Source organism: Schistocerca cancellata, chromosome 1 (assembly GCF_023864275.1).
Source record: "Schistocerca cancellata isolate TAMUIC-IGC-003103 chromosome 1, iqSchCanc2.1, whole genome shotgun sequence".
Lineage (NCBI taxonomy): Eukaryota > Metazoa > Arthropoda > Insecta > Orthoptera > Acrididae > Schistocerca > Schistocerca cancellata.
This window is the reverse complement of record NC_064626.1, coordinates 1,251,493,886-1,252,647,318: the sequence shown is the minus strand read 5'-3', so window position 1 is coordinate 1,252,647,318 and position 1,153,433 is coordinate 1,251,493,886. Positions and strand designations below refer to the sequence as shown.

Genomic DNA, 1,153,433 nt, shown 5'->3' with positions numbered 1-1,153,433 from the left:
CTTTCGTTAATTCGAACCTTGATAAGCCTAATTAGTTAATTGATCGCTTGGGAAAATCTCTGTAATTCGAGAAAAAATCCTATGTGATAAAAAAAAACGTTAATGGTGTAAAACAGCAACCAGCCACAATATGTGGCTTTGGTCAGAGGGCCAATGTAAAAGTTTTTGTAGCGATGAAATGGTTTAAATGGTTCAAATGGCTCTTAGCATTATGGTACTTAATTTCTGAGGTCATCAGTCCCCTAGAACTCAGAACTACTTAAACCTATCTAACCTAAGGACATCACACACACCCATGTCCGAGGCAGGATTCGAACCTGCGACCGTAGCGGTCGCGCGGTTCCAGACTGTAGCGCCTAGAACCGCTCGGCCACCCCGGCCGGCTGTAGCGATGACCATGGTTGATTTGACCATCCGTTGAAATCTGTGCTGCCCTGGCTTATGTTCAAATTTTGTCTGTTCTGGGGAATAAGAATATATACACCAAGACACAAAGGAATCAGTGACATTATATGCTAGTGGGCACTGAAAATGTATGCCAAAGTGAGATTCGAACCCAGTTCCCCTGCTTTCTAGGCACATGTGCTGATCGCTGCGCCACCCACAGACAGTGATCGTTATAACTGTTCGGAACACTCTACCACGATTACCGTCAGACCCAAGTTCTCAACCTATCCCAACACTACAGATGTAGTTTCCCTTGACCAATACCCTCATTACTCGCGGCATTTCGCAGATTCCTGTAAGAGTTCGAAGGTGGTATGCATCTGCACTGATGTGATCAATTGTTTGGCCTTTTCTTAAGTGTATATGTGGTATCTTTTCTTTACAACATGTCCGTGGAAGGTGGGGACGACCAGTTGACTGATGAAACAACAGACACCTCTAATAAAAGGAATTAATATGATGACGAAGCAGAAGAACGTGAAAAAGGAAGATAAGCAGGAGAAAAAGTAGACACGATTGCATCCGCGACTTCAAAAGAGACAGTCGTGTTTGGAAAAGTTGGTCGTTAAAACTTTAACAACGTAAGTATTTTCGACATTGGTGATAAAATACTGTAAAATGCAGTTCCTCAAGTGTGCTGGAGGTAATTGGAGCAGAAAAAGATCACTGATTTCTTTGCAATGCAAAATTGAAGTTCTCCTGTGTATTTTCGTATATTTGTATATGCGTTTCGTCTTAACTGTTAAAACGAATAAAATTAATAAAAATGCTAAACAGATCGTCTTTGTTCAAAAAATTGTTCAAATGGCTCTGAGCACTATGGGACTCAACATCTTAGGTCATAAGTCCCCTAGAACTTAGAACTACTTAAACCTAACTAACCTAACATCACACACACCCATGCCCGAGGCAGGATTCGAACCTGCGACCGTAGCAGTCCCGCGGTTCCGGACTGCAGCGCCAGAACCGCTAGACCACCGAGGCCGGCGATCGTCTTTGTCTTCATGTGTTAGTTCTTTCTGCGTGCCTTTTTAAAGAAATGCTTATTTTTTTGTAAATAATGTCTTTAACTGGACTTTCTGTTGAGTCCACCTTAAATAGTCAAATCTTAGTTAAATAGACATCTGAGTTATTCGAACATTATTCAGGTTCTTTCAACTTTCAGCTATCGACAGTTGGTTGTCCATCGCTAGTAGAGCGCAAATGTAGATTTAAGTAATGTTACTTATAATCCGACTTAACTGCAAAATATTTATTCAGATTACCGGTTTCGGTTCCTCTAGAACCATCTTCAGATCTGAAATGACAATGATACTAATTTACTATTTCACAAATGCAAGCCTATTTCGTCCTATCTGATCAACACCAAATGTACCACAACGTACCTGCAACTTCGGTTACAGAAGTAACCCGTCCACACTCAGCACATGAAACTGGTTGGCAGAATACACGTCAGTTATATTAATTATAAAACTCTTACCGACAGGTGGCGTCTGGTGCATTTGTTACGTTACGTACATACTATATTAAGTAGATTTTTCTAATTTGCTTTTATCTCTAAAAATACTTATTTAACATCTGTAGTTGTCAAGGTTAAAATCTGTACTTGTCAAAATTAAAATACATAATAAAATTATCGTTTTTGTATCGTCGAAAACAGAGGGCGATTTATGTACCGATGGCGCTGGTGTAGACTTGTTTTCCTCCCTGGTCTGATTCCGTGTTTCCCGCTATTTCGGTGTTGTGCCGCGAGCCGTTCAGTCGTCTTATGTCCATCGCAGTGGGTAAGGGGGCCGTGCAGGAGGGCCCCGTCAATGACGTTAGGCGCTGCACGCATCTTCCAGCTTTTTCACCATGCGCCATCTCTCATCCTCCGGCTTGGACTTCTATTTTTAGAGATAAAAGCAAATTAGAAAAATGTACTTAATACAGTATGTGCATGTGTAATGTTACAAATGTACCAGACGCCACCTGTCGGTAAGACTTTTATAATTAATATAAATGACCTGCATTCCGCAGCCGGTCGGGGTGGCCGAGCGGTTCTAGGCGCTACAGTCTGGAACCGCACGACCGCTAATTTAAGTCCCATAGTGCTCAGAGCCATTAGAACCATTATTTTTTTTTTCTTTTTTGGCAACCAATTTAATGTGACGCAGCATGTGAAGGTTGCTGAGTGTGGACTGGTTACTCCTGTAACCGAAATTGCAGGTTGCAGGTACGTTCTGGTACATTTGATATTGAACAGATAGGACGAAATAGGCTTGCATTTACGAAGTAGTTAATTAGTATATCGTCATTTCAGATGTGAAGATGGTTGTAGAGGGACCGAAACCGGTCATGTGAATAAACCATTTTGCAATCAAGACGGATTATAAGGGACATTGCATAAAAAGTGATTGCGGTATTCCTGCAGACATTATGTCTGTTTTTGCAAAGTACCGGGTGATCAAAAAGTCAGTATAAAGTTGAAAACTTAATAAATCACGGAATAGTGTAAACAGAGAGGTAAAAATTGACCCACATGCTTGGAATGACATGCGGTTTTGTTAGAACCAAAAAAAAATTGCTAGACGCCTGAAAGATCTCCTGCGCGCGTCGTTTCGTGATGATCGTGTGCTCAGCCGCCACTTTCGTCATGCTTGGCCTCCCAGGTCCCCAGACCTCAGTCCGTGCGATTATTGGCTTTGGGGTTACCTGAAGTCGCAAGTGTATAGTGATCGACCGACATCTGTAGGGATGCTGAAAGACAACATCCGACGCCAATGCCTTACCATAACTCCGGACATGCTTTACAGTGCTGTTCACAACATTATTCCTCGACTACAGCTATTGTTGAGGAATGATGGTGGAAATATTGAGAATTTCCTGTTAAGAACATCATCTTTGCTGTGCCTTACTTTATTATGTTAATTATTGCTATTCTCATCAGATAAGCGCCATCTGACGGACATTTTGTGAACTTTTGTATTTTTTTGGCTCTAATAAAACCCCATGGCATTCCAAGCATGTGTGTCAATTTGAACCTCTCTATCAACTTTATTCCGTGACTTATTCAGTTTTCAAATTTATACTGACATTTTGATCACCCTTTACATCTACATCTACATCTACACGATTACTCTGCAATTCACATTTAAGTGCTTGGCAGAGGGTTCATCGAACCACAATCATACTACCTCTCTACCATTCCACTCCCGAACAGCGCGCGGGAAAAACGAACATCTAAACCTTTCTTTTCGAGCTATGATTTCTCTTATTTTATTTTGATGATCATTCCTACCTATGTAGGTTGAGCTCATCAAAATATTTTCGCATTCGAAAGAGAAAGTTGGTGACTGAAATTTCGTAAATAGATCTCGCCGCGACGAAAAACGTCTTTGCTTTAATGACTTCCATCCCAGCTCGCGTATCATATCTGCCACACTCTCTCCCCTATTACGTGATAATACAAAACGAGCTGCCCTTTTTTGCACCCTTTCGATGTCCTCCGTCAATCCCACCTGGTAAGGATTCCACACCGCGCAGCAATATTCTAACAGAGGACGAACGAGTGTAGTGTAAGCTGTCTCTTTAGTGGACTTGTCGCATCTTGTAAGTGTCGTACCAATGAAACGCAACCTTTGGCTCGCCTTCCCCACAATATTATCTATGTGGTCTTTCCAACTGAAGTTGTTCGTAGTTTTAACACCCAGGTACTTAGTTGAACTGACAGCCTTGAGAATTGTACTATTTATCGAGTAATCGAATTCCAACGGATTTCTTTTGGAACTCATGTGGATCACCTCACACTTTTCGTTATTTAGCGTCAACTGCCACCTGCCACACCATACATCAATCTTTTCTAAATCTCTTTGCAACTGATACTGGTCTTCGGATGACCTTTGTAATGGTCGCCTGGTCGTAGATATTGCTAATTGCTATAATCGCACTATTTCACTCCCATTTACGGAGCTTGTTAGCACTTGATGTTAGGTTGGCGCCATTAAAATGCATTGTGTTGTGGTAATCGCTGCTACTTGCTGGATCGCTGCGGTCTCTCGATGCTGATGCTGGCTCTAAATCTGGTTGTCTAGGGTTAAAAACATGAGGTCCCGTGTTTTTTATGTGCTTTTGATGATAAAGAACGAGCGAAACCAACAAATATGTAAACTTCAAATATTTATTACTCTGGTGGCCATCTTAATTCCACTGTCCACCAAAGACCATGACTCAACACAAAGTAGTACTTCCGTTACATGTTCTTTGCATTGTTTATCCACCTCAAACAATAACTCACAAACACACATTACCAAAGTGACATTCCGACTGCCCCCCGACCGTTCTTGCTGCTTGTATTTATAACATTGTCAAAGAACTACTAAAAAGAGATATAGTTTACAAGTCACATGTACATCTGTTATCATAATTTGTGCAGAAAAGTTATTAATTTGCATCGAGTGACATAATTTAACATGTTATTAAAATGACAGACAGATTTGTTGACTTGACAGAATAATTCTTTGTTACAAAAAGGCCGTTTTTTAGAAGTTTGTCAATTGACTTCTCTAATTTGCATAAATAAGTAAATAACATGAATTATTAAGAATTACATTGGTTTTCGTCTAAAATAGGATTGATTACGTGAATACTGAGTGAAAACGCTCCTAGTGAACAAATAGGTTTCACTGGGTGATTTTTATTTAAGGAGATCCAAAATACCTAAGTTGGCCACTATTTTCCGTACTTCATATTAATTATTTAAGATGAACTTAGTGTTTTTACATGATGACATTTGCTGTATCAGTGATCAAGTGATATAAACTTTTGTGTGGGTCAGTTACTCAGTATAATTTAATGGGTTGACTGTTTATGCAGACATGTTATGCAATCATTGTTAACATACACAATAACTTTTCTATAATCATAAATACTCGTTAAACTGGTTGAATTTGGAGGGTATCGCATACTTCGGTACAGTAAAGCCTTTAATATGTTCCGTTACACCTTACAGACGGTAAATTACAGCAACATCTGCGAACGACCTAAGAGAACTGTAGATGTAAGCATTTCTGCCACTCAGGCGACACGCTAGTGATGACAATGTGCGCGAGGCCTCTTGCGAGATTAAGTTTCCAGTGATCTCCACTGAACTTGAGGCCGCGAACCTAGGTGAGGGAAGCCCCCGCATTGCCCCGTGTTTGGCCGCAGCCTCTTCCGCGGCGCTCTGTCGCCGCGATGCACCCCCGTGCGTGCCCATTGATCTCGCGCGCCGGCAGGTCCCGGCGCAATCAATCACGCCGGAGGACTTAGCGGCGGCAATTCAGTCGGCTTTATGCCGGCTGCGCCACATTGTCGCCGCCGTCGCGCTCCGGCGAGACCCGGGCCTGCGGTGTATTTAAACACGCGGCGGTGACGTGGCGTGAATACGGCGCCCCCTTGAATGGGCCGCCTACACAAAAGCGCGGCGTGGGCGTCGGGGCGGCCGCGCGGCGTCGCCGGGGCCCGGCGTCGGCGGCGGCGGCGTCGGCGGCGTCGCCGTGACGTGGCGTAGCGCGGCGTGCGCGGGCCGGGTCGCCATTGTCCCCGCGCTGAATGCGCCGCCGGCGAAAAATCACTATTGTTTCCAGTAATTCCACTCTACAGGGAAATCAGCCGGCGCGGGCCACTGCGCCGCGCACAAAGGTTACCTCGGAAGCCCGCGGGACCTGCCGCTCTGTCCCGTATCCCTCCCTACCTCTCCTCCACACTCTCTTCCTGTCTCTATGCCACCACATCTCTATGTCGTCTCTGCTCCCGCCTCCCCGCACCTGACACTCTCTCTCACCCTCTCTCTCTCTCTCTCTCTCTCTCTCTCTCTGTCAGCCTGTTTTAAAAGGAAAGACAACGTTGTAAAGTGGTTTGCTTCCTTAGTTATCCGTCTGAAACAAACTTACATTGTATTTATGGTTGCGTACCTCAACTTAAGTCCGCCCCGGTAGCTGAGTGGTCAGCGTGACAGACTGTCAATCCTAAGGGCCCGGGTTCGACTCCCGGCTGGGTCGGAAATTTTCTCCGCTCAGGGACTGGGTGTTGTGTTGTCCTAATCATCATCATTTCATCCCCATCGACGCGCAGGTCGCCGAAGTGGCGTCAAATTGAATGACCTGCACCAGGCGAACGGTCTACCCGACGGGAGGCCCTAGCTACACGACATTTCCATTTACCTCAACTTGTGAAACCGGAACCGTTAAAGGATCAGGAAATGTATTCGCAGTAGCGAATAAGACCAACCCTCGGGTGTAAATTGCGATGACAATAGTTGAAGTCTGTACCGGACAGAGAGTCGAACCCAGATTTCCTGCTTTAGGGGAGCGGTCGCCTCAACAGCCTAGATCGTACTCCTTAAAGGAAAACCTACGTTCAGTTCAAGTTCCTAGGCGTACGGATAGATAGTAAGCTGTTGTGGAAAGCCCATGTTCAGGATCTTGTTCAGAAACTAAATGCCGCTTTATTTACCATTAGAACAGTATTTGAAATAAGTGACATTTCAACACGAGAAGTAGTCTACTTCGCATATTTTCATACGCTTATGTCATATGGTATTATTTTTTGGGGTAGTTCTTCTGATTCAAAAAGGGTATTTTTGGCTCAAAAACGGGCGGTTCGAGCTATGTGTGGTGTAAGTTCTAGAACCTCTTGTCGACCCCTATTCAATAGTCTGGGAATTCTGACATTGCCCTCACAGTATATATTTTCTTTAATGTCGTTTGCTGTTAGCAATATTAGCTTATTCCCTAGAGTTAGCAGCTTTCACCCAGTTAATACTAGGCAGAAATCAAATCTGCATGTGGAATGCAATTCCTTGACTCTTGTGCAGAAAGGAGTGCAGTATTCTGCTGCATCCATTTTCAATAAGCTACCACAAGAACTCAAAAATCTTAGCACTAGCCCAAACTCTTTTAAGTCTAAACTGAAGAGTTTACTCATGGCTCACTCCTTCTATTCTGTCGAGGAGCTCCTGGAAGAGCTAAAAAATAAAGCAAATTCCAGTGTTACATTCTTGATTTTCTTTATTTAAACTAATGACGTGTCGCCTGAATATGTTTCTTATATTTCATTTTATCTGTTTCTACAATCGTGTTAGAATTTCATGTATTGACTTGTTCCATGACCATGGAGACTTCTCCTTAATGTGGTCCCACGGAACAATAAATAAATAAACAAAAAATAAAATAAAAATAGCATTTGTAGACTTAAAGAAAGCTTTTGACAATGTTGACTGGAATACTCTCCTTCAAATTCTGAAGGTGGCAGGGGTAAAATGCAGGGAGCGAAAGGCTATTTACAATCTGTACAGAAACCAGATAGCAGTTATAAGAGTCGAGGCACATGAAAGGGAGGCAGTGGTTGGGAAGGGAGCGAGACGGGGTTGTAGCCTCTTCCTGATGTTATTCAATCCGTATATTGAGCAAGCAGTAATGGAAACAAAAGAAAAATTTGGAGTAGGTATTAAAATCCATAGAGAAGGAACAACAACTTTGAGGTTCGCCGATGACATTGTAATTCTGTCAGAGACAGCAAAGGACTTGGAACAGCAGTTGAACGGAATGGATAGTGTCTTGAAAGGAAGTTATAAGATGAACATCAACTACAGCAAAACAAGTATTATGGAATGTAGTCGAATTAAGTCGGGTGATGCTGAGGGAATTACATTAGGAAATGAGACACTTAAAGTAGTAAAGGGGTTTTGCTATCTGGGGAGCAAAATAACTGATTATTGTCAAAGTAGAGAGGATATAAAATGTAGGCTGCCAATGGCAAGGAAGGCGTTTCTGAAAAAGAGAAATTTTTTAACATCGATTATAGATTTAAGTGTCAGGAAGTCGTTTCTGAAAGTATTTGTATGGAGTGTAGCCATGTATGGAAGTGAAACGTGGACGATAAATAGTTTCGACAAGAAGAGAATAGAAGCTTTCGAAATGTGGTGCTACAGAAGAATGCTGAAGATTAGATGGGTAGATCACGTAACTAATGAGGAGGTATTGAATAGAATTGGGGAGAAGAGGAGCTTGTGGCACAACTTGACCAGAAGAAGGGATCGGTTGGTAGGACATGTTCTGAGACATCGAGGGATCACCAATTTAGTACTGGACGGCAGCGTGGAGGGTAAAAAACGTAGATAGAGACCGAGAGATGAATACACTAAGCGGATTCAGAAGGATGTAGGCTGCAGTAGGTACTGGGAGATGAAGAAGCTTGCACAGGATAGAGTAGCATGGAGAGCTGCATCAAACCAGTCTCAGGACTGAAGACCACAACAACAACAACAATGGGAGACGGAAAGCAAGTTGGCTTCAAAAATTCGATTTTTAGATTTTAGCATATTTGAAATGCATAGTGTTTCCTGTGTGAAACAGTTCTTGTTTTATATAAATTCGACAGTATTTTCGTGAGATATGATGGTTTTTCTGACGCTATGTGCAATCTGGGGACGGTGACAGCAAGGTATGTCCAGAACAACCCTATTGTCCTAATGTCACAATTTCTAAATTACGGTGTATTGGGCATGTCCACAAGAGAATGGGGTTCAGGTTGAGAAGATAATTCAAAGAAAAGTCATAAATAGTATTGGAAGAGGGTAAGAAGACATATGGTAAAGATCGCCTGGCAAATGCTGAAACAGATTACAGAATTATCGTGCCATGGCCATAAGAAGAAATGTAGGGAATTTAAAAAACATGAAAACACCTGTATGGGCTATCTTTTTCCATAAGCTTTCCGCAGATGAAAATGCAGTGCACGGTCTTTGCCCGAATGATCCTGACACTTGGCGCAAGTACAGGAGAAGTGCCAGATATGACCACAAAACATTCTTTACCTGCATCAGTAATGAATGAAATTAAACCCATATTTAGAAACCTTTGCAAAGATACCTTGTCGAAGAAAAGTCTTCATGGGAAAACCCAAAAATTAAATGAATGTGTGAATTCTGTCATTTGGAACCGGTTACCGAAAACTGTATTTGTTCAGCTTACAACCCTCAAATTTGGTATTTATGATGTTATATTATGCTTCAGTGATGGTGTTATTAGAAAACTGGATATTTTGGAATTATTGGAAATAAAATCTAGAGGAAATACTGCAAAATCCTTGGTGAAAATAGATAAAGAGAGAATCCGCAAAGCAGATATTGCTAATTTAAAATGCACAAAAGATGCCAGACAGAAAGGAAGAGGGACCGGGAGAAGCAAAGAAGACCAGTATGATTCAGATGATGCTCAGTATGATGCAGCAAAATATTAGTGGTAAGTAATTCTCATCTGTAACTATACTAGAATTGCAATATTAAACTTTAAATGGAGTTTTCTCAAAACTACATTTTTTTTACTTTCAGGTACCATTATTTGATAAACTAATGGGGTTAGAAACATGAAATTTGGTCAATTTGCACTGCAGATGGTAATAAGTTATTACAAGTAAATTGAGAACCGCCATGAGTCAGAAATTGTTTTATAATAATTAATGTACAAAAAAAGTTAAATTTTACTAGTGAAAGAATAAAAATCTTTTTCTTCGAACCCATAAGAGGTATTATTTTCATTTTACTTGTACATTGACGCATATATGTTAAATATATGCAGTAAAAGTTTCATTGTTTTATCACCTATAGTTCTTTTGAAAAGTGTACCTATTCAAATGGTAAAATAGCATTGGCAGAATAGGGATAAAAATTGCCTTTTGTCACCCCCTTAATAACACAGGCGTTGCTGTTTCGTATTTATTCGTCAATACCAGGCCCTCGACTCTCAATAAACACGTCCATCCCGGACGGGAACATACGTAACGTACGAGTGCAGATTGTGACAGAAGGACAACGACATATGGGAGTTTTGGTGTCGCTGTGATTCGTGCATGGACAGCCGAAGTGGTTGAGGTCACTGCTCGCGAAAATCACGAAATTCGGGTTCGAATCCCGGTTCGGAACCAATTTTCATTGTCATAATATACACCCGAATACGACTGCGAATACACTTGCTGTGGTTCTTGACCGCTGCAGTGTCATTTCCTTCGGACATGCACTTCTTAATAACACAGGCACTGCTATTTCTTACTTACAGGATCACTTTGTTGTCCATCTGTCTGTTGAGACCCCTTTCCGTCAGGAACCGGCAGAGGTATCATTTTGAAATTTATGTCAGTTATTAAGGTCTATGCTCTTTTAGTGCTGTGAAAACTTTATTATTTTAAGTGTTTGCAACCAAAAGATAAGCCACTTATGTCTCCATCTTCACCTACATCTACATCTTCACGACTACTCTGCAGTTCTCAATTAAGTGCCTGGCAGAGAGTTAACTGAACACCTCCAAGCTATTTCTCTACCGTTCCACTCTTGCAGAGCTCGCTGGAAAAACGAACACGTAAATCTTTCCGTGTAGGTTGATATTTCTCTTATCTTATAAGGTGATTATTCCTCCATATCTAAGTGGGCGACAACAAAATATTTTCGCAGTCTGAGAAGTGGTAACGGAAATTTCATAAGAAGTTCTTGCCGCCACGAAGAATGCCTTTTTTTAATGACCTCAGGCCAATTCTTCTATCATATCCGTGGCATTCTCTCCCCTATTTCACAGTAGTAGAAAACGAGCTGCCCCTCTCTGAACTTTTTCGATGTCCTCCATCGATCGTATCTGATGCGAATCCCACACCGCACAGCAATATTCAAGAATAGGGCGGAAAAGCGTAGTGTAAGCAGTCTCTTTAGCAGTTCTGTTGCATTCTCTAACTGTTCCGCCCATAAATGGCAATCTTTGATTTGCTTTACCAACGCACAACGTTATCTGTGGGATCGTTCAAACTGAACTTATGCCTAACTGTAATCTCTAAGTATTACAGCTTTTAGATTTGTATGATTTATCATGTGCCGAAATGCAGCGGATTTCTTTTAGTACCGATGTGGATGACTTTTTTTTCCGTCTGTCTGTCTGTCAGTCCGACTGTTAAGACGCCTTTTTCTCAAGAAAGAGTAGAGGTAACAAGTTGTAATTTATGTCGTTTGATTCCCGTATCATACATCCAAACTCTGTCCTCACTATGGTATTGTCAGTTACAGAGTCACAGGACACTGTCGATATAACAGAATATGATTTTCAAGCTCCCGCAATATCTGTTGTCAAGAGTAAGACACTTCAGCCCCCTCCCCACTCTTAACTCAGGTTTCACGTCGCCCGACGTCTAGGTCACGTGTGAACCAGTCACACAGTCGCCCCCCCCCCCCCAAATTCTATAAGTCCCTCCAGATCCTTGAGCGTCATGCACTCCGCCTCGCCTTCTGTATACGCCTCCCGTCCCCGACGCGGATCCTCTATGATTTCATTCCTTTCCCCCATCTGCTCTTATTCCTCGAACATATCAGCATCCTCTACACCTCCCGCCGTCTTGAACCCCCTCACCCCCTGCTTGCTCCTCTCCTCTCTGATCCCCACCCCCTGCCACGTCTTCACCGCTGTGTCCCCCCTACCCTCCATCTCTACACCCTACATCTCCTTTCCCAAGGTGGCTTCCATCAACTCCCCCTCCCGGATGATGCCCTCTCTCCCTCCATTTATCCCTCCTATCAACTCTGATCCTCACTCCCCCTCCTTTCCTCTGTCCTTTTCTCGGGCTCCCTCTACCCCCCTTCCATCCTCTTTCTTCCCCACCTCCTCTCTCTTTGCCCCCTTCTCTCCCCCGAGTCCTTTTACATTTCCCTCCTCTGCCTCCTCTCATTCCCTCTCGTGTCTGCCCTTCTCCCCCTTTATTAGTCCTCTCCCTCCTTGGTTCCCCCCCTTTTCGTTTTTTCCTCTCCTCCCTCCTTGTTTTTCCCCCTCCTCCAGGTCCCCCCCCCCCCATCTGCCTTTGGATCGGGAGTGCCATATTTGTGCCGCCATTTTCGTGCAGTGTTTTACGGTGTGTTTTTCCAGTGAGTGTTCCGTGTTGTGTCTTTTGGGAAGTGTAGCGAACAGCCATCATACTGTCGCTGGGTGTGATTTTTTTATCTCTTGCGAACAGAAACCAGACTGTCGCCATGTTTTTTAATTGTGTGTCTACTATGTTACTTGTCTGATTCCTGTGTATTTTCTCAACATTGCCAACCCCTTTTGCTTTCTGTTTTAACTTTCCGCATTTTTACGCCATTTTACACTTTAAATCACCATTTTATCGCCTGTTTTTCCTTGTTTCTTTCTTCTTCCTTTTTTTAAAAAAAAAAGTCTGTAGGCTGTAGAGCAGCGTAGTAAGCTGCTGCCAGCCCGCCCCCTTCGGGGGGAATTGAAAATCAATAAAGGAAAAAAAATCCACACAGTCGGCCCGCAGGGCAGCCCGCACAAGCCCCAAGTCCTCCCCGCGCTGCTTTCAAACACATAATAGGGCACAGCGCCCGTGCAGCATAGCCTAGTGTTTCGCATGTGGCAAACGAGGCCGCGTAGTGGAGTGATTCTAATTAAGTGTATGCTGCGTCTGCTGCGCAACGTTCCGCCGATCCTATTGTTTCGTCAGCTTGCCAGGACACAAACTTTGAACTTTTCACTCGGCAATACAGTAAGTTGTATGTTCAGTTGCGCGAGTTTGTAAGTAGGCTGTTTAGATTTTTATATTGGTAATGCCACGTAGCGCTCTGTATGAAAATCAATGGCTGTGCTGTGTGTAGTCTGTGGCTAGTTTGCATTTTTGTCTGCCATTGTAGTGTTGGGCAGCGGCAGCTGGACGTGAACAGCGCGTAGCGTTGCGCAGTTGGAGGTGAGCCGCCAGCAGTAGTGGATGTGGGGAGAGAGATGACGGAGTTTTGAAATTTGTAATACTGGATATTATGAAATGCTATGTATATTATGATTTTTCAACACTATTAAGGTAAATACATTGTTTGTTCTCTATCAACATCTTTCATTTGCTAACTATGCCTATCAGTAGTTAGTGCCTTCAGTAGTTTGAATCTTTTATTTAGCTGGCAGTAGTGGTGCTTGCTGTATTGCAGTAGTTCGAGTAACGAAGATTTTTGTGAGGTAAGTGATTTGTGAAAGGAATAGGTTAATGTTAGTCAGGGCCATTCTTTTGTAGGGATTATTGAAGGTCAGATTGCGTTGCGCTAAAAATATTGTGTGTCAGTTTAAGCATAGTCTTGTATAATTTTTCTAAGGGAACGTTTCAAGTTCAACAAGTGTATTAATTTCCAGTTCGATGTGGGTGCTACCGTTACACTGCTCAACCGCGCTATGTACGAATGGTTAGGTAGCCCACAGCTTCATTAACTACATAACCCATTGTCAACATACAATGGAGAACCTATTCCAGTGCTTGGAGTGTGCAATTTACCAACCTCGCTCCGTGGTGCTACTGGAACAGCGTTATTCCATGTGTTGTGCTCTCGCGAGTATACTAACATTATTGGCAGGATAGCTTTGGCCTTTTCGGATTGTCCGTTTATGGTAAGGTGTTACAAATTAATTCAGCCGGATTTCTGACCAATATTGATGCTTTATACGTCAAGTACAGTTCTCTGTTCCATGGTAGTTCAGGGAAGGCCCAAGGTTCCAGGCCCATGTGACACTGCAGAGTTGCAACGGTTGCAAAACAGTGACGTCATAAAACCAGTGGAAAACCAGCTGGTGGTCCTTACTAAACCGTTGGACGAGTTGAAATTCTGCAGACTGTAAATCAACCGTCAACTCGCATTTTCCTTTGCTCCACCATGAGGATTTGATGGACAAATTAGGCCGGGGTCATTTCTTTTCAAAAATTTATCTCCAGAAGGCCTACCTGCAACTGCTGTAGAGTCAAATGAGATTTTTGTAATCAACACACACAAGGCATTATTCCAGTTGCAGCCGTTACCATTCGGTAACGCTTCCGCCCCAGATACTTTCCAAATGTACTTTGAGCAACTGACGTCACAAGTACCTTCTCTGTGATGATGATGATGATGTTTGGTTTGTGGGGCGCTCAACTGCGTGGTTATCAGCGCCCGTACAATTACCCAATCTTTGCTCAGTCCAATTTCGCCACTTTTCTGGATGATGATGAAAGGATGAAGACAACACAAACACCCAGTCATCTCGAGGCAGGTGAAAATCCCTGACCCCGCCGGGAATCGAACCCGGGACCTCGTGCTCGGGAAGCGAGAACGCTACCGCGAGACCACGAGCAGCACCTTCTCGTTCTAAATATTTAGATGATACACTTTTCTCTGTCGTACACCAGCAGAATACTTACAAAATTTAGAGGCACTTTTTCAAGTTCTGTCCAAAGTAGGATTGACACCCAACCGCTTTACAGTGGCTGAAAGACGCACTACTAAGTGATCAGAGTTTGATTCACTTCAACCCTAGCAAACCTGTCATTCTTGCAGTAGATGCCTCATCTAATGCTATTGGTGTTGTGGTGTCACACTAATTGGGCTCCAGTGACAGGTCAACTGCTATTGTATCAAAGACTTTGACTAAGGCCCAGTGCAACTACAGCCAACTTGAAAAGTAGGCGTTGGCTATCATTTATCAGTCACAAACTTCCATCAATATCTGTACGGCCGCTGCTTTTCTCTAGTTATGAATCACAGACCGCTGACAGATCCGTTCAGGTCCTCACAATTTGTCCCAACACGTCCAGTGCAAATGTTACAGCGGCGGGCCGCAGTATGAGTTGGCATATCGGCCCAAAACATTCCAACACCAACTTCCTGTCGAGGCTCCCTGTTAGCTCCGATGCTGAGTTTAATTCCTCTGGGGACTCCTGTGATCCCATTGTTTCAAAAGAAATCCCACTATTGAAAAATTTTCCGGTCATTTCAGCCGTGTGGCACAGGAGACGGCATTGGGCCCGATGCTGCAGATGGTGCTCGGGTGTGTTCGTCGTGGGTAGCCGCGGAATCTGAAGGAGATCAGCCACCCGACGCTTCATTGCTGCTTTGCTCAGTGTGGATGGGCGTCCCGCTGATGCACACAGAAAGTGGTCACGAAAGAGTGGTGCTCCCTCAGACCCTTCAGCGAGAAGTTGTTCAGTTATTGTACCAAAGTCAAGGTTGGGAGGTGGTGGTGGTGTGTTGGGGCTTATGGGCGCTCAACATCGAGGTCATCAGCGCCCTGACACACATTAAAAGGAACGAATGTGGACAGACCTAAGAAAACTAAAGCACACACTCAAAGAAAGCAGGAAAAGAAGGAAAATGGTACACAAGAAAGTAAAACCTAAGGAAAGGGGAAAAATAGCAACAAGAATGTCACAGGAAATTGTTATTGGCTGGCCACTTACATAAAATATGGGCGAGCTTGTCACACAGTGAGCAAATTAAAATCCTCTCCCTAAAATCTTTGTAAAAACATTTGACAGGGCACAGAACTTTAAAACTTTAACGACATTCGTCCGAGTGTTGCCTAAAAGAGATGGCAGGTCCGCTGGCAAGTCAGCCGCGACCCGCTGGTCAGAAAATAAAACGCAATCCAATAAAACGTGGCGCACAGTGACCTGGACGCCGCAAGCACCTCACATTGGAGGGTCCTCTCGCCGGAGCAGGAAGCCATGCGTCATAGGGCTGTTGGTTCAAATGGTTCAAATGGCTCTGAGCACTATGAGACTTAACTTCTGAGGTCATCAGTCCCGTAGAACTTAGAACTACTTATACCTAACTAAGAACATCACACACATCCATGCCCGAGGCAGGATTCGAACCTGCGACCGTAGCGGTTCCGGACTGAAGCGCCTAGAACCACTCGGCCACTGCGGCTGGCACCAAGCAGTTGGCAAGGCGCCTTTGTACATGGTTGGGAATGGATGTACAAATAGAGGCCATGCATGACTTTACAGGGTACAATGAGTGCAGAGTACCAATCCACTCCCCTAGAGCGGTACTTTGAGTGGCTATGTCCTGACGGACTTTGACAACGCCTGCACATAGGTTTTGCTTGTCTACAATTATATTCGAACACAGCCTGGCTAGTGGTTGTGGATGCGTACAGCAAGTTTCCCTTCGTTCGTCGTTCCAATGAAGTCCACCACCTCAGTCAGCATAGTGTCAACTGTTATGTCGATCTTCTGCACTGAAGGCTTACCTGAGTTGATAGTGTCAAATAATGGGACGCAGTTCACGTCTTGGATGTTTGAACAATTTTGTAGAGACAACAGTATTCGCCATTTCCTTACAGTTCCTTTCATCCGAAGTCGAATGGTGAAGCCGAACGCTTTTTAAGGGCAGTCAAATCAAAGGTGGACAAGTTGTATCGCTCCCTGCCCAAAGATGGAATGTCGCCAGCTAGCGGAGCTCCTCCATGGTCGATGCCATCTGAATCTGCTTTATTTGCTGCGTCCGCTGCTGAGATCTTATGTCGTTCCTTCTGATTCGCAGTTTCTGCCACATCAGCCAGTGCTCTTTTGTAGGTTTCGAAGGCGTCGCAGATGGGAGCAAGGTGTTGTGTCTGACGTGTTGCCCCACTACACTTACATCATCATTGGTCCGATGGGGTTCCACAGATGGCATCAGAACCAGATTCGGCCAGTCCCCCGGGAGGTTCTGCCGCCCCCTCTCTGTTCACAAATCCAGGACGCAGCCAGCGCACGCAGTACCCGCCGTCAAAGTCGCAGCACGGTACTCTACGCAGCGGGAGACGTCCATGGACGTCCACCTGGAGCTGCGCCAGCGTCTCAGTGTTGCTGGCAGCCCGTGACGCCCAGCCGGATGCCCCGGCGAGACCAGACGTGAAGCTCTGCTTAAAGGGAAGTGTGGCCACCCTACTTCCCCTGCGTTCGCCGCTGTCCGCAGTTCAGGATTACCTGACACCGCGTCACGTGAGATTAACAGCCATTGTGGGTCCAAGCTTTACGTGTGAAGCATAGGAAGTGATGTGTATCTTCGAAGTTTTAATAATGCCTCAGTGCTGTGCTTATGGCTGTTCGTTTCCAGTCGAAAAGGGAGGAAAACTGTACAGAATTCCTTCCGAAGGGAGAGATGCAACAAGACGGAGAATATCCAATCCACTCGAACAGCAAAAAAAAAAAAAAGTCTGAAGAGCTAATAGGAAGGTTTAATGGTTAATTAATTACAAAATAGAAATTTTAAAGATGAAATTGCCACTGTTAGCACATAAAACGAAAAATAGTGAGTGGTACCGTACAAAGTTATCATGAGTAGTAAAAAAAATTTCACCTGACTGACTGTACAGTGCCGGCCGGTGTAACCGAGAGGTTCTAGGCTCTTCAGTCTGGAACCGCGCGACGGCTACGGTCGCAGGTTCGAATCCTGCCTCGGGCATGGATGTGTGTGATGTCCTTAGGTTAGTTAGGTTTCAGTAGTTCTATGTTCTAGGGGACTGATGACCTCAGATGTTAAGTCCCATAGTGCTCAGAGCCATTTGAACCATTTTTTTTAATGTACAGTATGGTTTAAACTTATAATTAGGATATTCACAATAATAAATTATACTTTGTTCTGCACAATATAATGTACAAAAAGAAAAAAAATGCATTATGCTTGTACCGAACCTACGACCTTTCTTTTTTTTTTTTTTGCATTTTGTTCGTTCTATTTGGTCGTATCGGACGTGACGTGGCATCCGTTTAAGTTCCTTGCTGATCCCTTCACTCAGTTCTTTATTACTAAGAGCAGCCAGCCCTCTGATCGAACACGCTGAGCTATCGCGCCGGCAGTTTAGTAACCATTAACGTTACCAGGAGACTGTTATTACTGTTGCAACCTGGCCGCTAATCTACGTTATATTAACACGAGTACAGTTGTTACTGTTTCCTACAGCCTACTTTTTATCGCAGGCCTAGTTTTATTCGAACACATTTTAAAAATATTGTATTCTCTTGTAATTTCGTAATCATTCTCCTAATGTCGTTGAACAATTTCCACCCAAAATTATATGGGATATATCTCACAAAGCTGGCCGGGGTGGCCGAGCGGTTCTAGGCGCTACAGTCTGGAACCGCGCGACCGCTACGGTCGCAGGTTCGAATCCTGCCTCGGGAGTGGATGTGTGTGATGTCCTTAGGTTAGTTAGGTTTAAGTAGTTCTAGGGGACTGGTGACCTTAGAAGTTGAGTCCCATAGTGCTCAGAGCCATTTGAGCCTTATCTGACAAATATATAAAACACGCGTAATCATATAGGCACGTTTAACAATTCTATTTACTAAGTAACCACGCATATACATTTGAATCCATTGCTTTATTTCATAGCCGCACGGTCTAAGGCACTGCAGTCATGGACTGTGCGGCTAGTCCCGGCGGAGGTTCGAATCCTCCCTCGGGCATGGGTGTATGTGTTTGTCCTTAGGATGATTTAGGTTAAGTAGTGTGTAAGCTTAGGGACTGATGACCTTAGCAGTTAAGTCCCATAAGATTTCACACACATTTTTATTTTTTTTTTATTTCATATAACAAAAGAGACATTGGGCGAATTCTCGTATTACCGAGCAGCAGGAAGAAGTAGTAAGTCGATATAGAGCTTCAAATTAGCAATCGATTTCTCCTTGCACTTGCGAACTAATATTGGTTCCCTTTTGTCCTGCTGACTATTGGATAAGAACAATTTAGCGCTTATTACGAAAACAGGTTTTCAAACTTGATACCGCAACAAGGACTGCGAGATCTGCTTTTCGATTCATTTAGCTTAAATTTGTTGAGATTTTTTGTTGCTAAATATCTGACATGTTCCCTGTGGTGTCACCGCCAGACACCACACTTGCTAGGTGGTAGCTTTAAATCGGCCGCGGTCCATTAGTACATGTCGGACCCGCGTGTCGCCACTGTCAGTGATCGCAGACCGAGCGCCACCACACGGCAGGTCTAGAGAGACGTTCTAGCACTCGCCCCAGTTGTACGACGACTTTGCTAGCGACTACACTGACGAAGTCTTTCTCTCATTTGCCGAGAGATAGTTAGAATAGCCTTCAGCTAAGTCCATGGCTACGACCTAGCAAGGCGCCATTAACCATTTCTAGAGAGAGTCTCACTTGTATCATCAGAATGCTGTATACAAATGAGGGATTAAAGTTAAGTATTCCAGCAGCTACGTACTTTTCTTTATAGCATTCATTACGTATCCTGTTTCAGACCTAAAGCAAGCCTGCGTTTGTAAACGCGTGCTTTTCGGTTACCCGTCACTGTGGACTGGCTGTCTTGTCAGTCCACTACATTCCCTTTGAAGCCACTGATCAGTTTTAGCAGTGCATTAGTCGGTTGTGTTCACTTCTTTAATATACACGGCTAAATATGCTGCAGAAGTCGATGTATCACCATCGGCGCAGTGGGACCAAAATGGTGGCCACTGGCTAGTTGGCCGTACTTTCGCTATACAGAGCTGTGGCAGCTCGCCTGTCGCATCGTCTGCCCCCATGCCTATGGCCGCCAACGCTCACTCTGTGTTTTGTATTCCAACCACCTTTCCCAGCCGTGTGCTGTGTGGATACTGGGCTGCGGGCTGGTGCTTGGCGCCAACTAAAGTTTTCATTTCGCGCTCGACAATGGACTGAAGAAAAATTAAAATCTGCTCATAGGATCTGTCGATCTACAAAAAGCGTTCTGCGGGGTGATATGGTGTAAGATGGTCGGAATTCTGAGAAAAATAGGAGTAAGATACAGGGAAAGACAGGTGATACACAATACGTACAGGCAACAAAGGGAACAATTAGAGCCGAAGAACGAGAACGAAGAGCTCTGATCGAAAAGGGTGTACATAGGGATGCAGACTTTCGCTCCTACTATTTAATCTGTACATCGTAGAAGCAGTGACGGAAATGAAAGAAAGGTTCAAGTGTGGAATTAAAATTCAGGGAGTAAGGATGACAATGGCAAGATTAGCTGATGACGTTGCTTATCCGTAGAGAAAAATCACATGATATTCCATTGAATGGAATGAACGGTCTACAGAGTACGGAATACGATTTGAGAGCAAACCATAAAAGAGACAAATATAATGAGGAGTAGCATAAATGAGAATAGCGAGAAACTTAACATGAAAACTGGTAGTCACGAAGCAGCCGAAGTTAAGGAACCCCGCCACGTTGAAGCAAAAAACTCACTAGGGACGAAGCAAGGCGAACATAAAAAGCAGGGTACTACAGTACAAGAGGGTATTTCTGGCCAAAAGAAGTCTATTGGTACCAAATGTAGGCCTTAATTTGAGGAAAAAATTTCTGAGACTATACGTTTGGAGGACAACACTATGGTAGAGAATCATGGGCAAATGAAAAACCGTATCCGGCGGCGCGTTGCGCTGCTGCTGCTGCTGCGAATAAAGTTGTCTCAGCTTGTGGTGAATCTCTTCTCGCACGCACGCCTCCTTGAATTTACTGAAATACAGTTCTCAGAAGAAAAAGCTATAGAAGAAACAGCTGTACGCCTCGTAACAGCAAGTTGCACTAACAATTGTTTTGGCGGTGAAAGATTAATAGATTATGCTTATCCATTACGGATATTTTAGAACCGTGACTGTATATTGAATGTAAATAAGTTATACACAACTGCAACCAGTCACTTTTTTTCAATAATAAAGCTTTAATACATGAACCGGTTTTCGAACCCTTTCAGGTTCATCTTCAGATGATTTCGGGAGGATCCAGGAAGTTGCATCATTACTGGTAGTAGCATAATGCTGGGTGCTGGTTATACTGGTCATACTGTCGCAAACCAGCACCGAGCATTATGCTACTACCAGTAATGATGTAACTTCCCGGATCCTCCCGAAATCGTCTGAAGATGAACCTGAAAGGGTTCGACAACCGGTTCATGTAATTAAGCATTATTATTGAAAAAAAGTGACTGGTTGCAGTTGTGTATAACTTATTTACATGAAAGATTAATAGTTAAATGAAGTATTTTTGTTCACAAAATTTCATGCTATCACGGTAAGCTTGCACACACAAGCAACTACAAAGCCTTACGCTAAGCTGTACAAAGTTTGGAAAGTTCAGTAGGACACATCACTCGTAAACGCAGCCAGTTTCTGGTATTTTATTAGTTAACCTTCACCGGAAGTTTACGGACGGATTGTTTCTCTTACAACAGCTCTCTCAAATGTTGCTATAATCAGTCTCACGTAGCAAAATGTTCCCGTAAGCGAGTAAGCAACGCGCCATGCAGAACGCTGAATTTAGTTGTTGAAAATATCATAAAAGGTTTTGAATTTCACACCGTGGATTAAAGCGAATTCTCTTCCACACTTTGCGGCACTTCTCAAACATTCTGGTACCGAAATATCACAATAATTTTCATCGGATCACCTATCAGTAGGTCTGATTACTAGGAAGATCCGAGCCCGACTCTTTTCATCTGTCTACAAAAAAGAAGTCCCTGGTTCCCAAAACACGCGTGAATATGCTAATTTCTGACTGGCAGAGACACATCACAGCCAATCAGAAAGCAGCATCAAGCCTGCTCAATCTCGCGCATATATACAGAACCAATCAAAATTTGTCACTGAAGCAGAACAGTAAATTAATGTAAATAAATTTTGAAAATCCACAGATATAAAATTAACTCCTTCTTAACAAAGCTACTTTACCGACCTCATAATCTCATTTTCCCAGTACCATAAACTGACGAAATAGTTTTTAACAAACGTCGTTCTCGAACATTTCTCACGAGATCCGTTACTTCAATGTATAGTATAAAAATTTAACATAAAACATTATTTCACGTCCACACCTACATGCACTCACTTAACTAAGCACAATTACAGTAGTAATTAATAATCAATTAGAAAAGTAAGCAAACAGAATTTTGACTGCAGCTCTGACAGTCTTTTCAGCTAGTGATCTCTACCAGACCGCACAGAAACTATGTACACTCGGACATCTGACGCCCCCTGTCATGAGCGTGACATACTGCACGCCTGTTCACTATTGTTATGTGCGATGTCAATAGGTACGGCGCTGCGCCACACGAAACACAAGAGAATCGAAGCGTTTGAGACATGGTTGTCTAATAAATAATGATGAGGTGCTCCGTAAAAACGGCGACGAAAGGAACTCATGGAAAACACTGACAAGAACAAGGGACAGGAGGATAGGAGGTGAGTTACGTCATCATGTACTGTAGACTGTAGAAAGTAAAAACTGTATTGGAAGACAGCCATTGGAGTACGGAAGTACTTGAGGATGTAGGGTGCAAGTGCTACTCTGATTTTGTGAAGTGAAGAAACTTGTTAACGACTCATGTCAACTATTACTGCACCAATTATCTATCGCATACACCCCAAGATTTAAATTTTACAAGTGTTGTCATAGCTATAAAAAAATTCGTAAGCAGAGAGTATGTATCTGGGATTAAGAATTTGTAGGAGGCTACCGATATTACTTTTTACGTTTTAGTCTGTTTTAAAAATGTGTTAGGCCTACATTAAAAAGATTTTTGCTTAAATAATTTTATATCTTCTACTTTCGTCAATTAATGGCTGGCTCTGAGCACTATGGAACTTAACATCTGTGATCATCAGTCCCCTAGAACTTAGAACTACTTAAACCTAACTAACCTAAGGACATCAGACACATCCATGCCCCAGGCAGGATTCGAACCTGCGACCGTAGCGGTCACGCGGTTCCAGACTGAAGCGCCTAGAACCGCACGGCCACACCGGCCGGCCTCGTCAATTAATTTCTATCACATGTGTGTCTGTCATGGATTTCTACTAGCCCATGTTCATAGTTCATTTTCATCCAGAAAGGAAGTTCCCTGGAGGCTGTTCGATAGAGAGCGGAGAAGGTGAAAATCTGAGAGCCCACCAGCAAGTGAATAAGGTGCGTGCGGTATGAATTCCCAACCCAGCTCCTGCACAGTATTTTTTTTGTCGGTCAAGTACACTCCTGGAAATTGAAATAAGAACACCGTGAATTCATTGTCCCAGGAAGGGGAAACTTTATTGACACATTCCTGGGGTCAGATACATCACATGATCACACTGACAGAACCACAGGCACATAGACACAGGCAACAGAGCATGCACAATGTCGGCACTAGTACAGTGTATATCCACCATTCGCAGCAATGCAGGCTGCTATTCTCCCATGGAGACGATCGTAGAGATGCTAGATGTAGTCCTGTGGAACGGCTTGCCATGCCATTTCCACCTGGCGCCTCAGTTGGACCAGCGTTCGTGCTGGACGTGCAGACCGCGTGAGACGACGCTTCATCCAGTCCCAAACATGCTCAATGGGGGACAGATCCGGAGATCTTGCTGGCCAGGGTAGTTGACTTACACCTTCTAGAGCACGTTGGGTGGCACGGGATACATGCGGACGTGCATTGTCCTGTTGGAACAGCAAGTTCCCTTGCCGGTCTAGGAATGGTAGAACGATGGGTTCGATGACGGTTTGGATGTACCGTGCACTATTCAGTGTCCCCTCGACGATCACCAGTGGTGTACGGCCAGTGTAGGAGATCGCTCCCCACACCATGATGTCGGGTGTTGGCCCTGTGTGCCTCGGTCGTATGCAGTCCTGATTGTGGCGCTCACCTGCACGGCGCCAAACACGCATACGACCATCGTTGGCACCAAGGCAGAAGCGACTCTCATCGCTGAAGACGACACGTCTCCATTCGTCCCTCCATTCACGCCTGTCGCGACACCACTGGAGGCGGGCTGCACGATGTTGGGGCATGAATGGAAGACGGCCTAACGGTGTGCGGGACCGTAGCCCAGCTTCATGGAGACGGTTGCGAATGGTCCTCGCCGATACCCCAGGAGCAACAGTGTCCCTAATTTGCTTGGAAGTGGCGGTGCGGTCCCCTACGGCACTGCGTAGGATCCTAGGGTCTTGGCGTGCATCCGTGCGTCGCTGCGGTCCGGTCCCAGGTCGACGGGCACGTGCACCTTCCGCCGACCACTGGCGACAACATCGATGTACTGTGGAGACCTCACGCCCCACGTGTTGAGCAATTCGGCGGTACGTCCACCCGGCCTCCCGCATGCCCACTATACGCCCTCGCTCAAAGTCCGTCAACTGCACATACGGTTCACGTCCACGCTGTCGCGGCATGCTACCAGTGTTAAAGACTGCGATGGAGCTCCGTATGCCACGGCAAACTGGCTGACACTGACGGCGGCAGTGCACAAATGCTGCGCAGCTAGCGCCATTCGACGGCCAACACCGCGGTTCCTGGTGTGTCCGCTGTGCCGTGCGTGTGATCATTGCTTGTACAGCCCTCTCGCAGTGTCCGGAGCAAGTATGGTGGGTCTGACACACCGGTGTCAATGTGTTCTTTTTTCCATTTCCAGGAGTGTAGAATGCGAGCGGCTGTTATCGTGGGATATCATCAATTCACGCAGCCTTTCTAGTCGTTGTTCTTGGACTACGTCTGCAAGACGTCTCAATTGCTGACAAATCTCAGCAGTGATGGCCACACCACGGGGAAGCAATTCATGACACCACACCGTCTCTGTTCCATTAAATGCATGACATTACCCTTAGTGATTGCACGTAGGTCTTTTATGCAGAGTTGCTGCTTTGTTTGGCCTCAAACATTCCTTTCTTTCCCTTATGTTAGCATACAGACACAATTTCCCGTCACTAATAACAATACAGGATAGGGAAGTTCGCTGTTGTTTACGAGCCAATTGATAAGAAGCAAGCAGAGATGCACATGTGGCCACCCACTGATTTTTGCGATTTTCACTTAGACCGTACTGCACCCACACATATGGCCACCCACAGAGTGTTGTGATTTTCACTTAGAGCATGCAGCACCCATGCACCCGAACCTTCGCCATTACACGCAACTGTTGCAGGATGGTAGACGGATCACAGTTCATCACATTTGCCAGTTCTAGAGTACACCAACGTTCATAGTTGTGGAGTAGTGCGTTTAAAAGATCTGCATCAAACCCCGGAGGTCTTCCTGAACGCAGGGACTCACTAATGAGAAAACTATCATCCTCAGAACGAGAAACCCATTTTCTTCCTGTGCTCTTGTAGCGAAACAAGCGCTGTATCGTGTGTGAGATACAGAGGCGAGCGAGTGTGTATAAAGGCACATTTGCATGCCGTGCGTGAGTTTCCCCGGAAACGCGAAATCTTAATTAAATAATTAATCTCTGACAAATAAATAAAGCCTATGGCACAGAACTGCAGCGCTATACCGCTGATAAAACAAAATACAATTATGACACTCTTATGTTTCATTAAGAGGGAGGAGGTCTTGTAGAATAGCTGAGGCTGGAAGCACGTATATTTTATTAACTGGCACACCGCCATTTTTGATGTTATATAAGAACACTGCGAGTTGCAATCTTACTAGGCACTCGATTCTGTAAAGAATTTATATTTATGAAAGTAAGTTGAATTATTTAACTGTAGGCTTATTCGTTGAATATATCTGATTTAACTAACTGTGTAAACCTTTTTATGTTTAGTAGACAGTCACCTCTGTACGACGTATTGACATGGCTGGCAAATTATTCTAATATTCAGATTTAGATTTTGAGTCCGCACCTACCGCAGCAGTCTTTGGAAATTATTTAAATACGAAGTCTGATTATTTGAGTCTTATTTCACGGTCAACTACGAATAACATTGCACTTACGAAAAAGCCATTGTCAAGCGTCTTATACCAAATAATTAAACGTCCACGTTCCAGATAAGCAAATATTAATTACAACCAATCACTATAATACATAATTAATATTTTATTTTATTTTATTTATTTATTTTATATGTGCCGGGACTTACCCCAGTTCACTGCTAGTAGCGCCACGTTATCTTAAACCGACTGTCCGTAGCACACAAAGCATTGCTCCATAATCTAAGAATGAAATTAAAAAACTGAAGTAACCTTTCCAGACTTTATCAATATATGCTTCAGTATATTAATGTTAAAATTGTTAAATGTCAGAATGATCGGATAAATACTTTTCGCCAAATACATTGTTTTAAGAAAAAAAAAGTGGCGCAAAATAATAAAGATAGAAAGCTGAACGCTGTGCAGTACGTGCAAATGTATGTCACTATCACTGTTACGAGTCTCAACTTGATCGGAGAAATATTTGCGTCACAATCGGCGTTTTTACGAAATATTTAAGGCGCTAAATATTAGACTCAGAGAGACGAAAACTCGTATGAAGCTTCAGTTTGCTATAGAAACATTAACTTTGTGACTCCATTAAGCTACCTCTAATAATTTTCAAGTAATTCAGGGGAAGGAGGTTTCTTTCTGCTGGGTGCCGGGGCACGTGGGAATTAGGGGAAACGAACTGGCGGATGTGGCTGCCAAAGATGCATGTTCCCTCCCTCACGTTGTCGAATGTGCCGTCCCCCTCCATGCTGTTACCTCCCTTTTGCGTTTTCGTGTTATGCGTCAATGGGAAGAGGAGTGGCTGGCAGTCGGTGAAAATAAGCTGCGTCTGGTCAAGGCCACCACGCGGCCATGGCGTACGTCCTACCAGTCATGCAGGTGGGATGAGGTTCTCCTCACTCGCCTCCGCATCGGGCACAGTCCCTTAACGCACGGTTTTTTACTCCGGCGGGAGGAGCCCCCAATCTGCAGTGCTTGTGGCGTCCAGATTACGGTCCGCCACATTTTACTAGACTGTCCTTTATTCTCTGACCAGAGGGCGGTGGTTTCCTTGCCACCGGATTTGCCCTCTATTTTGCAAGACGACGCAACGACTGTGGTTAAGGCCTTACGGTTTTGTGTCCTGTCCAATTTGTTGCCTCGGATTTTAGGGAGAGGATTTTAATGTGCTGCTGGGTGACTGGCTCACCCAGGCTTTAGGTAAGAGGTCCGCCAGTCACGATTACCTACTAGTTTCACTTCGATTTCTGTTCTCTTTTCCTTGTGTTTCCTTTCCTCTTTTAGTGCGTTTCTTCTCCTCTTGTTTTGCCTCTGTATGTGAGGATTTGGAACTGCGTCAGGCCTGTGTCTTTTAGCCGTTCTCATTGTTCGCTGTCCGTCTTCGTCCCTTCACTGCATGTGTTCCTGTTTCTATGTGTTTGGGCGCTGATGACCACGCTGTTTAGCGCCCGAAAACCTCAAACCACACACACACACACACGCCACTAAAAATTAAAATTGGAACAAAAACTTTCCTCATTTGTAATAGATTAAGTATCATTTATTTTAATGATAGGAAGTTTTAATTACAGCACTCGATTACGTTAAGGAAATAATACATCTGTACCAAATTTAAAGACTTTAGTGTAAATAACAATCAATACAAGGTCTCTTAAAGAAGTAATTCAGAGGTCATGTTCTGCTCTCGATTCGGTTCAAAAATTTCAGCCGGCAAAGTTTAAATACAGTCGAGCTGACACTTTTTCTCTAATTAAAACCAACTTGACTCCATTCATATAAAACTTACGAAGATTGTAAATTGATACACAACGGAGTTATTCAATTAAACGTGTCCGAGAAAGCGGCCATTTAGATGCTACTACCTGGGCATCGAGCGGTTGATGGCAGATGTTCCGTTCAGCCTTTCGCTTCGCCCATACATAGATGCGGCCAGAGAGGCAGTGGAGACACTTGGTACCGAGCTATCGGTGTGTCTCCGTCACTCAAACGCCGGCAGGCATTGTGTCTTTGATGACGTTACAGCCACGCTGCTATTAATTGCATGTTTTTGGTACAAGTGGGAAGTGAAATCGTAAGGACTGTACACCGTCCTGGATCGTTAAGATAACTGGAATGACACACTTCGCACCGAGCTGTCAATCTGTCCACGTCAGTCAAATGTCGGCATCCGCTGTGTCTCGGATGACGTCATAACCAGACTGCTATTAAATGTTTGTTTTCGGTAAAAGTAGGAAGTGATCTCGCAGGGACTGTACACCATCCTGGATCGGTTAAATTTCGTGGAAGTAACTGTTTTGTGCCGCCCGTAATGTTGACAAAACCAGTCGCAAGTGGTGAGATTATTTTCCATGTTTGTGGCGAGCAATTAACTTTGATTATTAGAAGTCAGGGTGGAAAACCATTTTAAATAGAACTTACTGCAGAGAACTGCAGCGGAGTGTGCGCTGATATGAAACTTCTTGGCAGATTAAAACTATGTGCGGACCGAGACTCGAACTCGGGACCTTTTCCTTTCGCTGGCGGGCAAGAATTCTACCAGTTGAGCTACCCAAGCACAACTCACGACCCCTCCTCACAGCTTTAATTCCGCCAGTACCTCGTCTTGCCCGCGAAAGGCAAACGTCCCGAGTTCCAGTCGCGGTCCGGCACACTGCTCATAGTACTGTTTATGATAGGGACATTATTATTATTATTATTATTACTATCATTGTTTCTTTCTATTCTCAGATGTTATGTCTGGTCAAAAATGGACAGTGACGCGGACCTTGATCAAGCGTCACTTCCTTTTAACTGTACGGTATATGTTATATTGCATTTAGGAACTTTCGGGTCATTGAACATGTATCAATAATTACAGATTTTTGTAGTTGTATATATATGTTTGGATGTAGCTGTATTGCATTGATGTACTGGTGGATATTGTGAGGTATGACTCCTGTAGTTGATAGTATAATTGGTATAATGTCAACTTTAGCCTGATGCCACATGTCCTTGACTTCCTCAGGCAGTTGGATGTATTTTTCAATTTTTTCTCCTGTTTTCTTCTGTATATTTGTTGTGTTGGGTATGGATATTTCAATTAGTTGTATTAATTTCTTCTTTTTATTGGTGAGTATGATGTCAGGTTTGTTATGTGGTGTTGTTTTATCTGTTATAATCGTTCTGTTCCAATATAATTTGTATTCATCATTCTCCAGTACATTTTGTGGTGTGTACTTGTATCTGGGAACGTGTTGTTTTATTAGTTTATGTTTTATGGCAAGTTGTTGATGTATTATTTTTGCTACATTGTCATGTCTTCTGGGGTATTCTGTATTTGCTAGTATTGTACATCCGCTTGTGATGTGATCTACTGTTTCTATTTGTTGTTTGCAAAGTCTGCATTTATCTGTTGTGGTATTGGGATCTTTAATAAAATGCTTGCTGTAATATCTGGTATTTATTGCTTGATCCTGTATTTCAATCATGAATCCTTCCGTCTCACTGTATATATTGCCTTTTCTTAGCCATGTGTTGGATGCGTCTCGATCTATGTGTGGCTGTGTTAGATGATACGGGTGCTTGCCATGTAGTGTTTTCTTTTTCCAATTTACTTTCTTTGTATCTGTTGATGTTATGTGATCTAAAGGGTTGTAGAAGTGGTTACGAAATTGCAGTGGTGTAGCCAATGTATTTATATGAGTGATTGCTTTGTGAATTTTGCTAGTTTCTGCTCGTTCTAGAAAGAATTTTCTTAAATTGTCTACCTATCCATAATGTAGGTTTTTTATATCTATAAATCCCCTTCCACCTTCCTTTCTGCTTAATGTGAATCTTTCTGTTGCTGAATGTATGTGATGTATTCTATATTTGTGGCATTGTGATCGTGTAAGTGTATTGAGTGCTTCTAGGTCCGTGTCACTCCATTTCACTACTCCAAATGAGTAGGTCAATACTGGTATAGCATAAGTATTTATAGCTTTTGTCTTGTTTCTTGCTGTCATTTCTGTTTTCAGTATTTTTGTTAGTCTTTGTCTATATTTTTCTTTTAGTTCTTCTTTAATATTTGTATTATCTATTCCTATTTTTTGTCTGTATCCTAGATATTTATAGGCATCTGTTTTTTCCATCGCTTCTATGCAGTCGCTGTGGTCATCCAATATGTAATCTTCTTGTTTAGTGTGTTTTCCCTTGACTATGCTATTTTTCTTACATTTGTCTGTTCCAAAAGCCATATTTATATCATTGCTGAATACTTCTGTTATCTTTAGTAATTGGTTGAGTAGTTGATTTGTTGCTGCCAGTAGTTTTAGATCATCCATGTATAGCAAATGTGTGATTTTGTGTGGGTATGTTCCAGTAATATTGTATCCATAATTTGTATTATTTAGCATGTTGGATAGTGGGTACAGAGCAAGACAGAACCAGAAAGGACTTAATGAGTCTCCTTGGTATATTTCACGCTTAATCTGTATTGGCTGTGATGTGACGCTATCCGAATTTGTTTGGATATTAAGTGTGGTTTTCCAGTTTTTCATTACTATGTTTAGAAACTGTATCAATTTAGGATCTACTCTGTATATTTCCAATATCTGTAGTAACCATGAGTGGGGTACACTATCAAAGGCTTTTTGGTAATCAATGTATGCGTAGTGTAGTGACCTTTGTTTAGTTTTAGCTTGATATGTCACCTCTGCATCTATTATCAGTTGCTCTTTACATCCTCGTGCTCCTTTGCAGCAGCCTTTTTGTTCTTCATTTATAATTTTGTTCTGTGCTGTATGTGTCATTAATTTCTGGGTAATGACTGAAGTTAATATTTTATAGATTGTTGGTAGGCATGTTATGGGGCGATATTTAGCTGGGTTTGCTGTGTCTGCTTGATCTTTAGGTTTCAGATAGGTTATTCCATGTGCAAGTGTATCAGGGAATGTGTGTGGGTCTGCAATGTAACTGTTAAATAATTTAGTTAGATGTGAATGTGTTGAGGTGAACTTCTTTAGCCAGTAATTTGCTATTTTATCATTTCCAGGGGCTTTCCAATTGTGTGTAGAATTAATTGCTCGGGTGACTTCATGTTGCAAAATTATCACTTCAGGCATTTGTGGTATCATCTTGCATGTGTCTGTTTCTGCTTGTATCCACCGTGCATGCCTGTTATGTTGTACCGGGTTTGACCATATGTTACTCCAGAAGTGTTCCATGTCTGTTATATTTGGTGGATTGTCTATTTTGATGTGTGTGTTATCTATTGTTTGGTAAAATCTCTTTTGGTTTGTGTTGAATGTTTGGTTTTGTTTCCTTCTATTTTCACTTTTTTTGTATCTTCTAAGTCGTTTGGCCAATGCTTGTAATTTCTGCTTTTTTTCATCTAATTGCTCTACTGCTTCTTGTTGTGAGATTTTACCTAACCTTTTTCGTTTTTTGTCTGATATTTCATTTCTTATAAATTGTGTTAGCTGTCCGATGTCTTTTCTCAGTTTTTCTATTCTGATCTGTAGCCTGTGTTGCCATGCTGGTTTTGTGGGTTTCTTCTGTGTGTTGGTTTGTTCTGATCTCTGCCTAGTGTGTATATTTAGTGCTCCTATATAAACCAGTAGTTGTAACTCTTCCATAGTTGTATTTTCATTTATTTTGTTGTGCATGATTGTGTTGATAATTTTTATTGTTGTTTCGACTTGTGGGTTATTTGGCGGTCTATGCAAGAATGGTCTAATGTCTGTGTTTGTGTCTTTGTATTCTATATATGTCAGCTGAAATTTCTCTTCTATATCTAACACGTGTGTCTCTTCGTGTTCTATTTGTGCTTGTTCTGGTGGCTGTCTTAAGATTTCGTTTTCCTCTGATTGTTTAATTGATGCGTGTTGGTCTTTGTTTGTTTGCTCTGGGATGTTTGAGTCCATTACTGTATTTTCTTCTTCTTCTGATTGCACATTATTTTGTTCCAGTATTTGTTGTACTTGTTGTTTGATGTTTTCTAATTGTGACTGGGGTATCCTGTTATTTTTTATTATTGCACGGATCTGATCAGCTAGTCGTTGTTCTGTTAAAAATTTTAATTCCGGGTATCTGGTAATAAATGTTGTGTACACTTGTGATCTGTATCCAGTTGTGTTGGTTCCTAGGTTTGTTGCTTGGTAATAACAGAACATGAGGTGTCGATTAACTTCATCTGACCATCTCATCCTCTGTCTTTGTTTTCCTTCTAGGGTGGTTGCAGGAAGCATATCCTGCAAAACACCTCTATTTGGATTTAAATCATTTTCCAGTTGGCTAGCAGTGTCGATACCATTGTGGGCGGGCATAGGGTTCAAGCGTCGTCCCCGACCATGACGGCGCTTGTCCGAGGCTTCTTTAGTTCTGTCCTGAACCAAGTAATCACACTAAAAGGGGGGTTAGCCCTATTAGTGGTTTGTTCTTTTCGTCGCCTTTTACGACTGGCAGGACATACCGGAGGCCTATTCTTTTCCCGGGCCTCCACGGAGTTTATTATTACTATTATTATTATTATTATTATTATTATTATTATCAGGAATATTACTATGACTTTTCGTGTGAACTTTAACTGAAAAATATTAATCAGTTAGAACTCTTCTATTTACAATCGTAGTTCCTGATCTCACCCAGTAAATAAAGGTAAGAATATTTCTTTCGGTGAGTACAAGAAGAATGTGGACCTGAAGACTACAAATTATGGTCCGTATGTTCTTCTTTGCTTTCTGGCTGACCGCAAAATCCTTTTCAGGCTCTCGTAAAAGACAGCAACATAAATTCCAAATAATTATCTACCCGCCACCCCGCATTCTTTCCAATGGCATTATCTCCATACACGCCGCAAATGTTTCTAGCTGCCTCCGCTGCTGTCACTCTTCTACTGAACTCAAACAGAAGAATATATCGGAAATACTCCGATTTATCCACTTGGGACTCCATTTTCTAGCGTCCGCATCTCCACTCATTACCTCCAAATGAGAAAATGACAATATACACTGAAGCTCCAAAGAAAATGGTTTAGGCATGCGTATTCAAATATCGATATGTAAACAGGTAGAATATGGCGGTGCAGTCGACAACGCCTTTATATGACATCAAGTGTATGGCGCAGTTGTTAGATCGGTTACTGCTGCTACAATGGCAGGTTATCAAGATTTAACTGAGTTTGAATGTGGTGTTACAGTCGGCGCACGACCGATGGGACACAGTATCTCCGAGGTAGCGATGAAGTGGGGATTTTCCCGTACCTTCATTTCACAAGTATACCGTGAATATCAGTAATCCGGTAAAACATCAATCTACGACATCGCTACGGTCGGAAAAAGATCCTGAAAGAACGGAACCAACTACGACTGATGAGAATCGTTCAGCGTGACAGAAGTGGTGACCTCCCGCAGATTGCTGCAGGTTTCAATGCTGGGCCATCAACGAGTGTCAGCGTACGAACCATTCAACGAATCATCATCGATATGGGCTTTCGGAGCCGAAGGCCCACTCCTGTACCCTTTACGACTGCCCGACATAAAGCTTTACGCCTCACCTGGACACGCAACACCAATATTGGCCTGTTGATGACTGGAAACATGTCTCCTATCGTTTCAAATTGTATCGAGCGGATGAACGTGTACGGGCATGGAGACAGCTTCATGAATCCATAGTCCCTTTATGTCAGCAGGGTCTGTTCAAGTTGGTGGAGGTTCTGTAATGATATTGGGTGGTGGTGGTGGTGGTGGTGTGTTGGGGCTTATGGGCGCTCAACATCGAGGTCATCAGCGCCCTGGCACACATTAAAAGGAACGAATGTGGACATACCTAATAAAACTGAAGCACACACTCAAAGAAAGCAGGAAAAGAAGGAAAATGCTACATAAGAAAGTAAAACCTAAGGAAAGGGGAAACATAGCAACAAAAAGTCACAGGAAATTGTTATTGGCTGGCCACTTACATAAAATATGGGCGAGCTTGTCACACAGTGAGCAAATTAAAATCCTCTCCCCAAAATCTCTGTAAAAACATTTGACAGGGCACAGAACTTTAAAACTTTAACCACATTCGTCCGAGTGTTGCCTAAAAGAGATGGCAGGTCCGCTGGCAAGTCAGCCGCGACCCGCTGGTCAGAAAATAAAACGCAATCCAATAAAACGTGGCGCACAGTGACCTGGACGCCAAAAGCACCACACATTGGAGGGTCCTCTCGCCGGAGAAGGAAGCCATGCGTCATAGGGCTGTGGCCTATTCGAAGCCGAGTGAGGAGAACCTCGTCCCGTCGATGGGGCTGAAAGGAAGTACACCACACACGCGTTGTGGGCTTGACTATACGGAGCTTATTGTCAGTCACTTCCAGCCACTCATCCTCCCATCGACGCATGACCCGTGAGCTCAATAGCGAGGTGAGTGCGTGCAAGGGGATAGCACACTGAGATACTTGTGGATCGAGACACGCCTCCTTGGCTGCGAGATCTGCCCTTTCATTCCCAGCAATGCCGACATGCCCCGGAACCCAGGAAAAAGCTGATGACCTCTGAAGTTAAGTCCCATAGTGCTCAGAGCCATTTGAACCATTTTTTTTGTACGTAAAAATCATTGATGAGGTTTGCTGCTTGGGCGACAACGTAACTGTCAACCACAAATGTAAAGCGGATATAAAATAATGATTGGTGACAGCTAAAAAATGCTCTTCTGGCAAGATAATTATGTTAAGACTGAATATAACTTTAGGGACTGCGACTATTATATGAAAGTATCCATACACCTGGAGGTCACATAAGCAGTAGTATTGAATCTAACTGGTGAGGAACGGGCATAACAGCACAACTTAACTAACAGAAGGGGGATACGTTGATATAATATCCTGATGAATCAAAGAGTGGATTGTTTGCTAATAGATGGGATTGTGTGTCCATGGGGAGGAAAGGTGGAGGACAGTGTTGCAGAGGGAGGCCAAGGTTCAAATACAGTTAGCGGTTTCAACTGGATCTAGGTCATAGGGATGAAGAGGTTCATAGCACGAGCTATAGCGCATAGCTGCATCAAACCCTTGTTCAGATTAAAGCATAAACAACAGCAGTAAGTAATACATGTACCACATTTGATTATATACATACAAAACTCTGGAATTCCTAGAACCAGGTAAGACTTTAACTCCAATTTACTTTTGACGCGTTAAAGTTATTTGTGATCAGTCTTGCTTTTCAACCATGCTATTAATGCGAATTAATTCTACAAGCTGAAGAATTAATCATGTGGCATGCTCCTATAGCTTAACGCACTGAGCGATAAGTTGCGATGCAGGAAGGTTACGAAGACGTGAATAGAATCAGCATGGTGGATTAGCGACAACTGGTGTGGCACACAGGCCAACGTGAATGTGATAGTTAGGTGGGTTTTCCACAACCAGTATAGGCAAATGTAGGCTGTTTCTGCAGCTGTGTCTCAGAAAATACGATAGATAGTTAAATTAGGATAACATACAGAGCAAAGATTACCCGAGTGGCAGAGAGATGACGCGCACCACTTCGCCCCATTAGGTTAACTATGCGGTCCGGTCGTGAAGTGACAACAGAAACAAATTTTCCAAACCGTGAAAATAACAGACCTCTTACTTCGGGATTAACGCCTCACAAAAAATTGTTCAAATGGCTCTGAGCACTATGCGACTTAACTTCTGAGGTCATCAGTCGCCTAGAACTTAGAACTAATCAAACCTAACTAACCTAAGGACATCACACACATCCATGCCCGAGGCAGGATTCGAGCCTGCGACCGTAGCAGTCCCGCGGTTCCGGACTGAGCGCCTAGAACCGCGAGACCACCGCGGCCGGCTAACGCCTCACACATTTGTTTTTTTGAAGATACAGAATTTACTAAAATGAGTGCTCTTTCAATTTTGCACTCCCCCACTATTATTTGTACGAAGTGCGTTCAATAAGTAATGCAACACATTTTTTTCCTCGGTCAATTTAGGTTGCAAAAATGTGGAATTTTTTACGCAACATCATGGAATATTTACGCTTCAGCCTCTATAGTTTCACGAAGTTACGAGGTGTGGCGGGGCTATACATAGCCTTCAAAATGGTATCTGCGACGAAGGTGCGTTCCAAGCAGAGAGTTGTTAAGTTTCTTTTGGTTGGAAAACCAGAGCACTGCAGACATTCACAGTCGCTGGCAGAATGTCTACGGAGGCCTCGCAGTGAACAACAGCGACGCGAGTCATTGGATGAGACTCTGTCATGACAACGAGGCCGCGCAAACCTGTCTGAACTCCGCGTGTCAGCCGGCACACAGCTATGAGTTCAAAAATGTCTCTGAGCACTATGGGACTTAACTTCTGAGGTCATCAGTCCCCTAGAACTTAGAACTACTTAAAACTAACTAACCTAAGGACATCACACACACCCATGCCCGAGGCAGGATTCGAACCTGCGACCGTAGCGGTCACGCGGTTCCAGACTGTAGCGCCTAGAACCGCTCGGCCGCTCAGGCCGGCCAGCTATGAGTCCTACAATGTTGGAACGTGCGGACACTCTCATTCTAGGGGGTCGACTGATCACAACCAGACACCTAGCTGCACAGCTTCTCTTTTGGTAGTGCTGTCATACTTGTCCCCCAGGTGGGCTACTCAAAGGTTAATGCCCATTGGGTTCCCCGCCGCTGTAACGTCCTTTCAGATCTTCGGTCTTGGCTAACACTCAGCGGTAGAGCAATCAGATTGTTTTTTTCCTATGTATCGGTATCGACGTTACAGACAGAACATCGATGAACTGAACTCGCGACTTGTGCGAGATATTTACTTCACCAAATGTCGTAATTAAATCGTTTATAATCGATGATTTATCAGTTGCTGTTTACATATTAATGATAAGTTCAAATTAGTTCCAGCGACACAAAATTCCCTATAGACTGGTTGTAATCTCAAATGTATAATCAGTCGTAACAGTGTTATTAATTACTAACGTCAAGGATTTTCTATATAAGCACCGAGTGCGTCAGTCAAATAATATCGCAGCACGTTATCTCTATAAATAATATTGTAAAACTTGAATGATAAATGCGTGAATTGACACGATATGCTGGTTTATTACACAATATTAGTCACTTCCTAACAGAGCCCTGAAGAAGATGCTTTCCCAGGTGTTGGGGTGAATTATAAATTATACGCTTCGTAACCATCGCCAAGTTCCATAGTCCATTAGTTATTACTGTGGTGTCACCGCCAGACACCACACTTGCTAGGTGGTAGCTTTTAAATCGGCCGCGGTCCGCTAGTATACGACGGACCCGCGTGTCGCCACTGCAGACCGAGCGCCACCACACGGCAGGTCTAGAGACAGCTCCTAGCACTCAGCCCCAGTTGTACAGTCGACGTTGCTAGCCATGGTTCACTGCGAATTACGCTCTCATTTGCCGAGACGATAGTTAGCATAGCCTTCAGCTACATTTGCTACGACCTAGCAAGGCGCCGTATTCAATTGCTATGATACTTCTGTATCATCACGAGCAATGTTCTACAAATGTGGATTAAAGTGAAGTATTCCAGAAGCTACGTACTTTTCTTATAGCATTCATTACGTATCCTGTTTCAGACCTCACGCCAGCCTGCGTGAGCTTATAGCGTGCATTTCGGCCTCCTCTAAAAACAGTGTTGGCAATTCTGCCGACACTTCAATTACGAATGAAATTGTCTATCTGTGTTCACTTCCTAAATAGTGTTAATTTCAGGTTATCTAATTAAAAGTCACTTCTGTCTAATATATGCAAGTCCTCTATCTGAATTCTAAATAACGTAATATTTGAAGTCAAAGTATCGTTTCACTGCGTCGTAGTAGATCGCAATAATCAATTCTCAAAAACAATCTAATTGCGCCTACATATACGAGCATTCAAAAGTATGACCTGCTTCGGCTAACTCTCGTAACGTAGTGACAATGGACAGAATTATCCTTAGCCATTACTCAAGAATCTCAAAGAGTATTCACACGGAGTATTCTTTGGTGACGTTGGTTCTACTTTGCGAATATTAATTATAATGATTTTGCGATTTACTATGATTTTGAATTTTGTGTTTCATTTTACTGGAATCCTATCATTCGTTCGTATGTTAATAAATTACTAAGCATTAGATTCCTGATTCAATTACTGGTTAATATCGAAATAATAGTGTTAGCTGGAAATTTGTTTGCTTCTTCATTTTTCATGGAATTTGGAACTTGTTTTGGGGAAATCTTTGGGAATTTTGGAGCTGATTTTTGATTTTCATTCCTCGTCCGAGGAAGTGGCATTACACTGATTAAGAGTTGAATAGGATTGGGGAGAAGAGAAGTTTGTGGCACAACTTGACCAGAAGAGGGGTCGGTTGGTAGGACATGTTCTGAGGCATCAAGGGATCACCAATTTAGTACTGGAGGGCAGCGTGGAGGGTAAAAATCGTAGAGGGAGACCAAGAGATGAATACACTAAGCAGATTCATAAGGATGTAGGTTGCAGTAGGTACTGGGAGATGAAGAAGCTTGCACAGGATAGAGTAGCATGGAGAGCTGCATCAAACCAGTCTCAGGACTGAAGACCACAACAACAACAACAACAAGAGAACACCATAAAGAGCAATGAAGAACCGTCCCTGAGAAATTGCTTGCGCCCTACAAGGCTGATCGTGACCTTTTTTTTACTTTTTTTTGTCGAATATCGTCGCAGGCGGTGAAACATGGGTTCATCACTTCGAACTGGAAACAAAGAGACAGTTCATGCGGTAGCAACACACCACCTCTCCATTGAAGAAAAAGTTCGAAGCCGCATCCTTAGCCGATAAAGTCATGGCGGCGGTCTTCTGAGATTATGAAGTGGTTATTCTGTTTGAGTTGCACCCTCATGTCGCAACGATCAACACGGAAGTGCATTACCCTCAGGAAACTGAAGAAACGACTTTAGCGAACTTTTCGCCACAATAATGCAAACTAACTACTCCTTCTCCCTAACACCACAAGACTGCCTCCTGAGAGGTGCTGACAGTACGTTACTGGACTGTTCTTCCTCATCTCCCTGCAGTCCGTATCTCGCACATTCCGACTTGCATCTCTTTGGCCCAATGAAGGAGTTTCCGCAGGATGCAGTACGTGGATAGTGGGGAGATTATTGGTCCAGCATGACATTGGCTTCGACGTCGAGTGCTACCATGAGAGCATAAAGGCCATCCCAATAAGGTGACGTAAGCCCGTCCCATTGCACGGAGATTATGTTGAAAAATAGGGATTTGTAGCCAAAAGAATGGGGAATAATATAATGTACTGGAACCTATAATAAAACCAACCATCTTACAGAAGAAAGTTTGTTGCATTACTTACGCAACGGGCCTCGTATGTCAGGCTGTTTTTAACAGACCGCAATTCAGTTTAATCCAATATACCTCTTCAGACGAATGGAAAAACTGGTAGAAGCCGACCACAGGGAAGATCAGTTTGGATTTCGAAGAAATGTTGGAACACGTGAGGCAGTACTGACCCTACGACTTATCTTATAAAATAGTTTAAGGAAAGGCAAACCTACGTATCTAGCATTGTTAGACTTAGAGAAAGCGTTTGACAATGTTGACTAGAATGCTCTCTTTCAAATTCTGAAGGTGGCAAGGGTAAAATACAGGGAGCGAAAGGCTATTTACAATCTGTACAGAAGCCAGATGGCAGTTATAAGAGTCGAGGGGCGTGAAAGAAAAGCAGTGATTGGGAAGGGAGTGAGACAGGGTTGTAGCCTATCCCCGATGGTATTCAATCTGTATATTGAGCAAGAAGTAAAAGAAGCAAAAAAAAAATCGGAGTAGGAATTAAAATCCATGGAGGAGAAATAAATACTGTGAGGTTCGCCAACGACATTGTAATTCTGTCAGAGACAACAAAGGACCTGGAAGAGCAGCTGAACGGAATGGACAGTGTCTTGAAACTAGGATATAAGATGAACATCAACAAAAGCAAACCGAGGATAATGGAATGTAGTCGAATTAAATCGGGTGATGCTGAGGGAATTAGATTAGGAAATGAGACACTTAAAATAGTAAAGGACTTTTGCTATTTGGGTAGCAAAATAACTGATGATGATCGAAGTAGAGAGGATATAAAATGTAGACTGGCAATCTCAAGGAAAGCGTTTCTGAAGAAGAGAAATTTGTTAACATCGAGTATAGATTTAAGTGTCAGGAAGTCGTTTCTGAAAGTATTTGTTTGGAGCGTAGCCATGTATGGAAGTGAAACATGGACGATAACTAGTTTGGACAGGAAGAGAATAGAAGCTTTCGAAATGTGGTGCTACAGAAGAATGCTGAAGATTAGATGGGTAGATCACATAACTAATGAGGAGGTACTGAATAGAATTGGGAAAGAGTTTGTGGCGTAACGTAACTAGAACAAGGGATCGGTTTGGTAGGACATGTTCTGAGGCATCAAGGGATCACCAATTGAGCACTGGAGGGCAGCGTGGAGGGTAAAAATAATAGAGGGAGACCAAGAGATGAATACACTAAACAGATTCAGAAGGATGTAGGTTGCAGTAGGTACTGGGAGATGAAGAAGCTTGCACAGGATAGAGTAGCATGGAGAGCTGCATCAAACCAGTCTCTGGACTGAAGACCACAACAACAACAACAACCGCTTCTAAAAAAATACATTTAAGTACATTATTTTTTCAGGCGAATTAGAATATTAGGAACACGTGGTCTACCAAATTATGCTATCGATATCATCAACTAAAATAATGCCAGTGGGCTAAAAAATGGTTCAAATGGCTCTGAGCACTGTGGGACTTAACTTCTGAGGTCATCAGTCCCCTAGAACTTAGAACTACTTAAACCTGACTAACCTGAGGACATCACACACATTCATGCCCGAGGCAGGATTCGAACCGTAACGGTCGCGCGGTTCCAGTCTGTAGCGCCTAGAACCGTTCGCCCACTCCAGCCGGCCCAGTGGGTTACTGACGCTACATTGAAGCTAGCCACCCGCGGACGTGTTTCGCTGGACAATGGAGCGGTTACCTCGTTCTGTCGAGTGTCTGAAAATTGACAACACATATCGAAACGGCAGTGACTAAAAAGTGAGCAGTATCGCCTTTTTTCGAGTATCGTGATTAACGACGCAACATCATCGTGAAATACAGCGACAGCTAGCGGGGGCAACGCTCCGTCGGCCGCCAGTGAGTTACAGCATCTGTGCGGAGCGGTGCGGGCAATATTCGCAGCGCTGCGTTTATCGTTTGCCTGTAATAAATGTGGGCAGATGGCCGCTCTGCGTCTCTGCAACTCACGCGGTCGCCCGCCGGACGCAGCGGCCAATACTCTCTCTCCCCCCCCCTCCCCCCTACCTCAACCTCTCCCCCACTCGTTCCTCCCTCTGTTCCTATCCGCTCCCCCCCCCCTCTTCTCTCTCCACGATATCTCTTTCTCTTCCTTCCTCATCCTCTGAAACACAATGCGACAGCGAACCAGTCACACCCTCTCCTCCTCTCCTTTCTCCTCTTTCTCTATTCATCTGTCCTTCTCGATCACTTTTTTTCTTTCTTTTTTCCATTGTGCTCCTTGCCACAGTCACCTTCGTCCGTGTATCTACTCCATAAATAAAATTTGCCGTCTGAGAACGTTTCTCATAGCTTTTTCAAGATATTTACTCGTCTCTGTTTCTATTGTGTAAACCACTGTGAGGTGCTGGTAGAAACTGCTGGCATGTAAGTCTGCAGGCTTTCGCAGCCGTGACCACTGAAAGTAAAATCTGTTTTGATGTTAGGCCGCATCGTATTTCTTCCAGCCGGTCGACATTTCGACCCCTCTACTGGCATCTTCTTAAGGTTCTTGTAGTGTCCACGGTTGACTGAACAGTAGAACGGGTCTTAAACCAGTTCATTTCAGTCTACCGTGGACACCACAAGATCCTGAAAAAGATCGCAACTAAGTTGTAGAAACGTCGGTCGATATAAGAAATTTCTCAAGGTCTAACAACACAAAATATTTTACGTTCAGTAAGTGCTCTGTCACATAATATATTTGAGCTCACATATTGTACATCATCTAAAAAGGCTAAAATTCAGCGACTTTTGTGTTGCAGGGAATGTACAGCAAAATTAGTGTGTAAAGAAATGATACTGATGGTTTCTAGGCGTTCTGAAATGCATCGTGCTTTATAACATTTGGATTTTCAAGAAGATTCACACCTTTCAGTAATATTATGTCTGCTACGAGGGTGAAGATGGAAACTTTGTATAAATCTTGCTCATAGTTCTACAAGGTTTTTATTGTCAAAGAACCATCCGATTTTATAAGGGCGTACCTTTTACAAGCATGCACTTACAACCATAGAGTGCTTTTTGAAGTTACGTGTAAGTTTTCATTTACCGTCCACAAATTTTCAATGTGCCTTCCATCAGAGGAGTGACAGACCTGCTAAAGCTTCCAGGACCCAATGTGGTGGTGCTCTCCTCTGTTACAAAATGAAGTTTTCGGAATATTCTCACTATTGTGCAAACAACCAGATCTAGTGTCCAGTTACATGAGTCCCGTGTCCAGGCCGGCCGGAGTGGCCGAGCGGTTAAAGGCGCTACAGTCTGGAACCGCACGACCGCTACGGTCGCAGGTTCGAATCCTGCCTCGGGCATGGATGTGTGTGATGTCCTTAGGTTAGTTAGGTTTAAGTAGTTCTAAGTTCTAGGGGACTGTTGACCACAGATGTTAAGTCCCATAGTGTTCAGAGCCATTTGAGCCATTAGCGCTGTATACATCACTCCAGTTCATGTCTTTGAGGAGTGTCCTAAAATAATGAATTTTTTGATTACTGACTTGAGTCCACATTCAGTAACTTTTATATTCGTTTTAATATTAACATTGAACAAAATGAACAGCATGTCGTGGTCTGGGAGGCCATTGCAATTGGTTCTGTAATATAGTTTTGTTCATTAGACGCCTCTATCAACATATTATCAATGACAGTTTTTGAGCAGTTAGACACCCTAGTTGGGCAATTCCTGATGAATGTAGCAGCTCCATCTTTCTATGTCTGCTCAAAAGTGAAATTCTAGCCTAAAGCCTGTTATGCTTTATAATACAGATAGGAAAAAATACCACATTTTGTCACTGATTATATATATATATATATATATATATATATATATATATATATATAGAGAGAGAGAGAGAGAGAGAGAGAGAGAGAGAGAGAGAGAGACAGAGGGGTCCATTGATAGTGACCGGGTCAAATACCTCAGGCAGTAAGCATCAAACGAAAAAACTACAGAGAACGAAACTCTTCTAGCTTGAAGGGGGAAACCAGATGGCGCTATCGTTGGCCCGCTAGATGGCGCTGCCATGGGTCAAACGGATATCAACTGCGGTTTTTTTTTAGTAGGAACCCCCATTTTTATTACATATTCGTGTAGTACGTAAAGAAATATGAATGTTTAAGTTGGATCACTTTTTTCGCTTTGTGATAGATGGCGCTGTAATAGTCACAAACGTATAAGTACGTGTTATCAGGTAACATTCCGCCAGTACGGACGGTATTTGCTTCGTGATACATTACCCATGTTAAAATGGACCGTTTACCAATTGCGGAAAAGGTGGATATCGTGTTTATGTAAGGCTATTGTGATCATAATGCCCAACGCGCGTGTGCTATGTATGGTGCTCGGTATCCTGGACAACATCATCCAAGTGTCTGGACCGTTCGCCGGATAGTTATGTTATTTAAGGAAACAGGAAGTGTTCAGCCACATGTGAAACGTCAACCACGACCTGCAACATATGATGGACCCCAAGTAGGTGTTTTAGCTGCCGTCGCGGCTAATCTGCACATCAGTAGCAGACAAATTGCGCGAGAATCGGGAATCTCAAAAACGTCGGTGTTGAGAATGCTACATCAACATCGATTGCACCCGTACAATATTTCTATGCACCAGGAATTGCATGGCGACGACTTTCAACGTCGTGTACAGTTCTGCCACTGAGCACACGAGAAATTACAGGACGATGACAGATTTTTTGCACGTATTCTATTTAGCGACGAAGCGTCATTCACCAACAGCGGGAACGTAAACCGGCATAATATGCACTATTGGGCAACGGAAAATCCACGATGGCTGCGACAAGTGGAACTTTAGCGACCTTGGCAGGTTAATGTATGGTGTGGCATTATGGGAGGGAGGAAAATTGGCCCCCTTTTTATAGATGGCAATCTGAATGGTACAATGTATGCTGATTTCCTGCGTAATGTTCTACCGATGTTACTACAAGATATTTGACTGCATGGAAGAATGGCGATATACTTCCAACATGTTGGATGTCCGGCATTTAGCTCGCGTGCGGTTGAAGCGGTATTGAATAGTATATTTCGTGACAGGTGGATTGGTCGTCGAAGCATGTGCGAACAGTACGGAAAGCGAACTACTCGCTGTTTAGAGGAATGTCGTTACACGTACTGCCAAATGCACTGAGGTTGACGGACATCATTTTGAGCATTTATTGCATTAATGTGGTATTTACAGGTAATCACGCTAAAACAGCATTCGTTGTGAGAAATGATAACTTCACAAAGGTACATGTATCACATTGGAACATACGAAATAAAATGTTCAAAAGTACCTACGTTCTGTATTTTAGTTTAAAAAACCTACCTGTTACCAACTGTTCGTCTAAAATCGTGAGCCATATGTTTGTGACTATTACAGCGCCATGTATCACAAAGCGAAAAAAATGGTCCAAGTAAAACATTCATATTTCTTAACGTACTACACGAATATGTAATAAAAATAGGGGTTCCTATTTTAAAAAACGTAATTGATATCCGTTATCAATGGCAGCGCCATCTGGCGGGCCAAACATAGCGCCATCTGGTTTCCTCCTTCTAGCTAGACGAGTTTCGTTGTTTGTAGTTTTTTCGTTTGACGCTTATTTCGTGAGATATTTGGCCCGGTCACGATCAATGGACCACCATATATATATATATATATATATATATATATATATATATATATATATATATATATATAAAGAGAGAGAGAGAGAGATAGTTCATCTTTCAAAAAAGAAAATTCATATTATCTTTTCAACTAAAAAATCCAGCGTTGATTCAATTTTTATATTAATCTGCACGAAAATATCGACAAATTTGTATTTCTAATTTGTTTTATCTCCACTGCAAACTAAGTTGTTGTGACTATGAGGAAGGACAAGTTACTCTCCCTCCTATTTTTCGCATACAGAAAATTATTGAATATTTCATTACAACCTGACGCACCTTGAGCGAGAATCTAGAAAGTTAACGGCCTGAGTAGACACTGATGGAGCCTGGTAGGACGCTAAAAGCATGAGGAATTTTTATGGTTCTTAGCTCGTAGAAACAGCTTGTTGGGAGTTGAAAACAATGGGCGGCAAGTCCATCCGTTAGTAAATCTTGCTGGACACGTCCACAGCCGTAGAGGGCAGACAGGGCAGCCCCTCATTGAGACAGGACTCCAGCAGAACAGTCTACATCTACGAGGTGCATTCAAGTTCTAAGGCCTCCGATTTTCTTTCTCCGGACTGGAAAGAGATAGAAACACGTGCATTGTTTTAAAATGAGGCAGCGTTCATTGTCAATACGTCCCAGAGATGGCCGCACCGTGCGACAGATGGAATTTTACCGCCAGCGGCGAGAATGAGAACTGTTTTAAATACTTAAAATGGCGACGTTTTCCTTACTTGAACAGCGTGCAATCATTCGTTTTCTGAATTTGCGTGGTGTGAAACCAATTGAAATTCATCGACAGTTGAAGGAGACATGTGGTGATGGAGTTATGGATGTGTCGAAAGTGCGTTCGTGGATGCGACAGTTTAATGAAGGCAGAACACCGTGTGACAACAAACAGAAACAACCTCGGGCTCGCACAAGCTGGTCTGACGACATGATCGAGAAAGTGGAGAGAATTGTTTTGGGGGATCGCCGAATGACTGTTGAACAGATGACCTCCAGAGTTGGCATTTCTGTGGGTACTGTGCACACAATCCTGCATGACGACCTGAAAATGTGAAAAGTGTCATCCAGGTGGGTGCCACGAATGCTGACGGACGACCACATGGCTGCCCGTGTGGCATGTTGCCGAGCAATGTTGATGCGCAACGACAGCATGAATGGGACATTCTTTTCGTCGGTTGTGACAATGGATGAGACATGGAGGCCATTTTTCAATCCAGAAACAAAGCGCCAGTCAGCTCAATGGAAGCACACAGATTCACCGCCACCAAAAACATTTCAGGTATCTGCCAGTGCTGAAAAAATGGTGTCCATGTTCTGGGACAGCGAGGACTTAATCCTTACCCATTGCGTTCCAAAGGGCACTACGGTAACAGGTGCGTCCTACGAAAATGTTTTGAAGAACAAATTCCTTCCTGCACTGCAACAAAAACGTCCGGGAAGGGCTGCGCGTGTGCTGTTTCACCAAGACAACGCACCAGCACATCGAGCTAACGTTACGCAACAGTTTCTTCGTGATAACAACTTTGAAGTGATTCCTCAAGCTCCCTACTCACCTGACCTGGTTCCTAGTGACTTTTGGCTTTTTCCAACAATGAAAGACACTCTCCGTGGCCGCACATTCACCAGCCGTGCTGCTATTGCCTCAGCGATTTTCCAGTGGTCAAAACAGACTCCTAAAGAAGCCTTCGCCGCTGCCATGGAATCATGGCGTCAGCGTTGTGAAAAATGTATACGTCTGCAGGGCGATTACGTCGAGAAGTAACGCCAGTTTCATCGATTTCGGGTGAGTAGTTAATTAGAAAAAAAAATCGGAGGTCTTAGAACTTGAATGCACCTCGTACATTTACTCTGCAATTCACACTTAAGTGCCTGGCACAGAGTTCATCGAACCATTTTCATACTACTTCTCTACAATTCCACTCTCGAATGGCGCGTGGGAAAAAGGAACACGTAAATCTTTCTGTTCGAGCTCTGATTTCTCCTATTTTATTATGATGATCATTTCGCCCTATGTAGGTGGGTGTCAACAAAATATTTTCGTATTCGGAAGAGAAAGCTGGTGATTGAAGATTCGTAAATAGATCTCGCCGCAAAGAAAACCGCCTTTGTTTCAGTGACTGCCACCCCAACTCGCGTATCATATCAGTGACAGTCTCACCCCTATTGCAAGATAACACGAAACGAATTGCCCTTCTTTGCACTTTTTCGATGTCCTCCGTCAATCCTACGTGGTAAGGATCCCACACCGCGCAGCAATATTCCACAGTCTGGAACCGAACGACCGCTACGGTCGCAGGTTCGAATCATGCCTCGGGCATGGATGTGTGTGATGTCCTTAGGTTAGTTCGGTTTAAGTACTTCTAAGTTCTAGGGGACTTATGATCACAGCAGTTGAGTCCCATAGTGCTCAGAGCCATTTGAACCACTTTGAAACAATATTCCAGCAGAGGACGGACAAGTGTAATGTAGGCTGTCTCTTTAGTGGGTTTGTCGCATCTTCTAAGCGATCTGCCAACAATCGCAGTCTTTGTTTCGCCTTCCCCACAATACTATCTATGTGGTCTTTCCAATTTAAGTTGCTCGTAATCGTAATTCCTAGGTATTTATTCGAATTGACAGCCCTTAGATTTGTGCGATTTATCGTATACCCAAAATTTATCGGATTGCTTTCAGCACCCATGTGGATGATCTTGCACTTTTCTTTGTTTAGTGCCAATTGCCACTTTTCGCATCATACAGAAATTCTCTCTAGATATTTTGTAATTGGAATTGATCTTCTGATGATTTTACTAGACGGTAAATTATAGCGTCATCTGCAAACAATCTAAGGGGGCTGCTCAGATTACCTATCACCTAGATCGTTTATATAAATCAGGAACAGCAGAGGGCCTATGACACTACCTTGCGGAACGCCAGATATCACTTCTGTTCTATTCGATGATTTACTGTCTGTCACTACGAACTATGACCTCTCTGAGAGGAAATCACGAATCCAGTCACACAACTGGGACGGTACTCCACATGCACGAAATTTCATTAATAGTCGCTTGTGATGAACGGTATCAAAAGCCTTCTGGAAGTCTAGGAATATGGAATCGATCTGAGATCCCTTGTCGACAGCAGTCCTCACTTCATGGGAATAATGTTGCACAAGAACGATATTTTCTGAATCCGTGTGATGCATAATGTTCGAGTACAGTATATGCTCCAAAATCCTACTGAAAATTGAGGTCAGTGATATGCGTCTGTAATTCAGTGGGTTACCCCTATTTCGTTTCTTGAATATTGGTGTGATCTGTGCTACTTTCCAGTCTTTAGGAACAGACCGTTCGTCAAGTGAGAGGTTGTATATAACTGCTAAGAAAGGCGCTATTGTGTCTGCATACTCTGAAAGGAACCTGATTGGTATACCATCCTGACCGGAAGACTTGCCTTTCTTAAGTTATTTGGATTGTTTCGCGACACCTAATATATCTACTTTTATGTCACTCATGCTAACAGCTGTTCTGGTTTCGAAATCTGGAATATTTACTTCGTCTTCTTTTGTGAACGAATTACGGAAAACTGTATTTAGTAACTCCGCTTTAGTGGCACCATCATTGGCAACACATTCATCGCTATCGCGCAGTGACGGTATTGACTGTTTTTTTGCCACTGGTGTACTTTACATACGACCAGAATCTCTTTGGGTTCTCTACCATATTTTGAGACAATATTTCATTGTGGAAACCATTAAAAGTGTCTCGCACTGACGTTGTAACGCCGGAAATGCATATCCTCCTATTTCCATCTATTGTACTATAAATTTGTTTTCCTTATTTTTGTTACCTGAATATATGGCATTTCTGTGTCTTTACATATTGTAATTGTTTTACTATTTGTATATATATATTTATGAATTTATGTCGATGTATAATTAGCTGTTTTGTAAATATTATTTGTATTTTTACGTTGGGTCTTGCCTATGGAAAACTATGCTATCGAACGAATACATCGATAGGTCGTGTGGAGTACCAAAGTGTTTAGGATCTTTGGTAGTGTTAACTCTGTCGCGTGGAGTGCGGGCAGAGAGAGTCTGGCTGGCGTGGTGAAGTGGAGTAGGTGTGTTGTGTGAAGCTCCCGCGAGTTGCCGCGCTTTCGGGGTTTGGCAGCATGTAATTGCGCTCGACTTGCGATGATAGTTTCTGACATGGTGTCGCGGACGAGAAGCATTATCTGGTGCAAATCAAGAGCCCGTTTCGTCTGGTGACTGTGTCGAGAAGAAGGCGCGCCAACATCCAGCTTCTGCAACAGCGACGGCCGACAATGAGTGACTGCCGCCACCTCCTCGATCGATGGCTTCAAACCTTCAATCAACCAACAAGGAAGACTGGAAGCACGTAAAGTTTTAGAACTGTATGGCAGACCTCAGCTTTTCAAACTTTTAAAATTGTTGCATCACAAAATTACAGCAACTTAGAATGAACCTTTGTTACTCATTGTCCCAATTGCATTACCAAGCATGGTCCCTTCCTTTTCCGAAATGAACCTGAGTGTCGTTGAAATTCAGACGCCAGCATTAAAGTACAATCATTCCATTTCACTAGCTGGCTACAATACTTAGATTACACAAGACAAATTAAGAGTGCGAGTTTTGTTACCATATTTTAGCTTACCCGTGACTGCAGCTCAGCTTGGTACGTACTAAATTTTACTATTCTTAATTGTTCAGAATCATTTAATTCAAGTTCTAAGTTAAATCTCTTATTTCTAAATTGCGTAGATTCAAGTAGTTTTTGAAATGATTGTTGAGGTAGTCCAAGACTAACCGTATTTTACTGAATTTCCATGTGCTTCAGAAAGAAAGCTGACTATTAACTTCAGTCACTAACTTAACTTTCGATTTTTCGGTTTTATTAATTCTATTGCTAAATTGAGTCAGAGTGTAGCGAAATTTATTACTTCTCACAAACTTTCAGTTTTCACACTACACTTGTCAACCTTCAGTTGCCACGCTTCTAGTGCTAATTGTATGTGTAATAACCTTTCTTTTTCAGTTACTACAGTAATTGTCCTTACGACTGGCGACCGCAATTTCCCTCAAATCTCAAATATCTAATTACCGCTAGTTAACTGTTAACGTAACGTCCGCACATTTACTTGCTTTATTAACTTTACCCCTTTTCATAATTAATTTCCACCAGTTTCATTTGCATTTTTCCTTTCATTTAGATGTAACCCTTTCCTCCCTCTTTACCGACAAATTAACTTCAGTGACGATTGCTTTTCCCAAATTTCCATTAGGTACACGCAGTTTAATTTTTCACTGTCATTAAGGCCGATAAGTGAGGGGGAGGTTACAACGTCCGCACTAAATTTCGAGCTTCTGTGAAACTTAGCCAGTCTTCGGGATTTTGTGCTCCTCTGAATTTGACAATATTGCCCTATCTGCTGCGGGGCCAGCGGAAGCCTGGGCTGGGGGCGATGGACTGGAGGAACGCGTCTAAACAGTGGAATGTTTCGGAATCGGAAGCGAATATCAAATCTGTACCCCTTGATGATGAATACGGGGGAACATACACTCCTGGAAATGGAAAAAAGAACACATTGACACCGGTGTGTCAGACCCACCATACTTGCTCCGGACACTGCGAGAGGGCTGTACAAGCAATGATCACACGCACGGCACAGCGGACACACCAGGAACCGCGGTGTTGGCCGTCGAATGGCGCTAGCTGCGCAGCATTTGTGCACCGCCGCCGTCAGTGTCAGCCAGTTTGCCGTGGCATACGGAGCTCCATCGCAGTCTTTAACACTGGTAGCATGCCGCGACAGCGTGGACGTGAACCGTATGTGCAGTTGCTCCTGGGGTATCGCCGAGGACCATTCGCAACCGTCTCCATGAAGCTGGGCTACGGTCCCGCACACCGTTAGGCCGTCTTCCGCTCACGCCCCAACATCGTGCAGCCCGCCTCCAGTGGTGTCGCGACAGGCGTGAATGGAGGGACGAATGGAGACGTGTCGTCTTCAGCGATGAGAGTCGCTTCTGCCTTGGTGCCAATGATGGTCGTATGCGTGTTTGGCGCCGTGCAGGTGAGCGCCACAATCAGGACTGCATACGACCGAGGCACACAGGGCCAACACCCGGCATCATGGTGTGGGGAGCGATCTCCTACACTAGCCGTACACCACTGGTGATCGTCGAGGGGACACTGAATAGTGCACGGTACATCCAAACCGTCATCGAACCCATCGTTCTACCATTCCTAGACCGGCAAGGGAACTTGCTGTTCCAACAGGACAATACACGTCCGCATGTATCCCGTGCCACCCAACGTGCTCTAAAAGGTGTAAGTCAACTACCCTGACCAGCAAGATCTCCGGATCTGTCCCCCATTGAGCATGTTTGGGACTGGATGAAGCGTCGTCTCACGCGGTCTGCACGTCCAGCACGAACGCTGGTCCAACTGAGGCGCCAGGTGGAAATGGCATGGCAAGCCGTTCCACAGGACTACATCCAGCATCTCTACGATCGTCTCCATGGGAGAATAGCAGCCTGCATTGCTGCGAAAGGTGGATATACACTGTACTAGTGCCGACATTGTGCATGCTCTGTTGCCTGTGTCTATGTGCCTGTGGTTCTGTCAGTGTGATCATGTGATGTATCTGACCCCAGGAATGTGTCAATAAAGTTTCCACTTCCTGGGACAATGAATTCACGGTGTTCTTATTTCAGTTTCCAGGAGTGTATATAGAGGAACCAGCTACGGAAGTAAAACCGGTAGTTTCCGGGAATTTAACTGATTTATTGAATATATTGATTAATGAAATCAAGAGTCAATCGGCAGAAATTAAAGCTCTGTCTGCCAAGCAAGAAGCTCAGTCTGCCAAGCAAGAAGCTCAGTCTGAAAAAATTGAACGAAAGCTAGACAATCAGAACAAAGCTATTAATGTTGTTAACAACAATGTTGGAGTTGTTAACACAAAAGTTGATAAAATCAAAGAAGATATTGTTGTAATTAATACCGAAATCGGTAATCTTAAACAGGAAATGATAGGCGTTCAGGCGAAAATTGCGAGCATAAATACTCGTTTTGATTCCGAAATTAGCAGAATCTAGAAAAGTGTAGGAGAAGCAGTTGCTCCGATCATCGAGAATAAGGTGACGGAACAAATTGAATTAGTAAAAAAAGAGGACCAACAAAAGGTCGAAACTTTAAAGGCTTTAGTGTCCGAAGTAGATACTAAAGTAAGGGAGCAGGCTAATACCTGCGAAGAGAAAAAGAGGGAAGTGGAAACGCTTGCGACAACCACTTGCCAAGTAATTACGAGAGTGTCGGCATTAGAAAAGAAACTTGACGAAAAACAGAGCTATGTGCCAATCTGTGCACATAGTTCGGAATTGTTGACGAAAGAGGAGCGGTTCGACCCCTTGAAAAAAGGCGGTATACACGCGACGGATTTCATTAAAAATTGTGAAAAAGTTTTACCCAGATCATGGACCAATGAGAGAAAAATTAATGCGGTTATTGGCGTGTTGGCTGGTGATGCCAAGCGTTGGGGCTTAAACCTCAATATTACGAACCTGACTTTTGACGAGTTTAAAAATTTGTTTCTGGCTGAATACTGGTCAGAGCAAAAACAGCAAAGTGTCTGGCGCGAATTTGTCGTATCGAGGCCTTTCGAGGCGAATTCGCGCGGCTCGATGAAGGAGTTTTGTGAGGGCTGAATCCGCAAGTTGGAATATTGGCGTGATCGCCGCACGGAATTCGAAATAGTCTGGGAACTCTACAAGAAGCTTCCAGATGATACAAAACGCTACGTAGGAAGCAATTACAGGACAATCAATGATTTCCTGGAAAGAGTGGAGGACGAGGACAATTGGCGCAATAATCGCGACAGTGGTAGAGGCCGTGGTAACAACAACGGGAACCACAACAACGATAACCATGGGAATAATGCATACCGCAACCATGGCAGCAATAACAATAGTGGTTCGGGCCGTAATAACAATCGGTACAATGCAAATAATAACAGGAATGACGGAAACCAGTAGCATACTAGCGTGATACGGGCTTCGCAGAATAGAAATAACGCCAGAGGGTGTGATCAGCCGCCTCAGCAGCATGCGGGGTGCGTATCTGCTGGGACGAGACAGGGAAACCATTAGCCGCGCCGGTGAGGGGCCGACCGGGCGTGGAGAAATTTTGGCGGCCCAATAACAGCAGAAAACCGAGGTGTCGTCGTTATCAAAATTTCGTATGGAATAATCAACGGCGGGAGAGTGTGCCAGTGTTAGGAGAAAGGAGTGCGCCCACGAGTAGTAGTTCAGCTGTAGACACGGCAGTAGAAAATACATTCACTGTCAGCGACAACAGTTTAAGTAGTGACCCGGAAATCGATTATAAAGTGGCAGCTGTAACACCCACAGCGGAACTGGAGATTGAGTTTAAGAATGTTTCGCAATTGTTGAGAGAAGATCAGATGTCGGATAACACGTCCGTCATCGAGCGAGGGGATGCAGAGAGGGATGAGGTCTGGTTAAGGCAGTTCGGTCGCTTATATGACGTACTAAGAGATTATAGGGGCCTGTACGGGAGAAGTGTTTATGGGGAGCGCGGGCAGGATTTGCCGCGTCTCGTCCCGCAGGAAGATAGTGTTTGTGAAGTGATAGAAAGTTCTGGCCCTAACCGGCAGACTTTACCAGAAATAGTTGATGTTAATGGGGAGCACGAGCGAGATTCCTCGTGTTTCGTCCCGCAGGAGTTGGATGTTGAAGTAGTAACGGAAACTTCTGGCCCTAACCGGCAGGCTTTACCGAAAGTTATAGCGATAGAAGTGGCCGACCCATCCGACGCAAAACTCCAGTTTAAACATTGCGAAAGTATTAAGGGGAAAGATTACGAGAATTTTAGTGATAGCCGGACACGATTGGTAGAAAAGCACGTAGATTACAGCGAGTATGAGGTAGAGCTAACGTTATACGGTCAGACGGTAGCAGTGTGGGTTGCGCAGAGCCAGAGGAAGTAATTGCAGAAACTACTGGGCACATTCCTCCAGGTAGATTGGCGGATGAGATCAATCTGGCCAAAGAGGAATCAACGAAGGTGACAATTAGTGAATTGATAGCAAAGCAACACCCACCAGTTGACGAGTTACAGGAAAAGGTTTCGGTATTGGAGGCGAAGCTACAGACTACGCCTCAGGACAAACGTGTTGAAATTAAAACTGTATGTGAACAGAGGCTGAAAAAGCCGCCAGATAAGCAGGATTTAGGATCAAAGCCGGATGGTTTTTTCTGGAATGACGTGGATATAGATGAGGATTTAATGTGGGAAAAGAAAGAAACAGTCGAGGACAAGTGTAGACAGATAGTAGTGTCTGTTAATATGCACGACCTACAACTAAACGTGTTGATTGACACCGGTGCAGAATTGAGTGCTGTATCTGGGAAAATATTTGAGTTACTGAAAGACAGACCCGACATCGTAGTTATGCCAGTAACAGGAGTGAAAATTATCGGTGCTACTGGGAAGGCCAGTAAACCAGTCACAAAACAGATTTTTGTCAACTTCTAGATATGTGGGGCACGATTTGAAAAAGAGTTTGTCGTCGTGGCAGACTTAACTACGGAAGTAATTATCGGGATAGATTGGCTATTAAAGTATCGTGCAGTGATTAATTGCGAAAGCAAAACTTTGACATGTACGTCACAAGATAAAACAATAGTAGTTAGCTTTGACGAGGCAGGAGACGGTGTGCATAGGCAATACCAGCCTATACACATTGTTAACTGGCCGGATGGTATTGATGTAGGTATGAATTTGAACTACTGTAATGTGACAAATCTCGGCATTGATAATAGTATGGAAAGTGAATTGGAAAGTATTGTAGACGGTGTGTCAAACGTAACACACGAACGAAGACGAGGCCTATATGAAGTGATAATGAGGAATAAGAGTGTGTTTTCAGACAAACCAGGACTTGTGGAAGGATATAAATGCAAGTTGCATGTAATTCCGCACGAACCATTCTTCGTGAGACCGTATGCTATACCGCTGTCCAAAAAGGAAGCAGTGCAACGGGAGATAGATAAGATGATCGAATGGGGAGTGATAGAAAGAAGTACGAGTCCATACAATAACGGTTTGGTCATTGTAGCAAAACGGGATGGTAGTGTGCGTATTGTGATTGACGCACGCACGTTGAATAGGGTCGTTCAACGCTAAACAGACAGACCAGAGAGTATGGAGGAGATTTTGCAACGTTTTCATGACGTTAAGTTCATGACTAGCCTCGATCTGACGGCTAGTTACTGGCAAATACAACTCGAAGAAGAATCTAGGCTATACACCGCCTTCTTGTTTGCGGGCAGGTGTTATCAGTATAGAGTACTGCCGTTTGGACTTAATATATCTGTGTCCGTATTCATCAGGGCCCTAGATAAAGTGCTAGGACCGGCTTTGCGTTCAAGATTAACTGTATATGTTGACGACCTATTGTTGGCCAATGCCACTTGGCATGACCATTGTGACCTGATAGATGAAGTTTTTAGAGCATTGCGCCGTGGCGTAATGACTCTAAAGCTAAAGAAATGCGAATTTGTGAAGCAGGAACTGAAATTTTTAGGGCATGTAATTACCACTGCTGGTATTACGAAGGACCCAGAGAAACTAGAGGCAATAAGGAATTGTCCTCCACCCAAGTCTAGGAAACAGTTAAAAAGTTTTCTAGGGCTAACAGGATTTTACCGTAAATTTGTAAAAGGACAAGTGTTTAATGATGAAAATTTGAATAACGTCTTACGCAAAAATGTTCCGTTTGTGTGGACTGACGGGTGTCAGGCCGCTTTCGAGAGATTAAAAGACGAGTTGTTAAGATCTAACATACTATTTCATCCTGATTTATCGCTACCCTTCCATCTGGGAACGGATTCGTCGAATTACGGGATGGGAGTAGAACTGTTCCAAGACGTTGGTAAAGGAGAGGATAAGGAACACCGGACGATAGCGTTCGCGAGTCGAACTTTATCAAAAAGTGAGCGAAACTACACGATTTCTGAGAAAGAGTGTCTCGCTATCGTGTGGGGATTCAAAAAGTTCAAGGGTTACCTATGGGACCGTAAGGTGATTATTCATACGGACCATAAGGCGCTCACTTATCTGAAGGATTGTAAACTACTTCACGAAAGACTGACTAGGTGGTCGCTGTATTTACAGCAATTTATCTATGACATCTGTTACGTAAAAGGGACCGACAATTGCGTAGCGAATGCGCTGTCGCGGTTGCCCAAGTCTAATCAAGATATATTGAAAGATGAGTCAGATGGAGTGGTCAAATTATACTATTTTAAAGAAGTTGAGGGACGCAAATTAATAGTGACCATCTGTAAGAATCTACGTCGTCATCAGAACGAGGATGGTTGTTTAAATATGGTGAAAACCCGATATGACGGAAGGAGTCCAGAAGGAGAGAAATTAAGGAAGTATTACAAGATATACGATCATATCTTGTACATACGTAAGGGTAAAGATAGTAATATTTGGCGGGTATGCTGGCCCACCAAATACGTCACGGAAATAATAGACTACTACCATTTGGCGTATGGTCACTGTGGACCAAAGAAATGTACGGAAAAGCTGAGTGAAGTAGCGCATTTTAACAACATGTTAAAACGCGTTACTGACAGGGTGAAAACTTGCGATTTATGTCAGAAGGTGAAGGTTACCAACTGTACGAGTCGTGGTCCTATGCAAAGTATAAGGCCTAACGACACCTTTGAATTACTGTGCGTGTCATCAGGAAACTTTGCCTACATTTTAGTAGTGCTAGAAGCTTTTTCCAAGTTCATCAAGCTATACCCGATTAGGAAAGCTACAGCCAAAGCGGTCTATAGCAAGCTTGTGAACGATTATTTTGTTCATATTGGTAAGCCCAAGGCGATTCTATCAGACAATGGGGCACAATTTACTTCTAAGTTGTGGAAGGAAGGCATGGAAAGTAATGGGGTCGAGGTGATCCATACTTCAGCTTATTGTCCGGCTGGGAATCCCGCTGAGAGGTATATGCGCGAGCTGGGCCGACTTTGCCGTACCTATTGCCATCACAACCATAGGGCATGGGGCAAATATCTAGCAGTATTTGAGAGAATTATGAACACCTTGAGACATGAATGGACGGGATTTTCTCCAGAGGAAATACTGTTGGATGACAGAAGTAAAAGTTTAGTGGAAGGGATAATCAAATTCCCTCCACGGATTGACATTAGTGTTGTTGTGAAAAAAGATCGTTTGCGAGAAGTAATGAAGCTAAAAGCTGATACTCGCATACGTTGTCATGACGCTAAAGCGCGTTTTGCTAAGTTTGCAATTGCAGACTTAGTACTTGTAAAAGCTCACGAGAAATCGAGCGAGATAGACCATGATATCTCTAAATTTAAGTTTGTTTATAATGGACCATATAAAGTCATTGGTATACCTCACACAAATGCTTATTGCTTAGAGTATCCAAGCTCTGGAAAACTATTAGGTATACGGAACATTGTAGACTTGAAATTGTACCAACCCAGGATCGATTAATACCACACAATGGGTAATTTGTACAGTATGTAAATATAGAGTGTAAGATTTAAACGATGTGCTAGATTGCCATGTTTTTGCCTGACCAAGAGGACATTAAAGAAGTTGTAATTAATAAGTAATTAAAGTTGATTAAATGATTTAAGAGTTACTGAATATTAATCAATTTAAAAATCGAAGCTGCTAGTTTAAGTTTTCAGCTGAGCCACAGCAGATTAAGGAATGTAAATATGCTTTTGTAACTAGCTGTCAGATTTAATGAATGTGTGTTTTACTAGTCATTGCCGATGTACTTAGACGCTGTTTTAAGTTTCAGGCTAGTACATGCGTGTGATGATGGACAGTGTTGAGTTATCCACTGTGATAGTATTAAGGGACTCCTTGAGATTACTCGGGAGTGAGTTTTTCCCAAAGAATTCAGTGAAACGGACGTTCTGGAAACGCCGTTACACAGGCGAGTGAGATCAAGCGTGCCGCACAGACGGGCGCAACAATACTGGCGAGGAGGAGCTGCTGCCGGCTCTTGTGCCGCTGTCGGCATTCTTTGTACTTGCGAGTACGGAAGGCGGTGTTGTTTTTCTTTCCGGACAACTAATGTGAAAGAATTCTGCTCTCAATATTTATGTTTTTGTCGATCTGCTGAATATTGTTTTCTTGTTTAGCGATAAGTGGACTGTCATGACAAGAATATTAATTGTGAAAAGGTTATATAAAATGTGTATTCTATGTAATTAATTATTAACTTGCGTATTTTGATATATCTGTTTTTTATGACCATGTACTCTGATTAATTTTGTGAATAGTATTCCATTTCTTGATATTGCTAGGAATTTTGATTTTTAGAATAGCTAAACCATTTTCTATGTTTTCTATGAATTTTAATATGTTGTCAACCTGTTTTATTTTGTGCAAGATGACAAAGTGGAATAAGATTAGGAGTGTCTCCACTCAATTATTATTGTCTAAAAATTGGTTTATGGTTAATTAGAAGAATGCTAAATTTTGTTGATGTTTTGAACATATGTGTTTCCGCTGTTTCTTTTTTGGGACATTTTCTGAGTCTGTTTAGGTTACACGAACATCCTCAGACAATGTGGAGCACATGTAACGCCGGAAATGCATATCCTCCTATTTCCATCTATTGTATTATAAATTTGTTTTCCTTATTTTTGTTACCTGAATATATGACATTTCTGTGTCTTTACATATTGTAATTGTTTTACTGTTTGTATATATATATATATATATATATATATATATATATATATATATATATATATTTATTTATGCATTTATGTCGATGTATAATTGGTTGTTTTGTAAATATTATTTGTATTTTTACATTGGGTCTTGCCTATGGAAAACTATGCTATCGAACGAATACATCGATAGGTCGTGTGGAGAACCAAAGTGTTTAGGATCTTTGGTAGTGTTAACTCTGTCGCATGGAGTGCGGGCAGAGAGAGTCTGGCTGGGGTGGTGCAGTGGAGTAGGTGTGTTGTGTGAAGCTCCCGCGAGTTGCCGCGCTTTCGGGGTTTGGCAGCATGTAATTGCGCTCGAATTGCGATGATAGTTTCTGACATGGTGTCGCGGACGGGAAGCATTAGCTGGCGCACATCAAGAGCCCGTTTCGTCTGGTGACTGTGTCGAGAAGAAGGCGTGCCAACATCCAGCTTCTGCAACAGCGACGGCCGACAATGAGTGACTGTCGCCACCTCCTCGACCGACGACTTCAAACCTTCAATCAACCAACAAGGAAGACTGGAAGCACGTAAAGTTTTAGAACTGTATGGCAGACCTCAGCTTTTCAAACTTTTAAAATTGTTGCATCACAAAATTACAGCAACTTAGCATGAACCTTTGTTGCTCATTGTCCCAATTGCATTACCAAGCAGGGTCCCTTCCTTTTCCGAAATGAACCCGAGTGTTGTTGAAATTCAGACGACAGCATTAAAGTACAATCATTCCATTTCACTACTTTAATTTCAAAGCTCAGTTAAAGTATTCATAGCTGGCTACAATACTTAGATTACACAAGACAAATTAAGAGTGCGAGTTTTGTTACCATATTTTAGCTTACCCGTGACTGCAGCTCAGCTTGGTACGTACTAAATTTTACTATTCTTAATTGTTCAGAATCATTTAATTCAAGTTCAAAGTCAAATCTCTTATTTCTAAATTGCGTAGATTCAAGTAGCTTTTGAAATGATTGTTGAGGTAGTCCAAGACTAACCGTATTTTACTGAATTTCTATGTGCTTCAGAAAGAAAGCTGACTATTAACTTCAGTCACTAACTTAACTTTCGATTTTCTGGTTTTATTAATTCTATTGCTAAATTGAGTCAGAGTGTAGCGAAATTTATTACTTCTGACAAACTTTCAGTTTTCACACTACACGTGTCAACCTTCAGTTGCCAGGCTTCTAGTGCTAATTGTATGTGTAATAACCTTTCTTTTTCAGTTACTACAGTAATTGTCCTTAGGACTGGCGACCGTAATTTCCCTCAAATCTCAAATATCTAATTACCGCTAGTTGATTGTTAACGTAACGTCCGCACATTTACTTGCTTTATTAACCTTACCCCTTTTCAAAATTAATTTCCACCAGTTTCATTTGCATTTTTCCTTTCATTTAGATGTAACCCTTTCCTCCCTCTTTACCGACAAATTAACTTCAGTGACGATTGCTTTTCCTAAATTTCCATTAGGTACACGCAGTTTAATTTTTCACTGTCATTAAGGCCGATAAGTGAGGGGGAGGTTACAACGTCCGCACTAAATTTCGAGCTTCTGTGAAACTTAGCCAGTCTTCGGGATTTTGTGCTCCTCTGAATTTGACAATATTGCCCTATCTGCTGCGGGGCCAGCGGAAGCCTGGGCTGGGGGCGATGGACTGGAGGAACGCGTCTAAACAGTGGAGTCGTAAACTGGGCATTGTTGCAGAGCCATGCATAGTAAAAATTCAAAAGTTTTTGTGTTCACCGATACTGCAAATAGGCCTGTGAACCACTTCCATCAGCTGCCTAAAGTTGTATAAGGAAAATCCAGTGTCTGCGAAATGTTTGGAGATAGAATCTTTATTACACCTCATAGCTAAGACCAACAAGCCCCAAGGCACAGGCAATTTAGACAAAGATCTTAGAGATTCTATCTGTTTGCTTGTTGCCATGGGAAGAGTCTCAACTTTGGGACTTTGGAGAAAATCATCTTCCCCCCTGCGAAAACTTAAGAAAGCAAGTAACTGGCGGTTTCTTGTTTTTCCAGAGACACAGGTTTCTTAACTCTTGCCCTGTTTCGACATGAGTTTGTTCTGTCATGTAAGAGGGGAGATTTAGCGCCTCTACTGCCCTGTGATTGCCTCAAGATGGTGTGAAGGCGGTGTCGTTCGTGCACTTTGCAGGAAAACGGAATTTTTTTTTTTTTCTGGAGAGGTGCGAAACACTCAGGTGCTGGATTTTGTTGTGGTAAGCACTTCTAGTGGGGGCTCTAGCATGTGTGGTTGGTACTTGGGACCTTTCCTGAGACTTACTTCACTTACGAGTAGTTTAGACTGGGGAGCCTGTAGTGTTCTTACTGTACCGACATTGTGACTTCAGTCGTCTCGGACTTCTTTTATGTTTTACACGATACCTTTATTTCGTGAATGATCCCCGGTTTCTTTGTAGAGGGCACACTTATTCGTCTTTGGTTTACCAGTCTTGACGTTTGGTATCCTTGGGCACTCTGTCGTATAAGTGGGTCAAAGTGGTCCTTGGTACGACCAGTGAACGGGTGTGTCACACTGAAATCTACCATGATTTCAGGGCTCTGGTAGTGAGTAAATTGCGATCCGTCTGCCCGATCGCTAGACCGTGACATTTTTGCATTTCTTTCATGGTTGCGATCGATTCAGATATGCCGCCTCCACATCTCACCTCCGCCGTACACATCTCGCCAGCCGCAATTTACATCGCCGCGTGAAGCAAACAGGGTAAGGTACTGCCGCTCCGGCATTCTCAGGGCATACAGATCTCAATCGCCACTTGCTCTCATCTGCTCCTATATAGAGAAACTTCAATAGATACGATCAGTCAAAGTCTGCTCAGCGTCACATCAATTCAGATTGCGTTATCCACATTTTTAGGGCCAGAGATAAATTGTCTTTGCCAACCCAGGATCCTTGTCCAGTGTAGTCTTAAATTGTTTACAGTATTCAATCAATAACTTGTTATCGTAATTTATATCTGTTTTTTTAGAAAACAATTAATATTGTTTGAACACTAAAATTATGCCAACACAATCAATCATTTAAACAGTCCTCACCAGCGTTACCCTTCAACTGTACCAAAATAATGCACGCCTGTCGAGGCAGTAAGTTTGCCATGGGGCAAACATCAGGGAGACTTGTGATTCCGTAGAATCTGCCGTCACCGGACATTGTCCCAATGAAGGGCAAAACATGTCGTTTAAAGAGACGCCAATTATCGCTCCGGCTTCTCGTTACTGGGATTGTGTGCTCAAGGAATCCATCGAAACACGATTATCTGATGTCGTTATTAACAGAGATAAAGGTTTTCCATTAAGCAAGATGTGAAACCCTATTTTATCTGATATAAAACAACAACGGTCTGGTTTACGACCCGCTACATCTTAATTTGCGATTTATTACTTTCCACAATTTCTACCACCGGCGGCGCTGCAATTCTTCGCTTCGCAAACGGCAGCTCTTCAGCTTCTCGATCAGACGCAGTGGCCTGGAGCTGGAGTATAAAGGAGCCGCCGTTTCCGACGTTCATTCAGTTCCGGTGTGATTGTGTACTCACCGATCGCACCTGAAGATGGCGGCCAGGTCTCGGAAATATCGAGTAGTGAAGACCATCATATCCGGCAGCATACCCGTGAAGAGCATAAACATCAGGGAGACTTGTTTGCTACTTGGGAAACTGTCGAACTAGTCAGGTGTCTACCTGCGCAGGAAAACCTCTTTGATTTTTTAATCTCTTGTTCGGGCCGTCACCGTGCACTCAACTACTGTGAAAGCACGTAACGTCTCAACGGACATCGCTAAGTCGTTGCGCTGAAACTTCCCTGTTAAAACTCAAGCGTCAGGCCTTCTCACGTTCCACCTTCATTCCCAATATATTCTCTTACGTTACCAGTTCTCACAACCAGAGACGCCACAGCATCTTCTAAAAGAGCGCATTTCTAGTACCAATAGTTTCTTGCGTATGCCTCTAGTTCAACGAGCAAGTCTGTGCGCATAAGAACAAACACTTGTATCAACCGTCTTGCTGATAGCGTGTCTGGTTAATACACGTACATTTCTATCCTGCAGAATTGAATTCAACAGATATATTGCTCGTTTACTGTTCGCTTTTGCTGTGCTCGTAATTTCTGCTTATGGTAACTTATGACACACTGACTTCCAAATATTTAATACCATATGCAGCTATTAACTCTCCCATTCGATTTCCAGATACTACCCGAAAATTGTTTTCTTAACACTGGTTATCCCCAATTTTAAAACTCTTCGTTAAATTCTAGGCATATAACTTGCGGATCTTCCATATCTTCAAGCACGGTATCTCCAACAGAAAGGGTTTTTCTTTTGGTCATCAGTCTACTGACTAGTTTGATGCGGCCCGCCACGAATTCCTTTCCTGAGCTAACCTCTTCATCTCAGAGTAGCACTTGCAACCTACGTCCTCAATTATTTGCTTGACGTATTCCAATCTCTGTCTTCCTCTACAGTTTTTGCCCTCTACAGCTCCCTCTAGTACCATGGAAGTCATTCCCTCATGCCTTAGCAGATGTCCTATCATCATGTCCCTTCTCCTTATCAGTGTTTTCCACATATTCCTTTCCTCTCCGATTCTGCGTAGAACCTCCTCATTCCTTACCTTATCAGTCCACCTAATTTTCAACATTCGTCTATAGCACCACATCTCAAATGCTTCGATTCTCTTCTGTTCCGGTTTTCCCACAGTCCATGTTTCACTACCATACAATGCTGTACTCCAGACGTACATCCTCAGAAATTTCTTCCTCAAAATAAGGCCGGTATTTGATATTAGTAGACTTCTCTTGGCCAGAAATGCCTTTTTTGCCATAGCGAGTCTGCTTTTGGTGTCCTCCTTGCTCCGTCCGTCATTGGTTATTTTACTGCCTAGGTAGCAGAATTCCTTAACTTCATTGACTTCGTGACCATCAATCCTGATGTTAAGTTTCTCGCTGTTCTCATTTCTACTACTTCCCATTACCTTCGTCTTTCTCCAATTTACTCTCAAACCATACTGTGTACTCATTAGACTGTTCATTCCGTTCAGCAGATCATTTAATTCTTCTTCACTTTCACTCAGGATAGCAATGTCATCAGCGAATCTTATCATTGATATCCTTTCACCATGTATTTTAATTCCACTCCTGAACCTTTATTTTATTTCCATCATTGCTTCCTCGAAGTACAGATTGAAGAGTAGGGGCGAAAGGCTACAGTCTTGTCTTACACCCTTCTTAATACGAGCACTTCGTTCTTGATCGTCCACTCTTATTATTCCCTCTTGGTTGTTGTACATATTGTATATGACCCGTCTCTCCCTATAGCTTACCCCTACTTTTTTCAGAATCTCGAACAGCTTGCACCATTTTATATTGTCGAACGCTTTTTCCAGGTCGACAAATCCCATGAAAGTGTCTTGATTTTTCTTTAGCGTTGCTTCCATTATTACCCGTAACGTCAGAATTGCCTCTCTCGTCCCTTTACTTTTCCTAAAGCCAAACTGATCGTCACCTAGCGCATTCTCAATTTTCTTTTCCATTCTTCTGTATATTATTCTTGTAAGCAGCTTCGATGCATGAGCTGTTAAGCTGATTGTGCGATAATTCTCGCACTTGTCAACTCTTGCCATCTTCGGAATTGTGTGGATGATGCTTTTCCGAAAGTCAGATGGTATATCGCCAGACTCATATATTCTACACACCAACGTGAATAGTCGTTTTGTTGCCACTTCCCCCAATGATTTTAGAAATTCTGATGGAATGTTATCTATCCCTTCTGCCTTATTTGACCGTAAGTCCTCCAATGCTCTTTTAAATTCCGATTCTAATACTGGATCCCCTATCTCTTCTAAATCGACTCCTGTTTCTTCTTCTATCACATCAGACAAATCTTCACCCTCATAGAGGCTTTCAATGTATTCTTTCCACCTATCTGCTCTCTCCTCTACATTTAACAGTGGAATTCCCGTTGCATTCTTAATGTTACCACCGTTGCTTTTAATGTCACCAAAGGTTGTTTTGACTTTCCTGTATGCTGAGTCTGTCCTTCCGACAATCATATCTTTTTCGATGTCTTCACATTTTGCCTGCAGCCATTCCGTCTTAGCTTCCCTGCACTTCCTTTTTATTTCATTCCTCAGCGACTTGTATTTCTGTATTCCTGATTTTCCCGGAACATGTTTGTACTTCCTCCTTTCATCAATCATCTGAAGTATTTCTTCTGTTACTCATGGTTTCTTCGCAGCTACCTTCTTTGTACCTATGTTTTCCTTCCCAACTTCTGTGATGTCCCTTTTTAGAGATGTCCATTCCTCTTCAACTGTACTGCCTACTGCGCTATTCCTTATTGCTGTATCTATAGCGTTATAGAACTTCAAACGTATCTCGTCATTCCTTAGTACTTCCGTATCCCACTTCTTTGTGTATTGATTCTTCCTGACTAATGTCTTGAACTTCAGCCTACTCTTCATCGCTACTATATTGTGATCTGAGTCTATATCTGCTGCTGGGTACGCCTTACAATCCAGTATCTGATTTCGGAATCTCTGTCTGACCATGATGTAATCAAACTGAAATCTTCCCGTATCTCCCGGCCTTTTCCAAGTATACCTCCTCCTCTTGTGATTCTTGAACAGGGTATTCGCTATTACTAGCTGAAACTTGTTACAGAACTCAATTAGTCTTTCTCCTCTTTCATTCCTTGTCCCAAGCCCATATTCTCCTGTAACCTTTTCTTCTACTCCTTCCCCTACAACTGCATTCCAGTCGCCCATGACTATTAGATTTTCGTCCCCCTTTACATACTGCATTACCCTTTCAATATCCTCATACACTTTCTCTATCTGTTCATCTTTAGCTTGCGACGTCGGCATGTATACCTGAACTATCGTTGTCGGTGTTGGTCTGCTGTCGATTCTGATTAGAACAACCCGGTCACTGAACTGTTCACAGTAACACACCCTCTGCCCTACCTTCCTATTCATAACGAATCCTACACCTGTTACACCATTTTCTGCTGCTGCTGATATTACCCGATACTCATCTGACCAGAAATCCTTGTCTTCCTTCCACTTCACTTCACTGACCCCTACTATATCTAGATTGAACCTTTGCATTTCCCTTTTCAGATTTTCTAGTTTCCCTACCACGTTCAAGCTTCTGACATTCCACGCCCCGACTCGTAGAACGTTATCCTTTCGTTGATTATTCAATCTTTTTCTCGTGGTAACCTCCCCCTTGGCAGTCCCCTCCCGGAGATCCGAATGGGGGACTATTCCGGAATCTTTTGCCAATGGAGAGATCATCATGACACTTCTTCAAATACAGGCCACACGTCCTGTGGATACACGTTACGTGTCTTTAATGCAGTGGTTTCCATTGCCTTCTGCATCCTCATGTCGTTGATCATTGCTGATTCTTCCGCCTTTAGGGGCAATTTCCCGCCCCTAGGACAAGAGAGTGCCCTGAACCTCTATTCGCTTCTCCGCCCTCTTTGACAAGGCCGCTGGCAGAATGAGGCTGACTTCTTATGCAGGAAGTCTTCGGCCGCCTATGCTGATTATTCATCAAAATTTGGGCAGTGGCGGGCATCGAACCCGGTACCGAAGACGTTTTGATTATGAATCAAAGACGCTACCCCTAGACCACGGGTTACGATGAAGGGTAGGGGGCAGGAAAAAGGGAGGTCTTGCTCTCCCTTCCCCACATCCCTTCCCGCTGCCTGGAATCTGAAGTACAGACTTTTTATACTACACTGAATTCACAGGCATTTCTATAGTGTATTGTTTATTATTTGTGTAATTTCCATAATAATTTTAATAAAACATATTTTCCTAGTAACACTCACGAAATAATGCTCATCATTCAGGTGTGCAAGCAATTTATAAAGGATTAGTCGGATAACAATCAACTCGCTCGGATATGTTTCCTACGTCTACTGCAAAATGGAATTCTTGAGGGTCTGACACGTCTTCACTTACCATTTCCGTCATATGAAATGTTACAATTTCGGCGTTATGCCAACATCTTCAGCCTGATGATCAGCAAAGAGAAAACCGTAAAACAGTGCGAGCGTAGCCTCATCTCAAGATCTTGATCAAAGTACATTATGAGGGAGGAAGATTAGTGCCATTGTATATCTATTGTCGCAAATAACTGTATGTGCGATTGTTCTGATATAGATACTGATCTGTTAAAATACTTAAGTGTCCTGAATATGCCCATTTATGGCGTATTACGAATTGAAAGTTCCATGGGTTGATCATATGGTCGTTAATGTCTAAAAGTAATAAACGTCCCCAGTTTGTCAGTCGCCGACTCACGCTCAAAGCCCTCGTACATAGCGGTCCCTCTGGCTGTTCATTTATGTGTAACATTTAGACAGCTTGTATTCCATCTGCTTATCACCATACGTAAACTCATTTTAGTTGTCATCAGACAAAAGTATGAAGTATATTAGTATTTTGATAATAATGAATCATCCTCCTCTGACATTATCTTATCTGCTTATCACCATACGTAAACTCATTTTAGTTGTCATCAGACAAAAGTATGAAGTATATTAGTATTTTGATAATAATGAATCATCCTCCTCTAACATTATCTTTTCTTTGTAGAGATAAACGATAGCGTGCATACTATCGATTCTTGCATAGGTTAATATTATCTCAGCTGTAAAATTAAAAGCCGGCCAGTGTGGCCGTGCGGTTCTAGGCGCTTCAGTCTGGAACCGCGCTGCCGCTACGGTCGCAGGTTCGAATCCTGCCTCGGGCATGGATGTGTGTGATGTCCTTAGGTTAGTTAGGTTTAAGTGGTTCTAAGTTCTAGGGGACTGATGACCTTAGTAGTTAAGTCCCATAGTGCTCAGAGCCATTTGAACCATGTTTTTGTTAAAGTAAAAGAATTCATATGATTTTAAATACGATGTATTATATTTCAGACAAAATTTATAAAAAGAAATTAACGTTTTACAATCGATATGTACTAAAAGTTAAAATTGCTCTTCTTTCAAGAATAATCGAAATTACAAAATTTCTGACATACTTAAAATTCATATTATTAATTGCACAATCTAACACCAACTTTTAAATTTATTTCTAGATTAATTTACAAAATAATGATATATTTTAGTGAAGATTCTTCTTTGGTAAAAAAAGTTTGTAAACTGTTTTGGTTTGTAAATTCTTTGGAATAATTTGAGTACCGCAGAATGTAAGTAGTAGTGGGCATGCCTCTGATGAAAGTAGATGTCTTCCTCAACTTGTCAACAACAATGTAATTTTTGGTGTGATAAAAGCGAAAATTGAAAAGTCAGTGTGATTTAGAAGAATGGGATAAAAATAAAAGAAAATCATGCCAATAGCCAAATCTTCATCTGCTATTTCGTCTGCAGGAACCCGTTAAATCAAAATTTTCAGCCGCAGGAATGTGTTCCTAGACACAGCAAGATTTTGAGCCAGAAACAGCAACAACAACGAGATAATCAAGATAAGTAAAAAAGTTCTTTTGTAATCCTATTCCTCTTGAAGTTTTCAAAATTTGTGCAAAGAATGAGAACTTTAATGGCGATGTGTGGGGAGTAATATTACAGATTCAGTGAAATAGAAATAAAAGATAGGGGAACACAAGCTTAAGAAACAGAAATGTGGAAGGGCTAAGTTGTAACATGCGACCGAACCCTCACAATCTTTTACTATTAGTTCAATTCGCCCTTTTTAACTAGCGACAAAATGCGTAAAAATCACATCAAATTCTTATCTTATCATTTCTACAATGACTTGATTGTTGACCAAGAGATCTTAGATTTTGTCTATGTCTCAGTTCATATCGCTTCGTTAAACAGGTTGGTTTAGGGCCTCTGTTTTTCGTGACGACAGGCCACATTCTGCACCCCCAGTCACCGCGACCTGTTTCTTGACTCTCCTACCATTAGTCCGAAATATGGCGGCATGTAACCTTGGCCGCATCAACACTTTGTCCCAAAAGCGTTGAGCAGAACTCCGCTGCAAGCAAGAATTTCGTTTTCACTCAGCGACGAACCAACATTGTTATTATCTAGCAAATAATGGTACCAACTTTGCTGCCTTTCGTTTGACCTCGTGTGCCTATTCCAAAGCGACTGGTGTATATAGGGATTCGATCCTCAACTACACCCTCTGTGACAAACAAAGCACTGTCTTTATGTGAACGCTACCTAACTTTAATGTCTTTTTGATATCATGATTATAGCCGCCAGTCCACAGTCGAAGATTCCAGCTCAGGAAAGAGTAGTTTATGACTCACATTGTATTTTACTCATGTAATAAATACTATTACAATGTATTCTCATGTTTTCTTTATGGTCGTTAAGCTCCGATGGAGCTAATTTATTTTGTTTCAATTTTTAATTGAATTCTGGATTGTTGCTGGATTTTAATTCCAGTTAATGTTAATTACTTTTTCATATGTAAGGTAGCATTCTGAGTATTTCGTATGCTGTGAAGCAGCCATCTTTAACTTTACATATCACTTCATGGAAATTAATTTTCATTAAAAAATTTTAACTATCTGTAAACTTTGAAGTTAATACAGCAAAATATTTACTCCAAAAAGAACTGATTAACAAAGTGACCAATGCACTCATTTAAAACTTCCGTCTATCTGTGAGATGATCAAAATTACTTCAGCAGTCTTAAGGTAGTTCGTTTCCAGTCTTTCACATTACGAAGCACTAAGATTTAGAAAAAAAAAAAAACGCATCAAATGTTTCTGGAATTGCCTTGGAATTTGGAGAGTGAAATGGTTTAGATTGAAATATACACTGAGTTTAAGAACTGGTTACGTATAATTCATCACACATCACGAGCCACAATATTGAACTAAGTTCTCGCGCAGTTCTAGACTTCAGGAAAATTAGCTGGAGGGTCTTACCTTGTCGTGTTGTGAGATTCGTTATTGCGTGTGTCGTTTCGATGAGCGGTGGACAAACAAAGGTTGCATTGCTTCTTTATGTCTCTGACACATTAATTACTCTTCGACCATGATGTGCCATTTGCACGGAAGAGTCAGAGAACCTGGTACAGCTGCCTAATATCGTGTAGGGCCCCCGTGAGCACGCAGAAGTGCCGCAACACGACATGGTACGGAATCAGCTAATGTCTGAAGTTGTGCTGGATGCAGTTGACACCATGAATCCTGCAGTGCTGCCCGTAAATCAGTAAGAGTACGAGGGGGTACAGCTACGTTGCAAGCCATCCCAGATATGCTCAATAACGGTCGTGTCTGGGGGTTTGGTGGCCAGAGAAAGGGTCTAAACTAAGAAGAGTGTCCCTGGAACCACTCTGTAGTAATTTTGGAAGTCTGGGATGTCGCATTGTTCTGCTGGAGTGGCCAAAGTCCGTCGGAATGCACATTGACATGAATGGATTCAAGTTTTTGTATGTCCATCCTTTTGACAGGAGGTTTTTGGGCCGACCGCCGTTTACTGTTGTGAGAAAATGAAGAGCCTACAGCCGTTCTTATGATTTTATTTATTTTGTTGCAATCAGTTACGGCGGTTCAATGCGCCATCGTCAGGCTGTAGTTGATGCGGAAGGGGTTGACACGATCCCTATATATATATATACATACATAAACTCCTGGAAATGGAAAAAAGAACACATTGACACCGGTGTGTCAGACCCACCATACTTGCTCCGGACACTGCGAGAGGGCTGTACAAGCAATGATCACACGCACGGCACAGCGGACACACCAGGAACCGCGGTGTTGGCCGTCGAATGGCGTTAGCTGCGCGGCATTTGTGCACCGCTGCCGTCAGTGTCAGCCAGTTTGCCGTGGCACACGGAGCTCCATCGCAGTCTTTAACACTGGTAGCATGCCGCGACAGCGTGGACGTGAACCGTATGTGCAGTTGACGGACTTTGAGCGAGGGCGTATAGTGGGCATGCGGGAGGCCGGGTGGACGTACCGCCGAATTGCTCAACACGTGGGGCGTGAGGTCTCCACAGTACATCGATGTTGTCGCCAGTGGTCGGCGGAAGGTGCACGTGCCCGTCGACCTGGGACCGGACCGCAGCGACGCACGGATTCACACCAAGACCGTAGGATCCTACGCAGTGCCGTAGGGGACCGCACCGCCGCTTCCCAGCAAATTAGGGACACTGTTGCTCCTGGGGTATCGGCGAGGACCATTCGCAACCGTCTCCATGAAGCTGGGCTACGGTCCCGCACACCGTTACGCCGTCTTCCGCTCACGCCCCAACATCGTGCAGCCCGCCTCCAGTGGTGTCGCGACAGGCGTGAATGGAGGGACGAATGGAGACGTGTCGTCTTCAGCGATGAGAGTCGCTTCTGCCTTGGTGCCAACGATGGTCGTATGCGTGTTTGGCGCCGTGCAGGTGAGCGCCACAATCAGGACTGCATACAACCGAGGCACACAGGGCCAACACCCGGCATCATGGTGTGGGGAGCGATCTCCTACACTGGCCGTACACCACTGGTGATCGTCGAGGGGACACTGAATAGTGCACGGTACATCCAAACCGTCATCGAACCCATCGTTCTACCATTCCTAGACCGGCAAGGGAACTTGCTGTTCCAACAGGACAATGCACGTCCGCATGTATCCCGTGCCACCCAACGTGCTCTAGAAGGTGTAAGTCAACTACCCTGGCCAGCAAGATCTCCGGATCTGTCCCCCATTGAGCATGTTTGGGACTGGATGAAGCGTCGTCTCACGCGGTCTGCACGTCCAGCACGAACGCTGGTCCAACTGAGGCGCCAGGTGGAAATGGCATGGCAAGCCGTTCCACAGGACTACATCCAGCATCTCTACGATCGTCTCCATGGGAGAATAGCAGCCTGCATTGCTGCGAAAGGTGGATATACACTGTACTAGTGCCGACATTGTGCATGCTCTGTTGCCTGTGTCTATGTGCCTGTGGTTCTGTCAGTGTGATCATGTGATGTATCTGACCCCAGGAATGTGTCAATAAAGTTATATATATATATATATATATATATATATATATATATATATATATATATATATATATATATATATATATATATATATTTATATTTATATAAATAATCAGTGTCCAGCATAACTGGTTACGCACACTATCTGGAAACTTTAGTGTCAACACACTAACCATCAACTGCAAATGGATGCAGGTGATCAGAAAGGGTGCTTACGTACGTGTCACCTGTCAGAGTCGTATCTAGACGTACCAGGGTTCCAATATCACTCCAATCGTATACGCCCCACGCCAGAGCCCTCACCAGCGTGAACAGTACCCTGCTGAAATGCAGGGTCCATGTATTCATGAGGTTGTCTCCATACCCGTACACGTCCATTTGCTCGATACAATTTGAAACGCGACTCGTCCGACCAGGCAACATGTTTCCAGTCATCAACAGTACAATATCGGTGTTGATGGGCCCACGCGAGGCGTAAAGCTTTGTGTCGTGCAGTCATCAAGGGTACACGAGTGGGGCTTCGGCTCCGAAAGCCCATATCTATGATGTTCCGTTGAATGGTTCGCACGCTGACACTTGTTGATGGCCCAGCTATAAAATCTACAGCAATTTGCTGAAGGCTTGTACTTCTGACACATTAAACGGTTCTCTTCAGTCGTCGTTGGTCCTTTTATTGCAGGAATTTTTTGCGGCCGCAGCGATGTCGGAGATTTGATGTTTTACCAGTTTCCTGATATTCACGGTAGACTCGTGAAATGGTTGTACGGGAAAATCCCCACTTTATTGCTACCTCGGAGATGCTGTGTCCCATCACTCGTGCGCCGACTATAACACCACGTTCAGACTCATTTAAGTCTTGATAATCTGCCATTGTAGAAGCAGTAACCGATCTAACAACTGCGCCAGACACTTGTTGCCTTATATAGTCGTTGCCGACCGCAGCGCCGTATTCTGCCTGTTTACATATTGAAACGTCCCCTTATGAAAATTTTTTACAAGACTGTGCTTAAACTGACACACAATATTTTTTTTAGCGCAACGCAATCTGACTTTCAAAAATCCCTACAAAAGAATGGCCCTACTAACATTAATCTATACCTTCCACAAATCACTTACCTCACCAAAAATCTCCGTTACTCGAACTACTGCAATACAGCGAGCGCCACTACTGCCAGCTAAATAACAGATTCAAACTACGGAAGGCACTAACTACTAGTAGGCATAGTTAGCAAATGAAAGATTTTAATAGAGAACAAACAATGTATTTACCTTAATAGTCATAATACATATAGCAGTTCATGACATCCAGTCTTACAAACTTCAAAACTCCGCCATTTCTCTTCCCACATCCACCACTGCTGGCAGCTCACCTCCAACTGCGCAACGCTATGCGCTGTTCACATCCAGTTGCCGCTGCCCAACACTACAATGGCAGACAACAATGCAAACTAGCCACAGACTGCACACAGCACAGCCAGTGATTTTCATACAGAGCGCTACGTAACGTTGCCAATAAGAAAACATTAACAGCCTACTTACATAGCCCCCATGCTCCCCACAAAAAATTTTACAAATTGTTTTGGGCATTGGCCAATATAGATTTGAAAATTTTTTTCATAATTACGGTAAGAAAGATATAAAATGCACACACTTATTAATACAATGTTGATCAAAAGCTAAAATTTTCTCACAGTCCATTAAGACAGTCCAGATTGTTCATTACAGTAAAATTGCAGTGTTTTTCTCAAAGTCTGAGCAGTAAAAGACAATGCACACGGAAGTAGTTTTCCATGCAGTCTTGAAGAAGTAGTGTTGTCCTTCCAACGGAAAGACAGTGCTGACTCTTGACATGCTGACAGGTAATGGGCCACAACAGAGCAAACCCACAGTAGAGTCATTCGACGTTTTGAAGAAGATTGGTAGGTAGGTCATCACAGAGCAGACCCACTGTAGTCCCAGTAGAGATTATAGTTTGGTGGGCCACCAGAGGTGCAGACCAACTGTAGTCCTGGTAGAGATTGTGGTATTGGTGGGCCACCAGAGGCGCAGACCCACTGCAGTCCTTGTAGAAATAATGGTATTGGTGGGCCATCAAAGGTGTAGACCCACTGTAGTCCTTGTAGAGATGGCCAGCAGCCATCTGCTGCGACTGTGCAGGTGCACAATCACCATCGAAGAGTCTTGCAGAGAAGATAGCAAGTCCATAAACCACCACCTGTACACTCACGAAGTTTTTGGAATTGTCCTTAGAAGTCTTGCAGACAATATAGCAAGTCCATAAACCACCACTTGTACACTCACGAAGTTTTTGGAATTGTCCTTAGAACCAGCAATGCTGTTATCCAGTCCCTTGCTTAATTTTTAACACACGTGCAAACACTAACAGTCCCTACTTCTCACATATTGTCTATATACTATGACCAACAGAAATGTGTGCAGTGAAATGGAACTTACAAGTTAATAATATGATGAACTGGTGTCAATTACAATTTTATAACATAAGAATACAATTACAAAGGTACAAAATACATCATTAAAGAACATAACAATACAGATAACATTTGTAATACAGGCTTTACAAAAGAACATAAACAGCCTACTTACAATATCTTTGTATTTGAATACGTATGCCTTACCAGTTTCTTCGGCGCTGCAGTGTAAATCCATTGTTACTTCGGTAGCCGTAACTCCAATACTTCGTGGAAATTCTTGCACCTGCACTTAACAAATGTCGGAGACGACTTACATGCATACACATTGACGGTTCATCACTTTATAGGTGTTAAAACGCAGTTTTTACGACAAAATAAAATTCTATCTCACCAGCCATAGACAACGCTGCTGCTTACTTAAAGTCTCATTGCCTTCCTTTTCTCCTCGCTATTGCGCACGACGACATTGTGCGTCCCAGTTGCGCAGCTAATCATGGCTGGTGAATCTTGTTGTTATGACTTTTACCATCAAGTAATTATTTCATAAACTCTTGGACTTGTGCAATAAAATGCATTAAAAAAATAATTATTACATCCCTTTCTCCACGTTAACTAATACATATTTAGAATTTGCGTATAGATACTCGTATGATCGAAATTTATCGATCGATCACAACATTTCGGAAACATTTACGGAAAAAATTTACTATTATTACATTTTGTTCTTAAAACATTTACGGAAAAAATTTACTATTATTACATTTTGTTCTTAAGTACAGTTGTTCCGTTACAAAATACAACATTATCATGATCATTTTCAGGGATTAGGTTGTGACTCCTTCTCCATCTTCCTGTGTCTGCTTTATTAGAGCCATTTCGTATTGGGTCTCCCAAGATTTCAGTCTCATGTGATATACACTGAAGTCCAAAGAAACTGGTATAGGCAAGCGTATTCAAATACAGAGATGTGTAAACAGGCACAATATGGCGCTGTGATCGGAAACGCCTGTATAAGACAACAACTGACTGGTGCAGCTGTTAGATCAGTTACTGCTGCTACAATGGCAGGTTATCGAGATTTAACTGACTTTGAACGTGATGTTATAGTCGGCGCACGAGCGATGGGACACAGCATCTCCGAGGTAGTGATGAAGTGGATATTTTCCCGTACGACCATTTCACTAGTGTGCCGTGAATATCAGGAATTCGGTAAAACATCGAATCTCCGACTTCGCTGCGGCCGGAAAAAGATCCTGCAAGAACCAGCGACGACTGAAGAGATCCGTTCAACGTCACAGAAGAGCAACCCTTCCGAAAATTGCTGCCTATTTCAATGCTGCGCCATCAACAAGTGTCAATATGGGAACCATTCAACGAAACATCATGGACATGCGCTTTCGGAGCCGAAGCCCCACTCGTGTACCCTTGATGACTGCACGACACAAAGCTTTACGCCTCGCGTCGGCCCGTCAACACCGACATTGTACTGTTGACGACTGGAAACAAGTTGCCTGGTCGGACGAGCCTCCTTTTGAGTTGTATCGCGCACATGGATGTGTACGGGTAAGGAGAAAAGCTCAGGAATACATGGACCCTGCATGTCAGCAGGGTGGAGGGTTTTTAATGGCGTGGGGCGTGTGCAGTTGGAGAGATATTGAAACCCTGATACGTCTATATACGACTCTGACAGTTGAATTCCGACGCACTTGGGCAATTCCAGTAGGAAAATCCGACATCCCACACGTCCAGAGTTGCTACAGAATGGCTCCAGGTACGCTTGTCTGAGTTTAAAGTCCTCCACTGGCCGCACTTTCCAGACATGAACATTATTGAGCATATCTGGGATTCCTTGCAACGTGTTGTTCAGAAGACATCTCCACCCCCTCGTACTCTTACGGATTTATGGACAGCCCTGCAGGATTCATGGTGTCAATTTCCTCCAGTGCTACTTCAGACATTAGTCGAGTACATGCCACGATAAAAGGCGGGTGTACCAGCTTCTTTGCCTCTTCAGTGTATATGCTATGTTTGTAGTAATTATACACTCCTGGAAATTGAAATAAGAACACCGTGAATTCATTGTCCCAGGAAGGGGAAACTTTATTGACACATTCCTGGGGTCAGATACATCACATGATCACACTGACAGAACCACAGGCACATAGACACAGGCAACAGAGCATGCACAATGTCGGCACTAGTACAGTGTATATCCACCTTTCGCAGCAATGCAGGCTGCTATTCTCTCATGGAGACGATCGGAGAGATGCTGGATGTAGTCCTGTGGAACGGCTTGCCATGCCATTTCCACCTGGCGCCTCAGTTGGACCAGCGTTCGTGCTGGACGTGCAGACCGCGTGAGACGACGCTTCATCCAGTCCCAAACATGCTCAATGGGGGACAGATCCGGAGATCTTGCTGGCCAGGGTAGTTGACTTACACCTTCTAGAGCAAGTTGGGTGGCACGGGATACATGCGGTCGTGCATTGTCCTGTTGGAACAGCAAGTTCCCTTGCCGGTCTAGGAATGGTAGAACGATGGGTTCGATGACGGTTTGGATGTAACGTGCACTATTCAGTGTCCCCTCGACGATCACCAGTGGTGTACGGCCAGTGTAGGAGATCGCTCCCCACACCATGATGCCGGGTGTTGGCCCTGTGTGCCTCGGTCGTATGCAGTCCTGATTGTGGCGCTCACCTGCACGGCGCCAAACACGCATACGACCATCATTGGCACCAAGGCAGAAGCGACTCTCTTCGCTGAAGACGACACGTCTCCATTCGTCCCTCCATTCACGCCTGTCGCGACACCACTGGAGGCGGGCTGCACGATGTTGGAGCGTGAGCGGAAGACGGCCTAACGGTGTGCGGGACCGTAGCCCAGCTTCATGGAGACGGTTGCGAATGGTCCTCGCCGATACCCCAGGAGCAACAGTGTCCCTAATTTGCTGGGAAGTGGCGGTGCGGTCCCCTACGGCACTGCGTAGGATCCTACGGTCTTGGCGTGCATCCGTGCGTCGCTGCGGTCCGGTCCCAGGTCGACGGGCACGTGCACCTTCCGCCGACCACTGGCGACAACATCGATGTACTGTGGAGACCTCACGCCCCACGTGTTGAGCAATTCGGCGGTACGTCCACCCGGCCTCCCGCATGCCCACTATACGCCCTCGCTCAAAGTCCGCCAACTGCACATACGGTTCACGTCCACGCTGTCGCGGCATGCTACCAGTGTTAAAGACTGCGATGGAGCTCCGTATGCCACGGCAAACTGGCTGACACTGACGGCGGTGGTGCACAAATGCTGCGCAGCTAGCGCCATTCGACGGCCAACACCGCGGTTCCTGGTGTGTCCGCTGTGCCGTGCGTGTGATCATTGCTTGTACAGCCCTCACACAGTGTCCGGAGCAAGTATGGTGGGTCTGACACACCGGTGTCAATGTGTTCTTTTTTCCATTTCCAGGAGTGTAAAAGTTGTGACATTTTTTCTTCCACATAGTCCTTCCGTGTATCTCTACATTCGTCTATCATTTCGTATATTGGTTCTAACTATAACTTTTTGTCTACTATCTATATTTATTATTTCTTTTGATTTTATATATCCTACCATAGCTCTTAGTAATCTCTTTGCAGACGCTTCAACCTCACTTCTCTGTCATGTGGTAACGGTCCAAGTCTCAGTACCGTAGTGAAGTGCGGGTACTGCTTTAGTTTTCAAAAACTGGATTTTAGTATTTCTCCTAACCTCTCTTAAAGGTTCTGTTTACAGCGTCACAAATATATTGAAATTTTCCAAGTTCTTAACAAATGTAGATCTTACAGACAACTTATTTGATTTCCATGATAGCTAAAACTTTTTGCTTCTTTTATTACCTTCTTGTAGATGACAAATTTTTGATCTTATATTTTCTACGCCTCTAAATGCATTACGTTTCTCTTACCAGTAAAAAGTTTTGCATTATTTTCTTGGCACTGTAAGCTTTGTAATAAGGTTTCTTGCTTATTTTCACCATCATGAGAAATTAAATGGTTGCCAGTGAATCAACAAGCGACAATAAGACCTAAACAGCATCTCGTTTGAGAAGGATACCTTTGTACAGCTGAGCTGACGAAAGAGGTACCCTGTCCTCTCTGGCGTGAAGTGAGGTGGAAAACACTCGCTTTGTGTTGAAGATGGACTCTTCACAGCCTAGGGGAATACTTCCCAACAACATTATCGTTATTGGAAAATATGAAGGGCATTAACGTCATCTGTGATACCCAAGTATATTTTTATTTACATGAGAGTCAACGCCCTGACCAATTAATTCATCATCGCCCAGCCCAAACCGCCAAGAATAGAAATTTGAAATCTGGACACGATGTTTGCGTTATACTGTAGGTGACGTTTACGAGATTTTTTGAAATTTGAACCCTAAGGGGATGAAATAGTGGATGAAAGATATTTTTGAAAATATGACGCTATTAATACAATTTTGGAACTAGACCTACAAAAATTAGCAAGTGGTTTCTCGGTCAGAATTACAGAAATTGGTGTTTCAGCATTTTTAAAAATTTGACCCTATAGGGTTAGTAGTAGGTGAATCTCTTTTTGATAATAAACCATTATTAAGCAGCTATTAAAATATTTTTAAACCTGCTTCTATGAAAATTGTTATTTGACTTCTCGGTTACAAATTAAAACAATATGTGTTTTTTTGTTTTTGGAGATTCAGCTCCTAAGGGACTGGAGGAGGGAGAACAGGGATGAAAGCTTTATGGAAATATTTCATTATAAAAGAACTTTTCAAGCTAAATGTATGAAAATAGCTATTTGGCTTCTTTACTAGAAATAAACAATTATGCATTTCACCGCTTTTGGAAATTCGATCCCGAATGGGGTGAAACAGGAAGAGGAATGTTTTATGAAAATATTTCATTGCGAAACCATTTTTAAAGTTAAGCATTTGAAAATGCTAAGGGGGCGAAATAGCGCCAGACCGGTTCATTGACTCATCATCGCTCAACCCAGACTCCTAAGGATAGGAGTCTGAAATATGGACACGGTGTTGATGTTACACTGTAAGCAACCTTTAAGTAGGCATTCTTCGGAGTCATCAGGGGGAACTTTTTTAAAATGTCACTATTAAGACAACTTTGAAGGTAGAACTTCGAAAACTGATATTTGATTTCTCAATCAAAAACAAAAAAAAATCATGTTGCTGTATTTCTGAAAATTCAGCCACTAAGGGAGTAAAATAGTGAGTGGAAAGTGTTTTGATAATAAATCATTGTTAAATAACTATTAAAGCCTTTTAAAGCTGTATCTCTGAAAACTGGTATTTGACTTCTGGTCAGAAACTAAAACAGAAAAAAAGTTTGTTTCAGTACTTTTGGGAACTCAACTCCCTAAGGAAGTGTAATAGAGGATGAAAAGTTTTATAAAATTATTTTATTACGATGGTATTTTCAAAGATAAATCTATGGAAATCTGCATTTGGCTACTCTGTTGGAAGGAAAATACTTGTTTAATGGTTTTGGAAATCAACCCATAATGGCGTGAAATAGGAGTCTGAAAATTTTTAAGAAAATATTTCGTTACATTAAAAAAATTTTAATGTTAAATCTATGAAAACTGGTATTTCGTTTCCCAGCTAGATATAAACAAATATGTATTTGGGGATGAAAGTTTCTAGGGATGTATCAGTGTAAGAATTTAAAAAGCGTGATTGTACAGCAGTTACCACAATCACTTTTTTTAATCAGAAGTACATTTGGACCATGCTTCTATGGCCATAATTAGCGTGAAAAGTTTATAAATCGTTGCAATTTGTGAACATAAAAATTCGATTAAGGGAAAAGAAAAAAATCTCTGCACACCATACTGTCACACGAGCGAAGCAGCGGGCACTAAGCTAGAAATTGTACCTGTGGGAAGTCGTATGCTGTCCCATGATAAGACAATTGCGGAACAAGTCGGGCATATTATCAGAAGAGGGTACATTATCTGGATTCTGCTGCAGTACGGATAACAGCTGCATCGCAACGTACATTTGAAATGGCGCCCTTTCCGATGTCGCAATTGAAATGGCGCAGCAAATGGAAACGTACTCCAAAGCTGAGGCACACTATACAGCATGATTCTTGAGGGCATAACGTCTAAATTGTAAACTGAACGTGATATTATACACGTATGAGCACATCTACATCTACGTGGATACTCTGCAAATCGCACTTAAGTGCCTGGCAGAGGATTCATCGAACCTCCTTCACAATAATCCTAAATTATTCCACTCTCGAACACCACGCGGAAAAAACGAACACCTATAGCTTTCCTTGCGAGCGCTGATTTCCCTTATTTATTACGATGATCGTTTCTCCCTATGTAGGTCGGCGTCAACAAAATATTTTCGGATTTGGAGGAGAAAGTTGGTAATTGAAATTTCTTGAGAAGATTTCGCCGCATCGAAAAACGCCTTTGTTTTAATGATGTACACCTCAAATTCTGTATCATGTCCGTGGCATTATCTCCCCTATTTCTCGATAATACAAAACGTGCTGCTCTTCTTTGAACTTCCTCCATGTACTCCGTTAATTCTATATGGTAAGGATCCTTCACTGAGCAGCCGTACCTCTAAACAGTAGCGTAGCCAGTCTCTTTAGTAGAGCTGTTGTGTCTTCTAAGTGTTTTACCAATAAAACACAGTCTTTGGTTCGACTGCCTTCCCGACAACATTTTCTATGTTCTCTTTCCACTTTTAGTTGTTCGTAATTGTAACTCCTGGGTATTTACTTGAATTTACTGCTTTTGGATTTGTCTGATTTATCGTGTAACCGAAGTTTAATGGATCCCTTTTAGCACTCATGTGGATGAACTCACATTTTTCGTTATTTAGGGTCAATTGCCAATTTTCGTACCATATAGATAGCTTTTATAAATCATTTTGCAGTTTGTTTTGATTTGTGATGACTTTATTAGACAATAAACGGCAGCATCATCTGCAAACAACCTGAGACGGCTCCTCAGACTGTTTCCTCAAACGTTTACAGGTAAGGAACAGCAGAGGGCCTGTGACACTACATTAAATCACTTCTATTTTACTAGATGACTTTCCGTCAGCTACTACGAACTGTGATCTCTCTGATACGAAATCACGAATCCAGTCACATAACTGAGACGATATTCCAGTCACATAACCAACAGGTTATTCCATCTGCACCCAATTTAACTACAAGTCGCTTTTGAGGTATAGTGTCTAAAGCGTTCTAGAAATCTAGAAATAGGGAATCAATTTGAAATTCATTGTCGATAGCATTTAACACTTCATGTGAGTAAAGAGCTACTTGTGATTCAGAACAACGATTTTTTTTCTAAATCCGTGTTGACTGTAACTCAGTAGACCGTTCTCTCATTATGAATGTTCTAACACAATCTAGGTTCCAAAATGCTGCTGCATATTGACGTTAATGATATAGGCCTGTAATTAAGTGTGTTACTTCTATTGCCTTCTTTGAATACTGGTGTGACCTGTGCTACTTTCCAGTCTTTGGGTACGGATCTTTCGTCGAGCGAGGGGTTGTATATGATTGTTAAGTATGGAGCTATTGCGTCAGCATACTCTGAAAGGAACGTAATTGGTATAGAGTCTTGAGCAGAAAACTTGCTTTTAATAAGTTATTTATGTTACCTGACTACTCCGAGGATATCTACTTCTAAGTTACACATGTTGTCAGCTGTTCTTGATTCGAATTGTGGAATATTTACTTCCTCTTCTTCAATAAAGGAATTCCGGAAGGCTGTGTTTAGTAACTCTGCTTTAGTAGCACTATTATCGATAGTATTTCCGCTGCTATCGCGCAGAAAAGGCACTGGTTGTATCTTGCCGGTAACATACTTTACATACGACAAGAATCTCTTTGGATTTGCCGCCAGTTTTCGAGATAAAGTTTCGTTGTGAAAACTATTATAAGGATCTCGCACAGCAGTCTGCGATAATTTCGGCGGTGTACGGACCAAATGCAACGTCGCGTCGAGCCGTAGCGAAATGTCGCAAACAGTTTGACCGAGACACACGTGTGGCTGACGCTGATGGGGAAATCCATATCTTGCATCATGCGATTTCTATCTTTTCGGCAAGCTCAAAGAATATACGGGGGAAAGAGATTTTCTAACGATGGAAACGTTCACACAATGGTTCTCCAATAGCTTCGTGACCAACGTCTGGACTGAACAACTGCTAAATTATTCCGACAATTGTTTACAGAGACATGGTAACTGTCTTGACGTAATTATTTGAATAAAAATAATAATTTAATACAGCTTGTTTTTAAATTGGATTAAAAAGTATACATTAATTTCTCATAGCCCTATACAGATTTCTATCCCCATACAGTCATAAACATTTGTAAATTTTGAATAGCTATGGAAATAATAAAAAACGTGTGACAGATAATAGTTAAGAGGTAAACTACTCATACAACAATTCTGAATGGCATGCGACCCACGTTTTTCGTTATAAATCTTACAAGCACTAGGCCTGCAACTTTGCTTCCGCCGCTTTTTCTCGAAGTTCGGGGATTTACTGTGAAAAACTTACAAAAGAATTATGATTCATAGTATAGTAGTGATGAAGAGTAGGCTGAAGTTCAAGACATTAGTCAGGAAGAATCAATACGCAAAGAAGTGGGATATGGAAGTACTAAGGAATGACGAGATACGTTTGAACTTCTCTAACGCTATAGATACAGCAATAAGGAATAGCGCAGTAGGCAGTACAGTTGAAGAGGAATGGACATCTCTAAAAAGGGCCATCACAGAAGTTGGGAAGGAAAACATAGGTACAAAGAAGGTAGCTGCGAAGAAACCATGGGTAACAAAAGAAATACTTCAATTGATTGATGAAAGTACAAACATGTTCCGGGAAAATCAGGAATATAGAAATACAAGTCGCTGAGGAATGAAATAAATAGGAAGTGCAGGGAAGCTAAGACGAAATGGCTGCAGGAAAAATGTGAAGACATCGAAAAAGATATGATTGTCGGAAGGACAGACTCAGCATACAGGAAAGTCAAAACAACCTTTGGTGACATTAAAGGCAACGGTGGTAACATTAAGAGTGCAACGGGAATTCCACTGTTAAATGCAGAGGAGAGAGCAGATAGGTGGAAAGAATACATTGAAAACCTCTATGAGGGTGAAGATTTGTCTGATGTGATAGAAGAAGAAACACGAGTCGATTTAGAAGAGATAGGGGATCCAGTATTAGAATCGGAATTTAAAAGAGCTTTGGAGGACTTACGGTCAAATAAGGCAGAAGGGATAGATAACATTGCATCAGAATTTCTAAAATCATTGGGGGAAGTGGCAACAAAACGATTATTCACGTTGGTGTGTAGATATATGAGTCTGGCGATATACCATCTGACTTTCGGAAAAGCATCATCCACACAATTCCGAAGACGGCAAGGGCTGACAAGTGCGAGAATTATCGCACAATCAGCTTAACAGCTCATGCATCGAAGCTGCTTACAAGAATAATATACAGAAGACTGGAAAAGAAAATTGAGAATGCGCTAGGTGACGATCAGTTTGGCTTTAGGAAAAGTAAAGGGACGAGAGACGCAATTCTGACGTTACGGCTAATAATGGAAGCAAGGCTAAAGAAAAATCAAGACACGTTCATGGGATTTGTCGACCTGGAAAAAGCGTTCGACAATATAAAATGGTGCAAGCTGTTCGAGATTCTGAAAAAAGTAGGGGTAAGCTATAGGGAGAGACGGGTCATATACAATATGTACAACAACCAAGAGGGAATAATAAGAGTGGACGATCAAGAACGAAGTGCTCGTATTAAGAAGGGTGTAAGACAAGGCTGTAGCCTTTCGCCCCTACTCTTCAATCTGTACATAGTGGAAGCAATGATGGAAATAAAAGAAAGGTTCAGGAGTGGAATTAAAATACATGGTGAAAGGATATCAATGATACGATTCGCTGATGACATTGCTATCCTGAGTGAAAGTGAAGAAGAATTAAATGATCTGCTGAACGGAATGAACAGTCTAATGAGTACGCAGTGTTGTTTGAGAGTAAATCGGAGAAAGACGAAGGTAATGAGAAGTAGTAGAAATGAGAACAGCGAGATACTTAACATCAGGATTGATGGTCACGAAGTCAATGAAGTTAAGGAATTCTGCTACCTAGGCAGTAAAATAACCAATGACGGACGGAGCAAGGAGGACATCAAAAGCAGACTCGCTATGGCAAAAAAGGCATTTCTGGCCAATAGAAGTCTACTAATATCAAATACCGGCTTTAATTTGAGGAAGAAATTTCTGAGGATGTACGTCTGGAGTACAGCATTGTATGTTAGTGAAACATGGACTGTGGGAAAACCGGAACAGAAGAGAATCGAAGCATTTGAGATGTGGTGCTATAGACGAATGTTGAAAATTAGGTGGACTGATAAGGTAAGGAATGAGGAGGTTCTACGCAGAATCGGAGAGGAAAGGAATATGTGGAAAACACTGATAAGGAGAAGGGACAGGATGATAGGACATCTGCTAAGAAATGAGGGAATGACTTCCATGGTACTAGAGGGAGCTGTAGAGGGCAAAAACTGTAGAGGAAGACAGAGATTGGAATACGTCAAGCAAATAGTTGAGGACGTAGGTTGTAAGTGCTACTCTGAGATGAAGAGGTTAGCACAGGAAAGGAATTCGTGGCGGGCCGCATCAAACCAGTCAGTAGACTGATGACAAAAAAAAGTATTGCTCATCGCTGGCCAATACATCTTCCCATCTTTCGGATAGCATACGAATCCCGTGGGCGTCTTTTATGGGGATCCATAAATCGATTCAATTTTGCACTTGTACATATGATCGGAAGTGGTGGTCAGCCAGACTGTATGCCACTGATCGAGAAAGTGGTAGTCAGAGAGAGCAACGTATGGAGAATACGGCGGGAGAGATAGGACTCCTCATTTCAACGTTTCTATGTATATTTTGACGGGTTTTACGACATGGGTTCGAGCACGGACCTGCTGCAAAATTACCTTTACTTGTCTGTTGCTATATTGTGCCCGTTTGTGTTTCAGTGCTGGGCTCGAAGGCATCAGTTGTTTTCGATAATGATGTCTTGCGACTGTCAGTAGCTACGAAAACGTCTTCCACCGCCATGCCGGTCTTCGACATCAAAATGAGCGTTCTTAGGGCGTGGAAAACATTTTCTGCACGTTCTTCCACTAATAGTTCCAACACCATTGGTCTTACCCGGCATTTTAATAGCCACAGCCGCAGATTTCTTCATGTTAAAGCAGAAAATTAGAACTTCCCGCAAATGGCGAGAAATTGGTACGTAAGTTGACGTACTTAATCGAGAATAACCTTATGATGCAATCACAAATGGACTAATATATTTATGGCATTATGTTTACAGATTCCTAAGCTTATTGTATTATACCTACGACCAACCACCTGAACCCCACTTGCCGCTACTGTCGTCTATTGCAAAACGGCGGAAGCAAAGTTGTAGACCTAATATTTTCATGCCTATTAAAAATTCATGACCACACATTTTCAGAACTATGTGTTCGGTATTTGGAATCTGTATGGCGCTAGGAGAAATTAATTTCTACCTTTTAGTTCGGTTTAAAAACGTTTTATGTGAAAAATTTGTTTTTATATAAATAATTGTTTCCTGCTTTTTGGTCTTGCACGTGTGATATTTCTCGGTCGATTTTAAATATTTTCATGACATTATAAGAGGGCCATGTGTTGAGTTTCAGCTTTCAGTGTTTCTGCACCTGATAATATCCAAAACAGAATAGTGTCATACCTACATACTAATAATTCATCAATCAGTTTAATTACTATATTCCCAAAACATAAAATAAAGAAGCAAGCAGATTTAATTTTACGAGATTTTTTAATTAGATTTTTATTTCAATACTAGCTTCATACACGCAGCTTCGCACTGGAATGTATGTGTTACAAATACAGCATATATCTCCTCCGCCCCACTCCCCCCTCTCACTCTCTCTCTCTCTCTCTCTCTCTGCACATCTCGCCTCTTCCCTCTCTCCGTCTGTTTCCTCCTCCTCTTTTATCCATCTCCTCCTACCCCACTCACTGTCCATCTCCTCCTATCCCACTCACTGTCCATCTCCTTCTCTCCCCTCTCCTTGGCTATCTGTCCCCCTCTTCATGCCTAATCTTCTCATCCCACCTGCCTCTGCCCTCCTCTCACTGCTGTCTGTCCATCTCTTCTTCTCCCCTGTCTCTGTGCATCTCACCTCCTGCTTCTCCCTCTTTCTGCTCAGTCATGCCCTTCCTCAAGTGTCCCCACTAAAACACATTCCTATACTAGCTGCACTATACACTAGTCGTTCCGGGCAGCCTAGATGTCAAGCATTACCAACATTTTCCAACCCCACCCGCACCAACCTGACCGACAAGAGAGCGAGTTAACATTGCATTGTCATCTAGTCCTGACCTATGTTTAAAACCGCAATCTCTAGTTTATCGGGAAGTTACTTTGCTTCAACTCAGATGTATCGGTTGTTTATTTTTTTAGTGGTTTACATGGCTATTTTAGATTGTTTTCGGACACATTATTCGTTTTGAGCTTGGTATGGACGGTTCACATGCTCAAGAGCCATATAATTTAAGAGAATTGACTCAGGGTTGACTTGATCATGTGTTCCATCAGGATTTGGTACCACTATTTAATTCTGTAATTTCTTAAGCCCACTTTTAGTGGTCTCTTAAATTTTCTGCAAACTTCTTAGAAGACTGTTAAATTTCGAGTAAGAAATTTCATTCACTATTTGAAATTATTTATTATAGTATTATTAAATTATTTATTATAGTATTGGCTGTGACTTGAGCTTGCGCTTATTGGAATTTATTTGTGCTACGGGGAATTTTGGGGTCGTTGCTGTTTACCAATCCTTATCAAGTCCACTAATTCTGAACCCTGTCCGCTTACATAGCCGTCTGCTTATGAAATTCTGTGCACAGGTCACGAGCAGCGAAAGGCCACGCTGTCCGTCTTCTACAGTGTTATTTCTTCCAAACGCAGCCGTAGCCTGTAATGCTGCTGTTTACAGTTAAGTTGAAATTTTACAGCAATTCTGAGTCATTCTATTTGTTAATTAAAAGAGGCTCCCTTTTTGTAGCCTTATTGCTTCTTTTAAGTTATTTAAACATTTTACTGGTGGTTGAGATCTCAACGGTCATTCTTATTAAATGTAAATTTTTATTATTTCAATATAATTGTGGAACCACGTATACCTTGCTACCAAGTCTATTTTATGAGGCTTTAAATCTTGTGTTCTCCTTCTTTGTTCACTTTGCATTTTAGTAAAAGAATTTTTTGTGAGGGGCTATTATGTGGCCGGTTCAGTTTCATTAAACTTTTTATTGGTGTCTTCTGTTCATCAAGTTCTGATAATTTTTATGGCTGTTTAAATTTGGCTTGAAGTTTGTGTTCTTAGTCTTTTATCTTATGGTCTGACAAACAGTGAATGACAGTTATAACTTACATTCACTACCATTGCTGACTATTGTTCAGTATTCACATTAATTGTTGCTTAATTAAATTCTTAACTGTGTTTAATGTAATTCACTCTGTGTAAAATAAATTTGTATGTTGTACCAGTGAATGAACTGTGCCAAATCTTCATTATTGTACCCCTTCTTTGTTTTCCTTCCTGACCAAATTAAGCGGCCGTATTTTCCCATTTCACACGTACCAGTATTTTGATAGTAAGTCTATAGTACGATATTCATGCGTAGTGTGATATCAGAATACGAGAACTACTTATATTGAACCAGCTATTTACCAGCTGTACACAAGATAAGTGTCTTTAAGATGCCTCAGTTGCGTGTTTATTAGAAATGACGTTGTTAGCAGGTGAGACTTCTAAATAATGTTATGTTATCTCACAGCCACGCAGTCTTTAGTACAGAAAAATGCGCTGCTGGCTATATGCTTTGCTGTGCTATGCAAAACCCTGCCAGTATTACCTAATTTCAGTTTAGTGTTTCTTTTTTTCGTTCTTCAGTCCTCAGCGCCGTCGCTTCTGTTACATCCGCTTCTCTCGGAACGTTGGCGCTATTTCACATGAGCGCTTTGCCGTACATAACGTTTATAGTCACCTCCTTCAGAACACTGAAATGCACTAGACTCTAAATCCACATTAGCACCCCGCAGTCCAGCACGCCGGAGGTCCATACACAGTAATCGACTGTCCATATAACGCTTTTTTTTCTCATACTGACAGAATGAAAACGAAACGCGAACAAGAGGATTGCATCGACTCACACAGACGTAAACACGCACGTACATGCAATACACGTACGCGTCCGGCAAAAAAACTGACAAGGACGATTATTACGCGCGACGCATAGCGCATAACATCAAACGCAAGGAAAATTCCCGTCGGGCGTTATTTTGCTTCCACAGCAGTGAGAGCAGCTGCGCATTGCCAGACGGTAATTCTGATTGGTGTATGCGGACTATTAGTTCCATGCAGAGCTCTCTGAGCTTCAACTCGGTGGCATCCTCACTCTTTTGTTCTGACACCAGAAAATCAAGTTCTTGTGAAATATCACCCATTCCATCTGGCCGACTGTAAGAGCAGCCGTATAAAGATTGTCTTTGAAATTTCCCCAACCAAAAGTGTTCCATTCAGGTATAATAAAGTATCTTTCTCAAATATTCTATCGCGAACCGCTTTTTATGAGGACATTAAACATATACGACTGACCCGTGTGGCGGCGATTGCTAAAATAATTTTAGCAATTTCCAATTATTGGAAATTTCTGGTAGGGTCTTATGGGACCAAACTGCAGAGGTCATCGGTCCCTAAGCTTACGCACTACTTTACCCAACTTACACTAAGGCCGACACACACACACACACACACACACACACACATATGACCGAAGGAGGACTCGAACCTCCGATGGGGGAGGGGGGTTTGACTAGACGATTGCTAAATCGTATAGCGTGTTTGAATGCTGGACGTGGATGAAATTTTTCATGACTAAAATTTACCAGCCTGAAGAAAAAAGTTTACGAGACGTAGTTCAGTTTCTGACCTCCATGTGAAATGCAAAATTTTTGTACAAAACTAAAAATTAACGCGACTGCCAGTTTTGGCCTTGGAACGCATTTTTCAAGTGACAGACGTATCCTTAGAAAGGTGTTCGAGAAAATCAATTTTGTATATGAACATTCTTCAAACCAGTGAAAGGTACAGATCGAGAAACGAGGCTTGTAACACGCCCGGGGGTACAAATGGGTGGTGGTACTTTTACACTGGTTGTCGTTCCTTGACCGTGCGCCCTGTCCACACCACGTACCTGATAATCCCGCGGCGGTCGTATTATTCTGCTCCACACTGCTGCTGGCTTGTCTGAAATTATCCATCGAAATATGCAAGCGGGTTTAGGGGAGCCACTCAACGTTAAAACAAAACACTGCCCGACGTCTGGTATGAACAACTATATTCTGAGACGATTAAAGAAATCGCAGGTTGCACTGTTGACATTCTAATTCAGAAGTGTTATCCCAATTAATGCACGATTAACAGTCCACAATATCATTCGGACGAGTGTACGCGTACCGACCACGGCGCGGATGATTGTTGATGATGCGAAAGCCGAATAATCGAACGAACGAAAGTTCTTACGTTCGCAACGCATACACAGATTTCTTTTGCTATCAGTCCTCCTTGATACTAGGAATGATATAACACTGTCCGTAAAATTAATTTTTCAGTTCTCAGTTCTTTCTGTACGAGCGTGCGCGTAACCGTCGTGGCGCGGCTGATTGTTGATAATGCGGAAACGCGATGATCGAGCGCACGTTCTCACGCTCGCTGGAAGACACTGGCGCTTGACTGCACTCTTTTGTGGTAACTAATTTTTGTTGATTCACATTAGTTCATTCTGAGAGACCGAACACGGCGCGGAAGATTGATATTGTACGGTACGACACGTAACGAGAGGATACACAAATACGTTATCAGGGGCACTGCTCATTTTTAATTACATCTTGACGCACTTTCCTCTAAATTACTTCCGTATTTTATCACTTTACTGTAACAACACTTGTAGCAACACTTCAACTTCGATACCAACAATGCTTCTCACATGCAGAGCTACCCACTACACAACATAACAGTTCCGTGTCCCGCGCTCGACTCTGCAGACGCGGCTGCCCGCAAAGATACTCTACAACTAAGCCAGCGATATGACAGTACGCTTACAGGCTGTACACCTAGAAGCCGCCAAATACACTAGCTGATAAAGTGATATGAAACAGAAGTAGCACGTTTAAAGCGTAACCATTACCCATAGTTACATAATTTAAGCCATCAGCACCAGGAGACCCCGCACAGCCACAAGGCTCCTAGAGCACTAGATTCTGTTGCCCGTTTTCTGCAGCAAATCACACTCTTAGACCTATCTGTGGCAAGTCGTCATTGATTTTAAAGACCATCGAAGTTTATACTTTTTTTGCGTCATAAGTCTTCTGATTGGTCTGCTTCGGCCCGCCACGAATTCCTCTTCTACGTCCTCAATTATTTGCTGGATATATTCCAATCTCTGTCTTCCTCTACATTTTCTGCCCCCTACAGTTCCCTCTAGTACCATAGAAGTCATTCCCTGATGTCTTAACAGATGTCCTATCATCCTGACCCTTCTCCTTATCAGTGTTTTCCACATATTCCTTTCCTCTCCAAATCTGCGCAGAACCTCCCTATTCCTTCAGCCATCCTGATTTAGGTTTTCCGTGATTTCACTAAATCGCTCCAGGCAAATGCCGGGATGGTTCCTTTGAAAGGGCACGTCCGACTTCCTTCCCTAATCTGATGAGACCGATGACCTCGCTGTCTGGTCTCCTCCCACACAGCAACCCCAACCCCTCCTCATTCCTTACATTGTCAGTTCACCTAATTTTCAGCATTCCTCTTTGTCACCATATCTCAGATATTTCTATTCTCTTCTGTTCCGGTTTTCCCACAGTCTGTGTTTCACTACCATGCAATGTTGCACTCAAAAATGTTCAAATGTGTGTGAAATATTATGGGACTTAACTGCAAAGGTCATCAGTCCCTAAGCTTACACACTACTTAACCAAAATTATCCTAAGGACAAACACACACACCTATGCCCGAGGGAGGACTCGAACCTCCGCCGGGACCAGCCGCACAGACCATGACTGCAGCGCCCAGACCGCCCGGCTAATCCCGCGCGGCGCAATGCTGTACTCCAGACGTACATTCTCAGAAATTTCTTCCTCCAGTTCAGGACTATGTTTGATACTATTAGACTTCTCTTGACCAGGAATGCCCTTTTCGCCATTGCTAGTCTCCTGTTGATGTCCTCCTTTGCTCCGTCCATCATTGGTTCTTTTGCTGCCTAGGTAGCTGAATTCCTTAGCTTCATCTACTTCGTGACCATCAATCCTGATGTCAAGTTTCTCACTGTTCTCATTTCTGCTACTTCTCATTATTCTCGTCTTTCTTCGATTTACGGTTCTAGGCGCTACAGTCTGGAGCCAAGCGACCGCTACGGTCGCAGGTTCGAATCCTGCCTCGGGCATGGATGTGTGTGATGTCCTTAGGTTAGTTAGGTTTAATTAGTTCTAAGTTCTAGGCGACTGTTGACCTCAGAAGCTAAGTCGCATAGCGCTCAGAGCCATTTTTTCTTCGATTTACTCTGAGTCAAAATACTGTATTCATTCGATTGTTCATCCCGTCCGGCAGATCGTGTAATTCTTCGTCACTTTCACTCAGGATACCAATGTGTGTGTGTGGTTTGAGGTTTTCGGGCGCTAAACATCGTGGTCATCAGCGCCCAAACGCATAGAAACAGGAACACATGCAGTGAAGGGACGAAGACGGACACCGAACAAGGAGAACGGCTAAAAGACACAGGCCTGATGAAGTTCCAAATCCTCACATACAGAGGCAAAACAAGAGGAGAAGAAACGCACTGAAAGAGGAAAGGAAACACAAGGAAAAGAGAACAGAAATCGAAGTGAAACAAGTAGGCAATCGTGACTGGCGGACCTCTTACCTAAAACCTGGGTGAGCCAGTCACCCAGCAGCACATTAAAATCCTCTCCCTAAAATCCGAGGCAACAAATTGGACAGGACACAAAACCGTAAGACCTTAACCACAGTCGTTGCGTCGTCTTGCAAAATAGAGGGCAAATCCGGTGGCAAGGAAACCACCGCCGTCTGGTCAGAGAATAAAGGACAATCAAGTAGAATGTGGCGGACAGTAATCTGGACGCCACAAGCACTGCAGATTGGGGGGTCCTCCCGCCGGAGTAAAAAACCGTGCGTTAAGGGACTGTGTCCGATTCGGAGGCGAGTGAGGAGAACCTCAACCCGCCTGCATGACTGGTAGGACGTATGCCATGGCCGTGTGGTGGCCTTGACCAGACGCAGCTTATTTTCACCGACTGCCAGTCACTCCTCTTCCCATTGATGCATAACACGAAAACGCAAAAGGGAGGTAACAGCATGGAGGGGGACGGCACATTCAACAACGTGAGGGAGGGAACATGCATCTTTGGCAGCCACATCCGCCAGTTCGTTTCCCCTAATACCCACGTGCCCCGGCACCCAGCAGAAAGAAACCTCCTTCCCCTGCCGTTGCAGGTGGAGTAGGGCATCGTGGATGTTCTGGATACCAATGTCATCAGCAAATCTTATCAATGATATCCTTTCGCCACGAATTTTAATTCCACTCCTGCACCTTTCTTTTATTTCGATCATTGCTTCTTCCATGTACAGACTGAACAGTAGGAGGAACATCCCTGTCTTACACCCTACTTAACCCGAGCACTTCGTTCTCTGTCGTCCACTCTTATTATTCCACCTCGGCTCTTGTTCATAGTGCATATTACCCGTCTCTCCCTGTAGCTTACCCCTATTTTCTCAGAATTTCGAACATCTTGCACCACTTTGCATTGTCTAATGTTTTTTACAGATCGACAAATCCTATGAACGTGTCTTGATTTTACTTTAGACTTGCTCCCGTCATCAACGGCAACGTCAGAATTGCTTGTCTCGTGCCTTTACCTTTTCTGTAGCCAAATTGATCGTCATATAGCATATCCTCAATTTTCTTTTCCATTCTTTTGTATATCATTCTTGTCAGCAACGGATGCATGAGCTGATAAGCTGATTGTGCGGTCATTCTCGCACTTGCCAGCTCTTGCAGTCTTCAGAAATATGTTGATAATATTTTTCCGAAAGTCAGACGATATGTCGCCAGACTCATACATTCTACGCACCAACATGAATGGTCGTTTTGTCGCCATTTCCCCAATGATTTTAGAAATTTTGAGCCAATGTTATCTATCCCTTCTGAATATTTGATCTTAAGAAGTCGAAAGCTCTTTTAAATTCAAATTCTAATACTGGATCCACTATCCTAAATCGACTCCTGTTTCTTTTTCCACCAGATCAGACAAATCTTCTCTCCTCATAGAGGCTTTCAATGTATTCCTTCCATCTACCCGCTCTCTCCTTTGCATTTGCATTTAACAGGGGAATTCCCGTTGCACTCTTAATGTTGTCACCCTTGCTTTTAATGTCACCGAAGTCTGTTTTGACTTTCCTGTATGCTGAGATTTCTTCACATTTTTCGTGCAGCCATTTCGACTTAGCTTCTCTGCACTTCCTGTTTATCTCATTCCTCGGCGACTTGTATTTCTGATTTCCAGGGTTTTTCGGAACATTTTTGTACTTCCTCCTTTCATCGATCAAATGATGTATTTCTTCTGTTACCCATGGTTTCTTCACAGTTATCTTCTTTGTATCTATATTTTTCTTTTCACCTTCTGTGATGGCCCTATTTAAAGATGCACATTCCTCTTCAACAGTACTGCCTACCGAGCTATTTCTTATTGCTATATCTATAGCCTTAGAGAACTTCAAGCGTGTCTCGTCATTCCTTAGTACTTCTGTATCTCACTACCTCGCGTACTGATTCTTCCTGACTAAGGTCTTAAACTTCAGCCTACTCTTCTTCACTACTATAGTGTGATCTCAGTTTATATCTGCTCCTGGGTGTGCCTTAAGTATATGATTTCGGAATGTCTGTCTGACCATGATGTAATGTAGCTGAAATCTTCCCGTATCACCTGGCCTTTTCCAAGTATACATCCTCCTCTTGTGATTCTTGAACTGAGTAATCACTATTGCTAACTGAAACTTGTTACAAACTCAGTCTCTCTCCTTTCTCAATTCCTTGTCCCAAGCCCATATTCTCCTGTAACCTTTTCTTCTACTCCTTCCCCTACAACTGCATTCCAGTCTTCCATGACTATTAGATTTTCGTCTCCCTTTATGTACTGTATTATCCTTTCAATATCTTCAATATCCTTATACACTTTCTCTGTCTCTTTATCTTCAACTTGAGACGTCGGCATATATACCTGAACTATCGTTGTCGCTATTGGTTTGCTGTCGATTCTGATAAGAACAAGCCTATCACAGAACTGTTCACAGTAACACAATCTCTGCCCTACCTTCCTATTCATAACGAAACCTACTCCTGTTACATCATTTTCTGCTGCTGTTGATATTACCCTATATTCATCTGCCCAGAAATCCTTGCTTCTTTCCATTCCACTTCACTGACTCCTATTATACCTTTGCATTTCCCTTTTCGGATTTTTTAGTTTCCCTAAGACGTTCAAGCTTCTGATATTCCACTCCCCGATTCGTAGAACGTTATTCTTTCGTTGGTTATCCAATCTTTCTCTTATGGTCACCTCGCCATTGGCAGCCCCCTCGCGGATATCCGAAAGGGGCTCTATTCGGGAATATTTTGCCATTGGAGAGATCATCGTGACACTTTTCAATTACAGACCACGTGTCCTGTGGATACACGTTACGTGTCTTTAATGCAGCGGTTTCCATTGCCTTCTGCATCCTCATGCCGTTGATCACTGCTGATTCTTCCGCCTTTATGGACAATTACCCACCCCTAGGTCAAGAGAATGCCCTGAAATGGTTCAAATGGCTCTGAGCGCTATGGGACTCAACATCTTAGATCATCAGTCCCCTAGAACTTAGAACTACCTAAACCTAATTAACCTACGGACATCACACACATCCATGCCCGAGGCAGGATTCGAACCTGCGACCGTAGCAGTCCCGCGGTTCCGGACTGCAGACAGTGCCCTGAACCTCTGCCCGCTCGTTCCCCCTCTTTGACAACGCAGTTTGCAGAACGAAAGTGACTTGTTATGCCGGAAGTCTGCTGCCACCAATGCTGATTAATAATCAACATTTAAGCAGTGGGGAGATTGGAATCCTGGTGGCACACATTTTGTTTCCTACTCAAAGACGCTACTCCTAGACCAGGGGGTTTACCCACAGAAGCCGTTCCATTCATTTCAGGCCCACATATTTGGTCTGTTGTAGATCTCATCCAGCTCATAGTCATGCTAGAGGCTCCATTCCTCAGAAATCTCTTCTCGTACCAGAGCACAGATTTTCCATAGGACCTTCCACACGAGAAAATAATTTAAGTCATTTTTGTGGACCCTCCAAGTTTCACAATCTTACGCCCCAACGGATGGAATCAGTGTTTTCTACATTTAAAATCTGAATTCCTGTGAGATACTGTACGATTTAAAAAGCTGACAGACTAAAGTACGCTCGATTCGCGGGTAATATCCATGGTTTAATTTCTGTCTGACACGTTGCATCCTCTGTAAAGATTATCCTCAGATAATTAAAAGTCTGAATCTTTTTGTAGGATCGGATTCCGACCATCAGTGGCTAGAGTGTGTCTCTTCAATGGGCAGAGGCATCGCTAGATTCTCGGTCTTCGTTTCATTCGCACGGACACCGATCGTACTTGTTGCCGCTTCCATGCCGTCGCGCAACGCCATTAGTTTTCTTCCTTCGATCTGGACAAAAGGACCACGTTCAAAAGACACTGAGCACTATGGGACTTGACATTTATGGTCACCAGTACCCTAGAACTTAGAACTACTTAAACCTAACTAACCTAAGGCCATCACACAAGACCCAGTCATCACGAGGCAGAGAAAATGCCTGACCCCGCCGGGAATCGAACCCGGGAACCCGGGCGTGGGAAGCGAGAACGCTACCGCACGACCACGAGCTGCGGACAAAAGGACCACGTCATTGACAAATACGGGACACGTGGTTTTCTCACTTTTTATCTCGATCCGTCTGAAATTCTTATGGAAAGCTTCCCTCAATATCTTTTCTTATCGCTTGGTTGAACAATATCGGTCACACACCATCTGTTTGTCTCGCCCTTCTTCATGTTTGTTATAGCTCTCTGTGAATTGTTTCCCGAGCTTCGGAGGAGGAGGAGGAGATTAGTGTTTAACGTCCCGTCGACAACGAGGTCATTAGAGACGGAGCGCAAGCTCGGGTGAGGGAAGAATGGGGAAGGAAATCGGCCGTGCCCTTTCAAAGGAACCATCCCGGCATTTGCCTGAAGCGATTTAGGGAAATCACGGAAAACCTAAATCAGGATGGCCGGAGACGGGATTGAACCGTCGTCCTCCCGAATGCGAGTCCAGTGTGCTAACCACTGCGCCACCTCGCTCGGTCCCGAGCTTCGCTTTGCGTTCTGTATCAGTGAGGCAGACTAACTAGGCTGACAATTTCTTTAGTATTCCAGATTCGGTCAGACAACTGATAAGGCTCTCCCGGTGAATGCAGTCGTATGATTTCTTGGGATTTATAATGAACATATGAAGGTCTTCGCTATATTCCCACATCTTCTCGGTGAGCTGTCGCGTTACATAAAAGATGTCCACCGCCGAACGGCGCTTTCTCAGCCTATCCTGATATTCACCAATCACTTCTTCTACAGAACACTGGATTCTACCCAGAGTCAGCAAAGTAAAGATGGCAGCCGAGTGAGATCACAGGTACTTTCTTCGTCCGCTAAAAGAACTTATTTAAGAGGAAACAGTGTCAAATATAAATTTTCTTTGTTTTGTATACTTGCTACAGTGTCCGTTCTTGTCACACAACTGAATATTAGCGTCTCAGCAGCACTTGTTCTTGAAAAAACTTGTTCTTTAGCTGAAGTCCCGATAATCGCGACATAACCCGAAATTTTGCATGACAAACAAAAAATTCTATTTCAGGTTTTCTTGATAGTTAAAAATTCGTTTAGAAAAGACTGCTACTAGTTACATTAGTGTCAATTGTCGCAATAAAAATGGCATTAAACGTTTCTAAATCGTATTTAACTAACACATTTCGTATTGTTTACTAATTAGATAGACGCAATCTAGGCCTAAATTTTCCGAGTTATAAACGTTTAAAAACCTGACCAAACACGCCTGATAACGTAAATTCTCTAAAACCAAATTAATTACAAATTCATTCTTCTGTCATTCTATCGATAAATCAGTACAAAAAAAAACCACCGCACATAAGACCTTTGTGTCGTATTTTGTTTAGACACAGCCAATCTCGCGTCCTTGACAAATTTAAAACATTCTTTTAACTTAATTATTCTTTCGAAACACCGTGAATGAGAAATGTGGGATCTGTTATAGGGTAGTGAGTAGAGGGATTTGATGCCAATCTTGTAGGAAATATTTTCACTGGGGGGGGGATGCAGTGAGGAGTATGTTGGGAGAACAGAAGAGGCTCTCTCCTGGAACTGCAGAGTATGCAATAGGAACATTTTGATTGGGGAACAGGAAAGGAAAATCTGTGCCCTTCAGGCACAGTTGGAGGAAGCAAGGAAGGAGATCATAAGGATCAAGTGAGATAGAGGGGGAGGAGGGTGGTTGGGAACTGGCAGCTGGTAGGAGGATAGAAAGAAAGAGAACGCGATCTGACAGTCTTATCATCAACACCAAAAACAGGTATCTACCACTGCAAGAGTTGAGTGGAGAAGAGCCTCAGGTAGAACGAAGAGCAGGAAATGTGCAGCACACTTCAACCGAGGCCAAGAAGCATAGGAATGTACAAAGTGTTAGGAAGAAGAAAGTGCTGCTACTAGGTGGTAGCCATGGGTGAGGTGTAGGTCCTCAGTTACAGGAAAGTTTAGGGGCAGCGTACCAGGCCACCAGTATCTTCAAGCCAAATGCAGGGCTAAGTCATGTGATAGAAGACCTAGGGTCTTAATGTAAGGATTTTACAAAAGAGGACCATGTAGTGATAGTGGGTGGGCGGGAAACTGTTTGGACAGGGATGGGGCATATAATATAGGTGGTGAACTGGACAAGATAGCTTCCCTGACTCATGGCACCAACGTACACTTTGTTGAGCTGTTCCGGCGTCATGATCGACCACACCTTGATGGAGCTGTGAGGCGAATCAATGTGGTGTTAGGGATGGCTCTGAGGACAGCTAACTTTGCTCATATTTCTCTGGTGTCCGTCGGGACTATCAACAGAAGGGTTTTCACTAGGCATTAGCAACTCTGGTTTTACTCACACATAATCCCATACTTAATTTGTGTCCTGAGTAGCAGCTTCCATAAGATAGTGTATGCTTGTCGACATCAAGAGTAACAGTATCCTCCCATCCGCTTTATGTCTTTAGATATCCTTGATTAACTGATTCACGCACCTACTTTATATGTTGTTGTTGTTGTTGTTGTGGTCTTCAGACCCGAGACCGGTTTGATGCAGCTCTCCATGCTACTCTATCCTGTGCAAGCTTCTTCATCTCCCAGTACCTACTGCAACCTACATCCTTCTGAATCTGCTTAGTGTGTTCATCTCTTGGTCTCCTTCTACGAGATTTTTACCCTCAACGCTGCCCTCCAATTCTAAATTGGTGATTCCTTGATGCTTCAGAACATGTCCTACCAACCGATTCCTTCTTCTAGTCAAGTAGTGCCACAAACTTCTCTTCTCCCCAATCCTATTCAATACTTCCTCATTAGTTATGTGATCTACACATCTAATATTCAGCATTCTTCTGTAGCACCACATTTTGAAAGCTTCTGTTCTCTTCTTGTCCAAACTATTTATCGTTCATGTTTCACTTCCATACATGGCTACAAACCATACATATACTTTCACAAACGACTTCTTGACACTTAAATCTATACTCGATGTTAACAAATTTCTCTTCTGCAGAAACGCTTTCCTTGCCATTGCCAGTCTACATTTTACATCCTCTCTGCTTCGACCATCATCAGTTATTTTGCTCCCCAAATAGCAAAACTCCTTTACTACTTTAAGTGTCTCATTTCCTAATCTAATTCCCTCAGTATCACCCGACTTAATTATCCTCATTTTGCTTTTGTTGATGTTCATCTTCTATCCTCCTTTCAAGACACTATCCATTCCGTTCAGCTGCTCTTCCAAGTCCTTTGCTGTCTCTGACAGAATTACAATGTCATCGGCAAACCTCAAAGTTTTTATTTCTTCTCCATGGATTTTAATACGTACTCCGAATTTTTCTTTTGTTTCCTTCACTGCTTGCTCAGTATACAGACTGAATAACATCGGGGAAAGGCTACAACCCTCTCTCAATCCCTCCCCAACCACTGCTTCCCTTTCATGTCCCTCGACTCTTATAACTGCCACCTAGTTTCTGTACATATTGTAAATAGGCTTTCGCTCCCTGTATTTTACCCCTGCCACCTTCAGAATTTGAAAGAGAGTATTCCAGTCAACATTGTCAAAAGCTTTCTCTAAGTCTACAAATGCTAGAAACGTAGGTTTGTCTTCCCTTAATCTAGCTTCCAAGATAAGTAGTAGGGTCAGTATTGCCTCACGTGTTCCAATATTTCTACGGAATCCAAACTGATCTTCCCCGAGGTCGGCTTCTACTAGTTTTTCCATTCGTCTGTAAAGAATTCGCGTTAGTGTTTTGCAGCTGTGGCTTATTAAATTGATTGTTCGGTAATTTTCACATCTGTCAACACCTGCTTTGTTTGGGATTGGAATTATTATATACTTCTTGAAGTCTGAGGGTATTTCACCTGTCTCATACATCTTGCACACCAGATGGTAGAGTTTTGTCAGGACTGACTCTCCCAAGGTTGTCAGTAGTTCTAATGAAATGTTGTCTACTCGCGGGGCCTTGTTTCGACTCAGGTCTTTCAGTGCTCTGTCAAACTCTTCGCGCAGTATCATATCTCCCATTTCATCTTCATCTACATCCTCTTCCATTTCCATAATATTGTCCTCAAGTACATCGCCCTTGTATAGACCCTCTATATACTCCTTCCGCGTTTCTGTTTTCCCTTCTTTTCTTAGAACTGGGTTTCCATCTGCGCTCTTGATATTCATACAAGTGGTTCTCTTTTCTCCAAAGGTCTCTTTAATTTTCCTGTAGGCAGTATCTATCTTACCCCTAGTGAGATAAGCCTCTACATCCTTACATTTGTCCTCCAACCATCCCTGCTTAGCCATTTTGCACTTCCTGTCGATCTCATTTTTGAGACGTTTGTATTCCTTTTTGCCTGCTTCATTTACTGCATTTTTATATTTTCTACTTTATTTAAGCAACGAATATTCCTAACCGTATACGACCTTGTTCCCGAACTTTTCGCCTATTATGAATTTCCGAAGCTTTTTTATAGTCTGTTTACCTTTATCACGCTTTCTGTGATGGGATGGTAGCCCATCGCCAACCCGCAATCTGGGGGTAATCTTCCCCTAGACAAACTGCTTCCCCTACAACTGTCGAAACTCATCTGACCTTTCCTCAGAAAATTGAATATCAATACCTCATCAAAACTATCAATATCAGCACCTCGCTATCTTCAATATCATTGGTGTTCTAGAAGGTGAAGAAGTTACAGATAAATACCCGCCGAAGAGGCACCCGTGGGAGGCTGCGCGCGCTTCTGTATCGTAAGAGTGAGACAGTCGGTAGCAGTGGAGGAGGTGGGAGGTCGAGCCGAGGCCCAGATACGCGAAAAAAAGCTTAACTCCAAAATATACTGAGTTTAAAAGTGAAAAGCAGAAATATAACAGTAGCATTCATGATTAAATATTCAAAGGAGATAGTTTGTGAAGTAAAAATTAGATAGCGGAAAGTAATGGTGACTCAACTGAAACTTGCGCTGCAACCGTTGCGGAAATGGAAAGTGCTGTTGATGTGCAGTTATCACAGAATTGACTGGTAATCAGAGGCCCTTATTGTTAGCCAATCAAAAGATTTTAATAATACTTAGAAAGTATTTCTTGTGCTAACATACACTTTTTTAAATGAAGCAATGGCTGTTGGCAATAACAAACTAAAAGTAGGTAAAGTGGAATGTCATCGGTGTTTTTGTAGGATTATAGTGTGAATTATTTAGAGATATTGTATTCTGAGAAGTTTTCACACCGATACTTGTTTGTGTCGTTCAGCCTGCTACTATGGTGTTACATTTGCTTACTGTGTCCTTTGCACAGGATAGAGTAGCGTGGAGAGCTGCATCAAACCACTCTCTGGACTGAAGACCACAACAACACAAACGTGTTCTTCTGTGTTTCTTAAGTGCATTGCAACTTTCTAGTCAGTTAGTGTGTGACAGTCCAAGCGGTAGTCTTGCGTGGACGATGAGATTTACCAGTGCAGAAAAAGCCGACATGCTAATGGTGCATGGAAAGTGTAGGAAGAACTCAGTTCGTTCTCGTACAGTGTAAGCGGAAAGATATCCCAACAGATGTCAACCATCTCGGCAATGATTTATCAGCCTCTCCAACCAGTTATGCGTTAGTTGTATTATACGAGGTGCATTCAAGTTCTAAGGCCTCCGATTTTTTTTCTGATTAACTACTCACCCGAAATCGATGAAACTGACGTTACTTCTCGACGTAATCACCCTGCAGACGTACACATTTTTCACAACGCTGACGCCATGATTCCATGGCAGCGGCGAAGGCTTCTTTAGGAGTCTGTTTTGACCACTGGAAAATCGCTGAGGCAATAGCAGCACGGCTGGTGAATGTGCGGCCACGGAGAGTGTCTTTCATTGTTGGAAAAAGCGCCAAAAGTCACTAGGAGCCAGGTCAGGTGAGTAGGGAGCATGAGGAATCACTTCAAAGTTGCTATCACGAAGAAACTGTTGCGTAACGTTAGCTCGATGTGCGGGTGCGTTGTCTTGGTGAAACAGCACACGCGCAGCCCTTCCCAGACGTTTTTGTTGCAGTGCAGGAAGGAATTTGTTCTTCAAAACATTTTCGTAGGATGCACCTGTTACCGTAGTGCTCTTTGGAACGCAATGGGTAAGGATTACGCCCTCGCTGTCCCACAACATGGACACCATCATTTTTTCAGCACTGGCGGTCATCCTGAAATTTTTTTGGTGGCGGTGAATCTGTGTGCTTCCATTGAGCTGACTGGCGCTTTGTTTCTGGATTGAAAAATGGCATCCACGCCTCATCCATTGTCACAACCGACGAAAAGAAAGTCCCATTCACGCTGTCGTTGCGCGTCAACATTGCTTGGCAACATGCCACACAGGCAGCCATGTGGTCGTCCGTCAGCATTCGTGGCACCCACCTGGATGACACTTTTCGCATTTTCAGGTCGTCATGCAGGATTGTGTGCACAGAACCTACAGAAATGCCAACTCTGGAGGCGATCTGTTCAACAGTTATTCGGCGAACCCCCAAAACAATTCTCTCCACTTTCTCGATCATGTCGTCAGATCGGCTTGTGCGAGCCCGAGGTTGTTTCGGTTTGTTGTCACACAATGTTCTGCCTTCATTAAACTGTCGCACCCACGAATGCACTTTCGACACATCCATAACTCCATCACCACATGTCTCCTTCAACTGTCGATGAATTTCAATTCGTTTCACACCACGCAAATTCAGAAAACGAATGATTGCAAGCTGTTCAAGTAAGGAAAACGTCGCAATTTTAAGTATTTAAAACAGTTCTCATTCTCGCCGCTGGCGGTAAAATTCCATCTGCCGTACGGTGCTGCCATCTCTGGGACGTATTGACAATGAACGCGGCCTCATTTTAAAACTATGCGCATGTTTCTATCTCTTTCCAGTACGGGGGAAAAAAAATCGGAGGTCTTAGAACTTGAATGCACCTCGTAGCACCTAGACAGCGTAACAAAAGGAAACAAGTGACGACAGAAGAGGCGAAAATTAATGTTCTTGCTGCTGTTGCAGTTGTTCCGCACGTTAGCTGCTGCACAATCGCATGAGGAAGTGGCATAAGTCAGGCAAGTGTCCCACGCATTTCCCATCGACTAGTTCCATCCCTGTTACATCTCTCTCCATCACGATGTGCATGGAAACGTTTTGAGAATCGTGTTAACTTCTGTGCATGAGCATTAAGACAAGTTCCAGGTGTATCTTGTTCAGTGATGGAGCCACATTTACCATTCATGGCCAGGTAATTCACCGCAACATGCATTATTGGTCTGTTGACAATACCCGTTGGCTTCGTCAGGTGGAACGTCAGCGTCCATGGGATGTAAACGTGTGATGTGGTGTACAGTGAACCATCAGCTCAAAGACCCGTTTTTCGCAGACGGGACCTCAACGAGCATAAGTATCGGAGCCTCCTAACAGACCATTTTCCACGAGTACTAGAAAACGTTTCTCTGCAGACTAGGTGGAACCTGTGGTACCGCTGGCCGGTGAGGCCGTGCGGTTCTAGGCGCTGCAGTCTGGAGCCAAGAGACCGCTACGGCCGCTGGTTCGAATCCTGCCTCGGGCATGGTTGTGTGTGATGTCCTTAGGTTAGTTAGGTTTAATTAGTTCTCAGAAGTTAAGTCGCATAGTGCTCAGAGCCAACCCAACCCTGTGGTACCAACGTGGTGGCTGTACAGACCATAGTGCCCGAAGTACTGCAGCACGTCTCCACGAATTGTTTTCAAATCGTTCGACTGGACTCCCCTTCCCCGGCTTTGACGCCTGTAGGCTTTTTTCTGTGGGAAAAGGTAAAAGATGCTGTCTATAAGGACATATCAACTACAGTTGGTGATACGCAACGACGTATTACTGCAGCCTGCTCGCACATTTATGCCGAAATGCTACCACATGTCCAGCAGTCGTTCCATTCCATAGCGACTCACCGGTGTGTTGCTAACTCTGTAACGTGTAGTTGTTGACGCATGCCAATATATTTTGGTATGTTGACGTCTCACAAGGACTGTGAGTCTTTTCATTCTTTGTCTCTCCCGCGGTTTTTGGCGATGGTACACACATCAAAAAAAGTTTTGCACCACCTCGGTTCCGAGAGTTCCGGAACATGTACAGAAACTGGAAAAGAGATCAACATAAACATTTTCGCCCTTTTTATTGCTCATGAAAGCCACATATTGCATGCTATACCACCATGCAGCGACACCTTCAGAGGTGATTGTCCAGATTGCTGTACACGCCGGTACCTCTTGCACTGATGCATGCCTGTATTCTTCATGGCATACTATCCACAAGTTGATCAAGGCACTGTTCGTCCAGATTGTCGCACTCTTCAACGGCGATTCGGCGTAGATCCCTCAGATGGTTGGTTGGTCACGTCGTCCATAAACAGCCCTTCTCAATCTACCTCAGGTATGTTCGATAGGATTCAGGTCTGAAGAAAATGCTGGACACTCTAGTCGAGCGATGTCGTTATCCTGAAAGAAGTTGTTCGCACGATGTGGGCGCGAATTGTCATCCATGAAGACCAATGCCTCCCCAATATGCTGCTGATACGCTTGCACTATCGGTCGGAGGATGGAATGCACGTAGAGTACAGTCGTTACGGCGACTTCCATGACCACCAGCAGCGTACATCGGCCTCACAAAACGCCACCCCAAAACAGCAGGGAACCTCCACCTTGCTGCACTCGCTAGACAGTGTGTCTAAGGCGTTCAGCCTGACCGGGTTGCCTCCAAACAAATCTCCGACGATTGTCTGGTCGAAGGCATATGCGACAATCATCGGTGAAGAGAACGTGATGCCAATCCTGAGCGATCCATTCGGCGTGTTGTTGGGACCATCTTTACCGCACTGTATGGTGTCGTGCTTGCAAAGATGGACGTCGCCATGGACGTCGGGAGTGAAGTTGCGCATCATGCAGCCTACTGCGCACAGTATGAGTCGTAACACGACGTCCTGTGGCTGCACGAAAAGCATTATTCAACATGGTGGAGTTGCTGTCAGGGTTCCTCCTAGCCATAGTCCGTAGGTAGCGGTCATCCACTGCAGTAGTAACCCATAGGCAGCCTGAGCGAGGGCATGTCAGAGACAGTACCTGTCTCTCTGTATCTCCTCCATGTCCGACCAATATCGCTTTGGTCCACTCCGAGACTCCTGGACTCTTCTCTTGTTGCGAGCCCTTCCTGGCACAAAATAACAATGCGGACGCGAGCGAACCACGGTACTGTCCGTCTAGGCATGGATGAACTACAGACAACACGAGCCGTGTACCTCCTTGGTGGAATGACTGGAACTGATCGGCTGTCGGACCCCCTCCGTCTAACAGGCGCTGCTCGTGCATGGTTGTTTAAATCTTTGCGTTGGTTCAGTGAAATCTCTGAACTGTCAAAGAGATTGTGTCTGTGATACAGAATCCACAGTCAACTTCTATCTTAAGGAGTTCTGGGAACCGGAGGGATGCAAAACTTTTTTTGATGTGTATATAAGTGGTTTTAACGTTTTAACTTGCATATACTCCACTGAAGACGACCTCACAATGACCGAAACCTGGATTGCAGTAAACATTATTTGCGACTTTTTTACAGCGGTTTTAAACTGGAACTTTAATTATAATTACCCTGTGTACTATAATGGGTCTTGTCTCTTGATACTCGCGTCAAAGAGGACTTTTCATGAAACTCTGAACGCTACTCATAACACTACAGTGAGCGCATACAGAATAAACTTCCACGTAGCGCAGCACAGTGGGAAGATGGGCAGGCAAGCACGGTTCCTTTAGCCTGCTTGGGTTGGGCAAGGCTTGGCTTGGACGGGAGCAAAGCGGACTGCCCTTCTACTGACAATGTGCGGCAGCGTGGCTGCCCGGCTAGCAAGCAAGCGTGGGCTGGCCTTCAGCTCTTATGGTAGACTCAAGCGGAGTTGATGCAACGAGAGTTGTCGACGGTCATGTTCATCGTCTTCCGCATCAATTCGGACGTCTTCGAATACGTAGAAAACTAGAGTTTTTCTCGTGTATGATATGGGAACAACACTGAAAATATTATCCGCATCAGCCACTTTCCCGCGAATGCATATTTAAAGAATGTCCACGAAGAAAACGGATTTTGTTTTATTTTTCAGGTTACTAGTATGAGTTAAAGAACTTCTTTAAGGCTGTCACTGTTGAATCCTAATGTAGCAATAAATTTATATTTGTTATGTCTTTGCCGTCGATGTCAAAGACCATGGATAAGTTAGGTTTAGCGACTTCGCCCAAGCGGCGCTAACTACGCCACGTGATCGCCTTTTACACAAGCTGGCCTCCTGGGGAACTACGAAAAGGACGACATAACTGGCCACAGCGCAGGATGAAGTCGGTTTCTCTTGGGGCAGCTCGTAGCCTAGCGACAGCCACCTCAAGCAGATCATCGGCATCTACTCTACATCACACCATCGTTTTCCCACAACCACTGGACTCTGGGTGTGAAACCTTTTCGCTCTATTGGACTCTACCGAATCCGTCGTCTCGGCAAAAGTATCCCGTTGTGAGTGATGCATCTACTCTACATCACACCATCGTCTTCCCACAACCACTGGACTCTGGGTATGAAAACTTTTCACTCTATTGGACTCTACCGAATCCGTCGTCTCGGCTAAAGTATCCCGTTGTGAGTGATGCACACACAGGAGCCCAGGTAGCCAAGAATAACAGAACTTTATCACTGCAGAGAAATGCACAATAACGTAACAGAAAACAGCTTCCAAGTAAAAGCAACGTAAAAATTGTCGGGGTCTAATGAAAGAAAGGCAATACGAGACCGTTCTTGTAGGTGCAAGTTGCGCAGTCAGTCGTCACTGCCGTAGTCACGGTCGGTGTACACTGCACTTACGCTGACCAAGGTTCCAGTAACATAAGCTGCGCTTGGAGGAATACTCTCGTCGCACTCCCGAAGTAAAGCGACGATGTCCAGGCTGGAACTCGCACTGGCCAGCGAGCCGTGGGCGGTGTCCTATAAAGGCCGCCCTGCGAAGGAATACCCGGAACTCGTCTGTTGACAGTGGCCTGTGGAGGACATTGACAGTTAATTTGGCGCCCTCAATACTGCAGCAGTTCTCGCAGTCAATGATGGACTGCGCTGCCTTACAAACGCCTGAAAGGGCGGCAACCCGCAGCACTCCAAAGTATGATGTGTGGCTGGATCATGGGGCACCAGCCGAAAGCTACATCAGTCCACCGCCAAGAGATCAGACCTCGCCTGTAGTGCTTGATACTCTGAAAAAAAAAATTCCTGCTGTCGATTGTGTCGTGTGAAAGAACCCTGAACGTTCTCGAGTTATTGCCAAGTTTGACACACTGCTGTGATACATCCTGAACTTCTGGAAATATCAAAAATAGTTCCTTCTACTGCTTTTATTATTGTGGAGTCTAAGTATTTACCTAGATAAATGGATATGGCGATTTAAGTTGTTTTAATGTTGATGATCACTAAATATTGTAATCCTGAGAGTGTTTGCTTATTTGCTGTAGGTTGTAGAAAGCTTTTCAAAGAACGTTTGCAGTCTCAGCAGAACCATAGATTCAGCTTTTCGTAATCTCTAATATTGCTAACTCTACCTGTTTGAAAATATTGTCTGAATATTTGGCGAGTTGCAGTCACGAAATTTTACATTAACAAAAATAAAAAGCTAAATAAATAGTAACACTAATAGATCTGACAGTTATAGAAAGAGTGTTTCTAATGATTAAAATTTATTTAGAAAGAGGTATTGGATTAAGGTTCTTTTTTATGCATGCGCTCCGTGTCCTCATTGACACTAATAAATATAATACACTCTAACATAAATCTACATAAATAATTTTTAATAAGTCTCAATAATATCATAAGGCCCTCTTGCTCATCCTAACTTTCCCAATGCAGTGCCGAATCCCACTCCATATGAGGCAGTATAATTTTTTTTCAAATTTTTCTTCCAGTCAAAGCCTACTTCTATATTCTGGTGGTTCAAGTTTAAAGGTGATATTTTCGTACCTCTGATGTGGTATTTTGCACTTTCCAACTGTCAGTTACGAGGTGCAAGCCTCAGAGGATTCCAACTTATTCCAAGTTCTGAATTTGCAGTTCATTCATTAAGGTAAAGTGGGCTGCTGATTAAGAGATTCTTTTCGACCCTCTATGAAGCAGTGGCACTAGAAGTAGGGCGTGGTCAAACAATTGCTGGACGTCAGAGGGCAGGTAGTTAAACCGTACGCTCTCTGCAGAGGACTCTCACCTATACAAACCGATTAAACAGTGTCTGTCGACTGTTATCCTACAGTTAATGCATGAGTGGCTTCATTATATTGTGATTATAGATTTTTTTTTTTGTGAATTTACAGGTGCACTGCGCATGGATACAGTTCGAAAAGTTACGGAAATGAGACCGAGCTATGACTGGCATCATGTGTTTAGCTTCCGGGGCACAAGGAAGTCGAGCTGAATTTCACTCATTGAATGTGTTGGTGAAGTTACCTGTCGAAATAACGGCTGTGTTTGTTTTACCCGACCACATTCCCGTGAACTGTTCGGACGGATCTTTTTTTTTTCTTCTTCTTCTCCAATCAGACTCTCTTCGAAGCTAGTTTAAGCCCCACTGTTCAGATGCTCTACCTACTACAATGATATCTGCGAGAGGTCTCGTTTGATTATCTCGTCCGATGTGTATTAGCAAGAAGTCTTCTCTTCCGACTACACCATTTTGTAAGGCATCTACATTAATAAAGGCAAGTAGCTTACGAGCACGTCACGTCTAGTTCAACCGTTTCTGACCGGAAGCCCAATCCACCCTGGGACCTGCCTGTAATCCGAATGAAACGCGTTATAGGGATCACTGATTTATTGTTAGTAATCATACAAGATTACTCGCGTAACAGTCTCTCTTATACGCATTCCATTGTACGCAATAATAGTCTGTGTACTCGATTAAGCCAGTCTTTATTAATGCGCATTTAAGATAACAGTACAATCACTTTCGAATAAAACAGTGTCTCTGAAGCTAACAACTGTCGGTACAGCTTTTTGCCAGCGTGCACATTTCAAGTGTGTAATCAAAAATACTTGACTCCGATCTGCTTGCTTGTACCGGACTCTCATTCCACTCGAAACGTAGATTGCATTCCCTACCTAGTATTTAGAAACGGTACACAATGCTACGAAAACGAATCTGGATTGTATAACTTTCTGGTAAAAATCTCTTCATCCCAAAGTGTTCCAGAAGTAAGAGGTAGATCAGAAAGTGAGTTACTGTAAAATTTTCAGCGATAGTATTAGTCTCATCATGTGTGTGTGTGTGTGTGTGTGTGTGTGTGTGTGTGTGTGTGTGTGTGTGTGTGTGGTTTGAGGTTTTCGGGCGCTAAACAGCGTGGTCATCAGCGCCCAAACGCATAGAAACAGGAACATATGCAGTGAAGGGACGAAGACGGACAGCGAACAAGGAGAACGGCTAAAAGACACAGACCTGACGCAGTTACAAATCCTCACATACAGAGGCAAAACAAGAGGAGAAGAAACGCACTAAAAAGGAAAGGAGACACAAGGAAAAGAGAACAGAAATCGAAGTGAAACAAGTAGGTAATCGTGACTGGCGGACCTCTTACCTAAAGCCTGGGTGAGCCAGTCACCCAGCAGCACATTAAAATCCTCTCCCTAAAATCCGAGGCAACAAACTGGACAGGACACAAAACCGTAAGACCTTAACCACAGTCGTTGCGTCGTCTTGCAAAATAGAGGGCAAATCCGGTGGCAAGGAAACCACCGCCCTCTGGTCAGAGAATAAAGGACAGTCAAGTAAAATGTGGCGGACCGTAATCTGGACGCCACAAGCACTGCAGATTGGGGGGTCCTCCCGCCGGAGTAAAAAACCGTGCGTTAAGGGACTGTGCCCGATGCGGAGGCGAGTGAGGAGAACCTCATCCCGCCTGCATGACTGGTAGGACGTACGCCATGGCCACGTGGTGGCCTTGACCAGATGTAGCTTATTTTCATCGACTGCCAGCCACTCCTCTTCCCATTGACGCATAACACGATAACGCAAAAGGGAGGTAACAGCGTGGAGGGGGACGGCACATTCAACAGCGTGAGGGAGGGAACATGCATCTTTGGCAGCCACATCCGCCAGTTCGTTTTCCCTAATACCCACGTGCCCCGGCACCCAGCAGAAAGAAACCTCCTTCCCCTGCCGTTGCAGGTGGAGTAGGGCATCATGGATGTTCTGGACGACCGTATCCGCTGGGTACAAGTGTTGCATGGTCTGAAGGGCACTCAGGGAGTCAGAACAGATGAGAAACTTAAGACTGGGAACACATCTCATCTTCTCCAATGCCCGCAAGATCGCAAACAATTCGGCATCAAAGATGGTAAACGCTGCAGGAAGCCGTAACTTGACGACTCGATCAGGGAAAACAACAGCACAACCAACAGAGTCCCCCTGTTTAGAGCCATCCGTAAATACTGGTACATGGTCGGAATGCTGGTTTAAAATATCGTAAAATAAGGAGGTAAAAACAAACGCAGGAGTGCAGCTCCTCCGGTACTCTGACAAGTCTAAAAGGACGCTGGGCCTCTGGAGCAACCAGGAAGGCAGGCGGGTAAAACCCTGGAGTTGGGGTGCCACACGCTCCACACCAAGGGACTCAAGCAAATGCTGGGCACGAATCCCAAATGGTCTCGTTGCCCTGGGAAGACTGGAAAAGAGACGTTCCATAGGCGGTCGGGCAACAGTAGGGTATGCAGGGGAGGTAGGACACACCCGTCGCACCATGAGGAGTTTCCGTCGGATGGCGAGCGGCGGTTCCCCTGCCTCAGCACACAGGCTGGGGATGGGACTGGTACGGAAGGCACCAGTAGCCAGCCTGATACCCTCATGGTGTACTGCGTCAAGAATCTTCAGATACGAAGGCCTCGCTGACCCAAACACGGTGCATCCATAGTCAAGACGCGACCGGACGAAAGCCCTATAAAACTGCAGCAGACGCGCCCGATCTGCTCCCCAGGACCTATGGCTCAGACACTTCAAAATATTCAGTGTCTTCAGGGCCCGCACCTTGAGGTCTTTAAGGTGCGGCAACCACGACAACTTGGAATCAAAAGTGAGGCCCAGGAACCTCACAGTGTCTCTAAAAGGAAGAATGGTGTCCCTCAGTCGCAATTCAGGGGAGGTAAAAGGACGTCGAGAACGATTAAAATGAACACACACACACATTTGTCTGGAGAAAAGGTAAAACCCGTCTTCGCAGTACATACCTCTAATCGCTTTATCATAAGCTGCAGTTGCCAACTAGCAGTGACAAGACCGGAGGAAGAACAGAAAACAGCAAAATCGTCCACAAACAGGGAGTCTCATCATAATCGACAGCATGTCAACACCAACAATAGCTCAGATTTATATACGTCGACGTCGCTAGCAGAATTTGAAAGAGAAAGTATATGAGATTAAGTGTGATTCTAACACAAAACTTTTTTTATATAATTCTTGTGGGACTACCCTCTAGTTTAGTCCATTCCATATTCAGAAAAAATTGAGCTGTGTGAAATTTGGGCTCGATAGAAGTAGGGAGGGAGTGCCCTTGGCCATCAACATCGGAATCTCCACCGAAAAAGATAACCAACTTGATAAAACATTACCTCAGCACAGTAAATTCACTCACTGCCCCAGTCTCCTTATCTAAGTGGCTTTACATTTCTGAGATTGCTCGGGTAATGTAATGGGTTCAGCCAGTGACCCCAAGAGGGATGAGACAGCAGAGGGCGGACAGTGCGAGATGAGCTCCACTTTACAACCCAAGCCGGACAGCTACTTTTGTCTTCCACAAATAGTAGCCGTAGCAAGTACAATGTCCTCTTCTTCTGTTCCTTTACAGGAGAAAATCTATTTCCTCGGGTATTATTCCATTAAAGCAACTTGACACAAACTACTCTCTGTCTACTAAACTTTAATGATTGTACATTTACAAATTCCGATGTCTAAATTAACTGTACATCCAAGAGCCACATTAACTGTGTAGGAAGGGATCCTCTGTTGGAAAAAAGGTTTTGATTTACGGGACAGTAACAGAGAAAGTACGTACCAACATTAGAATTTTATCAGCAATATACCCAACAACAAAGACGTCCGCCGCTCATGGTCTCGCGGTAGCGTTCTCGCTTCCCGAGCACGGGGTCCCGGGTTCGATTCCCGGCGGGGTCAGGGATTTTCACCTGCCTCGAGATGACTGGGTGTTTGTGTTGTCCTCATCATTTCATCATCATCCAGGACAGTGGCGAAATTGGACTGAGCAAAGATTGGGTAATTGTACGGGCGCTGATAACCACGCAGTTGAGCGCCCCACAAACCAAACATCATCATCATCAACTACAAAGACATGCTTTGAAATCACTGGAGCTTCATAAGGAGAGAACAAGAGACATTTTCCCTGTAACTTCCGGAGACAGCACTAGTACTTTGAATATCATTGGTTCTGAAGAAGACATCCGGTTCTTGATTAATCAATTAGAAGTTCTTTTGAAAACGAAAAAGAGCTTTTGAAATATCAGATGCACCCATTAAAAGACAGGATGGCTGTACATTGAATTTAAAACCCTTAAATTGTGTATGCTGTATTTATTTATAAATTTTACACATAAATGTATTAGAAAATGAAAGAAAAGAAAAATCAACTACTCATACAACGATGGTAATTTTACTCCAAAGACGGCCGTTTAATTTCGTATAGATAAGAATAGGAAAAAGTTGTCTCTGATTCTCCCGCTGAAGATGGTTTTCAGTCCTATGTCAAACATTCATATGTAAATTTTTAATGAAAACTTTTTGGGAAATCTGTATATACCTTTCAGGCATCAGATACATGGAGTCATTCTCAGGAGTGGTTTTAGGGACACATTATCTGTGAAAACACATGGCTGACTACACTAATCTTAAAAAAAATGAGTCACTAACTCTAGAGTTATTCTTAATAGATTCTAAACTGTAATTCAGCACAGACAGATCAAAGAACACTACAGTCAAGCCGATGTATCTCGAATATTCGAATTTGTTCAAGTGAACAGCAGGCGGGAAAGAATTACATTGAATTTTTGGAATTCGCTGCTCTCTTGTTGAGTCACCATCCCGTGGAGTACCTGACATGCAAAGTGAATGGTGAAAGCTATATACTACTTGAAACTGTTTATGTTCGTGACAAATTTCAATTGTCACGTCAAGAGGAGATTGTAATTTGCCATATTTATATTTTCCTAATTACAGCGCACTTCAAAGCGTGATTCTGTGCCTCCTATGAAGCCAAAGCACGGTATTTGAATTTCAGAAATGTTTTAAAACTTTACAAGTACCATTTTGGCAATGGTTATCTCTCTTTTTTGGCTTTACAAAAACGGAAAAAAACATTTATGGTACCTATGCTACCCTACTCATTCAGTTATAGTTGGTGGTGACTTCAATCTACCCTCGATCATTATCATCATTTAAGACTGATTATGCCTTTCAGCGTTCAGTCTGGAGCATAGCCCCCCTTATACAGTTCCTCCATGATCCCCTATTCAGTGCTAACATTGGTGCCTCTTCTGATGTTAGACCTATTACTTCAAAATCATTCTTAACCGAATCCAGGTACCTTCTCCTCGGTCTGCCCCGACTCCTCCTACCCTCTACTGCTGAATCCATGAGTCTCTTGGGTAACCTTGCTTCTCCCATGCGTGTAACATGACCCCACCATCTAAGCCTGTTCGCCCTGACTGCTACATCTATAGAGTTCATTCCCAGTTTTACTTTGATTTCCTCATTGTGGACACACTCCTGCCATTGTTCCCATCTACTAGTACCTGCAATCATCCTAGCTACTTTCATATCCGTAACCTCAACCTTGTTGATAAGGTAACCTGAATCCACCCAGCTTTCGCTCCCATACAACAAAGTTGGTCGAAAGATTGAACGGTACACAGATAACTTAGTCTTGGTACTGACTTCCTTCTTGCAGAAGAGAGTAGATCGTAGCTGAGCGCTCACTGCATTACCTATGCTACACCTCGCTTCCAGTTCTTTCACTATGTTGCCATCCTGTGAGAATATGCATCCTAAATACTTGAAACCGTCCACCTGTTCTAACTTTGTTCCTCCTATTTGGCACTCAATCCGTTTATATTTCTTTCCCACTGACATTACTTTCGTTTTGGAGATGCTAATCTTCATACCATAGTCCTTACATTTCTGATCTAGCTCTGAAATATTACTTTGCAAACTTTCAATGGAATCTGCCATCACAACTAAGTCATCCGCATGTGCAAGACTGCTTATTTTGTGTTCACATATCTTAATCTCACCCAGCCAGTCTATTGTTTTCAACATATGATCCATAAATAATATGAACAACAGTGGAGACAGGTTGCAGCCTTGTCTTACCCCTGAAACTACTCTGAACCATGTACTCAATTCACTGTCAACTCTAACTGCTGCCTGACTATCCATGTAAAGACCTTTAATTGCTTGCAAAAGTTTGCCTCCTATTCCATAATCTTGTAGAACAGACAATAACTTCCTCCTAGGAACCCGGCCATATGCATTTTCTAGATCTATAAAGCATAGATACAATTCCCTGTTCCACTCATAACACTTCTCCATTATTTGCCGTAAGCTAAAGATCTGGTCCTGACAACCTCTAAGAGGCCTAAACCCACACTGATTTTCATCCAATTGATCCTCAACTAATACTCGCACTTTCCTTTCAACAATACGTGAGAAGATTTTACCCACAACTCTGATTAAAGAGATACCTCTGTAGTTGTTACAATCTTTTCTGTTTCCATGTTTAAAGATTGGTGTGATTACTGCTTTTGTCCAGTCTGATGAAACCTGTCCCGACTCCCAGGCCATTTCAATTATCCTTTGTAGCCATTTAAGACCTGACTTTCCACTGTATTTGATGAGTTCCGACTTAATTTCGTCCACCCCAGCCGCTTTATTGCACTGCAATCTATTGACCATTTTTTCCACTTCCTCGAATGTGATCCTATTTCCATCATCATTCCTATCCCATTCTACCTCGAAATCTGGAACATTACTGATCGCATTTTCACCTACATTGAGCAACTCTTCAAAATATTCCCTCCATCTGCCCAAGGCATCCACAGGATTCACCAGCAGTTTTCCTGACCTGTCCAAAATACTTGTCATTTCCTTCTTACCTCCCTAACGAAGACTGCTAATTACACTCCAGAATGGTTTTCCAGCAGCTTGACCCATAGTCTCCAACCTGTTTCCAAAGTCTTCCCACGATTTGTTCTTCGATGCTGCAATTATCTGTTTGGCTTTGTTTCTTTCTTCAACATAACTTTCTCTGTCTACCTGGGTTCTGGTATGTACCCATTTTTGATACGCCTTCTTTTTCCTTTTACAGGCTGCCTTGACTGTATCATTCCACCAAGCTGTTTGCTTCATCCTACTTTTACACCCTACTGTTCCAAGACATTCTTTAGCCACTTCTAGTACTGTGTCCCTGTATCTTGTCCATTCCTTTTCCAATGACTGTAATTGACTACATTCAACTAACTGGTACCTTTCTGAGATCGCTGTTATGTACTTGTGGCTGATTTCCTTTTCCTGAAGTTTCTCCGCTCTTATCCTCCTACATATGGACCTGACCTCCTGCACTTTCAGCCTCACAATCCCAATTTCACTGCAGATTAAATAATGATCAGTGTCATCAAAGAATCCCCTGAATACACGTGTGTCCCTCACAGCCTTCCTGAATTCCTGATCTGTTATTATATAGTCAATGACAGATCTGGTTCCCCTGCCTTCCCAAGTATACCGGTGAATGATCTTATGTTTAAAAAAGGAGTTTGTGATTACTAAGCCCATACTGGCACAGAAATCCAAGAGTTGTTTCCCGTTCCTGTTGGCCTCCATATCCTCTCCAAATTTACCCATAACCTTTTCATACCTTTCTGTTCGATTTCCAATCCTGGCGTTAAAATCACCCATGAGCAGAACACTGTCTTGTCCTTTACTCTAACAACTACATCACTGAGTGCCTCATAAAAACTATCCATCTTATCTTGATCTGTCCCTTCACAATGCGAATATACTGACACAATCCTAATTTTCTTGCTAGACACTGTCAAATCTATCCACATCAGTCGTTCGTTTACATACCTTATTGCAACTACGCTGGGTTCTATTTCTTTCCTGATGTAAAGCCCTACACCCAATTGTGCTATTCCTGCTTTGACTCCTGACAGGTAGACCTTGTATTCTCCCAATTCCTCTTTTTTCTCACCCCTTACCCGAATGTCACTAACAGCTAAAACGTCCAGCCCCATCTTACTTGCAGCCTCTGCCAGCTCTACCTTCTTCCCAGAGTAGCCCCCATTGATATTAATAGCTCCCCATCTCATTACCATTTGTTTGCCAAGTCGTATCTACCCTCGATATGCTGGAAAAATTATACGTTTAATGCCGGCGGGAGACATAAAACGTCATCCGACATAGTACTGAATGCTTTCTCAGAAAATAATTTTGAACAATTAGTTCAAGAGACCCCTCGAAGCGTAAATGGTTGCGAAAGCGTACTTGATCTATTAGCAACAAATAATCCTGGACAAATAAGGAGTATCATGACGAGTACAAGGCAGTTGCTGCTAGGCTGAATACCGTAACACCCACAACCGTCAAAAAGAAACGCAAAGTACATCTATTTGAAAAATCTGATGAAAATGCTCTTAACGCCTTTTTATGAGACGGTCTCCACTCCTTCCGATCTGATTACGTAAGCGTAGAAAAGATGTGGAATGATTTCAGAGAGATAGTATCGACGGTAATTGAGAGATATTTACCACATACATTGATAAGTGATGGCACTGATCCCCCATGGTACCCAAAACGGGTCACACTGCTGTTGCAGAAGCAACGAAAAAAGCATGCCAAATTTAAAAGAATGCAAAATTCCCAAGGTTGGCCAATTTTTGCCCAAGTTCGAAATATAGCGCGTAGTTCAATGCGAGATTCTTTTAATAATTTCCAAAACGAAGCTCTGTCTCGGAATCTGGTAGAAAACCCAAAGAGATTCTGGTCATACATAAAGCACACCAGTGGCAAGGTGCTATCAATACCTTCACTGCGCGATAAAACGGTAAAGTCAGTCATGACAGTGCCATTAAAGCAGAGTTATTAAATATGGTTTTCCGAAACTCCATCACCAAAGAAAACGAAGTAAATGATTTGAATTCCAATCAAGAACGACTGCCAAGATGAGAAATATATAAATACATGACCTCGGTGTAGCAAAGCAGCTTAAATCACTTAATAAAGGAAAAGCCTCCACACCAGATTGTATACCAGTCATGTTGCTTTCTGAGTATGCTGATACAAAACTTCCGTATTTAGCAATTATATACAACCGCTCGCTCACAGAAAGATCCGTACCTAAAGACTGGAAAAATTTCTCAAGTCACACCAATACCCAAAAATGGAAACAGGAGTAATCCGCTGAATTACAGGCCTATATCACTAACGTCGATTTGCAGTAGGGTTTTGGAACATATACTGTATTCGAACATTATGAAGTATCTCGAAGAAAACGATTTATTGACACATAGCACGGTTTCAGAAAACATCGTTCTTGTGAAACCCAACTAGCTCTTTATACTCATGAAGTAATAAGTGCTATCGACAGGGGATGTCAAATTGATTCCATATTTTTAAACTGTATCGCTGAGGCACACAAGCCTCTCCACCAACGGCAAGGTCCATGGTTCATACAGATAGCTGTACCGTAGGTGCAACCACAACGGAGGGGTATCTGTTGAGAGGCCAGACAAACGTGTGGTTCCTGAAGAGGGGCAGCAGCCTTTTCAGTAGTTGCAAGAGCAACAGTCTGGATGATTGATTGATCTGGCCTTGTAACAATAACCAAAACGGCCTTGCTGTGCTGGTACTGCGAACGGCTGAAAGCAAGGGGAAACTACGGCCGTAATTTTTCCCGAGGGCATGCAGCTTTACTGTATGATTAAATGATGATGGCGTCCTCTTGGGTAAAATATTCCGGAGGTAAAATAGTCCCCCATTCGGATCTCCGGGCGGGGACTACTCAAGAGGACGTCGTTATCAGCAGAAAGAAAACTGGCGTTCTCCGGATCGGAGCGTGGAATGTCAGATCCCTTAATCGGGCAGGTAGGTTAGAAAATTTAAAAAGGGAAATGGATAGGTTAAAGTTAGATATAGTGGGAATTAGTGAAGTTCGGTGGCAGGAGGAACAAGACTTCTGGTCAGGTGCCTACAGGGTTATAAACACAAAATCAAATAGGGGTAATGCAGGAGTAGGTTTAATAATGAATAGGAAAATAGGAATGCGGGTAAGATACTACAAACAGCATAATGAACGCATTATTGTGGCCAAGATAGATACGAAGCCCACACCTACTACAGTAGTACACGTTTACATGCCAACTAGCTCCGCAGATGAAGAAATTGAAGAAATGTATGATGAAATAAAAGAAATTATTCAGATAGTGAAGGGTGATTAAAATTTAATAGTCATGGGTGACTGGAATTCGGTAGTAGGAAAAGGGAGAGAAGGAAACGTAGTAGGTGAATATGGATTGGGGCTAAGAAATGAAAGAGGAAGCCGCCTGGTAGAATTTTGCACAGAGCACAACTTAATCATAGCTAACACTTGGTTTAAGAATCATGAAAGAAGGTTGTGTACATGGAAGAACCCTGGAGATACTAAAAGGTATCAGATAGATTATATAATGGTAAGATAGAGATTTAGGAACCAGGTTTTAAATTGTAAGACATTTCCAGGGGCAGATGTGGACTCTGACCACAATCTATTGGTTATGACCTGTAGATTAAAACTGAAGAAACTGCAAAAAGGTGGGAACTTAAGGAGATGGGACCTGGATAAACTGAAAGAACCAGAGGTTGTACAGAGTTTCAGGGAGAGCATAAGGGAACAATCGACAGGAATGGGGGAAAGAAATACAGTAGAAGAAGAATGGGTAGCTTTGAGGGATGAAGTAGTGAAGGCAGCAGAAGATCAAGTAGGTAAAAAGATCAGGGCTAGAAGAAATCCTTGGGTAACAGAAGAAATATTGAATTTAATTGATGAAAGGAGAAAATATAAAAATGCAGTAAATGAAGCAGGCAAAAAGGAATACAAACGTCTCAAAAATGAGAGCGACAGGAAGTGCAAAATGGCTAATCAGGGAGGGCTAGAGGACAAATGTAAGGATGTAGAGGCTTATCTCACTAGGGGTAAGATAGATACTGCCTACAGGAAAATTAAAGAGATCTTTGGAGATAAGAGAACCACTTGTATGAACATCAAGAGCTCAGATGGAAACCCAGTTTTAAGCAAAGAAGGGAAAGCAGAAAGGTGGAAGGAGTATATAGAGGGTCTATACAAGGGCGATGTACTTGAGGACAATATTATGGAAATGGAAGAGGATGTAGATGAAGATGAAATGGGAGATACGATACTGCGTGAAGAGTTTGACAGAGCACTGAAAGACCTGAGTCGAAACAAAGCCCCCGGAGTAGACAACATTCCATTGGAACTACTGACGGCCTTGGGAGAGCCAGTCCTGACAAAACTCTACCATCTGGTGAGCAAGATGTATGAAACAGGCGAAATACCCTCAGACTTCAAGAAGAATATAATAATTCCAATCCCAAAGAAAGCAGCTGTTGACAGGTGTGAAAATTACCGAACAATCAGTTTAATAAGCCACAGCTGCAAAATACTAACACAAATTCTTTACAGACGAATGGAAAAACTAGTAGAAGCCGACCTCGGGGAAGATCAGTTTGGATTCCGTAGAAATACTGGAACACGTGAGGCAATACTGACCTTACGACTTATCTTAGAAGAAAGATTAAGGAAAGGCAAACCTACGTTTCTAGCATTTGTAGACTTAGAGAAAGCTTTTGACAATGTTGACTGGAACACTCTCTTTCAAATTCTAAAGGCGGCAGGGGTAAAATACAGAGAGCGAAAGGCTATTTATAATTTGTACAGAAACCAGATGGCAGTTATAAGAGTCGAGGGACATGAAAGGGAAGCAGTTGTTAGGAAGGGAGTAAGACAGGGTTGTAGCCTCTCCCCGATGTTATTCAATCTGTATATTGAGACCAAGCAGTAAAGGAAACAAAAGAAAAATTCGGAGTAGGTATTAAAATCCATGGAAAAGAAATAAAAACTTTGAGGTTCGCCGATGACATTGTAATTCTGTCAGAGACAGCAAAGGACTTGGAAGAGCAGTTGAATGGAATGGATAGCGTCTTGAAAGGAGGATATAAGATGAACATCAACAAAAGCAAAACGAGGATAATGGAATGTAGTCGAATTAAGTCGGGTGATGCTGAGGGAATTAGATTAGGAAATGAGACACTTAAAGTAGTAAAGGAGTTTTGCTATTTGGGGAGCAAAATAACTGATGATGGTCGAAGTAGAGAGGATATAAAATGTAGACTGGCAATGGCAAGGAAAGCGTTTCTGAAGAAGAGAAATTTGTTAACATCGAGTATAGATTTAAGTGTCAGGAAGTCATTTCTGAAAGTATTTGTATGGAGTGTAGCCATGTATGGAAGTGAAACATGGACGATAAATAGTTTGGACAGGAAGAGAATAGAAGCTTTCGAAATGTGGTGCTACAGAAGAATGCTGAAGATTAGATGGGTAGATCACATAACTAATGAGGAAGTATTGAATAGGATTGGGGAGAAGAGACGTTCGTGGCACAACTTGACCAGAAGAAGGGATCGGTTGGTAGGACATGTTCTGAGGCATCAAGGGATCACCAATTCAGTATTGGATGGCAGCGTGGAGGGTAAAAATCGTAGAGGGAGACCAAGAGATGAATACACTAAGCAGATTCAGGAGGATGTAGGTTGCAGTAGGTACTGGGAGATGAAGAAGTTTGCACATGATAGAGTAGCATGGAGAGCTGCATCAAACCAGTCTCAGGACTGAAGACCACAACAACAACAACATTTTTAAATTTACAGAATGCTTTCGACACCGCTCCTCACAAGCTTCTTCTAACCAAACTGCGAGCCTATAGAATATCGCGTCAGTTGTGCAACTGGATTCCTGATTTCCTGTCCGAAATGCCACAGTTCACAGTAATAGACGGAATGTCATCGAGTAAAACAGAAGCATCCGGCGTTCCTCAAGAAAGTGTTATAGGCCCTCTATTGTTCCTGATCCATACTAATGATATAGGAGACAATCTGAGTAGACGTCTTACATTGTTTGCAGATGTCATCAGATGACCATAACGAATTGCAAAATGATTTAGATAAGAAGGTGGAACAGGTCTACTACACAGACTGCTTACACCACCCTTGTCCACCCTATTCTCGAGTGCGGTGTGGGATCCGCATCAGGTGGGAGTGACAGATGACATCGAAAAAGTTCAAAGAAGGTTAGCTCGTTTTGTATTATCGCGAAATAGTGCCACAGACATAACATGTGAACTGGAGTGGGAATCATTGAAACAAATGTTGCGGCGGGATCTTCTCATGAAATTTTAATCACCAGTTTCCTCCCCCGACTGTGAAAACATTTTGATAGCAACCACCTACTTGGGGAGAAACAACCATTGCGATAAAGTAAGAGAAATTAGGACTCGCACAGGATACTGTAAGTGCTCGTTTTCTCGCGAGTTGTTCGAGAGTGGAGCGGTAGAGAGACAGCCTGAAGTTGATTCATTGAACCCTCTGCCAGGCACTTAACTGTGAACAGCAGAGTAATCACGTGTATGTAGATGTATCTCCCGTCGTGTTGCCTTGACGATCTTCGACCCCAAGTTGTCTTCTATGTAAAAAAGGAAAACTGTCAACGGAACGGATCTAAAACAATCTCTAGTCCAAAATATTAAAAGGATTCAAGTAGGAATTGACCAAATCGCAGAAATTATCAGTTATGGGATTTCTCAACTTGTTTTTTAATACAATAAGCTTTTTTTTTACAAGAGTTGATGTATATTTTGCCTAAGACAGATCCTATGCATGTGAATGAAAATATAGCTTTCATCAACGGTTTACACGTCGTCATTAAAACGAAAGGTTGCTGTGTCACGAGGATGTACTTGAAACTCTGGCTCACGTAGATAATATTCATAATAAATGTTCCGACATAATTTCTGAGAGATCAGAACTGCATGAAATAATTATTTTTAATATACAGCCAAAGTTTATTTCCAGATTTCTTTTAAACTTCCAGCAGACCACAATACACGGCTCCGAGCTCAATCACAGAACCACCATTATTAACCAGTTTACGCCGACTGAGTCCACATAGCCGCCAGTTCTTACTTCATTCCTTAATACTCAGTTCTTGCCAACATTCTCAGTGGGAGTTACACTGATGAATTTAAATAAAAGCAAATATTCAAAAATTAACACTTATGCAACATAAATTATTTAAGTTTTCTTGTAAATAAAGTCTACACAATGATATTCAGATTAAAATTTTATATAAAACATTATACAAATTGTATATGTCGTAATCTACAATAATTATTTTGTGACATTACAACCGGTGGGTCTCATACGTAAATTGGTCAGTGATCGGGGGTTTGGTTGAACGATATACAGCTGGCAAGTTGCTGTGTAGTGGCCGGGACAGGCAGGCAAGTATCTAGCGAGCCAGTAAGCTGAATATGCCTGGATTTCTTCGTGCGGGGCAAGGGACAAAACTGAGCTGTCGTGTGGTTATTGACGCTATGTAGCGTGGCGAAATTATGATTGTGCCAAAACTAAGGCTCATATATTCTGAACGAACACTAAACTCACTTCCATAAAAGCTACTGAAACACTGTAGGCACAATAAAGAGACGAGTTCAACAAAATTACTAAACAATTTACGCAATAAATAGTATGGAATAGCTAGTGATGTTTATGTGCAAGATTGTTTATAACAGAAGCAACAAATAAAACAGAGATTTTACATACGCACACGATTTTTCATTGAACAGGTACTGAAAATATCAGCTATAAAATGAACGTATTTGACACACAAACAAACAGATCAACAATTTGTGGTAAATAAAACTTGTATTGTTACTACTGAGAGCCAAAACAAACAGTCTCAGAATTACGTGAAAAGGGCAGCCTCTGTATCAACTATTTTTAGTATTATTTTCAATAATTTTATGCGTGTTTAATAACAAATTAGCGAATTAACATCAGTAAGGAAATTAATTGAACAGCACAGTGCAGAATCGACAAGAAAGAACAAAACTGCACATTTGACTATCGACTGCCATTCCAGATATGCAACTAACAAAATGTAATATAAAGTTGGGCATATGGCTATAATGAAATCATATTCATGTGCAATTGTTGAAACATTTATAATATTTATATTTGGAATATTCAACATCTGTAAAAAAAAATTATATCTAAGACAATAGTATTTACCTACGTAGCTGCTGATGACTCTTCCAGGCTGCATTGCCACGGTCAAAGAAACTTTTCGGTTCCTGACGTTTAGTCCAGAGCTGCGCTGAACATGTTCGGAGGTGCTGCTGGCGACGCTTACATAACGCAAAATATATAATTACATTCGTTTATTCATACACATAGACTTTTCAGTTACACAGTTTCTTTTTTTAAAAAAAAAGAGCAGCACATGTTTTACAGTTACGCTTCATAGTTTTCCTCAGAATTTAATCCTAAATGATGCTGACTCGTTTTGGTCTTTCGTTCTCCTCCTGTAGAATAGTGCCTCTTCAGTATCTCTGTTCATGGGTCTTCTGGGTACAGAGGTTTTGGGACATTAGATTACAATAGCAGTGCTTACAAGTATTATTCCACAACAATCACTGTCCTCATAGTACTTCCAAGTACTTTTAAAGCATTCTCTGCAACATTTGCATTGCCTACAATAACAAGTTAATGTAACTACTACAATTAATGTTATGCTCAGAATGTAGTAATGGAGTAATCTATCAAATACCTTGTGTGTTTAAACTCTTCTTGCTATATCTCGGCCAATCTAACTTTTACCTGCTATTTTTAAATTACTGAGCTATGTTACCAGATGATCTAATGGTGAGTGTAAGTTTAAAACAGAAATATTTCTTTTTTCATCATCTACTATGCAGCACTCGAATTCTAAACTTATTTCTGGTATCACTTTTTTTTTTGTAGCTGTACTATGGTTTACTCTGTCTGTATGAACACCCTTGTTCCATAACCCCTGCATTTATTATTGAAGCTTACTTTACCGATGCCTTACATTATTAATTCCTCAGGTGTTTCCTTCCCACATAGAAGAGTTAAACTGTCTTCCTTTGGGATTACTTATTAGTACTCGTTACCTTTCAATTGTGTCCAAACATTCTGATCTGAAGATACTATATTTTTTACACTGTCATTAGGAATTTCACTTACAGGCTGAAGCAATTTTTCTTCACCTTCTCCCTGATCAAATGTAAATAAACGTACTCACTGAAGTAATTTTGCTTCATATTCTTCCTGATAAAATGTAGAGAGTAGATCAAACTTTTGTCTGGACACCCATCTGTTCTTACTTAATACCTTACAACGTGGTTGTTCAGCTGACAGCGTTGCATGTTGCCTCGCTGCTTCGTCAATTAGAGAAAAGGCTTTTTTGGGTTGGATAAATATGTACTTTCCTCTTTAACGAGGAATCTGTTTTGCTAATGGAAGCATTCTATATAGATTAAAAGCATTATCTATAAGAAGAACATTTATTACATACCATAATATACTTCCAGCAGCAAAAACACCTAAATCAGTTATTCTTAAGAATTTGAACCTTGGCCCATTAAAAAACCAGATTCCATATCTTAATACTACATGTGTCTGGATCTTGACGTGCTATTCGTACAGCTAAACTAAATGTACTGAGGTCATCCTGAAATGTCAACATATATTTTTACCTGTACTTCACGCAGTTAAAGGACTGACTATGTCCATTGACCACTTTTTAAAAACCGCCTCGGCTGTGTATATAATTTCTAAAGGCGCTGGAGTTTTCCCTGAGCGAACTCATTGTTTTGACAAGACAGACACTTCCATATATAGTCCTTAATATCATTCTCCACTCCGTGTCACTGCTTGTATGAATTTATTCTCTTAAAAGTCCTATGGATTCCATGGTGTTGTCCCAATGGATTATTATGTCTCTCTATTAACATATTCTTCTTTCACGAAGACTAATTTCCTCTTCACTACCTGTTTCCCTTCCTACTTCACAGGTTAATTGTAATTGTCGCACACTCACAGGATTATTCCCCATACTTTCTTCCGCTCCAGAGCTCTCCTCTGAGTCTATGTTAGTACTTCCGTCCACTTGCTGCTGTTCTCTGGGGCTTATTCTGCTCAGAGCATCTGCATTACTATTTAACGTTCCTGGTATGTGAATAACCTCATAGTCACACTTTCTGAGTTTTAGTCTCTACTACAGCGGTTGAGCTCGGATCCATCGCACTAAAAATCCATGTTAACAGTTTGTGATCTGTCACCACAGTGAGCCTTCATCCACATATGTACGGTCGGAACTGTTTCATTGCATAAACCATAGCCAACAATTATTTTTCGATGGCTGTAGTTTAATTCAACCTCATTTAATGATCTTGATGTGTATGTAATGGACTAGTTTTCAATAGTTTTGTTTCCTTGCAACAAAACTGTCCCCAAAGCTACATTGCTCGTGTCAGTCACTATGAATGACTTCTCAGAGTCTGGATACTGAAGTAGTGATGGATTAACCAATTTCTCCTTCATTTCCTCGAACGCACTGTTTTGTCGTTCTCCCCATTCACGTGCTACACCTTTCTTTAATAGCTCATGGAGTGTCTTTGCAATTTTTGCTAAATTTAGCAATGAATCTCCGGTAGCATCCGATTAAGCCTAGAAACCCTTTGAATTGCTTCGTTGGTCTTGGCTGAGGACACAAATTTACCTTCTCCACCGTCACCAAGACTGGTGAAATTTCTCTGTCGATAACACAAATGCATAAGAAGATCACGTCTTTTCTTAGGAACTCAGTTGCTGCTTCGAATTATGCTCTTTCAGCCATCAAAGACTTCACGCCGCTTCTCATTACGCTCCTGAAGGTTTCTCTCTTACCCCACTATATGATGTAGATAAACGAAACATTTTACTACTTGCAGACCTGCCAATGCTATGTTCATCAGCCGCTGGAAACATCCTGGGGCTCGTTCCAGTCTCACTGGCAACCTCTTATAATGCTGGTCGAACTGAACGCAGTTTTTTCTCTATGTTTCCCATTCGTCAATATTTTATGGTATGTGCTCGCTAGGTCAAGCTCTAGAAGTACTTTGCCTGCCGTATTTTGTCCAGGATGTCCGAGATGTTCGGTACCGAAAATACATGGCCTACAGCAATGTCATTTAACGGCCTGTAGTCCGCTACAGCTCTCCATTTCTATTTGGCACTGGTGTCTATATTCTTCTGAATAGACAATAAGGGTGTGTTCTAGGTGCTCTTGCACTCGATGGTTATGTCATCTTTCAGAATTTGTTCAATTTGACTTTTTGAAAGTCTGGAATTCGGTATGGTCTGGCGTTCACTACCTTCCCTCCAAGTTCGGTGCTATCGGAATTCGACGCTTTACTGCGAGTGTGTGTGACAATTCGTCACCTGGTAAGTGGAATATATCTGTATACTCAGTGCAAATCTCCGCTGATGCATTTAAGTGATCAACTCTCACTTTTTTTCCATAATGCACAATCACGACTTTCTGTCTTCGCTATGGCTTCCTAGCTGCATTTTACTCCTGGTACTTCCATTACTAACCAGACTTTCCTCAGCTGAGCATTGCCCTCTGACAGATTCATTGCATTTACGAGGTGCATTCAAGTTCTAAGGCCTCCGATTTTTTTTCTCCGGACTGCAAAGAGATAGAGACATGCGCATTGTTTTAAAATGAGGCCACGTTCATTGTCAATACGTCCCAGAGATGGCAGCACCGTACGGCAGATGGAATTTTACCGCCAGCGGCGAGAATGAGAACTGTTTTAAATACTTAAAATGGCGACGTTTTCCTTATTTGAACAGCGTGCAATCATTCGTTTTCTGAATTTGCGTGGTGTGAAACCAATTGAAATTCATCGACAGTTGAAGGAGACATGTGGTGATGGAGTTATGGATGTGTCGAAAGTACGTTCGTGGGTGCGACAGTTTAATGAAGGCAGAAGATTGTGCGACAACAAACCGAAACAACCTCGGGCTCGCACAAGCCGGTCTGATGACATGATCGAGAAAGTGGACAGAATTGTTTTGGGGGATCGCCGAATGACTGTTGAACAGATCGCCTCAAGAGTTGGCATTTCTGTGGATTCTGAGCACACAATCCTGCATGACGACTTGAAAATGCGAAAAGTGTCATCCGGGTGGGTGCCACGAATGCTGACGGACGACCACATGGCTGCCCGTGTGGCATGTTGCCAAGCAATGTTGACGCGCAACGACAGCATGAGTGGGACTTTCTTTTCGTCGGTTGTGACAATGGATGAGACGTGGATGCCATTTTTCAATCCAGAAACAAAGCGCCAGTCAGCTCAATGGAAGCACACAGATTCACCGCCACCAAAAAAATTTCGGGTAACCGCCAGTGCTGAAAAAATGATGGTGTCCATTTTCTGGGACAGCGAGGGCGTAATCCTTACCCATTGCGTTCCAGAGGGCACTACGATAACATGTGCATCCTACGAAAATGTTTTGAAGAACAAATTCCTTCCTGCACCGCAACAAAAACGTCCGGGAAAGGCTGCGCGTGTGGTGTTTCACCAAGACAACGCTTCCGCACATCGAGCTAACGTTACGCAACAGTTTCTTCGTGATAACAACTTTGAAGTGATTCCTCATGCTCCCTACTCACCTGACCTGGCTCCTAGTGACTTTTGGCTTTTTCCAACAATGAAAGACACTCTCCGTGGCCGCACATTCACCATCCGTGCTGCTATTGCCTCAGCGATTTTCCAGTGGTCAAAACAGACTCCTAAAGAAGCCTTCGCCGCTGCCATGGAATCATGGCGTCAGCGTTGTGAAAAATGTGTACGTCTGCAGAGCGATTACGTCGAGAAGTAACGCCAGTTTCATCGATTTCGGGTGAGTAGTTAATTAGAAAAAAAATCGGAGGCCGTAGAACTTGAATGCACCTCGTATTATGCACCTGTCATTTCAGAACTCTCACTTACGATTCGGGTTCGTACACGCTATGTGTAATTTCCTGCTTCACGACAACCATCACGACAACCATTACCCTTGATCAGTCTCGTGGTATTTTCCATCCTCTCTTAGTAACGTTACCCATTGACCCACGGTCCAGTCTCGATGATCCCGTGCTCGCAGCAGTCATAATTGCTATGTCGCTGGATCAGTATGGGAACACATAGTGGTGATCTGTTGCGGAGCCCCACATTCAACAGTGTGCTCTGAACGATCTCCGAAAAACTTATGCTTGCACCAGCATTCTATCTGACATTAGGGCTGGCACAGTTCACCGCCTATCCTGTTTTACAGAGTAGGCAAGTTTCCGTCCTCCATGTTGAACGATGAACCGTGGACGACTCAACATACCGTTCTTCAGTCACTTACCCTAGACGCTTCACCATTTCCGAGATCATCGTTCCCAAGCAAAATCGCTGATATCAGTGGACTCCCTTATTCACGAACTGTACTGTTGCGACAATGATGGTTCAAATGGTTCTGAGCACTATGGGACTTACCATCTGAGGTCATCAGTCACCTAGACTTAGAACTACTTAAACCTAACTAACCTAAGGACATCACACACATCCATGCCCGAGGCAGGATTCGAACCTGCGACCGTAGCAGCAGCACAGTTCCGGACTGAAGCGCCTAGAACCGCTCGGCCACAACGACCGACTTGCGACAATGATTCTCTGTTCTTCCCCGCTCACTTTCCTTGCTGCATAGCGCGATTTCTTCACCATGAGGCGGCGTTCAGTATCGCGGTGAGCAGGGTTCATAATTTTTATCTCGCTCCGTATGAAATCAATAAGAAATGCAGGAAAGTAAAACAGAAGTGGCTACAGGAAAATATTGAGAAAGCGAATAGGAAATGGTTGTCGAAAGAACGAATTCAGTACAGAGAAAATTAAAAATAATCGTAACTGACTTTAGAAGCACAGGCCTCAACATGAGAGTGCAAAAGGAATTTCCCTTTTAAGCCCAGAAGAGAAAGCATGTCGATGGAAAGAATACATTAATGGTCCCTACGAAAGCGAGGACGTGATGGAAGATTAAATGGATGTCGATTTGGAAAATATAGTAAATCTAGTATTAGAGGTGGAATTCGACGAAGATTTCGAAGACTTGCAATCATATAACACAGAAGGGCAGAAGGGATAGATAACATTTCCAGAGTTTCTAAAATCACCAGGAAAATCTATAAGACTGGGGACAAGCTGACAGGCTTTCGGAAGATTATCATTCATACCATCATGCAGATAGTAAAAGAATATCAGCGACACAAACCTTAAGATGGTAAAAGATGCCAGAACTATCGACCAGTCTTCTTAATAGCAGATGCATGCAAGTTGCTGACACAGATAATATACAGAAGAATGGAAGAGAAATTTGGATATATTCGTTGACCGTCAGTTTGGCTTTAGGAAAGGTAAAGACATTAAAGAGTGATTCCGACATTGTGCTTGATAATGAGGGCAAGCCCCAAGAAAAATAAAGGCATTTTCTCGGGATTTTTTTTTTACTTGTAATAACGCAGAATGCTACAAGATGTTCGAAATTCTCATTAAAATAGATATTAAATCTGTACCTTAAGAATCGCTGTGAAGTGCATGACGAGGGTACTTACCGTTCAGGCTCATGCAATGGTGTGATAAGAATGAATGCTTTATTATCTCTGTGCGCGCTGCAATTAGCCTAGTCTTAAACTCATAGTCTCTATGGAGGTAATAGGTAGTATATTCCACGAATGTTTAGTATGCTACTAATGGACCGACGTCTGCCATGTGTTTCACCCACGATTGCGTTAATGTTTTTTATTTATTTATTTAATCTGGTCTGTTGATGGCTATAAGTCCTCTCTTACATACAGTACCTTTTTTACATCTCACGTAGAGTATTTTTTTGACATCATAGGTATCTAAGAAATAACAATTTTAATGTGACAAGTATTGCGTTGGTGGATAAGTTCTTAGCGTTTTTGTTGTGAATTTTGGTATTTCTATTGCTATGGTTTCATCTGTCGATTGCCTTTTTTCTAATTTTTAGTTCAGTGTTGCTACTTGAGTTTGCATGTTGTCATTTTGTCATCTGTAAATGGGAAATGGACCTGTGAACGCTAGAAAATGGACTGCTAAGTGGAGAAATCGGAATATTTCCGACATATTCTTCGGTGCTACAGAAGAGTGCTGAAGTTTAGATGGGTCGATCACGTAACTAATGAGGAAGTACTGAATAGAACATAGGGGAGACAAGGAATTTGTGGTACAACTTGACCAAAAGAAGGGATCCGTTGATAGGACACCTTCTGAGACATCAAGGGATCCACAGTTTAGTATTGGAGGGATGTGTGGGAGGTAAAAATCGTACTGGGTGAGCAAGAGGTACACACAGTAAGCAGATTGCAATAGTTATTCGCAGATGAAAAGGCTCTCACAGGATAGACTAGCATGAAGAGCTGAGAAATGAAAAATGAGGAACATCTGGTTGGAAAGAAGAATATACAAGAGTAACGAGTGCGTACACGGACAGTTTAAGTTACCGTAGTTTTAGTAGATATGTCATTAATTGTGTTCTGAAGCTAGATATGATACTCAGTTTTCCAATATACAGAGGGACGTTATTCCAGAGTTAGGATCGTGCTACTGAGAAGGACTTCGAGAAAGTGGCTGAACGATAGAGTTGAACAGAAAGCATTTTGCTCTGATGGGAACGGGTGTTTCTGTTACGTTGTTCAATCAAGAACGTTAAGGTCGAGGAGAGATACTGGGGACAGTGTACTTTAACAAGACAATAGAGAAGGTGTTATACCCGAGCATAGGTAGCCCCTGAGGGCCGGCAACCCATATGACACGACAGTCGACGAGGTTGTCTATGCCCAAGGCGTACCAAAAGCACTTTGCTCTGACTAGACTAGATTAGATTTACTTTCATTCCAATTGAGGAGGTCCTCCAGGATGTAGAACATGTCAGAAAAACAAAAATACATGAAAAATATTTACAACTCAAACAAATAAGCTAATGTACCATTCCACAGGTCCCAAGTGGAATGATCGTCATTTTCTAATGAACACTATATGAAAGAATCATTTTACAAATACTAATGCACCGAACTTAAAATAAAAAAAAGTTTTTTTTATTTATTTATAAGGTAATAAAGGTGTAATACAACTACTATAATACTTATTTACAATGAACACATTACTGCACTGAAATGGTGCAGAAGTTAGATTGTATTTACATCACACACACACACACACACACACACACACACGCACACGCACACACACACACTTATTTACAATGAACACATTACTACACTGAAATTGTGCAGAAGTTATATTGTACTTGTATATACACACAAATCACTTGGTTTTACTGAGAAATTCATCAATGGAGTAGAAGGAGTTGGCCACCAATAAATCCTTTAGGCTTCTCTTAAACTGAATTTCATTGGTTGTTAAGCTTTTTATGGCTGCTGGCAAGTTATTGAAAATGTGTGTTCCTGAATAATACACACGTTTTTGTACAAGACTAAGTGACTTCAAAACCTTGTGAAGATTATTCTTATTTCTAGTATTGATTCCATGAATTGAGCTGTTGGTTTGAAAAAGTGATATATTTTTAATGACAAATTTCATTAAAGAATAAATATACTGGGAATCAGTGGTTAGTATCCCTAGTTCCCTAAACAGGCTTCTGCAGGATGTTCTTGAGTTCACACCACATGTAACTCTTACTGCACGTTGTTGTGCCCGGGAAACTTTAGCTTGGCTTGATGAATTGCCCCAAAAAATAATCCCATATGACATTATGGAATGAAAGTATAGTATGCCAGCTTTTTTCATTTTTATATCCCCTATGTCTGACACAATTCGCATTGCAAATAGAGATTTGCTGCACAATGGTACACACCGGCTATTTACAAGATAATGGAAACAGACAATCCGAGCACTACTTCTTGCAGGGTCAGCTAGAGCCACGGGCTCCAGGAAGTATCACTACGCCAAAGCCTGATTGGCTGGAGACGCCTATTTAAGGGCTAGAACCAGCCCCAGACTTCAGTTCAAGCCGGATGCCGACCTCGTGTACTGCGACCGTTGGAGATTACGTCTTCGTCTCGGACTTGGACTGTTACTATTGAGTGCGTCTGTTTCCACGAAATCGTTATTGTTACCTTTCGTTTGTTGTTCAGTCATCAACCTTGTGAACTTACGTCAATAAAAGTAGTTTTGTGAAAAATTTCGAATTGTCAGTCACAACAGTAGGTACAGAGAGTATGGAAATATCTGCGCTTGTCTACACGCAGCTGTGCTTGTGATGATGGAATATTACCAAAAGTTCGAACCTCACAGATATAAAGGGCACAGGCATTCATAAGAAGTTCCAGGCGCCGCGAGCTTTCCTGAGAAACGCCTTGCAGGTAACATCGTTGTTGTAATAATCTCCAACTGAAAAACGGCACCGTTAACCCTAGGACGCCCAAGCCTTTTTTTCTAACTTGGATGCCTAAGGGTGGGGGGATGGGGGGGGGGGGGGTTCGGTGAGCCCACAGGTATTAAATAAGTTTACTGACGAAAAATTAAAAGTTTCGAAATGTTTTATGTATTTTAACTAAGTCATCAGTTTATAAATGTTGTTAATTGTCATAAATATTGGATTGAGTGAATAAAAAATTGACATATTACAATACAAAATACAGATGTGTTAATATACACTCCTGGAAATTGAAATAAGAACACCGTGAATTCATTGTCCCAGGAAGGGGAAACTTTATTGACACACTCCTGGGGTCAGATACATCACATGATCACACTGACAGAACTACAGGCACATAGACACAGGCAACAGAGCATGCACAATGTCGACACTAGTACAGTGTATATCCACCTTTCGCAGCAATGCAGGCTGTTATTCTCCCATGGAGACGATCGTAGAGATGCTGGATGTAGTCCTGTGGAACGGCTTGCCATGCCATTTCCACCTGGCGCCTCAGTTGGACCAGCGTTCGTGCTGGACGTGCAGACCGCGTGAGACGACGCTTCATCCAGTCCCAAACATGCTCAATGGGGGACAGATCCGGAGATCTTGCTGGCCAGGGTAGTTGACTTACACCTTCTAGAGCACGTTGGGTGGCACGGGATACATGCGGACGTGCATTGTCCTGTTGGAACAGCAAGTTCCCTTGCCGGTCTAGGAATGGTAGAACGATGGGTTCGATGACGGTTTGGATGTACCGTGCACTATTCAGTGTCCCCTCGACGATCACCAGTGGTGTACGGCCAGTGTAGGAGATCGCTCCCCACACCATGATGCCGGGTGTTGGCCCTGTGTGCCTCGGTCGTATGCAGTCCTCATTGTGGCGCTCACCTGCACGGCGCCAAACACGCATACGACCATCATTGGCACCAAGGCAGAAGCGACTCTCATCGCTGAAGACGACACGTCTCCATTCGTCCCTTCACTCACGCCTGTCGCGACACCACTGGAGGCGGGCTGCACGATGTTGGGGCGTGAGCGGAAGACGGCCTAACGGTGTGCGGGACCGTAGCCCAGCTTCATGGAGACGGTTGCGAATGGTCCTCGCCGATACCCCAGGAGCAACAGTGTCCCTAATTTGCTGGGAAGTGGCGGTGCGGTCCCCTACGGCACTGCGTAGGATCCTACGGTCTTGGCGTGCATCCGTGCGTCGCTGCGGTCCGGTCCCAGGTCGACGGGCACGTTCACCTTCCGCCGACCACTGGCGACAACATCGATGTACTGTGGAGACCTCACGCCCCACGTGTTGAGCAATTCGGCGGTACGTCCACCCGGCCTCCCGCATGCCCACTATACGCCCTCGCTCAAAGTCCGTCAACTGCACATACGGTTCACGTCCACGCTGTCGCGGCATGCTACCAGTGTTAAAGACTGCGATGGAGCTCCGTATGCCACGGCAAACTGGCTGACACTGACGGCGGCGGTGCACAAATGCTGCGCAGCTAGCGCCATTCGACGGCCAACACCGCGGTTCCTGGTGTGTCCGCTGTGCCGTGCGTGTGATCATTGCTTGTACAGCCCTCTCGCAGTGTCCGGAGCAAGTATGGTGGGTCTGACACACCGGTGTCAATGTGTTCTTTTTTCCATTTCCAGGAGTGTACAATAGACTACTCTGAGTCCTCAACTTCAAGGCAAGAGACACACTACACAATTTTTTCTGTATGTGTGTTACACACATGTTTATGACACTGTCCACAATACTGTTTTGGTTTACTTAGATTGTTGTGCTTCTGCTTCTTTGTTTCAGCTTTTCTTACACAAATATGGCACCGACCTTTCCGTGCAGGAGGCTGACGTGCTTCTGTTGTCACTTCTTTGATTTTCTTTTGTAGAATAGTCCCCACTGATTGAACAATTTGGTTAGATAACCCTCTTGCATTGGCACTTCTTTCTTCTACCTGCAATTTCACTAGTTCTATCCCAGCTTGCAGAAGACAAAGTTTCTGTTTGTTGTGTTTCTTTTCATTCCATCTTGGATGTTGCTGGATTAATATGTTGGTTGCATTAATAGCACAAATGTCGATGAGAGAGTAAAATACAGATAAAGGCCATCTCTTTGTTCCCCTCTTGCAGGTGTAGATACGCGTCATTTGATCAATCGTATCAATTCCACCTTTAGTGGAATTATAATATTTATTCAAAAAATGGTTCAAATGGCTCTGAGCACTATGGGACTCAACTGCTGTTGTCATAAGTCCCCTAGAACTTAGAACTACTTAAACCTAACTAACCTAAGGACAGCACACAACACCCAGCCATCACGAGGCAGAGAAAATCCCTCACCCCGCCGGGAATCGAACCCGGGAACCCGGGCGTGGGAAGCGAGAACGCTACCACACGACCACGAGATGCGGGCTATAATATTTATTCTTGTCTCCTCCAACAGTGCCTTTATCTTGGTTCATTGTTGACAACACCAGTAAGTTTTTACTTGGTTTCGTTTTTGCTGTGTAGGACACCAAAGTTGCTGGAGGCCTACGTGTTGGAAACTGCACTAACTCACTGCAAGTTTGCAAGATAAATAACAGCTGACTGACAGCAACAATCACTTCCTCTGAAAGTAAACCGATTGTTGTGAATATCAAGAATACCAACCAACAAGAAACTAACTTGCATTGTTGTAGAGATAAGAAATACGAAATCCTACTAAGGGAAATTTTCTATAGCATGGAAGCCTAAGGGGGTGTTTGTTGGACCCATAATAAGTTTATTTATTTTTTCTTTCAAAGCAGGAATTTTCTATAAAATATATTGACACTAACGTTTCATAAAATAGCCAACAAACAATACCTCAAAGGGAATATGTAGTATGAAAGTTACTTGGGCAAAAGCAGGGGACATAAAAAAAATTGTGGGTTCAACGAACCCCCCCTTAGGCGTCCTAGGGTTAACAGCTGAACAACGAGAGTGCCCGCTTCAGCAACTACTTATCCCAACTACGTATTCGCTGTATACGAACCTAATACGGCTTTCCTCGATGCTGGATGGTGGCTCACGATAAATAATCAATGCTCATGACAGGAACGTCACAACGTATTTCTCTTAATGGCAACTGTGCTGAAGGAGAATATCTAATACTGATTGATTTGACGAAGTTAATACAGCACCAGCGTAGTGGGGCTTTATTAAGCGGCCCCCGCACTGCGCTGGAATGCCTTCCGTCATTACGGCTGCGGGCTGCTGCCGTATTCAGGTCGCGGCCGCTCGCGCTGTACTCGTATTCCGGCCCGGCGTGGCCCAACACGGCATCCAAAACAGAATCGTATTAGGCAGAACAAAGTTTGCGCCGCTCGTAATGTATTCACGTCACGGGCTGAGAACCGCCTAACTCCACGGCGCGGAAAGCTCCATCGCATCGGCTTTCTCACGTCTCGCCTCCAAGAAAAACCGACGCCGCCTCACGCCCCTCTTAGCCTGCCGCTTACTTTTTCGTATTAGAAATGAGGTTGCAAGAACGTTGGCAAATCTTTCCAGCGGACGACAAACTACGAACGGTGCTTAATAATTGAGCTACCTTATATTTTGTATTATCTTTGGGGATACAGCATACACAGTTACGTTTGGACAAAGGTAGAAGCACACAACAGTATACTGTTCGTAACGTCACGGAAGTTCATGTACGTCCGTTTTCCACGATATGCTGCAAAAATTGAACTATTACAGATGAGTTATAAATGTAGCTTAAGGTAGATGTTCCTGAAATACCACGGACTTACGCATATTTTGCGTATTAGTGTATATTTTAAATTGTGTGTTTCACCTTCGGATTCCTAACTACGTAAACAATAATATTTGACCTCAAAAATACTCCATGAAATAAACAAAGGCTAGAATAGGATGATTTGATAATGTTCAAATGGTTCAAATGGCTCTGAGCACTATGGGACTTAACATCGGTAGTCATCAGTCCCCTAGAACTTAGAACTACTTAAACCTAACTAACCTAAGGACTTCACACACATGCATGCCCGAGGCAGGATTCGAACCTGCGACCGTAGCGGTAGCGCCGTTCCAGACTGGAGCGCCTAGAACCACTCGGTCACACCTGCCGGCCGTTTGATAATGTATCTCCCAAACTTATTCATAAGACTATAAAAATGTAGGACGTTTGCTACATATAAGGCTTATATTTTAAAACGAGAAAGAGCCACAACGGTAACTGTGAATGACTGATCACAATTTTTATTTTGTTTTAGCTCCTCAAAACTGTCAGTACAATTTCTCGACTTAGAATCTCTTTGAACCTTCTCAAATATAATGTAAAAAACACTTATTTACTAAACAAAAATTATTTTTTTTTACAGTCTAAAAACAAGAATTTTTTATGCAGCGGTATTATTTGTGCTTAACTTCTCAGTTGTGTTCCTTCTTATGTCACCTTACTGTATATATTTTTTTCTTTTCGAAGTGTCGCAGCCTACGATCCAGAAAATCTAAATTTAACAACAACGTTTTCAGGGATCAACTAGTCGAATATTCTGTGACATATTATAGTTTATAATTTTTTTTTCAACATTCCACATTAATTTCGTTACTTTTGTAGTCCATAGAAATTAACGAAACATTCGAATAGTATGCCAACGCACTCCAAAAACTGCACATTCGTTGTCAACAGTCATTCCTTGAGAACTGTTTACACCGAAGACGCTATTTCAGTTTAAAATACAAGTTTCTGACGTTTACTGTAGCCTGACACATTTATTAATCATGCCGATATGTGTTTCGGAAGATTATGTCTCCGTCAGAGAGAGTATTTATGTCTGTTCATATGATGTGGAAGACTCGTATGCACGACTTTTGTGGATAATTTGTGGTTCTGCCTTTCTGTGGTCACAGGTTGCTTTTTCAGTGGTATTTGCGTCACACTCTCAGCAAGATGAAGTATTCCCATGCAACCACTGCGAAAATAAACTTCTTGAATAAACAACAAGTATATGGTGTAATCAAGAGGACGTCGTTATCAGGAGAAAGAAAACTGGCGTTCTACGGATCGGACCGTGGAATGTCAGATCCCTTAATCGGGCAGGTAGGTTAGAAAATTTAAAAAGGGAAAGGGGTAGGTTAAAGTTAGATATAGTGGGAATTAGTGAAGTTCGGTGGCAGGAGGAACAAAACTTTTGATCAGGTGATTACAGGGTTATAAATACAGAATCAGATAGGGGTAATGCAGGAGTAGGTTTAATAATGAATAAAAAAATAGGAGTGCGGGTTAGCTACTACAAACAGCATAGTGAACGCATTATTGTGGCCAAGATAGACACAAAGCCCATGCCTACTACAGTAGTACAAGTTTATATGCCAACTACCTCTGCAGATGATGAAGAAATTGATGAAATGTGTGACGAGATAAAAGAAATTATTCAGGTAGTGAAGGGAGACGAAAATTTAGTAGTCATGGGTGACTGGAATTCGTCAGTAGGAAAAGGGAGAGAAGGAAACATAGTAGGTGAATATGGATTGGGGGGAAGGAATGAAAGAGGAAGCCGCCTTGTAGAATTTTGTACAGAGCATAACTTAATCATAGCCAACACTTGGTTCAAGAATCATAAAAGAAGGTTGTATACCTGGAAGAATCCTGGAGATACTAAAAGGTATCAGATAGATTATATAACGGTAAGACAGAGATTTAGGAATCAGGTTTTAAATTGTAAGACATTTCCTGGGGCAGATGTGGATTCTGACCACAATCTATTGGTTATGAACTGCAGATTGAAACTGAAGAAACTGCAAAAAGGTGAGAATTTAAGGAGATGGGACCTGGATAAACTGAAAGAACCAGAGGTTGCAGAGAGTTTCAGGAAGAGCATAAGGGAACAATTGACAGGAATGGGGCAAAGAAATACAGTAGAAGAAGAATGGGTAGCTCTGAGGGATGAAGTAGTGAAGGCAGCAAGGGATCAAGTAGGTAAAAAGACGAGGGCTAATAGAAATCCTTGGGTAACAGAAGAAATATTGAATTTAATTGATGAAAGGAGAAAATATAAAAATGCAGTAAATGAAGCAGGCAAAAAGGAATACAAACGTCTCAAAAATGATATCGACAGGAAATGCAAAATGGCTAAGCAGGGATGGCTAGAGGACAAATGTAAGGATGTAGAGGCTTGTCTCACTAGGGGTAAGATAGATACTGCCTACAGGAAAATTAAAGAGACCTTTGGAGAGAAGAGAACCACTTGTATGAATATCAAGAGCTCAGATGGCAACCCAGTTATAAGCAAAGAAGGGAAGGCAGAAAGGTGGAAGGAGTATATAGAGGGTTTATACAAGGGCGATGTACTTGAGGACAATATTATGGAAATGGAAGAGGATGTAGATGAAGACGAAATGGGAGATATGATACTGCTTGAATAGTTTGACAGAGCACTGAAAGACCTGAGTCGAAACAAGGCCCCGGGAGTAGACAACATTCCATTAGAACTACTGATGGCCTCGGGAGAGCTAGTCATGACAAAACTCTACCATCTGGTGAGCACGATGTATGAGACAGGCGAAATACCCTCAGACTTCAAGAAGAATATAATAATTCCAATCCCAAAGAAAGCAGGTGTTGACAGATGTGAAAATTACCGAACTATCAGTTTAATAAGTCACAGCTGCAAAATACTAACGCGAATTCTTTACAGACGAATGGAAAAACTGGTAGAAGCCGACCTCACGGAAGATCAGTTTGGATTCCGTAGAAATGTTGGAACACGTGAGGCAATTCTGACCTTACGACTTATCTTAGAACAAAGATTAAGGAAAGGCAAACCTACGTTTCTAGCATTTGTAGACTTAGAGAAAGCTTTTGACAATGTTAACTGGAATACTCTCTTTCAAATTCTGAAGGTGGCAGGGGTAAAATATAGGGAGCGAAAGGCTATTTACAGTTTGTACAGAAACTAGATGGCAGTTATTAGAGTCGAGGGGCATGAAAGGGAAGCAGTGGTTGGGAAAGGAGTAAGACAGGGTTGTAGCCTCTCCCCGATGTTATTCAATCTGTATATTGAGCAAGCAGTACAGGAAACAAAAGAAAAATTCGGAGTAGGTATTAAAATTCATGGAGAAGAAGTAAAAACTTTGAGGTTCGCCGATGACATTGTAATTCTGTCAGAGACAGCAAAGGACTTGGAAGAGCAGTTGAACGGAATGGACAGTGTCTTGAAAGGAGGATATAAGATGAACATCAATAAAAGCAAAACGAGGATAATGGAATTTATGTCAAATTAAGTCGGGTGATGCTGAGGGAATTAGATTAGGAAATAAGACACTTAAAGTAGTAAAGGAGTTTTGCTATTTAGGGAGTAAAATAACCGATGATGGTCGAAGTAGAGAGGATATAAAATGTAGACTGGCAATGGCAAGGAAAGCGTTTCTCAAGAAGAGGAATTTGTTAACATCGAGTATAGATTTAAGTGTCAGGGAGTCGTTTCTGAAAGTATTTGTATGGAGTGTAGCCATGTATGGAAGTGAAACATGGACGATAACTAGTTTGGACAAGAAGAGAATAGAAGCTTTCGAAATGTGGTGCTACAGAAGAATGCTGAAGATTAGATGGGTAGATCACATAACTAATGAGGAAGTATTGAATAGGATTGGGGAGAAGAGAAGTTTGTGGCACAACTTGACCAGAAGAAGGGATCGGTTGGTAGGACATGTTTTGAGGCATCAAGGGATCACAAATTTAGCATTGGAGGGCAGTGTGGAGGGTAAAAATCGTAGAGGGAGACCAAGAGATGAATACACTAAGCAGATTCAGAAGGATGTAGGTTGCAGTAGATACTGGGAGATGAAGAAGCTTGCACAGGATAGAGTAGCATGGAGAGCTGCATCAAACCAGTCTCAGGACTGAAGACCACAACAACAACAACAACATGGTGTAAATAACATAAAAATGGAAATAATTCAAAAGCCAAGATCGCTTAAATACTGTTTACTGAATAACCGGCTTCAACACACTAAAGGTGCCATCATTGGATCTGAACGTAGATTAACTTTTATAAACCATTTGGATATAACGGTAGATGACGCAGACCAGCTGATATAAAATCATTGTCACAAGAGTTAAGAAACAGGATGTAGGAGTTACGGTATTTAATCTCGCTGCATCGACCGTCTGGCCACTAATTCATGTTTTCTGCTTACCGAACGAGGTGGGTTTCAACGTCCGGCCATCCAGACTTAAGCCGTCGGCACACGGACCGTGCTGTCTAACGTCAGCGTTGAGCGTGCTGAGTTCAACGTGCTGCTGAACGCTCAGGAACGATGCGACTTGTGCATACGGTACGTGGGCCCCAACGTGTATACGCGATCGCAACGCACTCCAGCGGTAGTTGTGGGATGTTTTTAGTTCGTAAATCACACGGTTTCCTCAACAGGTGTGCGTAAAATTCCGACGTTAGCTCTATTAAATCGCATATTTCCTCCATTGTTCATATCCTAGTCGCGTTGTTCTATATGTAATACACACAAATAAAAACTTCAATATCCACGTACATGTTTTAAGACGAAAAGAAAAGTACCATATCCAATCAATAAGGACACAGGCTTATAAAAGTTCCATTACAAACAGTGTGACACAAATTTGCAATAGTTCTCCACTTAAGATAAACTCTATTTCATCTTTCGTACTTGTTAGTAAAACTAACTCTTGTGACCCAGTAGCAGAATCTTTATAACATGAAAATTGCGAAACTCAAAAGAAAAAGGAACAAAATATCTTTATACAAATAGCGCAAGCTGTCCTGTAGATTAAGCCAATCGAACAAACTCACTCCTCAAAAAAAGTGAACTTATATTTACATAACATCAAATATTGTAGTATAAACTTACATTAAACTAATAGTAAAGCATAAGAACCTAAAATATACGCGAATGCGAGGAAAAAATTTTTGGTCTTCGCAAGACGCAAACCAACATCAGATCATTATGTCTGATCGTGATACATTAACGCTACTCATTACACTAAAGTGACACCAACTCGTTTGCGGTCAATTCTAAGATGATGTTGTCACTTGCTAAATGCATTAATAGTAGCTATGCTACTCACTGAAATTTAATTACAACATATTGTACCAAGAACAATTAGTCTTTGGTGGATCCCCATTGTGTCGTTACCTTCAAATGACATACTCTCATAATAGGCAAGTTACAACAATTCTTTTGCCACGACATGATGTCTCTCATTATTTTATTGCAACAAATCACGCAGTTAACAACGGGTTTTCGAGTGATTCTCAATTTGCTGGTGCTCAGAAACGACATATACACGTACAGGCTTCAACTGAATGCCAATATGGCGCCTCACAGCTCAGTGCTGAAGGGAGATGGCGTGCATGTGACGTAGGTGGCGTTGTGCCATCTCATTGGTCAACAACGCTCAGACGCACGCTCAGAATATCTGACATGCCAGATATTGCTCTGCACGTTCGGAAAGACTCCCGAACGTGCTATTCCACGCTATGGCGTCAGAAACGCGGCACGCCCAACGCTCAACGTTCGGATGCACGGTCCGTTTGCCGACGTACTTAGGTTCTCCGCGATTTCCTTAAATCGCTCCAGGCAAATGCCAGGATGGTTCCTTTGAAAAGGCACGGCGGGTTTCCTTCCTCATCCGTCATATAATCCGAGCTTGTGCTCCATCTCTAATGACCATGTCGACGGGATGTTAAGCCCAATCTTCCTTCCCTTTTTTTTTACATTTTCTACTCGCTCAGGATCGTTCGTCACTAAGAGGTCTATAATGTTATCGCTACACTTACTCTTCGAAAGAACTCCTAAGCTAATTGTTCAAAATAATTTTCAGGGTAAATGTTTAATACAGTCCTGCACGATTCTTAGCGCTCACCACGTACTTTAAGCATGTATTTCGTAAACATATCCATGGTAAATAGATATATACATTTAATAGTATAAATGTACGATTCGGGTACCGTATTTCACGAACTTCGAGACGTTACGGACTATATGACACACCTTAATTTTTAAGCCATTTTTTTTATTTAAAAAGTTACATTTTTACCTTTTTTGTTATTAGATTGCAAAGCGAGACTTAAAAAAGGCTTAGTTTATAAAACTGAACTGGCCTTTCAAATCCCTGAAAATCGCCAAATGAACTACCTTTCTCTTCTTCCTCTTCGTCGTCATCTTTCTCCTCTTCATATACAAGTTGGTCTTCACTGCCATTGAGAGCTTTATTTATGCCGCACTTCTGGAAAGATTGAACAACAACGCCTTCTCTCGCTCTTGACCACGACGCTGTTTTATCCACTGACACACTTGTTTGATTGTAGGTCGTTTTAAAGCTCCATTCGGCGGGAATTCATGTTGGGTTTTATCCAGTATCCATTTGTTCGCTTCCTCTCTCATAAACACTTTAAATGGTTCATTTATCGAGACATTAGCAGGTTGCAATTGTGAAGTAAGTCCTCCCAGAATAACAGCAAGCTCTATATTTCCCTGTCTTAATTTTTCTTTCGCGTTATTTTTCAGATAACTACTAAACTGATATAGCTCAAGAAGAGAACTCTTCTTCAGTAAAACACGTTTCCTTTTCTTCCACACTCTGTTAATCCAAAATTTCACACCAGTCTCATACATCCCAGCCTTGCCATGTGCGTGAACAACAATACGTGCGGTATTTCAGAAGGTTTCACCACTGTTTTGTACTTTAAAATGATCTTTGGATTAAGTTTGATACCGTCAGCTCAACATGAGAGGACAACAGTGTAATGCATTTTTTCATGTCCACTTGTTTTTGTAGTTACAGTTTTAGCACCTTTCATGACAACAGTTCTGTTAGTCGGCACATCAAATTTCAGAGGCATAAAACGTCATCCGAAATTCTACTGAATGCTTTCTCAGAAAATTATTTTGAACAATTAGTTCATGAGCCCACGCGAAGCGTAAACGGTAGCGGAAGCATACTTGACGTTTTAGCAACAAATAATCCTGGACAACTAGTGAATATTGTGACGGATACAGGAATTAGTAACCACAAGGCAGTTGCTGCTAGACTGAATACCGTAACACCTACAACCAACAAAAAGAAACGCAAAGTATATCTATTTAAAAAAGCTGATAAAAATGCTCTTAAGACCTTTTTAAGAAACAGTCGTCACTCCTTCCGATCTGATTCTGTAAGTGTAGAAAAGTTGTGGAATATTTTCAAACAGATAGTATCGACAGCAGTTGAGAGATATATACCACATAAATTAATAAGTAATGGTACTGATCCCCCATGGTACACAAAATGGTTCATCGTTGTTGCAGAAGCAACGAAAAAAGCATGACAAATTTAAAAGAACGCAAGATCCCCAAGATTGGCAAAGTTTTACAGAAGTTTGAAATATGGCGCGTACTTCAATGCGAGATGCTTTTAATCATTTCCATAACGAAATTCTGTCTCGAAATCTGGCAGAAAGCCCAAAGAGATTCTGGCCACATATAAAGCACACCAGTCGCAAGACGCAATTAATACCTTCATTGCGCGATAACAACGGTGAAGTCACTGATAACAGTGCCACTAAAGCAGAGTTATTAAAGACGGTTTTCCGAAACTCCTTCACCAAAGAAAACGAAGTAAATATTCCTGGATTCCAGTCAAGGACAACAGCCAAGATGAGAAAAATAGGAGTAGATATCCTCGGTGTTCGAAGCAGCTTAAATCACTTGATAAAGCCAAGGCCTCCGGCCCTGATTATATGCCAGTCAGGTTTCTCTCAGAGTATGCTGATACAATAGTTTCATATTTAGCAATTATATGCAACCGCTCGCTCACAGAAAGATCCGTACCTAAAGACTGGAAAATTGCTCAACTCACACCAGCACCTAAAAATGGAAGCAGGAGTATTCCGCTGAATTGCAGACCCATGTCACTAACGGCGATTTGCTGTAAGGTTTTAGAACATATACTGTATTCGAACATTATGAAGTACCTCGAAGAAAATGATTTATTGACACATAGTCAGCACGGTTTCAGAAAATATCGTTCTTGTGAAACCCAACTAGCTCTCTATACTCGTGAAGTAATGAGTGCTATCGAAATCAAATTGATTCCATATTTTCAGATTTTCAGAAGGCTTTCAACACCGTTCCTCACAAGCGCCTTCTAATGAAACTGTGTGCCTATGGAATACCATCTCTGTTGTGCAACTGTATTCTTGATTACTTGTCAGAAAGGTCACAGTTCATAGTAATAGAAAGTCATCCATCGAGTAAAATATAAGTAATATCCGGCGTACCCCAAGGAAGTGTTATAGGCCCTCTCTTGTTCCTGGTCTGTATTAACGACATAGGAGATATTCTGAGAAGCTGTCATCGATTGCTTTCAGATCATGCTGTCATTTACCGTCTTGTAAAGTCATCAGATGACCAAAACGCATTGCAAAACAATTTAAATATCTTTATGTGCAAAAAGTCGAATTTGACCTTGAGTTATTCACATGAGTACTAAAAGAAATACGCTAAATTTCGATTACACGATAAGGCACACAAATCTTAAGGCTGTAAATTCAACTAAATACTTAGGGATTAAAATTACAAATAACCTAAGTTGGAACGATGACACAGATAATGTTGTGGGTAGAGCAAACCAAAGACGGCGATTCATTGGCAGAACACTTAGAAGGTGCAATAGGTCTACTAAAGAGACTGCTTACACCACGCTTGTCCTCCCTATTCTGGACTATTGCTGTGCGGTGTGGGATCCGCTTCAGGCGGGACTGACGGATGATATCGAGAAAGTACAAAGAACTGCAGCTTGTTCAGTATTATCGCGAAATAGGGGAGATAATGCCACAGATGTGATACGTGAATTGGAGTGGCAATCGTTAAAACAAAGGCTTCTTCTCGTGAAATTTCCATTTGAGATAACATTCTGTTGGCACCCGCTTGCACATGGAGAAATGATCATCTCGATAAAATGAGAGAAATCAGTTCTCGAACCGAAACATTCAAGCGCTCGTTTTTCTAGCGCGCCGTTCGGGAGTGGAACGGTAGAGAGAGCTTGAAGGTGGTTCATTGAACCCTCTGCCAGGCACTTAGTTGTGAATAGCAGAGTAATCGCTGCATGGGGGCTTATTTAAATTAATAAGAATGCAAATATTTTTTGTAGCTGTAAGTCCGATTACGCAAGTCTCGTAAACGGCTGGTCCTGACTAGTATTATTACGCAATCTGACTGCATGAAACAACAACAAAGAATGAAATTAAAATTTCAGTTAATACAATTAATTAATTAAGTCCCCAGCAACTATAAAATCTACGAAGCCAACATAGCACAAGTGTAGCTGTTCTGTGTGTGGAAGTATGACTCAACGCACATCTGGCACGGTTCTTCTTCAACAAAACAAGAATTTAAATACCATTTATACTGACGTGATAAAAGAAAATTAGAAATACTATAATTGTGCAAGAAAACCAAAATTACACTCTAATACAAGAACACACGCCAGATGCTTTGTTGACTGAACCTGTAATGACACATTTTTCAGGACACTCAAATAATAAAACAACATAATACTTATTACCTTCATATATATTAACGAAAAGCACTCAGATCATTACAATATCTCCATTGGAATAACATCTGCTATCTCTCCCATCAAACCACTGCATAAAACATGGAACAACACTCTCCACTACCGCATCTCACTCTGACTTCAGCTACAAGCAGTGTCCACCACAACTTCTCGGCAAGAACTGCTTGCTGCTACGTCTCAATAATCACTGCCAGTGGAGGCGGCGGAACAATACTCTCTGGCGCGATCTTTGGCGCTGTGGCTCAGTGTAGCCACCTTTCATATGCCCTTCCTCCACGGGCTAGAATTTGATGGTATTTTTGCCAGCATTGGTGGTGAAAATACCACCAAATTCGTTAAAAAAAATACAGACAAAAATAAAAGATAATATTAATACGTAAATATCATATAACTAGATAAAATTTTGGCTTTGCACTGACCTTACAATAGCCTAATATATAAAATACACTAAGCAATACAAATTCTTTCATACATGTGACTTTACATAATAGTTTACACAAATATCATGTGGTTAAACAATTCAATCGATAGCGTCAGCAATGACGAATATGAGCAGGTAAGAGTCTTATAACTTTTCACAAACAGTAATACACAAAAAATCAGTTTATACAAATATTCACATAAAATGTTTTCATAACAAGTGGTTGACAGTTCCAGCAGTAGCACCCAGCAATGTCGAGTAGGTGCAGACACCATCAGGTGACATCATTTCAGTAGAAGCAGTCCATCAGTGGCACCCAGCAATGTTGAGCAGGTGCAGACAGCAAAGGGTGACATCATCTCAGTAGAATCAGTTCCATCAGTTGCACCCAGCATTGTGGAACAGGTGCAGACTCCAACAGGTGACATCATTTTAGTAGAAGCAGTCCATCAGTGGTACCCAGCAATGTTGAGTACGTGCAGACTCCAACAGGTGACATCATTTCAGTAGAAGCAGTCCATCAGTGGCACCCAGCATTGTGGAACAGGTGCAGACTCCAACAGGTGACATCATTTCAGTAGAAACAGTCCATCAGTGGCACCCAGCATTGTGGAACAGGTGCAGACTCCAACAGGTGACATCATTTCAGTAGAAGCAGTCCATCAGTGGCACCCAGCAATGTTGAGTAGGTGCAGACAGCAAGAAGTAACATCATTTCAGTAGAAGCAGTTCCACCTGTGGTACCCAGCAATGTTGAAGAGGTACAGACAGCAAGAAGTAACATCATTTCAGTAGAAGCAGTTCCATTTGTGGTACCCAGCAATGTTGAAGAGGTACACACAGCAACAAGTCACATTTCTCAGTAGAAGCAGTTCATCAATGGCACCCAGCAATGTTGAGTAGGTGCAGACACCGACAAATGACATCATTTCCGTAGAGTAGGTGCAGAGAGCAACAAGTGACATCATTTCAATAAAGGCAGTTCCATCAGTTGCACCCAGCAATGATGAGCAGGTGCAGAGAGCAGTCCATCATATTCACTATCACTGATCACAGTTCATCAGCAGAAATTAAACATTTCTAAGTGTCCCACATCATGTTGAAAAGTGCAGGTAACAGTTCATAATATTCACCATCACTACTCAGACAGTTCAAGCATGAACAATAGTTTGAATACACATACAAATGCTTTTACACTAAACATACAAATCATAACAAACACACAAATGATGTCAGATAATTGTCATATTAACTATTACAAATACACAAACATCAGTAAACCTATAATATTTCTGAGTGTCAGTGCAAGCCACTACAAACAAATAAAATAATATTTAGGAGATGGGTGGGTAGGATTAGGAAAGGAAAACACACAAAACACACAAAACACACTCACTCATCTTTCATCCACATTAAGTACTACTGTGTAATTGAATAGTGTTAACTGTGTACAAGCACTTCTGTCAAAATTTCATGTTCATCATGTGTATCAAGTAATAGTGGCAGCAATGTATAACAGTCAATAATAGTTAAGTCAACGTCATAGTCATCATGTCAAGACCAATGTTTGCCAAGCCAGATCAAAATGTACGGTTGCTGAACAACTGTCAGTGTGCCAAGATATGCAACTTCCTCTCTCCAAAAAAAAAAGTACATACTGCTTAGTGATTTAACAAAGTGTGTGTAGACAATCTTCCTTCCATTTTAGTGTTCTAGTCGGCTATCTTCATCCTCCTTGTTCCATATAGACCAACAACAACAACAAAATATGCACCTCACTTATTTTACCTCTTATACACCATAACTCCAATCAACTTCATATAATCTCAATACCTCCATAATACCTCTTCAATACGTCGATACATATAAACCTTATTGCCAGTATCATTTCACTTCCATAACAACTCTTTCCTCTAGTCAGTCTCCTCGAATAAGTACAGATAAAATCCTAATGCAAACCTCCTCATCCCATACAATCCAAAGACACACTGTCAACACACAACCTCTGTGTAATCCATCTGACCAAAATCTTCTACTCATTATGAATTATAAACAAGGAATGCATACATGACCTCTAACAGACTTAGTTCGAATAACTCAGTAATTAAGTACGATTACAGAGTGTGAATGATCCTAATATTTCACAGTGTGTACACCACTTCAAGAATTATGGCAAACAGAAGCAAACATGTGGAGTATTTCTTGTGTCAAGTGTCACTTCCTATTTCAATTGCTCACGAAAAATGCAGTGTAATAACTGTGTTGGTATGTCATGTCGTTAGCTTCCTTCCTATTGGCATACATTTATACAGCTTTCATAAAACCTCCAGCTCATGTGACTTCTATGAAGTTTCTTGTACTAATGTCGTTCGTCGAATTATAGCAGTTCATTTTCTTATCTTAAAAATATAAGGCACTGAGCGTAAGCAAGGCAAGCAATAGCGAGTAAATATACCAGTAGTGAACAGAATGTCAACAAGTGGATGCAGCACAATTTCTATAACGAGGCTTCGCCAAGCGAACAATCTGTAACCCATACCACATCGTAACCCACACTCCATGTCCGTACACTGTACATCAGCATTGATATATACCAAATTAAAGTATAGTTATGACAACAAGCAGAAATGTGTAAATGTGCAATCCATACGCATAGCAGTAAACATATATCTTACGTACTAAACAGGTCATTAACATCGTATCTTAATAAGTAAACATGAAGGCGCAAGCAGATAAATCACAAAGTATAACTTACATACCTAACCACATCAGCACAATTAATCAGGTGACAATTATAATTTAAATAAATAAGCACAGCAGGCACATAATAAAAAAAACATGACATCAGTGAAAAAGCAGTGCAGTCAAGCGATGCATAATATACACAAGTTACAACCCAGTTCATTAATAATCATTGTCAAAATCAGTTAACGTACGCAAGCACGTCGCTTCACAAGTAATTTCATAGAACATGAAATTTAGCACAAAGTATGAATCACGTAATCGCGAGCAGCAAATTACGTCTAAAGTACGTACCTAAGTGGAAATATGTTACCTGAAAAATAAACTCAATTAATAATTACCTTTTTAGTTTATTACTTTCTTCTTCGAAATGACATTTTTCCTGAAATTTTCTCGATAGCAAGTCGTCTTAACATCGGACACGCACAGAATTTACCTGAAGTTCTTAAATATTTTATAGAACCGTATCCTGAAAAATACTAAATGTTAATAACAGAATTCATCAAGTCACTATAGCTTTATACTGATTTTAGTCGGAGAAATTAGACTGTGTATTTATTTACGGCTGTCAGTGCATTCGCACTGAGCGCTCGATCAGCTGTAGGCGCGTGACGTAGGAAGTGATTGTTTGCGGTCAACGACTGCCTTGTGCGGCGCGCAGACTTCACTGTTGCTTTGAGTATGTGCCGCCGCGCCGCCAAAACACAGCGCGGTATCCTTGTACTCTCCGCATGTTTACATGTAGCTGTTAGTTTCTCACAAGTATGTCATTCTACAAAAATTTTTCAAAAGTATATCATTCCACAAAAATTTTAACGTTAGATAGGTATATGATGTATTCCCTTAGAGCGTCGTGATTTAAGAGTTTCTACTTCGACAGTGTTATCATGAATAATTTTGCGAATTCTATATGGGCCGTTATAAAGCAGAAAAAATTTGCGACACAAGCCTTTTCCTTTGTGAGACAAACGATAAGACTTAATTAACACTTTCTGACCAACTGACAAGATTTTTAAACGACCAGGACGCTTAGCTGATTTCTCTCTTCTAGCAGCCGCAGATGCAATATTTCGTAGAGCCAGGTTGACAATTTCAGAATGCCGCAGTTTCCGTGTAGGCGGAAAACGAACGATTTCAGAAATGCGATTTGTCGGTGCTTTGTTTTTTAATATCAGTAAAGGCGGTAAAGAAGTTGAATCATTAGGGAGTTCATTCAGAATGTTTTGAAAAATATGAAGATACTGTTCCCACGTTCTGTGATTCTGATGACAACAAAGACGACACAATTTATTGATTTCCTTCATCCATCTCTCTGAAGCGTTAGATTGGGGGTGAAAAAGTGAAATGAAAATTGGTTTAATTTTACGACGCTGTAGAGTACGAAGCCAAATTTTAGAACGAAACTGTGATCCATTATCTGATATAACCTTATCAACATGACCCACTTCTTTAAGAAAATGTTTGATGAAAGCGTTAGATACTGAACGAGTTGTTGCTTTGCGTAACGGTGTAAAACACACATATTTTGATGTCAACTCCACTGCTACGAAAATGTACGCAAAACCATTAGTAGATCGAACCACTGGACCGAACAAATCGACTGCAGCCATGTCCTTTAATTTCGCTGGAATGGTAGGAAACAACGGTGCTCTGTGAGAAACTGTCGGCGGCTTAGCCTTTTGACATAATTTGCATTTGGCAAGAACAAATCGAATACGTTTTTCCATATTATTGAAGTAGCAATTTTCTCGTAATTTATGAAAGCATTTTCTGGGACCAAAGTGTGCATAACTGAAATGCGTATACCAAATCAGCTTATTAACCCACTCATCAGGAATACAAACTAACCAAACAGAGTTTTCGACCGAATTTCGTTTAAAAAGAATGTCGTTGCGAACTAAATAATGCTGTCTAATCGCTACGCTTTCCTTTCTCCTCCACTTCTCCTTAATGTCCTTCCAGATTGGATCCTTATTTTGCTCCTTAGCGATGTCCTGGAGCGAAGACGAAATAAAGTTCTCAAACGCAACACCTTGAATATACATCAAACAATAATTGTTTTCCTTGCAGTCCTCTTCAGCACTTTGTTTCAAACCCATAGGTGCACGTGATAAAGCATCAGCAACAATATTTGAAGAACCCTGTATGTAAACAATACTAAAATTAAATTCCTGTAGGTACAACGCCCATCGTGACAATCTGCCATGAGTTAATTTTGTCGACATAAGAAATTCCTGAGCTCGATGATCGGTGTAAACCTTAGTATGTCTGCCAAACAAGAATGTCCGAAATTTTGTAAAAGCCCAAACAACAGCCAAAGCTTCAAGTTCCGTAATCGAATAATTCTTTTCTGATTTAGAGAGAACACGACTTCCAAATGCAATAGTCTTTTGTACTACAACGCCGTTTTCTTCTATCTCTTGAAATAAATGTGCACCTAGGCCTTTGTATGATGAGTCCGTCGCCAAACAAAAATCTTTAGATAAATCCGGGTGTGAAAGAAGTGGAGCAGCAACTAAAGCATCACGGAGTTGTCTTCAAAATATTCTGCCGGCGTGCGGAACTCAGACTGTTTAAAATTACGCTGCATAATCAGACTATGTTTGACTCTATCTTGCGTGTTTTCGGACCAATATGCCGATAGAAATGCATGATAGAAATCATTTAGATTATTACAATCTCTAATGAGTGCGCGCATCCGCGTCGCCGGTTCGTTTTCTAAATATCCACACATAAATTCCAGTTTGTGACTTAGTGGCCAATTTGGTGGAAGTGCGTGCATAAATTGATCTAACCATGCACATGGATGTATGTCATTCTTAGAATTGCGGAAGATCTTAAATTTCCGAACAGTCAAAAAGTGTTTATAGTCAAAGTTTTCGCCCCGTGGCGACAAAGACCTACCGCGTCTGTCCCAGTCCCAATGTCGATTATTGTCAAGTTCGCGCGCCTGGCGCTCTCTTGTTGCATCCCGTAAATGAAACAAATTATTTTCTTCAAACCCCTCTGGTATCTATGATTCTAAATTTCTTGTGCCGTCTTTTCCTACGATTTCGCCTTCAATATGTTTGACTTGCTTTTTTAATGCCTCAAATTCCCTTTTCACGCGTTCATTAAATTTTCCCTGATTTTCAACATGTTTATTTATGTTCTGGTATTCTTCGGTTTCTGCAAATGGCAATGGTGCTGTATCATCTGAATCTCTGTCCCCACTTAAACTAAGATTTGTCAATTTGTCTGAAATCTCCTCAACTCTTTCCGATAAATCACCAATTTGTTCTTTCTGTTTATTTACGTCTTCCGTAAGTGTCGCGACTCGCGTTTCAGTATTAACGCATTTAGTAGTTAACTGTTCATACTGTTGTGTTAGATTATTTATTCTGTCATTTGGTACGGATTTCTCGATTCTCTCAAATATTTCCTCCTTATCGTGTGCACGTTGTAAATTTAACTCTGAAAATTTTTGTACTATCACACGATCTCTTTCTTCCTGTTCTCTATCCTGTTCCCTCTGTCTAATCTCTACTGCAATAAATCTATTATTGTGAGAATTCAAAATCGGTTGTACTTCTTCTCTAATTTCTTTCCTTAATTCATCTTTCATGTTTTTGAAACATGTCCCTATTCGTGAGTCTAACCGTGTTTCCATTGTTCCCATCTCAGTTTTAATTGTTCCTATTTGTGATCCCAGTGAGTCTAGCCGTGTTTCCATTGTTCCCATATCAGTTTCTAATCGTGTTGCCAAAGTTCCCATCTCAGTTTTAATTGTTCCTATATCAGTTTTAATTTCAGATCGAAAATTTAATATTACACTCATCAACTGCTCCATATTAACTTGTCCGAAATTCTTTTCGCCCCTAACATTTCCCGTAAAACTAACTTCTTTCGTCATAGCTGTAAAGCTGTCTGTGTTCAATACTATTTCAGAATCTTCTATCGTTAATCTCGTATTCTGTGAATTTTCTGATTGAGAAAAATTTTGAAATGGTTCCGGACTATTTTCCCGACTTATTACATTGTTTTCCACTTCATTATTCATCACACTGTTTTCCTCTGTTGGCGAGTTCGCCATGTTAACAATTTCGTCATTCTCACTATTCATCATTTTTGCCTTTTTCATAGATCGCGTAATCATTTACAAATCATAAAAAAATCGTCACTGTACGAAAATTACACACAATGACTCTTTATCTCCAACAATACCATTTACATGAAATGTTTCCCTCAAACACGATTAATCGAACAATTGAAATAATTGCACTAAATTGTCAAACGCGTATACAAGACAACAAATCAAATTCTGAGAAAAAAATACCATTAGAAGAATGACAATTACCAAATCTACACATACAACATAGACTACAAATACTAAACTACAGATTACTACAACAATACAACTGTCTACTATTTTTACAATCAGAAGATTCCAAGGGACGATCCGAAGCAGCGGTCGCCACGTGCATGGGGGCTTATTTAAAATAATGATATAAGAATGCAATGCAAATACTTTTTAATTTTCCGTCGCTGTATGTCCGATTACGCTGTTTCGTAAACGGCTGGCCCTGACTAGTATTATTACGCAATCTGACTGCATGAAACAACAACAAAGAATGAAATTAAAATTTCAGTTAATACAATTAATTAATTAAGTCCCCAGCAACTATAAAATCTACGAAGCCAACATAGCACAAGTGTAGCTGTTCTGTGTGTGGAAGTATGACTCAACGCACATCTGGCACGGTTCTTCTTCAACAAAACAAGAATTTAAATACCATTTATACTGACGTGATAAAAGAAAATTAGAAATACTATAATTGTGCAAGAAAACCAAAATTACACTCTAATACAAGAACACACGCCAGATGCTTTGTTGACTGAACCTGTAATGACACATTTTTCGGGACACTCAAATAATAAAACAACATAATACTTATTACCTTCATATATATTGACGAAAAGCACTCAGATCATTACAATATCTCCATTGGAATAACATCTGCTATCTCTCCCATCAAACCACTGCATAAAACATGGAACAACACTCTCCACTACCGCATCTCACTCTGACTTCAGCTACAAGCAGTGTCCACCACAACTTCTCGGCAAGAACTGCTTGCCGCTACGTCTTAATAATCACTGCCAGTGGAGGCGGCTGAACAATACTCTCTGGCGCGATCTTTGGCGCTGTGGCTCAGTGTAGCCACCTTTCATCGCGTAGATATAGATGCAGTCTACTTCGTTGTCCATGGACCAGCTCACCTGCGATTGTGTTCAGACCTTCTTTAATGTCTCTGTAGAGACCGAGCAGCACGATCTGTAGTGTCTCAGGTCCACGCTGTGGCTCGTGACGCCAAAGAGATGCTTTGAGGTGCGGTGTAAGCATTCCGTCAGACCGACTGTAATATTTCTGGCTTGGTCAGCCATCATATTAGGCTCCACGAAGCTGTTCCCAGAGCAGTGGAGATGCAAGAATCATATAGATGACGAAATGTGGTGTGAGGTACCTGTGACAGATGTGAGAAAGACCGCCTGCATAATGCTACTGCTCTGTGATTGGCTGCTGTGTTCGGAGCCAGGGCGCCGAAAGTATAGTTATTATTATTAGTTAAACTACTCATTGGAATGACTTCATTTTTTAATATAAATATCTCTCAACAGCTGACTATCAATCAGTCATTTTAGAATTATTAAAAACAATTTAAATCAAAAACAAAAGACTGACGAAATTGCAGACGAAGAACTTGGGAAGCGTTCGGGTCACGCCTTTTCTGGTATGGCGCGCGAAGTGTTTCGGGCTGATCGTCACTCTGGATTAGGCAGTCGAGAAGAACATACATGTTGTCTGCCGTAGGATGTGCTTCCAATTTTTATTTAAGTTCCTGTTCGTCGCTCTGGATTAGGCAGTCGAGATGTACAGTCATGTTGTGTGTGGCAGGATGTGTTTGCCTGTATTCAGTATTAAAAGATTCACTCCGGTTGTCACGAGGCACAGACACGTGCCACAAATAGCGTAAAGATACATTTTCGCAAACATTGTGTTTGATCATGTACTTTGCTGTATCAGAAGGTGTTGTATTAAGATCATGCAGTCTTCTCGTGTGGCTATATTAAAATACGCGAGTGGCATCGCAAAGAAGTGATACATTATTTCAGGACAGAGCCTCGCTAAACGTCAGTTTCAGGCTCAAGATACAGAACCTACGACTTGCGTGCTGTTTTCTGCGCTGGGGACATCAACTTGAAGACAGGAGGTTAGTGAATTATAACAGAACCTTCGTATTCCGCACAGTGCAGTGGAAACAACTAGGCGCCTCACGTGTACCGCATGCACAGAACAAATGCGCTCAGTGACACGTCATCTGCAGTAATGCAGAGAAGGTAAAGGAGGATGATCGTTATTAACACCAACAATCAATTCATTCTTCCTTTCTTGCCATACGTTCGCTGCCGAGAGGCAAGCAATTGTCTGGATGCATTTCGTATCTGACAGGGCGGCTAGTATCTTGAGTAGACAAGATTCGAATAGCCTGCCCTGGTTGGTAATGGTGCGTAATGGTAGATCAGAACACACAATCCAATCCTAGAGAAAGGCAGAAGGACATGGGGAATACCTCCGGCCCGCGAGTCAACTGGACTATAATAGACAGTATGTACATCCCTCTGATGGCGGCAACGGTCAAATGATGTTAATTCTGACGTGTTCTAATCATAGATTAGCTAGAACGAACATGCCGAGGTGTGCACCCGCGTGATGAGTAATCTTTTTACTCTGGTGCCCAAAGTGCCTTTGAATGTTAGGCCACACAAAATTTCTTTCCTCCAATTGCGCTTTAGCACGAACACCAGTGTGAGACAGGTCGTGTAGTGACGCAACTCCTTGCTATTGAAAACTTTGATTCACAAAGGGTCGTCGCTACGATGCAGAGACGTCACAATACAAAACCACGTTTGTTGGAGGCATCTGGACGCGACGTAGCTGAAGGCTAGAGGGCTGGGTCAAGAATCTCGCAATTCGCTGTCGGACTGTTGTGCTACAGCTAGCGCTTGTAATCGACTGCCTTTGGGATCATCTCAGCGCTAGAGAGAGCATCTTCTGGGATATTAAGCTCTCCCTCCACGTGACCAATGTTGGTTGTAAACTGTCCTACGAAGTCCAGATGACGAAGCTGGCGTGGTGACGCCTTGTCCGGGCGTTGAAATGCATATGTCAGCCATTTGTGATGCGTGACGAGAACGCAGTTTCTGCCTTCCAGCATGAGTCTGAATTTTTTTATAGAAGCGTATGCCGAGTACAGTTAACAGTCGTAAGTAGACCAGTTCTGCTGTGAAGTAGACAGCCGAAGGTTGCCACTGATCGTTCACCTGTTGTTCCAGCGCGGCTCCTATTGCTGTCGCTGACGCACCAACCCTCAAGGCGAATAGCGCTTGCGGAACGGGGTGTGCCATCAGAGCGGCCTCGGCGATAGCAGACTTTACAATGTCGAAAGCTGTCTCGGCTTCACTATTCCACAGCAGTCTGTCACCTTGTCAGTGCGAACCGCGTGGAAGATCGTTCGGCGGGGCGGCTAACACAAGACATGGTTCCGCATACAATGACGATGGAAATTGATGACGCCTAGAAAACGCCGCATTTCACGAATAGTCACCGGTCGTGGATAATTAACTATTGCGTCTACCCTGTCTTCTGGCGGCCAATTCCCTGCGTGAACTTCTGAAGCTCCAAAGACACATTCAGAGGGTTGACAAGAAGCCTATGTGAACAAAGGCACGTGAGTACGTGTCGTAGATGTTCTAGATGCTTGGATTCGGAGCTGCACGTAATTAATACATCGTCAATGTGCACATAACAGAAGTACAGGCCTCTCGTCACTTCACCCATGAAACGATGGAATGTTTGTATGGTAATACACAAACCGAATAGCATTCTTGTAAACTCAAAGAGGCTGAATGGGAAAAGGGGGGAGGGGGAGGGGTGACAGCGGTTTTAGCTATATCTTCTGGGGCCAGTGGTACCTGATAAATGCGCGCACCAAGACCAAGGTGAAAAAGATTCTCTTACTGTAGATGTTAAACGTGAAGTCCTCAACATGCAATACCGGGATTGTCCTTGCATTTAGCTGAGATAAGCAGAGTACGGACGCCACCCATTGTGCTTTTTAGGTACGACATGTAGTTGCGACACCCAGCTGCTACTTGACGGTCTTCAGATTGTAAGGTAACGGGGGATAATATAGCCATACAGCAGTTTTGCTTGCAATGGAAATATCAGCTATGGAAAATGGCATGTAGAAAGCACAAAGACAAGTCAATCCATTTATAGACTCATCTTTCCCTGATAACAGTTTCAGATGGTTTAAATTACTTGGTTGCATTATTGCATATAATTACTGTACATGACTTTCCATTCAAGTAAATAATGTAGGGTGCGCTTGTAATGAGCCCTTGGATTTGTTGGATACCTAATCATTGAAATAGAAGTCATGTGAGAACGAGCTCTTCCAAGTAGTTCGTAATTTAAATTTAAAGCACAGCAGCAGAAATAATATGTTGGGCTGGTGTACTTCAATCAAAACGTTTCATAGTAGAATTAAGTTATAAAGATGTTTAGAACAACTGCAAAGTAACTCATTATTTTATTATGAAGACACCATTCAGTTTCGATCTTTGTAGTGCCAGACAAGTATTTGTATGTCTCATATTTCGTGCAAAGGCGTCATTAAACGAAGGGAGAGGGTGAAACTGTGCCAAAACATGGAGTTATTCCTAATTATGTAAATCTGATAGCGTGTCATAAATTCTTCGTGCTTAACAATAAAATTATTTATTAAATGCAGAGTGAAAATAGTGTAATGCAAAATGGACATGAAAATACTTGTTTTGTGTTTTGATAATCGTTCGTAATTCCATTGCTTAGTGTTTTGTTTTTTTAATTGCAGTGAATTATAAAATTACGTGGTGATAAATGTGTGTAAAATTATATAATGTATTTACGTTTAAGTATTTAAATCTTTTAAAAATTTTAAAAGAATTGTGGCCATGTTTAGGAATTATCTTGATTAACGTATTGTCGCGTGACCCGACTGAGGACTGGGGATATGAGCGGGAAAAGGAGGTCTTTGGTCGTTGGCCGTTATGGTGGTGCGCTGGGAGCGGCTAAGTGCCGCGAATGTAAGCATGGACGCCAGTGCGAATAAACTGTGAAGGAACAACGTGAAAGCGTGTAGGCGCGAGACAATAAACCATGTGTTCGAATTGCACGGATTATTATTTATCCAGATCGGATTTATTTATGAACTTCAGTATGCATGGCCACAAAGTTAGAATTATTTTTTTTTAATAAATAAGTTTCAATCTCAACTTGTATAGTGTACCTCATTTTGCTCAAGGTTGTGGTATAGACAATTGTGTATTCAATTCACTGCTTTTCAAAGGCTAGCCAATAAATGACTCAGTGTTAGGGGCGCAAATGCAACCGTTCACTACCAACTCCCTTTGCAGATGAGCCACGTGTAAAACAGGTAGTGAACGAGCCCGAGTACAGTTGCAAGATGCCCTGCGCAAGCATGGAAGAGAATTCTTCCTCAGCTACTCTCAGCTTCTCAAGTGTCAAGCAGCATGGACGTGCATGAATCAGTGGTAAGGGAGTTGTGAGGATGTAGTGAACTGTCGATTGGAGTACGGGTGCTGGGGTCGGTAGCTCTCAGGCGATCTCTTGGAACTGTTTAAGAAGTTCAACATAGGGTGAGACGCGTGTGATCATCCGAACAGCTGAGCTGTACCATTTACGTACACTACATCGACTGGCCAGACTTGTGGTGGTATTGAGTAGTCAGCGATGTTCGAGGCCGGGTAGCACATCATAAAACGGCTCCTATTATGGGATGTTTAACATTCGCTACGATAAATTGCCATTCGGACTTTCGATGTAGCCTATATGTAGCGCACACGTCACACGACCGTATGTCTACATATTCTATCCCTAAGCAGCGAAGACGTGACATCACAGTTACGGCGAGGTAGATGAGAGGATGGGTAGAGATACACACGTCAACTCAAGTATCCAACAAGAACTGGAGTTTGGTGTAGTGATCTGTGACGAGCAATCGACGGCTGCTGTTCGGAAAGTCAGACACCGTCATCACTACCCTCCTGTCACGTTCCCCATCCTGCATTGCGGTATGAATTTCTGTACTTGAAGTCCGGTACCAGCAGATCTTAGATGCGGGCGATCGGCTGCGTTTTCCCGGCGAGGCTACGCCGTTAAGAATGACGACTGGTGTGCCGCGTTCGCGGTGCACCGACTTGCGCCGTAAGCTCCGTAATCTGCGTCTGTAATGACGCCGTAATCGAATCCGACGGTGAGCTGACGGTTGCTACCATTGCAGCCGGCTACACTTCCGCGACTCGGTCCGCAGTCTGTGCGTACACGTATCCGGCGCATACGAGGTGCATTCAAGTTCTAAGGCCTCCGATTTTTTTTCTAATTAACTACTCACCCGAAATCGATGAGACTGGCGTTACTTCTCGACGTAATCGCCCTGCAGACGTACACATTTTTCACAACGCTGACGCCATGATTCCATGGCAGCGGCGAAGGCTTCTTTAGGAGTCTGTTTTGACCACTGGAAAATCGCTGAGGCAATAGCAGCACGGCTGGTGAATGTGCGACCACGGAGAGTGTCTTTCATTGTTGGAAAAAGCCAAAAGTCACTAGGAGCCAGGTCAGGTGAGTAGGGAGTATGGGGAACCACTTCAAAGTTGTTATCACGAAGAAACTGTTGTGTAACGTTAGCTCTATGTGCGGGTGCGTTGTCTCGGTGAAACAGCACATGCGCAGCCCTTCCCGGACGTTTTTGTTGCAGTGCAGGAAGGAATTTGTTCTTCAAAACATTTTCGTAGGATGCACCTGTTACCGTAGTGCCCTATGGAACGCAATGGGTAAGGATTACGCCCTCGCTGTCCCAGAACATGGACACCATCATTTTTTCAGCACTGGCGGTTACTCGAAATTTTTTTGGAGGCGGTGAATTTGTTTGCTTCCATTGAGCTGACTGGCGCTTTGTTTCTGGATTGAAAAATGGCATCCACGTCTCATCCATTGTCACAACCGACGAAAAGAAAGTCCCATTCATGCTGTCGTTGCGCATCAACATTGCTTGGCAACATGCCACACGGGCAGCCATGTGGTCGTCCGTCAGCATTCGTGGCACCCACTTGGATGACACTTTTCGCATTTTCAGGTCGTCATGCAGGATTGTGTGCACAGAAGCCACAGAAATGCCAACTCTGGAGGCGATCTGTTCAACAGTCATTCGGCGATCCCCCAAAACAATTCTCCCCACTTTCTCGATCATGTCGTCAAACCGGCTTGTGCGAGCCCGAGGTTGTTTCGGTTTGTTGTCACACGATGTTCTGCCTTCATTAAACTTTCCCACCCATGAACCCACTTTCAACACATCCATAACTCCATCACCACATGTCTCCTTCAACTGTCGATGTATTTCAATTGGTTTCACACCACGCAAATTCAGAAAACGAATGATTGCACGCTGTTCAAGTAAGGAAAACGTCGCCATTTTAAGTATTTAAAACAGTTCTCATTCTCGCCGCTGGCGGTAAAATTCCATCTGCCGTACGGTGCTGCCATCTCTGGGACGTATTGACAATGAACGCGGCCTCATTTTAAAACAATGCGCATGTCTCTATCTCTTTCCAGTCCGGAGAAAAAAAATGGAGACCTTAGAACTTGAATGCACCTCGTACTGTGTGAGGATGTCCTGTGCGTCTGGAGGGAGACTCAACAGCCAGAAATTTCTCGCATTTCATTAATGGAATTGCTCGATAGCGTTCGTAAACGGAGCAGCAGCTACGAGGGAGTGCTGTCTCATAACTCCTCTGCTCGCAGCAACTTTTCAAGATGATTTACTTCAGATTGCTATAGCCGAGTGGTTAGAGCATTCTTCAGTCGCTCGGCGACAAGGCCAAAATATCCTGTACCTCGACAGTCATGTCTTCATAGAGTGCGGCTACGACGTAACTGTATTTGGTTTCGTATGCTGTGATACGGGCGAGGACGAATTGACCTTCGAGATTCGCGAACCATAAGACGGGGCTCTGCTGCAAAAAGGTGGTGATTTGACAGCGATTCGATTGACTGAATCGCCGGCCGGAGTGGCCGAGCGGTTCTCGGTGCTACAGTCTGGAACCGCGCGTCCGCTACGGTCGCAGGTTCGAATCCTGCCTCGGGCATGGATGTGTGTGATGTCTTTAGGTTAGTTAGGTTTAAGTAGTTCTAAGTTCTAGGGGACTTGATGACCACAGCAGTTGAGTCCCATAGTGCTCAGAGACATTTTTTTTTATTTTTTTTTATTGACTGAATCGTTCGAGGACACGTCGATCAATGGTGCCGGGTCCGATAGTGCTATAGTGCTCTACGCAGGCAGCGCGCGGCGCGATTGACACGGTAAATCAGCTCTTGACGTTCGAAGGACGTCAGCTGTGTAGTATGCGGTTGGTTTGCTCTTGATGTTCGGTACGACGCGGAACGATTAAAACGTTGCGACAAGTATGAAATTAACATTCAAGCAACATTTATTGTCTGGCGTGCTCACACAAAACAATCAGAGAATACTCCATAAACCTCAAAATTCAACAACGGCATAAATATATAAAACAAAGAATAAACACGAAGTCAAAGATATTACCTCTAAATGTAATCACTGTACAACTTGCGGACTTCTACGCCTGAGTGCACTCGCTGCACAAACATTACGCAACTACTACAAACTATATAACTTTGCGGACCAGAAGCAACTTCAAGGAACTGCTACTCACATTCGTAATATCTATGGAATGCGTTCACTGTCCTCCATAAAAACACAACCCTTTATTCTATTGTTTTGCGGATGAAAAGTGTTCACGGCTGCAACGGAAACACAATGGCTGAACAAATGTTTTAACGTAGTTTGTGGTCCCACCAGAGACTATGCTCTGCTCCTCTTGCTAGGTATGCTGTTTGTATCTCTGTAGATTCTGACGTAACAATGATTTCTGGAACAGTCTAAATTTGGCGCATTGTTTTAATCATGGAGGAATAATATATTTCAAATTGTTTCGTGTATTTTAATCTGCTTTCTACACTCAGTAGTCACTCGAAGTTTTCTATACCGATTCTAAATTTTAAATTACTTCCAAGTCTGATAATGCAATGTTGATAGTGAATAGTGCAGTATAATAATTTTATCGATTGTGAAAGAAACTGTAGATACTTATTTTACTAAGGTTTGAAGCTCCTGTAGATCATGTGAAGCGATAAATAAGAAAAAACTTTTGTTTCCTTTCAGCACACTTTCTTAAATACGAATGTATGTGCTATCGCACCCAAGCATGTATAAATATTTCAAAAGAGATTGACGTCAACCTCACTAACCCTAATGGCGCTAGGTAAGTCGGTTCTGTGTAAATACGAAGTACACATTGGCCGTGGTAGGCAGCGGCTTAGCTTTTTAATTTGTGTTTTCAATTTAGTGATATCTATAATAGAGTTTTGCCTGTTAGTGTTTTGTTCCAATTGCTTGGAAATGTTTTCGGCATTTCTACGTAATGTACAGAGGACTGTCTATGGCAAATATTGTGCAGAAATTTAATTATGTCATGAGTTAGCAATTTGATTAATTAATAGCAATACTACTTTTAACGTCAAACTTATTATGATGTTCATCTGCTAGTTGTAAATAGGAAATGTACTATTTGGTGCAATGGTTACGGTATCAAACTGTCAAATTCGAAACTGCCCTACAGTTTGCGCATGAATGAACTTTTGTTTTCGCGGATATATTTAGAACGTTGAATGTTGTGACTTGGCAAGACAGCTAAGTCACTATGCGAGGATGCCGAAAGGCACGCGTTAAGCTCACGCAGACTGGCGTGAGGTCTGGAACATTACAATGTAATTAATATAGCAAATAAAGTACGTAGTTGAAGTAATACTTAACTTTATTCCATAATTGGAGAACATCGCTCTTGTTGATACATTATATAATCTCAATATAAACTGGTAATGGCGCCTTGCTAGGTCGTAGCAAATGACGTAGCTGAAGGCTATGCTAACTATCGTCTCGGCAAATGAGAGCGTATTGGTCAGTGTAGCTTCGCTAGCAAAGTCGGCTGTACAACTGGGGCGAGTGCTAGGACGTCTCTCTAGACCTGCCGTGTGGCGGCGCTCGGTCTGCAATCACTGACAGTGGCGACACGCGGGTCCGACGTATACTACCGGACCGCGGCCGATTTAAAGGCTACCACCTAGCAAGTGTGGTGTCTGGCGGTGACACCACATTGAACATCATTCTCGTTTACAGCGTGATAAAACTGACATTGTGGGTATAGTTCACTTTCAATTCATTTTATTTGTCGTTTTCATTTTTGCTAATATGCCAGAACTAGAACAGTCGTAGGTCTTGTTAATTAACGTGCATCAAGTTCTTAAAGGCACGGCATTAATGAAGAGGATGGTTCGTTTATCTCTCACCTTAAAAGATTTTTCCCTCTGCGAATTTTGTTGATATTTTATTACACTGATTCGTACCATAAACGATCCTATTTCTTCACTTGTTGGATGCCTGGAGTATTTGTGACAACCAAGATTTTAAGAAGCAGAGATTCCTAATTGGCTACGTACCTGATTGGGTACGACCAATGATAATGACGTACCAACAGCAGTACTCATCTGAAGAGCTGCAAACTTAAGCCGTGCTGTTTTTTCGTACTAAAACGTCACGATTTAGATATATATTTCATGCGCTGAATTCTTCTCTAAACAGTATATTCTCCATTTCTGGTACGCCGTTTTTTCGTAGCAGCAAACACGAGGCGTTTTGATGAATATTTCATGCCCTGGCGTATAGTGCAAACAGCATATTTTCCGTCTTGTGGTACGTTTGGTGTGTTAAAATGTCATGAAGTAGCAGTGCAGGGAGCAGAATTGGCAGCATTTTTAATTTAGAAATAGGTACTGCGAACCCGAAGCTATTTCAGTTACGATCAGGAGGTTGCTGGCGACGTTAGCCTAAGATCGTTTATTTACGATGTTCAGTTGGCCACTGAAGGATGAATTTCTATTACCATAGGGTTCTAAGCTTATACTGTTCATTCAGATGAAAAGGAGTGTTTATTCGCAGGATCTCTGATATCCGGTGCGGCAATATGTTAAACGTATTATACGTCTATCCTAACAACTATTACTGTTATGATACTTAATACTGGTTCTCATGTACTACCCTACGAACGTGGAATCACCCGGGTTACCCTTATTTTAAGTCGTTTTAATTTGTGACCAGTTTTTCCACCCTGCAGACGACGAAAACACAAACGAAACCAGATTTCTCGCACAGAAAACCATACGGAATTAATTTTAAGCGAAAATGCTATGTCAGTTTTAGAATGACCTTAATAGACACGTATAAATGAGAACATGATGTCAACAGTGACGCGTTATTCGTAAAAAGTCATTATTATTTTCACTCTCCCCAATTTAAACATCAACTCAGACTGATCTTCACTATCTGGCAAGTGATTGGTTGGTTGGTTGATTCGGGGGGGGGGGGGCAAACAGCGAGGTCATCGGCCCCCTCGGATAAGGGAAGGACATGAAAGGAAGTCAGCCGTGCGCTTTCAAAGGAACCATCCCGGCATTTTCCTGAAGCGATTTAGAGAAATCACATTAAACCTAAATCAAGTTGGCCGGCTGCGGGTTTGAATTGTCATTTGGCAATTGAGCTTATGCCAGTGTTGAAGAGTGAGATTTCCTTGTACCTGCATTTTTGTCAGCATTTCCTTGACCAAAATAAAGCAGTTCCAGTTGAAGCCCCATGCGCAAGCGACGGCTCGTTAGACATATCGCCAGAGACATTATCTGCCATCGCTAGTTCGCTTCGACCAACCATCAAGAGCGATGTACCAAGTAATTACAACCAGTATTTCGAACGTCACCGTATCACAGAGTTGTGCTGTGGGAAATAGGGATGGAACATTGAAAGATGGTCATCGATATTCGAGGTAATTGATTGTCACAGTACTTAATATCGATATTAACGAACCGTCGAACAACGGAAATCGGTATTTTGGTATATTAGTGCAAAAAAATTATTTTTAAAATTCAGATTAATCAAGATTTGATGTGTTATTTAAAACTGAGGAGTGGGTTTTATCAATTAGCAAGAAAATTAATGAAAACCAAATTTAATTATAAATTATTTACATGTAAATATGGAAATATTAGGAAAAAAGAAAAAAAAAAGAAAGAAGTTACTCAAAATTCAGACAATAAATCCCAACGCTACGGCGAAATAAACTAGGCTGGCAGCAGCGGCAGTCGGTCTCTGTGTGACGACTATTACTTGAAGAAAACCGAAATTGAAATTTATGGAACTTGTTTTGAAATGCTATTCTTGAGAGCTCTTCACCATGTTACAGAATATATTCTTTCCTTCGTCGGGATCAAGTGTACTGTCTAAGGGCCAAAGGTTTTGTCATCACTAGCGGAAATAAAACAAATTATTTCTGTTTACTTCTTTCCAGCTTGTATTTCATGGATACATTTTAAAGTCCCCATTTCCTTTGTTTGTTAATCTTGTAGTTTAACTACAAGTATGTGCATAATGGCTTTCCTATTTCGATGTCGTAAGTTTTATGAGCGAGAGAGAGAGAGAGAGAGCGATTATATAAGCTAACTAAGAACTTAACCATCGGTGTAAAATAGGTCTGCCATAGACATTTCAATTAAAATGTTTACTTAATATTAGCTCGCTCTGTTTGGTGTCAAAAGCTATAATAAGGCATCTGATAGTTTCACAAACTCATAATAACCAGTTGCCGCCCAGTAAATCATGAATTCTCATGAATTTCTACTTCTACGGCACAAAATACTGCTCACTGACGTATCTTGCCTACATCAACATTTTTTTTATAGATTGTATTCTTGCTTAGTATTAGCATAACATAGCCTTTAACATCCCTTTTTACAGTGGTTCATGCTTTCTGAAACACTGCTTTACTTTGTGTAGATATAGCAAAACGAAACAAAGCTGCACAATCACACGTAATACAATATTGAAACTTCTGGCAGAATGTAAATAATTTGGAGTAGAGGCAACAACTCATCGAATTAACATAAATCACTATACAGGGTGTCCCATTTATCTTGACCATCCTAAATAACTGTTTGTCCAGCTGCAAAATACAAAATGTTTCAAGCAAATGTTCTTTAGCCGTCAGAGGGACATCAATCACCATGATTGCCTTCGTTTTAGCTTTGGTTTTTTTTACAAACATATGAACAGCGATATGACTTTTTTTAGATGGTACCCTGTATTTTTTATTCGGTAATTTATTTACTCTCCTAAAGATCTATTCAAGAATGTATCACAGTCTACCATTCACTGAAATACAAGGTTATTAATTACATAACACAACATTGACTTGGCGCTCCCAGCACTTAGTGCAGGTACTCGGAGTAATGGAACACGTCCACGTGCTGACGTTGGCAGAGGGCAAATGAAACATAAGTAGAATGCACACCCGTCATTCTGTCAACCATCGTCAGCTGAAGAGTTGTGTGAGTAATTGTACACCAACGAAGAGAAGGTAGAAATGCTGCTCATCCATGGTGAATGTAAGTTAGCAGAACAGTAATTGCAATAATGTTTTCTTATGTACGGGTACATTTAGTACAGCAGTTTAGTCCTATTAAATACTGTTGTGTAGAGTAGGCATACAGTAAAGGCTGTCCTTCCTACAAACTGCATTGACATAACGTTTCTTTTACGGTTGTTGTTGTTGTTGTTGTTGTTGTTGTTGTTGAGGGTAGGCGAAGTGCTACGCAGGCAGCGGAACTGTACAGAGGGCGATATCCTGACAAGATCTCATCCCCACAGATGTTTTCACATCTTGTTGCGGGGTTTCAAGAAACGGGAAGTTTGAACCCACGATAACGCAATCGTCGTACATCAACGTCTACATGGATACTCTGCAAATCATATTTAAGTGCCTGGCAGAGGGTTCATCGAACCCCTTCACAATTATGTATTATTCCAATCTCGTATAGCGCGCGGAAAGAATGAACACCTGTGTATTTCCCTACGAGCTCTGATTTCCCTTATTTCATCTTGGTGATCTTTCCTCCCTTTGTATGTCGGTGTCAACAAAATATTTTCGCATTCGAAGGAGAAAGTTGGTGATTGTAATTTCGTGAGAAGATTCCGTCGCAACGAAAACGCCTTTCTTTTAATGATTTCCAGTCCAAATCCTGTATCATTTCTGTGAAACTCTCTCCCATATTTTGCGATAGTACAAAACGTGCTACCTTTCTTTGAACTTTTTCGATGTACTCCGTCAGTCCTATCTGGTAAGGATCTCACACCGCGCAGCAGTATTCTAAAACGAGGACGGACAAGCGTAGTGTAGGCAGTCTCCTCAGTAGTTCTGTTACATAAAATGCCCATAAAACGCAGTATTTGGTTAGCCTTCCCCTCAACATTTTCTATGTGTTCCTTCCAATTTAAGTTGTTCGTAATTGTAATACCTAGGTATTTAGTTGAATTTACGGCTTTTAGGAGTTCCTTTTAGCACTCATATGGATGACCTCACACTTTTCGTTATTTAGGGTCAACTCCTACTTTTCGCACCATTCCGATATTTCTTCTAAATCGTTTTAAAGTTTGTTTTGATCTTCTGATAACTTTATTAGTCGATAAACGACAGCTTCATCTGCAAACAACCGAAGACAGCTGCTCATATTGTCTCCCAAATCGTTTATATAGATAAGGAACAGCAAAGGGCCTATAACACTACCTTGGGGAACGCCAGAAATCACTTCTGTTTTACTCGATGACTTTCCGTCAGTTAATACGAACTGTGACCTCTCTGACAGAAAATCACAAATCCAGTCATATAACTGAGACGATATTCCACAAGCACGCTATTTCACTACCAGCCGCTTGTGTGGTACAGTGTCAAAAGCCTTCCGGAAATCCAGAAATACGGAATCGATCTGAAATCCCTTGTCAATAGCACTCAACACTTCATGTGAATAAAGAGCTAGTTGTGTTTCACAGGAACGATGTTTTCTAAACCCATGTTCACTGTGTGTCAATAAACGGTTTTCTTCGAGGTAATTCATAATGTTCGAACACAATATATTTTCTAAAATCCTGCTGCATATTGACTTAACGCATTTGGGCCTGTAATTTAGTGGATTACTCCTACTACCTTTCTTGAGTATTGGTGTGACCTGTGCAACTTTCCAGTCTTTGGGTTTGGATCTTTCGGCGAGCGAACGGTTGTATATGATTGTTAAGTATGGAGCTAATGCATCAGCATGCTCCGAAAGGAACCTAACTGGTGCACAGTCTGGACCAGAAGACTTGCTTTCATTAAGTGATTTAAGTTGCTTCACTACTCCGAGGATATTTACTTCTACGCTACTCATGTTGGCAGCTGGTCTCGATTCGAATTCTGGAATATTTACTTCGTCTTCTTATGTGAAGGCATTTCGAAAGGCTGTGTTTAGTAACTCTGCTTTGGGAGCTGTGTTTCGATAGTAGCTCCATTGCTATCGCGCAGAGAAGGCGTTGATTGTTTCTTGCCGCTAACATACTTCACATACGACCAGAATCGCTTTGGATTTTCTGCCAGGTTTCGAGACAAAGTTTCGTTGTGGAAACTGTTATAGGTATCTCGCATTGATGCCCGCGTTAAATTTCGAGCTTCTGTAAAAGATCGCCGATCTTGGGGATTTTGCGTCTCTTTAAATTTGGCATGTTTGTTTCGTTGTTTCTGCAATAGTGTTCTAACCCGTTTTGTGTACCAAGGAGGATGAGCTCCGTCGTTTGCTAATTTATTTGGTATAAATCTCTCAGTTGCTGCCGATACTATTTCTTTGTATTTAAGCCACATCTGGTATGCACTTATATTATTAATTTGGAATGAGTAGGGATTGTCCCTCAGGAAGGCGTCAAGTGAATTTTTATCTGCTTTTTTTTAATAGGTATATTTTTCGCTTATGTTTCGAGGATTTGGGGATTACAATATTCAATCTCCCTACGACAGTCCAGTGTGCACTAATTCCTGGATATCAGCAACTGTATCATCTGAATTGGGAGATCGGTAAAAGGATCCAATTATCATTTTATTCCGGTTGCCAACAATGACCTCTGCCCATACTAACTCACAGGAAGTATCTACTTCAATTTCGCGACAAGTTAAACTACATCTAACAGCAACAAACACGCCACCGCCAACCGTGTTTAGCCTATCTTTTGGGAACACTGTTAGGTTCTTCGCAAAAAATTCGGCTGAGCTTATATCCGGCTTCAGCCAGCTTTCAGTGCCTATAACGATTTGAGCATCAGTGCTTTGTTTTAGCGCTTGGAGCTCTGCTACTTTCCCAACACAGCTACGACAATATACAACGGTTATACCGATGGTTCCTGTACCTACGTTCTTCCTGTGTTCATCCTGCACCCTTTGTGACTGCAGCCCTTCTTGTGTTTTCCCGAGACCCTCTAACCTAAAAAACCGCCCAGTCCACGCCACACAGCCCCTGCTACCTGTGTAGCTGTCTCCTGTGTATAGTGGATACCTGACCTATTTAGCGGAACCCGAAACCCAACCACCCATTGGCGCAAGTCGGAGAAACTGCAGCCAACACGGTCGCAGAACCGTCTGAGCCTCTGATTCAGACCCTCCACTCGGCTCTGCACCACAGGTCCGCAACCGGTCCCGTCGACTAGGCTGCAAATGGTCAGCAATGCTTTCATCTTGCAAGCAAGACTGGCAGCCTTTACCACTTCTGTTAGCCGCTCGAAACCAGAAAGAATCTCTCCTGATCCAAAGTGACACACATCATTGGCACCGGGTGAGCAACCACCTGTGCTCTTCATGGCATCTGGGAGGACCCTTCTCACATCTGGAATGACTCCACACGGTATGCACACGGAATGCCCGTTGGTTTTCTTACCCTTCTTGTCATCCAAGTCCCTAAGGGGCCCCATAACACGCCTAACGTTGGAGCTCCCAACTACCAATAATCCCACCCTTTTCGATTGCCCGGATCTTGCAGGCTGAGTGGTTTCCTCTCAAACAGGACAGGCGACAGCATCTGACTCAGCGAAAGTGTCAGCCACAGACACGTAGAAACTCAAGAAACTGAACTACACTCCTGGAAATTGAAATAAGAACACCGTGAATTCATTGTCCCAGGAAGGGGAAACTTTATTGACACATTCCTGGGGTCAGATACATCACATGATCACACTGACAGAACCACAGGCACATAGACACAGGCAACAGAGCATGCACAATGTCGGCACTAGTACAGTGTATATCCACCTTTCGCAGCAATGCAGGCTGCTATTCTCCCATTGAGACGATCGTAGAGATGCTGGATGTAGTCCTGTGGAACGGCTTGCCATGCCATTTCCACCTGGCGCCTCAGTTGGACCAGCGTTCGTGCTGGACGTGCAGACCGCGTGAGACGACGCTTCATCCAGTCCCAAACATGCTCAATGGGGGACAGATCCGGAGATCTTGCTGGCCAGGGTAGTTGACTTACACCTTCTAGAGCACGTTGGGTGGCACGGGATACATGCGGACGTGCATTGTCCTGTTGGAACAGCAAGTTCCCTTGCCGGTCTAGGAATGGTAGAACGATGGGTTCGATGACAGTTTGGATGTACCGTGCACTATTCAGTGTCCCCTCGACGATCACCAGTGGTGTACGGCCAGTGTAGGAGATCGCTCCCCACACCATGATGCCGGGTGTTGGCCCTGTGTGCCTCGGTCGTATGCAGTCCTGATTGTGGCGCTCACCTGCACGGCGCCAAACACGCATACGACCATCATTGGCAGCAAGGCAGAAGCGACTCTCATCGCTGAAGACGACACGTCTCCATTCGTCCCTCCATTCACGCCTGTCGCGACACCACTGGAGGCGGGCTGCACGATGTTGGGGCGTGAGCGGAAGACGGCCTAACGGTGCGCGGGACCGTAGCCCAGCTTCATGGAGACGGTTGCGAATGGTCCTCGCCGATACCCCAGGAGCAACAGTGTCCCTAATTTGCTGGGAAGTGGCGGTGCGGTCCCCTACGGCACTGCGTAGGATCCTACGGTCTTGGCGTGCATCCGTGCGTCGCTGCGGTCCGGTCCCAGGTCGACGGGCACGTGCACCTTCCGCCGACCACTGGCGACAACATCGATGTACTGTGGAAACCTCACGCCCCACGTGTTGAGCAATTCGGCGGTACGTCCACCCGGCCTCCCGCATGCCCACTATACGCCCTCGCTCAAAGTACGTCAACTGCACATACGGTTCACGTCCACGCTGTCGCGGCATGCTACCAGTGTTAAAGACTGCGATGGAGCTCCGTATGCCACGGCAAACTGGCTGACACTGACGGCGGCGGTGCACAAATGCTGCGCAGCTAGCGCCATTCGACGGCCAACACCGCGGTTCCTGGTGTGTCCGCTGTGCCGTGCGTGTGATCATTGCTTGTACAGTCCTCTCGCAGTGTCCGGAGCAAGTATGGTGGGTCTGACACACCGGTGTCAATGTGTTCTTTTTTCCATTTCCAGGAGTGTATTAAAGCACACAGATGATAAAATAAAATTCGCTCCTGGTTAGGAACTCCTAAATGTCACAAAAGCGGCTACTTCCCTGGTGTTGCGTCTGTCTCGGTCGGCTACTGCAGCCTGAATGTTGTAGCACTCGCACAGACGAAGCTGCCGAAGATACTGTTCTCGCTTCTGTTGCTATGAATCCACATGTGAGCACACAACAGCTTGAACACGAGATTGGCATTCCCAAAACCAGTGTACATCGTATTTTTACACATCACCGGTTCCATCCTTACCATGTACACCTATTGCCTGGGAATGATTTCCAGAATCGCGTACAGTTCTGTCAGTGGGTACAGCAGCAAATCCTCGCCTACCCGAACTTCTTCTCCGATGTTCTATTTACCGATGAATGTTCCTTCTCAAACAAAGGACAAGTAAATACAAGGAACATGCATTATTGGTCCAGCGACAACCCACGATGGCTTAGACAGGTGGAACATCATCGTCAATGGAGATTTAACGTCTGGTGTGGGATGCTTGGTACTACAATTATTGGCCCTCATTTCATCAATGTAGTCTAAATGGCACAACGTATGCCAACTTCCTCAGACGAATTCTTCCTCCTCTTCTGGATGAAGTGCCGCTAAGAACCAGAATGCTTGTGTGGTATTAGCACGATGGATGTCCAGCACATAATTCATTGCGTGCACGTCGCGTTCTGAACTGAAGGTATCCACCTGCCAGATGACTGGTCGAGGAGGAACAGTTACTTGGCCTGCTAGGTCTCCTGATTTAAATCCTGTGGACTTTTTTCTTTGGGGATGCATTGAAGACGTTGTCTATTGCGATATTCCAACAACTCCAGAGGACGTACAGGAACAAATCGTGCTTACTTGTTATTCTCTTCAGCAGGCAACACTGGAAGCAGTAAATAATTCTTTCATTCAACGAGTGCACCAGTGTATCGGTGTCCAGAGTCACCACTTTGAGCACCTTTGAATGTTCTACTCCTGGGAAATGGTGCAGGAGAGTCAAAGTCAATTTTGTGTTATGTTTTTACTTGATTTTCATTTGTTTTCTGACAACTCCAGCAAGTGGACGAGTTTGTGATCCCTAGTTCAAAGTCTCGTAACGTTGTGTTTCAGTGAATGGTACACAGTGATACATTTTTGAACAGGTCTTTAGGAGAGGAAATGAATTACTGAATAAAAAAAAACAAGGTGCCATTTAAAAAAGTCATGTCGCTATTCATATCTATGTAAAAAAAAACAAAGCTACAACGATGGCAATCATGCTGATTGATGTCCCCCTGACAGCTAAAGAACATTTGCTTGAAACATTTTGTAATTTTCAACTGGACAAACAGTTATTTAGGGTGGTCAAGATAAATGGAACACCCTGTATAGCCTACCTATTACCGAAGCACGATCTTGCTGTTGTGAAGTAGTATTGATTGAGCTCAAAGGACTGATTGTCAGGATCAGATGGATTCTAAAATGACCGTAAGTTAAGTGGTTAGTATGATGTCTGAAAAAAATTTCGATGCATTACTCCACGTTTCAGGCAAAAACATACCGTAGAAACTTTGACCATTGCAAACAAAACAGTTGTCTTGTTCTTTATCTTACATCCACAATGAGAAAACATAATCATGTGCTTCGTTAAACGGAAACATGTCTTTGCGACGATAAAACACGCTATTTGTAAATTCTTTTGGTCATAGCAACGTGCACTTATGGGCTAATAGCGTGTTATGTAGCTTACCATTCACCATTGTAACTTTTTCGAAGACTGCTCCAAATTTATTTTAATAATTAACCACAATTTATTGAATAGACTTCATCCTCAAGGCCTGATTTCTTATGCTGTCGTCACAGACTTGACAACATGTCAAAAATGTGTGTATGTCAATATGTTGTTATATTATGTACGAATGAACACTGGTTAAGTGAAGACCAACTGCAGTTATATGTACCCCCAGGCTTTGATTTAGTAACAGGTTATTGTAGACCAACACACAACTATGGGGGAGCCTCTATACATGTTAGTAGTGGTATAGACTTAGATTACAGCGCCCTTAGTGCTAATGATTACTGTATAGAAAATGTAATGGAAATAGCACCAATGTTACTGCCCATGTTAAAACTTATAATTGTGTCTGTATACCGCACACCTGATAATGATGTTGAAGTATTTGCACAGGCCTTACAGAAACTGATACTACTCTTATGAACCGGATGTTTGTCAGTGGCTGTTTCCCTTCATCCTTAAAAATGGCAGTCATTACTCCACTGCACAAGAAATGTGACAAGTCTTGTCCTAATAATTACCGTCCAATCTCCCTTGTACCCATCATATCAAAAGTAGTGGAATACTGCATACAGCTCCAAATCAGTCAACATCTGTCTGTGAATAACATTCTTAGTGACTCTAAGTATGGCTTCAGGTCCGGCCTGTCAACAGCAAAACAGTTGAAGATTGTTGTTTCATATGTATTGTCATCATTTGAATCAGGATTATCAGTTAATGCCACTCTTGTGGACCTCAGAAAGGCATTTGACTCTTGTCATTCACAGGATACTACTAGAAAAACTGCACTGCTATGGTATTAGAGGCTCAGAACTATCTCTGATCAGATACTATCTGAGCGACAGAAAACAAATTGTGCATTTTAACAATATGAGGTCAAATGTCTGGGATATCATGCAGGGTGTACCACAAGGCTCTGTGTTTGGACCTTTACTTTTTATAATGTATGTAAATGACTTGCTCAGCACCATGTTATGTAAATCCACGCTCTATGCAGATGATACAACTTTTGTTACAGCAGGGAAAGATTTAGGAAAATTAAATGAGGAAAGTGAGGCTCATCTCAGAGCAGCCATCAAGTGGTTCCAACTCAATGACTTGCATATAAATCATGATAAAACTGTAAATATTCTCTTTAGCTTGTGTGTTAAGAGTGATAAGATTGATTTGTCTCAGCTAAACTACTTGGGATCCATCTTGACTCAAAATTAACATGGAAGAGTCATACCAATTATATTTGTACTAAGTTAGCACGTGTGACATATTTGTTAGGTAAACTAAGGTCATGTGTTAGTGGTAAGTTATTACTCAATGCATACTACGCCTTTTTCCACACCCGGTTAACATATGCCACTTTGTTGTGGGGAAACTCATCCGGAGCAAAACAAGTTTTCATTTGGCAAAAGAAGGCAGTCAGATGCATCCATGGAGTCAGAAATAACGAGTCTTGTAGACCATATTTCAAAAATATAAAAATACTAACAGTTGCAGCCCTCTTTATACTAAGTTGTCTGATACACACAAAAGAAAACCAACACAGTCACAAACTATGACAAGCTATCTATCACCATGACACACGTATGAAACAGCAAATTGACATCCCAATAGCTAGACTAAAGAAAACTCAAGATAGTTACAGGTACATGGGAGTAAAACTATTTAACATGTTGCCAATAGAGGCACATAATGTTTCACTGAATGAGTTTAAAAGTGTCACAAAGAAATGACTTAGAGAAAAAGCTTTTTATACAATACAAGAGTTTATAATGTGCACTAAAGATGATCTTAAGTACCGGTACTAATATAGTTTCACTTAGATTAAACTTATACATGTAAATATAATGCAAATACCTTGTACAGCTTCAAGGACAAATTTTTGTGTCTTATTAGACAATAATGATCTACAATATCTTACACCATTTCTGTTAGTTATGTAAACTGTGTATGTACACAAATTACGACATCAATTGCATTTTAATGCCTAAAGATGGATAATAAAATAAATAAATAAAAAATAAATAAATAAATAAAAATAGATGTTCTGTGATGTATACATATTCACATGCATGCATGCATGCATATACAGGGTGAGCCACCTAACGTTACCGCTGGATATATTTCGTAAACCACATCAAATACTGACGAACCGATTCCACAGACCGAACATGAGGAGAGGGCTAGTGTAGTTGTTTAATACAAACCATACAAAAATGCACGGAAGTATGTTTTTTAACAGAAATCTACGTTTTTTTTTAAATGGAACCACGTTAGTTTTGTTAGCACATCTGAACATATAAGAAAATTCGTAATCAGTGCCGTTTGTTGCATTGTAAAATGTTAATTACATCCAGAGATATTGTAACCTAAAGTTGACGCTTGAAACCTTCGACGTTCAGTTGCGTGTTGTAACAAACACGGGCCATGGTCGGCGAGCAGCATCTGCAGGGACATGTTTACGATGACGACCATGTTTACGAGTGTGGCTGTAGTGCACTGTTGTGGTTTGGTCTAGCTGTCACAGTGTCCGCATGTAGTGCTTGCTGCTGTTGTTATTCTGCATTCATCTCCGCACGCAGACCAACTGTAGTACACCGTGTTACCAGACATCTGTGATAGTGTAGTGTTGTAGGAATTGTGACCATGGTGTATTCGAACTCTGAAAATGTGGAGATGATACTCATCTATGGCGAGTGTCAACGAAATGCAGCTGAAGCCTGCAGGGTGTATGCAGAACGGTACCCGGACAGAGCGCATCCAATGTGCCGCACATTGCAAAACATCTACCGCCAACTGTATGCAACAGGTATGGGTTTAGCACGCAAATGGGTCCGTAAAAGGCCCGTCACAGGAGAAGTGGGTGCAGCTGGTGTGTTAGCTGCTGTTGCCATGAACCCACACATGAGTACACGGGACATTGCGAGAGCCGGTGGACTGAGTCAAAGTATTGTCTTGCGCATACTGCATCGTCACCGCTTTCACCCGTTTCATGTGTCGCTACATCAGCAATTACATGGTGATGACTTCACTCATCGAGTGCAATTCTGTCAATGGGCATTAACAGAGAATGCGTTGCAGTTCTACCTGTTTACCGATGAAGCGGGTTTCACAAACCACGGGGCAGTGAATCTACGGAACATGCATTACTAGTCCGTGGACAATCCTCGATGGCTCAGACAGGTAGAGCGACAGCGACCGTGGACTGTAAATGTATGGTGCGGAATCATTGGCGACCACCTCATTGGTCCTCATTTCATTGCAGGGGCCCAAACAGCTGCAACATACATCGTGTTTCTACAGAATGATCCGCCAACGTTGCTCGTAAATGTCCCACTGGAAACGTATCTACGTATGTGGTATTAGCATGATGGTGCACCTGCACATTCCGCAATTAACACTAGGCTGACCCTTGACAGGATGTTCGACGGGCGTTTCATAGGACGTGGAGGACGCATAAATTGGCCAGCCCGTTCTCCTGATCTTACACCTCTGGACTTCTTTCTGTGGGGTACGTTAAAGGAGAATGTGTACCATGATGTGCCTACAACCCCAGAGGATATGAAACAACGTATTGTGGCAGCCTGCAGCTACATTACACCAGATGTACTGCGGCGCGTACGACATTCATTACACCAGATTCCAACTGTGTGTAGGAAATGATGGCCATGACATTGAACGTCTATTGGCCTGACATGTCGGGACACACTCTATTCCACTCCGTAATTGAAAACGGAAACCACGCATGTACGTGTACCTCACCCCTCATGGTAATGCACATGTGCGTCAGTGAAAAAGACCAATAAAAAGGTGTTAGCATGTGGACGTAATGTGCTGTTCCAGTCTCTTCTGTACCTAAGGTCCATCACCGTTCCCTTTGGATCCCTACGTAATTCGGTGCTCTCCGATACACACAATCGAACAGTGGAGGAGTGGTACTCAAGCGTCAACTTTAGGTTACAATATCTCCGGATGTAATTAACATTTTACAATGCAACAAACGGCACTGATTACGTATTTGTTTATATGTTGAGATGTGCTAACAAAACTAACGGGGTTCCATTTAAAAAAACGTAGGTTTGTGTTAAAAAACATACTTCCGTGCATTTTTTTATGGTTTGTATTAACCAATTACACCAGCCCCTCTTCTCACGTTCAGTCTGTGGAATCGATTCGTCAGTATTTGTTGATGTTTATGAAATATATCCAGCGGTAATGTTAGGTGACTCACCCTGTATACTTATGTATACACATCTACAGGTCGAGCCCAAAAATCTTTAACTGTCAAAAGTTCATGCAACCGAAATGATGCAACTTATGTGCTTCAAACCTTATTCTGTCCATAGGATATCTCTGGAAGCTTGTTTTGCATGTAACGGGGACATGACATGTGCTCCTCTGGACACAGAGCGAATATCAAGATGATATTTATACGCTTTCAAACCTTGTGCCACATGTCATATGTGAACCACTGCTGTAGCTGTGAAAAGGATTGTGGCACGGATGGAACAAACTCTGACTTCATTCAGCCCCATAAAAAATTGCAAAGGTGATCATCTGCACCATACATCATCATCAGCACCTTCACAGCCAAGCCATTATTTATATAAATGAATTTTTCACTATCGAGACATGTCATACCAAAAGAACTGAGTTAACATATGCTACAATTGAATCGTGAATGATAAATAGTTTAGACAAGAAGAGAATAGAAGCTTTCAAAATGTGGTGCTACAGAAGAATGCTGAAGATTAGATGGGTGGATCACATAACTAATGAGGAGGTATTGAATAGAACTGGGGAGAAGAGGAGCTTGTGGCACAACTTGACTAGAAGAAGGGATCGGTTGGTAGGACATGTTCTGAGACATTGAGGGGTCACCAATTTGGTATTGGAGGGCAGCATGGAGGGTAAAAATCGTAGAGGGAGACCAAGAGATGAATACACTAAACAGATTCAGAAGGATGTAGGATGCAGTAGGTACTGGGAGATGAAGAAGCTTGCACAGGATAGAGTAGCATGGAGAGCTGCATCAAACCAGAGACTGATTTGCAAGCGGTCCTCCGCCGAAAAGTTTTTGCGCTTTTGGACGCTGAATGGCGAGATTGGATCACGCCCAATAAACTCCGTGCCATTAAGGAGACGACGACTGTGTGGCGGTCATCCATGCGAGCCAACCGCAGGGACTCAGTCGTCCTTTGTCGGCTCCGCATTGGCCACTCCCGGCTGACACACAGTTATTTACTGCGCCGGGAGGACCCTCCTGTATGTCGCTGCGGGGCGGCTTTGACAGTGGCCCACATTTTGTTGGCCTGCCCCCTTTTAACTGTGGTCAGGCAGACATTTGCGCTGCCTGATACGCTCCCTGCCCTTTTATCTGATGACCCTGTTATGGCTGACTTCGTTTTACGTTTTATTAGGGCAGGGGGTTTTTATTCTTTAATCTGAGTGTTTCTGTTTTATTTTATTGTTTCGTGTTGATTCTGGCCTTTGGCCTACGGTTTTAAACTAAGTTTTTAATGTGTTTTCGGTGGTTGGCTTTTCCTTTTTTTGTTCCTATGGTCGGCCAACCACCGTCACACTCCGTGTGATTTTATTTCGTTTTGTCTGGTCCTTGTCTATGTTTCTTTTGTTTTGTGTCGTCTGTCTCCTATTCTGTTGAACATTTTTTTATTCTCTGTGGGTATTTTTAAACTTTTGGAAAAAGGGACTGCTGACCTCTGCAGTTTGGTCCCTTTAATCCTTAAACCAACCAACCAATCTCAAGACTGAAGACCAAAACAACAACAACAGCAACAATTGGCTACATGAGATGTTTAGTGGCATTGTGGGAAATCACTTCTAAAAGTGTGTGAGGATCCTGTAATGAATAAAATCTCTGCCCCTCCCTCCCTTTGTGAAATGTGATTTATTAGTCTCATAAAATACACTAACAAATTGTGCCATATGGTACAGGAGACACGTCAAAAATTACAAACTAGAAACTAATATTAATTTTTAAAACTAATTTTAGTCAATGTAGCAGTATCTATATTTTCTTATTTTCCAGCATAGTTAAATATCTTGATAATGGACAATTTTTTTTCACAATATAATGCTAATTTGTGGTTGGATTCTGCTCAGATTATCATTTCATCCTCCATGAACTCTTCTAATGAGTAATAACATTTGTGTATGAGAATTTCATGGAACTTCTTTTTTTAGTATCTCTAGTTCCATGTTTAGAATGTTTTTGCCTTTAAGTTTGTTGTAGACTGTCATGCCCGTACATTGTGGGGTTTGAGCATATAATTTCAATCTATGGGCAGGAAGCATAAAACTATCTTTATTCCTTGTACTGTATGGATGATCAACTTGGTTTTTAATGAACAATTCCAGTTTGTTGTGAAAAACTATCATTAGCTCATATATGTATAGGGAGGGGACAGTCAAAATTTTTAGTTTCTCTAATAATGGACGACTTTATTCTCTTTGCTGAGCAGTGCACATATTTCTGATAATTTTTTTCTGGAGCATCAGTACACAAGATATATTATTGGAGTTCCCCCAGAAAATAATGCCATATATCACTGATTCAAAGTAACTTAGATATGCTACTCTGTGAGTGGACATGTTAGTAGCACTTGATAGTATATGCATGTCATATGCAAAGCTACCCAGTTTGCTGCACAGGTACTCAGTAAGTGTGTTCCAGTGTAAATTCTTATCGAGGTGTAGACCTAAAAATTTGGCAAATGCGCTTCTATTAATTCTTCACTTTTATGATTTATACTAATTTCCTGGTCTTTTGACTGTTTGGTTCTGAATTGAATTAGTTTGTTTTTGGTATGTTAAGCTTCACATCATTTAATTGGAAATATGACTCTAGCCTGTATAATGTAACAGTGACTCTATCAGGAATCGTTTCTGTTTCTTTGCTTTCTATCAAGACAGATGTCTCATCAGCAAACAGAATGGATGGTGAATTTATGTTTAATGGTAAGTCATTGACGTACAATAGAAAGAGAATTGGACTGAGGATCGAACCTTGTGGGACACCCTGTGTTATTGTTTTCCACTCTGAATGGTAGTTTACACCATTTGAAGAGATGATTGTTCTTTGTTTTCTATTACATAAGTAAGAAGTAAGTCTTTGAAGTACTGCACCCTTAATCCAATATTTTTCTAGTTTGTGTATTAGCAAGAAATGATTTACGGAATCGAAAGCCTTTGTCAGATTGCAGAAAATTCCAGCTACTTTACTGTTTTTGTCTAGAACTGTGCTAATTTTTTCTATGAAATTATTTATGGCATCTGTTGTATTTTTCCGTTGCTGGAAGCCAAACTGATTGCACAAAATAATCCCCTACGATACAATAAAGTTTTGGATTTGCATAGCAGCTACTTTATCGAAAATTTTTGACAGCACTGGAAGGAGGGAGATAGGACGATAGTCCCCCATATCTTCTCTTGACCCTTTCTTAAAAAGTGGTTTCATTTCCATGTATTTTAATGATTCTGGAAAACAACCTTCTTCAAATGATTTGTTGATTAATTCAGCTAGTGGAGGACTTACTATTTTGTACACTGATTTAATTACTTTCACAGATATTCCATCCCAACCCACCAAATTTTTATTTTTTAGTGATAATATAATGTCTCCTATTTTTTTCATTGTAATACTTCTAAATTTCATGGGAGATGTATTTTTTTCGATCAAGCCCATATGGACATATATTTTTATTGTAATTTGTAACTTTGACATTTGATTTTGTCACATTGATACAGAATTCATTGAAGTGTTCCAATATTTGAGCAGGATTTACAATGGTGTTGTTTTCCTGCTTTATTTTACAAATTTCATGGCTGCCGACTTTAACACCCACTACTGATTTAACAACAGAGCACACTGCTTTTGATTTATTCTTATGATTTGAAATTATTTCACTGTTAAACATTTGTTTTGCTGCCTTTACAACATTTTTGAAAACATTTTTATATTGCTTCACATATTCAATAAAAGCTAGATGTTTGTTATATTTCAGCTCTTTGTGCAGTTGCCGTTTCCTAGCATTTGTATAAGAAGTGGTTCATTATTTGATTTCCCAGGATTCTGTAAATTGAAATTACAATAATACCTAGACGTACAAGTTCTGCACAGCAACTTTGAAAGCTACATTCCTCATTCAAATGATCAAACTCATTCCTTATTTTAAATGTTATGTTGGAATGAACAAGTATACATGAGCCTCCATGTGATTTATTTTGTCGGTGAAGTTTTGGATTTTATTTAGAAATTTTAGAGTGTCTTTCATCAGCCAATGTTCGTTCAGACATATAATTTTTACAAATTTGCATTCAGACAGGAATATTTACAATTCATCTATTTTACATGTGCTATTCAAGGAGTTAGAGTTTAGACCATTTATATTGTAATGCATAATATACATTGTTCGAGATTTATTTAGTACTGTGGGTAAATTTTCGTTTGGTAAGCATTTTTTTTCCACATGTAATGTTGCATCCCCCTCTCTGCTTATTCGTTTCCCTATTTAGTACTTTTTAAGATGTGGCATACATCAATAAACATTTTACTAAGCAATTTGGAGCCTAGCCTGTTTAGATGAAGGTTATCCATCCCCAGGCATTTGTTCAACAAGAACTTGTTTGGGTCTATAAATATTGCTCCAAGATCATTACAATGCTCCCTGATATTACTGTTTATCCTGTTTACAAAAAGCTACAGAATGATAACCACCTCAAATTGTCATAAAATAAGAGCAAAAGCATGTGGCAACTCATTAATATGAATACTAATAGAGGAAAACAGTTACAAAGTGATATTAGCCTGAAAATAAATGGAAAATTAGTCTCCTGTGGGAAAGAAACAGCAGAGGAATTCAATAACTACTTTACAGAAACAGTAGAAAACCTGGCTAACCATCTTAAAAATAGCTGTCCCTTACAACTAGAACCAAACTTATGCTCTGAGACTCTATTTCTAAGGCCTACATCTGAAATTGAAATAGAAAAGACACTGCATAGCAAAATTAAAAAAAAATCATCTGCTGGACAAGATCAGATCCCATGCTTCCTCCTTCATAATTGCAGTAACTCTATCAGTAAACCCCTCGCTCACATAATAAACTTCTCATTCCTGAATGGTACATTTCCTGGCATGCTCAAAATTGCAGAAATTATACCTGTCCACAAAAAAGGAAGCGAAGAGGATCCCAGTAATTATCGACCCATTGCACTGCTTTCAACTTTTAGTAAAGTATTTGAATATATAATGGCCACCAGAATCATGTCCTTTCTAGACAAAGAAAATATCCTGTCACCTGCTCAGTTCAGCTTCCAAAGTAAGAAAGCTACAACAGATGCAATACAAGAATTTCTAGATCATGCACTGGAGCTTGTGGACAAAAAACTCCCAGCCATAGGTATATTCCTAGATCTAACAAAGGCATTCAACATGGTTAACCATAGTATACTTCTGCAAAAGATGCATTCCTATGGAATAAGAGGAAATGCCTATGACTGGTTTAAAAGCTATCTGGAAGATCGACAGCAGTATGTCGAATTAAATGAAACTAAGCTCTCAGGTACAGCTAGCACAGCACATTCCTCCATACATACCATAAAGCAAGGCGTTCCCCAAGGCTCCGTCCTGGGCCCTTTGCTGTTCTTACTTTACATAAATGACCTTCCTCACAGCCTACCAAACACAAAAACCCTTTTATTTGCTGACGACACCTCTATACTCATATTTGCGCCCGAACAAATTCTCCAATCCAATATAGATAGAACCACAGATCAAATAAGTCGATGGCTCCAAAGTAATAGGCTGCTGATTAATGCAAAAAGGCAATTGGAATAACCTTTCACACTGCCCAAAACAGAAATCCATTACAACCAACTATATCACTGGAAAAAAATAATGTTAAACTTGAAAATGAAATAAAATTTTTGGGGGTCACTATTACTGATACGCTCACATGGAAAAGGCACATTGACGTTACCAGCACAAAACTTAGTAAAGTATGCTTCATGAATAGATCAATAAGGAACGTCACTAACACAAGTACCCTAACCACAATGAACCATGCACTCTTTCACTCCGTACTTAACTACGGAATCATCTTCTGGGGCCAAAATTCTGAATCAATTAAGATATTCAAACTGCAAAAGAAGGTAGTCAGAACAATTATGTTCAAAAAACAAAGAGACACTAGTAAACCATTATTTAAGAAACTAAATATTTTGCCCCTCCCATGCCAATACATACTAGAATTATTATTCTTTACCAAAAAAAGTATCAACAAAATTAGCAAAAATATGGACTACCATGATTATGACACAAGATCAAAAACCTCTCTAAGAATACTTCCCCACTCAACAAAACTGTACAGTGATGGTGTCAAGTGCATGGGAATAAAATTATATAATCATCTTCCAACTTTTATACAAGAAATCCAAGAAATAAATAAATTCAAACAGACAGTGAAATCTCTTTTATTAAAAGAATGCTTTTATACCATCCAGGAATATTTGGAATCAAAATTGTCTTAGTGCATGATAAAGTATCAAAGCTGAATGTTGTTAAGTCAGTTTTGTCACATCATGTAACAATTCTCTGTAAAGCTGTAACTTTAAGTAACATAATTTTGTAGGTAATGTAAAATAATCTTTCCTCTGTATTCATGTTTATTATTTTAGACTCCTGTAAACTGTATATTTGTATTGACTTATCCCATATCAGTTGTACAAGCCATTGTACTGATTTGATCCACGGGACAAATAATAAATAAATAAATAAATATTTATAACTTACTAACCTGCTGTATATTATACCACTGATAACAATTTTTGAAGTCCTGTATAAGCTTCTTGTCACTTGAATTAAGTTTCGTGTTTCACTGATGAGGTCTTCTTCACCGAGGTGCGAAGAGAATTCATTCCTACGTGAATGAAGACATAGATTTAATGTGCCAGAGGTCATACAGCATGACAGTGTCATCAAGGTCTTCAAGAGGTACGCTGGGAATCGGCATTGCCATATAGAACATTGGCACATTGGGTAAAAGCCTTCAATGAAGGTCAGCAAACTGTGCCAGACATGCATCGGGCAGGTCATCTTTGCATTCAGAAGAAGAAGTGCATGCTGTTGCTGCGTTAGTGGACAGTGATCGATGCCATATGATTCTTTAGCTCGCCCATTAAACCGGATTACAACATACGATTGTGCTTCGCATCCTGAAGGAACGCCTGGGCATGCAAAAAATTGCATCACAATGGATTCCGCAAGACTTGACAGAAATGCAGAAATGAATGTGTTACAATGCTGCTCAGACGCCCTTGGAGTGCTGTCAGCATGAAGGAGAGGCTTCCTTATGCCTTACCATGACACTGGATGAGGCATGGGCCACATCATTTGAGCCAAAACTGAAATGCCAATCCAACGAATCGCGTCATTGTGGGTCACCGCAAAAGTCGAAAGTGCGTCAGAGCCCCAGTATGATGAAAGTTGTCGTGATTCTCTTGTACGACTGTGATGGTGTTATTCTAATGCATTATGTTCCCCCATGGCAGACCGTCAATGCACAGTATTACTGTTTGTTTTTGGAGCATCAGCTGCAACCAGCTCTGCGACAGAAGCAGCGACACTTTCTGCATAACCCACCCATCGTTTTGCATGACAATGCACGGGCGCATACAGTAAAATCTGTGGCTGCTCTGTTTGGTTGATGGGACTGGGAAGTACTGTACCATCCACCATACTCCCTGGACTTAAGTCCTTGTGACTTTAATTTGATTCCGAAGATGAAGGAACCGCTTTGTGGCATTCGCTTCAGAACTCTTCCAGAGATTCGACAGGCAGTAGACCGCTCCATTCGCACCATCAACAGAACAGGCTCTGCTAACGGTATACTCCGCCTTCCACATTGCTGGCAACGGGTTCTACACAACGCTGGTGACTACTTTGAAGCACAGTAACAGGTGCAAACATGTAACTCTTTTGTATTGGTTGTGGATAAATAGTTGCCACTATTTCAGTTCCAACCCTTGTACTTTGGATTTTCTTCATGACTGCTGTAATCATTACATTCGTGGTTACTCACACAATTATGTCTAGCATGTTGTGACTGTGCATCATCATACTCACCTGGGACTGGACCAACTCCCCAGTGTTGGGCAGTGAGGCCTCACCTGCAAGCAGTAAGCTTGTATCTGCACTGTCTAATCACTCTCAGCCGCGCGGAATAACCGCACAGTTTGAGGCGTTATGTCATGGAATGCGCAATCCCTTCCATCAGAGGTTCAAGGCCTTCCTCAGGCATGGGTGTGTGTGTTGTTCTTAGCATAAGTTAGTTTAAGTAGTGTGTAAGTCTAAGGACCGAATTTGGTCCCTTAGGAATGCACACACATTTCAACACTTTTTTTTCACTCTCACTATTGTTGTTGTTGCTGCCTTTGGTTTTCCCATTAAACTCCATTTACCACTCTTGAAATACAATTAAACACAATACAGCATAACGAATAACACTTCAGGGGTGTGCTGGACATGTAGTGAATGACATCACTCTTCATAAACTTCAATATTATTAAGAGCATCAATTTTATGTGATATGTGCATGTTTGATTCACTAACAAATTTAGCAAGGTAGTTCATTCTTAGTTTGAGATTATAGGTGCTAATATAATCACCTAAGCTTCATTTTGAGCAGCTTTGCTTCAAGTATTAATATTGATATCTCCCATTGCTAACGTGTGTGAATTATCTGATTTCTTTATCCAGTGTAGCTTCTGATTCCCCAAGAAAACCATATACCAGGCTGCAAGGAAATCTGTTGGCCTACACTCTTATTACTATGCAATTTTTTCCTTAACTTTTACCTGTACAACAGCTGCCTCAAAAGCGTTTCAGCACAGTTAACAAAAGGCCATGGTGTTCTATCCATACGGTACTTTTTACATACATATAAACTTCACAACCCAAATGCAATCTGTACCATATTCATAGCCTGCTATATTTCAAACTTGTTGTTGTACCATAGAAAATAAAATATTGCTGCCAATTTGGCACCTGTTCATACTTCTGTAGCTTGTGCTTTACTTGCCACATATTGAAGTACAATCTTAGATTACAATCACGAATCACATTTTCCAATTTCGTGTGTTACATTTTCCTTTAGCTCTGGAAACAAAAAATACTGGTGTGACAAGTGTTCTAAATATGTGCATTTTGTTTTTCTTCCACTGAACTTTTGTATAATTGGGAGGTTACTGTGAATATGTTTGAAATCTCTGAAATACAGACAGCTGAACCCAATGACCTTTTCTCATATCTCTCTGAGATTGCCAAAATTTCTACCTGGCTTATGTGAGGCAGCTGATGCTGTTTTACCTAAGGATTGGTCTATGTTGTCTGCGAAAGTTCTGAAACAACTTCTGATACGTCCAATGCCTCTAAAGCTCTAGCAGTTGCAATCCAACATCAATTTCTTCAGCTGATGTCTTTTCAGGCTGTGTAACCAATCCGACATTGCTTGAATTGCTCCTAATATCTCTTCAGACATTTCTTTCTTAGATAGTTGTTTCTGTGCAGACATGCTTTGTAAATTGATCTCTTAAATCACTACTTGCTTCAGTAAACTTCAAGCTGCAAACTTCTTTAAATTTCTTTGATGTCACAAGTATTTCTTGGTTTTCACAGAACTGTTCCATCAATTTATATCTGTCTGGAGTAGTAACCATAAATTTATTTACATATGAGTTCTAGCATTAAAAGGTTTTTTGCTTTTCACATTTAACCAAATATAACATTGCTGATGATAATTTACGGCAAGGTTTGCCGACAAGATAAAGAATGGAACCTTTAACACTAGATTGTGTACTCACGGCAGTTCTCCGTGGCCTTTTTTTTTTTTTTTTTTTTGTACGACTTGGAAAGAGAGAAAAATTAATGAATGATCACCGATGCGTCGGTTCTCAATTGTGTTCAGGAGACGTACAGATTGATTGCGCGAAAATAGTTTCTCAAATGAACTCTTAACCCGGATTGCTTTCACGCAATCAGACTCTTCAATGAAATTACCTAAGGGACCTATTTGAATAATAAAAAAAATTGGAAATGAATGCAAAACAGTGAAATTTTGTAAAAAAAGTTGTCAAATCGGAAATTGAACACATTAATGGTCTCCCAAATACAATCGGGACACCGCGATAAAGAGCGAATCTATAACAAAGTTCATTTAAACATATACATTAATTTAAAGAAAAGAATATGCATAGATTTTCTGTACAGTGAAGCATCAATATATTCTCAAAGAACAAAGGCGTTAAACTATAAACATTAACAAATTTACAATGAATACAAAACTTACATTTTTATGTTTTTCTCATACATGGAGCAGTCCAACAATCGCTGCTTTTGTATGTGTGATATTTTGTAAAAATTAAGTGTCCTGGCGTGCGCGTAAGTATTTTTTATCGTCACAAGGTTTACAAAAGCGGTTTTTTTTTGTTTTTTTTTTTTTTCCTTGGTGATAACGTGGTTTTTCACACTAAATGAAATATAACTTGCAGCGGTGCTACACAACACGTCTTAACAAGTCGGCGACCAAGCATAAAAGGTAATGAAGTACATGTTAACATATCGGAAACCAGAAGTACAACTAACTATAAAGACTCTAGAATTTTCCTAACAAATGATAAATTGTTCTTTCTTCTGTTTCGCAGCTTCTTGCTATCAAGCGCTGCGGCAATGATTTTAAATAACTCCGCCCAGCGAGTCATAGTGTTTAAAAGTACCTTTTAAACACTGGCCGCGCGTCTTGGTATAGGCGCACGTTATAAACATATTTCGTTTCTTTACTCTCGTGTTGTCATGCTTAGTATCATTACAAACTACAGCTCGATGGCTGTCCTTTTCTCATATGCAAAATGTCTGAAATCCAATAATATCACAGAATTCTTTTCCAGTTTTTCCTGGAGAGCTCTTGTGGCACTGTGGCCTTCTTCCTTGTAGACAGTGGTTGCTCCACCAATAATCATACAATTCCATTATCATAACATTCATTTAGTTATTCATTGCCCATATTTTATAGAAGTATTATGAAGGAGAAAATTAATTCTGGTTGTTGATTCAAGGAATGAAAAGTAGCAGTAAGAAACAAATTCTGTACATTTATTTACAATTAACTATAATGAAATGGCTTGAGGAAATGGAAAATATTTCCCAAGGTTATGTATACACTGTCGAACTTTTATATGATTTTACATGGACTCCTCATATTTTCTCTTTTACCAAAAATTTAATAAACATTTTGTCCTTAACTAGCTCATACTGAGTAATAAAGGCTGATCTGTAAATATTCAACTTGAAGAAAGACAGCTTCTCAGCCAAGATCGCATTTGTCAAAACTTTATATACAGTGACTTATTTTGGTAAACAGACTTAATATCATGTGATTTCAGTACAGGTTAATACATATGGCCAATTTGAGCTATAAATATACTCCTTATCTTAATTAGCTGGACAGGTGATGTAAGATGTATTGGCATGTCAAAGTTAAGAGCAGTACAGGTACATAAAATATATTCAAAGCTAAAACCAGTATTTACAAAATGTTTCACTGAGGGCATCCATCCCATAAGTCATCACTCTGTGAACTGAATTAGAGAACAGATGCACTCAGAAAAAACATTTTGTAAATACCATTTTTAACTAACTGACAGACTGATCGCCATATAAATCTAAGGGCAGTTTCCAGTCCCTTAGATGTAGGAGATATAAATATAAAAAACTTACATACTTTGCTTACTTGCCATTATGTCATACGGGATCATATGCTGGGGTAACTCATCAAACAGAGCAAGAGTTTTTAGCATGCAAAAGCATGTTATAAGAATCATTTGTGATGTAATTTCAAGGACATCATGTAAAAACCTGTTCAAGGAACTTTGTATACTAACCATTGGTTCCCAGTATATTTATTCCTTAATGAAATTTGTTGCAAGTAATATATCTCAATTTCCAATCAATAGTTCAATACATAGTATCAATACTAGGAATAAGAACAATCTACATAAAGACCTAAAATTACTTACCTTGGTCCAAAAAGGGGTCCAGTATTCAGGAACACACATTTTCAATAAATTGCCAGCAACCATTAACAACTTGGTTTCAGATAAAGCACAGTTTATTCAGAGTTTGAAAGACTTTTTTTGGTAGGCAACTCCTTCTACTCCTTAGATGAATGTTTTAGCAGGAACTGTTAGAACAGCTTAAGTAAAAACATCTGTCAGATTTCAGTTTTGACAGCACTTGGTCACAACAATCAAGATTAGGTATTTTGTGTATGATAAATTTATTAAAAGTGCATAACTATGTTTCATCCTGACAGTGTATTAATTCCATAAATATTAACAGTTCCAGTTTACTGTAATGACAGTCTCCTGAGAAGTGGTCATGGTGGTGGGTACTATATTCAAATGTTTTATGTTTTTTATGTTTCACTTTCTGACATGTTCCATACCCATGAGACTTGTCTCATTCTTGGGTCTGTGGAATGAAAATTGAATCTAATCTAGAGTTCATGAAAGCAAGATTATACTAATTACAGTATGTGCATAGGCATTTAAGCAATCAGTTTTCCCTCTCACCATACATGATTAGAGTGGTTAGATCCCTGACATGTGATACCATTGGTACCATTGCAAGTGGCCTCTGCTAAGCACTCCACAGGAATTTGCAGAGTATGTGTCTAGGTGTAGACCAGTGTCACATCCCCTTGCTCCTTGAGACAATGTGGGGAGGCCTGGAATTTAATCCAGGGCATTGGTGCAAAGTCTGGTAATTGGAACCTGTACACCACCACCTCACCTACCCTTGCTAGCCAAATACCGATGATAAAAATTTTTGCCACCACCAGGATTTGTTCTGGCTATGTCAGAATCAAGTGCCACCATGTAAGTGTGCAATGGTGACATGGAGGTGGACAAGATACCTGGATATATATGGGTTTTAGTTTGTGGGTTAGTGTAGTTATATTTTGCAGAATAAAACTTGAATTTATGATAGAGTGATTTAAGAGATGATATTTATAACTCTTGGGTTGTGTAAAGAGTTACAAGGCCAATTTACCAGTCCCATCTATGTACAAACTCCTCATCATTCAAAAGAAATCTGTGTTACAGGATTATGGATATAAAAAAGATATTTGTTCTCATTAAAGGTAATAATGACACATTATTTTTACATTTTTTATGAATTCATTAAAAAACTCATCATTTTCTTCTTGTCAGTGCTGTCGCTGCAAAATTCATCATATGGTTACATTTGAGCAGCATTAAAATGTGTTCTTATTGATTTTACCTCTTATTTATTATTGTGCAATATACCAGAAATAACAAACATTAGTATAAAAAAGTATAATATTGGGACTATGCCCAACACTTTTACATTCACCTTTTTTACAAAAATTTGTACATTTGAAAATATGACAAGAACTGTACAATATGAATTATTGTTAATCTTCTTACATAGAAGCGACAGAACAGTCATAAAATTTTGGCACTAATCAATCTTGATGCTCTGTATAACTGAGCTTCATGATTGTTTTTGAAGTTCATAGTGCAATATTTTTAAAATATATTAATCACATGTATTTTGATCAAAAAATATCTTAGGAAAATATCATTCAATTAAATGGCAGCATGGCTACTTCTTCCACATCCACACAGACTGTTGGTGATACATGTTTTATATTTATCAGCCTTTGAAGGCATTCATAATGCTGCTGATCTTGAGTCCAGGAGACTGAAGTACACATTTAAGTGGGACAGTGTCACAGTGAAAATGTCATTTACCGTAGGCCAGTGAAGAGCAGGGTATATCAGACATGAATAGTATACTGCAATCTCTCCTCTTCCTTCTGTTGATGAAATCTGTAACAAAAGGAAATATGTTTATTGAAACCATAATGAATGTTGTCACCATTCACCAGTTCTTTCAGTAAAATGAATCTTCATGGCCAAACAAGATTGGATCCCGTTTCTCTTCAATTGCCAAAAGGAGAAAAACATGTAAGTGATTTTCAAGACTATATTATGGAAAGGGAAGAGGAAATAGAAAAATATGAGATGAGGGATGTGAAACAGTAAGAAAAAGAGTACAGAAAGACATAAGTTGAAACAAGTACCTGAAGTAGAAAACACACCTTTTTAATTATCGAGGTTGTTGGAGGATGAACCATCACAAAACAGTTCTGTATAGTATGGAGGATTTAGGAGACAGACAACACAACACTGTGATTTCAAAAAGAATGCAATAGGCCTAGCACAAAGGCAGGGAGGTTCTGAAAGATGTGAATATTACCAAATCATCAACTTAATAAATGGTGGTTCCAGAATTACAACAATAATTATTTATAAATGGCTTATAGAAATTGACCTGGTGAAAGATAAGCTCAGATCCCAGAAAAATGAAGACATACCACCATTTATATTTATTTGAAATTATGAAGGTAGCAGGGGCAAAGTATAGGAAGCAAATGGTTAGAGAACAGGAAAAGAAGAGAATTAAGATATCTGAGATGTGATGCTGTAGAAGGGTGTTGAAAATGAGGTAGATTTATAAGATAATAAATTAAGAGGTTCTTGGCAGAATCAGCAAGTAAAGGAAAATATGGAGAACACTGACAAAAAGATATGGCAGGATGATAGGATATAGAATAACTAACAAGGTACTAGAGGGAGCTGTAGAGGGTAAAAACTGTTGGGGAAAATGTGCTGGCGTAAGCTGTCACCAACACACTGGTCGCCAAAGATGTAGCAAGAAGATCAATAGTAGGTGCTGGACCAAGCACACCTATCAGGAGAGAGGCCAAAGACAGACTCACAACCAATGCACCACCAATGCCCTCTCGACCGCAAGTATTTAGATCACTGCCGTTGAACAGAGGGCTCAGTTTCAGTCACTAGCTCAATCACTATCCTAGTTGGCATCTGTCAGTTCACATCACTGGCTTCAAGAGTGTATAGCGTCAGGAGTATTGTTTATTGTGGGACATGTATTTCACCAGCAGTGAGGCTAACATGGACTATTATTTGAAGAGCTTTTATCTAAACACATGGACTCTCTTAAACATAAGTACCTTTCTGTTAATGTAAATAAAGAACCCTGTTAATACATGTGTGTAGTTGTGTTGTAGAAAGAGGATACTGGCCATCAAAGAACAGCCTCTCCTTTGATTCCTATGGTCCAAGAATCTACAGTGTCAAGGAGGACACAAAAGTAGTGACAAGGACACTACAGTGGCAAAGAGGAAAATTCAGTGCCAATCGAAGTTAATAAACTTGGCCAAAGATTTTGCTTGCAGGGGTGCTCATGTTCAAGTGTTTGCTGATTTGTTGTGTTCTTGCATATATTCCAGGAGGGGAGCCGCCTAACTAAACAAATTTCTCTTTTCAGATGCTTTGCTTGCTTTTTTGCTATAACTTATTTGTGTAGACAATGGTTACCCCACCTCCTCCAACCACCCTTGCCTTAGCCGCAAATGACCAATGTGATGGACCTAACACAAGTTATTGTGTTTCAAAACCAACAAATTGCTACCCTGCTGACGACAGTACAACAGCTACTGGCTGCACAAGCTGTGTTGGCCGCACAACCAACCAACCAACCAGCACAGCAAATGCTGCCGACCAGCATACCAATGTTCCAGCAATTTAACAACACAGAAGAGGAATGGCTTGAATAACTGAATCAGTTCCAAGCACACTGTCAAGTTCGCCATTTTCGAGGTACTGTATAGCTGCAATGCTTTCTTTTGATTGCAGGGTCCCCAGTGTTCAGGTTAATACGAAAACTGTTCCCAACCACCTCTCTGGACAAAATCAGCTCTGACCAAGTAATCACTGCATTAGCTCAGTACTATGACCAGCAAGTCCAAGTAACTGAAGACAGATAGTTCTTTCACTTGCCGAAAAAGCCGGAACAGATGTACCGCCAGTGGTACACAGAACTAACGAGCATGACTAGGAAGTGTAAATTTAAGTGTATTTGTGGCAATTTCTACAGTGATTTAATTATTAGACCCAGATGGTAGAATATGGGAACAGATCCTAAAGTACTGTGATCCATCACTTCCTCAAGTATTGCAAATCTTAGAACAAGATCCATCACTTCCTCAAGTATTGCAAATCTTAGAGCAATATGATTCGGGTGTCATGGTGGCTGATAAGTTTGATCGGGCTCCAATTTGTTGGGTTGAGTCACCTCTTGCTCAAGACCACCCCAAGCAGCCACAACAAAGAGCGCGTACACAGCCACACGGAGAGCCACCTAGACATATAAACATACTTGTGAATTTAGTGAAGTATTGCCCTAGATGTTTTGCTTGCCATGAGAAACAGGATTGCCAATCATGTAACACAACAGGTTACACATGTGGAAAAAAAGGCCATGTCCAACTAGTCTGTTTGCAACAGCATAAAACCGCCAATTTTTCCCATACCCCACAAAAAAAAATGCTCATGTACATTCAGTGAACGCTGTGTTTCCAAAACCTACAACACATTCTGATGAAAGTAAGATTATGGTTGTGCCTCCTTCTCACCCTAGTGCTGGGCAACAACATTCTAACAAACTATGTGTCTCATTACAAATTTCTGGCCATCATGTGAACTTTCAGTTAGAAACAGGTGCCACTTCCTACACGCTCTGCTCAAAAATTGCGACATTGGGCTTTGTTGCTTTCACAGTATCAGTATGAAATTTTATACAGACCTACAGCAAAGCATGGCAATGCAAACACCCAATCTCACCTTCTAATTGGCCCAGGCTCTGATTTTGATGCATCTGCCACATCAGTGCACAGGACTCTGAATTGCTGGAATCTTTTCTCTTGCACTACAGAAAAATTGCACAAGCCACGGAAGCAGACCCAGATCTCAAGGCTTTGTTGCATTACATTCACATGTCTTGGCCTTGTTCATTGAACAGTATCCTGAACTCAGTTGTGTACTGATATTTTGCAAGTCGACATAACCTTTCAGTTCAACAAGGTGTGATTCTAGTTCAAAATGACAGTGGACAATCATGTGTGCTTATTCCCAAAGTGTTGCAAAAGGATGTGTTGCGATTGCTCCATCAATTGTTCGCACTACACAGTTAGCACAATGGCACTGTACTTTGTAAGGCATGGATGCTTACATTGAACAATTGATGTCACAGTGTCACACATTCACAGAAAACCAATCTGCTCCACCGCAGACATTCTCAGCTTGGCCTAAGACTCAATCGCCATGGCAATGAGTGCACATTGACTTTGCAGGACCATATTGCAACAATCGTTGGCTCATAGTGGTAGACTCTTTTAGCAAGTTCCCATTTGCAGTGCATATGGCTTCTACCACATCACGTAGCACAATTCCAACGTTGTCATCCATATTTTGCATAGGTTGTCAGAAGTGCTTGTGTCAGACATTTCACTTCACGTGTTTGTGAACTGTTTGTGAATGAAATGGCATTTGTCATCCAACAGATGCTCTGTTTCACCCCCAGTCCAATGGGGAAGCAGAACACTTAGTAATGCACTTTCAGACAACAAATGGCCAAGGTTCACACTTCCCACACAAGGGAACAGCTGGTGCAACTCTTTCTCACCTCCTATCGCTCCAGATGGACCATCACCAGCAGAACTTCGACATGGTCACTGCCATCGAATGCTGCTACACTTGCTACACCGGCCACAGCATCCAGAGCCACCAGTGGTCCACAAGTATCGCTTTGTGCCCACACAATCTTTTTCTTTTCTGTGTTTATGGCACCCATGGGCGCTGAGAAAGAGGCATGATCCAGGAATGCATTGGCTCTTGTATGTACTCAACTGCAGGTCCCAATGGTTTTGCAGCACCACCGTCAGAACCAAATTCATGCATACCATTTGCCTCATGATTCTCCTGCTTTTCTTCCCCTAAGGTTCAAGGTCTCCCAGGACCGTGCGGCCTTCGCAACTGCCCACTGCTGTCACCAGGACACCCCAGGAGAAGCAGATGGATGATGTGCCCTCACCTTCACATGCCGACTCAATGGACCTGGACCCGCCATTGCCGTCATTGCCCCACAACATGCCCTCAGTCCTGGACATGTGCCCTGGCAGCAGTTTTCCAGAGGATGTTCCTCTTGGCTTACAAGCCAGATTGCAGGGTACGGTTGGGAGTACACCATTCTGCACAATCCTGGCTCCTGGCTCATCACTACATCCAGCATTCTACCCCCCACTCCACTGTCATTCACATCTTTACTACATGAAAACAGTGTGGCATTTCGTGGGGAAGGAATATGCCGGTGTAAGCTGTCACCGCCACACCTGTCAGCAAAGATGGAGCAAGAAGATCAATAGGAGGTGCTGGATCAAGTGCACCTGTCAGAAGAGAGGCCAGAGACAGACTTACAAGCAACATGCCTCCAATGCCTTCTCAACCGCAAGTATTTAGATTGCTGCCACTGACCGGAGGGCTCAGTCACTAGCTCACTCTCAATCACTAGCTCAGTCACTGTCGTAGTTGGCGTCTGTCAGTTCACATCACCTGCTACGAGAGTGCATAGTGACCAGAGTAGTGTTTATAGTGAGACTTTGTATTCACCAGCAGTAAGGCTAACATGGAGCTTATACCACAACACATGGACCCTCTTGAAGACAAGTAGCTTCCTGTTAATATAAATACAGAACCCTGTTAATACATGTGTGCTTTAGTGTTATAGAAAGAGAATAATGGCCACCAAACAACATCCTCTCCCTTGATTCCTATAGTACAAGACTCTACAGTATTGATGAGGACACAACAGTCGCAATGAGGACACTACAGAAGACAGAGATTGGAATGTTGTTTGTTGTGGTCTTCAATCTGAAGATTAGTTTGATGCAGCTCTCCACATTACTGTATCCTAGGCAATCCTTTTTATCTCTGAGTAACTACAGTGTACTACATATCCTCCCTTCCCCCCCCCCCCCCCTTGCACATACACACTTCCTTCTAGTACTAAATTGGTGGTCCCTTGATGTCTTAGACTGTGTGCTATCAGTTGATTCCTTCTTTTAGTCAGGTTATGCCATAAATTTCTTTTCTCCCAGTTCTATTCAGTACTTCCACATTGGTTAGATGATCTACCCATGTAATCTTCAGCTTTCTTCTGTAGCAACACATTTCAAAAGCTTCTATTCTCTTCTTGTGCAAACCATTTGTTGACCATGTTTCACTTCAATACATGGCTACCTTCCATACAAATACCCCCAGAAAAGACTTCCTAACCCTTGAATCTATATTTGATGTTAGCAAATTTCTCTTCTTCATAAATGCTTTTCTGGCCATTGCCAGCCTATATTTTATATCCTCTCTACTTTAGCCACCATCAGTTATTTTGTTGCACAATAGCAAAACATGTCTACTACTTTTAAGTGTCTCATTTCCTAATCTCATTCTCTCAGCATCACGTAATTTAATTCAGCTACAGTGTCTTGAAAATGTTATAAGAAAAACATTAACAAACTTGAAGCAAGGGTAACATAGTGTATTGCAATTAAATCAAGTGAGGCTGAGGGAATTAGTTTAGGAAATGGGACATTTAAGAGAATTAGAGGAGAATTGCTATTTGGACAGCAAAAGAACTGACCATGGCTGAAGTAGAGAAGATATGAAACACAGACTGGCAAGAACAAGAGTATTCCTGAAAAAGAGAAATTTGATAACTTTCTGATGTAGGTTTTAAGTGTTAAGAAGTCTTCTCTGAAAGTATTTGCCAGAAGTGTAACATTATATGGAAGTGAAATATGAATGATAGACAGTTCAGACAAGAAGAGAACAGCTTTTGAAATCAAATGCTGCACGAAAATTCTGAAGTTTATATGTGATTAGTTAATTAAAGAAGACTAATTTCATCAGTGTGGGGAAGAAACCATGGCACAACTTGACTAAAAAGGGGATAGCTTGATAGGACACACACTGAGATCAAGGAGTAGTTGCTTTGGTAACGGGGGAGAGTAGATGAGGTGAGGGGTAATAACCTGTACAGGGAGACACAGGCTTGGCATCAGTAAGCAGTTCAAGTGGATATAGGTTGCAGTAGTTATGGAGAGATGAAGTCACATGCATTGGATGGAATATTATGGACAGAATTATCAAATCCATCTTTACACTTAAATCTATCACCACCACCACAAACAACAGCAGCAACAACCACCTCTTTACCCACATAGTACTCTGATAGTCTCATTAGAGAAACACGATGGTTTTCCTTTTTTATTATTCCTATTAGCAAACCTATGTGGTCATGAAATCAGTTCCCATTAGGTCGGCCGGATGCATCCCGCTTGCAACTCAACCCGCCCTTTGCCCTCTCCACCTGCCCGCTCCATGCAGGCCATCCCTTTGCATGCTCCACTGCACTGTCCCCCTTCCACACCCCTTCCCGCATCCCTCCATGTACGCCACCCCATTGTGTGCACCACCCCTGCAGTGCGGAATGCCAGCTACCACACTGCAGCTCCACCTCACCCCATCCCAAGCCACGAAATGCACAATGTGACTCGCGCCTCCTGCCGCTAACAAACCTCCACCCAGCACACGGGTCCCTGACCTCACCAAAATTTTGGCATACTTGAGCTCTGAGATGGTAGCACTTAAAACCAGCATCACCTTCCTACACCTCGTGCACCTGCTGCCAGGTGCTGACTGCCCTCACACATGCGAGGCCAGTCCAGGTGAAAACAGTCACCCCCTGACAACCAAAATCACTGCGAACTAGGCACAGCTTGCTGGTACCACCAGAGGTTTGGTGAGAATGCGACCAATTGCAGACCACCTTGCTCGTGGTCCCCAAACCCCAGCAGCCACCAGCAGTAGGCATTCTCGGTTGATGTGCCACTTCACAGCACATATTCTTATGGGATTTGATTGACACTAATCCCCCTGCCCACTATGTCATCAACACTGGCTACGACTTATCCATATTCTCCACAAACTACTCCAAATTCCGGCCTCCCCTCTCCCCTCCTCATCATGCCACCAACAACACAGCCATTCCTACCTAAGGGGTGCATACCCAGTCACTCGACCTAAGCTTCCAGCACAAGCTCCTGTGGACCTTCATGGTCACGGACATTACTGACCCCTTTCTGGGCACTGACTTTCTCTGTATTACAGCCGACATAGTGAAGTGCCATTTAGTTGACGGCACCTCCAGCAGGACCGTCCTCTGCAGCTCCCACCCTGCCACGTGCTTTGCTGTGAAACGCTGGTGCTTTCAAGTTCATATGCTCAGCTCCTTACAGAATTCCCCCTCCTCAACAAGCCATCCAGCATAGTGCCCCCCTGGAATCTTCAGCATGACACTGTTCATTGCATCACCACTACCTCTGCCCCCCCCCCCCCCAAGTTTTCTGCCATGCCCACTCCATACCCCCTTGCAAGTGCATAATCACACAAAAGGAATTTGAAAAGCTCATCATTGCTGGCATACTTCGCCCTTCCAGAAGACCCTGGGTTTCAGCTCTTCACCTCGCCCCAAGGACGATTCCTAGTGCATTTGCGGCGAAGGAGCTACTACCTTCAGTAAGATAAATTGAGCTAAACATACACACAAATCCTCGTCGCCCTAGAGAACATTGAGAAAATGTTCAGCCTGTTCGAGAGTGCATTCATGACATTTGGCCTCTGCAGTGCCACTCAAACATGGCAGCAATTTTTGGACAACACCCTCTGGGGTGCACTAGGGTGTTTTTCCAACCAAGATTATGTGATCATTTACTCCAGAGACCCTGCTGACCATCACCAACACCTATGCAAAATTTTTTCCCGCCTGCAGAAAGCTGGAGTGATCCTCAATTCGGTAAAATGCGTTTTTGGGGTGAGCAAGGTCGAATTCCTCAGACTCTTAGTCTGTGCCGCTTGGCTCCTGCTGACTCCCGAGTCAGTTCAGGCAGTGGCAGACTTTCCACGCAATACTACTTTCATAGTGCTCTATGGAATCGAGCCAACGCGATCCTGCCAGCCCAACCCTGTCCTACAACGTCTGGAAACTGCTTGCCTTCTTTTCATCCAAGTTCTCCAATATACAATGCCACTGGGGTGCATATGACCATGAGCTGCTTGCAATCCACGAAGCTGTCCACTATTTTTTTTCACTCTTCAGTTGAGGGATGTGTCTTTACGATTTTCAGACCACCGCCCACTTGCCTGTGGGTTTTTCAGGAAAGACATGGACCAGATGTCACCTTGACAGTATAGGCTACAGAAGCATACCACATAATTCACCACCAACATTTGGCAAGTTGCTGGCATCAAGAACATTTTTGCAGATTGCCTTAGGTGCTCCTACACCATCACCCAAACCTTAGACTACAATGCTCTGGCCGATGCTCAAGAGGGCAACCCGAACCTGTTCCAAGCCCTTTGGAATGTGGACTCTGGCCTCATCTTCCAGGTAAGATCCATACCCACCTCCAACCACAAGATCTGGTGTGACGTCCTCCTGGATCCTTCACAATCTGATGGCTCCAATGATTCCCTCTGCCCCTTCCTCCCTCCCGCCTTCTGAAAACTGGTATTTGAATGGGTCCATGGCCTCACACGCCCAGGCATGTGCCACCCTCATGAAACAATGCTTCGTGTGGCTGGATATCCAATGTGACTGCAGAAACTGCCTGATCCTGTCTTCCCTGCTAGCGCATCAAGGTCAGACAGAATGTTCACTCCCCTGTGGCCACTTTTAACCCCATACAACACTGATTCATGCACATTCACATCAACATTGTCAGCCCAGTACCCTCCTCCAACCGGTATCAATATCTGGTGACAATTATTAACAGATTTACTCGCTGGCTGGAGGCCATGCTTATCCCAGACATTTCAGCCAAAACTGGCTGCAGCCTTTGTTTAGACCTGGGTTTCCCACTTCAGTTGCCCACATGGCATCACTACAGATTGTGGGTGCCAATTCACCTCGGCCATCCTCTGATCTCTGGCAGCCATCTGTGGCTCCAGTTTCCGTCATACCACCAGCCAGCACCCTGCAGCTAATGGCATGCTGGAACAGTTCCAACAAACACTTAAAGCCACCTCCACTTGATATTCTTCTGAATGGTCTGCTGCCCTGCCCCTGGTACTTCTAGGCCTGCAGATTGCACACAAAACCGACCTGGGATCTTCAGCTGCCAAGCTGGTATACGGACAGTCACTCACCATTCCTGGCGATTTTTTGGAATCAAATCCACTGCCTTCTGACAGCACCATCCCAGATTTCGTGCAGCAAATCCAGGGCTCTGCATGGCCCAACTGTGACCAACACCTCCACAATGGTCCAGTGTGCACCTTACCTTCATCTACCATGACCTCACAGCATGCACACATCATGCTTTGAGTGGATGCATACCAACTGCTGCTCTGTCCCCAGTATTCAAGCCTGCACCCAGTGTTGTGACATGGAGACAAGACATTCTCCATGTTTCTGAATGGGGTCATGACAATCATCTCTATAGACAGTCTCAAGCCAGCCTACATCCTACAGCCCCCTCCAGCCAATGAACACAGAACCGTCAAGGTAGAATTGCCCCCACCTGCCACCAGATCCAGCTGCAGAACCATCAACAGTGCACTCGATATGATGCAGGCCAACATCATCCCCTCTAGTGTGTCTGATGTGCCACTGGCCGACGCCACCCCTTACACTGCGTCCTACATACCACCAGCCAATGCTGCCTCTGATGCACCGTCGGCCAACTACATGAGTGACACATCTCCCAGTGCCTGGGACCCTGATGTCACCACCATACAACTCTTTTAGCAGCCTCCAGCTGACATAGACCGTGCCTCAACTCCACAGGTGCCCGCCATGCTCAACAGAATATTGTCACCATTGCCACTAGCACCTGCACCACTGGAGCAGCGCCGCTACTTCATACGCTCCCAATGCCATGCACAGGAGCTACCCATTCCCTTCCTTTCACCAGAAACCACAGCAGCAACAACCTATGCATGCTCAACACCAAGCATCGTCAGTCAGCTTCAAACACCCTTCCGTGCAGTTGACACTGGTGTTTTCCTCTTGAAGGGGGGAACTGAGTGGCAACTCTTTCCCTCACCTCCATTTGTAGCAGCAGACGACAAGCTGTGTAGACCAGTAACCAGCCTCATAACACCCTCACTGGGTACTTCTTCCAAAGGGAGAAGTTAGATGGCCACACTCTCCGAATTCTAGGCATGCTGATCTATTGCTCAACAGTCTCTTGTTCTGCACTGATGAGCCAACATCCCTGGCCATGCTCTTGGCAGCTCACCTGCACAACCCCATGCTGCATTTTTTCCCATGTTGCCTTCCCTAGCTATGTCTTATCAGGCAATTCTACTGAATACAGGAGTACAAAGCCTGATGCTGGACATCCAGTTCATCCTGCCCGTATCAGCAATTGGTACACTGCTTGCAGTATAGCACAAATAGAGTGCACGGTGGGACTACCAGGCTGATTTATTACTATTCTATCTCCGGCTGTTTTGGCGCTCCTTTGCTGCCAAGCGCACCATTAAAGTGGTTTTCCCACGCTGCCTGGCAACATGGAACAAAGGTTGCAAGCCATCTATGGACTGCCTGGTGCAGACCCTCCTCAATTAAGAACTATTTACTCATTTCGAATGTTACAGTACTGATTAGCTTCTGGGTTAATATGTTAGAACCAGCCTGCGCAGCTCTTCCAGCACGCCCCACCATGAATTGCCGTTTTCTTAACTAGCACACCGCTTAGGCATGTGTGGCCTTTAGGTGTATAGAAGGGCATATAACTCTTTCCTTTGACATGAAAGCAGAGCAAGACTTGGTTGGTGGCAATTGTGATACTGCGTTTGTGCAAGTTAACAGTGTGATATACAATATGGAAACTGCTCTGCAGTATGAAGCACATGAATTCATGGAACACCATATTAGGTGCAATTTTCATCTACTTTGCAAACCATGTTATGATGTTTGGTAGAGGGTACTTTGCATACCACTGTTTTCTACTGCCCCCACCCCCTCCCCCTGCTGCTCCACTTTAAATAACTCCATACCCTTACTCCCAGATATTTAATGGATGTAATTCTTTTCAGTGGCTATTCTGAAATTGTACAATCATCCAGTAATGGTTCTCCTGCATACTTGTGTGTAATGTGGTACATACCTTTATGTGGAGGCTCAACTGCCAATCCCTGTGCCAAACATCAATCCTCTGCAGGCATTCCTGCATTCCACTACAATTTTCTAGCATTGTGACTCTCTGCATACAAAACATCAACTGTGAAAAACCCCATTGAATTTATGGTGTTGTCCACTAGCTCATTTATGTATATAAATTGTAAAAAGTAATGGTCCTACAACATTTCCTTGCAATATACTTTTACACCAGCAGATTTCTCGTCAATACAGTCACACAGCTAGACTTTTCTGTGTGCTTTCATTTTGTTCTTTATGCGGCAGTGCAGAACTTTATTGCATGTTTTCTGGAAGTCAAGGAATACGGCATCAATATTGGCACTGGTATCTACTACCTTCTGCAACTGTATTTGTGTCTACATTCTGAAAGCCACCTTACGATGTGTGGTGGAGTGTACTTAGTGTACCCATGTCACTTCCCCATTTTCCTTTTCCATTTGCATATGGCTCACAGGAAAAACGAGTGCTGGTAAGCCTCCAAGTAGGCTCAATTCCCTATAATTTTATCTTGACAGTCTTTTTGCCAGATAAGGTAAGAGGAAGCAATATATTGGTTGAATCTTCTAGGAACATCCGCTCTCGGAACCTTAACAGCAGATGATACCATGATCAGAAATGGCTCTCTTGCAGCATCTGGCATTGGCATTAACTGAGTATCTCTGTGATAGTTTTGCAGTTACTAAATGTACCTTAACAAAACATGCTGCTCTTTGTTGGCTCTCATGGATGAACAGAGCAAGCCGAGCTTCGCATAGTCATTTTTTGCAGAATTTGTGTTGATTCCTACAGGTGAGAGTTTTTGTCTCCAGAAATGTCAAACTATGGTACCATAAAACCTTTTTCAAAATTCTACAGAGTATTGACAGCAAGAAGATAGACCTATAGATTTGTGAGTTTGTGCGCCGACCCATCTTGAAAAGAGGAATGTCCTGCACTCTTCCTCAAATCACCAGAAACACTTTACTCTTCCATAATCAATTGTAGGCTGATGCTAGAAGAGGAGCAAGGTCTTTTACATACTCTGTGTAGAAATATCCCATCAGGTACAGTGACTAGATGCCAGGACATTTTATTGGGATTTAAAGATAATACCTGGCAGTGCCATTATGAACCAGTTACTGTTATGCTGATAAAATTTTTAGCTTTTCCATATCTAAAACTAAAAGAACACAAACAAAAGTTACAGAATAATCGTTCAAAGCACCTAAAATTCTGTCATCCAACCAGAGAATGGGTAGGGGACCTACAGTTTAATGTGAAATCCAAATTATGTTGTTTCTGACAATTCATCAAATCATTGAAGGCTAGGTTAAAAAAGGCTGAAAAAGTATATGGTCCAACCAAGATTTGATCTCATGACATCTCAGCTTCCAGGCATACACTTTATGCTAGGCCACCAGAACTGACAAGAATGTAAATAGTTCATCTATAGTTTTTGATGAGTGAGTTTGTATCAAAATATGTGACATATATGGTCACATGTTTTAACTGCATTGACTAAAAGCTCTACATTTTTTACATTTCCAAGGGACCATAGACCTTAGTGCCTAACATCTACACCTTCCTGAGAAAAAAGGTCTTTACACATGGGCAGAAAGATGCACAAGTGGCAAAAACAAATAAATAAATAAAATTGTGATAAATGCAACTCTAAAAATCAACTAAATAGATTACCTCTGAAGTTCAAAGAACCAAGAAATATGAAACAAACTCACTTAGACAATTGGTTTCAGAAGAGTCACTTTGCCATTAATCAATGTCAACTGGTTTCGGCTGAAATTTTGTATTGTCTGAAAGCTCCTAATGCAAATATATCTGTTTTTCCAATATATTAGATAGTCACTTCATACTTTTTTAAAGCAAGGTCAAATTTTATGAATATGATAACATATTGTGAAGATTGCAGATCAAACATATTTGAATTACAGTAAGCTACCATTGTTTGCTATAATTGTGAATGCTATGTAAACTTGTAGTTAAACAGAATTTACCTGGCAAGAAACTTGGCAAGTTGGTTGGAGTCACGGTCACATTCAGCTTCACTCAGTTCTTGGCTGTTTGAAAATCCAGATGGTGGCTGCAAGTGATAGCTGAGGACATTGGCATCAACTTCTGGGGAGCTTGATTCATAGCTATTGTGAAACAAAAAAAAAAAAAAAATCAGTTCCTTGATGTCATTTTTCAGAGAATTGATTCATAATACAATTATGTCATTTAGGTTTGTTAATTCATTTGTTACTCTTCCATCAATAGATGTTCTCCACAAAAGCACTTATGATTGCTGATACATTACCACCAGATCCGTTTCCTTTTCTGTTATTCTATTCTATTCTATTCTATTCCTCTCTCTCTCTCTCTCTCTCTCTCTCTCTCTCTCTATACGTCTGTCTCTGACTTTCCAATAAGTCAATTCTTCAGAATTGTAGACAGATCTTTTTATGGAGTAAGAGGACAGATTGAAAGTAATAAATGAATTGATCTTCATTCAGCCATAAAGATTGTAAAGCTGTCTTTGGATTGAATGTTGGTTTGTGAACGCTGTGGTATTTTACTAGGTATGGTCCTGTTGGAGGTTGTATGCCCTTGCCTTCCCTTATATTTGAATTGGCTCCACCCATTATAGGGGTACTTACAGTGTATTGTGGACTCTGAAACATGGTGTAACATGGCATTTTCCACTTTTTACAAAGGAGTTGTAAGTGAGAGAAAAAGTACCTGTGACCAACAGAAGACAGAACTTCGGATTTGTCCCCGATTCTTACCTAGGGATGGGAAATAGGAGCCCATGACTTGACACTCAAGAAGTATTAAACCATTTATTGTAAAACATACCTCATGAGACTCTTGACTCTGTACACATGCCTCTGATGTCATGATTCTGCAGCACTCAGAGTCTGAAGACAACAACAGGCTCAGACTCCTGCAGAATGAGTCAGTAGGCTTAGTCATAAATGGAGAATTTGCCTTCTCCTCACAGTGAAAAGCCGAAATGTAATCTGGCAGGCATGCAGTGCCAGGGGATGCACAAGGAAAATTCAGTCATTTCATCTGAGCTGTATCATTCATATGGCACGCATAGAAGAGAACTGTACTAAACTCAGTATTTGTAATCCACATTGATGGTAGTGAATAATAAATCTTGGGCTTGAGAACATTTCATGGGTGTCCCAAAAAATAAAACGCAAAATCATGTCTATTCTCGATATAGTAGTTTCGAGAGCCAAAATACAGCGAATATGATTCTCCATTTGAAAAACCCTAAGATATTTCAAGGTCATCAGGCATCAACTAGTAGCAGTTCTTTGCAAGTTTCTAGTGCAGGTATGATTAATAATTTTTCTGTGTTACTCACTTTCTGCAGGTGAAAGTTTTTTTTATATGTATTTTGATTGTACTAAGATAAATATAGGTTGATTCTCTTTGTAGTATCCTCATGTAGTTACTTCCTTACTTACCTCTGCTCTATCTTCATGTACATGAAATGTTAAACGCATTTGTTTACCTGCATATTTTGACTTTAGAATTTGTTTAGGAGACAAACCGTGTTAACAAGAACTTGCACCACAGAGTATAGTTGCTTTACTATTAATTTTACATATGAAAATGAAACCTTCTATCAAACAAAACAATGCTGTAAGCAGCTGTTAGTTTTAGAAGTGCAATAAATATTCCAAACTGAGAGTTTGCTCTTTACTTTGAATAGTTTCTGCAATGACTGAATGTACATGGACTCTTAAAACAAGTGTTCTAACAGTAGAGCAAATTGACATTTATTGCTGGGTAAGAACTGGTTACTGCAACAGTATGAACATACAGAGAAGGTTGAAAATTCAAAATTAAAAAAATTATGCACATCATATGTTGTGCCATTCTAAGTGTCATTGGGAACAGATGCCTTCTTTCTCCAAGAGAAGTACTGCCTGGAAATATTTATCAATTGATTCTATCAGTTTTGATGTTTCCACTGTCAATATTTTGCCATAGACTTCTGGAAGTGATTGCATTATATCACTTTTATTCACAATATGGCTGCTTTTAGTGCAGGATTCTAAGATATTGCACAAATTATGAACATAAGTAAATGGACTGGAATGTTACCTGTTCTTGAGTATTGTGCAGAAAATGCATCATAGAATTTCTGGCAGTATTCTCAGTACCACTGTGCTGTTGCAAGATAAAACTGTTTGAATGCAAATCTTTACTCATGAAACCACCATATAGTGTGTCATAGAAGGTACTCCATTTTCTGGTGTCTCCAATGCAAATCTAGTTTTTCTTTCTTCTTTGCATTTGTGAATTTTTGGTTTCAGTATATCAGCACATCACCTTACCTTCAAACTTTATGGTTGGAATTACTGTACATGCCTCAACTGCATCTCTGGACATGGTACATGTGAAGTCCAAAATATAAATCAAATCAGTCAACTAAATATCCTCTCTGATACAGAAAAAATAGTATTGTTTTCATTAAGGGCTGAATAATCTCGTACAAAGTTTAGAGCAAAGATATGTCACAGACTAATTCAGTGGAAGAGCAAATATGACTTTATTCATTGAAAAACAATAAAATGGATTTTTGAATACCATCAAAAATTTGTTTGGTTCTGTATCATTTTCTCATATAAATAGCAAGAGTGTGGCCTTCTTACTGTTTATTTTGTTCATGTAACAACCACATTTGAAGTTATGACAGCTGCAGCCAGGTTATACGAAGCTTAAGTAAAGAGCTTAAGACTCACCCTGGCAGCGGCACTCCTAGGAAATAGTTCTTTCACTAACGGTATGTTTCATATACCTGATAGAGAGAGGACAGTACAGTCCATTTTTCTTCATATCCTGAATCATGAGATTGTTGAGGATTTGGCTAGTTTTCTCAAAACTATCTAGCATGACAAATTCACGTACCTATACTTATCCACTGAGCTATCAAGCTACACTATATGGAATAAAATATCGAAAGTAGTTATTAATTAGCTCCCTACTTTTGTAAATCAAATAGATAATAGACAAATGGCATAATTTACAAAAAAAATTATGCCGGCTAATACCTATTTGTATTATATGTAGACCAATACATGAAAGTGTGTGTTTGTGAGTTAATCCTGGAAAACTGAGTGCTTGTAATTGCTACAGTACTGAAAATGAGCATTTGGCATCATTGGCCAGAAAGACCCTTACTGGGCAGGTCCGGCTGCCTTGGTGCAGGTCTTATTACATTCAGCGCCACATTGGGTGACCTGCGTGCCGGATGGGGATGAAATGATGATGAAGACAACACAACACCCAGTCCCTGAGCGGAGAAAATCCCCGACCCAGCAGGGAATTGAACCCAGGCCCCTTAGGACGTAGTCCGTCACGCTGACCATTCAGCTATCAGAGTGGACACTACAGTACTGAGTTTTCCACTGTAATATTTTCGTGACTAAGCTTGATAATTTACTGTGTTGTTTTCTGGACAGAACTGAAGACTTAATAATTTTTTACTGAAGTCTGACAAAGAATTATCTAGGAGTGCTACCAGCCATTAAAGCACTTGGTATATTGTTCAAGATTTGCCAATTCAAGTAGTTCATGATACTCTCAAATTCTCTGAAAGATGTAGTCATGTTACAAGCTAGAATTAATCATTCGTATGCATATTCATTAACATATAGGCAGGCAACCCAATGTAGAGTTAAATCGCAGTAAGTAACTTCGTGGCACACTCAGTTGAGAAATAAGCAGAAAACAAAATAAAACTGTTTAATGAAAGGCTAACAATATATTTAAAGGAAATTTTAAGAAAATATTGATAGGGCTGAGGTATTTAAATGGGTGTTGTGCTCATACTATACTCCTTATATTTCTAGTTATATTTCTACTTGTTTTAGGAAGGTTAAAAAAAATACTGTTTTGTTACTAGGAAACCACTTTGGAAACTATATGACATGTGTACACTACAGTGTGTCATTTATGAGAAATGTTGGTTGGTATCTAATATTTTTGTGAGGAACCATCTTTACCCACCAAATAGGAGAGGATTTAAGCCACAGACAGGGACATACAAAAGATTTGTAGCACCTCTGGAGTAGAGTGCCCTATCTTTTGACTCTGTCATCTTTGGACTACCTTTGTCCTATGCTCTCTCGGCGTCCAACTTTTGTACTGCCATGCTTGTTCTCACTTGCTTCAATGTCTAATAAATGCATTTACAATATCTAAAGTGTGTTATTACCGACCTGTGATATGTGATAACCACAGTGGTGACCCCGACATCGTCGTTGTATCTTCGTAAGTTGAGTTATCTTGTGCTTAACTTCATCATTAACAGACTTTGTGTGCCAGCCCCCATTGTCTTCGGAACAATGGATCTACCAGTGTCTTTTGGTGCTAGTGCTACGCATTCTATTAACTGTGCTTGTGACCACGAGTGCTCAAGTGTACCTAGTGTGCGGACACTTAACCTTAACTGGCTCAACATGGCCACCACCAAGTGCAACTACACAGCGAAGGCCACTACATGGACAGTGCACGCCGCCTAGTGACATTGTGGAAAATAACCTAGTTAAGAACATTGTGGTTTACCCCTCAGCTATGCAGTCTCCTTCCATTTGGTTTTATGTGCCTACAAAGTTTCAGAACTGTGATGTGAACATTCCAATGCACGGGGTTGCACATTCTCATATACCTAGTGTCACAACACTCTCCCCCACATGTCGTCTTGGCAATGCTGGTCGCCTTGACCGCACTGGTTTCTGCAACTGTCACTCCATGGTTACACCACGATCTCCTTCCGCCTGCTTTCACAATGGTGCCGGTGCTGGTTATGAGGTCAACCCCCCCCCCCCCCCCCCTGCCCTCCTGTGGCTGCACTGCAGCCGCCTTCCACCCATTGTTGCAACGTCACCGGCCATTACACCTGCGCCGTGTTTGTTGTCGGGCCTGCAGCTGGGACACACTGTGCTGACCTTTCCACCTGCTCACTCCACACCGTGTGCTACATGCGGCACAAGTTCAGCACAACTCCACTCTCCGCCTCCTTGGCTACACTTTCCACATGTCCATCTCTGCTTGAGCGTATTACTACACGGCTCTTCGATTTGTCAGAGGTGTGCACACAAATCGATGTACTCCGCACCAAGAATGATGCGTTATTCACCCGCATTGCCTCTGTTGCTGCTGAATTGTTACAGAACCACAGCAAGGTGAACCAACACATTCATCTACTGTATCTTCTCACCGCATTGCTCCTGTGTCGAGCATTCCACCATCTCCAAGACACACATGTTCGTGCTACTCAGAATTCCTGGCATCGCATGGCTTCTGTGCCATCTCTTCCTTCATCGACTACATCTGACACCCTAGCCACTCCGCCCCGACCCTGCAAAATCAGTGAACCGCCATTGCATCTGGACCCCCTCTTGCAGAACCCCCCCCCCCCCTCCCTGGTCTCACTTTGCAGGTATCAGCTATCAGTAATGACACTTGTTACAGAATTCGCACCACAGACCTGTATGTTATAAGGCTAGGTGCCTTAACACTCCCAAACTTCTGCGCCCAAAAGAAATCATTCAGGATTTGTCGGCTTCAGGTTTGCTCTGCCCCTCCGATAGCAACTAGTATTCACCTATCCAACTTGTTCCTAAAAAGAACAGCTCCTTACACATGTGCAGGAACTAGAGGTCCCTTAATGGTCACACAATTATCAATAATGATCCCATTCCTCATATCCAGGATTTCATGCAATTACTACATGGTTCTAAGTTCTTCTCTGTTTTAGATTGTTTGAAGGCATATCATCAAATCCCTATGCATCTGTCAGATATTCCAAAGACGGCCATTATCACACCATTCGGCCTATTTGAATACTGTTACGTGCCTTATGAGTTGTAAAATGCTGTGCAGTCATGGCGCCGGTTCATTGATTCCATTTTGCTACCTCTGCCATTTACTTACGCTTGCTTAGATGACATACTCATCTTTTCCTCCTCTGTTGAGGAGCATCAAGTCCACCTTGATGCAGTCCATTTGGCCCTTGCTGCCAATGGTGTGGTGATCAACGGTGATAAATCTCAACTCTGTTCCACATCAGTTAAGTTTCTAGGCCATCCTGTCTATGGTGATGGCCTCTGACCCATGGATTCTCATATCAAAACCATAGTTGATCTCCCTCTTCCTAAAGATTATGCTCAACTCCATCGTTTTCTGGATATGGCAAACTTTTATTGCCAATATCCCTCAGGCTGCCTCTGTCCAATTGTCCCTCACCGATGTCCTCTCTGCAAAAACACCATGGGGAAATGGAAGTTGGACTGGACCAAACCTCTGGTCGACGCATTTGGTTATCTTAAAACTGCCCTCACCAAAGCCGTCACACTCGCCCACCGTGATCCTGAGGCTCATGTTTTGATCATGACTGATGCTAGTGACTCAGCTGTGGGTGTCTCCAAACAGCACAACCGCCGACACCACCCAACCACTCCACTTCTTTTCCAAGAAACTGACTAAGAGCCAGTGTAAGTAATCAGCTTTCAACTGTGAGCTTCTTGCGATGTACGAGGTGATTAAACACTTCCATAGTGGCCTCGAGGGGCAACCTTTCATGATCTACTCAGATCACAAGCCTCTCATGGGTGCTATTTGTAAACTGGCTAAGGACCTTCCACCGAGACGTTTCCGCCATATGGACTATATCTGTCAGCACTCTTCCAATGCATGCTATATTTGCGGCATGGTGAATGTTGTGGCAAACTACCTATCTTGCATCTGTGTGCTAATTGCACCATTAAACTTGGATGAGCTCGGCTGCCTTCAGACCAAAGACATCGATATACAGCGACTAGATTTGGACTACGAGCCATCGCTCGCTGTCCAGCCTCATGTCCTGCACGAGTTGACGACCCCAGTCCCTTACAACATCTCTAAGGGTACTCCTCACCCCTTGGTACCCTCTGCTCTTCAGTGCAGGGGTTTTTAATGCTTTGCCCAACTTGGCCCATCCTGAAATGCAGGCCACAACGAGGCTGGTTAATGGATGCTTCATCTGCCCAGCACGAAGCACGACTGCTGCACGTGGACTCAAATGTGCATCCCATGCCATCATAGCAAGGTCGGCAGGCACACTGAACCTCTATTAGGCTCCTTTGCTGAAAACATATTTACACAAGTGTTTATATTGTGAGCACATTTTTAATATTGTGTGTGGCCAGCGTTTTTATGAGAAAAGGACCCACCCAGGCATGTTCACAAATGTGCCTTTCTATGTGCTGCAGGTAAACATAAAGGTAATTAGTTTACATCTGAAATAGAGGAAATTGTGTTGTTGGAGGTGAACTGCAAACACAAGTGGACTGCTCATGTCCGGCTGAATTAGTTAACTCAAATGGATAGTTAATGCAGAAGGTGAGACAACAGTACACTATTCCATTTCAATGTTATAGATGGCACCTCTTGAACTTCGTCAGAATAACTGGTGCCCACTATGATTTGTGGTCTGAGAACTCCTACAGAATAGTGGATGAGCAGGCAGAAAACAAAATTTTGAGTTTAGATAATACAAGGCGGTGGCAAGCATAACAACATTGAGAGAGAAAAAAGAAAAATCTCATCAATTTTGAAATACTCAGAATCTCTGTTACTAAATGGCTGAATCTGTTCATGGTTCATGGCGCAAAGCCCTAGCTGAATGTTGCCTATCTAATTTCTTACAGGGGCAACAAAATTTTTGTTTTCAATATTTTGTATAATTACTGACCACATTTAAAAATTTAGAATGCTGTCACAATCTGCTCATTAAGAGGCATAATCTTATGTCAAAGGTTTAACACAGTATGACAAGTGTTATAATTAGAAACTGTGTATATATCTTGAGGCAGTATAACTCACTCTGTAGAAATACTGGGCTATATTCATTCAGTATTTAAGATGAAAGCACTTAGTGACTTGCAACAGACTTTACACAAAATTTCAAAACTTTCTCTTGCTGACACCCACCCAGAATGATTAAAGGAAAAAAAAAGAGTATTGCTTATTACATTTTTGCTGTTCTTGTGGTAAAACTGCCACATCAGGCATGACATTTTAATTTATTACTTCATCACTACTACTCTTTTTGGAACACATTTTGCAGACAGTACCCACAGATACCACTGAATGTACTTGGAAACTTATACCAGTATGCAACACACAGTTCAAGAGATATGACGTCATAAACATTGAGAGGTGTGAAAAACAAGTTTTTGCTTACAGAAGACCATAAATTACCCAGACTATATTCATCCAATGTTTGACAATGAGAGCACTTAGCATCTCACAACAAACTTTTAAGAAAAATTTGAAACCTTTTCTAAACTTTTGCTCACTTACGTGCTTAATGTCAAATATATAAGCCATTTATAAAGTAATCAGAAGTTTGAAACTGTTCTATACATGGATATTCAATTTTTTTTCGGAATCAGGTTTTACTAGGTGTTGACTAAATAAAGTAAAAAGTAAAGCTGTCACCAACCAAAAAGTTAGGTTATACACAGCAGTACTCTACTATGCATAGCCTCATTTGAAGTGTTGTGACCATCAAACTGGCTTTCCCAGCCAGTTATAGGGGTACCTATGGATTAATGTGGATCATGAATCATGGTGTTGCCTAAACAGGAGAACCAATTTCATTAACGAATTCTTTAATGGAGAGGACACTATGAGCTGCATATGGGATGCTGGCCATGGACTAAATGAGGATTTCATGGGCTACTAAGCAGATGAAACTAATAGTACCATTGTCAATTCGAAACTTTAGATCCACAAACCATGAAAATGGCTGTGAGTCATTTTCTTTGAATTAGGCAAAGAATTTAGTTCACAAATTGAAATACATGGCAGCTGGCCTTGATGGCATCATTCACTATCATTTGAGAAGGTAATCCATCACTGGTTTGAATATCATACTAAATACTATTTCTAGCTTGAAACAGCTAGCATCCATATCTTAAGCTAAGTCACATTATCATGAGAAGGAAAGTTGCTACTCACCATATACCAGAGATGCTGAGGCCCAGATACGCGCAACAAAAAGATTTTCACACTTAAAACTTTTGGCCAAGGGCCTTTGTCAACAATAGGTACACACACACACACACACACACACACACCCACACACACCCACACACACCCACACACCCACACACACACACACACACACACACACACACACACACACACACACACACACACACACACTCATGCAAATGCAGTCTCAGGCAACTGAAACCACACTGAGAGCAGTAGCACCAGTGCATGATGGGAGTGGCGACTGGGTGGGGGAAAGGAGGAGGCTGGGGTGGATAGGGGGAGGGATAGTATGCTGGGGATGGCGGACAGTCAAGTGCTGCAGGTTGGGCAGCAGTCAGGGGAGAGGTAGGGAGGGGAAGTAGCTGAAAAGGAGAGAAATAGAAATAAATAAAAGAAATAAATAAATGAAATTAAAAAAAAAGACTGGGTGTGGTGGTGGAATGACGACTGTGTAGTGCTGGAATGGGAGCAGGGAAGGGGCTGGTTGGGTGAGGACAGTGACTAACGAAGGTTGAGGCCAGGAAGGTTATGGGAACATAGGATGTATTGCAAGGAAAGTTCCCACCTGCGTAATTTGGAAAAGCTGGTGTTGGTGGGAAGGATCCATATGGCACAGGCTGTGAAGCAGTCATTGAAATGAAGGATATTGTGTTTGGCAGCGTGTTCAGCAACAGGGTGGGCCACTTGTTTCTTGGCCACAGTTTGTCAGTGGCCATTCATGTGGACAGACAGCTTGTTGGTTGTCATGCCTACACAGAATGCAGCACAGGGGTTGCAGCTTAGCTTGTAGACCACATGACTGGTTTTACAGGTAGCCCTGCCTTTCATAGGATGGGGGGACACTGCAGGAGCCTCCACGAAGATTGCGTTCACCACTCGAACAACAAGCAATCGGGCGTCCCCTGGAAATGACCTAGTCGGCCAATCCTGCAAACACCAGAGCACCAAAACCAAAGATGACAAAACAACTCTCCGAAGAGACTCAAAAAAGGCCTTTATCAAGACCATCACTAGTCACAACTTCCTGCAATATTGAAGGCTTATCTGTAAATAAAGAAATTTTATTATCTGACATGTGCAAACGAAACAACTGTGATGTTTTAGTGTTGCAAGAAACACACAGAGCACTAGCCATAGACCAAAAATACAGAGCATGAAATTAGTTCTTGAGAGACCACACGAAAGGTACGGAAGTGCTATATTTGTGAAACCGAACTTAGACGTATGCTCCTGTGCTCTGACCTGTGAAGAAAATATAGAAATTTTAACTATTGGGCTACATTCATGTACTGTAACATCCGTGTACAAACCACCCAGTGTGAGGTTCAAATTTACGGAGCCTGGAAATTTCCATTCAAAAAACATTAAAGTTGTACTAGGAGATTTTAACTGTCATGGTCTCACATGGGGTTATAAAGAGACAAATGACGATGGCGAAATGCTGGAGACCTGGGCAGACCAGGCTAAAGTGAAATTGATACATGACCCAAAGTTGCCTGCATCATTTAACAGTGGAAGATGGAAATGAGGATATAATCCAGATAACATCTTTGTCTCCGAAAAGATATCCCTGCAAACTGTAAAGCAAATTGAGGACCCAATTCCAAGATCGCAACACAGAGCAATGACTTGCTGCATTACTGCAGTAATCAAATCAGATGTAATGCCCTTCAAGAGACGCTTCAATTTCAAAAAAGCTCATTGGGAACTTTTCACAGAGGACCTTGATAAGGAGATCCTGGAAATTAATCCAGAGATACAATCATATGAAACTTTTATAGACCTTGTCAAGAAAATCTCTCAACGGCGCATATCTAGAGGGTGCCGCACCCAGTATATCACTGGACTCAATGGTAGCAGCAGGGAAGCTCTGAAAAAGTATGAAGAACTGTACAATAAGGACCCCTTCTCAGAGGAAATGATCCAGCCAGGTGAGGTACTGATGTCTGGTATCTCCGAAGCGAGAAAGGAAAAGTGGTGCAACCTCCTACAAGAGACGGACATGAAGCACAGCAGTAAGAAGGCATGGAAACTGGTCAAAAGTCTCAACAACGACCCAACAAAACCACAACCAAATTACAGTGAAGTTACACCTGATCAGATAGCTCACCAATTACTCATGAAAGGAAAAACTAAAAGGAAGATCAGGAATGGCAAAATTAAAAGAAAAATTGAACAAGGAGATTAGCTTCCTAGCTCGCCTGTTCTTCATTCAGGAGCTACAAGATGCCATCAACGATTTGAAAAACAATAAGGCCGCTGGCCTCGACGATCTGAGATCTGAGCAAATCAAACATTTTGGACCGGGAGTACAAGCATGGATCCTAGAGCTAATGAATAACTGTATTACAACAATGCAAATTCCTAAACTGTGGAGGAAAGCTCGGGTTATTGCGTTACTAAAACCAGGGAAAGACCCAGCTGAAGCTAAAAATTTCCGGCCTGTCTCACTGCTTTGTCATTTATTTAAAGTGCTGGAGCGAATGATCCTCAAACGCATAGCTGATTATGTGGACAAAGCCCTCATTAAAAACAAACTGGATTTCGACCAGGAAAATCATGCTGTGGCCAAATCCTTAATCTCACACAGTACATCGAAGATGGCTATCAGAGAGGAGAAGTAACTGGGGTCGCATTCCTGGATCTCAGTGCTACATATGACACAGTTAACCATAAGTTGCTTACACAGAAAGTGTATAAAGTCACTATGGACTACACCCTTTCTATGTTCGTGTAATGTATGCTACAGAACAGACGCTACTATGTAACCTTACAATCTAAAATCAGCCGATGGAGGACACAGAAAAATGGACTTGCACAGGGTAGTTTCTTGGCTCCAATATTATTCAACATCTATATCAATGATCTTCCCATCAGCCACTAGACACGAATGTTCATATATGCTGATGATGCAGCAGTGGTCACACAGGATAAAACCTTTGAACAAGTGGAGGAGAATCTCACAGGAGCCTTAACAGAACTTGCTACCTATTACGACGGCAATAATCTCAAACCAAACCCTAGTAAATCTCAAGTATCCGCCTTCCATCTTAGGAAAAAACAAGCCAAATGGAAATTCCGAGTCATGTGGCAAGGGGAAGAGCTGAAACATACAAACAGCCCAAAATACCTGGGAGTAACATTGACAGAGCACTTACTTTTAAGCAGCACTGTCACAACACTAAAAAAAGGTCTGTGCCAGGACCAACATACTGCGGAAGCTAACAGGTTCATTGTGGGGAGCTCAACCACATGTTTTGCGCACCACAGGTCTGGTGCTGAGTACCTCATCAGCGAAATATGCGGCGCCAGTTTGGAGGAACTCTGCTCACACTAAGCAAATTGACGTCGCCGTAAACGAAACTGTACGTATTGCCACAGGATGCCTCAAACCAACTCCCACAGACATCATTTACCCCATCATAGGCATAGCACCACCCACTATCCGCAGACAAGTAGCCGCCGAGATCAAAAGATCAAAACAAAAGAATGATCCTCGACACCCGATGCATATGCACCGTAAACAACGTGTCCGGCTGAAATCCCACAGGAGTTTCATTGAAACTACTGAAGAGCTCGCCACCAAGCCCGTCACAAGGCGGCTATCTCTTTGGGAAGAAATGGTGCCACACTCCACAATGGAACTACTTGAGGAGGGATCTGCAGGATTTCAACTACCTTTTACAACTTGGAGGTCATTAAACCGCACTGGGGTAACTGGGTGCAAATCAAACCTATTTAAATGGGGTTACAGTGATAGCGATAGGTGTGAATGCGAAGCAATACAGGACTTGGACCACCTACTGATCTGCCCAGATATGTCTATAACATGCACTAAAGATGATATTTTGAAAGTCAATGACAAAGCAATCTACGTTGCTAACTACTGGGAAGGGAAGATATAATTGGTGCATCCGGACACGGAAGAAGAAGACTGGATGGGTGATGTTGGTGACTGGACTGGAGTAGGTGGTGGTCATCCAGCCCCTTCCCTGCTCCCATTCCAGCACTACACAGCCATCATTCCACCACCACATCCAGTCTTCTTTTTTTATTTTATTTATTTATTTCTGTTTCTCTCCTGTTCTACTACTCCCCCCCCCCCTTCCCCATTTCTCCCCTGCACGCCACCGCCCAACCTGCCACAGTTCAGTGTCTGCCATCCCCACCATACTATCCCTCTCCCCCCCCCCCCCCCTTTTCCCTGACCCAACTCCTCCTTTCCCCCATCCAGTCGGCTACTCTCATCATGCACTGGTGCTGCTGCTCGCTGTGTGGTTTCTGTTGCCTGAGACTACAGTCATGTGTGTGAGATGTGTTTTTGTGATTGTGTGGGTGCGTATGCGTAGCTATGGTTGACAAAAGGTCATTGGCCAAAAGCTTTAAGTGTGAAAATCTTTTTGTTGTGCCTATCTGTGATTCAGCATCTCCACTATATGGTGAGTAGCAACTTTCCTTCTCATAATATTGTTACATTCCATCCTGGATTTTCCATTGTTTGCTTGGAAAAGTCAACTAGGGATGCCCACTCACATACCAAATGTCTCATCGTCCAATTAGTGATGCACATGAATTGATGAGATTCCTGCTATTCTTAGCTACTCTCACTGCCAAGGAAGTGAAATTAGAAAAATTAAATTTATATGTGTTATACAAGCAATAATGAGGCAAATCAGTTAATTTGTTTAGTTTGTATGTAATTCATGGAATTGTCACATTTTTAAGTACTCTGCTAGAGACATGAGAGAGAACAATCAATTTATAGAGTACTGTTTGTGATTGTGTGATATGTTATACACAAGTGTGGCAATGATGAATACTATAATTTTGGCTTATTCCACATAAAACTTTGAAAAAGAGGGATCACATGAACCACACATCTGAGACAGATAGCTAAATGGAAATCTATCGTATGAAAATGGTATATCAAGAAGTTGAGTTTTTTGACATCATCATTTATGTGTGTATAAGGTGCTTTATGTTGCAAGTTGGTGTAATGTTGTTTTCTTCTGTATGTATACCATTTATTTCTTTGAAATTTTACACAGAATTTCTTTTCTTTCTGGGTACTTGAAGGAATCTGAGATATACTCATACACAAAATTCTGTCATTGCAGCATGTGTTAAGATTTTCTACCAAGTTTAATGAAACACTGATGTACCTTGAATATGGCATAGAAAGAAAGTCTATATCAGCACAGTTAGTAGCACCAAGCATCAGATAAAATCAAGATGTGACCAGCTTGTAGAGACAAACCTTGACTACCTGGCATGCACCTGTGTTGGTCTTTCAACACTGCTCAGTGGATGCTGATGAGGTGTTCGCCTCCTTCTTGGAAGGGGTGAAATCTCATTAGATTCTGGACTTGAGTCAGCATGGTACATCTCTGAAAGAGAATTATTCCTTGTGTGAATCATGTAGCTGTATGCACTTTAGATGAGTTGCTTGAGGATATATGGCTGTTGTTCACAATCCACAGCTTAAATGTATTTTGGTCAAATGCAACTGTAGTCAAATAGAATTACAATAAAATAAATCTTAAGTTAATTTTTACTTATGAAGCAGAAACTGTGACAGAAAACAGACAGATTGTCACAAATCAGCTAATGTGTGACACCAGTGAGTCTTTCATCTAGAATTACAGATAGAAGAAGTAATAGATAATCCATTAACACAATCAGGCATTATTTAAGAATGGTATCAGTACCATGGACAAACGAAGATATCAGTCACAGCATACCATTTCACTGTGACTCACAAAAGCACGTAACATTTAACAGAATGTCACCTACAGCAATAATTACAGACCATTATAAAAACTTAAACAAGATTGAATCCTATGGAAAGGATAGACTGCTACGCACAGACCATGTAGCTACAAAAATTTATTATTATTACTATTATTATACCACATAGAGGAGGCATTGAATCACAGGCTTGTGATGGGGAGGCCTTAGACTTCTAGCAACATACAGACCCCAGCTACATACAGACCTTAACTTACCACATCAGTTAATGTAGAGGAATGTATCAGTGATCACAAGGCTGTGACAGCAACTGTAACTACGGGTGTGATGAGGAATGTAAAGAATGGTAGGAAAATAAGAGTGACAGGATACAAATTAAAGAGTATCTAAATAGTCAAAATCATATATTCAGGGTTAAGGATATAGTTGTGGAGCAAAAAAAGAAAAATACTTCAAAAGCATCATTTAGTATGCCTTAAACCAATGTGTTCTGAGTAAGGTCTTAAGTAATGGGGAAGACCAACTGTGGTTTAATAGCTGTGCTAGAAAACTGCTGTGTAAACAAAGAGAGCTTCATCACAGATTTAAAAGAAGTGAAAACCTAGCTGACAAACAGAAACTCAATGAAATAAAAATGAGCCTAGGGAGAGCAGTGAGAGAGGCATACAGTGATTCTGAAAGTAAAATTTTGTTGACCAATCTTAGTAAAGACCCTAAGAGGTCTTGCTCTTGCATAAAATCAGTAAGCAGTTCGAAATCCTCCATTCATTCACTCAGTGACCATACTGGCACTGCAGAGAGAAGGTTGAAATACTGAATTTGGTCTTCTGAACTGAACACAGTCCCTCCTTTCAATGATCATATGAACATCAAAATGGCAGAAGTTGAAGAAACCAGTTGTGGAATAGAAAAGCCACTGCAGTCACTTAGTAATGGAAAGGAATCATGCAGGACCAGATAAGATACCTATAAGATCCTACAAAGATAATGTAAAAGAATTTGCTCCCCTTCTAGCAGCAGTTTATCATAGATTACTGGAACAGCGAAAGGTACCTGGTGACTGGAAAAAGGCACTGGTCATTCCTATTTTCAAGAAGGGTCATAGAACAAATGCACTTAATTATAGGCCTATGTTGTTGATATCAGTCTGTTGTAGAATTATGGAACATATTTAATGCTCAAGAATTATGATATTTTGAAGAAAAAAAACTCCTCTGTAAAAACCAGCATGGATTCTGCAAACAGAGATTTTACAAAACTCAGATTGCTCTGTTCTTCCATGTAATCTATAGCACTCTAGACAACGGCACTCAGGTTGGTCCCACATTCCTTGACTTCATGAAGGTATTTGACATTATCCCACACTGTCATTTAGTGAAAAAATTTAGCTTACTGTGTACTGGACCAGATTTATGATTGGATTCAAGACTTGCTAGCAGATAGAACTCAACATGTTACACTTAATGGAACAAAATCAACAGACGTAAATGTAATTTCTGGAGTACCACAAGGACCATTACTGGTATGCAGTGTATACAGGGTGTTACAAAAAGGTACGGCCAAACTTTCAGGAAACATTCCTCACACACAAATAAAGGAAAGATGTTATGTGGACATGTGTCCGGAAACGCTTGATTTCCACGTTAGAGCTCATTTTAGTTTCATCCACCTACGCTCAATGGAGCACGTAATCATGATTTCATACGGGATACTCTACCTGTGCTGCTAGAACATGTGCCTTTATAAGTATGGCACAACATGTGGTTCACGCACGATGCAGATCGTGCACATTTCAGTCGAAGTGTTCGTACGCTTCTCAACAATGGATTCGGTGACCGACGGATTGGTAGAGGTGGACCATTTCCATGGCCTCCATGCTCTTCTGACCTCAACCCTCTTGACTTTCATTTAGGGGGGCATTTGAAAGCTCTTGTCTACGCAACCTCGGTACCAAATGTAGAGACTCTTCGTGTTCGTATTGTGGACGGTTGTGATACAATACGCCATTCTCCAGGGCTGCATCAGCGCATCAGGGATCTCATGCGACAGAGGGTGGATGCATGTATCCCCGCTAACGGAGGACATTTTGAACATTTCCTGTAACAAAGTGTTTGAAGTCACGCTGGTACGTTCTGTTGCTGTGTGTTTCCATTCCATGATTAATGTGATTTGAAGAGATGTAATAAAATGAGCTCCAACATGGAAAGTAAGTGTTTCCGGACACATGTCCACATAACATATTTTGTTTCTTTGTGTGTGAGGAACGTTTCCTGAAAGTTTGGCCGTACATTTTTGTAACACCCTGTATAAATCAACTAATAGAAATCACTGGAAGCTATTTCAGTCTGTTTGCAAGTGATGCAGCTGTCTGTAAGAAAGTAGCAATGCCAGAAGACAGTATTAATTTGCAGGCTGACATGTGGAGGATTGATGAATAGTGCAGGCTCTGGCAGCTGCCCCTGAAGGTAAATAAATGTAACACATTGTGAATACATTGGAAAGGAAATCCACTGCTGCAGAACTACACTATTGATGACAAATTGCTGGAAACAGTATCTGCTGTAAAATATCTGGATATAACCGTGTGATGTGACCTAATGTGGAATGACCACATGAAGCAAATACTAGGAAAGGTAGATGCCAGACTGAGATTCATGGGATGGTTCTTATGGAAATGTAATGCATCCAAGAAGAAAATGTCTTATAAGACACTTGATTGGTCGATTGCACATCATTCTGGGACCCTTACCAGGTAGAAATGACAGAAGAGATAGAGAAGATCCAACAAAGAGTGGTGTGTTTCATCAAAGCTGTGGTGTCACCACCAGACACCACACTTGCTAGGTGGTAGCCTTTAAATCGGCCATGGTCCGTTAGTATGCATCGGACCCGCGTGTCGCCACTATCAGTGATTGCAGACCGAGCGCTGCCACACGGCAGGTCTAGAGAGACTTCCTAGCACTCGCCCCAGTTGTACAGCCGACTTTGCTAGCAATGGTTCACTGACAAATTACGCTCTCATTTGCCGAGACAATAGTTAGCATAGCCTTCAGCTACGTCATTTGCTACGACCTAGCAAGGTGCCATTACCAGTTACTATTGATGCTGTAAAACATGTACGGTCAAGAGCGATGTTCACGAATTATGGATTAAAGTTAAGTATTCCAGCAGCTATGTATGTTCTTTGCTACTATAAATTCCTTGTCCTGTTCCTGACCTCACGCCAGCCTGCGTGAGCTTAAACGCGTGCCTTTCGGCTTCCTCATAGTGGGTTGGCTGTCTTGCCAATCCACAACAAAAGCATTGTTTATTCAGATGAGATCTTTATAGAGACACTCATTAAACTCCAGTGGCAGACATTAAGAGAGCAACATGCCATTCATAGGTGGAACAGTTAGTGACACCAGCAGTGCCCTCCGTCACACATAATTAGGTGGCCTGCAGATGATGATGTAAGTGTAGATAGTGCAGGAGGGTAACAGGATAGAGGTGAACGAAGACAGTAGTGTGACTTTTGGGGACTTGCAGGGACGTGGTAGGGACAAGATAAGGCTGCAAGAAGTAGCATCAGGAGGCTGTGCTGTGGAGGGGGGGAATAAGAACCTTGTCCAGAAAAAGATTTACAGTGCATTGCTCATCAGTTACCTACCATTTTTCACATACCAACAGCCCAGCCACAGAGGAACACTTCTCTCGTGGCTCAGTACCACCCAGGACTAGAGCAACTGAAATACAGTGTTTTATTTATCTATCAACCTGCCCAGAAATGAGAAATATCCTTCCCGCTATCCTCCCCACCTCTCCCACAATGGTATTCTGCCACCCAACCAACCTTTGCAATATCCTTGTCTCTTCTTATTGCACCCTTGTTCCCAACCACTTGCCTCCTGGCTCATGTCCATAATAGACCCAGATGAAAGACCTTTCTGATATATTCTCCCACTAATATCTTCTCCAGTCTGCTCATTGCATATCCTGCCCCATCAAAGGCAGGGCCCCTGTGAAAGCTGCCATGTAATCCACAAACTTAGCTGCAGTTAACTATATCATATTCTATGTGGCCATGAACATTAACAAGCAGTCTGTCCACAGGAATGACCACTGTCAAACTATGGCCAAGAGGCAGCTGGACCACACAGTTGTTGAATGTTCTGCACAACATGGTATGCTTCAGTCTAATGACTTAATGACTGCTTCTGAGCCTGTGCCATCTGGATTCTTCCCACCAACACTAGCTTTTCTTAAGTATGCAAGTTGGAACTCTCCTTACAACATATTCTTCATTCCCTTAATTCCCCTGGCATCAACCTTCACTACTCCCTATCCTCCACAGCCTATCCCCTTTCCACTACAGAACACACACGCCATCTATCTTGCCAGTGCGCCTACAGATCCTTTCCACTTCCCATTTCACCTCCCCCACCACCACCACCACCACCACCACCACCACCACCACCACCACCACCCAAGCACAGTCTCCTAGTGCTGCACCTAGCAGCCCTACCCTGTCCCCACCATGCCTGCCTCTGTATACTACAACAGGCAGCACTAGCACCTGACATCACCCCTACCCTGCTATCCCTTCCCTTCCCATGTGTAGATTGCAGCTCATGTCAGATGCACAGATTGATGGTCTCATCAGACACAGTCACAGTTGGGCTTTAGTGCCCATAGACAGTGGCCATGTAAGTGTGAGTTGTGTGAATGTGTGAGAGTTATACTTGTGATGAAAACCTCTGTCAAAAACCTTAAATAGTTCTCATATTCTTTTTCAGTGTGCCTGTCTGCCACTCAACACCTCCCCTATGTGGCAAGTAGTAATCTATCCTTTCCATATTGTTGTTATTCCATCCTGGACTTTCCATTGCAAGATTGAGTTCTCTCATACAGCTATCAACAGATAATTTACAAAAACACAGTCACTCAAATAAGGCAACAAAGTCATGGACATCAACAACATATAAAAGTATTCCAGCATATCCTACCTCCTTCAAACTAGCCAGCTATTTCCAGAATTCCAATATTAATAGGGCCTTCTATGCTGATTAATTAATAACAAATATGACAACAGTTAATACACAACGTGTGGGTACATGCAGATTGAAAAAGAAAACAGTGGGACTTATGAACTTATCTGCATAAACTGACCTGTACAAAAGTAGTTCCAACAAAACATTTATATGACTATATTGTAATATTTAGGTATATAAATCATTCAGTTGCTTCAAATGTAATGTTTATATTGTGGTGTGTCCTTAGTTTAGGTGCTGTAGTTTGGGACTCTGTTGTGTTTTGTCATTTACGGACATACAGATACATCCACAGTCATATAGGAATGCATCTATTGTTAACAATCATCTATTTGTAATTTAATACATATTGTGTTACTGCTGCTGCTGCTGTTGTTGTTGTTTTTGTGGTCTGCAGTCTGAAGACTGCTTCAATACAGCTTTCCATGCTAGTTTATTGTGGGCCAGCCTCTTCATATCTGTCTAACTACTGCAACCTACATCTATTTGAATCTTTTTGCTGCAGTCAAGCCATGGCAACAGGCAACACTAGCATCTTCCCTCGCCCGTACCCTGCTATCCCTCCCCCCCCCCTCCCCCCCCTCCCCATGTGTGAATTGCTGCTCATCTCAGATGCACAGATTGCTGCTCACATCAGACATAGTCACAGTTGGGCTTTGGTGCCCGGAGACAGTGGCCACGTGTGTGTGAGTTTTGTGAATACATGAGAGCTCTACTTCTTGTGAAAGAATTTGTCCAAAAGCTTAAATATTTTTTGTATTCTTTTTCATTGTGCCTGTCTGCGACTCAACAACGCCTCTATGTGGTGAGTAGTAGTCTATCCTTTCCACATTATACATGTTACATATTATACAATTTTTGCAACCTCTCCCCCTTCTGCACACACACACACACACCCTTCCATCACCAAATTCACAATTCCTTGGTACCTGAGAATGTGTCCTATCAACCTATCCCTTCTTTCAGTCACATTGTGCCATAAATTGCTTTTCCCTCCAATTTGACTTAGTTCTTCATCATTAGTTTCTGAATCTTGAGCATTATTCTGCAGTCCCACATTTTGAAAGCTCCTGTTCTTTTCTTATACGAACTGTTCAGACAATGGAATAATATCAATATTATGAGAAGAATAGATTGCTACTCACCATATAGTGGAGATGTTATTCGTAGATAGGCACAACAAAAAGACTATTAAACATGTAAGCTTTCTGCCATGTTGGCCTTCATCTGAATTAGACAGCGCGCGCGCGCCCACACACACACACACACACACACACACACACACACACAGGCGCAACTCGCACACACATGACCACTGTCTCTGTCCACCAAGGCCAGTCATCTCAGTGGTCATTGACTGTGGTCGTGTGTGTGTGTGTGTGTGTGTGTGTGTGTGTGTGTGTGTGAGATCTGATTTAGATGAAGGCCATTTTGGCCAAAAGCTTACTAGTGTGACAGTCTTTTTGTTGTGCCTATCTGTGACTCAACATCTCCATTACATGAACTGTTCATCATGCACATTTCACTTCCGTATAAGGCTGAACTACAGACAAATACCTTTGTAAAATACTTCCTAATATTTAAGTTTATCCCTTTTATAGCCCTTCTATATATTCCTTTCATCTTTCAACTGTCCCTTCTTTGCCTAATTTAGGATTGGCATCTGAGTTGTTCTCTTTTATCCAAAGGTCCCTTTAATTTTCCTATAGGTGGCATCTAGTTTTTCCATTGTCACACTTACATCTACTGCCTTGCTTTTCTAGTCTAGCCATCCTGCTTTTCCATCTTCCTCTTTCTGTCAGTCTCATCTTTTAGATACCTGACCAGGTGAGCCAAAAAGAAAGAACAGATTTCAGTTGTTTATTACAAACGATAAAAAATAGAAACAAAGTGTGCATGTCACTAGACAGAAGGAAGTTCAAAGTTTTGGCACATCTGCATTGTTGTTTTGGTGTAGTAGATGGCGATTACATCACAAGAGAAATCACTTTGCGTATTGGAATTCACACGAACTCAATCTATTTTTCAGGTGCAATGTGCATTACGCAATCAATTCAGCAAGAATCATCTCTGCACAAGCAGATTTTTGACTGGCATACAAAAGTCTCGGGAACTAGTTGCATATGTGAAGGAAAGAGCAGTAGTCAGCCACATATGTCTGATGAAAATGTCAAGCATATCCGGGATGCATTCACATGCAGCCCTCAGAAGTCTACAAGATGGGCAGGTAAGGAACTTCAGCTTCCTCAAACAACAGTGTTGGATGCTCTGAAACAATGCTTCCATATGAAGCCTTACAACTTGCAGTTACTGCAGCAATTGTGTCCCGGTCACAATAACAGAAGGTATGAATTTTTTATTTCAGTTCTCCAGATATGGCAGAGATCACTTTTGCCAAATGGTTCATCTTTTTGGATGAATCTACATTTCATTTACCAGGTAAAGTAAGCCACCATATTGTAAGAATCTGGGATCACAAAATCCTGGCATCGTCGGCATATATGAAAGAGACCCACTGAAACTGAATGTGTTTTGTGCCACTTCTGTTCACAAAGTTTATGGACCTTTCTTTTTTGTAGAGAAAACTGTGACAGGAATGTCATACCTGGACATACTGCAAAATTACTTGTTTCCTCAGCTTCACAAAGATTACAATAATTTCATTTTTGTGCATGACAGCACCCCACCTCACTTTCACCTTGAAGTGTGGCATTGTCTTAACACAACGTTGAACTGGAAGAAGTGGACAACAAGATCTTGTTCATTGCTTCTGGCCTCCCAGGTCACTGGATTTCACACCTTGTGATTTTTTTTTCTGTGGGGGTACAAAAAAGACAGAGTCTTTGTCTCACTTATGGCAGCTACTCTTCAAGAGCTGAGAAATCGAATTGTTGAAGCTGTTGACCCAATAAACAGGGACCTCTTGATTCATGTGTGGAATGAAATGGATTACCGTTTCAACATTTCTCAAATGCATGGTGCTCATCTTGAGTGTACGATATAGTGTCTACGTGAACATAAACCTTCCTCTGTGGTCTTCAGTCCTGAGACTGGTTTGATGCAGCTCTCCCCCTACTCTATCCTGTGCAAGCTTCTTCGTCTCCCAGTACTTACTGCAACCTACATCCTTCTGAATCTGCTTAGTGTATTCATCTCTTGGTCTCCCTCTACGATTTTTACCCTCCACACTGCCATTAAACAATCAAAATCTGTTTCTATCTCTCTCTCTCTCTCTCTCTCTCTCTCTCTCTCTCTCTCTCTTTTTAAAAGAATCACCCTGTATTGACTTCGCTTGCTGCATTTGTAAATTTCTTTCTTTCATTAGTTATATTCAATATTTCATATGTTATCATGGATTTCAACTGGGCCTTGTCTTTTTACCTATTTAATCTTCTGCTACCTCCACTATTTCATTTTTCAAAGCCACCCATTCATCTTCTGCTATATTCCTTTCCCCTGTTGTAGTCAGTCATTGCCTAATACTACCTCTGAAATCCCAACATCTTCACTAACATATCCAAAGGAGACAGTTTAGCCTCGTAATTGGAAAGGGTTTCTTCCCACAAAATAGTCCCTTTTCTTTTTATGTGTGAGAAGTGTCATATGTGTATCTGATGAGTGTAAGTGACTAATGAAGAGGACTATAGTATGATCTCGTCTTTGTTTCACATGGTAATGAGAGAGGAAATAGGGTGAAACTCAGTGTCGACACCTAGACCAAACCTCTCAAATAGCTCCAAGGAGCCACCGAGCATAATGTCCCCATTCAACAGATTCACGATCGACAGTGTCACATGAGAAACTGCAGACAAGTTTGGAATTTAATCCAGGATATTGGCACAAAGTCTGATGCCTAGGAAATTATGGTACCACCTCTCCTCTGCTTGCTATCTCTCCTCTGCTTACTAGCCAAATGCTGATGGTGAAAATATTTTTCACAATCTGATTTAAACAGAGTACCATCTTGTCAAGCACCACCATAGAGGGATCCATCAGCAGCCTTAGCTACAGAGACAGGTAATGTTTGATATACATATAATGAATTAATAATACTAACCTAAGCTTCTTGCAGCAGTTTTCTTTATGGGTGTCCTGTAACTACTAAGTACAGATGGGCTACCACTTGAGTCAGTCTCTGAGTTGTGACATACTTCAAATTTTCTTTCATGTTCATTTGCATTATTATGTCTGTGAAGGCTGGACACTGTTACTGATGGCTGTCTGCAGTCTCCTGAAACAAGAACACAGGATATATAGATTACTTGCAGTGTGAAAGGTTTAGTTACAGTGAGATGCTCAGATGACCATGGTAGTATTGGACTTGGCCTTCCAAGGCCATTGTTCGAAACATGCAGTGACAATGCAGTAAACAAGTGCAGTGGTGACTAAGGAAAATTCATCACAGTGTGAATGCCTTCAGGAAAGTGTGTATATATTATCAAGTGGTTCAGCATATCCTCTAGAAATATCACAATAAAAACTCGAAATAAGCCAACTGAAGTTCGCTCACTCCCAGGTGCAATAATATTGCGGTCAAGTAATATTTTCCCTTTGGCTCTTTATCATTTTACTGTGTGGAACACGTTGTTTGCAAGCAGATTTGATACTTTCTCTTGTCACTGTTCCTAATATGTTAACTTGCTTAGTCCATGTGCTTACTTCACTCCACAGACATGTTAAAATAGGGGGATGCACTCTCACATGCTATTCAGTTCCATGTAATATTTTACATCTTGCATCAGTACCATAACAATTGGGAACATTATTTAACCACTATAATTTTAATTGATCCTCTCATACAATGAAAAAGAGAGTTCTATTTTTGAAAGTATTGGTTTCCCTGTAGACATTTGGAGAGTTTATATACGAGTCTGAATACCCAGAAATTGAATGTGGAAAGAAAACATTGCCCGTTGGGTGTCTCAAAAGCTCACTAGCAAGAAACATCAGTTTTCCATGAGACAAGCAAAAGTTTCATATTTTGTATGAGATTCATCAGTTGAAGCCAATATTTTTGTGATACTTCCATTGGTGAGCTGCACAAGGCAAAGAGAAAATTGATACAATATTTCTAGGCTACATCGCAAGTACTTCAGCTAGTACATTATGTTATTAAATTTGTTGTTGTTGTTGTTGTTCTGCATAATTACTGTCAGCTTCATCCACTAAAACCTGTCCACAGTACCCAAACCATAGTCCCCTCTGCAATTCTTATACCCCACGATTCATCTACATATATACTCTTTAAACCACATTATGGTGTGTGGCAGAGGGTACTTCAAGAACTACTGTCGCTTCCCCACTTTGCTGTTCCAATCGTAAATGTTCTACAGGAAGAACATTTGTTGGTAGATCTCTGTTTGAGCTCGTATCTTTCTAATTTTATTTTCACTATCTTTTACAAAATACATATTCACACACACACACATAACAACAACAACTGTCTATGGCTGCTAAGGCCAGATTGTGAGCAACTGTGCACGATGGGAGAAGCAGGAAAAAAAAAAAAAAAGGTAGGGAAGCTAGGTGTTGTCAAGATGTTGGCCTCAGAGTGGGGTGGAGCCAATAAAGGAGAGAAGTAAGAAGACTGTGGGTGAACTTGTGGAATAGAAGGCTGTGGAGTGGCAACAGGGAAGGGAGAGGTGGGTAAAGGACAATGACTATGACTAATGAAGGCTGAGGCCAGGAGGGTACGGGAACGTAGGATAAATTGCAGGGGGAGTTCCCATTTCTACAATTCAGAAATGCTGGTATTGGTAAGAAGGGCCCAGATGGCACAGGCTGTGAAGTGTTCATTAGAATGAAGAACATTGTGATGGTCAGCTTGCTCAGCAACTGGGTGGTTCATCTACTTCTTGGCCACATCTACATTTACGTGATTACTGTGCTATTCACAATAAAGTGCCTGGCGGAGGGTTCAATGAACCACCTTCGAGCTGTCTCTCTACCGTTCCACTCTCGAACGGCACACGGGAAAACCGAGCACTTAAATTTTTCTGTGTGAGCCCTGATTTCTCTTATTTTATCGTGATGATCATTTCTCCCTGTGTAGCTGGGTGCCAACAAAATGTTTTCGCAATCGGAGGAGAAAACTGGTGATTGAAATTTCCTGAGAAGATCCCATTGCAACGAAAAATGCCTTTGTTTTAATGATTGCCACTCCAATTCATGTATCATGTCTGTGATATTATCTCCCCTATTTCACGATAATACAAAACAATCTGTCCTTCTTTGTACTTTTTTGATGTCATCTGTCAGTCCCACCTGATGCGGATCCCACGCCACGCAGGAATATTCCAGAGTAGGGTGGACAAGCATGATGTAAGCAGTCTCTTTAGTAGACCTGTTGCTCCTTATAAGTGTTCTACCAATGAATCACAGTCTTTGGTTTGCTCTACCCACAATTTTATCCATGTAATCGTTCCAATTTAGGTTATTTGTAATTGTAATCCCTAAGTATTTAGCTGAATTTACAGCCTTCCGATTTGTGTGACTTATCGTGTAATCGAAATTTAGCTGATTTCTTTTAGTACTCATGTGAATAACTTCACACTTTTCTTTATTCAGTGCCAATTGCCACTTTTTGCACCATATGGATATCTTATCTAAATCATTTTGCAAGTCGTTTTGATCATCTGATGACTTTACAAGACGGTAAATGACAGCATCATCTGCAAACAATCTAAAGCAGCTACTCAGATTGTCTCCTATGTCATTAATATAGATCAAGAACAATAGAGGGCCTATAACACTTCCTTGGGGAACACCGGATATTACTTCTGTTTTACTTAGTGACTTCCCTCTATTACTACAAAGTGTGACCTTTCTCACAGGAAATCATGAATCCAGTCGCACAGCTGAGGCGATACTCCATAGGCACGCTATTGGGTTAAAAGACGCTTGTGAGGAATGGTGTTGAAAGCTTTCTGGAAATCTAAAAATAAAAATATGGAATCAATTTGACATCCCGTGTCGATAGCACTCATTACTTCATGAGTATAAAGGGCTGGTTGTGTTTCACAAGCACGTTATTTTCTGAAACCGTGCTGACTAAGTGTCAATAAATTATTTTCTTTGAGGTACTTCGTAATGTTCGAATACCGTATATGTTCCAAAAACCTACTGCAAATCGATGTAGTGATACAGGCCTGTAATTAAATGGATTACTCCTACTTCTGTTTTTGGGTGTTGGTGTGACTTGAGCATTTTTCCAGTCTTTAGGTACGGATCTATAATTGCTAAATATGGAGCTATTTTATCAGCATTCTCTGAGAGGAACCTGACTGGTGTACAATCTGGACCAGAAACGTTGACTTTATTAAGTGATTTAAGCTGCTTTGTTACACCAAGGATATATACTTCTATGTTTCTCATCTTGGCAGTTGTTCTCGATTGGAATTCAGGAATATTTACTTCATCTTCTTTGGTGGAAGGAGTTTTGGAAAACGGTGTTTAATAACTCTGCTTTAGTGGCACTGTCATCAGTGACTTCACCGTTGTTATTGCGCGGTGAAGGTATGATTGTGTCTTGCCACTGGTGTGCTTTATGTATGACCAGAATCTCTTTGGGTTTTCTGCCAGATTTCAAGACAGAATTTCATTGTGGAAATTATGAAAAGCATCTCACATTGCAGTACACACTATATTTCGAACTTCTGTAAAACTTTGCCAATCTTGGGGATTTTGCATTCTTTTAAATTTGGCATACAATGATCTGACCCATTTTGTAGACCATGGGGTATCAGTACCATAACTTATTAATTTATGTGGTATATATCTCTCAGTTGCTGTTGATAATATCTCTTTGAAAACATTCCACAAATTTGCAACACTTACATGATCAGATCGGAAGAAGTGAAGACTCTCTCTTAAAAAAGCGTTATGCATTTTTATCAGCTTTTTTAAATATATATACTTTGCGTTTCTTTTTGATGGTTGTAGGTGTTACGGTATTCAGCTTAGCAGTAACTTTCTTGTGGTCGCTAATCACTGTATTTGTCACAATACTCACTATTTGTTCAGGATTATTTGTTGCTAACAGGTCAAGTATTCTTTTGCAACCATTTATGCTTTGAGTGGGCTCATGAATTAATTGTTCAAAGTAGTTTTCTGAGAAAGCATTCAGTACAATTTCGGATGATGTTTTATGCCTGCCACTGGCTTTAAACGTATAATTTTTCCAGCATATAGAGGGTAGATTGAAGTCACCACCAACTATAATTGTATGAGCGGGGTACTTATTTGAAACGAGACTCAAGTTTTCTTTAAAGTGTTCAGCAACTATATCTTCTGAGTCGGGGGGTCGGTAAAATGATCCAATTAATAGTTTAGTCCAATTTTCAGGTATAACCTCTACCCATACTATTTCACACAAACTATCTACTTCAATTTCACTACAAGGCAAACTGCCTCTGACAGCAATAAATACTCCACCACCAACTGTATTTAATCTATACTTCCTGAACACTGTTAGATCGTTTGAAAAAATTTCGGCTGAAATTATTTCTGGCTTTAGCCAGCTCTCTGTACCTACAACTATTTGAACTTCAGTGCTTTCTATTAGGGCTTGGAGCTCTGGTTGTTTCCCAACACTGCTACGACAGTTTGCAAGTACAGTACCAATCATTTCTAGAACTACCTTACTGTGTTTTACCTGCCCACTTTTAGACGGACGCCCCTTCTGTGGTTCCCTGAGACCCTCTAACCTAAAAATGCCCAGTCCCTTCCACAAAGCTCCCACTAACAATGTAGCCACCTCCTGTGTGTAGTGGACTCCTGTCCTATTAAGCGGAACCCGGAAACACACCACCCGATGGCGCAAGTCAAGGAATCTGCAGCCTACATGGTCACAGAACCAACTGAGCCTCTGATTCAGACCTTCCACTCGGATCTGCACCAAAGGACCACAGTCGGTTCTGTTGACGATGCTGCAGATGGTGAGCTCTGTCTTAATCTAGGAAACAAGACTGGCAGTCTTTACCACTTCCGCTAGCCGCCCGAAACCAGACAGAATCTACTCCAATCCAAAGTGACACATGTCATTGGTACCAACATGAGTCACCACCTGCAGTTGGCTGCACCCTGTACTCTTCATGGCATCCAAAAGCACCCATTCCACATCTGGAATGACTCCCTCTAGAATGCACATGGAGTGCACACTGGTTTCCTTCCCCTCCTTGGCAGCCATGTTCCTAAGGGGCCCCGATACTCGCATACCCACGTTCGATGGCCATTCCTGTGCTCAGACAGCTTGTTGATCATCATGCCCACATAGAATGAAGCACAACAGTTGTAGTTTAGCTTGTATATCACATGACTGGTTTCACAGCTAGTTCTGCTTTTGATGTGATAGGTGATGCTTGTGACTGTACTGTAGCAGGTGATGGTGAAAGGATGTATGGGACAGGTCTTGCATCTAGGTCTATTAGAGCGATATTAGCCATGAGGCAAGTTGTTGGGAGCAGGGATTGTATAGAGATGGACAAGCATATTCTCTGGGCAGTGGAATACTACTGTGAGAGGGGTGAGCAGGATGGTGGGTAGGACATTTCTCATTTCAGGGCATGATCAGAGGTAGTTGAAATCCTGGCACAGAATGTGATTCAGATAAGGACAGAGGTACTGCTTTAGCCATCTTTGAGGTGGAGCTCAACATTGAGAAAGGTGGCGTGTTGGGTTGAGAAGGACCAGGTGAAGTGAATGGGGCAGAAGGTGTTGAGGTTCTGGGGGGATGTGGATAGGGTGTTCGCACTCTCAATCCAGATCATGAAGATGTCATCAGTGAATCTGAACTAGGTGAGGGGCTTGGGATTTTGGGTGTTTAGGAAGAAGTCCTCAAGATAGCCTATGAATAGGTTGGCATAGGATGGTGCTAAGTAGGTGCCAACTGTTATACACCAGATTTGTTTGTAGATGATGCCATCACAGGAGAAGGAAGGTGTAGTTGGTCATGGTGACCAGGAAGGATGTTGTAGGTTTGGAATCTGTCAGGCTTCGGGAAAGGTATTGTTCAATGGTGACTATGCCATTGGCAGTAGGGATGTTGTGTAAAGGGAGGTGGCATAGATAGTGACAATCAGGGCACTGTGTGGTAAAGGAATAGAAACTGTGAAGAGTCTGTGGAGGAAATGGTTGGCACCTTTTATGTAAGAGGTTAGGTTGCAGGTAATAGGCAGAAAGTGTTGGCCCACAGAAGAGTGCAGATTCTCTCAGTGGGGGCATAGTAGGCAGCCACAATGGGGTGGTTGAGTTTATGGGCTTTAGGAAGGGTGGGTTTGTTGGCCATGAGGGAAAGTGTGGGAGGTTTGGAGGCTGTTGTAGAGGGGTGGATAGTGGCATTCTAAGGCAGGAGTAGGAAGTGACCAGGTTGCAGAGTTTTTTGAGGTGGTGTAATGCATGCTGCTCCAGTTTCTGGAGGGTAAGAATTTCAGTATGTAAGATGAGATCCAGGAATTTCGGATTGCACAGCAGGAGAATTTTGCAGATGGAGAGGAGGTACCGCAAAGAAGTTTGGGCCTGATTGGCTTGGTTTTGCAGGACTATGTTGGTGAGGGTTAAGGAATGGTGGAATCTCAACAGATTGAAGTCATTGTGGAAGGAAGGATTGCAGCCAGTGATGTGTAATTTGATGGTAATGCAATCTGAGAGGAATTCCATAAACCAAGCAGTAATGGAGGAACAGGACACTTTTCTGTATTGGTGCAGATGGAAGGTGCAAGAATCCATGAAGGAAGATAAACAGTCATAAAAATACACAAATAACATAGATATACATGTGAATAAATTCACAATACAACAAAACTAAGTGGGAAAAATTACAAAAAGGACAGAAAATGGATGGATTTTCATGTCGATTTCAGTGCATTTTTGCCTTTTCCTACCGGCCTATTGCCCAGCACAGAACCTCGCCACAGAGTCTATCTCTATCCTCACCACTACCACTCCCCACACTCCTACATTCTACATGCTTTGTAAAGTCCATAAACCGAATCACCCAGGATGACCCATTGTGGCCACTTGCTGTGCCCCCACTGGGAGAATCTCTGCTCTTGTGGACCAACACCCTCAGCCTATTACCCACAAACCTACCCTCCTATATAAAAGATACCAACCATTTCCCCCACCAACTCCCCACAGTTCCTGTTCCTTTACCATACAGTACCCTGCTCGTCACTATTGACATAACATCCCTTTACACTAACATCCCTAAGGCCCATGACCAAGCCACCATTGAACACTACCTTTCCCAGTGCCTGATGGAAACCAAACATACAGCCTCCTTCCTGATCATCATGAACAACTACATCCTCACCCACAATTACTTCTCCTTTGAATGCATCACTTGCAAATAAACCTGGGGTATGGCGGTGGGCACCTGCATGGCACAATCCTATGTCAACCTATTCACAGACCATCTTTAGGAATCCCTCCTAAACACCCAAAATTACAAACCCCTCACCTTGTTCAGATTCATTGATGACATCTTTGTGATGTGGCTTGAGAGTTAGAACACCCTATCCACATTCCTATATAACCTCAACACCTTCTTCCCTATTCACTTCATGTGGTCCTCCTCAGCTCAACAATCCACATTCCTTGATGGTGACTATCACCTCAATGCTGGCTGCATCAACATCTTCATTCTTTATCAGACATACCAAATTGGCTGCATCAGCATCTTCATTCTTTATCAGACCTACCAACAACTGGCAATACCTCCACTCTGACAGCTGCCATTACATACAGTCTAGCAATCCTTGGCTGTCACATCTGTAGTAATGAGCAGTCCAACTCAAAATGTAGCAAGTGTCTAGGTCTTCACAGACCATAATTACCCTCCCAGACCTTTCCAGAAACAGATCTCTCATGCCTTATCTCTCCAGACACCCACCACTTATCAAAATCCCATCGTCTGACCACAGAGGAGAATACTTCTCGTGGCTCAGTACTACCCAAGACTGGAGCAATTGAATCACATTCTGTGTCAGGATTTCGACTTCCTCTGATTGTGCCCTGAAATGAGGAATGTCCTAACCACTATCCTATATCACTTCTCTCGCAGTAGTATTACACTGCCCATCGAACCTACACATTATCCTTGTCCATCCCTACACAACCCCTGCCCCCAGCACCTCGCCTCATGGCTGATATTCCTCTAATATACATAGATGGAAGACCTATCCCATACATCTTCACACCATCACCTACTCAAGTCCAGTCATGAGCACCACCTATCCCATCAAAGGCAGGGCTACCTTTGAAGCAAGTCAAATGATCTACAAGCTAAGCTGCAACGACTGTGCTTTATTCTATGTGAGCATGACAACCAACGAGTTGTCTGACCACCAGAATGGCCACCAACAAACTTTGACCAAGAAACAGGTGGAGCACCTGGTTGCTAAGCAAGCTGCCCATCACAATGTTCTTCATTCTAATGACTGCTTCATAGCCTGTGCCATCTGGGCCCTTCTCACGAATACCACCTTTCCTTAATTTTGCAGGTGTGAATTCTCCCTGCAATTTATCCTATGTTCCTGTCACCCGCCTGGCCTCAACCTTCATTAGTCATAGTCATTGTCCTTCACCTAACTTATCCCTTCCCTGTTGCCACTCCACAGCCTTTTATTCCACACATACTGGCACAGTCTTCTTACCTCTCTCCTTTACCAGCCCCACCCCACCCTCCGGCCAATGTCCTGACAGTAACTAGCTGCCCCACCGTCTCTCCACCTAATCTCTGTAAGCTCTCACAAACATTATTTTACCATACCCCACTCATACGCTGCTCTCCCTCCCCCTCATCACCCTGCCTAATTCTTATCCCCACCACCCAGATTGCTTCTCCTATAGTGTACAGTTGCTGGCAGTCTGGTCTTGGCAACCAGAGACAGTGGTCATGTGAGTGTGAGCTGAGTTTGTGTGAATCTCTGTGTGTGCGTTGTCTATTCCAGAAGAAAGCCTTATGGCTGAAAGCCTACATTACTAGTAGTCTTTTTGTTGTGCCTGTCTATGATTCAACATCTCTTCTGTATGGTGAGTAGTGATCTATCCTTTTCATATTATTGTCATTATGCCATTCTGGATTTTCCGTTGTTTGACATAGGAAGAAAAAATATATTGGTTGCCGCTGCCCCTAGGAATGTAAGCTCTCAGAATTTGAACAGTGAACCACACTGTGATGCACTATGCCTCTCTTGTAATATCTGCCACTGGAGTTGGATGACATCTTCATAATGATTTCATGCTTACTAAATGAACATGTGACAAAACTTGATGCTTTTCTTTCGATCTTCTGTATTTCTTCTATCAATCCTGTCTGGTACCAATCTCACACCAACAATCAATTCAAGTATTCGTTGAATGAAGATTTTGTAAGCATCCTGTTTTGTGGGTGGACTATGGTACACTTCCTGAGGATTCTTCCAATGAATCTGTCTGCCATCATCCCAGATATTTCATTGATGTTATTGCTTCCAGTGATTGTTCTCTAATTGTATAATCATACAAGGACCAGTCAAATAAAACTTGGGACAGATGAAATAAAAGTAAGTGAACTGTTGATTTATGATTTCAAAGATAATCACCGTAACTGTTTGTATATTTATCCTGCTGTGAGTCAAGACAGTCACTCAGTAAGAGGCTTCATGGAAAAATGTTTGTCTTTGCCTACAAAGCCATGATTTTACCCAGGAGTGCACCTCTTTGTTCAAAGCAAATGATAGTCACAGATGTATGTAAATTGCATGGGGAGAGATTGGGACTGCATGAAGGAAGTATAAGGCCTTCCCTACTAAACTTCTGCAGAGTGGTAAAAACAACCTTACCATCATGTGGACCTAGACACATTTTTCCATGAAGGCATTGACTGAACCGTGTCACAGAGGGATAAATATATTAACTGTTATAATGTTTACTTTTGAAATAATGAACAGTTTACTTACTTCTTTTCTGGACGTCTCATTTTCTTTTGACTGCCATAGAAAAAATAATAGGCCTATTTAGTGCAATATGTTAATTTGTTGATACTGAGGGTCAACTTTCAATCCCAGTACCAAGTGCCGATCCTTCACACATCTTCCTGTGAAGGAAGAACCTTTTGGAAGAATACAAAATATATAAACATTCCTACCTAAATTTAAAAGCTCTGTTGAATGATGTGTCTGCATTGAAAAACAGACACTATTTTGATTGTGCCGCATCTCTTATAAATGTGAAAATTAGCCTATTCCTACTGATATTGAACTATGTGTGATGTTTTTCATATGTTTTATACATAAGACTTCCTATATATCTTAATTATACAGGGTGGTGCAAGTAAAAGTGGCCTGGATGAGTGGATGTGATTAGATGCAGCATTACTGGATGAGGGAAAGACCTACAGTTACTTCCAACAGGATGGAACAAATGGAACTTTTACTTTTTGAGTGAATTTATTGTTTTCCTAATTTCAGTAGGAGAGGTGGGTTGGATTGCAGTTTTATCAAATTGCATAGGCATTGCCTCTTCCATATATAGCAGTGCATTTTCTAATAAATAGCTAAACCCTATTTTCTCTGAAACACTTACAAATCGTTGTTAATAATATTTTCTACTTCTGATTTTTTGTTAACAAACTTTTCATTGAGTTTTCTATGTGCAGTCTTCCTGTGCTCTCAGTTTTTCTTTTAACAGTATTCCAACTTGGTTTCATTTTTTTATCAGAGGTACTTGTACTAATATGTAACACACATACTTCTGGACCTTTTTAATAACTTTTCTTCATACAGTGCAGTAATTTTTATTATGTTTGACAGTTTCTGGATCATTACTCCATCTAGCTATAAGATACATTTCCCTTTTCTATTTACAAGATATTTTTCTGCCTTTAGTTGACCATGGCTCTTTAGCTGGTTTCATACAATTATGTTTCACTATTTTCTTAGGAAAACTGTTTACAAATATACAGAGTTAGTCTGAATGATTTTCAAAACTTTGTTCAAGTACAAATCCAAAATGAACAAGCTTAATACCAATGAAAAGAGGAAGTTTCAAAGTTTTTTTCATAATGTTTGATACCAATTTAATAAATGTAATAATTTGTAAGTAATTAGTTTTTAATGTTTATTTAATAATTACAAATGTGATAAATGTTCAACGTGGCTTCTTTGCTAAAAATTACATGCTGTAGAAATGCATCATCCTCCATCTCTGCTAGCACATAACCACAAAATGCAAGATGCTTCTATCTGTCATTGGGGTTGAGAACTTGCACATTTTTTAATCAGTAGAGCTAGTACAGCAAATGTTGTCTCAGAACTTCCCATACAGTTGGTTGGGGTATTCCAAGTTCTCGACCGGCTCTATTGGTAGACTTACTAGGACTGTGCACAAAACTTCCTTCAATCCGTCGGACATCATCCTCTGATACACGCAATTGGCCTGTGCTTTTTCCTTTGTGCACACTCCCAGTCTGTTTAAATTGCTTAAACCAATGGCTAATGCTTTTGTGAGTTGGTGGTTGAATACCAAATTTGGTATGAAATGCCCACTGCACTTCAATTTGTGACACTTTTCGTAAACTCAAGAATGTAGAAAACCCTGTGCTCCATAGTCACAATCTCACTCACAACTGACAGTGAAATGGAATGACGGCCCTATTGCCATGCGAACTCTACTGGCTGCTTCTGAAACCATCACTGCCTGCCAAAAATTTGGCATAAAGCTTGTTCATTTTGGATTTATACTTGAATACATACGACTTTTTGAAAATGCGTCCATAATTTAGAATAACCCTGTACTTACAAAGGTATCATGAAGTAGATTAAATTTTAAATTGGAATTAGATTCACTGTAAACCTCATCCCAGTCTAATTGTTACAAGCTTTCCCTAAAATTTGCAATTGCTAATCGTTAATTGAACGCACTATTTTGGAAGACTGTTTTGCATTACTGTATGGAGTTAAGTCATATACTGTGACTAGCTGTGCATCATTGTCAGACAGACCATTATTAACAGGAAAGTACATTTCTGTAATACACTTCTTATGCTTTATGTAAATTTATGGCCAAGATCGAATGTTTTATGATATTGCCATTATTAACAGGAAAGTACATTTCTGTAATACACTTCTTATGTTTTATGTAAATTTATGGTCAAGATCGAATGTTTTATGATATCGCTAATTTTGTAGGTTTCTGAAGATGACAAATTAATTTCTTGAAACAGGTAAAGTGAAATAAAAAGATCTGTCCAACTGATGACTCAATTTTATTCTGAAATAAATATTCCTTGTTGCCTCAGGACACATCTTCTCAGTTATCCCTCCTTTTATTAAAGCTGTGCCACATATTTCTTCTCTCTTTGATTTTATTCAGTACCTACCTCTTCACCAGTTACTCAATCCACCCATTCAATCTTCATTCTCATTACATTTTTACATTCAATCTTCAGCATTCTTCTGTAGCAGCACAATTCAGAGGCTTCTATTCTTGTTGCACCACTGATCACCTTTGTATTAGGGCAAGAGTCTAAAACTCCATAATACAGCTGATTCCATGAGTGTTGTGCACCAAGAATTAAATATTGCAGAAGATACACAATGGACAGTATTTGGCATTATAGCATTATTTGTACTTCTCCTGCACAATCAGAGTCACTATGCAAACCAGCAACCTCCCAGCTTCGGTCCTGGTGATGAGGTGTTTTATGTAGTCATCTGAGCTATCATCTGGTTGAAACAGGAAGATTATAACTACTGTTGTTTCAGGTTTGTGGCCATGGAGCAGAAAGACCAGTGTGAAGCTTGTAGTGCACTGCTACAGTGTGTTGTATGCCAATGTTGTGACATGCATATTTACCCCAATCTCTCTGACATCAGAACACATCAAGAGCATATCTGACAACATCTTATTAAAGCATTCTGTGATGCTATTCTTCTGTGGATGGTAGGCAGCAATCATCCTGGGAATTATGTTGCTACATGAAATTATCACTGATACTAGCCCAATGGAAAACTTCTCTGTGATCAGATATCATCACATGGTAGGCTCCATGCTTCAGAATGATGTCTCCTACAAGAGACCTTGCAGTTTCAGGACCTTTGGCAGTTGACACAGATTTGGTGACAGCATAGTGGGTGATACTAAATACCGCAGAGGTAAATGCATTGGCGTTTCCTTGCCATGGACCACATAGTGTCTAATGTATCAGTAGAAACTGGGCCATTGGTATCTGCATCAGATTTGGTGTAGCATCTTTATAAATCCCAAGTGAACAGATTCTGGAGAATCATGAAAATACTTCAGGATCATTGGCTATGGATGAGCTTTGATGACAAGCAACCAATAACACCAGTCGAATCATAGTTCCTCTTAATGATGTTCAGTCTATTAATTGGAATCCACTTTTGGCTGGTTGCTCAATCTTCAAGACTTACATGTTTTCAGCAATGCTGGAACTTTCTTGTGTTTAGCAGGAATGTCATTTAATACACTGATGATTGGGATTTCGTCCATGCTCATGTGTTCTGCCAAAGGCTTTCTTGAAAGGCAGTCAGCATCCTGGTGTTTGCATCCACTTTTGTGTACCATGTGATATTATACTCCTGAAGCTTCAAAGCCGCTCTCATGAGACAACCTGATGGATGCTTCAGGCTAATCAGCCAGGACAGAGAATGGTGATCCATCAGAACAGTGAAAGGTTTGCCAAATAAATACAAATGGAATTTTCTAATGGCCCAAACAACTGCAAGGCCCTCTTTCTCAGTTCTAGAGTACTTTGTTTTAGACTTGGAGAGCACATTGGAAGCATACACTACCACAACTCCTTGAATTTGTAGAAGAACTGTCCCTATCCCAAAACTGCTAATGGCAGTATGAAGTTCTGTCTCAGCATTCTTGTCATACAATCTTAGAGCTGGAGATGTTAGCATTCCTTCCTTAAGGCCAAGAAAAAATCTTTCTTCTGCGTTGTTCCAGAAAAATATGGCATCTCCTTGCAGTAGTTCTTGCAAGAGATGTACCTTTGTCAAGAGGTCCTTTATGAATTGCTGGTAATATGATCACATTCTGAGAAAATTTCTTGCATCAGAAATGTTCTGAGGAGTTGGAAAATCTGTGACTGCTCTTATATCCTCTGAATCAGGACAGATTCCATCAACGTGCCCAAAGACTTTTATCTCTTGGGCGACAAAGAGCCCCTTTTATGGATTCAGGTTGATACGTGCTGTCTGAACAAAACTGAATACAATTGTCAGTCGGCTTAAATATTCTTCAAATATTTTTGAAAAAAAGAAAATGTCACTGAGGTAGCAAAGACATGTCATCCATTAAAGGTGTTGAAGCAGGTTGTCTATCTTCTGTTCAAAGGTGACTGGAGCATTACACAGTTCAACTGGTATAACTTTGAACACACAGAGCCTCCTTTGAACACAGGAGTTATGAAGGTGGTCTTTTCCCAGTCAGCCTTGCCCAGTAGGGCATCTCAATGTCCATAGTTCAGAAATGCTGCACTCCTTTCAAGCAGTTTAGGTTGTTATGAATGTGTATCAATTGATAGACATCTTTCTTTGTGACTTTTTTCAGTTGTCAGGAGTCGACGCAGAAATGCCACATGCTGTCCTCTTTCACAAGGACTACCAGAGATATCTGAAGACTCACTGAAGATTCAGGTATGTCATCTTGCAGCATCTTCACCACTTCTTCCTAAATTATCCGTCATTCAGGTGATGACGCATTATATGATTGGCACACTATATGAGTGTCAGCTAAATGGTGGGTGATCTCCAATGTTGATACAGTGTTTCATCGTGCACCACTTGATCTGTTTTTTCCCCACTCTGGAAACTGATGCAGAATGGATAATAATCCCTGACATTGTTCCTTGGTCAGGATTGATCCTATTAACAGTTAATAGTGTCTTAAGATGTTGGATAACAATCTGGTCAAAAATGACCCAGATGAATCTTTGTTATGTGTGCTTGTTGGAATAGCTTTGTCAATCTGGAACTGTGATCTTCCACAGCCTATGATTGCTTGTGATGCTTGCCAGAAGTCCCATCTGAGAATAAAATCATAACTACAGTATTTTAAAACAGCAAATTCTAAGGGCTGTGTTCTATCAGCAATAGTTATTTTTGCAATAGATGTTCCTGTTGGCTAGATGTATTTCCAATTCATGATCTTCAACATGATTATATTCATATCACAAACCATAGTATTCTGATCTGAGTCGAAACAAGGACCTGAGTCGAAACAAGGCCCAGGGAGTAGACAACATTCCATTAGAACTACTGACAGCCTTGGGAGAGCCAGTCCTGACAAAACTGTACCATCTGGTGAGCAAGATATACGAGACAGGCGAAATACCCTCAGACTTCAAGAAGAATATAATAATTCCAATCCCAAAGAAAGCAGGTGTTTACAGATGTGAAAATTACTGAACAATCAGTTTAATAAGTCACAGCTGCAAAATACTAACGCGAATTATTTACAGACGAATGGAAAAACTGGTAGAAGCTGACCTCAGGGAAGATCAGTTTGGATTCCGTAGAAATGTTGGAACACGTGAGGCAATACTGACCTTACGACTTATCTTAGAAGGAAGATTCAGCAAATGCAAACCTACGTTTCCAGCATTTGTAGACTTAGAGAAAGCTTTTGACAATGTTGACTGGAATACTCTCTTTCAAATTCTAAAGGTGGAAGGGGTAAAATACAGGGAGCGAAAGGCTATTTACATTTTGTACAGAAACCAGATGGCAGTTATAAGAGTCGAGGGGCATGAAAGGGAAGCAGTGGTTGGGAAGTGAGTGAGACAGGTTTGTAGCCTCTCCCCAATGTTATTCAATCTGTATATTGAGTAAGCAGTAAAGGAAACAAAAGAAAAAATTTGGAGTAGGTATTAAAATCCAGGGAGAAGAAATAAAAACTTTGAGGTTTTCCAATGACATAGTAATTCTGTCAGAGACAGCAAAGGACTTGGAAGAGCAGTTGAATGGAATGGACAGTGTCTTGAAAGGAGAATATAAGATGAACATCAGCAAAAGCAAAACGATGATAATGGAATGTAGTCGAATTAAGTCGGGTGATGCTGAGGGAATTAGATTAGGAAATGAGAGTGGTTCATGGTGTGAGTTCCTGTAGTCATGTCCTAGTTCATGAACCACGGGCAACGTATGAGTGGCCAAGTAAGTGGTCCCGACAGTCGGGATACCAGTTACTTTGGAATAAGGATGGGCATCTCGGACATATTCTGAGTCGTGGTCACCTTTGTGCTCATACGGCAAAGACTACCAAATCCACCGGTTAGTCCCACAGCCGTTAGGGGTAAAACCCAATGGGACTCAGGGCAAGTAAGGCTAGCAACCTGCTTCCCTGGTACTTTAAATATGATGCTGGCAACAATCAGAGCAAAATGCCTCGGACCCTTGGAGGTGACGGAGTCCCACCTCTAACTGACAAACCAGGGACTCCTAAGATACGACTTGGCAAACAAATGGTAATGAGATGGGGAGTTATTAATATCAATGGGGGCTACTCTGGGAAGAAGGTAGAGCTGGCAGAGGCTGCAAGTAAAATTGGGCTGGACGTTTTAGCTGTTAGTGACATTCGGGTAAGGGGTGAGAAAGAAGAGGAAGTAGGAGAATACAAGGTCTACCTGCCAGGAGTCAAAAGCAGGAATAGCACAATGGGGTGTAGGGCTTTACATCAGGAAAGAAATGGAACCCAGCGTAGTTGCAATAAGGTATGTAAACGAACGACTGATGTGGATAGATTTGACAGTGTCTAGCAAGAAAATTAGGATTGTGTCAGTATATTCACATTGTGAAGGGACACATCAAGATGGATAGTTTTTATGAGGCACTCAGTGATGTAGTTGTTAGAGTAAGGGACAAGGACAGTGTTCTGCTAATGGGTGATTTTAACGCCAGGATTGGAAATCGAACAGAAGGGTATGAAAAGGTTATGGGTAAATATGGAGAGGATATGGAGGCCAACAGGAACGGGAAACAACTCTTGGATTTCTGTGGCAGTATGGGCTTAGTAATCACAAACTCCTTTTTTAAACATAAGAACATTCACCGGTATACTTGGGAAGGCAGGGGAACCAGATCTGTCATTGACTATATAATAACAGATCAGGAATTCAGGAAGGCTATGAGGGACACATGTGTATTCAGGGGATTCTTTGATGACACTGATCATTATTTAATCTGCAGTGAAATTGGGATTGTGAGGCCGAAAGTGCAGGAGGTCAGGTATATGTAGGAGGATAAGAGTGGAGAAACTTCAGGATAAGGAAATCAGGCACAAGTACATAACAGCGATCTCAGAAAGGTACCAGTTAGTTGAATGTAGTCAATTACAGTCATTGGAAAAGAAATGGACAAGGTACAGGGACACAGTACTCGAAGTGGCTAAAGAATGTCTTGGAACAGTAGTGTGTAAAAGTAGGATAAAGCAAACAGCTTGGTGGAATGATACAGTCAAGGCAGCCTGCAAAAGGAAAAAGAAGGCGTATCAAAAATGGCTACATACCAGAACCCAGGTAGACAGAGAAAGTTATGTTGAAGAAAGAAACAAAGCCAAACAGATGATTGCAGCATCCAAGAAGAAATCGTGGGAAGACTTTGGAAACAGGTTGGAGACTATGGGTCAAGCTGCTGGAAAACCATTCTGGAGTGTAATTAGCAGTCTTCGAAAGGGAGGTAAGAAGGAAATGACAAGTATTTTGGACAGGTCAGGAAAACTGCTGGTGAATCCTGTGGATGCCTTGGGCAGATGGAGGGAGTATTTTGAAGAGTTGCTCAATGTAGGTGAAAATGCGATCAGTAATGTTTCAGATTTCGAGGTAGAATGGGATAGGAATGATGATGGAAATAGGATCACATTTGAGGAAGTGGAAAAAATGGTCAATAGATTGCAGTGCAATAAAGCGGCTGGGGTGGATGAAATTAAGTCGGAACTCCTCAAATACAGTGGAATGTCAGGTCTTAAATGGCTACACAGGATAATTGAAATGGCCTGGGAGTTGGGACAGGTTCCATCAGACTGGACAAAAGCAGTAATCACACCAATCTTTAAACATGGAAACAGAAAAGATTGTAACAACTACAGAGGTATCTCTTTAATCAGCGTTGTGGGTAAAATCTTCTCAGGTATTGTTGAAAGGAAAGTGCGAGTATTAGTTGAGGACCAATTGGATGAAAATCAGTGTGGGTTTAGGCCTCTTAGAGGTTGTCAGGACCAGATCTTTAGCTTACGGCAAATAATGGAGAAGTGTTATGAGTGGAACGGGGAATTGTATCTATGCTTTATAGATCTAGAAAAGGCATATGACCGGGTTCCTAGGAGGAAGTTATTGTCTGTTCTACAAGATTATGGAATAGGAGGCAAACTTTTGCAAGCAATTAAAGGTCTTTACATGGATAGTCAGGCAGCAGTTAGAGTTGACGGTAAAATGAGTTCATGGTTCAGAGTAGTTTCAGGGGTAAGACAAGGCTGCAACCTGTCTCCACTGTTGTTCATATTATTTATGGATCATATGTTGAAAACAATAGACTGGCTGGGTGAGATTAAGATATGTGAACACAAAATAAGCAGTCTTGCGTATGCAGATGACTTAGTTATGATGGCAGATTTGATTGATAGTTTGCAAAGTAATATTTCAGAGCTAGATCAGAAATGTAAGGACTATGGTATGAAGATTAGCATCTCCAAAACGAAAGTAATGTCAGTGGGAAAGAAATATAAACGGATTGAGTGCCAAATAGGAGGAACAAAGTTAGAACAGGTGGACGGTTTCAAGTACTTAGGATGCATATTCTCACAGGATGGCAACATAGTGAAAGAACTGGAAGCGAGGTGTAGCAAAGCTAATGCAGTGAGCGCTCAGCTACGATCTACTCTCTTCTGCAAGAAGGAAGTCAGTACCAAAACTAAGTTATCTGTGCACCGTTCAATCTTTCGACCAACTTTGTTGTATGGGAGCGAAAGCTGGGTGGATTCAGTTACCTTATCAACAAGGTTGAGGTTACGGATATGAAAGTAGCTAGGATGATTGCAGGTACTAGTAGATGGGAACAATGGCAGAAGGGTGTCCACAATGAGGAAATCAAAGAAAAACTGGGAATGAACTCTATAGATGTAGCAGTCAGGGCGAACAGGCTTAGATGGTGGGGTCATGTTACACGCATGGGAGAAGCAAGGTTACCCAAGAGACTCATGGATTCAGCAGTAGAGGGTAGGAGGAGTCGGGGCAGACCGAGGAGAAGGTACCTGGATTCGGTTAAGAATGATTTTGAAGTAATAGGTTTAACATCAGAAGAGGCACCAATGTTAGCACTGAATAGGGGATCATGGAGGAACTGTATAAGGGGGGCTATGCTCCAGACTGAACGCTGAAAGACATAATCAGTCTTAAATGATGATGATGATGATGATGATGATGATGATGATGATGATGATGATGATGAATGAGACACTTAAAGTAGTAAAGGAGTTTTGCTATTTGGGGAGCAAAATAATTGATGATGGTTGAAGTAGAGAGGATATAAAATGTAGACTGGCAGTGGCAAGGAAAGCATTTCTGAAGAAGAGAAATTTGTTAACATCGAGTATAGATTTAAGTATCAGGAAGTCGTTTCTGAAAATATTTGTATGGAGTGTATGGACAATAAATAGTTTAGACAAGAAGAGAATAGAAGCTTTCGAAATGTGGTGCTACAGAAGAATGTTGAAGATTAGGTGGGTAGATCACATAACTAATGAGGAGGTATTGAATAGGACTGGGGAGAAGAGAAGTTTGTGGCACAACTTGACTAGAAGAAGGGATCGGTTAGTAGGACATGTCCTGAGGCATCAAGGGATCACAAATTTAGCATTGGAGGGCAGTGTGGAGGGTAAAAATCGTAGAGGGAGACCAAGAGATGAATACACTAAGCAGATTCAGAAGGACGTAGGCTGCAGTAGGTACTGGGAGATTGGTTGGTTGGTTGGTTGTTTGGGGAAGGAGACCAGACAGCGTGGTCATCGGTCTCATCGGATTAGGGAAGGATGGGGAAGGAAGTCGGCCGTGCCCTTTCAGAGGAACCATCCCGGCATTTGCCTGGAATGATTTAGGGAAATCACGGAAAACCTAAATAAGGATGCGTGAAATCTTCTCGGGTGATCAGCCGAGTAAAGGCGTCGTCTTCTCGCAACGTTTCGAAGGGTTTCGTACCCATCATCTTCAAGCGAAGTGGACTTCGCTTGAAGATGATGGGTACGAAACCCTTCGAAACGTTGCGAGAAGACGACGCCTTTACTCGGCTGATCACCCGAGAAGATTTCACGAATGGAATATGCCGAGAAAGTCTCAAATCACATCTAAATAAGGATGGCTGGACGCGGGATTGAACCGTCGTCCTCTCGAATGCGAGTCCAGTGTCTAACCACTGCGCCACCTCGCTCGGTGGTACTGGGAAATGAAGGAGCTTGCACAGGATAGATTAGCATGGAGAACTGCCTCAAACCAGTCTCAGGACTGAAGACCACAACAACAACAACAACAGTATTCTTTAGATAGCAATGGTAGCATTTGACATTACAGGAAAAGAAGTCCCTGTATTGATTGCATTGACTGGTGCCCAGACAGGTTCACCATCAGTTACTATGATGAGATGTCCTGTTATCTTGGTGGAGTAGTTACTTGTAGCTGGGTTAGTCATATGCTGTATTGTCATTTGATGGTGGTTGCATAGGTCTCTTAGTTGGCTGAGTCCGTTCTTCATGGTCTGTTCAACTTGTGATGGAGACAGGTGGCAAAGACTGATGCACTTCATCTTCGACATTCTCTATTACCTCCTGAAACATGGGGTCAATGCCCTTGGCCACTATCTGTTGTGTACTTGGTCTTTCATTCCTGGCTGCCATACACTGCTGTATCTCTTGTCTTACTTTCTGGCATTTGAGAGAAGTGAGGTCTTGGTCTTCCACAACTCCCAGAGGATCACATTTGAGAGTTGATCATATCTCTTTCATCCAACTTTTATTTATTTATTTATTTGTTTCCTTGGTGCAGTGGCACCACTTGATGAATTGTTCTGTTGTTGTAACATCCTTTTGTCAAAAGAGCATGGTACATGTCTTGTGTGAATCCTTTCATTGAATGTGGGTTTTTCTTGCCTTCTGTCATATGCTGATTCACAATGCTGCAAAGGGCCAAAACATTTTGCATCTATGGTGTTGTTTCACCATAGTGTTGGGCCCTGTTCTTTAATCATTCTTCTGTGAAATTGACTTGCTTTTGATTGTCACCAGATGTTTCCTTCAGTTTAGATGGAATTTGTTCAATCTATTAAGTTTCTCTTCACTGTTTTTGAACTTCTATAGGCGGGTGCCATCGAAGTAAAAGCACATGCTTGTCAAACACGTCATGTCATCCCAACTGTTATATCTGGTAACTCAGTCAAAGCCTTTCAGCCTTTTGTTGAGTGCCAACCACCCTCTGGAAAACACTGATGGGTTTATGATGTACAGCTGACTTACTACTGACTTAGAATGGAACAGAATGTGATTTGTGCAGCTCATGCTGCCCATCCAGTCATCCAGATTTAGGTTTTCTGTGATTTCCCTAAATCACTCCTTTCAAATGCCATGACTGTTCCTTTGAAAAAGGCGTGAACGATTTCTTTCCCCATCCTTTCATAATCTGAACTTGTGCTCCTTCTCTAATGACCATGCTATCAATGGGATGTTAAACTCTGATCTTCCTTCTTCCTTCCTTCCTCTTATATGTGAAATCTCATGACTTAGTGAAGTCCCAATTAGCTGTAAACTTGAAATGCATTCATTTGACAGTTTTGACTAATTCCCTTTCCTGCTGCAGAACTTTTACTCACTTTATCAGCAGCTACAATCGAACACAGAAGACAGAGTACCCTACAGGAAGACAAGATATAGGTTATGCATAGTGATACCCGAAAAATTACAAAGCAAGATATAGAGGCAAACTCATGGTTCAGTTTTAGCTGGATAATGTGCCTGCAGAGCCACAGAACACAGAGTTTCACAAAATGACTGGTGGATGAGTGCAAACAGGATGGCAGTCATTACACAAAAAATATTGTCACATGTGATCAAAGGACAGAACTCAGTCATCAAAACACTTCCTTGCAGAGTTTACCCAAGGCAAATAAACCATTTCATATGATTGTCATGGATATACTTGGGCCATTTTCTCAAACTCCAGCAGGAAATCATTATGTACTACTGATAATTTACTTCTGTAAAGTCAGCCGGGAGCAGTCACATTTAAACCCCTCAAGTTCAACCTCACTCTTGACGCTAGCAACTTCAAAGTCCATTGGTTGCTAACCAACAGTAATAAAGAAGTATTTGTATCTACTGACATCTTCTGATGCACCTGCATCCTTCTTTGGCAGAGAACTGCCACCCACACCCAGCCATTCCTGAAACTATTTTAGACTACCTTTTTAGGAAGGCAATTTGAATGTACATACCTCGATGCTTCCTGTTGCTTCGATGAGGTCGTTCATGTTGAGCACTGCTATTGTTTTCTGAATGTCCAAATGTTTTGAACTCAATTGTATAATCTAAAGCTGTTGGATTCACTGATCTTGGACAATCAGATGAAACAGCAAATGTAGCATACGGACTCATCTCATATATATCTGAAATATTTTCAAAATCATTGTATTTTCCATGTGAAATGAGAAAGAATAAATATCTTTGTCTAACATCTCCATTTTTTTCAGCTAGATACTTGTTTTTTATAATTATGAACCTAATATATAAATATGTTCACAAAAAAGAGCCTACATTATAAGAAAAAGGTTACAGTTGAGAAATTATCTCATTGCTCTTCTTCACATTCTCTCCTACATTTTTGTGAGCTGGTTTGCTTTTGTGTGTGAGCAAGGAATGTCTGTGCTGTACATTACTTACTTATTAAAAATAGAAAGTCAAGAAATATTATTGCTAGAAAGTATGACGTTTGTCTTACCAGATGATGTATCCATTTGTTTTGAAGTATGATGTTCATCTGATTTACTTGGTGAAGATGAATATATCTGTTGGAAATTTCGTTTATTGTCCATTTCAGCAGCTGCCTTGCAAATGCTGGCACTTTCAAGAGCATCCTGACATGCTCTGCCACCAAGACTATCCTTGCACTGTCTGCAAGAAGAATACTTCTACACAAAGCCAGAAAAATTAGCAAATAAACATATTAGGGCTTCACTAACTTACTTTCTGCGTATTGCAACATATATCAGAAGTCCAGCACTTAATAATAAAACTGCAGAACAGACTGTGGATACCACAACATAGATGTCTTCATAGAAGTGGGGAGTATCTGTCAAGCTTTGACTTTCCTGCATTGGAGCAACAGTTGCTGGAAAAAGAGAATAGCTCATTGTACTCTTACTTAAAAATATATGCATACTGGTTGATTCTACATTCATTGAAATTTCAGCACCAAACTTTCTTAACTAGTAAGAAATATTGTGCCACCTTTGCTGATGACTTTTTTTGTTATTTTTCATGCAGGGTGTGTGATGAAGCAAGCCGGGATGTTTTTACTTTCTCTCTTGTTTTGCCACTGCCTCCTTAAATTCGTTTTTTTCACTTTCAACTCATTATCATTGAGATATGTGAGTATAATCTGCATTTCCATAAAAGAGACAGGTTGACCCTCAGTTTTAAAGAATATAACACCAGATCTAATTTTGTGCTTAGCTTTATGTATGTAATTGATTTTCTAATTTATTTTGACTATTCCTAGTTACTACCTTTTGTTACAGGGTGAAATCAGTAATTGTTTCATAACTTAAATTATATTGTTGACTTATATAAATTCTGTACTAATAACAAACATTTGGAATTCGAAACACAGCCTCTTATAAAGAAATATAAATTCTGTACTAATTACAAACATTTGGAATTCGAAACACAGCCATTCTTAAAGTATTTCTTTGGCTCTATTAGAAAACATGTTAGGAAAGCCAGCCCTTAATTAATTGCAAAGTAATTACCAGTTTTGTCAAAAGTATTGTTTGCATAACCATATCTGTTGATTTCATGATTTAAACAAATAATTCAGCCTAACTCTTGTAGTAGAAGAAACTGTTAAAGAGACAGAATTTTTCTAGGTTTTCCGTTTATGGGTTTAGTGTTGTAGGATTGCTGGATCCAATGATGCACACTATACCACATGTAATAAGCACTATTTTATTACTCGGAAGCACACATATACAGTTATATACATTCTTGATTTTCAGTGCATTACATTAGTAACTGAAGTCTTCGAGCCCAGCGAGGGGGGGAGGACGGTCCTGCCTGACCGGGCAAATCCTTGTACAGAAGTCACAACAAGCCACCGCACCACTTGCCGGCATCCTTCCCGTTCACACTGATGCACGTTGAAGCTCTTTAGCTGACGTGTACGTATCGCTGTGCTACTTTATAATGTTTACGATTATTGAATCGCCCGCCGCGTGTGAGATACGGTCAGTGATACGTTTTTTGACCGCGAGAAGCCTATCAGCTGCAGAAATTCATCGTCAGTTAACAGAAGTTTATGGCTTGAATGCAATGAGTGGCGGTAAACTGCATCAATGGGTTAGAGAGTTTAAAAATGGCCATCAAAACGTCCATGACGAAGAATGCTCAGGCCGGCCCTCTGTGATCACTGATGATTTGGTGGCTGCAGTCGAAACAAAGATTTGTGAGGACAGAAGATTCACAATTTCCACTCTTTCTTTGGAATTTCCACAAGTTTAAAGATCGGTTTTGTACAAAATTGTGTCTGAAAACCTAAACTTTAAGAAACTGTGTTCATGGTGGGTACCCAGACTCCTAACAGAGGACCACAAAGGGAAGAGATTTGCCACTTCATTGGACTTTTTGATTCGTTAGGAGGAAGAAGGGGATGACATGTTGAGTCAAATTGTCGCTGGAGATGAAACATGGGTATCCCAAAGCACTCCCGAAAGCGAGCGACAATCAATGTAATGGCGACACACAACCTCACCCATCAAGGTCAAAGCCAAACAGACGCTGTCAAAACACAAGATTATGGCAACTGTGTTCTGGGACCGGCGCAGTGTTTTGCTAGTGGACTTTATGCCACGAGGAACGACAATCAACTCAGATGCCTACTGTGCAAATCTAAAGAAGCTCCGCAGAGCAATTCAAAACAAAAGGTGCGGCATGCTGACAAAACGAGTTTTGCTCCTGCACGATAACGCTAGGCCTCACACCTCTTAAAAGACTCGGGATTTGATTGATTCTTTTGGCTGGGAAGTTTTGGACCATGCACCATACAACCCCGATCTTGCTCCTAGTGATTTTCACCTCTTCCGGTACCTGAAACACCATCTTGGCAGGCAGCGCTTCAATGACGACGATGAAGGGAAAGCGGCCGTGAACTCTTGGCTGTCGGAGCAGGCGGCTGAATTCTTTGAAGAGGGAATTAAAAACTTAGTTGTACGGTATGACAAGTGCTTAAATAAACAAGGCAACTATGTAGAAAAATAGGTATAAGTGTGTAGAATCAGAAAATAAAAGTTTTTTTACAAAAGTATTTGTATATTAAAAAAAATAAATAAAAACGACCCTTACTTAAAAAACAACCCTTGTACATACATTATCTGGCTGCATAACGAAAAACACTTTAGAGCTGCAAATAAAATCTGTGTTGACATTCACTACCACTTCTGCGTATGGGTTGACAGAATCTCCACACGAGTCGTCGTCGGCGACATCACACTTTCCGAGGCTGGCCCCTGATACATCACTAAATCCTAACAGGGGAGAGGCAGGCAGCTGCCTGTAGGAGGGGGAGTCATCACACGCATCAGTCTGTAGGGGAATGTCACACGCACCTGTAGCACTGTCACACGACTGGGAGTGGGTAACGTCACACGTGTGGGAATGGGTGTCACTCACCCACGGACTGGCGGTAGAGGCAGGTGTAGCAGGGGTGGGGGCTGACTGGGTGTGGTATCGGGCAGTTCTCCCAGAGACCACGCTGGTTTGAGGTGGCAGACATACGAGATGCATTCAAGTTCTAAGGCCTCCGATTTTTTTTCTAATTAACTACTCACCCGAAATCGATGAAACTGGCGTTACTTCTCGACGTAATCGCCCTGCAGACGTACACATTTTTCACAACGCTGACGCCATGATTACATGGCAGCGGTGAAGGCTTCTTTAGGAGTCTGTTTTGACCACTGGAAAATCGCTGAGGCAATAGCAGCACGGCTGGTGAATGTGCGGCCACGGAGAGTGTCTTTCATTGTTGGAAAAAGCCAAAAGTCACTAGGAGCCAGGTCAGGTGGGTAGGGAGCATGAGGAATCACTTCAAAGTTGTTATCACAAAGAAATTGTTGCATAACGTTAGCTCGATGTGCGGGTGCATTGTCTTGATGAAACAGCACACGCGCAGCCCTTCCCGGATGTTTTCGTTGCAGTGCAGGAAGGAATTTGTTCTTCAAAACATTTTCGTAAGATGCACCTGTTACTGTAGTGCCCTTTGGAATGCAATGCGTAAGGATTACGCCCTCGCTGTCCCAGAATATGGACACCATCATTTTTTCAGCACTGGCGGTTACCCGAAATTTTTTTGGTGGCGGCGAATCTGTGTGCTTCCATTGAGCTGACTGGCGCTTTGTTTCTGGATTGAAAAATGGCATCCACGTCTCATCCGTTGTCACAACCGATGAAAAGAAAGTCCCATTCATGCTGTCATTGCGCGTCAACATTGCTTGGCAACATGCCACACGGGCAGCCATGTGGTCATCCATCAGCATTCGTGGCACCCACCTGGATGACACTTTTCGCATTTTCAGGTCGTCATGCAGGATTGTGTGCACAGAACCCACAGAAATGCCAACTCTGGAGGCGATCTGTTCAACAGACATTCAGCGATCCCGCAAACCAATTCTCTCCACTTTCTCGATCATGTCGTCAGACCGGCTTGTGCGAGCTCGAGGTTGTTTCGGTTTGTTGTCACACGATGTTCTGCCTTCATTAAACTGTTGCACCCACGAATGCACTTTCGACACATCCATAACTCCATCACCACATGTCTCCTTCAACTGTCGATGAATTTCAATTGGTTTCGCACCACACAAATTCAGAAAACGAATGATTGTATGCTGTTCAAGTAAGGAAAATGTCGCCATTTTAAGTATTTAAAACAATCCTCATTCTCGCCGCTGGCGGTAAAATGCCATCTGCCGTACGGTGCTGCAATCTCTGGGGCGTATTGACAATGAACGCGGCCTCATTTTAAAACAATGCGCATGTTTCAATCTCTTTCCAGTCCGGAGAAAAAAAATCGGAGGCCTTAGAACTTGAATGCACCTCGTATATCATTTGAGGTGTGCTGTTAATGAGCACTTTCAACGTGTTGGTACGCTGCGATATGACTCTGTGTGGGCCCAAGTGTGGATGTCTGAGTGTTGGTCAGACAGTGTCATGATGTGAGTGCACAACGCCAAGTCCTTATGCGGAAATACACAAGGGAGTGAGTGCGGTCAAAGAGGAGGCACGCAAATGTTGGTGATTAGCTCCTTAACATGCCCAACGAATGTCGAGTCACAGATTTGATCAGGAGGAAGTGAAGGCTCGACTAGCTCTGCTGGGAGTGTGAGGGGTTCTCCATACAGTACTTCTGCCAGGGACGTGCCAAGGTCCTCTTTGTACGCAGCCTGAACGCCTAACGTTACCTATGGTAAGGCGTTGGCGGGCAGCCGAAGCACGAGATCCGCATTAATAAAAGGGCTCAGGCCACTGCATCAACTGTGATAGTAGTGAGAGAAATTACTTCTACCCAGCAGGTAAACCTGTCAATGGTGGACAGTATGTAATGGAAGGGGCCGAGGGGGGTAAGGGTCTGACAATATTGGTGTGTATGTACTGGAATCTTCTTTTTGCCACATCGAATGTACCCTTGGGGGGCTGTGCATGACATCCTACTTTTGCACACTGACAAGCCACACATGCTCGTGCCCAACTGTGACATTGTTTTATCATCCAGGGCCAAACGAAACATTTAGATACCAGACGTGCGGTGGAGAGGTTCAGGAATCACCGGGCATATGTGTCCTGTTGAAATGTCACACCAGATGGGTGATGAAAACCCAGGAAGTGTCTGTAACTCTAGTTTGAGTCCTGTTTCAACATCAGAGCACCACAATGTGGTGAGTTCATTATCCTCTGTTTGCAATTTAGGGAGTTCACTGAGGTCCAGTTGTGAAGATAAAACTGAACTGACATACAAGATAGGGAATTGGTGACGACATTGTCTGCCCCTCTGAGATAACGTATGTTGTACATAAACTGACATATGAGGTCCATATGTCAAAAACATCTTGGGGATGAGTCCTTGCCTGTGTTACGGAAAGAATACACCACTGGCTCATGGTCAATAAACACCACGAGATGGCGACCTTCGATATCATCTTGGAAATATTTGGTGGTGGCGTAAATAGCAAACAGTTCCCGGTCAAAGGTCGACCATTTACGTTGGAAAGCGGACAGTTTGTGTGAGAAAAATATGAGCGGCTATACAACAGAACCCATGGATTGCTGAAGTACCGGCCCCACTGCTGTATCACTAGCGCCTGTAGTAAGCAAGATGGGAGCATCAGGAATGGGATGAGTGAGCGTAATGGCCATCTGTAAGGCTTTTAGGTTATCAATGCATATCTGGAGTCCACGTGACCACCTGAGACCCTGAAGTGTTTTTTTCCTGCAAGAGCATCCGTAAGTGGGGCTTGTATGTTGGCAGCATGGGGGATGTGTTTGTGGTAGTATTTTACCATTCCAGGGGAAGCAGTGGAGGCCCTGAAAATCTTTGGGCAAAGGCACCGTACTAATGGCCTCAACCCATTCGGTTAGGGGGCGGATTTCGTCGGCAGATACCCCATGGCCCAGAAAAGTGACACTATTGTGGCGGAGTTGTGACTCAGCATTGTTCACTGCAACACCATTTGCTTTTAATAGTTGGAACACTGTATTTAAATGGAGTTCATGTTCCTCGAGGGAGGAAGAAAAAATTAACAAGTCATCCAGGTACGCATATGCAAAGTCCAGTTTTCCAACCAACGAGTCGATGAACTGTCCACGTCTGTGCAGCATTTTTAAGGCCGAACAGTGTGAACAAATACTCCAAAAAATCGAATGGGGTGATGATAGCGGTTTTTTCAACGTCCTCCAGTCCCACTGGAGTTAGTGGTAAGCCTTGTGACAGTCAATTACATGGAAATTTGTGCACCGTGCAGTTGTGAAGCAAAGTCTTGAATATTTGGGATGGAATAATTATCTATAATTGTTCTGGTGTTAAGCACCTGATAGTGACTGCAGAGGCGGAAAGTGTCAACTTTCTTGGGTGCCAAATGAATGGGTGATGACCAACTACTAGAAGAAGGGCAAATAGTCTTACTATCTAAAAGGTCCTGAGTTATAGTTGGCATGTTTAAGTTTTTCTGGATTGAAATGCCTAGCCTTTGCACGTACCAGTAGACCTTCTGTGGTATTGATTCTATGGACAGTACCGTTGTTGATCGCGAACACCAATGGGGATGATGGACCTGCATACGATGCACTATGACTAACCTGTAATGCACACACACTTGTGTGTCCCTGGCCGGCAGGTCAGCGGCAGTAGCAGTAATCCACTGGTAGTCCTTGTCGTGGAGCTCAGTGGGGTACTTGGTAGTGTTGCAGGCACAGCTTCTGTCCGGCAGCAGAAACGTCATGCGGCGTCTGTGGTGGGTGCGGGAAGCAGTGTGGAGGTTGGGGGCATGGCCACGTGTGACAGCTGGGTGACTTGCTTACGAGCATCCATGAGTTTGGCTTGCACAGCGGCTATGCATAAGCAGAGGGCTTCATTGCTGTCCCGAAGTTCGTCGCTGTGTGATCTAAGTGACAGCACTGCCACAGCGGTTTCAGCTAGCTCACACAATAGAGTGGCGCTCTCAGATGAGAGGGAAGACAATGAGAGGGAAGAGATATCTGAACTGGTGGTATGGTCTATCAAGTTAAAGGTTAGTGTACCTTGTTGTAGGTTGGATGACAGTGCATGGGCTAAGAGAAAGAAAATCTACCCCCAACCCACAGGTTCATCCACCTCCACAATAACAAAAGTCCACTGTAAAGGGGTGTTAATATCCTGCATTTTAAGGATTCAATTAGTTATTCCATTAAATGGGATCAGGGAATTGTTGGCGGCTCGAAGCGGGGGCAAGGCCGATGCTCGAATTTAACCCTTTAACTGCTCTGGACATGTTAACGCCTGTGTGCTCTGAACGTGTATATGCACACCACCGGTCCTTCTACCTGGTACTCTGAACGTTCAAAGAACGTGTTGGCAACGCGCATGGAGAACGACATTTCTTAGCTGTGTCGCCATAGCGGGAATGGAAATAACATCAAGTGGGACGGCGCGTGGCATCATCCATTGCGCTGACTGAGGTCGAAGCAGCAGTGGAGGGGTCTTGTTAGTAGATTCCTCCGATGGTGGCGTTGCAGTAGTGCTGGTAGGAGAGGAGTTATGGTGGCAGCTGCCAGGCAGCATTGGCGTTGGGTCTGTGCCCCTGTGCCCATACGCGGAGTGAGTCGTACAAACTCTACCACACGATGGAAACTGCCACGCAGGTGTGCCAACCCCTGAGCTCTGAGGCCGGAGGGGGGGGGGGGGGGGGGGGGTTGCAGAGGGGGGGGGGGGGCAGAATGTTGTAAACCTGGTCTGCGATCTTCAGTTTAGTGTCAGGTGGGGCTGAAGTTACATACAGAAGGACAGAAGGTGTACTTGAACTTCCGGAGGATGTTTGAGCAACCAGATGTTCCAAAGTGTAATGTCCAGCATGTAATGTGTGTCTATCATGGTGTGAAGATGACGCCAGAGCTGCGACGGGGATCTGGAACCCAGTGATTCATGACTGATGAGGCAGATAGCTTCCTCAGTCAGTGTGGATAGTTTCTCTAGTTGCTCGAGGATGGTACGTCGGGCGAATGCATATTTGTCTGTAGTGGGGGACAAAGCCACAATGTTGCTGATCAGGTCCACTTCATCATGGATGTGACAGCAAAGGAACTTCGAGTTGTCATCAGCGGCGCTGTGTAGCTGCAGGATGTGGTCGACCAAGGCAAACCATGTGCGTGGGTGGTACTTGCGAAGGGGTGGTAGCTTAGGCAAATGGATGGGGAAGTCTTGATGTAACTGTTTGTCAGAAACAGTCACTCCCCGTCTATAGCTCTGCAGCGTAATTGGCTCAGGTGCAGTAGCAGTGCACCAGCTTCCGACCCTGTCAGTGGCATGCGGAACGGTAGGTGCGGCTGGCTCGACCTTTGTCAAGAAATCAACGAGTCGGGTGTTCAATGGAGTAATGCCAACAGGCGTAGAATGGACTGGCATGGTAGAGTCAACCATAGTTGAACAATGTGCAGGGAATGATGGAGTGCAGTTTCCTGGGCCCTTCCCCTGCAGGTGCATTAAAATTGTTAAAATCACCTAATATTTGTGGAAAACACATGGCAGATGCAGCAGGAATGGCATGTGCCATTGGAAACACTCGTAAAGTGGACACTGATAGTGGGGGGGGGGGGGGGGGCTGGTGCAATATCCAGAGTTCTGGGATAAACATGAAATTTCCTTTTTGAGTGTCCGGCTTGATTTGTACCGCCACTGATTCATGTGGAAAGTTCACACTGGCACTTGGGAAACCGTAATCATAGTCGCTGGGGTTTGAGCACATTGTGTCGGCCATTTTTGAGCATGTGGGACATGTGGAAAGTTCCTATTCAGTGTAAAACGATCACATTCAAAGTTGTGTGTGTGAAAAACGTTCTGTTGGTACAAACACTGCCACACAACTGCTGAGTCATGTACGATAAAAAACAGTTATTGTTTGAACCTGATGCCGCCACACATGGCTGCGGGGATGTAGAAGCACTGTCCTGTTGAGTACAGCTAATTGATGTGTTGAAGCAATGCGTCGAACTATTGCAAATACAAGGTGGGTAATTGGAAAACCATGCCGAAGCGTCCATTGGAAAACCTAGTTGGCACACGTGCGGTGTAGTTGGCGGCAAGCGATCCATTGTATATTGCTTGACGGTATGAGAGTTTGTTGTTGCACTCATGAACAAAATTCAGGGTCACCAGTATCGATTTAGTGTTGTAGGTTTGCCGGAGCCAATGATGCACACTATACCACACGTAATAAGCACTATTTTATTACTGAGAAGCACACATATGCAGTTATTTACATTCTTGATTCTCAGTGTGTGTGTGTGTACTGTTTCAGGTGCAGCCACAGACTGGTCACAAAGAGCTTGCCAAAACAAAGATATTACATGTGACTTGGTAGATAGTCGCCACAAGCTAATTGCATGAAGTACATTTCGCTTGTAATTTCTGTAACTTAAACATCGAACAATGTATAGTTTCAGCGCCTATTATTGTGATGACATATAAGGGCCCAATTTTTGGTCCTGAGACAGTCAGACCACGGCCAAGTTTCAGACAAGGACCCATTAGTGGTTAGATCAACAACAATGCATCCACTTAACTGTGAAAAAAGTGTAATAGGATGTATGCTAAAACAGTGACAGTGTCTGTTCAATATGTACCGTATTATGCAGCAAGAACTGTGCAGTCAGGTTTTTACTGCTCGTAGATGTTTGATAGTAAACTACAGTAGCAGTATGTTGATGTTTGCTTGCAACTTGCTTTGTCTTGACACCAAGGACAATCAACAAAGAAATAAAGCAGATGAACATCACAGGGGATTAGTGTTTGGCTATAGAACACAGTATCCTAGCCCCCAATGAAAAACCTCCAAGATCAGTCTTAAAATACAGAAATTTTACCTCCAGATATGGTTGTTGTGGCCATACTGTAATGTACTCTTGTTGATCCAGCACTGTTATGAGCTGTAATCCGTAGTTCATACCATGTACCAGGCTGAAGATCACCAATCAAAAAGTTCATTGATGGTACATTGTTGTCCACCAAAATCCATTCGTTTCTGGTTCCCAAAGTCCGATATTCAACAACAAAATATAACATGGGACATCCTCCATCTGGCCAGTAAGGTAAGTGCAAGAGCACAGAAGTTGCATTTGTTGTTAAAAGTGTTTTTAATTCAGGAACTTGTGGTTCTGGAAAAAATAAATTCAAATAAGTGAGCCATGTTTACTGTTACTTCATTGAGTATGAGGTATTCCATACATCCAGTATGGTTTTAAGGCAGTGTCAAGTATAATTATGAAGTTGTTGAATTGTGATCAGTTTATAGCTTATAAAATACCATATGACATTAATTATACATATATTCTTCAAAGAAGTGTGAATATTACATAATATCTACTTGAGTTAGTCTAATCACATCTAAACATATTTCTGTTTCACACTCATATTTTTTTTTTTTTTTTTTTTTTTTTTTTACTTATATATCTACATTCCACAACCCACCTAAATGTGTGTATCTCAAGGTATGTGCTGTAGCAGAATAATCCCCCACCTCCTTTTCAAATTCTACTAACATATCATGTGTAGGAAGAAAGATTATTTATATCCCTCTTTATATGCATAACATATCATGTGTAGGAAGAAAGATTATTTATACCCCTCTTTATATGTATTAATTATTTTAATTTGTGGTCATTAGGCAAGATGTAAGTTGGAGGATGTACTATCTTCTTAACTACTATTGGAATGTGCATTTTCAGAGTAAAGCTCTCCAAAATACCTCTTTTGTGGTATTTCCCATTGGGGCATTTCTGTCATCCTCTCAAACGTTCTAAATTTTTTTTGACAAAGTACACACTTCCTCTTTAAATCTTCTCTTGCTTTTTTATTAATCCAAACTGGCAAGCGTCCCCAAATGACGAACAGTACTTGAGAATGACCACATGAGGGCTTTGTAAGTGGCCTCCTTCTTTGCTGTAATTGAAAATCCTCAAGATTTTACCAATAAATTTTTCTGTCACTTGTCTTACCCATCCATGGCTTGTTAATTATGTTATGTCTGCAACACCTTCAATCTCTCTACATAGATACCCTAAATACTTGGCACTTGTGATTGATTCCTGTGACTTATTCCAGTAACAGCAACAAAACCATCAGCAGAAACAACAGCAAAACCAACAGATACTACAACAACAGATCTACCATCAACGGAAATAGTGCCAATAAAAGAAACAACGGCAGCAACTGGATGAAGAATCCTGTCTGCACCACCACCACAATTACTACCACCACCACCTCCGGCCGCAGAAGCAGCAGCAGCAACAACAACAGCAGCAACAGAACCAACAACAACAGTAACAGTAGCAACAGAACCAACAACAACAGTAACAGTAACAACAGAACCAACAATAACAGAAGCAGCAGCACCTAAACCAACAACAACAGTAGCAGCAGCAACAAAATGATCAACAACAGTTGCAGCAACACAACACTGCTTAAGGAGGAGTCAAAGACAAGGTACATCTACATCATTAAATTAGGATTTTTTATGGCTTCAAACAAAGAAAACGAAAAGATTGTGACAAACCAGCAAGAAAATTTGCAGATAAGTCACAACTACTATGGAAAAAGTAGCACATTACCAGGTAACGACAAAAGAAAAAATACTTGCAAACCAGTCAGGATAATGTGTCAGAATAATCAGTGCCTCAAAAATAAAGTGCTAGATCTAGAAGTAGCTTTAAACAATCTTGCTGATGTCTCTTGTATTTGTTTATCTGAACACTGGTGCAAGGCTAGTGAATTAAGTCTCATAACTATAAGCAACTTTAATTTAGCATCACATTATTGTCAAAGTGTTTTTAAAAATGGTGGGGTATGCATTTACTCTAGAGTAGGACTGCAGTTCAAAGTGAAAACAGAATTGGACCATCTAAATCAGAAAAACATTTTGAATTATGTGCCATAGAGTTAAAAACTGAGGAGAAGAGTGAAAAACTAGTTGTCATAACAATATATAGATCACCACAGGATGACAAAAACATTCTTCAAAAAAATAGAAGCGGCATTAAACACTTTTTATAGTAATGAAGTGAAATTGTTGTTACGTGGGGATTTTAATATTAACCTGTTAATTGAAAGTGATGAAAAAAGACAGCTTTTGAGTACACTAAGCATCTTTCACATGAAGCCACTCTTTACAGATGCCACCAGAATAACAGAACTGTCATCTTCTCTTTTAGATAATATTTTCACAAATATGGATAATGGTATCACTGAGGCACTAAACGTAAACTTAGGTCTTTCGGAAATCACAATACACTATTAGCATACATAAATTCCTCTGTTCCCAAGGCAGTAAAATATAAGTGGGAATACAGAAGGCATTTCTATACAGAAAAAGTGAATACTTTCATCCAGTTGTTAGCTAATGAAACCTGGGAAGATGTCTTCACAAAAACAACAACCGAGGAATCTTTCAATGCTTTTTCCAGTACATTCATGTCCCTATTTGAGATGTATTTTCCAAAAAAGCTCACGAAGATCAATGTTATGCCTAAGAACACAAGCCATGGATAACACCTGCTATTAGAGTATCTAGTCAAACACTAAAACACATCAGTCAACTCAAAAAAGACAACAAAGATGAACACTTCACAGATTTTGTTAAGACATAAAAGAAAATTTACAGGAAGGTGACAAAAATGCCAAGACAATGTACAATGACAGTGTAATTGCTGGGTCAGCAAACAAATCGAAAGCTATATGGAATGTAGTAAAAAGCAAAAATGTTAGAAATCTAGATGACTTTGTTTTAAAAGATGATCAAGGTGCACTAGTCAGAAAGTGGCACAAAAGTGGTTTCAGTCATATCTCCATAATAGGAAACAGGTAGTAGAAATTGCAACAACAAACAGTAAAAACCAAAGTATCGTTTACAGATTGGACATTCAGACTGTGCCAATTGGGGCACCACAGGGCAGTGTTCTAGGACCTCTCCTATTTCTTCTTTACATAAATGATATCAAGATTCCAGTAAACGGTACTCATGTAACCCTGTTAACGGATGATACAAACATTGTAGTAACTGACATAAACCGGGTATTGCCAACATCTGCAAGCAGTGTTATAGAATATTTGCAAAATTGGTTTGAAATGAACAAATTAACCATAAATATCTCTAAAATTAATTATATCCATTACAGGAAAACACACCCTGATCTGGATCTCAGAATACAAAATAAAGAAATTGTGAGAGTTGCTACCACAAAATTCTTAGTGTACATATAAATGAAAATTTAGACTGGAAATCCCACATCTTGTATCTCTCTCATAAGTTAGGCTCTGCTTGCTTTGAATTACATGTTATTAGCTTTGTATGTAGTAGGGAATGTAGCAGAACTGTTTACTTTGCTTATATACATTCTGCTATTACCTATGGCCTCACCGTCTGGGGTCATAGTAAGAAAAATCTGAAAACCATCTTCACTCTACAAAAATGAGCTGTTAGAATAATTACCAACAGTTCAAGGCTAACTCCTTCAAAACAGTTATTTCAACAGCTAAATATTCTACCCCTACCGTGCCTCTATACACAAAAAAATGTAATTAATGTAAAAAGAAATATTGACAATTTCCAATCCAACTCGGATCTACAAACTTACAACACAAGAAAGTGCAATGACATTCATATTAAAAGAGTTAACAAGGCTTTGGCATAGAAACAAACAAACATACAAGGAAGTAGATTGTATAACAAACTACCGGTAAAGATAAAAGAAATAAAAAAGTTGTCTTCGTTTAAAGAAGCAGTATTCAAATTTTTAATGACCAACTGCTATTATAGTATAAACAAATACCTGGAAGAGCTTCATACAAAAAAATTAGATTTATGTACTCTGTGCCAATAGTAATTTTTATCTTACTGTTGCTACGATCTAAATAAATAATATGTACAAAAGTGTTAGAATTATTATGTGTTATATCTAAATATCAACTGTGTATTCCATGTAAAAGTCTTTCTCATACATTGATGTAATAAATTAAAGTTGTACATGCTATTCCAATGCAGTCTGATGTTGTGTAGTCTACTATGCACATTTGTATTGTGTAGAGTATTGTTCACCCTTTCTATGCTATGTATTTTTTGACGAAATCCATGCAATGTACATTGTCTCTGGATGAATAAACAACAACAACAACTACTACTACTACTACTACTACTACTACTACTACTGACTGATCACCAGTCATGTAGTCAAATAGTATTGGGTCTTTATGTCCATTTATGCACATTACATGTGTTTGTGTTAAGGGCCAGCTGTCATTCTTTTCTCCAAGTCTTCCTTCATATCACTGCATTGTTTGTAAACAGACTCAAAGAGCTAAAAACTTTGTCTGTCAGTACTGAACAGAATTGATTTTTTTAGGTAACTGTATATTAAAATCACTTCTCACCATCTCTCCCTGTTACATCTATACTCCAAAATCCACCTTATGGTGTGTGGCAGAGAGAACTTTGTGTAATACTTTTCACTTTGTGTAATACTTTTGCTTCCTCCAGTTCCAGTTGCAAATGGTGTAGGGGAAGAATGACTGTTGTTAAGCCTCCATTTGAACCTAACTCCCTCTAATTGTGCCTTCATGGCCTTTTTGCAAGATAATGTAGGATAAGATTTGTTGCCTGAATCTTCTAAACACGTATTTCTCAAAAAATTTAACAGTAAACCACCCTGTGATACATAGCCCCTCCTCTTGTGTCTGTCACTGGAGTTAGATGATTGTCTGTGTGACACATTTGTGCTTACCAAATGAGCCTGTGACAAAAGTCCCTATTCTTCTTTGTATCTTCTCTATTTCCTCTTTCAGTCCTACTGGGTAAGCATTCCAGACTAAGGAGAAATAATGAAATACTGCAAAATAACGATTCCTTCATGACTGGACTCAGTCTCACAGCTGCCTTTCCAACAACTGGTTTCTTGTTGCCTCACGATATCAAGGCAGATTTTGTAACAATCCAAGGTTGATAGTCTATTGTCTAAATTGAATCTAGCAATGACAGTTTCTCTAACAATGCTACTGATACCATTTTTATTTGCATTTGCATGATTTTCAGTTTTTGCAAGGGAGTTTGGTGTATTAATGTACTTTTCAGTTGTTACTGTTTCGTCAGCCTTTTTGGTTCTGTTAGAGACTTTTGTATGCTCAGAATGAAAATTTATGACAACTCTGAAAAGCTAGTCATCCTGGTATTTTTGTAGTTAATTTGAAGAAATGTAGATAAAAAACATAAATAAGTTAGTGAACACAAATTATATATTGCAATAACACAAGGCACATCACAAGCTATACTTAACTCTTTGTAAGGTTGCCATAATGTATCTTCAGAATATTATTATCTTGGGTGTTGAGATGGTGCCAGGTGAGGTAAACTATCTGTTCTGAGTCAAGTCACAGAGCAGTCTGAGTTCGAAGCAGTTCGTTGTATAAGTATCTTGTCGGCAACATGTACTTATGAAAGTGTAAAACACAATGTTAGAAGAATTGAAATGGAATCCAAAGTCAATGTAGAATTAGCAATAGCTATTTTTTAACAGAATAAACAACCAAGAAGATGTGTCTTTTATTCTTGAAATCAAAACTTGTACCATTATTAACACAATGCTAGCAGAAAAAATTTTCCCTAGACAGTTCTGCTGAAGACAAATAATATTAATTATTTGTCAGATGTACTTTTCTCCAATTAATTTAATCAAAGTGCAAAAATAGCAAATTTTGCTCTAGGAATGTCTTCATTAATAAATCATTTCAATAATAGTATTATGGGAGTTGGGTACATTTCAACCTCCCTTTTGTGTTTCTTAATCTTGAACAAGCTGTTGACCAAATGCTAAGAAAGTTTATATGGCAGGTTCTTGGTACACACTGCATCCAAAAGTACTACATCTAAACTCTCCAGGACATGTATGAGAAAATCAAGACAAAAACTGTAAGCTCTGTAGGTGTCAGTGAGGTGTCGCACCAAGAATCTGCTTTGAGTCTAATGTTGCTCATTCTGATTATGAACTATGCCAAAGAACATCTACAGAAACCGACTCCATGGACACTTATACTCTGACAATGTAGGTCTAATAGCAGAATCTCTACCAGAAATTGAGAACAACTTTAATGTCTGGTGCATGGCACTAAAAATTAGAAGAATTAAGGGTAAGTAGGACCAAAATTGATTATATGTAATGGAAATTCTCAAAACCACAGCTTCCATGGATAAAGACATTGAAAACCATATAAAACTGGGCAGTGGAAATGGCGGTCACTCAGAGGAGTCAACTGTGATGTGAAAATGCCTATCAAAGTCAAAGGAAATTTTTACAAATGAGCGATACGACCAGCTGTAATGCTTTGCTCATAGTGCTGGGCCATGCAATATCAGTCAAACAGAAACTCCAGGTTACAGAGACAAGATTCTTTGCTGGTCTGGAGGAGTGATACCAAAAGATGATAAGAAGTGACTTCATCCAAAGCTCATTTAAGCAAACAGCAGAAAAGATTCAAGAGAGTTGCCTATGCAGGTACAGGTACATCATGAACCATCAACCAAACCATAGGACACAACAGTGCTTAATGTAATAGAACTGACAAGAGGCCTTGGATGTGCAGTACATACATTGGTTAGGACCATGAAAAATCATCAAAAACTGATGGGAGTGTGCCCTGAAATAAAACAACATTCAGAAAGGTGGAACAAGACTGGAGGGGCAACCCCAAGAGAAGTGTAAAATAAGGAACGAAAGCAGAAGAAAAAGGGAATTTTGTAATCATTTCACTTTAATTTGTTCCCTATGCAAGATTCCAGATATTTAAAGGATGTGACTGTTTCAAGTAATAGGTAAGACATTCATAGGTCCTTCTGCATATTTATGTACAATATTTTATATTCATGTATGTGAGGGTCAGCTCAAATCTCTACATTTTGCTACATTTTGTGTGTGTGTGTGTACTAAGAATTATCCATGAATAATCTTGTAGAGCATCTGGCGTTATCTTTTAAATGGTTAATGTATACTGTGAACAAAAATGTTTCTTTGGGGTCTACCCAAAATATATTTACATCAGAAGACTTCTCGCCACTAAGAAGGAAGCTCTCCATTAAGAAGACAAGATACATTCTATTTCCTATGAACAAGAATGATGTAATACATTCCATTAAATAGTAACTGACATAAAGCAGTCTGCTGGCAAGGGCATGATGTATTGCTTTCTGTTAATCTTCAGTCCAAGTCATATTCCTGTTCTGATATTCCACAAGCTTGTATTTTGTTTGTTAAATGATGCTGCAGGACTATATCTACTATCTGCAACCTTCTGGCTCTCTAAACACAAAACTGGTTGCATTTCACTCAATAACTGCTTGTGTAATCAGTGTTGATTCCTACAAAGGAGTTCTTCTTGTCTCTAAAAATGTCACGATCTGGAGCATGAAATAAGTCCCTTAGTTTTACAGCAAATTTATGTCAGTTAAACTTGCCTGTGTTTCTTCACATCTGTTATGATTTTTTATAACTTGGCAGGTAAGACCTAGCTTTTAAATTCACTGAACATTTCTTACATAGATATCTTTTTTCTTTTAATTCGAAATTCCCTAAGTTTTGAATTAACTTTTTAAACGTGTTTTCAAACATGTTTGCTTCTTTGCACAGTGCAGAGAAAGAGAATGGTAACTGGGCAGGTCAGTATGACAGAGCAAGAAATGATACTGATGTTTCACTAGAGTCAGGACAGTACAAAATCTAAGATAGACATGTTGCAGGAAAGAACATCCATTGTGGAGGAGTTGGTGGGTGATATAGGAAAGACATTACAAAACAACATACGGTTCTGAAAATCAGTAGTGCTACACAGGATAGTTTTGGAACATTATGAAAAGACAAAATTCACTGGTTTGGAATTTAAGAAGGGAGGTCTAGTGCACCATACAGACTTCATGAAGAAGTTTACAAAGTAAATGCCTAAGCACTAGACCAAGTATAAGAATATATAAGGAAGATGCAGTACTGAAAGAGGAGTGCCAGTTGTGAGTGTACGAGATCTGCAATCAGTACATAGCATTTGAAGATTTTATTGCCAGGTTTGTCTAAAAATATCCAATCATATACTCTCCAATGCTTCATGAAAAGCTCTGATTGTGGCGGAGTGCTTGAGTAACATAAAAGAATACTGTAGCACATTAATGACAAACTAATTATGAACTAACTATGATAAAAATAAGTTCTTTGTAGCTTAAGAAACTTTGGCAAAATGTACCAAAACAGACTGTATGAACTGCTGAAAAGCAGTAAAGAACTTTAGGGAGAAGGGAGAGTGGGCCAAACTAACTTCAAGAACAGAATAGAGATTAAGCTAATCCCAGAAGTACATAGGAGCCTAAGGTAAATATGATGAGTAATGTTTATAGGAAAACCTAATAAATGGTAGAGGTGGCTAGTTGGTGGCTTAACCCTCAATATAGAGTAAAAAAAATTAAGAAACTAAGTATAATGAAGTGGGGAATATGTTGCTGCTGCAGTGAAGGCCCTTGTCAAAGTGGGATATTATCATGGACTGCACAAGCAAAACCCAGAGATGAAAAGGAACCAGAACTATGAGCAGGCTAGAAAACTAGACTGCAGAGAGAGAGAGATGCTGATAAAAAAATGATCATCAATATTCTACATGGAAGACAAGGAACAATTATTGAGGAACAGTGAAAAAGAGAATTCATAGCCACCGTAGGTGATATGTACTTAGAAACATGCCTCATGTCTGTGTAGTAGCACTTGACTCAGAGGTAATCTAGTCAGAATCCTGCAAGGGGGAAGAAATTTTTGCCACCAATATCTGGCCAGTGAGGGCATGTGACATTGCTGATCAGGATCCATCTGCTGGGTGGGGATGTTAAGCTCAGCAGACCCCGTGGTACTTTTTGAAGAGAAGTACACTATGGGTGAGCAACTGGTTTCATCCTGTCCTTTCCCTCCATATCATACAACACAAACATACGACCATACTACACACACACACACACACACACACACACACACACACACACACACACACAACAGGTATGCTTAACATTTAACATGCATCTTTCACACTTCATTAATGAAAAGAGCCATTTAACATGCATCTTTCACACTTCATTAATGAAAAGAGCCATTGCACCCAGAGGAAGAAATACCTTTCAAATAGATGGCTGAACCTATCCCAAAGCATCTTCTAGTCAACCATGCCATGTGACTTCTATTCCACTGCTGCTCCACCAGTATATTAGATACGTGCATTGAGGAACTGAAGGACATGGTAGAAGTTCAGAACATGGAAAAATGACAGGAACTGGATAACAGTAAGGAGAAGGAAGAAGAAATAGAGGAACAGGTCTGGGTGACTAGACCTTTGGAGAGTGGCAGAAGACAAAAGGAGATTAAGAAAATTTGGCAGGAGAGGGAAAGGACTCCAAAAGAAATTAAGAGAATTTTATAGGAGATTATTGGCAGGTCTTGAATTTGGGTCTTGCACAGGTGTATGACCCAGGTCATAAGAGAATGGGTTCAAGTCGGTGTTGGAATACCAATTTAAAAAGATGGAATGAATAGTTCTGAGGATATTCCTCACTTCTTGGCATGATGTCAATTAGTCAGAGCTCTGGAAAAGAACAAGGATTAATTGTTCCCATCCTGCATGTTACTGTGTGCAGAGAGTTGGCTGGTCCACTATTATGTTAGGTGTATTGGGTGTACATAGAAGAAAGATTGTGAGTTTAATGCACCACTGACAATAAGGTCATTAGTGAATACAGATGAAAGAATTTCTGGACCATATAATGTTGGTCCACAAAATTTTCAGCAAAACAGTGTCCTCCGATAGGGAGTGCTTATCAGTACAAATGAGGTGCACATGAGTGGCCAGAACATTCAGGAGAAGTCCTTTGGTTTGGAGGTGGCAGCTGTCAGTCTACTCCATACCCCATCAGAGGTGCCACATGTTGGAGCTAGCACATCAACCATCAACTTCAGTACTACCACTGCAAAGAGTTATGTATACATATGGCTATAGGAGAAATGTAACAATGTAGCGGCTTATCTCACTAGGGGTAAGATAGATACAGCCTACAGGAAAATTAAAGAGACCTTTGGAGAAAAGAGAGCCACTTGTATGAATATCAAGAGCTCAGGTGGAAACCCAGTTCTAAGCAAAGAAGGGAAAGCAGGACAATATTATGGAAATGGAAGAGGATGTAGATGAAGATGAAATGGGAGATACGATACTGCGTGAAGAGTTTGACAGAGCGCTGAAAGACCTGAGACAAAACAAGGCCCCGGAGTAGACAACATTCCATTGGAACTACTGACGGCCTTGGGAGAGCCAGTCCTGACAGAACTCTACCATCTGGTGAGCAAGATGTATGAGACAGGTGAAATACCCTCAGACTTCAATAAGAATATAATAATTCCAATCCCAAAGAAAGCAGGTGTTGACAGATGTGCAAACTATCGAACTATCAGTTTAATAAGTCACAGCTGCAAAATACTAACGTGAATTCTTTACAGACGAATGGAAAAACTGGTAGAAGCCGACCTCGGCGAAGATCAGTTTGGATTCCACAGAAATTTCTGAACATGTGAGGCAATACTGACCCTACGACTTATCTTAGAAAATAGATTAAGGAAAGGCAAACCTACATTTCTAGCATTTGTAGACTTAGAGAAAGCTTTTGACTATGTTGACTGGAATACTCTCTTTCAAATTCTAAAGGTGGCAGGGGTAAAATACAGGGAGCAAAAGGCTATTTACAATTTGTACAGAAACCAGATGGCAGTTATAAGAGTCGAGGGGCATGAAAGGGAAGCAGTGGTTGGGAAGGGAGTGAGACAGGGTTGTAGCCTGTCCCCGATGTTATTCAATCTGTATATTGAGCAAGAAGTAAAGGAAACAAAAGAAAAATTCGGAGTAGGTACTAAAGTTCATGGAGAAGAAATAATAATGCTGAGGTTCACCGATGGCATTGTAATTCTGTCAGAGACAGCAAAGGACTTGGAAGAGCAGTTGAACAGTATGGACAGAAAGGAGGCTATAAGATGAACATCAACAAAAGCAAAACGAGGATAATGGAATGTAGTCGAATTAAGTCGTGTGATGCTGAGGGAATTAGATTAGGAAATGAGACACTTAAAGTAGTAAAGGAATTTTGCTATTTGGGGAGCAAAATAACCAATGATGGTCGAAGTAGAGAGGATATAAAATGTAGACTGGCAATGGCAAGGAAAGCGTTTCTGAAGAAGAGAAATTTGTTAACTTCGAGTATAGATTTAAGTGTCAGGAAGTCGTTTCTGAAAGTATTTGTATGGAGTGTAGCCATGTATGGAAGTGAAACATGGATGATAAATAGTTTAGACAAGAAGAGAACAGAAGCTTTCGAAATGTTGTGCTACAGAAGAATGCTGAAGATTAGATGGGTAGATCACATATCTAACGAGGAAGTATCGAACAGAATTGGGGAGAAGAGGAGTTTGTGGCACAACTTGACAAGAAGAAGGGACCGGTTGGTAGGACATGTTCTGAGGCATCAAGGGATGACAAATTTAGCGTTGGAGGGCAGTATGGAGGGTAAAAATCGTAGAGGGAGACCAAGAGATGAATACAATAAGCAGATTCAGGAGGATGTAGGTTGCAGTAAGTACTGGGAGATGAAGAAGCTTGCACAGGATAGAGTAGTGCGGAGAGCTGCATCAAACCAGTCTTAGGACTGAATACAACAACAACAACATGGCAATGTACCAATATCTAACTGAAAGGTTTTCACTAAATGATAGCTAAAAGGATGATGGAGTTGGTGAAAATACTGCCCAGCATAATGCAGCTGATTCTAATGCCTCCCACATCATATGGATTTTACACCATTCCCCCCACCCCCATCCACAACTTTTCTCAATTACACGGGTGTGAACTTATTCTAAAACATAAAACATATCATCTTTCCCTCAATCTCCCTGCCATCACTGTTGGCTAATGCCTGCCTCTAGATCTCTTCTTACAATGCATCCCATTCCTCTCCGCTAATAAAGAAAAACTCCCTGGCAGTATCTCAATTGAATCCAGGTGCTCCACATGGCAGTCAGACATGCTCATCTCTCAACTATGAAGGCAGCACCACTTGCCTGCACTTACATATTCTATCCAGCACTATTTTTTAAGCCTCTGTTTTTACATTTTCACCTAACCCCCAACTCTTCGATATCTCTTCCAACTACCACAACTAAAATCCCTGTTCCCGTCAGCAGTGTGTTTTTTGTCACATTTAAGTGCTGGTAGCAGGTTTAAATTGCTACACAAGCTGAAAGTACTAGACAGTGTTGTATGGCTGAGATTACTCTACATACATGTCTCAATTACTCCATATTAAGTTTTATAAGTTACCTGTTCCTTTTGTCTTGATTGTGACTGTAGCACTAGGATGGCTGTTTCCCACTCTGTTATATGCTATCATGTAGGCATGATATGTGGTACCACACTGTAGATTTGGTAGCATGAGAGAATTCTGTTCAGCATCCAGTTGAACTTCTATCCAGTTCCCATGGTCTCGTTTATAATTCAGCAAGTAACCTGTAAGGAAGGAAGTATTTTTACCTCTTGCAAATTTATTCAACTAGGCTTGCTACTTATAGTTATCATAGGAGTGACTGTGTTTCACTAGTACATACATATTACCAAAGTGAGGTTCAAAAGTAATTTTGACAGGAATAATAGTTTTCCATGTTACTAGAACAACTGTAAATCCTTGTCAGTTACATGGCTTGTAAATTTCCGGCTTTTTAGTCTCCATGTACATTGAAAGAGATGAGATGGCATTAAACTCTTTTTGACCTTCTGTGAAGGACAGCTAATCAAATTGATACATGGCAGAGATTTCTGTCAATAATTTGTCAATCATCAACAGCAATTATGCTTTTCCACTAGTAGCTCCAAACCCTTTTCATTGTGTGCTTAAATATCTGAGTGATTGGCCTGTTGTCGAGATATGTGCTGATTCCTCAATCTGATGCACTGTGGATATCACCATTTCACTTCAACATTACATTTATTTGATTATCAATGTAACATCATAAATACTAAAAAGCTACTTTTGAATGTAAAATGTGTTTATTTTCTTTTTGGATGGTTTCATTGTCTGTGTGCAATTTTGTAGGAATTTTATAATTTAGGTAGCACACATTACACTGACCCCAAATCACCACCGTTTGTGCCTTCTGTGGTGTCAAGCAAGAGCTCACTGGAGTGCAGGTTGAAGGTTTGTTGTGTTTTCTGATGAAAGCTAATTCTGCCTCGGTGCCATCAACCTGTCTACATGCTAGACACAGTGTATCTACACATGGAGTTATGGTCTGGGGTATGATTCCATATGACAGTGGGAGCACTCTCTTGGTTATCCCATGCACTCTGACTGCAAATTTGTACATAAACCTGCTGATTCAACCTCCTACATCTACATCTACATGTACATCTACATTTATACTCTGCAAGCCACCCAACGGTGTGTGGTGGAGGGCACTTTACGTGCCACTGTCATTACCTCCCTTTCCTGTTCCAGTCGCGTATGGTTCGCGGGAAGAACGACAGCCAGAAAGCCTCCGTGTGCACTCGAATTTCTCTAATTTTACATTTGTGATCTCCTCGGGAGGTATAAGTAGGGGGAAGCAATATATTCGATACCTCATCCAGAAACGCATCCTCTCAAAACCTGAACAGCAAGCTACACAGTGATGCAGAGCGCCTCTCTTGCAGATTCTGCCACTTGAGTTTGCTAAACATCTCCGTAACGCTATCACGCTTACCAAATAACCCTGTGATGAAACGCACCGATCTTCTTCGGATCTTCTCTATCTCCTCTGTCAACCCGACCTGGTACGGATCCCACACTGCTGAGCAATACTCAAGTATAGGTCGAATGAGTGTTTTGTAAGCCACCTCCTTTGTTGATGGACTACATTTTTTAAGGACTCTCCCAATGAATCTCAACCTGGCATCCGCCTTACCAACAATTAAATTTATATGATCATTCCACTTCAAATTGTTCCGTACACTTACTCCCAGATATTTTACAGAAGCAACTGCTACCAGTGATTGTTCCACTGTCATATAATCATACAATAAAGGATCCTTCTTTCTTTGTATTCACAATACATTACATTTGTCTATGGGTCATTCCATGTCAAATCAACCAATTGTACTACATGATTTGAACCATGACCTGTCAGATTTGGATGAATTTTTTTTTTCAGGTAATGTACCCACTAACACTAGTTTAAATTTGAGATTTCAAAATTTTCTGATCTTTGGTTTTTGAGTTTCAAGGCTTTAAAAATCAAAAAAACCTCTGTTTTTGATCAATCGATGATTGTTCTAAAATGCTGTAGTTCAAAAACTATGCAACCTAGAGAGCTCGAACTTTCACCATTGTTTTCCTCTAAAAATTCCCTTCAATTTGATATGTAACATGAGTATGCTACCTAAATCAGAAAATTTTAAACTATTCCAAAAAAAACATTTTTTGAAATTTCCAAAATACATACCCTCTGATTTCTTTATAAAAATTATATGTGTTGTCCAGTCTAACTGACTACATGCATGCAAAATTTCAAGATGGGATCTCAATGGGTTCTTGTATAAAATAATAATTTACTACAGCAATACACACTAGTGAGGTGAAAAGCAGACTATTTCTAGGCTATGAATACTAAGGTAGGCCTATGTAATTCTAACAAACTTAAATTATTATGTTAGCCTTTTTATGCAACATTACCTTCTTATTGTTCATTAATTCATTAAATGATACAGTGCTGTTTTAATTTAATGTTCATGTTTTCTTTTAACTATGCATCATAAGGTAGTGAACACATTTTAATTGGTAATATACATGCTACAAGTTAAAATTTTGAATAAAGCCACTCACCTTCATCCTTATTGTAAATGGCATATAAGTAATTTCACTTGGGAAAAAGATTAACTTGTTGATATCTGCATGGATAGAACTGTATTTCTAATACCAATTGGTATTTACGAAGTTAATACACATGATATTTATACAACTTAGTGTTTAGTGAGGGTAGGTGTAACATAATTTAAATGTGCTTCTTTTATGATCTTTTAAGATATTTTTCCAAAGCAAGAGAAGACAACTTCATTTCTTTAGCACTTAAAAGTGTAGGTTCTTCCCGTAGCTGTTGTTGGATTCGCTGTTTGTAAAAGAGTATTTCCTGGTACATCTAGTACATCTCTTGGCTGTGGATAGTAAAAAGACTGGGCTGGACCCTTTGGATGTAAAAAAATTATTCAGTACATGTCATTGTATTTTTCTTCAATGCATCCTAGCTACCAAGAGTTGGCATATGCTACTGTCACAAAACCAGCAGTAATATTTTCCATATGTAACAGTGTTATTTGGTTCAGTGTTGTCACATATTCAAAAGACTCATCCAGACTAAAATAATAAGGCTTGACAGTAATTTGACTCTCTGTGCAGGGTTTATATGAGTGAAACTTTTGTGTTCCCACAATCGCTTTTGAGTCACTAAACCGAGGAAGTAAGTATCCTTTGCTCAGTTCATAGTGTGTTTCCTGAGAGGTTGAAAATCTCTAAGGTTAGACCTCTGTTTAAAAAAGGAGACGCATACAAGGTAGAAAATTATAGACCAATATCCCTTCTCCAATCATTTTCAAAAATTCTAGAGAAATTAATTAAAACCCGACTCATAAATTACTTAGATGCTCACAAACTTCTAAACTGCAATCAACATGGCTTTCGCTCAGGCCACAGCACAGAATCAGCTATCCATGCCTATACCAAAGAGATTGTCAGGAGTCTCGACACTAAAAAATGTGTAGTGGGAATTAACTTAGATTTATCTAAAGCTTTTGATACAGTAAATCACAAAATTCTGTTAAACAAGATGGCGGCAATAGGTGTAAGGGGAGTTGTGAAGCAGTAGTTTGAATCTTACCTTCAAGATAGAGCTCAGGTGGTAGAAATCATCGCAGAACATAAAAATCAGAAAATCAAGTGGGTCTCAGATGCAAAGAAATTGGAAATAGGTGTCCCACAGGGCAGTGTTCTTGGTCCCTTATTATTCTTGCTTTATATAAATGACATAAAAAATCCTAATATTTCTACCAAAATAATGTTGTTTGCAGATGACACTAGCATAATTATAAATGATGATAAAAAGTCATTAACCACCACAACTGATATAGCCCTGAAATATATTCAACATTGGTTTAATGCTAATGAGTTAACACTTAATCTAAGTAAAACAAAATATATACAGTATGGCAAAGCAACTCAAGATATGGACCTCCAGTTAAAACTAATGGATAAGAAGATAGAGAGTGTACAATCCACAAAGTTTTTGGGCATGCACATTGATCAAAACTTAAGCTGGAAAGACCATCTCAAGTACTTATCCCACAGGCTCAATTTGGCATGTTTTGCATTGAGGAATTATCTAGAGTATGCAGCACAGACTATACTAGACTAGTGTATTTTGCTTACTTTCAGTCCATCGTGTCTTATGGCATAGTGTTCTGGGGTAAAACTAAATCAAGCTTAACAGATATCTTCAAATTTCAGAAAAGATCTATACGAATCCCTTTTCAAAGAACTGCAAATACTCACAATACCATCACTGTATATTTTTAAAAGCATTCTGTGTACAAGAGCACATATGAAAAATCTACGTACAAATTAGGACTGCCATAATTAAAATACTAGAACTCGTAAGAATTTGTATGTAGAAAGGGTAAGGACAACACAAACCCAAAAGCATGTAAGTTATTTTGGAATAAAACTTTACAGTGCTCTGCCAGTGTACATGAAGGAAATAATAGATGAAGTGAAATTTAAGACTGAGCTTAAAAATTGCCTTTTAAGCAAAACTTTCTATGACGTAGATGAGTACTTTGATTGTGTGTAAATTTATTGCCACAAATTTTAATTTATATGTCTCAATTTGTACTTTTAAAAAATGCCTTGAAAATGATATTCCATTATTATGTCTGTAGTACTTGTACTAGTATGATAACTTTGTTGTGAGAATTCCTACATCATGTAAATGATTTACAGGAATATAATAAAATGAAATGAAATGAAAACGAAAGTCCTCTGTTGTGCAATAATTAAAGTCAATGTTTTTTATGCTTTCCATGGCAAATACATAAAGTGATTTGGGTGTTAAGATTTGTTGGTTATATGGCCTTTGTAAGCTAGCTTTAGCAGCTAGCCACTTAACAGTTCCGCTAAGGCCACTGCATGTGCTCTTGCCATGGGATGTTGCAAAGAACTCCCACTCTGCCTCAACTTCAAAATCAGTTTTATGCAAACACAAATTAAGGAAGTTTTTCTTATTTTTATATTGTGCAGTGCTGCCATCAGAAAAGTAAATAATATTTTTAAGAGCGAAAGGCAAGTTTTGCTTTATGATTTTAGCAGTTTTTTCTGGAATACATAGAAAGCAACTGCATTATGTTTCAGGCAATCTGATGTGAAGAAATACATCAGACGTTTTAGATTTCCCTCCCATTTATAATATATGATGAAAGGATGCAGTGTAGCTTCCCTGTTACATCAAGGTGGCCGTAAGTGAGGTAGTGGCCAAAACTAGAGCCTTGACCCTTTATGAAAATCTCACGTTTTTTTATAATAAAAGGTGAATGTCATACAAAATCGTAAGATTCTTAAGTTATTATTCTTTTATATATTTTATTCTCGCATTAACATATCATTTAATGAATTAACAAACAATAAGAGGGTAATGTTGCATAAAAAGACTAACATAATAATTTAAGTTTGTTAGAATTACATAGGCCTACCTTAGTATTCATAGCCTAGAAATAGTCTGCTTTTCACCTCACTAGTGTGTATTGCAGTAGTAAAATATTATTTTACACAAGGATCCATTGAGATCCCATCTTGAAATTTTACATGCATGTAGTCAGTTAGACTGGACAACACATATAATTTTTATAAAGAAATCCAAGGGTACATATTTTGGAAATTTCAAAAAATATTTTTTTGGAAGAGTTTAAAATTTTCAGATTTAGGTAGCATAGTCATGTTACATGTCAAATTGAAGGGAATTTATAGAGGAAAACAATGGTGCAAGTTCGAGCTCTCTAGGTTATATAGTTTTTGAACTACAGTATTTTAAAACAATCATCGATTGATCAAAAACGGAGGTTTTTTTTATTTTTAAATCTTTAAAACTCAAAAACCAAACGTCAGAAAAATCTGAAATTTCAAATTTAAACTAGTGTTAGTGGGTACATTACCTGAAAAAAAATTCATCCAAATCTGAGATATCAAGGTTCAGACTGTTAGTTGATTTGAGATGGAATGACCCCTATGTTAAGGGCAGTTGCCAGTCCCTGCACCAAGTGCCTATTAGCTGCAGATCTTCCCTGCATTTCACAGCAATTTTCTAATGCTGCAATTTCTCTCTATACTACAGCAACCTTTTGTGCAGCCATTCATAAACAGCATCCAGGGGGTGTTTTCCAATAGGATAACATTCACCCACATACCACTGTTGTAATCCAATATGCTCTACAGAATGTTGAACTTGTTGCATTGGTCTGCTCAATCACCAGATACATCTCCAATTGAGCACATATTGGACATCATCAGACAAGAACTCCAGCATCATCCACGATCAGCACTAACCATCACTGTATTGGATGAAAAAGTGCAACAGGCGTGGGACTCCATCCCACAAACTTGACATCTGGCACCTGTACAACTTAATGCATTTGTGTTTGCATGCTTGCAGTCAACATTATTGCTGTTACATTGATTATTAATGTACCCACATTTCACATTTGTAATGGTTTATCTTGCGGTTAAATTAATATGCGATCTTGCAATGTTAATTACTTAAATATATTACCCAGACAAATGTATGTCCAGAATTTCAATATTCTACATTTACCATTTTTTGGTGTTGCATTTATTTTTCATCAGTGTATTTGCAAATTTTGTAACCTCTGTTATCAGCTATTATTATTAAAAATCTTCACATAATTACATCTGTTCCCATTCCAGCACTCTACAGCCCTTTGTTCCACCAATGCACCCAGACTTTTTATTTCTCTCCTTTTCCACTACCCTCCTCCCCGCTCCCCCCCCCCCCCCCCCCCACCTAACCTTCCGATTGCACCTAGCTGCCCTACTCTTTACCTCGTCCCTGCATGCTACCAGTAGCACTTTACCATCCCCCAATCCTACCCTGCTATCCCTCCCCCTCTCTGCCACAGCCCCCACCTTACTGCCACCCAGTTGCCTCTCCCTTAATCTGCTGCAGCTGCCAGAGATTGTGGTCATGTGCACATTAGTTACATTTGTGTGAGTGTGAGTGTGTGTGTGTGTGTGTGTGTGTGTGTGTGTGTGTGTGTGTGTGTGTGCGTGCGTGTGTGTTGTCTATTATTGACAAAGGCATTGTTGGCTAAAAGCTAACTTTTCGACGGTCTTTTTGTTGTGCCTTTCTGTGACTCAGCATCTCCACTACATGGTGAGTAGCAACTTTCATAATACTGTTACATAATTACAGTTCTTCAAGATACATTCAGTATACTAAATCTGATATACAACCTTAAAAAACTGAAGTTATCTTAATATTGTTTTGATTTGGATTGTTCTGGAAGTTTTAAGGAACATTTAGAAGTCTCATTTAACATTCATTCAGTGGCAATTGAGTCAGCAGAGTTAAGACTGTTTTCAGGTCAGGTCAGACTCATATAGACTGTTTCTGACATGGCTTGAGTTAACACCTAGAGAAGCTCTTTGCAACATGTGGTGAGTTATAAGCTTCATCTTTTGATATTTACTGTCACACTGTGAAAATAAACATGAAATATTATGTGGAATGGTGAATAAACCACAGAGTAAGTATTATCTCCATGCTGTATCATTTCATGCCATGGATGTCATCAGTTCCCGTGTACTTTGATGCCATCTTAAAAAACTAAGTCAACTTTTTACTATTGTGTGATGTTACCTTCCTTGCACTTGAATACACACTGCCTACTATACAATAATAGTTTTTTCATAATGTTGACATAAACTATAATAATGAAATTATTTAACAGTAGCAAAGGAGGTATGTCATAGTGTGAATTGTTTTCAGTAGCATTAATCTTGTAGAACACATAATTTAAGGCAGTCATACCATTTGCAAACTAGTTGACAATTGATTCTAGTTCAGGTTGGGTCGTTTGCCAAGAGAAATGCTTATTTACAAATCTTAGTACCGTCAGAACTCAAACAAACACTTAAGTTTCCTATTTAGTTAGTGAGATTTTTTTCTTTAGAACAGATGTATTCTGCAACATCTAATGTTGTAACATAGAAAATGCTTAATTTAAAAGGAGTGGAAACTTAAAACATAAATAGGTCCTTTGTTGGTACAAGAAGAAGTGCAAAGATGGCCATCAGCATCACAATGTGCTTAAGATGCTTCTGTTGCCATGACAAGAAAGCATTCCTGATTTTTCTCATTTCTAAAAAGCAACATCTATATTCATATTTTGCAAACTACCGAAAAATGAATGACAGAGGGTATTCCCCTTTGTTCCAGTTATTAAGGCTTCCTCCTGGTCTGTTCACATATGGGGTGGAGGAAAGAGGACTGTTTAAATGGTTTTGTGTATGTTCTAACTAATCTAATCTTGCCCTCACAATCCCTGTGGGAGTGAACCTTAGCAGGTTGTATTATGTTCTTAAGAGTTATCATTTAAAGCCATTGCTTTAAACTTTGTAAATAGGCTTTCTCAGAATAGTTTGTGTCTCTTTTCAAGTGTATACCAATTCAGTTTCTTCTGCATCTCCAGGACACTTACCTATGGGCCAAATAAATCTGTGCTGCATTTCTGTATATATCTTTAAATCACCTGTTGGGTCGCACACACTTCAACAATATTCTAGGATAGGTTGTATCAGTGCAAATCAGTCTCTTTTGTTGACTGATCAATGACTACATTTCCCTAGTATTCTACCAATGAATCAAAGTCTGCCACCTACTTTACCTATGACTGCATCTATGTGACTGCTCAATTTCTTATCCCTGCAGGTTGTTGCACAGAGTTATTTCTATGAGTTTCCCAATCTCAGTTATGGCTCATCAATATTGTAATCACAGGACACACAAGAACCTCATTAATCCAAACTTCCAGTGTATTCAGAATTTTTTTTAACATATTAATGTGCAGTAAACAGTTGGTATGTTCGGTATATGGTATAATTATGTACAGATGCTATGTTGGAACTGCACACTGCATAGAGATCGGCACTGCAAACTGCATAGAGATCATCAGTCCCACACTCCATCTGCCTTTACTGTGGCCAGTGTGGATCTGTTCCTTACAGAGTTAAGAAGCTGTATCAATATTATTCATTTTTTCATGTTTGTGTCCACTTGAGTGAAATGATTTCAAAGTGAAAGAAAGTAGTTGTTTTGATGAACAAAAATTGGAAGCACTAAACAGAAAAGGTAAAGAACAACTTCTGAAAAACATAGCTGCAGAGTACGGTGCAGGGACATCAACTGTGTCAGACTGGAAGAAGAACCAAGCAAAAATTGAAGACTTCTGTTTGAAAATGACGACAGTTTGCAGAACGATGGTACAATAAAGAAAGAAGCAAGAAATGAAACACTGGATGAACCATTATTCACTTGATTCATTGAAAAAAAGAGAGCATGGAGTTCCATACCCTGCCCAGTTCTGCACGAAAAAGTGCTAAACTTCAACAGCAAGATACCTGATGTTGATCCTTAGCTGGATGATGACTCTAACTTCACAGACAGCGAAGGTTGGTTAGAAAGGTGAAAAGTTCATCATGGCATATGCCAGCTTCTGGTAACTATCAATTCTGAAGTCATGGAAAACAGCATGGCCTGCTAGCTGTGATTCCACTGTTGAAGTCTGTGAAGTTGTCAACACCTCTGAATTCCTTGAAATGTTAGCAAACATTCATGCTCATTCAGATGCAGATGATAGTGATGTGGATACTTGGTTGCAAAATGACAGTGATTCTGGTTATGGCATGAGACCTATGACAAAATTTACACTTGTTGTACTACAGAGACCAATAGTAAAGGTGAAGTAGACAATGTCAATGAGTTTCAGGACAAGAAAGAATGCTGCATGCAGAGTCAACAGCACAGCTGGAAAAATTAATGGTTTATGTAGAACATCAGCCACAAACAACTCCAGCTGAATTGAAAGTCTACATGAGCATGCTGCTCTCAAATGCTACCAAGTCTAAAACAAAAGAAACTTACATCCTCAATAAATAAATGTGAGTAGACTCTACTAACTGTAGAGTTCAAGTGCCAAAAAAAGTGTTTCTCGTTGGTGCCAAAATAAAAGGTTTCTACATTGTAGTATGTATTAAAGTTTTTGCATTTAATAGAATATTTTTATTAATTCAGATTGCATCTGGTCCCAACTCGTCAGGATAGATGAGTTTCTTTGTACTACATTTTGTTTTTCATTTTGTAAAGTGCACAGTTGTATATTTCTGAACATTTAAAGCAAGTTGAGAATCTTTGCAATATTATTGTTAGTTTGTTTCATTCGATAAGATAATCTAACAGGGTAATTAAGTGTATCTCATAGCTGGTTTTGCTTTAATCTCAAAATATCCCACAGCCATTATCTTGATCAAGCATCTAAATGTGTGTTGTTTCAAATTATTTGAAAATTATAATACTTTTTTAATATTATTTGGTTAAATGACTGTCATTTATTGGCATACCAACAGAATAAATGTTCCTCTAAGACAAAGGATGTAGTGTTTATTTATTCAATACCAACACTAGTGTATACTATGGAATGAATTTCATCATGAAGAAATTTTATACATACATAATATATGGGCAGGATAAGATGCAATTTTTATGTGATAAAATATGCTTCCTCATTGCTTCAGTAAAATGAAAGATAATTTTTGTGGTTACAGAATCTATCACTTTTGTCCGTTATAAAACTAAAGTACTATAACATGACTGATTCAGTGTAGCCAAATATAATGGATACACACAAAGATGTAAATATCCTTTAATAATTTATTTCTCATACATTGATAAGCCAAAATTATTATGACCACTGTCCATTGCAAGACTGATGCTGCCTGGCAGTGTTACAGGCACGTGGCATGGTTAGGAAAGTATATACATAGAGCAGAAGTACATGGGCAGTCATTCTAGTGAAGATGCAGGCTGCAAATGGGGAAATCCACTGACATAAGTGACTGAATGTTTGGCCTGGAACTTGGGAATGGCATCTCAAAAAGAGCAAACCTGGTCATTGTTTGCATGCTACTGTTGTGAGCATCTATGGAAAGTGGCTGAAGGACAGTAAAATCACAAGTAGGAGACAAGGCATTGGGCACCCATGTCTCATCACAGAGTGTGGGAGTCAGAAGTTTGCCTGCTTTTTAAAGCATGATAGGTGACAATCTCTGACAGAACTGATGCCATGCTACTTTACTGGTACAGACACAAGTGTTTTAGAACACAGTGTTCAGCACACATTGTTAAGCATAGGTCATTGCAGCAGACAACCTCTATACATGTTCCCAAGTTAACCAACAATACTGTAAATTGTCATTTCAGTGGACATAGGATCATTGAGATTGGACTGTGGATAAAAAGAAACATGTCACCTGGTCTGATAAATCAAATTTCTTGTTACACTAGGTTGATGGTCATGTCTAGACATGCCATCATCTAGGTGAATGAATGTACAAAAGATGCAGGTCCCATGACACGTAGGTCAGTGGGGCCAGTATTATGCTAAGGGAGACATTTGCCTGTGCTTCCACAAAATCTGTGGTAGTAATCAAAGCACCATGATGGTTGTGGAGTATGTGAATATTATTGTGGACCACTTGCATCCCTTAATGTTTGATGTCTTCCATGACTGATGGCATCTTTCAGCAGGATAACTGTGCATGTCATTTGAACAAAATCCTGCTACAGTAGTTTTTGAGGATCATTATACTTGACTCACATTGATGCCTTGACCATGGACACTCCTGGACATCAGCACCACACTCACGAATCACTGGCCTGTAATTTGTGACCTGTACGTAGATATAAGTCATATAACTGTCAAAATCTACCAAGGACTTGTTGAATCCATGCCGTGTAGAATAACTTTTATATTGACTCCAAAGTTGATCAGTACACTAGTAAGCAGATGGTCATAATGTATTGGCTCAACAGTGTACAGATTCAGTGCTTTCACATACCTAATATTGGTGTTCCTCCATCTTTGATAGACCTCCACTGGAGTTCAATGTTGTTATGATCTGAGCCTGTAGATTCAAGCAACGGTGGGTCAGGTGTCAAGAGCACAATAATTTTGTAAGTAATGTGGTCCTCGCCAAAGAGATTTTTTGCAATGCAGGTATAGTTCCCCTCATTGAGTTTTTCCATTTCTACAACAGAGACGTGGAATTATTGTCTTCTTCATTTATATAACAATAAGCAAATTAAGTAATTTCGTAAGAGTGAAGACATTATTATTGTGCATATGCAAAAAGACCATTCTTTATTTTATAGCATGTTGCAGAATAATGAAGTGTTTCCAGTTATGTATCTTGGATAAAAGCTGCAAATCATAAACTCTGAAAATACCAAAACTACTTGTTATGACGTAACTTCAAGACATTTAAGCACATACATTATTTAGGTACTTCAAACAACATGTTCAGAAGCTATGATGTGACATGTTAGTGTTACTCTAACAGTAATGAAGTTAAATGCAATTCTTGAGCTCATTGACAGCTATGGGTAACTACAGATAGTCTTAAAAAGAAAAGCTGAATGTAAAGTATCCTTTAAAGAGATTCTTACATAAATTTTTGGCACATTCTAGCCAAGTCAGTGTACTGTTAATATTAAAAACCTGTAATATTAATGACTTGAATATCACCCTGAGATCCTGTGTTCTTAGGCTGCATTCCTTTGCAGTTTATTCTTCTGGGTTCAAGCTTTCCTTGGTATTTTTTGATATAGCATATTTTTGGATGTCCACTCAAAGTACGTGTCCATTTTTGCACAAAAATGCACTTGTCAACTTACCTGGACAACCAAGAATATGTTGCCTGCTTTGCTGTTATTTACTTTCATTTTTATTTATGAGAAACAAAGTCTTGACCTCATCAAATAGGACAACAGTTACTTTTACTGCTTAAACACCACCATTATCAAGGAGAACAAGATTGTGTCATGTGCAAACTGCAAATTGCAACCATTAGGACTCAGGTCATTACCGAAACTGAGGAACAGGAGCATGTGTTATATGTATGACATTTAAAGGTGAAAAATTGTATATCTACAGTGGTTCTGCGAGTTTTATGTTGTCATCTCATTTGTGTTGCAAAGTTTTTCATACAAATTCCTGAATCAGTCTTGAAAACTCTGTTACTAGGGTCAGTTACTTAGTGTATCAAAAACTCCCAAATTTAGGAATGAAATGAGCACTCACGCTGTTTAAAAGCAATCAAAACTTACGAATATCAAGGTTTCAGGACCTGATGAAATTTTAACACTAAGTATGACAAGCACATAATCCATTTCTTCACAAAAGTAGATAAAAACCTTGCGCAAATAGAACAGTCTCATATAAGAGGAGACATGTAATCAGGTAAGTGAATATTATTTTCAAATGTTCTATATTTTTTATCAGTGTGTGTGTAAGTTGCGTTTGTGTGAGGGTGTATGTATAGGTTTGTCATCTCATTTTGATGAAGGCCTTACCAGCCGAAAGCTATATTTGTGACAGTCTCTTTGTTGTGCGTATTTGCAACTCAGCATCTTTTCTATATGGTGAGTAGCAACTTTCCTTTTCACAATGTTGCTATATTTTTCTACATTATACTTTCTGTCGAGTTCCACACCCATGAGAATCACATTATTTTTGGGTCTACAGAACAAAACTGAATCTAATATAATCAAAAAAATATGTTTTAATCTAATGTAAAAAAATATAGATTACTCCTATTAATAAGAAGATTTAAAGGAAAGATGTAAATATGCAAAACTGTATTCCAGTATCCCCGAATTATTCTATGATGCATGATACTGGCGTATATTGTAAATTTGAATATAATGAAAAGCTTCAGCTGAAAGCTCAAGACTGATGTAGGAATTGCCTGCTGTGTGAAATACACTTGCTATCTCCAGATATAGGTGTGATTGGAAAGTTTTAAAAATGGGCTTGTAATTGTACAATGGTGGTACCTACATGCTACTGTGATGCATCTTCTTCAAAATAGTCCCCTTCTGACCGAACATACCAACTCCAATGGTGTTTCTACTTTTGAAAACATTCCTGGAAATTTTTTTCCTGAAGTGTGTTAAGGACGCTCTCCGTATTTGCCTGCATGTCTTTAATCGAGTCAAATTGCTTCCCTTTCAGTGAAAATTTCAGTTTAGGAAACAGGTAGAAGTCCACAGGGGCCAAATCAGGGGAATATGGCAGTTGTGGAAGCACAGGAATTTTGAACTTGGTCAAAAATTCAATGATAGAGAAGGCATGATGAGCCGAAGCATTGTCATGGTGTAGCACCCAACTCCTGTCTTTCCACAATGCAGGCCTTTTCTTCCGCACCTTTTCGCACAAATGCTCAAGGACACATTTGTAGTATTACTGGTTAATTGTCTGTCCTCCAGGGGTAAATACATGATGCACAATGCCGGTAGAAACAAAAAAAATCACCAACACTGTCTTCACCTTCGACCGACTTTTGCATGCTTTTTTGGTCATGGTGAACCTGGAGTCTTCCACTGCGAAGACTGCTCTTTGGTTTCAGGATCATGTCCATATACCCATGATTTGTCACCTTTAATTACCCTGTTTAAGAAATCTGGGCCATTTTTAGTCCGCTTAATCAGATCTTGGCACACTTCAAGTCGGTATTGTCTCTGGTCACGTAACAACACCTTTGGAATGAATTTTGCGGACACTCGATCTTCAGTTAAAATTGACTGAACTGCATAGAAACTTAAATTAAGTTCATCAGCCATTTCCCTAATTGTAAGTCTATGATCAGAGCACACTAAGTCACGGACTTTTACAACATTTTCATTTGTTTTTGAGGTGGAAGGACGTGCCGGACCATGGTTCATCTTAAAATGGTTTGCGGCCATTTTTAAATCTGTTCAACCAGATAAAAACATTTGACTGGCTCATACAATTATCTCCAAAAGCTGCTTTTAATGGTTTGTAAGTCTCAGAAGCTGATTTCCCAGTTTTAAAACAAAATTTCACACAAAATCGTTGCTCCGTTTTTACGTCCATCTTCACACAGACAGAATCCGGCAACAAGCCCTAACAGACCTGCACTTAACCAGCTGCCACAATGAACTGAATAAAGGAAACATAGTTTCCTGTCAGTTCAAGGACAAGGCAATGACTCAGTCCTCACTCAGTCCAAAACAGTATGCAGTAGAGGAACCATTCTTAAAACTTTCCAATCACACCTTGTAAAATCATACAAATTTTGGACAGATACTAAACTGATAGATTCTCTATTCATGTAGAAATGAAGTTCAACACTGTACCACAGCATTATCTGGTACCATGATATGTGATGTGAACATCGTCTTTCAATGCATGTGATTGATCCACAGTTTTATACAAACAAAAGAGGCAGAAAGCAGTTCTCAATAGGCATTGTTCATCAGAAATGAAGGTAATTGCAGGGACACCCAAAGAAAGTGGGTAAATGCCAATATTACTCTTAATAAAAATAATCAGTTACAGGTATAAAATAAGCTCCAGTACAAGATTGTTCTTTGGTGATACTATTTTGCATGGTAATAAATTATGGCTGGGTAACAGTGCGTTAATTAGGAATACTTACATTGTATTCTTACAAAGGCAATGAATGGTTTATTATCTAAAATAACAGATGCAATTATCATAACAGAAGAGAGAAAATCCTCCTTCAGTTGTTAATTGGAGCACTACGTAGAAATCTTATGATTCCTTTAGTTCAACCCCCCCCCCCCACCTCTCCCGCTCTCTCTCTCTCTCTCTCTTCTAGTGCATCTTTTAAGACCAAATTGAATGAGATTAGAATACATACAGAACTGCACACAGTCATGTATCCCTCATTCCATACATACAGAGTGATTTTGCTGAATTAGAACAAACTGCAGGAAATAACTCCTGAGAGTATAAGGAACAAAGAAGGCCATAATTATAGATATATGGCAATAAATATATTCCAACAGAGGTACACCTACTTGAAGGTGAAGATAAAGAGATCTTTTATGGTGCAAGTTTCAGTGATTGAAAGCACGTGTGACAACAGTTTTGGCAAGTGGGAATGTTCTGCCTGTACTAGTGTTTTAGTTCATTGTCCAAGAGGGCAGTGAGCTAGAGTAGTAGCCACATTACCCTTTATATCAAAGGTACATCTTCCAGCAGGGGAGGCAGGGTCACCTACAGAAACCACAGTTATGCCTCACCTGTAAGGCACTGCACTAGGATGACTGGTCCCATGGGATGATCACCAATCATCTTTGTCCACACATTGAGGCTGAACCAGTGCTGATTGGTTGCTACATGTTTCCTGTAGCCCACAGGTGGGTGTTGTGAAGATTGAGATATCATAAAGGTAGCCTAATCTGTGAATAGCATATTTGACAGAAATCCCAGGAGCATAGTGTCCTATGCGATGAACCAGTAACAAAACATTTCTGCAGTGGCAAGTCCATTGATAAATGAGGTCTGCACATGTTGTAACTGATATGGACAGTAGCACTTGTTGTTCCATGGTCCACATGGTCACCTGGCTTACTCCAAGCTGGTGGGCCATCTGCCAGGTACTGATGTGGCTTACTATCGAAGATCTTTTCTCTCCACATTTAAAGTGGGTGTACCTCTTTTGGAAAGCATGTAAGTATATATGACCTTTCTTCCTCCTTATCCTCTGAGGGTTTGGTTCCTGAAGTGTGCCTCCATTTAGGAAAATCATCCAGTATATGTGGAATGAGGGATAGAGGACTGTGTCTGTACGTATTCTAATCTCATTCCCTAGGAATGCAATTCTGGTCATTTGTTCATATGACTTTTTTTGCTGCTTATCATCTCAGGGATTGTTTTCTAATGTTTGTTGCCATTTAGCTAAATCACCATGCCTCTGGAAAATAACATGAAGTGGCTAAATCATCATCTGCCAACTATACAGTGGTGTTATGTGGGATATATATTTGGATACAGACTCACACCCATTGTTTTCATTATTGGACAAACTGTTCCACTCTTTAAGTTACTGCTTAGCTTTGCCATAGCCTGTACCAATTATTAGGTCTACCACTTTCTTCTGCCATTTTGCAATAGATAGCAGTAGAGGCAAGTGGTGGTGCTGGCGGTAGGTCATAAGTGTCACACCATAAGAATGCCATCAAAATATTAGTCGATTTGTGAGTGCATCATAAAGTTATTCATAAACTTATGAGGCTAATTCTCTGCATTTGTGGAAAGTTTTAATTTTCTGCTTTAAAATCAAGAAATCTTTAGCTGTGAGGCTCTTAAAAAATGGGATAAGACCTGTGGTGAGGCACCTATTAGTGAAAGAATATGCAGAGAATGGTTTAAACACTTCAAGAATGATGATTTTGACATCAAGGATCAGCATGGAGGTGTAGTGGAAGAGAGAAGCTTTTTGAAGCTACTGAAACTGGTGGAAACAGTCACAGTAGATCATCGAAACAACATGTTTGGGCCAAGCACTGAAAGACAAGTGGCCACAATACAGTGATAGACATGAGAATGTGATTTTAAGCATGATAATGATTGGCTGCATGTCACAAACTGCATTAAAACATACTTGGAAATGTTGAAATGGGAAGTCCTACCCCACCCACTGTATTCACCAAACATTGCTTCCTCTGACTATCATATCTTTGGATAAATAGCACACAGCCTGGCTAACCAGCATCTCTGGTCACATGAATAAGTGCAAAATTGGAGCAATTCATGAATCTGCTCAAAAGATGCCCAGTTCTTCTGCTGTTGAATTTTTATGCTACCTGAAAGATATGAGAAAGGTGTGACAAGTGGTGGCCAATACTTTGAATTACGAATTTGTTGCAAGTTTTTTACAATAAAGCCTCAAACTTTGAGATAAAATGGCAGAATCAAAGTTGTCGACCTAATATATTCTTTCATATTTTAAACTATACTTATGACTAGAAGACAATATTTAAGAACATTTCAACAATTATGTGAATTGTGGAACTTGAAGCAGTAAAAAGCACGCATGTATATAATTAATTCATGAAATAGAAGCTTGTTTAGAAACATATTTAGAGTAGAGCAAATATTCTATAGCACATACTTATAATGTGAAGTGAATCCTGCAGTATTCTTGTTCTTGAGTCAGATTCAAGTACACGCTTCTTATAAAGCCACTGAATATTTGGTGTAGGGTTGCCAACAGCTAAGCAACTAAGACTTGTACTTGATTTCAGTGGCACTTTGAGAACTTGTGAGAAAGATGCAATACAAGCTGGAGCTGTAAATCACAATGAAAACTGTGAAAATTTGTTATTAGTTGAGAGTAATTAATAAAAGATAAATACTGTATTCTTGAAGTAACAGAATATCGCATATGGTAATCTCATAACTGTAAACATCAGAAAAGATAGTTTCAGTCGTCAATAAAAATAATTAAATAAGGCACTATGTACTGGTTTAAATACATCACTTTGAAATATTAGTGGTTGATGAACTGCAGCTGAAAAGTAAGCATCTGAGACAAAAAATTAGTTACCCCAAGCACACATCACTCTGATACCATTTCTAGCATTGATAATCATCTCAATTAGGCAAGTAAAAGCCTTCAGGTATACCATGTTCAGTTGAAATCACTCATTTATGGTTAGGTCCCATACAGCTACCAAATTGTGCGGATACTGATTGGTATTTTACAATCACTTTTCCAGACAGTCCCCTAGGTTTTATAGGAGGTTAAGATTGGGTGATTTAGTGGACCAGTCAAGGTGAAATAGAGTGCAAGGATGTTTATTAAATAAGAATGCATGCATGCATGCAGTACTGCTAACATAGCTGCTGTCATCTTGGAACACAGAAATGTCCATATCGTACTCATCACACAGATGTGACAAAGTGCAAGACTTGCTCACAGACAACATTTAAATAATTAGTCTGTTTCATGTTCGTGGTAACCTGAATGAGAGGTCCAAAGTCATGGACCAAAAAGCACTCCCAAAACATCAAAGAACCAAATATGGCCTAAACTACACCTTGCATGCACTGTAAATTAAATGTATCATTGGGCAGTCAGAGCATTTAATGACCTGCATCATTTCTGCACAAAGAATGCATGATATAATGTGACAGACTGAGTTTCAGATATTGCAGAATACAATAAATACAACTGACAGAACACAACACAATTGTCTGTTTCATTTTTCATAGCAAATCTCCCAATTCTTACATTATCTCACAGTACTGCATTGGTTCTATTCAGTTAAAACTCTGCCAGAGTGATCCCATCCCAGAAGTCCACCGTAACTTCCAGTCACTGCTTAAAGCTTTAAGCCCTTCCCAGAACCTCCCCCCTGAATAAATTTCTCTCCTCACCCCTATGACACCCTGCATACCCAACTTCAACATGCTCCCCAAAATACACAAACCCTACAATCCTGAATACCCCATTGTAGCTGTTCATTGTCCACCCACTGAAAGAATGTGCCCCTAATTGACCAGTGCCACCAGATGCCAAAAATCTAGCCTGCCACATCAAAGATACCAACAATTTTCTCCACCGTCTTTTCACCATCCCACTCATTTATTTCCTGAGTCCCTACTGATAACTGTTGATGCCACTTCTGTAAACACCAGCTTTGTTGCTATTGAACACTACTCTCCCAAGGTCTTTTAGGCACCAGATCCATAACTTCACTCGTCATAAAGTTTACTAACTTAATCCTAACACACAACATCTTCCCCTTTGAGGTGAAGGCACACAAACAAATCCGTGGCACAGCCATGGGCACCCACTTGGCAGCCTCCTATGGCAACCTGTTTATGAGTCATCTAGAGAAAAACTCTCTAGCTCCCCCAAAACCCCAAACCCCTGGTCTGGTTCCAGTTTATCATATCTTCATGCTCAGGACTCATGGCCAAGATGCCCTTTCCTCATTCCTCATTCACCTTTTCCTCCTCAAACTTGTGTGCCACTTTCCTGGATGATGATCTCCTCCTCTCCAATGGCTCCATACACACCTCTGTCCATATTAAACCACCAACAATGCATATGTTTCAACAGCTGTCATCCCTTCCACAACAAAAAATCCATCCCAGACAGCATGGCCACTGAGGGACAGTGTATCTGCAGTGACAAGAAATCCCTTACCCTTTCTGCTGAATGTCTCACAAAGGCTTCACCGAGAGGTATTACCCCCACACCTTATCCTCAGACTGATTTCTCATGCCATATCCCCACACACACCCTTTATCACCAAATACCATCTTGGACTGGAACAACTGAACCACATCCTTTGTAAGGGCTTTAATTATCTTTCATCATGCTTTGAAATGAGTGACATCCTATGGAAGATCCTGTGCAACGGCCTAGACCATCCTTACACCATTCCCAATCCCAATACCTTGCCACAGAGATAATATACCTGTGGGACCACCCCAATCAACCCACCCAGCACTGCCTAATCCAGCCATGGAACAGGCTTATCCTACACCATCAGAGGTTGAGCCACCTATGAAAGCTGCCATGTTCTACACCAGCTCTGCTGCAATCATTGCACTGCTTTTTATATTGGTATGACTACCAACCAGCTGTCCATCAGGATGAATAGTCAGTGTCAGACTGTGGGTAACAGTAAAATGTACCACCCTTGGCACAAAAAGCAGCTGAAAGTAACATGCTTGATTTCAATGGCTGTTCCACAACCCAGGCAATCAGGATCCTCCCCTCAATCATAGGTTTTCTGAACTATGCCAATGGTAGTTATTTTTACAATACATTCTGTGCTCCCAAAGTTATCTGTGTCGCAACCTACTGTAACCTACTGTCCCCCCACCCTCCACCCAACAGTTCCCACACCTCCTCTGCTATCATCATCCAATTCATGTCCACTCATTCTCATTGTGTGGTGCTCTCTGCTAATGCACCCACCAGTCTTTTCCCCTTTCCGGCTCCCCACTGTCCCTCTTTCCTCCATCCTCCACTTGACTCCTGACACTGACCCTAGCAGCCTTGTCCTGCTACCTTCTAGTCTATGTGTGTCTACCAGACTATGCTTTTCTCTCTGCTATACCTCCCCCCCCCTTTCCCCCTCCAGTGTGGACTGCTGATTTAGTTCAAAGTTATAGTTGCTTTATAGCCAGAGTGGCCGGAGATAGTGGTCAGGTGTGTATGAGGTATGCTTGGTCACGTGAATGTGTGTTTCCTGAGAAGGCTTTGGCAAAACACTCAGTAAGTGTTTTCACTGTTCCTGTTTGCAACTCAGTGTGTCATGATGAGTAGCAATCTACGCTTTTCATAATATACTTGATAGTCCACCTTGGAATTTGCATTGTTTGATTTTGTTAAAATTACCAAACTGTAGTTCTGTTCTTCAATTGCCACATATTATTCAGTAGAGACTGATTTTTTAAACTTTTCAATTTTCAGGCTGATAAATTTTTCTCTTTTACTTTATCACCATCACACTGCTTTACTTATTCTGCCCTCAAACTCTCCTCTTCACAGTCTCCTTCCTCTGTTCTATTGCCCCCTCCCAGTCCACTCTTCCACATCACATTTGAGGAAGACGTAACACCATTATTAAGCATGTGTTAAGATTCACTTGTGAAGATGGTTCGCTAAGTCCTTAGGGGGAAAAAAAAAATTAAAAAATTTTTTTTGAGATTTTTTCTTATTCTTCCCTTTAATGCTATACACTTTTCCAAATGTTGTTGCAACTTTTTTAAGCTATCAAAAACCCTTGACTTCAGAATATCTGGAAAATAGATATCTATTTGGGCAGTGACCCCTTTCAATGTGAACCATCATCTGCTGAGTCATTTCTTCCAGTCTCGAAATAAAAAAGTCAAATCTAGTGAATAAAGTCATGGATGCTGCAACAGTTCAGACTTAATTCTTTAATTTTGCCCATCAAAACTGTGCAGGTGTGCACCAGTGCATTGTCATGATAGAAGAGTATCTTTTTCTTTTTCAAATTATGACTTTTTTCCTTGGTTTGTTTGATCAACTGGTGCTGTAATAATCCATAATATTCAACATCGATGATTCAGAATACATCCTGAAAAACCATGGACATCACTTTGCCAGCTGATTTCACTGTCTTGGCCTTCTTCAAAGTCTGTTCACATTCAAATCCCCTTGTTTTTATTGTTTCTTAGTCTCTGATGTGTAGTAGTGTATCCATTTTTGGTCCACAGTTACGTATCAAGGCAGAAATTCATTACTTTGATCTGTTTCAGTGTTAAGTCCTTAAATGGAATGTTTAATCACTGCTTGAAACTCACATTTTTCCATGTTGCAAAATAAACCTGAGCTTGTTGCTTCAATCAACTATGACAATGAAACCACATGATGGAGATGACTGCAACTTGACCACCCCTCTAGTGACAGGTGTCACAACCAGCAAATCGTTTCGATAACCATTTCTTGGATTTTCTAGGGACTTACTGAATCACCTTTGTACTTTTTATTTGAACCAATCTTGATACATCAGTGGCAAATTCATTGTTTGGCCCTACAGTGATGACAAATTAGTGGAGTTTATTAAGCATCTTAACTTCATTCATGAAAATATTAGGCTTACCATGGAGTGGGAGGTGAATGATTACCTACAATTATTGGATATATTGGTTCAAGATAAAGGTGATGGGTTTTTAGAGCACTAAAAAAAAATGAAATGATCGTATGGCATTGTTGGCCAGGAGGCCCCATGCGGGGAAGTTCAGCCGCCATATTGCAAGTCCTTTTTAGTTGACGCCAGTTTGGCGACTTGTGAGTCACTGATGATGAAATGATGCACTGCATATACTTGTATGTGTCCAGCTGGTGTCAACCTTAACAAAATATGAATGTACCTAAAACTTCAATGGCTTATGTACTTATGAACTTAGGTGACACAGATGTATAGTTCTTTTCATTAACTGCAAAATTTTGCTGTGAGTGAGAAGTGTGGGCTATGTCATAGGTTTGTGAGTAGTGTGTTATGGTGTGGGATTTGTTCAAAGTATTTTCATTGGAGGGAATGCAGTGGGGAAGCCAGTGAGCATTCTAGTGAGATCCTCTCCTGGGAATGCAGAATCTGTAATAGAAATAAGTTGATAGAGGAGCAGCAGCATAAGATCTGTGCCCCTTCAGGTGCAGTTACAGCAAAGGAGGAACCAGATAGGTTGAGGAGGTTGAAGGGTGGTGGGGAATGGGAACTGGCAGTTGGCAGGAAGGCAGCTAGGAGGAGGAGGTATTCAGACAGTTATACTTTGCATATATGCAGTAGATTTGACCAACTGTAAGAGTTGAGTAGAGAGGAGCCTCTGGTAGCTGTAGATGTAGGGAACATGCAGCAGTCCTCAGCAGTTAGGAGGCCTGTGTCAGTTGAAAATTCTAACAGAAAGAAGAAGGTTCTGCTGCGAGGTAGTTCACACAGTAGAGGTGTGGACCAGCAGTTGCAGTAAGTGTTGGGGAGTGAGTACCAGGTCACCAGTGTTGTGAAACCTAGTGCAGGGTTGGCTCAAGTGACTGAAAGCATAGGACAGTTATGTAGGAATTTTATGAAGGAGGATCAGGTAGTGATAGTGGGTGGAGCAGGAAACAGTCTTGATGGGGATGGGGAATATGATATAGGTGGTGACCTGGTAAAGATAGCTACTCAAACAGGTTGCACTAATGTGCATTTCTTGCAGTTGTTTCAGTGTCATGATCAGCCTCATCTTGATGTGGCTGTAAGGCGCGTTAACATGGGGCTGGGGAAAGCACTGATGGCAGATGGCATGGGTCACATTTCAGTGGTGCCAGTTGGGTCTATCAGTAGATCGAGTTTCACTGGGCATGGCCTGCACCTCAGTAGGTTTGGGAAGGGGAAGCTGACAAAGCTTATAGGTGACAGTGTAGTGGGTGGTGGTGGGATCACTCATGGAAAAATTCCTGTAGTAGTTGGTGTCAGAGGTGCATCTTTTTTAGATTGAAGTCAGCTGACAGGTATACCTGCTTAAAAGAAGTCCCTGTAATGTGTGGCTCACCTTCAGAGGATGTCATTTTTCCAAGTAGAGAAGAAATTGGCATATTTCATCAAAATATAAGAGGTATTAGAGATAAAGTTATTGAACTGCTTATAGATGTTGACTCTGAAATTATTGATACATCAGAGCACCACTTAAATAATTTGACAACTCAGATACTTCCTTTACCAGAATACAGATTAGCTGGCAGTTTTTCAAGGAGTTCCTTGCCGGGTGGCGAAGTGGCTTTGCACATTAAAAAAAAAAAAAAAATCCATTAGAGTCCATAGATGTATCATGGCATTGTACTGAACAGATATTTGAATGTTGTGCAGGAGCACTTAAATTTAATGAAACTAAACTTCTAAATGTTGTTGTTTGTAGGTCCTCTAATTCTGACTTCAGAGCATTTCTGCTCAAGCTAGAGAGAGTTTTTAATTCGCTTTGTAGGAAGTACCAGAAATTAGTTACATGTGGTGACTTCAATATGAATTTTGTATATGATGGTGCAAGAAAAAGGATGTTTGTAGATCTCCTAAATTCATATGATCTGATGCAGACTGTTTTTTCCGACTAGGGTGGGGGGAACAGTAGCACAGCCATAGACAATATTTTTATTCATTCTTCATTACTAGATGGACATTCTGTTAGTAAAAGAGTGAATGGTCTTTCAAACAATGATGCACAAATTTTAATACTAAAAGGCTTTTGTAGTCAATCAAATATCACATATAATTACAAGATATGTAGGAAAGTTAATCCAACAGCAATAGAGAGCTTTTTAAACATTCTCAAGGAACAAGAGTGGTAGGATGTTTATAGTGCCAATAACATAGATGATAAACATAATGCTTTCCTTAACACATTTCTCATGGTCTTTGAGAGTTGGTTTCCATTAGAATGTTCTAAATGGGGTACTAGCAGTAGTAGGCAGCCCGGGTGGCTGACTAGTGGGAAAAGGATATCATGTAGAACAAAGTGGGAACTATATCAAAATGTTAGAAGTAGTCACAAGCAAGCTACAGTAGCCCATTACAAACAGTACTGTAAGATACTCAAAAATGTTATTAGGAGGGCAAAGAGCATGCGGTATGCAAACAGAATAGTTAATTCACAGGATAAAACTAAAACCATATGGTCAGTTATGAAGGAAGTGTCTAGTCAGCAGCACAAGTTCGACGATACAGTCAGTTCGTAGTAAAAAATATTTTTGTTACGGATAAATCATATATATGTATGGTATTTAACAATCATTTTCTGAGCATTGCTGGTGAATTAAATAAAAATTTAGTTTCTGCAGGGAACCCTATAACTTTCTTGGCAAATGCGTTTCTGAGACTGACGTCTGAAATACTCCTCTGTGATACAGACAAGGGAGAGATTGAGTCAATAATTAAATCACTGAAGACTAAGGACTTTAATGGTTATGATGGAGTGCCTAGCAGAATATTAAAGTATTGTAATGCAAATGTTAGACCTGTATTTAGCCATATTAGTTATTTTTCCATTATGAATGGTCAGTTTCCTAAAATATTAAAGTACTCATTAGTAAAGCTGCTCTATAAAAAGGGGGAAAGGGATAATGTAGATAATTTTAGACATATTTCTATGCCATCAGTGTTTGCTAAAGTTATTGAAAATACTGTGTATGTAAGCAGAATTGATCTATTTATATCACACGATTTGCTATCAGATGTACAGTTCAGCTTTAGAAGTCATTTAACAACTGAAAATGCTATATTCTCTTTTCTCTGTGAGGTACTGGATGGGTTAAACTAAGGCATTTGATTGTGTTGATCACAAAATATTGCTCCAGAAGAATTACGGAATGCAGGGAGTAGCTCACAATTGGTTCACCTCTTACTTTAGCAGCAGACAGCAAAAGGTCATTATTCACAAAGTTGAGAATGGCTGTGATGTGGGGTCTGAGTGGGGTACTGTCAATTAGGGGGTGCCCCAGGTATCAGTGTTGGGACCACTCCTGTTCCATATTTACATAAATAATACGCCCTCTGATATTATGAATAACTCTAAAACATTTCTGTTTGCTAATGACACTAGTGTGGTAGTAAAGATTGTTGTGTGCAACATTGGCTCAGTTTCAAATAGTGCAGTTCATGACACAACTTCATAGCTCGTAGAAAATAAACTAACGCTAAACCACAGTAAGACTCAGTTTTTACAGTTCCTAACACATAAGTCAACAAAACCAGACATTTTAATTTCACAGAATGGGCATATGATTAGTGAAACTGAACAGTTAAAATTTCTAGGAGTCCAAATAGATAGTAAACTGTCATGGAAAGTCCGCGTTCAGGATCTTGTTCAAAGACATAATGCTGCAATTTTTACTATTCAAACAGTATCTGAAGTGAGTGATTGGTCGACATGAAAATTAGTCTACTTAGTTTATTTTCATTTACTTATGTCATATGGTAGTATATTTTGGGGTAACTCTTCCCATTCTAAAAGGATATTTTTGACTCAGAAGCAGTCAGCTGTTGTTGACTCCTGTTCATGAGTCTGGGTATTTTGACATTGGCCTCTCAATACATATATTCCTTACTGTCATTTCTTGTTAACAATATTAGCTTATTCCCAAGAACAAGCAGCTTTCACTCAGTTAATACTTGGCAAAAATCAAATCTGAATTTGGATCGGACCTCCTTAACTCTTGAGCAGAAAGGTGTGCAGTACACTGCTGCATCTATTTTCAATAAGCTATCACTAGAATTCAAAAATCTTAGCAGTAATCCACGTGCTTTCAAATCAAAATTGAAAAGTTTCCTCATGGGTCACTCCTATTCTGTCTAGGAGATCCTTGAAAAATTAAGCTGATTCTTGTTGTTTTGTTGACTGTGTTTACTTAAACTTATGGCTTGACTTTTTTCAGGTTCATAAACATTTTATTTTTATGTTGTAATTTTATTTACTGAAGGTTCCACGACCTTGGAGATTTGCTCCTCAAGTTGGTCCTACAGAACTTGACATGTAAATAAAATAATATAATGTAATGTCTGATGCTAACAGCTTACAGGACATACTGATAATCAGTAAAATGAATCTACAAAATAGAGATTTAAAGAGCTCTGCAAGTGAAAATGTCAGACCAACCAAAGGAGGAGGAAGAGGAAAGAGATGTAAAGTCTGTGGCCTTTCTTTCATATGCAGAAAATGTTCTTCAGAAATTGTCAGAATAATGAGGAAGTATGGAGGGGGTGTGGCTTTCCACCCAGCAGCCAAGATACAAGCTCTTCTTGGATCTGTGAAAGATGGTCTGCTTTCATGAAAGGTGGTTATTTATGAAATTCCTTGTTGGTGCTATAAAGGTTACGTAGGAGAAACAACACACACTCTAAAATAATAGTCTAACAAATACAAGTGACACACCTGCTTTTTACAGTCCAACAAATCTACAACTGGAGCTGATTATTTTGATATATAAATTCCCATGGTTAAACGATGTATTTTCACTGGCCATTCCATGGATTACTGGATAAATAAGATTGTTGTTGCAGCCATCCTACAGGGATAAGTGGTCGAGAAAGCTGTGGAAGTATACTTGGGAGACCATCTGCTCAACTGAGACTGTGTCCAGCATAACAATTCATGATAACCCACATTTCACGTGTGCACTCTCAGAGGAAAGATGTGTGTCTTCACTGCCTGGATCCCGACACCTATCATCCCTTTTAATAATTAACCACATAATTCATAAACAACATGGATTTCCTAACTCAGATCTTGGTCCATTTTATTCTTAGACACACAAGTTTTATCTCTGACTGTCACTGTTGAGCAGACTGTCTTATCTATGATGCATGCACATTTTACTCCACAGTATATCAGTGTATCGGGTGAGTTTAATTCAGTCACTACCCACCTTCAAGGTGGCTCTATGGTTAATAGCCAAAATATCAAAAGATGAAATATTGTGTCCTGGATGCACACCCAAAAGATGATATGGTATGACATCCACAAATAAAATTTCAAAAATCAGCTTCGATTGATATTTGGGTATATAACGCCCGGTGACAGTGTAGTTCCAGAGAAGTTTTTGTGTGATATTTTTGATGCACAGTCCAGGTTAGTCTACATTGAAAATATAAATATTGTCAGAAAGTTCCTGTAGATTGTACATACTTTAGGATTAAATGAGACCAGTCACAGTAGAGCAGATGTGTTGAGTTGTACATTGGTACACACAAAAGATAGATAACTAGCTAAGTTACCCTTTGATGAGCTAGAGTAAAATACACACACACATACGTCCAAATCCCTACGTTGTGCCAGCTGGACTAATAGTGCCAATGCTGTATTTTAGCAGATGGACTGATTGTGGTGGGCATAGTTTCAAGTAGGGTGTGTAGAGGGAGAGGGAAGTACGAGGCTTGGAGAAGGACTGGGGATTGGTTGCTAGCGGTTCGGAGTGAGGCTGGCAATTTGCTGGCTAGGAATGTGGGAGGGGTGGCAGGTATATGGGCAAGACATGATTGCAAAGGCTGGTATACGGGGTACACGCTGAACACAATGTGGGGGCATGAACTGGGAGAGGATTACAGGACAGAGAAAGGGGAAACTGCTGGGTGGAGAGTGCAGGGACAGTGCTTTACCTGAGACTAAAACAAGGACAGTCGTGGGAGTGGAGGATGTGTTGTAAGGATAACTCCAATCTGCATAGTTCACAGAATCTAATGGTAGAGGGAAGGATCTAAATGGTCTGGGTTGTCAAGGAGCCATTGAAACTGAGAATGTTGTGCCTAGCTGGACGTTGTGCCAGTGATCAACTTTGTTCTTGGCAACCTGGAGGACAGCTGGGTGATAGGCATACTGACATAAGAAGTTGTGCAGTGTTTCCAACAGAGTTTGTATATGACATGGCAGGTTTTCAAAGGTGGCCCGGCCTTTGATGGGGTAGGATAAGCCTGTGACAGGACTGGAGTAGGAAGTGTAACGTGGGTGGATTGGGCAGGTCTTGCACCTTGACCTGCCCCTGGGATGTGATCGTTGTGGCAAGGGGTTGGTTGTAGGAGTGGTACAGGGATGGACTAGGGTGTTGTATAGATTAAGTGGGCAATGGAACACCACTCTATGAGGGATGAGAAGGATCTTGGTTCAGATGTCCTTCATTTCAGGGCAAGATGGAAGATGATTAAAGGCCTTGCAAAGGATATGGTTCAGATATTCCAATCTGGGTGATACTGGCTGAAAAGGGAGGCACTCCCTTGTAGCAGATTCTTGGGGATTGTGGAAGGATTGGGGGTGTGTAGGGATATGACATTAGAAATCTGTTTGTGGACTAGATTTTGAAGTACTGCCTGTCTACGAAGGCTTCCAAGAGGCAGATACATCGTCCATGTGAGTAGGCTGTATGGGTGTGAAAGGGATGGCAGCTGTTGAAATGGTTGGTAGTTAATGGGTTTAATGTCAACAGAGGTGCGGATTGAATCAGGAGAGAGGTGTAAATCAATGTCCAGGAAAGTGACACTTTGGTATGAGGAGGACTAGGTGAAACATATGGAAGAGAAGTTGTTGAGGTTTTTAATGAATGAGGATGGGGTTTCTTGACCTTAAGTCCAAATCATGAAGATATCATCAATGAACCTGTATCAGACTAGGGGTTGGGAGTTTTGGAAGACTAGGCAGGTTTCCCCTAGATGGCCCATAAACAGGTTAGCATAGAAGGGTGCCATGCGGTTGCCCATGGTTGTGCCACAGATTCCTTTAGATTGTGGGTGAGCATATTGTTGGTAAGGCATATAACGAATGAGGTGGTAGGCTTGGAGTCTGAAGTACATTGGGAGATGTAGTGTTCAATAGCAGCAAATCCAGATGTCAGTGTATAGAGAGGTGGCATCGACAGTAATGAGTAGAGATCCAGGAAGTGAAGGATGAAGGAATGGTGAAGAGTGGTATTTTTGATGTGGGAGGCTAGATTTTTGGCAATTAAGGAGGTGTTGGTCAATGAGAACTGAAAATCTTTCAGTGGGGGCACAATACCTTGTTACAATGGGGCATCCAGGACTTTTGGGTTTGTAGATTTTGAGGAGCATGTTGAAGGTTGGTGTGTGGGGTGTCATAGGGTTGAGGAGAGAAATGGATTAAGGGAAGATGTTCTGAGAAGTGCTTATGGATTTAAGGAGCAAAATGTTTATGGATGTTTGTAAAATCATTACAACTAAGGGAACTAATATTTACTGGAGGGGATGTAAAAGAAAAATGCCTGTTAGCTGAAAAGAAATCTGCTAAAGAGTGTCTATGAAAATGTATGCTTAATACCATTAAAACAAGCATAAGTACTTATTTGATGCACTAAAATATAAATGGCTTAAGTTCTAAATCTCCCAGCAGCCTAAGCTACAAACTTGATGAGTTACAAATTCTTCTCTCAGAATGTAAAAACATATAAATTATTTGTTTAAATGGACACTGGCTTAGCTCTAATACAATAAATGTTTTAAATAAAATTGAAAACTTCAACGTTGCAAGCAGCTATTGCAGGGAGAAAAAATCTCAGGGAGGTTGCTGCATACTCCTGGACTTTTCTATAAGCTATGAAGTCAAAACAGATGTTAATTGTTTAAATCAAGATTGCATATTCGAAAGTTGTTGTGTAGAGCTTAAAGACCTTAATATGTTGATCATTTCAATATATAAAATTTCGGAAAGGGCTTTAGTCACGCCATTCCTCTCTAAATTTCAGATAGATAGACTATTCAGATAGATAAACTAAAGAAAGAAAAGGAGGGAAAAATCATAATAGCAGCAGATTTTAATATAAACACTGCAAATGACAATAAAGAATCAACAACATTTATTGATTTAATTAAAAAGTCTGGTTTTAAACTAAATTTTTCGGAGTTCACCAGAGAAAATATTCACTCAGCAATATGCATTGCTAACATTGTAACAAATTACTTCTTTGAAAAGAAGTTTCAGTAAAACAAATATTGAAATATTCTGTGAGAAACTAAGTAAAGTTAACTGGTGTTTTGTGGATGGTGGTTCAACAAATGATAACTTTAGTACATTCTTAAACAGTTTTCTTGAAGTATTTAATGAAGCTTTCCCACCAAGATCATATTGCAACAAAACATCAAGTAAGAGAAGATGGATCACACCAGGAATAAAAATATTGAGTGAGAGGAAGCTACATGATCAACTGAAGTACAATGAAGATCATGATTTTGTAAAATATGTTAGAAACTACAAAACTATTTTTAAAAAAGTTGTGAAAGCTTCAAAACAAATGGCAAATAACAAATTCATTCTAGGGCAGAAAAATAAAACAAGGGCAGTATGGTCTGTAGTTAAGTCTGAATTAGGTGTCTGAAATCATAAATAAGACATTTTAGAAATCAAACTTAAGGAAAAATCAGTTGTAAATCCAGCTCAAATATCTGAGTGCTTCTATGAGTACTTCATAAATGTTGCAGAATCTGATTTAGACATAGCAAATTATGAGGAGAAAGTAAATGGTTTTGGGTTAAAAGGCAATACCAATGAATGGCTCAAAAAATTCAACACAGTCTCAGAAAAATTTGTTGAAAATGTCACACTCTCCTTAAAAGACAAAAACTCTGCTGGCTGGGATGGGATACCCACCAAAATAATTAAAAAAGTTTACAGCATAATAGCTCACCCCTCTCTCTCTCTCTCTCTCTCTCTCTCTCTCATTATAAACAAATCCTTTGAAGAAGGTTACTTCCCTGATCTCTTGAAATATGCGAAAGTAAAACCATTGTTTAAAAAAGGTTCAAAAGATGATATGGGAAATTATCATCTCTATAGTCCCTGACACATCAAAAATATCTGAAAAAATTGCTGCTTTACAGATGCAAAGCTTCATCACATAGAATGATATCATTTCACATAACCAATTTGGATCCCAACAAAGCAAAAACACAGTAGATGCGATAAATGAGTTTATCGAAAAATTAGTTCATCATTAGATAGGAAAGCTAAGGTCACAGGAATATTCTATGATCTTACAAAAGCATTCGACTCTGTAAACCATGCCCTGATGCTTTTCAAACTCAACAGGTATGGAATAAGGGATGTTGCTTTGAAATTGATTGAATCATATCTCTTGGAGAGGAAACAAAGGGTAGTAATCACATCAAATTGAGCAGATCACTTCTCCGAGTGGAAAACTGTGTCACAAGATGTGATTCTTTAGTTTCTCCTGGCGTATTTGATAATCAAAATATCCACGGGTGTGCTGCCGGTCTATAGTGTCCAATGGGCACAACATTTCGGCGATCATACATGTCGCCATCATCAGGTGAACTGACGGACTGAGCAGCTGTGAACGTGCCGGCACGGAGATCCGTACGCTATGGCTACTCAGAGGGAACTGGGTTCGGTCGTGGCGGCAGCCGATTTAAATACCCTCCGCCCGCGGCGTGCTCCCTCCGCCGTCCGCGCCCCGCGCCACGGTCGCGCGGTGGAACAGATTGCGACGGCGTCTGAGATGACGTCGGTGTGATGGCACTGTCCACCATGGTCATCACAACTATACGTTTGCTCGATTTACTCTTGATTAACTCAATTGCTGGTTCCCAAGCCTTGCTAAGATTATAGCCACAGTCACGGTTTATGAGGTCATCAATGGTGCAAATTTCGATGGCCTCTCTAACAATGCTGTCCCAGTATCTCGACGTCTGTACCAGAATCCTCGTGCGGTCATACTCCAAACGTCCAGACGTCGAGATACTGGGACAGCGTTGTTAGAGAGGCCATCGAAATTCGCACCAATGACGACCTCATAAACCGTGACTGTGGCTATAATCTTAGCAAGGCTTGGGAACCAGCGAATTAGTTAATCAAGAGTAAATCGAGCAAACATATAGTTGTGACGACCACGGCGGACAGAGCCATCACACCGACGTCATCTAACACGCCGTCGCAATCTGTTCCACCGCACGTCCGTGGCGCGGGGCGTGGACGGCGGAGGGAGCACGCCGCGGGCGGAGGGTATTTAAATCGGCTGCTGCCGCGACCGAACCCAGTTCCCTCTGAGCAGCCATAGCGTACGGATCTCCGTGCCGGCACGTTCACTGGAGCTCAGTCCGTCAGTTCACCTGATGATGGCGACATGTATGATCGCCGAAATATTGTGCCTGTTGGACACTATAGACCGACAGCAAACCCATGGATATTTTGTGTCACAAGATGTTCCTCAAGGCTCAATTCTTGGACTCATTTTATTCCTGTTCTATGTAAATGACTTGCCTCTCAATATACAAGGCTATTACAAATGATTGAAGCGATTTCAAAAATTCACTGTAGCTCCATTCATTGACATATAGTCACGACACACTACAGATACGTAGAAAAACTCATAAAGTTTTGTTCGGCTGAAGCCACACTTCAGGTTTCTGCTTCCAGAGCGCTTGAGAGCGCAGTGAGACAAAATGGCGACAGGAGCCGAGAAACCGTATGTCATGCTTGAAATGCACTCACATCAGTCAGTCATAACAGTGCAACGACACTTCGGGATGAAGTTCAACAAAGATCCACAAACTGCTAACTCCATTCGGCAATGGTATGCGCAGTTTAAAGCTTCTGGATGCCTCTGTAAGGGGAAATCAATGGGTCGGCCTGCAGCGAGCGAAGAAATGGTTGAAAGCGTGTGGGCAAGTTTCACGGGTAGCCCGCGGAAGTCAACGAATAAAGCAAGCAGGGAGCTAAACGTACCACAGCCGACGACTTGGAAAATCTTACGGAAAAGGCTAAAGCAGAAGCCTTACCATTTACAATTGCTACAAGCCCTGACACCCGATGACAAAGTCAAATGCTTTGAATTTTCGGCACGGTTGCAACAGCTCATGGAAGAGGATGCGTTCAGTGCGAAACTTGTTTTCAGTGATGAAGCAACATTTTTTCTTAATGGTGAAGTGAACAGACACAATGTGCAAATCTGGGCGGTAGAGAATCCCCACGCATTTGTGCAGCAAATTCATAATTCACCAAAAGTTAACGTGTTTTGTGCAATCTCACGGTTTAAAGTTTACGGCCCCTTTTTCTTCTGCGAAAAAAACATTACAGGACACGTGTATCTGGACATGCTGGAAAATTGGCTCATGCCACAACTGGGGACCGACAGCGCCGACTTCATCTTTCAACAGGATGGTGCTCCACTGCACTTCCATCATGATGTTCGGCATTTCTTAAACAGGAGATTGGAAAACCGATGGATCGGTCGTGGTGGAGATCATGATCAGCAATTCATGTCATGGCCTCCACGCTCTCCCGACTTAACCCCAAGCGATTTCTTTCTGTGGGGTTATGTGAAAGATTCAGTGTTTAAACCTCCTCTACCAAGAAACGTGCCAGAACTGCGAGCTCACATCAACGATGCTTTCGAACTCATTGATGGGGACATGCTGCGCCGAGTGTGGGAGGAACTTGATTATCGGCTTGATCTCTGCCGAATCACTAAAGGGGCACATATCAAAAATTTGTGAATGCCTAAAAAACTTTTTGAGTTTTTGTACGTGTGTGCAAAGCATTGTGAAAATATCTCAAATAATAAAGTTATTGTAGAGCTGTGAAATCACTTCAATCATTTGTAATAACCCTGTATATTCTCATTTAACCTTGTGTGCACTTCTGCCCTAGTTAAAATTGAAAATTCTGACAATATACCACATAATGTCATGAATACATTAAGTAACCAGGAAACATGGTTCAGTCAAAATGGCTTAAGGCTAAACATTTCAAAAACCCACATGATGAGTTTTAAAACCAAACATTCAAAAAATGAAGAAATCATTGTCACTCACAACAATCAAATAATGGAAGAACTCGACTCAGTCAGGTTCCTGGGAATAAACCATAGAATATCAAGCAAATAAATTAAGCAGCCTTGCATTTGCAGTGGAAATTTTTAGCCTGTGCCACTGATGTGGCCACCAGCAAAATAGCATATTATAGCTACTTTGAATTGGTTATTCGATATGGAATAATTTTTTGGGGCAACTCGGGAAATGTTAGATTAATTTTAAAGTTACAAAACAGAATCATTTGCAACATGTGCTCTGCACAGCCGGGGGCATCATGTCGACCATTATTTAAAGACCTAAAAATATTAACTGTCCCCTCTTTATACATCTTTGAGGTGGTTATTTTTCTTGAGGTGGTTATTTTCCTATGCCGCAGAGCTGATCTATTAAAAAAAATCGTTTTGAACACTCATATGACACAAGACATAAAGAGAACTTTATGCTCACCTCTCATTGCTTAAAACTGCGTGCTCAGACTCCTCAGTATATAGCCATGAAAATTCACAACACAATAAAAGGGTGTGACATAATGAATATGAAGATAAATAATTTAAAAAGCAAGTTACATGATTTTCTAAATGAATGACGCTACTACTCTGTGGAAGATTTCATGAAAGATGAAGTGATACTTTGAGCTGGATACTTAAAATGGAATAAAAATTTATAATAGTTACAGTACATATAAATACTGTAAGTTTGACAAATTGCAAGTAAGTAAATGCTCCACAAAGTATTATTGTAAGTGTGACAAAATTTTAAATAAGCAAATTGTAACCTTGACACGTCTCCTGTATATCAGGCATATGTTCTGAAATTGTGTACGTTATGGGATGAATAAAACACATTTCACATAGGGACTGGAGGTGATGTTCGACTTCTGGCATGGAATCACTATGGCAGAGTTTATATGTGGAGGAGTCAGACAATTGGCAGAGAACTTCCACCAGGTAGTCACTGTGATTCATAGTAATGGTGGTTCATCCTGCAAATAGGATGATTATGTTGGATCTGTTTAGGGATTGTGTGAGGCTGTTCTTTCTTCTGTTGAAAGGTTGGTGTTTTGTGAAGAGAGCTGGGGAAGTATGGTGATGTCTAGTTGGAGGTACGAAATTCTTGGAAGGTGGGGGGTGGAGGAAGGTCACAGTTGACTTTTGGTATGAACTGGGAGAGGCAAGGTTCAGTGTTGGGATTAGGTTGGGTGTGATTGGAGGGATTAGTAGCAATAAGGGGATGAATGTTTGAAGAGAGTAGGACTTAGACAAGTCCAGCATGGTTAAACTTGGGTGAAGGGCTGAAGGTAATGTCTTTGGATAGGAATGAAACTTCCGTGAGTCTGAGGTTTTGTGGTGGAAATGTTAACAACAATGTTTTGGTTTTGCTTTGGTTCTGGGTTTTGTGCAGTGTTGGGAAGGAGCTTTGGAGGATGTGGTAAATTGAAGAAGTCAGCTAGGCAGTGTCAGGGTACTATGAGGTGTTAATGAGGAAGGTTCTATGGTTTAGACAGCATTTAAGGAACATGATGTGGGACTGGGCTTTAACCAGGGAAACAGATATTTCTCTGAACTGGTGCAGAAAGATGAAGCAGTCGTCCATTTGGGTAGGGATGGTATTAGAAAATGGGAAATGGGTGAGTGAAAGTGTTGGGTTGTTATAGGAGGAACTGGGTAATATAGCATGAGTTCATGGAGAAAAAGAGACAGAAGAAAGTGTACTGTGGGGAATAGGATGGTTTTGTGGTGCATGTATATTTGATCATGCATAAGATATTATCACATGTGGAAAAAAGGAGAAAACATAAAATTCTGATGGGAGCAATAGGTGAAGAGGGGTGGGTGGATTCAGCAGTTAAACATACTGATTAGTTGCTGGAAAGTGCTGCAACTGTGATCCGATGGGTGGGTAATGTGTAGAACAGCATGTAACACATTCATAACAGCCACAACATCTGCTATAGTTTGTCACAAAAGTCACGCACTGACCACATTGGTCGGCACCTAAAAAGTGTGTGCATAACAAAGGCAATTGTGAAAATGTAGGGAAAGATGAGGATGAACAATACAGAAAAGGAGTGGCAGCTATATGTGCTAGACATGTAACATACATCTTTAGGGGCAAATGGGGAGCAGCACATGCTGAAGGTGACATTTGGTTGTGAATTGGGAAGGGGAACAGGACGGAGGAAGGGTCTCACCCAAAGATTCCCCTTCCTCCTTCGTGTCACCCCCTTCCAATTCATGTCACCACATCGCTTTGAGCATGTGCCACTCCCCACCAGTCCGAACATTTGTGTATTATATGCCAAGCCCATGTATACGCCACCTCTCCCTCCCGCATTCCTAACCGGCAAACTGGCTGTCTCCCTCCAAATCACTGGCCACCCACCCGCAGTCCCTCTCCCTGCCTCCCACTTCCCTCTCCCTTTATCCAGCCTGTCCAAAACTACCCCCACCGCAGTCAGTCCACCTGCCAAAATATGACATTGGCACTGTTAGTCTAGCAAGTTTTCTTTCTTTTGTGTATCCCTATTGACAACTCAATGCTTCTAGTTTTTGGTGAGTGGTCTCGTTTAATCTAATAGTACTTATGTTGAAAATGAGTGATATTATCACTATGGCTGTCAGTGTTGCCTTTGTGATTGCTGCGCAGGATGGCTCAATGGTTTCTCATAGCTTGTTCAGTGTAGGTGGCTTCTGTCGAAAAACTTCATTTTTTTTAAGGTCCCCCACAGGTAGAAGTCAAGAGGTGTAAGGTCTGGAGACTGTGGTGGGTACTCAACAGCTCCTCTTTGACATATCCATCGTCCAGGTAGATTTTCATTTAAGTAGGCTCTGACTCTCTGTGGTAGTGAGGTAGAGCACCATCTTTTTGTAGGTAAAATCTTTCATTTCCAAACACCTCTAGTATGGCAGGTAAAATTGATGTTTGCAGGATATGAAAATATAAACCTCATTTGTGATGCTACTTTCAAAGGCGAGTGGTCCAATCAAACCACGCAATGACAAACCACACCACACGTAACACCCAACAGGTTAAAAACGTTTGTCCACATGAACATGAGCATTCCAGGAGCCCAGTACATGCAGTTGTGGTAGTTACAGTACCATTCATTTTGAACTGCACCTCATCAGACCAGATAACGATCCCTGCAAACCATTCATCCTCGCAAAACATGCCTTCACCCCTCTCAGTACTCCATCGTTCGATCAAGGTCGTCCTCATCTGTAGCGTGCAGTGATATTGGAGTGCACACTTTCCACTTTGCAATCTCCAGAACTCACCATATACTTTATAGGCTTACCCCACTTTTGTGTGGACCCTGACCCCGCTTTCGCGTAGACCCTGCTTCACAGATTTTTGAGGCGACATTGTAAAATGTTGCAACACAGTAGTGCTGGCAGCTGGAGTTGTTGATGCTTTTGGTCAGCCAAACCCTTCTTTACGCACATCCTATTTCAATATTGCCTTGCATTACTCAAACAACACTCTTAACTTCATTCATTGCTGCATTGTCATCTGCTGGAAAATTCACACCAAAATCCTTTGAGATAACAATGGACTACACTAACATGCAAAATTGCAACAATATATCATTTTGTTCAAGATATTAACTATGGAAGTGTCTACATTTTTTAATTATTAATAACACTGTTCATCTATAGATGGGAGGATGTGTTGGAATGTTCACAGTTTTCTGGTTGATAAAAGACTATGTCGTAATCGTTTGATTGTAGTTTCATTTTTCGAAATCCTTTTCAATGTAACTAAAAGTGTGGCAAATGCTTTATATCTATTCCCTTAGTTATTGCTAATACTTTCTGTATGAAGAAACGTTTTTTGAGTACAGTTAATTTCTTGAATGATTGCTGATTATAGCACTTATGTGAATGTAGTTATATTAATATTAAAACTAATTCTGCTACCTTTTGAGTTTGGTGTTTGGATGACTGGTCTTCCACTTTCTCCTTCTCCCACAATAGTAGATGCTGTCACCCAGAATTCGTACTGCTCTGTTTCCTTAAGACCTCGAACTTCATGAGTGTTTATTGTAGGTCCTACCTTGAAACTCATTGGCTGTAAATAAGAGAATTCAGAAATATTGGAGTACATAGTATAAACAGAGCACGAGAAGTATTAAATTCAATCATATGTTTATTGATAAGATAGGAATCAGCATCATTATTATAGTCAATTTGTATTTCATAAACTGATTATAGTTAATTTATATTTCATCAGCTGATGTGAATGTGAGCCAAAGCTCCATTGATCATTCATAAAATAATTAAACTCACTTGTAGAGTAAATTTAATTTTTTCCTAAGGTTTTACGTTGATGAAAATTTAATGTACACAAAGACAGCAAATATTTGGAGAGCAGCTACCATTCTAGAATGTCTCTAATATAGGGATGGAAAAATTTCCTTACTCTTTCAGCACTGGAAGAGGAAGGGAGAGGGAGCAAGAGAGGGGGCAGGGAGAGCCTGCAAGAATGTGTCCAGATAACTGGGATGTCATAAAGTATTTGGCAGTTGCTTCAGCATGTTTCTTACACCTGTGAGGAAAATGTTGATTCTGACATAACTTTAATGTGTGTGCAGTAAGAATGGACTGGTCTAGGAATAATGTCTTTGACTATTAATCTTAAAGTCCTGGGTATTGTGTTTGATCTATATCACTGTTTAGATTTTTAGTAAAAAACTTCACCTACAGAGTCTTAACACTAAAGTTATAAGGAATCATACTTACTCTGCTGAAAACCATGTTGGTGAAACGTCTGAAAAATTTTGAAACAAACATCAACTGAAGATCACAAGTCAAAAGCCAGCTGCTGAATCTTGATGTAGCAGGGGTCAATGACATGAAATGAAAAGTAGATGAAGGTCAGATAAATTTAGTGTATTATCAACTGCATTAACAAATAATGTAATGGAAGTAGGATTCTCTGTGAACAGGATAGCTCACAAAGACTGAGATACTGTTGACAGCAGAGTAATAGGATGATTTTCATCAGAACTTAAACAAAACCAACACCAACAAATATAGTTCCAGTGTACATATCAATCTTGCTAGCAGGAGATGACAAAACAGAGGAGGTAAATGAGAGGACTGAATGAGTAACACAGTATATAAAGGGAGGTGGAAATCTCAGAGTCATGGAGGAGGGGGATTTGAACACTGTAGCAGATCCAATATCCTGTCACTCCAACACCATGGAGGTGAATTTGGAGAGGGACAGTGATATTATTTGTGTGGCACACAGTTCCACCTTCAGTTCTGTGAATATGAGGTTATAGAACACACGTTAGAGGAGAAAGCTCTTCAGTAAAGGAAAGAGAATCTGCCCTGACAGGTTGATTGGCAGTTTGTTTTTCAGTATTGGAGCCTTCATTATGCAGATTCTAGATTACAGCTGTCACCACACAATTCTGGATCTTAACTTTGATTTGGAACTCTGTTTGAATGCATGTTGTGGAAGATTGACATTGACAACAAATATTTGGTCCAGATTTCCAAAGGAGTATGACATTTCTCTTCACAGCTGACTCCCAATCATTCATGAAACCTTGCTCATATCAGTGACATCAGCAACTAAAATCCAGGCACCGGATATGATCTATGTCTTGGAAAGAGTGTTTCAAACCATATAGCTCACAGAATGAGATTTTCAATCTGCAGCAGAGTGTGCGCTGATATGAAACTTCCTGGCAGATTAAAACTGTGTGCCCGACCAAGACTCGAACTCGGGACCTTTGTCTTTCGCGGGCAAGTGCTCTACCATCTGAGCTACCGAAGCACGACTCACACCCGGTCCTCACAGCTTTACTTCTGCTTACAGTTAACATCAGGTGAGTTCCATTTCTTTTGCCAAAGTAACAACATAAAATGTCTAACATTACTAATTTTTATCCTGCACCAGAGTCAGAGCAGAACAGTTGGTCAGAATGTTAAGGCTCAAATGCACAAGATGTTAACAATGGCAACCTCTGAGGAAGCCCTGATAAGCTTCCTCATCTCATACAGATCAATCTCGGTATGCAACCATAGCACAGCCATGATGCTGTATTGGCACAGGCATCGTATTATTTTTGGTCTTTTGCACATAACGCAGCATGCCCAGTCATGCCCATACTATTCTTGATCTCTCACATACAGTCAATACTGGAGTGGACTGAAGATGTCTTCACTGGTGACTTAGGACATCAAATGTGTAAAGTGGTTGCCCCAGAGCACCTTGTGTATCATCCCAGTCACCACTATTCACAACAGCTAAATGATGTTATGTCCTCATCAGGACCCATGTAAACAACCAAGTTTCCCACCACTGCCAATTAAGCCTCCCATCTGGTAAAAGTCCACACTGATGCCTCCCAGGCTTCCACTCATTACCTGCCAGAGCTCCTTGCCTCAACATTCTGCGAGGCATGGTTATCATCTCTGCCCACACTGTAGGCTTACCAAGCCAAGACATAGCCTTTAAGCAATGGAGAGTCTATGGGGAATGAACCACTTTCCCAGGTGTGTTAGTTAGTTAGTTACAACTTCCATAGATCATTTGAATGATACTTTTATCAAAATGATGTGGAACTAGTCAGTTTATTGGAAATGTACACAAGTTTACTGTTAACATTAATGAACACACAACTATTTCATTCCTACTCATGCAACTACACTTAAAAACAAGGGCTTTTTTTAGTGGCTACAAGTTTTCAAGTGGAAGTCCCATTGCCTGGAGAGGAACAAGTCCTGGAGGCTATGGTTTGGACTCATGTTTCTTGCAGTTGTAACAGTCACTCTCTACTGCATTTTTGACCACTGACTTAGCACCAGTCTTTATTTGCAAATGCTAGGTACTTCACAGCAGTGATCTGCCTAGTTATCAGTCAAACAAAAGTAAGGAAATGAATAGAAGGCAGACTAATGGGCTAACACAGGTTCTGCAATAGGAACAAGAAAGAAGAAAGACTTCTTGGGTTCTACAGTAAATTTTGGCTAGTAATAGTAAATACTCTGTTGAAAAATCACAGTAAGAGGAGCCACCAAAAAGGAATGTACCAGATGGAGTACATCATGATAAGACAGAGTTTCCAAAAACAGGTATTGGATTCTACAGACTACCTAGCCCAAGATATAAATTAGTGATTTAGTAACCATGAAAAACAGACTCAGGTTCAAGAAAACTGTCAGGAATGATCAGCATACAAGGAGGGCAGATATTGAAGTATTATGGAATGATGGTGTGTTTTCAAAGTTCTCTGAGGGCAATCATAGGAGATGGCCAAACAGACTGACATATAAGAAAGGCAACTGGAAAGGACCTGTGGATAACAGGTACAGGTAGCTGGTGGGTACAGGCGGCTGGCAGAGGTGGTGAAGACAGCTGGCTTCATGTGTGGGGTACAAACAGAGCTCACAATTTGCAGCATTGTTCCCAGAGTCGATTGGGGTCCTTTGGTTTGGATCCGAGTGGAAGGTCTCAACCAAAGGCTTTGTTGACTCTTGATGGTCCTCACTGTTGATTTCTAGACCTGTATTATTGTTTGGGGATTTGTGGAACTCCCCTTGATAGGTCAGTGGTGCACTACACAAAGGAAGTAGCTATTCGTGTGGCAGAGTTCTTGTGGAGTGCTCATGAGGTTTTTTTTAGGTTAGGCAGTAGTTTAAGGTGTCCTGATGAACACCCACCAGCTGATACACAGCAAGGGAAGTCAAACAGCATTCAGAATAGACACTTCAGCTGTCATAATTTTATCTGTAAAGTGTCAAAGTATTTGTAATAAAGTTCCCAAATTTACAGCCCTCCAGGAAAGTCCTCACACTCAAATTATTTTTGGGGTCTGAAAGCTGGCTGAAACCCGAAGACAGAAGCTCTGAGAGTCATGGAACGTATATCGCAAAGACAGATTAGAGGCCATAAGAAAGAGTGTTTATTGCAGTTGACAAAAATATGGTCTGTATTGAGATCAAAGTTGAGTGTGACAGTGAAGTCATCTGGTCACACATAAAAGAAGTAGGTGAAACCAAGCTAATTGTTGGATGATTTACTGGCCATCCGATTCTGCTGTGACAGTTCTAGAGTCATTAAAAGGAAGTCTACGGTCGATAGTACATAAATACCCAGATCACGCAATACTTGTTGGAACTGACTTTAAGCTACCAAGTATAGACTGGGATGTCTACGGATTCATTGCCAAGGGTACAGAGATACAGTCATGCGAAATACTTGTGAACATGTTTTCTGAAAACTGTTTTGACCAGCTACCTCGGCATCCCACATGCAATGGAAATACCTTAGACCTTGTAGCTGCAAATAGTCTGGACTTTATTGACATTGTCAGTATAGAAACGGGTATTAACAATCATGATGTCATTATAGCAACTCTGACTACAGAAGTTAATAAATCAGTCACAAAGGCTAGGAGAGAGTTTCTGCTGCATAGAGCAGACAAGCAGTTACTGACATCTCACTTAGACAGTGAATTGGCATCACTTAGTTCCAGTAACATGGATGTAGAGGAATTATGGGCAATGTTCAAGCAGATTGTAAATTGTCATGTTCTGGAGAGTTAAGTGTGTAGTAAGTGGATAAAGGGCGGGACAGACCCACCATGGCTTAATAACAAAATTCGGAGGATGCTGCAGAAGCAAAGACTGTTGTACTCTTGGTTCAAAAGGGAATGCACAAATGATGACAAGTGAAGGTTAGAAGAGACTCGTGCGTCTGTGAAAAGAATTATGCAAAAAGCATACAACAATTACCATCACCCTTAGCAAAAGATCTGGCAGAGAACCCAAGAAAATTCTGGTGTTATGTAAAATTGCTAAGCCGGTCTAAGGCTTTCTCTCAGTCCCTTGTTGACCAGTATGGTGTGGCAGTTGAAGATCAAAACAAAAGTCGAAGTTTTAAATTTCCCAGTCAAGAAATCATTCACACAGGAGAATCATACAAACATACCATCATTTGACCATCAGACAGATGATGACAAACTAATAAACATCACTGATGTAGAGAAACAACTGAAAGATTTGAAAGCAAATAAATCACCAGGTCAAATGGAATCCCAGTTCAATTTTACAAAGAGTAAGCAACAGCATTGGCTCCTTACCTAGCTTGCATATATTGTGAATCTCTCACACAGCAAAATGTCCAAAGCAACTGGAAAAAAGTGCAGGTAACTCCAGTATATAAGAAGGGTAAAAGAACAGACCTGCAAAACTAGAGACCAATATCCCTAACTTCTGTTTGCTGCAGAGTCCTTGAAGATATTCTGAGTTTGAATACAATAAACTTTCTTGAGACTGAGAGGCTTATGTCCACGAATCAGAATGGTTTTAGAAAGCATTGCTTGTGCAAAACTTGGCTTGCCCTTTCCTCACATGATGTACTGCAAATTGGATAAAGGACAATAGGCAGATTTCTGGAAAGCATTTAACATGGCACCCCATTGCATGCTGTTAAAAAGTTACAAGCATATAGGAATGAGGTCACAGTTATCTAACTGGCTCAGAGTCTTCTTAAATAATAGAACTCAGTATGTTTTCCTCAATGGCGAGTGTTCATTACAGACACGGGTGTCATCGGTAGTGCCCCAGGGAAGTGTGATAGGACTGCTGTTGTTTTCTATATATATAAATGATTTGGTGGACAGGATTGGCAGCAATCTGGAGTTGTTTGTTGATGATGCCATGATGTACAGCTAGGTGTTGAAGTTCAATGACTGTAAGAAGATACAAGGCTACTTAGACAAAGTTTCTAGTTGTTGTGATGAATGGCAGCTAGCCCTAAATGTGGAAAAAAGCAAGTTAATGTAGATGACTAGGAAGAACAAACCTGTAATGTTCAGGTACAGTATTATTAGTATTCTGCTCGACATGGTCAAGTCATTTAAATATATGGACATGATGTTGCAAAGTGATATGAGATGGAACGAGCATGCGAAAACTGTGGTAGGGAAGGCAAATGGTCAACTTTGGTTTATTGGAAGAATTTTAGGAAAGAACGGTTCACCTGTAAAGGAGATTGCATACAGGACACTGGTTCAACCCCTGCTTGACTGTTTGGGATATGTACCAGCTCGGATTAAAGGAAGACATAGAAGCAATTTAGAGGCAGGCTGCTAGAATCCTTACCGTTAGCTTTAAACAAAACGTAAGTGTTACAGAGATGCTTTGGGAACTGAAGTGGGAATCCCTGGAGGGAAGGTGATGTTCTTTTTTAGAAAACTATTGAGAAAAAGAATTGCTTTATGTGCCCTCGTCACGTGTTCAGTCTGTGTGGGAGAGACTTTTCAGTGTGGGAGGGATGCCAGCTATTTAAATGGGGGCACCTGTTGTTGATGGTTAGTGTAATTGATATGGTTTATTGAATCATTTGAAAGATGGAGTGGATAGTGGAGGAAAGTGGGAAAGTGTCCCTTTACTGTGTGTGTGTGTGTGTGTGTGTGTGTGTGTGTGTGTGAGAGAGAGAGAGAGAGAGAGAGAGAGAGAGAGAGAGAGAGAGAGAGTGAGAGTGAGATGGGTGGAATTATTATTTTCCACTGATGTTATGGATATCAGGATGTAAGAGACTGTAATGAGGTCTCCAAAGACAAATAAATAAATACATTACAATGAATAAGTGATGCAATGAGAACACAAGTAAAAAGAGATGGTTTAATTATAATCTGATTTTACATAGAATATCATTACAACAAACCTTTGTTACATGATGTCTTCCTTTAAAATAGACAGTATAAAGTGTAATAATTCCATTTGCGTGCTCAGGAGGTAACCATGAAACAAGTATAGAGTCAGAAGTCAGTGAAATTGCCTTAATGGCAGCTGGTGAGCCAGGAACTGAAAAGAAAGAGATAGCAATCTCAATAAACTGCACTTTTAAAACAGTCTAAACCCAATCTGCTTTTCCACAAATGTATGAATTAATGGGACTCACTCTTTATTAAATTTGTTTTATTCCTATAGGTATTTACAGTTACTTAGTTTTTGGTCAAATAAATCAATATACAATTATCTTACTGATGTGAAACATGTTGGTTTTCTGCAGGATATTCATGCCTTGTTTGCACTTAAGCCAATGACAATCCTTACCTGAGAGGCAACATTGTCATTTTTACATCTCAAGAAGAGAAAGCCAAGGATAAAAATTGTATTGTACTGCAGTTTCTTACAGTAGAAATCACACGAACTACATGAGTAGATAACTGTTGAAGTAACTGCAAACTAGTTACAATGATATGAAGTGAATTTATGATTTTCTTTCACAGCTTTAAGTTTCTGAGACCTAATCCTACAACTATGCTCTGGTAATTCACAATTCTCCTGTCATGGTAAGAGAACAGCCATTACCAGGTCAGTCAGCTACAGATATCAAAGCATGCTTCTCCACATAATTTTATAAAAAGATGGACCACCTTTATTGATTTATCGTACATAGTAACTGCCAAGTCATCATCTGCTGGCCTATTCAGCTCTAAGCTAGAAAATTCTTCATTTCTTGTGATGATGAAAATTAACTGTTCAGAAGATTAAAGTAAACTTTATCATAAATTAATATGAGCAGTATGACAGTTGTTGAATTTGATTTTAATATTTTTTTGCAAATGTGTGCTATTGAGTACACAGGAGACGGCTTGAATTCCTAAATTAATGTCAAAGGCTCTGGAACTCTTAAACATGACACACAATATTTTTTATTTATCCCTTCAAAAAGAAAAATGTTCAGGGATAAAATAATAACAATAATAATAATAAAGAGTAAAACCAAACAGTGGAAAATCTGGAATGGAATAACAGCATTATTATGAAATGGGTAATTGCTACTCACCATATAAACAAAACATTGACAGACAGACACAACAAGAAGACAGCTATACATTTCAGCTTTTGGCCAAAAGACCTTCTTCTGAGTAGGAAACAAACAGACATTCACACAAGCACAACTCACATACACATGACCACTGGTTCTGGCCCGACTCAATCCAGTCACAGTGCTTGAGTGAATGTGTGTGTCTTTTCTATTTCAGAAAAAGTCCTTTTGGCCAAAAGTTAAAATGTTTGGCAGGTTTTTGATTGCATCTGTTTGTGCCTCTCTGCTATAGAGTGACTAGCAAACCAATCAATCTCTGGTGAAAATGTTTCTGCACTGAGGCTTTACCAGTACATACATGTAGAAATGAGCCTTGGTTTCTTTGTTGGATTTGAAATCTTAGGAATGCCTTGAGACTGGATGAAAAATTCAGAGCTGTTCACTATCTTTTGTACTTTGTGTATAAGGCAAAGAAAAATATAATAAGTGCGCTTGACAGAAGTTAGTCATAGAGAGTGAATGAAATACTGTAACTGAGATTTTGTCTGTGCTCAACAAGTGGGCTAGTCACAAATGCTTCGTGCCTGTTCTCTCTATGCCTATGTGGATTTTCCCAGTCACATGAAAGCGTTTAGTACCAATAATTTTTGCAGAAGTTTATGAATAAGAGCTTGAAATCAAAATCACACATTTTCAACTTATAGAGATTTCTAAGTTTAAGAACATCAGTCACCTTTGAAATTATCAATTTTAGTACAAAGAAAGGATTGCTTTGTTCTAATTTGGGGCAGGAAATTGGCTGTGGAATGGAATACTTAAATCCAGATGGCATGATGCAGGTTTGAACTGTTATCCTCCCAAATGCAATTCCAGTGTGCTAACCATTGCACTACCTTGCTTGGTCTCTCATAAGTCAAAACAGTTAATGCAAATATTCATTGTCAATAGCTGCAGCTGCAGTTATGATTGTACATTGTAACAGCGCATATCATAATGCAAATCTGTCACTTCAGAAGACAATTTCAGCTTTTTTTGCATGTAAAAAACTAAAGTGCTCTTCAGTATTGTATATATAAGTTAACTTCAACATGAGTTCTATTTCTGTGGGTACGTTATTTGTCTGAGGTACATCTTAATCCCTTTGCTCCACTCCATTCCACATCTACATTCATACTCTGCAAACTTCTGTGAAGTGCATGCCAGAGGGCACTTCCCATTGTACCAGTTATTAGGGCTGCTTCCCATTGCACTTATGTATGGAGTGTAGTGTTGTGCCAACACCCCTCCGAACAGACTTCACAAGCAATGGCCAGGCTGCCTGTAAAGTTACACTGCCAGGGCCACAATATTGCTTAAGGTGACGTGTGCACAAATCATCTGCCAAGTCTGTGGCATTTGTGAGCTGAATTACTTAAGGCCATGACCTGACATTGCACCATCTCTGTCCCTACCAAACCAAAGGCATAGCCCAGTCATAACAGAGGTGGGTAAATCTACCATAACTATTCACCACTCAGACCTAGCAGTACGTTGTCTTTGACTGTTATTGACACTGAGACGTACTTCGCACCGGGCAATGGTCCATTATATGTTACCCAGCCTGAACTATATCTAGCCATAATCTTAGAGTCACTGATAGATCTGATGCTGCTGCTGCTTGAACTAGGGATGACCAGCTGGGGCGACGAACTAGGAACGACCAGCTGGGGCAACATCCAGGGTGATTCCAACTGGCCTTTGGGTGTGGGGTTTGGGTTCATGGACAACATACCACACACCTGACATTCACAGTAGTGGCTAAATGTTCTGCGCCTGCAGCTTGCCAGGTACTTGACACCAGTCTTCCCTGAGCAACACTTTTTGCTGCTATCGTTTGTTGAGACAGCACACAGTCAACTGGGCATCCTCGCCTGTCATGATCTAAGCATGCTGCCCTTCCTGAGCAGGATACAGCTGCCCAGGGGTCAGTGCTTACCTTCAAGTCACTGCCAGCAGCCTCTGTATGAGAATCTCAATGAATAAGGATTGTGATTGCTAATGGAGCATTTCTGATTTTGCAGCCACCAGTTAATGAGTAGTCTGCACGTAGAGCATCCTGCATGCCATTCTGAATCAGCCATCTCCATGTATAACAGTATCCACAACTCACACTATTACACTGGTGTCAATAGTCTGTGACAGTGACCTATATCATAGGTCATCTGTTTTAAATGTATAGGCCTGGTCATTATCCCTGAGACTGCAAAGAGCATGCACAGTTAGCACTCAAGCAAGGGATTAAGTAGTGTTTGTAAAGATGTAAATGCTTTGTTAAGTATTTCCCTCTTTTTGTCCTATTTTTATAGACTCATGCTTTACAATGAACAAACTAGGGTAACAATGGGGTTACCATTGAAGGTGCAGTACTAAAGCAAATGGCTCAGTTGAGGGCAGATAATACAGACTTGCATAGATGATTAGATGCATTAAAAGAGGCCTTGTCCAGTTTCTCAGTGCCCATCCTGGATACTGGTGCTGTTACCCCAGTTTCTTCTTTTTCAGGTACAGCATAAGAGGATGTGTTAGTTTTTGTGGACAACCTGTTGACAGCAGAGTTGTTGGTCAGAGGGACATTTGTTATATATGGCTAAGTTACATTTAGAAGGCAGCGTGAAAGTATGTGATGTTTCATGAGGAATCAAGGAATCCTCAGCCATTAAGAGTTCTGAGGAAAGGCTTATTGTAGTGTTGTAGGAGAATGAATAGCTTCAGATCTTATCATGAGTAGTTAAGCAGTATGTCACAAAAACTGGGTGAGTCCACTGAGAGTTTTGTGGACCAAATTAGGAAATTGAATGTCAGTATGTATGAGAGTAAGGAAATGTATGACATGAAAGTGGTCCTTCTCCTGGTGGACATTTCCAACTTATGTATCAAGAAAGGTACAAGCAAAATTTCAAAAAGACTTAACAGTATGCACAGGAATGGTAACAGCATTCAAGAAAGTATTAGTGGTGTGCAGCTTGCCACAGTCATGTCAGTTAAATATCTAGGCATAATGTTGCAAAGTGACATGTCATGGACTGAGCACATTAGGTCATTATTAGAGTAGGCAAAGGTCAGCTTCAGTTTATTGAGAGAATTCTGTGAAAGCATGGCTCATTTATGAAGAGACGCGCACGCTGAGCAGCGCATGTGCAATGTCACCTCAGAAGGCTTTAAATAGTGGAGCTCAGCGCGTACTCGCCAGTACTACTACAGTGGCATTCACCTGAAGATGACCAGAAGACTCTGCGCCGAAATATCGTCGCAGGAAGTTACTGATATCCGGCAGTTCTCCCGTGTTTTTATGGAACGTACAGACCTCAATACTTATTTACATGAAGTAATTTAAAAGTAATTCCAATACTTATCAGTAAAAGTCGGTTAAAACTAGCCAGTTCCTCTTTTTAGTCTACTTTACAGAAGTAGACTGCAGTGGCTGCTTCTATCTATTAATATAAAACTGGCCTAGTTCCTTGAAACATTCATCAAATTAATTAATCCAGTCTACAGAGAAAATGTTTCATTTTTCACAAATAATGGCCATGATCCAGCAATTGATATCTCAGATTCATTGTCATTTGGTCAGAACAATCTATGATGTCTGTCTTGGTCACCATCATGAGGGCTATTCAAATATTTAATTAAAACTTTTAAAAAAGTTAAGCAATGAATTATTTGTCTTTTTGTAGTTACTTAGCTGCTGTCCTGGTATACACTGAAATATGTAAGCCACAGTACTGAAGCACTCTGATAGAGGAGCCAAAACAAAATGGCACAGCACAATGCTAAAGTGGAATGCTCACACCCATTCTAAAAGCTGGTGGAACCAAGATAGCAGTGGAAATGTATCCACTGTATGAGCCACCTAATCTGTCTCTATTTGATATATATAAATCAGAGTATACCTGTGTATGTCCAAAACCTCTGGATCTACTTTACCGAATTTGGAACAGAAACAGCAGCTCTTGTGTCAGCAGTGTGGGCTCCAGTAGGAGCAAAATTTGTTTTTCCAGTCCCTGGCATATAAGCTGCCCTGTGCATCACAAGCATGTTGTTTGAGAGTAGTATCAGTCTGCCTCATTGACATGATTTTTAGGGCAGCCTACATATCAAGCAAAAAATTGCAGTCAAGCCTGTCATGTGTAGGCTGCCCTGCATGACAGGTGCACTGTGTGAACAGTATCAGCCTGCTTTATCAGTGTGTTTGCAGGTTCCACATGTATGGCTGGGCATGGCTCAGTGAAAGTTGAGATGGATTGAGGAGGGGATAGTTAGAGACAGGTAGGGGAGGAGGAGGTAGTTAGTGAGAGTGGGAAAGAGGAAGTAGATAAGGAGAGGTGGAAAAAGAGTAGGAAACAGGAGGGATAAGCAGAGTGAGAAGGGGGAGGAAGAGATAAACAGAGGGAGGGAGGGAGCAGGACATGGGCACAGAGAAAGGGGAGGACTTAACAGACAGACAGGGAAGCGTCCTGGGACCTCTGCTGTTCCTGATCTATATAAATGACCTGGGTGACAATATGAGCAGTTCTCTTAGGTTGTTCACAGATGATGCTGTAATTTACCATCTAGTAAAGTCATCCAAAGACCAGTATCAGCTGCAAAGCGATTTAGAAAAGATTGCTGTATGGTGTGAACCATGGACCTTGCCGTTGGTGGGGAGGCTTGTGTGCCTCAGCGATACAGATGGCCATACCGTAGGTGCAACGACAATGGAGGGGTATCTGTTGAGAGGCCAGACAAACATGTGGTTCCTGAAGAGGGACAGTGTCTTTTCAGTAGTTGCAGGGGCAACAGTCTGGATGATTGACTGATCTGGCCTTGCAACACTAACCAAAATGGCCTTGCTGTGCTGGTACTGCAAACGGCTGAAAGCAAGGGGAAGCTACAGCCATAATTTTTCCCGAGGGCATGCAGCTTTACTGTATGGTTAAATGATGATGGCGTCCTCTTGGGTAAAATATTCCACAGGTAAAATAGTCCCCCATTCGGATCTCCGGGTGGGGGCTACTCAAGAGGACGTCGTTACCAAGAGAAAGATTCTACGGATCGGAGCGTGGAATGTCAGATCCCTTAATCGGGCAGGAAGGCTAGAAAATTTAAAAAGGGAAATGGATAGGTTAAAGTTAGATATAGTGAGAATTAATGAAGTTCAGCGGCAGGAGGAACAAGACTTCTGGTCAGGTGAATACAGGGTTATAAATACAAAATCAAATAGGGGTAATGCTGGAGTAGGTTTAATAATGAATAAGAAAATAGAAGTGCGGGTAAGCTACTACAAACAGCATAGTGAACGCATTATTGTGGCCAAGACAGACACGAAGCCCATCATGCCTACTACAGTAGTACAAGTTTATATGCCAACTAGCTCTGCAGATGATGAAGAAATTGATGAAATGTATGATGAGATAAAAGAAATTATTCAGGTAGTGAAGGGAGACGAAAATTTAATAGTCATGGGTGACTGGAATTCGAGAGTAGGAAAAGGGAGAGAAGAAAATACAGTGGGTGAATATGGATTGGTGGAGAGAAATGAAAGACGAAGCCATCTGGTAGAATTTTGCACAGAGCATAACTTAATCATAGCTAACACTTGGTTCAAGAATGTATACATGGAAGAATCCTGGAGATACTAGAAGGTATCAGATAGATTATATAATGGTAAGACAGAGATTTAGGAACCAGGTTTTAAATTGTAAGACATTTCCAGGGGCAGATGTGGACTCTGACCACAATCTATTGGTTATGAACTGTAGATTAAAACTGAAGAAACTGCAAAAAGGTGGGAATTTAAGGAGATGGGACCTGGATAAACTGACTAAACCAGAGGTTGTACAGAGTTTCAGGGAGAGCATAAGGGAACAATTGACAGGAATGGGGGAAAGAAATACAGTAGAAGAAGAACGGGTAACTCTGAGGGATGAAGTAGTGAAGGCAGCAGAGGATCAAGTAGGTAAAAAGACGAGGGCTAGTAGAAATCCTTGGGTAACAGAAGAAATACTGGATTTAATTGATGAAAGGTGAAAATACAAAAATGCAGTAAATGAAGCAGGCAAAAAGGAATACAAACATCTCAAAAATAAGATCGACAGGAAGTGCAAAATGGCTAAGCAGGCATGGCTAGAGGACAAATGTAAGGACGTGGAGACTTATCTCACTAAGGGTAAGATAGATACAGCTTACAGGAAAATTAAAGAGACCTTTGGAGAAAAGAGAGCCACTTGTATGAATATCAAGAGCTCAAATGGAAACCCAGTTCTAAGCAAAGAGGGGAAAGCAGAAAGGTGGAAGGAGTATATAGAGGGTCTATACAAGGGCGATGTACTTGAGGACAATATTATGGAAATGGAAGAGGATGTAGATGAAGATGAAATGGGAGATAAGATACTGCGTGAAGAGTTTGACAGAGCACTGAAAGACCTGAGTCATACAAGGCCCCTGGAGTAGATAACATTCCATTGGAACTACTGACGGCCTTGGGAGAGCCAGTCCTGACAAAACTCTACCATCTAGTGAGCAAGATGTATGCGACAGGCGAAATACCCTCAGACTTCAAGAAGGATATAATAATTCCAATCCCAAAGAAAGCAGGTGTTGACAGATGTGAAAATTACCGAACTATCAGTTTAATAGGGAGGAGTGGGACAGAAGAGACAGACAGTGAGATGGGGGCTGGAGGAGATGGACATCGGTTGAGGGGAGCAGGAAGAGATGATCAGAGACGGGTGAGGAATATGTGGACAGAGAGAGGGAGAGGTGAGGTGGACAGAGAGACAGGGGAGCAAGAGATGAGTAGGAAGAGGGTGGAAGGGGAGATGTGTGAAATATATGTGTAGAATGCATATGCTGATGAAGCTGTGGGGAAAAGGCTAGTCACCATGAAATGCTGGGTGTACCACTATGATCCCAGGTCAAAGGATCAAAGTAGGCAACAGGGCTTCACCACCACCATGAAGCATCACAGAAAGCTGTCCAAGAGGTTGTCTTACACTCCATGCCCCAGCTCATACTATCTAGAACACAGTCACACTTGCTGTTTTTAGGCTATGAAATTTTGTCTTAGTTCCCATATTCTCCTGAAGTGGCATCCAGTGAATTCTTCCTCTTTCCTCAGATGAAGAAACCATTGGATGGCAAGCATTTGCAGAATGATGATAAGGTTATTTTCTAGGTGGAATATTTCCTGATCAGCCAAAATGTAAACTTATGCAACCAAGATCTCTGCCAAGTCATCCATAAATGGGAAAATGTGTTGCATTGAAGGGTGAGTATATAGAGAAGGATTAAACCCACACGAAGTTTCATGGTAACAGCTTTATTTTTTTTTATTTATTTATTTTTTTTTGAGGTAATAATTTAGTTGAATACCCCTCATAATAGATGTGATGATGAAAGTTTATGGTTGTGTAATAAGAAAGTAATATTCTTGCAGCTGTCTAACATTACCATCTTGCTCTGTTGAACAAAACACTGCACGACTCAGCACACCATCTCCCATACTTGTGTAAGCCAGCAACCTCACAGAGTAATTTGTAAACTTAAGGAGACCATGGAGGTAAGTATCAAGACTTGCAGTTCTCTTCACTTCACTCCCAGCAGCCCAAAGATCTATAACAAAGATTTAAAAAATTGCAGTTTATCAAAACAGCAAACTTTACTGATTTACATTTTGTCATTAAGAAAAGAACTATTCATAACATTTCACATAAACTGGTATTACTTACTTATTGCTATATTTCAAATTTATTTGTTACAGGTTGTTATGAATAGCTCAACTATTTTCATATTTAATGTCATGCAGACGTGTTTCTGGCAGTAAAACTGAACACTAAGAATGGTTATTTCATTATTTGTTCAGTATCATTTTTACTACTGAATGCAGTTAGCAGTGAGAGCATAAACAATTGTGTAGACTGAGGTCTAGGTAATTTTGAAAGGTAATCAATTGGTTGTGAGTTGGTGAAAGTGATGAATGTGATTTCATAATTGATCACTTATACTACTTGTACAACATGATATAAATTCTTCTGACACTCATATGTGACAACTGTGATGTTTGTGTCACATCAAGTATCCTGGCAGATCTTGGTTAGCATACAATATGTTTATGTTTGAAGTCCCATATTTGGTGGTCATCTTATTAATACTTAACGCACTACAAAACTATGGAATTTAATTAATGAGCCACATAAAAACTCTACAAAATACTTCATTTTTGTGTTATTTGTTGTATAAAAGTACTAGGAAATGTAATATCAGTGATTAAAACTGTTACTGGAATGGAGTTCAAGTAGGATATTTTTGTTTGATTGGATCGTTTGGGGGTGAAGAGACCAAACAGTGAGGTCATCGATCTCATTGGATTAGGGAAGGACAGGGAAGGAAGTCAACCGTGTCCTTTCAAAGGAACCATCCCGACATTTGCTTGGAGTGATTTAGCGAAATCACGGAAAACCTAAATCAGGATGGCCAGACGCGGGATTGAACCGTCTACATCTACATCTACATCTACATCTATACTCCGCGAGCCACCTTACGGTGTGTGGCGGAGGGTACTTATTGTACCACTATCTGATCCCCCCTTCCCTGTTCCATTCACGAATTGTGCGTGGGAAGAACGACTGCTTGTAAGTCTCCGTATTTGCTCTAATTTCTCGGATCTTTTCGTTGTGATCATTACGCGAGATATATGTGGGCGGTAGTAATATGTTGCCCATCTCTTCCCGGAATGTGCTCTCTCGTAATTTCGATAATAAACCTCTCCGTATTGCGTAACGCCTTTCTTGAAGTGTCCGCCACTGGAGCTTGTTCAGCATCTCCGTAACGCTCTCGCGCTGACTAAATGTCCCCATGACGAATCGCGCTGCTTTTCGCTGAATCATGTCTATCTCTTCTATTAATCCAACCTGGTAAGGGTCCCATACTGATGAGCAATACTCAAGAATCGGACGAACAAGCGTTTTGTAAGCTACTTCTTTCGTCGATGAGTCACATTTTCTTAGAATTCTTCCTATGAATCTCAACCTGGCGCCTGCTTTTCCCACTATTTGTTTTATGTGATCATTCCACTTCAGATCGCTCCGGATAGTAACTCCTAAGTATTTTACGGTCGTTACCGCTTCCAATGATTTACCACCTATGGCATAATCGTACTGGACTGGATTGCTGCCCCTATGTATGCGCATTATATTACATTTATCTACGTTTAGGGAAAGCTGCCAGCTGTCGCACCATGCATTAATCCTCTGCAGGTCTTCCTGGAGTACGTACGAGTCTTCTGATGTTGCTACTTTCTTGTAGACAACCGAGTCATCTGCAAATAGCCTCACGGAGCTACCGATGTTGTCAACTAAGTCATTTATGTATATTGTAAACAATAAAGGTCCTATCACGCTTCCTTGCGGTACTCCCGAAATTACCTCTACATCTGCAGATTTTGAACCGTTAAGAATGACATGTTGTGTTCTTTCTTCTACGAAATCCTGAATCCAATCACAAACCTGGTCCGATATTCCGTAAGCTCGTATTTTTTTCATTAAACGTAAGTGCGGAACCGTATCAAATGCCTTCCTGAAGTCCAGGAATACGGCATCAATCTGCTCGCCAGTGTCTACGGCACTGTGAATTTCTTGGGCAAATAGGGCGAGCTGAGTTTCACATGATCTCTGTTTGCGGAATCCATGTTGGTTATGATGAAGGAGATTTGTATTATCTAAGAACGTCATAATACGAGAACACAAAACATGTTCCATTATTCTACAACAGATTGACGTAAGCGAAATAGGCCTATAATTATTCGCATCTGATTTATGACCCTTCTTGAAAATGGGAACGACCTGCGCTTTCTTCCAGTCGCTAGGTACTTTACGTTCTTCCAGCGATCTACGATAAATTGCTGATAGAAAGGGGGCAAGTTCTTTAGCATAATCACTGTAGAATCTTAAGGGTATCTCGTCTGGTCCGGATGCTTTTCCGCTACTAAGTGATAGCAGTTGTTTTTCAATTCCGATATCGTTTATTTCAATATTTTCCATTTTGGCGTCTGTGCGACGGCTGAAGTCAGGGACCGTGTTACGATTTTCCGCAGTGAAACAGTTTCGGAACACTGAATTCAGTATTTCTGCCTTTCTTCGGTCGTCCTCTGTTTCGGTGCCATCGTGGTCAACGAGTGACTGAATAGGGGATTTAGATCCGCTTACCGATTTTACATATGACCAAAACTTTTTAGGGTTCTTGTTTAGATTGTTTGCCAATGTTTTATGTTCGAATTCGTTGAATGCTTCTCTCATTGCTCTCTTTACGCTCTTTTTCGCTTCGTTCAGCTTTTCCTTATCAGCTATGATTCGACTACTCTTAAACCTATGATGAAGCTTTCTTTGTTTCCGTAGTACCTTTCGTACATGATTGTTATACCACGGTGGATCTTTCCCCTCGCTTTGGACCTTAGTCGGTACGAACTTATCTAAGGCGTACTGGACGATGTTTCTGAATTTTTTCCATTTTTGTTCCACATCCTCTTCCTCAGAAATGAACGTTTGATGGTGGTCACTCAGATATTCTGCGATTTGTGCCCTATCACTCTTGTTAGCAAATATATTTTCCTTCCTTTCTTGGCATTTCTTATTACACTTGTAGTCATTGATGCAACCACTGACTTATGATCACTGATACCCTCTTCTACATTCACGGAGTCGAAAAGTTCCGGTCTATTTGTTGCTATGAGGTCTAAAACGTTAGCTTCACGAGTTGGTTCTCTAACTATCTGCTCGAAGTAATTCTCGGACAAGGCAGTCAGGATAATGTCACAAGAGTCTCTGTCCCTGGCTCCAGTTCTGATTGTGTGACTATCCCATTCTATACCTGGTAGATTGAAGTCTCCCCCTATTACAATAGTATGATCACGAAACTTCTTCACGACGTTCTGCAGGTTCTCTCTGAGGCGCTCAACTACTACGGTTGCTGATGCAGGTGGTCTATAGAAGCATCCGACTATCATATCTGACCCACCTTTGATACTTAGCTTAACCCAGATTATTTCACATTCGCATTCGGTAATAACTTCACTGGATATTATTGAATTCTTTACTGCTATAAATACTCCTCCACCATTGGCGTTTATCCTATCCTTGCGGTATATATTCCATTCTGTGTCTAGGATTTCGTTACTGTTCACTTCCGGTTTTAACCAACTTTCCGTTCCTAATACTATATGCGCACTATTTCCTTCAATAAGAGATACTAATTCAGGAACCTTGCCCTGGATACTCCTGCAGTTTACCAATATTACGTTAACTTTTCCTGTTTTTGGTCTCTGAGGACGGACGTTCTTTATCAACGATGATAATGTCCTCTCTGGTAAGCCGTCAGGTATTTTATCGTTTTGCCCAAGGGGGGGTCCCTCTAACCTAAAAAACCCCCGTGTGCACGCCACACGTACTCTGCTACCCTAGTAGCTGCTTCCGGTGTGTAGTGCACGCCTGACCTGTCTAGGGGGGCCCTACAGTTCTCCACCCAATAACGGAGGTCGATGAATTTGCAACCATTATAGTCGCAGAGTCGTCTGAGCCTCTGGTTTAGACCCTCCACACGGCTCCAAACCAGAGGACCGCGATCGACTCTGGGCACTATGCTGCAGATATTAAGCTCAGCTTGCACTCCGCGTGCGATGCTGGTTGTCTTCACCAAATCAGCCAGCCGCCGGAAGGAACCAAGGATGGCCTCAGAACCCAAGCGGCAGGCGTCACTCGTTCCGACATGTGCTACTATCTGCAGCCGGTCACACCCAGTGCGTTCAATAGCTGCCGGAAGGGCCTCCTCCACATCCAGAACGTGAGTCCGGTGTTATTGTTGTTTGACATCACTTCATAGTTCATGTACGGGTAATGAACATTCATTGTAAGGTGGGAGAAAGAAGTCAAAATCCAGTTTCAACTTTCAGTAACCATCAGCTGTGAATATTAGAAAAAATTTTATTTGGAAAAAAGCCAAATTTTGTGACACTTTGTAAAAATTACTAATTTAGCTTTATTGTGCTAGAAACACCAATTTCACTTTTTTTTTTGTCCCCATATATGGAACTAAGAGTGGGAAATGCAAGTTTCTGTTCTGCAGAATATATTTAGTAAGCATGCTAGTGGGGTAGAAGGTTCCTTAGTTCCTGAATTTAGTATTGTGAGTGATAGAAAAAATAGCTTTGGCCGTTCTTGAGTTTTCATAACCCATTTTATTCCATAAACTCAACAGTTCTCATACTTTAAAGAACTAAAAGAGCACATTAACTGTTGCAATTAGTGCTACATTACAGTGGAAGCATTGCATTGTTTTGAATTATGCTTTGTCACAAAACAGGCTATTAACTATATAGATTCAAATGAGGTTGGTGCTAGTAGTGAATTTAATGAGTAAAAGGATGAGAATGGAGAAGATAAATTACTACATTTGTCAAAATTTGGACAGAAAAATCTTTTTTTCCCTATGTTTGCATGTTCTTATAGGAATCACAGGTAACAATGTACACCCCCCGCAGCTGAGTGGTCAGCACGACAGAATGTCAATCCAAAGGGCCCGGGTTTGATTTCCGGCTGGGTCAGAGATTTTCTCCATTCAGGGACTGGGTGTTGTGTTGTCCTAAACATCATCATTTCCTCCCCATTGACACACAAGTCACCGAAGTAGCGGGAACTGTTTACCCGATGGGAAGCCCGTCACATGACATTTACGTTTACATTTTACAGGTAACAACGATACAAGACCATGAAATATATCTGGACTTAATGGAGAGTTATGCAGTCTATGTAAATCTGAGGATTACACAGTTTCTGGTAAATGAAAAAGTCATGCTTTTTCCCATTATATGAGAGATCATCTTGTTATACATTTCCTGTATTTCTATGTTCTAAAACAATTCAAAAGAAGCTAAGTATTATGATTACTACTTCATTTACATAGGCTACAAAAGATATGCTTAAATATATTATATGTAGCTTACTGGAATCACTGATGACAGGCTTGTAAATAACTTTATAGCCTTGTATGACTCCCCCATGGTGTTGTACTGGTGGTGGAGTCCAGTTCACTTTCATGCTCTGTGATGACAGGGGAAAGCAACTTACATTTTGTGGTGCAGCATCTGGAACTATACAAAATAGAACATTAGCTATGCTTTATTCTTATCTGTTTCATTTAGTTTATAATGAGACAGAAAATATTTATAAGAATAAAAAAGTTTATTCCAGTGTTTGAATTTTGACTCAGTGTATAACATATTATGAGATTCCATATAACAAACACAGGTGGTTGTAGTATTGTTTTGTGATACATGCCCAACTTAATATTACCATTTTTTCCCTTTCTTGGTGCTGCTGTTGATGTTCCCATTCTGGTTACTGGTCTGATGTGGCCTCTACACTAGTCTCACCTGTGCTAGCCTCTTCATATTTGTGTAACTACTGCAACATACTCCCATTTGAATGTGGTCACTGTAGTAAAACCTTAGTCACCATCTACAGTTCTTCCCCCCCTTCCCCAAACACACACTTACCTCATTTACCAACTGATGACTCTATTACACCTCAGGATGTGTTCTATTAACCAATCCATTCTTTTAGTTAAGTTGTGCCATAGATTTATTTTTTTTTCACAGTTTGATTCAGTGGAATATATTTTAATTAATTATCCACTCTACTCGCCTAATCTTCAGCATTTTCTTGTAACATTACATTTCAACAGCTTTTGTTCTCTTCTTGTATAAACTGCTTATCACCAGTCTTCCATTTCTGTACAACACTACCCTCCAGTCACCTTCAGATCAGACATTCTAGCATTTAAATTTACATTCAATGGTAACAAATTTCTCTTTTTTTCACAAATGATTTTCTTGCAATTTCAAATCTACATTTTCTGTCCATTCTACTTTGGTCATAATCACTTATTTTGCTCTCCAAATAAGAAAATTCATCTGTTGTTTGTAGTGCCTCATTTTCTAATCTGATTCCCTCACCATCACCTGATTTAATTGGACTACATTCCATTACTCTTGTTTTACTGTTATTGATGTTCTTCTTACAACTTATTTTCAAGACACTATCCATTATGCTCAACTGCTCTTCCAAGTCATATGTGGTCTGTGACAGAATTACAATATCATTGGCAAACCCCAAAGTTTTTATTTCTTCTCCCTCAACTTCAACTCTCCTTCCAAATTTCTTCTAGGTTTCTTTCGCAGTGTGCACAGTGTACAGATTGAATAACTTTGGGGATAGGCCACAACCCTGTCTCACTCTCTTCTCAAATACGGCTTCTCTTTCATGTCCTTTGAATTGTATTACTGCAATCTGATTTCTATTGTAGAGAACCTTTTGCACCCTATATTTGGATGATCTTTCATTCCCTGTATTTTAACCCTGCTATCTTCAGAATTTTGTAGTTTGCATTCCAGTTAACAAATTCAAAAGCTTTCTCTGGGGTTATTATATTCTTCTTAATGTCTAGGGTATTTCACCTGCCTGACATATTTTGCATACCAGGAATAGTTCTGCCATGGATGTCTGTCCAAAGGATCACAATAATTCAAAGGAGATGTTGGCTACTGCTGATACCTTGTTTCAAATTATGCCTTTCAGTACTTTGCCAAATTTTTCTCACATCATAACATCTCTCATCTCATCTTAATCTGCTTCCTCTTCACTGTTCATAAAAATGTCTACAAGTTTGTTTTACATGTGTAATTCTTCTATATATTCCTTTCACCTTCAAGATAGCTTTCACCTTTTGGCGTTCCCTTTTTTTCTTAGTACTGGCTTGCCATCTGAGATCATAATGTTTACACTGTTGCCTCCTTTTCTCAAGGGGTTTGTTTAATTTTCCTATAGGCAGCATAATTTTTCCCACTGTCATGTAAGCTTTCACAGTTTTGTATTTCTCCTATAGCCATTCCTGGTTTGCTACTTTGCACTTTTTGTTAATCTCATGTCGTACACATCTGTTTTCCCTTGTGCTGCTTCATTTCCTGTGTTTCTACATATTCCCGTTTCATCATTTAAATTCCATATATCATGTGTTATCCAAGTATGTTTTTGCTTATTTGATCCTCTGTTGTCTTCACTATTTCACAACTTTAATCTATCTTCTGTTTTTATAGTGCCCCATTCCCCTTTTTCAGTCAGTCATTTCCTATTGCTTCGACATACACAGCCATCTTTCATGATTCTTAAACTGAGGTTTTACATTGATTATAGTGTCCTCCATGCAAAATTGTACTAGGCACCTCCCCTTTTCATCCCCTATTCCTTTCTCCTTCTCATCCTTACCCTATCAAATTCCAATCCCCCATCAAAATTAAATTAGCCTCCCTAACAAATTAAATATTTTTTACCACAGGATACATCATTTCAAACTCTTCATCACCTTTGGAAGCAGTAGGCCTGAATGTGTACAATGGCGGTGGGTGCTGCCTTTATATGCAGGGTGTAAATTTTAAGTTTACAGACCAGAATGACTCGAAAAATAAGTTTCACACAACAAAACGTGTAGAATCCAAAGTTGATTATTTTCAAGGGGGACATCTGCTGGTGCTAAAATTAGCCTGTCACCCCAGCCCCCTGGAGGTGGGGCGGGAGGCAACTTTAAAATTTCAAATGGGAACCCCCATTTTTTATTGCAGACTCAGATTCTACATAAAAAAAACTACATACATTTTGTCTTAAGCATTTTTTTTTTATTCTTGATAGTTGGGGCTGTAATTCAAGAAAATCCATTTCTTGTTTTTGCATGGAAAATGATTACGGATAAATAAAAATTACTTATTTACTTCATAAATTTCAATTCACTAAAACTAAAACTCTCCTTCTATCCTCATAGGGTGGGGTTTGAGAGAGAGAAATTAGAGTTTTACAAATGTTGACCCAAATATTATTTTTTCCCACAAATTCAGATAAGAGTTTTGTTTGTTTCGTGGTCATGAGGCCACACAACTTTTAATATCAAACAAATCATCTTACTAGTTAACTAACTAACCAATCATCCTACTTACTAATGAGTGAACTCATTAACTCACAGAGTAAGCAAAGTAAAAAACTAACTGAGGAAAAGACTAACCCACTCACTAACTAAAGATGAACGTATTCCCATTTAAGATATGGTGGTCCTGAAAAGGAACGATCGGTTTTGTTTTATTGTTAATTATTTGCAAATACTTGCAAGTAAATGAATTTTGGGGTGCTTGTTTCCAGTGAGATACCTTGCCTCTCACTTTTGTACTTCTTGTTGTCCGTAAATCCCTTGCATCTCACCGTTTTATCAAATCAAATGTTCAAAGTGATGACCTCCAATTCGATGCATTTATTGACTCATCCTGTAAATCCCTGCACACGTCTTGATAACATGTCTGGTGTAATTTCAGTGCAAACGTCTCTTATTCTTCACATCATGTTTTCACGAGTGTTAGGCATTTCCTGATAAACGATATCTTTTAGATAACCCAATAATAAAAAATCTGGCAAGGTAAGGTCAGGCTATCTGGCTGGCCAATTCACAGGACCTGCACTGCCGATCCAGTGACCATGGTAAAGTCGATCTAGTACATCATGCACTACTAATGAATAATGCACTGGTCAACCATCATGTTGAAACCACATATTTTGTCAAAGTTTGATGCTCAGGTCTTCAAGTAGATCTGGCAGTTCATCTTCAAGTAGGTTCCGATATTTGTTGCCATTCAAATTACCATCGATAAAATATGGGCCGATCAGTTTATTGGCAATTATACCACACCAAACATTAACTGACCAAGGTCACTGATGGTTGACTTCTCGAATCCAATGTGGGTTCTGTTCACTCCAGTAATGCATGTTATGGCAATTAACTTCACCTTGGTTTGTGGATGTTGCCTCATCGGAGAAAAGTCAATGTTTGCATCCGCTGACCTGCCCAGTGACAAAATGTTAGATGGTTTTGGAAGTCATTGCCATGTAGTTCCTGATGCATGGATACAGGGTATGGATGAAATTTGTGGAGCTTCAGGATTTTTCAAACATTCATGGGTGAAATTTCTGATTGCCTTGATATTTCTCTTGTGCTTGAATGTGGATTATGAGCCACAGCAGCTAGGACTGCCACTTGATTGTTTTTTCCCCAAACAGTAGCTGCATGGATTCTTTTTTTCTGTTCACACTACCTTCCGCAGTAAATTGTTTAATAACTCATACAAAAGAGGACCGTGATCGTACTTTGCCAGGAAAACGCTGCGCATATAGCAAGACTGCATCATCAAAATTTCTTCTACTTTCTCCATAAATGTACACCATCTCAATTTTTTCTTCCACAGACATATGCCAAATATTAATCTCAAGATAAGAAAGATAAGGGGCATCAAGAAAGGTAGGGTTAAAATTTCTACAAGTGAGAAGCAGCCCACTAGGTGTAATTCCGCCTAGTAATACTAACTCCACATCAAACACGACTGGTAACGAGCAAAAGCTGTTAACGCAGTCACACAAGGTAATTGAACATAAGTCGCTCAAAAGAAACAATGTATTGCTGTCTGAATGCTCAGACGGGTAAAAGTTACAGTGCGTTTATGACATTAATACTTATTATTTCTAAAGCCCTGTCTTACTACAGGAAAGGGCGGGTTTCTCATTCCTGACCTATCGGTGGCATTCCTAAACATTATAACTGCTCATCAGCAAGGGCTGGATAAGAGCATCGATTATTGATTATGGCTGTGTGGGATGTCGATTATATAACAGCCACGATATTCCAAAATAAAATAAAGGTGTGAACAATATGATTTAAGTCAATAAATTTATGAATGTCTTTTTCTACGTTTTTCCACCCGAAACTAGAAGACTCAAATTAGGCAAGCACTCCAATTGTGAGACTTCTTGACAAACAATAGTGATCAATCCGAATCTAATAAAAACTTAGGTTCACGAGCCAGTTAGTTTTTTAGTTAATGAGTTCAATCATTAGTAAGTAGGATGTTTGGTTAATTAGTTAGCTAGTCAGATGATTTGTTTGATAATTAAAAGTTGTGTGGTCTCATAACCATGAAACAAACAAAACTTATCTGAATCTGTGGAAAAAAATAATATCTGGGTCAACATTTGAAAAACTGTAATTCCTCCCTCTCAAACCCCACCCTATGGAGAGAGAGAGAGAGAAAGGGAGAGTTTTAGTTTTAGCAAATCAAAATTTACAAAGTAAATAAGTATTTTTTATCCATCCATAACCATTTCCATGCAAAAATGAGAACATGGATTTTCTTGAATTACAGTGCCAACTACCAAGAATCAAAGCAAATGTTTAAGACAAAATGTACAGTTTTTTGTGTAGAATCTGATTCTGCAATAAAAAATGGGGGTTCCCACTTGAAATTTTAAAGTTGCTTCCCGCCCCACGTCCAGGGGGCTGGGGTGGTGGGCTACATTTAACACCAGCAGATGTTCCCCTTGAAAATAATAAACTTTGGATTCTACACATTTTTTGTGTGAAGCTTATTTTTTGTTATTCGGTTTGTCAACTTAAAATTTACACCTTGTATATCTCAGCTGTAATAAAGCAGTCACCACATTGTTCACAGTAGCTTACCCACATTTGTATTTTTCCCCTTTGTTACATTTTGAAGATGTATCATTTTCTCTCCCCAATAACCTGAAGTTGGCTTTTGTTGTCTCTCTGAGCAGAAGTGATCATTATTGGGATGGGCTGCTAAGTTGAAGAAGATTCTGCGCCTGGTTCCTAAAAGCTAATGGCAGAATTTCTAATGATCTAATTTTCTTTAAAAGTTATTTCTTAGGGTTGTTAAATATGCCTTGGCCACACTTTAAGATAAAAAAAAGCATTATCATATAATTTAATGAGAGACTCAGTGTTCTAAATCACATTGATAAAGTAAATGTAAGTCGCTAGTGAAGCACTTCTGAAAAATCTCACTATCCCATGTAAAGTGGTTTTATTTGTTTGTTTCAAATTAAATAGTTCCATGCTGCAGGAAAATCACTTAATTCAAGAAACTTAATGTAACTGTAAACAGAATCATAAAAAAGGACTGTAGGCTAGTTCAGCAGTTACAGAAACAAGCCTCATTAGGCCTCTACACTGGAAAGAGAAGGAGTTAATCTGACTTCTTAATCCTATAAGACTATTAGAATTAAATGCAATTGACCTCCTTCCCGTGTTGTAGCAGTGACAGCAGATGATTTTGGTCCAGGCCCCATACTGTTGAATGCTTGAACATACACATCATATCTTGTGAACTTTTTAAGCTGCTTTAATCGTGCCTCAGTAGTCATTAGACCTCTTACCTGGAAACATGAAATGTTATTGTAGCACTGGTATGAGTTCTTAGCTATTACTACAGTTCCTAACTTTCAAAGGATTGTGCTTGTTTTTACTAACCAGATGTGTGTTTGTACTATTTGTATCCAATGGTGCCATTCCATGAATATTCCAATGTACAATGTATCCAAGTATATTTCCATTCCAAGTGTCAGGTGGTGGAGGCTACTTAAATAAAAAAGGACACCATGAGTCACAATATTCTTTTTTGAACATGATACAATCAGTATTCTCAGAAAAAATGATATAGAACAGAGAATATATGTGCATTAAGAATATTTGATCATTCTGGGCAGCCACGAGAAAAAACATGAACACTAAAGAACTATTCCTGTAGCTCAAATAAACCTTCAGAGAATATATTTAGTAATTACATACTGATAAAATTTCCTTAAAATCCAACACAGTGTGTTCTAGGAGGAATATAGGCATGTATATGTGACCTCCAGAGAGCCCTATCTTAAATTTCATAGTAAGATTATAAATGACAAATAATAAACATGGTATGGGGAAAAGATGGTTTTTAAAAAATCAGTTTCATCTGTGGAGGTAAAATTTGAACTACTGGGGAAATCATTTGCAGCATTTCAGGGTTTGCAAAAATTTTCAAGTATCTTTAAATAAGTTGTGAACATAAGAATTGGTTAATTGATTTCTCCATAGTTCAGTACATTTGCAAGTTTAAGATAGAATGGCCTAAAGTGGCTGCTTCTGCATATTAATGGACAACTTCACTCTCTCCCATAAAGATTCTTCTTCATGATGAGATTTATGGAACACTGTGTGTGAATGAATGAGTGAATATCAGGTTTTCATGAAACTGGGTCTCATTTCAAATACAATAAAAATACACAGCTTTAAATGATTCCAAACTTATGGTATAATTTCCTGATAACGGTCATGTAGATGGTACATTTATACAGATTTAATGCAAGCATCCATTCTGCTGTTTACTGTGAACATTTAAAGAAAATTGGAAAGAGCAGTAAAAATGATTTTGAATCCATTTTATACTTTGGCAGTACAATATTTCTCATTCGGAGTGTTTTGTTGGACTGTCATGCCTACATTCTCAGCATCACCAATTACATAATGAATAATGGATCAAGTAATTATTAATGATCTCAGCCTTAACTTCACTTCTATACAACTTATAGCCTGGAGCAGCAAAGAAACTGGTATACACATGTGTATTCAAATACAGAGATATGTTAACATGCAGAATATGGCCCTCTTTTTGGCAATGCCTGTACAAGACAACAGGTGTCTGTCACAGTTGTTAGATCAGTTACTGCTGCTACAATGGAAGGTTAGTTTGAAAGTGGTGTTATAGTTGGTGACACACAAGTGGTGGGACACAGATCTCATACATATTGATGAAGTGGGGAGGGAATTTTCCTGTACGACCATTTCACAAGTGTACTGTAAATATCAGGAATCCAGTAAAACATAACATCTCTGACATCGCTGCAGCCGGAAAAAGGTCCTGCAAGAACAGGACCATTGATAACTGAAGAGATTCTTTCATCATGACAGAAGTGCAATCCTTTTGCAAACTGCTGCAGATTTCAGTGCTGGTCCATCAACAAGTGTCAGTGTGCAAAACATTCAATGAAATATCATTGATGTGGGCTTTCGGGGCCAAGGCCCACTTGTGTACCCTTGACGACTGCATGACACAAAGCTTTATAACTTGCCTGGGCCAGTAAACACCAACATTGGATTGTTGATGACTGGAAACATGTTGCCTGGTAGGATGAATCTCGTTTCAAATTGCATCGAGCAGATGGACATGTAAGGGTATGGAGACAACCTTCTGCATCCATGGACCCTGTATGTCAGCAGAGGACTGTTCAAGCTGGTGGAAGCTCTGTAATGGTGTGGGGCATGTGCAGTTGGAGTGATATGGGACCCCTGACACGTCTAGATATGACTAAGACAGGTGACACGCATGTAAGTATCCTGTCTGGTCACTTGCATCTGTTCATGCCCATTGTGCATTCCAATAGACTTGGGCAAATCCAGAAGGACAATGTGATACCCCACATGTCCAGAATTACTATAGATTGATTCCAGGAACACACTTCTGAGTTTAAACACTTCCGCTGGCCATGAAACTCTGCAGACACGAATGTTATTGAGCATATATGGGATGCCTTGCAACATGCTGTTCAGAATAAAGCTCCACCCCCTCATACTCATACAGATTTATGGAAAGTCCTGCAGGATTCATGGTATCAATTTGCTCCAGTGTTGCTTCAGACATTAGTCATGTCCATGCCATGTCATGTTGTGGCACTTCTGCATGCTCACAGGGGCCATACAGATATTAGGCAGGTATACCAGTTTCTTTGGCTCTTGAGTGTATTATGTGTTTTTAAGAGCTGAAAAATTTGCAAATATTCTTCTCCTTTTCTCTCTGTACCAACAAAAATTTGAAACAGTATGTTGATTTAATTTTCTTTTTATTAGTATTTTGTTGTGTATTATATTTAATCTATTGTAATGTGGTTCCATTAGAACAAATATAATCTTATGCCTACCTTACAAGAAAAGTGAAAAAAAAAGAAACCAACAATATAGGAAGGATAGATTGCCACACACCATATGGAAGAGACATTGAGTGGTAGACAGACACAATGAAAATGGATGCTAGAAATATTTAAGCTTTCAGACAAAGTCCTTCTTCCAAATTTTTAGCATTATTTTTCATTGTGCCTGCCCATAACTCAGTGCCTTATCTTTGTGGTGGGTAACAATCTGCCCTGTCCATATTGTTTTTGTTCCATTGTGGACTTCCCATTGTTCAAAAAAAGAAACCAGTGAGAAGAAGTTTGCTGCTACTTTAGTTCCTCTGTGCCAATTTCTTAAAAATACTATTGATACTCAGACTGCCATTTCTTACTCCTCCTACTTTCATGAGAAATGTAATGTACCTTCCATGATATCAGCAATTCATCAGGACCAATAGTTTCTGCATTCAGGTCCTGTGGTGGAGCAGCTGGAACTGATAGTCATTTGTTAGAAGCAGTAGTTTATTTCACAACCAAAATGTGTGATTCATTTAGGAAATTATGCATGAAAGATAATAGACTCAGAGAAGAATAAAAAAGTTGCTACTTTCAGACAGCACTTTCAAATAAATATTACCTTCTTCTTGTGTCTTCACAGTGAGGGTATCTGTGAAAGGGCTGGCCTCAATAGCATTAGTAGCAAGCATTCTTATGTGGTATGTTGTGGCAGGGTGTAAGTCAGTTATGACTGCAGTTCTCATGGAATCAGCACTGAAACATTTTCATTCACTCATGTAGTTACTGTTGTGGAAAAGAAGAACATTTTAAATGTAAAGCTATGAATTCGTGCATCAAAAGCAGAACTCACTTGAGGAAATATTAAATTACAAGAATTACAGACTTACTTTCAGGAGGCAAAATTCCAGGTTGGAATGAGGGATAGGTCACACACCAATACTGTGGTACTTGAAAAATAGAGAGAATGCAGTAAAGGGAATAGGTCAGATCCTTGATACCCTGACATACAAAACTGTGCTTAATGACCATATTCCTTACATACTTATTATCCGGAAGAACATCATAAAAACTGTAGGCCTCTGACAAGGGCTCACAGTTCATCTGTAGAACTCCTTACTTATCTTTATCTGCACATCTCTACCTTCCACTTACACCTCAGAATACACAGGAACAACCATCCTAGTCATCCCATTCTGTGAGGATCCAAAACCTGTATGTGTCCCTTTACCACTGAAACCCATACATGAAAGACCAATGAGAGTGTGCCCTGGTAGGGGGTCTGACATACAACAGACCAATGAAAGTGTGCCCTCAACCATGAGGCTACTCATATGATCACCCAATGAAAATGTGCCCTCACTTCAAAATTTGTCACATGGTGGACCAATGAAAGTATCCCCTTGCTGTGAGACAGTACTAAAAATATAAGGTATTCAGTATTATCAGCGTAGAGTTTCTGATAAAGTGTGCTTAGTGGACCTTAATCGAACAATCAATTCCTGTTATGTGAATGTATACTTTCCCGGCGTATACAGCTGGCAAAGAGTTCTCGGGCTTCCAGCTGGGTGGCGGTGTCTTCAAACTGTGACGTTTCGACGAGTGACATACTCGTCATCTTCTGGCGAAGTGCCGAGACTTTGCGGATGCCGGTCCCTTTATACCTGCGGCGTGTCCCCCACCCCATGGCCGTGGGAGGCTGTATCCAGAGGAGCTGGCGGGCGGGGTGGACGGGGAAGCGGGTGCGCCGTTCGTGTCTCCATCAGAGCATTCCGGTCGCATCTCATGAGCTGGACAGTTCTTGGTGCGTTCCTGGCGTACGCCGCAGGTATAAAGCGACTGGCATCCACAAAGGCTTGGAACTTCAGCAGAAGATGACAAGTATGTCACTTGTCGAAACGTCGCAGTTTGAAGACACCGCCACCCGGCTGGAAGCCCGAGAACTCGTTGCCAATTCCTGTTATATTTATGTTATTTTTTTCTTTTTTTTTCTACACTGCTGATTGAGTATAAAATGAAATATTTAATTGTAGCTGCAATAGGCTAGGGTGTTTGGTCACTGCAGATACAAATGAAAGAGCAAGTACAGCACAAATGAACAAGAAAATAATTCTAATAAACATAGGTCCAGAAACCAATGGTATCTCTCATATGACATTATGAGTTAGTACATGAACACCTCATAACACAGTCCATGAGGATCCAAACTGCAGATATGCACTTGAAGACAAACATATTACAACTGCTCCACAAGGCAACAGTTCTTGTGAATAGTCGATTAGCTTGTGTTGCAGTCAGCTAGGATATGAAATGCAGACCGATGACACATGCAAAAACATAATTCAAAATCTTTGCTGATGTGTCTGTGGTTTCTCATAAGCCCAAATGTACATATTGTATATGTTCATAACATGGTCTCTGGTAAAGCATGCTTCATCTGTAAATAACACATGCACAAGAGACTGTGGATCATTCCCACATTGTGTCTGCCATCCATTGGCAGAAGGCAATCCAGGCTGGAAAGTCAGGTGTGACCATGGTCTGCCACTTTTCACATAATATAAGTGCAGCTGTCCCTTATGTAATGCCATATGGCAGAGGGCAAAATCATTCTGGTGCAGCAGCCATTTTGGTGCTTGTATCTTCACTTTGATAGTTGTGATCCCTCCCTCATAAACACTTATCTCCCAACAGCCTATGCATCCTCTGAAAACATATCTGCTTGAGCAGCAAAACACTGAACACCTACATCATCAGTGTCTCTGGCAACTACATGACGTATTTTGTACATAAAAAATCTCACAGGCAGTGTCTTTCTCTCACTCTCCATAGAACACAGCTCTCACTACCCTGTCACTGTCACACATTACCACTATGTTCTGGGATGCATCAGTTCATTACTGTGTGTCAAGCTATGGCTTTCTCATCTAGGTGTAATGTTGCAAAGCAATCTGAAATGTAATGAGCACATAAGAATTGCAGTAGGCAAGGTGAATGGTTGATTTGGGTTTATTGGGAGAATTTTAAGAAAACTTGGTTCATCTGTAAAGGAGAAAGCATATAGAACACTAATGTGATCCATTCTTGAATACTGCTTGAATGTTTGGGTACATTGAATTGGAAGAAGAAATTGAAGCAATTCAGAGATGGCCAGCTAGATTTGTTACTGGTGGATTCAGTCAACACTTGAGTATTACAGAAATGCTTTGTGAACTGGGAATCCCCGGAGAGAAGACAATGTTCATTTTGCAGAACACTACTCAGAAAATTTAGAGACCAGCATTTGTGACTGACTGCAGAATTGTTCTACTGCTGCCAATGTATATTTTGTGTAAGCATCATGAAGATGAGAAAAATTAGGCATCATAGGGTGCACATAGCCATTTTTCTCTTGCTCTATTTGTTAGTGGGCCAGGAAAGGAAATAACTAGTAGTGGCAGAAGGCACCCTCCATCATACACCATAGGGTAGCTTGTAGAGTATGTACATATGTGTAGGTTTAGATATCTGAAAATGACATCATCTCCCCCTCATATCATTCCTATACCACCCACTGTTATCTAATCTCCTTAACGTCTTTGTCAATCTACAGGGTGGAGTGCGATAAATTGCTGATTTGGGAATGAAATAAAAAAATAATGAACTCTTAAAAACTTGCATTTTTATTTTTCTCATATTGGAAAATAATGGAGGTTTCTAATTGCATGTTTTAAACAGTGTATCCGGTAAATGTCTACCTTCACATTCCATACACTGCTGTAGTTGTTTTCTAAAATTCTCATGCACTCTTTCAAGCATGTCTTCTGGTATTCTTGCAGTTTCAGCCTCAAGGTTGGTCTGTAGGTCTTCCAGGGTGTTGAGACGGTTGCAATACACCTTTTACTTCAGGTAACCCAAAAGAAAAAAATTGCATTGGGCTACATTTGGTGATCATGCAGGCTGGTTGAGATCCCCCGTCCAAAAGAGAAGTCTTTCAGGAAACATTTGCCTCAAAAAAATTCATGATAATGCCCACTGTGTGTGCAGTGGCACCATCTTCTGGAAACCAGGTATCCTGTAATTGTATCACCTTGAAAGCTGGCTGGAAAAACTCTTGCAGCATAGTTAAGTAATGATAAAAATTCACAGTTACAGCACGACGATTTTCCTGGAAAAAGTAAGGGCCAATGATGCCTACTCGTGATTGGTGCACCACACAGTGATGTGGTCTGAGTGCAGGGATCTGATGAATTTGTCTGGAGTTCATGTCACTCCATTACTGCATATTCTGTTTGTTTACACACCCACTGAGGTGAAAATGTGCCTCATAAGAAAAGAACACATTTGCATCATGGGGTATGGTTGCAAGCATGTCTTCAAAAGATGTTCTTTGGGTTACATAATCCCGTACTGGCAATTGCTGGACCATGCACATTTTATGCGGGTGAAAATTCAATTCATTATGAAGAATCTGGTGGAGAGAATGTCTTGAAATGCCAAGAGCAAGTGCATGTTTCTGAGCTGAGCGTTTCAGAGATTGCAGTACTGCTGCTCTTACTCATTCAACATTTTGTGTTGTTGTAACACTTCTCTCAGGTCCTCTTTGTACAGATGACACATCCCCTGTTGTGCTGAATGCAGTTACCCAATTTAAAATTGATTGCAGTCCAGGAAAATGTCCTCATGGGGGTACTGCAAATCACGACTGAAAAGCACGCTGCACTGCAATGATCGAGTGGGAATTCCAGAAATACACTTCAACTCAAAATGAACGCTCCTCACATATGCACTGCATTTTTACAACTGAACAAAAATTGAATACAAACCTCCCGTTGGTCACTATTAACCATGCCCACTCTACTCTATTCGACCAACAGTGTTCCCACAATGTGAATTCTAAAAAAGCAATTTACTCCGCTCCACCCTGTATATGACTTTCTCGGATTGTTATCTTTACCCAAATGTTCCTATCCTTGCAACTGTTCCCTCTGTAAAACCTCCTTCATGCACACACACCCAACAAGGGCCAGTTGCCTCCCTCCCCATTGGAAAAAAGTCTTCAGAAATCAAATCTGCAAAGAGCAATTTTTTTGCAAAACCTTAAAGGAATCTGTCATATATGGCAAAACTAATATGATGAGGTGTAGCGCCTTACAGCATGCCTATTAAGATAGTAACAGCAATTAACAGATGTGCAGTATGAATCACATGCAGGACATGTGATGTCAGGTCCCAGAGTGTATGTAGTTTTTATGTGATTTATCTATTTATTTATGTACACGTAGAACCAAACTGAGGAGCCAATCTCCAAGGTCGTGGAACTTTCAGTACATGAAATTACAACATAAAAGTAATAACAGATAAAAATAAAATGTTTATGAACCTGGAAAAAGTCAAGCCATAAGTTTAAGTAAACGCAGTCAACAACACAACAAGAATCATCTTAATTTTTCAAGGAACTCCTCAACAGAATAGGAGTGACCCATGAGGAAACTCTTCAGTTTTGATTTGAAAGCACGTGTATTAAGATTTTTGAATTCTAATGGTAGCTTATTGAAAATGGTTGCAGAAGTATACTGCTCACCTTTCTGCACGAGAGTTACGGAAGTCTGATCCAAATGCAGGTTTGATTTCTGCCAAGTATTAACTGAGTGAAAGCTGCTTATTCTTGGGAATAAGCCAATATTGTTAACAAGAAATGACAATAAGGAATATATATATTGGGAGACCAATGTGAAAATACCCAGACTTGTGAACAGGGGTTGACAAGAGGTTCATGAACTTGCGTCACTTATCACCTGAACTGCCCGTTTCTGAGCCAAAAATATCCTTTCAGAATGGGAAGAGTTACCCCAACATAAAATACCATTTGACATAAGTGAATGAAAATAAGCAAAGTAGACCAATTTTCATGTCAAATGTTTGATCATTTCAGATACCGTTCAAATAGTAAAAATGGCAGCATTAAGTTTTAGAACAAGATCCTGAACGTGGGCTTTACACAACAATTCACTATCTATCTGAACACCCAGAAATTGGAACTGTTCAGTTTCTCTAATCATATGCCCATTCTGTGAAATTAAAATGTAAGGTTTTGATGAATTGTGTGTTAAAAACTGTAAAAACTGAGTCTTACTGTGGTTTAGTGTTAGCTTATTTTCTACAATCCATGAATTTATGTCATGAACTGCACTATTTGCAACTGAGCAATTGTTGCACACAACATACTTTACTACAAAGCTACTGTCATTAGCAAACAGAAATTTAGAGTTACCCACAATAGTAGAGGGCAGCTGACGGACACTGTTTGAGCTGCAGTCAAAATACTGTAATTTTTATTTGCAGCTCTGTTTGTTTAATTTTCTAATTGTTTATTAATAACTATTATAATTATGCTTAGTTATGAGAGTGAATGAAGGTGTGAATGTGAAATAATGTTTTATATAAAGTTTTTTTACTATACATTGAAGTAACTGGTATTGTGAGGAATGTTCAAGAATGATGTATGTGTTAGTCATTCATAACAGGGAATTTGTTATAAACTGTTTTGTCAGTTTATGGTACTGGGAGAATGAGATTATTATTTTGGTAAAGTAGCTTTGCTAATAGTGAGCTAATTTTATATTTGTGGGTTTTCAAAATTTATTTATATTAATTTACTGCTCTGATTCAGTGACAAATTTGATGTTTTGGTTCCAAACTGTTTGAGGAGTGCTGTAAAGTGTGGAAGAGAGTTCAATTTAATGCACAGTATGAAATTCATAACTGATGGTGACATTTTACATAACTAAATTCTGCCTAGCGTGGTGCTCACATGTGAATGTGAACATTTTGTTACACGAGATTGATTATAGCAACATTTGAGCGAACTATTCTAAAAGAAACAATCCGTTTCTAAACTTTCTGTGAAGGATAATTAATAATTGCCATAAACTGGCTACTGTTATGAATGATGTGTGCATGTGGACTTTTCAGACTTTGTACAGCTTAGAGTAAGGTTTGGTAGTAACTGGTGTATGCAAGCTTACCATAACAGAGTGAAATTTATGCACATAACTGTTATTACCTTCCACCAAAAAAACAATTTTTAGTGTGACTTGTGATTACTAGGTGTACAGAAGTTTTTTCTGTATCTTTTTCAGGCTGAGGACTGCATTTCAGTAACTTCAAGGAGGCGTGTGTGTGAGAAGAGATCCACCACAAGGTGAGTGGAACTTTATACTCTGTAGAACTGCACAGTGCTGCCACAGTGAGTTGTCTCTCCATTATTTGTCTCCCCTTATCCTCACAAATGGTGCAATCTCAATCTGTGCTCTGAGTGACTTACCCCTTCTTCTCAACCTTCCCAAACCTTTCATCCCCCTGTGATAAAGGAACTAACAGTTCTGAAAGCTGAGATTATGGTTTCCATTTTTACCTACGTTCATCAATGGTACTGGACTTTTGTCTCCTGAATGTAGCAACTGTAAGATGATAAATAATTTATATATCTTCATCACCTTGCAGATTGAAAAATATGTATGTGAATGATATTGATGTTAATGTTGTAGTTACCATACCTAGATGTGCATGTATGAATTGTCATTCAAAAACAAAGTTTGATTTTGTTATGAGCTGTGAAAAAGTGGTGATTTACACTTAGAATGATAAGCAAAATAAAAACAGAACGTAAAATTTGATGTATTAAATGCAACAGTAAGAGACATTTACCATCTTTGTAAGTACAGAAACTTTCAAGGTCAATTTCCACAAATTTCTTTTGGGTTGTAGACCATGTCATGCTGTACCAGTAATTCAGCCACTACTGCTAGTGATCATAACCAGAATATGTAACACTGTGATCATACATACCGTAATGAGAAGCACTTACAATAGAGACAAAAATTTTGGTACATAATTTTACAACATGATACAGCAATAGTCCAATGCTGCATGCAAAAATTCATTTTAGCATATTATTTTTAATGTTAAATGAGGTACGTGACCATAACAGTTGACAGAACCATAACAGTTGACAGAAGAATGAGTGGAACAGGTCAAACACATCTCACAATGATGATCCTTGCAGTTCAGTTTCCAGAAATTTTATGAACAAATATTGTTGTGATCTTCAGTCAAAAGACTAGCTTGATGGAGCTCTCCTTGCTAATCTCTCCTGTGCAAGCCTCTTTATCTTCAACTAACTGCTGCAACCTTACAACCTTTTTAACCTGCTTACTGTAGTCATCTCTTGGTCTCCCTCAACAATTTTAACTCTCTCTCCTTACCTCTCCACACACACACACACACACACACACACACACACACACACACACACCTCCAGTACGAAATGTGTCGTATCAAAAAGAATTTTTCTGACCAATTCTATTCAGCACTTCCTTATTAGTTACAAGATCTACCAATCCTAATCTTCAGCATTTTTCTGTAGCACCACATTTCAAAAGTTTCTATTCTCTTCCTGTCTCAACTGCTTATTGTTCATGTTTCACTTCCATATGAGGCTACACTTCAGACAAATATCTTTAGAAAATATTTACTAACATTTAAATCTATATTCAGTGTTAAGAAATTTCTCTTCTTCAGAAATGCTTTTCTTGTCATTGCGTCTACATTTTATGTCCTCTTTACGTTGGCCATCATTAGTTACTTTATTGCCCAAATTAGCAAAACTCATCTACTACTTTTAGTGTCTTGTTTCCTAATTCAGTTCCCTCAGCATCATCTGATTTAATTACACTACATTCCATTACCCATGTTTTGCTTTCATTGGTGTTCATCTTATATCCTCCTCTCAAGACACTGTCCATTTCATTGAACTGCTGTCCAAAGTCCTTTGCTGTCTCTGTCAAAATTAGGATGTTTTTGGCAAAACCTCAAACTTTTTATTTCTTCTTCCTGAGCTCTAAATCCTCCTCCAAGTTTTTTTTGGTTCCCTTTACTGCTTGCTCAATGTTTAGGTTCTATAATATTCCCTCCAAGTTCATTTCACTTATGTAGCTCCTCTATATACTCCATTCACCTTTGCTTAGTACTGGTTTTCCATCTAAGCTCTATTCATACAGCTGCTTCTCGTTTCTCCAAAGGCCTTTTTAATTTTCCTCTAGGCAGTATCTATCTTTACCCTAGTGATATGTATCTCTATATTCTGGCATTTGTCATCTAGGTATTCCTGGTTAGCCATTTTGCACTTCCTGACAGTCTCATTTCGTATACATTTGTGTTCCCTTTTGCCTGCTTCATTTTCATATTTTCTCCTTTCATTATTCAATACCTGCTGCAATATCCAAGGATTTCTACTAGGCTTTGTTATTTTGCCCATTTGATCCTCTGCTGCCTTCACTATTTCATTTCTCAAAGCTACCAATTCATACTGTATTCCTTTCCCCTGTTGTAGTCCATTGTTGCCTAATGATCCCTATGAATCTCTCAACAACTTATGATCCTTTCAACTTATCTGGATCTCATCTCCTTAATTTCCTATTTTTTTGCAATTTCTTCAGTTTTAATCTACAGTTTAGCACAGTAAAATAAGAACAAAAAAGATTGAATGTGGGAAAAAATTGTGTAGCTGCAAATAAACAATACACTAAGATTCCTGACCAGTAGGATGTGATTATAGTGGGTGGGGACACATTTAAAGATAACTTTTTATGTTTTTCTTGAATATCTTGAAAACTGTGGTCTACAGTGAAAATGTTTCCCAGTACAAAATCAAACTAGCATATTAAAACTGTGTGTCGGACCGAGACTCAAATTCGGGACCTATGCCTTTCACGGGCAAGTGCTCTACCATCTGAGCTACCCAAGCATGACTCACAATCCACCCTTACAGCTTTACTTCCACCAGTACCTTGTCTCCTACCTTCCAAACTTCACAGAAGCTCCCCTGTGAACCTAGCACAACTAGCACTCCTGGGAGAAAGGATATTGTGGAGACATGGCTTAGCCACAGCCTGGGGGATGTTTCCAGAATGAGATTTTCACTCTGCAGCGGAGTGTGAGCTCATATGAAACTTCCTGGCAGATTAAAACTGTGTACTGGACTGAGACACAAACTAGGGACCAGTTTTAATCTGCCAGTAAGTTTCATTATAGCACACACTCCACTGCAGAGTGAAAATCTCATTCTTAAACTTAAATCAACTTCCACTTCCTACAAAAAAAGTTCCTATTCATTTTTTCCCTCAGATAAATAGTTTTCACAATGCAGGGGATGGCAAGTCACATGTTATTAAAATACTGTTTTAATGTTTACTGTTAAATGAAGTGTGTTAAGAGCAAATATTAAATGTACGTATCACATCTAAGTGTAGTAGAGCCATATTAAGGGATAAATTGTGTTTGGAGGGTGTAACAGAGTTGATGGGGACGGAGTGGAACGTAAAAGTGTGAGGGAAGAGCAAGCAGGTCATTCACCAATCTATATACTCCACAGCATCACAAGAAGCAGCGACAGGATATTTTACAAAGTTATACTGATCCTCCGCAGCGCGTCTTATGAATTACTGTCAAAGTGTGCAGACTGCTTGGTGGTGTTTATTTTCCACGAAATGCATTAACACCACATGGAATACAGATGTTAATAACTAATATTACTAATGCAAGAAACACACTTGGACACAATCTGCATAAATCTTTACATGCTGTTCTGCTCTGCTGGAAGGCAAACTGATTCTTAGTCAATCTGTTATGGCAGCTGTAGGATTCTTCTGGGAAATGCAAGTTTTCCCACAACAAGCACAACCCACATTTCATTTTTCAGACAGTCTATACCTCCCATGAACTTGCTTTCTTTGCTTTCCAGCTCTTTTATGTAATGAAAAAAAATAAGTTCTATAAGCTCATGTTTACATAGTAGAATCACTTTCAGTTTATTAAATGACTGCTTATTTGCAACTGTTAAATAAGCTATTTTATAAAAATGTTGAACAGCTGGAGATGTCAATTGTCTTCCACACTGTCTGTCACAAGTGTAATATGCTGCCAGTAAATATTCCACAATATCGATTCAACTGTCCTATCACTGGCTGAAATAGTCCTCACAGCATGAGGGATATCAAATGTGTCACCCCAGCCTCAGGTCTCCCCAAATCAGGAGAGGTATAGAGGCTTAAATTGTTTCCCTCTGTAACATAAGTAATTCAAGTAGGTGTTATTGAACTTCAGACATCTCAACATAAACAAGCAATGAATTACAGCTGATTACTGTTTAGGATGTGAACATGATCAGTCCCATTCCATCAGACATAGCCACACTCACCTTGGAAGATATAATGTGGGTGTGTAGTAAGTGGCTCCACTCAGTGCCGCCTACTCTATAGAAGCCAGTAATTCCTGAATGGAAGAGATTTATGCAGTTTAAAAGTAACACAATTAAGGGTGAGAGAAGTGCAGTATCTTTCTAGTCAATCTTTCTAGTCAATCATTAATTCACCTCCAAGTGACTGCAACACAATTACATAGCTCAACAATATGCTGTCAACAATAAACAACAGCAAGATACCAAATTTAGCAATCCAATCCCTTCCCCACCAACACTACAAAGGTCACCGACAACATGATGTTGTTGTTGTTGTTGTTGTTGTTGTGGTCTTCAGTCCTGAGACTGGTTTGATGCACCTCTCCATTCTACTCTATCCTGTGCAAGCTTCTTCATCTTCCAGTACCTATTGCAACCTACATCCTTCTGAATCTGCTTAGTGTATTCATCTCTTGGTCTCCCCCTACGATTTTTACCCTCCACGCTGCCCTCCAATACTAAATTGGTGATCCCTTGATGCCTCAGAACATGTCCTACCAACCGATCCCTTCTTCTGGTCAAGTTGTGCCACAAACTTCTCTTCTCCCCAATCCTATCCAATACTTCCTCATTAGTTATGTGATCTACCCATCTAATCTTCAGCATTATTCTGTAGCACCACATTTCAAAAGCTTCTATTCTCTTCTTGTCCAAACTATTTACCGTCCATGTTTCACTTCCATACATGGCTACACTCCATACAAATACTTTCAGGAATGACTTCCTGACACTTAAATCTATACTCGATGTTAACAAATTTCTCTTCTTCAGAAACGCTTTCCTTGCCATTGCCAGTCTACATTTTATATCCTCTCTACTTCGATCATCATCAGTTATTTTGCTCCCCAAATAGCAAAACTCCTTTACTACTTTAAGTGTCTCATTTCCTAATCTAATACCCTCAACATCACCCGACTTAATTCGACTACATTCCATTATCCTCGTTTTTCTTTTGTTGATGTTCATCTTATATCCTCCCTTCAAGACACCATCCATTCCATTCAACTGCTCTTCCAATCCTTTGCTGTCTCTGACAGAATTACAATGTCATCGGCGAACGTCAAAGTTTTTATTTCTTCTCCATTGATTTTAATACCTACTCCGAATTTTTCTTTTGTTTCCTTCACTGCTTGCTCAATATACAGATTGAATAACATCGGGGAGAGGCTACAACCCTGTCTTACTCCCTTCCCAACCACTGCTTCCCTTTCATGTCCCTCGACTCTTATAACTGCAATCTGGTTTCTGTACAAATTGTAAATAGCCTTTCGCTCCCTGTATTTTACCCCTGCCACCTTTAGAATTTGAAAGAGAGTATTCCAGTACTGACAACATAACAGTAGCAAATTATAGACTTCTCAGTCATTGTTTATAGGAATACATTTCACACAAAAGCTCACTTAACAGCTGTCAATAAGTACTCGTTTAATAAATTAAAAATAGCTCCACTATATAAACATTAGGTCAGTGAAGTTACTTTGCCTACCCACGGAAGACAACTGAACAAGAAATGCTGGACAGGTAGAGTGTGTTCGTAAAATGAAAAGGAAGCAGTGCTCATGGTGGGGTCAGTTATCTTTGCTGGAGAAATGCTACTGTTGTCATACAGAACAACTAAGAATCAATTTCTCCTTTAGCAGTGTAGAGATTTTCACTGATTCTGCACATATGCATTTCTTATATTAGTGTTATTAGTAACTCATATCTGTATTACATGGAGTGTTTCTAAGCCCACAAGTACTTGTTTAGGCGAAAGCAACCACTCTCAGTAAATATCAAAGCTATGACAATTTTTCACCATAATGTAGGAGGACTTACAAACAAAGTTAATGAAATTTCTGTTCTTTTAGATGACCCACAAGAGATAAAGGATGCTGATGTTCTATGCTTTAGAGAACACCACATGAGAGATGTTGAAATGTTACAGCTCAGTGGTTACCGTCTAGCAGCACATTGGGTACTGTAGATCTATCATGAAGAATGGTGGAGTAGCAATATACTTAAAAAATAACATACCATATACCACATTAGATTTAAAGAGTCACTGTATTGAACAAGATATTGAAATATGTGGTGTAGAAATTACTATAAGTGACTGTACAGTTGTAGTGTTAGCACTATACAGAGCTCCCTCAGGGAGGCAGTTAGATTCTTTCTTATCCCAAGTGTACTCAAAATCTAAGGATCTAATAATTACAGGCGATTTCAATGTAGATTTCCTAAATGAAAGCAATGGTAAAGCAGATTTAGAACATCTAGTTGATTCTTATAATCTGATGACAATAGTAAATTTTCCAACTAGAGTTACCGAGAACTGTCAAAGTCTGATTGACAATATATTTACAGATAAGTCAAGACTCAACAATATCAGTGTACATCCAATTCTTGGCTTTTCTGGTCATGGAGGTCAGTTGCTTCCTTTCACTGACATCAATCTGTGCAACAGTTCTGAGAATTCTTGGAAGTCTTTTAGGATAATAAATGATGAAACAATTAAAAATTTCAACAACAGCCTGCAGATTGGAGTCCAGTTTTCAGTGAAGCAGATGTGAACAAAAAGTATAATACATTTCTAAATGAATTTATGTCTATTTTTGAAGCCACTTTTCCTAAAAAAAATAATTAGAAACAGTCATGTAAGCACTATCAATGAGTCATGGATCACTGCAGGGATAAAAACATCCTGCAGAACAAAGACAGTGCTATATAATTCCCTCATAACTTGTAATGACCCCAAAAAACATCAGCACTACAAACTTTATTGCAGCATCCTAAAGAAGGTAATAAATAAGTCAAAAAATGTGTGCATTAAGGCTGAAATTGATAAGTCTGACAACAAAATAAAAACAATTTGGAATGTAATAAAGCGGGAAACTGGCAAAAAAATGGGGAACAGGACACCCATAGAACTTAAACAAGGTACCAATATTGTAAACAAACCTGAAATGGTTGCAGAAATCTTCAACAGGCACTTTTTGTCAGCAGCAGAGAAGACAGGCTGTAAAGGCTCTGTGGATGAGTCATTGGCTCCTCTACAGAAAGCTATCAGTAATAGACCCCCACAGGTATCCTTATCTCACGTTACAGTAAAAGAGATTGAAAGAATTATTACCTCATTACAAAATAAAAAGTCTGTAGGTGTGGACAATATTTCCTGTAAAATATTGAAATGTTGCTATAAATATATAAGTCCAGTCTTATGCAACATATTCAATGCTTCGCTGCAAGAAGGAATTGTCCCTGACAGGGTAAAACTAGCTGTAGTTATACCACTCTTTAAAAAGGTGAGAAAGACAATGTTACAAATTATTGCCCAATCTCCCTTTTAACTATCTTTTAAAAAATTCTTGAAAAACTGATGCACAGGTTGATTGTCAATCATCTCAGCTTCCACAATATCATAAACAAAAGTCAGTTTGGTTTTTGTGCAGGTCTTTGTACAGAACAAGCAATATTCTCTTTCACCTTTCAAGTTCTGGAAGCCATGAACAAAAAGATGTCTCCAGTAGGTATTTTTTGTGGTCTCTCTAAAGCCTTTGATTGTGTAAACCATCTAATTCTTTTGAAAAAAGCAGAATATTATGGTTTGGGTAGTACCATTGGTTCGTGGCTCCAGTCATACCTAAAGGACCAAAAGCAGACTGTAATGCTGAATGGCACATCTGAAGAACCTGCCTCATCTGAGTGGGGCACAGTAAGTTGTGGTGTGCCACAAGGCTCTGTTTTGGGTACACTGCTGTTTCTCATCTTCATTAATGATCTCCTACTTTGTTCTGATACAAAGAGTAAATTCACTCTTTTTGCAGATGACACTACAATTCTAATTGATGATTTTACAGACAACAAGCTTGAACAAACTACAAACAAAGTTTTCAATGATATAGTAAATTGGTTTTCTTAAAATGGTCTCTCACTCAATACAGATAAAACCCTTTATATGAGATACCATACTCCCCAAAGAAATCTGGAAGAAGTTAACATTAAGTGTAGAGATCAAGCAATACAAAAAGTTGAGGTTACAAAATTCCTGGGTGCTTATATAGACAGCAAATGTAATTGGTCGACACACATTCTTCATCTTTACAAAACACGTAGCTCAGCAATATTTTCACTTGGGGTTATTGCTTCGGTGGCTGATGTAGATACCATTAAGGCTTCTTACTTCGACTATTTTCATTCATTAATATCATATGCTATTATATTCTGGGGGAACCAACCTCTCACAAAGAAAATTTTCACTGCACAAAAAAAAAGCCATCAGAATAATGAGTGGTGTCCATCACAGACACTCTTATAGATGCTTGTTTCGAAAAATGAGGATCCTTACCACTGCCTCTTTGTTGACCTTTGTCAGTAATAACCCTTATATCTACAAAGATAACAGCCAATTTCATGACTATAACACAAGGCCCAAAAACAGTTTGCACATTGAATTGAAAAGTCTCTCTATGGTTCAAAAAGGAGCTTACTACTCCAGTATTAAGCTATTTAATGCTCTCCCACCACACATCAAATGCCTTAACAATAGATTGCCAGCATTCAAACAAACTCTCAAGGAGTACCTGATAGAGAAATCTTTTTATACAATTGATGAATATGTGAAAGAAAATGTATACAATCACTAAACTTGCAAGTGTTGTATAAATAGTGTAATTAATTTTGTTTTGAATAGGCACATGAAAATTGTTTATTTGCATTTCTGTATTTCCCTTGGAATAGTGAACTTATCTTGATTCCTGTATATATTACACATCCTTAACATGTGAAACAAAAACTTTTTGTTAGTTGAATGTGCTGATGTTTAGTTGGTATCTTATTTACATTGTATCCTTTTGTTGCATTTACGTAAGATATATTTCAGGTGTGTACAATCAGACACATGCCATATCATATATATATTACTTATCCTCTGTTTATTGATTGTGCTGTTGTCTATTGATTTTATTTACATTGTATCTTTATTGTAAGTATTTACACAAGTTATGCTTGAACTATGTACAATTTGACATGTTCCATATCCTTGCGATTCACTCGCTTCCAGGATCTAAGGAACATGAAATAAATAAATAAACAAATAAATAAAGAGATAATTGTTTCTGAGGAAACATGATTGGTTGTTAAGGTATTGGAAACTGCAATGTTCACGGGCTGCTATTCTTGGTCTCTGTGCTGAGCGTGAGATTTTTATCACCAACATGCAATTCCACTTACCTAATCACTACAAAACTACATGGATGCATCCATTGCTCCAAACACTGGCATCTCATCGACCATGTCATCACATCCTGATACCAAAAACAGAAAAACAAGAATAGTGTCTGGTCTGATCACAAACTGCTGGTTAGCCACCTGAGGATCCTCATCCATTGTAAAACATGATCCTACTTGCCAAATCCTTCCAGGACAAAATTAAACATAGACAGCCAGCAAACGTTCTCTTGGAAGACACACTTTTAGAATGACTTAATGAGTCACCACAGAAGTGTCATTCACCAAAAATTACTCACTAAAATCAAATAATAGTAATTTATGCTCAGTACCGAAAGGATGGCAATCCACACAACAACTGTAGGTATCTGAGCAATCCAAGCATAGAGAAGTCATGAATTAAATAAAAAGAAATGTCCTAAATGAAATTTTCACTCTGCATCAGAATGTGTGCTGATATGAAACATTCCTGGCAGATTAAAACTGTCTACTAGACTGAGACGTGGACTGGGGACCTCAGACTTTCATGGGCAAGTGCTCTACTGACTGAGCTTCCCAAACATGGCACGCAACATGTCGTACAGCTTTAATTCTGTCAGTTCTTCTTCTCCTACCTTCCAAACCTCACAGATGGTCTCCTGCAAGAGTTGCACTCCTGGAAAAAGGATATTGTGGAGACATGGCTTAGCCACAGCCTGGGGGATGTTTCCAGAATGAAATTTTCATTCTGAAGTGCTAATACAAAAGTAGAGCACTTGTCTGTGAAAGATAAAGGTTCTGAGTTCAAGTCTCAGTCCAGAACATGTCGACTTTGTCCCGAGCGCCTCCCCGACCTTAAAAAACAGATTTCTGAACTACTGAGCTCTGGCATCATTGAACCCTCTGCCAGTAGCTGGTCTACGCCCATACATATGCCACGTGCGGAGACTACCGTCGACTAAATGCACGAACAATTATGGACACCTACCCCATACCCAACATTGCCTGGTACTTTCATATCAGCACACACTCTACTGCAGAGAGTAAAAATCATTCTGGGAACACAGCAGATGAACAGGAATGGGCTGTTTTAAAGAACACCATCAAACAGATGCAGAAGAGGTCATTGGTTTTGACATGAAGAAGAAAGTGACTGGTTTGATGATGATAATGAAATGGTTAAGAATCTCATAAGTGTCAAGCAGAATGCTTACCTATCCCTTGCTCAAGGTGCATCCTCCATGGAAAAGGAAACATGCTTTCAAGTGATGAAGCAAAAATGTCAAACTGAAATAAGAACAATCAAGAACAACTGGGGGCAGTAAAAAGCCAGGGTACTCCAAGTGTGTCAGACACCAAGGACTTGCAGAGCTTTTACACTGGAATAAAATAAATATATGGTCTATTCATATCTCATCAGGAACCCTGAAAGGCACCGATAGTACGACCATCCTCAGTTATGGTCAGGACATCTTGAATTGCTGGAAAAAGCACTTCAGCTCACTCTTAAACTGTCGTTCTACTGCTGCTAATTACTTTCTCAAATATGTCCCACAACATCCAATACAATGTTGGATAATGGTCCCACCAAAATTTCATGAATTCAACAAGGCTCTAGATAGTATGAAACCAAGAAAGGCACATGAGCCTGTCAACATTACTCTCGAGATCATTCAAAGTGATTGCTTTAGCTCTAAAAACTGGGCTCTTCTCCCTGTTTCTTCTAAAGTGAGCTCCACAATTGTCACCATATTTAAAATATATATATATATATATATGACTGAAGTGTATGTTTGGTAATTACTATGTTATATCCATTCTCTCTGCAGCTGGTGCAATTTTTGTTAGAATTCTGTTGAATCATCTCCAGACTCTTTCCAAGACTATACATTTTGAATCTCGGTGAGGATATGAAAATCAGCTAACAAGTTAACATGACACTGAAAGAATTGTGGAGGTAGGCAAAGAGTAGGATATGTAACACAGATTATCAAGGACACTGCATGATGGCAGCCTCTCTCTAGCGGAAAGGAGCTGAACAGCTGAGTAGCAGGATAGTCAACACTGTAAAAAAATGATAAAAAGACAAGAATTAATTAACTGGGTTTTAAAAGCTTTGGCAGAGGGATGGGGGTGGCAGAAGTAGATTGTACTGGAATTAATAAACCAGTAAACACAAAATATAAAAGTTGTATAATGTTTAATTAAATAAATTTATGAACTAGGTTTAGAGCATTTAAAGTGTTTGTCTGGCACATTCAATAGAGAATACAGGTAATAAACATGGCAGATCTCGAAATGGAAACACTGACAAAAGTATGAAAATCTGTGGAAATTATCAGAGCAGGAAGTGTAATCCGCAAAATTAATGCAAAGAAGTTGAGAAAAAGGAGCCAAACACTGGTAAAGAAAACAGGAATTTATGGGTGTAGTGAAAAGGCAAATATCACAACATTCAGATTGTGCTTGTGTGAGAAGATGCTTGGACATTGTACCTGCAGATACATGAGAGAAGCTTTTCCTCAATTTCTGGAAGCTAAGTAACTGTGATCTTCAAAATTATTATATATTTGAATGTATGAATATGAATTTTGTCAAGGCAAGGTATACTGATGATCCAGAGAGTAGTAGTTAGCAGACAACCAACATCTACATGGTTATTGTAGGTGAAGCAGATGTTCAGATTTGTGAGAAAGTGCTTATAACAATATTCGGTATAAGCAATGAATGACTATCTGGTGTGATTCAACAAAAGAAAACATCTAGAACTCCTGAAGTAAGTTTCTGTGTTTGATAATACAACAAAACATTAGACATACATTCACAAGGAGAGATTTATGTAGCCCCAAAGCCAAGGGTTTAGTAGAGGGGCAGCATGCTCCTCAATTTTTATCCTGCCCCTATTTCACTTCTGATTTTGGTTGCAATTTTTGTGATGAAGAGAAAATACATTACAACAAGGGATAACTTATTAACTAGAATATGCATTTCTGTTCATTAATATAATACTGTGTGTCTGTCAAAGAGGTAAGATAAAATCCCATATCTTATACCCTTGAGAATCACTGAAATAAATGCAGCAAAGAGGACCGGAAATTTGTACAGGCTCTTATAAATAGTTTTCCTATTTCCTATGCAGTCAAGTCTCTATTCCAGGAAAAAGATTCCCAACATGAAATATTTGTATACACATCTAAACATTAGCTAGATGTACAATCTTCTTCAAGATTAGCACAAAGACAGCAATAAGGAACACCTTTAGCTTTGGCATGTGTCGTACAATATTTTATCAATTTTTCAATATTGGCTTTACAACACCATGTAGTGATACCTGTTAAGTTTGTTTTCTATCTGAGAAACACACCCAGAAAAAGAATGAGCTAGAAGCAAAACTGAACTTCCATGTTAAACAAGCTAGTGCTGTCTATGGAAATCTGAAACTGGATACAGAATATTTAAAAACTAATAATACTGTTATGGTCAATGTTTTAAACATGCATCAGTGTCTACCTATTCCCTATGCCCTACTTGTCTGCAGGAATCGCATTCTACAAACACCAACTGTGACATTTCACTTCTACGTACACAATGTGTCTAATACATGCCAGCTGGGTTGGCCTAGCAGCTCTAGGCGCTACAGTCTGGAACCGCATGACCGCTACGGTTGCAGGTTCGAATCCTTCCTCAGGCATGGATGTGTGTGATGTCCTTAGGTTAGTTAGGTTTAAGTAGTTCTAAGTTTTAGGGGACTGATGATCTCAGAAGTTAAGTCCCATAGTGCTCAGAGCCATTTGAACCATTTGTCTAATATGCAAAATGTTTATATAAAAACAAAGATGCTGTAACTTAGCAAATGAGAAAGCATTCGTATGTTGATAGACACAATAAAAAACACACACACAAATTTCAAGCTTTCACAACCCAAGGTTGCTTCATCAGGAAGGAGGGAAGGAGAGGGAAAAACGAAAGGATGTGGGTTTTAAGGCTGAGGGTAAGGAGTCATCCCAATCCCGGGAGCGGAGAGACTTACCTTAGGGGGAAAAAAGGACAGGTATACACTCGCGCGCGCACACACACACATATCCATCCGCACATATACAGACATAGGCAGACATATGTAAATGCAAAGAGGTTGGGCAGAGATGTCAGTCGAGGCAGAAGTACAGAGGCAAAGATGTTGTTGAATGACAGGTGAGGTACGAGGGGCGGCAACTTGAAATTAGTGGAGGTTGAGGCCTGGTGGGTAACGGGAAGAGAGAATACATTGAAGGGCAAGGTCCCATCTCTGGAGTTCTGATAGGTTGGTGTCAGTGGGAAGTATCCAGATAACCCGGACGGTGTAACACTGTGCCAAGATGTGCTGGCCATGCACCAACGCATGTTTAGCCACAGGGTGATTCTCATTACCAACAAACACTGTCTGCCTGTGTCCGTTCATGTGAATGGACAGTTTGTTGCTGGTCATTCCCACATAGAAGGCTTCACAGTGTAGGCATGTCAGTGTGTCAATGTTTATGTTGACAGAGTAAGTAGCTGATGGGGAGATACATGCCATTATTTCATGTCTTAAGCAACATATTATGGCATTGATTCCCAACAATATACACTACCTTGCAGTGTATTCAGATTCTTGTTTTGGCCAAGCTTCGATTAGCTTAGCTTCAGTTAGCTTTTGGATGTACTTAACAGTCAGAAACATAAGTTTGTAGTGTCTGGTCATATTTATTTACCCTGTGAGCACAATATTGAGTTAACTGAGAAAAAGAAAAGATAGGTATCTTTCATTTATATTCCAGATCAGTTGATGGAATTTGTTAAAAAGACAAGGGTAATAAAACCTTTTGGTGTTGCAAAAATGACAATTGTCATATTTACTACTGTAAAACCGTTGCTTGGTAAGATACTGAGACAAACACTATCTAAAAAAAAAAAAAAAAAAAAAAAAAAAAAAAAAAAAAAAAAAAAAAAAAAAAAATCAGGTAGGGCTTCCATCACTAATTTGATATTTCCTTTCAAATATGATGCTCCAAAACTTACAAAACCTGCAACCAAAAGATTGACAGGAATTAACTAAATTATAAAGCACCAGTTCACCAAGAGCATAACAGCATCTGATACATATTGTGAAAATATTAATTACATTGTATTGTTTGATAAAACTGATTATTGTTAATCAATAATGTTTTTTATGGAGCAAATGCATTTAAAATACATTAACCCTATCATATTGTTTAAGGCTAGAAAAATACATTTTACTAGACTTAGTGGTAATTTGTGATTGTGGATGTTTGAGAATATACAAAAAAAACTAACATACTATTGTTCTTCTTCATTAGCAAATTATTATTTCTCATGTTAAGTTGCATTATAAAAAATATGACAGATGTAAAAGACTAACACATCCTTTCTTTATGAATTTCTATTATAAAAATAACAATAAAATAATTTGATATGTTTTAACAGTCTCATTTATAAGAACCACTTTTTCCACATTTTTAAAAACTCTAAGTTAGTCCATTTTTTTGGACTTGTTTTCATATAACTGCAGAATTATGCAAGTAAATGTGTAATGTATAAATCCACAGTGGCATAATGCTGCCCATTATGCCAGGTTGGAATGATACAGGAATAAAGATTCTTTCTTTTCTAATCAGCTGTGACTACCACATGATTAGGCTGTGATTTTTGGTTCTATGTCGAAAAAGTAAACAGTAAGTAATGAAATTTGTGTCTTAGAATCATTGTCACACACTGTGAATGTAAACACTCCACATGGATTAGGTGAATTTTTATTTTTGAGACTCTCACAGACAGTTATTGTTCCAATGCATTACAGACACTACATAGTTCTATAGATGTTTCACTTAATCTAGCTTGATGAGGAAATTGCTGTCAGCCCATCTGTTTTACCTTTGACTGAAGCCTGTTTCACTCTTTGCCTGGGCTGCTCTTTACAGCTATATTATAAGTACTCACTTCTTACTTGTAAATTCAGCTCCATAGGCTGGGAGGGAGAGGTTGACTGTTCCAGAATGATGCCAATCATTGATGAGACTGGTACCTTTCTTATACTGTATCAGATAACCAATCAGGGTGCTGTGTCCATCAAATGGAGGATGCCATGATAAACGAACTGATCTGCTGTTTATTTCGACCACTTCTATGTCAAGCGGTGGATCTGGTGGCTCTGAAAAATGTATCAAACTGTGATTCTTAAGACACAAATGTATGAATGAACTGAATCTACATGATCACTAACACATTAAAATATTTTGTATTAGTAGGGATCTACAGCCTCCACATGTTTAATAAACATAAACATGGTCTGTAGTAGGTTGTAATGTGATTTTTATTTAATCATAAAATTAGCTTGGAAAAAAAAAATTGCTAATTGTGCGAAGAAATAAAAATCACATTACAGCCTACTAAGGACCATGTTTACATTTATTAAACATTAAAATATCTGCACTTCCTCAAATGAAATAAGCCAATGATAAATATTTGCAGCACATGAGCCAGATTACTTTAAAAGCTCGAAAAGTTAAATTTGTCCTTCTAGTTCTGAAATTGGGGAGGGGGGAATATTGGGAGACAAAATTTGCTGAAATAACAGAGAGGTTGGATAATCAATGAACGGATATGACTACTGTGGATTTTGCATTGGTATATAAAGAATGGCATGCAAATAATCAGTTTACAATTGCTCTATGAGTACCTCTGCTAGTATTTATTTTTGGTAGGGAGCACATTGTGCTCATGTGGGAGCGATCTAGATGGTTGTACAACAATAAACTGGTAGCCACATAGTGCTATGTGCTACATATGACAATTTTGTAAGGCCTGCGTATAATAGGCAACTATTAATATCACCATTGTCTGCCTTGATGTTGTAACCTGTATGTGTCCTAAGATCTGATTATGGCGGATTTAGTTTTGCCAAAACTGGTAATCATGGAATAAAAAGAATTCCTGCAATCTTGGCTACTCGTTTACTGTTCTACATTCATTCTTGGCTTGTCATTATCAAAAATTAATATCATTCTCAGAGAATATCATTACTTTATGTTAACTCATACACAAATGATGTTAGTGTTTTATATGGGCCTGATGTTCAGAAGGTTGTCAGCAAGAATAAACAAATACACAGATAAATTATATATTGTTGATTAATGTTGTTTAGTTATGATTGCTTATAATGATAGCAGCTAGTACCCCACACATAACCAGTTCATAAAAGCTGCCTAAATATTCCAAAATTTGTTCAATGCTTGTGAGGACAAAATTTGTTCAATGCTTGTGAGGATTTCCCTTCATGTTATGATCCAAAGAGTGTGATTTGTGAATGAGAACACGAAGACACTGTGTAATGGCAATGCTCAGTAAACTGTTTTAAAATATGCTCTGCAACAGTGCAATGATACTGATATGAATTGATCAAACAGTGGAAAGTCCTGGATGGAATAATAACAGAATGAAAAGGATTGATTGCTACTCAGCTCACAGAGGAGGCATCAAGTTGTAGACACACAGGCACAGTGAAAAAGTCAGCTGAAATATTAGCTTTTTACAAACTTGTGTCAATGTATATGTGTTTTCTATTGTAGTAGTATTTTTCATTGTGCCTGTTTGCAACTCACTGTCTCCTTGATGTGGCGAGTATCTATCTATCCTTCCCATATTGTTGATATGACTAGTTTTTACAACATGCATCTTCTGGATATTACAACTTCTCAAGCTAGAGTGGTAGTGGGCGGGCATTGGTTTAGGAATTTAGTTGGTTCATTCTACATTCAACAGATAAATCTTAGGAAGTGGATTGTATTAACTCAAGAAAGACTGCACAGACATTTAAAAAATAATATACATCATTACAGTTGGTCATTTAAAGGTGTCTATTCAAAAAACTGATTGTCTTTCCTTCTCATCCCATCCAGCAAGTCTACTCTGACACTGAGTTCTGAGTGACTTCTATACCCCTTCCCCTATACATCACCAGTCCTTTACCTTTACCCTTATTCCTTCTGCTTCAACCCTTCTGCCACTATCTCTGTTACATTTTCAAAAACTGAGTATTTTCAGTGACAAATACGTTGTCTGTCAGTTTATTTCCAGGGGAGGTTCTCACAAAGTTGTATAGCTGTGTATTTCACTATTTTCTGCAAAAAGGCTACACTCATGAGAAGAAAGTCCAAATCATTATCCTTTGTAGTATCGTATTGTGAATGCCTCTAAAATATGAAAATTCATTGGATTGTTGAAAACAAATTTCATCCATGTATTGTGGGGATATATTTAGCATTCCCAATTGATTAAACAGATTCCTGCAAAATGTACATACATGAACTGCCAACTTAACTCTAATTACAGTATTTTATTTTGTGTAATGAATAGCTTTTGTGTAAGTGAGAAGTTACCACAGAATTTTAAGCTCAACCAATCGAGGTGGTCCTTTTATATTCATTGGGAATGTTACAGTACCATGATTAAAAGCAGTGGAGGAATATTGTGCATTTTTTATGCTTTGAGTCTAATGTCACTACATAAAAATTGTATAGGTATGGCTAGTGATAACTGTCAAATAAAAGAGTTATTGTGTATTTAGTACATTTATATACTACACTATGTAGTGAATACTGAAGCCAGAAGTTGATTTTTCTCAATGCCTATTAAAACAGTCATTTAGGAGGACCTTAACTTTGAACGCAGTTTTATTTTGAGGGCAGCAAGATTTCTGATAGTGCTACTAAAGAATATAGCAAATAAGAATGACATTTTATGTTTATCATGATATTTAAACTTGTGTAAGTACACACAAGTAATAGAAGGAGTGATATACAAAGATTTCTAAAGGAAAGTAAATTGCTATTACCAAATTTTTAGCGTGACAAAATAATTTATTTTTTTGAGGGGTCAATCGATAGAAAGAAAAGAGGAAAGAAAACATAACCAACCTTGTATAGCCAGGTGTATAATAAGCTTGCTGTGACCAAATATATTGCCTGCCTGGCATGTGTAAAGACCTGAGTCATGCCGCTCAGCCTGTGCAATAACCAGCAGGGATTGCAGGCCACTATCTGTCTTGATTTCAGACATGCTTGTTCTGTCAACATTAAACAGCAAACTGTAAGTTTTTCTGTAGGTTTTCATAATAATAATCTCTCTCTCTCTCTCTCTCTCTCTCTCTCTCTCTCTCTCTCTCTCTCTCTCCCTCTCTCTCTCACACCCACCCACACACACACACACACACACACACACACACACACACACACACACACACAAATATCTCAGCTGTTTACTACATTCAATAACCACAGGGGTAAAATATAGTTTTTATGCTCTTAAGCTTCATCTTATATTTTTTACACAGAAACAATTCTAGTTTTACAAGACCTAACTCCTTTGACACCAAAAGCATAAAACCATTAGTATTGTAGTATCACACGGGAAGCATGCAAGGGATAAGATCCTGCAGTCGCGCTATTCATCTGTGTCTTCGGTGGCTCAGATTGATAGAGCGTCTGCCATGTAAGCAGGAGATCCCGGGTTCGAGTCCCGGTCGGGGCACAAATTTTCAGATGTCCACATCGAGGTATAACAACACCTGTCAGAAGCTGAGGTTGTCAGTTAGTCATAATTTATTCCAGGGAAAAGCTGCACGGTCATCAACAGTAACTATTCTTTCGAGAACAAGTTACTGTCTTCATATATATAGTTAAAGGCTACCCAGCCATTGAACTTCATCTGTGCAAATGCGCACAGGTTGCCAAACTCTTATGAGAATCACCAAAGCGTGCGCGAGTAATGAGTGGGTGGACAAATGTCTATAAGGTACAATACATATCTAGAATTGTGGACTGTTGGGAATGTGAGTCACACGGGAAGTGTGCAAGGGATAAGTTCCTGCAGTCGCGCTATTCATCTGTGTCCTGTGGCTCAGATGGATAGAGTGTCTGCCATGTATGCAGGAGATCCCAGGTTTGATTCCCGGTCGGGGCACACATTTTCAGTTGTCCACATCGAGGTATAACAACAACACCTGTCGGCAGCTGAGGTTGTCAGTTAGTCATCATTTATTCCAGGGAAAAGCTGCATGGTCATCAACAGTAACTGTTCTTTCGAGAACAAGTTATTGTCTTCATATTACTATTATCAATGTGGCTAGTTAATGTCAGCATCAACATTTGAATGTTAAAAAATAGGTTATTCAATTGTCACGCGTTCAAATTTATTTTAATTTTTTTAAAAATTGGTGGCCTTTATAACCAAATAATTACTTTTTTTTAACAAAAAGGAGTGAGTATTTATTTAGCATTCAGCAATGCAACAAACTAAGAAAGTATCCAACTAGACCAACTAAAAGCTCCAGTAAATAATATGCAATGTAAAATCAAAGTTGGCATTAAAGTATTTACTATGATAATTGAAACTGAAGTTATGAAATGGTCCTAATTATTGAAATATTCATTTATAACACTGCTGGTGATGAACCATGTTAATATGTTTCATTGACTCTTTTCCTTCTATTACCATTCTGAAGGAATTACCCTAGTAAGCAACTTCTTTTTCTAGTTTGATTGATGTAAAAATGAGTTTGACATTTGATTGGAGGAGGTTCTGTAGACCATCATATTTCTTGCAATACAACTTGACAGAAGAGACACATGAATATTGTGCCATGAGTACTGACTACAAATTAAAGCAAGAACATAATTTTACAGTAGTGAAAAGAAATTTATATGTTTGTTATATTTTATGAAAGCAGAGTAAGATAAATAACTGAACAATGTCAAGTTTGAAATATACTTGTCTATTTGATTGCCCCATTCTTATACAAATAAAAAAAAGTCTCAGAACTGTTATTTGTAACTGAGTAACTATTATGATACCTGTTTTTACAAGTCTTAGGTATACTGAGGAACAGACCTGTAATTGTGATTTAATCTTTGCCCATTAAACAGCCAGTCAACTTGTATGGGATGATCACCTTTAATATCACACTTGAGAGTTACTTGTTCTCCATGGCGAGCTGTTACATTCTTCTCCATCACATCAAAGCTCACAGGCTCTGAAAAGCAAAGTTGATTTGTCCTAAAGAGCAAAGTTCAACACCAATATAGAAGACCATACAAGCAACAAACAAAGCACTTTGTATTGACAAGGAAAATAAGATGACAATGGATTTACGTATTTACTTATGAACTACGTAAGCAAGAAAAAGCACAATACAAATAGCATACATATTATTGAACCAGAAGGCATATGTAAGTACTTTTAAAGCAGTTCATTTGTTTGGATAAGGAATCAGATAGCAAGTAGAACCACATAATGGAAATCTCTATTGGTGACGGATGGAAGGAAAGGCCATTTACATAACTAATTCAGAAGCAATGTTACATGTGAGAAGGAAATTGTTGATGCTGTTGGATGCTTTGTTGCCAGAGAGTTTTCCTTCAGTGTGGGGATTATGAAATGCAATGTGTGCAGCAGATATACTTTGCATTGCAGTTTCTTGAGATCTGCTACTATGTTAAAAAGAAATGTCCCACAATTTTTTGTTTCAGGCTTTACAGAATGTACATCAGGTTTCAGCTCTCATCACTTTAATTTATGTGTGTAAAAATGCAGTGTTATTCACTTTTCTACCTACTACACACAAAAATGTAAAGGCTTAAATAATTTTAAAAAAAGTAAAATGAATAAAAATATTTACGTATATGAAAATTACTGGTTACCAATTCACAATAGGTTTCAGTGTGGTGTAGATCCACTAGGAGGCAGATTTAAATGGTCAGTAAGCCATCAAAATCTGCAGACATAAATATAAGAAGTCATAAAAAAAGTTGAGTGAACTTTTTGTAATGAAGTGTTTCCTGTTTTTATTTTATGTTTTCTTTTATTTTATTTAAATAATTTTGTTGCTGATATTAAAGTTTATTTATCACCATGTGAAAACAATCCTTGAAACTTTAGCACACAACAAAGGTGTGAGGCGATGCAGGTCACTATAATATATATTTCAAAAGCAAAGCAATGTGTTCCATTAACAGTAGTGATCCCGAGACAAACAGAAACTGACTGTTGCACCAGTTTTTGTACACCTGGGACTGTGCACTACCACAAGATGTCACGTACAAACAGAGGTGGTAAGACGTATTATGCAAAGCTTTGGGATACCCCTAAATTGGTGGTAAGTATGCTTCCCATGGACTACAAATGACACATTTATTTTGTAGTAAATATATTTCACAAGCCCCTTCCAGAAACTACTTTGGTGGTAACCATACTTCCCAATAATAATTAAAACACCATTGTTTGGTGGTGTAGGATGTATAATAATTATGTGTTATTTATGATTGTGTATAATAATTATGTGTCATTTACGGTTGTTCAAAGCAGAGATCTGGCAGAAAAATACATGAAGACTTATTATAGGTTAAGTGAACATTTTAGAGACTATGACACATTAAGCCACAATATTCAGAAGCAGCAGCAGTTGAACAAGGAAAGCCGGCACATGTGTCGACACTGGTCATGTTTCTGCCCAACATAAGAAGGCCGATGACCAGCAGAGTTTGCACAGCAGCAGTCAGCAGTTCGACAGATCAGTGACCAAGCAGACGGGCAATTCTTCCAAGGACAACAATGACCAGCTCAATTTATTCATCAGCAGTCAATGCTCCAGGAACTGGCAGCATACTGAACTCACATGTGTGACATATCTGACGATGCAGAAGAGGACAAAACAGCATACAGGCAAAACAATGGAAAGCCGGCACGTGTGTCAACATTGATCACATTTCTGCCCAATGTGAGAAACATAGATCAACGACCGAAGACTCAGTCGCTGCCCTACAAACTTCGCGACATTGGAAAAAACACAGAATAAATACCTCCGACACATTTTTGTGAGGTGGAACTTTGAGGAGGTCCTCCAAGGAGAGAAAGAAGACATGAAGAAATGTCACCTGGATGGATGGACTGATGGTTAGTCAGCAGATGTCATACTTCACTACAATGACTTAGCCGCTACACTGCTGGACAGAAGAAGATGTCAGTACTGCACCAGTAAGTCAACGCAGAAGATGCTATCCCAGACGTTACCACAAACAAGTTTGTGTGGTACTTACTTGGGTCTAGTGAGGATGAAGGGACAGTGGCCTCAACAGATGAGTCACCTCTGAACCTAGAGGTTGATGAATTCCACCGCAAGACGCTGAACCTGAGGGTCATTGGTTTTATTCTGGGACAGAGCACTCCATGCCATGCCATAGCTGCTTATTAAGAATGCAATGAGTGATTCACAAGGAGAAGACCGCACTGCTGCCACAGTGGGTCACGGCACGGTACTGAAGGGAAGAATATGCCGCCAGCCCTCTGCTGCAACACGAGTCATTGTTGTATCAATGATCAATGGAAGCTGCATACTACAACTCCACTGCTCTGCAGCCATGAGGAATTAAACATGTTAAAACCCATGGTATTACTCTGTTTGTTTAAAGGGTCTTATGTCTCAATAAATGACTGTTAGCGAAACCACCAATGTTTCTCTCACACTTCGCCTGCTGAGCCGAGTAAAGAACTCATTCCACCACGCAAAAAGTTGCTTTCCCTCCTGCCATCCCTGACAAGATAGTTACTTTTGCTTCCCCTTCCCACAATCCTGAAGACAATATTTCACAACAAACAGAAACTACAGCTGGTGCAGCAGACTGTCACTAGATGCCAGGAGTGTGCAGAACTGGTAACACATATTCCCTTAAACACTGTAAAGACATACATTTAGTGGAAAGTACATCCTCATGGCTCACAAAAAGGTTAAATATTTTTCATTGAAATGTTTTGTATACATATTAGAAATTCCATATTTACCACCTATGCAAATTAAGAATAAGATATTGGATGGATAGCTTTTAAGGTATTCTGATGATGCATTTAGCATCTTTTGCAGTTCATAATTACTTGTCATATTTTTCTTGCTATTTTTATGTCTATAATTGTTACCTTGCTCATAAACGTATTGGCCAATATTACTAACATTGTCTGAAATATCGTGAAATGTGCTTCTACTATGTGCTACTGTGCACAAAAGTGCTGTTTGTGTATGCACAAACATTCTCCATTGAGTTAAACAAATCATTCTGACTATGTAAACTATGGTTGTCAAATGAGAGCAAGGACCTGTTGACAGTGTGACAAGGTAGGCTAATCAAGTGATGAGAATGAGGTCATAACAGTGCCTAGGGACCTGAAAACTGAAAATGTGGCACCTATTTTTGGCAAAATTACTACGTATTATGGAGATATTTGCATCATTTTGGTGAAATTCACATCTAATTTTTTGTTTATAAAATGATTAGACTTACAATTTTCAAATGTTGTCTTGCTATGTGCCTGAAGATCAAGTGTTGATGGGGTCAGTTATTATGCCAATATAAAGGCACAATTGTGGATGTTTGTTGGCTATTTCTATGTTAAAGACATAGTGAAATGCAGAAACTGCAAGTAATTTGCATGAGTCCTTATTTACGATTCATTCCACATCTTTTGTACCAACTTTTTTATAAACTAGGATATAAGCAAGCAATATATTGTAAACATGTAACAATTTTGACGCTCAATAGTTGATATCATGTTCGCAATATGAAGTTAAAACAGAACAGAACAGAACAGCCAAAGTAACTTGCGATGTGAAAGTAGGAGTAAACTTCTCAGGCATGAAAGTGTTTGTGGGAACATCCACTATACCACTTATGTATGATACGTGGAATATCTGTGGCTTGACCACAGACTTTAGTGCCTTCTTATCTTACAAGCAGAACAGCTGTGTACCATTTGCTGTGTAAATATTCATGCAATAAAGCACTATTATTGTTCTGTACTATGTCGTACTTCAGTTATATCATATGTACACCATACACCCACTACATTGATGACCATCAATGACTGTGAATTATCCCAAATACATAATGCACTAGATACTTCACTACTATAATGTGCCAAAATTCGCAAGCCACACTGATGTTTTCCATTCTGGATAGTACAGTGCTTCTCAATTGACTCTTTGACCATGTACAGTGATCAGTTGTGCAAGTGATGAGCCTCAGTACCGTGGTTCAAAACAAAAATACAGTTAAATTATGACATTGGTGACAAACAATGGAAAGCAACAAATAATTTACTGTTGGACCTCAGTGCCATTCCCACCTTGCAGAAACACCAGGCAACAGCTGTTGTGTAACATTCTGGTTCCTCAGATTTGCGTTCATTCATTATAGGCACTGCATCTTCCACACCTACTGCAAATTAGATCCACCCACCTTTGCTGCTGCTGGCCACCCAGATTCTTAACATTCGCATTGCACTGAGGATAGATCTGGAACATAATTTTTTCTGGACCAACCTCAAACCTGATCCTAGACAATCATCAACTTGTTTGTAACACTTGGTGCCACAATCAACAATTATACTGAGAATGTTTGTGGAACATTGACAACATGTCCACATTGTTGATGACATTGCTGGCTGCCATGCACCATAGTTTCAGAGCTTTGACGTGCTTATTTCCTCTCAGTGACCAAGTCCAAACGACTCCATACCCCTACCACTGACTCTGCCATCACCACATCCTCCTGGAGCAATGACCATCATACGACATCAACAAAACCTGCTTCCATGGCACACAATACCACTAGCCACACCACAACTGACCCTGCACAGGTAACAATCATTTGCATTGCTCCCTTGCAGTCATGTTATGCCACAGACCTTGCTGTGCTCAGGTCTGCATCAAACATTTCCAGTTTGTCGCACCCACACAGCCATGAATTTGGGAACACTGCATAGACTGTCACCTGTCTTGTGAGTACTTGATAGTGCCCATAACAAGTAGCAAGTTCATCTATTCAAGAAGACGATTATAGTCACCTCAGTACTCTGTGTAGCAGCGAATGTTCTCTCTCTCTCCACCAACAATGACTACTACTGGACTTTACATCTCCAACTGTGCGCATAAGACGATCTCATTGACTTGATGAGTGTTATGCGGAGCTTCAACCTCTGCTGGTCCCACTTCTGAGAACCTTATTTTCAGCTGTGCTAGCTGTCTCCTTCCTTACAATGAACCACCTATCAGCAGACCCAAGTTCGGACATCAACTCACTACCACTCGACTGTTCGTCAATGAAAGACAAGCCTACAGCACTGCAACCACACAAGGCTACCAGATCATTGATCACAGTTCACAGATCCATGACCAAGATCCTATAATGGTCACTATCTCATCATCTTACATGGACACTCTCTCTTAAACACATCACGCAACTGAACCTAGTGATGGACTTTTAACGACACTTTCACCTCTCCCCAATTATACAACATGCCATGCTCCTGCCTGTGGACATGGGCTGCTGCATTCAAGGTGCATTCCTGGTGCCTCCACCCCTGCCTGGTGCACCAACCACTCAGGACAAACAACAGGAAGTCAATTCGTACATCTATTAGCTCACTAATGATATGCCAATTGCCGTGCATCATCAGACACATTATGCACGAAGAACATGTTGGTCCCTCAATGTCATAATGACTGATCTGCTGCCCTTGCCCTGCCATGTGAGCAGCTCATGACCGTGACACACAACCATCATGATGACAAGAGGTGGGAGCCCCGTGCATGTCCTTGGGCCCACCACCTGGTCACACTCACCTGACATCCAATCACTCCCACCCCCACTCTACCCAACACCTGCACTGTCACAGACATCAGTGATGCAATGTACACCATGCCATACCTCGCCACCTGACTTTCCCACCACTGGCATCAACAGACATGCCCCTCAGACTGTGCAGCACACCGTTGCCATGTCTCTTCCACATGACTCACCACCATGCAGCTTGACCGCCACCCACCGCCCATCTTCACATGACAGCACACCAACCCCATCAGCTATATTCACTTAGTTTCTCTTTTGACTACCGCACGCCTATCACAAGTTGCTGATGCTCTACAGCACTACACCCAGAACACAGTGGAGGAACCAAACAAAACACAATGCCTTTTTGAGCAATTTTAGTTGAACAATTCACCCTAAACCACCACTGACAACTAAACCACCATTTCCTGGCACAATTTTAACACAATGCCAATCTCTCAAGATCGCATCTCCGGCTTCTCTGACTTCAACCATGATGTGAAACAGATTGACACCCTGTGTTCATGCTTCCTCATGGCCCTCGCTCTTCCATGGACTGCCTCTATGTGTACCACACACATCGAAGTTTGCTCCGGCAAATAAATTACCGTCTGACATTGATTCCACCGCCCCCTCAACATACACAGATACAAGTTTCTCTGGCTTGTGTGGCATCCACCTGACGACATCCTCACCTCTGGCACTCCACTCCTGTCTCTCCAATCATACTGATAGTTCTCCATGTGGATGCACTGGACCCTTCCCATGTCAGCTACAGCCATACCACCTGTTCAGTGCTCAATAATTCCCATGGCAACTTCAAGAAACAGCTTGATTGTCTTTTGCAAAAGTACCAGCCATGGCATGACTGGTCATTCACATCATTATCCCCTGCAGAATCAGTCAACGACCCCACTCGTCTTCCTTTTAGTAGTCTGCACTATGGGGGGAGAGCTCTGTGGGAACATCCAGTGACATACGTTGCTACTTGACTTGGCTACAGATGTAAGTGTATTCTTAGCTTGCATGGAGAAGAATGTGTACCTGTTGTTGTTGTTGTTGTTGTTGTTGTTGTTGTTGTCTTCAGTCCTGAGACTGGTTTGATGCAGCTCTCCATGCTACTCTATACTGTGCAAGCTTCTTCATCTCCCAGTACCTACTGCAACCTACATCCTTCTGAATCTGCTTAGTGTATTCATCTCTTGGTCTCCCCCTATGATTTTTACCCTCCACGCTGCCCTCCAATACTAAATTGGTGATCCCTTGATGCCTCAGAACATGTCCTACCAACCGATCCCTTCTTCTGGTCAAGTTGTGCCACAAACTTCTCTTCTCCCCAATCCTATTCAATACTTCCTCATTAGTTATGTGATCTACCCATCTAATCTTCAGCATTCTTTTGTAGCACCACATTTCAAAAGCTTCTATTCTCTTCTTGTCCAAACTATTTACCGTCCATGTTTCACTTCCATACATGGCTACACTCCATACAAATACTTTCAGAAATGACTTCCTGACACTTAAATCTATACTCGATGTTAACAAATTTCTCTTCTTTAGAAACGCTTTCCTTGCCATTGCCAGTCTACATTTTATCTCCTCTCTACTTCGACCATCATCAGTTATTTTGCTCCCCAAATAGCATAACTCCTTTACTACTTTAAGTGTCTCATTTCCTAATCTAATTCCCTCAGCATCACCCGACTTAATTCGACTACATTTTACCATGTAAATATCCATGCAATGAAATACTATTATCATTGCATATCATGTTGTGCCTCAGTTATATCTTTCCATCGCTATACACTTGTCACATGATTAGTCGCTTGTCAACAGTATCAAAAGTCTAGCAATTGAAACACTAGAATACAAAAGAAAATTGAAGGACTACCAGATGCAAAAATCATTTTATTCAGCTGATGTATTTTCTGTCATAAATGAGCACCCTGGTACATAGCTTTTTGGTATTACTGAGATGTGTGATCAGTGTACAGTGAGGTGACAGTGACAAAAGACATGGAATATGGATATGTAAACATACAAATGGTGATAATTCATGTACAGAAGGTAGATTAGGTTAGATTAATACTAGTTCCATGGATCATGAATACGATATTTCGTAATGACGTGGAACGAGACAAATTTTCCAATACATGACATAATTAAGTTAATATAACAAATTTTTTATTTTTTGTTTTTTTTTAAATTTTTTTATAATTTTTTTTTTCTTAATTTATATTTAAAAATTCCTCTATGGAGTAGAAGGGGTTGTCACTCAGAAATTCTTTTAATGTCTTCTTAAATACTTGTTGGTTATCTGACAGGCTTTTGATACTATTTGGTAAGTGACCAAAGACTTTAGTGGCAGTATAATTCACCCCTTTCTGTGCCAAAGTTAGATTTAATCTTGAATAGTGGAGATCATCCTTTCTCCTAGTATTGTAGTTATGCACACTGCTATTACTTTTGAATTGGGCTTGGTTGTTAATAACAAATTTCATAAGAGAGTATATATACTGAGAAGCTACTGTGAATATCCCTAGATCCTTAAATAAATGATCTTGGGTGGACTCCAGCTATTATTCTGATTACACGCTTTTGTGCAATAAATACTTTATTCCTCAGTGATGAATTACCCCAAAATATGATGCCATATGCAAGCAATGAGTGAAAATAGGCATAGTAAGCTAATTTACTAAGATGTTTATCACCAAAATTTGCAATGACCCTTATTGCATAAGTAGCTGAACTCAAATGTTTCAGCAGATCATCAATGTGTTTCTTCCAATTTAATCTCTCATCAATGGACACACCTAACAATTTTGAATGTTCTACCTTAGCTATATGCTTCTGATTAAGGTCTATATTTATTAATGGCATCATACCATTTACTGTACAGAACTGTATGTACTGTGTCTTATCAAAATTCAATGAAAGTCCGTTTACAAGAAACCACTTAGTAATTTTCTGAAAGACATTATTGACAATTTCATCAGTTAATTCTTGTTTGTCAGGTGTGATTACTATGCTTGTATCATCAGCAAAGAGAACTAACTTTGCCTCTTCATGAATATAGAATGGCAAGTCATTAATATATATTAAGAACAACAAAGGACCCAAGACTGACCCCTGTGGAACTCCAGTTTTAATAGTTCCCCAGTTTGAGGAATGTGCTGATCTTTGCATATTATGAGAACTGCTTATTTCAACTTTCTGCACTCTTCCAGTTAGGTACGAATTAAACCATTTGTGCACTGTCCCACTCATGCCACAATACTTGAGCTTGTGTAGCAGAATTTCATGATTTACACAATCAAAAGCCTTTGAGATACCACAAAAAATCCCAATGGGTGGTATTCGGTTATTCAGATCATTCAAAATTTGATTGGTGAAAGCATATATGGCATTTTCTGTTGATAAACCTTTCTGGAAACCAAACTGACATTTTGTTAGTACTTTATTTTTACAAATATGTGAAGCTACTCTTGAATATGTTACTTTCTCAAAAATTTTGGATAAAGCTGTTAGAAGGGAGATTGGATGATAATTGTTGACATCAGATCTATCCCCTTTTTTATGCAAAGGTATAACAATAGCATATTTCAGTCTATCAGGGAAAATTCCCTGTTCCAGAGAGCTATTACACAGGTGGCTGAGAATCTTACTTATCTGCTGAGAACAAGCTTTTAGTATTTTGCTGGAAATGTCATCAATTGCATGTGAGTTTTTGCTTTTAAGCAAGTTTATTATTTTCCTTATTTCAGAGGGAGAAGTGGGTGAGATTTCAGTTGTATCAAATTGCATAGGTATGGCCTCTTCCATTAACAGCCTAGCATCTTCTAATGAACACCTGGATCCTACTATACCCACAACATTTAGAAAATGATTATTAAAAATATTTTCAACTTCTGACTTTTTGTTCATAAAGTTTTCATTCAATTTGATGGTAATACTGTCTTCCTGTGCTCTTGGTTGACCTGTTTCTCTTTTAATAATAGTCCAAATTGTTTTAATTTTATTATCAGAGTCGGGTGATGCTGAGGGAATTAGATTAGGAAATGAGACACTTAAAGTAGTAAAGGAGTTTTGCTATTTGGGAAGCAAAATAACTGATGATGGTCGAAGTAGAGAAGATATAAAATGTAGACTGGCAATGGCAAGGACAGCGTTTCTGAAGAAGAGAAATTTGTTAACATCGAGTATAGATTTAAGTGTCAGGAAGTCGTTTCTGAAAGTATTTGTATGGAGTGTAGCCATGTATGGAAGTGAAACATGGATGATAAATAGTTTGGACAGGAAGAGAATAGAAGCTTTCGAAATGTGGTGCTACAGAAGAATGCTGAAGATTAGATGGGTAGATCACATAACTGATGAGGAGGCATTGAATAGAATTGGGGAGAAGAGGAGCCTGTGGCACAACTTGACAAGAAGAAGAGACCGGTTGGTAGGACATGTTTTGAGGCATCAAGGGATCACAAATTTAGCATTGGAGGGCAGCGTGGAGGGTAAAAATCGTAGAGGGAGACCAAGAGATGAATACACTAAGCAGATTCAGAAGGATGTAGGTTGCAGTAGGTACTGGGAGATGAAGAAACTTGCACAGGATAGGGTAGCATGGAGAGCTGCATCAAACCAGTCTCAGGACTGAAGACCACAACAACAATAACAACATCAGAGTTGCTGATTTCAGACATGACACACATACTTCTGGATTTTTTAATAACTTTTCTTAATATAGCACAGTAGTTTTTATAATGTTTGATAGTTTCTGGGTCACTACTCTTTCTTGCTGTCAGATACATTTTCCTTTTCCGGTTACAAGATATTTTTATACCCTTAGTAAGCCATGGTTTGTTACGAGTATATTTAACTATTTTCTTGGGGAAGCAGTTTTCAAATACATTTACAAAAGTGTCATGAAATAAATTATATTTTAAATTGGCATCAGGTTCATGGTACACCTCATTCCAGTCTAACTGCTGTAGGCTTTCCCTGAAATTTGCAATTGTTAAATTGTTGACTGAACGTACTACTTTGGAGGACTGTTTAGTACTGCTGAATGGAGCTATGTCATATATTGTAACTAGCTGTGCACCATGATCAGAAAGACTATTCTCAACAGGCTGAGCATTTATCTGGTTAAACTTATCTTGGTCTATAAAAAAGTTATCTATCAGTGGGCTACTATCCTTTACCACCCGAGTAGGAAAATCAATGACGGGTGATCCAATTGAATGAACCGAGTAATACTTCAAGGTCATTTTTCCTAGTACCCTCTTTCAGACAATTTACATTGAAGTCCCCACAAATAATAATTTGCTTCCCCCTGTCTGACAGATAGCACAACAAGGAGTCCAAATTTTTCAGAAATAGATGAAAATTTCCCGATGGGGACCTATATACAGTTACAATTATAAATGTGCCTTTATTTAATTTAAGCTCACAGGCACATGCTTCTATATGTTTCTCTACACAAAACTTTTTTGTTTCTATACTTTTTGCACAATGATAACTTTTGACATATATGGCAACTCCTCCTTTCTCCATATTTTCTCTAATTACATATGCAGAGAGCTTATATTCACTTACATTTACCTTATCCATATCAGTAACAATGTGATGCTCAGACAGGCATAGTATATCTATTTCATCCTCAGCTTCTAAATCTCCTCAAGAAACCAGAAGCTCATCTATTTTATTCTTTAAACTCCCAATATTTTGATGAAATATACTAACATTATTTTTAATTATACTTTTATGAGAACCTTTCCTTATTCTAACATTTGCAGTATTCTCCTGTCTGAGTTTCTCATTGTGCTTAGGCCTAGTTCCTATACCAGTGGTCACATGGTGTTCAGAGAGGCAGATTTTGTCAACTGGGTTGAGTGCTCCAACACCTGTAACCACTGGTAGTTTACCATTCATGGCAGTGCCTCCCCCCCTTAAGGGGCACCGGAAAGGCTCAAAATCATGAAAAGTTCAATTTTTACTTTTTTTCTTTTTCTGAATCTGCAGACTATTACCTTTTAATAGATATATAATTTATTCAATTCCGAAGACTACAACTATTTTAAAAATGTTTTTGAAATGTGTTCTACATGGGCGTGACCCACTGTGGCGCTGTTAAACTGCTGTCTTATGGTGTTATTATTAACGTCCGTGTTCATCAGGTACATTTTAGTGATGTGAGATAAAGTATGTGTTGTGGCTAACCTGTGATGGTTCAATATATATCGCTGGTGTGATTGTCGATTGTTTCATGTTTATTTATTCTGTCATTATCTCGAAAATATTCGTAATTAATTCTGTTTCTTGAGTCTCTGTTTTGTTGAAGTATAATAATGAGTAAAATTAACGTTATTAGAAATCCTCTGAAGGCTTTTAAGAAAAGGAGAAATGTTGGAAAGCCAAAGGTATGTGTTATTATTACTGTAAACAATAAAGACAATAACCAAGTGAGTGAACCTAACCTCTCAAGTACACCTGCCCATAGCAGTGAAAGTGGGAAAGAAAATACTTCACAGAAGAAGCTTGTTTCAATGAGTGAAAACTATGAATGTTTTATGGGCGAATCGGATGTGAATGAAATATTTGATATGTTGGTTCTCAAAGGAATTTTTTCAAACTGTGTAAGATGTATTCATTGTAGTGAAGTTGGTCTGGAACTCTCCATAATAAAGCACGTAGGACTTGCTAGTGAAATACAACTGAAATGTGATAAGTGTTCATACATGACCACCTTTTGGAACAGTGTTGCAGTAACTGCAACTGAAGAAAATGGTAGCAAAATCTACGAACACAACATTAGATTTGTTTATTCCTTGCGTTCAGTTGGTAACGGTGCTACTGCAGGTGCAATTTTCTGTGGCATCATGAATCTTCCAAATCCCACAACCAAGTTTACGACCTATAATAAATTAATAGGGTCTAAAGTAGAAGATGTCTGTATAGAATCTATGAAGAACGCTGTGGAAGAGGCAGTAATGGAAAATAATGGTAACAGAGATTTGACTGCAGCGTTCGATGATACCTGGCATAAACGGGGACACACATCTCTTCATGGTGTAGTATCTGCCACCAGTATGTATACAGGGAAAGTTTTAGATGTAGCAGTAATATCAAAGTATTGTAGATGTCCACAAAAATATAAAGGTACACATGAAAATAATTGCAAAGCTAACTATAGTGGCAGTAGTGGAGGAATGGAAGTGGCTGGTGTCGCCAGTATATTCCAGCGTTCTGAGGCGTGTGATAAAGTGCGATATGTTAATTACCTTGGTTACGGTGATTCTAAAAGTTTCAAACATGTTCAAGGACTGAAGCCCTATGGTGATGATGTTGTAGTGCAGAAATTTGAGTGTACTGGACACGTACAGAAGCGAATGGGAACAAGACTTCGGCGACTGAAAGCTTCGTACAAAAAACAAAAACTCAGTGATGGTAAAGGGTTGGATGGGAAGGGAAGGTTAACTGACAGTGTAATTGACAAAATACAGAACTATTATGGAATGGCTATTAGGCAAAATACACAAAGTGTCGACGAAATGAAGAAGGCTGTTTGGGCTCTTTTTTTTCATACTTCTTCAACCGATGAAAATCCCCAACATAGCTTGTGTCCCAAAGAAGAAGACAGTTGGTGTAAATATAACAAAGGATTGCTAACTGGTGAAGTGTCCACTCATAAGAATAGTCTGCCTCATGCAACAATGGAGGTGATAAAACCTATTTTCAGAGACTTAGCAGCACCTGAACTGTTGAAAAAGTGTATTCACGGAAAAACTCAAAACCCCAATGAAAGTGTAAATAGTGTTATATGGTCGAGAATCCCCAAGACTGTATTTGTTGGAATAGAAACACTTCACTTTGGTGTGTATGATGCTGTTGCGACTTTCAATGGTGGCAACATTGTAAGGTGCAAGGTATTTAGAAATATGGGAATGAAGATAGGTTCTAACATGGTACGAGTGATGCTTGCTTTAGACAAGGAACACCTTCGGGCTGCAGACAGGGCTGTAAAGAGTCTAGAAATACAAGCAAGAGTAAACAGGAGGAGGAACAAGAGGAAGCTGGAGGAGGAGTTTGCAGAGGATGAAGATAATCCATCCTATGGACCTGGAATGCACTAAAAAGTTAATCCAATCTTTGTCACTCGATTCCCAAAACTTTTATTTTCTCATACTAATTACATGTTTTCTAAGGATCTTCCAAACATATTTGTTTCAAACTTTCAGTAAATGTTACACAGTACCTTCTGCATAATTTAACACAGCTTTTTTCCAAAAAACTGTATATTTTTGAATATATAAATAAAAAATTGCAAAAAAAATGTTGTGAATTTTCATTACAATTGAAAAAAAAATCATCTTTAATAACTGAACTAAAATTTTGTAAAATCCCTGTGTTAAGTTGTAGCCCATATTCCAATAAATAATCTGTAAAAAGTTCAACTTCCTACCTCAAATACTTTGTGAGGAAAGATGTAATTTATAAGCGTTATTTTAACATTGCAAGTATAGGGCGTTCCGGAGCCCCTTAAATTTCCTGCTATTTACCCCAGCCAGTTTCCCCTTCCCTTTCCTGTTGAGATGTAGGCCGTGCCTGGTATAGTCCCACCTACTGAGAGAATCAACAGGAACCACACCAATATGAGCCCCCGCACCCGACCCAAGCAGCTGTTCCAACTCCAAATTAACTCTCCCAACAGAAGAGTTCAAATGAGGCCAGTCATGGCATCTCAGGGCAGATACAAATTCAACATTGGTGTGTCTCGATGCCGAAGCAATCTTTACCAGGTCACACTCTATGCTGTACCCAGGATCTCTGTCGATGCTGTTCCCTGGCCCTCCCACAATAACCACGGTGTCTTCCCTGGTAAATCCTTTACAGAGTGAACCTAAATCCTCTGTCACCTGATCCAGACTAGCACTTGGTTTGAAAAAAATTGTGACCTGGTATTCTGGTCCTAATTCCTCCTGCAGAAGTTGGCCTACACCTCTGGCATGAGAACTGCCTAACAACAAAACTTTCTTCCTTTTCAATGACTTTCCTACATTCTTTTTCAATTTCCTATTGAAAGTTTGTTGTGTCCCGTCTACACCTAACTCTGCTTGAGGCTCATCAGTTTCTAACTGAAGCAACAGGTCAAACTTATTTTTGACATTCACCACAAAACTGTCAGACTTAGTTCTAGGCCTGTTCTTTCTGTTACCTGTTGCCACTTCCCACCTCTCTTTGCCCTTCTCCCTCCTTAACCTGTCCAGATCTTCCCTAGCTTGACCTAGCTCAGCCTGAAGGGCAGCAATTTTCCCCTCCTGTTCCACTATCTTCTTATCTCTGCTGCAAATCCTACATAATCACTGATGAGCCTGATCCACTTTCCCGACACCCACGCCACTGCAGTCCCCCCAGTGAAAAAAACTACTGCATCCACCACACCAAACCCCAGAACTAACAATTCTACGGCAAGTCAGGCACTTCTCACCCATGGCAAAAATAATACTTTAGCTAGAATAAATCAATTAAATTACCGAAAATGAAAAAAGACGTTACAAGAATTAAGCCTATTTACAAATGTATATAATCAAGTTTCTGATTTAAAATTCCGCTGTTTTTCTGAGATCTGTATTAAAACAATGAAGGTATACGCTATTTATTATATATTTCACTCGATGGAATGAAAAAAAGGACAATTAAACGAGATACTTTAAGTTTGATTCTCCAAAAACGTTACTAGAATTAGGCCTATAAACAAATGTATATAAGCAAGTTTCTGGTATAAAGTTACGCTGTTATCTGAAATCTGTATTAAAACAATGAAGTTATGCGCTATTTACGGTAGTTTACTTATTTGTTACCGAGAAACTAGTCAAATTACCGTGAAACAAACACGTTTACAAAATTTAAGCCTAAACGCGACTTCGCGAAGTTACGATCTTTTCGTGTTTTCTGAAAAAATACGCAAAGAAAAGTGAAACCTTTAACGGCAAGACTAAACGATACACTAATGCATGTATTTAATTTGTTGTCGGTGTTAAACTAAATTATATTCCTGTCTAAATCACTTAACTTTCTGGAAATAGTTTCTGGCGTCACTTACTCGGCGGCCATCTTGGAACAGTGAATTGGTGGGGCTGTCATTTGTACTCAGGTGATTCATTCCTCACATGATTATGGCCACACTACAGGAATTAAAAGATTTTGAATGCTGAATGGTAGTTGGAGCTAGAGGCATGGAACATTACATTTTGGAAATCATTAAGAAATTCAATATTCTGTGATCCATAGTGTCAAGAGTGTGCTGAGAATACCAAATTTCAGGCATTACCTCTCACCACGGACAATGCAGTGGCCGACGGTCTTCACTTAATGTTTGCTTAGAGCTGTCAGTGCTAATACACTATCAACACTGTGTGAAATAACCACAGAAACCAACGTGTGACTTACATCCGTTAGGACAGTGTGGTGAAATTTGATGTTAATAGGCTGTGGTAACATATGATCGATGCGACCTTTACCAGGGTGTATACGTGGACAAGGAAAAAAAATTCCCGGATTTCCCGGTTTAAAATACGCTTTCTCCCGGGCGAAAATACACTTTCTCTGTGTTAAATGACAGTATACTTTTCCTCGGCACTGTACAACTTATCAATCCTTAGAATGTTTATGGTTTTCTACACAGACGTAGAATTTGCAGGCACTTTAGAAAACGAAACCCAAGGAGGGAAAAAAAAACACGTTTTGGAAAGATCTTTGATGTGCAGCAACACGTACGCTGCATTTCTTCGTTTTACGGAAGTACAAATTCGAATTCTACGAAACACTGCATGTTACTTTCCGAAGCAATGAAATTGAGATTGCGGCGCACTTTTGTAAGCCAATCATAGCTCATGTCACGTGATCTCGGCAGCTGATGACAGCACAGGACACGTAGTATAGTCAACCAATAGCAAGATCACTCTTAAGTAGCGCGAACACACAAAAAGAAAAGTTAATCGTTTAAATTAATATGCATAGTTTTGCTAGGAAAAAAAAAGCTTTCACAAATAATATTGGTCTCAAAGATTAATAAGCTGCAAGAGAGGCTAAGCTTCCACATATAATGCTGATCATCTTGCGCGTGTTACACTTCAAGATACGCGACATAAATGTCTGATCTTCTGGGCTCGAAATTCTTCTAGATGGTCGTCCTCAAAGAGTTGATTTTTAAATGAGAGTCAAACGCTCTGTGATTTAATAAATTTATCGTACATCCTCGCACATAGTTCATCTTGCGTAAAAGGAAATTTACTTTGAAAGTAACACTTTTCAAACCACCATTCGCAATATTTTCCCGTGACGTGTTAGAAATTGGTTCGTTTCAGCAGTTGCCAGAGAGCGCCATATAACAGGCGTCACTGCGCCTGCGCAGCTACGATGACGCAGGAAGCCCGCATGTTCGTAGGTGTAAAATATTAAAAGATCTTACATTATGTCATAAAAGAAACAAGACATCAAAGGATAATTCAGGAGCATTGGAATTTCGTGACCTATACTAAAATACATAATTCGGTTTAAAGTGCACAATCTTATGTCCAGATTCGGATGTAAATTTCCTTGAGTACCAGTACTGTATTATCTCACGTTTGGTTCTTTATTATGGCATAATGCCATACAAGCTAGAAGATGGAAAACGTGCACTTGAAATGCAGCGAACAGTTGAAACTAGCCAACAGTGTGAAATTAAATACTTCGTTTCAAATAAATTGAATCAGCGCAAAATATTAATAAAAGCCAAATCTCTTTAGCAAACCGACAAAAATAACTTCATTGTTCTGCAAGGTGATTAATGCCTGGCTGTTAGAAAGGTGGAAATAAAACCTGAAACAAACAACATTTTAGCCTTCCGTAATTATGTGAACGTATTTTAATTCATTTGGTAGCTTCTGGCCACAGAAATCCGTTTTGTTTTCATTTAACAGGAAACAGCAAAATCACTAAACATAAACTCAGGTCACGTGGAGACTACCCACCTCCCCACTACAACTCAGACTGCTCTGTGCATCAGCCCTGGATCTACGACATTTCCGAACCGGAGCAATTTAGATAGTGGCGCCCAGCCACGCATCTATAGCCAGAAGCGGGAGATGGAACTACTCATAGGCAACTCAGCTGCGCATGTGCAAGAGCCCGCCCGCAACTGCTCAAATGAATCAAATGTAAACAGCTGTCATGTCACGCTCATCGGAAGCAATTTGTTGTTAGGAAGACTGCATATTCTTCCTAAAGCCTTTGAGACACTTTGGTTGGCAGACGCTTGTATGTGCACTGTGTTTTGTTGTTGTATACGGCGCATTTCCTTTGCAACTTAAGTTTTATTTATTTATTTTTTTTTTTCCTCTCGTTCCATGTTTTTTGCTGCAGCATTATTCTGAAGAAGCGGGATACAGTAATATCCTTCGTTAGAGTATAGGTTCTTATCAGTAAAAATCACAAAAATTTAACCTGGTAACTAAAACAAGGAAAAGTTCCCGGAATTCTAAAAAAATCCCGGGTTTTTCCCGTATTTCTCCCGGATGAAAAAATTCCCGGGTTTTTCCCGGATGTCCCGGCTTGTATACACCCTGTTTACTAACAACATAAAATTGCCTGCAGTGCTTCTCCTGGGCCTGTGACTACATTGGTTGGATGCTAGTCGGAAAATCATGGCTTGGTCAGATGAGTCCTGATAGGATTTGTGTGTGGTGCAGAGAAAATGCAGCCATGGACCCAAGTTATCAACAAGGCGCTGGGCAAGCTGGTGGTGGCTCCATAACAGTGTTACATGAAACACACTGCATCCTGTGGCCCACCTGAACCAATCACTGATTGTAACTGCTTATGTTGAGCTACTTGGAGACCACTTCCAGACATTAATGAACTTCAAGTTCCCAAAAATGATGGCCTTTTTATGGATGACAATGTGCCACATCAATGTGCCACATCTGTTTGTGAGCGATTTGAAAAACTTTCTGGACAGTTTGAGAGAATGGTTTGGTCATCCAGATCACCTGACAAGAATCGTATCAGACATTTATGGGACATAATCAAAGAGTTCAGTTCATGCACAAGAGCCTGCACTGGCAACACTTTTGCAACTATGGATGGCTATAGAGGAAGCATGGCGCAGTATTTCTGCAGGATACTTTCTATGACTTGATGAGTCCATGCCACGTTGCATTGGTGAACTACTCTGCACAAAAGGAGGTCCAGCATGATATTAGGAGGTATCTTATGACTTTTGTCACCTCAATGTATATGTAAAAACAAATTATTATGTTTGTGTTTTTTAAAAAAGGGAACACCAAGTCATTCCATATTGTAGCAAATTTACAGCTAAGGTGATTAACAGAATGAACAAAAAAGTAATAAAAACAAATTAACTCTAGGAAGAGTGTCAAAGGTATATTTTATTTCTTTCACTGGAGCACATTGATGTATGGCTATTGACTATAACTAAGTTTATTCTGTTACCATTCACTGTTATCTTCACAACCTTACTGAGACCAGCCCCAATCCCATTATCAGCACGGCAGAGATAGAAACCCTCATCTTCTGAATTTGCTGCTGGGATTGATAGGGTCCCATTTGACAACACCATGATGTGAACCTCTGATGTATCCAGCGACTGAAAGTCTGATGCTTTCCCACCTAAAGTAAAACAAAACAGCAAGAGAGCATTCTATGAATTAAAGAAACCACATCTTCAACAATAGTAAAATTAATTTCCATTTATCAGCAATGACTGTAAAGTCAGTTTATCAAAATCTAAAGTGATTTCTAGTTCCTGAGATACATGGCATCCAGTAACAGTCCACTGTAGAAGATACTATGATGAAAATATTAGCTTGCTTAACTGATGTTTGTATAAACGAGGTAAGATAAAAAATATGTGGTTTATAAACTAAGTACAAAGAGGAACAGCTTTCTGTGTCAATAAGGAAAGGAGAGTGAAACATTTGAAGTGAAGAAGGAAGAGCATACAAAGAATATGAATCCTTCCTTAGCTGTGACTTAGAGACTAAAACTACACTGTATGTTCCCATACTGTATAAACATCTGTTTTGTTTGAATATGAGCCATTTGTTGTATGCTACATAAGAAAGCGAACACAAAATCAGCACATTAATGGGTAATTATGTAACAGGACATTCCTGTACTCATTTGGAATCACTGACTACATTAAAATTGAAATATATTTTACATCACTTCTTTTTTCTGTTGCATTTATGGAAAATACTGCCTTCCATGCAAAATAAACAATAGTCTGTACGTAAGTGGGGAGATATGGCACATAAGTTCTTCACATACTTGAAAGAGAACTGTGACAAGTCAGTAAATCAACTTTTACTAAAATCATTATTAATTTGTCTGAAATATAAAAATTAAAATTTAAACAGAAACTGTAACCCAATCTTTTTTCTTTTCGGCAAATTCATGAAACAGTTTTCATTTTGAAATTTATAAAATGACATTACAATAATTTGTAAAGTAATCATAAAACCATCATTATGAAATAACACACACTCTCTCTCTCTCTCTCTCTCTCTCTCTCTCTCTCTCTCTGTGTGTGTGTGTGTGTGTGTGTGTGTGTGTGTGTGTGTGTGTAGCTGCATGAGGTGTGAAAATATTATGAAATGTGACAAAACAAGTCAGATGCAAATTTAAAAAATCAGGAGAGAGTATCTCAGAATATTCTACAGGTGCAGAATGGCTGACACAAGGGAAGGATAAAGGCAGCAAAGCAGACTGTTAATTGAGGCTTAAGGCTGATCATGTCAATATATTCATCATCATGTCAATATATTCATCATATATTCACAAATGAGGAAGAATTATTCCAGTCTGACATGCTGCTTTAGGAAGTAGTGAGATAAAATATTTGTATGTTGTGTGATAAGTGCACTCTGCAGCTCACAGCAAGATGAACTCAAGCACATTACTAATCTCACCTTGACCATGCAGCCACGAGACAACTGGCTGAGGATAGCCCTCTGCCTTGCAATTAACAAGGAGCGGATTGCCAGCTAGTGTAGACACATCCTGTGGTTCAACAAGCCATCGTGGGGAAACTGTAAAACAGTAATGAAAGGAATAAAACTACTAGCCTATAAATGAGCCAGGAAGCTTAACATACACCTGAAAAATTGTGTAATTGTTTTATTGCAGTCTTCCACTGTTAAGGTCTAATTTATGTAAGTGATTTCACACCTAGTGCACTGAGATATGCTTGTGTGGCAAATAAGCTTTCTTTTATAAGTAATAAAAGTTATACACTTACATAGATGTACAAAAGATGAAAACAGGAATATATTCAAATTTCCTGGCAGATTAAAACTGTGTGCTGGACCAGGACTCGAACTTGAAACCTTTGCCTTTTGCAGGCAAGTGCACTACCAACTGAGCTACCCAAGCACGCACACAACCCGTCATCAGGGCTTTACTCTCGCCAGAAAGCAAAGGCCCTGAGTTTGAGTCTCGGTCTAGCACATAATTTTAATCTGTCAGGAACTTTCATTTCAGCACACACTCCACTACAGAGTGAAAATTTAATTCTGGAAAGATCCCCCACGATGTGGCTAAGCAGTGTCTCTGCAATATTGTTTCATCCAGGAGTCTTAGTCCTGCAAGGTCTGCAGAAGACCTTCTTTGAAGTTTGGAAGTGAGAAGACGAGGTACCGGTGGAAGTAAAGCTGTGATGACAGGTCATGAATCATATTTGGGTAGCTAGCTCAGTTGGTAGAGCACTTGCCTATGTAAGGTGAAGGGCCCAAGTTCGAGTCTCGGTTTGGCACACAATTTTAATCTGCCAGGAAGTTTCATATCAGTGCACTCTGCTGTAGAGTGAAAATTTCAGTCCAAAAATATATTCCCTGTCATTAAAGAGCAGTGTATTAAAATCAAACTTCTATGTTTAGATGAATGACAGGAATGAAGTAGGATACAAAAAAATCTTATTGCTGAAGGTGCTTTAAAATAAAGCGAAATGTGTTTGTTCTAAATATGAATTTTATTACAGTCACAAGAGATCATATATAACTTGTTTCATATTCCATGAATCATTTGTACAATTAATCATAATGATGTGGAAAAGGTTATTTTATACTCACATTACACATGCATTTGTAAATATAGCAACATGCTGATCGTCTACACTTTTTTTTTTCAGTACCAAACTGCAATTGCAAAATGAAGCCTAATAAACAAAAAAAAGACAACATGTATAAGACTTATCTTGTATGAAGATACGTGGTACCTGATATTTATCTGGTGGCTCCCATATTATCTACAAACATAGATCCTGCCAAAAATCTGAGGTAAGTTGTCCATGGGTGTCGGATGAATGTTTTGATACAAGGAATCTAAGACAGCATATATTTTATTATCAACTAACCCAACTTTGTTTTCATGTGTCATAATTCTTTACAGATCAGAGGTGGTTATTACCTATTTATAGTAGTTGTTCAAAATACTGACCACAGTGGTCTGGACAAACTGTTCAGTAACATCTCATGGATTGTACCACAAGATCCAGCGTTTCATGGTATTGGCTAATTTATTTCATTGATAATGAATTAATATCTGCATTTTGACAGGTGCTAAAAGGGGGCAGTAAATAAGAAATTATATTATATATATTTATTTGTAGTGTATTGTTTTGTGTTTGTCATGGAAAAATAATATTATATCAAAAGAAATACACTTGAAAAATACAAATTGCAAGAGAGAATTTCTGGTCCCTTGTCCTCACTACAGGTGGGTTCTTCTGACCCTGCAGTCTTAGCAAATTGCCCTTCTACAAGTAAGACGAAGGGAAAATTATGTTGCCTTCAAGACTGTACCTCCAAAAGCAATGGTATCCAGGAGACTGCTTTATTTTGTGGAGCCTGTGGCTGTTCATGTCTGTAAGCCATGCCATCTGTTTTTGGTAATATTGTGAACTGAAGTAAAATTCATCTACAAGTGGAAATGTAATTATATCTAAAAACAAAGATGATGTAACTTACCAAACGAAAGAGTTGGAATGTTGATAGACACACAAACAAACACAAACACACACACAAAATTCAAGCTTTCGCTATCCACGGTTGCTTCATTGCAAAGAGGGATGGAGAGGGAAAGACAAAAGGATGTGGGTTTTAAGGGAGAGGCTAAGGAGTCATTCCCATCCCGGGAGCGGAAAGACTTACCTTAGGGGGAAAAAAGGACAGATATACACTCGCGCACACACACTTATATCCATCCGCACATATACAGACACAAGCAGTCATTTGTAAAAGCAAAGAGTTTGGGCAGACTTCCACCTCAACTGAAATCTCTGCCCAATCTCTTTGCCTTTACAAATGTCTGCTTGTGTCTGTATATGTGCGAATGGGTATGTGTGTGTGCGCGCGCGCGAGTGTATACCTGTCCTTTTCCGCTCCCAGGATTGGAATGACTCCTTACCCTCTCCCTTAAAACCCACATCCTTTCGTCTTTCTCTCTCCTTCCCCCCCCCTTTTTTTTTGTGGTTTTAGGACGCACAACTTCAATGGTCATTAGCGCCCTGACGACGTTAAGAATGCACCGCGAGGCACAAGTTTAAAACAACAACTAAAAGGGAAAACACGATAAAAGACAGACTGACAGGCATAGGATTAAAAAACAGCATCATCAAATGTCCTTAGTGAGGTTTGTCAAATTGATAAAACGAAGAACACGAGCAGCTGCTCGTGGGTCATCCGCTAAAACGGCATCTAAAGTACATGGCAGGTTAAGATCGAGACGCAGTGCGTTAAAATCCAGGCAGGACATTAAAATGTGGCGGACCGTCAGCAATTGCCCACATGGGCAGAAAGGCGCCGTCGCAGCCGTCAGCAGATGGCGATGGCTGAACTGGCAGTGTCCAATTCTTAACCGGGCCAAAACTACCTCCTCCCGCCGAGAAGGGCGTGAGGAGGACGTCCAAGCCACGGGAAGAGGTTTCAAGGCCCGAAGCTTGTTGTCTGTAAGAGCAGCCCAATCGGCATGCCACAGCGAGAAAATGCGCCGACAAATAACCCTGCTAAAATCTGACGAAGGGACACAACAAGAAGCTGTCCGAGGCTGGAGGACCGCAGCCTTGCCTCTCCTTCCCTCTTTGCTGATGAAGCAACTGCGGGTTGTGAAAGCTTGAATTTTGTGTGTGTGTTTGTGTTTGTTTGTGTGTCTATCAACATACCAACTCTTTCGTTTGGTAAGTTACATCATCTTTGTTTTTAGATATATTTTTCCCACGTGGAATGTTTCCCTCTATTATATGGAAATGTAATTAAATACATAATCAAAAAAATCTGGAATGGCAGATAAACATTGCATAATATCAAATAACCATCCAACATTATGAAACATTGTACAAATGGTGGGCACATAAAACACTACCGCAACTATATAAAATTTCTATGATGGCCAGATTAGGATTTGAGAACCCTCCTCCCAAACACCAGTTGACTATCTTAACCACTGCTTGACATCACTTGGTCTCTGTTTGAACAATGCAACTAAGAGAAGAGTTATGATACATATAAGAACAACACAAAGTCCCATTGTACTTCTCTCAAAATGAAAATCCCAGTGAAAGTGATATGGTAAGATAGCAGGTTAGAAGGGTGCTGAAATTCTGTTTGATGACCTGTTCATTACCTCACTAGATTATTACTGTTAAAGTTTAAAAAAAGAAAAACTATATTTCCCATCACAGATCAAGCCACTACACTTACTAGATTCCAGAATTTACTACTGTACTTTCACTGCCCTATTTCCTCCAAGTCAGTTAATGCCTTTCACTAATCAACTGAACCTTTAATTAAGAAACTGCATAAGTAAGTATTGATTATAAATCTATAGGCGGCACCTGTAAATGAATTATTACCAATGTGGATATACAAAGCGGTTCCATAATCTTTTGCATTTTCTTAACTGCTATATATTTTGTAAACTAAATTACTGCATAACATATAGGTCATCCAAATTAGTAAAATTTAACCTAGCAGTTTTTCAAACAATTATGTAGTTTCTGAAATCAGAATATGTTCACACACCTGTCTTTATATAGCACACTCCACCACAAAACCTTTGTCTGGGCCTAGAAATCTTAGAAGTATCATCTATTTGGAAGGGTGCCTAATCAGTATCACTCTTAACATGCTAACATCTATGCGAGAGTGTGCATTGAGGTAACACACCATAAACAACTCTATGTAAGGAGTCTGTGATCAGAAGTTATCTGAGATACATCTATGCTGAAGTTCAGGAATGTATAACAAGCCTGAATTATGTTTAAATCTGTTCAGATGCCATGTTCATGTATTAACAGAATGACAGCATATAGAGGAATTTGTTACCATCACTCATACTTCCAGTGTATCCATGTGACTCAATCAAAGCAGCTAAGTGTGCATGAGCTGTGCTTGTTTGTGCAAATATGTGTATGTTTTCTTTGCCGAGGAAGGCAGTGGTTGATAGCTGCATGTGTAACAGTCTTTTCATTGTACCTGTCTGCAGCACAACTGGTCATCTTTACATTATATTGTTGTTATTCCAACCTTAAGTTTCCATTGACATGTGGTGTATTTCTTGAATTTCTCTTTCAAACCAGTGTGTGAATACTTTGGACACTGATTATGTACTGTGACGGTATACATATTCATCCTATTGAGTTGTGAATAAAAAGAACTGATATAGTCATTGTTTATATAAACAGAAGCCAAAGCTATCAGGTGTATATTGTCTTGAAAGTTGATTGTGACTGTGAATGTCCTATCAATACTATACTGATGACTGATAGGGTGAAGGGGCTTGCTTGTTTAAGTCATTTAATATGAAAATTGGAACTGGTCATGGTGAAGTTTGTTGCATTTTATACATAAACAACGTATGTTCATTTTACCACACTCAAAATCATGGTTCTTTTTTTTCTTTTTTTTTTCAGTTCACTACAGTGGTATGATTGGATGATGTAGGTTAAATGGTGCTGCATATCAAAAGAAAATGGAAGAAAAAAGACATAGAGGAAGCAAACTTAATTACTGCAACAGGACACCTACTTTAAAGGTAAATGCAAACATGCACTTCATGCCTTTGAAAATTCAGGCAAAGTTGTGGTTCAAAACATTAACAATGAACAATGTAGCTCTGGAAGTGCAGGTGAAACTAGGGTTATAAATGGTGAACAGAATGCAGAAGTTCTAACTTGAGTTCTAGAAAGATCTACACTCTCTACGGCAGAGTTCCCAGTAATGACCCATTTCATTGGGAAAACACTGACCAGATACTGGACTGTTTGTCAAAAATGGTATTAATCAAAACAAAACTGCTGATTTTTTCTATGTCCTCATGATGGTATGCTGATGGATCTCAGAGATTTTGCAGCAAGAAGCTGTTTCAGAGTGTTTTGGTGACTGAGGAAATTATCAACCGTGAAATCTTGTATATTCTCCTAGCCCAGGATCATTATTCTGTGCATGTTGTGAAGTATTTGGTGGTGCACCTCAGCTTCTGGCTTCAGTGACTGAAGCCATGCTGGAATATGAATAGCTGCATGAAAATTCTATTAGTCATGGAGACTGCTTCTTAAAATTGAAAAACAGAATGAAATGACATGAACAGAATTGATGAATGGTTGCTCATACAGCATGAAGTTGCATATTGGAGAAGTGTGCTAAAAAGAGTTAGTTCAGTAGTTAAGATGCTCACTTCTGGGAGTCTAGCACATCATGGAGAAAAAGATGTGTTCAGTTCTGTGAAAGATGGAAATTTCATTATGTGTCTGAAATTAATTGCAGAGAATTATTATTTTCTGGCTGACCATGTAGCAAGGTCTGGTATCCCCAAAAAGGATTTATTTCATACTTGTCATCAGCAACTTATGAAGATTTCATACATCTTACGTGGGGGGCAGCAGTCAGTGACCCGAAACATAGACAATGAAGTTATTACTTCTACATATTTTTCAGCCGTTGTAGATTCTACACCAGTAATATGCCATAATGACCAGTTATGTAAAATCATCAGACAAGTAACCAAAGATGCGCTCTCAGTTGAAAGATTCCTGTGTTTTATATAAAAAAAACAGGCCATACATAAAAGATGCTCTTCTGAAGCAGTTATGAATTCTTTAGAACTTCGTGGACTGAAACATGATGACTGTAGAGGTCAGCCATATGATAACACGTCAACATGTCTGATGTATGTCTGGGCAGTTGGACAAGACTCAAGGACCGAAACTCTAATTTTCTTCAGTCCATGTTTGACTCACTAGCTGGATCTAGTTAGCTCATGAGCTGCACAGCGGCATATCAGTTTTTGAATTAATTCAAAGTTTTTATACAGACTCTACGGGTAGATGGAACATTATGGACACATTGTTTAATTCTGTGAGTATGACACTGAAGTCACTGTCAACAACATGATGGTGTTCACATGAGGATGCTTGTACAAGTTTGAATGCAGATTGGAAAGCACGATTTACTGCATTAAGAACACTTTCAGAAAATGTGAGTCATAGTGTTAGATGTGATGCTAAAAGTTTCCTTAATATGTGAAGTAGTATTGAGGTAGCTTTCATGACAGTGTGGGACTGTTTTTTTGTAACAGTTTGGCAAAAGTATGAAAAACAGCAAGCTGGGGATGTAGACAATTCTATTTCTGTTGAAATGTATGGGTTTCTTCCAATGTTTGTGGATGAGCTTCAGGCATCTTTTTCAATTCAGAAAGATTCTGAAAAGAAACTTACAGAGATGAGGAATTTGGAATGAGTTCCATCCCCTTCATTTGCTGAGGATCAAAAAAGGAAATGTCAAATTAAACACAAGAGATTCTTTGATGAATCATCTAATTCATAAGAAGAATGCAAATGTTCTGAAAAAGAAACAAGACCTCATTGAGTTGAGATCAGGAGAAGAATGAAAATGTCATTTCCCAAGATTATACATACTCTTCAGGATGAGTTAGAGAAGAGAGTTAATGTCTATAAAAAATAAAACTTAAGATTTTCTCTTCTCCCAAATATCACCAAATTAGAAGCTGTTCAAATTTACTATGCTGCAGAGAAGTTTTAGCCATTTATAATTCGGTCGTAGAGGATAACTTTGGTGAAGTATGCAGCCTATATGTTTTAAAAGCTAAGAAAACTATACCTGTTCAAAGAAGCAGATAAAAATTCGCTTGATGCCTTGATGAGAGACAATCTCCACTTCTTCCAAATTAACAGTGTAAGTTTAGACCAAATGTGCCTTGAATTCAAAGAAACTATATCGACAGTAATTGAGAGATGGCAGTCCTGATCCTCCCTGGTACACAAAATGGATTAGAACAATGTTACAGAAACAGCAAAAAAAGAATGCATAATTTAAATGAACGCAAAATACCCAAGATTTGTTATCTTTAACAGAAGCTCTCAATGCGAGATGCTTATAACAGTTTCCATAACAAAACTTTGTCACTAAACCTGGCAGAAAATCCAAAGAGATTCTGGTTGTATATAAAGTACGCTAGTGGCAAGACACAAGCAATGTCTTCTCTGCACAATAAATGGAAATACTATTGAAGACAGTGCTGTTAAAGCAGGGTTACTAAAGACAGCCTTCTGAAATTCCTTCACCAAGGAAGACGAGACAAACATTCCACAGTTTGAATCAAGAACAGCTGCCAACATGAGTAACTTGGATGCAGGTATCTTCAGAGTAATAAAGCAACTCCAATCACTTAATAAAAGCAAGTCTCCCAGTCCAGACTGTATGCCAATTAGTTTCCTTTCACAGTATGCCGATGCAATAGCTCCATACTTAACAATCATATACAACTTCTTGCTTGATGAAAGATCTGATATCATTAACATTGATAAGCAGCAGGATTTTGGAACATATATTGTGTTGGAACACTACGAATTACCTTGGAGAGAATGGCCTATTGACACCCAGGCAACACACATTTAGAAAATACTGTTCTTGTGGAACACAACTAGCTCTTTATTTGTGCAAAATGTTGAGTGCTATTAACAATGGATTTCAAATTGATTCCATATTTCTAGATTTCCAGAAGGCTTTAGACACTATACCTCACAAGCTGCTTGTAATCAAATTGTGTACTTATGGAATATCATCTCAATTACGCAACTGGACTTGTGATTTCCTGCCAGAAACAAAGAAAACTTACAAAATGCAATGCATCTAATAAAGAGACTGCCTGTGATATGCTTTTATTTTGGAGTAATGCTGCGCAGTGTGGGATCCTTACCAGACAGGATTAGCAGAGTACATCGAGAAAGTTCAAAGAAGAGCAGCATGTTTTGTATTATTGAGAAATAGGTGAGAGACTGTCACGGACATGATACAGGATTTGGTGTGGGCCGTTAAAACAAAGGCACTTTTCATTGCAGCGGGATCTGCTCATGAAATTTCAATCACTATCTTTCTCTTCTGAATGCGAAAATATTTTTTGATTGTGGACCTACATAGGGAGAAATAACCATCATAATAAAATAAGGGAAATCAGAGCCCACATAGGTGTTCATTTTTCCCACACACTACTCAAGGGTGGAATAATAGAAGATTATTCTGAAGTTGGTTCAATAACCCTCTCGCAAGCACTTAAGTATGATTAGCAGAATGTCCTTGTAGATGTAGATGTTGTCTATTAAGAATGAAGATGGTGACAAGATGTCCTCTCTTCCACTTCTCTCTAGAACATTAGTTTCAAAAAAATTGTTGATGTCAGTCCAAATGTGTACAAAGCACTCAATATTTACAGCTTTACTCTGGCAACAAATGTCATACTCAAAGTATCTTTTCTGTTTAAAATACTCCAGCAACAAACTGTCCAACTGAAATGACCTTTTCTGTTTTAAAATTCATTGAGAACTACCTACGGACAGCTGAGAATCAAGAAAACCTGGTCATTCTTGTGATACTAGCCATAGAATCAGGAATGATAGTCAGTCTTGATTTGGAGGAAGTGATAAATGAATTCCCAAATAGCATCCATTTGTCTAAGGTGGCTAAATTTTGGTAACAGTCAAGTAAATGGTTTTGCATCCTGTATTTTGCATGGATTAAATTTCACATTTAAGTGAAATAATTTTGGTATAGTGTATTAAACTGTAGCAATTTTCTTCGTATTTTTGCTATATATTGTGTCCATGTTTGATTTTTCTCACATAATTATTGGGTAAAAGAGGCTATTGAACTGTAGTAGGAATTTTATTATTTCTGAACATTTAATTTGCACATGAACTTTCTGTTATACATTACAGTATTTACATATTTCAATAAGTTTAAAATTGAAGTTAGTGACTACAATGTTTTATTGTTGGTAGTCCATAAACGAATGGCAATGCTGAAGTTTTGGAAGGGGGAACATAAAATAAATTACAGCACAGTGGCATTATACAACCTAAATACAGACTTGCCAGCACACCACCATATCTGAACTGTTCTAAAATTTTGATGTCCCACATCAACCAAACCGCAAACTTCTGGCTGTGGATTCTCTCTTCAGAAATTATATGTTCACTGTCCTGCTCAATGAACTAATAATCCCATAGGTGCTGTTCATGTATCCCCTTTACACCAATGGTTAATGGGTTGCCTAACTCATTACAATTCCAAACACAATCAAAAGGAGCTTTGATGCCAACAATCTCAAACTTCAACAGCCCATGACACTGAAAGAATGTGTTTTTAAATGGGGTTTCCTCTTAAAAAAGGATAAGTTTGCCATCCTGCACAGTGTACATTACTCTTTCATGACTATCCCCAACAGAAGGAGCATTTTTGCCATTTCAACTCTTTGGCTAACTCAAGCCATTACTTGCACTTTATTCCTTGTCCATTCAGACTATTCTCAAGCTTCCTGGGTTGTATCCATACCTTTGTCCAGTCTCCAGAGCAGTAATGCACTTACAGATATTCAGAATGAGGCTAGCAGAGTTGAAACATATTTTAAACCTCTTGCCCAATGTGGCTTGTTTGACTACATTACAGTCATCTACCTTGTTCCACACCTTACTGCTGCCAACCGAAAATCTCAAATGTTCTAATTCTGCCTGTGTTGACTTTTAAAATCAACTACTCCATCTCCATAATTATGGAGCATTATACAGAAATATCACAGCACCAAATGCCAGCCACATCTCCACACAAGCAGGTTGCTTTACAACATCCAACATGACAGTGTACACAAACACCACACTCAATCATTTCTCACTACTCTATGGCAGTCCGTACATTTGTTCATAATGACAGTGTTTATTTAGCATAGACACATTATTTAATGATACATGTTCATGAAAATATACAATACATCTAAAAACAAAGATGATGTAACTTACCAAACGAAAGTGTTGGTATGTTGATAGGCACACAAATAAACACAAACACACAATGCTTTCGTTTGGTAAGTTACATCATCTTTCTTTTTAGATATATTTTTACCACTTGGAATGTTTCCCTCTATTATAAAAATATACAATACTTTACACATTTCTGTTTGATTTTTCTCAAAAACAACTGGCTTATGACACTTATTTTATGGAAGGCACCTGTGTAGATCATTTATAAACTTTATTGAGTAATCTAAACGTAAGGGTTTTAATGGAGATTCATGATTTTTGTATGTGATTTAACTAGGAAGAGAGTCGAGAATAAGATTGGATTAGGTTGTGTTCACTTCCCATGTATAAAGTATAAAATGAACAAAAAATTTGAACTAACATACAGTAAAGAAATTAATAAAAATACTTTTGGATTACAAGATACCACCAAAAAGCAGAACTGCATTTTGGCGGATGAACTAGTTGTGGTGGAGGTTGTGTCTAGCTCTGAAAGCCAGCAAGTTTTCTTTTTCTTTGCGTGCCTATCAGTGACTCAACACGTCTGTGCTTTTTGTCTTCTTTGGTGAGTGGTCTTCTTTAATGTAAAAAAGTGAACTTAATTACTTTTTATCCTGTAAATCACTGAAAAATTAATAATCATCCTTTATAATAAATTTACTGTTGGTTATTATAATATGGTACTACATCTTTTAGTTTTCTTTCCATGGAACACTGTCTATTGTCGCTTAATGACTGTAAACAAGTGTGTGTTAACATATAGATACACCAGAATCAAACTTCTAATTATCTAATACTTTTACAGCAGATTTTTATCACTAAAATAGTCAAATTTAATAGAGATTCAACATCTCAACAATCTTCACAATGTCAGTGTTGCCATCTCAGACTTCTGAATATGTTGTGGCCATTTAGAATCCTTAATGCTGTTTCATAATGGCCGTGAACTTGTCAGTGCTAAAGCAGTCAACTTGATGTGGCACAATGGTGTTTGATTACAGTCACATGCTTTATGTTACGCAGAGCTCACTTTAGGTGAATAATGTATATACATGACATTGGAAGAACGGGTGCTTCTATTCTGATGAAAATGCCATGTTACTCAAAGAACACGAATCATTAAATGTAATATTTGAAGCAATGAGTTTTTTAAGTGATGGTGAATGCAGAAGTACGTTAATTGTGAAGTGACATCTTTGAAATGTTATAAAATTGCGACTGAAAAAAAAGAAAAAAAGAAAAAGAGTTTTAAATTAGGTGACAAATTTTCTCAAGTATCAGTCATATTAATTTGGAATTGGCTTTAACATGACAATGAGGCAAACCAACTATTAATGTTTTAAGATATGTGCTTATGTGAAGTATATGCACTTTGAGAGCACCTGAGCATTTCAGTAACTTACACTTACTTACCTTTCACTCGAAGCTGAGCAGAGTAGTTGCCACTGGCAGCATTGTTGGAAGCCACACAAGTGTACATGCCACTGTGTCTTGATGACAGCTTTGTGAAAACCAGCATGCTGTAGAATTCACTGCTCTCTTTTTCAGTTACCTGCATAAAAGTAGGCATCTTTTATAGGCAAACCAAGAATGTAAAGATTTTACGTAATTTCACTGGATATACCTTCCCATCTAGATGAAAATATCAACATCTCATCTTACTAATTTTTGGAAATTCCAACAATGATTTACTATTAGCAAGTTCAATGGGATAAATGTCACAGTCTGTATTGTGTTTAATCACTGTCAATTCATTCATTCATAGTGTCCTACAGATCCACGTCATTGATGAAATCTGATTGCATGCAATGTCTTTCTCTTTCAAACTGCAAGACAGGCCTATTGCATTCATTTCTTTGCATATCAAGAATTAGTATTCCTAAACAACTTTTGCAGACAATTTTTACTACACAGGAAAAGGGGAACCACTAAGTCATACACACATCAAAAAAAGTTTTGCATCACCCTGATTCCCAGAACTCCTGAAAGGTAGATGTTGACTGTGGATATTGTATCACAGACACAGTCCCTTTGACTGTTCAGAGATGCCAGTAAACCCAACCAAAAATGTAAACAACCATGAATGAGCAGTACCTATTTAGACAGAGGGGGTCCGACAGCCTATCCGTTCCAGTCATTTCACCAGGAAGGAGGTATGCGGCTCATGTTGTCTGTAGTTCAACCATGCCTAGATGGTGAGTACCGCAGTTTGACTGTGTCCGCATTGTTACTTTGTGCCAGTAAGGGCTCTCAACAAGGGAAGTGTCCAGGTGTCTCAGAGTGAACCAAAGTGATGTTGTTTGGACATGGAAGAGATACAGAGAGACAGGAACTGTCGATGACATGCCTTGCTCGGGCCACCCAAGGGTTACTACTGCAATGGAGATGACCGCTACCTACAGATTATGGCTCAGAGGAACCCTAACACCAATGCCACCACGTTGAATAACACTTTTTGTGCAGCCACAGGATGTCGTGTTATGACTCAAACTGTGCTCAATAGGCTAAATGATGCACAACTTCACTCCTGAAGTCCATGGCGAGGTCCATCTTTGCAACCACGACACCACACAGTGCAGTATAGATAGGCCCAACAACACACCGAATGGGCTGCTCAGGATTGGCATCATGTTCTCTTCACCGATGTGTGTCGCATATGCCTTCAACCAGACAATCGTCGGAGACATGTTTGGAGGCAACCCGGTCAGGCTGAACACCTTAGACACACTGTCCAGTGAGTGCAGCAAGGTGGAAGTTCCCTGCTGTTTTGGGGTGGCATTATGTAGGGTCGACATACGACGCTGGTGGTCATAGATGGTGCCGTAATGGCTGTACGAGATATGAATGCCATCCTCCGACCAATAGTGAAACCATATTGGCAGTATAATGGCGAGACATTCATCTTCATGGATGACAATTAACGACCCCATAGTGCACATCTTGTGAATGACTTGCTTCAGGATGATGACATCGCTCGACTAGAGTGGCCAGTGTGTTCTCCAGACATGAACCCAATCGAACATGCCTGGGATAGATTGAAAAGGGCTGTTTATGGACAATGTGACCCACCAACCACTCTGAGGGATCTATGCCGAATCGCCATTCAGGAGTGGGGCAATCTGGACCAACAGTGCCTAGATGAACTTGCGTATAGTATGCCACAACAAATACTGGCAAGCTTCAATACAAGAGGACATGTTACTGGGTATTAGAGGTACCAGAGAGTACAGCAGTCTGGACCACCAGCTCTGAAGGTCTCGCTGTATGGTGGTACAACATGCAATGTGTGGTTTCCATGAGCAATAAAAATGGCAGAACTGATATTTATGTTGATCTCTATTCCAATCTTCTGAGTAGGTTGTGGAATTCTTGAAACTGAGGTGATGGAAAACTTTTTTGATGTGTGTATATTCCCAAGGAAACACTCTTTCATTTCTTTAAAGTCAAAAAATCATGCAGTTTAAGATTTGTCTGTGCCCACATGTTTCTAAGGTTTTACACATCCTCCATTACAGTCTCGAACTCTCCCCATGCAATTTCTATATTTTTGGTACATTGAAGAAAGACATTGGTGGCTGTCCATTTCCTTCAGATGAAGAGGTGCACACTTGGGTACAAACAAAGTTCTGTAGGCAACCACAAACATTTTTCCATGAGGGCATTGACCATCTTGTCTCACAGTGGTATAAATGCATTAACAGTTATGGTGATTACTTTTCAAATAATAGACAGTTTACTCACTTTTTCGTATCTCTCTCCTTATCATTTGGCTGCTCTTTATATAATAAAATAGGTTGGAACAATGTGTTGTTTGTCAAGGGTTGTTTGTACAGTTTATGTTTACTGGAAACTTGATAAAACATAATGTTTCCTGTACGTTTTCTTAGGCTTATAACAAGAGAAAAAAGCAGAATGTGAGTTGACTGTGGTGAAATGAGTGTTGTTTGTACAGGGTGGTGAGAAATAATGTGTTAGAAAGTGTTTGTATACTGTGGTTTAATCATATGCCATAAATCAGTCTCTTTGTGGTATTATTGTATTGTTGCTCTGAAAATTCTATAGCTCATTCAACAAAGTCTCAGTTCACTTTTCAGTATGGAAGCATGGATATTGGAACAGCATTTGTTTACCATAGTTACTTTACACAAATTCTGGACATATGTTACAATGAATCACACATTCAACAGCTCCTTCAGGAATGATCACTTGTCCCTGAGATCACACTAATGAAAGTAAGTCCAACTGTAATGACAAAATTTAAGCATCCTTTGGTACAGATTTTGTGCATTGTTTTTACTGTTTTTGACAGGCTCATCAGACGATTTGAAAAGACTGAATCCCATCATGACTCTGCCAAATCTGCCATCTTTATACGAGGACAACCCTGTGTCATGATTTGGGCTTGTCGAGCATCTTTTAAAGTTGTATCACATGTCCGACGACATGTGTGCCTCATCACGCACGTCCATGATCATTCAGACTTAGTTTGCAATCTACTCTTCTCGCCACTGCCTCCACCAAAATATGAGTTTGTGAAGAAGACAATCATAGGATGCCTTGCCTGCACACCACAAGAATTAATAATCAAGATCTTGTATGAGGAACACTTGGGGGACTAAACCCCATCACAACTCTGGCGCCACCTTCGGCTACTTGTGAATGAGCGTACCATGCCGGATGTCACACTGTGGGTGGTGTGGTCTGTCAAGCTGCCTACTGACCTACAGATCCACTTGCTATCACACTCTTTCGAGTCAATTGGCTCTCGTCTCCACATCACAGACCAACTGTATTCATCGCTACGACAACGCCACCCAGCTCACCACTCGACACTAGCTGGCCCAACTGCTCCTGCTTACCGGCCGTCTGCTGGCAGAGGGAGGGCTCGCTCTGCCTCCACACCTTCTACATCGCCTGGCAGCATCCGCTAACTCTCTCCACCATCTGAACACTTTAGGATCGCCCACCATATGTGCCAGTATACATGCCAGAACAAATTGACAAGGACAAGCCTCCTCCACTCCCACAGTCATCACCACCACCACATCCGGGTCATTCTGCTGGTACCACAAGTTTTTTGGAAATAATGCTAAGAAGTGCCGGTTACCTTGCCAGCACCCAAACGCTGACCGCAGGACCTAAAAGAAGCCAAATCCTGGGGGTAACCTCACAGGCGTCCTCATACATTGCACTCTGTCCACTCATCCGGCTGGTCGAATGGTCGTTAGTATGTGACTGACATTTTGTCACAGCTCATTTTCCTAATCGACACTGGTGCTGATGCGTCCATTATACGTACATCGATGGCTCCCCCCATCTTTTCACTGATGAAGTCACTTCTACGAGCTGTCAACGCATCGAAATTACAAACCTCAGGCACTGTCAAAGTTACGGTGCACCTATCTCATTCTCAGTGTTTTCCATGGACTTTCTACATTGCCGACATCAATGAACCATTTCTCGGTATGGATTATTTGTCCCATTACAGACTCTCTCCAAACGTAGTTCATGGTTCAGTGCTACCCCTCTAACGCTCAGATGCTGTGCTCCCTCACTTATGTTCCACACTCTGTTTCTCAGAGTGACATGTGAGTTAGAAGGCGAGTGCTCCACCCTCGCGGGCGACATTGTGACCTGAGTCACTAATCTACTATCAGAATATGACTCGGTGGCACAACTCCACTGGGAAAACGACGAGCTGAAACAATGCATAGAGCACACTTACAACGAGCTTGTTGCGGCTCGTACCTTGCTGCTGAAACTGCAGCCCACAGTTCCACCACCTAATCAAGCTTCTCTGGCCGACACCAGCTGGAAAACTCATCAGGTTAGTCCAAAAACATTAATTGCTTGTGACAATTCACATCCGGTAGACTCCACACCCCTGACGCGCTCGCCATGCTCAGTGCCATGTGCTTCAAACAATGCCCATCACGCAGGCAGACCACCCTGCGTGATGTTGACATTCCGCCTCTCTTTCATGCCAGCCATGTGATTCGGCGGCCATCGCTGTTCCACGCGTGACGCCAATGCCACTCTCGCCTGCGCCGGTTACCGAGTGCAAGGTTGAGAGCAGACAGTTGTTCCGCATTCCGACCCACTCCGCGCTTCCCGAGCAGCCGTCCTCTCCAAACAAGCGCACACCGCGCTCACATACTAGGCGTGTGACTTTCAGGTTGCCTTTTCCCACTTGCACTAATGGCTACACCTCGTCATGCCCTACTCATCCAAAAACCTCAACTTCATGCCATTCGGACTGAAAAATGCAGCACAAACGTGGCAGTGTTTCATTGACTCCATCTTACGACAGTTTGAGTTTGCTTCACATATATGGATGACTTACTCTTTCCAGCAAGTCAGCTTCAGCTGAGGAACATGAAAATCATTTATCCATGGTCCTCCAGACCCTGAACTCCAATGGCATCGAGGTCAACAAAGACAAATTCCAATTGCATCCGACCTCCGTCACTTTCTTGGGTTACACCATCTCCACCGACTGAATACAGCTTCCCAAATCTCGCGTGCAGGCCATCACATCAATGCCACCCCCGGCTACTTTCAAAGAACTCTTGACATTTCCTGGGCACAGTAAATTACTACTGTCATCACCTGCCCTCTTCCACCACTGTACAGGCCACGCTGACAGACTCGCTGTCGGGCAAACAGACTTCAGGACTCAAACCCGTTTGCTGAACTGCACATATGCTGGATGCCTTCAATGCACTAAAGACTTCTTTAGCTTTACGCTCGCCCTCCCCGACCCCTCGAGTGAGTTGTTCATCACTGTGGATGCCAGTGACATCGCGGTGGGAGCGGTACTACAGCAACGCAAGGCAGACACGGTTTCCCCTCTTCATTTGTTCTCTAAAATACTATCAACAGCTTATTCTTCATCGTCACGAATCACAAACCACTCACAGATGCTTTCTGCAACCCCCCCCTCCCCCCACCCCACACACACACAAAGACCCACCCTCTCGGCGTTTCCGCCACTTTGATATAGTCTCCCAATTCACAACCGATGTTTGCTCCATCAAAGGCATGGACAACATAGACACAGATTTTTTCTAGCGGATCAATACTATTTCGTGCATCATTGACTTATCCAACCAGGCTGTCCTACAAGCCTCTGACGAGGAATCTCAAGCTCTCCTCATGGACCTTCAAACATCCCATGTGTTTACCAAACCTAAATTCCCTGATGTTGTGGATGAGGTGTGGTGAGACTCTTCTACTGGTACCTTAAGCCCGTTGCTCCAGCCCCCTCTGCACCAGCAGGCCTTCGACATGCTGCATAACCTCGCTCACCCTGGCATCCTTGCCACTACACAGCTCGTCTCCGAGTGTTTCATTTGGAAAAATATAAAACAGGACTGTCAGACCTGGGCATGCAGCTGCGTCCCGAGTCAATGCAATAAAACCGGCCACCACACCACGCCACCACTGGGCAAGTTCGACATCCCCCCAGGATGATTTTGTCATGTACATATCAGTATTATTGGTCCTCTTCCACCGTCGGAGGGCCACAGATATATTTTATCCACAAACGATCACATGTCCCTCTGGGTAGAGGCAGTTCCATTACCTGACATCACGCCCGCGACCGTGGCTGAGGGCTTCATCTGCTCATGGATTGCTAGATTCGGCTGTCCAACAACCATCACCAGCAACCAGGGTCGGCATTTCGAGTCTTCCCTGTTCACCATTTTACGTAACATCGGCAGCATAAAGAAAATTCATGCCACAGCCTACCACCCCACAAAGCAACAGGTTAGTAGAACAGTGGCACTGCACGCATCCTGAAAACGGCCTTCAGATGCCACGACTGCCTCCAGTCCGAAGCACTTCCATGGATGCTCCTCGGTCTCCACTCAACTTTCAAGTCCAACTTACAGGGTACTATCTCAGAATTCGTCTTCAGGGAGAACCCTGTCCTACAGGGAACTCATTCAGCCTCAGCTACCAGAAGACTCCCCCCCCCAGATTTCATAAGTTGCATGTGCACTCACTTCAAACATGCACGCCTGCACCCAATTATCAGCCACTCCCCACCGGACACTTATGTGCCAACCGCTCTCAACACTTGCTCCCATGTGATACTGAGAGATGATTCGGTCTGACAGCCTCTGCAACCACCTTATCATGGGTCCCTTTAAAGTCCTCTGGCAGGGTGATACGGCACATCATCGTCAAAGACTGTCCACAAACTGTTTCGTTACACCGAATCAAACCAGCATCCGTGCACCCCGACGCCTCTCTGCTGGCTCAGTCAGGTTCTCCTAACGACTCTCCTGTCAGTCTCCCTCCCGTCGTGAAGTCCGACAATGTTTCTCCTCGGGCCACCATGCCGATTTTATCATGCAATGCCTGTCTGTCACCATCCCGATTCCATACACTGTTCTATATGCAAGAAAAATAATCACTAAGAAAAGGAGTGCTACTTTAAAAACAAAAATAAAATTCTATAGCTAGACATGAGATATTTGAAGCCGAGGCCTCACTATGAAAGGACAAACCATAAAGAAGAAATCTGTAATTATAATAATGAATGTAAAACAAAAATAGCGTTTTTTGCCTTAGAAGACATCAAAGAAGATACAATTGTGGCAGCTACAATGACAACAACACTGAATTTTGAACATAACAAAGTTGAGCAGGATCAATTTTTGAACAGGCAAGACTTTTCCACGTAAATAGATGGAAGTGTGGAGCTACTTTGTGATTGGTTGTCCTTCATGCTCTCTAGCTTTAATGTTGATGTCATTTGAGCTAACATGCTCATTCGGATGAATGAGTACTGAAGTAGTTACTGTGCATTTAAATGGTGTTGATCACACTTTGTTCCAATCAGCTATGCCAGTTAACTAAAGTGGTGACCCCAATTTCACAGATTATTCATGACATTCAACATTGGGCTAACACAGGGCATTTGTTTACAATCACACATTTAGATCATCAGCAAGAGGATGGGTTCTTCCTTCAGAAGGAAGAATCAAGTGCCAAACTTCAAATGACCATTATTTCATCAACACAAGAATACTCAAATCAGAGAGGAAATGAGGCACTGACTAATTAATTTCATGGGCCCTTAATGCTAATGGCAGACCAATTGTGAATAAAACAATGGACAGTGTGTTACAGTGTTGATATAACCATGCAGCAGAGTGCCATGTACAATGAATCCAATAGATTGGACAGTTTTTTCATTTCTATACTCCCTATGTCTGACAAAATTCGCATTGCAAACAGAGATTTGTTAAGACACTTCAGCAGTTCTGTGGTGTGCTCCTCCCAGTTGAATTTATTATCAAGCTGTAATCCCAAGAATTTAACACTGTCCACTTCTTGTATCTTCTTGTCATCGTATGTTAGACATATACTCGTGGGACACCCCTTACAAGTTCTGAACTGCATGTAATGTGTTTTTTCAAAGTTTAGTGACAAAGAATTGGCTAGGAACCAGTGATTAATGTCCACAAATATTTTATTGGCTGATCTTTCTAAGACTACACTTGATTTGCTATTTATTGCAATGTTTGTATCATCAGCAAACAAAACAAACTTGGCATCTGATAATGTTACTGACGAAAGGTCATTGATATATGCAAGAAAAAGTAAGGGGCCCAAAATGGAACCTTGTTGGACCCCCACATGTAATTAGTTCCCAGTTGGATGATGTCTGACAGCTTGATACATGTCTCTTTCCTAATAACACCCTTTGTTTCCTGCCAGAGATATAAGATTTTAACCATTTTGCAGCATTTCCTGTTACACTATAATATTCTAATTTACTTAAAAGGATATTGTGATTTACACAGTCAAATGCCTTTGACAGATCGCAAAATATACCAGTTGCCTGCAATTTTTTGTCTAATGAATGAAGCACATTTTCACTGTAAGTGTAGATAGCCTTCTCAATATCAGAACCTTTTAGAAATCCAAACTGTGACTTTGACAGTATGTTATTTGAGATAATATGGTTATAAAGCCGACTGTACATTACTTTTTCGAAAATTTTTGAGAATCCTGGCAACAGTGAAATTGTACGGAAATTTGATGGTATTTCTTTATCTCCCTTCTTAAACAGTGGCTTAACTTCAGCATATTTCAGCCATTCAGGAAATATTCCACTGATAAACGACTGGTTACACAGATAGCTTAATATGTTACTTAGCTCAGAATCACATTCTTTTATTAACTTTGTTGATATTTCATCATAACCACTAGATGTTTCTGATTTTAAAGATTTAATGATGGACATTATTTCTGTTGGGGTAGTGAGGGTCAAATTCGTATTATGGAAGTTACTTGAAATGTCTGGTCTGAGGTATTCCATAGCAACATCTACCGATCCTGACAACCCCATCTTTTCAGTAACAGTTATAAAATGTTTGTTAAAAAGTTCTGCAACACTATACACATCTGTCACCAATGTATCATTTAATCTTAATGCTATTTGTTCTTCTTCATGTCTGGTTCTACTGGTCTCCTCCTTCACTATATCCCATACTGTCTTTATTTTGCTATCTGATATGACTATCTTTTCCTTGTAATATATTTGCTTTGACATCCGTATTACAGTCTTTAATATTTTGCAGTATTTCTTATAATCTGCTATAGCATCAACATTGGAAATGTTTCGGATTGACAGATACAGTTTTCTTTTTGTTTTACAAGATACCCCTATTCCTCGAGTAATCCATGGCTTCTTTGTAGACTTTGCTCTAACCTTGATAAGTTTTGGTGGAAAGCAGCGTTCGAATAAGGTAAGCACTTTATTAGCAAAAGTGTTATATTTTTCATTCATGCCATGAGCACTGTAAACATTAGTCCAGTGAATGTCTCTGAGGAGTGTCCTAAAATAATCAATTTTTGGCTTAATGATTACCCTCTTGAGCTCAGATTTAACAGATTTTATATCCTGTTCAGCATTAACATTTAACAGAAGGAACTGTATGTCATGGTCTGAGAGGCCATTGACTATTGGTTTTGTAATGTAATTTTGTTCATTGGCCTTTTCTATAAAGATATTATCAATGGCTGTTTGTGAGCAAGTGGCTATCCTAGTGGGGAACTTAACAGTGGGAATTAAGTTGAATGATAGTGTTAATAACTCAAATAAGTTCTTATTGGGAGAATCTCTAAGGAAATCTACATTGAAATTACCAGCAACCACTATTTCTTTGTTTTTGGTTGTTAAATGGGCCAGTACAGCTTCAAGGTGGTTTACAAACAGATTAAAGTTACCCGCAGGTGCCCAATATACACTTAATATTATGAAGGATTTTTTGTGAAGTTCTAATTCTGTTGCACTTGCTTCCATATGCTGTTCTAGGCAAAATTTATGAATGTCAATGTTCTTAAATTTATGACAGTTCCTGATGAATGTGGCAACTCCTCCTTTCTCTATTTCTGATCTACAAAAGTGAGATGCTAACCTAAACCCTGTAACACTTAAAAGTTCTGTACCAGTGGTCACATGATGTTCAGAGAGGCAGATTATGTCAGCTCGGTTTCAAGTCTCTAATTCATCTATGCAGATAGTTAATTCATTAATTTTATTTCTCAGTCCTCGAATATTCTGATGCAATAAAGACAGCTGACATTTCACATTGACTGAGTTAAAATTGGGTACAGTTAAAACATCTGCTGACTGTTGAAAATTCTTAACCAATGGCTGTTTATGCTGATGTAATAAGCTGGAATTATGTTTGTTGATTTCTTTCTCAAACAGAAGGTTTGTCTCAGTTCTAACCTCTCTTAAAATTTGCTTTCTTTCTGTCCTCCCTACCCTAAAAAAGGGTCTTTTCTGAACCCTATAACCGCTGGTATTTTACCACTCATGACAGTGCCTCCCCCCTTTAACTTTCCTGCTATTTCCCCAGTCAATTTACCCTTCCCTTCCTGTTGAGGTGAAGGCCATGCCTAGTATAATCCCACCTACTGAGAGAATCAACAGGAACCACACCAATGTGTGACCCCGCACCTGACATGAGCAGCCGTTCCAGCTCCAAATTAACTCTCTTGACAGAAGAGTTCAAATTAGGTCGGTCATGGCACCGAAGAACAGTTACAAACTCAACACCAGTATGCTTCGATGCCGATGCAATCTTCGGCAGGTCACACTCTATACTGTACCCAGGATCTCTGTCAATACTGTAACCTGCCCCACCCACTATAACCACGGTGTCTTCCTTAGTGAAATCTTTGCAAAGTGATCCTAAATCCTCTGTCACCTGTTCCAGACCAGCACTAGGTTTAAAAAAATTGGTGACTTGGTATTCTGATCCTAGTTCATCCTGCAAAAGTTGGCCAACACCTCTTCCATGGGAACTACCTAACAACAACACCTGTCTACACCTGCAGCTGCTTGAGGCTCACCAGCTTCTAACTGAAGCAACAGGTCAAATCTATTTTCCACGTTCACCATGAAGCTGTCAGACAAGGTTCTAGGCCTGTTCCTCCTGTTGCCACTTCCCACCTCTCTTTACCCTTCTCCAACCTTAGCCTGTCAAGATCTCCTCTGGCCTGAAGGGTGGCAATTTTCCCCTCCTGTTCTAGTATCTTCCTATCTCTACTACAAATCTTACAAAACCACTGATGAGTCTCATTTACTTCCCGTATTCCCACGCCACTAGTCACCCACATGGAAAAAACTACAGCACCTATCACACCAAAGCCCCGACCTAACAATTCTACGGCAAGTCAAGCACTTTTCACTCATGATAGACGTAATAGATTATTAAGAATAAGTCAATTAAATTACAGATAAACACGAAAATATGGTTACACAAATTTGGCCTATACGCAACTGTGTGTAAACAAAAACAAAAGTGCAAAGTTTCTGAAACAACAACTTAAACTTTACGCTACTTTCCGGAAATGCTAGTTAAATAATGAAGGGATACGCTAAGTTAAATTGCTGGAGAGAGCAAGGAACAATAAACGAAATTCTATAGATTTGCTGCAGCAGAACGTAAACAGAAAATACGACTGTACGGTCTTTTCGCGTTTTCTGCTATTACGTAAAGAAAAATGAAACCTTTAATGGTACACTTAAAAGGCACACTAATACACATATTTACCACGTAATCAGTACTAATCTATACGTTTTTATAATCTAAAATGACTTTTCTTTACGAGAACACCTAAACTCGCGTTAGTCGCCAGGCTGCAGGGCTGCCAATGAAAAAGAGGACCACGACGCACTGTAGTCACACCTTTCATATGATGCCTTCTAACATCCATTAATCTTTCTACACGGAGAGGTGGGATATCATTTTAATGCGTAACAAGTTCAACCTAAAACAGGCGTAGAAACAAACAAAATGTCATTTCCAAAGAGTCCTGCGGGTACCGCTAAACGATCAGAAACAATGAAACGTAGAATCACGTTCTCAACACTCGCCGTTTATTCGAACAATTGCTGGTAGACATGTGTGCATAAACAGAGGCGGAAAGGATGCTTTACGAATCAGAAGAAACTACGCGCGAAAGAATACATCCACCTTCGAGACGCAATCATAAATCAGGGAAACATTGACATTGGAACAATGATAATCTCACCCTCGTCATACATAGTAAGACCGAGACACATGCACGAGTACACCAAGATGCCATGACCTACATAAGAAAATACGGACGACCTAACTTCTGCATAACATTCACATGCAACCCGTCGTGACGAGAAATCAAAGAACAACAGACAAGCCTCCATGTATCGACACGATATAATAGCCCTAGTTTCTGACAGAGTTATTTAAGTCTTCTCAAAATACCACATCTTTGGAACTGTTAGACGCTGGGTCCACATCAATCAAATGGCAAAAACGAGGAGTCTCACTCACACAATCTCATGTGGCTACTCGACACACGGATGTCAACAAAATCATCACCCAATCCACAACAAGATCTCGAACTGTACGACATAGTAATGGCCCATGCGGGCGATTAAACCTCAATTCGCCATTTATGAGTGATGGAATATGTACAAAAAATACCTAAAATCATACGTGGTCGACATATAAACCGGAGTTGATGGCTATTCCAAATACAGTAGGCGATCACCCAAACACGGTGACTTCACAGTAAAAATACAAATACGAGGCAGCGACGAACTAGAAGAAGGTAATCAATGCGTAGTACCATATAACACACTACTTTCCAAAATGTTCCAAGCATACATAAAGGTAGAATACCGGATTTCAGTGAAATTAATCAAATATGTTGTAAGTCTGTGAACAATGGCAGCGACATGGCAGTATTTCAAATACGCAAAGACAACGAACAACAAAACGGAAACGACGAGATCCTCATGTACCAAATTGGAAGATAAGTCAACAGTAACGAAGCAGCGTGGCGGATTTTCGGTTTTCCCATACACGAACGCGAACCAACTGTGCAACATCTAGCAGCACATTTGGAGAATGGACAGAGAATTTATTTTTCAAAATACGCCGCCAGAAAAATTGCAAGCGAACTGCCTCAGAACACGACATTAACGGATTTTTAACAACTGAGGCAAACGGATCCGTTCGCGAAAATAACACTACAAGTCGGCGTCCCTACCTACAACACGTGGAACACAACAGGAAAACTCTTTCAACGACGAAAACGAGGAATTCCAGTAGAAAGTCATTCATAAATGATGAAAACTGGAGCACTAGGCCTAATATACACCATACATCCGAACAGTGCCGAATGTTTGTACTGCGGTGTTACGAATTACGGGGACCAGTAAGTTTTACGGATCTCAAGACTGTTGACGATTACCTATGCCAGACGTACAGAGAAGCGTGCCAACGCTTAGGAATACTGGAAAACGAAAACCAATGGGAATTGACACTAGTTGTCTCAGCTGAAAAAATTTGCCATAATTCTAACAACTTGTAACTCGTCGAATCCAAAACAGCTATGGGACTCTTTCAAAGAAAGTATGGCTGATGTCATACTCTACCACATCCGACAAGCTCACCCTGAACTGACCCTCGGTTTCAACGACGACATCTCCAATGAATCACACATTCACGTAGAAGATAAATGTTTAAAAATAAACAACCATACCTTAGTGCAGCTTGGGTTGCAATCACCATGAAAAGATGCTATCAGTGTGCTAAACTTCGTTATCACTGAAAAGGAAAATATGAAGTGTATTGTAATACTTGTGTAATGTGAGTTTTTATATCTTTCTTGTGCAAGTGCAGCGGAATCTTTGGAATTGGTAAAACTAAAAGCGTGTTTAGTACTATGTTTTTTGTGTGTCTCTGAGGAGCCAATGTTTCTTAAATCTTTTGTAGTCTGTGATAAATAAATAATTTTAACAGTTACGATATTTAAAGTAACAACTCATTTGAAGAAACATATGGTATAAGTACCTGAAGATCCTTTGGGATTGGTGCGTTGTCTTTGAGCCATGAGAAACGAATCGGAAGGTCCCCAGAAGAAACGCTGCACGTCACCTGCGCCCTGGCTCCCTCTCGCACGTTGACCGGGAAGTTGAAGGGTTCCACCACTGGAGGACCTGGAAACAAAGGATACTGTGTTGCTGCCGTGACAGATACTTTGAGGTACACCCGAAGTTACGTCATCTGTCGATTACTCTTCGTCCAAGATAACCTGCTACGTCTTCCCTACCGAAAAATCCTCAGTCCAATCACAAATTTCGCTTGATACTGTGGTGTCACCGCCAGACACCACACTTGCTAGGTGGTAGCCTTTAAATCGGCCGCGGTCCGTTAGTATACGTCGGACCCGCGTGTCGCCACTGTCAGTGATTGCAGACCGAGCGCCGCCACACGGCAGGTCTAGAGAGACTTCCTAGCACTCACCCCAGTTGTACAACCGACTTTGCTAGCGATGGTTCATTGACAAAATACGCTCTCAGTTGCCGAGACGATAGTTAGCATAGCCTTCATCTACGTCATTTGCTACGACCTAGCAAGGCGCCATTACCAGTTACTATTGATGCTGTAAAACATGTACCGTCAAGAGCGATGTTCACCATTTATGGATTAAAGTTAAGTATTCCCCAACTACGTCCTTTTTTGCTAGTCTAATTTCCTTGACCTGTTCCAGACCTCACGCCAGTCTGCGTGAGCTAAAACGCGTGCCTTTCGGCTTCCTCTCACACCGGGTTGGCTCTCTTGCCAATCCACAACAGATACCCCATAGGATAGTACCTGTAATGACAAGCACAGGTGTTCTGCTGAGTCAAATTATTTTCGGAAATCAAGAAATGCTGCGTCTACTTGACTTCCCTGATCCATGGTTTCCAGTATACCATGTGACAAAAGTGCGAAATGGTTTTCATATGACTGAAGTTTTCGAAATCAATGCCGGTTGGCAAGGAGGAGGTTATTATGTTCGAGCTGCCTCACTATATTTTAACTCAGAACATGTTATAAGATGCTATAACACTTGGATCTCGAGGATACTGGACAGTAGTTTTATGGATCACATTTATTATCCTTCTTGTAGACGAGTGTGACTTGTGCTTTCTTTCAACTGCTGGACTCGGCATTTTGTTCGAGGTATCTATGACAGATTACAGTAAACAGAGGCACTAACTCAGCCGCAAGTTGGATATGGAATCTGATAGGGATTGCATCGGGCTCTGGCTCTTTGTTCAGGTTCAGTGATTTCAGTTGTTCCTCAATGCAACTGGCGCTAATATCTGTATCACTCATCTTTTCAGTGGTAAGATTATTAAATTGGTGCAATACTGCTGGTTTTCCTTTGTAAAAGAATATTTGAAAACGAAGTTAAGCTTTTCTCATTTGCTTCGCTACTCTCAGTTCAATTCCTGTCTCGTCCGTGAATGACTGGAGGTTAACTCTGGTACCACCAACAAACTTCGCATACGACCAGAATTTCTTTGGGTTGTCTCTGAAGGCCTCAAGCATTGCTCTCTGTACAGCCAGTCACGCTTTTAACGATTTTCATAAAGGAGCAACTCAACAACAATGCTTCGTATCCCTTCGTTCAACTTTTGGCCATCAGTTACCTTCAGGGAAGGCTGTTTACTACTGGGTTCCATAATTTCGTCGTGGTCTTGCTCACATCAGCGATGAATTCCATGTAGGCCGACAAAAATCGTTTATTGTTTTAAAAAATCATCCCTGTGCACAGCGTGATTGAAGGGCCTCGACATGTGACAGGCATATCGAAGACTGCAGTGTATTCGGCGCTGCATGAACATTTAGCTGCAAAAAATGTTGATTCTCAATGGAAACGCACAGTTTGACCAAAGTTTAGAAACGTGCTCGTGCCAGTTCGTGTAAGAAAACGCAAAAAAATACGACTGACGAAATGCAATATTCGTTTACATGGCAGAGAAGATGAAATTTAGGTATGTCCGTACGCGTCGCAAACTAAGCTTCAAGCATGTACTTGTGTGTTCCAAGTTAAACAAAGTAGTTCGTTTACGAAGCATTTCCAAGAAACTAATCGCTTGTTTCTGTGGTTGCACTGGATATGTTGTGAACATTGATGTACAGCATCCAAGAACAATGCTTAGTAACATATGACAATTCTCTTGGCACATATTATTGATTAAATAAGGAAATACTACAAAAAACGCCACAACACTCTTCCTGACACTGCCAGTAACTCACACAACACATCAAACAACAGATTATCTGATGGAGAAATACATCGTATTAATATCTCATTTCCCGTATTCACCTTTTTTATTGCTTAATGGCTTCGTTTGTTTCCTTATGTTAGACAGAATTGTTTGTACAGGGTGACAATTATTGAGCTATGTGAAAAGACGTAAATTAGTTACAAACTACGGCGTTAACACACTTTATTCAACACGTAAACGTCACTACAGATATTCGAATTTAGGTTATGACATGTTCCGTATGCTTGCCATCATCGGAAATGATGTGGCGCACAATAATAGCGAAATTCTGCATGACCCGCTGAAGTGTCGGGACATCAATGCTGTCGATGACCTCCTGAAAGGCTGTTTTCAGCTCATCAATGGTTTTGGCGTAACTGCTGTACACCTTGTCTTTCATATAGCCCCACAAAAGGAGTTACATGTGTTTAAATCCGGAGAATATGGCGGCAAATCGAGACCCATGCCAGTGGACTCTGAGTACTCCAGAGCAAGAATGCGGTCCCCAAAGTGTTCCTCCAGGACATCAATCACTCTCCTGCTTCGATGGGGTCGAGCTCAGTCTTGCATGAACCACATCTTGTCGAAATCAGGGTCACTTTGGATAATTAAGATGAAATCATCTTCCAAAACCTTCACGTACCATTCGGTAGTCACTTTGCCATCAAGGAATAGCGCATCGACTTTTCCGTGACTGGACATTGCACACCACACAATCACCTGTTGATGATGAAGACACTGATCGATCGTGAAATGCTGATTCTCAGTCCCCCAACTTCGCCAATTTTGCATATTGTCGAACTCATCCAGACAAAAGTGGACTTCGTCGCTAAACCAAAGCATGCATGTCCATGCTAATTTCCATCATGCCCCGCGGCCAACCGTGCAGTTTGAACGTCCTGACGCCAAACGTTCAGAAGTTATGATGATTTTATATCATATAGTTCAATAATTGTCACCCTTTATGTGGGAATGCAGGCTGTCTAGGAGAGTTTAATTGATGAAAACTTTCGCCTGAAGATGATGAGTCGCAGACTTGTTGAAACGTTGCCACAAGGCGATACTGCCACTCGGCTGCTACTGTTAATATCAGGTCCTGTCTCGTCCTTGAATGACTGGAGACTAACTCTGAATCGAATGAATGCTGACAATGAGTCATTAATTTGACGTATTTCTCCGTCAAATAAATTATATGACTTATATCACTGTCATTATGAAGGATGATGTGGCACTTTTTACTGTATTTACTGATTTCTTCAATGACTTCTCCAAAACAAATTGTAGTATGGAAATGGAAATGAAGTCCCATGCTTCTTTACAGAGCGTAGGGGAACGATGCGGGAGACCCGCACCGCCTTACTAGGCAAGGTCCTAGTGGAGGTGTTTGCCATTGCCTTCCTCCGACCGTAATGGGTATGAATGATTATGATGAAGACGACACAACATCCAGTCATCTCGAGGCAGGTAAAATCGTTGACCCCGCCGGGAGTCGAACCCGGGACCCCGTGCTCGGGAAGCGAGAATGCTACCGCGAGACCACGAGCAGTATACTATTCAGCATTAACTGTTCTCCGATCCTGTAAATCAATGCTCATGGTGTATCAGTTTAACTAAAATGGCGCTGCCACTCAATTGGCATCCCGAGAACATTTCACGAAGAAAATATGGGTGCACAACTATTTTCATCATCTCGAGAAGCTGTTGAATCCTTCCAGAACTGTGTCTGTGAGGTACACACATTAACGCGGAAAAAATGTTCTTAGAATTATTTCGATAGCATGCAAAAGATGTAAATTGCATAGGGTAATATTTCGAAAAACTATAAAAAAGTTTGTAAGGGAACAAGTTTTTCTTTCACTGTTTTTGTAAAAACTTAAAAGACTGTCCTCGTATTTAGGAAATAGCCAGATTTGAAACGTCAGTTTTGCTCTTTTTGTGACAAAGTGGTATGTTACCTTGTCGCAGTCTAATGTCATTGGTCAACATGCAACACGCATCGTGTACACGCTTTGCCTAGCGACCTTTGTGCCTTCGCGTATCCCTTTTACTAGTTCAAATGTTCAAATGGAACTTAACTGCTAAGGTCATCAATCCCTGATTGCTTGTAAAGGAGCAGATGCACTTGTAGAGACACACCTCTGCGACCGGCAGTCGTGGCCGAGTGGTTAAGGCGTCTGACTAGAAATCAGATTCCTCTGGGAGCGTAGGTTCGAGTCCTACCGACTGCGTTTCTTTTTTGTGTCAAGAGGTGAAGAACATCTCCAACGGAACCGTGAAATGAGCGAATACGTGGGAAACACTGCATTCGAGAAGCTTCGTCTGTTGATACACTCATGATGTTGTGAACAAAGCGCTGTTAAGCTTCATGGTCACAGATCCAGTAGTCGAGGATCAGATTTAATTAATAGCTCTTTGCCTAGCGATGTAACTTCGAGACGTCGGTAATGATGAACGTGTTGATGTGTTATCGGATAAGAATCAGCATAACATGTGAATGCGAAAGCATATCACTCGCTTTGCTCACATGGATGCACGCACGGACGCACACACGTTTATGAGAAATACATTTACGGATTTTGGAGGCGGATTCCTCATAGGAAAACAAGAAAGAAAGTCAAAATACAATATGTCCGAAAACGTCTTTGACATATTAATGAAATAACATTCATCAAAGTTATGAAGTCAGAATCTCAGGTTCAAAAAGTTCTTCACGTCCTTCTACGTTTGTAGGTACACCAACAACTGGAGTTGCGCTCTGCCAAAACGACGGTGCTGTATTTTTTGTACTGAATGATAGGATTACCTATAATATTAGTGGCAATGAACAGGAAAGAAAAATTAATGTGTAAGAGAAGAACTCGGAGCCGAACGATTTCTCTTTCTTTTTTTTTTGTTTATTTGTTTGTTTCTATTTCACGTAATTTCAGCTGCACATCATTATTAATTAATTTTAGTCCATTGTGTATTTTATATCCTTACGGAACATAACTGCGTTTTAAAAGTAATAAAAATTAGTTCATTATGCAATTCCTGCGCTTTTATGCAACTAGAGCAATTACTTTTGATACAAGTACGTTTTCCATGCACAAATATAAAAGAAATCGATATAATGGCTACTATTTTGTGCGCAGTAAAACGTTTTTCATCGTGATCAAAAGCAAAATTTCCTTTTATTATTGATATACGCGCAAGTTGTTTATGAATAACAGAAACATGTTTTATATAATCTCGATGGAGTATTGAAGAGATATATGACATGTTTTTGTTTTTCAGTATTTTTAAAATCTATCTGTTCTGGGGGGAAAACTGCGTTTTCCAGCGCTATATGATAAACTTGAATTTTTTTCTGCAACATTCCTCTAGTTCACGTTATAAATCAACACTTTTCGAAAGAGACCTGTATTAAACATTGATAATTTCAATTTTTCTACAAATACTTCTTACTTTTAAGTAACAAACAGGGGCATAACTAGTGTGGAATATTAACGTTCCATAGATTACACGGCCATTTATTTATTCGCGTTCATTTCCAAGACGGTTGACTGCTTCCAGTTTCTAGGGTATCTAGCAAGACACTGACCGCATACGCAAAAAAGAAAAGATCGATGTTAAGTAAAGCCCGATAGGTATTCAACACACATAACGTGCAGGTAACGCGATTACGATTTTAACTGACCAAGGTTACTCCTAAGCTACTGTAGTCAACACTTACTTGGGACAGTCCACAGTACCCTACGGTAGTTTTACAACTCTACCCAGAACGTTTGACTTCGCTGAAAATCCGTACTGCACAGTTCACGGATAGAGAGCAGAATGAGACCTTATGAAGTTAACATTATAGGCTGATATACAATTTTTTTACTGTATTTTCTTTTACTTCTTCGCTGCTTTACTTTCACCATACATGGAAAAGGTTATTTCGGAATGAGTTTAGTAAATTTAATTCCTAGTATGATTATGTTTCTGTTAAGCTAATGTAGTTGTTATGTATGTGATTGCGATTTTCAGTTATTCTGATGTTGTATACTTTCTTTTTTGTTAAACTTATATTTGAATTAATTTTCTATGGATAAAGTAACGTGAAATTGTTATTTAGTATAAAACTGTAAATCGATGTAAACAGAATCTTCGAAAGCGTTATGAGATGCGAGTTGTATGAGCAATGTCGAATTACGTCGGAAGTGAAGGCATTAACAAAGGGTCAGGAGCAAGAAGAAGAGAGTGGAGCTGATTGTCGTGCCGCGCGTATGCACTGCTGCCCATTGTGTTCATCGGCGATGAAAAATATCACTGTTTGGACAGTGGTAAATCTATGATCTCGGTGTGTACCACGATTAATGACCTAGTGATTTTACGTGTGCGTTGCTCATTTTCCGGACATGTATTCGCGGCCTTATTTCAACTGGGCATGTAAATCATGCTAGGTTGTGACACTTGAAGTTAACGTACACTTGAGGGAGACATACACTCCTCGAAATTGAAATAAGAACACCGTGAATTCATTGTCCCAGGAAGGGGAAACTTTATTGACACATTCCTGGGGTCAGATACATCACATGATCACACTGACAGAACCACAGGCACATAGACACAGGCAACAGAGCATGCACAATGTCGGCACTAGTACAGTGTATATCCACCCTTCGCAGCAATGCAGGCTGCTATTCTCCCATGGAGACGATCGTAGAGATGCTGGATGTAGTCCTGTGGAACGGCTTGCCATGCCATTTCCACCTGGCGCCTCAGTTGGACCAGCGTTCGTGCTGGACGTGCAGACCGCGTGAGACGACGCTTCATCCAGTCCCAAACATGCTCAATGGGGGACAGATCCGGAGATCTTGCTGGCCAGGGTAGTTGACTTACACCTTCTAGAGCACGCTGGGTGGCACGGGATACATGCGGACGTGCATTGTCCTGTTGGAACAGCAAGTTCCCTTGCCGGTCTAGGAATGGTAGAACGATGGGTTCGATGACGGTTTGGATGTACCGTGCACTATTCAGTGTCCCCTCGACGATCACCAGTGGTGTACGGCCAGTGTAGGAGATCGCTCCCCACACCATGATGCCGGGTGTTGGCCCTGTGTGCCTCGGTCGTATGCAGTCCTGATTGTGGCGCTCACCTGCACGGCGCCAAACATGCATACGACCATCATTGGCACCAAGGCAGAAGCGACTCTCATCGCTGAAGACGACACGTCTCCATTCGTCCCTCCATTCACGCCTGTCGCGACACCACTGGAGGCGGGCTGCACTATGTTGGGGCGTGAGCGGAAGACGGCCTAACGGTGCGCGGGACCGTAGCCCAGCTTCATGGAGACGGTTGCGAATGGTCCTCGCCGATACTCCAGGAGCAACAGTGTCCCTAATTTGCTGGGAAGTGGCGGTGCGGTCCCCTACGGCACTGCGTAGGATCCTACGGTCTTGGCGTGCATCCGTGCGTCGCTGCGGTCCGGTCCCAGGTCGACGGGCACGTGTACCTTCCGCCGACCACTGGCGACAACATCGATGTACTGTGGAGACCTCACGCCCCACGTGTTGAGCAATTCGGCGGTACGTCCACCCGGCCTCCCGCATGCCCACTATACGCCCTCGCTCAAAGTCCGTCAACTGCACATACGGTTCACGTCCACGCTGTCGCGGCATGCTACCAGTGTTAAAGACTGCGATGGAGCTCCGTATGCCACGGCAAACGGGCTGACACTGACGGCGGCGGTGCACAAATGCTGCGCAGCTAGCGCCATTCGACGGCCAACACCGCGGTTCCTGGTGTGTCCGCTGTGCCGTGCGTGTGATCATTGCTTGTACAGCCCTCTCGCAGTGTCCGGAGCAAGTATGGTGGGTCTGACACACCGGCGTCATTGTGTTCTTTTTTCCATTTCCAGGAGTGAATATAAACGTAGTATGCCGTTACTACAATAGATGGAATTGACATAGCCAGAAACAATGGTATATTAATACACTCCTGGAAATGGAAAAAATAACACATTGACACCGGTGTGTCAGACCCACCATACTTGCTCCGGACACTGCGAGAGGGCTGTACAAGCAATGATCACACGCACGGCACAGCGGACACACCAGGAACCGCGGTGTTGGCCGTCGAATGGCGCTAGCTGCGCAGCATTTGTGCACCGCCGCCGTCAGTGTCAGCCAGTTTGCCGTGGCATACGGAGCTCCATCGCAGTCTTTAACACTGGTAGCATGCCGCGACAGCGTGGACATGAACCGTATGTGCAGTTGACGGACTTTGAGCGAGGGCGTGTAGTGGGCATGCGGGAGGCCGGGTGGACGTACCGCCGAATTGCTCAACACGTGGGGCGTGAGGTCTCCACAGTACATCGATGTTGTCGCCAGTGGTCGGCGGAAGGTGCACGTGCCCGTCGACCTGGGACCGGACCGCAGCGACGCACGGATGCACGCCAAGACCGTAGGATCCTACGCAGTGCCGTAGGGGACCGCACCGCCACTTCCCAGCAAATTAGGGACACTGTTGCTCCTGGGGTATCGGCGAGGACCATTCGCAACCGTCTCCATGAAGCTGGGCTACGGTCCCGCACACCGTTAGGCCGTCTTCCGCTCACGCCCCAACATCGTGCAGCCCGCCTCCAGTGGTGTCGCGACAGGCGTGAATGGAGGGACGAATGGAGACGTGTCGTCTTCAGCGATGAGAGTCGCTTCTGCCTTGGTGCCAATGATGGTCGTATGCGTGTTTGGCGCCGTGCAGGTGAGCGCCACAATCAGTACTGCATACGACCGAGGCACACAGGGCCAACACCCGGCATCATGGTGTGGGGAGCGATCTCCTACACTGGCCGTACGCCACTGGTGATCGTCGAGGGGACACTGAATAGTGCACGGTATATCCAAACCGTCATCGAACCCATCGTTCTACCATTCCTAGACCGGCAAGGGAACTTGCTGTTCCAACAGGACAATGCACGTCCGCATGTATCCCGTGCCACCCAACGTGCTCTAGAAGGTGTAAGTCAACTACCCTGGCCAGCAAGATCTCCGGATCTGTCCCCCATTGAGCATGTTTGGGACTGGATGAAGCGTCGTCTCACGCGGTCTGCACGTCCTGCACGAACGCTGGTCCAACTGAGGCGCCAGGTGGAAATGGCATGGCAAGCCGTTCCACAGGACTACATCCAGCATCTCTACGATCGTCTCCATGGGAGAATAGCAGCCTGCATTGCTGCGAAAGGTGGATATACACTGTACTAGTGCCGACATTGTGCATGCTCTGTTGCCTGTGTCTATGTGCCTGTGGTTCTGTCAGTGTGATCATGTGATGTATCTGACCCCAGGAATGTGTCAATAAAGTTTCCCCTTCCTGGGACAATGAATTCACGGTGTTCTTATTTCAATTTCCAGGAGTGTATTAAACGACGATTACTGACGGCGCGTGCGGTAGCCGCGCGGCCTAAAGCGCCTTGTCACGGTTCGCACGGCTCCCCCCATCGGAGGTTCGAGTCCTTCCTCGGGCATGGGTGTGTGTGTTTCGTCCTTGGCGTAAGTTACATTAAGTAGTGTGTAAGTTTAGGGACCGATGACCTCAGCAGTTTGGTCCCATAAGAACTTACCACAAATTTCCAATTTTTCGGACGTATCGAAGCATAATAGAGAGATACAGAGACAGGGGAAAGCTCAGCAGCAGTTCTGGTTCCCGCTGTTTGTAATTTTGTGGATATTGGTAGAACTGCTTCAGGCTCCACTACTTGATTCATCTAGAACCCGTTTTCAACCTTTCTGAGAGAATTACTACTGAGATCAGTCAGATATTAGCTAGTCCTCCCCCATCCCCCCCCCCCCCCCTTCCTCACACCAACATAATCAAGATTAACACCCAAGTGAACTCGGTACGAGAAAGTATTTCAGTGCGTTGCGAATGTTACCTAAAACTACTTCTGAGAAAAGAAAGCTAACCATATCGAGAGACGCTTGTTACAAAACAACCTCGTGTACAGTATTGCTACACCCACAGGTAGGATCACAATCTAGAATCAACCAAATTAAAACGTGTGCACTATGTTACTGTTTGTAAATCACTTGATTGCTGGACTCCTTACTTAAACTGGATGACCTTAAGCTGTCTCTGTTTTATATCTGATCGCTGCCGCCAGTAATAATAATAATAATAATAATAATAATAATAATAATAATAATAATAACAATACTGTGTGGGCGCTATAATAGTGTAGTAGCTGTTACATAGTTACTGTTTTTTGTGCTGTCAGTTAGATCGTTTATTGTTGGGAACTGAATTTCTGGTCTATGTGGGAAACACCTACAACTCCGAGAAGGCGTTTCCATGATATAGTTAAACATATGTGATGCATATGTCTCAATTTTACTGTCATAGATGCCTGGTGCAACGTGCAACGTACGTGTTTAATGGATGGACTATATGGGGAAGTAGTTCGCGCATTCGTTTCATAAGCTGTAACCCTCACAACATTGTTTCACACATTATTGCTAGTATTTGAAGAAGAAGTTAATTGTTGCTATCTTATCTATTCACTATTACAGTCTTCCGAAACAGTAATATAGTAGTGATCTTTTGAAAATAATTTAATTTCGTGACAGAAACACAATCGAGCACTTTTGTTTTTACCCCTCAGAAAACTACATTCCAGCACTCATGGGTTTAGGTACCTTCAGGTGCGAAACCAATGATAGTAAATTCGTGTGGCCCGATAGCATGGTTCAAATTTTCCAGTTGAACGTCACTTCGGCGACTTACGTGTCCCTAACCAAATCCAATGATTTTACAGGGGAAAGGGGAGCTGTAGTTGAACGTGGAAACCGAACCACGTTTTGTTTACAGTAATCTAATTGTGGACCATTTTCTTCAGTTCAGTTAAGTTTATTGCAGCGAATTTTAGACCTGTTACCTGGAAACTCTAAACAGTCATACATATTCAATAATGATGGGGAGTTACAATGTATCATATTATGTATGTAGTAATAAATCATGGTAACAAAAACGGTTCAAATGGCTCTGACCACAATGGGACTTAACATCTATGGTCATCAGTCCCCTAGAACTTAGAACTACTTAAACCTAACTAACCTAAGGACATCACACAACACATGGTAACACAACCACTGGTAATATTAATCTGAAAATAAAGCAGAACACTTGAAAAATAAGCACCAACGTAAAAAAAAAAATAAAAGGAATTAACTAAAATTCCTAGTGAATAACTTCCAGCTTACATTATTAGATATTTTACTGCCAGCACCGGAATAGCTTGAAGTTAACCGATTGATTACATTTATACGTACTTCCAAGCTTATTGTCGCTGCATTATTCTACAACACCCACGCTGGTAGATGCGTGCGTCGGCAATCCTCGAGTCTACGAATACCTGTGTTGGTGGTCATAGCATTCTTTCTTTTCGTTTTCTTTTTATTTCATTTTTTTCTTTTTCGTATTCAGAATACACTGAAAGTTAAGCAGTTACTTTGTAGATATTCGATGTGCTGTCATATTGACTGTTGTCCACAAGTTTTGGCCAATAAAAATTGTTTGCAGATCGCAGCCTAATTGTCCGCAGTCTCTCTCTAGCTGAGGAAGAGGGCATCTGAGAACGACATGGCCGGCCGGCGTGGCCGAGCGGTTCTAGGCGCTACAGTCTGGAACCGCGCGACCGCTACGGTCGCAGGTTCGAATCCTGCCTCGGGCATGGATGTGTGTGACGTCCTGAGGTTAGTTAGGTTTAAGTAATTCTAAGTTCTAGGCGACTGATGACCTCAGAAGTTAAGTCCCATAGTGCTCAGAGCCATTTGAATTTGAGAACGACATGATCAGTGGAACCTTCCTGTCATCATTCACAGATGAGTGTGTTACTACATCCCAGTCGATGCAGATGGTTTTTTTTTCTTTATTGAATTTCAATTCCCCCCGAAGGGGGCGGGCTGGCAGCAGCTTAGTATGCCGCTCTTCAGCCTACAGACTTTGTGAGAAATATCAAGAGAATAAATAATAAAAAACAGGCGATAAAATTGGAGACTTAAAGAGTAACATGGCGAAAAGAAATCGTGGAACGTAAAACAAAGAACAGAGGGATGATGATGCTATTAAAATACATACGAAGCAGACAGGTAAAACAATAGACAGACAATTAAAAAACACGGCGACAGTCTGGATTCTGTTCGCAAAAGACATAAAATTCACACCTAGCGACAGCATGGTTTCTGTTCGCATCACGAGAAAGACGAACAACACTGAATAGTCACTGGAACACTGCACTAAAAAGTCGGCAAATGTGACATACCACAGTCGAGAGCAGGTGGGGGGAAACTGGACAGAAGATGGAAAAAAAAGGGGGGGGAAAGGAGAGTAAAAGCGAAGAGGGGAACCGGGAAAGGAGCTGATGGAGAATGAGGACCCATAAGAGGGGTGGGGGGGCAGACGCGACCGGGAGTGGGGTGGGCAGAGGAGGGGAATACAAAAGGACTTGGGGGGGGGGACAAGGGAGGTAGGGAGAGGTTTAGTGGGGAGAAAACAGGACGGAAGGGGGGGGGAAGAGGGAGCCCAGGGAAAGGACAGAGGAAACGAGGGGGAGTGAGGATCAGAGTTGATAGGAAGGATAAATGGAGGGAGAGAGGGCATCGTCCGGGAGGGGGAGTTGATGGAAGCCACCTTGGGAAAGGAGATGTAGGGTGTAGAGATGGAGGGTAGGGGGGACACAACGGTCAAGACGTGGCAGGGGGCGGGGATGGGAGAGGAGAGGAGCAACCAGGGGGTGAGGGGGTTCAAGACGGCGGGAGGATGCGGATAGGGATGCAGATGTTTCGGATATGGATTATGAAGTGTTAATAGATGCACCGTACCTCGAGTAGGGGCAATGTCGCGCAGTTTGAGCGTGTCCCTTATGCATGGGAACATGCTGCAAACACGCCTTGCAGTGCTCCTAGTGCACCAGTCAGACTGCCACTCATCTAACGTCCAGGCTCGTAGAGTCTTTTATCAGTAATAAGAGATCCTGTGACCTCGTACACATGAGCGTATTGCTCAAGCCCAAACCAATACAGTGCGTAACGCGACATCTATTGGACAGAGACTCGCCTGTAAACCCTCGACAGGTGTAGTGCAAAAGGTACCGGCGAGCCTCAGAAGTACGCTTCGCTGAATTCCTCTCAGTATTGTTTTGTAATAGCGTAGTCGAAGGTGATGCGCCCAGAAGCTGGCTGCGAAGCCCACAGTGGCGTTGAAGATACTTTCGTGTCATGACCGCATCATATGCAACGGTAATTTATAGTCTGCAGTGCCAACACGGGCAATCTTATCTATAATTTTGGCCGCTTTCTAAGTAACAGAGTTTACGTTTTATAGAAAGTTTCTTTTCTCTCTAGAAGAATGCGTAAGTAACTACAAACAGTGCTGCGTTTTAGGGGTATTCCGTCAAGCCTCAGGGAAGGTTTTCTGGCAAGAGAAAGTCTTCCATTCAAAAGTATGTGTGTACTTTTATGAACAGCTATAATCAGTTTGTTGCTCTTGCACCAATGCTACATCTGAGAAAACACGTCGTACGCCTTTTCCTCTAATTAGCCGGCCGGGGTGGCCGAGCGGTTGTAGGCGCTACAGTCTGGAACCGCGTGACCGCTACGGTCGCAGGTTCGAATCCTGCCTCGGGCATCGATGTGTGTGATGTCCTTAGGTTAGTTAGGTTTAAGTAGTTCCAAGTTATAGGGGACTGATGACCTCAGAAGTTAAGTCCCATAGTGCTCAGAGCCATTTGAACCATCCTCTAATTACTTACCACAATATTTTATACCAGGTAATTACTTCAGACCTGTGTGCAAATAATTTTTCAATTACATAGATCCAATCCATCCTATTAGTCCAAAAAGTTTTGAGACTGGTTCAAGAAAAAAAATGGAGAAAAGTTAACACGGTGATTTGAAAGCTTCAGTTGGGCTACGTAATCTCCCACCACCCGTGCACCCATCCGTCCCAGCTGAGACAATCCACAGAACGTTGATACAACCGTGTGAAAGTGTCAGAAAAGTCTTTCTTTGAGATGAAGTTCAACTCTAGCATCATCTTGGCTTGAATGTCGGTTACTTTGTCAAAGCGTTGACCCTTCGTATGAATTTCTGCACTTTGTCGTCTTCTTACAGGCCGTATTAGTAGCACCAAGTCTCATCACAGGCGATGATTTTTTCCAGAAAAGAATATTCCGCATTTTGCTTTTCACCAAGTCGTAGCAGGCGTCCACGTATTGTTGTTGTTGTTCATGTTCGGGAGTCAAGGTGTGCAGTATAAGCTTTGAGCAGACTTTTCTCTTCTACAAAACGTTGTGGAGAATGTCGTGAACACTTGATTTAGAGATGTTGCTCCTTTGCAATTTGTTATACAACAGTGTTGACATTCGAGTGCTACAGCTGCGCCACCCACTACTTAATTCAGTCTGCGCAGACTGGTCGAAGGCACATCTCCAGTTTCCTGTTGTTAGAACAAATTGCCACCGTAGTTACGACACAGTCACTTATATGCCAAGAATAAAATCAGTCTCGCAACTTTTTGGATGGACGGTGTGCGTTAATATGGTACAAAGAAATAAACAAAACAAGCTTCATCGTTTTTATGTAAACATTTAAGTACTATATACACTGTTATAACATTGTGGCCATGTACGACATCTGAGCGGATTGGCTTGCAGCCACGATCCCAGACCTGTCCTCCATAGTGCTAAACGACATTTCATCGCTGCACAACAGGTACCTAAGATGTTGTATAAAGACAACATGCTTATTAGAGTACTGTATGCGGTACTCACATTTCTGCATAAAAACTACGGAGCTTGTTTGGCGTATTACTTTTACTGTACCATATTTACGTATATTGGGTCTCTTGGCTCTATGTGAGTGAAAAAATGTTTGCATTCAGGCCTGAAATCGGTCACAATTAATAAAATTAATCATCTAGTGTAAAATATTGTAGTCTGTAACTGGAATAAACATAAAAAAGCTTTTCCTGGATTACTATAGATTTGTAATACGACTTTGTTGAAACTCGCGAACCATGTGTTGTCTCTGATGAATTTTCACATCATTGGAAGGTGGCGCCTAGGCTACAAAAAAAAAAAAATATGGTTCAAATGGCTCTGAGCACTATGGGACTTAACTTCTGAGGTCATCAGTCCCCTAGAACTTAGAACTACTTAAACCTAACTATCCTAAGGACATCACACACATCCATGCCCGAAGCAGGATTCGAACCTGCGACCGTAGCGGTCACGCGGTTCCAGACTGAAGCGCCTAGAACCGCTCGGCCACTTCGACCGGCGCTAGGCTACAAGTAGACTGAAATGTTGCATAGTCCTACCGGGATTCGGACCCACGTCGTTTCAGTTCCGAAGTACACAGTTTACCACTTTTTCCTTCTTTCTTTCGCTCTGTTTCTTCGTCGATTTTCGTTAGTGGTTCTGTGACAGCTTCCAAATTCCATCGTTGAGAACTTCACTTAGTGTTTTTGTTACGTAGGTTGGTTGGTTGGGTTGGGGAAGGAGACCAGACAGTGTGGTCATCGGTCTCATCGGATTAGGGAAGGATTGGGAAGGAAGTCGGCCGTGCCCTTTCAGCCTACGGCTGTGTGTCTGAGAAGGACTGTGTGGAAAACAATTGAGCCTCTAATAAGTGTACCACAAAGGCCTATACCGTCCTTGCCTAAAATCGTAGTAGCGATTGCCTGGAGTGATTTAGGGAAATCACGGAAAACCTAAATCAGGATGGCCGGCCGCGGGATTGAACTGTCGTCCTCCCGAATGCGAGTCCAGTGTTGTTACGTAGGGGACCAGTTCCCTGACTGAACACCAGGCCCAACAACTTTCCACTTGCCCATAACAACTGCATTGTGCTAACCGACGCTTCAGTCGATCGATATAGATTGTTTGTAAACTGAAGAGCGAGCAGTGCTTGTGGTGGGGGAAGTGGAGAATGCCTTGTGGCCGTAAGGATTAGGCCTACTATACCTGTCTACAGGGCAGCGCTGCGTACGGCGACGGACGTAAAATTTATTGATGTTGGTGTATTCGATTTGTTTTATTAGTTACTCACTTCTGTATTCCGTGTATTGTTTACATATTTAGTGGAAAAAATAGACTTCCAAGCGTGTAGGAGCTCTGCGTTGCCACTCGTTTCAAAGAAGCGATAGTCGAATTCCTTCCATACTCAGGTAAGCATGCCCATCATTACTGATGTTACGCCAGTACACATCCTATTATTCAATTCTTCTACGTTCTTCGGTAGGTATTGTTATTTCGTCCTGAATGAAACCTCACACGAAGAAGTCACAGGGCGCCAAAACCCCATGACTAAGTCGACGGCTGTTTGGCGACCAATGCAGTGGTTCAAATGGCTCTGAGCACTATGGGACTTAACTTCTGAGGTCATCAGTCCCCTAGAACTTAGAACTGCTTAAACCTAACTAACCTAAGGACATCACACACATCCATGCCCGAGGCAGGATTCGAACCTGCGACCGTAGCGGTCGCCAATGCTGGGCTCAGTCGAGTTTCTGTCAGATATTCACGCACTTGGTGACTCCAGTGAGGGGTGTACTGTCTTGCTGAAAAATAAAGTTGTCTTTATTCAACTACGGAAGCAAACAGATTTGTTACATAGGAAGATACTACTGACCGTTAATCGTGTTTCCTTCAAATAAGAATAGGCCGTAAGCTCATGGGATATCGCACTAAACACATTGACTTTGAGTAAATCTCATATATGCTCATTGTGTGCATGGGGATTCTGCACGCTCCCATATCGAACATGGTGCGTTTTTATTTTCCATCTACGGTGGAAAATTGCTTCATCACTGAACACGATGCATTGTCCTAATATGTTATCACTGGCAAAGCATTCTGAAACTCGTCAGAAAATGCTACACGGTTGCTTTTGTCACCATGACGCAGAGCCTATAACATCTGTAACTTGTACAGCTTCATAACCAACCGACATATCAAAGCACGCCACGTTGTTGTAGGCAGTTGTACCCCCAACTGGCACGACGATTGATTTTGTAGGCCTACGTTGGAACGTTGGAAAGCAGTTTCAATTCGTGCGACATTTTCGGAGTAAATACGAGGGCCGCCATAACTTTACTTTACAAACACATCCTGTCTCTACAAATTGTCGATATCATCGTCTAATGTTCCATCCATTCGGAAGATCAATTTGGTACCTCAGCTTGAAACGTCTTTGTACCGTAATCATGGAATTAGACTTCGCAAAGTTGAGAATACAAAATGATTTCTGCTGCGGAGTAGCCATTTTGCAATATGTGATGATAACGAAGCAAACAGAAGACAACCGACATCTAGCGGCAACGAATAAAAACTGGACAATGTATTCTTTTCTCGAATAACCGAGCCGTGGCGCAGCGATCGATAGTTTTGGCAAGATAATGCTTTGTAACACGTATATTCTTTCTGAAAGATTCTGTATTTTGGTGTATGCTCTTCGACCATAAATATAATAGACTGGCCCTGACGTCATTTTCTTGGCTCCAACATCTCTGGGCTAAAGTCACGTGAATGTTGGCAAAACATGGTTGTTTCGTGTTGCGCTTATGGCTGTACTCAGCGTTTTGTCGGGGGAAATGGCGTTACATTTCACGTGTAAGTGTTTCTATGATAGCGCAAATGCGTTTATTGAAATCTGCTGAAGTGACTTTTATATGTTTTTTACACTTGAAATAGAGCATCACGTAAATTAGTGTGTTGAAAGTGATGCCTGTAAAGTCAGACTCATATTACATTATGGAAAGTATCTGTGATAATTCGGTTACAGAAGTAAGTATAACTGTTTCTCGTTCCTACTCATAGATTCCCTAAGGATGAAAACCGAAGGCAGCTTTGGGTACAGGCCCTGAAAAGGAAAAACTTTAAGCCATCTGCACATACGCGCCTTTTGGTATATACAAGTGAGATTATAATAAGGTAAGAGCACCTGTAGTCGGCACATGAAGAGAATTTTTTCTACCTTCCAATACTATTAAATAAATGTAGGCTCCAAAATTATTTTCTGAAACTTCAAAGTCTCACCTTTCATCTAAAATATCATTTTTTTTAAACTGATAGTTTAAACTTTTGTAAAAATAGTAGGAACTGAACCTTTGAAGTGCACCTAAAATTGATACTCTAAAATGGACCTGCTCCTAAAGTCGACAATTTTGGCACCTTTTGTTGACATAATTCCCATATCCCATTTTCTTTTATAAGTGACTAGACCTCAAAACGCTGCGAATCCAATGTTTAAAGTTTTGACACGAGCCCACTCTTACTGTTTAAAAGAATTTTAACGACATTTTACTTTAATTGATAGTTTATAGTAATTTCGTCCCGCTGCCCACCAGAGGGGCGTTCGATGTATTTGTTAGATTTTATAAATGGTGCTGTGAATAAATCCAGGTCAAATCTAGTTCTGACATAATTTTACGCAAATAAAAAAGTAATTCTTGTTGGAAGCGTTTGGCAGTCAATTGAGAAACGTGGGTAAAATACGATACAAACATATGATGGTGGCAGAACGCTGATTTGAAATCCCGCCACGTTTTGCCAACAGTCACGTGGTTTATGTTGGAGCCACACCGGCCCTATAGCTTCTGCACAGCGAGGCCAGTCTACTAGTATCTATGGTCGAAGTGTATGCTTTGGGGCGGCTCCAGCTCAGAGCCTTTAATCCCTGACGAGGGCGCTACTCACTGTCGACGGCGAGTAGCAGCTCGCCGCGCGCCACGTCCCCAGCGGCGCCGCGGATCTGGCAGACGTAGGCGCCCGCGTCGGCCGCCGGATCGACGCCGCGGATGTGCAGTGCGGCGCCACCGTCGCGCAGCTCGTGTCGCAAGTCAGCTGTCACGGGGACTCCCCGGCGCTCCCAGGAGACGCCGCTGATTGGGTAGCCGGCATACGGACAGCGCAGCGTCACGTCGGCAGACTCCAGGACGCGCACGGGGCTCATGGAAGATCGGACGTACGGCGGACCTGTGCAGCATTACGCCGCGCAAGCTGAGCACGATGTGCAAACTCTGAAGCAGTGATCATCAAAGTTTTTGCTCCTGAGCCAATACTGACATTGTGGGGCAGCACTTCGAGCATTTTATTATCAACCCTAGAATAAAAAGGTGCGAACTCTGAGAAAAATAACTAGATGAGGTAAAACTTTTCCTGACGTTTTTCTAAATTATCTCTATTAATATAAAGGTTCTGGAGTAATGCAAAGTAATAAATAAGCAAGATGGAACATTCATTACAAAATATTGGTAATTCTTTACTATACGACAAAGCCAATAATGCTTATAATGTCAATATTTTTTATTATATGATTGTTGTAATCTGTGGAAATATGAGAGTCTACTTACCTTTTATGGAACATTTCATAAAACATAAGAAGAATCATTGAAACGAACAAATACTGTTTAGCACAATATGACGAATAATACATACATTAGTAAAAAATATAAAGCTAACTACAGCGCATAACAATAGTTCATCTTGTGAAAGGAAATAAAGATTTTATAAATTAATTTCGAAATCACATGAAATTTTGAATATATAAAACATTTTCAAAACAAGTTGTTGTGACACGCTGGTTTAGAACGGTCACAGCAGTCGAAGAAGCTTTTTCCTTATTTTCGACTGCAAAGAGAGCTTTGTCCGGCTCTTTTTTTTATTATTATTTTTTTTTAGATTGCTTCTGATTGAGTTGGTGGTCTTGGAATATCGCTCCCAAAATATGTCAAAGCCTGTTCCAACGGTATGCGAAGCTCTTATGGCCAATTCGTTTTATGAGTCTGTCTTTCATGTCTTTTTCGACCAACCCAAACGCCAATGACTTGAGAAAATTGCTTCGGCTTTTTATGCCACCATTTCCCTTATACACTGGGGCCCAAAATGAAAGCAACAAACGGAAATTCGGCAAGGTTGCGTTTATTTTGCCACGAGACAGTTTAAATAGCCGACAGTAAAGGAGAAAAAATGTAAAGAATACATGACATAAATAACTGCTATATGCATAACGGTAGACAGTTGAACGGATATGCGCACACTTTTCGGTAACTAATTAGAGGGCTTAGTGTGGGGTGTGACCACCTGTGGCAGCAGCAATACAGGCCGGACAACGACAGGGGATGCTGCGAATGATGTCATCAATCTCATATTGAGGCAATAACGCCCATTCTTCCTGAAGAGTTGCTCGCAAGTCTTGGAGAGTAGTTGGTGGATGCAACCTGTCTTTCTGTCGCATCCCAGACATGCATTATGGGATTCAGAGCGGGAGAGCGAGCAGGCTACGCCATATGTGCGATGTTTTCCAATTCCAGGAAAACATCAACCACCGGTTCTTATGTGGTGAAGCATTATCGTCATCAGTACGAAGTCTGGGTCCACGCCACCTCGCAACAACCTCACATGACGTTCCAAGGTCTCGTCACGATATCTGACAGTAGTTAAACCCTGCCGATTCATCTGTACAATTTCATGAAGAGGTGTTCGGGTGGTCCACATAACCCCTGCCCTCACCAGTAGGGATCCACCTCGATATCGGTCTCTTTACACAATGCTTGAGTCCCAAAATCGCGTTCCACGTTCCTTCCAAATGCGAATGCTTTTACATTCACTCTCCAGACCAAGTCGGGACTCATCTGCGAACAGAAAATTGGCCCACTGTTCGACATCCAGGTGGTATGTTGACGACTCCATTCTAGGCGTTCCCTTCTGCGAAGACGCCTCGGAGGTAAACACACAGCAGGTCTCTGGCAAGGGAACCTCCCCATCGCACCCCCTTCAGATTTAGTTATAAATTGGCACAGTGGATAGGCCTTGAGACACTGAACACAGATTAATCAAGAAAACAGGAAGAAGTTGGGTGGAACTATGAAAAAAATAAGCAAAAATACAAACTGAGTAGTCGATGTACAAGATAGGCAATATCAAGGACAGTCTGACGTCAGGAGCGCCATGGTCCGTGGTTAGCGCGAGCAGCTGTGGAATAAGAGTTCCTTGGTTCAAGTCTTCGCTCGAGTGAAAAGTTTATATTCTTAATTTTCGCAAAGCTATGACCTGTCCGTTCGTTCATTGACGTCTCTGTTCATTGTAATAAGTTTAGTGTCTGTGTTTTGCAACCGCACCGCAAAACCGTGCGATTGTTATTGAACTCGCGAGCTATATTTGCTGGATACATATTGCCCACGGAATACATCTCACGTGTTTAATGCACTCTCGTTCATAGCAACGAACAGTCAACTGCCAGCCAGGGATCCTTGTTAGCAGGAATACTCTCTCTTCCGTGCGCTGTAGTTGACTGAAGACGTGTGTTTCGATGTTTGTTTAGGTGTAGCGTCCCCATACTACGGCGCAGTTACCTGGCTCAGACGGACGGACTGACAGATAATAACTGTCTGAAAATAAAAAATTAAACTTTTCACGCGATGTAGGACTTGAACCAAGGACCCCTCGCTCCGCAGCTGCTCACGCTAACCACGGGACCACCGCACTCTTGAGTCACCACTATCCTTGATATTGCCTATGTTGCACATGGACTACTCAGTTTGTATATTTTGATTATTTTTTCATAGTTCCACACAACTTCTTCTTGTTTTCTCGATTGATCTGTGTTCAGTGTTTCAAGGCCTATCCACTGTGCCAACTTATAACTAAATCTGAGGGGGGAGGTTCCCTTGTGAGAACGAAGGTCACTATAACGAAGCCATCTGTCACCGTTTGACTCGATACAACACGTCCAGTGGATCTGCGAAATCAGATGCCAGTTCCAGTGTGTTACTAAGCCGGGTCCGTCGTGCCCTTGCAGCCAGATAACACGCCTCTCTTTCTCATATCATACATGGTCGGCCTAGCCCTGGTCTTCGGAATACTGTTCTCGCCACATCCGAGAAACAAGAGACCCATTAACATTAAGCCATCGAGCCACGTCAGTTTGCGACTGCCCTGCTTGCATTCTTCTGGCCCTCCAACGCAGAGGGTCTGGTGGCGTCTTCTTTCTGCCATACCTCTCCGTCTGTGATTGTATACACATCGATTGTGAATGTGGGAGTATCCGGAACACGCTACCTCATTTGATAGGATCCCTGAAATCATCGCTGGTGTGGTTGTCTGTCGACCGGAATGCCACCTTCCGTGCAGAACACGATTGTACGGACATCTATTGACAGTCTGTATGATTATACCGTGAATCAGACACAAGACGGGCAAATAGCGGTTTGTTGCTTTAATTTTGGACACCAGTGTACAAGGTATAGTCATTTAATGCTGACGTGTCTAAAAGTCCATACATAAATCGTTCAGGCCAGCGTCTGGTTTTTCGTGCTGTTGTCTTATAGTGTTACAGCAAATCGAACACATCTTCTCCCACTTTGTTACCGTAGTAGAAAAGTACTATGTTCATTTTCCTTGCCATCTCATTTACTTTGTCTCGTGCATCGTTGACAACAGAATAACTTTTATTTATTTATTTTTTTCAACGTACAACTTTAACATTTTTCTCTTTCCTGTGTATGGATGCAGACGAAAAAATTGGTCTATTTTTGATTTGGAGCAGGGGTTCTAGTATTTCTGGTTTGTCTTTCTATAAGGTACCTACCGTTGTCAAATTTTTGTCAGCAAGTTTTTCGGCTACATCACAAGAAGCAAACAAATTGTCTATCGTAATGTTCCACTTGGTTCAATAAATATGTTCACATAATTTCATCACATAATACGTAGGAATCGAAAAGCATTTATCCCTGGTTTCTTTTCCCAAATATCGAATGTCTCCATAAAAATAATACGTCTTCGCGTCACATAAAGAAATTGTCTTTGTCCGGCTTGCTTGACAGATACATTTTGAAGGAGAATTTGCATGGGAAGCTAATGAGTGTTTCGTCAGTGTTTCGGAGAGCTGAGGGAATGTACAGTTCGTGACTACACGTGACAAACATAACCCATAAATAACTGAAACCAGTGCATTTGTCTCGTGTTCTTCTTTGTTATCGAGTATACTGTTATCCAATCGTAGATGACTAATCAAAAATTCGAACCAGTTTTTCGCTACGACAAATCGGAAAACTAGGGACTACATATCAGCAGAACTGGGATGAGCATTTTATAGAGCCCCACTGTTTACTTGTATTTCTTTTTGGTTGGTATTTCCAATATACCAATGGGGTGACATAAATTTTGCCTTTGCATCAGCAGTTTATTGTTATGTTTAAATAGCAATGAGTGAAACCACTTAATTAGTAAACAACACTTCAAGTAATTTCGGGGGAGACTTTTCGTTCCTTGTTTCGTCTCTTACTATTTCCCCCGTGGTCCTTAACAGTTTGTCAGAAGACATTTTCTATGTCTGTAAAGAAACATACCGCCTACTTTGTACAAGAATTAAACGTAAATAACAAGGCAGGGTTGATTTTTTACCCCGAAGAAATAAATCTCCTAATTTACCTATTTTAAAGTGATGGAGAATGGAGCGTTTGAAAGTGATGGAGAATGGAGCCTGAGAGATAACAAAGACTCCTGCTAGAGAAGCCGGCAGTACCGGATAAGACAAAGAATGATATGGACTGAGGTAATTATTTACCCCGCTTTGTTCTTCTGGGATTAACTGGTAACCTATGTAAATTAGTATGTTATGAGTCTCCAATAGACTAGCCCCAGGAATGGCGTGATAAACTGCATCCGGCCGGCCGGAACTGATCGTTAAATCGATCATTGGCTGGACGGCTACATGGAGACCATTTGGAGCCGCGCTAGGACTTCGTGTTCCCAGACATGTCGCCAGGCCACAGTTGTTCGCGACTTGTTTGGAGAACATTCTGGACAATCCGAGTGAATGAATTGGCCACCCACAGCGCCCTACGTGGGACACAATCTAGACGCCTGTTCGGGGACAGAAATTACGGACGTCTTTAGAGGGAACATGGTACAATATTTCTGCAAGGGATTCCATGCCCTGTCGAGTTGCTGCACTACACTGGGTGAGAGGAAGTATCACATCACATTTGTCATGCAGTTTGAAGACCAAGACCACTACTCTAGAGCGTCACATCACTGAATAGTAAGATACCACTAGCACTGTCAAGGACCGAGCTACTACACTCCTGGAAATGGAAAAAAGAACACATTGACACCGGTGTGTCAGACCCACCATACTTGCTCCGGACACTGCGAGAGGGCTGTACAAGCAATGATCACACGCACGGCACAGCGGACACACCAGGAACCGCGGTGTTGGCCGTCGAATGGCGCTAGCTGCGCAGCATTTGTGCACCGCCGCCGTCAGTGTCAGCCAGTTTGCCGTGGCATACGGAGCTCCATCGCAGTCTTTAACACTGGTAGCATGCCGCGACAGCGTGGACGTGAACCGTATGTGCAGTTGACGGACTTTGAGCGAGGGCGTATAGTGGGCATGCGGGAGGCCGGGTGGACGTACCGCCGAATTGCTCAACACGTGGGGCGTGAGGTCTCCACAGTACATCGATGTTGTCGCCAGTGGTCGGCGGAAGGTGCACGTGCCCGTCGACCTGGGACCAGACCGCAGCGACGCACGGATGCACGCCAAGACCGTAGGATCCCACGCAGTGCCGTAGGGGACCGCACCGCCACTTCCCAGCAAATTAGGGACACTGTTGCTCCTGGGGTATCGGCGAGGACCATTTGCAACCGTCTCCATGAAGCTGGGCTACGGTCCCGCACACCGTTAGGCCGTCTTCCGCTCACGCCCCAACATCGTGCAGCCCGCCTCCAGTGGTGTCGCGACAGGCGTGAATGGAGGGATGAATGGAGTCGTCTCGTCTTCAGCGATGAGAGTCGCTTCTGCCTTGGTGCCAATGATGGTCGTATGCGTGTTTGGCGCCGTGCAGGTGAGCGCCACAATCAGGACTGCATACGACCGAGGCACACAGGGCCAACACCCGGCATCATGGTGTGGGGAGCGATCTCCTACACTGGCCGTACACCACTGGTGATCGTCGAGGGGACACTGAATAGTGCACGGTACATCCAAACCGTCATCGAACCCATCGTTCTACCATTCCTAGACCGGCAAGGGAACTTGCTGTTCCAACAGGACAATGCACGTCTGCATGTATCCCGTGGCACCCAACGTGCTGTAGAAGGTGTAAGTCAACTACCCTGGCCAGCAAGATCTCCGGATCTGTCCCCCATTGAGCATGTTTGGGACTGGATGAAGCGTCGTCTCACGCGGTCTGCACGTCCAGCACGAACGCTGGTCCAACTGAGGCGCCAGGTGGAAATGGCATGGCAAGCCGTTCCACAGGACTACATCCAGCATCTCTACGATCGTCTCCATGGGAGAATACCAGCCTGCATTGCTGCGAAAGGTGGATATACACTGTACTAGTGCAAACATTGTGCATGCTCTGTTGCCTATGTCTATGTGCCTGTGGTTCTGTCAGTGTGATCATGTGAAGTATCTGACCCCAGGAATGTGTCAATAAAGTTTCCCCTTCCTGGGACAATGAATTCACGGTGTTCTTATTTCAATTTCCAGGAGTGTATGTTCTGCAATTTTAATGTATTCGCCTCTTGCTTCCAGTGGGTGTCCTTATGTGACAGTCCACCATCACTCGAAAGAACATGTAATTGCCACAACCCCACGCGCAGCTGCCGTTAACACCACAACACAGCTGGCTACGTTTGGGGTGGTATCGCGACCAGCAGCCATGGACTGCTGATGAACGGCACTGCACTGTGTTCAGCTATGAATCACTTCTACATTACCCCAGATGACTATTGTATATGAATATGGTAGCGAACTGGGGAGATGTCTTAGGCTTCCAGTGTTCTGGAGAGGAACAGCGATGATACATCTACATCTACATCTACATTTATACTCCGCAAGCCACCCAACGGTGCGTGGCGGAGGGTACTTTATGTGCCACTGTCATTACCTCCCTTTTCTGTTCCAGTCGTGTATGGTTCGCGGGAAGAATGACTGCCGGAAAGCCTCCGTGCACGCTCGAATCTCTCTAATTTTACATTCGTGATCTCCTCGGGAGGTATAAGTAGGGGGAAGCAATATATTCGGTACCTCATCCAGAAACGCATCCTCTCGAAACCTGGCGAGCAAGCTACACCGCGATGCAGAGCGCCTCTCTTGCAGAGTCTGCCCCGTAACGCTATCACGCTAACCAAATAACCCTGTGACTAAACGCGCCGCTCCTCTTTGGATCTTCTCTATCACCTCTGTCAACCCGACCTGGTACGGATCCCACACTGATGAGCAATACTCAAGTATAGTCCGAACGAGTGTTTCGTAAGCCACCTCCTTTGTTGATGGACTACATTTTCTAAAGACTCTCCCAATGAATCTCAACCTGGCACCCGCCTTACCAACAATTAATTTTATATCATCATTCCACTTCAAATCGTTCCGTACGCATACTCCCAGATATTTCACAGAAGTAACTGCTACCAGTGTTTCTTCCGCTGTCATATAATCACACATTAAAGGATTCTTCTTTCTATGTATTCGCAATACATTACATTTGTCTATGTTAAGGTCCAGTTGCCACTCCCTGCACCAAGTGCCTATCCGCTGCAGATCTTCCTGCATTTCTCTGGTACTCCCGTGGCCAGGAAGATCTCCAGATGTGTCCGTGATAGAACATGTGTGGGGCCAGTATCAGGGATATCAGGGAACGTTAACAGCAGGTGTGGGCTATCTTGCCTCAGGAGAAGATACAACGCCCAGAGGGAGGTGCAACGCCATACTGGCTAATGGGTTCACACTGCTAAGATCTTTGTTAATTTTGTTACGTACCACAAACACTGAGGTAATACCATATACCCCGTCAGCCAGTGAAATTTAATTTTGTTTCATCCTCCCCTTCTGGATGCTTCAAATTTTTGTCAGGCTGTGTATTTAAAATATCCCTGATCTTCCTAGCACATGATATGAAGAGATAAAGGTGTTTTATAAAAATTTCCAAAGAAAGACTATTTGTAATTTTAAAATAATATTCAATTGTTGCAAAAGTAAAAATGGTTTTATTTAAGATTTAAATATAAGAAAAGTATTACGACATTAAAAAGTTATTTTCTACACACACGTTACTTCAAAAAATTAATGTTACATATGTGTCGTTCAGTTTATTCGTGCCAGACGATTTTTGATGTCGTACGATCAGTGCAAAATACCAAAAAAAACTTTCCTCACAAATATTTGCAGTTCAGTTCAACGGTAACCTTTGTAGGGTTCAACTGCTTGAAATTCTGATGCTTTCTTCGCTTCCCACAATATTCAGAAAATTCCTGTCTTTGAAAGTGTTACTGCTCACTTCGTCTTTTATTACTTCTTAATTTATCTGCACTCCATTGGCCATTGTACTAATGACACATGGTCATCCAAATTTTCATTTCAAGCGCAGTCTTAGAGGAAAATAAATGCCATTGCGGTGAAATAAAAACGGCTAAAACGAAATTAAAAAGACAGTAGAGCGCAGACGTTTATTTGTTTTTACAATGATCAGTAATGGACAACGAATTGGAAAAATGTCGGTGACAGCCTATAAATTAAAACCATTCCAACATTCGTTGGCTTTATTTGGGAAAATTGTCATAAACCACGATCAGGATGGCTGGACCAGATAAGCACTTCTGAATTGTCTTTTTCCTACTTTTCATTTGGTGTGCTGTATGTGCTGTAACACGAAAAATCACGTATTAACTATATTTTTCTTCGACTCCTTTCATTTCAGTAAATTACAATTACGAGATATTATGAAATATTGAGCCTGCACACATAAATAAGGCCTTAAATGAAGCATGAGCTAATAAATGAAAAAAGGCAAGTTTGGAATATCCTAACACAATGAAGTGGACTTGAAGTATACTTGTTGGACAAGAAGGATTGCGGAGACTACCTAGACTGTTCGTTGGGAACTGACACATGACATCTTTGACATGTTTTAAATGTTACATTCTAACTACGGTTAACAGTTGTGTGTGTAATGTAGGACGTATCCACAGTCGATGATTTGATGTGCAAGCGGTAAAGGAAAATTTTTACAATACACTCTCATATATTTTCCGTCTTCCAAATAATTTCCGCTGTGCTCAGTGCTGAGCTTCATTATTCCAAATATTTTATTATTAATATTTTCTCAAGTACTTTCTTGCAGATACGCATATACACTCCTGGAAATTGAAATAAGAACACCGTGAATTCATTGTCCCAGGAAGGGGAAACTTTATTGACACATTCCTGGGGTCAGATACATCACATGATCACCCTGACAGAACCACAGGCACATAGACACAGGCAACAGAGCATGCACAATGTCGGCACTAGTACAGTGTATATCCACCTTTCGCAGCAATGCAGGCTGCTATTCTCCCATGGAGACGATCGTAGAGATGCTGGATGTAGTCCTGTGGAACGGCTTGCCATGCCATTTCCACCTGGCGCCTCAGTTGGACCAGCGTTCGCGCTGGACGTGCAGACCGCGTGAGACGACGCTTCATCCAGTCCCAAACATGCTCAATGGGGGACAGATCCGGAGATCTTGCTGGCCAGGGTAGTTGACTTACACCTTCTAGAGCACGTTGGGTGGCACGGGATTCATGCGGACGTGCCATGTCCTGTTGGAACAGCAAGCTCCCTTGCCGGTCTAGGAATGGTAGAACGATGGGTTCGATGACGGTTTGGATGTACCGTGCACTATTCAGTGGCCCCTCGGCGATCACCAGTGGTGTACGGCCAGTGTAGGAGATCGCTCCCCACACCATGATGCCGGGTGTTGGCCCTGTGTGCCTCGGTCGTATGCAGTCCTGATTGTGGCGCTCACCTGCACGGCGCCAAACACGCATACGACCATCATTGGCACCAAGGCAGAAGCGACTCTCATCGCTGAAGACGACACGTCTCCATTCGTCCCTCCATTCACGCCTGTCGCGACACCACTGGAGGCGGGCTGCACGATGTTGGGGCGTGAGCGGAAGACGGCCTAACGGTGTGCGGGACCGTAGCCCAGCTTCATGGAGACGGTTGCGAATGGTCCTCGCCGATACCCCAGGAGCAACAGTGTCCCTAATTTGGTGGGAAGTGGCGGTGCGGTCCCCTACGGCACTGCGTAGGATCCTACGGTCTTGGCGTGCATCCGTGCGTCGCTGCGGTCCGGTCCCAGGTCGACGGGCACGTGCACCTTCCGCCGACCACTGTCGACAACATCGATGTACTGTGGAGACCTCACGCCCCACGTGTTGAGCAATTCGGCGGTACGTCCACCCGGCCTCCCGCATGCCCACTATACGCCCTCGCTCAAAGTCCGTCAACTGCACATACGGTTCACGTCCACGCTGTCGCGGCGTGCTACCAGTGTTAAAGACTGCGATGGAGCTCCGTATGCCACGGCAAACTGGCTGACACTGACGGCGGCGGTGCACAAATGCTGCGCAGCTAGCGCCATTCGACGGCCAACACCGCGATTCCTGGTGTGTCCGCTGTGCCGTGCGTGTGATCATTGCTTGTACAGCCCTCTCGCAGTGTCCGGAGCAAGTATGGTGGGTCTGACACACCGGTGTCAATGTGTTCTTTTTTCCATTTCCAGGAGTGTACGTATCGTCCTGCAGCAGCAACTAGGAAAGTGCCGTCCTTCGTGACGCCTCTTTGCCCTTGGTAACAAGGGTACGATGAGGCAATGTTTGATCGTACTATGGGAAGATCAACGTTTTGACTAGTGTGGTAAAGGAATATAATGAATTACGAACCACATATGACTGTTTCTAGATCTTGAACGGATAATTTCAAATGCCCTTGAGAGTAGTATTAGTAACGTACTGCTTTTCACAGACTGATTTTTCTGGACGGCCGCAGTGGTCGTGCGGTTCTAGGCGCTGCAGTCTGGAACTGCGAGACCGCTACGGTCGCAGGTTCGAATCCTGCCTCGGGCATGGATGTGTGTGATGTCCTTAGGTTAGTTAGGTTTAACGAGTTCTAATTTCTAGGGGACTAATGACCTCAGAAGTTGAGTCCCATAGTGCTCAGAGCCATTTTTTTGTTTTTTCTGAGTCAAGCAGCACACGTTTGAACAAACCCATTACGGCGATGACAGTGGTCACCGTTTTCGTCTTGACATAGCACGGTGTTGCAGACTGCGTAAACCTTCGTCGAACTTCCACTTCTGAGAAATGATTGGATTATTATGGTAGTAAAGTTTTGTTGCCTGTAGCATTTCCTTATCCAAACTGAGATGCGCCGCTTCCGAAATAATTGCGCTTATATTCACGAGATACGATGTGTTATGAGCGTCATCCAACGATCGGGTCCGTCTCCAAGAATCCTAAGGAAATGCAATCCGAAAAGAAAGGAAGTAGGTTACAGTACACTTGTTCGCCCACTGCTTGAATACTGCTCACCAGTGTGGGATCCGTACCAGATAGGGTTGATAGAGGAGATAGAGAAGATCCAACGGAGAGCAGCGCGCTTCATTACAGGATCATTTAGTAATCGCGAAAGCGTTACGGAGATGATAGATAAACTCCAGTGGAAGACTCTGCAGGAGAGGCGCTCAGTAGCTCGGTACGGACTTTTGTTGAGGTTTCGAGAACATACCTTCGCCGAGGAGTCAAAAAATGGTTCAAATGGCTCTGAGCACTATGGGACTTAACTTATATGGTCATTAGTCCCCTAGAACTTAGAACTACTTAAACCCAACTAACCTAAGGACATCACACACATCCATGCCCGAGGCAGGATTCGAACCTGCGACGGCAGCGGTCGCGCGGTTCCAGACTGTAGCGCCTCTGATCACCGAGGAGTCAAGCAGTATATTGCTCTCTCCTACGCATATCTCGCGAAGAGACCATGAGGATATAGTAAGAGAGATTAGAGCCCACACAGAGGCATACCGACAATCTTTCTTTCCACGAACAATACGAGACTGGAATAGAAGGGAGAACCGATAGTGGTACTCAGGGTGCCCTCCGCCACACACCGTCGGGTGGCTTGCGAAGTGTGGATGTAGATGTAGATGTAGAAAGCGTCTCCCATGAAGAACAAAGCTTCATCACTTTTGTGTGGTTTTGTAGAACCTGAGCGACCAGCTGTACCTAACTGAAAACATAGTGTCTTCAGAAGCCCCCGGCTGACATTATATGTCCATAGTTCACATATATTTTTAAGAGTAGAAGCAGATTGTTGCATATGATATATATCTTGTTACTAAGAGGCTTTTTTTTTCTTTTGAGCTTTTTTTCGTCCTTGTAGCTTTTAGTTATTGCTGCCTTTAATAATGAACAATATCAGTAACTTCGGAGCACGAACGTTTCGTGCTCCATCATACGGGCTTCTGTTGACATGGTTCCAGGTTCCTCAGCTGCTCGACTATGCTCCACAGTAACAAGTTACATGCCGCGTACGCAGGCAGCTGCTTATAGACAGTGAGAACAGCTGCTGCCATTTTTAATGAAATGTGGTTTTTCAAAATTAGGTTCCAAATGAAAATAAAATAACAGAATTCTGGACTGTAAGCATAGGAGACATATTCTCGAAACCCTGTCGCATTATAAAAAAACGCCAAATCTTTTACTATGAAACTAGTTGCATATCTCTTAATTCCATCTCTTTATACCAACTTACCAACAGCTGTGACAAACTTGACAGGATTAGGTCGCGTCCTTAAATACAGTGTATACCTGGAGAGTGTCAAAGAAGCGCTTAGTGGCTTTGAGTTTAATACTTCGCTTTGGGAAAGTAAAAGCTGTACGTTTGTGCATGAGAAGGGCCTATGGAAGCTGAAGTGAACACCAACCGTAAATGTTTAGTCTGGCTTCGTGAGATGTGATGCCCATTGAGTTGGCAGCGCTGCAGGTATACAAGCCGCCATCCTGCACGCGAACGGATGAGACGTTCACGTGGCTGATGACATCACCGACTTGGTCCACATACTGTCCGATAGTGTACCTGCGAACAAACAGATGAAACAAAACACGGATTATGGTTTTGAGCACTATTGAAGCAGGAAGTGCATCTCTTGGCGGCTGCCAAGTTATCTACGTGCCTCTCGAGCTGTCAGATATTTCTTTGCGGTTATGACAGGTACTGTCCAACTAAACTGAAAAAAAAAGAAGAAATCTATCGCATTCTAGTGGATGCAGGTTGCAGCATCTAAGCAAGTCTGTGTTTGCAATGCGAATGATGTCAGACATAGGAGATATAAATATAAAAAAACTGGCATATTTTGCATATTCTCACTCCATTATGTCATATAGTGCCATATTTTTGGGTAACTCCACAAACAGAGAAAAAATTTTTAGAGTACAGATGCGTATAATAAGAGTAATGAGTAGTGTAAATCCAAGAATATCATGTCGAAACCTATTCAAAGAATTGGGCATATTAACCACAGCTTCTCAGTATATTTATTCCTTAATGAAGTTTGTTGTAAATAATACATCTCTTTTTCCAACTAACTGCTTAGTACACAGTATCAATACTAGGAATAAGAACAGTATACATAAAGATTTAAAATCACTTACTCTTGCCCAGAAAGGAGTCCAGAATTCAGCAACGATATTTTCAATAAGTTACCAGCAACCATTAAGAGTTTAGTTTCAGACAAGGCACAATTTAAACATATTTTAAAAAATTTTTGGTGGCCAACTCCTTCTATTCCATCCATGAGTTTCTCAACAAGTGCAGTAGACCATTTTAATGAAAATTTATTATACTTTAATTTTTGACAATACTTGGTTGTGACAGCCAAGTAACTACCTGCTGTGTGAATGATGGATGTACTTAAAACGGATGTAAGTCTTAAGTCTGTAAATAGTGGAAGTTTAATTTGAAATCTTGTACATAATCTGACCCTTCTTAACTGAGGATCACTGAAATGAGTAATTTACTTTAATTTTTGACAATACTTGGTTCTAATAGCCAAGAAACAAGCAAATGTCTGAATGATGGATCTGATGAAAGCAGATGTAAGTGTTAAACCTGTAAATATTAGAAGTTTAAATTTAATTCGTGTACATAATTTTACTGTTCATTGATTGAGGATCGTTAAAATTAATGAAACTCAAGTTTTTCTAATTACGTTTTTGTAATGTGTTTATCTGACATGTTCCACACCCAGGAGAGTTCCCTCTTTTATAGGTCTATGGAATGAATAATTAATCTAATCTAATCTTATGCGGAGATGAAGAGCCACGCTCTGGATGGACTACGGTGGAGGGTTGCAACAGACCAGTTTCCGGAGCAAAGACCACAACAAAAATAACAAGCTTAATCTTTCGAATTGCAGGAATTTCTGAGCAGAAGCTGTTCTACCAAAATTTGGGATCACGCGAAAGTGCTACGAAATCTTACCTTAGAAAATTAGTCGAAAATGTACATGGTTAATGAAGCAATACCTGGGGTAGCAAATTTCTATACAGGGAGAATATATGCGCCGGCGCTACTTTCCTGACGAATTCAACTGGACGTCAGTCGGGGTGATGGAGCGAATTGCACAGGTCTTGTAGAAGCTGAGAGCGGCGCACACTGGCGCCGATACCGACCTGTGGCCGAGGCGGGAGGCGGTGAGGGGCCGGCCGTCGAGGTGCCAGGTGAACTGCGGGGGCGGGCTGCCGGCGGCGGCGCAGCGCAGCGACACGGGGCTGCCCGGGCTCAGCGCCTGCTCCACGAACGTCCACTGCAGCTCCGGCACCGTGTCTGCAACGCGACGCAGCCCTCCAGTCAGACCTCGTAACTTCACACACAGACTGTTCGCCGTTGCCAGTGCGCTAAAACAGGTGGCCAAGTCACCAGTTTTCGAGCGATGCCGTGCAGAGTTCGTGCAAAATACACTGAAGAGCCAAAGAAATTCGTACACCTGCCTAATATGGTGTAGGGCCCCCGCGAGCACGCAGAAGTGTCGCAACATGACGTGGCATGGACTCGACTTATGTCCGAAGTAGTGCTGGACGGAACTGACTCCATGAATCCTGCAAGGCTGTCCATAAATCCGTAAGAGTACGAGGAGGTGGTGCGCAGCACGTTGGTAGGCATCCCAGATATGCCCAATAATGTTCATGTCTGGAGAGTTTGGTGGCCAGTGGAAGTGTTTAAGTGCAGAAGACTGTTCCTGGAGCCACTCTGTAGCAATTCTGGTCGTGTGGGGTCTCGAATTGTCCTGCTGGAATTGCCCAAGTCAATCGGGACGCACAATGGACATTAATGGATGCAGGTGATCAGACGGGATGATTACCTACGTGTCACCTGTCAAAGTCGTATCTAGACGTATCAGGGGTCCCATATCACTCCAACTACACATGCTCCACACTATTACAGAGTCTCCACCAGCTTGAACAGTCCCCAGCTGACATGCAGGGTCCATGGATTCATGAGGTTGTCTCCACACCCGTACACGTCAATCCGCTTGATGCAATTTGAAATGAGACTCGTCCAACCAGGCAACATGTCTCCAGTCATCAACAGTCCAGTGTCGTTGTTGACGGGCCCAGGTGAGGCGTAAAGCTTTGTGTCGTGCAGTCCTCAAGGGTACACGAGTGGGCCATCGGCTCCGAAACCCCACCATATCGATGATGTTTGGTTGAATGTTTCTCACACTGACACTTATTGAAATCTGCAGCAATTTGTGGAAGGATGCCAATTCTGTCACGTTGAACGATCCTTTTCAGTTGTCGGTGGTCTCCTTCTTGTAGGATCTTTTTCCGGCCGCAACGATGTCGGAGAGTTTACCTGAGTCTTGATATTTACGGTACACTCGTGAAATGGTCGTACGGGAAAATCCCCATTTCATCGCTATCTCGGAGATGCTATGTCCCATTTCCCTTATAACCTGCCATTGTAGCAGCAATAATCGATGTAACAACTGCACCATTTTTTTTCCTTTATTGTAATTTTAATCACCTATACAGGCGGGCTGGCAGCAGCACAGTACGCTGCTCTTCAGCCTTACGTGGAAACAATAACATGACATAGAGGTGATACAGACAATACAAAAAACGGCGGGCAAAAAATGGAGATACAAAAAAAAAAAAAACAATAGACATGAAGCCGGTCACGTTGGACGATAAAAACACTAACACTTGCGGACACGGCGCACAAAACACGGAGAACGGCGATGGCACATGTGAACAGTGGAGTCGTAACTGCACGAAACACAAAATGAAGCACACACACGAGATACTGATGGCGATGATCTCCGGCGCGCGAATATTCACTATGCGTGTGCGAGTCCGGGGACCTGCCAAGAGAGGAGGAGGAGGAAGGGGAGTGGGAGAGCGAGAGGGGAGAGCAGAGATGCCACGGGCAGGGGAGATAGGGGGGAGGGAGGAAGGGGGAGGGGAAGCCTGGGGGAAGAGGGGTGGAGGAAGGGGATGGGGGAAAAGGAAAAAGAAGGGAAGAGAAGAGAAGGGAGGGAGGGTGCCGAAAGGAAAGGACACCGGAAGTGGGGGGGGGCAGGGTCAAAGTTGATAGGAGGGGTATGGAGGGGACGAGGACATCATCAGGGAGGGGGAGCTGGCGGAAGCCACCTTGGGAGAGGGTAAGGAGGGTGGAGAGATGGAGACCGGGGGGGGGGGGGGACGTGCGAATATAGGCGCGGCAGCGGGCGGGGGTGGGAAAGGATCGGGGAGACGAGAGGGTGAGGAGGATCAAGTTTACGGGAGGTGTACAGGATCTGTATCCTAACTGCACCAGACGCTTGCTGTCTTATATAGGCGTTTCCGACCGCAGCACCGTATTCTGCCTGTTTACCTATCTCTGTATTTGAGCACGCACGCCTATACTGGTTACTTTGGCGCTTCAATGTGGTTCTGCAAGGGAACGAGCCGTAATTCATTGCCACCTGCTGAGCCATGCGCTGCGTCCGTTAGCAGCGGCTGCCTCAGTTGTTTATGTGCGGACATGGTAATAAAACTGGTTATAGTGAGGTAAATGTGATAACTGATCTTGGATCATATGAAATGACGGATTCCCAAGTTGAAGACTCAAAACCCAGATACCCACTACCATACAGCTATACGAAAATGTGTAAACTTCAACATATATAAACAATGTAATTACGTTGACCATTATGGACTTCTTAAAATGATGAGCAGTGATAAACAATTATTTACACTTTATTTTATGTGTTTCAAAGACGATTGTGTACAAATAGATCGATATTTGATAGTATTTTCTTTGCTACAATTTTTAAAGTTAAATCTTTGCTTTGGGGCAGTTAGTGGTACGAGTTTGTAGTGCGAGGATGAAGTATAAGTTATGTGCTTGTTGTTTGTCTGTGAAGTGAAATGACTGCAAATATATCTGTTCAACAACAGAAAGTCCGCCAGTGTTCATATTATTAAGGGGCTCCGGAACGCCCTATACTTGCAATGTTAAAATAACGCTTATAAATTACATCTTTCCTCACAAAGTATTTGAGGTAGGAAGTTGAACTTTTTACAGATTATTTATTGGAATATGGGCTACAACTTAACACAGGGATTTTACAAAATTTTAGTTCAGTTATTAAAGATGATTTTTTTTCAATTGTAATGAAAATTCACAACATTTTTTGAAATTTTTTATTTATATATTCAAAAATATACAGTTTTTTGGAAAAAGGCTGTGTTAAATTATGCAGAAGGTACTGTGTGACATTTACTGAAAGTTTGAAACAAATATGTTTGGAAGATCCTTAGAAAACATGTAATTAGCATGAGAAAATAAAAGTTTTGGGAATCGAGCGACAAAGATTGGATTAACTTTTTAGTGCATTCCAGGTCCATAGGATGGATTATCCTCATCCTCTGCAAACTCCTCCTCCAGCTTCCTCTTGTTCCTCCTCCTGTTTACTCTTGCTTGTATTTCTAGACTCTTTACAGCCCTGTCTGCAGCCCGAAGGCGTTCCTTGTCTAAAGCAAGCATCGCTCGTACCATGTTAGAATGTTATTATTTACAGTAATAACACATACCTTTGGCTTTCCAACATTTCTCCTTTTCTTAAAAGCCTTCAGAGGATTTCTAATAACTTTACTTTTACTCATTATTATACTTCAACAAAACAGAGACTCAAGAAACAGAATTAATTACGAATATTTTCGAGATAACGACAGAGTAAATAAACATGAAACAATCGACAATCACACCAGCGATATATATTGAACCATCACAGGTTAGCCACAACACATACTTTATGTCACATCACTAAAATGTACCTGACGAACACGGACGTTAATAATAACACCATTTGACAGCAGTTTAACAGCGCCACAGTGGGTCACGCCCATGCAGAACACATTTCAAAAAAAATTTAAAAATAGTTGTAGTCTTCAGAATTGAATAAATTATATATCTATTAAAATGTAATAGTCTGCAGATTCAGAAAACGCAAAAAAGTAAAAATTGAACTTTTCATGATTTTGAGCCTTTCTGGAGCCCCTTAAACAAAATGAAACCGAGCATCCTCTAGACTAGTATAAAAAGTAGCATTTTAGAATGGACTGCGAGCCTACAACTTTCAACAACGAAGGACAATTAAAAGACGAGTATTATTAAAACTGTTTATACCAGTTCTGCCGTTGCTACATCTCGCTGCAATGTGTCGCTAAGTCACCGTGCCAAGTGCTGTGAAAATGTGAACAGCCGGCCAAATTATTAACTTACTTCAAAATTAATAAATCGACTTTAGGCTACAAGAGGTTAGTGATGGTCAGAACATACAGCCATAACCGATTTCTTGCGTCTTAGGTGAAATTCAGGTTAACCTTAAAGCTTCTTCACCGACTGTAAAATTTGTTTGTGGGGCCACTGACCGCTAAGTCAGTATATGACGTTCTTTTATAATGCTGTTAAAGTTCCTTTTTAAGAAAAATTTTAAGTTTTAGCTCTGGCTAAAATTTTAGTTTTAGTATTTACGTTCTTAAACTGTAACTGTTCTTGGTAAACGTACTGCTACCATTTACTTCACTGCGATACGATATTGGTGCAGTTTGCAAGAATGATCTGTATTCGCCTTATACTGTTACCTTGCTAACTGTACTGTATTGTGTTGTACTACCTAGAAGTTTTTGCGAACTAATGAAATATATCTCCAACTGGTCCTTAAGTCAGTTTTGCAGTTTGCTATGTTTTGGTTTGTATTGTGCTTGCTTGTAATCTTAAGTTATTTGACTTCCTGATTAATTGTGCCTGTTATTGGGCTCTAAGCCAATTTGGCAGTTGCTAATTTGATCAAAGTATTTAACAGTCACTGTTGAGGAATTATGTTTTTATTGGCTTTGATTTGCTACTCATTAGTACTACGTTTTGGAAGACACATGTCATGTGGCCTTAAGAAGTTTTTTTGTTTGTCTTGGCTTTTTACGCTTTGATCACTACTTGAACTGCAGGTTCTTTTAACCGAATTGTTTCCTGACATTGTATTATTGGTTTATTTTTATAATTGTAGAGATTATGAATGTTTTTAATAAACTGTTGTTAAGAAATACTTTAATTTGTGGTCCCAGCACTTTTATATTCTCCACCCAGCTCCTTACCACTTCACCTAGTTTCCCCATTAACAGCTGACAACATCATTAACACGACACACATGAGCTAGCAACCCTACACATCTGGCTCTGGGAAGGTGACTCACATTTCTGAAATAGGAACACGTACACAAACTCAAAGATGACTAACCAAATAGTTGTTGTTGTTGTTGTCTTCAGTCCTGAGACTGGTTTGATGCAGCTCTCCATGCTACTCTATCCTGTGCAAGCTTCTTCATCTCCCAGTACCTACTGCAACCTACATCCTTCTGAATCTGCTTAGTGTAATCATCTCTTGGTCTCCCCCTGCGATTTTTACCCTCCACGCTGCCTTCCAATACTAAATTGGTGATCCCTTGATGCCTCAGAACATGTCCTACCAACCGATCCCTTCTTCTGGTCAAGTTGTGCCACAAACTTCTCTTCTCCCCAATCCTCTTCAATACTTCCTCATTAGTTATGTGATCTACCCATCTAATCTTCAGCATTCTTCTGTAGCACCACATTTCAAAAGCTTCTATTCTCTTCTTGTCCAAACTATTTACCGTCCATGTTTCACTTCCATACGTGGCTACACTCCATACAAATACTTTCAGAAATGACTTCCTGACACTTAAATGTATACTCGATGTTAACAAATTTCTCTTCTTCAGAAACGCTTTCCTTGCCATTGCCAGTCTACATTTTATATCCTCTCTACTTCGACCATCATCAGTTATTTTGCTCCCCAAATAGCAAAACTCCTTTACTACTTTAAGTGTCTCATTTCCTAATCTAATACCCTCAGCATCACCCGACTTAATTCGACTACATTCCATTATCCTCGTTTTGCTTTTGTTGATGTTCATCTTATATCCTCCCTTCAAGACACCATCCATTCCGTTCAACTGCTCTTCCAAGTCCTTTGCTGTCTCTGACAGAATTACAATGTCATCGGCGAACCTCAAAGTTTTTATTTCTTCTCCATGGATTTTAATACCTACTCCAAATTTTTCTTTTGTTTCCTTTTCTGCTTGCTCAATATACAGATTGAATAACATTGGGGAGAGGCTACAAACCTGTCTCACTCCCTTCCCAACCGCTGCTTCCCTCTCATGCCCCTCGACTCTTATAACTGCCATCTGGTTTCTGTACAAATTGTAAATAGCCTTTCGCTCCCTGTATTTTACCCCTGCCACCTTTAGAATTTGAAAGATAGTATTCCAGTCAACATTGTCAAAAGCTTTCTCTAAGTCTACAAATGCTAGAAATGTAGGTTTGCCTTTCCTTAATCTTTCTTCTAAGATAAGTCGTAAGGTCAGTATTGCCTCACGTGTTCCAGTATTTGTACGGAATCCAAACTGATCTTCCCCGAGGTCGGCTTCTACTAGTTTTTCCATTCGTCTGTAAAGAATTCGTGTTAGTATTTTGCAGCTGTGGCTTATTAAACCGATTGTTCGGTAATTTTCACATCTGTCAACACCTGCTTTCTTTGGGATTGGAATTATTATATTCTTCTTGAAGTCTGAGGGTATTTCGCCTGTTTCATACATCTTGCTCACCAGATGGTAGAGTTTTGTCAGGACTGGCTCTCCCAAGGCCGTCAGTAGTTCCAATGGAATGTTGTCTACTCCGGGGGCCTTGTTTCGACTAAGGTTTTTCAGTGCTCTGTCAAACTCTTCACGCATTATCGTATCTCCGATTTCATCTTGATCTACATCCTCTTCCATTTCCATAATATTGTCCTCAAGTACATCGCCCTTGTATAGACCCTCTATATACTCCTTCCACCTTTCTGCTTTCCCTTCTTTGCTTAGAACTGGGTTTCCATCTGAGCTCTTGATGTTCATACAAGTGGTTCTCATATCTCCAAAGGTCTCTTTAATTTTCCTGTAGGCAGTATCTATCTTACCCCTAGTGAGATAAGCCTCTACATCCTTAATCCCAATATCTCGACCTAGTGCTTCCCTGCCACCAACCTGCAGTAGCTCATCCGTGACCTGCCAAAACTGCTGGAATAGCTTCGCCACCGTGCCCGCAGAGACCAGAGACCTGTGCATGTACCGCCATCACATATGACAGCTCCTCCTTGCACAGCCATGCCAGGCCTGGTGCGTTCCTAGCAACGAAATCTTTTACAGTGCACAAGAAGGCAAGATACAGCCTCGTATCTACATTCTAATGCTACTTGGTTATGGGCCACACTCCAGGACACTGCAGAACCACACTCTGCTATCAGCTGTAGCGTAGGAATTTGGTGGAATGGAGCTCCGGCTGTTCATAGCCTCCATTTCACAAAGACTTTATCAAACACAAAATATTCTTGTTTACAATAAAGAAACGATAACAAAATAAAACCGAAGCTACAGCCCAATACAGTTCATGAATGCAGGGTTCAAGAAGAGGATAACAACATAAATTACCTTTAACACAATGAAAATAAAATTTATATCGACCTCACCATGGTAGACAAAATGAGGAAAATTATAGTTTACGATAAATGATTACAATTAACAGAGAAATGAGAGCATCATTAACATCTGCAATGAAATGCAGGACAAAACAATAAGCCGGCTGGGGTGGCCGAGCGGTTCTAGGCGCTACAGTCTGGAACCGAGCGACCGCTACGGTCGCAGGTTCGAATCCTGCCTTGGGCATGGATGTGTGTGATGTCCTTAGGTTAGTTAGGTTTAAGTAGTTCTAAGTTCTAGGGGACTGATGACCTCAGATGTTAAGTTCCATAGTGCTCAGATCCATTTGAACCAAAATAATAAGACACTCTTTGATTTAATTAACGTTCTTTACATTAGCACTCGACTAGATATGGATCTATGACAGTCCTATCACGAACTAGCCACTAAAGCTAAGTCAACGGTCGTTCCACAGTGGACATGCTGGTCCCTGTCAGATCGCTGAAGTTTAACACGAATATCGACAGTACTTGGATGGGTGACCATTCATGTTCACTGCCTTTATAGCAGAGAGAACTGGTGGGGTTGTGGTACATAGTCTCTGTTTACCAGTATTTGCTCCAATGTCCTGAATTAAATTTCAAGTGTCTCGTGAAGTGAGGGCATGCAGCAGTGCTGACATTTGGACAGGGGTGTTGATCACGAGGCTATTTGGGAAGAATAGGCTATGTGCTGGCATCAGGATTCACCATCTTCCTTCTCTCATCACCATCATAAAACACTTACATGACACCATACTTTACACAAAACCATTGCAGTCATCTATACTTAATAGCTACAGTTAAACAACGCACAATGTTCGCACTTTGTGAAGAAAAAGTGCCTACAGGTGCGAGAAAATTCCCTTCCAGTTCAGGTGGCTGAACCTGCACATTGAGATCTCCCAGCCCCATACGACTTCACTAAATCAAAACTACTATGAACTAACTACAGTACTACCTACGCAAATTTCTTAATACAACATTCTGTTCAATATGACATACAAAAAATCTCTTTTATGGTGTTAAATAATAGATTAATTTTCGATAAAATGGTATTAACGAAATCACTTTTGCTCCCAGGACGATAATATAGCCTCCTGTACAATGGCCTAAACAAAATCAATCACACTCACGACTTATAAACAAAACTACACGGCTCTTGCTTTTAGAGAAATCATTCTCACGTCCTGCGTTGTGCCGTATAACAACCATAACATACTGCCCTCCATCCACGGACCTTCCACGTAATATTACTCGTCATACGACACACTCGTCACTGCACACTATGTTGCATCACACGACCAACCAAAATACAGCTGTCGGTCACTAAAGCATACAGTTTGTGCTGCTGCTGTAATGTGGAAGCCACTGTCTGCGTCTCCACTGGAGACCGGGAAGTGTCACCAACCGCCTCCCCCCCCCTCCCCCCTCCAAGGGGTTGTTGGTGTCCACACAGCGTCCAGCGCCGACCGTCAGGTACCTCCCGTAGGCAGCTCCTTGGTGCGCCAACTTGGAGAAGGCTTTCCAGTCTTGGCTCTTCACAACAGCCTGCCTCCAAATTTTCGCAGGTGAACAGTGGACTGGGTGGACGACCTCGGTTAAGGCACATACGGTATCAGGAACTCCCCTGCCGTCAGCAAGAGGGACGGGCGTCCCTTTCCGCCATTGGAAGTATAGTAATCAATCTAATAAAATAATTATTAAAGGCCAATGGTCAGCCACTGTCACTGAGGCGGCATATCCCAGCGTGTGCATGCACCATAGCAAATGTCGATTACAACACCTTTTATCTGTACAAAATTGGCTCAAAAATGCATTTTACATTTCTTGATTTCTGCCCTTACTTAAATATTTACCTTTTGATAACTACTATGCGATATCACGTATTCATAACACAGCTGCTGCGAATTTGAGCCGCAATTGCCAATTACCATCTAGTACTTGTTTCGAAATTTGCATTTATTATAATGTAGATAATAGCAATTTCATCTAGGTTTTGGAATTGTAATTGTCCGTACTTGCGCTCCATCTGTCGATTTTTACTGCTTAATTTTGGTTAGCACCGATCAGCACACACAGCTGTTAGTGTTCTGATGACTTCAAATGGCAACAAACATGCTTTGACTAACTTTCACATTTCTTATATCTTACTTTTTTATCATTTACATATTACAATTCGTATCGAGGGTATATGAACTTTGTGCTTAGGTACACTTCTTAAAATAAAAATGGTTCAAATGACTCAAGTAGTTCAAATGGCTCTGAGCACTATGGGACTTAACATCTGAGGTCATCAGTCCCCTAGAACTTAGAACTACTTAAACCTAACTAATCTAAGGACATCACACACATCCATGCCAGAGGCAGGATTCGAACCTGCGATCGTACCGGTCGCGCGGTTCCAGACTGAAGCGCCTAAAACCACTCGGCCACAGCGGCCGGATATCTTAAAACATATGGGGAGTTTAGCTTATATATTACATTTTTTCATGTTGTTCTACTTTAATTTTTTTTTTTTTTTGCATAAGTGGGTTAATTGTTTTACTTTCAATGAGAAAAATATTTCGGTTGTCTCCGTAGGTTCAGAATTGCACTCAGTAACTTCGTTGGTCCCCCCCTCCCCCCCCCCCCCATGAATCAAGGACCTTGCCGTTGGTGGGGAGGCTTGCGTGCCTCAGCGATACAGATGGCCGTACCGTAGGTGCAACCACAACGGAGGGGTATCTGTTGACAGGCCAGACAAACGTGTGGTTCCTGAACAGGGGCAGCAACCTTTTCAGTAGTTGCAGGGGTAACAGCCTGGTTGATTGACTGATCTGGCCTTGTAACAATAACCAAAATGGCCTTGCTGTTCTCGTACTGCGAACGGCTGAAAGCAAGGGGAAACTACAGCCGTAATTTTTCCCGAGGGCATGCAGCTTTACTGTATGGTTAAATGATGATGGCGTCCTCTTGGGTAAAATATTCCGGAGGTAAAATAGTCCCCCACTCGGATCTCCGTGCGGGGACTACTCAAGAGGACGTCGTTATCAGGAGAAAGAAAACTGGCGTTCTACGGATCAGAGCGTGGAATGTTGGATCCCTTAATCGGGCAGGTAGGCTAGAAAATTTAAAATGGGAAATGGATAGGTTAAAGTTAGATATAGTGGGAATTAGTGAAGTTCGGTGGCAGGAGGAACAAGACTTCTGGTCAGGTGAATACAGGGTTATAAATACAAAAGCAAATAGGGGTAATGAAGGTGTAGGTTTAATAATGAATAAAAATAGGAGTACGAGTAAGCTACTACAAACAGCATAGTGACCGAGCCGGCCGCGGTGGTCTAGCGGTTCTGGCGCTGCAGTCCGGAACCGCGGGACTGCTACGGTCGCAGGTTCGAATCCTGCCTCGGGCATGGGTGTGTGTGATGTCCTTAGGTTAGTTAGGTTTAAGTAGTTCTAAGTTCTAGGGGACTTATGACCTAAGATGTTGAGTCCCATAGTGCTCAGAGCCATTTGAACCATAGTGAACGCATCATTGTGGAAAAGATAGACACAAAGCCCACGCCTAATACAGTAGTACACGTTTATATGCCAACTAGCTCTGCAGATGACCAAGAAATTGATGAAATGTATGATGAGATAAAAGAAATTATTTAGGTAGTGAAGGGAGACGAAAATTTAATAGCCATGGGTGACTGGAATTCGAGTGTAGGAAAAGGGAGTGAAGGAAACATAGTAGGTAAATATGGATTGAGGCTAAGAAATGAAAGAGGAAGCCGTCTGGTAGAATTTTGCGCAGAGCATAACTTAATCATAGCTAACACTTGGTTCAAGAATCATGAAAGAAGGTTGTATACATGGAAGAACCCTGGAGATACTAAAAGGTATCAGATAGATTATATAATGGTAAGACAGAGATTTAGGAACCAGGTTTTAAATTGTAAGACATTTCCAGGGGCAGATGTGGACTCTGACCACAATCTATTGGTTATAAACTGTAGATTAAAACTGAAGGAACTGCAAAAAGGTGGGAATTTAAGGAGCTGGGGCCTGGATAAACTGTAAGAACCAGAAGTTGTAGAGTTTCAGGGAGAGCATAAGGGAACAATTGACTGGAATGGGGAAAGAAATACAGGAGAAGAAGAATGGGTAGCTTTGAGGGATGAAATAGTGAAGGCAGCAGAGGATAAAATAGGTAAAAAGACGAGAGCTAGTAGAAACCCTTGGCTAACAGAAGAAATATTGAATTTAATTGATGAAAGGAGAAAATATAAAAATGCAATAAATGAAGCAGGCAAAAAGGAATACAAACGTCTCAAAAATGAGATCGACAGGAAGTGCAAATTGGCTAAGCAGGGATGGCTAGAGGACAAATGTAAGGATGTAGAGGCTTATCTCACTAGGGGTAAGATAGATACTGCCTACAGGAAAATTAAAGAGACCTTTGGAGAAAGGAGAACCACTTGCATGAATATCAAGAGCTTTGATAGAAACCCAGTTCTAAGCAAAGAGGGAAAGCAGAAAGGTGGAAAGAGTGTATAGTGAGTCTATACAAGGGCGACGTACTTGGGACAATAATTTGGAAATGGAAGAGGATGTAGTTGAAGATGAAATGGAAGATATGATACTGCGTAAAGAGTTTGACAGAGCACTGAAAGACCTGAGTCGAAACAAGGCCCCCGGAGTAGACAACATTCCATTAGAACTACTGACAGCCTTGGGAGAGCCAGTCATGACAAACCTCTACCATCTGGTGAGCAAGATGTACGAGACAGGCGAAATAGCCTCAGACTTCAAGAAGAATATAATAATTCCAATCCCAAAGAAAGCAGGTGTTGACAGATGTGAAAATTACCGAACTATCAGTTTAATAAGTCACATCTGCAAAATACTAACACGAATTCTATACAGACGAATGGAAAAACTGGTAGAAGCCGACCTCGGGGAAGATCAGTTTGGATTCCGTAGAAATGTTGGAACACGTGAGGCAATAGTGACCTTACGACTTAACTTAGAAAAAAGATTAACGATTCTAGCATTTGTATACTTACAGAAAGCTTTTGACAATGTTGATTGGAATACTCTCTTTCAAATTCTGAAGGTGGCGGGGGTAAAATACAGGGAGCGAAAGGCTATTTACAATTTGTACAGAAAACAGATGGCAGTCATAAGAGTCGAGGGGTATGAAAGGGAAGCAGTGGTTGGGAAGGGAGTGAGACAGGGTTGTGGCCTATCCCCGATGTTATTCAATCTTTATATTGAGCAAGCAATAAAGGAAACAAAAGAAAAGTTCGGAGTAGGTATTAAAATACATGGAGAAGAAATAAAAACTTTGAGGTTCGCCGATGACATTGTAATTCTGTCAGAGACAACAAAGTACTTGGAAGAGCAGTTGAACGGAATGGACAGTGTCTTGAATGGAGAGTATAAGATGAACATCAACAAAAGCAAAACGAGGATAATGGAATGTAGTCGAATTAAGTCGGGTGATGCTGAGGGAATTAGATTAGGAAATGAGACACTTAAAGTAGTAAAGGAATTTTGCTATTTGGGGAGCAAAATAAGTGATGATGGTCGAAGTAGAGAAGATATAAAATGTAGACTGGTAATGGCAAGAAAAGCGTTTCTGAAGAAGAAAAATTTGTTAACATCGAGTATAGATTTAAATGTCAGGAAGTCGATCCTGAAAGTACACTCCTGGAAATGGAAAAAAGAACACATTGACACCGGTGTGTCAGACCCACCATACTCGCTCCGGACACTGCGAGAGGGCTGTACAAGCAATGATCACACGCACGGCACAGCGGACACACCAGGAACCGCGGTGTTGGCCGTCGAATGGCGCTAGCTGCGCAGCATTTGTGCACCGCCGCCGTCAGTGTCAGCCAGTTTGCCGTGGCATACGGAGCACCATCGCAGTCTTTAACACTAGTAGCATGCCGCGACAGCGTGGACGTGAACCGTATGTGCAGTTGTCGGACTTTGAGCGAGGGCGTATAGTGGGCATGCGGGAGGCCGGGTGGACGTACCGCCGAATTGCTCAACACGTGGGGCGTGAGGTCTCCACAGTACATCGATGTTGTCGCCAGTGGTCGGCGGAAGGTGCACGTGCCCGTCGACCTGGGACCGGACCGCAGCGACGCACGGATGCACGCCAAGACCGTAGGATCCTACGCAGTGCCGTAGGGGACCGCACCGCCACTTCCCAGCAAATTAGGGACACTGTTGGTCCTGGGGTATCGGCGAGGACCATTCGCAACCGTCTCCATGAAGCTGGCCTACGGTCCCGCACACCGTTAGGCCGTCTTCCGCTCACGCCCCAACATCGTGCAGCCCGCCTCCAGTGGTGTCGCGACAGGCGTGAATGGAGGGACGAATGGAGACGTGTCGTCTTCAGCGATGAGAGTCGCTTCTGCCTTGGTGCCAATGATGGTCGTATGCGTGTTTGGCGCCGTGCAGGTGAACGCCACATTCAGGACTGCATACGACCGAGGCATACAGGGCCAACACCCGGCATCATGGTGTGTGGAGCGATCTCCTACACTGGCCGTACACCACTGGTGATCGTCGAGGGGACACTGAATAGTGCACGGTACATCCAAACCGTCATCGAACCCATCGTTCTACCATTCCTAGACCGGCAAGGGAACTTGCTGTTCCAACAGGACAATGCACGTCCGCATGTATCCCGTGCCACCCAACATGCTCTAGAAGGTGTAAGTCAACTACACTGGCCAGCAATATCTCCGGATCTGTCCCCCATTGAGCTTGTTTGGGACTGGATGAAGCGTCGTCTCACGCGGTCTGCACGTCCAGCACGAACGCTGGTCCAACTGGGGCGCCAGGTGGAAATGGCATGGCAAGCCGTTCCACAGGACTACATCCAGCATCTCTATGATCGTCTCCATGAGAGATTAGCAGCCTGCATTGCTGCGAAAGGTGGATATACACTGTACTAGTGCCGACATTGTGCATGCTCTGTTGCCTGTGTCTATGTGCCTGTGGTTCTGTCAGTGTGATCATGTGATGTATCTGACCCCAGGAATGTATCAATAAAGTTTCCCCTTCCTGGGACAATGAATTCACGGTGTTCTTATTTCAATTTCCAGGAGTGTATTTGTATGGAGTGTAGCCATGTATGTAAGTGAAACATGGACAATAACTAGTTTAGACGAGAAGAGAATAGAAGCTTTCGAAATGTGGTGCTACAGAAGAATGCTGAAGATTAGATGGGTAGATCACATAACTAATGAGGAGATATTGAATAGAACTGGGGAGAAGAGGAGCTTGTGGCACAACTTGACTAGAAGAAGGGATCGGTTGGTAGGACATGTTCTGAGACATCGAGTGATCACCAATTTAGTATTGGAGGGCAGCGTGGAGGGTAAAAATCGTAGAGGGAGGCCAAGAGATGAATACACTAAGCAGATTCAGAAGGATGTAGGATGCAGTAGGTACTGGGAGATGAAGAAGCTTGCACAGGATAGAGTAGCATGGAAAGCTGCATCAAACCAGTCTCAGGACTGAAGACCACATCAACAACAACTTCGTTGATAATCAAAACTTAGCTAATTAGGAGCACGGCTTGTTTTTACTAATTCAGTTTGCGATGTAACATCTACTTGAATAATATGTGTCGTAAAAACTGAAAATCGTTTGCATTGACCTGATAAGTATTTTCCATTTGTATACGTAGATCCGAGATACACTGTCACATGGTGGCATTCTAACCTACAGTTTACGAAGAGACAGAGTCTCTAGCATGAGTGGTATCTTTTCGCTACTTAACTTTCGTTACTCTGAAAAAAATATGTTCTTGAAGATTGTAAAAGTAATTTTAAGCTAAAGACAAATTTCTGTTTTTCGTTACTTTTACAAATCTGAAGATGATTGTTTAGGAACCGAAACTAATAGTCAGTTGTAAACTAACGTATTATTGCGATCAAGACAATTAAAAGATTTTTAAAAAAGTTTTAAGAATATATCTGATCGTTTATCTCTGTCTCCTGATGATGTCGGATCTTACTAACATTAAGTATTACAGGATACATCGTTTTAGTGTCTTACTGGAAATATTATCCACCCTATATGAACTTTTACTTTTTAGCGTCAGGATGATGATCCTTGTTTTAGATTCTTGGATGCCTTCGCTCCAGTCGGTTTCTCAGATTAATCTCAGTAAAAATGTTTGAACACGAATATCGTATGCTTTATACATTGCTAAGAAGCACACGCAACTGTACACAAAAGAGTGAATATAAGATTTCTCCACAAGCGTGTAATATTGTATGTGACATACGCGTAATATACGAGTATAAGATTGTAGTCGAGAACGCACAGCACCGTTAGGACTGTAAACTTTCACGACCTCTGCGCTGGAATGTTTGCGTAATGTAACAACCCTGCATCCGCCATTCCGCCTTTATCGACTGTTACCGAGAAAACCGCGAGTGGCATGCAATCTGGATGGAGCTACGACGTTACGGCTGCGATGGAATGTTGCCAGAGAACGAATATTTTACAGGCACGCGAATAACACCCTCACCGGATGTAGCTATCTGTGTCTGTAATATGTTACGAGACGGTATTCAAAGAAGCCTGTAATAGAGGTAGGGCACAGATGATACTCATTTGATTAAAGTTATTGAAATTATAAACAGAATAAAGCATTCTATAAGGGGCAGCCAAATGAAAACGAGACACATGGGAAAATGCAAGAAATCTGTTTATTATTTCAAAAATAATCATTAAAACCGTTAATACATGTATCCCACAGTGAGACATGACGTTCAGTGTCTACGGAACCATGATTGAATCCAGGAGTGCGCCTCTTCGACCAAAGCAAATTGAAAGTCAAGAACGTCTTTCGTAATGGCACCGAATATATGAAAATGGCATGGGGCGAGATAGGGGGTGACCAACGCATGAGTTAGTCCATCTCTTGGGATATGCAGGCACTGAGATTTTTTCTTGGCACATATCAAGAATGTATTTTAAGTGCCATGATTCGGAAAATACACCCACTGTCGGAGTCAGCTGTTGCGGACAACAGTTGCAAATTCTTCCAGTGGATAGGGAAGCCACAGTGTAGCCGTTCTCTTGTTATTTTAACGGTGGACAGTAGCAGACTGTGATACCATTCAAAACCATCACCGTGAACACCACCGAATCGGGTACAAAAACCGCCACGTCGTAGGTACGTAGGCAACCACGAAACATTTTCCCGTGAAGGCATTGATCGTCTTGTCTCACAGTGGGATAAATATATTAATAGCTATGGCGATTAGTTTTGAAACAATAAACAGTTTACTTACTTTTGTCCAAATTCTTGTTTTCATTTGACTGCTCTTTATAATAAAAACAGACAACTGTTCTCTTTGCTTTTCACTGTCTCTATTAGGTGAATTCGGGAAATACCATCACCGTTATTTCAATAGGGACATTAAATATCGGCCATTCCCGTCTCTCTGTGACATGGACTCCCGCTGTAGATTACATGGCATTCTAGTAAAATGAAATTTACATGATGGTCCGTTCCATCTTTACAGATTATTAACTGTCGCTACACGCTGACGTGTATATCAAAACGCTGTATTCAGAACAAAAGCTTTCGAGCGAATGTATAGGCACATCGATTTTGCCTGAAACGTTACAGGGTAACACTGAGGTGAGCGCAACTGGTTTTACACCTAAGAGTCTCTGGAGCTTTCAGACTACACTCGCCAAAGCCCTGTTTGTGATTCCTGGAGAATGACCGTTCAATATAAATGTGACATATGTGGCTGCGACATGATAGCTGCAGCGAAAAGATGTAGACAGGGTCCAGGATAACGAACAAACAAAGCCTAAAACTATAGAAAATAAGCGAGAGGCAGCGTGAATGGGAGGAACTTATAAAGGCTAGAAAAATTCGTAGTATAGTTACTGATACTAGTAAAAGACCAAATTTGAAATACAGTAATTCAAGTGAGGTCACAGAGCGTCTTATCAGTGGCACAGTCATTACCGAAAATACTTGTTTAAACTTGGGGAATGGTACTCACAAGGGAACCTCCCCATCGCACCCCCCTCAGATTTAGTTATAAGTTGGCACAGTGGATAGGCCTTGAAAAACTGAACACAGATCAATCGAGAAAACAGGAAGAAGTTGTGTGGAACTATGAAAAAAATAAGCAAAATATACAAACTGAGTAGTCCATGTGCAAGATAAGCAACATGAAGGATAGTATGAGCTCAGGTGCGACGTGGTCCCGTGGTTAGCGTAAGCAACTGCGGACTGAGAAGTCCGTGGTTCAAGCCTTCCCACAAGTTAAATATTTAGTTTTTTTATTTTCAGACAATTATTATCTGTCCGTCCGTCCGTCCGATGCGAGGTAACTGCGCCGTAGTATGGGGACGCTACACCTAAACAAACATCGAAACAAAACATATGTTTTAATAGATCACAGGGAAAACTGTGCGACTGTGAAACTGTTGCATTTATTTGTTGCAGTTAATATGACAAACTCTTATGTTTTCATCACTTTTTTGGGAGTGATTATCACATCCACAAGAAAACCTAAATCGGGCAAGGTATAAGAATCTTTTTACCCATTCGCCAACTGTACAAGTTAGGTGGGTCGACAAAATATTCCTGTCATGTGACGCACATGCTGTCACCAGTGTCGTATAGAATATATCAGACGTGTTTTCCTGTGGAGGAATCGGTTGACCTATGACCTTGCGATCAAATGTTTTCGGTTCCCATTGGAGAGGCACGTCCTTTCGTCTACTAATCTCACGGTTTTGCTGTGCGGTCGCAAAACGCAGACACTAAACGTACTACAGTGAACAGAGACGTCAATGAACGAACGGACAGATCATAACTTTGCGAAAATAAAGAAAGAAAATATTTCACTCGAGGGTAGACTTGAACCAAGGAACTCTCATTCCGCACCCGCTCACTCTAACCACGGGACCACGGCGCCCTTCGGCTAACATTCTCCTTGATGGTGTCTATCTTGCTCATGGACTACTAAGTTTGTATATTTTGCTTATTTTTCTCATAGTTCCACACAACTTCTTCCCGTTTTTTCGATTGGTCTGTGTTCAGTTTTTCAAGGCCTATCCACTGTGCCAACTTATAACTAAATCTGAGGGGGGTGCGATGGGGAAGTTCCCTTGCCAGAAAGACGCGATGGTGGACAGGTTCACCTACTATGTGGCGGATTTTGTACCCGATGGTTCTGAATGGTACAGCTGCTCACTGTTTGCTGTTGTCCACCGTTGAAATAGCGAGAGAATAGCAACGCTGTTGCTTCCCCAACCAACGTAAAAATTCCTATTGTTGTCTGCAACAGCTGACTCTGACGGTGGTTGTATTTTCCGAATCTTCACACAGTACTTTCTTGACACGGTGCCATGAAAAAATCCCAGTGCCTGTATAACCCAGGAGCTGGAATGACTAATGCCTTGGCCACCGACTACCTGTATAGATCAGCTGCGTTATCATCGTGCGTCTTGCCCATTCTTCTCGCAAACCGGATGTCAACGATCAGAGTCAAGCTAACGTCATCCCAGTCTTCGCGAGATATACGTAGGAGGGAGCAATATACTGCTTGACTCTTCGGTGAAGGTATGTTCTCGAAACTTTGACAAAAGCCCGTACCGAGCTACTGAGCGTCTCTCCTGCAGTCTTCCACTGGAGTTTATCTATCATCTCCGTAACGCTTTCGCGATTACTAAATGATCCTGTAACGAAGCGCGCTGCTCTCCGTTGGATCTTCTCTATATCTTCTATCAACTCTATCTGGTACAGCATTATGAAGTCTATGAAAAAATAAAAAAAATCAATACAGGTAAATGGGCAAGAACAACGTAACAATGATGCAGTATGTGGAAAAGGCAAACTATCATTTTTTTTTTACAATGCTGGTAAATGTTCTGAGTCTCCACCATTTGTCACACAGCACTCATATAATCAGTGTTCAAACCTGCCCAAAACCGACCAGGCATATCAGGAGTGACGGTAAAAAAAGTTGCTGCGATGCGGTGTCGCAAGTCTTCGAGGTTCCGTTGTACCGGTGGAACATGAACACTGCTCTTGATATAACTCCGCAAGAAAAAAAAATTGCAAGTCTTCATTCAAGTCCAGCGAACTTGGTGGCAAATCGAGTACCGCCAGGTCGGCGGTAAAGAAACAACAGATCCAGTGATGTAACAATTCGCATTGAGTTAGTGTCGTATGCAGCTGTGGAAATACGGAGAGGTGGCACCTAACTGGAAAGATGAAACATCTGCCGCCAGTTTCAGGTTGAGCCATGAATCACAACTGCAGAAAATCGAGATACATGATAGCACTGACTATGCTCTCAGTGAAGAAGAAGGGTCCAACACCACAGACTCTTTGAAGTTTTGAAACTGCCGGATGATAACGTAAACTGTCGACCCACTTGCAGACAATAATATTTTTAGCAACTTTTGGTGGTATACACAGAAAATGACGTCCGTTTCTCTTAAGCTTGTAAGTGAGCATAAAAAGTGTGTGGCTTATGAATTAGCACACAGTGCAAAACTGGAGCAGAGGCCACTATTCTGTATTCAAATCAACGAGTAATCGAACACTAGCACTCCGTAATAATCGACTGTAAGGTGTCGAGTGATTCAACACTATACGTGGCTCAATACAACCACTATTTGTTTTATGTGTATTATACACAGCGCTGACAAAAGCCATGCATATAGGGAATGCACATATAAAGATGGCGGAGTATCACCGTTGCACAAGGTTTAAAGGGGAAATGCATTGGCGGAGCTATCATTTGTATTGGTTCAAATGGCTCTGAGCACTATGGGACTTAACATCTGTGGTCATCAGTCCCCTAGAACTTAGAACTACTTAAACCTAACTAACCTAAGGACATCACACACATCCATACCCGAGGCAGGATTCGAACCTGCGACCGTAGCAGTCGCGCGGTTCCGGACTGCGCGCCTAGAACCGCTAGACCACCGCGGCCGGCTATCATTTGTATTCAGGCGTGTCTTGTGAAAAGGCTTCCGACGTGAATATGGCCGCACGATGGGACTTAACAGAGTTTGGGCGCGGAATAGTACAGGGCTATTACAAATGATTGAAGCGATTTCATAAATTCACTGTAGCTCCATTCATTGACATATGGTCACGACACAGTACAGATACGTAGAAAAACTCATAAAGTTTTGTTCGACTGAAGCCGCACTTCAGGTTTCTGCCGTCAGAGCGCTCGAGAGCGCAGTGAGGCAAAATGGCGACAGGAGCCGAGAAAGCGTATGTCGTGCTTGAAATGCACTCACATCAGTCAGTCATAACAGTGCAATGACACTTCAGGACGAAGTTCAACAAAGATCCACCAACTGCTAATTCCATTCGGCGATGGTATGCGCAGTTTAAAGCTTCTGGATGCCTCTGTAAGGGGAAATCAACGGGTCGGCCTGCGGTGAGCGAAGAAACGGTTGAACGCGTGCGGGCAAGTTTCACGCGTAGCCCGCGGAAGTCGACGAATAAAGCAAGCAGGGAGCTAAACGTACCACAGGATGGTGCTCCACCGCACTTCCATCATGATGTTCGGCATTTCTTAAACAGGAGATTGGAAAACCGATGGATCGGTCGTGGTGGAGATCATGATCATCAATTCATGTCATGGTCTCCACGCTCTCCCGACTTAACCCCATGCGATTTCTTTCTGTGGGGTTATGTGAAAGATTCAGTGTTTAAACCTCCTCTACCGAGAAACGTGCCAAAACTGCGAGCTCGCATCAACGATGCTTTCGAACTCTGATGGGGACATGGTGCGCCGAGTGTGGGAGGAACTTGATTATCGGCTTGATGTCTGCCGAATCACTAAAGGGGCACATATCGAACATTGTGAATGCCTAAAAAAACTTTTTGAGTTTTTGTATGTGTGTGCAAAGCATTGTGAAAATATCTCAAATAATAAAGTTATTGTAGAGCTGTGAAATCGCTTCAATCATTTGTAATAACCCTGTAGTTGGGTCTAGACGCATGGGACATTCCATTTTGGAAATCTTTAGGGAATTCAGTATTCCAAGATCCACAGTTTCAAGAGTGTACCGAGAATGCCAAACTTCAGGCATTACCCCCCCCCCCCCACCACGGACAAGGCGGTGGCCAACGTCCTTCACCGAAAGTAGCGGTGTTTCCGTAGAGTTTCCACTGCTAACAGATACGCAACGTCGCGTGAAATAACTGCAGAAATCAGTTTGCTTTGCCAACAGACGACATCGCCTGCAGATTCTCTCCTGAGCTCACGACCATATTGGTTGGACTCTATACGGCTGGAAAAACCGTGTCCTGGTCATATGAGTACCGATTTCAGTTTGTAAGAGCTGATGGTCGGTGTTCGAGCCTGCGAAGGCGTGGACCCAAGCTGTCAACGAGGTGCTGTGGAAGCTGGCGATGGCTCCATAAAGATGTGGGCTGCGTCCACGTGGAATGGACTGGGACTTCTGGACCAACTGAACCAGTTACTGTCTGTAAATGGTTATGTCCGGCTACTTGAGAATATTTGCAGCCATTCATGGACCTCATGTTCCCAAAGAACGATGGGATTTTCATGGACGACAATGTGCCATGTCACCGTGCCACAATTGTTCTTTGTTGGTTTGAAAACATTCTGGACAGTTCGAACGAATGATTTGACCAGCCACATCGCCCGACATGCATGAATCTCATCCAACATTCATGGACCTCATGTTCCCAAAGAACAATGGAATTTTCATGGATGACAATGTGCCATGTCACCGTGCCACAATTGTTCTTTGTTGGTCTGAAAACATTCTGGACAATTCGAGCGAATGATTTCACCAGCCACATCGCCCGACATGCATGAATCTCATCCAACATTCATGGACCTCATGTTCCCAAAGAACGATGGAATTTTCATGGATGACAATGTGCCATGTCACCGTGTCACAATTGTTCTTTGTTGGTTTTAAAACATTCTGGACAATTCGAGCGAATGATTTGACCAGCCACATCGCCCGACATGCATGAATCTCATCCAACATTCATGGACCTCATGTTCCCAAAGAACGATGGAATTTTCATGGATGACAATGTGCCATGTCACCGTGCCACAATTGTTCTTTGTTGGTCTGAAAACATTCTGGACAATTCGAGCGAATGATTTGACCAGCCACATCGCCCGACATGCATGAATCTCATCCAACATTCTTGTACCTCATGTTCCCAAAGAACGATGGAATTTTCATGGATGACAATGTGCCATGTCACCGTGCCACAATTGTTCTTTGTTGGTCTGAAAACATTCTGGACAATTCGAGCGAATGATTTGACCAGCCACATCGCCCGACATGCGTGAATCTCATCCAACATTCATGGACCTCATGTTCCCAAAGAACGATGGAATTTTCATGGATGACAATGTGCCATGTCACCGTGCCACAATTGTTCTTTGTTGGTTTGAAAACATTCTGGACAATTCGAGCGAATGATTTGACCAGCCACATCGCCCGACATGCATGAATCTCATCCAACATTCATGGACCTCATGTTCCCAAAGAACGATGGAATTTTCATGGATGACAATGTGCCATGTCACCGTGCCACAATTGTTCTTTGTTGGTTTGAAAACATTCTGGACAATTCGAGCGAATGATTTGACCAGCCACATCGCCCGACATGCATGAATCTCATCCAACATTCATGGACCTCATGTTCCCAAAGAACGATGGAATTTTCATGGATGACAATGTGCCATGTCACCGTGCCACAATTGTTCTTTGTTGGTTTGAAAACATTCTGGACAATTCGAGCGAATGATTTGACCAGCCACATCGCCCGACATGCATGAATCTCATCCAACATCGTACGGTGCATGGGGGCTTAATAAAATAAAATGCAAATTCTTTTTAGTAGCTGTAAGTCCGTTTACGCAAGTCTCGTAAACGGATGGCCCTGACTAGTATTATTACGCTATCTGACTGCATAGAATGACAACAAGAATGAAATGAAAATTTTTGTTAACACAATTAATTAATTAAGTCCCCAGCAACTATAAAACCTACGAAACCAACAAGGCACAAGTGTCGCTGTTCTGTGTGTGGTAGTGTGACTCAACGCACATCTGGCACGGTTCTTCTTCAACAAGACAAGAAATGTTAAATACCAACTATACTGACGTGATAAAAGAAAATTAGAAATACCATAATGGCGCAGGAAAATCAGAATTACACTCTAATACAAGAACACAAGCCAGATGCTTTGTTGACTGAACCTGTAATGACACATTATTCAGGACACACAAATAATAAGAAAATAAAGAACAGTAGTTAGTTACCTTAATTTATATTGACGAAAAGCACTCAGATCATTACAATATCTCCATTGGAACAACATCTGCTATCTCTCCCATCAAATAACTGCATAAACATGGAACAACACTCTCCACTACCGCATCTCACTCGGACTTCAGCTACAATCAGTGTCCACCACCACTTCTCGGCAAGAACTCCCGGCAAGAACTGCTTGCCACTACCTCTCAACACGCACTGCCAGTGGAGGCGGCGGAACAATACTCTCTCTGGCGCGATTTTTGGCGCTGTGGCTCAGTGTAGCCACCTTTCATATCCCTTCCTCCACGGGCTAGAATTTGATGGTATTTTTGCCAGCATTGGTGGTGAAAATGCCACCAAATTCGTCAAAAAAAATACAGACAAAATAAAGGATCATATTAATACGTAAATATCATATAACTAGATAAAATTTTGGCTTTGCACTGACCTTTCAATAGCCTAATATATAAAATACACTAAGCAATACAAATTCTTTCATACATGTGACTTTACATAATAGTTTACAGAAATATCATGTGGTTAAACAATTCAATCGATAACGTCAGCAATGACGAATATGAGCAGGTAAGAGTCTTATAACTTTTCACAAACAGTAATACACAAAAAATCAGTTCATGTGGTTAAACAATTCAATCGATAACGTCAGCAATGACGAATATGAGCAGGTAAGAGTCTTATAACTTTTCACAAACAGTAATACACAAAAAATCAGTTAATACAAATATTCACAACAAGTAGTTCACAGTTCCAGCAGTAGCACCCAGCACTGTTGAATAGGTGCTGACAGCAACAAGTGACATCATATCAGTAGAAGCAGTCCATCAGTGGCACCCAGCAATGTTGAATAGGTGCAGACTCCAACAGGTGATATCATTTCAGTAGAAGCAGTTCATCAATGGCACCCAGCATTGTGGAACAGGTGCAAACAGCAAGAAGTAACATCATTTCAGTAGAAGCAGTCCATCAGTGGCACCCAGCATTGTGGAACAGGTGCACACTCCAACAGGTGACATCATTTCAGTAGAAGCAGTCCATCAATGGCACCCAGCAATGTTGAGTAGGTGCAGACACCAAGAAGTGACTTCATTTCAGTAGAAGGAGTCCATCAGTGGCACCCAGCATTGTGGAACAGGTGCAGACACCAAGAAGTGACTTCATTTCAGTAGAAGCAGTCCATCAGTGGCACCCAGCAATGTTGAACAGGTGCTACAGCAACAAGTGACACCATTTCAGTAGAAGCAGTCCATCAGTGGCACCCAGGAATGTTGAGTAGGTGCAGACACCATCAAGTGACATTATGTCAGTAGAAGCAGTTCCATCAGTGGCATCCAGCATTGTGGAACAGGTGCAAACAGCAACAGGTGACATCATTTCAGTAGAAGCAGTCCATCAATGGCACCCAGCAATGTTGAGTAGGTGCAGACACCAAGAAGTGACTTCATTTCAGTAGAAGGAGTCCATCAGTGGCACCCAGCATTGTGGAACAGGTGCAGACACCAAGAAGTGACTTCATTTCAGTAGAAGCAGTCCATCAGTGGCACCCAGCAATGTTGAACAGGTGCACACAGCAACAAGTCACATTTCTCAGTAGAAGCAGTTCATCAATGGCACCCAGCATTGTGGAGTAGGTTCAGACTCCAACAAATGACATTAAACAACTATCACTTATCACACAGTACATTAGCAGAAATTAAACATGTCCTAGTGGCACCAATCATGTAGAAAAAGTACAAGTAACAGTCCATAATTTCATCATCAGTAATAGGACAGTTCAAGCATGAACAATAGTTTGAATACACTTACAAATGCTTTTACAATGCTTTTACACTAAACATACAAGTCATAACAAACACACAAATGATATCAGATAATTGTTATATTACTATTACAAATACACAAACATCAGTTAATATTTTTGGGTGTCAGTGCAAGCCACTACAAACAAATAAAATAATATTTAGGAGATAGGTGGCTAGGATTAGGAAAGGAAAACACACAAAACACACTCACTCATCTTTCATCCACATTAAGTACTACTGTGTAATTGTATAGTGTTAACTGGCTGAACCACATCTGTCAAATTTCATGTTCATCATGTGTATCAAGTAGTAGTGACAGCAATGTATAACAGTCAATAATTGTTAAGTCAACGTCATAGTCATCATGTCAAGACCAATGTTTGCCAAGCCAGATCAAAATGTATGGTTGTTGAACAACTGTCAGTGTGCCAAGATATGCAATGCTTCCTCTCTCCAAAAAAAATACATACTGCTTAGTGATTTAACAAATTGTGTGTAGACGATCTTCCTTCCATTTTAGTGTTCTAGTTTGCTATCTTCATCCTCCTTGTTCCATATAGACCAACAACAAAAAAATATGCACCTCACTTATTTTACCTCTTATACCCATACTCCAATCAACTTCATACAATCTCAATACCTCCATAATACCTCTTCAATACGTCGACATATAAACCTTAGCACCAATATCATTTCACTTCCATAACAACTCTTTCCTCAAGTCAGTTTCGTCGAATAAGTACAGATACAATCCTAATGCAAACCACCTCATCCCATACAATCCGAAGACACACTGTCAACACACAACCTCTGTGTAATCCATCTGACCAAAATCTTCTACTCATTATGAATTATAAACAAAGAATGCATACATGACCTCTAACAGACTTAGTTCGAATAACTCTCAGTAATTAAGTACGATTACGGAGTGTGAATGATCCTAATATTTCACAGTGTGTACACCACTTCAAGAATTATGGCAAACAGAAGCAAACATGTGGAGTATTTCTTGTGTCAAGTGTCACTTCCTATTTCAATTGCTCACGAAAAATGCAGTGTAATAACTGTGTTGGTATGTCATGTCGTTAGCTTCCTTCCTATTGGCATACATTTATACAGCTTTCCTCAAACCTCCAGCTCATGTGACTTCTATGAAGTTTCTTGTACTAATGTCGTTCGTCGAATTATAGCAGTTCATTTTCTTATCTTAAAAATATAAGGCACTGAGCGTAAGCAAAACAAGCAATAGCGAGTAAATATACCAGTAGTGAATAGAATGTCAACAAGTGGATGCAGCACAAATCTTACAACGAGGCTCTGCCAAGCGAACAATCTGTGAATAGTACCATAGTGTAACCTAAACTATATGTTCATACATAGTACATCAGCATTGCTATATACCAAATTAAAGTATAGTTATGACAACAAGCAGAAATGTGTAAATGTGCAATCCATACGCATAGCAGTAAACATATATTACGTAATAAACAGGTCATCAGCATCGTATAACCGTAAGCAAATAAATGTTCATATGTAATCTAATAAATAAACATGAAGGCGCAAGCAAATAAGTAAACATGAAGGCGCAAGCAGATAAATCACAAGGTATAACTTACATACCTAACCACATCAGCACAATTAATCAGGTGACAATTATAATTTAAATAAATAGGCACAGCACGCACCTAATTAAAAATATGACATCAGTGAAAAAGCAGTGCAGCCAAGCGATGCATAATATACACAAGTTACAACTCAATTCATGGATAATCATTGTCAAAATCAGTTAACGTACGCAAGCACGTCGCTTCACAAGCACTTTCATAGAACATGTAATTAGCACAAAGTATGAATCACGTAATCGCGAGCAGCAAATTACGTCTAAAGTACGTACCTAAGTGGAAATATGTTACCTGAAAAATAAACTCAATTAATAGTTACCTTTTTAGTTTATTATTTTCTTCTTCTAAATGACAGTTTTCCTGAAATTTTCTCGATAGCAAGTCGTCTTAACGTCGGACACGCACAGAATTTACCTGAAGTTCTTAAATATTTTATAGAACTGTATCCTGAAAAATACTGAATGTTAATAACAGAATTCAACAAGTCACTATAGCTTTATACTGAATTTAGTCGGAGAAATTAGACTGTGTATTTATTTACGGCTGTCAGTGCATTCGCACTGAGCGCTCGATCAGCTGTAGGCGCGTGACGTAGAAAGCAATTGTTTGCGGTCAACGACTGCCCTTTGCGGCGCGCAGACTTGACTGTTGCTTTGAGTATACGCCGCCGCCAAAACACAGCGCGGTGTCCTTGTACTCTCCGCATGTTTACATGTAGCTGTTAGTTTCTCACCCCGCATGTTTACATGTAGCTGTTAGTTTCTCACCAGTATGTCATTCCTAAAAAAATATTTTAAAAGTCTATCATTCCACAAAAATTTTAACGTTAGATATATGATGGATTCCTTTAGAGCGTCGAGATTTAAGAGTTTCTACTTCAACAGTGTTATCATGAATAATTTTGCGAATTCTATATGGGCCGTTATAAAGCAGAAAAAATTTGCGACACAAGCCTTTTCCTTTGTGAGACAAACGGTGAGACTTAATTAACACCTTCTGACCAACTGACAAGATTTTTAGACGACCAGGACGCTTAGCTGATTTCACTCTTCTAGCAGCCGCAGATGCAATATTTTGTAGAGCCAGGTTGACAACTTCAGAATGTCGCAGTTTCCGTGAAGGCGGAAAAGGAACGATTTCAGAAATGCGATTTGTCGGTGCTTTGTTTTTTAATATCAGTATAGGTGGTAAAGAAGTTGAGTCGTTAGGAAGTTCATTCAGAATGTTTTGAAAAATATGAAGATACTGATCCCACGTTCTGTGATTCTGATGACAATAAAGACGACACAATTTATTGATTTCCTTCATCCATCTCTCTGAAGCGTTAGATTGGGGGTGAAAAAGTGAAATGAAAATTGGTTTAATTTTACGACGCTGTAGAGTACGAAGCCAAATTTTAGAACGAAACTGTGATCCATTATCTGATATAACCTTATCAACATGACCCACTTCTTTAAGAAAATGGTTAATGAAAGCCTTAGATACTGCACGAGCTGTTGCTTTGCGTAACGGTGTAAAACACACATATTTTGATGTCAACTCCACTGCTACGAAAATGTACGCAAAACCATTAGTAGATCGAACCACTGGACCGAACAAATCAACTGCAGCCATGTCCTTTAATTTTGCTGGAATGATAGGAAACAACGGTGCTCTGTGAGAAACTGTCGGCGGTTTAGCCTTTTGACATAATTTGCATTTGGCAAGAACAAATCGAATACGTTTTTCCATATTATTGAAGTAGCAATTTTCTCGTAATTTATGAAAGCATTTTCTGGGACCAAAGTGTGCATAACTGAAATGCGTATACCAAATCAGCTTATTAACCCACTCATCAGGAATACAAACTAACCAAACAGAGTTGTCGACCGATTTTCGTTTAAAAAGAATGTCATTGCGAACTAAATAATGCTGTCTGATCGCTGCGCTTTCCTTTCTCCTCCACTTCTCCTTAATGTCCTTCCAGATTGGATCCTTATTTTGCTCCTTAGCGATATCCTGGAGCGAAGACGAAATAAAGTTCTCAAACGCAACACCTTGAATATACATCAAACAATAATTGTTTTCCTTGCAGTCCTCTTCAGCACTTTGTTTCAAACCCATAGGTGCACGTGATAAAGCATCAGCAACAATATTTGAAGAACCCTGTATGTAAACAATACTAAAGTCAAATTCCTGTAGGTACAACGCCCATCGTGACAATCTGCCGTGAGTTAATTTTGTCGACATTCCAGAGCTCGATGATCGGTGTAAACCTTAGTATGTCTGCCAAACAAGAAAGTCCGAAATTTTGTAAAAGCCCAAACAACCGCCAAAGCTTCAAGTTCCGTAATCGAATAATTCTTTTCTGATTTCGAGAGAACACGACTTCCAAATGCAATAGTCTTTTGTTCTACAACACCGTTTTCTTCTATCTCTTGAAATAAATGTGCACCTAGGCCTGTGTATGATGAGTCCGTCGCCAAACAAAAATCTTTAGATAAATCCGGGTGTGAAAGAAGTGGAGCAGCAACTAAGGCATCACGAAGTTGTTCAAATTCTGACTGAGCTTCCTCATCCCAACACCAATTAGATTTCTTTCCGGATAGTTCACATAAACGAGGTGTGGCCAAATTGTCCAATCTAACAAAGCGTCTCAGAAAATTACAGACACCAAGAAAACTACGAACATCACGTTTTGTGGTAGGAACAGCATAATTACGAATAGCGTCAAGTTTATCTGGATCAGGAAGAATACCTTCTGTAGAAATAATGTGACCGAGAAATTTCACTTGAGAACGACCAAATTCAGATTTTTCTAAGTTCACCGTAATGCCAACTCTTGCAAAGATACGTAACAATGAATCCAAAATTTTGTTGTGCTCACTCCAAGAATGTTTAGCAATAAGAATGTCGTCAACATATGAAGTAATATTGTCACGAAGATATACAGGTAAAATTTCATTTAAGCTACGAATGAATGCTGCCGAAGATACAGTAAGTCCAAACGGTAATTTCCGAAACTGGTAACAGTTACCAAAGGCTAAAAAGGCAGTATATTTTCTACAATCAGGGTGGAGTTCTATTTGCCAAAAACTTGCGCGCATGTCAATCGTGGATAAAACTTTAATTCCATGGAAATGTTGAAGAAGTTCATCTAAGTTTTGTGGGCGGTCAGTTTCAGGAATGATGATATTATTTATCTGTCTGGAATCCAGAACCAAACGAATCGACCCATCTTTTTTAAGAACAACGTGTAATGGGCTGGTATAAGGACTGACTGCAGGCTCAATAATGCCCTGATCTAACATGTACTGAAGTTCATTCTTAACCTTGTCTCTGTAAGCCAAAGGAATAGCGTACGTTTTCCCGCGAAATGGTGTGTGTTCTTTTACTTTAAATAAATATTGTAAGCCTTGTATAGTTCCTGTGTGATGACTAAATACTGTAGCATGTGAAGTCAAAATGTGGTGCAGCTCTTCTCTTGCAACGTCATCTGGCACTTCAGCTTTCTTAACCTTTTCATTAATTAATTCTTCGCTATTAATTATATCATCTATCGCGTCGCTGTATCTATTGTCATTGTCATGAATAAACACATTGTCGTCATAATGCTCAACGAAAACATCCGAAGTAAGAAACCTTAAACATTTTGTATCTGACTCAGATCTTGTTAAACACTCGAAAAATTTCAAACATTTCGGCATTCCGGCAACAGTCAAATTCACACTTCCCTCTTTAAAGTTCAAAATTGCCTTATGTGCGTTAAGAAACTCCATACCTAATATAATTTGTGTACTGAGTAATGGAACAATAATAAAATTAGCAGAAAATTCGTATCCTTGACAATTGAAATTTAAGTTGGTCTGTTGTTTAACTTCTACACCCTTTCCAGAAATAGCTCCTCGAATTGTAGTTTTAGAAATAGGTAACACAGGACAGGCAATAGTTCTTTCACATATACGAAAAACTGATTCACTAATGACATTCAATGGGCTCCCAGAATCTAAAACTGCAGTGAACTTATTCTTACCCACACATACTTCAATAACAGGATGTAAAAATGCGTCTACATTATTTTCCTTTTCGTCTAACAAAATGTCTCTCATGTCTTCCAGGCGTACGTAGTGTAAAGCCGTAGTGTCATTACTTTCTGAACCGTCTATATTGCTGCCAGAAGCCGAAGCTGCAAGTCATTGTCGATTGTTTGCGTCACGTCTTTGAGTATTCGCGTCATTTCGCGGATCCATTTCTACAATTTGCACTTGTCTCTCTGAAGTTCTCTCACGTGGAGGATGCCAATTAGGTCCCTCCTGTCTGTTAGAAACAAATTCTTGGTTGTGTCTGTTATTAAAATATCTGTTTTCCCGTCTGTCTGCATAACTACTTCTTGTGTAATTTCTACTGTCACTTCTGAAATTATTGTTGTATCTACTACCCGGATTATTTCTGTAGTAAGAATTTCTATTACTGTTTGAATAATTTCTGTCTTGATAATACCGATTACTGTTTCCGTATGATTGATCATTCCGGTACGAATTACCGTTATTATACTTGTCTGTGTAATTTCTGTTAGAACGTCTGTTATTGTCATAAGGCTGGTATCTATTGTCCTGTCTGTTTCGTCTGTCATTCTCAAAATTACCGCTATAACGTCCGTTCCGATCACTATCCCTTTTCTCTGAAAATCTATCATAATTACTGTTACTGAAAAAATTACAGGTAGTCCTGTCGTCATTGTCGTACTCGAGTTCTTGTAGCAAAGTCTTAAAAGTCTCAATGTCGTCTCTACATCTTCCGGCTAAAGCGATTTGTCTTATGGATTGTGGCAGCTTGGTTAAACAAATGCGAATTAATTCAGTCGGGCTATAAGGGTTGGAAAGGAACTGATTCTTTCGAATCATGTCTTCAAAATATTCCGCTGGCGTGCGGAATTCAGACTGTTTGAAATTTCGCTGCATAATAAGGCTGTGTTTGACTCTGTCTTGCGTGTTTTCGGACCAATATGCCGATAGAAATGCATGATAAAAATCATTTAGGCTATTACAATCTCTAATGATTGCGCGCATCCGCGTCGCCGGTTCGTTTTCTAAATATCCACACATAAATTCCAGTTTGTGACTTAGTGGCCAATTTGGTGGAAGTGCGTACATAAATTGATCTAACCATGAACATGGATGTATGTCATTCTTAGAATTACGGAAGATCTTAAATTTCCGAACAGTCAAAAAGTGTTTATAGTCAAAGTTTTCGCCTCGTGGCGACAAAGACCTACCGCGTCTGTCCCAGTCCCAATGCCGATTATTGTCAAGTTCGCGCGCCTGGCGCTCTCTTGTTGCATCCCGTAAATGAAACAAATTATTTTCTTCAAACCCCTCTGGTATCTGTGATTCTAAATTTCCTTTGCCGTCTTTTCCTACGATTTCGCCTTCAATTTGTTTGACTTGCTTTTTTAATGCCTCAAATTCCCTTTTCACGCGTTCATTAAATTTTCCCTGATTTTCAACATGTTTATTTATGCTCTGGTACTCTTCGGTTTCTGAAAATGGCAATGGAGCTGTGTCATCTGAATCTCTATCCCCATTTAAACTAAGATTTGTCAATTTATCTGAAATCTCCTCCACTCTTTCCGATAAGTCACCAATTTGTTCTTTCTGTTTATTTACGTCTTCCGTAAGTGTCGCGACTCGGGTTTCAGTATTAACACATTTATTAGTTAACTGTTCATACTGTTGTGTTAGGTTATTTAATCTGTCATTTGGTACGGATTCCTCGATTCTCTCAAATATTTCTTCCTTATCTTTCGCACGTTGTAAATTTAACTCTGAAAATTTCTGTACTATCGCGCGATCTCTTTCTTCCTGTTCTCTATCCTGTTCCCTTTGTCTAATCTCTACTGCAACTAATCTATTATTGTGAGCATTCAAAATCGGTTGTACTTCTTCTCGAATTTCTTTCTTTAATTCATCTTTCATGTTTTTGAAACATGTCCCTATTCGTGAGTCTAACCGTGTTTCCATTGTTCCCATCTGTGTTTTTAATTCAGATCTAAACTGTGTTTCCATTGTTCCCATATCATTTTTTAATTCAGATCCCAAAGTTCCCATCTCAGTTTTTAATTCAGATCCAAACCGTGTTTCCATTGTTCCCATCTGTGATCCAAGTGAGTCTAACCGTGTTTCCATTGTTCCCATCTGTGTTTTAATTGTACCTATCTCTGTTTTAAATTCAGATCGTATCTGTGATCCCATTGTTCCCATATCAGTTTTAATTGTTCCTATTTGTGATTCTAACCGAGATCCCAAATTTAATATTGCACTCATCAACTGCTCCGTGTTAAGTTGCTCGAAATTCTTTTCGCCCCTAACATTTCCCACAAAACTAACTTCCTTCTGCATAGCCATAAAGCTATCTGTGTTCGATACTATTCCACAATCTTCTATCGTTAATCTCGGGTTCTGTGAATTTTCTGATTGAGAAAAATTTTGAAATGGTTCCGGACTATTTTCCCGACTTCTTAAATTGTCTTCCACTTCATTATTCATGATACTGTTTTCCTCTGTTGGCGAGTTCGCCAATTTAACAATTTCGTCATTCTCACTATCCATCATTTTTGCCTTTTTCATGGATCGCGTAATCATTTACTAAATGTACAAAACTCGTCACTGTACGAAAATTACACACAATGCCTCCTTATGTCCAACAATACCATTCACTCGAAATGTTTCCCTCAAACACGTTTACTCGAACAATTGAAATAATTGCACTAAATTATCAAACCTGTGGACAAGACAACAAAAAATGAATAAATTTTGAAAAATACCATTAGAACAATACCAATTACCAAATCTACACATGCAAAATGGACTACAATCACCAAACTACAAATTACTACAATACTACTGTCTACTATTTTTACAATCAGAAGATTCCAAGGGACGATCCGAAGCAGCGGTCGCCACGTGCATGGGGGCTTAATAAAATAAAATGCAAATTCTTTTTAGTAGCTGTAAGTCCGTTTACGCAAGTCTCGTAAACGGATGGCCCTGACTAGTATTATTACGCTATCTGACTGCATAGAATGACAACAAGAATGAAATGAAAATTTTTGTTAACACAATTAATTAATTAAGTCCCCAGCAACTATAAAACCTACGAAACCAACAAGGCACAAGTGTCGCTGTTCTGTGTGTGGTAGTGTGACTCAACGCACATCTGGCACGGTTCTTCTTCAACAAGACAAGAAATGTTAAATACCAACTATACTGACGTGATAAAAGAAAATTAGAAATACCATAATGGCGCAGGAAAATCAGAATTACACTCTAATACAAGAACACAAGCCAGATGCTTTGTTGACTGAACCTGTAATGACACATTATTCAGGACACACAAATAATAAGAAAATAAAGAACAGTAGTTAGTTACCTTAATTTATATTGACGAAAAGCACTCAGATCATTACAATATCTCCATTGGAACAACATCTGCTATCTCTCCCATCAAATAACTGCATAAACATGGAACAACACTCTCCACTACCGCATCTCACTCGGACTTCAGCTACAATCAGTGTCCACCACCACTTCTCGGCAAGAACTCCCGGCAAGAACTGCTTGCCACTACCTCTCAACACGCACTGCCAGTGGAGGCGGCGGAACAATACTCTCTCTGGCGCGATTTTTGGCGCTGTGGCTCAGTGTAGCCACCTTTCAACGGTCATGGTCGAGAGGCCAGTTTGTGCACAAAATCCAGTTCTGGCAACACGTTTGCAGTTATGGACGGCTGTAGAGGTAGCATGGTTCATTATTTCCGCAGGGGACATCCAACGACTGGTTGAGTCCATGCCAACTAGAATTGCAGCAGTTCGCTGCTCGAAACGAGATCCTGCACGATATTTGCAGCTATCCCCCGACTTTTGTCACCTCTGTTCTCTGTTTACTTCCTGGTCCCACCAAAGAATTTTTTTTTTATCGTGGGAGGACACTCGTAGCAGTTACTTCTGTAAAATATCTGGGAGTATGCGTGCGGAACGATTTGAAGTGGAATGATCATATAAAATTAATTGTTGGTAAGGCGGGTAGTAGGTTGAGATTCATTGGGAGAGTCCTTAGAAAATGTAGTCCATCAACAAAGGAGGTGGCTTACAAAACACTCGTTCGACCTATACTTGAGTATTGCTCATCAGTGTGGGATCCTTACCAGATTGGGTTGACGGAGGAGATAGAGAAGATCCAAAGAAGAGCGGCGCGTTTCGTCACAGGGTTATTTGGTAACCGTGATAGCGTTACGGAGATGTTTAACAAACTCAAGTGGCAGACTCTGCAAGAGAGGCGCTCTGCATCGCGGTGTAGCTTGCTCGCCTGGTTTCGAGAGGGTGCGTTTCTGGATGAGGTATCGAATATACTGCTTCCCCCTACTTATACCTCCCGAGCAGATCACGAATGCAAAATTAGAGAGATTAGAGCGCGCACGGAGGCTTTCAGACAGCCGTTCTTCCCGCGAACCATACGCGACTGGAACAGGAAAGGGAGGTGATGACAGTGGCACGTAAAGTGCCCTCCGCCACACACCGTTGGGTGGCTTGCGGAGTATAAATGTAGATGTAGATGTAGATGTAGATGTAGACCTGGTGGCTCTCACACATCTTGGAGAAGGTAGCTGAGGATTTTCTCGGAGAAGTAGCGATTCTGGTTTCTGCAGCCGACACTAACGGCCAGGACAGTGCGGATCGTCATGTGACTACTCCCGCCCCCACTTATTTATTCTCCTTCCAGTGACTCTTTATGCTGTGGTTACCAGGCCAATGTCTCATATCATCGGCAGTACTGTAAAAGTTCAATTTATTAATACCAGTTGCGAAACGTGTAATTGATTTTAAGTAATATATTTCACTGAATGGTGAGAAGTACCATTATGGAGTAAGGGGAGTAGCTTACAATTGGTTCGCCTCTTACTTTAAGAACAGAAAGCAGAGGGTAATTCTCCGCAATATTGAGAGTGGTAGTGATCTTCAGTCCCAATGGGGCACTGTTAAATGGGGCGTTCCCCAAGGGTCGGTGCTGGGGCCACTGCTGTTTCTTATTTATATAAGTATCACAGGTGATTCAAAAATATTTCTGTTTGCTGATGACACCAGCTTGATAGTGAAGGATCTTGTGTGTAATATTGAAACAGTAACAAATAATGTAGTTCATGAAATAAGTTCGTGGCTTGTGGAAAATAATTTGATGCTAAATCACAGTAAGACGCAGTTTTTACAGTTTCTGACTCACAATTCAACAAGAACCGATATTTTGATCAGACAGAATGGGCATATTATAAGCGAGACGGAACAGTTCAAGTTCCTAGGCGTTCGGATAGACAGTAAGCTGTTGTGGAAAGCCCATGTCCAGGATCTTGTTCAGAAGGTGAATGCTGCTTTATTTACCATTAGAACAGTATCTGAAATAAGTGACACTTCAACACGAAAAGTAGTCTACTTCGCATATTTTCATACGCTTATGTCGTATGGTATTATTTTTTGTATTCTTCTGATACAAAAAGGGTATTTTTGGCTCAAAAACGGGCTGTTCGAGCTATATGTGGTGTAAGTTCGAGAACCTCTTGTCGACCCCTATTCAAAAATCTGGGAATTCTGACATTGCCCTCACAGTATATATTTTCTTTAATGTCGTTTGTTGTTAGCAGTATTAGCCTATTCCCAAGAGTTAGCAGCTTTCACTCAGTTAATACTAGGCAGAAATCAAATCTGCATGTAGAATGCACTTACTTGACTCTTGCGCAGAAAGGAGTGCAGTATTCTGCTGCATCCATTTTCAATAAGCTACCACAAGAACTCAAAAATCTTAGCAGTAGCCCAAACTCTTTTAAGTCTAAACTGAAGAGTTTCCTCATGGCTCACTCCTTCTATTCTGTCGAGGAGCTCCTGGAAGTGCTAAAAAATTAAGCAAATTCCAATGTTACATTGTTGATTGTCTTCATTTAAACTTACGACTTGTCACCTGAATATGTTTTTTTTTATATTTCATTTTATCTGTTTCTAATATCGTGTTATAATTTCATGTATTGACTTGTTCCATGACCATGGAGACTTCTCCTTAATTTGGACCCACGGAACAATAAATAAATAAATAAATAAATAAATAAATAAATAAATAAAAGGAAATAAATCAATCGCGAGAAATGACCATACGTAGTGTTTGTGTAAATGTTTTCAGGAACTTACCTCAGTTCTATTCTAAGAATAACTATCTCGGCTAGAGTCTTGCGTTCAGTAACAGTTCCATTTACCTCGGCTCCTCTGCGGTTAGGAAAGACAATTAATTAACCACGCAAAAGAGAACTCAGAACTGGCTGACGCCTTTCAAGTCGATTCATTAAAGAGGGTTGTTTCATTTTATTTTAGAAATTAAACCACAGCGCTACAGTTTCTAGATTTATCTACTAGCTGCGTGATGACCAGTTATTAATGTTGATTTTGAAATTTAAGGCAGACCACTACACCGCTTTGACAGCCCTCTGAGTGAAAATGCAAATATTACATCCCGTTGCGGTAACCACAAAAAGAGCAGCGAAAAGCGGGATGCACCGCTGTTAACGTCATAGCATGTGATGTGCTGCCATTACATTAGCCACGGTTTTATTCCCGCATTCCGACAGCACAGATGAATGCCAATAAAGGGAACCGAACAACAGCTGTGTTTCAGATTTCGACACTCGAATCTATCGATCCTTTTAACTGATGACTGTCATGTTTTGAATCGTGTACTGAGTACATTCACACTTCTCATCACTGAAGTTGGTGCTCTGAAAATTGCAACAGTAACTGAGTTTATTGATTAGGAAATTCTTTTACTGCGGACTCCGAATGTCCTGGTTATCTCTACATCTAAGGTGTGTGGCAAAGAGTGTTTCGGGTATCTCTACCATTTCTAGCTTTGCCTGCATCTACATTTACATATAGATCTACAAAATGATTTAGATGAGATATCTGTACGGTGGGAAAACTGGCAATTGACCCCGAATAAAGAAAAGTGTGAAGCTCTTCACACAAGTATTATAAATTTCGATTACGCCGTAAGTCACATAAATCTGATGGCCGTAAATTCAACAAAATACTTAGGGATTACAACTACAAATAACCTAAACTGGAACGATCACATGGATAATGTTGTGGGTAGAGGAAACCAAAGACTGCGATTCATTGGCAGAACACTTAAAAGGTGCAACAGGTCTACTAAAGAGATTGCTTACACCACGCTTGTCTGCCCTATTCTGGAGTACTGCTGTGCGGTGTGGGATCTACATCGTGTGGGACTGACGGGTGACATTGAAAAAGTTCAAAGAAGGACAGCTCGTTTTGTATTATCGGGAAATAGGAGAGATAGTGCCACAGACACGATACGTGAATTGGAGAGGCAATAATTAAAACAAAGGCTTTTTTCGCTGCGACGGGATCTTCTCGTGAAATTTCAATCACCAGTTTCTCCTCCGTTTGCGAAAACATTCTGTTGGCACCCACCTACAACGGGAGAAATGATAATCACGATAAAATAAGGGAAATTAGGGCTCGCACAGAAAATTTTAAGTGCTCGTTTTTCCCACGCGCCGTTCGAGAGTGAAACGGTAGAGAGACAGCTTGAAGGTGGTTCATTGAACCCTTTGCCAGGCACTTTATTGTGAATAGCAGAGTAACCACGTAGGTGTAGATGTACAACGAAACCTTGCAAGCCAACTTATGGCGTGCGGCATACATCAAGGAGGGGATGCTTATGAGTCATATAAATCGATCTAGAGGCATGATGCACTCCCTGAAAGGGCATGGCCCATATCATGAATGTAGGATAGTGAAACATCCACCAAATCTATGCGCACGTGGCGCCATTGGTACACCAGACCATATGGTATTAGAATGCCTTTTAGATATGTGGTCTCAAATAACAGGCACTGGAACACTAAGTGAAGGTTTTGGAGATAAAGACAAGTGACATTTAGCGAAAGAAGCAGCAAATAAAATATCCGGGAGGGAATCTGGAAAATATTTAGAAAATATAAGCAAGGTAAGAGGAAGCCCGGCTGTATGCGATAATATGAACTGTATACGGTGAGTGCAGTAAATAACAGCGTGGGATTCACAGACTCTGGAATTAACCGTGCACAGAGGACGACGAGAAGCAGCTAACAACAACGTGGGAGCTATGGCAGAACCGGCCGAATAAATAACTAGTAGTGACTGATATAGGTTTCCCAGGAACCCAGCAAGAACAGGTTGAGGATGAGAAGGGGGAGGGTGGAGATAGATCCGTTAAGTCCAATTATTGAACTCCACCCGGATTGCAGACGACGATGCTGGTCTGCCTGGAGCTCGAGTTTGTTTGGGTACGGTAAGGTTTCCTGGAACACCGATTCTAGAGATTTAGCAGGTTGTCCCCAGCAGTCAGGGGCTCAATAGCACAGACGTAAATAATGTTAGCTTAACTCGTAGATGCAGTGTTACGCAACAGAAGATACCTCAAGAATGTAACTTCTTTGACCCTGAGGTGTCCCAATGGCTAGGATTTTCAGCTCTCAATAAGCCGTCTACTGCGATGATAGTGTAGATAATTGTCAAGTGTAGTATTACGCGGAACAGATTCGCATTCTGCGACTATGCAGTGACGTCAGTTGTTTGCAACACACGCAAATTTGTGCCGGATTGGGAATCGAACCTGGTTTTCCCCTTATGGCGAACGGTCGCTTCAACTACGTCTGGTTTCGAAGCACGTCTTCAGGACCCAACCAGACTTCCATACATCGCTTTATCACAACTCTTATGCTCGCTCGTCGAGGCTTGGATAGAGAATTGATGAAATGACTGCGTTTTACAGTGTCTTCAAAATACAATGTGCTTGCATGCATATCTGAAAAAAGATTGCATTGTAAAGAAACAGACACTGTAAGGTCAAGACGTAGTATCATGGTTTAAGCGTTATGCATGGTTTATCCTTTTTTAGTTTTGTATTTAATTTTACCAGTTACTGTAAACGCTTAAACTACATACACTGTGTGGTCAAAAGTATCCGGACACTTGGCTAAAAATGATTTACAAGTTCGTGGTGCCCTCCATCGGTAATGCTGGAATTCAGTATGGTGTTGGCCCACCCTTAGCCTTGATGACAGCTTCCACTCTCGCAGGTATACGCTCAGTTAGGTGCTGGAAGGTTTCTTAGGGAATCACAGCCCATTATTCACGGACTGCTGCGCTGAGGAGAGGTATCGATATCGGTCGGTGAGGCCTGGCACGAACTCGGCGTTCCAAAACGTGCCAAAGGTGTTGTATAGGATTCAGGCCAGGACTGTGTGCAGGCTAGTCCATTACAGGGATGTTATTGCCATGTAACCACTCCGTCACATGCCGTGCATTATGAACAGGTGTTCAATCGTGCTGAAAATGCAATCGCCATCCCCGAATTGCTCTTCAACTATGGGAAGCAAGAAGGTGCTTAAAACATCAATGTAGGCCTGTGCTGTGCTGGTGCCACGTGAAACAAGGGGTGGAAGCCCCCTCCATGAAAAACGCGACCACAGAGTAACACCACTGCCTCCGAATTTTACTGTTGGCACTACACACGCTGGCAGATGACGTTCACCGGGCATTCGTCATACCCTCACCCTGTCATCGGATCGCCACATTGTGTACAATGATTCATCACTGCACACAACGTTTTTCCACTGTTTAATCGTCCAATGCTTACGCTCCTTACACCAAGCGAGGCGTCGTTTGGCATTCACCGGCGTGATGTGTGACTTATGAGCAGCCGCTCGGCCATGAAATCCAAATTTTCTCATCTCCCGCCTAACTGTCGTAGTCCCTGCAGTGGATGCTGATGCAGTTTGGAATTCCTGTGCGATGGTCTGGATAGATGTCTGCCTATGACACATTACGACCCTCCTCAACTGCCAACGGTTTCTGTCAGTCAACAGACGAGGTAGGCTTGTACGCTTTTGTGTTTCCACTTCACTATCACATCGGAAACAGTGGACCTAGGGATGTTTAGGAGTGTGGAAATCTAGCGCAGAGACGTATGACACAAGTGACATCCGATCACCTGACAACGTTCGTGAGTTTCGCGGAGCGCCCATATCGGCTCTCTCTCGATGTCTAATGACTACTGAGGTCGTTGATATGGAGTACCTGGCAGTAGGTGGTAGCACAATGCACCTAATATGAAAAAAGTATGTTTTTGGGGGTGTCCGGTTACTTTTGATCACATAGCGTAACAAATCAGGAAGTGGAGGTTTAATCACAGCTCTATACAATTTTCTGTGTCTATTTAGAAATATGACCATCATTCGCTAATAGGTGATGAATGACGAGATTAAAAGCAAAAAAATATAAGTAAGTAAATGTAGTGAAGAGTACTTCGTATATCATTTCAATTTTCCTTCCTTTGTTGTTCCGGTCACTAATTATCCGCGGGAAAACGAGTATTGGTATGCCTCTCTGTGAGTTAGAATCTCCCTCATTTTATCTTCATGGTCTGTCCACAAGAAATACACTCCTGGAAATGGAAAAAAGAACACATTGACACCGGTGTGTCAGACCCACCATACTTGCTCCGGACACTGCGAGAGGGCTGTACAAGCAATGATCACACGCACGGCACAGCGGACACACCAGGAACCGCAGTGTTGGCCGTCGAATGGCGCTAGCTGCGCAGCATTTGTGCACCGCCGCCGTCAGTGTCAGCCAGTTTGCCGTGGCATACGGAGCTCCATCGCAGTCTTTAACACTGGTAGCATGCCGCGACAGCGTGGACGTGAACCGTATGTGCAGTTGACGGACTTTGAGCGAGGGCGTATAGTGGGCATGCGGGAGGCCGGGTGGACGTACCGCCGAATTGCTCAACACGTGCGGCGTGAGGTCTCCACAGTACATCGATGTTGTCGCCAGTGGTCGGCGGAAGGTGCACATGCCCGTCGATCTGGGACCGGACCGCAGCGACGCACGGATGCACGCCAAGACCGTAGGATCCTACGCAGTGCCGTAGGGGACCGCACCGCCACTTCCCAGCAAATTAGGGACACTGTTGCTCCTGGGGTATAGGCGAGGACCATTCGCAACCGTCTCCATGACGCTGGGCTACGGTCCCGCACACCGTTAGGCCGTCTTCCGCTCACGCCCCAACATCGTGCAGCCCGCCTCCAGTGGTGTCGCGACAGGCGTGAATGGAGGGACGAATGGAGACGTGTCGTCTTCAGCGATGAGAGTCGCTTCTGCCTTGGTGCCAATGATGGTCGTATGCGTGTTTGGCGTCGTGCAGGTGAGCGCCACAATCAGGACTGCATACGACCGAGGCACACAGGGCCAACACCCGGCATCATGGTGTGGGGAGCGATCTCCTACACTGGCCGTACACCACTGGTGATCGTCGAGGGGAAACTGAATAGTGCACGGTACATCCAAACCGTCATCGAACCCATCGTTCTACCATTCCTAGACCGGCAAGGGAACTTGCTGTTCCAACAGGACAATGCACGTCCGCATGTATCCCGTGCCACCCAACGAGCTCTAGAAGGTGTAAGTCAACTACCCTGGCCAGCAAGATCTCTGGATCTGTCCCCCATTGAGCATGTTTGGGACTGGATGAAGCGTCGTCTCACGCGGTCTGCACGTCCAGCACGAACGCTGGTCCAACTGAGGCGCCAGGTGGAAATGGCATGGCAAGCCGTTCCACAGGACTACATCCAGCATCTCTACGATCGTCTCCATGGGAGAATAGCAGCCTGCATTGCTGCGAAAGGTGGATATACACTGTACTAGTGCCGACATTGTGCATGCTCTGTTGCCTGTGTCTATGTGCCTGTGGTTCTGTCAGTGTGATCATGTGATGTATCTGACCCCAGGAATGTGTCAATAAAGTTTCCCCTTCCTGGGACAATGAATTCACGGTGTTCTTATTTCAATTTCCAGGAGTGTACATCAAATTCGAAGCAAGTCGCCACACTTTTCATCCTTGATCGACTACGACCAATCGGTCTGTCTTAAATCGATTGCTTTGCATAAAAAACTGCTACATTCGTCGTAACCTAAATTCTATGTAACAAAAGATTTTTCTTATGTAACAAAAGAGACATTTTCGGCCACTACAAAAAATTGCTTGAAATTATTCATACCTCTTCGTTTTGATCTTTTTTGGTTGTATGTACTCTATTAGCTTTCCTCGTTTGGTTACAGATTTCGTGTTTGGTTTCTCCTTTAGACATTATACCCGGCTTTACTAACATGTTCTGGAAGTAGGAACCACCCGTCATTCGTAGAGAAATATTAGGTTTCGTGGGCGACAGTTTCCATAAATTAATTTGTTATCACCGAAAAGGCAGATAGAATATCTTCTGCACCATTCAAATTTTTTCGCCATTTAATATTCGTAGTTAGCCGGCCGTGGTGGCCAAGCGGTTAAAGGCGCTACAGTCTGGAACCGCGCGGCCGCTACGGTCGCAGGTTCGAATCCTGCCTCGGGCATGGATGTGTGTGATGTCCTTAGGTTAGTTAGGTTTAAGTAGTTCTAAGTTCTAGAGGACTGATGACCTTAGAAGTTAAGTCCCATAGTGCTCAGAGCCATTTGAACCCAATATTCGTAGTTAACTTGTACTGTACTTCTGACTCTGAATGTGTAATCTTTATTACAGAAACTATATTTAATACGCAATGGATGTAATAGTGTATTTATATCTGAATGTATGTAATTAATTGTAGTTACAATGTAAATATTGTAAATTGCTGGGTAATAGCGTAGGGAACTTTATTTTAATGTATTGATAGCAAAGACGAAATGACGGTAGCTGTGCCGTTTATCTATGCGTATGGAGAGTCTGTGTCGCGCTGCGAGCAGAGAGGAAAGAGAGCAGTTTGAGTTATGAAAGAGTGCGCAAGGGTTTGTTGGGCGCTCCTGCAGACGCGGCGTGAAGTTATGCTCGCGCCAGCGTAGGCGCGCCTACTTTGTTAACCCGCGAGTATTGAGAGCAGTAGGAATGAACAGGCGGAGGAAAACTGCAGTTCTAACTATTGCCTGTCCCATAATTATCTCTGGGTTTGGAGACGACTCGTGGTTCTCAACTAGCAGCAGCAGCAACATTGACAGCTCAGTGTTGTCGTTGGTTACATTCTTCGTCGTCCGCACAGCTACAACACTGTAATACTGTTAACTGACAAAGTATAACTAATACTGTAGAGTCATTACCCACTGGAATTTCTGTCACAGTTTTCGACTAACTTTCATGAATGTTAACCTGCAGTAGTTAAAACTTGTAGGATAACTGTATTGTCATTGTCATCAGACATTATTACCAAGTTAGGTTCCTTCCCTTTCCATACAATCACCGAACGTCGTAAAAATTTGAAAAGTGATTAACTACTTACTTACTTCAGTCACTTAAAGTAACGTAAAATTTCACTGGCAAAACTAATAACTAAACGTCCATCACAAATTAAGTGTGCGCAAGTTCATTTATTTTGTATTTAGCTTAACGAATGACTTCTCCTGGCTTGGTATGTATTTCATTGTTGTTTTATTAAAAGTAAAATCGGTTGCTCACTTGTAAAAGAAAATTCAATTCAGTCTATGAATAATCAGAACCAAATTTCTTGCCTTTTTCTAAATTTTGCGTCACGTTACGCTGAGGTCACTGGAAGTCATTTTTTTATGTACCAAAGTTTCAGTTACAGCCAGTCATTTATTTATCCAGCCACTTCATTTAACTTTACTTTCAAAATTTAGTATTTCAGGATAAATAACTGCAAACTCAGTGCTTTATATTTCATTTATTTTCTAGTAAACTATGATATTCTGGGAAAGTGTGGCAACTAGTTATTTGCTTAATTTTCCTTGCCATTACCTTTCTTAGGACTTAAGATATTCATTGCCCTAGTGGATTGACGACCGATTGATTCTCTGTTTTTTACTAATCAGTACTTCCTTTGTAGTAAATATTACGTGGTACCCTTTTTTCCCCTGCGTGGTTCGTAAGTTACTGCAGTATAATCCACCCATTTCAGAATTATCATCAGTATTTAGACTAAGTTTAGAATAGCTTCTTCCTTCAGAAGGGTTTATCGTACACTTTCCTGCTACTAACAATGCCTTACTCACTGCAAAATTTCATTGCGCATACGCGATCACCGTCAATTACATGGCCATCCCAACAGGCCAACTGGGAAGGAGGAGCTTACAGATTCTGCAAAGCCAAATATGAGAACGCAGTTAATCTTAAATCTTGCGCTTTTTTAGGAAAGTCTTTTGAAGCAATTTAGGTATTTAAGTCGAAGCAGGAGATCAAAATACGACGTTTATTTCATCTAGTTTCACTTATAAGACGATTTTAATTACTATTTATTAAGCAAAACATCGATAAAGACAAATCAATAACTTGCATAACATTTTATTTAGACGAAACCCATTTACAGTTATGTAATTCTCTGATGAATAGAAGTGGTTTGACGTACGTCATTAAAACATTATGTTTGGTTTTTATTTTGGAATATTTCTAGTGACTTTCGTTTTTGGACGTTTTTGGGCCTTTCCATCCCTTTAGCTCGATTCACTCAAGACATTATGAACACAGTTCGCATTTTTCAACAACCGGCCATTTGTGACGTATTCCCGGTGTTATTTGGATGCACTGAACTATCTGTGTTATTAGCCATTGACGTAATTCAAATTTACAAAGTTCTTAATTTTGAGTTCTAAGATGCTTTTCTGGCGTAGTCTTTATTCGACCACGTGAGAATGACGACAATAGCCTCTAGAATAAAAAACCGCAGCCTAAGCTGAAGGGCGTTCTATGGTCAGCAGTACCTGTGTGGGCGGCTGTTTACAAAATGCCCTGTGTTGTTTATGACTAGGATAAAGGTAGCAACACTGACTCACGGGGGTAGCAATATACTTCAGTCTTTCAGTGCAATGATGTCATGTTGTTTAAGAACAGAATGACAATAAACACCCCCCGTGAACCATGGACCTTGCCGTTGGTGGCGAGGCTTGCGTGCCTCAGCGATACAGATGGCCGTACCGTAGGTACAACCACAACAGAGGGGTATTTGTAGAGAGACCAGACAAACGTGTGGTTCCTGAAGAGGGGCAGCAGCCTTTTCAGTAGTTGCAGGGGCAACAGTCTGGATGATTGACTGATCTGGCCTTGTAACAATAACCAAAACGGCCTTGCTGTTCTGGTACTGCGAACGGCTGAAAGCAAGGGGAAACTACAGCCGTGCTTTACTGTATGGTTAAATGATGATGGCGTCCTCTTGGGTAAAATATTCCGGAGGTAAAATAGTCCCCCATTCGGATCTCCAGGCGGGGATTACTCAAGAGGATGTCGTTATCAGGAGTAAGAAAACTGACGTTCTACGGATCGGAGCGTGGAATGTCAGATCCCTTAATCGAGCAGGTAGGTTAGAAAATTTAAAAAGGGAAATGGATAGGTTGAAGTTAGATATAGTGGGAAATAGTGAAGTTCGGTGGCAGGAGGAACAAGACTTTTGGTCAGGTGAATACAGGGTTATAAATACAAAATCAAATAGGGGTAATGCAGGAGTAGGTTTAATAATGAAAAAAAAATAGGAGTGCGGGTAAGCTACTATAAACAGCATAGTGAACGCATTATTGTGGCCAAGATAGACACGAAGCCCACGCCTACTACAGTAGTACATGTTTATATGCGAACTAGCTCTGCAGATGATGAAGAAATTGATGAAATGTATGATGAGATAAAAGAAATTATTCAGATAGTGAAGGGAGACAAAAATTTAATAGCCATGGGTGACTGGAATTCGAGTGTAGGAAAAGGGAGAGAAGGAAACATAGTAGGTGAATATGGATTGGGGGAAAGAAATGAAAGAGGAAGCCGTCTGGTAGAATTTTGCACAGAATATAACTTAATCATAGCTAACACTTGGTTCAAGAATCATAAAAGAAGGTAGTATACATGGAAGAATCCTGGAGATACTAAAAGGTATCAGATAGATTATATAATGGTAAGACAGAGATTTAGGAACCAGGTTTTAAATTGTAAGACATTTCCAGGGGCAGATGTGGTCTCTGACCACAATCTATTGGTTATGAACTGCAGATTAAAAGTGATGAAACTGCAAAAAGGTGGGAATTTAAGGAGATGGGACCTGGATAAACTGACTAAGCCAGAGGCTGTAAAGAGTTTCAGGGAGAGCATAAGGGAACAATTGACAGCAGTGGGGGAAATAAGTACAGTAGAAGAAGAATGGGTAGCTTTGAGGGATGAAGTAGTGAAGGCAGCAGAAGATCACGTAGATAAAAAGACGAGGGCTAGTAGAAATCCTTGGGTAACAGAAGAAATATTGAATTTAATTGATGAAAGGAGAAAATATAGAAATGCAGTAAATGAAGCAGGCAGAAATGAATACAAACGTCTCAAAAATGAGATCGACAGGAAGTGCAAAATGGCTAAGCAGGGATGGCTAGAGGACAAATGTAAGGATGTAGAGGCTTATCTCACTAGGGGTAAGATAGATACTGCCTACAGGAAAATTAAAGAGACCCTTGGAGAAAAGAGAACCACTTGTATGAATATCAAGAGCTCAGATGGAAACCCAGTTCTAACCAAAAAAGGGAAAGCAGAAAGATAGAAGGAGTGTATAGAGGGTCTATACAAGGGCGCTGTACATGAGGACAATATTATAGAAATGGAAGGGAATGTAGATGAAGATGAAATGGGAGATACGATACTGCGTGAAGAATTTGACAGAGCACTGAAAGACCTGAGTCATACAAGGCCCCGGGAGTAGATAACATTCCATTGGAACTACTGACGGCCTTGGGAGAGCCAGTCCTGACAAAACTCTACCATCTGGTGAGCAAGATGTATGAAACAGGCGAAATACCCTCAGACTTCAAGAAGAATATAATAATTCCAATCCCAAAGAAAGCAGGTGTTGACAGATGTGAAAATTACCGAACTGTCAGTTTATTAAGTCACAGCTGCAAAATACTAACACGAATTCTTTACAGACGAATGGAAAAACTGGTAGAAGCCGACATCGGGGAAGATCAGTTTGGATTCCGTAGAAATACTGGAACACGTGAGGCAATACCCAATGTTATTCAATCTGTATATTGAGCAAGCAGTAAAGGAAACAAAAGAAAAATTTGGAGTAGGTATTAAAATCCAAGGAGAAGAAATAAAAACTTTGAGGTTCGCCGATGACATTGTAATTCTGTCAGAGACAGCAAAGGACTTGGAATGGACACTGTCTTGAAAGGAGGATATAAGATGAACATCAACAAAAGCAAAACGAGGATAATGGAATGTAGTCGAATTAAGTCGGGTGATGCTGAGGGAATTAGACTAGGAAATGAGACACTTAAAGTAGTAAAGGAGCTTTGCTATTTGGGGAGCAAAATAACTGATGATGGTTGAAGTAGAGAAGATATACAATGTAGACTGGCAATGGCAAGGAAAGCGTTTCTGAAGAAGAGAAATTTTTTAACATCGAGTATAGATTTAAGTGTCAGGAAGTCGTTTCTGAAAGTATTTGTTTGGAGTGTAGCCATGTATGGAAGTGAAACCTGGACGATAAATAGTGTGGACAAGAAGAGGATAGAAGCTTTCGAAATGTGGTGCTACAGAAGAATGCTGAAGATTAGATGGGTGGATCACATAACTAATGAGGAGGTATTGAATAGGATTGGGGAGAAGAGGAGTCTGTGGCACAACCTGAGGAGAAGAAGGGACCGGTTGGTAGGACATGTTCTGAGGCATCAAGGGATCACAAATTTAGCAATGGAGGGCAATGTGGAGGGTAAAAGTCGTAGAGGGAGACCAAGAGATGAATACACTAACCAGATTCAGAAGGATGTAGGTTGCGGTAGGTACTGGGAGATGAAGAAACTTGCACAGGATAGGGTAGCATGGAGAGCTGCATCAAACCAGTCTCAGGACTGAAGACCACAACAACAACAACATGGCAATAAACTATGATTATTGGCAGTGTTTGTTTATTACGGATAAAGCTAAGAGATGATCTCAAACAGGGATTTAAAGCCCTGGATCTGCAGCCAAGGACAATAAAACAACCTATGCATACCCAAGGGAGTTGTGGATTTGGGAATCTACATTGTTAGTGGGGACTGGAATTAACGCCAATTTCAGTATGCAGTTTGTCAGCCTCGCCGACGCACCATCTTACTGCACTAATTTTTTTTATTTTTTTGGTTTCAGGCAAGAAACGTTACAACAGATAAGATTACTGCAAATAATGAAACAAATAGGACAGAGGACTGAATTCATTACAAAATATAAAACGTAACGAAGAGAGATAGTCTGACTGCACCGTTATACTAAAAGTAACGGAAGTTTAGCATAAAGGGAACTATATACTTACATAATAAAACATTAAAGATGTCCCCAGATTTTAAAGTTCCCTTTTACGAAGACTAATTTAATGTCAAACACATTAGGCAACGGACTTACGCGGGGAGCTAAGAGCTACTCTAACAGAAAAATAGTGCTCAATGTGTAGTGTAATTATTCTTCGGTGATGGTGTTTATCTCTCTCTATGAACAGATGCTAGAGGACAAATGTAAGGATTTAGAAGCATATATCACTAGGAGAAAGATAAGTGCCGCCTACAGGAAAATTAAAGAGACAGACCTTTGGAGAGAAGAGAACCACCTGTACGAATATCAAGAGCTCAGACAGAAAACCAGCCCTAAGCAAAAAAGGGAAATTATTCAATCTGTATGCCGAGCAAGCAATAAAAGAAACAAAAGAAAAATTTGGAGTAGGTATTAATGTTCTGGGAGAAGAAATAAAAATTTAGAGGTTCGCCTATGACACTGTAATTCTGTCAGAGACAGCAAAAGACTTGGAATAGCAGCTGAATGGAATGGCCAGTGAGGATATAAGATGAACATCAACAAAAGCAAAACGAGGATAATAGAATGTAGTTGAATTAAATCAGGTGAAGCTGAGGGCATGAGATAAGGAAATGAGACACTTGAAGTAGTAGATGAGTTTTGCTATTTGAACAGCAAAAAATTTATGATGATGGAAGCAGAGAGGATATAAAATATAGTCTGGAAAAGGCAAGAAAAGCGTTTCTGAAGAAGATAAATTCGTTAGCATAGAGTATAGATTTAAGTGTCAAGAAGCTTTTTCTGGAAGTATGTGTATGGAAGTGAAATATCAGCAATAATCAGTTTAGACAAGAAATGAATAGAAGCTTTTGAAATGTGGCGCTACGGAAGAATGCTTAAGATCAGATGAGTATATCATGTAACTAATGAGAAAATACTGAACAGAAGTGGGGATAAAAGAAATCTGTGGCACAGCCTGACTAGAACAAGGGATCTGTTGGTAGAACACATTCTGAGACATCAAGGGATCACCAATTTAGTACTGGAGATAAGCGCTGAGGGAAAAAACCGTAGAAGGAGACCAAGAGATGAATACATTAAGCAGATTCAGAAGGAGGTGTGTTGCAGTAGTTACCCGCAATGTAGAGTGGTATGGAGAGCTGCATCAGACCAGTCTTCGGACTGAAAACCACAAAACAACATGAATCTGTGTACAATGGTTTGTCAATCACGCAGGAATCATAGCTTGGCTAGGGAATTAATTTTAACAAATGTCATTTTTATTGGGATTCATGTGACCTGCTCTTAGTCTGTTGAGTCTAACAGTTTCTCTTCTCGTGAGCGCCAAGTTAAGAAATCAAGGGTGGCGTGGAATCTGTTGCTGAAACGTCCAGTACCATGAGCCTTTGATGCTCCGGCCTGTGTCTACTAAATTTGTTCATTTCGTTTTTCATTGGCTGGCGAGTCTACAAAGAAAATCACTCTCTGATACGGATATGTCGATGGGAAGTAGATGGTGCACTGTTTTCGCCAGCTGGCTGCTGGTTCATTGCCCCCTAATTCTAACATGTCCTGGAATACATTGAAGGCAAATCTGTTAACGCAGTGCTTTGATCGATTAAGATTTCGCAGTATATCTTGTGCCAAAGGGTTAACAATTCTTCCCCCAACTGCCCTCGAAAGTTCAAAATGGTTCAAATGGCTCTGAGCACAATTAGACTTAACTTCTGAGGCCATCAGTACCCTAGAACTTAGAACTACTTAAACCTAACTAACATGAGGACATCACACACATCCATGCCCGAGGCAGGATTCGAACCTGCGACCGTAGCTGTCGCGCGGTTCCAGACTGTAGCGCCTAGAGCCGCTCGGCCACTTCAGCCGGCACCCTCGCAGGTGACTGCAACGGCTCGTCGAGTCAGAACATACTTGTAAGTGGGCTATGTAACGTGCAGCTTGATGCATGGCGTGCAACTACGCGGTTAAATTGACGCTTTAGTAGGCGACAGGAAAGATTGCCCACACCCTGTCTGGTTATCGAAAGACGCGATTCCTGAAGAGACATACATTTTGGAACCACCCGTGTAAAATGTGTACTAATCACGCCAGTTAGGCTGGCCACTGTGACCGAGTGGTTCTAGGCGCTTCAGTCCGGAACCGCGCTGCTGTTATGGTCGCAGGTTCGAATCCTACCTCGGGCATGGATGTGTGTGATGTCCTTAGGTTAGTTACGTTTAAGTTGTTCTAAGTCTAGGGGACCGATCACCTCAGATGTTAAGTCCCATAGTGCTCAATAATGTGCCAGGACAGTTTCAGTATGACTTCGAGTAAGACAGAGTAATCGAGGTAATTTACATTGTAATGGATGAGTGATGGTGGATGTGACCTTCAAGATATATCCACCACACGAAAGCTTTCGTCTTGTAATGAGTGAGAGAACTGCTGTTTCCCTTGCGCACTACTCTGATTCCATATAACCAAGTGGCAAGTTCCCACTACGTCATTGCCATGACATAAGTCTGCTGTGGAAGATCACGTGACTACCTGGAAGCAGTTCTGCGGCATCAACACCATTCCAGAACTACCAGTGTGCTCTTTTAAAAGAGTGAAGAAGACTTTTTCCGGTGACCTGACATGCCAGTAGTGTGTATCTGACATTAGCTAAGAAACAATTAACAGGACCGCATTTAAGCACAGTCTATTTTGTGGTTCATAATAGGGATCCGCACCAAAAAGTTTAAAATAAGATAACATCTTATTTTTAATGTTTTGTTGGGGGCCCTTATCGTCACAAAAGATTATTTTTAAGAGCGTATTCAGCTTAATTTTCCAGTGGATTGCTAATATGAATCCATCTCTCATATCTTTCTCTCCCTCGTGTCAGCTTCCAAGTGACACCCAGCCACATCCATGGCACTTGGTTTGCCAAAACCGCTACAACTTTTAAAAGAATGGTTAACGAAAACTTGTAAGTTTGAAAATGAGTTAAACCGCAAGGAAAGCCGATTTATTCTATAACACACTCCATCATAATCAAGGTCTATAAAACACTAAATGTCTTTTCCTTCTTCTTTTTATTTTACCTTTCTCCTGTATCTACACGGGGTCAGCGTGGTGTTATTATCGGACTTGACATTTTTAAAGTTAGACGGTCGCCAGAAGCGGTTCCTGTCGCCAGCCCTATTAAGCTCCTCTGGATGGAATTTGTGTGCCCCAACTGTCTGTGTGTAGTGTTATCTGTCTGAAGGTGTGCGAACGTTTGTAATTTGTGATCAAAAAGCTTGAGTTTGAGGGAGTTGCTGCGGTATATGTGAAACGTAGTGTGACTCAGATGCGGCTATATGAGCATCGACATTTAGGCCAGGGATTAGTGTCGTGTACTTGTCTTCCCGACGTGTTTGTGGTAAAAGCGCAAACGTGAACTATGGTGACGTTATTACCAAAATCGTCCGAACAGGATCAACGTGCTGTTATTCTTTTCTTCTCTGTCGAACCACAAACGTTGGTAGACATCCATCGGAGAATGAAGAATGTGTATGGAGGCTGACGAAAACCATCGTTGTGGAACGGAGCACCAAGTTCAGTGGTGGTCGTGATTAGATGCAAGACGCCGGTTGATTTGGGAGGCCAGCGTCAACTGGGAGACTCAAGTGAGAGACACTCGAGCACCCGTCCTATAGTTCTGAATGTCACACCTTCTTTACCTTAAAACAGGTCTTGAAGGGCCAAAGACTCCTGTCGCACGAGGGTGTGTAACAGACTGTTGAAGACTTCTTCAGGCGGCAGGCCATGGTTGTTTACGAAACGGGTATCTTCAACCTGGTACATCGGTAGGATGATTATCTCAAAGCTCACGGCGATGTTGCCTGATTGGTGTACCAATTCTGGATTTACCGGCCTTTGAGAGGAAACCTTTCGATCGCCCCTTATAAAAATGTTTGCGAATCGTGCAACTGAAAGGGAATGTGGGTACCAGCCTGCCATTCACTTAATCGAACGTAGGAAACCGCTGAAAACCACATCCAATTTGACCATAACACTGGCCCTCGTCATTAATCCACTGGTCTGGTTCCTGCCAGAATCATGGAAGGGACGTGCTAAGACACGCGGATATATAAAATGTGCGGCCATATTTTGCACTCAATAGAATGTTCATCATGATCAAAGGCAAGAGTTTCCTGTTTTTATTGATAAATGCGGAAGTTTTTTGTGAATAACATAATCATGTTTAATATAAGTTGGACGAAGTAATGATATAATTTTGGTTCTGTGTGTGTTTTTTTTTTCTTTTAAATTTTACCTTTCCGTTGAGGAAATTTCGTTTTCTAGCGCTATGTGAGAAATCTGTATGATTTTCTTTATTTTTACTACAACACCCCTCTTTTTCACTATACAAATCAACACTTCTCGAATAAAACGTAAGTTAAACATTTACAATTTCAATTTTACTATAAAACTGTTTACTTTTCAATAACAGGCAGGAGGATAGCAATGAAGAACAAAACTGTTCTGTAGGTTACCTTGCCCTTTATATATTGTCACTCAATTTATACACAGTTCACCATTTCTGGTTTTTAGAGAAATCTGCTAAGATACTAATAGCATACATAATGAAGTAACGCCCATTAGGTATGCAACACACCTAGCGTACAGGTAAAGCGGTGACGACATTAACCGACTAAAGCTACTGTGAAACTATGGTAGTCTACATCTACATCTACATACATACTCCGCAATCCATCATACGGTGCGTGGCGGAGGGTACCTCATACCACAACTAGCATCTTCTCTCCCTGTTCCACTCCCAATCAGAACGAGGGAAAAATGACTGCCTATATACCTCTGTACGACCCCTAATCTCTCTTATCTTAGCCGACCGGTGTGGCCGTGCGGTTCTAAGCGCGTCAGTTTGGAACCGCGTGACCGCTACGGTCGCAGGTTCGAATCCTGCCTCGGGCATGGATGTGTGTGATGTCCTTAGGTTAGTTAGGTTTAAGTAGTTCTAAGTTCTAGGGGACATAGTGCTCAGAGCCATTTGAACCATTTTTTTCTCTTATCTTTGTGGTACTTCCGCGAAATGTAAGTTGCCGGCAGTAAAATTGTACTGCAGTCAGCCTCAAATGCTGGTTCTCTAACTTTTCTCAGTAGAGATTCACGAAAAGAACGCCTCCTTTCCTCTAGAGACTCCCACCCGAGTTCCTAAAGCATTTCCGTAACACTCGCGTTATGATCAAACCTACCAGTAACAACTCTAGCATCCCGCCTCTGAATTGCTTCTATGTCCTCCCTCAATCCGACGCGATAGGGATCCCAAACGCTCGCTAGTATATGCCTACTTGTGATAGCCTACGGTAGTTTTACACTACAGGATGTACATAAAGTCCAGGAACACTTTCAATTATTTATTGCACAAGAACTATATATTGTACGGATGTCACACATAATGCAGTTTGAAAAAAAAATTTTAAAGTTTTTTTTAACAAACATTCGATATGCGAATCATGAGTGACCGGGCAGACGTCAATGCGGTAATCGAATTCTTGCTATACCCGTCCCAGCATTGCATCGTCGACTGTGGCAGTCGCCTCCCGTATTCTCTCCCGGAGTTCTGCTACGTCACGCGGTAGAGGCGGTACTTTCATAAGACCTTTAATGTTTCCAAAAAAAAATGGTTCAAATGACTCTGACCACCATGGAACTTAACATCTGAGGTCATCAGTCCCCTAGAACTTAGAACTACTTAAACCTAACTAACCTAAGGACATCACACACATCCATGCCCGAGGTAGGATTCGATCCTGCGACAATAGCAGTCACGCGGTTCCGGACTGAAGCGCCTAGAACCGCTCGACCACCGCGGCCTGCTTAATGTGTCCCCACAGAAAAAAGTCACACAGAGTGAGATCTGATGATCGGGGAGGCCATTTCATGGAACAGCTGTCCCCTTCTCTAGCTCGGCTGATCTGTCGATGCGGCAGCTGACTAACGGCAAATTACCAAACTACGGTGTGGCTGTATACACGAAAAAAAAAACTTCCAGGGTTTCTCTTCAAAAAGACATATGAATGATATCTGTACAATGTTTGATTCTTGTGAAATAAGTAATTGAGAGTGGTCCATGACTTTATGTACACCCTGTTGAAACACGTACGTTTCATAGGCAGCGATGGCGAGCCATAGAATCTCTGACCAGAGAGCATGTAGTCAGCTCAGTTGCGAGAGAGTAATAGCGCGCGAGAGTTCAGTGCAGTTGCATGTGGGGAGACAGTAGTTACAGTTGCGAGTTAGCAGTTGTGTGTGAGGAGTCGGCGGGCGCCGACATGGGACTCTGGTCGAGATTCAGGACGAGGTATATTGTTAAATAAGGTAATGAAGCAGCTTTGCGCACATCTGATAATGTAATGTAAATTAACTGTAACTAATTTGCTCAAGAATTGCCCCGATAATAATTTTGTTTTTAAACCAACCATTTTTAACAAAGAATGTTTTTTTGAAATAATATTTCCCTTGCATTTCCTTATATATATATATATATATATATATATATATATATATATATATATATATATATATATATATATATATTCCTGGAAATGGAAAAAAGAACACATTGACACCGGTGTGTCAGAACCACCATACTTGCTCCGGACACTGCGAGAGGGCTGTACAAGCAATGATCACACGCACGGCACAGCGGACACACCAGGAACCGCGGTGTTGGCCGTCGAATGGCGCTAGCTGCGCAGCATTTGTGCACCGCCGCCGTCAGTGTCAGCCAGTTTGCCGTGGCATACGGAGCTCCATCGCAGTCTGTAACACTGGTAGCATGCCGCGACAGCGTGGACGTGAACCGTATGTGCAGTTGACGGACTTTGAGCGAGGGCGTATAGTGGGCATGCGGGAGGCCGGGTGGACGTACCGCCGAATTGCTCAACACGTGGGGCGTGAGGTCTCCACAGTACATCGATGTTGTCGCCAGTGGTCGGCGGAAGGTGCACGTGCCCGTCGATCTGGGACCGGACCGCAGCGACGCACGGATGCACGCCAAGACCGTAGGATCCTACGCAGTGCCGTAGGGGACCGCACCGCCACTTCCCAGCAAATTAGGGACACTGTTGCTCCTGGGGTATCGGCGAGGACCATTCGCAACCGTCTCCATGAAGCTGGGCTACGGTCCCGCACACCGTTAGGCCGTCTTCCGCTCACGCCCCAACATCGTGCAGCCCGCCTCCAGTGGTGTCGCGACAGGCGTGAATGGAGGGACGAATGGAGACGTGTCGTCTTCAGCGATGAGAGTCGCTTCTGCCTTGGTGCCAATGATGGTCGTATGCGTGTTTGGCACCGTGCAGGTGAGCGCCACAATCAGGATTGCATACGACCGAGGCACACAGGGCCAACACCCGGCATCATGGTGTGGGGAGCGATCTCCTACACTGGCCGTACACCACTGGTGGTCGTCGAGGGGACACTGAATAGTGCACGGTACATCCAAACCGTCATCGAACCCATCGTTCTACCATTCCTAGACCGGCAAGGGAACTTGCTGTTCCAACAGGACAATGCACGTCCGCACGTATCCCGTGCCACCCAACGTGCTGTAGAAGGTGTAAGTCAACTACCGTGGCCAGCAAGATCTCCGGATCTGTCCCCCATTGAGCATGTTTGGGACTGGATGAAGCGTCGTCTCACGCGGTCTGCACGTCCAGCACGAACGCTGGTCCAACTAAGGCGCCAGGTGGAAATGGCATGGCAAGCCGTTCCACAGGAGTACATCCAGCATCTCTACGATCGTCTCCATGGGAGAATAGCAGCCTGCATTGCTGCGAAAGGTGGATATACACTGTACTAGTGCCGACATTGTGCATGCTCTGTTGCCTGTGTCTATGTACCTGTGGTTCTGTCAGTGTGATCATGTGATGTATCTGACCCCAGGAATGTGTCAATAAAGTTTCCCCTTCCTGGGACAATGAATTCACGGTGTTCTTATTTTAATTTCCAGGAGTGTATTTGCGATGCATTTCGTCCAAGCTATGGCGAAAAATAAGAGCAGATGCAGTATTACTGAGGTAAGAATTTGAGTTTAATCAGGGCCTAAAGATCGACATTTCGGTCTATTTGCGTTTTCATTGTCAATGAGATTTCATTTCTTATTAAATTGAGTTTCATTTTTTTTGGGGAGGTTACACTTGGCACTATGTCCATTGAAATTTAAAATATTTTCTTTAGCATTTTTCTTGGGAGGTTACACTGTATGTAGCAATGTTAATCAACTGTAAGGAACGCATTTCTGATATCAATTCTTTTCGTATTTTAATCCCACCAGTTCATTAAATTGCATAGTAAATTTTTGTACAGTTAAATAATAAACCTCAGACGCTGTGTTATAAGCTTTTAAATCGAAAAGCCGTCTAAAACGCTCTCTTCACTGCTGGCAGGGCGGCGCGTCACAGGTGTCAGCCTAGCTCGTGGTGTACGGATCCCGAGTACGGCGCCGCGCACTGACCTCCGAGCCGCAGCTCGGCGCCGGCCTGCGCGCTGTCCCCGTCCCCCCTGGCGACGCACTGGTAGACGCCGCGGTGGGCGCGTGTCGCAGCGGCGACGTGCAGAACCAGCGGCGACAAAAGGCGCGCGCGGCCGGCGGCCAGCGGCTCCGCGTTGTGCAGCCACTCCACGCCGGCCACGGGGGAGCCCGACACCGAGCAGTTGAACGTCGCCGGCTCGCCAGAGTTCACCACCTGCCGGCACAAGCGTACCCGGTTGGGCTGACAAGGCTGCTGAAACTACACGAAAAGACCGTGGCGGCTCCAATTTTGTCAATTTACGTTTATTCGGAGCTATACAGGGCTATTACAAATGATTGAAGCGATTTCATAAATTCACTGTAGCTCCATTCATTGACATATGGTCACGACACACTACAGATACGTATAAACACTCATAAAGTTTTGTTCGGCTGAAGCCGCACTTCAGGTTTCTGCCGCCAGAGCGCTCGAGAGCGCAGTGAGACAAAATGGCGACAGGAGCCGAGAAAGCGTATGTCGTGCTTGAAATGCACTCACATCAGTCAGTCATAACAGTGCAACGACACTTCAGGACGAAGTTCAACAAAGATCCACCAACTGCTAACTCCATTCGGCGATGGTATGCGCAGTTTAAAGCTTCTGGATGCCTCTGTAAGGGGAAATCAACGGGTCGGCCTGCAGTGAGCGAAGAAACGGTTGAACGCGTGCGGGCAAGTTTCACGCGTAGCCCGCGGAAAATTGGCTCATGCCAGAACTGGAGACCGACAGCGCCGACTTCATCTTTCAACAGGATGGTGCCCCACCGCACTTCCATCATGATGTTGGCATTTCTTAAACAGGAGACTGGAAAACCGATGGATCGGTCGTGGTGGAGATCACGATCAGCAATTCATGTCATGGCCTCCACGCTCTCCCGACTTAACCCCATGCGATTTCTTTCTGTGGGGTTATGTGAAAGATTCAGTGTTTAAACCTCCTCTACCAAGAAACGTGCCAGAACTGCGAGCTCGCAACAACGATGCTTTCGAACTCATTGATGGGGACATGCTGCGCCGAGTGTGGGAGGAACTTGATTATCGGCTTGATGTCTGCCGAATCACTAAAGAGGCACATATCGAACATTTGTGAATGCCTAAAAAAACTTTTTGAGTTTTTGTATGTGTGTGCAAAGCATTGTGAAAATATCTCAATTAATAAAGTTATTGTAGAGCTGTGAAATCGCTTCAATCATTTGTAATAACCCTGTACTTAATACACTACTGGTAATTAAAATTGATACACCAAGAAGAAATGCAGATGATAAATGGGTATTCATTGGACAAATATATTATACTAGAACTGACATGTGATTACATTTTCACACTATTTGGGTGCATAGATCCTGAGAAATCAGTACCCAGAACAAACACCTCTCGCCGTAATAACTGCCTTGATACGCCTGGGTATTGAGTCAAACAGAGCTTGGATGGCGTGTATAGGTACAGAAGCCCATCCAGCTTCAACACGATACCACAGTTCGTCAAGAGTAGTGAATGGCGTATTGTGACGAGCCAGTTGCTCGGCCACCATTGACCAGACGTTTTCAGTTGGTGAGACATCTGCAGAATGTGCTGGCCACGGCAGCAGTCGAACATTTTCTGTATCCAGAAAGGCCCGTACAGGACCCTAAACATGCGGTCGTGCATTATCCTGCTGAAATATAGGGTTTCGCAGGGATCGACTGAAGGGTAGAGCCACGGGTCGTAAGGCGGCCGGGGTAGCCGAGCGGTTCTAGGCGCTACAGTCTGCAACCGCGCAACCGCTACGGTCGCAGCTTCGAATCCAGCCTCGGGCATGCATGTGTGTCATGTCCTTAGGTTCGTTAGGTTTAAGTAGTTCTAAGTTCTAGGGGACTGATCACCTCAGAATTTAAGTCCTATACTGCTCAGAGCCATTTGAGCCACGGGTCGTAATACTTCTGAAATGTAACGTCCACTGTTAAAAGTGCAGTCAATGCAAACAAGAAGTGACCGAGACGTGTAACCAATGGCACCCCATACCATCACGCCAAGTGATACGTCAGTATGGCGATGACGAATACACGCTTCCAATGTGCGTTCACCGCGATGTCGCCAAACACGGATGAGAACATCATGATGCTGTAAACAGAACCTCGATTCATCCTTAAAAAAATGACGTTTTGCCATTCGTGCACCCAGGTTTGTCATTGAGCACACTATCCCAGGCGCCCCTGTCTGTGATGGAGCGTCAAGGATAACCGCAACCATGGTCTCCGAGCTGATAGTCCATGCTGCTGCAAACGTCGTCGAACTGTTCGTGCAGATGGTTGTTGTCTTGCAAACGTCCCCATCTGTTGACTCAGGGATCGAGACTTGGCTGCACGATCCGTTACAGCCATGCGGATAAGATGTCATCTCGACTGCTAGTGATACGAGGCCGTTGGGATCCAGCAAGGCGTTCCGTATTACCCTCCTGAACCCATCCATTCCATATTCTGCTAACAGTCATTGGATCTCGACCAACGCGAGAAGCAATGTTGTGATACGATAAAACGCAATCGTGATAGGCTACAATCCGACCTTTATCAAAGTCGGAAACGTGATGGTACGCATTTCTCATCCTTACACGAGGCATCACAACAACGATCCACCAGGCAACGCCGGTCAACTGCTGTTTTTGTATGAGAAATCGGTTGGAAATCTTCCTCATGTCAGCACGTTGTAGGTGTCGCCACCGGCGCCAACCTTGTGTGAATGCTCTGAAAAGCTTATCATTCGCATATCACAGCATCTTCCTCCTGTCGGTTAACTTTCGCGTCTGTATCACGTCATCTTCGTGGTGTAGAAAATTTAATGGCCAGTAGTGTATATTTGACGTTGTGTAGAGTGGCACGAAACATACAGTATATATCCTCACAGTCGCTGTAAATAAAAAAAAGAGTAAATACTTTATCTTATAGGGTAGTACTACTTATGTTTTCGTATTTCCACAACAGTCCGTTTACGTTTGTAACTAAATGCTCGACGATTTGTAAAAACTTGAAACTCGTAACGGTAACATACGAGTATTTTGTTTCTGCAGCTGTCGATGCGCAACATGATTTTTCACAAATATTTGTAATCTTTGGGGCTGTCAACTACTAAAAATATTTCAAAATTTTCCATTCGATCACTCCCTCATTTACGGAAAAGTTATTGTCACTAAACTTAATTTTCTAAGTAGGGTACAACAGTAAAGTACTAGGGGCTGAATCAGCAGACTGAAGGCAGTGATCTGTCTGGTTTGGTGGTAATGCGCTGTCTGTTGCAAATAGTAGTAAATGAGAGACGCTGTAGTGCATGGACTATGCCACAAGCTGCTGCTTCAGTAAACTAAGACCGAGGGCTGTAGCTCTGTGTAACGACATTATGCTGCGTAGTGGACTGTGACAAACCGAGCGAGGTTCCGGAGTGGTGAGACGCTTGGCTCATATTCGGGAAGGCAGGTATCAAGGCCTCCGGCCGACCATCCTCAGTCAGGTTTTCGTGCGCTTTAGAACATACACTCCTCTCGAACATTATGAAATACACTCCTGGAAATGGAAAAAGAACACATTGACACCGGTGTGTCAGACCCACCATACTTGCTCCGGACACTGCGAGAGGGCTGTACAAGCAATGATCACACGCACGGCACAGCGGACACACCAGGAACCGCGGTGTTGGCCGTCGAATGGCGCTAGCTGCGCAGCATTTGTGCACCGCCGCCGTCAGTGTCAGCCAGTTTGCCGTGGCATACGGAGCTCCATCGCAGTCTTTAACACTGGTTGCATGCCGCGACAGCGTGGACGTGAACCGTATGTGCAGTTGACGGACTTTGAGCGAGGGCGTATAGTGGGCATGCGGGAGGCCGGGTGGACGTACCGCCGAATTGCTCAACACGTGGGGCGTGAGGTCTCCACAGTACACCGATGTTATCGCCAGTGGTCGGCGGAAGGTGCACGTGCCCGTCGACCTGGGACCGGACCGCAGCGACGCACGGATGCACGCCAAGACCGTAGGATCCTACGCAGTGCCGTAGGGGACCGCACCGCCACTTCCCAGCAAATTAGGGACACTGTTGCTCCTGGGGTATCGGCGAGGACCATTCGCAACCGTCTACATGAAGCTGGGCTACGGTCCCGCACACCGTTAGGCCGTCTTCCGCTCACGCCCCAACATCGTGCAGCCCGCCTCCAGTGGTGTCGCGACAGGCGTGAATGGAGGGACGAATGGAGACGTGTCGTCTTCAGCGATGAGAGTCGCTTCTGCCTTGGTGCCAATGATGGTCGTATGCGTGTTTGGCGCCGTGCAGGTGAGCGCCACAATCAGGACTGCATACGACCGAGGCACACAGGGCCAACACCCGGCATCATGGTGTGGGGAGCGATCTCCTACACTGGCCGTACATCACTGGTGATCGTCGAGGGGACACTGAATAGTGCACGGTACATCCAAACCGTCATCGAACCCATCGTTCTACCATTCCTAGACCGGCAAGGGAACTTGCTGTTCCAACAGGACAATGCACGTCCGCATGTATCCCGTGCCACCCAACGTGCTCTAGAAGGTGTAAGTCAACTACCCTGGCCAGCAAGATCTCCGGATCTGTCCCCCATTGAGCATGTTTGGGACTGGATGAAGCGTCGTCTCACGCGGTCTGCACGTCCAGCACGAACGCTGGTCCAACTGAGGCGCCAGGTGGAAATGGCATGGCAAGCCGTTCCACAGGACTACATCCAGCATCTCTACGATCGTCTCCATGGGAGAATAGCAGCCTGCATTGCTGCGAAAGGTGGATATACACTGTACTAGTGCCGACATTGTGCATGCTCTGTTGCCTGTGTCTATGTGCCTGTGGTTCTGTCAGTGTGATCATGTGATGTATCTGACCCCAGGAATGTGTCAATAAAGTTTCCCCTTCCTGGGACAATGAATTCACGGTGTTCTTATTTCAATTTCCAGGAGTGTATTTTGTTCATTCCCACATACGTACGGAGAATTGACCGTCGTAATAAAATAAAAGAAATCAGCTAGTACACAAAGATTGAAAGATTGAAGTGTTCACTTTCCCCACTTGTTCAAGAGTGGGACGGTCGGGAAACCGGTAAACCTTGCCAGATACTGATTTACAGATAGTCATGTAGATGTAGAGCATCAGAACACCGGCACATTTTCAGAAAATGGCTGTAATCTGTGTGGTTGTTTTGGAAGGACAGAGCGTATTTCCTTTCATGTCCTTCTTCAGCCTGAGTTTGTGCCTTCTCTCCTTAATGCCGTACTGTCGGCTGGATGTATCCTTCCACGGTTGGTAAGGAACAATTCCATTAGAGCGTCGTGTCAATATTGAGCGGCGGTGTTTTTAGAATGTTTTCCTCGGCCACCCATAAGGAAACATCGTGACTTCAACACTGAGCGTCTTGGTTCTGACCTTTGTCGCTGAGGTGTGAGACGAAGGAATAAAAGCTGCGTAAGAGGTGTATGACGGCCTTCCCATCACGTGACACGTGCACGGTGGCGTTGAGCAGAATTGTAATGAGATCTGGTGCCACTGTGACGTCACGGACCCACCTTACACCTGACGTGAACTTCCGAGCACTGATCCTCTTTTCCCACGTGTCGACACTTTGCTATTCGAAGCGCCTCCGAACCCAAGTGTGACGTCGCAGGCAACGAACTTTTCCATCATAACAAGAGGAAGGTTGTAGACACTTTTGAGCCACGTTTCAAACGTCGGTGCCGCAATGGGACGTAATTACACGGGTTCAACCCTTTAGTTGTTTTGCGCAGTGTGGAATTTGTGTACACGTTCGAAATTGCTAAGACTAGATAGTGCCATAAACATTACGCAGATCACTTTATTTTACAGGTCATCAGAATAATTTGAATACATGAACTTGGCAGCAAAAATGTACTTCAGAAAATGACAGCGTACCGGAAGAAATGGCATGAACACTGTATAAGGATTTCAGATGAACGAATACCTACATTAATATATAAATGTGCACCTCAATGGAAAGTAAATGGTGGGCTTTCTAAGAAGAGATAGAAAGATCGGTTGGGATCTATTTGAAATTGCAAGAGGCAAGGATGCTGAAACCAAGACTGGATCAATAAAAAAAGTACAAATTAACTACGACAGCCAGATAACATTTTTCGTAGAGCAGTTGAAATGAATTGGACGTCAAAAGTGTACTTCAGAAAAACGAAGCGTACAGAAAGAAATGGCACGAACATTTTATAAGGATTTCAGATGAACGAACACCTAAATTGATGTACAAATACACACGTCTCAACAGTGGCCACGAATCTCCACAAGTGATTCAATTAGTACTTGGAACTACCATTGCCTTCCACATCTGTATTTGGTGAATAAGTGAAATCGCGGCATCCATTGCACTCAGGGCCTTTTAATTTTCCATGAAGAAAGTAGTGTAACCGTTGGGACCTACAATGTTATGTATCGTCTAATAATTCGTTCTGTTTTCTTACATTGGTATAAAATGATGATTTGAGAGCAGGGGGACAATAGCTTTGAAATGGAAGAGGAAAATAAACCTATGATAACGAAATTAGAAATATGGGAACGATATTATCCAAACAACGCCAGTCCTTGATTTTTGGAGAGTTTGGTTGTATCTATGAAAACGACAATGTAAGCATAAACTAAAGTTTCTTGACATCCTCTACATTATTTTCTCAATTTACAACCAAACTTTCGTGAAAACAGTTCAGATCTTGACTCACAGAAAGGTTGTACGAGATTTCCATTCCCTGTTAACATGAATGATGTGCAAGTGTTCATTTCGCTTAACACAGGAGTTTGATAGAGTGAACAGTAACACGAATATTCTACTTGCAATACTGAGAAATTTTTGTACTTCTTTGCTAGACTCTTAACTTGCTTAAGTAAATATACCATCTAAAGTTGTGACACAGTTTCTCACTTCCTACCTATGTGGCAAAGTGTATTACATGCCACTTTGCACAGTAAATAAATACAGGAGTATAAAATGTTGAGTATGATCTCAGGATAAGAGTCAGCAGTTTGACATATTTTTAAGATTGTCGATTCCATGCAACACTGAAGTTTTAATTGCTTTCTTTTGTATTTGTTCTGAAGCCATGCGACTTATGGAGTCTCTCTTCTCTTTTTTAATTAACACTCTTTTTTTAAGTAAGTTAATATATATGTAGACCAACGTAGCAACTTTTCACCATAAAATCAAGTCGATAGGAATGCGAACTTCATTACGTTTTGACGTGTGTATAAAATCAAATAACGTAGTTTCATGTTCAAAAATTTGTGAATGACCTGAATAGCGTTTCACGTCAATTGCAACCCGCGTAACGTAACTTCCCTGTAGGTCATCTAATCTCTTTACAGATGTCTGACCATGCAAAATACACTCCTGGAAATTGAAATAAGAACACCGTGAATTCATTGTCCCAGGAAGGGGAAACTTTATTGACACATTCCTGGGGTCAGATACATCACATGATCACACTGACAGAACCACAGGCACATAGACACAGGCAACAGAGCATGCACAATGTCGGCACTAGTACAGTGTATATCCACCTTTCGCAGCAATGCAGGCTGCTATTCTCCCATGGAGACGATCGTAGTGATGCTGGATGTAGCCCTGTGGAACGGCTTGCCATGCCATTTCCACCTGGCGCCTCAGTTGGACCAGCGTTCGTGCTGGACGTGCAGACCGCGTGAGACGACGCTTCATCCAGTCCCAAACATGCTCAATGGGGGACAGATCCGGAGATCTTGCTGGCCAGGGTAGTTGACTTACACCTTCTAGAGCACGTTGGGTGGCACGGGATACATGCGGACGTGCATTGTCCTGTTGGAACAGCAAGTTCCCTTGCCGGTCTAGGAATGGTAGAACGATGGGTTCGATGACGGTTTGGATGTACCGTGCACTATTCAGTGTCCCCTCGACGATCACCAGTGGTTACGGCCAGTGTAGGAGATCGCTCCCCACACCATGATGCCGGGTGTTGGCCCTGTGTGCCTCGGTCGTATGCAGTCCTGATTGTGGCGCTCACCTGCACGGCGCCAAACACGCATACGACCATCATTGGCACCAAGGCAGAAGCGACTCTCATCGCTGAAGACGACACGTCTCCATTCGTCCCTCCATTCACGCCTGTCGCGACACCACTGGAGGCGGGCTGCACGATGTTGGGGCGTGAGCGGAAGACGGCCTAACGGTGTGCGGGACCGTAGCCCAGCTTCATGGAGACGGTTGCGAATGGTCCTCGCCGATACCCCAGGAGCAACAGTGTCCCTAATTTGCTGGGAAGTGGCGGTGCGGTCCCCTACGGCACTGCGTAGGATCCTACGGTCTTGGCGTGCATCCGTGCGTCGCTGCGGTCCGGTCCCAGGTCGACGGGCACGTGCACCTTCCGCCGACCACTGGCGACAACATCGATGTACTGTGGAGATCTCCCGCCCCACGTGTTGAGCAATTCGGCGGTACGTCCACCCGGCCTCCCACATGCCCACTATACGCCCTCGCTCAAAGTCCGTCAACTGCACATGCGGTTCACGCCCACGCTGTCGCGGCATGCTACCAGTGTTAAAGACTGCGATGGAGCTCCGTATACCACGGCAAACTGGCTGACACTGACGGCGGCGGTGCACAAATGCTGCGCAGCTAGCGCCACTCGACGGCCAACACCGCGGTTCCTGGTGTGTCCGCTGTGCCGTGCGTGTGATCATTGCTTGTACAGCCCTCTCGCAGTGTCCGGAGCAAGTATGGTGGGTCTGACACACCGGTGTCAATGTGTTCTTTTTTCCATTTCCAGGAGTGTAGTTATCAATAGTAACAACGAGAGAGCACTGGTGTTGGGTGGCAATGAATGCAGGTGTAAATTAACACCACGGCATTGCAAGTATCAGGAAACACGGTAATAGAGATGAGACAGTCCTTAACGCTTGTAATTTCAAATTTAATACAATATTAACACTTGTAAATTCGAATTTAAAAATATGGTTCAAATGGCTCTGAGCACTATGGGACTTAACATCTGTGGTCATCAGTCCCCTAGAACTTAGAACGAATTAAACCTAACTAACCTAAGGACATCACACACATCCATGGCCGAGGCAGGATTCGAACCTGCGAAATTCGAATTTATTACGACTGAAAAATGCACCACTCTCATGAGTATCGGAGACAACAAATACTTGTAACTGTGTCACAAAAGTCATTCAGTAGTTCTTGTTGTTGTTGTGGTCTTCAGTCCAAAGACAGTTTGATGCCGCTCTCCATGCTACTCTATCCTGTGCAAGCTTCTTCATCTCCCAGTACCTACTTCATCCTACATCCTTTTGAATCTGCTTAGTGTATTCATCTCTTGGTCTCCCTCTACGATTGTTACCTTCCACGCTGCCCTCCAATACTAAATTGGTGATTCCTCGATGCCTCAGAACAGGTCCTACCAACCGATCCCTTCTTCTAGTCAAGTTGTACAACTAATTTCTCTTCTTCCCAATTCTATTCAGAACCTCCTCGTTACTTATGTGATCTAACCATCTAACCTTCGGCATTCTCCTGTAGCACCACATTTCGAATGCTTCTATTCTCCTCTTGTCTAAATTATCTATCATCCATGTTTCACTTCCATACTTGGCTACAGTCAATACAAATGGTTTCAGAAACGACACCTTGACACTTAAATCTGTACTCGATGTTAAGAAATTTTTTTGTTCAGAAATGTTTTTCTTGCCATTGCCAGTCTACATTTTATATCGTCTCTACTTCGACCATCATCAGCTAATTTGCTCCCCGAATAGCGAAACTCATCTACTACTTTAAGTGTCTCATTTCCTAATCTAATTCCCTCAGCAGCACCCGATTTAATTCGACAACATTCCATTATCCTCGTTTTGCTTTTGTTGATGTTCATCTTATACCCTCCTTTCAAGACACTGTCCATTTCGTTCAACTGCTCTTCCAGGTCCTTTGCTGTCTCTGACAGAATTACAATGTCATCGGCGAACCTCAAAGTTTTTATTTCTTCTCCATGTATTTTAATTCCTACTCCAAATTTTTCTTTTCTTTCCTTTCCTGCTTGCTCAATATACAGATTGAATAACATCGGGGATAGGCTACAACCCTATCTCACTCCCTTCCCTTTCATGCCCCTCGACTTTTGTAACTGCCATCTGGTTTCTGTACAAATTGTAGATAGCTTTTCGCTCCCTGTATTTGACCCCTGCCACCTTCAGAATTTGAAAGAGAGTATTCCAGTCAACATTGTCAAAAGTTTTCTCTAAGTGTGCAAATGCTAGAGACGTAGGTTTGCCTTTCCTTAATCTATCTTCCAAGATAAATCGTAGGGTCAGTATTGACTCACGTGTTCCAACATTTCTACGGAATCCAAACTGAGCTTCCCTAAGGCCGGCTTCTACCAGTTTGTCCATTCGTCTGTAAGGAATTCGTGTTAGTATTTTGCAGCTGTGACTTATTAAACGCCGGCCAGTGTGGCCCAGCCGTTCTAGGCGCTTCAGTCTGGAGCCGCGCGACCGCTACGGTTGCAGGTTCGAATCCTGCCTCGGGCATGGATGTGTGTGATGTACTTAGGTTAGTTAGGTTTAAGTAGTTCTAAGTTCTAGGGGACTCATGACCTCAGATGTTAAGTCCCATAGTGCTCAGAGGCATTTGAACCATTTTGAACTTATTAAACTGATGGTTCGGAAATTTTCGCATCTGTCAGCACGTGCTTTCTTTCCTGCTTTTTTCCAATTCCAGTAGTCCTTAGTAAACATTAAATTTTTTGTGAATAGTTAAGTTGGAAAGAATATCAGGTCCACCAAAATGAAATGAAAGTACAGGGGTTGAACAAAAATATGGAAACACCGTGACAAATGTATACTTGAACATAAATGGGGGTGCTGGCAGAGACTCCAGATTGGTCTGTTTTACTTGCCCAAGAGCCACCCGTGGTCGGAACAGTGTTGTGTGTGGATGTGACTGCATTACGTCGGAGCCAAGTTAATTCGGACGTGGACAGATAGTTTGTTGGTGTTCGCATGGTGGGTGCTTCCGTAACCGAGGGAACCGAAGTGTTTGGCGCTTCAGGGGGCATTGTGACGTAGATCTAAAACACGTTCTGGAAAGCGGAAAATCAGCATCCGCTAAGTCACAGCGCGGACGAAAGTGTGTGTTGAGTGGTGGCGACGGTCATCGAAGAGAACTGCGACGACGAACTGTGTGAGGAAGACAGCTGCAAAAGTCACTGCAGAACTGGATGTCTTCCTCTCGAAAGCCGCGCGGGATTAGCCGAGTGGTCGGTGGCACTGCAGTCATGGACTGTGAGGCTGGTCCCGGCGGAGGTTAGAGTCCTCCTTTGGGCATGGGTGTGTGTGTTTGTCCTCAGAATAATTTACGTTAAGTAGTGTGTAAGCTTAGATACTGATGACCTTAGCAGTTAAGTCCCATACGATTTCATACACATTTGAATTTTTACTCGCGAACCCTGTTCACACCAGAACAACGCGAAGGGAGGTCCATAAGAAGCGAATTGCAGGGCGAGTTGGAATTCCAAAACCATTTAGCAGTGATGCAAATGCCCGTAACATGAGAGGGTGGCGCTGAAGTCGTAAAACAAGAACTATGAAGCAGTGTAAGAATGTCATTCGATCTGATGAGTCTAGTTTCTCACTGTTTCCAACATCTGGTCGAATTTACGTCCCAAGAGTGAAACTTGACGGGGATTCCGTGATGATTTTGGTTACCATATCGTGGTATTCCATTGGTACCACGGTCTCTCTGCAAAGTCATGTTACCGGAATATGTGATCATCGGGGTTGATGAGGTCCATCTCGTGTGGTAAAATGATTGTTCCCCAATGGTGATTCTGTGCTCCAAGAGGACATGCCCCAGCTGACAGAACTTCATCGTCTAGGACTGCTTTCTTGTGAGAATGATGATGAGACAGGATCTAAATGTTATTGAGTCTTTGTGGTCTGTTTTGGAAAGAAGGGTGCTGATCACTATCCAGCTCCATCTTTGATATCTGAAATTGGCACTATTTTCCAGGAAGAATGATATAAGATTCCCTTGAAAACTATGCTGGGCCTGCATTTATCCATTCCGACACAACTGAAAGCTGTTTTGAGCGCCAGCGGGTTTCCTACACCGTGTTAGGGGTGGTAAGGTGTGATCTCAGGTGTGGTGCAGCGTTTTTGCTGTTTATGTAGTTTTATGAATTTCCATATAAGTATTCTTGCTCTCTAAAAGATTTTCTGATCACCTGTTAATCGTCGATAGCTTGGCGGGTGATTTTGCACGAACTGCTTAATGAACTAATCAATTAGATAGGCCATAGTTAACAGTGTCAAGCGTTCTATGGAAAGCTCAACATCAACAGCCTATCACTAGTAATTTCGCTGTACCCATGAGGACACATTGAACTATGTATGTGCAGCACTAAAGTCACCTACCACCCTTGTTATATAGCATAAAGTGACATTAAATGCGCGTTTAATGTAATCATGGCCATCTAGCTGTGCGCATGTTCCAACTTTACATGACGTGTCGAACAATTTTGTTCCGGACCCACCGCCTGTAGCCAGTGAGAACTAAGCAGAGCTTTCGCGCCTGACCGGACACGCAGACAGTACGATAGTCGTCGTTGACTAGGCGTGATGAACACTAAAGATGTTAAATACTTATCGGGATTCGAATCCAGGACCATTCGCTGACGTTTTCTAGGTATGAATACATGTTAAATATCAGTTTCTCTCGCCGATTACGAGATGTAGGCAGGTGTGAACTAGAAATTAGGTGACGAAAAGTTTTGTACCGAAAGGAGATGACGTGCAAGGAAGTTACGTTGTGTGGACTGAAGGAAAAAATCCAACCAGTTCTTAGGTAAAATTATGCAGTTGTTAAGATATCATGAAACTGTTTCGTCTAAATAAAGCAGGTCGGTCAAAATATACGTGAAAAGTTTCAGCCGTATCGAAGCAATAGGGGATCCGTAACTTTCGAGGCACTGTATTCATGGCCGTTTCGAGAACATTTTTCCACACAAGCGACTCATCATTCATGTCATCCCTCTTCCCCATTTCACTTGCATACTTTCATCGTGGAAGTTTTCGCTTCCGTCCCTTTTACTTTGGCACGCCAAGCGGCGGTTTGTGTCGCTTGGGTCTTATCAGCCTTGACTGTACTTCCGTGGGCTTGGCTGGTACTGCTATACTTTGACTTAGATGTGAGCTTCTCTCGTGTCTCTTCAAACGCCTGAATGCAGCTGTCTGTTCCGTCCACAGCCAGTTTCTATAAATTTTTCCTACAAAGAAAAAAAACTTCGACGTTAAATATTAACTAAACCGTTTGCTAAACAAAAGAAAATGAATAGGAATTTTCGTCTGCAGAATGTCTGTCCTTTCTGTGGTACATGGTCAAGGTTATTTTAATAATATTTGGTACGTGGTCCTTAGATACCACACTGAAAATGTTTTACGAACCTGACAGTTAAAATTCAGTTTACAAGAAATTTACCATTAGGGACAATTGATGCATTAGTGCTCATTGCACCAAAAGTGAAATATTCGTAAAACTGCTGGCAACACTTTTAAAAAAAATTTCAGAGATTCTTTGTACTAACAGAAGTTGAATTCAGCACAACAACGTAATTTTAAAAGTACATGTAACAGTTTGCTGAGAAAATGAGTCAGCAGAAAGGATGAGATTGCAACAAACAATCGAAATATCAGATGTTTGCAAGTTACGTTGAGTTTCTCACTTTGAAGTTTCTAGTTTTGTATTTGGTATAATTTCCAGAACAGCAGTAAAAGCAAAATACAGTATTTGTTCAGGGCTTCTATAATGTTCCAATTTTCGAACAGTGACGCCGTGTAGTTGGATTATTTCTTATTCGTTCTCTTGTTCATTATACTTCATAACAGCAGAAGAGATAGTGGTGATTTAGGAAGAGGAAACTAACCTTACTCAAACAATAATTCATATTGATCCACTTGAATACCCAGATTTGCTGCTATTATGTCACATAAAGTAAAACACAAACTTGTGAGACAAGATAAACAAGAAATTGCATTCCCTAGGTGAGGCCAGCCATACAGTGCCATTTGTGATTAGTGTTCCAAAAGTGGACCGTAGCTTACTCCTAATTCACTTCTGTAATGAAAATATTCAGAGTTACATATATACAATGTCTTACTATGTTAATATATTATTCTAAACCAAGTAAGTATTACCTGTTTATGAAAGAATATAATAATTTTGGCTATAATAGGTTAACTGCAGATGTAAGTCATGCAGCCAATTAATAGTGCATTTCCAAGAAAGTGTTTAGAAACTTCTTTGCTGAGAGTGGAATCAATAGCTATTGCCGATAAACTTTGAGATGATACATGTGTAATCTTCACGCAGATAGGTCGTAAATCTCGGCATTCCGTGCGCGTGTCGTAATACCATGAATAGAAATGGATATCCAACCCGTCAATGTTTACGGGAGGTAATAATTTTCATACTGAAAAAATACTGCTTATTCCAGAGCAGCATGAATCTTAGCAAGAGCGTTAAAGTACCGGAATGGGTGTAATTTATTGCCTGAAGGGCTGTAAGCCGAACGGAATATTTCTCGTCGACTTCGACTGACGACGTATAAAAACATGAATCACTTTAACGGCTCTTGCTACGGCGAGACGTTGGCTTGAAGTACCTGCTTCACACGAAAAATCCTTGGGTCTGGGGTAGCATTATTATAACATATAATATTGAGAGCACTTTATATATCACGGAAGTTCTTATACGGTGCGACCCGATAACCACATACACAGATGGCGGTGGTACCGCGTACAGAAGGTATAAAAGGGCAGTGTACGAGGTTTGTCCGGAAAATACGTATACAGGTTGAATAATGTCTTTATGTTACAAGTTGCAGTCACCGCCAGGTGGGACTACTGCTGTAATCAATCCCATGAACGCTCAGTTCGAGTCAGAGCACTCTGCGTGAAGGTGGGAGTGTGCGGCAGCTTGTTGACAGTTACCCTTTTTCACCTGCCGTCGGCATGGAGCTCTCTCTGATTGAGGAACAGCGCGTCAACATCAAGTTTCTTGCAAAGCTAGGCAAGAATGACCGTGAGATTTTTGAGTGTTTGAAACAGGTTTCAAATAGTTCAAATGGCTCTGAGCACTATGGGACTTAACATCTGTGGTCATCAGTCCCCTAGAACTTAGAACTACTTAAACCTAACTAACCTAAGGACATCACACACATCCATGCCCGAGGCAGGATTCGAACCTGCGACCGTTGAAACAGGTTTACGGAGACAATTCTCTGAAGGAACCAACTGTGAACAAGTGGTTAAAAAGGTTCCGGGATGGCCGAGAAGAAGTGAACGATGACCTTCGCCCAGGACGCCCGTCGACATCGAGTTCCAATGCAAATGTTGAAAGAATTCGGGCTTGTGTTCTTAAAGACCGTAGATTGGCAGTCAGAATGATTGATGACGAGCTGTCAATCCCCAAAACAATCGTTCACGAAATCCTGACACAAAAACTTGAAATGAAGAAATTGTGTGCGAAAATCGTACCGAAGCTCTTGACGCCAGAACAGAAAGCAAAGAGGGTTGAGTGCTGTGAGGATTGGTTGGAAGCAGAGGAACGAGGGGACTTTCTCAACCGAGTCATCACTGGAGACGAGTCCTGGTTTTGCGAATTCGATGTGGAGCTCAAATCTCAACGCAAGGAATGAAAACTAGCAGGAGAACCGAGAACAAAAAAGTCGCGAAAATCAAGGTCCAATGTGAAGACAATGTTGATTGTTTTCTTTGATTCTAGGGGCGTTTTTCACAAGGAATTTGTCCCTCCCGGCCAGAGAGTGAACGGAAATTTTTACGTTGACGTTCTGACACGTCTAAGAGCTCTTGTGGCCCGAGTTCGACCGGAGTTGGCAAAAGGGGGCAGGTGGATCCTTCATCACGACAATGCACTCGTTCACACGTAGTTCGTTGTGCGCGAGTTTTTGGCCCGAAGCTCAATCACCATGTTAGACCACCCGCCTTATTCACCCGATTTAGCCCCGTGTGACTTCTTTATATTCCCGAAATGCAAAATGGTGCTTCGGGGGCGGCACTTGGGAGATGTGGAAGCCATCAAGGAGGAAACGACACGGCAACTGAACAACATCACAACTGAAGACTTTCAGCAATGTTATCAACAGTGGAAACGGCTTTGGCAGAAGTGTATCGCGTCTCAGGGCGAGTACTTTGAAGGAGACCATATTGTAATACCCGAATAATTGTAAAATAAAGTTATTATTCAACTTTTATACGTATTTTCCGGACAAACCTAGTATTGACTGAGCTGTCATTTGCACTCATGTGATTCATGTGAAAACGTTGCCGAAGCGATTACGCCCACACGACGGGAATTAACAGACGCAGAATGGTAGTTGGAGCTAGACGCATGAGACATTCCATTTTGGAAACCGCACTTCGCCAGAAGATGACGAGTATGTCACTCGTCGAAACGTCGCAGTTTGAAGACACCGCCACCCGGCTGGAAGCCCGAGAACTCTTCGCCAGCTGTATACGCCGGGAAAGCATACATTCACACCTGTAACTATGGTTTGTATGCTGTGCAAAATTCATCGAAGAATCTCTCTTACTTATGAAGAAAAGTGTACCTACAGCAACAAATGCAGCCAATACCAAGTGAAAAAACGATGAAATTTCACATGTAAAAAAAATTTGTTTTGTTATGGTTTTGAGCTTCCTCTGCTATGAGTGTGAGTCCTGAATCCTTCCTGGTCGTGCTGACAAAGTTTTGTGAATTTGAAACTTCCTTGCAGATTAAAACTGTGTGCCCGACCGAGACTCGAACTCGGGACATTTGCCTTTCGCGGGCAAGTGCTCTACCAACTGAGCTACCGAAGCACGACTCACGTGTTGTACTCACAGCCTTACTTCTGCCAGTATCTCGTCTCCTACCTTCCAAACTTTACAGAAGCTCTTCTGCGAACCTTGCAGAACTAGCACTCCTGAAAGAAAGGATATTGCGGAGACATGGCTAGCCACAGCCTGGGAGATGTTTCCAGAATGAAATTTTCACTCTGCAGCGGAGTGTGCGCTGATATGAAACTTCCTGGCAGATTAATTATGTGAATTTATTTGTAAAAGTACAGACAGTGCAAATTAAAATGTCCTTTGGTGCCTCTCCTGCTCCAAGTCGGCCCGTTTCACGTCGTACCACCCTAAAATGAGTCATATCCGTTTAATTGTGCATTTCTTTCAGTTACTTTCTGTACAATACTATAGCAGTTCTTACTATGTATGATCCAAGTTTCATGAAGCTACGTTTCTTTGCAGTGACATCTTGTGAACGTTACTTTCGTCCTTAAGTTTTGCGCACCAGTGTATTTGGCGCCTAGAGATGACGTACCAGCAGGTGCGGCGTGACGTGTACTTGCAGCGGCGCTGTGACCTGCAGCGAGGCGTGCACCCGCTGCTCCCCGAAAGCGTTGTTGACTCGGCACTCCCAGCTGCCGGCGTCCTCGGGCCGCGCCCCGCGGATGTGCAGCGCCTCCTGAGACGCCCACACACGTCCTGACGAGCCCACAGGTGTTCCGGACTCTCGCCACCACCTGCAATGTATGGAAGACACAAGATCGTCGCAGAGTTTACTAGGGTGTCCTCCGATGTCTAAAACAGTCTGGTATTTTAGCCATATCAATTCCGAATTTAACCCTCTCGTGAGCCGTGGGAAACATGTTTCCCACTACAATGAACTCGCTCCTAGTCCTGTGGGATTCACAGTTCCCACCTCTGTATGGTGCTACTACGTAGAGAACAGTATAGGCTACTAGTTCCAGTCGGAAGTTCCCGCCGTTTTTGCTGTACCTTCGCGCAGAGGCATTGTATAGCTGAGTGTTGCTCTGTAGAGGAGCCTTTCAGTGCTGTTCGCGTGACATTTTGTGATTTTTTCCTCACAGCTATAGTATAAAGTAAATATTTTAGATTTACCCAAATTTATGAAGGAAAATGTAAAATTGGAACGAGGGGAATTCCAATTAGAAACAAAAGGAGCCATTTCTGCAGTAAACTGGATGGATAACCGTCCAGTCACTTTCCTGTCTTCAATTCATGACCCATGAGAAACAACCACAGTGAAAAGGAAAAACAAGGATGGTACTAGTACAGAGATTTCTTGTCCTGAAGTTGTGGCAGAATACACCAAAATAATGGGTGGTGTCGATAAGATTGATCAATTACGAGAAAGGTATGCTATTGGCAGATGTTCTGTAAAATGGTGGCACAGAATATTTTATTTCCTGGTGGACATTGCAGCAGTGAACAGTTTTATCCTGTAGAAAATAAGTAAAAGAGAAAGTGGACAGCATGATCAGCTCACATACAGGATCCATCTAGCCAGACAATTGATCGCTGGCTTCTCATCCCAAAAAAGGCGTGGACAAAAACCTGTCTTTCTGGCAAAAAGGTGTAAATTACCAGAAGATTTTCGTCCTGTGGCTGTAGGAGAGCATCAACCCAGTTTAGGAGAAACCTACTGGACGTGCCGTCATTGTAGTACCAAAGCTGCGGAAAAGAGCATTCACTGCGTTTGTACATATTGTCAAATACCACTTTGCATAGACCCATGTTTCAGAAAATTTCATGGCAAGTAATTGTGAATAATCATTGTAACAAGAAAAGTAAATTTATAAAATAAATATGACATATATTGAAAAAGATGTTTTTGTCATTTAACTCCAAGGAAGGGCAGTGGGAAGAATACTTCCCACCTTGTTGTGTGACCTTACTTTCACAACTGGAGCAAATTTGATATTCTGTATGATAAATATACCTATCTGTTAACTACTATCTGCTCTCCATTCATTAGAAAAAACTGCTCAATAATTTTGCCCACGAAAGGGTTAATTCAGCAATTCACTATAAATGCTTCTTAGACAACACAAAATTTCACTCCCTGAACACCTTCACAGTACATCTGCATCCTAAACTTCTCACAAACTTCGTAGCAACCACATAATGTTGGCAACCTACTGAACTTACCCAACACACACGCCCAATCTTACATCTACACACTCTACGTCTATATCAACATCTACATCCGTGCTATGCAAACTAGGGTGAAGCACATGGGAGAGGGTACTTCTAATTATACCAATTATTAGGACTTTTTCCCCCTTCCATTCATGTACGGAACGCGGAAATAACTGCTGTTGAAATGCCACAGTGCGAGCTGTAATTAATCTAATCTCGTCCTCGCGATACCTGCGGGACCGACAGTTAGGGCGTTGCAGCGTATCCCTAGAATAAGCACTTAACGCCAGTTATTGCAACTTTGTAATTAGGCTTTCTCGGAATAGTTTGCGTCTGTCTTCAAGTGCCTACCATTTCAGAATCTCCATGACACTCTCCCTCGTAGTAAACTAACCTGTCCCCATTCGTGCTCTCCTTCTTCGTACATCTTAAATAATCCTGCACCGGATAGATATGTACCCAGTAGAACAGTTCATGCCAGGAGTACAGTCACTGTAAAGAAACTTCTAAAGAAACGGAGGCTACTGTGTAATAGGGATAAAAAGAACATAGGACTATAGATAAACGCTCAATTAAACGCAGGTGATTGTCTAGATAGCAGTGCGCGAAGCCTGAATATTTTCGAAATATCTTTCACAAAACCCAAACAAATTCTGGTCGGATGTAAACGCTATGAGTACCAACAAACGGAAGTCTGCCACCTCCTTCATCCACGACTGATCCAATGTGACTGTTCCATTTCATGTCCCAACAAAGTGTTACACGCGCGTATTTGCACGAGTTTACAGATTCCATTTGCGATTCGCTGATTTTATAGGCACAGGATACTAGGTTTTTTGGTTTTCTGCACCGCACAATTTTATCGTTCGAACATTTGAAGCAAGTTACCACTCTACGCTCCACTTTGAAAACTTATCAGTGTCTGACTGATATTTGTACAGCTTCTTTCTGACTGTACGTTATTATAAATAACTGCACCATTGTGAAAAATCAGAGGATACTATTATTAACGTCCGCAACAGGTTTAATATACGAGGCGTGTTTTTTAAGTAAGTACCGTTTTGAAATTAAAAAAAGACGTGCTAAGATATCTCAATAATTTTATTTTCACATGAAAGCCTGTACCTTAATCTACGCACTGGCGGCATTACAATCAGATTATACCTTGTTTACGTTGTGTACTGAGTGTTTAAGACGCCTCCGATAATCGTGAGTCCCGCCGACTGTGAAGTACGGGCTGTTATAAGATTTCTTAGTGCTAAAGGCCTAAAAGCGGTCGATATTCATCGTGAGATCAGTGCAGTTTACGGAGAAAACATTATGAGTTATGGAATGGTAAGAAAGTGGGTGAGAGCATTTGAAGACGGCCGCACAAATGCGCATGGTGAACAACGGAGTGGGCGTCCTTCGGTCGTTAATGAAAGTTTGGTGCAGGAAGTGGACAATAAGGTGAGAGAAAATAGACGCTTTACGATTTCCTCCTTGCAGGATGAATTTCCTAATGTTTCCCGTAGTGTTTTGTATGGCATTGTGACCGAGCACTTGAATTACCGAAAATTGTGCGCACGTTGGGTACCGAAAATGTTGACGGATGTGCACAAAACCAAACGTTTAGACAGTGCATTGACTTTCCTTGAGCGGTACCACAACGACGGTGATGATTTATTAAGACAAATTGTTACGGGCGATGAAACATGGGTGGCCTACGTCACACTAGAATCAAAGCAACTGTCTATGGAAGTTGAGCAAGGGCATCGTTTTGCTGCAAGACAATGCCCGTCCGCATATGGCGTATCAGACCAAAGATTTCATCATATTTTTTCGATGTGGAAAACTCTAGATCATCCTCCGTACAACCCCGATCTTGCGCCCAGTGACTACCATCTGTTCCTGCACTTGAAGAAACACCTGGGCGGTCAGCGTCTTCAAGAAGATGACGAAGTCAAAACAGTGGTGATGCAGTGGTTAACAAGTCAGGCGGCAGACTTCTATGCGGAGGGTACTCAAAAACTGGTACAACGTTATGACAAGAGCCTCAATAGAAAAGTAGATTAAGGTACAGCCTTTCATGTAAAAATAAAATTATTGAGATATCTTAGCACGTCTTTTTTTAATTTCAAAACGGTATTTACTTAAAAAACACGCCTCGTACAAAATGAACTGCAAGAGTCACCACGCTTCCTTGTGGTACACCGGAAGTTGTTTCTACACCTGTCGATGGCTCTCCATCCAAGATAACGTGGTGTATCTTCCCTACCAATAACCACTAAATTCAGTTACAATTTCGCTTTATACCCAAGTCGAGTGTACTTTTGATAATAAGAGTACTGAGTCAAATGCTTTTCAGGAATCGAGGGATACTGCATCCACTTGACTACCTCGATCCATGGCTTTCGGGATGTGGTGTGAGAAAAATATGATTTGGGTTTCACATAATCGAAGTTTTCAGGATTCATGTTGGTTTCCATGGAAGAGGTCATTCAGTTATAGAAAGCTCATTATTTTTGAGATCAGAAAATATTTGAAGATACTACAACAAATGGAATTCAAAGATCTGAGGATGTGTGATGGTATCACATTGATTACAAAATCTAGACACATTTACAAAGAACTTGTCATCATGACACTGCACCCCTCTGGTCTGCAGACATGTACTGGTTCGGTTAGGAAAGGTGTCATGAGGCCATTGCATCATCTACTGATGCGATCTGGCCCATAGCTTTTGTAACTAGTCACTGATACCCTGGGTGCTGGCTCTTGGAGGGAGCTGACATTCGACGTTGTCCAGCACATTTGGGGATCTTGCTGCACATGAAGGTATATCAATATCACGCAGACCGTTCACAGAAGGAAGTACCATGTATGGACGATCATAGTGCTGTTGAGAAGTGGTACCACGATAGCGGCACATGACAGGCAATACACGAAGACGCAGGATATCGGTGATTTACAATTGTGCCCTCAGAGTTCCCTCAGTCACTGCCAACCGTGACCTGAAGACACGCTGAATGGCTCCCCTCGCCATGAAACAACGCTGTGCCTCTCAAAAACATTGTAAGAATAGTATCTCTTCCCAAGTCACCGCCGTACTCGGCTACGATGATCTTCTGGGGCAGTGATGAACCACGGTTCATCGCTGAACTCAGAGAGACTCCACTCATCGGAAGTCTAAGCTTCTCGACCACGCCACCACTCCAGACGCATCCGTTAAGGTTTGGGTGTTAATGGCAGTGAAATCTGGTAGCCAAGGAAGGCATGATTCGGTTACGATTGTGGACGAGGTCGTAATCAGTTACTATTGGTTCCCTTTTGCAATTACACACATTTATTTTAAAACGGTAATTCCAGACTCAGCAATAAATAAAGATATCACACTTTATTAGTGAAAGAATAAACAACTGTGTAAATACTAGTGCTTTCAGTGCGTTACAATTTACCAAAGGAGCATAAAATACAGAAAGAGCAAATAATGTTTTAAAAACAAGCCAGTGTGATCCCAATTAGAAGTTTAAGGCAAGTAACCACATTCAAGGCTGAAGGCCTTTAAAGTCAAGAACGGCAATTATAAAAAAATTAACAAACACGCTGTAAAACAGCAATGGAATAGGAGAGTTTAATTTAAAAAGACAGGCAACTGATCACCAAACGGATGAGACAAAATGATGATAAACTTGGTAGCACTACCATTTAAACCTGCTGTAACGCCAAGAATGGTAATTATACACTCCTGGAAATGGAAAAAAGAACACATTGACACCGGTGTGTCAGACCCACCATACTTGCTCTGGACACTGCGAGAGGGCTGTACAAGCAATGATCACACGCACGGCACAGCGGACACACCAGGAACCGCGGTGTTGGCCGTCGAATGGCGCTAGCTGCGCAGCATTTGTGCACCGCCGCCGTCAGTGTCAGCCAGTTTGCCGTGGCATACGGAGCTCCATCGCAGTCTTTAACACTGGTAGCATGCCGCGACAGCGTGGACGTGAACCGTATGTGCAGTTGACGGACTTTGAGCGAGGGCGTATAGTGGGCATGCGGGAGGCCGGGTGGACGTACCGCCGAATTGCTCAACACGTGGGGCGTGAGGTCTCCACAGTACATCGAGGTTGTCGCCAGTGGTCGGCGGAAGGTGCACGTGCCCGTCGACCTGGGACCGGACCGCAGCGACACACGGATGCACGCCAAGACCGTAGGATCCTACGCAGTGCCGTAGGGGACCGCACCGCCACTTCCCAGCAAATTAGGTACACTGTTGCTCCTGGGGTATCGGCGAGGACCATTCGCAACCGTCTCCATGAAGCTGGGCTACGGTGCCGCACACCGTTAGGCCGTCTTCCGCTCACGCCCCAACATCGTGCAGCCCGCCTCCAGTGGTGTCGCGACAGGCGTGAATGGAGGGACGAATGGAGACGTGTCGTCTTCAGCGATGAGAGTCGCTTCTGTCTTGGTGCCAATGATGGTCGTATGCGTGTTTGGCGCCGTGCAGGTGAGCGCCACAATCAGGACTGCATACGACCGACGCACACAGGGCCAACACCCGGCATCATGGTGTGGGGGGCGATCTCCTACACTGGCCGTACACCACTGGTGATCGTCGAGGGGACACTGAATAGTGCACGGTACATCCAAACCGTCATCGAACCCATCGTTCTACCATTCCTAGACCGGCAAGGGAACTTGCTGTTCCAACAGGACAATGCACGTCCGCATGTATCCCGTGCCACCCAACGTGCTCTAGAAGGTGTAAGTCAACTACCCTGGCCAGCAAGATCTCCGGATCTGTCCCCCATTGAGCATGTTTGGGACTGGATGAAGCGTCGTCTCACGCGGTCTGCACGTCCAGCACGAACGCTGGTCCAACTGAGGCGCCAGGTGGAAATGGCATGGCAAGCCGTTCCACAGGACTACATCCAGCATCTCTACGATCGTCTCCATGGGAGAATAGCAGCCTGCATTGCTGCGAAAGGTGGATATACACTGTACTAGTGCCGACATTGTGCATGCTCTGTTGCCTGTGTCTATGTGCCTGTGGTTCTGTCAGTGTGATCATGTGATGTATCTGACCCCAGGAATGTGTCAATAAAGTTTCCCCTTCCTGGGACAATGAATTCACGGTGTTCTTATTTCAATTTCCAGGAGTGTATAAAAAAACATACAGTAAAACAGCAAATACAACAGCAAAGGTTAATTTAAAAGGACAATCAACTGATCACCAAACAGGTGAGACAAAATGATGGTAAACTTGGTAGTACAATCATTTAAACCTGTTGTAATGCCAAGAATGGCAGTTATATAAAAATTTTTAGAAACATACAAGAACACAGAAAATACAATAATAAAACACAAGGGTGAAAGGGTGAACCACAGACAGTGGACAGTGGACTAGGAATCGACCTCTGAATAGGTCCGGCAAAAAAAAAAACAAAAAAAAACCTTTCGCGAGCAATGAGATAGGCAGCCAAGAGTTGCATTCCACTTCACAAGATGGTAACTCAGACTAGTGGCAGTCTAACGAATAATCTTGCTGAGGCTACCTGACGTCCAATAAACCAATTGCAAGGATGTACATCAAACCCGGAACCGGCGGTCTGGACTCCGTCCGCACAATACTGTGCTTATAGCGCCCGGAACGAGAAAGGAATTACTGCCACCAGAGTAGAAGAATCACCAACCAAACTACAATCAAGATGGCTGTCAAAACTACACGCTTCACCGGACAGCAGCGGCAAGGCGAGGAAACGTACACTGCCATTACATACACTAACCCCCAGAGCAGGTAACTGGGGCATTAGTGGCCACGAGGCAGGAAAAATAAAGCCGATTGCACTTAACACATAGTAACAAACTGAACGCAATAAATAGCGATTAGAAGTCCAGAAAAGCTAATCAGATCCGCCTTCCCCAAGCACTCCAATCGCTGCTCTTCGCCTCGGCAACACTATGAGCGCCAACAGGAAACCAAGTCACTGGAGAATCGCAAGACGTCACAGTGGTGGAGGTTTCTCTACTTGAATCCAAATGTACTCAACTTAAAGCCTGCAGGATCTGGTTTACGACGAGGTCGTCCGCCCTCGTGACCACAGCCCTTCCATCCGGCAGTTTATATTATCTGGTCTGCATGACGTCTCACCAGGTACTCACACTTGGAGGGAGACACTGTTCATTTAGGCACCTTTGCGTGCTGACTGCGCTCAAAACTGAATATCGACGTGACGCGATCGACGAGCATACTTGAGGTACTGCCCAACACATTTGTGCAAAGCTTTATCGGGTTTTCAGTGTAGTTTCCATGTCGTGCTTCATTGGACCTTACTCTCCAATTGCTGTTGTTGTGGTCTTCAGTCCTGAGACTGGTTTGATGCAGCTCTCCATGCTACTCTATCCTGTGCAAGCTTCTTCATCTCCCAGTACCTACTGCAACCTACATCCTTCAGAATCTGCTTAGTGTATTCATCTCTTGGTCTCCCCCTACGATTTTTACCCTCCACGCTGCCCTCCAATACTAAATTGGTGATCTCTTGATGCCTCAGAACATGTCCTAATAACCGGTCCCTTCTTTTTGTCAAGTTGTGCCACGTACTCCTCTTCTCCCCAATTCTATTCAATACTTCATCGTTAGTTATGTGGTCTACTCATCTAATGTTCAGCATTCTTCTGTAGCACCACATTTCGATAGCTTCTATTCTCTTCTTGTCCAAACTATTTATCGTCCATGTTTCACTTCCATACATGGCTACACTCCATACAAATACTTTCATAAACGACTTCCTGACACTTAAATCTATACTCGACGTTAACAAATTTCTCTTCTTCAGAAACGCTTTCCTTGCCATTGCCAGTCTACATTTTATATCCTCTCTACTTCGACCATCATCAGTTATTTTGCTCCCCAAATAGCAAAACTCCTTTACTACTTTCAGTGTCTCATTTCCTAATCTAATTCCCTCAGCATCACCCGACTTAATTTCAACACATTCCATTATCCTCGTTTTGCTTTTGTTGATGTTCATCTTATATCCTCCTTTCAAGACACTGTCCATTCCGTTCAACTGCTCTTCCAAGTCCTTTGCTGTCTCTGACAGAATTACAATGTCAAAGTTTTTATTTCTTCTCCATGGATTTTAATACCTACTCCGAATTTTTCTTTTGTTTCCTTTACTGCTTGCTCAATATACAGATTGAATAATATCGGGGACAGGCTACAACCCTGTCTCACTCCCTTCCCAACTGCTGCTTCCCTTTCATGCCCCTCGACTCTTATAACTGTCATCTGGTTTCTGTACAAATTGTAAATAGCCTTTCGCTCCCTGTATTTTACCCCTGCCAACTTCAGAATTTGGAAGAGTATTCCAGTCAACATTGTCAAAAGCTTTCTCTAAGTCTACAAATGCTAGAAACGTAGGTTTGCCTTTCCTTAATCTTTCTTCTAAGATAAGTCGTAGGGTCAGTATTGCCTCACGTGTTCCAACACAGCTCTTGTAACTTGATAGATGCGGACTTGTAAGATGAACTATCAGACTTGTACTGTATATCAAGTAGCGGACTTAGTTACCTGTTCCAGAAAGTGCTATTTGTGTTCAGTTATACCACAGTTCTACTTTCCGTTCGAGTGTTCCGAAAACAACAGTTATTGTACTTGCATTCTGTGTTAGTCCGACACTATAATACTGGCGCAGTTGTATTGAGGTGACGTGCTACTGGACAGATAGCAGCGTAACAACAAACATTAACAATACTAATACATTCTGGTGGTCGTTATACCTGTCACAGTTAACTACAACTCTACTAATTTACATCCCCACCGATGGTGCATACGTGTACTAAGTTACATTGCTATCCGACGATGTCTTTCGGGTACTTAACTTTTATTTCGAGGCAGTGTATTTATGTGGTTCGAGTTCGTCAATTTACAATAGTGAAGAAATTGTACTCCCGAAGATATTGTTACAATGGCTCGTTCTGTCCTGTTCTGGAACAGGGCCGTGATCTCCACCTAGGATATAGGCACAGAATGATCAGAAAGTTGACAGAAAAACAAGAAAGAAAGATGTCTTAAGAATTAACTTGGAATGAGAATCCTCCTACCCATTGTATTCCTATCTTCTGCCTACGAGAAGATTCCCTCCCTCGCTTTGCGACTGTAAAGGCATGCTGCTGTCACAGGATCATTAGTCCAAGTAGTATCATAAAGTAATGACTAATACCGAAGAAACGTGTGTGCCAAATAGGTTTATATGGCGACAGTGTGCTTGGAGGCCTACACATCTCGCCCATGTTCAACAATGGAGCTTTTGCTGCTACTTCGCTACGGCATTGTGGGATCTCAAAGATCAGCGAGCTGGTAGTGAATCAAATATGCTGTTTGGCCGAAGGCTTCCGATGAGATGGAGAGAACATGTATGGAATTACCCTCCAGCTAGTAACTCTGCTGCTCCATAGTTTCGGCTGGTGCGACCTGCTGTGTAAATAGAAGAACAGAAGAAAAAAATGGTTCAAATGGCTCTGAGCACTATGGGACTTAACATCTTAGGTCATCAGTCCCCTAGAACTTAGAACTACTTAAACCTAACTAACCTAAGGACAGCACACAACACCCAGCCATCACGAGGCAGAGGAAATCCCTGACCCCGCCGGGAGTCGAACCCGGGAACCCGGGCGTGGGAAGCGAGAACACTACCGCACGACCACGAGATGCGGGCGAAGAACAGAAGAATAAACCTTTTGTGGTGAGCAGTAATACCACGGGAGCAATAATGCTTCACTTAAATTAACTCCAGTTGGAAAATAAAAAAAATTGCTAAACCTGCCGAAAAACTACTGAAGGATGGGCTTACTGCAGGGCTTCACAACATACGTGCTCGCGGAGCAAGCTGTGAGCAGCAAGGCGCGAGCACGGAGCAGCGCGAGCACGCTACCCCCACTACCGGACCAGAGCGGAGACTGGGGAAAGTCACGTGGGGCACACAACAGCTGCCGCCAGTCAATGTAAATCCGCGGCCACCTGCAGGGATATCACCCACGAATTATCACTGTGACAAATGAAACAAGTAAAGGAGAATGTACACATGCCACATAATTTTATTAGCTTAGTGTATGCCTCTACATTCGCATTAATTTGTGAACTGTTACTCAGTAAAAGGTGTCACTGAAGTGTGGGATTCTCGGTTATCTTGTACTTTTTGCCCTTTACAATTGCGTCTATGTTCGGAGTAATTGTTCTTGTGCATTTTAGGCGCAGCGTGCAGTTTAAATTTCGATCAGACAATGCGTTTCTCAGGCGCGTCTTGTTACATTTCATTGGAGAGAACAGTTGTTCACAAACATACGTGGAACCGAACGTTGATATTATTGTAGCCGGCCGAAGTGGCCGTGCGGTTAAAGGTGCTGCAGTCTGGAACCGCAAGACCGCTACGGTCGCAGGTTCGAATCCTGACTCGGACATGGATGTTTGTGATGTCCTTAGGTTAGTTAGGTTTAACTAGTTCTAAGTTCTAGGGGACTAATGACCTCAGAAGTTGAGTCCCATAGTGCTCAGAGCCATTTGAATCATTTTTTTGATATTATTGTAGCCGCCAGTTTGTGCAAACGAGGAAATCTATCCTGAGGGAAGTGTCTGTAGAATTCCAAAATGTTTTTCTTGTTCTGAAATTTGTCTCTGTATTCTCTGTCACACAGCAGGTCAATAATTTCTTGCTGCAGCTCAGGACGAATCTCTTAAATATTCGCTGAATATGGAGAGAACAGATCAAAATCACTGTGGTGCTGTCAGATCTTGAAAGGGCTGATCAACTAAACTATGTGAATAACGTTCACAGTCTTTGTGAACATCTTGCATGGATGATAATTTAGGAAAATGTGCTAGGTTTCCTGTTTCCAGCTGACTCACCCAAAGTGTCAATTTCATTTTAAAAGCTCGTATTCGATCTATGAAATGAGTAATTAGCAGGTCTTTACCTTGTAGTGAAATGTTCAAAGCATTCAGATGGCTAGTTAAATCTACTAAGAACGCGAGATCACATTCAAACGTGCGCGCGCATTTCCCCTCCCTCCCGGCCGCATCTCGTGGTCGTGCGGTAGCGTTCTCGCTTCCCACGCCCGGGTTCCCGGGTTCGATTCCCGGCGGGGTCAGGGATTTTCTTTGCTTCGTGATGGCTGGGTGTTGTATGCTGTCCTTAGGTTAGTTAGGTTTAAGTAGTTCTAAGTTCTAGGGGACTGATGACCATAGATGTTAAGTCCCATAGCGCTCAGAGCCTCAGAGCCCTCCCTCCCCTCCCTCCCTACTCCGCGACCTTGCACCTGCTCGCGAGCACGTGCCTGAGCAGACGCGAGTACTCGCGCTCAAAACCGGCCAGTTGTTAAGCCCTGGCTTAGGCTAGGCGCAAATTGAGACGCGTATACCGCGTGTGGCGCGACGCAGCGCAGCGCGCGTTTTTGTAACATCACAGGTTCAAATGGGACCGCGCAAATTGCGACGCGACGCGACTGGGACGCGACACGCGCCTGAGCCAGGTCGCGCGGCGTTGTGGTTGCGGCACAGTTTCTCGGGCCGCGCGTCGCGCATGCCTCGTTAGCTCCGTGGGAAATTTGAGGCGGGGAGCGAAAAGTAGCCCCGCCATATGCTCACATCGGAACGGCGCATATGAACAATGCTAGTATTGGCCATACGATAAATTTTGCCTTACTGTGTACTAAATTTTATTGCCCTTGGGTAGTGTTTCGTTTTTCGCCATTTAAACGCTGTAGCTTTCTTCGTTGGTACGTTATACTTTTCTGTTATTTATATCTGTATAGTTTTGTTTTGTTTTTCTTCTGCCAAGGAAAATGCATACTTCAGTAACTGATGAGCCAATGGCCGCTGGAATTGCATCATATGCGTCAGCGATGTTTTCAGATCGCAAGAAGGGACAGAGGGTAGTGAATAAGGAAGCAAGGAATATTATAAAAGGCCGGCCGTAGTGGCCGAGCGGTTCTAGGCGCTACAGTCTGGAAACGCGCGACCGCTACGGTCGCAGGTTCGAATCCTGCCTCGGGCATGGATGTGTGTGATGTCCTTAGGTTAGTTAGGTTTAAGTAGTTCTAAGTTCTAGGGGCTGATAACCTCAGAAGTTAAGTCCCATAGTGCTCAGAGCCATTTGAACCAATATTATAAAATCATATGATTAAGAATCAAGGCAGGGAAGTAAAACAAGGTTATCTTCTCGGTGCCTAGTTTGCTAGCGTATCTGTACGATCTGTTACAAAAATATAGAAATGGATAATCTCCACAGGTGTGATCCCTTTGTGCTTCTGGTAAAAAGCGCCCAAGATCTGAAGTATACAAGTCTCACTGCGATTACTTGGATGTGGATGTAATAATGTAATACGACACACTGTACTACATGCATGTGAACATCATATTTCCACTGCAAGGTAGAAACAGTCGAAAAGCAATCACAAATAACAATGTTTTAATTGGTTCCCCGTGATGAGAAAAAGCATTTCAATTGTTGCATGGACATTATCAGCATTAATAAACTAATTAAACAACAGGCTACGCAAATGAAGAAAATGGTCAGTACTATTACGAAAGTAGGAATATCCTAGAAGAGTGTTATGATTAGATAGATTTAATTTGTTGAAATGTACTGCTGACAAAGGCAGATCTACTTTCATGATAATGTTTTTCGAACTCCAAATCACAAGGCACACATGGCTAGCTTGTCCATTCCTGTCGCGCGCATTATCCTTCGCTGCTGACAATACACTGACCATTGTATTGTGCGACAGATCAATTGTTTATTTTTCTCAATAACAACTATTTTATTCGCGATCACGCGTTGTCAGTTTGGCAAGCCGCAGGTGAGTAACCAGTATCTGGCATGTGCCTATCATTCCGCCTGAAGGAACGCTCGTCATTATTTTAATACTGCTCAGATCAAGAGAAGGAATAAAATCCTTTGGTAAGTTTCCAGTCCAGTCGCACAGTGTTAAAAATACGATGGGTTACGGGGATTCCACCAAAATTCCAACAGAATTGCCAATCTGTTTTGTGTGAGTTGTTAAGCTTTTCTCGTTCGAAGAAGCATCACCATTTATGAGTAAAGGCCACAGTTCTCTTGGTGACTGGTTTAATTGTACTTCCTTTGTCACAATGTAATTTGCCAAACTCATCTCACAGCAGCTATTGAGACAGAATTCCGAAATGAAGGGCCTCATTAAAGAGGTAATTGGCAATCACAGAGCTCAATAGCTTACGAAAAACCTCATAGTATCGGTTTGCAGTAACATAAAAGAAGAAATTTAATGTTTATTTTCATACTAGGAAGCTCTTGTTTCGCTAGCTGTCGATAACTCTTAAAAAATTAGTCACTGGAATGAAATAAATAAAAAAGGATGTATAAGTAGTGATATATCGCCATAGATAAGAAAATTCCGTGTGTTTAATTATTGGCAAAACACTCTCCTCCTTGTGTGCTATCATTCGCCAAACTTTCGTTTCGATGTCTCGAGCGGTTTAGGAGACACGAGAGATGTTGCGAGTATTTCATTCTCGCGGGCGTGAGATGGGAAGTGAGCGCGCTACATGGGATCCATTTTCTCGAGATCGGAGGCAGATAGAGATCTCCTCCCAAGTCTAAACAAAAATTCAGCACGTTAGCTAAATTTCACACGCAGCAACATATAGTGTAATACGCACCTAACGCAAAATCATAGCGACTCCTAATTTTCGTTGCAAACTTTTTGAGTTTTGCGTAGTGTCTTACTAAAATGTGTACATCACAATAAGGATGGTCATTAGCGAGATGATGGGCACTTCGCCACGAAGCTAACATATAACGCTACAAGTAAGGCAAAAATAATATATTTTCAGTGAATAGTTTCTGTAAAATCGTTGCGCGAGCTTCGGTTCTCTCAGGGCAGAGCGTCGCCAGACGGCGCGTGCGAAGTATGGTGTACGCGTCGCAATATGCGCTGGACCCGCGCGACTCGTGCGGCACGTGCGTGTCGCGCCGTACTATCGTGTCACGTCACACGTGCTATACGCCTCTCAATTTGCGCCTAGCCTTACTGGAAGGTAAGGGGAACGAGGAGGGATGCAGTGTTGCCTATTATGCCAGGGGCGCAGGATCGCCTCGTTACGATTCTGCTCTAGAGTAGTCCAGGTTGTACTCCCGACTTGCTGCCGCGTTCTGTCGTACGCAGTCTTCCCAGCAGCGGACTGTACGTCCAGTCTGAGCCGGAACGTGAGTGGCTGGCTGCTCACGGCCCTTATCTTGCAAAGCGTATTCCGAGGCAGAGCTGTCTCGACGCGGCGGCCACTTGTGTGTCGGCTGTCCCACAACATATAATGGCTGCGCCGAAGTGCCGGGCTGGCAGTGCAATGCTATCGCGACCGGCGCCGTTAACATCTGGGCCCCCGCCACGCGCCGCTTATCTGTCTGTTCAATCGAGGTGTAAACACAGGCGATGTACGGCCGCCATTACTGCCAGGTGCCGGAAATGTGGCTGCAATATCAGCCGGCACCGTGCGCCATACGGTGCTCCTGCGTGCACCCGGTTGTGTGCTCGTATTAAGCTCAGTTCACGCGACTAACATTACGTCTGTCGATCTTCCTAGTAAACATTTCTAGCCAATGAAATTATACGAGGGTTGTCCAGAAAGTAAGTTCCGATCCGTCGCGAAGTGGGAACCACCGGCAAAATCATTTAAAGTTTTGCACTGATGTGTTGGGCAGTGTCTAAATGGTTCAAATGACTCTGAGCACTATAGGACTTAACATCTGAGGTCATCAGTCCCCTAGAACTTGGAACTGCTTAAACTTAAGTAACCTAAGGACATCACACACAGCCATGCCCGAGGCAGGATTCGGCTCAAATGGCTCTGAGCACTATGGGACTCAACTGCTGAGGTCATTAGTCCCCTAGAACTTAGAACTAGTTAAACCTAACTAACCTAAGGACATCACAAACATCCATGCCCTAGGCAGGATTCGAACCTGCGACCGTAGCGGTCTTGCGGCTCCAGACTGCAGCGCCTTTAACCGCACGGCCACTTCGGCCGGCGCAGGATTCGAACCTGCGACTGTAGCATAGGCAGTGTCTCTAGTATGTCCACCAATTGTGTCACGTCGCGCTTTTCAGTTTTGAGTGAATAGTGAGCAGGTAAAGATGCGTAGGGAATAGTGTCTCCAGCCAAGTATGAGGGCCTGGTTAGAGATTTCGCCTGTGTCATGCAGCCGACATAACATAACTGTCGAGCAGTTCCTTCCTCATGTTAGCACACTGGACTCCCATTCGGGAGGACGACGGTTCAATCCCGTCTCCGGCCATCCTGATTTAGGTTTTCCGTGATTTCCCTAAATCGTTTCAGGCAAATGCCGGGATGGTTCCTTTGAAAGGGCACGGCCGCTTTCCTTCCCAATCCTTCCCTAACCCGAGCTTGCGCTCCGTCTCTAATGACCTCGTTGTCGACGGGACGTTAAACACTAACCACCACCACCACCTTCCTCATGCCAATTCTCGACCGCACACTGCAGGGGCAATGAAGACGATCCTGTAGAGTTTCGGATGAGAAGTGTTTGATCACCCATAATAGAGTCCGTAGTTGGCTCCCCCTGAGTCTCATCTCTGCTCACAAGAACCGCTGGCTATGAAGACAATATTTTTCCACAGACAACGAGCTGAGGACCAGTGCAGATAACTGGCCGAAAGCACAGGTGGCTGCTTCCTATGACGAGGATATTGGAAAGTTGATACAACGACTACGACAACACTTGACGTTGGAGCGGCGACCATGTAGAGAAGTAGGTGGAAGGTGTACGTAACTGTTGCAAATGAAACGCTTCTGGTTTTCACGGTCGTTTCCATTTCGCGACCGATGGGAACTTAGTTTCTGGACAACCCTCATATACAGAAATTCGGAGAATATCAGTTCCCTGTCCACGTATCTACAGGTACTCAGAATTTGAAGCAGTCAGACATGGTATACCATATGATTCTGCCGTAGGGTTTCTGTTGTTGCATACTCAGAAGATGAAAATTTTGTGCTTTTTGGTTACACGAGAAATTATACAAATCTGAAGACTGTAAATTCAACTAAATATCTGGGGACTGCAGTTACGAAAAAAAAACAACCCATAGAAAATGTTGCTGGGAAGCCGAACCATAGACTATGTTTTATTGCTAGAAAACGGTAGTGTTTCCCAACTTGGTGATTATTTCTCACTAAGCGGTAAAATGAAATTTTCTGAGGAGTGAAAACAAAAGGGTTCGATTGTGATTTGGTAATGAAACTATATCGTGTAGTCAAATGAAAACGACGCAGGTGGGGGGAGAGGTAAGTAAACTTTATTATTCCGAAAATTATCGCCACATTTGTTAATGAATTTATCCCACTGTGAGGCAACTTGGCCAATGCCTACATGGAAATATGTTTATAGTTGCGTGCAGAACCATAATGGTACCTGAATGTGCACTTCTCCGGCCGAAGCAAATAGTCGGCCGCGAATGTCTTTCTTCAGGGCTGAAAAATATGGAAATCACTTGGGGGTGGGGACTTCGAGACTGTATGGAGGACATATAAGGGCTTCCCAAGTAAACTTCTATTGTGTACTCGAAATAACCTTGGCAACATGTGTGCGGGCACAATAATGCAAGAGAAGAAAATAGGAAAAGGAAGAAGCAAAAATACCAAAAATGCAAGAGGTGGAGTCAGCGATGTGTAAATTGCAAAAAACAACGGTGCAGCTGGTGAAGATCTCATGCTTCATAACAATGCGTCACGTTTTTCATCAGTACTGTTAAGCTGATGTAATGTTATAGAGCATAAGATACAAAAATGGCAACATAATCTTGCCAAAACTCGTTATCTGAATCTAATAAAAGCTTTACTAACGATCTTGGCATTTGAAAGTTTCTTTGGAGTCCACGCTATTGCAAATCGCTCCCGTGAAGATACAGTGTCAGATAGATTCAGATTGAAATTGTTGCTAAAGATACGAACACCCTCAAAGAAATGTGCGAAATCAGGGAAGCAAAAGGAGCAAAAATTGGTTTTACTGTAAAATAAAGCAAGACAAAGTACGTGATAACGTTCATTTCTAAGGCTAGAAGAACATCGCATGACCCAAGGATTCTAATAAATGTTTTAAAACTGTCTGCTGCTTCAATTACATAGTTGTCCTTTTAATAAGCGATAATAATATAAGTGTATTAGAGGAAGAATGTAAGGAGGAAATAGAGCCTATTTAGAACTTACATGTATTCAACAAATATCTAATTACAAGATGAGCCAAGTTAAGATTATACTATTCCCTTGTACAACCAGTTTTTACATATGGGTCGAATATGCGGATGATGACAGAAGCGGATGTGAACGATCTAAGAGCATTTGAAAGGAAAATCCAGTGAAAGAGACAGGAAAATGGAGAATAAGGTACATCGATAAAATACGACGGCCTAAACAAGGAAAACATAATTTATTAATTCTCAAGGAATGCACTGGTTAGGACAGCATGACCAAACATGTAATGAAAGGTAGAAGAGTCGGCCGACCACAGATATTGTGCTGGCTTACCTTACCAAGATGGAGATGCGAGGATGGAAGAGAAAAGTAGAGAAGGGAGGTGTATGGAGGAAGATTGTTGAGGAGGCTAAAGCTAATCAAGTGCTATAGTGCTGAAGAAGAAAAAGGAGAAGACGAGGGTTGAGAAAGGTTGAAAACTAGGGTCAAGAGTTATGTCGGATTTCAGGTCCTAGGTGGTGATCGTCTGCTGACGTTGGTTTGTAACTATACACTAAAGGCGTGTAAGTGTAAAATTGTGGAGGGGTTGTTGCAAAATCGCAGCAATGGAGAAATGATGGAGAACGAAACTAGTTAGCCATACGTATGTTTCGAAAAAGGTCGAGGAGGTACGAGAATTTGATAAGCTCACAGAGGATTCATATGGGGCAGCATTAACGGCCGAGGAATTTCCACTTCAGAGTATCAGGCGCAAATTAAACCATAAAACTAAACAGTGAGCAGATTTTTAAATTTCCGCAGGTTATAAGGAATCTTCAAAATGTACCCTGCAACATTATGAATTTCTAGCTCTAGCAAAAGAAGTGTTAATGTGATGGGAGCAAAGTTCAGCAAATTAGCGAGTAACAATAACGCACCACGCAGACGGGACGCTGATAAGAACAGCTAACTGCCGGGACTGTTGCCGGAAAATGGCTGCCCCAGCAGCTTCTCTGAACTGCCACGAGATAGCAGCAGTTTGCCAGGAACTTCTGGGCGTGAATCTCGTCTGATAGTTGTAGTAGTGAGGTCGAAGCTCTATCAGTCTAGCCCACATCACCGCCAAATGTCTCAAGTTAACAACTTCTTGATTTTCCCTTACGCTGTGGTTTTTGTTTTGCTTTATTTATTTTTGACCACCTATATGGTAAAACATTTTCAATGATAAATATTTACTATTACATTAATGTACAGATGAATAATTTTCCCTGCCGGGAATGTTTACAAAAGTTAGATATTATTAATTGTTTCGAGACAGAATTACAGACGGTTTTAGCGAGTACTGAGAATCATTCGTAATGCAATGACTGCACGAATGAAGTATAAATCAAGATACACAAACTAAAACTGCCATTCTTGAGGCGTTGATCCAACTCCTAGAGTGCTGAATAATTACTTTTACGAAGGATGACTAAGCTCATAAGAAGAAACGCTTTGGATGGGAAATGAATGGGCGGGAACTACTTTTTTTTCTCTGCGGATAATAATGTTAAATTTGCAGAAAATGTGAAACAGTCACACTAAACAGGTGGTGCACAGACGTCGAATCGCATGCGGCCCCTCTCTCTGTACACCTCATCGTAATCTTATTTAATACTCATCTTTCATTCTCTCCCGTAAAGCAATGGGAGGACCCCTGGGCAATTAGCTCTTTTGAGTAACGCCATTTTAGCTGACAATGGGCGCGGTATCTCAACAGTTTGTCTCCCACGGCACGTATTTTTTAATTTGTGCACTTGCATAACACTGCATTTTTTTTCTTTTATTTTTTATTTATTTATTTATACTGATATCCCTTGCGTAGTGACAGTGAGGCGTTTTTGGCACGCGGTACTAGCAAATCTGTACACCCCTGCACTAAACTTCGGAATTTGTGCAATTTTTTTGACTCAAACTTTTGTACAATAGTAATGGTTCAAAATTTCCAGTGTCAACATTGCGACAAAAAGGCCTAATGATTGGTAGAGGGAGGGAGTGTCATACTTGATCAACAATGTGCCAACACACACTTAGTGAACAGCTGGATGGGGGACGGTGGCAGCTGAGCTAGAGAGGTTGGACGTACTGACACTAAAGTACATCTACATCTACTTCTACATTTATACTCCACAAGCCACCCAACGGTGTGTGGCGGAGGGCACTTTACGTGTCACTGTCAATACCTCCCTTTCCTGTTCCAGTCGCGTAAGGTTCGAGGGAAGATCGACTGCCGGAAAGCCTCCGTGCGCGCTCGAATCTTTCTAACTTTACACTCGTGATCTCCTCGGGAGGTATAAGTAGGGGGAAGCAATATATTCTATACCTCATCCAGAAACGCACCCTCTCGAAGCTTAGACAGCAAGCTATGCCGCGATGCAGAGCGCCTCTCTTGCAGAGTCTGCCACTTGAGTTTGCTAAACTTCTCCGTAACGCTATCACGCTTACCAAATAAGGCTGTGACGAAACGCGCCGCTCTTCTTTGGATCTTCTCTATCTCCTCCGTCAACCCGACTTGGTACGGATCCCACACTGATGAGCAATACTCAAGTATAGGTCGAACGAGTGTTTTGTAAGCCACCTCCTTTGTTGATGGACTACATTTTCTAAGGGCTCTCCCAATGAATCTCAACCTGGCACTCGCCTTACCAACAACTGATTTGATGTAAATATTCTACTTCAAATCGGTACGTACGTGGTGGTGGTGGTGGTGGTTAGTGTTTAACGTCCCGTCGACAACGAGGTCATTAGAGACGGAGCGCAAGCTCGGGTTAGGGAAGGATTGGGAAGGAAATCGGCCGTGCCCTTTCAAAGGAACCATCCCGGCATTTGCCTGAAACGATTTAGGGAAATCACGGAAAACCTAAATCAGGATGGCCGGAGACGGGATTGAACCGTCGTCCTCCCGAATGCGAGTCCAGTGTGCTAACCACTGCGCCACCTCGCTCGGTGGTACGCACGCATACTCCCAGATATTTTACAGAAGTAACTGCTACCAATGTTTGTTCCGCTATCATATAATCATACAATAAAGGATCCTTCTTTCTATGTATTCGCAATACATTACATTGGTTATGTTAAGGGTCAGTTGCCACTCCCTGCACCAAGTGCCTATCCGCTGCAGATCTTCCTGCATTTCGCTGCAATTTTCTAATGCTGCAACTTCTCTGTATACTACAGCATCATCCGCGAAAAGCCGCATGGAACTTCTGACACTATCTACTAGGTCATTTATATATATTGTGAAAAGCAATGGTACCATAACACTCCCCTGTGGCACGCCAGAGGTTTCTTTAACGTCTGTAGACGTCTCTCCATTGAGAACAACATGCTGTGTTCTGTTTGCTAAAAACTGTTCAATCCAGCCACACAGCTAGTCTGATATTCCATAGGCTCTTACTTTTTTTAACAGGCGACACAAAAAAAATCTTTCAAATGGCTCTGAGCACTATGCGACTTAACTTCTCAGGTCATCAGTCGCCTAGAACGTAGAACTAATTAAACCTAACTAACCTAAGGACATCACACACATCCATGGGCGAGGCACGATTCTAACCTGCGACCGTAGCGGTCGCCAGGCTCCAGACTGTAGCCCCTAGAACCGAACGGCCACTGCGGCCGGCTATCAGGCGACAGTGCGGAACTGTTTCGAACGCCTTCCGGAAGTCAAGGAAAATGGCATCTACCTGGGAGCCTGTATCTAATATTTTCTGGGTCTCATGAACAAATAAAGCGAGTTGGGTCTCTCACGATTGCTGTTTCCGGAATCCATGATGATTCCTACAGAGTGCCGGCCGAAGTGGCCGAGCGGTTCTAGGCGCTACAGTCTGGCACCACGCGACCGCTACGGTCGCAGGTTCGAATCCTGCCTCGGGCACGGATGTGTGTGATGTCCTTAGGTTAGTTAGGTTTAAGTAGTTCTAAGTTCTAGGGGACTGATGACCTCAGCAGTTTAGTCCCATAGTGCTCAGAGCCATTTTTTTCCCTTCAGAGTAGATTCTGGGTTTCCAGAAATGAAATGATACGCGAGCAAAAAACATGTTCCAAAATTCTAAAACAGATCGATATAGGCCTATAGTTTTGCGCATCTGCTCGACGACCTTTCTTGAAAACTGGAACTACCTGTGCTCTTTTCCAATCATTTGGAACCTTCCATTCCTCTAGAGACTTGCGCTACACGGCTGTTAGAAGGGGGGGGGGGGCAGTCCTTTCGCGTACTCTGTATAGAATCGAAGTTGCAAGTAGTGAGATGGTGTGAAGTGTTTTGTAGTTCGATAGTTTGGAAGGAGGATGGAGGTGTAAGATGAAGTAGGTTGCGATTACGGACTACAACAGAGAATATCAGTGAGAGGGATTTTCCGTTTCGATAGTAAGTAAGGTACACAGGAATATGTAAGATAAAATATTTCCAGTTTCAGTCTGGAATACGGATGAATGGTCTCACCCCTGAAATCCTCTGGTTTGAAAGGGACACGGAAGAGATTGTTTATTTGAATGTACGATAGTTTTTTGTTATCTTTTTTCCCTTTGTGTCTGTATATCGCTGATGAGTACTCGCTCACACACAGAATTCTCATATATCTTGATGGAATCTATAAACAGATCACTTGAACCTGTGATAAATGAACTTTAGTTGCCTATGATATTTACTAGTAACTAACAGCCTAAGCCTTAAGGGGCACTGGTACTTAGGTGATACTGGAGACCCTGATGCAAGTAAAAGCAGAAGGCAAATAATACGATAGCTGAAACACTGGTTCTGACAGGCAAGAGCAGGGGGTTCCGCAGCTGCAGAGCGTGTGCCACAAATGCAGGAAATGGGTGCCTAATGGCAACTGAGGGATAGTACCTGATCTGACTGACGAATAGCTGCCTGGGAACAACATCCATCCAGAACACTCCTATAAAAGTTACCCAGCTATTATGAATTTGTATCCAGCAAAGCGACTCGGAGATCATTATCAACACACTATGAATATTATTGCTTTCTTTTTTACCTTAGCGTATGATGAGGTTAATTGTTTCGAAGTTACATTTGTAAAGTGTAAGTCAAAAGAATCAGACGTAAATACATAAATTTTGTACCGATAAGACCAATTACAATGTACCTTATGGACTTTCGCATTAGCTGGCATACCTAACACGTTTATTTGATATTGATTTCAAATGTTACACTCATGTGCACGTGATCACAATTGATGGATATGATGAGTAATATAATTAATCAATGACCATTTAATTAGTGTGTTTAACGAACTGATCACCATATAAATTAACTTCCAATATGAGGTTAACGCGCTGTATACTACATAATTTACATAAACCGAGCTTTTTTATATGTAATCTATGAAATGGAAGGTGAATTCGACAATATGTGAAACTACAGGGTGATTCAAAAAGAATACCACAACTTTAGGAATTTAAAACTCTGCAACGACAAAAGGCAGAGCTAAGCACTATCTGCCGGCGAATTAAGGGAGCTATAAAGTTTCGTTTAGTTGTACATTTGTTCGCTTGAGGCGCTGTTGACTAGGCGTCAGCGTCAGTTGATGCTAAGATGGCGACCGCTCAACAGAAAGCTTTTTGTGTTATTGAGTACGGCAGAAGTGAATAGACGACAGTTGTTCAGCGTGCATTTCGAACGAAGTATGGTGTTAAACCTCCTGATAGGTGGTGTATTAAACGTTGGTATAAACAGTTTACAGAGAATGGGTGTTTGTGCAAAGGGAAAAGTTCTGGACGGCCGAGAACGAGTGATGAAAATGTAGCACGCATCCAGCAAGCATTTGTTCGCAGCCCAGGAAAATCGACTCGCAGAGCTAGCAGAGAGCTGCAAATTCCACAATCAATTGTATGGAGAGAGTCCTACGAAAAAGGTTAGTTATGAAACCCTATCGTCTGAAATTAGTTCAAGCACTGTCTGCAGCTGATAAGATTAAAAGAATCGATTTCTGTGATTTTATCCTTGCTCAAATGGAAACAGATGAATCTTTCGTTTCTCCCAGCCACCATTGATGATTTGAAACGAGAAATAACAGCAGCTATCCAAATTGTTGCGCCTGATATGCTACAGAGAGTGTGGAACGACTTGGAGTATCGGGTTGACATTGCTCGAGTGTCTGGAGGGGGCCATATTGAACATCTCTGAACTTGTTTTTGAGTGAAAAAAAAACCTTTTTAAATACTCTTTGTAATGATGTATAACAGAAGGTTATATTATGTTTCTTTCATTAAATACACATTTTTAAAGTTGTGGTATTCTTTTTGAATCACCCTGTATTATTAACTTTTATGGCATCTGTATTTCACGAGTATTCGAAGATGATCAGAGAGGGAGAGAGAGAGAGAGAGAGAGAGAGAGAGAGTAATACGCTGGAATTTCAATTTTTTCATCTTTAGAAGAATGACAACATTCAAACCTTAATAACTACGGAAATATCTTTGACACTCTTTACAATTTCTCTTGGCAGAGTAGCGTAAAGGAGAAAATCATAGGTTTGTGTTCACACTGAATGTGCACCGTCGACAAGACCTGACGCCAAGTTGCGGCAGGAAGGTACACCGCGTCCTTGTGACGTCACAGCGCTCTGTGTGTACCTGCCTGAGGCTGGTGTCATCCTGCTTGGTCTGAAGCAGAGTTGGGGCTACTTGGCCGGCAAAGTGTATGTGTGTGTGTGTGTGTGTGTGTGTGTGTGTGTGTGTGTGTGTGTGTGTACTCACGTGAAGGTGGGCGGCGGGTTCCCCTGCGCAGTGCAGCTCAGCGTGACGTCACGGCCCTGCTCCGCCGTGAGTGACGTGCTGGAGCGCTGCGTCAGCCGCGGCGGCATCCCGCCTGTCGCTTCTGCAAGCAAACAAGGGGCAAAGTGTCCGCTAACGTCCTTACAAGCAACCCCTTATGTCAACGAAGCAAACTCTCAACGAAACTGCTCTATAAGCTATTCAACAGGTTCTTACAAAATACCACAATATTTTTAGCTTTGAGCTACAGTTTTTTGTAAGGTAAGTCGGTGGCAGATGCGTTAGTTAAGGGGCTCCGGAACGCCCTATACTTGCAATGTTAAAATAACGCTGATAAATTACATCTTTCCTAACAAAGTATTTGAGGTAGGAAGTTGAACTTTTTATAGATTATTTATTGGAATATGGGCTACAACTTAACACAGGGATTTTACAAAATTTTAGTTCAGTTATTAAAGAGTTTTTTTCAATTGTAATGAAAATTCACAATATTTTTTGCAATTTTTTATTTATATATTCAAAAATATAGTTTTTTGGAAAAAAGGCTGTGTTAAATTATGCAGAAGGTACTGTGTAACATTTATTGAAAGTTTGAAACAAATATGTTTGGAAGATCCTTAGAAAACATGTAATTAGTATGAGAAAATAAAAGTTTTGGGAATCGATCGACAAAGATTGGATTAACTTTTTAGTGCATTCCAGGTCCATAGGATGGATTATCTTCATCCTCTGCAAACTCCTCCTCCAGCTTCCTCTTGTTCCTCCTCCTGTTTACTCTTGCTTGTATTTCTAGACTCTTTACAGCCCTGTCTGCAGCCCGAAGGCGTTCCTTGTCTAAAGGAAGCATCGCTCGTACCATGTTAGAACCTATCTTCATTCCTATATTTCTAAATACCTTGCACCTTACAATGTTGCCATCATTGAAAGTCGCAACAGCAACTTTACTTTTACTCATTATTATACTTCAACAAAACAGAGACTCAAGAAACAGAATTAATTACGAATATTTTCGAGATAACGACAGAGTAAATAAACATGAAAAATCGATAATCACACCAGCGATATATATTGAACCATCACAGGTTAGCCACAACACATACTTTATCTCACATCACTAAAATGTACCTGATGAACACGGACGTTAATAATAACACCATTTGACAGCAGTTTAACAGCGCCACAGTGGGTCACGCCCATGTAGAACACATTTCAAAAAAAATTTAAAAATAGTTGTAGTCTTCGGAATTGAATAAATTATATATCTATTAAAAGGTAATAGTCTGCAGATTCAGAAAACGCAAAAAAGTAAAAATTGAACTTTTCATGATTTTGAGCCTTTCCGGAGCCCCTTAAGAAACTTTCTTCTATAACGGTTGAAACACCGATCCAAAAAGCTTGAAATTCCTGTTGAATTAAAGTATGATCCTTCATTTAACTACACTGAAAATATAAAGAATGAATATTTATATAAATAATAGATACAAATTGATATTGAGAGCACCGTACGGATGCCACCTCTACTGGGGGAAGATGCAGCTGTGAAAGAAACAAAATTTGTGAATCAATTATGTCTGACTGACAGAACAAAATTTATTTTGTTTTTGAAAAATACAGACAAAATACTCTCACAGTCAGCAGTTGCTAGATTAAGGATTTCATTTGTTGTTCAGTGTTATCTGTTTCGTTTTACAAATACTGCAGTAGTCACTGTCGTTTCCACAATTGTTATGCGTCCACCTCTTACATGCAATGAATCCACACACATTTGGGTCCTTTTTGTCATAAGAGGAGACCTTACAGGCTAGACAAACATTGTCGGCCCTCTCATTCTTTCCATTTGTGTTAGAGCTACTAAAATGTGAAGTTTCCTCGTTACTTTAAGATGAACTGATTGGTGGAGTCAACTCCCCTACTTTGCAGTATACAACGTACCTACACGTTTGTGACTATTACAGCGCCATCTATCACAAAGTGAAAAAGTAGTCCAACTAAAACATTCATATTTCTTTACGTACTACACGAATATGTAATAAAAAATGGGGGCTCTTATTTTTAAAAACGCATTTGATATCCGTTTGATCTATGGCAGCGCCATCTAGCGGGCCAACCATAGCGCCATATGGTTTCCCCCTTTAAGCTAGACAAGTTTCGTTCTTTGTAGTTTTCTCGTTTGACGCTTATTTAGTGAGATATTTAGCCCGGTCACGATCAATGGACCACCCTGTATAGCTGACGCTGCTTCGGGTGTGGGTAGCGCTGGTGCAGGAGTAGCCATTGAAACACGGCTTGTGAATAGTACAGCAGGACCACTAGATTGCTATACAATACATGTTGGTGTTCCAACTGTATGTCAATTGTATTACAATTCGCTCTGTCGGATAATGCAAATGCGTGGTCTGGGATTTTGGATGGATCATGCTGATAACACCCACAGGCAAAACTCCAGAGGTACCGTTGTCCGTAGTAGCATCACAATTCCATGCAGCTCTCAACAATCGCCCAAACTGCAGACGAGTAACTTTGTGACCTGGATGGTTGTGGACTCAACTGTTGCCAGCTTGTTATCAAAATGTTTTTAAGGGATTCAACGAGGTCAGATCTAGGGGTTGTAACTATTGCATAGTATGACTATTAAAGCAGAGGAGAATAATCTCATTCTCAGCTGCAAAACCAAGAAGATTGATACCAAAACAATGTGATGTGCCCACACAGCATTAGAAATACTTTGGCAGATACCTTCCTGGGAAAAACGCGATCATTCAAGCAGTTCACAATCCTATCCGTATTTACATAAGCAGACCTATTACTCATTTCGACTAGGGAACTTGGAGGCATACCTCGTTGAATTCAGGAATTTCCATTTGGCGTTGCAGCAAGCAACTTGGGATACTATTTCATCTTTTTTTGGACTGACGTTTCGTGTTGGACATCTTTAAACTGTTGACTGCAAGAACTTTCCCATGTTCATTGTTCAGCTGAAGTCAACACTCATCCATGTTATATATTTTCCCTGGCTGCTTAGACAACTTCTCCACCTCACAGGCGTGTAACAAGAGGGAAAAACAGTTCTCAGCCTTTTCTCGACAAATTCAACACTATTGCAGGATATATCCTGGACATTCCTTACAACAGCAGTGGGATGCCTTTGCAAAAAGGCAACCATTCATAGTCGGCCCTCATACTTACCTTATTTAATTTGTTACGTATTCCAATTTTCTTCCAAATGAAAACACTAACTGCTGAACTGGTTTTGGCGATGGTGAATATACAGCACCATACAGTCGTCGGATACAGTCCAAATTTTTGCTTTCATTTTCATCGCCAAGGTGTCCCGAAGAAATTTCCAAAGTGAATTACGGTTAGTATTTTGTTGTTACTAAAGTACCAGCTTCTATCGTAAGGGAGAAGTTGGCGCCACTGTTGATTGTATTATAATATTCTTACGTACAGGGCCTGATAGACCTTTGGTCAAATTTTTGTTTTTCATTCTCCATTTCAGTATTATGTATGGTATTTGGTAGAGTTTCAATGCATTTCATAAGGACATCTTTCCACTATTGATTTCTTCTGCAGCCAGTAGCTTTATTTGCTTATTTCTCGTATTGACGGGGCATGACAAGTGACCTTTACACCACACAGTTCTTTTGAAGTTATCCGGCACTCAGAGAAAAATTCTTTAATGAAGTAACATCTTACTCATTTCATATGGAGAAGGTGAAGTCTACATTTTCTTCGAGATAACCTACAATAAAAGTTGCTAAACTGACTTTCTCGAAGCCACACAATGCCGTTTCAAAACACTCATTAACAACACGTTCATAACGCGAACATCCACGATAAAAAAACTGTTACAATAAACAAGAAAGGAACTAAAAGTTGCTTGCTTATGATTCTCCGATTACTTCGTCTTTAAAGGATAAATTCAGGTTTCTTCTTCGTCTTTAATGACGAAATACGGACAACTTTCTTCTTCCAACAGACAGCACGTTCTCCATAACAAGTTGTGATGGATGGGACTGCCACCCACTGGGTATTGGCGGAAATATGAACATTTTGGCATCTTCCACCTATTGGCATACTACGCTGAATAACTTTATCTGTACTGCTAAAGACACAGCGGGCAGAGGGCACTTTTTGTACAGGATTTATTTCTCCGATCGTGATGATACGCGGCACTACACAGTCGATTGTATAAAACTTTATATTCAATTATTTTTATTTTTATTTTTTGGGTCTTCAGTCTTCTGACTGGTTTGATGCGGACCTCCACGAATTCCTTTCCCGTGCCAACCTCTTCATTCACAGAAGCACTTACATCCAGCGTCCTGAATTATTTGTTGGATTCATTCAAATCTACACTTCATAACCTTTATAACTCCCTCCAGTACAGTGTCTTAATGTCCTACCACCTTATCCCTTCCTCAGGCCGATGTTTTCCACATATGAATTTCCTCGCATTTTATGCGAACACCCTCATTTATTTTTTTGTCAGTCCACCTAATTTTTGGCGAGGAAATAAATATGTGGAAAATACTGAAAAAGAGAAGGACTGGGATGATAGGTCATGTGTTAAGAAATGTTCAAATGTGTGCGAATTCCTCAGGGACCAAACTGCTGAGGTCATCGGTCCCTCGACTTACACACTACTTAATCTAACTAATGCTAAGGACAACACTCACACCCATGCCCGAGGGAGGACTGGAAGCACCGGTGGGAGGGGCCGCGTAATCCGTGACAGGGCACCTCAAACCGCGCGGCCACTGCTCGCGGCTCATGTGTTAAGACGTAAGGGAATAACTTCCAAGACTGTAGAGAAAATGAGAGATTGAAGCTATCCGAGAAATAATTGAGGTCGTTGGATGTAAGTGCTACTGTGAGATGAAGAGGTTTGCATTATACCGGAAAATAAGTTCGCCATGAACATCAGTGAACAGTTATTTTCTCGCAAAATTTGTAATGATCTCTTATACATTCGATACGAAGTGTAATGCAATGAAGTGAGCCATTGCCTGTCAACATCAGCAACTGACGTAAGTCACAAGTAAGCATTACCTTCGGTCAAGTGCAACCTAAGTATTGTAAATGCATCAAATTGTAAATTCATCAGACGTACGCAAGGGGGCATTTTCCACACTTCACATACGACAGATTTTCTTTTGATTTGCTGATAACCACTATTCCTATGCATACCACGATTAATGCACTTGAAGGTATGCGAAAAATGACTTATAACATAGAAACAAAACTTCCCAGACGCACATCCTTACAAAATATTTTCTTTTTCTGTTTCCTATTAGTTTATCATTACCATATTGTTACAGAATGCTTAGCACATCATTAAGTCCTCAATGCATTTTTAAGTTATTTTTATTGGAAGTATGCTTCTGCTATTCCCTTTTGCAGCATAGGCACGACTATTATGCAAATGATGATAAGATCAGCGATCCAACCGACTGGAATATGGCGTTTATGTTTCAGCCGGCAAGAGGGACACCAATTCCTGAAACTCGTTTCACAGAACCGCACTGGAGTTGGTCACAAACAAGGATGTAAAATTCAGAGGTACACCGAGCGTGTCCTCGATGGCTATACATTATTTTTATAGCTGTTCCGAAGTTTCTACTCTGCGAACAGAAACGGTAATATGGTCGGCGTAAAAACTTTCCGCGACTGTGAACTTTTCTCTGTCTCACGGGATGCAGCCTCATAGTTCAAATAATCTCAGGCTCTTTCCACACAGAATAACTACATAGGCCTTAGGTTAGCCAACAAGTTCTTTCCACAGTTATTCCGTAAAGTTTTTCAGCTTAGCTCTACGTCACGACTAAAGCGAGCACTGCGTGAAATTTTAAGTCCCAAGCAAACTTATTCTCTACTAACAGGGTTTCACAAAGTGCCTGCACAACATCTTCCACGGAGTTTTCGATGGATGGGGAAACCTCAGCATTTCTAAAAAAGGGAAGTGTCCTCCATGTAAATTATTCAGTGATTTCTAGGGGTGCTCACTCATATTAAACAGTTCTGTGAGATCTGATGTGCAGGAAATGGAGAAGATGATTATATTCATATTTTGTCATCTGTCTTACAACTGATTCCCCTGTGCCAACGTCTTCATCTCAGAGTAGCACTTGTAGCCAACGTCCTCAGTTATTTGTTAGATATAACGCGTTCTCTATCTTCCCACGCAAACTACGCCGTCCACGGATCTCTTTAGTACCGTGGAAATTATTTCCCATTGCCTTAACATCAGGCCCCTCCTTGTTGTTACTGTTTTCCACTTATTTGTATGGATACATCTGTACTTATCAGTTCACCTAATTTTCAACATTCTTTCAGAGCACCACATCTCAGACATTCCGATTCTCTTCTTTTCCTGTTTTCCAACAGTGACTTTGAGGCGTCGCACCGTATAACGATCCTGCCTTGCAGGAAGTTAAGTGGGAGATGTGTCTCAGAGCTGGATAGTGACAGATGGTGACGCGAGACTAGACGCGCACGTAGTTTATGTATCAGCCGATAGAGGACAATATTGGATACGGGGACTGTGATTTTAGTTTCGATTGTGCCCACTAGAGTGCACTAAAGTAATATAATGTTTTTCATAAACTGTTCTAGTATTTTCATAAAGTGTTATTATGTCTTTTTGTGTATGTAAAATGTTATAAATGTGTTTTAGCAGTATGAATGATGAGTGAGTGTGGTTTAAGGTTAATATGAAGATAATTGTTTAACGAGCTATGTAGTAGGATTTAGTGTGGGAACGTTTCGCAGAAGTATGGATATGGACAAAGGGGATTTTTATAGAATAGATTTGTAAGGTAAGTTTATGGTAAAGGGAAAGTTAATTCAGGTATAAATAACAATAGTAAATAAACAAAACTTCAGCATATTAGATAATTACGTTGGTAAAAAGTGCAGTCGTGAGGTTTACTATTTTGCGATTGGTTATTGATGAAAAGCGCGGACTGATGCGGGAGAATGTTGTTTTGCTATTGGCTGTTGAATAAACTGACCAATGGTAAAGCAATATTCTTCGCGTGCCTTTCTCTGCTTATAGAGTGTTCTAGAGAAGAGTCGGAGCCTAGCCACGAAACAGATCGGACGTGTGTAGTAATAGTTCCGATGGAAACGATAAGTTGCCGGATATAGCAGTGTTCCATACATCAAAAGTGTGGTGAAGTGACGGCATAATTATTCCGATGGGTGTGTAGAAATTTCGGAATTTTTAAGTGAGTTTTGTGACGAGAAAAGACGTATATTCCGCGTGGCGTATTGAGCAGATCGGTGGCTAAAAACTGTGACTGCATTTGGTACCGACAGACTTAATATTCGGCGAGCATTATCAATCAAAAACCATCAGTATTTTTGTAGATATTACGTTTTCGGGAAATGCAACACCATAAACTTGCTAACGTGAGTGAAAGGGATTGTGAGTGACTGTGTTAAGACTAGCATGGGCTTGGCAGTGATACTTGTTCACCTAAGTTTAAGAATATACACTCCTGGAAATGGAAAAAAGAACACATTGACACCGGTGTGTCAGACCCACCATACTTGCTCCAGACACTGCGAGAGGGCTGTACAAGCAATGATCACACGCACGGCACAGCGGACACACCAGGAACCGCGGTGTTGGCCGTCGAATGGCGCTAGCTGCGCAGCATTTGTACATCGCCGCCGTCAGTGTCAGCCAGTTTGCCGTGGCATACGGAGCTCCATCGCAGTCTTTAACACTGGTAGCATGCCGCGACAGCGTGGACGTGAACCGTATGTGCAGTTGACGGACTTTGAGCGAGGGCGTATAGTGGGCATGCGGGAGGCCGGGTGGACGTACTGCCGAATTGCTCAACACGTGGGGCGTGAGGTCTCCACAGTACATCGATGTTGTCGCCAGTGGTCGGCGGAAGGTGCACGTGCCCGTCGACCTGGGACCGGACCGCAGCGACGCACGGATGCACGCCAAGACCGTAGGATCCTACGCAGTGCCGTAGGGGACCGCACCGCCACTTCCCACCAAATTAGGGACACTGTTGCTCCTGGGGTATCGGCGAGGACCATTCGCAACCGTCTCCATGAAGCTGGGCTACGGTCCCGCACACCGTTAGGCCGTCTTCCGCTCATGCCCCAACATCGTGCAGCCCGCCTCCAGTGGTGTCGCGACAGGTGTGAATGGAGGGACGAATGGAGACGTGTCGTCTTCAGCGATGAGAGTCGCTTCTGCCTTGGTGCCAATGATGGTCGTATGCGTGTTTGGCGCCGTGCAGGTGAGCGCCACAATCAGGACTGCATACGACCGAGGCACACAGGGCCAACACCCGGCATCATGGTGTGGGGAGCGATCTCCTACACTGGCCGTACACCACTGGTGATCGTCGAGGGGACACTGAATAGTGCACGGTACATCCAAACCGTCATCGAACCCATCGTTCTATCATTCCTAGACCGGCAAGGGAACTTGCTGTTCCAACAGGACAATGCACGTCCGCATGTGTCCCGTGCCACCCAACGTGCTCTAGAAGGTGTAAGTCAACTACCCTGGCCAGCAAGATCTCCGGATCTGTCCCCCATTGAGCATGTTTGGGACTGGATGAAGCGTCGTCTCACGCGGTCTGCACGTCCAGCACGAACGCTGGTCCAACTGAGGCGCCAGGTGGAAATGGCATGGCAAGCCGTTCCACAGGACTACATCCAGCATCTCTACGATCGTCTCCATGGGAGAATAGCAGCCTGCATTGCTGCGAAAGGTGGATATACACTGTACTAGTGCCGACATTGTGCATGCTCTGTTGCCTGTGTCTATGTGCCTGTGGTTGTGTCAGTGTGATCATGTGATGTATCTGACCCCAGGAATGAGTCAATAAAGTTTCCCCTTCCTGGGACAATGAATTCACGGTGTTCTTATTTCAATTTCCAGGACTGTATTAATTGAGGACAAAATTTCCAACCTTTCATTTGTGTGAAAACTTTCTCCCGAAACGTAATTAGTGACTTAAATTGCAGCCTGGTTCACGTCGAAGTACCGTAGGTTTCACTCGGCTTTCCTACTGATGTTCACAGGTTCAAGTGGTTCAAATGGCTCTGAGCACTATGGGGCTTAACATCTTAGGTCATCAGTCCCCTAGAACTTAGAACTACTTAAACCTAACTAACCTAAAGACATCACACACATCCATGCCCGAGGCAGGATTCGAACCTGCTACCGTAGCAGTCCCGCCGTTCCGGAGTGCAGCGCCTAGAACCGCAAGACCACCGCGGCCGGCGATGTTCACAGGTAGGTGCAGGTTCGTCGTAAAGGGACGGAAAGAACCGCGCCGCTGCAATTTCCACAAATTCTTTGCTCTAGACGTAGATTCTCAGAAATTTCTTTCTCATATTAAGGCCCTTGCTTGATAACAGTATAGTCCTCTTGGCGAGGAAAGTCCTCTTTGATTATGCTATTCTGCTTTTTGTGTCCTCCATGATTCGCTTGTCACGTGTTACTTTTCTGCAAAGATTACAGTGCTCCTTCATTTTGACTACCATGTAGTTCGCAACATCGATGTTAAGTTTGTTGTTGTAATCTTTCCCCATGTAATTTTTAGAATCTATATAATTTGTATTAATCTCTGATCGTAAGAATTTTCAATTTATTATTTTTTTATTAGTTCGAGTCAGTTACGATAATCTACAGATCGGTGGTTCCTTCTCCAAGCATAAGACGCTTATGGATTACATCATGTCACTGAAGAAGATGAAGATGATGGGGATCATGTATTCTGTGTGTGCGTTTTAACGCCGAAACGTAAGCACAAGGACAATCAATCTCATATTATCATTATACGTTATCAAACGTAAACGTAAATTCCGTCCACAGGCCATGGCGGACCCCCTATCCCAGCACCAACCGACCGCCGTGTCATCAAATGGCTCTAAGCACTATGGGACTTAACATCTGAGGTCATCAGTCCCCTGAACTCAGAACTACTTAAAATTAACTAACCTAAAGACATCACACACATCCATGTCCGAGGCAGGATTCGAACCTCCGACCGTAGCAGCAGCGTGGCTCCGGACTGAAGCGTCTAGAACCGCTCGGCCACAGCGGCCGGCGCCGTGTCATTCTCTGCCACTAGCCTCGTTGGGTGCGGTGTGGAGGGCTGTAGGTTCAGCACACCGCCAACCCGGTCATTGTCAGTTTTCGTGACCTGAGCCTCTTCTACTGGGTCAAGTAGCTCCTCAGCTGGTATCACGATGTTGTGTGAACCTCGTTCCAGTCCTCGGGCCGATAGAAAATCAATCGTAGTACCTGGACTCGAAGCCGGGCCTCCCCAATGGGACTTGCGAGCATTATCGTAATTGTTCTGAACTAGTAATGAAGTAAAACAAAACTTGCGCTCAGAGACTAATACAAATTCAAACATCCGATCACTGAAATCTTCATTGAGCCCACATCACACCTAATCATTTCTGGTGCTTCTGAATAATTATGTCTGTCCTTGGTTTACTTTCAACACATATTCCGTGCTTATTACAGTATTTATTTCAGTCAACAGGTCCTGTAATTTTTCCTGGCTTATACGGAGGATACACTACTGGCGATTAAAATTGCTACACCACGAACATGACGTGCTACAGAGGCGAAATTTAACCGACAGGAAGAAGATGCTGTGATATGCAAATGATGAGCTTTTCAGAGCATTCACACAAGGTTGGCGCCGGTGGCTACACCTACAACGTGCTGAGATGAGGAAAGTTTCCAACCGAATTCTCATACACAAACAGCAGTTGACCGGCGTTGCTTGGTGAAACGTTGTTGTGATGCCTCGTGTAAGAAGGAGAAATGCATACTATCACGTTTCCGACTTGATAAAGGTCGGATTGTAGCCTATCGCGATTGCGGTTCATTGTATCGCGACATTGCTGCTCGCATTGGTCGAGATGCAATGACTGTTAACAGAATATGGAATCGGTGGGTTCAGGAGGGTAATACGGAACACCGTGCTGGATCCCAACGGCATCTTATCTGCATGGCTGTAACGGATCGTGCAGCCACGTCTCGATCAGTGAGTCAAGAGATGGGGACGTTTGAAAGACAACAACCATCTTCACGAACAGTTCGACGACGTTTGCAGCAGCATGGACTATCAGCTCGGAGACTATGGCAGCGGTTACCCTTGACGCTGCATCACAGACACGAGCGCCTGCGATGGTGTACTCAACGCCGAACCTGGGCGCACGAATGGCAAAACGTCATTTTTTCGGATGAATCGAGGTTCTGTTTACAGCATCATGATGGTCGCGTCCGTGTTTGGCGACATCGCGGTGAACGCACATTGGAAGCGTGTATTCGTCATCGCCATACTGGCGTATCATCCGGCATGTTGGTATGGGGTGCCGTTGGTTACACGTCTTGGTCACCTCTTGTTCGCATTGACGGAACTTTGAACAGTGGACGTTACATTTCAGATGTGTTACGACCCGTGACTCTACCCTTCATTCAAGCCCTGCGAAACCGTACATTTCAGCAGGATAATGCACGACCGCATGTTGCAGGTGCTATACGGGCGTTTCTGGATACAGAAAATGCTCGACTGCTGCCCTGGCCAGCACATTCTCCAGATCTATCACCAATTGATAAAGTCTGGTCAATGATGGCCAAGCAACTGGCTCGTCACAATATGCTAGTCACTATTCTTGATGAACCGTTGCATCGTGTTGCAGTTGCATGGGCAGCTGTACCTGTACACGCCATCCAAGATCTGTTTGACTCAATGCCCAGGCGTATCAAGGCCTTTATTACCGCCAGATGTGGTTGTTCTAGGTACTGATTTCTCAGGATATATGCACCCAAATTGCGTGAGAATGTAATTACATGTCAGTTCTAGCATAATATATTTGTCCAATGAATACCCGTTTATCATCTGCATTTCTTTTTTCTATAGCAATTTTAATGGCCAGTAGTGTAGCAATGTAATTGGCAAATGTTATCGTTGATATCCTTTCATCCTGACTTCTAATCCCACTTCTCAGCCTTTGTTTCAAATCATTCATTTCTTCTTCGATATACAGATTAAACTGTAAGGGAGAAAGGCTGCAGACCTGCTTACAACCCTGTTAATCCAAGCAAATCTCTGTTGGTCTTGGAGTTAGAAGCTCTTTGCACTTTAGGACCTCACCACCAAATTCCATGGTCCATAGGTGTTGTATGAGTTGAACCAATTAGCGAGGCATACACCGTGGTACACAGCACACCAATCTCGTAGTTGTTTGTTACTGTGCTTCGTAGCTTTTGTTCTGCCTCATCAGTTTTCGTTATTTTCGTTGAAGCTCTGTATCCAGCACGGATTAAGAGTTGTTTTAGTTCATTGACACGAAGTACGTTATGTTGAGGCGAATGAACTGAAGGAGAAATATGATTTAACGTCCCACCATTAGGGACTAGCTCAAGTTCAGATAAGGAACTTGCAGCTCGTGTTTCTTGAGAAGTAACCGTTCCGACATTCACGTTAAGCGATTTAGGGAAACCACATAAACCTAAGGCTGATGCATGCCTTAGGTCACCGACCACCGCGTGCTGGTGATGCACTTAAATGGAGAGTTGATGCTTGCGGACTTACGTTATCAGATATCTGATAAACGTATTCCGGAGGAACCTTGTTCTCAGTGTTCCTGAAATTTATATGAAATATAAACCTTATCAATGTGGTAGTAGCTACATGGATCGGAATGTGTGAATAATTTCAGAATGAACCACAGAGTACTAACGTCATATTAAATATCGCAATTTGGACAAATGTGTTCTTGCTGAACACAGCCTCATGAATAAACATGCATTTATATGTGAAAAAACGATAATACACTCCTGGAAATGGAAAAAAGAACACATTGACACCGGTGTGTCAGACCTACCAGACTTGCTCCGGACACTGCGAGAGGGCTGTACAAGCAATGATCACACGCACGGCACAGCGGACACACCAGGAACCGCGGTGTCGGCCGTCGAATGGCGCTAGCTGCGCAGCATTTGTGCACCGCCGCCGTCAGTGTCAGCCAGTTTGCCGTGGCATACGGAGCTCCATCGCAGTCTTTAACACTAGTAGCATGCCGCGACAGCGTGGACGTGAACCGTATGTGCAGCTGACGGACTTTGAGCGAGGGCTTATAGTGGGCATGCGGGAGGCCGGGTGGACGTACCGCCGAATTGCTCAACACGTGGGGCGTGAGGTCTCCACAGTACATCGATGTTGTCGCCAGTGGTCGGCGGAAGGTGCACGTACCCGTCTACCTGGGACCGGACCGCAGCGACGCACGGATGCACGCCAAGACCGTAGGATCCTACGCAGTGCCGTAGGGGACCGCACCGCCACTTCCCAGCAAATTAGGGACACTGTTGCTCCTGGGATATCGGCGAGGACCATTCGCAACCGTCTCCATGAAGCTGGGCTACGGTCCCGCACACCGTTAGGCCGTCTTCCGCTCACGCCCCAACATCGTGCAGCCCGCCTCCAGTGGTGTCGCGACAGGCGTGAATGGAGGGACGAATGGAGACGTGTCGTCTTCAGCGATGAGAGTCGCTTCTGCCTTGGTGCCAATGATGGTCGTATGCGTGTTTGGCGCCGTGCAGGTGAGCGCCACAATCAGGACTGCATACGGCCGAGGCACACAGGGCCAACACCCGGCATCACGGAGTGGGGAGCGATCTCCTACACTGGCCGTACACCACGGGTGATCGTCGAGGGGACACTGAATAGTGCACGGTACATCCAAACCGTCATCGAACCCATCGTTCTACCATTCCTAGACCGGCAAGGGAACTTGCTGTTCCAACAGGACAATGCACGTCCGCATGTATCCCGTGCCACCCAACGTGCTCTAGAAGGTGTAAGTCAACTACCCTGGCCAGCAAGATCTCCGGATCTGTCCCCCATTGAGCATGTTTGGGACTGGATGAAGCGTCGTCTCACGCGGTCTGCACGTCCAGCACGAACGCTGGTCCAACTGAGGCGCCAGGTGGAAATGGCATGGCAAGCCGTTCCACAGGACTACATCCAGCATCTCTACGATCGTCTCCATGGGAGAATAGCAGCCTGCATTGCTGCGAAAGGTGGATATACACTGTACTAGTGCCGACATTGTGCATGCTCTGTTGCCTGTGTCTATGTGCCTGTGGTTGTGTCAGTGTGATCATGTGATTTATCTGACCCCAGGAATGTGTCAATAAAGTTTCCCTTCCTGGGACAATGAATTCACGGTGTTCTTATTTCAATTTCCAGGAGTGTATTATCTCACGTATCTACCTGCTGGGTTTCTGTCATCAGAGAAGCCGTTGACATCAGAAAGTGTAACAACAAATATTTAACCGGGATAGTGACTGCACCCTTAGAGGTGCATGGAAACGGGCACTTGATGCTGAAGAGTGACAGAGGAATCAATTAAATCTTTCACGGTCTAATGCAATCAGCATCGCTACCAATGTATTTCAGTCATAGACATCAACAAACGGCCTACTGGAGTCTAATCTGACGATGACAGTGGACGAGGTCTCAGGAAGCTCGAGATTGACAAATGTGACGCGGCAAGAGCTTCTTGAAACATTTATTCACCGCCAGGAACTGTAAAAATATATGAGATATAGCATCCACACTTAAATTGCTAAGAAATGGGTGATCATTGTGAAGAAGTGGATAGTATGGAATATGACTGTTATCAGTGGAACACCGTAGAAGGCTTTACAGTTCTTAGAGGACTGTATTGGGCATGTAGTGTTGAGGTTGGAACAAGTTTCACTACAAATGTTGACAATCAACGCTCACAAGTGTTGTTTAATGGCTAAACTGGTTTCTACCCTTATATCTTTGTCAACAGCTCATATTACTTCTTAGCGTATATGAGCTATTGAAAATGACGAGTGTGAAACTGGTTTAGCCAATAGACAATAGTCAAATTTCGTGCGCTCTCTGATGCTCTATGTCAGAAACGGAGCAAATAGGAATACATTGGTGCATATTTGGCGCTAATCGCAGCATCTCTTTGCCTTTAGCAGATTTCTGACGGGCATCCGTATTTGCCGGTGGTGTGCGAGAGTGTCTTTTGTGGAAAGGAGCGGTCCGACCAACTGGATTGACAGCAAAGGAGTACAGTTCGTGAATGGAGTGTGGGGCAATGAGGGTGAGTTTGTTTGGGATGTAGGCGAAAATGACATCTGACAAGTTCTGTTGCAAGGAATAAGCATGAGGGGTGTTATCAGGTTTCCAAAGGTTAAGGGATGGCTTACTATTTGGGTATGTACACCTTCTGGTAGGCATTCCAACTGGTGTAGGTGTTTATTTGTGGTTCCTAGTTAGTTTCGGATTGGTGTTTGGGAGGGGGGGGGGGGTTAAGTGTTCCCGTTGGCTGTAGGGAATAGTGAATAGTATGGGTAAGTAATTACTTCCAGTAGTATACAGAGAACGGACAGTTATGCGCTGAAGGAGTTTAGCAGATTGTAGGACAATGTCTGTGGTGGAGTTGATCTCAGGAGGGGTATTCTTTGGACAATCACAACATCAGCTTGGAGAACATCAGTAAACTGACTCCACCGCGCGAAGTACGCACAGGATCGGATATGGATATTTCTGTCAGCAGAAACAGTCAGGTATGTTTTGTACGAAAGTGTATGACGAAGTCAGATGTAAATAGTGACACAGGCAATGGTTAAGCTTAGGAAGAATAAGGTGAAGATGAAGTGCTTGGTAGGAGAATTGTACGGATGCTGTGACCGTACAGGGATATTCTTATCGCAGCCAGAAGAAAACCGGGAAGGAAAAGAACCGAAGCACTTGAGATGTGATGCTACAGAAGGATGCTAAAATCAGGTGGGATGATAAGAAATGAGGTAGTTCTCAGCAGAATCGGCAAGAAGACAAAGTGACAGGACGTGCTTTAAGCCGTCAAAAAATAGCTTCCATGGTACTTGAGGGAGCTGAAGAGGGTAAAAACTGTAAGGGAAAGCAGAGGTTGGAATGTGTCCAACTTATGATTGAAGACGGAGGGTGCAAGAGATTCTCTGAGATGAAGATGTTGGGACAGGAAACAAATTCTTGGGAGGTCGCATCAAACTTGTGAAAAAACAAAAATTCTATGTGCGTTATGTAAAACGTCGATATAAAATCATAGCAAGTGTTTCGAGTTAACACGTAATTTGTCTATCTCTTTAATGCAATGGTTGCACACACTAGTATAATGGTTACAGAATAGATAAAATATAAGTTTGGGCTCTCGCTGGCCGCTGAATGGCCATTGTGCCAGTTACGTAATGGCTTTGCACCGTTTTTCGTTTGCTATTCGACCTTGCCAAAGTTCTCGCATTCACTCGGCTCTGGGATTTTCAGGTTTTCAGAATATCTTTCGTCACGACCTTTCCTGTGACTTCACCCTGAATTTTGATTTCACTGATTTTGATCTGATCCTCTCTTGTATCTCCTTCATTGCTTTTCGATGTGTAGATTGTACAGTAGGGGAGAAAAGCTGTTTACACACTATTTAAACAACGCATTTCTCTCTTGGTCTTGTAGTTACAAACTGTCTGCTCTCTTAGGACCTAGCAGGAAAATTTCAGGGACGATAGCTCACCAGTCGAGTATGAGGTGTACCAATTTGTGAGGTATTACCGTAATTCCGAGCATAGGAGTCACATGAAACGATATCTTTCATTATTTATTAGTTTTAATTCTTTTTCGACGCTGCTCTAGCTCTCGCATTCGCTTGGCACTGGAATTTTTAGGCTCTTTGCATTCCATTCGACGCGAGTTTTCGTCTGATTTTCGTTTTCTTTAACTGGGGGCACATTTACGAGTCGTATGAGAGAACAGCTTTTATTATTTTGCAAGTTTAATTTAATGCCGACTTTCACTTATTTTCCAGCGACTATTTGTATTGTCTCACTTTGTGTCGTAGCAGTGTACCTCAAGCTCTTCACAATGACACCCGATTCAATGCCTCAGCTAAACACTTTTGCACGCTATACCACTCCATAACTTTACACAAAGCTAATTCGTAACAAAAAAAAAATGGTTCAAATGGCCCTGAGCACTATGGGACTTAACATCTGAGGTCATCAGTCCCCTAGAACTTAGAACTACTTAAACCCAACTACCCTAAGGACAGCACACATATCAATGCCCGAGGCAGGATTCGAACCTGCGACCGTAGCAGTCGGGTGGTTCAGGGCTGAAGCGCCTAGAACCGCTCGGCCACAGCGGCTGGCTTAATTCGTACCAGACACTCACGTGGGGCAGTGAAGTCACGAGTAAAACAAATACTACGTGACGAACACGTACAGACATGAGCGGTCCGTTGTGGGTCAAACCATTGTTTACGCATTATTAGTCTCGCAGTTATTAGCGATTCATGTCTGGTGGCATTTTATCACACGAGAAAGTTCGATCGGAGAACGAATAGACGTTTTCAGGCAAAAAGAGGGGGGAGAGAGAGAGAGAGAGAGAGAGAGAGATAGGAGAAGCTCCGCCACGCGCCATTAAAACTGCGTTATTTTGTCATAGGGTTAAAAGAAAGTTTCGTTGAGGACGAAAATATGAAATTGATATTACGAGAGTTTTGCAGAAATAAAGAGTTGTTTACTGGATATGAAGTCCGTATGTTATGCTAGCAACTAATTTGTATATAAACGCCAACATGTTTCAGCACATATGTGTAATGGTCAGAGGGTACTATTTATTGTCTTCTTCCTGGAAACACAATCTTAAGAAGTTAATGAAGAGTACGCAGTGGCAATTACACAAAGATGCCGAAACATGTTTGAATCGATGTAAACGGTTTTTTGCAGAAAAGGCATACCTGAAATCCAGTAATTTTGTCTGAATACAGGGCTATTGAGTGACCTTCGCAACCAAGTGATGAATAAAGTTTTTTTTGTTCATAGGGCGGTGACATTTCAGAAAATATTGTTATCCTGCTGTTATACCATGGTATAACTTGCAGTGAGTGGAGTAAAGAACGGAATGTAAACTTAAGCGTCGAGGTGGTTCGAAACTGAACGAACTTTGATGAGCGAATAGATTTCTTTGGTACTGAGATGAAATTCAGAACGGGTAACAAGGACTATTTATTGCAGTTTGTATGTAGAGATGCCCCCCCCCCCCCCCCCACATGAACCATGGACCTTGCCGTTGGTGGGGAGGCTTGCGTGCCTCAACGATACGGATAGCCGTACCGTAGGTGCAACCACAACGGAGGGGTATCTGTTGACAGGCCAGACAAACGTGTGGTTCCTGAAGAGGGGCAGCAGCCTTTTCAGTAATTGCAGGGGCAACAGTCTGGATGATTGACTGATCTGGCCTTGTAACAATAACCAAAACAGCCTTGCTGCTCTGGTGCTGCGAACGGCTGATAGCAAGGGGAAACTACAGCCGTAATCTTTCCCGAGGGAATGCAGCTTTACTGTATGATTAAATAATGATGGCGTCCTCTTGGGAAAAATATTCCGGAGGTGAAATAGTCCCCCATTCGGATCTTCGGGCGGGGACTACTCAAGAGGACGTCGTTATCAGGAGACAGAAAACTGGCGTTCTACGGATCGGAGCGTGGAATGTCAGATCCATTAATCGGGCAGGTAGGTTAGAAAATTTAAAAAGGGAAATGGATAGGTTTAAGTTATAGTGGGAATTGGTGAAGTTCGGTGGCAGGAGGAACAAGACTTTTGGTCAGGTGAATACAGGGTTATAAATACAAAATAAAATAGGGGTAATGCTGGAGTCGGTTTAATAATGAATAAAAAAATAGGAATGCAGGTAAGCTACTACAAACAGCATAGTGAACGCATTATTGTGGCCAAGATAGACACGAAGCCCACGCCTACTACAGTAGTACAAGTTTATATGCCAACTAGCTCTGCAGATGACGAAGAAATTGAAGAAATGTATGATGAGATAAAAGAAATTATTCAGGTAGTGAAGGGAGACGAAAATTTAATAGTTATGGGTGACTGGAATTCGAGAGTAGGAAAAGGGAGAGAGGGAAACATAGTAGGTAAATATGGATTGGGGGAAAGAAATGAAAGAGGAAGCCGTCTGGTAGAATTTTGCACAGAGCAAACTCAATCATAGCTATCACTTGGTTCAAGAATCATGGAAGAAGGCTGTATACACGGAGGAACCCTGGAGATACTAGAAGGCTTCAGATAGATTATATAATGGTAAGACAGAGACTTAGGAACCAGGTTTTAAATTGTAAGACATTTCCAGGGGCAGAAGTGGACTCTGACCACAATCTATCGGTTATGAACTGTAGATTAAAACTGAAGAAACTGCAAAATGGCGGGAATTTAAGGAGATGGGACCTGAATAAACTGAAAGAACCAGAGGTTGTACAGAGTTTCAGGGAGAGCATAAGGGAACAATTGACAGGAATGGGGGAAATAAATACAGTAGAAGGAGAATGGGTAGCTTTGAGGGATGAAATAGTGAAGGCAGCAGAGGATCAAAAAGGTAAAAAGACGAGGGCTAGTAGAAACCCTTGGGTAACAGAAGAAATATTGAATTTAACTGATGAAAGGAGAAAATATAAAAGTGCAGTAAATGAAGCAGGCAAAAAGGGATACAAACGTCTCAAAAATGATATCGACAGAAAGTTCAAAATGGCTAAGCAGGGATGGCTAGAGGACAAATGTAAGGATGTAGAGGCTTATCTCATTAGGGGTAAGATAGATACTGCCTACAGGAAAATTAAAGAGACCTTTGGAGAAAAGAGAACCACTTGTATGAATATCAAGCCCTTTGATGGAAACCCAGTTCTAAGCAAAGAAAGGAAAGCAGGAAGGTGGAAGGAGTATATAGAGGGTCTATACAGGGGCGATGTACTTGAGGGCAATGTTATAGAAATGGAAGAGGATGTAGATGAAGAGGAAATGGGAGATACGATACTGCGTGAAGAGTTTGACAGAGCACTGAGAGGGCTGAGTCGAAACAAGGCCCCCGGAGTAGACAACATATCATTAGAACTACTGACAGCCTTGGAAGAGCCATTCCTGACAAAACTCTACCGTCTGGTGAACAAGATGTGTGAGACAGGCGAAATACCCTCAGATTACAAGAAGAATATAATAATTCCAATCCCAAAGAAAGAAGGTGTTGACAGATGTGAAAATTACCTAACTATCAGTTTAATAAGCCACAGCTGCAAAATACTAACATGAATTCTTTACAGACGAATGGAAAAACTGGTAGAAGCCGACTTCGGCGAAGATCAGTTTGGATTCCGTAGAAATGTTGGAACACGTGAGGCAATACTGACCTTACGACTTATCTTAGAAGAAAGATTAAGGAAAGGCAAACCTACGTTTCTAGCATTTGTAGACTTAGAGAAAGCTTTTGACAATGTTGATCGTAATACTCTCTTTAAAATTCTGAAGGTGCAGGTTTTAAAATACAGGGAACGAAAGTCTATTTACAGTTTGTACAGAAACCAGATGGCAGTTATAAGAGTCGAGGGGTACGAAAGGGAAGCAGTGGTTGGGAGGGGAGTGAGACAGGGTTGTAGCCTATCCCCGATGTTATTCAATCTGTATATTGAGCAAGTAATAAAGGAAACAATTTGTTAACATCGAGTATAGATTTAAATGTCAGGAAGTCGTTTCTGAAAGCATTTGTATGGAGTGTAGCCATGTATGGAAGTGAAACATGGACAATAAATAGTTTGGACAAGAAGGGAACAGAAGCTTTTGATATGTGGTGCTACAGAAGAACGTTGAAGATTAGGTGGGTAGATCACGTAACTAATGAGGAGGTATTGAATAGGATTGGGGAGAAGTATGTTGCACAACTTTAAAAGAAGAAGGGATGCGTTGGTAGGACATATTCTGAGGCATCAAGGGATCACCAATTTAGTATTGGGGGGCAGCGTGGAGGGCAAAAATCGTAGAGGGAGACAAAGAGATGAATACACTAAGCAGTTTCAGAAGGATGTAGGCTGCAGTAGGTACTGGGAGATGAAGACGCTTGCACAGGATAGAGTAGCATGGAGAGCTGCATCAAACCAGTCTCAGGACTGAAGACCACAACAACATGTAGAGATGTGACAGTATGTTTGATGTGAACTGTGAGTTCCGGCTTGGTTGTCGGGCCTTAGGGTCATATTAGGAAGAGTCAGTTGTTGGAGCTTATACGTGGTTTGGAACGGAATTGGAGTAATTTAATTTTATCTCGAGGCTTCGATAGCAGATTGTACAGCATTTACTTCACAAGGCAGGAAAAGAGCTAGTTGGTGACGTACATAATTTGCGGCTAGAATATTCCAATGGTCCTGAAGAAATGAAGCTTCGATAGCGGAGAAGGAAAGGTTCGTGACGTGCTGCCACGTGTCGAGTGGCAGCAGTATCTGTTTCCCACCACAGTTCGCTGCCTGTGGCCTATTGTGCAACCACTATACACTTACTTCGGGATTCGGTACAGGGCTCGATATTTGGTGCAGGGCATTTCTAACCAGTCTTTCAAGCCTTTCCGACTAGAAGGCTCTGCGGCTGTGGCAGCCCTACCTGTGACTGTGAGCAGCTGCGCCGGGCTGCTCCTGCGCCGCTCCCCGGTGAGTGCGTGCAGCGTGAGGCAGCTGTAGCGGGAGGAGGCGTCCGCCGCCGTCGCCCGCCTCACCAGCAGGTCCCCGGTGCTCGTCACCACGAAGCGGCCGCCTCCTGTCAACATTGTCCAGGCGTCTCATTGCGGTATCATATACGTGTACAACATCTTATAGGCAATTTTTGTCATGATACCATTTTATGCATTAATGCACTCGTTGATTGCAGTTCCAATCAGAGACCAAACGTTTTATGGACTCATTTTGTGAAGATCTTATGTCCTCCTGTCATCGTTGCCATAAATTTTGATAGCTACACTACTGGTCATTAAAACTGCTACACCAAGAAGAAATGCAGATGATAAACGGATATTCATTGGACAAATATATTATACTAGAACTGACATGTGATTACATTTTCACGCAATTTGGGTGCATAGATCCTGAGAAATCAATACCCAGAATAACCACCTCTGGCCGTAAAAACGCGTGGACATTGAGTCAAACAGACCTTGGATGGCGTGTATAGGTACAGCTGCCCATGCAGCTTCAACACGATACCACAGTTCCTCAAGACTAGTGACTGGTGTATTGTGTCGAGCCAATTGCTCGGCCACCATTGACCAGACGTTCTCAGTTGGTGAAAGATCTGGAGAAATGCGCTGGCCAAGGCAGCAGTCGAACATTTTATGTATCCAGAAAGGCCCGTACAGGACCTACAACATCCGGTCGTGCATTATCCTGCTGAAATGTTGGGTTTTGCAGGGATCGAATAAAGGGTAGAGCTACGGGTCCTAACACATCTGAAAAGTAACGTCCACTGTTTAAAGTGCCGTCAATGCGAACAAGAAGTGACCGAGACGTGTAACCAATAGCACCCCATACCATCGCCAGTATGGCGATGATGAATATACGCTTCCAATGTGTGTTCACCGCGATGTCGCCAAACAGGGATGCGACCATCATGATGCTGTAAACAGAACCTGGATTCATCCGAAAAAATGACGTTTTGCCATTCGTGCACCAAGGTTCGTCGTTGAGTACATCATCGCATGCGCTCCTGTCTGTGATGCAGTGTCAAGGTTAACCGCAGCCATGGTCTCCGTACTGATACTCCATGCTGCTGCGAAGTCGTCGAACTGTTCGTGCAGATGGTTGTTGTCTTGCAAACTTCCCCATCTGTTGACTCAGGGATCGAGACGTGGCTGCACGATCCGTTACAGCCATGCGGATAAGACGCCTGTCATCTCGACTGCTAGTGATATGAGGCCGTTGGGATCCAACACGGCTTTCCGTATTACCCTCCTGAACCCACTGATTCATTGTTTTGCTAACAGTCATTGGATCTCGACCAATGCGAGCAGCAATGTCCCGATACGATAAACCGCAATCGCGATAGGCTACAATCCGACCTTTATCAAAGTCGGAAACGTGATAGTACGCATTTCTTCTCCTTACAGGAGCTGTTTGTGTATGACAAATCGGTTGGAAACTTTCCTCATGACAGCACGTTGTAGGTGTCGCCACCGGCGCCAACCTTGTGTGAATGCTCTGAAAAGCCAATCATTTGCATGTCACAGCATCTTCTTCCTGTCGGTGAAATTTCGGCGTCTGTAGCACATCGTCTTCGTGATTTAGCAATTTTAATGGCCAGTACTGTATTATTTATCTGTTGTATGATTTATTTACTTATCTGGCTAACTATCGCCATCGATTTCTGAACTTTCGATACTTCCTTGAAGAAACAACTAATCATTGGAAGAACAATCATCACTAGTCTTTGCTCGCGTCAGTGGGTAATGGAATGTGTGGATAAAAAAATCCTATTTTAAGATCTCTAAATCTTCTTTATTGATTACTAGTTTCAGCTAACTGACAAGACATCTTCAAATCGATAAAAATTATTACTCAAAGCCAGGTTCTCATTCAAAATGGTCGAAAATTCAATTTTTTACTTTTTTTTGGAATGGTATTTGTGCTAAATGGCTCTAAAAATGGCTCTGAGCACTATGGGACTTAACTGCTGAGGTCATCAGTCCCCTAGAACTTAGAACTATTTAAACCTAACTAACCTAAGGACATCACACACATCCATGCCCCAGGCAGGATTCGAAAATGCGACCGTAGCAGTCGCGCGGTTACAGACTGCAGCGCCTAGAACCGCTCGGCCACCCCGCCGGCAAAATTATTTGTGCCTGGAATATTGTGACGTAAAGGTTTTTTAGTTCAAAAAAATGGCTCTGAGCACTATGGGACTTAACTGCTGTGGTCATCAGTCCCCTAGAACTTAGAACTACTTAAACCTAAGTAACCTAAGGACATCACACACATCCATGCCCGAGGCAGGATTCGAACCTGCGACCGTAGCGGTCACGCGGTTCCAGACTGAAGCGCCTAGAACCGCACTGCCACACCGGCCGGTGGTTTTTTAGTCCGTGCGTTTCAAACGTTTCTACAATCCATTGTCCGAAACAGTGTCAAGGCGACCGTGGGACGATCTGAGCCGGAGATGACCTGAGAGGTAGAAAACTTGTCGTGCCGTGAAGAACATTCACAAAATGATTTATATTGCAGTATGCATGCAAATATATTCGCTGAAAAGCTGACGAACAACATGTGCAGGCTTTCGATCGCCGCATATTCATCTCAGCCAGATCAGTTTTTCTCGCCAAGAAGAACGAGGGAATTTGTTCTCCAGGAACAGTTCGAGCTAGAGGAAGGGTTGTTAAACGATCCTGCAACTGCAGACTAAACTTAAGTAACGAAAACACATTTTTGTCAAATTTTGGTCAAAACTGGCCAAAACATAACCCATTTGGAAAATCTAACTTCAAATTTGTTGTCAGCATATAATAACATGTAGTTTTTATCCAAAATGAGCTAATAGTACATATAAGAGTTTTTCCTGAACTTCAGACGGGTTTTTCTCGAGAAACGATTTGTGAAAGCTGCATGCAACATATAATAAAAACGATTCAACCTATTAACTTCTACCTTTGACCCCCGAAAAATAAACACTTTTCTTCGTAGTTCATGCCTACAAGACGTGAAAATTGGTAATATTAACTATTTGTGTAAAGCCATAGAGAGTGAGCAAAACGTCCAAAAATCGAACTTGAAGTTAATAACTTTAAGGTTACTTCCATGTGGTTGGGTATAAGCTCCCATAAATTAAATGTAGTATCGACTGATGTTATCCATTTTTTGTTTCAAATAACTCTTGAGGAGCTACAATGCGCGCAGTTTGCGTAGTTCAGACTCGTAGTCCCTTGAACAAACCATAATTATGGCCACCATTTTTTTTCGTATTGAAAACCAAAAAGAAAATTCGTAAAGTTCAAAGTATGATCAATGGTAATCCCCAAAACAGATGCTTTGTATGTCTTTTCACAGTCCACCCCTCCCCCCCCCCCCAAATAAAATCCAAACTTTTTCTTTTTTTCTCATTTGAATGAGAACCTAGCCTTAATTCATTGTGTATCAACCGCCAGCTCTTAGACATCGTCATAATCCGTTGAAGTAAATAGTAAGGACGATGTTTAATGCCTGGTGGCTGATACGCACTGAATTAAATAACAATTTTCATTGATCTGAAGATGGCTCGTCAATGAACAGATACTAGTTATCAATAAAGGAGTTTTAGCAATCTTGACATAGGATTTTTGATTCACACATTTTAACATACCAGGTCACCTGTCTTCCGATTTGATAATGTCCGAAAACAATGTGTAGTCGGTTGGCAGTGTTGAGTGCCGCCCACATTATAGTTGTTCGTTATTATCATTTGTTACAGTTGCTGGGGAGTTATTAATGAGCACAGTCGTGCCTGGATCCCATGCACATTTTGAGCTTTCTAGGATTTGATATTTGCTTTAATTCAGTCAGCCTATGCCCGTGAGTGGTCATCATATTTGGCTGTCTTGCGGAGGGTCCTGGTATAGATCTTATTGCTGCGAGAGAATTTTCTTTGATGAAAGAACTGGGATATGTTGCACTCAAACACATGAGACCAACTGAGGACCTACTTTAATCAAAAGATAAAAAGTAGCTGATCCAAGATTGGGAAAGCTGCCAATTACCAGGAGAGCGGTATGCTGCTGGCGTGCCTCTCTGTACTGTATCCAAATGGCGGCCGGTATCATGTGATCTTTTGGGGCTGATTGCGGAGATATGTTTCTTTTAATTCGTGACTAATCTGCTGCTGGATTACATAGAACCCTGCAGTTTACGTGATAATTGATCTCCATTCAGTATAGTGCCATAAATTATTGTTATTTGCAGTTAATGAGGAATTTTTGATAAATAATTGTTGTGCAATGAACTCGACATTAACAATAGAAGTTGTTCCCTTACTCTATGTCTTTTAATGTTTGACCATCATTGACCACCTTTATCCGTTACATGCAGCTGGACTGACCAACTGAATAAAGTCAAGGATGTCGTTATTGGTCAAGTTTGACAGGAGTAATCTAGCTTTCATCGAGTGCATTGTAAGGGATTCTGATTACCACAAAGGCTTATAAGGGGGCTTCACAGTTTACGAATGTATCAATTTGACACTGTGCAGAAAAATTACAATATGACAACAGACAAACATCTGACGCACATGGCAATAGAGTATGAGCCCGCCTAATGCACCTGCACAGGTTTGAGTTGCTGAGGGTTTTCGGTACAAAATGACACAGAGATCACATTTGGATGACATTGTGGGTGGTAGCATTATTGATAGACGACATGTTGGCTGTCACCTGTAGCGTTATTCCACTGCTATCGGGAAGAATCAGGAAATAGGACACATTCAAATGCAATGCCGACCAATTCGAATACGTGATACAACCCAGCGATAGGATAATTGCCTTAAGTGCTCGAAAATTCCAATCGCCCCAACACATTTAATGGCTAAACGCCTTGCAGTACGAGGTGCATTCAAGTTCTAAGGCCTCCGATTTTTTTTCTAATTAACTACTCACCCGAAATCGACGAAACTAGCGTTACTTCTCGACGTAATCGTCCTGCAGACGTACACATTTTTCACAACGCTGACGCCATGATTCCATGGCAGCGGCGGAGGCTTCTTTAGGAGTCTCTTTTGACCACTGGAAAATCGCTGAGGCAATAGCAGCACGGCTGGTCAATGTGCGGCCATGGAGAGTGTCTTTCATTGTTGGAAAAAGCCAAAAGTCACTAGGAGCCAGGTCCGGTTAGTAGGGAGCATGAGGAATCACTTCAAAGTTGTTATCACGAAGAAACTGTTGCGTAACGTTAGCTCGATGTGCGGGTGCGTTGTCTTGGTGAAACAGCACACACACAGCCCTTCCTGGACGTTTTTGTTGCAGTGCAGGAGGGAATTTGTTCTTCGAAACATTTTCGTAGGATGCACCTGTTACTGTAGTGCCCTTTGGAACGCAATGGGTATGGATTACGCTCTCGCTGTCCCAGAACATGGACACCATCATTTTTTCAGCACTGGCGGTTACCCGAAATTTTTTTGGTGGCGGTGAATCTGTGTGCTTCCATTGAGCTGACTGGCGCTTTGTTTCTGGATTGAAAAATGGCATCCCCATTTCATCCATTGTCACAACTGGGGGAAAAGAAAGTCCCATTCATGCTGTCGTTGCGCGTCAACATTGCTTGGCAACATGCCACACAAGCAGCCGTGTGGTCGTCCGTCAGCATTCGTGGCACCCACCTGGATGACACTTTTCGCATTTTCAGGTCGTCATGCAGGATTGTGTGCACAGAACCCATAGAAATGCCAACTATGGAGGCGATCTGTTCAACAGTCATTCGGTGGTCCCCCAAAACAATTCTCTCCACTTTCTCGATCATGTCGTCAGACCGGCTTGTGTGAGCCTGAGGTTGTTTCAGTTTGTTGTCACATGATCTTCTGCCTTCATTAAACTGTCGCACCCATGAACGCACTTTTGACACATCCATAACTGCATCACCACATGTCTCCTTCAACTGTCGATGAATTTCAATTGGTTTCACACCACGCAAATTCAGAAAACGAATGATTGCACGCTGTTCAAGTAAGGAAAACGTCGCAATTTTAAGTATTTAAAACAGTTCTCATTCTCGCCGCTGGCGGTAAAATTCCACCTGCCGTACGGTGCTGCCATCTCTGGGATGTATTGACAATGAACGCGGCCTCATTTTAAAACAATGCGCATGTTTCTCTTTCCAGTACGGAGAAAAAAATGGGAGGCCTTAGAACTTCAATGCACCTCATAGTGTTAGGGTGACACGTCTTCTGTTGAGAGGCCATGGTGAATCGTCAGACGCAATCGCCTCACAAAGGCAACACATGCTTCGCCAAATGGGTTGCCTTCCTCTCCGCGAATTTACTAGTATCCTTGCGAAAGTGAGTCGTGCTATACTCTGAAGAAAATTCTCCCTCTCTGTTCTTGTTGCACGTCCATAGGAAAGTTCACAATTCTGCCAAAACGGCGGAAAGGGGTCCAGTCCGGGGTGATATCATATAAGGCACAGGTACACTTCTGTATATGCTTCTTAGTGGGTCAGTGATGGGTACAGTCTGTAGGGCTGATGTGTTCCGACGGTATATAGTTCTTTTCAGTGATGGATGTGGAACGACCGCACGTTGTTGGCCTGCTAGACAAAGACTTTAGTGAACGGTTCTATCCCAATACATGGATGGGGCGCTCCGGGTTGAACGACTGAAAGCCCTACCATTGTTTTTTGACGTCCAGAAGACATTTGGCATCGGGAGTGTGGCAGAAAGTGATACACCAGTCCTTGTAGATACGCTACTCAATCCACGCAAAAATAGGAACTAATCTGACAACTATTTCACGGTATGGAGATGGGCACATAGAAACACGATACCTTCTTTCTGACATTCTGTCATGTCACCACATCAGTCCATCATTCTGTGCTGATTTCATGTAAACGACCGGCACGTTTCTATCACTACGTTACCACGATTACGTCAGTACAGTACCAGTTCTACATCATTTCTTCAACGGTCCAAAGCGACCACTGTCTTCTTTAGAGGGGTATTTAGTATTTTCCTCATGTCACACATGGCAACCAACCGAAAGAGCCTGGGGGACCAAGAAATAATCACCAGTAAACTAGGAGGAACTAAAAATTTCAACCGACAGTACCAGCATCAACCATTGAAGGGAAACCAGATTACCTCTCACCAACGACAGAAAACTGTTGAACATGGTGCCTTAGGAGGTACATAAGAGCAGCTCTGAAAAACTAATACAGGCTTCACGAAGAAGAAGAGGTAATAACTGATTTCGATTTTCACTTAACTACGGAGTCTACCATTGCATAGTCTTGTGAGATATCTGCATTTGTCTTCGTCGATTGTTGCTCCACACACAATGCACATGTACATTTATTCTTTAGTATGTTGACGTTTTAGTAGAGTACACAAGTTTTCAGAACGTGAACATGTGCAAGAAAACCAGTCTAATGTGCCAAATTTGTTTTTGCAATGAGGTGATCCGCGCTTCAAGTCTGCACAGTCCAACACGGAATCAGTTCGTTTTGTTTTAGTATCAATTATTTTGTGATCTAACGAAACTGTATTTATGTGAATACGTGGTGTCTGTTCTTTCGGACAATTGCCACATATTTCGTAAATTTTGATGTGATTAAAATCACAATGGCGTCTTATCCACATAGCTGCTCCCATTGGCCTTGTTAAATAAATGCAGTTTCATGTAAATTGAAGGTGGAGGGGGAGCGAAAGGAATCAGCGGCGACGAGTGACGTACTGAGGACAGGTGGCGCTAGGTGGGAGTATGGTTCAGCCGAGAGGCAATCCGAGAAAGTCCACGTAATTGCTGTAAACACTGCGTCATGGTAGCTCAGTGGTTAAGGCAACTGCCTAGCAAGCAGCAGATCCCGGTTTCGAATTGCTGTCTGTTACACATTTTCATTCACCTACATCTATATCTGCATCTACATGGTTACTCTGCAATTCACACTTAAGTGTCTGGCATCGAATCATTTTCATACAACTTCTCTACCATTCCACTCTAGAATGAAGCGTGGGAAAAAGGAACACCTAAATCTTTGCGATGGAGCTCTGATTTCTCTTATTTTATTATGATTATCATTTCTCCCTACGTAGGTGGGTGTCAACAAAATATTTTCGTACTCGGGTGGGAAAGCTGGTGATTGAAATTTCCTTAATAGATCTCGACGTAAAAAAAATCGCCTTTGTTTCAGTGACTGCCACCCCAACTCACGTATCATATCAGTGACACTCTCACCACTATTCCCCCTTAACACGAAACGAGCTGCCCTTCTTTGCACTTTTTCGATGTCCTCCGTCAATCCTACCTGGTAAGGACCCCACACCACGCAGCAATAGTTCAGCAGAGGACGGACAAGTGTAATGTAAGCCATCTCTTTAGTGCGTTTGTCGCATCCTCTAAGTGCTCCGCCAACAAAGTGTAGTCTTTGTTTCGCCTTCCCCAACAGTATTATTTATGTGTTCTTTCCAATGTAAGTTGCTCGTAATTGTAATTCCTAGGTTTTTAGTCGAACTGACAGCCCTTAGATTTGTGAGATTTATCGTATACCCAAAATTTATCGGATTTCTTTTAGTACCTGTGTGGATGACCTCGCACTTTAATTTGTTTAGTGCTAATTGCCACTTTTCGCACCATACAGAAATTCTCTCTAGATCATTTTGTAATTGGAATTGATGGTCTGATGATTTTACTAGACGGTAAATTACAGCATCATCTGCAAACAATCTAAGGGGGCTGCTCAGATTATCACCTAGATCACTTATGTAAATCAGGAACAGCAGAGGGCCTATGACACTACCTTGTGGAACGCCAGATATCACTTCTATTCTACTCGATGATTTACCATCTGTCACTATGAAGTGTGACCTCTCTGAGAGGAAGTCACGAATCCCGTCACGGAACTGAGACGATACTCCATATGCAAGCAATTTGATTAATAGTCGCTTGTGAGTAGCGGTATCAAAAGCCTTCTCGAAATCTAGGAATATGCCGCCTGAAGTCCCGATGCAGATGTCATCAGCAGTTCCCTACCTTCCCTTTCTCCCCTTCCGCCCTCAATTTACAGTTTTTAACAAGGTCAATGGGAGCAGGTATGTAGGTATGACAACATAGTGATTTTAAGTGCCTGAAGGTGCGTCTTCAGGCCTTTAAATGCATCCTGCTTTCTAATAAAAAAAGAGATATTTGTGTTCAACATGCCTTTTTTTTTGTAAGGAGCTCGTGGCGCTTGCGGTGGAGGTGGGGGAGGATTGGGTGGTGGAGGGAGGGTACCTAGAAGAGAACAGATGACAAGAGCAAGGGAAACATTTTCAGGTGTGTATGTGTGTGTGTGTGTCTAGAGAGAGAGAGAGAGAGAGAGAGAGAGAGAGGGAGAGAGGGAGAGGAGGGAGGGGGAGCAGGAATAAAAGTTGAGCAGGTGAAAGAGTTTTATGGGCTGCCAAATTTTCGTTTTTACTAGCTAAAAGTGGGGGAGTGTTAACCTATAGGCATGAATGGATTCCTCTGAGGGCACAACTCTCCCCACAGTGCCTGATACAGCATTGGTGCGGTTCACAGCGAACAATAGGACAAAGCACAGTCGGGGGTCACCGCTAAAACTCCGAACAACGGGCGCAACCGCCTCTATGGCCGTGGAGCGCTGGCACCTGCAGCTACGGGAAGTCCCCGCGTCGACATGGCCGGAGCCAAGCAAGGGGGCCAGGTGTAGATGGAACGCCTAGAAACTCCAGGAAAAAAAAAACCTTTTTCGGCACCTGCATGCACAACATACAGGCCGGTGTAAGGCGAGCGGTGGAGAATAGTCACTGAGTCAAAAAAATGGTTCAAATGGCTCTGAGCACTATGGGACTTAACATCTATGGTCATCAGTCCCATAGAACTTAGAACTACTTAAACCTAAGTAACCTAAGGACAGCACACAACACCCAGCCATCACGAGGCAGAGAAAATCCCTGACCCCGCCGGGAATCGACCACGAGATGCGGGCAGTCACTGAGTCAATATTGTTTTATTCACTGATGGCACGCGTGCCGTTATAGGGTGGAATTTCCGTAATCTGACCGTACTAATGATAGCACGAGACATTTATGGGAGGGGTGGGGGATGAACGGCTGTGTTTCCTTTTCACCAGTGTTCGGCAGTACCTTTAAGTCACTGATATTTCCTGTATTTTACTATCGTCAGCGTTGGGGAGGAACCAAGAGGTAACAGTAAAATTGGATAACCAAGACAGAAGTACTCAGTTAAAAAAGGGCATACGGCAAGGATACAGTCTTTCTCCTCTATTGTCTGCCCTGTACGAAAGGAAAAGCAATAATAGGGGTAATAAAAAGGTTAAGGTATGGGACTGAAAATCAGCGATAACGTTCGCTGATGATACTGCTAACCTCTTTGAATGTGAGGAAGAACTGCAGGACACATTTTGATGAGCACAAAATGTGGACTGATGATTAATTAAAGAAAGACGATAGTAAAGAAGAGTTGCACAGATGAGACTGGCGAGAAAGTTAACATCAAAATCTGGAAGTAACTTTACAGAATTGGAAGAAAAAAATGTCACGCTATGGGAATACCAATAAATGATAGAACAATATACTCGTTACAATTTGCAGATGACCAACTGATTATAGCCCAAGACTATGAGAACATAGAGTATATGACCAGAAAATTGATTCAAGAATATAAAAAATCAGGTCTAAATGTAAACATGAATAAAACAAAATACATGGTAATTGGTGGAGTGAATGGAGACTTAATATTAGAAGAAGGGATGGGAACAATAACAGCTACTGAGGAATATCAATATTTAGGTGTGAAAATTACAAATGATGGGAAATAGGACAAAGAAATTAGATCAAGAATAAATTCTGGAAAGACGACAATCTCTTTATTGAATGGAATTCTCTGGGACAAACACATAACAACTGATAACAAAATAAGGATTTTTAAAACAATAGTTAGGAGCATTATTACATATGGTTCAGAAGTGTGGACAACAAAATGGCAACTGAAATCAAAATTATTAGCCACAGAAATGGATTTCTGGAGACGTTCAGCAAGAATATCAAGACGAGAAAGAATAAGAAGTGAAGTAATCAGAGACAAGATGAAATGTAAAAATTCAATTATTGATTTCATCGAGCACAAACAACTTAAATGGTATGGACACATCAGACGAATGGAACAGGAAAGGCTACCAAAATGCATAATCGACTGGGTACCAATTGGAAGAAGAAAAAGGGGACGACCACCTGATACATGGAAACAGGGAGTTCAGTCAGCAATGAGGAAGAACAACATTCCTGAAGATTTATGGACAAATAGAGAAGAGTGGAGAACAATAATTAGTGACTTACTGTAATCTAGAATAGGTGCTGGAAAAATGTACTCACATTGTAAATCCAGAATAATAATAATAATAATAATAATCTGGAAGAGTGCAGCACTGAAGTGGAAGAATTTTGCTACCTTGCAAATAAAATAACGCTTGAGGGACGAGGCAAGGAGAATGTAAGAAGATGACTGGCACAGGAAAAGAGGGAATACATAGCCGAAAATAGTCTAATTAAGGCCAAATGTAGGCCATCGTTTGAGAAAGAAATCTGTATGTACTTCTGGTGCACAGCAATGTTTGGAAGTACTGTGCGAAAACAAGAGAAAAACAGAATCGCAGGTGCGGTGTTGCAAAGGATGATTAAAGCGGACTAATAAGGTAAGAAATAATGAGATCTTTCGCAGAATTTTTGAGGAATGGAGGACAAAATGTAGGGGACGACACAGCTTGTAATATATCCAACAAACAACCGAGGTCGCAGTGTGTAGGTGCTACTCTGAGATGTAAAGCTTGGCTTTTGACTCTTTTCCCACCTCGTGCCGGCATCACGTACCAATTCCAATACTTCATATTCTGCTGTTTTCTTTCCTGTCCCTCCAGTATTTCTTCATCTTTTTCTTGCGCTTTCGTCACCTCAGTCTATTTTGAATCTTTTCTTTCCTGGCTTGGAATCATTCCACCTGTAACAATTTCATTATAACAATATCCCTATCTTCTCTCTCTTCGAATGTGGTTTCTTCGTAATTTTTTTTGACCTTCAAAGCACAGCTTATAATTCACTATTTTTGACAATGGTATTTGACAATGTATTTGGTTAATTTGTTGTCATTCATTCTCTATAAATTACCACAAAGTATCAGTCTCCTCTTTATACTTGTTTCCTGCTATATTTTCTCTTTATACTTGTTTCCTGCTATATTTTCTGCATTCTGATACATTTCAGCATTAATGATTAATTTGCACCAGTATGTCGTTTTATTCTGATATGTTTCCTTGCTTTCATGCCTCTAATTACCTGCCATGCGTAACGTTTGCGTGACGGAGAGGTGAGCCAAATCCGAATCCATGCGGCATGTTAGCGAACGTCAGGCTGGTAAACCGGCTGGTCTGAGTGTGCTGTTTAAGCGGTTTTCCACATTCGTTTCTTCAAATGCTGTGCAGGTTCTCCTCATGAACTACGATACAAAACCAGTCAGAATGTGATAACTCACCGAACGAAATTTATGTTATCCACTCGAAAACGACACACACGACCTCCCTCCTTTGACCAACTTACGATTTTCATGACAAGAATCTAGCTACAGTGTCGAAATATAATAAATTTATTACATAACGAACGACAGCGAATAAACGTTAGGAAACAGTGACGTACATAAATGCTCGTACGCAAAACTAAATTACGCCTATAGACTGTGCTTGTCGTTCAGGAATGCAGGGTGAGTTTGCGACAGTTGGCGAACAGGTGGATGCTTCTTTGGTTGCGGACGACAGGCTGCTGTCTAGGGCTGGGACGTTGATGGGGCGTTTCGTGTGTCGGCCGTGGCTCGTCAAGGGGTTGCCTGGCAACGCTGACACCGTTGCGCCTTGCGACGCACCTTGTCTGGCCGGTTCCTCCTTCCCAACAGACGTGAGCAGCATACAACTTGTTGAAGGTGCTTGGCTGCCCATGCCCGCCTTAGCAAGAGGTATAAGGTGTTGTCCATGGCTGAAAGCGTGACTAAAGATCCGTTTACAGCAGTGTGGCCTGCGGCTAGTCGCCGTGAGACTGTGCGTGGCCTACACGCAAGTAGAGGCGCGAGTGAGGGTTGCCTGCCTCTTCCTCAACATGTGCGTGCGAGTGATTCCATTAACACACGAATTCACACTCTGCGCGTCTACTTCGACGTGGAGCAAGCTACAGGCGCACGACTCCTATCCACAAGGCACACAGGTGTACAAACGGCTTTAGCAAGCATGAGCAATCTCTCCAACTGAGACTGGCTGAGATTCTTGCAAGGTCTGGACTTCTTCAGGCGTGGTTTCTGTTATGCTGATGATGGAGCCTCTTAGGAAAAATTCCAGTGTTGACTCTGCATGCTTATCTGATGGATCTCATCAGAGACGTGCAGGATAGCTGATGAAGACACTGGGTGCAGCGAGCTTCAAGTCATGGCTGGTATGGGCGCCAGTTAGGTCAGTCGCCTGCGCTCGGCCGTTCTAGTTTCCTTCTGGTGGCGGCTGAAGAGGTGAAGGTTAGAAGCCTAGTTCAAGGGGTGAACTCACAGTTCGTGATTTTTAGCACCATTCAGAGGATCAATGGAATTCGGAGCCAGGTGGAAGGTGTAAAGCAGAGGTTCTGTAGATTAGGCAATGACTTCGGTTGCAAATCTCTTGACCAGCATCACCAGGGTCCCACTTAATATGCACTGCTCCTTAGAGCCAATTACTCGGGCAACAGAGTATGACTGCCATTCAATCTGTGCGCCACATGAGTACTTAGATGTGGCTAGGCGTACCATGCGGCCAAAAGTGGGTCATTTGTGGTTTATTTATATGCTGGCAAACAAGCATCACTGCGTTACAGCAGAAAATTAAAACCTAATTTGAAATTAACTGCTAAATCATTTAGAATCAGATTCAAAAATTATGCTCAGTCATTAACAGTAATCGAAGTATCAATTTGGACTAATATGAGAACCTATTTGTCTTGAAACTCGATTCTTGCACTTTGTAAGTATGTCAAAGCACAATAACTGACCTCTCTTTTCTAGTGACCGCCCCAACGCACCCTCCAAACCCACCGTGACCAGTTCGCAACTTGGTGCAACCAGTGGTTCCTTCATATCAATCCCTCCAAAACCCAGGAAACCATCATAGACCGCATCATCTGCCCCTTTCGTCTCCATGATTTCTACTTCACCATTTATGGTCGTCGCATCCAGATCATCCCCCACCCTGAGATATCTCGCCCTCACCCTCGACAGTCACCTGGATCCCTCATTTCCTGACAATCCAACAGATAGCCCATTCCCGCCTCCACCTTCTGAAACTCCTGTCTGGCAGGACATGGGGACTGCATCCTTCCACCATCCTCCACACCTACAAATACCTCGTCCATCCTATCATATATTATGCCTGGATCTCCGCCCCTCCCCACTTTTATACGGCCCTCCAAATCCTCGAACGCCATGTGCTCTGCCTTGGTTTCTGGATCTGCCTTTCATCCTCCACACGGTTCCTGTATGGCCTTATCCCCTTCCCCCACCTCCTCCTTTTGCTCCAACATATACACATTCTTTGCACTGTCCACAGGCTTGATTCCCCCCATCCCCTGGTGTCCTCCTTCGTCTCCAACCCTGCCTGTTGCTGCACCTCTATCGCTGTATCCCTCCCTCTCTCCACCTCCACACCCTCCATCTCCTTCATCAGGGCAATTTCCAGCACCTCTCCCTCCCAGATGGTGAACTTCACCATGACATCTACCCTTCCTACCAACTATAGGTTGGCCTTGTGCCCCTCTTTTCCCTAGCCCCACCTGTTTCCTCTCCCCTTCTTCCCCCAGAGCAGTTTTTGCTTCTCCCCCCCCCCCGTCCCTGAGTCTCTGCACCCCCTTCTTGGCTGTTTCCCTCTCCTGTCCTTCCCTCCATGGTGCCCTTCGGCAAGGCTTTCCCCCCTTTCTTCTCTTCTCCATCGTCTTTGTACCCCCGGCAGATCCTCTCAGTTTGTTTGTTATCGTCAGTGTGCTACATATGTCTTGTGTTTGGTGCTGTTCTCCAGTGACGTCAAGAGCTAAGATTTCAATCGTGTGCTGGACTTGTACACAGTGTTGCTGTCTGTGATTGTTCTGTGATACGGCGCCTGTCACAACTTTTGTGCTCCGGCCGTCCTTCACCTTGTGTTCTTTTAATTGTCCCAGTGTGTGTTCTTTTGTGAGCACTACTTTTTGAGGTTTTTATCTCCACTTTACAGTCGCCCCATTTTCGTCTGTTCTCTTCCATAATGTTCCCCCTTTTTATATTTATGTACTGCCATGTTTTCTCCTTTAAAACTGAAGTGACTTCAGGTGTTCCCCAGGGAAGCGTCCTGGGACCTCTGCTGTTCCTGATCTATATAAATTACGTGGGTTACAATCTGAGCAGTTCTCTTATGTTGTTCGCAGATGATGCTGTAATTTACCGTCTAGTAAGGTCATCCGAAGACCAGTATCAGTTGCAAAGCGATTTAGAAAAGATTGCTGTATGGTGTGGCAGGTGGCAGTTGACGCTAAATAACGAAAAGTGTGAGGTGATCCACATGAGTTCCAAAATAAATCCGTTGGAGTTCGATTACTCGATAAATAGTACAATTCTCAAGGCTGTCAATTCAACTAAGTAGCTGGGTGTAAAAATTACGAACAACTTCAGTTGGAAAGACCACATAGATAATATTGTGGGGAAGGCGAGCCAAAGGTTGCGTTTCATTGGCAGGACACTTAGAAGATGCAACAAGTCCACTAAAGAGACAGCTTACACTACTCTCGTTCGTCCTCTGTTAGAATATTGCTGCGCGGTGTGGGATCCTTACCAGGTGGGATTGACGGAGGACATCGAACGGGTGCAAAAAAGGGCAGCTCGTTTTGTATTATCACGTAATAGGGGAGAGAGTGTGGCAGATATGATACGCGAATTGGGATGGAAGTCATTAAAGCAAAGACGTTTTTCGTCGCGGCGAGATCTATTTAGGAAATTTCAGTCACCAACTTTCTCTTCCGAATGCGAAAATATTTTGTTGAGCCCAACCTACATAGGTAGGAATGATCATCAAAATAAAATAAATCAGAGCTCGAACAGAAAGGTTTGGGTGTTCGTTTTTCCCGCGCGCTGTTCGGGAGTGGAATGGTAGAGAGATAGTACGATTGTGATTCGATGAACCCTCTGCCAAGTACTTAAATGTGAATTGCAGAGTAATCATGTAGATGTAGATGTAGATCATGTAGATGTAGATGTTATTTTACCTGTCTTCTATTGTATAATTAATGTCTTTCGGCTGAAGAGCGGCGCGTATACTGCTGTCAGCCAGCCCCAGATGGGGAACTGAAGTACCATAAAGAAAAAGAAACTAGTGACTGCGAGTTGAGACTTTTCTGCATATCTGTTACACTCTCCCGCTAGTCCAACAAACCTGTGTCGATTAAAACTGCCTTTTTAAAAATACTCCAGGATCTGCTGTTAGATATTGTCAAGATCTCGTCGAATATTAGGCTAGGTTCTTTCAGATAACGACTCACGCAAAAATTTAGTTATCTTATTTTACTTACTGATTCAATTATTCTGGCAAAATTTGGGACATCACGCTCTCTTCTGCATGTAAACAAGGAATTACCATTTTTCACTTTATGTGTATTACGTTGTAAGTAAGGTGTTTAGGTTTTTTATATTGGTAACGCCACGTAGCGCTTTGTATGAAAATCACTGGCTGTGCTGTGTGCAGACGGTGGCTGGTTTGCATTGATGTAACACTCGCCATTGTAGTGTTGGGCAGCTGGACGTTAACAGCGCGTAGCGTTGCGCAGTTGGAGGTGAGCCGCCAGCAGTGGTGGATGTGGGGAAGTGAGATGGCGGATTTTTGAGAATGGATAATCTGGAGGTGTGTCCATCAGAAACAGTACATTTGAAAGAATGGATGTCATGAACTGCTATATATATTATGACTATTAAGGCAAATACATTGTTTGTTCTCTATTAAAATCTTTCATTTTGTAACTATGCCTATCAGTAGTTAGTGCCTTCCGTAGTTTGAATCTTTTATGTAGCTGGCAGTAGTGGCGCTTGCTGTATTGCAGTAGTTCGAGTAACGAAGATTTTTGTGAGGTAAGTGATTTGTGAAAGGTATATGTTAAGGTTAGTCGGGCCATTCTTTTGTAGGGATTATTGAAAGTCAGATTGCGCTGCGCTAAAAAAATATTGTGTGTCAGTTTAAGCACAGTCATATATAATTTTTTTAAAGGGACGTTTCAACGTCACACATATTATAATTAAGTTGTGAGATGGGATAGAAACTTTAAAAATAACTTTAATGTAAATAATGCAGACAGTATTAGCTGTAGTAGAAGAAACATAGTTTGTATTTGTTTTTGCGTCATGAGTCTTCTGACTGGTTTGACATGGCCCACCATGAATTCCTCTCCTTTGGTTGAACATCTGTAATCTGAACTTCAGTGGTTCGAAAATATGTATGTACAGTTTCATATTCGTATGTCTTAAAGTTTAATAAATATATGCATTCAAAATACTTATATGGCTTTTGAAACAACCTGTCTACTGTATCCGCTGATGGCGACGGATGTACTGGACAGCCTGGAGAACAGCGTAAAGCTACGCAGTAAAAACCGAACACTGGTCGGAAAGCTGAAATCTAATAGGGTTGTCGTCAATAATATAGGCACTCCGTACACCAAAATTGGTCTTGGAGCAGTCAGTGCAAATAAATGTGGCGCCCTCCATCTGTGTGCACAGAGCAGCAAATACCCGACGATAAAATATAGGAGGGGGAGGGGGGGGGGTACTATACTTGGGAAGCTGGCAGAAATAACGGGCAAGCAGATCCGGGGGCGAAGCCAAGGTGGCGTCATACCCCCATTTGTCAAGAAAGTTTAAGGAAACTGGAAGGAAAGTGAATGTAGCAGTTGACGGAAGTGGACTCTGGCGGTAGTAGAGAGGAAGGGCTGCCTGCATACCCTAAATCCAAGAAGGCGTCGAAAAAAAATGGCACGGGTCGGATGAGCAGGCATGGAAGGCAGATGACTAGCGTAACGACTCAGAAGGACAGCTCGCCGATTGGACAGCGGAAGTTCAGCAGTCTCAGCGAAAGGCTCTCCACGGGGCTGGTGTAAAAAGCTCCAGACGCTAAACGCAATCCGAGGTGGTGGACAGAATACACGCCGAAGAATAGACGGTCGTGCAGAGGAGTAAACTATGCTTCCACAGTCCAATTTCGAGGACGCACTAAGGCGCGATAGAGGCGGAGGAGGACTACTCGGTCCGCTCCCCAGCAGCCACCACTCAGGTCAAGGAGGGTGTTGACGTTTCGTTCCTGGTTGTCCACGATTGTTATTCCCTCTTGGCTCTTGTACATATTGTATATTACCTTCTCTCCCTATAGCTTACCCTTATTTTCCACAGAGTTTCGAACATCTTGCACCAATTTCCATTGTCAAACGCTATTCCCAGGACCCCATATTCTATGAACGTGTCTTGATTTCTCTTAGTCTTGCTTCCATTATCGACCGCAAAGTCAGAATTGTCTCTCTAGCGCCTTTATCTTTCCTAAAGCCAAACTCACCATCATCTAACACATCCTGAATTTTATTTGCCATTTTTCTGTGTATTACGAGGTGAATTCAAGTTCTAAGGCCTCCGATTTTTTTTTCTCCGGACTGGAAAGAGATAGAAACATGCGCATTGTTTTAAAATGAGACCGCGTTCATTGTCAATACGTCCCACAGATGGCAGCACCGTACGGCAGATGGAATTTTACTGCCAGCGGTGAGAATGAGGACTGTTTTAAATACTTAAAATGCCGACATTTTCCTTACTTGAACAGCGTGCAGTCATTCGTTTTCTGAATTTGCGTGGTGTGAAACCAACTGAAATTCATTGGCAGTTGAAGGAGACATGTGGTGATGGAGTTATGGATGTGTCGAAAGTGCGTTCGTGGGTGCGACAGTTTAATGAAGGCAGAACATCGTGTGACAACAAACCGAAACAACCTCAGGCTCGCACAAGCCGGTCTGACGACGTGATCGAGAAAGTGGAGAGTATTGTTTTGGGGGATCTCCGAATGACTGTTGAACAGATCGCCTCCAGAGTTGGCATTTCTGTGGGTTCTGTGCACACAATCCTGCATGACGACCTGAAAATGCGAGTGCGTAATCCTTACCCGTTGCGTTCCAAAGGTCACTACGGTAACAGGTGCATCCTACGAAAATGTTTTGAAGAACAAATTCCTTCCTGCACTGCAACAAAAACGTCCGGGAAGGGCTGCGCGTGTGCTGTTTCACCAAGACAACGCACCCGCACATCAAGCTAACGTTACGCAACAGTTTCTTCGTGATAACAACTTTTAAGTGATTCCTCATGCTCCTAGTGACTTTTGGCTTTTTCCAACAATGAAAGACACTCTCCGTGGCCGCACATTCACCAGCCGTGCTGCTATTGCCTCAGGGATTTTCCAGTGGTCAAAACAGACTCCTAAAGAAGCCTTCGCCTCTGCCATGGAATCATGGCGTCAGCGTTGTGAAAAATGTGTACGTCTGCAGGGCGATTACGTCGAGAAGTAACGCCAGTTTCATCGATTTCGGATGACTAGTTAATTAGAAAAAAAATCGGAGGCCTTAGAACTTGAATGCACCTCGTATGTTTGTCAGCAACTTGGATGCATGAGCTCTTAGGTTGATTGTACGATAATTCTCGCACTTGTCAACTCTTGCAGTCTTCAGACTTGTGTGGATGATATTTTTCCGAAAGTCAGGCGTAATGTCGCCAGACTCATATATTCTACATACAAAGGTGAATAGTCGTTTTGTTGCCACTTCCCCTAATGATTTTAGAAATTCTGATGGAATGTTATCCGTCCCTTTGGCCTTATTTGATCTTAAGTCCTCCAAATCTCTTTTAAATTCTGATTCTAATACTGGATCCCCCATCTCTTCTAAATCGACTCCCTTTTCTCTGTCTATCACCTCAAAGAAACCTTCTCCCTCATAGAGGCCTTCAATATAATCTATTCACCTATCCGCTCTCTCCTCTGCGTTTAAGAGTGGAGTTCCAGTTTCACTCTTAATGTTGACGCCCTTGATTTTAATTTTACCGAAGGTTTTTTTGGCTTCTCTACATGTTGAGTTAGTCCTCCCGACAATTATTTCTTTTTTCATTTCTTTACATTTATCATGCATCCATTTCCTCTTAGCTTCACTGAACTTCCCATTTATTTCGTTCCTCAGCAACTTGTATTTCTGCATTCGTGAATTTCAATGAGCATTTTTGCACTTCCTCCTTTCATTGATCAAATGAAGTATTTCTTCTGTTAGCCATGGTTTTTTCGCAGTTACTCGCTTTGTATCTATGTTTTTCATTCCATCTTCTGTGATTGTCCTTTGTAGAAATGTTCACTCCTCTTCAACTGTACTGCCTACTGAGCTATTCCTTATTAATGTGTGTGTAGCCTTAAAGAACTTCAAGCATATCTCGCCATTTCTTAGTACTTCCATATCCCACTTCCTTGCGTATTGATTCTTGCTGACTAATCTCTTAAACTTCAGCCTTCTCTTCATCACCACTACGTTGTGATCAATCTACTTCTGGGTACACCTTACAATTCAGTAACTGATATGGGAATCTCTGTGTGACCGTGATGTAATGAACTGAAATCTTCGCGTATCACCCGGCCTATTCTCAGTGTACCTCCTACTCCTGTGATTCTTGAACGGAGTATTCGAATTACTAGCTGAGATTTATTACAGAACCCAATTAGTCTTTCTCCTCTCTCAGTCCTTGTCGCAAACCCATATTCTCCTGTAACCGTTTCTTCTTCTCCTTCCCCTACCCCTGTATTCCTGTCACCCATGACAGATTTTCATCTTCCTTTACGTACTGTAGTACTCTCTGTATATCCTGAAGTTGTTATTGTGGTCTTCGGTCCAGAGACTGGTTTGATGCAGCTCTCCATGCTACTCTATCCTGTGCGAGCTTATTCATCTGAGAGTAACTACTGCAACCTACATACTTCTGATTGTGGTTAGTGTAATCATCTCTTCGTCTACCTCTACGACTTTTTCCGTCCACGATTCCCTCCAATACTAAATTGGTAGTCCCTTGGTGCCTCAGAACGTGTACTACCAAACTGTCCCTTCTTTCAGTCAGGTTGTGCCACAATTTCCTCTTTTCCCAAATTCTCTTCTGTACCTCCTCATTAGTTATGTGATTATTCCGTCTAACCTTCAGCATTATTCTATAGCACCACGTTTCTAAAGCTTCTATTCTCTTCTTGTCTAAACTATTTACTTCCATGTTTCACTTCCATACATGGGTACACTCTACACAATTACTTTCAGAAAGACTTGCTGACATTCATTACGAATCCTTCTCCTGTTATACCATTTCATCTACATCTACACCTACATCTATACTCTGCAAGCCACCTGACTGTGTGTGGCGGAGGGTACCTTGAGTACCTCTATCGGTACTCTCTTCTATTCAAGTCTCGTATTGTTCGTGGAAAGAAAGATTGTCGGCATGCCTCTGTGTGGGCTCTAATCTCTCTGCTTTTATCCTCATGGTCTCTTCGTGAGATATATATAGGAGGGAGCAATATACTGCTTGACTCCTCGGTGAAGGTATGTTCTCGAAACATCAACAAAAGCCCGTACGGAGCTACTGAGCGTCTCTCTTGCAGAGTCTTCCACTGGAGTTTATCTATCATCTCCGTAAGGCTTTCGCGATTACTAAATGATCCTGTAACGAAGCGCACTGCTCTCCGTTGGATCATCTCTATCTCTTCTATCAAACCTATCTGGTACGGATCCCACACCAGTGAGCAATATTCAAGCAGTGGGCGAACAAGTGTACCGTAACCTACTTCCTTTGTTTTCGGACTGCATTTCCTTAGGATTCTTCCTATGAACCTCAATCTGACATCTGCTTTACCGACGGATTAATTTCATATGGTCATTCCATTTTAAATCACTCCTAATGCCTACTCCCAGGTAATTTATTAAATGCTTCCGGTTGCTGAACTGCTATATTGTAGCTAAATGATTAAGGATCTTTCTTTCTATATATTTGCAGCACATTACACTTTTCTACATTGAGATTCAGTTGCCATTCGTCAATTCGTTGCAGATCCTCCTGCATTTCAGTACAATTTTCCATTGTTATAACCTCTCGATGTACTACAGCATCATCAGCAAAAGGGCTCAGTGAACTTCTGATGTTAGCCACAAGGTCATTTATATATACTGTGAATAACATCGGTCCTACGACACTCCCCTGCCTCACACCTGAAACCACTTTTACTTCGGAAGACTTCTCTCCATTGAGAATGACATGCTGCGTTCTGTTATCTAGGAACTCTTCAATCCAATCACACAATTGGTCTCACAGTCCACATGCTCTTTCTTTGTTCATTAAACGACTGTGGGGAACTGTATCAAACGCCTTGCGGAAGTCAAGAAACAGAGCATCTACGTGGGAACCAGTGTCTATGGCCCTCTGAGTCTCGTGGATGAATAGCGCGAGCTGCGTTTCACACGATCGTCTTTTCTGAAACCCAAGTCATTATACTCGAACATAAGCCGTGTTCCAAAATTCTACAACTGTTCAAATGGTTCTGAGCACTATGGAACTTAACTTCTGAGGTCATCAATCCCCTAGAACTTAGAACTACTTAAACCTAACTAACCTAAAGACATCACACACATCCACGCCCGTGGCAGGATTCGAACCTGCGACCGTAGCGGTCTCGCGGTTGCAGACTGTAGCGCCTAGAACCGCTCGGCCACTCCGGCCGGCCTACAACTGTTGCTGATGTCGATATTACTCTATACTCATCAGACTAGAAATCATTGTCTTCTTTCCATTTGACTTCACTGAGCCCTACTATATCTAGATTGAGCGTTTGCATTTCCCTTTTCAGATTTTCTAGCTTCCTTACCACATCCAAACTTTGACATTCCACACACCGATTCGTAGAACCTTATCTTTTCCCTGGTTGTTCTATCTTTTTCTCATGCTCACCTCTCTCCTGGCAGTCCCCTCCCGGAGATCCGAATGGGGGACTATTCCTTTATCTTTTTCCAATGGAAAGATCATCATGACACTTTTCAATTACAGACCATATGTCCTGTGGATACACGTTATGTATCTTCAATGCAATGGTTTCCATTGCCTTCTGCATCCTTATTCCGTTGACCATTGTTGATTCTTACTGCTTTAGGGTCAGTTTCCAGCCCCAAGGGCAAGAGAGTGCCCTGTACCTCTTGTAGTGGGTGTAGTGTCAGCCCAGTTTGCAGGTGAATATAAGTTTAATTTAGTCTTGTTTATGTATTTTTTGTAATATTTTTGTAATAGCTGTGAATTATCTAAAGTTTTTGTATTTTTTGTATGTTTCATGTACGGAGAGGGCGGCGCAACGAACGGAGACAGCATCTTCGCTGCCGCGACCAGAGAGGAAATTGCTGGCCACTATACGTCGCGGGTCGACAGCCAAAGAGCAACAGAAGATCCTGGAACCGAGTTGTTGCGTCGTGCTTCTAAAAATTGAAAATGAAATTTTTGTACTCTTTTTGTATAACAATGACGTCATAGAGAGCTCAATCTTATTGAAAATGTCAGTCCTAGTTTGTTAACGGTCAAGTTCACATATGTATGTAGGAAGCTAATAAATTAGTGGAGGTTACTAAAGTTGAAACACGTGTTCTGAGGATTTATTTATGGAGAAATATGTGAACTGATTAATAATATATTTGACAAGATTATTGGATTTTGACAGCGTTCATCGCAACTTCGAATCTGAAAAGTTTAGTCAATGTGTGATTCTGATATCGATTAAGTCAAGATAACGTGTGTCAATATAAGTTCTGAGGAGAAACAAACGAAATTTAAATTGAAAGAGTTTACGCAAACCAATTGGCCCAAGTGATGTAATTCTTTGCTTACGACTCAACTGATGTTTTACAGTTTCGTTCAAGAACCATTCTGTGACAGTTTAAAAAGAATATAAATCATTTTGAAGTGGGTTGTAACTGACGTAGGTGACGAAGTCTGCACATGGTCATAGGTCGAAAGAAAACCATTTATAAACAAACCTATACGTCGTTACAGTACACTCTGTCAGCTCTTCTGCTCTCTTTGACAAGTCCGTTGGCAAAATGAGAGTGAGTTCTTATGTCGGAGTTCTTCGGCCGACAATGTTGATTATTAATCTAAATTTAAGTTGTGACGGGATTCCAACCAGGGACCGAGGCTGTTTTGATTAGTGAACAAAGATGCTACCCCTAAACCCCAGGTACCTAAGTTTATTTTAGTTAAGGAAAAGTATAACTACAAAGATGAATTTCATGCAGGTAGATTTAATTTGACGACACTGGCAGTAGGGCTGTAAGAGGAAAGGGTGAAAGAGCGCGAGGAAGAGGAACACAAATACTGGAGGGGTGGGGAAAGAGAGTAGCGTCACCAAATTCAGGGGAGAAATGAGAAACGAGTGTAACTCTGATAAAACGAGAGTATTTGCTTTAATGTATACGTTAATCGTTTTGGAAAAAGTTATGACGCTGACGGAAGAAAGTGCTTCAGCCTTTTTCGAGCGCAACTGCGCATAACCTGTGTGCAGAGCGCAGGATTGTTTATCCGAGAGCGCGCGGCAGCAACAGAAAGGGAAACTTCCTGGCAGATTAAAACTGTGTGCCGGACCGAGACTCGAACTCGTCCCGAGTTTTTCTCTCCCAGGAAGTTTCATATCAGCGCACACTCCGCTGCAGAGTGAAAATCTCATACTGGAAACAGAGAAGTAGTTTGGAAATGTTTGGTTTATAGGTGGACACAGCTGGTATACTAGATAAATGAGGCCTTGTTTTGGGATTATGAATAGACGACAATTAATAGGCTGCGTGCACGCCGAGGAGACGACCAAGTATATTTAGCGTATGGTAGTCACCTAACTCGTCTGCCCCTTACCATCCCGACTGATCGTGTGGAGCACTGATGTCGTGAGATGGACAGATATTACTAATATTGCGTACACAAGCATTTGTGGTTGTTTCTAACCGTCTAGAATCTTTACAACTCGTGTCATGACGAAATACATCGAAATAGCTTCGCTACGACAGAACAGGCGATTGTGTAAGGTGCCGTTTAGCATTTCTTCTGTTAGCCATGGTTGCGTAAACGTGTACGCATACGCAGGAATTAAAAGCCACTACTGTACAGCTACACCACTGATGCGGAACTGCTAGAAACAGTAACTGCCGTAAAATATCTCAGAGGAACTATCCAGTGTGACCGTAAGTGGAAGAACCACGTGAAACAAATACTAAGAAAAGCAGACGCCAGACTGAGATTCCTAGGAAGAATCTCAACGAAATGTAACTCATCCACGAAGGAAGTGGCTTATTAGGTGCTAGTTCTGTAGGTTCTTGAGTATTGTTCTTGAGTATTGTCCATCAACGTGGGATCATTACCAGATAGGATTGATATGGGAGAGAGAGAGAGAGAGAGAGAGAGAGAGAGAGAGAAGATCCAACGAAGAATGGCGCGTTTCGCCTCTGGCTCGTTTAATCGGCGCGAGAGCGTTGGGGAAATGCTCAACAAACTCCATTGCCAGTAGTTACAAGAGAGACGTTGTGCATGACGGAGAGGGTTACTATCGGAATTTCAAGAAAGCACATTCCGGGAAGAGCCGGACAACATATTGCTTGCTCCGAAATAGGTGTCGCATAATGACCACGAAGAGAATAATTCGAGAAATTAGAGCTACACCACTGGCCATTAAAATTGCTACACCAAGAAGAAATGCAGATGATAGACGGGTATTCATTGGACAAATATGTTATACTAGAACTGACATGTGATTACATTTTCACGCAATTTGGTGCATAGATTCTGAGGAATCAGTACCCAGAACAACCACCTCTGGCCGTAATAACAGCCTTGATACGCCTTGGCATTGTGTCAAACAGAGCTTGGATGGCGTGTACAGGTACAGCTGCCCATGCAACTTCAACACGATACCACAGTTCATCAAGAGTAGTGACTGGCGTATTGTGACGAGGCAGTTGTTCGGCCACCATTGACCAGACGTTTTCAGTTGGTGAGAGATCTGGAGAATGTGCTGGCCAGGGCAGCAGTCGAACATTTTCTGTATCCAGAAAGGCCCGTACAGGACCTGCAACATGCGGTCGTGCATTATCCTGCTGAAATGTAGGGTTGCGCAGGGATCGAATGAAGGGTAGAGCCACGGGTCGTAACACATCTGAAATGTAACGACCACTGCTCAAAGTGCCGTTAATGTGAACAAGAGGTGACCGAGACATGTAACCAATGGCACTCCAACCATCACGCCAGGTGATACGCCAATATGACGATGACGAATACACGCTTCCAATGTGCGTTCACCGCGATGTCGCCAAACACGGATGCGACCATCATGATGCTGTAAACAGAACCTGTATTCATCCGAAAAAAATGACGTTCTGCCATTCGTGCACCCAGGTTCGTCGTTGAGTACACCATCGCAGGCGCTCCTGTCTGTAATTCAGCGTCAAGGGTAACGTCAGCTATGGTCTCCGAGCTGATAGTCCATGCTGCTGCAAACGTCGTCGAACTGTTCGTGCAGATGGTTGTTGTCTTGCAAACGTCCCCATCTGTTGACTCAGGGATCGAGTCGTGGCTGCACGATCCGTTACAGCCATGCGGATAAGATGCCTGTCACCTCGACTGCTAGTGATACGAGGCCGTTGGGATCCAGCACGGCGTTCCGTATTACCCTCCTGAACCCACCGATTCCATATTGTGCTAACGGTCATTGGATCTCGACCAACGCGAGCAGTAATGTCGCGATGCGACAAACCGCAATCGCGTTAGTCTACAATCCGACCTTTGTCAAAGTCGGAAAGGTGATGGTAGGCATTTCTCCTCCTTACACGAGGCATCACAACAACCTTTCACCAGGCAACGCCAGTCAACTGCTGTTTGTGTATGAGAAATCGGTGGGAAACTTTCCTCATGTCAGCTCGTTGTAGGTGTCGCCACCGGCGCCAACCTTGTGTGAATGGTTTGAAAATCTAATCATTTGCATATCACAGCATCTTCTTCCTGTCGGTTAAATTTCGCGCCTGTAGCACGTTATCTTCGTTGTGTAGCAATTTTAATGACCAGTAGTGTAATACAGAGGCTTACCGACAGTCATTCTTCTCACGCGCTCTTCGCCAATGGAACAGAGTAGGCAGGATCAGTTAGTGGTACGAGAAGTACCCTCCGCCATACACAGTCAGGTGATTTGCGGAGTATGGTGTAGTTGGTGGTAGTATTTTCTGCTCACTGGTGACACTGGTTTAAATTTACACCCAAGTTATTCACATTCTCTGATATGTAATTGAGAGACGTTCATGAATTTCAGGACTAATTAATTTCTAATGGAAGACTATACTCCGAACCTCTTCGCACTGAAGTCTTAAATTTTGTGTCCTTATAGTACCAAGTGAAGGTAGAAAGAAAGATTATGTTTTAACCCCCGTCAACAATGAAGTAATCAGAAAGAAGCACAAGCTCAGATTGTTCGAAGAATGGGTAAGGAAAGAGGCCATTCAAAGGAACAGTCCTGACATTCACCTGGAGCGATTTACTGAAATCACGAAGAACCTAATGAGGATTGACAAACGCGAATTTGAAGCATCGTCCTCCGGAAGGCGAGTCCAATGGGCCAACAACTGCGCCACCTTGCTCGGTGACTGACAACTCGACATCGTCATTCATCTGGACGAAAGTACTGGTATCATTAGGTCGGACACTTACTTGTAAGTGTAGCTGGAGCTCGTCGGCAAAGAAATAACGTTTACTGGGGGATAAAAACGATGAGATGTCATTCAGATAGGAGAACAAAAGTGGACCCAGTACTGAGCCCTGTGGAACTGAGAGAATATGATTTCAGGACGCTACTGTTTCTACTTACACACAACGAAAATTGTAACTGTCGCATTTTTCTGAGCAGTAATTCAAGGGTAACGGTTTGGAAGTCAATATTGTGGAGTTCCCGATGTTCATGGCATGTTGCAACTCACTGGTCACCTTAATTAGTGCAGTGTCTGTACTACGGTGTTCACGAAAACCGGAAGATTACCGTTGCACCTCTAAAAAGTCAGAGGTTACAAGCAGCACAATTAGTTGCACCAGTATTCAACCTGAACAATATTAGTGTTATCAACATCCCCCGGTGTTCTTTGTGAAGCACGTCATTGCGTGCAGAGTACTGGAATTCGTTGCTAGCACTAAGAGATCGCATAGCGGTAAGCTGCATGCCGTAGCTGTACGAGCAGCCTCACTGGGCTTCCTGCGGCCGCAGCAGAATGCAGACAGCGGGCAGGAAGTCCATTCCGCGGCGGCAACAAGTTGTCCCGGGCCGGCGTAGCGCAGACGTAATTAGCGGACCTAGCGAGGGCCAGCGCATCCCGCTGTGGCCGTGGTCTCCTGGCGAGGCCACGCTGACCAAAACTAATTGCGTTTCCGGTGGGCCCGCTTAATTACGGAGCCACGGGCTCAGGGGCGCTGCTACTGTCCTGCGTGGCTTCTGTGTGCGGACTAGAGATGGGCAAAACTGTTCTTTTCAGAGATTGGATCAGAACTGTTCACTCCCTGAAATGAATTAGCTCTTTTTCATGACTCACCACTCATTTACAATAGAAAATAAATGGAAGTCACATTGCCCTTTAAACTTGATTTATTCCAGTACTATGCCTGTATTTTGATCTTATTTGATCCTATTTTGAAGTAACACAGATAATGAGTAAGAATTTTGTATTGTTTATTGAAATTTCCACGATATGACAAAGTTTTTGATTATTGATTTATTTTGCACTATCGTGGTTTTTTGGGTGATCGGAAAATGTTGTAACTTGAGATTTACATTAACAATATATTTGGCTATAATGTATTAAAATTTCATTAACCTCATACAAATACATCGCAAGCCATATATTTTTAAAGTGAACGTTTCCTTCCGAAGACGCCTAAAATCGCAAAATCCGTACCAGAATAAGAAAAAAAAAAATATAAATTTGACTGTAAAACGAAAGTGCTGCATATAGCCTTACGCAGAATAAAACAAGGAAAATATTGGTGTATCACATTTTGCGATACGTTTATCGGTTCGCTCGTAATTAAAGCGTAAATTCTAGTGTCCATAATAAAAATCCTATAGTAAGAGGAGTCGTCAGGAACCTAATCTTATCAGTTTAAACAAATAAAAATAAAATAAAAACAATTGATGTATACATAACATAATAATGTAATATACATAGCGGTATTACTACAAAGAACAATATCCAGTGGGGACGAACTCCGATGCAGAGGCGCTGAGTCGAGCAGGTCGAGCCGCGAGCTGTATTACTGCATGAGCTGAGACCGCAGAGACCAGAGTGACACCTGAGTCGCTTTGCTCAACGCTCTGGCTAGAGTCAAGACGGTGGGGTGAGCATTGAGCGGGCGAGTTCCGAGGGTGGGGGGAGCGGTGAACGGCCACCACTCACCTGCTCCGAGACAAATCGTCCGTTCCCTTGCGAGCAGGTTGTTGCAAGTAGTTCCTATGTTATCCGCTAGGTGGCTCTCTGTCCTGTTGCTCGCATCAACTGCCCAGAGGGCAGGACGTGCGACTGAAACGATCGCCGACAGAGTGCGATGCGAAGTTAAGCTGCGCCAGACACTGCACATGGCAGATGACGCACAGAGACGGCACGGCATATGTGAAACACAAAATTCAATGGGGCACTGCACAATGCAGGCAGCCAAGGTAGAAGCAGGGCAGAGGCCAGCGCTGGCTGTGTTGTGTGGCGTGCACTGTGCTCTGACCAGCAGAGGCGCTGCTGATATGCTCCATCTCTCTCTCTCTCTCTCTCTCTCTCTCTGCCGTGGGAAACGTTTGGAGCTACCGTTCTTTTTTTCTGAATCACTGATTGTTCACTCCTTTGAAAGATTCAACTCTATGAATTAGTTCAAGAGTGGATCCCCCATCTCTAGTGCGGACCATCGCGCTTCACAGTCGATCTCTGGCCAATTGAGTCTACAGATTCTGAACAGGGAGAACTCTTGCCCTCTGAGAATCCAAGTGAGCTGGGAGTATTTTACATCAGAATCCACTTCCATGCCGATCGAGTGAGTTTTCGCGCAGCACTCCGAAACAGTTGAGCGTAATCCATTAATGCATGATTTCTACCCTTACGACGGAAGAGTGGAAGGATGATGTTTGCGCGCCGTCGATGAAATGTTCATCTAACTTTTCCAGTCGGCATTTGGGGAGTACTTCGTTCACCACTGTTATTACACTTGGCGCACAGCCACTGCGATACCATCGCCTTGTTGCGGGCCTAGTGTCATCTCTAGACGACTCAGCCATGAGGATGGCACGAGATTGGGTAGCTTGCATTCGGCGGCACTGCAGTGAGCATCTGCCAGCGGCGAGAGGTGTCGCACCAGGAAGAGGGCGACCATTGAGCAATCGGACAAAAAGCAATCGTTTGGAAGTACTAAATTTGTGGGTTACCAGTCTGTCCGGTATATGTTATATTTCTCTGGTGGTCACGCAATAGCCTTTCCTAAACGATCTTATTATCTGGTCGTGGTTTGCAACGTTCAGTTTAGCCTCCTGTCAATAGCGTGGTCATTGAAGATGGTGCACCAGTTCGGATTACGACAGGTTGGGGAAGGAAATGGCTAAATGGTTCAAATGGCTCTGAGCACTATGGGACTTAACATCTGTGGTCATCAGTCCCCTAGAACTTAGAACTACTTAAACCTAACTAACCTAAGGACATCACGCACATCCATGCCCGAGGCAGGATTCGAACCTGCGACCGTAGCAGGCGCACGGCTTCGGACTGAGCGCCTAGAACCGCTAGACCACCGCGGCCGGCGGAAGGAAATCTGGATCGTTTTTTCAAAACGAACCATACCAGCATTTGTCTCGAGCGATTTAGGGAAATCACAGAAAATCTAAATATGGACGACCGGACGGAAATTTAACCGTCGTCCTCCAGAATGAGAGCCGAATATGCTAACCACAGTGCCAACTGGCTCAGTAAGCCGAAATTAATGAGGAATAGCAGAAATATGATTAGTGATAAACTTTACATCAAAATTCATGACCACGAAGTAGACAAAGAGAAGAATTGCTGCCACTCTGGACTGAAAGTGACATGACGGACGAGGCAAGGAGGATATAAGCGTAGTATCCACATGCGAAGAAGCCATTCTTGATCAAAATAAGTCTACTAGTATCCAACATCGGCCTCAATTTGAGGAATAAATTTCTGAGAATGTAGTTTTGAGCACAGGACTGTATCTTATTCAATCATGGACTGTAGGGAAACCGGAACAGAAGAGAATCGGAGCATAATATACTCGTTGGAAGGCATCTACAACTGTTGCTAAAATTTTTCAAGATGAAAAAACCGCTCCAGTTGTACTTGAGGAATTCTATATCTGGATAAAATCGTAAACGCAACCCGGGTTTCAGGATGTAAATCTCATCTTCAGGTTGTTGATAAATTTACTACATTTCTTACATGACTGATACGATTTTCTTGTACGCAGCAATTGTCTGACTGAAGATGGGATTTACATCCGATCCCCTGTCGTGTGTACTGTTTTATGCAAATAAACAATTTGTCAACTTCAACTGGATTTTTTTCATTTATCTTGAAGAATCGAAGTATTTGAGATGTGATGCTATAGGCAGATGTTGAGAATTATATGGAGTTATAAAATCTGAGGAGACGGACTTTTCAGGATTTCCTGGCGGATCTGTTGCAAATACACTTCTCTGATTCGTCTCCTAACAACATCGTACGGGTCTCGCAGTTTTTCACCTGGCAGGAGCTGAAATTATGCATGCATGGAGACAAGCTCACAGTTGTATGAAAATAGCGCTCGTAGTGCCCTCTGCTGGGAACCCAAGAGAGGTCTTCCGCGCAAGCGCAATTGGCAGTGACTGCGTCGGACGCTGCTGTGATTTCAACCTGAACGAAACTGGTGCAGCACACTGGGTCGGGTCAGAAAGATATTCTTGTTTCTTTCATTTTAATTTAATGGCAGCCAGTGCTGGCTTACAGGCAGCACTTAGCTGAAATTACGCAAACCTGTTGATAAAATTGTCTGTCGTGCTGATCCGTATGCCCTCGTTAAAAACACAGTTCCAGGACGGTGCTGCTGAGGATAAAACTCAATCTTTCTACAGAACACACGACGTACCGTGTTCAGGTAATGCTCCGCCACAACTGATTTGTCAGGCTCGCCTTGGCTTGTACGTCAAAAGCGTTCAGCACAAAGTTCTTGCACGGTTCAACATGCAGTGTGTGCCCAGTTGCCCTATACAGGGTGAGTCACCTAACATTACCACTGGATATATTTCGTAAACCACATCAAATACTTACGAATCGATTCCACAGACCTAACGTGAGAGGAGGGGCTAGTGTAATTGGTTAATACAAACCATAAAAAAAATGCACGGAAGTATGTTTTTTAACACAAACCTACGTTTTTTTAAATGGAACCCCGTTAGTTTTGTTAGCACATCTGAACATATAAACAAATACGTAATCAGTGCCGTTTGTTGCATTGTAAAATGTTAATTACATCCGGAGATATTGTAACCTAAAGTTGACGCTTGCGTACCACTCCTCCGCTGTTCGATCGTGTGTATCGGAGAGCACTGCAACATACATCGCGTTTCTACAGAATGATCTGCCAACGTTGCTCGGAAATGTCCCGCTGGAAACGCGTCGACGTATGTGGTATCAGCATGATCGTGCATCTGCACATTCCACAATTAACACTAGGCTGACCCTTGACAGGATGTTCGACGGGTGTTTCATAGGACGTGGAGGACGCATAAATTGGCCAGCCCGTTCTCCTGATCTTACACCTCTGGACTTCTTTCTGTGGGGTACGTTAAAGGAGAATGTGTACCGTGATGTGCCTACAACCCCAGAGGACATGAAACAACGTATTGTGGCAGCCTGCGGCGACATTACACCAGATGTACTGCGGCGTGTACGACATTCATTACGCCAGAGATTGCTATTGTGAACATCTATTGGCCTGACACGTCGGGACACACTCTGTTCCACTCCGTAATTGAAAACGGAAACCACGTGAGTACGTGTACCTCACCCCTCATGGTAATGCACATGTGCGTCAGTGAAAAAGACCAATAAAAAGGTGTTAGCATGTCGACGTAATGTGCTGTTCCAGTCTCTTCTGTACCTAAGGTCCATTACCGTGCCCTTTGGATCCCTACGTAATTCAGTGCTCTCCGATACACACGATCGAACAGCGGAGGAGTGGTACTCAAGCGTCAACTTTAGGTTACAATATCTCCGGATGTAATTAACATTTTACAATGCAAAAAACGTCACTGATTACGTATTTGTTTATATGTTCAGATGTGCTAACAAAACTAACGGGGTTCCATTTAAAAAACGTAGGTTTGTGTTAAAAAACATACTTCCGTGCATTTTTGTATGGTTTGTATTAACCAATTATACTAACCCTTCTCCTCACGTTCAGCCTGTGGAATCGATTCGTCAGTATTTGATGTGGTTTACGAAATATATCCAGCGATAACGTTAGGTGACTCACCCTGTATAAGACTTCCAAAACTGCCTTAGGGTGTTATTTAAGCCGAATTTTCTAAGGACAGCATCGTGTTTGTCACAACATTAGGAGTTCCCCTATTTTACTGGTGGACGAAAAACGCACTTGATGTCGTATTTCTAATCTTTTCGATTTTGAAGGCATGCCGCCAAAATATTACAAGAAGGGTGTTGCAATTGTCGCCTCCGCATCTTCGTTTATGTCCGAAATCACTTTGATCGGAGTACATTACATATCTTATTACCAGAATTACCGTTCTCTTGGAACAGCGGAAGAGTGCGTTGATATGAGACGGCGTGTGTTTAATGAACCAGGAAGCGTAAGACTGGGTGATAACAGGGTCTGGCCTGGAAATATGAACAGCGTCACTCGCTTTGCGCTAGATAAATATCACAGCTTTCAATCGGTTTTTCTTCTAACTATAACGTACATGATGAACTGACAATTCGAATGGAGCGAGTTCATATGCTGGAGAAACATGGGTAGTGTATCTATTCCGTGGAGCCACACCACAAATGTATCGTCCACATACCACCAGAAACAGGAAGACTGGAGAGTTGCCGACCGCAGTGCTTTTCCTCAAAGTCTCGCATAAAATAGCTACCCATGTGAAGTTACCACTACAGTACGATATAGATTCTTTTCGTGTTTCCTGTGCTTCCTTTTTCCATTTTTCGCGGTTATTTTCGTTATACATTTAAAGAGTTATTTCAGGATTTCTCCTGCAAATTTACTTTTTTGTATAAATATGCTTATGTCGTACAGTGATCACGAATGTAATTGTTATTTTCATTTGTTCTCATACTACGTGTTATCTCGTTTATTAAACTGTTGTTTAAAATCATTTTCCATGAACAAAGTACGTGATGTCGTAATATTGTCTGAAACTGCGAATAGATGTACTAGGAATTTACAAAATGTAATGTGAAGACAGAAACGTATCGACAGGACGACAGAGAAAAGCACCGATAATCAGTCGAGAGCGAGGACATCGATGTGATTGTCTTCCGACGTCAGTACTAAGATATATTGCGTCCGTGACCGATGGCAGATAACTGTTAGGGCGGTGCTATGCTTTGTGATTTCGTTGTGTACCGCGGACAAGGTGTTCATAATCATGCGTGTCGCGTTGCTTATTAGTCGGAACTGCTCTGAACATTCATCATAAGAACTTTGACGAGCAGACCGCTAAGGTTCGGGAATACTGTAAGTGCTCTCTTTTGATTGTAGACAGTACAGACTGTTTAGTGCATACGGAGGACAGTGAAATTAGACAGAAGGGTGACAAGCATTGTACTGTCGTGACGCGATAGTAGGAACTTAATCAAGAATGTACGGCGTGCCGGCCGCAGCGAGACTTCTGCGGATTGTTTGATGGAAACCGCGGACTCTTAACTCAAATTAAAACTTTATTAATGTTCTTTGTTATTGCGGACGATTGTACTCTGTAATGGGCCGAACCGCGCTCGAACGGAAAACTATAAAACTGTAATTCTGAGTAGAAACGGCGAACAGATATTAATGACGTCGGGGTACGCCAGGTCCTGTGAATGAAAAGTGTCTTACTTTCGTCGCTACATGTAGAAGCGCTAATTAAAATAATGCTACAAACATAGTGCGTTGCTGCTTCATTCTCTGCGGGCGGCTACGATCAAGAAGAACCGCAAACCGACGATAATTACCATACTGCACGCTCAAGGATTATGGACCGACGACGCAGACGTCGTTGGTCCATTGCTAGCCGACATCACTAGCTAAGCGGAGAATGACTTTTAAAATCACTGATGGAAGTTCAGCTCTCGCGAACTATTTCTTTAAATATAGCTGTTACGGTTTTTTTGGAAAAGCGATGGTAATTTCTCATTGTCACTGATTTTACGTAACTTCAAATTATCACTCGGAACTACATTTTTCATTTTCAATAACATTCAAAAGTATAATTAACAGTTGCTCCAAGGATTAAACAATTTTTTTACTGTAAACGTTATAATTCTACAAACCCTTTACTTCCGACACTCTCCTTATTACTGTAAATAGTCAATCCTAATGAGACCAAAGTTATTCAGCCGCCATTTTTCTTCGCTTTTTAAGCACTTATGAGTATTTATTAGTGCTATTTGTGTTTACCTGCATTTGCATGTTTTCTTTCTGTTGTGCTAGTTTTCGTGTGGATTATTGTCCTGTGGCGATCGAACACACGCGTTATGCAGAATCGCCATTACGTTAGCAAACAATAGCCCATCGCGATTTGTCTGGTGCGTTTGGTGAAATATTTTTAGGGGATTTTATTTTGACAGACGTGTGAATACTCCTCACGTTTTATGACCCTTGCCTGCGTGTGTGAGTGTAATATTCAGCTAATTCCGGGAAAAATTAAATGTCTTGGTTTCTTTCAGTTAGTAAATATCCTCGGAGTCGTAAAGCAACTTAAATCAATAAAAGCAAGTCTTCTGGTCCAGACTGTATACCAAATACGTTCCTTTCGGAGTATGCTGGTGCATTAGCTCCATACCTAACAATCATATACAACCGTTCGCTCGACGAAAGATCCGTACCCAAAGACTGGAAAGCTGCACAGATCACACCAATATTCAAGAAAGGTAGTAGGAGTAATCCCCTAAATTACAGGCCCATATCGTTAACGTCGACATGCAGCAGGATTTTGGAACATATATTGTGTTCAAACATTATGAATTACCTCGAAGAAAACTGTCTATTGACATACAGTGAACATGGGCTTAGAAAACATCGTTCCTGTGAAACAGAACTAGCTCTTTATTCACATGAAGTGTTGAGTGCTATTGACGAGGGATTTCAGATCGATTCCATATTTCTGGATTTCCGGAAGGCTTTTCATACTGTACCACACAATCGGCTTGCAGTGAAATTGCGTGCTTATGGAATATCGTCTCAGGTATGTGACTGCGTTTGTGATTTCCTGTCGGAGAGGTCATAGTTGGTAGTAATTGACGGAAAGTCACCGAGTAAAAGAGAAGTGATTTCTGGCGTTTCCCAAGGTAGTGCTATAGGCCCTTTACTGTTACTCATTTATATAAACTATTTGGGAGACAATCTGAGCAGCCGTCTTCGGTTGTTTGTAGATGACATTGTCGTTTATTGTCTAATAAAGTCATCAGAAGATCAAAACAAACTTCAAAACGATCTAGAAAAAATATCTGAATGGTGCGAAAAGTGGCAGTTGACCTTAAATAACGAAAAGTGGGAGGTCATCCACATGAGTGCTAAAAGGAGCTCGTTAAACTTCGGTTACATGATAAATCGTTCTAATCTAAGAGCCGTAAATTGGACTAGGTATTACAACTACGAACAACTTAAATTGGAGGGACACATAGAAAATGTTGTGGGGAAGGCTAACCAAAGACTACGTTTTATTGGCAGGACACTTAGAAAATGTAACAGACCTACTAAGGAGACAGGCCTACACTACGCTTGTCCGTCCTCTTTTAGAATACTACTGCGTGGTGTGGGATCCTTACCAGAAAGGACTGACGGAGTACATAAAAAAAGTTCAAAGAAGGGTAGCATGTTTTGTATTAGCGCGAAATATGGGAGAGAGTGTCACAGAAATTATACAGGAATTGGGCTGGACATCATAAAAAGAAAGGCATTTTTCGTTCCGATGGAATCTTCTCACGAAATTCCAACACCAAGTTTCTCCTCCGAATGCGAAAATATTTTGTTCACACCGACTTGCATAGGGAGAAACAATCACCATGATAAAATAAGAGAAATCAGAGCTCGTATGGATAGATATTGTGTATGAGGATATTGAAAGGGTAATGCAGTATGTAAAGGGGGACGAAAATCTAATAGTCATGGGCGACTGGAATTCAGTTGTAGGGGAAGGAGTAGAAGAAAAGGTTACAGGAGAATATGGGCTTGGGACAAGGAATGAAAGAGGAGAAAGACTAATTGAGTTCGGTAACAAGTTTCAGCTAGTAATAGCGAATATCCTGTTCAAGAATCACAAGAGGAGGAGGTACACTTGGAAAAGGCCGGGAGATATGGAAAGATTTCAATTACATTACATCATGGTCAGACAGAGATTCCGAAATCAGATACTGGATTGTAAGGCGTACCCAGGAGCAGATATAGACACAGATCACAATATAGTAGTGATGAAGAGTAGACTGAAGTTCAAGACATTAGTCAGGAAGAATCAATACGCAAAGAAGTGGGATACGGAAGTACTAAGGAATGACGAGATACGTTTGAATTTCTTTAACGCTATAGATACAGCAATAAGGAATAGCGCAGTGGGCAGTACAGTTGAAGAGGAATGGACATCTCTAAAAAGGGCCATCACAGAAGTTGGGAAGGAAAACGTAGGTACAAAGAAGGTAGCTGCGAAGAAACCATGGGTAACAGAAGAAATACTTCAGTTGATTGATGAAAGGAGGAAGTACAAACATGTTCCGGGAAAATCAGGAATACAGAAATACAAGTCGCTGAGGAATGAAATAAATAGGAAGTGCAGGGAAGCTAAGACGAAATGGCTGCAGGAAAAATGTGAAGACATCGAAAAAGATATGATTGTCGGAAGGACAGACTCAGCATAAAGGAAAGTCAAAACAACCTTTGGTGACATTAAAAGGAACGGTGGTAACATTAAGAGTGCAACGGGAATTCCACTGTTAAATGCAGAGGAGAGAGCAGATAGGTGGAAAGAATACATTGAAAGCCTCTATGAGGGTGAAGATTTGTCTGATGTGATAGAAGAAGAAACAGGAGTCGATTTATAAGAGATAGGGGATCCAGTATTAGAATCGGAATTTAAAAGAGCTTTGGAGGACTTACGGTCAAATAAGGCAGAAGGGATAGATAACATTCCATCAGAATGTCTAAAATCATTGGGGGAAGTGGCAACAAAACGACTATTCACGTTGGTGTGTAGAATATATGAGTCTGGCGATATACCATCTGACTTTCGGAAAAGCATCATCCACACAATTCCGAAGACGGCAAGAGCCGACAAGTGCGAGAATTATTGCACAATCAGCTTAACAGCTCATGCATCGAAGCTGCTTACAAGAATAATATACAGAAGAATGGAAAAGAAAATTGAGAATGCGCTAGGTGACGATCAGTTTGGCTTTAGGAAAAGTAAAGGGACGAGAGAGGCAATTCTGACGTTACGGCTAATAATGGAAGCAAGGCTAAAGAAAAATCAAGACACTTTCATAGGATTTGTCGACCTGGAAAAAGCGTTCGACAATATAAAATGGTGCCAGCTGTTCGAGATTCTGAAAAAAGTAGGGGTAAGCTATAGGGAGAGACGGGTCATATACAATATGTACAACAACCAAGAGGGAATAATAAGAGTGGACGATCAAGAACGAAGTGCTCGTATTAAGAAGGGTATAAGACAAGGCTGTAGCCTTTCGCCCCTACTCTTCAATCTGTACATCGAGGAAGCAATGATGGAAATAAAAGAAAGGTTCAGGAGTGGAATTAAAATACAAGGTGAAAGGATATCAATGATACGATTCGCTGATGACATTGCTATCCTGAGTGAAAGTGAAGAAGAATTAAATGATCTGCTGAACGGAATGAACAGTCTAATGAGTACACAGTATGGTTTGAGAGTAAATCGGTTAAAGACGAAGGTAATGAGAAGTAGTAGAAATGAGAACAGCGAGAAACTTAAGATCAGGATTGATGGTCACGAAGTCAATGAAGTTAAGGAATTCTGCTACCTAGGCAGTAAAATAACCAATGACGGACGGAGCAAAGAGGACATCAAAAGCAGACTCGCTATGGCAAAAAAGGCATTTCTGGCCAAGAGAAGTCTACTAATATCAAATATCGGCCTTAATTTGAGGAAGAAATTTCTGAGGATGTACATCTGGAGTACAGCATTGTATGGTAGTGAAACATGGACTGTGGGAAAACCGGAACAGAAGAGAATCGAAGCATTTGAGATGTGGTGCTATAGACGAATGTTGAAAATTAGGTGGACTGACAAGGTAAGGAATGAGGAGGTTCGACGCAGAATCGGAGAGGAAAGGAATATGTGGAAAACACTGATAAGGAGAAGGGGCAGGATGATAGGACATCTGCTAAGACATGAGAGAATGACTTCCATGGTACTAGAGGGAGCTGTAGAGGGCAAAAACTGTAGAGGAAGACAGAGATTGGAATACGTCAAGCAAATAATTGAGGACGTAGGCTGCAAGTGCTACTCTGAGATGAAGAGGTTAGCACAGGAAAGGAATTCGTGGCAGGTCGCATCAAACCAGTAGACTGATGACAAAAAAAAAAATGGATAGATACAGGTGTTAGTTCTTTCTGCGCGCTATACGAGATTAGAGTAATAGAGAATTGTGAAGGTGGAACGATGATACCTCTGCCAGGCACTTAAATGTGATTTTTAGAGCACCTCTGCCAGACACTTAAATGTGATTTTTAGAGCATCCATATAGATATAGATGTAGATCAGAGGGTATGAATCATGGTTCCTTTCACTTCCATAATCGGCACCACCATTTCTAGTTAGGTTAATATTCGAGGGGGCCTGTTTCGTCACGGCCACCAGATACAGGGGACTCCTCAGGTTGTGCTACCCGGTGTAAGCACACCGGGTAGGGACCGTGTCCCGCCCGGAAGTGCACTAGGGATTTATTGGGCTTAAGACGTTTTAATTTGATTCTCTCTTTGATACATGGTAAGTGTTATATCCTAGCCAGTAATGCCATCCGAGCCCGCTGCCAAAAGGTTGGCAGCATCAAAGTCCGGACGCCGTCCGCATAAGCAGCGCCAGCGATACAGGAAATCGCCGCAAGTCTGCGCGCGCCACCGCTGGCTTCTGGCTTCTTAAGCGCTGGAGTCGCGAGCGCTAGGAGTTTTGTATTCGCCGCTCAGTTGTATACTCGCCACCGATTTGTGTACTTGCTAGTCAGTTGTGTGTTCATCGCAGCAGAGTTGTTGTTTGTCGTCAGCCGACGCTGACCTAGCCGCTCCGACTCGAACTAGACAGATTTCTGTAGACACGGAGTTCACTACTGTGTTTCTGTATCTTCGTTAATAAAGATAAGTACCGACTTTTATTTAATCAGAGTGTTTGGGTTTTCATCTTTCTGTTCACTGTTCCAGCGGACCGGTCGGCCCGTTATTAAAAGTGTGGCGGTGACTTCGTAAGCCGTTTCTACAGCGAAGTGTTTGTCGCTACGAACGCCGCCACAAAAGTAAGAAGCTGTAAACCCTTCGTGCTGTTGTGGACAATTCCCATTCTGACTGCCATACTTCCATAACAGGCAGTTTTATTTCTATAGCATTCTGAAAATTCCTTCCCATGATATTTGCTACTTTAATGAAGTCCTGCTTACTAGGCAAATATGTGGCAGCCCTTTACCTTATAATTAAGCCAACTGCGCATAAGCCCATAATGGCTGCCGAGACATCTGTTGGTTGCACTACTATATTCTTTGCATTCGCCTGACGGGCAGACACAGCCAGACGAGCCTAAGCCTGTGGGCCCAGACACTCTCCCCGTACCCCACGATCGACGTAAGAAGATGGCAGATATTAATAAGATTTGGAGGAAGAGGAGACCTCCTGTAACCTACACTGATAAGTTTACTATACAAAGCAATAGTTTTGTTACTTATTTGCTCGATTGTGTGTCGAAGGTCATCCTCTGGTAGAGGTGGATACCCAGGTATTTTGCAAACATTTGACATCTGATTATCTCATAGTTAATTTTACTAGTTGGTACTCACATAATTTTACCGTTAAAAATAATATAACTTGACTTGGAAGGTGCAGCTGCCAATTTTGACCTCTGTCACCAATCCATTAAAAACGTCATAGGCGCCTTTACCATTTCCTGTACTCGCCTTGTAGAGTTCGACTGCACCAGGACACGAAGGTCATCCGCATAGGCAACCGCCCTTAACACAGCTGCCTCTTCCTGCAAACTAGTCATACAGTGACACAACGAACTGTTACAAATCGTTTACTTCAAGGACACCTCCAAGTCAGATGCCCTGTATAGCGTATTCCACTGTCCCCAAACCACCGCCATTTGCGACATCAGTTGGTGTCAAGTGAGAGTTCACTGGAGGGCAGAGTGCAGGTCTGTTGTGTCTCCGGATGAATGCTGGTTCTGCGTCGGTGCCAGTGACGGCAATGTGCTGGTTAGAAGGAGGCCTTCTGAGGGCCTCCAAGCAACCTGTCTGCATGCTAGACGCACTGGACCTACACCTCGATTTAAGGTCGAGTATGTAATTTCATATGACAGCAGGTGTGGTTATCCCACACACCCAGACAGCAAATAGGTAGTCAGTCTGGTGATTAGACTGTTGTGCTGCCGCTCATGAACTGCATTTCAAATTGTTCAAATGGCTCTGAGCACTATGGGACTTAACTTCTGAGGTCATCAGTCCCCTAGAACTTAGAACTACTTCAGCCTAACTTACCTAAGAACATCACACACATCCATGCCCGAGGCAGGATTCCAAACTGCGACCGTAGCGCCTAGAACCGCTCGGCCACCCCGGCCGGCTGAACTGCATTCCAGGAGGTGTTTTCCAACAGGATAACTCTTGCCCACATACCGCTATTGTAACCCAACATGTGTCGAGATGTTGCCTTGACCTGCTCAGTTACCAGACACGTCTCCAGTCGAGGACATACGGAACATCATGGGACGACAACTCCAGCGCCATCCACAATCAGCAAACTGTCCCCGTATTGACCGAGCAAGTGCATCAGCAATGGTGCTCCATCCCACAAACTGACATCCGGCACCTATACAGTACAAAGCACGTAGATCTGCATGCTTGCGTTCAACATTAAGGCGGTTACAGTGGTTATTAACGTTCCCGCGTTTCACATTTGCAATGGCTTATCTCGCGCTTATAATAACCCGTGGTCTTCCAGTATTACCTAGAATAATACGTTTCCGAAATTTCATTATTCTACATCAATTATTTTTTTGGTGTTGTGATTTTTTCCCGTCAGCGTAGTGGTAAATACGTCTCCCCTGGAAGACTAGTGTGCCTCACCCATCTTACAAGCTGACTGAGCAGCGTCTTTCTGACTCTGCTCGAAAATCTGCTTCCTACTCTTGTTACGTGACGCATTACTCATCCCCCTCCGCTATTAGTTGATTCGCGTTACCATACAGTCTACATGTTGCGAATAATGCTTTCATATCCCGCTCTAAGTAACTGGGCTGGTGAATCCAGTCAAGGTACAACCTCTACAATTAAGCAACAAATAAACATAAGCTCAAGTACAAGAACTTCTGCGGCAGTCCATACTACAGGTATTGAGTTGAGATATTCTACTGACAATACTGGGCCATGTACTACTGTATACTTCGCAATGCATAACGATCTTCGTGACTAAGAAACATTTGCAAATAATAGACGTCTGCGTTCTGTAAGCCGCCTTACGCTTTGAGGCGCATAAGTGTTTGGGTACAACTATCACCCTCTCTCATACCCTGTTCCACTTACAAACAGTGTACGGGAAGAACGCCTGTAGACAAGTTCTGCATCAGGTATACCCGCCTCAGCTCAAAAAGTTTCAAGACTGCGTTAAAATAAAAGAGAGAGAGAGAGAGAGAGAGAGAGAGAGAGAGAGAGAGAGAGAGAAGTTAAGACAATGGTTTTAATGCTTGAGGCGCTATACATACTCTCTCCACATTTGAGCACAGCGCACAGCATGTTTAAACGACCATGTGAAATTACCATAAATGTTTTTCTTCTGGATGTTCCTGAACTCGCGCGTCACGTTGGCTTTAATTTCGGCTATACCGTAATGTGAATTACTGCACTTCTTTCCGGTAGATTTGTGTTGATAATACCAATGATTTTTTCTAGAAAAGAATCGTTCGCATTTTGCATTTGGTTAAGTCACGACAGGAGTCAATACCACTTTGTTTTTGTTGAAGAAATGGTTCAAATGGCTCTGAGCACTATGGGACTCAACATCTTAGGTCATAAGTCCCCTAGAATTTAGAACTACTTAAACCTAACTAACCTAAGGACATCACACACACCCATGCCCGAGGCAGGATTCGAACCTGCGACCGTAGCAGTCCCGCGGTTCCGGACTGCAGCGCCAGAACCGCTAGACCACCGCGGCCGGCTTTTTGTTGAAGAGTCAAGTTTGATTTTTTCCAGGAAGGAATCGTCCGCGTTTTGATTTCAGTCAAGTCACGATAGGCGCAACACCACATCGTTTTTGTTCAGGAGTCAAACTGTCAATGACAAACTTTTTACACACCTCTCTCTTCCTCAAAACATTCTGGAGAATTCCGTGAACGCTTGATTTACAGATGTTCAGTTCGTTGCTCCGTTGCGATTTGTAACACAACAACATTGACACACTACGGCCACACCTCCAATACTTAACACTAATTCTCATAACTGACTGGTCGAATGCACATCTGTTGTTTACAGTTGTTAGTTCAAGCTAGCCGCGCAGAGCGGCTGCGCGGTTAGAGGCGCCATGTCACGGACTTCGCGGCCCCTCCCGCCAGAGGTTCGAGTCCTCCCTCGGGCATGGGTGTGTGTGTTGTTCTTAGAGTAAGTTAATTTAAGTAGTGTGTAAGTCTAGGAACCGATGACCTCAGCAATTTGGTCCCTTAAGAAAAAAAAAAGTTCAAGCTAACACCGTAGTCACTCCGCTTATATGCCAGGAATAAAGTTAGTGTCTGAAATTTTTGGCGGATGGGGCAGTTTCTCATATTGTCTCGTCGTGCTTATTTTGCGAGATGCCTGTGGAAGGAATTAATATGTTGCTTGATACTTCTCGGAATGTGTTTTTGCCAAGACAGGTAGCAGTAAACCCTAACGTGAGACAAAACGCCTTTCCCGTAACGCCTGCCACTGGCGTCTCCGTGTGCTCTCCTTATTACGAAACTAGCATGTGATTATGTGCACTGCTCTTTATTGGATCTGCTCTGATTTCTTTAATAATCGTACCTAATAATGGTCTACGACTGTCAAAGAGTATTCAAGAAGCTGTCGCACGGCTGTTTAGTGAGCTAAAACTTTCGTGGACAAATTACATTCAAAAAATTTATCTAGTATATCCTGTCCTTACTAATAACTTTATATGCTCGTTTCAGTTTAGGTCGCCTTGGATGCATACTCTTAGATACTGAATATTTGTGACCGTTTCCAGTGATTACTCGCCAGTCGTGTAATCGAAGTGTGGTGGATTTTCCGCCTGTTTATCCGCAATATGTTTCAGCTGCTAGTCACCGTACCAACCATCAACAGTTTGCAGCTCTGCCTGCACGTCGCTGTAGTATTACCACAGAATAACTGCAGCTTATCAGCTCTGAGCATGGTCAGCCCTCTTGTATGGGTAACCCCACTGGTACAACGTCACGTGATGTTAGCTCCTTTCTCTTTGAATTTCCGGTGAAGGGAAGGAGAGGTCGTGGCGTAAAGTTACTGATCCAGTGTCCTGGAGTTAATTTCAAACCTCTCCGCCATGTCTCTTGAATTGACGGCATGTGATACTGTTGACGGTGACTCATCAGATGGAGACGTTAAGGTGGGCGCTGCACGTCCAGCACAAACAAACATGACACCACACTAAACACACTCATTACAGTCATCTACACTTTTCGGATGCATCTGAACACACAACTCTCATGCTTCGTGAAGGAAAGGTGTTACTGTGTACGATGAAAAGAAAACAAAAACTTCAGAATTAGGCAAATGAACTTGCCCTTCGAGGTACCCCTATTGACGACGCCATACGGCTTTACTTTCTTTGCTACAATGTTCTGGTTTCCGACTTACCTATTTAAAATATCCACTATGGTGGTATACATGTGATAATGGAACCATATGTTCAGAAATCGTCTATGTTCTAATATAGATGATGCAATAAAGGCAGCTTTGAATTTCTCCCGTGTGTCGAGGTTTGTACAGTGGTGCTCCCTCGCCATTACATTGTGATGAAGGAGAAATTAGCGTAGCTTGATGTTAGGTGTAACGTAAACGAGATGCAGTTATTGTCAAAAGGTTTATAGACACATAGTTGCTTGCTGATTTCTATCATACCAACACTATTTTCATTTCAGGAGTCCCGTAACAACTGTAATGAGAAATTGGCATGAAATAATTTGCTAGGCTGTTCTATGTAATTTTGAAGTAAATATAAGTAAAAATTTCATTTTTACTCGGTCCAACTGCGACTGAAAAATAAATGATACGAAAAATTGCTTTTTTTTTTTTTAATTTCGTATTGTTTTTCGCTGACGTTCTGTGCTTCCAGGCTGTGCGGTAAGTCCCTCAATAATCCTGAAAATATTGGTTTCTTTTGGTGTTGCTTCACCATGCATCATTTAGTTATTGTACGCCGATCACGTCCACAGTTCATTCAGTGTTATTTATTCTTATTACCCTCGAATGATTATCAAACAAAGATCCATGGTACTTACGCTCTTGGAAAGCCTTAATGTTACGGTCAATATCCAAATCTTATTCATCAGATCCTGCAACTAAACACTCTTTCTTTGTGGAATTTGTTTCGAGGCCCCACTTCCTACATTCTTCAAGTTTCCTAGTCATGTACCTGGTGTCCACAGCATCTACGATAGACAACACAACGTCATCTGCAAACAATACTTTGTCACCGTACTATAAGGAAATTGCAAGGAATTTTCTTCTTAACGTTCAGGGGAGAATGAGATATATCCTTTATCAGTATTGTAGAGAGACAGACAATGCATCAAATCTTACGTTACTAAACATGGTAGTTGCCGCTACCAATTTTTTTATTACGATTACAATTTCAAATAATAATACGTACTCGCTATTCGAAGTGACCTAACAACGGCCAAATTGCCAGTCTTTAGACTTTTGATTAAATTTAAAAATTAATGAAGTTTATTTTAACGGTTTAAATAGTTGGTGATGTTTATGCCAAGGTCATTGTGATGTACAGTCTTTCCATTACGAGAATTATGTGATGGTGGTTGCTGGTAACATTGCGTAAGGAAGTATTGGAGAGGATTTTATAGCGAAAAGGATGCGGGCTGTCTATGTGCAAGGAAAGTACAGATAGCATGTGAGTGTTAAAAGGTGCATTGGAAGACAACTGGATAAGGAAAAGGTGGGTTTCAGGCTCCATTTGACATCGGGTGGGTAGAGCAGGTTATGTTGTTCGGAGATGCAGGCAAGCACGGTCTTGGCAGACGTGCTGGAGTGTATGCAGATATTCGCAGTGCGATAAATAGAGGGCCGGCCGAGGTGGCCGAGCGGTTCTAGGCGCTTCTGTCCGGAACCGCGCGACTGCTACGGTCTCAGGTTCGAATCCTGCCTCGGGCATGGATGTGTGTGATGTCCTTAGGTTAGTTAGTCTAAGTTCTAGGGGACTGATGACCTCAGATGTTACATTCCATAGTGCTCAGAGCCATTTTTTTTATAAATACAGACGCAATTCCCAACTTCAAGCAAGTACGCAAGGTATCTATGTCTTACGGTAAAGATGTTAAATTGAAAAATAAATTGTGTGACCTGGACGACGTTCCTTCTCGTCTGGAGTAGTGATGGAATTAATGGCTACGTGGGTATTTGCACTGTAATTTTTGCTTGACAGTAAGAAATATTCGCAAGTGCAATCGCCGATAAATAATGTTTTTGAGTGCTTTAAGAGGGAACTGCCGAGTGTAATGATTACAAAAATACTGCGGCCCCATTCCAATTGAAATTACTGAACTTTTCTTTGTCTCGAAGTCCCCAGAGGTAGCATTTCTCAGTTTTACTGTGTACTTCAAATTAGTATAGGAACTCTTTGCAGCGACTTCTCAAACACCTTTATACCTAAAACTTGCAAACAACAGCACCACTGTTGTAGATCCCCACAGTCCCGCTCGCGACGTCCTTATGAGAAAGAAATTGCTCTCACCTGCTTCGTGAGACCCTGGCAGGATGATGGTGTCGTCCCGGAACCAGGAGGAGACGGAGACGTCGTCCCGGACGAAGGGCGGGATGACGCAGCGCAGCACCGCCGTGTTGCCCAGCAGCGCATGCGTGCGGTACACCTGCACCTCGTAGTCCTGCCGCACCACTGCAACAGAAGACGGAAGTCCGCGTTACGGCCGAAACGTCTAACGATAATCATGTAGCTACCACTCCAACTGCACGCCCGACTTACACCGATACCATAGTCTTCCTGTCCTCTGGTGATGATGATGATGATGTTTGGTTTGTGGGGCGCTCAACAGCGTGGTTATCAGCGCCCGTACAATTACTCAATCTTTGCTCAGTCCAATTGCGCCACTTTCCTGGATGATGATGAAATGATGAGGACAACACAAACACCCAGTCATCTCGAGGCAGGTGAAAATCCCTGACCCCGCCGGGAATCGAACCCGGGACCCCGTGCTCGGGAAGCGAGAACGCTACCGCGAGACCACGAGCGGCGGACCCTGTCCTCTGGTGTCTGGAGTGTCCCAAAGTTATGGGGCTAAAATTATACGGATGGCAAAGGACGCTAAACTGAGTATTCTGAGATAAGGAACCAAAGCTCGGAAATGAATATTTCAGGCGGTCCGAGTTCATGAATAAACAATGCGTGTCAAGCACGTGGTTACAAACCGCTTACCTTTCGTAGCTAGCAACCGCCGTACCCATGCAGAGCCGTATGCCAAAGCTTCCACCCTGCAATTATTTCTACTCTCGCATACGTGCAAACGAACGACACTTCCAGAGAGACTTGTATAAGAACTATATCTAGAATGAATTTTTCACTACGCAGCGGAGTGCGCGCTAATGTGAAACTTCCTCGCAGATTAAAACTGTGTGTGGACCGAGGCTTGAATTCGGGACCTTTGCCTTTCGCGGGCAAGTGCTCTACCAGTGCAGCTTTCCAAGCAAGACTCACGACCCACCCACACAGCTTCACTTCCACCAGTACCCCGTCTCCCACCTTCCAAGCCGGCTGCGGTGGTCTAGCGGTTCTGGCGCTGCAGTCCGGAACCGCGGGACTGCTACGGTCGCAGGTTCGAATCCTGCCTCGGGCATGGGTGTGTGTGATGTCCTTAGGTTAGTTAGGTTTAAGTAGTTATAAGTTCTAGGGGACTTATGACCTAAGATGTTGAGTCCCATAGTGCTCAGAGCCATTTGAACCATTTGAACCACCTTCCAAACTTCACAGAAGTTCTCCTGCGAAACTTGCGGCACTAGCACTGTTGGAAGAAAGGATATTGCGAAACACGGCTTAGCCAAAGCCTGGTCGATGTTCCAAGAATGAATTCTTCACTTAGCATTGGGTTAAGCTGATAGGAAACTCAGTGACGGATTAAAACTGTGTGCCAGAACCGAGATGCGAACTCGGGATATTTGGCCTTTGTGGGAAAGTGCTCTACCAGTGACAATGGCCTAACCGAGCAAGGTTCTCGACACTTCCTCACATCTTTACTTCGAGGACTGCTAGTCGTGCAAGTTTCGCAGGAGAACTTCTGTTAAGTTTCGAAGGTGGGATATGAGATACTGGTGAGGTACTGTTGGAAGTAAAGCTGTGAGGACGGGGCGTGAGTCGTGCTCGGGTAGCTCAGTTGGTAGAGCACTTGCCCCCGAAAGGGAAAGGTTCGGTTTCCACTGTTCTGTCCGGCATACAGTTTTAATCTGCCAGGAAGGTTCAAGAGCTGCATGTGTTAAACGTTTGGCACCGTCTTAGCACAGAAACGTAAGACTTTTGATGCTTTAGCGGATGGGAGAGTTTGATTACCCTTAAAATAAAAAGAAATATCTGACAGCAGGTAAAGTACTGGCTATAAGAGCAAGTAAATTGGTAGTTTGGTAGGACCTGGCCTGTACTTGTCTTGATGAGTTGGGACTTTTTGTTGACAACAATGTCGTGTGTGTAAAATTATTGCAGGTGGGAGGTATCTGCAGGGAGTGTGGGGACGATGGGGAAAGAGTTCATGTTTGTTGCTTGATTTAAACGTAAATAAATGTGCTTACGCAGATGAGTACGTTCGAAAACAGTATTAGTCATATGCTGCTTGATTCAGTTGACGTCGACACATCTGCAACGATGCGAAACGATATGAAACGAAACTAGTACATAAAGTACACACTATCCACTCTATTTTGGTCTGATGCAGCAACAGTGGTTCAGTGTTCCAAAATTAGAAGAAAGTCTCTGGTGCAAGTAATTTATTAATAATGACGTTATTTTGTACATCGAAGGCCGTTTTATTCATATTTAAAGGCCAATTATATGATGACGTGAAGTGAAATCCGCAGTCGTCAAATATGTACAAAGCGAAACCATGGCGGTGCGAAGACAGGTTGACGATCACAGTTATGTATCACAATGATAAACACACATTGCTCTAGACAGTGTACATGCTGAAGCTTCTTTGTTAACGAAACAGGATTTCAATGTAAATAACACACGACAAGTTTATTCACTCGTAAAGCCGGCTGTGTAGTTCTAACTCGTGCACCGTAATTGGATAACGTCAACAATTTATAATAAGAACTATATAAATGACTCAAAATAATTGTGGAAAGACGTCTGAAGAACTTGTGAATCTGAAAACAGATAACGTCTTTCAAAACACACAACAATGTACAGTATTTGACTGCCAGTAGTTGCTGTCAAGCAGTGTTCTTCTATTGAGATACTTTAGTTTACAATTTTTCTATACTGTTTCACTATTTCCGTACGCAGTTGGACAGCAGTTTCAGTGGGGACAATGTAATTACTGACAAATGACTAAGAGAAAATATCTGAGATTTCAGTTCGAGTCCTGTACTGGAAATTTTGAATGTAATTTTACAGTCGTTGCTTATCTTGTCTTACAAGACAGCCAACAACATTTTTATTATTATCTAATTTCTTCTCGAGGCCTCTTGGAGGTTGCTGATTTGAGAAAGATAGACACACTTGGCCAAGCCTGCTACTAAGAGGAATACGGTAGTTTCTGGTGGTGTGCAAAACTTATTGTCTAGAAAAAACTTTTGATTATGTCATACAGGGTCTTCGTAAATTCCCTTTAGAAATTTCTAGGACGTGCAGAGGGGAGTGTGAACGTAATATTTTGAATAGGAACCCATGTTCGGAAACATACCGTTTCCGTTAGATGACAGTTGAAATTCAGATGTTTAACTCATACACTTCTGCTTGAGAAACTGAATTTGGCGTGAAGCACTGCAATTATTATTTAACAGTTGGAAAGGAAACATAACGGAACACCCATTTATCACTTAAACACGTTTCTTTTTGTGTTAAGACTTAAACATTACGAGTTTACGTTATTACAAACCAAAACAGATGCCAGCACACTGTACGTACCGAACAGTACAGATGCATTAAAACAACTGCCAGATGTGGCGACCACCAACGTTGCTACTTACAGACATTGTACCTACAGGGTGTTTCAAAAATGACCGGTATATTTGAAACGGCAATAAAAACTAAACGAGCAGCGATAGAAATACACCGTTTGTTGCAATATGCTTGGGACAACAGTACATTTTCAGGCGGACAAACTTTCGAAATTACAGTAGTTACAATTTTCAACAACAGATGGCGCTGCAAGTGATGTGAACGATATAGACGACAACGCAGTCTGTGGGTGCGCCATTCTGTACGTCGTCTTTCTGCTGTAAGCGTGTGCTGTTCACAACGTGCAAGTGTGCTGTAGACAACATGGTTTATTCCTTAGAACAGAGGATTTTTCTGGTGTTGGAATTCCACCGCCTAGAACACAGTGTTGTTGCAACAAGACGAAGTTTTCAACGGAGGTTTAATGTAACCAAAGGACCGAAAAGCGATACAATAAAGGATCTGCTTGCAAAATTTCAACGGACTGGGAACGTGACGGATGAACGTGCTGGAAAGGTAGGGCGACCGCATACGGCAACCACAGAGGGCAACGTGCAGCTAGTGCAGCAGGTGATCCGACAGCGGCCTCGGGTTTCCGTTCGCCGTGTTGCAGCTGCGGTCCAAATGACGCCAACGTCCACGTATCGTCTCGTGCGCCAGAGTTTACACCTCTATCCGTACAAAATTCAAACGTGGCAATCCCTCAGCGCCGCTACCATTGCTACACGAGAGACATTCGCTAACGATATAGTGCACAGGATTGATGACGGCGATATGCATGTGGGCAGCATTTGGTTTACTGACGAAGCTTATTTTTACCTGGACGGCTTCGTCAATAAACAGAACTGGCGCATATGGGGAACCGAAAAGCCCCATGTTGCAGTCCCATCGTCCTTGCATCCTCAAAAAGTACTGGTCTGGGCCGCCATTTCTTCCAAAGGAATCATTGGCCCATTTTTCAGATCCGAAACGATTACTGCATCACGCTATCTGGACATTCTTCGTGAATTTGTGGCGGTACAAACTGCCTTAGACGACACTGCGAACACCTCGTGGTTTATGCGAGATGGTGCCCGGCCACATCGCACGGCCGACGTCTTTAATTTTCTGAATGAATATTTCGATGATCGTGTGATTGCTTTGGGCTATCCGAAACATACAGGAGGCGGCGTGGATTGGCCTCCCTATTCGCCAGACATGAACCCCTGTGACTTCTTTCTTTGGGGACACTTGAAAGACCAGGTGTACCGCCAGAATCCAGAAACAATTGAACAGCTGAAGCACTACATCTCATCTGCATGTGAAGCCATTCCGCCAGACACGTTGTCAAAGGTTTCGGGTAATTTCATTCAGAGACTACGCCATATTATTGCTACGCATGGTGGATATGTGGAAAATATCGTACTATAGAGTTTCCCAGACCGCAGCGCCATCTGTTGTTGAAAGTTGTAACTACTGTAATTTCGAAAGTTTGTCTGCCTGAAAATGTACTGTTGTCCCAAGCATATTGCAGCAAACGGTGTATTTCTATCGCTGCTCGTTTAGTTTTTATTGCCGTTTCAAATATACCGGTCATTTTTGAAACACCCTGTACGAAGCATGTTCTGGTACACACTCTCCACCCCATGTGGTGTCTCTTCAGTTTCTAGTGCAGCGGCCGGAACTCTTGGAGGCGTTACACATTGGGAAAATTACGTCAGAAATCGGCAAGAGCTTCCAAATCATTTGCATGAGTACGGACGAACGGCTAATAGCGGAATAACGCTTACCGGGGTATTTCAAGTCCGCCTGCCGCAAGCCCTTGCCGTCCTGTGTGCGGGTCGGGCCACAGAGAGGAGGGGTCCCCTGTATGCCGGAGGTTAAATCGGCTTTGGCAGCGCCGCAGCGGTCTTTTACCAGCCACAGTAACGAGCATCTACTCGCTTGTGGCCAGCATTCTATTCGGCAGTGAACTTGCAAGGCAAAGGATCTGTAGGAGCCTGCTAGCAGTCTTACTGGTAACAGTTGGTTACTGTAAGCAGCTTGCGAGGGGGGGAACTTGAGTCCACCACAAAGGAAGGTCGCGATTTGGTAGCGTACCACTGTAAAACCACGCTGTAGCACAGGCTATCGAATTTGTGGTAACTCACTGAGAAATACGTCGCCAAAACAGAATTATTAAAAGTAAAACAGTAAAAATTTTCAGTCAGTGGTACTTTGTTTTGAACTTGATGATATCCGGAGTGATAGCTTGTTTTTTCCAAAACTATGACATGTAGAGGGGGTCGTTATTTGAAACTCAGTAATGAGCAGAATATCGTAAAAAATGATTTGTTCATATTCTTGTCGGATCTACTCATGCACCTAACCATAACTTAGCTTTAACAGTCAAAATTTGACTGTTTTGGGTGCTATTCACACCAATTGATGTTTTTAAAGCGAAGATAGTATGAACCATATGGAATGAAAAATTTCAGGTAGTCATTTACTTTGCTGTCAGCGATTTGCTAAACATAGTTCCTCTTTTAAAAAATTAAAACCGACTTCCAAGGGATGGTCGCAATCAAAAATGAGCCAACACTATATCTTTTGATGCAATTTATTATTACCTGGACAGATAACCTAAACGTTTGTATGACTGGCACGTATTTAAAACAAAATAAATAAATACACTACTGGCCATTAAGATTGCTACACCAAGAAGAAATGCAGATGATAAACGGGTATTCATTGGACAAATATATTATGCTACAACTAACATGTGATTACATTTTCACGCAATTTGGGTGCACAGTTCCTGAGAAATCAGTACCCAGAACAACCACCTCTGGCTGTAATAACGGCCTTGATACGCCTGGGCATTGCGTCAAACACAGCTTGGATGGCGTGTACAGGTACACCTGCCCATGCAGCTTCAACACGATAACACAGTTCATCAACAGTAGTGACTGGCTTATTGTGACGAGCCAGTTGCTCGGCCAACATTGACCAGACGCTTTCAGTGGGAGAAAGATCTGGAGAATGTGTTGGCCAGGGCAGCAGTCGAACATTTTCTGTATCCAGAAAGGCCCGTACAGGACCTGCAACATGCGGTCGTGCATTATCCTGCTGAAATGTAGGGTTTCGCAGGGATCGAATGAAGGGTAGATCCACGGGTCGTAACACATTTGAAATGTAACGTCCACTGTTCAAAGTGCCGTCACTGCGAACAAGAGGTGACCGAGACGTGTAACCAATGGCACCCCATACCAACACGCCGGGTGATACGCCACTATGGCGATGACGAATACACGCTTCCAATGTGTGTTCATCGCCATGTCGCGAAACACGGATACGACCATCATGATGCTTAAAACAGAACCTGGATTTATCCGAAAAAATGAAGTATTGCCATTCGTGCACCCAGGTTCGTCGTTGAGTACATCATTGCAGGCGCTCCTGTCTGTGATTGCAGCGTCAAGTGTAATCGCAGCTATGGTCTCCGAGCTGATAGTCCAAGCTGTTGAAAATGTCATCGAACTGTTCGTGCAGATGGTTGTTGTCTTGCAAACTGTTGACTCAGGGATCGAGACGTATCTTCACGATCCCTTACAGCCATGCGGATAAGATGCCTGTCATCTCGACTGCCAGTGATACGAGGGCGTTGGGATCCAGCACGGCGTTCCGTATTATCTTCCTGAACCCACCGATTCCATATTCTGGTAACAGTGACTGGATATCGACCAACGCGAGCAGCGATACGATGAACCACAATCGCGATAGTCTACAATCCGACCTTTATCAAAGTCGGAAACGTGATGGTACGCATTTCTCCTCCTTACACGAGGCATCACAACAACGTATCACCAGGCAACGCCGGTCAACTGCTGTTTGTGTATGAGAAATCGGTTGGAAACTTTCCTCATGTCAGCACGTTGTAGGTGTCGCCACCAGCGCCAACCTTGTGTGAATGCTCTGAAAAGCTAATCATTTGCATATCACAGCATCTTCTTCCTGTCGGTTAAATTTCGTTTCTGTAGCACGTCGTCTTCGTGGTGTAGCAATATTAACGGCCAGTAGTGTAAATAAACAGAAAGTTATTAAAATAAGAGAGACCTTATCTTAAGGGAAAACTCGACAGGATTTTTCTCGTATATGCCCCGTCGAAACCATACGTGAACTACAATAGTGCCCATTAGATGACACTACCATCAGTCTACGAATTTGCCCTGGTTTCCGTAATCGTACCTGCCGTTCCTAGCCTACGAAGAACTCACAGTAAGCAAGTGGGTCATAGAGTATCGTGGATATAAGCACTCCAATTAGATTAAATACTTGCGAAATACGTGCCCTCTCATGCACGACCTTTGTGGGATTATTCCATTATTATGCGCTGGGAGGCGTCCAACAGGTAGAGCTGTATTAAAAGCACAGAAGACTTTGCTCTCATAAAAATTGTGAGCATGAGTGGCGTAGTTGGTGAACTCACTGCGGTATATAAACATTTTGTAGGATAATCTGGGTTTATGTGAACCGCTTGAATATGTCGAGCTATTGAATTAACCATTTAAAAAAAATTTAAACTGGTTACTAGTATAAATAAAATAAAGTCAATAAAAGTAGCTTACGACACTTAGGTGCAAAAATGACGATATACATCAAGTCAGGATACAAAAAGCTTCGAAGTTTTTCCAGTATTAGCGAAAAGTTAAAAAACATTTTCTACCTCTGTACCCAGCCCAATACTAGCCAGGTGCCAGCTCACGATGATATGAGACATCCTGGATGGACCATCTAGCACATACGTCAAGAACGATTAAATTAGGTCAAAACGCTGAGTAGTTACACGCAAAGAAACGTACAAAGCATGTGTTCTGCATGCCCTGAACGAATATATTACTCTGTTATTTACTGGTTTTACGTGACAGGGATAATTTTTCCGCTAGTTTGTGATAAGCGCTCTTCATATGCAGGTACTAGCTGATACAACGCTATTTTACAATGTTTACGACGATCTCATATACTTGGGTGATACTTATGTAAACGTTTATCGAGCTGTACGCGTAGAAAAAGTTACGCCTATGAATGATATTATGCACTAGTATGTATTTTATTGATGTCAAGTTGTCTCCTACCAGCCTGGTGATTAGACAGTGCTTGTCTTATTTGATCTGAAGATGGTAGCTGCTTTTGCCGAAACTAGTTATCAATGATCATGAATAATTTTTGCAATCTTAACTAATAAATGATTATTGTAACATTCATAGATCACTGATCTCTAACTTCACTATGTCAGGAAACAACAGAAACATACAAAGTAGGTTTGACGCGCTCATAACTAATTCCGTTTTAGAATATATTTCATAGTAAGCAGATCATTACTTATAATGTTTAGTTGTCACAATTCTTTTAGATCTCGTGATCAAAGATATTGTCGTGAACGTTAATTTCTAGTAACACTGGGTGATGATGATGATGTTTGGTTTGTGGGGTGCCCAACCGCGTGGTTACCAGCGCCCGTACAATTACCCAATCTTTGCTCAGTCCAGTTTCGCCACGTTCCTGGATGATGATGAAATGATGAGGACAACACAAACACCCAGTCATCTCGAGGCAGGTGAAAATCCCTGACCCCGCCGGGAATCGAACCCGGGACCCCGTGCTCGGGAAGCGAGAACGCTACCGCGAGACCACGAGCGGCGGACAGTAACACTGGGTGACTCTGAAGTTATACTGCAGTGTTGTCTGACTACTTTGATATAAGGGTACAGTGGTTTTCGGTGGCTCGTTACAGAGTAATAATGTAATTACGATTTATTCAGTTTGTTACTCCAATCACCTTCGTTTATGAGAAAATATTGTAATTTGCACTCACTAAAATGTGCAACACGAAACAAAGAATAAACAACTCTCAGAGAAATAACATACACGTTTTTTAACTGTGTTCAGTCTGTTCTGTGTTGTATGGTACATCACGAAACAATTGCAGAAATCTTCCCACACAGGTACTGATTACTAAAGAGTGTACAGCGGCGCATCATCGACTGCCTCGAACGCTCAGACACGCTTCGCAACTTCAGTCTACCGAGTATAGACTGGGACATCCATGGATCACTGCAGACGCGTTTTGCATACCACTTGCTCGCCCGCAAGAGCTCTAGCTACCAAATCCACGTGAGTATCGAATGGAGTTTCGTAAACTAGGCTCTTCACATGCACCTAGATAAATAAGTCCACTGGTGTCACGTCTGATGACTAAGTTTACCATGAACAGGACCCCCATCCACTGATGTACAGATCGCAGTTCCCTTAATAAAAATACTCAATAAATGACCCAGAAGAGAATCTGAAAATTCGTCGGTGGAGCTCGGGGTCCAACCTCTGTAAACAGTAGCTACGTCTTCGCTCTTAACGTGCATACAAGTGTCAGAAAGTTCGATAACCAATTTATTTTTGTTTTCACATTTCAGCCGTCAACCACCCTCACAAGCAATCATGTAATGCAGTGAAATCGGACGACATGAGTTGCCATAGAACGAGATTGTGGTGAAAACCTCCTATTACTCTGTCATTACCTTGAAAATATGCTTTCCTCTGTTATTTCTCTCTGTGTTCGGAAGAGGTGCTGACAGTAAGTTGCTTGGTCGCGTGTTACAGGTGTAGAAGAAACCAAGTTAGTTGCTGAATGTTTTTATCGGCCACACGAATCTGCTGTGACATTACTAATTGGAGGTGACTTTGCCCTACCGAGTACAGACTGCGACGTCTATGGATTCATTGCAGAGGGTGCAGACAGACAGTCTTGCGAACTGCTTTTGAAAGCGTTTTCCAATTACTGCCTTTTTTTTGAGTCATCAGTCATCTGACTGGTTTGATGCGGTCAGCCACGAATTCCTTTTCTGTGCCAACCCTCTCCATCTCAAAGTAGTACTTGCAACCTATGTCCTCAATTATCTGCCGGATGTATTCCAATCTCTGTCTTCTTCTACAGGTTTCGCCCTCTACAGCTCTATCTACTAACATGGAAATCATTGCCCGATGTCTTAACCGAAGTCCTGTCATCCTGTCCCTTCTTCTTGTCACTGTTTCCCACATACTCCTTTCCTCTCCAATTCTGCGCAGAACCTCCTCATCCCTTACCTTATCAGCCCACCTAATTTTCAACATTCGTCTGTAGCACCACATCTCAAATTCTTCGATTCTCTTCTGTTCTGGTTTTCCCGCACTCCTTGTTTCACTACCGTACAATGCTGTGCTCAGAACGTTCATTCTCAGAAATTTATTCCTCAAATCAAGGCTTATTTTTGATACTAGTAGACTTCTCTTCCCCAGGAATGCCCTTTTTGCCAGGGCTAGTCTGCTTTTGATGTCCTCCTTGCTCCGCCCGTCACTGATTATTTTGCTGCCTAGGTAGCAGAATTCCTTAACTTCATCTACTTCGTGACCATCAAGCGTGATGTTAAGTTTTTCGCTCTTCTCATTTCTGCTACTTCTCATTACTTTCGTCTTTCTTACGTTTACTCTCAGTCCATATTCTGTGCTCGTTAGACTGTCCATTCTGTTTAGCAGATCATGTAATTCTTCTTCACTTTCACTAAGGATAGCAATGTCATCAGCGAATCGAATCATTGATATCTTTCCACCTTGAATTTTAATTCCACTCCTGAACCTTTCTTTTATTTCCATCATTGGATCTTCGATGTACAGATTGAATAGTAGGGGCGAATGACTAAACTCCTGTCTTACATCCTTTTTAATCTGAGCACTTCGTTCTTGCTCATCCACGCCTATTATTTTCTCTTGGCTCTTGTACAAATTGCATATTACCCATCTCTCCCTATAGCTTATCCCTATTTTTCTCAGGATTTCAAAGATCTTGCACCATTTTACATTGCCGAACGCTTTTACAGATCGACAAATCCTATGAACGCGTCTTGATTTTTCTTTAGTCTTGCTTCCATTATCAACTGCAGCTTCAGAATTGCCTCGCTGGTGCCTTTACGTTTCCTAAAGCCAAATTGATAGTCTTCCAACACCTTCTCAATTTTCTTCTCCGTTCTTCAGTATATTATTCTTGTAAGCAACTTGAACGTATGACCTGTTCAGCTCTTGCAGTCTTCGGAATTGTGTGGATGATATTTTTTCGAAGGTCAGATGGTATGTCGACAGACTCATACATTCTACACACCAACGTGAATAGTCGTTTTGCTGCCACTTCCTCGAATGATTTTAGAAATTCTGATGGAATGTTGTCAATCCCTTCTGCCTTATTTGATCTTAAGTTCTCCAAAGCCCTCTTAAATTCTGATTCTAATATTGGATGCCGTATCTCTTCTAAATCGACTCCTTTTTTTTCTTCAACCACATCAGACAAACCTTCCCTCTGAGACAGGCCTTCAATGTACTCTTTCCACCTATCTGCTCTCTTCTCTGCACTTAGCAGTGGACATTTCGTTACGCTCTTGATGTTACCACCCTTGCTTTTAATTTCACCGAAGATTCTTTTGACTTTTCTGTATGCTGAGTCAGTTCCACCAATAACATTTTTTTCCCTTTCTTTACATTTTTCATGCGGCCATTTCGTTTTAGGTTTCATGCACTTCCTATTTATTTCATTCCTCAGCGACTTGTATTTCACTGTTCCTGTATTTCCTCAAGAATATTTATACGTCCTTCTTTCATCGATCAACTGAAGTACTTCATCTGTTGGCCATGGTTTCTTCGCAGTTACCTTATTTGTGCCTATATTTCTCTTTTCAACTACTGAGAGTGCTCTTTTTAGATATGTCCATTCCTCTTCAACTGTACTGGCTACTGAGCTATTCGTTATTGCTGTATTTATAGCCTTAGAAAACTTCAAACGTATCTCGTCATTCCGTGGTACTCCCGTATCCCATTTCTTTGCATATTGATTATTCCTGATTAATTTCTTAAACTTCCAACTACTCTTCATCGCTACTACTGCATTAAGTAGGTAATTCGGCAGCCCACATGCAATGGAAGTATCTTAGAACTTCAAGCTACAAACAGGTTGGGCCTTATCTATGGCATGAGTATCGAGACAGGATTATTGTTCGTGATGTCATCACAGCAACCATGTGTTACGAAAATGAATAAATCAGTCAAGAAGGCTAGGAGAGTGTTTCTACTAGGGAGAGCAGATAAGCAGTTGCTACTATCTCACTTACACAGTGAATTGCAGTCATTTAGTTCCATTATGATGGACATAGACATGGTCGAAAACTAAACAGACTCTAAATCGTGCTCTGGAGAAATAAAGTCTAATAAGTGGGTTAAAGAGGGAAAAGAGCCACCGTGGTTTAGCAAAGAAATTCTGAAAACGCCGAGGTAACAAAGGCTGTTGCACTCTCAGTTCAAAAGAGAACGCGCAAATGACTGCAGGCAAAAATTAGTAGAGAAAGGTAGTAAAGATTCGTGCATCAGTGGAAAGATCCATGCGCGAAGCTTACAACAACTACTACTGTGATACTTTAGCAAAAAATCTGGCCGAGATAGTTCTGGTCCTATGTAAAATCGATAAGTTGGCCTAAGAGCTCCATCCAGTCATTCGTTGACCAGGCCGGTGTGGCTGTTGAAGAAAGTAAGACGAAAGCCGAAGTTTTAAATTTCACATTTAAGAAATTGTTCATGCGGGAAAAAGGTACAGACAGACTGTCGTTTAACAATTACGAAAAAGTCCAATATGGACGAAATAATAACAATCGTCGCTGGCTTACAAGGGGAGGCCGCGACGTTTGGAACGCGGATTTACTTCCAACTTCGTACACTGGTAGTACTCCATGAGGACAACAAAATGTGTAAGCAGTAGCGCGTACTTCTCAAGCGTTATTGAGAAAATTGCAAGATAATTTCGGTCGTCAAATATATATATATATATATATATATATATATATATATATATATATATATATATATATATATATATACACCTGTGCGTAGCCATTTTTACCATGAAGCGGCGGCAGCCGACTGCTGCCGGCACAATAGCTCGACGTGTTCGCTCAGAGCGTTAGCTTCCTTTTCTAATAAAAAAAAAACTGACTGAGCGAACGGATGAACGAACAAAGTGAAGAGTGTGATCGGGCGCCCGCCCTGCACAAATTCAACGAACAATATAGAACAAAATGAAATTTAAAAGAAGAAAAGCGGTTGGCTTTCAAGCCCCGTAATCGCTGGATCGAGTTCCGTTCGTCAGGTTTTTATTTTTTTTTAATTTTCAACACAGTCATTCTTTACTATTTATATTGCAATTGGATTAATGGGAAAAATACGTGTAATCGGATAAACTTTTATTAAATTTACAATGTTATTTGGCTGTCTACTAATTTTTACTATCAAAAATAATATAATATTCATAACTATCGACTAGTAAACGACCAAACGCATAAAGTGATACTGAAAATGTGTTCTTGTCCGTGTCTCCAAAACTGTATTTAATCGAAAGAGAACGAGAATTCCTTCTCGGAAGACGCTATTAAAATACACTCGATGCTGCATAACCAATTATGAGCGCAAATTTTTAAGGAAATACTGTGTTATGCATGGTTTGCTTCCAAATTATCGTCTGAAAGAGAGATTTTGGAAAATGTTAACGAGGTTTGTTTTTCCACGGAAAACCTCAAAAGACCTTGCGTATGCGGAAACATAGCATTTATTCAATGCAGCTGGTGCCGTTTAACTTTGTTTTCCATGTTTCTTTACGAAAATAACATCCTGCAGCTTGTACTCATAATGTCGAAAGCGACAATTAATTGCACATATTTCGAAAGCCGTCTGTGCCGGTCAAAACTTGGAGGTAACAAGTCGTTTCGAACTCCTTCCAGGTATAAGGGATTTCTCAAATCACGGACAAGCTATCATTTTCAGCATCACTTTATGCGTTTGGTCGTTTACTACTCGATAGTTATGAATATTATATTATTTGTGATAGTAAAAATTAGTAGACAGCCAAATAACATTGTAAATTTAATAAAAGTTTACCCGATTACACGTATTTTTCCCATTATACCGATTGTAATATAAATAGTAAAGAATGACTGTGTTGAAAATAAAAATAAAATAAATTAAAAACCTGACGAACGGAACTCGATCCAGCGATTATGGGGCTTGAACGCCAACCCCTTTTCTTCTTTTAAATTTCATTTTGTTCTATATTGTTCGTTGAATTTTTTCAGGGCGAGCTTCCGATGACACCCGTTCAGTTTGTTCGTTCATCCGTTCGCTCAGTTTTTTTTATTAGAAAAGGAAGCTAACGCTCTGAGCGAACACGCCGAGCTATTGTGCCGGCAGCAGTCGGCTGCCGCCGCTTCATGGTAAAAATGGCCACGCACAGGTATATATACAGGGTGAGTCACCTAACGTTACCGCTGGATATATTTCGTAAACCACTTCAAATACTGACGAACCGATTCCACAGCCCGAACGTGAGGAGAGGGGCTAGTGTAATTGTTTAATACAAACCATACAAAAATGCACGGAAGTATGTTTTTTAACACAAACCTACGTTTTTTTAAATGGAACCCCGTTAGTTTTGTTAGCACATCTGAACATATAAACAAATACGTAATCAGTGACATTTTTGCATTGTAAAATGTTAATTACATCCGGAGATATTGTAACCTAAAGTTGACGCTTGAGTACCACTCCTCCGCTGTTCGATCGTGTGTATCGGAGAGCACTGAATTACGTAGGGATCCAAAGGGAACGGTGATGGACCTTAGGTACAGAAGAGACTGTAACAGCACATTACGTCCACATGCTAACACCTTTTTATTGGTCTTTTTCACTGACGCACATGTGCATTACCATGAGGGGTGAGGTACACGTACTCACGTGGTTTCCGTTTTCAATTACGGAGTGGAATAGAGTGTGTCCCGACATGTCAGGCCAATAGATGTTCAATGTGGTGGCCATCATTTGCTGCACACAACTGAAATCTCTGGCGTAGTGAATATCGTACACGCCGCAGTACATCTGGTGTAATGTCGCCGCAGGCTGCCCAATACGTTGTTTCATATCCTCTGGGGTTGTAGGCACATCACGGTACACGTTCTCCTTTAACGTACCTCACAGAAAGAAGTCCAAAGGTGTAAGATCAGGAGAACGGGCTGGCCAATTTATGCGTCCTCCACGTCCTATGAAATGCCCGTCGAACATCCTGTCAAGGGTCAGCCTAGTGTTAATTGCGGAATGTGCAGGTGCACCATCATGCTGATACCACATACGTCGACGCGTTTGCAGTGGGACATTTTCGAGCAACGTTGGCAGAACATTCTGTAGAAACGCGATGTATGTTGCAGTGCTCTCCGATACACACGATCGAACAGCGGAGGAGTGGTACTCAAGCGTCAACTTTAGATTACAGTATCTCCGGATATAATAAACATTTGACAATGCAACAAACGGCACTGATTACGTATTTGTTTATATGTTCAGATGTGCTAACAAAACTAACGGAGTTCCATTTCAAAAAACGTAGGTTTGTGTTAAAAAACATACTTCCGTACATTTTTGTATGGTTTGTATTAAACAATTACACTAGCCCCTCTCCTCACGTTCGGTCTGTGGAATCGGTTCGTCAGTATTTGATGTGGTTTACGAAATATATCCAGCGGTAACGTTAGGTGACTCACCCTGTATATTGACGACCGAAATTATCTTGCGATTTTCTCAATAACGCTTGAGAAGTACGCGTTACTGCTTACACATTTTGTTGTCCTCATGGAGTACTACCAGTGTACGAAGTTGGAAGTAAATCCGTGTTCCAAACGTCGTGGCCGCCCCTTGATAGTGAAACAATTGAAAGAGCTGAAAACAACTAAGTCACCAGGTCCGTACTGACTCTCAATTCGGTTTTACAAGGCGTAAGGCATTGGCTCACTTAGTAGATTGCATTTATATCGATCCTCTCTCCCGGCGCAAAGTTCCAAGCGACTAGAACAAAGCGCAGGTAAGTCCTGTATGTAAGAAGACCTGACCCGCAACATTGCAGACCAATCCTTAACATCGGTTTGTTGCGAAATTCGAGGACACATTGTGAGGTCGAATATAATAAGTTTCCTAGACCGCAAAGATTGTTCACGAATCTGCACGATTTTAGAAAGCATCGCTCATGTGAAACTCAGCTTGCCCATTTCTCAGATGATACTCTACGGACTATGGATGATGAGCAGCAGGCAGATTCCACATTTGTAGATTTCCGGTAAGCATTTGACTCGGTATCCCACTGCAGACTGTTAAAGGAGGTACGAGCGTACGGAATATGTTCCCAGATATGTGAGTGGCTCGAGAACTTATTAAGTATTAGAACTTACTATGTTGTTCTCGACGGCTAGTGTTCATCGGAGAGAAGGGTACTGTCAGGAGTGCTAATGCGTAGCGCCGTATACCGATCCTGCCTTGAAGGCGGTTGAGTGGGAGATGTGTGTCAGAGCTGGATAGTGACAGATGGTGACGCGAGACTGGACGCGCACGTAGTTTATGTATCAGCCGATAGAGGACAATATTGGATAGGGGGACTGTGATTTAGTTTCGATTGTGCCCACTAGAGTGCACTAAAGTAATAGAATGTTTTTCATAAACTGTTGTAGTATTTTCATAAAGTGTTATTATGTCTTTTTGTGTATGTAAAATGTTATAAATGTGTTTTAGCCGTATGAATGATGCGTGAGTGTGGTATAAGATTAATATGAAGATAATTGTTTAACGAGTTGTATAGTGGGATTTAGTGTGGGAAAAATTTCGAAAAAGTATGGATGTGGACAAAGGGGATTTTTGTAGAACATATTTGTAAAGTAACTTTATGGTAAAGGGAAAGTTAATTCTGGTATAAATAACAATAGTAAATAACTTTATGCATAAACAAAACTTCAGCATATTAGATAATTACGTCGGTAAAAAGTGCAATCGTTAGGTTTACTATTTTGCGATTGGTTATGGATGAAAAGCGCGGACTGACGCGGGAGAATGTTGTTTTGCTATTGGCTGTTGAATAAACTGACCAATGGTAAAGCAATATTCCTCGCGCGCCTTTCTCTGCTGATAGAGAAGACTTAGAGTATTCTAGAGAAGAGTCGGAGCCTAGCCATGATTGGTTCTAATGTCTCTGAGCACTATGCGACTTAACTTCTGAGGTCATCAGTCGCCTAGAACTTAGAACTAATTAAACCTAACTAACCTAAGGACATCACACACATCCATGCCCGAGGCAGGATTCGAACCTGCGACCGTAGCAGTCCCGCGGTTCCGGACTGAGCGCCTAGAACCGCTAGACCACCGCTCCTAGCCATGAAACAGATCGGACGTGTGTAGTAGTAGTTCCGATGGAAACGATAAGTTGCCGGGTATAGCAGTGTTTCATACATCAAAAGTGTTGTAAAGTGACAGCATAATTATTCCAATAGGTGTGTAGAAATTTCGGAATTTTTAAGTGAATTTTATGACCAGAAAAGACATAAATTCCGCGTGGCGTATTGAGGAGGTCGGTGGCTAAAAACTGTGACTGCATTAGGTATCGACAGACTTAATATTTGACGAGCATTATCAATCAAAAACCATCAGTATTTTTGTAGCTATTACGTTTTCGGGAAATGCAACACCATAAACTTGCTAACGTGTGTGAAAGGGATTGTGAGTGACTGTGTTAAGACTAGCACTGGCTTGGCAGTGATACTTGTTCACCTAAGTTTCAGAATATATAAATTAAGGACAAAATTTCCAACCTTTCATTTCGTGTGAAAACTTTCTCCCGAAACGTAGATTAGTGACTTTAATTGCAGCCTGGTTCAAGTCGAAGTACAGGAGGTTTCGCTCGGCTTCCCTACTGATGATCTGTTGAGACAATGTTCACAGGTAGGTGCAGGTTCGTCGTAAAGGGACGGAAGGAACCGCGCCGCCGTAGTGCCCAAGTGAAGTTTACAGGACCGCTTTTATTTTCTATATGTATAGATGATTTGGCGGACAGGTTGGGGAGCAATCTACGAAAAATGTAAATTTATGCGGATGAGTAGTAAAAACAAACCCGTAATGTTCGGATACAGCATTATTTGTTTAAATACTTGTGTATAACATTGAAAATCCTTTCTTTCAGGAGTGCTAGTTCTGCAAGGTTCGCAGGAGAGCTTCTGTAAACTTTGGAAGGTAGGAGACGAGGTACTGGCCGAAATAAAGGTGTGAGGACGGCCTGTGAATCGTGCTTGGATAGCTCAGTTGGTAGAGCACTTGCTCGCGAAAGGCAGATGTCCCGAGTTCGAGTCTCGGTCCGGCACACTGTTTTAATGTGCCAGGAAGTTTCATATCAGCCCACATTCCGCTGCAAAATCTCATTTTGGAGACATCTTGGGTTGTCTGGTGTTCTGCCGGATATCAGCGTCGTACTTGCACAATATTTCGGTAGCTTAATTCGTTACCTTCATTAGGTGCGACCTGAGACCACTCCTCGAGTGGACCTGGTCTAGTATTATATTTGGTGTGGTATCACTGTTCACCAGGGTCCCACCGAAAGACTCACTAGTACTGATTGCTGAAAAATGTTTTGGTGCTCTGCTGGGCCTGTTCAGGCATACACTGACATCCACGTATTTCCTGTATGGGAACCAATATTACGAGCAAACTGAAGGTGTAGCTATGGGTAGGCCACTGTCTCCTGCGGTTGCCAACATTTTCATGGAGACATTTGAGGAGAGGGCATTAGAGACAGCCAGATATAAATCCACATGCTTCTTCAGGTACTTGGATGACACCTTCGTAGCCTGGCCTCATGGGAAGGACAGGCTCAATGAGTTTCTGGAACATCGTAACTCGTGGCACCCGAAGACCAAGTTCACCATAGAACAGGCGAAGAATAGCCGGCTGCCGTTTCTGTATGTACTAGTAAAAAGGAAAGCAGATGGATCAATTTGGCACAGTGTGTATCGAAAACCCACACACACTGATTTATATCTGCAGGCCAGCAGCTGCCGCCGCACTGCACAGAAGAACAGTGTTCTAAAGACATTGGTCCACAGAGCACGTGCCTTGTCAGACCAAGAAAGTCTACCAACAGAAACAGAGCATCTCAAAACAGTGTTCTGCAAAAATGAATGTACACCGAAACAAACTGAGATGGCACTCCAACCAGCCACTACACCACAAGTTCCGGAAGCAGATCAAGATGAAGCAACGAAGGTGGCATATTTTCCCTATGCTGGCTCTATTTCTGCCAGAAATAGAAGGATCTTCCGTAAGCACAATACGAAGTGTGTTTTCCGTCCATCCAGCAAGATCGACGGACTGGTGGGAAATGTCAAGGACGACCTGGGTTTACGGAAACCAGGGATTTATAATATACCTTGCCAATGTGGCATGTCCTACATTGGCCAGACGACAAGAACAGTAGATATAAGGTGCAAGGAACATCAGAGGCACACCCGATTAAGACAGGCAACAAAATCAGCCATTGCTGAACACTGCCTAGAACTAGGTCATGCCATGAATTATGAAGAAACCAAGTTTCTAGCACAGACGCCCAGATTTTGGGACAGTGTTATAAGGGAGTCAATAGAGATAAAAGTGACCAATAATCTCATGAACCGTGACACGGGGTACCAGCTAAGTAGAGTCTGGAATCCTGTTCTGGAATTGATGAAGAAGCAACGGGGACAGCTACAGCGCTTCACAAATCGAAGGACTGAAGGCGTGGACATGGAGAACGATCCCCATACAAAATTCCAGGCGCACCAGACCGATGATGGAGCTCCCAGGGTCGAGACTGACGGGCGCGAACCGCAGAGGGAACATCTAGAACCGCATCGGACCGAAAATGAAACGGCAACGCTTCAGCAACGGCAACGGGAAAGGACCACTGGGGGAATGCCTGGTACCACAGACGGGATTCCAAACGCACCAGACCGAAGATGGAACACCCAGGAGCGTGTCTGGCGGGCGTTGACCGCAAAGAGAACACCCATGTGTGCAGCGGACGGAAAAGGGAATGACAATGCTCCAGAAGATCGCAGCGAGCGGGTGCGGACTCGGTGAAGGGGGAAGGCCATAGGCATAAATATTGGACGAGGTCAACTCGAAGAGTAGTCTCAGGCCGCACCTGATGAAGATAACGCGTTACGCTACCGAAATATCGTGCAAGTACGACGCTGATATCCGGCAGAGCACCCGACAACCCAAGATGTCATCTCCTCATTAGTTACGCGATCTGCCCACCTATCTTCAGTATTCTTCTGAAGCATCACATTTAAAATGCTTCTATTCTCTCCTTCTCTTAATTATTTACTGTTCAAGCTCCACTACACTCCAGAAGCCTTTATAAAAGGCTTCCTAACACTCAGATTCATATTCGACATTAAAAAATTTTATCTTCTTCAGAAACGCTTTTCTTGCCAGTGCCATTCTATATTTCACACCCTCTCTACTTCGCCTATCAGAAGTTATTTTACTGCCCAAAGAGCAACACTCATCTACTACTTTTAGTGTCTCTTTTTGTAATATGAGTCCCTCAGCATCGGCTGATTTAATTCGACAACATTCTATTACTCTTGTATTGTTTTTGTTGATGTTCATTTTTAATCCTCCTCTCAAGACATTGGATCCTACTATCAAAACACTGTCCAGTCAGTTATCTTCGCTTTAGAGTTCTTTGCTGATTGTATTACAATATCATTATCAAACCTCCAAGTCTTTTGTTCTTCTCCATGAACGTTGATTCTCTTTCCAAATTTTTCTTTTATCAGCTGAGTGTCCACATTGAATGACACTGGGGATAGGCCACAACCGTGTCTTACTCTCTTCTCAACCACCGTTTCCCTGTCATGTCCTTCGACCCTTCGTTTGGTTTCTGTACAAGTTGTAAATAACCTTTCGCTCCCTGTATTTTATCCTTACAACCTTCAAAAATTTAAAAAGATATTCCAGTCACACATTGTCACAGACTTTATCCAAATCTAACTAATGCTATACACGTAGGTTCACCTTTCCTTAACCTATTTTCCGAAATACGTTGTAAAGTCAAAGCTATCTCACGTGTTCCAATATTTCTCTGGAACCCTGATCGATCTACCCCACGCATTTCGGCAACTGGTTAATGTGCTCAGCATGGGCAGCAAAACAGGCCTTACAACGAAGAGGCTTGTTGTGAATGCTGTCTTCAATCTCATGTAGAGGCAATAACGGCCATTCATCCCGTAGAGCTGCTCGCCTGTGTTGGAGAGTGCTTAGTGGATGGCCGGCCAGTGTGGCCGAGCGGTTCTAGGCGCTTCAGTCTGGAACCGCGCCACCGCTACGGTCGCAGGTTCGAATCCTGCCTCGGGCATGGATGTGTGTGATGTCCTTAGGTTAGTTATGTTTAAGTAGTTCGAAGTTATAGGGGACTGATGACCTGAGATGTTAAGTCCCATAGTGCTCAGAGCCATTTGAACCATTTGCTTAGTGGATGCTGACATGATGCCACCCGTCTCCCCAGTGCATCCCATACATCAAGGGCGGGCAAACGTTGCACGCGGCTCATGAGCGCACAGCGCTGCACGTGTGCTGCTCGCGTGCAATCGTCGACTGGGGCAGTGGCGACAGCCGGCAGGTTGCGGCAGTGTAGTGCCAGGCTAAGCTGCGGACGTCGATGCGTAGCGACCACTACGTAGTGAACGTTGTATTTCAATAACCGGAAAATGCAGAGTGAAACAAGGAAACGGAGAAGCGGAGATTTGCTATCTTTTAAAAAGTAATGGGAGAATCACTTTTTCTTTGTGCAAAAACGTGAAAATTCGAAATGTTTAATATGTGGCAGTATTCTCGCTGGTCAGCGGAAGTTTAGTATTGAAGGCCATTGTAACAAGTTTCACAAGGACGAGTACAATTTATTGTCGGATTCTGAGCGGATGGGGAAATTGACTGAGCTTAAGAAGAGCGATCTGACGATACTAGATGAATCTGTCGTAGTTGCTGTGATCACGAGAGATCTGCCACCTCCTTTCGTCATGTCTCTCATCTAACTGATTTAACATTTTATGGAGCACTGTTTTCAATTTTTCAGGACGACAACAATAATAGCCCAGCGGTACGTGCAAGTTATAAGATTACGCTTAATATAGCGAGAGCTGGAAAACCATTTGCTGAATTAGTAAGTGTCGGTTAAGAGGAAACATCAGTGATGAAAATTTAAGTAACTGTTTGCGTTTGTCTGTATGTAGAAATTTTGTTCCACTCCACCTGTGACAATTAAATAAAACGTATCGTAGGTTATAGGTACTCTTTCAAAACACGACATCTTTCAAGCACTCCTACTAACCTTATTTTGTTCCACTCCACCTGTGATAATTAAATAAAAACGTATCGTAGGTAATAGGTACTCTTTCAAACCACGATATCTTTCAAGCACTCCTACTAATCTTATTCCTTCATTCAATGAAGCAAGCTAGGAAACAAAACGCATTGCAGTGGAAGGAGCGGACAGAAGGTATGGTGGGGAGGGGAGTAAGCGGGTGGCCAGCTTGCCCCTGTGTGCACTCAGAACACCTGTTAACTGCACGCGTGCAAGTGCACCGCACACGTGCAGGATTCCTGCCCGCCCCTGCCATAGATGCTCTATGGGATTCATATCGAGAGAGCGAGCAGGTCACGCCATGCGCGCAATATCATCCAATCCTAAGAAAACAACAACCCATGCTCTATGAGGTCGAGCATTATCGTCCATCAATAGGCAGCAACCGGACATGAGATCCCAAGATCTCGTCACGATACTTGGCAGCAGTTACATTTTGCCGATTCACCCGTACAAGTTCATGAAGAGGTGTTCGAGAGGTCAACATAATCCCTGCTCCACACCATTAGTGATCCTTCTCGATATCAGTTTCTTTCAACAATGTTTGGGTTCATAAATCGTGTTCCATATTCCCTCCAGATGCGAATCCGTCGAGAATCACTCCCCAGACCAAATCGGGACTCGTCTGTGAAAAGAACATTAGCACACTGTTCGACCGCCCAGGTGGCATTTTGACAACTCCACTCGAGACGTTCCCTGCTGTGAAAGCGCATCAGAGGAACACATACAGCAGGTCTACGACAGTAAAGGCTGCTCAGCTGAAGCCTGCTGTACACCATTTACCTCGATACACAACGTGGTGTGGATGTTGCAGGACAGATGCCTGTTACCTTTCAGTGTCGTCGTACCTTTACGGCCAAAACAGTTTCGGTCTCTATAAATTGTCGCCACATCCAGGAAACAATAGAGCGATTCAAACTAAGCCATTGGGCCACATTAGTTTGCGATTGTTCTACTTACATTCTTGCTATGGCCTTCCTCCATAGAGAGTCTGGTACGCGTCTTATATGTGCCATACTGCAGCCTCTGTGATTGTATACACATGGATTGTGGATGTGGAACTAACCGTAAAACACTACCCTGTTTGAACGGTGGCCTGATGTCATCGCTGGCGTGGTTGTCCGTTGACCGGTATGTCATCATCAACGTCGAACACGATCGTACGGACATCTTTTCACAGTCTGTATGATTACATCGTCAATCAGACACGGGACGCGAAAATAACGAGTTGTTGCTTTAATTTTGGACGCCAGTGTTACTCGTGTTAGTATTTTTTATTCATTCTTCGTTACTAGATGAGCATTCTGTTAGTAAAAGTGTGAATGGCCTTTCAGACCATGATGCACAAATTTTAACACTAAAGGGCTTTAGTACTCAAACAAATGTCACATTTAATTACAAACAAGTTAATCCAACAGTAAAAGCGAGCTTTTTAAACCTTGTCAAGGGACAAGAGTGGCAGGACGTTTATAGTGCCGATAACATAGATGATAAATATAATGCTTTCCTTAACACATTTCTCATGCTCTTTGAGAGTTGCTTTCCATTAGAAGGTTCTAAACGTGGTACTAGCAGTAACAGGCAGCCTGGGTGGCTGACTAGTGGGGTAAGGAGATCATGTAGAACAAAGTAGGAATTATATCAAAATGTTAGAAGTAGTCACAATCAAGCTACAGTAGGCCATTACAAACAATGTTGTAAGGTGCTTAAGAATGTTATTAGGAAGGCAAAGAGTATGCGGTACGCAAATAGAATAGCTAATTCACAGGATAAAATTAAAACCATATGGTCAGTTGTGAAGGAAGTATCTAGTCAGCAGCACAAGGTCGACGATATAAAATCAGTAGGCAGTAAAAATATTTCTGTTACTGATAAATCAGACATATATATACAGTATTTGACAATCATTTTCTGAGCATTGTTGGTGAATTAAATAAAAATTTAGTTTCTACAGGGAATCATATAACTTTCTTGGCAAATGCCTTTCCGAGATTGATGCTTGAAATACACTCCTGGAAATTGAAATAAGAACACCGTGAATTCATTGTCCCAGGAAGGGGAAACTTTATTGACACATTCCTGGGGTCAGATACATCACATGATCACACTGACAGAACCACAGGCACATAGACACAGGCGACAGAGCATGCACAATGTCGGCACTAGTACAGTGTATATCCACCTTTCGCAGCAATGCAGGCTGCTATTCTCCCATGGAGACGATCGTAGAGATGCTGGATGTAGTCCTGTGGAACGGCTTGCCATGCCATTTCCACCTGGCGCCTCAGTTGGACCAGCGTTCGTGCTGGACGTGCAGACCGCGTGAGACGACGCTTCATCCAGTCCCAAACATGCGCAATGGGGGACAGATCCGGAGATCTTGCTGGCCAGGGTAGTTGACTTACACCTTCTAGAGCACGTTGGGTGGCACGGGATACATGCGGACGTGCATTGTCCTGTTGGAACAGCAAGTTCCCTTGCCGGTCTAGGAATGGTAGAACGATGGGTTCGATGACGGTTTGGATGTACCGTGCACTATTCAGTGTCCCCTCGACGATCACCAGTGGTGTACGGCCAGTGTAGGAGATCGCTCCCCACACCATGATGCCGGGTGTTGGCCCTGTGTGCCTCGGTCGTATGCAGTCCTGATTGTGGCGCTCACCTGCACGGCGCCAAACACGCATACGACCATCATTGGCACCAAGGCAGAAGCGACTCTCATCGCTGAAGACGACACGTCTCCATTCGTCCCTCCATTCACGCCTGTCGCGACACCACTGGAGGCCGGCTGCACGATGTTGGGGCGTGAGCGGAAGACGGCCTAACGGTGTGCGGGACCGTAGCCCAGCTTCATGGAGACGGTTGCGAATGGTCCTCGCCGATACCCCAGGAGCAACAGTGTCCCTAATTTGCTGGGAAGTGGCGGTGCGGTCCCCTACGGCACTGCGTAGGATCCTACGGTCTTGGCGTGCATCCGTGCGTCGCTGCGGTCCGGTCCCAGGTCGACGGGCACGTGCACCTTCCGCCGACCACTGGCGACAACATCGATGTACTGTGGAGACCTCACGCCCCACGTGTTGAGCAATTCGGCGGTACGTCCACCCGGCCTCCCGCATGCCCACTATACGCCCTCGCTCAAAGTCCGTGAACTGCATATACGGTTCACGTCCACGCTGTCGCGGCATGCTACCAGTGTTAAAGACTGCGATGGAGCTCCGTATGCCACGGCAAACTGGCTGACACTGACGGCGGCGGTGCACAAATGCTGCGCAGCTAGCGCCATTCGACGGCCAACACCGCGGTTCCTGGTGTGTCCGCTGTGCCGTGCGTGTGATCATTGCTTGTACAGCCCTCTCGCAGTGTCCGGAGCAAGTATGGTGGGTCTGACACACCGGTGTCAATGTGTTCTTTTTTCCATTTCCAGGAGTGTACTCCTGTGTGATACAGACGAGAGGGAGATTGAGTCAATAATTAAATCACTGAAGACTAAGGACTCTCATGGTTATGATGGAGTGCCTAGCAGAATATTAAAGAACTGCACTGCACATGTTAGCCCTGTATTTAGCCATATTTGTAATTTTTACTTTAGGAATGGTCAGTTTCCTGAGCGGTTAAAATACTCATTAGTAAAGACGCTTTATAAAAAGGGAGAAAGGGATAATGTAGATAATTTTAGACCTATTTCTATGCCATGAGTGTTTGCTAAACTTATTGAAAAGGCCGTGTATGTAAGGATTTCCTATCAAACGTACAGTTCGGCTTTAGAAGTCATTTAACAACTGGAAGTGCTATATTATCTTTTCTCTGTGAGGTACTGGATGAGATAAACAAAAGGTTACGAACGCTAGGCGTATTTTTTTATTTAAGTAAGGCATTTGATTATGTTGATCACAAAATATTGCTCCAGAAGTTGGATCATTACGGAATGCGGAGAGTGCCTCACAATTGGTTCACCTCTTACTTTAGCAACAGACAGCAAAAGGTCATTATTCACAATGCTGAGAATGGCTGTGATGTGGGGTCTTAGTGGGGTACAGAACAGTCAGGTTGGGGAGGGGGGGAGGTGCCCCAGGGGTCAGTGTTGGGGCCACTCCTGTTCCTCATTTATATAAATGATATGCCCTCTAGTATTACGGGTAACTCCAAAATTTTCTCTTAGCTGATGACACTAGCTTGGTAGTAAAGGATGTTGTGTGCAACACTGGCTCGGTTTCAAATAGTGCAGTTCATGACCTAAGTTCACGGCTTGTAGAAAATAAACTTACGCTAGGTTACAGTAAGACTCAGTTTTTACACTTTCTAACATATAATTCAATAAACCCGACATTTTAACTTCACAGAACGGGCATATGATTAGTGAAATTGAACAGTTCAAATTTCTAGTTGTTCAGATAGGTAGTAAACTGTCGTGGAAAGACAACGTTCAGGATCTTGTTCAAAGACTTAACGCTGCCATTTTTACTGTTTGAACGATATCCGAAGTGAGTGGTCGTTCGACGCGAAAATTAGTCTACTTTGCTTATTTTCATTCGCTTATGTCAATTGGTCTTATATTTTGGGGTAACTCTTCCCATTCTAAAAGGATATTTTTGGCTCAGAAACAGGCGGTTCGGGCAATAAGTGGTGTAAGTTCACGAACCTCTTATCGACTCCTGTTCACGAGCCTGAGTATTTTGACATTGGCTTCTCAATGTATATATTCCCGACTGTCATTTCTTGCTAACAATATTAGCTTATTCCCAAGAATAAGCAGCTTTGACTCAGTTAATACTCGGCAGAAGTCAAACTTGCATTGGGATCCGACTTCCTTAACTCTTGTGCAGAACGGTGTGCAGTATACTGCTGCATTCATTTTCAATAAGCTACTACTCGAATGCAAAAATCTTAGCAATAATCTACGCGCTTTCAAATCGAAACCGAAGAGTTTCCTCATGGGTTACTCCTTCTATTCTGTCGAGGAGTTCCTTGAAAAATTAAGCTGATTCTTGTTTTATTGTTGATTCCGTTTTACGTAAACTTATGGACTGACTTTTTTCGGGTTCATAAACAATTATTTTTATCTGTTATTACTTTTATGTTGTAGTTTCATGTACTGACACGTTCCATGACCTTGGAGATGCTCCTCAATTTGGTCCTACGGAACTTGACGTGTAAATAAAAATAATAAATAAATAACATATTGCGCTTTCAGTCAATCTCCTTTTTCAGTTGTTTGTATTCCCTTTTGCCTGTTTCGTTTGCTGTATTTTTTCTATTTTCTCCTTTCGCCCGTTTAACTCAGTATCACCTGTGATATCTAAGCTTTTCTACTAAGCATTGTGTTTTTATCTACTTGATCTTTTGCTGGATTTACTTTTTCACCTCTCAAAACTAGCTATTCGTCTTCCACAGTATTCCTTTACCCCGTTCTAGTTAATCGTTGCCAAATGCTCCCTCTGAAACTCTCAAGAAACTCAAGTTCTTTCAGCTTGTCCAGGTCTCATATCCTTCATTTCCCACGTTTTTGGAAACTCTTCAGTTTTAATCTACAGTTCGCAAACCAATACGTTGTGGTCAAAGTCGACATCTGTCCCTAGTAATGTCGTAGAGTTTAAAATCTGGTTCATAAATCTCTCTCTGACCATTACACACTCAATCTAATACCTACCGGTGTCCCCAGGACTCTTCCACGTATACTGCCTTGTTTCATGATTCCTAACCCAAGTGCTAGCGTTGATTAAATTATGCTCTGTGCAAAACTCTACTAGGCGGCTTGGTCTTTCATTCCTTTGGTTCAAATGGCTCTGAGCACTATGGGACTTAACTTCCGAGGTCATCAGTCGTCTAGAACTTAGAACTACTTAAACTTGACTAACCTAAGGACATCACACACATCCATGCCCGAGGCAGGATTCGAACCTGCGACCGTAACGGTCGCGCGGCTCCAGACTGTAGCGCCTAGAATCGACCCGCCACCCCGGCCGGCCTTTCATTCCTTTCGCCCAGTCCATGTTCCCCTACTATTTTTCCTTCTCATTCTCTTCCTACTACGGAATTCCAGGTGCCAATCACAATTATGTTTTCTTCTCCTTTAACTATTTGAATACTTTCTGTTCTGTCGTCATACATTTTTTCAGTCTCTTCATCATTTGCGGAGACAGTTGGCATACAGACTTGTACTACTGTGTTTGGTGTTGGCTTTGTGTTCATCTTGACGACGACAGTTGTCGTTCATAATGGCTTACCCGCATTTATGTCTTCTTATTCGTTATGAGACCTACTCCTACATACCTGTACTTCATTTTGTGTTTATAGCCCTGTACTCACCTGACCAGAAGTCTGTTATTCCTGCCACATAACTTCACTAATCTGCACTGTCTAATTTCAACGTATCCATTTCCCTTTCCAAATATGTTAACCTGCCTACCCTATAAAGAGGTGTACCGTTCCATCTTCCGATACGTAGAGTTTCATTTTTTCTGATGGGTAGTCTCCACCTGAGGATCCAAATCAGGGACTGCTTTACTTCAGAAATATTTTAATCAAGTGGATTTAACCTTACTATAGAGCTGCATGGCTTTGGGCAAAATTACGGCTGTAGTTTCCCTTTGCTTTTAGCCATTTGCAGTACCAGTACAGTAAGATCAGATGAGTCAGTTCTTCAGAGTTGCTATCCCTCTACAGAAAATACGTGTTTGTCTGGCCTCTCCAAAGATACTGCTTTGTTCTGGTTGCATTTGCAGTACGGCTATCTATAAGGTTGAGGGACGGAGCCACCCCGCCTCGGCAAAGTCAGTTGTTCGTGAGGGGAGTTTTTGGCAACCCCTCGTAAAGGAAACTGTTAAAAATACAGGAGGCGGAGAGACTAAACGACGCACAGCATTCAGGAAATACTGAATCCTGTGGTAAATTGCTAGTGCCACTGATGTCTCTAAGAGGAAAGAGCGGTAGTCTTGTAAATGCAGATCTCCAGCAGTCCGAGAGCTATCGGGAGTACGAATGAGAGGAAGGTAAAGGTAATGATGAAGAGAGGAGAGGAGGGGAGAGTGAGGGAGAAACGGAGGCTATTGGGTGGGGGTGGAGCAAGGTAGGGAGGTCAGGAGGGACGTTGACAAACGGCAGGGACCTCCCGCCGCGCTAACCCCGCCATCCGTCTCGCAGCCACAAACAGCCGCTAGCCGGGCCCGCGTCGCTCCTAACAACACGACGCCGGCGCCGGCGCTGGCGCCAGTAAATATCTCCTGCGCGCACTCGCGTGGTGCCCTGCGGACTTTTTCTGCTCCGCCGCCGACGAATTGCAGGCGTTCTGCGGCGCCCTCTGCTGCGTCCTTTTCCCATAATGCCGTCTCTTTCACGGCATCCGCCAGTTTGCAATCTGTCTCCTCGATACGGCGGAAAATATTCCGCCAGCCACTCTACTGGCAAGGGGCCCCGCACGGCACAATTTACGGACCCCGCTTCTCCGACAGGTCGCTTTTGCGTTCGGGGAATTCTCAGTCGCCCGTATCTCTTCCGTGCCGTTGTTCTTTGAGTCTCGGCTCCCTTCTCCTCGTCCCGATGATGTGACGAGAGAGGTCTGCTGCATATCTGGCTTCCACAGTTCTCAAAAGAGAAGACCCTCTGCTTCACATGTCAAGTAGCGGATACTGCTCTCGTTAAAGATTACACTAAATATTTATTTGTGAGACACCCACAACTGTTCTGCAACATATTCATGGCAAACATATCCGCCACAGTATTAAAATACCTCTATTGACCGGGACCGATGACCATCGCAGTCTGGTCCCTTTAATCCCACAAACCAACCAACCAACCTCTATTGACCGAAGTCTTGCACCACAGATTGGGGGTTGCAGTACAGCCACCAGGTGTATCTCAGATCTGAAGTAGAACATCAGTTGTTACCTATTCCATTAAATAATTAAGAAATTAAAAAATAAATATTATGTTACGCTCAGAACAAATATTTAATCTCAAGTCAGTAGTGTGCCAGAGATCACTTAATTCAAAGGAGATTGTAGTTACGTTTGTGGATTTCAAAAAGGCTTTTGAATTTGTTGACAGAGTACCTATAGGTAAAATAATTCGAAAATTTGACGTTAAGTCTAAACTGGCAAACATAATCCGTCAGACACAGATATAGTCTGTAAAGTAAAATTTATGAGAGAAATTTCACAGCTTTCCAAAATTAAAACAGGTGTACGACAAGGTAACGTCCTATCCCCAATTATTTTTAATAGTGTGTCAGAGAAAACAGTGAGCATTTGTGACGAAAAACTTATTGAAACATATTCTGAATAATCTGTGAACAAAAGTTTCCTACGTCACCGAGTGAGAAAGGTGGCTGGCTGGTTAGCACAATGGACAATTTAAAACATTCAGAGACTATACTCTGTCTCTAATGACTCGACGCGACATTCAGCCCTAACCTTCCTTCTTTCCTTGTTCTGTGCGAGTATATTTTCAGAAATTCGTGACGAGAGTGTGAAGCTGTAAACAGAGTACCAAAGGGACTAGACAGAGAGAAGTATTGCCACAACGTGAGAATACAGGGTTATTACAAATGATTGAAGCGATTTCACAGCTCTACAATAACTTTATTATTTGAGATATTTTCACAATGCTTTGCACACACATACAAAAACTCAAAAAGTTTTTTTAGGCATTCACAAATGTTTGATATGTGCCCCTTTAGTGATTCGGCAGACATCAAGCCGATAATCAAGTTCCTCCCACACTCGGCGCAGCATGTCCCCATCAATGAGTTCGAAAGCATCGTTGATGCGAGCTCGCAGTTCTGGCACGTTTCTTGGTAGAGGAGGTTTAAACACTGAATCTTTCACATAACCCCACAGAAAGAAATCGCATGGGGTTAAGTCGGGAGATCGTGGAGGCCATGACATGAATTGCTGATCATGATCTCCACCACGACCGATCCATCGGTTTTCCAATCTCCTGTTTAAGAAATGCCGAACATCTTAATGGAAGTGCGGTGGTGCACGATCCTGTGGTACGTTTAGCTCCCTGCTTGCTTTATTCGTCGACTTCCGCGAGCTACGCGTGAAACTTGCCCGCACGCGTTCAACCGTTTCTTCGCTCATTGCAGGCCGACCCGTTGATTTCCCCTTACAGAGGCATCCAGAAGCTTTAAACTTCGCATACCATCGCCGAATGGAGTTAGCAGTTGGTGGATCTTTGTTGAACTTCGTCCTGAAGTGTAGTTGCACTGTTATGACTGACTGATGTGAGTGCATTTCAAGCACGACGTACGCTTTCTCGGCTCCTGTCGCCATTTTGTCTCACTGCGCTCTCGAGCGCTCTGGCGGCAGAAACCTGAAGTGCGGCTTCAGCCGAACAAAACTTTATGAGTTTTTCTACGTATCTGTAGTGTGTCGTGACCACATGTCAATGAATGGAGCTACAGTGAATTTATGAAAGCGCTTCAATCATTTGTAATAGCCCTGTATAGTAACGCCAGAAGATAGTAAGAATTTCCAGTACGACCTGCAAAATATTGATGAATGGTGCAGGCTCTGGCAGTTGACCCTGAACGTTAATAAATGTAACACATTGCTTTTGTTGTATGTATTTTTTGTTAGTTGGAAGGCCAATTCAAGTTTATTTTTTCTGGATTCCATTGCTTTGCTTTCCCCAGCATTCCAAGTAATCCATTCTCCGAGATATTTGAATTCTTTTACTATTTCAATCTTCTGTTCTTGAACTTTGAGGTATTTACATGAGTGCTTGATGTTTGTCAATATCTTAGTTTTTTCAGAGGAGATGTGAAGACCAATTTTAGCTGCTTGTTTCTTTAGTTCAAGGATTTGCTCCCGTGCTTCTTCCATTGTTTCAGCAAACAGGGCCATATCATCTGCAAAAGCAATGCAATTTACTTTAAGGTTCTTCTTTTTGCAACCCAGTCTGATACCGCTCTTAATATTTGTGTTCCATTCCCTGACTACTTTCTCAAGCGCACAATTGAACAGCAACGGTGAGAGCCCATCGCCCTGTCGCACTCCCGTTTTTATTTCAAAGGGTTCCGATAGTTCGCCCATAAATTTAACTTTCGAAAATGTATATGTTAGGGTCGCTTTTATAATATTAGTTGTTTTCTTATCCAAACCAATTTCTTCCAGGACTGATAACAGAGATTCTCTATCAATCGAATCATATGCGATTTATAACAAGTCATTGTGCCACTGTTACGCCACCTGCTGCTCAGGTTGCTGCTGCAGAAGCAGCACGATGCGCCAGAGCCATACGCTGAACACGATGGTCTGGCCTCCTCGGTAGTGTTACGTGCCTGTCCATTCTGGTGACCACCGCGGCCAGCAATCATATACAGTGGCTACACGGCACATTCTTCTGCGGTATCGCAGAAGGAACATTCAGCCACTCGTAGTCCTATTACACGATCACGTTCAAACTCAGTGAGGTATTCATAATCTTATCTTTGATCTAAATGATTTGATATTGAGATTTACTGTTTTGAGAACTGATCGCAAAGGACATTAAGTTCTTCTTTTCTAGAGTTGTTAGTAAAAACTGGATAAATTCCCCTCTTTCACACGAATCGTGTATGCGTTGGATTCACACAACATAAATTTATTAAGGGTAAATGTGAAATTTTCTCACAGTCCTCTCCAACCAGCATCAAACCAGGTCAACAACCCGTATCGCAGTCAGAACTACAAACAGGCAGAAATCGAACATTGCAGAGCAAACCCGGAACACTGCTAACCTTATGTGAGCAAGAGGCCTGAATCGTAAACTCAGCAACATGACGTCAATGAGGTGGAGATGTAATGTCATTCTAACAGCACCACAGCTTGATTTCCTAATTTCACTAGAACACCTACGAGCTTGCTGATAAGGCAAAAAGGGAGGGGTGGTGAAGACCGCTGATAAACCAGCAAAAGTTGGCAACATTAGGTCACCACCGGCCAAGCACAACGTCATTGCCTCAACCGAACAGTATTACAACACAGGATTCCTAGCCTTCACACAGCATAAGTTGCAGTACATCAGCTACGGGGCAATATCTGCCATATACACTACTGGCCATTAAAATTGCTGCACCAAGAAGAAATGCAGACGATATCGGGTATTCACTGGACAAATATATTATAGTAGAACTGACAAGTGATTACATTTTCACACAATTTTGGTACATAGATCCTGAGAAATCAGTACCCAGAACAACCACCTCTGGCCGTAATAACGCCCTTGATACGCCTGGGCATTGAGTCAAACAGAGCTTGGATGGCGTTTACAGGTACAGCTGCTCATGCCGCTTCAACACGATAACACAGTTCATCAAGAGTAGTGACTAGCGTATTGTGACGAGCCAATTGCTCGGCAACCATTGACCAGACGTTTTCAATTGGTGAGAGACCTGGAGAATGTGCTGGCCAGGGTAGCAGTAGAACATTTTCTGTATCCAGAAAGGCCCGTACAGGACCTGGAACATGCTGTCGTTCATTATCCTGCTGAAATGTAGGGTTTCGCAGGGATCGAATGAAGAGTAGAGCCACGGGTCGTAACAGATCTGAAATGTAACGTCGACTGTTCAAATTGCCGTCAATGCGAACAAGAGGTGACCGAGACGTGTAACCGATGGCACCCCATACTATCATGCCGGGTGATACGCCAGTATGGCGATGACGAATACACGCTTCAAATGGTTCAAATGGCTCTGAGCACTATGGGACTTTACAGCTGTGGTCATCAGTCCTCTAGAACTTAGAACTACTTAAACCTAACTAACGTAAGGACATCATACACATCCATGCCCGAGGCAGGATTCGAATCTGCGACCGTAGCAGTCGCACGGTTCCGGACTGCGCGCCTAGAACCGCGAGACCTCCGCGGCCGGCAATACACGCTTCCAATGTGTGTTCACAGCGATGTCGCCAATCACGGATGCGACAACATGATGCTGTAAACAGAACCTGGATTCATCCGAGAAAGTGACGTTTTGCCATTCGTGCACCCAAGTTCGCCGTTGAGTACACAATCGCAGGCGCTCCTGTCTGTGATGCAGCGTCAGGGGTAACCGCAGCCATGGTCTCCGAGCTAATAGTCCATGCTGCTGCAACGTCGTCGAACTGTCCGTGCAGATGGTTGTTGTCTTGCAAACGTTCCCATCTGTTGACTCAGGGATCGAGACGTGCCTGCACGATCCGTTACAGCCATGTGGATAAGATGCCTGTCATCTCGACTGCTAGTGATACGAGGCCGTTGGGATCCAGCATGGCGTTCCGTATTATTCTCCTGAACCCACCGATTCCATATTCTGCTAACAGTCATTGGACCTCGACCAACGCGACACGATAAACCGCAATCGTGATACGCTACAATCCGACCTTTATCACAGTCGGAGACGCGATTGTACGCATTTCTCCTCCTTACACGAGGCATCACAACAACGTTACACCAGGCAACGGCCGTCAACTGCTGTTTGTGTATGATAAATCGGTTGGAAACTTTTCTCGTGTCAGCACGTTGTAGGTGTCGCCACCGACGCCAAACTTGTGTGAATGCTCTGCAAAGCTAATCATCTGCACATCACAGCATCTTCTTCCTGTCGGTTAAATTCCGCGTCTGTAGAACGTCATCTTCGTGGTGTAGCAATTTTAATGGCCAGTAGTGTACTATGCCAAGATGATTTCTGCCTTCAAAACCGCCACCTGTCGTTCTGCTGTATTCGGTCAGTGTGAGCTGCCAACCACGCAACAAGTGATGACCAGAAGTGATGACTGACAAGGGAACCTCCCCATCGCACCTCCCTCAGATTTAGTTATAAGTTGGCACAGTGGATACGCCTTGAAAAACTGAACACAGATCAATCGAAAAAACAGGAAGAAGTTGTGTGGAACTATGAAAAAAATAAGCAAAATATACAAACTGAGTAGTCCATGGGCAAGATAAGCAACATCAAGGACAGTGTGAGATCAGGAGCGCCTTGGTCCCGTGGTTAGCGTGAGCAGCTGCAGAACTAAAGGTCCTTGGTTCAAGTCTTCCCTGGAGTGAAAAGTTTAATTTCTTTATTTTCGCAAAGTTATGATCTGTCCGTTCGTTCATTGACGTCTCTGTTCACTGTAATAAGTTTAGTGCCTGCGTTTAGCTACCGCACCGCAAAACCGTGCGATTAGTAGAAGAAAGGACGTGCTTCTCCAATGGGAACCGAAAACATTTGATTGCGAGGTCATAGATCAACCGATTCCTCCACAGGAAAACGAGTCTGATATATTCTATACGACACTGGTGACGGCATGTGCGTCACATGACAGGAATATGTTGTCGACCCACCTAACTTGTACACTTGGCGAATGGGCAAAAAGATTCTTCTACCTTGCCCGATTTAGGTTTTCTTGTGGATGTGATAATCACTCCCAAAAAAGTGACGAAAACATAAGAGTTTGTCACATAAACTACAACAAATGAATGCAACACTTTCACAGTCGCACAGTTTTCCCTGTGCTCTGTCAAAACATATGTTTTTAACGTTTTCATAATTTTCAGTGTGTAGACTGTCAAATCCTGCATATGTCCTAGCAAATCTGAACATGACCTGGAATTTTGGAGAACGAAATTGATTATGTGTGAGTGCCTGAACTTTGATAATTGTCTGAAAATAAAAAAATTAAACTCTTCACTCGAGGGAAGACTTGATCCAAGGACCTCTAGTTCCGCAGCTGCTCACGCTAACCACGGGACCACGGCGCTCCTGATCTCACACTGTCCTTGATGTTGCGTATCTTGCACATGGACAACTCAGTTCGTATATTTTGCTTATTTATTTCATAGTTCCATACAACTTCTTCCTGTTTTCTCGATTGATCTGTCTTCAGTTTTTCAAGGCCTATCCACTGTGCCAACTTATAACTAAATCTGAGGGTGGTGCGATGGGGAGGTTCCCTTGTGAGCCGAACTGATGGTGTGTGTTACACTGTCCAACTGTCACACAGTCCGGGAGGCACGCCAACTCCTGCTTACCCCCAACTAGTACCTGCAAGTAACCATCGACAGCCCTGGCCTTCTTTGGTGGAAGGACTATTGTGCTGTCCAGCTTCACACTGTGGAGAGGTGCTGAGAGACTACCCGAGCAAAACCCTTAGATGTCCACACGGCTCGTCCAGTAACACGTTGCCGCTGCTCTGTACAGGCTACGCCGGCCGCCAGCGAGACCTGCCACCGGCCTGACACCGGGTTTACTTCAACAGGCGCTGCCGGGGTGACGTCCTCTGAAGTTTGTGAGACGGCGTCAGCAACTTCCGTGGCTGTGCGCTGCACGGCTGCAGGCAGGGGCGCCTCCACAGAGGAGAACACACGACTGTAAATTTAGAGGTAGTAGGTCCGTGTTCCGCTAACGTACGATTGACACCCAGCATGCCAACCAACCTACTCTATTTCACTCCATGCTCCGTCATCCTGAAAACAGTAGCTATCTCAAATCAGGCCAATACAAAGTGGCATCAGAAGTGTTTCTGTCGGCTGCCGCCATCGATACAGAACGACCTCCGCTGCATCATCCTCATCATCGACTCGACGTCCATCGCCATGAAATGCAGTGTGGTGAGAGGTAATTTTTCCGTTGGCCTTTCGGATTGTGTTGTAGTTTGTGGCCATGTCGAACCGTTTTGACATTAATTTTACACGCTCAGAGTGTCGTCTGTTAAACTACAGGAACCTGAAAACTTAACACTGTATAGAGGAAATACCAGAGAGATGTATTTAATGCCACCGAGATGCAAACTTTAAAATTTATCAGGACATGTGTTGCTTTGCACTAAGTCAGTAATAGCTATGAGTGACATTTGTAGAACGTCCTCACAGCTGCCGCAGGACTGTTCAGAGAAATGCTGGCCTATAATCCACTGTAGGAGCTGTTTATTGTTGTGCGTAATAAACGTTCAGTTTTCCCATCTGTTTCTTACGTTACGGCAGTTGCAGAATCGGCAAAATGGTAGAAACACCTGCTGCTACTGCTGGAGAATTTGTCACCACTTAAACACAACGAATAAAAACACATGAGAAGGAAAATCAAGACCTTCGTATGTAAAGTTGAAACGTCCCCTTAGAAAAATTAATGAATGACTGTGCTGATAAACCTCTTACATTATTTGATTTTCAAACAGCTGAGCAGAACTGAACGTACTCAGACATTTCGCTCTTTACCTATTCTGATCAACACTAAATTGACACACAATATTTTTAGCGCAACGCAATCTGACTTTCAATAATCCCTACAAAAGAATGGCCCTGACTAACATTAACATATACCTTTCACAAACCACTTACCTCACAAAAATCTTAGTTACTCTAACTACTGCAATACAGCGAGCGAAAATACTGCTAGCTAAATAAAAGATTCTAACTACTGAAGTCACTAACTACTGATAGGCATAGTGAGCAAATGAAAGATTTTGATAGAGAACAAACAATGTATTTACCTTAATAGTGTTCAAAAGTCATAATATATATATATATAACAGTTCATGAGATCCAGTCCTACGAATTTACTGTCTCTGATGGACACACGTCCAGATCATCCGCTCTCAAAATTCCGCCATCTCTCTTCCCACGTCCACCACTGCTGGCGGCTCACCTCCAACTGCGCAACGCTACGCGCTGTTAACAGCCAGCTGCCCAACACTACAATATCAAATTCCAACAATGACAACCAGCCACAGACTGCACACAGCACAGACAGTGATTTTCATACAGAGTGCTACACGGCGTTACCAATATAAAAACCTTAACAGCCTACTTACAAGGTGAAACATTACAAGGTATGATTCAGCAGTTGCAGTCAGGGTCAGGAGAAGCTAAGATCATGTTAAGTGAACTCCCCCCCCCTCCTCCCTTCCTCTCTCTCTCTAGCCGTCAGTAGCAAATTTAATGGTTGGTTGGTTGGATGGTCGGTTGATTCGTGGGAGGGAAGGAAGGGAAGTCGTCCGTGTCCTTTCAAAGGAACAATCCTAGAATTTGCCGGAAGCGATTTAGCGAAATCTACGATAACCTAAATCAGGATAGCCGAGCGCGGGTTTGAACTGTCGTCCTCCCGAATGTGAATCCAATGTGCTAACCACTGCGCCACATCACTCTGTACAATTTTAAACAGAAAAACAACGGCGGAAGTCACTGAGTTCACTAGAAATGTAGCAGCTATCCCCGAAATGTGCAGTTGGGCGAATGAAATGTGTATGTGTATGGCTAACTTACAGTTAATGAGAGAGGCTCAAATATACACTCCTGGAAATTGAAATAAGAACACCGTGAATTCATTGTCCCAGGAAGGGGAAACTTTATTGACACATTCCTGGGGTCAGATACATCACATGATCACACTGACAGAACCACAGGCACATAGACACAGGCAACAGAGCATGCACAATGTCGGCACTAGTACAGTGTATATCCACCTTTCGCAGCAATGCAGGCTGCTATTCTCCCATGGAGACGATCGTAGGGATGCTGGATGTAGTCCTGTGGAACGGCTTGCCATGCCATTTCCACCTGGCGCCTCAGTTGGACCAGCGTTCGTGCTGGACGTGCAGACCGCGTGAGACGACGCTTCATCCAGTCCCAAACATGCTCAATGGGGGACAGATCCGGAGATCTTGCTGGCCAGGGTAGTTGACTTACACCTTCTAGAGCACATTGGGTGGCACGGGATACATGCGGAAGTGCATTGTCCTGTTGGAACAGCAAGTTCCCTTGCCGGTCTAGGAATGGTAGAACGATGGGTTCGATGACGGTTTGGATGTACCGTGCACTATTCAGTGTCCCCTCGACGATCACCAGTGGTGTACGGCCAGTGTAGGAGATCGCTCCCCACACCATGATGCCGGGTGTTGGCCCTGTGTGCCTCGTCGTACGCAGTCCTGATTGTGGCGCTCACCTGCACGGCACCAAACACGCATACGACAATCATTGGCACCAAGGCAGAAGCGATTCTCATCGCTGAAGACGACACGTCTCCATTCGTCCCTCCATTCACGCCTGTCGCGACACCACTGGAGGCGGGCGGCACGATGTTGGGGCGTGAGCGGAAGACGGCCTAACGGTGTGCAGGAACGTAGCCCAGCTTCATGGAGACGGTTGCGAATGGTCCTCGCCGATACCCCAGGAGCAACAGTGTCCCTAATTTGCTGGGAAGTGGCGGTGCGGTCCCCTACGGCACTGCGTAGGATCCTACGGTCTTGGCGTGCATCCGTGCGTCGCTGCGGTCCGGTCCCAGGTCGACGGGCACGTGCACCTTCCGCCGACCACTGGCGACAACATCGATGTACTGTGGAGACCTCACGCCCCACGTGTTGAGCAATTCGGCGGTACGTCCAACCGGCCTCCCGCATGCCCACTATACGCCCTCGCTCAAAGTCCGTCAACTGCACATACGGTTCACGTCCACGCTGTCGCGGCATGCTACCACTGTTAAAGACTGCGATGGAGCTCCGTATGCCACGGCAAACTGGCTGACACTGACGGCGGCGGTGCACAAATGCTGCGCAGCTAGGGCCATTCGACGGCCAACACCGCGGTTCCTGGTGTGTCCGCTGTTTTGTGCGTGTGATCATTGCTTGTACAGCCCTCTCGCAGTGTCCGGAGCAAGTATGGTGGGTCTGACACACCGGTGTCAATGTGTTCTTTTTTCAATTTCCAGGAGTGTATTTAATGCCACCGAGATGCAAACTTAAAAATTTATCAGGTCGTGTGTTGCTTTGCACGAAGTCAGTAGTAGCTATGAGTGACATTTGTAGAACGTCCTGACAGCTGCCGCAGGACTGTTCAGAGTAATGCTGGCCTATGATCCACTGTAGGAGCTGTTTATTGTTGTGCGTAATAAAAGTTCAGTCTTCCCATCTCATTCTTATGTTACGGCAGTAGCAGAATCGGCAAAATGGTAGAAACATATGCTTAAACCGCTTAAACACAACGAATAAAAACACATGAGCAGGAAAATCAAGACCTTCGTATGTAAAGTTGAAACGTCCCCTTAGAAAAATTAACGAATGACTGTGCTGATAAACCTCTTACATTATTTGATTTCCAAACAGCTGAGCAGAACTGAACGTACTCAGACATTTCGCTCTTTACCTATTCTGATCAACACTAAATTGACACACAATATTTTTAGCGCAACGCAATCTGACTTTCAATAATCCCTACAAATGTATGGCCCTGACTAACATTAACATATACCTTTCACAAATCACTTACCTCACAAAATCTTAGTTACTCTAACTACTGCAATACAGCGAGCGCCAATACTGCTAGCTAAATAAAATATTCTAACTACTGAAGTCACTAACTATTGATAGGCATAGTTAGCAAATGAAAGATTTTGATAGAGAACAAACAATGTATTTACCTTAATAACGTTCAAAAGTCATAATATATATATATAACAGTTCATGAGATCCAGTCTTACAAATTTACTGTCTCTGATGGACACACGTCCAGATCATCCGCTCTCAAAATTCCGTCATCTCTCTTCCCACATCCACCACTGCTGGCGGCCCACCTCCAACTGCGCAACGCTACGCGCTGTTAACAGCCAGCTGCCCAACACTACAATATCAAATTCCAGCAATGACAACCAGCCACAGACTGCACACAGCACAGCCAGTGATTTTCATACAGGGTGCTACGTGGCGTTACCAATATAAAAACCTAAACAGCCTACTTACAAGGTGAAACATTACAAGGTATGATTCAGCAGTTGCAGTCAGGGTCAGGAGATCATGTTAAGTGAACTCCTCCCCCCCTTCCCCCCCTTCCTGTCTCTCTAGCCGTCAGTAGCAAATTTAATGGTTGGTTGGTTGCATGGTCGGTTGATTCGTGGGAGGGAAGGAAGGGAAGTCGTCCGTGCCCTTTCAAAGGAACAATCCCAGAATTTGCCGGAAGCGATTTAGGGAAATCTACGATAACCTAAATCAGGATAGCCGAGCGCGGGTTTGAACTGTCGTCCTCCCGAATGTGAATCCAATGTGCTAACCACTGCGCCACATCACTCTGTACAATTTTAATGACTTTTTGCAGAAAAACAACGGCGGATGTCACTGAGTTCACTAGAAATGTAGCAGCTATCCCCAAAATGTGCAGTTGGGCGAATGAAATGTGTATGAGTATGGCAAACTTACGGTTAATGAGAGAGGCTCAAATATATGTAATGTACCGTCAGGTACTTAGCAAGGACCTGGCTGATAGTCTGTGTCTGCCCTACCGGAATAGCGCTGGAATTTTAGAGAGAAACTGAGTAGTTTAGTGAAGGTGCCTAATGAGCCAGTGGAACCTTTTTCGAGTAGCATCCCAAAGATTAAAACACAAACGTACGAGCTGACACAAAAGGTAGAAGCTGACGCAATTACCTCGTGTGAAATTGAAAATAAAGCCCTCGATGCTTTCTTAGAAGGTATTTCCGCCAACATGTCAAGCACAGTCAGGATGGGGGAGTAGCCATGTATGTGAAAAACGGTATCCCATTTGAGTCAATTGATGTTTCAATGTACTGCACTGAAAAGGTATTTGAATCTTGTGCAGGTTTGGTTGAATTTAGTGGAACTAAACTTCTTGCTGTTGTTATTTATAGATCCCTAGACTCCGATTTCACAACGTTTTTGCTAAAGTTAGCGGAGGTTCTTGGTTCACTTTATAGGAAATACAAAAAGTTAGTTATATGTGGTGACTTCAATATAAATTGTATAAGTGATTGTGCAAGGAAAAGGATGCTGGTAGACCTCCTTAATTCATATAATCTTATTCAAACCGTATTCTTTCCAACGAGAGTGCAAGGGAACAGTAGAACAACCATAGACAATATTTTTGTTCATTCGTCATTACTAGAAGGGCATTCTGTTAGCAGAATGGTGAATGGCCTTTCAGATGATGATGCACAAATCTTAAGTCTAAAAGATTTTTGTGCTGCAACACAGGTTAAATGTAGTTACCAACGTTTCAGGAAAGCTGATCCAGTTGCTGTAGAGACTTTTGTAAACCTTATCAAGGAACAAGAGTGGCAAGATGTTTATAGTGCTGATACAGTAGACGATAAATATAATGCTTTCCTCAAGACTTTTCTCGTGCTCTTTGAAAGTTGCTTTCCGTTAGAACGTTCAAAACAGGGAACTAGCACAAACAGGCAGCCTGGGTGGCTGACTAAAGGTATAAGAATATCTTGTAGAACAAAGTGGCAATTATATCAAAACGTTAGAAACAGTCACAATCTAAATGCAGTAGCCCATTACAAACAGTATTGTAAGGTGCTTAAAAAAGTTATTAGGAAGGCAAAAAGTATGTGGTATGCAGATAGAATAGCTAAGTCTCAGGATAAAATTAAAACCATATGGTTAGTCGTAAAGGAAGTGGCTGGTCTGCAGAGACAGGTCGAGGATATAGAATCAGTGCATAGTGGGAATGTCCGTGTTACTGATAAGTCGCATATATGTACAGTATTTAATAATCACTTTCTGAATATAGCAGGTGAACTAAATAGAAACCTAGTCCCAACAGGGAATCATATAGCGCTCGTAGAAAAAAGTGTTCCGAGACTGTTACCTGAAATGCTCCTCCATGATACTGACAAGAGGGAGATTGAGTTAATAATTAAATCACTAAAGACCAAGAACTCTCATGGATGTGACGGGGTATCTAGCAGAATACTGAAGTATTGTTCCATGTATGCTAGCCCAGTACTTAGCCATATCTGTAACTTTCCCTTTAGGAGTGGTCGGTTTCCTGACCGATTAAAGTACTTGGTAGTGAAGCCACTTTATAAAAAGGAAGACAGGGATAATGTTGATAATTATAGACCTATTTCTATGCCATCGGTGTTTACTAAAGTTATCGAGAGGGTTGTATATACAAGGTTACTGCAGCATTTAAATTCACATAATTTGCTGTCAAATGTACAGTGTGGTTTTAGAAATGGCTTAACAACTGAAAATGCTATAGTCTCTTTTCTCTGTGAGGTTTTGGACGGATTAAATAAAAGGTTGCGAACGTTAGGTGTTTTCTTTGATTTGACGAAGGCTTTTTACTGTGTTGACCGCAAAATATTACTGCAGAAGTTGGAACATTATGGAGTAAGGGGAGTAGCTTACAATTGGTTCACCTCTTACTTTAAGAACAGAAAGCAGAAGATAATTCTCCGCAATATTGAGAGTGGTAATGATGTTCAGTCCCAATGGGGCACTGTTAAATGGGGCGTTCCCCAAGGATCGGTGCTGGGGCCACTGCTGTTTCTTATTTATATAAATGATATGCCTTCTAGTATTACAGGTGATTCAAAAATATTTCTGTTTGCTGATGACACCAGCTTGGTAGTGAAGGATCTTGTGTGTAATTTTGAAACATTATCAAATAATGTAGTTCATGAAATAAGTTCGTGGCTTGTGGAAAATAATTTGATGCTAAATCATAGCAAGACTCAGTTTTTACAGTTTCTAACTCACAATTCAACAAGAACTGATATTTTAATCAGACAGAATGGGCATGTTATAAGCGAGACGGAACAGTTCAAGTTCCTAGGCGTACGGATAGATAGTAAGCTGTTGTGGAAAGCCCATGTTCAGGATCTTGTTCAGAAACTAAATGCCGCTTTATTTACCATTAGAACAGTATCTGAAATAAGTGACATTTCAACACGAAAAGTAGTCTACTTCGCATATTTTCATACGCTTATGTCATATGGTATTATTTTTTGGGGTAATTCTTCTGATTCAAAAAGGGGATTTTTGGCTCAAAAACGGGCTGTTCGAGCTATGTGTGGTGTAAGTTCTAGAACCTCTTGTCGACCCCTATTTAATAGTCTGGGAATTCTGACATTGCCCTCACAGTATATATTTTCTTTAATGTCGTTTGCTGTTAGCAATATTAGCTTATTCCCAAGAGTTAGCAGCTTTCACTCAGTTAATAATAGGCAGAAATCAAATTTGCATGTGGAATGCACTTCCTTGACTCTTGTGCAGAAAGGAGTGCAGTATTCTGCTGCATCCATTTTCAATAAGCTACCACAAGAACTCAAAAATCTTAGCAGTAGCCCAAACGCTTTTAAGTCTAAACTGAAGAGTTTCCTCATGGCTCACTCCTTCTATTCTGTCGAGGAGCTCCTGGAAGAGCTAAAAAATTAAGAAAATTCCAGTGTTACATTCTTGATTTTCTTTATTTAAACTAATGACGTGTCGCCTGAATATGTTTCTCATATTTCATTTTATCTGTTTCTACAATCGTGTTATAATTTCATGTATTGACTCGTTCCATGACCGTGGAGACTTCTCCTTAATGTGGTCCCACGGAACAGTAAATAAATAAATAAATAAATCTCATCCGGTCAAAGCTCCTAGGATCATCACGCAGTTGGAAGATATCGGCATTGCTACAAAAGGATGTAATGACCATTGGGTCTGAAGTAAAGTGCTACAGATGTGGATGTAAGGCTCATCTTGAGAAGCAACGTCGCTAACCATTCTGTTGTGACAGCAGTCGAGTTGATCATAAGGCACAAGAATGCAGGAACAAGACACAAGGTAAACATCACCAGAAAAAGGCTCCGTTAAACACAGATGGGAAATCATCACCTGCTGGAAGGCATTCCCAGTAGAACATGACTCTGCCCATAAATATGCAGAGACGGAATGCTGCTTGTTACGCATAGTACAGGACAAGTAATATAGGCTTTTAGTAGACACAGGCGCACTTGTCAGTCTTTACAAGGGGAGTGCCAGAGTTGGGAAATGAAGTTTGGAGTGGGACGGCGCGTGTTTGCAGCACTACCCCATAGAGTTACAGCGCCCCAGCCATACGGCCAGATGGTCGGCCATTCACGAGAAAAACGCTCCGAAACTTTCAGTCCTACGCGTCCGCTCACTGAACCGAATGGCGCGGTGGCCGATGCAATATTGGTGATAACTCGTGCTTCGTATTTTCAAAGTATCTATTTGCTTTTCCTTATTAAAAAAATACAATGACGTGCAAATTGAAAACTTTTGTTCTATCAACATTTTCAACTTTTCCAACCAAATTATTTCCTTCAAAAATTCGTTCGATTTGTATACTGACAATATTTCATTTGTATCATGTATATTATACATAACATCCGTCGAACAAGAGCGTACGTCTTCTATCCGACTAGTTCAGGTATACGATCGACTTCAGTGTCATAAGACCTCTGTAAACGAGGGTCCCCACAAAGGGGCATTTGACAAACTCGGAGAGCGAAGAGATAGCCGCGCATCCGCGCTCCCTGCACTAACAACAGGGGAGAAGAACCTAGCAATTGCTTTTGCGCGCTTGGAACGAGTTCACGTGTGTGAAAGTTTTTCCTGTTGCTATCTTTTGTGGTGACAATGCTTCGAAGTGAACACATCGCGAGTTCTGAGGGACTTGTAGAAGTTATTACCGATGATTCTCTACACAGCGAGAAATCGAAGTTGCTGATTAAACATGCAGTTCCCCATTTCAATGCACTACTGGTTGAAAACGATTTATTAGTGTCACACGGTTCGCCGTCAATTCCACACGAAGCTATGCTGATGGCACAGGAGTTGTACAAGACTGCGATAGATTTCTTGAGTGAAAACACTATCGTGGTTGATGAAGAGTTACTTCACGCGAATGAAGATGGTGAAGATTGAGAATTCTAAGAGGTTACAATAGACGTCTCTTCGGACGAGTATGAACCCCTAGAGAAAAAAATCCAAAGAGCCTACGTATATTACGCTAGAATACAAAATACAATGCGTCAACATTGCGAAAGCACATCCTCGGAGTCTTCAGGCGCTGAAAAGTAAAGGATGTCATCGTTTTAGAAAAAAGGAATATTTTTCACGATGGGAAGACGAAATTAAAAAGGGTGGATCTGTATTTGACAAATACACAGCTATATATTCGTGGACTTACGATCGTTTTCTCGAAGCTAGAGACAATTACCAGCAAGTTACCACTCGAAATCTGCAACAATGGGCTTTAGCAGCGGCCACACAATATAAAAACTTTGAATTTAAAGCTTCCAGTCGATGGCTGGCGAGATTTAAACAACGGCACCGAATTTGTCAACGGAAAGTAACAAAATTCGCATCACGAAAGGAAACAGTGACATTGGAAGAAACCTTGGCTGTTGCAGAAACTTTCCGGCTACAAACTCGTGATTTAATACCCACTTATGACAAGGACTATATTATCAACACGGATCAAACAGGTATGTGACACAAAATGAAATCACATTCTATAAATGGTATTTCAAACAACGAATACCCATTTGAATAATGGCTCTGAGCACTATGGGACTTAAATCTGTGGTCATCAGTCCCCTAGAACTTAGAACTACTTAAACCTAACTAACCTAAGGACGTCACACACATCCATGCCCGAGGCAGGATTCGAACCTGCGACCGGAGCGGTGACGCGGTTCCAGACTGAAGCGCCTAGACCGCACGGCCACATCGGCCGGCCCCATATGAATAACTCCCTTATATAATTATGTAATTGTTCAATCGTTTCGGTCGTTGAATATCGTGCTGTTTCATTTGCTTCCAGGATGTCAGTACCAGTCTACTTTCAACCGGACTCTCACCCACAAAGGAAGCAACACCGTACTTGTGAAGAGAGTGGACATGAAGAAAGTTACGCATTCATGTACAGCACAATATGCTATTACTTTTTCTGGGCGTGTCCTGCCGAGTGTTTCCGTATGCCTGCAGGAGACAACAGGTGCATTTGGACCCCGAGTCCAGTAGGCGCTGGATGAATGCGCCAAAACATACAAGGACGTCGTTATGTCGTCATCAAAATCTGGAAAGCTGACTACAAACACGCACAACGAGTTTCTTAAAACATCTTTGAAGCCCTATGCTGGGAACAAAAGGTTTCTTTTCATCGTCGACTCCCGGGGAGCACAAACACAACCACAACTGTGTGACGAGGTTTTCCAGGACGACGCACAACGTCCCACCTGTACCCTCAAAGTTATTCCACCGAAGTGTGCACCACTAGTGCAGCCATGTGATGTTTATTTTTACAGACAGGTGAAAAATTTCATTAAACGCCTGCAAAATTGCGCCACGTTAATTGAACAGGAACGAGAGATTAATTCAGTATAAAATTCTATTAAAATTCACTCGATCGTTCACCATCAGTTATCATCTCTTGTTTTTGACAATATGATCCAATACGCATGGTTCGCGTCGAAACTAACCGCAGAAAGACACATCTTTAGAAACGTTAACGAGGTCTGCATTGCGACAGATATCCCCAAAACTCTTCATTTATTCGATGCGCAAATTGTTCGAACATCTTTTGTTTCGAGTGTTTTTATGACAGATATCATTCTGGCTCTTGTGTAATTTCGGAATCCAGCGAATAAACATATAATTATTCAAGTCTTCCAATATGAATATTGTTCTCCCATGCACCCAGATTTCAACATACAAAATGAACGAATATTTGAAGGAAATAATTTAGCTGGAAAAGTTGAAAACGTTGAAAGAACAAAAGTTTTCAATTTGAACGCCATTGTATTTTTTTAAAAAAGGAAAAGCAAATACACTACTGGCCATTAAAATTGCTACACCAAGAAGAAATGTAGATGATAAACGGGTATTCATTGGACAAATATATTATACAAGAACTGGGCATTGAGTCAAACAGAGCTTGGATGGCGTGTACAGGTACAGCTGCCCATGCTGCTTCAACACGATACCACAATTCATCAAGAGTACTGACTGGCGTATTGTGACGAGCCAGTTCCTCGGCCATCATTGACCAGACGTTTTCAATTGGTGAGAGATCTGGAGAATGTACTGGCCAGGGCCGCAGTCGGACATTTTCTGAATCCAAAAAGCATCGTAAAGGACCTGCAACATGCGATCGTGCATTATCCTGCTGAAATGTAGGGTTTCGGAGCGATCGAATGAAGGGCAGAGCCACGGGTCATAACACATCTGAAATGTAACGTCCTCTGTTCAAAGTTCCGTCAATGCGAACAAGAGGTGACCGAGACGTGTAACCGATGGCACCCCATACCATCATGCCGGGTGATACGCCAGTATGGCGATGACGAATACACGCTTCCAATGTGCGTTCACCGCGATGTCGCCAAACACGGATGCGACCATCATGATGCTGTAAACAGAACCTGGATTCATCCGAGAAAGTGACGTTTTGCCATTCGTGCACCCAGGTTCGCCGTTCAGTACACCATGGCTGGCGCTCCTGTCTGTGACGCAGCGACAAGGGTAACCGCAGCCATGGTCTCCTAGCTGATGGTCCACGCTGCTGCAAACGTCGTCGAACTGTTCGTGCAGATGGTTGTTGTCTTGCAAACGTCCCCATCTGTTGACTCAGGGATCGAGACTTGGCTGCACGATCCATTACTGCCATGCGGATAAGATGCCTGTCATCTCGACTGCTAGTGATACGAGGCCGCTGGAATCCAGCACGGCGTTCCGTATTACCATCGTGAACCCACCTATTCCATATTCTGCTAACAGTCATTGGATCTCGAGCAGCAACGTCGCGATACGATAAACCGCAATCGCGATAGGCTACAATACGACCTTTATCAAAGTCGGAAACGTGAAGGTTCGCATTTCTCCTCCTTACACGACTCATCACAACAACGTTTCACCAGGTCAACTGCTGTTTGTGTATGAGAAATCGGTTGGAAACTTTCCTCATGTCAGCACGTTGTAGGTGTCGCCACCGGCGCCAACCTTGTGTGAATGCTCTGAAAAGCTAATCATTTGCATATCACAGCATCTTCTTCCTGTCTGTTAAATTCCGCGTCTGTAGCACGTCATCTTCGTGGTGTAGCAATTTTAATGGCTACTAGTGTAGATACTTTGAAAATTCTAAGTACGAATTGTTACTAATACTGCATCGGCCACCGCGCCATTCGATGCAGTGAGTGGACGCTTGGGTATTATATACTGTAGGACTGAAAGTTTCGGAGCGTTTTTCTCGTGAATGGCTGGCCATCTGGCCGTATGGCTGGGGCATTGTAACTCTATGGGGTAGTGCTGCAAACACGCGCCGGCCCACTCCGAACTTCATTTGCCAACCCCGGCACTGCCCTTTTTAGTCTGGATCTCTTAGCCAAGAAGGCATCTCTGATGCAAATTACGTGGAGCAGGTGACATTCTCGTGAAGTCATTAGGGACAGCAAATGCTCGACTTCAGCACTGGAGCTAAGAGTTTTCGAGAATATAGGGAAGTGCTGCCAAATGTTGGTGAAGGTATTCTACTATTCTCAGACCAGACTTTCTTGATAAACATCGTGCCCAAATCCATCCTTTGCAGTAGGTAATTGAACTCAGAGGAACTTCACTTCGCCGGCAGGTGTGGTCGAGCGGTTCTAGGCGCTTCAGTCTGGAACCGTGCGACCGCTACGGTCGCAGGTTCGAATCCTGCCACGGGCAAGTATGTGTGTGATGTCCTTAGGTTAATTAGGTTTAAGTAGTTCTAAGTTCTAGGGGACTGGTGACCTCAGATGTTAAGTCCCATAGTGCTCAGAGCCATTTGAACCAATTTGAACTTCACTTCCTCTGGGAACTACAAATGCAAGCAACCACCAGTCATGAAGGTTTTGCCAACTGAACCCTGAGCACGTATACTAAAGACTGGTTCCCATGATAACATGTCACGAGGTAAAGGGAAGTGGGTTTGGATTCCCGTAGATGCTGATGTGCCCCAAGAAGTATTGTGTGTGATAGAACCAGTACAAAGTAACGAAAAGTTAGATAAAACGCATTGGTTTGGGCATGGAAGCGTGGTCTGCATTATTACTATAAATGGAGAGTTTATGTTTCCTCTTAGCCCACACAATTTGGCATGGATGAGGGCACTCTGGCAGTGCTGACTGCTATTTACAAGTTCTGTATGAAGAAGACATTGATAAGCACTGTTAGTGCACCTGGGTTATGTAAGAAGGTGAATCACTTGTAAGGAAGTGATCCAAAAGTAATCAAAGCTTTACTACGATTTTTAGATTTGTTTAACACAAGTGGTCTTTTATCAGTAATACATGTTACACATTAGGTTTAAGTAGTTCTAAGTTCTAGGGGACTGATGACCTAAGATGTTAAGTCCCATAGTGCTCAGAGCCATTTGAACGATTTGAACAGATACTTAATGCCAAAATCGTCACTGACACGTATCCTATCTTTAATGTTACAAAAAGCCGGCCGCGGTGACCATACGGTTCTGGCGCTGCAGTCCGTAACCGCGGGACTGCTACGGTCGCAGGTTCCAATCCTGCCTCGGGCATGGGTGTGTGTGATGTCCTTAGGTTAGTTAGGTTTAAGTAGTTATAATTTCTAGGGGACTTATGACCTAAGATGTTGAGTCCCATAGTGCTCAGAGCCATTCGAACCAGCCGGCCGCGGTGGTCTTGCGGTTCTAGGCGCTGCAGTCCGGAACCGCGGGACTGCTACGGTCGTAGGTTCAAATCCTGCCTCGGGCATGGATGTGTGTGATGTCCTTAGGTTAGTTAGGTTTAAGTAGTTCTGAGTTCTAGGGGACTGATGACCTAAGATGTTAAGTCCCATAGTGCTCAGAGCCATTTGAACCATTTTTTTTTGAACCAGCCAATGTTACAAAAACATTGGCCAATCTAGGCCAATCTAGATACATATCAAGAATGAATCTAATTAGTAGCCGTTCCAGAAGATAGGCTAAAAACTGCTTCTTAACACCAATGGACCATTAACAGCATTGCATAATGCCATTTTGACTTAAAAATGCAATATACTGGCTAGATTTCAAAGACTGTCGGATGGTGTAATTCGTAGCCTGAAACGTAAAAATTGTTCAGCTCCACTGCATTCCATGCTCTGATATCCTAATAAGAGTAGGGATCCCAACTCAAGCCCCTAAATTTTTTAAATATTTGTATTCAAAAGATCAGAATATTTATGATGCACACATTTGTTGTAATGTTAGAGCAGTTTCACTGACATTCCTATTTTATGCAATTGTATCACAATTATTTTCAGCCATAATGGCTATGTTTGTGAACCGTGACTGTGTGGGATAATTATTTATTTCAAGTTTCTGCAACCAGTCACTTTTTATTTTATGATTAATCTAACATTATGCAACGCGTTTCGAACATGTTCTGTCCATCTTCAGGCGTTTATACATACATACGTACATAGAGAAATGTTACTTAAAAACAAAGTGTTCTAGATTAATCTGGTTTAAGAGTGTTTATTGGACAAAGTCTTCTAGATTAGTCTAAGGCTGTTTATTTTTAAGTAACATTTCTCTATGTATGTATGTATAAACACCTGAAGATCAACAGAGCATGTCCGAAACGCGTTGCATTATGTTAGATTAAGCATAAAATAAAAAGTGACTGGTAGCAGAAACTTGAAATAAATAATTAACAATTGTATGACGTTTACTGAGGAACTAATTTTATAAGTCACCTCGTTCTAATCTATATCTTTATTTTGAATGTGCTCATTCTAAATCTAATGCCACTTTTTGTTTAATTCTGTTTTACAAGCCTCTTGTTAGAAATTTTGTCTAATGCTGATGGGCATCTAAAAGGAAAAGGAGAGTAACTAACAATTCTTTGATACGATTTATAAGAATTTCACAGTAATTGTACTTGAATCCCTGTAGCATTGCATTCACACATTTTTATGTAGCTGTTGCAGTTAACCATCTATTCCTGCTAATCGTGTTACTCAGCTGCTGACAGCGATGGAGACTGCTGCCTCTCACTTTCAGCTTCTGTCGCATCATCATGTGACCAACGTTCAGGGCAGTCAAATAAGAACAACTATTGTACCATTTATGAACCCCAGTCTTACACATTTTATCTCGTACTACCTTTAGATGTAAGCCCCGCTATTTTTCACCCTCCCTCTCTCGCCTGCCCCTTCAAACACACGTGGCCGTCACGGAGGAGGAGGGGTGTACATGTCACTCAATCTTACTGTTTTTCTTTAAAAATTCTTTTATATCTGTAATTTTAAAAACTAATTGAATGTGATCTACGTGCCCGGTTGGACTGTCGCCTCAGGAGAAGTTTTATGTGTCTCCAAACTGCTGACAACGAATCGCTCTCAAAAACCCTCGTAATAAGGAATGTGAAATGCGGGAATGGGGGTCCCGTGTTGTTGACTGCTGGAGGCAGCGTTGGTTCCAGCCACACGCTGTCTCTGGCAACACCTCCCAGACAGTAAAGACACACATCCTTCCTCACTCCTTTGCAGACTTAGCACCGAAATTAAATCATTGTACATGGGATTGTCAGCTCTCAGTCCCTCCAAGACTGAACAGCCGCCTTTACAAACCACCAAGGGGACACACAGTTGCATCCCAAACATAAGGTCTTTGAACTACACTCCTGGAAATGGAAAAAAGAACACATTGACACCGGTGTGTCAGACCCACCATACTTGCTCCGGACAATGCGAGAGGGCTGTACAAGCAATGATCACACGCACGGCACAGCGGACACACCAGGAACCGCGGTGTTGGCCGTCGAATGGCGCTAGCTGCGCAGCATTTGTGCACCGCCGCCGTCAGTGTCAGCCTGTTTGCCGTGGCATACGGAGCTCCATCGCAGTCTTTAACACTGGTAGCATGCCGCGACAGCGTGGACGTGAACCGTATGTGCAGTTGACGGAGTTTGAGCGAGGGCGTATAGTGGGCATGCGGGAGGCCGGGTGGACGTACCGCCGAATTGCTCAACACGTGGGGCGTGAGGTCTCCACAGTACATCGATGTTGTCGCCAGTGGTCGGCGGAAGGTGCACGTGCCCGTCGACCTGGGACCGGACCGCAGCGACGCATGGATGCACGCCAAGACCGTAGGATCCTACGCAGTGCCGTAGGGGACCGCACCGCCACTTCCCAGCAAATTAGGGACACTGTTGCTCCTGGGGTATCGGCGAGAACCATTCGCAACCGTCTCCATGAAGCTGGGCTACGGTCCCGCACAGCGTTAGGCCGTCTTCCGCTCACGCCCCAACATCGTGCAGCCCGCCTCCAGTGGTGTCGCGACAGGCGTGAATGAAGGGACGAATGGAGACGTGTCGTCTTCAGCGATGAGAGTCGCTTCTGCCTTGGTGCCAATGATGGTCGTATGCGTGTTTGGCGCCGTGCAGGTGAGCGCCACAATCAGGACTGCATACGACCGAGGCACACAGGGCCAACACCCGGCATCATGGTGTGGGGAGCGATCTCCTACACTGGCCGTACACCACTGGTGATCGTCGAGGGGACACTGAATAGTGCACAATACATCCAAACCGTCATCGAACCCATCGTTCTACCATTCCTAGACCGGCAAGAGAACTTGCTGTTCCAACAGGACAATGCACGTCCGCATGTATCCCGTGCCACCCAACGTGCTCTAGAAGGTGTAAGTCAACTACCCTGGCCAGCAAGATCTTCGGATCTGTCCCCCATTGAGCTTGTTTGGGACTGGATGAAGCGTCGTCTCACGCGGTCTGCACGTCCAGCACGAACGCTGGTCCAACTGAGGCGCCAGGTGGAAATGGCATGGCAAGCCGTTCCACAGGACTACATCCAGCATCCCTACGATCGTCTCCATGGGAGAATAGCAGCCTGCATTGCTGCGAAAGGTGGATATACACTGTACTAGTGCCGACATTGTGCATGCTCTGTTGCCTGTGTCTATGTGCCTGTGGTTCTGTCAGTGTGATCATGTGATGTATCTGACCCCAGGAATGTGTCAATAAAGTTTCCCCTTCCTGGGACAATGAATTCACGGTGTTCTTATTTCAATTTCCAGGAGTGTAGATAGAGTAACATAATATATAAACAACTCGGTGGAAATGATGGACACATGGCGTGAAATCAGCGTGATTACAGAGCAAAATGGAACTGGTCGGCAACACGAGGCAGTTGAAGGAGCGGGAAGAGACAGTGTGTGGCAATCAGTTACTGTGTATTGTGGTAGTCTTCTTCATTGCAACATGGCCCAAAGATATTTGGATGACTTCACACGGGAAGAATTATGCGAAATTTGGAATAAGGACGAAGTGTGACGGGTATGGCGCAGGAGTTAGGTACCGCTCACAATATTGTTCTACGTACATGGGGAGCATTCCGAACCAAAGGTACTACTGTCTGAGAAAGAGGAGGTAGTCGACCACGGTCAAGTACAGCAGCAACTGACCACTGCACTGTGCAACAGGCAAGAAGGGACACATGTTAAACAGCCACATTTAACAGAACTGCGAGGCACACAATCTCACGATCCGCAGTGGCGGTGATCTTCCTGCCAGATGATCAGTACATTGTGTTCCGTTGACACCCACACGCCGGCGGCACTGTTTTCGATTATACCACGAACATTGAGACTGCACCAACGAGCAATGGGGTAGCGTTCTCTTCTCGGATGAGAGCAGATTCAGTGTGAGTAGTAATTCTCAAAGTACCTTCATATGGCGAACCATGGGAACACGCAATGCACCCAGGAACATTGTCAAAAATGATTGTTTTGATGGTTCAAGATTTATGGAATGGGGAGTCATAATGTGTAAGTAGGCCGTTTATGTTTTCTTATTGGCAACGTTACGTAGCGCTCTGTATGAAAATCACTGGCTGTGCTGTGTGCAGTCTGTGGCTAGTTTGCATTGTTGTCTGCCATTGTAGTGTTAAGCAGCTGGATGTGAACAGCGCGTAGCGTTGCGCAGTTGGAGGTGAGCCGCCAGCAGTGGTGGATGTGGGGAGAGAGATGGCGGAGTTTTGAAGTTTGTAATACTGGATATCATATATTATGACTATTAAGGTAAATACATTGTTTGTTCTCTATTAAAATCTTTCATTTGCTAACTATCCCTATCAGTAGTTAATGCCTTCCGTAGTTTGAATCTTTTATTTAGCTGGCAGTAGTGGCGCTCGCTGTATTGCAGTAGTTCGAGTAATGAAGATTTTTGTGAGGTAAGTGATTTGTGAAAGGTATAGACTAATGTTAGTCAGGGCCATTCTTTTGTAGGGAATTTTGAAAGTCAGATTGCGTTGCGCTAAAAATATTGTGTTTCAGTTTAAGGACAGTCCTGTATAATTGTTGAAAGGGGTCGTTTCAAATGTTACATGGGAATGTTTTTGACAGTTTTCTGACTGGTTTGATGCGACCCGCCAAGAATTGTTCTCCTGTGCTAATCTCTTCTTCTCAGTGTATCACCTGTTATTGGCGGATGTAGTCTAATCTCTGTCTTTCCCTACAGTTTTTACCTTCTGCAGCTTCCTATAGTGCCATGCAAGTTAATCCCTGATGCCTTAACATATGTCCTATCATCCTGTCCATCTACATCAACATCTACATCATACTCCACAAGCCACCTAATGGTGTGTGGCGGAGGGTACTTTCGGTACCACTATCTGACCCCTCCAACCCTGTTCCACTCGCGAACAGTGCGTGGAAAGAATGATTGTCGGTAAGCCTCTGTATTGGCTCTAATTTCTCGAATTTTCTCCTCGTGGTCAATACGCGAGATGTATGTGGGGGGCAAGTAATATGTTGTCTGACTCCTCCTGAAAAGTGCTGTCCCGAAATTTCAATGGTAAATCTCTCCGTGATGCACAACGTCTCTCTTGTAACGTCTGCCAGTGGAGTTTGTTTAGCATCTCCGTAACGCTCTCTCGCCAGATAAACGATCCTGTGACGAAACGCGCCGCTCTTCGTTGGATCTTCTCTGTCTCCTCTATCAGTCCTACCTGATACGGATCCCAGATAGATGAACTGTATCCAAGAATAGGGCGAACAAGCGCCTTATAAGCCACTACTTTCGTGGATGAGTTACATTTCCTTAAGATTCTTCCGATGAATCTGAGTCTGGTGCCTGCTTTTCCCACTATCTGTTTTACATGGTAATTTCACTTAACGTCGTTCTGGATAGTTACGCGTAGATATTTTACGGCAGACGCTGTCCATCCTGTCCCTTCTCTTTGTCTGTTTGTTTTTTATTTCATATATTTCTCCCCTTGCCGATTCTGCGGGTAATCTTGTCATTCCCTATCTTACCAGTCCACTTGATTTTCAACTTTCTTCTGTAGTGCCACAGCTGAAACGCTTCGATTCTCTTCCACCCCAATTTTCCCAATGTCCACGTTTCACTACTATACAATGCTGTGCTCAAAACGTACAATTTCAAAAATTTCTTCCTCAGATTGAGGCCTATGTTTGATAGCAGTAGACTCTTTTGGCCAGGTACAACCTTTCTGCCAGTGTTGCTCTACATTTTATGTGCTGCTTGCTCCTTGTTACCAGGTTAGTACAATTCATTAACTTCATCTACTTTGTAATCCCAAATTCTGATGTTTAGTTTTTCACTGTTCCCATTTCTGCTACTTCTCATTACGCTCGTCTTCCTTCGATTTACTCTCAATCTGCATTCTGTACCCTTTAGACTGTTCATTCCATGCAACCGATATTGTAATTCTTCTTAACTTTCACTGACGCTAGCAACGTTATCAGCGAATCTTATTAATGATATCCTGTCACCTTGAATACATCCCACTGTTGAAGCCTTCTTTGTTCCGTCATTACTTCCTCGATGTATAGGTTGAACAGTGGGGGCGAAAGACTACATGCCTGTCATACACACTTTCTTAATACTACCAATTCCTTCCTGGTCTTTCACTATTACTGTTTCCTCTTGATCCTTGCACATACTGCATATTACCCGTATTTCCGTATAGCTAACCCTTTTGTTCTCAGAATTTCGAACATTTTGCCCGATTTTACACTGTAGAAGGCTTTTTCCATGCCCACAAATCATTTTAAAGTGTCTTGATTTGTCTTTATTCCTGCTTCCATTATCAACCACAATGTTAGAATTGCCTCTCTGGTGCCCGTACACTTTCTAGAAGCAAACTGATCGCCATATAACTGATCCTCAATTTTCTTTTCCATTCTTCTGTATATTATTCTCGTCAATACCTTTGATGCATGATCTATTAAGCTGATTGTGCGAAAATAATCTCGCAGTTGTCGGCTCTTGCTGTCTTCGGAATTTTTTACAAGATGTTTTTCCGAGTGTCATAAATCTACAAACCAATGTGAATGGTCGTTTTATTGCCACTTCACCACATGATTTTAGAGATTCCAATGCAATTTTGCCTTATTCGATCTTAAAGTCCTCCAAAGCTCTTTTAAATTCTGATTCTAATATAGGATCTCCTGTCTCTTCCCTGCCGACTCCTGTTTCTTCTCCCATCACGTCATCAGACAAATCCTCCCCCTCGTAGAGACCTTCAGTGCACTTTTTCAGCTATCCGCTCCCTCCTGCACATTTATCAGTGGAATATTATCATTACACTCTTAAAATTACCTTCCTTACCTTTAACTTCACGGAAGGTTGATTTGACTTTTCTGTATGCTAGGTCAGTCCTTCCGACAAACATTTCTTTTTCGATTGCATCACGTTTTTAATGCAGCCATGTCGCCTTAGTTTCCCTGCATACACTGCTTATTTCATTTTTAAGTAACTTGTATTTATGTATTCCTAAATTTCCTTGAACATTCCTTCTTTCCTCAATCAGTTGACGTATTTCTTCTGCTACCCATGGTTTCTTTGCAGTTACCTTCCTTGTACCTTTTTTTTTTTTTGTTTCCAACTACTTCTGTGAATGCCCGTTTTAGAGACGTCAGTTTTCCTTGAACTGAACTGCCTACTGACCTATTCATTTTCGGAACATCTATAACCTCAGAGAACTTCAAGCACCTCTCTTCACTCCTTAACACTTCCGTTTTCAACTTCTTAGGTCATTGATTCTTCCTCACTAATCTCTTAAATTTCAGCCTACTGTTCATCATTAGTAAATTGCGATTTGAATATACATCTGATCCTTGGTATGCAAACCAATATCTGAGTCTCTTCTGACCATGGTGTAATCTAACTGAAATATTCCCGTATCTCCCGAACTGTTCTAACTATACGTCCTCCACTTGTGATTCTTGAACAGACTATTCACTATTACTAGTTGAAATTTATTGCAGAACTCAGTCTTCCTCCTCTCTCATTCCTACTACCAAGCCCATATTTTTCCATAACTCCCTTCCCCTTCAAAAGCATTCCGATTCCCGCCCTCCCCCTGCCCCAGGCCCCGAATATTACATTTTTATCTCTAACCTTTCTGTATCCCCGTGCAGTTTCTATATCTCTTTATCTTATGGCTACGACGATGGTTCAAATGGCTCTGAGCACTATGGGATTCAACATCTTAGGTCATAAGTCCCCTAGAACTTAGAACTACTTAAACCTAACTAACCTAAGGACATCACACACACCCATGCCCGAGGCAGGATTCGAACCTGCGACCGTAGCAGTCCCGCGGTTCCGGACTGCAGCGCCAGAACCGCTAGACCACCGCAGCCGGCTATGGCTACGACGTTGGTATGTACGTCTGCCACTGTTGTTGTCGGTGTTGGTTTGCTGACGATTCAGATGAGATTGACTTCACCTCTGGAATATTCGCAGTATCTCACATCTGCCTACTTTCCTATTACCCTTCATTGGTTATTCAATCTTTCTCTCATGGTCACCTCCCTCTTGACAGTCCCCTCCGGGTGTAGACTTGGAAATTACCGCTTCAGTTCTAAGGCCTTAATTTTTAATATCGTTACCGGTTTCGGGCTAACAAATGCCCGTCATCAGGTGCAATTAGGCGTGTACAGCAACCCTGAGTGCTGCGAGACTGGGCAGGGCCCAGTGTTCTTTGAAACCACTATCAATACCGACTTTTAGATTCAAATTTTCGAGAACTTCTGCTCTCAGTTAAAGAAACTGCTCTTGCAGTGACATGGAGCTACTTGCTAAATGTTTATCAATCGCTGTGCCGTATTCATGAAGCCTTTACAGAAAAATATAATACAATCAAAGGTTGGTGTCTACATGGATACATAATTCATTGGACTTAACTACATGCGATTTTTTTTTCTGTGGTGGTACTTGAAAGGAAAAGTATACGAAATCTCCCCTAAAACGGTAGATTAACAGAAGAAAATCGTACGACGTATTGAAGCAATCGATGTTTCAGTTCTGCCTAAAGTAAGTTAGAACGTGATTTCAGGAGCGAAAATATCCTTAGACGTTCAGGACGCCCATTTTCAATATAATTTTTAAAAATTTTCTGAATTACAATAAACGATTTGTTGTGTGTGAATGTTCGTGGTATTGAAGCAATTACGCTTTTGTAGGTCATTTTCGGTAGCTGTATTTAACAGTGCACCAGAAGAATTAAAAAAAAAGTTATTTAGTTGCTGTAATTTACCGTCTAGTAAGGTCAGTTTAATAAGCCACAGCTGCAAAGTACTAACACGAATTCTTTACAGACGAATGCAAAAACTAGTAGAAGCTGACCTCGGGAAAGATCAATTTGGATTCCGTAGAAATACTGGAACACGTGAGGCAATACTGACCTTACGACTTATCTTAGAAGAAAGATTAAGGAAAGGCAAACCTACGTTTCTAGCATTTGTTAGACTTAGAGAAAGCTTTTGACAATGTTCACTGGAATACTCTCTTTCATATTCTAAAGGTGGCAGGGGTAAAGTACAAGGAGCGAAAGGCTATTTACAATTTGTACAGAAAGCAGATGGCAGTTATAAGAGTCGAGGGGCATGAAAGGGTAGCAGTGGTTGGGAAGGGAGTGAGACAGGGTTGTAGCCTCTCCCCGATGTTATTCAATCTGTATATTGAGCAAGCAGTAAAGGAAACAAAAGAAAAATTCGGAGTAGGTATGAAAATCCATGGAGAAGAAATAAAAACCTTGAGGTTTGCCGATGACATTGTAATTCTGTCAGAGACAGCAAAGGACTTGGAAGAGCAGTTGAACGGAATGGATGGTGTCTTGAAGGGAGGATATAAGATGAACATCAACAAAAGCAAAACGAGGATAATGGAATGTAGTCGAATTAAGTCGGGTGATGCTGAGGGGATTAGATTAGGAAATGAGACACTTAAAGTAGTAAATGAGTTTTGCTATTTGGGGAGCAAAATAACTGATGATGGTCGAAGTAGAGAGGATATAAAATGTAGACTGGCAATGGCAAGGAAAGCGTTTTTGAAGAAGAGAAATTTGTTAACATCGACTATAGATTTAAGTGTCAGGAAGTCATTTCTGAAAGTATTTGTATGGAGTGTAGCCATGTATGGAAGTGAAACATGGAAGGTAAATAGTTTGGACACGAAGAGAATAGAAGCTTTTGAAATGTGGTGCTACAGAAGAATGCTGAAGATTAGATGGGTAGATCACATAACTAATGAGGAAGTATTGAATAGGATTGGGGAGAAGAGAAGTTTGTGGCACAACTTGACCAGAAGAAGGGATCGGTTGGTAGGACATGTTCTGAGGCATCAAGGGATCACCAATTCAGTATTGGAGGGCAGCGTGGAGGGTAAAAATCGTAGGGGGAGACTAAGAGATGAATACACTAAGCAGATTGAAAAGGATGTAGGTTGCAGTAGGTACTGGGAGATGAAGAAGCTTGCACAGGATAGAGTAGCATGGAGAGCTGCATCAAACCAGTCTCAGGACTGAAGACCACAACAACAACAACAAGGTCATCCGAAGACCAGAATCAGTTGCAAAGCGATTTAGAAAAGATTGCTGTATGGTGTGGCAGGTGGCAGTTGACGCTAAATAACGAAATTGTGAGGTGATCCGCATGAGTTCCAAAAGAAATCCGTTGGCTTTCGATTACTCGATAAATAGTACAATTCTCAAGGCTGTCAATTCAACTAAGTACCTGGGTGTTAAAATTACGAACTACTTTAGATGGAAGACCACATAGATAATATTGTGGGGAATGCGAGCCAAAGGTTGCGTTTCATTGGCAGGACACTTAGAAGATGCAACAAGTCTACTAAAGAGCCAGCTTACACTACACTCGTTCGTCCTCTGTTAGAATACTGCTGCGCGGTGTGGGATCCTCACCAGGTGGGATTGACGGAGGACATCGAAAGGGTGCAAAAAAAGGGCAGCTCGTTTTGTATTATCACGTAATAGGGGAGAGAGTGTGACAGATATGTTACGCGAGTTGGGATGGAAGTCATTAAAGCAAAGACGTTTTTCGTCGCGGCGAGATCTATTTAGGACATTTCAATCACCAACTTTCTCTTCCGTATGCGAAAATATTTTGTTGAACCCAACCTACATAGGTAGGAATGATCATCAAAATAAAATAAGAGAAATCAGAGCTCGAACAGAAAGGTTTAGGTGTTCGTTTTTCCCGCGCGCTGTTCGTGAGTAGAATGGTAGAGAGATAGTATGATTGTGGTTCGATGAACCCTCTGCCAAGCACTTAAATGTGAATTGCAGAGTAATCATGCAGATGTAGATGTAGATACGATCGCTTCTTCTTTTTGATAAACAGACAACAGCTTCTAGCTTTTGCATTCTCCCTGAAAGGCAGGTAAGGTAACCACTTTCTTTAGATTCGGCCTCCACTTCCTCAGCCTACTTTCGGCAGCGGTGAGGGAGAAGTTGTTTCGAGCAGCCCATTCATCTTCAGGGGAGAACTCCGGCCGGCGGGCGACCACATCGGCGCACTGCGGTTGCGCACTCGAGTCACGTCGCCGAGGACAGTAGATGAGGGCCGCTGCTGCCTTCCCGCGAAAGAAACCCGGCAAGGAGGAGAGGCAGGGCAATTGGAACGGGCGCCGGGGGCGGATGAGCGTCCCTGCGGGATTTGAGGGATATGAGATCACGCCGGCCGGCCGCGCCGCGGGCGGAATGAGGTTCCTCCGCCGCTCATTTCACCGCTAAGCGTGCCTACGAGAATAGCAATGGCGGAATCTGTATTAGCAAGAGCCGAACAGTCAAGATTTGATTTCACGTACACGGTTAAAAGGAGAGGTCGACAACTTCTGGGTAGTAAATTTGAAAGGAATTTCGCACAATTACAGGGTGTTACAAAAAGGTACGGCCAAACTTTCAGGAAACATTCCTCACACACAAAGAAAGAAAATATGTTATGTGGACATGTGTCCGGAAACGCTCACTTTCCATGTTAGAGCTCATTTTATTCCTTCTCTTCAAATCACATTAATCATGGAATGGAAACACACAGCAACAGAATGTAGCAGCGTCATCTCAAACACTTTGTTACAGGAAATGTTCAAAATGTCCTCCGTTAGCGAGGATACATGCATCCACCCTCCGTCGCATGGAATCCCAGATGCGCTGATGCAGCCCCGGAGAATGGCGTATTGTATCACAGCCGTCCACAATACGAGCACGAAGAGTCTCTACATTGGGTACCGGGGTTGCGTAGACAAGAGCTTTCAAATGCCCCCATAAATGAAAATAAAGAGGGTTGAGGTCAGGAGAGCGTGGAGGCCATGGAATTGGTCCGCCTCTACCAATCCATCGGTCACCGAATCTGTTGTTGAGAAGCGTACTTCACACGTGCATGAACCACATGTTGTGTCGTACTTGTAAAGGCACATGTTCTAGCACCACAGGTAGAGTATCCCGTATGAAATCATGATAACGTGCTCCATTGAAAGTAGGTAGAAGAACATACTGACGAAACTAAAATGAGCTCTAACATCGAAATTAAGCGTTTCCGGACACATGTCCACATAACATTTTTTCTTTGTTTGTGTGTGAGGAATGTTTCCTGAAAGTTTCGCCGTACCTTTTTGTAACACCCTGTATAGTCACCTCCTATTTTGGCTTCTAGCACGTCTGCCCCTCGTTTGTGAGAAACCGGCTTGGGAATTTTCAGAGCTACTCTAGCAGGAATGTGCAACGTGTTTGTGAGACGGTCAGGCTGCTGGTAGGTGGTTACATTATGCTGTCCTTCGGATTTATGGAGTAGGGTTTAAATCCGTCTCTCGTTTTTCACGAAATATTTTTTCCCTGTAGAATACAGGGCGTCTCAATGATGATGATGCAGTTTTTTATTGATGATGCACCAATTTCAGATAAGAAACCCTGGTATGGAATGAATACGTCTAAAATTACCAAGCCAACCAAACATGTGTTGTAAAGACTCTTCTAATGGAATACGAAAATCTACCAGTACTTCTTTGTAGCCGTAAGATACTGATTAATTATGAGTGACATTGCTAATATTAAATGACTGCCATGCTCTTTCCTCCTTATCATTTAGGACTAATTCTGACTTACTGTCTTTAAAAAATTCTCTAATATGTGGGCGAAAAAACACACCTGCTTTCAGTTATTCAAAACTGCGACTGGGGAACTTTTGACGTACGCAAGTGAATGCAGAGCCATTTCAATCTACGGCTTTGACAAAATCTTTCATTAGTTCCAGTTTTATATGTACTACTGGGAGAAAATGTTTCACTCTATCATTGGTTGGTAGAACATGCTTTTCATGTTAATGACTGTCTCATGGGCCAAAATTTCTGAGAATAGTGTTTGTCTTTAGGACGGCTATCCCACGCACAAAGGAAACAACACTATTTGGTGTAGCCGGATTACACTCCTAATGAAATCGCAATAACTTTAAAATCCCCCCATACTTCCCACTGCTATCTCTACTCCTGTCAGAATGTTTCCCATATTCGTATATATTTCTTTTGTATTTTGGCATACTCTACAGGAACGGATGGAAACTGTTTTCCGTTATGTGAGAGTACTGCTTTAAGGCTTGTCTTCTAACCGTCTATGAAAAGTTGTCATTCATTAGGACTCTGCTACATTTTCAATGCCTTCATTAGATCAATTAAATCTTTGCAGAAAGTGAGCCCCCCCCCTCAAGTTAGGAAAACTGCTCAATTTCTTTATTTATAGTGCATCATGTTGTCACTTTTGCGGCCTCGTTTACATAATCCCTCTCTTGTAACAGCTATTTCTAAAGTTCTGCCTTATTTTTAGAAAGTTATAGGTCCTCGATGAGGTCACTGAGTCCCCATTTGGGTCATATTACGATTCCTGTATAATATGCTTGGAACGAAAGCTCAGAGAAGCATTTTCTGGGGATTCAGGAACTGAGAGATCGTTGTTCTGAGGTACAGGGCGAATTGTAGAGGGTAATTAAGGGTATGGAAGTGTTGATTTGCTCTTCTTGGAGATTCATTTGTTTATAGGGTACACTATACAGAATATATTAGTATTATAATTGGTGGGCTATCTCCAAGTCATCGGGACTCCAAATTCCATATGACGCCCTTTTCTATTCATTCATGCATTCAGGTTGGTCGAATATGTATTCCAGTAGCCAAGCAGTGCCCGTTGTTTAAATTGGTCCCCTGTCTTACAACCAAAGTACACTGAGGCGGCATAGAAACTGGTATAGGCATACGAATTCAAATACAGAGATATGTTCACGGGCAGAATACGGCGCTGCGATCGTGCAACGCCTATAAAAGACAACAAGTATCTGGCGCTGTTTTTAGATCGGTTACTGCTACTTCAATGGCAGACTACTAAGATTTAAGTCAGTTCGAAAGTGGTGTTATAGTCGGCACACCAGCGACAGCACACAGCATCCCCGAGGTAGCGATTCAGTGGGGATTTTCCTGAACGACCATTTCACGAGTGTACCGTGAATATCAGGAATTCGGTAAAACATCAAATATCCGACATCGCAACGGCCGGAAAAAGATCCTGCAAGAACGGGACCAATGACGACTGAAGGCAACGTGACGGAAGTGCAACTCTTCCACAAATTGCTGCAGATTGCAATGCTGGGCCATCAAGAACTGTCAGCGTGCGAACCATGTGGGCTTTCGAAGCCGAAGGCCCACTCGTCTCCCCTTGATGACTGCACGACACGAAAGCTTTACGCCTCGCCTGGCCCCTCAGCACCGACATTGGACTGTCGATGATTGCAAACATGTTGCCTGGTCGGACGAGTCTCGTTTCAAATTGTATCGAGCAGATAGACACGTACGGGTATGGAGACAACCTCATGAATCCACGGACCTGCATGTCAGCAGGGGACTTTTCAAGCTGGTGGAGGCTCTGTAATCGTGTGGGGGTGTGCAGTTGAGACCCCTGATACGTCTAGATACAACTCTGACAGGTGACACGTACCTAAGCATCCTGTATGATTACCTGCATCCATTCGTCACTCCGATGAACTTGGGCAATTCCAGCAGGACAATGCGGCACCCCACACATCCAGAATTGCTCCAGAGTGGCTCCAGAAAGTCTTCTGAGTTTAAACACTTCCGCAGGCCAACAAACTCCCCACCCATGAACATTATTGAGGATATCTAGGATGCCTTGCAACGTGCTGTTCAGAAGAGATCTCCATACTATCGCTCTCTTACGGTTTTATGGGCAGCCCTGCTGGATTCATTGAGTCAGTTCCCTCCAGCACTACTTCAGACATTAGTTGAGTCCATGTCACGTGTTGTGGGAGTTCTGCGTGCTCGCGGGGACCCTACACGATATTATTAGGTGTACCAGTTTATTTGGCTCTTCAGTGTTTAAGAAACAGGCCTTTTTCATTGAAGCCTATGTGATCACTTTCTGGAAGTAGATGTTACTTCGCCACAAAAAAGCAGATCTTTCTGCATTATTTACGTATCACCACTTTGAACTTGCCCGTTAAATAGTGGTTGTCAGCTGGAAGCATACCACAACAGAGTTATCACGGAAGCACTTTTGAGATACATCCAAACAAGAACACTGTCTTATTTATAATACTTGCTACAATGCTCTTATATGTCCACAAAGCTACTGAACATGTGAGGAACACGCGCGCGGATGTATCCGATCACGTGGTGATACCGCTCTGTGGGAATGATGACTTTACCAGGCAGTGTTGCCAATTGCTTGTGTATGGGACTCGATATTTTGTGACAAAAGAGCGAAATGGCTGCACTTCGAAAACTGGAGCTGACATACGAATTTTAAAGTCAGATTCCAATTTAGTGGGACCCAATTACCAAAGTGTAGCTCATTTCATTTCCATAACATTTTGTATGTAGAGCAGTGTAACAGTAATGAAACTGTGACAGGCGACATTGTGGCTCACGCAACTAACCCATAACGCATTAGCACAGCGCTGAGGTTAGTTACAAGTGCCGTGCAGCTTCAGGTTGTTGTGGCACAAAACATACACTCCTGGAAATGGAAAAAAGAACACATTGACACCGGTGTGTCAGGCCCACCATACTTGCTCCGGACACTGCGAGAGGGCTGTACAAGCAATGATCACACGCACGGCACAGCGGACACACCAGGAACCGCGGTGTTGGCCGTCGAATGGCGCTAGCTGCGCAGCATTTGTGCACCGCCGCCGTCAGTGTCAGCCAGTTTGCCGTGGCATACGGAGCTCCATCGCAGTCTTTAACACTGGTAGCATGCCGCGACAGCGTGGACGTGAACCGTATGTGCAGTTGACGGACTTTGAGCGAGGGCGTATAGTGGGCATGCGGGAGGCCGGGTGGACGTACCGCCGAATTGCTCAACACGTGGGGCGTGAGGTCTCCACAGTACATCGATGTTGTTGCCAGTGGTCGGCGGAAGGTGCACGTGCCCGTCGACCTGGGACCGGACCGCAGCGACGCACGGATGCACGCCAAGACCGTAGGATCCTACGCAGTGCCGTAGGGGACCGCACCGCCACTTCCCAGCAAATTAGGGACACTGTTGCTCCTGGGGTATCGGCGAGGACCATTCGCAACCGTCTCCATGAAGCTGGGCTACGGTCCCGCACACCGTTAGGCCGTCTTCCGCTCACGCCCCAACATCGTGCAGCCCGCCTCCAGTGGTGTCGCGACAGGCGTGAATGGAGGGACGAATGGAGACGCGTCGTCTTCAGCGATGAGAGTCGCCTCTGCCTTGGTGCCAATGATGGTCGTATGCGTGTTTGGCGCCGTGCAGGTGAGCGCCACAATCAGGACTGCATACGACCGAGGCACACAGGGCCAACACCCGGCATCATGGTGTGGGGAGCGATCTCCTACACTGGCGGTACACCACTGGTGATCGTCGAGGGGACACTGAATAGTGCACGGTACATCCAAACCGTCATCGAACCCATCGTTCTACCATTCCTAGACCGGCAAGGGAACTTGCTGTTCCAACAGGACAATGCACGTCCGCATGTATCCCGTGCCACCCAACGTGCTCTAGAAGGTGTAAGTCAACTACCCTGGCCAGCAAGATCTCCGGATCTGTCCCCCATTGAGCATGTTTGGGACTGGATGAAGCGTCGTCTCACGCGGTCTGCACGTCCAGCACGAACGCTGGTCCAACTGAGGCGCCAGGTGGAAATGGCATGGCAAGCCGTTCCACAGTACTACATCCAGCATCTCTACGATCGTCTCCATGGGAGAATAGCAGCCTGCATTGCTGCGAAAGGTACTGTACTAGTGCCGACATTGTGCATGCTCTGTTGCCTGTGTCTATGTGCCTGTGGTTCTGTCAGTGTGATCATGTGATGTATCTGACCCCAGGAATGTGTCAATAAAGTTTCCCCTTCCTGGGACAATGAATTCACGGTGTTCTTATTTCAATTTCCAGGAGTGTAAGTCACACGACTCGTATTAAGGCAGTCTGTGATTTAATACCATTTTCTTTGACTGTTTTAGGTTTGTTGAAATAAAAGTGTTGTTGTATTTTTAGGTGTTCGAAATGGAGTTATTTGTGATTGTTTCCTCGATTCCTTGGCTTGAAAGGACCTCCACCTGTCACCCGTAGAATATATGTTTGATCCATTTGGAAGACAACTGCGTATCATTGAAAATATCTGGGCTAAGTGGAGTCAGTTGGGGATCAGCTTACTTATGGAGACGATGAAATGATCGGACGAGTATGATACCATGTCAACCATATCAGTCCGTACGTTCAGACCCAGGCAAGAGAGTATATCCATCTGATAAAGGAACCGCAGTGTATTCAAACTGCCAATTTTGTAGCCGATTTAACTCGGTTTTGTAATGACAAATAAGAACATTAAACTTCTGATCGCATGGAATTTCACTTCAATTCCTTTCTAGGTGATTCTTTTTCTGCCGTTGTGTACATTTTTTGAGCTCTCAAGTCTGTAGCTTGAGTTTCAGCTCCTGTGAACGTCACTGCTATACACTGTTTAACTGACAGCCACAACCCTCGTTGACATACGTTCTTTTTACGTCATCGTGTTTATGATATCAAGGTTCAAATGGTTCAAATGATTCTAAGCATTATGGGACTGAACATCTGAGGTCATCAGTTCCCTAGAACTTAGAACTACTTAAACCTAACTAACCTAAGGACATCACATACATCCATGCCCGAGGCAGGATTCGAACCTGCGACCGTACCAGTCACGCGGTTCCAGACTGAAACGCCTAGAACCGCTCGGCCACAGTGGTTGGCTGATATCGAGGTCAACGAAATTTGAATACTGAGGCGGTGACCTAAAAATTTCTGTACGTTACAGTGTTCGATGGGGTTAAGCGATGGGGATTTCTGGAGAAGGGTGTTGTGTGTCTATCGTATTTGTACATGTGTGTGTGTGTGTGTGTGTGTGTGTGTGTGTGTGTGTGTGTGTATGTGTGTTGGCTTTTAATCAGATTTTCTGAAGCTTTCAGGTTTTTTTTTACTTGTGAAGAATGTGTTGAGTAGAGGGTTTATTGAAGTTATGACGGCTGAATACCCACATAGTATGAGTTGCTCTATAGGAATATCTTAGAAAATGAAACACAAAGTTTCCTTTTAATTGTATTTGTAACAACAGTCTCTGATAATCGTCATATAGTTGACTATACTTTTCCTAACGGTAAGCAAGTTTCATGAAACCACGACAGAAGAACTCCACATCTTCTGTCCGCAACCAGATTCTCATCACAGTCTGGATTTCTTCGTTGGAAGTAGTGTCCACGAAGACCTTCTTTAGACCTTCCTCCATTATAGGGAACATAAAGAAATCACGTGCCGCCAAATCCATATTGTACGACGGATATGGTTTTGTAGTGAATTTCAGTATATTATGCTCATCCATGGTCGTACTTGCATTGTGTTGTTTGTCACTCAAATCCATTGTTCCAGATCCATCACCTTACGTCTGTTTACCCAGCCCCGTACAAGTCTATCATCCACATAATCATTACTATAAACCGGATTTTTTCGTCGATAAAATTCCTTTTACTATCAGAAACCATTTTTTATACAAAGACGAACTCTCCTCATACAGCTCCATTTCGGCCACAGTAAGCATGCAACTAATCACAGCAACACTTTGCGGATAGCGTGCAGCGAATCACAAAAGTACAAAAAAATGATTCAAATGGCTCCAAGCACAATTGCACTTAACATCTGAGGTCATCAGTTCCCTAGACTTAGAACTACTTAAACCTAACTAACCTAAGGACATCACACACATCTATGCCCGAGGCAGGATTCCAACCTGCAGCAGTGCGGTTCCGGACTGAAGCGCCTAGAACCGCTCGGCCACAAAGGCCGGCCACAAAAGTACAGTCGAATAACTTTGTTGTCGATCTATTGTGGAATCTTAGAACAAATTCTGAGTTCATACATAGTGTGGTATGTCTAACAGGCCAACCAGTGCGGATTTCGCAATCCTCGGTCATATAAAACAACTCGCGCAGTTCTTACACGACACATGGACGGCCATGGATTCAGGCAATCAGATGAATGCAGTATTTCTTGACTTCCTAGAGCCATTTGATTCGGTACTACACCAACGTTTAATAACAAAACAATAGTCATTTGGGGTATAAAACAAAGTCTGTGACTGTATCGAGAATTTCTTGGTAGCAGAGTGTTCGACAGAAGTAACTATAGGAATGCTCCCCGGGAAGCATGTTGGGATCATTGTTATTCAGACAATATATCAGTGACCTATCAGATGGTACTGACAGCACCCTCAGACTTTTGTCAGGACATCCTTATATCCAGTGCAACGGGAAATACCGTCTATCATGTGCTTCACATTGGTTTGCAACGTATGTAGATGGCGAGCATATAAATGCCATATCCTCCACATGGGCGTAAAAAATTTCGTTATATTTCGATTACACAATAAAACATACAAACTTAAGGGTGTCCAACCAGTTAAATATTCGGTGATTGCAATAACGAACAGCTTAAATTGTAGCCACCAGATAGAAAATTTAATGGGGAAGGTCCTTCATTGGTGAAACAAATCTGCTAAATTTTTTGAGAGAATAAACTGCCATTTGATTGTGTATTACTTTGGTTATATTTTGTTCTATCTACATTTCGGCTTTTATGCCATTAGCAAGTACAGTGTCAAAGCTATTAAAGTAATCATTTTCTTTGCACTACCTAGACAAATATGACATGTTAATGGCCTAAGAAATTTTAGTATTGCGCTTGATAACGGTAGAAAAGGCGGAATCTAGATAGTACAGAAGATAAATACAGTAATACACAGTCAAACGGTGGTTTATTCTCTCTAAAAATAAAAATAAAAAAGAATAATTTGCTAAAGAGGCTGCCTACATTACGCTGTCCATCTTCTACTGCATAGGATGGAATCCTTCTCAGATTGATAGAGGACATGGAAAAATTTTAAAGAAAGGCAGTGGATTATGTATTATTGTGAATTAGGAGGGAGGGGGGAGAGCGTCACTTGAGATGTGATAGTTTGTGGGTATCGATTGTTCTTATTCACTGAACTCCTCTGCCATGATTAAAAAAATTAAAATCATTAAAAAAATTATAAGTAAGTTAAAATGGTCCAAATGACTCTAAGAACTATGGCACTTAACATCTGAGGTCATCAGTCCCCTAGACGTAGAATCCCGTAGACTTAGAACTACTTAAACCGAACTAACCTAAGGACATCACACACAGCCATGCCCAAAGCAGGATTCGAACCTGTGACCGTAGCTGCCGCGTGGTTCCGGACTGAAGCACCTAGAACCGCTCGACTACAGCGGCCGGCATGAGTAAGTAATATCATTTCTAGCTGCATGGAGAATTTTATTAGATTAATGGAGGTGAAAACTGCAATGTGATCCGAGAAACAGCTCGCTAGATGTTTACGTTTTAATTCGGCCAGTCGATCTTAATCCACGAGTGCTTTGAAGCGAAATGGCGCCAGCAGCGTCGCGTCGTTTGGCGGCGTTGGGCAAGAAACGCAAGTCATCTGTTCAAAAAAAAAAAAAAATTGTTCAAATGGCTCTGAGCACTGTGGGACTCAACATCTTAGGTCATAAGTCCCCTAGAACTTAGAACTACTTAAACCTAACTAACCTAAGGACATCACACACACCCATGCCCGAAGCAGGATTCGAACCTGCGACCGTAGCAGCCTCACGGCTCCGGACTGCAGCGCCAGAACCGCACGGCCACCGCGGCCGGCTCAAGTCATCTGTGGAGCGGGCGCTGCCACCGCTTCTGGAAAGTTCGAAGGCTGGCTGATGGATACGAAACGCGTCCTAACCCAAAAAATGTTCCGTACTTTGCCGCAGCGTACATCCCTCCTCTCCGAAAGGTTGGACGAGTCCACAGAAACGTAAAAAGTACGGCCTGAGAATGCTAAGGAATGTTGTGGTTGAAAAGACGTAACACTTGTAAGTAGGCTGTTTAGGTTTTTATATTGGTAACGCCACGTAGCGCTCTGTATGAAAATCACTGGCTGTGCTGTGTGCAGTCTGTGGCTGGTTTGCATTGTTGTTGGCCATTGCAGTGTTGGGCAGTTGGCTGTTAACAGCGCATAGCGTTGCGCAGTTGGAGGTGAGCCGCCAGCAGTGGTGGATGTGGGGAGAGAAATGGCGGAGTTTTGAAATTTGTAATACTGGATCTCATGAACTGCTATATATATTATGACTTTTGAACACTGTTAAGGTAAATACATTGTTTGTTCTCTATCAACATCTTTTATTTGCTAACTATGACTATCAGTAGTTAGTGCCTTCAGTAGTTTGAATCTTTTATTTAGCTGGCAGTAGTGGCGCTCGCTGTATTGCAGTAGTTCGAGTAATGAAGATTTTTGTGAAGTAAGTGATTTGTGAAAGGTATAGGTTAATGTTAGTCAGGGCCATTCTTTTGTAGGGATTTTAGAAAGTCAGATTGCGTTGCGCTAAAAATATTGTGTGTCAGTTTAGTGTTGATCAGAATAGGTAAAGAGCGAAATGTCTGAGTGCGTTCAGTTCTGCTCAGCTGTTTGAAAATCAAATAATGTAAGAGGTTTATCAGCACAGTAATTAATTAATTTTTCTAAGGGGACGTTTCACACTCTGGTAGCATCTCATTAGTAGGTAGCGTCGCAAGCTATTCTAATATCAAAAATATTCGTTATTAAGGGTGTAGCGTGACGTAAGTTTCGCTCTTGTTGCGCAGAAGGCAAGACGAGGCGCCCTTGTGCTAGGAGAACGCTGCTGGAGTCTAAAGCGCGCGGACGTTGCGCGAGGAGGCTCCGCAGCTCTTGTAAAATAAGCTTTGTGTGTGCTCACCTTGGATAAATAATCTTGTTAATAGTCAGCTTGCTAGGAAGTGCCCTTTTGTGGTGATTACAAGTGTTCGTTTTTCTTTGCGACATTCTCAGAGGTTTAGACGATGCCAGGCAATGCGCAAAGCTTTTACACTACTGGCCATTAAAGTTGCTATACCAAGAATAAATGCAGATTATAAACGGGTATTCATTGGACAAATATATTATACTAGAACTGACATGTGATTACATTTTCACGCAATTTGGCTGCATAGATCCTGAGAAATCAGTACCCAGTACACCCACCTCTGGCCGTAATAACAGCCTTCATACGATTGGGCATTGAATCAAACAGAGCTTGAATGGCGTGTACAGGTACAGCTGCCCATGCAGCTTCAACACGATATCACAGTTCATCAAGAGTAGTAACCGGCGTATTGTGACGAGCCAGTTGCTCGGCCTCCATTGACCAGACATTTCAGTTGGTGAGAGATCTGGAGAATGTGCTGGCCAGGGCAGCAGTCGAACATTTTCTGTATCTGTCTCTAGAAGAGCGTAGCGTTCCAAAGGATTGGAAAAGGGCACAGGTCATCCCCGTTTTCAAGAAGCGACGTCGAACAGATGCGCAGAACTATAGACCTATATCTCTAACGTCGATCAGTTGTAGAATTTTGGAACACGTATTGTGTTCGAGTATAATGACTTTTCTGGAGACTATTCACAGGTAGATGCCGTGTTTTTTGACTTCCGGAAGGCGTTCGATACAGTTCCCCACAGTCGTTTAATGAACAAAGTAAGAGCATATGGACTATCAGACCAATTGTGTGATTGGATTGAGGAGTTCCTAGATAACAGGACGCAGCATGTCATTCTCAATGGAGAGAAGTCTTCCGAAGTAAGAGTGATTTCAGGTGTGCCGCAGGGGAATGTAATAGGACCGTTGCTATTCACAATATACATAAATGACCTGGTGGATGACATCGGAAGTTCACTGAGGCTTTTTGCAGATGATGCTGTGGTGTATCGAGAGGTTGTAACAATGGAAAATTGTACTGAAATGCAGGAGGATCTGCAGCGAATTGACGCATGGTGCAGGGAATGGCAATTGAATCTCAATGTAGACAAGTGTAATGTACTGCGAATGCACAGAAAGATAGATCATTTATCATTTAGCTACAAAATAGAATAGCAGGTCAGCAACTGGAAGCAATTAATACCATAAATTATCTGGGAGTACGCATTAGGAGTGATTTAAAATGGAATGATCATATAATGTTGATCGTCGGTAAAGCAGATGCCAGACTGAGATTCATTGGAAGAATCCTAAGGAAATGCAATCCGAAAACAAAGGAAGTAGGTTACAGTACGCTTGTTCGCCCACTGCTTGAATCCTGCTCAGCAGTGTGGGATCCGTACCAGATAGGGTTGATAGAAGATATAGAGAAGATCCAACGGAGAGCAGCGCGCTTCGTTACAGGATCATTTAGTAATCGTGAAAGCGTTACGGAGATGATAGATAAACTCCAGTGGAAGACTCTGCAGGAGAGACGCTCAGTAGCTCGGTATGGGCTTTTGTCAAAGTTTAGAGAACATACCTTCACCGAAGATTCAAGCAGTATATTGCTCCCTCCTACGTATATCTCGCGAAGAGACCATGAGGATAAAATCAGAGAGATTAGAGCCCACACAGAGGCATACCGACAATCCTTCTTTCCACGAACAATACGAGACTGGAATAGAAGGGAGAACCGATAGAGGTACTCAAGGTACCCTCCGCCACATACCGTCAGGTGGCTTGCGGAGTATGGATGTAGATGTAGATGTAGATCCGGAAAGGCCCGTACAGGACCTGCGACATGCGGTCGTGCATTATCCTGCAGAAATGTAAGATTTCGCAGGGATCGAATGAAGGATAGAGCCACGGGTCGTAACACATCTGAAATGTAACGTCCACTGTTCAAAGCGTCGTCAATGCGAACAAGAGGTGACCGAGACGTGTAACCAATGGCACCCCATACCATCACGCCGGGTGATAAGCCAGTATGGCGATGACGAATACACGCTTCCAATGTGCGTTCACCGCCATGTCGCCAAACACGGATGCGACCGTCATGATGCTGTAAACAGAACCTGGATTCATCCGAAAAAATGACGTTTTGCCATTCGTTCACCCAGGTTCGTCGTCGAGTACACCATCGCAGGCGCTCATGTCTGTGATGCAGCGTCAAGGGTAACCGCATCCATGGTCTCCGAGCTGATAGTCCATGCTGCTGCAAACGTCGTCGAACTCTTCGTGCAGATGGTTGTTGTCTTGCATACGTTCGCATCTGTTGACTCAGGGATCGAGACGTGGCTGCACGATCCGTTACAGCCATGCGGATAAGACGCCTGTCATCTCGACTGCTAGTGATACGAGGCCGTTGGGATTCAGCACGGCGTTCCGTATTACCCTCCTGAACCCACCGATTCCATATTCTGCTAACAGTCATTGGATCTCGACCAACGCGAGCAGCAATGTCGCGATACGACAAACCGCAATCGCGATAGGCTACAATCCGACCTTTATCAAAGTCGGTAACGTGATGGTACGCATATCTCCTCCTTACACGAGGCATCACAACAACGTTTCACCAGGCAACGCCGGTCAACTGATGTTTGTGTATGAAAAATCGGTTGGAAATTTTCCTCACGTCAGCACGTTGTAGGTGTCGCCATTGGCGCTAACCTTGTGTGAATGCTCTGAAAAGCTAATCATTTGCATATCACATCATCTTCTTCCTGTCGGTTAAATTTCGCGTCTGTAGCACGTCATCTTCGTGGTGTAGCAATTTTAATGGCCAATAGTGTACCAGTCGTGTCGCCACAGCTACTACGCAAGTAAGTAAGTTGGTTAGCTTTACCATTACACCGTGTATTGTTTCAGTGTTGTGTAATTGACCCTTTGGTTGCGACAAGGAAAGATTTTAGCCATTTTGTGTCAACATTTCCAAAACTATCCTGACAGTACGTCGTAACAAGCCTCGTGTGGCAGGTACAGTTTCAAACAGAGTACATTGTTGGGAGATTGGTATTGTGTCTTCTGGTGCAAGTAACTCGTTTTTGCGTGTCGGTTGTTTCGTGCCGAGGGGTAAAAGTTACTTTCGCGAGTGTACTGTGAATTCTGATCGAAGTAGCTGCTACTTTATAGCAATGCTGAAACGAATGTACACTTACGAAATCGAAGGCCACTGGTCCTCCACAATATATCAAGATTTTCTCAGCTTTGTCTGTGGTTTCTTTACCAGAGTAATCATCTCCCCAGAGTATTATTTTCGGCGTACTGTCGAAGTCACAGGCGGGAAAGCAACATGTAGTAAGCTGAAACTTCCTGGCAGACTAAAACTGTGTGCCGGACCGAGACTCGAATTCGGGACCTTTGCCTTTCGCGGGAAAGTGCTCTACCATCTGAGCTACCCAAGCACACGACTCACGCCCCGTCCTCATAGCTTTACTTCCACCAGTACCTCGTCTACTACTTTCCAAACCTCACAGAAGCTGTCCTGCGAACCTTGCAGATCTAACACTCCGGGAAGAAAGTTCTGCAAGGTTCGCAGGACAGCTTCTGTGAAGTTTGGAAAGTAGGAGACGAGGTACTGGCGGAAGTAAAGCTATGAGGACGGGGCGTGAGTCGTGTGCTTTGGTAGCTCAGATGGTAGAGCACTTGCCCGTGAAAGGCAAAGGTCCTGAATTCGAGTCTCGGTCCGGAAGATTCATATCAGCGCACACTACGCTGCAGAGTGAATATCTCATTGTGTAGTTAGCTGTCCTGTGGGTAAATCTGGTAAGTCTGACATGTGCATGGTGCGTTTGAACTTCAACTTCACAGAAATATATAGATCCTGATACAAGCGCATGACATGTTACACGGTGGTAGTTAGAGTTCCGACCGTTGGTATTTCCTCTCGCCATATGCCAATGTGTTTTCAAATGGTTCAAATAGCTCTGAGCACTATGAGACTTAACTTCTGAGGTCATCAGTCGCCTAGAACTTAGAACTACTTAAACCTAACTAACCTAAGGACATCAGACACATCCATGCCCGAGGCAGGATTCGAAACTGTGACCGTAGCGGTCACGCGGCTCCAGACTGTAGTGCCTAGAACCGCTTGGCCACCTCTGCCGGCCTATGTGTTTTAATTTGGTAGAGACGAAAAAGGTAACTTCTCAAATTTACTAAAGATAGGAGAGGGAAGAGTAACTACGTTAAACACTGAAATGATAAGCGAGTTGAAGTGGCGATTATTAAAACAAAGCCGATTTCGTTACGGCGAGACCTTTTAAATGAATTACAGTCACCAACTTTCTGTTCCAAATGTCAAAATATTTTGTTGGCTCCCACCTAACCAGCAAATATGACTATAATCATAAAATAGCTTGCACGGAAAGATGGAGGTGTTAATTTTTCCCATCTGCTAGTCGAGAGCGAAACAGTGGAGAAGTAATCTGCCGGAATTTTAATTGTTAAATGCAAAGTAATCATGTACATTTTGTGCATAAATTGTTTCCACTGTCACTCGTACGTTGCCCCTTTTGGTCTGGAGTGTGATGATAAACATGGCATTAGTCTTCCAGGCGGCAGACGCTACACAGCGGCTATCGCCGGGGCGAAAAGGACGGTGCGGAGGGATTTATGGGGTGGTGCGGCAGCAGCGCCAATCGACAGAGCGCGGTCAACGGCCGTAACTCAGGCGCGCCCTCCCGGCTGGCTGAGTTACGAGCTCCCGCGAGGCTGCTTACCATGCGATACACGTGACGTAGGGCGCGCGGGCCGCGAGATTACAGCCGTCGCAGCGCGCAGCTTAATAAGCCGTGATCTCTCCCCCTGATTTATGTCAATGCGCCGCCGCTGCCAGCGCTGCGCTCGCGATGAACAGTTGCGAATCGCCGGCTGTCGCCATGATAACTCCGCTCACTCGTCATCTCTGGCGAACCCCGTGCTTGAAACTGTGGCAGCGCGTCTGCTTCATAACAACTACAACACGCACTCCGTGCCGTAAGTTGTGGCCCTACAGTACCAACTTCGCTTTCAACATAATGAAAACAGGTCGGAGTACTCTCGAAATAATTTCACTGCAGCCTCGTGTGTGACAACGTTATGAAATGACTGTCAGTACGGCAGAGAGTTTAATCGACGTTGACCTACTCATTTATTTTCGAGCTTCTTTTGTTCGCGTCTGATTATATTCATAAAATTCACTCTTAACGCTGTTTAACTGCTTGTTATATACATAGATGTAAAACTAGCAGTAATAAAGACACTTTACTATCCAACTGTCTTTGCCCTTCAAGAAACATATTAACAGTAATCTCCACGAGGTGAGTGCCACAAAGGGCAGTGAGAACTTCACATTAACGAAATCAGTCTAGATAATATTAAAAGTCGGCAGATTAGACGTTCAAGATCTGTGCTGGCTACACACTCTTGGCTAAAATAAACAAACAAATATATATATATATATATATATATATATAATGAAAATTTTCAGTTTAAATGCTGGAACACAAGAGTAATTACCACGTAATGAACATATTGAATCAATGGGCAACAGAATTCCGAAGATCTTCTTGAAACCAATAGGACGATCTCACGTTTAATCACCCCATCCAGGAAAGAGGACAATTCCTGGCCTGCAGGAATAACCATTAAGGATGGTGTCGATAATGGTATAGATATTGGAAACCATTACTGCAACAGAACTGACTGTTGGGATACAACTAAACTATTAGACGAGGATAACAAGTAATGAGGAAATTACTATATTTTGTTCATTTATAAAAGTGAAGCCAACACCATATTCACGTTGATTTACACCAGTTTTGCTGTTACTGGTTTTACTGAAGGAAGTCTACCAGTGGCTCAGTTGTTGCTTTGTTTCTAGAGCTTACCCACTGCTTCCCCTCTCTAATAGTTTTTGGCAAAGTCTTAGTATTTGTATGCCATTTTTAATTGTTTACAACAGGAAAATATAAAACTGCTTGAAGCAGCGTTTATGAAAATAAGCAAATTGACCAGACTGATGTTGCCGCGTGGATGGTGGTTTGTCAATTACTACAGGACCGGGTGTTGCAGAGGCTCCATGCAGGAGAAGGCTCTGCTCATAGGAAAATAATTCTTGTCGCTTTGTGTGCGGCATCTTATTTCCAAAACTATAATCCATTGTTTACATTGAAGCTTTAATGAGTTCTTACTGAGGGTCCTGGAGTTACCTGGAGCGAGACCTGTTCCACTGGACAATGCAGAGCCACGAGGGTCGACAAGCTTCAGTGTTGTATCCAGATTGGTTAGATTCGCACATTTCATGTGCTTTCGCCGGTAGTAACCTGACAACTGACAACGAGCAGCACGAGGAGCTTCACAGATTTTGGAGAAAGTAAATTTAACCCCAAAATAGCACGGGCATGTTTTCTAAGGAGGCAGTTGCTTCCCCCGATCGCGTGGGAGAAGTGGATGATACATACAAGTTGTTACCATATAATGCGATTAGCGAGACAAAGTATCGCAGATAGCCAACGAAATGAGTGGATCTGCCCATAGCAATTTTGTAGAACACTAGGAGGGCAATTCTCATAGTGTGGGAGATTTCGGACATAGGCTTCACGAACGACAGATTTTTTGCTAGACCTGTTGTGACATGTGATTCCTGCACCTACCTGGAGTTTACACTAGGCTGTCCGTACAGGGTGTTTCAAAAATGACCGGTATATTTGAAACGGCAATAAAAACTAAACGAGCAGCGATAGAAATACACCGTTTGTTGCAATATGCTTGGGACAACAGTACATTTTCAGGCGGACAAACTTTCGAATTTACAGTAGTTACAATTTTCAACAACAGATGGCGCTGCAAGTGATGTGAAAGATATAGAAGACAACGCAGTCTGTGGGTGCGCCATTCTGTACGTCGTCTTTCTGCTGTAAGCGTGTGCTGTTCACAACGTGCAAGTGTGCTGTAGACAACATGGTTTATTCCTTAGAACAGAGGATTTTTCTGGTGTTGGAATTCCACCGCCTAGAACACAGTGTTGTTGCAATACGACGAAGTTTTCAACGGAGGTTTAATGTAACCAAAGGACCGAAAAGCGATACAATAAAGGATCTGTTTGAAAAATTTCAACGGACTGGGAACGTGACGGATGAACGTGCTGGAAAGGTAGGGTGACCGCGTACGGCAACCACAGAGGGCAACGCGCAGCTAGTGCAGCAGGTGATCCGACAGCGGCCTCGGGTTTCCGTTCGCCGTGTTGCAGCTGCGGTCCAAATGACGCCAACGTCCACGTATCGTCTCATGCGCCAGAGTTTACACCTCTATCCATACAAAATTCAAACGCGGCAACCCCTCAGCGCCGCTACCATTGCTGCACGAGAGACATTCGCTAACGATATAGTGCACAGGATTGATGGCGGCGATGTGCATGTGGGCAGCATTTGGTTTACTGACGAAGCTTATTTTTACCTGGACGGCTTCGTCAATAAACAGAACTGGCGCATATGGGGAACCGAAAAGCACCATGTTGCAGTCCCATCGTCCCTGCATCCTCAAAAAGTACAGGTCTGGGCCGCCATTTCTTCCAAAGGAATCATTGGCCCATTTTTCAGATCCGAAACGATTACTGCATCACGCTATCTGGACATTCTTCGTGAATTTGTGGCGGTACAAACTGCCTTAGACGACACTGCGAACACCTCGTGGTTTATGCAAGATGGTGCGCGGCCACATCGCACGGCCGACGTCTTTAATTTCCTGAATGAATATTTCGATGATCGTGTGATTGCTTTGGGCTATCCGAAACATACAGGAGGCGGCGTGGATTGGCCTCCCTATTCGCCAGACATGAACCCCTGTGACTTCTTTCTGTGGGGACACTTGAAAGACCAGGTGTACCGCCAGAATCCAGAAACAATTGAACAGCTGAAGCAGTACATCTCATCTGCATGTGAAGCCATTCCGCCAGACACGTTGTCAAAGGTTTCGGGTAATTTCATTCAGAGACTATGTGGAAAATATCGCACTATAGAGTTTCCCAGACCGCAGCGCCATCTGTTGTTGAAAATTGTTAACTACTGTAATTTCGAAAGTTTGTCTGCCTGAAAATGTACTGTTGTCCCAAGCATATTGCAACAAACGGTGTATATCTATCGCTGCTCGTTTAGTTTTTATTGCCGTTTCAAATATACCGGTCATTTTTGAAACACCCTGTATATGCAAATGACGAGTGTTAGCGAGAGCCCTAACTATTAGCCACCTGGCCCAGTCCGATCCACACGCTGCGCCCCATGCATCAGCCACTGCTATCGCTTTTCTGCAGGGCGCAGCTTGAACACAGCGTTAACAGTTCCACTACTGCCACACAACAGTAATCGTCTGGTAATGAAACGCGCCGTGCTACTCAGACAAATGCCCAAATACCAATGTCTCGTTCGAAGAGATTTTGGGATTGCAGCCGATCGTAATAAACTTCACTCTACGATAATTTGACTGGAAACCCGCCAGTCACCTTCAGGTGAACGAAGGTGAGGAAGACGTTCTCCGCTCCGCGTTATATAGCGCACTGAGAGCATTGCTGTCGAAACGTAGTGGACTGAAGTTTGCGACGGCCGGCTGCAATCCGGAAAATCTCTTCGAATATTTGGCCGGCTGGAGTGGCTGTGCGGTTCTAAGCGCTTCAGTTTGGAACCGCGTGACCGCTACGGTCGCAGGTTCGAATCCTGCCTCGGGCATGGATGTGTGTGATGTCCTTAGGTTAGTTAGGTTTAAGTAGTTCTAAGTTCTAGGGGACTGATGACCACAGATGTTAAGTCCCATAGTGCTCAGAGCCATTTGAACCAATCTTCGAACATTTAATTCGCCGGGAAAATTTTAAATTTCGTATCAATGTCTCGTTTGCCTCAAAGTAATAACTAAAATGTAGGAAAAGCCACACTGAGAAAAGTATTAATCCAATAGCCATATTGTTATTTTCTTTTTTTTTGTCATTGAGTGTGGTTAGAAGACATTAATGATTTTGTACTGTGTTTTGTATAGGGTAACTGAAATAAACTAGACACTGCTCCAAAGCAGAATATTCAATGAAAGTAGAATAAACTATTTTTTATTCGTTACCGTAGCGGGCGGATATTATTCTCTTAACTGCTATTAGTTGAAAATGCCACTATCATGCACAGTTATCCGCAATAAATATCAAACTTGGAGCCTACATAATCGCTCGCTATATAAATACCCCAAACGTGGAGTCACGTAATCTATTACGGTGAAAGAAAACGTGGTCCGTAATAGGCTGTAATGTAGGCGATTTTTATTTAAATCGCGCGATTAGTTAATTTCTACGACTTGTCATTTCCAAGCACATGTGAAATATTGCGCCTTAGGCGTCGTAACTGACAAATTATTTTTCGCTACAGTAAAAAATAATCTGAGAACTACAACATGTAAAATGTAATATTATATGTATTTAAAAAGTTTTAAGTACATTGTATGCACATTTCTTCCTAGCAGTCGGTTTTCACAGAAGACAGAAAAGGTGTGTTGATGGTTTATCGACTTATGGTTAGAAGACTACTACGGAATATGAGTTTGTAACAATAAACGAGACTCACCGTCAGTGGGAGGAGGAAAGAGGAGACGGACAGGGAGTAGGGAGCGAAGAGACATAGAGGAGGAGGAAATGGGCAAAGAGGGGGAGGAGATTGGGACAGGAGTCGGAGGAGATAGAGAAAGGGCGGAGGAGGTGATAAAAAGAGAGAGAGAGAGAGAGAGAGAGAGAGAGAGAGAGAGAGAGAGAGAGAGGCAGGAGGAAGAGACGGACAAACAGTTGCTGAGGAGGTGATGGATAGAGAGAGGGAGGAGAAGCATATTAGGATTTAAATCCAATTTCCATAGATATTTAGCAATTTCAAAACATTTCAAAGTTCTCGTGATTGCGCATTTCCTGCAAAATGCCAAATATCTACCGTCCTCCTGTATTTAGTTTGATTTCACCGTATATAGTTCATCCCTACACAACAGTAAGTTTGTGTAGCCTACTGTTACTTGATGAATAACATATTCATGAAGGAACAGTTCTGGAAACCGGGCTGCAAGCAAGTGCTTCACTGTGTTATTCAATCTTGTAAAAGTCGGAAATCTGTGCAGAATACTTCAGAAAATAATGCCTAAAATTAAGCAAACTATGCATGCACTTTTACAATAGTTCGTGTCTCAGTATGGTGAAAAATTACTTTCGGCTGTGATAAAATACTGAATCCTAAACGGCGCTACTAACAGCACAGAAGTCATTTAACGTACTCCAGCATATGACAAAAAAAAACGATAAACGTGGAGTACAATGACTGAAACTGCAGAAATACTAGAGCAAATGTTCCTAGAGGAATATGGTCAGTCGTAATTAACATTATGTGAAGAATTTTGTTCAGTTTCCATTTGTGTTGACATTCCTTTAAGTAAACTGAAACATCTAAAATATCGTTAATTCTTGAAGACATACGCAGGAAAATCTCTTCCTGATCGTTCCACATTAAGAAAGGACTACTCCAACCGAGGCTACGAAAAAACAATATAAGGAATCAGGCAACGAGTTGCAAATAAAAAAATTAAGTGTATTAGTAGATGGAAGCGTAGACTCCGTGGGAAGATATACATAGCAAAATTCATTGTGAGAACTTTGCAAAACGACGGCCAGGGAAAGTTTCTAATAAAGTGTGAATATTTAGAAGAAGCATATTTTTCGATAATTATTAAACTTTTCTCAGATCTGTGGGTGCCATACGGCCCGGAGGTGTTAAGCGTGTCGATGTACAACTCATTGTAAGAGGTGTTACGCCTTATATAGTGAAGGCTGTAGATTCACTGAAAGCTATATACAGTGAAATGGAACATGTGACTCGTTTAGCTCATGCCAGACACATAATTGCAGAACAGATTCATAGTACATTCAGTGACGTCGCCAATTTATTGGGTATGTCAGAAAGGTGTTACTGAAAACCCCTTCAGGTGTTGCAGCCTTTAAATTGTTAGTTCTAACCATTTCCTTACTACCATCTGTCATCTTGAGAAACTGCGGACGCTGGACTGATGGCTGCAACTATTCCTGCCAGAAATTTAATCTTGTGAAAAGCATAATGGATTCAACGATAGCAGTGAAAGCGCTTCAATTGGATTGGCCCAAGAATCAATGCATAATTCTGAAATTTCAGGCAAACGTCCGTACATAAAATCAAATGGCTCTGAGCACTATGAGACTTAACTTCTGTGGTCATCAGTCCCCAAGAACTTAGAACTACGTACACCTAACTAACCTAAGGACATCACACACATCCATGCCCGAGGCAGGATTCGAACCTGCGACCATAGCAGTCGCGCGGTTCCGGACTGAGCGCCTAGAACCGCTCGGCCACCGAGGCCGGCTGTACATAAAATCAAATTTTCGGTTTACTCTTTATGCAATAACTGCTTTGGAGCAATCAGAAGTACCACTAGTGAAGCGGATTGAAGAAGTGAACTACACTGTGAATAAATTAGAAACGGTTCGTGGTGAAGAAGTGACAGCGAAAATAGAAAAGGTGAAAAGGACGCCCACAATTTATTGACTTGACAGAATATCTAAATATTGGTACATGATTCACCTGTGGGATGACCTTTCGCCCTACAGCCTATAAAAACTGTAACACTGCCCCATGTCAAGGTGTTAGAAAGAAAACGACGGTTGTTATACAACGTGTCCATTTCAATGATTCTGCTGGGCGAAAAGTTCGCCCTTAATCGTTTAGGTTTGGATTCAAAAGATATTGTTCATTTTAAATATGGTCCTCTTGTGTCAACTGGAATAGCAAGAAGTTTTTTGAATTACTGGATTTTGTTGGCTATTAGAAGGGAATCCTTTTTATTTGAAAATTTAAACAAGGTATTTAGTCTACAAGAGCATGCTGAAAAGCTATGCCTCCGTATTTTTTGTGTGAGTACTCTTAAATCTTTTCAAATAAAAATAGCTTTATTAACGTTCTACACCTTTATTCTTCAAGTTGACATATTTATTACTCATCATAGTCACCCAGTCTATCAACAAATTTCTCTCAACGAGAGACCAGCTCACTGACAACGTCACCGTAGAATGTTCGACTTTGTTGACGGAGCCACAGTATCACCTCTGCTTGCACCGCTTCATTACTATTAAAGTGAAGTCCCTGAAGGTGTTCTTTAAGTTCTGGCAACAGATGAAAATCGGATAGAGCCAACTAGGGGCTCTATGGAGGATGACCGATGACAGTGATCCTGCGCTGTCGGATCGTTTCGGATGTCGCAGCACTCGACTGTGTTCGAAAACCGTGAATCACCTCGAAGAAATCTATTTCTTAACAAATAGCCAACACGGATGGAGAAAATATCGTTCTTGTGAAAAACAACTAGCTCTTTATTCTCACGAAGTAATAAGTGGTATGGACAGTGAACAGCGGATTCCATATTTTCAGAAATACAGACGGCTTTTCAGACAGTTCCTCACAATCGACTTCTAATTAAATTGCGTGCCTGTGAAGCGTCGTCTCGGTTGTGCGACTGGATTCATGATTTCCTGTCAGAAAGGTCACAGTTCATAATAACTGACAGAAAGTCATTGAGCAAAACCGAAGTAATATATGGCGTCCGCAAAGGAAGTGTTATAGGCCACCTGTTTTTCCTGTTAGACATAAACGGTTTCGGAGACAACTGGAGCCGTCCTCTCAGATGGTTTGCAGACGATGCTGTCGTTTACCGTCATGTAATATCATCAGATTATCAAAGTGAATTGAAAAATGATTTAGACAAGATATCTACATGGTGCAAAAAATGGCAATTGACTTTAAATCATGGAATGTCTGAAGTACCAAAAAGAATCAGCTAACTTTCAGTTACGCGATCAAGCGCACAAATCTAAAAGATGTAAATTCAACTAAATAGTTAGGAATTACAATTACGAATAACTTAAATTAGAACGGCCACACACGTAATGAAGTGGCTAACGCAAACCAAAGACTGCGATTTATTGGCGGGACACTTAGAAAGCACAACAGGTGTACTAAAGTGACTGCTTGTACTACATTTCTCCGTCTTCTTCTGGAATATTGGTATGCGGTGTGGAATTTGCATGAGGTAGGTTTGATGGAGAATACCGAAAAAATTCAAAGAAGCGAAGCTCGTTTTGTATTATCGCGAAATAAGGGAGAGAGTACTGTGGATATGATACACGAATTGATGTGGCAGTCATTAAAACAAAGGTTTTTTTTCACTGCGGCAGTACCTTCTCACTAAATCACCAATATTTTCCTCACAGTTGAAAATATTTTGTTGACACCCTCCTACATAGGGAGAAATTATTATCATAATAAAATAATAGAAATCAGAGCTCGCACGGAAAGATTTCACTGTACGTTTTTCCCGAGCACTTTTTGAGAGTGGATCGGTAGAGGAATAACTTAAAGGTGGTTCGATAAACCCTCTGTCAGGCACTTAATTTTGAGTTGCAGAAAAATCATGTAGATGTAGATGAAAAACAGGGAAAAAGTTTCCAACTTATTTTGTCAGTGAATTTACACTATGGAGATAAGGAGTGATATCTCTAGCAAGCAGTTGCTAATGGCCTTTCATTTGATAGTGTTTATTTGTGCTTTCAAACTGGTTGCAGTGTACCACTGATTAAGTGGAAAAGAGGAACTTTCAGACAAAGAACTATACAAAACTATACACTAAAATATGTTTCAAAATCTTTGCAGAGGTTTTTCAGTGACTTGAAAGTAATGATGTATCTTGGTACTCGGATACTTGATAAACGGCCAAGGCCTTGAAACGATAAATGCTATTAAGGGGCTCCGGAAAGGCTCAAAATCATGAAAAGTTCAATTTTTACTTTTTTGCTTTTTCTGAATCTGCAGACTATTACCTTTTAATGGATATATAATTTATTCAATTCCGAAGACTACAACTATTTTTAAATTTTTTTTGAAATGTGTTCAACATGGGCGTGACCCACTGTGGCGCTGTTAAACTGCTGTCAAATGGTGTTATTATTAACGTCCGTGTTCATCAGGTACATTTTAGTGATGTGAGATAAAGTATGTGTTGTGGCTAACCTGTGATGGTTCAATATATATCGCTGGTGTGATTGTCGATTGTTTCATGTTTATTTACTCTGTCGTTATCTCGAAAATATTCGTAATTAATTCTGTTTCTTGAGTCTCTGTTTTGTTGAAGTATAATAATGAGTAAAAGTAAAGTTATTAGAAATCCTCTGAAGGCTTTTAAGAAAAGGAGAAATGTTGGAAAGCCAAAGGTATGTGTTATTACTGTAAATAAAACAGGAGGAGGAACAAGAGGAAGCTGGAGGAGGAGTTTGCAGAGGATGAAGATAATCCATCCTATGGACCTGGAATGCACTAAAATGTTAATCCAATCTTTGTCGCTCGATTCCCAAAATTTTTATTTTCTCATACTAATTACATGTTTTCTAAGGATCTTCCAAACATATTTGTTTCAAACTTTCAGTAAATGTTTCACAGTACCTTCTGCATAATTTAACACAGCCTTTTTCCAAAAAACTGTATATTTTTGAATATATAAATAAAAAATTGCAAAAAAATGTTGTGAATTTTCATTATAATTGAAAAAAAACATCTTTAATAACTGAACTAAAATTTTGTAAAATCCCTGTGTTAAGTTGTAGCCCATATTCCAATAAATAATCTGTAAAAAGTTCAACTTCCTACCTCAAATACTTTGTGAGGAAAGATGTAATTTATAAGCGTTATTTTAACATTTCAAGTATAGGGCGTTCCGGAGCCCCTTAATGATTCACTACGTCAACGGCCTTGCCGCAGTCGTAACACTGGTTCCCGTCAGATCACCGAACTTAAGCGCCGTCGGGCTGCGCTATCACTTGGATGGGGTGACCATCCGGTGTGGCGAGCGCTGTTGGCAAGCAGGGTGCACGCAGCCCTTGTGAGCCAAATGAAGATCTACTTGACTGAGAAGTAGCGGCTCCGGTCTCGTAAACTGACATACGGCCGGGAGAGCGGTGTGCTGACCACGTGCCCCTCCAGTGACGCCTACAGGCTGAGGATGACACGGCGGCCGGTCGGTACTATTGGGCCTTCCGAAGCGTGTTCGGACGGAGTTTCATTTCAGTTTTTTTTTTTTTAATTTCACTACATGGGTTTTCTGTATAGTTAAAAGTTCTAAGGGTTTATGCTTCCAATCTTGATATTGTTTCGTTATCTGTAGTGTATTAAGCAACGTAAATGCTAGTTTTGTATAAGAACAGGGCATTTTGGATAGGAGCAGGTGTCATTTCCTCACTTCTTATTAAGGCTTAATAACCCATTTCGTATGTATTGTTGAGGAACTACCAGGAAACTGCTGTTTCCTACCTAAACGGTGATTAATCTTCGGCCGGCAGGTGTGGCTGAGCGGTTCTAGGCGCTACAGTCTAGAACCGCGCGACCGCTGCGGTCACCGGTTCGAATCCTGCCTCGGCCATGGATGTGTGTGGTGTCCTTAGGTTAGTTAGGTTTAAGTAGTTCTAAGTTCTAGGGGACTCATGACCTCAGCAGTTAAGTCCCATAGTGCTCAGAGCCATTTGACCCATTTGATTAATCTTCTACTTCTGTAGAAGCGGTGATCTAAATTCTGTGAAGTGCAATAAAATGGGGTATTCTGTGAAGAACGATAGTTCCGTCATTTGTAAAAGGCAAGAAGTGTCAGTACCGTGCCTGAAACTACGACCGTTCACCTCCCCAAATAAAAAGCTATTCATACTGGGAATTTGGGAAGAATTAGGTTAAGTGTACTACTATGTACGCAATACTAATACAAGTCGTTCAGTCGTAAAAAGCTTGGTATCAGCTATAAATGAGGAAATCTCTAACTCTCCGTTCCACTTCACGGAGTGCGCAGTGACCGTAACTCGGCTTTTTGCTTTTCATCACACGACTTCACGGTTAGTGGTTTCAAATCTTAACATGGCACAGATCGCGCGCGCGGCCTGCGTGTGTCTACGGTCTACGATCGCTGGAATGAGCTGACGTCACGCGTGTCGGCGCCGTCAGAGCCACCTGGAGGGTGGCGGCGGTACTCGGCGCCGCTAATGAGATGCGCGCACCTGCCGCTGCGGACTAATTGCGCCACAGATTCGGGGCGCTGGCCGCACAGTGCCGGAGCACTGCGGCCCCTAATGACCAGGCGGGCGACACGGCGCAGCTCGTTACGCGGCGGGCCGCCACCCAGGCCGTGGGGTCGCGCACCCTCTGTGACTGCACTCTTAGGTCGCGCCGAGGGATCGCCGCGCAGCTCGTCTGAGGAGGAATTACGGGTGAGTGAGGGACACCGCCGAGAACTCTCCTCGTAAAGAGTCTTCACAGCGCTTCTTTGTAGCATCAACTTTCTGACAAGGGCCCTCTCACGGCTGCATTAATTACTCTGGTACTGAACACAGCAACTTCCATTCAGTCACTCGGGATTTTGGCTCTCACTTATACACACACACACACACACACACGCACACACACAAACAGACGGACAAAAGAATGCTTACAAGATGGTTCAGGATTAACATCGTGTCAACAAAAGCTATATATTACAAGCTTCAGTTGGACGAGGACTATTACAGTATTTACTGTATGTGTTTTAGGGAGAACACCGAACATCTAAAACTTGATGACATGACAAGAAACTGGCCTACGGTACTCTGCTCTGAACCACTAACGGACCTGGTTCTGCCGACTGCAAAGGAAAACTGTAAGATACATAAAGGGTTCATTAGCACATCCACGTCTCCGAATGAGTATGGGCTTAGAGATGGATGGACTGGTCAAAAAGTAGTTTTGTACTACACTACTGGCCATTAAAATTGCTACACCAAGAAGAAATGCAGATGGTAAACGGGTATTCATTGGACAAATATATCATACTAGAACTGACATGTGATTACAAAAAAGTGGTTCAAATGGCACTGAGCACTATGGGACTTAACTGCTGTGGTCATCAGTCCCCTAGAACTTAGAACTACTTAAACCTAACTAACCTAAGGACATCACACACATCCATGCCCGAGGCAGGATTCGAACCTGCGACCGTAGCGGTCGCGCGGTTCCAGACTGAAGCGCCTTTAACCGCGTGGCCACACTGGCCGGCCCATGTGATTACATTTTCACACAATTTGGGTACATAGATCCTGAAAAATCAGTACGCAGGAAAACCACCTCTGGCCGTAATAACGCCAGGGCATTGAGTCAAACAGAGCTCGGATGGTGTGTACAGGTACAGCTGCCCATGCACGTTCAACAGGATACCACAGTTCATCAAGAGTAGTGACTGGCGTATTGTGACGAGCCAGTTGCTCGGCCACCTTTGGCCAGACGTTTTCAGTTGGTGAGAGATCTGGAGAATGTGCTGGCCAGCGCAGCAGTCGAACATTTTCTGTATCTAGAAAGGCCCGTGCAGGACCTGCAACATGCGGTCGTGTATTATCCTGCTGAAATGTAGGATTTCGCAGGGATCGAGTGAAGGGTTGAGCCACGGCTCGTAACACATCTGAAATGTAACGTCCACTGTTCAAAGCGTCGTCAGTGCGAACAAGAGGTGACCGAGACGTGTAACCAATGCACCCCATACCATCACGCCGCGTGATACGCCAGTATGGCAATGACGAATACACGCTTCCAGTGTGCGTTCACCGTGATGTCACCAAACACGGATGCGACCATCGTGATGCCGTAAACAGAACCTGGATTCATCCGAAAAAATGACGTTTTGCTATTCGTGAACCCAGGTTAGTCGTTGAGTACACCATCGCAGGCGCTCCTGTCTGTGATGCAGCGTCAAGGGTAACCGCAGGCATGGTCCCCGAGCTGATAGTCCATGCTGCTGCAAACGTCGTCGAGCTGTTCGTGCAGATAGTTATTGTCTTGAAAAAGGCCCCATTTGTTGACTCAGGGATCGAGACGTGGCTGCACGATGCGTTACAGCTATGCAGATGAGATGCCTGTCATCTCGACTGCTAGTGATACGAGGTCGTTGGGATCCAGCACGGCGTTCCGTATTACCCTCCTGAACCCACCGATTCCATATTCTGCTAACAGTCATTGGATCTCGACCAACGCGAGCAGCAATGTCGCGATACGATAAACCGCAATCGCGATAGGCTGCAATTCGACCTTTATAAAAGTCGGAAACGTTACGTTACGCATTTCTCCTCTATAAGAAAATGGTTCAAATGGCTCTGAGCACTATGGGACTGAACTTCTCAGTCCCGTAGAACTTAGAACTACTTAAACCTAACTAACCTAAGGACATCGCACACATACATGCCCGAGGCAGGATTCGAACCTGCGACCACAGCGGTCGCGCGGTTCCAGACTGTAGCGCCTAGAACCGCTCGGTCAGTACAACCGGTTCTCCTCCTTACACGAGGCATCACAACAACGTTTCACCAGGCAACGCCGGTCAACTGCTGCTTGTGTATGAGAAATCGGTTGGAAACTTACGTCATGTCAGCACGGTGCAGGTGTCGCCACCGGCGCCAGCCTTGTGTGAATGCTCTGAAAAGCTAATCATTTGCCTATCACAGCATCTTCTTCCTGTCAGTTAAATTTCGCGTGTGTAGCACGTCATCTTCGTGGTGTAGCAATTTTAATGGCCAGTAGTGTATATGCATACGAGCTTAAATTTATCGGTCAGGTCATTATGAATACATATCTAATAGCTGGTATGTCCACCTTTGACACGTATAACAGTGGCGAAGCATCATGGCGTAGCAGCAACAGGTCCTTGGTAAGTAGCTGGAGGGAGTTGGAACCACGTCTACACACACAGCTCACCTAATTCCCGTAAATTCCGGGGAATGGGGCGATGAACTCTGACGCCACGTTAAATCAGGTCCCAGATCTATCTGATCTGGCTCGGATTTGGCGAGTTGGCTGTTCAGCACATCAACTGCAACTCGACACTGTGTTCCTCTTCCCATTCCATCACAGTCGTGGCCTTGTGACATGGAGTATTATCTTGTTGAGAAACGCGTCTGCCGTCGGGAAACATGGTCATCATGAAGGTGTGTACGTGGTCTGCATCCAGTGTATGATACTCCTTGGCCGTCATGTTGCTTTGCACGAGCTCCAGTGGACACATAGATGCCCACGTGAATGTTTCCCAGAGCATAATGGAGCTTCCGCCAACTTGTCTCTGTCCTGCGGGTGTCAAGGAGCTGTTTCCCTGGAAGATGACTTATTCGTGCTCTATAATCAGCAAGATTAAGTAGGTATTGGGATTCATCAGACCATGCAGAGCTCTGCCACTGCGCCAACGTGCAGCGACGATGGACACCTGCCCATTTCTCTCGTAGTTGCCAATGTCGTGATGTTGACATTGGCATATGCATGGGTTGTAGGTTGCGGAGGCCCTTCATTACGAGTGTTCTGTGCGCTCTGCGATCAGACACACGTGTGCTCTTCCCAGCATTGAAGTCTGATGTTCCACCGCAGTTCCTCGCCTGTCCTACCAGTCTGCTCAGCCTATGACGTCTCACATCTGTAATGAGGAGTAGTCGCCCAGACGCACAGCCTCGGGACACGGTTTCACCTTGGTGTCGGAAATGCATGTGCCAAGCCTCTGGGCCATCACAATCTGCCTTCGGTCTTACTCAGGTGGATTGAGCGCCTTCCCCATTCTACACACGGACAGCAGGCTGATATTACATGCGCCGCGCGTGTGTCTGACTAGTAATAATTCCCCACCAGGTGATTTTGCTATATCCTGGACAGGTTTATATCGATAGTAGGTCGGTAGTCACAGTGTTCTGGCTGTTCGGTGTAGATTAAAGGGCAACAGAGATTGAAATAATGAGGCATATGTAACTGAAGAGGAACATTACTGTGAAATAAAACAGAATATTATCCAAGTTAAGGCAGCTTGTTCGAAAGTGCACATCTTGCTGCACATGCTAGCACATCAGTGAATTCAAAGTCTGTCGCTGGGATACAAAAGTGCAATGTAGCATCATGAGTTGTTTCAGTCCTCCACTGCCTTCTCTCCAGAAGTTAGTTAAGACGTTGTTTGTCAAGCCATTCCTACTCTCCAAAGACCTTCTTTCTGTCGTCATTGACTGTAGGAGGAGCATTACAGCGATGACGCACAGAAAGTAGCAACTAGTCCCAAACATTCTCAGTCTCGTTCATGTTAGCAAATATCATAGGAAATTCCATTCATCTGTTTGCTGCCCTGATTGGGAGGCGTCCACAAGATGGCAGTGCACTCGCGCATTATCATCTTAAAAGGTGAGCCCATCACCAAAATGTTGACTCCACAACTGAATAATAGGTCGGAAGATCTGTCCCGATACTGTACAGCCCTCACACTACCCTTGAAGGAGAGAGATGGAAGGTATCCAACACCCATACGTGACAATATATATGAGTTGGCCACTCAATACGCTTATTTTATAAATACACTGCTTGATATACTTAGCCAATGCAGCAGTTCACCACTGCACTCAGTCGATGACTAATGGTACTACCGGAATCCGGAATACTTTGGCGTCCATATGAAGTTATTGGTTCGGAATCATTAATACTATCACCCCTCAAGCATGTGCCTTCCCTCCTCACTCACCCTGAATATACATCAATTGCCATATTTCACAGTAAACTTACATAGAATAAAGTAGCATCAAAACCATGAGTCTCGAAAATGGCACGCTACGTTTAAAGCAGGGTAACTTCCATTCGCTTCCGTTGGCCTTCACACGTGGATTCAAGGTATGTACCTGACAGTTTTTTAGCGTATGCTTAGCAACATTACCAACCCTGGTGGGTATAAATACTTCAAATGGACAACCACTGTGGAGCAGGTTACTGTTGTGTGACCAAGGAGACAAAGGTGCACACCCGACACTCTCTGGAGCTGCCGTCTGTGTTACCCTATCGTACTGCCTGTCTTTGGAGTCTGACCTCAACACCAAAAGGCTGAGGGAACTGAGACCATCCCAGCTCCCAGCAGCTGGGCACTGCCGTTGCCAGGTGTCACCAGCATCATATCTACAGTGACATTTGCATCTTCGATGTCTATGATTTCATCACTCACCACGCCTAGGCAGGCCCCCCACCCATATTGCTAGCAGTATAGCAGTACTTGATCACTGCACCAGCAGCAGAGCAGCTGCACCAGTAGCATGGATAGCTCACGTCCCAAGGTTACTCTGCTTCTGATGCACACTGAGCTTGGAGGCCACTTGATAACGCTTTGGCTGCCAAGAAATGAGAGCTTGATCGCCATCCCAGCCTGTGGACATGAGCTCAAGATAGCAGTTGTAACCTAGACCAAAATACCTAAATCAACTGACAGTAAGCTGATCGTGACTTGTTTTGCCCTTGTCTACGGACTAGAGAAACCAGAATCCTTATACCAACCAAAACGTGACTGATCCATCTCCTTGCACAATGCATCAGAACACATGCCTGATATGTACATTGTATACCGACCACCTCCAAATATCTTTTAGGATTCTCAGAATCCTGCATTCTTTGCTGGATAGAACATGACGCCATTGATCACGCTACTTTTGCAGATGTTCTACTGTTCAAATTATTCTTCCACGATGGTGTACAGAGGGGCGAGCAGGATGACCGTTTGTAATGGACGCCTAGAGAGTATTTTCTCATATGGAGACAGTTGAGTGCTGTATGAATCGACACAGTACCCCAAACAAGCAATGCCCAGTTCTACTGCAGTCGTCATCTAGTTTTGTTCACTGTGGGTCACCACTATGAGGCAAATTTTTAGTAATTCGTATCTCACAGGAACAGTTGAATGTTCTGTGAATGTCACTGTCGTTGATATGTAACCATTGTTGCCATAAAGTGACAATATGGCCATGGTCTAAATTACAAATGACCCATGGTGGCATGTTTACAGACTAGACTAAGGCATTTGATTATTTTGGTCATAGAATATTATGGCAGACGTTGAACCAATATGGAATAAGAGGAACAGCTCACAATTGGTTCGTGTCACATTTTCAGAACAAACAGCAAAATGTCTTTCTCAACAGTAATGAGAATGGATCTGACGTATCATCTAATTAGGGCACAGTTAAGTAGGGGTCCCACAGGGGTCAGTGCTGAGGACACTAATGCATTTCATGTATGTAAATGGTATGCCCACTAATATGAGAAGTCATTCTAAAACATTCCTGTTTGCTGATGACACTAGAACATAGGCAGTGTATCAAATAGTGTAGTCTGAACCACCAAAACGAACATGGATGACAACGCTGGGCGGTGGGCATACCCACACATGGTGAGAGATGGGAACAGATAATTGTACTCAGGAACATTGTTGAAGAAGATCATTTTCATGGTTCAAGTATTAGGTGTGCGGAGGCATAATGCTGCATAGCCATACTGATAAATCTTTGAACACAATACACTAACCACCCAATATTAATCAGACACTGTACACCTTAACCATTGAGACACTGTATTCCTTTCTCACATACGTGCTTTCCAGCATGCATTCCACTCTAATTTCATTTTCATGGATGGCAATGGGTGACCACATCGAACAGTGCAGTTGTAGTAGCTCTTGGACCGAGAGGATATTAGTGAAATGAAGTGACCTGCCTCTCCCTCGACTAAAATCCATCGGGCAGGTGTGGGATTCATGGGGAGACGTATTGGTTCAAATGGCTCTGAGCACTATGGGACTCAACATCTTAGGTCATAAGTCCCCTAGAACTTAGAACTACTTAAACCTAACTAACCTAAGGACATCACAAACACCCATGCCCGAGGCAGGATTCGAACCTGCGACCGTAGCAGTCCAGCGGAGACTTATTACAGCACTTCCACGTGCACCAACGACCATCACTCAGTTGTCAGCTGCGCAGTGCAGGAAACTCAAGAACTCCTTATCAACCTTGTGTCCAGCTTGTGAGCATGGTGCAGTGCATGCATCGCCATCCGTGGTGATCATACACCTTGTTAAGAACCGTGTCCCACCTCGTGTAATCTCCATAGGTGATCGTAAAGCATGGCGACTTCAATGTAATTGTTGCCTTTGAATAAAAGTGTAATATCTGTTGGTCTCATTTATGTATGTCTTTTAGTTACCTTTTGTGCTATACTCTAGCAATTGTCTCATCGAGCTACGTTATGTGGGGCTGTATAAAAGTTACATTCGTCCTTACGTTTTGCCCATATACACACACACACACACACACACACACACACACACATATATATATATATATATATATATATATATATATATATATATATATATATATATATATATACACTCCTGGAAATTGAAATAAGAACACCGTGAATTCATTGTCCCAGGAAGGGGAAACTTTATTGACACATTCCTGGGGTCAGATTCATCACATGATCACACTGACAGAACCACAGGCACATAGACACAGGCAACAGAGCATGCACAATGTCGGCACTAGTACAGTGTATATCCACCTTTCGCAGCAATGCAGGCTGCTATTCTCCCATGGAGACGATCGTAGAGATGCTGGATGTAGTCCTGTGGAACGGCTTGCCATGCCATTTCCACCTGGCGCCTCAGTTGGACCAGCGTTCGTGCTGGACGTGCAGACCGCGTGAGACGACGCTTCATCCAGTCCCAAACATGCTCAATGGGGGACAGATCCGGAGATCTTGCTGGCCAGGGTAGTTGACTTACACCTTCTAGAGCACGTTGGGTGGCACGGGATACATGCGGAAGTGCATTGTCCTGTTGGAACAGCAAGTTCCCTTGCCGGTCTAGGAATGGTAGAACGATGGGTTCGATGACGGTTTGGATGTACCGTGCACTATTCAGCGTCCCCTCGACGATCACCAGTGGTGTACGGCCAGTGTAGGAGATCGGTCCCCACACCATGATGCCGGGTGTTGGCCCTGTGTGCCTCGGTCGTATGCAGTTCTGATTGTGGCGCTCACCTGCACGGCGCCAAACACGCATACGACCATCATTGGCTCCAAGGCAGAAGCGACTCTCATCGCTGAAGACGACACGTCTCCATTCGTCCCTCCATTCACGCCTGTCGCGACGCCACTGGAGGCGGGCTGCACGATGTTGGGGCGTGAGCGGAAGACGGCCTAACGGTGTGCGGGACCGTAGCCCAGCTTCATGGAGACGGTTGCGAATGGTCCTCGCCGATACCCCAGGAGCAACAGTGTCCCTAATTTGCTGGGAAGTGGCGGTGCGGTCCCCTACGGCACTGCGTAGAATCCTACGGTCTTGGCGTGCATCCGTGCGTCGCTGCGGTCCGGTCCCAGGTCGACGGGCACGTGCACCTTCCGCCGACCACTGGCGACAACATCGATGTACTGTGGAGACCTCACGCCCCACGTGTTGAGCAATTCGGCGGTACGTCCACCCGGCCTCCCGCATGCCCACTATACGCCCTCGCTCAAAGTCCGTCAACTGCACATACGGTTCACGTCCACGCTGTCGCGGCATGCTACCAGTGTTAAAGACTGCGATGGAGCTCCGTATGCCACGGCAAACTGGCTGACACTGACGGCGGCGGTGCACAAATGCTGCGCAGCTAGCGCCATTCGACGGCCAACACCGCGGTTGCTGGTGTGTCCGCTGTGCCGTGCGTGTGATCATTGCTTGTACAGCCCTCTCGCAGTGTCCGGAGCAAGTATGGTGGGTCTGACACACCGGTGTCAATGTGTTCTTTTTTCCATTTCCAGGAGTGTATATGTATATCCTGGTAGTTATCAGATGTCTTTCTGTGCCATAGCTTCTCACCACCACTCCCAACTATAGGGTATTAGAGGTACACTACCACCACATAACTTTTTTTTTACAAATAATTATATGAATAATGTCAAAAATGAGTCACATATGGATAAAACATGGTTGAAATTATGCAATGTGTTACTGAGTTTTGCTTTTCTGTCATGTCCTTTTCATTCCATCGCCGACATCTATGGGAGATAGGCGGTTGGGATCACTGTGGTTCTTTTTTCTACATAGTAAGTGAAATATGTACGAAGTATTGATAAAATAGGTCCAGTGGTTTAGAAGGTGGTGTGGAATGTACAACTATTTTTATAAATATTTAGAAAAATATTACACCCACTAAAGTGCAATACACTCATTATTACGAATAAACTATGTGTATACTGTAATCATAAATACAGGACATGAGGGTACGTTGTAAATTGTAGAACACACCAAGGGAATGGTCTGGATAGTCCAGGATCCAGCAATTTCGTCAATAATCAGTAGAATTGCAATCCAAAAGGTAGTGCAGTTCAAATCAAATAATCAGACAGGTCAGAAAGTTCGGTGTAATTGAGGTGGAGACTCTGGGTACAGCATGATTCGAAGTGTCTCGCCGGATTGACGTTAGTGACCAGGTCCATAGGAGGGCTGCTAGCGCCTCTAAGTGGAGTGTCGATAGCTGGCATCGCAGGGTATCGACCTCGCTCTCAGATACCAGATGTATAACAATAAAAACCTCTTTACATTTCGTTACTGATTACCTAATTTCGAATCATTGATACTCTTAATACAAAATAGTAATAAAAACAATAACGTTTGTTATGAGCAGCTTTAAATAAACAGGCAGTAATAGAGAATAGAAAAGATAGAGGACAAAAAAAATGACATGTGGTGACGTGCTTGCAGTGAGTCGAAATCGGCACATCTTTCTGAAGAGACCTGACTAGCTAGCTGCTATTCAGGTATATGGTAGCCCCAATTAAATAATTATTATATGTTTTACTTTAAATATCATATACCAGGTGATCAAAAAGTCAGTATAAATTTAAAAACTGAATAAATCACGGAATAATGTAGATAGAGAGGTACAAATTGACACACATGCTTGGAATGACATGGGGTTTTATTAGAACCAAAAAAATAAAAAAGTTCAAAAATGTCCGACAGATGGCGCTTCATCTGATCAGAAAGCAATAATTAGCATAACAAAGTAAGACAAAGCAAAGACGATGTTCTTTACAGGAAATGCTCAATATGTCCACCATCATTCCTCAACAATAGCTGTAGTCAAGGAATAATGTTGTGAACAGCACTGTAAAGCATGTCCGGAGTGATGGTGAGGCATTGGCGACGGATGTTGTCTTTCAGCATCCCTAGAGATGTCGGTCGATCACGATACACTTGCGACTTCAGGTAACCCCACCGCCAATAATCGCACGGACTGAGGTCTGGGGACCTGGGAGGCCAAGCATGACGAAAGTGGCGGCTGAGCACACGATCATCACCAAACGACGCGCGCAAGAGATCTTTCAAGCGTCTAGCAATATGGTGTGGAGCGCCATCCTGCATAAACATCGTACGTTCCAGCAGGTGTTAATCAGCCAGGCTGGGGATGATGCGATTCTGTAATATGTCGGCGTACCTCTCACCCGTCACGGTAGCAGTTACAAAACCAGAATCACGCATTTCCTCGAAGAGAAAAGGCCCGATAAAGGTAGATGTGGTAAATCCAACCCATACCGTGACTTTCTCGTCCTGCAATGGAGTTTCCACGACAGTTCTAGGATTTTCGGTAGCCCAAATTCTGCAGCTGTGGGCGTTGACAGACCCTCGGAGCGTGAAATGAGCTCCGTCGGTCCACAACACGTTACTCAAGCAATCGTCATCTTCCGCCATCTTTCGAAACGCCCACACCGCAAATGCCCTCCGCTTCACTAAATCGCCAGGTAACAGTTCATGATGTCGATGGATTTTGTACGCATAGCATCGGAGGGTACGCCTCAGTGCCAAACAAACAGTAGTGTATGGAATGCCGGTGCGACGTGCGACTGCACGAGCGCTGACTTCCCCGTGCTTAGACGAACCCGCTAGTCTCTATTTCTTTCTGAACTGTCTCAGCAGCATTACGCCTTGTGCTCGGTCGGCCACTAAGGGGTCTATCGTCTGAACAACCCGTGGCTTCGAACTTCGAAATCATTCCCGCCACAGCTGCATTTGTCAACGGACCTTTACCCGTTCGAACCCCCTTCCTATGGCGATAGGATCGTAACGCTGAACTAGCACATTCCCCATTCTGTATTACAGCTTCACTAAAAGTGCCTTTTCAGGTAACGTCAACATGCTGCGACTGCTGGCGCATCTAATTCTCTCTCTCATTACAGCTCCTTTTATACACGATTGTCATGCGCAGTCACTGACGTTTTGCTGTCCAGCGCCATTTGTCGGACATTTTGTGAACTTTGTTTTTTTTCGGTTCTAATAAAACCCCATGTCATTCCAAGCATGTGTGTCAATTTTTACCTCTCTATCTACATTATTCCGTGGTTTATCAAGTTTTCAAATGTATACTGACTTTTTGATCACCCGGTAACATAGCTAGTACAGCCCCATTGTTCACATTAACTGATGGTTACAATGCTTCATGCATTTCAAAGCTTGAAGTAGAGTTCTTGTTATTACTGATGGCTATAATTCGTGTATTAATGTGGTCATCTGAACCTTTCCGTTGATATGGAGGGAAATGGTATCACTGCAGCGTGGACGGCTGTGGACCTCTCCATTAGTGATTACAACGTCCCAGCAGACACAGGCGGGCCGTTTCCGCCGGCTGTACCGTGCCTTTGCGGACGCTGTGACTGACAATTTAATTACGTCACCACCGGACGAAAATACGCTCTGACACAGCGCGTCGGTACACGCATTCTTCTTTTTTGTAGCGACAGTTGTCACTTCCAGGGGACGCTTGGGTGTCCTGACAAAGGGCGGTAATTTCGATGCCAGAGGACCAAATGTGCAGCGCAGCGGGGATCCGCTTCTCTATCAACGGGCTCTCGCTGCGCGCGTGGAACAGCCCAATGGACAGTGTTAGAGCAAGGAGGGAAGTCGCAGATGCCATGTTGCTAGCAATAGATGATTTTTGTTGCGCTGGTACACATTGGGAATGAAACACGTATAGATTCTATGGTCTGCGGAACAGTTGTCTTGATAAAGCCTTATAAATTATTCATATAGTATTTATTTTATTCTCTTCTAATTTGGTGAAACATCACAACTGGTTGCTGAATCTGCTCCCTCGCTTGCAACTGTTAATAGGTGTGGGCGTGTAAACGCATTATACACAGTCGGCCTTCGCAGATCTGTATAATTCGCTCGATGAACGTTTGAGTAACAGAACCCAATACGTTTTTGTGGACAGCGAATATTCTACAGAAAGTGAAGTAACAACGGAAGTGCACTAAACAAGCGTAATAGGACCTGTTATGTTCTCAACAACATAAACAGTTTGGCAGATATCAGCAATCGCATGATATTGTTCGCTGACGATGCTTCGATCCTTGGATGATCAGTAGAAAATACAGACTCATGAATTTCCACTTGGTGTAATATATGTCAATCTTTAGGGTGTCCCACATAACTCTGCCACCTCATGTATTCCCGAAATAAAGAAAATGAAAAATGTAATTGACCAGGGATTCTCCTATATGGGCAGGAATGCATAGTGCATAAAGGGCAACGAACACCACTTTCAACCCAAGGTTAGGATTTTTGAATAGTACATGCATGTTTTTCTGCAGAAATGAAAACTAGAGGTAGAATTAGTAACTGGTTTCACTGCTCTAAACCTAATATTTTCTGAAATATCAGACTTTAAAGTGGATTCTGGCATAATGCTCAGGGCAAGGGTAGTCTTCATTGTCTTGAATCCTGCTGTAAGGGGCTCACACAATGGGCAGGAATGCACAAGCCATAAAGGTAAACAAACATCACTTTCTGCACAAAGCTTCGTTAATTTATATGGCGAATGCGTGTTTTTTCTACAGAAATGAAAACTAGAGGTGCAATTTAGTGATAAAACGTCGTTCTACTGTCTAAAAACACTTATTAGTCTCGTGTTGCGAAGTGCCAGGGCTAGCAATGTATTTAACGGTAAATTCTTCTAGAATGTTGATATGGAAATGATGCTCTTAGCCCCCCTCCCCCTTTCTAACTCAGACTTTTGCTGTCGCACATGGATTAAGAAGAAATGCGAACTGACTGTAATCGACCCTGCAAGTGCAGTATAAATGAGTTTGGCACCTGCAATAATTTAATTTGATAGAAATTAATTTGATAAAGGAAAGTTTCATTAACGTAGTGAGAAATGAAAGGGTTGCTTTACCGATCCACAGAATGAAAGTTCTGTCCAAAATAACAATTTGATATATTATGACTGAACTCAAAATAATAAACAAAACACATGAAACATTTACAATACGTCAAATTGGACACTCAAATAAATGCTGTGAAGGTGGAGTTGTCCATAAACTAGCTTGTGACGTTTGTGATTAAGTGGTACGTGGAGCCAATTCCTTGCAACTCAAATCTTAAGAGAAACACCCAGCCAACCCAGCATTAATTGCAGCTGTAGTAGTGAGAACTCAGACAATGAACATCCAAGACAGAACCACGTAAGAAAACACTGGAACAGGCGCGCTCTGCTGAGCTCTGATTATCACAGAGAAAAATTCCCTAATCTGCCGGTGCTGCGGACATACATTACCAAGCTGTCTTCTTCACTGCAAGGACACGATCTGGTGTACCGGAAGCGATGGCTGGTTGGTTAGACGTCCTGTTGTGGTGATGATAATGTCGCGAGTATAGCCCGAAACAAATTGTCCTGGTCTGGTTGCTCCAGACTTAAGACCTGCTATCAATACAAATGCGCCTCTAAGGGAGACAAAGAAGGCTCGCCACACAATCACTGACGGTACAGTGATTGATTTTAACAAGCGAAGTCACACAGTAACTCCAATACAGTCAACTTTAGCCAAAACTGCTCAAGACGGACAACATAGGCTGCTTGTACGCAGAACGCTTAATTGCCAACTGTACTCGGAAAGTTATGTTGAAGTCGATACTTCAGCAACTTCGTCAAAGAGTTACAATTAAATGAAAGTATATTAGACAACCAATGGAAGGCAGGCTGTCCAGAGCAGAGAGAGCTCAGTCTTGTAACCTACTCCGACCGAAAGGCGAGAGCTGACTTATCAAGAGCACCCGTACAAGACGAACACAGAACATTCCCGCCCCCTCGACAGTGGCCGTGGTTACACGTTCCAATCAGAAACTCGAAAACAGGCGGAAAATTCCACTCTATTGCTGACGCACTACTATTCCACCAGTGGAGACTCTTGCCGCCAATTTCTGCGCCGATTTTGCTACGTCACGGAGCTATCCCCTGAGCAAGCCAATCACAGTTATGATTTTTCAGAAAACGCAGGAATTTGCCCGCCAAGACTGCCTGGGAACAGCAGTCATTCCCACGCCTCGCTAGTAGCCTGCCAGAAAGTGTTTCCACAAAGTTTCTGTGAAGTAACGGAATCTCTAGCCCAGCCGCTCCATAAGGCCCCTGTGGCGTGTTGCCCCCGCTCTTATGACAATGTCGGTGTCTGGAAAGCATTCACTCGACTCCCTCACACCCATCGGCTTAACCCTTTCAAGATCAGCAGAATCCGCCTGTCACCGGACCACCTGGGTGACGAGAGATGCTGAGTGGGAAGTCTGCGTGTGAAGGAATAGCGACTTTTCACCGCTTGAAATTAGAGAGGAAAATCGAATTACTCAGAGTAAGACAGAAATATGAGAGGCGACTCATGCCACCTCTCAGTGCATCCCACAGAATGTTAAAGTCAGTGCATGACATCCAGCACGGAAAACGCACTCACAAATAACCAGTAATGTCACGTCCTATGTGCCTACGTCACTTCTACAGATGTTCGAAGTACCCACCGTTTGTGTCAGTACACTTGTGGAGACGGTGAACAAATGAGCGTTGTGTTGATTTTAGAGTCTCCAGAGATATCGCTGCACACGCAGTGACAATAAATTATTGAATATCCTCTGGCGTCCTTGGGGGTTCGTGGTATACACACCCTTTTACTGCGCCTCGGAGAAAGAAGTCTAACAGTGTCACGTCAGGGGACTGGGTTAGCCAGCTCACAGAACCTCCTCTTCCTAACCACCTATTAGAAAACACGGCATCCGCAACTTCTCTGGAAACACCTGCGTAATTTATGGGGCATCCACTATCCTACGTCCTCCATGAAAAGGGCTAGTGTGTCTTGCGGAAATGCTGCATATCGTCGTCCGATTATTGTTACCTGATAACAGTAGACCTGCAGTTCGGGTACCAATGATGCCACACCAAACGTTCACACCAAACTAGCCGCGTGTATTGGCCGAGCGGTTTGAGGCACCCTGTCTCGGATTGTGCGGTCCCTCCCGCTGGAGATTCGAGTCCTCCCTTGGGCATGAGTGTGTGTGTGCTGTTCTTAGTATATGTTAGTTTAAGTCAGTTTAAGTAGTGTGTAAGTCTAGGGACCGATGACCGTAGCAGTTTGGTCTCTTAGGAACTCATACACAGGTTGACCATAAGGGCTGGCCACTGTGGCCAAGAGGTTCTAGCCGCAGGTTCGAATCCTGCCTCGGGCATGGATGTGTGTGATATCCTTAGGTTAGTTAGGTTTAAGTAGTTCTAAGTCTAGGGGACTGATGACCTCAGATGTTAAGTCCCATAGCGCTTAGAGCCATTTGAACCATTTGAATTTGAACTCTGGACTCTACAGCCATAGTCGCCCACAACCGGTGGCAAGAAGGGGTGCTCGACCGCTATTGGCACCGTGTAACACCTGCTAATGTACGTTGTGCCAAATGTGACCATAACATACAATAAGTGTTATCCTCTGGGAGGAATTTTGAAATGTCTGACCGTGAGTTAACCTAATGGACAGAACATGAATTTCGTGATAATGACAATTAATAGAAAGCTGAAAGACTTCACCTTAGGAAATAATGAAAGTAGTGAAAGTTTTCCGTGAATGAAATAATAAACGGTCACAGGACTAATTAGGGATAATAGTTTGGAACATTAATCTCAAAGAATTTTAATGTAATTTAGCAAAAGAGGGTTTCATTCTTGCTCTCTTGGTAGATTGCAATGAACACACACAAATACCAGACGAACTGACCAGTGGTAAGCAGTAGTCATCAGTTGCATAAACTGGCAATCACAGATAATTAGCACTTTATTCCTATTGATAACAATCACCACTTCAATCATTAACCATTTCAGCATCAAAAGGTTATCAAAGACCTCACGAGACTAAATGAAGTATGACAAGAATCCTGGTTTAATTAACACACACACCACAAACGCAGGTAAATAACACTGCACGAACACTTTTTTACTCTCTTTTATTTAGAGAACTACTTCAGCAACAACTGTAGCAAAACAATCTTTAGTTTAACTTTCTCATAATAGAAAAGAATATAATGGGGACCCATAAACAGTCACTTCCTTTATAAGCAAACTATGCACATATTTAGCCGGCCGTTGTGGACGAGCGGTTCTAGGTGCTTCAGTCTGGAACCGCGTGACCGCTACGGTCACAGGTTCGAATCCTGCCTCGGGCTGGATGTGTGTGATGTCCTTAGGTTAGTTAGGTTTAAGTAGTTCTAAGTTCTAGGGGACTGATGACCTCAGATGTTAAGTCATAGTGCTCAGAGCCATTTGAACCCATTTCCACGCATTTCATAATAAATTTGCATCACACTAATACTGGTTTCTAACCCCACTTGAAATTCCTTATCTTCTAATGCCATATAGCAATTTACACTAAAAATATTCTTAATTAACTTCAGAAATAAGTTCAAGGTAAAGTTACGTTTCAAATACGTTCAAAATTGTCTGCCTCTTTCATTACTTGTGAAGCAAGTGATTTTAACTAACAACATATATGCCAGTATGAGATTTTCACTCTGCAGCGGAGTGTGCGCTGATATGAAACGTCCTGGCAGATTAAAACTGTGTGCCCGACCGAGACTCGAACTCAGGACCTTTGCCTTTCGCGGACAAGTGCTCTATCATCTGAGCTACCCCAGCACACGACTCACGCCCCGTCCTCACAGTTTTAATTCCGCCAGTACCTCTTGTCTACCTTTCAAGCTTTACAGAAGCTCTCCTGCGAACCTTGCAGGACTAGCACTCGTGAAAGAAAGGATATTGGGGAGACATGGCTTAGCCACAGCCTGGGGGATGTTTCCAGAATTAACATTTATGCCTTTAGCACTAAAACTTTGGCACATTCAAAGTAGAAACAATTCAAAGCAAAATAAAGTTAGGTTCCGAATTATGTGCCTCTCTCTTTACCTGTGAAATAAGTAATTTAACTAGCAACACATATATGCTGTAACACTAAAACGTAGGCACATTCAAATAGAAACAACGTTAGTTGTTCTTCATAAACAGCATACTGGGTTTTTAGCACGTTTAGGATAGGACCCTGCTTGGTTTCGTGAGCAGGACAGTTTCAAAGTTCAAACACGAATTTTTATCATTGAAACTCTTATTGAAAAACACTCACACACAAACATACTGGTTCATACTGGTATACATATCTTTTTTCCAAATTTGGTGAAGCAGTTTCGCAATAGTGGTGGCAAGCACGTGGCGGCTATCTGGTCTCACCTCTGGCGGTTTAATGCTCTATTCATATCACCTTGGCGACGTAGTAATCATTTTAGAGCCATTCAAAAATGCGAGAGCACCATTTTGCAGCCGAAACCACAACCGAGGCCATTCCATCATGAATCGGTTTCTGAATGCCTCACTTGGCACCCACGGTGTTGTGTGTGTGTGTTTGAAGTTTACGGGCGCTAAACAACGTGGTCATCAGCGCCCAACCCACGGTGTTGACTGTACAACTGGTGGCCACTGACTGCCTAATCTGCTCTCTCTTTTGCCGCCCAGATTGACCGCCAGATCCACCTTTCCCCATCTCAAGCCCCTTCCGTAGCGGAGGGGGTTCCCTACGTCTTAAGTTACATCATAAAATTTCCCTAAGTATGTACCAAATTCAAATTGCAAATTCTCTTTTATAAACTGGCATAATTTACAAAAGTCATTATTTTTAAACATCTTTTAAAATTTTTATATTATACATATTGCACATATCAACTTTTCTTTCACAACTGAATGAACTTAATCAGTAGAGAACAACTACTTCATAGTTACATACACATAATTACATTGTATAAACTACTTACAATCGATCCTGGAGTTACAACCTGAGAGTGTAGACTTTATATTCATAATAATAATCCCGCTCAGTTTTATTGATGATTATTTATGATTATACTAAATAGCAATTTACCATAGCTGTGATAGGAAATGCTGTGGTTATTGAAAGCTTTTTTTCAAATTTTCCACACTGAGAAGTATTAATTTGACATTTTTGCTGATTAATTCTGTTGCTTTGAAACAGGATTTTCTCCATCTATCTGATTGTCTTCTATTTCAGATTTTTTAATTTTAAGTGACAAACTAACATTATTGGTGTATTAATAAAAATAAATGCAGCTATAATTTTACCGGCAGACACCAGCTTTATGTCAGTTTTAACGACTTTAATTTTATGTGATTTTGACATTAACTTCTCAAGAAAGTATTTTTATGTGACGAGAGCAATATTGCTCTTAAATTTGTTCATCAGTTGCTGCATGTAACTGTGGATTTTCTGTTGAAGATACCCATTGTCGGTGTCGAAACTTGATGAAGGTAAAATTTTGTTGCTGCTGGTTGGCTGTTTTATACTTATCACTTTCTTGTACGGTTGCTGCCTCCAAGTCATATTTGAAAGTGTAAGGAATAACATATCTCTCACGATTAACTCGTTCAATAACCTGGAATTAAATCATAAAACGTCCGCTTGCTTTGCCGGATGGTAACGTGCTTGGCTTCCATGCAGCGGGTCCTGTTTCGATTCCCGGCCGGACTGGCGGTTTTCTCCGCTCGTGGACTGGGTGCTGTGTTCTCGTCATCATAATTTCATCCTCATCACCGGCACACAAGTCGCCCAGTGTGGCGTCGATTGCAATAAGATTCGCGTTCGGCGGCCGAATTTCCCCGACTGGGGCCTTCCGGCCAGCAATGCCATACGATCATTTCATTTCAAATGATAGAAATCATTTAATTCCAGAATATTAAATCAGAATGGTGTCTTTCATTTCATATTAATAAAACAGAGATGTACGAGTACACTTAGTTTATAGTGGTGAAACATACTAGCTATTTTGTTATCATTCTTCCTCAAAACACTGAGTGGAGAACAATCAGTCGTTTAAGCTACAATTATTTTTACATAACTCCAGTCAAATTTAGGTCTCACTGCAATATAGGTTATCATACTAATTGTATCTGTTATATAACAAGTAGCAATTTTTGAACATTTTGTACCGCCCGAAGGACAGGAAACCACAATTAACAAACTTTGTGGAAACTTAAAGTAGGGAAGTGAGTCATCTTGACAGTGACGGCAACTATAGACGATCAAATCAACACTGGTAATATTTTGATTCACACCTATATTACTCAAGTACTGAGAATAGCATACAAAAATGGGAGATAAAAGGAGAGGATTATAATAGATTGTTTATCAAAAATCTATAGAATAAATTCAAAATCATATGAACGAAGGTTAAATCCAAGAAACTAATTCAGTCAAAGATAACATTTACCACAGAAGGGAGTTGTAGCCGCATCTAAGGAAATTCAATGAGACTACAATGCAACTCGAATATGGGAATGTTCAGTTAGTTAGTTGCTTCTGAGTCGCTCTAGAGTACTTTGCGATAGTTGTCTGGACGCAAACGCTATTAGATTGTTTCAGTTTTGGAAGTCTGATAATTCGTGAGACAGAGACTGAAGTATTGCTCAGTCATTCGGCTGACGAAAGTTAATCTTTACCGTTCTCAACACGACAGTATAGTATGACGAGTATTAGACTTCGATTGAGTGATACTGGTTTATCGGACTTAGCCTTCGTACTCATGAACAGATACAAACCTTGAGAGCAATGGATCGACGACAGAAAAACAATTCGTAGTCTTGAGTAGGACATAATAAAACAAAGACATAAAGGAAGACAAGTACGCCGACTAGTCAAAAATTGTCAGCGTCACGATTACTGAACTGAAGGTAATCTTAATTGCCGGCCGGAGTGGCCGCGCGGTTCTAGGCACTACAGTCTGGAGCAGCGGGACCGCTACGGTCGCAGGTTCGAATCCTGCATCGGGTGCGGATGTGCGTGATGTCCTTTAGTTAGTTAGGTTTAAGTAGTTCTAAGTTCTGGAGGACTGATGACCTTAGATGTTAAGTCCCATAGTGCTCAGAGCCACTTGATTTTTTAAAATCTTGAATGATATATCGGTGTGCGTGTGTTGTAGGGTCAAACAATTAACTACAGAAGAACAATAAAACCTGACTCAAAAGATAAATCTTACATATCGCCTAACTCATTAAACGGACAATACAATGTGTATTAATGCAAGTTGATTGACTCTTTAAACATTTTAAGTGACTAAGTGAGTACATGAATAATGGACACTGAAGAGTGATTAGTTTAAAGCAGTATTACGGCGTATTAAAAAAAAAAAACATTTACTCCAACATAACTTATCTCTGGAGTTACGTAGGACCGTTGTTAATAACTGGATGTAGCAACGGCATAGCAACGGAATAGTAGACAGCAAATTTCCATCCTCGCTATCTATGATGTGAAAAACGACCGTAATGATGAAATCAAGAATCAAGATTTTATTTCATCGCGGAACTAACCGGGCATAAAAATAAAAATAAACGATGGCAGTTTACCAGTTCGCACAAACTGTGAAGACTGTTGCGGACAGCTCGTGGTCGTGCGGTAGCGTTCTCGCTTCCCACGCCAGGGTTCCCGGGTTCGATTCCCGGCGGGGTCAGGGATTTTCTCTGCCTCATGATGACTGGGTGTTGTGTGATGTCCTTAGGTTAGTTAGATTTAAGTAGTTCTAAGTTCTAGGGGACTGATGACCATAGATGTTAAGTCCCATAGTGCTCAGAGCCATTTGAACCATTTTGTTGCGGACAGATAACAGAATATTTCTAAGCCACGCGAGGAGTTGTGTTCTTGTGAGAGTTACAGGTGGTGTTCCACGTCACACCAACGAGGACGAACATCGTTACGAGTCGCGTCTCTTCCCTGCGAGTGAAGGACGGAAGGGACGTCACAATTGCCCCTCTTGGGACAATTTCTGCACATGCTCACTTTTGCAGCCTACGACCCTTTCGTGCTCCCACGGTAAAGAAATGGCATCGTCAATTACAAATACTGTGAATATGGGGAGGATCGAGATTTGACCGCGGATCAATAGAACATATCGCCTGGTTGGATGAATAACGTTTGTTGTCACACCTGGTCAAAGACCGAGTCCGAATAATCTATCCCGAGGCCAACGGATGCTATGAACGGCTGCCTCGGACGTAGGCCGTTGGGGTAATATATTCCTATGGGATCTGTGGCAGCAATCGGAGGCACGTGATTGCTGTGGACTTAGTGGACACTTTTGTTCACCGCCTCCTTCGCTTCACACTCCATATCTTTCCCGAGGATGATCACATTTGCCAGCAGGGTAACTCTCTTACAGACCACCGTGACACTTGATGCATTCGAGTCCCGGCCGCGGCACAAATTTTAATTCACTTCTTCTGCTTCCATCATTATCTCAGATAAAGATGAGACTTAAATATCTCAGGAAAAACTTTAATTATAAAATTTTTTATTTTAATTCATTCATTAGCTTGACAAAAAGCGGGGTGTCGGAGTGGTTAGCACACTTAGTTTATTGTTCTTCTGTAGTTAATTGTTTGACCCTACAACACACGCATACCGATATATCATGCAAGATTTTTAAAATTGAAATGGCTCTGAGCACTATGGGATTTAACATCTGAGGTCATCAGTCCCCTAGAACTTAGAACTACTTAAACCTAACTAACCTAAGGACTCACATTCGTTAGCACAACGGTTCAAACACGCGTTTGGCATCTTGCTTTAGGTTTTCCGTGATTTCCCTAAATCGCTTCAGGCGAATGGCGGGACGGTTCCTTCGAAAGGCACGGCCAACTTCCTTCCCCATCGGTCCTTAATCCGATGGGTCCGATGACAATGCTGTTTTGACCCCTCCCCCACATCAACCAACTAAACTTGTAAAAGTCGCTTATGTTATAGATTGACTGAAGGGTTGGGTTCAAATGGCTCTGAGCACTATGGGACTTAACTTCTGAGATCATTAGTCCCCTAGAACTTAGAACTACTTAACCATAACTAACCTAAGAACATCATACACATCCATGCCCGAGACAAGGATCGAACATGCGACCGTAGCGGTCACGCGGTTCCAGACTGAAGCGCCTAGAACCGCACGGCCACACCGGCCGGCTGACTGAAGGGAATGGACCCTTAAGGTTTGGGCTACTCATTGTACATTATTAAGGTAACAGAATTTCTCTTGAATATTTGACCGAGAACGTCGAAAGACGGTAACATCATTTTACAATGAAGCGTTTTTCCCTTGATTGTTAAGGTCTATGGATAGAGATAGGCCCTATATATTCACTACCTGTGCAGTTTCTTTAGGAGAATACTATTGGATGTAGAACCAAAAACTTTTTCATACTTCTACATCTACATCTGTACTCCGCAAGCCACCTGGCGGTGTGTGGCGGAGGGTACCTTGAGTAAATATCTTCTATTCCAGTCTCGTATTGTTCGTGTAAAGAAAGATTCTCGCTATGCCTCTGTGTGGGCTCTAATCCCTCCGATTTTATCCTCATGGTCTCTTCGCGAGAGATACGTAGAAGGGAACAATATACAGTTTGACTCCTCGGTGAAGGTATGTTCTCGAAACTTCAAAAAAAGCCCGTACCGAGCTACTGAGCGTCTCTCCTGCAGAGTCTTCCACTGGAGTTTATCTATCATCTCCGTAACGCTTTCGCGATTACTAAATGATCCTGTAACGAAGCGCGTTGCTCTCCGTTGGATCTTCTCTATGTCTTCTATCAACCCTATCTGGTACGGATCCCACACTGCTGAGCAGTATTCAAGCAGTGGGCGAACAAGCGTACTGTATCCCACTTCTTTGTTTTCGGATTGCATTTCCTTAGGATTCTTCCAATGAATCTCAGTCTGGCATCTGCTTTACCGACGATCAACTTTATATGATCATTCCATTTTAAATCACTCCTAATGCCTACTCCCAGATAGTTTATGGAATTAACTGCTTCCAGTTGCTGACCTGCTATATTGTGGCTAAATGATAAAGGATCTATCTTTCTGTGTATTCGCAGCACATTACACTAGTCTACATTGAGATTCAATTGCCATTCCCTGCACCATGCGTCAATTCGCTGCAGATCCTCCTGCATTTCAGTACAATTTTCCATTATTACAACCTCTCGATATACCGCAGCATCATCCGCAAAAAGCCTCAGTGAACTTCCGATGTCATCCACCAGGTCATTTATGTATGTTGTCAATAGCAACGGTCCTACCACACTCCCCTGCGGCACACCTGAAATCACTCTTCCATCGGAAGACTTCTCTCCAATGAGAATGACACGCTGCGTTCTGTTATCTAGGAACTCTTCAATCGAATTACACAGTTGGTCTGATAGTCCATATGCTCCTACTTTGTCCATTAAACGACTGTGGGGAACTGTATCGAACGCGTTGCGGAAGTCAAGAAACACGGCATCTACCTGGGAACCCGTGTCTATGGCCCTCTGAGTCTCGTGGACGAATAGCGCAAGCTGGGTTTCACAGGATCCATGCTGATTCCTACAGTGTAGATTTCTAGTCTCCAGAAAAGTCATTATACTCGAACATAATACGTGTTCCAAAATTCTACAACTGATCGACGTTAGAGATATAGGTCTATACTTCTGCACATCTGTTCGACGTCCCTTCTTGAAAACGGGGATGACCTGTGCCCTTTTCCAATCCTTTGGAACGCTACGCTCTTCTAGAGACCTACGGTACACCGCTGCAAGAAGGGGGGCAAGTTCCTTCGCGTACTCTGTGTATAATCGAACTGGTATCCCATCAGGTCCAGCGGCCTTTCCTCTTTTGAGCGATTTTAATTGTTTCTCTACCCTCTGTCGTCTATTTCGATATCTAATATTTTGTCATCTGTGCGACAATCTAGAGAGGGAACTACTTCTTAAGTAACAATTGCAAACGGCCTAAGGGGGCGACATTAGCGTTGTCGGAGTCGGTGATTTACCGGCGCTGCCCTGTGTGCGCCGCAGACCGCGGTACGACGTGTGTCACTGCCCCCCCCCCCCACCCCACCCCCGCCGCCGCTTGCTGTGGGATCCCCGTGCGGCAGATAACGTGACGTCTCCCGCTGCCCGGCAGTTCGACCTGATGATGATTTATGGCCAGTCGCGAGTAATGGACGAAACATCAGCTAATATCAGCAAAAACACCGCCTGTCCTGTCACGTTGTCACCCGCGTTTGCTGGCGTTAACGGCGCGACATCGACACGCAAATGCCGTGTTTCTGGGTATGCCCGAGGGCCGTTTGGCCCGCATTAACAAACTTTTTTCCTTCCCTTCAGTTTTGTGTGTGTGGTAATTTACGAGCTTTTGCGGCCTTACCACATAACTACGGAACTTGGTTCCTTTTATAGCAAGTTTCGTCTGTTTGCTTCTTTCACGTTCCCAGAACTCTGAACTGCTGTCTTGATAAATTTAAACGTAAATTCATTGATAACTCCTAATGATGTTCATACCTTATAATTAAAGTAAAAAGATAAATAAAAATTGTGAATTTTGATGCATTAATTAAATGAAACTTATCGTGATTGCAGTAGGTCGTCCAATTGAACTCACGTTATGCATAAAACCAATGACGTCTCACACAAAAAGTGCGATCGTTAAAACGATACGGATTTGATCAGTTGATCATTTAAAAGTACCGGATGGAATCGGTACTCATTCCTTGTCGTAGGTATTGTATTCTCCAATTCAAAACCAGTAACCGTTAATGCTGAAAATACTCTTTAGTGTTAAAATAAATCTTTTGAAAAAGTGGAAGGATTTTCACGATGTTTTTTGCTAACTGATTAATTTCTTTATGTCTGGAAAAGTCGAATTAACCTTTATCCGTGTCTCTGAGGATATTACGGATGAAGAGTGGAAGTCTCCCGTGATCGAGTTCTATGGAGAAGGATGTTTCTTTCCACGTAGATCATAATATTTGAATACAGAATACGTTCTACAATTCTATTATGAATAAAAGTGAGTGTTACACACTACATACAGGATGTAATTAAAGTACGGCTACTCACAGCAAAGGACCTGGAAGAGCAGTTGAACGGAATGGACAGTGTCTTGAAAGGGGGATGTAAGATGAACGTCAACAAAAGCAAAACGAGGATAATGGAATGTAGTCAAATTAAATCGGGGATGCTGCGGGAATTAGATTAAGAAATGAGACGCTTAAAGTAGTAAATGAGTTTTGGTATTTGGGGAGCAAAATAACTGATGATTGTGGAAGTAGAGAGGATATAAAATGTAGCCTGGCAACGAGAAGCAAAGCGTTCCTGAAGAAGAGTAATTTGTTAACATTGAGTAGAGATTTAAGCGTGAGGAAGTCGTTTCTGAAAGTGTTTGTATAGAGTGTAGCCATGAAACGTGGACGATAAATAGTTTAGACAAGAAGGGAATAGAAGCTTTCGAAATGCAGTGCTACAGAAAATACTGAAGATTAGATGGGTAGGTCACATAACTAATGAGGAGCTATTGAATAGAATTGGAGAGAACAGAAATTTGTGGCACAACTTGACCTGAAGAAGGAGTCGGTTGGTACCGCATATTTTGAGGCATCAAGGGATCACAAATTTGGTATTGTAGGGGAGACTAAGAGATGAATATACTAAACAGATTCAGAAGGATGTAGATTGCAGTAGATACTGGGAGATGCAGAAGCCTGCACAGGATAGAGTACCATGGAGAGCTGCAGCAAACCAGTCTCTGGACTGAAGACACCAACAATTCACAGGGGCCCAGTGTGGGTTATAATTATTGTATGGCAGCAAAACGTGGTAGATATGCTAATGCGTTAATGGGAATCGATTTATGCTGGAAGAAAAATTAGTTCCCATTTTGGCCACCAGGTGCTAATCTGGCGCTGTACAGCACCTCATCGGTGTCTCCGAGGCTCATAATGAACAAATTGTGTAAGTTACGGTTAATAATAAAATCAACATTATGCCTTTCTTACTTGTTTCACCTTTACTGCCCAAGATCCTAATCCATTTCGTATGGAAACATTTCACTATGTGTTTCTTGCATCATCGCTTCAGATGTGCACCTAGTGGCCAAAATTGTAACTAATACTTTTTCTAGCGTAAATGGGTTCAGAATTAATGCATTAGAATATCTACCAAGTTTCGCTGCCATAAAATAATTAGAGCCCACACTTTGGTCCTTTGTGAATAGCTGCACTTCAATAATAACCACCCAGCATCATTACCCATTGACGTTTAGTGGATTCGAAACTAGCTTAACTGGGCATGAATTTCGGAAAAGTTTATTTTAAGATTCTAGAGTGTTACGGACAGACTACGGAAAGAATATTTTCTTAGAATATATGAAGTTGTGGTACTCTCGTGACGAAATACCTTAGGCCGGCCGGAGTGGCCGTGGGGTTCTAGGCGCTACAGTCTGGATCAGCGTGACCGCTATGGTCGCAGGTTCGAATCCTGCCTCGGGCATGGATGTGTTGTAAGTAGGCTGTTTATGTTTTCTTATTGGAAACGTTACGTAGCGCTCTGTGTGCTAGTTTGCATTGTTGTCTGCCATTGTAGTGTTGGGCAGCGGCAGCTGGTTGTGAACAGCGCGTAGCGTTGCGCAGTTGGAGGTGAGCCGCCAGCAGTGGTGGATGTGGGGAGAGAGATGGAGTTTTGTAATTTGTCATGAACTGCTATATATATTATGACTATTAAGGCAAATACATTGTTTGTTCTCTATTAATATCTTTCATTTGCTAACTATCCCTATCAGTAGTTAGTGCCTTCCGTAGTTTGAATCTTTTATTTAGCTGGCAGTAGTGGCGCTCGCTGTATTGCAGTAGTTCGAGTAATGAAGATTTTTGTGAGGTAAGTGATTTCTGAAAGGTATAGTTTAATGTTACTCAGGGCCATTCTTTTGCAGGGATCTTTGATAGTCAGATTGCGTTGCGCTATAAATATTGTGTGTCAGTTTAAGCACAGTCGTGTATAAATGTTCTAAGGGGACGTTTCAGTGTGTGATGTCCTTAGGTTAGTTAGGTTTAAGTAGTTCTAAGTTCTAGGGGACTGATGACGACAGCAGTTAAGTCCCATAGTGCTCAGAGCAGCTTCATCCATTTTTTGAAATACCTTACTTTACCATTATGGATATGACTTTCACTTAAAACACTGTTAGCCTCACGTAACTGGAAATTACCCAGCTGTCTTGTTCAGCTGTGGCCGGTTACGCTCTTGGTACTGCGGCAAGAACCTCTGCGTTCGCGAGAGCGCGGCATTTCCCTAATGACTCTCCACCGCCGTCCGAAACAAAAACTGACCTGGGGATGTTCGGCCCGTGTCCGCGCCCTTACCGCCGACAAAACAAGCTGGGCGTGGTCTCCGTGTGTGCACAGCGTCCACGCACACTAACAAGAAGTGCCAAGGCAACAATTCCGGAAAGCAGTTGACACAAAGTTCCACTGCAGACAGTTAACGGAGGTCCGAGCATAAGGATTAGGTTTCCAGGTATGTGAATGGCTGCAGGACTTTTTAGTTAATAGAGTCCTCATTGACCTGGACGGCGAGTGTTCATCGGGAACAAAGGTAGCGTCAGGATGCTATGGGAAATGCGAAAGGACCGGTCTTGTTCTCTGTGTACTGAAACCATCTGGCAGAGCGAGCAGCAATGTGGTCTGTTTGCTGATGACGGTGCATTGTACGGGAAAAGTGTCGACGTTGTGGTAGCTTGTAGGATGTTACGGGATAACTCATAAGGGGGCGGGGATAAGGAGGAGGGGGGGCGGGGGCTGGCATGCGGGTCACCGGATCTGATCAAGGTTCGTAAGGACGTGGTGTTTCAGCTTTTTTCAAGACACTCCCAAATTAAAGAAAAACGATGTTGAAGGTGATGACGGTAAATCGTATTTTCAATGCTTTACGTCGAAAAATCGCCTAAAAACAAATATTTTTATTAAGGGGCTCCGGAACGCCCTATACTTGAAATGTTAAAATAACGCTTATAAAATTACATCTTTCCTCACAAAGTATTTGAGGTAGGAACTTGAACTTTTTACAAATTATTTATTGGAATATGGGCTACAACTTAACACAGGGATTTTACAAAATTTTAGTTCAGTTATTAAAGATGATTTTTTTTCAATTGTAATGAAAATTCACAACATTTTTTTGCAATTTTTTATTTATATATTCAAAAATATACAGTTTTTTGGAAAAAGGCTGTGTTAAATTATGCAGAAGGCACTGTGTAACATTTACTGGAAGTTTGAAACAAATATGTTTGGAAGATCCTTAGAAAACATGTAATTAGTATGAGAAAATAAAAGTTTTGGGAATCGAGCGACAAAGATTGGATTAACTTTTTAGTGCATTCCAGGTCCATAGGATGGATTATCTTCATCCTCTGCAAACTCCTCCTCCAGCTTCCTCTTGTTCCTCCTCCTGTTTACTCTTGCTTTTATTTCTAGACTCTTTACAGCCCTGTCTGCAGCCCGAAGGCGTTCCTTGTCTAAAGCAAGCATCGCTCGTACCATGTTAGAACCTATCTTCATTCCCATATTTCTAAATACCTTGCACCTTACAGCAGTTTAACAGTGCCACAGTGGGTCACGCCCATGTAGAACACATTTCAAAAAAAAATTTAAAAATAGTTGTAGTCTTCGGAATTGAATAAATTATATATCTATTAAAAGGTAATAGTCTGCAGATTCAGAAAACGCAAAAAGTAAAAATTGAACTTTTCATGATTTTGAGCCTTTCCGGAGCCCCTTAATATAATATGAGGATCAAAGATAATAATGTTCGAATTATTAAAGTTTACGGCAACGGTCTTGCCGCAGTGGAAACACCGGTTCCCGTCACATCACCGAAATTAAGTACTGTCGGGCGTGACCGACACTTGGATGGGTGACCGTCCGGGCAGCCATGCGCTTTTGCCATTTTTCGGGGTGCCAATTGAGGAGCTACTCGACCGAACAGTAGCGGCTCCGATCAAAGAAAACCATCATAACGACCGGGAGAGTGGTGTGCTGACCACACGCCCCTCCCATCCGCATCCTCAGCTGAGGATGACACGGCTGTCGGATGGTCCCAATGGGCCACTTTGCGGCCTGAAGACGGTGTGCTTATTAATGTTTTCGTGTTTTCATGGTGTAGTTCGGGTACCCGTCATTCTATACGAGTACGTATGGCAAAGCGTGGTTGACGGTCGAGCGGTCAAGAAATTAAGCTACCAGAACACCGGTCCCTATTCGATTCTTGGTTGTCGCGTTTCTTCATTTGACTTTTTTGGTTTACCTGATCCTTTTTTTTGCATTTGTTTGAAGTAAAACATCGTGAGGTATTATTAATACTGAAATAAAAATATGTAATCTGTTGACAGTTATTTTCATCGTGATATGTAGTAAAAAAATAAACCTGAACCGTATTAATGTGTAATCCTAACTGATCCCCTATTCGTGAGTCAGTCAGTGGGGTGAAAATACTCGTAGAAACAGCCAAAACATAAAATTTCTCATACCGTGCGGAACACACGAACGAAATCTCCCCGCATTGACGTGTTTTCCGGTACATTGTTCGTGGAATACATATCTCATTCAAGCCGCTAAAAACAGATGTATCAGATGTCAATTTAGAAGGGTTCCAAGCGTATAAAAGCATATCATGAATGACAGGCACAGGCGCGGATAACTGGTTATGGACCAAACGCGTGAGTTTTGATAGCATCGCGTCCGCCCTGTGTCGTAATTCTCTGCTTTTCTGTGATGTCGAATGGCTCTGAAGTCGTGAGATGAAATTCTCTACCTGTCGGAAAAGGTGAAAGTCACACGGATGAAAAAGAGAGATACATTTCGGGGGTGTCACTTTCACGGTACGGGTCGGCTGTGCATCGTCATCTACAAAAGTCCTATCGTAGCGCGTCGTGTATGAGAAAGAAAATGTCGGTACGTTATGTATACTTGTTACAATATTAATCACTCCTCCAGACTTTTATATAAAAAAAGCCAAAGAAATGTATTCTGGTTACCAGAATATTGTCAGATACAACGGAAAAAGCGACAGCCAAGAATCGAACATGAGCCAGTGGTTACGTAGTTAAATGGCTCGACGCCTCGACCGCCGACCTCGCTCCGCTAGACGTGCAAAACGGCGGATACTCACGCTACACAAAAACGTTAACAATTCGAACATTATTAACTTCGAATGAACAAAGTAAGAGCATATGGACTATCAGACCAATTGTGTGATTGGATTGAGGAGTTCCTAGATAACAGGACGCAGCATGTTATTCTCAATGGAGAGAAGTCCTCCGAAGTAAGAGTGATTTCAGGTGTGCCGCAGGGGAGTGTCATAGGACCGTTGCTATTGACAACATACATAAATGACCTGGTGGATGACATCGGAAGTTCACTGAGGCTTTTTGCAGATGATGCTGTGGTGTATCGAGAGGTTGTAACAATGGAAAATTGTACTGAAATGCAGGAGGATCTGCAGCGAATTGACGCATGGTGCAGGGAATGGCAGTTGAATCTCAATGTAGACAAGTGTAACGTACTGCGAATACACAGAAAGATAGATCCTTTATCATTTAGCTACAAAATAGCAGGTCAGCAACTGCAAGCAGTTAATACCATAAATTATCTATGAGTACGCATTAGGAGTGATTTAAAATGGAATGATCATATAATGTTGATCGTCGGTAAAGCAGATGCCAGACTGAGATTCATTGGAAGAATCCTAAGGAAATACAATCCGAAAACAAAGGAAGTAGGTTACAGTACGCATGTTCGCCCACTGCTTGAATACTGCTCAGCAGTGTGGGATCCGTACCAGATAGGGTTGATAGAAGATATAGAGAAGATCCAACGGAGAGCAGCGCGCTCCGTTACAGGATCATTTAGTAATCGCGAAAGCGTTACGGAGATGATAGATAAACTCCAGTGGAAGACTCTGCAGGAGAGACGTTCAGTAGCTCGGTACGGGCTTTTGTCAAAGTTTCGAGAACATACCTTCACCGAAGAGTCAAGCAGTATATTGCTCCCTCCGACGTATATCTCACGAAGAGACCATGAGGATAAAATCAGAGAGATTAGAGCCCATACAGAGACATACCGACATTCCTTCTTTCCACGAACAATACGAGACTGGAATAGAAGGGAGAACCGATAGAGGTACTCAAGGTACCCTCCGCCACACACCGTCAGGTGGCTTGCGGAGTATGGATGTAGATGTAAATGTAGAATCCCATGTTGTATCAATAAAAATGTTTGTTTTACACCATCTTTCGATGTATAACATTGAATATATGATTTTCCGTCATCAACTTTGACATTGATGTTTTCAAAAACTAGGGTGAGTCTAGTAAAAGGCGTGACACATGCCCTTTTATATTCAGTATGAAATGACCTTGAAAAGCTTGCTCAAAATCGGTGACCAACATGACAGACCCTCTCCTCGTTACAAGGAACTTCTGTTCGATGTGATGAATATTAGCTTGCTCTAAATGTGGAAAAATATAAGGTAATGTAGATGAGTAGGAAAAATAACCAAATAATGTTAAAATACAGTATCAGTGGTCTACTGCTTGACAGAGTTCTGTTAAAAATCTTGGCATAATGTTACAAAGCAAGATGAACTGAAACAACATGTAAGTTCGGTTGCGGTGTAAGTGAATGGCGGACTTTGATTTTTGTTGTGAGAACTCTACGAATGTACAAATAAAGGAAACTGTGTATGAAACAATTGTATGATTCATTCTTGAGCGGCGCTCGAGCGTTCGGAATCCCCACCAGGCCAAATTAATGGAAGACACCGATGCAATTTAGAGACGTGCTGCCATGTTTGTTTGCGGTTCGTTCGATCAACACGTGAGTGTTATGGAAGTGCTTCATGAACTCAATTGGGAATTGTTGGAGGGACGAAGACTTTCATTCGTCGGAACACTGTTTGGAAAGTTTAGAGAAATGGTATTTCCGACAGACTGCAGAACGATCCTACTGGTACCAACATACAGGGTGTTTAAAAAATGACCGGTATATTTGAAACGGCAATAAAAACTAAACGAGCAGCGATAGAAATACACCGTTTGTTGCAATATGCTTGGGACAACAGTACATTTTCAGGCAGACAAACTTTCGAAATTACAGTAGTTACAATTTTCAACAACAGATGGCGCTGCGGTCTGGGAAACTCTATAGTACGATATTTTCCATATATCCACCATGCGTAGCAATAATATGGCGTAGTCTCTGAATGAAATTACCCGAAACCTTTGACAACGTGTCTGGCGGAATGGCTTCACTTGCAGATGAGATGTAATGCTTCAGCTGTTCAATTGTTTCTGGATTCTGGCGGTACACCTGGTCTTTCAGGTGTCCCCACAGAAAGAAGTCACAGGGGTTCATGTCTGGCGAATAGGGAGGCCAATCCACGCCGCCTCCTGTATGTTTCGGATAGCCCAAAGCAATCACACGATCATCGCAATATTCATTCAGGAAATTAAAGACGTCGGCCATGCGATGTGGCCGGGAACCATCTTGCATAAACCACGAGGTGTTCGCAGTGTCGTCTAAGGCAGTTTGTACCGCCACAAATTCACGAAGAATGTCCAGATAGCGTGATGCAGTAATCGTTTCGGATCTGAAAAATGGGCCAATGATTCCTTTGGAAGAAATGGCGGCCCAGACCAGTACTTTTTGAGGATGCAGGGACGATGGGACTGCAACATGGGGCTTTTCGGTTCCCCATATGCACCAGTTCTGTTTATTGACGAAGTCGTCCAGGTAAAAATAAGCTTCGTCAGTAAACCAAATGCTGCCCACATGCATATCGCCGTCATCAGTCCTGTGCACTATATCGTTAGCGAATGTCTCTCGTGCAGCAATGGTAGCGGCGCTGAGGGGTTGCCGCGTTTGAATTTTGTATGGATAGAGGTGTAAACTCTGGCGCATGAGACGATGCGTGGACGTTGGCGTCATTTGGACCGCAGCTGCAACACGGCGAACGGAAACCCGAGGCCGCTGTCGGATCACCTGCTGCACTAGCTGCGCGTTGCCCTCTGTGGTTGCCGTACGCGGTCGCCCTACCTTTCCAGCACGTTCATCCGTCACGTTCCCAGTCCGTTGAAATTTTTCAAACAGATCCTTTATTGTATCGCTTTTCGGTCCTTTGGTTACATTAAACCTCCGTTGAAAACTTCGTCTTGTTGCAACAACACTGCGTTCTAGGCGATGGAATTCCAACACCAGAAAAATCCTCTGTTCTAAGGAATAAACCATGTTGTTTACAGTACACTTGCACGTTGTGAACAGCGCACGCTTACAGCAAAAAGACGACGTACAGAATGGCGCACCCACAGACTGCGTTGTCTTGTATATCTTTCACATCACTTGCAGCGCCATCTGTTGTTGAAAATTGTAACTACTGTAATTTGGAAAGTTTGTCTGCCTGAAAATGTACTGTTGTCCCAAGCATATTGCAACAAACGGTGTATTTCTATCGCTGCTCGTTTAGTTTTTATTGCCGTTTCAAATATACCGGTCATTTTTGAAACACCCTGTACATCTCGCGTAATGACCACGTCGACGAGACGAATCACGGCCCGTACAGAAGCATGTAGACAATCGCTGCATTTAAGAGTCAGACAGGTAAAGGAATTAAGAGTGAGCCAGGAAAAGGAAGACCAATGGTAGAATGTACCTTCTAGCATCCACCGTATTGTGGCTTGGAGAGTACGCATGCAGATGTAGATGTGGAACTGGTATTGTTACTTTTATTGCTCAGCAGAGAATGTCGAGACCATGACATTCACGCAGAACAGCTGTGAGTGAAATTTGGAAGATTGCTACATAATGTCCAATCGATTTCGTGATTACTGAAAATGGGTACAGAAGATCGGATTGTTACAAACTATTTGAAGCAGCAGGTCAGGCATTTTCCAGAATGAATAGAGGGAAACATCGTAAAACCTATATGAAGATGTTGACATGAAACTCTCTTAAAAGTGTTGTGCAGTTATTTTCGAAGGCCTGTTTTGTGTTGTTATGTGATAAGTAACAATAAGTGACAGTGAATTTCACAACCAGTCCCAGTTACAGTTAACTTTAAAACATAAGAAGATTACTGGAGTAGATTACGGTTTAATGTGCATCTACGTTTTGCAATATACAGGGTGATTCGAAATGAATACCACAACTTTAGGAATTTAAAACTCTGCAACGACAAAAGGCAGAGCTAAGCACTATCTGTCGGCGAATTAAGGGAGCTATAAAGTTTCATTTAGTTGTACATTTGTTCGCTTGAGGCGCTGATCACTAGGCGTCAGCGTCAGTTGATGCTAAGATGGCGACCGCTCAACAGAAAGCTTTTTGTGTTATTGAGTACGGCAGAAGTGAATCGACGACAGTTGTTCAGCGTGCATTTCGAACGAAGTATGGTGTTAAACCTCCTGATAGGTGGTGTATTAAACGTTGGTATTAACAGTTTACAGAGAATGGGTGTTTGTGCAAAGGGAAAAGTTCTGGACGGCCGAGAACGAGTGATGAAAATGTAGCACGCATCCAGCAAGCATTTGTTCGCAGCCCAGGAAAATCGACTCGCAGAGCTAGCAGAGAGCTGCAAATTCCACAGTTAACTGTATGGGGAGTCCTACGAAAAAGGTTAGTTATGAAACCTTATCGTCTGAAATTGGTTCAAGCACCTGAACGTCAACTACCCGAGGCGATGGATCGGCCGCCAGGCAGCCCGTGACAGAGCACTTCATCACTGGCCTCCAAGAAGCCCTGATCTTACACCCTGCGATTTTTTCTTATGGGGGTATGTTAAGGATATGGTGTTTCGGCCACCTCTCCCAGCCACCATTGATGATTTGAAACGAGAAATAAGAGCAGCTATCCAAACTGTTACGCCTGATATGCTACAGAGAGTGTGGAACGAGTTGGAGTATCGGGTTGACATTGCTCGAGTGTCTGGAGGGGGCCATATTGAACATCTCTGAACTTGTTTTTGAGTGAAAAAAAAAACCTTTTTAAATACTCTTTGTAATGATGTATAACAGAAGGTTATATTATGTTTCTTTCATTAAATACACATTTTTAAAGTTGTGGTATTCTTTTTGAATCACCCTGTATTACGATTTTGATACACAAGGGGTATCAAGAGCTGTCGATATTCCTTATAAGAACAGTTTAGCTCGACATTAACACGGTCATTAAGCTTTGCTACACCAGCTACAAACGAAACACACATTTGGCAAGAACAGCAGAAAACGTTATATTTTGTACCTTAAATCCGGATAGTAGCTGTTCTGCTGAACTGATATTAACCGTTCCAGAGGACTGGAATGTTTATCATTCGTCGCGTTTCGCGCCGAAGCCTCAGCCTGCGTTACGTGGCGAGAAATGTCACCTGACAGCCATTATCCACAGCGCAGTAGGTGATCAGGAGCTTCGTGTTCATTAATAACGAAAATTAATTTGGCGCCGCATTTTAAATTACACGAACAGATCATAATTACGTTTTGCGTTCATTTTACTCTAATTTAGATGAAAACTGTGTCACGTCGGTAATTATTTGCGCTAACGTGATTAGCTTGCGATATTAAAATATTAAAACAATCTGACTGACGGCAGCCGGAGTTAACATTTTGCCTGGTGGACGGAACCGCTGAGCGAGTCTCTCGTTATTTGGCGTGGTTAGTGCAAAAATCGCGATTCAGTTCAGAAACCAATGTGCATGGGCAGTGCTGTATTTTTATCAACTATGCTCGTTATCTGCTTGTATCATCTGAGCGATTACAAGTACATGAGGAGATTTTCAGTCACTTCAATAAATGTGATTACTCTTTAATATTTCTCGTGTCTTGCAGTCATAAGTTTAGTCCTAACTCAATCCTATCCTTAGGAAATGAGCGTAGGTGCAGACGTGGCAATGTTCTGTGGCAGCTGGTTTGCCGTGGTCTTATTGTGGTCTGTTATGGGGAATCAAGTCTCTGCCTGCGTCGCGTGGGTGACTGTGCCCCTACAGTTGTTGCCTGTAAGTTGGCAGATTTCCAGAACGATTTGAGGAGAGGTTTGAAGCGAGCCTGGCGTATAGGAGAGCAATATACTTTGAGGGCCGCATCCCACACAGCTAGTACTGGAGAAGAGTCTCCCAGGTTGGCTACATACAGGGATAGGTGCAAATGCATGGTGTCATGACGCCACTTGCCTCTGTCCTAAGACATGCGTCTCTCCCATTCACCCCTTCCAAACCAAGCCCCTCCTCCAGACTTCCCCTGTCCACCAATGACAGCCTAAAATTTTACCAACCCTTAAAACGAAATAACCAATAAGTATGTACCCCAGAGTCGACCGACTTGTACTCTTCACTCGGGAACGAGTGAAGTTCTATAACTGTATCCCATTTGTTGCAACACTTAGTGGCTGTCAAATTATATATCACTATATTATTTCTACATCTACATTGTCTGTATTTTTTGACCAAAAAACCAACAAATTTTGAGCACTTATTTCAGATTTTCACATATTGCTGAAAATGAAAGAGCATTAAATTTTGGGTCGAATGATCTGTTTAAATGTCAAAATCGGTGCAGCCATTTGGCCATAATCAGTTGTTGAAGTTCATTCACTTTTACCAGCTTAGCTAAACAGATGACTCCAACGCCTGTAACTCAAAAATAGCAAATGCAACTGAAAAATGCCCAGTTATCAGAATTGTAAAGCATTAAATTTCATGTTAAAAATCATCTAGTTTTTCGCTTTTAGGCACTATTAAGCTTTCATACACTTGTAAGTCAAAATAATTCCGTTTCTTCGTTTTTCGTAAGTCAAAATTATTCAATGAAATTGAATTTCCAATGGGAAAACATAAACCTGGTCCACCTTCGGGTACAGATTGTCATGTGGTGAACAGCTGAGACTATCATCCCCCCATTTCTTTGTCATTGTTCAATTGTTAGACGCGCCCAGTCTTCATATGTTGTGCGAGGGACGCATTCAAAACTCATTGTGTGTTGCAGAATTCTCGTTCCTTGATTGAATTTACTTTCGATGTGCCATCAGTACATTTAAAATGTGTGCTCCAGATTGTGTAGAGGTATGTTTTATATGTGACAGCAATTTAGCAGATGGTGATATGGTTAAAGAGAAACAGAAAGGATTGGAAACGCTACTACAATCCAGTAAGGATGGAAAAAATCGCTGCACATTGTAAGTTATTGAGTGGTCTGGCTGAAGCTGAAGTGCCTAGTGATTGAAACTTCCTGGCAGATTAAAGCTGTGTGTGGACCGAGACTCGAACTCGGAACCTTTGCCTTTCACGGGCAAGTGCTCTACCAACTGAGCTACCCAAGCACGACTGACGCCCCGTCCTCACATCTTTACTTCCGCCAGTACCTCGTCTCCTACCTTCCCAACTTTACAGAAGCTCTCCTGCGAACCTTGCAGAACTAGCACTCCTGAAAGAAAGGGTATGGCAGAGACATGGCTTAGTCACAGCCTGAGGGATATTTCCAGCGCACACTCCGTTACAGAGTGAAAATCTCATTCTGCCCAGTGCTTGTCCGAAGCAGTACTGTAACCCAGAATTGATTAGATCGTTTTTGGAAAAGCATTTCATTTTAATAAATAGAGCTTTTATTATGGTGAGGAAATTGATGCTGATTAGGAGATACGTAGAAGACTTTTCTATGCAAAGCAAAATGTTGTTCTTAAAGTGATGAAACTTTAATCAACAGATAGTGTTATTGGGGTTGCTGAAAAGTGAGATAATGGCTCGCCTCGCGAAGTGTTGGAACGTAATTGTGATGAGATCCTTTGTACTAAAAATGCTCAATATCATAGGTTTTCTCAGGGGGAATTTCACCGGCCAGTCAGGGGTGTAGGATAACAAGAAAGTCCTGGATCTACACAGACAGATGAAGCAACCGAAATGATTACTTCCTACATCGAACAATTAGAAGAGTGCTAGTTTACTTTGTAGGGGAGGCAAAATTAAGGACCATAAAAACTCGACGCTTCGGAAGTATGGTGAAGAAATTACGATTGTTGACAGGTATAAAAATAGCACAGTAGTGTGTTTCAAAAGTACACTCTATAAGAAACTGTTTGATAGTTTCTATCACAGCACGCTATCGGATCCACGAGAAGAGCGTCTGAGAATTGTACGCGCTGTTGCAGATATATTTCTTGAGGACATCTGTACACTAGCCTATGACACATCGCAGTACCTCCCACCTGATGATTTCTTGACAGATTTCCAGTCAGTGAGCCCTGAATTATTGCTTCATTTCTTTGAGTCGTTGATTTTGAAAAGCAAACGATGAATTCTAGATAATTAGAAAAAAAGTTTGTTGCTTTGTCACATGCAGTGATTTCTGCAGTAAGGCCACGATCATATCTATCTTCACTATTGATTGGGCTCGGTACATTCATGTACAAAAGATTCATATCAAGACTTGTAGACGAGCTCTTGGTGCAACTGGATTCACAGCTCCTCATACGGAAGCTTCCTCGACAGCACGACCTGAGCAACCTAACATGACCAATGAAGGATTCATTCAGCTCATCTCTTGATAACGCTGATTTTAACATCTGCACCATTGACGGGTTGAATACTTTCCATTTCATGGGTGGAATCATTGCAGTCTCTCCCTGCAAAGCTGTGTCTGACAAGAATGTTGGTCGGGAAAGAAAACGTTCATATTCTGCATTTTTGTCTGCCCAAGTGATGCATTACAAAGGGCAACAAAGTCTTTTGAAAGATCTCGCCGTTTAAAGAGACCAGGTTGTTCATCAGATATCATTTTCGATGAAGATAGAAATGCTGCAGTCGCACAGGAGAAGTTCCCCGCAAGAACCACTTAGTTTTTTTGCTCATGAGGATATCTGAGAGTGGAGGTATTACGGAGCAACCACTACACCTCAAAGTGCGAGCGGCTGAATTTGTTAAGGCCTCAGTCTCTCAAGCTTAATAGCACAGGCGGTGGAACCGCTGACGTTAGCACTGCATAGGAATTCCAACTTCCACTAGAAAATCTTTATAAAACATGACTGGCTACCGCCAACATCCGGTGCAGCGAGGCGGCGCCCATTCTGATCCTGCCATCAGGTACAGTCGTAGCTGGGGAAGAACACTGACAGTGGGGCTGGAAAAAAAACTTATCATGCTTGGTTACTGTGACGATGACGAAAGATGCGGCACCGCACACGCTGCTGAAGATTGTTTCCTTCGCATGAAAAACAAAAAAACAAAAAAAAAATGGTTCAAATGGCTCTGAGCACTATGGGACTCAACATCTTAGGTCATAAGTCTCCTAGAACTTAGAACTACTTAAACCTAACTAACCTAAGGACGTCACACACACCCATGCCCAAGGCAGGATTCGAACCTGCGACCGTAGCAGTCCCGATGAAAAACAGAGTTTGCATCACTATGTGGATGTTGCAAATCTAGAATGAACTGTTCCTCGACGTGCAAACACTGTTGTGGCTTATCTTACCAGAACGCTTTAGAAATGGGGCTCGACAAGGATGAGGAAGAGATAGAAAATATATTCCAGGACGAGGAAGTGTGAAGCTGCCGCAATATATGCTGAAATCGGATGCTGCACCGTGACCTGTCGCAGTCTCCGAAACGATCTCGATAGAAGTGAAATTTAATAAAATGTTAATCTCTGATAATTAAATGTTTTATGTTGTCATGCTCTTTTATTTGTTCATTTGCACAAAATATTTATATTCCTCATATGTAAATGCGTATTTACCATTACTATGTACTTAGTTTTCATTTTAGCAACCAACTGTTAGCAGTTAAGACATGGATAAAAACGAATAAAAGTAGACACGGATGAAAGAAATTACAGAGATAAACATACAAAACGCATATGTACTTATTAGAGACCAGTCTTTCCACTGGAAATTACATTTCACTGAATAACTTTAAATTGAAAACAACAAACTGGAATTACCTCAGCTTTCAAGTCTACGAACGCATAATAGTGTCTAAATCTGAAAAACTAGATGATTTTGTAACACGAAATTTCGTGCTCTACAACTCTGATAACTTGACATTTTTCACTCGAAGTAGCCGTTTTTGAGTTACCGGCATGACGACTTTTTAGCCTGGTTGATAAAAATGAATGAACTTTGACAACTGATTACTGCCAAACTGCTGCACTGATTTCGATATTTAAGTAGCTCATTCGACGCAAAATATAATGTTTTTTTCATTTTGGGTAACAGGATATCAATGATACTACTCTCTGATGACATTGCTATCCTCAGTGAAAGTGAAGAAGAACTACATGATCTGCTGAATAGAATGAACACTCTAATGAGTACAGAGTATGGATTGAGAGTAAATCGAAGAAGACGAAGGTAATGAGAAGTAGCAGAAATGAAAACAGCAAGAAACTTAATATCAGGATCGATGGTCACGAAGTACTGTAGATGAAGTTGAGGTATTCTGCTAAAACTAAACTAAACTCCTCCCGAACAGGCCGTGAAGGCCCAACGGTACCGACCAGCCGCCGTGTCACCCTCAGCCCACAGGCGTCATTGGATGCGGATATGGAGGGCTATGTGGTCAGCATACCGCTCTCCCGGCCGTATGTCAGTTCTCAATTAAGTGCAGGGTTATTACAAATGATTGAAGCGACTTTACAGCTCTACAATAACTTTATTAGTTGAGATATCTTCATAATGCTTTGCACACACATACAAAAACTCAAAAAGTTTTTTTAGGCATTCACAAATGTTCGATATGTGCCCCTTTAATGATTCGGCAGACATCAAGCCGATAATCAAGTTCCTCCCACATTCGGCGCAGCATGTCCCCATCAATGAGTTCGAAAGCATCGTTGATGCGAGCTCGCAGTTCTGGCACGTTTCATGGTAGAGGAGGTTTAAACACTGAATCTTTCACATAACCCCACAGAAAGAAATCGCATGGGGGTTAAGTCGGGAGAGCGTGGAGGCCATGACATGAATTGCTGATCGTGATATCCACCACGACCGATCCATCGGTTTTCCAATCTTCTGTTTAAAGAAATGCCGAACATCATGATGGAAGTGCGGTGGAGCACCATGATGAAGTCGGCGCTGTCGGTCTCCAGTTGTGGCATGAGCCAATTTTCCAGCATGTCCAGATACAAGTGTCCTGTAACGTTTTTTCGCAGAAGAAAAAGGGGCCGTAAACTTTAAACCGTGAGATTGCACAAAACACGTTAACTTTTGGTGAATTGCGAATTTGTTGCACGAATGCGTGAGGATTCTCTACCGCCCAGATTCGCACATTGCGTCTGTTCATTTCACCATTAAGAAAAAATGTTGCTTCATCACTGAAAACAAGTTTCGCACTGAACGCATCCTCTTCCATGAGCTGTTGCAACCGCGCAAAAAATTCAAAGCGTTTGACTTTGTCATCGGGTGTCAGGGCTTGTAGCAATTGTAAACGGTAAGGCTTCTGCTTTAGCCTTTTCCGTAAGATTTTCCAAACCGTCGGCTGTGGTACGTTTAGCGCCCTGCTTGCTTTATTCGTCGACTTCCGCGGGCTAAGCGTGAAACTTGCCCGCACGCGTTCAACCGTTTCTTCGCTCACTGCAGGCCGACACGTTGATTTCCCCTTACAGAGGCATCCAGAAGCTTTAAACTGCGCATACCATCGCCGAATGGAGTTAGCAGTTGGTGGATCTTTGTTGAAGTTCGTCCTGAAGTGTCGTTGCACTATTATGACTGACTGATGTGAGTGCATTTCAAGCACGACATACGCTTTCTCGGCTCCTGTCGCCATTTTGTCTGACTGCGCTCTCGAGCGCTCTGGCGGCAGAAACCTGAAGTGCGGCTTCAGCCGAACAAAACTTTATGAGTTTTTCTACGTATCTGTAGTGTGTCGTGACCATATGTCAATGAATGGAGGTACAGTGAATTTATGAAATCGCTTCAATCATTTGTAATAGCCCTGAAGTTTGCCTCACAAGGGCTGTGTGCACCACGTTTGTCAACAGCGCTCGGCAGATCGGATGGTCACCCACCCAAGTGCTAGCCCAGCCCGACAGCGCTTAACTTCGGTGATCTGATGGGAAACGGTGTTACCGCTGCGTCAAGGCCGTTCGCCACTCTGCTACCTAAGCAGTAAAATAACCAGTGACGGACGGAACAAGGAGGACATCAAAAGCAGACTAGCTACGGCAAAAAGGGCATTCCTGGCTAAGAGAAGTCTACTAATATCAAATATCCGCCTTAATTTCAGGAAGAAATTTCTGAGAAGGTACGTCTGAAGTACAGCATTGTACGATAGTGAAACATGGACTGTGGGAAAACCGGAACAGAAGAAAATCGAAGCATTTGAAATGTGGTGCTACAGACGGATGTTGAAAATTAGGTGGACTGATAAGGTAAGGAGTGAGGAAGTCCTGTGCAGATTCGGAGAGGAAAGGAATATATGGGAAACAGTGATAAGGAGAAGTAACAGGATGGTAGGACATCTGTTAAGACATGAGGGAATGACTTCCATGGTACTAGAGGGAGCTGTAGAGGGCAAAACTGTAGAGGAACACAGAGCTTGGAATACATCCAGCAAATAATTGAGGACATAGGCTGCAAGTGCTACTCTGAGATGAACAGGTTAGCACAGGAAAGGAATTCGTGGCGGATAGCACCAATTCAGTCAAAAGACTGATAACCCCCCCCCCCCAAAAAAAAGAAAAAAAATGCTAACATATTCAGATTTTCAGTAGCATGCACAGTTCCGAGTAATGTGCGAAAAGCTGAAAATAGTGCACAAAATTTCTTGTTTTTTTGGTCGCAAAGAGTTGCCTCGAGGGTTTGGGAGGTCGAAAACTTGGATTCAACACACTCTCAATTATATACACAAGATAAAAAAATAAAATCTTCTACCTCGCTTTTTGCAAGCAAAATGTACTCCGTGACAGGACTACCGTATAACATCACCTCACGAGCTGGGGCGTATGACGATGGCATTCCCCTCGGAATGTCCGCACACGGCTGCGTGTATCGCGATTCTGAATGCTGAACCGGTATGACGCGGGGCCCCTCCTGTACTGTGGCATCACTGGATGCAGTATTGTCGGCGCCTCTCCCTGCTGGCGCGTTCATTGAAGGCGCAGCAACGGTCGAAGTGCTGACGCCTGTGGTGCCTGTCAGTGCGCACACCGATCTGGCGGCAAAGAAGCCCATATCCTGACTCAAAGACCGTGACCGGACGTTCCGTACCTGCACCGCCGAGTGAGCAGTATGTTTGGGCACCTAGTCGTGATGGTCCACGATGCTGCTGGAGTCGAATTCGGACACATGCTGACGGTCGTTATCCTACTTCGTAGCGAATAGTGCGACATTTTCGCAAACAACCGACTTATGAATGAGATACACACTGCATAATCTGCGCAGTCTATCTTTGTGTACGAAATGGTGAATATCCTACATACCTGTATCGCTGCTCTGAAATACGAAGGTTGCCCAGAAAGTAATGCACCGCCTTTTTTCCTTAAACAGTTCTTTATTGAACATAATGAGAATTACACATACGATAGAATGGTGTTCTATCTACACATCCTATTTTTTTTCACGTAATTTCTGTCTCGTTGTATGGTCTTCCTTCACCGCGAAACACGGGAGTGTATGCATTGTCGGTACCAATCCTTGTCCTGGTGGCGGAGCCAGTGCTTCACAGTGTGAATCATCTCCTCATCCTCCTCAAAATGTCTACCACGAATGGCATCCTATAATGGCCCAAACAAGTGGAAGTCCAAGGGGGCTAGGTGAGGGCTGTAGGGTGGATGGGGTAACAACGTCCAACCCTGCTTTGCGATGTGTTTAGCAGTCGTCAGGCTTGTATGAGGCCGAGAGTTATCGTCTTGCAGAAAACCATCTGGGTTGCTGTGGTGCCGAAGTCACCACATGCGCTTCTTGAGTTTTGTTAATGTGTTGACATATGCTTCTGAATTAATGGTACTGCCTCTTGGCATCACATCAATGAGAACCACACTTCCACAGTCCGAGAACACGGTGATTATGACCTTACTGCCGGAAGAAGTTGCTTTGAATTTTTTCTTTTCTGTGCGGAGTGGGAACGGCGCCATTCCATTGACTGTCGTTTTGTTTCTGGCTCAAAATGGTGAACCCACCTGTCACAATCTGGGACAAGAAGGCCTCGCCCTCATCTTCCAAACGTTGCAACAAATAGAGACAAATGTTTCTGTGCGATTTGTGATCCACCGTTACACACCGCGGGAACCATCTTGCACACACTTTTGAACATCCAAGAGTGTGGACAATTACATCCACACTTCCTTTGGCGATTGACAGATCCAGCGCCAACTGCCTAGTCGCAATGCGTCTGTCCTTGCGAATGACATCAGCTCGCTGCAACATGTCAGGTGTGTCTCCCAGACCGCTGCAAATCGTGGACCTCTGCCAAACCGCCTCCTGTTGAAATCGCCTTCCGTGCCCAGCTACTACCTACACCCCTGTCGACAGCAGATGCTCCATAGACTTTGCACAGGCGTTTTCAATATTCCCCACAGTTTCTTTCTCTGCAGTGAGAAATTTAATGAGGGCACGTTGCTCGTAACGTACATCACCTATAGACGCCATTTTGAAACTATCCTGCAGCTACGCTATCTTTCGGAAGTGACGGAAACTTGCCGCGCTCACTCAGGAGGTTTAAAATAACACATACGCAACGTTTCGCATTTGTAGCATTGTTTTCAGCTGAGAAAAAAAAAAGTGTTGCATTATTTTTGGACAATCTCGTACTAGTCATTTGCATATCCACGTATGTACTACTTTCACGTCAGTTACGTTTGTTGCGGTTACCTTTGTTGAATTTCGCTTTTGTCGTGTATGTAGACATCGTAAATTGTAAGTACCGCATCGATTGCCGTAGCATGTCTACATCTACATCTTGACTCCGCGAGCTACTTTACAGTGTGTGGCGGAGGGTAATTTGTGTACGAGTGTCACTACCTCATTTTCCTGATTCGGTAGTGTGTGGTTTGCGTGAAGAACTGTTGCTGGTAAACTTCCGTGTGGGCTACAATCTCCATGGACTTTTCTCGAGACATACGTAAGAGGAAGCAATTCATCTAGGAATGTACTATCTCGGAACATTAACAATGGACAACAGTAGACTGTAAAGTGATGCAGAAAGCCTCTCTTGCAGCTGCCGCCACTGCAGTTGGCTGAGCTTCACCATGACGCTTTCTGGCTTAGTAAATGAACTTGTAACGAAACGGACTGCTCTTCTTTGGACTGCCTGTGTTTCCTCTATCTGTCCGATCTGGTACGGCTCCCATACTGACGAGCAATATTCAAATGTTAATCGAAAGAATTTTTTGTAAGCTTTCGGTTACTAATTTGTGGATGGACTACATTTTATCAGGGTTCTTCCAACAAATCTCCCTCTGGCATCTGCCTTACTCGCGATTAATTTTGTGTGATCGTCCAAATTCAAATTGCTCCGTATGCAGACTCCTGGGTATTTTTTATGAAACAAACTCCTTCCAGAGATTGTTCTACGATTTTGAAGTAGTACAATAAAAGGTCTTTTAGTCTAAGTATTCGAAATCCGTTACATTCATTTATGTTGATGATCAGCTGCCACTTCCTGCACCGTGCACCAATCCTCCGCGTGTCTTCCTGCATTTCCCCACTATTTTCTGCAGTCACCACTTCTCTCTATACAAGTGCACCAGCCACGAAAAGCCTCATGCAGCTATCTTACCGTACTATTATGTCATTTACACATATATTGTGAAAAACAATGGTCCTATAACACTCCCCTCCTGCATCTACGGAGTTACTTTTACGTCTGAAGATTTCTGTCCATTCAGAATGACATTCTCTGTTCTGTTTTCTACAAACTCTTCAATCCAGTTACACTTTTGCTCTGATATTCCATGTGCTCCTATTTTGTTCAATAGGCGGCAGTGGGGAACTATATACAGCGTTATTACAAATGATTGAAGCGATTTCACAGCTCTACAATAACTTTATTATTTGAGATATTTTCACAATGCTTTGCACACACATACAAAAACTCAAAAAGTTTTTTTAGGCATTCACAAATGTTCGATATGTACACATTTAGTGATTCGGCAGACATCAAGCCGATAAGCAAGTTCCTCCCACACTCGGCACAGCATGTCCCCATCAATGAGTTCGAAACGGTAAGGCTTCTGCTTTAGCCTCTTCCGTAAGATTTTCCAAACCGTCGGCTGTGGTACGTTTAGCTCCCTGCTTGCTTTATTCGTCGACTTCCGCGGGCTACGCGTGAAACTTGCCCGCACGCGTTCATCCGTTTCTTCGCTCACTGCAGGCCGACCCGTTGATTTCCCCTTACAGAGGCACCCAGAAGCTTTAAACTGCGCATACCATCGCCGAATGGAGTTAGCAGTTGCTGGATCTTTGTTGAACTTCGTCCTGAAGTGTCGTTGCACTGTTATGACTGACTGATGTGAGTGCATTTCAAGCACGACATACGCTTTCTCGGCTCCTGTCGCCATTTTGTCTCACTGCGCTCTCGAGCGCTCTGGCGGCAGAAACCTGAAGTGCGGCTTCAGCCGAACAAAACTTTATGAGTTTTTATACGTATCTGTAGTGTGTCGTGACCATATGTCAATGAATGGAGCTACAGTGAATTTATGAAACCGCTTCAATCATTTGTAACAGCCCTGTAGAATGGCTTTCTGAGGTCGAGGAACACGACGTCTTGGCCTCGTGGGCGATGAGAGCGAGCTGTGTTTCACACGACCGTTGCTTTCGGAACCCATGTTAGTCCCTACAACGCAGATTTTCGGCCTTTTATATCGCTTGGATACTTATTTCGATATGTAGCATTCTGTCTTTTGTGTGACGGTTTAAAGGAGGAATTACAATGGGATATTCCTCTGTGAAATAGATTTGTAAAACGACTTCGGACTTTTCTGTGTCATTTTCTATGTCATTCTCTGTTTCACTGTCACCATATCTGAACAGATGGCTTAGTTCTGTTTACTGATTTAACATAAGATCAGAACATGTTAGGACCTTCTATCAAGTTGGTAGCTAGAGTTTTTCATTCGCATTCGTTGAACGCTCCACTTAAAGCCCTTCTTACCCTAATTTTGGCTTCGTTTAATTTTTGTTTATCTGTGAGGCTTTTGCCATGTTTAAATTTGCAGTGATGGTCTGTTTGCTTTCGTAGCGGCTTCCTAACACGGTTGTCAAACCACGGTGTGTCTTTTCCGTTACTCTCAGCTATGCTCGGGACATACTTGTATAAAGCGTATTGTAAGCTACTCTGGAACTTTTTCCAAAAAATGGTTCAAATGGCTCTGGGCACTATGGGACTTAACATCTGTGGTCATCAGTCCCCTAGAACTTAGAACTACTTAAACCTAACTAACCTAATGACATCACACACATCCATGCCAGAGGCAGGATTCGAACCTGCGACCGTAGCGGTCGCGCGGTTCCGGACTGAGCGCCTAGAACCGCTAGACCACCGCGGCCGGCTGAACTTTTTCCATGGATGCTCAGCATCGTCAATGCTAGAGACGAAATTTTCGTGATGACATGTCACATAATCTGAAATGTGTCTCTTGTCGCTATTGTTAAACAGAAAGAACTTCCTGCCTTTCTAAGTATTGCTATTTACAGCCGCATTCACTGATGCTACAACGGCCTTATGATCACTGATCAACTGTTCTAAGCTTAGTCGAAAATTTCGGATCTGTCACCAGCAAGTCTAGGATGTTATCTTCACAAGTAGGTTCTCTGACTCCTCAAGGTACTTTTGGGATAAGGCACTTAGAGCAATTACACATGATTATCTGTCCCTACTACCCGTCTGAATTACTTGAGCCTCCCAGTCTATAACTGCTATGTCAAAATCTGTACCTAAACTATAACATGACCAGGAAATTTACGCGAAATATTCTTCTAGTTTCCCCTCAGCTGTTTCGCCACTGAGGCACGCAGTCCATAGAAGCATCCGATGACCATGTTTGATCCATCTTTAACATTTATCTTCACCCAAATTATCTACATCTACATCTACATCTATACTCCGCGAGCCACCTTACGGTGTGTGGCGGAGGGTACTTATTGTACCACTATCTGATCCCCCCTTCCCTGTTCCATTCACGAATTGTGCGTGGGAAGAACGACTGCTTGTAAGTCTCCGTATTTGCTCTAATTTCTCGGATCTTTTCGTTGTGATCATTACGCGAGATATATGTGGGCGGTAGTAATATGTTGCCCATCTCTTCCCGGAATGTGCTCTCTCGTAATTTCGATAATAAACCTCTCCGTATTGCGTAACGCCTTTCTTGAAGTGTCCGCCACTGGAGCTTGTTCAGCATCTCCGTAACGCTCTCGCGCTGACTAAATGTCCCCATGACGAATCGCGCTGCTTTTCGCTGGATCATGTCTATCTCTTCTATTAATCCAACCTGGTAAGGGTCCCATACTGATGAGCAATACTCAAGAATCGGACGAACAAGCGTTTTGTAAGCTACTTCTTTCGTCGATGAGTCACATTTTCTTAGAATTCTTCCTATGAATCTCAACCTGGCGCCTGCTTTTCCCACTATTTGTTTTATGTGATCATTCCACTTCAGATCGCTCCGGATAGTAACTCCTAAGTATTTTACGGTCGTTACCGCTTCCAATGATTTACCACCTATGGCATAATCGTACTCGAATGGATTTCTGCCCCTATGTATGCGCATTATATTACATTTATCTACGTTTAGGGAAAGCTGCCAGCTGTCGCACCATGCATTAATCCTCTGCAGGTCTTCCTGGAGTACGTACGAGTCTTCTGATGTTGCTACTTTCTTGTAGACAACCGTGTCATCTGCAAATAGCCTCACGGAGCTACCGATGTTGTCAACTAAGTCATTTATGTATATTGTAAACAATAAAGGTCCTATCACGCTTCCTTGCGGTACTCCCGAAATTACCTCTACATCTGCAGATTTTGAACCGTTAAGAATGACATGTTGTGTTCTTTCTTCTAGGAAATCCTGAATCCAATCACAAACCTGGTCCGATATTCCGTAAGCTCGTATTTTTTTCACTAAACGTAAGTGCGGAACCGTATCAAATGCCTTCCTGAAGTCCAGGAATACGGCATAAATCTGCTCGCCAGTGTCTACGGCACTGTGAATTTCTTGGGCAAATAGGGCGAGCTGAGTTTCACATGATCTCTGTTTGCGGAATCCATGTTGGTTATGATGAAGGAGATTTGTATTATCTAAGAACGTCATAATACGAGAACACAAAACATGTTCCATTATTCTACAACAGATTGACGTAAGCTAAATAGGCCTATAATTATTCGCATCTGATTTATGACCCTTCTTGAAAATGGGAACGACCTGCGCTTTCTTCCAGTCGCTAGGTACTTTACGTTCTTCCAGCGATCTACGATAAATTGCTGATAGAAAGGGGGCAAGTTCTTTAGCATAATCACTGTAGAATCTTAAGGGTATCTCGTCTGGTCCGGATGCTTTTCCGCTACTAAGTGATAGCAGTTGTTTTTCAATTCCGATATCGTTTATTTCAATATTTTCCATTTTGGCGTCCGTGCGACGGCTAAAGTCAGGGACCGTGTTACGATTTTCCGCAGTGAAACAGTTTCGGAACACTGAATTCAGTATTTCTGCCTTTCTTCGGTCGTCCTCTGTTTCGGTGCCATCGCGGTCAACGAGTGACTGAATAGGGGATTTAGATCCGCTTACCGATTTTACATATGACCAAAACTTTTTAGGGTTCTTGTTTAGATTGTTTGCCAATGTTTTATGTTCGAATTCGTTGAATGCTTCTCTCATTGCTCTCTTTACGCTCTTTTTCGCTTCGTTCAGCTTTTCCTTATCAGCTATGATTCGACTACTCTTAAACCTATGATGAAGCTTTCTTTGTTTCCGTAGTACCTTTCGTACATGATTGTTATACCACGGTGGATCTTTCCCCTCGCTTTGGACCTTAGTCGGTACGAACTTATCTAAGGCGTACTGGACGATGTTTCTGAATTTTTTCCATTTTTGTTCCACATCCTCTTCCTCAGAAATGAACGTTTGATGGTGGTCACTCAGATATTCTGCGATTTGTGCCCTATCACTCTTGTTAAGCAAATATATTTTCCTTCCTTTCTTGGCATTTCTTATTACACTTGTAGTCATTGATGCAACCACTGACTTATGATCACTGATACCCTCTTCTACATTCACGGAGTCGAAAAGTTCCGGTCTATTTGTTGCTATGAGGTCTAAAACGTTAGCTTCACGAGTTGGTTCTCTAACTATCTGCTCGAAGTAATTCTCGGACAAGGCAGTCAGGATAATGTCACAAGAGTCTCTGTCCCTGGCTCCAGTTCTGATTGTGTGACTATCCCATTCTATACCTGGTAGATTGAAGTCTCCCCCTATTACAATAGTATGATCACGAAACTTCTTCACGACGTTCTGCAGGTTCTCTCTGAGGCGCTCAACTACTACGGTTGCTGATGCAGGTGGTCTATAGAAGCATCCGACTATCATATCTGACCCACCTTTGATACTTAGCTTAACCCAGATTATTTCACATTCGCATTCGCTAATAACTTCACTGGATATTATTGAATTCTTTACTGCTATAAATACTCCTCCACCATTGGCGTTTATCCTATCCTTGCGGTATATATTCCATTCTGTGTCTAGGATTTCGTTACTGTTCACTTCCGGTTTTAACCAACTTTCCGTTCCTAATACTATATGCGCACTATTTCCTTCAATAAGAGATACTAATTCAGGAACCTTGCCCTGGATACTCCTGCAGTTTACCAATATTACGTTAACTTTTCCTGTTTTTGGTCTCTGAGGATGGACGTTCTTTATCAACGATGATAATGTCCTCTCTGGTAAGCCGTCAGGTATTTTATCGTTTCGCCCAAGGGGGGGTCCCTCTAACCTAAAAAACCCCCGTGTGCACGCCACACGTACTCTGCTACCCTAGTAGCTGCTTCCGGTGTGTAGTGCACGCCTGACCTGTCTAGGGGGGCCCTACAGTTCTCCACCCAATAACGGAGGTCGATGAATTTGCAACCATTATAGTCGCAGAGTCGTCTGAGCCTCTGGTTTAGACCCTCCACACGGCTCCAAACCAGAGGACCGCGATCGACTCTGGGCACTATGCTGCAGATATTAAGCTCAGCTTGCACTCCGCGTGCGATGCTGGTTGTCTTCACCAAATCAGCCAGCCGCCGGAAGGAACCAAGGATGGCCTCAGAACCCAAGCGGTAGGCGTCATTCGTTCCGACATGTGCTACTATCTGCAGCCGGTCACACCCAGTGCGTTCAATAGCTGCCGGAAGGGCCTCCTCCACATTACGGACGAGACCCCCCGGCAAGCACACCGAGTGCACACTGGCATTCTTCCCCGACCTACCCGCTATTTTCCTGAGGGGCTCCATAACCCGCCTAACGTTGGAGCTCCCTATAACTAATAGGCCCGCCCTCTGTGACTGTCGGGACCTTGCCGGAGAATCGGCCACTGGCCCAACAGGCGAGGCATCCTGTGGTGGCTCGGAAACGATGTCATCACCACTAGGAAGCACCCCGTACCTGCTGGAAAGGGGTAAGGCAGCTGCCACGCGGCCAGATCCCACCTTCGCCTTTCGGCCAGGCACGCGCGAGCCCACCACTGTCCGCCATTCACCCTGGAGTGATGGCTGACCGGTAAGATGCTCACTGCCGGAAGACGCAGCGACATCAGGGGTTCCATGTGATTCCAAGGCCACCGAAGTAGGCATAGGTCTCACCACAGTTGCCCCAACGCCACTACGAGCCGACGCCTGCGCCTCGAGCTCGATGAGCCTAACAGACAAAGCCTCCACCTGCCCCCGAAGAGTGGCCAATTCTCCTTGCGTCCGCTCACAACAACCACAGTCCCTACACATGACTATGTTTACCCTACCCTATACGATGACAAATTCCCAAGATAATCTTCTGATGAGCTACTCTGATAATCAAGAAACACTCACTGAAATACGAGACGCGAAAACTACGCTAGGTTTTCCCAGAAAAACTATTTAAAAGCTAAGCGCAGCAAATAAGTACAAAAACGCTTTATACAAACAGTACTCGCTGCTGCTGGTGCTCTCGCTCTGGCTGTCACAAGACAGCATTTCGCATTCAGAGTCTATACTAATCTTGCAGGATATTACTACATTTTTTTATTCTTATAAACAAACGTCCACCACTCGCTTTCACCTACTCGCAATAAACATTCCTGTCAGAGTTTAGAATTTCATTGTTATTAACTTCTAGTTTCAGCCCGCTTTCTGGCCCAAGTACTATGTAGACATTAGTTCCGGGACCTTCATATACACTCCTGCATATAGAAGACAATATTTTCTAAAAGACAGCCTTTCCTCACTGTTTACCGTTAACACACCTATGTATGTGCGCCTTCTGAATGTGTTAACGTCGACTGGTTGGAACAGTAGGGAACTGACTGCTATCTCGCTGCATTCCCAGGAAATTGAAGTCGACGGAGCAGCTACGGGAGAGAGAAAATTGGAGAAGACGTTTCCAAAGCCGCGAGGTAAAGACATGCAGATGACACCATTACTCGGCGGAGCGCGGCCCGTGAATTCGGATGTAATACTGCGCGGATCTGTTTGGCTTGGCGTCGCGTCGGAATGAGAAGCAAATATTTGCAGGCGAAAATCTATCAGAATACTGAACGCGCTATGCACGTCCGAGGACAGACACATTTCTTTGAATAAATATCCCACTTAATCAGGCGACGCCGAATACTGGGGAAACATTTTGCCAAGACGTAGTGTTTAATCGCGTCAAGTTTATTGTACACTCCTGGAAATGGAAAAAAGAACACATTGACACCGGTGTGTCAGACCCACCATACTTGCTCCGGACACTGCGAGAGGGCTGTACAAGCAATGATCACACGCACGGCACAGCGGACAAACCAGGAACCGCGGTGTTGGCCGTCGAATGGCGCTAGCTGCGCAGCATTTGTGCACCGCCGCCGTCAGTGTCAGCCAGTTTGCCGTGGCATACGGAGCTCCATCGCAGTCTTTAACACTGGTAGCATGCCGCGACAGCGTGGACGTGAACCGTATGTGCAGTTGACGGACTTTGAGCGAGGGCGTATAGTGGGCATGCGGGAGGCCGGGTGGACGTACCGCCGAATTGCTCAACACGTGGGGCGTCAGGTCTCCACAGTACATCGATGTTGTCGCCAGTGGTCGGCGGAAGGTGCACGTGCCCGTCGACCTGGGACCGGACCGCAGCGACGCACGGATGCACGCCAAGACCGTAGGATCCTACGCAGTGCCGTAGGGGACCGCACCGCCACTTCCCAGCAAATTAGGGACACTGTTGCTCCTGGGGTATCGGCGAGGACCATTCGCAACCGTCTCCATGCAGCTGGGCTACGGCCCCGCACACCGTTAGGCCGTCTTCCGCTCACGCCCCAACATCGTGCAGCCCGCCTCCAGTGGTGTCGCGACAGGCGTGAATGGAGGGACGAATGGAGACGTGTCGTCTTCAGCGATGAGAGTCGCTTCTGCCTTGGTGCCAATGATGGTCGTATGCGTGTTTGGCGCCGTGCAGGTGAGCGCCACAATCAGGACTGCATACGACCGAGGCACACAGGGCCAACACCCGGCATCATGGTGTGGGGAGCGATCTCCTACACTGGCCGTACACCACTGGTGATCGTCGAGGGGACACTGAATAGTGCACGGTACATCCAAACCGTCATCGAACCCATCGTTCTACCATTCCTAGACCGGCAAGGGAACTTGCTGTTCCAACAGGACAATGCACGTCCGCATGTATCCCGTGCCACCCAACGTGCTCTAGAAGGTGTAAGTCAACTACCCTGGCCAGCAAGATCTCCTGATCTGTCCCCCATTGAGCATGTTTGGGACTGGATGAAGCGTCGTCTCACGCGGTCTGCACGTCCAGCACGAACGCTGGTCCAACTGAGGCGCCAGGTGGAAATGGCATGGCAAGCCGTTCCACAGGACTACATCCAGCATCTCTACGATCGTCTCCATGGGAGAATAGCAGCCTGCATTGCTGCGAAAGGTGGATATACACTGTACTAGTGCCGACATTGTGCATGCTCTGTTGCCTGTGTCTATGTGCCTGTGGTTCTGTCAATGTGATCATGTGATGTATCTGACCCCAGGAATGTGTCAATAAAGTTTCCCCTTCCTGGGACAATGAATTCATGGTGTTCTTATTTCAATTTCCAGGAGTGTATAATTCTACGACACGGAACAGGGACGAGGGAATAGAGGCGGAATAAATGAGTACAACGGCTTATAATATAGCACCAAGACTCCGAAAGTGGCTAATGACTGGCACTAAGTATGAAAGAGAGATACACTACTGGTCATTAAAATTGCCACACCACGAAGATGACGTGATACAGACGCGAAATTTAGCCGACAGGAAGAACATGCTGTGATATGCAAATGATTAGCTCTTCAGAGCATTCACACAAGGTTGGCGTCGTTGGCGACAACGTGCTGACATGAGGAAAGTTTCCAACCGATTTCTCATACACAAACAGCAGTTGACCGGCATTGCCTGGTGAAACGTTGTTGTGATGCCTCGTGTAAGGAGGAGAAATGCGTACCATCACGTTTCCGACTTTGATAAAGGTCGGATTGTAGCCTGTCGCGATTGCGGTTTATCGTATCGCGACATTGCTGCTCGCGTTGGTCGAGATCCAATGACTGTTAGCAGAATATGGAATCGGTGGGTTCAGAAGGGTAATACGGAACGAACGCCGTACTGGATCCCAACGGCCTCGTATCACTAGCAGTCGAGATGACAGGCATCTTATCCGCATGGCTGTAACGGATCGTGCAGCCACGTCTCGATCCCCGAGTCAACAGATGGCGACTTTTGGAAGACAACAACCATCTGCACGAAGAGTTCGACGACGTTTGCAGCAGCTTGGACTATCAACTGCGGTTACCCTTGACGCTTCATCACAGACAGGAGGGCCTGCGATGGTGTACTCAACGACGAACCTGGGTGCACGAATGGCAAAACGTCATTTTTTCGCATGAATCCAGGTTCTGTTTCCAGCATCATGATGGTCGCATCCGTGTTTGGCGACATCGCGGTGAACGCACATTGGAAGCGTGCATTCGTCGTCGTCATACTGGCGTATCATCCGGCGTGATGGTATGGGGTGCCATTGGTTACGAGTCTCGGTCACCTCTTGTTCGCCTTGACGGCACATTGAACAGTGGACGTTACATTTCGGATCTGTTACGATCCGTGGCTCTACCCTTTATTCGATCCCTGCGAAACCCTACATTTCAGCAGGATAATGCACGACCGAATGTTGCAGGTTGATACAGAAAATGTTCGACTGCTGCCCTGGCCAGCCCATTCTCCAGATCTCTCACCAACTGAATACGTATGGTCAATGGTGGCCGAGCAACTGGCTCGTCACAATACGCCAGTCACTACTCTTGATGAACTGTGGCATCGTGTTGAAGCTGCATCAGCAGCTGTACCTGTACACGCCATCCAAGCTCTGTTTGACTCAATGCCCAGGCGCATCAAGGCCGTTATTACGGTGAGAGGTGATTATTCTGGGTGCTGATTTCTCAGGATCTATGCACCCAAATTGCGTGAAAATGTAATCACATGTCAGTTCCAGTATAATATATCTATTCAATGAATACCCGTTTATCATCTGCATTTCTTCTTGGCGTATCAATTTTAATGGCCAGTAGTGTATATGTGTATTTGTTCCCGTTAATTGTGTTATCTGCTTTTTTTTTGAATCATAATTGCATGACAAATGCAATTATATATAAACATTTCTCTTCTACTTCCATTTTGCAGTATTTCTTCTGGAATGATACCATACCGTATCTTAAACTGGGTGTCCGGGAAGTAAGGACGCATTTGAATTTTGCACCATTTTGTCATATGATGTTTGGCAGCTGTAGTCTTTCATGTTTGCTATCTGCGATCGTTCCTATTAGGAGCCTGATAACTTTAGCATGGTGAGCAATGTTGTTTCATGTTTACTTTCGACATGTAGCAGATGAGACTTGAGCAACGTATCCAAGTGATAAAAAGTTATTGCAAAAACGTGTATGACCCATGGCAGCCGTTCGTGAATTGCGTCTCATACTCGGACGTAATGCTCCTCCAACTGAATCATCACTTCGAAAGTTGTTTCGGAAGTCTGAGACCACGTGTTCTGTTTCAAACGTTAAGAGAACAGGATGATCGGGTTTTCGAACGCAAGAAAACATTGGTTCGTGCGTGACAATGTGACTGTAGGCCCCAGAAAATTTATAACCAAGTTCACTCCATGAAATCCTTTCAAAAGATCTGAAAATGCATGGATACAATATTCACCTTACACAATGATTAAAGCCTGGAGATCATGGAAAGAGACATCGATTTGCTCAGTGTATCTTGGCTCGACAAGCGGAGAACGAGAAATTCACAAAAATAATGATTTTCTCAGATAAGGCGCAATTTCACATCAGTGGGTACGTCAATAAGGAGAACTGCAGAATCTGGTGTAACGAAAATCCGCGAGTGAAGATGAGACGCATTCACAACCCACGAATGTGTGGTGTGGCTTCTTAGCATGAGGAATTATCGGCCCGTACTTTCTTGAAAATTATGAGGGAGCTGTCTTCACTGTGAACGGCTACTGTTACCGAAACATCCCTTCTGACTGGTTTTTCCTCTTGTTGATGAAAATAATAAATGTAAATGTCGTATGACTAGGGCCTCCCGTCGGGTAGACCGTTCGCCGACTTCGGCGACTTGCGCGTCGATGGGGATGAAATTGATGATGATTAGGACAACATAACACCTAGTCCCTGAGCGTAGAAAATCTCCGTTAAAGAAGGGAATCGAACCCGGACCCTTAGGATTGACAGGCTGTCGCGCTGACCACTCAGCTACCGAGGGCAGATATGAAAATAATGATTTTTGGTTTCAACATGCTGATGTGACATGTCACACATCCAGAGAAACGATTGCTGTGCTGAATGAAAATTTTCCTCAAAAGATTATCTCTTTGGGTGACAACCAGGAATGACCTGTCAGATCATGGGAACTTACGCATTGTGACTTTTTTGCGGTGGTCGTGAGTTCAAAAGTGTACGTGAACAAACAACAAACAATACACCAACTGAAGGATCAAATTAAAAGGGATATTAACGGCATCCACCAGATGTTTGTGAACGCGTCATCAGGAACTTCAACGAACGCATTGACTGTTGCCGCGCGGTCCTGTGTGGTCACATGGACGACGTAATTTTTCATATTTCAATGAGAGAAGTTACTTAAGGTGGCTGAAAAAATTGCATTTTCAATCAATTTTGAATGTTCTGTGGCACTTTAATATTCGCCCTTACTTCCCGGATACCCTATATAGTGTCCTAATTATTTACTCTCAACGTACAACTCTTAAAATTCTCAATAAACTGTTTTAAATATTCTGATAATATATAATCATTTAAAAACTGTCTTGGTCGCAGCCGGTGTTAACTTCTGACCAGTTTCGCCTTTTAATTACGGGTCATCATCAGATTATGCACCATCTGGAGAACAAGAAGTTTCCCGGAAGGCCGTGTCCTGTTATCACATTTCTTCTTATCTTACCGATCGTTTTGGCAAAAACTGGCATCTACTTTCGTATGTATCTACGATCTTGTTTACAGGGGAAGTCACATTGCAAGGAATGAAGCAAGACATCTGCACAGTGAATATTTATGTGAGTATGGCAGTTCCCACTGTAGAAGTCAGCGCAGACTCCAACTGTAAAATTAATGTGGTGTTGCTGGAAGATGTAAGGTGTGGATTTTTCCTAAACACATTTTACAGTTGTTGTCCGCAACTGCTTTATTCACAACTCCCAGGATTTCTATAGAGCGTACCCTGCAGGAAATAGGAAGAATATGGTTTAGGTGTGATGGAATTCAACGAAATTCAGTCATAACGTTCGAAGTGCCCTGGTTACATCTACTGTAACAAATGGAAAAGTAGCGTAGAACCATTTCCATGCCTTGCACATTCATTATTATCAGTTGGGCTACCTAAATCTGTTGCTAATGTAGTAGACGTAGCTAATGCAGAGGGATTGATTAATGTATCGTGGAAGTCTGCGAAATCATTCGACACTGTTTGAAATACTTTGAAAGGTTGGGAAAGTCAATGTTCTTACGATTTCATTTCCGAGTAGAAGCAAATAGGCGACATTTTAAAAATTTGTTATCAGAAGCTGATTTCAGGTCTTAGGAAATTACCTTTCATTAATAACACTAGAATCAAAGATTCTAGGACGATAATTTTTTTGTTAGTTATCTGTGAGCACTCTGTTCCCCAAATTTGTTAAATTATTACTGATGCAACTAGTGACATAACTTGATGTACGCCACATGGGATGCAGGCTCTGGATGCCGTTTCTGTGGGCGCCGTTTCGTGGCAGGTAGGAACAAAGAGGAGAGAAGGTAATGGATTGAACGGGATGGAGATGTGATGAAGAGGATCACGAGATGATCATGACTGAAGCTGCCTGCTATGGATACGACTCTTGTTTCCGCTTACCAACCACTCTCAATAAGCCAAGTGAGCTTGAGGGGGAAAGTTTATGAAAAACGCACACTATTTAAAAGACGAACCAATTCCAGAATTTTGAAGTTACGGCAATATAATTTTGTACCTTGATTTACACAAAATTAAGAAATTTAGTGCTGAGTTCCTTGGATCATGTATATTTAACTTTTACATGAATTTAAAAATTTTATTGTCAAAAATAATGTTTGTACTTTTTCTCAGAAACTATTACAGAGATTTATACAAAACTTACTCTGTTTAATCTGTTTGCATATTTTAAGCTTCTCTCATAAAGTTTTTGAATATACCGAATACGATAATTTTAATAACATTATAATAATAATTCTGTAACTATAATATGAAATTCATGCAAAATTCTAAACAGTTTGCCCCATATCTCACTTTACACTCTTAATTACAAAATTTACTCTTCAGACAATATTTATTGCATTTATAGAATAAGTGTACAAAATTTCATAAATTTCACAGCTTCTGCGAAAAATGTACATAAACTTTGAGAAACATAATTTTCAGGAGATGCAATGCAAAGTTCAAGATAAAGCTTTTTCTTATGTCACCTCTTCAGAAGGCTCAAAATTTGAACTCAGGGACCTCTTTCCCTTCAAGGCTTCCTTCTGGTTTCTCGTTTTTTGTCTTCTTTCCATTACCGTCAGCCGACCTTTCAGCTGCATAGAGACACCGTAAATATATTTTTATTGAGTGAAATTTCCTATCTTAGGGCCCATTTTCACTAATACCTTTATCTTCCCCACGTTCCCATCATTAAATACAAGAACTCCAATGTTGACAAGTGTAGCAGATGAAAAATGTGGTACCAGGACACCGTTTCCGTTAGACTAACGTGTGTACGAATGAGCTTTGAAGCTCATGCTAGGGTTTTCTGGCTTCTTTAGCTGTTCGCTAAAAAAAGTCAGATGTTAATATTTTATTGCTGAAATTATTTTTTTAAGTATTTATAGCTCGTTTCTTCAGTGTTTTGGTTGTCATGGTTTTCGATAATAGCTCAGATTAATTAATTTTACCCTAAGAGTTATTTATTTGATGCATGGCACTGTGTTGGAATTCTAATTAAAATTATTTTTCCTGGAGCTAACTGTAGTTAGTAATCTTTTGTACCTAACTGCTGATACGTTATCCAGAATCTTGCCCCAGTTACGTCCAGTCGGCTTGCTTAGCCGAGTGTTTACCTCATTTGGAGTGCATAGACTCGGCAGCTCTCGCCGCTGTCTGTCTTTCGCGTTATTTCCTTTATCCTCACTACTCAATGTTCCTTGTTCAAGTTAAGATTATACTTCGACTAAATCTTAAATTTTGTATCCGTTCTCTTGTGGCCATCACCTTAAGCAAATTTTTATGTGCGTTCGGATCCCAACATATACCTTAATCTGTTGTAACTTAATTGTTGTTGTGTTATTTGAAAGTGTGTTAAATTTTGAACTGATGTGCGTTTTTGGGCCCAAAATTTTATTTCCTAGATCTTGGGGTTAAATTGTTTTCCATTGTTTTAAGTATAGTTTTAGTTTTTTTTAAAAGCCAAGTCTAAAATCATGTTTTATTTTCACCATTTTGTAATTAAGGCCGTTCTGATCTGTTATATTGTTGTTTAGATTTACGTCTGACTTATTACAACTTACCCATTTACTCTATGTGATCAAAAGTATCCGGACACCTCCAAAAATATAAATTTTCATATTAATTGCATTGTGCTGCCTCCTACTGCCAGGTACTCCATGTCAGCGATCTCAGTAGTCATTAGAAATCGTGAGAGAGCAGAATGGGGCCCTTTGCGGAACTAACGGACACTCCTGAACATCCCTAGGTCCACAGTTTCCGATGTAATAGTGAAGTGGAAACGTGAAGGGACACGTACAGCACAAAAGCGTACAGGCCGACCTCGTCTCTTGACTGACAGACTGCCGACAGTTGAAGAGGGTCGTAGTGAGACCATCACACAGGAATACCAGACTGCATCAGGATCCACTACAAGTACTACAACAGTTAGGAGGGAGATGAGAAAACTTGGATTTCATGGTGGGGCGACTGCCCATAAGCCACACATCACGCCGGTAAATGCCAAACTACACTTCGCTTGGTGTACAGAGCGTCAACATTGGACGATTGAACAGTGGAAAAACGATGTGTGGAGTGGCGAATCACGGTAAACAATATGGCGATCCGATGGCAGGGTCTGGGTGTGGTGAATGCCCAGTGAACGTCACCTGCCAGCGTGTGTAGAGCCAACAGTGAAATTCGGAGGTGGTGGTGTTATGGTGTGATCCTGCTTTTCATGGAGGGGGCTTGCATCTCTTGTTGTTTTACGTGGCAGTATCACAGAACAGGCCTATATTGATGTTTTAAGGACCTTCCTGCATCCCACTGTTGAAGAGCAATTCAGGAATGGCAATTAAATCCTTCAACACTATGGAGCATCTGTTTGTAGTGCACGGCCTGTGGCGGAGTGGTTACACGACAATAACATTCCTGTAGTGGACAGGCCTAGACAGAGTCCTGACCTGAATCCTATGGAACACCTTTGGGATGTTTGGGAACGCCGACTTCGTGCCAGGCCTCACCGACAGACGTCGATGACTCAGTGCAGCACTCCGTAAAGAGTGGGCTGCCATTCTCAAAGAAACGCTCCAGCACCTGATTGAACGTATGCCTGTGAGAGTGGAAGCTGTTATCAAGGCTAAGGGTGGGCCAACACCGTACTGAATTCCAGCATTACCGATGGAGGGCGCCACGAACTTGTAAGTCATTTTCAGCCAGGTGTCAGGATACTTTTGATCACATAGAGTATCATTCGGTGTCGTATATAGGGCGTGTCTTACCTTAAAGAATATTAAGTCATCTCGGATTAAAGTTAACTTTAAATTTTCTGTAAAATGAGTCTCACTGCTTGCGCTTTCAATTTTTTCTAAAAAGGGCTTAATTGGCTGCTATGTGATTGAAACTGTGTAAAATAAACTCTTGTTCCGCCAGTGAATGAAGTGTGTAAAATCCCCACTGGCCCAGCCCCTCCCAGTTTTCCTACCAGGCTGAATTAAGAGACCGTAATTATCACATTCCATTATGGTTCTGTCTCCAGTGACGTCTTCGTGCGGCAGGGTCTGACAGCACAGCCTGGACCCTCAGTCACAGCCTGCAGTGCATCGGGCAACAGTACGGGAACACCAAAGATACATCAACTTAAAATGCATGTTACGGCGAAGGAAACCCCTGGCATTCAAAACAGCATCCAGTCGTCTCTAAATGGGTAAATAGAGGTCGTGAATTTTATTCTTCCCACCAAAGTAGAGAACAAAAGTACAGCAACACTGAGATTTTTCGACTGCGGTGCTTAAAAAAGACAATCCTGGGTGGTGCGAGCTCTGTTGACAGGGGTCTGTCGTCTTAGAACGTAGCCCCACCAATGGGAATAAACGTCGCACCATGGGATCGACCTGATAAGCCAGATGCTCACATAATTCTAGGCAGCAATGTAACCACGCAGAGTATCAGTGGGCTCCTTGTAGGACCAAGATACGGCTGCCCAAACCATTACCCAACCCTCACTTCGTTTCACTCTTGAGGCGTAAACTCGGTAAGAAGTTGGAAACAGCGTGAAACAAGACTCATCCCCAAATAACTTTTCATCCATTACTTCATAGTCCAGGATTTATGGTTTCGGCACCACGTTTTCTTGTTATGGTAATCTGCAGCAGTGGTTTCCGAATTCCAGATCGCCCTGGAACTCTCTCCTTATAGGGCTCCCTTTGTGTTGTTTTGCTGCTGACAGCGTTCTCGAGTGTGACGTTCTGGTATGGAGTGATTTTTGCAACTGACGTCCTCTTACACCACTGGCCATTAAAATTGCTACACCAAGAAGAAATGCAGATGATGAACGGGTATTCATTGGACAAATATATTATACTAGAACTGACATGTGATTACATTTTCACGCAATTTGGGTGCATAGATACTGAGAAATCAGTACCCATAACAACCACCTCTGGCCGTAATAACGGCTTTGATACGCCTGGGCATTGAGTCAAACAGAGATTGGATGCCGTGTACAGGTACAGCTGCCCATGCACCTTCAACGCGATACCACAGTTCATCAAGAGTAGTGACTGGCGTATTGTGGCGAGCCAGTTGGTTTTCAATTGGTGAGAGATCTGGAGAATGTGCTGGCCAGGGCAGCAGTCGAACATTTTCTGTATCCAGAAAGGCCCGTACAGGACCTGCAACATGCGGTCGTCCATTGTTGTTGTGGTCTTCAGTCCCGAGACTGGTTTGATGCAGCTCTCCATGCTACTCTATCCTGTGCAAGCTTCTTCATCTCCTAGTACTTACTGCAACCTACATCCTTCTGAATCTGCTTAGTGTATTCATCTCTTGGTCTCCCCCTACGATTTTTACCCTCCACGCTGCCCTCCAATACTAAATTGGTAATCCCTTATTGCCTCCGAACATGTCCTACCAACCGATCCCTTCTTCTGGTCAAATTGTGCCACAAACTTCTCTTCTCCCCAATACTATTCAATACTTCCTCATTAGTTATGTGATCTACCCATCTAATCTTCAGCATTCTTCTGTAGCACCACATTTCGAAAGCTTCTCTTCTCTTCTTGTCCAAACTATTTACCGTCCATGTTTCACTTCCATACATGGCTACACTCCATACAAATACTTTCAGAAATGACTTCCTGACATTTAAATCTATACTCGATGTTAACAGATTTCTCTTCTTCAGAAACGCTTTCCTTGTCATTGCCAGTCTACATTTTATATCCTCTCTACTTCGACCATCATCAGTTATTTTGCTCCCCAAATAGCAAAACTCCTTTACTACTTTAAGTGTCTCATTTCCTAATCTAATACCCTCAACATCACCCGACTTAATTCGACTACATTCCATTATCCTCGTATTGCTTTTGTTGATGTTCATCTTATATCCTCCCTTCAAGACACCATCCATTCCGTTCAACTGCTCTTCCAAGTCCTTTGCTGTCTCTGACAGAATTACAATGTCATCGGCGAACCTCAAAGTTTTTATTTCTTCTCCATGGATTTTAAGACCTACTCCGAATTTTTCAATTGTTTCCTTTACTGCTTGCTCAATATACAGATTGAATAACATCGGGGAGAGGCTACAACCCTGTCTTACTCCCTTCCCAACCACTGTTTCCCTTTCATGTCCCTCGCTCTTATAACTGCCATCTGGTTTCTGTACAAATTGTAAATAGCCTTTCGCTCCCTGTATTTTACCCCTGCCACCTTTAGAATTTGAAAGAGAGTATTCTAGTCAACATTGTCAAAAGCTTTCTCTAAGTCTACAAATGCTAGAAACGTAGGTTTGCCTTTCCTTAATCTTTCTTCTAAGATAAGTCGTAAGGTCAGTATTGCCTCACGTGTTCCAGTATTTCTACGGAATCCAAACTGATCTTCCCCGAGGTCGGCTTCTACTAGTTTTTCCATTCGTCTGTAAAGAATTCGTGTTAGTATTTTGCAGCTGTGGCTTATTAAACTGATTGTTCGGCAATTTTCACATCTGTCAAAACCTGCTTTCTTTGGGATTGGAATTATTATATTCTTCTTGAAGTCTGAGGGTATTTCGCCTGTCTCATACATCTTGCTCACCAGGTGGTAGAGTTTTGTCAGGACTGGCTCTCCCAAGGCCGTCAGTAGTTACAATGGAATGTTGTCTACTCCGGGGGCCTTGTTTCGACTCAGGTCTTTCAGTGCTCTGTCAAACTCTTCACGAAGTACCGTATCTCCCATTTCATCTTCATCTACATCCTCTTCCATTTCCATAATATTGTCTTCAAGTGCATCGCCCTTGTATAGACCCTCTATATACTCCTTCCACCTTTCTGCTTTCCCTTCTTTGCTTAGTACTGGGTTTCCATCTGAGCTCTTGATATTCATAAAAGTGGTTCTCTTATCTCCAAAGGTCTCTTTAATTTTCCTGTAGGCAGTATCTATCTTACCCCTAGTGAGATAAGCCTCTACATTCTTACATTTGTCCTCTAGCCATCCCTGCTTAGCCATTTTGCACTTCCTGTCGATCTCATTTTTGAGACGTTTGTATTCCTTTTTGCCTGCTTCATGTACTGCATTTTTATATTTTCTCCTTTCATCAATTAAATTCAATATTTCTTCTGTTACCCAAGGATTTCTACTAGCCCTCGTCTTTTTACCTACTTGATCCTCTGCTGCCTTCACTACTTCATCCCTCAAAGCTACCCATTCTTCTTCTACTGTATTTCTTTCCCCCATTCCTTTCAATTGTTCCCTTATGCGCTCCCTGAAACTCTGTACAACCTCTGGTTCTTTCAGTTTATCTAGGTCCCATCTCCTTAAATTCCCACCTTTTTGCAGTTTCTTCAGTTTTAATCTACAGGTCATAACCAATAGATTGTGGTCAGAGTCCACATCTGCCCCTGGAAATGTCTTACAATTTGAAACCTGGTTCCTAAATCTCTGTCTTACCATTATATAATCTATCTGATACCTTTTAGTATCTCCAGGGTTCTTCCATGTATACAACCTTCTATCATGATTCTTAAACCAAGTGTTAGCTATGATTAAGTTGTGCTCTGTGCAAAATTCTACCAGGTGACTTCCTCTTTCATTTCGTAGCCCCAATCCATATTCACCTACTACGTTTCCTTCTCTCCCTTTTCCTACACTCGAATTCCAGTCACCCATGACTATTAAATTTTCGTCTCCCTTCACTATCTGAATAATTTCTTTTATTTCATCATACATTTCTTCAATTTCTTCGTCATCTGCAGAGCTAGTTGCCATATAAACTTGTACTACTGTAGTAGGTGTGGGCTTCGTATCTATCTTGGCCACAATAATGCGTTCACTATGCTGTTTGTAGTAGCTTACCCGCATTCCTATTTTCCTATTCATTATTAAACCTACTCCTGCATTACCCCTATCTGACTTTGTGTTTATAACCCTGTAGTCACCTGACCAGAAGTCTTGTTCCTCCTGCCACCGAACTTCACTAATTCCCACTGTATCTAACTTTAACCTATCCATTTCCCTTTTAAAATTTTCTAACCTACCTGCCCGATTAAGAGATCTGACATTCCACGCTCCGATCCGTAGGACGCCAGTTTTCTTTCTCCTGATAACGACATCCTCTTGAGTAGTCCCCGCCCGGAGATCCGAATGGGGGACTATTTTACCTCCGGAATATTTTACCCAAGAGGAAGCCATCATCATTTAATCATACAGTAAAGCTGCATGCCCTCGGGAAAAATTACGGCCGTAGTTTCCCCTTGCTTTCAGCCGTTCGCAGTACCAGAACAGCAATGCCGTTTTGGTTATTGTTACAAGGCCAGATCAGTCAATCATCCAGACTGTTGCCCTTGCAACTACTGAAAAGGCTGCTGCCCCTCTTCAGGATCCACACGTTTGTCTGGCCTCTCAACAGATACCCCTCCGTTGTGGTTGTACCTACCGTACGGCTATCTGTATCGCTGAGGCACGCAAGCCTCCCCACCAATGGCAAGGTCCATGGTTCATGGTTCATGGTTCATTTCCTGCTGAAATGTAGGGTTTCGCAGGGATCGAATGAAGGGTAGAGCCACGGGTCGTAACACATCTGAAATGTAACGTCGACTGTTCAAAGTGCCCTCAATGCGAACAAGAGGTGACCGAGACGTGTAACCAATGACACCCCATACCATCACGCCGGGTGATATGCCAGTATGGCGTTGACGAATACACGTCTGCAATGTGCGTTCGCGGCGATGTCGCCAAACATGGATGCGACCATCATGATGCTGTAAACAGAACCTTGATTCATCCGAAAAAATGACGTTTTGCCATTCGTGGCCTCCGAGCTGATAGTCCATGCTGCTGCAAACGTCGTTGAACTCTTCGTGCAGATGGTTGTTGTCTTGCCAACGTTCCCATCTGTTGACACAGGGATCGAGACGTGGCTGCACGACGCGTTACAGCCATGCGGATAAGATGGCTTTCATCTCGACTGCTGGCCGTTGGGATACAGCACGACGTTCCGTATTACCCTCCTGAACCCACCGATTCCATATTTTGCTAACAGTCATTGGATCTCGACCAACGCGAGCAGCAATGTCGTAACACGATAGAGCGCAATCGCGATAGGCTACAATCCGACCTTTATCAAAGTCGGAAACGTGATGGTACGCATTTCTCCTCCTTACACGACGCATCACAACAACGTTTCACCACGCAACGCCGGTCAACTGCGGTTTGTGTATGAGAAATCGGTTGGAAACTTTCCTCATGTCAGCACGTTGTATGTGTCGCCACCGGCGCCAATCTTGTGTGAATACTCTGAAAAGCTAATCATTTGCATATCACAGCATCTTCTTCCCGTCGGTTAAATTTCGCGTTTGTAGCACGTCGTCTTCGTGGTGTAGCAATTTTAATGGTCAGTAATGTATTTTCCGTCACAGCCCTCCTGTTCAATGACCGTCCGTGGCATCATCCAACAGGCACTTTTATCCTCTTTGTGTCTTAGCGGACCATATTTTTCTCCTTCCGCTGTATGTGGTATAGATCTCTGACATGGTGTCTCTTAAACACCAAGCGCTTCTGCTATCTTGGCAACGGAGGCACCCACTGTACCAGCACCCACGTTAGAATTCACGTACCTCCGACATAACAAACTCACAGCTACACAGAACACAGCTCTGACCACGACTGAACCTTGCAACGTATTGAGGACTTTTCACAAGCGCTGTTCCTGGTCAAATACAAAACCGATACCTGGAGTCTTGGCTACCATCTGTGTTAATGTTCAAGGATACATTTCTCACGGTGTTACCATATTTTCCTCCAACCCCTGTAAGAGGGCTGTTGCTGGAAACTGTTGCTGAGCCGGCCGCTGTGGCCGAGCAGTTCTGGAAGCTTCAGTCCGGAACGGCGCTGCTGCTACAGATGCAGGTTTGAATCCTGCCTCGGCCATGGATGTGTGTGATGTCCTTATGTTAGTTAGGTGCAAAATAGCTCTGAGCACTATGGGACTTAACTTCTGAGGTCATCAGTCCCCTAGAACTACTTAAACCTAACTAACCTAAGGACATCACACACATCCATGCCCAAGGCAGGATTCGAACCTGCGATCGTAGCGGTCAGGCGGTTCCAGACTGTAGCGCCTAGAACCGCTCGGCCACTCCGGCCGGCGGTTAGTTAGGTTTAAGTAGTTCTAAGTCTAGGCGACTGATTACCTCAGATGTTAAGTCCCATAGTGCTTAGAGCCAATTGAACCAACTTAACTCTTGCTGAAGGGATAACGGAACAAAGCAACGCAGGGGAGTGTGTGGGATGCACCGCGTATGCTGAAGTCAGTAGAATATTTGTCAATCGGTTTGAATTGGTAACATGATCAAAACAATGTTAGGATTGACAAGCAAACACCGATTCTTTAAAGAATCGAATTCTGCTGTATATGTGTAAAACAGCCACAAAATTCTGACTACAAAGGAGTTAGTAAAAATGAGCTACAAAAGCAAAGTCATTAAATTGCAATTTAGCAACGTAAGGTCACGAAAATATCGCCATATCAGTTTTGTAATGTACATAAAAGATATGTCTGATATATAAATGCCCTTATATCACTTTTGTGATGTACATAACAGGTGGGTCATAAAATATAAATGCATTTAATTGTACTTTTAATATTACGTTAGTTGATGGGGTTGCCGTGAGGAAAAGTTTTGAAATGCTATGAAATTGTGTGTGAAGTTTGTTGAAAGTCGCTAAACGCTGTCATTTCCAAATACCGGATGAAAATACTCTGGATAATTTGTGCACCGTGGGTTATGAGTATAGTGTCTCGGGACATATTACACATTTTCTACCCCTAATACTTGACTCATTGTTGTAAACCTTTAAAGTAAAGTCGTACCTCTTAATGAGTACTTTATGAAAGCATTTTAAATTTCTGAATTGGTAAATAATTATACGACATACTGAAAAGCAAATCGTTGCCCCTGGAAGCTGTTAATTAGTCAACCTGCAACTGAGACTGGATTGCATTTTTAGGCTTATACTAATACATGTAACACAAATCGCAGTCTACTTCAGTCACTTCATTCTGTGTTAATTGTCAATCTCAATGTCGCAGTTCCACTTATACTTATGTATAGTCCAGGTAGTACCTGATTCAGTATATTACTAATTGTTGGAAAATAGTTTTGAAATCATAATGACAAATGTTGCTTATAAAATCTAACTTTTCATCCGTTCCTGTGTAGACACATTTGTCAAATGTATCATTCTGGTTATCAAAGTTTTGCATTTCACATACATGGTTTGAACGATATGTGTGTTTCGCGTGTATTTTATAATGTAAGGGTAATATTCAGTGTTGCTCGAGGTCATAGAAGGAATGAAGGAAGCGTATGCCCTAATGTCGCGTCGCCGAAGGGATCATTACAGACATTACACAAGCTGAGGAAGGAAGTCTGCTGTGTCCTTTGAAAGGAGACATTCTGACATTTGTACTGAGCGTTTTAGGGAAACCATGGGAAACCAAAATCTGGACGGCCGGATGGAGATTTGAACTGTCTTCCTCCTGAATGTGAATCCTGTATGTTACCACTGTGGTAGAGATTACGGCGATTATTCTGGCCCACAGCTAACATGGTATGTTAGTAAATATTAAACGAAGCTTTCTTCAGTCAGATGGCAGGATTGGACATGTAGTGTTTTACTAGAACTGGATCCTCCTATTTGAGTTGTTATGCCTGTTCGTAGGTCCGAGTTGTTAACTGTCTTTTCCAGCGAGTTATAGGAGGTTTCATTAAATTCCGGTCCTTTTTCACTTATTTAGTATTGCCAGAAACTATTTCAGTCATGACATGGGGGTCTACCGACCAGATTAAACTAATCACGTACAGACTCTGACCTTTACGGTGCACACAATTGCAAGTTTGCCCTCGTCAGAAACTGCCAGCGCCAGAGATTCGCATTTTGTCGCCAACAGAGAAGTTAAACAACAGTTCTGCAGCAAGTTCCCGTAATAGCACGTCAAAAGTAAGCAAGCTGAGGCGGCGGCTAGCAAACGGAGGTGGTGGTAGTGGTGGTGGTTGTGGTGGGGGGGGGGGGGGAGGGGCGGAGCTCAGACCTCCCCCCCCAGGAGATAAACGACTCGTAGACCTGGAGCCTGACTTCCGTCTCAGCGTGAACTACGACGAAGTACATGAAATTCGCATGAACCTAGTTCGACTCCAGGCTTCTGAATATCTTATGTGAGCACATGGCTCACTTTTAGCAGATCGAGAAGAGAAGTAACAACGTGATCGATAAAAAGCGTTAGTTGTCAATGGCGGTCGTAGCATACTACTACGTCGTGTTTATCGATTTTTACAAATTACTTAGTTTTCACTATTTAACTGTTGTGGAGGAAGTTGGGAGTGGCTGGCTCTGAGCACTATGCGACTTAACTTCTGAGGTCATCAGTCGCCTAGAACGTAGAACTAATTAAACCTAACTAACCTAAAGACATCACACACATCCATGGCCGAGGCAGGATTCGAACCTGCGACCGGAGCGGTCGCTCGGCTCCAAACTGTAGCGCCCAGAACCGCACGGCCACTCCGGCCGGCTGTTCGGAGTGGATGATGTATTTTAGATACAGATACAAAAAACTCTTACAAAAAAGGTCTCGTTGAAGAAAATCGTAAACCAAATTTCAGAACAGTTAGTTTGAGTCAGACGATCCGATGGATTTCCTTCGATCTTTTCCGAATGTTCTTTACTAAAAATAATTTGAAGATGGAGGAAGATCATAAATTATGGAGGAGATGAAATGGAGGCTCGCTAGGTGCTGTTCTCAAAGGAATCTAAGTGACAGTGACTGAGCTCTCTTGAGGAACAACATCGATTCAGCAATAAATAAGTTAAACCGGATGAATAAGATAAAGGTGACTTTATGACAGTAGATTTCTTTTGAAAACTAAATAGGAAAAAATATTCGAAAAAGAGTCCGCAAGAAATATAAGGACTAACCAGTATGAATAATAAACGACCACAGAAAGGCTGTACCAGTAAGTAAATCTGAACACTTGGTGGGAAGGTCGGGCACAAAGCGATCAGCGGACCATCGCAAAATAGGGCCTATACCATAAAACTACTAAAAATGATGAAGCACATTGCTCTGTCCTCCGTAAAATGTAATTGCTCACGGTAGTTTTTATTTATTATTGAACCGTTAACTCTTCTATTTCATTAAAAATTTGTATCGTCGTATTAAGGTGAATAAAAATGTATGCAGTGCATACAAACGACAGAAAAACACTTATGTGGAAAATACTATATGCACAGTATAACTTGAAATATTCGCGAAGATTACCGGGCGCAGAATTAACGATAGATGTTGGCCGGCATCGACTTGTTTCTGCTGGGTCCCAACATTAGTTAATGACCGCACTCACAGGTCGGTGACATTGCGATTTTGTATCTTCATCTTTCATCATGGTCTAGGACATAGGTCTGTCATGTATTCTAAGTATCAGTCACCTTTTTCTTGGACTGCCTACTGATCTTGTACCTAAAGGTTTAAAATTTAAGGCTTGTTTTGGTAGTCTTGAATCTGACATTATTTGTAAATGTTTTAGGCGGCTTTGTCTAGTAGACCTGACCTTCTCATTTATAGCAAATATCACAAACTCTGATCATAAATCTTTCTTTTCTTAGTATATATTATCTTCTACAGACCTTAACTCCTCTTATTAATTTCATTGCTGCCCCTTGGATTCTACTTTGTTGCCTTTTAGTATTTGCCCAGGCTTCACTTCCAAATAGCAACGTGGGGATGGTCGTCGTCTTATAAATCATTATTTTTGTTTCCTTCTTACATTATTTTTTCCTTTCTCACATTATTTCTCAATATTCTACTGATTCTTCCAGATATCATTTGATATTTCTGCTGTTTGTTCTCAGGGTATTATACAGGGTGATTCAAAAAGAATACCACAACTTTAAAAATGTGTATTTAATGAAAGAAACATAATATAACCTTCTGTTATACATCATTAGAAAGAGTATTTAAAAGGTTTTTTTTCACTCAAAAACAAGTTCAGAGATGTTTAATATGGCCCCCTCCAGACACTCGAGCAATATCAACCCGATACTCCAACTCGTTCCACACTCTCTGTAGCATATCAGGCGTAACAGTTTGGATAGCTGCTGATATTTCTCGTTTCAAATCATCAATGGTAGCTGGGAGAGGTGGCCGAAACATCATATCCTTAACATACCCCCATAAGAAAAATCGCAGGGGGTAAGATCAGGGCTTCTTGGAGGCTAGTGATGAAGTGCTCTGTCACGGGCTGCCTGGCTGCAGACAGTGCTTGAACCAATTTCAGACGATAAGGTTTCATAACTAACCTTTTTCGTAGGACCCTCCATACAGTTGATTGTGGAATTTGCAGCTCTCTGCTAGCTCTGCGAGTCGATTTTCCTGGGCTGCGAACAAATGCTTGCTGGATGCGTGCTACATTTTCATCACTCGTTCTCGGCCGTCCAGAACTTTTCCCTTTGCACAAACACCCATTCTCTGTAAACTGTTTATACCAATGTTTAATACACCACCTATCAGGAGGTTTAGCACCATACTTCGTTCGAAATGAACACTGAACAACTGTCGTCGATTCACTTCTGCCGTACTCAATAACACAAAAAGCTTTCTGTTGAGCGGTCGCCATCTTAGCATCAACTGACGCTGACGCCTAGTCAACAGCGCTTCAAGCGAACAAATGTACAACTAAATGAAACTTTATAGCTCCCTTAATTCGCCGACAGATAGTGCTTAGCTCTGCCTTTTGTCGTTGCAGAGTTTTAAATTCCTAAAGTTGTGGTATTCTTTTTGAATCACCCTGTATTATTGAAAAACAGTACATCAAATTACATGATATTAAAGTGGTAAGGAATACATAATGATAATTAAGTTACTACTCATCGGAAACTACACCGATGGCCATTAGAACTGGAACGCTGTAAAGGATATGCACTGAGGTGACATGGCTCATTTTAAGTCATTAGGAACATGAAGTCCATGAATGGCAACAAGTGGTCTCCAAGTATCAGTACATATGCCTTCCAATCAATGATCTCACACCATTATGGAGCCATCATCAGCTTGCCCAGTGTCTTGTTGACAACGTGCCTCCAAAGCTTCGTGTGGTCTGCGCCATACTCTAAGTGTACCATCAGCTCTTACCACCTAGAACCGGGACTCTTCCGACCGAAGTTCTGCAGTACTCTAGGGTCCAACCGACGGATCACGAGCCCAGGAGTGTCACAGCAGGCGGTGCAGCACTGACAGCAAAGGCGCTCGCATCGGTCGTCTGCTGCCAGAGCCCATTTACGACAAACTTCGCCGTACTTTACTGAGGGATACGCTCGTCGTACGTCCTACACCGAATTTTACGGTTGTCCCACCCAGTGTTGCTTGTCTGTTAGTACTGACAACTCTACGCAAACGCCGCTGCTCTCGGTCGTTAAGTGGAGGCCGTTGCCCACTGAGTTGTCCGTGGCGAGAAGTAACGTCTGAAACATGATGTTCTCGGGGTACTCTTGACACTGTAGATCTCGAAATATTGAATTCCCTAACAATTTCCGACATGGAATGCCCCATTCGTCTAGCTCCAACTACTGTACGCCGTTCAAAGTCTGTTAATTCCCGTCGTGCGACAATAACCAAGTCGGACACATTTTCGCATAAATGACCATAGTACGCATGAGAGCTCCGCCAATGGACCTTGTCAACCCGTGGTGTAGAGGTATCGTCTTTTAATTACTAATCAAAATGTTCTCGGTCCCGAGTTTGAACCCCGCCATTCCTCGAATTTTGAATAAAAGAATCATCAGCTTTGGCGGCCGAAGACTTCTTTTACGAGAAGACCTTGTCACTAAACTTTGAAAAAACACACTACATGCAGTTCAGAACTTGTAAGGGGTGTCCCACGAGTATATGTCTAACATACGATGACAAGAAGATAGAAGAAGTGGACAGTGTTAAATTCTTGGGATTACAGCTTGATAATAAATTCAACTGGGAGGAGCACACCACAGAACTGCTGAAGCGTCTCAGCAAATCTCTGTTTGCAATGCGAATTTTGTCAGACATAGGGGATATAAAAATGAAAAAGCTGGCATACTATGCTTACTTTCATTCCATAATGTCATATGGGATTATTTTTTGGGGTAATTCATCAAGCCAAGCTAAAGTTTTCCGGGCACAAAAACGTGCAGTAAGAATTATATGTGGTGTGAACTCAAGAACATCCTGCAGAAGCCTGTTTAGGGAACTAGGGATACTAACTACAGCTTCCTAATATATTTATTCCTTAATGAAATTTGTCATTAAAAATATATCACTTTTTCAAACCAACAGCTCAATTCATGGAATCAATACTAGAAATAAGAGTAATCTTCACAAGGATTTAAAGTCACTTAGTCTTGTACAAAAAGGTGTGCATTATTCAGGAACACACATTTTCAATAACTTGCCAGCAGCCATAAAAAGCTTAACAACCAATGAAATTCTGTTTAAGAGAAGCCTAAAGGATTTATTGGTGGCCAACTCCTTCTACTCCATTGATGAATTTCTTAGTAAAACCAACTGATTTGTATATAAGTACAACATAACTTCTGCACAATTTCAGTGCATTAATGTGTTCACTGAAAATTTGTGTGTGTGTGTGTGTGTGTGTAAGTATAATCTAACTTCTGCACCATTTCAGTGCAGTAATGTGTTTATTGTAAACAAGTATTACAGTAGTTGTATTACATGTTTATTACCTTATAAATAAATAAAAAACTTTTTTATTTTAAATTCAGTGCATTAGTATTTGTAAAATGACTCTTAGTGTTCATTAAAAAATGACGATCACTCCACTTGGGACCTGTGGAATGGTACATTAGCTTATTTGTTTTAGTTGTAAATATTTGTCATGTATTGTTGTTTTTCTGACTTGTTCCACATCCTGGAGGACCTCCTCACTACGGATCAATTGGAATGAAAGTAAATCTAATCTAATCTAATCTAATCTAATCAAACAGGGTGGAGGAGCGGACAGATGTTCAGGTCACTTTCTTCCCCTTGGAGTGGGAAACTGTCCCGTAAAGCCGGAAGAATCAATAATGGTCAATGACCATGAGGATCCGGAAGGCAGCCGAAACCACTGCATTAAAGACAGATAATGCGTATCCACAGAACATTTGCCCTGTAATTGAAAATGTGTCATGATGAATCTCTTCATTGCCGGAAGATTCCTGAATAATCCCCCATTCGAATCTCCTGGAAGGGACTACCAGGGGGGAGAGGACATGAGAGAAATATTGAATAGCCAACGAAGGGATAACGTTCTACGAATCGGGGCGTGGATTGTCAGAAGTTTGAGCGTGGTAGGGAATCTAGAGAATCTTAAAAAGGAAGATGCAAAAGCTCAATCTAGATGCAATGGGGTCAGTGAAGTAAAACGAAAAGAAGACCGAATTTATGCTCAGATGAGTATAGGGTATTATCAACAGCAGCAGAAAATGCTACAACGGCGTTGGGATTCGTTATGAGTAGGAAGGCAGGACAGAGATTATGTTAGTGTAAACGGTTCAGTGATAGAGTTGTTCTCATCAAATCGACTTGCCGACGACACAAGCTGAAGATGAAGAGATAGAGAAAGTATATGATGGTATTGAACGGGTAATTCAACATATGAAGGGAAATGATTAATACACTCCTGGAAATGGAAAAAAGAACACATTGACACCGGTGTGTCAGACCCACCATACTTGCTCCGGACACTGCGAGAGGGCTGTACAAGCAATGATCACACGCACGGCACAGCGGACACACCAGGAACCGCGGTGTTGGCCGTCGAATGGCGCTAGCTGCGCAGCATTTGTGCACCGCCGCCGTCAGTGTCAGCCAGTTTGCCGTGGCATACGGAGCTCCATCGCAGTCTTTAACACTGGTAGCATGCCGCGACAGCGTGGACGTGAACCGTATGTGCAGTTGACGGACTTTGAGCGAGGGCGTATAGTGGGCATGCGGGAGGCCGGGTGGACGTACCGCCGAATTGCTCAACACGTGGGGCGTGAGGTCTCCACAGTACATCGATGTTGTCGCCAGTGGTCGGCGGAAGGTGCACGTGCCCGTCGACCTGGGACCGGACCGCAGCGACGCACGGATGCACGCCAAGACCGTAGGATCCTACGCAGTGCCGTAGGGGACCGCACCGCCACTTCCCAGCAAATTAGGGACACTGTTGCTCCTGGGGTATCGGCGAGGACCATTCGCAACCGTCTCCATGAAGCTGGGCAACGGTCCCGCACACCGTTAGGCCGTCTTCCGCTCACGCCCCAACATCGTGCAGCCCGCCTCCAGTGGTGTCGCGACAGGCGTGAATGGAGGGACGAATGGAGACGTGTCGTCTTCAGCGATGAGAGTCGCTTCTGCCTTGGTGCTAATGATGGTCGTATGCGTGTTTGGCGCCGTGCAGGTGAGCGCCACAATCAGGACTGCATACGACCGAGGCACACAGGGCCAACACCCGGCATCATGGTGTGGGGACCGATCTCCTACACTGGCCGTACACCACTGGTGATCGTCGAGGGGACACTGAATAGTGCACGGTACGTCCAAACCGTCAACGAACCCATCGTTCTACCATTCCTAGACCGGCAAGGGAACTTGCTGTTCCAACAGGACAATGCACGTCCGCATGTATCCCGTGCCACCCAACGTGCTCTAGAAGGTGTAAGTCAACTACCCTGGCCAGCAAGATCTCCGGATCTTTCCCCCATTGAGCATATTTGGGACTGGATGAAGCGTCGTCTCACGCGGTCTGCACGTCCAGCACGAACGCCGGTCCAACTGAGGCGCCAGGTGGAAATGGCATGGCAAGCCGTTCCACAGGACTACATCCAGCATCTCTACGATCGTCTCCATGGAAGAATAGCAGCCTGCATTGCTGCGAAAGGTGGATATACACTGTACTAGTGCCGACATTGTGCATGCTCTGTTGCCTGTGTCTATGTGCCTGTGGTTCTGTCAGTGTGATCATGTGATGTATCTGACCCCAGGAATGTGTCAATAAAGTTTCCCCTTCCTGGGACAATGAATTCACGGTGTTCTTATTTCAATTTCCAGGAGTGTATTTGGAATGCGCTCGTAAAGGAAAGAGTAGAAGAAAGGATTACTGGAGTACATGTACTTGGTGTTGGGAATGAGAGAGGAGAAAAACTAATTGAGCTACATAAAAAATTTCAGATGGTAACAGCGTATTCTCTGTTGAAGAATCACAAGAGGAGACATACATGGAAAATTCCTGGTGATACGGGATGATTTCAGCTAGACTACATCACGGTCAGACAGAGATTCCGTAATCAGATACTGGATTGTAAGGCGTACTCAGGAACAGACACAGACTCCGATCACAACTGTAGCGATGAACAGTAAGCTTAAGTGCCTAGTCAGGCAGATTCAATACGCAAAGAAGTGAGCTTCGGAAGTACAAAGGAAAGAAAAAATACGTTTGAAGTTCTCTAACGCTATAGATACTGTGGTAAGGACTAGCTCAGTAGGCAGTTCAGTTGAAGAGGAACTGACATCTTTAAAAAGGGCAGTCACAGAAACTGGAAAGAAAAATGGTTGGCAGAAAAGCCAACACTGTGTTGCTAGAGGAGGCCGAAATGCAAACGTTTAATTACACGCTGACAGGCGTGAGGTCTGGAACAGTTAAGGGAATTAATAGTAGCAAATAAAGTATGTAGTTGATATAATACTTAACTTTAATCCACAATTGGTGTACATCGCTCTTGACGGTACAGGTTATAATCTCACTATCAATTGCTATGGCGCCTTGCTAGGTCGTAGCAAATGACGTAGCTGAAGGCTATGCTAACTATCGTCTCGGCAAATGAGAGCGTTGTTGTCAGTGATCCATCTCTGGCTAAGTCGGCTGTACAACTGGGGCGAGTGCTAGTATGTCTCTCTAGACCTGCCGTATGGCGGCGCTCGGTCTGCCATCACTGACAGTGGCGACAGGCGGGTCCGTCGTATACCAGCGCACCGCGGCCGATTTAAAAGCTACCACCTAGCAAGTGTCGTGTCTGGCTGTGACACCACAAAAAACGTAGGTAAAAGAAAGGAAGAAAGACGAGGTTTAGCATCGAGGTCCTTAGAGACGGGGCACAAGCTCGAATTGTGTCACGGAGGGGGAACGAAGTCGACCGTGCCATTTCAAACAAACCATCACGGCGTTTTGCTGGATCAATTTAGAGAAGTTACGGAAAACCTAAATCTGGATGGCTGAACATGGGTTTCAACCGTCGTCCTCCCGATTGCGAGTCCAGTGTCCTAACCACTGCGTCACCTCACCCCGTTGTCGACTGCAAGACACATCTTAAATTTTTGTTTGTAATAGCACGAGCTGAAAATGTACTGTGTCAATTGCAAATTTTTTGTTCTCATCTTCCACAGGAAATTCGTTGTACCAATGTAAGCTCCTAGTGTTGCTTGTTACATCGCACATCTTTGTCGGATTATCAAACAAATTTTATGGTTAAGTACTGTGATCTTTTATGGACACAGACAATCTCTTGTGCACAAACGCTGGTGCGAGTAGGATTCGCCCTCTGAGCGTTTTGTACAAACTTAGTTATGTATACAGATGGATAATCTATAGGTTTTGATGAGCGAGTTTACATCAAAATGTGTGACATACATGGCAGTATATCTTGTCTGCGTTGACTTAGAAGCTTACATCTCTAAAATACCAGAGGACCGTAGACCTTAGTGTCTCAGATAAATTTCAGCTTGATACCTGTAGCCGTTTCTGGAAAAGTACTCGGAAAGGCAGGCGAACAGCAGAGTGATCACGTAGGATCCGATTTTACCGACCGAGGTACGGAACTCTGAAAATTAAAGTAGTCTTCCACAGAATGTTTTAAAGAAGTATCCCATATCCCACAGGAGGTAATATCAGTCAAAACTACAAGAAAAATTCTTGTAGTGATACACTCCTGGAAATTGAAATAAGAACACCGTGAATTCATTGTCCCAGGAAGGGGAAACTTTATTGACACATTCCTGGGGTCAGATACATCACATGATCACACTGACAGAACCACAGGCACATAGACACAGGCAACAGAGCATGCACAATGTCGGCACTAGTACAGTGTATATCCAACTTTCGCAGCAATGCAGGCTGCTATTCTCCCATGGAGACGATCGTAGAGATGCTGGATGTAGTCCTGTGGAACGGCTTGCCATGCCATTTCCACCTGGCGCCTCAGTTGGACCAGCGTTCGTGCTGGACGTGCAGACCGCGAGAGACGACGCTTCATCCAGTCCCAAACATGCTCAATGGGGGACAGATCCGGAGATCTTGCTGGCCAGGGTAGTTGACTTACACCTTCTAGAGCACGTTGGGTGGCACGGGATACATGCGGACGTGCATTGTCCTGTTGGAACAGCAAGTTCCCTTGCCGGTCTAGGAATGGTAGAACGATGGGTTCGATGACGGTTTGGATGTACCGTGCACTATTCAGTGTCCCCTCGACGATCACCAGTGGTGTACGGCCAGTGTAGGAGATCGCTCCCCACACCATGATGCCGGGTGTTGGCCCTGTGTGCCTCGGTCGTATGCAGTCCTGATTGTGGCGCTCACCTGCACGGCGCCAAACACGCATACGACCATCATTGGCACCAAGGCAGAAGCGACTCTCATCGCTGAAGACGACACGTCTCCATTCGTCCCTCCATTCACGCCTGTCGCGACACCACTGGAGGCGGGCCGCACGATGTTGGGGCGTGAGCGGAAGACGGCCTAACGGTGTGCGGGACCGTAGCCCAGCTTCATGGAGACGGTTGCGAATGGTCCTCGCCGATACCCCAGGAGCAACAGTGTCCCTAATTTGCTGGGAAGTGGCGGTGCGGTCCCCTACGGCACTGCGTAGGATCCTACGGTCTTGGCGTGCATCCGTGCGTCGCTGCGGTCCGGTCCCAGGTCGACGGGCACGTGCACCTTCCGCCGACCACTGGCGACAACATCGATGTACTGTGGAGACCTCACGCCCCACGTGTTGAGCAATTCGGCGGTACGTCCACCCGGCCTCCCGCATGCCCACTATACGCCCTCACTCAAAGTCCGTCAACTGCACATACGGTTCACGTCCACGCTGTCGTGGCATGCTACCAGTGTTAAAGACTGCGATGGAGCTCTGTATGCCACGGCAAACTGGCTGACACTGACGGCGGCGGTGCACAAATGCTGCGCAGCTAGCGCCATTCGACGGCCAACACCGCGGTTCCTGGTGTGTCCGCTGTGCCGTGCGTGTGATCATTGCTTGTACAGCCCTCTCGCAGTGTCCGGAGCAAGTATGGTGGGTCTGACACACCGGTGTCAATGTGTTCTTTTTTCCATTTCCAGAAGTGTATGTCCGGAAATCAATACCCTCTTCGCAGTGAATTATGTACTACTTAAAATACGCATATAGCTTTATCAGTATTGCGTCACTTGGGTTGGTCACACGCTTCTGTAGCTTCTGCATGTTGTCGATGGGCTGGGCACACACCAATACCTATAAATGTCATCACAGCCAGAACCCAACGGATTCGACCTCAGAGAACGGCAAGACCAGGCTGCGGACCTCCTCGACCAGTTCATCGTCCATGAAACGTTGCGGTGGAGTGCTGCCGCATGATCAGAAGAAAATTGGGGGGGGGGGGGGGTTGGCCCATCATGCGTAAAACACAGTAGTTGACTTTCTGCAGAGGTAACGTCGTTCAATAGAGCTGGTAATTCTTGGCGCGGAAATCAGTAATGTTTAGAATATGTTAAACTGTTTTGTAAAATGTATGGCCCTATGAGTCTGACAATGCCTGTCCGTACTTTGGTACTGAAGAGATCCTGAAGCCTCACTTCCACGATTGCTCAAGGATTTACATTTGCGTATTGTGGTAATTTATTATGCCATCTATAACGAATCCTGCTTCATCTGTACCCCCGAATACTAAGTATTATTTGCTTTCTAGATTTGACCAATACTCCCAGCTCTAGAAATATGTGACACTTTTGTTTAAACACCCTACAGGAAGTGCAAAAATGTTCAGGAATGGAGAAATAAAAGTCGCTGAGGAATGAAATGGTAAGTAGGAAGTGCAGGGAAACTATGACAAAAAGCTCCATTTCGAAAAAGATAGGACTATTAGAGGGTTTGACTCAGCATGTAGGAAAGCCAAAACAACCGTTGGTGAAATTAAAAGGAAAGGAGGAATGGTAAGTAGGAAGTGCAGGGAAACTATGACAAAAAGCTCCATTTCGAAAAAGATATGCCTATTAGAGGGTTTGACTCAGCATATAGGAAAGCCAAAACAACCTTTGGTGAAATTAAAAGGAAAGGTGGCAACATTAAATATGCAACGCGAATTCTACTTAAATACAGAGTAGAGAGCGGATAGGTTGAAAGAGTACATTCAAGACATCCATGAAGGGAAAGATTTATCTGATGTCATAGAAGAAGAAAGTAGAGATAGGGGATCTAATATTGGAATCAGAATTTAAGAGAGCTTTGGAGGAATTACGATCAAACTAGGCAGATGGAGTGGAATTAAAAGTCAAGATGAAAGGATATCACTGATATGATTCAGTGAAGAGATTGCTAGCGTGAGTGGAAGTGAAGAAGAATTTCAGGATCTGCTCAATGGAATGAACAGTCTAATGAGTACAGAATATGAACTGAGAGTAAATAGAAAAAGACCAAAATAATGAGAAGTAGCGGAAAGGAGAACACCGAGAAACTTAACACCAGAATTGAGGGTCATGAAGTAGATGAAGTTAAGGAATTCTGCTACCTACGCAGTAAAATAACCAATGACGGATGGAGCAAGGAGGATGTCAAAAGAAGACAAGCACTAGCAAAAAGGGCATTCTGAGCCAAGAGAAGTCTACTACTATCAAACATAGACCTTAATTTGAGGAAGAAATTTCTGAGAATGTACTATTTGAGTACATCATTATATGGTAGTGAAACATGGACTGTGGGTAAACCGAAACAGAAGAGAATCGAAGCATTTGCGATTTGGGTGCAACAGACAATGTTGAAATTTAGGTGGACTGATAAGGTAAGTAATTAGGAGGTTCTGCACAGGATTAGAAAGGAATATGTGGAAAACAGGGACAAGGAGAAGGGATAGGATAACAGGACATCAGGGAATGACTCACACGGTACTAGAGGGAATTGTAGAGAATTGCAGACATAGGTTGCAAGTGATACTCCGAGATGAAAAGGTTGGGACAGGACAGGAATTCGTGGTGAGCCCCATCATAAGTCATAAGACTGACGACTGAAAAAAAGGGATATGGCCGTTGGTGAAGCGAGTGGCTGTTGACCATCAACATAACAAATGTATCTTATTGGCCAAAATAAATGGAAAGCGTTATTGCTTTAGTACAGTGTGGTCGAAGAATCGTTGAAAACAGCAGCAAACGTAGTATACCTATAAACATTTACACAGAGCGCTCTCAAGTGGAATGAGAAGGTAAGACCGCTTATATTAAAAGTAGATGCCTGACAGATTGATTGGAAGAATCGAAGAAAAATATACGTAGCCCATGAAAGAGATAGTTTCTGAGAGGTTCTTAAGGATTCCCTTTAGTGTACGAACTCACCAGATAGGTATAAAGGAGGTAATCCGAAGAACAGAAGTGCGTTTCGCCAATAATTTGTTTGGTTAGCATGAAAATGAATGCAGATGTTCATCAAACTCCAATTACAGTCACTACAACAGAGGCGTTATGTGTTACACAGAGTTTTCTTGTCTAAACTCCAAGAGCATACATTCCATAAAAAGCCAAGCACCGTATTATGTCCCCCATATATATATATATATATATATATATATATATATATATATATATGTTGTTAAATGTTGATGACGGTAATTACAAAGAAATGGGTGCTCATCACCGCCACTTCTATGAAACATGTAAGGTGTCAAACAAATAACACACCTTACATTGAATTCCCGAAACAATTCCAATTAACTCGATATGCCACATGATAGTTACGTGAAATTATACGAATTTTATTAATATGCAAATCCAATAAACAAGCAAGCATATCGTGCATATAAATCTCCAACACTCACACGAGTAATTGCATGCAAGTAATTTCCCAGACCCGAGCTATGGGATGCAGTTCTTAAGGAAGGAGAAATCTATGATGGCAACGCCCATTGAATGTAGGCCAAAGTCTTTCCCGCGGGATACCTAGCAGACACAATGAGGAGCCAGAACCACTGCGTAGGCCATTGGAAAAAGCTGCCCGTTGTCCCTGCATTTAACGACGAGCCTTCAGAGCGCCTTTCTATGGGAACACGGCAGGAGATGCAAGATAAACGTCCGGAGAAACACAAGTCAAAACACTGTTGACTCACTGTAGCCACCTGTGTTAACACTCACATGAAAGAAAAAGCTGTTTATCTCAGTATTACGTAGCAGAAGTTAAACTCTGTCCTATGAAAAGAAACGACGCCTGTAATAGGCTACAAAAACTCTAGTGGGTGCAGTTATAACAAGTAAAAATGCTCTTACTGGCCAGAAAGAAAACGCATGACCACCAGCTTTGATGTAAGCAAATTGCAGATAGAGTAATTCGCTTCTTCTCTTGCAGAAAATCGTCGCATGTTTGAGCAAGGCGATTCGCGCCGCACTGAGACTATTGTGAGAGTCATTATGTGAAAACTTTTTCACAGGCTCGTCTTAACTCGTAAGGAATTAAACTGCAAAGTCTGCTAGTATGGAGAATCGCACTGACCACTGACAGTTAACGCTTACGAGCGACTTTGGGGCAATGACTATTCCACCCAAATAGCATGTATCACGCCAGTTAACTTATGTAGGGAACAACTAGGAGTCTCGGCTTCACCAAAGACATAGGAAATGTGTCAGACTGGGGTCTAACTGTCTAGAGAGATTTAAAATAGATTCTCAGGTTCACATCTCACGCCGACAGCAGCCATTGCCGCCGACGACGAAAGGTAAAAACACACACAGTCACATTATGCCAGCAAGTGATATTCAATTGACACTCACAACTACAGTCGTCTCCATCTTTCCTAAATTTTGTACATTCAACCATGACATGTAGTGAAATATATTCACAATTGTTGGGCTTAATTGAAGTAGAAACGCAAGACATCCGATCTAAGGGAAAGGGTTGATCAGCCACTGCAGGTGTGTTTTATACTCTGAAATTACTGAACTGTTTTAATTGTGCAATTATCTTTAATGTGAAATGTACATACCCTATACAGACCCTATTTAGGATATTTTCATCGCGCATTTTAGCGTAATTGACATCTCTGGCCCCAACTGTATTTAATTTGTTTCTATTTTTATCGACCGCCAGACTTGATCATACGATCATCAACCACGTTATCGTTGAAGATAGGAATTTCGCTTCACAGTTGTGAACACCCAATATCAATATTTTACCATTCTGTACGTAATTTTGTTAACATTTCTACGTTATGAACTCATACTTAGAGTAAAAATAAACCTTAATAACAAAAATCTAAGATTTTCATTTTTGCTAACAGAGAGTTATGCCTGAACCCGTACGTTAATTTCTGTTAGTGATAACATTTCCTTTATAAGGAGTGTACTGGAACCGACATTGAGATCACTGTCTGATTACATCACTGTCCATATTGCTACACTCTACTGAACTCTGCATGTGTGAGGAGGTATGTTCCTTCCTTGCAGGCCGTAGGTTCAACACCAAATTCCTAAAAGCGTCACAGAGCGTCCTTGCACAACTGTGAAAGGAAGATAGATCAGAAAAAGTCTCAAGCACATTAGAAGCATTTTCTAAAAAAAAGGATAATGACCTACTTCGATAAATGTGACCGCCTCCATGTCAATCAGCATGGAACACGAAAAAATTATCATGCTCTTTTCATGTTTTATGTATGAAGTTTACGTGAAAAGTAGTCAGCGTCGAGTGAAACACTTTATTTGTGACTTTATTTCACAACAATATTGAACTGTTATGTACAGGGTGTACAACAAGAAATTCAATGTGAGGGCCAGATTTTGGAAAGCTTGGGTTACGATCACGGGTGATTATTTCATTAAGGAACTGAAGAACACACAGCAGTCCAGTAGATTAGATTAGATTTACATTCATTCCAATTGATCTGTAGTGAGGAGGTACACTAGGATGTGGAACATGCCAGAAAGACAACAATACATGACAAATATTTACAACTAAAACAAATAAGCTAATGTACCATTCCAAAGGTCCCAAGTGGAATGATCGTCATTTTTTAATGAACACTATATGAAAGTCATTTTACAAATACTAATGAACTGAATTTAAAATAAAAAAGTTTTTTATTTATTTATAAGGTAATAAACATGTAATACAACTACTATAATACTTATTTACAATGAAGACATTACTGCACTGAAATGGTGCAGAAGTTACGTTGTGTGTACTTACACACACACACACACACACACACACACACACACACACACACACAAATTTACAATGAACACATTACTGCACTGAAATTGCTCAGAAGTTATATTGTACATTATATATATATATATATATATATATATATATATATATATATATATATATATATATATATATATATATATATAAATCAGTTGGTTTTACTGAGAAATTCATCAATGGAGCAGGAGGAGTTGGCCACCAATAAATCCTTTAGGCTTCTCTTAAACTGAATTTCATTGGTTGTTAAGCTTTTTATGGCTGCTGGCAAGTTATTGAAAATGTGTATTCCTGAATAATGCACACCTTTTTGTACAAGACTAAGTGACTTTAAATCCTTGTGAAGATTATTCTTATTTCTAGTATTGATTCCATGAATTGAGCTGTTGGTTTGAAAAAAGTGATATATTTTTAATGACAAATTTCATTAAGGAATAAATATATTGGGAAGCAGTAGTTAGTGTCCCTAGTTCCCTAAACAGGCTTCTGCAGGATGTTCTTGAGTTCACACCACATATAACTCTTACTGCACGTTTTTGGGCCCGGAAAAGTTTAGCTTGGCTTGATGAATTACCCCAAAAAAATAATCTCATATGACATTATGGAATGAAAGTGAGCATAGTATGCCAGCTTTTTCATTTTTATGTCCCCTATGTCTGACAGAATTCGCATTGCAAACAGAAATTTGTTAAGACGTTTCAGCAGTTCTGTGGTGTGCTCCTTCCAGTTGAATTTATTATCAAGCTGTAATCCCAAGAAATTAACACTGTCCACTTCTTCTATCTTCTTGTCATCATATGTTAGACATATACTCGTGGGACACCCCTTACAAGTTCTGAACTGCATGTAGTGTGTTTTTTTCAAATTTTAGTGACAAAGAATTGGCTAGGAACCAGTGATTAATGTCCACAACTATTTTATTAGCTGATCTTTCTAAGACTACACTTGATTTGCTATTTATTGCAATGTTTGTATCATCGGCAAACAACTCGAACTTGGCATCTGGTAATGTTACTGATGAAAGGTCATTGATATACACAAGAAAAAGTAAGGGCCCCAAACTGGAACCTTGTGGGACCCCACATGTAATTAGTTCCCAGTTGGATGATGCCTGATAGCTTGATACATGTCTCTTTCCTAATAACACCCTTTGTTTCCTGCCAGAGATATAAGATTTGAACCATTTTGCAACATTTCCTGTTACACTATAATATTCGAATTTACTTAAAAGGATATTGTGATTTACACAGTCAAATGCCTTTGACGGATCACAAAATATACCAGTTGCCTGCAGTTTTTTGTCTAATGAATTAAGCACATTTTCACTGTAAGTGTAGATAGCCTTCTCAATATCAGAACCTTTTAGAAATCCAAACTGTGACTTTGACAGTATATTATTTGAGATAGGATGGTTATAAAGCCGACTGTGCATTACTTTTTCGAAAATTTTTGAGAATGCTGGCAACACTGAAATTGGACAGAAATTTGATGCTATTTCTTTATCTCCCTTCTTCAACAGTGGCCTAACTTCAGCATATTTCAGCCATTCAGGAAATATTCCACTGATAAATGACTGGTTACACAGATACCTTAATATGTTACTTAGCACAGAATCACATTCTTTAATTAACTTTGTTGGTATTTCATCATACCCACTAGATGTTTTTGATTTTAAAGATTTTATGATGGACAATATTTCTGTTGGGTCAGTGAGGGTCCAATTCATATTATGGAAGTTGCTTGAAATTTCTGGTCTGAGATATTGCATAGCAGCATCTACCGAACCTGACAACCCCATCTTTTCGGTAACAGTTATAAGATTTTTATTAAAAAGTTCTGCAACACTATACACATATGTCACCAATGTATCATTTACTCTTAATGCTATTTGTTCCTCTTCATATCTGGCTCTACCGGTCTCCTCCTTCACTATATCCCATATTTATTTTATCTAAAAAATGGTTCAAATGGCTCTGACCACTATGTTATTTAACATCTATGGACATCAGTCCCCTAGAACTTAGAACTACTTAAACCTAACTAACCTAAGGACATCACACAACACCCAGTCATCACGAGGCAGAGAAAATCCCTGACCGCGCTGGGAATTGAACCCGGGAACCCGGGCACGAGAAGCGAGAATGCTACCGCACGACTACGAGCTGTGGACTTTCGTCATCTGATATGACTATCTTTTCCTTGTAATATATTTGCTTTGACATCCGTATCACAGTCTTTAATATTTTGCAGTATTTCTTGTAATGTACTATAGCATCAACATCGGAACTGTTTCGGATTGACAGATACAGTTTTCTTTTTGTTTTACAAGATACCCCTATTCCTCGAGTAATCCATACCTTTTTGTAGACTTTTCTCTAACCTTAGTAAGTTTTGTGGGAAAACAGTGTTCGAATAAGGTAAGCACTTTATTAGCAAAAGTTTTATATTTTTCATTCATGCCATGAGCACTGTAAACATCAGTCCAGTGAATGTCTCTGAGGAGTGTCCTAAAATAATAAATTTTTGGCTTATTGATTACCCTCTTGAGCTCAGATTTAACAGATTTTATATGCTGTTCAGTATTAACATTTAACAGAAGGAACTGCATGTCATGGTCTGAGAGGCCATTGACTATTGGTTTTGTAATATAATTTTGTTAATTGGAGTTTTCTATAAAGATGTTATCAATGGCTGTTTGTAAGCAAGTGGCTACCCTAGGGGGGAACTTTACAGTGGGAATTAAGTTGAATGATAGTGTTACTAACTCAAATAAGTTCTTATTGGGAGAGTCTTTAAGGAAATCTACATTGAAATCACCAGCAACCATTATTTCTTTGTTTTTGGTTGTTAAATGGGCCAGTACAGCTTCAAGGTGGTTTACAAACAGATTAAAGTTACCTGCAGGTGCTCGATTTACAGTTAATATTATGAAGGATTTTTTGTGAAATTCCAATTCTGTTGCACATGCTTCCATATGCTGTTCTAGGCAAAATTTACGAATGTCAATGTTCTTAAATTTATGACAGTTCCTAATGAATGTGGCAACTCCTCCTTTCTCCATTTCTGATCTACAAAAGTGAGATGCTAACCTAAACCCTGTAACACTTAAAAGTTCTATACCAGTGGTCACATGATGTTCAGAGAGGCAGATTATGTCAGCCGGGTTTGAAGACTCTAATTCATCTATGCAGATAGTTAATTCATTAATTTTATTTCTCAGTCCTCGAATATTTTGATGCAATAAAGATAGCTGACATTTCACACTGACTGAGTTAAAATTTGGTAGAGTTATAATATGTGCTGACTGTTGCAAATTCTTAACCAATAGCTGTTAATGCTGATGTAATAAGCTGGAATTATGTTTTTTGATTTCTTTCTCGAACTTAAGGTTTGTCTCAGTTCTAACCTCTCTTAAAATTTGCTTTCTTTCTGACCTCCCTACCCTAAAAAAGGGTCTTTTCTGAACCCTATAACCACTGGTATTTTACCACTCATGACAGTGCCTACCCCCTTTAACTTTCCTGCTATTTTCCCAGCCAGTTTACCCTTCCCCTTCCTGTTGAGGTGAAGGCCATGCCTAGTATAATCCCACCTACTGAGAGAATCAACAGAAACCACACCAGTGTGTGACCCTGCACCTGACATGAGCAGCCGTTCCAGCTCCAAATTAACTCTCTTGACAGAAGAGTTCAAAGGAGGTCGGTCATGGCGCCCAAGAACAGATACAAAGTCAACATTAGTATGCTTCGATGGCGATGCAATCTTCACCAGGTCACACTCTATACTGTACCCAGGATCTCTGTCAATACTGTTACCTGCCCCACCCACTATAACCACAGTGTCTTCCTTAGTGAAATCTTTGCAAAGTGATCCTAAGTCCTCTGTCACCTGCTCCAGACCAGCACTAGGTTTACAAAAGTTTGTGACCTGGTATTCTGATCCTACTTCATCCTGCAAAAGTTGGCCAACACCTCTTCCACGGGAACTACCTAACAACAACACTTTCTTTCTCTTTACTGATTTCCTTACATTGTTACTTTTCAATTTGCTGCTGAAAGTTTGTTGTGCCCTGCCTACACCTGCAACTGCTTGAGGCTCACCAGCTTCTAACTGAAACAAACAGGTCAAATCTATTTTCCACATTCACCATGAAGCTGTCAGACAAAGTTCTAGGCCTGTTCCTCCTGTTGCCTGTTGCCACTTCCCACCTCTCTTTATCCTTCTCCCTCCTTAACCTGTCAAGATCTCCCCTGGCCTTGTCTAACTCAGCCTGAAGGGCGGCAATTTTCCCCTCCTGTTCTAGTATCTTCCTATCTCTACTACAAATCCTACAAAACCACTGATGAGTCTCACTTCCCCTATTCTCACGCCACTACAGTCGCCCACATGGAAAAAACTACAGCATCCATCACACCAAAGCCCCGACCTAACAATTCTACGGCAAGTCAAGCACTTTTCACTCATGATAAACGTAATGGTTTATTAAGAATAAGTCAGTTAAATTACAGATAAACACGAAAATTCGGTTACACAAATTTGGCCTATACGCAACTGTGTGTAAACAAGAACAAAAGTGCAAAGTTTCTGAAACAACAATTTAAACTTTACGCTACTTTCCGGAAATACTAGTTAAATAATGCAGAGGTACGCTAATTTAAATTGTTGGGGAGAGCAAGGAACAACTAAACGAAATTCTATAGATTTGCTGCAGCAGAACGTAAACAGAAAATACGGTCTTTTCGCGTTTTCTGCTTTATTACGTAAAGAAAAATGAAACTTTTAATGGTACACTTAAAAGGCACACTAATACACTTATTTACCACGTAATCACTACTAATCTATATGTTTTATAATCTAAAATGACTTATCTTTACGAGAACACCAAAACTCGCGCTATTCGCCTGGCTGCAGGGCTGCCAACCTCCTTTATTTCACAGTGTACATCGGTGGTGTAGAGAGAGCAGCACACAGAGAAATAAGTACAGCTGTGGGATCAGTATTTCAGTTGCAACGTGAAATTCTTTGATGTTACATAAGCAGCACAGTACTAAATAGGAAATAATCAAGAACTGTATCGCCAAATCATCGTGGTGGGCACTCTTCTACTAGTCCATCGATGTAGGTGTTTAGCGTCCAGCTGGAGCCACAAATTCACATGAAAGCCAGTTACTCAGCCGTTTTGGAACCGCATTACTTGAATTACTTGTAGCGGCGCCTCACGCAATATGCTAGGACGAAAATCTGTTAGGAAATGAGGTAGATTGGTTTGTCTGCTTGGTAAGAGACACGGCCCAGTAACCTAATCGAAAATTGCCCCTGCCCGTACGTTCACAATGATATTCTATTAGTTGTATGCTTGTACACGCATATTTTCGTCTGTGTTTTGAAATGTGGCCAGTTTCTGTCCCGAACTACATTCTGAGCATTGTCCGCGTTTTTCTATACGTGAGCACCAAGTTACTCGTGATGATGTCATAGTATACAGAAACTTTTGCAAACTCCTTCTCAGTTGCCACTGTCCGGCTCTGGAACAAACTGCCCCTTACCTTGCGCAAAATTCAATCCGCTGTTGTTTTTAAGAAGAAGTTGAAGCATTTCCTACTATCATCTTCATAACGTTTTCCACAAAATTAATGTACAAGGCCAATCCTCTCCTCTGTCAAATAGCAAAGCTAGTGTCTCCTATCTTGCTCTTGTCTCTTCTTCCTATTCATCCATCTCTATTAACCACGCAATCTTCTTTTCCTTTATATTTCCTTAATTATGTTGCATCATTTGTTCTATTCTTCTCCTCCCTTCACCATTAGTCTCTCTCATACTCCCTGCTGCTAGCACTCCTATCTAAAATCTGTCTGTTTCATAATGTCTAATTATAACAGTACTTATCATCTACGAATATAAACTCTATATGTATGTATTTTTCCAAGTGTTCCTTTGTAATTGTTTATTTCACTTTTTGTACTAGATGTAGTTTAACATGCCTACTAAAACATATGAATGTAAAATAAGTCGAATGCCTGGTTAGATGTAAGAGAGGGCCTGATGGCCCTAATCTTGCCAGGTTAAATAAATAAATAAAATAAATAAATAAAATATTCTTCTTCTTACTGCATTTCCACACAGTGTATATCTGTCAAACACTGTAGCTCATACTACTTTTAATGTAGTCACGTTTAATGTACTCGTATTTTATAAAAATCAGTAAAGTGCAGTACATCGTCACCAGAAATTCTGTTTCGGATGGTTTACCGCCAAAAATTTAAGATTTAAGGGGAGTCATTTCGTTTTACCTTCAACTGTTAGAAAGGGAGGCGGCTGAAAAACATGGCCGAATTTCTCCTGAAAATCCACACAAATGACATCTCTTTTCTGTAGTGACACATGAAAATGTGTGTGATCCTTACTTAAATCTTCTGGATACAGCTGACGCTGTAGTTACAAAGCAATGAGGATATAGTATATTTTAATAGACCAATATAAATTAGGTTGCTCCATTTGTTGAATGCTGGCGAACATTACGTTAAAACAAAAGACAAAATCGATTTTATATGCCACATAGTTACGGCCAGATATTTATGGTGTCCAAACGGGATCCTTCTTCCTGATTGCCTAACGAAACAGTTCAAGATTCTTCTAAGCGGATTGTGGAAGGTGCTATGACAATGAGAAAAAGAAATTTGAAGCAAAAATGGTTGGCACATCAACCATAATTACTATATTTGGCAGTGTCCGAGTGCCATCTATCGTAACAGTATTGTCTTGTATTGTATTGTATGGTAGCTGCGGGCCTAGAAACGACGGAGAGGCTCTGTACCCGCGCAGCCGCATTGGTCCACAACCCCACGACGACTACCGCAGTCCACTTCACCCCTCCGCCGCCCCACACCGAACCCAGGGTTATTGTGCGATTCCGCCCCCGGTGGATCCCCCAGGGAACGTCTCACACCTAACGAGTGTAATCCCTATGTTTGCATGGTAGAGTAATTGTGGTGTATGCGTATGTGGAGAACTTGTTTACGCATAAATCACCGACACAGTGTAGCTGAGGCGGAAGAAGGGGAACCAGCCTGCATTCGCCGAGGCAGATGGAAAACCGCCTAAAAACAATCCAGAGACTGGCCGGCTCGCTGGACCACGACACAAGTCCGCTGGGCGGATTCATGACGGGGGGCCAGGCGCTCCTTCCCAATCCGGAAAGCCGTGCGTTAGATCGCACGGCTAACCGGGTGGGCTATCGTAACAGTAGAGGAATTGTTCCATGCGAATGATCAGGAAACTATAAGGGGGAAAGTAGTCACGTTTATGTGTGGTTAGTTTTACGCGTAAATGCGATATTTGGGCTGATTTGCTTTCGAAGTATGCACCCAGCGTCGGAACTGCTTGGGCGCTGAGGAGGGTTGGGTGGGGTAGCGGTGAGGAGTGGGGGTGCGTAGGGAGGGTGGTGGTGGGAAGGCGGTAGAGCAACTCCTATTAGTTTCATGAGAGGGAGAAGGGGTGGAACTCCTATTAGTTTCATGCAAGGGAGAAGCGATGGTAAAAAAAAAGGAAAATATGAACTTTTGTTAATAAATACCAAATATACTAACGCTTGTATTTGGTAATAGACACCTATTACATATATCGCACATAACTGAGTGAAGATAGATTGTATGCGATTTGTACATATTATTTTATTACCTGGTAGGTAACGTTGAGTTACATGCGAACGTATTCTTTGTTATAATTTGTAATGAATATTGATATAAGCTGGCGACAAAAAGCAGATATTGTTAATTGAAGGTTCTACAACACTAGTGGAAGCTTTTAGAATCCAAAGCCATCTAGCATTTTCATTTTCAAGGAGAATACGATTAATGGTGAAACAATTTGAGATTTCACAAAAAAAAAGTTTCTGGGTACTGCTAGTTAATATAATTACGTGTTCTGTTTTTCTTAAAATTGATACTGAATTCTACATCTGTCATTGTGATGGACGGGCTGTGAAGTCATTTTGCAAAGATAACAAGTTTTTTTTCCTAGGGGATGGCAGGAGGAGTCCATTCCCCAGTTTTCTTGTTCGCTACTTCTTATTTCGCCTGAAAATATAAACTGATGAGAACAATCGTGGGCAGTTTCGATCCCCGTCTGTTACGAATAAATGGCGTGGTTAAGGAAGACAGCGAAGCAGTGCAGAGGCTTGATGCTAGATTTGCTACTGTCAGGTTCGGATAAGTGGGTGTTACGGAGATGCTTCGTGAACTCAAAACGGGAATATCCGGAGGGAAGGCGACGTTCTTTTCGAGAAACACTATTGAGAAAATTTAGAGAATCGGCATTTGAATCTGACTGTCAAGCGATTATACTGCCGCCAACATATATTGCGAGCAAGGAGCACTAGACAAGATCGAGAAATTAGTGCTCACATGGAGGCGCATACACAGTAGTTTTTCCCTCGCTCTATTTGCGAGTGAAACAGAAAAGGAAATGACTAGTAATGTTACAGGGTGCCTTCCGTTATGCACCGAACCTTGGCTTGCGGTGTATCTATGTAGATGTAGGTGTAGACGTAGTTGGTTGGTATATCGCTATGTGAAAGTCACTGGTTCTATTCTCGCCTCCTGTATTATTTATCATTAAACATTTGTGGTTTCTGAAAGGTTCTGGGACCTACTTACTTAGTGAATATTGTAGTTCGCTAGAATATTCCTTGTAGGTGTAAGTAGGAGCTCCATCTGCTGAGGCAGGCAGCATAGCCCATCTGTTTAGTATGGACTTAAATGAAAGTGATTTCTTCTCGTTAACGAACCTACACTCGCCACTGACACTTGATATTGGATTCTACGTAACAATATTGTAAATTACATAACATTCGTGACAGACTTTTCCTACTTACAAATAAGTCTTTTTGCAGTACGAGGTGCATTCAAGTTCTAAGGCCTCCGATTTTTTCCCCGGACTGGAAAGAGATAGAAACATGCGCATTGTTTTAAAATGAGGCCGCGTTCATTGTCAATACGTCCCAGAGATGGCAGCACTGTACGGCAGATGGAATTTTACCGCCAGCGGCTAGAACGAGAACTGTTTTAAATACTTAAAATGGCGACGTTTTCCTTACTTGAACAGCGTGCAATCATTCGTTTTCTGAATTTGCGTGGTGTGGAACCAATTGAAATTCATCGACAGTTGAAGGAGACATGTGGTGATGGAGTTATGGATGTGTCGAAAGTGCGTTTGTGGGTGCGACAGTTTAATGTAGGCAGAACATCGTGTGACAACAAACCGAAACAACCTTGGGCTCGCACAAGCCGGTCTGACGACATGATCGAGAAATTGGAGAGAATTGTTTTGGGGGATCGCCGAATGACTGTTGAACAGATCGCCTCCAGAGTTGGCATTTCTGTGGGTTCTGTGCACACAATCCTGCATGACGACCTGAAAATGCGAAAAGTGTCATCCAGGTGGGTGCCACGAATGCTGACGGACGACCACACGGCTGCCCGTGTGGCATGTTGCCAAGCAATGTTGACGTGCAGTGACGGCATGAATGGGACTTTCTTTTCGTCGATTGTGACAATGGATGAGACGTGGATGCCATTTCTCAATCCAGATACAAAGCGCCAGTCAGCTCAATGGAAGCACACAGATTCACCGCCACCAAAAAATTTCGGGTAACCGCCAGTGCTGAAAAAATGATGGTGTCCATGTTCTGGGACAGCGAGGGCGTAATCCTTACCCATTGCGTTCCAAAGGGCACTACGGTAACAGGTACATCCTACGAAAATGTTTTGAAGAACAAATTCATTCCTGCACTGCAACAAAAACAACCGGGAAGGGCTGCGCGTGTGCTGTTTCACCAAGACAACGCACCCGCACATCGAGCTAACGTTACGCAACAGTTTCTTCGTGATAACAACTTTGAACTGATTCCTCATACTCCCTACTCACCTGACCTGGCTCCTAGTGATTTTTGGCTTTTTCCAACAATGAAAGACACTCTCCGTGGCCGCACATTCACCAGCCGTGCTGCTATAGACTCAGCGATTTTCCAGTGGTCAAAACAGACTCCTAAAGAAGCCTTCGCCGCTGCCATGGAATCATGGCGTCAGCGTTGTGAAAAATGTGTACGTCTGCAGGGCGATTACGTCGAGAAGTAACGCCAGTTTCATCGATTTCGGGTGAGTAGTTAATTAGAAAAAAAATCGGAGGCCTTAGAACTTGAATGCACCTCGTATTGCTTGCATGTTAAAGAAATGGCATGAAGTATAATGTGAACGGTTCACTGTTATTCGAGCGATTAGTAGAGATTAATCTGTGGTTAAGATTTTAGTTTCGAAGCGTTGCATTATTATGTTCAACGTGGCGAATCTACAAAAAAACAGAGGCAACGTGTGCTGGTAATTAATGGAAGCAGCTAACAGTGCTCTTTATTCGGGTCTCTGAGCTGAGGAAGCTTTCCAGGTGCACGGTTTTTGCTCCTGTGTAAATTACAAGCACGTCTCGGCTTTCTTGTGGCCGTGTTGCTCCGCTTAGGCGATTACAGTACTAAACTGAGGAGGGGAGCGGAGCTGAAAACCGCTGAGTAAGCTACCTGTGCCTTCTCCCACCACGAGCAGCTCGTTAGCTGAGGGAAGTCTGGCAGCAAAACGGATTCATCAGAACACGGGCCAGCCACTCTGCGCACACAGTCGCCGCGCCGTCGCGGAAGAGGTACACGCCACGGAGCAAACGAAAACTGCGAATTCAGAGGTCCTTAAAAAAATAACACAGCTTCGGTGTAAGTGATCAGCCCTGTGGTCTTCAGCAAAGTTTTATAAGCATAAGAAGTACGAAATTATGATATTTTTGGGGAAGATGAAAAATTGTTTGACGCCATTGTCTGTACGGAGTAAAGGTATTCACCCAGTTTTCCGTAAGAGCGCATAAATAGCTATTTGTATGATTATTACCGATTATACAAACGTCGTGAAAACTCTCTACATTAGTCAATTTATTTATCTTTACAGGAGACATCAGGTCGCGCTCCAATAATCCTTTGTGATTTTTTGGGTCTTAAAAGTCCGAAGTTCACTCACAGTTCATTTTTTTTACGGAAATCCCGGAAATTACCAGCCTGTATGTATTTCCGTTTCGTAAACCAAAACATAAATTTCTCTGAATGAAGGCTGCACTGGCAGTGTGTACCAGATTTACAACCGTTTCTTTACTGGCAAAAGTAACAATCACACGTTACTCGTTACAATCTTGCTGACGAAATATGAGGTAGATACTGGCCTTCTTCTCCACCTAAACACAGTCCAAGATCTATTTGTAAATATAACAAAGCAACTGCTTGTTCTGTCAATGTTCATGGTTAAACTTGACATTGTTATATGTTTGTGTATAATTTTGACATTTTAAAGTTTTAAACATGGCTGCGTGGTCAGCGACCGTTTACAAATTAAAATTAAAACTATTACAGCCCTAGGTCGCAAAAATTAAGTCTTTTGACCTGGTTTCGGCACTTCTATGAGTGCCTTCATCAGAAATAAAATACGCAAACTGTCATGTCAGGTATAAAATAAATATCAAGCAATGAAGCTTTAGTCACAAAATTTCTTTAAAAAAAGAGGACATGGAAGGCAAGCCACTATGGGCTGCTCACGCAAGTCAAGGCACAGGTAGCAACAGGCTGTGCCTTTTAATCTTGACATGATTTGTCTGATATTTCGGAAAATACCGTTTAGTTTGTGTGGATGATTTGAAAATCGGTTCAGTGAACTCGGAACTAATCATCAGTTAGATAAAAAATGAATCTTTTAAGTCGGTTTCTATAGCGAAGAGAAGTTTGTGGAACATCAGAAGACATGGAAGATTATAAAATAAGTGGAAAAAGGGCTGATACTCACGAAAAAAAGTGACAAACTATAAAGAATTCGTGCAGAAAAACATGTGTCGTTGGATAGATTTGCAGCCTATTGTGGCGCGGCAGGTAGAATTATTGTTATATAAAACGTATGTTGTAATGTAGAAAAGATGCATTTCCCGGCCGATTAGCAACATATGTGGGGCGGCGGGTGGAATAATTGTTATTATAAATGTTCCTATTATTTATTTAATGCTGTTGTTTGCCGTTCTCAACACTGGCTCTCTAACTACAATATTGGCAACCAGAAAGTGATTAGCAAAACGTGAAGCCTGTAATTAGAATTCCTAGTGCCCACTTCATCTGAGAAATACACTTATAGCTACAGCTTATAGCTCTAAGGAATTAGGAGATTGTCTGGGATTCATAATCAAAAACGATTCTGTCTAAAATGTTCACTATATTCTGAAAGTCACAGACCAAAAAGAATCCACACAATCCAACTAACAGAGCAGTTCAGAGTCTAATGCGCTGACGCAACTATAACTGTACAAACTAAATGTTTAAGTGAATGCTCGCCATAATTTTATGATAATGTTCATCAAACGCCATGCTAAATAATGGTAGAATGTCTGTCCCGCGGCGGCATGTGAAAGTACGACATACGCAAACTGAAGATAGATCATTAAAGTCATCCCAGAATTAACACTTCACTCGAATACGATTTCATGGTTACGCGTATCCCGAGTAACTTATTACGGCATCCGAGGCTGTTTATAGCAATGATACCGATGCGATGCGACTCCCGGCACAGGTGGTGTGCTATTCAGCGTCTGGAGAGAACTAGAGATGGGCAAAACTGTTCTTTTCAGAGATCGGATCAGAACTGTTCACTCCCTGAAATGAATTAGCTCTTTTTCATGACTCACCTCTCATTTACAATAGAAAATAAATCGAAGGCACATTGCCCTTTAAACGTGGTTTATTCCAGTACTATACCTGTATTTTGATCTTATTTGATCCTATTTTGAAGTAACACAGATAATGAGTAAGAATTTTGTATTGTTTATTGAAATTTCCACAATATGACAAAGTTTTTGATTATTGATTTATTTTGCACTATCGTGGTTTTATGGGTGATCGGAAAATGTTGTAACTTGAGATTTACATTAACCATATATGTGGCTATAATGTATTAAAATTTTATTAACCTCATACAAATACATCGCAAGCCATATATTTTTAAAGTGAACATTTCCTTCCGAAGACGCCTAAAATCGCAAAATCCGTACCAGAATAAGAAAAAAATATATAAATTTGACTGTAAAACGAAAGTGCTGCATATAGCCTTACGCAGAATAAAACAAGGAAAATATTGGTGTATCACATTTTGTGATACGTTTATCGGTTCGCTCGTAATTAAAGCGTAAAATCGAGTGTCCATAATAAAAATCCTATAGTAAGAGGAGTCGTCAGGAACCTAATCTGATCAGTTTAAACAAATAAAAATAAAATAAAAACAAATGTATACATAACATAACATAATACGGGCGCTGATAACCACGCAGTTGAGCGCCCCACAAACCAAACATCATCATCACATAACATAATAACGTAATATACATAGCGGTATTACTACGAAGAACAATATCCAGTAGAGACGAACTCCGATGCAGAAGCACTGAGTCAAGCAGGTCGAGCTGCAAGCTGTATTACTGCGTGAGCTAAGACCGCAGAGACCAGAGTGACACCTGAGTTGCTTTGCTCAACGCTCTGGCTAGAATCAAGAACGGTGGGGTGAGCATTGAGCGGGCGAGTTCCGAGGGTGGGGGGAGTGGTGAACGGTCACCACTCACCCGTTCCGAGACAAATCATCCGTTCCCTTGCGAGCAGGTTGTTGCAAGTAGTTCCTATGTTATCCGCTAGGTGGCTCTCTGTCCTGTTGCTCGCATCAACTGCCCGGAGGGCAGGACGTGCGACTGAAACGATCGCCGACAGAGTGCGATGTGAAGTTAAGCTGCGCCAGACACTGCACGCGGCAGACGACGCACAGAGACGGCACGGCATATGTGAAACACAAAATCCAATGGGGCACTGCACAATGCAGGCAGCCAAGGTAGAAGCAGGGCAGAGGCCGGCGCTGGCTGTGTTGTGTGGCGTGCACTGTGCTGTGACCAGCAGAGGCGCTACTGATATGCTCCGTCTCTCTCTCTCTCTCTCTCTCTCTCTCTGCCGTGGGAAACGTTTGGAGCTACCGTTCTTTTTTTCTGAATCACTGATTGTTCACTCCTTTGAATGATTCAACTCTATGAATCAGTTCAAGAGCGGATCCCCCATCTCTAGAGAGAACTGGGGCCTTCTTCTCTCACGCAGCGTTCTTATACAGTGTGTCCCACCTATCTTGTCCACCCAAAATATCTCTGGAACAATAACAGCTTTTGGAAAACGACTTTCACCGGTATCAATGTAGGGCTGGGGCCCATGAATGTACATGTTTGGAAACATTCTAAAACGAAAGCATATGTGGTTTTAACACAAACTTATGTTTTTTTAAATGGACCTCCTATATTTTTTCTTCAGCAATCCATAGCATGACAAAGCACATACACAATGGCGTTGATTGCATCGCAATATTCCCATTACATCCCGAGATATTGAGACGCGAAGTTGACGCTTGAAACAACCGACATGCGCTGCTAGCGCACGTTCTGGGACACCCTGTATATAAAGCCGCGGTGCGGACGGATAAAGGAACGCCTGATCAAATCCGCTCTCCCGACTAGACGCTGGGCTAGTAATGCACCATTTTAAGTTATTGAATAAATAATCGCTTCCTTTGCTGATGGCCGATGAAGCTCTCAATTTAAATGTGCATTCAGCACACAGGTAAGCAATCATAATGAAAGTCTGACGTGGCTAAGTCAAATATTTTGGGCGAGAGAATTAATTTAATTACACTACACGCAGTAGACGAGCTCTGAACTTGCCCTTTGGAGATACGCTATCGCTATAGTTTTATAGTTATTCAGTTGAAACTTTTCACTTCTTTATGATTATAGCGGATCTCCCTTCTACTTAAATTTAAACATCCTAGCCTTATTTATTCGCCTACTTAATCCATCTTGCTTCCTTAATTTTTAAGACAGAAACCAGAAAATCATGAATTTCAACTAACATTTTAATTTGTGAGATCCAGAGTACTGTTTCTACTAAATTATTATGAAAAAGGAATCGAAATATAAATTTTTAAGTTTCTAGCTCTTTTCTGTTGCGCCAATGATTTTTACAGAAAAACGTCCAAATTTCGAAAATGGTTAAAGTTATTGAACCGATATTCAACACATATTGATTTAGTATTACTCCTGACATGCTAGAAACGTTTCAGGTTATTTACTTGATTTTTAAAGTATTGCGCAACATTTATGACGTCAGAGCTAGTTACAGCGGACTAGGCTGGCACACAAGGGAACGACTGATGTGAATTTTATACGGCGTGAGTAGGCTGCTTCCCTACACTATCACGTCGATACGAAAAGCGTAAAAACACAGATACGCAGACGTAAGAATCACCGACAGGTACCTCAAGATACAGAAAGAGATCGACACCCCACTTGTCATTTTGTTCTGTGTTTCAGGAATTGGAGCCTGTCGCCACAGGTACGATCTTCATCTTTATATTATTCTATGTGGGACAAGCGACTGCCAGATAATGTTGAAAACGTTGTAATAAGTTTCGCAGAGACATTTAAGTCTCCTTTTATTATCTACGACAATGATCGAAGCAGACGAAATGAATTAAAATATGTGCTACGGGTCAGACTCTGTTTTTTTTCTTTTTTTCTATCTGCTCGCGGCGGACGTCGCAGTACACCCGTTTCAGTTCGTCGTTGATCCGTTAACTCAGTTTTTTTTATTACAGAGGACAGCTAACCCTCTGACCGAACACGCTGAGTTACCGTACCGGCATGACTCGAACCCGGGTCTTCTTGCTTGCTAAGCAGAAAAGCTAACCATTACACCACTGCAGTACGATAGTCAAAAAGCTACAGGAACTACCTAAGCTAAGTGCCCTCCCCAACACAAACTTCAATTCATTTTTTCCTTCGTGCAGCACTGTACACCATCATACTGCGGTGGTGTAATGATTAGCATTTCTGCCTAGCAAGCAAGAGGATCCGCGTTTGAGTCCCGACCGCAGCACAACTTTTAATTCATTTTGTCTGCTTCGATCATTATCGTAGATAATAAAAAGAGACTTAAATGTCTCAGGGAAACATTTAATTATAAGATCTGTAAGATCACCAATGGTACAAGGACGTCCCATTACGTCCAATGCTGCGATGCTTGCCTATATCGGAGAGCCCTGGCAGTAGTGACAATACGTCAGGGAAAAAAGAATATAATTTTGTGTTGGGGAGAGCACTCACCTTACGTACTTCGTGCAACAATTTTGAGCGTCGTATTGCGGTGGTGTAATGGTTAGCATTTCTGCCTAGAAAGCAAGAAGACCCACGTTCGAGTCCCGGCCGCAGCACAAACTTTGATTCATTTCGTCTGCTTTTATCCTTAAGTTCATTACAGTTCAGGATCTTTAGAATCTCTAAAAAAGAGTAATGTGGTGTCAACTTCATGTTGCTGCTGCAATTTATTGCACTACAAATTTTCCCGTTTGTAAAGCCATTCGATAAATCAATTTCTATAATTGCGATTCGCTTCCACTTTCACTACATCTCACGGAACTCAACACCAATCACTTGCTGGCTGCTCGGCGCGCTGCTATCGCAGCTGGTAACAAAAACGTGTCGGAGTGTCGCGAATGTTAAGTCGCCTGCACACGGGACAAGTTGGCTAACGGTTGTTGTGGATTGGCAAGACAGCCAACTCACTATGAGAGGAAGCCGAAAGGCACGCGTTTTAGCTCACGCAGGCTTGCGTGAGGTCTGGAACAGGTCAAGGAAATGAGACTAGCAAAAAAAGGACGTAGCTGTGGAATACTTAACTTTAATCCATAAATGGTGAACATCGCTCTTGACGGTACATGTTTTACAGCATCAATAGTAACTGGTAATGGTGCCTTGCTAGGTCGTAGCAAATGACGTAGCTGAAGGCTATGCTAACTAACGTCTCGGCAAATGAGAGCGTATTTTGTCAGTGAACCATCGCTAGCAAAGTCGGCTGTACAACTGGGGCGAGTGCTAGGAAGTCTCTCTAGACCTGCCGTGTGGCGGCGCTCGGTCCGCAATCACTGATAGTGGCGACACGCGGGTCCGACGTATACTAACGGACCGCGGGCGATTTAAAGGCTATCACCTAGCAAGTGTGGTGTCTGGCGGTGACACCACAACGGTGACGTGGCGCTCTACGAGTTTTGTGGCGTCACTTTGTGCCGGCTGCTTTCCTCCTCGGGCAATCTGCATTTGGCGTCGTTGCTGTTCTACCGCAGTTCCTCCGTTTCGGACGGCGTGTTGGTTGTGCCTAGGTGCGCGAGTGACGGTGCGGCGGCGCTGGCGGCGCCAAAGGTGACGGTGTGGGGCAGCGCAAGCTGCGGCATTGGAGCCGCAGAGTGGCACCGCAGCGACGAGGCAAAGTTGTGCTGGGTGGGGTCGCGGCTGCAAGCGTGCCTGTCGGCGTTAAGTTCTGCGAAACTGCTGAAATACGGCTGTGATGGTTTAGTTCTTCGTTGTTGTTCACCGTTTGGGTTATTAGTTGGATTCAGTCAGGATACCGGAGAGAGTAATGCGTATCCGACATTTGTGGTTAGGCTCGGCTGATCGATTCCGTTGTCTATCTTCAACGTTGTCCGCCGGGTTCGGGGAAGTAGTGAACAGCGTCGTTGTAAAGTTTATATCTACCTAAGAAGACAACGCCGTTAGACCTCACCGACGATAGGTGGCTGTTTGGTGTTGCCAAGTGGTTTACTGAGAGAATTGGCTGAGAAAGCTGCGTTGGTTCGTTAGCTTCTTTCCGGTGTTTTCTGTAGTATTAAAGGGCCGGTAACGACTGCGAATTGTTAGCGATATTAAAATGTGGACGACATGTCGATTCCCTTACCTTGTTTTGTGCTGCGGTCTATCGGTCTCGGTGGCCGAGCGGTTCTAGGAGCTTCAGTCCGGAACCGCGCGACTGCTACGGTCGCAGGTTCGAATGTCGCCTTGGGTATGGACGTGTGTGATGTGCTTAGGTTAGTTAGGTTTAAGTAGTTCTAAGTTCTAGGGGACAGATGAGCTCAGATGTTAAGTCCCATAGAGCTCAGAGCCATTTGAACCAGTTTTGAGCTGCGGTCGGCGCAAATTATTGCAAGGACTGCCTTCAGCAACAGCTGTGCTTGTTAATCTTCTTGTTGCTAAGGAGAACTACAGAAGCACGTAGAGGTGGAAACCACCGTTACGGTGTAGCTGCTACCATTCTAGAGGTGCTGCGTTTGATTCTCCTTGTCTTATTGTGGTGTTCAAATGGCTCTGAGCACTATGGGACTCAACATCTTAGGTCATAAGTCCCCTAGAACTTAGAACTACTTAAACCTGACTAACCTAAGGACATCACACACACCCATGCCCGAGGCAGGATTCGAACCTGCGACCGTAGCAGTCCCGCGGTTCCGGACTGCAGCGCCAGAACCGCTAGACCTCCGCGGCCGGCTTATTGTGGTGTAGTGAGGCCGTTGTAACATCTTGTAAGGCTTACCACATGGACCTGTCGTAGTAGCCTGACGGAGAGGCCTTTATTCACCCGTGATACCATTCTTGGCTGTTTTGGTTCTGGAGCGTACGTATCTGGTTGTTGCTGTTTATGTAACCCAAAAGGGAACATTACTGGTGGTCTGTCATGTGGGTACGTTGTGTTTTTTTTTTTAAAAAAACTGAGGCTTGGACCATGGAAGGTTGAGACGTCCCTGTGCTGTGTTGTATGGTCAAAAGATGCAAATGGCTCTGAGCACTTTGGGACTTACATCTGAGGTCATCAGTCCCGTAGACTTAGAACTTTTTAAACCTAACTAAACTAAGGACAGCACACACAACCATACCCGAGACAGGATTACAACCTGCGACCGCAGCAGCAGCGCGGTTCCGGACTGAAGCACCTAGAACCACTCGGCCACAGCGGCCGGTTTGTGTGGTCAGTGTCCAGGCAGTGCAGGGCTTCGTACGGTCAGTATTTTATCGTATTGTGTTCTTTGAAACGGCTCTAAAGTTTTGATTGTGAAGTCTGTATGTTGCCCTTTGAGGCATTTGTATTGCAGAGTGCGTTCATTGTCCAAAATGGTTCAAATGGCTCTGAGCACTATGGGACTCAACATCTTAGGTCATAAGTCCCCTAGAACTTAGAACTACTTAAACCTGACTAACCTAAGGACATCACACACACCCATGCTCGAGCCAGGATTCGAACCTGCGACCGTAGCGGTTCCGCGGTTCCGGACTGCAGCGCCAGAACCGCTAGACCACCGCGGCCGGCCGTTCATTGTAGTAGTGTACTATGCTTATGCAAAAGTGGTGCATCACCGCAGTAGTAAAATTTTAAGAGTGCTCGACCTCAACTGATGAGCTGGGTACGGTTGCACGGATTTATGTAACATTGTTTCGCGTAGTTTCTTACTGCCAGCACGGTTACAGCTTGGCCAGTGTTCGTCCTCGCTTGCGTCGTTAGGCCCCGTTAAGGCTAATCTATCACAATGCGATTGTGGCCCTGTAAGCACATAGCGCCTCTGGGTTACAGTGGATTATTCTTTGAATGTAGTGGTCATTGATTTTGGCCAGTATTAAGTTTAGTAAGTTTTAAAAGCGTCATTGCTAAGCCCTGTCAGCTTATTCTGTTGTTTGGGCACTAAGTTCAAGTTGCAAGAACCTTGCCGCGCGTGGTAGCCGACCGATCTAGGGCGCCTTGTCACAGTTCGCGCGGCTTCCCCCGTCGGAGGTTCGAGTCCTCCCTCGGGCATGTGTGTGTGTGTGTCGTCCTTATCGTAAGTTAGATTAAGTTAGATTTAGTAGTGTGTAAGCTTAGGGACCGATGACCTCTGCAGTTCGGACCCATAACACCTTGCCAAAAATTACAAATTTTTGTAAGAACCTTGTTAAAACTTGACTGTGTGTTGCCTACCATTGGTCATCAGTCTACTGACTGGTTCGATGCGGCCCGCCACAAATTCCTTTCCTGTGCTAACCTCTTCATCTCAGAGTAGCACTTGCAACCTACGTCCTCAATTATTTGCTTGACGTATTCCAATCTCTGTCTTCGTCTACAGTTTTTGCCCTCTACAGCTCCCTCTAGTACCATGGAAGTCATTCCCTCATGTCTTAGCAGATGTCCTATCATCCTGTCCCTTCTCCTTATCAGTGTTTTCCACATATTCCTTTCCTCTCCGATTCTGCGTAGAACCTCCTCATTCCTTACCTTATCAGTACACCAAATTTTCAACATTCGTCTGTAGCACCACATCTCCAATGCTTCGATTCTCTTCTGTTCCGGTTTTCCCACAGTCCATGTTTCACTACCATACAATGCTGTACTCCAGACGTACATCCTCAGAAATTTGTTCCTCAAATTAAGGTCGGTATTTGGTATTAGTAGACTTCTCTTGGCCAGAAATGCCTTTTTTGTCATAGCGAGTCTGCTTTTGATGTCCTCCTTGCTCCGTCCGGCATTGGTTATTTTACTGCCTAGGTAGCAGAATTCCTTAACTTCATTGACTTCGTGACCATCAATCCTGATGTTAAGTTTCTCGCTGTTCTCGTTTCTACTACTTGTCATTACCTTCGTCTTCCTCCGATTTACTCTCAAACCATACTGTGTACTCATTAGACTGTTCATTCCGTTCAGCAGATCATTTAATTCTTCTTCACTTTCTCTCAGGATAGCAATGTCATCAACGAATCGTATCATTGATATCCTTTCACCTTGTATTTTAATTCCACTCCTGAACCTTTCTTTTATTTCCATCATTGCTTCCTCGATGTACAGATTGAAGAGTAGGGGCGAAAGGCTACAGCCATGTCTTACACCCGTCTTAATACGAGCACTTCGTTCTTGATCGTCCACTCTTATTATTCCCTCTTGGTTGATGATGATGATGATGTTTGGTTTGTGGGGCGCTCAACTGCGTGGTTATCAGCGCCCGTACAATTGCCCAACCTTTGCTCAGTCCAATTTCGCCACTTTCCTGGATGATGATGAAATGATGAGGACAACACAAACACCCAGTCATCTCGAGGCAGGTGAAAATCCCTCACCCCGCCGGGAATCGAACCCGGGACCCCGTGCTCGGGAAGCGAGAACGCTACCGCGAGACCACGAGCGGCGGACTCCTCTTGGTTGTTGTACATATTGTGTATGACCCGTCTCTCCCTATAACTTACCCCTACTTTTTTCAGAATCTCGAACAGCTTGCACCATTTTATATTGTCGAACGCCTTTTCCAGGTCGACAAATCCTATGAAAGTGTCTTCATTTTTCTTTAGCCTTGCTTCCATTATTAGCCGTAACGTCAGAATTGCCTCTCTCGTCCCTTTACTTGTCCTAAAGCCGAACTGGTCGTCACCTAGCGCATTCTCAATTTTCTTTTCCATTCTTCTGTATATTATTCTTGTAAGCAGCTTCGATGCATGAGCTGTTAAGCTGATTGTGCGATAATTCTCGCACTTGTCAGCTCTTGCCGTCTTCGGAATTGTGTGGATGATACTTTTTCGAAAGTCAGATGGTATATCGCCAGACTCATATATTCTACACACCAACTCGAATAGTTAAACTTACCCTAGCATTAAAACTGCCTACTGCCCTTCCTTGTTCTGTGATATTCATACTTATTCCTAGTGCTAAGTAGTTGACCTTCGGACATAGGTCAAGTCCTTTATAACTAATAGGGGGCGACAAAAAACTTGACTGTTCATCGGAAGCTTAAGCTGTTAAGCCCGCTGCTAAATTTGTGCAAAGCTACTTCCACGACGAGGGTACTGATTGTTGCCTCAGCTTCAGGGATACTGTCGCAGCGCGTTGCACGGTGGTCTTGGTGCAAGTCTCGCCACCCGCTCTTGCGGGTGGTCATTCTGCGAGGTCGTCCAAGATGCAATGCTCCGTCAGGACAGAGACGACGTTCACTTCCTGCCATCATACAGCGGGCGACGGGTGTTGGCATCCAGGAGAGCTTGATTTTTAGTTGCTGAAACCAATGTCAATAAATTAAAAATACCGATTACATTCCAGCCGTGACACCTAATAATCCATCCCTCCAGTCCTACGATATCGGGAAAAACTTCTTACTTGAGGAGCCATTTCGTCATGTGAAACACAAAATTTATATGATGTTTCGGCAACGTGTCACAAAAAGTACAACCAATAGGAAGCAAAAACGCTCGCTATGTCCCAAGAGAACGGACGACGCCTGCAGAAAGCAAGATTTGTCGTGATCCGTAGAACCAGTAGAGGCTCATATTCGGCTGGTTCTGCTGTTACTAAGCACCAGCACATTGAATGTCTCGAGAACGAATCTTTATCGGTATGTTTTTCTGTAATAAAACGAGAGGAAATGTCATATTGGTGGCTAGAGGATTTATGTATTTATTTTTGCGTTACAAGTGGTATGTTGTTAAAGTAACCGTTTTAAGGCAACAGTACACTGAAAATTCTTGAAAAATGTGTCGTTGTTGTTACTGTTTATTATAATTAAATGCCAGTTAATAATATTTCGGCGATTAAAGTCTTGAGAACACTGTTAACATAAACTAAAACTTCATTAACTTGATAGCTTTAATATGACGTAGTGGGTGGAAGCGTCACCTTATGGGATAGATCGTAGGTTGGTAAAGGTTTAGAATCCTGCAGTATCCAGTTTCCGATTTTCATCCTCCTGTTTTGTAAAACGTTGCGGGACTTACTTACGAAATTCATAGAAATATTTTTTGTAAAACGTGATGTTACGTAAACCTAAGTATACTGTCAGGAGTGAGTTCGTTTGATTTGGTGAACTTTTACAAGCTGATATCCTTCCTGACATCGAAGAATCTGTGATGGAAAAAAAAATAAAGGGTCAGGAGGGGAATTAAAATTCATGGTCACAGGATATCAATGATACAGTTCTCTGATGACATTGCTAACCTGAGTGAAAGTGAAGAAGAATTGCACGATGTGCTGAACGGAATGAACGAACGAACATAATGAGTACAGCATATGGACTGAGAGTAAATAGGAGGAAAACAAAAGTAATGAGAAGTAGTAGAAATTAGAACAGCGAGAAAGGATGAAGGCTAAGGATAGATGAGTTACGGAACGTAGCTAAGTAAGGAAGTAATAGGCAAATGATGGACGTAGCAAGGAGGCCATAACTAGCAATGGCCAGAAAGGCATTCCTGGCCAAGAGAAGTGTACTAGTATCAAACATAGGCCTTAATTTGGGAAATGCCGGCCGGGGTGGCCGAGCAGTTCTAGGCGCTACAACCTGGAACCGCGCGACCGCAACGGACGCAGGTTCGAATCCTGCCTCGGGCATGGATGTGTGTGATGTCCTTAGGTTAGTTAGGTTTAAATAGTTCTACGTTTTAGGGGACTGATGACCTCAGCAGTTAAGTCCCATAGTGCTCAGAGCCATTTGAACCATTTTTTGAAAAAGCTCTGTAGAGAAACGGAAAGTAATATGTGGAAAATACTGATAAGGAGAAGGAACAGCATGATAGGACAACTGTTACGACATGAGGGAATGACTTCCATGGTACTAGAGGGAACTGCAGAGGAAGATAGAGATTGGAATACATCCAGAAAATAATTGAGGACGTACGTCGCAAGTGCTACTATGAGATGAAGCGGTTGTCACAGGAGAGGAATTCGTGGCAGACCGCATTAAACCATCAGAAGACTGATGACCCCCAGAAAAAAAAATCCTTTCAGAGTGGACATGTACGTGTCCTTTTTGTTTTACAGATGTTCACAGGTATAGTTTTTAATTATGTTTACTATCAAAAACAGTCTTGATGACAATGTATTTATTATGGTGACCGGTTTCCACCACTACTAGCCGGCCGCGGTGGTCTAGCGGTTCTGGCGCTGCAGTCCGGAACCGCGGGACTGCTACGGTCGCAGGTTCGAATCCTGCCTCGGCAGGTTCGAATCCTGCCTCGGGCATGGGTGTGTGTGATGTCCTTAGGTTAGTTAGGTTTAAGTAGTTCTAAGTTCTAGGGGACTTATGACCTAAGATGTTGAGTCCCATAGTGCTCAGAGCCATTTGAACCATTTTTTCCACCACTACTGTGGTCATCTTCAGACCAATGAGTATGAACCTCCTTCTGGTGGTAAATCACTATTGATTTACCACCAGAAGGAGGTTCTTAGTCATTGGTCTGAGGATGACCACAGTAGTGGCCGAAACCGGTCACCGTAATAAATACATTGCGATCAAGACTGTTTTCGATAGTAAATATTTGTAAAATATTGCTCACTGTTCACTCCCAGAAAGTATTCAAAAGTAATTTTTATTATGTGTACCACAAAGGACAATGTGGCTAGCATTTGGACAAGGGGGGAAGGTAAGTAGTAATAGAGCTAATGTAGGATTTTTACTGAGGTCATTTTCGTGAACACACTGTACTGTCTGTGAGCCAAATACAGCCGGAAACTGCCGCTGCAGTAGCGTTGACCAGATCATCCAGTGTGGCTACCTCGCTGTCTCGTGACCTTGGAGATCCAGTCTGCGTGCACTTCGATAGCTGCTTCGTCCCCTGTGCCGACAGCTCTACGTTACACTGTGGTTACACCGTGCCTTAGCTCCAGTCTAGCGGCTCTGTAAGGAACACTTGTCCGGCACTCCCTGTAAACACTCGGAGTTTATGTAGAGCCCACAGCGCGTCGACACTTGGAGCCCCGCCAGGCAGCGGCGACGATAACCTCCAGCTGGCGTACGCGTCGTTCCGCTGGGCGTTTAAATTAACTGAATTATTATTATCCGAACTGGTTACCTGGCACCGTCGTGTTTACGCTCGAGAAACAGGGAGGAGAGGCAGAAACAGCGTGCGCGCAGGTATCCTCACTGGTAGGCGCTGCCACACACTACACGTATGTACGTCAGTGTCCCGCATAGCACAACCGATAAACGTAGAAGGCACGTTTGACAACACTAAATCACTTCACCAGCATTTATTCACAGAATAAGAGGTACGAATCCGTTTTACCTAAAGTGAGCCCTTTCTTTTTCTTCTTTTCTTACTGCCTTTACCCGCATCGTGAGCAGGGTCGGCAGGGTTAAGTACGGACTTGGTACGGTTAATTTTAAGGGGCGGCCAGATGCCCTTCCTGCCGCCATCCCATACCCCCGGGACGGAATTAGTGTACTCCAGCTGTCTGAGTCTAGTGTAAATCGTGAAATAGTGTGTGTGTGTGTTTCAAATGTCTGCGAGTCGTGCAACTGAGGTGGGACGTGGGGACCAGCCAGGTATTCACCTAGTAGGATGTGGAAAACCGCCTGAAAACCACATCCGCCGGGCGGATTCGATCTGGGGCCAGCGCTCCTACCCGAGTCCAGGAAGCAGCGCGTTAGCGCTCTCGTCTATCCTAGCGGGTTACCTAAACAACGTCCTGGCCAACAAATTCTTATGCCTCACATTTTCGTAATAATCTAATGTAGGTTGCTCTTTTGAAACTGTCGTCCCGTTCGTTTGAGGCACAGTTAAAAAAATTTTCACAAAGAGGACATTTTCTGAAGTAGAGGAAATGGGGCGGGAGGGGGGGGGGGAAGACAGAAACAGAGTGAATGGTATATACACTCCTGGAAATTGAAATAAGAACACCGTGAATTCATTGTCCCAGGAAGGGGACACTTTATTGACACATTCCTGGGGTCAGATACATCACATGATCACACTGACAGAACCACAGGCACATAGACACAGGCAACAGAGCATGCACAATGTCGGCACTAGTACAGTGTATATCCACCTTTCGCAGCAATGCAGGCTGCTATTCTCCCATGGAGACGATTGTAGAGATGCTGGATGTAGTCCTGTGGAACGGCTTGCCATGCCATTTCCACCTGGCGCCTCAGTTGGACCAGCGTTCGTGCTGGACGTGCAGACCGCGTGAGACGACGCTTCATCCAGTCCCAAACATGCTCAATGGGGGACAGATCCGGAGATCTTGCTGGCCAGGGTAGTTGACTTACACCTTCTAGAGCACGTTGGGTGGCACGGGATACATGCGGACGTGCATTGTCCTGTTGGAACAGCAAGTTCCCTTGCCGGTCTAGGAATGGTAGAACGATGGGTTCGATGACGGTTTGGATGTACCGTGCACTATTCAGTGTCCCCTCGACGATCACCAGTGGTGTACGGCCAGTGTAGGAGATCGCTCCCCACACCATGATGCCGGGTGTTGGCCCTGTGTGCCTCGGTCGTATGCAGTCCTGATTGTTGCGCTCACCTGCACGGCGCCAAACACGCATACGACCATCATTGGCACCAAGGCAGAAGCGACTCTCATCGCTGAAGACGACACGTCTCCATTCGTCCCTCCATTCACGCCTGTCGCGACACCACTGGAGGCGGGCTGCACGATGTCGGGGCGTGAGCGGAAGACGGCCTAACGGTGTGCGGGACCGTAGCCCAGCTTCATGGAGACGGTTGCGAATGGTCCTCGCCGATACCCCAGGAGCAACAGTGTCCCTAATTTGCTGGGAAGTGGCGGTGCGGTCCCCTACGGCACTGCGTAGGATCCTACGGTCTTGGCGTGCATCCGTGCGTCGCTGTGGTCCGGTCCCAGGTCGACGGGCACGTGCACCTTCTGCCGACCACTGGCGACAACATCGATGTACTGTGGAGACCTCACGCCCCACGTGTTGAGCAATTCGGCGGTACGTCCACCCGGCCTCCCGCATGCCCACTATACGCCCTCGCTCAAAGTCCGTCAACTGCACATACGGTTCACGTCCACGCTGTCGCGGCATGCTACCAGTGTTAAAGACTGCGATGGAGCTCCGTATGCCACGGCAAACTGGCTGACACTGACGGCGGCGGTGCACAAATGCTGCGCAGCTAGCGCCATTCGACGGCCAACACCGCGGTTCGTGGTGTGTCCGCTGTGCCGTGCATGTGATCATTGCTTGTACAGCCCTCTCGTAGTGTCCGGAGCAAGTATGGTGGGTCTGACACACCGGTGTCAATGTGTTCTTTTTTCCATTTCCAGGAGTGTATTTTAAGCAGCCAGCAAGCCGTTGAAACTGGGGAGTCTTAGCGCAAGAGCTTTATCCTCCATTTTAACAGGAACTGTATTAACAACGGTGATGTAGTTGAATGTGTATGTCAGATTAACGTGCTGTGGGTCATAGTTTCGATGTCGGGTATTGAATATAAAATCATTTGTATCTTATCTCTGTGTCATCTGTGTTGTAGGCAACGCAAGGTGATTATCACTGGCGTAAAAACTGAAAGTAGAGAATGATGAAAAAGACAAGAAAAAAGCTACTTGTCGTAGAATCCAACCCATGGACCTCAGCGCACTAACTTACAACCTAGACACTACGCTACAGCGCTAGCTATCAGGCTGATTATTTCAATTGGCAATAAGTAAATTTATCTCGTCGACATGTATAGAATGAAAGCCCACTAGTATAAACGGTTTTGCGGTAAAATACTGGGTGCTTTGACACACAATCACTCAATCAGTTCTCAGATCACAATCCCCGAACCCACGCCTCCCCCTGTCAGAGTTAGCTAGCTCTGAAGTCCAGTCCAGTAAAACAGAATCTGTGAAGTTCTAGTAAAGTTGTCATTTGCATGTAATGTGCACAATCTCGCAGAACTTTTTAAATGTCATCCGAAGGTGTGTGAAAAGATGAGTACAGTGACAAAATGCATGTTTGAGATTGAAACTCTTCGCAAAATTATCCGACAATCATTATAAAATTGAAAGTCAGCCGAGATCGGCTATTGTGTTATAACCACACTCATGCCAGGCTGCGTGGTTGCATCGAGGCTTTTGAATGCTTACATTGTAAGTAGGCTGTTTAGGTTTTTATGTTGGTAACGTCATGTAGCGCTCTCTATTGAAATCTCTAACTGCTCTGTGTGCAGTCTGTGGCTGGTTGGACTCGTTGTTGCAAATTATTCGCCAGTGTAGTGTTTGGCATTTGGATGTGAACAGCCCGTAGCGTTGGGCTGTTGCAGGTGAGCCGCCAACAGTGGTAGATGTGGGGAGAGGGATGCCAGAGTTCTGACATGTTAATATGAGCGGACGATATATATATATATATATATATATATATATATATATATATATATATATATATATATATAATGACATTTTTACACTATTAAGGTAAATACATTGTTTTTTTCTCTATCAAAATCTTTCATTTGCTAACTGTTTTAACTGTATGCCTATCAGTAGTTAATGCCTTGAGTAGTTATAATCTTTTATTTAGCTGGCAGTATTCGCGCTCGCTGTATTGCAGTAGTTTTAGTGACGAAGGTTTTCGTGAGGTAAGCGATTCATGAAGGGTATAGGTTATTGTTAGTCAGGGCTCTTCTTTTGTAGGGATTATTGAAAGTCAGCTTGCGTTGCGCTGAAATATTGTGTGTCAGTTTAGTAATGATCAGAATAGGGAAAGAGAAAACTGTCTCGGTACGTTCAGTTTCACTCTGGAGTTTGAAAATTAAGTAACTAGACGTTTTACCAGCAAAGTTTTTCTTTACGCCGGCCGGGGTGGCCGAGCGGTTCTAGGCGCTTCAGTCAGGAACCGCGCGACCGCTGCGGTCGCAGATTCGAATTCTGCCTGGGGCATGGATGTGTGTGATGTCCTTAGGTTAGTTAGGTTTAAGTAGTTCTAAGTTCTAGGGGACAGATGACCTCAGAAGTTAAGTCCCGTAGTGCTTAGAGCCATTTGAACCATTCTTTTTTCTTTCTTTTCATTCAAAGGGGAAGTTTCAACATGTCGGCGCTACGGAACTAACAGGATCTGTGTTGTCTGTCGGTAGGTCATTTCTGCTTCAACAGTTCTTGCATGCAGACATCTACACCAATGAGGAGAAGTTAGATATGCTAATTTTATACGGCCAATGTCAAACAAATGCTGGTTCAATGGTAACGGAAAACTGCCTGACGAAAATGTATATGTTGACAAAAAAACCCGGAAACGTACGCACGTTTGAAATAAATTTCGTAAGCCCCATCTGATGCGCCAGGAACTGCCACATATGCAGTACCACGTACAGAAATCATAGCTGATCCTACATTTATGTCGTATAGGAAATGAGGTTGAGTAAGCCTGCCTTGCTGTATACAGTGTGAAGAAAAATTCGCGCACTCGGGCTTCGCCGCGCGATTCCTCACATACTAGCAAGACAGAAATGTCTGCCACAAAATTTCGTCCTTCACATATCTCGGGCAATAAATGGACGCTGGATTTTCAGTCTAGCAACACTGTAATCACGTGTACGTTAACTATGTCTGCCAGCAGACAGCTGCAGTACTGTGCAGTTGGTACAGTGGATGGTGTTTTGGGCAAGGATGCAGGAGATCGAGGTCTCGATTCTGGGTCGAGGCTTATTTGTTTTCATTTGCTAAAAGTTGTGGTGTCACCGCCAGACACCACACTTGCTAGGTGGTAGCCTTTAAATCGGCCGCGGTCCGTTAGTATACGTCGTTCCCGCGTGTCGCCACTGTCAGTGATTGCAGACCGAGCGCCGCCACACAGCAGGTCTAGAGACAGATCCTAGCACTCGCCCCAGTTGTACAGCCGACTTTGCTAGCGATGCTACACTGACAAATATACTGTCATTTGCCGAGACGATAGTTAGCATAACCTTCAGCTAAGTCATTTGCTACGACCTAGCAAGGCACCATTACCAGTGTATGTTGAGATTATATAATGTATCAACAAGAGCGATGTTCACCAATTATGGAATAAAGTTAAGTATTACCTCAACTACGTACTTTATTTGATATATTAACTACTTTACACTGTTCCAGACCTCACGCAAGCCTGCGTGAGCTAAGCGCGTGCATTTCGGCATCCTCGCATAGTGACTTGGCTGTCTTGCCAAGTCACAACAAAAGTAGTCTGCGTGGTATGATATCTTAAGCGTTATACAGCGATTACAGTGCGTCTTCTACAAAACATTTGCTGTTAAGTACTACGAACGCAGAAATGGAAATAAAATCGTTTTCAATGGTGAGTTATTAAAGACATCTTTTGCACGTCCTGAAAGCGAATTGTTTCGCACCACTGCATCTACAAGATTCCAAACTTGTTTAGCGTATACCCTCCCCCTTATGGTCCTATCGATTAATACGAACTATTATTAGTGCTATTTTCAGGTCCATTACATTTCGTCGGCCGCTGTGGCCGAGTGGTTCTAGGCGCTTCAGACCAGAAACGCGCTGCTGCTACAGTCGCAGGTTCGAATCCTGCCTCGGGCATGGATGTGTGTGATGTCCTTACGATAGTCAAGTTTAAGTAGATCTACGTCTAGGGGACTGATGACCTCAGATGTTAAGTCCCATAGTGCTTGGAGCCATTTGAAACATTACATTTCGTTGGGGCCTTACGTTACCAACTGGGCTAGCAACGTGTTTTGCAAATAATTTCGTAGGACCCATTCGGGGAGGGTACAGAGAAATGCTTCGTAGCACCTACCTGTAAATATTTTGTAGAACACCCAATGTAGTCGCTGTACGGTGGTAAAGACGCCAGATTTCTGGAAATTAGAAATCTGCTCTGTAGGAATCAGCACGGGTTTCGAAAAAGACGATCGTGTGAAACCCAGCTCGCGCTATTCGTCCACGAGACTCAGAGGGCCATAGACACGGGTTCCCAGGCGTTCGATACAGTTCCCCACAGTCGTTTAATGAACAAAGTAAGAGTGTGGTGTCACCGCCAGACACCACACTTGCTAGGTGGTAGCTTTAAATCGGCCGCGGTCCATTAGTACATGTCGGACCCGCGTGTCGCCACTGTCAGTAATTGCAGACCGAGCGCCACCACACGGCAGGTCTAGAGAGACGTACTAGGACTCGCCCCAGTTGTACGACGACTTTGCTAGCGACTACACTGACGAAGCCTTTCTCTCATTTGCCGAGAGACAGTTACAATAGCCTTCAGCTAAGTCCATGGCTACGACCTAGCAAGGCGCCATTAGCCTTACAGTGCTTGTATTTAAAGAGTCTCATTTGTATCGTCAAGAGCGATGTACCACAATGATGGATTAAGGTTAAGTATTACAGCAGCTACGTACTTTTCTTTATAGCATTCATTATGTATCCTGTTTCAGACCTCACGCCAGCCGGCGTGTGTAACGCGTGTATTTCGGCTACTTCCGAGTGGCGTGGCTGTCTTGTTACGCCACAACAAAGAGCATATGGACTATCAGACCAATTGTCTGATTGGATTGAAGAGTTTCTAGATAACAGAACGTAGCATGTCATTCTCAATGGAGAGAAGTCCTCCGAAGTAAGAGTGATTTCAGGTGTGCCGCAGGGGAGTGTCGTAGGACCGTTGCTATTCACAATATACACAAATGACCCTGTGGATAACATCGGAAGCTCACTGAGGCTTTTTGCGGATGATGCTGTGGTATATCGAGAGGTTGTAACAATGGAAAATTGTACTGAAATGCAGGAGGATCTGCAGCGAATTGACGCATCGTGCAGGGAATGGCAATTGAATCTCAATGTAGACAAGTGTAATGTGCTGCGAATACATAGAAAGAAAGATTCCTTATCATTTAGCTACAATATAGCACGTCAGCAACTGGAAGCAGTTTATTCCATAAATTATCTGGGAGTAGGCATTAGGAGTGATTTAAAATGGAATGATGACGTAAAGTTGATCGTAGGTAAAGCAGATGCCAGACTGAGATTCATTGGAAGAATCCTAAGGAAATGCAATCCGGAAACAAAGGAAGTAGGTTACAGTACGCTTTTCGCCCACTGCTTGAATATTGCACAGCAGTGTGGGATCCGTACCAGATAGGGTTGATAGAAGAGATAGAGAAGATCCAACGTAGAGCAGCGCGCTTCGTTACAGGATCATTTAGTAATCGCGAAAGCGTTACGGAGATGACAGATAAACTCCAGTGGAAGACTCTGCAAGAGAGACGCTCAGTAGCTCGGTACGGGTTTTCTTGAAGTTTTGAGAACATACCTTCACCGAGAGGTCAAGCAGTATATTGCTCCCTCCTACGTATATCTCGCGAAGAGACCATGATGATAAAATCAGAGAGATTAGAGCCGACATAGAGGCATACCGACAATCTTTCTTTCCACGAACAATACGAGACTGGAATAGAAGGGAGACACGATAGAGATACTCAAGGTATCCTCCGCCACACACCGTCAGGTGGCTTGCGGAGTATGTCTGTAGGTGTAGATACCGTACCAAGCAGACTACTTTTAGCAATTAAAAACAAATAAGCCTCGACCTCTTCCACGATACCCAAATCGCTACCCACCGTACCAACTGCACAGCGCCGCTCTACCTCCTGACAGAGGTAGTTACAGTACATGTGATTAGTGTTGCAAGATTGCCAATCTTTAACTTCCATTCACTGCCAGAAATATGCACAGGACGAAATTCGCGAATTTTTGTATCGCCATTATCTGAGGATTCGCGTTGCAAAGTCGGAGTGCGCGAATTTTTCTTCACCCTGTATAACGATGGAACCTGGAATGAGAGTTCCGCGTGGCCGTGTTCACATCGCAGTTGACGGCTCTGACCGCACTGTTTCTCAAATTCAGTGCATTTGTCGGGAACTTTTGTGAAAGGTTTCAACGTCAGTACTAACAAACGCTGCATCATTGTAATTGTCTTTCCAAGAGCCATTAAATGCAATTATGAAAACTATAGGGTTCCAATAAAAAGGTAATACTTGTTTCAATAGCTGAGTTGTTACCAGCGTTCAGAGCATTACGTGCCCCTCAACACACTGTCAATTGTGGATAACCGCGTTTCCATATCTGATACCGTTCAGAAAATGAGAGGGGTGTTGCGTATAACGTGAATCACCGTGTATGGCAAATTGGTTCAAATGGCTCTGAGCACTATGGGACTTAACATCTGTGGTCATCAGTCCCCTAGAACTTAGAACTACTTAAACCTAACTAAGGACATCACACATATCCATGCCCGAGGCGGGATTCGAACCTGCGACCGTAGCGGTCACGCGGTTCCAGACTGAAGCGCCTAGAACCGCACGGCCACCGTGTATGCTGTGTGCACTTAGCCGCATTTTCTTTGGAGTAAATTAATTCCAGGCATCTCATCATCGCTTTTCTTTGGAGCAATAGAGTCAATTCAAGACATTAACATACGTTTAAGGCAAACATTTTCGCAACATGAAGACGCAGTCATTTTTGTTCGTTTGGTTCTTAATTTATTTAAAAAATTGTTTGAGGTATTTTGATGTATGCGCCAATGTTTTGTAAATATAACTAGTACGGCCATCTGTTAGTGCCGTAGGACACTGTATCCATAAAGGAATTCATTTTCCTTTCGTAGCGAAATACTGACTGCAGATATTGTTTTTATTGCGCATTCTCTCGAACGTTAAACAACAAAGAAACAGCAGAATGTATAGGAAAAAGAAACAAAAGTATATAAACATTTATTTATGCCTGTAAGAATACTGCACTTGTTGGAGACTGTATTGTAACAGCAGCGCGTTGTCTGCCAGTGGTCAGCTGACAGTGTGGTGGTATCCGTTGACTGTCGTGCGGTGACATGAAATATTATCTAGATGAAAAGCAATGTTTGTCCTACTTGCAGGGGCGATATATTAAACAGGGAAGAAAAATATATTTCCTTAGATGACGAGATGTAGACTTACGAGAGGAATGCTGCAAAATGACAACCACATCAACACTGCATTGAACAAGCTATATTTGTCAGGAAATATTGAAAAGTTGAGCTCAACGAATAATTCCTACTTTCTATGCAGACTCACTAAACGTTAAGTAATGAACTCACTTCCTTTCATTCTGAAACATATCAGAAAGTGGTTGTGAGTTTGGCACTTACAACTGCATAAGTCCGCTTTATGAAAATATCATTGCCACTGCAGTAAAGTAGGTTTCATTAGGCGCATGGTGTACGTCGCACTAATATCGATGGTTCTTAATACATCATTATTAGCGTAGTCTGCATGAATGATTGTTTGATTACTGTTGTTATTACGATGCTATATTACACTGAAGCGTCAAAGAAATTGGTATAGGCAGGCGTACCCAAATACTAAAGAGACACAATACGGTCCGTAACGCCTGTATAAGACAAGTTTCTGGCGCAGTTGTTAGATCGGTTTCTGCTACTACAGTGGGAGGTTATAAAGATTTAAGTGGGTTTGAACGTGGTGTTATAGTCGGAGCACTAGCGATGGGACACAGCATCTCTGAGGTAACGATGAAGTTGGGATTTTCCCGTACGACCATTTCATAAGCGTACCGGATTTTCAGGAATCCGGTAAAACATCAAATTTCAGCTATCGCTGCGGCCCGAAGAAGATCTTGCAAGGATGTAACCGACGACTACAGAAAAGAATCGTTCAGCGTGACAGAAGTGCAACCCTCCCGCAAACTGCTGCAGATTTCAATGCTGGGCCATTGACAAGTGTCAGCGTACGAATCATTCAACGAAACGTCATCGATATGGGCTTTCGGCTCCGAAGACCCACTCGTGCATCCTTGACGACTGCACAACACAAAGTTTTACCCTTCGCCTGGGCCCGTCAACGCCGACATTGAACTGTTGATGACTGCAAACATGTTGCCTGGTCGGACGAGTCCCGTTTTAAACTTGAAACGTATCCTTAGAACAATTATACATGACTGTGCTTAAACTGACACACAATATTTTTAGCGCAACGCAATCTGACTTTCAAAAATCCCTGCAAAAGAATGGCCCTGACTAACATTAACCTATACGTTTCACAAATCACTTACCTCACAAAAATCTTGGTTACTCGAACTACTGCAATACAGCGAGCGCCACTACTGCCAGATAAATAAAAGATTCAAACTACTGAAGGCACTAACTACTGATACGCATAGTTAGCAAATGAAAGATTTTGATAGAGAACAAACAATGTATTTACCTCAATAGTGTTCAAAAGTCATAATGTATATAGCAGTTCATGATAGCCAGTATTGCAAATTTCAAAACTCCGCCATCTCTCTCCCCACATCCACCACTGCTGGCGGCTCACCTCCAACTGCGCAACGCTACGCGCTGTTCTCATCCAGCTGCCGCTGCCCAACACTACAATGGCAGACAACAATGCCAACTAGCCACAGACTACACACAGCACAGCGAGTGATTTTCATACAGAGCGCTTTGTGGCGTTACCAATAAGAAAACCTAAACAGCCTACTTACAAACTGTATCGAGCGGATGGAGGTGTACGGGTATAGAGACAACCTCTTGAACCCATGGACCCTGAATGTGAGCAAGGGACTGTTCAAGCTGATGGAGGCTCTGTTATGGTGTGGGACGTTTGCATTTGGAGTGATATGGGACCATTGATACGTCTAGATATAACTCCGACAGGTGACACATACGTAAGCGTCCTGTCCTATCACCTGCATCCATTATGTCCACTGTATATTACAGAGACACCCCACACGTCCAGAATTGCTACAGAGTAGCTCCAGGAACACTATTCGGAGTTTAAACACTACCGCTTGAGCATACCTGGGATGCCTTGAAAAGTGCTGATCTGAAGGGATCTCAAACCTCCTGTACCCTTATGGATTTATGGACAACTCTGCAGCATAAATGGTGTAAATTCCCTCCAGCCCGTTCTGTTGTGGCACTTCTGCGTGCTCGCTGGGGCGCTATACGATATTAGGCAGGTGTACCAGTTTCTTTGGCTCTTCAATGTATTATCCTCAGCTCGTGGTCTAGTGGCTGGATCAAGTGGTTCCGTGTTCGATTCCCGGCCGGGTTGGGCATTTTACCTGTCCGGGGACTGGATGTTTGTGTTGCCTTCATCATTCGTCATTCGTGACAGTGGTTAGGTTGGACTGTGTAGAAATTGGGATTTTGGACGGACGCTGATAACCGTGCAGTTGAGCGCCCCACAAACCAAACATCATCATCATCAGTGTATTATGTGATACAGTGCTACATTACGCCATTACTAACATCTATCAACCTTCGTTATGTAGTCTTTGCATTTAAAAATTCTGCAAACATACAATATGAAGTCAGATTCTACATCTGTACTTGCTTGCAGTATATTCGTCATAAAAAGGTGTTAGGTTGACCAGTGCAATGACGGTGACATTTGGTTAATTAGGACAACTAAATAGTAATATCAGACGGCAGCACTATACACTCCTGCTTGTTTTCGTAACTTTTACACTTACTGTAGGTCTTTGTGGCTGTTGACGAAGTTATGCGGTAGGCGTGAGCGGAGCCTCAGCTACTTAATCCACAGTCTCTCCACGCTATCCAGCAGTTGTCAGTGTCTCAACCAGTGTCGCACTCTGCCAAAACTACGCTTTGGAGTTATATTAAATGGTGGGATTACAGGTGGTACTGGTAGTACTGCGATGGAGAGAAATATAAATGAATGTGTGAGAGAGGAACTGGGAGTCGATGACTTCTCTTTGTGTTTTGTTTGTTTTGTATATACCCTACTTAAATCCCTACATCCTTCAGTGTTAGTCCATCATGTATTTTATTTCATCAGTAATCCATTAAGTATTTTACGTCAACTGCATTTTATACTTAAGAAAAAGTCGTTGAACGCATAGCTTACGTAACCAATACAATTACTTTTGATGTAGGTATAGTTTACATGCACAAACATAAAGTCCATATGCCTTATTTTGCAAATGAATGTTCGTGGTAATGATCAAAGGCGAGAATTTCCTGTTATTATTTATGCGTGCTAAAGTGTTTACAAATAACAATGTTTTACGTGAGCTCGATGAAGTATTGAAGCTATGTTTGAAATATTTTTGTTTCGCGATTTGTATTTTACCAATTCTTTGAGGAAATTTGCTTTTTCTGGCGCTGATAAATCTGAATTTTTATTTTTACTACAACATCCCTCTGTTTACAGCTACAGATCAACAATTTTTGACTAAAACATGAAATAAACGCTGAAAATTTCAGTTTTGCTTTAAATATTGTCACTCTGATGGTAACAGAGTAGGGTAACTATGAAGTACAAAACTCTTCTGTAGGTTACATGGTCCTTATACATCCTCACAAAGTTTCTAGAGGTCGGTCGGTGTGGCCATGGGGTTCTAGGCGCTTCAGTCTGAAACCGCGTGACCGCTACGGTCGCAGGTTCGATTACTGCCTCGGGCATGGATGTGTGTGATGTCCTTAGGTTAGTTAGGTTTAAGTAGTCCTAAGTTCTAGGGGACTGATGACCACAGCTGTTAAGTCCCATAGTGCTCAGAGCCATTTGAACTGTGGTGTCACCGCCAGACACCACACTTGCTAGGTGGTAGCTTTAAATCGGCCGCGGTCCATTAGCACATGTCGGACCCGCGTGTCGCCACTGTCAGTAATTGCAGACCGAGCGCCACCACACGGCAGGTCTAGAGAGACGTACTAGGACTCGTCCCCAGTTGTACGACGACTTTGCTAGCGACTACACTGACGAAGTCTTTCTCTCATTTGCCGAGAGATAGTTAGACTAGCCTTCAGCTAAGTCCATGGCTACGACCTAGCAAGGCGCCATTAACCATTCCTAGAGAGAGTCTCACTTGTATCATCAAGAATGCTGTATACAAATGATGGATTAAAGTTAAGTATTCCAGCAGCTACGTACTTTTCTTTATAGCATTCATTACGTATCCTGTTTCAGACCTAAGCAAGCCTGCGTGAGTTGACGCGTGTATTTCGGCCTCCTCTCTAAATTAGTGCGTTGTGTTGGCTAATCTGCCGACACAACATGAACCATTTAAGTTTCTAGATGGTTCACCGCTTCTGGTATCTGTGGCAGTATAATAAGCCACCGATCACACATGCAAAGAATGTGATTGCAATAAGGTAACGCCTGATAGGCATGCAACACGCTTACTGTACACGTAACGCAGTTACGATCTTAGCTGAACAAAGCTACTAAGAAACCTACCGTACTTTAGACTTACCTGCAGTAGCCTACGGAAGTTTTACATCTGCAGTCTCAACAGACACTACACGCTCCGTTCACCACCTCTGCCTGCCACTGTTGGGTACATTTTCTTTTAATTATTCTTTTGTATCTCTTGTTACATGTCCCGCCGCGCAGAATGGCCGCGTGGTTCGAGGCGCCATGTCACGGATTGTGCGGCCTCTCCCGCCGGAGGTTCGAGTCCTCCCTAGAGAATGGATGTTTGTGCTGTTCTTAGCATAAGTTAGTTTAAGTAGTGTGTAAGTCTATGGACCGATGACCTCAGCAGCTTGGTCCCTTGGAAATTCACACACATTTTGTTACACGTCCCTGTAAGTCTTTAAATGTCCTTATACTTCGGAGAATGGTTTGAAGATGGTCTTCAGAATAGGCTGAAACCGGTCACCATTTTAATAAACGTGTTTAAGAGACGATGACTGATTTAATTTTTTTTTAATTAAAATTTTTTCTGCACGTTTAGCCATCATTTCCACGTCACTGCATGTCCCTGCATGTCACTGCTTTCTCCTTCACATCGCCAACAAATTTATTTTCATTGTTTTTAATTTCTCCACATTGTAACATGAACTCTGAAATGTAACATCATAATATAAGTTAAAAAGCGATTGTTACGAGCTGCACGTGTAAACATGTTAGCCATATCAACTTTACTCGACCCTAGACTGAGGAACATACATGTTTCAAGATGCTTTAGGAAGTAAGAAACAAATCAAAACCATGGGTAATACTTACCATAGAGGGAAAGTGAGAAACGAAATCTGATTTCTGGACTCAACATTATAAATCAGCACAAGCAAAGAACAATTTGCAAACAGGAAAGGACGTACCACCACAGTCCCGTTACTATCTGGAAGATCGCCTTGAATATCTTAAACAAGGTCCGTTAAAGTATGAAATGACGTAAGTGTTACCTATCCAAAACTAACAAAAATTTTATTTAAATATTTCATTTATGTAGCCACGTTGTCAGTCCCTGAAAGGTAATCCTCAAAAGCAAGATATACTCTGTCGAAGCCACAATAAACTCAAGGATGAACTGTTCTCAAAAAGGTTATTTTTGTAGTCTGTACAAAAAAGGTTATAGGGTGGGTAATGCTAATTGCTGGTGTAGTTATTGATTAATAAATGTATTAGACATTATACGTTGACATTTTTGCCATTGTACAAATTAATGATTTAATATCGCTGTTAAAAACATGGACTTTTGGGGTAGAATTTTATTAGTCTCAATGTTAAAACGTCGATGACGAAATTGAAATCAACATCGGCGATTTGTCAATATTCAAATGTTCAAATATGTGTGAATTCCTAAGGGACCAAACTGCTGAGGCCATCGTCCCTAGACTTACACGCTGCTTAAACTAACTTATGCTAAGGACAACACACACACACCCATGCCCGAGGGAGGACTCGAACCTCTGGCGGGAGGGGCCCCTCAGTCCGTGACATGGCGCCCTAAACCGCGCTGCCCCTCCGCGCGGCTTGCCGATATTGCCCATTCCTTGCTCGGACATGTGAATGCCACTGAGAGAATGAATTTGCCCGATTTGTTGATGTATCGCACGCTATCAAACGTGTCTATAAGGAAAGATGTATATCTCTCAGATATGTAACATGACCGAAGAATGCTGGTTGTAAAAAGATCGAGAGGGATCTAAGGTGACTTCCACAGCTTGTCAAGGAGAATCTGATTCAAACTTGACAGAAACTGCTGCTGTCAGTGTAGTGCATCTCTCTGTTTCTGAACGATACTGAGAAGTGAACTGCATGTAATGGACATTTGAACTGCGAATTTTCGTGCTTTCCCGACGGATCTGTTGCAAATACACTTCTCGGGTTTGCCGCCGGATCGTATTGTGTAACTCGCACAATATTTCGTCGATGCAGCTGCTCGATATCATCAGGTGGTTGTAGGTGCTGCTGCCACTGTTGCAAGGCGTCGAAATTTATCATGACGGGAGCTGGCAGTAATACGCGTGCTCGGGAAGACGCTCGTAGTGGGGGGAAAGTGGCGATCCTAGTGCTCCCTGCTGGCAGCCGCAGAAACTCCATCCGCGTTTCCGCTAACGGCAACGACTGAGCTGCCGTCTGTGGTTAAATGCTGAATTAAATCTCAGTTGTTCGTTGCGTTGCGTCGCGTGATGAATCGGAAGTTTTTTTCCCGTTTCGATTTAATGGCAGCCAGTGTTGGATTCCAGGCGGCGCTTAGTTGGAAACCTGCATCCCTGAAGAGAAGATTGTCCACCGTACGGATATGTATGACCTCCTTAACAACACAGTCCCAGAAAGATGGCGCTGGGGATATAATTTCAGTCTTTTAGTACAACACGCGATGTTCCGTGTCCAGGCATTGCTCCACTACTACAGATTTATCAGGTTGTCCCAGTCTTGTATGACGATGGTGTTCCACACAACTTTCTTGCACGGTTCGGCATGTCTGCCTAATATAAGACTTTTCCACATTGGCATGGGATTTTATACACGCTACATGTACATGTACATCTACATCTACATTTATACTCCGCAAGCCACCCAACGGTATGTGGCGGAGGGCACTTTACGTGCCACTGTCATTACCTCCCTTTCCTGTTCCAGTCGCGTATGGTTCGCGGGAAGAAAGACTGACGGAAAGCCTCTGTGCGCGCTCTAATCTCTCTAATTTTACATTCGTGATCTCCTCTGGAGGTATAAGTAGGGGGAAGCAATATATTCGATACCTCATCCAGAAACGCACCCTCTCGAAACCTGGCGAGCAAGCTACACCGCGATGCAGAGCGCCTCTCTTGCAGAGTCTGCCACTTGAGTTTGTTAAACATCTCCGTAACGCTATCACGGTTACCAAATAACCCTGTGACGAAACGCGCCGCTCTTCTTTGGATCTTCTCTATCTCTTCCGACAACCCGATCTGGTACGGATCCCACACTGATGAGCAATACTCAAGTATAGGTCGAACGAGTGTTTTGTAAGCCACCTCCTTTGTTGATGGACTACATTTTCTAAGGACTCTCCCAATGAATCTGAACCTGGTACCCGCCTTACCAACAATTAATTTTATATGATCATTCCACTTCAAATCGTTCCGCACGCATACTCCCAGATATTTTACAGAAGTAACTGCTACCAGTGTTTGTTCCGCTATCATATAATCATAGAATAAAGGATCCTTCTTTCTATGTATTCGCAATACATTACATTTGTCTATGTTAAGGGTCAGTTGCCACTCCCTGCACCAAGTGCCTATCCGCTGCAGATCTTCCTGCATTTCGCTACAATTTTCTAATGCTGCAACTTCTCTGTATACTACAGCATCATCCGCAAAAAGCCGCATGGAACTTCCGACACTATCTACTAGGTCATTTATATATATTGTGAAAAGCAATGGTCCCATAACACTACCCTGTGGCAGGCCAGAGGTTACTTCAACGTCTGTAGACATCTCTCCGTTGATAAAAACATGCTGTGTTCTGTTTGCTAAAAACTCTTCAATCCAGCCACACACCTGTCTGATATTCCGTAGGCTCTTGCTTTGTTTATCAGGCGACAGTGCGGAACTGTATCGAACGCCTTCCGGAAGTCAAGAAAAACAGCATCTACCTGGGAGCCTGTATCTAATATTTTCTGGGTCTCATGAACAAATAAAGCGAGTTGGGTCTCACACGATCGCTGTTTCCGGAATCCATGTTGATTCCTACATAGTAGATTCTGAATTTCCAAAAACGACATGATACTCGAGCAAAAAACATGCTCTAAAATTCTACAACAGATCGACGTCAGAGATATAGGTCTATAGTTTTGCGCATCTGCTCGACGACCCTTCTTGAAGACTGGGACTACCTGTGCTCTTTTCCAATCATTTGGAACCTTCCGTTCCTCTAGAGACTTGCGGTACACGGCTGTTAGAAGGGGGGCAAGTTCTTTCTCGTACTCTGTGTAGAATCGAACTGGTATCCCGTCAGGTCCAGTGGACTTTCCTCTGTTGAGTGATTCCAGTTTCCTAAAGCCAAGGTCGTCTTTGACCGAGCACAATAAATTCCTCAATTTTGCTGGTGGCCAAAAAACACATTTGATATCGTGCCTTTTGAGGATTATTTCTATTCTTGAAGACATGCCTCCAATGTAGGGCAAGAACGGTGTTGCAGTTGGTGCCTCCGCATCTTCATTTACATCCCTACTTCGCATTTGCTTGGAACGGAATGCATGGCGTATTTTCCTATCTGAATAGCCATTCTGTTGGAATACGGTTCTTAGGTGTTGTAGCTGTAGCTGTCGGCGTCCGAGACCACATGTGCTCTGTACACCAAACAGCGTTAGACAATACCGCGTTGCATGGGGTGATGACTACTTGTGACCTGCAAATATAGCTGCGTATGAGTTGGATTGCGATAGACGTTGTGTTCCAGCGTACCACCAGCTTCTCTTCTGGATATGACGTCCAGGAATGGTAGAATGCCATCCTTTTCCATTTCCATTGTGAATTGTGTATTAGGATGGAGCGACGTCCCGATGCCGGAGAAACACAGGTAATGTCTCTATTCCGTGAGACCACACCACAAAGGTATCGTCTACATACCGCCAGAAACAGGAAGGTTTGAGACTTGCCGACTGCAGTGCTTTTTCCTCAAAGTCTTCCATGCGAGACAGAGGACTTCCCATGGCGACAATGTTCACTTGTTCAAAATACTGGTCATTGAATACGAAATAAGTTAAGGTAAGCACATGGTTAAATAATGCCGCAATGACTTTCTCGAACTGGCTGCTGATAAGCTCTGACGAATCCTGCACAGGTACTTTCGTAAATAAATATACAACGTCAAAGCTAACCAAATTATCTGACGCTTGTAGTTTAAGTGTCTTCAGGTTGTAAGTAGGCTGTTTAGGTTTTTATATTGGTAACGCTATGTAGCGCTCTGAAAATCACTGGCTGTGCTGTGTGCAATCTGTGGCTGGTTTGCATTGTTGTTGGCCATTGTAGTGTTGGGCAGCTGGATGTTAACAGCGCGTAGCGTTGCGCAGTTGGAGGTGAGCCGCCAGCAATGGTGGATGTAGGGAAGAAATGGCGGAGTTTTGAAATATGTAACACTGGATGTCATGAACTGCTATATATATTATGACCTTCGAACACTATTAAGGTGAATACATTGTTTGTTCTCTATCAAAATCTTTCATTTGCTAACTATGCCTATCAGTAGTTAGTGCCTTCAGTAGTTTGAATCTTTTATTTAACTGGCAGTAGTGGCGCTCGCTGTATTGCAGTAGTTCGAGTAACGAAGATTTTTGTGAGGTAAGTGGTTTGTGAAACGTATAGGTTAATGTTAGTCAGGGCCATTCTTTTGTAGGGATTTTTGAAACTCAGATTGCGTTGCGCTAAAAATATTGTGTGTCAGTTTAGTGTTGATCAGAATAAGTAAAGAGCGAAATGTCTGAGTACGTTCAAATAACGTAAGGGGTTATCAGCACAGTAACTCATTCATATGCAATGTCCCCTTAGAAAAAACTGCGTTTTTTAAATAGGGACCCCCATTTTTTATTACATATTCGTGTAGTACGTAAAGAAATATGAATGTTTTAGTTGGACCATTTTTTTCAAGCTAGACAAGTTTCGTTCTTTGTGGTTTTTTACTCACCATATAGTGGAGATGCTGAGTCGAAAAGAGGCGCAACGAAAATAATGTTAAAAGTCAGAGACTGTTTGTGTATTTGTGTGTGTGTGTTTTCGACGACCCCTTGTTGGTCGAAAACTCACTTTCTGAATGTCTTTTTGTTGCGCCTATCTGCGACTCAGCATCTTCGCTTTATGGTGAGTAGCAACAATCCTCTTCATTATATATTGTGTGTGTGTGTGTTTATGTGTGTGGTGTCTGTTATTTTGGACATTCAGAAAGAGCAGCCGCCACGCTTGTTTTTACTTTAATCTGTTGATCGCTATTCGGAGCACACTACGAGGTAATTTGCACCGTTCTGTCCTGCTCTGTTGCTGTCATATGACCGCAGTCCCTGTTCGTTTCTACCGGCCGGCCCACGACTTGCTCATCACCCTCTACGGTTCCAAGTACCGCAGATAACAGGAGCTAACCGCCGGTTAACTGGTCTGCTGATAATTTCCAGTTTCGAGACGCGGCAGCTGCTGTTGGTGGAGAGAGCGGGAAGCTTGTGCGGTACTCACCAGCGCGGACCATGACGTCCCTGCTGAGGACTGCTCCTCCCAGGTTGGACGCTCGGCAGCGGTACGTGGCGGAGTGCACTTGCTCCCGGTAGTCCTCCGCCCGGAACGGCGGGAAGTACAGAGTGCCGTTGCCCAGAGGTTGTCTGCAGAATGAAAGAGGATACTCTGAGGAAAAAACACTTTTAGTCCAACTCCTAGACTTGTTTTATACGCTTTGATGGTGTGCTTTTGATTCTCAGTTCGATGCAGCTCTATATACAAGTGTGTCTCGCGGACCCTCTGCTTCTTTGTGTTAAACTACAACTTACATCCATTTCTAACTGCTAACCCTAGTCTATCCCTGCTCGCCATGTATATTTTTCGTTATCTTTTGTCAGACTGACGGCTCCATTATGCCTGTCCTTTAGGCTAGCTCTCCCGTAAATTTCTCTCAAATTCACTACAAGAACTTTGGATCTACCCATCCAACTTTCAGCAGTCTACAGTGACGCATTGAAAGGCGTTCTTTATGATCGGCCGTCTTCCATATATTCTGTTTCTACGTAGCTTCATCTCACGAGCAATCTTTGCTATTGTATCTGTGGCACGCTGACCGACTTCCGCATATCCATGGCTGTTTCGGGTGCAGCGCTGTATCTGCCCGTGATCTTTTAGGCGAGTGTGCCTTCAGCCGATGCCCAGCGAGGGGTCACAGCCACACATATCTCGTTTTTAAGGAAAACAAGACGTTCTGCTTCAAGCTGTTCCTTTTGAGCTGCTCTGAAAGGAAGGCTTGTTTTCTCGGGAGTGATATAGTGTGGTACGGAGTGTGACTGTGACTGCATAAAAGCAGCAGTGCGCTTGTATTGATGAGGTGATAATATGAAGCATGTACAGTTCCTGTCGATGCACATACTCTGCAACAGAAGGTGATATGTTTCTTTACGAGCAGACGAGCTGTATTGGAACTTGACAGTGTTATAGAATGTGCCGCCGAGTGGCACTCGCAGTTCCGATCAAAGTGGGGCGGATTCCGTTTTCTTAACTTCTTAGTTTTAGTTCGTGATCGAGTTGAGCAAGCCGATATCTCATCCACCAAATTGGTTTTACGTTTTCTATGACTTTTCAAACGTATGTTAACGAACTGGTCCTTGTACGGCTGCAGTGAGAGTAGTACGTGGTTCGTGTAATTAGGTAAGAGTTTTTGAAACACAATAGTAATTATAATGTTAATCTGAATCGCGCATCTTTATTTCAAATTTGTATCTTTCATAAATTAACTAAATTACTAATTTCATCAGATATTGGAATCCAAAACAGCTTTTTCAATTAAACCATTTCTGTTCATATCAGATGTTCACAAAGAATCATTCAGTGGGTTGATAAATTATGTTCGGATCACATACTTACCGTCATCTCGAGAGCTTCGAAACGGTGGCTACTTGACATTTCATTTACTTGGTTTGTGAACTGCCATTCAACGAAATATAACAACTTCATGTATTAATGCATAAATATGAGTTTCTGAATTGTTATTGGGCAAATATTAAATATTGACAGGAGGATTCAAGTTGTATTCAGAAACCGGAAGGTTAAGTAAGAGGCTAATTAACACTTTGTAATGTTCTACCGTCACTTCTACGTGCTTGTAGTTCTCTAGCTCGGATGTTACTTTATAAACGTCGAAAGACATTTATGTCGTGACTTTTGATCTACATGTATTCTTTGTTTACCTGTGGAAACATTAGATCGAGTCTAATGCACTCTTGTCCTTGTTTACAGTATAAAATATTTCTGTGATTTTTCGACAAAGTCAGGTCGGAGATAAGTGATCTATGAATGTTAACAGTTATTGGATTCTTATAAATAATACTTTATTGGTCTTGATCGTATAAACTATTTATAATCATTGATAACTGTTGTTGTGGTCTTCAGTCTTGAGATTGGTTTGTTGCAGCTCTCCATGCGACTTTATCCTGTGCAAGCTTCCTCATCCCACAGTACCTACTGCAACCTACATCCTTCTGAATTTGTTTAGTGTATTCATCTCTTGGTCTCCCTCTACGATTTTTAACCTCCACGCTGCCCTCCAATACTAAATTGGTGATACCTTGATGCCTCAGAACATGTCTTACCAACCGATCCCTTCTTCTAGTCAAGTTGTGCCACAAGCTCCTCTTCTCCCCAATTCTATTCAATACTTCCTCATTAGTTATGTGATCTACCCATACAATCTTCAGCATTGTTCTGTAGCACCACATTTCGAAAGCTTCTATTCTCTTCTTGTCCAAACTATGTATCGTCCATGTTTCACTTCTATATATGGCTACACTCCATACAAATACTTACAGAAACGACTTCCTGACACTTAAATCTATACTCGATGTTAGCAAATTTCTCTTCTTCAGAAATGCTTTCCTTGCCATTGCCAGTCTACATTTTATATCCTCTCTACTTCGACCATTATCAGTGTTTTGCTCCCCAAATAGCAAAACTCCTTTACTACTTTAAGTGTCTCATTTCATAATCTAATTCCCTCGGCATCACCCGACTTAATTCGACTACATTCCATTATCCTCGTTTTCATTTGGTTGATTTTCATCTTATATGCTCCTTTCAAGACACTGTCCATTCAGTTCAACCGCTCTTCCAAGTCGTTTGCTGTCTCTGACAGAATTACAATGTCATCGGCGAATCTCACAGTTTTTATTTCTTCTCCATGGGTTTTAATACCTACTCTGAATTTTTCTTTTGTTTGCTTTACTGCTTGCTCAATATACAGATTGAATAACATCGGGGAGAGGCTACAACCCTGTCTCACTCCCTTCCCAATCACTGCTTCCCTTTCAAACGCCTCGACTCTTATAACTGCCATCTGCTTTCTGTACAAATTGTAAATAACCTTTCGCTCCCTGTATTTTACCCCTGCCACCTTCAGAATTTGAAAGAGAGTATTCCAGTCAACGTTGTCAAAGGCTTTCTCTAAGTCTGCAAATGCTAGAAACGTAGGTTTGTCTTTCGTTAATCTATCTTCTAAGATAAGTCGTAGGGTCAGTATTGCCTCACGTGTTCCAATATTTCTACGGAATCCAAACTGATCTTCCCCGAGTTTGCCTTCTACCAGTTTCTCCATTCGTCTGTAAATAATTTACGTTAGTATTTTGCAGCCGTGACTTATTAAGCTGATAGTTCGGTAATTTTGAAATCTGTCAACACCTGCTTTCATTGATAACTAGTTCAGGGTAAATTAGCTAGCCATCTTCACTTCCGAAATTTTATAAGAACTGCACGGGTAGGAGAGTATTGTGACACAAACTGTCATTATAACAAAGGTTAAGTAGAGTCAGTAAATATAAAATAAGGCAAGCAATTCTGTGTCTAATCACCAAGCTGGTAGGAGATACATTTTCGTCAATAAAATACATACTTGTGCATAAGAACATTTATAGCTGAATCATTTTGCGCCTGTACAGTTAGATGAATGTTTATACAAATACCAATCAAAAACTTTACAATCCGAAAACAAAATATGACGTAATGTTGCAATATATCATTTCAAAGATTGACAACGTATCATCCATACGAAAAGACATGAGATCATCCTAAATATTCTACAGTAACATTGTATCAACTATTAACCACATATGAAGAGCGCTCATCACAAACAGGCGGGCAAAGTATGTATTTTATTGATGATAACCGGCCTGGTGATTAGACACAGCAATGTTTGCCATATTTGGTATGTGCCGACTTTGCGTTATGTTTGTTGTAATGATAGCTTGTGCCGCACTGCTCTCGCTCATTTGCATATTTATATGAAATTTCAGATGTAAAGGTGGCTAGATGTTTAAGCTGAAAATAGTTGACAATGATTACAAATAACTTTTTTGATCTCGAATGCTAAAAGGTTATTTATAAGAATCCAATATTTGTTTGTCAGTTGTGGTTAACTAAAAGTTAGTATTTGGTATACAATGCCTCCAAATTATTGAGAGAAGCATGACATTTTCTTGGTGTTATGACTGTAGTACGGTTGTTACTGTTCACCAGCATCCCACGATTAACCTTGAGAAGTAAATGTAAGGAAGAGAAGTGTTAAACAGTATCGCGAATGATGTGTTCGAGGCTACATGTAACGGAACTTTTTTCCTCGAGTTTAACACAGGTGGTCATGTTAGGTGTTTCACCACTTTCTGAGCGGCACCTCTAACTGTGGCCTAATATTCACACAGTGAAAAACATTAAAGTGAGCACGGGACACACTCTAAGCAGAAAATACAGCCAAGAATACGTGGCCGACCTGGAATAATGACATTCCAACATTGTAAGAAGTCAAATCTAGTTTAAAATGCTAGGATGAAGACAAAGAAAAAGAATATACCATTGAAAAAATCAACAAAGTAAAGTCATCTGGATCTTGTAAGATACCTATACGTTTCTATGCTGACTATGCGAAGGAAATTGCTTCCCTTTTAGCAGAGATTTTTCATTGATGCTGGGACAACGATAGTTCCCAAGCAATTAGAAACAAGTTACTGGACATTCACGTTTTCTAGAAATGTCTTCGGATACATCCGCATAAGTACAGGCCTACGTCACTGACGTTAGATATACCTCCACAATTTCACAGGTGCCAATTAACGTTTTGTTCACCTTCAGGTAAAATTTCACGTTGCACTGTTGGCCTCATGTTTTAGGCGTTACAAATATTTCCACCACGACGTTTAAGTCTTTAGCTCAAATAACAACAGCTCTTAAGATGAACCATGTATCTGAAGTGTGGTTACTCGTAAAGTTGTTACGGATGCAGTGACGCCAATAGCAAGGCGCTAATGCGCTTCGGTCCTGCTGAAAGATAAGGTACTGTTATTTTTTGAACGGGCATCGTGTAGGAAAGAGGCTGTGAAGGGAGGAAGCTTAGCGTAAAGAAGGCACTAATCCCTGAGTGGCGAAACGGAAGACAAGCTCACCGGAAGCAGTAGACGTCGCGAAAGACGAGAGGAGAGAGAGACAAAGAGAGAGAGAGAGAGAGAGAGAGAGAGAGAGTCTTGCAACGTCGTCTGAGGCGAAGGCCGGCCATTGCCCTCCTCCTACGCACACCTTCCTAAGAACCTTCCCCCCCCCCCCCCAACCGCTCACCCGCCATCGTTTTCTCCGCTTCATATCCTGTGGGAGGCTCCGTAATACGTGCACGCTCTGCACCCCGGTAAACGACAATCTAGTGTGACCCTCGGCCCCGCCTGTTCTCACTATCCCCGCAGGTCGCGACCCCTGGGGTCAGGAGGGACACATCGCTCGCTGTGTGCACAGCCTCCACAGCACCCATCCTCAGGAGAAATCTGCCCCTGGAGCTCTGCCACACAGCGGCAAACAGAAGTGATGGCAGATCAACGCAACAGCAGGTACTCTGCTGGAGCTGATGCAAGAAACGTATCAGCTCGTTATTAATCACACTGCTCAACGCATAAGATGATACGGAAATGAAAGAAGCGAATGTTATTAACGTCATGCCACTGAATACGAAACTAACGTTAAAATTCGCATATTAGCTCCAACTGCCTGTAATTACGCTGTCATTCACAGAGTAGCATGTATAAGCAACTGGCAGCAGAGCCTTTATTCATTCCGAAGAGAGATTTGATGCCGGTCCCCACGATAATCTTGCACAAGATAGCTTTCTGTTCTCTGCATAACTGCATCCATTAAAACCTCCTACTGTAGTAAACCTTGACCTCGATCTGCAGTTTTTATCTCTTAAACTATCCTCCATTACTTGAGTGACGATTTGTTGATCCCTCAGGATGTGTCACCCAGCAGATCTCTTCCTTTAGTCAAGATGTGCCATAAATTTCTGTTCTTTCCAGTTCCATTCAGTACCTCCTCATTAGTTATCCGATCTCCTGACCTTGTCCTGCCCGAACTGTTTATGTCCACATTTTACTTCCGAACGAGGCTACGCTCCGCAAAATTTCCTTCAGAAAAGACTTTCTAACACTAAATGAAATGTAAATGTCGTGTTACTAGGGCCTCCCGTCGGGTAGACCGTTCGCTGGGTCCTAGTCTTTCGATTTGACGCCACTTCGGTGACTTGCGCGTCGATGGGGATGAAATGATGATGATTAGGACAACACAACACACAGTCCCTGAGCGGAGGAAAGCTCCGATCCAGCCGGGAATCGAACCCGAGCCCTTAGGATTGACATTCTGTCGCGCTGACCACGCAACTACCGGAGGCGGACTTTCTGACACTTAAATCTATCTTCTACACTGCCAGAAAGGAGATACCATACCATCAAGGAAAAGCTCATTTTATTGTCAAGTGAGGCGACAGGTAGTTCATGTTTGTAGGAGTATACGATAAAACTTTCAGACGAAATGAAACCCACACATCACAATAAAGGATGCGCGAACTGTCGCATCATTACACGAGGTACCCAACTCTGGCGGCAAGTCAGGGGTGGATTCTCACATCCAAACGATCATAAAAGTGCCAAATGCATCCAGTGATAAATTTTTTTTCCCAAGCATCTTTCGCCGTTTGTTGCAATCAGTTCGGCAATAGCTCTTGCAGACCCTGCGGGACAAATGAGTTCCCGATTCTTCATATCCAGTACATGTTCAACGGGAGAAAGATCTGGTATTCTTGTTGGCCAGACCAGTTGTTGTAGGCTACACCACGAAGAGCACGTGGCGTCACATCAGCCGTATGGGGACGTGTACTGTCCTGCTGAATCAGCACATCTTGTGGTCGAAGATATAGTAGTAGCAATGGGTAAGAGCCTGAGTAATATAGAGGACAGAAAGCCTGCAGAAACACCTAATGTGAGCACGAGTTTCAACTGACGACCAGCCTCACCATGAAGTCTGGGACGGGACCAATGAAATGGGCGAATGCACTCTCGACTACGCAGTTCACCAGGTCTACGCTATACACTTCCATTACTCTCATACAGATAACCTACCCTCATCACCTCAGAAAACACACGCCATTCGACTTTCCAGTGTCGTGGGGTTGTAACGCCGGAAATGCATATCCTCCTATTTCCATCTATTGTACTATAAAATTTTTCCTTATTTTGTTACCTCAAGATATGACATTTCTGTGTCTTTGTATATTGTTATTGTTTTATATGCTTTTATGTCGATGTATAATTGGTTTGATTTGTAAATACTATTTGTATTTTTACGCTAGGTCTTGTCTAGGGAAAACTATGCTATCGAACGATTACATCGGTAGGTCGTGTGGAAAACCAAAGTGTGTAGGATCTTTGGGAGTGTTAACTCTGCCGCATGGAGCGCGGGAAGAGGGAGTCTGGCTGGAGTAGGGCAGTGGAGCAGGTGTGTTGTGTGATGCTCCCATAAGTTTCCGCCCTTTCGGGGTTTGACAGCATGTAATTGCGATCGACTTGCGATGATAGTTTCTGACACGGTGTCGCGGACGGGATGCATTAGCTGGCGCACATCAAGAGCCCGTTTCGCCTGGTGACAGTGTCGAGAAGAAGGCGCGCCAACATCCAGCTTCTGCAACAGCGACGGCCGACAATGAGTGACTGTCGCCACCTCCTCGATCGACGGCTTCAAACTTTAAAGCAACCAACAAGGAAGACTGGAAGCATGTAAAGTATTAGACCTCTATGGCAGACCTCAGCTTTTCAAATTGTTCGATTTGCATAACTAAAATTACAGCAACTTAGCATGAACATTTGTTGCTCATTGTCCCAATTGCATTACCAAGCAGGGTCCCTTCCTTTTCCGGTATGAACCCGAGTGTCGTTGAAATTCAGACGCCAGAATTAAAGTAATATCATTCCATTTCACTGCTTTAATTTCAAAGTTCAGTTAAGGTATTCATAGCTGGCTACAATATTTAGATTACACAAGCACAAATTAAGAGTGCGAGTTTTGTTACCATATTTTAACTTACCTGTGACTGCAGCTCAGCTTGGTATGTACTAAATTTTACTATCGTTAATTGTTCAGAATCATTTAACTCAAGTTCAAGGTTAAATCTCTTATTTCTAAACTGCGTAGATTCAAGTAGCTTTTGAAATGATTGTTGAGGTAGCCCAAGACTAATCTTATTTTACTGAATTTCGTAGTGCTTCAGAAACAAAGCTCACTATTTCTTTCAGTCACCAAATTAACTTTCATTTTTCCGGTTTTATTAATTCTTTTGCTACATTAAGTCAGAGTGTTGCGAAATTTATTACTTCTGACAAACATTCAGTTTTCACACAACACGTGTCAACCTTCAGTTGCCACGCTTTTAGTGCTAAATATATGTGCATTAATCTTTCATTTTCAGTTATTGTAGTAGTTGTCCATGGACTGGCGACCGTAATTTTACCCAAATCTCAAATATCTAATTAGCGCCAATTAATTGTTAACGTAACGACCGCACATTTACTTTCTTTATTAACTTTACCCCTTTTCAAAATTAATTTCCACCAATTTCATTTGCATTTTTCCATTCATTTAAATGTAACGCTTTCCTCCCTCTTTACCTACAGATTAACTTCGGTGACGATTGCTTTTCCCAAATTTCAATTAGGTACACGCGGTTTAATTTTTCACTGTCATTAAGGTCGATAAGTGAGGGGGAGGTTACAGGCTCAGTGGTAGCCTTACGCAGAGGTACACGTGATTCTCATCCCCCTGGCAGGCAGACAATTTTCAATGACTCCTGATGAAAAAGCAGATGCAACATGTGGCCGGAACTCAACCCTGTATGATGTAGGTGGGACAGCGCTGCTCGTACAATGAGTTGATCTTGACGGGTGTCTGTATTACACCGCCATCTAGACATGATCTACAAGTGTGGAGATTTTCCGCAGACCACTGTTGAAGGCAGCGACACACCACAGATAAATTTTGCCCAGCACGTGTAGGAATCTGTCGAAACGTCCATCCAGCATCTCGCAGTCAAAATGGTTGAAATGGCTCTGAGCACTATGGGACTTAACATCTGTGGTCATCAATCCCCTAGAACGTAGAACTACTTAAACCTAACTAACCTAAGGACATTACACACATCCACGCCCGAGGCAGGATTCTAACCTGCGACCGTAGTAGTCGCGCGGTTCCGGACTGAGCGCCTGAACCGCTAGACCACCGCGGCCGGCATCTCGCAGTCCTGAAGCTGTTCAGCAAGAGTACGCAGTCGCCTGTGGGGCATGGTTGTACCCTGGAATAAATGATGCAAACACTGTTCACTTCTAAACTCAGCGAAGTTTCTGCCAGTAGAGTCAAAACACAGGATGCACAGACAGCCCTCCTGAGCACCATATGATCGAAAACGACTGTGACAAACGAGTCACTAATACTACGACCTTTCAGTATGCACATATACCGTGGTGCCACTGAACACATTCCTTGACGGTGTTGCATCTTTTTTCCGGCAGTGTATGCTAATACTTTTCTCTTTTTCAGTGTCATCCTCAGTATTACATTCTGTGTTTTATTCATTACCAACTATTCTGAACTCAAATGGCATAAATCATCAACTACTTTTATTGTTTCATTTCGATTCATTTAATTTTACTCCATTCTATTACCTTTGTCTTACTTTGCTGACATTCATCTTATAAGCTAAGACATTATCCACTCCACTCAACTGCTTCCATTTGGGACCTGTTACAAAAGTACAGTGCCGTGGACAAACGCCAAAATTTTAATTTCGTTTTACAGTTTCTTCCTTCTTTCCTTCATAGCTTGCTAAAAGTACAGCTTGAGTAAAATCGGGCATAGACTACAAACTTGTCTCTCTCTGTTCTCAACCAATGCTTCCCTTTCACGTCCTTCCATTCTTATAGCTGCAATCTGTTGCTGCACAACACCTTTCACTCCCTTTGTTTATTCCTACTAACGTCAGAATTCTAAAGTGTGTCGTCTAGCGAACATTTTCAAAATCTTCCTCTAAATCTAAAAATTTATGAAGGCAGAGTGAGCTGTCTTGCTTTAACTTTTAAAAAGTGCAGTAGAGACAGTGCAGTTCACGTAGTGAAATAGCCTCGCTTCATGACCCACATGCTCTACACCAGTTCATTATTTCATCACCGACATTGTGGAAACAAAAGGGTATTGAGCTCTCAAGAATTGTTACAATAAAATACTCGTATTTTGACGCTTCTCGAAAGTTTCTCATGGGAATTGTACGCAAAAGAAACATATCCAGATGTGAGAAACATCCCAACCGACTATTCGACATACATGCAGTATGTAAGTAGGCTGTTTATGTTTTCTTATTGGCAACGTTACGTAGCGCTCTATATGAAAATCACTGGCTGTGCTGTGTGCAGTCTGTGGCTAGTTTGCATTGTTGTCTGCCATTGTAGCGTTGGGCAGCGGCAGCTGGATGTGAACAGCGCGTAGCGTTGTGCAGTTGGAGGTGAGCCGCCAGCAGTGGTGGATGTGGGGAGAGAGATGGTGGAGTTTTGATAATTTGTAATACTGGATATTATGAACTACTATATATATTATGACTGTTCTATATTATCATCTTTCAATTGCTAACTATGCCTATCAGTAGTTAGTGCCTTCTGTAGTTTGAATCTTTTATTTAGCTGGCAGTAGTGGCGTTCGCTGTATGGCAGTAGTTCGAGTAACGAAGATTTTTGTGAGGAAAGTGATTTGTGAAAGGTATAGGTTAATGTTTGTCTGTGCCATTCTTTTGTAGGGATTTTTGATAGTCAGATTGCGTTGCGCTAAAATTATTGTGTGTCAGTTTAAGGATAGTAATTGTTCTAAGGGGACGTTTCAAGTTCTGTGGGGTTTTAAAGTTCTAGCCATGTTGACTGTACTGTGATCCTGCTAAGCTGTTGCTTCCTTTAAGACAGCCATGCTAGGAACAAAAACTATTTTCAGAAACTTAGCGACAGACAGTTTTTGCTCTCGCAATGAAAAATATTGCAGGTAAACCATCGTAGAGACAAGGAAATATTTACTTCTAGCTCTAAAAAATGTAAATGGCTCAGCATTCGCTATCTTAAGTCAAAAGTTCGGAGGCTCGACGTGGTAGAAACACGGTTGTTTATCGAATTACAGTTAAGAGAAGTTTTTGAAGAGACGAAGTTTGAACCACTTCTAAAAGTCAAAGAGGGAACAGTATGTGAATTCCTTTAAGGTGTTTCAAATCATTTTCTGGTAAACTTCAAAACAGAAAATTTCGAAGAACTCTTTGATGAAATGATAGGCTCATATAAAAACCTGCACTGTAATATGTTACAAAAACGTGGACTTGGCTATCATACTCGAATTTCTTTCCGCCAAACTTGGTGGCAAAAATGATGAACGTGGCCAGATCTTTCCTGAGGATACTTCCGTGATGGAACACTGCCATGTTAAGAGATTATTGCCGGATGGTGTAAATGGACGCTCCTTCAACGTGGTATCGGAGGCACGACAAAGAAAAAGACATTTCGTAGATTTTAGACATTTTTGAGGTTCCGTTCCTCGAACGGTCAAGAATGAGCTCCACTCGGTAACTTTACTGTCAGTGTATTAACACACTTTTTCTCAGGAAAAAGTAGTGGTGTCGAGTTGAAATTTGTTTCAAATACTTAAGTTTATGGTCTCTTGGCGGCATAAAACATTTAAGTTTCTAAGTCAATGCAGTGAAAAGATAGTGGCCCTTATGTCACGTATTTTGATACCTGTCAATTCACTCATCAGCACCTATAGATGATTTGTCTACACACGTAATTAAGTTTGTCCTGAACGCTCAGATTGAGAATCCAACCCGTACTTGACTGGTTTTTCTTTGATTGTACCATTTACTTTTTTCTGTTTCACTGCAAAGAGACTTCAAAGTGGACCCCGCTTAACATACACTCCTGGAAATGGAAAAAAGAACACATTGACACCGGTGTGTCAGACCCACCATACTTGCTCCGGACACTGCGAGAGGGCTGTACAAGCAATGATCACACGCACGGCACAGCGGACACACCAGGAACCGCGGTGTTGGCCGTCGAATGGCGCTAGCTGCGCAGCATTTGTGCACCGCCGCCGTCAGTGTCAGCCAGTTTGCCGTGGCATACGGAGCTCCATCGCAGTCTTTAACACTGGTAGCATGCCGCGACAGCGTGGACGTGAACCGTATGTGCAGTTGACGGACTTTGAGCGAGGGCGTATAGTGGGCATGCGGGAGGCCGGGTGGACGTACCGCCGAATTGCTCAACACGTGGGGCGTGAGGTCTCCACAGTACATCGATGTTGTCGCCAGTGGTCGGCGGAAGGTGCACGTGCCCGTCGACCTGGGACCGGACCGCAGCGACGCACGGATGCACGCCAACACCGTAGGATCCTACGCAGTGCCGTAGGGGACCGCACCGCCACTTCCCAGCAAATTAGGGACACTGTTGCTCCTGGGGTATCGGCGAGGACCATTCGCAACCGTCTCCATGAAGCTGGGCTACGGTCCCGCACACCGTTAGGCCGTCTTCCGCTCACGCCCCAACATCGTGCAGCCCGCCTCCAGTGGTGTCGCGACAGGCGTGAATGGAGGGACGAATGGAGACGTGTCGTCTTCAGCGATGAGAGTCGCTTCTGCCTTGGTGCCAATGATGGTCGTATGCGTGTTTGGCGCCGTGCAGGTGAGCGCCACAATCAGGACTGCATACGACCGAGGCACACAGGGCCAACACCCGGCATCATGGTGTGGGGAGCGATCTCCTACACTGGCCGTACACCACTGGTGATCGTCGAGGGGACACTGAATAGTGCACGGTACATCCTAACCGTCATCGAACCCATCGTTCTACCATTCCTAGACCGGCAAGGGAACTTGCTGTTCCAACAGGACAATGCACGTCCGCATGTATCCCGTGCCACCGAACGTGCTCTAGAAGGTGTAAGTCAACTACCCTGGCCAGCAAGATCTTCGAATCTGTCCCCCATTGAGCATGTTTGGGACTGGATGAAGCGTCGTCTCACGCGGTCTGCACGTCCAGCACGAACGCTGGTCCAACTGAGGCGCCAGGTGGAAATGGCATGGCAAGCCGTTCCACAGGACTACATCCAGCATCTCTACGATCGTCTCCATGGGAGAATAGCAGCCTGCATTGCTGCGAAAGGTGGATATACACAGTACTAGTGCCGACATTGTGGATGCTCTGTTGCCTGTGTCTATGTGCCTGTGGTTCTGTCAGTGTGATCATGTGATGTATCTGACCCCAGGAATGTGTCAATAAAGTTTCCCCTTCCTGGGACAATGAATTCACGGTGTTCTTATTTCAATTTCCAGGAGTGTATGTAGTGAAACGGTATTCGTATGATCTGTTGTGTGGCATTTCGAAGCGAGTCATACAATGAGGCGACAAAAGATTCGGGATCCCTCCTAACATCGTGCCGGACCAACTTTCGTTCGGCGTAGTGCAGCAGCTCGGCGTGGCATCGACCCAGCAAGCCGTTGGAAGTCCCCTGCAGAAATATCGAACCATGCTGCCTCTACAGTAGTGGAAATCAGCATAAAGGCATAGATATTTGTAGGAAAATTAATACTGTCAATTGGAGTAGTTGCGCTTAGTGTGTATGCAGTAGTATGAGATCCAGCATACTGAGAAATGCCGTCAAATGGTATCGTATTTTATAACAAGACATCATCAGTTCAGATGGTAGAGTGTGCAACTCGATTTAAAAGCAGTCGGTTCCGTGCTGTGTTAGTGTGTTTGCATACCAGACTTTCCCGCAGAAAGTAGACAGACACCATTAGTGACAGATCTACATAAAGAACGACTGTACATAACCTTGCAGACAAGAGTTATCATGTGATGATATAGCAAAAAGCGTAGAAGGAAATGGGACTCTCTAATCGTCAAATCACCAAGAAATTGAACCGTTCAACTACAGTGAGCTACAATTTTGTTATATTCGCGCGCGATGTGGTAAGAACGGAAAATACGGACAAAGAAGAAAGTCATCTGAGGTGTAAAACTTTTACTGTCGCGCAAAGTAAGGGCTACAAACCGTTACCCTTCTCAACTCTTGCTGATTTACAGTCGCCAGATTTTTACGACAAATTTTGTCGAATGGAAACATCTTGCTATCAAGAACGTCCTGAGGAAACCTGCTTTAACTCCTGAACATAAACAATCTAGACTGGAGTTTGCTGGAAAACATATGTCATTGACTTGAGAATGTGATAAATGATCTTCGGTGATTAGAAGAAGTTTAATTAAGACGGTCCGGATAGATTTCAGTATGATAGGCATGATCTGGGAACAGAGCAGCAGTTAGGAACGAGCAGAAATTTTGATGGTGAAAGTGTTACAATTGGGGCAGCATTCTGCTTTAAAGGAAAATCACGCGTTTCTTGAGTGAACGGTACAATGAACTCTAAAACGTACACTGAGATGCTAGAGACGGAATGGATAAGGATGTATGAGAAACGAGGGGACCAAAATCTATCATTTAAACAAGATAATGCACCTGTTCAGGTTTCTGCATAACAAGGGAAAGATATTGATGGCTTGCCCTAGCCTTCATGTAGCCTAATAATAAATTAGATACGTGCATGATTCAAACTGCATATTACACTACTGGCCATTAAAATTGCTACATCAAAAAAATGACGTGCTACTGACGTGAAATTTAAGCGACAGATAGAAGATGCTGTGATATGCAAATGATTAGCTTTTCAGATCATTCACACGAGGTTGGCGCCGTTGGCGACACATACAACGTGCTGATTTGAGGAAAGTTTCCAACCAATCTCTCATACACAAACAGCAGTTGACCGGCGTTGCCTGGTGAAACGTTGTTGTGATGCCTCGTATAAGTAGGAGAAATGCGTACCATCACGTTTCCGACTTTGGTAAAGGTCGGATTGTAGCCTATCGCGGTTGCGGTTTATCGTATCGCGACATTGCTGCTCGCGTTGGTCGAGATCCAATGACTGTCAGCAGAATATGTAATCAATGGGTTCAGGAGGGTAATATGGAACGCCGTGCTGGATCCCAACGGCCTCGAGATGACAGGCATCTTATTCGCATGGCTGTAACGGATCGTGCAGCCACGTCTCTATCTCTGAGTCAACAGATGGGGACGTTTGCAAGACAACAACCATCTGCAAGAACCGTTCGACGACGTTTGCAGCAGCATGGATCATCAGCTCGAAGACCATGGCTGCGGTTACCCTTGACGCTGCATCACAGACAGAAGCGCCTGCGATGGTGTACTCGACGACGAACCTGGGTGCACGAATGGCAAAACGTCATTTTTTCGGATTAATCCAGGTTCTGTTTACAGCATCACGATGGTCGCATCCATGTTTAGCGACATCGTGGTGAACGCTCATTGGAAGCGTGTATTCGTCATCGCCATACTGGCGTATCACCCGGCTTGATGGTATGGGGTGCCATTGGTTACACGTCTCGGCCACCTCATGGTCGCATTGGCGGCACTTTGAACAGTGGACGTTACATTTCAGATGTGTTACGACCCGTGGCTCTACCCTTCATTCGATCCCTGCGAAACCCTACATTTCAGCAGGATAATGCACGACCGCATGTTGCAGGTCCTGTACGGGCCTTTGTGGATACAGAAAATGTTCGACTGCTGCCCTGGCCAGCACATTCTCCAGATCTCTCACCAATTGAAAACGTCTGGTCAATGGTGGCCGAGCAACTGGCTCGTCACAATACGCCAGTCACTACTCTTGATGAACTGTGGTATCGTGTCTAGGCTATATCTGCAGCTGTACCTGTACACGCCATCCAAGCTCTGTTTGACTCAATGTCCAGGTGTATCAAGGCCGTTGTTACGGCCAGAGGTGGTTGATCTGGGTACTGATTTCCCAGGTTCTATGCACCCAAATTGCGTGAAAATGTAATCACATTTCAGTTCTAGTATAATATATTTGTGTAATGAATACCCGTTTATCACCTGAATTTCCTCTTGGTGTATCAATTTTAATGGCCAGTAGTGTACTTTCGCAGGAACCCTGCCGTTGTACTGATTTCCACTACTGTATAACCATCCATAATTGCGAAGTCTTGGCCGGTCGTAGGGCGCAGACGGTCCGCAGTAAATTAACTTAGTCCACATCTGTCATGGTGCCTTTGATTATGTCAAGGGTTCCATAGAAGCCTATGTGAATGTCCTCCGTAACATAATTATGCCCACCAACGTACTGCGTCCGTGGTACGGAGCATGTTACGAGCGCCACTTCGCCAGGATTACGGCGTAGGGGGACACAATCATCGACTCATAATAATAAGAAAGATTATTCATCCGATCAGTCGTTTCCATTGATCTACGGTCCTGTCTCGATTATACCGTTTCAGTGGAAATCCTAACTGAAGGTGTCATTGGGTTAACAAACACGTAGGGTTACTGTTGCGCGGCGCCTCATGTTCAAAGACGTGCACTGAACGGCGTATTGTGAAACAGTTGTGCCTGCGGCCAGGATTGAAGACTGCCAAAAATCGCCGCATATCCTCGTTTATACGCTTTAGACTTGCACGTTCTGTGATGTTGTTGCCCAACACCTTGTCGCCTATTCGTGGTTCCGTTATCCGCTTTACCACACATACTCGCTACAATAGCGCCTGAACAGCCGAATTTGACGGTCATGTGAAACCCAGCTCGCGCTATTCGTCCATGAGACTCAGAGGGCCATAGACACGGGTTCACAGGTAGATGCTGTGTTTCTTGACTTCCGCAAGGCGTTCGATACAGTTCCCCACAGTCGTTTAATGAACAAAGTAAGGTCCTGTACGGGCCTTTCTGGATACAGAAAATGTTCGACTGCTGCCCTGGCCAGCACATTGTGTGATTGGATTGAGGAGTTCCTAGATAACAGGACGCAGCATGTTATTCTCAATGGAGAGAAGTCTTCCGAAGTAAGAGTGATTTCAGGTGTGCCGCAGGGGAGTGTCATAGGACCGTTGCTATTCACAATATACATAAATGACCTGGTGGATGACATCTGAAGTTCACTGAGGCTTTTTGCAGATGATGCTGTGGTGTATCGAGAGGTTGTAACAATGGAAAATTGTGCTGAAATGTAGGAGGATCTGCAGCGAATTGACGCATGGTGCAGGGAATGGCAATTGAATCTCAATGTAGACAAGTGTAATGTGCTGCGAATACACAGAAAGAAAGATCCTTTATCATTTAGCTACAAAATAGCAGGTCAGCAACTGGAAGCAGTTAATACCATAAATTATCTGGGAGTACGCATTAGGAGTGATTTAAAATGGAATGATCATATAATGTTGATCGTCGGTAAAGCAGATGCCAGACTGAGATTCATTGGAAGAATCCTAAGGAAATGCAATCGGAAAACAAAGGAAGTAGGTTACAGTACCCTTGTTCGCCCACTGCTTGAATACTGCTCAGCAGTGTGGGATCCGTACCAGATAGGGTTGATACAAGACATAGAGAAGATCCAACGGAGAGCAGCGCGCTTCGTTACAGGATCATTTAGTAATCGCGAAAGCGTTACGGAGATGATAGATAAACTCCAGTGGAAGACTCTGCAGGAGAGACGCTCAGTAGCTCGGTACGGGCTTTTGTCAAAGTTTCGAGAACATACCTTCACCGAAGAGTCAAGCAGTAAATTGCTCCCTCCTACGTATATCTCGCGAAGAGACCATGAGGATAAAATCAGAGAGATTAGAGCCCACACAGAGGCATACCGACAATCCTTCTTTCCACGAACAATACGACACTGGAATAGAAGGGAGAACCGATAGAGGTACTGAACGTACCCTCCGCCACACACCGTCAGGTGGCTTGCGGAGTATGGATGTAGATGTAGATGTAGATGTAGCCTTTCGGTTTCCGAGATGCTCATTCACAGACGCCAGCCCATAAAAAGCTGCCATTTTTCACAGTCGCTGATGTCAATGAATTTATCTATTTGCAGTCTTTATCGCCTCTGGAATAATTCCCCAATTCTCTGCACTCCCACTATATACTTTCCTTACCACGTCACGTGTTCGCATGATAACAGCACTCATCAAGTTTTGGCTTATATGGGTAGATACTGTACGTTCCATTTACAGGCTCTAATATTATGAATAGCGAGAGTTCGGTTTTTTTTTTCTTGTTGCAAGAGACATTCTGCTCTATAACTTGTGACATAATATCAGCAGGAACAATTTAATGCAGTGGGGTGGCTAGAGATGAAGCACACCTTGTAAGAAAACGGTTTATGAGCTGTTATATCCCCAATTCTCTAAGAGGAAGGGTGTTGAGGTGACACTCGTAGGACACTGTTATTTGGGAGGGCAGAGACTGAAATCGTTGTCCGCTAACCGATGGTTAGGTTTACCGTGACTTCCCTAATACGCTTAAGGCAAAAGTCGGCATGATTCATTTGAAAAGGCACAGCCAATTTATCTAATATTCTCCGAGGCCATATTTACAGCTGTTGTTACGGGTCATGTTCTTGTGTCTGGTTACCTGGCTTTCAACATCGTTCCAGCGCGGGAGACTTTCCGGGCCGATGGATCTCGACACTCCATTACGCGCGAAGCGATGTCCCTGCTCGTGCCGCAACCAGCGCAGCACAACTATGCATCAGCACATTTGGCTGCGTCCGCTAATTAGCATAAGGCGCGCCAACCTTCCGCACTGTGACGTCACAGCCAGCGCCCTGAAGCGTGTAGGAACAGCAGCAGCTCGCGGGTGCCACTGTGCTCGTAACGTGACACGTGCAGCGGAAAATTGCGGGATGCGTTAAATGAAATGTGAGAGTGTGCAGAAGCTTGAACCCCTATTTGAGGCTGCGCAGCGTTATGCGAGGGCAGAGATGTACAGGAAACAAAGAACACATTGCACAACTAGAAACATGAGGTGGCTGTGTAATGCAAAGGATCAAGCCATAGGCTGGAGTTTAAAAAGGGAACATTTTGAATGGCAGGGCAAAAGTTTTCTACGATAATCCAAAAGATTGTATCACATATTACATTATATGAATCATATGCTACAGGTTGCAAAAACAGAAGCCTCAAGAATGTGTATAAAAATCAACAATGTACATTTCATTTCTGTGCCAGTTACCAGGAAGACAAAAATTTATGAAATACTGTAACAAGATTTATCATATGAATTAACCTTATATAGGCCAGCCGGGATGGCCGAGCGGCTCTAGGCACTACAGTTTTGAACTGCGCGACCGCGACGGTCGCAGGTTCGAATCCTGCCTCGGGCATGGATGTTTGTGATGTACTTAGGTTAGTTAGGTTTAAGTAGTTCTACGTTCTAGGGAACTGATGACCTTAGAAGTTAAGTCCCATAGTGGTCAGAGCCATTTTAACCATTAACCTTATATACAGGGGTGTTCAGAAAGAAGGAGCAGACTTCAAACATTTATTGCCTCCAAACTACAAAAGATAGAAACAATTCCAGCGTTCCTGGAAAGAGAAAAGTTCAAATTTTCGTGCATTAAATGTGAGCATCTTGTGTTACACGACAAATATCAAAACGGTGGCTCATTTCCTGCCATACATGAAGGAGACGGTCTCTGGTTATCGACTTCAGAGCTTCAACAATGTGATGTCGCAGAATTTCTAGGGAGTCAGGCATCGGGGGGATAAAAAGGCGGTCTTTTACGTAACCCCAAAGATAAAAGAAGGTGTGAGTTCTGGAGACCTGGGAAGCCACCGGCGATGAAGTTCATCTTCTGCCCACCTCTTCCAATCCAGCGTCCTGGAATGGTGTCATTCAGATAACGTCGGACATGAGGCGGGGCACCATCTTCGATGAAGATGAAGTCACCTGAATCATCTTCAAGGTGAGGAAAGAACGAGTTTTGAAGCATGCCTAGATAGGCCAGTGCTGTCACAGTTTTTTCCATAAAGAAGAAAGCAACAGCGCTAACGCGGCCGTGATTGGAATGTCTACCCGAAGTGTTTAAACTATAGTATGTCCAGGAGCGTTGACATTATGGAACTACCTTTCATAAATTGGAGGATATAAATGTTTGAAATTTGTTCCTTCGTTTTAAATAGCCCTGTATAGAAGACAATGGCCAGACAGACAGACTCACTGACTCATCACCACCCATCCCAAACCACTAAGGATAGAAACTTGAAATTTGCAGAGGGTGTTGATATTATATGTTGGTGTCGTTTAAGAGGGATTTTTGACATTCCCCCCTATAAGGGGGTGAAATGTAGGATGAAAGGTTTTTTTTAAAAAATGTCTCTATTACTACAATTTTGAAGCTAGAGCTACGACAATCGGTATTTGATTTCTGGGCCAGAAACAAATAAATACGTGTTTCAGCATTTTTGGGAATTTAACTCCTAGGCATGTGAAATAGTTGGTGAAATTTATCTTAAAAACAAGATATTAGTAGAGAACCACTAAAGCATTTTTAAAGTTACATCTGTCATAATTGGTATACAACTTCTCGACTAGAAATAAAAAATACGTGTTTCAGTGTTTTTGTAAATTCAAAACCCTAAACAGGTGAAACAGGTGATGAAAATTTTTATAGAAATGTTTCATCACGAAAGCATTTTCAAAACAAATGTATGAAAATTTGTATTTAGCTTCTAGGTTGGAAATAAATCATAGGGTGTTTAAGTGATTTTGGTAATTCAATCCCTAAGGGAGTGAAATAGGACCTGTCTGATTCATTAACTCATCACCACCCAGCCCAAACAGCTAATGATAGAAAATTGAAATTTGGAGAGGGTGTTGCAATTATATTGTAGATATCGTTTAGTAAGGAATTTATCGAAATTCCACCCCAAAGGAGGTGAAGTATGGGATGGAATGTTTTTCGAAAATATGCCGCTATTAAGGCAGTGTGAAGATAAAACTACAAAAATTGACATTTAAATTATAAACTGAAGTACGAACTTCAGCGTTTTTAGAAATTCAATCACTATGGGAAACAATAGTGGGTGACGCCTTTTTTGGAAAATAAACCGTTACTAAAGTCCTAATAAAGCATTTTCGAAGCTACAATTATGAAAATTGATATTTGTCTTTTTGATTGGAAAAAAGTGTTAGTGTTTTCCGAAATTCATCCCCTAAGGGATGGAAATTTTTGTGAAAATATTTCACTATGAAAGAATTTTTTAAGTTAAATCTAAGATAATTTGAATTTGGCTTCTTGGTTAGGAAAAGATACGTGTTTCAGTGTTTTTGGAAAAGCTATCCCTGAAGGGGTAAAATAGGGGACGAAAATGTTTATGAAAATATTTCGTTTATTAGAACAGTTTTAAAACTAAATCTTCGAAAATTTGTATTTAAATTCTAGATAAATAGGTGTTGGGGGATGAAAGTATCTATGGAAATATCACCATAAGAACTCAAAAGGTGGGATTAACAAAGATTTACAACTGTGGCTACCAGTATCGCTTTTGGCCACAAGCACATTTGGAAAATACCCTGCTGCATAGTATTGTCAACCCTAACTAATATTCTGCAGCCTGATATTGTTTAATTGTGAGAATTGCTTTTCCACTCAGATTTTCAATTCATCCTAACCTTTTCTGTCTTCATTGAGAATAATTTTAATCTCACTGGAATTTTATTTTAAAAGATATACTGTACATTTTTATACAGAGGCAACAAAATAAAATCCCTTTTGAATGTTAGTTAAGAGACTAAATCACAGAGAGTTTTCGGATTATTAAATCGTTGAATATACACTCCTGGAAATGGAAAAAAGAACACATTGATACCGTTGTGTCAGACCCACCATACTTGCTCCGGACACTGCGAGAGGGCTGTACAAGCAATTATCACACGCACGGCACAGTGGACACACCAGGAACCGCGGTGTTGGCCGTCGAATGGCGCTAGCTGCGCAGCATTTGTGCACCGCCGCCGTCAGTGTCAGCCAGTTTGCCGTGGCATACGGAGCTCCATCGCAGTCTTTAACACTGGTAGCATGCCGCTACAGCGTGGACGTGAACCGTATGTGCAGTTGACGGACTTTGAGCGAGGGCGTATAGTGGGCATGCGGGAGGCCGGGTGGACGTACCGCCGAATTGCTCAACACGTGGGGCGTGAGGTCTCCACAGTACATCGATGTTGTCGCCAGTGGTCGGCGGAAGGTGCACGTGCCCGTCGACCTGGGACCGGACCGCAGCGACGCACGGATGCACGCCAAGACCGTAGGATCCTACGCAGTGCCGTAGGGGACCGCACCGCCACTTCCCAGCAAATTAGGGACACTGTTGCTCCTGGGGTATCGGCGAGGACCATTCGAAACCGTCTCCATGAAGCTGGGCTGCGGTCCCGCACACCGTTAGGCCGTCTTCCGCTCACGCCCCAACATCGTGCAGCCCGCCTCCAGTGGTGTCGCGACAGGCGTGAATGGAGGGACGAATGGAGACGTGTCGTCTTCAGCGATGAGAGTCGCTTCTGCCTTGGTGCCAATGATGGTCGTATGCGTGTTTGGCGCCGTGCAGGTGAGCGCCACAATCAGGACTGCATACGACCGAGGCACACAGGGCCAACACCCGGCATCATGGTGTGGGGAGCGATCTCCTACACTGGCCGTACACCACTGGTGATCGTCGAGGGGACACTGAATAGTGCACGGTACATCCAAACCGTCATCGAACCCATCGTTCTACCATTCCTAGACCGGCAAGGGAACTTGCTGTTCCAACAGGACAATGCACGTCCGCATGTATCCCGTGCCACCCAACGTGCTCTAGAAGGTGTAAGTCAACTACCCTGGCCAGCAAGATCTCCGGATCTGTCGCCCATTGAGCATGTTTGGGACTGGATGAAGCGTCGTCTCACGCGGTCTGCACGTCCAGCACGAACGCTGGTCCAACTGAGGCGCCAGGTGGAAATGGCATGGCAAGCCGTTCCACAGGACTACATCCAGCATCTCTACGATCGTCTCCATGGGAGAATAGCAGCCTGCATTGCTGCGAAAGGTGGATATACACTGTACTAGTGCCGACATTGTGCATGCTCTGTTGCCTGTGTCTATGTGCCTGTGGTTCTGTCAGTGTGATCATGTGATGTATCTGACCCCAGGAATGTGTCAATAAAGTTTCCCCTTCCTGGGACAATGAATTCACGGTGTTCTTATTTCAATTTCCAGGAGTGTATATATGAAGCATTTTTAATTTATGTCATGAATGTAGTAACTGAATGAAACTATTAATTCAGCATGAACACCCATTGCAGCATAAAACTGTTATAGCTCGTGGAAGGTAGCCACTTCATTCTTCCTAATTAAGACTTGTTTCATAGGCTACTCTATAACAGAAATGTGGCAATACAATAAGTAATAACAAATAACACATATTAAGAGTATGTTACAAAATCGTACTTAATTTTGTTACAGTCTGATGTGTTGCAGTTTATGTCCTAAATCTAATGTGGTTCAAAAATGGTTGAAATGGCTCTGAGCACTATGGGACTCAACTTCTGAGGTCATTAGTCCCCTAGAACGTAGAACTAGTTAAACCTAACTAACCTAAGGACATCACACACATCCATGCCCGAGGCAGGATTCGAACCTGCGACCGTAGCGGTCTCGCTGTTCCAGACTCCAGCGCCTAGAACCACACGACCACTGCGGCCGGCCCTAATGTGGTGATTCTAACTAATTATGCTTTCTCTTTGCAGTATTTTGTCTTGACACTATAACTGAATGCAATAGTGCAGACACTTTGTTACTGGTTGAGGTTTACTATACAGCAACTCCTAAGCAGGAAGGTAATCTTTAGAGTCCTGTACTGCGTGGACTGCAGGTACTGAACTCGACTAATTGTTGGTGTGGAACTGTGTGACTGTCTGTGGTGCATGGTGCATTTTCCATTTCTGAACGTACAAGGGAGAAGTAATGTGATCCACTGTTGTCAGCGCTTCCTATGGTGGCTGTCCACACTATCGGCGGACGGATATGATGCGTTGGATGAAGCAGGAGGTGGTCGAGGTTTGTCAACTGCTTGGTACACAACAGTTCAATAGTATCATGTGGGGGACCGATGGCCTTTGTGGTTTGGTCCCTTCAACCTCCACAAACCAACCAACCAGTTTCATGTGACACAGACCGTTCGTTCAGTAGACAGTCGCCAGACTGTATATATAAAGCTCTAAGGTTCATATCCCTATTCACATACTTCATCTTCCACCTATGACAATGGTTCATTATTGTGAACTGTAGGCTGTGATGTCCAACTGATGATCTTATTGTAACACCTATTTTCAACCTACTTTGTATCTGTATCGATATTTCTACGTCAATTTGTAGTGTTGCTTCTGTAGAGTGTTGTATCTGTCATGAAATTCCTTGACCATGTGTACGTATTTCAGTTATGTGAACTTTTGAACGCTGTTATTTAATCTGTCCTTGTAGATTTAAATAACTACTGGAATACTTGTTATATAATGTACTATAAAGGTCTTGGTCCGTAATTAGGGAACGTAGGGTTGAACTAAAAGATGTGGACAAGCCCCGCAGCTATGGAACTAACCTGGCGGAATTTAAAAGGTGTGGTTGGCGCGCAAGTGGTAACTCGTCCTTTTTGACGGGTAGTGAGTCTCGGGTGAACAGTGCGGTGGTTGACATATCACTAGCAGTAGCGGATTGTTGTGGCTTATATTCCTGACGTTTTGAGGACAGAAGAGCTTACGAGAAGTATTTATGGGCCTCGGATGCTGCATTTGGTGATACTATTATCATGGCATGGTTTTCTGGCCCTATAAAATATAATTACGACGCCAAGAATATCTGCAACAGAGCGAGGCCAACAGTACTGCCATGGCTGCATCGCTGCCATGTTAACAGCCACTGCAAATTACGCCACCAGTACCACCAGCCTTGTTTGGCACACTATAAATGAACAAGGTATTTTTGAAATTTGGTTGATTTTAATGATAATCGTGGTGTTGCTAAAAACTCTGTCTTACACCCGTGATTATCCCAAATCACAAACCTGAACAGGAATCCTATCCTAGTGAATTTAATTCCGAGTGTCATAATTTATTATGGAAAGACTTATTTGGCAGCTTTAAAAATAGTTATTGTTGCTTTATAACGTATGCAGCTATAGAGTTTAAAGTTCAGTTTTATATTCTTAGAGATACTCCACTTCCAGTGCATTTTTAGACCAATCTGCAGTCTTTTCCTTAAATAATTTGCTTTACTTGAAAATCTGCCTGAAAATAGTAAAGTTAATCTGAATATACACTTTGATCAGAATTACAAAGTATTATCAGTCTTCATTAAAAGAGAAAGTGTTTGAACTTGAATTTAATGTTGTGTTGGCATTTGCACAGCCAACTATATTTTGAGTAGGTTAAAAACACTACTTAACAAACCACATTTGTTATTTAAAGAATTATAGTTTGTTGTGCTTTACATGACCAATAATGATGCATAGCAAAGGCTCCTTCAGATCCGGTGCAGTTAGATTTGCATTCTGTTTAATTGCTGCAAAACGAGTATAAGAAAGAAATATTTACTTTGTTAGCTGTTCTAGTTCAAGTTGGTTAATGCACAGGCATAGAGGCGCTGTACTAAGTAACGATTTTATACAATATGATCGTTAACAGATCCCCTCATTTCAATCAGAATCATTTCTTACTCTTCCCTGTTTAGTATTGTTAATAGTTTCATGTGTGTTAGTGATTGATTCTATAAACTGCTGGATCTAATTAATGTAAGGTGCGTGTTGTTGAGAGGCATACGTTATTGTTTGCTATCTCTTTGACTATTTGTTTGTCTAACTTCCAAGTCAGTATTACAATTATCTGTAAGGTTAAGTTACTGAGTTGTAGTGTGAACAAACATAAAGAAAGAATTTTGTGGGTAGGTCAAGGAAGGTTAAGTTAGCCCTAGCGCTGCCCACTGCCTTTTATTTTATTACATTGCTTGACACTAGAACTCCTAAATAGGCTGGTGACCGGTATTAATACGTAATGTTACAGCTTGCTTTTTTGCAGGGTGAACGTCTGTTCCCTGACCCACTTGTTTACTGTTAGTTATCTCTTTTGGAGTGTTTCCGAAACGAATCCCAGTTTGATTGTTCTGTTTCCATTAGTTTATCTCGCGCATAACTTTCTGAAAAATTCCTCACAGAGGTATAACGTTAGCATCGATTGTAGTTTATGATGGTCGGTGATACCGTTAAACTTGGCGTCATGTGACAGGATGTTTATTGTTTTCGATCATAAAATAAAATAAGTATTTATGGAAAAAAGTATTGTACCTCGAGCATTGAATGTCCAGTGGCACAAGGGTGCAATCAGTTACAGTAGAGTGAACAACAGTGGACACTGAATACAAAAGTAAATTGTAATATACATTCAGAATGGACAAAGGTGTGAGTGCAGTAACTACACCTAGCGAACGAAAGGAAATAGTCCCAGGTGCCATGGGAAATGCTGCTGGTAGACGTAGCAGCTCACGCGAGCAGGTAATAGAAGGCACTCGTTATAGGCAGCTAGCATACAAGCATTATCACGAATACGTAAAGAAACAGATCAAAATGTTGAGACCGTCCCAAGCGATGAGAACTTTGTAGACGATAGAGGTTATGTGAACAAATCAGTTGACATGTTTGATTCATCACAAGTAAACCGAAAGAGGCATATAAGGTGAGTCAGAGCACGAAAATTTGGTACAAGAAGAAAGTAGACAACTATTGACTGTGACTGACTATTGAAAAATGTTGTCCGATCAAATGAAATCACAAATCAGTGGTCTTGACAACCAAATTGCAAGCCAGCTTAAAACACAGGTTAGCGATCTCAAAAGCCAAATGAAGTTTCATAACACAAAACTAAGTCAACAGATTAAACAGGTAGACCAAAACGTAGGTACTTTAACTTGTACTGTCACTGAAATGAAAAATGAAATTAATTCCATAAGTGAAAACATCGCTAATATGCAGGACAAATTAATTATATAAATGAGAGGTCCGATGATGAAATCTTTACTATCCAAGAAAAAAATAGAACCTTTGGCTGTGAAGAAAATGGACGAAAAAACTTTTCGTCTGTAAACTAAGGGATTTCAAGAACGCATTGCCACATTTGAAAAGAACAGTTTCAGATACAGAAAATATTTTAAGTAAATAGTTGTTCAATACGAACAAAAGTGTGATCAAAACACTTCAAAAAATCGAGAAAAAATTGTTACCTTGAATGTAAAATATGAGGCAGGCCGTGTAATTAGTAACATAGCATGAATTAACAAGTAGTTGGAAGGCGACGAAAGGTTCCATCCGGCCAAGAAACATAACGGATGACATCCATTAGATTTCGTAAAGAATTGCGAAAGTATTTTTCCTGATTATGTATCTGATGAAGAAAAGATAAATGCGATGATTAGCGCCTTGGCAGGTGATGCCAAGCGCTGGGGACTTAACCTGAATACCGAGAAAATGGCTTTTGACAAATTTAAACAGAAATTCACTGAAGAACACCGGTCTGAACAAAAGAAGAACTGCTTATGGTGGGAGTTTATCATGGCTAAACTCCTTGATAATAGCGGAAGGAATTCTTTAAAGATTTCTGCAAATACTGGTACTGGAATTTGACACACTTGAGATGTAGAAGATCAGCATCCGAAATTAGCTGGGAGCAATGGAAAAAGCTCCCAGAAGATTCTAAACGATACATAGGGGGAAAACACAGAAGCTTCTTAGCATTCTTAGAAAGGGTGGAAGACAGAGACATCTGGCGAGGAAACAGGGATAACCGCCATTATAATACTAAGAGAAACAACCGTAATCATGACGAACAAAACGATGGCGATGTGATTCAAAGAGATAGAAGTAGGTGCAGAGGAAGAGGAAACTATGTCAATGGCGGTAGAGGTTTTTCTGCACGAAATTCACACCAGAGCGATACAGAAAATTGAATACCACCTATGTTGAGGGCTTAACTGTAGCACACAGAATTTACCGGCCCAGACGAAGTATCTTTTACCGAAGTAGTTACCGAATAATGAAACAGGAAAGCAGTCGTGCGGCAAAGCGCAACGCAGCACGCACGGCAGGTGCGCGCTCTGATGTTTCCACGATAGCAGTCAGCAAGACCGGCGTTAGCAAACTTATAAGCTGTCAGGGAGCAACGACCGGTGCAAATATTCCAGCTGTTCCAAGAGAAGCCGTGTGTGAGGCGGAGGAACAGAATGTAAACGCCACAGTAGATAGAAGCGAAATCGCTGCTGCAAATAATAATTCTGTAGTCGAAGAAGAAGCGGGCGGATTCGTAGAGGTAAGAGAAAGCGCGAGTAGCAGTACAAATAGTAGTGTAACTGGCGCATATGAGTTTAATAGGAGACAGAATGGCGCGTGCAAATAGACGATCTGTACAGCGGCCTCACACAACGGGAATGGAAAGGTTTTAAGAATTTATATGCCAGCAAGAAGTTAATTGAAGGTAGGAGAGATAATAAGGACCTCGATAAGGTGACGTGGCCCTCAAATAAGGAGGAGGAGGAGGAAAAAAGCGCCTTGCAATGCTAAAAAGATCTGCAACAGGGCGAGGCCAACAGTACTGCCATGGCTGCATCGCTCCCATGTTAACAGCCACTGCAAATTACGCCACCAGTACCACCAGCCTTGTTTGGCACACTATAAATGGACAAGGTATTTTTGAAATTTGGTTGATTTTAATGATAATTGTGGTGTTCCTAAAAACTCTGTCTTACACCCATGATTATCCCAAATCACAAACCTGAACAGGAATCCTATCCTAGTGAATTTAATTCCGAGTGTCATAGCTTATTATGGAAAGACTTATTTGGTAGCTGTACAAATAGTTATTATTGCTTTGTTTTGTATGGAGCTGTTAAGTTTAAAATTCAGTTTTATAGTTTGAGAAATACTCCACTTCTAGTGCATTTTTAGACCAATCTGCACTCATTTCCTTAAATAATTTGCTTTACTTGAGACGTAAGGTTAATACGAATATACACTTTGATTGGAATTACTAAGTTTTATCAGTTTTCATTTCACGAGAAAGTGTTTGTAGTTGAATTTAATGTTGTGTTGGCTTTTGCACAGCCAACTATATTTTGAGAGGGTTAAAACACTGCTTGTCAAACCACATTTGTTATTTAAAGAATTATAATTTGTTGTGCTTTACATAACCAATAAAGAAGCAAAGCAAAGGCTCCTTCAGACCAAGTGTAGTTAGATTTGCATTCTGTTTAATTGCTTCACAGCGAGTTTAAGAAAGGAATATTTACTTTGTTAGCTGTTCTGGTTCAAGTTGGTTAATGTACAGGCATAGAGACGCTGTACTAAGGAATGATGTTATACAATATGATCATTAACATACCCCCTCATTTAAATCAGAATCATTTCATGCTCTTTCCTGTTTAGTATTGCTAATAGTTTCATGGGTGTTAGTGATTGGTTATACAAACTGCTGGATCTAAATCATTTAGGGAGCATGTTGTTGAGAAGCATACGTTAGTGTTTGCTATCGCATTGACTATTTGTTTGTCTATCTTCCAAGTCGTTATTACATTTATCAGCAAGGTGAAGTCACTGTGTTGTAGAGTGAACAAATATAAAGGAAGAGTTTGTGTGTGTGTCAGGGAAGGTTAGGTTAGCTCTAGCACTGCCCACTGCCTTTTATTTTACTACATTGCTTGACACTAGGATTCCTAATTAGGCTGGCAACCAGTATTAATATGTAATGTCACAACTTACTTTTTTCAGGGCGAACGTCTGTTCCCTGACCCACTTGTTTACTGTTAGTTGTTCTTTGTTGGAGTGTTTCAGAAACGAATCTCGGTTTGAGTATTCTGTTTCCATTAGGTTATTCGCGGCCAGCTTTCTGAAAAATTCCTCACAGAGGTGTAACGTTAGCATCGATTGTCGTTTCATATGGTCGGTGTTACCGTTACATTATAAGAAAATTAGATATGTTAATTGTGTAAATTCTGATTAGCAGTACAGGTACATTCATGTTGCTCGCCATTTAAAGTGTCGTCTAGCAACGTTTTCAAATTTTTCCGATCTGATATCGAAGTAAGTGTTGGGTATATAGGAATTGTGCCATTGTACATTCCCGCATGCTTGCTTCCTGGCATTTACATTTTGACCCCAGTAACTTTTGTGCAAATGTATGTTCAGTGATGAAAATGTGTCACACGAGTTGACATGATTTCACTTTGCGTCATGTCTGTCTGATATACTAGTGTCAGGTGTCAGAGATTTTCAGAGCAACAGCTGTGCCATGTGTTTGTCGCAGCTCTTTGCGACACTGTCGTTCTGTCTACGTGACGGCAGGAAGACTTCAGTACAGTCGACACGGCGGATATCTCTACTCTGCCTCTAATGAAAACCCGATTTCAAAATTAAGTTTTTCTGTCATCATTCTGCACTCTCGTCGTGCTTTGTTTATCTACTGTCGGTTACACTATTAATGTACACACGAGTTTGTCCTTCTCGTTATAACTTTCGGTGTGAGATCCACTCTAATCCTTTTCCCAGCATGCAGGGAATTATTGGTGTAATTGCTGATACTGTGATCGTCAGTACCTTAATATGTTACCACTTACTTGATGTTCTCTGCACCGTTGTAACTGCACCACTAAGGCCCGTTTCACACTGGGACACTGGTGACGGTCACCAGCGATGGTCACCGACAGAGATACATTCGTTTGAACTGGAGGATTCACGCAGGGACACTACACTACCTCACCGAGCCACTGTGACGCAGCAGTGACTCTCCCTCTCCACATCTGACGGACAAGGTCCCTGTGTTCACAGCAGTCACCGCCGGACATGCATTAGTTTGAATTGGAGTGTTCGCACTGGGACACAGATCACAGACACACTGCTGCAGATTTGCCAACAGACGATAGTCATTTCTGAGACAGTGACGCGAAACATTCGTTCTACATTATACTGTACCCATTGTAGCCGCGAGTTAAGATTTGATTAACACGAATGACTTTATAAGTGATGTGGAAAGTTGTCCTGCTATTTGGGATGTCAAAAGCGATGCCTTTAGCAACAAAGTGGTAAAACGAATGGGTGTCAAGAAATTGTAACGAAGTTACTGTCTGATTTCAGTTGAGAAGAGCACAGATGAAAAAAACGAAATTCGTAAGTTGTTCTTTTTTCAAATTTAATACCTCATTTTTTTGGACAATAAAACACTAGCGAAATTTAGTTACTACGCCTGTAAACGCTAGGAGGGTTGTAACCTTCAAGTACATTCGCATCCCTAACCCCTTTTCTTCGAATTTACCAGCATTAAGTGTACCGTTACGCAGTTTCAGTGCGATAAGAAGGGACATAATGTATTAGCGTGGAAACCATGAACTCACTCCTACGGCGCGAGTGAAGAAGAAATCTAAATAAAAAAATTAAAAAAAATTACGTATATTGCAAACTTTTCATAACAAAATGAAGTGGGCTTCTTATCGTTGTCCGAAAAATACAGTTAAAGTATTATTGTCCATTCCTGTGATTTCTTCTTTCACTTCTCTTAGCAGTTCATCAAATGAAGTTTTCGACATTCAAAAATACTGAGAAGACTTCTCATCTTGTCTCAGATCGACATTAAGAATATGGAACAAAACTTTCTCCAGCCGATCTCGTAGCAGTGAATGTAAGTGTAATGAACGTTTTGTCTTCATTCTCCTGCTCCTCTTCTTGCTTAGAAGTACCAACAAAAGTTCCTCCTCGCTTGAGTCCATTTCACTAACTAACCAGTTTGCAATACCTACTGTGTTGGACACTGGTTATCCAGGAGTCTTCATCACAATTACCAGTGACCATCACTGGCGACCGTCACTAGTGTCCCAGTGTGAATCGGTCTTAACTGGACTACGCCTGTGAGTGTAGACTTACCGTTTTGCATCCAAGTGTTCACACTTCAACATCTGACCTGCTTTCCAGAGCAAAATAAACACAAATGTCTTGCCTTATGTACCTGGAGGTAGCAACTAACCTAAAACATGCTACTTCTTATAGCTATAATTATTATTCTGCAAATGGAACAGATACTGATGTAATGTTCAGTACACTGTCCTCAGTCACCAATACATGCAAATGGAGCAAATACCGATGTAATGTTGTTCAGTACACTGTCCTCAGTCACCAATAAATGCATCTGCGCTTAAACCCCTAAACTCTGTTTATGCAGTCTAATGAGGTGCAGCTTCATCCAGCTTATTCTTCATCGCTATTACATTACATCTGTCATATTCTACAGAGAGCAGCCTCTGGGGGTGTGGGAATAAGTCAAAGACGAATATTTAATTTGAGTGCAATGCAATGAAATGGCTCAGCATTATGCAACATCATTTCTTACACTTTTTTGATAATTATAAAATAACTTGAAACAGTTTTCTATGAAGCTCATCTGCAATGGAGTAAAAACAGTTTTCCAAACCTAGATGTCAATCAGTCGCTGTATTCTCCCTATGAAGCCTTCACAAACAAAATGCAAAGGTTTGCAGGTACCTCCTTCGTGGTCCCTACGAAAATAATACTAAAATGGTAGGCTAACTGAAGCAAAATATAAGCCAGTGTATCGAATTAAAACATGCTACACTTCCTGTAAACTGAGTTTGATTTCACAGGTACACAATTCACGAAGCCGCAGGACGACCATCTTCATCATACACTGACAATAATGGATATTGGTACTCCATCAGACACTAGTTCGACAGTTATCAAATTTTGTTGAGACATTCATCGCATAATGGCATTAAATTATAAATCTTTCAATAGATTTGTAACTGATGCCTATCATAAACATCATTATGAAGTTTGATCTCCAATGGCATTTTAGAAGTAGTCGTTGTGTCCTGGAAACAAACAGCCTCCAAAAGTCATAATCAAGAATTTCTGTCCCTACATGAAATATATTTGTCTTTTTGTGAATGGAGGCTGGTACGAAACTATTTCTCTCCTTTGCATCTGGGACGTGCTCTGTGTGTGACAGATAACTGGACTGTGCAGGTCAGTCACAAATAAGTAGACTGTGATGTGAACTGCAGTGTGAGATCTTGCGTTGTCCTCCTGTAATATGTTGTTCAGTACTTCTGTCATGAAAGGTCTGACAACAAGTTTTTTATTCTTGACATTCTTTCTTGAGAAATGACCAATTCATACCTGACGTCATATCCAACAGCTCCGTATGCGATGGTTACAGAAGTTAGACATCCACGAGTCAAGTGAGTAAGGTAATGACGTCACTGCGAGATATCTGGCATTGCTGTGTTGTTATACTTGCGTAGACCGATGTGTTCATCCCCTTCAGGTGCTCATCTGAGTTTCAGCTTCGTACAGCCATCACGTGCTTTTCGAGAGCACCATCAGTAACGTAGTGTTTTTGTTTTGTGTTGCGAAAATGGAACAGTGGAATTTAGAGCAACGTTAGCAATCAAGTTTTTTGTTATGCTTGGGAAGTCTACGAGCGCGATCTTTAAAAAGTTGAAACAGACCTATGGGGAACATCCCTTCTCAAAACAAAAATTTTTCGCTGGCACAAATCAATTTTGGAAGGAGAATACGGTGGAGATGAACATCGCTCAGGGAGGCCTTCTGCTTCAATAACCAACGAAAATGTCGAACTTGTTCGTGCTCTTGTCAGATCAGACTTTAAAAATAAAGATGATGCGTGACCTGCTAAACTTAAACATTTTCATTGTACATCAAATTTTGACCGCAGATTGGCACATGCGAAAGATTTGTGCCAAAATGGTGCCGAAAAATCTCAACTGAGCTGAAGGACACTCGAAGAAACGTGTGCGTTGATTATCTTGAGAGCACTGCCAATGACCACGAATGGTTCCGTTGTGTGACCAAAGGTGATGAGTCTTGGATTTTTGAGTGAAATCCTGAGGCAAAGTGGCAATGTGAGGAGTGGCACACTGCGACATCTAATCGACCGAAAACAAACTCGAATAATCAAATCAAAGGGCAAAACAATGCTGATTTGCTTTTTTAACAGTACGTATATCGTACTTGAAGAATTTGTTCCTCGAGGACAAACGGTCAACCAAATGTTTTACAAAGATGTGCTCGAGAGGCTGAGTAAGATGCTGAATCGAGTGAGACCGGACAGTGCAGACAAGTGGATGCCGCATAATGACAACGTTCCACGTCGCAACCAATTCCATCAAGGAATTTTTTGGCTCCAAAAGGCATTCCTGTTGCTCCATAGCCCCCCTGTTCACCTGATCTGAGTCTCTGTTACTTTTTCTTTTCCAGAAATTGAGAAATTTCGTAAATGGACGTTATTTTGGGACTGTGGAGGTCATTCAGAAAAATGTTTCCGACATCTTAAAGACCCTACTAGTTGAAGCCTTTCAGCGGTGCTACCAGGACTGGGAACAGCGTCTCCGCCGATGTGTAGCTGCAGAAGGGAAGTGCTTTGAAGAAGCGATGTTGTTGTTTGAAAAAATGAAAACTTTTGTAGATAAAAAACCAGTTCGTTACTTTTCTTACACACCTTGTATGAGTAGCTAGAATTGCGGCTTCGTGTGACCTTCAGTCAGACCGCATACTCTTTCGCGTTGACGTGACCGCCACAAACAGAAACGAGACTCCAAGTCCCAGTTGACTTTGAGCCTAGATAATGAACATCTCTGATGTTAGTGGTGTAACGTCAGCGGTGAACGACACGTGGTACCTTGAGCTCTGGAACAGCTTCCAGTAATCTTGTCGAGGTGTAGTCCGTTTGGGAGGACCAGTGTCTACCCATATTATCGCACAGTTTTACAGAGTCCATCCCAACACCTCCCATGCTGCAGGAATTGCACTAGAGGCAGTTGTTGGGCGATCTATCTGAATAATACTGCGTCATGCTAATGATTAAACCTTTCGAAAAGGACGGAAAATGGCGATAAGCTGTACTCGCGCGTCACTGGGCTTACTGTACTTCGATCTCCAGCTGAAAAGTTTAAGTAAAGTTAGTCACTAACAGGAGCCAATATGTGCTCACACCTTTCTACATCCGATGACATGTCCATGATTAAAAGGTGGTAGAGCGTTAACGAGTTACCGAACCCCGATTGTGGAAGCTGAAATACGGCAATCAGAACCTCATTTCCAAAATAGACAGTGGAATGTTTACCTGAGCAACCAGGAGCGCTAGTGGGAATTGATTTGTGGAAAACTGGATTTGGAAGAGTGTTACTGAGACTTTGCTTTTGGATGACAACTGGGGCTCCTTCTGTAGGGCAAGACGGCTTGCTTTTGTGATTGCACTTTTCTCCACTAATTTTCGATAGGATATCTACGCTACGCCCAAAAAGGAGGGCGGGGAGGGGCAGGCAATACTATAGGTACTTTTGCCAAGGATATACAGCCAAGGATATACATACGATCTGGTCATACTAATACTTAGCAAATGTGCAATTACAGTCGGAACAATGGCTCAGTGAGGTCCAAACATCGAACAAAACTGGTGTAGGAAACAAGAAATAAGTGCAAGCCCCAAGAAAACTGTTGTAATACTTTTCATAATAAAGCGTATATACACTCCTGGAAATTGAAATAAGAACACCGTGAATTCATTGTCCCAGGAAGGGGAAACTTTATTGACACATTCCTGGGGTCAGATACATCACATGATCACACTGACAGAACCACAGGCACATATACACAGGCAACAGAGCATGCACAATGTCGGCACTAGTACAGTGTATATCCACCTTTCGCAGCAATGCAGGCTGCTATTCTCCCATGGAGACGATCGTAGAGATGCTGGATGTAGTCCTGTGGAACGGCTTGCCATGCCATTTCCACCTGGCGCCTCAGTTGGACCAGCGTTCGTGCTGGACGTGCAGACCACGTGAGACGACGCTTCATCCAGTCCCAAACATGCTCAATGGGGGACAGATCCGGGGATCTTGCTGGCCAGGGTATTTGACTTACACCTTCTAGAGCACGTTGGGTGGCACGGGATACATGCGGACGTGCATTGTCCTGTTGGAACAGCAAGTTCCCTTGCCGGTCTAGGAATGGTAGAACGATGGGTTCGATGACGTTTTGGATGTACCGTGCACTATTCAGTGTCCCCTCGACGATCACCAGTGGTGTACGGCCAGTGTAGGAGATCGCTCCCCACACCATGATGCCGGGTATTGGCCCTGTGCGCCTCGGTCGTATGCAGTCCTGATTGTGGCGCTCACCTGCACGGCGCCAAACACGCATACGACCATCATTGGCACCAAGGCAGAAGCGACTCTCATCGCTGAAGGCGACACGTCTCCATTCGTCCCTCCATTCACGCCTGTCGCGACACCACTGGAGGCGGGCTGCACGATGTTGGGGCGTGAGCGGAAGACGGCCTAACGGTGTGCGGGACCGTAGCCCAGCTTCATGGAGACGGTTGCGAATGGTCCTCGCCGATACCCCAGGAGCAACAGTGTCCCTAATTTGCTGGGAAGTGGCGGTGCGGTCCCCTACGGCACTGCGTAGGATCCTACAGTCTTGGCGTGTATCCGTGCGTCGCTGCGGTCCGGTCCCAGGTCGACGGGCACGTGCACCTTCCGCCGACCACTGGCGACAACATCGATGTACTGTGGAGACCTCACGCCCCACGTGTTGAGCAATTCGGTGGTACGTCCACCCGGCCTCCCGCATGCCCACTATACGCCCTCGCTCAAAGTCCGTCAACTGCACATACGGTTCACGTCCACGCTGTCGCGGAATGCTACCAGTGTTAAAGACTGCGATGGAGCTCCGTATGCCACGGCAAACTGGCTGACACTGACGGCGGCGGTGCACAAATGCTGCGCAGCTAGCGCCATTCGACGGCCAACACCGCGGTTCCTGGTGTGTCCGCTGTGCCGTGCGTGTGATCATTGCTTGTACAGCCCTCTCGTAGTGTCCGGAGCAAGTATGGTGGGTCTGACACACCGGTGTCAATGTGTTCTTTTTTCCATTTCCAGGAGTGTAGTAATGCTAGAATCTTAATTTCTTGGGCGAATCTGTATCAGTAACTTGGGGTGCTGGGTGGTGGAGAAGTTCCTGGGCGTAACCATAAAATTGGAATGGAAACGATCATGGAACCCAGAGGCTGCGATCAACGCTATATCTGTCAGAACGTCAACTAAAGTTTGAGGTAGTACATATTTTCGTTACACAGGTGTTCATAGAACAACTAGTTTCAACGCCAACTGTGCATTTATTGTGGTCTTTGGTTCCCAGAATCAGTGCCAGCATTTCGTACTACTTTCATTCCGTCTTGTAGATCGTACGAACAGCGACAGGTTGTACAATTATGTTCTTTACCTCAATCTTAGCTTAAAGTGAACCCGCGACTTCTCGTTATCAGTATTTTCGACATCCATATTTCAGCGGACTCATTAATTACCCAGTCTTATGTAGGTAGTGCCAGCTAGATACTGGTTTTGTTAGTTCTCAACTCATATACTCTACTGAGTGCCCAGGAGCACCCGATATTTTCTGGCCTTTTTAGTTAGATGTCTCCCTTATCATGCAAGCAGTCTCTATTACATGTGAAATTCCGCAAAGGAATGGAGAAAGTTTCTGTGTTCACAGACCAAGATCGATTTTAAAATCACAAAGCAATTTCTGTGTTTACGTTTATTGGTTCGGAAATAATCTTTCTTGTTCAAGACCTTGAAGATCGCATTTTATTATTCACGTTTATTACCAGTTTTGGCTAAAATTGTTAGCTGTCTTTAGTTCAGAGGACAACATTTTTTTGCGCTGCCTCCAACCAGTACGACACATTGTCATAAATTTTGTGCAGGTTGCATAGCTCCGTATTATTATACAGCTCGATGAAACATTACTTTAAAATCACCCAAGGTAAGTTGTTTAACAAGGTAGGGATATGGAGCTTCCACAAAATTTAGAACGATGTGTTCTACCAGGTGGTGATTTCAGACAAAGAAATTGTATTCTGTTATATGAAGATAGCTATCAACTTTAGCCGAAATTAGTAATCAATCAAAATAATAAATTGCCAACTCGACCAATAAACTATTTTTTTCTGAATTTATGAACTGTAAACAATTCTAGATCGCGTATCTCCAATTTGATCATGTTTTGAGACAACAGTTTATATGTATCACACACAAATCTTCGACTAGTACAGAAAACAAAGGAAGTAGGTTACAGTACGCTTGTTCGCCCGCTGCTTGAATACTGCTCAGCAGTGTGGGATCCGTACCAGATGGGGTTGATAGAGGATATAGAGAAGATCCAACGGAGAGCAGCGCGCTTCGTTACAGGATCATTTAGTAATCGCGAAAGCATTACAGAGATGACAGATAAACTCCCGTGGAAGACTCTGCAGGAGAGACGCTCAGTAGCTCGGTACGGGCTTTTGTCAAAGTTTCGAGAACATACCTTCACCGGAGAGTCAAGCAGTATATTGCTCCATCCTACGTACATCTCGCGAAGAGACCATGAGGATAAAATCAGAGAGAGTAGAGCCCACACAGAGGCATACCGACAATCCTTCTTTCCACGAACAATACGAGACTGGAATAGAAGGGAGAACCGATAGAGGTACTCAAGGTACCCTCCGCCACATACCGTCAGGTGGCTTGCGGAGTATGGATGTAGATGTAGATGTAGAAACGAGAATGTAACTGCTCCCACCTGAGTCCTGGCACTGCAGTGACGGGAGATCCATTGGGGTGTAGCCAGGCGACGTCGGGGGGTGGACTTCCTCGCGCTGAGCAGCTGAGTTGCGCCCCTGTAGAGTTGGAGAAACGCAGGCGCGCCGGAGGCTCCTGTACCAGCACTGGCGCCTGCACTCCCAGCTGCCCGCGACACAAGCCTGCAACAGGTGGAGAGGCACCCGATGAAAGGTAAGCACTGCCTAAAAAGCTCGATGCGAGTCACTGCCGAAGTGGTAGCTGCTACAGAAACGCCATAGCCTTCTTTGCAAATCTACACTTGGAAGAAACAGTACCTAAGAACATTAAAAACGCTTACTTCCTTACATTCACATCTGCATGGATACTCTGCAAATCACATTTAAGTGTCTGGGAGAGGGTTCATCGAACCACTTTCGCATAGCGACCTGAAAGAACGAACAATTATATCTTTCCGTAAGAGCTGTGATTTCCCTTAATTTCTCGTGGTGATCGTTACTCCGTATGTAAGTCGGTGTCAACAAAATATTTTCCCCTTCGGAGGAGAAAGCTTGTGATTGGAATTTCGTGAGAAGATTCTGTCACAACGAAAAAAGCCTTTGTATTAATGATGTCCAGCCCAAATTCTGTATCACTTCAGTGACACTCTCTCCCATATTTCGCGATAATACAAAACATGCTGCCCTTCTTTAACTTTTTCGATGTACTTCGTCAGTCCTATCGGGTAAGGATAAACGACAGTGTCACCTGCAAGCAACCTAAGACGGCTGCTCAGATTGTCTCCCAAATCGTTTATATAGGTAAGGAACAAGAAAAGGTCTATAACACTACCTTCAGGAACGCCATAAATCACTTCCGTTTTACTCGATGACTTTCCGTCAATTACTACGAACTGCCACCTCTCTGACAGGAAATAACAAATCTACTCACATAACTGAGACGATATTCCATCAGCACGCAATTTCGCTACAAGCCGCTTGTGTGGTACATTGTCAAAAGCCTTCTGGAAATCCATAAATACAGAATCGATCTGAAATCCCATGTCAATGGCATTCAACACTTCGTGCGAATAAAGATCTAGATGTGTTTCACAAAAACGATGTTTTCTAAACGCATGTTGACTGTGTGTGCCATTAGACCGTTCTCTTCGTGGTAGTTCATAATGTTCGAACACAATATACGTTCCAAAGTCCTGATGCATATCGACGTTAATGATAAGGGCCTATAATTTAGTGGATTACTCCTACAACCTTTCTTGAATATTGGTGTGACCTATGTAACTTTACAGTCTTTGGGTAAGGATCTTTCGTAAAGCGAACGGTTGTATATGACTGTTAAGTATGAAGCTAATGCATCAGCATACTCTGAAAGAAACCCAACTGGTATGCAGTCTGCAGCAGAAGACTTGCTTTTATTAAGTGATTTAAGTTGCTTCACTACTCCGATGATATTTACTTCTACATTACTCATGTTGGCAGCTGTTCTTGATTCATTTCTGGAATATTTACTTCGTCTACTTTTGTGAAGGCATTTCGGAAGGCTGTGTTTAGTAACTATGCTTTGGCAGCACTGTCTTCAATACTATCTCCATTGCTATCTCGCAGAGAAGGCATTGATTGTTCCTTGCCGCTAACATATTTCGCATATGACCAGAAACATTTTCTGTCAGATTTCGAGACAAAGTTTCGTTGTGGAAACTGTTATAGGCATCTCACATTGAAGTCCGAGCTAAATTTCTAGCTTCTGTAAAACATCGACAATCTTGAGGATTTTGCGTCTGTTTAAATTTGGCATGTTTATTTCGTTGTTCCTGTAACAGTGTTATGACCCGTTTTGTGTATCAAGGAGGATCAGCTCCGTCGTTTATTAATTTATTCGGTATAAATCTCTCAATTGCTGAGCTTATTCAAATGTTACCTTTCTTTCCTTGTGCCTTACCATCAGTTCTGTATGTAAGAGCAGTAAATTATTTGACATTCGTTTCTCTTGTTTTCACATATACCAACATGGATCACATACAAAATTAGTGTTCTTCTATATAAGTTGTTTAATGTTATTTCAGTATTCTTTAATCTTTCTTTATATATCATATTCATTTTTGTCATGAACATATTTGTAAATTCAGTACTCTATTCACAACATTATTAAGAAACCAGTTATTTTGAATTCTTTATCGTTCTTAGAGCGTTGTGATCGAGGCTATAGCCGATTTATTTTCTAAGGTAGTGTAACATTTGTGTGCTTAAATTGTCTTCACTCAATATGGATCTAGAACAGGTAACTACCTGAAATATTTTCTGTGTACTTTGGTAAACTTACCCATTGTATCTTGTTTTAAGTTAATATTTTAGTTCTTGCTTCTACGAGTGATATCTCTAGTATATCATCCTCATAATTCATTGGAAACTATTAAAGCTGAGACAAACATTGTAATCAAAACGCTACCGTTAAATGTATTTGCACATTTAAAGCTACATCTGTTAACAAAGATATTTCTAGTCATATCGTCTTTCAATCAGTCTTTTGTTTTCTTCACACTTGGATCTAAAGCCAAAATACAAGAATCAGATGAAACCATTCTTACCGTTTGCAATAGAGTTAGAGTTGAAAATTTTGTCCAGTCAGTCATTTTCAGCATACATGATGTGATTATGACATGTGCAGTCTGTTAAAATTACAAGTTTCAACATATGTACATGAGCACTTGAAAACGACAGAACTACTGAGCTTGACCAGAGGTGTATTTCGAACAAATTTATCACCTGAAAAAAATTTAACTTTAATTGATTTGTTCTCCTATTTCCAGTTTTCACAACACATTTACTAGTATTTTTTCTGCAAGATATTTAAACATAGTTTTCTACCTTTCCACATTTTCACGTATTTGTATCTTGGGTATTTTTTAACACTTTTCATTAATATAATCGTTTGTACCGGAATCTTTGCACCTACTCTATTCTCTAATCTCTCTAATGTGAGTGCATTTATATGCCGTTCGATTTTACGAAAATATCTTTAAATTATTTGAAAAAGCACGATAGTTTACTCCAAGTCTGGCCAGTTTTCTTTCTTCAACAGCACATTTCAACTTGTTAGTTTGGTGTGACAGCTTCCTTTTCTATTTCTCTTACTAAAATCTCTTCATGAACTTGCTGTGTTGTTTTTTGAGTTCCTCGTCCGCTGTTTTACAATGAGCTTTTAAGTTCTTTTGTGAATGAATGATTAGCAACTATGCCTCAAAAGGATTTGCGTCCTCTGATGGTATCATCTGTGACAGTCATTTCTCGTATCTCCTGCTTAACTACTTCTCACCGAGATATTCTTGCTTTTCGTGGGCTTACTATATTAAGCAGTTTTATTGTTGATCTAATGCCGTCTATTCTGCATACGTGACCACAGAACTTGAAGTGTCTTCTACATATTGCATTAGTGAACTTTTGTATTGCTGTTTGTAGGTCTTTAGTTTTTGTTTTAATCCATATGCAATTTATCTCACTGATTTTACTTTCTGGCTTTCAAATTCCGATTTCCAGGCCACTGCAGTCATATTCCAACACGAGGTTAAACAGTAACTTTCATGAACTGTCAGCCCGCAATACATCAGTTTTTATTTGAATTGATCGCTGCATTCTCCCCTAAATATTGCTTTATATATTGTATTGTTAGGGTATCACAAATTATGTTTATTGATTTTCTCTTAACGACTTGTTTGACAGTTTTGTTTATTGTTTTCCTGTCTATAGAATCGAAATCTGTAAATTATACAAGTAATCTGTTTCACATTCTACGGGGCTTGCTGTCACCTCGTGATGATTTAGGATGCACACTTCCACTGCACTCTCCAGAGGGAGAGAAGAGAACTGCGTCACTGTACCGGCTGTTCCCCCTGCAGCTGAACGGACGCGAACAGCCCTGAGATCTGCTTCCGGCCCCACACTAGGGGCCGGGCCATTAGCTGTGCACCCACTCGCCGCGACCATAACAGCAACCACAGCCCCTGCGGGCGCGGCGGCGGCACTCAGCACCCAGTGCCAGAACAAAAGGCCCAGGCGGCGGGTTTCAAGGCGGGGCGGTCCATCAAAGGCGGAGCCAGTCGGAATGGAAGGGAAACGGCCGCACAAAGGGCGACACCTTGGCAGCGTTCTAGCGCCACGTGTGCACACTCCATTGGGGGATCTCTTGTTCCGTCTGAAAGCCGAATGCTCTTTAGGCAGACATCGAAGGGTCCCTGATTCACACTCCATTCTGCTAAAGCACATACAAGCAGCACTAATCACAGTCGTTGCTCTGCCTGACAAGAACCTTGTAGAGTCTGAGTCGTGTTCACCGTCCGTGTGTAGGAAGCAGTTTCTACAGTCAATGACAGTACGGTGGGGCGTTTCCCCACATTGGCCTCGCCACACCTTTTTTACTCTCGAGACGTTTGTGGAAATGGTCAGACCACTACTGCTCCAATAGAGAGAAGAATTTCATTCCGACTGCCTCACCAGTTGCCATTTCTGTAATTAAGGAGCAATGGAAGAAGATTTCGTGCAAGAAATACTTATCAGTTGATCAAGTTCCTACACAAATACATGCAAATTCAAAGTGCATCTACAACCACAAACATATAAAAGTGCTGTCGAGCGTTCTAGTTTCAGAAATAGTAAAAGTTCTAGTAAACCATTCGAGATTATGAACAATTCAAAACCACATAAAATATTTTCAGAGTTCAATTGCTAGACAAAACTAAAAATTTGGGATTTATTTATGAAATTTTTGCTGCCAGTTTTTGTTTTATTTATATTTTACATGACATGTTTCGCGAAATTTCTGCAAGTGTGTTTTCTGTGTGTTGTGCCATTTATGCGTGGCTATTTCCATGCGCGAGCTGCTGTATGGGTCTGTTGTCTTTATGGTGTTGTACAAAAAACGTAATTAGTTTTTGATTAATGATCTTTGTTTATATACAGTTAGTGAGGAAATTTGGAAAGAACTACTTAAAGTTTTCTTGTGGTCCGCTTGTACAGCAGCTCACACACATTAAACATCACATTCGACTTCATGTGCACATTATGCAATGAAAATACCAAACGTTCGCAAAAAAACAGTTACAAAGATACTTTTAGATGTAGTAAACAGAGACAACGTTATAGATCGTCCGTAGAAAATGTATAGTTTCATACAGAAGGTATTTATCTTAATAACCTGGATCATTATCTGCTGATGTATTTTTACAATGATATTTATTTATATGTGCCATTGTTTTTATTTAACTAGTGGACCATTCAGTGACGAGGCTACTAGAAGAACACATTAATTTACCGGAAAGTTAACAGTTTCGCTTGACGGAACCAGTGGACCATTTATTGATGAGCTTACTAGAACAACACATTAATGTACCAGAACATTAACAGATTTCCTTGCTGCAATTAGCAGGACGTTCAGCGTTGACCAGGCACCATGTCTTCTGCTATTTCCGTCATACAGATGCGGCATTGACGAGCATTTGTGATCAACAAACTTTTCTCCGAGTCATTGTTAGCTTCATAGACATTGGAGCCGCTACTTCGCACTCAAGCAGCTCTTTAGTTGGCTCCACGAGGCCAGGAAAAATACTTGGCGGTATGGTCAATTGAAGCTGCATCCTTCATTTGCTAGATATACACTGACCACTCAGCTACAGAGGTGGAGGATGATGATGATGATGATGATGATGATGTTGTTTGGATTGTGGGGCGCTCAACTGCGTGGTTATCTGCGCCCGTACAAATTCCCAACCTTTTCTCTGTCCAATCTTGCCACTTGCAGGAATGATGATGAAATGGGAAGGACAACACAAACACCCAGTCATCTCGAGGCAGGTGAAAATCCCTGACCCCGCCGGGAATCGAACCCGGGACCCTGTGTTCGGGAAGCGAGAACAGCTACAGAAGTGGACAAGCAATTCCAGAACGGTGTGAAACATATAAGGTTACTTGAAAAAATCAGCCATCTTCCTGTAGCTTTCTTTACTTATACTATGATTCGGACACTGACCCATCTTCAAAAGGCGTCGTACATGTATATCTTTGTCGGTATATTACACTAACTGAAGACTGATGAAACCCTGAAATGCTACATTTCTTCGGGTTCATCTCTTTTTCATGACCAACGTGAAGTTCCCCATGTAATGAATCCATTCTCAGGCAGTTGGAAAAGGGGCGAAGAATGATTAATAACAAAGCGTCAAGAGGACGAAAAACCGTAAAATTAATGTTCAACTGGTTAACATCAAATTCAGAAATATAAATTCGGCATTCTGTTGCAGGGATTTCAAAGTTTATGTTCTAATTCAAGCCATCTGTGTGTTAAACGTCATTATCTCAAACTGTGATAGATTATTCTCATAGCGTCAATGCACTTACAGCAGTATAGCAAAGCAAAGAGTTACTACAGCAGACAACACTATATATTTAGGATTTTCTTCGGATTTCCTTAAATGGTCTCACATTTACTTTCAATACAGATATTGCACTCATTGTCAGTTACGGCGCGTAAACTTACATTAGCAACATTGTTTCAGGGCGAGTGTTGAGGAGCTTCATTAATTCTAGAGCTGAAATTGTTTCTGATAAGAATTGATTTTAAAATGTAAAACTGTTTTATGCATTTAGCTAGGGCTGAACTTACAAACTAACTCAAATGCTACCTATTATTATCTTCAATTTCATTATCCGTCGGATAGTGTGGCGCTATTCCACATTAGTATAACTGTTGTATGATCCCAAAGGACACAAACAAAGATGTCGCCGAGTGATAGAACGTAACCTCAATAGGGCGTGATCTTGCCCCTGCCACGATTTGCTGTTACAAAATTACGAAATTTTCTTTCTACAGGCACTTAACTATAATTTTAGTATATCTTGACTATAAAGGATGAAATAAGTAATTAACAATTTACAGTCACCACACCGCAACAAAATTAAGTATTTTTAACTGTCAGACCATCAGCTCATTCCATTGCAGAACGTCTTAAAAGTTAAGTGAGTTTTAATGGTTTCGAGTTTGGAATTATTGGTAATCAATGACTACGAGATTTAAAATTACTCTTGCCGAAAATCCTGTACATTCAACTAAAAGGACGTATTTTGCTATTAATTAATACAGTCAGATATCTCAAGTTAGGACAAATAGGAGGATGGTTAGGATGACGAATATGAGTGTCGATGATGTGGAATGGGTCCGGGGTGATGAAGGAAGGCACAGTTTAAGAAATATTTGTCCGTGTGCTGTCAAGGCACAAGTAACCGGAGTGGAATAAAGTGTGTTGACATTCTAATACTGGAATTTAGACGGTACTAATTCAGTGTCGTGTCAGGTTTGATATGGGAAATGTAATATGTCGGTTACGATGAAGCTGTTATAACAATTTGTGTACCACTGAGTTAATTGGTATATAATGTACAGAACAGGTATTTCGAATTTGCATCCGAGAGGACGACGGTTCAAACCAGCATCCAGCATTCCTGATTTCGGTTTCCCGTGATTTCCCTAAATCGCTTCAGGCAAATGCCGGGATGGTTCCTTTGAAAGGGCACGGCCGACTTCCTTCCCCATCCTCACCTAATCCGATGGGACTGATGACCGCGATGTTTGATCCTCTTCCCCCAAAGCAACCAACCGACCAACCATCGAATTTATTTCATATCACCAAGGCCTTTTGTACTCCAGGTAGACAGTTTTTGCTACTTGTTTAGTTCAAAAGACCTCTTCATTCGGTTGCCTTGAATAAATTCCGAATTATTACTCGTAACCACTGCACCACAACCCGCTACTCATATTGTTCACAACTGCACATGAAGTATTTTCAGTCAATAACAATTACAGCTGCGAGGAACGAGAAAGAAGCGTCGAAATGATATTGTATGTTGCTGAGACCAAGTACAGAGTTTAGTACTCTTAAGTACTATATCAAAACACACCTCCTTGTGAGTTATTTCTGCCAGGGCAATTCTGGGGTGGTGCCAGTACAGCCTACAGGTAAAGTGGCGGAGTGTTCATCTGACCAAACACAGAGGTAGCTCACAAGACGATTAACTTCATCGCTCATCAGATAAAAGAGTCATAAGAACAGTTTAAATTTACGGTAGATATTAAGACAAGTTGAAACGTCCCCTTTGAAGAATTATACATGACTGTGCTTAAACTGACATACAATATTTTTAGCGCAACGCAATCTGACTTTCAAAAATCCCTACAAGAGAGTGGCCCTGACTAACATTAACCTATACCTTTCACAAATCACTTACCTCACAAAAATCTTCGTTACTCGAACTACTGCAATACAGCGAGCGCCACTACTGCCAACTAAATAAAAGATTCAAACTACGGAAGGCACTAACTACTGATAGGGATAGTTAGCAAATGAAAGATTTTAATAGAGAACAAACAATGTATTTACCTTAATAGTGTTGGAAAAGCATAATATATATATAGCAGTTTATGACATCCAGTCTTACAAATTTCAAAACTCCGCCATCTCTCTCCCCACATCCAGCACTGCTGGCGGCTCACCTCCAACTGCGCAACGCTACGTGCTGTTCACATCCAGCTGCCGCTGCCCAACACTACAATGGCAGACAACAATGCAAACTAGCTACAGACTGCACACAGCACAGCCAGTGATTTTCATACAGAGCGCTACGTGGTATTACCAATATAAAAATCTAAACAGCCTTCTTACAAAGTTTTTATTTTTCTCATACCCCACTAGATGGTAGAACAAGAGAGGAAGTGACAATTTATGATCTGAAGTAAGCACAATAGCCCAGAGGGCATACTTGTAGAGCGGCCTAGCAGAGCTACCTCGGGCGTGTCTGTGTTCCGGAGACGGCCCGCAGAGCTCGTGGCTTGGGAACAATGCGGCAGCCCGCGGGAGACTTGTGGCCAAGTGGCCGCTTTGTCCGCCTAACTGATACCCCGCCCCAGGGAGCGGCTGGGCGCCGGCCGCATAGCTCGCCCCTGCCGCGCCAGCATCCCGCCACACAGGAATCCACGCCGCTAGCTGCTGGCGAGGGGACCCGCTTTGTCTCGCTTCCGCTAGCTGCCGCCGCGCTCCCAATGTCTGCTCTACAATACTGCACTACGTCTTTGTTTCAGCTGAGCATTCAAGAAAAGGACAGAAGGCAGTTTGCCACAGCAGCTAATGCTACGGGAGATAATACAATGATCTTCTCTTGTTCTACACCCCAAGTATCAGGCATTTTCCTATTGACGTATTCTTCGTTTTCCTCGGTCACCCTTGAATTTTTTTGTATCTTGTAGTTTTAGGGGCCTGCCTGTGGCTATTCATCCTGCTAACGTGTTCCTTCCAGTTGGTTTCGATTTCATGTATTTCATTCCCTACTATGAACCATAGACCTTGCCGTTGGTGGGGAGGCTTGCGTGCCTCAGCGATACAGATAGCCGTACCGTAGGTACAACCACAACGGAGGGGTATCTGTTGAGAGGCCAGACAACGTGTGGTTCCTGAAGAGGGGCAGCAGCCTTTTCAGTAGTTGCAAGGGCAACAGTCTGGATGATTGACTGATCTGGCCTTGTAACAATAACCAAATCGGCCTTGCTGTGCTGGTACTGCGAACGGCTGAAAGCAAGGGGAAACTACGGCCGTATTTTTCCCGAGGGCATGCAGCTTTACTGTATGATTAAATGATGATGGCGTCCTCTTGGGTAAAATATTCCGGAGGTAAAATAGTCCCCCACTCGGATCTCCGGGCGGGGACTACTCAAGGGGACGTCATTATCAGGAAAAAGAAAACTGGCGCACTACGGATCGGAGCGTGGAATGGCAGATCCCTTAATCGGGCAGGTAGGTTAGAAAATTTAAAAAGGGAAATGGATAGGTTAAAGTTAGATATAGTGGGAATTAGTGAAGTTCGGTGGCAGGAGGAACAAGACTTCTGGTCAGGTGACTACAGGGTTATAAACACAAAATCAAATAGGGGTAATGCAGGAGTAGGTTTAATAATGAATAGGAAAATAGGAATGTGGGTAAGCTACTACAAACAGCATATTGAACGCATTATTGTGGCCAAGTTAGATACGAAGCCCACACCTACTACAGTAGTACATGTTTGTTTATATGCAAACTAGCTCTGCAGATGACGAAGAAATTGAAGAAATGTATGATGAAATAAAAGAAATTATTCAGATAGTGAAGGGAGACGAAAATTTAATAGTAATGGGTGACTGGAATTCGAGTGTAGGAAAAGGGAGAGAAGGAAACGTAGTAGGTGATTATGGATTGGGGGTAAGAAATGAAAGAGGAAGCCGGCTGGTAGAATTTTGCACACAGCACAACTTAATCATAGCTAACACTTGGTTTAAGAATCATGATAGAAGGTTGTATACATGGAAGAACCCTGGAGATATTAAAAGGTATCAGATAGATTATATAATGGTAAGACACAGATTTAGGAACCAGGTTTTAAATTGTAAGACATTTCCAGGGGCAGATGTGGACTCTGACCACAATCTATTGGTTGTGACCTGTAGATTAAAACTGAAGAAACTGCAAAAAGGTGGGAATTTCACGAGATGGGACCTGGATAAACTGAAAGAACCAGAGGTTGTACACAGTTTCAGGGAAAGCATAAGGGAACAATTGACAGGAATGGGGGAAAGAAATACAGTAGAAGAAGAATGGATAGCTCTGAGGCAGCAGAGGATCAAGTAGGTAAGGCTAGTAGAAATCCTTGGGTAACAGAAGAAATATTGAATTTAATTGATGAAAGGAGAAGATATAAAAATGCAGTAAATGAAGCAGGCAATAAGGAATACAGACATCTCAAAAATGAGATCGACAGGAAGTGCAACATGGCTAAGCAGGGATGGCTAGAGGACAAATGTAAGGATGTAGAGGCTTATCTCACTAGGGGTAAGATAGATACTGCCTACAGGAAAATTAGAGAGACCTTTGGAGATAAGAGAACCACTTGAATGAACGTCAAGAGCTCAGATGGAAACCCAGTTCTAAGCAAAGAAGGGAAAGCAGAAAGGTGGAAGGAGTATATAGAGGGTCTATACAAGGGCGATGTACTTGAGGACAATATTATGGAAGTGGAAGAGGATGTAGATGAAGATAAAAGGGGAGATACGATACTGCGTGAAGAGTTTGACAGAGCACTGAAAGACCTGAGTTGAAACAAGGCCCCAGGAGTAGACAACATTCCATTGGAACTACTGACGGCCTTGGGAGAGCCAGTCCTCACAAAACTCTACCATCTGGTGAGCAAGATGTATAAAACAGGCGAAATACCCTCAGACTTCAAGAAGAATATAATAATTCCAATCCCAAAGAAAGCAGGTGTTGACAGATGTGAAAATTACCGAACAATCAGTTTAATAAGCCACAGCTGCAAAATACTGACACGAATACTTTGCAGACGAATGGAAAAACTAGTAGAAGCCGACCTCGTGGAAGATCAGTTTGGATTCCGTAGAAATACTGGAACACGTGAGGCAATACTGACCTTACGACTTATCTTAGAAGAAAGATTAAGGAAAGGCAAACCTACGTTTCTAGCATTTGTAGACTTAGAGAAAGCTTTTGACAATGTTGACTGGAATACTCTCTTTCAAATTCTAAAGCTGGCAGGGGTAAAATACAGGGAGCGAAAGGCTATTTACAATTTGTACAGAAACCAGATGGCAGTTATAAGAGTCGAGGGACATGAAAGGGAAGCAGTTGTTGGGAAGGGAGTAAGACAGGGTTGTAGCCTCTCCCCGATGTTATTCAATCTGTATATTGAGCAAGCAGTAAAGGAAACAAAAGAAAATTTCGGAGTAGGTATTAAAATCCATGGAGAAGAAATAAAAACGTTGAGGTTCGCTGATGACATTGTAATTCTGTCAGAGACAGCAAAGGACTTGGAAGAGCAGTTGAACGGAATGGATGGTGTCTTGAAGGGAGGATATAAGATGAACATCAACAAAAGCAAAACGAGGATAATGGAATGTAGTCGAATTAAGTCGGGTGATGTTGAGGGTATTAGATTAGGAAATGAGACACTTAAAGTAGTAAAGGAGTTTTGCAATTTGGGGAGCAAAATAACTGATGATGGTCGAAGTAGAGAGGATATAAAATGTAGACTGGCAATGGCAAGGAAAGCGTTTCTGAAGAAGAGAAATTTGCTAACATCGAGTATAGATTTAAGTGTCAGGAAGTCATTTCTGAAAGTATTTGTATGGAGTGTAGCCATGATGGAAGTGAAACCAGGACGGTAAATAGTTTGGACAAAAAGAGAATAGAAGCTTTCGAAATGTGGTGCTACAGAAGAATGCTGAAGATTAGATGGATAGATCACATAACTAATGTGGTGGTACTGAATAGGATTGGGGAGAAGAGAAGTTTCTGGCACAACTTGACCAGAAGAAGGGATCGGTTGGTAGGACATGTTCTTAGGCATCAAGGGATCACCAATTTAGTATTGGAGGGCAGCGTGGAGGGTAAAAATCGTAGAGGGAGACCAAGAGATGAATACACTAAGCAGATTCAGAAGGATGTAGGTTGCAGTAGGTACTGGGAGATGAAGAAGCTTGCACAGGATAGAGTAGCATGGAGAGCTGCATCAAACCAGTCTCAGGACTGAAGACCACAACAACAACAATTTACAGATTCTCAATTCATTTCTTAATGCACCATTCTTAATCCATTCCACTCTAGTACATCATTTTACTAATTTATATCTGTGAATTAGCCTGTCTGGTCATTTATTTGTACACTACGACACATTTCCATACAGTAGAGTAGCCACAGTACAGTAGCGATGGACTTACAAAATACAGTTGTGTCGCTTTCCATCTTTGTTTTTCAGGCACATATTTCTACTTTTATATATAGAAATTCTTCCAAACCATGTGTGGGATACAGCAAACCAGTGCTTAACAGTATTGGTTGCAATTTTAGTTTTTTTTTTTTTCAACGACACGTTTCGCCTTATTTAGGCATCTTCAAATTATCTTCATAGAAAACAGAGAACAAATACATCTATTTAAGAATCGCGATCGCGTTGTGCAGACTTGTACAAACAGATCAACTATTGAAAGAGCAAATACCTTAATTTGGTATTTCTTAGAAGAGTACTTTACTCAGTGTGGCCAAAGGGCATCGTCCAATATATCAGGCCAACATCGCCTTCGTTAAACTCAGTAAAAACTAGAAATATAAAATAGTAAAATCATTAACTTTTCTAGATGGACGCGAGAGCCACTAAGATCTGCACAACTCGTTCCCGTTCACAGGAGCGAGTAACAGAGTAAGATGGGGGCTCATATATATATATTTGAGAATTTTGATAACGTATTCTCTGCATGCGTATCACATCCACCTCTAATACCAAATTTCAGATAAAATACACTAGATGACAACAAGGGTGAAATACTCAGATGATATGGTCATTTATTTTATATTCATTTATTTAATCAACACTACAGAGTAAACCACGGCCCTGAAATGTAAGGTGGGTCGGATGATACTAAATTTAATAGCAAAGACGTCTTATTGTTACAGTCTTATTGGTAGGTAGTTGTTAATGTTATTTTAAATAGTATGAAGAACATAACATATAAAAATTTCTCTGAGGTTATAGAGAATTTAACGCTTTACAGTTGTGAAAGTGGTTGTATATGATTTGTTTCTCCGTATTTGAGGAGAATTTAATATATATAACGCAAATGTAAAAAGAAGTAATACAATAAGGGTGGTAAAAATAATTTGCAGTGTTTAGAGGGAAGTGATATGCTACATTTCGTTGCGTAATACACTCCTGGAAATTGAAATAAGAACACCGTGAATTCATTGTCCCAGGAAGGGCAAACTTTATTGACACATTCCTGGGGTCAGATACATCACATGATCACACTGACAGAACCACAGGCACATAGACACAGGCAAGAGAGCATGCACAATGTCGGCACTAGTACAGTGTATATCCACCTTTCGCAGCAATGCAGGCTGCTATTTTCCCATGGAGACGATCGTAGAGATGCTGGATGTAGTCCTGTTGAACGGCTCGCCATGCCATTTCCACCTGGCGCCTCAGTTGGACCAGCGTTCGTGCTGGACGTGCAGACCGCGTGAGACGACGCTTCATCCAGTCCCAAACATGCTCAATGGGGGACAGATCCGGAGATCTTGCTGGCCAGGGTAGTTGACTTACGCCTTCTAGAGCACGTTGGGTGGCACGGGATACATGCGGACGTGCATTGTCCTGTTGGAACAGCAAGTTCCCTTGCCGGTCTAGGAATGGTAGAACGATGGGTTCGATGACGGTTTGGATGTACCGTGCACTATTCAGTGTCCCCTCGACGATCACCAGTGGTGTACGCCAGTGTAGGAGATCGCTCCCCACACCATGATGCCGGGTGTTGGCCCTGTGTGCCTCAGTCGTATGCAGGCCTGATTGTGGCGCTCACCTGCACGGCGCCAAACACGCATACGACCATCATTGGCACCAAGGCAGAAGCGACTCTCATCGCTGAAGACGACACGTCTCCATTCGTCCCTCCATTCACGCCTGTCGCGACACCACTGGAGGCGGGCTGCACGATGTTGGGGCGTGAGCGGAAGACGGCCTAACGGTGTGCGGGACCGTAGCCCAGCTTCATGGAGACGGTTGCGAATGGTCCTCGCCGATATCCCAGGAGCAACAGTGTCCCTAATTTGCTGGGAAGTGGCGGTGCGGTCCCCTACGGCACTGCGTAGGATCCTACGGTCTTGGCGTGCATCCGTGCGTCGCTGCGGTCCGGTCCCAGGTCGACGGGCACGTGCACCTTCCGCCGACCACTGGCGACAACATCGATGTACTGTGGAGACCTCACGCCCCACGTGTTGAGCAATTCGGCGGTACGTCCACCCGGCCTCCCGCATGCCCACTATACGCCCTCGCTCAAAGTCCGTCAACTGCACATACGGTTCACGTCCACGCTGTCGCGGCATGCTACCAGTGTTAAAGACTGCGATGGTGCTCCGTATGCCACGGCAAACTGGCTGACACTGACGGCGGCGGTGCACAAATGCTGCGCAGCTAGCGCCATTCGACGGCCAACATCGCGGTTCCTGGTGTGTCCGCTGTGCCGTGCGTGTGATCATTGCTTGTACAGCCCTCTCGCAGTGTCCGGAGCAAGTATGGTGGGTCTGACACACTGGTGTCAATGTGTTCTTTTTTCCATTTCCAGGAGTGTATAATCTAAGTAGCTTGTTCGTTGATAATAGCCTATCTCTGCCTACTTCAGGTAAAAAATCTCGATAAGACTTCGAGCTATTCTCATCTGGAATAGGGTGCGTCTATGAAGGTTTGTTGTGTTTGTGTGTTTTGATACATTATTGGAGTGTCGCGTGTCAGGACTTGTTTGTGTAGATGTTGGTAGTTGAGGTATGTCCTGTGTGATACCTTAGATAGATACACTCTTGGTTTTAAATAGATTCTATACTAATTGAGCTTTTGATATGTGGAATGCACGAATTTTAGCTTTGTATAAAGAATAAACTTATGGTTGTAAATTTGTTGGTAGGAATAGAATATAGTTCATTGATACTTGAGTGGAGTATTGCTTAAATAACTGATGCAGTCCTAGATAGCAAGAGGCCTGTTTCCTCTGTATGCTAGTATTGTTTGATTTTAGAACTGAGTTCCTCTACAGTGTCCCTCTCAGCAGTAAATATACAGTTTTGTTCAGTGCTATCATTAGTTTGTTTCCTTTGCATCAGCTATTCATTTTCTATAGCTGTTGCGTGCCTTTTGTCTCTAGAGCTGCTATCGAACTGGGTGACACCACTACGAGCAGGTCATCTGTTTTCGCCACCACACTTCTTACACTATTGTCACCGTCCAGGGTGTGTTCAGCAAGGGATCGAACGCTGTATCCCAAAATATTGGTTCGCAGATCGGGCCCTGTGGACATTCCTTTGTTATTACATAGCCTTCTACTCCGCCACTCTGCCTCTGCAGTAGTTGAGGAGGCTATTGTAAGGGAATCTGACAGCCGCATTTCCCTTAACCTAGCGAAGAGGGACGGCCACCACACAGTGTCAAAAGCCTCGGCCAAGTCGATTAGTTTGGTGGCCCCGTATTTCTCGCTGATGTTATTTGCTACTGTCAGTGCTTGATTAACCGCGTCTTCTATTGATCTAGCTTCCCTGAAGCCGAACTGATGGGTCGATAGGCCGAAGAGGCGTGTGTGCGATTGTAGGCGGTGACACAGGACTCTTACCTGTACCTTGGCGAGAGTGTTCAAGGCGCAGAACAGTCAGTGTGTTTTGGGGTCTGCTGGCTCTTTGTCTTTTGATTTCCTGATTATTACAACATTAGCAGTTTTTCAGAGATTTGGAATTCTGCCTGTTAGTAGTGTCTCATTGAAAATGTTCGAAAGAAAACATGTGATTGGGGTTCCTGTCTCTCTTTAATGCTTCTGAATGTATTTTTTTCTGTGCTGGGTGTTTTTTGGTTTTTAAGCCCGCTGATTGCCGTCACTACCTCTTCTCATGAGTATGGTTTGGTTACACTGGCACTGATGCATGGCTGTCTCATCCTCGCTCTTGGTCAGTGTGGTGTAGCTCACCTTACATGGGATCGTCATATGGGAGGAATCTGTTCAGGCCGGCCGGTGTGGCCGAGCGGTTCTAGGCGCTACAGTCTGGAACCACGCCACCGCTACGGTCGAATCCTGCCTCGGGAATGGATGTGAGTGATGTCCTTAGGTTAGTTAGGTTTAAGTAGTTCCAAGTTCTAGGGGACTGCTGACCTCAGAAGTTAAGTACCATAGTGCTCAGAGCCATTTGAACCATTTGAATCTGTTCAGCAGACAATCTGCTGTGCTTATCCATCCTTTGGTCATTGTGCCGTCAGCTTGATTTAGTGTCGACAGAACTGCAGGTGCCTTAATTCGTTCTGTTTCTATCTTGAATCGTTGTCCCCAGATGTAATTTTGTAATTAGGTATTGACGATATTGGTCCAGTGGTCTTATTTTGTTGTCTTTTTTTTTTCTTTCTGTTTAGCGTCACGATAAAGGTCGAGTCTTATCTGTCTTTCAGGCGCTGTCTTTTCTTGTTGGTAGTACTTTCTTTTGTCTCGTGAATCATTCCTTAATCTTGCCAGTTCTGTAGACCATGGTTATTTCTGTCCACAACTAGTGGTTGCCCGTGGTATAGCTGCTTTATTTGCTCTTTCTAGGATCTCTGTCGGAACATGCGTTTTACAATCTATTTTGCCTTGACGGCGCGTCGTCAACATCTGGAACTTTTTGTCAGTTGGGCCTTCCTATGAGTAGCTGCTGCTGTTAATGCTCCATGTTATGTATATTGACATATTTTCCTGTCATCATGACGATTGCGTTGTGGTGGCTGTGTGTGGCTCTGTCTAATACACCCCTTGTGTTGACTAGTGAAAGAGATTTTGCGTTCCATAGAGAAAGATCACGAAGAAAGATTTCAATGTAACTTCATACATATACACACAGGATTATCGTATTGGGCACCAAACACATTGCAACACTTTCTCATCTGCGCTTGCCTTGCGAGAACAAACAATAGACTGCCTTCAGCGTTCTTTGTTATCCTACACCATTGGTAGTCGAGTAGCAGCAGCTGGCTCAACAAATGATTACAAGGAAAGAAACGGCTGCGATTGGAGTGATGATGCGACTGGGAAGCTTGGACTGCTGATTAATGACGTTGCATTGGGATTAATAATTAATCGTGGCTCTGCACTAGCCTGGATGCTAGATGACAATAATGGGCGATTATGGCGGCACCGTGGAGAGATGTCTCACACTTCAAATATTTTGCAGAGGCGCAGTGGTTTTATCCATGGGGTTCTAATCTAGAGAGCCACCTAGTATGGCTTCAGGTTACAGCTCTGAAATTGATCAAGGGAAAATCTGGCGGCACAGTTGTACGACACACACATCCTGCATCCTCATGTATTACATCTGATGTGACAACATCGTGGAGATATTTTTCAACAGAACACATGGCATGTGTCGCTACGAAATTTCTGCGTGATGTTGAGGTTCTCCTGTGGCCAGCAAGGTCTTCAAATCTATATCCAACAGAACTCGGATGTTAACTCCGTTCCAGTGACAGTATCCAGGATATCAAGGGCCAGTTACAGCTTGCCTCAGGACGGGATACAACTGCTTCATGGCCGCCTTCCTACCCAAATCACTGTACGCAGCCACGGCAGAAGGGTACAGCGTCAAACTGCGAGTTTTCCATGTTCCCTTCTGGATCCTTTGCTTTTTTTCTCAGGCATTGTATTTCATTTTGTCTAATATTAACAAAAATTATCTTTTGGGGCCTTTTCGCTCAAAAACGTCTTCTGTTTTCTATCGCTGTATTTGTGTTATATGTTTTACATATGATAAAAGCAGTTTTTCATCTGGTTGTCGTTTCTGCCATGTAACAACCACACTAATTCAACTATGCTTTTGTTTTCCTTGCACCTGGATTTACGATTACCCTAGTATTCGCATTTTCGCCTCTTACTCTGTTCTTTCATCCCTTGAATCCACGTTTTGGGGTTTCAGTTTTGACTTTTCATGGTATAAAGGTGCTCTTCGAGTTTGATCTTGAGCGAAATACGTTTCCGCATATCTGTGCTGTACGTGCTTCTTTAAGTTATATTGTCTGCCATGGTGAACATTACCTTCTTGGTTTTCTGGTTGAGAATGTAGCGGAAGATTCAAATGCACGTCCTTGTTGGATTCACACCAGAAATGTGTCCATAGGAAAATATTCCCCTTATGAAATGTGTCTGAGATGCTTTGTGCGTGAGTGTAGTAAGGTTGATGGTTGTATTGTCTGCTGGATTCGCGATTTTCGCTGACTAGAACTGGGATCTCCTTGCTGTTGAATGTATTCACTGTCCTATGAATTTAAATTTCCCCATTCGTTTGTTCCTCCTTCTTATACCTCTATCTCTTGTAAGTAATAACAACAATACTGCAAATAAAAATCACGTGTTGAATGACGAAATGTGTTACTATTCAACAAGCTTCGCCTTACTCCAGCCTACAGTGATAGCCGCATGTACTTTAGAACTAACTGTGGCCAATCGACCAAAGTTAGTTGGAATTTTAGGTTGTTATCACACGTGATTCGACATAATTGCCAGGATGTGTTCCATCTGTTGAGCATGTTCGATGCCTATCTCTTCCCGTTTTGTAAAATAGGTTAATGAATTTACACTAAAGTCGACTTATTCGCGGCGAAAGGACAGCAAAAATTTTAAAATATCGTTATTTTTCAGTCCAAATTAAACATTTCTTCACAGTATGTCTGGTTTCGATATCCCTGGATCATCTTCAGACCTATGTAATTGTGCCAGCAACCCATTGAATCTGTATCGGAATCACACATCAAAATATTATCCATTGTGTTGTTCTCACCCAGACACGACGGAATGCTGACGTAACTAGATAGATGAAAATAAACCTTATACTAAATTTGTTTTAGTTAATTTAATTGCTGCTATTTGATATTTATTATTATCGTTTCAGTTCTCATCGTCTTTCAGCAACAGATTAGACATCTGCTTATTCCAAAATCACGAAGTTCATTGGGGCCTTAATGGCCTCAAATAAGGAAATCCACTGACGTCAGCGATTTTAACAATGGGAATATTGTTATGGCCTGGTGCCTGGGAAAGAGCGTCTCGGAAACAGCAGTGCTGGTCGGCTGTTGGCGTGCTGCTGTCATCAGCATCTCGGAAAGGACGGTGAAACCGCGAGTGCGCTGCAAGGTAGAGCTCGTAGTTTTTCCCGCTCTCTAAACCAGGACAGGCGAAAGAGTTAAGGCACAAGTCTTTTCGGAGCACACCGTCCGGCGCACATCTTGAAATTGTTGTTCCATGGCAGACGGCATCTAGGTGTTGCCGTGTTGAACGAACGATATCGACAGTTACAATTCCAGCGATGGCTCAAGACTGGACTGTGGATTAATGGACACAACTCCTCTGGTCAGATGAATCACGTTTTTTGATACACTAGCTTGACTGTTAAGTCTGAATACCACGAGTGTTCGAAACATGCATTGCACCAAGGCTGGAAACAGGTGGGAGCAGAATTATTCTGTGGGCGACATTCACCTGAGCTTCTGTGCTGCGTGGGCAGTAATTGAAGCCCTCATGATGGCAGTGGACTACTTGAACATAACTGAGGATCACCTGCATGCCTTCACGCTTGACGTATTCTCTGACGTAGATGACATTTTCCAGCAGGATAACTCTCCGTTTCAAGATTGACACCAAGTCTTGGGAACCGTTTTCTCTTTTGTTTCGATATTTAAAGAAACGCCATCTAGATCACCACTTTCTATTACCGATTACTGGTTTCAATCTTCGCCTCAGATGATCTGCACCTCTAAGTCGTATTTGGTATGTGAGAGAATGACAATGACTTTCCACTTGTTGGTCGGTTAATTGGTGATATCCTTATCTTCTTGATGCCATGCTTTTTACAACTGAAAAATATTAGATACAGTTCTACACATTTGCTAAGTGAAAACATTAATTGACTATCGTTTTATGGACGTAGCTACCCTAGAACGCATTTTCAAATTATGGTAATCTGGATAATTTTGCTCGATTCTACGTCCGTTAACCTCCTCTGACCTTATTATTAGGTTGTTTTCCAGCACTCTGTAAATATAAATGTTATTGCAAAACGTCATTACATTATTTTTACGTTCTTTGTGTTGCTAGTCACGGATGTCCACGGTATTGTACAGCTGCGGGACGATGGATACACCCTCTGCGACTCTGCCTGGTGGAGCCGTTGGCAGCCCATCAGCAGCAGCTCTTGCGAGCCGTACCTACGCCCGCGGGCTTCCCCGGGGTCCTGCCGTGGCGGAGACACTGCCGTGCCAGCCCAGCCACCAGGGGGCAGTGCAGGGCTCGTTCCGGCCTCCGCTATCTGAGCCCACGGCGCCCAGGGGAGCGGGCGAGTAGCGAGGACCCTGACGTGTAGCCAACCCGCCGAGCGAATCCACTTCCTGTGGCGTGGGACCCACATCTGCTCGTCAAGCACTGTTAACATATCGGTGGAAGACGAAAACGCAAAATGTAGAAAGGACAGGAAATAAGGAAATTTTTCTTATTGTGCGTTTACATTTTACTGGGTGTAATACTTGTAGATAGCTAAATCTGTAGGTCATCTGAAGATACAGAGGGTGCGAAATCAAGAAAACCACCTCTGACAGAACCAACAGCACCAGTCCAAATTGTCATCGAATCCAATCGAAGTAATGTAATTGAGAGCCAGGTGTGGGAATGTAATATATTGTTGCTTCAACTGCATTAGATTAGATTAGTACTTGTTCCATAGATCATGAATACGACACTTCGTAATGATATGGAACGTGTCAGGTTAATAAAAGGTGTCTATATAAGATATTACATTACACAAAATATTACATGACACTTAATAATTTTAATTTTTTTGTGGGGGTTGGGGAAATTACCCACTTACTATATCCAAAAATTCATCTAATGAGTAGGAGTTGCCATTAAGAAATTATTTTAATTTCCTTTTAATTGCTATATGGCTATCTGTCAGACTTTTGATGCTATGAGGTAAGTGACCAAAGAATTTTGTGGCAGCATAATGTACCCTCCTGTGAGCCAAAGTTAGATTTAACCTTGAGTAGTGAAGATCATCCTTTCTCCTAGTGTTGTAGCCATGTACACTGCTATTACTTTTGAATTCGTTCGGATTGTTAATAACAAATTTCATAAGTGAATATATATATATATATATATATATATATATATATATATATATATATATATATATATATATATATATATATATATATTGTGAGGCTACAGTGAAGATGTCTAGCTCTTTAAATAAGTGTCTACAGGATGATCTTGGATGGGTTCCAGCAATTATTCAGCTTACACGCTTTGGTGCAGTGAACACTCTTTTACTAAATGATGCGTTACCCCAGAATATGATGCCATACGAAAGCAGAGAATGAAAATAGGCGTGGTAAGCTAATTTACTGAGATGTATATCGCCAAAGTTCGCAATGATCGTAATAGCATAAGTAGCTGAACTCAAACGTTTCAGCAGATCTTCAGTGTGTTTTTTCCGTTCAACCCCTCATCAATGCGTACATCTAGAAAATTTGAGTATTCTACCTTAGTTACCGATTTCTGATCAAAGTCTATATTTATTAACGGTGTCATTCGATTTACTGTGTGAAACTGTATATACTGTGTTTTGTCAAAGTTTAATGAGAGCCCATTTGCAGAGAACCACTTAATGATTTTCTGAGAAACATCGTTTACAATTTCGTCAGTTAATTCTTGTCTGTTGGGTGTGATAGCTATACTTGTATCATCGACAGAAAGTACTAGCTTTGCATCTTCGTGAATATAGAATGGCAAGTCATTAGTATTTTTAAGAAGAGTAGAGGACCCAAGACCGAACCTTGAGGCACCCCATTCTTGATTGTTCCCCAGGAGTGCGTGAAAAATGATTTGGCAGAAATTAAACCAGAAGCCTTCCGGCGATATGTCGAAGTTACTTTCGTAGTGTGGCCCCACGGTGAAGAGCTGTCACGCGTCAATTGATGAGAACATAACATTTACGACGGAAGTGGAGAAGGGCGGCTGCCTGCCGTTTCTGGATGTCTCGGTCAATGGGAAAGTGGGCGAATGCTGGGGGCGGCGTTCCGTTTGCCGTAAGCCCAAACACACAGACCTGTATTTGCAGGCATCGAGCTGCCACTACTCATGACAAACTATGGGCGTTATTCGAACTTTGGTGCCCTGGGCACACGTTGTGTCTGAGGTAGACAGCCTTGTAAAGGAGTGGAACATCTACAATCTGCACTTATAGATAATGGGTATTTTCCACATCAGATCTGCTCAGCTTTAAGGAGGAACGAACCTGGCCACCCACAAGATCAAGAGGACAAGGAGCTCTTCAAGTCTAGGGCGTTCCTCTCGTATGCTGGCAACATTTCGACGAAATTAGGCAATGTCACTAAGAAACATCATATCAAAGTGTAACACCGGAAATGCATATCCTCCTATTTCCATTTATTGTACTATAAATTTGTTTTCCTTATTTTTTTTACCTGAATATATAACAATTCTGTGTCTTCGTATATTGTAATTGTTTTACTATTTGTATATATATATTTATGCATTTATGTCGATGTATAATTGGTTTGTTCCGTAAATACTATTTGTATTTTTACACTGGGTCTTGCCTAGGGAAAACTGCTATCGAACGATTACATCGATAGGTCGTGTGAAGAATCAAAGTGTGTAGGATCTTTGGTAGTGTTAACTCTGGCGCGTGGAGCGCGGGCAGAGAGGGAGTCTGGCTGGGGTAGTGCAGTCGAGCAGGTGTGTTGTGTGACGCTCCCGCGAGTTGCCGCGCTTTCGGGGTTTGGCAGCATGTAATTGCGCTCGATTCGCGATGATAGTTTCTGACATGTTGTCGCGGACGGGAAGCATTAACTGGCGCACATCAAGAGCCCGTTTCGCCTGATGACCGTGTCGAGAAGAAGGCGCGCCAACATCCAGCTTCTGCAACAGCGACGGCCGACAATGAGTGACTGTCGCCACCTCCTCGTTCGACGGCATCGAACCTTCAATCAACCAACAAGGAAGACTGGAAGCACGTAAAGTTTTAGAACTGTATAGCAGACCTCAGCTTTTCAAACTGTACCATTTTCGTAACTATAATTACAGCAACTTAGCATGAATCTTTGTTGCTCATTGTCCCAATTGCTTTACCAAGCAGGGTCCCATCCTTTTCCGGAATGAACCCGAGTGTTGTTGAGATTAAAACGCCAGCATCATTTTATTTCACTGCTTTAATTTCAAAGTTCAGTTAAGGTATTCATAGCTGGCTACAGTATTTAGATTGCACAAGCACAAATTAAGAGTGCGAGTTTTGTTACCGTATTTTAGCTTACCTGTGACTGCAGCTCAGCTTGGTACGTACTAAATTTTACTATTGTTAATTGTTCAGAATCATTTAATTCAAGTTCAAAGTTAAATCTCTTATTTCTAAATTGCGTAGATTCAAGTAGCTTTTGAAATGATTGTTGAGGTAGTCCAAGACTAACCGTATTTTACTGAATTTCGATGTGCTTCAGAAAGAAAGCTCACTATTAACTTCAGTCACTAAATTAACTTTCGATTTTCCGGTTTTATTAATTCTTTTGCTAAATTAAGTCAGAGAGTAGCGAGATTTATTACTTCTGACAAGCTTTCAGTTTTCACACTACACGTGTCAACCTTCAGTTGCCACGCTTCTAGTGCTAATTATATGTGTAATAACCTTTCTTTTTCAGTTACTATAGTAATTGTCCTTAGGACTGGCGACCGTAATTTCCCCCAAATCTCAAATATCTAATTACCGCTAGTTAATTGTTAACGTGACGACCGCACATTTACTTTCTTTATTAACTTTACCCCTTTTCAAAATTAATTTCCACCAGTTTCATTTGCATTTTTCCTTTCATTTAGATGTAACCCTTTCCTCCCTCTTTACCGACAGATTAACTTCGGTGACGATTGCTTTTCCCAAATTTCCATTAGGTACACGCGGTTTAATTTTTCACTGTCATAAAGGTCGATAAGTGAGGGGGAGGTTACAAAAGGAACCTTGCGACCACCTACAAAGATCTGCTCTTCTCGGTTCGCGAAGGATGATCTGGGACTGTGGAGGGCTGGAATCTACAGAATTCCTCGACAGTGTGGCAAAGCCTACGTTGGTGAAACAACGCTTACAGTGGGTTTAACATGATCAATACACTCGCCTTCCCTAGCCATAGCCTAGCATTGTGTCTCTACAGGACATTCCATGAATTATCCTGCCACGAAAATTGTCTCGACGAGATCCTTCTGGGATTCAATAACTAAGGAATCGGTTGAAATAGGTTTGTCGGAAGACCTTATTAATCGTGATGAAGGCTTTCAACTGGATAAGGCGTGAGACGGAGAGATTTTTTACTATTCACAGAAATGTAATATTTTATGACTAGTGGGACGCCTAGTTACAGTTGATTTTATTAACTGGACATCTGAATTTTAACTCCGCAAGCCGCCATTTCGACGGATAGCATGCATGTAGTATCACCACTACTATTGCGCCTGCACGCCGTTGATAGAGTAGTTTTCGAAGAAGACGCGAAACTCGACAGAGGTCGCTCAGGTACCGGCTACCTTTGCATATGAATCTCCACGTCAATTTCTCGGTATATAGTTAGCGATGTGAACTAGTGATCTCCAGGGCTATACACTCACGTGAAAATACCTGAATGATTATCAGCCGAAATATCGTCCAAGAAGTCGACGTCATCCGGCTGCAGTCCCGCAACTTCATGGAACAGAAATTGCTACATTTATAAATTTATGATAGTGCCATTCAGATCCAGAGAGTTTGATCGACTGAAAGCCACTGTACGCGTAATCCCCTTCTCTATAAATTAAATTTATTAAAACGTATCTGTATGAAAATCACAAAAACTGAAATAATTCGCAATAATAAGAAACTAATCAAAAGTATTAGCTGGAATGATAAGGATACAAGATAACGGAGAGGTAAGGTTACATGTGAATAAATGAAAGCCGAGATTGAATGAAGAGTAGCAAGGTATTGGACTAGCATTGACCAGCAGCGGAAATCGAGCTCTTGCTGACTATAAATGTTTATCTTTTCCGTTATCTTCCTTAATTAATTGTTCGGAATGATTCCTACGGTAAGCATCTGGTTGTTTTCTTTCGCCAAACTTGCAAACTCCGAGCATTTGTTGCGCCTTTAATGATGCCTTAGCGATAAGATGCTGGACCCTAATCTTCTTCTGCTTTCAACGAGTAGTTACCATGTGAGCAATTATTGAACCTGAATGAATCAGGTTCTGACAACTGCAACATATTTTTAACCTCAGCGCAGGAATATGTTGTGTCACGTATTTCATTGGGATACAAAGCATTACATATTACAAAAAAGTTGTTTCAGAATAACTGTCTGTATACATTGATTTTCGTAAATTAAGGAAAACTCACAAAAAAACAATAGTAACTCACGAAAATATAAAGCAAATCAATGAATGTTGATCACGTTATTACAAAAGCAGCTCTCAACAAAGCGACCACATGCGAATTTCGTTATGAGTTGGTTTGGTAAACACAAAATCGCGATGATTATGCTCGTCCAAATGTAGTGGCAGGTGCTACAAGAGACACATAAAAGAAACGTTTGCTGTTGAAAGTGTGGAACATGTCCTGAAAATAAAACCACCTCACACGCAGAAATTTTATGGACACATTACAATAATTAATGGAGCAGATTAAGAGTGAACATTTTCAACTAAATCACGAAGTTAAACAAGAAACTGGTAAAAGAAAATTTTAAATACGTGTGGACGAAAATGAGGGTACAAAGAAAATACAAAATAAAAATGTGTTTAGCCGGCCGGTGTGGCCGATTGGTTCTAGTCGCTTCAGTCTGGAACCGCGCTACCGCTACGGTCGCAGGTTCGAATCCTGCCTCTGGCATGGATGTGTGTGATGTGTTTAGGTTAGTTCGGTTTAAGTAGTTCTAAGTTCTAGAGGACTGATGACCACAGATGTTAAGTCCCATAGTGCTCAGAGCCATTTGAACAATTTTTTGGAAGATGTGTTTAGTATTGTGTTCGACAACTTCGAGATTTTCTACGAAGAACAGGATCACGTTCTGACGTCACATGTCGGAACTGTCCTATCAGAATAACTGGGTGTGGTGCGTATGCGGCCTGGGAGAGTATGAGTTCTCCAGCTTACAGCGGTCAGTCAGCTAACAAGTTCCAGTGTGAATGGAGCCTGTGGATGAGCCAGCAGGAGCGGAGTATGTTAAACAGACATACACAGACGGAAAAAATCGAAACACTAAAAATACACTATGTGATCAAAAGTATCCAGACACCCCCAAGAACATACGTTTTTTATGTTAGGTGCCTTGTGCTGCCTTCTACTGCCAGGTACTCCATATCAGCGACCTCAGTAGTCATCAGACATCGTGAGAGAGCAGAATGGTGAGCTCCGCGAAACTCACGGACTTCGAACGTGGTCAGGTGACTGGGTGTCACTTGTGTCGTACGTTTATACATCTACATCTACATCTACATCTATACTCCGCGAGCCACCTTACGGTGTGTGGCGGAGGGTACTTATTGTACCACTATCTGATCCCCCCCTTCCCTGTTCCATTCACGAATTGTGCGTGGGAAGAACGACTGCTTGTAAGTCTCCGTATTTGCTCTAATTTCTCGGATCTTTTCGTTGTGATCATTACGCGAGATATATGTGGGCGGTAGTAATATGTTGCCCATCTCTTCCCAGAATGTGCTCTCTCGTAATTTCGATAATAAACCTCTCCGTATTGCGTAACGCCTTTCTTGAAGTGTCCGCCACTGGAGCTTGTTCAGCATCTCCGTAACGCTCTCGCGCTGACTAAATGTCCCCATGACGAATCGCGCTGCTTTTCGCTGGATCATGTCTATCTCTTCTATTAATCCAACCTGGTAAGGGTCCCATACTGATGAGCAATACTCAAGAATCGGACGAACAAGCGTTTTGTAAGCTACTTCTTTCGTCGATGAGTCACATTTTCTTAGAATTCTTCCTATGAATCTCAACCTGGCGCCTGCTTTTCCCACTATTTGTTTTATGTGATCATTCCACTTCAGATCGCTCCGGATAGTAACTTCTAAGTATTTTACGGTCGTTACCGCTTCCAATGATTTACCACCTATGGCATAATCGTACTGGAATGGATTTCTGCCCCTATGTATGCGCATTATATTACATTTATCTACGTTTAGGGAAAGCTGCCAGCTGTCGCACCATGCATTAATCCTCTGCAGGTCTTCCTGGAGTACGTACGAGTCTTCTGATGTTGCTACTTTCTTGTAGACAACCGTGTCATCTGCAAATAGCCTCACGGAGCTACCGATGTTGTCAACTAAGTCATTTATGTATATTGTAAACAATAAAGGTCCTATCACGCTTCCTTGCGGTACTCCCGAAATTACCTCTACATCTGCAGATTTTGAACCGTTAAGAATGACATGTTGTGTTCTTTCTTCTAGGAAATCCTGAATCCAATCACAAACCTGGTCCGATATTCCGTAAGCTCGTATTTTTTTTCACTAAACGTAAGTGCGGAACCGTATCAAATGCCTTCCTGAAGTCCAGGAATACGGCATCAATCTGCTCGCCAGTGTCTACGGCACTGTGAATTTCTTGGGCAAATAGGGCGAGCTGAGTTTCACATGATCTCTGTTTGCGGAATCCATGTTGGTTATGATGAAGGAGATTTGTATTATCTAAGAACGTCATAATACGAGAACACAAAACATGTTCCATTATTCTACAACAGATTGACGTAAGCGAAATAGGCCTATAATTATTCGCATCTGATTTATGACCCTTCTTGAAAATGGGAACGACCTGCGCTTTCTTCCAGTCGCTAGGTACTTTACGTTCTTCCAGCGATCTACGATAAATTGCTGATAGAAAGGGGGAAAGTTCTTTAGCATAATCACTGTAGAATCTTAAGGGTATCTCGTCTGGTCCGGATGCTTTTCCGCTACTAAGTGATAGCAGTTGTTTTTCAATTCCGATATCGTTTATTTCAATATTTTCCATTTTGGCGTCCGTGCGACGGCTGAAGTCAGGGACCGTGTTACGATTTTCCGCAGTGAAACAGTTTCGGAACACTGAATTCAGTATTTCTGCCTTTCTTCGGTCGTCCTCTGTTTCGGTGCCATCGTGGTCAACGAGTGACTGAATAGGGGATTTAGATCCGCTTACCGATTTTACATATGACCAAAACTTTTTAGGGTTCTTGAGATTTTCACACTCCTAAACATCCCTAGGTCCACTATTTCCGATGTGATACTGAAGTGGAAACGTGAAGGGGCACGCACAGCACAAAATGTACAGGCCGACCTCGTCTGTTGACTGACAGAAACCGTCGACAGTTGAAGAGGGTCGTAATATGTGATAGGCAGACATCTATCCAGACCATCACACAGGAATTCCAAACCGCGCCAGGATCCACTGCAAGTGCTATGACAGTTAGCCGGGAGGTGAGAAAACTTCTATTTCATGGTCGAGAGGCTGCCCATAAGCCACACATTACGCCAGTAAACACCAAACGACGCCTTGCTTGTTGTAAGGAGGATAAACATTGATTTTTAAGCAACTTCTTGCTTTCCACTGTTGAAGAGCAGTTCGGGGATGGTGACTGTATCTTTCAACACGATCGAGCACCTGTTCATAATGCACGGTCTGTGGCGGAGTCGTTACACGACAATAACATCCCTGTAATGGACTAGCCTGTAGAGAGTCCTGATCTGATTACTATAGAACACTTTTGGGATGTTTTGGAACGCCGACTTCGTGCCAGGCCTCACCGACCGACATCGAAACCTCTCCTCAGTGCAGCACTCCGTGAAGAATGGCTTCCATTCCACGAGAAACCTTCCAGCACCTGATTGAAAGTATACCTGTGAGAGTGGAAGCTGTCATCAAGGCTAAGGGTGGGCCAACGCCACATTGAATTGCAGTATTACCGAAGGAGGGCGCCACGAACCTGTAAATCATTTTCAACCAGGTGTCCGAATAGTTTTGATCACATAGTGTAAGTACAGGAGAATACAAACTGTCCTGTCGGAGGAACATCCGAACCCGAGCATTATACCAGAGCTTGAAAATACCGCTTCGGTTGTAAGTTCTTTTATTTAGAACACGACCAGTTCGGGCTCTTATACGCCAGTTTTCAGGTGTTGTAACGTGGTGCTGTGACTCCGGACGCCGCTGTGGACGAGTACAAGATTGTAAGTGTGACTAAGATATATGACTCAGATATATGACAGAATCAAACCGACGAAAAGCACTCTTGCCTAATCTCGTTTAGTCCTACAGGATACGTTATAAAAGACAACTACCCACATACGTTTTTAACACATTTTATTGTTCCTTGCCATTACCGTTTTAGAACCACTGTCCATCATCAAACGGCTCCATTACAGGACGAAATGTTACTCAGATGTTGGTGGTATATTGGGAAGGCGCCTTATAGTGAAAATATTTCATCTGTGAATTATTCAGAAAGTAAATTTTCACTTTAGGTCACCATGACTCTCTGAACACCGAACATCTGAGTAAAGAGTTTGTCCTTTAATGCAGCCATGTGATAAACAAAAATTCGAAATCGGTAATGGCAAGGAACTATTAAATGTATTAAACAAAAAGCCTTTAAATTTGTGATTCGTAGCTGTTTTTATGAAACATAGTACAACCATGGAGTCCTCTCAGTATCGACTACTAATAAATTCGTCTCAATCTGTTACATAATAGTAACGTGGAGGGGCGGTGATAGAGGAGGTACTAGTCTGTTTATCGCTTACCGTGAGGAGTTGATATCTGCAAGTGGCTGTTAAGGGTTGGAGCGCTGACAGCACTTTTATAGGTAGCTGATGCAGCGTATATATCGATCGTGATAATCTCTTCAGCATCAACTACGGCCTGAAGATGGCGCACTGAAGCGCCAAAACTGGTAGCTACACAATAAAGATCTTAAAGATGGCTGTAGACGTTTAATTTTCTTACACGATACAGCAAGGCTGACATTGGAGTAGGGCTATGCTTTTCGTACCCAGTACAGTGAAGACTATGAGAGTTTCTCATGCGTCAGGCAACCATGGCATGGCTGTGAAACAAATGCGTTGACATCATGCAGTTCGACCATCTTAAAGCTAGACTGCCACGCTGACACCCAATATTAGGTCTCGCGACATCCCTTTACGTGACGTCTCCATCCATATTCTCTTCTCTTCTCTTCTCTTCTCTTCTCTTCTCTTCTCGCGCACGCTCTCTCTCTCTCTCTCTCGTTCGCTCTCTCTCTCTCTCTCTCTCGTTCTCTCTCTCTCTCTCGTTCTCTCTCTCTCTCTCTCTCTCTCTCTCTCTCTCGTTCGCTCTCTCTCTCTCTCTCTCTCTCTCTCTCTCTCTCTCTCTCTCGCGTGCTCTCTCTCTCTCTCTCTCGCATGCTCTCTCTCTCGCATGCTCTCTCTCTCTCTCTCTCTCTCTCGCGTGCTCTCTCTCTCTCTCTCTCTCTCTCTCTCTCTCTCTCGTGCTCTCTCTCTCTCTCTCTCTCTCTCTCGCGTGCTCTCTCTCTCTCTCTCGCGTGCTCTCTCTCTCTCTCGCTCGCGTGCTCTCTCTCTCTCTCTCTCGCGTGCTCTCTCTCTCTCTCTCTCTCTCTCTCGCGTGCTCTCTCTCTCGCATGCTCTCTCTCTCTCTCTCTCTCGCGTGCTCTCCATCTCTCGAGTGATCACTCTCTCTCTCGCGTGCTCTCTCTCTCTCTCTCTCTCTCTCTCGCGTGCTCTCTCTCTCTCTCGCTCGCGTGCTCTCTCTCTCTCTCTCTCTCGCGTGCTCTCTCTCTCTCTCTCTCTCTCTCTCTCTCTCTCTCGCGTGCTCTCTCTCTCGCATGCTCTCTCTCTCTCTCTCGCGTGCTCTCTCTCTCTCTCTCTCTCTCTCTCGCGTGCTCTCTCTCTCTCTCTTGCGTGCTCTCTCTCTCTCTCTCTCTCTCTGTCTCTCTCTCTCTCACACACACACGCACACACACACACACACACACACATACACACACACACACCTAACCCAGTAGTGAGAGTAAAGAAAGGGCTTTAAAAATTTGGAATTAATTAGAAATTTATTGACATAACTTACAGAATCGGTAGGTGTGTCATTTTGGAGCAAACAACCTCAAGTTTCACATTATAGTGTCAAGTGTCATTTTGGTTCGACGTGACTACCATTTGTGATGCGGCAAACATTTCGTCCCACATTCGTTGCAGCAAATCTGGCGGAACTTGTGCAACGGCAGCGTAGATTCGATTTTTCAGGTCGGTTAAATTGTTTAGTAGGAGAGGAACATACACACGGCCTTTCATGAAGCCCCACAGAAAGAAATCCAGTGGTGTCAAGTCTGGGGAGCACTATGTACTTGCGACTGTGAAGCGATTATAGAGGAAACATCGAACTTCCGTGAGGAAATGAGATCGTGCACCATCTAGCTGGTAGTAAAGCATCTCATCTCGGTCATCTTCATCTATCTGTGGAATTAAAAAGTTCCATGAAGAAGAAAGGGGCCTACACTTTCAATATTTTTGATTTTAACTGTGCACTAGGCTGGCGCTCCTGGTGGTGGAAATGGGTACTGATGCACTGTGTGGATCAGACTTGAGGTTGTTCGTTACAACTCTGTAGGAATCACCATGGGTTTCACAATGACGATCGTGTGAAACCTAGCTCGCGCTATTCGTCCACGAGACTCAGAGGGCCATAGACACGGGTTCCCAGGTAGATGCCGTGTTTCTTGACTTCCGCAAGGCTTTCGATACAGTTCCCTACAGTCGTTTAATGAACGAAGTATATGGACTATCAGACTAATTGTGTGATTGGATTGAAGAGATCCTAGATAAAAGAACGCAGCATATCATTCTCAATGGAGAGAAGTCTTCCGAAGTAAGAGTGATTTCAGCTGTGCCGCAGGGGAGTGTCGTAGGACCGTTGCTATTCACAATATACATAAATAACCTTGTGGATAACATCGGAAGTTCACTGAGGCTTTTTGCGGATGATGCTGTAGTGTATCGAGAGGTTGTAACAAGGGAAAATTGTACTGAAATGCAGGAGGATCTGCAACGAATTGACGCATGGTGCAGGAAATGGCAATTGAATCTCAATGTAGACAAGTGTAATGTGCTGCGAATACATAGAAAGAAAGATCCTTTACCATTTAGCTACAATATAGCAGCTCAGCAACTGGAAGCAGTTAATTCCATAAATTATCTGGGAGTAGGCATTAGGAGTGATTCAAAATGGAATGATCATATAATGTTGATCGTCGGTAAAGCAGATGCCAGATTGAGATTCATTGGAAGAATCCTAAGGAAATGCAATCCGAAAACAAAGGAAGTAGGTTGCAGTACGCTTATTCGCCCACTGCTTGAATACTGCTGAGCAGTGTGGGATCCGTACCAGATAGGGTTGATAGAAGAGATAGAGAAGATCCAACGGAGAGCAGCGCGCTTCGTTACAGGATCATTTAGTAATCGCGAAAGCGTTACGGAGATGATAGATAAACTCCAGTGGAAGACTCTGCAGGAGAGACGCTCAGTAGCTCGGTACGGGCTTTTGTTGAAGTTTCGAGAACATACCTTCACTGAGGAGTCAAGCAATATATTGCTCCCTCCTACGTATATCTCGCGAAGAGACCACGAGGATGAAATCAGAGAGATTGGAGCCCACGCAGAGGCATACCAACAGCCTTTCTTTCCACGAACAATACGACACTGGAATAAAAGGGAGAACCGATAGAGGTAGTCAAAATACCCTCCGCCACACACCGTCAGGTGGCTTGCGGAGTATGGACGTAGATGTAGATGACACATTTACGCGATGCTGCAAGTTCTCTCAATAAATTTCTGTATCATTCCAAAGCTGTAAAGTCCTTTTTGACTCACCCTTCATATTGAACACGAGAATAATCTGTGTGGTTATCCTTCGACTTTCCTGTAGGGAGCCTGGTCGTTCAACTTCTCTGCCTGTCACGCGCCGCACTCCTCTGCGCCACGTAGCCTCTGTTAGCGCCTTTATAGGAGCGCCGGCCTCAGTTTTTCCTGCCCTGGAACGAGCAGCCCTTTCTGAGGTGACGACGCCCGCACCTGCTCGTGTCTCCAGTTCTCCAGATCCCGCGGCCCCTGGCGGTGCTTCAGTCACCCAGCTGGAGGCGGTCTGCCTTTCCTCGCACCTGCCGCGCCTCAGTGCTCGTTGGCGCAACGTGTCGCTTTCTCCGCTGCCATCATGTGCTCCTCTTCCCTTCTTTTCTGGTAACGGCCGGTATCCTCTCGCTTTTGTCCCCCCCCACCCCCTCACACCCGCCTTTCTCATCCTCTCACGCTACTGGTAAGCGCTTTCCGCGCCATCAGCAATAAATTCGCACCGAACGAGAGAGGCCGCCAACCAGCCATTCTCTACGACGGCGCATTCCATTTGGGAGTTGGCCGTATATCGTCCTCGCGCCTCTCCGGGAACATCAAGGTACCTCTCAGTACGAAACTCGTACGTACGGTATCTGGAGACGGCTCGTTTCCGAAGCGCATTACATATGTTAGGAATTTCCTGACTGCTCACGTAGCGCCAGATATGCAATAAAGAAAACGAGGTGCACGTAAGAGAATGAATACCTATGTTCTCTGCAAATGCAGCTGATCTGACACTAAAATGATTAGTCCTCTGTTTTCAGAGATTGTTCATACCGTCTCGTCTCGATCTAAGTTTAGCTGTCACCAATGTAAAGGTTTCACAAGCGGTGACACTGTCGCTAATAAAACAGTGACCCGAGTATAGAATAAATTTTACTTTACGTCTATGGTCACAAAATTTTTGTCATCAGACTTTCGGTTTCGGTCTGTAATGACCATCTTCAGATCTGCAGCAAAATATGGGAAAACATAAATACACTAACAGATTGTCTACAGCTTAAAGCAATAAAGTAGACCATAATGAAAATTGCTACTGCCATACATACACATTTGTGCGGCTTAAGTGTAAAGAGGCATAACTGTTTTATAAAAATATGTCTTAATGCACTGCAGCCATAGTGGCATCGTCGAATATTAAACGAAAATCAGCACCAGAATCGTCATATATAAGCATATGCAAGAGTCATGTTGTCAGCAGCACCAGTAAAAACAAACTGCCGTGCAGTAGCCACAAGATTTTTGTGTTGTAAATTCACCAGATGACGCTACTGTAGGCATACACATAGTCTTAATGAATAATTGAACAAGGTAAAATAAAGGGGAGGATACAATCGATAAAGTCTGTAGTGGGCTTATAAGATATAAGAAACGTTACAGTAATACTCGTAGAACGGGATGAAATAAAATACGACAAAAGATGGATACTTAAGAGACAATAATTTACATAAGCTCAAGTGCCAATATTATAGATAATGACAATAATGATAAACAGCTTTTATACTGTACAGAATAATATAAAAAACTATAAAACAAATAGCTAAAGAAGCCACAATGAAAGAAAACATACTGCCGCACATAATCAGCGCGCGCTGTTAGCGCTAACGCCAGAATTACTCATTACTCATTATGGGACTCTTAATGTTTTATTACGACGGCGTCAGCAACATGCCTTGCCTTCTTATTTATACTGGATGACACGTTCGATGCTCTGATAATGACGTCATGGGCAACTAGGTGGAAAGAAGCAGCCTGAGTCGAAAGGAGGCAGTGTGTGGCCTCAGTGTGAAGGATTCGTTCAGGCAAAACTGTGAGCCACTTTTGTAACGTCAGTAACTTCATTCGGACAATTTTATCATGGTTAAGCTGATACTTGCCTTCTCAAATTTCTAGCCAGTGTCTTACCGAATGATTTTTAGTGTACACAAGGAAAATGACAGGCATTACTTCTTACTTCTCAGTTTCGTTATTCATTGATAATACAACAACGTAAAAATCCTTCACTTCTAAATAAAAATAACGAGAATATTAATTAAGTTTAGGATTTCTCGATCCACATATTTAAATTTGTGGTAGCTCAAACACCTGACGAATAAACGTTACGTAGGATGTATAAACATTCAATGGAAAGCTCAAAATAAACTACAACCACTAACTGACAATATAGGGATTTCATCTAAATCCTGCGACCGCATTCCATATCTACAAAGGTTTGATCCGATATAAAACTACTTATGGCAACATCCGCTCTTCTATAGTTCTTTCACTTCCTTCAGTTTGGATGATCGACTCAAACTCAATTGTTTTCTTCCTAATTTCCAACTAACATGTCCGGCCCCGTTAGCTGAGTGGTCGCATTTTTATGTACAATGCCCGCATCTCGTGGTCGTGCGGTAGCGTTCTCGCTTCCCACGCCCGGGTTCCCGGGTTCGATTCCCGGCGGGGTCAGGGATTTTCTCTGCCTCGTGATGGCTGGGTGTTGTGTGCTGTCCTTAGGTTAGTTAGGTTTTAAGCCGGCATGGTAGCTCAGCGTGTTCGGTCAGAGGGTTACATGACCTCTGTAATAAAAAAACTGAGTCAATCGATCAACAACGAACATAAATGGATGTCTTACGACGTCCGCCCCGAGCAGATGCAACGAACAAAAGCGAATAAAATGAGAGTAAAAAAGAAAAAAAGTGGTCAGCGCGGCGGTATGCCAAGCCAAAGGGTCCGGGTTCGATTCCCGGCTGGGGCAGGAGATTTTTCTCCTGTCAGGGACTGTTTGTTGTCCTCATCATCATTTCCTCCCCATCTCCGACGCGCAAGTCGCCTATTGTGGGGTCGAATGCAATAATTACTTGCCCTCTGTGGCCGAACTTCCCCGAATGGGGTCTCCCGGCCCACAATACCGTACTCTCATTTTCATTTTTACAGCTAACATAATGTTTTGACTTCAGTAGCACATCCCACCGACCCTATACCTATACAGTCTTTACGTTCTCTAACGCAACAGATTTAACAAACACCATTTTCCAGACAGTAAACCGGCCGGTGTGGCCAAGCGGTTCTAGGCGCTTCAGTCTGGAACCGCGCGACCGCTATGGTCGCAGGTTCCAATCCTGCCTCGGCCATGGATGTGTGTGATGTCCCTAGGTTAGTTAGGTTTAAGTAGTTCTAAGTTCTATGGGACTGTTGACCTCAGATGTTAAGTCCCATAATGCTCAGAGCCATGTGAACCACTTTGAACGAGACACTAAAATCGTCATAGACTTTGATCTCTCCTATCTGATGTAAGTCACTACTCACTATCCCAGTCCCAAAACATAATACCGCTGATTTCCCATTCATCTCCCTTCTTTCCAAAAGTGGCCTAATCGTTGTCATAGTCTACTGCAAACGCACTTCGCACATCCACCCTGCCGTTCTACACTCACCAGTAGGTTTCAACCAGCACGACCCATCGCTCTCCCTTTATCATCCGACCACGCGAAAGCTATCAACCTTCTCTTTCCCACAGAAAGTCTGATTATAAGTCTAATCAATTCTCTTCCTTAGTTTTATTTTAACACAGAGAAGCTCCCTACTACTTACAGCAGCGCTACCTGTAATTTCATAATGTCATTATTTCCTGTTTTAAAAAATGTTAGGAGTTCCTACATGTACAGGGTTATTACAAATGATTGAAGCGATTTCACAGCTCTACAATAACTTTATTATTGAGATATTTTCACAATGCTTTGCACACACATACAAAAACTCAAAAAGTTGTTTTAGGCATTCACAAATGTTCGATTTGCGCCCCTTTAGTGATTCGGCAGACATCAAGCCGATAATCAAGTTGCTCCCACACTCGGCGCAGCATGTCCCCATCAATGAGTTCGAAAGGATCGTTGATGCGAGCTCGCAGTTCTGGCACGTTTCTTGGTAGAGGAGGTTTAAACACTGAATCTTTCACATAACCCCACAGAAAGAAATCGCATGGGGTTAAGTCGGGAGAGCGTGGAGGCCATGACATGAATTGCTGATCATGATCTCCACCACGACCGATCCATCGGTTTTCCAATCTCCTGTTTAAGAAATGCCGAACATCATGATGGAAGTGCAGTGGAGCACCATCCTGTTGAAAGATGAAGTCGGCGCTGTCGGTCCCCAGTTGTGGCATGAGCCAATTTTCCAGCATGTCCAGATACACGTGTCCTGTAACGTTTTTTTCGCAGAAGAAAAAGGGGCCGTAAACTTTAAACCGTGAGATTGCACAAAACACGTTAACTTTTGGTGAATTGCGAATTTGCTGCACAAATGCGTGAGGATTCTCTACCGCCCAGATTCGCACATTGTGTCTGTTCACTTCACCATTAAGAAAAAATGTTGCTTCATCACTGAAAACAAGTTTCGCACTGAACGCATCCTCTTCCATGAGCTGTTGCAACCGCGCCGAAAATTCAAATCGTTTGACTTTGTCATCGGGTGTCAGGGCTTGTGGCAATTGTAAACGGTAAGGCTTCTGCTTTAGCCTTTTCCGTAAGATTTTCCAAACCGTCGGCTGTGGTACGTTTAGCTACCTGCTTGCTTTATTCGTCGACTTCCGCGGGCTACGCGTGAAACTTGCCCGCACGCGTTCAACCGTTTCTTCGCTCACTGCAGGCCGACCCGTTGATTTCCCCTTACAGAGGCATCCAGAAGCTTTAAACTGCGCACACCATCGCCGAATGGAGTTAGCAGTTGGTGTATCTTTGTTGAACTTCGTCCTCAAGTGTCGTTGCACTGATTGATGTGAGTGCATTTCAAGCACGACATTCGCTTTCTCGGCTCCTGTCGCCATTTTGTCTCACTGCGCTCTCGAGCGCTCTGGCGGCAGAAACCTGAAGTGCGGTTTCAGCCGAACAAAACTTTATGAGTTTTTCTACGTATCTGTAATGTGTCGTGACCATATGTCAATGAATGTAGCTACAGTGAATTTATGAAATCGCTTCAATCATTTGTAATAGCCCTGTACTTTAATACAACCAAAAAAAACTACAATTTTAAAAAAATGTACATAATTCATCATTTTGAAAATTTTGTTGCATCATTGTACTTTAAAATACGCCTGCGCATCTGTCTAATCCATCTCTCTAGTCCGGTCACTCACGTCGTGTCGTGGAGAGCATGTGCTCGTAGTTGCAACTTGATGCAGATTTCACGTCTGCCAATCCTCCTCTGAGCTATGTGCGAAGTCTCACATGACTCCACTATCGAAATCTTCGCAATACTACTGACGATCGGCACTAAAGCCAAATTATGTGACGTATTATACTTATGATTAATACGTTTCTGTGAGGGCTTGGATCGATTAGCGAATGTGCTCCGTTTGTCAAACAGGCTTCATAAGGGTGGTCAATCTCGCTTTGACCCACGGGTATAGGTTACAGATTCACCACTCCTATACGAATAATAGAAATCCTGTCGCAAAATAATTGCACTCAGTGAGATTCCAAGCTCCAAGTAAATGCGTTAGCTCTAAGTGCACACAGCAAGACACTTTCGAATATTGTAATCTTTCCGTATTCGGTGAGCGTATTTGTCGATCACTGTGGATTACTAAAAGTGCAGCAACATATAACTCTTTTGGATTTCATCTCCACCATTGAGGATATCGGAAGTTACTGAAGCACTGAGGACTTTAAGCCAACCCTGTTATGTTGTGACTAATTGACTTTTGATTCAAACGTTAGCTCCCTATTTGGCCATCCCCATTCTCCCACTTCACTGATAACTGTTGTCCCATGGTAGTCGACTCTAGCGTCGTTGTCTCCGACTTCATTGTATTTAAAGAATAGCTACCTGAGGTCACTGCAGACTCCCTAATTTGACTCCATCACCCTCTGACTACAACATGCACTGTCAACCCCACTCTACCTACGATCTTTAGGGGAGTTATGGAATACCAGACCACGAGCTCTCACAAAAGCGACCACACCTAGTCCATGTGGCTCGTAAATTTTTCGTGGCATCACCTCCAGACGCCGGTTAGGAACACAAACGAATTTATGGCGTCTGTCGGATCAGATTCAACTAAACGTAAATCCGATGCCGCAGCTACAGTCCTAATTAGCTAATTACTCTTATGAACGCTAGTCGCTATACACATGGAAATAAAAAAAAGTATCAGAAAGCCGAATACAAACTTTAGATGACAATATGAGTGGGAATAAGATTTTTGCAGTAATGAATTTATTCCTTTATTTCTCAGATGTATATATGTGACTTGTAGCACAGTACATAAACATGAGACCATAAATCTAAAATTTCAGAGCTCGATTTCCAATCGATCCAAAGACTTTTTTCATTGTTTATTGCTGCTTTTGCATCGGGCAATTATTTGTATACACCGTCTGATCAAAAACGTCCTGGCACGCCTTTGCATTTGGGAACTGACCAACTGATTTCAGGAGAGATGGACCCACTGCTGTAAAAGCATTAACAGCAGAATTTTTGGGTCGGGAGAACTCAGTGACTTCGAACGTTGGCATTGCATGTTTTTCACCCATTCTAGAGCAGCCCAAGTCAACTGTTGAACTGGAAACATGAAGGAACTATCACTGCTAAATCACGACCAGTCAGACTTCATGTACTGATGGAGATAGTGGTTGTAAAATGTTGAGAGAGAGCTGAGTTACAGACTGCTGTCAGCATTCCAGCTAGCGCAATCACTGTGCGAAGGAAGTTAAAAAGAATGGGATACAATGGTCGAGCAATTCCTCATAAGTCACACACTACTGTAGTAAGGGCTGACGAGATTCTGAACGATAAAGTTCCTGAAATGGAGTGGCCTGGCCAGAGTGCCGAGGGACCAACTGAGTATCTTTGGGCTGAGTTACGAGGTCGACTTAGCTCCAAACCAAGCCCGTCCGGTTAGCCGAGCGGTCTAATGGACAGCTTTCCGGAGCGGGAAGGAGCGCCTGGTACCAGGCACAAATCCGCCCGGCGGACTTGTGTCGAGATCCGGTGAGCTGGCCAGTCTGTGGATGGTTTTTAGGCGGTTTTCCATGTGAGTCGACGAATGTCGGCTGGTTCCCTTTATTCCGCCTCAGCTACACTTTGTCGGCGATTGCTGTGCAAACAAGTTCTCCACGTACGCGTACACCACCATTACTGTACCACGCAAACATAGGGGTTACACTCGTCTGGTGTGAGACGTTCCCTGGGGGGGGGGGGGGTCCACCGGGGGCCGAACCGCACAATAACCCTGGGTTCGGTATGGGGCGGCAGAGGAGTGAAGTGGACTGCGGTAGTCGTCGTGGGGTTGTGGACCACTGCGGCTGCGCCGGGGACGGAGCCTGCCCGTCGTTTCTCGGCCCCTGGTTAACATGCAACATAGCTCCAAACATGTGCACACATCGCTACCTTCTCTAGTTTCGGCTGAGACATCCAGACACCCCAGATGAGTTCAAGCCGTCATAAATTCAAAGGTTGGACATGCCTCATATTAATGTCCAGTAGGTGTCCGGATGATTTTTCATCGGATGGTACGTGTAAAAACGCAGAGTTGCACCGTGGTTCCATGTCCACGTGAAACTGTAGTTTTCGCTGTTACGGGCTGGGTAAGCCAGTTGGAAGATATGGGGAGGCGAGGGCATACCTGCTGCACCAGAATCATTTTTAGTTCGGGACTGCGGTAAATCTTCCTGCCGTTTAAAGCCGTGTGCCTCACCAGATATCGAACCCGGTGCCCAGCTTACAGAACGAGATGTCGAGACACGACTCGCCCTCACAGCTTTAGTTTCGCCAGTACTTCTGTTTTCAAAACATCCAAATAGCTCTGTTGTGTGCCTTGCTATAGATGCACTCTTGGAAGAAGGGATATCACGGAGAAATAGCTTAGCCTCAGCCTTGGGGGATGTGTCGAGTGTGAATCTAGCACTCTGCAGGAGAGTGTGCGCTGTTTCGAAACTTCTTGGTAGATTAAAACTGTTTGCCCGACCAGCACTTCTGAAGAGATTACTAAGGAGTAACCGAATGAGGTGGTGCACTACCTAAGACACTGACCTCAGCCTTGGAATGGCTACTTTCAGTTTAAGTTCTATGCAGCTACCATGAGTCAAAGTTTTCAGTGGATTTCTAAAGTCACTTCAGGAATCTATAACGAAGGCACAGCCGACCATGTGTTCTGCCCTCTCCTCAGTAAACATGTGTGTATATTCATATATCCGTGTACAAAACATGGGTATCCACTGTGTTAAATTGAAAAATCCTAACTTGTTGTATAATGTTTCTTGAGCGAACAAACTACGGAGACGACCTCCTCGGCAGGCCGTGAAGGCTCATGGGATGCCTACCGGCCGCCGTATCGTCCTCCGACTTACAGCGTCATAGCGGATACGGTATGGAGGGGAATATGTGAGCAGCCGCTATCCAGGCTGTTTTGCAGACTTACCGGACAGTGAAGCCAGCCCTTCAATTGGCATCGCAACGATAAGTGCACTCCGTACGAGTCCGCCCACCAAGCAATAATCATTCCCAATACCGGAATCTAACTCGGGTCCTCCGCAGGGCATCCAGCTATGCTGAGCACTCAGTTACGGAGGCGGACAAGAGACTGCTGAGACTATATGAAGATGGTATCTGTTCCCAAAAGAACAGATACAATTGATGACAGTGCAGCTTCTCTAGACTGTTGTTGGTATACATCAATGCGGACAGCTGAAAATGTGTGCCCCGACCGGGGCTCGAACCCGGTATCTCCCGCTTACATGGCAGACGCTCCATCCATCTGAGCCACCGTGGTCACAAAGGAATGTCCGACTGCAGGGATTTATGCTTTGCACGCTTCCCGCGAGTGAATCGTCAAATACCTGTTAGGAGTACTAAGAATGTAGGTTGTGGACGGTTGGGAGTGTGGGTCTCGCGGGAGGCGTGCCAGGGATAAGTCCCTGCAGTCGCACTATCCTCTGTGTCCTCGGTGGCTCAGACGGATAGAGCGTCTGCCATGTAAGCACGAGATCCCGGGTTCGAGTCCCGGTCGAGGCACACATTTTCAGCTGCCCCCATTGATGTATATTAACAATAACTGTCGGCAGCTAAGGGTTACGATTTGATTATCATTTAATGCTAAGACTATGTTGAAAGTAGGAGTAAGTGTGATCAGTGCCTGGACAGCTCAATCGGTAAGGCAAGGTTCCGGTTTAGTGTCCCGGTTCGGCATTCAGTTTCAATCTGTCAAGGAGTTTAAAACAACCCACACTTCACAGCAAAGTGAAAGATTCATTCTAATACGGTGTATTTTGCAAAATGAAGAAACGGCACTACAACTGCTGACTCAACAATCTTCTACTGCATACACGACTGGTTTCGGAACACTTCATGTCTCATTACCCTTACATAGTGTTCCCGGTCGGGTGTCACGGGGGAACGGTTTTTGTGGAATTCATACCTTCCATTTTATTCTTTTGGCACGAAACTTTTAGTTGCCTGACAACATTGGGGGGAGGATGAAGTGATTTTATTTTGTACGCCGGCTGATGGAACTTTCAAGTGTTCCGAAACCGGTCGTGTATGCAATAAAACAAAGTTGATTCAGCAAATGTGCGGTTTCTTCATTTTACAAAATGGACTTAAATAGTTGCGGCTGCTCCACCAGAAGAACTCTTTCTTCTAGTACATGTATGACTGGTATCAAAATAGCCAGGAAATTTCAATAAATACTTTGTGTAGGCGCTCTTGAACAGCTTTCATCAAGGTTAGTAACTGAATCATGTAATACACAGCTTTATGTATTAATTTCAGTTACATTGTATTTTGTTATTCCATGTGACATCAAAAACGTATCCTTCTGTCTGCGCCAGGAACAACCTCAGTACTCAGTAAATAAGAGAAACTCTCCTGCAGAGTGCTAGATTCACACTCGACACATCCCCCAAGGCTGAGGCTAAGCTATTTCTCCGTGATATCCCTTCTTCCAAGAGTGCATCTATAGCAAGGCACACAACAGAGCTATTTGGATGTTTTGAAAACAGAAGTACTGGCGAAACTAAAGCTGTGAGGGCGAGTCGTGTCTCGACATCTCGTTCTGTAAGCTGGGCACCGGGTTCGATATCTGGTGAGGCACACGGCTTTAAACGGCAGGAAGATTTACCGCAGTCCCGAACTAAAAATGATTCTGGTGCAGCAGGTATGCCCTCGCCTCCCCATATCTTCCAACTGGCTTACTACAATGGCAGACAACAATGCAAACTAGCCACAGACTGCACACAGCACAGCCAGTGATTTTCATATAGAGCGCTACGTAACGTTGCCGATAAGAAAACATAAACAGCCTATTTACAGCCCGCCCAAAGATGCAAACGACCATGCATGAGCAGCGCCTATTAGAAGCAGTGGATCAGGAACATTAATGTACGCCGGCCGAAGTGGCCGTGCCGTTCTAGGCGATGCAGTCTGGAGCCGCGAGACCGCTACGGTCGTAGGTTCGAATCCTGCCTAGGGCATGGATGTGTGTGATGTCCTTAGGTTAGTTAGGTTTAACTAGTTCTAAGTTCTAGGGGACTAATGATCTCAGAAGTTGAGTCCAATAGTGCTAAGAACCATTTTTTGAACATTAATGTACACATTGGAGGTGCAAGTTTTTGATGTTATATGGTATAACTGAATGGAACACTTTAAGAATGATTTGTTGTTGCACTTGTCGAATTTACAATTTAATATATTTTATGGCCAGAGTATGGTCAGAACGTGACCAAAATCGATCGATTCATCTGTGTACTGCATGATGCAATTCCTACAGTTTCAAGGAATTGCATGAAGTGTATGTTACACTAGAAGAAATAAGAAGTGAAAATGCAAGTTGAGAGTCGTAAGCACTCCATCAGATAAGGACAAAACATAGTCGATACTTTGATGACATCGCGTGGTGAATTTACGAGAGTAATATCACAGTTTGTAGGTGTGGGTTCTGTTCTGCATTAGCAAACTGGGTGCACGCAGCTGGAGCCTTGTTGGGCGAAGTTTCGCTCGCTTTGTGTAGCCACTCCTCCAAAGGAAGGATGATCGCGTATCGCCACTGGAAGCAGGAAGGCGCCTGGGAAGGAGCCGCCGCCGACCTTACAGGAAGCAGGTGTGGGGGCGGCCAGACTGCCACAGACCGGGCCCCCGCCCCCGCCCCCGCCACCGCCTCCACCCCCACCCCCACACACCGTCCAAGCACGGCTTCACACGCGGTCTCGCACCGCCTTACAGAGGCCCGCGATCGATAGCCACTTTCGCGGAGCCTGCCATTACGGCCGAGGCTCCCCACAGCCACGTTTCCGGTTCCCGTACAATGCACCGTTTGCTTCCCGCTCTTCACCATTCACAGAACCAAACGGTCACAGCGCACCACTTCCGCTCTGATGGCGGCCATATATTTCTGCCACCACAGGCACTCCCACACGGAGCCTTACTCTTACGCCGACATTTGAAACTGTCTCCAGAAAGGAACAACTGCGTTTCTTATTCTTTACATTTAATCCCGGATCACAGCGTGACAGATCCTCTCGTGAGTAAGTTTCGCTCTACTGTTCTACCTTCCCTGACTCCGTTTGTCACATCGAAAAACTCTGATTATTCAGCTTGCAACAATAGAGATGGATGGTCAATACTTGCAATGTTTCGATTGAAAAATGATCAGACAATGCTGTTGCCTCAGCTCTGTAAAATTTATGCGTAGTGTGTCATCAGGGGCGCACTGGGTGGCTAGGGTGGAGGAATTTCAATTGGCATCTCTACCCTTTGCTCATCCTACCCTAATTGTAGGAAGTCAGCAAAAAAATAATAATCTGTTCTTCAGACTGAAGACTATTGGTTTAAAGTTTGGTCTAGAGATAAACATGAAAAAGACCAAACTAACAGTTACTAATCGACAAGGGTAAGATCAGATCCAATATAAAGGTTGCTTAAAAGCACCGGAGCTAGTGAATGATGGCATATATGTTGGATCTCACATAAATGATACTGTGAATTGCGTTAAAGAAATAAGATCACGAATCATCCTCGGCTGAGGCGCATTGGTTAGGAAACACATTACAATCTGGCAGAACGGAGAAATGTCCGCTTCAACGAACATGCGTCTGGCGGAAGCTTTGGCGTTCCCTTTGTTCTTATACGGATGCGAGACTTCCGACGTTACAAGTGCAGAAGTACATCGAGATGTAGTATTTGAGAAAGATGTTAAGCGTACCATGAATACGAAGAATAACTCTGTTTCCATTACACAGAGTGGTTGTAGAGGGGACTTAGTACCTCAAATTTTATATAGGAACCCATGTTCGGAAACGTCATCCAGGGACGCTACAGAGCGTCAAAGTTATATTTGCCAGTGCCTGTAAGTGTGTATATAGGGTGGTCCATTGATAGTGACCGGGCCAAATATCTCACGAAATAAACATCAAACGAAAAAACTACAAAAAACGAAACTCGTCTAGTTCGAAGGGGGAAACCAGAAGGCGATGGCGCTATGGTTGGCCCGTTAGATGACGATGCCATAGGTCAAACGGATATGAACTGCGTTTTTTTAAAAATAGGAAACCTCATTTTTATTATATATTAGTGTAGTACCATACATACAGAAATGTGAATGTTTTAGTTGGACCACTTTTTTCGCTTTGTGATAGATGGCGCTGTAATAGTCATAAATGTATAAGTACGTGGTATCACGTAACATTCCGCCAGTGCGGACGGTATTTACTTCGTGATACATTACCCGTGTTAAAATGGACCGTTTACCAATTGCGGAAAAGGTCGATATCGTCTTGATTGCTATTGTGATCAAAATGCCCAACGTGCGTGTGCTATGTATGCTACTCGGTATCCTGGACGACATCATCCAAGTGTCCGGACCGTTCGCCGGATAGTTACGTTATTTAAGGAAACAGGAAGTCTTCAGTCACACGTGAAACGTCAACCACGACCTGCAACAAATGATGATGCCCAAGTAGGTGTTTTAGCTGCTGTTGTGGCTAATCCGCACATCAGTAGCAGACAAATTGCGCGAGAATCGGGAATCTCAAAAACGTAGGTGTTGAGAACGCAACATCAACATCGATTGCACCCGTGCCATATTTCTATGCACCAGGAATTGCATGGCGATGACTTTGAACGTCGTGTACAGTAATGCCACTGCGCACAAGAGAAATGACGGGACGATGAAAGATTTTTTGCACGCGTTCTATTTAGTGACGAAGCGTCATTCACGAACAGCGGTAAGGTAAACCGGCACAATATGCACTATTGTGAAACGGAGAAACCACGATGACTGCGACAAGTGTAACATCAGCGACTTTGGCGGGTTAATGTATGGTGCGGCATTATGGGAGAAAGGATAATTGGCCCCCATATTATCGATCGCAATGTAAATGGTGCAATGTATGATTTCCTATGTAACGTTCTACCGATGTTACTATAAGATGTTTCACTGCATGTCAGAACGGCGATGTACTTCCAACATGATGGATGTCTGGCACATAGCTCGCGTGCGGTTGAAGCTATATTTAATAGCGTATTTCATGACAGGTGGATTGGTCGCTGAAGCTCCATACAGTGGCCCGCACTTTAACCGGATCTGACGTCCCCGGATTTCTTTCTGTGGGGAAGGTATTTGGTATCGTGATCCACCGACAACGCCTGACAACGTGCGTCAGCGCATTGTCAATGCATGTGCGAACATTACGGAAGACGAACTACTCACTGTTGAGAGGAATGTCGATACACGTATTGCCAAATGCATTGAGGTTGACGGACGTCATTTTGAGCATTTATCGCGTTAATGTGGTATTTACAGGTAATCACTCTGTAACAGCATGCGTTCTCAGAAATGATACGTTCACAAAGGTACATGTCTCACATTGTAACAACCGAAATAAAATGTTCAAACGTACCGACTTTCTGTATTTTAATTTAAAAAACCTACCTGTTAACAACTGTTCGTCTAAAATTGTGAGACATATGCTTGTGATTATTACAGCGCCATCAATCACAAAGCGAAAAAAGTGCTCCAACAAAACATTCATATTTCTTTACGTACTACACGAATATGTAATAAAAATGGGGGTTCCTATTTAAAAAAAAAACGTATTTGATATCCGTTTGACCTATGGCAGCGCCATATAGCGGGCCAACCATAGCGCTATCTGGTTTCCCCCTTCAATATAGACAAGTTTCGTTTTTGTAGTTTTTTCGTTTGACCCTTATTTCGTGAGATGTTTGGCCCGGTCACGATCAATGGACCACCATGTATACACACATCAAAAAAGTTGTATATCACCTTGGTTTCGAACGTTCTGCAACCTCTATAGAAAATTGGAATAGAGATCAACGTAAACATCATTTCTGCCATTTTTATTGCTCTTGAAAACCACACATTGCATGTTGTGCCACCATACAGCGAGATGGTCCAGACTGCTGTAAACACTGGTACCTCTAATACTCAGTAACACGTCCTGTTGCATAGATGCATGCCTGTATTCGTCGTGGCATACTATCCACAAGTTCATCAAGGCTCTGCTGGTCCAGGTTGTCCCAGTCCTCAACGGCGATTCGGCGTAGATCCCTCAGAGTGGTTGGTGGGACATCTATCCCAAGCATGTTTGATAGGGTTCATGTCTGGAGAACATGCTGGCCACTCTAGTCGAGTGATGTCGTTATCCTAAAGGAAGTAATTCACAAGATGTGCACGATGGGGGTGCGAATCGTCACCCATGAAGACGAATGCCTCGCCAATATGCTCGAGATATGGTTGCACTATCTGTCGGAGAATGGAATTCAAGTATCGTACAGCTGTTACGGCGCCTTCCATGACCACCAGCGGCGTACGTCGGCCCCACACATTGCCGCCTGTAAGTAGGCTGTTTAAGTTTTCTTTATGTAAGTTTGCTGTTTATGTTTTTTTATTGGCAACGTTACATAGCACTCTGTATGAAAATCACTGGCTGTGCTGTGTGCAGTATGTGGCTAGTTTGCATTGTTGTCTGCCATTGTTGTCATGAACTGCTATAGCTGGATGCGAACAGCGCATAGCGCTGGGCAGTTGGAGGTGAGCCGCCAGCAGTGGTGGATGTGGGGAGAGAGATGGCGGAGTTTTGAAAAATGTCATGAACTGCTGTATATATTATGAATCTTGAGGTAAATACATTGTTTGTTCTCTATTAGAATCTTTCATTTGCTAAGACTATCAGTAGTTAGTGCCTTCCGTAGTTTGAATCTTTTATTTAGCTGGCAGTAGTGGCACTCGCTGTATTGCAGTAGTTCGAGCAACGAAGATTTTTGTGAGGTCGATGGCCCACCAATATAATTATTTCTACAAGGATTACAGTGGGTCTGCACCTCTGGTGGCCCACCAATACTCTCTACCAGGACTACAGTGGGTCTACTCTGTGATGACCTACCTACCAATATTCTTCGAAACGTCGACTGACTCTGCTGTGGGTTTGCTCTGTTGTGGCCCATTACCTGTCAGCATGTCAAGAGTCAGCACTGTCTTTCCGTTGGAAGGACAACACTACTTCTTCAAGACTGCATGGAAATCCACTACTTCTATGTGCAATTTCTTTTACTAATGAGACTTTGTGAAAAACAAAAACTGTAATTACTATTATGATGAACAATCTGGACTGTCTTTATTGACTGTGAAAAAAAATTTTAGCTGTTGACCAACATTGTATCAATAAGTGTGTGCATTTGATATCTTTGTTATTGTAATTATGAAAAATTTTTTCAAATCTGTATTGGCCACTGGCCCAAAACATTTTGTAAAATTTTTTGTGGGGAGCATGGGGGCTATGTAAGTAGGCTGTTTAAGTTTTCTTTATGTAAGTTTGCTGTTTATGTTTTTTTATTGGCAACGTTACATAGCACTCTGTATGAAAATCACTGGCTGTGCTGTGTGCAGTATGTGGCTAGTTTGCATTGTTGTCTGCCATTGTTGTCATGAACTGCTATAGCTGGATGCGAACAGCGCATAGCGCTGGGCAGTTGGAGGTGAGCCGCCAGCAGTGGTGGATGTGGGGAGAGAGATGGCGGAGTTTTGAAAAATGTCATGAACTGCTGTATATATTATGAATCTTGAGGTAAATACATTGTTTGTTCTCTATTAGAATCTTTCATTTGCTAAGACTATCAGTAGTTAGTGCCTTCCGTAGTTTGAATCTTTTATTTAGCTGGCAGTAGTGGCACTCGCTGTATTGCAGTAGTTCGAGCAACGAAGATTTTTGTGAGGTAAGTGATTTGTGAAAGGTATAGTTTAATGTTTGTCAGGGCCATTCTTTTGCAGGGATTTTTGATAGTCAGATTGCGTTGCGCTAAAAACATTGTGTGTGTCAGGTTAAGCACAGTCTTGTACAATTGTTCTAAGTGGACATTTCATATGTATAACTTGTTCAAAGGGGACGTTTCACGCCCTAAAACAGCAGGGAACGTCCACTTTGCTGCACTCGCTAGACAGTGTGTCTAAGGCGTTCAGTCTGACCGGGTTGCCTCCAAACACGTCTTCGACGAATGTCTGGTTGAAGGCACATGCGACACTCATCGGTGAAGAGAACGTGATGCCAATCCTGAGCGGTCCATTCGGTATGTTGTTGGGCCCATCTGTACCGCGCTGCACGGTGTCGCGGTTGCAAAGATGGACTTCGCCATGGACGTCGGGAGTGAAGTTACGCATCATTCCGTCTATTGCGCACAGTTTGAGTCGTAACACGACGTCCCGTGGCTGCACTAAAAAATGATTCAACATTGTGGCGTTGCTGTCAGGGTTCCTCCGAGCCGTAATCCGTAGTTAGCGGTCATCCACTGTAGTAGTAGCCCTTGGGCGGCCTGGACGAGGCATGTCATCGACAGTTCCTGTCTCTCTGTATCTCCTCCATGTCCGAACAACATCGCTTTGGTTCACTCCGAGACACCTGGGCACTTCCCTTGTTGAGAGCCCTTGCTGGCACAAAGTAACAATGCAAACGCGATCGAACGGCGGTATTGACCGTATAAGCATGGTTGAACTACAGACAAGCCGTGTATCTCCTTCCTGGTGTAATGATTGGAACTGATCGGCTGTCGGATCCACTGCTTCTAATAGGCGCTGCTCATGCATGGTCGTTTGCATCTTTGGGCGGGCTGTAAATAGGCTGTTTATGTTTTCTTATCGGCAACGTTACGTAGCGCTCTATATGAAAATCTCTGGCTGTGCTGTGTGCAGTCTGTGGCTAGTTTGCATTGTTGTCTGCCATTGTAGTGTTGGGCAGCTGGATGTGAACAGCGCGTAGCGTTGCGCAGTTGGAGGTGAGCCGCCAGCAGTGGTGGATGTGGGGAGAGAGATGGCGGAGTTTGGAAATTTGTAAGAATGGATGTTATGAACTGCTGTATACATTATGACTGTTACGGTAAATACATTGTTTGTTCTCTATTAAAATCTTTCATTTGCTAACTATGCTTATCAGTAGTTAGTGCCTTCCGTAGTTTGAATCTTTTATTTAGCTGGCAGTAGTGGCGCTCGCTGTATTGCAGTAGTTCGAGTAACGAAGATTTTTGTGAGGTAAGTGATTTGTAAAAGGTATAGGTTAATGTTAGTCAGGGCTATTCTTTAGTAGAGATTTTTGAAAGTCAGATTGCGTTGCGCTAAAAATATTGTGTGTCAGTTTAAGCACATTCATGTATAAATTGTTCTAAGGGGACGTTTCAGGGCTTACTGACATCTCTGAACAGTCACAGGATCTGTGTCTGTCATACAATTTCCACAGTCGACGTCTGCCTTCCGGAGTTGCGGGAACCAGTGTGATGCAAAACTTTTTTTGACGTCTGTATCAGAGTAATTCTATGATGATGTTACAAACTTTCGAGGATGATGGAGGATTATGAATGTGTCAGTCTGAAGTAAGGGTCCTTGTACCGGAAACGAGAGTTGAAAGTCATGATACCGCTGAAGTGGAATACATGTAGCTGTGCTGTTGTTGCTAAGATTGTAGGATAGACAACTTTCAGAGGTGATAGTATGGACCAAAATAAGAAAAAATGTCTGGTAAACATGTGTTTCACACTAGCGAATTTGAACAACTGCCCATAGGCCCTCAGGTATACATTTTAGAGCTCATGTTTGCTAGGCTTCTTTGTCTTGGTCCATACTACCATCACTGAAAGTTGCATGCTCTACATTCTTAGAAACTACAGTACCCCTACATGCATTCCACTATCATAGGTATCAGAATTTATAACTTTCAACTCTTTCGTTCCAGAAACAGGGAAGCTTACCTCATATTGATTCATTCATCCGTTTCCATCATCCTTGAGAGCTTGTAACATCATCACGGAATCGCTCTGTATGTACACACATTTACAGGCGCCGGCGCATAACTTCAACGCTCTGTAGCATCGTTGGGTGACATTCCCGGACATTGGCCCCTACGTAAAACTTGTTCTGCTAAATGCCCTCCATAATCTCTAGACGTGTGTAACATTAGCTGTGAAACGCCCTGTAGAAAGCACCACGAGAAGTTTATATTCCCGTGTCAGTCACAGCTACAGAGGTTCTACATAAACACCGAAACATCGCGAGATATGCATGCCTGAACTCTAATGCAGTTTCTCGCTAAACCTGCGGGCTGCGCTATTGTATTTGACCTTGGACAACATCTGTTCAATGTCTTCAAACGTCTCTAGTGTCAGCCGTGGTCAGATCAGTGTTCTGTGTGGTTTTGAGTGCATTATGTTAGAGCTAAGTGAATGCGAACATGGAAACATAGTTGGTTTTCGTATGGTGGGTGTTTCCGTCACCAAGGTAGTAGCCAAAGTACATGGTATTTCAAGAGGCGCTATATCGAAGATATATATACCGCGTACGAGGACGTTGACAGCTACGATGCACCTGCTGTTCCAAATATTTTCAGGCGTTTTCAACGGTATTAAGGTCGCGTGACTTAGCAGGCCGGTCTTAGTACTCGCCAGCCTAGTTGTGTATGCATGCGCCCTGAGAATACGGGAATCAGGAATGCCCACAGTATACTAGCTTTAAGGTACAGAAGGAAGGGCAACACTTGGTGACCGAAAATTCTGAAATAAAGATTGTGATTCACGTTCACTATCATTTGCATGTAATAATACGAGAAACGCCTTCCCCAGCAACCTCCTCTATCATGAACTACAGGGTGTTTCAAAAATGACCGGTATATTTGAAACGGCAATAAAAACTAAACGAGCAGCGATAGAAATACACCGTTTGTTGCAATATGCTTGGGACAACAGTACATATTCAGGCGGACAAACTTTCGAAATTACAGTAGTTACAATTTTCAACAACAGATGGCGCTGCAAGTGATGTGAAAGATATAGAAGACAACGCAGTCTGTGGGTGCGCCATTCTGTACGTCGTCTTTCTGCTGTAAGCGTGTGCTGTTCACAACGTGCAAGTGTGCTGTGGACAACATGGTTTATTCCTTAGAACAGAGAATTTTTCTGGTGTTGGAATTCCTCCGCCTAGAACACAGTGTTGTTGCAACAAGACGAAGTTTTCAACGGAGGTTTAATGTAACCAAAGGACCGAAAAGCGATACAATAAAGGATCTGTTTGAAAAATTTCAACGGACTGGGAACGTGACGGATGAACGTGCCGGAAAGGTAGGGCGACCGCGTACGGCAACCACAGAGGGCAACGCGCAGCTAGTGCAGCTGGTGATCTGACAGCGGCCTCGGGTTTCCGTTCGCCGTGTTGCAGCTGCAGTCCAAATGACGCCAACGTCCACGTATCGTCTCATGCGCCAGAGTTTACACCTCTATCCATACAAAATTCAAACGCGGCAACCCCTCAGCGCCGCTACCATTGCTGCACGAGAGACATTCGCTAACGATATAGTGCACAGGACTGATGACGGCGATATGCATGTGGGCAGCATTTGGTTTACTGACGAAGCTTATTTTTACCTGGACGGCTTCGTCAATAAACAGAACTGGCGCATATGGGGAACCGAAAAGCCCCATGTTGCAGTCCCATCGTCCCTGCATCCTCAAAAAGTACTGGTCTGGGCCGCCATTTCTTCCAAAGGAATCATTGGCCCATTTTTCAGATCCGAAACGATTACTGCGTCTCGCTATCTGGACATTCTTCGTGAATTTGTGGCGGTACAAACTGCCTTAGACGACACTGCGAACACCTCGTGGTTTATGCAAGATGGTGCCCGGCCACATCGCACGGCCGACGTCTTTAATTTCCTGAATGAATATTTCGATGATCGTGTGATTGCTTTGGGCTATCCGAAACATACAGGAGGCGGCGTGTATTGGCCTCCCTATTCGCCAGACATGAACCCCTGTGACTTCTTTCTGTGGGGACACGTGAAAGACCAGGTGTACCGCCAGAATCCAGAAACTGCATGTGAAGCCATTCCGCCAGACACGTTGTCAAAGGTTTCGGGTAATTTCATTCAGAGGCTACGCCATATTAATGCTACGCATGGTGGATATGTGGAAAATATCGTACTATAGAGTTTCCCAGACCGCAGCGCCATCTGTTGTTGACAATTGTAACTACTGTAATTTCGAAAGTTTGTCTGCCTGAAAATGTACTGTTGTCCCAAGCATATTGCAACTAACGGTGTATTTCTATCGCTGCTCGTTTAGTTTGTATTGCCGTTTCAAATATACCGGTCATTTTTGAAACACCCTATACATTCTCTACATACTGCGGGCTAAACAACTGATTGGGCCGTTTTTGCATACTGCAGAGATGCAGCTTTTACTTGTCGCTTTAACCAGTGACATTCTGCGAGGTTCCCTTCACAACGTTCGCTGAGAAACTGATTGAGAAGCGTTTACTGAAAGCAGCAATTTGTGACATGTTTGAATTCATCCGGCGTGTTACATGGTTGCAGGTGGCACACGCACTTGTAGGCATGTTGTACGCTCTGCTTCGATACACCAAAAAAATGGAGCAACTTTGTACACGTTCTGGTCATGAGCACTTACACACACGCTCGCTCGCTCGCTCGTTGCTGCTCTTATGTCACGTATTTCCGTCCACCCACCCTACTGTGCTGACTACATACAATCGACTGGCTCCCACTTCACCACCATGACGTGCGTCAGCATTAATTTATAGTGACTTACCTACTGAAAATTAGAAGCAGGAGGAGCTGTTCTGAATAACATCTTAAAGTTGGATAAATGAAAGTATTGTAACATTTAGATTCAAAACAGCTCACAAGTTGTACAAAATATGCGAACTGTCCTTTGTTCACCAATAATAATTCTATGGGAGGAGTTATGGGTGCTAGAATAGGATAACAGCCCATTAAGAACCTAACTGGAAATCCAGAGAAACAGGAATTAAAGAGAATGGAAAAATGTTATGCAACTGAGTGCGAATAGACAGCACTTGTTTAGATATAGAGAGATTCATACATCTCCCTGGGCGTCCTGCAGATTCACATCAATAATAGGTTATTTAAAATAAAAAGAAAAGATGGTAAAATTATTCCAGGACGGGATAGATATAAATTCTGACAATTTCTTAATAAGAGGAAAAGTAATACTTAAAACTAGATGGGCAAGAACAGCACAAAAAAGACAAGTACAAAGAAAACAGTGTGAAAAACTAACTATTTAGAAGATCCTAGCATCAGATATTTATGTCAGCCCCGTACATGTGGTAAAGGATCCTACGAGTAAAAGCATAGAATTACAGTGGCAGAAACTAACTTAACTGATTGAAGGGGTGTCTTTTAAAACCATGGGGAAAATAAATAAATACAAAGCAAAAGAGGGACTTATAATTTGAAATAAAGAATTAAAACGCGCTGTTCCACGGAGGAAGGTGCTGTATTTATGGTGTCTCATGAGGGAAATTCCTGAGACATTGAAGGACCGTACAACACGAAGTAAATAAACAAAGAAATTAGTAAGAGATACACTTAAAGAAATGTGAAAAAGATACGTATCTAATGTACAAAGTAATGTACACCGCTGTCAATCCACTATATTCAAAATAATGAAACACCTAAACAACGAAGAAAAGATGTGGCAAATTTTGATTTTCTGAACAGAGGAGATTGGTTGAAATTCCGTTAAAGTTTGTAGTCCGAAGCAGAGAAGAATAAGAACGTAGAAGAAATACAGAGAGGCCTTTTGTGAATTGATGAAATAGAATTTAAGGAACCCCCGAGAAGCCTTAAAAATGGATGAAATCCGCAAAGCTCCGCAAACGGATAGTCTAAATATAGAACTTTTTCAATACCTGCTAGAAGAAGCTAAGTATAGCTGAAATCAGTGCTGGCAGCAAAGGAGAACGGCAATAGAATGGAAGAAAGCAATAGTAAAATCCGTCATGAAAGACTACGAAAATCGTCAAAGTATAAGTTCCTTAAACAGGATACACAAAGGATAGGTTGGTCAGAAAAAGTACGAAAAGCTTATTATGGTATTACATGGTAGGTTTTACTGAAAAATAACTGTTAAGAAAAATATTCTTTCCATTGCTCCGTTTCCGAGTTAAGTAGCTTTGGAGTTATCCAATCAGGACAGATCAAGATAAACCAGCCAGAGGTGGTGTCGCCAAACGTGTTCTTCGTTCAATTTCCCTAGACTCAGCAAGAGTGATATGAAAGCTGTACGTGGGACAGTACTAAAGATATAAACCGGGACAAACGCAGAACAGCCTCGTGTGCTATCATCTACACTGTGAGAGCAACTGACACTAACTGTATCTGGCGGGCCGCTTGAAACTGCGCACGCAACGTCATGTTTGGCTAACTTCTGTGCTAATTAACGCAATGTATCGATTTTTTTTCGCAACAACTATTTCTTAGCACAGCCTGCCCAGCAACAACATTACAAGCTTTTCTGATTGTTCTGACCATCCTGTATATGCGAAGATAATAGTGCATAGATCGAGAAACATCGTACACAGTGTATTGCTCTAAGAACAAACAGGTTTTTGGAAATGAAGGTCGTGCTCTCGTAATGTAAATAACATAAGAAAGTAGACAATGCAGTTTCAAAACCTCCATTGTCTTAAAACTTTTGATAACGTTCATCGTCGATAAGTTTGGAATATAATGGACGAGAGAGGAATACAATACATCTGATCGAAGTTATCCAAAGTATGTACAGAGCAACAACATAAATGTAAAGCTAAAACTATGAAATATCTCCCAAGGAGATATTAATACGAGGTGCATTCAAATTCTAAGGCCTCCGATTTTTTTTCTAATTCACTACTCACCCGAAATCTGTGAAACTGGCGTTACTTATCGACTTAATCGCCCTGCAGACGTACATATTTTTCACAACGCTGACGGCATGATTCCATGGCAGCGGCGAAGGCTTCTTTAGGAGTCTGTTTTGACCACTGGAAAATCGCTGAGGCAATAGCAGCACGGCTGATGAATGTGCGGCCACGGAGAGTGTCTTTCATTGTTGGAAAAAGCCAAAAGTCACTAGGAGCCAGGTCAGGTGAGTAGGGAGCATGAGGAATCACTTCAAAGTTGTTATCACGAAGAAACTGTTGCGTAACGTTAGCTTGATATGCGGGTGCGTTGTCTTGGTGAAACAGCACACGCGCAGCCCTTCCCGGACGTTTTTGTTGCAGTGCAGGAAGGAATTTGTTCTTCAAAACATTTTCGTAGGATGCACCTGTTACCGTAGTGCCCTTTGGAACGCAATGGGTAAGGATTACGTCCTCGCTGTACCATAACATTGATACCATTATTTTTTCAGCACTGGCGGTTACCCGAAATTTTTTTGGTGGCAGAGAATTTGTGTGCTTCCATTGAGCTGACTGATGCTTTGTTTCTGGATTGAAAAATGGCATCCACGTCTCATCCATTGTCACAACCGACGAAAAGAAAGTCCCATTCGTGCTGTCGTTGCGCGTCAACATTGCTTGGCAACATGCCACACGGGCAGCCATGTGGTCGTCCGTCAGCATTCGTGGCACCCACCTGGATGACACTTTTCGCATTTTCAGGTCGTCATGCAGGATTGTGTGCACAGAACCCACAGAAATGCCAACTCTGGAGGCGATCTGTTCAACAGTCATTCGGCGATCCCCCAAAACAATTCTCTCCACTTTCTCGATCATGTCGTCAGACCGGCTTGTGCGAGCCCGAGGTTGTTTCGGTTTGTTGTCACACGATGTTCTGCCTTCATTAAACTGTCGCACCCACGAACGCACTTTCAACACATCCACAACTCCATCACCACATGTCTCCTTCAACTGTCGATGAATTTCAATTGGTTTCACACCACACAAATTCAGAAAACGAATGATTGCACGCTGTTCAGGTAAGGAGAACGTCGGCATTTTAAGTATTTAAAACAGTTCTCATTCTCGCCGCTGGCGGTAAAATTCCATCTGCCGTACGGTGCTGCCATCTCTGGGACGTATTGATAAAGAACTCGGCCTCATTTTAGAACAATGAGCATGTTTCTATCTCTTTCCAGTCCGGAGGAAAAAAATCGGAGGCCTTAGAACTTGAATGCACCTCGTAAAGGGGTAGACAAGTATGTTGTATTTTATAGATACTTTTTACTTTACCTTTGGATGATGGTGCGACAGAATGGTGACAACGGATTATAAAACTCAATAAGTAGGACAGCTTCAGAGCTGCTTGCTGATACTAGATTCTAGTTGCGGATAATGAAGATAAGTTACAGAGGAGGGGCCCTGTCCCAACATAGTTGGGCAGAGCCACTACATAACCCTCGCCTCTCAGTCCCTAGCAGCACCTTGTCATCGACTGCTTCCGAGGCCGAGACATTCACCACACCAGCATCGGATCCACCTGGGCCAGTCAGCTCCGTTCACCTCTATTCACATCGGCTGACAGCCTCTGGTCTATAACCTCCTGCTAGTCATAACACTGGGGCTCAAGCCAGCGTCACCAAACGGGACCACTTCCAGTGTGACTTCGTCCAGTTGCTGGCAGTTTCCTAAGATTCTGGGTTCAGGGCTTACGCACTAGCACGCCACAAGCTTGAACACCCGCGTTCACAGGCGTGCCTACAATACCTGACGGCAACCTTGCGTCTGCAGGATTACAGTAGCTGCTGGCACTTCGTGTGGTCAGCTATGCTGAGCTAGCATCTGCTGCCCAGGCATCTTTTCACGCCACCACCATCAACCACTGTGCGAGCGTCATTTTGAATGTAGATTGTCTTCTGATGCCACAACCGGAGGCGATCATTCTACCACCCCCCGACATAGCTGCACTGGGGTGTTGTACTTCTTGGGCTATTTTTTGACGATGTGTTACCTTCCGACGACGCTGTTAGGTAGTTAAAACAAATGATCATAAAATGTAGTATCGAGGACGGCTGAACAGCTGGCTGAACGGGTAAATTTTTGCACAGAGATGTTCATATACACACATCAAAAAAAAGTTTTGCATCACCCCGGATCCTACAACTTCTGAAGATGCTGACTGTGGATATTGTATCACAGACACTGTCCCTTTGAATGTTCACAAATCTCACTAACCCCACCCAAAGATGTAAACAAACATGCATTAGCAGCGCCTATTAGACGGAGGGGGTCCCAATAAAACGAAATCGACCATTCGCCTTTACTATCACAGTTCTCACATGCTCTTTCCACCTCATACCGCTTAGCAATGTAACGCCCAGATATTTAAATGATTTGACACTATCAAGCAGGACACTTTTAATACTGTATCCGAACATTACGTTACATTACATCAGTTTGTTAGCACTGGAACTTCTGGTTCAAAATGGTTCAAATGGCTCTGAGCACTATGGGACTCAACATCTTAGGTCATAAGACCCCTAGAACTTAGAACTACTTAAACCTAACTAACCTAAGGACATCACACACAGCCATGCCCGAGGCAGGATTCGAACCTGCGACCGCAGCAGTCCCGCGGTTCCGGACTGCAGCGCCAGAACCGCTAGACCACTGGAACTTCTGCAAATGCGCTTACCCACTCAGTGACCTGAGCACTAGGACCTATGAAATATGTGGTGCTACTAGAAAATAACGAACTAACTGAAGAAAGTAGCTGCTCTTGTTACTACCTCGCTGTACTTCAGCATTTGTTGCTGAAGACCACTTCTTCATTAGAAACTATGTAAAGAGCATATGATAATCTGAGAAATAATCAGAACTTTATGAAAGCACTTCGATTACAGTTCATCTACATCTATATCTACATTTATACTCCGCAAGCCACTCAACGGTGTGTGGCGGAGGGCACTTTGCGTGCCACTGTCATTACCTCCCTTTCCTGTTCCAGTCACGTATGGTTCGCGGGAAGAACGACTGTCTGAAAGCCTCTGTGCGCGCTCTAATCTCTCTAATTTTACATTCGTGATCTCCTCGGGAGGTATAATTAGGGGAAGCAATATATTCGATACCTCATCCAGAAACGCACCCTCTCGAAACCTGGCGAGCAAGCTACACCGCGATGCAGAGCGCCTCTCTTGCAGAGTCTGCCACTTGAGTTTGTTAAACATCTCCGTAACGCTATCACGGTTACCAAACAACCCTGTGACGAAACGCGCCGCTCTTCTTTGGATCTTCTCTATCTCCTCCGTCAACCCGATCTGGTACGGATCCCACACTGATGAGCAATACTCAAGTATAGGTCGAACGAGTGTTTTGTAAGCCACCTCCTTTGTTGATGGACTATATTTTCTAAGGACTCTCCCAATGAATCTCAACCTGGTACCCGCCTTACCAACAATTAATTTTATATGATAATTCCACTTCAAATCGTTCCGCACGCATACTCCCAGATATTTTACAGAAGTAACTGCTACCAGCGTTAGTTCCGCTATCATATAATCATACAATAAAGGATTCTTCTTTCTATGTATTCGCAATACATTACATTTGTCTATGTTAAGAGTCAGTTGCCACTCCCTGCACCAAGTGCCTATCCGCTGCAGATATTCCTGCATTTCGCTACAATTTTCTAATGCTGCAACTTCTCTGTATACTACAGCATCATCCGCGAAAAGCCGCATGGAACTTCCGACACTATCTACTAGGTCATTTATATATATTGTGAAAAGCAATGGTCCCATAACACTCCCCTGTGGCACGCCAGGGGTTACTTTAACGTCTGTAGACGTCTCTCCGTTGATAACAACATGCTGTGTTCTGTTTGCTAAAAACTCTTCAATCCAGCCACACAGCTGGTCTGATATTCCGTAGGCTCTTACTTTGTTTATCAGGCGACAGTGCGGAACTGTATCGAACGCCTTCCGGAAGTCAAGAAAAATAGCATCGACCTGGGAGCCAGTTAAGGCAAGTTGCAGTGACACGAAATACAATACATCCTCAGTAGATCCTATGCATATGAACGTTCAAACCTGAACAGTTGCAAGCCCTTTATGGCCGAAGAAAACATGGGAACAACACTTTCTTCAACTACTTCAGTTAACATAGACAAAAGTGATTCGTTACAACAGTGTGACTTTGTCATGGTCATTTTAATGCTATTCAGTAATCCATTTTCTCCACGATACCCTACGCAAACAGTGTACGGTAGAATTATGAGTATCTATTATGACTCTGGAGGGCAGCACGCAAGTTTGGATAAAAGCAGTATCTATTCTGTAAAATGTCCGAAAAGTCACGTGGTTCAACGTTGCTGGTCTATATGAAGCTTTAATTTCACTCGCAGAAGTGTATAAACTAAGCCTGGCAGGACATATTCGTCTTCAAAACATTTTTATAAGTTCCACATTATCTAAAAACGTCCAACGAGTCATAGCCCGAATGACACAAGCCTGGCACACAGAGCAGTTAGGCTCCGTCTTTCACTGAGCGGAAGTGCTCGACATCTACAGTGCCCCGGTGGTGGATTGGGGGAGGGGGGGGGGGTGTAGGTATGGGAGCAAAACATGGAAACACCACAAACACTGCCATATTTAACACGTTGTCGTAACACAGCTTCCAGTCGTCCAGTAATCGATAAATCTGTACGATTTTTAAAGAAACCTCACACCAATTTTCCTGTAAAAATCCTGCGAAGTCCAGGTACCGATGGTTGAAGTGGAGAGCAATCATGCAACCTTCTCTCCAATGCACTCTAATATTTGGCGCCTGATTTCCATGCAAGGGGTAACTATCGTTTCACTACCCACATTTGATCCCTGTTAACTTCAACATTTAGAAGAGTGTACTCTATTGATCATTGGCAGAAGCCTTCTAGAAAGATACAAACGCTGTAAATGTAGGTTTAGCTTTTTTCAACATAGTTAATAACCTAGGATACTAGTCGGCAAACCGCGGCTCGCGAGCAACATGCGGCTTCCTATGGGTGCGGCTTTTCCACACAATACCACTTTCAGGTACGCACAAGTAGCTACAATTCAGCTTCGTAGATTTCCGAACGACATTCAACACTATATAACATGCAAATACTTACGTATTTGAAACTTTCTGACAGATTTCAACTGTCTGCCGCACCGACACTCGAACTCGGGAGCTTTGCCTTTTGCGGGCAAGTGCTCTTCCATCTGAGCTACCCAAGCACGACTCACGACCCGTCCTCACAGCTTCAGTTCCGCCAGTACCTCGTCTCCCACCTTCGAAACTTCACATAAGCTCTTCTGCGAACCTTGCAGAACTAGCACTGCTGAAATAAAGGATATTGCGGAGACAAGGCTTAGCCACAGCCTAGGGGTTGTTTCCAGAATCAGGTTTTCACTCTGCAGGAGACGAGGTACTGGCAGAATTGAAACTGTGAAGACAGATCGTGAGTCGTGAATAGGTAGCTCAGCTGGTATAGGACGTGGCCACAAAAGGCAAAGGTCCCAAGTTCGAGTCTCGGCATGGCGTACAGGTTTAATCTGTCAGGAAGTTTCAAATACGTGAATATTTGCATAAATTTACACTTTATACAACTAATGACAGTACAGTTTTAATGTAAATAGATGTAGAATAATGTCCATAAAAACAACTCTACGGCACCCGATTGTATGATTAGTAAGCACGTGATTGCTCCAATATTTAGGGAAAATGTCAAGAAACGACATGAATTGGAACGAATATGTAATATCTCTAAGGGTAAGATGAATTGATGATTTAGATTTGTTGGAAGGGAAAGCGCAGCGTTTCTGTCAACGAAATTACATTACAATTATTTGTCGCATTTATAGTGTTGCTTCCGAATTTGAAGCCCATACTAAGTAGACATGGCATCAGACAATAGACACGCTGTTAGCATTATCGCAGGTCGCTGCAACCCATTCTCACTAATGCCCTCAGACGTTAAGTACCATAGTGCTCAGAGCCATTTGAACAATCCATTCTCATGTAACCCTATTGGATATATTTCGAGATCAGGTATTCTAGGAAGAAAGTGAGACAGTTCTGCTGTCATCATCGTATATTATTCGTAGCTATCGTGAAAATAAAGGCAAGATTTGTCCCTCTCAATATGCGAATGTAATGGGACGTATAATGAGTTGTAGTGGTGCGAAGAACCCTCCAGCGTGCATTATACTGTGGATTCAGTAGTATATATGTAGATAAATATTAGTTTTTCTGAAAATTTGATACGGTTTGGCAGAATGGAGATTACTTAAGGAAAGTGAAGGAAACTTCTCGTTCCAGCCACGTTGATTATAAGAGGGTATTCTGGTTGAATCTTAAATCCTTTACTCGTCACCAGACACAAATGAAAACGCAATACAATTGCTGTAACAGTTGACACTGAACTTAAGGCTGGGACTTAAGTTACAAAATAAATCATCTCTACAGTCAAAAGCGAATATTATATTCTTTATAAACAGTCCGTAATGAATTAGGGAATCACATTTTTCAAGTAGCAGACGACACGAACTTACTTCGAAACAGATGTATATGTTTTCTCTGAAATTTACTGAAATAAGTATTTCGAAAACACAGTGAAGAGTACAACTTAACGTGTAAAGTCAGTACAAAACCTGTGAACAATTGAACAAGTCACGTTTTTGCGCTCATAAATGTACAACCGTCTCTCCACTGTTAATGAGAGCATGAGTAGATCACATCAAGCACGGTGAAAAAAATCTCTGGATGCTCAAGAACAAATTAATTTTCTCACGGATAAAGTTTCATGGAAATTAAACACGTGAATGCAGAGAGGTTTGTCGCTTCTTTTCCTGGAATGAAGCCGTCAGCCGTATTCATGCGAACTGAAGTAATTTGCGTCGCTGAATATATTCTGCCTACGCTTTCGGTAAATATATGTTTCCTCTGGAACAGGTCGCACCCATGAACACTTCCTCGAAGTTGTGACGGAGCATTTATTTTCTTTAAAACTGTGGACATTGTGTCTCCCACTTTGAGCCGCTCGTAGCCATGCGAAATGGTACATGCGTGATTGTCCAACAGGCAAAAAAAACATGGACGTACATCGTTAAATAAAACGCTACATCAACAGAGAAGTAAAGGCTGAAAACCAAGGTTCCAAACGAGCGGTAGCGGAAGAAGAGCAAAGAAGGGATCTGTTTCACTGGAATTCACCAAAGAAACTTTATACCCTGCAGCAACAAGCATATCGAGTTTATTCATATTTGCTCGGACATTTTTTTCCAAATTTCGTTCACAGGTGTTTTTCAGATATAAGCCCGTTACCAAGCTCTCCGATGTTCCTATATGCTTTTGTGTTATTTTAGAGAGAGAGAGAGAGAGAGAAAGAGAGAGAGAGAGAGAGAGAGAGAGAGAGAGGAGGTAATGTTTGCAGGAACTTTAATAAGCAGGAAATTGTTTATTGGCGGCCCCAGTAAGACTTATTCACGCTTTTAATCCCCGTACCTGATCCAGTTTGTGATTTTTTCCAAAATTTTACCTGATAGAACTTTTCTAGGTTAGATTCCGTTTCAGAACCCATATTTATCACTTTCGAATCAAAAATCACTGTCTGAGTACAACAAAAGTTGAAGAACAACTGGACTCTATAGTCGTCACGTTTGACCAGACTGAAACTCTAACTAGAAATCTTTTCTTTCTTTGGATGGTGGCGACGAGGCACTGGAAGTAAGGCAATGAGGGCGAATCTTGAGTTGTGCCTAGATAGCCGAGACCGTGCCTCGTTCGTGAAAGGTAAGGTTCCAGGTTCGATTCCCGATCTGGCACACAACTTTAATCTGCCAAGAAGTTTCAAAATAGCGCTCACTCCGCTACAGAGATGCGAGATTCATTTTGGAAACAATTCCGTAGGATTTGGGTAAGGCGTTTCTCTGTAATATCCTCTCCCCCAGCATATAGACAGGCTTGGTGGACTCCACTGATACCTTAGCCCTCTCCACAGCAAAGAGTCCTTCATTCAAGACTACGGCCCGCTTAAAATTTGGTCTGGTGACGTAATCTCTTGAAGCCTAAGGCCCGTCAAAAACGGTAAACGACATGAATTTTGCAACGGTTTCTAACATTCTTCATCGTTTTGCCGAAAACTGAATTATTCATTACTTTATAAAGTATCTTTTTCAGAATCACACGTCGCGAATGCCCTCTGATCGGTGAATGTAGAGAAGCGAGGCTGTGAGGGCTGCCTGGATAATTTAGCCAGTAAGAACATTGCCCCGAAAAGGCAAGGTTCTAGTTTTGAGAATCGACCCTCCACATAGGAAATTTCCTGGCGTTACATGTATTAGTGCATATCCCATTTCTGTTGTGTGTATAAACTAAGTGACCAAAAGTGATGGGATGCGTTGTCCCATTTGAAGAAGAGCCGTGTAAGACGCCCGAATGTTGTGGCTGTATATGGTGTACGGCACGTGTCTAAATACGATATCCCAACAGTCTGTTGCAGACATTTATGTCCTGAACACTGCTCCACGTCACGAGTTAACCGACTTTGAACGTGGGGTGATAATCAGTGTGAGACGCGATATCGGATATTACTCGAGAATTCAGATTTCTGAGATCAACAGAGCGCAGACTGATCATTGTTGCAGAGACAATGTTTATACAGGGTGTTTCAAAAATGACCGGAATATTTGAAACGGCAATAAAAACTAAACGAGCAGCGATAGAAATACACCGTTTGTTGCAATATGCTTGGGACAACAGTACATTTTCAGGCGGACAAACTTTCGAAATTACAGTAGTTACAATTTTCAACAACAGATGGCGCTGCGAGTGATGTGAAAGATATAGAAGACAACGCAGTCTGTGGGTGCGCCATTCTGTACGTCGTCTTTCTGCTGTAAGCGTGTGCTGTTCACAACGTGCAAGTGTGCTGTGGACAACATGGTTTATTCCTTAGAACAGAGGATTTTTCTGGTGTTGGAATTCCACCGCCTAGAACACAGTGTTGTTGCAACAAGACGAAGTTTTCAACGGAGGTTTAATGTAACCAAAGGACCGAAAAGCGATACAATAAAAGATCTGTTTGAAAAATTTCAACGGACTGGGAACGTGACGGATGAACGTGCTGGAAAGGTAGGGCGACCGCGTACGGCAACCACAGAGGGCAACGCGCAGCTAGTGCAGCAGGTGATCCGACAGCGGCCTCGGGTTTCCGTTCGCCGTGTTGCAGCTGCGGTCCAAATGACGCCAACGTCCACGTATCGTCTCGTGCGCCAGAGTTTACACCTCTATCCATACAAAATTCAAACGCGGCAACCCCTCAGCGCCGCTACCATTGCTGCACGAGAGACATTCGCTAACGATATAGTGCACAGGATTGATGGCGGCGATATGCATATGGGCACCATTTGGTTTACTGACGAAGCTTATTTTTACCTGGACGGCTTCGTCAATAAACAGAACTGGCGCATATGGGGAACCGAAAAGCCCATGTTGCAGTTCCATCGTCCCTGCATCCTCAAAAAGTACTGGTCTGGGCCGCCATTTCTTCCAAAGGAATCATTGGCCCATTTTTCAGATCCGAAACGATTACTGCATCACGCTATCTGGACATTCTTCGTGAATTTGTGGCGGTACAAACTGCCTTAGACGACACTGCGAACACCTCGTGGTTTATGCAAGATGGTGCCCGGCCACATCGCACGGCCGACGTCTTTAATTTCCTGAATGAATATTTCGATGATCGTGTGATTGCTTTGGGCTATCCGAAACATACAGGAGGCGGCGTGGATTGGCCTCCCTATTCGCCAGACGTGAACGCCTGTGACTTCTTTCTGTGGGGACACTTGAAAGACCAGGTGTACCGCCAGAATCCAGAAACAATTGAACAGCTGAAGCAGTACATCTCATCTGCATGTGAAGCCATTCCGCCAGACACGTTGTCAAAAGTTTCGGGTAATTTCATTCAGAGACTACGCCATATTATTGCTACGCATGGTGGATATGTGGAAAATATCGTACTATAGAGTTTCCCAGACCGCAGCGCCATCTGTTGTTGAAAATTGTAACTACTGTAATTTCGAAAGTTTGTCTGCCTGAAAATGTACTGTTGTCCCAAGCATATTGCAACAAACGGTGTATTTCTATCGCTGCTCGTTTAGTTTTTATTGCCGTTTCAAATATACCGGTCATTTTTGAAACACCCTGTACGTGCGAAAGCCGTAGCACGCTGTGACCTCAAGTATTCGACGAACAGACGTCACGTCGCCTGCGGAAGGCCGTATGGGGAGATCCACGCCTGGATGTAACAGATAGCCGCCGATTTGAATATAGAGCGTCAGCGACGCATTTCTACCGGAACAGAGCGTAGGCGAATGCACCGCATAAATGCTTTCGTATCCGACAATCAGCACCATACTCAGTGCAATCCCATGAAATTCGTACACTCACAAGGGCAAGGCCTCACACACCGCCAACCGATATGGCCAGTATTTGTCAGTTTGCCCGGCCGGCCGCGGTGGTCTAGCGGTTCTGGCGCTGCAGTCCGGAACCGCGGGACTGCTACGGTCGCAGGTTCGAATCCTGCCTCGGGCATGGGTGTGTGTGATGTCCTTAGGTTAGTTAGGTTTAAGTAGTTCTAAGTTCTAGGGGACTTATGACCTAAGATGTTGAGTCCCATAGCGCTCAGAGCCATTTTTTTTTGTCAGTTTGCTTGTGCACAACCTACAATAAATACTAAGATATTTCTGCTCAGTACCCCGCCATTATTAATGGAACCACGTCCGAAGTTTATAACGCACATCAGTTCACAATAGAGGATAAAGACAGCTAGTAAAATATGACCATTTTTCATCATATACGGGGTGATTCAGCTGCTACAATCTATGGCTTTTAAGCAACCAGCAACGCCTTTGAAAACCGCACATGAGATTTTCATATTCTCTTGCTCGGTAAGTGTAAAATATTAGTCCTACAGAAAAAATAATTAAACAGGACCGTTCCATAGCAAAATTAAAAGAAGTTAAATTTAATTTGTGATACGTGCGGGCTTTCAAACAATATGCAAATGATTGGTGTGGTGGCCCTCAACTACGTACCCTCCGACTCAGAGTTGCAATATCAAAAGTTTTGCCTCGTTTCGTTGTATAGGACCTGGGATACGTAGTTGCCGCATTACAAGCCAAATACTGCTGAGTCTACAGTATACAGTAATAATACACATATGAATCGAATGGTCGAAGGTTTCTATCGCACGGGAATTGTGAATTATGAAAGTAACATATAAATTTATAAATGAAAGATTACAATTAAATAAAATCTGCAGGTACTATCTTAACGACTTTAAATGATGAGTACAATAGTAGAAGTCCTTTTGAGAATGCGGTATATTTCTGCGAAACACTTATTGGTGTCGATAGTCCAGCAACTAAATAAAATATAAGCTGAATAAGAGGGAAACAATAGATTCCTACAGCACGTAATTAGTTATGAACAACAACATAGCTCGTGAGATATTCACTTCTAAACGCACACTACGTCTTCACTGTAGAAGCCACGGAACTCTCACAAGTGCACAAGTCGGCACCCCAAAGTATTTCTATCTCCCGCGACCACGCGCAAACCGATCCACACTCTCCAAGGCTCTGCCGCGACCGAGCGTCCGACGCTGGCTTCACGTCCAGCGCAGCACCCCCCCCCCCCCCTCTCTCCTGTGCCATAACCCCTAGAACTGCCTCTGTATCCTCTCCGGAAACCATGCTCTCTTCCCCTCTCCTCCCACTTCCGTCCAGTCTCCCCATTCACGAACGCTGTGATTGGCTAGAGCGCTCCCGCCATATCTTCAAGCGAACGCACATTCACAAACATAATGAAACTGTTGTGTACATAGTTCCGCGTAGTCAGCGCGTACACAACTTTCCCACCACTAGAGCGTGCCCCGCTAAGCACAACAGCGCAGGCGCAGCGCTCGTCCGTCTCCGCACTACGAGATGGCGCTGTCTTAGAGACGGACCAAATTCTGCTTCCGCCGATCCGCGTATTAATATGTAACGCAGCCAATGAGATTGCTGCTAACGTAGAACCTTTTTTCCTCGCGGATCACACTCGTGCAGTGATACCTGAACGCGAGAGGTATTATAACGACTGTACAGACCTCCAATTAGTCATTCTGCATCAGTCTGCATTAGTCTGTAGCCTGCTGAAATGTAGGATTTCGCAGGGATCGAATGAAGGGTAGAGCAACGGGTCGTAACACATCTGACATGTAACGTCCACTGTTCAAAGTGCCGTCAATGGGAACAACAGGTCACCGAGAGGTGTAACCAATGGCACCCCATAACATCACGCCGGGTGATGCACCAGTATGGCGATGACGAATACACGTTTCCAATGTGCGTTCACCACGATGTCGCCAAACCCGGATGCGACCATCATGATGCCGCAAACAGAACCTGGATTCATCCGACAAAAAGGCGTTTTGCCATTCGTGGACACAGGTTCGTCGCTGAGTACACCATCGCAAGCGCTCCTGTCTGTGATACAGCGTCAAGGGTAACCGCAGCCATGGTCTCCGAGCTGATAGTCCATGCTGCTGCAAACGTCGTCGAACTGTTCGTGTAGGTGTTTCTTGTCTTGCAAACGTCCCCATCTCTTGACTCAGGGATCGAGACGTGGCTGCACGATCCGTAACAGCCATGCGGATAAGATGCCTGTCATCTCGACTGCTAGTGATACGAGGCCGTTGGGATCCAGTTCGGCGTTCCGTATTACCCTCCTGAACCCACCGATTCTATATTCTGCCAACAGTCATTGGATCTCGACCAACGCGAGCAGCATTGTCGTGATACAATAAACCGCAATCGCGATAGGCTACAATCCGACCTTTAAAAAAGTCACAAACGTGATGGTACGCATTTCTCCTCCTTACACGAGGCATCACAACAACGTTTCACCAGGCAACGCCGGTAAACTGCTGTTTTTGTCCAAGAAATCGTTTGGAAACTTTCCTCATGTCAGCACGCTGTAGGTGTCGCCACCGGCGCCAACCTTGTGAGAATGCTCTGAAAAGCTAATCATTTGCATATCACAGCATCTTCTTCCTGTCGGTTAAATTTCGCGTCTGTAGCACGTCATCTTCGTGGTGTAACAATTTTAATGGCAAGGAATGTATATCAAAGGAGTAGAACAAAACGTAGGCCAGTAGCCTAATGTCTCTGTGCTTTCTGAAACATAGTAAATATTTAACCAATTTCTTCATGAATCGTATATATGGGATGTAAACAAAAATATAGATGAATAAATATATTTATAAGCATGCTGGTACCGTTGTTTCTTATAACTGTGGAGTACATATGGCCTGACGCGATCGATAGTAATCGGCCACTTTGACCTACAATAACTCGTGTTATAATCAAGTTACATGCCTGTAATTCATACCAATTTAGGTGTACACTAATATCTTTCTAAAGACGCGTAGACCGACGAAATCGGATGAACCTTTTAGATTTTGTAAATTCGTTGCTGGGTGTTACTTATATAATTTATCATCAGATACTAAACTTCAGACTAATAAAGATCTTGATTACACCACCAGAATCGTCGTGCAAATAATGGTATTATACATTTTTCTTTTTGAGATATCGTGATTCATCCGGCTGCTATTAATTTCTATATGAACTGTGAAGTGTCTGCCATTAAGGTTTCACAAAGTCCGCCTTCTTTGGCCCTCCTCGGCATAGACATCTCCTTCATCGACACAAATCACCGTCCTCGTCACAGCGGAATTCCCAGCCACGTGGCTGGACAACGCGCTGGGGCTACCCCTCTCGTCCGGCTAACGTTCGGCACCACGTGTTCACGTGTTTGCTGCTTTACCTCGGCTGGCCGAGCTGCCCGCGCGGACGCACCAACTCCGAAATTACACTCCTGGAAATTGAAATAAGAACACCGTGAATTCATTGTCCCAGGAAGAGGAAACTTTATTGACACATTCCTGGGGTCAGATACATCACATGATCACACTGACAGAACCACAGGCACATAGACATAGGCAACAGAGCATGCACAATGTCGGCACTAGTACAGTGTATATCCACCTTTCGCAGCAATGCAGGCTGCTATTTTCCCATGGAGACGATCGTAGAGATGCTGGATTTAGTCCTGTGGAACGGCTTGCCATGCCATTTCCACCTGGCGCCTCAGTTGGACCAGCGTTCGTGCTGGACGTGCAGACCGCGTGAGACGACGCTTCATCCAGTCCCAAACATGCTCAATGGGGGACAGATCCGGAGATCTTGCTGGCCAGGGTAGTTGACTTACACCTTCTAGAGCACGTTGGGTGGCACGGGATACATGCGGACGTGCATTGTCCTGTTGGAACAGCAAGTTCCCTTGCCGGTCTAGGAATGGTAGAACGATGGGTTCGATGACGGTTTGGATGTACCGTGCACTATTCAGTGTCCCCTCGACGATCACCAGTGGTGTACGGCCAGTGTAAGAGATCGCTCCCCACACCATGATGCCGGGTGTTGGCCCTGTGTGCCTCGGTCGTATGCAGTCCTGATTGTGGCGCTCACCTGCACGGCGCCAAACACGCATTCGACCATCATTGGCACCAAGGCAGAAGCGACTCTCATCGCTGAAGACGACACGTCTCCATTCGTCCATCCATTCACGCCTGTCGCGACACCACTGGAGGCGGGCTGCACGATGTTGGGGCGTGAGCGGAAGACGGCCTAACGGTGTGCGGGACCGTAGCCCAGCTTCATGGAGACGGTTGCGAATGGTCCTCGCCGATACCCCAGGAGCAACAGTGTCCATAATTTGCTGGGAAGTGGCGGTGCGGTCCCCTACGGCACTGCGTAGGATCCTACGGTCTTGGCGTGCATCCGTGCGTCGCTGCGGTCCGGTCCCAGGTCGACGGGCACGTGCACCTTCCGCCGACCACTGGCGACAACATCGATGTACTGTGGAGACCTCACGCCCCACGTGTTGAGCAATTCGGCGGTACGTCCACCCGGCCTCCCGCATGCCCACTATACGCCCTCGCTCAAAGTCCGTCAACTGCACATACGGTTCACGTCCACGCTGTCGCGGCATGCTACCAGTGTTAAAGACTGCGATGGAGCTCCGTATGCCACGGCAAACTGGCTGACACTGACGGCGGCGGTGCACAAATGCTGCGCAGCTAGCGCCATTCGAAGGCCAACACCGCGGTTCCTGGTGTGTCCGCTGTGCCGTGCGTGTGATCATTGCTTGTACAGCCCTCTCGCAGTGTCCGGAGCAAGTATGGTGGGTCTGACACACCGGTGTCAATGTGTTCTTTTTTCCATTTCCAGGAGTGTAGAATATTTCCACGGGGCCACAACTCGCCCGTTACCTCACATACGTTTTCGCTGGAGGCCACGGTTTTTGAGTTATTCAAAACAAAAGCATTTGAAGGTCGCTTTTTTTGCGATTTTTTTAATAATTCGAAAACTGCTGCCTCTGGCAAAAACGTATCCCAGTACAAAATTTAACGACATTAAATTTCCTACAGTAAGATCGTGTTCATTTTCCTGTAGGTTTTGCGCATAGTGGACGAAAGCAAATGAAAATCATCCGCATGGTCTTGCAAGGCGTTGCAGGTTGCATAGATCCCGTAGGTCGTGGCTTCTGAATCACTTTTCATATGGTCTGCAAACTCATATTTTCCAGAAAATCGACGACAGAACCTGTTATGACTGCCTTTCATCTACTCATAAGGTTAACGTTGTCCAAAGAAAGCGAAGCTGGCGCAGCAACGAAGATATCTGGCTTTTCAGTAGAGAACCTGTTTTCGATTCCCGAATGCATTCTGCAGCTTTTATTTTTGTATTTTCTTCCATATTGAAATTGGTAGACAAAGGAGGGTTATTAAGGTAAGTAAATCAATAAAGAATAATAGAAAGATAGGAAAATAAATTTCTTAAACGAATTCGATTAATAAAGAGTTAAAATTTTAATCAATGTCGCCTTGCATTGGCTCTTTCAGCCACTCTATTACATGTCCTCACTTTCTTCTGAAAAACGGGATAGGTGATGGTACTTGTCACCCCATCATTCCCAGTAAATATACTTGTGACACCAAAAAAATATGGTGAAAGCAATTTCTCACAACTACTTCGTTCCTTCCCAAAATTAATCTGAAAGCAGACTTGGTCTACATTAAATATATAGTATTTGTTGCGGAATTGCTATGCGTACCATGCATATGATAACATGGCCTCGAAAATCGACGCTGGAAGTTGATCATGAATTATGCTATGAATAGTTAGTACCACGCCACGGTTGTGCAATCCGCACTGCACTGTCTGAAGCACACTGCAATTTTGAAGCCTCGAAAAAAGTTTTTGGCTTTGCGGTAAAACAAGCATCAGAGGGCTGGCATACAGGTGTGCATGCCGACGGTACTACTTTCACTGTGTAAGTCATCCATAAACATGGAGGAATTCAAGACGTTATTAGCTTGCCAATTCCAGGACACCAGTATCCGATAAAACTTGTTAATCAGTAACGTATGGTTTTAAAACATTCTGAAGCTTTGTTTCGTAAACTGAATTTATCAATTTCCCAAATTTGGCACGAGTGACGTAAACGTTTTTGAATGAGTCTGTTAAACGACTGACCTGATCTATAACCCGAGGACCAAGTTTATCATTCGTGTGTTGTGAGGAAAGCTACAGGCAAATATTTTCCACACACTGTGCTGGAATATTGCCCCGTGTATGAATGCGTTGTGTTACGTGTACTACCAACTCCCACAAGGGTTCGTTTCTCTTCCTGATGCGATGACGTGCGTCGAATGTACGTCCGATACTCGCATCCTGTTTGGTCGGTGTTGATCAGGTAATCACGCTTAAAACGTTTACTAAGTGACGTCGTCTGCATGCTAAAAAGTACTGCCAGTTTCTGTACATGTTCGATATTTTCTATATCCGTGTGTGTGACGTTTAAAACTTAGTGGAATGAAAAAGAGACCGTTGTAAAAAAGTAAGTAAACTATTTATTGTTTCGAAAGTAACCACCATAGGGTCGGGGAAAAAGGAGCGGGCCCACATATCTACGCTGTAGATATGTATTTGGGAAGCATTTGCACATCTCCCACATGTCTCTGTTGTTCCATATAGTCTCGCAATCTCCTCATGTGATTTGTACATTTTTGGAGCTTTGAAGGAAAACATTTGTGGCCGTCGATCTGCTTCGGGTGAGTGGGTATACGCAAGGTTCCTTAGGTAACCGTGAACATTTTCCTTGAAGGCGCTGGCCGTTTTGTCTCAAAAGTGGAACAGACGTACACTGTTCCAAACAATCAGTGAAACACGTCTATCAGTGACCGGTATGTTGAGGCTATTATGATGCAGGTAGTACTTGTGGTCTTGTTGCATGGCTTGAGGGCTCCGCTTTCAGTATAGGCAACAATTAAAATCATGCTCCATCTATTGATTGTGTTGTGCATTACAGTGTCAGGTGAACCATCAGAAGGAAGTGAGTAGCGGTATCCCTGTGCTTTCTAGTGCGGTACGCGAATGACATTTGTCATTTGTTGACGTTGTATTCAACCAAGCTCATGCAATGCAACATCTTCATGCAGTGCAAGTTTCAGGGGCGGTATAAAAAATGTGTGTGAAATCTTATGGGACTTAACTGCTAAGGTCATCAGTCCCTAAGCTTACACACTACTTAACCTAAGTTATCCTAAGGACAAAGACACACACCCATGCGCGAGGGAGGACTCGAACCTCCGCCGGGACCAGCCCCACAGTCCATGACTGCAGCGCCCCAGACCGCTCGGCTAATCCCGCGCGGCAAAGGGCGGTCTGTTTGATCCAAAAGCGGATACACTTTAGGGTATGTACCTGCAGATGCCAATGCCTCTCCATGTGTCATCCATGTTCATGTGTAGCTCAGCGTGTTCGGTCAGAGCGCCGGCTGGAAACTGAGTGAAAGGATCAACAAAGAACTTCAACGGATGGCATGTGACGTCCGCTACGGCCAAATACTATACAAAAAAAAGTAAGGCTGCCACGATTGACACAATAACATCTTCCATTTCGCTTCTGTTTTGCCGTTCCCATGCCAACTGGCAATTTCGTCACTGGCGAAACGTACTTTTTACAGACGAGTCCAGATATCCTCCGATGTGAGGTGATTTCCGTGTTCGTGAGCGAAGACTCTTAGTGAGTGGTGCCTGCTAAATGTTGTGTAGGAAATCGACAGATTTCAAAGGTCCTGTGAAGTTATTAGGAGATTTAGTGTTGAGAGCCACATGGATCTTGTCGTTGTCCACGGTCGCTGAGCTGTGGCTGGCTCGTGTTATGCTTTGCATTAAACCTTGGTTGCTATTCTGTGATTAGTATCCCGCGGTTATCGTGATTATGCTCTTATCCTCTCTCTCCGCGAGTCGCAGCAGCAGCGTGTACTATCTTTGGCCTCGCTCATATAGTTTCTGGCTGTGCCGTGTGCGGGCAGTTGGTCGGTTGGCGTGAAGCAGCGAAGAAGTCTCCGTGGCGCGTGTCTGGCTGGCGGCCGCTGGCGGCGTCCACGAGCGTTCGGAGTGTGAGGGGCTGTTCCCATTGCTACGAGGTCCGTGGCCCCCCGATCCCGGACACGAAAACTGAGTCTTTACTTAATCTACCAGCCAGCCCGAACTGTTCACATTGTGTCGTTTGAATTTACTTGTGAGCTTCCAGAATGAGATTTTCACTCTGCAGCGGAGTGTGCGCTGATATGAAACTTCCTGGCAGATTAAAACTGTGTGCCCGACCGAGACTCGAACTCGGGACCTTTGCCTTTCGCGGGCAAGTGCTCTGCCATCTGAGCTACCGAAGCACGACGCACGCCCGGTACTCACAGCTTTACTTCTGCCAGTACCTCGTCTCCTACCTTCCAAACTTTACAGAAGCTCTCCTGCGAACCTTGCGGAACTGTGGCTAAGCCATGTCTCCGCAATATCCTTTCTTTCAGGAGTGCTAGTTCTGCAAGGTTCGCAGGAGAGCTTCTGTAAAGTTTGGAGGGTAGGAGAGGAGGTACTGGCAGAAGTAAAGCTGTGAGTACCGGGCGTGAGTCGTACTTCGGTAGCTCAGATGGTAGAGCACTTGCCCGCGAAAGGCAAAGGTCCCGAGTTCGAGTCTCGGTCGGGCACACAGTTTTAATCTGCCAGGAAGTTTCATTCTTGTGAGCTGTTGGGACATTCCCGCAAGCAACAACGTGTGTTTTCAATTTGCCGAAATTCTAGCCGTCATCCTGTGGAGTTTAACGTAACTTAATTATTTTTGAATTGAAGTGCACCAGCGGAATCTTCTGCCTTGTGGCCGTTAACGTTCCGGTTACCTGCCCTGGCCATTTTCCTCGTCGTGTTGTGGCTGTCCAGCACAGCGTGTAGTTTGACAGCTGAATGTGTAATTCGTTGTGGGCGCCGATAACCTCTGCGTTGTTCCATTGAACTCTCTGTTGTGTGCTGGTCGGGTGGAGTGGAAGTTATCCCGTCGCTTGGTCCGTTGACTGTCTGTCGGTTGCGTTACCGTCGAATTGAGAATTGTTGGGCCGACTGTCTGTCTCCCATAGGCGAGCGTTACTGTTCGAATTTCAGGCCGACCCTTGGAAACTTCTGAGCGCCATTTGATGTGCTGCCTTTTCTTATTTGACCTTGTTATTTGTTTATGAATGGCTTCTAGCCGATTTTAAATTAATGTTGTTTTGCTCTTAAGGCGTGAGATTGTTTGGGCCTTCAGCCTGATTTAAAGAAATTTTAGGATAAGGCCTTCTGCCTTTTAAAATTCAGATTCATGTTTTCTGCCTTAAGTTATTGGCCTTCAGCCGTTTTTAAATTAATGTTGTTTTGCCCTTGAGGCGTGAGATTGACTGGCGCATTTACCCGGGAATTACATTCTAAAATTAATGTTTGGCTTGCTCTGTTTTTAATGTTGTCTTTACTCATGTAATGCTTGTCAAATGAATAAAGTAGTATGTTCGAGTGCAGCTGACAGTCACTCATTTTGGCCCCTTTCCACAAGTTAAACGATCTGTCCTGTCCTGGACGTTGCAGTAATGGAATGGCCGGCGGTGAGTTCCGACCTAAACCGTATTGTGGAACTTACTTGACAGATGTGTTAGTGCTGTTCCTCCACAGACTCCCAAACAAGAACTCTCACGGACTCGCAGTGAAGAATGGAAACGGATACCACAGGGTGAACGCCGTAGACTTACGCTGAGAGAAGGCATACATGTCAGGTGAAGCTCTCAGAGTCCAGCGAAAAGCAATCAGGATTGCGGGATGAATGAGAGTTTCTACTTTGTTTTCGAAACATGTCTGACATTTCAGTTCTTTTTATGCAAACTATCGAGAATGTAGTGACTTTTTTTATGTGTTCTTAAGTTTTGAAAGATAAATGTGTAGTTTGGTAACATAGGCAGTCCTCAATTTGCTCAGTAGAGAATGGCAAATCCCCAAAAATATGTCCTTCACTTCTGACCACTGTTACGGTGATTACTTTTGAAATAATAAATAGTTTACTTACTTTTTTCCGTGTCTCTCTTTTTAATTTGACTGCGCCTTTTATTTTGTGATGTGGCGTTGATGAATTCCATTTTCCAATTTGCCGAAAATAATGATGAAACAAACCGTTGTTGGTTACATACTGCAACCCACTGCTTGAGTACTCTTTTTTCAAGTTCTCCTCACGACGACGAGATTCGACAAATCAGTCGAATGTGCAGTTAGCCACTGGTATATGTCTTATCTTGTCCCTCCTCTAACAATATGACTTCGCCACAATGTTAAAACTGAAGTGTCGGCAGAAGTGCCAACACTGTTTTGTTTGAGGAGACTGAAATGCACGCTATAAGCTCACGCAGGCTGGCGTGAGGTCTGAAACAGGATACGTAATGAATGCTATAAAGAAACGTACGTAGCTTCTGGAATACTTAACTTTAATCCACATTTGTAGAACATCTCTCGTTACTGTACAGGCTTTATAATCACAATATCAATTGGTAAGGGCGCCTTGCTAGGTCGTAGCAAAAGTAGCTGAAGGCTATGGTAACTATCGTCTCGGCAAATGAGAGCGTAGTTGTCAGTGAACCATGGCTAGCAACGTCGGCTGTACAACTGGGATAGTGCTAGTACGTCTCACTAGACCTGCCGTGTGGTGGCGCTCGGTCTGCAATTACTGACAGTGGCGACACGCGGGTCCGTCGTAAACTAGCGGACCGCGGCCGATTTAAAAGCTACCACCTAGCAAGTGTGGTGTCTGGCGGTGACTTCACAAAAACCTTCTTCCTTTCCAGGGCCGTCGTTGATCCAATATTTTGTACTGTTTGTAGATTCTAATTTGAATGTTTCTTGACTGACGCTACTGATTTTAATTTTACTTCAAGGGGTATAGATGGGTAGTTTGATCGTTTAGTTATCGTTAGATAATACTCACCTGGAAGTCATGAAGCATGGTTTGACTGCCACGTGGACATTTCCTAAATGTTACGGCCGATCTCAGATTCACCGGTTTCAACATGTTCTTCTCAATCGCCTTCTGCTTCTTCTTCGTGATACAGACCTTCGACATTAGCGAAAGTCATTTCGTTCTTCAGCTTCAAAAACCAGAGCTGGAGGTTGGGTGTATGGCCTCCATAAATCTCAACAGGTAAATGACACGATGGTTGATTTTAAAGTGTACCACCGATTCCCTTCACCATCCTTGAAATATTTCGAACTTGTGCTCCATCTCTAATGGGGTTAAACCCCAACATTCCCTCCATCTTCTTTCCTCTCTTCGATGTTATGACGTAACGAACAGGCAACATTGAAAACATTACAGTCTCGTGGTGTATTCTATCCTGTACCTCGCTGTAAACAAATGTCTCGCGGTCGGCTGTCTGTGCCGTCTCCTCACTTCCCATCATGACAAATTCGCAGCACTCAGCAATGTTTTCATACAACCAATCCAAGTCCTATATCCATTATTGACTTACTTACGTTATTACTCCTATTCCTACCAGTTTCGATATAGTAATAAAAATGAAAAAAATTAAAGAATGCTTTTCGGAATCGAAAACAGGTTTTCCGCTCCGCCAGATGGCTTGGTCGCTGCGCCAGCGGCGCTTTGGTTGAACAGTTTTTACTTTCTTGTTGTTGTTGTTGTGGTCTTCAGTCCAGAGACTGGTTTTGATGTAGCTCTACATGCTACTTTATCCTGTGCAAGCCTCTTCATCCCGAATAACTACTGCAACCCACATCCTCCTGAATCTGCTTAGCGTATTCATGTCTTGGTCTCCATCTACGATTAAGCTTTTACCTTATAGGTACAAAAACAGTTTCTGTACTCGATTTGTGGACTTCATACACTTTAGTGGTGGTTTTCTCAAAAGGGAGAGGGAGGAGGCGGGAGGGGGGGGGGGGGGATTCAGCCATAATATCACAATCTCTCATTTTAGGTTCGACAGCCGATGAATATCTGCATCTGCAAGAAATTTAAAATTTTCATCAGTCATGTCGTTGGTTTTCTTTCCGTCTCCATGGTATTATCAAAAATTAACAGGCTTCAACCGTTCTCATAGAATTTTTTAGGACCTACATCATCTCTGGATATTCCAGACAGCTCTTCAGAAACGCTCCTGCGCTCATTAAAGATGTGGGTACAGTGAATGTCATGTAACAACCACACAACCTCTTGCAAGCCTAACCCGTTTGAAGTGAGGTGTCTAGAAGCCATTGGAAGTAACTGCAGTTTTTTCGAATGTGGAGTTGTTTTCAGCACTAAATAGGTGCGAGTGCCGTGTCCAGAGAGGAGATCGTGTAACGTAAGCTTTCACAGTTTTTATCAAAGCTGGTTTTAGTTATCTAGCCATTAGGCTGTCGTCTAGGGTATGTTTTGTGAGAGTAACACTTGGTCTACTGGTGCTGGAGACATTCGCTATAGAGGACTCAGACATGTTCTGCGTCTTAGTACTGAAGGCAGTGAACAGCACCTTCTGCAGAAGCAACTCCGTGACAGACGTCAGCGCGACTGCGCGAAGTATGGCAGTGGCCGGAAGTCGCCACCACCCGAGCGTTGTGAGGTTACCAGCGAACAATTTGGCCTGTTGAACTTGTCTGAGTTCAAAATATCAGCTAACGAAGTCTTTATAGCACCTGAGGATGCCTCTCCACGGAAACACACCTTAGACGACGGCCTAATGCCCGTATAGTTAAAAACAACGTGGAAGGTAGGTTGTGATTACAGAAGGTACTGAGACCTAGCTACGAAAATAATTACAGTACTTGATTTGAACTGTACCGTTTGCTAGCGTAGGCTAGAATTTGTAAAACCCAGTTTATCTCCGTTTGTAGTTCAAAAAAATGGCTCTGAGCACTATGGGACTCAACATCTTAGGTCATAAGTCCCCTAGAACTTAGAACTACTTAAACCTAACCAACCTAAGGACATCACACACACCCATGCCCGAGGCAGGATTCGAACCTGCGACCGTAGGAGTCCCGCGGTTCCGGACTGCAGCGCCAGAACCGCTAGACCACCGCGGCCGGCCTCCGTTTGTAGTTACTGGCAGACAGTGTACTGTGGTTCGGAAGGTGTAAATACTGATACAGAATCCAAACTCGAAAACATTTTAGGAGGTAGGTTTTTCTAGCATAATTTTGATGAAAATCACAAAAAAAACGATCAGATAATGGGCTTTAAGATTGTGAATTAACTTTATTGGTGTTACCAAGAAATAATTTCTGGCTTACTGACGTTCGTGTAAACTACAGTTCCAGGCGTGATGACCACTGAAACCTTTAGTGGTAACTGTGCTACGCAAAGCTAAAGTCAACTTTTTTTTTACCACTCTGGCCGTAGATCCTAAAAAACTACAGAGACTGAAAATGTGAACCATAAACAACCGCTGTGCGAACACTCTTTCAACGTATGTGACTTGGATTTCGGGATCATCTAGAAAGCCACTCATCACTTCGGTAACAAACTTATGTCCGAGAACATTGGTAACAGGTAGTTCCTAAGCTTCCTAAATGATTACTGTTATAAGAATGGGAAAGACGAGCAGATTTGAGTACAGTTGAACCTATAAAGGGATACATTAAGAAGATAGTGTAAGCTATACATAAGATCCAATGAATGCTTTTCAAGATATGGGAAAAAGTGAAACTATTTTTATGAACAGCTAATGAATACAGTACTGGATTTTACATTCAAGGGGAATTCCATAAGTAATGCAACTGCTTTTTTTATGAAAGCAGATTGGTTTTATTCATGATTGCGTGTTGTTGACCTATGTACGACTTCTCACAATTTTCGCAAGGAATCTGATACACACCCGCTTTACGAAGCTGTAAATCGTTCTTCACAGAGCCGAGTAAAGCTGAAATCTTCGTGGGGGGCCGGAAGATCACATTACACAGTGTTTCTCAAGAATGCGGCTTATCTTCGAGGAAAGAGCACCCACATAAGGCAAAAACGCACTAGATCTGAAGGAATTACTATCTTCTTCCCCATCACATACCTGCATTCTAGGTTTCACATTATCCCTCACTCTTTTACCTACAAAACGATATTTTTAAACATAATCTTCGCTGAATGCGACGGATTTAGCCACCTTACAGGCAGCGTCTGTACGCGTGCATGGAACCGCTGTACTAGTCGACAATTGAACCAAGGGCCTGTTGCATCAACAACCTCCTCATCATCCCCGTACCGCTTTCCGCGGAGTGCATTCTTCATTGGGCCAAAGAGATGGAAATCAAGGTGCGTGATCCGGCCTCTGGGGTTGGATGACGAAGAGCAGTCCTATGAAGTCTTGTGAACTCCTGTCAGGAGCACAGACTTGTGGGAGACCTTGCGTTCTCATGGAGAAGGAGAGTTCATTCGCATTCCTTTGGCGACGAAAATTCTGAAGCCGTTTATTCAGTTTGCTGAGTATAGCACAGTACACTTCCGAGTTGATTGTGGAGCCGCGAGAGAGGACATCAAACAGAATAACCCCTTCAGAGTCCCCGAAGGCATCACAGGTAAAGTTCAGATGGAGTCCACGAAAAACATTTGGATCTCCAATCAATTCCTGTTTATTAAACTGCCCAGCCAAGTCAATATCAGTCGGCTTCAAACCGCGATACGCAGGTACACTGCGCCGCCAGCGACGTCGGTAACGGTGCCGCTCTTGGTTGCACGCTAGGCGGGTGACCTTGACGCGGACTTAGCCGCTTGAGAAGGCTGCCGGGCAACACGGGCCCTAGTACAGGGTTATTACAAATGATTGAAGCGATTTCACAGCTCTACAATAACTTTATTATTTGAGATATTTTCACAATGCTTTGCACACACATACAAAAACTCAAAAAGTTTTTTTAGGCATTCACAAATGTTCGATATGTGCCCCTTTAGTGATTCGGCAGACATCAAGCCGATAATCAAGTTCCTCCCACACTCGGCGCAGCATGTCCCCATCAATGAGTTCGAAAGCATCGTTGATGCGAGCTCGCAGTTCTGGCACGTTTCTTGGTAGAGGAGGTTTAAACACTGAATCTTTCACATAACGCCATAGAAAGAAATCGCATGGGGTTAAGTCGGGAGAGCGTGGAGACCATAACATGAATTGCTGATCATGATCTCCACCACGACCGATCCATCGGTTTTCCAATCTCCTGTTTAAGAAATGCCGAACTGGCAATCTGCTTTAGCCCTCTCCGTAAGATCTTCCAAACCGTCGGCTGTGGTACGTTTACCTCCTTGCTTGCTTTATTCGTCGACTTCCGCGGTCTACACGTGAAACTTGCCCGCACGCGTTCAACCGTTTCTTCGCTCACTGCAGGCCGACCCGTTGATTTCCCCTTACAGAGGCATCCAGAAGCTTTAAACTGCGCATACCATCGCCGAATGGAGTTAGCAGTTGGTGGATCCCTGTTGAACTTCGTCCTGAAGTGTCGTTGCACTGTTATGACTGACTGATATGAGTGCATTTCAAGCACGACATACGCTTTCTCGGCTCCTGTCGCCATTTTGTCTCACTGCGCTCTCGAGCGCTCTGGCGGCAGAAATCTGAAGTGCGGCTTCAGCCGAACAAAACTTTATGAGTTTTTCTACGTATCTGTAGTGTGTCGTGACCATATGTCAATGAATGGGGCTACAGTGAATTTATGAAATCGCTTCAATCATTTGTAATAGCCCTAGTATTACTAGGCCCGTGTTGCAGAAAAATTGGTTTCCGGTCGCGCCAGTCCGGACTGATAACGCGCGCTGGCGCTGTACGAGCGCGTGGCAACCGGAAGTTGCGCTACTGGAGTCCAGCTGCGCCGCAGCACGGAACGTCATTCGCTCTGCGAACGTCGAGGAGTGCGGACGCATAGCTCTGGGTGTCTCGCTGGGCGTTGGCTTGCTACGTTCACTCGTGTTAACGTGCCACAGCAATGCCTCTGCGACGTGGTTACCTACGTCGCTGGCGGCGCAGCGTACCTGTGTATCGCAGTTTGAAGGCGATTGGTATTGACTTGGCTGGGCAGTTTAATAACAAGCAATTGATTGGAGGTCCAAATGTTTTTCGTGGACTCCATCTGAACTTTACCTGTGATGTACAAGCAGTGTTAGGAGGTAGTACCTGGTTGACACTTGCTGGTCGCCTTGATTTTACCATCTGAGAGTGCGGCTTTGAACTTTTTCTGGGAGTAGAGGTAGTGTGGCGGCGTCCCGTGCGTGACACATTCACGCTTCGTCGCCCGTGACGACGTTCGTCAAAAGATGTGGCGATCAGCCTTGTAACAAACAAGCAGGTCCGCACAGATACTCCGTCGCTGCTCTTTGTGTGGTGTCACTGCCAGACACGACACTTGCTAGGTGGTAGCTTTAAATCGGCCGCGGTCCATTAGTACATGTCGGACCCGCGTGTCGCCACCATCAGTAATTGCAGACTGAGCGCCACCACACGGCAGGTCTAGAGAGACGTACTAGGACTCGCCCCAGTTGTACGACGACTTTGCTAGCGACTACACTGACGAAGCTTTTCTCTCATTTGCCGAGAGATAGATAGAATAGCCTTCAGCTAAGTCCATGGCTACGACCTAGCAAGGCGCCATTAACCATATCTAGAGAGAGTCTCACTTGTATCATCAAGAATGCTGTATACAAATGATGGATTAAAGTTAAGTATTCCAGCAGCTACGTACTTTTCTTTATAGCATTCATTACGTATCCTGTTTCAGACCTAAGCACCCCCGTTCCGTAATTTTCCGCCTCCTCTAACTACAAGATGTTGGCACATCTGCCAACACATCACTTTGTGTTCTTCTATTAGACGGCGAAGAACCTACTGGGTACATCCCTTTGAGAACCTCAAATGGTGGATGTGTGTGTCAGCACTATCAGCTGAGATGACCAGTTGTGCAGCGAGGTGTTTACTAGCGGCCCGTCGATCACCAAAGTCTGTGTCCGCACCTTCCGACAATACAGGAGTCACAGCGGTGTGCGGCCGGCCGGCACGTGGGAGGTAGGAGAGGTGTGTGCGACCTTGTTCCGATGATGACCTAAGCCTCGCCCAACGACTCACCGTGATTTTGTTCACTGGCACGTTCTGAATACCTACGATGCTCTGGGTTTCCGCCAAAAGAAACTCACTGACAGTTCTCTTTTTGGAATGCACTTCTGCTACAGATGTCATTTCGAAGGCTACGTATAGTGCCGCCACCTGTCGGAACTTCATGAAACTATGGGAACTGAAGCGGGAATATTCCGCGATGTCCCATTACAGATTCCGCATTTTTTTCAGCCGAAATTGACCGTGGAAAAAAAGTGTGTTTGCATTATTTATTGACTGCCCCTTGTAGAACTGAGGTCAGGAGAGATAGACATGTTGAGCTTCAACAAGAGTTCTCTCTAAGGTACTTGAAGATGAATCACAAAAACTGCAGGAACTTTATGAACTTAATGTTATTCATTCCACCGGTCTAGAACCCATTTAATATAAATATGACTCAGTGGAGAGCCATGTATGGTTTCTGACACACACTCCAAGTCAGAAGGGTGTAATCACTGATACGAAGGGTGCCAGAAAAATAAAAAATATCATCTAAGTACGAATACTTTCAGTAAGCTTCACAACTTACAAGGGAACCTCCCCATCCCACCCCCCTCAGATGTAGTTATAAGTTGGCACAGTGGATAGGCCTTGAAAAACTGAACACAGATCACTCGAGAAAACAGGAAGAGGTTTTGTGGAAGTATGAAAAAAAAATAAGCATCATATAGAAACTGAGTAGTCCATGTGCAAGATATGCAACATCAAGGAGAGTCTGAGCTCAAGAGCGTCGTGGTCCCGTGGTTAGCGTGAGAAGCTGCAGAACGAGGGGTTCTTGCTTCAAGTCTTCCCTTGGGTGAAAATTTGAACTTTTTATTTTCAGACAATTATTACCTGTCCATCCGTCCGCTATATTTGCTGGATTCATATTGCCCACGGAATACATCTCACGCATTTAATGCACTCTCGTCGAAAGTAGCGAACCGTCAACTGCCAGCCAGCGAGCCTCGTTAGCAGGAATAATCTCTCTTCCGTGCGCTGTAGGCGACTGACGTCGTGTGTTTCGATGTTTGTTTAGGCGTAGCTTCCCCATACTACGGCGCAGTTACCTCGCATCGGACGGACGGACGGACAGATAATAATTGTCTGAAAATAAAAAATTAAAATGTTCACACTGGAGGGCAGACTTGAACCAAGGACCTTTTATTCCGCAGCTGCTCACGCTATCCACGAGACCACAGCGCTCCCGAGCTCACACTATCCTTGATGTTGCTTATCTTGCACATAAACTACTCAGTTTGTAAATTTTGCTTATCTTTTTTCATAGTTCCACACAACTTCTTCCTGTTTTCTCGAGTGATCTGTGTTTAGTTCTTCAAGGCCTATCCACTGTGTCAACTTCTAACTAAATCTGAGGGGGTTGCCATGGGGAGGTTCCCTTCTTAGATAGAGGCGCAATAGGTGTCTCAGTCACCCACCATCCATAAGCAAACAGACACAAATGCATTACACAGGGTATCCGGAACTGTTGAGGTTAACTTTGAGAGGTGTAGAGGGTGTTTTGAGGAACAGTTAGAGGATGGGACCCAGCGCCCTGGAGCTTCATCTAATGGCACTATAGAACGTCAGAGTTATAGGCGCTGGCACCTACAACAACGCCACCCCTTCAGCAGCAAAACTGACTTTGTACGTTGACGGACCGTACGCGGAACGATTCTCATAGTTGTTCGTTATTCAGTGATCGCGACTGATTGCTGCGATCGGCTCTCGAGAGAATGGATCCAGCTGCTACTTAAACAGGTCATGTCTACAATGAATGTGACGCTACGTTGTCTCGGTGGAAGATACAATACTGACCATTAAAATTGCTACACCACAAAAATGACGTGCTACAGACGCGAAATTTAACCGACAGGAAGAAGATGCTGAGATATGGAAATGATTAGCTTTTCAGAGCATTCACACAAGGTTTGCGCCGGTGGCGACACCTACAACATGCTGACATGAGGAAAGCTACCAACCGATTTCTCATACACAAACAGCAATTGAACGCCGTTGCCCGATGAAACGTTGTTTTGATGCCTCGTGTAAGGAGGAGAAATGCGTACCATCACGTTTCCGACTTTGATAAAGGTCTGATTGTAAGCTATAGAGATTGCGGTTTATCGTATCGCGACATTGATGTTCGCTTTGGTCGAGATCCAATGACTGTTAGCAGAATATGGAATCGGTGTGTTCAGGAGGGTAATACGGAATGCCGTGCTGGATCCCAATGGCCTCATATCACTACCAGTCGAAATGACAGATATCTTATCCGCATGGCTGTAACGGTTCGTGTACCCACGTCTCGATCCCTGAGTCAACAGATGGGGACGTTTGCAAGACAACAACCATCTGCATGAACAGTTCGACGACGTTTGCAGCAGCATCTACTATCAGCTCGGAGACCATGGCTGCGGTTATCCTTGACGCTGCATCACAGACAGGAGCGCCTGCGATGGTGTACTCACCGACGAACTTGGGTGCACGACGAATGGCAAAACGTCATTTCTTCGGATGAATCCAAGTTCTGTTTACAGCATCACGATGCTCGCATCCTTGTTTGGCGACATCGCGATGAACGCACATTGGAAGCGTGTATTCGTCATCGCTACACTGGCGTATCACCCGGCGTGATAGTACGGGGTGCCACTGGTTACACGTCTCGGTCACCTCTTGTTCGCATTGACGGCACTTTGAGCAGTGGACGTTACATTTCAGACATGAAGCTCTACCCTTCATTCGATCCCTGCGCAACTCTACATTTCAGCAGGATAATGCACGACCGCATGTTTCAGGTCCTGTACGGGCCTTTCTGGATACAGAAAACGTTCGACTACTTCCCTGACCAGCACATTCTCCAGATCTCTCACCAACTGAAAACGTCTGGTCAATGGTGGCTGAGGACCTGGCTCGTCACAATACTCCAGTCACTACTCTTGACGAACTGTAGTATCGTGTTGAAGCTGCATGGGCAGCTGTACCTGTGCATGCTACTCAAGCTCTGTTTGACTCAATGCCCAGGCGTACCAAGGCCGTTATTACGGCCAGAGGTGGTTGATCTGGGTACTGATTTCTCAGAATCTATGCACCCAAATTGCGTGAAAATGTAATCATATGTTAGTTCTAGTATAATATATTTTTCCAATGAATACCCGTTTATCATCTGCATTTCTTCTTGGTGTAGCAATTATAATGGCCAGTAGTGTAGTTTCGGGAAGAGGTTCCCGTCCGCAGTTTAGTTTTCTGTTGGCTCCAAATAAATCTCCAAAGTTTTTCAATGAACATGAGACAAATAAACTGCAGATAAAAACACGTGTCAGAAACCGTCATTCACCGGGGCACCACATTCATAGGAGACGAGCCCTGTCTACGCAGCTAACACCATCATCTCTACTGGCGATTGTGGCAGTCAGTGGCTATCACTGTGTAACGAAAAGCATTGCAAGACGTTACGCCAACGACCGGTCAGCGTACAAAGTGACGTTTTCTGCCGATGGGACGCATAGTGGCGGATGCCAGTGGCTATAACTTCTACAAAGTTTTTAAATGACGTTTCCGAAGTCGGGTTTCTATCCTCGATTTGTTCCCCAAGATATCCTCTACAACCCCTCGAAGTATGTCGCAACGCTCCTGGGACACCCCGTATAGAGCTCACCGATCGACAAGTAGGGCAGATTTCTGGCTAGCAGCGAAGCTCGACCCTGACGCCCATCGAAACCAATAACCGGATAATCACGGACCGACAGCAGGAACTACGTGGACCAGAATTATACTCAGTTAAGCTTTCACACTACGACAAGACTTGCAAACTTGCCTGTTCGTATGTTAGTAGCTTTCGTTGTACATTTGCCTATATCTGGTCGACACTTTCATTGTGACGTGTAACTAAACGTAAGAGTTCGATTAGAGCACTAGTAACTGACTCGTTTCATGATTCGTTGTTTGTAACACCTCTGTTAGATGTTTCTGTTTATATCCTATTTCTAACAGTGACAGGCCAGTAGCGTCATTTGTTCTGGTGCTAGTTTGATCTAACAATAGCCTGACGTCGAAAGCCTCATTTGTGATTTTTCACGTACCTTAAGTAAGTCTTAAGAATCAAGTGATAAACCAGAGTCTGTGCTCATTGCTACTGTAACTTATGTTCAAGTGAACACGCGATGAAGCATTATAAACAGACAAGAAACCAACCCAGGGTAACATTTCCTTCTTACCATCCTCTCTATCTCCTTATCCTGACATTCGAGTCGTTTTTTACTGTCTTCTGCCACAGAGAACTGAAAAATTTCATATCGAACCGCTTCACAGTCTCACGCCTGCACGCAGCTGTCGACCTCAAATGCCACTTCACTGCCTTCTGACTGTGAGTTTCAGAGTAAGTACGTTGCCACACACGTCTCGTAACCACAAGGGTAGTGGCTTCAAAGATGTAATGGTTTGAAATTATCACTAATACTTGTGAGACTATACAAGACTTCCGTACTTTGTATTGTCGTATTACGCTTTAGAATAACTGCAACGCCCGATTAAGAAGTCCCTAAAGATGGACGAAGGGATACATGCTGAGTGGATTTCACTCTGTGGTTAAAAATATCAGTGAGTAGCTTAAGTGGAAACAGTAATATATCCGATTAAAGAGAATGAAGGTCGCTCGGTTAACGTTGCTAGGTATAATATTAATGATATCTGACATAGTCTGGTTTCGGTTTCCTACTAGAGAACCACTTGGCACAACGCCTGCTTGAAAAATTTCTGTTTAATGTGTAATCCGAACTACATTTTCATTTACAGTAGTAAACGTAGTAAGCCAGAGGCGAAAGTTCCTGTATGTGTTGTAATGGTCGCCTAGTCGTAGATATAGCTAATTGCTATAGTCGCACTATTTCACTCCCATTTACGGAGCTTGTTAGCACTTGATGTTAGGTTGGCGCCATTAAAATGTATTGTGTTGTGGTAATCGCTGCTACTTGCTGGATCGCTGCTGTCTCTCGATGCTGATGCTGGCTCTACATCTGGTTGTCTAGGGTTAAAAACATGAGGTCCCATGTTTTTTATGTGCTTTTGATGATAAAGAACGAGCGAAACCAACAAATATGTAAACTTCAAATATTTATTACTCTGCTGGCCATCTTAATTCCACTGTCCACCAAAGACCATGACACAATACAAAGTAGTATTTCCGTTACATGTTCTTTGCATTGTTTATCCACCTCAAACAATAACACACAAACACACTTTACCAAAGTGACATTCCGACTGCCTCCCGACCGTTCTTGCTGCTTGTATTTATAACATTGTCAAAGAACTACTAAAAAGTGATATAGTTTACAAGTCACATGTACATCTGTTATCATAATTTGTGCAGAAAAGTTATTAATTTGCATCGAGTGACATAATTTAACATGTTATTAAAATGACAGACAGATTTGTTGACTTGACAGAATAACTCTTTGTTACAAAAAGACCGTTTTTTAGAAGTTTGTCAATTGACTTCTCTAATTTGCATAAATAAGTAAATAACATGAATTATTAAGAATTACATTGGTTTTCGTCTAAAATAGGATTGCTTACGTGAATACTGAGTGAAAACGCTCCTAGTGAACAAATAGGTTTCACTGGGTGATTTTTATTTAAGGAGATCCAAAATACCTAAGTTGGCCACTATTTTTCGTACTTCATATTAATTATTTAAGATGAACTTAGTGTTTTTGCATGATGACATTTGCTGTATCAGTGATTAAGTGATATAAACTTTTGTGTGGGTCAGTTACTCAGTATAATTTAATGGGTTGACTGTTTATGCAGACATGTTATGCAGTCATTGTTAACATACACAATAACTTTTCTATAATCATAAATACTCGTTAAACTGGTTGAATTTGGAGGGTATCGCATACTTCGGTAAAGTAAAGCCTTTAATATGTTCCGTTACAGTGTCTACCTGATTCACTGATTAAATACACTTTTTTTGATTCTTACAATGAATATCAACGTGCTACCCACACTTCACATGTGCAATCCTAGATAACTGACAGCGTTAGAAAGATACCAGTGATGTGCTCGGCGAAGTTTTGATCAAGAATTATTTTATCTTCTCGCCTATTGACGCCCGTAGTATTACAGTTTTGCTATAGAAGAACAACAGCCACTACTTCCTAACGAAGCCATCTTCGTATATACAACCGCAATCGCGGAGTCTTGAAGCTGAAACAACGACTATTGTAGAGATATGTCAGTAAGGGTACTTTCTGGGACTCACCTGGCATTAGTAGCAGCAAAAGGGCAGGAAGCAGAGCTCCGTGCTGTGGCCGCCTCGTGGTCCCTGACATCTCACCACCCGGAGGAATCTGCAACACGCAGCAAAAAGTGCGTAAAGGACGCTTCTGCTTTAGAAGTAGCAGGAAATTGATAATAAACTGCGTAAAAGCTGTAGTTGAAAGAATAATACCAAACTAAGAGTTCAGGTGTGAACAATTGCTCTACAGAGTCGATGGATAAGTTTTATCCTTAATACACATCGGGTTGATAATTTAAGTATCTCGTCTTATACGGTACACTGTTTTCATGATTTAGGAAATTTATTTTTCTAGAACTTAGTAGCCGGATCCTGTTCATCTCACCACAGTGGGTAGTCGTTCTAAGAGAGAGAAGTCGTGAGCGACAACTGTCTTAAATCGTGTAAGAGTTGTTCTGTGTGTTATCGTATTTGTTTGTGTATCGTATCTGATACAGTCAACAACGACGTATTCCAAGATAAAGGGCACCAATAGTTATGTGCTAGAGGAAGGGCTGGGACAATTATTGAACATCGCTTGTTGCATAGTGCGGGCTCAGAGTTGAAATATTGAAAGTTTTGGCTGGTTTCGTTGTCTAAGGGCTGGGATACGTAGTTGCTGCATTACGAGCCAAATACTGCTGAGTCTACAGTATGCTACCACTTGTCGATTGTAATTTTTTAATTTAACATAGACATTTTTAAATGGAAGATTGAAATTAAATAAAATGTGCAGGTAATATTTTTAACGATTTTAATGATGAGTACGATAGCAGAAGTACCTTTAAGAATGCCGTTACTTACTGTAAAATACTAATTGGTGTCGATGGTCCAGCAATTAAATAAAATATAAGTTGAATAACAGGTAAACAATAGATTCCTACTTCAAGTAATTAGTTATGAGCAGCAACATATCTCGCAAGATATTCACTTCTAAACGCATACTACGTATTCCCTGCAGAAGCCATGGAAATCTCAGAAGTGTACAAGTCGGCACTACGAAATATTTCTATGTGCCACGACCACGCGCAAACTGCTCAACACTCTCCAAGTACTTCCTGCGACCGTCCGTCGCACCTTCCCGTCCAGCACTCCTTCATGTCCTGTGCGAGCAGATGCTCCTCCCCCACTTCCATACAGTCTCTCCATTGACTTCGGTAGTCGCCTTCTGTAGTAACGAGCGCTGTGATTGGCTAGAGCGCTCCCGCCATGTCTCCAAGCCAACGCACAGTCACAAACATATTGAAACACATACGAAATAATGGATTTAGATTTTAAAAACTTGAAATTAAATAAATATTCCTACGGCTTGACCATAAACACGCTCTAACACACATTATTAAATACATAAACAAATCAAATAAACATATATCAAAGGAATAGAAACAAAAGTAGGCCAGTAGTCTAATGTCTCCGTACCTTCTGAAACACAGTAAATATTTGACAAATTTCTTCATGAATAGTATATATCGGATGCAAACAAAGACATAGATGAATAAATATATTTATAAGCATGCTGCTACCGTTTTTTCGTGTAACTATGGACTACTTATGGCCTGACGCGATCAATAGTAATCGGCCACTTTGACCTCCAATAATTCATGAACCATTCAAGTTACATGCCTGTAATTCATACAAATTTAGGTTTACACTAATAGATTTCTCAAGCCATATTGATCGACAAAATCGGATGAACCGTTTAGATTTTGGAAATTCGTTGCTGGGTGTTAATTGTGTAATTTACAGTCTGATACTTAACTTTAAACTAATAAAGATATTGAAAATCTAATAGCACCATCAAAATCGTCATGCAGATAATGGTAATGTACATGTTTCTTTTTAAGGTATCGTGATTCCTCTGGCTGCTATTAATTTCTAGCCGGCCGGAGTGGCCGAGCGGTTCTAGGCGCTACAGTCTGGAGCCGTGCGACCGCTATGGTCGCAGGATCGAACCCTGCCTCGGGCATGGATGTGTGTGATGTCCTTAGGTTAGTTAGGCTTAAGTAGTTCTAAGTTCTAGGGGACTGATGACCACAGCGGTTAAGTCCCATAGTCCTCAGAGCCATTTGAACCATTAATTTCTACATGAACTGTGAAATGTTTGCCATGATGGTTTCACAAAGTCAGCCATCTTTGGCACTACCAGCACACAAGTCTCCTTCATCGACACAAAGCACAGTCATCGACACAGAGTGAAACCACGCCAACCCTGAACTTATAATAGTTGCACAACGATGCATTTAGTTACCAACGACATTCAAATTTAACAACATAAGTAAGTTCCTAAACTGTTCAAATGATTCTAACCACTATGGGACTTAACATCTGAGGTCATCAGTCCCCTATACTTAGAACTACTTAAACCTGACTAAGCTAAGGACATCACACACATGCATGCCCGAGGTAGGATTCGAAACTGCGACCGTCGCAGCCACGTGGTTCCGGAGTGAACTACCTAGAACCGCTCGACCACAGCGGCCGGCCCTAAATTGTTAACCGTTCTGACTGTTAGATGATTCGCATTTGAAACCGTATAACCTAGAGCTGGACAAATGCAAGACTGCATTTTTGTCTATCTCAAAATATTCTATCGTTTCGCAGTGGGACATTGCCCAGACTGGAAGACATCTTAGTCGCTTGATTGTCAAACAAACGGTCAGTAAATGTCAATTTGCAAACGAAAAGGTAAAGAGATAAGATAACATATCATTAATTTGTATAATAAAATGAAGAGCCAAAGAAACTGGTACACCGGCCCAGGACCTTTGTGAGCACGTAGAAGTGCCGTAAGACTACGTTGTATGGACTCGACTAATGTCTGGAGTAGTGCTGGAGGGAACTGACACCATAAATCCTGCAGGGCTGTCCATAAATCCGTAAGAGTACTAGGGGGCGGAGGTCTCTTCTTACGAACAGCACGTTACAAGGAATCCCAGATATGCTCAATAATGTCCATGTCTGGGGAGCTTTATGGCCAGTGGAGGTGTTTAAATTCAGAAGGGTGTTCCTGGAGCCAGTCTGTAGCAATTCTGAACGTGCTGGATGTCGCATTGTCATGCTGGAATTGTCCAAGTCGGACGGAATGCACAATGGAGATGAATTGATGCAGGTGAACAGACAGGATGCTTAAGTACGTGTCACCTGTCAGAGTCGTGTCTAGACGTATCAGGGGTCCCATATCACTCCAACATCACGCACCACACACCATCGCAGAGCCTCCCCCAGATTGAACAATCCCCTGCTGATATGTAGGATCGATGGATCCGTGTTGTCTCCATACCCGTACACGTCCATCCGCTCGATACAATCTGAAACGAGATTGTTCCGACCAGACAACATGTTTCCAGTCATTAACGGTCCAATGTTGGTGTTGATGGGCCCAGGTGAGGCATAAAGCTTTGTGTCATGCAGTCATCAAGGGTACACAAGTGGGCCTTCGGCTCCAAAAGCCCATATCGATGATGTTTCGTTGAATGGTTAGCACGCAGATACTTACTGATGCATAGCATTGAAATCAACGGAAATTTGCCAGAAGGATTGCATTTTTGTCACGTTGAACGATTCTCCTCAGTCGTCGTTGGTCCCTTTCTTGAAGAATCTTTTTCCGGCCGTAGCGATGTCGGAGATTTGATGTTTTACGGGTTTGCTGATATTCGCGGTGCACTCCTGAAATGGTTGTTGTTGTTGTTGTGGTCTTCAGTCCTGAGACTGGTTTGATGCAGCTCTCCATGTTACTCTATCCTGTGCAAGCTTCTTCATCTCCCAGTACCTACTGCAACCTACATCCTTCTGAATCTGCTTAGTGTATTCATCTCTTGGTCTCCCCCAACGATTTTTACCCTCCACGCTGCCCTCCAATACTAAATTGGTGATCCCTTGATGCCACAGAACATGTCCTACCAACCGATCCCTTCTTCTGGTCAAGTTGTGCCACAAACTTCTCTTCTCCCCAATCCTATTCAATACTATCTAATTAGTTATGTGATCTACCCATCTAATCTTCAGCATTCTTCTGTAGCACCACATTTCGAAAGCTTCTATTCTCTTCTTGTCCAAACTATTTACCGTCCATGTTTCACTTCCATACAAGGCTACACTCCATACAAATACTTTCAGAAATGACTTCCTGACACTTAAATCTATACTCGATGTTAACAAATTTCTCTTCTTCAGAAACGCTTTCCTTGCCATTGCCAGTCTACATTTTATATCCTCTCTACTTCGACCATCATCAGTTATTTTGCTCCCCAAATAGCAAAACTCCTTTACTACTTTAAGTGTCTCATTTCCTAACCTAATACCCTCAACATCACCCGACTTAATTCGACTACATTCCATTATTCTCGTTTTGTTTTTGTTGATGTTCATCTTATATCCTCCCTTCAAGACACCATCCATTCCGTTCAACTGCTCTTCCAAGTCCTTTGCTGTCTCTGACAGAATTACAATGTCATCGGCAAACCTCAAAGTTTTTATTTCTTCTCCATGGATTTTAATACCTACCCCGAATTTTTCTTTTGTTTCCTTTACTGCTTGCTCAATATACAGATTGAATAACATCGGGGAGAGGCTACAACCCTGTCTTACTCCCTTCCCAACCACTGCTTCCCTTTCATGTCCCTCGACTCTTATAACTGCCATCTGGTTTCTGTACAAATTGTAAATAGCCTTTCGCTCCCTGTATTTTACCCCTGCCACCTTTAGAATTTGAAAGAGAATATTCCAGTCAACATTGTCAAAAGCTTTCTCTAAGTCTACAAATGCTAGAAACGTAGGTTTGCCTTTCCTTAATCTTTCTTCTAAGATAAGTCGTAAGGTCAGTATTGCCTCACGTGTTCCAGTATTTCTACAGAATCCAAACTGATCTTCCCTGGGTTCGGCTTCTACTAGTTTTTCCATTCGTCTGTAAAGAATTCGCGTTAGTATTTTGCAGCTGTGGCCTATCAAACTAATTGTTCGGTAATTTTCACATCTGTCAACACCTGCTTTCTTTGGTATTGGAATTATTATATTCTTCTTGAAGTCTGAGGGTATTTCGCCTGTTTCATACATCTTGCTTACCAGATGGTAGAGTTTTGTCAGGACTGGTTCTCCCAAGGCCGTCAGTAGTTCCAATGGAATGTTGTCTACTCCGGGGGCCTTGTTTCGACTCAGGGCTTTCAGTGCTCTGTCAAACTCTTCACGCAGTATCGTATCTCCCATTTCATCTTCATCTACATCCTCTTCCATTTCCATAATATTGTCCTCAAGTGCATCGCCCTTGTATAGACCTTCTATATACTCCTTCCACCTTTCTGCTTTCCCTTCTTTGCTTAGAACTGGGATTCCATCTGAGCTCTTGATGTTCATACAAGTTGTTCTCTTATCTCCAAAAGTCTCTTTAATTTTCCTGTAGGCAGTATCTATCTTACCCCTAGTGAGATACGCCTCTACATCCTTACATTTGTCCTCTAGCCATCCCTGCTTAGCCATTTTGCACTTCCTGTCGATCTCATTTTTGAGACGGTTGCATTCCTTTTTGCCTGCTTCATTTACTGCATTTTTATATTTTCTCCTTTCATCAATTAAATTCAATATTTCTTCTGTTACCCAAGGATTTCTACTAGCCCTCGTCTTTTTACCTACTTGATCCTCTGCTGCCTTCACTACTTCCTCCCTGAAAGCTAACCATTCTTCTTCTACTGTATTTCTTTCCCCCATTCCTGTCAATTGTTCCCTTATGCTCTCCCTGAAACTCTGTACAACCTCTGGTTCTTTCAGTTTATCCAGGTCCATCTCCTTAAGTTCCCACCTTTTTGCAGTTTCTTCAGTTTTAATCTACAGGTCATAACCAATAGATTGTGGTCAGAGTCCACATCTGCCCCTGGAAATGTCTTACAATTTAAAACCTGGTTCCTAAATCTCTGTCTTACCATTATATAATCTATCTGATACCTTTTAGTGTCTCCAGGGTTCTTCCATGTATACAACCTTCTATCATGATTCTTAAACCAAGTGTTAGCTATGATTAAGTTGTGCTCTGTGCAAAATTCTACCAGGCGGCTTCCTCTTTCATTTCTTAGCCCCAATCCATATTCACCTACTACGTTTCCTTCTCTCCCTTTTCCTACACTCGAATTCCAGTCACCAATGACTATTAAATTTTCGTCTCCCTTCACTGTCTGAATAATTTCTTTTATTTCTTCATACATTTCTTCAATTTCTTCGTCATCTGCAGAGCTAGTTGGCATATAAACTTGTACTACTGTAGTAGGTGTGGGCTTCTACATCTACATCTATACTGCGCGAGCCACCTTACGGTGTGTGGCGGAGGGTACTTATTGTACCACTATCTGATCCCCCCTTCCCTGTTCCATTCACGAATTGTGCGTGGGAAGAACGACTGCTTGTAAGTCTCCGTATTTGCTCTAATTTCTCGGATCTTTTCGTTGTGATCATTACGCGAGATATATGTGGGCGGTAGTAATATGTTGCCCATCTCTTCCCGGAATGTGCTCTCTCGTAATTTCGATAATAAACCTCTCCGTATTGCGTATCTATCTTGGCCACAATAATGCGTTCACTATGCTGTTTGTAGTAGCTTACCCGCATTCCTATTTTCCTATTCAATATTATACCTACTCCTGCATTACCCCTATTTGACTTTGTGTTTATAACCCTGTAGTCACCTGACCAGAAGTCTTGTTCCTCCTGCCACCGAACTTCACTAATTCCCACTATATCTAACTTTAACCTATCCATTTCCCTTTTTAAATTTTCTAACCTACCTGTCCGATTAAGGGATCTGACATTCCACGCTCCGATCCGTAGAACGCCAGTTTTATTTCTGCTGATAACGACATCCTCTTGAGTAGTCCCAGCCCGGAGATCCGAATGGGGGACTATTTTACGTCCGGAATATTTTACCCAAGAGGACGCCATCATCATTTAATCATAGAGTAAAGCTGCATGCCCTCGGGAAAAATTACGGCCGTAGTTTCCCCTTGCTTTCAGCCGTTCGCAGTACCAGCACAGCAAGGCCGTTTTGGTTATTGTTACAAGGCCAGATCAGTGAATCATCCAGACTGTTGCCCTTGCAACTACTGAAAAGGCTGCTGCCCCTCTTCAGGAACCACACGTTTGTCTGGCCTCTCAACAGATACCCCTCCGTTTTGGTTGTACCTACGGTACGGCTATCTGTATCGCTGAGGCACGCAAGCCTCCCCACCAACGGCAAGGTCCATGGTTCAGGGGGGGGGGGGGGGGGGCGTGAAATGGTCGTACGGGAAAATCCTCTTTCATCGCAACCTCGAAGATGCTGTGCCTCATCGCTCGTCCACCGACTGTAACATCACTTTCAAACTCACTTTTCTCGCTTCCCGCACCCGGGTTCCCGGGTTCGATTTCCGGCGGGGTCAGGGATTTTCTCTGCCTCGTGATGACTGGGTGTTGTGTGATGTCCTTAGGTTAGTTACGTTTAAGTAGTTCTAAGTTCTAGGGGACTGATGACCATAGATGTTAAGTCCGATAGTGCTCAGAGCCATTTGAACCATTTTTGAATCGGACTTGATAATTTGGCATTGTAGCAGCAGTAAACGACCTACCAACTGAACGAGACACTTGCCCTCTTGTATAGGCGTCGCCGACCACAGCGCCTCATTCTAACTGTTAACGTATCTCTGTATTTGAATACGTATGCCTATACCAGTTCCTTTGGCGCTTCAGTGTGTAAATGTATGCTGCACACAGTACTCCGCAGCAATGCGCCACCAACAAATAAAAAGTTGTCACAAGAAATAAATGCTTGTCCAAGTAGAGGTCCCAGGATGAATGTGTTTGATGTGTGTGATTTTTCTTGTGTTTTGTGTTTGGCTACGGCGTTCTGTAGGTGTAAAAGTGTTTAGTTACATTGCAAATGGCTGCCTGTGAATAAATCCAAGACATTTAACAAGGTAAAATACTTATCTTCGATAATGCCTACTGAGATAATTACCGCTGTAGACAGACGGCACTCAGACAGTTCGAATACGTGAGGAATGATCGCGGGTTCGTGGCTGCTTGCGGTCCACCTTATATATGGAAGAATTTTCTCCGTTAAAGGCGTAACGTCAAATACGATTATCTCGTTGTACAGAGCGGTAATCATTACTCCATGGAGAGCGCTGCATTGCGTGTTAGTCTCCAGTCTGTCTTAAGTTCTTCCTTTTACAAGTTCCACTATCACATTAAATAAGAGCTGCAGAGGAGCTGAACATATAGAATTCCACGGTGACCATCTTTTTAATATTTCACCTCCAAGCAGCGTGTCCAACAAACAGAAACTGATGTCAAAGAAGATCAATTTCTTTAATTCCTTTTTTCTCACATCACTATAAGAACTTCAACCAATCTATACAACATACTTTAATTAACTGGGATTTAATTACTTTAGTCAGCATTTAAAGTAAAGTAATTAGTCAGCCCTTCCCCCCTCCCCCCACGAACCCAATAATCCCTACAAAAGAATGCCCATGACTAACAATAACCTATACCTTTCATGAATCAGTTAACACACAAAAATCTTCGTTACTTGAACTACTGCAATACAGCGAGCGCCAATACTGCCAGCTAAATAAAAGATTTTAACTACTGAAGCTTCCCCCCATGAACCATGGACCTTGCCGTTGGTGGGGAGGCTTGCGTGCCTCAGCGATACAGATGGCCGTACCGTAGATGCAACCACAACGGAGGGGTATCTGTTGAGAGGCCAGACAAACGTGTGGTTCCTGAAGAGGAGCAGCAGCCTTTTCAGTAGTTGCAAGGGCAACGGTCTGGATGATTGACTGATGTGCTTTTGTTACATTAACCAATATGGCCTTGCTGTTCTGGTACTGCGAACGGCTGAAAGCAAGGGAAACTACAGCCTAATTTTTTCCGAGGACATGCAGCTTTACTGTATGGTTACATGATGATGGCCTCCTCTTGGGTAAAATATTCCGGAGGTAAAATAGCTCCCCACTGACATCTCCGGGTGGAGACTACTCAGTAGGACCTTGTTATCAGGAGAAAGAAAACTGGCGTTCTACGGATCGGAGCGTGTAGTGTCAGATCCCTTAATCGGGCAGGTAGGTTAGAAAATTTAAAAAGCGAAATGGATAGGCTAAAGTTAAATATAGTGGGAATTAGTGAAGTTCGGTGGCAGGAGGAACAAAACTTCTTGTCAGGTGAATACAGGGTTATAAATACAAAATCAAATAGGGGTAATGCAGGAGTAAGTTTAATAATCAATAAAAATAGGAGAGTGGATAAGCTATTACGACCAGCATAGTGAAAGCAGTATTGTATCCAAGATAGATACGAAGCCCACACCTACCACAGTACTACAAGTTTACATGCCAACTAGCTCTGCAGATGATGAAGAGATTGAAGAAATCTATGATGTGATAAAGGAAATTATTCAGATAGTGGAGGGAGACGAAAATTTGCGCTTCAGTCTGGAACCGCGTGACCGCTACGGTCGCAGGTTCGATTCGTGCCTCGGGCATGGATGTGTGTGATGTCCTTAGGTTAGTTAGGTTTAAGTAGTTCTACAAGGTGTTTCAAAAATGACCGGTATATTTGATACGGCAATAAAAACTAAACGAGCAGCGATAGAAATACACCATTTGTTGCAATATGCTTGGGACAACAGTACATTTTCAGGCGGACAAACTTTCGAAATTACAGTAGTTACAATTTTCAACAACAGATGGCGCTGCAAGTGATGTGAAAGATATAGAAGACAACGCAGTCTGTGGGTGCGCCATTCTGTACGTCGTCTTTCTGCTGTAAGCGTGTGCTGTTCACAACGTGCAAGTGTGCTGTTGACAACATGGTTTATTCCATAGAACAGAGGATTTTTCTGGTGTTGGAATTCCACCGCCTAGAACACAGTGTTGTTGCAACAAGACGAAGTTTTCAACGGAGGTTTAATGTAACCAAAGGACCGAAAAGCGATACAATAAAGGATCTGTTTGAAAAATGTCAACGGACTGGGAACGTGACGGATGAACGTGCTGGAAAGGTAGGGCAACCGCGTACGGCAACCACAGAGGGCAACGCGCAGCTAGTGCAGCAGGTGATCCAACAGCGGCCTCGGGTTTCCGTTCGCCGTGTTGCAGCTGCGGTCCAAGTGACGCCAACGTCCACGTATCGTCTCATGCGCCAGAGTTTACACCTCTATCCATACAAAATTCAAATGCGGCAACCCCTCAGGGCCGCTACCATTGCTGCATGAGAGACATTCGCTAACGATATAGTGCACAGGATTGACGACGGGGATATGCATGTGGGCAGCATTTGGTTTACTGACGAAGCTTATTTTTACCTGGACGGCTTCGTCAATAAACAGAACTGGCGCATATGGGGAACCGAAAAGCCCCATGTTGCAGTCCCATCGTTCCTGCATCCTCAAAAAACACTGGTCTGGGCCGCCATTTCTTCCAAAGGAATCATTGGCCCATTTTTCAGATTCGAAACGATTACTGCATCACGCTATCTGAACATTCTTCGTGAATTTGTGGCGGTACAAACTGCCTTAGACGACACTGCGAACACCTCGCGGTTTATGCAAGATGGTGCCCGGCCACATCGCACGGCCGACGTCTTTAATTTCCTGAATGAATATTTCGATGATCGTGTGATTGCTTTGGGCTATCCGAAACATACAGGAGGCGGCGTGGATTGGGCTCCCTATTCGCCAGACATGAACCCCTGTGACTTCTTTCTGTGGGGACACTTGAAAGACCAGGTGTACCGCCAGAATCCAGAAACAATTGAACAGCTGAAGCAGTACATCTCATCTGCATGTGAAGCCATTCCGCCAGACACGTTGTCAAAGGTTTCGGGTAATTTCATTCAGAGACTACGCCATATTATTGCTACGCATGGTGGATATGTGGAAGATATCGTACTATAGAGTTTCCCAGACCGCAGCGCCATCTGTTGTTGACAATTGTAACTACTGTAATTTCGAAAGTTTGTCTGCCTGAAAATGTACTGTTGTCCCAAGCATATTGCAACGAACGGTGTATTTTCTATCGCTGCTCGTTTAGTTTGTATTGCCGTTTCAAATATACCGGTCATTTTTGAAACACCCTGTAAGTTCTAGGGGACTGATGACCACAGATGTTAAGTCCCATAGTGCTCAGAGCCATTTGATAGTAGGAAAAGGAAGAGAAGCCAAAAGTAGTAGGTAAATGTCGAATAGGAGTAAGGAAATAAAGAGAAAGCCGCCTAGTAGAATATTGCACAGAGCATAACTTAATCATAGCTAACACTTGGTTTAAGAAACATGAAAGAAGTTTGTTCCATTAAGTTTCGTGTGTGCAGCCGCAAGAAATCTCCTTCTTCTTCTAATATTTCGGCTGTGTAACGTTCAGCCATCTTCAGAGTGAGCCGCAAGACTGCCGCTCCAGTGCTCGCTTCGTCCCTTTATACTGTTGTACCGCGCGACTGCGCATGCGGCTGCACACCCGAAACTTAATGGAACAGTCTTTGCGCCGCCGAAGCCTGAAGATTCACATGAAAGAAGTTTGTATACGTAGAAGAGTCCTGGAGACACTGTAAGATTTCATGTAGATTATATAATGGATACACAGAGATTTAGGAACCAGGTTTTAAATTGCAAGACATATCCAGGGGCAGATGTGGACTCTGACCGCAGTTTATTGGCTATGAACTGTAGATTAAAACTTAAGAAACCGCAAAAAGGTGTCATTTTAAGGAGATGGGATGTGGATAACCTGAAAGAACCAGAGGCTGTAGAGAATTTCAGAGAGAGCATTAGGGAACGATTGACAAGAAAGGAGGAAAGAAATACCGTAGAAGAAGAATGGGTAGCTTTAAGAGATAAAATAATGCAGGCAGCAGCGTATCAAGTAGATAAAGAGACCAGGGCTAGCAGAAATCCTTGGGTAACAGAAAAGATATTGAATTTAATTGATGAAATGAGAAAATATAAAAATGCAGTATGTGAAGCAGGCGCTAGGGAATACAAACGTCTCAAAACTGAGATCGACAGGAAGTGCAAAATGGCTAGAGACAAATGTAAGGATGTAGAGGCTTATATCACTAGGCGTAAGATAGATACTGCCTACAGGAAAATTAAACAGACGCTTGGAGAAAAAAAACTGTCTGTATGAATATCAAGAGCTCATGTGGAAAACCGGTTCTAAGCAAAGAAGGGAAAGCAGAAAGGTGGAAGGAATATATAGAGGGCCTATACAAGGGCAATGTAGTTGATGATAGTATTAAGGAAATTGAAGAGATTGTAAATGAAGATGAAATGGGAGATATGATACTGCGTGAAGAGTTTAACATGGCACTGAATGACCTAAGTCGAAACAAGGTCCCAGGAGTAGACAACATTCCATTAGAGCTACTGATAGCCATGGGAGAGCCAGCCCTGACAAAACTCTACCACCTGGTGAATAAGATGTCTGAGACAGGGGAAATACCCTGAGACTTAAAGAAGAATATAATAATTCTAATTACAAAGAAAACAGATGTTTGCAGGTGCGACAATTACCGAACTATCAGTTTAATAAGTGACAGCTCCAAAATTCTTACACGAATTATCTACAGACAAATGGAAAAACTGGTAGAAGGCGACGTCGGGACAGATCAGTTTGGATTCCGTGGGAATGTTGGAACACGCGAGGCAATACTGACCTACGACTTGTCTTAGAAGACAGATTAAGGAAAGGCAAACCTACGTTTCTAGCATTTGTAGATTTAGAGAAAGCTTTTGACAGTGTTGACTGGAATACTCTCTTTCAAATTCTGAAGATGACAGGGCTAAAATACAGGGAGCGAAAGGCTATTTACAATTTGTACAGGAACCAGATGGCAGCTATAAGCGTCGAGGGACATGAAAGGGATGCAGTGGTTGGGAAGGGAGTGAGACAGGGTTGTAGCCTCTTCCCGATGTTATTCAATCTGTATATTGAGCAAGCAGTAAAGGAAACAAAAGAAAAGTTCGGAGTAGGCATTAAAATCCATGGAGAAGAAATAAAAACTTTGAGGTTCGCCGATGACATTGTAATTCTGTCAGAGACAGCAAAGGACTTGGAAGAGCAGTTGAACGGAATGGACAATGTCTTGAAAGGAAGAAATAAGATGAACATCAACAAAAGCAAATGGAGGATAATGGAATGTAGTCGAATTAAATCAGGTGATGCTGATGGAATTAAATTAGGAAATGAGACACCTAATGTAGCAGGTGAGTTTTGCTATTTGGGGAGCAAAATAACTGAAGATTGTCGAAGTGGAGAGTGTATAAAACGTAGACTGGCAGTGGCAAGGAAAGCGTTTCTGAAGAGGAAAAATTTTTAACATTGAGTATATATTTAAGTGTCTGGGAGTTCTTTCTGAAAGTTTTTGTGTGGAGTTTCTCCGTGTATGGAAGTGAAACATGGACGATAAATAGTTCAGACAAGAAGAGAATAGAAGCTTTCGGAATGTGGAGCTACAGAAGAATGCTGAATATTAGATGGGTAGATCACATGACTAATGAGGAGGTACTGATTAGAATTTGGGAGAAGGTGGACTAGAAGAAGGGTAGGACACGCTCTGAGGGTTGAAGGGTTCATCAATTTAGTACTGGAGGGAAGCGTGTAGAGGGAAAATCGTAGAGGGAGACCAAGGGATGAATACACTAAGCAGATTCAGAAGGACGTAGGTTGCAATAGTTACTCAGAGCTGAAGAAGCTTGCACAGGATAGGGTAGCATGGAGAGCTGCATCAAACCAGTCTCTGGACTTAAGACCATAACAACAACAACATTTAGCATTTAATGAACTTCAGTGTACTAGACTTATAAAAAGTAGTAGGCCAGTGAACTAAATACGGGTAGCTACATAAATAATTATCAGAACGATCTTAATTAAATCAAATATTGCATGCACTATCGTATAGCTACTTGACCGGGGACTCCTTCTTTACCTGTGCTAATCTTCTTGTGACAGTCGTCACTACTATGGAGTTATCTTTGTCAGCAGCAAGCCGCTACTTGTCCGGTGCAGAGAAGTGAGGCAACATTTGCAGGGACCACATAGAATGCTAACCTAGTGATCTGGAGGGTATGAGAGACAGCAAAATGTCACCGAAGAACAAAATAGAAGGATGTTTATTTCACAGCTCCTACCCAATTGTCAGATCTGTCTTAAACGAATGTTGTTTTTCCAGTTTTCAGTTTTAGGTCTACATCAAAAGACAAGAAGGTATAGACATCTATTCAAGATTGTATGGTTCGTTACTTACGGGTAGGGGCGAAACTACAGCAAATTATCGATTCAAGATAATTGCACGAAAGTTACGATGTCGCAGAAGTGAGATTATTTTATTATTCACTCCACTTTCGATTCTCTTTTAATATTTCATGAAAAGACAAGAAGGTATAGACATCTATTCAAGATTGTATGGTTCGTTTCTTACGGGTAGGAGCGAAACTACAGCAAATTATCGATTCAAGATAATTGCACGAAAGTTACGATGTCGGAGAAGTGAGATTATTTTATTATTCACTTCACTTTCGATTCTCTTTTAATATTTCATCAAAAGACAAGAAGGTATAGACATCTATTCAAGATTGTATGGTTCGTTACTTACGGGTAGGGGCGAAACTACAGCAAATTATCGATTCAAGATAATTGCACGAAAGTTACGATGTCGCAGAAGTGAGATTATTTTATTATTCACTCCACTTTCGATTCTCTTTTAATATTTCATGAAAAGACAAGAAGGTATAGACATCTATTCAAGATTGTATGGTTCGTTTCTTACGGGTAGGAGCGAAACTACAGCAAATTATCGATTCAAGATAATTGCACGAAAGTTACGATGTCGGAGAAGTGAGATTATTTTATTATTCACTTCACTTTCGATTCTCTTTTAATATTTCATCAAAAGACAAGAAGGTATAGACATCTATTCAAGATTGTATGGTTCGTTTCTTACGGGTAGGTGCGAAACTACAGCAAATTATCGATTCCAGATAATTGCACGAAAGTTACGATGTCGCAGAAGTACGATTATTTTATTATTCACTTCACTTTCGATTCTCTTTTAATATTTCATCAAAAGACAAGAAGGTATAGACATCTATTCAAGATTGTATGGTTCGTTTCTTACGGGTAGGAGCGAAACTACAGCAAATTATCGATTCAAGATAATTGCACGAAAGTTACGATGTCGCAGAAGTGAGATTATTTTATTATTCACTTCACTTTCGATTCTCTTTTAATATTTCATGAAAAGACAAGAAGGTATAGACATCTATTCAAGATTGTATGGTTCGTTTCTTACGGGTAGGAGCGAAACTACAGCAAATTATCGATTCAAGATAATTGCACGAAAGTTACGATGTCGCAGAAGTGAGATTATTTTATTATTCACTTCACTTTCGATTCTCTTTTAATATTTCCTGGTACATCCTCTGAGTCTTTCTTTTGCTCTTATTTTTAAGTCTTTAATTTATATTTGTATGTTTCTTTTTTATCTACCTTCCGTTCCTCAGTTTTGTTGTATTTATCCTTCAAATTGACTGGACTTGATTACTTGTAAACTCTTGAACTAACCATTGCTTTTGGACACTTGCTTCTAAAAGGGACACAGAGTTCTAATGAATGTTACATGCATCTTTTAAGTTATTGGTACCAACGTTTTGTCAGATATTTGACATCATTTACGAAGTGCAAATATAGCGTTATCCTCCAAATGGGAGCGCTACACTAGTGCGAGTGAACGGTCAAGTTACTTTTGACAAGTCTATGGTCAGCACTCAGGACAATGATGACAAATTTGGAGGTCCTTTAATCCTTCAATGCAGCTGTCTTACTCCGAAAATGTCATCGGCAGTCGACAAACCACCAGGGAAGAGTTTATAAGTCGATCACTAAGTCTCAGTATGGAAGTATCAAATAAAGTAAACACCGGTCTTGAAGGCCTACGCTGTACAAATTATTATCCGGCTTCCGCTCTTCAAAGATGAACCGTACGTCAGACGTCATGATATGTGTCTCCTGCCACTGACTGCGTTTCGCAGCGAGATCGTAAATATTGCTGGCATCTGCTGAGGAAACAAAATTACTTTTTTCCAGATATTTAATCTCGTACGCAGGATTATGAGACTGTTCAAAGTATTTACACTTGTCTTTGACGCTTCCCGTTAACTCCAGCATTCGAACACTTCGGAGAGCTGCGTACTATCGACTGTTGACTAACTTTACACGCTGCACGTATCCTGCCAATGACGTTGTCATTACTTGGGTTTCGTAAATAGTGTCCTCAAAATGAGTCCCGAGAAAAACATACAGCAGTTTACGCTACGCAGTACTCTCCTAGTAGACATTTGATCCGTATTGCTGACGTTCTGTAGTGTCTGCGAGTAAAGTACGAGAACACACACGTCCATCATCGAAATAGTTCTCTAGTTGTAGTGTTTATTTCAGTTTTAGATTGCAAATTGTTGTAAATAGCGACTGACTTCAGTCAATGGAACCATGTTCAAATCTACATGTTCAAAAATTTTGTAGCCTATGTGTAAGGTAAAATATCGAGCTGACGTACGTTTATGATAGCATATTTGTGTGCGGGGATCAGATTTTGATCATCAACCGAAGCCGGTCATTTTTTATTGTAGCCTGTGATCCAAGATGGAATGCTTTTAGATTGCTACTGGATCATTTCTTTCTCCAAAGTGATACTCTCAACCCTCTAAGAGATTTTGGTGTAATTTTGTTGACCTCTGTATAGTCGAGAGCGGACGTTCAGTTATGTGGTGACTAAGTAATTGTTATTCTTTTCTTTAGTACTAACGCATGGAGATCGCTACCACCAGAGCATCTCAACGCTACTACAATTCCTATGAAATGCGGCGACGGCAACATTTCACAACAGTGAAGTCTGAAACGCCTTCCGCAGTTTTCCGCGACTCTTCGTTGCGCATTTCATCCCCTCTGAGCTCATTAAATTTGTTTTGTGAATTCACATCCTTTTGTTCGTGTTGTATGTAACATGCAAAAATAGCAAACAGCGTGAAAAATTTAATGTTAATTACGGAGAATCGCCGAAAGGAAATTTGGATCGTAATTAAAATATTGTTTATTCACAGATGATTTGTATGACAAGCACGTACAAGCGCATGCCACGAAGAGCATTGAAAATATATGAACCCGCTAGCTGCGCATAATTCTCGCTCTCTCACTGTCTTTTTTTTTTTTTTTTTTTTTTTTTTTTTTTTTGCGTCACTGATCTGCCGCAGCAGAGCACAGAGCTGCTCGTTGCGAGCAATATTCAATTAGCTCAGCACTTGCTATCATCACAAACCAGCGCCGTGAGGTAAACATTAACAGGGAGCGGTCTCGGATGTGGGCATCTACATACTAACCTTGTATTATTAACTTACTCTGTAAATAAAGGTAGAATATGCATTAAAAATAGTATTCATATACGAGGGCGAGTCATGATGTTTTTAATAGAATCTGGAAAGATAAAGTCAAGTGACAAATTTTTTTATTTCGCTATAGTCGACATGTTCGTCTTGAGAGATTAAGCAACTGTTTAGATAATTAAGATGATTCTCATTTATTGTTCCATCTCAGTTGTACATTTTTAGTTATATTGCATGTTTCGACCACTATGGATCATCTTCAGATGTAAGTAGTTGGGTCAGCGAGCCATCTTGTCTACTCTCAGAGTACTCTGACATAATTAAGATGATTCTCATTTATTGTTCCATCTCAGTTGTACATTTTAGTTATATTGCATGTTTCGACCACTCTGGATCATCTTCAGATCTAAGTAGGTCGGTCAGCAAGCGATCTTGTCTACTCTCAGAGTACTCTGACATGTGGTTCTGAGTAGACAAGAAGGGCTGCTGACGCAACTACTTAGATATGAAGATGATCCAAAGAGATGGAAACACACGTAATCTAATTAAAAATGTGCAACTAAGGCGAACAATAAATGTGAATTATCTCAAATTTTTTGTTTGTTTTCAGGTAATCGCCATCAGTCCTGGAAATCACTGAAATCCCCAGCCAGTTTGCCTTACTACGCTGCTAGAGGTGCCATTTCAAAATTGTGCGTCTCATTGACGAAAGGGAATATCGCGCGGTAATTCGCTTGCTGAATTTCACGGAGAAAGAAGCAGCAACAATTCATGGGGAGTTGTTATAAATGTACGGCAACAACGTACCATTACATTGCACAGTGGTTAAGTGTCAGAGACAGTGTGGTCAACGAAATCTGCGTGACGAAGACCTATTTCTCTGTGAAGATCCAGGAATCGTAAGAGAAGTGGAAGCCCTAGAGCTCGAAGATTGGCGTATCGGAATGGAGGTGATAGTGAGAAAAGTGGAAATCAGTCATGGATCAGTTTTTCAACAACTTGCACGACTTTTGTGGCATGACAAACATCGCCACCTGCCGGCTTCTACGACTGCTCGCACGCTTTCCAAAAGTCGCCTCAACTGAGGCCATAGCGGAAGCGTCATAGCTGGGTCAGGCCATTTCAGACGACTTATGCACTCACCTGGTCATAATGGACGAGTCCTGGGTGTGTTACTGTGACCTCGAAACAGAGGAGCAAAAAAAAAAAAAAATCATCGAGCAATGTGATGTGATGCAGTGATGCAGGGTGGTTCTTGAGGCTGCCAATGTGTGGAGTTCAGAGATTATGTTCATAAGGGACAAACCATCACCTACAAGCCAAATCTTCTATCGAGGTTACGAGACTGCGAGACTGTCTAGAGGAAGCAAAGCGGGTAACTCGTTCTGCCCTATACACAGTTACACATGCTTCTTTGGGGATAGCAAAATTCGCCTACTCCTCCCTATCCCCCCCTCCTCCTTCCTTCACACTGCCTCCTTCCTCTTCTTGACATGGCACCCAGTGACTATACACCATTGAGTAACAGGCGTCCCCAGAATGGCGATGTGATTTTCAAGGAGAAACGTTCCCAGAACAGCAAAAATACAGTACTCTACAGTCGGAGAAGTATCATCACCCTGGCCTGTCTATTTCGACGTGATAATTCAGACTTTGCCCAACGAAGCAGTTTTTTAACATCGCAAATGGACATCTCGTAGCTTCAGTTTGCTAATGGCTCCTTGCCGTTGCCGGTCTGCGTAGCTGCGTAGCTAGACGATTAACTTCGCTAATTTTTAAGTGGCAAGGGAAGGACTGATGATAGCGTCACTTTTCTCATCTCCAGACTTTGCACCACCTTAAACTATTGTTTCCCTTTACCTAGTAGGATTCTGGAGTCCAGTCGGCGAAGTAGCATCCAATTGAAAGTCTCACGCCGGGCCATTTAGCTACACGGAAAATTATTATTATTTTGATCATTACATCTGTTCCCACGATACATATACGCAACTGACACTTAATGGAGTACGACGACACAGGACGTTGCCCATGTCGATAATGCAGGATTTTCCCAGCCGTGACGATCGCCTATTTTCTGAGTGTTGGCACAACTAGCTTTTTATTGTTTTCTCTTTTTTAAATTTCTTTTTATGCTTTATTCCAAATACAGGGCAGTTTGTTTGGATTGGACACATCGTAAGAACAAGTTTCGTTTCAGCCGAATACCTAGTGCAGGTAGTTGGGTAGAGGAAGTCCCTGTTGGCGATATCTGGGATGGGATATCTGACTCCGGCATTTATCTTGAAACGAAAAGAAACCTCACGAGAACCAGGGTGGTGTCCTAGAGATGAGAAGTATTTTAATTCTGTTACAAAATATTCCAGACAAAAACTGGTAACCGTAATGTATGTGTATATGTAATCACACTTATTTACGTATAAACAAAATAAAGTTGATAGCTTACTAAACATCTGCATCGCACTTACACCGCTGTCGACCGGAGGAGATGCTGCTAACAGCGACTGATGTTAAAATGACTTTCTCTTCATTCCCAGATACACTGACGAAACAAAAAAGAAGGTACTATGATCGACTGGTTAGTAGCATCTCGGTAGATTTATTGAAAGCATTTCAGTAGCGATTCTGCGTGGCATGGATTCGATAAATCATTAGTAGGTTTCCGGAGGTACGTAGCACCAGAGATCTACATTCAGATCAGGCAATTCCCGCACATTACGAGTCCGTGGTTTGCGGGAGCGTAGCGTCACACATGCGTTCCACCAGGTACAGCTAAGGCAAATTTGCTGGCCAAAACATCACCACGAGTTTGCTATCATGCTCTTCAGATCATTGTAGCAGGAATTTGGCCTTGTAACGTGGGTAGTCACCCTGCTGAAGTACGACGTCGCCGTCAGGGAAGACACCAGAGGTGAAGAGAAGCAACTTGTCCGTAACGCAACACACAGCTGTCATGTGCCTTCGATTACAACCGGAGATCTCATGGAAGCTCAATTGAATGTCTCATAGCACAGCAGTGCCCCCACCGACCTGAGTCCCTAGCGCCGTGCGTGCTTCGAGCACCCTTTTGCTTAGAGGATGCCATATTTGGACACGAACTCGACCTGGTGTAACAGGTAACGTCACACAGCCAAAGAAGCAACACCTTTCCATTGATTCACAATCCTGTGTCGATGAATACGTGCCCTCTGCAGTCGTAATTGACGACATCGTTGAGTTACCATAGGAACACGCGCGGGTCGCCCTCTGCAAAGCTCGTATGTTCAATCATAAGCGCTGAACCGTGCTCTCCGAAACACTCGAGTCTGCACCATCATTGAAGGCTGGCATCGGATATGTCACAGATCGCTGCCTACCCTGCCATACAGAACAGGCGAGCCTTCAACCTACACGTTATGAGGCGTTCCCCAAGGCAGTGTTATAGGCCCTTTGCAGTTCCTTATCTATGTAAACGTCTTCGGTTGTTTGCAGATGACGCTGTCGTTTATCGACTGATAAAGTCTTCAGAAGATCAAAACAAACTGCAAAACGATTTAGATAAAATATCTGAATGGTGAGAAAAGTGGCAGTTGACTCTGAATAACGAAAAGTATGAGGTCATCCACATGAGTGCTAAAAGGAACTAGTTAAACTTCGCTTACACGATAAATCAGTCTAATCTAAAAGCCGTAAATTCAACTAAATACCTAGGTATTACAACTACGAACAACTAAAACTGGAAGGAACACACAGAAAATGTTGTGGGTAAAGCTAACCAAAGACTGCGTTTTATTGGCAGGACATTTAGAAAATGTAACAAACCTACTAAGGAGACTGCCTACACTACGCTTGTCTGTCCTCTTTTAGAATACTTCTGCGCGGTGTGGGATCCTTACCTGATACGGCTGACGGAATACATCGAAAAAGTAAAAAGAAAGGCAGCACGTTTTGTATTATCGCGAAATATGGGAGAGAGTGTCACAGAAATGATACAGGATTTGGGCTGGAAATCGTTAAAAGAAAGGCGTTTTTCGTTGTGACGGAATCTTCTCACAAAATTCCAATCACCAACTTTCTCCTCCGAATGGGAAAATATTTTGTTGACACCGACCTACATAGGGAGGAACGATCACCACGATAAAATAAGGGAAATCAGAGCTCGTTCGGAAAGACATAGGCGTTAATTCTTTCCGCGCGCTGTGCGAGATTGGAATAATAGAGAATTGTGAAGGTGGTTCGATGAACTCTCTGCCAGGCACTTAAATGTGATTTGCAGAGTATCCATGTAGATGTAGATGTAGATGTAGAGGCGTGGACGTACAGCGCCTTGTAGCCAATTTGTGGTTTCACCGTCTTTCAGCTGCTTTCCATAGATGCTCACGACAACAGCACGCTAACAGCCGATCACCTTCGCCGTTTCCTTAATGCTCGTTCCCATGGGCCGGACCACTAGAATCAGTCCTTTGTGAAAGTTTCTTACACTCGTATCAGTAGATTTACCCATTTACAGCCGTATCGTCTTGATAATGATTCCATATTTTTGCCTACTCTTTCTGTATAAGATTATAAGGCTGGGATTGGGGGGGGGGGGGGGGACGAAACAGTCACAGTAAACACTACTGCAGAATGACCCTTTTTAACCATTTGACTACCAGTTTCGTTTCAGAAAGATTAATTTATGGTTATTTCAATTAATATCATTGAAATAACAATATGAGAAGAATATATCCCGCCCATTAGTTTTCCTGCGGGGTTGGTGTGAGAGAGTGATACACATGTAATTATTCATAAGTAACGTTCAGAAATTGAAAAAAATGGTTCAAATTTCTCTGAGCGCTATGGGACGTAACTTCTGAGGTCATCAGTCCCCTAGAACTCAGAACTACTTAAACCTAACCAACCTAAGAACATCACACACATCCATGCCCGAGGCAGGATTCGAACCTGCGACCGGAGCGGTCGCGCGGTTCCAGACTGTAGCGCCTAGAACCAGCATTTCAGAAGACGACTGCGCAGAAATTGCAAGGCGTACAGAAATCCGACACACCTCAGTTGACAGGGCATATCTAAGTTTGTAAATCACTCTACAGGTGCTCGTATTTGACAAACGTCAATTTGTGGGTGCAATTCGTTGACACGATGTGCACGGGAAGGCATGAAGGCAACTAGCTTTCTGCGTCTAGTAGGTGAGATACCTCGTGTGCAAGTGCGATCTAATTTGCTGCGACAATACGGATACGAGGGTTAACAATGAAACTTGAGGACAGAACAGCCTACAGGTGCAGCCTATAATTATAAGAATTCTGCTAACAATAGGCAGGCTTCCCTTTACCAGTGGGGGCACTGATACGTAGTAAATTCCAAATGGTCCTCTAATAAGCTAATGACGCACGTACAAATCCCTTTGGAAGTCAAATAGGTACTGATCAGGAGAACTGAAAATAACAGAAATGGTTGGAAACCATGATTTCGAGAGAGCAATCGGTCGGTACACATGTCTGTCTATGAGCATCTCCGGTGAGCTTTGTCCCAGATACTTCGCTGTGTCATTACTTTTAAGTGATTGAGAGGGGCAGAATTGTTTAGTGGCCAATGGAATAATGTAAAAGTGGTGCTCACAGTAAAACAGAGCATTTTCAGGGTCAAGTGTTACGTAGTGGACAGTTCGTGGAGAAAATGCGCGGAACTGTTTGCGCAACACTGGAAGTGTCCCAAGGAAGCCTAAAGCAAAGTCTACAAAGTAAAACTGTGACAAAATTTCTCCAATCGGCCTCTGTAGTGAATAAAAACCGTAATTATCTGAAAAGAGCTCGAGCACCAGGAAACGTCATTCGAGTGAAGGCAGGACTGGAACAAAGCCGACGAAATCTTAGCGCCGTTTATTCTTGAAGGTGGTAATTAAGAGATTGCCGTGTGGAAAAATTATCAAAATGAACCCGCATCTGCATCCTCACAGAGGTACTGTAGTTGCACGAGTTAAAACGTCCAGACGAACTTCTGCGTCTTTAGTTGTACCAGTGGATTCTGAGTGAAGTGGAATCAGGACTGTTAGATCCTCATTTTTTCATTTCTTCAGTCGAGGCCTGGTTCAGTCCAGGTCTGGTACAGTCCATCAGGACATGTCAACAGTCCCCTAGAACTTAGAGATACTTAAACCTAACTAACCTAAGGACACCACACACATCCAGGCCCGAGGCAGGATTCCAACCTGCAACCGAAGCAGTCACATGGATCCGGACGGAAGCGTCTAGAATCGCTCGGGCACCGCGGCCGGCTGGTGTTCTGTGCCATGTCAGATGCCCCCCTCGTAAATGATTCTTTCACCAAACTGTTACTGCTAACCGGTATTGTCCGAAACTGTTTAATCCACAAATGTAAGAACTAACAGAAGATGAACAACTATACAGATATTTACAGCAAGACGGAGCTACAGCTCACACCTCCTTGATATTCTAGTTAAAAAAAAATGGTTCAAATGGCTCTGAGTACTATGGGACTTAACATATGTGGTCATCAGTCCCCTAGAACTACTTAAACCTAACTAACCTAAGGACATCACACACATCCATGCCCGAGGCAGGATTCGAACCTGCGACCGTAGCAGTCGCACGGTTCCGGACTGAGCGCCTAGAACCGCTAGACCACTGCGGACGGCGATATTCTTGTCTCGACTGCATGAAACGTACAGTGAAAGAGGACAATTAGGAAAGGCAGTGTAACCTCCTCCTCCACTGTGTGAATTTCCTGATATTTATCTGTGGAGCAAACTGAAGGTTTGGGTGCACTCAAATAATTAATCCTTTGACAGTTTGTTTTTTGAAGCCTTGTTTTCAAGTGTACCTATATGAATAGGACTAAAACAAAAATGTGTTCATTAACGTTAATACTGTAGGCGCCCCGGTGGTCCCGGTCGCCTACGGTGGACTGGACGCCGAGCGGTGACCTCTCCAGTTGTCAGGATGCTAGGAAATGACTGTGGACGCATCAGAAACGCCAAGGAAACATTATTATTTCATGACAACTTTATTCCTGCCGAGTACAATGTGGCTTGGTGATATCAACGATCTTGCCCGGGTCCTTGCTGACTCGTCGCGATGACACCAGCTCTGGGCCGCACCAGTCTTGCTGGCGCAGCGCCGCGTGCTGTGACGTAGTGAAGGAATGTCCGTACTTGTACTTCGGCCGCGCGTGGCTGGTGGCGCCCGGCTGGCCGGCCGGCTCAGCTGCAGACAGCAGGCCGCTGCACGTAGGAGGCTCCGGGTTGGAGTCCCGGCGCTGTTGGCACGAGAGGCGCTCTCGTAGTGCGGAGTGTACTCTATCCCACCCTGTCTTCTTCCCTGCTCCTCTTGGAGGCTCGTCTGTGGTTGACGGGCGGAACAGGCTGCAATCCCCCAGCGTCGTCGGCTCACCCGGTTGTGACGGTGGACGCACAGGGCCTAGGCCCTGGACGATCTCGATGACGGCTCACTGATATGGTCAGCATTGGCGGCGAGCGAGTCTGCCACGATGTATGCTAATCCTGGGTCGATGATTGACAGCGGCAGCAGAGAGGACCAGAGCTGGTACTGTCCCTTCATGTCTGTTGCTCGATGGGCCGCCCTTACTGCAAGATCTCCTTAATAAAGATTAACATGTCGAACACCGAGCAGAGCGCTACGCAGCGACCCAGTACACATCTAACTGCAAGTCTAACTGCGAGTGCCTTGTTGCTATCAAAGCTGGCGTATTTAAAGGAAGCACGAGCGACGTCCTGACGTCATGGTCGTTTGTAATGAACGCATTCGTTCCACTTATACTGCTCATTCATCTGTCGTACTCGCCCCTTAGGTGTTCTTGCGACAGAGTTACCTGTTGTTATGGCAGACTTACGCGAAGTTGGGAAATGCAGTACAGCTGACACTATACCTCTGTCTTACACTCTACGAAAGTCTCCTTCTAACACAAACTCGTGTCCTAAGCAATTCTCTCTCGCCTATTGTGTATAACCAGGCCATTGCCCCTGCGTGATGACACATTGGCTAACCTACTGCCTCTGGCTCTCAGCACAGGCAACCAAACTTTGACAATATTCCACGTTTCCAACTCTTTACTGTTCCGCGACACTACAATACTTATCATTTATATATGACCTATAAACTGACCAGTCCCACATAATTTCGATAAAAAGGTCGTTAAAGTGATGTGTGAAACGCGTAACTAAGTGACCAGATGGCATTCAGTGTCTCGGAGGTCACAGTGTTTTGCTTAAGCAGTGTATTTTCGCAAATTAGGGAGAGGATGACTGACAGTTTTTGTATCTCAAGGCCTCGCGCAGTCACCGAGAAAGAAACAAAGAGTCCACGCAGGATAATATAGCGCAGGGGACGCGGCAGCTGTCGCGCGCAGAGCAGGCGCGCACACACGGGGAGTGAGTAGGTGGATGAGGCGGCAGCCCGCTGCTAAAAGCCCCGCCCCCCGCCCCCCGCCCCACGGTCGTGAATTATTCAGCGCGGCCAAGTGCGTGCCGGAGCAACCTGCTGCCGCCGCCGCCGCCGCCGCACAACTTCCTGCGCCGATCAGCGATTCCTGGCGCGGCGCGCATTAGCCCGACCTGAGGCGCCTGTCATTAGTTTACCCGTCTCTAATGTGCGGCGTCTGCAGGAAGCTCGCTACCGAGAGCCCTATTAGAATGGATTTGTTGAGAGGATCAGCCTCACCTCAGTGTTGAGCAAGGGCTTCGCGTACATCGTCTCGGAACACATCCATAACCACCTGTGTCAGTACCTACCCTTTTGTGTAAACGACTATGAGTCCCGTCCTAATTTTTCTTATAGCTAACGATTCTACAGTCTCATCATCTAAATAATCGTAAATCAGACGTTTTTATTTCCCTTGACTTACAAAAAGCTTATTAACGTGTGTGGCATTACAGTCCCCTCTTCAAAATCCAGACTTGTAGACTTCCAGTTAACTAATTACACTACTGGCCATTAAAATTGCTACACCAAGAAGAAATGCAGATGATAAACGGCTATTCATTGGACAAATATATTATACTAGAACTTACATGTGATTACATTTTCACGCAATTTGGGTGCATAGATCCTGAGAAATCAGTACCCAGAACAACCACCTCTGGCCGTAATAACGGCCTTGATACGCCTGGGCATTGAGTCAAATAGAGCTTGGATGGCGTGTACAGGTACAGCTGCCGATGCAGCTTCAACACGATACCACAGTTCATGAAGAGTAGTGACTGGCGTATTGTGAAGAGCCAGTTGCTCGCCCATCATTGACCAGACATTTTCGATTGGTGAGAGATCTGGAGAATGTGCTGGCCAGGGCAGCAGTCGAACATTTTCTGTATCCAGAAATGCCCGTCAGGACCTGCAACATTCGTTCGTGCATTATCCTGCTGAAATGTAGGGTTTCGCAGGAATCGAATGACGGGTAGAGTCACGAGACGTAACACATCTTAACTGTAACGTCCACTGTTCAAAGTGCCGTCAATGTGAACAAGAGGTGGCCGAGACGTGTAACCAGTGGAACCCCATACCATCACGCCGGGTGATACGCCAGTACGGCGGCGACGAATACACGTTTCCTATGTGCGTTCACCGCGACGTCGCCAAACACGGATGCGACCATCATGATGCTGAAAACAGAAACTGGATTCATCCGCAAAATGACGTTTTGCCATTCGTACACCCAGGTTCGTCGTTGAGTACACCGTCGCAGGCGCTCCTGTCTGTGATGCAGCGTCAAGGGTAACCGCAGACATGGTCTCCGAGCTGATAGTCCACGCTGCTGCAAACGTCGTCGAACTGTTCGTGCAGGTGGTTGTTGTCTTGCAAACGTCCCCATCTGTTGACTCAGGGCTCGAGACGTGGCTGCACGATCCGTTACAGCCATGTGGATAAGATGCCTGTCATCTCGACCGCTAGTGATACGAGGCCGTTTGGATCCAGCACGGCGTTCTGTATTACCCTCCTGAACCTACCGATTCCATATTCTGTTAACAGTCATTGGATCTCGACCAACTCGAGCAGCAATGTCGCGATACGGTAAACCGCAATCCCGATAGGCTGCAATCGGATCTTTAACAAAGTCGTAAACGTGATGGTACGCATTTCTCCTCCTTACACGAGGCATCACAACAACATTTCACCAGGCGCGTTGGTCAACTGTTGTTTGTGTATGAGAAATCGATTAGAAACTTTCCTCATATCAGCACGTTGTAGGTATCGCCACCGGCGCCAACCTTGTGTGAATGCTCTGAAAAGCTAATAATTTGCATTCCACAGCATCTTCTTCCTGTCGGCTAAATTTTGCGACTGTAGCACGTCATCTTCGTGGTATAGTAATTTTAAAGGCCAGTAGTGTAGTTCCTTTCAGCCTCACCGTCCATATCTTATCACTTTTCATAATACCAATTTCCGTACCTTATGTCCAGCTGCAGGTATGTTCCAAGCTCTGTCCTCTCATAAACTCATACATAGACGCTGCTGACGCGTCTATACCAGTACCTGCACTCCTTCTCCTCCTATATGATGATGATATCAGCTTCTCAGAAATGGCAACGCTCCCTTCACATCTGTCTCAACCAGTTCACATCATGTTGCAAACCGTTCCTTCTCAAGATTAATTCCTCTAAACCCCAGGCAGTAATTATCTGACGAACCACCAGAGTTTCCGCCTCCATGACTTCTATCCTCCCACATCTCCTTCCTCCATGGGAATTTTAATGCCACCCCTTGTGGATAGACACTTTTTCGTCTGGTGGGGTCTCCTCATAGACAAGTTTCTTGTGAACCACGACTTTTGCCTACCTAATGATGGTTCCCCTGCCCATTTTAGCGCCGCTTGTGGCACGTTCCCTGCCATTAATCTTCCGCTCACTTCCCCTACCCTCTCCCTTCATCACACTGGTCACCACATGATGACCTCTCTGATGACCTCTGCTTCTCTTTTGCCATTCCTGCCTCCCAGTGGCCAGGTTACACCGCTGGGCTATCCATTGCATTTGCTTCTGTATACCACTGAGGTCGTGTTTACCTTTTCTTCCTCAGGTTGTACTGATGACGTCGTCCGCGACGTGTCAGCTACTATCATTCACACCATCGGCATTGTCATTCCCCGCTTGGCAGGCTGTGCTACCAGCCATTCTTGTAGTGGAGCGTGGCCATATCCATCGCTATTTGTTATCGCGATCGAGCCTTACAATGCCTTACGCAGCAGCTGTCCTCCGCCACTCTTATTACCTTTAAATGTGTCGTCCCCTCCCACCCCCCCAGCCCATCACTTAACCAAACAGAGTAATTGCGCGTTGGGAACACTGTCTCCTCCTTAAGTTCTTTCTGTCCCTTGGTCACAGGTGTGGGCGGCTCTACGCACCCTTCAGTTATGTCAAAACCTGTATTCCTTTCCAAATCTTACCCTGTGGAAGGCCTCTGTACTGATTTATGGGTTCTCACGCAACACTATGCGACACATTTGGCTATGGCTGCCTTTCTCCTCCGAAAACAGTGGACCGAAGATTCCCATTTATGTTTTACCCCTTGTCAGGTGGTATCCTACAACGAACTTTTTACTGAATGGAAACTTGTCCTGGTCATTTCCACTTCCCATCCTCTTCCCACGATGCAGCCCCTGGTCCTGATTCCATTCATAACCATTTGCTTCACATCTCAGTCACCCACAACGACAATATCTCCTCTGGGTGTTTAACCACATTTGGGTCAAACGCGTTATCCCTTTTTAACAGAGGGACAGATTTATGGTTCCTGTCCTTAAGCATGGTAAGAGTCCGTCGTCCCTCGATAATTACCATCTGATGAGTCTGGCCAACGTCCTCTGCAAGCTACTTAAAAGCATGGCGGCTCATTGGCTCTGCTGCGGCAATGAAACTTGGGACATTTTCTCTCCTTACCAGTGCAGCTTCCAGGAGGAGTGTTCTCTGATTGATCTAATTATGTTGATAACTGCAATTAAGCAAGCCTTTTCTCAGGTCTGCCATTCGACTTTACACTTTTTTTTTGTTCCGAACTTTGGAAGACCTATGATGTGGCTTGGTGCCATGGGGCCTCCTCCCGAATTTTATTCACCACTTCATGTCCCAATGGTCATTCTGAGCTCAGGTTGGCACCGTTCTCAGCTCTCTATGGGCCTGGAAGATATCATTCTACAGGGTTCCATATTAACTGTCCTTTCCCTCACATTCAGCCTCCGTTGGATCATTGGTCACCCTTGCTCTCTATGTGGATGATTTCTCTACCTAGGCTAGTTCCCATCTGGAGTCCTCTATGGAATGAGAGCTCAAAGGTGCCACATGAACTCTCTCACACAGTTTCCATTCACCCCTTAAACCATGGATGGTGCATTTCTGTCACTGTAATCCAGTCAGTCCCGATCCAGAGGTCTACTGCAATGCGTAGCTACTGACCATGATCCCCAGTTCCGTTCCCTGGGACTTCTTTTTGACACGTTTACTTGGTTGCCCCGCATCCACATTCTGAAGACTGGCTGTTTCTGTAAACTCGATGTCCTTCACTTCCTTGCCCACAACGTTTGGAGTTTGGGTCGAGTTTTTTCTGGATTCTTAAGGCCTTCATTCTGTCTTGTCTGGAGTAAAGTTGTCAGTTTTCTGGACCAGCTGTCCCTTCCACACTGCCCCTCTTGGCTCTGCGACCCAGCCCACCACCGTGGTATCAATTTCCGTACCAGTGCGTTTTGCAGTAGTTCACTTACACTCTTCCTGTTGATGCTGGTAACTCTCCCCCCCCCCCCCCCCTCCTACTCACTTTGGCGGTCTCATCTCTTGATTTCCTATAGCAGCGCTATCCGCTCTTTCTCTGCTCACCCCTCCTACTATATTACTTTTGGGGCTTTGGAACATCACCTGCCCAGTGCCCACCTTTGGGTGAGTTTACCAGTTGGATGCCTCCTTGCTTCTCTCTGCCACAGTTTCCATCTTCCCTCTCTGTCCTGTTTTTCACATTCCTTCATAAATACTCCCCCCCCCCCTCTCTCTCTTCTTGGTTAGTTCCACAGCTCCAAGTTTGGATGGATATCTACTGGTGCCCTAAAGCCTCCATCGCCCAATGGTGTTCCATCATTTGTTCCAGCTGCTCTTATAAAAGATTTGGGATGCTGTTGTTTTTTTACACAGATGGCTCTAAATCCGTAGGGCATGTGGGATATTCCTCTACATCTTCTGTTGGCTCTGAACACCATCTATTGCCTGCCAAGTGTGGGATGTTCACCGTCGAACTGATGACTGTTCACTGCATTCTCTGCTTTATTAAACAGTCCTCCCTCACGTGAGTTTAATTTTGTATGGACTCAATGAGTGTTCATCGTGCTATTGCCCGCCATCCCTTAGTCTCTGTCACCCATGACCTTCACACCCATCTTGACCATGCTACTTGTTTGGTTGGTTTCCTCTGGATTACCTTTGCCTCAGATTACACTCAGTGTGTATAGGTGGGCATTTATTTTCCTTTCTTAGCATTGGCAAACCGAGCTGGTGAAAACGCACGCACGCACACACCCGCAGACAGACAGAGAACCTCTATCGGTTTAGATCTAGCCTTACGAACACTTTCAGTTTTGGTGAAAATCAGATTTTTCGCCAAAATATATACATACAAAAGGAAACTGAATACGGCCACCACGGTATCGCTTATTGCTTTCGGCTGCCTACACAGAGATCTGTCATCGCAAATAAACAGCAGTAGCTCTATACTCCAGTGTCGGGTGTGCAGTGGGAAATTCTGCCGCAGTTTTCGGAGGCGGGCACTGTTCCACGTTTCCGCCGGCTCTTCATGTGGCGAACGCATTGCTTTTACCCAGGAACTTGAATGGGCGCAGATCATTGGTGCCGTCGTCTAACTTCCTCCCCCCCCCCTCCCCCACAGAGTTACTCCTTTGGGAGTTACGTATGCAGTGCAATATACTAGTTTCCTTTTAAAGCTAAACCTTCTGCCAAATCAATGATTTTCCTTTTCATTATTCTGTCCCAACCATGTTTTGACATATACATATCCTCTCCGAAGGACCTCGTTTTATTTTTGTAAATTATCATAAAAAATTGTGGGAGGCTTCCTATTTTAGGCCTTTCAACTATAACCATACAGCGGCCTACACCGTTACACAAGTGTAGCATCAGATATCTATGGCCGAACGACTTGTTTGGCTTACCGGTAACAAATTATGTGCTCCAATCTTTCTCGAAAATTAGTGTATAAGTGAAAACCATACCAAAATCGCCAGAGTAGTTTGAGATTAGTCTTCACATAGAGATAGAAAAAAGTGGCGTGGGTCATCAGTTCATCGTAATTCAGGGCAGAATAATGTGACATGACGACGTCGCAAGCTGAAGATGAAGAGACAGAGAAAGTAAACGAGGATATTGAAAGCGCACTACAGTACGTAAAGGAATATAAGAATCTAATAGTCACGGGGGACTACAATGCAATTGTAGGGGAAGGAGTAGAAGAAAATGTTGTAGGAGAATATGAGCTTGGGAGAAGGAATGAGAGAGGAGAAAGACTTACATAGTTCTGTAACAAATTTCAGCTAGTAATAGCGAATACTTTGTTGTAGAATCACAAGAGGAGGAGGTCTCTTGCAAAAGGCCGGGTGATGTGCGAAGATTTCAGTTAGATTACGTCATGGTCAGACAGAGATTTCGAAATCAGATACTGGATGTTAAGGCGTACCCAGGAGCAGATACAGACTCAGATCACAATATAGTAGTAATGAAGAGTGGGCTGAAGTTTAAGACATTAGTCAGGAAGAATCAATGCGCAAAGAAGTGGGAAACGGAAGTACTAAGGAATGACGAGATACGCTTGATGTTCTCTAATGCTATAGTTACAGCAATAAGGAATATCTCAGCAGGCAGTACAGTTGAAGAGGAAAGGACATCCCTAAAATGGGCGATAACAGAAGTTGAGAAGGAAAACATAGGTACTATTAAGGTAACTGCGAAGAAACAATGGGTAACAGAAGAAATACTTCAGTTGATCGATGAAAGGAGGAAGAACAAAAATGTTCCGAGAAACTCAGGACTACAAAAATACAAGTCGCTGAGGAATCAAATAAATAGAAAGTGCAGGGGAGCTAAGACGAAATGGCCGCAGGAAAAATGTAAAGAAGTCCAAAAAGAAATGATTGTCGGAAGGACAGACTCGACATTCAAGAAAGTCAAAACAACTTCTGTGACATTAAAAGGAAGACTGATGACAAAAAAAGGGTTTGCTACACATTAATTTTACCTTATATTTTTAGGCGTGCTCTCAACCGTTTTCATTGGTGGCTGAAGTTCAGCTACCCTACAGGCGAAGGGCACAATGTTGTCATTAAAATGAAGGTCGTTGTTATATGTTTTACCATCACATAGCTCCTCTCCGTTGTTCTAGCTTACAGATTTGAAATCTTCAACTGAAGCTGCTGAAAACAATTTTGATGATGTGCAATCTCTTGATTGCATTGTTTTACAATTCTGAATTTATCAAACTTTCAAATCGTTGTAGAAATAACACTTGTGGTCAGAATGACGTCAAATTTCAACGGAATATTATCGGAAAAGGGAAAAACGTATGGCAGAAGAAAAATAAATAGTTAAAAAAAGTACCAATTGATGGCGGCCCGCATCTCGTGGTCGTGCGGTAGCTTACTCGCTTCCCACGCCCTGGTTCCCCGGTTCGATTCCCGGCGGGATCAGGGATTTTCTCTGCCTCGTGATGGCTGGGTGTTGTGTGCTGTCCTTAGGTTAGTTAGGTTTAAGTAGTTCTAAGTTCTAGGGGACTGATGACCGTAGCAGTTAAGTCCCATAGTGCTCAGAGCCATTTGAACCATTTTGAATTTATGGCGCTGTAAGCATCGTAATTTAATAGTGGTAGACTACGAATGACAAATGAATCGTACAACAATGCCTAGGGTGTATGTCTGACGTTAACAAGCTATACTACTCAGTGTATATGGGTGTACAGGTGTGATAATGTTAGTTACGTAAGACCACCCACCTCGGCAAGGACACTTCACATCGAACGGGGAAAAACGGTTTTTAATTGTCCTGAGGCCAAACACCGCATAGAAAGCATGTCAAAATCAAATCGGATTATTAATTACCGTGTGACTGGAGCAAAATATGTTCAATATGCTGTCCACCGCTTTATGCAACAAGTTGAAATCGAGATACAGCACGTCACAACCGTTCGACGTCTTTGCGAGGCCACGTTAAGAATTTACTGCGCAATGCGTGTTTTCAGTGCACTGAACACATGTTTAGGTAGCCCCCAGCCAGAAGTCACACGAATTAAGATCAGGTGATTGGGACGGACAGGTTGTAGGGAAATGGCGGCTGATAATTCTAGCATTTCCGAAATGACGTTTCAGCAGCTGCTTAACTGGATTTGCAATGTGTGGAGGTGTGCCGTTTTGCATAAAAACGATCCCATCCACACACCCACGCTGTTGGAGAGCTGGGTTGACGTAGTTGCGTAAAACACACTCGTAGGACTTACCAGTGACGGTACAGGTAACAGGACCGGAAGCACCTGTCTCTTGAACAAAATATGGCCCTATGATAAATGATGCCGTAAACCCACACCACAAAGTGACCTTTTCAGGATGAAGTAGTACTGGTTGATTTGCGTGTGGATTTTCCGTTGTCCATATTCGATAGTTCTGTGTATTGACATATCCTGTCAGAGGGAAGTCGTTTTCGTCTGTCCACAAAATCGCACCAACTCCTTTTTTTTTCAAACCCTCCAGTGTCTGGAACTTCTGCGGAGCGACGTGTCCACAGTCATCATTCCTGTAATATAACTCCACAAGCAGAGCGCGATCCTGCATCGAGACAGTCATGGGGAAGGTCGCAGAAGCGAAAGGGGGAAAAAGCCGTATACCTTGCGTGTTTATACCAACTTCAAAGGGCCTTGCGCATGGCAGGTGTTTTCATTTACGTATTCTGACACATGCAGTGTCATCTATTGATCAATTTTCACACCATTTTTTTCCTTGTCATATGTTTTGCCCCTTCTCTGATAATATTCTGTTGCAATTTGACGTAATTCTGACCAGCGTTGTTATTTCTACAGAGTTTTGAAAGTCTAACTTTAAATATAATCACCCTGTATATACCAGTAGTTCTCACTGTTACAAAAGAAGTTGAATTTCCCAAAGATTGTCAGCAGAAACTGGAATTGAGTCAAACGTATGTCACAATCTATTAATTCCAAAGTGATAATTCGATGATTTTATCATTATTAGTAGTCACAATTATGTACTATTGCGAAAACAATTTCATAGTAACTGTATGCTTCTGGCTATGCTATTAAAATCAGGCTTTGTAGCAACCGTCACGCGATTTTGAAACTAACATATACGTTTGAGTACCAGTACATTCTTTACAGCATTACATAATACACCATGAAAGGTCACCCGGAGTATACTGTTAATAGGTAACGTACCATTATCGTACTTCCGAAATTACTTACTATGCATGTCATAGTACATTTTAAGAACATGACAGTCACTGCTTGACCACGCATGAACAATGCGACGCATATGGTACGTTAAATCACCAGGAGGAAATAACATGCATGAGTAGTAGGTTGTCAACAGTAAGACATAAAGACCAGAGATAATATTATAACCACATCATAGAATATCTTCGGCAGTTCAAGTGCGTTATTGGTAACAGGATACGTGGTATATTAGCACTGTTGAGGGACACTTTATTCCACCGCATAATTTCGTTCACGACGGGCAAGTGTTCCCTCGTACTGTACAACTAAATCGCATCCACAGGACCTGCCGGTCACGTCGATACCGACCGACCGACATGTCGTCTTACGGAAATGACGTCATCTGATGCGGTGTGGAGGGGCTTGAGGCCAGCATACCACTCTGCCGGCCATTGTCAGTTTTCGTAACTTGGAACTGCTACTACTCGGGCCAGTGCCTCCTCAGTTGGCCTTACGAGGTTCAGTACACGCCAAACCACTCCTTCCAGCGAAGGAAAAATCCCTTGTAGTGCCGGGAATCGAACCGGGATCCTCCGCATCATAGTCAGACGAGCTGTCCTGCGGACGTGGACCACTTGTACGGGGTGTTCAAAAAGTCTCTCCGCAGTTCCGTATGATTGTTAGCCGCGCGTGCCGTATACCACAGTGAATATACCGAAATGAAACTCAGTGAAGTACAAGTTATTAATTTATTGAATATTCATTTTTACTTACAAATGTTCACATCAAATGTTGAAAGTTCAAAATGTTCAAATGTGTGTGAAGTCTTATGGGACTTAAGTGCTAAGGTCATCAGTCCCTAAGCTTACACACTACTTAATCTACATTATTCTAAGGACAAACACACATGCCCATGCCCGAGGGAGGACTCGGACTTCCCTGGTATCAGCCGCACAGTCCATGACTGCAGCACCCTAGACCGCTCGGTTAATCCCGCGCGGCAAATGTTGAAAGTGTCCCTCCTGTTGTTGAATACACAATTCAATTCGTCTAATCATAAAAAAATGGTTCAAATGGCTCTGAGCACTATGCGACTTAACTTCTGAGGTCATCAGTCCCCTAGAACGTAGAACTACTTAAACCTAACTAACCTAAGGACATCACGCACATCCATGCCCGAGGCAGGATTCGAACCTCAGACCGTAGAGGTCGCTCGGCTGCAGACTGTAGCGCCTAGAACCGCACGGCCACTCCGGCCGGCGTCTAATCATATCTCCAAACACATGCTGTAACATTTCTTCTGTAACAGAAGCAGTGAAAGTGGATATTGCAGTTTTCAATTCATCGATGAATTTTGGACGGTTTTTATAGACAGTTGCTTTCGCTGCACCCCAGAAGAGAAAGTCAGGTGACGTCAGGACAGGCGATCGTGGAGGCCAAATTCCCTGAGAAATTATGCGGTCACCAAAAACATCAGCAAGCAGTGACATTGAAACGTGAGCTGTATGCGAGGTTGCACCATCCTTTTGAAAATAACCGTTTAGTATTTCACATAACACAAGTTCTCCTATGAATGGGTGCAGAATATCACTGCGGTATCGTTGCGTGTCTATTGTTTCGTTGAAAAACCCAGGCAGGCGAACAATCGTACGGCACGCGCGGCTAACAATCATACGGCACTGCGGAGAGACTTTTTGAACATCCCGTACTATATTGTTAGTAAAATAAGTTTGTTCTGTTACCTGCTTAAAAATACAGCTGTTTGCCTTTGCTTGCTTAAGGGTAATTTTAGCGAATATATTATTACAGAGAGACGTTTGATAGGTGTACAGCTTTCATGTCCGCCGAAAGGATATACACTGACGGAAAAAAAATCGCAACACCAAGAAGGAAGTGTACTAGATAAACAGAAGTTGGTCGGTCCAAATTTCGCGCCAGTTCCATAACAGTAGCACTGGTAGGGTTTCCTTTAAACATACAGTGAAACAGCCGTGAGGGTTTGCGATCGGATATGGTGAGCTGATGTTAGTCAAGTATGCCTCTAAGTCGACAAAGACACCATTATCAACACCTCCGAGTTTGAACGAGGGAATGATAAGAGTGGACGATCAAGAACGAAGTGCTCGTATTAAGAAGGGTGTAAGAAAAGGCTGTAGCCTTTCGCCCCTACTCTTCAATCTGTACATCGAGGAAGCAGTGATGGAAACAAAAGAAAGGTTCAGGAGTGGAATTAAAATACAAGGTGAAAGGATATCAATGATACGATTCGCTGATGACATTGCTATCCTGAGTGAAAGTGAAGAAGAATTAAATGATCTGCTGAACGGAATGAACAGTCTAATGAGTACACAGTATGGTTTGAGAGTAAATCGGAGAAAGACAAAGGTAATGAGAAGTAGTAGAAATGAAAACAGCGAGAAACTAACATCAAGATTGATGGTCACGAAGTCAATGAAGTTAAGGAATTCTGCTACCTAGGCAGTAAAATAACCAATGACGGACGGAGCAAGGAGGACATCAAAAACAGACTCGCTATGGGAAAAAAAGCATTTATGGCCAAGAGAAGTCTACTAATATCAAATACCGGCCTTAATCTGAGGAAGAAATTTCTGAGGATGTACGTCTGGAGTACAGCATTGTATGGTAGTGAAACATGGACTGTGGGAAACCCGGAACAGAAGAGAATCGAAGCATTTGAGATGTGGTGCTAAAGACGAATGTTGAAAATTAGGTGGACTGATAAGGTAAGGAATGAGGAGGTTCTACGCAGAATCGGAGAGGAAAGGAATATGTGGAAAACACTGATAAGGAGAAGGGACAGGATGATAGGACATCTGCTAGGACATGAGGGAATGACTTCCATGGTACTAGAGGGAGCTGTAGAGGGCAAAAACTGTAGAGGAAGACAGAGATTGGAATACGTCAAGCAAATAATTGAGGACGTAGGCTGCAGGTGCTACTCTGAGATGAAGAGGTTAGCACAGGAAAGGAATTCGTGGCGGGCCGCATCAAACCAGTCAGCAGACTGATGACAAAAAAAAAAAAATGTGATTGGGCTACAAGAAGCTGGATGTTGCTTCCGCGATGCTGCAGAAAGTCTTGGCAGGAATGTAGCCACTGTTCACGGCTGTTGGCAGCGGTGCCCGCAAGAATGTGGAGTAGCAAGAAGACCGGACTCCGGACGGCAACCTGGCGCTGCCGAGAGGGAGGACCGTCGTTTCCCGATCGTGGCTCTGGCACCTCGTACTGCGTCTGCAGCAAGCTGAGCTGCAGTTGGCATCACAGTGACACAACAAACTGTTAAAAATCGTTACTTCGACAGCTCCCACCAATACAGAAGTCCTGCAGCGTACGTTCCACTGTGCCAAAACTACCGCCGTTTGTGACTTGAATCACGTTAAGCGCGAGCTCATTGGAGGGCAGGAAGGAGGTCTGTTGTATTTTGTGATGAAAGCTGGTCCTGCCTAGATGCCGGTGACGTCCGTTTGTTGGTTAGGAGGAAGCCAATTGAGGGACAGCAACTAAACTGACTGGATACACATTGGGTATAAACCTGGTTGGGTTGGGTTGTTTGGGGGAAGAGACCAAACAGCGAGGTCATCGGTCTCAACGGATTAGGGTAGAACGGGGAGGAAGTCGGCCGTACCCTTTCAAAGAAACCATCGCGACATTTGACTGGAGCGACTTAGGGAAATCACGGAAAACCTAAATCAGGATGGCCGGACGCGGAATTGAACCGTCGTCCTCCCGAATGCGACTCCAGTGTATACAGGGTGAGTCACCTAACGTTACCGCTGGATATATTTCGTGAACCACATCAAATACTGACGAACCGATTCCACATACCGAACGTGAGGAGAGGGGCTAGTGTAATTGTTTAATACAAACCATACAAAAATGCACGGAAGTATGTTTTTTTACACAAACCTACATTTTTTTTAAATGGAACCACGTTAGTTTTGTTAGCACATCTGAACATATAAACAAATACGTAATCAGTGCCGTTTGTTGCATTGTAAAATGTTAATTACATCCGGAGATATTGTATCCTAGAGTTGACGCTTGAGTACCACTCCTCCGCTGTTCGATGGTGTGTATCGGAGAGCACTGCAACATACATCGTGTTTCTACAGAATGATTTGCCAACGTTGCTCGAAAATGTCCCACTGGAAACGCGTCGACGTATGTGGTATCAGCATGACGGTGCACCTGCACATTCCGCAATTAACACTAGGCTGATCCTTGAGAGGATGTTCGACGGGCGTTTCATAGGACGTACAGGACGCATAAATTGGCCAGCCCGTTCTCCTGATCTTACACCTCTGAACTTCTTTCTGTGGGGTACGTTAAAGGAGAATGTGTACCGTGATGTGCCTACAACCCCAGAGGATATGAAACAACGTATTGTGGCAGCCTGCGGCGACATTACACCAGATGTACTGCGGCGTGTACGACATTCATTACGCCAGAGATTGCAATTGTGTGCAGCAATTGATGGCCACCACATTGAACATCTATTGGCCTCACATGTCGGGACACACTCTATTCCACTCCGTAATTGAAAACGGAAACCACGTGTGTACGTGTACCTCACCCCTCATGGTAATGTAGATGTGCGTCAGTGAAAAAGACCAATAAAAAGGTGTTAGCATGTGGACGTAATGTGCTGTTCCAGTCTCTTCTGTACCTAAGGTCCATCACCGTTCCCTTTGGATCCCAAAGTAATTCGGTGCTCTCCGATACACACGATCGAACAGCGGAGGAGTGGTACTTAAGCGTCAACTTTAGGTTACTATATCTCCGGATGTAATTAACATTTTACAACGCAACAAACGGCACTGATTACGTATTTGTTTATATGTTCAGATGTGCTAACAAAACTAACGGGGTTCCATTTAAAAAACGTAGGTTTGTGTTAAAAAACATACTTCCGTGCATTTTTGTATGGTTTGTATTAAACAATTACACTAGCCCCTCTCCTCACGTTCGGTATGTGGAATCGGTTCGTCAGTATTTGATGTGGTTTACGAAATATATCCAGCGGTAACGTTAGGTGACTCACCCTGTATATAAACCTGTAGTGATGGTCTAGGGTGCAATTTCGTATGACAGCAGGAGCCACTTCGCGATTAACCTCAGTGCAATCATTCGGGAGGACGACGGTTCAATCCCGCATCCGGCCATACTGACGTAGGTTTTCTGTGATTTCCCTAAAATCGCTCCAGGCAAATGCCGGGATAGTTCCTTTGAAAGGGCACGGCCGACTTCCTTCCCCATCCTTCCCTTACCAGATGAGACCGATGACCTCGCTGTTTGGTCTCTTCCCCCAGACAACCCGACCTGACCTGAGTGCAATTGTACGTCAGTATGAAGACTCGACCTGATGTAAATAGCATTCGAGGGGATGTTTTCCAAGAGGATAACGCTCGACCACATATTGCTGTTCAGACATGCTCTACAGAGTGTCGACATGTTTCCTTGTCCTGCTCGATCACCAGATCTGTCTTCAATAAAGCACATATGGCACATCGTAGCATGACAACTCCAGCATCATCCACAAACAGCTTTAACCGTCCCTGCATTGCCCGACATGGATCTCAATCCCAAACACTGACTCCCAGCACCTGTACAACACATGCATGTTTGCATGCTTGTATTCAACATTCTGGCTGTTACACCGGTTGTTAGTGTACCAGCATTTCAAATTTTGCAATGGGGCTTATCTCGCGCTTACATTAACCTGTGACCCCACAATTTTAATCATATATGTTACGTAGACACGTCTACGCGAAATTTCATTGGTATACATTGAGGCTTAGCGCCGTATAACGATCCTGCCGGGGAGGCAGTTAAGTGGGAGATGTGTCTCAGAGCTGGATAGTGTCAGATGGTGACGCGAGACTGGACGCGCACGTAGTTGATGTATCAGCCGATAGAGGACAATACTGGATAGGGGGACTGTGATTTTAGTTTCGATTGTGGCCACTAGAGTGCACTAAAGTAATAGAATGTTTGTCATAAACTGTTCTAGTATTTTCATAAAGTGTTAGTATGTCTTTTTGTGTATGTAAAATGTTATAAAAGTGTTTTAACAGTATGAATGATGCGTGAGTGTGGTTTAAGGTTAATATGAAAATAATTGTTTAACGAGTTATGTAGTGCGATTTAGTGCGGGAACATGTGCGAAGAAGTATGGATATGAACAAAGGGGATTTTTGTAGAATAGATTTGTAAAGTAAGTTTATGGTAAAGGGAAAGTTAATTCAGGTATAAATAACAATAGTCAATAACTTTATGCATTAAAAAAACCTCAGCATATTAGATAATTACGTAGGTAAAAAGTGCAGTCGTGAGGTTTACTATTTTGCCATTGGTTGTTGATGACAATCGCGGACTGACGCGGGAGAATGTTGTTTTGCTATTGGCTGTTAAGTAAACTGACCAATGGTAAAGCATTATTCTTCGCGCTCCTTTCTCTGCTGGTAGGGAAGACAGAGTATTCTAGAGAGTCGAAGCCTAGCCATGAAAGACATCGGACGTGTGTAGTAGTAGTTCCGATGGAAACGATAAGTTGCCCGATCTAGCAGTGTTACATGCATTACAAGTGTGGTAAAGTGACGGCATAATTATTCCGATGGGCGTGTAGAAATTTCGGACTATTTAAGTGAATTTTGTGACGAGAAAAGACATATATTCCGCGTGGCGTATTGAGCAGGTCGGTGGCTAAAAACTGTGACTGCATTTGGTACCGACAGACTTAATGTTTGGCCTAGCATTCTCAATCAAAAACAATCAGTATTTTTGTAGCCATTACGTTTTCGGGAAATGAAACACCATAAACTTGCTGACGTGAGTTAAAGGGATTGTGAGTGACTGTGTTAAGACTAGCACGGGCTTGACAGTGATACTTGCTCACCTAAGTTTCAGAATATATTAATTGAGGACAAAATTTCCAACCTTTCATTTCATATGAAAACTTTCTCCGGAAACGTAGATTAGTGACTTTAATTGCAGCCTAGTTCACGTCGAAGTACAGTAGGTTTCACTCGGCTTTCCTACTGATGATCTGCTGAGACAATGTTCACAGGTAGGTGCAGGTCCGCCATAAAGGGATGGAAAGAACCGCGCCGCCGCAACATATATTATTATTTTGGTGTATTTTTCCCGTTAGTGTACGTGAGAAAAGTTTTCGTCGTTTAAATATAGAAATTAACCACTCCCATTACTCTCCCCACACCCCAACGTGTCAACCAGCGTTTGTTTGGAATGTTTAGAAACTCCCGCATAAGGGTTAAAATAATCTGCTTTCCCATTTTGGCTTGGTACCGGTTTTAGCCGCGTGCTATCCCCCCCCCCCCCCCCCCCCCCCCCCGTATCGGTATCAGACGCCCACGAGATGCAGGTAGAGCGCGCGGCGGCTTTATAACGACAAAAGCTGCAGCGGCTTTCGCAGTCGGGCGCGTTGTTCCGCTTTTGTGAGCCGGCCCGCGTCCCGGCCGCGCCTAATGCGCTGTTTTAATTCCGTAAATTGATTGGGCGCGGCTCGGTGACGCCGTTGTATTGTCAGAGCTCGCCGGGCCGGTATTTGTCCAGACTGCCGCTCGGCTAAACTAATTTGACGGCGAGCGAGTGCGTACTTGCTGTGAAAACAGTGCCCCCGCCAACTGAACGGCACTCACCGTGCGACGGCAGAGGCGAACTGAACTTCTATACAGCCGAGCGGTGTATCTCACTTACCGTAAGTTCAAAATGGCTCTGAGCACTATGGGACTCAACTGCTGAGGTCATTAGTCCCCTAGAACCTAGAACTAGTTAAACCTAACTAACCTAAGGACATCACAAACATCCATGTCCGAGGCAGGATTCGAACCTGCGACCGTAGCGGTCTTGCGGTTCCAGACTGCAGCGCCTTTAACCGCACGGCCACTTCGGCCGGCGGCACTTAACCGTAAGTCTCCAGCTGAGTTGCTAAATGGCGTTTGTATAGACTGAGGTGACAAGTCACGGGATACACCCTAAAATCACATTTGACATCTTTTTGCCTCTCGTAGTGCAGCGACTCAACGTGGCATGGTTTCAATAAGCCGGCCAGGGTGGCCGAGCGGTTCTAGGCGCTACAGTCTGGAACCGCGCGACCGCTACGGTCGCAGGTTCGAATCCTGCCTCGGGCATGGATGTGTGTGATGTCCTTAGGTTACTTAGGTTTAAGTAGTTCTAAGTTCTAGGGGACTGATGAATTTAGAAGTTAAGTCCCATAGTGCTCAGAGCCATTTGAACCATTTTGGTTTCAATAAGTCGTTGGAACTTCCTTGAGGGAACATAAAACCACGCTGCCTCTATAGCAGTCGACGATTGCAAATGTGTTGCCGGTGCAGGATTTTGTGCGTGAACTGACGTCTCGATTATGTCCCGCGAATGTTCAAAAAATGGTTCAAATGGCTCTGAGCACTATGAGACTTAACATCTGAGGTCATCAGTCCCCTAGAACTTAGAACTACTTAAACATATCTAACCTAAGGACATGACACACAGCCATGCCCGAGGCAGGATTCAAACCTGCGACCGTAGCAGCAGCAGCAGCGCGGTTCCGGACTGAAGCGCCTAGTACCGCTCGGCCACAGCAGCCGGCCGCTAATGTTCGATGGGATTCATGTCCAGCGATCTAGGTAACGTAATCATTCGCTCAAATTGTCCAGAATATTCTTCGAAGCTTAGCCGAGCGATCTAAGGCGCTGCAGTCACGGGCTGTGTGGCTGGTCCCGGCGGAGGTTCGAGTCTTCCCTCGTTCATAGTTGTGTGTGTTTGTCCTTAGGATAATTTAGGTTAAGTAGTGTGTAAGTGTGTCCGTTGCTCGTGGTCTCGCGGTAGCGCTCTCGCTTCCCGCGCACGGAGTCCCGGGTTCGATTCCCGGCGGGGTAAGGGATTTTTCCTGCCTCGAGACGACTTGGTGTTGTGCCGTCTTTATCATCATCATCATCATTCATCCCCATCACGGTCGGAGGAAGGCAATGGCAAACCAGCTCTACTAGGACCTTGCCTAATAAAGCGGTGCGGGTCTCCCCCATCGTTTCCCAACGCTCTGTAAAGAAGTATGGGACTTCATTTCATTTTTCTCAGTGTGTAAGCGTAGGGACTGATGACCTTAGCTGTTAAGTCCCATAAGGTTTCTCACAAATTTGAACATTTGAATCTTCGAAGCAATCACGAAGAACTATGGGGCGTTGACATGGTGTATAGTCATCCATAAAGAAGTAATCGTTTTTGGGATCATGGCACCCAGGAATGGCTGCAAAGGGCCTCCAAGTAGGCGCACATAACCACTTCCAGTCAGTGAACGCGTCGGTTCGACCAGAGGACCAAGTCGCTTCAACGTTAACACAGCCAACACCATTATGGAGAGCCATCACCAGCTAGCCCAGTGCCTTGTTTACAATTTTGGGCCATGGTTCCGTGGGCTCTGCACCGCACTGTGTAAGTAGAGTGCTTGGCTTTTTATGTTGGTAACGCCACGTAGCGCTCTGTATGAATAGCGCTCTGTATGAAAATCACTGACTGTGCTGTGTGCAGTCTGTGGCTGGTTGGCATTGTTGGAATATTTGCTATTGTAGTGTTGGGCAGGTCGATGTGAACAGCGCGTAGTGTTGCTCAGTTGGAGGTGAGCCGCCAGCAGTGGTGGATGTGGGGAGAGAGATGGCTGAGTTTTGAGAGCGGACGATCTGGATGTCAGAAAAACGAAATTTGTAAGACTGGTTGTCAAGACTGGTTGTCATGAACTGATATATATATTACCGCTGGATATATTTCGTAAACCACATCAAATACTGACGAATCGATTCCACAGACCGAACGTGAGGAGAGGGGCTAGTGTAATTGGTTAATACAAAACATACAAAAATGCACGGAAGTACGTTTTTTAACACAAACCTATGTTTTTTTTTTAAAATGGAACCACGTTAGTTTTGTTAGCACATCTGAACATATAAACAAATACGTAATCAGTGCCGTTTGTTGCATTGTAAAACGTTAATTACATCCGGAGATATTGTAACCTAAAGTTGACGCTTGAGTACCACGCCTCTGCTGTTCGATCGTGTGTATCGGAGAGCACCGAATTACGTAGGGATCCAAAGGGAACGGTGATGGACCTTAGGTACAGAAGAGACTGGAACAGCACATTACGTCCACATGCTAACACCTTTTTATTGGTCTTTGTCACTGACGCACATGTACATTACCATGAGGGGTGAGGTAAAGGTACACACGTGGTTTCCGTTTTCAATTACGGAGTGGAATAGAGTGTGTCCCGACATGTCAGGCCAATAGATGTTCAATGTGGTGGCCATCATTTGCTGCACACAATTGCAATCTCTGGCGTAATGAATGTCGTACACGCCGCAGTTCATCTGGTGTAACGTCGCCGCAGGCTGCCACAATACGTTGTTTCATATCCTCTGGGGTTGTAGGCACATCACGGTACACATTCTCCTTTAACGTACCCCACAGAAAGAAGTCCAGAGGTGTAAGTTCAGGAGAACGGGCTGGCCAATTTATGCGTCCTCCACGTCCTATGGAAACGCCCGTCGAACATCCTGTCAAGGGTCAGCCTAGTGTTAATTGTGGAATGTGCAGGTGCACCATCATGCTGATACCACATACGTCGACGCGTTTCCAGTGGGACACACTCTATTCCACTTCGTAATTGAAAACGGAAACCACGTGTATACCTTTACCTCACACCTCATGGTAACGTACATGTGCGGCAGTGAAAAAGACCAATAAAAAGGTGTTAGCATGTGGACGTAATGTGCTGTTCCAGTCTCTTCTGTACCTCAGGTCCATCACCGTTCCCTTTGGATCCCTACGTAATTCGGTGCTCTCCGATACACACGATCGAACAGTGGAAGAGTGGTACTCAAGCTTCAACTGAAGGTTACAATATCTCCGGATGTAATTAACATTTTACAATGCAACAAACGGCACTGATTAGTATTTATTTATATGTTCAGATGTCCTAACAAAACTAACGGGGTTCCATTTAAAAAAACGTAGGTTTGTGTTAAAAAACATACTTCCGTGCATTTTGTATAGTTTGTATTAACCAATAACACTAGCCCCTCTCCTCACGTTCGGTCTGTGGAATCGATTCGTCAGTATTTGATGTGGTTTACGAAATATATCCAGCGGTAACGTTAGGTGACTCACCCTGTATATATATATATCTTTCATTTGCTAACTATGCCTATCAGTAGTTTGTGCCTTCAGTAGATAGAATCTTTTATTTAGCTGGCACTATTGGCGCTCGCTGTATTGCAGTAGTTCTAGTAACGAAGATTTTTGTGAGTTAACTGATTCATGAAAGGTATAGGTTATTGTTAGTCAGTGCCATTCTTTTGTAGGGATTATTGAAAGTCAGATTGCGTTGCGCTAAAAATATTGTGTGTCAGTTTAGTGATGATCAGAATAAGTAAAGAGAGAAATGTCTGAATACGTTCAGTTTTGCACAGCTGTTTGAAAGTCGAATAACGTAAGAAGTTTACCAGCACTGTCATTTATAAAATTTTTCTAAGGCGATATTTCAACTCGAACCGTACTATTAGCACTTGCCAACTGAAATCGGGACTCCATATGGCCAGAACACCGTTTTCGAATCGTCTGGTGTCCAACCGATATGGCCACGAGCCCGGTAGAGGCGCTGCAGGCGATATCGCGCACTTGGCTAAGGCACTCGCGTCGGTCGCCTGCTGCCATAATCTACACCCTGGAAATGGAAAAAAGAACACATTGACACCGGTGTGTCAGACCCACCATACTTGCTCCGGACACTGCGAGAGGGCTGTACAAGCAATGATCACACGCACGGCACAGCGGACACACCAGGAACCGCGGTGTTGGCCGTCGAATGGCGCTAGCTGCGCAGCATTTGTGCACCGCCGCCGTCAGTGTCAGCCAGTTTGCCGTGGCATACGGAGCTCCATCGCAGTCTTTAACACTGGTAGCATGCCGCGACAGCGTGGACGTGAACCGTATGTGCAGTTGACGGACTTTGAGCGAGGGCGTATAGTGGGCATGCGGGAGGCCGGGTGGACGTACCGCCGAATTGCTCAACACGTGGGGCGTGAGGTCTCCACAGTACATCGATGTTGTCGCCAGTGGTCGGCGGAAGGTGCACGTGCCCGTCGACCTGGGACCGGACCGCAGCGACGCACGGATGCACGCCAAGACCGTAGGATCCTACGCAGTGCCGTAGGGGACCGCACCGCCACTTCCCAGCAAATTAGGGACACTGTTGCTCCTGGGGTATCGGCGAGGACCATTCGCAACCGTCTCCATGAAGCTGGGCTACGGTCCCGCACACCGTTAGGCCGTCTTCCGCTCACGCCACAACATCGTGCAGCCCGCCTCCAGTGGTGTCGCGACAGGCGTGAATGGAGGGACGAATGGAGACGTGTCGTCTTCAGCGATGAGAGTCGCTTCTGCCTTGGTGCCAATGATGGTCGTATGCGTGTTTGGCGCCGTGCAGGTGAGCGCCACAATCAGGACTGCATACGACCGAGGCACACAGGGCCAACACCCGGCATCATGGTGTGGGGAGCGATCTCCTACACTGGCCGTACACCACTGGTGATCGTCGAGGGGACACTGAATAGTGGACGGTACATCCAAACCGTCATCGAACCCATCGTTCTACCATTCCTAGACCGGCAAGGGAACTTGCTGTTCCAACAGGACAATGCACGTCCGCATGTATCCCGTGCCACCCAACGTGCTCTAGAAGGTGTAAGTCAACTACCCTGGCCAGCAAGATCTCCGGATCTGTCCCCCATTGAGCATGTTTGGGACTGGATGAAGCGTCGTCTCACGCGGTCTGCACGTCCAGCACGAACGCTGGTCCAACTGAGGCGCCAGGTGGAAATGGCATGGCAAGCCGTTCCACAGGACTACATCCAGCATCTCTACGATCGTCTCCATGGGAGAATAGCAGCCTGCATTGCTGCGAAAGGTGGATATACACTGTACTAGTGCCGACATTGTGCATGCTCTGTTGCCTGTGTCTATGTGCCTGTGGTTCTGTCATTGTGATCATGTGATGTATCTGACCCCAGGAATGTGTCACTAAAGTTTCCCCTTCCTGGGACAATGAATTCACGGTGTTCTTATTTCAATTTCCAGGAGTGTATTAACGCCAAATTTATTCGCGCTGTCCTAACGGGTACGTTCGTCGTACGCCCCACATCAATTTCGGCGGTTATTTCACGTATTGCAGCCTCAGTGTTAGCAATGATAACTACAGGGTGTTACAAAATGGTACGGCCAAACTTTCAGGAAACATTCCTCACACACAAATAAAGAAAAGATGTTATGTGGGCATGTGTCCGGAAACGCTTAATTTCCATGTTATAGCTCATTTTAGTTTCGTTCTTCCACCTACGCTCAATGGAGCACGTTATCATGATTTCGTACGGGATACTCTACCTGTGCTGCTAGAACATGTGCCTTTACAAGTACGACACAACATGTGGTTCATGCACGATGGAGCTCCTGCACATTTCAGTGGAAGTGTTCGTACGCTTCTCAACAACAGATTCGGTGACCGATGGATTGATAGAAGCGGACCAATTCCATGGCCTCCACGCTCTCCTGACCTCAACCCTCTTGATTTTAATTTATGGGGGCATTTGAAAGCTCTTGTCTATGCAACCCCGGTACCAAATGTAGAGACTCTTCGTGCTCGTATTGTGGACGGCTGTGATGCAATACGCCAATCTCCAGGGCTGCGTCAGCGCATCAGGGATTCCATGCGACGGAGGGTGGATGCATGTATCCTCGCTAACGGACGACATTTTGAACATTTCCTGTAACAAAGTGTTTGAAGTCACGCTGGTACGTTCTATTGCTGTGTGTTTCCATTCCATGATTAATGTGATTTGAAGAGAAGTAATAAAATGAGGTCTAGCGTGGAAAGTAAGCATTTCCGGACACATGTCCATATAACATATTTTCTTTCTTTGTGTGTGAGGAATGTTTCCTGCCGGCCGCGGTGGCCGTGCTGTTCTAGGCGCTCCAGTCCGGAGCTGCGCTGTTGCTACGGTCGCAGGTTCGAATCCTGCCTCGGGCATGGGTGTATATGATGTCCTTAGGTTAGTTAGGTTTAAGTAGTTCTAAGTTCTAGGGGACTGATGACCACAGCAGTTGAGTCCCATAGTGCTCAGAGCCATTTGAACCATTTTTTTTGAATGTTTCCTGAAAGTTTGGCCGTACCTTTTTGTAACACCCTGTATACGCAAACGCCGCTGCTCTGGGTCGCTAAGTGAATGCCATCGGTCACTGAGTTATCCGCGGTGAGAGGTAATGTCTGAAATTTGGTTTTCACGGTACGCTCTTGGCACCGTAGGACTCGGAATACAGAATTCGCTAACAATTTCCGAAATGGAATTTCGCATGCGTCTATCTTCAACTACCATTCCGCGTTCAAAGTACGTTAATTCCCGTCTTGCGGCTATAATTACATCGGAAATCTTTTCACCGAATCACCTGAGTACAAATTACAGCTCCGTCAAAGCACTGCCATTTTATACCTTAAGTAAGCGATGCTACCGCCATCTGTATATGTACTATCCAATGACTTGCGAAGTCAGCGTATCTCTACATTACAAGAAGCCACATTACGGATCGTGGAGGAGGGTACTTACCGTACATTTATCTTTCCGGTCGCGAATAATGTGCGAGAGGAACAACACTGGATCTCTGTATGAGCTCAATTTTATCAGGTCTTACAGGCATAGCCATTTTGGAAGCTAGAAGTCGTTCAGTAAACAATTCGCCAATTGACATCTTGGATATTCGGGAATCCAGCCGGATGTTCGCGTCGTTCTCGCACGATATTTCATCAGCGTGCCTCGCTGTCTTCTTAAGGTGATCCAATACGTCAACAGATCGCCGGGAAAGCATGAAGAATTACAATTCGCCAGTTATTTTTACAGCCGTTAATATAGGAAACCGTCCTTTCACGTGCTTCAGAACTGATGTTTCTTCTGCACGTGCGGTGTTTGGAATAATTTTGACAACTGGCAGAGCCGTAGTGTGCTACCAAAATTATGTATACGTAAGACACTCTTTGCAAGCGACGGGATGTAATTGAATAACTGAATCTTGGTTACGGATAAAGAACGTAAGGTAAATGTTCATAAGCTTTTTTGAGCTGTTTATGTTAATAAGGCGTGTACTGTTGGGCGGTTGGTAAAAATAGGTAAAACGGTATGATCGGTTGTTTTCAGGACGCACTGTCATTCAGTCATTGCTCTAGAGATTATGAACCGCGTGGATGTCACCATTCTGCACACTGACATACTGCAACTCGACAAATGGCTCTAAAGTAGTCGATGAACTTTGGAAGAGCTTTAGAAATAATTGCGAGTCTTTGGATATTCAAACATAGCTCAAGATTTTTTTCTACGAATACTCGCAACATACCATAAGACTAGAAGAAAAGCCACTTCACCTTAACTCTTGTAGTAGTATGAGGTCAATAGAGGCCTTTCTCTCACGTGGGTACGTCGCATCGAGACGCAAAGAAAAGGGAATTCTTGTAAATGCGGTCAAGTACAAGGTGCATTCAAGTTCTAAGGCCTCCGATTTTTTTTCTCCGGACTGGAAAGAGATAGAAACATGCACATTGTTTTAAAATGAGGCCACGTTCATTGTCAATACGTCACAGAGATGGCAGAACCGTACGGCAGATGGAATTTTACCGCCAGCGGCGAGAATGAGAACTGTTTTAAATACTTAAAATGGCGACGTTTTCCTTACTTGAACAGCGTGCAATCATTCGTTTTCTGAATTTGCGTGGTGTGAAACCAACTGAAATTCATTGACAGTTGAAGGAGACATGTGGTGATGGAGTTATGGATGTGTCGAAAGTGCGTTCGTGGGAGCGACAGTTTAATGAAGGCAGAACATCGTGTGACAACGAACGGAAACAACCTCGGGCTCGCACAAGCCGGTCTGACGACATGATCGAGAAAATGGAGAGAATTGTTTTGGGGGATCGCCGAACGTCTGTTGAACAGATCGCCTCCAGAGTTGGCATTTCTGTGGGTTCTGTGCACACAATCCTGCATGACGAACTGAAAATGCGAAAAGTGTCATCCAGGTGGGTGCCACGAATGCTGACAGACGACCACATGGCTGCCCGTGTGGCATGTTGCCAAGCAATGTTGACGCGCAACGACGGCATGAATGGGACTTTCTTTTCTTCGGTTGTGACATTGGATGAGACGTGGATGCCATTTTTCAATCCAGAAACAAAGCGCCAGTCAGCTCAATGGAAGCACACAGATTCACCGCCACCAAAAAAATTTCGGGTAACCGCCAGTGCTGAAAAAATGATGGTGTCCAAGTTCTGGGACAGCGAGGGCGTAATCCTTACCCATTGCGTTCCAAAGTGCACTACGGTAACAGGTGAATCCTACGAAAATGTTTTGAAGAACAAATTCCTTCCTGCACTGCAACAAAAACGTCCGGGAAGGGCTGTGCGTGTGCTGTTTCACCAAGACAAAGCACCCGCACATCGAGCTAACGTTACGCAACAGTTTCTTCGTGATAACAACTTTGAAGTGATTCCTCGTGCTCCCTACTCACCTGACCTGGCTCCTAGTGACTTTTGACTTTTTCCAACAATGCAAGACACTCTCCGTGGCCGCACATTCACCAGCCGTGCTGCTATTGCCTCAGCGATTTTCCAGTGGTCAAAACAGACTCCTAAAGAAGCCTTCGCCGCTGCCATGGAATCATGGCGTCAGCGTTGTGAAAAATGTGTACGTCTGCAGGGCGATTACGTCGTGAAGTAACGCCAGTTTCATCGATATTGGGTGAGTAGTTAATTAGAAAAAAAATCGGAGGCCTTAGAACTTGAATGCACCTCGTACAAGGCCTGCCAAACGCTGCCGACACTTCACAAAATTGTCCCGCGTGTGGACCTAGTTGCACAGTGGCTGCCGTGACGTAAACGCCAACCCAACGGGTGAGGGCAGGCACCTGTATTTCGGCATTGGTCCCTGGCTCGAGCCCGCAACTTAAACTGGAAAGAAGACACAGAAAATGTGTTGGGGAGGGCGAACCAAAGATTGCGTTTTATTGGCAAAAACGTAGACGATGCAAGAGATCTATTATAGAGACCGCCCATACTACACCTGTACGTGTTCTTTTGGAGTACTGCTGCGCGAGTGGGATCCTTGCCAGATAGGATTAACGGAGTACATCAAGAACGTTCAAAGGAGAGGGGGCCACGTTTTGTACTATCGAGAAACAGGTGACAGAGTTTCTCGTTCACTAGGTTTGAGGTGGAAGTCATGAAAACAACGAAATTTCAATCATCAACTTTCTCCGCAGAATCAGAAAAGATTTTGTTGACGACGCGCGCTGTTCTGGAGTGGAATAATAATTAGTTTGAAGGTGGTTCGATGAAACCACTGCCAGGCACCAAGTGTGAGTTTCAGAGCAGCCATGTAAACGTAGCCGTAGATGCATCACTGCAGTAGCGTAACATTCTATGGAAGTAAACTGTTGGAATATCAGAGAAGAAGACAACAAAAGCCCTATAGATACGGTATTACAGAAATGCACTGATAAGAAACGTAGATGTTCTTCGCAGAATAGGTGCGGAAGGGAAGATGTGGAAAATACTAACTGGAACCAGGGACAGGATAATATGGCTTATGTGAAGAGCTAGTGAATAATTTACGTGGTACTAGAGGGATTCGCAGGTGGCGATATCAGTAGGTTAAGACAAAGACTACCATATATCCAACAATAATTAAGGTCATTTCGTGTAAAAGCTACTGACGTGAACAGGCTGGCATTAGAGAGAGGGTCATTGTAGTTCACATCGGACCAGTCAACCCTATGAAGACACCACTTCTCCCCCAAGTCCCTATAGCTACGGTAGACTCTATGCGACCTTCCTAAATATACGATATTGCTGTGTCTGTGTTGTTAAGAAGAGGGCAGCAATGTACCTTCAGACATGCATGACTGCAGATTTACATGATATCGTATTCATCCGCCGATACCGGTCAGCGGCTTTCAAGAGAGCTTCACTCCAAGTTTAAACGCAGCCAAAACCTCTCAGACAAACAGAAGCTAAACTATGTCAAAGTTAGCGTAAGGAGGGCTATGCGTGAAGCGTTCAGTGAATTCGAAAGTAAAATTCTATGTACCGACTTTACAGAAAATCCTAGTAAGTTCTGGTCTTACGTTAAATCAGTAAGTGGCTCGAAACAGCATATCCAGACACTCCGGAATGAGGAAGGCATTGATACAGAGGATGACACGCGTAAAGCTGAAATACTAAACACCTTTTTCCAAAGCTGTTTCACAGAGAAGGACAGCACTGCAGTTCCTTCTCTAAATCCTCGCACAAACGAAAAAATGGCTGACATCGAAATAAGTGTCCAAGGAATAGAAAAGCAACTGGAATCACTCAACAGAGGAAAGTCCACTGGACCTGACGGGATACCAATTCCATTCTACACAGAGTACGCGAAAGAACTTGCCCCCCTTCTAACAGCCGTGTACCGCAAGTCTCTAGAGGAACGGAAGGTTCCAAATGATTGGAAAAGAGCACAGGTAGTCCCAGTCTTCAAGAAGGGTCGTCGAGCAGATGCGCAAAACTATAGACCTATATCTCTGACGTCGATCTGTTGTAGAATTTTAGAAAATGTCTTTTGCTCGAGTATCATGTCGTTTTTGGAAACTCAGAATCTACTATGTAGGAATCAACATGGATTCCGGAAACAGCTATCGTGTGAGACCCAACTCGCGTTATTTGTTCATGAGACCCAGAAAATATTAGATACAGGCTCCCAGGTAGATGCTGTTTCTCTTGACTTCCGGAAGGCGTTCGATACAGTTCCGCACTGTCGCCTGATAAACAAAGTAAGAGCCTACGGAATATCAGACCAGCTGTGTGGCTGGATTGAAGAGTTTTTAGCAAACAGAACACAGCATGTTGTTATCAATGGAGAGACGTCTGCAGACGTTAAAGTAACCTCTGGCGTGCCACAGGGGAGTGTTATGTGACCATTGCTTTTCACAATGTATATAAATGACCTAGTAGATAGTGTCGGAAGTTCCATGCGGCTTTTCGCGGATGATGCTGTAGTATACAGAGAAGTTGCAGCATTAGAAAATTGTAGCGAAATGCAGGAAGATCTGCAGCGGATAGGCACTTGGTGCAGGGAGTGGCAACTGACCCTTAACATAGACAAATGTAATGTATTGGGAATACATAGAAAGAAGGATCCTTTATTGTATGATTATATGATAGCGGAACAAATACTGGTAGCAGTTACTTCTGTAAAATATCTGGGAGTATGCGTGCGGAACGATTTGAAGTGGAATGATCATATAAAATTAATTGTTGGTAAGGCGGGTACCAGGTTGAGATTCATTGGGAGAGTCCTTAGAACATGTAGTCCATCAACAAAGGAGGTGGCTTACAAAACACTCGTTCGACCTATACTTGAGTATTGCTCATCAGTGTGGGATCCGTACCAGATCGGGTTGACGGAGGAGATAGAGAAGATCCAAAGAAGAGCGGCGCGTTTCGTCGCAGGGTTATTTGGTAACCGTGATAGCGTTACGAAGATGTTTAACTAACTCAAGTGGCAGACTCTGCAAGAGAGGCGCTCTGCATCGCAGTGTAGCTTGCTCGCCAGGTTTCGAGAGGGTGCGTTTCTGGATGAGGTATCGAATATATTGCTTCCCCCTACTTACACCTCCCGAGGAGATCACGAATGTAAAATTAGAGAGATTAGAGCGCGCACGGAGGCTTTCAGACAGTCGTTCTTCCCGCGAACCATCCGCGACTGGAACAGGAAAGGGAGGTAATGACAGTGGCACGTAAAGTGCCTTCCGCCACACACCGTTGGGTGGCTTGCGGAGTATAAATGTAGATGTAGATGTAGAATTAAAATATCCTCTGCTGTACGGGAATTTCACTTTGTGTCTGCGAGGGTGTGACGCAGGAAGAACGACATGTGGATGTTTGGGGCTGGCGGTGAGTCGTGCAAGGACAGCCAAAGCGGGAAACCCATGTTCTATTCCTGGACAGCTACTGATCACCATTGTCCTCATTCCCTTGTACGACTGATGGTTGTTCGTATTTGCAACTGTGAATACATTTTGTGAACTTCCTACATTTCACCACAACATTTTTCAGGTTACTTATTGAAAAATGTCAGTGGATACTTTATTTGTGCAAACAATAAAAATTGAACTTTGACAGTTCGCGGTCAGTGTTCTTCGAAATCGACAAGGTTCGTGTCACAGCAGGCTGATGCACAGGCTAAGTGCAGCTAAATTCGCCCCGGAAGAATCCTTGCACGTAGCTCAGCGAAGATATTCCTTTGCAGTTCAACACCTGACGACCAACTGCCTAGGTACGACGGTCCGCTAGTGCAGAAGGCATCTTCCAATGACGGTCTATCATGTGAACATGACGTGCAGTCGAAGCGCCATCGGCGTGGATATCGACGTACTTGTCAATGAATTCTGTTGACATTGTCACGTTTATTTTCGTGTGAGTAGTGGATTAGCAGAGCGGTTTAAGGCGCTGCAGTCATGGACTTTGCGGCTGGTCCCGGCGTAGGTTCGAGTCTTCCCTCGAGCATGGGTGTGTGTGTTTGTCCTTAGGATAGTTTAGGTTAAGTAGTGTGTAAGCTTAGGGACTGATGACCTTAGCAGTTAAGTCCAATAAGATTTCACATACATTTGAACATTTGATGGATTGAGTCTCCACCATATATTGTACCTATGTAGGGTCGGTCTGCACAGGCAAATTTTCGGCAGCTATATGTGGAAATTGTTTGGTATGACGAATTGGTAGTTCCTGGTGGTTCGGTACAGAGTTGTTTCGTCTGTTTTCTTACTCTCATTAATCTGTGTATCTCTACTGCACAGAGAACATCAGTAAATGTCGGGAGAGTGCTCTTTATGTCGTTTAGAAACAAAATTATTCCATTCGCTCACGGTGGACTTGCTGCTGAGGAGAGAAGGAAAGATGAGAAATAGATGCCCAGTCAGTTTTTGATGGATGTGAGTTATTTGCGTCATTCGATGCACAGTGATAAGTAGTTCCTACCGATACATCAAAGCAGGGAGGTCATAATGTGTGGATGGTAAAAGGTTTGCTGTACTGAGATGGTGCCAGCTGAGTCACGCCAAAGGATAAAAGAAGCAGCTAATTCATGTAGTAGGCGACAGATGGCAGCACAACGGCGTTATCACGCATCACTGTTCGCTGTTCTGAGGATACAGAGGTGGTTTTTTTACAGCCCACTTCACTCTATGCTCCTTGGATTATAGTATTTTTTTTGTCTTTCCTATTTGCTCCTTGGATTATAGTATTTTTTTGTCTTTCCTATTCGAACGATGTACTAAATTTGTGAAGGAAATGAGTTCAGACGAGAATGCAAATATCGATGAGCGGACAAAGAAAATCATAAAACTAGTCATATGCGCTAAGTTACCATCCTGTAATGGTTTAAAATATTACGTTGTAAAAAATAAAACAGAACTAATGCATTATTTCAATCATCTTGAATAACACAACGACCACAACGCGTGGTCGCTTAATTACATTGTTTCGTGTTAAGCAGATGTCATGGCGATATATTGGAGATGGTGCGAAACTCCGCTATACTCTGTCTGGAGACAGAGCTTGAACTGGTGATGGAATCAACACAAAAAAAACGTTCCTGTTTTTGATGAAGTATATTGATCTATTATTGCTCAGAAAATTCAGCTAAGATACAGATAAAGTTTCCTCAAGTAGAGTGGCCATGAATAAATCAATAAAAGAGGAAACATGCACCTATGGGCCAAAGCTCTGTCCACCGCGAGGTTTTAATGCCACCTGGTGGCGTTGCAGGAACTTGACGCATAAGGAAAGAATGTAAGTGGAACAAAGACGGCTAGGGTACCATTCTAGGGACGATACGGACCGCAAATGGGAATACCCACTGAGATAAGTGAATTTGACACGGTGAAAATTATTACTACCCGAAGCCTGTGAACGAGCACTCGAAAACGGCGAAGCTGGTTGAATGTTCAGGTGCTACAGTCCTGAGCATCTACGGCAAGTGATAGCGATAGTAAAACTACCACTAGGATCTGAATAGTTGGACCTCGACGACTCTTCACAGAATGTGGGGCTCGGAGGCTTCCCTGCTGTTTAATGGGCTCCGGAACGCCCTACACTTGCAATGTTAAAATAACGCTTATAAATTACATCTTTCCTCACAAAGTATTTGAGGTAGGAAGTTGAACTTTTTACAGATTATTTATTGGAATATGGGCTACAGCTTAACACAGGGATTTTACAAAATTTTAGTTCAGTTATTAAAGATGATTTTTTTTTCAATTGTAATGAAAATTCACAACATTTTTTTGCAATTTCTTATTTATATATTCAAAAATATACAGTTTTTTGGAAAAAGGCTGTGTTAAATTATGCAGAAGGTACTGTGTAACATTTACTGAAAGTTTGAAACAAATATGTTTGGAAGATCCTTAGAAAACATGTAATTAGTATGAGAAAATAAAAGTTTTGGGAATCGAGCGACAAAGATTGGATTAACTTTTTAGTGCATTCCAGGTCCATAGGATGGATTATCTTCATCCTCTGCAAACTCCTCCTCCAGCTTCCTCTTGTTCCTCCTCCTGTTTACTTTTGCTTGTATTTCTAGACTCTTTACAGCCCTGTCTGCAGCCCGAAGATGTTCCTTGTCTAAAGCAAGCATCGCTCGAACCATGTTAGAACCTATCTTCATTCCCATATTTCTAAATACCTTGCACCTTACAATGTTGCCATCATTGAAAGTCGCAATAGCAACTTTACTTTTACTCATTATTATACTTCAACAAAACAGAGACTCAAGAAACAGAATTAATTAAGAATATTTTCGAGATAACGACAGAGTAAATTAACATGAAACAATCGACAATCACACCAGCGATATATATTGAACCATCACAGGTTAGCCGCAACACATACTTTATCTCACATCACTAAAATGTACCTGATGAGCACGGACGTTAATAATAACACCATTTGACAGCAGTTTAACAGCGCCACAGTGGGTCACGCCCATGTAGAACACATTTCAAAAAAAATTTAAAACTAGTTGTAGTCTTCGGAATTGAATAAATTATATATCTATTAAAATGTAATAGTCTGCAGATTCAGAAAACGCAAAAAAGTAAAAATTGAACTTTTCACGATTTTGAGCCTTTCCGAAGCCCCTTAAGTAGTTAGCGATAAGTGGTATCTCTGCCGATAGAGCACAGTTTTGGTGCACGCACAAGTGTTTTGAAGTCCACAGCTTAGCTCACAGTGTTGAACATGGGCTTAGCAGCAGGCGCCCCCCTACGTGTTCACACGCTGACCCAACGACATCGTCAATTACGGTAGCAATTGGCACAGGATCATCGACATTAGATCTTGAATCAATGGAAATGTTCAGCTCGTTGGATGAATCACGTTTCCGCTACACCAGTTCGGTGGACGTCTCCACAAACGCCTTCATGGAGGCGCTCGGTGCCTCTAAAGGTGTACCCCGACGCAGACGCACGCCACTGGGTGCAGGATTTTGCTATGAGAGAGATTCCTCTGCGCTTGCGTGAGACATACGGTAGCAATGGCAGACAAGCTGACGGCTTTTGACCACCTTCGCGGTTAAGCGGAGCCGGAGGTGGTCAAATCCAAAAAAATTACGATTTTTTTTTGCTACCGAAAATTAATTGGAACATTCCTCTTTAATGTAAACTTTGAATTATTGTTCTATTCGCCCTAGAAGTGGAGTTATTACCATTTTCCCCCACGCCTGCAGAGGAAATGGGCGGCCGCTGAATGCATCTAACACCCTCTCGTGACTTCCTGGCGCACTTCTTGGGATTTTCTCGGCCTGTTACGCATACAGCGCCTTATGTTACGCATACAGCGAGTGTGCAAGGGTTGGCTACATTGTTTTCTGTGACAAATGAAGCGCTAATAGCGCGGAACATCGTCTCTTTGCTGTTTACCGTTTCGAATTAGTTCAGTGTTGCGCCTGTTGTTGGTAGTATTATACTTCTTGTGTAAAGCGTTGTTCTGGTTGCGATGCCACGTTTTAGTAACCGTATATATAAGAAGAGGAAGAACATAGGGAAAAGAAAATTAACACTAATACCAAGTTGCGATACTACAATTACTGAAACAGAGCGTTCTTCTGCTAAGCAACACATGGCCGGCCATAGCTCTGTGACATCTTCTAGCAAATACTACCTTAGGGATGGTGACTCCAAAGGTTTCAAGACTATAGAGGAACTGAAACCATATGGAAATGAATTTGTAGTTGAAAAGTTGGAATGCATTGGGCATGTGCAACAGCATATGGGTGCACGGCTTCGAAGGCTCAAACAAACTTTGGGTTCAAGTAAGCTCAGTGATGGAAAGACAATAGGAGGGAGAGGCAGGCTTACTGATGAGGTGATTGAACGTCTACAGAGATACTATGGGTATGCTATAAGGCAAAATACTAGTAATGTTAGTGACATGCGAAAAGCAGTGTGGGCATTGTTCCTTCATACTGCCTCTTCCAAATATACCCTCAACACAGCGTGTGCCCAAAAGATTCCTGGTGCAAATATAATGCAAAAAAGGACTATGATCACAAACATGGTTTGCCAGCAGCTGTGATAAATGCAATAAAACCCATTTTTCATGACTTAGCACAGCCAGAATTGTCACACAAATGTCTACACGGGAAGACGCAGAATCCTAATGAAAGCGTAAACAATTTGATTTGGAAAGTGATTCCTAAAACGGTGTTTGTAAGCATAAAAACACTGCACTTTGGCATTTATGATGCAATAGCAACCTACAACCAAGGGAACAGTGTGAAGTGTAAAGTTCTGAAGGCATTAGGATTTACAGCTGGGGTGGACACTGTACGAGCACTAAGAAATATTGACATAGAAAGGATAAGAGGAGCAGAAAGAAGAGAAAGGCATATGAAGTATAATGGAACAACAGGCCAGAAAAGAAGACAGAAGAGGAAGCTTTTGGAGGATGAAGACGAAGACCCTGATAATCCATCCTATAGTGCAGGAATGTATTGAGAAACTTTGATAGCCATTTCCCGTAAATTAGAATTTTTCGAATATAAGGAACATCTTCTCAATATCCACTCGAGCTACAGAGATGAAATTTTTATACAGCACTCCTAGTGGCAAACTTACATTGTAACACCGCCATTTGGCAATATGTTCAGTAGTTTCATTTCAGTTTAATTATAAAGCAATTATTTGTAAAAAAATTTGGGTCATTAATAAAAAACATAATTGGAAGGAAACTAGAAAAGATACTCCAAAATCCCTCTGTCATAACTGCAACACTAAACCACTCTATATGTAAAAAAAAAAAAATTCAAATTTTTCTATTTGGCAGTGTATTCATAAATGTTCCTCAAACTTAGTGATTTTCACATGGGCAGCATAGGCACCTCCGGCTCCCCTTAACGTCTTCCCCGATGGCGACGTCATATTTCAGCAGGATAATTGTCCGTGTTTTAAAGCCAGAACAGTGCTGCAGTGGTTTGAGCTTCATGATTGTGAACACACGCTGATGTCTTTGTCAGCAAAGTCGCCTGATGTGAATCCGATGGAAGCCTTGTGGATCATTACCGGGTGCCATCTCAGCGTACACAAATCAGTGGCCATCTATTTACGGGAATTACGTGACTTGTACGCAGACATCTGGAGCCATAGACCTTCAAACATCTGCCAACGAGCTTTAGAATCGGTGATACGCGGAAGCGGTGCTGTATTGCGTTGCAAAGATGGCCCAACAAGCTATTAAGCAGCTGGTCGTAATGTTTTGGCTCGTCAGTGAGGTTATTCATTTAGCGCGATACTTCATCGGAATCGTTGAGCCTTGAAAGTCGTCAAACCCACTGCAGCCTCAAAGACACACGCAGTGAGTTTACCGGAAGTTCATATTCTATATAAATTACACTTAAGTAATTTTATGTACTCGTCATAGTTTCTCATGCTACATAAAGGCTAATGGTCAGCAAGAATTTCAAGATTTATTTTGGCGCTTTGTAGCCGAAAAACAGCAGCATTTTTTAACAACCTACCCTATGATTAGAGAATTGTATGTACCCTGTTCACTACTACAATATTTAACAGTAATTAATATCTTATCGCAAAGCATCCTTAGCGGACGTACCTTGTTTTCTTCGATGTTATGCGACTTACCTGGCTTTATCAAAGGAAAGCTGGGAATCTGAAAAGTTTTTATTCGGTACCGAGGAACAAATGCGTCCCATTAAGTTTCATTACCAGCATTAAAACTCAGTTACTTTGTGTTTTATCCCACGACAGCTTTACGTTGCTTACCAAAGTTTCAAAAGTTAAAAATCGTTTTCTTGATTATGGCAGAACCCTTTATACGGAGAGTTAACGACAGACGTTCTTCCTACAGATCGTACATGGATGCAACGAGAAAGTACACTCCGTTACACACAGTACGTTAGCTTGGCTTGTGCAGTACATCCAAACATTACATGTCATAAACATTTACGGCGCGTGGCGTCAGGATGAAATGACACCCAACACAGTTGAAAAGGAGATGAAGTTTTGCCTTTAAGTATCCCGTCGATGACGTGGTCATTACAGATGGAGCAAAAGCCGGGACTGCCTAAGAATGTGTCATTACAATGACTGTGACCTTTCGAAGGAACCATTCCAGCATTTACTGTCGGATATTTATGGAAACCACGATAAACTCAAATCTGAATGACGGGACGGGTAGCTACGCCCCACTTCTCCCGTAGTGAGTGCGTCACTCTCTCTCTCTAAGGTATTCTCATTAGTATGTCAGTGGTCATAGTGATATCCTAGCTCTTATTTTCCAAGTAAATATAGAGAAATCCGGCTCACGATTACTTGATCATAGGAGGCATATTAAATTGTCCAGAGGCAAGCCACATCCGGTCAAAGATGTACTATTTCCTCCGCAAGACAAATATTCTGATCAAATAATCACAATATCAGAGACGTTTATGGAACTGTTTACAGGACAATTCTATTATGAGTCGCTGCGAAGAGCTGTGGCGATAAATTTAATTTACGGTAATGACTAGTGGAGCCATATTTTATTTCCACTCGGCCTCCCTGGCTAGATATCAATTAAAATTTATTGGAGTAGCAGATTTTTATTTCACTTTATTTTTTAACCCTGATATTAATTCATTTTACTTATTTTTATTTGAAGTAGTCGGTACACTCATCTAATTCGATGAAAAGTTTCAGTAGTTCTATTGAGTTATCAGACTGGTGTATTTTAACATCCTTCTAGAGCACTAGGTCGGAAACCCTTCGATTATTTTCTTTTCAAATTTATCCACAAGCCATCATTCACTACCATACTTAACTGAATTTTCTCATTTTAAGAACACCCAAGTAGCAATCTGTATTACTTGCTAAAAACATACATCAGCTAAGATCGCATACATATTTCTTTTTTTATTTAAAACAACCTGTTTCAACATACTTTGCTGTCATCTTCAGGTCTAAAAAAAATCTTTCATTGTTAATCGTGTTCAAATTACGTTGGACCACATGTCAAACTCTCATGTGAATAAAAATCAGTACATTCTAAAACGTTTCATACGCTACCATACATTGCTGTGCCCTGATGTACGTCCTCAGAAACTTATTCCTTAAACTAAGATCTGTGTTAGCTATTAATACACCTATTTTGGCCATGATTTCCCTTTCGACTGTGCTGGTGCTCTTTTTATGTCGTCCTGCTTCGTTCTTCAAGTGTTGCTTGCTTCCTTAACTTCGTGTATTCGTGGTCATCAATTCCGAAATTAACAGTTCTTAATCTCATTTCTGATACTCCTCATTATCTTCGTCTTACTTACTCTCAGTCCACTTTCCATACTCTTTAGGCCATTCTATTCTGCACATCCTGTAATTTTTCTTCTGCCAATGAAAGTTGAAACGTCATCAGCGAATATTATAATTAATACCCATCCACCTCGTGTTTTAACCTCACTCTTTAATACTTATTTCCATTACTGCTGCTTCGACGTGTAGATTGAACTTACGCACTTTTTAAACCAAGCACTTCGCTCTTGATGTTCTATACTTATGTGTTCCGTCCTGTTTCTTGTACATGGTGTATATCACCTGTCGTTATCTAGAGCTTACACATATTATTCAGAGAATTTCTAGCTTTGTACAGCAACCCTTTTTTATGTGGACAAATCCCATTAACATGTTTTGATTTTTCTTAAATATTGCTTCCATTTTCAAGAGCAACGGTAGAGCTGCCTGTCTGGTGCCATTACCTTTCCGAGAGGCAAATTGATCGTCGTCTAAGAAATCCTCAAGTTTGTCTTCCATTCTCCTGTACGTTATTCTTGTCAGCAATTTGGGTACATGGCTGTCAAGCTTATTGCGTGGTAGTTCTCGCACTTACCTGCTCTTGCAGTCTTCCAGAATGTGCGTGGATGATATTTTTCCAGAAGCCTGATGGTATGTATTTAGTGTCAAAGATTATACTTACTAACTTGGAGAAGAGTCGTTTTTATACGACTTCTCACAATTATTTTAGAAATTCTGGAGGGATATTATCAGTCACTTCTGCAATATTAGCCCACAAGTCTTCGAAAGCCATTTTCGACTGTACTGTTGCATCTTCTATGTGTCCCTCATCACCCCCCATTCCTTCTTTTATCACGACAACATATCCTCCCTCTCCCAGAGGCGTTCAATGTTCTCTTTCGATCCATCCTCTCTGTGCTCAGCGATTAACGCCTAATGTTGACGCTCTAATCGTTAATTTCGCCGAAGTTTCTTTTGACCTTTCTGTAGGCTACATCAGTCTCTCCGACAAACATTTCTCCTACGACTGCTTCAAATTTTGCTACAGGCATTTTCCTTTGATCATCCTTCACTTCCTGTTTATTTCATTCTTAAGTGACATATATTGCTTTCCCTAAATATTTTTGTAATTTCTTCACCTATCGGTTGAAGTATTTCTTCGGTTACCCGACTTTCTCCAGTTACCTTCCTTGCTCATATGGCTGTCCAATTTCTGTGACTGCCTTTCTAAGAGACGCCCAATGCCGTGCCCAGCATCGCAGTATCTGCAGCCTCAGAGAACTTTAAAGGCATTTCATCATCCTCTGTATTGCAGTACCCCACTTCTTTCCAAGTACGATACTGCAGTGACTGTGTTGTTCACAAGTACCTTACAATGTTCCTTTGGACACGTATTGATGTGCAAAGGAACAAGTACAGTGGCGACTATAGGCGTATGAAATACCGTGTGATCAAAAAGTCACTATAAATTTGAAAACTTAATAAATCACGGAATAATGTAGATAGAAAGGTAAAAATTGACACACATGCTTGGAATGACATGGGGTTTTATTACAACCTTAAAAAAAAAACAAAGTTCACAAAATGTCCGACAGGTGGCACTGGATAGCAAAACGTCAATGACTGCGCATGACAATCGTGTATAAAAGGAGCTGTAATGAGAGAGAGAATCAGATGCGCCAGCAGTCGCAGCATGCTGACGTTACCTGAAAAGGCACTTTTAGTGAAGCTGTATTATCAGAATGGGGAATGTGATAGTTCAGCGTTACGATCCTATCGCCATAGGAAGGGGATTTGAACGGGTAAAGGTCCGTTGACAAATGCAGCTGTGGCGAGAATGATTTCGAAGTTCGAAGCCACGGGTTGTTTAGGCGATAGACCCTGTAGTGGCCGACCGAGTACAAGGCGTAATGCTGCTGAGACAGTTCAGAAAGAAATGGAGACTAGCGGGTTCGTCTATGCACGGGGAAGTCAGCGCTCGTGCAGTCGCACGTCGCACCGGCATTCCATACACTACTGTTTGGTTGGACTGAGGCGTACCCTCCGATGCTATCCGTACAAAATCCACCGGCATCATGAACTGTTACCTGGCGATTTAGTGAAGCGGAGGGCATTTGCGGTGTGGGCGTTTCAGTAGATGGAGGAAGATGACGATTGGTTGAGTAACGTGTTGTGGACCGACGAAGCTCATTTCACGCTCCGAGGGTCTGTCAACGCCCACAACTGCAGAATTTGGGCTACCCAAATTCCTAGAACTGTCGTGGAAACTCCATTGCACGACGAGAAAGTCAAGATATGGGTTGGATTTACCACATCGACCGTTATCTCGCCTTTTTTCTTCGAGGAAATGCGTGATTCTGGTTTTGTAACTGCTACCGTGACGAGTGAGAGGTACGCCGACATGTTACAGAATCGCATCATCCCCAGCCTGGCTGATAAACACCCGCTGGAACGTACGATGTTTATGCAGGATGGCGCTCCACACCATATTGCTAGACGCGTGAAAGATCTCTTGCCCGCGTCGTTTGGCGATGATCGTGTGCTCAGCCGCCACTTTCGTCATGCTTGGCCTCCCTGGTCCCCGGACCTCAGTGCGTGCGATTATTGGCTTTGGGGTTACCTGAAGCCGCAAGTGTATCGTGATCGACCGACATCTCTAGGGATGCTGAAAGACAACATCCGACACCAATGCCTCACCATAACTCCGGACATGCTTTACAGTGCTGTTCACAAAATTATTCCTCGACTACAGCTATTGTTGAGGAATGATGGTGGACATATTGACCATTTCCTGAAAAGAACATCATCTATGCTTTGTCTTACTTGCTAATTATTGCTATTGTGATCGGATAAAGCGCCATCTGTCGGACATTTTTGAACTTTTGTATTTTTTTGGTTCTAATAAAACCCCATGTCATTCCAAGCATGTGTGTCAATTTGTACCTCTCTATCTACGTTATTCCGTGATTTATTCAGTTTTCAAATTTATACTGACTTTTTTATCATCCGGTACATGAAATATATTCGCAATTACGAAAATGGACAACCATGAACTGTATAATGGAATGACGGCAATGAAGATTTGTGCCGGATCGGGATTCGAACCCGGATTTCTCGCTTATCGCGACCGGCCGTGACTGCTTTAGCCTATCCGAGTGCGACTCAGGGACAGACTCAAAACGTCCATATGTCGTCAACCACACATTATAGAGTTCATGTGTACTAGACAATGTCTGGTTTCGGTCCATACTATCTCCTACCAAAATAAGGGAAGCAGAGAGCTTGCAACAGAAGAGGTCTATTATCAGAGGTATAAGAACGATTTTTGGTTATAAGTTTCGATTCGATCGGTCCCGGACCAGGATGGCGTACCCTCCACTGATACATTTACTCTTCTCCATCATCCCTGAAACTCTGTAATACCGTCACGGTCACGGAATCAGCTGTACACTATCCCGGCCGGGCGTGTTGTCAGGTGCGTCGCAGAACGGTACACCAGAATTACTGTGGCGCCAGACTGCAAAGTTACATAGGTGGCTGGCCCACGAAACCCTAGGCTGGCTGATAGGACGTGCTTCAGGCCGACTCCATAACAATAGCAGGAGCTTGAATCTGAAAGTGTAGTTCATCTGTAGAAGGAGACTTGTACAGAATACTTGTGAGACTCGTTGCTGAGAACTGCTCGAGTGTTTGGGATCCCCACCGGGTCAGATTAAAGGAAGACATAAAAGCAATTGACGTGTGCAGCCAGACTTGTTGCGAGTGCGTTAGATCAAAGTATTACGGAGGTGCTTCGTAAACTCTAATTGGAATGTCTGGATGGATATTTTTCCCGAAACACTGGTGAGAAAATTTGGAGAAGCGGCATTTGCGACTGCTGCAGAACCATTCTACTACTGCCAAAGTAGGGGACCGTGAGGACAGGAGGCGATAGGTTAGGGCTCGCGCAGAATCGTTTCTACAGGCGTCTGTCGCTCTCTCCATTTGCGAGTGGAACAGGAAAGGAAATGGCTAGTAATGATATAAGGTACTCTATGCCATGTGCCGTATCGTTTCTTGGAATATATGTGTTGATGTAGCTGCAGATGTAAGAGGTATTTCTCGAACTCTGCTGTTTACGGCAATCAAGGAAGCGATGGTCGAATAGTGGTTTGATCTAGTAGGTTTTGAGACAGTGGAGCTAACAAGGGATGTCTCTCGGCTCGAACTGAAATACGTATTTAAACATTTGAACACAGATCCATCTCACATTTCTAGCCATGCTCGCGACGGCGTGTGATTCTGTTGCTCTTGCTTTCTACACAACAGCGATTGCGGTGTTGGAGGACGGGGGGGTTATACTGTACGCCTACACAGCAAAAATTGATTAAAACTATTATCCTTTGAAACGTTTTTTAAATACTGTGGCTTTAGGCGTTATCCAAGGTGGACAACGCAGGATAGGATCATGACACTTTCGCAAAGTTTTCGGTGGATCTGATTATTCAGAAACATGAATATTCTTTTGACTGTCCAACTGATGCTTCACTGAATAGGATAGTGGATGAAGGAAAGGAATTTATAGACGATAACATTATTAATAGTCCAAGATTGTAGTACTATCAATAATGACGGAAACAGTAGTCCTCAAAGAGAAGCTAACAGTTCTAGTGACCATGAACCTTCATTAGAAAAGGATCCAATTTTCTTAGTATTTTAACAAAATTTTCAGAAGAACGTTTTCAGTCTTTTTTGATTATCATACACCTCTACTTCCTCGAAGACTTCGGGACTGGTTTCCGATATCGTATTATTGATAGTGATAAGATACGTCAAACATTATCGAAATTTCTAAGACAATTTTTTAAATATAAATGTTCTACAACTACTCTTCATTGTTCCTTTCTTACTTTACTTACATTTCATTCTTTGCGAATGATTTGAAGCTTGCAGTCCCATTCTCTAATGCCAATTCTTGTAATCATCCTGTGTGTCTAGTATCACTCGTAACATGGAGCAACGATGGTCCAGATTCCAGGTTGACGGCATGGCTGACTACAAGAGCGAGCGTTCGGGAATGCCGGCCGCTGTGGCCCAGCGGTTCTAGGCGTTTCAGTCCGGAACCGCGCTGCTGCTACGGTCGCACGTTGGAATACTGCCTCGGGCATGGATGTGTGTGATGTCCTTAGGTTACTTAGGTTTAAGTAGTTCTGAGTTCTAGGGGACTGACGACCTCAGATGTTAAGTCCCATAGTGCTCAGAGCCATTTTAACCATTTTGTATAGAAAAAGTAGGCACGAATAAAATTCTCCTTCAACAATAATGGAGAACATGACGATAAATTTTCAGTGAAAGCACCGGTGTGCTTCGGTTATTGTAACTGTGTCCACACTCAACTGGTGTTGAGTCTGCTGAACAGCTGTCGGATTACATAGAAGGCCATTAACGACGTAGAATGCCATACACGACTGTATAACGTGTCTTATATCTGGACACCGACGTCAAGGAACTGGTTTTACAGTAAAGAGACGTACCTCTCACTACGACAGTGCAGCCAGGGATCGAAGCTGTATGGAGAGGGGAACGACGTTCTACATTGTATAAAAGGAAAATAGGAAAATAAGTTTTGGTTTCAAACATCCGGTCGAAGCAGAATCGCCACCTCAGTTGCCTCTCCCAGCTCTTTGACCTATTATTATTATTGTTATTATTATTGTTACTACTACTGCTACTACAACTACTGCCACTACTACTATTGTTATTATTCTCTCCGCTGTAGCTGGCCCGTGAAGCACAGCACACAGTGTCTGCTTACACTGCCAAGATTACCGTGCACAGTGAAGTGCTACATTCCGCATGTGATGGTCCTTCTTAAACAGACGATATCGAATCTAGAGAAGTTAGACTGCATATTAGCTTCCCAACGTCTACGGGGAAACAACTGACACTATAAAATTAATGGCTGACTGTAAGCCACTCACAAGTGATGCTCTCCGGGTACTTCTGATTGTCAACAGAACTGGAAAAAAAAGAGTAAGAAAATGAAAGTTGTTCTTCGGCCTGAAGTATAGCTTGATGCAGCTCTCCATTCTAGGCTATCCTCTTCGACCACTTCATGCTGCTTGTTCTACTCAGGTGTTCGTTTCCTCCTATACCTCTTATCTTCCACATTTTCTGCCACTGTCAAGGTAACTTTTCCTTCATGCGTCAGGGTGTGCTCAACACATCTTCATGCGTCCATCATCAAACTGGAACTGACCTGTCAGTCTCTCACACCACCATTATACAAAAACCGCTAACGTTTCCTTGATCGGACTTACGATTTTTCAACATCCTTACAACTCTACGCTGCAGAGAGATGCTGTCACAAAACAATTCCTTACCCAACTTATATTCGATATAAACATGTTTTTTATTTTCAAAAGAGCTTTTCTTCCTATTACAAGCCTGTATTTATCTCCTCTTTCCTTCCGCTACTTTGCTGATTCTCATTCTCTAATGTAACACTCTTAGCATCTGCTCATTCAATTCAACTACATTACCGTTGTTCCACTTTTATTTACTTTCGTCTTGTACCCACTTTCAACCACCTATCCAGCTGACCTTCCAAGTCATCTGCCGTCTCTCATAGAAATAAATGGGCATCGACGAACAAAGTTTTTCTTTTTTCTTTTAAACAATAATTCCATTCGCAGTTTCCTATTTCCTTTCCTTTAAATTTTGTTCAGTGTGCAGATTGAGTAACGTATTGGTTGGGCTGCTTCTCGTGTGTGTGTGTGTGTGTGTGTGTGTGTGTGTGTGTGTTTGTTTGTGTGTGTGTGTGTGTCTGTATCTCTGACTGTCTGTCTGATCTTCTAAGATACGGCGTAAGGTCAGCATTGATTAGCACAGTTCTCCCGAACCCAAACTGATGTCTTATGTCGGCTTCTGTTTCCGACCTTCAGCAGATATTCCACTTAACAGCCTTCCAGGCTCTCAAGTGGTTCAAGTTCTTAAGCAACTTGCCGACAGCGTAGGAAATTTAAGAACACGGATGGGACTGTCAGAAAATCGTTGGCCTACGAGGTGCATTCAAGTTCAAAGGCCTATGATTTCTTTTCTGATTAACTACTCACCCGAAATCGATGAAACTGGCGTTACTTCTCGACGTAATCGCCCTGCAGACGTACACATTTTTCACAACGCTGACGCCATGATTCCATGGCAGCGGCGTAGGCTTCTTTAGGAGTCTGTTTTGACCACTGGAAAATCATCGCTGAGGCAATAGCAGCATGGCTGGTGAATGTGCGGCCACGGTGAGTGTCTTTCATTGTTGGAAAAAGCCAAAAGTCACTAGGAGCCAGGTCAGGTGAGTAGGGAGCATGAGGAATCACTTCAAAGTTGTTATCACGAAAAAAGTGATGCGTAACGTTAGCTCGATGTGCGGGTGCGTTGTTTTGGTGAAACAGCACACGAGCAGCCCTTCCCAGACGTTTTTGTTGCAGTGCAGGAAGGAATTTGTTCTTCAAAACATTTTCGTAGGATGCACCTGTTATCGTAGTGCCCTTTGTAATGCAATGGGTAAGGATTACGCCCTCGCTGTCCCAGAACATGGACACCATCATTTTTTCAGCACTGGCGGTTACCCGAAATTTTTTTGGTGGCGATGAATGTGTGTGCTTCCATTGAGCTGACTGGCGCTTTGTTTCTGGATTGAAAAATGGCATCCACGTCTCATCCATTGTCACAACCGACGAAAAGAAAGTCCCGTTCATGCTGTCGTTGCGCGTCGACATTGCTTGGCAACACGCCACCTGGGCAGCCATGTGGTCGTCCGTCAGCATTCGTGACACCCACCTGGATGACACTTTTCGCATTTTCAGGTCGTCATGCAGGATTGTGTGCACAGAACCCACAGAAATGCCAACTCTGGAGGCGATCTGTTCAACAGTCATTCGGCGATCCCCCAAAACAATTCTCTCCACTTTCTCGATCATGTCGTCAGATCGGCTTGTGTGAGCCTGAGGTTGTTTCGGTTTGTTGTCACACGATGTTCTGCCTTCATTAAACTGTCGCACCCACGAACGCACTTTCGACACATCCATAACTCCATCACCACATGTCTCCTTCAACTGTCAATGAATTTCAATTGGTTTCACACCATGCAAATTCAGAAAACGAATGATTGCACGCTGTTCAAGTAAGGAAAACGTCCCCCTTTTTGTATTTAAAACAGTTCTCATTCTCGCCGCTGGCGGTAAAATTCCATCTGCCGTACGGTGCTGCCATCTCTGGGACGTATTGACAATGAACGCGGCCTCATTTTAAAACAATGCGCATGTTTCTATCTCTTTCCAGTCCGGAGAAAAAAAATCGGAGGCCTTAGAACTTGAATGCACCTCGTATTGCGCGCAGCAAGGAGACCGTCTGCTGAAGCAGACGTACAGCCCACAACTACTCAACTCTCACAGAAGCTGAAACGCAGAAGAGGAGAGGCGGAAGAGCCCCTCAGGAAGCATCTCTACAGAGAAGACGTCGAACGCTCAGCACCTACAACCAAGTCGACGTCCTGGAAGTCCTCAGCGGAAGAATGAAGTCAAACATAACCTAGGATTGTGTTCCGCGTAAGGTCCACAAATAGTCAATATCGCTGACAAGGTGTAGAAAACTGACAAGTGATATGAGTCAAGAAGTACTGCCCATATAGCTTACTAGTGGATGCATAGACATGACTGGATAGAAACTAGGGTAACTTTTGCGTAATTCGTAAGTGTATATTCCAGATAACCTTGCAGGAGAACAAAGTGATCAACGTGGAACACAAATGAGATTAAGTGGAAGGAGCACTGTAGAAAGACACACACACACACACACACACACACACACACACACACTATCTCTCTCTCGTCTAGTCGTATTAACGTGACCGTCTGTCAAAAGCCCGAATAACCATCTTTTTCAGCGCGGACCTCTGTGAGACTAGCAGGAAGAGAGTCTACATCATACTCTGCAAGCCAGCCAATGATCTGTGGCGAAAGGCAGTTTTTGTAGCACTGAGCCCTCCAACCCTGTTACACACGCGAAGAATGATTCTCGGTGAGCCTCAGTATTGGCTGTAATTTCTCGAAATTTCTCCTCATTGTCATTACACGAGACGTATCTGGGGGAAGCAATATGCTGTCCGAATCTTTCCGGAAAGTGCTCTCTCGAAATTTCAGTAGTAAATCTCTCCGTGATGCACAACGCCTCTCTCGTAACGTCTGATAATGGAGTTCGTTGAGCATCTCCGTAACGCTCTCGTGCCGACTAAACGAGCCCGTGACGAAGCGCACCGCTTCTTCGTCGGATCTTCTCTATCTCTTCTATCAGTCCTACCTAATAGGAATCCCAGGCAGATTAATAACACTAAAGAATCGATCGAACAAGTGCCTTTTAATCCACTTCCTTTATGGATGAGTTACATTTCCTTAATATTGTTCCCATGAATCTGAGCCTGACATCTGCTTTTCCCACTATTTGTTTTATGTGGTCATTCCACTTAAGGTCGCTCTCGATAGTTACTCCTAGATATATTAAGGCAGATTCTGTTTCCAGTGTTTTGTAATCAACAGGGTCGCTGTACAGTAGCTACACAATGTAAATTAGACTCTGGAAGACACCGATAAGGATACGGAGCCATGATGACGTCACTGCTCTGGCCAGCTGCGCTAGGTTTCTCGGTTGAGGATACGTGGTACGAACAGCCCAATGGAGGTGGTCCCGCGGATTATCGATTGGGTTTAAATCTGGGGAGTTTGGTGGCCAGAAGAGTACGGAAAACCCATCATGATGCTCTTAGAACCACGCGCATAATCTACGAATCGTGTGACACGTTTGATTGTCCTGCTGGTAAATACTATGGCGCTGAGGAAAACCAAACTCTATACAGGGTGAAAAGTATTTAAACCGACAAACTCTGGGAGGTTGTAGGGGACATCAAAACAAATATTTTTCCGTAATGTCATTTTTTCCTATGAGGTGTATTTAAACCGGTAGAGGAAGGTATCTCTGCCGGCAAATTAATTAAACCGACAAACACTTTTCCATTTTTGTATCACCAAGAGACAACACATTAACACAACCCATTTTCAATTACAGTAGAATTTCAAAAACGCCTTCATTGACACGTAAACAAAGGTTACATCGTCGGATCATGTTCCGTCCGACACGGGCAAAAACCCCAGAAGTACTTGAATTGTTCCTGCTGCTGCTGCTGCTACTATCCGGGCAACCAGATCCTCTTCTGATGCAACAGGAGCTGCGTAAACGAGGTTACGCATCTCTCCCACAGAAAAACGTTCAGAGGGGAGATATCTGCGGATCGAGCAGGCCATGGTACAAGATCATCTCTGCTAATCCACATTTCTGGGAACCGTCGGTCAAGGAATCGACGCACACGACGACTGAAATGTGCCGGCGCCCCGTCATGTTGGAACCACATGCATTGTCTTGTAGGGAGCGGGACGTCTTCCAGCAATTCCGGCGATGCTCTGGCGAGAAAATTGTAAAAGTGCCTGCTATTTAATGGCCTAGGTAGCAGATACGGCCCAATTAAACAGTCTCCAACAACACCGACCCACACATTAACGAAGAAAAGCAGTTGGTGAGCGCTAGTAACTGTGGCATGTGGGTTATCCTCACTCCAAACATGCGAGTTGTGCATGTTGAAGACTCCAACACGCCAGAACGTTGCTTCATCGGTAAAGAACACAGAGGATGGAAATGTGGGATGCATTTCACACTGTTACAGGTACCACTGCGAAAACTATGCTCTGGATGGATAATCAACTGCTTCCAGGTTGTGGACACGCTGTAAGTGAAATGGACGTAACAATTGCTCTCCAAGGACTGTTCATACGTTCGTCTGATTCGTCCGCATGTTACGTGCAATTGCACGAGTGCTGATTGAAGAATCCCGCTCCACATGCTGCAAGACAGCTACCTTAAATTGCAGCGTTCTTAGCGTGGGAAAGCGTCCCTGACCAGGTAATCTGCTAAATGACCAGGTCTCACGCAGACGTTGGTACACAAAGGTCGTACGATGTGGGATACGGCGATTAGGATATTGTTGTTGATAAACCGTCTGTGCAGCTCGTCCGTTGTGCTGCACTACGTAGTACGCACCTACCATATCAGTGTACTCACTCCAGGTGTATCGCTCCATTAGTAAACAGACACAATGCACTACTGCACTGGTGAACAGCAGTTGCCTACAACTGAAGAGCGCAATACGCCCTCTAACAACCGAAGAGCGTAATACGGCCTCCACCGCTTTAAATAATCCTCATAGGAAAAAATGACAGTAGGGAAAAATATTTGTTTTGATGTCCACTACAACGTCCCAGAGTTTGTCGGTTGAAATACTTTTCACCCTGTACGAGGTGCATTCAAGTTCTAAGGCTTCTGATTTTTTTCTGATTAACTACTCACCCGGAATCGATGAAACTGGCGTCACTTCTCGACCTAATCGCCCTGCAGACGTACACATTTTTCACAACGCTGACGCCATGATTCCAGGGCAGCGGTGAAGGGTTCTTTAGGAGTCTGTTTTGACCACTGGAAAATCGCTGAGGCAATAGCAGCACGGCTGGTGAATGTGCGGCCACGGAGAGTGTCAAAAAATGGTTCAAATGGCTCTGAGCACTATGTGACTCAACTGCTGAGGTCGTTAGTCCCCTAGAACTTAGAACTAGTTAAACCTAACTAACCTAAGGACATCACAAACATCCATGCCCGAGGCAGGATTCGAACCTGCGACCGTAGCGGTCTTGCGGTTCCAGACTGCAGCGCCTTTAACCGCACGGCCACTTCGGCACGGAGAGTGTCTTTCATTGTTGGAAAAAGTCAAAAGTCACTAGGACCCAGGTCAGGTGAGTAGGGAGCGTGAGGAATCACTTCAAAGTTGTTATCACGAAGAAACTGTTGCCTAACGTTAGCTCGATGTGCGGGTGCGTTGTCTTGGTGAAACAGCACACGCGCAGCCCTTCCCGGACGTTTTTGTTGCAGTGCAGGAAGGAATTTGTTCTTCAAAACATTTTCGTAGGATGCACCTGTTACCGTAGTGCACTTTGGAACGCAATGGGTAAGGATTACGCCCCCGCTGTTCCAGAACATGGACACCATCATTTTTTCAGCACTGGCGGTTACCCGAAATTTTTTTGGTGGCGGTGAATCTGTTTGCTTCCATTGAGCTGACTGGCGCTTTGTTTCTGGATTGAAAAATGGCATCCACGTCTCATCCATTGTCACAACCGAAGAAAAGAAAGTCCCGTTCATGCTGTCGTTGCGCGTCGACATTGCTTGGCAACACGCCACCTGGGCAGCCATGTGGTCGCCCGTCAGCATTCGTGGCACCCACCTGGATGACACTTTTCGCATTTTCAGGTCGTCATGCAGGATTGTGTGCACAGAACCCACAGAAATGCCAACTCTGGAGGCGATCTGTTCAACAGTCATTCGGCGATCCCCCAAAACAATTCTCTCCACTTTCTCGATCGTGTCGTCAGACTGGCTTGTGCGAGCCCGAGGTTGTTTCGGTTTGTTGTCACACGATGTTCTGCCTTCATTAAACTGTCGCACCCACGAACGCACTTTCGACACATCCATAACTCCATCACCACATGTCTCCTTCAACTGTCGATGAATTTCAATTGGTTTCACACCACGCAAATTCCGAAAACGAATGATTGCACGCTGTTCAAGTAAGGAAAACGTCGCCATTTTAAGTATTTAAAACAGTTCTCATTCTCGCCTCTGGCGGTAAAATTCCATCTGCCGTACGGTGCTGCCATCTCTGGGACGTATTGACAATGAACACGGCCTCATTTTAAAACAAAGCGCATGTTTCTATCTCTTTCCAGTCCGGAGAAAAAAAATCGGAGGCCTTAGAACTTGAATGCACCTCGTATAGGGGTGGACGTGCTCACCAACGTAGATGCGCTGTTCCATTGTGCTTTTCAGAATGACGAGATGTGTCAGGGAATGCCACGGAACCATTCCCTATACCGCTCCCTTCTCCGTCCTCTACCCTTCCGAAGACTGTTGCAGGGTGTTGACTTTCAGACTTTTCATGCCATGCACGCCAACGCCCGTCAGTCCGATTGAGTATAAAACGTGACTCATCTGAAAAGGCCACCTGTTCCCATTTAGTTGACGTTCAGATGCAGTATTGGCGTGTTAATTCCGACTTTAGTCGCCGGTGACCGGCAGCCAACATGGGTCCACGAACCAGGCGCCTGCTACGGATGTACGTGCGCAGCAACGCTCGCTCGACGGTCATCGTGGAGACGCTGTTGGTAGCCCCCTGGTTCACCTCGGCGGTCAGCTGCTCAACAGTTGCACGTCTGTTCTCACGTACATCTCTGCAGTCGGCGTTCACCCCTGTCATCTACAGCCCGAGGCGCACCATAGCTGCTTCGGAGCCGGTTTTGGATAGCGCCATTTTGCCATTCACAGTATAGTTTCACATTTACATGTACAGCTGCATGGTTACTCTGCAATTCACACTTAAGTGCCTGACAGAGGATTCATCGAACCATTATCATACTACTTCTCCACCATTCCACTATCGAATGGCGCGTGGGAAAAAGGAGCACCTAAATCTTTCCGTACGAGCTCTGATTTCTCTTATTTTATTATGATTATCATTTCTCCGTACGTAGGTAGGTGTCACCAAAATATTTACGCATTCTGAAGAGAAAGTTGGTGATTAAAATTTCGTAAAAAGACCTCGCCGCAAAGAAATCGACTTTGTTTCAGTGACTGCCACCCCAACTCACTTATCATATCCGTGACACTCTCATCCCTGTTGCTCGATAACACGAAACGAGCTGCCCTTCTTTGCACTTTTTCAATGTCCTCCGCCAATTCTACCTTGTAAGGAGCCCACACCGCGCAGCAATATTCCTGCAGAGGACGGACAAGTTTATTGTACGGTGTCTCGTACGGTGTCTCGTTAGTGGGTTTGTCGCATCTTCCAACTGTTCTGCCAACAAAGCGCAGTCTTTGTTTCGCCTTCCCCACAATATTATCTATGTGGTCTTTCCAATTTAAGTTGCTCGTAATTGTAATTCCTAGGTATTTTGTCGAATTGACATCCCTTAGATTTGTGCGATTTATCGTATACCCAAAATTTATCGCATTTCTTTTAGTACCCATATGGATGATCTCGTACGTTTCTTTGTTTAGTGCTAATTGCCACTTTCCGTACCATACAAAAATTCTCTCTAGATCATTTTGTAATTGGAATTGATCGTCTGATGATTTTACTAGGCGGTACATTACAGCGTCCTCTGCAAACAATCTAAGGGGACTGCTCACATTATCACCTAGATCATTTATGTAAATCAGGAACAGCAGAGGGCCTATGACACTACCTTGCGGAACGCCAGATATCACTTCTGTTCTACTCGATGCTTAACCACGGCGGCACGTGAATAGTTTACAAACTTAGCTGTTTCGGAAATGCTTCCACCCTCGTGTCCAACAGCCAACTATCATGTCCATAGGGGCATCAGATAAATCACTCCGTTTTCCCATTGTGACAACGACTGCAGTGTTTTCCGCATTACCCTTGACAACATCCACAGCAGGTGCTGCCACCTGCCATCTGTAAGTGGTTACTACACTCTAACGTCGAACATAGGCGGTATTCATATTAATGTGAATGGACCGTGTAGCTGCCATGAGTAAAGGCCGCAATGGACGGAATGCAAAAGCGTCTTTAAAATTTTATAGGTCATTCAGGGTCCGATGTATGACGTTTAGTCAGTAAAGAAGATACTTTTTCTTTTAAATGAACACACGGCCATTTGACTGTATTGTTGTTTATTTAATTACGACCCAGTTTCGGCCTTTTGTGCCATTTTCAAATGACGGAAAATAAGGGCCAATACAGTCAAATTTGTTGCATGACCGTTGCTCAGCAACATCAAAAGCTGAAGATTCCTTTCTTGGGTGATAGTTTCTGGATCAGTTTACAAAGATGATCTAAGAGAAGTTGAAGAACTTACAGAAAATGGGGAAACTGGAATATTACGGCAATAACAGACGCTGACTGTCCCCAGAAAGTTGGCTCATAAGTAAAAAAAAAAAAAAATTACCCAGGACTTACTTCTTTTACGGCTACGACATTTGTAGTCCACAAGACATCTTACAATGTGTCCCCAAGGATTCTTCCCGTATGACTTTCACTCCGTTGCTTCTCATACCCTGCGCGAACGTTAATCTCCGTGTCTCTGCGATTTTCTGGCAGAGATCACTTTGCTAGTTACGTGGGCTGTAGTAATATGTTGCACAACGCCACTTCAAACTTACGCTCACAGAATTTTAATATTAAACCCCTGCACAACACCTCTCACGCAGCGTCTCTCACTGCAGTTTGTTGAGCACCTCGTACTTACCAAAAGAACCAGACGAAATTCGTTTGATTTTCTCTATCTATTTTTTTAACACAACGTGGAATGTATTAGCGAATAGTGGCTGAAAAGCAAAGGTCAATTAGAGGAGGAACGAGAGTTTTACAAGCCACTTCCTATTTACTGAATTACACTTCCTTCAGACTCTTCCAGTAAATGTAGCTTGCCATTTGTTTTTCCTGCAACGTATTTTATGTGGCCATTCCTTTTTTATGTCGCTGCAGGTGGTTTATGCTAGTTATTTTATGGTTCCTACTGGTTCGAATGATTTATCATCAGTAGCGAAATCCTAAACTGAATCTCTTCGCTTACTTCTGCGCAGTACTTCATTTATTTACGTTGAGGGTGAGCCCCCAGTCCCCATGTATTCCTGCATTTTCCTACGGTCTTCTGGCGTTGCAACCTTCCTGCAGACAATAATGCCACAGAGTTTTCGACATCAGCAACTGCATCGTTTTTAAGCGCCCTTAAAACTGTTGGGGGGCCTCCAGTAGTTACTTTTACATCGCTAAACTTCGGCCCGTTAACAATGATGTGTTGAGCCCCTCCGATGTCGTGGTCCAGAAGCAGATCGTCTTCGGTAATCCGGAATCTCGTTTTTGGGGGAGACTAACAACATACACTGAGGTGACAAAAGTCATGGGATGGCGATATGCACATATATAGATGGCGTTAGTATCGCGTACACAAGGTATAAAACGGCAGTGCATTGGCGGGATTGTCATTAACACACACGCGATTCATGTGAAATGTTTCCTACGTGACAGACTTTGACCGCGGAATGGCAGTTGGAACAAGAAGTTTGGGACATTCCACTTCGGAAATCGTTAGCGAATTTAATATTCAGAGATCCATAATGTCAACAGTGTGCCGAGAATGACAAATTTCAGGCATTACTTGTCACCACGGACAACGAACGCAGTGGACGACGGCCTCCACTTAACGACTGAGAACAGCGGCCTTACGGTAGGGCTGTCAGTGGTAATACACAAGCAAAAGGGCGTGAAATGACTGCAGCGATGTGTGGCGTTAATGGGCTACGGCCTCCTGAGGTGAGTCCCGATCTCAGTTGGTAAGAGCTGATGGTAATGTTAGAGTGTGATGCAGACCCCACGAAGCCACGGACCTAAGTCGTCATCAAGGCAGTGTGCAAGCTGGTGGTGGCTCCGTAGTGGTGTGGCTGTGTTTACATGGAACGGATTGAACCCTCTGGTCCAACTGAAGCAACTGAGACCATTTGCAGTGTTCCCAAACAATGATGGAATTTTTATGGACGACAGTTCGCCATGTCATCGGGCAATAATTGTTCACGGTTGGTTTGAACAAACACCCATCTCGTCCGACATGAATTCTATCGATCATTTACGGTGCATAATCGAGGGGTTAGTTAGAGCACAACATGATGCACCGGCAACACTTTTCCAATTATAGACTGCTATAAAGGTATTATGGCTCAATATTTCTTCAGTGGACTTCCAACGACGAATGTCCAGTTGCTGCACTACGTCGGACAAAAGGAGATCCGACAAAGTATCAGGAGGTGTGCAGTGGCTTGTCAGCTGAATGTAGGAGAAGGAGACCAGGTCTAAACATACCGTCGACGACGATGTTATGAGAGGCGGAGCTCAAGCTTATATCGTGGGAACACCAGAGAAGGAACACCATTCCGGTTTATGCCTTTAGCGATTTATATGAATATGCGCTAGGTGACGATCAGTTTGGCTTTAGGAAAAGTAAAGGGACGAGACAGCCAATTCTGACGTTACGGCTAATAATGGAAGCAAGGCTAAAGAAAAATCAAGACACTTTCATAGGATTTGTCGACCTGGAAAAAGCGTTCGACAATATAAAATGGTGCAAGCTGTTCGAGATTCTGAAAATAGTAGGGGTAAGCTATAGGGAGAGACGGGTCATATACAATATGTACAACAACCAAGAGGGAATAATAAGAGTGGACGATCAAGAACGAAGTGCTCGTATTAAGAAGGGTGTAAGACAAGGCTGTAGCCTTTCGCCCCTACTCTCCAATCTGTACATCGAGGAAGCAATGATGGAAATAAAAGAAAGGTTCAGGAGTGGAATTAAAATACAAGGTGAAAGGATATCAATGATACGATTCACTGATGACATTGCTATCCTGAGTGAAAGTGAAGAAGAATTAAATGATATGCTGAACGGAATGAACAGTCTAATGAGTACACAGTATAGTTTGAGAGTAAATCGGAGAAAGACGAAGGTAATGAGAAGTAGTAGAAATGAGAACAGCGAGAAACTTAACATCAGGATTGATGGTCACGAAGTCAATGAAGTTAACGAATTCTGCTACCTAGGCAGTAAAATAACCAATGACGGACGGAGCAAGGAGGACATCAAAAGCAGACTCGCTATGGCAAAAAAGGCATTTCTGGCCAAGAGAAGTCTACTAATATCAAATACCCGCCTTAATTTGAGGAAGAAATTTCTGAGGATGTACGTCTGGAGTACAGCATTGTATGGTAGTGAAACATGGACTGTGGGAAACCCGGAACAGAAGAGAATCGAAGCATTTGAGATGTGGTGCTATAGACGAATGTTGAAAATTAGGTGGACTGATAAGGTAAGGAATGAGGAGGTTCTACGCAGAATCGGAGAGGATATGTGGAAAACACTGATAAGGAGAAGGGACAGGATGATAGGACATCTGCTAAGATCTGAGTGAATGACTTCCATGGTACTAGTGGGAGCTGTAGAGGGCAAAAACTGTATAGGAAGACAGAGATTGGAATACGTCAAGCAAATAATTGAGGACATAGGTTGCAAGTGCTACTCTGAGATGAAGAGGTTAGCACGGGAAGGGAATTCGTGGGGCGGGCCACATCAAACCAGTCAGTAGACTGATGAGAAAAAAAAAATGGGTATGTTGTCTGCTCTTTCGGACATATCCAAAAGAACAGATACCATTGATGTCCTGCAGCCATCTAGAACGAGTTTAGAATTATATATTAATACCTTTGCACATGACCGAAAGAACAGACGCCAAATCGATATAAGTATATAGTTCTGGCAATACCGGCCATGACGCCGCGCTGGATTAGCCGTGCGGTCTGAGGCGCTGCAGTCATCCCGGCGAAGGTTCGAGTCCTCCCTCGGGCACGGGTGAGTGTATTTGTCCTTAGGATAATTTAGGCTAAGTAGTGTGTAAGCTTAGGGACTGATGACCTTAGCAGTTAAGTCCCATAAGATTGCACACACATTTGAACATTTGTACCGGCCATGATCTTCCTCTTCTGTGCGGATGCACACATTACCCAAACTCTTACGAGACTTGGTGAGACTGCGTTCCACGAGTAATGAGTGTGTTGGGTAGGGACACGACGAATGTAGTGTGTGGACATGTTGTTTGTTGTTGTGGTCTTCAGTCCTGAGACTGGTTTGATGCAGCTCTGTGTGGACATATAAGGTGAGAATGTGGGTAGCGCGGGAGGCGTGCGCGAGATAGTCCCTGCAGTCGCGCTATCCTCTGTGTCCTCGGTGGCTCAGGTGGATAGAGCGTTTACCATATAAGCAGGAGATCCCGGGTTCGGGTTCCGGTCGGGGCACACATTTTCACTTATCCCCGTTGATATATGTCAACGCCAGTCAGCAGCTGAAGGTATTAGTACATAATTCTAATTTAGCGATTTACGTGAACATAAATCTAGATGATCGGATGGGGATTTGAATCAGTGTGCTGCCAAGTGCGATGCATGTATGCTAAACACTTCGAGCCTGTGATCAATGGGAATGAAAGTCTTACCGACTGCGACATGGTCGCGTGTACAAACAGTTATAAGCAAAGTGAAACGATGTAAGACACAAATAGTCCTGCGTTACAATGGCAGTGTACTCGTGTTGAGAGAGACTGATCTAAGAAGCGGAACGGCAGAGCTTGAAATATATCTGGGTGGTAAGGGATCTAAAACTGAAAGAACGTTGGGACGACATTAGGACATCCCAAGTATTCACTGGAATACATATTGGAATACGAGAAATTTTCAAAAGATACAAGGAAGCCGGCAGTATTTTCTGCCAACATCTCCAAATATAAGGCAAGTAGAATCTTAAATGAAGAGAATGCGATGTTGTATAGATTGTTGTTGTTGTGGTCTTCAGTCCTGAGACTGGTTTGATGCAGCTCTCTATGCTACTCTATCCTGTGCAAGCTTCTTCATCTCCCAGTACCTACTGCAACCTACATCCTTCTGAATCTGCTTAGTGTATTCATCTCTTGGTCTCCCCATACGATTTTTACCCTCCACGCTGCCCTCCAATACTAAATTGGTGATCCCTTGATGCCTCAGAACATGTCCTACCAACCGATCCCTTCTTCTGGTCAAGTTGTGCCACAAACTTCTCTTCTCCCCAATACTATTCAACACTTCCCCATTAGTTATGTGATCTACCCATCTAATCTTCAGCATTCTTCTGTAGCACCACATTTCGAAAGCTTCTATTCTCTTCTTGACCAAACTATTTACCGTCCATGTTTCACTTCCATACATGGCTACACTCCATACAAATACTTTCAGAAATGACTTCCTGACACTTAAATCTACACTCGATGTTAACAAATTTCTCTTCTTCAGAAACGCTTTCCTTGCCATTGCCAGTGTACATTTTATATCCTCTCTCCTTCGACCATCATCAGTTATTTTGCTCCCCAAATAGCAAAACTCCTTTACTACTTTAAGTGTCTCATTTCCTAATCTAATTCCCTCAGCATCACCCGACTTAATTCGACTACATTCCATTATCCTTTGCTGTCTCTGACAGAATTACAATGTCATCGGCGAACCTCAAAGTTTTTATTTCTTCTCCATGGATTTTAATACCTACTCCCAAATTTTCTTTTGTTTCCTTTACTGCTTGCTCAATATACAGATTGAATAACATCGGGGAGAGGCTACAACCATGTCTTACTCCCTTCCCAACCACTGCTTCCCTTTCATGTCCCTCGACTCTTATAACTGCCATATGGTTTCTGTACAAATTGTAAATAGCCTTTCGCTCCTTGTATTTTACCCCTGCCACCTTTAGAATTTGAAAGAGAGTATTCCAGTCAACATTGTCAAAAGCTTGTATAGATAGTGGACGATAATTTGGAAATGCCACAAATACAAAACAGTACCTTGCCTAATAAGGTGTAGGAGAAACGTTGGCGTGCAAAAAAGTTTACAGTCGTCTCGGAATGGATAAGTACAGGTCTTGTAAGGTTCCGAAGGGAATCTGAAGCCAGTCATTTTGCAAATCAGTGCCAAGTTCAGGTAACAATGATGGAGGTGGGTAGCAAACATGCACTCCTCCAAATTAGACCACAATCGGTCAATAATACTACGATCTTGTGACTTAGCTTCGAAAACGCTCACAATCAGATCGTGGACGATAACAGTTGAATGAACAGGGGTCCTGTCATCATCGAGCACAACATCAGCACTGGCGAACAGACATTACGTCATGAGATGGGCCTGATCACTAAAAATAGTCTCACAATCCTTGTCCGTAAGATGGTCTTTCACAGGTACCATTGGGCCCGTGGAATACCACGATTTAGGGGCTCAACTCATCACCGAACCCCCCACCACGTTTCAGCCCTGGGACGGAAACTAGACCAGAAGTTGAAAACAGTGTGCAACAAGACTCCATTGACCAAATAACTTTCATCCACTGCTACACAATCCAGGTTCTATGACTACGGCAACACGTTTTCCTGTCACAAGCTTTTGCATCACTGATGAGTGATTTTGGGATTCCAGCAAACCCATTACTGCCCCGCCTCGAGCTCTCTTCGTGTTGCTGACGCGGTTCGCGAGCGCGACATACAATCTGCAGCTGTCGTGCTCTCATTTTTCGTCACAATCGTCTTCAATGACCGTCTGTCACAATCACTCAACTCGTGTCTTCGTCCGCGTTATGACGCAGCGGATGACGTTTTTCCGCTGTCCTTTCATGCTGTACATCATCGCCACGGTGCCTCGTGGAACGCCGAACATTTCGGTTACCTTGGTTACAGAAGCACTTACAATACGAGCCCCAATAATTTTCCCGAGTCCGAATCCACTCAGCTGCGACATGACACACTGACGACTCCACAGAACACTATTCCCAACACGACTGACACGTGCAGCGTACTGTGGACTTTGCACAGCTGCCATCCGTGGTCCCATACAACAGCCCAACCTGCAGTTTCAGCTAGCATCGCTATTTATATTCAAGCTTGCGTTTCTCGCGCTGTTTCCATGTATTTTTCCAGCCCCTATATATACCGTAGGGCAAGGGCCTTGCCGCAGTGGATACACCGGTTCCCGTGAGATTCAAATGGTTCAAATGGCTCTGAGCACTATGGGACTCAACATCTTAGGTCATAAGTCCCCTAGAACTTAGAACTACTTAAACCTAACTAACCTAAGGACATCACACACACCCATGCCCGAGGCAGGATTCGCACCTGCGACCGTAGCAGTCCCGCGGTTCCGGACGGCAGCGCCAGAACCGCACGGCCACCGCGGCCGGCTCCCGTGAGATCACCGAAGTTTAGCGCTGTAGGGCGTGGTCGGCACTTGGATGCTGCCATTTTTCGGGGTGGACTCAGCCTCGTGATGCCAATTGAGGAGCTACTCGACCGGATAGTAGCGGCTTCGGTCAAGAATACCACCATAACGACCGGGAGAGCGGTGTGCTGGCCCCACGCCCCTCCTATCCGCATTCTCCAGTGAGGATGACACGGAGGTCGGATGGTCCCGATAGGCCACTCGTGGCCTGAAGTCGTAGTGAGTGAGTGTGATATATACCGTAGAAAAATTTCTGTCGTGCCCCAGTAAGGCACTCCAGCCCAGAAATCTGTATTATTTCCACAATAAAAGAAGTAGGCAGTGAGTAAGACCCAAAACATACAGTTATTGGAGCAGTCACGAAACAGTATCTTTATTGCTACCCTGGCATTCCAGGCGTTTGAGACTAAAGACGTAAAACCTGTCAAGAATACGCCTGATGACGAATAAAAATTTCTTGTGGTCTTGTGGTCTTGTGTCTAAGTCAGAAACTGAAAAATCTAGTTAATTCCTTGTGAAAACCGAGCGAGGTGGTGCAATGGTTAGCACACTGAACTTGTATTCCGCAGAACGACGGTTCAATCCCACGACCGGCCATCTTGATTTAAGTTTCCACGATTTCCTTAAATAGGTTTAGGCAAATGTCGGGTTGGTTCCTTTAAAAGGCACGGCCGACTTCCTTCCCCATCTTTGCCCTAATCCGTTGAGACCGATGACCTCGCAGTTTGGTCTCCCCACCCCCCCACCCCCAAATCAACCCAACTCCGTGTGAAACTTCTGCTGGCGAATCTAATGTTACAGTTACTTACCGGAAAGCAGCCAGGTAACTCCGTCTCAACTGCCGATATTTCGGACGGTGAACACCCCATCATTTTCGAGGCACAACTCAAACGACAGGTCGATGTGCATGAAAATTTAAATAATAGACACTGCTTCATCATCCAGGAATGGATGCTGAATGATCGACAAAATCTTCCAAGTTGCCTTTGCGTTCCCTTATTTGCAGATTTTGCACTGGATAATTATCGATCCAGTCGAATTAACGTGGCCACCGCCTAAATTCGACGTAAACGTGCAATAATCAGAGACGGCAGGTGGACTAGAAGTGGAGGATGTATAACGAGTTTCGGAGCTACGCGGAAGACAGAGCGGTCGTTGGTGTGATGCGGAAAACGAGGGTTTTATCTGACGTTCAAAAGGGCATGATCATTGGCTTAAAGGCCAAGGGTGGAGGCGTTTCTGATACCGCTTAGTTTGTGAACTACACTCATGCTCATAAATTAAGGGTAATGCTGATACATGGTGAAACAACGCTCTGGTGGGCGGTTTGCGGGTTTAAATCACCTCTGGGTATGACCATGCGCTGCATCTGACCTGCGGTCGTCGCACGCTGGCGATGCCAGCAGTCCACATACGCAGAGGTGTGTTGGTGCATGTCAGATTACGGTGCAGCCAGTAAGTGTGTAGACGTTTCAGACGTGCTAATGGTGACTGTGTGTTAAACAACACATATTGATGACGTTATGAGGAGTAGAATACTAGGGCGACTGGAGGCTGGTCAAACACAGCAGCTGAAAGCACGGGCCCTCCGTGTGCCACAAAATGTGATCTCAGGATTATGGCAACGATTTCAAAAGACAGGAAACCTGTCCAGGCGCTACAGTACGGGACGTCCACAGTGTACAACACGACAAGAAGACCGGTATCTCACCATCAGTGCCCGCAGACGGCCATGGAGTACTGCAAGTAGCCTTGCTCAGGACCTTACCGCAGGCACTGTAACAGTTCTCTCCAGAGACACAGTCAACAGATGACTGAACAGACATGGTTTATTCGCCCCAGACCTGCAAGGTGTGTTCCACTGACCGCTGGTCACAGGAGAGCCCATTGAGCTTGGTGTCAAGAACACAGTACATGGTCATTGGAACAGTGGTCTCAGGTTATGTTCACAGACGAGTACAGGTATAGCCTGGACAGTGATTCTCACCGGGTTCTCATTTGGCGTTAACCAGGGACCAGATACCAACCCCTTAATGTCCTTGAATGGGACCTGTATGGAGGTCGTGGTTTGATGGTGTGGGGTGGGATTATGATTGGTGCACGTACACCTCTGCATGTCTTTCACAGAGGAACTGTAACAGGTCAGGTGTATCGGGACGTAATTTTGCACCAGTATGTCCGCCTTTTCAGGGGTGCAGTGGGTCCCACCTTCCTCCTGATGGATGATAACGCACGGCCCCACCGAGCTGCCATCGTGGAGGAGTACCTTGAAACAGAAGATATCAGGTGAATGTAGTGGCCTGCCTGTTCTCCAGATCTAAGCCCCATCGAGCACGTCTGGGATGCTCTCGGTCGACGTATCGCTGCACGTCTTCAAACCCCTACGACACTTCAGGAGCTCCGACAGGCACTGGCACAAGAATGGGTTGTTATATCTACATCTACATCTACATCTACATCCATACTCCGCAAGCCACCTGACGGTGTGTGGCGGAGGGTACCTTGAGTACCTCTATCTGTTCTCCCTTCTATTCCAGTCTCGTATTGTTCGTGGAAAGAAGGATTGTCTGTATGCCTCTGTGTGGGCTCTAATCTCTCTGATTTTATCCTCATGGTCTCTTCGGGAGATATACGTAGGAGGGAGTAATATACTGCTTGACTCTTCGGTGAAGGTATGTTCTCGAAACTTCAACAAAAGCCCGTACCGAGCTACTGAGCGTCTCTCCTGCAGAGTCTTCCACTGGAGTTTATCTATCACCTCCGTAACGCTTTCGCGATTACTAAATGATCCTGTAACGAAGCGCGCTGCTCTCCGTTGGATCTTCTCTATATCTTCTATCAACCCTATCTGGTACGGATCCCACACTGCTGAGCAGTATTCAAGCAGTGGGCGAACAAGCGTACTGTAACCTACTTCCTTTGTTTTCGGATTGCATTTCCTTAGGATTCTTCCAATGAATCTCAGTCTGGCATCTGCTGTACCGACGATCAACATTATATGCTTATTCCATTTTAAATCACTACTAATGCGTACTCCCAGATAATTTATGGTATTAACTGCTTCCAGTTGCTGACCTGCTATTTTGTAGCTAAATGATAAACGATCTATCTTTCTGTGTATTCGCAGCACATTACACTTGTCTACATTGAGATTCAATTGCCATTCCCTGCACCATGCGTCAATTCGCTGCAGATCCTCCTGCATTTCAGTACAATTTTCCATTGTTACAACCTCCCGATACACCACAGCATCATCTGCAAAAAGCCTCAGTGAACTTCTGATGTCATCCACCAGGTCATTTATGTATATTGTGAATAGCAACGGTCCTATGACACTCCCCTGCGGCACACCTGAAATCACTCTTACTTCGGAAGACTTCTCTCCATTGAGAATGACATGCAGCGTCCTGTTATCTAGGAACTCCTCAATCCAATCACACAATTGGTCTGATAGTCCATATGCTCTTACTTTGTTCATTAAACGACTGTGGGGAACTGTATCGAACGCCTTGCGGAAGTCAAGAAACACGGCATCTACCTGGGAACCCGTGTCTATGGCCCTCTGAGTGTAGTGGACGAATAGCGCGAGCTGAGTTTCACACGACCGTCTTTTTCGAAACCCATGCTGATTCCTACAGAGTAGATTTGTAGTCTCCAGAAAATTCATTATACTCGAACACAATACGTGTTCCAAAATTCTACAACTTATCGACGTTAGAGATATAGGTCTATAGTTCTGCACATCTGTTCGACGTCCCTTCTTGAAAACGGGGATGACCTGTGCCCTTTTCCAATCCTTTGGAACGCTACGCTCCTCTAGAGACCTACGGTACACCGCTGCAAGAAGGGGGGTGGCAAGTTCCTTCACGTACTCAGCTGCTTGACCAGTTGGTCAAGAGTGTGCCGGCCCGTTGTGAGGCCTGTGTACGTGTGCTTGGTGATCATATCCATTATTGATGTCGTTGTGTGCCACCACATTCTGTAATTATCCTTAATTTAGGAGCATGAGTGTATCTGCGTGCCGCCTTGATTAAAGTATACGGAGAATAGCAAAAGACGCCATCCGAAAACGGTGCCGAGGCCACTGCGGTGCACCACGGGCAATAGATGACATGGCTGAACGACGGGTGCGGAGATTTATATGGAGTGTGTGTGTGTGTGTGTGTGTGTGTGGTTTGAGGTTTTCGGGCGCTAAACAGCGTGGTCATCAGCGCCCAAACGCATAGAAACAGGAACACATGCAGTGAAGGGACGAAGACGGACAGCGAACAAGGAGAACGGCTAAAGGACACAGACCTGACGCAGTTACAAATCCTCACATACAGAGGCAAAACAAGAGGAGAAGAAACGCACTAAAAAAGGAAGGGAAACACAAGGAAAAGAGAACAGAAATCGACGTGAAACAAGTAGGTAATCGTGACTGGCGGACCTCTTACCTAAAGCCCGGGTGAGCCGGTCACCCAGCAGCACATTAAAATCCTCTCCCTAAAATCCGAGGCAACAAATTGGACAGGACACAAAACCGTAAGACATTAACCGCAGTCGTTGCGTCGTCTTGCAAAATAGAGGGCAAATCCGGTGGCAAGGAAACCACCGCCCTCTGGTCAGAGAATAAAGGACAGTCAAGTAAAATGTGGCGGAGATTTACGAGGGCAGTTCAATAAGTAATGCAACACATTTTTTTCTCGGCCAATTTTGGTTGAAAAAACCGGAAATTTCTTGTGCAATATTTTCAAACATTCCCGCTTCGTCTCGTATAGTTTAATTGACTTCCGACAGGTGGCAGCGCTGTACGGAGCTGTTAAAATGGCGTCTGTAACGGATGTGCGTTGCAAACAACGGGCAGTGATCGAGTTTCTTTTGGCGGAAAACCAGGGCATCTCAGATATTCATAGGCGCTTGCAGAATGTCTACGGTCATCTGGCAGTGGACAAAAGCACGGTGAGTCGTTGGGCAAAGCGTGTGTCATCATCGCCGCAAGGCCAAGCAAGACTGTCTGATCTCCCGCGTGCGGGCCGGCCGTGCACAGCTGTGACTCCTGCAATGGCGGAGCGTGCGAACACACTCGTTCGAGATGATCGACGGATCACCATCAAACAACTCAGTGCTCAACTTGACATCTCTGTTGGTAGTGCTGTCACAATTGTTCACCAGTTGGGATATTCAAAGATTTGTTACTGCTGGGTCCCTCGTCGTCTAACCGAACACCATAAAGAGCAAAGGAGAACCATCTGTGCGGAATTGCTTGCTCGTCATGTGGCTGAGGGTGACAATTTCTTGTCAAAGATTGTTACAGGCGATGAAACATGGGTTCATCACTTCGAACCTGAAACAAAACGGCAATCAGTGGAGTGGCGCCACACCCACTCCCCTACCAAGAAAAAGTTTAAAGCCATACCCTCAGCCGGTAAAGTCATGGTTACAGTCTTCTGGGACGCTGAAGGGGTTATTCTGTTCGATGTCCTTCCCCACGGTCAAACGATCAACTCTGAAGTGTATTGTGCTACTCTTCAGAAATTGAAGAAACGACTTCAGCGTGTTCGTAGGCACAAAAATCTGAACGAACTTCTCCTTCTTCATGACAACGCAAGACCTCACACAAGTCTTCGCACCCGAGAGGAGCTCACAAAACTTCAGTGGACTGTTCTTCCTCACGCACCCTACACCCCGATCTCGCACCGTCGGATTTCCATATGTTTGGCCCAATGAAGGACGCAATCCGTGGGAGGCACTACGCGGATGATGAAGAAGTTATTCATGCAGTACGACGTTGGCTCCGACATCGACCAGTGGAATGGTACCGTGCAGGCATACAGGCCCTCATTTCAAGGTGGCGTAAGGCCGTAGCATTGAATGGAGATTACGTTGAAAAATAGTGTTGTGTAGCTAATAGATTGGGAAATAATCTGGTGTATTTCAATGCTGAATAAAACAACCCCTGTTTCAGAAAAAAAATGTGTTGCATTACTTATTGAACTGCCCTCGTATATGGGCGAATAGACGTGCAAGTGATGAGCAACTGACCAGTCCCCCTACAACTCTTGTTCAGCGAACGTTGTTGCGTGTGGGCCTCCGCAATGGGAGCCTGTTTTGTTGCACCCATAGTGACTGATGTACATCGGCGACGAAGACTGGCATTTGCGTGTCAACACCACAACTCGCTGTCCACTGATTGACGACTGTTAGCCAGTTCTGATGATTCATGTTTTATGCTCCATCGGGTAAATAGCCTTTGGCGTCTACGCCTCTGCGACAATTTCCGGAATGTTCTACGCCGGAGGAGGGTGCGCTATGGTCTATGGGAATATTTTCGTGGCGTTCCATGGGTGATCTCGTCATTCTCAAAGGTACAACGGATCAACACAAATATGCATGTATTCTTGGGGACTATGTCCTCCCTTACATGTGTAAGTAGGCTGTTTATGTTTTCTTATTGGCAACGTTACGTAGCGCTCTGTGTGAAAATCACTGACTGTGCTGTGTGCAGTCTGAGGCTAGTTTGCATTTTTGTCTGCCATTGCAGTGTTGGGCAGCTGGATGTGAACAGCGCGTAGCGTTGCGCAGTTGGAGGTGAGCCGCCAGCAGTGGTGGATTACGTAAGTAGGCTGTTTATGTTTTTCTTATTGGCAACGTTACGTAGCGCTCTGTATGAAAATCACTGACTGTGCTCTGTGCAGTCTGAGGCTAGTTTGCATTTTTGTCTGCCATTGTAGTGTTGGGCAGCTGGATGTGAACAGCGCGTAGCGTTGCGCAGTTGGAGGTGAGCCGCCAGCAGTGGTGGATTACGTAAGTAGGCTGTTTATGTTTTTCTTATTGGCAACGTTACGTAGCGCTCTGTATGAAAATCACTGACTGTGCTGTGTGCAGTCTGAGGCTAGTTTGCATTTTTGTCTGCCATTGTAGTGTTGGGCAGCTGGATGTGAACAGCGCGTAGCGTTGCGCAGTTGGAGGTGAGCCGCCAGCAGTGGTGGATTACGTAAGTAGGCTGTTTATGTTTATCTTATTGGCAACGTTACGTAGCGCTCTGTATGAAAATCACTGACTGTGCTGTGTGCAGTCTGAGGCTAGTTTGCATTTTTGTCTGCCATTGTAGTGTTGGGCAGCTGGATGTGAACAGCGCGTAGCGTTGCGCAGTTGGAGGTGAGCCGCCAGCAGTGGTGGATTACGCAAGTAGGCTGTTTATGTTTATCTTATTGGCAACGTTACGTAGCGCTCTGTATGAAAATCACTGACTGTGCTGTGTGCAGTCTGAGGCTAGTTTGCATTTTTGTCTGCCATTGTAGTGTTGGGCAGCTGGATGTGAACAGCGCGTAGCGTTGCGCAGTTGGAGGTGAGCCGCCAGCAGTGGTGGATTACGTAAGTAGGCTGTTTATGTTTTTCTTATTGGCAACGTTACGTAGCGCTCTGTATGAAAATCACTGGCTGTGCTGTGTGCAGTCTGAGGCTAGTTTGCATTTTTGTCTGCCATTGTAGTGTTGGGCAGCTGGATGTGAACAGCGCGTAGCGTTGCGCAGTAGGAGGTGAGCCGCCAGCAGTGGTGGATTACGTAAGTAGGCTGTTTATGTTTATGTTATTGGCAACGTTACGTAGCGCTCTGTATGAAAATCACTGACTGTGCTGTGTGCAGTCTGAGGCTAGTTTGCATTTTTGTCTGCCATTGCAGTGTTGGGCAGCTGGATGTGAACAGCGCGTAGCGTTGCGCAGTTGGAGGTGAGCCGCCAGCAGTGGTGGATTACGTAAGTAGGCTGTTTATGTTTATCTTATTGGCAACGTTACGTAGCGCTCTGTATGAAAATCACTGACTGTGCTGTGTGCAGTCTGAGGCTAGTTTGCATTTTTGTCTGCCATTGCAGTGTTGGGCAGCTGGATGTGAACAGCGCGTAGCGTTGCGCAGTTGGAGGTGAGCCGCCAGCAGTGGTGGATTACGTAAGTAGGCTGTTTATGTTTATGTTATTGGCAACGTTACGTAGCGCTCTGTATGAAAATCACTGACTGTGCTGTGTGCAGTCTGAGGCTAGTTTGCATTTTTGTCTGCCATTGCAGTGTTGGGCAGCTGGATGTGAACAGCGCGTAGCGTTGCGCAGTTGGAGGTGAGCCGCCAGCAGTGGTGGATTACGTAAGTAGGCTGTTTATGTTTTTCTTATTGGCAACGTTACGTAGCGCTCTGTATGAAAATCACTGACTGTGCTCTGTGCAGTCTGAGGCTAGTTTGCATTTTTGTCTGCCATTGTAGTGTTGGGCAGCTGGATGTGAACAGCGCGTAGCGTTGCGCAGTTGGAGGTGAGCCGCCAGCAGTGGTGGATTACGTAAGTAGGCTGTTTATGTTTATCTTATTGGCAACGTTACGTAGCGCTCTGTATGAAAATCACTGACTGTGCTGTGTGCAGTCTGAGGCTAGTTTGCATTTTTGTCTGCCATTGTAGTGTTGGGCAGCTGGATGTGAACAGCGCGTAGCGTTGCGCAGTTGGAGGTGAGCCGCCAGCAGTGGTGGATTACGTAAGTAGGCTGTTTATGTTTATCTTATTGGCAACGTTACGTAGCGCTCTGTATGAAAATCACTGACTGTGCTGTGTGCAGTCTGAGGCTAGTTTGCATTTTTGTCTGCCATTGTAGTGTTGGGCAGCTGGATGTGAACAGCGCGTAGCGTTGCGCAGTTGGAGGTGAGCCGCCAGCAGTGGTGGATTACGCAAGTAGGCTGTTTATGTTTTTCTTATTGGCAACGTTACGTAGCGCTCTGTATGAAAATCACTGACTGTGCTGTGTGCAGTCTGAGGCTAGTTTGCATTTTTGTCTGCCATTGTAGTGTTGGGCAGCTGGATGTGAACAGCGCGTAGCGTTGCGCAGTTGGAGGTGAGCCGCCAGCAGTGGTGGATTACGTAAGTAGGCTGTTTATGTTTTTCTTATTGGCAACGTTACGTAGCGCTCTGTATGAAAATCACTGGCTGTGCTGTGTGCAGTCTGAGGCTAGTTTGCATTTTTGTCTGCCATTGTAGTGTTGGGCAGCTGGATGTGAACAGCGCGTAGCGTTGCGCAGTAGGAGGTGAGCCGCCAGCAGTGGTGGATTACGTAAGTAGGCTGTTTATGTTTATGTTATTGGCAACGTTACGTAGCGCTCTGTATGAAAATCACTGACTGTGCTGTGTGCAGTCTGAGGCTAGTTTGCATTTTTGTCTGCCATTGCAGTGTTGGGCAGCTGGATGTGAACAGCGCGTAGCGTTGCGCAGTTGGAGGTGAGCCGCCAGCAGTGGTGGATTACGTAAGTAGGCTGTTTATGTTTATCTTATTGGCAACGTTACGTAGCGCTCTGTATGAAAATCACTGACTGTGCTGTGTGCAGTCTGAGGCTAGTTTGCATTTTTGTCTGCCATTGCAGTGTTGGGCAGCTGGATGTGAACAGCGCGTAGCGTTGCGCAGTTGGAGGTGAGCCGCCAGCAGTGGTGGATTACGTAAGTAGGCTGTTTATGTTTTTCTTATTGGCAACGTTACGTAGCGCTCTGTATGAAAATCACTGACTGTGCTGTGTGCAGTCTGAGGCTAGTTTGCATTTTTGTCTGCCATTGTAGTGTTGGGCAGCTGGATGTGAACAGCGCGTAGCGTTGCGCAGTTGGAGGTGAGCCGCCAGCAGTGGTGGATTACGTAAGTAGGCTGTTTATGTTTATCTTATTGGCAACGTTACGTAGCGCTCTGTATGAAAATCACTGGCTGTGCTGTGTGCAGTCTGAGGCTAGTTTGCATTTTTGTCTGCCATTGTAGTGTTGGGCAGCTGGATGTGAACAGCGCATAGCGTTGCGCAGTTGGAGGTGAGCCGCCAGCAGTGGTGGATTACGTAAGTAGGCTGTTTATGTTTATGTTATTGGCAACGTTACGTAGCGCTCTGTATGAAAATCACTGACTGTGCTGTGTGCAGTCTGAGGCTAGTTTGCATTTTTGTCTGCCATTGCAGTGTTGGGCAGCTGGATGTGAACAGCGCGTAGCGTTGCGGAGTTGGAGGTGAGCCGCCAGCAGTGGTGGATGTGGGGAGAGAGATGGCGGAGTTTTGAAATTTGTAATACTGGATATTATGAACTGCTATCTATATTATGATTTTTCAACACTATTACTATTAAGGTAAAGACATTGTTTGTTCTCTATTAACATCTTTCAATTGATAACTATGCCTATCAGTAGTTAGTGCCTTCCGTAGTTTGAATCTTTTATTTAGCTGGCAGTAGTGGCGCTCGCTGTATTGCAGTAGTTCGAGTAACGAAGATTTTGGTGAGGTAAGTGATTTGTGAAACGTATAGGTCAATGTTAGTCAGGGCCATTCTTTTGTAGGGATTTTTGAAAGTCAGATTGCGTTGCGCTAAAAATATTGTGTCAGTTTAAGCACAGTCATGTATAATTTGTTCAAAGGGGACGTTTCAAACTGTTCGGGTTGTGTATATCAAATTTGTCTTCAAACATTAATAAATACTGTAAGAAAAAGAGTCGTCGGAGAAAATGGAACATCTTTGGTAAAGCGTAATCCGGTATATAAATAGTGTCACAACTTGCTAATGGTCTCGTAAAATCCCGGAAAACATAAGATTCATTCTACCATGACTGCCATAAAAATTTTTCAAATCCACATGGTGGAGCCAAACCATTTACAATTTTGAAACACGTCTATACCATAAACAGGAAAGCAGTTTCAGCACAGCGGAGATCAGCTTTTTCATCCCATACGAGATATATAGTTATGATCACCTGGCACCGTGAAATTGGAGTAATAGAACACCAAAATCGATTGCAATTAAAATAAGCTCCGCAAGTACAGCGAAAGATGCCATCCTTACTACATACAGACTACAGAAAGCGTTTGATATCCTGGAACACTAAAATCGTTTGCTGAGAGGACGGAAACTGTAGAGATTCCAATCAAGGTTGCCATCTTTCAAGGAGATTCGCTCAGTCGTGTATGCTTCATTTCACTAAAAGCTTCTCTAATCCACCAACACTTAACTTTATATAAAATACGCTTATGAGATACGTTACGCACTGAAGCATCTGGGTTACACAGATAATCTCAAGACATATTTAGCAAATACAACTCGAGAGTCTGTTAAAAATTATCGTTGGTTGTTCTAAGAAGAACTTAATAAGCCGCAATACTTTAACATTAATGGAAGAGTGCTGCAGCAGGTCTCATACCAGATGTAAAATAGCATACCGGTTGAGGCGATGAGGGCAGGGGAAGCCTTCGGGTTCAAATGGCTCTGAGCACTATGGGACTTAACTGCTGAGGTCATCAGTCCCCTAAAACTTAGAACTGCCCGAGGCAGGATTCGAACCCGCGACCGTAGCTGTCGCGCGGTTCCAACTGTAGCGTTTAGAACCGCTCGGCCACTGCGGCCGGCAAAACATTCAGTTATTTCGGAATTAGTTAGGTAAATCATTTTAATCACATTGAGATGAATATTGGCCAGCGTAAGTAATTTAAACAGGAGTGTTCGGAAAATCCAGAACAACCTGAACTCGAAGAACACACTCATGGAAACAGACTGATACCATGTTACTTACCTTTTTCTCTCGGGTGCTGTTGTACGCCGGCCGGTGTGGCCGTGCGGTTAAAGGCGCTTCAGTCTGGAACCGCGTGACCGATACGGTCGCAGGTTCGAATCCTGCCTCGGGCATGGATGTGTGTGATGTCCTTAGGTTAGTTAGGTTTAATTAGTTCTAAGTTCTAGGCGACTGATGACCTCAGAAGTTAAGTCGCATAGTGCTCAGAGCCATTTTTTTGCTGTTGTACGCGGGATGTATTTTTAATCAGAGTGTCTCGCTGTGCCGGCCGCGGTGGTCTAGCGGTTCTGGCGCTGCAGTCCGGAACCGCGGGACTGCTACGGTCGCAGGTTCGAATCCTGCCTCGGGCATGGGTGTGTGTGCTGTCCTTAGGTTAGTTAGGTTTAAGTAGTTCTAAGTTCTAGGGGACTTATGACCTAAGATGTTGAGTCCCATAGTGCTCAGAGCCATTTGAACCATTTTTTGTCTCGCTGTGATTCTATTAACATGCCTTAGGCATAAACTAAGATAGCAGGCAGTACGAATGAGGAAATCTCCCCCGAATCGACAAGGAAATAAGCAGATGGAAATAATTAACTAAGTGGAGGAGAGACGACTTGTCGTGCGTTCAGACGTTAGAGAATAAATACTGTGATACGTCGGGGAAAAGTGGAGGGAAAAGATTTTAGGATGAAAGGAAGAGTAGTGTTTATCGTCCCGTCGACGACTGGGGAGAGAGGAAGTCCAATCCCGGATAGGAGAGGAAATCGACGGTGTTCTTTCAAAGAAACCGTGAAGGCTGTCAGGGAAATCACGGTAAACCTGATTAAGGATGGCCGACCATGGATTTGCACTGCTTCCTATCAAATACGAGTCTAGTGTCTTACTACTACGTCGCTCCGCTCGATAAAAAAAGGTAATGCGGAGAAAATTTGGAATATTACAACATGTAACTGAGGATGTGGGTTGTGGGTATTCTCTGGGATAAAAATATTCGTGCAGGAGACGAGATCGTGGTGGGTCATAAACCAGCCAGAAAAATAATCGTGAATTTTCGGATCGTGTGTGTAACACGTGCAAACAATAAACCCCCGTTTGCTTCTCGGCTCATAGCTTATGAAACTTACCTTTGTAGCATTATAAGGGTGGCTGATGCACACTATGTAGCAGGAGGTCATTTTGTAAAGCCAACAAGTAAAATGTTACTGACGATGCAGAAGAAGGAGTAAAATAGTGTACTGCTGCAGTATTTACCTTCAATATTCACGCTATAAATCTACCGTGTAAATTTATTTTAGCGTGCAAAATAGTACTGTTACAATCACATACATACTGAGTCATAACATTGAATATTATTTTAAATTAGAATTCAGGATGGTAATTTACTCACATGACAGTAATATAATAAAAAGCTTTGGTACCGTAAGCAAAATGACAAAATTTAACAACAGCAATAAAGTGGAACAGTTTGAAGCAAATATTAATAAGTGTTCTATTTCAGACAAACGACCATAGTTAGTAAGTAGGTATTTATTTAGGATCTGAGAAACATAACAGAGAACTTTGGTGAAAAATGTAGTACTCACAGGTGATCGACTCTTCAATTTGCCCCTCATGAAGTTGCTGTGCCGACGCTACTGTGAAGATTTCGTTGCGAGGTGAAATTACTATTGCCAGCATAAACTCCTCACGTATCGTTAGGATGATAAAGTTTGATTTTAGAGATTAAACAATACGAAAGATTGTCAGGTCTTTGTCTGAAGTATTCTATATCAAACGCGGTTTAGGACACAACTAATTTAGTTCTTTTTCCCCTAATAGAAGTAGATTCGTAGGAAACAGAACGAAAGGTGTTATTTATATCACGCTAGCGCGGCATTTCTATGACTAAACCGAGAGCATCAACTTGTAGCTTTGCTACGGTGGAGCGCCGGTGCTGTCGTGGTTCGCCAAGCGGTCGGCAGGTCCTGGCAGGCAGTCAGACAGAGGCGAGACGCCTGCGTGCAGACAGCTGGGCCGTCGGACAGCTACTGGCGGCCGCCGCGACGCCCGGCGTCGGCGTCGGCGTCGGCGTCGCCAGCGCCGCCTCCCCCACCACGGCCGCCTCCCCCACCAGCGGCGTCCGCCAGGGACCAACAGGCAGGCAACAGACGGCCTCGGCGGCGGAACTACTTGCAGCGCGGTGTCGCATGGGGTGGGACAGGCAGGGGGGAGAGGAAAGGCTCTAAAACGGGCCTTTTTGGTGGAAGTGAGTAGGCCAGTTTCGAGAACTGTCATGACACAACACTTAAAACTTTACACCTGACACGGGAAGCTTTTATTTTCCAGGTAACCAATGGTCGTCCACTCACTTCTCGAAATGTATGAGAATTTTTTGATGAATAGCATTTCTTCCCTTTTGATGATTACAGTGGACGAGGCTGGTGCCGAAAAGTGCCCCTCTTTCAGCCACCCCCCCTCCCTTGTCCACATTTGCGGACAACTATCAAAGCTTGTAAAATGACCTTTTCTTTTAATAATAAAATCAATATTTACATATGTGTTTGGAGAGAGAGAGATTGATTTTTGATTGAGATTTTTACTTTAAGTAATAACTGGTACCTCAATTTTGGTTGCTGCCTGCTTGAATGATCAGCCTCTGCACCCGTTGTTGACGAATTGCAATTTGGAGGAAGTTATTGTTCTTTAAGGTTTAAAATACGACTCTCTTAGTTATTTGGCCGTATTGCGGATAGCTTTGAGCCCACGTTTTCGTAGCTTTTCATACCTAAGGGACCACTGTTGTTACTAAGGTCAAACAGCAATCTGCTTTTCGTGAGAAAAGGAGATTCCGTGACACACAAACTTCCTCCAAACTACACGTCCTGCCACATCAAAATTGGTCAGTGGAGTTCAGCACCATACTATTGTACAAGAACATAAGCCAATTACTGTAATTAAGAAATTAATAGAGGTTATTACGTATTGAATGAAAAATATAGAGAATGCATTTCTTTTCCTGTATTTTAGTGAAATTTGTACACTTACAATTCTGGCAATTAATAGACGGCGGCGACAATGAAGTTCACCTCCTTTTCCAAAAACAAGATATTTATATTCTTCACTTCCAGAAAATTGTATACACAAATGTTTGGCAACTCTTATACATACTTCACTCGATTTTATCAATAAAATATCAATTTTCATTAAATGTAACAATACGTTCCGAGCGACGGCCTAGCAACACGTGCTCTTTCCACAAGATACAGATTAACAGTCTTTTTTTTAAAATAAAATCAATTGTCTTTTTTTTTAGAGTCCATACTCAAAGATTCTCTAATAATATCGTTGCGGGGATTGCGCGGTAAAGAGTTTCTTGCTGTCCAGCTGCGCCTCACTTCACTTCAAGTACGTTTTTAATCACATTTACATTTTCGGTATTTACATACATTACTGAGCTTCTCAGAATAAAATCAGGCACAAATTAGTTAAAGAATAAAAGCAGTGAGGCTCACATAACATTACAAGCAGTAGGTGGAAAAAACATTAAGACTACCCATTTACTCTATATCTGCGTTTATCCAGGAACCTTAAGGTCTGTGGCAAACTGTACTTTCTATATGAATGCCACTCCCCCCCCTCCCCCCCTTTTCCTCTTTCAGACGTGAGTGGTACGAGGGAAAAACGATTGTTGCCTCTGTATGAACTTGAATCTGATTCTGCCATGTGGCATTTTCGCGAAATGTACACAGCAGAAAGCAATATATTGGCAGACTCTTCTAAGAACGCACACTCACGGAATTTAAAGTGTAAGCACCATCATTATGCGACTCGCCTCTCTTGTAGCGTCTGCCACTGCAGTCGCATGCGCATCTCCGTGATGCATTCACACGCTTACTAAATAAACTTCTAGCGCAACGTGCTGCTCTTCTTCGGATATTTTCTGTTTCCTTTATCAATCCCATTTGGTACGTATCCCAGACTGCCGCCAGCCACGGTGGCCGAGCAGTTCTAGGTGCTTCAGTCCGGAACCGCGAGACTGCAACGGTCGCATGTTCGAATCCTTCCTCGGGTATGGAAGTGTGTGATGTCCTTAGGTTAGTTAGGTTTAAGTAGTTCTAAGTCTAGGGGACTGATGACCTCAGATGTCAAGTCTCACAGTGCTCAGAGCCAGACTGACGAGGAATGTTGAAGTAATGGCAGAACGAAAATTTTTTGACCACGTTCTTTGTGGATGGACTATATTCCCTGACGATTTTTCCGCAACTGACTGGCATCTACGTTACTTGACATCAGTTCCAGTTCAAATCGCTCCGCGTGCATCTTGATAGATGTTTGATGGATGTTAGTGTTTCCAGTTACTGTTCCAAAATCGTGTAACCATACAGTAACGAATATTACGTCAATTTATGTGTAGTATGTTATGTTTGCTTATGTTGAGAACCAATTGCCAGCCACACCTTAACAAGCACTGATTCTTTGGATGCGGCATTTCTGCATACAAATCCTCCGCTAAACGTTTCATGGAACTTATAATGTTATCCGCAAACTCACTTACCTATTTTACGAAAAGTAACGTTGCTATAAAAATATGTAAGGGGTACGACCAAATTTACATTTACGTCTGTATATTTTTCTCCGTTAAGAGTGATATGTTGTGTTCTGCTTGATCGCAACTCTTCAGTCCACCCACACGGCTGATTTGACATTGTTCAAAATGGTTCAAATGGCTCTGAGCACTATGGGACTTAACTACTGAGGTGATCAGTCCCCTAGAACTTAGAACTACTTAAACCTAACTACCCTAAGGACACCACACACATCCATGCCCGAGGCAGGATTCGAACCTGCGACCGTAGCGGTCAAGCGGTTCCAAACTGAAGCGCTTAGAACCGCACGGCCACACCGGCCGGCTTGACATTGTTCGATCGTATTTAGATCCTTTTGTGTCGGCAGTGCATAACAGTATGGAATGTATTCTGGAAGTCGAGGAACACAGCTTAAATTACGAGCGTTCCCGTATCTACTGCTTTCTGAGTGTCGTGGAAGAACAGAACGAGCTGAGTTTCACAAGACCATAGTTAACGAAAACCGCGTTAATTTCTACAGAGAAGATTTTCGGTCTCCAGAAATGTTATAAAACGTGAGCATTCAAATAACTTCCGGAAATTCAGCCAGGTAACACTTTCAGCGACCGCCGATATTTCGGCGGGAGAACACCCCGCCATTTTCAAGGCAAACTGGCGGGGTGTTCTCCCGCCGAAATATCGGCGGTCACTGAAAGTGTTACCTGGCTGAATTCCCTGAAGTTATTTGCAAGTTGTATACGCCAGGAGAAACTCAGGTCTGACAACGTGAGCATGTTCCAAGACTATACAATATACTGACGTCAGTGACACAGGCCAACAGTTCTGTGCGTCTGTTCGACAAGCTCTCTTGAAAACGGGAATGATCTGTGTTTTTTTTCCCCCTGTCACTGGAAATTCTTCGTTCCTCCAGCGACCTACTCTGCAATGCTGATAGAAAAAGAGCAAGTTCTTTCGGACACTCTACGTAAAATCGTGTACGTATTCTGCCCGGTAGGGTCAGCTTTACCACTTACGATAGCCGGAAACACCATGAAAACTGTTGAACTACATTGTACAATTAGGCGAACTCCAAAAGAAAACTTCAAGTTGTATGTTGAACGGCACTTCATGTACCACTATCATTTCCTCCTTCTGCGTCCACTCTTGCCTGGTGTGCAGGAAGGACCCGTGTACACCCCTGTTGAATGCGCTCATTTGACGGCAGCCTGGCTCGACCCCTCCAGCCAGCAGTACACCAATCAGACACTCCGACTCGCACCGTCGGCTCCCACTGAGTTGACATTTCTGCCTACCTGTTCTCAAGTGACAAAGTTTCAGGACTCGAAAATTTGGCCTTTTCCAAGGAATTTCGTTAAAACTTAAGAACCGATATTTGGCATGCCTGTAGATCAACTGTTCTCAACCTCTCCGACCATTTCCACTGAGTGCAATCAGTTGTAATCAATTATCTCCCCCCTCCCCCGCCCCCTTCAGCAAAATTAGCGCCTAACCAAACTTTGGACTCTTCCATTTTTAAAATGACGAAAAATCCATGGTATTTGGGTCTGTGATTATATTACGAATTAATAAGTCAGTGAGACAATTGCTACTGCTTATTTCTAATAACCTTTCTTTGAGGACTGTTGAGGCAATTTTCAGTACATCGCGAGCGCTAGTTAGAACTCCTCCTCAGAAAGTACAGCTAAGATTCGCATTGAGGGCAGAAACTTGTTACGAAACTTGGTTCCACTACACCTCTCCTCTACCTATCGACACTTACTTCACCCAAACACTGAACCCCCACTTAAGATCAATTAAATTTAAATCTACGCAACATACTTAGGAATTATGGTTAAAACCCATTCGATTGCATGATTGCTGAATTGTCAGAAAAGTGGACGGTTTCAGACTGTCAATACTTTGTGTCTTACTATTGCCAATAATAATAATAATAATAATAATAATAATAAAATAATTTTAACGATAAGCTGGAGTATATTAGGCAGGATTGAGACCAGGCTGTTCGTGTCCAGAGAAAATTTTGAACCTAAAACTAATCTTAATAAGACATCACAGAATTTCTGTCAAAAAATTAGTATGCACATTTGTAGATTTCAAAAAAATTGTGACTCACTTGACTGCAAACCAGTCTTCCAGATTTTGAAAGAACAAGATAAGATGAATACCCTTGCAATCACAAAACAAATACAGACATACAAAATCCACAGTTAAATTAATGGGGAAACTTCAGATCCTTTTGAAATCAAAACAGTAGTAAGACAAAGCGATCGGTTGTCACCTCTATTCTTCGACTGTGTAATCGAGCAAGTGATACAGGAATGGCGAAGACGGAAAACAATCCCCAACTTTTGTAGTCCTGTCTTCCTCAGTAGCGTGTAATATTACGGTATACCGTAACAATTCCCATATTTGACCAACCAGTCACTTTGGGCAGAGGCAAGTTATCTATGCTTTGTCTATCATATAAAGCAATATTAAGTCGCGCAATTTAATAAGCCCAAAATCAGATTGAATTCTTGAAAGGAACTGCAGAAAAAGGTCGATTTCCAGATATCTTCCGAAAAGACACAGTACGTAACCTGCAACAAGCAAGCACATATGTTCACGGAGATGAAATACGGCAAAATTAAATGAGTTCCGCAATTTAAATATCTCGGTGAAGCCATTAAGGGAGAAGGAATGGAAAAAGAGACGAACGAAATTATATGCTAAAAGATGGAAACTGCATGCCGATTTACCCAAACAAGAAATGTATCTCCAAGCAACAACACTAAGACATTACAATAAAATAATTAAACTGGAATGCCTCTATTGTCCCGAAACACTAATTTTGAACATGAAAACAAACATCGAAAACAATGAGAAAAACTATCGTAAGAAAACTTGTAGACAAAAAATACTAATTCAGAACCAATCAGTAAATCAGAAAATACGCAAATATCCATATACACATTAGAAAACGGAGGTTAAGACTCTAAAGAGCCATTAAAAGAACGAACTCAAACAGACTTACAAAACAAATAATCGATTTTTTGGCAAAACGGAAGCGATAACATGCCGCCAATTACTCTAGAAGACTTCCAAAATCGCGAAATCTCCAGGTCCAAAATTCACAAATGGCAAGCTGACCAAGAGGAAAAAACCACAGAAGAAGACTGTAAAAAATTGTCCTGAAGAGAGAGAATCCCACAGGACAAAATCAAAGAACCATGGGCACAAAGGAAGGCAAATGTTCACCTATACTTTCCGTGATCCTAATGGGACAAGTTGCAGGTAAAAAATAATAATGTACTGTATGTCCCACAGCAATATAGTAGCCATTACGTAGTTTTTCGTGTAATAGAGAATCACTTACATCCATGAGGCAGGCGACAATTAAGAATTGGCACACAATGAATTGTCGAAGGGCTTGGTAGCACATTAATTTATTGACACGTTTCGATACATCATCAGACATAGCTGTGACAAAAAAAAAAGAAATACAATATAAACAGATGCCTCATAAAAATGTATGCACTGTGGACAGAAGTTTCATCAACACTTACAACGAAGAACAAAAACAAACCGCCCAAAAATAGCCACAAAATGTTTTGGAAATAAAGCTCTCATATGTGTGAAACCAGGTGCAAAACTGACCTTAAATCGAAAACATAATGGTAAGGAAACCATCTGCCGTCAGCGGATGGCATTAGCAACCTAACAGACAGCAGTTGGCTATCAAAGATCGTAAGCATTCAATGAACATGCCGATTACGTACTATATAAACTTGAAAACCATGGAGGAACATTGCAGGTATACTACTATAAAAACATGAATTATTTAATGTACAGATTACGAAGAAATAAATAGAATATACAGACTTAAAGCGGGGTATTGACTGTTGAAATAGTGAAAGATAAAATAAAGTGCAGGTTATAAATCTAGGCAAGGGAAATGGCAGTTACAAAAACAATTGTAATACAGACAGTGCTAATATAAAATGGATTTTTTTTAACCCAAGGAAACACAGTAGTGAAAACGAAACTAAATATATACAGACCACAAAAGATATATCGTAAATATGTCAAAACGTAAAGTGACAGACAATAAATTGATAAAATAATTTATTAAGAACTTATGGACAAACTATGATAAAAGCTTCGCTAAACCCAGTCTGCAGAATAGGATGTATAGTGTGACAGTGCTGATAATAATGTATAAAAAAAGCGTCAAATGAAAAGTACTGGTGTAGTGGGTGGACAATGTGAGACGAGTATTGTTTATACAGTCTTTTAACAAGCTGTAGCCTCCACCACATTGTGTCACACGCTAACGCTGTTACTGGGAAAAAATTAAATATTTGTAACTTAAGTAATCAATGTTATAGTCTTGTGAAATAGTTATACTAGTAATGTTGTTTTCAAAATAATTTGCTTTCGTGACCGAAACAAAATTTAATCGTTTTGTTCCTACAACTGAGGCTGGGAACCCTTGTTGGAGATATTATAGAGATCCAAACCTGAATTTTAGAATTGTTACTTGATTTTTGTTGCACAGATCTTAAACATTTTACTTTTTAAGAAATAAATATTGACGGAATTGGAAAAAAGAACGCACTTTTAAGCAGTTTATACACAGGAAATACAATGTGATACGTATGTTTGGGAAGTTTCTTTGCAGAGCGAGGTAATTTCGTAATTAACGAAGACACAGTTTTTCATTGAGTACAAATTTTTTCTAGGGATGAAGTAATATGTTTAAAGCTGTTTCGTGGATGGTTAATTTGACGCGTTTCAAATAAATTGACGTAACTCACTCCCTAATTAAAATTAAGAACAGTTTTGACAATGTATATTTACACTTTTAGAGATCTATACCATTCAGAATTTTTTATGTGGTTTTTCCAGGAGACAGACACAACAAAGCGAATTTCTATCTCCGTGGAGAGGGACGTGTGGTAGTGGCTGCCTGCAGACAAAGCGCGAACGCCAACTAATTTAAATCAAAACCCTTATGGGACTGAATGTCTCTGTTTTCGTGTTATAAGCGATCTAGCTGCTTATAAACGTGTTTCGTTAGCGGCTTCCTATCCTCGCTGGTACGATAGTAAACGGTTCTTTGGCAGACGGAGTGTGTAACTTAATATCAGCCGTAGTAAATACCAAAGGACCAAAGGAGGCGCGTATGTGTACTCAGTTTTGATGTCACAAACACAGCTCATCAAAGTACCACCCTGTAGTGTTGGTTTACGGACCAGCCAAACACCACTCTGCTTCCAGAGCACCTTCAGTTCCACTACACACGTGGAAGCCGAGCTATGTAAGTTCAACAGGTGCGAAAATACTTGAGTATACGAGTCTTCCGAAAGTAGTATACGAGTATTCCGAAAGTGCTTTATCCAAATTAGTCATTAAGACTTTTCACAAACACGTAGAATGATTTACTAGTGGTCAGGGAAGAACGTTGGTAAACATTGGAGTTGTAAGCTTTGCTTGTTACGCGGTAGTTACGTGAGATTCTATTTTTAATTGCTGAAATTCAGTCCAGACGCGACTGAATACACATTTTAACACGTTGTAACCTCCCACTCACTTATCGACCTTAATGACAGTGAAAAATTAAACCGCGTGTACCTAATGGAAATTTGGGAAAGCAATCGTCACCAAAGTTAATCTGTCGGTAAAGAGGGAGGAAAGGGTTACATCTAAATGAAAGGAAAAATGCAAATGAAACTGGTGGAAATTAATTTTGAAAAGGGGTGAAATTAATAAAGAAAGTAAATGTGCGGCCGTTACGTTAACAATTAACTAGCAGTAATTAGATATTTAAGATTTGGGGAAAATTATGGTCGCCACTCCTAAGGACAATTACTATAGTAACTGAAAAAGAAAGGTTATTACACATATAATTAGCACTAGAAGCGTGGCAACTGAAGGTTGACACGTGTAGTGTGAAAACTGAAAGTTTGTCAGAAGTAATAAATTTCGCTACACTCTGACTTAATTTAGCAAAAGAATTAATAAAACCGGAAAATCGAAAGTTAATTTAGTGACTGAAGTTAATAGTGAGATTTCTTTATGAAGCACATCGAAATTAAGTACAATACGGTTAGTCTTGGACTACCTCAACAATCATTTTAAAAGCTACATGAATCTACGCAATTTAGAAATGAGGGATTTAACCTTGAACTTGAATTAAATGATTCTGAACAATTAACAGTAGTAAAATTTAGTACTTACCAAGCTGAGCTGCAGTCACAGGTAAGCTAAAATACAGTAACAAAACTCGCACTCTTAATTTGTGCTTGTGTAATCTGAATATTGTAGCCAGCTATGAATACCTTAACTGAACTTTGGAATCAAAGCAGTGAAATCGAATGATGCTGGCGTTTTGAATTTCAACGACACTCGGGTTCATTCCGGAAAAGGAAGGGACCCTGCTTGGTAATGAAATTGGGACAATGAGCAACAAACGTTCATGCTAAGTTGCTGTAATTTTGTGATGCAACAATTTTAAAAGTTTGAAAAGCTGAGGTATGCCATACAGTTCTAAAACTTCACGTGCTTCCAGTCTTCCTTGTTGGTTGATTGAAGGTTTGAAGCCGTCGATCGAGGAGGTGGCGACAGTCACTCATTGTCGGCCGTCGCTGTTGCTGAAGATGGATGTTGGCGCGCTTTCTTCTCGACACGGTCACCAGACGAAACGGGCTCTTGATGTGCGCCAGCTAATGCTTCCCGTCCGCGACACCATGTCGGAAACTATCATCGAAAGTCGAGCGCAATTACATTCTGCCAAATCCCGAAAGCGCGGCAACTCGCGGGAGCTTCACACAACACACCTGCTCCACTGCCCCACCCCAGGCAGATTCCCTCTGCTCTGCCCGCGCTCCACGAGGCAGAGTTAACACTACCAAAGATCCTACACACTTTGATTCTCCACACGACCTATTGATGTATTCGTTCGATAGCATAGATTTCCCTAGGCCAGACCCAGCGTATAAATACAAATAATATTCACAAAACAAACCAACATAAATGCATAAATATATATACACAAACAGTAAAACAATTACAATATATAAAGAGACAGAACTGTCATATATTCAGGTAACAAAAATAAGGAAAAAATTTGCAGTGCAATAGATGGAACTAGGACAATATGCATTTCCGGCGTTACAACGTTTCTTAGCAGGCCGCTTTCTTCTGTCTGTAAGTTAGGTAAAATTTTTGCAGCTGATTTTAAACTAACGTCCCGATGAACTAGAGAACTAAAATATTAAACAGAGCCCAGAACTGGCACACAAAGGAATATTGACTCGTTTTCGTTTTGGTCTGCTCGGGTTGGTAATGCCCGACATCTCAGGTCCCCTGCTGGACTAACATGTTGTGCGGATACAACTACATCTTCACGGCTACTCTACAATTCACAATTACGAGCCGGGCAGAGGGTTTATCGAACTATTTCTCCAGCATTGCATTCCCAAAAACCATGTGGCAAGAACATACAATTAAGTGTTTCTTTGCAAGCTCTGATTTCTCTTACTTTATCACCATGATCATTTTTCTCAAAGTAGCTGGAGGTCATAAGTTTTCCCGCATTTGGAGGAGAAAATTGGTGACTGACATGTAGTGAAAAGATCGCAACAAGAAAAGCCTTAAAGCTGTTGATTGCCACGACAACTCGGGTATCATATCCGTGACACTCTCTCTCCCATCCTAGAACAATACAGAACGATGTGAATTCTTTGAACTTTTTCGATAGCATCCATCAGTTCCATCTCATATGGTTAAAACACCGCGCCGCAAAACTACAGAAGAGGACAGATAAGTGTAGTGTAGACACTCATTAGTAGATCTCCTGTGTCTAGGTGTTCTGGTAATAAATTGTAGTTTCCCGTTCGCCGTCCACGCAACATTATTTATGTTATATATCCAATTTAAAAAGTATGTAATTGTAATGTCTAGGTACTACGACTGTACTGGTCACTACATATAAGTCGGCCGCGGTGGTCGTGCGGTTCTAGGCGCTCAGTCCGGAGCCGCGCGACTGTAAGGTCGTTGGTTCGAATACTGCCTCGGGCATGGATGTGTGTGATGTCCTTAGGCTAGTTAGATTTAAGTAGTTCTAAGTTCTAGGGGACTGATGACCTCAGATGTTAAGTCACATTGTGCTCAGAGCGATTTGAACTATATATATATATATATATATATATATATATATATATATATATATATATATATATATATATATATAACAGAAGCTCTTCCAATATCCAGCACTAAAGCCCCGCAACAGCAAGACTCTGTACCGCCAACTGAAGAAGAAATTATCAAACACATAAACAAACTCAAAAATAACAAAGCATCAGGAGAAGATGGAATTGTAGCCGAATTTCTCAAAAGTCTAGGGTCTAACTCAAGAAATGAGCTAGTTAAAATTATTCAAAACATATGGGTTACTGAAGAAATACTAGAAGATTGGAAATGTGCCCTAATACATCCGTTACATAAAAAAGGGGATAAATCGGATGTGAACAACTATAGAGGAATCTCCTTACTTGCCGTCACATACAAGATATTATCAGCTTGTCTTCTTGAAAGAACACAAAAACTGCTAGAACCCAAAATCTCAGATTTCCAAGCTGGTTTCAGACCAAACAGATCATGTCCAGAACAAATTTTAAACTTGAAATTGATTACAAGGATGAGACAAATGCGAAGGAAGCCTACAGTATATGTCTTTGTCGACTTTAAAAAGGCATATGATTCAATTCTTGAAGAACAAGGACTGGATAAGAAGACACGGAACATCATAGAGCAGACATTAACAAATACAAAATGCAAAGTGAAATTCATGGGAAAACTTTCAAAATCATTTGAGATAAAAACTGGGGTTAGACAAGGTGATGGATTATCACCTCTGTTATTTAACTTAGTTCTGGATAGAGTCATGGCAGAATGGGAAAAAGAACTCAAAAAAGAAAAGTACTGGAAACCAATATCACTGGGAACCAAAAAAGATGACCTACAAATCCCCTACTTAGCCTACGCAGACGATCTTGCAATAATGGTAGATTCTAGTGAAATGGCAGTCAAACAGATAGAAACCTTAAAAGAGTGTGCAGGAAAAGTTGGCCTACAAATATCTTTTGAGAAAACGGTGTTTACAACAACAAATCTAGAAATTTCTAAGTTACAAACCAAATATGGAGAAATTAAGAGGGTACCATACTTTAAATATTTAGGAGAGATAATTTCTGAAAAATACTCACAACAAGAAAGAATATTAAAAGCTCGTAGGGGTCTAGGGCTGGTCCAAAATATTTACAATAAAAAATGTCTATCTATAAATACAAAAATTAAACATTATAAGTCGGTAATTAAACCAATAATGCTATATGCCAGCGAAACCTTGACACTTAAAAGAAAAACAGATATGGAAAACCTGAAGAAAGAGGAAAGGAAAATCATTAGGAAAATTCTGGGACCAAGATGGACCAAAGAGGGGTATAGATTACAGAAAAATTCTAAAATTGAAGAATATTCTAACATAGAGATAGACATGAGGAAGAGGCGTCTAAAATTCTATGGCCACATAATGAGACTTCCCAATCACAGACTTACAAAAAGAATAGTAAGATACGTAGCATCCCTTGTTAATGGAGGAGAATGGATCAAAAATGTAAAGAAAGATCTGGAATTAGCCAACATTACTACTGAAGACATGAACAAAAGAAACAATTTCAAACTTAAAGTTGACAAATGGGAGGTCAAACCAGAGACAAAAGCGCCGAGAACTGGAACAAAATGGAGTGAAGAAAGAAAAGCTGAATTCTCGCAAACAATGAAGACCTGGTGGGCAAACAAGAAGAATAAGAAGCCCCAGAAGTGAACCATCTTTACTTAGCGTCTTCCATGTTGGGAGCTTTACGACTAATAATAATATATATATATATATATATATATATATATATATATATATATATATATATATATGTATATATATATTTTTCCCCACTCAGCTTAATTGAGCAGCCCAGAGATGTGGCTGGTCTCAGTGTTTGGCTACGTTTTTCCTCATAGGGTGACAGCTCACACCTGTCGTAAACTTTTAAGCTGAAATAAAATACAACAAAAAAAAAGAAAAATGCAGGCAGGCATTGTGGTGAAATTTAAAATATTGAGTCACTCACATTACTTTTTATAATTTGAATAAGTTGTTTACTTTTCTTCAATATATTCACTAAACACTTAAAATGCAGTCTGTTGGCCGGCCGCGGTGGTCTAGCGGTTCTGGCGCTGCAGTCCGGAACCGCGGGACTGCTACGGTCGCAGGTTCGAATCCTGCCTCGGGCATGGGTGTGTGTGATGTCCTTAGGTTAGTTAGGTTTAAGTAGTTCTAAGTTCTAGGGGACTTATGACCTCAGATGTTGAGTCCCATAGTGCTCAGAGCCATTTTTTTTTGCAGTCTGTTGGGCTCTTACATAAGGGCGGCCGTTAATAAGTGATGCTGCAATACTTCACTGTAAAATTCATATATCACGATCAGGGCACCTGACAGTCTGTTCATAATTCACAAAATACTCTTGTCTGCTGTCCTAACCACTGAATTGCGCTCCACTTGACAGCTTTCGAACGTCACTACATACATACTTGTCCCCTAAAGTGGCTACCAACTCACTACTACCCCACATACGCGGCACGTACGGCTCTTAGCATCACTGAGAACCAATTCCTCAAAGATGGCCGCCCTATCCACCCTCGAGACGACTGCATAACTCAAAACAATGTTTGACAAAAATTACGAGTATTCTAAAACTAAACACAAAAAAATGTATGAAATATTGGAAAGTATGGAAATTTTCGGGACAAGAACTATTGAGTCAAATTTTTTGTATCTGCCGCCGTTCTTTCAGAAATAATGTTCTTGTGGCGTGATATTGCTTTTCCCGGATTTTTGATACTAAGCATAAACAAATAAAAATACATACTTTGTTACTCATCTACCTCTTTAAACTTTAGAAAGCAGACACTAGTTGGGTCTTTTTAAATTTACGTATTACCAAAAACACAGTTTCTGTCAGTCGAATCCCATATTTCGACCTCTCACTGAAAAATGATACACACTATGCTAAATCGGCCATCAGTGTTCGGTGCACCTCTATTAGCCGCATCCGTAAACGCTTTGTTCATGTTAATCAGCCAGACCATTGCCGAGTTATTCGCTTTTGAACTTTCATAAATGTACAATTTTTAAGACAACAATAACTTTTAAACTATTGTATTTTTTGTGGCGCGTTTAGATAATTTGGTTTTACATATTTTTTTCTGTCCATGAGTGCCAACTCACACGTTTGTGTCACTCTTACTTTAGTTTTCATTAATTTTTCTCTGGCACATAAATTCCACCAAGGGCGAAAACACGGTCATACGCGCCCCTGTTTAGTGCCCGGGTTTTTCCAACGCAGCGTAAACGCAAGCCGCTCGCCACCGCCCCGTAGCAGCCGGCAGCCACGTGCAGGGGGCGGGGAACTGCCGCTCTAAACTCCTGCCACAGTTTGTACGCTCACAGTTCTTAGTTCAATGTATAGCCTTTAGATATGTGTGATTCATCGTTTAACGGAAATTTAACGGATTCGTTTTAGTAATCATGTGGATGACCTCACACTTTGCATTATTTAGAAGCAGTTGCCACTTCTCGCATCACACAGGTAGCTTGTTTAAACAATGTGCAGCTGGTTTTGATCTCCTGATATGCGGTAAACGACAGCATCATCTGCAAACGATCTAAAAGGGCTGCTCAGACAGCGCTCACCAAGTACTGGTCACTTGCTCTGCCTTACATGAGTTCTTGTGTATTATTCTGTACAGATTGCACCTGAAGATGCAGCTATAATGCTGTGAAGCCGGTCGTACTTATAAATAAAGTACTTACAGCTGAAGTGGTTTTATATTCAAAATGACGTATTTAGATGGTTCAAATGGCTCTGAGCACTATGGGACTCAACATCCGAGGCCATCAGTCCCCTAGACGTAGAACTACGTAAACCTAACTAACCTAAGGACATCACACACATCCATGCCCGAGGCAGGATTCGAACCTGCGACCGTAGCAGTCGCGCGATGCCGGACTAAAGCGTCTAGAACCGTTCGGCCACATCCACCTGCTAATGACGTATTCACGTTATGGCTACACTGAATATAGTCTTATTTTATTCTTTTTAGTCTGAATTAAGGTGACTTGTAACACCGAAAATTCAGTAAAGTTCTATGGATTGACTTGGCAGAAAATCGTACGAAACTTTGGTCTTATGTCAAAGTGGTAGGTGAATCAAAACAAAATGTCCAGACACTCTGTGACCAAAATGGTACTGAAACAGAGGATGACAGACTAAAGGCCGAGGTACTAAATATATTTTTCCAAAGCTGTTACACAGAGGAAGACTGCACTGTAGTTCCTTCTCTAGATTGTCGTACAGATGACAAGATGGTAGATATCGAAGTAGATGACAGAGGGATAGAGAAACAATTAAAATCGCTCAAAAGAGGAAAGGCCACTGGACCTGATGGGATACCAGTTCGATTTTACACAGAGTACGCGAAGGAACTTGCACTCCTTCTTGCAGCGGTGTACCGCATGTCTTTAGAAGAGCGTAGCGTTCAAAAGATTGGAAAAGGGCATCCTCATTTTTAAGAAGGGACGTCGAACAGATGAGCAGAACTATAGACTTATATCTCTAACGTCGATCAGTTGTAGAGTTCTGGAACACGTATTACGTTCGAGTATAACGACTTTCCTGGAGACTAGAAATCTACTCTGTAGGAATCAGCTTGGGTTTCAAAAAAGACGATCGTGTCAAACCCAGCTCGCGCTAGTCGTCCACGAGACTCAGAGGGCCATAGACACGTGTTCCCAGGTAGATGCCGTGTTTCTTGACTTCCGCAAGGCGTTTGATACAGTTCGTTTAATGAACAAAGTAAAAGCATATGGACTATATGACCAATTGTGTGATTGGATTGAAGAGTTCCTAGATAACAAAACGCAGCATGCCATTCTCAATGGAGAGAAGTCTTCCAAAGTAAGAGTGTTTTCAGGTGTGCCGCAGGGGACCGTTGCTGTTCACAATATATATAAATAACCTTGTAGATAACATCGGAAGTTCACTGAGGCTTTTTGTGGATGATGCTGTAGTATATCTAGAGATTGTAACAATGGAAAATTGTACTGAAACGCAGGAGGATCTGCAACGAATTGTCGCATGGTGCAGGGAATGGCAATTGAATCTCAATGTACCAAGTCTAATGTGCTGCGAATACATAGAAAGAAAGAAAGATCCTTTATTATTTAGCTACAATATAGCAGGTCAGCAACTGGAAGCAGTTAATTCCATAAATTATCTGGGAGTAGGCATTAGGAGTGATTTAAAATAGAATGACCAAATAAAATTAGTCGTCGGTAAAGCAGATGCCAGTCATTTGAAGAATCCTAAGGAAATGCAGTCCGAAAACAAAGGAAGTAGGTTACAGTACACTTGTTGGCCCACTGCTTGAATACTGCTCACTGTTGTGGGACCCGTACCAGATAGGGTTCATAGAAGAGATAGAGAAGATCCAACGGAGAGCAGCGCGCTTCGTTACAGGATCATTTAGTAATCGCGAAAGCGTTAGGGAGATGATAGACAAACCCCCAGTCTGCAAGAGAGAAGCTCAGTAGCTCGGTATGGGCTTTTGTCGAAGTTTCGAGAACATACCTTCACCCTCCCTCATACGTATATCTCGCGAAGAGACCGTGAGGATAAAATCAGAGAGATTAGAGCCCACACAGAAGCACACCGACAATCCTTCTTTCCACGAACAGTACGAGACTGGAATAGAAGGGAGAAACGATAGAGGTACTCAATGTACCCTCCGCCACACACCGTCAGGTGGCTTGCGGAGTATGGATGTAGATGTAGATGCATGGCACCTGCTACTGATATATAATTTTTTTTAATTGTATGTAAATATTTGTAATTTAAATGCTTGCTTTTAATACGTAAGGACATTGCTTCACTGTGTGCCTACATTTAGGTAGTCTGTTGACGTTTCATTGTATTTGTTCTGCGTTTTAATGTGAAACTTACAAGCTCTGGGAAACAGCCAAAGGAATTGTTATTTGCATCTACTATCAACGATAATAGCAGTGCTTGTGCGTTGAAAAATCTTTGCGTGGAGGGTTGTTGCGCAAAGCGCGTGGAGAGAGCGGGAGACTGGTTCCAGTGCTTGTAGTGTCCGGAAGTGTGGTGTTAACGCACTTGCAGTACAGAGTACCATTTCGGCGGCATCATGTACGCGCGCCGGCCAGATGCCTAGAGCAGGAGTACGAACAGTGGACGGGCGGAAGAGGCTGTGTTAATTACGATTGTCCGTGATTAGCTGGGGTTCCATAACATGCTACCGTCTTCAACAACAGCAGCAGTTCCAGCAACACAGTTTCGTCGTCGGCTCCGAGTTTCGTCGTATGCACAGCACTGAAGTAAGTCTGTTCATTGGTCGAAATTATTAGCGACTAACCAAGCAGTACAACTGAATGTGATTTGATTGATAAGATTTATTTAAATAATAATCAGTTAAACTCAGGTCGATTGTGTCCTCATTGCCCCCAGACATGGTTACCAAGCAGGACCCTTCTTCCTTTTTTCCCTAACATTCTAACTGTGTGTTATAAGAAACAAATTGAATAGTTACAGCCAGTTTATTAATGAATAATTTCTCTGTTAAGAATTTTAGCCTCAGTCTACTTTCAATTAAGTGTTATATAAAAGAGGCTTCAGTATATGACTAAAGTAAAGCAGTTTCATTTTTAAGTTTGAGAATCAATCACTGGAAAAAAAATACAAATGTAAAGAAATGCATAAATTAAGAGCGCAGAAGTTTTATTTATTTTACATATAGCTTGGAGCACATGGCTGTTTGGTTTGGTACGTATTCTAGTATTTAATTCTGATCAGTTGACTGCGTAGCAGCGAGGAGAGCTCCGCCTACCATCCTAAGGGAGCCATGGGTCTGATGATGGTTTTGTAGAAAGAACCGAAACCGGTTACCTATACCATTAAAACATAAATGATGTGATCAAGACTGAACTTTAGTCAAAATACTTCCATTTTTTGGCGTCATCTGCCAAGTACTTTCTGATGGAATGACCGGAATACATCCAAGTTTCATCCAACCACACAGTCTATTCAAACTTAAAATTCGAAAGCGTCACCTAACGCTATCACTTCTTTCCATTATAATTTTTTTGTACGTAAACCCATGCCTCTGACAACTGTTCACAAAAAAGTACAGTTGCCAGAGAACAATTATGCTTCGCCAAAGCAACGTACTGTAGTTTTCATTGTGGTATGTTCTTTTCTCTCATAATATCCATACGTACCACGACGAATAGCATGCTTTTGAAATGTGAACAGCTTCGGTATTCATTCTTTTGTCTTCATCTTTCCACCGGCAGCCTGTATCTTAGACAAACCAACCTCTTCATGGTCTGCGCAGTATTTTTCCCTGCAAATTTGCACAGCAGTGTTTGGTGAGTATTCAAAGCGTTTGCAGTTATTTTGAATGCCATGGTTAGCTGCAATAAAGTCACACCATTTTCTCTTTCCTTCTCGGAATATTCCAGCTCCGAACACACGAACAGACCGCTAAACTATCCGTATAGAAAACACACATTTCTGCTGCTAGCTTCAGACTTTCCGTTGCGCAAAATAATCACGCCGCGCAGGGAAACAAAGCAACACAACAAAAACGAATCACACCAGTTACGTTGCCGCCGCCGCAAGCGTCGCCTGGGACTGGCTAGTAACCGCTGCCGGCCGTGGCAGAGTGGTTTGACAATGCCGGACGGAAGACGTGCCTCAATACATTCTGATTTGTTGTTACCATGATAGTAGCCCTGTAAAAAGCTAGACGTAAATCGCGTTGTTATACTGATCGAAGTAGAGGCGCATAGATTCAAATGATTAAAGATAAAACTAATCTGGAACGATGGAAAGAAATTAAAGATGCCCCACCATGGTCATTTTGTGTGATACGTGCAAGAGGAATAGCACTTTGCTCCATTTCGCTTGGACCGTGAATTTTCGGAATTTTTATTTATTCTTTATTTTTTTTTTCATCTCAATCTCTTCGTGATGCACAAACACCCTAAAGTAGCGTCTGTCCTTTCAGTTTCATGAGCATCTCTATCACGTTCTTGTGATTTGCAAACGAATAAGTGACAAAAACTGCCTCTCTTCTTTGAATGTTCCCTGTCTTCTCTATTAAACCCGCTGGGTAATAGCCCCACATTTTTGAACAATATTCAAAATGCAGTCAAACGAGTATATCTCTTCTCTACCTTCGAAAGAGGTATCTTATAAAAAACTCGTTTGACTGAATCTTTCCATATTATACAAATATCAGTTTGTGTAGCTGTTTTTCCAATAATTAGCTTTACGTGTTTTGGACGCCAGGCAAGAGGAATACACTACTGGCCATTAAAATTGCTATGCCACGAAGATGACGTGCTACAGACGCGAAATTTAACCGACAGGAAGAAGATGCTGTGATATGCAAATGATTAGCTTTTAGAGCATTCACACGAGGTTGGCGGCAGCTGGCGACAGCTACAACATTCTGACATAAAGAAAGTTTCCAACCAAATTCTCATACACAAACAGCAGTTGACCGGCGTTGCCTGGTGAAACGTTGTTGTGATGCCTCGTTTAAGGAGGAGAAATGCATACCATCACGTTTCCGACTTTGATAAAGGTCGGATTGTAGCCTATCGCGATTGCGGTTTATCGTATCGCGACATTGCTGCTCGCGTGGGTCGAGATCCAATGACTGTTAGCAGAATATGGAATCGGTGGGTTCAGCAGGGTAATACGGAACGCGGTGCTGGATCCCAACAGCCTCGTATCACTAGCAGTCGAGATGACAGGCATCTTATCCACATGACTGTAACGGATCGTGCAGCCAGGTCTCGATCCCTGAGTCAACAGATGGGGACGTTTGCAAGACAACAATCATCTGCACGAACAGTTCGACGACGTTCGCAGCAGCATGGACTATCAGTTCGGAGACCATGGCTGCGGTTACCCTTGACGCTGCATCACAGACAGAAGCGCTAGCGATGGTGTTCTCAACGACGAACCTGGGTGCACGAATGGCAAAACGTCATTTTTTCGGATGAATCCAGTTTCTGTTTACAGCATCATGATAGTCGCATCCGTGTTTGGTGACATCACGGTGAACGCACATTGGAAGCGTGTATTCGTCATCGCCATACTGGCGTATCACCGGGCGTGATGGTATGGGGTGCAATTGGTTACACGTCTCGGTCACCTCTTGTTCGCATTGACTGCACTTTGAAGAGTGAACGTTACATTTCAGATGTTTTACGACCCGTGGCTCTACCCTTCATTCGATCCCTCCAAAAGCCAAATTCCATCAGGATGATGCATGACCGCATGTTGCAGGTCCTGTATCGGCCTTTCTGGATACAGAAAATGTTCGACTGCTGCCCTGGTCAGCACATTATCCAGATCTCACACCAATTGAAACTTTGTGGTCAATGGTGGCCGAGCAACTGGGTCGTCACAATACGCCAGTCACTACTCTTGATGAACTGTGGTATAGTGTTGAAGCTGCATGGGCAGCTGTACCTGTACACGCCATCCAAGCTCTGTTTGATTCAATGCCCAGGCGTATCAAGACAGTTATTACGGCCAGAGCTGGTTGTTCTGGGTACTGATTTCTCAGGATCTATGCACCCAAATTGCGTGAAAATGTAATCACATGTCAGTTCTAGTATAATATATTTGTCCAATGAATACCCGTTCATCATCTGCATTTCTTCTTGGTGTAGCAATTTTAATGGCCAGTAGTGAAAGTACGGTCTGATGTAAGTACCATCACCCAACCAGTTTTTGGGTTCTCATACACAGGTTACTGTGGAAGAAGAACTTGTGGATGTCTCTTCTTACCCCCTCCCCCTCCCACCTTCTCCATATCTACACTGTATTTTATTCGCAAGAATGGAAGCAAAAAATATGGAGGGAAAAGTTTGTTCGTAAATAATTTTGCCGCAACTTTGATGAAGACGGCCTTTATTTTGATATCATAAAAAAATGGGTCCGCATTTATCACATTTTGAGATATCCTTTACGTCGCAGTGAAATTATACGTTCGATTAATTTTACCATAACTAGAACTATCAAGTCGAGCGAACTTAGATTCCATAAACCAACTGACTTTCGCATACATACTGCTCTCTCAAGCAAACTCGATTGTAACAGTAATAAATACTTAGATTTACTTCCACGAATTATTCTCTCTTTACGACAGCTCACAACTGACACAATGATTACACGGCACGTTCATTAATCGCTACATACAACTCTATCTCAAAATCCGACATTATACACTTCTCCATAAGGTAATTATGCTTTTTCTATATATGTTACGACATTATCTGCATACGCACAGAAACATACTTCTGTACTAACGCGTTTTGACGTTACACGTTAGGTTCTGTCTCAGCAACTGTCCACTCTGCGTATGTTTGTTTCCACGCCCAACATTCGCGTTGATTAGAAGCACAATAACAAATAAGTAAAGGAGCGGTCTACGTACAGCTTACATGTTCTTTTAATTTAGTTTACTACCTGACTTTTGCGATTGTTTCCATTTTCAATGATTAGTCTTATACAATATGAGCGAATAACATCAGATCTTTGTATCTACATATTCTTAACACTTTACATTGTATTATGTTCAGTATCAATTGCCATTCCGTATAAAGACGTCGCTGTACACAGTGCCATCATTCTGCCATAATCTCATCGAGCTTCCGACGTTACTCAACAAATCATTTACATAAATCGTGAAAATTCACGAGCCTGCAACACATCCTTGGGTATTCAGAAATTCTACAGGCACACGTATACTCCGTAGGCCATCTCACCGTTTCGTGGCGGAGGGTTATTCTAGTGTCTGTATTATTTGCTTACTACCGCGGCCCATTAACGACGGTCTCTAATGACCTCGTTGGAGATGGAGCGTTAAACACTAATTTCCTCCTCCTCCTCCTCCTCCGTTAACGAAGATCATTGTCGAGCCTCTTCTTGAGTCCTAATTTCCCCGGTTTTCTCATTTTAATTTCACGATCTGTATGTAGGAGTAGGAAAATTTTGCGTATTAAATGAACATACTTGAGAAGGGAGTGCTTGTTAACAGATGCTTTGGAAGGATTGGTTTGTGGGAGACGACTGAGAGGAAGAAGGAGATACAAGATGATAGACGACATAAAGGGAAGAGGAATTTATGCAGATCTCAAGCGGATGGTAGAAGACCGCACAGCCTGGAGAACTACCATGTGAAAACCTGGCTTTTGGCAGAACACATGATGATGATGATGATGATGATGAAAATGCGGTCTAAACATTTTAACGATAATCTTAGCCGTGATTAACACCTCCTCTCTTGTAGTGCCTGTCAGTGGGGTTTTACGTGCTTCTGCTTAGCACACTGGCGCTTACCAGATGACAAGTTCTGCTCTTCTTTTGATGTTCCCTCTATTAATCCTACTTCGTAAGGGCTCTAGACTGACGAGCGGCCCCCTTGTAGGTTCCAAGGTATTCCTGACTGTCAGGTTTGACCTCCACCTTTTCCAGATTTCTGTCGATTGTGGGTGCTATTTGGGGAAGGACGCCTTACAGGGTGCCGTTTGTTTGTCCTTCCGTGCACCAACATCTTCCATGCTACTTGTCGTCGTGTAGCGGGCTTTGCACCCAACGTCTTATGGGTTGCCTACTTCTCGTCTCCTGCGCCGTACCATCCTTCACGTCCGAAACAATTCTGGACCATTTCAGCACCCAAAATCCAGTTCGGTAGCCACTCTGTCGTGGTGGGGTTGTCATGAACCCTCTTCGTGGTAGCCCCCTGATAATACAGGGGTTGCGCTGCTGATGCCACAGCTGAGAGCTCCTCACGAATGCCAAGGTGTAGGTGCCCATCCTTCTGGGGTACCAGGACTCCTAGGTGGCCCTTGCTGAGGCTGGGTGGCGCCCGTGGGGAGAGCCCCTGGTCGGAGTGGGTGGCATAAGGGCGGATGACCCGCAATGGAACGGGTTTAATTGTATCATGCTGGTGGTCGCTCGGCCCCAGCAGTCTCAAACCGAGTAAGGAATAATTTTGATACTATGACCTGTGATTCCCGATAGTTCCCCTCCCTGGCTTCATCTTGGGAGGACCGTCGGGAGACCAGGTCTCGAGAGCCATATTCGCCTCAGTACCTAGTTTACAGCAGGACTGATGAAGAGACCTTTCAGGCAACGAAACCCCAGTTTTTTGTCGACCATCTTGAAGATGGGTTTGGGAAAGTGATGGCATTGTCCACAATGCGCAGCAGGTCGATTTTGATCCAAACGCTCTCCCCAGCCCATTCGCGGACGTTGCTTGCCTGTGACAAGCTGGGTGACATCCCTGTCTCGATTACGCCCCATAAAAGCCTTAACATGGTCCAGGGTTTTATTTTCCATCGCGACCTCCTTTTGCAGTCGGATCAGGAGCTATGCACCAACTTAGAGCGACGGGGTGTCCACTTCGTCTGGTGCATCCATAGGGGACCTAAAGACAACAGAGTTGCTACTGGTGCCTTCATATTGGCTTTTGAGGGTGACTTGTTACCTGAAAAGATCAAGGTGATGGTTTACCGTTGTGACGTGAGACCATACGTCCCTCCTCCTATGCAGTGCTTCAAGTTCTGGAAGTTTGACCACATGTCATCTCACTGTAACTCCAGCGTCACATGCAGGGTTTGTGGTCGTCCTGTGCACCCGGGCACTCCGTGTGTGCCTCCTCCCACTTGTGTCAGCTGTCGGAAGCATCAGTCCCCCTGCTAGCCTTACTGCCCTGTTCTCCATAAGTAGCAGCGAATAACGTAAATCAAAACTAGAGACAGGTTCACCTATCAAGATGCAATGACTACATCATATGCTGTGACTGCGACTTCGTTGCCACCATTGGCGATGGCTGTCCCTGCATTTGTTAAACCTCCAGTGGGCCCTCAGCACCACCCCAGCTCTTCCCCCGTGTCCATGATGGGGGACACTGCTCCTTATGGTGATCCCAAGGTACCTTCCCTGGGGACCAACCCCTAAATAGACAGTGATATCGGACCCCAACCCCCTGCTGCAGGTACAGCAGCCTCCTCCGGGTTTCCACATGGAAAGGGTCCCTTGGAAGACTACCTTCTAAGATACCCTCCAGCATGACAGCTGACATCAGTCAGTGGCTCAAGGAGCCACGAGAGGCAGATCGAAGAGTTTCCTGCTCCTCGTCTGTCCCTGACCCTCCTTCTGCGATTCCCTCGCAGGTTGCCCCTAAGGAGCAGTGGGGGGAGAAGAAGAAGAAGTAGAAGAAGAAAAATCTGGGTAAGCGGAAAGAGGTTCATTTTGACTCTGTGACACCTGTTCTTACCAGCTCTGCATCTGAGGACGATTTGCAGATTCTGGCGGCCGCCAACGACCTCAATCTCGCCTCTACTTCAGATGCAATGGTTCTTGGTTCAGGCTCTCCTTCGGTGGTGGTAGATGACCGAGTTGTGTAGTCTGCCTCCTCTGTCCCTTCACGCCTTTTCATCGGTCCCTAGACTTACACACTACTTAAGCTAACTTATGCTGAGAAGAAAACACACACATTATATATATATATATATATATATATATATATATATACAGGGTTATTACAAATGATTGAAGCGATTTCACAGCTCTACAATAACTTTATTATTTGAGATACTTTCACAATGCTTTGCACACACATACAAAAACTCAAAAAGTTTTTTTAGGCATTCACAAACGTTCGATATGTGCCCCTTTAGTGATTCGGCAGACATCAAGCCGATAATCAAGTTCCTCCCACACTCGGCGCCTCATGTCCCCATCAATGAGTTCGAAAGCATCGTTGATGCGAGCTCGCAGTTCTGGCACGTTTCTTGGTAGAGGAGGTTTAAACACTGAATCTTTCACGTAACCCCACAGAAAGAAATCGCATGGGCTTAAGTTGGGAGAGCTTGGAGGCCATGACATGAATTGCTGATCATGATCTCCACCACGACCGATCCATCGGTTTTCCAATCTCCTGTTTAAGAAATGCCGGACATCATGATGGAAGTGCGGTGGAGCATCATCCTGTTGAAAGATGAAGTCGGCGCTGTCGGTCTCCAGTTGTGGCATGAGCCAATGTTCCAGCATGTCCAGATACACGTGTCCTGTAACGTTTTCTTCGCAGAAGAAAAAGGGGCAGTAAACTTTAAACCGTGAGATTGCGCAAAACACGTTAACTTTTGGTGAATTGCGAATTTGCTGCACGAATGCGTGGGGATTCTCTACCGCCCAGATTCGCACATTGTTTCTGTTCACTTCACCATTAAGAAAAAATGTTGCTTCATCACTGAAAACAAGTTTCGCACTGAACGCATCCTCTTCCATGAGCAAGCGTTTGACTTTGTCATCGGGTGTCAGGGCTTGTAGCAACTGTAAACAGTAAGGCTTCTGCTTTAGCCTTTTCCGTAAGATTTTCCAAACCGTCGGCTGTGGTACGTTTAGCTCCCTGCTTGGTTTATTCGTCGACTTCCGCGGGCTACGCGTGAAACTTGCCCGCACGCGTTCAACCGTTTCTTCGCTCACTGCAGGCCGACCCGTAATTTCCCCTTACAGAGGCATCCAGAAGCTTTAAACTGCGCATACCATCGCCGAATGGAGTTAGCAGTTGGTGGATCTTTGTTGAACTTCGTCCTGAAGTGTCGTTGCACTGTTATGACTGACTGATGTGAGTGCATTTCAGGCACGACATACGCTTTCTCGGCTCCTGTCGCCATTTTGTCTCACTGCGCTCTCTAGCGCTTTGGCGGCAGAAACCTGAAGTGCGGCTTCAGCCGAACAAAACTTTATGAGTTTTTCTACGTATCTGTAGTGTGTCGTGACCATATGTCAATGAATGGAGCTACAGTGAATTTATGAAATCGCTTCAATCATTTGTAATAGCCCTGTATTGTCATCCAACATGTTTCATACTCTTACTTTTGACTCGACATTGAAGTGGTTTGTACAGAAAGTCAGACTACGATGTTTAGGCAGTGCACATCTACCTGAATCTGTCATTGCAGCTGCCAGACTGGGCTGCTGGTCCTGTAGCCCAGTCATCCTATCGCTGAAGCTTGGGAAGTTGTGTCAGCATAGATAGGAAACCCTCACGCAGAAGAAAGTCAGCAGAGTGCTTCTGTTACATCAGCCTTGCCACAAAAATCGTAACGGGAGACGAAGGATAAATGGCCAAAGCAATCCACTCCTAAGCCATTAGACCATGAGACCTTGTTGCTGTCTGATGGATCTGACGATCATTACATCGCCTGTACGGACGTCTACGTTTGCCTGAGGGAACCAGCGAGCCCTCAAGTGACCCGTCTGATGCCGTCTCGCCACCATGGTGAAGAGCGAAAGGCAGAGTAAAACTTCACCGTTAAAATGGATTCCATACTGCAGTGGAACATTAATGGGTTCAGGACACCTGTAAAGCAACCGAAGCTCCTAGCACAGAAACGCCCACTGTGCTTGTGTTTGCAGGAAACGCATTTTAAGGCGTCTGGGGCCCCTGTCCTAGGAGCCATACACTCTACTGCAAGGATGATCTGACTGGGGAAAGGACCAAGGCAGGCGTTACTTTCTTTGCAAATAACATGCAATACTACTATGCTCTCCCCCTACGTACTGACCTGCAAGCAGTTGCAGTTGATGTTCATGCATCTTAAAGGTTCACTGTTTGCTCGCTCTATCTACCTGCACACAATGCGATTAACTCTGAGGCACTTACAAGTCTTATAAAACAACTCCCCTGACTGTTTCTTTTCCTGGGAGACTTCAGTGCCCATTCTGCACTGTAGGGTTTGACCTCTGCTTGCCCTCGAGATCAGGTTTTGGAGAGCCTCATGGTGTCTCACGAGCTATGCATCCTCAACACACGCACTCCCACTCATTTCTGAGCTGCTACTGGGTCATTCTCAGCCATCGACCTCTGTTTTTGTTCTCCAGCCCTTGCGGCCTTTGTTCAGTAGGAAGTTACTGACGACTTTCATTCTAGTGACCCACTCCATACTTATCTACTGGATGGATCTCTCCTTGAAAGGACACTGCCACGGTTGATAATCAGCAGAGGCAACTGACAATGTTCAGCCAGCTGGCTGTATTTGAGTTCCGCAACAGCATTCAGGATTGGGTGGCCCCACATCGCACTAGTAACCTTCCAAACCTCTGACCTATCCATCCAGAATTCCTCTCATCACCCTAGGAGGCCATCTGTGCCTTGGTGGACTGATGAGAGCCCTCTAGACATTCAGTTCAGGCATCCAGCTCCGTGACGGTTTAAGAGCTACACAACGTGGAAACGTCGAAGTCTTTCCATTAGTGATGCATCATCAAGGAGAACAAGGAAAGATCATGGGAAATATTCCTGGACTCTGTCAATCGCGCCACTTTTTCTGCTACAGTATGGGAAGCCATAAGGAGGATTTCTGGTGAAGGCAGTCAGTTACCTATAGTAGCGTTGTTAAATCAGGGGTATCTCCAAACGTCACGTGGTTACATAGCAGAGCATTTTGGGGTGACTACTGCCACTGCCAGACAGAATCCAGCATTCCGTCGTTACTGTGCCACCATGGAAAGGGGTGAATTGGACTTCACGTCTAAAAGTTCGGAGTCCTATAACTGCCCATTCTCAATGTGGGAACTGGATTCGGCACTGTCTGCGGCTCGTGATACTGCACCTGATCACATCCAAATCCGATACCGCATGCTGCGGCACTTGAAACCAGAGACTAAGAAAATCCTCTTACAATGTTTTAATTCTAATGGTAGACAGGTGACTTTCATAATTCGTGGACTGAGACAAGTCTGATATCTGAAACTGGGAAAGGACCAAACTTGACCCAGTAATTAGCACAGCGTCGCCTTAACGAGCTGTATAGGAAAGATCTTGGAGCGAATGCCTAACTGTCGTTTGGTTTGGATGTTGCAGACCAGGCAGCCCGTAAGTCGCTCTCACTGTGGATTCAGGAGATTCTGATCCACTGTCGGCACCTGACTTTTCTAGAGGCGGCTATTCAGCAGGTTTTTCCTATGTAAATAGCATTGTGTAGGTATATTTTTTCATATCTGTAAGGTGTACGATACTAATTGGAGACATCTTGTTCTGGGGCATCTTCACGAATGAAGCCATCTCCCAATCTTTATTCTGTCATTTTCATCACAGCGCTTTTTTCTGTAACGAGTTGGTGCAGTGCTGTCGAATTGTTTTGGACAGGAGAATGGTGTTCCTTAGGGCACTGTTCTAAGGGCTTCCCTCTTTGCCCTAGCCACGAACAGTATTACGTCAACGTTAAGGAGTCCTTTACAATGCCTCTTAGTTGCGGACGTTTTTTGCACTTTTCTGTTCTTCCTCCAGTATTGCTACAGCAACTTGTCAGTTGCACCTGAAGAGACTAGAGGAGTGGGCTGCGAAGACTCGTTTTACGTTTTCTGCAGAGAAGTTTGTGCCTGTGTTCATTTTAGAAGTCCTGGTCGTATTTTTAATTTATCTTAATTGTGTTTGTGTAACATCGTTCTTCCTTTTAAACAATCTGTGCAGTTTTTGTTCCTAAGTTTTGACACCAAGCTGTCGTGGTTACCACACCTGAAGCTAAGGACTCAGAAATCATTGAAGATTTGGAAGTTACTTAGCCATAGGTCTTTGGAAGGGGACACGGCGCTTCTGCTACAGTTTTATAGGACTTCCGTTCGATCGCGGTTGGACTATGGCTGCACGGTGTACGGGTTACGAAGGCCTTCGTACCCGAAAATCGTTGTCGGTCTACACCTTGAGGGGACGAGGCAGTCGAAGGGTGCTTACAAGACCAGCCCCATGGCCAGTGTTTGTACTGAGGCTGATGCACCGCCACTTACTAGACGGCGGCAGTCCTCTTGGTGTGTTAGACGTGTCAGCTCATCGCTACTCCCACTTTCCTAGCATACCATACCGTTACTCGTCCAGCTGTAGAAGGACTCTTCACGAATCGTCCACAGGCAATGACCCCATTTGGGATCGGTGCGAAATATGTGCTGGATTCCCTTTCAGTGAGACATGTACAGGCCCAAATACAGGGTTTTAACCGACGGCCAAGCTGGTTGCTGCGGAGGCCCAGAGCAGTTTTAGATTCGGTGCAGTAAAGGAGAGATTGCACTCCTGCTTTGGGTTTTAATGCGACACTTTTAAATGAGCACCACAACTATTTAGTTGTCTTCAAACAGGGGTCCAAACAGGAGGCCTCCGTTGGTTGCTCTGTTGTTTTCCCAGATCGTGTCGTTAAGATTATGTTACCTCCAGAATTCACTGTATTTGATGTCTAATTATCCACGATCTTGTGGGCGCTGGAGCAGATGACGTGAGCCATGTCTGCTAAATTCCTCGTCTTCTCTGACTCCCGAAGTACCCTTCAGGCTCTGCAACGCTTGTATCCGGCTGGTAGCCCAGGTTATCCAGGACGCCCAGCTCCCTCTACAATGGCTGCCGAAGTAGGTGTCCTTCTGCTGATTGCCAGGTCACATTGGTATCGCAAGCAACGAAAGGACGGATGTTGCGGCCAAGGAGATCTGCCCTGAACCTCGATTAGTTCAGTGCGCCATCCCTCTGCAAGCTCTCGTCTTTGCTTAGGTACAACATCATGTGACAATGGGACGATGAGTGGCTCGAAGTGACAAACAATAAATTCCGCTTAGTACAGCCTACAACACACCAGCGGTGTAGCTCCTTCCAATCACTCAGACGGGATGAGGTTCTCTTTAAACGTGTTCGCATAGGCCACAGCCCTAAGACACATGGCTTCTTACTCTGGCGTGAGAATCCTCCAACGTGTGGTGCTTGAAGGTGGAAAGATCACCGTGCGCCACATTTTATTACACTGTTTTTCGTTTTCTGACCAGAGAACGGCAGCAGATTTGCCGACAGATCTTCCCTCTGTTTTAGGTAACGTTCACACGAATGTGGCGAGAGTTTTACGGTTTTGTGATATGCCCAACCTATTTCCTAAAATTTAAGGTAGCTGTTCTTGATGTGTAAACAGGGTGACTGGCTCGCCAACGGTTTTTTGTAAGTTGTCAGTCAGTCACATTCCCTCTGCTTTTCTTTTAACGCTTCTATTGTATTACTTCTGTTTCAATCATAGATGTAGCACTTTTGAGCGTTTATCAGTTGTCTCCAGGCATCTGAGAAGAGTGATTATGTAGCTCAACGCGACTGAGATGGGAGTGAGTGAATGAGTGGCCCGGTATGGATTTATTAGTCACTGTCTGTAACGATTTTAGATACTTAATGCACCTTCGTCTCCCTCTCTCTTACACACACACACACACACACACACACACACACACACACACACACACACAAACACATGCTGCAGGCGCATATGAGAACATCACATCAGTAACAGTTTCCGTAACAAAGATTTTTAATTGGACTTGAAGAACGGGAGTGTTAGATAGTACGATCCGAAACAAGGAAGAAAGTCCCTTAAAACTGGCGCTAAAATGCATACCTTACGAGCTATGAGCACTTACTCATCGTCACTACTGCAAGCCCTTTGCTATAACACAATGCAGGAAACAAATGAGTAATAGGCTTCATTATGCTGTGCTAAGTACACTACGATGATAAAACACTTCAAAAACTTATCAGAACACAAACTATTTCGATTTGAACTAATATATGTGCTGCGTTTTTCCATAAATGTGAATACAGTTTACAGTAATAATATTAATAGATATTTCTGAACGCTGTATCCAAGCAAAATAACAGAGGAATGTGTCCTCATTTGTTTACTGTATTTCGCAGCACGTAAGAGCAAAGAGCTTTCAATAGGAGAGATGTTGTTCTCAGTAGCGAAGATGAACAACTTCTCATAGCTTTTAAGGTATGCGTTTTAGCGTACTTATTTACTGGATATTTTTGTCTTTTTTAGTTCATACTACCAGATCTCAAAATATCGAATAGTTTTCTTTAACACTCTGTATATCTCCGTTACAGGAATTGTCGATGGAATATATTCTTGGCTCTGAGAAGGTCCCATTCCAGTGAATTACTCTTATCCAGCGCCATTAACTGATAAGCACACAACCGGGCTTTGTTAAAGCAATCTAAATCCTTAGGATTACACAGAATCCAAACATACAGCAAAAAGCGAGCTTTTGTGATGATTAACGTCACTGAAAATAAGATAGTTATTCACACACAGGTTTCCCAGAATTGCGACATTAACAGAGGCTGCTTGAAAGTACCTTTCCAATTACAAATTTGAGAATTGAGTGGAAAATGTCTCATAGGTAATTTTCTCGCCGTACCATTGATATAGTCACAGTGTATATAGCATGAAGCGGTTCTGAATGATAGGGGTCTTTCTAGTTAGCCTAAAAATATTTATTACACGAGAAATGTGCATAATCAGAGGTGTGTGAAATTCCTATATCTGCCATACGCTGATATGTCTTTATGTACATCTGTCTTGTTTATCTGAAAATGGTTGACTGATTAGCTTCTCAGCTAAGCTTTAAATTATTACACCGTGGTACAATTTGAGTGTTTGATATAACCGAGTCATCAAAACATACAATATATTATGCTGACTGTGTGGAAAAGTTGTTTATTTTACAGTGTTTCTGGTAATCTGTCGACTCCTGTGTAAGCTGAAGAGCTTCATCCCTCCATGCTCTTTAACAAGGCTCCTAATGGTGCACTGTGTCTCTAATATTTGCTGTACGATTAGCGCGTATCGATACTAGAAAGGCTATTGTGTCCCATAAAGAATCAACCAGTAAATATTTCACTCTTCCCACCCCTCGGGCAGGAACAGCCTACTCCGTGGCGACCGCCGTAACAGCTCGGGTGATCGGAACGAACGCGCGCAGCCCACCTGCTGGCAAAACAAACATTGGGTTTGTCACACCGCTGTCACCCGACGAGCTCAGCCGCTGTCAAACGGCTACCACGGCGAAATAATCCACTAGAATTGAAGCGGTCCGACCACAGGGTCACAAGTTTTGCGATATACAATGTTACAAAATTACAAGAGAGAGAAATGGACACGGATATGCCAGGAGACACAGGAAGATAGCAGTTAGACTACATCATCACGAGACTGAGCATTTGACTCTATATACTGCAATGTAAGTCATAACCAGAAACATACTGAATCGCATCGTGATTTAATACTGATAATAAGTAGGCTAAATATTAACAAATTTGTTAGAAATAGTCGATGTGTAAGACACATCTACATAGATACTCCGCAAGCTACCGTACGGAGCGTAGCAGGGCGTAACCCTGTATCACTACTACCTTTCCTGTTCCACTCGCAAACAGACCGATGGCATAACGAGTGTCTTCAGGGTGTTTCCGTAATAGTCTGCAAAAATTTAACAGGACATAGAGGATGCTCCTATGAGCAATTTGCGGTAGGAAACCTGGGGCCAGAGAAACCAGCTCAAGGTGGTAATAGACATGAAACCACATTAGTGTGTCCCGCTTTATTTACATAAGTTGACTACAAATACCTTCATTGACACAATGAACGTAACCGTTTGTGCTGCATCTTACAAAATGTGCTGAAACTGACGGCCATCAACTCACTGCAAGCATGACTTCGGCGAACAAGGTTCTGACACACCCTGACAAATATCCCAGGTGTGTTTCGAATCACTTAACAGGCAGCTACATTTCTGGTAACTAATCTCATCTCCATATCCACTGGGGTCTCGTACACAGGTGACTTTAGATACCGGTAGGAAATAATGATGAGGATTCAGATCAGGTGACCTCGTAGGCCGTGGAATAGGACCACCCCTTCCAGTCCAGCGACCAGTAAATTCTGTACCACTACTGCTCCATCATATTGTACTGTACGTCTCTGAATAGCGCTGAGTAATGAATGCGTCTGTCGTTGATACGTAGCACATTCCGTCATGGGACAATGTAAATACGACACAGCAGAGGTACCTTATAGACAAATAAAATAAATAAAACTTGCATAATGACATCCTGGTAATCAGTGTCGTCCTCCTTGTTTCCTCGCAGGAAATAAAGAATGTGCATGTAAATAACCAGCACAGTACGTGCAAACTTGTACGCATGTTAGTTGTAAATAAGCTGAAAATAGTAATGCTACACAAAGCTGTAGAGAAGTTTACTTCCATATCTCCTTAAGCTGGCTTCTCCAACCCAAGGTTCCCTAACTCAAATTGTTCAGTGGAGCATTCTCTATGTCCTGCTACATTGTTGCACTCCCTTACGGAAACACCCTTTGTCTGCCTCTGTATGAGCAGTAATTTCTCGTATGTTATCTTCGTGTTTATTGGTGGCAGTAGAATCGTTTGGCAATCAGCTTCCAATGCCGGTTTCCTAAATTTTCTCAACAGCGTTCTCGAAAAGAACCTCGCCATCTCTCCAGGGACTCCCATTTGAGTTCGCGAAGCATCTCCGTAACGTTTACGTGTTGTTCGAATCTTCTGGTAACAAACTAAGCAGTCTCTGAATTGCTTCGATGTCTTCCTTCAATCCGACTTGGTACGGGTCCTAAACACTCGAACAGTACTCAAGAGCAGGTCGCAGCAGCGCCCTATATGCGGCCCTATTTACTGGTGAACCACTCTTTCCTACCACAATTCTGAATGTTCGTTCCGTTTCATATTCCTTTCCAATGACTTGACTGTGTCACGGGAGACACTACAAATACTGTATACGAACATTACAGGTTTGTTCTTCCTACTCATCCTCATTATCTACTTAAATACTGAGGAATGACGAAGTGTGTTTGAAGTTCTCTAAGGCTGTCGATACTGAAGTGAATACCACAGTAAGCAGTTAGGATTAAGAGGAAAGAACATCGACAAAAAGGGCGGTTACAGGAATATAAATGCAAGGAATGGAATTGTGAAGAAATCCTGGGTAACGGAAGAAGTATTTCAATTTCTCGAAATAAGAAAGATATAGAAAGAATTTCAGGAAAAGTGAGTAATATACAATATACGTCACTTCGGAATGAAGCGTAAAGGAAATGCATGGAAGTTAAAGTGAAGTAGCTGCAGAAAAATGTAAAGAAATAGAAAAAGAGATTGTTTTCGGGAGGCTAGATTCAATATACATAAAAACAAAGTAACTTTCGAAGAAGGTAAAACAATATGTAACATCGAGAATACTTAAAGAATTACATTGTTAAATGCAGAAACGAGTGTGTAGGTCGGAGGACTGCGTTAAGGACCTCTGAAGAGCAGAGGAACTACTTGACAACGAGCAGACGAAATGGGTGTCGATTAATTACGCCCACCTCCACCCACAAAAGGCATCAGGTATTTTCATCAGCCTGCACGTGGGTCCCAGTGCCCTTCCCCCTCCTAACCCCTCCCCCTCCCGCCCCTTTCCTATTGGTGGGAATTTCGAATTTTGGTAGGGATAGAAAAATGGTGGTAATTTAGAGTTTTGGCGGAAAATTAGGAAGTATGAGATAACACAGGAATTGCGGTAACATATGTTTTTTAAACACATAATCATGGTAATAATAAAAACAGTAAAGATTCCATGAGAATAGATGCAGCCGACTTCTATTAGTTTTATGAGAAAAATCGGCCTAGTTTTGAGAAAACTGTTATACCATCCTTGCAATGGAACCTCCTATAAGATTTTGTCGCATTCTCTATTCAGATACATCAGAAAAACAAATACCGTCAGTATGTTGGCATTGAGCATATCCATTTGAACACATGGCCAGTGCTGGGAGTCACTTGCACAGATCTGCATAAAGTTTTGTGGATTGTACTGGTGAGGACCATAGCCAACAGACTATCGATAGCAAGAGAGAGTTCCTGTATTGAACCTTCATAAGAAATTTAATAGATTGTTCTTCAGCTACCACATTCAGGCAATGTACGAGCACAGCTTTTTACACCACCATACACTTTGTTTTTCTACCATGACTTCAAGGTCTGTGTCCGGTGTAAAATGATATTAACACATTTCGATCCTTTGCCACTCACAAGAAGCTGAAGATCGTGTGGTGTAAACTATACAGCTTCCACAACACACAGGTTGACAGAAATAAAACACAGATGTGATGTTTCTCATTGACATAACTGTGGGAGACATCGCGAGATATTGAAACTGGAAGAGTGTGTACAGTACATAAGAATAATACTCACAAAGGACACTAATCCAGCAAGTGTAGAATGGGACATCTGTGGATTCACTTCAGGTGGCACAGACGTCATCATCAGTGATAGTATAGAGACAGTGATTAGTGGCCATGGTTTTATCATAGAGATGAAGGTTATTAACGTTATTTATATCTCCATCTATGTGGATATTCTGCAAATCACATTTAAGTGCCTGGCAGAGGGCTCATTGAACGACTTTCACAATAATTCTCTATAATTCCAGTCCTGCACAGCGTGCGGTAAAAATGAATACGAAAGCCTTCCCGTGTGAGCTCTGATTTCCCTTATTTCTTCCTATTTAGGTTGGCGTAAACAAAACTTATTGCAAATAAACTTAAATTAGTGAAACATAAAAAAATACGTGAGTGTGCACGTGATTTTGCATAGCTGCATTTATATTTATATTTATTTATATTTAATACTTTTGTGGAACATAGGATACATTGCGAAGAATGTGAGTTAGTACCCCATGGACGAAATGTAGCCAAACTTGTAAGGTGAACCACATTTATGGGGGCCTATTGATGTGTTTGTAGTGTGTAGGTGTGTGGGTAAATCGTGCAATAGCAAGTGGGGGCTCCAATCTGATCCAGACCTTGTGAACCACTTGAAGTGAGCTGATGAGCGAGAAAGCATTTTATTTCGTCATTCACACCACATGCATATCCCCATACAACCCGTATGGTCACAGAATAACAGTTTCTAAATGCATGTTGATTTGTGGCCAGAATCTCTTCTGTGGCCAGGAAATTAATATTTACGAATTCGGAATGTGTTCAACTCTCTACAACAAACAGATATTAAGATTGTTGTTGTTCTTTTTGTTGTTGTTGATGTTATGGTCTTCAGTCCAAAGACTAGTTTGATACTTATCCGGCTTGCTGTATCCATCTCTTGGTCTCTCTTTATAATCTTTAGCCTCCATACTTCCCTCCAATACTAATTTGGCAATCCCTTTGTGTCTCGGAAAGTGTTCTATCAAACAGTCCCTCTTTTGATCAAGTTGTGCCAAAAAGTCCTTGTCTCCCTGTTTGTATTCAGTTCCACCTCATTAGTAAGATAGTTTACTCATCTAATCTTGAGCATTCTTCTGCAGCATCACATTTCAAAAGCTTCCAGTCCCTTCTGTCTAAACTGTTGAGTGTCTTCGTTTCACTTCCATACATGGATACACTCCATACAAATACCCACAGAAAAGATTTCATAACACTTAATTCTATATTAAGAAATTTACGCTTTTCTTCCTCCCATGCCCAGTATACATTTTATATCCTCTCTTTTTTGGCCATCATGAGTTATTTTCACGGAAAAATGACAAAACATATCTACTACTTCAAGTGTCTCATTTCCTGATCTAATTCCCTCAGCTTTACCTAATTTAATTCGACTACATTCCATTATCATTGTTTTGCATTTTGTTGGTTTGTTATACCCTCCTTTTAGGACACTGTCATTCCGTCCAACAGCACTTCCAAGTCTGACAGAATTACAAACTTTAAACCTCAAGGTTTTTATGTCTTCTCCCTGATCTATAATTCCTATTCAATTTCTTTTTTGTTTCCTTCACTGCTTGCTCAATGTACAGATTGAATAACGTTGAGGATAAGCTACAAGCCTGTCTCACTCTCTTCTCGACTTTTGCTTCCCTTTCACACCCCTTGAGTGTTATAACCACTGTTTGGTCTCTGTACAAGTTTTAAATAGCCCTTGTCTTTCTGTATTTTGCCCCTGCTATCTTCAGAACTTCAAAGAGAATATTCGAGTCTGTAGTGGGGTATGGGGGCCCTGGTCGAATTTTGATATGAAACTGATATGCAAATTAATAAAGTTGATCAAATAATTACCAACCTCGAGATGACACCCACTCCCACCTCCAGACGATGTCATCTGTTTTCGTCTTCCTGTACATGTATCCCAGCCCCTCGTCAATCCCCACCCTCACGGGAATTACGAATTTTGGCAGAATTTCGAATTTTGACAGGAATTTCAAATTTTGACAGGAATTTCAAAAATGGTGGGACTTTCGAATTTTGGCGGGAATCCCATTGCCTCAGGGCTTTGCTGACGTCCCACCCCAACCCCTCCCAGGAATTGGCAGGAAATTAAAAATGGTGGTGGCCTTTCCGGGCATCAAATCCTGGTTCTCTTGGACAGAAAGGCCACGTGCACCCCTGTAACACATTATACCACCAGTGCCGCTTGGAATTGGAGGGTAATTAAAAATGGCAGTGCCCTTCCCATGACTCGGAACCTGGTCCTTCTGGATGGAAAGCCAAACTGCACTCCCCAACATATGGAAACTGCCCAGATGCAGAAGAGGAATGTTAGGTTAGTGAACTTTATTTATTTTGGTTGGTGAACTGAAATAAAGATCTGTCCTAATTATGTAAGTGATTATATAGATCAGTCCTAATTATACAACTGTATGCCTAGCGCTTCACAAGGACTGCTTAAAATCGCAATACAGCTCGAAAGTTGACGATGCCATACATCTGGTGTTAGCCCACTGGGAAAAAACTTCACAATACTGCTCGAGGCCAGTGGCAGTCGCATTCAAACTCTACCCTTCACCTACAAGCTGGCGGGAAGAAAGGCTGGGCTACAAGGTACTATCTTCTCTTTTTTTCGGTTTGTAATACATTCAACTGAGGAGATGCTGGTGTTTTACTGAGAGGAGTTTAATAAATGTATTACCTAGAAGCATGCAGCTGAGGACTGGCAGTTTAGCAGTAGCAACTGGCCCAGAAAGAAGCAGCAAGAGGGAAGTAACCAATTTTCATAACCAGGAGCGAACTGTATAATTTCATCTGTGTGCTTTGAGAGTTTAATTTCTTGAGTTCCTGCATGTTAATTTAATATCTAATAGACACATTTCTAATAGACACATTGTGTTGGGAAATAAACCGATTTTGTGACGTACTACAAGTTCAGGGGCGATTTATAAGATACAGTTCCTGCTTTATCGTCAGCATCTGTAGCAGAGCTCTGTAGCATGTACCGATAGTCCGTTTATCTGGGTAGTGTAGTTTCCCATGTTATTAAGTACGGACAGGGACTGTGATTGTTGTGTGCGGATGGGAGCTGTGTTGGTAAGACTTCGCTCTCAACTCGCAGCTGTTATGGCTTCGGTTACACAGCTTGAAGCTGCAGTGGATAGGCACCACTGCAGTGGGCCAGCTGTAGGAATCCAATGGACGTCCGACACGTCCGAGTCCTCAGATCGGTCCTCAATTGCGCCAGCCCAGTTACTGCTCGCACTGAGGCTGACCCCTCACCTGTGGTGGTGTGGGAGGTGGCCTCGGGGCGTGGGAGGGCGGCTGAACACTTCCCAGGGGGCCACACGTAAGGCCTCTCAGGTTTTTCTGACTAACAGGTTCCAGGTGCTGTCTGTGGCTGACATTGTCGCTGGGACAGATGCAGTCACCTGACCTGTTTCAGAGGAAACCTCTCAGGCTGCAAGCTCTGAGAAATCATAGAGGACGGGGTTATTGGTAGTTGGGAGCTGCAATGTTAGCCGTGTTATAGGGCCTCTTAGGGGCAAGACTGCCAAGTAGGGGAAGAAAGCCAATGTGCATTCTGTGTACATATCAGGTGAAGTCATTCCAGAAGAGGAATGTGTCCTTCTGGATGCCATGAAGAGCAGAGGGTGCAGCCAGTTACAGATGGTCGCTCACATTGGTACCAATGATATGTGTCGCTTTGGATCTGAAGAGATTTTCTCTGGTTTCGAGCGGCTAACAGAAGTGGTGAAGGCTGCCAGTCTGGCTCACGAGATGAAAGCAGAGCTGACCATTTCAACCGTAGTCAACAGGACCGGTTGCTGACCTCCGGTACAGAGCAGAGTGGAGGGTCTGGATCAGAGGCTCAGACGGTTCTGCGACCCTGTAGGCTGCAAATTCCTCGACTTGCGCCGTAGGGTTGCGTTTCGGGTTCTGCAAAATAGGTCAGGTGTCCAGTACGCGCAGGGGGCGGCACATGGGTAGCAGGGGCTGTGTGGCGTGGACTGGGCGGTTTTTGAGGTTAGGGAGTTTCGGGAAAACACAAGATGGGCTTCAGTCACAAAGGGTTCAGGCCGAACACAGGAAGAACGTAGATACAGGGACCATTCGTATAAATGTTGTAAATTGTCGTAGCTGTGGTGGGAAAGTACCAGAGCTCCAAGTGCTAATACAAAGCACAGATGCTCAAATCGTTATAGGCACTGAGAGCCGATTAAAGCCGGAGATAAGTTCAGCCGAAATTTTTGCGAAGAACCTAACGGTGTTCCGAAAGGATAGGTTAAACACAGTTGGCGATAACGTGTTTGCTGCTGTTAGAAGTAGTTTACCTTGTCCCGAAATTGAAAACAATGTTCAAATGTATGTGGAATCTTATGGGACTTAACTGCTAAGGTCATCAGTCCCTAAACTTACACACTACTTAACCTAAATTATCCTAAGGACAAACACACACACACACGCCCGAGGGAGGACTCGAACCTCCACCGGGACCAGCCGCACAGTCCATGACTGCAGCGCCCTGGACCGCTCGACTAATCCCGCGCGGTACACGAAATTGAAGAAGATAGTTCCTGTGAGTTAGTATGCGCAGAGATAATTCTTGGCAACCGGAATAAAATAATAATTGGATACTTTTACCGACCTCCCAATTCAGGTGATACAATTGCTGAAAAGTTCAAAGAAAGCTTGAGTTTAATTTCAAACACGAACCTGTCTCATTCAATTATATGTGGCGCTTACTTTAGTTTGGTGAAAATACATGTTTAAATCCGGAGGCACACATAAAAAAATGGTTCAAATGGCTCTGAGCACTATGGGACGTAACTTCTGAGGTCATCAGTCCCCTAGAACTTAGAACTACTTAAACCTGACTAACCTAAGGACATCACATACACTCATGCCCGAGGCAGGATTCGAACCTGCGACCGTAGCGGTCGCGCGGTTCCAGACTGTAGCGCCTAGAACCGCTCGGCCACCCAGGCCGGCACACACATAAAACATCGTCCGAAATTGTGCTAAATACGTTCTCCGAAAATTATTTAGAGCAATTAGTTTATGAGCCCATGTGAATAGTAAACGGTTCTAAAAACTGACTTGACCTCTTAGTAGCAAATAATCCTGAGTTAATAACAAGCATCAAAACGCATATAGGGATTAATGAATACAGGTTTGTCGTAGCGCCATTGATATTGTAACACCTAAACCTTCCAAAAATAAACGAAAAATTCACCTACTCAAAGAGGCAGAGAAAAATTGACTTGACGCCTTCCTGAGAGACAATATCCAATCCTTCCAAATTAACAATGTAAGTGTAGACCAGATGTGGCTTGAATTCAAAGAAATATTATCGGCAGCAATTGAGAGATTTATACCAAATTAATTAAAACACGACGCAGATGACCCTTCTTGGTACACAAAACGGGTCGGAACACTGTTGCAGAAACGACAAAAATATAAACAGAAACAAAATCTCCAAGATTGGCCATCTCTTACAGAAGCTCGAAATTAAGCGCGGTCGTGAATGCGAGATGCTTATAGTAGCTTCAACAACGGAACTTTCTCTCGAAACCTGGCAGAAAATCCAAAGAGATTCTGGTCTTATGTGAAGTATGCTATCGGGAAGAGACAATCAATGCCTTCACTGCGGACTGGCAATCGAAATACTATTGACGACAGTGCTGCCAAAGCAGAGTTACTAAACAGCCTTCGGAAATTCCTTCAACAAAGAAGACGAAATAAATATTCCAGAATTCGAATCAAGAACACATATCAACATGAGTAACGTAGAAGTAAATATACTCAGAGTAGTGAAGCAACTTTAATCACTTAACAAAAGGTCTTCCGTTCCACACTGGATACCAGTTGGTTCCTTTCAGAGTATGCTGATACATTAGCTCCATACTTAAAAACCATATACAACCGTTGGCTCGACAAAGGATCCGTACCCCAAGACAAGGAAGTTGCACGGGTCACACCAACATTCAAGAAAGGTAGTAGGAGTAATACATTAAATTACAGGCTCATAACATTATCGTCGGTATGCAGCAGGATTTGGAACATGTATTGTGTTCGAACATTGTGAATTACCTCGAAGAGAACAGTCTATTGACACACAGTCAGCACGGATTTAGAATACATCGTTTTTGTGAAACACAACTAGCTCTTTACTCACATGAAGTATTGTAGATTTCCGGAGGGCTTTTGACACTGTACCACACAAGCGGCTCTTAGTGAAACTGCGTGCTGACGGAATATAGTTTCAGTTATGCGACTGGATTCGTGATTTCCTGTCAGAGAGGTCACAGTTCATAGTAATTGATGGAAAGTCACCGAGTAAAACAGATGTGATTTGTGGAGTTCCCCAAGGTAGTGCCATAGACCCTTTGATGTTCCTTTTCTAGATAAACGATTTAGGAGATGATCTGAGCAGCCGTCTTAGGCTGTTTGCAGATGATGCTGTTGCTTATCGACTAATATAGTCATCAGAAGATCAAAAGAAATTGCAAAGCGATTTGGGAAAGATGTCTGAATGGTGCAAAAATTGGCAATTGGCCCTAATTAACGAAATGTGTTAGGTCGTCCACATGAGTGCTAAAAGGAATCCGTTAAACTTCAGTTTCACGATAAATCAGTCGAATCTAAAGGCCGTAAGTTCAACTAAATACCTAGGAATTACAATTACAAACAACTTAAATTGGAAACAACACATATAAAATGTTGTGGGGAAGGCTAACCAAAGACCGCGTTTTATTGGCAGGACACTATGAAAATGTGACAGACTGCTTACAGTACGATTCTCCGTCCTCTTGTAGAATACTACTGCACGGTGTGAGGTCCTTACCAGCTAGGATTGCAGTGCAGTGCAGTGCATCCATGTATATGCAGATGTAGATTAAGAAACTGATAAGTGGATGGAGTGGATTAGAGGATTAATACGCGATATGTTTGCTTTTCTTTGTAGTACCTGATACAAAATTATTAAATCTCAAGGCCGATTTGACTGGGCATGGACACAGGTATTAAGTAGAAGGAGGGGGGAAAGAATCATCTCACCGTTCTTCGTAGTCATTTGTCATGACGACGGCAAACGCTGGGTTGGTATTGTATGTCTGTCTTTGTAATTGGTCTATGGGACTACGGCCGTTCACTTACGTAACAAAAAACAGAAAAAAAACACCTGCAGCCGTCATTTTGATACTCGTATTATATTGCAACCACTTTTGGTGTGTCAACATACCATCTTCAGGCGTTAACTGACGCTGAGGGAGTGGCCTCCAATCATATCCACTGATGGGATTGGAAGTTCTCCTTTGTCAGTTAAGATGTGAAGATGGTGTACTGAGTCAGCAAAACAGTCTGCAGTACAATAACATAACTTCAAATAGACGGCTGTGTGTGTTTCATATATCACTTATCTGGTTCTATAAGGTGCGTCACCTTGCAGCTGTGCAGTGGTAAGTCGGTAGCTCTCTTCGGTGTTCCCGGCATTTGCCTCGAGGCCCAGGAAAGGTCTCGGTATTGACCGCCCGCCGTGGATTGCCCTAGCCTATACAGCACTATCACGGTATCCTGAAACGACTATTTGATAGGGAAATTGTAATGCTCAGTCGAGTGCTTCCTTCCCAAGCAAAGATTCGTCCATTTAACTGCAACAGGAAAATAATAAGCCACAAAGTGCCTACTAACATAAGGATAGGTGTAAGGTTCACAATCAGTCAGCTCACTAATCAGGCGATGGGCGGAAGAGCCTCCTTATTCTCTGGCTTTCACGTTGTTTCATCGACTGTCTTTTCACTTCTGATCACCCTTATTTCCTCACAGACTCCTCGAATTTTTTCCTCATCTTGGAGTTGTCAACGGTGGACTTAATTTGCAGTACTACCCAATGACTGATCACTATTTCTTGACCTCGCCTCACAGTGCCAACTGACGTTTTTCTCACGTGTTCACTGTTGACCGTGTTCCAGCGTTCGTCGCAATCCAACACACTGTTCCGACATTTTTCCACATTTCTTTGTTGCTGAGAAACTAGCCACACAAAACTCCTTTGAAGTGCCCAGGGCTCACACACAGAGAACCATATGTTTGTGCTTTGTCTAAGGGTCCAGTGGCGGTAATTATTTATAAGCATCCTTCTTGCTGCCCATCAAACATGTTTCTAAGTGGGCTGACTACTTCCACAGTTCCGCTGTTTCAGACGCCTCTTTGAGTGAATTCTTGGCGCTTTTCTCCCTACATTACATGCCAGTGCATGTAGGTTCCATGAAACATCGACAAATTTCTCGCTTTTTAAGGCAGGCTTGAACTGACGCAACAAGTCAGAAGTTTCACGGGCCTCCTAGTGCGTTTTTTGTGTGCGCTCTACCTTAGTGCCTAGAGGGGTCCACGAATTAACGACACGTTTCTCACTGTCCGACAGATCCTTCGCGAGGTATCCATTCTCAAGCTAGCTGAGGGCATCCGCCAGCCGTGTAATCAGAATAATAGCTGGAGTCCATCCAAGATCATCCTGCAGACATTTATTTAAGGATCTAGGGATATTCACAGTAGCTTCTCAGTATATATACTCTCTTATGAAATTTGTTATTAACAACCAAACCCAATTCAAAAGTAATAGCAGTGTGCATAACTACAATACTAGGAGAAAGGATGATCTTCACTATTCAAGTTTAAATCTAACTTTGGCACAGAAAGGGGTGAATTATACTGGCACTAAAGTCTTTGGTCACTTAGCAAATAGTATCAAAAGTCTGACAGATAACCAACAAGTATTTAAGAAGAAATTAAAAGAATTTCTGAATGACAACTCCTTCTACTCCATAGAGGAACTTTTAGAACAAAAAAACAAAAAAATATTAATAAAAAAATAAAAATAAAAAAACACAAAAATGAAAAAGTTGTTATATTAACTTAAGTATGTTGTTAAATTAACTTAATTATGTCTTGTATTGGGAAATTTGACTCGTTCCACATCATTACGAAATATCGTATTCATGATCCATGGAACTAGTATTAATCTAATCTAATCTAAAATCTACCCCCTGTGGGCCTGCAGAATGTCCCCACGTCCACTTCTGTAGCGCTCGCTGTATGAGATCCCACCTGCCCCTCGTCCTGGACTGCTCGCACTGGGAATAGGCAAGTGTCCACCGGAAGGGGGAACTGAAGTGTTCTGCACCATCTTCCTGATGAGGAACTCATATCCCGAAACATATTGCACTATTAAAATTAATCAAGCAGGCTAACAAGATATTTATGGTGGTTGGCTGCCTCTGAAAGAGCTATTCATAAAATACACTCTAAGCCAAAGAAAAAGTGACGCTCCATAAAGGAACTACCCGAATGAGACGGAAATCGACAGATGTGATGTACATGTACAGAAAAATAAATAATTGCAATTTCAGAAAAATCGAATGATTTATTCGAGAGAAAGAGCTTCTCAAATTGAGCAAGTCGATAACGCGTTGGTCCATCTCTGGCCGTTACGCAGTTCCTCGAACTTGCGCTGATAGAGTTAATTGTTAATTAATTGAAACCCTCAGCTGCCGACAGGTGTTGTTGATATACCTCGATGAGGACAGCTAAATGTGTGTGCCCCGACCGGGACTCGAACCCGGGGTCTCCTGCTTACTTGGCAGACGCTCTATCCATCTGAGCCACCGAGGACACAGACAATAGCGCGACTGTAGGGACTTATCCCTTGCGCGCTTCCCGTGAGACCCACATTCCCAATTGTCCCCAATCTACATATGTAATGTACCTAATAGGTATTTGCCCATCTCCATATACAGGGTGTTTCAAAAATGACCGGTATATTTGAAACGGCAATAAAAACTAAACGAGCAGCGATAGAAATACACCGTTTGTTGCAATATGCTTGGGACAACAGTACATTTTCAGGCGGACAAACTTTCGAAATTACAGTAGTTACAATTTTCAACAACAGATGGCGCTGCAAGTGATGTGAAAGATATAGAAGACAACGCAGTCTGTGGGTGCGCCATTCTGTACGTCGTCTTTCTGCTGTAAGCGTGTGCTGTTCACAACGTGCAAGTGTGCTGTAGACAACATGGTTTATTCCTTAGAACAGAGGATTTTTCTGGTGCTGGAATTCCACCGCCTAGAACACAGTGTTGTTGCAACAAAACGAAGTTTGCAACGGAGGTTTAACGTAACCAAAGGACCGAAAAGCGATACAATAAAGGATCTGTTTGAAAAATTTCAACAGACTGGGAATCTGACGGATGAACGTGCTGGAAAGGTAGGGCGACCGCATACGGCAACCACAGAGGGCAACGCGCAGCTAGTGCAGCAGGTTATCCAACAGCGGCCTCGGGTTTCCGTTCGCCGTGTTACAGCTGCGGTACAAATAACGCCAACGTCCACGTATCGTCTCATGCGCCTGAGTTTACACCTCTATCCATACAAAATTCAAACGCGGTAACCCCTCAGCGCCGCAACCATTGCTGCACGAGAGACATTCGCTAAAAATATAATGCACAGGGTTGATGACGGCGATATGCATGTGGGCAGCATTTGGTTTACTGACGAAGCTTATTTTTACCTGGACGGCTTCGTCAATAAACAGAACTGGCGCATATGGGGAACCGAAAAGCCCCATGTTGCGGTCCCATCGTCCCTGCATCCTCATAAAGTACTGGTCTGGGCCGCCATTTCTTCCAAAGGAATCATTGGCCCTTTTTTCAGATCCGAAACGATTACTGCATCACGCTATCTGGACATTCTTCGTGAATTTGTGGCGGTACAAACTGCCTTAGACGACACTGCTAACACCTCGTGGTTAGTGCAAAATGGTGCCCGGCCACATCGCACGGCCGACGTCTTTAATTTCCTGAATGATTATTTCGATGATCGTGTGATTGCTTTGGGCTATCCGAAACATACAGGAGGCGGCGTGGATTGGCCTCCCTATTCGTCAGACATGAACCCCTGTGACTTCTTTCTGTGGGGACACTTGAAAGACCAGGTGTACCGCCAGAATCCAGAAACAATTGAACAGCTGAAGCAGTACATCTCATCTGCATGTGAAGCCATTCCGCCAGACACGTTGTCAAAGGTTTCGGGTAATTTCATTCAGAGACTACGCCATATTATTGCTACGCATGGTGGATATGTGGAAAATATCGTACTATAGAGTTTCCCAGACCGCAGCGCCATCTGTTGTTGAAAATTGTAACTACTGTAATTTTGAAAGTTTGTCTGCCTGAAAATGTACTGTTGTCCCAAGCATATTGCAACAAATGGTGTATTTCTATCGCTGCTCGTTTAGTTTTTATTGCCGTTTCAAATATACCGGTCATTTTTGAAACACCCTGTATATAGTTAAAGCCTACCAGCCATTGACATTCGTCTGTGCGAATGCGCACAGGTTGCCCAAACTCCTACGGGAATCGTCACCTTAGTGTGCGCGATTAATGAGTGGATGGGCAAATACCTACTAGGTACTTTACGTATATAGATTGGAGGCAGTTGGGAATGTGGGTCTCACGGGAAGCGTGCAAGGGATAAGTTCCTGCAGTCGCGCTATTCATCTGTGTCCTCGGTGGCTCAGATGGATAGAGCGTCAGCCATGTAAGCAGGAGATCGCGGGTTCGAGTCCAGGTCGGGGCACACATTTTCAGCTGTCCCCATCGAGGTATATCAACAACACTTGTCGCCAGCTGAGAGTTTGAATTAATCATCATTTATTCTAGAGAAGCTGCACGGTCATCAATGGTATCTGTTCTTTCGAGAACAGTCACTGTCTTCATATATTCTGAAAGTTATTTGATATCCTGAGAGATTTCCCCCCAAATTCAATCCAGTTGGCGCTTTAGATCGTCAAAATCTTGGGCTAATAGCCGGACCCTGCTCATAAAGCTGCAAACGCTCTCAACTGGGGAGTGAGCCGCGGACCTCGCTGGACAGGGCATGATATGGCACGCACGAAGACAAGCAGCAGCAACTCTTGCAGTGTGTGGGTGGGCATTATCTTGCTGAAATGTAAGCTCAGTTTGATTTACCATGAAGCACAACAAAATGGGATGTAGAATATCGTCGATGTCCCGCTGAAGGATGCCGCGGCTTACAACGAATGGGGTCCTACTACGAAGTGAAATGACACCCAACATCATCACTTCTGGTTGTCAGGCTTGATGGTGGGTGACAGCCAGGTTGCTATACCACCGCTGTCCAGGGCGTCTCCAGACACGTCTTCGGTTTAGAATCTCATTGACTTGAGTAGAATTATCTTCAGTAATGAGTTTCTCTTCGAACTGAGTCCCGATGACCAGGGAAGAAGTGTCTGGAGATGGCCCAGAAAGTGTTGAGACACCAACCTGACTAAGGCCAGCCATACTGTTCGGATTGATGATATGGTGTGTTATTTTATTTTTTAACATAACCCGTTTGGTTGTTATCCACGGCACCCTCACATTACAGCGGTATGTCGACGATATTGTAATCCCGTCTTGTTGCCCTGGACTTACATTTCGGTCCCATTTGGGTAATTCCTTCATGATCCGTGTTTTTTTTTCCTTGGAGTGTACATTAAAACTGCTGACAAATATTCCTCTTAAAGCTACTAGTATACTTAAGAACTGTTGAGAAAAGTATCCGTTTCACAGTGCAGTGAAAAATCTATAGTACGACGAAAAGAGAAGAGCGAGTGAAAGGCGGATAGACAGGAAACGCGAGAGGGAAGAGATAGGGAGGATATCTGTATTTCTGCACTTAAAAGAAGGATCGGAGTACAAAAGGTTGTGAGGACACTTGTCCCTGGTTAATTAGGGGCTAACTGGCTGTCTGCCAGTGTCCGCAGTTTACGCGAAATCAAAGCAAGACTCGACGACCCGCCGGAGTGAAAGCAAACAGATGCAGTCGTTAGGGGCTGCGCCCTCTTTGATCATCCCTGCCGCTTCCCGTTGTAGTGGAGCGCCAATTAGCCACGCCGAGCAGAGGGAGCAGCAAAAGCGGCGTCATCATCGGCGCTGTCGCACACTTCACTTCCTTAATGAGCAACACGTAACACGGCTTTAGGAAATTGTTTTAAAGATAAGGGCTTCTTACCGAGAACATGGAAAAAAATTACGAGGGGCCTTAGCCGTGAAGATTACTGGAACATATTCCCTACGTGATCTGTCAGACGGCAAATTTATTAGACTTAGTTAATGAAAGTTGGTCCGACCGACAGATGTCCCGCTCACAGCTGAGGCAAACACTGTGAAAGACGTGCACTTCATTCACCATTCAGTGCTCGTATTTCATATTTCTAATCCCAGCATTATATTAATTGAGGCCCTATTCATAATTTCTTGAGCCGGCCGAAGTGGCCGTGCGGTTCTGGCCCTGCAGTCTGGAACCGCGAGACCGCTACGGTCGCAGGTTCGAATCCTACCTCGGGCATGGATGTGTGTGATGTCCTTAGGTTAGTTAGGTTTAACTAGTTCTAAGTTCTAGGGGACTAATGACCTCAGCTGTTGAGTCCCATAGTGCTCAGAGCCATTTGAACCATAATTTCTTGGGTTGCCTAATTTATTTGACGATGTTTACAGTTTATCTCACACTGATCTGTGAGAGGAGCTGGGTGCTAGGAAATTATTTATGTGCGAGGGTAGCAGTCTTTCTAGCAGCCATGATGGCTTCCCGTTTTCCACCCTTTTTTTCCGAACGCCAGGGTAGCACATGGTGTCGTTTGAACGTTCAGTAGTGGCCAAAACTTTTTGTGTTCTGCCGGCCGGAGTGGTTGAGCGGATCTAGGCGCTACAGTCTGGAACCGCGCGACCGCTACGGTCGCAGGTTCGAATCCTGCCTCGGGCATGGATGTGTGTGATGTCCTTAGGTTAGTTAGGTTTAAGAAGTTCTAAGTTCTAGGGGACTTATGACCTCAGCAGTTGAGTCCCATAGTGCTCAGAGCCATTTGAACCATTTTTCTCGTGTTCTCGGTTCCCCAACCTGCCTTACCAACCTTCTAACTGCTATTTCTGCTCGATTCTAATGTGGCCAGTTCAAGTGCGCTCCCGTTTTTCGCGGGTGGGCGCCAACCGCCCTCCGCGGGTGGACAGTGGACAAAGGGGCAGCGGGGCAGTTTCAGTGTGACCGCGCCGGAGACCGGAGGTGCTGCTTCCAGCAGATGAACTCCGGTAAGCATGAGCACCGTCCTGCACTGTTGCTTCGCGCCCTGCGGCCCAGAGGGAACCTTATAGGGCATTTTACTGACGTGCGTTCCTTAAATTACGCTTTACGCAATTTTTCCGGGTTATAAGACTGTAGATTTTCCTTGTAGAGTTGGGCATAGTGTGCGAGATGTGTTGGTTAGTCACAGTAGCTTGCAGTACGGCAGTAAAGTGTATACTTTCATGCTCACTTTTCCGCTTCGTCTGGCAGTAGCTATTTCAGTTTTCCCGTGCAAAATTCGACTTAGAATTTAGGTATTCCTAGCTTGAAAACTTGTGCCCTTTGCCCTACGCCACGTTGCGAGTGTCTGGCGGCCCTTCTTGTTTCGTTAACGTAATCGGACCGCGAGCCGAAGTTATCTAGTATCGCTTGTATGAACAGTTTGGCGTCTTGCTGGTTTTATTCCTATAGTACAGGAGGCTACCTAGCGATTCACTACCAGTAGCATCTTTCTTAGTCTCTGGCTGATTCCTGGTGGTGGTACTTGCATGCCTGCAACCCCTTCCTTTAGTAAATTGAACTCCAGTAGATAATACTGCGATCGTTCCTAAAATTCCTTTCCTCCAGCTATCTTGGATTATTGTGAAAGTACTTTGGGGCAGCTTGCTGAAGTCTATTCTTTCTCCCCACACCCCCATTTGGTTTTATAAATGTTTAATATTCAACTGTTAAATAAATGAGTCCTTTAATTTGTACATTCTCCCTTTCATTACTAAAAATCACCCCTAGTGTCACAGTAGAATAATTCACAACTATATCGGTTGCTATAAGGAAATCGAGACACCGCTTTTAATTGTAACCGTCATGCTATCCAAATTCTTGTATTGCCTTGCCAGATTTTTGACTGACAATGTGAAGAACAGATTGAAGTTCTTTGTAGGTAATCATCATATGGTCCGCTTAAAAAGAAACAGAAAGTGGATAGGAAGGTAGTAGGAAAATAAACTGGAAATCGAAAATAAGTTGTATGCACAACTCTTCATATTCGAATCCCTTACATGGTAACTCATCAATTGATCAGACCGAAAGAACAGCTCATTTTGTGAACGTATCTGCTCTCTGATTGTTGGAACTGGAGAATGCAGTAATCAACGCTTAATGGTACAAAGATGGTAACTTAAATTGTGAATATAAGAGAAAAAATATTAAATAGAAAATTATTTACGACAGAAGACTTTCTCCAAATGAAAACTGCTAAAACGCTACGCAACGACTTGTGCAAGATTACTAGACGTTGTAGTATCACTTCGAGAGAATTATTTCATTTTATTCTCTGTCTTACGACAAGTGTGCAAAATGCTGAAAGCTCAACGCGGTGGGAATGCTTCTTACTTTTGTAGTGGCCAAATGTTTGCGACCGGTCCGGACAGACTATAGAAGCTACACACTGTATTATATGTTAAAAACTACGACGGTAATATTGACACTCAAAGATACGTTGGATGTCAGTGGCACCTGGGATGCTAAAAAAAATACTGTTGTACATTGTATCTCTGGCTTTGTTAGCCGACTTGCGTGTAGTTCAAAAATGGTTCAAATGGCTCTGAGCACTATGGGACTTCAAAATATCCATGGGTGTACTGCCGGTCTACAGTGTCCAACGGACACAATATTTCGTCGATCACACATGTCGCCATCATCAGATGGCTCCTGTGAACGTGCCGGCACGGAGATCGGTACGCTATGGCTGCTCAGAGGGAACTGGGTTCGGTCGCGGCGGTGGCCGATTTAAATACCCTCCGCCCGCGGCGTGCTCCTTAGCCGACCGCGCCCTGCGCCAGGGTCGCGCGGTGGAACAGATTGCGACGGCGTCTGAGATGACGTTGGTGTGATGGCTCTGTCCGCCGTGGTCGTCACAACTATACGTTTGCTCGATTTACTCTTGATTAAGCCAATCGCTGGTGCCCAAGCCACAGTCACGGTTTATGAGGTCGTCATTGGTGCGAATTTCGATGGCCTCTCTAACAACGCTGTCCCAGTATCTCGACGTCTGTACCAGAATCCTTGTGCGGTCATATTCTATAGCGTGATTTTCCGACAAACAATGTTCAGCGACCGCCGACTTGGTCGGATACATCAGTCGAGTGTGCTTCTGGTGTTCACGGCATCGATCCTCGACGATACGCATCGTCTGACCAATATACGACTTGCCACATTGACACGCAATCTGGTACACGTCGACCTTCCTCAAACTGTGGTCATCTTTGGCGCTCCCCACCAGTGCACGAGTTTTATTCGGAGGACAAAACACAGTTCCGACCCGGTGTTTCTTCAAAATGCGGGCGATTTTCCCCGAGAGTGCGCCTGTATATGGAATAAACGCAGTGCCTACCTCCTACCTCGTGATTTCATCCATCTCCACAGGTTGTGCTGTAGTGGTTGGGCGGAGAGCACGTTGAATCTGCTACTCTGAGTACCCATTTTTTCGAAACACAGTTCTCAGATATTCCAAATCCTGGGGTAGACTCTCTGCGTCAGAGATAGTGCGCGCCCTATGTACTAGAGTTTTAAGTACCCCATTCCTCTGTGAAGGGTGGTGGCAGCTGTCTGCGTGCAAATACAGATCAGTGTGCGTTGTCTTCCGATACACCCTATGACCTAGGGTGCCGTCAGCATTTCTCTTGACCAAGACGTCAAGGAAAGGTAATTTACCCTCCGTTTCAGTCTCCAAAGTGAATTTGATGTTGGGGTGTATGGAGTTTAGATGTGTAACCAAGTCAAGGAGTTTATCCATACCATGTGTCCAGATGACGAACGTGTCGTCCACGTAACGGAAAAAGCAAGTAGGTTTCCATTTGGATGACGACAGGGCGTCCTCCTCGAAGTTCTCCATGTACAAATTCGCTACCACCGGTGAGAGTGGGTTACCCATGGCGACTCCCTCCGTTTGTTCGTAGTATTCTCCATTAAAAAGAAAATACGTGGAAGTCAAGACATGCCTAAAAAGTTTAGTGGTCTTCTCGTCAAACTTCTGACTAATAAGTTCTAGTGACTCTCGCAGGGGTACCCTCGTAAACAAGGAAACGACGTCAAAACTCACCATGATATCTGACTCATCCAACCTGAAACTATCAAGGCGTTTAACAAAATCCACGGAATTACGGATGTGATGAGGGCATTTACCCACATAAGGACGTAATATTCCCGTCAGGTATTTGGCCAAAAAAATGTAGGTGCCTTGATGTTGCTGACAATGGGGAGTAATGGTACCCCCTCTTTGTGAACCTTCGGGAGTCCATATAGTCTAGGCGGTACCGGAAATTGGGGTAACAATTTCTTAGCGTCACCCTCCGGTAAATCTGCGTCCTTGAGAAGCAACCTCGTCACTAGAATTGTTTAGTCAGAAGTTTGACGAGAAGACCACTGAACGTTTTAGGCATGTCTTGACTTCCACGTATTTTCTTTTTAATGGAGAATACTACGAACAAACGGAGGGAGTCGCCACGGGTAGCCCACTCTCACCGGTGGTAGCGAATTTGTACATGGATGAATTCGAGGAGGAAGCCCTGTCGTCATCCAACCGTGAACACCAGAAGCACACTCGACTGATGTATCCGAGCAAGTCGGCGGTCGCTGAACATTGTTTGTCGGAAAATCACGCTATAGAATATGAACGCACAGGGATTCTGGTACAGATGTCGAGATATTGGGACAGCGTTGTTAGAGAGGCCATCGAAATTCGAATTCGCACCAGTGACGACCTCATAAACCGTGACTGTGGCAAGGCTTGGGAACCAGCGATTGTGTTAATCAAGAGTAAATCAAGCAAACGTATAGCTGTGACGACCACGGCGGACAGAGCCATCACACTGACGTCATCTCAGACGCCGTCGCAATCTGTTCAGCCGCGCGACCGTGGCGCGGGGCGCGGACGACTAAGGAGCGCGCTGCGGGCGGAGGGTATTTAAATCTGACGCCGCCACGACCGAACCCAGTTCCCTCTGAGCAGCCATAATGTACGGATCTTCTCCCGGCACGTTCACAGGAACTCAGTCCGTCAGTTCACCTGATGATGGCGACACGTATGATCGTCGAAATATTGTGCCCGTTGGACACTGTACACCGGCAGCACGCCCGTGGATATTTTGATTATGAAATACGCCGGGAGAAACTCAAGAATCACACTATGGGGCTTAACTGCTGAGGTCATTTGTCCCCTAGAAGAAGTACTTACACCTAACTAACCTAAAACGTCACACACATCCATGCCCCTGGCAGGATTCGAAACTGCGACTGCAGCGGTCACGCGGTTCCAGACTGTAGCGCCTAGAACCGGTCGGCTGCCCCTGCCGGCTTAGATGTAGTTTCTAATTTCTTTTTTTGTTGTATGTTGTCTTTCTAGCGAGAGTATAGAGAGGTATATATTGCTGTATGAAAGGAATAGTCCGCCATTGCAATCAGATTGTGACTTTAATGTTTGGTGTCTATATAGAAAAGGTGGAAGGATTAAAAGCCATTATAATTCGAAACATATCATCTTGATGAATGAACGGCGAATATAATCATCGTCAAACACAACAAAAGAAGAAAAAGGTAATTCATTAGTTTAAAAACCCGACACTTCACATTGGACATTTTATACGTTTAAGTTTTACCTGCAAGATTTACATCTTGTGGCGAAAGTAATTCCAAGAGCCTGCATCGAATTTATAATAACATGAATGAAAACCAGCGACAGGCGACATTGCTGTCTTTTCTCAAAAGTAACATTCAATATCCCGGACGTGGATTTATTCTCGCTACAACGATTAAGGATCTGCTGCCATTTTCATTCCCCTCCTGTTTTTCTTTGGGATTGTTCAGGCAGTACTAAATCGCCGATCGCTGCAGCTGTAGAGTCATGGGATCGACAACGCCGAGATTTAGAAGAATTCTTCCTGGAGCGAATCTCTATTTCAGGAGATAAAAAAATAAAAATAATGATAATTATTATTTTCAGAGAATCTTCAAGGTTTTTGTTAGGAGAAGTCCTGCTATCAACTTCATAACCATTCATAATATTCGTTTTTCTTTTCATTTATTTTTACCTGCAGTCACCAAGTACAGTACACATTCATTCAAGAGAGAATTAGTACAATATTGCAGTTAACTTGGGGAAGGGATATTATAACGTATACTAGAAGCTGAATGGGTGACACTTGTCTGAAGACGCGTCTTCACGTTTTGACTGCCTGTCTTGGCCTGTTCAGCCGACGAGTTACAGTGCAAAGCATTGGAATGTATATTGTTGTGTATAGATATTACTTTGTTATTTAGCTTTCTAGCCTTTTACTATTCCTCTTTGTCTTTTTTTTTAAACAGAACAGCTGATGATAACTTCCTAAGAACCCAAAACTGGTCGTGATACTGTTTGTGTGACATCAGGGTATCTGGTACTAACATCTAACGGCACGGTAATCTGGAAGTGGGCACAAGTTTTTGACTCATCACTTTATGTGAAAAAATATAATTCGAAGTTTGGCGTACTCATGGTAGAGTGATTAACCTTGTTCTATAAAAATAAAGCACTACCTTTAAATAACAAAATTAATAAAGCTGTACCAAATTCAACAATCATAACAGTGGTATTTACAGGGTGTTTCAAAAATGACCGGTATATTTGAAACGGCAATAAAAACTAAACGAGCAGCGATAGAAATACACCGTTTCTTGCAATATGCTTGGGACAACAGTACATTTTCAGGCAGACAAACTTTCGAAATTATAGTAGTTACAATTTTCAACAACAGATGGCGCTGCGGTCTGGGAAACTCCATAGTACGATATTTTCCACATATCCACCATGCGTAGCAATAATGTGGCGTAGTCTCTGAATGAAATTACCCGAAACCTTTGACCAACGTGTCTGGCGGAATGGCTTCACATGCAGATGAGATGTACTGCTTCAGCTGTTCAATTGTTTCTGGATTCTGGCGGTACACCTGGTCTTTCAAGTGTCCCCACAGAAAGAAGTCACAGGGGTTCATGTCTGGCGAATAGGGAGGCCAATCCACGCCGCCTCCTGTATGTTTCGGACAGCCCAAAGCAATCACACGATCATCAAAATATTCATTCAGGAAATTAAAGACGTCGGCCGTGCGATGTGGCCGGACACCATCTTACATAAACCACGAGGTGTTCGCAGTGTCGTCTAAGGCAGTTTGTACCGCCACAAATTCACGAAGAATGTCCAGATAGCGTGATTCAGTAATCGTTTCGGATCTGAAAAATGGCCCAATGATTCCTTTGGAAGAAATGGCGGCCCAGACCAGTACTTTTTGACGATGCAGGGACGATGGGACTGCAACATGGGGCTTTTCGGTTCCCCATATGCGCCAGTTCTGTTTATTGACGAAGCCGTCCAGGTAAAAATAAGCTTCGTCAGTAAACCAAATGCTGCCCACATGCATATCGCCGTCATCAATCCTGTGCACTATATCGTTAGCGAATGTCTCTCGTGCAGCAACGGTAGCGGCGCTGAGGGGTTGCCGCGTTTGAATTTTGTATGGATAGAGGTGTAAACTCTGGCGCATGAGACGATACGTGGACGTTGGCGTCATTTGGACCGCAGCTGCAACACGGCGAACGGAAACCCGAGGCCGCTGTCGGATCACCTGCTGCACTAGCTGCGCGTTGCCCTCTGTGGTTGCCGTACGCGGTCGCCCTACCTTTCCGGCACGTTCATCCGTCACGTTCCCAGTCCGTTGAAATTTTTCAAACAGATCCTTTATTGTATCGCTTTTCGGTCCTTTGGTTACATTAAACCTCCGTTGAAAACTTCGTCTTGTTGCAACAACACTGTGTTCTAGGCGGTGGAATTCCAACACCAGAAAAATCCTCTGTTCTAAGGAATAAACCATGTTGTCTACAGCACACTTGCACATTGTGAACAGCACACGCTTACAGCAGAAAGACGACGTGCAGAATGGCGCACCCACAGACTGCGTTGTCTTCTATATCTTTCACATCACTTGCAGCGCCATCTGTTGTTGAAAATTGTAACTACTGGAATTTCGAAAGTTTGTCCGCCTGAAAATGTACTGTTGTCCCAAGCATATTGCAACAAATGGTGTATTTCTATCGCTGCTCGTTTCGTTTTTATTGCCGTTTCAAATATACCGGTCATTTTTGAATCACCCTGTATGTGTGCAGTGAGTTTTAAACGTTCTGTTCTGAAGTTTGAAAGACTTTGGTGAGCACCATTTTTTATTTTTATTAGTTAATTTATTGAAATGGAGGATTGGCAATTTTACAGCTACAATGGAAGATGATCAGCCACCCAAACTGAAGTATGCATTTAGAAGAATTCAGTATGGGTATGGCGTAACCAGTTTAACATCTTCAGAGAGCCTAGATACGTCTATACGATCGCTGCAGAGAGGTGGCTCAGTCTCCATTAGCAGCCGCAGTAGAACTATCTCGGTTAGTTGTCCTGGTGAAAGATTCGCGACCCTCAGTGAGAGAGGTTGTATGCGTCGAATAACTAACAGTACGTTGTCGTGTCACAGAAAAATAACTTTTTTATCGGCTAGAGTAGTTGCAGGAGTTGAGATCGTAATAACTGAGTTCGTAATTCCTTTTTTACAGCGTTCCGTCGTAATTCTGTTTTAATGACCAGCGACGTGCTTCTCGGCTCTTCCTGCCAGGCCGTGTCGCCCAGCCGCAGTACAATCTCTGGTTCTCACCCGTAGCAGCTGAATGTCGTAGTCTGCAACAAATGACGGCTGCCGTCATCCGATATAAATAAATAAGATCAGATTATAAAAATTTTCATAACAAGAATATTTCCTAAAAAACTATTTTACATGATAAAATATATTCATAAATAATTCACATTTTTTTGAAGAGGAGTGTGAACAGTATTTGCACTGGAGACAAATCACATCTAATGAAACAGAGAATGAAGTCGAATCAGAACAGATATTTATACATTATTAAAATTTGTGTTTCAGAAGTATAAGAGGCGATGAAAAAGTTTCCGACTGGGGGCGTTGCTGCAGTTTACATGCCTCGTAGCGCGTCTCCGATGATGTTTTATAAACACCGACATGTCATCAAAGGACTCCACACCCTCCATCTCCTTCATCAGGGCAATTTCCAACGCCTCCCCCTCCCAGATGACGAACTTCGCCGTGACATCTACCCTTCCTTCCAACTATAACCTGGCCTTGTTCCCCCCCCCCCCCCTCCCCAGGGCTCCCTTTTTTCCTCTTCCCTCCTTCTCCCAGAGCGGATTTTCCTCCTTCCCCCCCTCCCCCTCAGACCCTGCACCCCATACTTGCCTCTTTCCTTCCCACGTCCCTCCCTACGTGGCCCTCTTCAGCGCGCCCCCCACTTATCTCCCCCATCTCTTCCCCTCCCTCCCTTCTTCCAGTTTCCCTCATCTCCTTGCGCCTGGAAGATCCTCTGTCATGATCATCGTCAGTGTGCCACATCAGTGTTGTGTTTAGTGCTGTTTCTCCTGTGCATCAAGAGGTGTGATTTTAATTGTGTACTGCCTTGAGGTTCGCCATCAGTGTTTGTTATGTGCTACACCATCCGTCGATACCTTTCATGCTCCAGTCATACTGTGCCTTGTGTTCTTTTAATTGTCGCAGCATGTGGCTTTTTGTGTGTAATACTTTTAAACAGTTTTAACAGTTTTTTACCTCCATTTTACGGTCACCCCGTTTTTTGTCTATTGCCTTCCATGATGATCCCCCTTTTTTATATCTATGTTCACCATATTCTCTCCTTTGTTCTTTTTAAATGTCTTCTATTGTTTGTTCTATGTCTTTCGGCTGAAGAGCAGCGCATATGCTGCTGCTGGCCCGCCCCGATGGGGAATTGAAATACAATAAAGAAAAAAAAGCAAAGGATTAGTGGGATTAATGCGGCGTTCACGCCTATCGGACGCGCGTGCAGTAAATGCAGAAACATGAAATATGGCGACGTTATTGCCAGATGCGTCAAAACAGGACGAGCGTGCTGCTATTCATTTCTTGGCTGCTGAAGGGCAAACACAGGCAGACATCCATCGGAGAAGGAAGACAGTGTTGGGGGCGGGATGTCTTTCGAAAACCACTTTTGCGGAATGGTGCAACAAAGGCTGCTGCTGCTTCATGGTACGCTCGCTCAATGGGAGGCGCTCGAGCACAAGTCCTATACTCCTGATCTCTCACCGCGCGGTTATCACACCTTTGGTCCCTTACAAGGGAACCTCCCCATCGCACCCCCCTCAGATTTAGTTATAAGTTGGCACAGTGGATAGGCCTTGAAAAACTGAACTCAGATCAATCGAGAAAACAGGAAGAAGTTGTGTGGAACTATGAAAAAATAAGCAAAATATACAAACTGAGTAGTCCATGTGCAAGATAGGTAACATTTAAGATAATGTGAGCTCAGCAGCGCCGTGGTCCCGTCGTTAGCGTGAGCAGCTGCGGAACGAGAGGTCCTTGGTTCAAGTCTTCCCTCGAGTGAAAAGATTAATTTTTTTATTTTCAGACAATTATCAGAGTTCAGGCACTCACACATAATCAACTTCGCTCTCCAAAATTCCAGGATATGTTCAGATTTGCTTGGACATATGCAGGATTTGACGGTCTACAGGCGGAAAAATTTGAAAACGTTAAAAACATATGTTTCGACAGAGCACAGAGAAAACTGTGCGACTGTGAAACTGTTGCATTCATTTGTTGCAGTTTATGTGACACACTCTTATGTTTTCATCACTTTTTTGGGAGTGATTATCACATCCACAAGAAAACCTAAATCGGGCAAGGTAGAAGAAGCTTTTTACCTATTCGCCAAGTTTGCAAGTTAGGTGGGTCGACAACATATTCCTGTCATGTGACGCACATGCCGTCACCAGTGTCGTATAGAATATATCAGACGTGTTTTCCTGGATCAAATGTTTTCGGTTCCCATTGGAGAGGCACGCACTTTCGTCTACTAATCGCACGGTTTTGAGGTGCGGTCGCAAAACACAGACACTAAACTTATTACAGGGAACAGAGACGTCAATGAACGAACGGACAGATGATAACTTTGCAAAAATAAAGTAAGTAAACTTTTCGCTCGAGGGAAGACTTGAACCAAGGATCTCTCGCTCCGCAGCTGCTCAGGCTAACCACGGGACCACGGCGCTCCTGTGCTGACGCCATCCTTGATGTTGCTCATGTTGCCCATGGACTACTCAGTTTGTATATTTTGCTTATTTTTTCATAGTTCCACACAACTTCTTCCTGTTTTCTCGATTGATCTGTGTTCAGTTTTTCAAGGCCTGTCCACTGTGCCAAATCATAACTAAATCTGAGGAAGGGGGGGGGGGGTGTGAAAGGAAAGGCCGTGCAGTGTCGACGATTCCTGTCGGACGAGGATATGCAACACGCATTACGAACTTCTTCACGCAGCATAACGTGGTGTTTTATCAAACCGATATCTTTAGTCTGGTGCGTCGATAGGATGACATCGGAAGTTCACTGAGGCTTTTTGCAGATGATGCTGTGGTGTATCGAGAGGTTGTAACAATGGAAAATTGTACTGAAATGCAGGCGGATCTGCAGCGAATTGACGCATGGTGCAGGGAATGACAATTGAATCTCAATGTAGACAAGTGTAATGTGCTGCGAATACACAGAAAGACAGATCCTTTATCATTTAGCTACAAAATAGCAGGTCAGCAACTGGAAGCAGTTAATACCATAAATTATCTGGGAGTACGCATTAGGAGTGATTTAAAATGGAATGATCATATAATGTTGATCGTCGGTAAAGCAGATGCCAGATTGAGATACATTGGAAGAATCCTAAGGAAATGCAATCCGAAAACAAAGGAAGTAGGTTACAGTACGCTTGTTCGCCCACTGCTTGAATACTGCTCAGCAGTGTGGGATCCGTACCAGATAGGGTTGATAGAAGATATAGAGAAGATCCAACGGAGAGCAGCGCGCTTCGTTACAGGATCATTTAGTAATCGCGAAAGCGTTACGGAGATGATAGATAAACTCCAGTGGAAGACTCTGCAGGAGAGACGCTCAGTAGCTCGGTACGGGCTTTTGTCAAAGTTTCGAGAACATACCTTCACCAAAGAGTCAAGCAGTATATTGCTCCCTCCTACGTATATCTCGCGAAGAGACCATGAGGATAAAATCAGAGAGACTAGAGCCCACACAGAGGCATACCGACAATCCTTCTTTCCACGAACAATACGAGACTGGAATAGAAGGGAGAACCGATAGAGGTACTCAAGGTACCCTCCGCCACACACTGTCAGGTGGCTTGCGGAGTATGGATGTAGATGTAGATGTACATGATTGTCTCAATGCTCAATGCTGACTGGCATACCGATTGTGCACAGTACGGCCTCCAAACAGAAACTTTCGGCCCCCAGTCGTACAGTGAGGTGATAAAAGTAATAGGATACCTCGTAATGTCGTGCTGAACCTCCGCTGCTATTCGATGTGGCAAGGACTCAACAATTCGTTTGTAGACCTATGCTGAGAAATACTGAGCTATGCTCTCCCTACAGCCGTCTGTAATTGCGAAAGTTTTACCTGTGCAGGATTTTGTGCGCTAATTGACCTCTCGATTACGTCCCATAATTGTACGATGAGATTCATGTCGGGCCACCCGTGTGGCCCAATCATTCGCTCGAATTGTCCAGAATATTATTCAACCCAATTGCTAACAACTGTAACTCGGTGACGGGGCGCATTAGCATCCATACAAATTCTATCGTCGTTTGGGAACATGAAATCCATGGCTGGAAAAGGTCTCCCGCCGCCCGGGTTGTGACCGAGCGGTTCTAGGCGCTACAGTCTAGAACCACGCGACCGCTAAGGTCGCAGGTTCGAATCCTGCATTGGACTGAGCAAAGGTTGGGAAATTGTACGGGCGCTGATAACCACGCAGTTGAGCGCCCCACAAACCAAACATCATCACATCATCGAATCCTGCATCGGGCATGGATGTGTGTGATGCCCTTAGGTTAGTTAGGTTTAAGTATTTCTGAGTTCTAGGGGACTGATGACCTGAGAAGTTAAGTCCCATAGTGCTCAGAACCATTTGAACCATTTGAAAGGGTCTCCAAGTAGGTAAACATAGCCGAGGATCGAGTTTATTCCACTTAAACACGGCCTATACCATTACAGAGCCATCACCAGCTTGCACAGTGCCTTTTCGAAAACCTGGGTCCTTGGGTTCCGGAGGTCTGCGCCATGAACTGAAATCCGGACTTAAGGTTTTCCATTTGTCTAGGGTACACCTAATTTGGAGAGGCCTGCAGTCGTGTCAGTTGTCTGCTTCCATAGACCATTAAAGGCAAATTTCGCCGCTCTGTCGAAACGGATAGGTTCGTCGTAAGTCCCACGTTGATATCTGTAGGTACTTCACGCAGTCTTGCTTGTCTGTGACCACTGACTACACTCTGCAATATCCGCTGCTCTCGGACAGATGGAGCTATGCTTGGCCCGCTAGATGGCGCTGCCATAGGTCAAACGGATATCAACTGCTTTTTTTAAATGGTTCAAATGGCTCTGAGCACTATGGGACTTAACTTGTCAGGTCATCAGTCCCCTAGAACTTAGAACTACTTAAACCTAACTAACCTAAGGACATCATACACATCCATGCCCGAGGCAGGATTCGAACCTGCGACCGTAGTGGTCGCGCGGATCCGGGACGAGTGCCTAGAACCGCGAGACCTTTTTTAAATAGAAACCCCCATTTTTATTACATATACGTATAGTACGTAAAGAAATATGAATGTTTCACTTGGACCACTTTTCTCGCTTTGTGATAGATAGCGCTGTAATAGTCACAAACGTATAAGTATGTGGTATCACGTAACATCCCGCCAGTGTGGGCGGTATGTGCTTCGTGATACATTACCCGTGTTAAAATGGACCGTTTACGCCGGCCGAAGTGGCCGTGCGGTTAAAGGCGCTGCAGTCTGGAACCGCAAGTCCGCTACGGCCGCAGGTTCGAATCCTGCCTCGGGCATGGATGTGCGTGATGTCCTTAGGTTAGTTAGGTTTAACTAGTTCTAAGTTCTAGGGGACTAATGACCTCAGCAGTTGAGTTCCATAGTGCTCAGAGCCATTTGAACCATTTGGACCGTTTACCAATTGCGGAAAAGGTCGATATCGTCTTGATGTATTACTATTGTGATCGAAATGCCCGACGGGCGTGTTGTTTGTATGCTGCTCGGTATTCTGGACGACATTATCCAAGTGTCCGAACCATTCGCCGGATAGTTACGTTATTTAAGGAAACAGGATGTGTTCAGCCACATGTGAAACCTCAACCACGACCTGCAACAAATGATGATGCCCAAGTAGGTGTTTTAGCTACTGTCGCGGCTAATCCGCACATCAGTAGCAGAATCTCAATTGAGAATGCTAGATTAACATCAATGGCACCCGTACCATATTTCTATGCACCAGGAATTGTATGGCGACGACTTTGAACGTCGTGTTCAGTTCTGCCACTGGTCACAAGAGAAATTGCGGGACGATGACAGAGTTTTTGCACGCGTTCTATTTAGCGACGAAGCGTCATTCACCAACAGCGGTAACGTAAACCGACATAATATGCACTATTTGGCAACGGAAAATCCACGATGGCTGCGTCAAGTGGAACATCAGCGACCTTGGCGGGTTAATGTATGGTGCGGCATTATGGGAGGAAGGATAACTGGCCCCCATTTTATCGATGGCAATCTAAATGTTGCAATGTATGCTGATTTCCTACGTAATGTTCTATCGATGTTACTACAAGATGTTTCACTGCATGACAGAATGGCGATGTACTTCCAACATGATGGATGTCCGGCACATAGCTCGCGTGCGGTTGAAGCGGTATTGAATAGCATATTCAATGACACGAGGGATTGGTCGTCGAAGCGCCATACCATGGGCCGCACGTTCACCGGATCTGACGTCCCCGGATTTCTTTCTGTGGGGAAAGTTGAAGGATATTTGCTATCGTGATACACCGACAACGCCTGACAACATGCGTCAGCACATTGTCAATGCATATGCGAACATTACGGAAGGCGAACTACTCGCTTTTGAGAGGAATGTAGTTACAAGTATTGCCAAATGCATTGAGGTTGTTAGACATCATTTTGAGCACTTATTGCAGGAAAGTGGTATTTACAGGTTAGCACGCTGTAAGAGCATGCTTTCTCAGAAATGATAAGTTCACGAAGGTACATGTATCACAGTGGAACAACCGAAATAAAATGTTCAAACGTACCTACGTTCTGTATTTTTAATTTAAAAAACCTACTTGGTACCAACTGTTCGTCTAACCTTGTGAGCCATATGTTGGTGACTATTACAGCGCCATCTATTGCAAAGCGAAAAAAGTGGTCCAACTAAAACATTCACATTTCTTTACATACTACATGAATATGTAATAAAAAATGGGGGTTCCTATTTTTAAAAAAACACAGTTGATATCCGTTTGACTTATGGAAGCGCCCTCTAGCAGGCCAACCATGGCGCCATCTGGTTTCCCCCATCAAGCTAGACAAGTTCGTTCTTTGTAGTTTTTTCGTTTGACGCATATTTCGTGAGATATTTGGCCCGGCCACGATCAATGGACCACCCTATATAAGCACTGTCATGTAGTGTCTTTCCAACTTGGATGCGATAAATATGGAAACGTGTACTATATGACCGTAGAGAAATAAGAGACTCTTATGCCATCTGTTGTAGTTGATTGTAGTGCTCCCTGCAGCTTGTGTATATAACTGTGACTGATACTGTATTGGACACTGTGATTAAAATTAGCTGATGTTACTGTGTTGAATTCCTCTAAACACTAATGAGTAGCAACAACGGCGTTGTTACCAGATGCGTCCAAACCGCTGCCGGAGAACAAGAACTGGTGGACATCCATCGGATTGATTGATTGATTTGTGGGAAGGGACCAAACAGCGAGGTCCTCGGTCCCATCGGATTAGGGAAGATCGGGGAAGGAAGATGGCCGCGCCCTTCCAAAGGAACCATCCCGGCATTTACCTGAAGCGATTTATGTAAATCACGGAAAACCTAAATCAGGATGGCCCGACGCTGGTTTGAACCATCGTCCTCCCGAATGCGAGTCCAGTGTGACATCCATCGGATAGTTAAGAACGCCTACCGCTGCTTCTCAAAAACACGGTTGTGAAACTGTACGACAAAGTGTGCTTCTGCTTCATGATAACGAATGTCGATATATCGCATTCAAATGGGAGAAGATCGGAAACCAGTCTTGTAGTCCTGACGTCTCCACATGCAATTACCATGCCTTAGGTACCTTAAAACCAGTTCTTAGGTGTGGACGATTGTTATCGGGCGAGGATGTGCAGCCGGAAGTTAGGCGTTCTTCACAGAGCCGGGCAGGGAGTTTTACCAAACGGTACCTTCAATCTCGTGCGTCAGTAGGGTCGATTGTCTCAGTGCTCACTGCGCTTTTGCCTGGTTGGACTGTGCGGTGAGTGAACAGAAGTTTTTTGATCGGCACTTGTACATTATTGGCCAGTTTCGACCTGCGGCCATTTTCAAATGCCATTGCGTTGGTGAAAAGTGTGTCATTTTTAAAAACTAAACAGACGAAATTGGCCAGTAAAGTAATACACGACGCAGTGAATTTCATCTTTATGAAAAAAATGTTCTGACATCTTATGGTGGATATTTAAAATAATTTTATCATTCGAACCTGTGAACCAACACACGAAGAAACTAATAACAATTTCCTCGATTGGTTAAAATGGGATATTTCCGAACATACCTAAAGCCAGACCAACAGACGGGTTCGCGAGTAACTACAAGGTGCATTCAAGTTCTAAGGCCTCCAATTTTTTTTCCCCGGACTGGAAAGAGATAGAAACATGTGCATTGTTATAAAATCAGGCCGCGTTCATTGTCAATACGTCCCAGAGATGGCAGCACCGTACGGCAGATGGAATTTTACCGCCAGCGGGGAGAATGAGAACTGTTTTAAATACTTAAAATGGCGACGTTTTCTTTACTTGAACAGCGTGCAATCATTCGTTTTCTGAATTTGCGTGGTGTGAAACCAATTGAAATTCATCGGCAGTTGAAGGAGACATGTGGAGATGGAGTTATGGATGTGTCGAAAGTGCGTTCGCGGGAGCGACAGTTTAATGAAGGCAGAACATCATGCGACAACAAACCAAAACAACCTCGGGCTATCACAAGCTGGTCTGACGACATGATCGAGAAAGTGGAGAGAATTGTTTTTGGGGATCGCCGAATGACTGTTGAACAGATCGCCTCCAGAGTTGCAATTTCTGTGGGTTCTGTGCACACAATCCTGCATGACGACCTTAAAATGCGAAAAATGTCAATCTGGTGGGTGCCACGAATGCTGACGGACGACCACATGGCTGCCCGTGTGGCATGTTGCCAAGCAATGTTGATGTGCAACGACAGCATGAATGGGACTTTCTTTTCGTCGGTTGTGACAATGGATGAGACGTGGATGCCATTTTTCAATCCAGAAACAAAGCGCCAGTCAGCTCAATGGAAGCACACAGATTCACCGCCACCAAAAAATTTCGGGTAACCGCCAGTGCTGAAAAAATGATGGTGTCCATGTTCTGGGACAGCGAGGGCGTAATCCTTACCCATTGCGTTCCAAAGGGCACTACGGTAACAGGTGCACCCTACGAAAATGTTTTGAAGAACAAATTCCTTCCTGCACTGCAACAAAAACGTCCGGGAAGGGCTGCGCGTGTGCTGTTTCACCAAGACAACGCACCCGCACATCGAGTTAAAGTTACGCAACAGTTTCTTCGTGATAACAACTTTGAAGTGATTCCTCATACTCCCTACTCACCTGACCTGGCTCCTAGTACTTTTGGCTTTTTCCAACAATGAAAGACACTCTCCGTGGCCGCACATTCACCAGCCGTGCTGCTATTGCCTCAGCGATTTTCCAGTGGTCAAAGCAGACTCCTAAAGAAGCCTTCGCCGCTGCCATGGAATCGTGGCGTCAGCGTTGTGAAAAATGTGTACGTCTGCAGGGCGATTACGTCGAGAAGTAACGCCAGTGTCATCGATTTCTGGTGAGTAGTTAATTAGAAAAGAAATCGGAGGCCTTAGAACTTGAATGCACCTCGTAGTCAGCCACGGCACTATCCTCGCCCTGGGCCAACTGCAAGTCGCTTGTCGGATTAGCGCGGCGCCTGCAACGCCTCGGCTGTCGGCGCGCTGACCCCCTTCTGTGCCGCAGGAATCGCTTCTGCTAATGAATAGCGCTCGCCGGTCTCGAGTGCTTCTGCTGAGGACAAAGGGCCGCGTTCAACTCCGCCGGCTGGCTCCTCCTGCCGCGCTTGGCGGCGTTCGGTTTCTGCTTAGCGACGCTGTCTTAGGGGCTTGACTTGGCCTAAGGGAATACGGCGGCAGGAGGAGTATTACCACAGGCGTCGTCGTGAACCGTACGAGGAGGCTAGTTATATTGTAAAATCTGCACAGCGGGCTTTGAGTTTGCTCACAGGACATATTCTTTGCTATGTATGTATAAAAAGGAGTGTGTGTGTGTGTGTGTTATACAAGGTGCATTCAAGTTCTAAGGCCTCCGATTTTTTTCCTCCAGACTGGAAAGAGATAGAAACATGCGCATTGTTTTAAAATGAGGCCATGTTCATTGTCAATATGTCCCAGAGATGGTAGCACCATACGGCAGATGGAATTTTACCGCCAGCGGCGAGAATGAGAACTGTTTTAAATACTTAAAATGGCGAGGTTTTCCTTACTTGAACAGCGTGCAATCATTCGTTTTATGAATTTGCGTGGTGTGAAACCAATTGAAATTCATCGACAGTTGAAGGTGACATGTGGTGATGGAGTTATGGATGTGTCGAAAGTGTGTTCGTGGGTGCGACAGTTTAATGAAGGCAGAACATCATGTGACAACAAACCGAAACAACCTCGGGCTCACACAAGCCGGTCTGACGACATGGTCGAGAAAGTGGAGAGAATTGTTTTGGGGGATCGCCGAATGACTGTTGAACAGATCGCCTCCAGAGTTGGCATTTTTGTGGGTTCTGTGCACACAATCCTGCATGACGACCTGAAAATGCGAAAAGTGTCATCCAGGTGGGTGCCACTAATGCTGACGGACGACCAAATTGCTGCCCGTGTGGCATGTTGCCAAGCAATGTTGACGTGCAACGACAGCATGAATGGGACTTTCTTTTCGTCGGTTGTGACAATGGATGAGACGTGGATGCCATTTTTCAATCCAGAAACAAAGCGCCAGTCAGCTCAATGGAAGCACACAGATTCACCGCCACCAAAAAAATTTCTTGTAACCGCCAGGGCTGAAAAAATGATGGTGTCCATGTTCTGGGACAGCGAGGGCGTAATCCTTACCCATTGCATTCCAAAGGGCACTACGGTAACAGGTGCATCCTACAAAAATGTTTTGGAAAACAAATTCCTTCCTGCACTGCAACAAAAACGTCCGGGAAGTGCTGTTTCATCAAGAAAACGCACCCGCACATCGAGCTAACGTTACGCAATAGTTTCTTCGTGATAACAACTTTGAAGTGATTCCTCATGCTCCCTACTCACCTGACCTTGCTCCTAGTGACTTTTGGCTTTTTCCAACAATGAAAGACACTCTCCGTGGCCTCACATTCACCAGCCGTGCTGCTATTGCCTCAGCGATTTTCCAGTGGTCAAAACAGACTCCTAAAGAAGCCTTCGCCGCTGCCATGGAATCATGGCGTCAGCGTTGTGAAAAATGTGTACGTCTGCAGGGCGATTACGTCGAGAAGTAACGCCAGTTTCATCGATTTCGGGTGAGTAGTTAATTAGAAAAAAAATCGGAGGCCTTAGAACTTGAATACACCTCGTACACACCACTGGAGCAGTTTCAGTCAACATCTGTATCTGCATCTATATACACACCCCGCAAACCAGCGTATGGGCAGTGGTGGATGTTACCTTGTACTAGTCATTTCCTTTTTTGTTCCACCCGCAATATGGAGAAGGAAAAACGACTGTGCATGCGCCTCCTTAAGAGACCTTTCTAATCTTATCTTCATAACTCTTAAGCGAAATGTACGTTAGCGGTAGTAAAATCGTTCTGCAATAAGTCTCAAATGCCGGTTCTCTAAGCTTTCTCAATTGTGGTCCTTGGCACGAACACCGCCTGTCCTCCAGTGATTCCCAGTTTGAGTTCCTGAACCAGCTCCGTAGTACTTGCTTGTTGTCAGGGACCTCCCGGTAAGAAGTCCACCAACTTGCCTCTGAATTGCCTCGACGTCTTCGTTTAATCCGACCTGCTGCGGCTCGCAAACACTAGAACAGTGCTCAACAATGTCACTAGTGTCATATATGATGTCTCCTTTACAGATGTACTACACTTTCCTAAAGTTCTCCTAATAAACCGAAATCGACTATTCGCCTTCCCTACAACAACCCCTACATGCTCATTCCATTTCAGGTTGGTTTACTATGTTAGCCCAGATATTTAATGCATATGACTGTACCGACCAGCACAGTACTAATACTACATTCGAACATTGTGAGTTTCTTTCTTTTTATGATCTGCATTAACTTCTATATTTTTACATAAACAGCTAGCTGCCATTCATCACACCAACGAGAAATTCTGTCTGAGTCGTCTTTTAACCTCCTACAGTAACTAAGCGACAACGCCTTCCCACACACCACAGCATCATCATCAAACAGCAGCTGGATGCTGCTTACACTTTCCGCCAGATCATTTACATATGTATAAAATAACGGAGGTCCCATCATAGTTCCCTGGGGCACTCCTGACGATACGCTTGTCTCTGATGAACACTCGCCATCGGGGACAGCATATTGCGGTCTATTACGTAAATAGTAGCCGATCTCACTGGCCGAGCGGTTCTAGTCGCTTCAGTCCGGAACCGCGCTGCTGCTACTGTCGCAGGTTCGAATCCTGCCTCGGGTATGGATGTGTGTGATGTCCTGAGGTTAGTTAGGTTTAAGTAGTTCTAAGTCTAGGGGACTGATGACCTCAGATGTTAAGTCTCATAGTGCTCAGGGCCATTTGAACTTAAGTAGTCTCCGAGCCTCTCACGTAGCTGGGAACCTATTCCATACGATCGCACCGTCGTTAACAGTTGGCAGAGTGGTATCCTGTCAACCTGTCAAACGCTTTTCGGAAAGCCTTTTTTTTTTTTTTTTTTTTTTTTGCTTGACGTATTCCAATCTCTGTCTTCCTCTACAGTTTTTGCCCTCTACAGCTCCCTCTAGTACCATGGAAGTCATTCCCTCATGTCTTAGCAGATGACCTATCATCCTGTCCCTTCTCCTTATCAGTGTTTTCCACATATTCCTTTCCTCTCCGATTCTGCGTAGAACCTCCTCATTCCGTACCTTATCAGTCCACCTAATTTTCTACATTTGTCTATAGCACCACATCTCAAATGCTTCGACTCTCTTCTGTTTCCGTTTTCCCACAGTCCATGTTTCACTACCACAGAATGCTGTACTCCAGACGTACATCCTCAGAAATTTCTTCCTCAAATTAAGGCCGGTATTTGATATTAGTAGACTTCTCTTGGCCAGAAATGCCTTTTTTGCCGTAGCGAGTCTGCTTTTGATGTCCTCCTTGCTCCGTCCGTCATTGTTTATTTTACTTCCTAGATAGTAGAACTTCATTGACCTCGAGACCATCAATCCTGATGTTAAGTTTCTCGCTGTTCTCATTTATACTACTTCTCATTACCTTCGTGTTACTCCGATTTACTCTCAAACCATACTGTGTACTCAATTGACTGTTCATTCCGTTCAGCAGATCATTTAATTCTTCTTCACTTTCACTCGGGATAGCAATGTCATCAGCGAATCGTATCACTGACATCCTTTCACCTTGTATTCTAATTCCACTGCTGAACCTTTCTTTTATTTCCATCATTGCTTCCTCGATGTACAGATTGAAGAGTAGGGACGAAAGGCTACAGCCTTGTCTTACACCCTTCTTAATACGAGCACTTCGTTCTTGATGGTCCACTCTTATTATTCCCTCTTGGTTGTTGTACATATTGTATATGACCCGTCTCTCCCTATAGCTTACCCCTACTTTTTTCAGAATCTCGAACAGCTTGCACCATTTTATATTGTCGAACGCTTTTTCCAGGTCGACAAATCCCATGAAAGTGTCTTGATTTTTCTTTAGCCTTGCTTCCATTATTAGCCGTAACGTCAGAATTGCCTCTCTCGTCCCTTTACTTTTCCTAAAGCCTTTTCCATTCTTCTGTATATTATTCTTGTAAGCAGCTTCGATGCATGAGCTGTTAAGCTGATTGTGCGATAATTCTCGCACTTGTCAGCTCTTGCCGTCTTCGGAATTGTCTGGATGATGCTTTTCCGAAAGTCAGATGGTATATCGCCAGACTCATATATTGTACACACCAACGTGAATAGTCGTTTTGTTGCCACTTCCCCCAATTATTTTAGCAATTCTGATGGAATGTTATCTATCCCTTCTGCCTTATTTGACCGTAAGTCCTCCAAAGCTCTTTTAAATTCCGATTCTGATACTGGATCCCCTACCTCTTCTAAATCGACTCCTGTTTCTTCTTCTATCACATCAGACAAATCTTCACCCTCATAGAGGCTTTCAATGTATTCTTTCCACCTATCTGCTCTCTCCTCTGCATTTAACAGTGGAATTCCCGTTGCACTCTTAATGTTACCACCGTTGCTTTTAATGTCACCAAAGGTTGTTTTGACTTTCCTGTATGCTGAGTCTGTGCTTCCGACAATCGTATCTTTTTCGATGTCATCACATTTTTCCTGCAGCCATTTCGTCTTAGCTTCCCTGCACTTTCTATTTATTTCATTCCTCAGCGACTTGTATTTCTGTATTCCTGATTTTCCCGGAACATGTTTGTACTTCCTCCTTTCATCAATCAACTGAAGTATTTTTTCTGTTACCCATGGCTTCTTCGCAGCTACCTTCTTTGTACCTATGTTTTCCTTCCCAACTTCTGTGATGGCCCTTTTTAGAGATGCTATGAATATGGATTCCATCTATCGGCCTTTATCCCTGGTTCGCAGGAGATCATGTGAAAAAAAGACAAAGTGAGTTTCGAACGAATGATGCTCTCTAAAGCCGTGTTGGTTTCTGGACAGAAACTTCTCCCACTCGAGGCAATTTATTATGTTTGAACTAAGAAAATGTTCATGGATCCTGCAGCAAACCAATGTTAAAGATACGTAATGTTGCAGGTCGGTTCTTTTACCTGTCTCATATACATGAGTCACTTAAGACAGATACAAGCTACGTAAGGGGACACTGCAGTACAGTACTCTTCGTAAAACCGAACTGGAATTCCTTCAGCACCGGCGACTTATTTCCTTTCAACTCTTTGTAACGCCGCTCCCTCTGGACGCAAAATTGAAAATATAAAATATTTCCCGAAACTCAATAAAAGTCCCAGAATCCAAGATCCAAATTTGAAGTCCCACTGGAGTAGCACCACTTGAATAGTAGCAAGTACATAGAAAAGAAATCCAGTATTAACTAACTAAATGTTTAAAAAAGGGAAAGAAAGAAATAGAATACATTAGTTTCACAGTGAAATAATAGTAGATCGCAAAGTAGTGTACTTATAGGTCACGGATTAGAACGAGTGAACTCAAAGAAAACTTGTTGTGAGTACTCTTTGAGGACACTGCGTAATACAGAAGAAAAAAAGTCATACATTGTTAATGTGCTGCTGGCGCTTGTTGGATCAGGTCGTATCTCAACGTATGCTCTCGTACGTGGGTGCGACGAGATTGTTTTTGTGCATTTTTGGAAATTTTGCGATCTGCTAGGAATCATTAACCTTGAAATAGGTAGATCAGCAACCTTGAATATATCACTATGTAAAGCCAAGAGAGGAAAAGATCCCGACTTGTCTTAAATTGATTATATACAAGGAAGACTGAACTTTGCCCCAAAGTAATAAACTGTTCGCAGTTTACCGACATAGGAACTGAACATTAGAGATGTGCAAACTCGTTCATCCTTGGGAACTAGTTCACTGCTGATCGTTCTTTTTTGGGAACCGTTCATTTTTACTCGTTCACCGTTCATTTGTGCTTGGTATATGGTTCTTATAAAAAACTGAAAGCTAGAATTCCAGGTGACCCGAAGATGGAGGGCACCAAGAGGGGGCACTTGGCTCCCCCCTGGAGTATAGAGATTTTGTTCATTACAGAATTCTTACACAATTGTAGAACTAATTTCTGTGATTCTGCAGAACCTCTCGTTTAACCAACTGTAGCGTTGTGTGGCTGATCACAGGGAAGTAATATTGGGTGGTGCACGGAAAACCGACCCGAGTACAGACTGATCGCCAATTACGGAAAATGTGTTGCCCGTTAAGAACAGACACAACAAACAGAGAAACATGTAATAATTAGGCAGTGAAGAAATAACAAGCTAATGCAAACAACAATGTCGAAACAATCCATGACGATGTGTAGAGAGCTGGAGAAAAGAACATGAAAATCTCACGCGACGCGCATGGGCTATAGCACATGCAGTCTTGTAAACCTGTTGGTGGCTGTTTCCCAACTTAATAGACTTCCCCAACTTAATAGACCACAAGTGTCTTGCATAAAATTCTTGGTTTCGAGTTCCACTACATAGCTATCCTACGTTGTAAACAATTATCGTTTACACCCTATATATACTTCACGTTGGCTCTGAGTTCGTAGGCGAAGTAGATTTTATGGAAGCATAAAATAAAATGTGGTTTTCTCATCACACTTGCGTCACACGCTTAGTAAAAATTAGGTTTTTATGTTGCATTATTAAAGTTAATGGAGCAATAATAATAATAATTAAGTTTGCAGTAACAAAGTTTTTGGTTTGAAAGCTCCTTCTGAACAAATGTTTTGAGATAATAAGTAAATAAGATTTTATGGCAATCTATGTCTTTTCAAATGGAGAGGCACCGCTTTTGCTACTGAGCCAAAATGACCCAAAACCCACTTTTTTTTTTCAAAGAAACCGAACTAGCAGGTAATGCAAATTGGAAACATCCAAACTTAAAAATAATTAGAGCCTTCCTAAATGTAATGTTTTGTATATGAAAAACACACGAAAATCGTTTTATATGAATTTTCTTACATTAAAAATTAAGCAAATTATTGAAAGTTAGGTGCTAAATCAAGTCGATGAAACTAAAAACTATATGAATAACAAAAAAAAATCTTGCCTTGTTACAAGTATGTCTTCTGCTGTTCATCGATGTAATGAAGTGAGCTGATATGCCCTTTTGTTAAGTGAAAAGACGCACCTATTACATACAACGTGATTTTTATGTAATTTACGTAACTATATAATACTTTTTGATTACCGGTCAAGAAAAGTTAGGAACACATGTAAAGTGGGCGAGCGCAGTGAACGAAACGAACAATTGGATACTGAACAACTAGGAGCAGTCGGCAGTGGAACTGAGACAGGTGGTCATGCGGAGAACGACGAGTGCAGCCGAGGGAGACCGAGACTGAGACGAGCACGCGACCGAGGCTGGAACGAGAACTGCCTAAGAGGCCGCCGCGACCGAAGTGAACTAGTGAACTATGAACCGATCGTTCCTCGTTCCCGGGAACTATAAGTAGACCGCGACGATCGAAGTGAACCATGAACTGATCGTTCCTTGGATTTCGTTCCTCGGTCCTTTCGTTCACCTTGGTGAACCGTTCCTTTGCACCCGTTCATTCGCGAACTACCCATCTCTACTGAACATTCGTATTTAATTGTGAGAAAGTACTGAAGATTCGTTAAAGTAGCAAATGAAATCTGGATCTCGTTACAAACTCTTTGACGGAAACGTAACTAATTCCACCCAGCTTAGGGAAAGTTACTTCCATAATACAATAATAGGACGTGAATAGTATAGAATAAACCAGCATAAAGTGGATTTATGGTTTGACATTTCTTTCAACCCATTTAATATTATGTGTTTATGAAATATTTAATTGTGCGACGACATAGTTTGATAACAGAGCGCAGCATGCATAAATATTCTTTGCCGCGTTAGACAGTTTTTGTACCGACTCGAACTATTAAGCTTACGTAAACTCAAGACTTTAGGTGAGAAACTATTGCCGTACAGGGACTGTAGCCATAAGAAGTACAAGGATAGCCACTGGTGTTGAACTACGGGTAGCTGTGCTCGTACACGTCGGGGAGCATACAATTATTTGAACTGGTCGCTATCATTGATACACACTTGGCGTGAATACAGTGCGACAGGACAGATTTTTGTATGTAATGTTCCTCATCAGAAAATATTACCGCTAGTTGGTCGTGAAACACGTATGTATTCATTACCAGCGATGGTGAGGCATGACAGAATCTCTGACCAGAGAGTCATTTGTCGTTGCTAGTCTGCGCTTGACCGCGCGAGACGACAGTAGTTGCATGTAGTGAGTCGGCAGGAACAGTAGCACGTAGCGAGTCGGCAGGAACAGTTGTTGTGTGTAGCGAGTCGGGAGAGGTAGTAGTCAGTCGACAGTAGTAGCGAGTGGACGATTGTACTGAGCGGGCGTCGGGATGCGTCGGCGGCGTGCTCTTCTCGCGACTCTGGTCACGGTTCGGGACGGTGTATATTGTTATATAAGCATTGCGAAAATCTAATAATTTATGATAATTGTAATTAATTTGTTCAAAAAATGCCCCAATAATAATTTTTTATAAAGTAACTTTTTTAAAGAAAAACATTCATTTCAATTTAAAGAATATTTCCTATGCATTTCCTCCAAGAATCAAAATTAAATATAAGCCAGCATTGCACTAAGCTTTGTAGTAGAATCTACAATTAATAGCAGATATAGATGCAGTTTTTTTATTGAGGTAAGAATCTTTTGCTTTTTTTATTCTGAATACAGGGCCGAAGGTGAGCGCTGCTGTCCTTATAAAATTTATCAGGTTTAATTATTTCTGTTCAGATGTTGCATTCAGTTCATGATTCGTTATTTAATTTATATTATGGTGGGTTTATGATCAATTATCATTCTTTATTTCTGTGGGGAGGTTACACTTGGCTCCATTTCCATTTAATATTGATTGACATTTTTATTGCTCGGAGGTTACACTTGGTGACATCCAGTCAGGATCGTATTTCTTTGTGAATCTTCTGATAAATAGTAATCTTCTGATAAATAGTCATATATCTGCTCTTATTTACTTAAATATAATTAGGATTTGGCGCAACGCATTTACTAATTTTGTCACTTTCTTTCACCGATCATCGGCAATTCGTTGCTCTTTGTTGTATTTTTTTTGTTGGATTTTGCATTGTGCTTATTTCATTTGTGATTAATTTGTTTTGAGAAAAATGCCGTGAAAAACTGTTAATAGTACATCGCGAGGTATAATGAGTGAAATATCCGACTTAAATAACTTCACCGATAGTACTTGCGACACGCAATGTAATGATGACAATCCTCCATGTTCAGACAATCAGTGCGTATCGAAAGCTAATAATGATTTTTATCTTAATGATGAACAAACGAACTCAATTGCGTCCTCTGTTATTTTGACGACAATTGATGACGCGGGACGTTCTGTTACGATGATCGGTGCCCAGCTTGAAACACCCGGTTTGCATAATTTACGTAATGAACAGACGATTATTTCTAACGAAAATGAACAGGATACTCAAAGTAGGACAGATTTATTTAATTCCGAGGTAGTGACTAACAGTGCGCATCCGATGGGCAAACTTTTTTGTGAACCACAGAATAACCAAATGGTCACACAAAACGTGACAATTGCACATACACCATCACACAGCACTGAGAATGCAACAGCTACTTTTGGTCTGGATCAAATTTTGGCAGTATTCCTACAGTTTAAGAACGAAGTTAATGAAAATACCAAACAACAAAGTGAAGATCTCAAAAAACAACTTAATGAAATTCATGAAAAACAAGGCGATCTTAAAGAAGATTTCAAACAACTTAGTGAACAGAACAAACACCTTAATAAAAAATTAGACAACAATTCCAGACAGCTTAGTGAACAGATTAGAGCCGTTGCCGCGCAGTGTCATGATACTAAGGAACAATTACGTGAGGAAATTGAGACTTGTGCTAGGAAAAGTAGTGAAGAAATTAGATTTGTTGCTCAAGAATTAAGGGATATGCAAACAGCTGCAACAGAATCACTTAGAGACGAAATTAGTGCAGTCGGTAAACAATGCTCTGAAAAATCAAAAAAATTACGCGACGAGTTTAAATTAATGACAGCAGAACTTTCGCGCACAATGGATGCAAAGATAGACGCGAAATTCGACCAACAGAACACTCAAATTGACGAACGTTTTAATCACCACCTACAAAACAGTGATACGCGTTTCAGTAAATTTATACAGGCACAGAATAAAGTAAAGCGACAAGTCATGGAAACAATTACCGCACAGAGACAGGAAGATAAACGCAAAATTGTTTGCGAAGGCAAAAACATACGTAGACAACAATATTGGTACAGTGTCCGACGAAATTAATACCATCAAACAGTTAAACACAGAACTGCGTGATGAAATTTCCGACCTTAAATGAAAAACAGACACACAGACAGTAGATTTTCAGACAGTGACAGACAGACTCGAACAATTAGAACTAACAGAGGATTCCGATGTCATTAAAGCAGACGTCAAAAAATTGAACGAAACCACACGTAAAATACAAAAACAAATTAATGCTTCTGACACTAAAAACGATGATCAGGTAAAAATACTGACTGAAAAATATGATGAATTGGCCAGTCGTATTGCAGTTATCGAAAATAATAATGACAGAAAATCAGACGATACTGCACCGATTTTGTTTAACCAAACACCTGAATTCGAAAATTTACAACAAACAATCAATGAGATCGATTCGTCTAATAACACATTACGTAGAAAATTGTCAAGTTTACAGCAAGAGGTAACTGAGATGAAAATTGTTTCACTCACTAACACGTCACAGCATACGCCACGTTGCGAACGTTTGTCACACTCACACAGCCAGTGTAACTTAGGTAATTTACAGAGATCACGCGACTTAGAATCCGAACAGATACAGACAAATAGATTCTCATGCAATCCTGAACCTGTTCACAAAGTCAGAGACGATAACGTCGATTATAAGCAGTTTTTATCTGTAAGAATATTTAAGGTATTTGAAAATGACAGAGCACAGGTACACACTTTGAAATGGGTGCGACAATTTATTTTTGAATTTTTAGCAGTATTTCGTGTAATGCAGAAACTAAAATTAGGATGGATACAGCAATCTGCTTCTGAATTTTCAACGGCATTGCCTATAACGCAAAAGCTAAAATTTATTTGCAGCGCGTAATTGACCTCAGGGGATTCATTACGCTTTAATGAATATGTGCCGTAGTGTGCACAGGGCCCCGAGCCGTAGTAGTGCTGTTTCATCTTTAGTTTTCTGCACTGCTGCCTTCTCTTCTACTATCCTTTATATGTATCAAAACAGCTCTTTAACTATCGCTCTATCTAGGATTAAGAAAGAGTAAAGAAAACCCGATAAGACAAGTTTTACCGAAAGTCACAATTTTTCATTAAACGCTCCAGAAATGACAACCACGAAAACTTCAATACCTGACAAAAATTTAATCATCAGTATGTGTGAAATTATCAGCAACAGCAACCACATTTTGGTAACAATAGACGTTTTTCACCGCAATAGCAACAAAACCAACCGGTTAGCATACCTAACCAACAATGTAATGTACAAGGTCAACCGAGCTTTAATGTTTCGCCGCGTGCACGTATAGTCTCAGCTCCAACAAATAGTAACGCACAGCATCAAGGAAATAACTACGTACAGAAAACACACTATTTCAATTCCTATCGCAATGCACCGTATAGAAATGACTATCACGACAGACGTAAAAATAATGATCACAATTTTCAGCGTACATTTAATAACAGTCTATCTTATCAGCAGCAAGAACATCAGCAACAACATATTATCATGAATGAACCAGACAGTAGGTATCATCCAGAACGTAATACGTCAGGAAGAAATAACAGAACAGTTCAACTAGTCGAAATGCCACAGCATCCTCCTGAAAATAATAGCACGTCAGATAGAATTTGGCTAGATACAGTACAGGTTGCATTTTCCAGTAACGCAAGCAATACATACTTTTGCACACAGAATCTTGTTCACGAGAATGTTATCTGAAACATGCATTGTTGAATGCACCACTTTTATCGCACCCAGATCTTACTAGAAATTTTTCCATTGCCACCGACAGTTCTAACACCGCTTTAGGCGTACATATTTTGCAGGAAATTGAAGAAGATGGTAATTAAAAACATCGCTTTTGCAAGTCGCATTCTGTCACCTGCTGAACCTAATTATTCTGTTACAGAACTGGAAACATTATGTGTTGTTTGGGCATTTACGAGATTTCGGCATATCCTTTATGGAAGACATACCACCGTTTACACAGACCACAGAGCGATACAATTTTTACTTTCGGCTAAATTTACTCACGACAGATTAAGCAGATGGAAACTTTACTTGCAGGAATTTAATTTCACAATTGTTCACATTCCCGGCACACAAAATACTGTAGCAGACGCACTATCCCGTTCTCTCAGCAACAATCAGCAAGACATCGCAATTAACTTCTGCAAAGCAAATTTCAGCGTCATGTACATTCAACAAGTTGCATTTGAAAATTTCATTTCGTCGTCATTACAAGACATAGCACAAGAGCAGAGTAAAGACAACGTGTGGAAAGAAATTAAACACCTTTGGCAAGATAAGAATAATGTTACCATTAGAAACCATTACACTGTACGCAATGACATTCTGTTTCACCGCTCTCATCCTGACAGCAATAATTAGTTATTATGCATTCCTGACGAGCTTGTTAACAAATTGATCTGGTATACTCATTTAAGTTACGCACATTACGGAGCCAGAAAATGTTTTCTTATAGTTAGACAGAACTGTTATTTTACCAACATGGAGAAACGTATTCGACGAGTTTTAGCGTCATGTAAAATCTGCCAGAAAGCTAAGTCAGACACAACTTCACATATTCCTCCATTACATCCCATTGTACCTGTTAAATTGAGACATATGGCCGCTGTAGACATTTTTGGTCCGATTCCCAGAACTAATAGATGTTTTTGCTATATCTTCGTCGCTGTTGAACTCACTTCTAAATTTGTTACCTTCACTCCGTTACGCAAAGCTACTGCTAAAACTGTTTCGAAAGCATTTATAAAACATTTTCTATTTCATGTAGGGTATGTGTTGAAAGTAATTTCCGACAATGGACCACAGTTTCGATCTGCTATATGGACACGTATGTTACGAACTAGAAACATTTATCCGATCTATATATCCAGGTACCACGCTTCTTCGAACCCTTGTGAACGATTAATGAAAGAAATTGGTAAACTGTGTAGAATATACTGCCATAAAAGACATATTGATTGGGACACACACTTATTCTCATTCCAGGATGTAATTAATTCCATACCAAATGAATTCACTATGCTATCTCCGTCTGTTATACTGAAAAATGTTGAACCACCTAACAAAATTAAAGAATTAGTAAACTTTCCTACATCTCGTCGACTACGACACCGTGAAATAATTGACATTGCGCTGAACAACATCAAACGTGCTGCAGAGCGCCGGAGAAGACAGCAAAAACAGGTTTGTACACGCCGAGACTTTCACATTGGGCAGAAGATATTAGTACGTACACACTATTTATCCAGCAGAGCAAAAGGTAGGTACAGTAAATTTGAACTTCTATACACAGGTCCATATCGGATTCGCAGCATTCCTCACCCCAATGTTGTACACGTTGAAACTTTGAGAACCAGAAAAACCAAAGGAAACCACCACATATCGAATATCAAACCTTTTATTGAATGAAGATACTTTATGATTTAACATGCTGTAATGCCATTTGCTAATTTTTATGACCACTTATGCAATTATACTCACATGAATACTTACTAATGATTGGCGTATTTTTTCTTGGCAAGTGCCCGGCAAGGTAAGGTTAGCAGGTCGCTTTTCTTGTCGTTACTCATCAGACCGTGCACATTTTTTCAGATAAACTTACGTATCTTATGAATAATTATGCAATTTCATCTAGTGACATATTAATTTTATTAAATTCTCTCTCCATTAAAGTCTTTAATTCTCGCCTCTATTAACTACACAACATACAAGCTAAACACAAAGAAGGTCACATTTCTTGTCATCATTTTTTTATGTATGTACGATTGGTTTCCTGTTTTGTTTGTATGCATTATGAAATAGTTAAGATATAGCAAACACCAGTTGACTTTGACATTTTGCCTTATGATATCTCAACATCGTGACTACTTTACCTTTTTCTTTTGCTGCTACATTGTGATACACTGGGTACATTTTTCCTCTGAACACTATGTATGTTTTTCACATATTACGTTTTCTGTCATGCTATGCTGTATGCTCAATTATGTTACTATAAACCAATTTTTATTTAGTGAGTATATGATTTAAATGCAAGACATTTGTTCATCAATTTCAAAAAGAAATGACGCGTAAAAGAAATAAATTAAACAGAAATGGGAATTCCACCTTCTGAATGAACGAAAGAAGATGCAAAAACCTCGTGAGGAAGAGTAAATGGATCAGGATTAACAAGTATTAACAAGAATATACTATACACATCGTAGAATAGCAGTCTTAACTACTTTTTTCTTTCTGAATACAAGGCGATTGATGCAGGTTGTCAGACAGAACAACACATTTTAGTTTTAGTGATGAAATATGCTAGAAATAAGGAATAGTTGTGTAATGAGTAATGAAGTGATTTTTTTTTGCAGATGATAATGAATGGTGATGAATAATGATGAAGAATATGCTACTATGGATAATGAAGTTTTTCTTTACAGGTGATGGTAATAATGGGGTTATGATAATATGGATAATGAAGTTTTTCTTTACAGATGAGGATAATGTTGAAAGTTATGTATTTATGCTATGTAGTTATTTTAGTATTTGTTGCAGTTCGTTTTGACAGTATGTGTTATATTGCATAGTATGATGACTGAAGGTTTTGGAAAGGACAGCTAGGGAACACATTTTTTATACACATTTCACTACCTGTTAATTCGAAGTTCACTGCTTTTCAGCTTAATATGCGTTTCTTCTTTCAGTTTAATAATCCATTTTTGTATATTTTGCAGGAGAAATTATTTATGAAATTAATGTGCTATAAGCAGTTGTTCATTAAACCTATGTCATTTATGAATGTGATTACATATACTCTACTTGTTTCATAATCTTGGTACAGGTGACTCATGACCAATGACGTTACACATCTTCATTTGCAGCAACAACTCAAAAGCAAATATTTTCATTCTCCAGTAATTACCCAACGCAATGCATTGCTAGCAAAAAAAAAAAAAAAAAATGCTTTGTAACTGGCCAATGAATGCCAATGATTACTATAATTAGATTAATTATGGACATTATTCTGTAATACTATGTCATTTATTACCTCCTGTTGTCAATGATGACTTCTGATGATTTGTAATTAGGCAATGAGTGCCAATATTCTCTGTAAAAAAATTCATGAATATTATTATGTAATACTACGTCATTTATTAGCTCCTGTTTTCAATGATGACTTCTGATGATTTGTAATTAGGCAATGAGTGCCAATATTCTCTGTAAAAACAATTCATGAATATTATTATGTAATACTACGTCATTTATTAGCTCCTGTTTTCAATGATGACTTCTGATGATTTGTAATTAGGCAATGAGTGCCAATATTCTCTGTAAAAACAATTCATGAACATTATTATATAATACTACATCATTTATTAGCTCCTGTTTTCAATGATGACTTTTGATGGTTTATAATTAGGCAATGAGTGTCAATGTTCTCTGTAAAAATAATTCATGAACATTATTATGTAATACTATGTCATTTATTAGCTCCTGTTTTCAATGATGATTTTTGATGGTTTATAATTAGGCAATGAGTGCCAATGTTCTCTGTAAAGCGACTGAACATTATTCTGTAATACTACATACGTGGTACAGAAATGTTCAATAACTGGGCTATGAGTGCCACCAACTACTAGTGTAATTCTCAATGAAGACTAGTATGTAACTTAGTGTCCTTCACCTTCTGACCTAATTAACAAAAATTACTGTAATATCCATTTGTCCTGTCTATCCTCTTGATCATGGAGCACTATATTTGGTTTGTGCACTAATTCTACGTTGGTGTACCTTACAAGAACGTGGTGTTGACACAACATGCTGTCCACCACCGTGAGCGATGGAGATGCTATCATGGTCCCACTGTTTGGTGTACCTAATGTACTGCCAAAATGATAACATGGAATATTACTATGACATTTCAGTGTCTTGGCTAAGCTGATTAATACTTCTGGGAAAAGAACTTCAGATTGTCTCACTTGGTGTTGTGCTTCTGTAGAAAGATAGGGACTTTCAGTGCAGCTGCGTTCAACCTAAAGTGCTACAACCATGATGCAATCCTTCCCTTTCCTATCCTAATTCTTGTAACATAGTGAAAATCATTTTTTTGCTAACATGATTTGTATTCATGACCTATACATTTTTTGTGATTTGTTGATATGTTCTGAACTACAGTGCGTGTGCACTTTTGTCATTTTTCGAACATGATATCTACTCATTGTATGTACATTTTTTTGATTTGCTGATATGTTCTGAACTACAGTGCATGTTCACTTATGTCATTTGTCAATATGATTTGTACTCATTATGTTTATTTGTTGTGAAAATGCTAAAGACTTTTTCAGTGCGTGTGCACTTATATCATTTGTTAATATGTTTTGTACTCATTGTATATATATTTTGTCATTACCTGATATGTTCTGTACTCGGTGCATGTGCACTATATTTACTTCATGTTCTACACCTGTATATATCTGTATATTCTGTGATTGTAAAGTTAGTTAGTTAAGAAAAATTTGTTGCTCATGGCAAGTCCAAATGATTCACCATCGCTGCCAAATTTTTGTCCCCCCCGGTGGAGGGTTATGAAACACGCATGTATGCATTACCAGCGATGGCGAGGCGTGACAGAATCTCTGACCAGAGAGTTATTTATCGTTGCTAGTCTGCGCTTGACCGCGCGAGACGACAGTAGGGTTATGAAACACGTATGTATTCATTACCAGCGATGGCGAGGCATGACAGAATCTCTGACCAGAGAGTTATTTATCGTTGCTAGTCTGCGCTTGACCGCGCGAGACGACAGTAGTTGCATGTAGTGAGTCGGCAGGAACAGTAGCACGTAGCGAGTCGGCAGGAACAGTTGTTGTGTGTAGCGAGTCGGGAGAGGTAGTAGTCAGTCGACAGTAGTAGCGAGTGGACGATTGTACTGAGCGGGCGTCGGCATGCGTCGGCGGCGTGCTCTTCTCGCGACTCTGGTCACGGTTCGGGACGATGTATATTGTTATAGAAGGTAATGAAGCAGCATTGCGCAAGTCTAATAATGTATGTTAATTGTAATTAATTTGTTCAAAAAAAATGCCCCAATAATAATTTTTTATAAAGTAACTTTTTTAAAGAAAAACATTCATTTCAATTTAAAGAATATTTCCTATGCATTTCCTCCAAGAATCAAAATGAAATATAAGCCAGCATTGCACGAAGCTGTGTAGTAGAATCTACAATTAAGAGCAGATATAGATGCAGTTTTTTTATTGAGGTAAGAATCTTTTGCTTTTTTTATTCTGAATACAGGGCCGAAGGTGAGCGCTGCTGCCCTTATAAAATTTATCAGGTTTAATTATTTCTGTTCAGATGTTACATTCAGTTCATGATTCATTATTTAATTAATATTATGGTGGGTTTATGATCAATTATCATTCTTTATTTCTGCGGGGAGGTTACACTTGGCTCCATTTCCATTTACATTTAATATTGATAGACATTTTTATTGCTGGGAGGTTACAGTCGGAACACGAATATCATCAACGAACATTTCCAGTATATCTTAAGAGGAGCACTTACATCTTTCAGTTGCTTCCCTGCACCAGCGATGTCTATTATGTCCTCCACACGGGAATCTGTGCTATGGTCAAATGACAATATGTTTGTACGATTCATCTGGGCAAAAAATTTTTTAAATAAGAAGCTGAGACCTTCGGCTTTCGTTTTTCTGTCTTCTAGTGCCACACCAGAGTGGTCAAAGAGCGACTGGATGGAAAAATTACACCCACTTGTTGGGTTTTCGTAGCACCGAATTTTCTCGGGTTCTCAGTAAGTTCAGTTGCTAAGCTATGACAGCGCTTGTTGTTATAAGCATCACGCATCGATCTTCTTAAAGACGCACGAATTTCTGTTAACTTTTCCTGAAGTCTCGTCTGAATCGAGATTCCAAGAACATTTGTTTCCCCAGTAGTTTTAGAACAATCTTTTGAGACGTACCCTGACGGAAATTGATGCCGTTGTACCATGAACACAGCTACTGGACGCTACCAAACTGATTCTCCAGTATTTCCATGACTGTGGAATTTGTTGCTTTAAAATTTCATCTGTATGTGAGTTTCCTATACAGATGAAGAATGATGTGAGTGCATGATGACTATTTGGTGTGTCTAACGTTTTAGGAACTTTTTAGGTGGAAACTACACTTATCATTGCCGCGCATGCAACTTGTCGCTCTCTTTCGGACACTGAGAAAATTCGAATCATTGGCAGTAGTGATACCGCAGTTTCGTGCTGACTGATCGCGCAGACATCTGGCTGTAGCGGAATTTATTCACGACAACAGCGTGACAAGAACAACAGGCCCATGTCCTTCCAGAACGACTACACAATGAGATGGTCGTGCTACTGTTAGAATGGGCCGACGACCAGACCAATGCAAACGACTCATATCTAGGCAGAGTTTACAGAGAGAGTGAGACACCACGAATCGTAGGAACAGGTTACTGGAATCTGGGTTCAGATCTCTAGTTTCCATCTTACCACAGGCAACACACACTTGCCTGAGTTATCTGGGACATTTACTGAACTTGGTTCTGTTTAGTGAAGAGCCTCTTTTCTCTTTGTGGTGGTCAGACTCGATAGAAGGCACAGGAATCAGTGATTTCCAACGCCCATACATCTCCAACACCTGGAGTCATCTTGTTGGGACCTATTGACTTGACAACAGGACTGAATTGGTAACTGTTGAAGGAAGGCTGAATGGTCGCTAGCACGTGGCCAGAATGGTAAATACTGTTTTCAAGCCATTCATAACCAAAGTACAAACTCAAATATTCCGGGAGGACAATGCAAGATCCCACACTGTGATCCACACCACAAATGCCGTGAGAAATGTACGGATCCTTGACTGGCCAGAAACAAGAGACGGTTGAATCCCAACGCTGGGAACTTGGACGGCAGTCGCGCCATGGCTTTTGTGCAACCAATAATTTGCTAGGAAATGGTGGAGTGTCATACAATCTTAAAGATAGCTAAGTTACAGCTCTCTGAACTTCGACAATAAGTCACAGATACGTAATAAAGCGAATCTTAATACATCTGCTATCTCAGAAAAATCAGGAATATCCGATGACAGAACAGCATTTCAATATGTTGAAGGCAACAGTAGTTAATATTTCACAGTAAATAAACATTCAGTCAATGAACCTCTGAATTAACAATTTTCAATTGCGTCATGCATTTACAACCAACGATATCTCAGATGATAGTACAGCATTATAGCTATCATACCACATTCTGATACTGACAATGAACATAAGTTCCACGTGGAATGGAACTTTAATTATTTACGAAACCTTATGCGAAGGTCATCTCCACAATTTTGGTAAATACGAAGTTAGGTACTGTTTGACTAGGAAAGTCCTAGCATCATACAGATAGGGGTACGAGAAGGGCAGGTAAGTAGTTACATGTAAGCACAACGATAGAATGCCTATAGAATTTTCAACTGGTTTTTATGCATCTAGAAAAAAATACTGTGGGAGTAAAACACGCGTAGCACAGCAGGTGTTTGAGACGACTTCATATAAAGTTAGCTAGTTAGTTAGTTAGTTACAAGATTCATAAATCGTTTAATGATTATTTAATCTAAATGATGTGGACAAGTCAGTTTACAGGAGATTACTGAACGCATTTTTTGTTCTTACTCATGGAACCACACTTAAACACAAGTTTGTTTGTTTCTTTTAACTGGATACAAATTTTAGGTAGAAATTAATTAAAAGAATGGAAGGAGTTCTCCAAGAGAAACGATTTTAAAATAGATTGAAACCTTGTTTCACAACCTGATAGATATTTTCTGTTATTGGGCAAATGATCAAAAAATTTTGGTGCTGCATATTGAACTCCTCTGAGCCACTGGCATCTATAACCGTGGACGTGTACATAACTGTTCTCCTCAAATTGTTATGGATTATTTACGACGAATTTTACTAGCAAAGATATGTATTGTGATGACACAGTTAAATGTCAACCTCCTTTGGAGGTGCTTACATGATGTACATGGATGGACATCAGTTATTCTTACTGCTCGCACCTGTGCAATCAGTACTTCCTTTCTAAGTGATTATTTATCCCAGAAAATTCTTCTATTTGACATTATTGAGCAGAAATATGCAACACTCGTGTCCAAGATTAACAATTCTACGAAAGGAAAAGTAACTCATCTTTTGTTTGAGAAGCTCAGTAATACAGTTCTTCCAGTTCCTGTTTTCATCAATATGCACATCTAAAAAATTTGGAGCATTCTGTCCTACTTACTGACCTCTGCTCATGTACTGTATCAGTTGTTGGTATGACTATTTGTTCCACAGAACTGGAGGTAATGTGTTTCTGTTTTTCAAAATTTAGGAGGAGTCCTTTTTCAGAGTACCATTTAACAATTCTTTGGAAAATACCTTTTATTAATCCTTCTGTTCCTTTCCTTCTAACGGCATTTATTATTACCCTAGTACCATCTACAAAAAGTACGAAATTTGCTTGTTGGATGTTAAGCGGAAGATCATTCACATATATAAGAAATGTGAGTGTACCAAAAACTGAAGCCTGTGGGACTCCCTTTGTGATTTTTATCCCAGTCACTAAAATCTTCTACCTTTCCGCAAATCTGTTTGTCAAGCATGGTTCAAAACACCTGTGCAAAAAGCAACCAATTCCATAAAACATAAGTTTTTCTAAGAGAGTGACATTAAAAGTAAACAGGAACGGCCACTGCTAGCGTTAAATCTACAGATTTCTGCATTACCATTTTCATTGTTACTGTACTGACATTTATATCTTATTGAGTCCCTGGGAAAGTGAGTAGAGAATGGAAAATGATTTACATGTAAAAATAATGGAACTCAACTAACAGTGATGATAAATGAAGAATTTCTTTGTTGCCAGGCTTATTGGTGACAGTGCCGATGGTGTTTCGCCTCCAACGGTGTGGTTGCGTGAATCAGTCTCAACAAAACGGTAGCGTGTATATCACACGCCTGGAAAAGACACTGGGTGTAAGTCATGCCTAGCCACCTCTAAAAACACCTAAATAAGCTCGGCCCTTTGTTTTACTACAACTGATACATTTAAACCTTTTCGAAAATAAGACTGCGATAACTAACTATGCAAATTCCGCTGCGTAATTGTCTAGCTTGTTGCACAGTAACGTTTAAAACTGAATTCTAAAAAATCTCACTGTCTACATGTGAAGGGCTTATTTAAATAATGCTACGAGTCCATTTTTGTTCATTCTGAGACTCAGAGTCCTAAAGTTAAGTCGTGCTACAAGTCCATTTTTGTTCATTCTGAGACGCAGAGTCATAAAGTTAATTCGTAAAATTAACTTTAGGACTCTGCGTCTAAGTTAATTCGTAAAATTAACTTTAGG

General features: G+C 42.7%; 1 protein-coding gene and 2 non-coding genes across 3 annotated transcripts; 1 reads left to right on the top strand and 2 right to left on the bottom strand.

Moving 5' to 3' along the window:
- Positions 1–191,461: 191,461 nt before the first annotated feature.
- LOC126094923 (Down syndrome cell adhesion molecule-like protein Dscam2) lies at positions 191,462–1,065,275 on the bottom strand. Its single transcript, XM_049909573.1, has 38 exons — positions 1,065,110–1,065,275; positions 967,259–967,346; positions 876,647–876,827; positions 838,167–838,309; positions 619,731–619,892; positions 572,072–572,224; positions 550,546–550,666; positions 525,964–526,165; positions 508,493–508,724; positions 450,491–450,644; positions 448,744–448,895; positions 435,680–435,958; positions 416,716–416,861; positions 402,755–402,893; positions 390,948–391,067; positions 389,470–389,646; positions 370,217–370,358; positions 368,245–368,393; positions 365,270–365,480; positions 343,451–343,584; positions 343,237–343,307; positions 340,361–340,465; positions 340,128–340,266; positions 333,951–334,097; positions 328,409–328,570; positions 319,832–319,971; positions 313,063–313,213; positions 292,471–292,647; positions 286,366–286,554; positions 274,485–274,670; positions 261,932–262,222; positions 252,299–252,443; positions 252,054–252,226; positions 251,551–251,721; positions 229,128–229,301; positions 219,559–219,679; positions 205,241–205,381; positions 191,462–191,953 (listed from the first exon to the last, which is right to left on the bottom strand). The coding sequence occupies exons 1-38, from the start codon at positions 1,065,137–1,065,139 to the stop codon at positions 191,902–191,904; spliced, it is 5,850 nt and encodes a 1,949-aa protein (XP_049765530.1). The 5' UTR covers positions 1,065,140–1,065,275; the 3' UTR covers positions 191,462–191,901.
- On the top strand, positions 421,112–421,192 carry Trnas-aga (transfer RNA serine (anticodon AGA)). The gene has a single exon. It is a non-coding gene; the product is annotated as a tRNA-Ser (tRNA).
- A 44,695-nt stretch (positions 1,065,276–1,109,970) lies between the features above and the next one.
- On the bottom strand, positions 1,109,971–1,110,044 carry Trnat-agu (transfer RNA threonine (anticodon AGU)). The gene has a single exon. It is a non-coding gene; the product is annotated as a tRNA-Thr (tRNA).
- Positions 1,110,045–1,153,433: the final 43,389 nt, after the last annotated feature.

Coding starts and splice junctions, on each gene's coding strand:
- LOC126094923 (XM_049909573.1), bottom strand. CDS start 1,065,139: ATGAGGGGCAAATTGAAGAGTCGATCACCT. Junction 292,648..313,062: donor CCAAACACCAAACTCAAAAG/GTAGCAGAATTA, acceptor TGTGATTTACAG/CTCCAGCTTGTATTGCATCT. Junction 262,223..274,484: donor AATCAAGACAAAAGGAACAG/GTAACTTATAAA, acceptor TATTTTTTCCAG/AACCACAAGTTCCTGAATTA.